This window comes from Canis lupus, chromosome 15, assembly GCF_048164855.1.
Source record: "Canis lupus baileyi chromosome 15, mCanLup2.hap1, whole genome shotgun sequence".
In the NCBI taxonomy this organism is placed as follows: domain Eukaryota; kingdom Metazoa; phylum Chordata; class Mammalia; order Carnivora; family Canidae; genus Canis; species Canis lupus.
The window spans coordinates 11,210,805-12,364,237 of record NC_132852.1 but is presented as its reverse complement, the minus strand read 5'-3'; the positions used below and the strand labels follow the sequence as shown (position 1 = coordinate 12,364,237).

At 36.1% G+C, this 1,153,433-nt stretch overlaps 4 long non-coding RNA genes and 1 pseudogene across 4 annotated transcripts; 2 read left to right on the top strand and 3 right to left on the bottom strand.

Moving 5' to 3' along the window:
* The first annotated feature begins 285,015 nt into the window (after positions 1-285,015).
* LOC140605469 (uncharacterized) lies at positions 285,016-288,967 on the top strand. Its single transcript, XR_012008118.1, has 4 exons — positions 285,016-285,116; positions 285,583-285,693; positions 288,517-288,687; positions 288,860-288,967. It is a non-coding gene; the product is annotated as an uncharacterized lncRNA (long non-coding RNA).
* Positions 288,968-290,453: 1,486 nt separating this feature from the next.
* Positions 290,454-942,635, bottom strand: LOC140605468 (uncharacterized). Its single transcript, XR_012008117.1, has 3 exons — positions 942,534-942,635; positions 581,511-581,544; positions 290,454-290,509 (listed from the first exon to the last, which is right to left on the bottom strand). It is a non-coding gene; the product is annotated as an uncharacterized lncRNA (long non-coding RNA).
* LOC140605352 (small ribosomal subunit protein uS10-like) lies at positions 351,840-355,285 on the bottom strand (annotated as a pseudogene).
* Positions 942,636-1,060,404: 117,769 nt separating the features above from the next.
* Positions 1,060,405-1,066,241, bottom strand: LOC140605467 (uncharacterized). Its single transcript, XR_012008116.1, has 3 exons — positions 1,066,102-1,066,241; positions 1,064,347-1,064,454; positions 1,060,405-1,060,709 (listed from the first exon to the last, which is right to left on the bottom strand). It is a non-coding gene; the product is annotated as an uncharacterized lncRNA (long non-coding RNA).
* An 80,332-nt stretch (positions 1,066,242-1,146,573) lies between these two features.
* Positions 1,146,574-1,151,350, top strand: LOC140605466 (uncharacterized). Its single transcript, XR_012008115.1, has 3 exons — positions 1,146,574-1,146,665; positions 1,149,921-1,150,047; positions 1,151,258-1,151,350. It is a non-coding gene; the product is annotated as an uncharacterized lncRNA (long non-coding RNA).
* The last annotated feature ends 2,083 nt before the right edge of the window (positions 1,151,351-1,153,433 follow it).

Genomic DNA, 1,153,433 nt, shown 5'->3' with positions numbered 1-1,153,433 from the left:
TCACTTGTTTCTTTTTGCTTGTTAAAAAGTGGCTACTATGGCAATAGCCCAAGTATCCATTGACTGATGAACAGATAAAGAGGGTGTACATATATACATACATACAATGGAGTACTACTCAGCCATAAAAAAGAATGAAATCTTGACATTTGCAATGATGTGAATGGAGATAGGGAATATCATGCTAAGTGAAATGAGTCAGAGAAAAACCAATACCATATGATTTCCCCATATGTGGAGTTTTAAAAAACAAAACAAGTGAGCAACGGGGAAAAAAGAGAAAAAAAAAAGAGAGAGGCAAACCAAGTAAAAGGCTCTTAACTGTAGAGAACACACGGAGGGTTTCCAGAGGGAAGGTAGGTGAACTAGGTGATGGGGATTAAGGAGCACACTCAAGATGAGCAGGTGTTGCATGGAAGCGCTGAATCACTGTATTGTGTACCTGAAACTGATAGGACATTGTATGTTAATTAACTGGAATTTAAATACAAAATTAAAGAATGAAATAAAAATAACAAGTAGCTACTCGAAAATGGAAAACTATACACTTGGTTTGCAGTATATTTCCATAGGACAATGTTGCTCTAACAGATATCAAAGACATGATGTTTGTCCCTGCAAGAGAATGAGGTTTCCACGTGAAGCAGCTAGAGGTGGGAGGGTATATACGTCTAAGTAATACGAGATTGGTAGGAAAAAAAATAGAGTCTCTGAATAAGCTCAAAGGAGGGGAAAAATCACAGTGGCCTCTAATACCTGGGGAAAGTTTGATGTTAAGGGTTGTGAGTAAGCCGTTAGCTTGATAAGTAAAAGGGAGTCAAAGCCCAGCAAAGGAGAGGAAAAGATTGAAAGATGGTAGGATGATGAGTGCAGAAAGGATAATTACTAATAAGAAATTAGGGTTTTTTCCCCCTGATTTTCTCTTACATTTTCAATTAATCAAATATTGGCAAGTTAAATAGGCCACATTTTTAGGAAGCAATTCCACCTATACTTTCTATTCTTTAAAAGAAACAGTGTTTATCAGCCATCACGAGAGTTCTCTCTGCCTGTTTCCCTTCTGAATTCAATTTACCCCTTTATTTCTACAAAATCACCCAATCTGAAACAGCTTTGCAAATCATTATGGGCTTCCAATGTTATATGGCTCATTGCTCCATGCATTTGTCAACATTTCTGCAAGTAGAGAGATAACCTAAGGACATAAAAATTAACACTTGTAAATTAATCACCGATTCCAGTTTGGGTTATGAAATCAATAAGAAGAAATAAGTCATTTTTTAAACTTAAATTACAAAAGACATACCCAGAAGAGGTGTAACTGATAATCTGGCTTGTTTCAATAAGAGCATGTGCTGAAACCATATGTCAACGAGAACACCAGAAACATAATCCATAACAAATGTTTTGTTTTTAAATTTGAATCAAAATGGTACAATGAAAGCTATGTTTTATTCTACTCTGAGAGAGCTGTCTAATTTATATGAAAGGCCAAAATAACGAAGTTGTTTCTGGGTTATTGGCCTCTTAATCTTGTATATTAATTCAGGTAATGCACCACTACCACTATCTTCTATTTAATTATTTTTATTTATGTACCATTAAGCTCTATTTTCATTACTTCTGGAGTATAAAAAAAAGGACAAACCCGGGGTATTTGGGCAGTGCCATCACCTCATTTACAATCCTCAGAAGACCCTTTTCTTGGTGGAGAATACAAACGACAGTCTTTGACATTCTTTAAAAGTGGTTTTCATTTCTTTAATTAGGAGTTTCAGGCAGGACCTTCTACTTGAACCCTTAACATTTTCAGACACTTCTGCCTCCCTTCCTGGCTGCTTCTCCCTAAGTTTGTGCTGAATACATTCTTGATTTGCAAGAAAGCTGCTTTCAGGCTTTTCATATTCTGCTATAATCCCTTGGTAATTACAAAGTCTCTCTCTCTGCAACAATAGGCAAACCCAGGAGGAATTTGGGAGCTATGCCTTACATGTAAAATTGTACTTGGACCTCTCAGCAGAACGTGCCTCCCAGGGGCCCCCAACGTAGAAAACAGCCCTGTTAGAAATGCCAAAACAGAGGAGCAAAAAGGTTATGATGACAATCACTCTGTGTTGGTGGAAAACACTGGTTAAATAAAGTAGGGCGCACCAACTTTCCATGAAATATTTCATTTAACAGTGGTTAAATCCTAACCGTAATAAGTTTGGGACTAGGATAGCAAATTCCAAACTACTTCACACTCCACGTACAACAATCTCTCACCCTTACACATTTCAAGCCGTGGGGAATTTGTACTTTTCTTCCTTCTCTTTGCTTTCGTGTAATTATTTCTATACTTTATCTTTTCCTCTTTCCCTCCAGTCACTGACATGAAAACCATATCAGAAATGCTACAAACTGAAGAATATCAAAGTAGTGTTTGTGTTTATTACTTTATATTTGGTTATTTGCAATTTATCTTGTTACTACACATCAGTAATTAGTCATAATTATTGATTTAGGTTAGAGTTTATAACATTCCTTTTTTAAAAAAAAATTGCTGCAAATCACAACAAAATATGTAGTTCCCAGGACTTCATTACATTAAGATTTGGGGAACTTTTTAAGCCTACACTCACCAAAATACTTATAAATACCCCTGCAGGGTTGTATTCTAACGGCAAATGCATGATACATTTCCTACAGGTATCTTAGAAATCAATTATTGAGATATAATATGTAGGGTGTGTGTGAAAAATGTATGGCTTTTGCTCTCTTGACACTAAGGTAAATTTAATTGGTTCAGTAATGTAATAAAGGGATTGCCCAAATCGAGAGAGTAAAAGCTAAGAAATGCTATTAGATGCTTTTTTGCATATGCATTGTTTTAGATCTTCCCAATCAGGCTATGAATTTTTGAGGAACTGATTACAGCACTTTTTTGACTCATCCTGCCCCATGTCTAGGCACAGAGCCTCACATAGGGTAGCTACCCACTTCATGCTCCCTAAAAACACTAGTAATTTCACCTCAATGTCATTTCTAGGTCAACTGGAAAAACATACAAAAAAATTACAAAATTGTATTTTTTTTAATTTTTTTAAAATTTTTTTTATTGTTTATGATAGTCACAGAGAGAGAGAGAGAGAGGCAGAGACATAGGCAGAGGGAGAAGCAGGCTCCAAGCACCGGGAGCCCGACGTGGGATTCGATCCCGGGTCTCCAGGATCACGCCCTGGGCCAAAGGCAGGCGCCAAACCTCTGCGCCACCCAGGGATCCCAAATTGTACTTTTATAGGACAGCAAATAGGTGGTCAGGAATAGATATTACTGAGGGGTTTCTAGGATGTTTAGCTTCCACTTCTGTGTAGGACGAAGTAAACAAAGGTATCTTCAGACAGATAATGCACTGAGACATAATTAAGCTTCATTTTATAGTCTCAGTAATCTTTGGCAGGTAAACAGCATGTCAGTAATCCTATAAAGAGTATTGAAATACATGAACACATATAGAGTTGGAGAGCTGAGTCTCATTTGATCCTTTGGATTTCCAGAATTCTCAGGGTACCATGGAAAGATTTTTCAAGGAATCATAAAAATGAACGCAGGATGGATGCTGTTAAGTCCTAGGCTGATGGATCTCTAGAATGTATCCAGATTATAGATTGTAAGATTAAAGATCTAAGGTACAGCCTCTATATGAAAGGTGAGCAAGTAAAGGCCAAGTGACACCCTTTGGCCAATTATATCCATGTTCACCAGATGTGAAAAAAAAATGACATAGGGGTAAATCTCAAGCAAGCAAAGAGCCAAGAGTTAAATCATGATTAAGCTTAGAGTAATATAATGCAAATAGCAAAGAAAAATCACTCACTATACCCATCTATATACTCAACCCAACAGGCTCTTCCGTAAACCATTCAAGAGGGGGAAAATGTACAAAAATACGTTTCCATTGGCAAATGCTTGTTAAATCTCCTAAAGCAAGTTTTGCTTTACCCCCTGCTTCCAAAGTACTCAGCTCAATCCTATAAATTGGTTGAAGTGAGGAAAAAAATCAGCTCCTTAGGTCTCCGTAAACATTTCACTTTTATTTTTAGGAAAAAAAAAAGATTATTTTTCAAAAACTGCAGGTGTGAGTAAACTAATATTGAAAGTCTCCTGTGCACTGTTTTACACCTTCCCCATCGGAGAGCCTTTGGAATAAAACAAATTGGAGGAAAAACACAAACCTTATAGCTTCAGATACTCAAAAGCTTATTATAGCCGAAAATGAGTAAAATATTACAGCCACCAGGCCTATTACGATAGAGGACAGATCTACCTTGTGCTCAAATACGAAAGCAACCCCATTAGAGCCTCCAGAAGCAAGCAAACTTGGGCTCTCACCTTCTATGTGGGCTCCCACTTAACCCACACTTTCAAATACAGTCTCGATGTTTACTTAAAATTTCTAGTTAAACATTTAAAATTATTGTGAGGAAAAAATCATAAAATAATACGGAGAAGTTACCTTTATTCAGTATTCCCATTCATATGTAAAGATCACAATCCCTCCCAAAATCCTATTCAGTTTTAGACACTGAACACTCTTCTTACACTTAGCTCTCCCAAAACAGGCAGGAAGTTATACTCAGTTTACCAGAAGTACAAAATGAATATCTAGTGTAAAATTTTATGAAGAATGTATGTACAAACAGTATTTTTTTTCAGTAGGTTAAAAGATGAAAAGCAACTGTAATCTATTATGCAAATATGGGTTCTGGGTATTTGGGCAGCTAGGCTCCCAGATGAAATACAGCCTTAGGATCCTTTTTCTAACTCCTATAGAGAAGTCATCTTTGACTTCACAAGGAGATTTTCTGTTCAGAAAGAAATGTTTCCCTTTGGTACATTTTAAAAAAGACTTTATTTATTTATTTTAGAGAGAGAGAGAGAGAGAGCAAGAGAGAGGGAGAGCACAAGCAGGGGGTTCAGCAGAGGGAGAGGGAGAAGCATACTACCACTGAGCAAGGAGCCCGATAAGGGGCTTGATCCCAGAACCCTGGGATCATGATCTGAGCCTAGGGTAGACACTTAACTGACTGAACCATCCAGGCACCCCCCTTTAGTACATTTCTTACACCTACAAACACATCCACAGGTACTTTGCCTGCTAAAAAAAAAAAAAAAAAAAAAAAAAGCATATAGCAGATGATAAAAAGAGATCAAGTCATTTACTCCCCAAGCTTACCCACCCATGTGGTAGGTACTACAAGGAAATAAAAATAGTAAAGAAACCACACTCAAGATTAGAACCCTCCCACCCCAAAAAAAGAATCCTAACTTTCCTTTTTTTTTGCTTTTTTTGTATTTATGATGATCTTCCATTCACCTTTCTTGAGTTCCTATTGAATCGAACTTTGTTAGGAAGACTCCTCTAAACATATTCCAATAACAAAGTAACCATGATTCTTTTAGCCTTCTTTATAAAGCTTATTTTCCAGTAATTTAGGTTCTTAGAGCTTTTCTTTACTGGGCTCCTTCAAGGTCTTCAAAATCATTTTTGCATTATGACACCAACTCAGGTCTTAGACCAACATGCACAATGGGGTCATGCTATATCTGGCATGTTGCTAAAGATCAAAGAATGTTGGAATTGGAAGTAAATTCTCAATATTTCATGTTGAGGTGGGGAGACTGAGATTTAAAGTTACTGATATTCTTACTAACTTATGGACAGAACTAAGAATACCATAAAGATTTTCTGGATCACCAGGCCATGATTCTTCTGCTATACCACATCTCAGTTTAAGGTAACATTTCAAACAAATACGCTATGTATATATATTTTTAACCCTTGGGTGATTTGAGGATAAAGTTGTATTGAATAAGCAAATAGTCTTTCCACATGCCCGAGTAGATGTTCACGCCCCTTTGTTAGTTTTTCCTGATGCAGACAAAGCCATTTCTCTAATAAATAACAAAAATAAAAAATAAAAAATCTTTAACATTAGCATGAATTGGAAACCAGAAGAACTAGTGTTGCAATCACCATGCATCACTTCTTACAGATTTGAGTAAATTAATATCATCTACAAACTAACTTAGCACCAAACCTCATTGACATCATTGACAAAGTCATTGAGGGTTCAAAACCAGAGATAGTCCCAGAGCTGTACAATTGTAACCTAATATGGTAATAGAAAACTTTGGATCTCTTTGACTGTTTATCCCATCACTATGTCATTTGGATTGCATTACGCATTTGCCTATTTATTTAGTAAAATTTTGCTTGGTATTTACTTGGGTCAAGTGTTTTATTTACTCCCAGGAAACTGAGAAACTGGGTGAAGGTAGCTGTCCCTACTGATAGAGATCTCAGGCGGACAGTTTGGGCTTAGAAAACCTAAACAGTGTCAATGGTCAGAGCCAGAGATTTATGTCTCTGTATTGCAGCAAGGACTTCAAGTGGAATTGGGATATTGAGTGAGGAACCAAGGGGTTGAATAGCAATGGAAGAATGGCTTGTTACAGGGAAAGAAGGATATCTGAGCCAATCCTTAAGACATACGAATCTGTGGTGAGTCTTTCTCATATTTCTGGGACAGGTTGGTGGGGCATCGGGCCCATTGGAAGGCTCTGGGCAGGCTACCGGGGACACAAAGATGATAAAGCACTAGTTACTGTTGAGTGGTTAAGGGAAGAATATGTGGGGAGGCAATTCATAAACAAATTATGATACAGCCAGGCACGTGCTAGTAGGTATCTGTATGATAATACGGATGCACAGAAGGAAAGTGAAAAATTGTGCCAAATGGTACCAGTTTATCATTACCACCAGAAGAAATTACCACAAATTTAGTGGTTTAAAACAACACAACTTTATTATCTCACAGTTCTGGAGGTTTACAAGTCAGACTGGGTCTTACTGTGATAAAATCAAGGCCTTAACGAGGGACCATTCCTTCTGGAAAGTCTGATGAGCTGTTTCCATGCCTTTTCCAACTTCTAGTGGCTGCTCATGTTCCTTGATGTGTGACTTCTTTCCATCATTAAAGCCAGCAATAGTTGTCTGGGCCTTCTTCCAATCGTACCACTCTGACTGAGACACTCCTGACTTCCTCTTTCACTTAAAAGGACCCTGGCGAGAGCCATGGGCCCAAATAGATAATCCAGGAATATCTCCCCATCTCAAGATCCTTTATTGGATCACATCTACAAAATCTCTTTTGCCAGTGAAGGTTCTGGGGATTATGATGCAGACATCTTTGGGGGTAGGGGCATTTTTCGGCCTGCCACAGTGTCAGAGGGAATTAATGTGACCTGGGGAAAATTCTCATGAGATGATGTTGGTGGAGTCTTCCAGGACAAGTAGGAGACTTCCAAGGAGGTAGTGAACATGATGATGGAGTCCAGGCAGAGAGGTCCTCTTACAAAACATAGACAAAATCTTCCATCCATTGCTTTCTTGTTAAATATGCAATCCTCCATATAAGCAAACTGTTCTGGTATTTCTAGTCATTGTGTTCCGTACCAGATTTGCTACCCTCTGGAGATCTTCAGAGATTAATATCATATGTCTGTTACCAGCTAAATACTAAGGTTAAACTAGCTAGCCTATTCAAAAGACTCATTCTTTTCTCTCTCTTTACACACAAGTACAATATGCTCTCTTGTTCAGAGTTCAAACATTTTTCCCCATTCATGAGGACTGAATTCCATAGTTACAAATAGCACTGAAATCCAGTCTTTCCCCCTCCTTAAATCGACAAGATTTGCATACACTATTTAGAAAGTGATCACCTCCTTCAGTGGCCCACTTGGAGTTTGGAAACTTTCACCAGGCCAAATGGATTGGAAGCAATCTATATTTGCTTTCATCCAACGAGTCAACATCCTCCAGTCGGGAGCAGGAGCATGTGAAAGTGAATCGAGAACAGAAAGAGCAGGGTGAATGAGAAGCAAGATTTGGTAAACCCATGGTCTTCCTTTCCAATCACTGACAACAAACTGTTAACAGACTCCTGCCTCTGGTTACATAGCCGAGGTATGGGGACCTTGAGCCAATCCCAGGTATCAGCGGCGTGCATGTAGGCCAAGGACGGTCTGGAAACAGAGCCATCATGAGTCCGGGGAGTAGAATCAAAGCTGCCTCCATCACATAATCCAAGATCACTAATCATGCTCCAGTCCCAAACTGATTTGAGAGGTGTAGACGGTTCCAGGTTAGATTAGGTTGCCTGCATTTTTGTACGAGTGTTCAGCAGGATGTCTGAATCTGAGAGTTACACAGAGGTGTCTTAGCATTTAGGGATCTCTGATCAAGCTAGATAATTGCAATGTTTCCCTGAGAGAGTTGATATCTTGTAGCAGACTTAAACCTGTCTATTCTTAAATATCCCTCAGGTATGAGCAAGCAGCAAATTTAACTAAACCTCAAAGGTAATATAACTAACCTCAAGGGAAGTGCAATAACAATGAGGTTGGGGTGGGGTCCAAATCCTTTCTAGTAAACATTACTTTTCACGCACTGTGGTTTTATGTTTTTTATTGCAGAAAAAAAAATCTACTTGATACATATTATTTAAGAATATCTTTGTGTTGCCTTTCCATAATAACACACTTCTATTTCTTTTGTGCTTTTCCCCCCTAAATACGTCCCTACACTCTTGTGCTATTTTTTTTTTTTTTTTTTTTTGGATCTTTCCTCGGTGACCTAGCCTAATTTCCAAGGATAGTTGCACTCCCACTTGCTTTTCAGATTTCTGATTGCCCTGATTTTTGCAAAGTTTGTATTTTTCTATTGTTTTAGTTTTTTCTACGCACTAAGGATTTGGGCTATAGAAGTTTCCCTTAGGAAGCACAACAATTCCATAAGGATTTGTTTAACAACTCATCTAGAAAAGATGGCAAAATATGTCATATGAATGTTTACATCTCACCATTCATGGCAATGCCCATGAATGGTTGAGGAAGCCTATATATCTAAGCAACAACATAATTTAAATAGTTTCTGTCTCATGTCATGTACTATGATGAGAGCCAGGGTTGTAAGTATGAGATGAGAGAATGGGCTTTAGGTATGAGTAAGATACGGTTCTTGCCACAAAGAAAAAAAAAAAAAAAGTCCAGAAAGGACACAGATATGCAAATAGTTATAATGCAATGTGATAAGTGCTTTTACAAATGTATGAACTAACTCCTTTGGGAACACAGATAAAGGACCAATTAATTCAGCCTGAAGGAGTTCAGGGAAGCTTCAGATAAGAGGTCACATTTCAACTGGGCCTTGAAAGAAGAGTAGGACTTCACCAGGGATTTAGGGATATTGAAAGAGATAGAAAGGAAAGAGGAAAAGTATGTAACAAGTAGAAGGATCAGCATAAACAGGGGTTCATAAAAGTTCATGGCTCAGTCCCTGGCACATGTTCAGCTCCCATAAATATTTTTGAATGAATGACTTATGAATGAATAAATGCTTGAAGAGTTGGCTACAATCCCACAGCTCTCTTGAGTTTCAAAGTACAGTCATTTAGAGGTAAAAAGAGAGCGTAATTGTGGTTGATTGCATAATACCCATGGGGAATATTAGCCTCTGCCACGGTTACCATGATTGGGCATGGAAATAAATGGAGGCCCTCCAAGAAAATCTCATTTTTCCCCCTTTTTTGACAAATAATGAGTAGAGGTAATGCAAAGGAATTGCAAGCTTAGCATTCCTTAGCTTAACACCGTGGCCCCTTTCTGTACTAACTGGCAGCTCAAATGCAATAATTTAATAACTGGATTTATAGCCAAATGGTAAATAACTAGCTAAAGAGGAAGGAGTGGGCGGGGCATGCCAGGTAGTCAGAATAGCAAGTAAAAAGTCCTCTGAGTCGGAGCTTGCAAAATAGCAACGGATGGGTGAACTGAAGAGAATAGAGAAGAACAGCCATAAAGGGCCGAAAAGAAAAAAAGAAAAGAAAAGAAAAGGGAAAAGAAGAGAAAAGAAAGAAAGAAAAGAAAAGAAAAAAAGAAAAGAAAGAAAAAAAGAAAAGAAGAAAAGAAAAGAGAAAAGAAAAGAAAGAAAAGAAAAGAAAAGAAAAGAAAAGAAAAGAAAAGAAAAGAAAAGAAAAGAAAAGAAAAGAAAAGAAAAGAAAAAAAACCAGCCGGAGTCCAGACTCTTCTTGACCTTGGAGCACAAATTGAAAATACAGGTGTAAGAGGGAGGAGCAAATTTAAAGTGGCTAAGTAGGAGTTTGGTATGAGAACATTTGCATTTAAAAATAAAAATCACTCCACTTCAGAAAAGCCAGTGGATTTAGAAATATGTATGGGGTTTGATATTTCGGTGGATACCAAGGCAGGAGTCTATGCTCCTTGCTCGAGAGGTGCTGGTAGTTGGGAGCAGGTGACATCAATGGAGTTGAAGAGAAATGGACAGATTTGAGGGGGATTTAGAAGGTAAAACAGAAATTGTAAGCCATCTATTACAAATCTAATTATTATTAAACATTTGTAGAAATATGTATATCCGGGGCACCCGGTGGCTCAGTGGTTTGGCGTCTGCTTTGGCTCAGGGCATGATCCTGGGGTCCTGGGATCGAATCCCATGTTGAGCTCTCTGTAGTGAGCCTGCTTCTCCTTCTGCTTCTCTTTCTGTGTCTTTCATGAATAAATAAATAGAATCTTTTTAAAAAAGAAATAAATATGTAAACCCTTCCAATTAGGGTATCCATTGATCCATTGATTCCTGCCTTTTCAACAGATATCTACTAAGTACTAATTATGAGTCAAGCAAATCCCACCAAGACACTGAAGACACAGTACAGCCTCATAAGTAAGATCCTTGATCTGATGGAATTTATATTCTGGTGTGTAGACAGACAATAAACAAAATAACTTTAAGAACAATAATTTCAAAAGGGGTGTTGAAAGAGAAGAAAGACCTCTGTGGGCATCTGAGGACAAGAAGCCGACCATCCAGGAAGAGACCAAATATGCTCTCATCTTTGAGTTACATTTCCTACCAGTTCTTATCATCTTGCTAATCTCTCCCTTTTTTTTTTTTTTGAAGATTCAAAAACTTTTTTCAAACACTTATCTAGATTTCCAAGTCTCAAAACTTCAAAAATCAAAAAGAAAAATATAAACTAAGTGGTTCTCAATCCTGCTACGTAAATCCTGTCTAAAATCAATTTGTTTGAACACATTCACATGTAAAACTGATTAAAGCTTCATTATCTATTTCCTTTAAAAACAAAAAGTGAGTAACAGTTCAGCACACATTTAATTGATGATTAATCTAATGAGAAGTTGTTCTCCCTAAACGTTGTATTTTTTAACCTATAGTTTTGTCAATTTTTAGCAATTTGTTTTGAGTTATTCATGTGAGCCTTTTGAAAAATGATTCTCGGTGAAAATCTTAAAGACATTTTGCACGTTAAGAGTTAATAAAAATTAGAATGATTATAAGTCTGAAATCTGCCAAAGGTAGATGCATCAGTAACTTTTTCCACACCTATATCTACATAGATATCTCTTCATATACAGATATGGCATTTTTGTTTGGTAAATACCATATAGCATCTTAAAATACAATCAAATTGCCTGCGCTCCTTCTATTACGGTGTCTGTGTTGTTCATTCTAATTTTCCATGTTCTTGTAGAGAAAGAATCTGAAATCTTGAGGGAAAAAGAAAACATACAAATGCTATTACAGTACACATTTTTGAGCAGCAGGAAGTCAGTAGTAAGTGTCAGAGATTGATCAGGATTGTGTTCTATATATAAACAATTGCCATCAGGTGTGCCCCTGTACGAGGTCATCCGTGCACCCAAGCAGTAATTTGAGCAATTTAGAATTTCAGGCAGCCTAGAGAGGGAATAAATTATTGAAAAGTTTAACTTCAAGTGTAAAATGTATCTTTGTGGCAGATTTCTCAAAGAAACAGATTCTGTCCTTTCCTATTAAATTAGAATTTTCTGTTGAATCAAATTTGTTTTTAATAATTGATTTATATACACACATAAAAATATGTTGGTGTACCATTAGTTGTGCAGAAGTAGGAAGTGACCCAAAAGTGGAGAATATATATATATATATTTTTTTTTTTCTACCTACATCAATCCATAAGTAAATGTTGACAAAGGAAGAACTTTAGTACTGGAGTTTTACCCAAACTTTCCTTTTATTTTCTACATTGTTGAAATGAAACCAAAACCAACAAATATATAGGTACTGAATAAAAATATGAGTACTGAATGATTTCTAGATTGCTACTCTAAATCATACTGACTCTATTATTGAAAAGAATAGTTAAGAATTCATTCTAGAATCCAGAATCTCGGCAGATTACATTTTTATTAGTTTGGAATCTACTTTAATCAAATGGAGCATTCTTCATGTTAGGGAATTCACTCTATGGCAGAGTTTGCTGGTCTTCTTTATACACATCCTTTTCTTTTCCTTTTCTAGTACAGCTCCAGAGATGTAGACTCCATAACCATATTTCAAACCTCCCTTGATAATATGGACATGTGATGAAGTTGTTACTGGGATACAAGTAGAAGTGATGTGTAGCATTCAGAGGGTGCACTCCAAAAAAGAATAGGCTTGCCCTGAATGGGCTTATTCCTACTGGCTGGGATGGAGATGTGTTATCTGGCGCTGTGACAGCCATCTTGAAACCAGAGTCAAAAATGTGATCCTGGGCAGCCCCGGTGGCTCAGCAGTTTGGCACTGCCTTCGGCCCAGGGCCTGATCCTGGAGACCCAGGATTGAGTCCCACGTCGGGCTCTCTGCATGGAGTCTGCTTCTCCCTCTGCCTGTGTCTCTGCCTCTTTCTCTCTCTCTCTGTGTGTGTGTGTCTCTCATGAATAAATACATAAAATCTTAAAAAAAAATGTATTCCTGTTGGCCCTTCCTTGTTACATGTGAGACTGATGAATTATTATATTGTTTAAATGGCTCTGTTTTGGGAACCCATTAGGCTATAACATAGTATATACCTCTGTATCATCATCCATCTATTTCTGGTGTATCCAAACTTCAAAACTCTCAGTATTCTATAATTTATGGAATGATCGATTTGAATATGAATTACTTTTTGCATTTGTGTTGAATCGTTAAATTTGTTATATATTTTTTAGAGACTCATGGATCTCAAATGTAAATGAATGTTCTCGTTTTAAAATTGAAATGTACTCTTGCTAGAAAAAGTTTTGGGTGAATTTGGAAACGCTAGAATTACATGTGTAGTTGCACTATGTGAATGAGATGTAACTTCTGAAGAGGGTGTTTTTGACATTCCATTTGCCAGTGTATCAGCAATGAAACCACCAGTCATCTTGAAGGGTCATTACAGGTCTACACCTGCAAGTTGGAACTAAGCAGAGCAAGAAAAGAATTGAGCAAGAAGAGGTGGGACCATGATCCAAAGTAAATATAAACAATCTATATTTGAAAAATGCTCTAATACCATCATGGCTTTTAGAAATCATATTGTCAAGTAGATAAGAAAAACTCATTCCCCTTATTTGCTTTTAAGATTGAAAACTCTAATGGTGTGGACCACACCTATTTTATTTACCTCTGTATTTCCAGTGTTTAACACAGAGTCTAGGTCAAAGGGGTTTAGTACGTTTGTTTAACGACTCAATTAACGCCACTTTTCTAAAGCAATATTTCACGTTGGAATTCATTCTTTGTTCTGTAAATTGGCATCAAAAGAGAAAATTAGAGTACGAAAGCATACCCCAGACAATCTGAGGCTGAAGATGTGATGCTTAAGCTTATTTGCAAGAATGATAGGAGGGAAGATGTAAATAATTCTGCAGACAAAAGAGCACCTGAAGAATCACGTATACCCACAAGGACCTTATTAGTTGACCTTAAGAAGATACTGAATCTGCATAATTAAGTAATAAGATAATCTAATGACCCCACAATCCCACTCCTAGATAAATACTCATCAACACGGAAAACAGGTCCTCAAGTACATATGCATGTGTGTTCATAGCAGCATTATTCACGATAGCCAAAAGGCTGAAACAACCCGAGTACCCCCTGGATGGATGAATAAATTGTGGTATAAACACATAGGATAGCCCGTACAAACACAAAGGAATATTATTTAGCCGTAGAAAGGAATAAATTACTGATATATATATATATATATATATACATATATATATATATATATATATGATAATATGGATGAACCTTGAAACAGTTGTGCTAAGTGGAATAAGCTAGACAGGAAAGGTCATATATTGTATGAATCCATTTACTTGAAAGATTCAGAATAAAATCCATAGGAAAATAATGCAGATTCATGGTTGCCAGGGGCTTCAAGAAATAGAAAGAACTCTCTAATGGTCAAGGGGCTTTACTCTGGAGTGACAGAAATGTTTTGGGACCACGTAAGCATCATCGTTGCACAATCTTGTTACTAAACGCCACTCAACGTTGACGCGGTTAAATGTTAGGTTATGTGAATTTCATCACAACAAATTATGTGTAGGAAAGATAACCTATGCCTTCGAGTTTCATCAATCACTTCTGAAGAATTGTTTTCATCAGCATTACAGCAAGCCTACCACCATTCCTGGATGTTCTAGTGTTTCCTGAATGTATTTAAGTTACAATAATCCATTGGTTCCAAAGTTTGGATTTCCTCAATTAAAACGTGATGTGTCTTAAAGTGAGGGATTGGGACACAAATCATTTCGGGTCCTACCAAGGCAGGTGGTCAAGTAAGGGGGAGCTAAGGAACGTTTCTGGGCCCTCCCCCGGAGATCGTGTTGGGTGGGCACTATAGGCAGCACCCAGGACAGGACCCGAGCAGTGCCTTCTGCGGAGAATGTGCTGCCTCACATGTGAGCAGAGCCCTCTTCTCTCCTACATTATGCAGGGGACTGTGTCCTCTACCCTTGGACTCACGCGAAGGCTTCCTCCCGATGTTATTCACATAAAGGAACTGGAAGATCCTGCTCACTTTCAAAGAAAGAGGCAGCTCATGAATTTTCATCACATGCAGAGATGCAGATACGGGTCAAGGGGAGTTTCGCTGAGTGTCGGAGGCAGTCTCAACACCTCCTCCTCCCTGAGGGGCAAAGTCGGAGAAGGGGGCACTTGTAAGTTTTACATTTTCAGTAAAGCTGTCAGAATGAATTAAGCATAGGGAGAAAAGGGAAGCGATGTCTTTGAGCTGAGACTAAAAAATACACAATTCGACGTGCCATTAATACAATTACACAATTACAAATGGTTTTCCCAAATAATAACATGCATGGCAAAAGGTAAGCTGGTTATTAAAGAGATTGTCTATATAATTTACCTTTGAATCACTTGCAAATGAGAAGAGTGATTTCTGGTGGGGGTGTCTGACTATCAAGGCCGCTGTGTATACTGATCACATTATCCAGCTGATTGCTTTATGAGCGTATTGACTGCGGAGTCCACAGTGCAAATATAATGATACTGATAACAGCAACAATAATAATAGGTTATATTGCTTAACGTCTATTATGTCAAATGCTTTATTTTCATAAAATTGAATTAAAGGAACATCCTTCTTTTGCATGACACAGTGGTTAAGCGCATAGACTCTGGAACCAGATGCGTTTATGATCCGATCCCAGCCCCAACCTTATGCAATCTTTGAGCCTCAACTTCCTCATCTGTAAAATGGGAATAACAATTATACTTACACCTCACAGGGTCCTAAAGAAGATTAAATGAGTTTATGTATGCAAAGCACTTAGAACGGTGCCTGGCATGGAAAGCACCACAGAAAGGGGACCTCTTGCTATTATCCTTATTCCTTGATAGAAGACCTGGCAATGAATTGGCTAAATGTTATGCAGCATTACATAAGTACATCGAATTTGATGTGGGAACTTTTGAGACACCAGGAGTCTCGGCAGCAATCCTTTGTACAGGTCACAGCACTGAACTTGCTGCTTTTGGAGGTGCCCCTTGTACGACCCAGTGCCTCTCATGCCTCACTGCATAAGTGCACACAGCAGCTCACAAGAAGAGTGATGAAGTAGTCAGTTTAGATGAAAAGAACACTGACCAAAACAACTCCCCGAAAGGTAGATTCCTTCACAGTTCCGATGAGGAACATCTTTTTTTTTTTTTTTTTCCAATTGCAGATATCATTCCCACAAATTTTCGTTCTGGCATTTGGCACATGCATGCTATTTGAAAGCAATATTGCACATGTGCTGGCTGTTACCATGACATTCTTGGGGGACTGCTTCACACAAATTAGGTGAGAACTTATCTTTGTAAAAGAATGTCTGTCACTGACAATTACTGTGATGCCCAGCCTATGCCCACAGTGCAAATACAGAACGTCAACATGTATTTCTCAAGTTTTATGTTTCAAGGAGGAAACATCAGGCTTGCATGGAAAAAAACAGCTCGGTCTTCCAACTGCCACCCTTGTGCCCCCATTAAAAATGGTGGAGCCTGGACTCCGAGAGTTAGCCTAAGTCACATCTAAATAAAGAGGTGAATAAGCCACAATACAGCACTATAAAATGGGTCACTGCTTCAATGAAAGAGGGCCTTGTTCTTAATGTATTTGGGTTCCAAATCAAATTATGTAGTATTAGAGACTTTTTTTTTTTTTTTTTTTTGGATTTAGCAGACTTTTTTTTTGGTGCTTTGGAAAGGCTTGCTTTTGTGCTGAGCTGTTCAAGTGAACTTCTTTGTTAAGAAGATAACCAGGACATTCGGGCTCACATACCAGCTTTCCGCAAACTTTTCTATGGAATATTTTAACATACATAAGCAACCTTGAAATGTGTGCTTAGGGTTTTGAGCTGAATATGAAAGCCAAAACTCAAAGTGATGTTTAGTTTATTGTTATTCACAGTGGCACTTTTTATGTGTTTCCTGAAAACTTGATATGGACCTTGGCCTTTAGAATTTAAGGTTAATATTTTAAAATCACAGCCCCGGTAAATATTTTAAATAAAGCCATCAGCATCCCATTAAATTTGATGTTTGCATTGTAATTTCTTACACAATCTTTATAGCTATCACGTGCCATATGCTATGTACCAAATAAACACTTACTTATTGTAAGACGGAAATGATACGTACAAAAATATTTTGCAAGGAATTATGAAGTTTTAAAATATTGCTTTTAACGTTCATTAATGCAATCCTGTCAAACTCTGGTTGAATCGATGGATTAGAGGAGTATTCAGGATGAAATCACGCTCATTAAGATTCAGACTGGTATAAAATTTCAATACTGTTCTGCCTTGTTTTCCCTTTCTAGTCCCGGTGAATGTGATAATCAGCTCTGCTGAGCTAACAGAAAATGAGCAATTCACTCTCTTCCTCCTCAACCAGCCCCCAGTTCTCGGCCAGTATTATGATCATGCCAGTAGCCTGTTACACTGCAGGTACAAGATAAAGCAATTTCCTCAGCCACCATCAAAGGCTGTCTGCAGGGTGTGGGATAACAGCCGAAGCCTCATCCTAAGATCATTTTGCCAATTCTACTCCCACTCATGCAGTAAAAACCCAGCTAGTAGCAGCTAATAGCAGCTAATAGTTATGGAGCACTTACTACATGCTAAGTGCTTTGCTTGTATTATTTCATCCAATCTTTGTACAATGACCAATTCCATGGGGCTTCTGCAGGAAAATGAGGCTCTATTATAGCTATCAGCAGCTAATATTTATTGAGTACTTACTATGTGCTAAGTGCAGTGCTTGCATTATCTCATTTAATCTTTACACCAACCCATGGTCTTGTAATCATAGATTATCGAAGTTCATTGTGACTGGGAGACTGGGGTCACTTGTATTCCTCTCTCAGCCTCACGTAAATCTGGTTCATACCAGGCTGCAACTTGAAAATGAGATGGCTAAGGCCAAGACAAAGAAGATATAAAAGGAGGGAGGGGTGACAAAAGAAAGAAGAAAAATGAATTTATTGACTCGCCTACCAGATGAGAGGACTGAGGCTTCATTTCTTTTAATTCCCACTGTAACCTTTATGGTAGGTATGTTCATTTCTCTCAGGCTGAAAATAAGAAAACCAAGTATCATGAATGTTAACTAAGTCTGGAAAGTCATTAGGAACTGCAGGTGAGTCATCTCACATTGGAGCCCCGATATTCAAATCCCCAAGTTCACATGGTTGGCCGATCCATGCTGCCACTGCCCAGCACCCGTGGGGACAAGTAGAGACATGAGCCTCAAGGAAGACAAGACGCATGGCTTGTTCCACAAGACCCTATGCTGAGGAGGAGTAACAGGAAGAAGATGAACCTTTTAATGAAGAAACAACTTTTGCCTATTGGGCCCCAGCGCGCTGGTGGGAGTGAGGGGAGCCACATACCATACTGCAACTCATCACACAAGAACTGACTCATTGGTTTTTCTCAGCTTTGATAATCAGCTCAGTTTTGCAAGTTGAAGAGAGGATGAATACCATCCATGAGATAATGACATATCCTTTGCCTCTGTCTCTATTTGTATTTTGTTCATTTTAATATTGTTATTGTCTGTACCCATCTTCATTGAGATGCCTGTCTTTTTTATTTATTTATTTTTTTTAAGGAAAATGGGAGGTAGTTAGGGGAATGTGAAGAGAATTGTAGAATATGAATATATCACACCATCCTTGGCTATTTAGTTGAAGTGCTCTCCCCAGACTCTGAGCATCTTGAGGGCAGGGACTTAGTTTATTTATTGATGCATCCCTGACTTCACAGGGCCTCGGTGGATTCCTACAAATATATGTTAGATTATCTAAATGATACTGTTCAGGTTTAACACCAATGCAGGATATAAAAAGACCAAGAGAGAATAGGTGTTAGAGTAAGAGATGAGACACTCTGGGGAAAAAAAAAATACTATTTCTTCACACAGTTTGCTTCATGTCTTGGGTTGAACTTTTGCAATTCTTTTCTCTGAACCCCTCTGATGCCATCTCCTGTTCTTCAAATCCTGACTGTAAGGAGGTGACCTCTGAGACAGATCTGTCCTTTATACTTTGGCATTGAGTATTTCAGTGATGAACATGGCTCATTGCAGCCTTTATTCCATGACTCAAAGGCCAAGTGGCTAGTCATTTAAAATCATGTATCAATATTTATTTTACACCCGAATCATAAAAAGGATTGCTTAACTTTGAGCTAGCATGTAGTGTTGTCTACATAATCATCTCAGAAGATTTAAAGCACCATAGGAAGCTGATAAGTTGTTTAAAGCTAAGCACAGGCATCATCTAATGCAGATTGCATTGATTCTGTTAAAACATCCACCAAGAAATACTTAAAAAGGTGATTGCCTTCTGCCCTTAAGCCCCGAGTAGCTGCCCTTAATAGTAAGTTAAGATCAGAAACTGTTAAAAGTAAGCGATACGTTTATGAAGGCTAAGGGATATTTGAAAGCCATATTTAAATATTTTTAAAATATGTCTGATGCAGAAGAAAAGATTTCACTTTCTCTTTAGAGTTACTGAGGCGCAAGATAAGACTAGGAAAGTTCACCCGGCCATGTATATTTCACTGCAAACATGTCATTTTAGACATCTTTCAAAATGTATCTGGAATATGGAAAGCAATCCTACTGAGCTATTGTTTGGCATAGTTCATGGACATATTTATGTCTGTAAAATCAATCAGATCACAGCAGCTATGAGGATTGTTTTTGTTTTTGTTTTTGTTTTCCTTGTTTGGGTGAATAATCTGGCAATTTTTTAGTAAAGACAAAAGTAAAAGAAACATGTAATACATTTTGCCTATTATTTTGTCCTTAAAATTAAAAAAAAAAAAACACAAAGAAAAGGAAAGCAATAAATCTGGAGAATAATGTAGGGTCTTATGTTCAAAAAAGATTGGAATAAACAGCCAATCCTTTACAATATAAAGATATCAATACATATTCCAGAAGCCCCAGTTCCAGGACCAGGTTTCCACCCTACATGTTATGTGAACTTTCAGGAAGTCAAGAGCAACTAGAAACTCAAGTGTCTCTTCTAAAACAATGACAACAAACAGCTCTCTGCTTCTCAGAATTCTTATAAGGCTCCAATTCCATAAATAGTGTGGATAAAAACACTTTTAAAAAAGATTGTTTCATAGATAAATGCTATTTAGTAACAATGTAATAATTATCATTATTAAATTAGAACAAGCCATTGTCTTGGAAATTCAATATGGTATGGACTTGTTTTCACCATTTATTACATTCTTATCCTCTACACTCTGAGAAGAGACATACGTGTTTGAAATGATATTTTTTAGAAAATTGCACTGGAATTAAATGTATCTTACACTCTCGCTCCACCTGTAGCAGAATGGGGTGAATGGTAAGTAAGCTTAACAAAAGCAGGCTTTCTTTTAAAATTAGAATCTCAAAGGAATAGGTTTTTACAATAGTTACAATTCTTAGCCAAGATATGAATTTAATAATATAGGGGACAAAAGAGAGGAAGAATATTTGAATCAATATTCAGGAGCCCTAGCAGAAGATTTTGTAGTAAAACAATGATAAAATGGAGAATTGTCTCCAGGCAGTAAAGAGTCATATGGAGCCATACCTTACAAAAGTTTCCCAAAGTTCTCTTTCTTTACTTTCCTAAACATCTTCTGGTATATCAATCCCAGCAATATTTTGGCAGCCTAAAATTACACCATTCTGACCTTGGCATTAGTATTCAACAGCACTGATGAAAGAATGACAGCTTCTCCATCCTAGTGGGTGATCTTGCAAGCTTTTACCTTCATGACTATGGAGTTTCTGTCAAATGTGCTTCCAGCTGAATGATCACATTCTTTTGAATTATGAAGTGGCTGCAAACTGTGCTAATTGGGTCTGCGCTGATGTCACTGATAAGTATTAAACAGCCTTGATTGTCCTTAAGTCACAAATATATGTAATTTTGTTATATGTGTATATTTACTGCACTTAGCATAATCTATAACTACAGCCATACGGAACTGGTTTACTTAATTAAAATCGTCATTAAAGACTTTAAGATGAATTAGAGGCAAATCCTAAAGAGATGAACGTTATAGCCAAAAGCAACTATAATGAAAGGCTAAAAATCGTGACTATTTTGTATTACTTAGGAAGCGTGAAGAGTATGCTTGGGAGGGCAGAAAATATTGAAGAGATTTCCATCTTTGCCCAGAAGAATTGAGCCATAAATGCCACGTAACCGAAGGCACACGTCCAGCCACAAAAACCATAAGAGATAATGCCTTGAACTAATGCGGCCATTTCCTATTGTGCATTATAAAGACTTGCCTGTATTTAAAGGCTCAGTATGCTCCTAAAAGGCAGGGACAGAGCTAGAAGAGTTTTGTACTGCAGCAAGTACAGTGTCATTTGTTCTGTAGGTGCTTATTAATTTCTGTTTGATGAAATTATAATAGCCATTGTGAGATTCCACAGGGCACAAATGAACTATATCCAGTTCGGTGCTCTTTAACCACAGAATTATACTGATACTTTAAATTGGTAGAATTTGAGTAGTTAAAATTAGTAAATTATTAAAATAAGGTACTAAGCTATTGAAAATCAGAGTATAATAAATTATCCTACTTTATTAATAAATTTGCCTGAGTTGCTCTATGAATTTAACATAGATATATGCTGAGTAGTTCAAGACATAATTTGTCATAAAATATTTCATGCAAAGAGAGCACAGAAATGGATATTTAAAGATCTCAGGTGAAAGGGCAATATCCTGGTTTTAAAAATACTATCATTTTGTCCTATTTGCTTAAAAAAATAAAAATAAAATACTACGGGAAAAAATTACAGTCGCCTTTATGTTCTCTGGTCACTGAATCTCTGCCCCCAGTAGGTAACCTATTTCCTTCTTGTCCATGTTTTGCTGCTTGTATGTATTTTTGCATTCTTCATAAACAATACACAGGATTTTATGTGTTTTATAATTTATGCAAATCATGTTAAAGTTGCATGTCCTGCAACTTGTTTTTGCTCAACATTAATTTTAAAATTGTAGATATTAATATATTTAACTCTGGTTCATTCATTCATTGTAGATTTTTTACAGTATCCCAATCACTCATTACTCATTTATCCAGTTAATGAACTATTTATTGAGCATCTACTACATCCCAGGCAGCAATCTAAGGCAATGAGGGCATAGTAGTCAACTGAACAGTCAGGATGGCTATTGCCATGAGGTTTACTCCTTTGGGGTAAAGATTCCAATGAATGCATCCTTTCTTTTAGGATTGTCTCAATTTTTATTCTTAGGAACTGCCACAACGAACATTATTAACTTGTATATTTGTTGGAAAGGAGAAATACAAGGGGTGGAATATCAGTTTTTTAGGTTGGGCACACCTTCCATCTACTGCATGACCCAAACTGTTATGAAACCCAAATTATGACGTCAACATTGCACACCCAGCAAGTCTACAAAGCCACTCCTGTTTTTCTCAAAGTCTCACTACAGTGGTCTTGTCAAGCTTAACTTCTGCCTCCAGATAGGTGTGCAATTGTACGTTTGCATTTGCTTTTTTCCAGACTACACGTGAATTTCTCTCTCATGGATTATCTGTGCATTGGTTTATTTGTCTTTTTCTTATTGATTGGTAGGCACATAAATGTACTCAAAATGAATTTATCGTTGGCCAGCTAGATTGTTTTAGTCTCAGTGCGTGGCTCATATTTTTCTCTTTTTTAAAACATACTTCTGTCTTGCAAAAGCATCTTAATATAATACCATTTACTAATATTCCTTGTTAGAGGTCTGGGTTATTCCTCCCCTCTTAAGGAAATTACCACTTAGGCAATGTCATAAAGATAGTCTGCTGTTTTTCCCCATGTTTTAAAATTTGATTTTTCACCTGTATGTTTTTGATTCTTTTAGAATAACCTTTTGTATTTGAAGAAAGGGGCTAGCTTTATTTTACTCTTCCATATCTGTAGCTTTGGTAGTAACTATAGGTGCTCCCCGATATTCTAGTTGTCTCATTCCTGGGCTCATAGGAGGAGTGGCCTCCCCTGATCTTCTTGGAGCTAGATGTGCTCAAGTGATTTGCTTTGGTCAAGGGACAATAAGCAAAAGAATATGTATGCACATTTCATGTAATGAAATTGGATCTGGAAAATGCGGAGGCAATTGGCTCCCTGTGAGCAACACTGTAAAGTGAATGAAGGTGTTTTGGATAAGTTCCCCTGCCTCTTCGCCTTCCCTCAGCCATCCTCTGTCTTCAGGTCTCCAGGTCCTCCCCACAGTGAAGGCCTTAGAGGCCTGCCTCATCCAGATAAGATTCTATCCTCCAATTTATCTCTTCACCCACCACTCAAAGCAAACAAAACAAATCTATCCTAAGATCCATTCTCTAAAGAACACTAAAGTTTCCTGGCTGTAATCGCTGCATAAGAAAATGATGAAGAAATTAACTGTTTTATTTTTTTTTTCCTTTCTTCCTCAACAGTGAGTTCCTGTTGATAGGATATTTGCATCCTGATAGGGCATTATAGAATAAAGAAGTCTTCAAAAGTCCTGGGAAATAAATCTCCAGAGATTGGCATTTAAGCAGACTTGGTTTAAAACACTTCTGTCATTCTGTGTGATTTTGAACAATTTGCTTAGTCACCCCAAGCCTCAATGATCTCATTTTACAAGAAAATAATGATACTCATATGATGGCATTGAGATGGGGATTACAAGCAATAATGCACTTACTGAGTGCCTAGTACCATGCCTGACATGAGTAAACAATGATAAATGAGATTATTATTACTATTGTGATTATTACATTTTTTCAAAAAAATTTTATTTATTTATTCATGAGAGACACAGAGAGAAGCAGAGACATAGGCAGACAGAGAAGCGGGCTCCCCGTGGGGAGCCGGATGTGGCACTTGATCCCAGGACCCCAGGAACATGACCTGAGCCAAAGGCAGATGCTCAACAGCTGAGCCACCCAGGTGACCCTGATTATTGCTCTTCCTAATATTTGTGGCAATAGCATGCTTCAATTTCAGTAGAAGAAATATTTTAGGATAGAGGAATGTCTTGTTATCCCTAATATCACAAGAGGCAGGCAGCCTCCTGCAGTGCCCATTGAGGAGAATTGCTTTTAAGCATTATTTTTTGAGGTTTCAGAGGTAATGCGGGGAGTTTAGGAATTAGTTATTTATCAAAAGCAATCATTGCCAATTAACCCGGCAAGAGTAGTTTATTCGCAAAGAAATATGGAAATGTGCACACCAGTAATATTTTCACTATATTTTCTACCTTCATCTTTATCGTTAGCTAATTCAAAAAGAATCTGCTAGCTTTCAAGAAAAGTAACAGAACATTCCACCATTCTACCGTGGAATAAAAGTTTCCATTCATAGATCCATTTCCTATCTTCCAGCAGAGAAGGTTAAACCCCTTAGTTTTACACAGAGAGAGGTGGAACCTGAAAGTGTTAATGAAAATCCTAGAAATTTTAGACTTGGATTTTATAATATTTAAAAGGCATTTTTACTTTTTAAAGTTTTTTAGAAATAATTCTTCCCACTTCAAACAATGTAATTGTTTAAACAAATAAATTTTTCTTATGTGATTTTTTTGTCAAATGAAAGGCACTATATACAAACATCTCCCTTTTAATTTCATAAGTTCGTGGCAGCCCGATTAGTTGCAAAGCTTCTAAATTGTCAAATAATAAGCAAGATGTATTTATTAGAAATTGAAATGAGGACAGTTGAAATAAAAGTCAATAAAAGATGAAAGACTTTCCTAGTGATTAGATTAAAAGACTAAGGGATTAAACTCACCCTAAGAACCAGTTAATGGTGTTGGTTGTTCAGGTCTCATTATTCCATGAATTATTAATTCATTTCCAAGTAAGAAAAGTATGAAACTTAATTAATTTTTACAAATGTTTGATGATGCTATTATTAGAAGTGTGGATCAATATTATTATCACTTTAATCACTGAATATGAATACAGCTTTCCCTAAATCTAGTTAGTTTGGGCACAATTTTTAAAACACCTTTAAGAGTAAGTTTTAATATATTGGTCTGTGTTCAGTAAGAAATCAAAAACATGAGTCCTGAAAATCACCAAAAGCTCTGTATGAATGCTAAGCAAAGTCATTTTCACTAACTACGTTAGCCTAAACTTGATTTGTAAGTATTTTTGTGTTAATCTCTCACCTATAAAACTGTCTCAGCTGACAAATATAATAAACCCACATGTCAAATTTTATACTGCTATACAATTTTTTTAAGTATACAGAGCGGGCTCTTGGGTTTCAGTATATTTAGTTTGGCAGAGTCTTTGAGGTAAGAAGATAGGGTTCACTCCCATTTTAGGAGTGAAAAACTGAGGTTCAGGGCAAAGCTGTCTTAAGATCTAGACCTGAGAAGTGGTGTTAGGATGAGGCCCATTTTTCCTATTTCTTACTCCTTCCTATTTCTTAAGCTCCTGCTTCTTCAAGCAGCCTTACCTCAGAGCACAGATTGCTGTGCTGCTATGGCAACTGAATACTTGACTAGTTAACTCCTGTGTGTGTGTGTGTGTGCGTTCCCTTCACTTATAAGAACTGTGCCCAAAAAGAGTATCATATTTAGGGGCGCCTGGGTGGTGCAGTTGGTTAGGCGACTGACTCTTGGCTTTGGTTCAGGTCATGATCTCAGGGTCCTGAGACCGTGCCAGACGACTGAGCCTGCCGTCAGCTCCAGGCTCAATCTGGAGTCGGCTTGAGATTCTCTGCCTCTCACCTCGCCCCTCCCACACCAAGTGGTCATTCTCTCTTTAAAATAACTAAATGCTTCTTTTAAAAAAGGAGTACCATATTTAATATTTATAAAATGAGTGCATGTTTTAAGGCGTTTTATAGTAATTCATTAAGATGTTAACTTGGAATCATCAACAAACACAAGAAAATGAAGAGGATAGATTGTTAAATTAGAAGGAAGCTGGGGTTAAAAGTTAAATTTTGCATCTGGTTCTTACTTGAACATGCTCTTTTGCCTTATTAAAATATAGACTGGAAAGAGCCTAGCATCTAAGTCTTTTTGACCTATAGTTTAAAGTTTATACTTTGGGACATGCAGAAATTAGTCTTTATTTTTTGACAGGGTAAAAATGAATCCAAGAATCTTCACGTTGAGCCAGAGTCCATTCGATTTAATAGTTATTATCTGTGTTTATACCAGAACAAGATAAAAACCAAAAAAAAAAAAATCAATCTGAAAGATCAGAGAGGCTTAATATAGCACCAAATCATCCCTTGCTAAGAGATTCCAGATGGTAGGGGAATAGGGGCTGCGGAGAAAGCTGGGTAAAGTGTATTGCCCTGAACGTAACCACAGTTAATATTAACAGCATGACAATGGCATTGCTTTCACTAAAAATGCTAATAATCTGAAAGGTTTGCGCTGTACAACAGACTTTAAGCATAACCTTCACTTGTATTGGGATCATTTTGATCATGATAAACATTCTACTCCTTCTCATTTTCTTTAATTTATGTGAAATGATTAGATACAAATTATGTTCTATGGCTAAAAAACTGTAGTTGCAAAGGTTATGTTTCTAAGATTCACTTAAGTATAAAAATAGTCTTCACTTAATATTAGCTTATTTCTCTCAAAAATAGTAATTGGTTTTCCTCCCTCATTTTCCTCCTTATTATCCCAATGAGTCAACTTGATGACTGGACAATTTGTTAATGACATAATGCAACTTTAAAATCATGATCGTATCTGAAATCAGTAAATGATGCTTTTAATATAGGATTTTTAAAATTGGCCCCTTTGGAGATTGGATTGATATGGGAGGTGACCCAGGTGTACCTATCACTGAAACTCAACCAGAAGACTCTCATTACCCTGAGGGAAACACAAGTAGCTTATGAACTATGTAAGAGAGTTCTAACTTATAAATAAATACATTTCTTAAGGTTCATTTTTAAAGGAAACACTGTTAAAATCTCCTCTGCATTCCAATCATCAAAGAATGCCAGTTAAATTTCAAAGAACTGAAAACAAACTAAATACATTAAATTCAGGAATAACACACGCTCTCATGAGTGAATGTTGACTCATTAATTTGGTTAGCATATGGGCCCATTTAGAAGGCTACATACCCTGCCAGGGGCTGACTCCCATCCACTCATGTCTGCACAAGAGTTGATGTGGGGAGGCCTGCTGACTCTCCTTACCATGCTTTTCTCCCTCCTGCAGTACAAATATTTGTCATCCTATTACCAACGGCATTTGCTCTTCGTAGAGTGGTAATTATTACGCCAGTCAGACGCTCGTTTAAAATATTTTGTTTAGTGCAGTTTTTCCAAGGTCAAGTTGCCGTGATAAGTGGGTAGGGTACGTTGGATCAATCTGAACACTATTGAGAGGGCTGCCACATTCAGAGGTAAAATTAATTAGGATCCCATTCATGCTACTTCATCACAGTGACACAAGAACACTCCTTAAAACACATCTCTGCCTTTTGTTTTGTAATGAAATGAAGAGCTTCATACTTGTTAAGAGGCTGCCTTCCAAGCAGAAGGCCAGTGAGAGAGAAGACCTAACAATGAGGAAGAGGATAAAGAGAATCCGACTGGCAGTCTGGACAGAGCAAGGGGGAATGGGATTAATAGAGGTTTTTGAACCAGCGGCGATGATTCAGGGTACAAGAAGGTCATATCAAAAAAGGACAAGCAATGAAGGGATTCAAGGAGGCGGAAAGGCATCGTCAGGGAAGTGAGAAAGGGGAATCATACCAGCAGCCACATCCTGGAGAGAGATGATGGAAGGGGAAGCCAGGGAGCACACGCGATCCGTACCCAACTGCCATTCAGTGATTTTTATAAGGAAGAACTCACTAATGCGGGAGCCATGCAGGCTGCACAAGCAGAGGCTGGCAATTTCATCATTTCTTTTTTATTTCAAGAATAGTTCCAAATTCCTTCTGGATGAACGCTAATTTTATCAGGAGCTTTGGCAATACATTTAACCCGCATAGTAAATGCATTGCAAATTTATTAACAGGCTATTTCAAAGGAACACTTCTACCAGCTTTGGAACTATGGGGAAAAATATCATAGAAATATATGTTTTTTTTTTTCCCTTAGTGTTTCTGGGAAAATAGGTTTTATAAAATATGAGAAACTTCTGACTAAGGAGGAAAAGAAAACAAAATAAAGTATGTGGCTGCACAAAAGGCCTGTGAAACTCAGCGTTTTTGGAAGGCAAGGTGAACAGTGTAGTTTAGGGGTTCAGAACATGGGCTGCCCTGTAGTTGGAGTTTAATGTTGGCGTCCTCACGATACAGATGCATGCCATTAAACCAGCTAAATTGTTTGCTATTTCAGTTGCTTAAATGTAAAATGAGGATAATAATATGCATTGTTTGGTCATTGCGAGAATTAAGTTAAGTTAACACCAATTTAGCACTTACCTACAGCCAGAATTTGGTACCACTTCATAGTACCTATTAGCTGTGAATAATGTTATAATCCGAAGCATGTGATTTGAGATCGCCTCTGTTTCCTATCAGTACTAATAATGAACAAATTCACATACACACACACACACACACACACACGTACTTAGGTATATATGTATGTGTGTGTACACAATAAAATGTCTGATGATCATTCATAAAACTCTTATTCTGTTATTCTGAAAATGTCATTGCTTTCAGTGGGGATTGTACATATATTTCATGTCATGACTGAATGTATCTCCTTCTCTTTTGATGACTAAAATACTAAAAATTCCTCACTCGAGTCATTCATGATCGGTTTTCATAGTAATATGAAAGGCCACAATCCCAATTGCGAAGCAAGTTCTTGGTATGAGAATAGTACATTTAAGTAGCACAATGTGGATAGGATAGATAAAAGGGAGAACATTGCTGCAGGCCATCGTAATTCACTTTTTCCTTTGAATTAAACCCTTGAGTCAGAAAGTGGAAGATTTCGGAATGGTTGGGAAACTCTTCATTTTAATGTCAACAAGTCGAAAGGGCCACGTATAGAATTCCTACATGGAACTCTAGAAATCTTTATGAGTGTTACCACTGGGGGCTAGAATTCTGACTGTCATTTTGCTTACTAAAGCAGTACTTGATAAAATCTAGGGGCTTCTGCTGGGTAGCATCTACAACATGGTGAGCATAATAACTTTGCCAGTGACCTTACCCAGCCTGTTGAGTTGAATTGGCAGGCACCGTGTCTGTTAATTTCTGGATCTACCATATTCTTTGACATTGGTGTTGGACCCATGGTAGTGATTTATTTATTTATTTATTTTTTATTGGAGTTCAATTTGCCAACATATAGCATAACACCCAGTGCTCATCCCACCAAGTGTCCCCCTCAGTGCCCATCACATAGCTCCCACTGAGCCATGGTAGTGATTTAAAACATTCCCGACACCAAGACAGTAAGCCATGCTATTGTCAGGATTGCAAAGTAATTAGCCACACCAGGGGTCTTGGTTAACCTCTTAATTACTTGGTGAGCTTTGCTCTAAGTATATAGGATGCAGTGAAATAAGATGAGAAGCTCAATGTGAATTAGAGAGGATGTTATAAATCTCGAGAGGAGAAATGAAGCATATTGGTAGAACCTAGAAGAGAGCCCCAGTTGAGTGTGGAAAAGAAAACAAAATTTGGATTAAGAAAAGATGGAACTCATAGAAATAATACGCAGTAATATCATCCAGCGTTAACCAGAGCCAGTTGACAGTCAGGTAGAGCATCTCCATAAAAACCAAATAATCAAATGCACGTATTTTATCCTCTCAAGACACAAGGAAATAGAACCAGGCCTATTAGTGTGCACCAGAAAGGACATGGGCAATGCTCTATTACAGAGCAAAGTATGTAACCAAGCAGTAGACAGGGTTCTCCATAGCCATATCCCCCTATCCACTCCTCCTACGAGCTGGCTCACATTTAATCACAAAAGAGGGAGTAGTGCCTTCTCTGTCCAACTGTGGCCCCACAGAACTGACAGCTGATGGCAGCTGTGGCCACCATGGCTCCAGTCTCATCCTGTCGCAGATTGTCTTTATAAGCCAGGCATGTCAGCGCCATAAACTGATGAGGTAAGTAGTGATTAAGGCTAAGTGGATCTTGTTAATTCAGCAACACTTTAAAATAATTGAACATGAATAAAATGGCAAATTATAATCAAAGTCCTTTGGGAATACATTTGAAAGCTACATAATGCAACATTAGTTCATCATGACTAATACTATTATAATTAATATTAAATGATAAAATAATGACTGGCTTCTTATTCTTAGTTTGAATTTTCATGCTAGCGAAGAGGTGCCCTGGCATTTGACATTGGACTGAGGGGTGGAGACAAAGGAGATGGAGAATGAAAGCAATCATTTTGTATTGCAATCTTTTCAACTCAGCATTTTCCTATTGAATTGCTTTGTTGGCTTATTCAGTTTTTGGATCAGGACATTTTCCATTATGCCATGGTGTTCAAAAAACAGAGACAATGGTAATAGTCTCCTGAAGTGAATTCTAAGGTTTCAAAGCCCAAAGTGTACAGGAGGCAATAACATGTTTGCTTTAAGAGCTTTTGAGATGTAAGTAGTGACCTTTGTGTTTCCAATAATGCCTGATAATTGAATGTAGACACTGCATATTGGAAAATAAGGTACTTGTAAGGCAAGGATCATATTCAACTGGCCCTTGTAATTGAGGGGCACAGTTTATCTGAGATTGTGAGCCCTGCCTCAAAGAACCTCAATAATCATAAGCAGTGGGGGATTAGCACTTACCATAGCGAGGGCAGTGCAATTCTTGCAGCAGGTCATTCAGAACAGAAATAAAGAAACAAACGAAAGCAGAGGATGTTCACATGACATTACCCCTGGGAAAATGGGTGGCAATGCCCAATTCCTGGACCGGGAATGAAAACCTGTGATGGTATTTTTAGAGTACTTTCGAGATTGATTAGATCTAACAAATAGCTGGTGGGAGAGGGGAGTGGAGAAGCGTGGAATAGAAAGCTAAATTAAGAAAAGAAATCTAATGCAAAATAAAACCACATAGGCACTGTAAAAATGCAGGACAGCGAGGAAGTGTGATGCCCATTTGTCTCTTCTCTCTCAAAGGGGCTGATCCTTTTGGGCCAGAGAAGAGTGAAGATGGCCTAAGTCCTTCAAAGTAGAACCTGACAGTCCACAATGATTTGTTTGTTTAATGACTATGATTTACCACTTCCCTGCAAGTCATTTATTACTATGACACTTTTAGGTCAAGAGAAGCGAGTTCTCAGTTCAAATACAGGTCTCTGTCCTTTAGTGAACTACAGCGATGGATCTTATCCATTCAGCAATTTTAAACCTCAAGATATTAATAGGAGACACATGGAGTCATGTGTCTCATATTCCATCCACATCCTTTTTGCTGAATGTACTTTATATTTTACTTTTCTTTGGTGTGTCAAATGGTTCAGCTTTCATTTAAACAGAATGGCTGCAGTTGTGTGTGGGTATACTTTAAAACAACTGGAAAAAAAAAAAAAAGCTACAATCTCTGTTTTTCCAATTCCATAAAACAATCAACAGACGTGTGCTATCTGCACCTCTCATGTATCTGCATCTGAATAAAAATTCCTAAATATACAGAATGAAATGTTGTGGTGAATTTCACAAGAGTTTAACATCTGCTTTGTAACCAGCCTGGGTGAGAAGCTTTATAAATGACAATGTGAACTTTAGCTTACATCTTCTTTTCTTGAGTGCTCTTTTCAGCTCTGGAGGTAATCACTATGACCCCAGATCATTCCTCCAGATTCTTTTGATTGTCTAAACTCCAGTGTCTTTACTAGTTTTTATGGGATCTTTGACCTCCTCGGCAGTGTCCTCAGTTAATTGGACCATAGTTTTGAGCTGTTAGCTTGACACCATAGGTGGTTGTGCTTTTAAGAAACACAATGTCATGTTCCTTTCAGCTACAGTTATGAATTCACATTCTGCGTTACTAAAACCTCAGGAGAAACCTATCCAAGCAAACACTGTACACTACCTAAGTACAGCAATGAACTTTCCGTGATCACAGCTGAATAAGTGCAGCTCTTCCTAAAATGCCACACACAAGGCATTGACAATCATATCTTTATATTAAATTTCAGAGGCGGATACTGAGGAATAAAGACGTGATCTCTAACATGCTAGAACGTTTCACTATATTGGAAAATATTCCAAAGCATGGTTATGTGTTTTTAAGGTAATTTTGTCAAGTAATTACTAAATTGGAATCCTCTTATATAGTGATACAAAGTGAATAGATACTGTTCAGATAAATGATTAAGAACTTTACAAGGTAGAGGCTTCAGTGTTCCAAAATGTTCCAACAAAAATCAGGCCAGTTTATATTTTAGTATTAATCTATAAATGAATAATTTCACCTGGTAACACCTGCAATCAACCAAAACTACACCGGTGTTGCCCAACCCTGGGGAAAAGATGTAGCCCTTGGTCACAAAGGACACTAGAGAATATGGAATTTAGTATGAGTCAGGCAGTCTTTCTAGAGCACTTATCTACTCAATTTCTATGTTATGTGGCCATATTAAAACAGTTTTTTTTTGTTTTTTTTTTGTTTTTTTTTTTACAATTTTCTTAATACGCCAACTTATGTCATTCCTTCTACCCCTTAGGAGAAATGTGGATAGTCAAAAGATTGCATTCCTCTCTTCCTTCTTCCCTCTTCTCCTTCCTTACTCCCTCCCTCTTTTTTTTTTTTTTATCTCCTCAGACGCCTACAAGATTAAACAAAATAGCAGGTATAGAAAGGTATAGAAAGCAGGTATAGAAAAGATAAGCTAATCCATCACTGTTACTGTGCAGATGAGAAGTGGAGGCCAAATAGGATTAGCAGCTTGCTCAAAATTCCACAGGTAATAAGATTCAGGATCGGAATATGTATCTTCTGCCTTCTGGTACTCTGTTTTTTTCTCTTATACCACACTATCAGATATATTTAATTTCTCACAGGTTTTCCAGTGTTTATTACTACAAGAAACACTCTAAGCCACATGTTGTGCCATTAGTTAGTCAAGCATTTTCCTCAAAGGTCCCTTTGGCTTGTACTCTCCAACACTGCGTTCCCAACCAACTTCCAAGGATGATGTCATGGGAAGGTGTCTGTGGAAAGGTTGGTGACCAGATTTTTATTTCGATTATCCATGTAACCAGTATTTAAATAATTATTTGTTGATCATCTACCATGTATCAGGCATTGTTCTAAATATCAAGTTAGAGCAATAGACAAAAACCATTGTCATGGATCACCTATATTCTTACAGGGAAATAACACACAAGCTAATAGACAAGGATGGAAGGAAGAAGGAAGGACGGAGGTAAGGAAGCAAAGAAGGAAGGAAGGAGTGAGTCAATTAAATATGGTAATTTGATAACTCTATGGAGAAAAATAAAGCCAGGCAGGATGTTAGGGAGCACAGAGAGTAGGGTTACTATTTTATACAGATGCTCAGAGCAGTCCTTAGTGATAAGAATTATTTGGAAAGATGACTGAAGAAAAATGGGGAGTCATACAAAAATCTGAAGGAAGGATGCTCTAAGTAAAAGGAAACAAAAGCCTTGATGCAGGGATGGGCTTAGCATAATCTAAGAATGTTTTAGGATGCCAGTAAGATAAGAGCCAAGAGAATGAGAGGAAGACCTGTACAAGGTTAGGTGAGAAATATATGTTGGTGAGAGAAGGTATGCTGGTGGGGATTGGCCTTTGAGAATCTTATAGATCACAGAAAGGGCTTTAGTTCTGATTACTGTGAATTAATTTGTAGAAATGCAAAAGAAGTAAAAGTCTAATTAAATGGCTCTCGCCATCCAGCAAAAGTTGATAGTAGCTTGGACAAGGGAAACAGATGTGAGAATGTCTAGAAGTGGTAGGGCACTGATGCCATGTTGCAGATAGAGCTGATAGGACTGGTTGGTGGTATGGATTTGGGATGTGAGTGAGAAGAGTCAGAGAGATGCCCATAGACTTCCAATGAGACACACCAGGTTGGACATGGGTTACATGAATGTGGGGTTCAGGAGAGAGTTTTAGACTCTAGATGTAAATAGAGTTGGGGTCGTCAACTTTACAGGTAGTTTGAAGCCATGAGATTGGATACCATGACATAGAGAGACCCAACACAGAGAAGGCATCCAAAGATTGAGCTCAAGGACATTCCATAGTATAGACATCAGAGGGATGAGGAGAAAACAGCAAAGTAAACAGAGAAGGTGGGAGGAAACCCATGAATGAGTGGTGTCCAGGGTATCAAGTCAACAAGATTAAGAGGAAGAATCGAGTGATTGCGCCAGCTGTCTCTGACAGAATGAGTGGGATGACAACTGTGCATTGCACGGTCAGTTTTCAAAGGGTGTTCGTGATCCTGCCCAGAAAAGTTTGGTGAAATGGTGGAAGCAAAGCCTGGTGTTTCATGTATTCAATAGAGAAGGGGAGCACAGGGACGTCAGATAAGCATGGGATACGTTCCTTGTGATCCATCCTGCGGAGGTGGGTGAGGAAGGTCTCTTAGAGTTGGCGAGACGAAACTGGGCCGAAAGCTTTGAACAAAACCTTGACAAGCAAACATCCTGATGGCAGCAATGCTTCAGGTAAATTGAGATGCTTGAATAAAACCATACTGGTGGGAGGTACAAACCACGCCAGAGCGATGGGGCCTCAGTGAGTAGGGCTATAACGGAGGCACAGTGTGGTCTATGGCGGTGGCGACTGGGTAAGTGATGGAAAGCCAAGATTGGGCAAACTATTTTGGAGATTTGTTTGACAGCATTTGATAACTTCTAGGATCTAGAGTATGAGACGAGGAGGACATTTTTTGCTCAAGAGTGTGAAATTTTGGTGATGCTGTTAATAGATGCACCACGCAGGAGCCACTAAATAAGGAATATTAGGTCCAAACTAGATTTTCCCTCCGCCTGTGCTGCTAACTGGATTGGTGTCATTTATTGGTTCTCTCTCCTCTCCCTTGTTCTTGCCTTCACTCTTATATTTTAAACATTTTATTTATTTATTCATGAGCGACACAGAGAGACAGGTAGAGATACAGGCAGAGGGAGAAGCAGGCTCCCTGCGGGGTGTCAGATACAGGACTCGATCCCAGGACCCTGGGATCACAACCTGGGCCAAAAGCAGATGCCCAACCCCTTAGCCATCCAGGCGTCCATCTCACTTTCATTCTTGACTTGAGTTTCTCCTCATGTGCTGAGTTAGGGTCTGAGATCCCCTTTGCTGCCATAATCCACAATTTCAGTTACAAAGATTAAGATTTCAGTCTTAGCCTTTTGGGTCTGAGATGCCATCAGGAAATCATTAAGCAAATGTTCACAGGGCATATAGGCAAGGGCTAAGAAGAACTTGGAAGAGTGGCTGAAACTTTGAGAAGTGAGGCTCGAGGAGCTGGAGCATAGAAGGCTCTGACTTAGCTCCTGGCTGTGGAGGAGACGCTGGTTACGGAGGAGCCGGAGCTCGAAAGGCGTTTGTGCCTGGCAGCTAGAGACAGCCTGGGAGGCTCTGGTGGCACCTGGCCATGCTTCCCTTCCAAGGTTTGCCATCCGTGCCAGTGTACACAGAGTGGCTCGGCTCCCCCTGGAGAAGCGAGCCTTGGTTGCTCCATGTGTACTTCTGCACAAGCCTAAGCTCATACACGTGTGAGCAAATATCGAGGTTCGGTGGCCTATCTTATCCATTTCTCAGTGTGTATGGATCCACGCCAGATCTTTCTGCTAACTTTAGTGGGGACCACGTCCTGGGAGCCAGGATGCCTGGAACATCGTGGGTGCCCGACAGATATCTGTAGCCCCCCGGCCAGATTGCTCAGAGGGAGTGGATAGCGAGATTAGAGAAACGGGCCGGTTCCTCCCATGCTCCAGATAGAAGATTGGAAATAAATGAACGACAATTACAACAACGAAAGCAAAGAGAAACAACTCCCTACGTCTTCATGTAATGCCTTCTATAAGAACACATGCAAAGGCAAATCGTGGACAAACAGATCCACAGAGTACAAAAAGTTCTTTTCCAGGAAAGCTAAATACACACACGTTTATTTCCTAATTCGAAATCATCTTTAGATATAATTTCAATATTGCGTGTCCTTCGCGATGTTCTCTGTGCGCCACCCAACCCTGCCTTTTATTCCCACCGTTGCCCATGTCAGGCCCAAGGAGGGGCTGATTCATTCTAAGGCTTAGCCCTTTAAGCACACATACACATCTCGGTCTCTGTCTCTATGATATTGTATTTATAAAAACAGCTCTCCCTATCGCTAGCATCTACCTCTTGTTTCAGCTTTCCACTCTTCTAAAATAAGGACAAAACATAAGGAAAGAGTCAAGTAGCACACAGGAAACTGGACAGAGACGAGTGTGGGTGTGCTGGTGAAATGGGGCTGGCGGATGGCAGGAGCCCCCTGGAGATATTGAAATGATTGCTCATCAGTTCATGAACAGATTCCAAACACGCACAAGAAATGCAGCTTAGTGGGGGTGTGTGTGTGGGTCTAATGTACAAGTGCTTCTAAAGGTAAAGTATGAAAGTTTGAGTTTGCTGGTGAAACACAGTGCATGTGGGGGCACCTGGGTGGCTCGGTGGTTGAGCATCTGCCTTCGGCTCAGGGCATGATCCTGAGGTCCTGGGATCGAGTCTTGCATCAGGCTCCCCTCAGGGAGCCTGTTTCTCCCTCTGACTATGTCTCTGCCTCTCTCTCATGAATAAATAAATACAATCTTAAAAAAAAAAAAAAAAGGAATACAGTGAACCTTCTAAATCTTGTGTGGTTGGAAGATTGAGGCAAGGTACTAACATCTGCTCCGTACTTAACTGGGTGGTGGGCATTGCCCGCAGTGGATAGAACATGTATATATCACATGTTGGAATACGGATACACACGTATCCATACATCTATGTGTATCTACACACACACACACACACACACACACACACAAATGTATATATGCAGAGTCTCATTTATTCTCTTCACTGATCCTGTGATGTGTTGTGATTTCCATTTTTCAAATGAAGAAACTAAAGTTCAAAGGCACTAGTTACATGCCCAAAGTCACATAGACTACCCGCGGTGAATCCGGGGGATCCGGACTCTGTCAGAGGCACTGCCAACTTCAGGGTATTTGGGGTGATCTATAACATAACCCCAAAGCACTAAGACTTTGCTACAGGAGTTCTTGTCTTCAGGCACTTTGATCCTTGGGGTTTTGTCATGCCGTAGCGATTTCCTGGCAGGGGAGAACAATTAGGCTCTGTGAAATACCCTGGCATCTGTCCATCCCCCATGAATGGAGCCTGACATAGCCCCACCCCACTACCATCACCGAAGACATATTGGGTTTAAGGCTAATATGTTATTTTAATAGTTAATTCTGGAAACCCACCAAGAGCAGCCATCATTTGAATTTGGCATGATTTCATCGATGCTTGTTGCTCATAATTTCATTATTCTCCAGATGTTAACATATTTTTCTGCAATGCTAATTTTTCTTGTGCCAATTATCTCTGTCAGAATTATAAGACAATTCTCTTTTGGGTTATTTGTTTGCGCATTTCTTCTACTAAAATGTAAGTTCCACGAGGGTACGGAACTTACATAACTGGTTATAACTCCAGAGCCCTAAATCAGTACCCGGCATAGGGTACGTGCCCAAGAAGTACCAGTTGAGGGGTTAAAATTTTTTAGCCATAATTTTCCCGTTACACGGACATATTACAGTGGAATGCTTACAAATACTTAGGATGTTATATGAGTTAAACACACACACACACACACACACACTAAAGTCAGCTCTTATGTTTCTACATGTAGATCGTCTAGTGGAAACTTCCAGTCCCAGAGTAATGGACTTCTTGGATCGTGTCCCTGAGCAGCGCTCAGGACCGTCCTGTGTGCTGGGCTCTGAGAAAGCTAAACATTTTTTAAAGCAACAATGTCATTACGAAGGGACTGTGGCTAAAAATAGTCCTATATATTTTCAATTAAAAATAGTACTCTGAATAATCCACTTTTTATTATCTATCTCACCTCTGCAGCCTGTGTGCTTCATTAACTGACAATTTGTTATCTCTATTTTTAATCACCCCATACGAGATGGAATTAATTTTTCCTAAGCCTTCTTTCATTTTCTTGGCTTAAACACATAAATTCTTAATGATTTAAAAATATGGTTCCTGTTAGTAATTTTTCTGCCTTTAGAGGTGAGGTTTGGAAGCCTAGGAGGCATTTTTGTTCTTGTTGTTCAAGGCTGAAACCGTCTTTTCCCTTTCCATACGAGCCCGGCGACCCACATGATCCTGGGCACGAAGCGTTTAAGCAGTACTGTCCAGGACTCCTGCTGCCTGGGGGGCGGTAAATGATATTATGCGAAGTGTCATGGTGCTGTGCAAATAGGGAATTTATTTTCGATTCAGACCCCAAGCAGGAAGAGACTTTTCCCTGCCAAAGGGGGCTCGAAACCCTCATGAATAGAGTGTGCAACCAGTGCACGCCCAGCCAGTGGGGGAAGAAAGGGCAGCTACCAGCGTGCAGGACGCGGGGCCCGTGCACGACACTCGGATTAGTGCAAGGGCCGCAGAGCCGAGCGGATGCTCATCAACTCAATGGCTTAATCCTTCAGCACCCAAGCCTCTTCTCTGCACCGACCGTGAGCAGAGATTCCAGTGAATCAGGAAGCGGTCACTTCAACACAGATCTGAGACTGGAGTTAAGGATGCAGAATGCACACCCTCCTGTGCCTCCTTCCGGAGGACCAGCCCAAGACACATGAAATAACCCCAATGGGCATCCTTTTAGAGCTGCGTGTCTGCTCCCAGTTTGGAGTAGAAAGTTTGCAATGAGATAACCTCTGTGAGCTTCATATGCACAGATTCCCGGAGCAGGTCGGACAAGCCCTCCTCTCCTTCACTCAAGAATATTTGCCCAGAATAGTCACATCATTTTGTTTTTTGTTTTTTTTTTTTTTTGCATCCTTTTCTAGATCGCTTCAGCTCAAACTTTAAAGTGAATGGGAATCACCTGGGGCTTCTGGGCAATGTGACTTCAGATCCAGTAGGTCTGGAGGTCTGGGCGGGGGGGGGGGCTTTGGGTGCCGCATTTCTATTAAGCTCCCAGGTGATGCGGCCGCTGCCAGCACCTGGACCACACCCTGAACCACAAGGCTCTAGGTGATGTGATCTGGGACCAAGCGATCCTAACTTCATACAAATGGTGACTTTGCCAGGGACTGACTCCCCCATTGCCCCCCACGCGTGCTCCTCAGTATGGGGTGCTGGGCGTGGGCTGGTGTCATGGGGACCGGCCTGAAAGGAGCTCCCACGAGCACCCAAGGAGGTTTCTGTGCACCGCACTGCCCGCGGGCCTGCCCTCACCCCACTCCGAACAGATGTAGGGATCTTTGGTTGGGAGGAAACAAAGGAAGTCATGTGACTTGCCATTCCTGGAGGTGTCTTGAAGACGGCTGGGCTGCTTCTCAAGCAAGGAGGAGGGGATAACATATGGATATATTGCCGGGCTGCCCGTGCCATCTCCTGGATTGCCAGAGCGCGTTGCAAGGTGCGGCAGATGGCCGGAGCAGCGGGACGTGCCAAATGATGCACTGCAGAGCCTCTCCACGAGGTGCTCGCTCTGGTAGCAGGAGCAGAGCTCAAGAATATGCTTACGGCCTTTCACAAAGACAAATTATCTGGTCGCTCTTCAGATGGTGCTTTCAAAATCAGCGTATAGGCTGGGTGATTTACCTCCGCTATGCACTGGCAAGTCAAAATTGTGTGGTGCGTGTGCATGGGGGGCGGGGGGTGGAAGTTCTCGAAAAGTCTTCAGAATGCGAACTTTCTTCCCTGAGTTTGGGCAGAAAGTGCTCTTCTCTGATTATTTCATCCCTCCCAACAGAGAAAATGAGCCCTGTTTCCTTCTGTCAATGAGATCTCCACCTCCCTGTCTAGTTTCATCCTCCTCTAACGTCCTCTGGAAGCCTTCTGTTCTGGACAGCAAGACAGCACCCTCTGTCATGACTTCTCCTTCCTGGCTACCATGCTTCTCCTCTCAAGTTTTGCACCTTGCCATGAAAAAAGGCTCTGTCCTGCCTTTTTTAAGTATCGAAGTTCTACTCTTTCTTTGGGACACAGGCCATATACCAACCCCTCCTAAAGAACCCCTGCAGTCTTTCCAACCAAAAGTTGACGTTGCCTTGCTCCCTCTTCTTGACAAATTCAATCATGTGGCAAGTAAGGGCATCTCTTTATTATAATTCATCCTTTTCTCATTTCATTTTTTTAGAGATATTATTTATTTATTCATGAGACACACACACACGCACACACACACACACACACATAGAGGTAGAGACATAGGCAGAGGGAGAAGCAGGCTCCATGCAGGGAGCCCGATGTGGGACTCGATTCTGGGAATCCAGGATCACCCCCTGAGCCAAAGGCAGACGCTCAACCGCCCAGGCGTCCCTCATTTCATTTTTCAAATGAGCACAATTCCCCTCCTTATTTAACGTATAAGCTTCTCACAAGCCGTGAACATTCTTAGAATTTTAAAATCTATGAAAGTAGGTAAATGCACTCATACTTAGGTTTGGAAGTCAATCGTGTAGAAGGTACAGTGTCCTTCCATCCAAAGGTCCAGGGCACCAAATCCTGGCTCAGAACTCCAGTGCTCCTGGATACAACACCAAAGCTAACAGTAGAGCTGCCAAGGCTAATGGCCACGTTCTCTTTACTCACAACAATGAAACGAGGACACGCTCCTCCCCTCTTCTACTCTGGCCATTCCAACTATTTGCTTCTTGTTGTTCTATGGAGTGGAGTGTATGGGGTTATCTGCGTTTACTCCTGAGGGCAGTTGAAGCTGCTCCGTCTCACACCTCATGCTCTTAGGATCACTCAGGAGACTCGTTCTTCGAAGATTCCTACAACTTGGGTCTTGACTTCTGTAGTGTACATTTGATTTATACATAGTTAGTTAGTTAGTTACCACAATAATGCTACAGAAAGCCATTATTTTGTTTTGAATCAAATTTGAAATCCTTCCTTGGAATGAGCTTCCACTCAGTTCAAGCCAATTGGCTTAATATCTCAATCACCCAGTCATTCTACACAAGCCTTTTCCAAACTGTGCCATATTCTTGGAATGCTTTCTCTTTCCGTCTGCCAAGTTATCTCTCTTTCATCATCCAAATAGCTCATGCAATCCCACCTCCTCTTCACAGTCTTCCAGAACTATTTGGAAGAGGTCTAATAGCTTCTCTCCGCACCATTCGGTGTGAGCATTAGCCACTTAGGCTCTCTCACTTCTCACTGCTCTACTAATGTACTAACTCTTGAAACGGACACCGAGAATATACACTGTTGTCCATTGTTCAGTGGTCTTCTTTTCTTGGGGGGAAGGGCCCTTTCTTATTCGTTGTTTCGTTTTGCCTTTCTATATGCTGTCTTTAAATCCAGGTATTTTTAGTCTCGTGACCTCCTTTTGACAGATTCTACAGAAATAATACTATAACTAAAGCCCTCTTACACAACACCAAGTATTACGTTATGTAGAAACAGATACTTAATACATAAGGAGATTTCTTGGATTTGATTTTTTTAATGTACAAAGAATATGGAACATATTTAATATTTCACGAATCCACTAGGACCTGCCAGAAGAACTCTTTTAGCCTTGGGCAAGGATGGCAATTTCCATGGGGGTTCATTTCTCAGATGACAGTGCAGTTGCCGCGTTGGTGGTAATTGTAGGCAGTACAAAGGGGAATTAGCAAGATGTTCCTCGTGCTGAGGGACAAGATCATGAAAGGTCATCCTCTGAGAGGGGGAACAAGTAGGAACACTAAATGGCTTAGAGTTGCAAGCTAGCGGCTTCCCTTCCTTTAGCAAAGTTTGAAGAACATGCTGCTAGCAAGATTTAGGAAATCGTCTGAGACTTGGCAAGTGCCTCTCATAGAGTGGATGCTCAGTGTGGATTTATCAAATGAAAGAAAGAATCAGCTATTTAAAGAACCATGATATAAATGACAATCCAACTGTCACATCCCAGCTAACCTAGGTGAGGAAATGACTTGGTGACTGAATTGGGGATGGAGGGGCAGTCTGAAAGGTTACAACATGGACTGAGAAGGAACAGGAAGTTCTGTGTTTATTCAACAATAGTCAAAAAGGAAAATCCTCTGACTATCTGCAGGCTTGGCTATAGAACTTGTGGGGCCCAGAACAAAAGGAAGATGGAGACCCCTCCATTTTCAAAATTATTAAGAATTTCAAGGTGGCAAACGCAGAGGATGAACTAACCAAGAGGCCCTTCTGAGCACAGGACCCCGTGAGGTACCTCATGTTTCCTGCTCCATGGAGATGCCCCGGCCCATTGGACACATTTAGTGTAACTACTGATTGTGAGCACACTGAGGTTGCTGGGCTAATCCAAGGTCTGGCCAAAATCTCTCCCTTCACGACAAATCTTTCCTTAAACAAAATACATTTTAGTTATAAGCTCAGTTTCCTAATGACTCTCTACCCTAAAGGGTGATCTCTGGGCAGGAGCTCACTTTTATTCCATTCAGGACCTCTTTCCCTTTCCGTATCACTCATTTGAGATTGTAATTAGTGCACTGCTTTCGTCGTTGCCTCTCTTCTTCTCTTTGTAGTTGGAAGATCTAAAAAACCCTCAAACTTCCCTTCCCTCCATTTTTTTTCCATCTGCAAAATGGGGATGATAAGCTTCAATTCTCGATATTGCTAATCGATATTTCCTAAAGTCATGGATGTGAATTCTCTGGAATATATGAGTTCTTTGCTTCTCTTCTTTTCCACCCTCTTTTTTGGCCTCCAATTCTCTGAACTGATGGTCCCATCCATGAGTCTATTAACTGGTACCCGATGAGTAACCAAGTATCTGGGTGTCCCGTGCTGAGGGCCCATCCTGCACCCCAACTGTTAATCTGTGAGGGCTGCACTTGGGCAGTGAGTGGGCCCACTTCTCACTGACACTGCTTAGCTGTCAACAAAAGCTCTCCATGGAAGTCTGCAGACTTTGTAGCTGGGGAAGAAGAGGACAGGAGAAAAGCAACAGAGCCCAAGACGTTTCTGTCTCATTTCTCATTATGTGGGTACGACCAACCTCAGTCTACTAACAACCTATTTCATCCCAGGGAGGAGACCCAGATGAAAGAACGGTGGGGACTGGGTGAGAAGAGGCATATATAGAGAGATGGAAAACAGATCCAGCACTTTGACAAGCTGGGTGCAACGATGCTCTGGTCTATTTGATCAAAGAGGGGGAAAAAACACTTTTGTCAAACTGTCTGCTTTGTTTACGGGCGATGCCACTCTTGCACATCATTTGCCTCTTTGCATTAATGCGCTGTCTACATTTTTTATTCACTGTTGGATGATCAGTGTCCAAAGCATTTTCTTCCACTACAGATTTATTTAAATGTGCCGAACTCTTAAGCAGTCAGCTTACAGCAACTACTATAATCTCTTCTTCTTTACTCATAACCAAAGACACATATCACACAAAGAATAACAAAAGTCTGAGAAGGATTAGGGGAACGTGGTGTCACCGTGAACAAAGTACAGCAGGCATTGTGCTTTAAAAATAATGGCTTTTCTGTCTCATGGGCAAGGAGAAATAACTTTTCCACCACATAATAAATTTATTAGCCTTTCCGACCTCATCATTCCTACCTTAACTTAGATACAGCATCAAAGACAAGAACATCTGTTTGACGGTAATATTTTCCAATTCAGCTTTTTAACATTCACCGCTGCCTGGTTTTCCAAAGTTGCTGCATGAGCGCCACCTGGTGGGATGTTTGTTAGTTGCTGTACGTAACCCTGTAAATAGGAAGGATCCTGGTTGGAAACTTTCATCCTGGAAGGACTTGGCTAGTAGGCAAGGGTTTTGCCAAGGCCAACCATGACCGGGCCGCCGGTTCTGAACACTTAAAGCCGTAGATCCTATCCTGCCATTGCTAACTAAATGCAACATTTTCCATTTTTGCACACCTTGCTCCTTCTTGTTGCAACGATTCTCCACCTTCAAGATGTAGCTCATCATTTAGTTCTTACAGAAGGCCTCCCTTGGTGCTTATGTCAGTCAAGATCCCCAGGGAAACAGATGGCAGGATAAAACTGGATCATCCGAGGAGCGTTTCATTTAAAAATCCATTGACCAAACCAGTGGGTATGGGAAAACCATCAGGATGGGGGAAAGTACAAAAACAGTAACAGAGACCTCGCCTGCCCTAGTTCTGAAGGCTCAAGCAGACAGTGGGGGGTGTGCCAGAGGAGAGCGCAGGATGGCACGGGTGTGACCTCAGCAGAGGGATTCCACTTTCCCATCTCTTACAGGTAGGTGCCCCTCATTGGCCAATCTCAATGGCAAACCACATAGTGAGGGAAGCCATCGGAGCTCACCTGCCTACAGGGAGGGGGCAGCAAGGTGATGGGGGGCGGCCAACAGAAGAGTGCCTGCGGCCTGCGCCCTCCCCACAGTCCTGGGCAGATCCTAGACAAAAATATATTTACAGACAAGACTGAACGATTAATGGGAGAGAGGAACTGTTACGCTAAAGGACAGGAGCAAGACAAGATTTTCCACTAGTAACTTCCTCTGGTTCCCCAGACGGACGTCTACCCATCTGCAGCTACCTCCACCACCTTCATTTAATGCACTCCACATCAGCATTTTTCTTGTTTCGAGATGTGGGAGCGGGATGTTAATAGCACCTCTGTTTCCGGTTCTGCTCGTAATGGCCCATTATCATTTATCACTCAGAACAGACTAGAAGTTTGAGGATTCGATATGATAAATTCATGTTAATTAATATCTGCCACATCTGGTCTCTTAGTTTTTGAGGGGCAGCTCCCCCTCTGCCTCCCTCTTTCAAAATGAGCATCTCTTTAGAAGGGACAGGGGCTTATTAAGTAGACGTATGAGCAACTGGGAAGTTCCAAACCAGGAATGAGCAGCCTGGTCTTTGGGGAAGATTTCAGGTGCAGGTTGGTCTGTCAGTCCCAAAGACAGAAGAACCTGCTAGACTAACACGCGGGTGTCACAGACATGCTGAGGTGGGTCTGTGGGCCATGACCAAGTTAGATAGAAGAGAAGGCTTGCATTGAAGCCTTTGAGAAAGTCATGTGGACACTCACATATTTCTCCAAGCAGCTTATGCTGCTCATTTTGACACAAGGCAGTCACCTGAATGATGGAATTTTATCAGAACTATGATCTTCTCCAAATTTTTGTGTGATGATAAAAAAAAAAAAATCTCCTGACAGAGAAACAACATAATACCTAAAACAACTCAGAAATTATTAACCTTTTAAGCACTTTATAAATTCTGAGATTTTTCTAGGTCAGGGGAAAAAAAAATCTGTGGAATATCTAAATCATCCCTCTCATTTTGAAATGAAGAAAATGGGATTGGGGTTTCAGTCACATACCCCGAGACAGAGGCTAATTAGTTGCAAATTTAAAACCACAATCTAGACCTTATGGGTCTCCACACTAAGCTGAGGATATTAAAATAAGAGAGATCTTTACTGTGCAACAAGATGATTTCATAAAAACAAAACAAGAGGGATCCCTGGGTGGCGCAGCGGTTTAGCGCCTGCCTTTGGCCCGGGGCGCGATCCTGGAGACCCGGGATCGAATCCCACATCGGGCTCCCGGTGCATGGAGCCTGCTTCTCCCTCTGCCTGTGTCTCTGCCTCTCTCTCTCGCTCTCTCTGTGACTATCATAAATAAATAAAAATTAAAAAAAAATAGCCTTAAAAAAAAAAAAAACAAGAACAAAAACAAAAACAAAAACAAAACAAAACAAAAAAAAAACAAGACACGTAGGTGGTATTTTCTTTCTTTCTTTTTTTTTTTCCCAATAGTAAGACAAATCATCTCCTTCCACCCCTTTCTTCTCAGTCCTCCTTCTTCCCCAGTAATAGTGAGAATGTAAAAATACACAGTGGTTTTGTGGTTCAGAGTCAGAATATAGTAAACTTGTATCCTCCAAAAATAGACATTGAATGAGGTGTGATTGATCTGAACAGCCCGGAAACTGGGTAGAAGGTAAAGAGGACCAAGAGAGAGGGAGAGGTGAGGGAGATGTGTGTGAGTGTGCAGGCGCACAAATGTTTGGGGGTCCTTCGGGCTCAGAGACCTGATCCCAGTCTTGAACCCTTTGCTTATGATGACGAGAGCTCAGATGGGGATGACACTGTGAGTCCTGGGGATCAAGGAGCCTCATCAAAGGTCTCATTACTGAGCCTGGCATGAGTGGCAGGGGTGCGGGTAGTAGGTGGGTAGTGGTGATTCTGTCAATAAAACTGGCTGTCTGGGCAGGGATCAAAAAGCCATCATGTTCCTAGTTCTGTGCCCCTTTGCTCTTCTTCTGGATTGCATGAGCCCCAGAGTCATAATGCAGTCTGAGGGCAGGAGAGGGCACCCCAAATTGACTCATATTGGACTTCTTGTCAACCCCAATGACAGCGGCCTCACAGTGGATTTAATCTGACTTAGAAAAATAAAGAAAGGTGACATTCCTTGCACTCTGAGTACCACGGAGCCAGTTGTACCTGTTGGAAGTGTAAATTTTCTGTTGGTATCATCTAATAGTTATTTTGATGGGTAAGGGCTGAGACCTAAGTGCCAAGTAGATCATTCCATCCACCAACTTTTATTTTTAGAAAGCGTATTTTTGAAAGGAAAATGTTTCTCTCTGTACCTTTTTGCTGGCCCACCTAAAAAGAGGGAAAAAATGGATTTTTACAATTGTTTTTGTAGTAACATAAGCTCTTCAGGGCATAGGGCTTGTGCACTGAATTGCGGCCCAGCATGAAATTTTACAGCTGAATTATGAACCCCTGCCAATAAAAGTTTACAACAGAACAGCCTGGCTTTTCTAGCTTTAGGAGAAGAGGTGGAGAAAAATACACATGCTCTAACAGATACTATTATCCTGGAAACATGGCATTAATGATTGCAACTATTTGAGAATACAGAATTAAAATGTGAGAATGAAGTTAATTAGAAACACTTGAGAGATATGTCACTTATTACCCAAGTCATGCGCACCTTATTTACTTTGTATAAATGTAAACCCAGAATGATTTGACATCTCTTTCAATTTCATAATTAAATTAGAAGATTTGAGAATTCACAGGTTTTAAAATGAAACTACTATTGACTTTAAATGATCCCCGTTAAGAGGAAAAGTAATAGAATGAATAAATTAAATTCACTCGACGTACTATGATGCTGTATCATCAATTTCCCTCCCAGACAACTCTTTGCCTGTTGAACACATCCATACTAGAATTTCCCATGCAGTCAATATCGCGAAGTTTCCTAGGGGTATAGGTTTTTTGTTTTTGTTTTAACACAGAAAGATATAATGGCCGGACCATATTTTGTTGTGGTGGTGGTAGGGTGGAGGGGAGGAAGACAACTGACTGGAGCCCATAAGTAAAATACACTCGACAAACTGTTGATGATGATAACGGTGATGAGGAAGTGCTCTTTTTTAAATCATTTTTTTTAAGTAATTGAAGATCCTTTTTAAAAAGCCCAAAAATAAAACCCTCATGAATGTAGCACAGATTCTTCATGAGACTCACCTACACAAAAGTGTGATTTAATCTGCCTGGGCCCTTTCTCACTGACTGCCCCTGCCACTTCTTTTTTTTTTTTTTTTTTTTTTTTTACCTGGTGGCAATGGGCTGAGTGTATGAGTCCACTGATAATCCGGTCAGGAGGACAATTTTCATATCATCAGTTCAATTTGTTGAGCTCCAGGGCATGTAGGAATCATCCTTTGGAAAATGGAGTTGTGGGGGTGGAGGGTCGGGCTAGGAACAGAGAGACTGTGAACTATGCTGCTGGCTCTGCCTTTTGGGCAGTGGAGTTTAGGGAGCGATCCGAATGCCATTCGCCTCAGCCTCCTCCCCAGCACAAGAGGAATCGCCACTCACCATGACAGAGACATATGGGCTCAGAGTCTCAGCTCAAAGAGACTTAGATCATCAAAGGGCTATTGGGAGGATTTGGATAAGCAGTTACAATAAAGCACTTGTGGACGTAAAATGTGGAGGGGTGTAGCAATACGGTTTTTACTTTAGGGAGGATCCACCATCACTGTGAACTATAATAATCAGAAAAATTTATTTCCCAACCTGGAAATAATAACCACCATTAATAAATGATATCTTTTTCCTATATCCCATTGGACAGGGTCTTATTTTCTCATGCTGGCGGGGAGCACGTTTTCATGCGTTCCTTTCTCCGTGTAGCAATCAGCCAGTAAGTCAAGGTATCCAACACTGTGCTGGGCACTATCCTGGTAAAGAAACTCATCTGTACTCTCAGGGAGCTCAGGGGCTTAGGTAGGAGAAACCAGATAGGCCAACAGACATACCTACGAGTTTAATGATAGGGCGATAGAGGAATACTTAGGAAGGCATTTGATTTAAATAGGGGAGGGAAGAACAGATGGCTTTGTGGAGGAGGTGACACTTGTTACTCAAGTAACTTAAACCTTGAAAGTTCAGTGATGAGAACCCCATGGGCAGAGGAAAGAGCAGAGTGCTCAGGAAACTGTAAAGGACCAAAATTGAAGAACCAAAAACAGGATTAAAGAAGAATTGGAAAGGTGACTAAAGAATAGAAATATTTTCATTCTTCAAATGCTTCTGTCATTCCAAGTTGGGCAAAGAGATCAATGTAAGGGTTTAGGACAAAAACAGAAATAGAGACAATATTGAAGTAGATATGTACCTCCTTCTCTCTCTTTAACTCTGGGTCAGACTTAACACTACAATCCAAAAACCCTATGTGTGTCCCCTAAGAAAGTCTTCACAGCATCTTCTCATAAGACTTAAACTAATATTCCGGCATAGTATGAGTTACCAAATAAAAACTCCTTATATAAATACAAAACTGTGACTACTCGAGATTAAGTCTTATTAACTCTCATTTTTATCCCAGGGCCTGGCACAAGATCACAACTTGTCAGTTTTGAAAGAATAAAGGCAAGAAGAAATGAGTCCGGAGTTGATCATGCAACAGTACGTTTTCCCTTATAGTTCAAGGTGATATATTAGCCAGGCTTTTTTTAAATGGGTGCAACAAAAACCTAGAAAAGTAGGGTTAATGGAAGTCTTATCAAACAATGGGATTGAAACCAGTGCTGTAGTTGTTTAACTTTAAAAAGTCAGTTAAAAAGGAGAAATGGTAAAAATGACTCGCACCTTAACGTCGTAACTCTAAACACATAAATACACAGTTTTCAGCGTTGCACAGTTGAGAGCTTTTCTCTGAGTGGGGTTCACTGAACGCCCTGCATAAAACACATTCTTAATAAATTACCTATTATATCTGCTTGTGATTCCATTAAAATTGAATTATAAATTCAATCTGAGTGTAAATTTGGTCCAGATTTTTGTGATTTTCCTGCATATTTCATAGTTGTCTTGCCTCTACCTCATGTATAGAGTGTGCGTGTGTATGAGTGGGTATGGCTTGCATTTGCGGAGGGGTGCTCCATTTCCCTTGACTTACTTTCATCTGGAACAAAATCAATTACAGTTAATCCTACTGATCACTTTTCTCTCTCCATAGCAGGAAGAAAGGTACCTACTGGTTGAGTTCAGGAGAAGCACTCAAACCTGCTTGGATCCGATAATTTCTTTCTCTGTCATGAACCCAACCTGTTCACATGACAGATAACATTTCTGCCTCTCCATAAGAATGAGCTTTCCCCTCTAGGGTAAGATTTTCAGTTGCCCAGAGTTACCTGTGATAGCATAAGTTTGGCCATGAAATTCTGGAATGACACATTACAAAATGTGTTGCAATGTCACCATTAGGTTGCATATTCCAATCTTAATTCTACCACTAATAACGCTGACATTCTGATTTCCATCTGCCTAACTCCCACGTCCTAAGTAGGGATACCAAGGATCCACAACTCCCAACAATCCTTATGAAGTCTTCTAAATTGGCTTTAGTAGAGACAATTCTTTGCACTTGCATATTTCATCTGTTATATAATAGTTAACTAAATTACACAATTGAAATATCAAGTATTTCTGACATGAACAGATTGGAGAAATTCATAACTTACTCTTGGTAAATATTCTATCTAATATATGGGAGTTGACATAAAGGCATTCTCAAGTATAGCTTAGTAGCCCAGACCATTCAAGAAGCGTGAGCTACATATTTTCAGAAAAAAATGGAGAACATCATTAATTTAGTGAGTTGGATAATTGGAGATTGATTAGAAGAGCTGCTATTGGACTTAAATGAACAATTTTTTTGCAGCATAATATACAAAGATCTGAGTCTCTTATCCAGATCATGCAATTCATATTTGGGCATTGTTTACATATGAGACCAGAGGTTCCAGTTTGGTTTTCTTCCTGTCAGAAATTCCTTTTGATACATTTTTCCCCTCAAGAATAGGCTTGTTTAAACCATCTGAACTTTTTTTTTTAATATATCAGAAGAATTTTTACATAATTTTATACATTTCTTCACTTTGGAGTCCATTCTATACCATTGTTTCCAAGACCTATGCCATCATCTTTTTGACCTTTAGCATTTTGAACCTTTTCTCTGTAGACTCCATCCCTGGGAATGTTGAACAAACTCTGTAGACTCCATCCCTGGGAATTTAAAATATATTTTATTGCAAAATCTTGAAAAATTTCCCTTGATCCTACGTGCCTTTTGGTTGGCACCTTCCAACCTTTCTGTTTCCATTTGTTGACTAACATGGTAAATTTGCCTAAAGTCCTTCACCTCCCCTAGGTCCCCTAGCATTCCTGAGGCTGCTCTGCTGAATGACGCTCCTGACTAGCAGGTCTTTTTCTCATTACTCATTCCCTCTCATCTTCCTGGAATATTATTTGAATCATCTCATCATTGATACCTACTATCTCCTTTTGAACAAGATTTGAGTTTTTCTGTACTTTCCCATTCTTGTTCTTCCTCTTCTTTGTCTGCTCTCTCATGCCTTCCATCTGCCTAGAGGAGCCAGCTACAGTGAATTAGCTGTAGAATTAACTGAGGGCTCCTCAGTCAGACTTGCTGGGGCCAATCATTCAGAGTCCTATGGCTTTGGACAAAATATTCATTCTTTATCTCAATAATGGGTGATAAGATTCATCCTTGCCTCATATTTATTATGATGATTACATTAGTCAATGTATTCAAAGAGCTTTATACACTGTTTGGTGCACACTAAATATTCCCTGAGCATAGCTGGCTAAACAAAAGCTGATTCTTAGTTATTTTTTGTTGTTGTTGTTGTTCTAGATTCTTTAGGCTAAGTCTTTAAATGACTTAAAAAACAAAACAAAAAAGGCTTCCTAGATTCAAGGACTTCTATATTCATGACTCTTAGTTCTTTATACCTAAGCCTGGTTATCCAATTTATTATCTTATCACATGCTTCTTCTAATTACCCTGAAAACATATCTACTTCAATATTGTCTCTATTTCTGTTTTTGTCCTAAACCCTTACATTGATCTCTTTGCCCAACTTTGAATAACAGAAGCATTTGAAGAATGAAAATATTTCTATTCTTTAGTCACCTTTCCAATTCTTCTTTAATCCTGTTTTTGGTTCTTCAATTTTGGTCCCTTTAATGTCATGGTAGCCTGTTAATTGATCTTCACACCTCAAGCCTCCAGCCCCCAAATGCATTCTCTTCAATCTGATCAATATTTATTGAATATCTATCAGGAGCCACTCATTGCCCAAGGCCCCTGGGAAAAAACTGCAAACCAGACAGACAGGATCCCAGTCCCATGGATTTCCCAACCTGTGCCAGGGCTCCTGCTCTGGCCCTACATCATAGGCACCTGAAGCTCTTTTGTCTGTCCTTTTTTTTCTTTTTCTTTCTTTTCTTTCTTTTCTTTTTTTTGGTATCAAGTTTAAAAACTTGCACAAAGGATGGTGATCAAGTGCAGCCACTATCTCCCCTGCATAGCTCTCAGTCATCATGCTGAGCTATAGCTGTTCTCATGTTATACCCTTGAGAGCACATGGCTCTTCATTTGCAGCCTTTGCTCCCCTAATTCCATCTTGTAGGATTTCATTAACTGTGACCTCACCTCACCTTGTCCATCCAATCTTCCCAAGCTTGTTCATGTAGCCACCACGTTTCAAGCTAGATCTCAGATGTCACATGCCTTTCTCATTTCAACCCAAGAAATGTTGGCTTCAAGTTGGTCCAAACCACCATGAGGCCACTGCCATCTGCTCTATTGATTCGTCCCTTCTGGGCAGACCTGATGCACTTTAGAGCATAGTGGAGACATTAAGGAGGTCTTTTCTTGTCTGGGAACTTCAGCTGAGTCCAAAGTTGGCTACAGAATGATCTGGTTGGATGTCCTAGTCCACCACTCACTCCAAGTGAAGCTGATATAAAGGGGCTCACTGCAAAGGAGTGGCAGCCATCCTTCCAAAACTTCATGCACATAATTAAGTGAGGGAGGGAGAGATGTTTTTTTTCTCCACTACTTCAAGTCAAATGAGAAGGCCCTTTAAGATACTAGGTGGATAACTGGGAGTATTTGTCAGGAAAAGCAACTAGACTTCCACCCCAGCAGGTCCGATGCTGATCCAGAAAAGTCTTCTGCTTTCCCACTCTGAAGGGACCAGAGCAGAGCTCAGATGAGAGCAACTGAGACCTGGCCTTGTTTTTTCACACATCTGTGGGGCCCAGAGGCTGGTGTTCCCTGCAAGGCCTGCCCAGGCCAAAGGCTTGCTGGAGTTGCCTAGGTTGGCACAGTTATAAGAGGGGGAGGAGCTGAATGGCCCACACTTCCTAGATTTATCAAGCTGAAGTGGACAGCATGGAGGAGGGGAGCTAGACATGAGTTGTCCTGAGAGGAACCTGGTCTAAGAAGTTGGAAACTCCAAGTTGTAAAGAGCCTGTGTGGAGTGAAGCACATGCCCCGGGGCCTGAGGAAGGGATCACAAGCAGTCAGAGCAGGCATGGTCCACGCCAGACAACACCCAGGAGGGGGGGTCACCATGGCTTCTTCCCTCCCCACCTTCAGCCCTGAAGGAGCCACAGGTGGTGAGAAGGGCAGGAAGAGCAGAAAAAGAGGAAAGTCAACCTGCGTGGGGTACGCATTCCTGAGAGCTTGAGTTGGACCAAAGCCAGGGATGGGGGGAAATTGCAAACTGAATGAGAGAGCAGAGTATGCTTCCCATCAGCCGCCATGCTGTTTGTTTAGCCCGAAGGTGACCAGAAGGACCGAATGACCCGGCTCCAGCTTTTGTCCAGGGATAAGGAAGAATGACTCAATGCAGGGGGTTTACAGTGTCAGCAGTGAATGTAATTAAGTTGTTTCCTGTGTTGTCCACTCCAAGTCCAGCTTGTTCAGTAACACAGATATTCACAGCTTGCTTGACAATGTTATTAACACAATGGAAAACAAGGTTGTGAAAGAGAAGAAACAGACACTCCTTGGCTTCTTTTGAATTCTCTTTACCCCCAAAGCTCAGGAAAGACACTCTCAGCCATTCCTTTAGATTATTGGGTGATTGTCTCCAGAGCTCTTTGGGTTAGACTCTGGCTTTCATTCGGTCTATGTAATGTGAGGAGCCCATGTTCTCTCTCCCAGCAAGATTCCTCCCAAGTGGCATGTCACCACAACCCAGAGAGTTTAAACAGCCCCTCCTTCCCACCTCCTAAAAGATGCCTTCATTGTGCATTCGACCTAGAACCAGGTCCAAGATGGGGATACGGGAAACAATAGCCCCTACTTGCCAAGTGAGCACTTTTTGCAAACAGCTAATTCATCCGAAAAGCTTCAGTGTTGTATAACTGTTACGTGTGTGTGTGTGTGTGTGTGGTGTGTGTGTGTAATTCTCAACCCTGAGAAAATTTAATCCTTGACAAGGTGCCAATGGAGTATAGAGAGCAAATCTACTCAAATCAGAAGGGAGGGTCTTCTATGCTCTCTACCTTCTCCATGATTATTTGTTCCCCTCCCTTGGAAGCAGATATATTTAGTCACAAGTACATTTATTTCTTTCAAACCTCATGCCTCGGGGTGGATCGTTACTCCCAAAAGCTTGTGAGAAAGCTTTCGGATTTGCCTCTCCTCCGTTTTTGCTTTTAGGTTGTATAGTTCCCCATAGAGTTTTGCACTTTACATATATTTTGTAATTTCCATTTTTATTTTTATAAATGATTCCCTAGGAGTTTATCCCACCCTCACCTATTTTCCTTTTCTTATTTTTTTTATTACAGTTTGCCCTTCCCCCCCCCAAGAAAGACTCAAAATAAATTTTTCTACTTATACTCCTTTAATTTTGAACAAAGTTGCTCAAATGAACTCAGGCATGCCTGTTCCAAGCTATCAATTTGGGCAAAGTGAGACTGAATTTTAGCTACTATGCCTTCCCTTCTGTGTTAGACCAAGAACATCTGTGAATTTCACCACTCAATCTGCTCTGCTCTTGACCTCTGTCAGGAAAGACATCTTGTTCTTTTACACTAGTATCCACATCAATCTCCATGTAGATTCACACTCTATGAGAGAAGCTTTAAATTAATCAGTTTCTCTCTCCTCACACAAGCACACACATGGTCAAAAAATATAAGCTCCACCAAGATGAGGAAAGAGGTGTATTTCCAGATCCAACATTTTGGAGGTACTTAGCTTTTGTTATTGTGGAGATAAACTCATGCATGTGTTCGAGAAACAGCTGAGGAAATTGGTTAAGCTGAAGAGATGTTTCTGGAATGGCCTATCTCTCAGGTGAGGGAAAACAAATGACAATTACTTCTGAGTCACTTTTGATAGTCCTGTGATCCTCTCAGGCAGTCCTCGGTTTGACTAAGAATTTAATTAACAGGATCATCAGGACTTCTCTAACACATACACAGTTTTAGTAGAAACTTGTTTATTTACAGCTGTAATGGAAGAGCCTCTTTAAACCTACTAACACCATTATACTGAGGTGCCTACTAAGAGGCAGGACTTGTATTCTAAGATTCTCTCATATGCTACTGAAAATAAGCACCCAAGAGGTCATAAAGCAGAGCATAGAGACTGTGCCCAGCTCCGTGTGAGAGACTATTGGGATAGTGTTATTAGAGGCTAAATAATTGTGTCCTCCCAAAATTCATATGCTGAGCCCCAACCCCCATGCAATAGTATCAGGAACGCCTCTGGGGATAATTAGGATGAGATGAAGTCATGAAAGTGGAGCCCCCATGATGGGATTAGTGCCCTTACAGAATCACCCCAGAGCTTCCTTCTCTCTCTTCTCCACCATGTGAGGATACAAGAAGGAGGCCATCTGTAACTGGGAAGAGGACTCTCACCAGAACCCCACCATGTTGGCACCCTGTTCTCAGACTTCCAGCCTCCAGAACTGTCAGAAACAAATTTCTGTTGTTTAAAAGCCACTCCATCTATGGTTTGTTTATTACAGCATCTGGAATAGTCTAAGACAGATTCCTTGATTCCCATTCTCTATGCAAAAAGAATTAACAGAGACAGAAGTAATCGTAAACTATATTACTTATGAAAGCCTTGAAGAAAGGTTCAGAGAAGTGGAGGGAATAAAGGAGGTCTCTCCAGCGGTGTGAGCGTATGGGTGGGGAGGAAGAGCAAGAGGGAGGGGGATAGGGACTCTGTGAGGACAATGACAAGATGTTTGAAAAAGGGATGTTAAATAATATACTCTGCGAACACCTCCCTCAACTCATCTCTGACACATACTTCTGAAGGCCACTGAGAAGAGACTGCTAAGCTATGAAAGGAGCAGAGGAATATGCCAGAGCCTAGAAGGATCCTATGAGTTAAACAAAACAAAACAAAACAAACAATACAAAACAGAAGACTCTCCAAATTCTGACAGAGCTTAAACTCTCCTGAGGGAGGAAATATTAAATAAGTAATATTAGATTGGGGCACCTGGGCGACTCTGTCAGTTAAGCATCTGATTTCGGCTCAGGTCCCAGAACCCTGGGATCGAGCCCCACATCAGGCTCCCTGCTCAGCACAGCTCTCCCTCTCCCCCTCTTCCCAGTCATGCTCTCTCTGTCTCCCTCTCAAATAAATGAAATCTTTAAGTAAATAAGTAATCTTAGGTATTATTATTAAATAGTAAATTTAAAAAAATCATAGTTATTATTGATCAGACCTAGTTAATCACATTCCTGACTGTGATAAGTACTATGAAGAGAGAGAGAGAGAGAGAGAGAGGGATGGGGTGAGGGAGAGGTGGGGGTTGCTGAGAGGGAGACAGTAGTAAATTTCACACAGGGTGGGCAGGTGGGGCGTCTCTGAGAAGAAAGCATTGGAGTAAGAATTTGAAGGAGGGAAAGGAGTTAGCCATGCAGGTGTCTGGGAGGCATGCCTGCAGCGCACACAGTCAGGACACGGCCTGAGGCAGGAGCATGCGCAGCCTGGGGAAGGCATGAGAAGTTCTCGAAGAGGGTGGCAAGGAGACCAAGTGAAGTTTGGTTTGTCTACAAGCGTTCTGTATTATTGATCCCACTGTTTATTCTCTCTTTTGTGTACCCTCAACTTCTTCCTGTCAACTGGATTCTTCCCACCTATTTAAAACTGGTATTTGAACATCTTCATATTCATCCCTTTACCCTACACGCTCTTCTGGTTTCTGACATAAGTCAACTACCTCCTTCGTAGCTATGTCTCTCAACACTTGACCAACCCAGAGTCTCTTCCTCCCCAGCCTATATTCTGCTCTCCAGTCCATGCACCACGCTGCCACCATGATTCTTCTCTGCATTGCCAATGAACTTCAAGATTCTAAATCCAGTGGGAACTCCCGCTTTCAATGTATTTGACCTGCCAAAAGAACCTCTTAACTTTTGGAAAGCTTTTCTCTTGCATTTTGGGACACACTGTTCTTGTTCTTGTCATCCTTTAGACCACTACTTCTGGGTTCATTTCTCCCCCTTCCTCTTCCTGAATTAAATCACAGGCAAACAGAATTCTTCAGAGTTTAAGCTTGGATCCTTTTCTCTTTTTACCCTGCATGCTCCTTGGGGACATTATTTCAACTCCAGGGACTTCAAATACCATCCAAGTGCATGTTACTCACATACACATTTCCATCTCAGACCTCTCCTTTGAGCCACAGATATGTTTACATTCAAGTGCTTCACTGAGATCCTTACTTGGTAGCTCACAGTTGCCTTAAAAAGATGTCACAATGGCCAAATCGCAACTCGGAATCACCCTTCCCCAAATACCTATCCCAAATCCATTCTATCCCCGGGCTATGCATTTCAGTAAATGGCACCTTTATGAAACTATTTGCACAAACCAGAAATCAAGGAGTCATCAGTATTCATATTTTGCTCTCCTTCACCGTCCATATTCAGTCCATTAAAAAAATCACTTGATTAATTTTCCAAAATATATGTTGTACATCAGTATACTACACCCCCCGTGCATCGCTGTAACCGATGACAGGTCTCTGCCATCTGTCACCTGAAATACTGTGTTATCCTTTGTCTATTTTTACCTTTGGTTCTTCTCTATTGATTCTCTATAATGTCACTCAATTCATATATTTAAAATGTAAAACTCTTTATATTCCCTCCTCTCCTTAAAACCCTTCAGTTGCTTATGAATCCGGAAGCCCTAAAGCAGTTCCTAGAACCCTGTATGATCTACTCGCTGTCTATTTTCCTGGCTTCATCTTGAGCCACTTTCTATTACTAACTAAACTCAAGCCACACTTGCTATTTGACTGTTCATTCTCTCAATTTCTCTCTCCTTCTCTCTCTTTCTCTGTCTCTCTCTCTCCTTTCCCTTTACTCCCCCTCACACACTCTCACATTCTTTCTCATTTACTCAAGCATGTGGTTTTTTTTTTTTTCTCACCCAAGAATTATAAGTTTTGTTTTGTTTTTCCTTTAAGGAAAATGAATCTATTCTGTCCTTAGTTCCCGGAACTCCTCAGCTAACACTGTCTACCCTTTAGGTCTTTCTTAATACTTGTTTGGAGTGTCTGTGATACATAATAAACTATACCATAATTCAGTGGCCTAATTTTTTTTAAATGATTACAGATCATCAATCTGGGCTGAACTCAGACAGGTGGCTCTTCTGTTGGTGTTTATTCACATGGCTATGTTTGTCTGGTGAGCCCACAGATGTCTGAGACCTTTCTCTACCTCTAGTATTCTTCCCCTTGTGGTAACTGCACATGGTGTCTCCAAGCTGTCATTCTACTTAAATACAGAGTGGTCCAGGGAGTCCAAGAGGTCAAGGGCAGAAGCAGCCACTGGCACACTGTCATTCTAGAACATTCTATTCTAACTCACAGGACTATACAAAGGGATGTAAATACTTTCATTAATATACAAGATTATGACAATATACCCTAATATAAGTTAGTTGTTGTTATTATTTAGTTAGTTAGCTGGTTAGTTAGTTATAAGATTTTATTTATTTGAGAGAGAGAGTGAGAGAGTGAGAGCAAGCGAGTATGCACAAGCAGGGGGAGCAGGAGAAGGAGAAGCGGGCTCCTCACTGAGCAGGGAGCCCAATATAGGGCTTGATCCTAGGACCCTCAGACCATAACCTGAGCTAAAGGCAGATGCTTAACCTACTGAGCCACCCAGGCGCCCCTAAATTAGTTGTTATTTAAAGAGGGGACACCCAGTAGGACAATAAAGAATAGGGGCAAATCTGAAATTGATATATTGACTTATATCAGCTTCCATGTGGGAGAGAAAAGATAAGGAAATCCAGTGATAACAGTGTGCATTTTGGCCTTGGGAACTAAGGACTTTATTTCAAGAGAAAAAGTGGACTAATTTTATTGTTCTGTTTACTAACCTTTCTACAAATATCAATAAAGTAGAGAAATTGGCATCAGGCCGATGATTAGGAAAGGTTTACACTGACAAAGGAAAGTTTATTTGATTATTTTAAACTACAATTTAATCAAAGATAAAAATATTTGATTAAAGAGAGCCTCTATCCCTTTTTAATTATATCTACTAAAATTTCTTATCCAAAATAAAGGATGGTCAGTGTGTACCTCTAGCAAACACAGAGTATATTGGTGTTGGTAGTAGCTGTATTGGCCTCATTGTCATTATTATTATGCCAGTTAACAACTGTTTGGCTCAACCAGAACAAATGTTCCTGTTGCAAAAACAAATGGTGTTTGATGTGCCAGGCACAATGTGCCAGGCACAATGAGAGACATCAGGTCTTACTCACAGATGAGCAAGTCATGGGCTCATCCCCAGAGAAGCCCAATGTCTCTGCTAATTCTGCTATTACGCCTGACAGTAATCCAGCTTCATACAATTAAATAAACCCATCAGAGAAGCATGTAAAATGAAAACAGAGAGGGATAAAACTATTGAGAGAGGTATTTTTTTAAAACCTCCATATTTCAAGTCATAAAAGATTTTGTCATGGATATTTAAGATAATTTCTTACAATCTTCATGGGACTCGTGAGTTACCAGTGAAATGTTTAAGAGACTGGAAAATACTACCTGAACTAGCTTCATGTCTTTTTGTTTGTTTCCTACAGTCAGTTTGGTCTCACAAAGCATTACTGAGCAGGTCCGAGTTTCTAGACAGTGCAATGACATTTAGAGAATTGGCTTTCCATTTTCACTACTTGAAAACATCTCATGGTGCTCACCAAACAGTTTATAGTTTAATAAAATTATATTTGTAAAGAATAGATAATGCTGTGTTTTGAAACAAATGGCATGTTAGTGGCTTGACTCAAATGTTTGGTCTAAAGTGGTCAAATGGTACGTGAAAAAAGGAATAGAATAATTTTCTTTTGCATCAGCTTAAATGTTGTCATGGCGATATTTCATTATATGTTTGTATTTTCACATACTCGATCTTTGAGAATATTTTTCTCTTAATTGGAGAGAAAATAACCATCATGGGAAAATAAGTTTCAATGCATTTTTCTTTATTAATTGACAGTCATTAAATACTTTCTGTCTTAAAAAAAAAGTTTCAACTGTACCATGAAAAGATAGAGTGGCCACAAGAAAACCTAACACAAAAGTCCCTTTAAGTTTGACATTTGGTTTTACTGACGCCTCTAAATATCTACAGACACTATCTTTAATCAAACATTTTTATCTGCAAAATTGAACTGGAAATTGCTTGTTAATGCCTAGTTAATGGCCCTTTTCTTTCCTAACAGCTAAGAAAAACCTCATTTCAGAATAGAATTAACTAGAAAATGACAATTCTTAGAATTTATAGCTCCTTTTCTTGTTCATATCCATACCCATCTAAGCTCTTTCTGATCAAATTGAATAAAAGCAACGTTCACTTTAAAGTCAATCTAACCTCATTCCAGGCATGTATTTAGGCCAGCTTGTACATTATAAAAGGGGGGAAAAAGAGTCATTTCTTATCTTCTTTTCCATTTCCTTAATTATGGAAATCAGGTTTTTCTCAATTCTGTCAGGCTATAATGCTTCTTTTTCAATGTGTCAGCTAAGGATACTGTATTAAAATATCATTTAACTCTTATGGAAAATAAGTATTTACAAATCATATGTTTTTTATTGCTTTTTCTTAGGCTGCGTATTTTATTTAACAATGTTTTGAAGTAAAATTTTACCTAGCACTTTAAAAAAGAGTTCACAGAATGTTTGGACACTATAAAATGGCCTTCTGTCCATTAGGGATAGGACTAATCAAGATGCATAAAGGTGTTTATTGGATCAGAGTTAAGACAAGAAAGTGAAATGTAAACTGTAATAAAAAAGCACACACCCATGTATCTTCATGCTTATAAAACATATTTACTTATTCATAGAGTATTAAAAAAGTGCATTTGTTCCAGTGTATTAACTCTACTGCTAACCAAAAGATATTTATTTTTCTCTTTTTACTTCAATCTCGTAAATCTCCCATTGCACTGCCTTATAGCAATCAATAAATCAAATCCCAGACATTAGGACTCAAGGTCCATTCTAAAATAACCAACAGGGTTCTGTCCCTCTAGAAAGTTTGCTTTGTGATGTATTAAGTGTAGAGGAGCTGGGAGTAGAACATAACAAATGGGTTTTAGAAAGTTTTCTGTGAACATGCCCTCATGAATCTATTCTTGGTCTTTGTCACATCAGGAAATGGTAAAGGTTTGTCAACAGTAAGTTTAGAATTTGTATTTTACCCTATAAATGTAAATCCAAAAGAATTTGTAATGGGTTACAAAATCCTGAGGGTAAAGGAGCTATGTTTACATATGTCTCTGTGTTATACTCAATGGAAGCAGAGTGGCAAAATGGGAAGAAGATGAGATTTTGGAATTAAAATGATAAAGATTGGAACCTCAGCTCAACCATGGGGTAAGTCACTTTGCTTCTTTGAGCACTAGTTTCCTCAGATGTAGAGTGGGAATAATAATATAAACCTCGTGGAGTAGGCATCTACTTCTTGCAGGATGGCTATCCAGGTATCTCTTAAAAACTCCCCTTCACACATCATCCAATCATTTCCTATTTGTTGTTCACATCTCACCATAAATGTTACTTCCTTGGTCAAATATTTACTACCTCCTCCTTGCTCATTCTAGAACCGACTCATTTTTTGTGCTTTCACATGATGATAATTCTTTTATTTACAGCAGAAATTGTCAGGCTACCATCTATGAGCCAAATTCAAACTGTCACCCAATTTTGTAAATAAAGTTTTATTGGAACATGGTCATAGGCAACCATTTATGTCTTCCATCAATGGCCACTTTTGCATTGCAACTGCAGACCTGAGTACTTGCAACAAAAACTTCACAGCTGGCAACACCCAAAATATTTACTATCTTGCCCTTCACAAAACAAGTTTGCTAACCCCTTCCTTAAATAATTTATTTCATTTTCCAATGGTACGCTGTTAGCAAGGCTATTTACAAAATTACTTTCTCCCTTGTTAGGATATAAACCATCAATTCCACTTTATGGTAGATCATTTTTCTTGATATTCACTGGTTCCTCATCAGCATTCAAGTAAAATGTCTAGAATATAGTTACCATTCAATAAATGTTGAATGAATTAAATGAATACACAAATGAATAAATGCATGAACCAAGAGATATGTTCATTTGATTGTAAAATTACCCTGGTTATGGAGTAATGAGCACCACGTGACTAAAAGTGGACCTTTTCATATGTCATCCATATACCAGGATAAAATCAATGTGGACATAATCTGTTTAAGTGTTGTAAGTTACATGCCTGTACACTCAGCACTGTCTAACCTACACACGATATTTTGAAAGAGGACTTGGTTATGAATGAATAATTCCTGAAGCTCATACATTACAGACTTTATAAAACATGCATAAATTAAATAACCATTTGTCTCATATTAAAACACTTCAGTGACATATGAATAATATGTAGGCAAAGGCTAGAGAACTAATTATGACGGAATTACTTACTTTTTAGCCAATTACTTTTGGCGTCACCTCTGCTGCATTTCTGCTTTGTTGTATATCCCTGTGCCCCCGCCCGGATCTCTACTCTGCATAAACAATATATCAGAAAGCATTTTACAATGAATGCCCAGCAGCTCCTGGCCTTGAAGAGCTTATTCGCCTAATTGTGCATCCCTTGTGGATTTTTCATAATACTTTACAGATCTAATTTAAATACTTTTACAAATTCATCAAATACATTCTCCGAGGCACATTTACTCAGCTTACTTTTGAAACTTCTAATGAATTCTCTCGATATGTAATTTTATACTCAGCATCATGATTTGAATTAAATATTATTGAACAAGGTGTTCATTATTGGATGTGAATTATAATTAGAATGATAGGCAACCTTAACTATGATAATAGTTTTATTCAATTTCCTATGGGACTGCCAGTTTTCAATCCAGTACAAAGACCAATCCCCTCTGCTAAAAGTCTGTTATAAGGGTTACAAGTAAATTAAGCAATGTCAGGACGAGCTGCTTAAAAGCTGGGATTAGCAGACACAATTTAACTCTTAAGAGGCAAATAGCAGGCTGTCATGGTGCTACAAATCAGCGGTGCAGGATAGCTGACCTGCTTTATACGCAATTTAGCATCCTGATATTGAGAGATGACCTAGATTTGCTGAGAACCACATGTGAACCTTGTAAATGATGGCTGTACCCATCTATTTCACATATGCATCAACAGCAGCAACAAAGGTGGACTGTAAAAAAAAATCTGAGCAACTGACACACTTTCTACTAAAATACATTCATGTCTTTATATTATCAGGAGATCGCTTGCGTAGATAAAAAGCTGCTCTTGTGGTAGTTGTGGTAGAAATATTTCTTTCCTTTCAAATATTTTAAAACAGTCACTACACTTAATATGGAAAATACATTTTTAAGGGAAGGGTAAAATCCACTCTAATCAGATATCACTGACTTATTTCTACTCAACTGGCATGTTAACAAAACGTGATGCGAGTCTCCAAGAGCACAGTGGGCTTCAGATCATTGAGGCTGGATTGTGAGGGAGACTGTAATCACCTTTATAAGTACCTATTCTCTCATTATAAATGACCTAGGACGATGCCTTACACATAATAGGTGTTCATTAATGTCATTTTCTTTCCCTCTTCATGAATAATTATTCATCGGTCATGGTTAGTGAACATACTAATTCTTCCTCCTTCTATTACTCTATGTCTTCATCTATAATTTAATTGCCTCGTACTAAATGTACCTTTAACTGGACAACACCTCACCTCAAAGTAACGTTCACTGGAGCTACAATTCAGGACGAAGAAAGAACTCCTGCCAATATGTTACTCTACAGCTTTGATATTAGAATTTCCCACATGGCATCCAGGGCACATTTAGGGTTTCAATACACTGACGTGAACCATGTTTATGACACAGCCTGTCAAAAAGGCTTTACAAACCAGGACTGGGTCTGCCTGTTTATATTCCACATCACCTATTTCCTGTAATGTGTCAACCCCTGATCTGTTCTATTTCCTTTCCTGTAAATCTCCCTTCTAAAGGACACAGCAAGTCCAATCCAATACTACATCTGCCTCTCTTCGCTCTTCCATCCCAATTCTCTCCATGTCCCTCTGTCTCTCGTAAGCCCTATTTTATACCAGAACTCCGATGAAAGAAAATTACTCTTCATCTCTCTACAATATAAAAATAATCTCATCCTTCCTCATTTTCATTGCCCTTGTTTGTATGTCCATCTACCTGTGCGCACACAAATGAAGTCAGGCTGCTGCATGTGTGAAGATACAACATGAGTCTTGCTAGAAGGAAGGACATTTGTGGACTAGGTAAAAAATGTCCCATTCATAACAACTGAAATAAACTATAAATGGTAAAATTCTAAGGTGGTAAAAAAAAAAAAAATTCTAAGGTGGTGATAGCTAATTCATGCAATCTTTATCAGATCATATTTATTGTTTCTTCCACCCAGAGGAAAAAAATTTCGCCATTTCAAAGATACGGGTTGATTAGTACAGGAAAAGATAGAAAGATTTCCTGTTAGCATATATCATATCAGACATGACTAATTGGCTTATTTTCATGCATTTCTTTTTCTTGAAGAGCAGGGGCCCAGCATCTGACCCGGACGTACTTTATCCTCTCAGAATGTATGCCTCCTATCAACTATTGATTTTAAGGATTTCTTGGGGAAGGCAAATAGAAGAAGCTCCCATCCTTGCTGTGTCTTTTTAAAACTCTTTAAAGAGAGAAAAGAAATTCTGAAAATTCTAGCACAACTTCTGTTGCCTGAGTTACCAGAAAAAAATAAAACCCCTGCTTTTTTTATTCACAGCAGGGTCCCCAGATATGTGGCAGACATTCCTAAAAAAAAAAAGAAAAAATGTTTTAGAATTTACAGTAACATGGCAGACTGAGCTGAGGCCGACTCACTCACAATGCATAGAAATGTTGGATAAAATATAATAAACATTTATTTTATATGCACAGATATACTCAGAAGAAGAAAAAAAAAACTTTAAGTGCTACAAATAAAGGCGGGAACTCTAAGCCAGAGCTATAAGCATAGGAGTTGATTCCTCAGGGACTGCAAGGCATAGAGACTGAGATGCAGGTCCTTAATGGCCAGGAGCTAGACATTAATGTCCACCAGGCATAAAACTGGTCTCTCTGCACCAGACAAGGAGCTGAAAGAGAAACGTGCACAGAGCTGAAATCCCGGGAGGTGTCCTTTAAAGAGGAAACAGAAACTCTGCTTATACACTCTGGAATCTAGGATTTGTTCCATCTGCCCTGGATCTAGCTGGAAATTATACCTTCAACTATAATCAGCTCAAAACCGACTTGTTACAGACTACAGATTAATAGATGCTAACTTGAGAAATCAACATTAAAAAACAAAACAAAACAAAACAAAAACAAAACAAACTTGTTCCAGGCTGGTGAAATCACCAGGTTCTTGCAAGAAAGACATACAGAACTTCTCTATAGGGATACTTCTACAATTAGGGAGCAGAAGAACTCTGGAGAGAAAGAAATCCACTGGAGATTAGGTCACAAAAACAAAAGAACAACAACATAAAAAGCATTTTAACCACACAAGTAAACAAATTATCACAGGATATGGTATACTAACAAACAATAAAAATAATTAAACCTACATGAACTTGAGATTACAAAACAATTTTAAAAATCATCCAAAATATTTGTCTTTAAAATTACTGCATACATTGAATAGTGGATTCAATGAAAATAATTGTGGATTTAAATTGGCAAATTTAAAAAAAGAAACAACTTACAAACTTTGAGAAATACAGTCCCACCTAATTCACAACTCAATGGATGAGTTGAAAACACATTAAATAAAATCTTGAAGAGTCACGAATTTGAGGATAGCTCTGTGGGACTACTCAAAATGGAGTTCGTTTTGACAAAGAAATGGAAAATATGAACTAGAGATATGGAAGTGGCAGGAGAAGTCTGATGTATATCTGATGGGTGTTCCAGATGTGGGCTGTTATTAGAACTAGAGAGAAGCAACGTTGTAGAAGATATTAACGGAAGATTTCTTAGAACTAAGAAAAAACTAGACTTTCTTAGCTTAAAGAAGTACATCAATCTTGATTACAATTCATTCTTTGACTCATTTGATGAAACTGCACATCATTCAAGAAGAGGAGAAAATGCTTAAAGCAACCAGAAGTTTAAAGAGATTATAGGCAAAGGAATAAAAAAAAAAAAAAAAAATGGCAGCAGGCTTATCAACAGCAACTACAGAGTCTAAAAGACAAATATGTTGGTGCGCAGCAGCACTAGTCATCAGGAAGGTGCATATTAAACCACAATGAAGGATTTTCTCATTCCTGTTAGAGTTAGCTAGCATCAAAAAGACAGGAGATAACAAATGCTGGTGATGATGGAGGGGAAAAAGGCACTGTTGTGCACTGTTGTTGGGATTATAAGTTGTTGGAAAACAATATGGAGGTTCCTCAAAGAAATTGAAATAGAGCTACCATATGACTAGCAACGCCACTTCTTGAAATATATGCCAAGAAAAAGGAAATTAGTATGTTGAAGATAGAGATCTGCATCCCTAAGTTCACTGCAGCGTTGTTTATAACGGCCCAAACATGGAAACAAACTCTGTGTCCATCAACAGATGAACGCATAAAGATCATGTGATATACTTAATTCTACTCAACCATAAGAAAGAAAGAAAGTATGCTATTTGTGACAACATGTATGAATCATGAGGGCATCGTACTAAGTGAAAGAAGACAGAGAAAGCTAAAACCTGTGTGATCGCACTGGCGTATGGAAACAAAAAACAAACAGACAAAAACTCATAGAAAAAGAGGTCAGAAAAAAAAAAAAGAAAAAGAGGTTAGATTTATGGTTGCCAAAGTGTGTTGGGTTTGGAGGTTGAAGAACTGGATGAAGATGACACAATGTACAAATTTCCAAGAGGTACTTGGCTGTAGAGTGAGCAACTCTTGATCTCTGGGTCATAAGTCAAGCCTCACTTTGAGTGTGGAGCCTTTAAAAAAAAAAAACAAAAACTAAAAACAAACAGATAAATAAGAGAAAGCCCTCAAAAATTTAGAGCATAAATAAAGAAAAAATCCTAGTTACTTAAAAGTAAGAATAAACTAGAAAAACCTTTGAAATTTTATGAAAGATACATAGAAATAAAACAAAAAAAAGATGAGCTTCATTCATTAGGGAATCCAAAGAGGACACAATTATCTTTATACTAGAAATGTATAAACAATGGCTACATCAGACTTTTTTTCCCATTATATATGAAAACTTGGGAAAAAATGGACAGTTGAATTATTAGTGAAATTTTCTAATTGAAAAGCACAAACTTGTAATTTAAAATCTTTGAAAACATACACACACACCCCAAATGGTGTACATTTTATTCATACTGCTCTAGACAATAAAATAAAAGGTCAGAGTTACCCAACTTTTCTTTAAATTTGAAATATTCATACAGACACCAACCAAGAAAATGAGAACAATGGAGAATTGCTAATGGTTGCTTAAGAAAATTTTGAGTTACTAGCAAGCCAACTCAAAAGAATATTAAAGTAAGTTTTCCCAGGAAATCAATTGTTCAACATTCAAAATCTATTAGTGAATGCAACCCCATTAACAGAGAGAAGGAGACAGATATGTAATCATCTGAAGAGATGTAGAGAAATGATTTCATAAAATTCAATATTTTTTCAATGATAAATATTAGCAAACAAGGAAATGGAATAGACTTTTTAAGTTGATATGGCCATTCTAACAAAATCCAATGTGAAAAGCATAATTGGTGAGCACTCTAAAATGTCCCCTATGGCCTCTTTAATACTGGACTGAAGATATTAGATACCACAATAAGTCAAGAAAACATAATATTTGTTCTGAAGATAAAAAGGAAGAAAAATATTAATTAATTACAGATATAAATATCTTTACTGAAAAGACAAGAAAATCCATACTCTTTACTAATAATAGATTTTGGCACAGTTTCTGGGGACAAAACCATTCCTTTAGACTAACAAAAACAAATAAATAAGTAAATACATACATATATACATACATACATACTAACAGAGACCTATTGGATAATTTAATATAAAAAATTAACAGGAGTAAGAAAACTCCTCAAAAATAAAAGGGATAAATTTTACACAGAAGGTGAAAAATATTTATGGGAAATAGTGAGATATTTTAAACTCATAGAAAGAAAAAAAAAAAAAACAAAGAACAAAAATAGCTTTTCTCCAATATGGTAAGATTAAATATTTAAGATGTCATTGTTGTCACATAACCTTGTATAATTAATGTAATAGCAATAAAAAATTTTCACAGTGTATGTGAGTGTGTTTGCACACACATGTATGACTTGTCAAGCAGACCCTAAAAATCATTCTTGGAAAGTAAAGCAAGAAAATATTTTTTTTTTATTTTTTTTTTTATTTTTTTAAAGCAAGAAAATATTGATGAGGAAGGATAAAGAGAGGGAAAGAGCTGCCTGCTTTACACGTATTCGCTGTATTGGTTTGAAGTACTTGATTATTTAAAATTTCACTACATTTTAAAAATAAATTAATGAAAACCCATGGAGTGGCAAAAGATGAGAAACAAACAGATCAAGAGAACAGAGCCAAGAGCCCAGAAGCACACCTCTGTGCATATGAAAACTTGGTGGATGGCAGAAATGGAATGTGGTAGCAAAGAGAAGCATTCAGTAATTAAAAAAATATATATTTATTTATTCATGAGAGACACAAAGACAGGCAGAGACACAGGCAGAGGGAGAAGCAGGCTCCTTGCGGGGAGCCCGATGTGGGACTCGATCCCAAGATCCCAGGATTATGACCTGAGTCAAAGGCAGACGCTCAACCTCTGAGCCACCCAGGTGCCCAAGAAGTATTCAGTAACTGAGGACTTTGGTGATCTCTATAAAACAAGATAAAATTTGATCCCTAGTTCACAAAATGAATAAAAAATAGATGTCAAAGATCTTAGCGATGTTGTGGGCACCCCATCCATGCTCCCAGGCATCCAGGTCCAGCACCATGTGCAGCTATGTCCTATGCAAGCATCTGGATTGTGCCTGTTGCCTTCAACTGCCCTCTAGGGGGACAGGCAGAGAATGCCTCAGAGACAACAGCCCTGGGAACCACCCTTAGCCTAGGCCGGAAAACACTGGACTTCCCATGTTTGCCCTCAAGGACAACTCAAATTCTCCACTGTCTTTCACAGTTTCCCAGAGGGACTGACTCACAGTGGCCCAAACCTGTGGCCTATTCAAAAATGCATCATTTGCTGGGTGCCTCCTTCTCCCAGTCTCATGCTCTCATTTCCTATCAGTTCTGATCTCAACTCCCATAGAAGCTCATTGCAATTTGATTATTGTCCCGGGGCTTGCTTTGAGAAAAGTCTCAACTCAAATATTTATAATATTTTCAGAAGAAATATAGCAACATATGATACTGCGGATGGGAAAGAATTTGTTAATGAGATATAGAAGACATACACAATAATTTAGTCCAATGTATAAGTTTAACACTTTAAATAAAAAAATGTGTGCAAATTATATATTTATACACACACAAAATCAACAAAAGTAAAAACAATTTAAAGACTAGGAAAAGACATTTGACACACATATAATTAACAAAAGGTGAGTACGCAGACTAGATGGTATATATAAGTAACAAAAATTGATTATTAAATAGAAAAATGGGCAAATAATAAGGAAAGGCAATTCACAGAAAAAAAAGCTCACAATCCATGGTGGAAGTGTACTTTTCTTGTTTTTGTTTTGTTTTGTTTTTATTTTTATTTATTTTTTTTTTATACAGGCAGGTCAACTGAAGTTTGGAGAGGTGAAATAATTTCCTCAATACCACAAAGCTAGTAAATGGTAAAGGAAAGATTCACACTCAGATATATTTAACTTTTAAGTTTATACATTATCCGCCCATTTCTTTATAGCATATTAAAGGTCTTTCCACGACTTTTGGAACTTCAGGTATCCTAGTTGGGAGATACACACTCAGAGATACACTGAGAACTCAAAAAATCATGAGAGATGTTTGTCTCCCTCAATCTCCTGACTTATTATGAAAATCTTAAGAGTTATAGCCATGCAGCCAAAAGTTGATCATTTGTACTAATGAAGACGTGTGACTAAATGTAAATAAATGGTATCCAAAAGCCAGTATTTTAAATATTGAATCTACTCAACATTTCTCATAAGATTCTCTAGGAAAAAGCAAATATTGATTTGAATCCCATCCTCTTTCCCTACTTCAGATTTCTCTATTAAAATGTTAACCACCCAAACAAATACAAGGGTCAACAGTCTGCAAATCCCACACCAAATCTGACCTTAGCTAATAGCTTTTTGGCTCTTTTTTAAGAGAACAGAATCTACTGAAATTAGGGATAATTTATATTTCACTCAACAAATACTTACTAAGCATGTTCTGTATCAAGATGCATAATAGTTACTCCCCAATGCCCACTGTTGCTTAACTACAAAGTCAGTAGTCAGAATAAGACATATATACAACAACCACAGCAAGAGAAAAAACATGAGAATTGCCAAATGATGGCACACACAGAATGGTTTTGGAATGTGGAGGATGGGCTTTTCATTTTGCCACTCAAGTATCATTTGTTTCATGAATAAAATCCTGATACTCATACAGGGAGTTCCTGCAATCTGATATTTTAAATATAATAATCACTGACATTAAAAAAAAAAGAATCATAGAAAATCCATACAGTGGCATAACCTGAACCACTAAAAATATTATAGCAATGCAATTAGCTGATTTGATGTAAAATGAATGGAAATGTAAAATATAACATAAAATGAAAAATTATGAATTCCATATTAATATTCACTGCATCTTTCTGCTAATGAGCATGTTTTCCACAGTGCGGGGGCCCACAGCAAATTTCAACCTACAAATTATCATGGTATCTCTGAAATAGTAATTTCCAGGGCACCTGGATGGCTTAGTTGGTTAAGCATCTGATTCTTGATTTTTGGCTCAGGTCACAGTTTCAGGGTCATGAGATTGAGCCCTGGGTCAGGCTTCCAGCTAAGCATAAAGCTCTTAGATCTAGATAAGATAAGACTGGGTAAGACTCTCTCTCCCTTTCCCTCTGCCCTTCCCCCAATTGTGTGTGTGCTCTCTCTCTCTCAAAAAAAAAAAAAAAGAAAAGAAATTAAAAAATAAAATAAAATAAAACAGTAACTTCCTCTCCCTCTTCAGGTGGAGAGACACACCTGAAATAAGTTGGGATAGATGGTGATGGTTTATTGCTCTAGTTCGGCTTACCCAATCTCCTCTCCCTCTTCTATTTTTAACTTCTTCACTCATTAATTAAACTGAAATTTATTGACCATCTGCTATATACCAGATGCCATCTTAAGTGCTATATATGAACTGTACTGAATAGAACATAAGTAGAACATGAAGAGTATAGCATATTATACATTCAGATAAATATCAAATTCCAATCAGTGGTATACAGTGTAATGGAAAAGGACACAATGCTTTGAAGAATAATGGTGATTTATTTTCAGTGGATTACTCATAGGCGGTCTTATTGAACAATATACCACAGACAAAGATCGAGAAAACTCATTCCGAGCAGAGGGTAAACTAGATTGTGCATGAAGGTACTGAGCCAGGACTTTGTTTGGAATGAGTATGGCAAGGGGGAGGCATGGAGAGAAAGAGGAGTGGCTAGGTGGTGTGGGTGGTGGAGAGTAGGGTGGAAATTCTGCATAAGGGAACACCTATGCAAGCCCTTGAAGTTAGGCTTTAGGTATTCTAAGTGAAATCACAAACCACTGAATGATCTTAATCAGAGATATGATTGGTTTTCTATTTTAAAGGAGATGTGGTGTGTAGACAATGGATTGAAGGAGGAGGAGTGGAAGTGAGGAGACAAGTCATAATCATGGCAGTCCCTGGGAAAGATTGTAGCGGCCTGGGTTGGGGGCAGTGGCAATAGAGATGAAGATAAAAGGGCAGATCTGACACCAAATAATTTGGAAATGGAACTGACCAGACTTCCTATGAGAATTTCCAAGAATGAGTTAGAATTATAAATTAAAATTAGAAGTCAGAATTAGGCAATTCAAGTCAGAGAATTAGAATTCGGGAAATAGAAACAGAAACGAGAAAATTTCTCTGAGAGCACACTGCTAGTCCAAGCCTGATGCAATTCCACTTAAATATAAACACACACTTTTACTGGGAATGGGTCCCACAATCATTATGATTCTCACTCTACCTTTCTTTTTTTTTTTATCAGCAGTAAATCATAGTTAACAATAAATACTCCTTTCTGTACTTTGCCATTGAGATCATCATCAAATTCCCCTGCCCTCCTCTGCTTGTAATCAGACCTCTTAGTTCTCTTTCCTAAAGAGGCCAGTCAGATTATATTTCCTTTGAATGCATTGGTTTACTATAACATTCTTTATTTCAGCTTTGCAAGGCTCATTGCCTTCCATATCTCCACTTCCTACTCTTGTCCTTCCCCCACACTAACCATTTGAACACACCTCTTCACTGACCATGTCATAATCAATTGGGCGGCCATCAAATCGGACTAAATCTAAAGCGAGGTCTACTCAAGTAATTTCTGAACAATCAATTTCAAAAATAGTTTTGTTTTTTTGTGTCTAATAAACTCTTTAAATTCTACTGTTCAGTATCAATAAAAGAAACTTTAAACTAATTGAGTACTAAGTTTAGAAAATCCTTTTTTCAATACCAATTACATTTCTAACTTTCTCTGAATGCAATTCCTTTATTCATCTGTTTTACTAATGCTCACCCTGGAATCAAGTGTTCAATAATTCATACAAAATAATTTTTGCCAGTTACTTTCTTGGTGGATGTATTGAATAGTTATTCTATTAGCATATAATCCCTCATTTTCATATTCTTGACTGAATAATTATTTTAGACATCCTCCCAATAAAATGCATTTGAGGTCTTTTGCTAAAATCACTTACACAGTAAGATTAGGTTCACATTCTGCACCTGAGACCTCCCTTACTCTAGGAAAAAAAAAAAGTATATTAGAAGCAGTCTTGAATATTTATTTTAAATTTCTCATATATTCATATACCAGGTGCCCTAAGTCTTTTATTGCCTAATCTTGGTTCCCTAATAAGTAGTATTATGATATATCCTCAGTCATTTTTCCTGAAAGAATCTGTTCGATAGGTTTGGTAATTTGCCTAAAATCTTAATAAACTGTATATATATGTAAAAAGTTTATTTGCTTGATTACTGATGCTACTTATAAAATTTTAAAGTTACATATCATTCTTTAGATAAGAAACATAAAGGAATCTGAGCACCATCAACAATTCTAATAACTCATAAATTATCATGTGTTCATATCCAAAGGATTTTTTTAACATTTTATTTATTTATTTATTTATTTATTTATTTATTTATTTATTTATTTAAGAGAGAGAGAGAGAGAGGCAGAGACACAGGCAGAGGGAGAAGCAGGCTCCATGCAGGGAGCCCGATGTGGGACTCGATCCCGGGTTTCCAAGATCACAGTCTGAGCTGAAGGCAGGCGCTTTAACTGCTGAGCCACCCAAGGTGTCCTATCCAAAGGATTTTTTTTTTTATTACAACTGAAATACCTTTCTTTCCTAGTAATGACTGACCCTGAAGCATTTAACAAAACTGTAAACACCCAATCAATCAGGAAAACAAGTCATTCTGTTGGGAAAACAAAGTTGGTGAATCTTTAGCAGTGTTTCTCAAAAATCAAAATCCATAAACACCATTTATTAAAAATATCAAGGTGCACACTTGTGAAGCAACATCCCAAAGGTCTGGAGAAGGGTTTACAAATCCACTTTTATCACACACACCCAGAGAGATGCTTCTTCACAAGAACATTTAAGAACCAGGGAGTTAGATTGTGCCACTGGACAAGTGTTAACTAGCTATGTAACAAGTCACTAGAAAGAGGACGAATTAATAAAGAATCCAAAAGAAGGGTGTGTTGCCGATACAAAACAAACTTCTACAGAAATAATTTATATATATATATTCTGTACTTTAGCCCTTATGAAGAGTGGAGAAAACCTATGGAAGTATAGTAAAAATGAAAAAACTTGTAGAAATAACGGACTGAAGAGTTACCCCCAAAATTTGAGGAATAGAGCATCAAACACAAAATTACAAGCACTTATTTCATCAACTGAGATTAAAATATGGAAAGTCTAATGATAGCTGCCTCTTGAAATTAAATAGTATTGTCTGTGATGGCACGGAATTCCTGTGATTTAAAGAGTAACAGAGGGATCCCTGGGTGGTGCAGTGGTTTAGCGCCTGCCTTTGGCCCAGAGCGCGATCCTGGAGACCTGGGATTGAATCCCACATCGGGCTCCCGGTGCATGGAGCCTGCTTCTCCCTCTGCCTATGTCTCTGCCTCCCTTTCTCTCTCTCTCTCTCTCTCTCTCTGTGTGACTAACATAAATAAAAAAAAAACTTTAAAAAAAAAAAAAAAAAAAAAGAGTAACAGAGTCACACAGCCACTTGCTGAGAATATTGCCTGTAGTTCCACCTCTCTCCTTGCCCAGGTGTCATTATTGTGTAATCAAGGAGATATCAAGTTATTCCACTGGGGCTTCTTTTCCATTTTTCTGAAATTTGTCCTTTTTGTGTAAGGGTGATGAGCAAAATTCTAAGTACACTATCACTGCAACTAAGGACTGTACTTTCCTAAAAGAAAAAGAAAAGTATGATAGAAGGGTCCCTTTATCCCTGTGTGTATGTGGAAGCAGGAATCTATTTGTAGGGGTCAGAGGGACACTGCAGATGTTCTTTTGTGCCTTAGAATTCAGAGAGTTCTCACATAGAATGACCGCATCTATTTACGAAGAAGCAGGACCCATCTGACACAATGTATGTTTAGTAAATGTCTGAAGAATTCATAGAGAGATAAGTAAATGAGATAGGACAGAAATATGAAAATTATAAAAATAAAGTGAAGTTATAACTAAATGATTATGAAGCAAAGGAGGGAGGTGTAAAGCCCTGCAACCCCCCCCTCCAAACCTTTGTCTGTTAAATCAATGGGAGAAACCAGGCCAAAACTAGGGTGCTCTTAGCTGAATGGCAAAAAAAAAGAAAAGAAAAAAAAAAAAAAAGTTTGATCGGCAACAGAAGTAGGTCGACCAGAAGTATGTTTGTTTCTAGTAAAGTAGAAAATGTATGTCCTGAGTTTGACAGGATGACATGTTAATATAAAGCTGAAGTTTATGGAGGGATCAGAGTTGGAGAAAAATCCTTAAAACTTGTATGTTAACACATGGGAACCTACCATGTGCCAGGTGCTGTGTTCAGCAGATTCATCATCCCTTTGTCTAAACCCTTTGCATTGGCATTATTTTTCTCCTTGTTTTACTTATGAGAAACTGAGGCTTGCCCAGGGCCATACAGTGATTAGTGTATGCATCACAGACGGTTAAGAAATTCTTTCTGAACATTTGTGAACAGCCAACATGAAACATGCCTGACTGACAGCAAGGCTCACTCTTCATCTCCTTTTCCACATGGCCTCTCTTCACTGCTTTCCTGGGAGCATATTTTTGCATAGTGGAGTTACAATGGAGTCTAATGGAAAGAAAACTGGCTCTCTGGAGACCAGGGATTAGTTCTGCGTGCCTGTTACTGGGGGCAACACTCTCTGCCACATATTCCCCCGACAATCATGTCACAAGAACTGCTGGGAGATACGCAGGAATAACTGTAGGTTTTCCGTGTTTGTAGGAAAAAAAAAAAAAACATGGTGGAGGATCCAGGTAATCAGTCTTTGTGTGTCACATCCATTTATTGCACTCAAAATAAATGAACCAAATAAAGGCCATTTAATTATTTCTGTGTTCTCAGCATCTAGGATCCCTGGAAGGGTGGGAAGAGGAGTTAGTTCCATTTTCTGCTTTCCAAAGTCACATAAATTTTAGAATGATTTCCTGTAGGGAAGCACTATGTATAATATACTGGAAAATGCTGATTAAAGAAAGCTCAGTGTAGATTCCTTCCAGCAACTTCATCCAAGCACTCCTACATTGTCTTTTAGAGCCTTTGTGTCATGCTATGCTGTTTTGCTCTGTTGTTTGCCTAACTGTAACGCTATACTGTCCTCAGAGAGTCACTTTTTTTCCCCCCACTCTTCTACTTTACTCAGCATATAGGAATTTGATCCAGTCTATGGCCTTATCGCCCTGAACGTGGCCGATCTTGTTTGATCTCAGAATCTAAGCAGGGTCGGGCTTGGTTAGTACCTGGATGGGAGGAATTTCTCCCATGTTTGAGGACCTTCTACTTCATACCTGAACATGCCAATAATAATATAGTCTCAAAACTATAATCATGTTCAAGAATTATTTCTTATGAAAAAAATAAAAAATATAAAGTTTAAGAATTATTTCTTTATCGAAAGGATATCGAAAGGTATCAACTGTGTGTGCATAATCAGAAACTAAAGAAAATTTCAGAAACCTGTGATTCAGATAGTAGCAATAGATGGCCAGATGTTATATACCCCCTCCCTTGTATGCATATGAAACATTCTAATATCTAGTGCTGTCAAAGATGTGGGGAAAGTAGCATTCACACATACTGCCAGTGGGAATTTAAATAAGAGGAGATACAAATCCTTTAGGTACAATCTGATAGTTCTTTCCCACATTGATGATTTATGTACTTCTAGTGAATTTACATACTTAGTCTAAGTATATAAAGATACACGTGATGCTAGGATTTTCACCATAGACTATTTAAAAAATTGCCAAAGGTTCACTAGCAGAAATAAAGTATGGCCATATAAAATATGTAATAAAATAGTAGTATGTAAAAATAAGGAGTATAAAATGAAATGGAAAGATGTCCACAGTATATTATAAAATGAAAAAGAAAAAGTAGAGAACACATTTTACAGTACAAAGACATTTTTACAACTATAGATTTGGGGCACCTGAGTGGCTCAAGTAGTTGAGCATCTGCCTTTGACTCAGGTCATAATCCTGGGGTCCTGGGATTGAGTTTCCCTTCAGGCTTCCCACAGGGAGACTGCTTATCCCTCTGCCTGTGTCTCTGCCTCTCTCTATGTGTCTCTCATGAATAAATAAACAAAATCTTTAAAATATATATAGATGTATCTGTGTGTGTGTGTGTGTGTGTGTGTGCACATGTATACTTTAGTGTGTTTAGAAGAATGTCTGTATAGATACCCATCAAGCCATGGTTACTTTTGGAGAATGTGATTGCTTGGAAGGGCTGGAGTGGGAGATTTCACTGTATACCTTGTAAACCTCTGTATGACTTAATCTTTCCATTAACATGCCTTACTCTTATAATTAAAAATAAAACAAAAACCTCAGAACCATAAAGTGTTCAACTGTGTACATTAACATCCTCACAGATGTGAGTATGAGAATATCTAAGTCCAAGGATATATATTTGTGACAACATGGTGTCTTAAAGGCATCAGAGGAGTCACCTGGGTAAACAGATAAAAATCTGTAGATTAAAAAAAAAATGTGTAGATAACAATGACCTGTGATCACCCATGATCCATGAAAGGATACATGGTCCTCTCTCCTTTCAAAGCCACCACCTGCAGTTGACTTCTAGGGAGGGAAAATATTGTGATGCCACAAGGCAGCTTCTCTCTCTTAATGACATAATGCAGGGTGTTAGATCTACAGAGATGATCTACTTCATGGTGCCAATGTCTCTGTGTTATAGTTCCAGTTTGTCAAATCAAATAGCAGAGTGTCATGCTCTTTTTTATTTGTCTTTTTTTAGGAGAAAAAAAAAGGATTGTCTGAACAGAAGTACTAAAACACTATCCATTATATTTTTTTCCCCTGAGACTTGAAAAGTAATTAAATTAATTTTTAACATTGTGTATTTCATGAACTATGCAAATAACTATATCTAAAAATATTAGCAATATAGTCATCGGTCTTAACAACACCTTATTTCTCCTATAAATTTTAATGTTGATTTATTCCACTTTAGAAAGCTGACTTTATGCCATTATTTCATGTCGGTTTATGCACATATAAACATATTATTGGGCAACAAATATATTATCCTCATACCTTCCCCATTTCCCATTGATTATCTCACTCCTGGTCCAGGGCCATGAATCTAGGGCTATTTATTAACTCTAACTGATCAATTGACTCTCAGTGACTTAAAGGCTACATCTTGCTAGCTGTTGCTTGTTAAGTCAAGTAATTATAACTTGAATTTGTCAATGCAGCTTGAAAAAAGGGGGGGAAATCATAAAAAGGCTCAGGTTTTTAAGACATAATTCAACATAATTACAGCAGACAATTACAAAATGCCTACCTTATGCATCTGAATAGATTGCCTATAATCACATTAATGTGATTGTAGCCTGAACTTATAAAGCATACTTGATGAAGATTCAACATTCTTTCTCACACCACACCAGCCATGGTCTATCTTTTTAAAAATAGAAACAGGAATAAATGCCATTGTAATTTTGCTCGTCTTTTTCTACTTCAATCAGCTTCTACATCATTAAGATTTTCTAGGTAGGGGGTATTATTGTCTCATGCTGGAGGCTTTTAAAGATTTCTTTCTATAGCAGCATCACACCTGGCAACTGCTGGGAGGTGGGTTATGACTTCAAGTTTTGTTCTCATCCCTTTAGGGCTAATAGGACAACTAATAGGTCAGGTGGGATATTCTGAAATGTAATTTTTTAAATTGCTTTAAGTACTTCTGACCAAAACCCATTAACCTTCACACATCTCTACCAGAAAAGCAGAAAAAGGCTCTTCTGAGGCTTGGCCATACTGTGCCAGCCAAGTGCTCTCAGCCCTTCGTGGCGGGTCTGGTGCATTTGTGATAATGAGAGAGATGCCCGTTGCGGATGCTCGCATTTTGCAGATTAGCAACTGAGAGGAAAAAAAAAAAAACAAAAACTTGATTTAAAAGGCAAGCATATACTTGTTTTTGGGCTTTAATTTTTAACAAATTAAATCTAAGTTTAATTCTAATTTAATTAGCTTTTATAATAGAAAGATTCAAGGTTATTTTTTGTCACTATCTTCAATTATCTCAGTTTATAAAGTAAATAGCCATGGTTGAAATTCTAGAAGTAAGCATAATCATCTTGGCAAATGTGAATGTGAGATTAAACATAAGTGAATATGCTATTAATTTGCATATTTACTCATATCCTGTAGTAGAAATTCATTTGACAGACATGAAAATCTGTATCTTGTTACAAAGCACCTGGAAAGGTGAAATGTTCCCCGTTGTACTCAAAGTTCTTTTACATAAAGACAAGGAAAACCATCCTCATCAGATCAACTTCTTAGCCAAAATCACTAGTTGGCTCAAGGTTCGGAATTAATTCATAGTTATCATATCATAGACGGAGACACGGTAACCTTTGATGACTAGCTAACAAAGGAAAGATTTAATGCAACTATACATGGAACTGAACATAGATAAAATGTCCAATTACACAGAATTTGGAAGTATTGCTAATTTTTCTTGAAATGGCAAAGTGAATAATCACACAAAATTTAAAGAGGCAATGTTCTAACTAAAGCAATTTATAGACTGAAAATTTTGTGTGGAAACATACTGTAGACCTCCAAATTATCCTTTGTGATTTATATTTAAAATAATGGTGTGATCCTCAGGCTTCTGAACTGGCTGCCTAACACAAGCTCCTTTAATTAGCTAAGTAGATTTGCAGACCCTCTTTTATTGGGCGAGTTCCAACTTTATGTCATTTGGAACATTGCCAGTATCTAAAATCATTTGAAATAGCTGAGTTAGTCTCAAAAATATTAATACATACTCTAATACTGCATGTATTATTGCTTTCTAATGCTACTTGTGTCCTCTAATACTTTTTTGTGAACAATTAATGAATATCCATAAAACTGAACTGACACCAATAAACATTGGACAGAAATCTTATTAGTGGAATAGAATGAGCTCTAAAATAAACTCACCAAACAGTCAAATTTTCATCACAAACCACGTTGACATAATATTTTGGTTTTATAAATGTCAAAAAACACTTTAGAACTTTGTGGTCTCAGAGTAACCTCTTAATATAAATATGTATAACCAGTGATGAAAGACAGTTCTATTTGAAATAATGAAAGGGATTTCCTATTTATTTGTCATGGTTCCAAAACTATTATAAGTTTCAGGGTAAGAAACCAGAAGTGACAAGAATAGACACTATGCACCTGATGTATCTAATTATTCTAGTTCAGTAAGATTCAAACAGCTTGGGTTTTTGTATACTCTGCCAAATTCTTGTTATTCCACTGGCCTATTTAACTGGCTAATTAAGTATTTTTCACCCCAGTTTAGAAGATGCCTTTTCAAAAGAAATCAGTATATGCATATGCATCACTTACTATAATTTTTAAAATATAAAAATACAGGCTAGCCACCAACTCAAAGCCTAATTTTACCTCAAATATGTTAGCCAGGTATGTATTTGATTTAGAACAACATGTAATGAAGTTCTAATATTTTAAGATAATTGAATGCCATTTACTTTTCAAGAGTTGTATGACAATGGCCTGATTTTACGGTACATAATGATTTTAAGTTAAATAGTACCCTTCAAAGAAATTAAAGATGATGACTTAAAAATGTAAATGAAGATTTTCAAGGTAAATATAAGGGTTAGTCACTGAAGTTTGGCCAGTGTCTCCCAATACCTAGGCTACAGCTTCTCTTATAAAGCAAGGGGGAAAATAGCCGTTGCATATTCTGGTTTATCTGGTATCTCTTTCAGTGTCCCTCTCAAGTGCATTCTAAGGAATACATATAAATCTTTAAGGTTTTTTTTTTTTTTAACCAAATGTTGTCAGGTCAAACAGCATTGAGGGAAGGCCATCTAAATTATCTTTTGGAGATTCCTAAGGTCAAAAACACAGAAGCTGTGGGAAATCCAACAAAAACAAAACAGAAACAAACAAGCGAGCAAAAAGAATCCCCAGATCTAGCAATATTCTTACCATATGGTTTCCAAGTTTTTGACAACTTGTAGCATCTGTTGGCAGCCCAATATTTGGGGCAATATTATCCTAAAATAATTTTTTTTCACAAACTATTCAGAAACCAGTTTCTAAGGTTTGCTGAAGCCTATTTCACATCTCATGGATGAGGCTCATTTTCTTTACTCTTTTTGAGGCCACCCAGAACCCATAAGCTGATCACCTTCCTGTGGTTTATGGAGATACCTTTCCTAGACTTTCTGTTTCAATTTTGCAGCTTTTGCATTCATCCTACTAGAACCCAACCAGTTTCACATTTGTAAGGCACTGCACTTGGCCCAGCACCTTCATTTTTCAAAGATTCTCCTCCATGTAGAAGTTCATATTCTCAAATCTACAATTCTAGGTATCTATGATGTGAACAAATTTTTGTACTTTCATCTACTAGTTACCACGTGAAAATCCTATTCTAGCAAATCTCATCCTCTGACCACATCAAATGCACTCTCCCAGCTTCGGTACTTCTGTTCATTTGGCCACATTTCCTGGAATGTGTCCTCCATCCCAATCTGTGTAACCAGGAGCGTGTATCTTTCCTTCAAGTTCTCTCTAGACAAAGAAGCCTCACTAGTCATGTGACTTTGAGGTGCTATCTGCTTCCACTACGTTCCACTAGTACTTGGCAACTTTACCACTACTCTTAAGTGTTAGTCTCAATTATTCTTAAAAATTATGTCTATTGCAATCTCTTCATCTGTGTGCCTTTATTCTACCGACTAGCCTCTTAGAGTCCAGAAATATGAATTTACTATTATTGTTATTTTTGCAAGGGGGGGATCTGACATAGTAACTTACAGCAGGTACTTAATAAATATGTATTGCTACTTGCACGATTGATTCATTTATTCAATCACTTACTCCTTGAATCACTCACTAAATATTTACGTCTATTTGTTGCCAAGGCTAGTGCTTAGCACATTTTATTTAGAAGTGTGATGAGTTTTCAAACTCTAGTGTTCTGGTAATCTTGCTTGAGTATGTGTGGGTAGACTGCTGGGAAAGACCAGAGAAGAGGTCCTAGAAGCGGTTGAGTATTTTGAAGGGATGAGGGCAACAGTCATGAAAGAAGCTTTGCAAAGAAGATAGGAGGGGCAGCCTTCCGCCTGTGCACACAGAGCATGACCACAGTTGTCCATTTCTTTGTGAAATGTCACCACGTGTTGGCATTGGCCACGTGACAACTGAACTTCTCAGCTAGTGATACAAGAAACTGGAATCCAGATGCAAATCTGTCCCAGACCACACTGTCATTCTATAACCACCTAATATTTTTCAAAGGCTTTTACATGTACTATGTACTATTTAATCACGTTTTATATTCACATCAGTAAGTCAGAAGGACCTGGCACATTTGATTGGTCCAGTCTTCAATTAAGCAACTACTCCTCAGTGAAGAACCTAAAATATAACCCTACTATTATTAGGCTATCCTTATGGTACTGGTGTGTTCTGAACAGGTTTATACAGACTCATTGTGGGGCATTAATTCTTTCAAGCACAAGGTTATCATTTAGTTAGCCTGCAAAGGCAGTATCTTATTTTACAGAGAAGCCAGGTAATCTAACGACTTAACGGAAGTTCCCGAGGTGCCCACTTTGTATCTTAGGAACCCACACGGCGTGCCTTGGAGAGTTATAAATTTCAGCAAACTGAGATGACATTTAAAGTCAGTCTCCCATGTTATGCTATGCTTCGAGAACAATGGGAATACCCCTCCAACAATGTAGGCTAAAGCTATCTCCGCATGTGCATGTTTCTTTAAAGGTAATAATAATACGAAAGCAGAGCCAGGAGCCAGGGACTCTAGTTTACAAACACCAGTTTACTGGAGCTGCTTCATACTAATAACTAAGTTCCAAAATGAGTCAAACAGAAATGGAATGCTGAACAATTAAGATTCTCTCCCCATAAGCCCATCTCTATCATTTTATTAAAGGCTACTGGGAAAACCCTTACTGAATAACTAATTCTAAATTATATTCGATGAAAACAAATTAATGTAATAATTTTCTTTCTGAAATTAATTTAAATCTCTGCGGATGCTGCAACAAATTTAGTCTTTACTATGCATACAAAAAGTTATGAAAAGCCTTATTGCACTCACCGCTTTAGGCAAAGATTCATTGTTTCACAGTCGCTGGTAATGGCCATTATTTCAATTTAGCAAACTTGCTTTCATCAATCATTTTTGCCTGTTTGGCTCAAATATTTAAAATTCTCTGTAGTTTGTCAGTATAGATAGCATACTTGTTGAGGTGTATTAGGTGTATTGCTTCCAAAAGGCTCTATTTCATTTCTAGAAATCCTCTCCCGTGTACGTTTTCCTCTAGTTTTGTTCTTGCCATTGAATTCAAACACAGGAAATACCATTGTCATGCATATTATAAAGTTCAGATGTTGCTTTTAGTTGATTAAGTGCAAAATGAATTATATGCATTTATAACGAGGCTATTTCATTGAAGTAACTATTCACTCTTGGTTTGGAAAGGTTTAAAATTGAAATCATGTCTGAAAATCTTACACTAAAATTCTCTTTTCCTTCCTGTTAATCAAAATCATGCAAGTAGTAGGATTTAAAATATATATTGAATCCAAAAGCACTTTTGCTAGAGTATAACAAAATAAATATATTTGTAATTAATTTAACAATCACATTATTAATTACATGTAAAATATCATTTTATTTTTTTTTTATTTTTATTTATTTATTTATTTATTTATTTTATTTATGATAGTTACAGAGAGAGAGAGGGAGGCAGAGACACAGGCAGAGGGAGAAGCAGGCTCCATGCACCGGGAGCCCGATGTGGGATTCGATCCCGGGTCTCCGGGATCACGCCCTGGGCCAAAGGCAGGCGCCAAACCGCTGCGCCACCCAGGGATCCCACATGTAAAATATCAAATTGAGAAAAATGAATTAAAAAGTCATGAATATTTATGATGGCATGAGAAAAGAAACTTTTAGAAATTAGTAAAATAGAATTTTGGAAGAGGTCATTGAAGATGCCTAATTGTCCAAACAGGGAATTGCCCTGTTAATATAGACTCAGGATGAGGCCCCATAGAGTCAGAGAAGTAGAGAAGAGAGGCCCCTCTGACTTAACTTCAGGACAATTAGATTTTTAACTCTATTTAAAGTCCGTTAAGCTCTCTTGCTCTGTCTTTACAAGTACCTGGGATGTTTTGTTGAGAAGACTGCAGATGAGCCCAGTTCTAGATCAAGATAAAACCATGGATGACCTTAATCAGTGTCCTGACTGCATTCCCTTAACTGCCCCTCTTGTTAGGGAACTCCCCTTCCATTAGGCCATTTAGGCCTTCCATTAGCTAAATAAACACCCCGAACTAGGAAATTCTTCCCAGGCTTGGAAAGTATTTGGGCCGAGGGGATTGGCCTTTACCCAGAGATGAAGTCTTCCCTGGAATGTTCTAAGCAAACAGGTTCTGAAACACCATCAAGGTAAGAAGTATGAGAAGTCTTTTATTAAAGACAATCCTTTACTGGCTCTCCCACTGATACAGCCAGACCTCAGGCGAGGAGAGCTGCATTCAAATGTGTGGAACCAGCATTGTTCTAGACACAGAGGATCCTGGGCCATGGGCTATGACAAGGCTGAAGCCAAAACTTTTTCCAGAGTAGAAAAGAACTAACAACTGTGACACATTCAAACAGGGGTCTGAGGATATAAGGACACATTACGGATCCTGGAGACTTGAATAGAACTTCATCACTTCATCACTCCCTACCATATGCTATTACTGACTTTCTTTCTGCTTTCTCTCTCTCTCTCTCTCTCTCTCTCTCTCTCTCTCTCTCTATTTTTTGCTTTTTTTCTTCTTCATTTATTTTTTTTTTCCATTGATGTTCCTTTATGTTAGTCACCCGTTTTTTTCCCTGCCTGGTTCCAGTCATAAAATCTAATACTGCGTACTGGTTTTGTGTAGGCTCTCTGTGTCGACAGAAGGGAAGAGAAATGTCTGGCCTCTGTAATGACCTCACAGTGAGCAGGAAAAAGAAAAAAAATAATGTAGTATTCAAAGAATCTAATTTTCCTAAGAGAATAATTTAAGCATGAAACCCACATGAGCAGGAAATTTAAAACAAAATGAAAATCTTATGTTCAAATAGAAATACAGGGTTGGGGGGGGTCAAAGACTGCGTGAGTCATTGGAAAACCCTATAAATCTATATTTTGCAGTAAATTAAAAAAACAATAAATTTAGCATCTCCTTGTCATTTTATCCAGTCTATTTTTTAAATTAATAATAATCAATACCATACAGCTACTTTCCATTTGCCAAGCCTTACTCAAAGGACACTTTTCTGGAACTAGCCCATATTATAAATAAGTTCCTACAAATCTGTTTACTTTGTGTTAAATGGTATGCATGAAAGCCTTCATTTTTGTGAAAGAATTTCACCCAAATGGTCAATACCCACCTATAAGACTTTAGAAGTCTCTTAAGTCATGTACCCTAAATTCAGAACATGGAATAGCTTCCAACTCATATGTTGAAATAAAACTGTGAATCTAGATAGGCAGACAGATACAGATAAGCAGCATTTTGCATTTGATATAATTTTACTCTTACTTAAGGGAAATCTGTGATTGAGAATTATTAGCATATTTTATTCACTCTAGGTTTGATTATTTTCCTTACCTTCCTGCATATGAATGGAGCTACAAGTCTATTTTAAAAACACATTTATATTTGATGAAGATCCAGAAACTACCAAACCTTGCCTCTTTCTGTGAATACTAACGGTGGTGTCAGAAGAGCGCCAGGTTCCAGTCTTGGCTCTAGAAGGAGCCAAGCACTTTCTCTTAGGCACTGGCCTTCCCATACCTCAGCATCATTTCTACAGCTTGATGATAATACTTCCCTTCACCTGTTTAGAGAGCTGTTTAATGGTTAAACAAAGGTAAAATTATGTGCTTTAATCAAACTGTGCTACAAAACAACACTTTCTTTTCAAGCTCTTATAGTTTCTTCGCATATTTGCCATCGTGTCACTGGAATTACAGAGTTTGTGAATAAAATAAATACTGACATATTGTGATTTTCTTAGTGACATGGGAAATTTCTATAATATCTTCTGCTACATTTGGGAACAAAGTAATAAGTTCCCAAGTCTGGAAGAAGACTATGTAGATTAAATGCACTGCCTGATTATCACCATAAAAGAAATTAATTTCCAGGCATGCTTTGGTTCCTCTGATGAAACGAGACTATCATCATCATCATCATCATCATCATCATCATCATCATCCTTTAGGTAACTGATGAACTGTTTTGTCAATGGTATGGTGATATATTAATGACAATAATTTAGTCAGTTAAAATATATGTGATATAATTTAGTCAGTACTAAACATATATAATGCAATTTTGTTCTAGTATATTAGATTCTTTGTATCTTAGGAAAATCTCTCTGTAATACAAAATTTAATGTAGTGCTCCAAGCATCCCTAAGAGAATAATTTAAGCATGAAACCCACATGAGCAGGAAATTCAAAACAAAATTAAAATCTTATGTTAAAATAGAAAAAATACGGCTAGGGGTCAGATTGAGTGAGTCAATCCAAATATCATATTTCATATTCTGATATGTATTATTTCTAATTTTTATGACACATTATAACCAAAGGATAAATTGAAACATTCTAGGTAACACCCCAAATCCATGCTTCAAGACACAGCTTTTGAGACATTATTTAGTGGTATGTTATGGAATGTTCTATTTGTTTAACAGTGACACTTGGAAAGAGCTGGGAGCATCTCACTACACAGGCATGGCAACCAGACAGCAACAATCATGACCTGGATGGGTCAGTTACAATATCATAGAAGATCCCAAAGTCTAGAGGATGGCAAAGAAGTATTTGACAAGGGTAGTACAGTTCCTTAATCAACCTCAATTACTTTTAGAAGATTATTTTAGACATCATGAGATTATAAAGTTTAACCTAAGTCTTATCTGTCAAGTTTTCCATAGCAGTCTTGATCTTTAGCCAGATAGAAAGTTGGAATTAAAAAAAAAAAATCTGTGTAAGAGCTCAAGAGAGAAATACTGACACTTTACGGAGAGTCCCACGGCGAGGTACCTTGTGTTCACATGGGTATGTGAAAGTGGGATATTGATAAGGATGGAAAACAATAGCAAGCCCTCTCTCCCCTAAGAGACACTTATATCCATTAGACTCTCAAGGTGACTGATGAGAAGTAATATTTCTGTTAACAATCAGTTCTAAAGTCACTCCTAACTATGAAATGAGCCAATTTACAACTCTGTATATCTCAGTAATGACTATGTGCTTATTTAACCATAAAATCTATAAAACACACCCACAGAGACAAGCAATTCAGCAGCAATAAAGCTATAGAAATTGTTCAAGGTAGTCAATGAAGTAATGCTGAATTGGATCCCATTTTTATTCAGGTAAATACTGTACCCATTTGTCTGTGAACTACTTTTTTCAGATTCTCTTTCAATTATTTCTCAGTGAAAGAAAACAAATTCCCTTGCTTTAGACCTTTGTTTTAATGACACTGTAAATTTGAATTCTCAGTACATTGGCTACATTGTCTTAGTTTATTAGGCAATAATGCACAGAGTCACTTCATCAACCAAAGCTAATATTCTCTGTGTATTTAATTAGATTTGAGAAGCAAAGGAAAAGCAGGTAAAAATGTCGGATTTACTCCAAAAATAAATCCAAATGTGGCCTAGATTAAATGCAGATAGGGAATAAATTGATTGAATGTACTGTGAAAATGCGGAAGCATTTAAAAAGATATGCTGGTGAAAACTGTATTTCCATACTTACAACTTCTGATTACACTATCGTAAAGCCACAACTCAGAGGGAGATGCCTTCTTTAAAGATGACTGCGGTTATACTCACTATAAACAGGTGGACAGCCCATTGAGACAGGTTCTCACAGGTTTCATGAATACAGTTGAAATAAATTATTACCAAAAAAAAGATAGACATAAAATTTGCAATTTTATATTTTAGTAACAAAATAGTAAAACTGTTAGTTTAAAAAAGTAATTTCCTTTTTTTAAGTTTTATTTATTTAAGTAATCTCTACACCCAACATGGGGCTCGAACTCACAATCCCGAGATCTAGAGACACATGTTCCTCTGACTGAGGTAGCCAGGAGCCCCATGAAAAATAACTTCTTATGTGAATATATCCTTTTGTTATCTGAAAAGTTATAAACATTATGTAATCAACAATAGCCAAATCAAAGTTTATAGAAGCTCCCCAGCCACTTCAGACATTGCTCACGTTGAAGTAAAATTAATCAATTAAATGCTATTAGATCTGATATAAAATACCACCAACTTCTCATTAAATGTCATCAAAGCTAAAAATAAAGCCTCCTTTCCTCTGTTTTCCCTCTAAGGTATCACTCTGCTAACGTAGATGTTACAGACTCAGCCCCACAGAGAGGAATTTTATTAGCTCCCCATCACAGGTTTTCCATAGGATGGGTCTCCTGAGCAGTGCATTTCAGTTTACAATCTTCTTTCCTATATAAGAGGGTTTGTAGCGGAATTTGGTCGCCCAAGTTGGCTTTTGTTTTGTTTGACAGTTAACTGTCATAAGAGCAATACCTTAGGTGGTATTTTCTTTTGTACTATATAAATTTATTTTCTGGGAAAAAAGGTCAAAATTATTTAAGGAAACTCATTAATAAAATATTAGGTATGTGGGAGCATTTGTCTTATTTGCTTTTAAAAACTGAATGACCTATTTATTAACAGAATACTGACAGTTTATATTATTTCAAATTATTTCCCAAAGTACTACGGATATTATGAATATGACAACTACTTCCATTATTTCAAAAAAAAATAGATTCCTTAATTGAGAGCTTGGTCAATGGTAAGCACTTCTCAAAATGTTTGTATGTAATAGGACATTTAATCATCACAATTCTATGAGTTAAGTACCATTATCATCTTCATTTTGCACATGAAGAAATGGAAACACATGTTAAGTAACTTGCATACAGCTGGCAACTGGCAAAGCTGGTGTTCAAATCAAGGCATTCTTACTCTAAACTCAGTAAGTTACCTTTACGTGTGTAATGTAAGGATAAATTGCACCGGTAAATATAGTAAACTAAGTATTGAAACTGAAAAAAAATTATGATAAAAAAAATGACCTAAAAAATAGAATATATAAAAATAAGTTATATATGACAATTGACATCTTAATACATAAACAAGAAATGAATAAGTAGTTGGGACCCAAAGATGTGAAATCACTTTCTTACTATCAGATAATTAGTAGAAGGGAAAAAGAGAGATTGATTTGTAGTCAGAGACTGATTTATGTTTACTGAAGTATATTATCTCAAAAAAGTAAGATGTTTCCAAAAAAATTAATCTAGTAAGTTTTGAGTGTGTGGCAAGCAGTCTCGATATAGCACCCAGAGATCCCACATCATGATATCCAGGCATTATGTAATCTCTTCCCCTTAACAATGGGCTAGATTTAATCGCTCACTTTGAAGGAAGAAAATTTGGGATGTCACTTGTGAGATTAGGTTATAAAAAAATACTGGCTTCCATCTTGGGCTCTTGCACTCTTCCTTTCACAATCAAATCCAAGCAAGCCTCCCTCTGGGTGAAGCCAGCTGCCATGTTGGAAGTAGCCCTATGGAAAGGCCCACATGGCAAGAAATGACCTCTAGCTGCTGGGGACTGAGAACCTGAAGATTGTTAGTAAGCATAAGAGAGAACTTGGAAGAGGATCCTCCCATACTCAAACCTTGAGATTACTGCAGCTTCAACACACACTTTGCTCACAGTCTCATAATAAACACTGAGCCTGTATCACAGAGCTAAGCTGCATCCAGATTCAACACACAGAAACTAAGTTTTAGAGTCTTCTTTTTTTTTTTTTAAATGAAGTAACACAGAACAAATATAGGATGCATGAGAGAGGCAGGCACAAACCCAGAGAGGCATACATAAACCCAGTGCAAACGCACTTAACACATCTTCAAGGACAATTCTATTATACTTGTCAGTAAGATTATCTGTGTCCCAAATTATTTCAACTCATGCCAAATCAGACCAAAACCTAAATTCCATTTAAAAATTAGGTCTCATTAAGGATTAGCAGATAAAAGTTGCTCCTCAAGGAGATGGAACAGTGGCTGAGAGGTTCCGCTTTTTCATCTTTCCAACAGCACATGTCTTCCCAAATGTAGAATTAATTCCTCTCCTTCACATTTAGAAATTGGTCAGGTCCGTGTTCTAGCCTTTATGAAAATGCAGCCACAATTTAAGGAATATATTCTGTACTATTACAAATAAGCTGCAATGTTTCTTATAAATGTGCTGTAACTGCATTACATTGAATATGTAGACCTACCTGGCAAATATATATATATATATATATTTATGTAAATTTATAAATATATATATATATATATATATATTTTGGCAAATATATTTTGAAAGTGACTCAGTGACCCTATCTCAACAAAATTAATCTCTACTAATTTGCGTAGTCTCCAAAAGCAAAATAAAAAGTGGATCTCTGTGAACGAAGTAAATTCTGAAATGCATTTATTTACTCCATAATCATTTTTTATGAAATGTGTAGACTCATAAGCAGATGGCAGATTCTGTTCCTAAGTATTCTCTTCTAAAAATGCTATTAAAAGAAAAAGTCCAAATCATGGAGTTTTTACCAATATCTAGTCACATCAGACTTCAGAGGAAATACTAGGTATTTATCCACAGAATTTAAGACTTTGGGGGACCATTAATGGTAAAGTTCAATAGATGTTCTATAATTGACACTGTGACAAAATCTAGTCGCTATGGGGTAGTGCCCACTGTATGTGCTCAAAGGGAGGGAAAGGATGATGGGAAGAAACCCATGCATTGCTTTGAAAGCTTCAAAGTTGAAAGAAAATGGCAATGCATTCTTTACACAGCACATATTTCCCCCAAATTCATTCATCTCTTTTTCATCTGTTCTTAAGAACCACAACTCCTTCTTCCTATAGGCCATGACTTCTAGCGAGAGAAGCACAGAGAAGGGAAATCCAGAGAAGATGAAGGAAATCAATGTTTGCGGTTAACCACAGAAACGCTTGATGGAAGGCAGGTTTAATATAGATGCATTTTCTTCTATTTTGCTTTCCTGTTCACCAACATACCCATCGTCTGGCATTAATTTGAGTGTAGTGTTCGTATTGTGCTAAAAGGTAGCTCAAAAAAAAAAAAAAAAAAAAAAAAGGTAGCTCAGCAGCACTGACAAATGAAGGGATTACAGAAGAATGGTTACAGGAGAGGGACACATGGCCAGTCCCTCTTTTTTGGTCTGAAAGTTAGATCAGCATCCCAGTCCTATTATTCTTGAGCTAAGTTAATTGTTAGAGAAGATTTTTTTTTAGAAAATAGATTTAATTTTATTTTTTAAGATTTTATTTATTTATTTGACAGAGAGATAAAAGAGATAAAGAGGGCATAAGAGCCAGATGACGTGGGGCTCCATCTCAGGACCCCAGGACCATGACCTGAGCAGAGGGCAGGCTCTCAACAGACTGAGCCACCCAGGTACCCCTTACTTTTGTGCTCTTATTAAACTTACACTAGTTAGTGACATGTGTATTTTAATAAATATGATGAAACAATTTTGATAGATTTACATTTTGCTGAGGCCCTGTTTGAATCTAGCATCTGGCATATGCAAGATGGCAGGCAGGGATCTGAGTGTAGTTGTAAGGAACTGGACAGAGCAAACTGGTCCCTCATACCTGAGATGGTAAGAATTTCTCTCACTCCATGTGTTTCTGGTTCCTTAATTTCACCTTATAGATTGACAATTAGAAAACATTTCAAACATAAATTACTGTTTCTAATGATTACCTTTTAGATTACAAAATGCATGGAGCAATATGAAACCCACATGAATAAGGAGTGTAAGATTCATACAAGACATTAGAGTGAAGAAAGAATAAATTTTTAACACTTCTTTTTTTAATTTTATTTATTTATTCATGAGAGAAAGAGAGAGAGAGAGAGAGGCAGAGACACAGGCAGAGGGAGAAGCAGGCTCCATGCAGGGAGCCCGATGTGGGACTCGATTCCGGGTCTCCAGGATCATGCCCTGGACCGAAGGTAGCACTAAACTACTGAGCCACTGGTGCTGCCCAATTTTTTAACACTTCTTAAATGCACATGTAACGCTATTAACATAAAGACAAGAGCATTCAGAAAATAACATAACTGTAAATACATATGTATAAACTATGAAAAAATAAAAGCATTTTAATACAAGACACATGTTTCATGTAAATATACACACAAGAATACTAAGATCTGGAAACTTTTTAAAAAAAAATTAAGTTAAACCAAGGTTGAGATTTCTATTGTCCCTTCAAGTGTCTTAAAAATAGCCCTGAAAGCAACTTTCAAACTTACACATTTTAAAAAAGGAACAAATTCAGAATCATAACAACCTAAAGTTTTAATAATGCCTATTTTGGAAGGCAACAGCAAAGGAATTTATTTATTTTGTGGTTTAATTGTTGATTCTAAAATCTTGTCAGCTGAGAAAGGGCGCCTTGCCTTATTAAGAAAGAGTAATAGGGATAATTTCATTATTGGATGTTTTAACTATGCCACCATAATGCTATTGTTCTTTTACTATGGATCTCCTAAGACATGGGGATTTTCATTTCAAGATCTCTCTAAATTTCTCTTTAGTTCTGAAAAAAAAAGTATCCTTTGTAAATGAAAAAAGTTAGATGATATTTACCAATCAAGGGATTTTTGAAATTAGAATTCACTGATCCATTACTTCTTCAGGTTTTCATATGATATCCAGGCAATATTTCTGAGGATCTTTTAGAAGTGCAGTGCATACTTATTCTTCTAAGAGGCTGCTCAGTGATTTGCAATCCTATCACAGAATGCCACAAGAAGTTAGTAATAACAGAGCAGATGGTCCTAATTATGTAAGTAAAATGCTGTAAGCATTCAAAAGGAATTCAGAATATTGTGTGTGTGTGCACAGGTGCATGTGTGTGTGTGTGTGCAGAAAATAGTATGGAAAATATATATGCATATGCATGTGTATACAAGCCATGTATAGACAGACGCAATAAATACATACACATGTACATATTCAGTACTATTTTATGTATGACAAATCCTTCAGGCTTGAAATACATTGAATAGAGAGTATGGTCTGTCATGTAGGAATAGATTACAAAAATAATTTCTTAGCTTCCCCCTGTTTGAATAGTATTCTGATGTCTTGGAGTGTCACATCAAAAGAGGGAGAAAGTATTATTTGCACTCATTCTATAGCTAACCATTTGCCATTTTAAGAGTTGACAAAATGTCATACATTTAATATACATTTCCATTTCCCAATTTGGTAGAATTGACAACACTATAACCTTCTGAAATTAACTATGACCCAAAGATTCTTCTCTTGCAAAAGCTATTGTCAACACTGATTCCAACAAATGTATTGCATTTTATATATTCTGTGGATTTGAAACTAAAATTACTCAGAAATGCACCCCTAAATATTCATTCTAGCAGCCCAGAAAGACTTCAAACACTACCATATTTTAATTAAAGTAAATGAGCATACATCGGATAATATAAGAGCATATCCCACCATAATTCTACACTTAAGAATTTGACTTCAGTTTTCGTACTTAAACCTTTTTTCCTGCAAGTAGTATCCCATAATGCCCAGCATAGTGAGGTGATTATTCAAATTTGTAACAAATGGATCAAGTACTAGAGAAGCTGTATAAAATAACATTCAAATTATAATTTATACATATTTAAAGCAGTTTAAGGTGAATTAAGGTGTAAGGTATAAATACACTACAATAAATGTTAATAAATTATTAATGGTGCATTCTGACAAGAATTAAAGATGGGCTTGATTCAAATAAAATTCCTGCAGGAGAAAACATGCACATTTTATTTTATGATTTAAATTCTGTAGAGAGCATAATTTGATATGCAACACTTCAGAGAATTACAGGCTCTAGAAACAATCATCTTTCATTCTAAATGATAAAAATTAATACAGATGTTATTTTAAATTAAATTTGAAGCATTTTTATAGGCAGAAAAATGATTGTGGAAGTTATGAACCTTAAAATACTTGTAATCCACCAAAGATAATGTTTTAAATTGCAATCAACCTGTCATAGTAATTTTCTTCTTTAAAAATATATGTTAAGAGAGCAATTTTGATTCAGAAAGTCAGTTTTCAGTTCTTTGTCATTTTTTTTCTCCCCAAATTAAAGCTTGTAAGATTGATGATTTACAGGTCAAAATGTGAAGGTTCATAAAATACTAAAAGTCTTTTGGGGAGAATTAAAGCAACACAATTGAATAAAAGTTAAGGAAAAATTGTTACACCTCAGAAACCAAATAATTGGTAAGGTAAGGAAATTAAAAACCCACTCAAACTAATGGCAAACTATGACATTTTTCACTTGCATAGAATTTTAGACTGACCGTTAACATAGAGTTGATGAGGGGAAGTATTCACTTAGCCAATGCAATGCATGCGATTTGCAGACGGAACATTTTGTTTTATTAGGATACCTAAAACGCTTAGAGTAATTACCGGAAAATAAACCTTTAAAATATCCTTTGATTTGGCTCTGGCTTTATTAAAACTAAAAGAAAAGCAAACCCAGCCGTGTGCATCAGAGAGTGCTTTTGGCCACAAGGAGAGCTTATGTACCTTTCGTCTGATGGGAGTTCATGGGTCATGTTGAAATCCTGTGGCCTCCATTCTCCAATACAAGACAATAATAATAATAAAAAAAAAATCTCATATCCCCTTTCAACTCCCAACAGCTGAACCTCAGTGAAAAGGAGTCTGAAACAAAGCATGGGAAAAATTAAACACTGATGTTCAGCTAGACTTCTGCTAAGTGCTTTGAAACAGTAAGTAGAACGTATGGGAGCAAAAGGTATTTACAGTCAATATGCGAGCTTTGTACTAAAGGATAGTAGGACTTCTACATCAAATCTTAATGGTTTTATACTTTAAACTCACTGCAAGTTATCTTCAGGTACTAGGTCATTACGCTATGTGGGGTGTTTAATATCTAAGCCAAGCATGCCAGGGCTCCAGGAGCGAATGCTCTGAAATGCAATTCGAGGTTGAGATGTAGCAAGCAGCTGAGGCGCTGTGCTGCATTTAATTAACTTCCCTGAAATCTTTGAAATACATAAGCAAGACAACACGAACGGTCTTGATTACTTTATCATGTATAGTGAATCACAGTGAAATGAATTAGAAGCTCCCAAAAATATTCATATTTGACCGTTGGTCATTTCTGGATGTTTGCTAGATGGGAAAATGTATTCCCTTAAATAGCTGATTTAATTTGATGTTACTGTGTGTATTTATAAGCCCACTCAAATTCACTTTGTGAAAAGTTTTTTAAAGGAGTTATTCCTCCTTCAGTGTTCTCAATTTTCTGCCTTAATGGAATGGCCAAAGATAATCTGGAAATGCAAAAATACGTAAGTTATGATTTCATTATCCTTAAGGCTTGCAAGAAGGGCCTGGATATACATATAAATTAATTCCTAATATTAATTAGGAAACATTAGTAAAACAAGCCTTTGTGTGACTGCCCTGATTCAGTTGATACAGTATATGAAGATAGAAAGTAGAATGTAAGTCACTTCTCCAGCTCTAGCTCTGTAGATCTTTGACTTGGTACAGCTGTAGCTACAGGAAAGGTCTATGAATCTGCATGTGTGTGTGTGTGTGTGTGTGTGTGTGTTAGCTGCTGTATATCATGTCTAGGAGTCACAGCATTGTTTACAGTTGGGCCCAGCCTAAATATTTTGACTGGCCAATGTTCTTTAATTTATACTAAAAACTTGAGAAACCTATTTAATCTCTTGAAGGGTTTCTTTTATACTAGTATTTGTTTTACATAAGGCTGTGCAGGATTAAAAATGTCTCAGAAGTAGAATCTTTCAGCATAGAACCTGATGAAATCACCAAAACTGGATTTCCCATAATAAGCTCATACTAACATTCTATTTTCAGGTACTTTCTTAACTATAGAATTTATATATTAACTTTGGGATGCCTGGGTGGCTCAGGGGTTGAGCTTCTGCCTTTGGCTCAGGGCATGATCCTGGAGTCCCGGGATCGAGTCCCTCGTCGGGCTCCCTGCATGGAGCCTGCTTCTCCCTCTGCCTGTGTCTCTGCCTCTCTCTCTCTCTCTCCCTCTCTCTCTCTCTCTCTCTCTGTGCCTCTCATGAATAAATAAATATATATTAACTTTGAATATTAAAAATATTCTAGTGTAGTGCATTTTATAGCATTGAGCTGAAAGGTGATAATTTTACATATGTCTACAAGTTACCTTAGTAAGACAGTCTACCTACTTGTATCTAACAGCACTTGCATATTAATTGTTTATACAGCTCTTATAATTCATACATATTGTAGTGATTTTGTCACACATTTAAGCATATGATGTCGATGGGCCTTTTATCTTTAAACTATGCCATTCTGAATTATGTGGTTAACCATAATAAATCAATAAATAGAATACAATAGAGCTTGCTGACACAGCTCTGCCACTTAACAGAATTTGTTAATAAATTTGGGATAAGATAAAAAAAATATGTCTGTTAAGATATGCAAATCCACAATAGAGACTGAGAAATTTCTGAATTAAACTAAGTTTCATCTTCCCAAGCTGGGGGTATAGCTTGTGGTCATTTGGATAACATACAGAATCAGAGATTAATTACAGCTGTATGATAACTGAATATATTGGAGTTTGGAATATTTTTTAATCTGGTACTTTACTCTGTCAGAACTTTTTTCAATGTATTGTTTCATAAGGCCTATATTTTAGATGTGCTCTTGATATTAAAAACCATTATGGTAGAGATCATGCACCATGATAAAAGGGAATGGTTTACTTCTTCCAGAGATCTAAGTGACACTGAACACCTTAGCTGATGTATTCTTTGTCCAAGCTTGATTGCAAAAGATGTATCCTAGTTTGGGGCTCATCCTTTTAACCATAATGCTACTCTTTGACAGGCTGAGGGCAAGTCTGTGTTTGTTGGGTTCATCACTGTAAATCAGCCTTTGGAAGAGTGTCTGCTTCAGAGATATCTTTCCATAAGCATTTATAAAATGAGCAAATGAATAGAAACCATACAGACAATGGCATACAACACACCAAGTGATATTTGTTTTAAAATACAGTTGATTTCCCATAAGCCCAAGAGTAGGAACTATGACTTCTAACTGGCCTTTTTATTATAATCATCAAGATAGAAATGATTTTGAACTTTCTTTAAAAAAAAATTGACATGATGAAAAGAAACTACTTTGAACTGTGAATACGCACTCCTTAACTGTAGCTTAAGCTTTATTTGGTCCTGTATAGTCTTGAACAGTTTACTTAATTTGTCTGACACTTGGTGTCCTTACTGAGAAGAAAGAGAAGAAGAAAGAAAAGGAAAAGAAGAAGAGGAAAGGAAAATAAAAAAGAACACAAAATTACCAATGCACTTCTGCCCCTAAGACTAAAATTTTATTTGATATGAACTGAGAATCCCTGTTCTAGAAATAAAGGCGTTAATGAATTCATTGCTTTATATGTTCACCAACAATGCATGAAGGCTTATTCTATCCTGAGGCCCAGTTTTAGATCTCTCCTAAACCAAAAGTGAGATAGAAGGTGAGAAACTGACTCCTTTACAATCTGCTGCACTCAAGTTACAAGGAGTCCTGAGGAACCTACCAGTCCCCTAGTTACAACTGTCATGTCATCTTAGGCAGAGGGAGTCCCGTTAGCCCCCCATACACAGTACCCCAAGTCCTGACTTCAAGGATGGGATGTGCTATCTGCAGAACCAGCACAGAGGGCCTATCTCACCATAGATAAATCAGTGTTTGCAGCAGATCAGCTTATCAATAAGTCAGGCAAATTTAAATCCATGTCAAATTTCGTATTTAGTTTTATATAGCCAATCTGATTTTAAGAGCTTACTGGAGTTCCAAAAGCATTAAGACACTATTACAAAACAACAACAACAACAACAACAAACTTGTGGAAACCGTTGAGGGTGAAACGTAACATTTCACAAGTGTGCAAAGTTTTTGATGGTAATTAAGGTAAAGTAGTAAACAATCAGTCCTAGAACTTTCAACCTGTGTGATGCTGAATGAGAGATCACTATTTGTGAGATTAAGTCTAAGGTCTTATGCAGATGGATGATTCTATATTTTAACACTTCAGATGTCATTTAAATGTGTGTACCAGGGAAACCAATGAGCTGGGGGGAGACAGGAACATAAAATAAACCTTGGCAAGTCTTACTTGAAGATGGAAACGAAAATGATCTCACACAGATTTGCCGTATATTTATACTTCTATGGATTTGCCATATAAAATGAACTTTTAAATCCTTAAATGATTATGGGGGCGCCTGGTGGCTTATTCGGTTAAGCATTTGCCTTTGGCTCAGGTCATGATCTAGGGTCCTGGGATAGAGCCCCGAGTTGGGCTTCCTGCTCAGCTGTGAGCCTGCTTTTCCCTCTCCCTCTGCTCCCCCTGGACCCCCATCAAGGTTTGTATTCCTTCTTGTGCTGTGTCTCTCTCAAATAAATAAATGTATTCTTTAAAAAAAAGATCATGAAATAATAAAGCTATATAGCTCAATAAGTTTACCCCACCTCCCCCACATATCTAGAAGATGCCACGTCTCATTGCCGTTAATCACAAACCAGACTATTAAATTCTGTGGTTTGCTCACAGGACAAGCCTGTCATATACTTTCTTCTCCAGTGTAGAAGCTTTCGATTTTATATCAATAATGAAATAACCCTAATAGTAATAAAGCAATAAACAAATGCTCTAAGGAATTAGAGGCACCGCTCCCCACTACACTGAGAACCCAAGTCATTTCGATGTATGGCTTTTCATTTGCCTTGCACCTATTTGTTATTTCAAAACACCTCAGCCTCTGCAGTAGCACTTTAAAACACATTTATAATGAAATCCTGAGAAGGCAATTCATCAAATTGCAGTGTGAATTGGAACAGGTTTTATAGCACTTTTATTGTGAGAAAAGAAGACCAAAAAGCCAAAATGAGTACTACTTTACAAAACGCATGGAATCGGGTAATATAAAATCAACTTTCCTGCTAAAGGAATACGCAAGCTCTTTGAAGACAGTGACTTGAGGGCTGGCAGTCACTGGCTAAGCAAATGAGCAGGACCTTGTGTGATGAGCTCCAGCTCACCCTGGCCGGGTTGGGGACGGTCAAAACAGCTCAACGGTGAGAACAGCAGCCAGCTGGGCCGGGCACTGGGATGTAAAGAAAATCCAAGGATTTCTGAAAGGGTTTGGTTTCTTTCTTATGTTTCATTATTTATTTAACAAATGTTCAGATGTAGACTATACATCCCTTGGCCACAATTTTCCATAGATTAATTTTTTAAATTTTTGGCCAGTGGTCTTACCTACCGTAGGTCCTCATTTTGAAAGTAAACAGTGATTCTCATTGGTATGAAATGTTATGGCAATATTTCATACTGGGATCGCTTTCTGCAGATGTTTTCATTTTATTTTCTGTTTACTCAACCTTGCAGGGAAGCCAATATTAGTAACATACATGATATAATTCAAGTTCTTTTTTTTTTTTACTGCAGAAACCATTTGAAAGGCTATCAAATTACACTGACGGTTATGTTTATAACAAAATTGCACAGCCAATTTATGCAAAATGAAAGGGAATCATTAGCTTATATACTTCGTGAGCTATTTGTATAACAACTGCCATTTTTCTTAAAAATAATAGTATGATTGTATTTATATATATAAATAATGAATAATAGTTGCAAGGAGCTTAATGCTAATGACTTGTTTTAAATTCTAAGAGAACTAAAATTCCACCATTTATGGAATAATTGCATTTACTATGATGCACATTACTGACAAACTTATTGACATTTAGAGTTGTCTCATATTTGTTCATACTGCTATAATTCTTCAAATATCAAAATACACCTTTTTTTTTAAGGTTTTATTTAACTTATTCATGAGAGACACAGAGAGAGAGACAGGCAGAGACCCAGGCGAAGGGAGAAGCAGGCTCCATGCAGGGAGCCCGATGTGGAACTCTATCCCAAGACCCCGGGATCATGCCCTGAGACGAAGGCAGATGCTTACTTAACCTCTGAGCCACCCAGGCGTCCCCCTCAAAATACAACTTCTATAAAAAATAATGTATGACTCTCTCTCTCCTAAAAGAGCACACAGTCCAAAATTAGTAACCTGTGCCAATGTGTGGAAATATAGAAGAAAAAAAATCAATAATTTAGTAAGCACATAGATTTTTATTTAATTTAAATATTTTATTCCTATTATAGAAGTTTTTGTATACTTTTATGGAAATGGAATCTAAATAGTTTCATACCATAAAAACTTTAAAGTTACCTTTTCATTTGTCATTTGTATGAGATATTTATCAAAACCAAAAAGCTCCACAAGAAAAGAAAAACTATATGAGCGAGTGAATGTGCATAAATGAGAGAGAGAGAGAAATGAGTAATGTGTAAATCCATTTATCTTGTACCAGAGGACAATTTTTATTTAAAAGTTACACAAAATATATTCCAGGTATCAGTGCTTCCAAGTGAATAAATTCAGTATGAATCTTTTGTTATGTTGCTATGAGTTGTATTTCAATACAGAAGTACAGCTGATATAATTTTATGATAATCCGGATAAAAAGATATTTACTTTTATTCAGAAAATACACGTTAAATATTTCTTTTCTATTTAATGCCCACAAAGGTCAACCAACATATATGGTGGATAATCATAGGTGAAACAAGCTCCTAATCTGTTTGAAAAGAATGTTCAGACACTATTTTCAAACTTAACTCACATTTGAAGCAAACCAAGAGCAAATATATATTTTTCCTGTAATTGACTATGAGTATTAGCATTTGCCTAAATATGTTCTCAAGATGTCAACCAAGGGGATAGTAACAATTCATACTGACTGTTTCGGGAGTGCCCATTATTAAATCCACCACAAAACTGATTTAGAAAGATGCATTTTCATGAGTATGTTAAAAAAATAAAAGCAAGACCATTTTAGAATTCTCTAATATAAACAAAGTAGTGAGCCTGTCAGAAAGATTAACAGAATGATTTCCTTCTTCCTTCTTTCCTTCTCATCTTCCTCCCCACTCCCTTCCTTCCTATATTTCTTCTTTCCTTCCTTCCTTCAAGAGATAACGTTTGAGTAAATTTTTCTCTGGAGTCTGCCTTTCTCCTTCTTATTAAACAGGTAAAATACACAAGAATCATTTGAAATGCGAGGAAATTAAAACAAACAAAAAAACCCAAAAACCAACCCGTGTCTTCTAAATTCTTTTAAGATTCTTAACTGTTTATCTGTGATTTTGGGTTACCTCTGGAATACTTCAAACCTATTTACTTAGAAGCCTCTATTTAACAATAATCATTGTTTTCAAAGCACTGTGACAGCATTATATGATTAAATATATGGTTTTTAAGTGTTATTTTCACACTTTTTCAATAAGCGCTCAAAGATACTCAGGAAGCTAAGCACTCTATCAATAGTTTACACTCATAATGATATAGCGATTATTCCAATTCCTCTTTTTTTTCTCCTAGTTGATATCATCCTGATGCTCTGGTTCAGCTATGTACAGAAAAAAATGCACGTGATGTCTTTCTCCATTAGCAAACACTGCACAAAAAGGGTTACAGTTTATCTTTGTGAAGATTTCTCTTAGGAGCTTTTAAAAAAGTATGAGCATAGGCAGAAATGCATATAGCTATGATGTCTGCCTTCATATTTGTAGCAAGATTCTTTTTAATGTACCTATTAGTGGGAGCTAAACAGTTTGAATGTTGAAAGGAAGGGGCATGCCATTGATGTATAGTTCAACAGTCAATGGAATGCAGGGCTCATTAAATAGAATACATTTTATATAGCATCTGGAATTGCAGAGAGTTCTGAACCCTTGGTGCTTACATTTTTCCAACCTAACTATGCTAGTTAAAAATAAAGAATTAAACCTACATGTGCGACATCTTTACTCTCCCTCATATAACTCATTAAAATGTGGGCACACGGAAACTTTGCACTTGGCCTCAAATACCAAATGATGATTTTGTGTAAGGGAGAGTTTTGAGTGTCTCACAATAGCTATACATTGCAGTCATTTTTAATAAGTGCCTATTATCTCCTGAGAGAGGTGATGCTAAGGCTCAGTCCGAAATGCCAACAACATTGCTACCCGGACACAGAGGAAAGAAGGGACTTGTTCAAAGTGAGCCCTAGGGGAAGCAAATTGGGTTTCTGCCGAGGGCACAGGCATTTTTGGAGAAGGGGTAAAATTCCAGGGCTTCCTATAGGTACTGCTGTCTGTTTGATCTCTTCACCTGGGGCTGCCTTTGCCAAGTTTCCAGGAGGCTGTAAGGCTTCATGTTTAGAAGCTGCATCAAGAAGACATCCTGACAGGAGCTGGATACAGGATGCCTCGGGGCAGCCTTGAAGCAGAGTGAAGGTTATTGTGGCTAAATGAATGAAACCACACAGAAAAACTGTGGGCAGCTTAGAAAGAGCAAGGTGATTCTCGGTGGTGTCAGGCATACGGATCTTAGAACAAGGGGTACACAGGCACAGGTGTAGATGCTTATCAAGCCTAAGCTGATTTGTCTTCCACGATCGCTGTTATTTATTTTGCACTCATGGTTTGGCAGTGTCAATCTAGAAATTTTCTGTTACTTAACTATTCACGATCCTAGGATCATGCTTCCATGCAATTCAATCCAGAGTCAATCCGATCTAGAACACTTACTGAAATGAGAAGCCTGTCACCTGATTTTAGTCTTAGGAGAGAGAAAATAAAAATAAAAATAAAATGTCATAGATGTTATTTTTTATAACTGGATTGGGAATTGGTATATAAATTAATTGTGCTTTTAGTATTTCAAAATGAACATGCAAGGAATAAAATAAAGACTAGCATACTATAATAAAAGTCAGTGTGAGGTATATTGCTATAGGAAAGTACTTTATAATCAAAGAAAGAAAATGCAAAGAAAACTCTCTGAAAATTCATTCATTTAGTTCTTTACATCTGGATTTTAATTATATAGTCCTAATTTGATAGGTTTAAGGTAAAGCACACACACGTGTACACACACACACACACACACACACACACACACAGGCTGTGGAACCTGATTCCCTATTCCATAGCTCAGAGACCAGGCTTGTGCAAACTTGGAGAAGAAAACCCACTGTGAGTTTATGCAGAGTTGAGGGGCTTGTAAAGCCGCTTTGAAAGAAATTTTGAAACTACCCATTCACCATTGGAGAAACACAGAATTCGCTCCCTAAAATAGGTGTAGAAATATATTGGAGCCGACAGCTACGCAGGCTGCCAGCTTGAGGAAAGCCTCTCTCCCCTGGAGCGAGGCACACATTTCTATGCTTCCAAAAGGAAATGCGAGAGGGGGATAAAAGTAGCACTATTGTACCTAATGTATAAGGAGTGAGCTCTTCTAGGGCTCAAGGGAGAGTTAAACTTACTATGCTGGGTAGATGGTTTCTTTTCCCTCCTGTTCTTTTATTTCTCTATCTTAAGTATATTAGGAATATGGAATCAACCTTTTTTTCTTTCTGTTCCCTACACCACCTTCTACCACATAAGACCCCTCTCTTTTAAAGGTTTTATTTATTTATTTATTTATTTATTTATTTATTTGAGAGAGAGAGAGAAAGCACAGAAGGAGAGGGAGAAGCAGACCTCTGGCCAAGCACAGAGTCCAACGTGGGGCTCGACCTCAGGACTCCAAGATCATGACCTAAGCTGAAAGCAGACATCTAACCAACTGAGCCACCCAGATGCCCCTTTGTCATAATTATTATGGCTAAATGGAAGGAAAATAAATTGCTGTTATAAAAGATATTGCCAGTTTAGGAGTACAGTTATTTTTGACATGGGGAAAAAAGAAAAAGTTGGTAGGGTGTTGAGAATATAAATAATTAGTACCATAGCTTATTGAGATAGAAATTCATGTATTTGATATCATCCATGAACATTTTAGGAGAGAAGGGGAGAAAAACTCACTTACCCAACTCTATCAAGCAGAATAATCCAAAGTTCAACAAATACCAATGGTCTCGCTAAACTACTGACTTTTTGGTGAACATTTTTTTTTTTAAGATTTTATTTATTTATTCATGATAGTCACAGAGAGAGAGAGAGAGAGAGAGAGAGAGAGAGAAGCAGAGCGAGAAGCAGGCTCCATGCACCAGGAGCCCGACGTGGGATTCAATCCCGGTCTCCAGGATTGCGCCCTGGGCCAAAGGCAGGCGCCAAACCGCTGCGCCACCCAGGGATCCCAACATTTTTGTTTTTGAAAAATTATAGCTCCCAGCAATCATGCAGAAAAATAGTAAGGACTACAGTTAGCCATAGGTCAGGTGCTATCTTAGCTATTTTCCACAATTATTTCATTAACTGCTCATAACAAGCCTTTGAAGTAGGTGATTTTTATCATCTGCATTTTACAGATAAAGAAACTGTCTCTCAAAGAGGGAAGTGATGTGCAAGTGGCTTGAAGCAATATGCATGATGTCAATTTCTGTGATCTTTCAAATGGCAGGGCACTGCCACTAGATTATGCACCAGGTCAAAATAAAACACCAGTAAACTAAAGACATCCCCTGGAATTCAAATATTCTTAAACATAGGATGGGGGAGGAAAAGGCAGATGTTAGGTAGCAGACATTAGGTAAGGAATGCAATACACCCAATATTTTTCTAAGCAATGTAGAGTTCTACTTGTGTGCCATTAAAAAAATTTAAGTTCTTGGTTTAAAACTCATATTTATTAGAAGCTTAAAGAAAATGATATCGAATAAAATCCAACAAGGATTCTATAATAGATTTATAAATGTAGATGGATAGAAACATGTCTACATATATAAAAGCAGCTCACATTGCAAATGTTAACCAATTACTGTGTGAGGCACTGCAGATATCAACAATACCTTATGAATAAGTAAAATATCCAAGGGAGTAATACTAGATATAATCAACATCTGATAACGTAAGAAAGAAAGAGGAGGAGGAGAAAGAGAGAGAATAGAAGAGTTATGCCTGTGTGTGTACGTGCACACATGTGCCCAAATGACCAGGCTGTTTTTAGTGAAAAGGAGAAATTAAATCTTTGATAAAGGCAGAGAAACCACCAGGATGAATGGGCGATAATTAAAAAAAAAAAAAAAAACTGTAGAAAGGCAGCTATACTATACAACTAATGGAATCAAATATTTTTAAGTGGCTGTATGAAGGTACTTGTGAGACATAGACATTGCGTAATTGAGAATATATCTTTTCTTTGATTAGAACAATGAGGGAGCACACATGAAGCCCTTTGATAATGTGCATTCACCACAGAGTCCCACCTCTCCTGCTTCATTTTAATAAAATAGCAGCCCTCCCTAAAAACTCAAATTGATTTTAAAAAGAAGATGGAACCTACTTATAGGGATCACTACTATATTGAATGATTCCTAGAATTTAGGGGTGACATATGATTAAAAATAGAAGGATAGCTTTTAGAAACTCAGTTTACGTCTATAAGTGCAAAATAAATTAACCATGATTCATCATATTGATTTCGTAGAGCTGCCTTAATATACAGACCAATGGTCTAAAGATCCATTTCAGCTAAAGTGATTACCAGTCAGGAGTTTGGTAAAAATAAGATGATTATATATAGATGCATCTGGGCATCTGTTTTTGTAATTATCAAAAGAGCTCATAACTTAATGATATTCATCAGCCTGTGTTCAGTCCACAGGAGTTGTGTTTGTTCTCTAACATCCAAGAGAAAGCAGCCAAGTATTTTCACTTTGGCACTAGTCATGAAAAGAGATAATTAATAAACTGACTTGCCCAGCATGTTAAAAATAATGGCCATAAAAAATCGTCAGATCTCTGTTTCTTACCATTTGATTATATTTTATCATGAAAATGGTAATAAACAATATTGACTTTATGCAAATTTAAAACTCACTAATTATTTTTCTATAACTATTATAAATATGACAAAAATTGAGGTGGATATGCATTACACTGTGACTGCCATTATTAAAAATATTATATGCATCACCATTCATCACAAAGTAAAAAGATGAATATTGACAATTAATTTTTGAAAGCCTGTTTTTAATAGAGATGTTGTGAACCATAAACCTAATCTTTAAAGATTTTTCAGCCATCATTCCTCTTAATGTTTTGAGTACCACACAAAATCAAATCAAATAATTTTAGGAAAAGTCCACTGGGACACAGTTGTTTAATATCTTAGAAGGCCGTGCTTTACAGAGTAGAGTAAGGGCTTATGAGCTTGGCTTCAAAAACTGGCTCCAGCTCAGAGATCTTGAGCAAGTAATTCAAACTCTCCGAACTTTAGTCTCATCAGGTATAAGTAAGAAGAAAAAAGAACTATTCCCTTTCCTGACTATAAAACAAAAAAAAGACAATATGTGCATCTCATTCATTCAGCATCCAGTAAACACTGATCGAATATCTAGCCTGTGCCAGACACTGTTTTTTCTCCTGGAGGACACGGTCTTGAACATGTCAGAACCCAGCCTTGCAAAGCTTACCTCTAATGGGGAGGGAAGACAAACATACATATATAATATCTATGCGATAGTGTAACATTAGGGACACAACCAACAAAGGAGTAAATGATAGGTGGACGGGTGTTTGTAATGTTTCAATTCTCTATAACTATTCATACATTTTGGGGTTTTTTTTACATTAATACATTTTGTATTCTTTCTTTTACCCCTTCCTCTGTATTCCCTCTTTCAAGCTTCATAACTGAGATTCAACACACTCATACACACAAACATAGCAAGCTGGATATTCCAGTTGTTATTATGTCCATAAATCTAAAAGCTAAGAGTATTTTTCTTAGGCTACTTTTTTCTTCTGTAAATATAGTGCCATCCTATTTCTCACTGCTCAAGGCTACTGATATGGAAGGTATGCTTTGGCTTTGTATTTTGGCTTTGTATTCTCTTTACCATATTTACTGCAATTTGCATCAGATATTCTGGAATATAAATGTGTAGGTGTATAGGGTATGGTTTGTATGGCTTAATTACATTTTGCCCAATAATACATACTGCATCGGGGTGGGGGGCAACTTTTACTTCTTACACAGTATTTTCTGATCAACTCTCTCCTTTCTCTTAATAGTGATACTTAACTTTCATAAAACAACTTATTTTTTCCCCAAAGAATTATATAGTTTTAAGGATTTGGTTGGTCAAATAAATCTCATTTATGTGAGCATCATTTGCCCTTGGTTCTATTAAATCACTATATTTGTAAATGTCGATCATAGTTCCTAATCACCTGATTTTCCCACTGTTGTAAGTCAACATTGAGTTGATATAATTATAGGAAAATCTACATACCATTTATTTGGAACTTCCCTGCTGTGAAAATAAAACTATATATATAATTTAGAACAAAGTTCAGCATATAGTAAGTGCTCAGTAAATTTTAATTCCATCTTTTGTCTTTCTGAGAGCTTGTAATAGTTCCCCAACTTGTGCTGTTCTTGTTTTTTTGTTATTTTTTTTTAATTTTTTTTTTTTTTTTTTTTTTTTTTTTTTTTTTTACCTCTAGTCTCATCAGGCTTAATTCCATCTTCCAACTGTCACCAGGTAACCTTTCTAAAATACAGATGAAGACATACCACTTTAATATTCCTTCATCATTTCATCATGGAACAGAAAGCCCTTAGTTTCAGAGTCACTGGAAAAGTAACACACTTTGCATTCTTCTTGGTGTCATCCCAGCATCTCTTTTTTGCCCCCTACAGTACTAATAACACTCTACTACAAATTATTTTCATTTTTGTCTTCCTCATTACATAAGAGGGGATTTATCTCATTCACCTTAGGAACTTAATACATGATCAGCAAATGTGTGGTGAATGAATGAACAGTCCACGGTGACTGGATAAATGAAAATGTGTCAAAATACAGGTTGCAGAACAGACATGAGCTTTTTAAACAGACAAAAATATTTGTGGGTTAAAAATATATTTGTTTTTAATAATCCGTTTGGTTAAATGTCTTTTTTTGCATAAATCCACTTGTTCAAACAACATATTTCACTGAAATACTCTGTTTGGAAGAGTTTTGCTGTGAAGCTACTATTCTTGATGTCTACACACAGGATCATTTTTAAGAGAGGTGTCATCTTGCCTCTCCGACCTCTCCATATTACCTTAGTAGACACACCCTGTAAAAGTACTCATTACTCATGACATCTTTCTAAAGTGTTACTTTTATTGTACCTAGTTCTCACTTATTTTATACTTCTTTCTCTATTAGGTTCAAAATTCTCCAATTGGTACTCAAGAGCTCTCCCTGTCTAGTTGCTTGAGTTCGTAAAGCATGTGACTCTCAATCTCAGGGTCCTGAGTTCAAGCCCTGTACTGGGTGTGAAGCCCGCTTAAAAGTAAAATAAAATAAAATAAATAAATAAATAAAAGTAAAGGGCTTTCCCTGGATGGTACCCTCCTATCCTTTGATTGTGACTTGCAATGATCTGCAACTCCAGAAGGTTGTTCTAGTGCCGGCCCATTCCCAAACATAGCCTTGCTTTCTTCTACTCCAATGATCTACTTATACTCTTCCTTACACAGGAATGGCAGGGTAGATGTGAAGATGTACTATCCAGGTCTCCCTTCAAGTCACAACTTAATGTCGACAGTGTTGTCAAGACAACCTCTAGATCTCAGCAACTTCAAGGTTATCCTCGCTACACAAGGCTACCCAGCCCAAGGTTAAGCCCTCCCACTCTTGATGGCCAACTGAGGGATGGCTGACAGATCCATTTTGACCTGATTCAGATTGTTCTTAGGGAAAACAATGGTTCTGGATTTCCTATGGGCTGGCTGAAGTTTTGTCAGCTTGTGTCACAGTTCAGCTTCTCCCTCTGCCCAATCCTGCTCACTCTGCTTTTGCTTCACAAGGTTTCATTCCTAATACATATCTTGAACTCCAAACTCCATCTCAGCATCTGCTTCCAGAGAACCCAACTGGCAACAAATGGTCTTCCTTATGTTCTCTTCTGCCCACATCATCCATCATTTCAAGGACACTCAATCATCCAGCATTTCATGGCCAACACACATTTCTCAGGTCTTTCTTGACTGATAAGGCCCACATTGAACTGATCCTACTCTACTTTTATAAGTACTTGCTACCTTACGAACTTACTTTGAGAAAAATATACGTTTCTTCATATACAGCTTGTGTATTTGCAAGAGTATTTTTCTTATCAATTAACCTCTTAAAGTCAGGGGTCACCCCTTTTTTTTCCTCCTTCTATTCACAGTGGGTAATATAATACTTACCAGGGAGGACTAAACTATATAGTATTTACTAAATAGAAACTAATACAATTTAGATTAAATAAATATTAATGATTTTATTAGTTTTTTTTTTCATTTTTCTGCATGGCATATTTAAGATACATCTTAGTTTGTAAAGGAAAATAAAGCAAATTCCTATGCATATTTTTCAGTATATATAATTAGAATGATGTATCTTTCAAGAAGTTCCATAAAGGAAAACATTTAAAGTTCTTATATTCTTGGTACAATATTTGCATATAAATTGAGGTATATTTTTTGAAATCCCACAGCCAGGGGGTAAGATTAAATACCAATTAATGTGAAATCAGCACTGGATAATGTAGTAAAATGGAGCCTAAACAAAGGACTAGCAAACACATCAATACTCTAAATTATATTTGAAAGGATCAATTCTGTTTGGTTATGATGTTGTAAGTCAAACTTTGAGCTTTACTCAAAGTATGTTTTAAGTTACTAGTAGAAATATTTCAGATGGCTGTTATCATAAATAATAAAAGTACACTTCACTCACAAGTAACAAATCGTCCCCCCAAGGAGATGCGATGGTCTGCTAATTATTCATAACAGAAACAGATTTTTTTTAAAATTCTTTTTCTATGAAAATCTGGGAAGATTAGAGAAAATTTTTATTTAAATGATTCTTACTGAATTCCTTTGAAGCTCTTCAGTTAAATCTAGGAATTGTGATAAAAATTGACAGAAAACAGATTTAAAACTTTTTAAAATATTTTTTTTTGCAAGAAACCTGGTTTCTCCATATACACATGGTATTAAATCAAAAGCCTCCTAAAAGTAACATAAGTGTGTATTCCCAGAAACGAAAACCTACTTCAATTTCACGTGTCCATCTGTTGATTAGAACAGGACTACACTCCAGCTGTATGAAGTTTCTTTTATACTTTTCAAGAGTTGAAATGCACACATACTATTTTTGAAATTCTGAATAATCCTGCTTTTGATTACATGTTGTTGAGAAAATATCAAGTTCTTAGTTTTTATCTTTTTCACTGTTGCTTTTTCGTTGTATTGCACCTGAGAATAGTGTGGTATATCTATCAAACCTCCCTCCCTTTTAAGAGTAGGAAACTAGTATATAATTTTAATCCTTTGGATACTGCTTTCTTGCATGATAAATTGATTTTTGTTTGAAATATATAGGTTCTGAATCACCTAGGTGTTCATTTCTTTCTATGTAATACTTGAAAGCAAGACAAAGTTAAAAATGTGCTTAATGGGATAACTGATTAGCTGATGGCTTTTCTCTGGGAGAACTGCATTTGTACTGGCCATCACTTAAGGACATAGGGAAAAAAAGCTTGGATTAGAGTCTGAAAACTGATGAAAAGCCCACCTCAGACAATCTTTTGAGGGCAGAGAAGAAAAATTCTTTGTTCTCCCTTGACACTTTGTCTTTGGGAAAGGAGCAGAGGTCTAGAAACAGGCTAAAAGAATAAATAAATATATTTGATATATTATTCTGTGTAAGAGACTCTCAAAAGATGGATACTTTTTGTTATCTTCACAAACAGTATACCATGTTTTCTAAAATACTTTACCAGAACATTGTAGTCCAAGGGAAGAGGAATTTCCCTTGAGATAAGAGCAAACACACTCTTTGAAAGTAATCCCAGGTATGAGGATTAGAAAGATAACTTGAAGCTTCATTTCTTTTATCTTATCACATCTTTGCTCCCTCACAGAGGTATAAGTGCTAAGTTCTGTCTAAAAGAACACCACGCTGGAGCTGTACAAACGGAAGCAAAGATTTTTCCCAACTTGTTATGGGCAGTATGGAAAGAGAAACTGTCCCTTACTAACTTTTGAAAAGTCTTTATATAATATAGGTGACTGAAAATTCTATCTTTAGACTATGTACTTAATCTTGGCAAGAACAAGTCATAGCAAATTTGAAGTGGGGGCTTCCAATGCATTAGCCGAGCCGTGATACACTTTGTTCTAAATTGCACCAAGATACTGCAATTCAACAACAACAAGAATTTTCCAATATCCTAACACTTCCAGCATTGGAGGTACAAGAGAAAATTGCCAAAGGGCACATCTCACGTTTCCTGCTCAGCATTCTCTTTTTTAGGAAGAACAGCAATTAGGTATCACACAATGACTTCAGTTATAAAATATATAAAACAAAGGATTGCAACATACACCATAGGGAATATAGTTAGGCATATGTGACCACTTTGGTGACAGGTGGAGCTAGATTAATTACGTCATCGTTGTAATGTATATAAATGTTGAATCACTAGGTCACACACCTGAAACTAATACATTGTATGCCAATTACAACTTCAATAAAAATAAATACATAACCAAGTGATTGAACTGTATGCTATATGAAATATATCTCAATAAAGCTACTAAAATAAATACAAAATTAGATAAATAGATTAGAATTTTCAAAAAGACCATGGGTTGAAACCAGAGCTCTAAGTCTGGGTGGTGAGCTTCTCTTTGTGAAAAAGGATCCTGTCTCTATGGTTGGTTTGGTTTTGTTTTGATTTCTGGTGCTCAAATAAGGTGATATACCTAAAGTAATTTAGTAATGTTTAAAAAGCAGAGCTCATGTATGATGATGCAGTGGAAGTGATTCATGAATAGCGTGGTAAATATCTTAAAAACACAAAAGAAATCATTTAAAAGAGTAGACTTGAGTGGCAACTGTAAGTTTTCATTGAGAAGAAAAAGAATTTTAGGGAACATAAGCTGACACCAATCAACTGCTTTTAAAGGGATTTAAGATGCTCTTCTGTCAATTTTAATGCATTAAAAATGTGTTATAGTATAACATTATTAATTTAGACAACACAAATTTTAATTTCACAAGGTCTATTCACAAGGTCTAGGTTAAAATAACTGTGTTTTACAAAAAAATAATAAATCTGTTTACTATCTATGAGGGAAAGGTTAAAAAACTGAATAAGATTTTAAGAATTGCATGAAAGGCAGAGAAATTTCATATCTCGAGTACTGGGAAACCTTGATTCTATTAACCAGAGATAGGAAATGGGACGCATTTGTCTTGGACACCATTTGGAGCATTTAATTACTAAGTCACCAACATAACCTTACTTTACAATGACTTTACTTATAAGGTAGTTCCATGGCGTGGACTCAAGGACATCATTTCAGCTAGGCTCATAACAAATCATTCATATCCATTTCCTTTAATAATCTATTAGGAGACTGTAGTAAAAAGTAAAAAAGTAAAAAAAAAAAAAAGGCATTTCTCTTAAGATCTTCTATAATTCAGATTTTATCAATGTGGACTAACCCTGTGGTCAATTAAATCTGAAGTAGTGCAGTTTTTATGTTTCTTGAATATAGTGGACTTGAAAGCAAATATTATTTTATGATATGTTAATAACACAAGGAATTTTACTAGCAATATTTAGTGAAGCATAAAGGCACCTAAGGCTTTATCTATTTGCACAGTAGCAGAACGGATCTAAGAACCATTCCAACCATAACTCTTAGTCAAACACATTAGCACAGTCCATTTACATAGCAGAATGCTCAGTAGAGACCTGGAAATATTCTTTAAAGTTACTATTAGAATTTTTCTTCAAAATGCCCTTCTGTGTATAAATGCCAAGTCTGAACCATCAATTAAAAACCGTAAGTGGCTCTAATTTGCCACAATCTGAAAATAATCTAATTCACAACTGAATGAAGGGTCTGGTCCCCAACCCCAACCACCCAAATCCTGAGAATTATTCACAATAAGTGAGACTTTGCTTTTTCCCCCTAAAATTGCTGAATTATAAATTTTAAAACATCAACATATTCTCAACAGAGTCCAAAGTGACCTCAGTATTTTAGTTTAGAACCCTGAAAAATACAAGTGCCAAAAGGTATCATGTGGCCAATTAGAGTGCAAGAGATCTATGCAATGTACAAATACATCCCTTGGAGATAGAAAAGAATTTATTCCTCTCCTCTATAGCTTATGCACACACTCATTCCAGCTAAGGCTATTTTATTTTGCTTCTTTGTTCTTTTCTACACTCTAACCTCATACAATTAGAATTTAAGATCATTTTCTAATATCTGTGTAATCTTTTTTATTAAGATCAAGATAGGTTTTTCTTTTTTGTCCAAAACTTGCATGGTGTTATGCATAATTAAGAGTTTGGATGTACCTTCTATCTGATAAGGTTATTATGGAATAAAAAAATTAAATCAATGCTATAAATTATAGCATATTATAAGTATCCATTTTGGCCTCTGATAATCTTCTGTTATCATGTTTATAGATACCCTGACATAAAGATTTCAATGAGCTTTGAGCAATATATAGTATTAAAGGAACTTATCATTAATACCATTTAATTTAAATATTATATATATATATATCTCTCCATTTGATTCATTTCTGACTATGAGATCAAACTGGAAAAGCTTTAAGAAAATAATATTTAAAGGAGAATATCATGTTCTATGAATTTAAAGATCAACTTATATTAAGTGTTGTTTTAGATAGTAAGCAATATAGTATGTGAAATATACCACATACTTTATTATCAAAATCTTAGAAAAAGAAAATATTTCTATCTGAAACATTAACATAAATCCTTTTTTTCTTGAATATTGTATATTTGGGGAAACTGTAAACTTGTAAGATGAGCATTATATCACATTGAAGAAAAACAAAACAAACCATAGGGACTGGTTAAATCTCATCTTAAACATATCTTCATTTTGTATTATATACTCTTCTTATTAAAAAAAGAACAAAAAAACATTTTTATTCCCTTGCAATTGGCTTCTCTTTAAAGGAAATCCCCTGAGAGGTATGGACAGAACTTAAACATCACAGCCAATTTCTGCTTAATTCAAAGGAATGGAGAGGGTAGGGCATGGTGAGGAACAGAGTTTCAAAAGGAACCAAAGCATGAAAGAAAGTCACCTTGTTAGCTGATAGAGCAGTGCCTTCGCCTCGGGGATTGAATCTTTATTGAAAAATCCCTGTTTTAAACGGACACTGTAAACTGCGCCATCCTTACCTATCGGTGGGTACTACAGGACTCTACCCTAGATATGTCAGATAGATGACAGGATTGCTGAAATTGCTTATTTTTTGCTCACACAAAATAGGTAAGAGAAATATGCACCTTTTTGCTGATTCAAATACTAAATTGGAAATGGTGGCCTTAAAGGGGATCAGGAAAACACAGAGAACTTTGAGTAATGGGTGTATTCCTGCCTGCTTGCTTTACCAGGTCTGCATGATCCCACTGCTCTGACTGGTGATCAAAACATGCCCACTGAATTTTTTCAAAAAGTCCACGGAGGAGAAATGTGAACTCTCAGCTGCAAGGCTGAAGTGAGTATTCAGATTATCCACAAATGACAACCCCTTCATCAATTTCATCCTTAATTAATCAAGGTCAAGTGTTACTACACTACGCTTCTTTGAGAATGTTGAAATTTCATACACAACCTTCCCACTCTTCAAAACTTCTCTTGGTGTTGGGCAAAAACCTTCTTAGAGTAGACCAAGAAAGAAAACTTGCAACTGCCCCCTTCATTTGGTACCTACAACTGTGTAACTTACCTAGGTGCACAGAGTATTTTTACATAGTTTATATACGTTCTAGCCTGTTTTCACCAAGGCTGTTCAAAAATTTCATCTCATCTCTCGTGTATCACTGCCATGATTTCCTTGTGTGATTTTTTTTTCTTGCCTCTTCTCATTGTCCTCCTCTTTCCATAAAATCCTACCTTGCAAGAGTTAATTTTGCAACTTGAAAATATTCTGAATGCTGAAGACCTGGTAATGAATGAACCCTGCCTTTAAGCAACTTGCAGCAAACAGAAGGGAGGTAGGGGAGAAGGTGTACAAAACCAATTAGGGGACTTATGCAAAGTTTTACAGCAACATAATATGAGAGAGAGAGAGCTGACTCACCTGCCAGAAACATATTTGAGTATCTGAGACCTCCTAACGCAAACCATTCACCAAACTTGTACTTAAGCAACATGAGCATTTGGCCAAAATATATTTTTGCCTCTTTTGCCGACTCTCTGATATTAACATGCTTTCAGAGATGAAGTTTAGAGTATGTCTGGGTACAAATGCCATTTTCTTTAGCCCGCTTTTCTCTCTAGTCCAGGCAAAAAGGAAAGTCTGATTTAGGTGATTCTACAATAGAGGTAATCATAATTGTAAAGAAGAGCCTACAGGAGATTTGTTTGGCTTTGAGGATTTTAAAGAAGTAATAGTTAAGCAGACATTCTAACAACAGGATGCATTTAGTAAGATTTTCCTCTCCTTTCGCAAAATGTACCTACAGAGGGAAGAGCTACTCCAGACATGGGAAGTCTCAGATGTGAAAGAAAATACAATGAATGAGTTGATGGATTCTAAGAAGTTTTATATGGTTGAATCAAAGGGAGTGCAAGGGGATGGTTCAAGGCTGACAGGCTGGAGTCTAAGTTGCTCTCATGTGAAGAAATGACCCATGGGGGAAGACAGGGGTCCTTAGGCCAATTTTCAACTTGCAACCTGGAAATTCAATTCTATCTCCAAGCGCTCACTGCGCTTAAAGACGGAATCCAAAGAAAATGGTCATATGCAGTAAGCTACACTCACAAGTTCTCCTCCCCATGAATTCCTCATCTTGGCTTGAAAGTTGGAAATTTTAGACTGGAGCTGCAACAGGCACATGCCTGATAGGTGCGAGACAAATTCTGTGAAATCTATGGAAGGTTGAAATAATCTCTCACTTTTTTTTTTTTTTGAAATAATCTCTCACTTGAAAGAATAAATAATCTGTTCTTGGTTAAGCATTACTTAAACAAAATTACATAATAATGAAGAAAAATAAATGTAGGTATTTATCGAATTGTAATAGATGCTTTTTCTTGAGAATTTAATCTATAGAATTCACACCTGTGTTTTGCCAAAAAGTATTCTATCGTATACCTACTACTCAAAGAATACTTGAAATAGAACAAATAGAGAGCTCATTCCTATATATTGGAAGTTCCTCTGTAAGGTCTTTGATCTTCTCGGGCTTTTTTGCCCAAAGACTGTGTGAGCCTTTTGTCGACATCCGTTAAAACAAAGAGCTGTCCCAGTGGTTGATGGTTCTTTGATATATGGTTGTGCTTTTTTGTAGAAAGGACACCAAAGTCTTTGTCAGAATCATGTATTAATATACATGCTATTATCTAAAGGTTTGATGTAAATTGGATTTTATGTTTCCCACACTAAAACATTAAAGAAAGAAAAGTTCCCTTGGTCAAAATTTAATAATATGTCACTTATTTTTAATCCTCTAATTCAGTTTCTTAATATGACAAAAGTTAATAGGAAGTTTTGTGGTATTTTGGGGACTTTGTTGGTGAATATTTTATTATTTGTCATTTTTCATCATGTGATTGATAGAGCAACAGCCTAACTAGACCCACAATTGCAAAATTAATTATAATTTTTGACCTGGTTGTGTTTCTCATGTCAAACCACATATTCAGTGGATGAAAAAAAATTCAATGAGGAAAAACAACCAAAGTTATAATGCCAACATGACGATAGTTTATCAGATTATACAGTGCAACTTCTGCTTTGAAAAACAGATATTTCATTGAAAAAATTAAAATATTTGAAAATTTGCTGAGAGATCTATTCTGACATGAGACTTTTTGAAAAATTTACTTCTGAGAACCCCCTTCATTCTATTAGCAGAACATTAATATTTCAAATTAAAACCATTCAAAATATTTTTAATGGGACAACACTACTTACTACTTTGCATAAATGGTTAACTAAAAATGCAAGTTATTATTCTATTTACAAAGTTTTACAGGTCATTCTACATTTTTGCGTAATATTACTATCCCTACAGGTAACTTTAATGTTCATATTATCAAATGATATTTTTTTCCAAGAAGTTCTTTCATATTGAATTTTTTTCATATTGAATTTTTTCCTAATTTATATATATATGTGTGTGTACATCATATATATGTATATATATAATTCTCTATACATTTTTCCTCCCATTATTTAAGTATATAAATTTTAACCTTTTTCATGAAGCTCTTCTAAATAGATCAGATTACAGTAATCAGGTTCTTTTCCTTGGTCTGTGTTCTTTCTTAAGAATTACAGCCCTAGTCTCTTCATTTGCTTGCATCTGTATGTGCTATATGATCCTATAAAGCACTTACATCCAAATTTAATATCCTTTCATGTTTTAGTCAAGTGTTGCTTCTACAGTGTACAATGTTGTAAGCTTCTCTGTCTTCCTATTTCAAATTACACATTCATTAACAGGTGAGAGTAGATCTCTACTGCTCACCTGGTAAGCTTAACACAATGCATAGTGTCTCAAGACACCAATCTCTCCTTTTTTAATGCTATGATCATAAACAACCAAGGAAGATATCCCCATGCAATGTATCCATATTCCTTTCAGTTCAACCTAGTTTCTTAGTGAGATAGTTTTGGGGAACCTGCTTATGCTAGAGATAAAAGACATGGAACATCTGAGGAAGAAAAAAAAATCAGTCGATCATTTAAGGCTATTTAATTTGTGGTGAAAAAAGTAGTACATGATTAAACAGGCAGAAGAGGGGCCATCTCATGCTTTAGAATCTAATTAGATTGCATATTTTCAATAGTTTTGACTGGCACTAAAAAATTATGTAAGAATGATTCTCCTTAACTTTATCACACATTGTAATAAAGACAAAACTGTTTCAGGTTTTTAGATATTTTCCAATAAGCAAAATACTTTGCTAATATTAGGTACTTAATACTGGTTGAATTGCATTTAATTTTGTACCCAGAAAAAAACCTGCTGATAGTAAACTTAATTCAAGTTTTGAAATTTTAAAGTAAGTATTCTCAATTAACAGTTTTGCTTTGGTTTATTTTTCAAGATATATAAAATTATTCTTTTTTGAATTATCATATACATGATATGTTATGTATTATGTAATATATATGCACACACACACACACACACATATATATGAATGAAAATTCTTCTTTCATAATTAAGTCTCTTGATTTTGTTACTTGCTTTAAAACCTTAAAATGACCTGCGTGACAAAATGTTGTGGTTTTTTAGCCATCTGAGGATCTAAAATTGGGGGTTACTTCATATGACAGAAAATACATAACAGAGCAATACTTTAAAGTAAACCTATTTGAATATCAATTCTTTAAGTTAAGCAGAGACCATCAATATTACAAATAAATTATGCACCTATATTACTGTCTGACCTTACCAAGCTGAAACAGAAATAAACAAATAGTTTTCCCTCTCTTTTCAACAATTAAAAAAAGCAAAATTATATTTAAAAAATCTATTAAACCCTATGAATTTTTCATACCTTGGAAAAAAGCTTAAAGTTAAATTACCAAAGAATGCTTTAAGTTGAAAAGACAAAGAAAAAAAATGTAAATATATTCTTGGTAAAGAGCAAATAGTAGTAGTAATAATAATAATTAATAGTTCTTCCAAGGAATATGCATTTTGGGATTCTTTCCCTGAGAAAACTTTTGTAGCCCCAAAACATTTTGGACATGTGAAAAATCAAACAGGATAAATTAGAATCCGTTTTCCATGGAAATTACTACCAGTAATATAAAAATATAAATGTGATATCAATTGAAGATATACAAAATGGATGAAATTCAGACTGAAATAAAATAATAGCACATCTTTTTAAGTGATATCACAGAGATCAGCATGAAAGCTAGCCATATCAGAAATAAAACAAATTGGGGGAAAGGATCTTTTTTTCCTGCAAATTACAATATAGAAATGGATGACCATCATCCCACACCTTTACCAAGTATGAACATGATATCATCAAAACTATATTTATTATTAGATTCAACTACAGGCCCTTCAACAATAAATACAACTTCAACAATAAATACATACATACACACATACAAACATACATACCACTCTTGATCAAAGTTAGGAAAAGAGGGAAAAAGTCAGGGGGAAGGAAATGGTATTTGTAACCAAATTCACTCTAAATTTCAACCCCCGAAGAACTGCAATACCAAAGAGTTGGCCAAATAGAGAAAAGCACATCTTGGCCAAATGCTCATGTTGATCAAGTTCAGTCTCGTGTACTGGTTGCATCAGGAGGTCTCCGTTACCTACTTATCTTTCTGGCAGGTGAATCTGCTTTGCAACTTTTGATGGGGTATCTCTGCCTTATAGCACATTGCTAGAAAACTTCTCATAAGTCCCCTAATTAGTTTCAGAGGCATTTTTCCCATATCTTATCCACTAGAATACTTCCAAGAACTTGTCCTTGGACTTAGCACATATTGGCTATATAGAAAATATCTACTAGATGAAATGTCGTTACGCTCTGAGATTTTTATATGCTTGGATAATTGATAATGTGCACTTGTATGCTTTTATAAAGTATACACACAGAGAAACAGACTCATCTAAGGTAAATAATAGTAACATTTTAACCTTTCATATATTTTAGCCATTCTGCATCTTTGCTATTCTAAACTTTTTTTTTTTCTTTATTTGTTTCCCTCTCTCAGATCTACCCACTTTACAGTGTGGTTTAGATACGAATGAAAAAATAATGCTGTTTTTGAAATCTGTAACTAATTCATAGAAATATTTAATAGCTATTTTTTTAAATTGAATGTCCTAAAGATTGGTGATTTCTAGACTATCAGTGAAGCACACTGTAGCTCATTCTTGCATGCATGAACGAAATAATTAATGAAAAATAATGAATAAATTATTAACATAAATTGTTCTATTTATATAATTTCATCATTTTAAAAATAGACAAATGCTATCAAGAAAACTAACTGATAATCAGAAACACCGAACAAATATATATCATTTAACACTTAGTAGGTACTTTTGAAGTCTCTTATTTAGTTACTGGGGCAATCTTTCATTGTCAACATTATTATTCTCATTTTTAAATGAGGAAACAATATGTGTTGTTACTGGGATATACATAGATAATAAATGGCAAAATCATATGTTGCCCAGTACTGTTATCTCCTCCATGTCTGTTCATCCACAATTTGGTTCTGAGCCATTTGAGGATTTCTCTTAAGACAACGGAACACCTGGTATGACACACACTTAACCAATTTTGGCTCATTTGCTACCATAGGACACTTAGTAAGTCATCTTATGAGATTAGATTTAGTTGTTTTGTTATTGATTTTTCCTTTATTTTTTTCTCATGTCTTTGCACAAAGGGTCTCTTTGACATTTTCTTGCAATATTTATCACTTTACTTTCCATCTCTTAAAAAAAAAAAAGATAACAGCTGTTTTGTTAGATTCCAATAGAGAAGAGTCAGAAGCTTTCATTTTTATGTAGGAGCTTAGCAAAATCATTTTGCAAGTTGTGGGTGGTGTAAGATTCGATGCAGGTCTTCTGATTCCCACCTGGTCTAGTGACCTTTTGACAATAGTTTATTATTTTCTTTATTGAGTCCCAAATTCCACATCTTATTAACAGGGAAGGCATTGAAATGTCACAAACCTACAGACATATAAGCAGCCCACTGAATGAACAGACTACATATTGTCATCCACTGAGTCTAGAAAATTTTAAATAACACATAAATTTGAATGCTGTATGTTCTGTGAAAGAATAATAAAGAACAATTCTGGTTCCTGTTTCATTGGGGTTAGAGTGGGGCCACTTTTTGTCTCATAATTTCCCTAATTAGTCTCCACTGTGTTCTCCCTCTAAGTTAGCAGGCCAAGATAGTATCTGCTTTATTGCCATGGGAGGAAAACTTGTTCTTATCGAGCTTTATTAGATACTCCATCCTCTCATTTAGAATCCTATTAAGTTCCCCCTTGGCATTTTCTAAATCAATTAGTTTTAGCCTTACCCTTCTTAATATGCTCCTTTTGGAGGCTCCTAATTTTAGTCCCCAAGTCTAGTGTTTGTAGTGCCTTTCCCTTTTCTTTTGGGCAAAGATTTCAATCAATTTTCCCTGCAATACTGCTTTGCTAGCATCCCACAGAGTCATATCTGTGACCTCACCATTATCACTGTCTGCTAAATATTCAGCCCATATGTCTTTGAGCTTTTCCCTAAACTATTGCTGCTGAAGGAAGTAATTATTACTTTACCATCTTAGCACTCCCCTGTTGCTTTTCAAGGGAAATCATTCCACACCCAAGTGAATCATTGCAGGGTCCGAAACGAGAATCTTGTCAATAGAACAGCAACTTTGCCCTCTGTCTCTAGTGAGAATAGGGGAAAAAAAAAATGTCTGGAAAAGGAAGAAGAGTTTATAGAATAAAAAGTGAGATGTGGTCATAAGCATGCTTATTTGTTTAAAAGTCAATATAGACAGTTAGTAGATTGTATGGTTACAAAGATTTAGATAATTAAATTTTAGCACCAAGTGTATAAGCATACTCTAATTATTAGGGAATTGTTTTGGTAATTTATTTGGTTCATATATTTGTTTTTATAAACACCGATAAATGCACAGTAAGTTCTTAATTTAGTTTAAAAATCGAGAAGAGATTTAAGGAAATATATAAAATATTAGTTCTAATTTCAAGTTTTAAAGAAGTATGGATAATTATAAAACAATATTAATTTTCAAATGAATAGTTTTCCAAATACTCAACAATTATAAATTTATCACCAATTCTTTGCAACTGTATCTACCATACTTCCAGTGAAAGCAATGTTTAGAAATATGTTTTCCTTTTTGTTAAAATAATATAGTTTTTTTGGGAGAAGGGGATAAGTATATGGCAATATCAGCTAGTAAATAGAATTGGACAATTACAGAAATTCTACAAAAGATGGCATAAAGAAATACATACATACACAATATCTGTGATGAGTAAGACCAAAGTAATGTAATTTTTACTTTCCAGATAATTTTCAATACATCATGCATAAGTTGAAGAAAATAGTTCCCTATTTAATAATCCATTAAATGCTAATTTACTATGTTTTTGTAGGAATATGACATTTGGGATAGTTTGCAAGAAATGCCATGGGACATTCTGTGTTCTGTTATTTTAACTGCCAGTACACACACTGCTGGTATTTGGAGGTGGGGGATGTCCCCTATAAACACTATTCCCATAAAGCATACTTATTATAACAAGAAAGCATCCAGTAAAATCATAACTAAATGTATTTCTTTGCAAATTGTTTGAAAAGTTGAATCGTGTAAAGTGGACCCCAAACAGTTCTGGGGGTGTTAAGTGTCATAATTGCCTCTATGCCTCCCTTGTTTCCAAGTTAAATTCACTAAGGACACTTCCACTCAATTCTCCTATTACCATTTTATTAGCATCCTAAAAGTCTTCTAATAGAGAGCTTTAAAAATCCAAAAATGATTCTAGCTTATAGGTCTCATAGATACTAAGAACACAATTATATTAAAGATGGCATTTTAAAAGATAAAAAATTGGGTAGGAGGCATGTTATTCTATATGCACATAGCTTTTTCTCTTTGGATTCTAATGTTCGTTTTTAGGGCCAGAAAAATAGGTGAGAATGTTAGTCATGCAACTAGTGTCTTATAAGAGGTAGCACATTTCCCACTCCAGCCTCTATCCAAAACTATGATGTCCTATGATGTCCATTGACAAGAACCTAAATTTCTCACACGAATTACTGATGACTCAAGCCATTAAAGACTTGACATACATACATACATGTATATGTATATATATATATACACATGTATGTATGTATATATTTTAAAGGTGTGGAATGGAATAACTATATCTATTAGCTTTCATTCTACAATTACAGATTTTGAAATTTAGAGATGTTAGAGAAATGGTAGAAGGACCCAAAGAGCTGAAAGGGTTGGACCTGGAATTCTAATCTGTGGCTGACTTCTCTGTTCTATTTCTCTAAGTTTTGTCTGATATATCTGCATGTAACACAAAACAACTTGCATTAATGTAGGTTAGCTCTTGACATTTGTTTAATATTTACTCAATACGTATTTAATGAGTATATATTGGATTGACAGCTTTAGGAGATAAAAATGATTGCATTAGTTAATGTTTATTAAGAGCTTACTATAAACCCATCACTCAAGTACTCTACCTACATTATCCCATTAACTTTTCAGCAACCACCCAACTACATGGTAGATACTGTAAAGAAACCTAAATTTCTATATTAAAAAACTTGTCCAACAGTCAGACAGTTGGTATTCTACTCAAAGTAGTCTATTTATAGAGCCCATGTTATTAATCATTATAGTGTACTAGCTTTAAATATATATAGATACAGCTTCAAAATATATAAAGCAAAAACTGCCAGAACTATAGGAAAAAACTAGACAAAACTACCACCAGAGCGGAAACAGAATACTCAGAAATCTGTCAACTGATACATCAGAAATCAATAAAGGTGGAAAAGATTTGGATAACAATAAAGTGTTTCTTTTTGTCCTTGTTTTGTTTTTTTGTGATAACAATAAGTTTAAACAAATGAATAAATATAGAGCTCTGTATCCAACAACTATAAAATATACACGAGGAGGTTTCTTTTTCCCCCCACAGGGGCATTTTTTAAAAAGGCAATATAGGGGGTCAGTGCTGCTCAAATTGTGGTCTGTGGACCACAAAGATTCATGAATGCCTGTTAATAGTCCCTGACAATGTTATGTTTAGAAAGTAATAGCAAGCACTTAGAAAGTTTTATAATAATTTGACAGTATTTGGGATCCCTGGGTGGCTCAGCGGTTATGCGTCTGTCTGCCTTCAGCCCAAGGCATGGTCCTGGAGTCCCAGGATTGAGTCCTGTATCGGGCTCCCTGCAAGGAGCCTGCTTCTCCCACTGCCTGTGTCTCTGCCTCTCTCTCTCTCCATGTCTCTCATGATAAATAAATAAAATATTAAAAAAATAATTTGACACTCTTTAACATCAAAGAGCAAGATCACTGTGCAAATGTGATTTGGATTCTATGTAGCATACAGAAGTATGTTCTGATGTTGCAGCTCCAATACCAGTTACTCAGATGAAAAGTTTGCACCAAATGCCAAAAAATATATTGCTTCCTTCATCTAGGCTTTTTAATAATTGAAAAACTCAGCTCTACTAAAAAGCGTATTTACATAGTTAAAATTTGTGAATTATGTAAAGACCATCCAATATGTTTGAAAATATTCTCTTATGTGGATAATGTGGAAATTGATTATAAATGACTCTTATTGAACTGTTAAGATATGATGAAGGCTACTCAGAATATTTAAGTTTTTAGAGTTTGCGGAAGATAACAAGCCAGTCCGGTCCCAACATTTCAAAGGTAAGAATTAGGGGCACCTGGATGGTTCAGTGGTTGAGTTTTTGCCTTTGGCTCAGGTCATGACCCCTGGGTCCTGGGATCAAGTCCCGCATCGGGCTCCATGCAGGGAGCCTGCTTCTCCCTCTGCCTGTGTCTCTGCCTCTCTCTCTGTGTCTCTCATGAATAAATAAATAAAATCTTAAAAAAATAAACATAATTGGGCAGCAGGCATGCTATTTCATCTGTTTTCTTTGGCATTTACTTCCATGCATGAGAAAAATGCCACATATTTTCTCATGATCATATATGCACATAATCAAGGCACAAAGATAAGATTTAGACTTAACAAAAAAAAAGATTTAGACTTAACAGTTTCTATATATTATGATATATAGCATAATATGACAATGATTTATGAAGTAGGTGTGTCAATTCCATACATTTGTGAAAACTTATCAATAAACCCTGTATGAATTTGATAGAATGTTTTAATTTGATCTTCCTAAATTATTTTCTATCAAAAGAATGTGTGCCTATGAAATTCATGAATATAGAATCCATTCTTTTCATCAAAAGGCAATTAAAATTTATCTATAATTTTATGAGATGAATTATTGGAGTTGGCTACTGATAGTACGTTAAAAATAAAAATAAAAACTAAAGTATCACTTGAATCATTTTAGCAGAAAAATGTATCTTGATCTTAAAATTTCTTCCTGCATTCCTTTAAACATTATTTTGATATTAGTTTTTCTTTACAGTGACTTAAAGATATGTCCACAAGTCCTTTCATAAAGCAATCTTCAAGAGGTGCAATTAAAAAAGAATCATTTAGATTTAGTAGGTTTGTTTTATTGAAAAATAATCGCCAAGATGTAGAACTTAATCCCATATCTTTTGGATCGGGCTCAGTGATTGCTTCTAACAGAAATTGGCAGAAATGGTGGTGGTATGACTTCTGAGACTAGAACATAAAATGCATTAAAATGTGTTGCTTCTTCTCTGTTTTGAACCATTGGCTCTGGGAAAACACTCAGGCAACCCTTTAGAGAGGACTGCATAATGAAGAACTGAGTCCTCTTGTCAGCAATCATGTGAGTGAGCCATTTCAGAAGAGGGTCTCAGTCCTGCTCAAGCCTTTAGAGGATGTAGCTCCAACCAATACTTTGATAACAACTTAATTAGAGATCCTGAGCCAGAACCACCTAGCTAAGCTGTTCTCAATTCCTAACCCATAGAAACTGTGAAGTAATTAATGTTCATCATTTAAGCCACTAAATTTTGGAGTAATTTGTTCTGCAGCAATACATAACTGATACACTCTACTATGAATATTATTAAAACAAAATATACCAACAGGTTAGCTATATATCATCTCCTAAATGTGTCACAGTTATAAATCCAATCTTGATACATACATGTATAGGCAAAAAGCAAGTCTATTTGTTATATTAAAAACTTTAAAGATTTATAGACACAGTATCTCTTCAAAGGCTACATGAAGTATTTAAAATGGGAAGTTGCTATTTTCTTCATAATTAGTAGTTTTGTCATGACACTAGAACAGAATTTGGCTTAGTCGCAATTCTTTACATCATCTATATGTAGAATTTTAATAAACAATATATTTAGTTTTTACAATACTTTTCTTCTAGTGTTATTTTGTTCTGATTATATTTATTGGAATATAAATTTGTTGAATAGTAAGATGTACCTTAGCATTTTGTATGTCCTTTAAAATTTTATTTTTATAGTGACTTATTTATCAATTTATTGCATTTTACAAAATGCAATGATAGGAATTTCTGTAGGGAATGATAGGAAGTTTTGTTTTGTCTTAATGTGCTCCATCAATAGGGAAACATTATCTTTAACCATAAAAAAGTATCCATAAATTTCAAAGTTTAAGTCATACAAACTACGCTGAATGGCTACAACTCAATTTAGAAAAAAAAATCAATAATTTACAAAGATTAAAAGAAAATAAATGATTGAGGACACACTCATAGGTATAAAGGGGAAAACCATAACGGCATCTAGAAATCACTTACAATGATCAGTAACAAATTAAAACTTGTGGAATCTAAATGAAATGTGTGAAGAGTCATTTATTCTGTTAAAATGGTTATATTGGAAAAGAAGGAAAGCTGAAAATTAACAGTCTAAGTATCCAAACTAGGGGGTTCAAAAATAAAAATAAAAAGTAAAAACTCACATTAAGCAGAAATATTAAATGAGAAAGAAAATTAAATAGATGACTCAAGAAAGCCAAAACTTAGTATGTCAGTTTATTGAATGGTTTCATAAAACTGAAAAACCTAAGGCAAGCCTGATTCAAGAAGAAGAAGAAGAGAGGAAGAAGAAGAAGAAGAAGAAGAAGAAGAAGAAGAAGAAGAAGAAGAAGAAGAAGAAGAAGGAGAAGGAGAAGGAGAAGAAGAAGAAGAAGAAGAAGAAGAAGAAGAAGAAGAAGAAGAAGAAGAAGAAGAAGAAGAAGAAGGAGAAGAAGAAGAAAAAGGAGGAGGAGGAGGAGGAGGAGGAGGAGGAGAAGAAGGAGGAGGAGAAGCAGGAGGAGGAGAAGCAGGAGGAGGGGAAGAAAATAGACAAACAGGAATAGGAAGGTACAGGTTTTGTTTTTGTTTTTTAATTAAACTGGAGTTTTTAAATAAATTGGAGTGATTTTAAAAATATAATAAGGTAATATTTTGAACGGCTTTATGTCCAAGTTTGAGGACAGGCTAAATAGAAAAACAAAATCTGAAGATGTATTAATTGCTAAATAGATTTTAGAAACACAGCAAATGTATTCATTCAATGCAAACTTACTGAATGTCTATTTATGTCAGGGATAGTTGTGGGTGATTGCAATAAGTCAATGAACAAAATAAGGAAAGGTTCTTGCTTATAATTCTACTGCATCATAGAAGTTTGATGTATGATACGGCTACCTTCGGAGAACAGTTTGGTAAGTATTGACCATTTGAATGTGTTTTGGCAACTTCCATTTCAAAAAAGGAGAAAAATTAAATCTGGTTCATCATAACCTATGCTAAGGGTGAGTAAGTACTTAAATATACAAGGCAAAACTGTAAATTTTTTAGAAGAAAAGAGAGAAGCTTATTTTCATGATTTTAGAAAAGAATTTCTTCAATAAAACACAAAATTTAATATTTATTTCCCTAGCAGTTCTTCTGCAGTATTGACCATAGAGGGAATGTATGATGGATTTTATTGCTTTAAAATTAATAACTATTGTTTATCAGTAGACATCATAATGTAAGTGAAGCTATGCACATGATGTGATGAGCAATGGGTGTTATACACAACTGATAAATCATTGAACACACATGTGAAACTAATGATGTACTCTAAGTTGGCTAGTTGAATTTAAAAAAAGAAAATACTAAGAAAGAAAGAAAGAAAGAAAGAAAGAAAGAAAGAAAGAAAGAAAGAAAGAAAGAAAGAAAGAAAGAAAGAAAGAAAATACTTGGGAGATAGCTGGTGGCTCAGTGTTGAATGTCTGCCATTGGCTCAGGGCTTGATCCCAGTTCAGGGATTGAGTCTCGTATCAGGCTCCTTGCGAGGAGCCTGCTTCTCCCTCTGTCTATGTCTCTGTCTCTCATGAATAAATAAATAAATAATTTTAAAAATACTCTGAGAAAACATACTGATGCAAGATCAATATCCACAATACAAAAAGAACTCAAATTAATAAATTTTTCAAAGAAAATAGAAAAAGGGATAAAATAAATCCCTCTTTGACAGAAGATGAAAAAAATGGTCAATACATAGTAAGATGGTCAATTTAATTAAGGATTTGAAAAATAAATCCATGAGGCAATATCATTTTACATCTACCTGTCTGAAAGCAAGGAGAAACACACAGAAAGCTTCAAAGCTTATGGGTTAAGCTCTCCTTCTTACAAGGGATGCTGGCACACCTGTTTATTAATATTATTATTTTTTTAATTTTTAAAGATTTTATTTATTCATGAGAAATATACAGAGAGAGAGGCAGAGACACAGACAGAGGGAGAAGTAGGCTCCCTGCAGGGAGCCCGACGTGGGACTCGACCCTGGACCCAGGGGTCATGCCCTGAGCCAAAGGCAGATGCTCAACCGCTGAGCCACCCAGACCTCCCTGTTGTTATTATTTTTTAACTTCATAGATTGCATCTAAAACTTTATTTTTGCTATTTAGCCCTAACAAAACATTAAAAATCAATTAAATAGGGAAGAACTTAAATAAAAGACAAAAAAGAAAATTGTGCTTAAAAAAATAGGCATTCATAAAGACGATGGTTATTGTAATGGGGTACACAATGACCACAGTAAAATGATGGTTTTAAGTCATTTATGATGAACAGAGGAGGTGTGTACAAATTTCCAATAATAAAACAGAGATAAACGATTAAAGATTTGAAAATTACACTTTGGTTATCTCTTTCCTCAAACATTTCGGTTTGATCCTGCTTTGGACTCACCCAGTTTTTGGAGGTGAACTTCTCAAAATAACTTGGCATTCCCCCAAAATAAGTCACCAGTATGTGAGTGAAACAGACTGTCCTATTTTGCCGCAATAACTGTCCCTGTTCATTTTAAGAATATTATTCTCTCCCATCTGATATGGGTTTATTAATGCAGGGAGATTTTGAATCTTTCTAGAAATCAAGAAATTTGTCCCCAAATGCAGAATAACAGGTTTAAGTCAGAGCTAATCTTATTTTTATCAGTAAATGATGGAATTTCAATATCTTCAAAGCAAGTTGTGTTTATTATCAAGGTATTGATGAAATCACTATGAATAAAAATAGTATTTTTATTACTAAATAGAAACCATCTACTTATATTTCTCATGAAATAACTTTTATTTCTAATCTTCCAATAAAATTGTAATCATATCCTAATATCTAGAATTAATTTGAAAATGTGCCATGAACAAATATAAATTAATAAACTTACCTAAAAATATATGGATTTTCTAGCCAACCCTAGATCTATCAAAATCCAAATATATGCACTTTCTATCAATATCATTCATCTGATTAAACTGTAATGACTTGCAACCTTTTCAGAACACATGTAGAATGAGTCTCTTTTTTTTTTTTCCTTTCAGAAACAAAATTTTATATTGAGAGCATGATGAAAATAGAGTACGATTATCCTCATCATCATCGGTAATAAAAATATCTTTTGGAGCACTGGCTGGCTCTTGATTTTGGCTCAGTTCATGATTATAGGGTCATGGGATTGAGCTCCATGCTCAATTGAGCTCCATGCTCAGTGCAGAGTCTGCTTGTCTCTCTACCACTGCTCCGTCCCCTACACACTCTTTCTCTCAAATAAGTAAATAAAACCTTTAAGAAATATATCTCTTTTAAGTTTATAAATAAAATTCCAACACAGTGTCAATTACTTGTCTGGATAACAAAATCTTTTTGAATGGTAAGAACTATTAACGTTAAAACCAGATATCTGAAGCCTGGTAATCAAAGATATCTATTTTGTATTAATACTGGAAAATTTCTTGCATGTAGAAAAAAGAGGATTTGCTCTCCTCTCAGAAACAAGGAGGTATGAAAAGACATGATGTACAAGTATCTAAGAAAAATATCTGTAAGATGATAAATACCAGGACAGGGCAAAAATGATTTGATGGTAGGAAACTAACAATTATTGAGTTTGGTAGCTGGAAAGCACCTTGCCTATACTGGTATGTTAGTGTACTGACATAAATGATATGCACTAATTCCTTAGAATTAAGATATATCCATCCGTGCTGTGATAGTATCAGAGGGTTGGGGATGTAAAGGTAAAACAAAAACAAAAACAAAAACAAAAAAACAAAACAGTGAATGTTTCCATAAAAGTGGTACTCGGAAAAAAAGAAAAAAAAGTCTAGGTTGGGATGTAAATAATGCTACTTATTCCACAAGATACAATTGCCTCAATGAAGTGCAAGTAGAAGAAGAAAGGAAATGTAGCCACCTGGGCAACGTACAATAAATCAAGGAGATAACACAATAGCAGTTGGGAACCACCACAGGGCTGAGGACCCACCAAAAGAACTATATGCTCGATGCAAATCCTAATTATCACTGAAGGATATTGTAACATTGGTTTATGACCTAAGAAACACAGTGAAATTAATTCTTATTTCAGAATTCCCCATGAAGATAAATAGCTAATTTATAAGAGATGGGTACAGTAAAACTCCACAAGCCTAATAAAACAGGATTCTCATATCTGCTCTTCCTCTTGGCCTACACAGGTATGAAAGACAGTGCTCATTAGTAATTTTGATTTATATCTCCATGGATAATGTAGAATTTTACTCTGGCTCTACAGTCCCAGAAAACAGCTATGGTTAAGAAATCTGTTCACTATTTTGTACTTCAAAACCCTCCCTCTTCTGTGTTTCAAGCAATGTCTAAGTGCAAAGGACCTCCCTTGCCTCGCATCTTCCAAGACTCACCTTTGTTGTTCCTCAGTGACTCAGAGAAGATGGACTTCCACCCAGATTTTCTCTGTCTTCTTCAAAGTCATTCTCATTAATGAGTGTTCTTCCTACTGTAATAACCGAAATAAAACCATCTCCTTAGTTGGCTGAATGTCCAACTCTTGGTTTCAGCCCAGGTCCTGATCTCACAGTTGTAACACTGAACCCTGTGTCAGGCTCTGTGCTCAGTGGAGGAGTCTGCTTCAGATTTTTTTCTTCTTCCTCTCCCTCTGTCCCTCCTACTTTTCTTTTTAAGGTTTTATTTATTTATTCATGAGAGACATATATAGAGAGAGGCAGAGACACAGGCACAGGGAGAAGCAGGCTCCATGCAGAGAGCCCGATGTGGGACTCAATCCTGGGACCCCAGGATCACACCCCTAGATGAAGGCAGATGCTCAACCACTGAGCCATCCAGGTGTCCCCTGTCCTTCCTACTTATATGTTCTCTCTTACGCATGTGCTCAAATAAATGAATAAATCTTAAAAAAAAAAAAAGCCTCCTTTAAAAAACACTGGTGCATTTTGTCTTTCACACCATAATATATATTTTACCAGCAACAACTTGTGCATGTATCAAATATTAACCCTAGTGAAGAGAATCTGTAAATACCTCTCCTTTCATAGACTAGATTATGAGTGAAGAAACCATAATTATAGGATCTCATAGTTATATGACAGGAGAAAAATGCCTCTAAATACAAACTGTGGAAAGATATGTGGACAGATTTTTGCCTTAGTCTCCATCATTAAAATATTTTAAACTTAATAAATGCTTTTAATGTAAGTGACAATTTTCTTGGACAAAAAGGACCTTTATAATGTGTGCTTGGAGTATTTTTTATGAGTAATATGAAAAACCTTATACCTCTTACAAAAGTTTTTATGAGACAGATATTAAAAAATTGGTATAAAGATTTGTATTGATCATTTTTACACCTACAGTTAATTTAGAGTGCAAAAAAAATGCTGTTTTAAGAGTCTGCAGGCTTTTTAATGGAAATCATTAAGATTATCTAGGAGCACAGAGCAAATATACTGATATTTGTAAGGAAAATAAAGAGACGATTATAACCTGGAAAATTCTAAGATTGTATTTAATCCAGGGATGGTTCTCTTTGTCAGAGGGATTAAAAGAGCAGCTCCCCCATCCTTGCTTGGTTGCCCCTAGTGTGAGGTGTCCATAGCATTTACCTTGTTTCCCACACCTCTGCTTCATTGCTATCCCACTAGGGAGAGTGCAGGGATGACGTATGTCTTAGGCTCTGCTGCGGTGGGATGAAATTCAGACGGAGAGAGAAAAGCATCTGAGGAAATTCCCTCAAGAGGAAGTATTGTTCTAATGAAATAAAGTGTTCAGAGTAATACATGCTTGGAGTTTCTCAGAGATGAAAACCAAGATTCAATTAAGATCTGATACTATCTTTACTTTTTTTTTCTTTTTTCCAGGATTAGTAATGAGAATGGGGTCTTCATAATAATACAAGAAGTACTGTTTACAATGAACTTTGACTCAAATGAAAACGTTACACAATCACGAAGGCGTGCACAAACACACAAACACACACCACATTCTCTAAGTTTCAACAATGTGCATGTTCAGTGGTTCATTCACTCATTCACTCACTCACATCAATGAATCCCTACTGGAGAGATGAGGTAGGATCTTGCATGGGCAGGGAAGGTCTACTTCCAGGCTCTGTAAATGCAGAGTTGAGTGGTCTCAGTCCTAAGTTTTCTTGAGTCCAAAAAAGAATACACACCCAAGATAGTTTCCTGCTAATGCTAACAACTTGCCTATAACTACAAAGCTCACTAGATCAAGAAATAAAACTATCTAGATTAACATGATTTTGGTATTCCAGAAAACTTTTCCCCAGGAAGATAAAGTTGCAAATAAAGTTCTTTAAAAACTTCCTGAAAATGCATTTATTTAAAGGATAGTTTCCACCACTTGCCTTTTGTCAGAATAATAACTTGCTCAAATGGGCAAACCTTTAGCTTCTCAAATGACTGTTGACTCGATAAGACATGTTTTAAACAATCCCTTTCCCTCCACCAACCTTAAGCTATTATACCACAAAAGTCGCTCAGTCCCAATCAAGTTCCAGCATTTAAAAGACCCAATGTCAACTATATCTCAGCATCTGACATGTTTGGCCTTGTATTTCACCTTCTGAGATGTTACAAAGAAAACGGTGATGGCTTTTACTGCAGTGGCCAATAGTCCTGGCTTTGTTTGATCAACAGAATATTTCTGTGGTTTCTTCAGAAAGATAGTAGTTGCCATTAGTGACTTTTTTCTTATTAGTTATATTTGCCAGCCCCTGTCTACTTTCCTACTGTCCACAGGATAAAAACAAACTTGCAAAGGCAAGGGCCTACTTCCTAATCTTAAGAAAAGGGACCTTATTCTCTACCTTATTCTATAGCTAGTCAGCAGGTGGCAGTAGCTTAGCAAGAGGAGAAGGAAGTTGCCCCAGTGCCTGAAGACCAGGAAAAGGAAAAGTAGAAGACTTATGCCAGGAAGCAGGTATTGTGTTGTCAGCAGGAGAAATAGCTATGGGAAAAGAAACAATAAAGTTTTGGGGCAGAAGGGGGAGGGACAACTATATTTCTATTGGTTTTTAAGGAAAAATGATTAGGGGAGTAAGTATTTGGTTTAGAAAAGGAGCCTTCCTAAGTATAGCCTGGATGGGTAAAAGAACAAATTAGCTCTGCAAAATGAGGTAGAACAATATTGTTTCCAAGTACAACTCTAGAAAGAGACTTGAGGAGAGGGTGAGAATGGGAGAGTTGAGAAAGATTTAGAGCCAGGTACAAGAAGTAAAGGGCTGGGATGTTGGGTGATTCAGTGGTTGAGCATCTGCCTTCTGCTCAGGGAGTGAAGTTCCTGGGATCGAGTTCCCCATTGGGCTCCCCTTATGGAGCCTGCTTCTCCCTCTCTCTCTGTGTCTCTCGTGAATAAATAAATAAAATGTTTAAAAAAAAGACGTAAAGGGCATGTTGTGCCATTGAAGGGAAGTGGCTAATCAGTAAGAAAGCATTGCAAATTACAGAGCCCTGACATCACACATTAATTTTAAGTAGTTACCTGTGTTTTGATTTGGTTTGATATTTTTCCATATTGCCAAAACATCTGTAAATATCTCATATTAGTGATCTTCCGAACAAAGAAACAGAGACAGTGTCCAGGGTAGGATAAAATAGGATGAATGTGCAAAATGAAGGCACTGGGTTGTCCGCTCTTTGTGAAATGGCCACTTAGACATTTTTAAAAATATTTTTATTTATTTATTCATGAAAGACACACACACACACACACAGAGGCAGAGACACAGGCAGAGGGAGAAGCAGGCTCCATGCCGGGAGCCTGATGTGGGACTCGATACCAGGTCTCCAGGATCAGGCCCTGGGCCAAAGGTAGGCACTAAACCTCTCAGCCACCCAGTGATCCCCCTACTTAGACATTTTTACCCGAGTATTAAAAGACAGAGGAATGTCAGAGACAGAAGCAGTCTGTAAACCTTAACTACCCAGATTCGAGTTACAGGAGTTTGAGGTACAGAACTGAATATCTATTTTTTTTTTTAATTTTTATTCATTTGTGATAGTCGCACACACAGAGAGAGAGAGAGGCAGAGACACAGGCAGAGGGAGAAGCAGGCTCCATGCACCGGGAGCCCGACGTGGGACTCGATCCCGGGTCTCCAGGATCGCACCCTGGGCCAAAGGCAGGCGCCAAACCGCTGCGCCATCCAGGGATTCCCAGAACTGAATATCTAAAGGCAGAAGAGTAGCTCCAACATGTTTTTAGAGGGCAAATTTAAAAATATTCTGTGACAGGGAAGGGCATTAATTATGTTGCAAATATAAACTATGGGCACTTAAATTCTTAATTTTATCACTAAAAAGTTTAATTTTGTTCATAAAAAATAATTGATATCAAAAACAAGATGCCATCTTTGACAATTATCTCCCTTCCTCATGATGTAATTTTCTCCAAGCCGAGCTAAGTAGGAGTTTAAATCTTCATTGTTCCTCCCTAGCAACTCTACTCTCTTCTGTAGCACTTTCCTAGTAAGTAATCCGTGTGCAGTGGCTGAAATCCCTGATATTTTATCCACAATATCTTCATTCTTTTGGCAGGGATGGTGGGCAAGGGCACAAGGCTATAACCAATTCAGAGAATTAGGGACAATGAATTATCACCAAACGTGAAAGCCCAGCAGAGCCCAGATAACTGGTGGCATCATTTTGTATTCACAGAATTCTAAGTAAAGCTAAACATCCACATTTCTGAAAACTCATGATAATTTGGTTTGTTAGCCTTTCAAACTTTAAAAGAGAATAACAAATCTCCCATACAATTCACTGAGTTTGGCCAAGGATATAGGTCCAACTAAGACAGAAGTGAAAATGTTGCCATTTTCTACAAGAATCAGTCAACAACAACAACAAAAACAAATAAATAAAACATAATAAAAAAGAATCAGTCAACGAAGAATTAGGAAGAACTGATTTATTTATTTTTTATTTATTTATTTAGGAAGAACTGATTTAATATATATCTTGTATTTATAAACTATACCATTTCCATTAAAATGAAAAAATAATTTTTAACATTTATAATTTGTTACAGATACTTTCCTATTTTCTGCTCTCATGGATCTCATTATTGGCTGTTTTAAGAGCTACCTTTCTCTTGTCTCATCTCTTACATATATAAGCATGGAACTTCATATTAACCATCAACAGACTTATGTGATCTGATATTATTATCATTGTAAATTAATTTAATATAAAACCATTTCCACAAAGGCTGCAGACTCCAAAAAAATCTTATTGGAGTTTATAAACAGTAAATTCAAAATAAAATTGTTTTGAGTAAACAAAGGATTTATTTTTGAATTTAATAATGGGAGATAGTATCATTCACCCCACCATGTGTAGTAATTCAAAATATATCTATCTCCCATATATAATTCTTGATTTCTGCTTTTTATGTTGAAGAGGTAGATGGAGACTTAGGTAAGAGAATCCCTTATCAGATTATTAAACCTCCCTTTCTTTTCCCTTCCAAGCAATAGACATAGAAAATAGCAAAGGCGAACTTTCACAGTTATCCATGCGAGTCAGAATAGCACAATCCTCTTCTTTTCTCCTTTCTACTTTTTAACACATCAATAGTAATTGAACTATGAAAGGAACTCTAGGGAAACTTCCACATCCCACATCATCCTGATCCTTGAGAGTTACTGTTTGTAAGTATTTTTATTTTTATTTATTTATTTTTAAAGACTTTATTTATTCATGAGAGACAGAGAGAGAGAGAGAGAGAGAGAGAGAGAGGCAGAGACACAGGCAGAGGGAGAAGCAGGTTCCATGCAGGGAGCCTGATGTGGGACTCGATCCCAGGTCTCCAGGATCCCACCCTGAGCCGAAGGCAGGTACTAAACCATTGGGTCATCCAGGGATCCACTTGTAAGTATTTTTATAACTATGATACATAGTGGTAATTAGGAAAAGACCCATGCAGATGTCTTTACCATCATGCTAAAATGTAAGGAGATCTCAACCACTATGCATAGCCTTTTATGCCTTTATTAAAAATATTACAATGCATGAGAGACACATGCTCTGGAGAATGGGAGAAGGAAGAGAGGATCTTAACCGTTAAAATATTTATCACTATATAAAAAATTAAAAGCCAGTGCTATTTTGACAAGGATGTTTGGTATGCTGTAATATGCACATCCAAAGCTGTATCTGAAAAGGGTTAAAGAACCAATCACAGGGGTCAGGCTGAAATGTGCTCCAGAATACTTTGATGGACAGCATCTCTCCCTAGTGCATTCGATACAGAGGTGCAATCACTGAAGCAAAGTTTATTGTGGTCATCTATCAGCTGTTCAAATAACCAGGCCTTATCCAATCCTACGTCAGCCTGATGGACTAGTTAAACATCACATCATTCCAGTGCATTAGCAAATGTCAGTCTCCTATCTGGTTACCTGGCCAGAGAATGAAGTTTTGAGGTGGCACATTTAATGTGACTAGGAATAACAAAATATTTATCTGCATGTTTCTTACTGAGGAAATGAGGCAAGTTTATAAAGTCAGGGCGATGGGATTGCCTATGATTGACTAAGAATAAATGGAACATTTCTGCAGATAATTTTAAGATTAAAAGCGTGATGAACTCAAACGTCAAGGCTTCCAACAACATAGGGCACTCAGGCTACAGACAAGTAATAGTAAAGTATTCATGTTGACTAAAATTCTGAAGAAATTGAGGTAAGAATTTGGGACACCTGGTGGCTCAGTCATTGAGAATCTCCCTTCAGCCCAGGGCATGATCCCAGGGTCCTGGAATCGAGTCCCACCTTGGGCTCCTCACAGGGAGCCTGCTTCTCCCTCTTCCTGTGTCTCTGCCTCTCTCTGTGTGTCTCTCATGAATAAATAAATAACATCTTTAAAAAAAAAGACATTTAGGTAAGAGTTTATTGAATATTTCATCTGTTGTGAGATACAAACAACTGCCAGCCAGAGCATATAACTGTACCTCTTAGAATGATTCACTCCAAAAAATTCAGCTAGTGTTTTTGTGATGAGAATTATCTGTCTCTACCCGAGCACTTCACTGTTCATATTTGTTGGGCAACCTCCTGCTGAACTAGATATTAGGTTCAAATGTTACATCGTTTAGCTCTAACAGAGTCTTCTCAGGCAAGTGTTTTTATTACTCCTATTTCACTGATAAGGAAATGGAGACGGATTTATAATTTGCTTAAGGTCAAACTACTAGGAAACATCAGATTTGGGATTTGAACCTGGAGAGTATGACACCAAAATTACTTCCTGTGCAAAGTACTGTAAGTGATTATCTAATCCTAAAGTTTATTTCAGCCATCAGTTTTAACTTTTTACTTAAGAAAGAACTAAGTTATTTGTTCCTTACACTCTTTGAAAGTACCTATGCATGTCTTTCTCCTACATGTAGCTGATAAATCTTTTTTTTTTAATATCCTAAGAATCATCTTATGACCAAATTATCCATCATTATACAGGCTTTTTAAATATCTTAGTGAAGGGGGTCAGGGGGGAAGCATTCCATTACAAGGATTTCAGCTTCTCTATTCATTTTTTTCTCTTGAAAAATGGCTTCTCACTAAACTCATGATGTGATACTGAGAATGATGTGTGAAGGCTATGGTTTGCCAGGATTGGTACTTTTGTTGCTTTTCTCAAAAATACAATGTAGTTCAACTTCAAATAATATTTATTAAGATGCTTTATATACTTTATGTTATATATTGTAGATTCAATAATTCATGTTTAAACCTAGGGCAAGGGCACCTAGCTGGCTTAGTCAGTAGAGTATATGACTCTTGATCTTGGGATTGTGAGTTTAAGCCCCACGATAGCTTACTTACACACACACACACACACACACACACACACACACAATTTAAGGTAAGCCAGCAGCACCTTGTATTTAAAGAATCCATTATCTAGGAAACCAGTATGAAAAGCTCCTAATTCTCATCACACCTAAATGGACCAAAGTCAAATGTTTTCTCCCTTATTTAGACCTCTTATAATCAAGGTAGGAGAAAGAAAAAAAAAAGGGGGGGGGGGAGAGAATTCCATTTCTTGGTGAGTGCCTGCATATACAAAGATTCCACAAGAAATACTGCAGAAATCAAAAAACCTCAAAACACTCAATTGCCGTAGAGCTACGGAATGATGTTGACCTAGATCTAAAAGAAAAATGAAGCAGAGTACAGAGCATGTGTGAAAGTTGAACATTCTCAGATGTCAGTGGGAGCTCTGTGGGGCATAGAACAAGATGAGAAGTCATTACAACTGTACCAATAATGTGAATTCTCACATAGCACACTAAGGAATGTTTTGTTAATGCTACCAATTTACCTTATCCTGGCTTAGGCATTTTTTCACAATATAATGGAAGTGTATGTGACAAAAAGTGCTGATTTTCTAAGTAAAGACTTGGGAAGATAGAAAAATAATAGGATCTGTGTTTAGAGATAAAAGAGAGAAGTGAATACTGGCTTTTAATACGAACATAGAACATAGTGGTATGACTGAAGCATTATCATGATGGATTTGCTTAGCCATAGTCAATGGAAAAGAAAATATATGTAAATGTCGAGCATTTATATACTGAATGAATGCTGACTATATGGAGTCTTCCAATAAAGGAACCTCAAAGTGAGTAAATTCTACGTCTTATGACAAACAGAAGATGTAACATTAAGAATTCTAAAACTACAAACATAGTCCATTGACATAAATCCCCAAACTGAAACATTATATTTTTATGAAGAAGTAATAGGAAAATACTGGTGAGCATTTTTATTATAATCTGAATCCTGTGAAGAATAAAGGAGGAACATTTCTAATAAAGGTAAGATTTTGAGTACACATAGTACCACAACGCAATCTTTTTGTTTTGTTGTTTTTTGGTTTTTTTTTTTTTTTTTTTTTTTGCATTTTTGTTTGTTTTTATTGTAGAGAAAACATGTAATCTCACCTGGAAATATGACCAGATTCATATGAAACAAAGCCAATATTTTTATACTATAGATGACCACAGAAATCAAAGTGTGGTCACTGTGACCCTGATGTTTGCTGCTTCAATATAGGATTTTGAGAGATATTTTAAACTCTGTATTGAATCTTTAGAAGTCAGAAATTTATAAACTGGAATGAGTTGGATATTTTATCATATTTCTTTATACACACACACACACACACACACACATATATATGGGTTTTATCGAATTTTTTAGCTCTTAATAAAATCCGATCTCAACTATTTTTACATATTCAACAACAGCTAACAGAGTGGATTTTACGTCCATGACATGTCAGCCAAAAGCAGAAATCTGTAAATCAACGTCTAGATATTTCTGTCACCAAGCCTTATTACCCTAAGTAAAAGGAAATGGAAAATTTATAATTTTGATTTCTCATCAAATAACAATAATTACAGTAATGGTTATAATAATAATGGCCACCACTTATGTCTTACCACATGGCATCCACAGTGTTGAGCATCAGACTGGCATTAGTTCACTTAAAATTTGCAATAGCAGTATGTGATTTTTGCTAGCATTAACCAAAATTCCACTCAAACTGTGTTTCCAGTAAGGAAAACAATTCTTGTGCAAGAAGTCCAGAGATGGATGGTTTTATTTTATTTATTTATTTATTTATTTATTTATTTATTATGCTATTTATTTATTCATGAGAGACACAGAGAGAGACAGGCAGAGACACAGGCAGAGGGAGAAGCAGGCTGCATGCAGGGAGCCCAATGTCGGACTCAATCCTGGGACTCCAGGATCCCACCCTGGGCCGAAGGCAGGCACTAAGCCCCTGAGCCACCCAGGTGTCCTGAGATGGATGGTTTTATACTTATTAGGTCAATAATGTAACCAAAGACTTAGTTCTTCTCATCCCTTTACCTGTCATCTGCTCAGCAATGGGAGTACGAATTGGGTTGACAGGGGGACTTTGACCTCTCAAGGTGGCTCTGGTAGAGTTGAATAGTGCTCCACAAGAAAATATGCTGAGTCCCCAACCATTCATACCTGTGAATATGACCTCATTTGGAAATGGTGACTTTGAAGATGTAGTAAGTTTAAGACAAGATCAGTAGGGCGGATGGTCCCTGGAGTAACATAACTGGTGTCCTTAAAAGAAGAGAAAGTAAAGACATACAAGAGGAAAATGATGTGAAGGCAGAGACCTATGGAGAAGATAGATGTGTGAAGATGGAAGCTGAGACTGTAGTTATGCTACTATAAGCCAAGGAACACCTGGGAACACCAGAAGCTGGGAGGAGCAAGGCAGGATCTATCCCCTAGAGACCCTGCAAGGCATATGGCCCTGCCTACACTTGATTTTAGACTTCTAGCCTCCAAAACTGTAATAGAATACATCACTGTTGTTTTTGTGTGTTTTGTTTTTAAAGATTTGATTTATTTTAGAGAGAGAACATGAGCAGGTGGAGGGACCAAAGAGAGAATCTCAGACTCCACAGTGAGCATGGAGCCCAACACAGGGTTCCATTCCATGACCCCAAGATCATGACATGAGCCGAAATCAAGGTGCTTAACCGACTGAGCCACCCAGGTGCCCCTGCATTGCTGTTGTTTTAATCTCCCAGTTTCTGGTACTTTGTTAGAGCAACCCTGGGAAACCAGTGCAGCTCCTATTCTGGTCTCGGAGAGCTACACTAGCACCCATCACACACAGACACAGCAGAGAACAGATGAAGAAACAGAGCTATTATTCCTCTGTCGAGTCTCCCTCTTAAGAGGAAGAATTGAGAGTATCAACTTTTATGCAGCATTTGATCCTAAACCCAACTGAAAGCCAGTGACCTGGAAAGCCTGGGTCGCTCAGCAGTTGGGTGCCTGCCTTTGGCTCAGGGTATGATCCTGGAGTCCTGATCGAGTCCCACATCAGGCTTCCTGCATGGAGCCTGCTTCTCCCTCGCCCTGCATCTCTGCCTCTGTGTGTGTGTGTGTCTCTCATGAATAAATAAATAATTTTATTTTTTTTAATGAAAGCCAGTGACCCATAAGAGTGATGGTATTGCCATGGTTTGCTTAGAGTTAATAGGTTTAGGTAGAATGGTTATTAGAAAAACAACCACCCTAACTACCACTGCTTCCATTATACTCATATTACTGAAGAGGGAACTGAAGCTAGTGATGATATCACCTACCACAAAGTTGTAAAGCCAAGTTTTAAAGTCAGGGCAGTGCCCCCATTACAGAATAGTTTAGCGCATTGGTGCCTAATACTCTAGTTACAGCACATAGTCCTATTCTTTATTTCCTATTGTAGTTTGTCATGCTCTTTTTCATTTTGTCAACCCCCAGCCAGGATTATAATAAAGGGACTGAACACGAGCATTTATTATTTGATTTAACATTTGCTGAATCTTCTATATTAAATTTGGTTATACCCTAACCTTCAGGGAGTTATGCACTATTTCCACAGTCAAATATCAAAATCTTAATTCATAAAAACAGTTTCCTAGTTGAGGAAAATGAATGGCATGAGGAAAGCAAAATAGGTGGACTTATATCAGAAGCAAAATAGAAGAGAATTAGGAACAATCTACTCTAGCAAGCAGAATAAAAAATAGTGTGGGAGGGTGAATAGTATTGAAAGGCACAATATGAGTGAGAGAGAGAGAGACAAAGAGAAAGAAGATAAAGACAGGGAGGGAAGGAGGAAACCATGAAGTGATAATTAAGCTAATGACAATGACTTATTGGGTTTTGTTTGTTTGTTTTGTTTAGTTTTTATGAAATCCACAAAACCTTATTGTGTTTTTTAAAAAATAAAATCCACTGGAAAACTGTGTGGAGGTTCCTCAAACAGTTAAAAATATACCTGCCCTACGACCCAGCAATTGCACTGTTGGGGATTTACCCCAAAGATACAGATGCAATGAAACGCCGGGACACCTGCACCCCGATGTTTATAGCAGCAATGGCCACGATAGCCAAACTGTGGAAGGAGCCCCGGTGTCCAACGAAAGATGAATGGATAAAGAAGATGTGGTCTATGTATACAATGGAATATTCCTCAGCTATTAGAAATGACAAATACCCACCATTTGCTTCAACGTGGATGGAACTGGAGGGTATTATGCTGAGTGAAGTAAGTCAGTCGGTGAAGGACAAACATTGTATGTTCTCATTCATTTGGGGAATATAAATAATAGTGAAAGGGAATATAAGGGAAGGGAGAAGAAATGTGTGGGAAATATCAGAAAGGGAGACAGAACATAAAGACTCCTAACTCTGGGAAACGAACTAGGGGTGGTGGAAGGGGAGAAGGGTGGGGGGTGGGAGTGAATGGGTGACGGGCACTGGGGGTTATTCTGTATGTTAGTAAATTGAACACCAATAAAAAATAAATTTTTTAAAAAATCCACTATATTATATTCTTTCAATCATGAATTCAAGAAACACAGTTCCTTGATTGTTTTGGGAAGATAGCCAGCGTGCTTCTACAAATGATGTATATGAAGTCTTCTTTAGAATACATGTTAGAAAAAAATAAAAAATAAAAATAAAAAAATACATGTTAGTAGAAACCTGAAAATATTACACAGATACCTCAATCACCCATGATTGAAATTTCACTTTTCCTTCTCATTTTGAGAAAAACAAAAACAAAAATAGACGTTGAGCATCATACATACATATAAGTAAGTATATGGGGGGACAATGACTAGAGTTACTAACAGAAAACTTAAATACTATAAAGTGGGTATACACACAGATTTCCTGTCAGTGTTTTGTTGTTGTTGTTGTTAATTGCTTTTACCTTACCTCCCTACTCCAATGAGGTCCTCCCTTCAGCTACCATCATCCATCACATCTGATACATTTAACTCAATAAAAGAACATAAGCAAATGTTCTTCACCTCATCATGGTCAAGGAGAAGGCTGTATTTTTTTTTAATGTTTTTAAAAAATTGATCTATCGACTGATTGATTTAAAAGGGAGAGAGACCACCACTGGGGGCGGGGGGCAGCAGAGGGAAAGGGACAAGTAGACTCTTTGCTGAGTGGGGAGCCTGAAGTGGGGCTTGATCCCAGGACCCTGAGACTATGATCTAAGCCAAAGTCAGATGCTTAACTAACTGAGACACTCAGGCACCCTCAGAGAGGGTTGTATTTTAAGGGGAGTCTATAAGGTAATGATTCCATAATCATAGAGGAATAGAGGAATGCAGAGATTAGGGAAAAGCTGGGGGCCAAATGACCCATAATGTCAATCCCAGATGACATATTTTCTAGCTATTTTATCATATTGTAGTTTTTTCAGAAACAAGAATATCTTGGCAGCACATGTTACCTATAATTATTAATGGGAAGCCATTTCAAACTCCTTTCTAGTACAATAATACTTTGTTTCCAAACCCTATACCTTAATTATGATAGATATATATTCATTATGTTTATAATATATATTTACAAAATAAAAAAATAAAAATATATTGATAATAATGACAATGTAATCCCAGTGTTTGTTTACGGAGTGTTTTAATATGCAGAAGCCATTATAAATGGAGGGCTCCAATGAATAGATTTTTACCTTTGTACCTCAAACATATATACCTCAAATATACCTCCAGTATCACCTTTATATTTGAACAGCTAAAATAGCAATTCTTTGTAATTGGAAAGGTTCTAGTGCAGGGGTATTTGGCAGATACCTCATATTCTTGCAAGTGAAAAAGAGTTACAGAGCTATGGAATCCTCCCAGCTGAAGGCAAACAACTGGTATACCAGAGATGGAGTTGGTACTACAGAAGAAAGTGGATGACAACATATACAACGTTTCTATAAGTGCCACCAAAACCAAAACTATCTTTAGTAATGCCTGCAGTAATTGATAACTTTTACACTCTGGATTTTATTGATTAAACAATTCAGGATATGCGCAACTATGGGAGTGGGACTTTCTGGGTCAGTGACACCTATACAAAGCATTCTTTCCCATACACATGTTTTCGGTGATGCCTGCAGTAATTGATAACCTTTACACCATCCTTACATTGATCAAGGCATTCAAGCCCCACCAAACTATTACAGAGTGTACTTCTGGATCAATGACTACAGAAAACATTATGCACAATATCGCATCCTTATTCTCAGTAATGTCTGAATATATATTGCCTACTGGTGAGGACAGTGTTTAGAAAATAACGAATGTGCTTCCTTGAGTATGCATTTATTCTAGTTACTGGTGCTAAATGGGGATTTTTCCTAATGAACAACTTATCAAAACACATAAAGCATTTGAAAGCAGCATTACTGATTGGGTTAGGCTTTACTTAAACTACTTGGTTTAATTATAATGATTAAGCTGCCTACTGGGGATTCAATTTTTAATGACTTAATTTAATGTGCTGTCTGTTAAAATGTCACCTTGTGAAGTTTTTCTTTATCCTGTTATCAACTTACTGGGCACCCAAGCAAAGATAAGCATCATCTGAAAACAGCTACTGAGGTGGGTATGAATTCTGGCCTACAAACTTTGATTTGTAACTAATATAACTTTTCTTCCCTCTAACACACTTTGGTTTTTGAGTTGGAGGCTAGCTTTGTTGGGGGAGAGTGGATGAACACAGAGGTAAAAAAATAAATGCAGCACATCTCATGCCTTCCTCATTTTTGTCATTGTTTTAGTTTCCATTAACCCTGAAAGACTCTGGCCTACGTCAATGGTATGTTGGAGCCCATTTCTACGGCTCAATGGGGTTGATTTTTAAAATAGCAAGCTTGTTGATACATCAATAGCCTGAATTCTGATATGATGGGTACACTTACAGTGGGAAACCAGAAAACACTACAAATCAGGGCTACTGCCAGAGCTGGCTGTTAAACATTTACCAGCACAGCATACCCTACACTTAATTGGCGTTAAATTAAATATTCTTGAATGCTTGCAGGTGATGAACGAATTGTGCCCCCCTCAATACCACCAAATTGATATGTTAAAGCCCACCCCTACTCTGACTATATGTGGATATAAGACCTCTAAATAGGCAATTAAGTTTAAATGAGGTCATGATGGTAGAGATCTAATCCGATATAACAAGGTCCTTATAAGATGAGGAAGAAACACTGAGGATGTGTATGTACGCTGGAAAGGTCATGTGAAGACAGTGGCAAGACAGCCACCTGCAAGCCAAAGAGAGGCCTGTGGGAAAACCAAAGTAGCCAACACCTTGCGCTTAGATTGCCAGCCTCCAGAACTCTGAGAGAATAAATTTCTGTTGTTTAAGTCCCTCAGTCTACAGTATTTGTTAGGAGACCAATGGCAAACTAATGCAATGATCAAAGCATTAGATGGTGAAGGGCACCATTATGCACAGCATACAGCTTGTAACTTAAAAGAGCTTGTAACCTTGCTTTGACATAACACACATGTGAGAATTATGTTGCAGATGTGTATGTGTGGTAAAAGGAGCTACAGCAGTTGGCTGGAAGGAAAGGAAATATCTAGCTGGGAAAACAGAGGTCATAGAGGAGGAGACAAGTGCACTGGGTCTCCACAGAATTTTTATAGGTCATGATGAGAGGGGGCTTGAGGAAGTCAAAGGTGGAGAGATGTAGAAAACAAAGTGTTTCTTAAATTATTGCTGATTCAGTGTTATTGCAGCTTGGGCTTCCTGTAGGAGACTAGTGCAAACAAGCACTTTAAGATTAATTGGCATAAGCCACCAGGACCCAGTGGACAAGAGTGATGTTTTAGAGGTGGAAGGAGCCGGGGTCCATGGCTGATATCAGGAATCCAGCACAGTCTGGATCTGAGGAGAGACTCCAGAAGTGGATGACCTGTGTTCAGATGGTAGCTTAATAATAATCCTCCCTGAAATGGAGGCAAGAATTCAGTATTACAGGCAGAATGACTGGATTTGTGCCTGGCACACGCTAAGTGTTGTGTGTTTACTAAAACGAGGACACACATAGAGTTCTGGTGAACGTGGTGGGGATGTAGATTTGAGGGGAGATGGTTCCATAAGTCACCGAGGCCTGCCATGATCCCTACTGCACACGGGGCAGTCTGAACAACAGAAGGGCACTATCTCACAGCTCTGGAGGCCGCAAGTCCTGGATCAAGGTGCCGCCAGGGTCAGTTTCTCCTTGGCCTGTGGGGGTTGTCTTCACCCCATTTCTTCACATGCTCTTCCCTCTGTACCAAATTTGGGTCTGAACTTCTTAGTAAGGACAGTAGTTACTTTGCAATAGGGCCCACCAAAATAGCCTTGTTTTACCCTGATTATCCATCCTCAAATACCCTAACATTCTGAGATACCTCAACATATGGAGTTTTAGAAGACATACCTTGGCTCATAACAATGATGAATAAACGAGAAAACACTATTGCCATTTGTATCTATAGTGACTACGAGGAGAAGGATTAAGTAAAAGAGGTTCTAACACTTGGGTCTAAGGACAGCACTGGATCTGTTTGGCAATAATCCAGAAAAGCACCAACACTTTTGTAATCATCACATAAGAGTGAAAACACAGGTTTTTCAATCAAATGGATTCAGGTTCAAATCCTAATACTGCCGTGAGAACTGGAACGTTGTGTCTTTTACATCTCAGTGAGCCTGTCTGCAAATAATAATTCTTAGAAATTCCTAGAGAATTAAATGACACAAGTTCTGTAAAAGCATAGAGAATAGTGTCAAACACAGATTAAAAGTTCAGCATTTTTTGTCCTTTCTTCATTAACCTGCATGCTGGTATCATAATTGTAGGGAAGGTAGGAAGATGCTAGAGCATGCCCTCAGCTCCAACCTCAACATAGGTTCTCCTATAAAAAGTAATATTTTGAGATCTTGTGTTTATCAGACTCCTCAGAGAGTGTATTTACACATACACGTATCTAGTACCTCGTAGCAGGGAAACTGAGGAAGGGCATGGCATTTGTCTAAAGTATATAATGAAAACAATGGCAAGTTTTACTTTTTTCTGTCCTAAGACTGACTATATTTACATTGACCACTATTCTTCTGAAGATTCAACTGAAGGCCAATATTTACATTTTCATTTTATTCTTATTCCATATTCACAACCCATATTATTAACCTGAACAGTCTCATTCTCATTTCAAAAGTGAAGAGAAGAGAGTGATTATGATTGGTCTCAAGAAAGTAAAATTGCTAAAATGAATATTTTAGAGTTCAGAATTTGGTACTTTGCTTGGCTGATTCATGAAATACAAAATAATTAATTTAGAGATGATGCATTACCGTTAAGTGCTGAGTTGAGAACTGACTCTGTGGTGCAGACAATGTCTTTTCCACACAGACTCTAGTTAGGATCACACAATGGAAGTGCTGCATTATAGAGTTCAAATCAGTCATGTCATTTCTGTCCATCAAGAATTTTTATAATCCGGTCTTTATATCCATGGAGACAAAGGGAATAAGACTGTACGAAACCTTTCCTTCTTCCTCTTCAGAAGGTAGCCCTCTTATGTAATTTATAAAATAACCATCTTCTTCACATAACAGATGCCACTTATAATATTTAGGTTTTAAATACAGGGAGAAGTTGCTACACTGAATTGAACATGATAAAATATCCTGATTTTAGTAATCTTTCAAGAAGGTTCTTAACGTCAAACCTGTGTTCTTGTTTTCCTAAAAAGCACACTGATAATAATCTCATCTTTTTGATCCTTTTGAGCTTCCATGCAGTAGCAAATTTTCTACCGTAACTTAGGGTGAGGACACATTTAGGACAGAGTGGGCTGTATGGAGTGGAACTACTTGCCACCCCGCCCCTGTAAAGGGTCAGAATCCCTTGCTTTATTGTGTCCCTGTCCTGTGTTCTTTTGTTTTCTGCCCTTCTTTTTGCTACTGGGCTGTTAGCTGTCCTTCATTTTTCCTTCTACCCATTGGTCTGATTTTTCATCATGTAGAGAGGAGAAAGATAATCCTCAGACATAGCACCCCGCTATACAACAGCTCAACTGAAGCAAGTCACTTCCCCTGTAATTCGGGGAAAGGGCAGTGTGGTTGAGAGGAATAGATGGAATGGCATATGGCATATCCAGAGCTATTAGAAGTGCCCAACTGTATTTGTGTTGACTGCCCAAAGGCTTTCCTCATTAGGGACAGCTATTCTGGACAAACGAATTGTGAAATATTTCGAAATATCCCTGTAGTTTAACTTTATATAACTGAGAGTGATATTTCTAAAGCATCTCATAGCCTCTCACTCAAGGCAAGGAATAATGCCTGTTGTGTGTATTCATTCACTCTGTGAGGAGAGACATGGGGTGGAAAGATGATTTCATGAGCTATTAAATATTATCACAAGTACCACAAAACCCTTTAGTTCAAGAAAGGAGACTATGAGTTACTAAATCAAGTTCCCATATGCAGGCATTGCATATTCCCTGTAGATTCCCTGGCCTGTGATGAAGAATACATTTGGGGATCGCTTATGCACAAGTAAATCACTAAATAGACAACGAAAAACCACTCCAGCCAGAAAAAAAAAGTTAAAAAGAAAAAAAAGAAAAAAAGAACACTTTTTCAGCCAAAAAAAACTTATTAATTTATGAAGAATAAAAGGATATGTGCTTAGAGGTTATTTGTTTAGATAGTAGAGAGGACAAAGGAAATGTGTTATCCTGTTCTCTTTATATCAATGAAGCTTTATAACTGTTGACAATCTAAGTGTCATGTACGTAGCACGGTAAGAAATCAATTCTATTCCCTGAAAAACTCTTCTTTTATGAATGTGGATTCCTGGGCTTTGCCTCAAAACTAGTAGATCATTTGAGAATTCTCCATTTTTAATGAGTCTTCCCTGATGCTTATGTATATAAAATTGGAGATTTACAGCTTTAAGATTTGCCTTATTGTTTCGGGCTTTTATTTGAGTTAAATGAGAGAACAAAGGAATGCATCCACACAGGATGTCCCAAACCCTACAGGAGTTCTCCAATGTGACCAGTGCTAAAAACAATGTTGATTTCTATTTATTCATTACAGTGCGGATTAGGGCGTGCTTCTCGGTATTAGCAACTCATTCCATTTATTGACCATTTACTCTGCATTAGGGCATAAAACAACGAGCTACTATTTATTGGAGCTGAAACAGTGAGCAAAAGCAGATACTATTTTGCTCTAACGGAACATACACTCTGGTCTATTATTTCTGTGATACTGAAAGAAAAAATGAAGACACAGATGTTCAATCAGGACAGTAAATTTCAGCTAGTCAAATTATATGACTTTCGAAAGAATTCGGAATCAATGAGAACGAGTTCACTTAATGTATGAGGTTCTAAAGAACCATGCCTGTGAGTGGAATGGTTGGCCCCTTTACTATTTAGAGGATATAAGTCAAAGTTTTGGTTTGCAATTTCTACGTGTCAGTGATCGCTTTTATTCCCAAAAAGCATTCAGTCCACATTTTTTTAACCCTTTGTGGCACTGGATTAGCTACTTTAGAACATGTAGTAAATCAATTCCACCAAATGACAGCATTCTCAGATTTTTCAACCCAATAAATATAATGGTTGGATTTTCCTGAAGAAATAAGAAGGTTCTAGATAGAAATATACACAACGAGGCTTCCAATCTCAGTGTAATAACAATGATGATCATTAATGTGTGTTTGTAAACTTCCCCTTCCCTCCATCCTCTCTCAGGACACACACACACACACACACACACACACACACGCATACACCACCCCCCCCAGACATTGTAGCACTCAATTTATTTTTAAGCATACGTAATAAAATTACATATTTTGAGTATGGTATAATATTTATAGAAAACCACTGTGTAAGAGGGAATTTCTACTGTATATATGATCTCCAAATATCACAAAAAGCTGGCAACTATGTGTGTTTTCACACCTACTTTACAGATTAAGGAATTCAGAGACATGGTATAACTTGTCCAAGGTCAGACATCAGGGCAACGACCATTCTGAGCTTTGTCTTGTCAGAAGCCTAAATATTTTCATCATGTCACACAGAGGATGTCGAGTCCCCCGAGCTTAAAAAGAACTTTGCTACAGAATTTCTATCTTAATGTTTTCGCTTACTCTCTTTTCTTTCTCTGATTTCTGTTTTTGAACCAATGTGATGACAAAATTGAAGGGGTCTGCAGTGAAATGCAGTGAGCAACGTATACCATCACCCTCAACAGCAATATCTGCCTTTTCTCATGTGCTTTTTAAAAATATATATATTTATTAATGAGAGACACACAGAGAGAGGCAGAGCTGCAGACAGAGGGAGAAGCAAGCTCCCTGCAGGGAGCCCGATGCGGGTCTCAATCCTAGGACCCCAGGACCCCAGGATCCCGACCAGAGCCAAAGGCAGACACTCCAGCACTGAGCAGCCTCTCACATGCTCATTCGGGGCAGTCAGGAATCTGAGTTACGGCTCCCCAGATTCCTGATCCAGCACACTGCTTTTCGGCCTCAACCTAAGGCATGATTCTTGTTCCACATGTGAAAACCATCCTGCTGGCTCCTTCCCTGTTGCAAGCTCTGCGATTTCTCTGTGTGTTCCAGTTAGGGGAAATCTGTCTTTACGGCACCCCACCAGCCTTTGATGGAAGATTCCTAAAAATATATATACACAATTTAAAAAAAAATCTTAAATGCTGCATTCAGTGGTGGTATGCATCCTCTAATTCTTTAAAATGTTTCATTGTCAATGCTTACTCTCCCATGTCCTTGCAGGACAACTTTCATCTGCACATAGTCCATTGAAACAACAACCCTCAGGCAGATCTCAAACGGCTTTTTAGCTACCAGCAGTCAGAACTCCCTTCTCTCAAAAAACAAAACAACTCCTTCACACAGGGGTACTTCTTAGACAGTGTTTTTGGTTGATTTTTTTTTTTTTAACTCCATCCTTCAATTGGAGTCCTTCCTTGGGCCACACACCCTCCTTCTCATGAGGCTGGCATCATGTTGCCACCTTAGGTTCTGACTTCCAATCTCCATTTATCCTTCCAAGAATTTTTTCAAACCCATCTTCCCCCTCTTTGATTCCATATATTCAAACTCTTCCCCTAATGGCAAGTTCTGTGTTGCTTCCTTTTTCTTGTATTCTTTTTTTTTTTTCCTCCCCCTTGATATTTTGGTTCCAGCCACACCAGTCCTGCTATTTTCATTCTCCTTAATCATCTCCTCCATCAATTTCTCGATGTTCTCCTCTCCACCTTCCTTTCATCTGCCATAGTTTTCAGATAAAACTATTTCTTCTGAAGGAAGTGTTTTCTGATTTCTTTTTTTTTCCTTTCTTCTTTTCTTCAAGGGTTTCTGCCCCTGCTGTTTTCCTACTTAAACCCCGTTCATCCCAAGCTTCATGGTGGTTTCCTTCTCCTTTTGTCCCCTGCCATCGGTTGACATCTGTTGTCTCTACCCGCCCCTACTCTCTGAAGCCCTCTCCTTGCTTCCCCTCCTCTCCATCCCCAGGAGACCCTCCTGCCTTCACTGTGGCATATGTCACCGCTCTTACCTTCTCTTCCCTCTTTCGTCTTGAACCCTTGAATCCATCCCAGCTGTGCTTTCCTCACTTCTGTGATGTGTGCTTTAACCATTCTGCACAGGTATGGTCCTCTTCCTCACAAAGGTTACGTGGGGTTCTTTTTCGCAGGAAGCACCGCTGTGCTCTTGTTCTCCATAACTAAAATAATGTTCTTTACCACATGTGCCCTTTTATTTAAATGGTTTGTGGAATTACATAGATAGCATGGAGGATTCCAGTCAAATGCCTTCTTTGACTCTAAGTGGCTAACACCATTCTGGTTTTGGTATTTTTGTTTTATGTCACATTATTTAAAATCCTAAGCACATGTCCTGCTTTTAACTCAAAGTGCTAAAGTAGGCAAAAAAATAATTACACACGTGTTCACTAAATTTTTCCCACTCATTATTATGCTGAGGAAAAAAAAAAATATGTTTATCCTTGACTTGCTAAATAGAATGGCACCATTCTCTTGAGACTTCTAGCTCCTATTCTCTTAGTGTTGCTTCTGAAGTCAACTCTGTGTTTCTGTTGCTTTGAAGCTACTCGTTTTATGGGATTTGAACCTATATATCCTTGTGGGTTATTCTAATTGGATTAACGATCAGTGTCCCTTCCAAAGACTATCTTGTTGAGAAGCTGTTTTCGTCCTTTCCAAAGAAGGAATACACACTTTTTTTTAAGTTGCAACATCATCTTGATATATCTTTAGAGTCATAGCATGTGAAAGCAGGATGCCCATCTATAGATCTTCTGGTTGAATTTCTTCCTCATTCATTTCACCCATAAGATCTTTTTTTTTCCAAATCATTTCAGACCTTCCTCTTCTCTTTTTACAACCTTAAACTGAAAACCATATAGACCAACTTTCCTGCCTTCCCCATTTCTTCTTCTCTTTTTTCTTTCTAATACATGATATATTTTTTTTTCCTTTTTTAAAAAAATAAATTCCTCCAAGATTTTGACTGACAAATTAGAACCACAGAGAGGAAAAAACATACTGGTTCTCTTATGTCCAAATTCCACATTTTGATTTCTTCTACTGCTGTTTTGGCAGCTCCTCTCTCTTCCACAGTATCCACACTTCCACAATTATTGGTCCCCTGACTGGATCTGCTACATCATCTTCCATCTTGGGTAAACTTCTCAGCCCCTGGGATCTATACTAGATTCTTGTCATCACATTCCAATTACTCTTAAGTTCATAAAAGAGAGTGGTATTCATGTAGAGGTTAGTTTGTGCATCTGTATCATAGATTTTCACTTTTGTTTTCTTTAATCCTTGAGTTTCAGATTAGACTCAAGTATCAAGAAAATATCTTTTAATATTATTTCTCATTTCATAATTAAAAACTTGAAACCAGAGAAACTAGGTAACTGGATTAAGCTCCTCAAGGACACCAGTGAAAATGCATGACAAGATCTGTATCATTTGGTCACATCCATCATTCTAGGTCCTTGATGTCACTGAAGATCCTCACAAGTCTACTCTCTGCCATAAGTGATGATTATAGATTGTTCAATTATATATACAGTTCTCAGGTGTTGGTGTGTGTGTGTGTGTATGTATGTGTGTGTGTGTTGAGGACAGATGAGAGAAAAGAAATAGCAGGGTTAACCTATCTTCTACTGACCATCTCACCAATTTTCAAGGAGATGATTCAAATTCCTACTTCAGAATAATAAGTAGTTCGATGTAGTTTTGTTTCATATGTACAAGGGCTAACTATAGTACATAGTTATACAGTTTGAAGAGCTCTATTTCAACTATTTTCCATGAGATACATATTAGAAAGTTAAATACATAAGAACTCAACTTCATATAATTCCATAAATGTAGTGTAGCTTGTATTAATTAAATGTCAACTACCAGTCAGGCAATTTGTTGAGCATTTTATATGCCCTATTTTATTTAATAGATACAATGGCTCTATGAGATAGGTCCTTTTATTATTCTCATCTCAGAGATGAAGAAATTGAGAATAATAAATAGCATCAATGTGACTAGTGTCATACTTAGGGAATAAATAAATAACTGGGCTGGGAACCTAGATATTTTAAGTCATCAAAGGTATGCCACATTACAGATATCTTCATATTGCTATCATACATAAAATATGTAACTGCAGTTACCTCAGATATTAGAAATAGTTTCCATAGTAAGGCCAAAACCGGTATGTGTGTATTTTACTCATTTGTTTTTCATATTTATTTTTGTTCTCATTATCATTATATTCTTCTAGAGAAGATAGATTTTTCAAGTGTGGCCCATCTAGTAGGCAGTTTGGAAGCAAAAATTATGTTCTTAAAAGGAATTTTTTTTAATTTAAATTTTAGTTACAACCACTTGTTGGTTTGAACCAGTGTGTATCATTTGCACAACTATAGTCTGTATCAAAATGTAATCAAGCCACAGAAAAATAATAGGGTAATAGCTTGCAAGACCATCAGATAATATACCTTGCTTTGATTCCTAAGGAACTACCATCTATCTGTTCAGTTGCTGCTGCTGCTGCTGCTGCTGCTGTTGTTGTTTAACAGTGGGAATCTGGTAAATATTTGCTATAAGAAAAAAGCATACAGAGAAGTACAGATAGAAAATGAAAAAAGGCAAGCACAAAAAATTGGAAAATACATAAAAAATTATTTGAAAAGGAGATACAAACAGATTTAAGTAGGGTAATAAAAATTAATTATAAGGCATAAGACTTTCTTAAGAAAGAAATCATAGTGAAATGAGAAACTGAAAATATTTTATTTTGGACTCCATATTAAAAACTAAATGTAACAAATATTTTGGAATGTATTGATGCAGGAATGGAATATTTAATTTCAGAAGCTTTTTTGAATATCTGAGCAATACTAACAAATATATCCATGAATCAAGGCAATAATGGTTTTATTTAAACATATGTGTTGAACATCTATTTTGGTGAAGCAACATACAAAATATAGCATATTATTATTGCTTAAAAACTCCTCTGTGTTTCGGTATAAAACATCTTCCGAAATTACAAAGAAAAAGAAAAAAAAAGAGAAGGTACAGTTTTACATACTTGCGGTGCAAATCCCTATCAACACCATGCGTACACTACTCTCCCCTGAAAGAAAAACAAGAACCCTGAGTTACTACAGCTGAATGCCCTTATGTTATTTATTGCAGCGATTCATTTAATCCTGTGTGCTTCTCAGGAACTGCAAATGCTGGACTTTCCTTCCTTGAAAGTACTAATGAACAATAAAAGGACTCATTTTACTAAATTTATCATACACTCTGTAACGTGTATCAGGAACAGACATACATGTCTTGATTATAAATAAGGGTTTCTGCCAAAGAATGTGGGTGTTTAAGCATTGTCATTACCATCAAAGTAAGGTTTCACATTTAAGATTGGTCTTTCAGAAAAACAGCTCTAAAGTAAACACTATCTGAAAAGCCATAGATATTCTGATAGCATAGACAGGACATTGCTAGTCCAAACCTTAACAAGCAAATTAACCCTGGTCATGTGGAATCAAAGTAGATATGTCTAAATAAATTCAAATACCTTCATCATGAATGAGTTTTTCAAAAGAGGGGTGTACTGGACCTCTTGTGGCAAGACTGTGGCCTACTTTTACCTTGATGGTCATCTTGTTAGTATCTAATCAAATGCTGCTGATTCCTGAGTGACTTGGACACCTTGTTAATAGCGGAAGATTGATAATGACTTCTTAAAGAGGCAGTACTCTTCTCCTAGTGAAACACCGTATTTGTGGCTGTGAACTCTGGTCGTCTAGATTAGAAGGTAGCCTATTATCTATAATTACTTGTCCAGCCATGCACTTTTAGGAAACAAGACAAAGGGACAGTAGAGCATATTATCAAGATGTAAAATTGCAGATGGGAAAAGCACATGGGTTTTCTTCAAGTTGGATTTAACATGCATAGTACAAATTATTATTATTTCTTTTTTTGCTTAGTACAAATTAATAGTAGCACACACTAATTTTGCATCGTAGTAAGTTGATAATATATATATAAATATGTATATGTATCAATAAATATAAAGATATAGATCTATATAGAGAGGACATTAGGGAAATTTTATGCCAAAGAAGAGTACAATTAACACCACCGAGATTCCCAAGCAAGACAGTCTCCTATACAAAAAATCAGTTCAAGTCAAGGGTTCTGGAAAAAACAAAACAAAACAAAACAAAACAAAACAAAACAAAAAAACCTGCAATCAACTTCAGTACTTTTTAATGTTAGAAACTATGAATCATTGTGTGTGTGTGTGTGTGTGTGTGTGTGTGTTTTCCACCATTCTGGGTCTGGACAGTTACGCGTACCTTGGAGCTAATCCAGAAGCACTAGATGAGCCTTTAACTAACTGAGGTAATTATGCTTATTTCTTTTGGAATGCACTTCTTTGAAATCATGTTCAGTTTTCCTTCCAACTTTCATGACATGTTTATTGAAATCAAGTATAATTACGTAAGGTTTCCTTCCTTTGCCAACCGACAACTTCTCAGTGGTGTTTTGTACTGCTATTTGCATCTAGATGGCTGTTGAGAGCTGAATATTAGCAGTTATCACACGACTGAGTATCTGGTTTCCATGTTCTTTAATACGATGAATAACATTTTTAAAAGAACTGCCATCATGGCTACTCTGAATTTCCATATACCACCTACTAGCTTATTTTTTAAAAAGTGAAAAATATCAAGCGATAGTCAATGTGTCCTCTTTTGACTACATTTAATGGCAACTCTTCAGAAAATAACAATTCTTCACGTCATGTGAATTGTCTAAACTGTGAAATAAGCAGTGCTTTTTGTTCTCAGATTGTAAAACACATTGATGTGACAAATGTGACCATTAATTAATGGAAGGACTCTGTAGCTGGTTTAAATATTTGTATTTATATGGGGTTTTTGTGAAATGGGGAATATAACTTTTATGAGGGGAATGGGCTAGGATGGTCTGAATGGCTTCTTAGAGGAGGAGGAGGAGTTTTCTAAATATGAAAATAATGTTCTTAATTGTTGAGCTTTTCTTTTAACAATAGTTTCTAGCCCAAGGGCAAGTGCAAGATAGAGTAGACCTAAAGAATCTCAGCGCTGCTATTTTAATTTCTGGCATTCACAGCATTTAGCAGTCGAATGTCTCAAAGGAAAACAACTACTTTCATTTTTGCCTCCTGCAGCCGCCCTGTCAGGAGAGAGGTCTGGGCTCAGAAAATGCAGCTCATTAAAATGAAGAATTTTCCCCGACTTTGATATTCACAGTTCACTGGGGACATACTACCTGTTCACCGAGCTATTTTGTCTGGAGGGGGGTTGCAACACAGCACACTATCCCTTAATTAAACGGCTTTAATCAAATTCATTAGGTCTCTAACATTTATAAAACATGTTGAATTATGATACTTATATTCTTAGTATATATTTTTTTAAATTGCCAAGTTTTCTCCTTCCCTTATTTAATTGGTGCATTGAGTGAAATTCAGAACAATACTTTCATCTGCCTCCTAAATGTCTTTTACTGGCATGCAAGGTACATGCTCTTTGTATTTCCTTGCAAACAACTACGGCTGCTTTCAGGTGAGTATACATATTTCCTTAGCCCATACACATTAAGTTTTAGAGTCATTATCTGAGAATGGAGGATCTGTCATTCCAATTTGAATTTTGTAAGTAAAGTCTTAATATTGTACCACTTTCCTTTATTACCATACTGTAATTGGACTAGAAAGGTTTCAAACAACCATCCTCAAAAAAAAAAAAAAAAAAAAAAAGAAAAAGAAACAAAAACACAGAAAGCTCAATACGGTAACACACAATTGCATCAATACACTAATTGGGTAGTAATGGTTTATAATAGAAATGTTGGCTTTAGACTTTTAAATATTTCTTCTGACTAGCTAGCTTCTGTGGGTAGACTACAAAAGAACCCCTTCTTGTGCTTCCTGAGGAATTTTTGTTCTTTTAATCGCTCTGAATAATTTTGGCTCTGTTGGCTTCTGGCACTAACGGACTTTGTAGTTTCTTCTACCTTCCAGCAGAGAAAATGGATTTCTCAGATGAAGTTTAGTGATCCCTGAAATTTTTACCTTATATATAAGTGTCAATTTATAAAATGACAGCCCAAGAGTGTACACAAGTGTATCATTTCTTATTTTAGTAAACTTTAAATAAGTGAAGGACTTAAAAGTGACAGAGGTACAGGAAGGCCTTAAATGTTTGCTTGAACAACCTGACAGCTAATAGAGGAAAAGTTAATGTTATTAGAAGTTCAACAGATGTGGGATGCCTGGGTGGCTCAGCGGTTAAGTGTCTGCATTTGGCTCAGGGCATAATCCTGGAGTTCCAGGATCAAGTCCCAGGTCGGGCTCCCTGCATGGAGCCTGCCTCTCCCTCTGCCTGTGTCTTTGCCTCTCTATCTCTCTGTGACTCTCATGAATACATAAATAAAATATTTTTTTAAAAAAGAAGTTCAACAGATGTCTATTTTGTACCTCGCAGACTTACTGTTTGTAAGGAACAACCTGTAGAATAAGAATCCATTATGATGGATTTGTATTTAATCCACTGCAGATATTGACATAGTATATCAAGATTTGTAAAGTACAGAAAGTGTTCTGGAAAAAGTTAAAAAAAATTCAGTGAAGGTAAGTAGGTACAGTAATAAATGTAGATTGGGTCACACTACAAAAAGCTGTGAATGTAAGGTTAAGGGTCTCATAATTTTAAGATATATGGAGACACTGAACGTTTCTGAGCAGCACATTGACCTAAGTCCTTTTAGGAGAAATAATCAGGTTGTGGTACATAGAATGGATTAAAGCATTAAAAAAATCACAAAGGACATGAATGAGAGACTGATAATTAATCTGATGTGAGGTAACAAGAAGTCTTACTAGATTCAGACAGAAAAAAAATTGGGTGAAGGTAAAAGACATGGTCAAGGAAAAGAATCTGCAACTTTGGAAATAAACAAACCAAAAAACTAGAGATCTGGAGAGTGATGGTGGCCATGTGTAAAAATGTGGAATTTAGATATACAAAGAAAAGAGCATCATAGGAGTAGGTGAGAAGCCAGGAAAGAATAGAAAAAGAAAGGAGTTTAGGATGTAAATTGGAAACAATCCCCATGAGGTAGGATTGAAGAAGCGCGCACACACACACACGCACACACATAAAATTAAAGAGAGAGACAATTGTCAGTACATGTTGGCAGAAGAGTAGAAAATGTAGCAACCTAATTAAGGACAGCAAAAGGAAAATGTTTCAGTAGAAAGACTTAATCAAGAATCAAATGTTAGGGAGGATAAGACAAATCAAGGCTAGAAATGGCCAGAGGACATGAAGCCATGAATGTGATGGTGGTTTTGTGGGTAAAATTCAAAATAGTTGGTAGATACTCACCAAGATTACAAAATAAGAGAACAGAGGGCAGTAAGGAAGTGTGTATAAAATGAAAGATGTTTTTTTAATAACGGAGAAGATCTAAGTTTATTAGAATAGAAAGCAGAAACAAAATATGAAAATAAAGAGAAATGGAAGGTGATGAAAAGAAAATGTGGTTATTAATGGAGAAGGAGGAAGAAATCCCGAGGTATGATCTGCACGGCATTACCTCACCACCTTTGGTTGCTGAGACACGCCATATAGTAAGTACACACCTTTCACTCTGCACAAACACTTGTATCAGTGACTTATTTATTTATTTTTTGTATCAGTGACTTAAAGATATTTTAGCCATGGCCATATCCATAGTAAGTCCACTGCAAGTCATACTATATTAAAATGTTATATTGTAAAAAAGTATGTAAATCTAAAAAGATCTATCCTTATCAGACTCTCCTAAAATTTTTTGTAAATTGGAAGTATCAACATGGAAATGTTTATCAAAGTGCCTGGTGGACCACTTTTATATAGTGCCTAACATCATCAACAATACCCTTTTGAATGTGTAACTTCATCAGAAAAACTGCAAAAGAAAAACAAAATTCTTTTGACATACATTCAATGTCAGTTAGAAGAAGGCTTTGGAGAATTGATATGATTGATAAATAGTCACTTCAGGATCAATGATGTCATTTGGGTTATCTGTAAAAAAATTCAGAGAGGAATAAAGCCTAAGCATGGAAGCCTAAGAAGAATGTCCAATTGTTATAAATTGTGCAGATAAGCATAGAATGTTCGTTTTGTGTCCAGTAGCCATTGAGGAAGATCTATGGCAAGTTCAGATTGCAATCCATTTATTTCCGAGGGGACATTTTTTCCTAGGTAAAAGGGAAGCAGTATCTTTGACATTTTCTACAACCTTCTCCTTGATCTCAGTGAACTCACACAGCTCACCACATTTCTCCTTTCTAACGCCTGCAGGTAAAGCCATCCAAATCATTTAAGCTCATCCTGGGACCACATAAAAAAATGTCTACCAGCTATCGTTTCTCAATCTACACAATTCCTCTAACCTCTTCTTCCTTGCCTTCTTCACCAGTTTCACTTGCAAGTTTTCAATTTCATCAACCCAAACACACTTCAGCTCCATTTTCATTCTGGTTCCTGGAATTGACAGCTATGTTTATGACCTAACATTCCCAGCTGATTGTGGCATGTCTCTAGGTTACAAACTCAGTGCCTACCTGTCCCTTTTATGTGACATGACATTACATACGAGGTAAAACAGGGACAATGGAAATGGCCAGTTTCGCCCAAGTTATGGTCAGCCCATGTCTAATCAGAGAAGACAACCAAATGAGAAACACCAAATTGAGACTCTATTCTTAGGTCCATCCATTTTCCTGTTTATCATTTGAAATCGCCTGTTTTTCAAGACTATTGTGAGTCATTTGGCAACAACATTGTATCTGAACAGCCACAACAATCCAAAATATAACTGAAATCTAACCCAAAATATAATATTTAAGCATGGGTAGGAATACCATGTTTTTCATGTGCCTTCAATTTTTATATTTAGTTTTGAAATTAATTAATCTACCTTCAATAATATAATTCATTCCTAAAAATCCTGGTTTTATAAAAATGCCACAAGAGATTATATTTATGTACATAAAGCTTTGTGAGGGAGAATATGGAGCATTTTAAATTAATATATATTAAACAAATATGTTTACCTTTCTCTATATGCTTTCAGTGTTGGCCATATTCATTAATTGAACTATTCATTTTTTTTAAGTAGGCTCCACCCTCAACGTGGAGCCCAACATGGGGATTGAATTCACCACCCTGAGATCCAGACCTGAGCTGAGATAAAGAATCAGAAACTTAACCAACTGAGCCATCCAGATACCTCTCAGCTATTCATTTAAAAAAATGTTAACTGCATGTCTTATATGCTAGACATTGTGAGAATAAGACACTGCAAGAATAAAGAAGTGAGACAAAGTCTTCGCTCTTCTGGAGTTACCATTGTAGACAGATAAGAAGCAGGGAAGAGGCAGAAACAAAAGAATAAACAAAATCAAAAAATGAAAAAAAAACACTGGAGAAAATAAAAGAGAATATTTTGACACAACATGCTGTAAGAGCATTTATTTTAGGTTACACACTTAAAGAAAACCTCCCTCAGGCAGACAGACTTCAGGGCAATGTGCCCTGTGTTACACAGGGTTCCAAACTCAGAAGCCCTCTGCACTTGGTTTCACGCTTTCCCATCACTGTACCTAATTTCTTAATTGTACCTTTGAACGTGGGTTTCATAAGTGAAATCCAAGTGGATAATGGAACATGCACATAATCAGAGCAGATGTGCATTAAAATGAGTGTGCATCCTCCCTGCAGCCTCAATCACGTGTAATTCTCATAATGGCTCATTAGCAAATAATTCTGGTGGACTCACAGTCCATGGGAGTTCAGCAGGACTCAAAGCAATTGCAGTTGGCCCTTCAACAACACAGGGGTTAGGACACTAGACCTCCATCCAGCAGTTGAAAATTCCTGTAAGACTTTTGACTCTCCAAAAGCTCAACTACTAATACTGTTGTCTGGAAGCTTTGCTGATAACATAAACAGTTGATTAACACATATTTCATCTATTGTATGCATTATATACTATATTCCTACACTAAAATAAGCCAGAAAATAAAACATTAAAAAATAATAAAGAAGAAAAAATACATTTACAGTACTGTATGCATGTTTGTTGATTAAAAAAACACATATAAATGGACCCACACAGTTCAAACCTCTATTGCTCAAGGGTCCACTCCATTAGCAAGCATACCATATCTAGGATCAAGTAAAAAGGGGACCTGACTGCTCCGTGTCACTGCAGAAAATAACCTAATGGTGTTTTACTAGATACAAAGAGTCTCAGAATCCTACCACACCTTTCTGGCTTTCCTGTACTAGCCAACAACTAGCACTGAAAATGATGACACAGAAAGAAACAAAAAGATCTTTCAATCTTCCCTTACTCATCAGTAAGTCAAGGTACTTTTTGTATAATGCACACACACCCAGAAGTCATATGAAAAACCATTGAGTTAGTGTTACACAGCATCCCACTTCAGTGGTAAGAACAAAACCCACACTCACATAGCAGCTACAATATATGGACTATGTAATGTTGGTGATTCTGCACCCGAATTAAATACTCTTCTATCTGCATTCAAAACCAGTATTGCACAATAGATAAATATAAATGTTAAATTTTATGCTAATAATTTAAATTTTATTTTTTAAACTTAGAATATTAAATAGAATTTTTTAAATAAAATCAAATTAAGAAAGAGACTATAGAAGAAAGGAAAAAAGCTTTAGTAACGCTTTTTAGTATACCTTCAATTACATCCTTTTCTTGCCTTTTGAACAAAGGATACCAAATTTCCTTTTTGCACTAGCCTCATAAAACTGGTTCTGATAGAAGTCTGTGGCATTGCTGGATCTTTATTATAAAAAATCTCAGCATGGAGAAATGGGAGGAAGCCCATCTCAAGCATAAAGAAATATGGGTGCAAATGATGGTATGAGATTAAGCTAATGGTGTTCAAGAAACAAAAAGAAGGTTGAAGAAAGTAATCCAAAGCAAGGCCAGAGCAGTAGGCTGAGGCCAGATCATGTCGTCCAAGGAAGATTTCCTCATTCTTTGGGCAGTTATTACAATAAGATTGTCTAGAGACAACAAAATGTAGAACCGAACTATTAGCAAATGATCCTCTCCTGTTACAAATGCTCGGAAGTGATATATAAAGTGTAACACCAACATCACCATTTAAAGACATTGAGAGCTCAGAGTCTTTTTCTTCCCACAAACTAGAAAATGTCTACTTAGTGTCACAAGGAAGCGGAGAAGCTTAAAGAGTCTCAAAGAGCCCAAGACCTCCTGCAGAGACTAAGATTCACCAGCACCCACTTAGTAAGACATGAAGAATTTGAATAACATATATATTAAGTTGCTATAAGGTTCATTAGAGCTTAGGCTGAAAAATATTAATACTTATAATTTTAAATGAAATTGTGTATCTTTTAAATGACCCTGACAAAACCCAATGAATTAATAGCATATATAGGACATATAATCTGACAAGCACATATAGACAGCTAACATATCCCATTGATTTTCAACTATGAGGCATAATTGTAATAATTTCTGAATCATATGAAAACATGGAAATAACTAAATATTTAGAGTCAAATGACTTTGAAGCACTTCATACCAAAATTTTAAAAATGTATCTAAAGTGGAGTTAGAGAGAAATTTATGAAATTGGATGAAAAAAATAAGAATGATTAGATATTTCAGAGTAAAACAAAAAAAAAAAAAGAGAGATAATGAAAGAGAAAATACAATGAAAGGGAAATGGAGAAAATAAAGATACGAGCAAAAATGTAAAATAGAAAACACATTATAAAAGATTACCAAAACCAAAATGTTTTTTTAAAAGCCAATAAAAAATGGAAAAACCTCTGGCAAGAATGATCAAGAGAATAGGATGTTAACAAGAATTTTAATAATGCAAATGGGGCATAACTAAGAAAGATTAAAAAAACACCATAAAAGGATACTCAGAAGAACTTTGTCAATAAATCTGAAAACTTCGATAAGAGAAAGAGATTTGGAAATGTTTTCACAGATTTTACCAAATCTCCAGAAGACAATAACTCTTGTTTTGTAGAAACATACCCAAGGAATGTTTTTATAAGGCTAGTTTATCTTTACAGAAGTTTATTAATGAACAGTCTAAACATGAGAATGTTTGCATGAATATAACAGGCAACAATTCTAATTACTACATGAACAACTGATTACAACACAATATAAGAAGCATAACATAGTCAAATATGGTCTGTATTGGAAATGCAAGGATGAATTATCATTAGAGACTCTTACTGTGAACTAACAGATTGAGGGTAGTGAGAAAAAAAAAATGGAGTATCTCAAAATATGAAGTAAAGCATTCATCTAAATAAATGCAGCATCTGTTCACATATACATATATTTAAACATATATAAAAGTATTCTAGAAGTTGTCTTTTTATTAATTTAATGATGGGTTTCCACTAAAATTCTATAAAACATCATTCAAATGGCAAAACATTAAAGTATCATCATTAAATCAACTTCTCTATCACCTCTTTCTATCCAACATTACACTGAAGGGACTATAGAGTTAACTTTATAAATCTGGACAAAGAAATATGGGTATATAAAGTGCAGAGAAAGACTTTAAAATGTCATTGCACAGTGATAATATGGCTGTTTGTATAGAAAAAACAAGAGAATCTATAAACAAGCTAGACAATGAGAAATAAGTATTCTGAACACTGAGGAGTTTAAAAACAATCAATGGCATTTCTACATAACAACATTGCCAAATTAGAAAATGTTATTTTACTAATCCTGATGAAAATTACACATATCTATAAAGTAATTAGGTAATAAATCTAAAAAAAAAAACAGTGCAGTGATTAAATACATAATACTATAAAATTGTACTGAGAGACATTAAAGGGGATCTGGGTAAATAAGAAAATAAACCATGTTTATGAATGAAAATTAAATGAGTAAAAATTTCCATTTCCTATAAATTAATCTAGAAACTGAGTATGATTCCCATCTAATATAGGTGTTTTCTTATGTTTAGAATATTTTTTTCTCTAACATATTTTGAAGAATCAGATAGGAATATATTTGGCTCTGTGTAAGAGAAAAACAGACACATAATAGCTTAAAGCAAGCAAGACCAGAATAGGCCAAGTCTGGTCCACCTCCTAAGGAATTGGTTCCCCCGACCTTCCTGGTCCATTATCCTTGGTGTGTGGCTTTTGTCATCCACTTGAAGAATGACTGCTAAAACTCCAGGCATAGTGCTTACACTATGTAAAAGAAGAAAGGAGAAAGGCAACTGAAACAGAAGGAAAACAAAACAAAAAAAATAAAATAAAAACAAAACAAACAGAACACTTCAATCTTATATTTCATCCAGAACTCTGACAAATGCCATCCCAAATGCAAGAAATTCTGAGAACATAAGTATTTCAGGTTTCTAATTCTCTATAATCAATTCAATAGAATGTAAGCCTCATAAGGGAAGGGATCTTTGTTCTCTTTATACATGAGTTCCAATGGCCTAGAAAGGAACCAAAATATAGTAGGTGATCAATAAATGATGTATTCAAGGCAAACTGGTGATTTTGAATGAATATGTGTAGTCAGCTCATGGTATCTACCCAACAGAGCAAAAGCCAAGAACAGTTCAGAAGAAGGTGAAGAAAAGAGTTAGATGATTGAGACTGAGGGGGGATTTCTCTTCAGGATTTCAAGATTCACAGTGAAGTTAAAGTGAGTGAAAGAGTGTGGTGGTATGTCTGACTGACCAAAGGATAAAGCAGAGAAGTTAAAATAGACCCACCCAAATGTGAAAATTGGTTTATGGACATGTGGCACTACATATCGGATAAATGGTATTTAGCCACGTACAAGGGGGGAGAGTAAAAGATGTGTACCTCACGCTATATATTAAATAGAAATTCAAATGTATTATGACTATCAGTGGCAAAATTAAGATTTTAAACTTTTAAAGGGAAATCTAGAAAAATACCTTTGCTAATTCAAAATAATAAAATATTAAGTAAGATCAATGAATTAAACATCATAAAGGGTGATATTGATAAACTCAACCATATTAAAATCAAAATTTCCTCTTTGAGAAAACACAAGATTAAAAGACAAGCCACAAATAAGAAGGAAGTATGTGCCTTTGATAAAGCTGACAAAGTAAAGCTGTGTATTGCTTATGTACAAATATGCATGTGTATGTTAGTATACAACAAAATGAATAGGAAGGGTATATATAAAGGTCAAAATAACATTATCTTGGAAAAAGTGAAGAAAGAAAGAATAGTGAAAATAACAGAACTAGGAAGAGAATTTCAACTTCTATGCTGTTGCATTTTAGAAAAGTGTGAAGTAACTATAACAAAATATTAACATCCATTAATTCTGTGCCATAGAAATAGGGATTTGGTTATATTATTTTCCGTGCTTTTCTATTTGTCAACATAGTTCATGTGAATTAATTCCAGTTACCTGACAAAACTATCCTATCTGTTTGGTTGGGAATGATGGGAAGAGTTTGGGATGTCATGAGTAGGGATGAATTCAGGATATATCTGGATTCACAACAGAAATTAATTTGCTAATAATTAGAAGGAAGCGTGGCCAAATAAATTTGAGAAATACAAAATTATCCCCAGATTTGGGTTTGAGGGATGGAGCAAATGGTAATGCCATTTCACAGATGTGAAAAACTAAAGATGTGAACTTAGGGAAGAAACTCAAACTGAGGGGTCATTACAGGGATGTTTGACATGCCTATCAGGCAATCCCTCGTAGGCATACAGTTGGAAATAGAGTTAGAAATTTAAGAGGTAAATGTAGGTTGAAGATATATATTTCGGAATTATCTGCATTGAGTCCATTCCATTCAAAAGTCTGCATGGGGGCACCTGGGTGACTCACTGGTTGAGCATCTGCCTTTGGCTCAGGTTGTGATCCCCAGGCCCCGGCATCAAGTCCCAAATCAGGTTCCTCACAAGGAGCCTGCTTCTCCCTCTGGCTGAGTCTCTGCCTCTATCTCTCTGTGTGTCTCTCATGAATAAATAAAACCTTAAAAAACAAAAAAGTCTGCATGAGATAACCTAGGGAGACAGTATAGATGAAGAGAAAATAAGGGGCCCTAGCACACGAAGATCTCAATATTTGGAGGCTAGAAATAGAAGAAAGAAGAAAAAAAAGAGAGAAACAGGTGAAGGAGGAGGAGTGGAAGAAGAAGGAAGGAAATAAATGGGGAGAGCCAAGGAACATGGTGTCAATAAAGGTCAAGATGATAGACTCTTCCTAAACACTGGCAAGTGTTAAGCTGGAGGTTGGTAATTCAAAGACACAGGGAATCACCTTCATTTTAAGTAGAAGAAGGGTGGTGAGAATGGAAAACATATTAAAATGTTGCACTAGGGGGCACCCAGGTAGCTCAGCAGGTTAAGCATCTGCCTTCGGCTCAGATCTTGATCCCAGGGTCCTGGGATCGAGTCCCACATCAGACTCCCTGCTCAGCGGGGAGCCTCCTTCTCTGTCTCCTCCCTGCTATGTCCTCTCAGTTGCTCTCGCTCTCTCTGTTTTTTTTTCTCTCTCTCTAATAAATAAAATCTTAAGAAAATAAAACCAAAAAAATTTTGCACTATGTTTTTATGCAGGTAGAAACGATCCATTTGAAAGAGAGAAGAGTTAAATATTTTGGAGACAGGCGATCACTGGTAGGTGAAGTGCCTAAGAAAACAAGTGGGGATATGATTTTAAACAGAAGGGACACTGTTCCTTGAACTCTTTGCAATAGAGGTAAAGACATTATACGTGTCGGTAGTTGGTAGATATCTATAAATATAAGACAGATATGTAATAATTCCTGTGATATGGAAAGAACAGTTTTTATCCTAATTTCTAATTGCTTTGCCATTGCATACAACTGGATTGCAAATAGGAGAAAATAGGTTTCAGAGGACAAAGTTGTAGCATTATCCTTTATAACGGAAGTGGATAGCAAAGTTTTGTTCCAGTACACATTTTTAATTTATTTAGTTTTATTGAATACAATGTCCCTATGTTTTCCGCCATCAAATATTCTAATAAACCTTTATTGCTCACGTTTGTCAATGTCATGCACGGCTGCTATCAACTGTCTCAGATCCAATGTCAAATAATATGGCCACAGTGCCCTCAACATCATTTTCTGCTAAGTGCTCCCTGGGCCCAGCGCCAATGCAAAAACGCTGGAGCCTCAGGGAATATTCAATGTTCAAAGTGTGCCACGCTCTTACTCCCTTACTCAATTTCACTCCACTCTCACTCAATGGAAAATAAACAAACACTATGTTATAGGTAATGAACTCTGTGTGGAAAGAATTTTTACATCCCTTCAAACAATGTATCATTTAGGGAGCAAACAGTTACAATTAGGAGACCAATCGGGACTTATATACTGCGACTCTCCCTACTGCTCCAGCTAATTAGATTTATGTTTGAAAGGATACTAAGCTTTCGTCTAATAATTTTAAAGTGGTATTATTTTAGGCCCAGAGACAAGAATCATGGCTTCATTTACTGACTTAGAATTGTGGCATGTTAGACGCTGGAGGATATTTAAAGATTACATCCAACTCTCTCTCTCTCTCTTTTTTTTTTTTTTTTTTTTTTCAAATGAGGGAAATTCAGAAATTTTAGGATGTCAAGAAGCAAAGTGCCTGAGTTACTATAAGAGCTGAGATACAAATCCTTATTTCTTATTTAGGCAAGCATTTATTCCAGCTCAGTTTTATTAGGTCATTATGACATGGACTCCAGATTATAAATATATTTGCTATGTATCACCTGCTGCTGAGCTTATACACTGTCTGCACTAATACTAATTGATTTATGTTCGTGTTTCTCAACCATTTCTAATGCAAGTATACTTCTGAAGAGTACATACCTCCTGAAAGTGGGAGCCAGCCCCCCCCCCACATTTCCATCCCTTACTCTGTGGAGAATCACTGCTTTCTCTTTGACAAAAGGATTTTAAGGAATTTTAGTTTCTAGTTTTTAATCACAGAAATTACTATAATACTAAGCATCCTTTTTCAAATTACATGTCTTTAACTTACTCTGATTATTACACACAACCTTGCCTTCCCCAACACCACACACACACACACACACACACACACACACACTCAATGAATCTTCCTCTTAGATGAAAACTCCTAGAGGGTAAAGTCTGGGTACCTTAGCATTTTTTGCAAACAGACCCAATGAAAATACCTCTCTTATATATGTACTTACCCACCATTTGCTTCAACGTGGATGGAACTGGAGGGTGTTATGCTGAGTGAAATAAGTCAATTGGAGAAGGACAAACATTATATGTTCTCATTCATTTAGGGAATATAAATAATAGTGAAAGGGAATAGAAGGGAAGGGAGAAGAAATGGGTAGGAAATATCAGAAAGGGAGACAGAACATGAAGACTCCTAACTCTGGGAAACGAACTAGGGGTGGTGGAAGGGGAGGAGGGTGGGGGTGGGGGTGAATGGTGACAGGCACTGAGGAGGGTACTTGATGGGATGAGCACTGGGTGTTATTCTGTATGTTGGCAAATTGAACACCAATAAAAAATAAATTAATTATTAAAAAATGTTGAATATTTAGCATGTAATAAAGTTCTTAATATCTAGCTGGCCTTTTCACAATCTGTATTTGAAGAAAGTTTTTTTTTATTTTTTTTTAATTTTTATTTATTTATGATAGTCACAGAGAGAGAGAGAGAGAGAGGCAGAGACATAGGCAGAGGGAGAAGCAGGCTCCATGCACCGAGAGCCCGATGTGGGATTCGATCCCAGGTCTCCAGGATCACGCCCTGGGCCAAAGGCAGGCGCTAAACCGCTGCGCCACCCAGGGATCCCAGTTTTTTTTTTTTTTTTTTTAGAAGATGTGTAGTTTATCACATTTAGGTCTTACACATTTATTCATTAACAATCTAATATCCAAAAAATGTGATTCAATCAATCTCAGTATCCTAAAGTTTTAGAATATTTTTTTCTTGTGTATCTTACATTTTAAATGAAAGTTAACTTTTATTACTTTTTTTGAAGATTTTTACTTTATTTATTCATTCATGAGAGACACACAGAGAGGCAGAGACACAGACAGAGGGAGAAGCAGGCTCATGCAGGGAGCCCAATGAGGGACTTGATCCCAGGACCTCGGGATCACGCCCTGAGCCAAGGGCAGATGCTCAACCGCTGAGCCACCCAGGCATGCCTAACTTCTATTACTAAACAAAAGAGTTTTTAAATGGATGTTTGATTCAGAAAATTGCAGGGGTGCCTGTGTGTCTCAGTTAGTGAAGCATCTGACTTCGACTCAGGTCATGATCTCAGAGTCCTGGGATTGAGTCCCTTGTAGGGCTGTGTGCCCAGCAGGGAGTCTGCTTGTCCCTCTACCCCTCCCCTTGCTCTCTCTCTCTTTCTGAAATAAATAAATACAATCTTATAAAAAGATAAAAAGAAATTACTTGGGGGCACTCAAATTGGCACCCAATTACTCGGGTGGCTCAGTTGGTTAAGCATGTGCCTTCAGCTCATGTCATGATCTCGGGGTCCTGGGATGGAGCCCCATGTTGGGCTCTCTGCTCAGCAGCGAGTCTGCTTCTCCACCTCCTTCTGTGCTCACTCTCTCCCTCTTAAATAAATAAACAAACAAACAAATAAATAAGAAATCTTTTTTAAAAAGGAAATTACACATTACTCAATAGTATTCTTAATACTATTCTGGGGGATTTCACAAAGTATCACAGTTGTAGTTAGATAAATGAGACCTCCGTAACATCTACTCAGTGATGCAAATATTGCATTTTCTAAGTAATACATTTAAAGCTTCCTCTCTTTAATTGTTCACTCGCCAGCTTAACAGTTCTGCACACAATTTCCAATGCATTGCTTGCAAACTGAAAGTAAATAGCTTTGTGGGAGTTTGAGAAAAATAAAGATTTTTCAAAAAGAAACTGGGACTAATTTGCAAAGTCTTTAAAATTCATAATTAAATAGACTGAGTAATGACGTTAACATGCTAGAGATAAAATAAAAATTCATATAAGCAGAAGGTTGAAAGGAATTTTGAATCTAATTTAGTTCTTTTTTTTTTTTTTTTTAAGATTTTTATTTATTCGGCAGTAAGAGAGCATGAGAGAGAGAGCGTACGCGCACAAGCAGAAGGAGCAGCGGAGGGAGAGGGAGAAGCAGGCTCCCCAGGAGCAGGAAGCCTGATGTGAGGCTCCATCCCAGGACCCTGGGATCACGAACTGAGCTGAAGGCAGACGCTTAACGACTAAACCACCCAGGCATGCCTCTAATTTAGTTCTTAAAAAAAAAAAAAAAAAAAAGGAATAAGTAATTCAATCCTTTATTACCAGTCTCTAATTGTCAACTTTACTCTCCATCTTACCAGCCAGCTTTACCACTCACTTCTACAGTAAATCCCTCCTTGAACCCCTGAGAATGAATTGCCCCTGTTTTAACACTGTTTTTACTAAATGCTGGATTTTTAAAAAGCAAATCTTATATTTACTATCTATGCACAAAACAGCCTTTTTAACCTAGATGATATGCCTTGAGGACAGGACCTGCAACATATCCATCTTTATATCCTTTACATAATTTAACTCAATATTTATATACAAACTTATGACCTAGACAGTGTTTTCAATTTGCTTATCCGAATTTGTACCTTGAATATGACACTCTGCGTTAAGTATTTCCTCTACCTGAAAATCTTTTCTGTACAATGCCCACATCCTGAGCTTTCTTAATTCAACACCTTAAAGGATATTAATACTGAATACTAAATAATAGTAATTATTTATTTCTAAATAATTACTGCCCAATAGAGATTTTGGTAGTGATGGAAATATTCTGTATCTCTGTCATTCAACACCGTAGCTACCAGCTGCATGTGGTTATTGAGCACTTGGAACGTAGCTCATGTGCTGAGAAACTAAGATTTTTAATTTATGTTTAATTTAATTTTAATTTTAACAGTCACATGTAGCATATGGTTACCATACTGGGGCTCAAATCTCAAGGCCCTGAGATCATGACCTGAGCTGAAATCAAGAGTCAGACATTAACCCTTGAGCCACCCTGACTCCCCTAAATTAAGAAGATCTTAAAGAAAATAATCTGTAGGGAAAGAATGTTATTATATGCAAAGTCTGACACCACATATTGCAAGGCTAATCTCATTGCTGTCCATCTTAGAGCAAAAAGAAAAACCAATGAAACTCAGCTTCTCTCTTTAGAGTAAGAATGTAGAAACAAAAGATTGCACCAGTCTTGGGGGACTTGGATGGTTCTGTCAGTTAAGTATCTGTCTGCCTTCCGCTCAGGTCCTGATCTCAGGGTCCGAGGATTGAGCCCCCATGTCAGGCTCCCTGCTCAGCAGGGAGTCTGATTTTCCCTCACCTTCTCCCTCTGCCCATTCCCCCACCCCACTCCCCACTGGTGCAGGTGCACCCTCTCTCCCTCAAATAAATAAAATAAAAGATTACATGGGTCTTACAAGATTTTGGATTTATAGCTCTACAGTGTTCTATGACTTATGATACCATGCTTAAACCAAAGATCCCTTTGAGAGAAATGGCAGAAAAATTGTTCATAAAAAGAAACCAGTTGATCTACAAAATGAAAGAGCCATCGGTTAGTAGAGATTTCCCAATCTGCAATTCCAAACATGTCTAGTTTCTGTCATTTCCAGATTTAACAAACATCCTGAAGAGATTAGGTTGATTATTTAGAGTTAACAGCCATCGGAAAGAAAGTCCAGCAATAAACAAAATAACAGAGATATTTTGTTCAGTGGCTTAAAAGGGCCAAAGTTTTATAAAAATATAAATATAATGAAATAGAATGATAATAAATTTCTGCATACGCATTGCAAAATTTAACACACTTATTAACATCAATGTTTTAAAAAGGGATAAAAACACACTTTATGTAAGTATGCAAACATCATAGACTTGATCCCTTATTTTAATAGTATGTTTTAGTTTTATTAGATTAAAATGAGTCATAGGAACAGAAAGTAATGGCCTAGCACTTAACATTGTAATAAATTTACATAGCAAAATATAAGTATTGGCAAAAGGAAAAATTAAATTTGAAAACCAAATCTCCAAGTTTTGGGATTTTCAGCTAACTGATACAAAATTTGTACAAATTATTTTAGTAGTTGCAGTTTAAGTTTCAACAGATAATCTAAATAGATATAATAATTGCAAGTTGGATATTATGTTATAAATTCTAGAAATAATACAACAAATTTTATTTTAAAAGTGCTTAAAGTACAACACAGTATTTCACTACTTTTATATATCTGTATAGTGTGGTGGGGTGATAAGTTGGTATTTCATATAATAAAATCTTTATTAATTCAGAAACCATTATAAAAATAAAGATTCAATACTTTGCATAAATAGGATAAATTTTAGACAATAAAATCACATCTAAAATTACAATAAAATGTCAAACTTAATAACATTTGTATCATGGATAATCCAAATATTATACTATAGGGATCACAGTGAGGCCTTTTACCTTTTTCTCACATATATCTATGCCTCTAGCCTCCTGCTAATTCCCTTAGTTTCAACCCTCCTGTCTTCTGTCAGTATCCTTGAATTACTCTTTGGAGGTTTAACAGTTGAAAATTATTTTCTGGTGATAGATCTTTAATTCATCTTCAGCTATGATCGTCACTTGCCTATTTATCTTGGCCTCTTAAAAACTGAATGCATCATCCAGATCAAGAGAATTAATTATTCTATTTTTTTGAGCTGTTCAATTCAGGTTAGGGAATCCAGTTTCAGGGAGGGGATTGATAAACTGTAGTGTATCCCCACTTTCTAATTCACATGGATGACTAGAGTGATCAAGTTTAATCTCTCTTAATATCTTTGGCCCCACATCTACAAAGTCAAAGAGATCCAGACTCAAAAGATGAGGGCTTTGATCCTGTGGACAAGGTGCACTGCTCTACCTGTGTGCAGGCCTCTGTCCTGCCTTAGTCACCCCACACTTACATTCTCTCACTGTTCCTTTATATATATATATATATATATATATATATATATATATATATATATATATAGGATTTCTAAACATTCTTGCATTCCTTTTATTGAAAGAAAAAAATCAAATAAAACAAACATTAACATGAAAAGATACCTCTGATTTAGCTCTGTTTTGCTTTATCATAAATCCCAGTGTAATCTATCTCTACATTTTTTTAAGATTTCATTTATTCATGAGAGAGATTGACAGAAAGAATGGCATAGACACAGGCAGAGGAAGAAGCTGGCTCCATGTGGGGAGCCCGATGTAGGACTCAATCCTGGGACTCCAGAATCACGCCCTGGGCCGAAGGCAGGCACTAAACTGCTGAGCCATCCAGGGATCCTCTATAATCTATCTCTAAACACATCTCCGACCTCCTACTCAGCCTCACTGGCCATCTGTCTATTCCTAAAATATGTCAAGCATTTACTACCGGTTTGGCATTCAATTCTTGGCATTGCTGGCTCTACTCATTTTCCAGATTTCAGTTTGAATAACACCCGCAGAGAGGTCTTCCTTGAACTAATACAGACCCTGCCTTGGCTATCATCTACCAAAGCACCAGTTTATTTCCCTCGTAGAAGTTATCTAAATATTGCCATATTTGCTTGCTTATTGGCAGTATCTACACCTCCCTTATATGCATATATGTAAATACATACACACATAAGCTAAGGTCTGCTTTATTTGGAAGCATTCAAAAACACAAGACAAACCACATTATGCAAAAATAAGAACTCACTGGATAACCTAAAGTTATCTGAAAAGTAACCTGGAAAGTCCAGGAGAATTAGTTTAAGTGCAGCTTGTTAAGCAGGAGATCAGACAGGGCCATGATTCTCTACCATATTTCTTGTTTCCACTTCCTTAGAGTTGGTACGACCATCATTCAAGGCAGCCACTCACATGTGAAAATGGCGGCAGTAGCTCTCAGCTTTACACCTTCTCAACTCCATGACCAACACCAAAACTTAGAATTCTTCCTATAGTGTTAATTAAAAGCCCTGATAATGACTACAATAAGTTAGGTTACATGGCTGCCCCTGAACTAGTCATTATAGCTACAGGAATAACATATGCTGATTGAGTTAAGCCTAATCACATAGCCGATTGCTATCATCTAAGGTGGTGATGGCTTGACTTAGACCAAAGGCATTGGCCATGAGAGAGGGATGGATCTTTCAGGGTCCATTCAGGAGACTTTTATGACAGAACCAGGAGTAGATGATGAACCACAAAACACTTCAGCTTTATGAAGGCAGAGGGTTTTTTGTTTGTTTGTTTGTTTGTGTTTGTTTGTTTTTATTTTTTTTGGTTTTTTGCTTTTTTTTTTTGCTTCATTATATTCCAGTGTCTTCCATTATGTCTGGACAACAGAGGATTCATAAAATCACCAGATAAATTATGCATGAATTCATTCCTATTTTTCATCTATCTCTTACTTTTTCTTACCCGAGCCCAGTCCACATTTCTAAGTATCTATAGGATTTATCTATATCGGTGTTGTACAAACAGAGCAAAGTCACAATGTCCAAAAGTGAACCAATGATGTCCTTCTGTACACATTTTCCTATTTCCCTATTTCTCCTCTCTCTCTCTCCCTATCTAAGATTTTATTTATTTATTCATGAGAGACACACACACAGAGAGAGGCAGAGACACAGGCAGAGGGAGAAGCAGGCTCCATGCAGGGAGCCCAACGTGGGACTCGATCCTGGATCTCCAGGATCACGCCCCGGGCTGAAGGTGGTGCTAAACCGCTGGGCCACCTCGGCTGCCCTCTCTCTCTTTTTTTAAGAGATTATTTATTTATTCTTGAGAGACACACACACAGAGAGAGAGGCAGAGACACAGGCAGAAGGAGAAGCAGGCTCCATGCAGGGAGCCCGATGTGGGACTTTATCCCGGGACTCCAGGATCATACCCTGGGCCAAAGACAGGCACCAAACCACTGAACCACCCAGGCGTCCCTGATACTCCTCTTTTGATGAACAGCATCATTGCCCCTAGAATCATCAAGACCCTGTTACCTCTGATGTGCTTCAAGCACATTACTCAATCATCAGTTCTTGATACTTCTATAGCCAACCACCTCATATCTGTTTCCTCTTCTACTTACACATTGCCATCTTAGCTTAGAACCCATTCCAGGTTCCTTTTTACTTTTCCATATCTTTTGGCTTCACTTATATACACAAGTACTTCCAAGGTAAAATGTGATCATGTCACTCTTCTTTTTAAAAAGTCCTTCAAAAAAATAAAATAAAATAAAATAATAAAATAAAATAAAATAAAATAAAATAAAATAAAATGAAATAAAATAAAATAAAATAAATAAAATAAAATAAAATAAAATGTCCTTCAATGATTCCACATTACCCAGAGGTTAGAGTCTAAATCTAGTAATGTAGTCCAAAGTACCCCTCATTTCTTACCAATTATTAAGCCACCCTCCCTATGGTTCCAATGAAATACTTGCAGTTTTAATTATAAAGTGTTATTTCCTGCATTCATGACCTTGCTTACATTCTTTTCCTTTTCTTTCTTCTGATAAATGTATCAATACGTATCTTTCAACACTTGCTATGAGTAATGTTTCCTACAAAATATTTTGAATCTTTCATCTTCCCCTATCCTAAATATCAAAAGCTTCCTCCTTTCAATGGAAGGTCTGAGTAGATAACTTGTGAGATTATTTTTTGCTATTATTTGACTTCCTACAAATAATAAACCTTAAAAGTAGACATTTTTAAAAAGATACTGTTGTAAACTACTAATTGTGAAATGAGATGGTGAGGCACAAGTGAAAATAGCAAATCCGAAGTATGCTGACATATCTGTTCCTTCGCCAAACCCTAAGTTACCTTCATACCTCTGACATTACATTGAAGATATATTAGAAAAATGAAATCTTTGTGGTCTTTATGGTCAAAAATCCAACATAAAATGCAGGTTAAGAAACAAGAAAATTTTAATAACAAATTTCTTTGCATATAACCTAGATTGGGTCTCCCAGGAATCAAAGACTCTGAGATCCTGACATTTAAAGGTAGGATGTTTACTGAGAAGTGTTTTTGGGAGCAGCACCATGATGAATGTGGAAGCAGGGTTGGGTAGAGGGAGACCCGCACTTTAATATTGTGGTAAGAAGGGCATCTGCTGATCTGACAGTGAGCTCTGGAACCAGGATGGCTCTTTGGAGATGTCCCAACTTGAGGTAAAGTACAGGCTGAGAACTAGAATATTCCAGTCCTTGCATGTACTTTGCCCTTTGGAGATATGTGGCCTTGAACAAGGTGACCCTATGGGTTGAACTGTGTCCTCCAAAAGATGTTGAATTTCTATCTCCCTGTACTTGTAAATGTAACTTTATTTTAACTTTGTTTTGTTATATCTACTTTAACTTTATTTTAACTTTATTTTGTTATATCTACAAACACCCTGTATGTATGAGGTCATACTAGATCAGGGTACGGCCCTAATCCAATGAGTGGTATACTTATAAAATGATTGAAACTTGGACAGACAGACAGGAATGATGCCAAGTTAGGATGGAGGCAGAGACTAGAATAATGCCTTTGTAAGTCAAAGAATGCCAAGAATTTCTGACAACCACCAGGATCCTGGAAGAGGCAAGGAAGGATTCTTCCCTTGTTCCTTTGGAGAGTGTAACTCTGCCAATACCTAATGTTGGATTTCCAATCCCCTAGAATGGTGAGACAATAATGCAGTAAGACATTAACACAATTTCTGGTGTTTTAAAGCCATTTGTGGTGTTTTCTTATAGTAGCAGTAAGAAACACATACATTCTTTTTGTCTGAAGGCAATTCCTGGTAGGTCTCATCTGTGACAATTAGAATGATACAGCTGGTGGGGAAATGAATGCCACAATATAGAAGTGGGATAATAGAGCGTCCTTAGTAGTAGTCTCTAGCATAGTGGTTCTCTAAATTTTTCATGTTGAGATCCCTTTAAAAAAGTCTTAAAAATTCCTGAGAACTCCAAGAATTTTTGTTCATGGGCTCATTATGCTTAAACATAAGGGAAACATATATTTTCTTTTTTTTTTTAGAATAAAATATAAAGTTTTAAAACCATATTTTAGATGAAATTTTAAAATATATAAAAACATTGAAAACCAAAACATCAAAGTGTACTTACTTGTGTTTCCAAGTATTTGTAAGGGAAACTTCTGTGTTTCAAAACTGAAGTTTTATTAGATAGAAGTTATCAAACTATGCTGTATGGTCAAATCAAGCCTGTTGCCTATTTTTGGAATGCTCATGAGGTAAGAATGGTTTTCACATTTTTAAATGGCTGGAAAAAAGTAAAAACTAGAATGATATTTCATGACATATAAAAATTACATAAAATAAAATTTTCAATGTCTACAAAGTTTAAGTTGAACACAGCTATGCTCTATTCACATATCGTCTATGGCTGATTTATAGCAACAGTGAAGAGTTAAATAGTTGTAATGGATTGCCTATCCCACAAAGCCAAAAATATTTACCACCTAGCCATTGACAGAAAGCTTGCTGACGTTTGTGTTTAGAAAAAAGAAAAAAAAGTATTGTTACAGCTAGTAAGAATGAAAAAGAAGTACTGGGGACAAATGGAATTAATCTCTGAATATAAACACATTTATACCTAGTGTTTTAGAATACTCTAAAAATACAAGAATATACAAACACATTTCATTAATCATGAGAGTGATATTATGATCATGTATCACAGTGGAATACCCCACTGTAAATTCAAAAGAAAAGAAGAGGAGAAAAGGTAAATAGTATTATTATCATTATTATTATTATTAGTATTATTATGAAGGTAATTTTAAGGATCCTTCACAGGGTCTCAAGTATCCTTAGGGCTTCCTAGTTAATATTTGGCAACCATCATTCTACAGTATACCTATAGTCAAGAAGGATCTTGGCTAGGGACGCCTGGGTGGCTCAGTAGTTGAGCATCTGCATTTGGCTCAGGGTGTGATCCCGAGTCCCAGGACTGAGTCTCACACCAGGCTCCCTTCAGTGAGCCTGCTCCTCCCTTTGCCTGTGTCTCTGCCTCTCTCTGTATTTCTCATGAATAAATAAATAAAATCTTTAAAAACTAATAAACCAAAAAGAAAGATCTTGGCTAAAATATTCAGAATAATAAGAGCTTGTCTCCTAAAACAGGGTAGGATGAGAAACATGATCTTTGTACTTTGTGCTTATTGACCTTCCCTGTGAGTGTATGAGTTTACACTCATTTCTAATTTAGGTCCAAAGATGTAAAATAAGACTAGTCTTGATGTTTTTTGAGGGATCCATATCTTTTTCCAGACAGAAAGTTTATTATTATATTTCTAAAATTACTATAATTAAAAGTGAAGACAACACAGAATTTCACAATGCGCACATTAGTTTTTTTTTCACATTAGTTTTTTTTGTGTATATATATATACACACATATATATAATGTGTATATATATGTATATATACGCAAGTATACAAGTATACTTGCACAAGTATACATATATATATATAATATAAACATCAATTTAAATTATTACTACTGATGAGTTGGATTTTTATTTTTTATTATTTTTTTAAGATTTTATTTGTTTATTCATGAAAGACACACAGAGAGAGAGGCAGAGACACAGGCAGAGGGAGAAGCAGGCTCCATGCAGGGAGCCCCATGTAGGACTCGATCCCTGGTCTCCAGGATCACGCCCTGGGCCAAAGGCAGCCGCTGAACCGCTGAGGCATCCAGGCTGCCCTGAGTTGGATTTTTTTTTTTTTTTTTGAGTTGGATTTTTAAAATGCCTGTAACCATATAGAATTTTTTCACTCTTGGGTAACCCTAAGTCAGGCTTTATATTTAAGTTGATAAAAAGGCAATTTGAGACAGAAATCTTTACTTTTGCACTAGAGATGTGGCCAGGAAACATTATAAGACTTCTCTCTCTGCAAAGATAAAAGGAACAGAAAGAAACTGTAGATCCTTGGGTCAAAACTACGGGTAAAGAGGCCCAGGGATCAATGGAACAAGTAATACTTAGGCTTTACAATCAGAGAAGTGTCTCAGGAATATACAGAAATCTATACAAGAAATAACTCACATAAAATATGATTGTACAGGGGCACCTGGGTGGCTCAGCAGTTGAGCATCTGCCTTCGGCTCAGGTTGTAATCCTGGGATCCAGGATCGAGTCCCCCATCGGGCTCCCCTTGGGAAGCCTGCTTCTCCCTCTGCCTATGTCTCTGCCTCTCTCTGCGCCTCTTATGAATAAATAAATAAAATCTTTTAAAAAATAAAAATATAATTGTACAGCAAAGATAAATAAAAAGCTGCCATTTCGATTGGAACATTTAGGCAAATAATCCCATCTCATACTCTAGAGACTGGGATACATCAAACCAGTACTAACACCTCCTGGAACAACACATTTTCCCCAAGCCTGTTGCATTCCAGATTGCTCCCTACACACACTGTCATTCCACCATATGCCACATGCGCCACCCCCTTATTCTCATGTGACAGGATGCTCCCTCAGTAAATCTATTTAGAATGCACTTTTACTCTAGCTCATCAGCAACCAAAAGCAAGTAGGAATACCAAAAATTTGTTTAGAACAAGAAAACAAATCACTGCTTCTGTCTCTCTCTTTTTAATGGGGTTAGAGAAGAGTATAATTTGGGAAAAAAAACAAACAACTGGTTTTCTTTGTTTTTGACACTCAAATACCTGACAAATATATCCTCTTCCTAATTTACAAAGAACACATACAGGCTTTACAAATATGTACAGAGTAATAAGACACAATATAAAACCATGGTATTAAAATATTACCACCATAAAATTTTGTATTTATGCCATATCTAATGAAAATATGTCTATTTCAAATTGATAGCTTACTCAAGATTTAATTTCTATCCTAATGTATGAAAATAATTAATATCACTTTCCTTAATAGATTTACATGCTCACAATAGGTCAGATCATTTCAAAAGTATTAAATCTCATTTTTTATCCTATTCTGCAGCAACCCATCCTTCTTTTATATAAGGCTACATATAGCAGTATTTTTAAAGCAATGTTAACTTTTTGAAAATCTGATCTTTTAAGTATACATAAATTCAAATAATCTTTTTTGCTACTAAAAAGAACAAAATGAAAATTACATTTTCTCTCCACTTAATATATAATGTTATATATATCTCCTGGTGCCTGAGGGTTTGTCAAATTGAAAGCTATTATATAAATCTATGAAGAAAAACATTTCTAAAACTAAGAATATATGTAACTAATTAATGGTAATAATAGAACATGGTGCAACACTTGAAATGGTTTTCTTTGATTGGATAGATTATTTTCTTTTGCCCTTTGTGTTTAAGTCATATTAATGAAACTTTTACTTAAAATGGATTGGAGGGACACATGTAGCAAAATCTAAAAGACAGATATATTCAATATTTCATTTCAGTTCTATAATTGTTACATATAACCAATCTGCATCTCTAAATCTTAGTAACTGCTCTTGAAGCACCTGGCTGGTTCATAGGGCCTGTGACTCTTGATCTTAGAGTTCTTAAATTTGAGCCCACATTGGGTGTGGAGATTACTTAATAAAGTCTTTTTAAAAATAGAAATAAATAAGTAAAGCTTATTAACTGTTCCTAAGCTGCAGGAGCAGAGCTCTATCACCCTGGTCTACACCAAATGCTGGAAATTTCTTCATAAAAATAAGCTGACAGAGGTTATGAGGTTTTACCAGATTCTGATGGTTTGAAAAGTTCAGGGTTCATTATGTAAGCTACAACTTTATCTTACAGGAAAAAATAGACCTAATGTTTACCTTAATCAAAGAAAGTGTAGGATATGATTCAGGTCATTTTTAATAAACACACACATTCATATTCATTTTAATTTGAATAATATATTAATGTTTGTTTTTTCCACAAAGCAGTCTGAGCTAGTTTGTCAATGGTGAGCCACTCGCTAATCAGAAATCTCAGAGATATTATGCTGCTATTTCACCTTTAAAGAAGCGTTGAGAAAATTCCTTTTGAAATAATCTAACCCAATGACTTTACACGATGAAATGTGAAAACCCTACAACCCATGACAAATGGAAAAAGATTGTGATATATGAAATCTGGAAAGATAGTAGATTTATATTTTATGTAATCATTAGATGATATCAAAAATGGCAATGAGATAATGTACCACAAATAAGACCCTTTCTTGAATAGATATTTAAAATGGCAGAAGTAAAGGAAATTTTAGAGCTTGTTGCCATAATAAATAAAAGAAATGCCTGCATGCTTTACACAAAATGGTTCTATGTTTTATCAAAGTGAAACTCTGAACATCAAGCCCCAGAATTAATCAAAAGTGGCTACAAAGCATTTGAACAGAAGCAGAATTCTGACAAAGATGAATTGTGCAAAGAGGTGCTTCTTCCAATTTTAGAAGAAAATCCACCTTAATGAAGAAAGAGGGTTGTGTGTAGAAAGCTCAGTAAGCCTCTACACTCACCTGAAAATTCTGCTTGCTGAAAACATGCCCACCTTAGTCCCCAATTACACATCATAATTGACGTTTTTATGGCACTAAAGCTTCTAATCAGTAAATTCTACAATAATGTGCTGTTAAGGATAAAATGTTTGCATATTCCCTAAATCTACAGGTTGAAGTCCTAACCCTCAGTGTGGGTCTATTTGGAATGAGGAAATAATTAAGGTTAAATGAGGTCATGGGGGGGGGTGTTCAGATCCAACAACAGTAGTGTCCTTTTTAAGAAGAGACAGCAGCAAGCTATCCTTCCCTCCCTCCCTCCACCCTGCCAGCCCCCCATCCCCAACCCACATACAGACACAGAGGGAGAGGGAGAAAAGGTCATGTGAGTTCACAAGATGTCCTTCTACAACCTGAAAGGAGAGCTCTCATGAGATATCAACCCTGCAAGCCCTTTGATGTTGGACTTTCAGTCTCTAGAATTGTGAGAAGATGAATTCCTGTCGTTTAATGCCCACCAGTATGGAGTATTTTCTCTTGGCAGCCTGAACAAACTAAATTGTGCACATATCACCACATATCAGACACACACATTTACACTCTTCTCACAGAATGGTGAACAGAGACACTAATTAGTATGTGGCAATGAAAATAATAATCCTATAAGTGGAAGCTGAGGTAGAGACAGGATGGTAAAGAAATAAAATATGTTGCCCCAGCAATTAAGAGTCTAGTGCAGTAGAAATAAAGTAGCAGGGGTCAAGGGCACCTGAGACTCCTACCAGGCATTATATAGGCACTTATGCCACCAAAGACATTTTTGTCTTCTGTTCTTGTCATTCCTCCTCTACTCTTCACCTTCTTCATCATTATCCATAACTTGTGCTTGATAGTTCAATAATTGTGTAGTTCATAAGAGCCAATATTTATAAATACTTAGTGCGAGCCTCATGTAAATTACTTAGTCTAACTAGCAATTACTAAATTAAATAAACCCCTATTAAAAATATGCAGGACTGGGACCCCCAGTGGCTCAGTTGATTAATTTTCTGACTCTTGGTTCCAGCTCAAGTCATGAGATGGAGCCCCGTGCCAGCTCCATGCTCACTACAGAGTCTGTTTGAGATTCTCTCTCCCTCTCCCTTCCCCTCTACCTCTCCCCCTGCATGTGTGCTCCCATAGACATATGGTCTCTCTCTTGGTCTCTCTCAAATAAATACAATCTTTTAAAAAATTACAGGACTGGGGACACCTGGGTGGCTCAGTGGTTAAGTGTCTGCCTTCAGCTCAGGTTGTGATCCCGGAGTCCTGGGATCCAGTCTCACATTGGGCTTCCTGCATGAAGCCTGCTTCTCCCTCTGCCTGTGTCTCTGCCTCTGTGTGTGTGTGTGTGTGTGTGTGTGTGTGTCATGAATAAATAAATAAATCTTAAAAATAAAAAGAGAGAGAGGAGAATAAATGCTGGGAGCCAGAGGCCAAAAGATGTTACCATCCCTGTCTACTAGCATAAGATGACTTCACAGAGGGGATATTTGAGGAGGTGATAGTTGAGAAGAGTGAATAGGATCTCTCCACAAGGACAAGGCGTTGGAGTAGGAGGACTCAAGAGAGAGAGAGAAAAGAACCGATAAAAAATGAAGCTGTTTAAGACAATGGCATATTTGTTCAAATCAGGATGGCTTAGTGTGAAGAGATTTTGAAAGTCATGAGGTAGAGGCAAGACATGCATTGGAAAGTGAATCTAGAGTCCTTGAGAAGAACATTAATGTGCCAAGATAGGAGTTTGGATTTACTAAGCGTAGGCCATGAAGTTTATGGCTGAGTAACACACCAAATATACTGTATAAAGATCACCCCCAGCAGCAGTGCCGAACTAGTACAAGCTGAGGCCACCATGGGGAGATCCATTAAAGGATGTTACAAAGTCAGAAAGGGTAAAATTGAAATCCAGTATAAAAGCCGTAATAGAAGTCAGCTATTTAAACATAAGAAACATTCATAGAAAGAATATTGAGCAGTGATTCAAAATTACAGACAGTAAAAACAAAAACAAAATTGCAGACAGTGAAACAGCAAAAAAAAAATGGTTTTAGTTAGATCTAGTTTTAGGAAAGAATAATATATGAGATGAAATTAAAGTTCTTAATTTTTGTTTAAAAAATTATTTACAGATATTCACCCAAGGGAAGTGGATACAGTTTGTGAAACATATTCACATTATTCACAAAGTCATATAATCCACATAATAATAATGTCCTCAAAGTCCTGCCATCTTAAAATTTATAAAAAAAGAGAAAGAAGGTTACTTAGCCTACGAGTGCCTGGAAAAGTAACTCCTTATAAAAATATTTAGTTGCTGCAGAATGAAAAACAAATAAGTAAAACTTGTGGAAGAAATGAGCTACTTCTGTTTGATTTCCATATATTTCTCTACAGCATACATTTCAAATGGGGTACCATGCTGAGGGGGGAAAAAGGAGCATATGGACTAATTTATGATGGTTTTAGAATATCAGCAAATATTATGAGTATAACTTATGACTAGAACAGTATAAAATAGGGCCGGGCAATATCATCATTTTCAATTACACAGTGAATTTCTTAATATGCTAAGTTCTTTTTATGGTGACTCATTTTAGCAACCAAAAATTATTAGCAATATTATTGTGGAGAATATATCTCACAATTTTTGCAGATCAGGACGTTTCACACTGTGACACATAGTAAATATCTATTAGAGAGAGTCTTCCACAACTCCATGTATATTTTAATAGGATGGAGAACTGTTATTAAACTCACACAGTCTATAGTTGGGCAGACTGATATATTTTTATTTGTTTATTTAATGTAAATCTATGTTCCCCTAAATTCTACTTATCCATGTGCAGGATCATGAGGCACACTTACTGCATAATTGTTGCTTTTGAACTGGGTTCATAACTGGGATGAGTGCAATGTCAGGATAAAAAATAATCTTTGAACACCAAAAGCTTGAAAATCAGCCCCATATCAGAGGGTTGGAGATAGAAATTCCTTATTTCTTGGGTGGCTAACAGGGTTAATCATTTCTTTTTCCTTCTTATTCTGTACCTTTAGTGATAGTTGATATATTAAGACAGATTTATTGCCTCACCAGCACTAATTTTAGTTCCAGAATAGTATTAAGTATGATTCAGTGAGTGCTTGCTATTAATCAAGAACTATATATAGAGTATACATAATTTATACATTTTTAAAACTTCCCTGAAGGTAGGCGTTTAGCCCCAGTTTACAGTTGATCGAGATAAGCAGAAAATAGTGTGACTCATGGTCACACAGTCAGAGCAAGAATCAGGACTCAAAGCCAAGCCTGATTAATGTCAAAACCCATCACGATCCTTTCATTTCTTGTCTGCAATCCAAAGCTCAAGGGTGAGCAACTTATTACTCCTACATGGAGCCAGATGTTCTTCAAGGGTCTACGAATCTGAACTATGTGAGGAAGAACTTTGTGGCTTCCTTGCCTTGTTGCACATAGTTTGATAGTTTGTGTGTGTGTGTGTGTGTGTGTGTGTGTGTGTTTTCAAAACAAACAAAAACCAAAAATCCAAAAAAAACAAAACTTCCTCATCCAAATAGTTTAATTCATATTGCCTTTGCACTCAATAATGATGAACAGGAACAAAACGTGGTTTTTACAGGGCTCAGGGGAAGGTCTAGTCCTTGTCATTCCTCTATTACCCCAAGTTTTCCAATGACAAGATTAGGGAAAGTGGCTTGTCCAAAGTGTCCACTGAATTTTAGTGCCAGAACTAGAACTGTGCCCCCAGAACACTTTATTCTAAGTCTACTTCCTTCCCTTCCTATTAGCATTTTTAGTATTAAATTATTAAATTTCATATGAAAATCCCTGAATATTCAACCTTCACTGTTGAATCATATTTGCTATTACACATGTCATATATATATGTAACATGTTATATGTATGTCATATAGGGTAACATGTATAGATGCATGTACAGGAAAGCAGAACAATTTTAAAGTATATTCCCCCTTCCTCAAGAATTGTGCAATGCATTGTAGAGACAGATGCAAGGCAACGAAGTAAGAGGTATAATAGGACAATTGGTATAAAAGATTTCTGAACTAGGGAATGACAAATAGAGCATTTTAAGAAGGTACAGCTAGTGATGCTGTGTAGGTAGGAGAAATAAACAAATGAGATATTTCAAGGCTAATGCAAAAATCTAGATATGTCCACAATAATACGTTTCAACCAGGATCTCTTCCAATCCCTATTTGATAAATTTTCTGTGACTTATTTGGCAACCGCTGGTCTTAATTCACCCACAAGTGTTTCTGTTTCCCAATCTTGGATGTGCCACTGGCATGCATAAGACTTCAGTAAGAAGATTCTTAAGAAACCAATCTGCTGTTGCATCTTTATAAAACCATTCTGAACCATTCCTCCACTGACTCATATATACAATGGCTCAACCAGCCCTTATGACCTACCATGTGTCTTACTTACACAATGAGGAAATGAGAGCAAAGAAAACATGGTATCCGAGTCCAAGCTTTACAAATCGCCATCCATTCAAGGAAAATTTCCAAGGAGGCAAGGGGGAAAGAACGCAGTGAATGAGAGTGATGGGAGGAAAAACAAGCATGGATGTGAGAGATATTCAATAATAAAAGGGAGAACATGAGTTTTAGAAAATGTCCCTGATACAAATTATTCCAAAATAAAAGAAAGATAACTCACTAGAAATGTAATAAAATGACAAGAAGAACTCTTTGAGAAAAATCAATAAAAAGGTAACTCTCTTTCTTTCTCCTCTTCAGAAATCATCTTGTATAATTCCTTCATCAAAGAAAAATAATTGAGCCACTCTGGTATGTGACATCTGGCTTTAAGGTTACCCTGAGGGGCAAAACATAATACGCAAAAAAGGTAGAGTGACAAGTCCGTACCCTAGGCTTTTGCATAGCAACATGATTTCCCCTGACATGGAACAGTTGAACAATCACAACAAAGCTAAAGTAAAATAAATAAAAAAATAAATAAAAAAATAAATAAAAAAATAAATAAATAAATAAATAAATAAAATATTCAACCAATTTATGTAAGCACCTGGAAAGATGTAAATTAAAGTTCTAAAAAATAAAGAATATTGTTTAAAGTGGGAGACATTAAAAATCAGAATGTAGGAGTACGTCTCCTATACATTGTTTGAAATTCATATTCTATAGACATCACTTTACCTCTTTATACAAGGAAAACTGTGTTCAAGAACATAAGCAAGATGTCTATAACCTCATCATCCTTTTCTCATGTCTCATTACATCCCCGTGAAGAGCATCACATTTCCCCACACATACCACACAAATGTTCATCTTGAGTATCTTGATGAAGGCTGGGGTTCTGTGTCCTGACGGCATTCCTCTTCTCACGTAAGTCCCTATTCCTAAATCTCCTCAGGTAGTGCTAAACCTACCAACCCAAATGCATTTTGCAAAACACCATCCCCCTTGTGGAACACCATGACATATTGATATATTTAATTCTGTCATAAAAATCAGGAGAAGAAAAAAATTTGATTTTATTATATGTATCTAATATAGAATCATAACCACTAGCACACATGTCCACACACACAAAACAAGCTGTTTGACTGATTCTGAGTTTTCTGTTAATATTCATTTGCTACTTATTCATTCATTTTATCATCTGCTAGCTTTTGCTAGCAAGTAAGTAGACACCAGTGCCAAGGGTTTCAGAAAATTATATATATAAAAAAAATTTAACTAGGGAAACTCTATCCATGTTCTTAATTTTATTTAAAAAGAGCCAAGAGGAAAAAAAATAAAAAGAGCCAAAAGGAAATCATTATTCTATTTGTGTAACAACTTAGTGCAACTAATGACCAAGGTGCAGAATTTGGAATTGGATGAGCACGGCATTAATTACTAGTGCTGGCTCCATGTTTTCTGTGGCTGCTCCCCCAAAGACATATCTGTAATGCTCATGCTTTTCTCTAACCGTTTTCTTTTATAACACCTATTTAATATCTTTTTTTTAATATCTTAATAATAAAAAAGAGAAAATTTTATCCATCGTGGCTTTCACATCAGCTTCAATCAGTTGAGACTGATCCTGAAGATCAATAATATGGCATAAGTTTTAATTTCACATGAATTTAATTAGTGCTATGAGGTTAGTATGCAGGAGCCATCATTTATCTTGAGATTGGGCCTATCCTACTCCCCAGAATCTTCTAAATGAGCTTAAGTGCCCTCTTCAGGTCACTATCTACAATGAACTCATTAAGATTCCAGAGGAGATTCTAGAAAGTTTCCACTTATACTTTACTACATTTTATGGAAAGATGGCTAAAATTGTTCTCCTGACATTCATGGATTTGGAAATTCTCTAAGGTTTCAGAGACTACACGTGGGGAATTTCAATGATCTTAATTTCTGCACCCCATTTCTTCCCTTTTCCTACACTCATGTGGCCTACAGCTCTTTTGTAAAATATGGAGATAGGCAGATAGCACATAGAAGGAATTTATTAAATTCTGGTTCATTCATTAATGGAGAATTTGATACTTAAAATACATGTAATTTTCCAAATAATTTATATTCAATGTATAAATAGAGGTGCCAGGATCATGCAATGGTGTATTCTCTGTTCCCCGTTCTTATCATGAATCTTAAATTACAAGGTTTTTTTTCTTCTGGTAGTCAAAACAAAGCACAGCCACTACTGAACATAGCTTGCATGATCTTTATACATCACTTTGATGCTTCAGCTTTACTTTGGTAACTATGGCAAAGTATCAACAGAGATTTGCAAATGAAGGGCAATTTTCCCCAACTGTTCCTTATGAATCAAATAAAATACATTTTCACACCATAGCAGTGGTTGTATGGTAATAAGATGATAATGCAAATCATAAAATACAATGCAGCAATCAAAATAAGTGCAAATAATTAGAGTCAGTTCTAGCATTTGAAAAATGGTCCATTTGGTTTCAGTGAATATGTTATAATAATTAGAGTCAGTTCTAGCATTTGAAAAATGGTCCATTTGGTTTCAGTGAATATGTTGTTTCTCCACACTTAAATTCAAATCTTCTTTACTTAGAAACTAATTTGTTAATCAGTCAAGTCACCAATGCCAGAGAACTTAAGTACGAGAGTAAAGTTTTTTCTTAAACGTAGACATATTTATTTGCTCTGGTGACTAATTAAATATTCAATAAGGGTATAAAGAAATAGTCATTGAAAATAAGTATTCTGGAGTGAAATAAGAGTAATAAAGGAAGAGGAAGAGAGAAGAGCTAACATATATGGAATGCTCTTGGCCAACCACTATGGTAAGCACATTAAATGGCTTAAACGACTTAGTCCTAGGATGCTATTAAAAATATTATTTTATCCCCCTTTTCAAGGAGGTGATGAAGACACAGAAAAATTTAAAGAATTTAAATAGTCAAAGAGTGGACAACTCATAGAGCATTTCTTAACTCCCATAGTTATTACCTCCCTAAAGAAAAATGGAATTTTTCTAGAGCTTTCCTCCAAAGTATATTTTATTCCAAAGAACAAACTGATAAAGTGTTTCCTTCTATGTTAAACCTAAGGCCCTCAAGCACATATTTAAATTTATTTTCTCTTAGTATATTTGCTGTGCGCATGCACAGCAAAGGTCATACCTGTGTAAGATATTGTTGTGCATTTAAGTTCATATTCATTTATTCCTTCTAAATCTTGTCTGAATTCACCATATTTCTTTCTTATTTTGAACTCTAAAATACAATCATTACTAAGAGTTTAACCAGAATTGTACAGAGTGGGCAATCTCATCTGCAAAATTTCCATGCATGTGGTTATCTTTAGTGTGTCCTGGTACCTTGCTTATTATGCCTTTACCTATAATATTGACAAATGACTCCAGGTCTCTTTTTGATAAACTTGGAACACCGTGAATGTTTTAAAAATAGGTTTGTTAGTTATCTTATTCTAACTCACTTTGGAGGCACTTGTGTACTGGTATTTTATATTCCTATAAAACTCCCTTACTGGATCTTATAAGATTCGGGTTCTAGAGTGGGTTCAGACACAGGCTCTTTTCTAATAAACTAGGGGATGTTGGATAAGTAGACAATTAGTTAACATCTATTTCTTAGTTTTCTCCTTTGTAAAATGAAATAAACACTCGTACCTATCTCATATAGTTGTTCTAAGGCTTAATATATATATGGCACTTAAAACAGTATTGGGCACAATACAGACATTTTGTGTTAGCTGCTGTTACTACTACTACTGCCGCTGTATCATTTTCTATCTTATTTCATAATGGCTATTTAAAAAAGCTCTTTTATAATTGCCCCCTTTTTAGGCCCTCTTAGTCAGTTTGTGTTGCTGTAACAAAAATACCCCAGACCAGAGAGCTTAGTAACAATAGAAATTTAATTTTCACGGTTGTGGAGGATGGAAGTCTAAGATCAGGGTGCTGGCATGGTTGGGTGAGGGCCCTCTTACAGGTCACTTCTCATTGTGTCCTCACATAACAGAAGATGCCTAAGGGCTCTTTTATTTAAGGATGTTAATCCCATTCATGAAGCTCTACTCTCATGATCTAATCAGTTCCCAAAGGCTCCACCTCCTAATACTATCATATTGGGCATTTGAATTTCAACTTTTGAATTTTGGGGAGACACAAACATTCGTTCACAGCACCTCCTAAACTCTCATCTAATCCCTTTGTCTTGACAGATGATCTACTCATTTTCAATATTCCAGAGAAAATACAGGCCGCAGGGAAAGAACCTTTCTCAACTTCTTGAGACACTTCTCTCAGACCAAAAGGGCCTTATTTCCTCTTTCTACTGCCATAGAGGAACGCCCTTCATTATTTCCTTTACTTCTGCTCTGACACCTTATTGTAAAAGAAAAGAAATAATAAGTAAACAAAAACTATAAATTATTGATTTTCTCCTCTTTACAGTTGGGTTCTTGAAATAGAATCTGTTTCCATTCACTCAGTCTTCAGCCACCTTGAGCCACTCTCCTGAAACTTCACTGAAGAGCTCAATCATGTCTCAGTTGCTCACATTTTATGGATACTTTCCAGTCTTTCTCATAGTGAAGCTTTTGGTACATGTAACATGGCTTGATAGCATCCTTCTTTTTCCAGTGCTGGCTTCTTGGCTTCCATGAAACCAAGGCTTCCATGGCTGTCCTGTTTCTTTACTTCCCATTCTTTCACTAGACTCTTTCTCCTCCCCTTTAAATATCGATATTTTCACCATTCTCTCATTGTTTTATCAATTATACATATCCCCACTTTTTTTTTTTTAAGATTTAATCTATTTATTCATGAGGGACACAGAGAGAGAGAGAGAGAGAGAGAGAGAGAGAGAGGAAGAGACACAGGTAGAGGGAGAAGCAGGCTCCAAGCAGGGAGCCTAATGTGGGACTCGATTCCAAGACCTCAGGACCATGCCCTGGGCTGAAGGCAGGTGCTAAACTGCTGAGCCACCCAGGGATCACTCCCACGGTTTTATTTATCTTTAAGTTGACAGTACAGATCTCCTTTCTAATGCTAACATGTATGTTTAATCACACACTGAACATCTGCACTGAGTCTCATCAAGTCAAACTCTTAGTATCATTCAAGCTCATTTTTTCTATCACTACTATGGGAGGCAGAATGATACAGTGGAAGAAGCAAAGGATTGGAATCCAGACTCACTGGGATTCACAATGTAGCTCCAACTGGTGATGATACATGACCTTGATCCAGATACTTCCCCTCTCTGAGACCCAGTTTTGTCAACACTATAATTGGACATAATGATGCCAAAACACAGGATCCTGGTGAGGATTAAGTGAGAAAAGATGTAGAAGGGACCCAAAGGGATGTGAAAAGGTTCAGAATTTAGTAAATAATGAGTAAGCATCTCTTCTTCTGACTTAGAGTAGGCTTTTATAAATTATTGTCTAGACTAAAACAGAAGTTTCCTAACTGGCCTCTCTGATTCTATTTCTCCTTCTCTTCACAGTGTGGTTAGTCAGATTTCTAAATGCAAATGTTATCACGTTACTTGCTTCCATGGTGTTTTCCATTTACTCCATAGCATCTAACAGATTCTATTTATGCTTCTCAGCTCCCAACCCATGGACTTTCATGACTCCTTGCATCTCATCCTGCTAGACCTCCAAATACCCTGGCCTGCTAAATTGCTCAGTGACTCCTGGAAACCATGCCTTCTCTCAGGCTACTGTTTTCCTACACCTATTCTGTCTTCACTTAGCTCTCTCTTGTCCACTTGACAAATTTCCAGTAATTTTTCTCAGCTGCATCTCATGTATCTCCTTCCTGACATTTCTCTTGAGATGCAGTTACTTTTCCATGATATTCCCAACTCCTCCCTGGACAGCCTGAGTTTTCATCCTTATTTCATTGGATTGTCACCATTCTGTATCATCCCATTCATCAATCCGAAGGGTTTTATCTTATCACAATTTGTAGTCTTATCCTTGATAGAAAGTAGGCACTCCCTAATCATGTGTTGAATGAATCAGTGAAAAAAAAAAAAAAAAAAAAAAGTGATCCTGTTCAGCCCTGACTAGACTGTAAATTCAGGATAAGCTGATCTTTATATCCTCTGCATCACTTAGCACTTGCAAGTATCCCAAAATACTGCTCAACACTTATTGATTGATTTTTTGTTGTTGTTGTTATGTACCAGGTATAATTGTAAGCACCTTGTTGAAATCATTTAATTTTCTCAGTGACCTTAAGAGGCAGGTGTCAACATAGAGAAGTTAACAAATTTGCCTAGGTGGAACAGCTATGACTTTTAACCAAGGTACAATATTTTGATACAACCTTAGAATGTATAGTTTCTCACAAAAGCCAATGTTTTAAAAACATGAGTAGATATGTATTATGATTTTGACATGACTAGAAAATATTATAGTTTCTCAAAAAAGCATATATTTTAAAAGCTATGAGAATATATCTTATGATTTACCATAGAAATATTTTTGAAATGAAAACGTATTCTGAGCTTCTAAGAAATTTTTCAGTCCCAAACTAAATAATTCAGGTTATCTCCCCAACTTTAAATCCTTCCTTTTATATAGAGCCTCCAAGGAATAAAATAGTTAGGAATATATTAACTGCAGGATTTAAATTACACAGCATAGTTTAACACAAAGAAATTAATTGAAAAAGTTTTAAGAAATTCGTGTTCTTCTCCAATAAATGTTGCTACCTGGGGGCAAAGACTAGCTTGAGGGTTTATCAAGAATAAGTTTTTTTTTTTTTTTTTCCTAAACTAATCTGGGATTTGCTGTAAATAATATATGCACCTACCATGTTACCCTTTCATTTTCTTTTAAATTCTATATAAATATAATGAGACTTCTGATTAAATTTCTCCAAAATAATACTCTCTCATATTACCTTTAAAAAGGCTTCCCCTTTTTAAAAACCTATAGGGGAATATATTTCCTTGATGCATATTTATATAATATAGCAAGACCTTATTATAGTGAACTTAATTTTTTGTCACCTGTGAGTAGCATTTATGTTAAAATAGCTCTAAGTTCATTCTATTCCTCTCCAAAGAGAATTTTCTGTATTACATTTACTTCATAAAGAAATGACAAATGAAAAACCTTTCTTCTCATATATAATAAGCTAAAAAAATAAAAACAAAACAAAACAAAAAACATGCAACCTTCTTTAATTAACATAAAAAATATCCAAAATATCATTGCACAATGTCCTACAAATGTTTTCATAGGAAAAGGAATTCCATGTAATTCTAATACTGCTGATTACAATTTCTCTTAGTATCTCCGTTTCTTTGTGGACATTTGGAAAATAATAAGTTCTGGGTTTTTCATAGGCCAGTTACTCTTCTAAATGGACTCTCTGCCAAAGATAATTAGACAAAGGATAAAAAGTCTCAAATTTAACTCATAAGTAGCTTAATTCAGTCAACATTGTTGGAAAAGAAGCACTTCCATCCTACACAATTTAAAATTTTTAACCAGAATTTAAAAATGTTCAAATGTTTCCATTAATTCACTGAGTTTTCCAGAGAAAAAACATTTGCTATGAACCTACTGATAAAGATCCTACAAACTGAGTATTTTCTGAAACTGAGTAATCAACTTATTGGAAACAATGCTGTCCCCAGCACTGAGCTGGTGCACCATGATGACAGTAACTGATTCACTGGCTGATACATCTTGCCAAATGATTTTAAAGCACCACTTCAGCAATGAATTTATATCATGATATGCAACTGAAATAATACTGAATACCTTTTATGACCCAGGAACTCTGCTAAGGGTTGGGGTAGGGAACCTCTGGAAATTGCATTTTAGTGGAAGAAGAGAGTCCCCCTTACAGTCAGTCTTGTTTGAATCTAGACAAAGAAATCTAATAAAGAATGTAATTATCACTTAACTGCCTCAATTCAGATAGGTTAATGGATTTGTTGGCTATCAAAACAAAGGGTGATGTATGATTAGAAGCTGAATCAATCCTATCCCTGCCAGTATAGACTTTTCTCAGGATCCAAGACTTAGACATTTGCAGTTCCTATGAATTGCCAAGAGTTTATTGCCTTGCTAGTAGGCAGTGGCTCAAGTGCAAATTAATCAGTACCTTTAAACAAAAAGTTTGATATTTATGCCATACTTTCATAGTAATGAATACTTTATTAATAATTGTAGCCATGTACATTATACCAAGAGGAGCCAAAATTCAGATAAGCCTAAGTATTTTAGCCTGAACAAATCTTCAGTTAGTCTCCCAAAGATAAGTTATGATCTATATTATGTCTTCTTATCTGAAATTTTCCCTGAGTTATTTCAGAGGCAGTAGCCCTGGTGTGTGTAGACAAAAGCCACTTGGGAGTCAGAGTCATTCTACCTTTAACCAAAGAACCATGCCACTATCTCTCAGTGGGCTATATATTCGCCCTTCCGGTGTTAACTATTGAAGTAGGCCTCTGGCTGAGCTCAAGTCCACTTGGAGCCATTAATGAAATAAGGATAAAGACCATCTCTGCTGGGGCTCCCTAACTTCTTGCTTTTTTAGGATGAGGAGCCTATTCAGGTCAATTGCTGAACATGATCTTTATATACCAGATGGTATTCTATATGCTATGGGAAACTGAGAGATGCCTATGCTACTTCCAGAAATGGAGAGTCCCCAAATCTTAGTGAGTCTATTTTTAGTTCCACACATGAACTTCTGGATTTGGCAGCAGAAATACTTCTTCCATAGACTGAGGTAAGTTTCTGACTAATGTCTTGTTTAATATGTATAGCAAAGCAACATAACAAAAAGTGGAAACAATTCTCAGAGGAAGTGGTATTTCTAGATTAATATTTTTTTATATGACTAGAGAATGATAAAAGTTTCTGTTTTTAAGTCATCTCTGGTGTGGAAGCAGAAGAGGGCTCTTTGAAGTGGGATCCTAAAAAAACAAAACAAAACAAAACAACAACAACAACAACAAAACACCAGGGATCTGTGGTAAGACTATTCCTTCTATCTGTTTCCAAGATAAGATGCAGAATAATTTCTTGTCAAATTTTTTCTCATCCTTTCAAAAACTCTCCAGTGGTTTCTGATCTCACTCACAACCTCATGATCTGGCTCCCATTTAATATTGAATGTTTGGATCCTTGGACATTGGTCTCATCACAGCTGTTACTGCTACTGAAAATCTCTTTCCACTGACATCCAAGTAGATCACTGTCTCATTTTCTTCCAGTATTTATTCACATACCCCTAATTCTCCTTTTCTGCTCAGTTTTTATCTGTAGTATTTATCACCATTTAACATACAACTAATTTCATTCATTCTATCTTCCTCTACTAGGAACTAAGCTCCATGAGAGAAGAGATTTTCATCTTTTGTTCATTCATGCAACCAAGCACATGAAAAAATATTAAATGTTTGTTCGATGGATGAAGACATAATTTACTACAAAATATTTCACTTTCACTTAGCCCTCAGTCTAAAGCTGCCATTGTTACTACCTCTGTATTCCTTAGCATAAAGTTTTGTCATCATAGCTTCAAACTGGGTTTTGTCCCTTCAGACAAAGCATCTATATTCCAGGAATGAGGACAATCAAGAGACAGGGACAGAAGCAAGGAAGTCAGAAAATGAATGCAATAATCTCCTAGAGCAATGGTAGTGGCTTAAAACACACCCTACAGCAGTAGGTATAGTGAATACTGGTGACATTCTGGGGAAACACTGATGAGAAGTAAAGGATATTATGATGGACTATTTAGGAAGTGTGGTACAGAGAAAAATCTAGGCTAACTCTAAGACAACTGGCCTGAGGTAAGGGAAGAAAGAATAGAGTTGTAACTCATTGGGATAGGAAGATTTGGGGAGCACACTGTGATCACAAACTCAGTTTTAGACATCAAAGTGTGAGAAGCCTATTGAGATATAAAGGTCTAGATTTAAAGCAAGAGATCTAGGTTTGAGATGTACATTTGGGAGTATAAGCATTTCAGTAGCATTTAAAACCAGGAGACAAGAGTGAACATAATTAAAAAAAAAAAAAAAAAGAGTGAGAAGTGGTCCCTAAACAGAGCCTGAGCACATCAATATTTAAGAGGACAGGAAGCTGAAAGAAACCAGCAATGGATTCTGACAAGAAGCAGCTAAAGTAGTAGAAGAGAACCGGAAGAGTGTTATATCCTGGAAGCAAAATTAAAGTGTCTCAAGAAGGAGTGATCAACCGTGCCAAAGCTGCTCCATATCAAATTAAAATGACTGCAATAGGTAGATGCAGTAATGATGTCGATAAACCATTTACAAGGATTGGGGGGTGGGTGTAAGATTTGATTGGAATGAGAAAAGGAGATAAAATGGAAACCTCTTTCATAGACAACTCTTGGAGAGGTGTGACTTTGAAAAAAGAGAGAGATACCTATATGAAGATGCTGGGATAATAGAAGCTTTAACAATTTTCGTTTATTTTTTTAAGATGGGAAAAATGGCAGTATATTTAAAATCTGATGGAAATATCCATCTGAATAGGAAAAAAAATCACAATACTACTTAGTGGAGAGAGAAGTGCTAGAGGATTGTCTTTAAGTAGGCATGAAGATACTGAGTTTAGTATACAAGAGATTGGCCTTTGCTGGATCATACAGAGTTTGTCCATGGTATAAGGTTTGAAGCACAGTATGCAGAAACAAGTGCTTTTACATGGACAAATATGTTGGGAACTATTTTTAATTGTTCTTACATTCCCAATGAAAGCAGGACACAATGTTATCAGCTGAGAATGAAAATTGCCAACAATGATGGAGATCTGGAAAGAAAAGAGCTTTGGGATTCTGATGAATCTAAGCCATCTAAGAATGTGGGAAATTGCCATCTAATTTGTGATACGATATGGTGTAGTCACCTAAATACATGGGGCATTGATAAATGGGGATATGCAGTATGAATTCTGCAGAGCATTAAGAGCCTATTCAATGTAACGACCTTGAATTTTTAAAATGTTCAATTTGAATGACTCTGCATTGGCCACATTAGGATCAGGCATAGTGAGAGTTGAATTTAGCATTTAGACTGAGCCTAACAGGTTCCAGAAAGTGTGGAAGGGATGAGGATGTTGACAGTATAAGCAGTCCAGTAATTATAATACTGGCTAAGTCCTCTGTGGTGGCTAAGGAGAACAGAGAGGACTGAAGTGGGTTGCCTGAAGTGAAGAGGGAGAGTGAAAAAGGGTTTGAATGAAGGACTATATGTTCCCTGAGGGTTGAAGCATTACCGAAATACAGGAAGTGATGGTTGATGAGTGGCATACTTGAAACTGAGATGCATGAGTGTCATCAACCTGGTAACAACAAGGTCAAGAAATGAATGTGTGACTGAGATGAAATAAGTCACTGAAATATTACTCAGTGAAATAAGTCACTGAATTTTCAAATCATCTACAAAGAAATGATTGTGTGACTGAGATGAAATAAGTCACTGAATTATTATCACTGAAATAAGTCACTGATTTTTCAAATCATCTACAATGATAGTGAAATTACCAAGAATTATACCTAGAGACAAGTGTAGCGATAGTGCACGCATAGCTGGATTCTTCAAAAACGAGAGGTCAAGAGTGGAGAGGTAATCTGACCCCAACAGGTCAGCATGAGGGAATCCCTGGGTGTTAGAACTATTCTGTATCTTGTTTGTAGTGGTGGTTACAAGAATGCCTTTAGGTGGGAGGCTGCTTACCTCAATCATTTATGGTAAGGAAGAAAGGAAATGGATATTGTGCAAGCAACTCACAGAGTGCTCGTGTCATCACCAGCTGTATGACTTCAAAATGGGCAAGTGGTGCTCTATGCACTGCTTTCCAAAGAAAATGAATGCCTTATGTTACCTTAGTAGGTGTTCCATCAATAAATAATTCCATGATCACCAAGGTTCAGGATAACAAAACTGAAACTGGTGTGTTTTTATCAGTACTTCTCATAGCTTTTTCAATATTTTAATATGCAATAGGAATTACCAAAAAAGAAATTCACTGTGTATTAGTTTCATAATTTTATCAATCATTTCACCGTTTTATTCTAGAATACCTTTTAACATCTTTTAAATGCCAGGTTTCCTAAAAATATATTTTTGGACAGAATATTGAAGATAATACCTGCTGTTCTCAAGAGCATGGAGTGGGGGTGCACATGTTCACTGGTTACTGATGAGCATGTAAATTAGTAAGACAATCACTCTATTCTATGATGTAGAATTTGTTTTCTTAGGATTTCATTCTAAGGAAATTATGATCATACGCAGAGATCAACTATAAATATATTCACAGCAGCATGTAGTATAAAATATCTGAAATAAAGTGAATGCATAATAATATTGACTCAAGTTAATTACAGTGAACCCATATAATGGGAATCTAAGGTATTTAACATGTAGCAGAACATGTACTGATTTGGAAATACATTGGTAAATAAACAAAAACAGGTTATAAATAATATGCATATCTTAGGGCATGTGATGTCCAAAGCATAGGGTCTATCTTTTATTTTTTTAAAAAATGTATATGTGTGCAGGCATGTTTGATGAAACAAAGAATAACATAAAACGTATATATTATACAGTATTAAGTCTGTATGGTAGGATTATAGGTGAATTTTCCTCTTTATTTTTTTAGTTTTCTATTATTTCCAAAATTTCCATACTGATGACACAACATATAACATTTAGGAAATAATTAAATTGATATCTCTCTGTGAGTGTGCATTTAATTTTTTATTCTTCCCCTTGAATTTAACAGTCAGATTTGTAGCTTTAATCAGTGCTCCAAAAATTGAGTTAGCATTTTGGAAATTAATCAAATGATAGGCAATCTCCTTTTTGTATTATTTATTTTTGCAATAGGATATATACAAAAATTGTTAATCATGCCATGATATTACCCTAAAATGCTTTCAAAATAGCTTTCTGGTATAACTAGTGATAGTATTAATTTTTATTTTTAATCACCACTTCAGTCAAAGACCTTGGAGAATTGTCAAATTTAAATTTAAAAAGAATTAATGGGATATTTCCAGGTTATTTCAGCACAATTACAATCTTGAAATATTGCATGTCAGTGTAGAACCATTTCTTTGTTCAAAGACTATCAAATGATAGTCATTAAATATGGAACAAACATTCATTCACAAACATTCATGCAAACCACATACACTTTTCCTGGTTTAATAAAAAAGCCAAATATTAGGATGATTTGGGCAAGATAATGTGGATTTTCAAGATAAAATAAAAATCATATTTTTATAATAAAGAAAAGCAATTACATGAAAATTTATTGGGATACATTTTCAACTGGAGTTTCACAGAGCTCTAAAAACTCTCACACAAGATACTCCTGCCAAAGATAAATAAAATAACCTGATGACCTATACATGAACCCAAACATTGGACATATATTCAGAGGAGATGGTGCAAGTATTTTTATCCCTAACATTTTACTTGAAATCGAAGGAAATTTCCATTCCAAGCAGAATGTGTAATTGAAAAGCCTGGGCACCACCATACTTCTCTATTTCTGATTCTGAGAAAACTAAATACTACACCCTGCATATATTATATATAGGCATATTTAATCACTTAGACCCCATTAGCATTAAAGAACTAAATATAACTTTGATATCATCATCCCCAAGAGGGATTTTAAAACTCATGTAGATTTGAAAACTGTTTAAAGTTACATAGCTTAAAAAAATAAAATTAAAATAAAGTTACACAGCTTTTTACTGTTGATGTATGCATGGTTTAGAATCCAGTCTCCTGATTGATAGTCTTGCAACTTTCACTTTTTTTTTAAACTGCTTGTGATAAATATAGAATTTATCTTACTTACTTACTGCATAGGTAGCCACATGAAATACGTGCTGGGTACTTGACTTTGGTCTCATTGTATGTCTTATCCTATGTTGTCTTATCTCTATCACAGCCAAAGAACAAAAACATAGAACCTCAATGAATTGTTGATTTCTTGACTTTCTTTGAAAAAAAAATGCTGATGGTGTAACATAATTCATGACATTTTGGACCAAAAATTCTGGATACTGTTTTTCAGATCACTCATCAAGAACATCTGAAATCAAGTCACATGATTAACAACTTAGATGACATATATTTAAAGACATTCTGAAGGCCTTCATTTGAAAAATTTATAAGCTATAGATAGTCTCTCAGGATGTGATTCATTCACTCTAATATACACACATTATCCAGATAAGTGAGGACATACAGGTGCTGCTTCCAGTTTTAAGCCCTCTAACCTAGTCCTCCACACAATTACTCGAACGATCTTTCTAAAACGCAGATCTATGTTACTCTTCTTTTCAAAATGTTGCAAGATTACCCTGCTACCCGTTGGGCAAAACCTACAATCATTAGCATGAAATACCAGGTTCTTCACGACCTTGCTCTTACCTGCACTGTCGCAGACAGATTTATCCCTCTGTCCTTCTTCCCTTCAATGCATCATGTAATTCGGCAATACTGCATTTCTGGAAGACCCATCAGCTATTCCCCCACAGTAGTCTGTGCTGATTATCACCACACCACAAAATTATCATGTTCTGTTTACTCCCTTGCCTCTGACACTAGACTCTGGGTTCCTTACCGGCAAGGACCAAGTGGCATTTGTCTATGTATCTCAAGGGCTTTGCACAGAAATTGGAACTCCAAGAGTATATATTGAAAAAGTTAAGGGGGTGAAAAAAGGGAATTGGAACTACAAAAAGTCTGACTGATTCATTTGAATATCTGCTTATTTTGTCAAGTAGATTTGTGTCAGGAAATTCCAAATCAGCTGGCATGTTTAGGCAAGTCCACACTTAAAACTACAGCTAACCAAGTAACTAGATAACACACAGATCAACGGTTCTCTGTTTCAAAATGTATTATAGAAAGGAATCATCCTCTATGGTTCTGACTACAAGGCACTTCCCCCCACCCATCCCATGATTATGACACAGTCAGTTTGTGTCGGAGCCATGATGGAAAAAACAGGACACAAAGACATCATGTTTTCTGCGATAGTCTGTATTTCTACAATTAAAGAATCTCTGTGCCAAGATCTAGGTGTTATATAAGTGAAGATTTACTCTTGTCCTAGGCATTTAAATGCCATTTCTTCAAACTGCACTCATCATTGTAACTAAATGTTGTTTGCCAACATGTAGGAAAAAAACAATCAGCTTTCCCCCCCCAATATTAATAGAGAACGCCTACACTGTATTTATATATCATCTACCATTGCAGTTACTTCCAAGTGATCCAACTACACCCTGCCTATGAAAAGAACCACTGTTAGCTAACCCACATCCATATTATGTAAATAAGCAAGAACTACCAGTGTTTGGATATAATCTTCCCATTTATTTCAGATATACAAAAAGGATAATTGTGCAGAAGGAGCTGAATAAAAGTATGTTACTCAACTTTTGTCTTTTTTTTCACTTCTTTCTTTCTTTTTCTCCTTTTTTGTGTATTTCTGTGATTTCAAATTATTCAAGCTGTTCAGGTTATGAAACAGTGAATCCAGCTGACTTAAAAATATAGAAATATGCCACGCAGACTCTTATAGAAAGCTCCTTAAGAGCTTCTATTATCTACTGAAGAACTAATGCACTCCCTTAATTGTGCCTGCTGGGTGATCAGGGACAACCGGCTGAGAAATTCAGGCCCACACAGAAATGCAAGGCTGCGAAAAGGACATTTGCTCAGCAAGAAAGGTTGCAGAAGCCCTTTGACAAATGAGACAAAGCAAGTCAAGTCATAATAGAAGGGCTTTTTGAACATTTTTAGTAATTTGGTTATAACTAACTCTAGAGTACATTAGCAGAAGCTTCTTAATCAGACCCTACTTTTCCATTAAAGAGACTAATTACAGTGTGTCTTTTATTGGCAGATTTATTTTTCCTCCATAAAAATGCTTAGGAAATATAAACTCATTTGTCTGAATTTCCCTTTGTCCATAACTCTGTTTTCCACGAGGGCCTGATATTGTCACATTGGAGTCTGCACACACAGAGGGCAGTGTTCACTAAATAATCCCTGTTCTGCTGGCAACCGATTAAACCAAAGCTACATTAAATATGAGATCAACCCCCATCCCTCACACGCAGTGTCTGTTGTCAAATCTTGTTTTTACAAGTCTAGTTGAATTCCACTATCTTAATTCCGTTTCTTTTAGAAAAAAATTACTTTCAATCCAAGTGATTTATTTTCCTCTTGCTGAATATATCTGTTGCTAGCCCAGTGATATGCTTAAAAAGACTTCTGACTCAGGAGGCCGCATGAGAGGAGTGCTCCTCTCGTGCCTGAGTCACTAAGATCACAGTTAATCCAATATAACTTATTTTATTTTTTTTTTGAGACATTTTCTTCCTAAGAGACAGAGTAACCCCTGTCTTGCAGGAATGGTCCTAAAGATATTATCTGCAGGTAAAGATAAAAAAGAAAGAAAGAAGAAAGAAAGAAAAGAAAGAAAGAAAGAAACAAGAACAGGAAGGAAGGAAGGGAAGAAAAAAACTCAAGTTCTATAGACAGCCAGTTTAACTTGGTTTTTTTTTTTTGTTTTTTTTAAACAAAGGAGTACCAATGGGTTTCCAGTTGTACTTGCATCATTAATGGCACAACAATGCTTAAATCTGACTAGCCAACATGAAAACAAATAGTTAAGGATATGGTAACATATTAAGCAAAACTAAACAACAGAAATTGGGGACAAATACTATCTCTGCATTACTTCCCCCATTGTTATTCAAAAAAATCCAACTGAGTCTTTTGTTTTCCAATAAATATTTAGCAAATATATATTGTCAGCTAAAATATGCTAGTAAAGGAGAAAGTCTTGAATCCAAGGTTTTTGTAGCCTTCACTATAAATAAGCTGTAATGGAAGATAAGAGACTTCCTAGAAGCTTTGAGAAGTTTTAGCCTGGTATAAAATCATCATTTTTTTTAGATTTTTCATTTTTTCAGTCAAAAGAAGACAAATAGGGATCCCTGGGTGGCACAGCAGTTTAGCGCCTGCCTTTGGCCCAGGGCGCGATCCAGGGGACCCGGGATCGAATCCCACAACGGGCTCCCGGTGCATGGAGCCTGCTTCTCCCTCTGCCTATGTCTCTCTCTCTCTCTCTCTCTCTCTCTCTCTGTGACTATCATAAATAAATAAAAATTTAAAAAAAGAAGAAAAATATCAGCAAACTCATATGATTTGACCTAACTGTAAACTGTAAATAATCATTGTGAAAGCATTTTACAATGAACGATTGGCTATCTTATAAACTGTAAAATGTTCAATACAATCTAGCTATCATTATTTTGGTCTTAAAGCAGGTTTACTTGTTTGTTTGTTTGTTTGAGAGAGAGCACACACACACACACACACAAGAGAGAGAGCACACATGTGTGCACATGTAGGTGCAAACAGGGAAGGGACAGAGGGAGATAATCTCAAGCAGACACCCCTGCTTGTATTGAGTTCAGAGCCCTATTCTGGCTCCATCTCACCGCCCTGACATCATGGCCTGAGCTGAAACCAATAGTCTGAAATAGTCTCAACCAACTGAGCCACCCAGGCACCCCAACCTTAAAACATTTTTAAAACTTTTACTTTGATAGGGACAATGATAGAAATCCTATCATGACACATATTCAATCTATTTTCTTAACTACAGATTTAAGAAATTTCAGGAAATATCAGTCATGTACTCCTTATCCTATTTTATCTCTTTCTGTGTTTCCTACCTCTAGATTATTGTTTTATTTTCTTGTAATCCTGATATCACCTCCAAATTTTAAAAATTTAATGGAGAATATTTCCCTTTTCTGCCCTATATTTTCATTTTCCTTTTGGTGATAGATTGTGGAACAATGTTTATTGAAGATAAAGTTAATATATGAGATATCTCATCTAAATTATTACCAGGGTATAACAATGATATTTCAATAAGCACCTGCTGCATGTCATCCTTAGACAACATATGCAGCTCCTGGAACATAGCTAGCAAGTCGATTACCTCAGTTTCCTTAAATGAACATGGTAAAATCCAGTCTCTGTCATTTAGTTGTATGTGTCTGGAGGTAAAAGTATATATTCAGTTATATCTTCATTTATTATGCTCAATCATTTAGTAAATATTTTTTGAACATCTGGATTAAATACTGAAGATTCATCAGTGAACAAAACAGACAAAATACTTGTTTCCATTTGAAGTTACATTCTAGTGGGAGGTGAGTAAACCAAAAGATGTAAGCAGTACAAAGTTATACAAACTATAACCAAATATTATTGATTAAGAATGGCACAAAAGCAAAATCTGGATTTAACAAGAATCCAGGAATAACCCTAAGTATAATTTTGTCAGAATCTTAAAATATTTTTAAAAACTATTTTATTTATTTATTCATGAGAAACACAGGGAGAAAGGTAGAGACATAGGCAGAGGGAGAAGCAGGCTCCCTGAAGGGAGCCCAATTAGGGACCTGATCCCAGGACCCGGGGATCATGACCTGAGCCAAAGTTCATACTCAACCACTGAGCCACCCAGGCATCCCTTAAAATCTTATTTTTAAGGGGCTTTAGAGAGATTTAAAATTGCATGTTATAAGCCCTGTACAATGCTAATATTTGATAGATGTTTATTTAATATGATATTGATATTAAAGAATTTTTTAACTATTAATTTTATTTGGCTTTTGGGTTGCAAATCGTCATTGCAAAAAGATAAATCCAGTAAGTCGAACATTTAAAACATTTCACATAATGAAAAAAAGAAACATCGCTCCAGAAAAGCCCAGAGTATTTCTGGCCACACTGAAATTTTTCCCACTGTTCAAAGGAAAGAAGGCAGTGGTTGGTTAAAAGCATGGCATCATTCTGATTTAGATTCCATAATGATGACATGTTTTTCATAACATTCCTCAAAAATGTGGAAAGACACCAAGTGACTATACTGATACGGGAAAATGCAATAAAGAGAGTTCTGTTACTCAGATCCTAAACTGTTTAAGAAGTAGATTTAAAAAATATATATATATTTGAGAAAGGGAGAAAGTATAAGATGGGGGGAGGGGCAGAGGAAGAAGGAGAGGTATACTCCCCGCTGAGCAAGGAGCCCACATGGGGCTCCATCCCAGCATCCTGAGATCATGGCCTAAGTCAAAGGCAGATGCTTAAACTACTAAGCCACCCAGGCCCCCTAAGAAGTAGATTTTTATAAATATTTTAGAGATGATCTCTGTGTTCTTTAAGAAAGAAGATCTAAAACCATTTGTCTTAACTCAGAATTAATAGATATGCAAGGCCCAAGATTATAGTTAATAAAAATACTCCCTTTTTTTGCTGCTAGCTGAGCAGAGATCTATGTGTTTTAATAGATCATTTGGCCAGGGACATAACCAACCTTCCCTTTAAAAAATGTGTCATGCAAAAGTTTCTATAATGAAAGAGAGAACATCCTTGAAAACAACAGAGCTGAGAAGGCACTCACGCTCTTTAAAATGCCATTTTAAACATATAACAAAAAATAATAAAATCTGAACTTTAACTGAGGTCTATCTGATGCCCAAACCAACTCTTTTTCATCCATGACAATATATAGAAATCTATGTTAGGCTATCAAAGGTCAAACATGCTTAATTATTAATGTATTCAATAATTATTTATACTCTTTTGCATGTTTATTCAGAATTTCTGAACATTAAAAACATTATTTCCACAAGAGAATGAATGCTTTAGTGAGAGACAGAACTAAGTTTTTCTTGCATTAGGAAATGTGGAAGCATACTAACAATATTTGACTTATTTGGAGCATACTTACATCAATTCATATCTAGCATACTTGAAGCTAAAAGTAATGAATGAAAATGCCTTTCTGGTACAAATATTTATTGAATAAGAATGACCTTTACCTCTATAAAGTGTTATCTGATAATGCATAACTAGTCCCTCTATTTTTGTAAATAAACACAGGAAGGATTTTTCTTTGCAATTATAAACATAGAATATGTTCAGTAATAAACATATGAATCATGTTTTTATTGAAGGCTATTGTGACGCTTAATTTCATCTGTCTACTTGGCTAGGCAACTGTGCCAATTAATTGGACAAATATTATTCTGGTTATTTCTGTGGAGGTGATTTGGATGAAATCAACATTTAAATCAGTGGATTTTGGGCAGCCCCGGTGGCACAGCCGTTTAACGCCACCTGCAGCCTGGGGCGTGATCCTGGAGACCCTGGATCGAGTCCCACGTCAGGCTCCCTGCATGGAGCCTGCTTCTCCCTCTGCCTGTGTCTCTGCCTCTCTCCCTCTCTCTCTGTGTCTCAATGAATAAATAAATAAAATCTTAAACAAACAAACAAATGAATCAGTGGATTTTGAATAATACACATTTCTCCTCAGAATGTGGATGGAACTCATCCAATCAGCTGAAGACCTTACTAGAACAAAGGCTGACCTCCCTTAGCAAGAAAAAAAAATTGGCAGGAGGCTTCCTTTGGACTTAAACTGCAACAACCCCCTGGGTGTTGAGCCTACTAGTCTGCTCTGCAGAACCTCTACAATTGCATGAGCCAATTCCCTAAAATAAATGTCTCTGCCCCAATCCCACATGCAGATATACATACACCTCTTGTTGGTCTGTTTATCCAGAAAAGCCCAGCTAATACAACTACAAACATAACTTGCCGGTAAGTTCAAGTTGCACACTACAACAATCCTATGTGGCAGAAATGACATTTCCAGCTTACTGATCAAGTAACCAAGGTTGGTAGTCAACCAACTTGCTCACAGTTGCATAACCAGAGAATACTGTAGAGGACGCACCACCTCCAGAACCATCCTCCTAACACAGTATGGTGAAAAAGCATACAAGTTAAAAAAAAAAAAAAAAAAAAGAAAGTTTTGGGTTCTTAACCTTGAGTGACTTTTATATAAGTGGACAATTACTGTCTTCCTGTTTTAGATTAGATCTTTCTGATATGATTGTAGTGATTTAACAAATGTCCAAGATATTACAAAAATGAGTCTTTTCCCCCGGGGTAAATGTGCTCAGGATATTTACACTGGCAACCAAAGGTTATCAAACTACGTTGCTGGACTTTGAGAGATTTTTGTTTGAAAGAAATCCTTGCACCACACACAGTTCATGCTTTATTGCTTGCATATGCATTCCTTCTGTAATCATGAAGTCACATTTTAGATCTTAGTGATTTTGAAACTAGAACTGCCTTTGTCCTCATCTTCATGAACTTAATTTTTTTACTAACAACCATATAATAATAAACAAATGTGGGTCTCATTTTTATACATTGAAATAACTGTTGCTGTCACAAAGATAATTTTAAAAGGTTTATTCTACTTGTCGGTAAGTATCAACACAGATCCAAATATTCACATAAAGTCATATTGGAATATTTATACATGAAAGGTGGTACATTTATTTTTTCACAGAAAAATGTATGTTCCTGAAAACATTTTTGATACTAAAGGACATATTTGGATTATCCTTATTTTTAAAAATATCTGTTGACACAGTATGTTTACATATAATTTGTCTTATAAATGATCTCAATGTTTTGTTTTATATTAAATCAATACATCTATTTCTCCAGAACCAAGCAAGTTGTTTTAAAGGGAGTTAGGGCAACAGCAGATGTCAGCATCAACTGGTGTATAATTCCATTTTTCCCAATATGTATCATCAAATAGGATAGCATATGTAAAGACCCATAAGGTGGTGGACCATTATTTCTAGAATTGCTTGAATGGCAAAAGCCTTGAATGCCATCCTCTCATATATTAGATAAAGCAGGGGAATCGGTTTGGAAGAGAGTGTCTACTTTTCAACATTTATAACTTGAACCAATGGGATTAAGAGCAGCTCAGTTTGGAGCGTGGAGTCAGATTATATATTATGCTGAATACTCTGAAATTGGTGATATTGACCATCTGGCCTACAAAAATGGCAGTTCCATAGGATTCAAACCCATATGCAGGTTTTAGAGAAATCAGCATATAATCATGATATTGCTCAGGAAGCCCCAATAAAATGATCAAAGAGAAGCTTGGGGGAAGGGAAGCATTCACATTCCAGGCTGCAGTTTGTAATGCCCTTCTGTGTAGTTATTCACAGTGCATGGGCAGGACTTTCTTGATTTAAGTTTTTATCAGCAATTAACAATAAAATTTCTGGCGTGTCTGGGTGGATCAGTCAGTTACGCATCTGCCTTCAACTCAGGTCATGAGATCCTGGGATCGAGCCCTACACTGGGCTCCCTGCTCAATGGGGAGTCTGCTTCTCTGTCTTCCCTCTGCCTCTCCCCATGCTTGCACTTGTTCTCTCTCTCAAATAAATAACATCTTTTAAAAAATAATCAAATTCGAAATTGAACTAAAATTTTCTCTTGATTTGTTGTCATTGGGTCATAGAGAGTGAACAGAGTAGCATTCCATAGAAATTGTTTTATTTATTTATCTTTCCTCCATAGTGTCTCACTGTTCTGGGAAGCCAAGATTTGCTGAGACATTAAAATATCTAAATAGGAGAACTTTGGTTTATCACTGGGCTGAGGTGAGGCGACAAGACATCGTGGATATTTATAGCTTTTGAAGCTAATCCCTCCTTCTGCCATCTGTATCCTGAGAACTTCCAAGTCTCAGAATAAGTCCTTTGGGTGGGACATATGCTTTGTCCTGTTTCAGACTGGTTATGTGACATAGAGCTGGCCATTTTGAGAACTGCATGAAACTGGCTCCAGTAACTGGTTGGGGAAAGGTGTATGATCCAATTTAATGTAATATGAATTAGGTTCAAGACTTTGATTCAAATTCTTGAGAAAGAATTATAATTACTCTGTTGGACTTGAACCTCAGAGGATGCAGGTCTGGAGATGCTAGGGGTGACCACAGAAGGAAAGCCTCTGTGAGAGAGAGGCAAACATTGAAAAACCAAGAAATGGAGAGAAATTGGCAATCCTTGATATATAGATATATTTTTTAAGTTCGTGAATCCAGCTCTGCCTAAGATATTTCTTTTCAGTTACATGACATAAATTCATTTAGGTTCAAGCAAGTTTCAGGCAGATTTCCCTCTTGAAAAATTTTCCTCTTGGAAAAAAGCCTTGATTAATATAAAGAGAGAATGAGATGACCAGAGGAAAGTGAGAGGTTCCCAATTTACCTTCTTCTGGACGTACGCTTAGGGACCAGATGCTACTTGGAAGGTCTCAGCATTTAGGGATACCTGTAGCCAACCTTAGTTATTTACCTCACATCACGCCCAGGTTTACAGAACAATAGCATCATTTCCCTTTAGAATCAAGAGAAAAGACATCATGAAATCCAAGATCCCTTTAGACCATTTCTCAGGCTGCACCTATATAAATATTGGAATGGAGATAGAGGCAACTTCTATTGAATTCAGAGACCCTCTCATTTTTCAGAACCTCTTCCTGCAAAACTCTATTCCTATCTATGCATTTCTAAATGTATTCAAAACTCGCTTCAATTTGAAAATCTTTCCCTACAAGAAATCATGGTGAAAGCACATGCTTTCAATCATTCTGCTTTCCAAAATATCCTTTACTCATTTGGTTCCAGAAAAAAAAAAAAAAAAAAAGTTTCTCTTCCTTTAAGCTCAGCTCAAATACCCCTTTCTCAATGAGATCTTGAATACTGCATTTCTCACTCAACCCACATCATAAAACATGTATATATTCACTTCGGTCCACAAATACTAATTAAATACTTAATGTGTCAGATGCTATTTTCATTACTGAAAAACTTGTTAAAAATCTAGAATATATCTCTGCCCTAAAGGAATTTATAGTCTTGGGTAAAATACAAGTAAGTCCATTAACAATTTACTAACCTCTGAAAAGAGATTCCAAATATATAATTACAAATGAGAAAATCAGAAGTCTAGGAGACAGACACAGTCATAGGCGAGCTGCTGAGAGGTATAAGGAGAGATCTTGCTAATACAGAAAGGAGACGTCAGGTCATGATGAAAACACTGAACATAAGAGAAAGACTAGGATTTATCGTGAAGGGTAATGGAGAACTACTGAATGATTTTAAGTAAGACTGTAATGTATCAGGGCACGTGGGTGGCTCAGTCGGTTAAGTATCTGCCTTTGGCTCAGGTCATGATCCCAGGGTCCTGGGATGAAGCCCCACAATAGGCTCTCTGCTCAGCGGGGAGTCTGCTTCTCCCTCTTCCCCACCTCCTCCCCCACTTGTGCCCTCTCTCTCTCTTTTTCTCTCTCTCTCAAAATAAATTAATAAAGTCTTAAAAAAAAAAAAAGACCGCAACATATCCAGATTACACTTGAATTGTTTGCCTTGGCATTAAGATGGAGTTTGAATCGGGCAATCTTTCACAGTGATTTGCCAGGGACAGCCATGGCCATGCTTGTTCTATTACTATGATTATTAATTGTCCCACTTCATTCACAAACTGTCCTGGTTTGACAGTAAGTTATGTGGTCATCTTAACAGCGGATTATCCTGGAGCAAATTTAAGCTGGAAAAAAGCAGGGGAGGCCAGTCTGAAGTCTGTGGTATTAACAAAGCCTGGAAAGAAAGGCACCAAAAGAGAGTTGTTAGCCAGGGAGATGGGGGCGGCGGAGAAAGGAAGCATTTGTTTTGTCTGTCACAGCCAATTACTTGTACCTTGATTTAGCACTTAATACATTTTGTTTTATGTTAGGATTCATCATTTACCTGCTTATTTTTTTTCTCCATTCAATCTTAAATTCCTTGAGGGCAAGGACTACATCTTCAAGTTCTGTTTTTCTTCAGAGATTAGTACAATGCCTTGAGCAAACTGCTTACTGAATAAATATATATTGATTTGAATTAATAAATTTTACCAGGACATTTTACAAAGAGAAATAAGTGGTTAACAGCTTTTGTAAGGTTCTTCATTATTCATGGGAAATGGAATTGTATCCTCATGAATTAATGACATGCAGTGAATAGTGTGAGCTTTTCCCTTGCTTCTCTTGGATGACTTCATCAAATAGGGCCATCAAATGAGGCTTCTATTACTTAAAATTAACTCTGAGTCTCAAATTCAAAGGAAAGGTCTCTACCATCAATCAATGGCGGCTACCATCAATCAATCGGGTTGGTAAGTAGTAGGATCTCAATTAAAAAAAAAAAAAATGTTTGGATGAATGACTACATTCCCCAGTTTCACATAGCTGGCGTAGATCAATCTTTGTTCTTTCTTACTCTGAATTTCCGTATTATCTTGTACATTCTTTTTTATATGGTTTGTAATGCTGTATTAAAACTACTTGGGCATGTGTCCTTGAACTCCTCCCAATAAGAACTATATCTTAGGTATCATTATATTCTCATTTCCTAGAAGAATGCCTGGTAACCAGTAATTACCTTTGTTGTAAAAGATACCTTAAACAAAACCATTTAAATAACAAGCATTCATTTAAAACACTATCAAAGTAAAGGAGATGATATTTAAGATGGCAAATTTATTATTATATGTAAAAACAAGGGGACATCAAATAAGATTGTTTATCCATCTACTGTCCATGTTATAATAAGTAGATCCCCATGCACTGCTATAATTAACATGTAATATAAACTTACTGTGTTCAATTTAAGCTTTCTTCTCAAATTAAATTGTTTTATGGTTTCCTAGGGAATTGCTGTCTAAAGTTTATCAGCAGGATAACTGTAATTCTATATATGGAATGTTGCATTAAATCGCAAATTTGCTGCTATAGAGTTCAAGATGTTTGTCTTTTTTCAGTACTGCAATTTCTCTCACCCTGAAATATGTACAATTCAACAATGTGTATGCTAGGTCATATTTAATTTGTAATGCTAAGAGCATCATTCCTTAGCAGGCATCCTAAGTGTGAATCATGCTGACACCCCCTTTCACATCTTATGACCACATTTATTCTCTAATTTTTTCTAGAACTCAATAAAAATTATTTATGCCCAAAACTTGATGATGGATCTATACCTCCCTCATATTTTGACCTACTTTTCCCCAACAACCTCAAAAGGTCCTGACCTCTATTATCAAAATCTCAATGCAGATGGAAGTTCTGATGAGATTCTAATTAAGTGAAAACCTTTCTGTAATTATACATGTTCACTATTTAATGAGAATCTTTCTATAATTAGAAATTTATTTGGACACTTTAAGATTTCACAGGCTGTTGCGGTAGTGTCCTAATTCAAACATTTTTCATTCATGAGGGGGCAAAGTTCTTTTCCCCACAAATGTATCACTGCCAAGGGAAATTTCTCCTTTAATTAAGTGTACTATATTGTTGAATGATGACTCACAAAACTTATTTTCACTCTTCTTTTTCTCTTCTTAATAAGGGGCCAAAATTCATGCCCTATGATGTAGAAGATGATAACACTTTTGGTTAAAGTGTTTATTAGTGACCAAACAAATTTCTAGTTATTATTTAAAAGATAAAATAGGTATATTTTATCTTACAAAGAGCTACAAAAGCCTTTGAGTCTATTAGGGGTAATGGGGACAATGTCAAAAGTGAAACAGAGGAGATATATACAGATGTCTTATAGGCTAATCATTGGACCTAGGGACTGGGAGATTAGAGAACTGAGAAATTCAGTTCACAGTGGTGATGCTTTCATCTTATTTTCTTCCCTATACCTTGGATCCTGTCATATTAAAGCAGTTTTGTTAAATACGTTGTCCTGTAGCCTCCTTCTCAATATCCTAAAGAAATCATGCATCCATAGAAACCAGGCTTTGCTCATAAGTAGAAGGTTACACACATGAACCAGATAGTAATGAAAGACTAAACCAGGTGCCGAGATAAACCTGGTGGCATGATACCTATCAACCAACAGGGCAGTGTCTGTAACCTTTCCTACACCCTCAAAAGCACAGTAAGGACTTCTGTTTGTTGGCCTGTCATTGTTCAAAATCAATTATTTCCTCTCTAGCTCAGGGGATATCAAAACTACTGTCCATTTAGAGAATCATCACATTTCCCAGCATTTGGAAAAAATGTTAGCAAGCTTAGCAGATGAGGAATTGAAGACAGTAAGGGCAATAATCTACCCTGAATCTTGGAAGGATCAGAAGTATCTGATACTCTGGACAGTTGTGTCAGGAAATCTGAACAGCATTAGGGAAAGCTCATCAGTATTAAGGATGCACTAATCTAATGCTTATTTGTCTTGGGTGGATGCAGTCACTATACTGGTCTCCTTTGGAATAAAATGTAAATAGATGGATATGTTTATGTACTTTTCTAGGGAATATAAACTTGATAATGTAGGGGCTCCGGAGAGGCTGCCTGAAAATATACCACAATGGCATGTGGATTATTTTAAATTGAGGCGACTTGGGAAACAGCTAGCTAAAGACACTCAGTCCCTCCTCTATCCCTCTAAAGGCAGAAAGAAAATCTCTAATATGAACAGTATCCTCCCAGAAAAAGTAAAAACATATGCCCATCACCAGATATAAGAATTTTAAAGTGGAAAAGCTATGTAAACAAACCTTATTACTTTATACTAACATACTACTTCAGCCCAAATTCCACTTAGAAGTCTTTACTAATTAAAACTGCTAAATATCTGTATTCTTTATTCTCTCAATTCCTCACAAAATTATTGTCTCTTTGTCCAAATTGTAAAACATAGCAGTCATTGGTCATTTCCTTGGGTCTTGGTATCATTAGTGGCCCTCCATGTGCATGAAATTAAATTTTTCTTTTTTTCTGCTGTTATTCTGTTTTATGCCAATTGAATTCCTAAACCAGCTGAAAGAATCCTAGAGCGTAGAAACATTTTTTTCCCTCCTACAATTAAAAAAACAAACAAACTTGAAGTCTTTTTTTTTTTTTTTTTTTAAGGATTTTATTTATTTATTCATGAGAGACACAGAGAGAGGCAGAGACACAGGCAGAGGGAGAAGCAGGCTCCATGCAGGAAGCCCAATGCGGGACTTGATCCCGGGACTCCAGGATCATACCCTGGGCCGAAGGCAGGCACTAAACTGCTGAGCCACCCAGGGATCCCCACAAACCTGAAGTCTTAATCCCCAGTCCCGCCACCAAAAAAGAAAAAGAAAGCTATAACACATGTTATTTGAATATTTAAATAATATTTAAACAATGTGGTAATCATTTTAGAATTGGCTACTGACATTTAAAATAAAAAGATCTCTTTTTACAAAAAAGATTTATTCTTAACATCACATGAAGCTCTTTGAGAGAATCAATAAGCAAAATCCGCAAAGATTCTCCTTTGCGAAATTTATGGTGTCAAATAGGAAAAAAAAAGAGTAATGTTGGCAATGTTTATAAACTTAAATCCTACTTGTTTACCAGTTTTACCTTCCATATCTAGGCATTAGTGCTAGAGTACTTTTGATTTGCTGTGAATCTTAAGCAATTTGTTTCATGTGCATGTCTAATCTGCTCAATTAGATTAGTAAGTACTCTGAGAGTGAAGATATGTGTTCTTTTACGTCTCCCACTGGAGCTAAGGATAGACGGGGAGATGGGAGTAGAGAGCTTCTCCGTGCTGAATGTTAGTAATCATGTAAAAGTGTCCCTTTTTGATGTAGAAACTTAACCATGTGAAAATGTAACTGGCTTTTAAGTGAAAATGCATACTTTTCAATCCATCAGAGATTTCTTATGTTTAAAAGATATGTGGGTGAATTGATTATTCTAAATGTAAGTAGTTATTGCTGTATATTGAAACTTTCAAATTTTTTTTCAAACAAAAGTAGTATTCCTATTATCTATCCTAGAGCATTTAAACAGACTTTTAAAATTCTTTACCTTTCAATTTATTTTCTTCAATGACTATTATTTACTCCAAGAGAAAGTTCAAGTTTACGGATAACATCATTTATTTATGACAGAGTAAGTATTTTAAATCCGATAAAAATTACAAGGTTATAAAGTATATTAAGTCCTCTAACAGATGACTTAACTTCTACACTTTCTGACATTTTCTGCAATAACATTTTATTTTAAATGTCAACCATACATAAATTCAATCTCGTCACAGACACTGAGATGTTCAAAAGTTCTCATTTTAGATGGGGGGTAGGGGGATCAGGCCAGAGAGAAAAAGATAGAGAGAGAGAAGGAATAACTGTAAAAGTCTATATCTGGAAATGCCTTAAAATGTTCATCTTTTCTGTAAGTTAAAAAAAAAAAAAAAGTGCAAGCCAACCTCAAGTGTGGCAATAAATTATGCAATGCATCATAAATTTTAAATCGCCCATTGTAATTGTGGCACAATGTTTCAGAACAATGTCATAGAGAAGGAAACATCAAATACCACTTCTTCCTGTGTTTGCAATACAATTTTTTTATATGTAAAGAAAAGGAACACTACAAATTTGAATTAAAGCCATCCATCAATATTTTAAAAGAATTCCTATGACGCTCAAATAAGCACATTTACTTCTTATTTCAGAAAGTTTAGAGGCCAAAAAATTAAGAGCTATGAGTTTATATCTATTTCTCTTATACAGCAGAACTAGAACAATTTTATGTTATTTTCAATTACCATAAAACAGTCATGTTTTGAACAAAAATGTTAACTATGAGTTGTTTTAAATTAACTCTAATTTTCAATAATGTCCATATTATATGATTTTTCTTTAAGAGTTTTTTTTGTCTTAAAATGTAGATGATTAAAAAATTAGCACTAACTCAATACCTGGTGCTTTTACGTATTTATTCATAATATTATTTTCATCAATGTGTGCAATTTCTCATACTCCGATTCATTATTTTAGCTGAATTGCAAGAATAGGTCTCTATTTCTATTCTCTTTTTTCCCTGCTGGGGGCAATGTCCCTCCACTACTATTTAAGATATAACCAGAAACCACTCATAGTTAGGGAAACAGAATGTTCTTTTAAGCAACAGTCTCAGTCACTAAAGTAAAATGGGGGCAGAATGCCAAATATATGCCCTAATAAAACATTTTAACAATTGCAAACGTGTAAAGTTTTATAGCTTATTTCTACAACCTGCACAGTAAATTTTTAAAAAATGATGCAATAATGAATAGAAATGAATTCTTTTTTCCCACCTGCACGATAATTTTATATAGAAAGTGTTTATTACTAAAGCCCTTAGAGCCCCCTAAAACCAGCTATACATTTTCTTCTTGCTACTTCTGAGGGGATAACTCATAATTTGAAGGAATGGAAGACAGGAAATGAATATGAGATTGAAAAGAATATTCTTATTTAGTTATAACAAAAATTGGGCCTCTGTATGTAGTAGTCACATTCCTGTTTCATATTTTGAAAGTCAGGTTTTATGTTTCAACTCAATTATGCCTTTACAACCCATTTTGCATTGTTTGTTATTGTCTAACAACAATGTAGAGTGGTAAAGTGCAATCTATTTTTTAAAGCCTATATTAGGAAACTTCTAAAATATCATGATCAAATGCATTTCTTATCTGAGGTACATAAACTATTTTAAAGTTGTTTGAATTTCATTTTGTATATAGAAACAAACACCACGCTCTTATTTGTACAATCATCTCACACATACACACACACACATAGAGAAAAGTCATAAAACACCGTATCTTACAATTTTCAGAACTTCAATTAACTAGAATTCAATGAGCAAGAACATGATTTCCCTTTATGCATTAGATCTTCCCTCACAGTTTTAACTATGGCATTCTCTCCCACTTTCAATCTACTAAACTATTTATATTTCTGGAATTATTTACATACAGCTAGAGCCCACATTGCATTTCCTTTCGTGCTGTTCCCATTTGTCTTTAACACACAGGGAATTCCATAAACATAATTGTAATATATTTATTTTTCTTACTTTTATCCGATGATTTCTTTAATGCTTGCTGAGATGATGTATGTGTGACAGCTTTTAAAAATATTTTTCAACAAGTATTAAACAAAGTATGAAAAAAAATTGATCATTTTCTCATGGAATTTTATGTAAGCATGCATTTCACTTAACAAGAACGAATGAACATTACAAAAGGTCAGCAATTTCTTTGACATAGATTCAAGATTTGATATCACTACTTAGCTTTTCTTGGTATTTGGACAGTTTCTGGCATAGAGAAGGATATGACTATGAGACAGTACTCTTCCATGTATGGAAAGAGGAAAATTGATTATCTTCTCAGAATCAAATACATACACGTACATGGGCATACACCCTGAATCATAAATTTCCAAAATATAGCTAAAGACAAAATGAATAACAGGAAAGGGTAAGAATTGATAATAAGAAAATCTCTATTACTACTACAGTAACTGAGAAATATGTTGAGCACATGAACACATTTGTCCTCTTGACACAGGGGGAAAAACTAAGTCAAGTGCATGCCTGTAAAGTTCTCTGGCTATCGATACTATCACCCACTTTATGATGGAGATTATGGTTGCCTATTATGGCTAGTCTAGGTTATTCCCCCCAAAAAATTAGGCTTTTGATTCAAAGGAAGGAATTTCTCAAAGGTAACTATTCAGTTAATGGAAAATGAGGAAATGCAGCTCTGCTTCTGGAACCTGCAAACATCCAAGATCTGAATGTGAGGGTGCATGTGGAATGCCTTCCCAATGTCCACTTCAGAACCCTAGAAGGAAATGTCTGTCCTAACAAATGCATTTGAGCACTTAGGATATTGTGGCAAGTGTGCTGCATTGTGGAAATGAAAATGGAGTTATTAAATATTTGAATCACCCATTTAGCAGTCCCTGCTTCAACACCATACTAACTCAGCAATTATCAAGTTTATCTAAAAATTTGGTTTTCCATGTCATTTGACCCAAAAGGAACATATGTATTTTATCATACACATCGGAACTTCCTGGTATATATGATAGGCAAGGATCAATTTAATTCAATAATATATTATGCTACTATACGTGTTTATCTCTTCAGTTTTCGGTGATGGGACTTATCTTACTGTGAGAATATAATCAAGATTTTCAACCTCTAAAACTGAGGAATAGAGTCCCTGGTAAAATATATATATTTTTTCAATTTGAAAGGCCATAGTCATTTACCACAGATGAGAGCTGTAATTCATTGTTCTTTATTTTATGTATGTATGCATATACTTATGAACAGAATCATTAATAAAACCTAGCAATTGTACTCAGATTTATTTAATCCTGGTGATAAGAATGGATTGAAAAATGTATCTATAACTGATTGCTCCTCTAGTTACAACCTAATTCATTATTTCCAAGTTACTGTAAGAGTTCTCTTGAACATTCCATCGGCAGCTGTATTTCAACATGTTTAACAGAAACCAAAATGTTCCATCTGAAACCTGGTGCTCCCTGTAATTGTTAATGGCATGACCGTCTTTCTAATTACTTAGGCTTAAAACCAGAGTAATCCTCAAGCCCTTTTCTCAACAGATCAGGAGATCTGGGAGACAGACAAAAGGGTTCTCTGAATAAAGGCAATTTATTTCATACTTTCAGCTTCCATTTCTTGTGTATACAATGAAGATAATAATTCAGTACTTAACACTATTGCTATAAAGGAAAAAAAGATGATCATATCTGCATAAAGCAGGGTGTAGCTCTGGTTCAAAAGGAAGGAACAATACATGCTCAGTTAAGGAAACGGGGGTACAATACCATCCTGACATCACTGAAAAGCAATGTGTGCCATAGTTATAGCAGGAGGGTAGCTGGCTTTTCTCTTTACAAAAATTTGAAGATTTGAAATTTTTGTGAGTGGTGCTTTGAGCAACAGGCAGAGGGATTCTGAGTGGTACTGTCAGGTTACTGTCTTTGTAGACACTGCAAATAGCTTGGATATCTGTCTCTATGTACAACGGAGCAAGAGTCAAACTATTTCCATTTAAAAAAAATAAATCCTTATATGTAAAACAAATTTTAAATTTGGCATATGGTACATAGATTCCAAGTTGGTAATCTCAAAATTGTTTTAGATATAGTACAATAGTCTCATAACATAATTAAGCTGAATGGAATCTTAGATGTCAACTAAATTTCTTTTTTTAGAAGATATTTATTTATTTATTTGAAAGAGAGAGAGAGAGAAAGAATATGAGCGAGGGGAAGGAGCAAAGGGAGAGGAAGAAGTAGATTCCTGAGCAGGGAGCCAGAGTTGTGGGTCTCCATCACAGGACCCTGAGATCATGACCTGAATCAAAGGCAGTTACTTAACCCACTGAGCCACTCAGGTAACCCCCCAATTATTTTATTTATTTATTTGAGACAAAGCAAGCATGCTATCAGGAAGAGGAACAGAGGAGGAGGAGGGGGGACAAGCAGATTCCCTACTGAGCACAAAGCCCAACACCCAGGCTGGATTTCAGGGCCTTGACATCACGACCTGAGCCAAAACCAAGAGTCAGACGCTCAACTACCTGAGCCACCACCCAAGCACCCCTTAGATGTCATCCAAATTTCTTTCTTCATGGCTGAAACTAATGAACATTGAAGCAATTAGGCTCAGTTTGCAAGGCTGTTACAGTGGTTAATGAGAGTGTATAGACTGGAACTCACTTGTCCTTCCTAAATTAAGGGGTTTACCCCTCACTGAACCATTCTGTCTCCTAAACTTGATTTTGAAGGTGATGGCTCTCTTACATCTTTTCATACTGAATTTTATTGTAGGGTCAACTGGCATTCTCTAAACTCAAAATGCAATGAAAAATATTATGCCTTTTAGGTACAAAATACCAAGCATAGAATTCTTGTAAGAAATATGTTCAAGTCATCACTTTCTTATTCTCTTAGTCTGTTCTCTTCACCTGTAACAAAATATAACTCCTCATTTTTAAAAACTCAGATCTACTTAGGAAACTGTTGGTTAAGTATTTGTAATGTTGATTTATATGAAATCATACATCATATTATGCTATATACAATATTTTAAATGAATACTTATTTTAGAGGACAGTATTTTTATGAGTGGGGTATAGGTAAAATTTACAATAAGACAATAGACTTCTCTTCATATTATCTTCCCCTATAACCCTACTAAAATGATAATGACACTAGAAATTTTTATGTGTATGAAGATTTTTCCCTTACACTTATGATACAAAATTAAAAACAATTTTTAGTAGGAAAAGCATGGTAGGTCTTCCAGAAATAATATATTAATATAAATATCATTCATAATTTCTTCTAGGTCTTATATATCTATTGTTTATTTAAACACATATTGAATCTTTAAATTTTCTGTATTGATGAAAAATTGTTTCTTAGTTCTTGCCATTAAGACAAATATTTTGATCACTTTGATTTGTATTAATAGAAATGCCTCCATATTTTTTTTCCTTATACACACTGCAATATCTCCCAATGTGTCAGTGATTTGGAGATTAAGTAAACGTCCATGATGTACAGCCACTCTCATTTTCTACAACAGGAAGCTGATACCAGAGGGTTAAGTTAATTAGTGGCCGAGTCAGGACAAGAATTTAGGTCTACTGACAAGTACGGTGTTCTCTGAGCATGTCATGATGATTATATGTGTAGTTTTGACCTGTATATTTATTACTAGAGAGGCTGTATTCATTATGTGATTTATTTACTTTTTTTGTTCAAGCTTAAATCACTTTAATGAGGAGACTCTTGTTAAAAAAAAAAAAAAAGTCTTGAAACAAAACCAAACAATAGCAACTACAACAAAACTCTATTATGATAAATTTAAAAGGAGGAGCTCAAAATGCTATTAGCTCATTGGGCTCACCCATTAACAGCTAACTCCTCAAGCTCATCTTCATGATTTGTTTATTCTATTATCTCTACTTGGAAAGTCTTTCCCCCAGTACATATTTCATTTCTACCTATTCTTTGAGACTAAGATCAAACATCACTTTCTGAATTAAGCTCTGCCTTGATTTTACAGTGAGAAATTGTCTCTAAATTCTTACAACACAATTCTCCTCACTTATACATGCCTACCACATACTGTATGGCATTTCAGTTTAATAAATGTGACATTTTGCCCCAAAACTGAATTGTAAACTTATGAAGAACAGGAACTGAGTCCTGTATTCCCCTCCTAGATATTTTACACTCTGAATGAAAGAGGCAACTGTCGTGTTTAAGGGGGGTGGGGAAATACAATCTGATAAATATAAATACAATAGAGTTATTTCAGCTAAAACATATAAAATGATTATGGTCAACCGTCCATCCTTCTAAGGTTTCAAAGTAAGATAGTCATATAAATTATTCCATCAAAAATTTAATGAAAGGAACACCTGGGTAGCTCAATCAGTTAAGCATCTGCCTTGGGCTTAGGATGTGGCCCCTGGGTCCTGGTATCAAGCCCTGCATCTGGCTCTCTGCTCAGCGGGGAGTCTGCTTCTCCTTCTCCCCCTGCCCCTTCCCCTACTTGTACTATCTCAATCTCTCTCTCTCTCTCTCTAAAATAAGTAAATAAAATCTTTTTTTTTTTTAATTAAAAAATCCCTTTAAATTCCATGCTGAAATACGCTTTAACTGAATCTGCTAAAGGACAAATGTTCACCAAAACAGGTAGAAAAGATAAGGAACGAACTCACAGGAGAAAAACTGCAATATCATTTTTCCCCCAGAAGGTGTTTGAAGCTGGAGAACCAGACACATTAGATGGCAGTGCAATCAGCTAGAGGTTTTAAGATATGTGCAGCCAGTACCATCAGGGCCCTGCCCACACCTTCAGAAATCACCTTGACACAATGAAGGCACCTAGTATGAACACCCATGATGCTGCCCCAGGTCTGTGGTTTTTGTTTGGTTTGGTTTGGTTTTCCTGGCTGCTGAAGCATAGTCAACCCTGCCAGAATGTTAATGCCCCTGGAGGCAGCTCTGAACCAAACACAGATGTGGAACCTGTGGATAAATATCCCACTGGTTGTGGCTTTTTTAGAGTAAACCTCTGAGGTAGAACACACCTATCTTGTCTTCCCATTGAGACAGACCCCAGTTGTCTACAAGGGCACCCTAGTTGATAACATATCTTTGCCATCTTGTGTCTTCCTTGTCTCACTCTTCCACTGCTATCCTAAATCCTTGGGTCATAAATCATTTTCCAAATAAATTGTATTCCAATTCTTTTTTTTTTTTTTTTTAAAGATTTGAGAGAGAGCATGAGTGCAAGCACAAGTTGGAGGAGGGGCAAAGGGTGAGGGAGAGAGAGAATCTCAAGCAGACTCCCCACTGAGTCCAGAGCCCTATACTGGGCTCCAGGACCCTGAGATCATGACCTGAGCCAAAGCCTAGAGTCTGACACTTATTGGACTGAGCCACCCAGGTGCCCCTACCTTCTAATTCTTATCTCAGTGTTGTCTGAGGAAACAATCAAGCCAAGGGAGGGCATCTTGCTTATGACATATTTCAGATATTTTTTTTTCCTGCTATTTCTATTTGAAATATTGACTTCTTCAAAGTCTCTTTTTGGTCTTATGAATCTTCTTTATAGTGCATAAAACTCTTCATGCCCTAATATATATTTTTTAATGTAGAACCCAAAGTTGGCCTTTATTATATTTATAGATGACTCCATATAATGTTTTTTCTTACCTGGCATTCCAATTCCAAGCACTGGGAACTCTAAACCATAGCAATGTTATGGTTCCTCCCCAACCCCATTTTTTTAAAGGATTTTATTTATTTATTCATGAGAGACACACAGAGAGAGGCAGAGACACAGGCATAGCCACCTAGGCATCCCTGAGGGCTCAGTCGGTTAAGTGTCTGCCTTTGGTTCAGGTCATGATCTCAGAGTCCTGGGGTGGAGCCTTCCCTCATCAGGCTCCCTGCTCAACAGGGAGTCTACTTCCCCCTCTGCCTCTGCTCTTTCCCTCTGCTCATGTTCTCTCTCTTTCTCTCTCAAATAAATAAATAATATATTTTAAAAAACTGATAAGATGAAGTATGAATATAAAATTTACTAACACTGCAAAATTCGATTCATGAAGACAGTTATTGACTCTACTGATCTAGAAACTGAAATTACTTTTCTTAAGATTATCAAAAGTGTGGGTTCAGAAAACTTTTAAAAATGGTATATTTCTTCTGTTGATTCAAAGAAAATTTTATTATATGCCTGCAAATTATAGTTAGCTTATCAGATTAGTGTGCATAATGCTTTGGTATATAATCTTATAAATTTTAAAAATATACAACTTATAGATTGACCTCCCAGTTGAAAAATGAATGCATAACTACACCAATAAATCCTTTTCATTTGTTGGTAATAGAGGCACAACTTTTGCATTTGTTTCATGCATTTATCCAAAAACTTTAGCTCAGGATATAACTTCTCTGGTATTCTGCTTATAAAGAAAACAGGGATGATATGGTTATTCAGTGTTTTAACATCTAGTACATTTCTAATTAAACTTCATATCATTATTAAATGCTGAGTAAATACAAATGTCAATTTTTACATTAGTTATCCAAAATATTTTATGGGAAAAATATGTATGAAACTTGAATAAATATAGCTTTTATATAAAAATACAAAATATTATTGAGGTAGTTGTTTGTAGATTAATAAAAAAATTTATCATTATGAATAGAGTTATAATAGAAGTATTTTATACTTTGGGTACTTATTAAAAGAATCATAGATCTTTTTATTTTGTCTTGAAACATTAATTGCAATGGATTTATGAACGAACTAATTCTGTTTTAGTAATAAAAGCTTCATTACAACACTGGTTATGAGTAATGTGACATAAAATTTTAAAAAGCAATTTTCAAATATTGTGTGTATTGTCTCAGCCTTGAAAGGTATTTTTTTTCTTCCCATGATTAGCATGTCTATGCAATTTTAAGCACTTCTCTGGTTTATGTTAAATCGTATGTTTAATAATTTAGGTAAGCACAAAAGCCAAGATAAGAAATCAGATAAAATACCTATTCCCTTTACCCCCCACCAAAGATCCAAAAATCTATTAAAATAAGTGTGTATGGGGATCCCTGGGTGGCGCAGCGGTTTGGCGCCTGCCTTTGGCCCAGGGCGCGATCCTGGAGACCCGGGATCGAATCCCACATCGGGCTCCTGGTGCATGGAGCCTGCTTCTCCCTCTGCCTATGTCTCTGCCTCTCTCTCTTTCTCTCTCTGTGACTATCATAAATAAATAAAAATCTAAAAAAAAAAAAAAATAAGTGTGTATGCTGTTTACCATTCCAGGATTCATTTACAGGATGTTAAACTGCAAAATGTATAATGTATAGAGCTTAAGGTCTTAAAAAAATGATAGTTGTTTTCTTAATTTAAACCAGCTAAAGATAGAAATATTACATTTTATTTTCTTACAGATAATTCTTAAATTTAACAAAATCTAATGTGATCTTAAGATATACTGAAATCCCATCTGCCATTATCTTGGTGGGGGGGTGGGAGGATGACATATAATGCCTGAACTTTAATTCAATAAACTTGTCTATTGATTTTCATTGAAAAAATTGAAACATAGTTTACTGGAAATGCTGGTTTTTAAAAATGCTTAGGAATATGAATATTTAAATTAATATTCAGTGTCTTTTAAATATAACAAGTCCAAAGAGGTCCCAAATAAATGAAATAATGTCAGTGAGCAAATTAAGTAAATTAACAGAATATAATTTTCCTACGGGTAGAAACCCTACTTATGTACTTTGTTTTTCCAGAGTCTATATTCCAGGAGTTGGCCAGAGTAGGTGCTACTCAATCAATGTTAGGTAGCAGAACATCTGTGTAAGAAGAGCAAGTAGCTAATGGAAAGGGATTAAAGTAATAAAGGGAAATAGTATGTAAAATGCTCCATAAATAAAAATGTTTTGTCAGGTTGAAGCTGTATCCAATAAGAAGCATATATGTCTCTTGACATGATAGAGTCATAAAATAAATGTGGTTTCACTGTATCTAGTCACAAAAGATTGTAGGTAACTTTCATAATCATTTTTTTTTTCACAAACCTAATATGCTTTATGCATTTACTCATTTAGGAAAGGTCTAGATTTCTGATTTATAAATCTAGAGGTCTTCTATTTATGGTCTTGGATCTTTGCAGTTATGTTGGCTTGGTTGAACAAAAGACAAAGGAACTGCCGAAAATGAGATTTAAATAAATTACTTTTATTGTTATAGAAAGGAAGAGGCAAAGGGACACCTAAAGTGAAAAATGGATTGAATGATGCCTGCTGTTACTCTATGTGACTCACTACAACCATCTTATGCTTATAACTTTACAGCTAGAAAAACATCGTCTATAAACTATTTCAGCTTCCTCACTATTGGGTGTGATAGATATGGATGTTTTTCCAGACATAGAAATGGACACAGAGAGAATGGTGTCTTGGTGACTTTTATAAAGCCAGTAAGTGGAGGAGATAAGATTCTAAATTCACTTTTCTCCACTGGATATAACATGAAGCTTCTCAATAAAGCAGACATATATCTAGGATAAAAATATGTATACAAGCATATATGGGCCTGAGTGTGTGCACATGCATGTATGTAAATCAATTACTTCACTATTGAACAAGTCTGGTATCTTTAAGTTCCTAGTAGCTAAGGGTACAAAAGTTAGGGTAGGAAGTTGACATAAAAGCAAGCAAACAAACAAAAACATCTCGACTACTAAAAGAAGAACTAGGGATGCCTGGGTGGCTCAGGGGTTGAGTGCCTGCCCTCGGCTCAAGGTGTGATCCTGCAGTCATGGGATCGAGTCCCACTTCAGGCTCCCTACAGGAAGCCTGCTTCTCCCTCTGCCTATGTCTCTGCCTCTCTCTGTGTGTCTCTCATGAATAAATAAATAAAAATCTTAAAAATAAATGAAAGAATGAATGAATGAAAAATAAATAAATAAATGAAGAGCTAAGTGGGAAAAACAAAACAAAACACAAAACAAAACCCCACAATTCTTCTGTATGTTCTTTTTGTCAATTGATCTCATCTGAGCTTCAAAATATAGCAAGACTGATGAGCCTCAAATCTGTACCACCAGGTCCAATGCTCTATTTTCTAGTGTACCTAAGTTATTTCCATATTGATATTTTCTGCTATTTGCTTTGTGACATTTTAATAATAGCACCCATCTGTTCCCAATAGTACTTTACTTCAACTTACCTATTTCTTGTGATTATTGCATTATGCAATCAACCAAGTTTGATACTTAAGCTACCAATTATTCCTTTGAAACTCTGACTTCATCCATTTCTCTCCCTATTTTGAAGTCCTTTCTCATAAATAGGCAGACTCTTCTACAGAGTAGAGATTATTATCTAAACTTCCATCCCCCTCTGGGTGCCTAGGGGAGGGCTTTCTCATAGCTCAAGACACATACCTTGGGTAAACCACTTGGCTTCCCACAACTCCCAAATACAATCAGTGCACAACAACCAGCTTATTAATAATTAATTTTGATCATTCTGATCAAAGTCTTTTTTTCCAGTTTTTCTATCACTTAGAGGGAATCTGTGCTTCTTTACCACCAGTGCCTGTCAATAATTTCTCTTAAACGTTGATTAAAAAGTCTCCACTCTAAAACACTTTCACTGATAAAGTTATTTTATACTAATACATTCTTTGTTCTGTGTTCAAATAATAATATATGCTTCATATTTCCTCCTTTTAATTCTGTTTATGTTTTGCTTCATCAACAATTCTACAGACTTTTTTAAAAAAGGGGATATGCCTTATTTATCTTGAAAAGATACCTATTTTTTATGTATCCTACATGCTCACTAAATTCTTTACAAAAAATAAATATTATCTTTACCTCTGTTCTTAGCTATAGCAGAACAATTAATAATACAGAGCCCCAAAAGGGTAAATGTTATTGGTCATAAGACACTTGAAACAGTTTACAGAGAATGTGTGATACTGTACATGTTTAATTCCTGTGGCATATACTGATTTCTATTGGACATTTTCCTCTTTATTATTACAAAGTTCAATTGAGGATCAACTATATGCAAAGAGCCACATGTTTTTCTGTGGAATAATTTTTAAAAAGATAAATAAGGTCCAGAACTTTTCCAATAGAATTAAGTACTCTCTGTGGAATATAAAAACAGTGCTTAGATTGGTAGAGGCATAGCAGAAAGAACGAGTGACAAAGGGACATAAAAGAATGTTAGGATTACTTAGCATGTTGTATAGGTTGTGAGAGTAGAAAAAGCACACCAACAAGGTTTCATGGAGTAGGTACAATTTTTGTGGAGCCTGGAATATTCCTAAAGTAAATCAATTCTGGTAATGCATTTTCACATAGATAGATTCAAATACTTGTTTTTATTTTCTTTTTTTAGTGTGAATTTGGATTTTGATAGTGATACCACTTTTATGTAGGATGTTTAATAATTCTGCAGATATTTAACCTTTTTCTATGCTATGCTTTATATTGTTCTAGAATTGTTACATAAATGCAACCGATAAAGGACAAACAAGCCTATAAGTATCCTAAGGGCTGAAATCACACTCTATACTTATTTTATTTCCCTCATAATTCTATATAGAATGTTAAGCACAGAAGCATTTTATTTCATCTCAAGTATGATTCACAGAACACCTCCATCTGAACCATCTAACATGCTGTTCAAAGTTTCGTTTACTAAGCCTCATTCTAGACCACTTGAGTCAGAAGAAATTAGAATTCCTAATAAGAACCCCAAGTAATTCCCAGAGAATATTAAGGCTTAACAGCCACTAACACAAAGGGTGCTAAGCACAGACTTATTGATTGATGCAATGCAATGATACTGCTTGAACTTTCAATGCCATTGTTTTGACAAGCTAATTGGCATCTGTTTCAAGCTAAGCATTTGCAAGAACATTTCTATTCTGAAGGATTTGCAAAGTTATACTGGAAAGGCTGTCTCAAACGTTAAATACTTGATGCAAAGACGTTGAAGTGAAGAGGACAAAGGGAGGTCAGCAAGCAAACAGACACACAATTATTTCTGTATGCACTACAATTCCCGACCAGATCCCCCATCTCTGTTCTCAGCCCCAGCCCAGAACACAGAACAGAGCAACACAGCTGAATTCATGAAATCTTGAGAATTTCATTATTCATTTTCTCTCCAGTTTAGAAAGATATAGACTGAGGAATAACCAGGCAGCTTTAGGAAAGTCAAGAGGAAATTTCTGAGAGGAAAAAAAAAATCTATAGGTACCTCCCTAAGACCTCAGCACCAATGAGAAAGATGACCAAAGATTTCCAGGTCGTTAGCATCCATCAGGATATGTAGTTGAAGGGAAGAAGAATAAGCCAAAATTAACTGCAGTGGGACACACTCTTGAGTCAACGAAGCTGAGCACAAGGTCATTAGTATTGGCTAGAAGGCAGAGCAGAATCCAAACCTCTATCTATGGACAAGGGCTGAACTCAGCAGATCCAGTCCAGATCTCTATGGCCACAGGTCAGAAAACTAGATAGAAAACCAAACCCAGACCTCAGTGACATATTAGAATTAGAAAACAAATCAATCCTTAAAAATCAGGCTCAATGAAAAGGACACTTATTATCTATTATATCAAATTGAAGGCCTGGATAAAATTGCCCTTAGTAAGCATCAGTAAGAAGAGGCACAGCAGGGGTACCTGAGTGGCTCCTTAGGTTAAGCATCTGTCTTCAGCTCAGGTCATGATCCTAAGGTCCTGGGGTAGAGCCCTGCATCAGGTTCCCTGCTCATTGGGGAGCCTGCTTCTCCCTTTCCCTCTGCTCCTCCCCCAGTTTGTGATCTCTCTATCTCATGTAAATAAATAAAATCCGGAGGAGGAGGAGGAGGAGGAGGAGGAGGAGGAGGAGGAGGAAGAGGAGGAAGAAGAAGAAGAAGAAGAAGAAGAAGAAGAAGAAGAAGAAGAAGACGACGACAAGGAGGAGGAGAAGTAGTTTGGAAGAAATGAAAGAAGGAAGAGGACAGAACAGAGGAGACAAATATAGCAAGCAACATGATTCCTATTCCAGAATGAAAAATCTATCCAAAACACAAAACAAAACACCCAGAAATTATCCAGATGCTTCAAGCTCTGAAAGAGTTTGACTATAAGTAACAAGAAACATTAAAGGATGAGACAACAACACAAAAGAAGATTAAAAGAGAAATTGCCAAGTACAGATAAAATCTATGTCAAAATCTTTATGTATCTAATTTGGTTAAAATTGCAGATCTCTTGGGAGATCTGGCTGGCTCAGTCAGTGGAGCATATGACCCTTGATCTCGGGGTCATGAGTTGAAGCCACACAATGGCTATAGGGCTTACTTCAAATGAAATAACATAACACAATATAGAACAAAATGGTGGATCTCACTGAAACTATCTCAGAAGCTTTAAAATTGCCAATGTTTTGGTTGCCTCAATATTTATGGATTTAGTAGTTCTCAGGCAGAGCTTGGGTCTTGAGATTTTTAGAATATTCAAAGGTGATTTGGATGTATAGCCAGAATTGAGAACCTATAAATTAGAAACACCAAAAATATGACAGATGTGTGATGGTACCTGGAATAATGGAAAGGAGAGCCTAAAATTCAGGTAAATGAAGAGAAAAGCCACAGATTTTAAACAATCAGAGAATATGTAATAGAAATAGGGCAAAGAGGCTCTAACAGAAGAATTGGTGTCCCTGAAGTAAAAACACTAAAAGAGGGGAGAAAATGGTAATCAAAAGCATAGTAAATGCACATTTTCATTAAATCAAGAAAAAAATGAATGTGAAGAATAAAATGTTACACATTATAATAGGAAAATTTTAATAGAACAATGAGCATCAGAAATCTATGAAGCAATTTATTCAACCTCAAGGATTAATGAGTAAATACATTTTAGACATTGCTTCAGAGAAAACAAGTTGCTCACAAGATCAGGGGGTAGGTGGGCAGGGGTCGGGGAAAAGAATCAGGCTAATATCATGGTGGAGCTTAGTAAGTCAGTCAGGAAGTGTGATGTGATGATATTTTATCTAACCAAAATTAGCAGGGACAGCAAGTAGGTTTTCTCAAACATAACAAGAAACACATAACAAGAAAAGGTGACACCTGTAAACCAGGCTGGAAACACTAGGTCATGCATAAAATCAAGACCAATACCTCAATGCTGGTTGTGAGCCTCAACTTCATTTGTATACAAAGCTAAGAAGAAAGGGAGTACCTGGATGGCACAGTTGGTTGAGTGGCTCACTCTTGGATTTGACTCAGGTCATGATCTCAGGCTTGTATGACTGAGCCCCATGCTGGCTTCTGTGCCCACTGCATGGTCTGCTTGAGACTCTTTCTGTCTCCCTCTCCCATTATCCCCACCAAGCGCATGCATTCTCTCTCTCTTAAATAAATAAAGAGTTAAAAAAAAAAAAAAAAAAAAAAAAGGGCTGAAGAAAGTGTGGATATAGAAAACTATGTTTTGTCTTTATCAATAAGAATAATGATGAAGTAAAAGCAATAGGACATCTCACTATCTTATAACTTCCAGACTCCTAACTATTCTGATTACTTTACTAGGAATACATTGTCTTTTCCTCCTCCCCCTTCTTCCCCTCTTCCTTCCTTCCTTCTTCCCTGCACTTTCTAGAAGTGAGGTTGATTTTTTTTTTTTTTTTTTCTGTACAGCGCCAGACGGTCACTGTATTTTAAACTGTGTGGGGCCATAGCATTTCTGTGGAAACTTCTCAACTCTGGTATTGTAGCAAAAAGCAATGATAGACAATCTGTGTGGCAATGCTAAAATCCAACTTTATTTATAGAAACTGAAATTTGTATTTATATGGTTTTCATGTGTCATAAATACTATTTGACAAAAATTTTTTTTTCAACCATTTAAAAGTAATAAGACCATTAGTTCACGGGTCTTATCAAAACAGGAACTGGTCGGATTTGACCTGAGAGCTATGGTCTGCCAACCTCTGTTCTAGACAAACATTTCTCATCTCTAGCACAATTCATATTTCAGGTGGGATAATTCTTTATTGTAGAAAACTATCTCACGCATTGCAGTATGGTTAGCCGCATCTCTGGCCTCTATGAATTAGATGCTCATCACCAATGTCTTCTGGTTGAAAATCACTGTTTGAGACTATTAAGCATGTATGCATTTAGTGCAGATAATTCCAGGTGTATACTTTACTTACAGAGAATTCAGAGAGAATTTTCCCTCTATCTGAACACTAACTTTGTTAAGGCATATTATAAATACTTTAGCTGCCTTTCTAAAATTCAGATAAGTATCACTAAATTACTAACCACCACCACCACCACCACCACCACCCGGCTGCCTTTTTTCCCTCATTTAAACCATAGTCAAGTTAATCTTCCATTCTATACTATTTAAGATTCCATTCACATTGTCTTTCTAAGCACATTGGCAAGATAAAAACTGAGTAAGGAACTCCATTTAAAATATAAAAGCAGGGCAGCCCAGGTGGCTCAGAGTTTTAGTGCCGCCTTCAGCCCAAGGCCTGATCCTGGAGACCTGGGATTGAGTCCCCCATCAGGCTCCCTGCATGGGGCCTGCTTCTCCCTCTATGTGTGTGTCTATGCCTCTCTCTCTCTGTGTCTCTCATGAATAAATAAATAAAATCTTCTTAAAAAATTAATAAATAAATAAAAGCAAAGGGTATGGTTGCCGGGTTAGCAAAACCAGGCATAATGCCTCCATTGTGAATACACCAATTCCTATTAATGTTGCTTTAAGGTACAAGGAAATAAAGAAAGAAAAAGAAATGCTGGAAGCATTATCAGGTATAAACTTTTGTGATTTTCTGATTTATTCAGCAAACGCGATTTTGGGTAGGATTGTACCTGTTTGGTGCAATCAATAAATGTAAACATGTAGGGACATCTGGGTGGCTCAGTGGTTGTCTGCCTTCAGCTCAGGGCATGATCCTGGGGTCCCAAGATCAAGTCCCACATTGGGCTCCCTGCATGGAGCCTGCTTCTCCCTCTGCCTCTCTCTATCTCTCATGAATAAATAAATAAAATCTTAAAAAAAAAAAAAAAAGAAATGTAAAGACTTGAGGATGACTCAATTCATCAATGAGAAAATTAAGTAAAAATATCTGGTGAAAGGTAAAATAACAAAAGCAAAAGCTAGATGTCATCTACGTGTATGTATGGGCGTATGACTATTGGCTTGAATGAATTTATGTGTGTTTCTCACAATTCCAACTGACTTCTGATTCAACACTAAATCAATACTTATCAATTGGCATAATATGTATTGCAATATCAATAACTCAGCTGACTTTGCCTTTTCTGTTTTTTAAGATTATAAAATCTCAGAGCATCCTTCAGTAGTTCTCCAGAACTTTGGAGTAATTGAGGTCAATACAGGAACTGCTGGATGAGGGAACCCACCCACAATCAGAAAAATGCAATAGAAAATAATTTTAAAGCATGGCTCGATAGACTGTGAAAATCAATGATGGGGAACTGGGCCATTTTTGCCTCAAAGATTTTTCACTGCTCATTGAGTCAAGTTCACCTGCTAATGGTTGTTAACTTGGCATTTTTTTCCACATCGGTAGGTCTTCTAGCATTAATTATGATCACCCACTATCAAATGTCCATTAGGCATCTCCACTCTGGTTGCCTTGATGGATAAGAGACATTGGTTTTCAAACTGCTACTACTGAATTCATTTTTTTTTTTGAGTAATATTTCTGTAAGTTATTACATTTAACATGGAGAAAAAAAATCAGTAAATTTTAAAAACAAATTTCGATAATCTTAATGTACCAAATTCCTGTAGGAATTAACTTTTCAGAACATTTTCACATAGAGTTCCTCTCTCCTGTCAATGTTTAATTAAGATATCTCTTTTAGTCTTCATTTTCTGGCAAGATTTTTGCCATACCTTCCCTTCATAAGGCATGTGGTGCAGGCTTAAAGTTTACTTCAATTTATGACATCATTTTCTTAAAGAAAAGATATCTCAGCTCTAACATTATAACCTAGGTAAATTCTGTAAAAGTTCTTTATAAAAGAAATTCATTCAATAAAGATTGATAAGAAAACCAGATAAAGGGGGGTTATGAAATCTTCAGAATTCCTATCTTTGCATATCAAGCTCTTAAGAATACGTATTATCTGGAATAGTGAGGAGAGAGTTGCTGTTTCATGAGTTTAAGAAAGCTTTGCTTGCAACTTTTGAAGAATCCCATTTAGAAACTTCTTAGTGATCTAGACTTCTCTTCTCATCTTGTACTATGAAACCATCAGTCAATAGAAAGGAGTAGGGAACGTTATCTGTTTCTCATACCATGACATACCCCTTATGAGAAAGGCCTAGGGTTATGTTTATCTTCCAGTGAGAAATACTTGTAAGCAACACAGTTGAGAGCTTCCCAGCTCTTGGTTTTAGATATGAAGGTGCTATTATTGCAACATAGTCAAAAGAGTAGCCTCGGGGAAGTAGCTTGGGGCAAAGTGTCATGGCCTGCTTCTTAAGTTAATAAAACTCCAGCTTCATGGAGCGTCCTCCAAGGTATCTCTAGAGTTTTTATTGCCCCGGGGTCTTAGCACCAGTTTCATATGCAGTCTTTTATCCATAGTAAACCTGAGAGTACAACCATGTTTAGAATAAAGATATTTTTTCTCTCCTATTTTACTGAATGGTGACATTTATTGTGATTCTCACTTGCGATGAGTAAGCATTCAAAAGTAATTAAATCAAGGAGCTGAGTATGTTATTTTTATTCTTTCTGCATTATATTTTTATAGAATGATTTTGGAATTACAATCTTAAGAAAGTAACAACCAGGATTTTTTTTTACTGTGTTCAACTCTTTTCAATTTTAGCTTGTTTTTTAAAGAGGAAGCATATAACCATAGATAATTTCAAATCATTTAGAGTGAACATTTTTATAATATTCATCATTGATTGCCTAGAATGTGTTAGAATCGTAGATGTAATTTATATTTGTTTTTAAATGTTCCGTGCTATTCTGTACCCTGTGATTCAAGAAATGGTATAGAGAACACATGAAACCGTATGGCAAGTTCTTAATGAGTAACTGATGATCAAACAAAATGTCACAGAATGGTATGCTCAGTATGCATCTGGAAAAGCCTTATGTTCAGTGAGGGATTGAGGCTGAAGAGTAGTATTTAGATCAATAGATAGTTTGAAGAAGGGCACACAAAGTAGAGACATTTATTAAGATAATTTGTCGTGGTACTTAACATCTACAATAGAAATGAAGATTCCAAATAGCTGAATTAGCTTCTAAACATTCCCTCGTTGAACCAAGAGCTAATAATTGGATTGAAGAAGTCTGTGAAATCTTTAGCTGATCCTGGATCTCTGCTATTAAATTTGCTCATTTTAAAATTGGAATTAATGATCATTTGGGGAAAAATAGTCATTCATATGAAGGAGGGAAAAAACTCCTTAAAATCAAAAGGGGATTACAGTTAACATTACAAAGGTAGACAGAATTCAGATGTCAGGAAGTGGGAAGGGTCTGAGACTTTACCACTCCTGTAAACTATGAGGTAGTGAGCTGGAGCTTAAAGATCATGACCAGAAGACAGGCCTCCAGGTCAGAAACAAAGGACAGCTTATCACTCATAAGAACAGTAGTAGCTTATGTATCCGCATCTGATCTGGTTTCCTAAACTCCAATTCCACAGGGGGAGGCAAGGAAGGCCAGGTGCCCCTTACACATGCAGATGCTGTATTCCTAGAAAGAATCCCCAAGTTTAGGGAACCTGAATCTTTTATGATGGGAAGTAAGGAAACCTGTCTTCTGCTCTACATGGAGACATCATCTCAGTTTTCTGAAACCACTGCCTATGAAAGATCCTTGAAAAGTGAATCCAGAATCAAGGCAAGTGATGTCTGCTCATAAGACAGGCAGAAACACAATAAATCCATGGAGAATGGTCTCTTAAAATCAGGTTAATAGCTGGTATTTATAACTAAAGTCTCTTTAAAAGTCTGTGGCATTGTTTTCAGAATATGAACAACAAGTGTATGAGACCAGGACTTTTCAGGTGGAAAACTGAAGCAAAGAAAAATGAGCAACTATTCTCAAGATCAAAGGATTCCCTAATGATGAAGCTAAACTAAGAGCTTATCTTAACTACCCATCAATTGCATCTAATGAATTGTATATTGTTCTCCTCTACCAGAGAGGCTAGTCATACAGTCATTGGTAACTCCTATGATTCCTACAATTACTCTAGAAAGTAGAGCAATTATATCTCTGCTTGAATAAGGAAGAGGGCCGTTCAATATTTTTACATTCAGATGTACCTATGTACTTTTTCAAACCTAAGAATGTGATGTGTGTTTGAGATTTCAGGGATTCCAGTAGGACATGGTGTTTAGTTCTTTCTATCTTTTTCTATAGCAACTATAGCATAATTTTCCATTGGACATTAGGAAAACTGAGTTCTAAATTAACTGTGTCATCCCAGGAAAAATATTTTCTCCATATTGCACCTGAGATTCCTTTAATATAAAACAAAGTGATGATCTCTAAAGTTGTTCTAACTCCACATTCAAGGCAATTATGTGTTCCCTCCTGATTCCAATATTTAATGTAATTCTGGTTAGAGACTGGCAGTCTATACAAAACATTATACTTACGGAGTAAAACCTATACAATGAATGAGTTCTCATGCCCATGCTGATTAACTAGCTGAACTTGGGTAGTTTCAGAACATCTCTCAATATACATTCCAGGCAGCTACTGTGTATTGATTGGAATTGGTCTGTGAGATAAAAGTACTTTCTCTTCCCTTTGGAAGATATTGCAGATGGACACTTTGAAATCACTGAGCATAACAGAACGACTGCAAAAAAATCTATACCCTTTACCACTTATTTATAAAAATTGGAGAGATCCAGTGATGAACAAACATGATGGCCATTGTCCTAAAGGAACTTAAAATGTGGGAGAAGACATGTAAATAAATACATGTGACACAGCGTGTTAAATGCTCTATTAAAGATATTTATATTGAATGGAGACGATCAGAAGGGGGAACAAATAGGCTTAGAAGAAGACTTCATAGAATTAAAATTAGGTAGGAGAAACAGTTTATTGATTGGACCAAAAGCAAGAGAGTATTGCCGACCCAGAAAATACCTAATGGTAATCCATCAAGATGGATAGTTGGTATGGCTAGGATGGCAGTGACAAAGCAGTGAGGGACAGAAGTGAAGTGTAGCCAAAAGTAACAGCAGGAGTTGTAGGACATCGGGGGAGTAGGTACTCTCTATGACAGGAAATGGCATGTAATGAATAATTTTTGAGGCAGAGGAGCTAACATGATCACATTTTAATTTTTAAAATTTATTCTGGCTGGCAACTTGATGAAAGATTCCTTTCAGGGGAATAAGAAGAGAGGCTGGGAGCAAGTTAGAAGTTATTGTTAACAGTATAGGGAAGAGGTAGTTTCATCTTGGGCAGAAATAGTAGGGATGAGGAGGAATGAATTAGCTGAGAAGCATTTAATTAACCTAGATATCTAGTGAACACTTAGAATGGAAGAGAGAGAAGAATCTAGGATGACAAGTTTGTGCCAGGAAATGCTGAGGGGTCAGTAAACTAGTTAACACAGCAGGATAAAATATGAAAGCCAGGGCAACATGAAAAACTCCATGTTCACCATGACTACTTCTGGATCCTAAAAAACATCCAAGGAGAGATACCAAATGGAAAAACTAAAGTGCAGATTTAGACTTTGATAGGAGTGCTATGCTGCAGAATTGCTTAAAGGAAACAGCTATTTCAAATTTAAGAAAATAACCAGGAAAAGGTTGTTAAAATCCCAATAGAAAGTAGTATTTCAGGAAGCAAGGAGTGTCAATAAGGAATCAATTAATGGAAGAAGAAAATGGTGTATGTGATTAAGAAGTGAAAAAATCAGGGATCCCTGGGTGGGTCAGGGGTTGAGCTTCTACCTTTGGCTCAGGTTATGATCCTGGGGTCCTGGGACCGAGTCCCACATCAAATTCCCAGCAGGGAGCCTACTTCTCCCTATGCCTATGTTTCTGCCTCTCTCCTTCTCATGAGTAGATAAATAATATCTTAAGAAAGAAAAAAGAAAAAAAAAAAAGAAGTGAAAAAAATCAGGTCCAGTAGAGCTACAAGCAACTAGGATGCTTTGTGATGATACCAACAGAAATCCAACTCAAATTGGCTTTTGTCTGAACTGACTTATGGTATCACATAACAGATATTCAGAGGTAAAATAGGCACCAGAACTACTTAAGTGAGCCTTTGAAGGTCATTAGGGCATTTCTCTTTGCTTCGATCTTGGCCATCTTCAGCAGGCCTCCCTCACCCTCAGACTGGTTTTCCCCGTGGCTTGAAGACAGATTGTTGGTGCAAGTTTATTTATTGACATTCCAGAAAGAGAAAAGATAGACGTCCACCTCCTAGCATGGACGGAGGGTCAAATCTGTCAGTTTTAGTAGGCGAATGTAGAAAACAAGCATATCCTGGACTGATAAAAATAACCAGAGGGGAAAAAAGAATCAAAGTGCTGCTAAAGTTTACCTGAGGTTGGGTCAGGTGGATGGTTGAACAAATTCAGGTTTCCATCGGAGAACACGGGGGAGGAGGATTATGCTGTGGAGGCAATGAAGAGGGCCCCCTACACGGTGGAAACATGGACAGAGCTCACTCCTACAGGCCGGTGGCTACAGGGGACAGAGATGCAGCAACTTAACACTGTGCTTTTGTCTCTTGTTCTTGTAGCCATTGTTTTGTGAGATTTGATCACGTTTTTCTGCTAAAGGAGCAAGTGAGGGAGGACAGAATTGCGAGTAGAAAGACCCTAAGGTCAATGGAATAATGGTCAGAGGCAACAGCAGCTAATGGGATTAACAGCACAAGAGGGATTGGTGACAGAGCTGAAGACTTGAGGGGCAGATGTGCTTGAGGTTTGGGGAACCTGGGGGGATCTGGACTCCTGAGGGCCTCCGCATCTCCTGTGGAGGAGGAAAGGGCAGAAGTCATTTGGTAACTGTGATGGGCTAGGGGGTGCTAATCAGGAGTTCGTCAGAAAAGTTCTCTTTTTTGTTTTTCCTTAAAATCCTTGCTCAGGTTCTAAGTCAGAGCTTCCATGTGGTGCCCTTTGGCTCTCCTGAGGTGCTCTCTGGCCCACCCTGTCTTGCGATCGTGCTCTGAAGCCAATTGGGTGCCATGGGTTTTAATCCCATGCCCTCCTGTCTGCTCCCGTGCCTCTGACCCCCCTCGTTTCCTGCTCTTTGTCTCCCTTGCTTTTTCTCTGGTGCTTTCCACTCACATATATATATATTTCTCCACTGTCTCCTGTCATGACCTTCAACCCCACTGTCTGAGAGAAAGCTAAAGATTCCACTTAAAGAGAATGAAAATAATCTTGTTTTATCCAAAATAGCTTATACCGAGGGAAAAAAAGAAAAAAGAAATACGCAGAGGCACGGAGACTTGACAAAATAAGGCCAAAGTGTCATAAGAATAAGTTCCTAATTTTTGCCCGTGCATATATTATTGAATAGCACTTGATGAATAGTGTATTTACATTAGAGATTGGTGACATGTTTAATAACACAAATCAAACTATAAGGGTTAACATCCACTTTCAAGATTATTTCCTAATAGTGTATTTAGTAATTACAGCTTTAGGTAATTGTCAAATGTTTTTATTTTCCTCATCACTTCATAACTTTGATTATCTCAAAATCAGTAGTGACCCATGCCAGTCACTTCCTCACTTGCCAAGAAATTTGGCCGCAGAACTGTAAACTACTTGTCTATTTGACATAATTTTCTTTTTTCATTTGTGCAAATACTACTATTCAGTATGACATTACAGCAACAGCTTGATTTTCAGTTACATAAAGTGTTTTTGAAATAGACAAAAGACTAAATTTTGGAGTGCACCAATTTTGCTTTCTTTTTATAGGAAATGGATATAGACTTATTCTCCTTTCAGTAGTAACATGACCTACATAAATTGTGTGTGGCTGTGATTTTCTCATTTTCCCCTATGAGAGAGAGATATATCCCCTCCCCCACTGCCCTCCTGCTGCTACAAAAGGGGAAAAAGTGATCACAGGAGCTTTGAATACAATTTTTGTTGAGCTTGTTTTTTTCCTCACCTTAGGTGACCAGATCGATAGACAGTCCAGCAGCTGGGAAAAAAATCAGATGACTGGAATACAGCCAGAGGCAGTTTCTCTAGTGCAGCAAGAGTCCATTCGGATATTATAAAATTTAAAATAAATGCTATATAAGCAGACACTCATATCTCAATAAATTTACAGGGGGAGGGGGAATGCAGACATTAAAATGAGTTGCAATAATACTAATGTCAGAATCACTCTTCCAAAATACCCAATATGATGAAACAGACTTTTCAGGGTCATCAGTGGTTTCCCACCTTTCACAGTTATAGGTCTTTACAGACAGAAATTAATATATGGTAACAGCCATGTAGCCAGTGCTACTCACTGGAGTGTGGGCCAAGATGGGGATCATGTGGGTCACCTTTTTTTATAAATATTTTACTTATTTTTTCATGAGACACAGAGAGAGGGGCAGAAACAGAGGCAGACTCCTCCATTCAGGGAGCCCGATATGGGACTCGATCCCAGGACCCAGGCTCACACCCTGAGCTGAAGGCAGATGCCCAACCACTGAGCCACCCAGGCATCCCTACGTGGGTCACCTTTTACAGGGGCAGCTTGGGAATCACAGGGAACATCCAACCTACAAACCACTTGTGCTACCTGAGCAGTTTTCCTTCCTGTCTCCAAAAGGCATGTAGCTTCTGAAACTTGACCAGCTCTCGGAAAGGATGGTGGGACTCAGACGTCAAAACTTATTCTCCATTCCAGGGAATGTATTTGTATGTTTAGACATCCATTCATTCATTCATTTGAAAGCATCTTCTGAGCCCTGACCTGGACAAGGTATCATAGAAATCAGTAAACCACAAAAATCTCAGGGAGGTGGGGACTTCAAGGCTTGCTTCTGGTCCCAGAATATGCTTCTGTATCTTAGTCACTTGACTTGAATTCGTTTTGCAAAATTCAACTCAGGTCTCATCTTTTCTGACATCACTATCCTTACTTGACATCACTGTCCTTCAGGAATTCTGAGAGAGGTGTCTTTCTTACATGCCTTTCTGTTCTAACATTCATGACAATTTGTAAGGTCAATGACAAAGGTAGTAGCTACAACAATCCACATGTATTGTTTATTTTACACCACCACTAAGGTTTCTTTGCACTGTTTAATTCTTACAACTGTTCTTATCTCCACTGAGAATGCCTCTCCTCAGCTCTGACACCATCCACTTTGCATGTGGAGGGGTCCATGAGACACAAAGTGCTCCTTCCAAGACAGGTGCTTCCCCAGCTGCCTCAACACTACAAACTGTCCCAGGATGAGTAGCTTTATCAAGGAGACTTTGCTTCATGCTTTACATAACCACATCAATACCTGTAGGAAAAAATGGGTGGCCAAGCTTTCTTATACTTTCCTAATTGAAGTGAAAATCTACCTTCCTGTCAATCTAAGGGTCCTTGAGAGTCATGCCATCTTACCTTATGTGCTTGTGTAGCATATTCACAGTAAAACGATTTTTGTAGGGATGCCTAGGTGGCTCAGTGGTTGAGCTTCTACTTTCAGCTCAAGGCATGATCCCGGGGTCCTGGGATTGAGTCCCATATCGGGCTCCCCACAGGGAACCTGTTTCTCCCTCTGCCTACGTCTGCCTCTCTCTCAGTGTCTTTCATGAATAAATAAATAAAATATTTTAATAAATGATTTTCCAAGTTTATTCAACTAGTTTGATGAATCTTTATAGTCCTCACCCACATATTTGAGGGCATTGAGAAAGAAAGTACTAGTTACTGAAAACCAGTATAAGTATTGAATTATTCAATTCGCATAACCACCACATGAAATGCACACTACCATCTTCACTTAATGTAAGAGGAAACTGAGGTACAGCGAGGCAAAATATCCTATTCAGAATTCACCACACAAAGTGATTGTGGACAGGACTGACAGCAGGGCCACAACATTCCTTCTGGTCCCCTTTATTATATGTCCCTTTACCTCCCTCACTCTACAAAACTCAAGAGGAGGTTTGAATGTACTTATATAATGAACTTCAGTGGAATGCTGTGTCCAGACTCACTATGTAAAATAGGAATTCCTTGAAGGAAGAGCCCAGTCCTGGACCTTGCTGATCAAGACCTATAATCCTGAACACATAGGTACGTCTATATGCATCAATAACTTTCTAGTGACTGCCAATAGCTTTTGTCCAAATTGTGTGGATTTATTTGGGCAAAAAATTTCTAGAAAAAGAAAGGTGACACTTGCCACAATTCTTTAAGAATGCTAACTCCAGTACTGTTTATATATCAATAAGAAAGAGTCTACTTTTAAGGATTCAACTTTTAATACAGTTGAGCATCTAGTTAAAAGTGTAGGATGTGGAATCCCAAAGTTCTTTTTTTGTTTGTTTGTTTTTTGGTTTGTTTTTAATTTTTATTTTTTAAATTTTTTTAATTGGAGTTCAATTTGCCAACATATAGCATTACACCCAGTGCTCATCCTGTCAAGTGCCCCCCTCAGTGAATTCTGTAACAAAACCTAACTTTGCAAGCACTGGAAATGATGTGTCTGTACTCCCTATAATGGAAAATATATATCTTTCATGGATATACAATAAAGGTATTCCGAATTAACATTGCATAGGCAAACACACCTAAAGAAACTGACCTGATATTTCCTTAAGAAGAGACTAATTTTCTATTTTTCCCACATTTAATATTGAAACTTCTTTGTTATATATGTGCATAATATGTAGTATACTCTAATCCAAAGGATAAGTCTATTTAAAATTTGCATCCAATGTTACTTTGATGATCTTAAGTGGACAGTGATAGAACTATTTTTCTTTTTTTAAAAAAAGTAATTTTAAGAATATCTCCACAATGTGTATTATTAAACAGATGGTTTAAAATGTTAATAAGCAATATTAAGTATCATTGGTATTCAGATGCTGAATCCATTTGCTGAAGATATGCCCATCTTAATGTTCTAGAATGCACATTATATCTACTTCATTCTTACTCTAGGAACTATGCCAAAATTATTTCTCCAAAGGAAGGGGACAGGATTTAAGAGTCATACATATTGTCTTGAAAGAGAATAAAAAAGTTTGCTGAGGCACAAGAGCAGTTTTGTAAAAACTGGGGCTAACTTTTTAATCTTTAGTTATTTGGATACCAATCTTTAATCTCATTAAAATGCTAATTCCTTATAGAAAAGGTACACTAGATTTTTTTATTTGACAAATTAGAAAAATAATGGAATTTTTGGCTGAAAAGTTACAATGGACACAAATATAAATGAGTACTGGATTTTCATCACATAAATATCTGGGAAGAAAAAACTACATGCTCTCAGAAATTTTTTCTACTTAAATGTTATTCTCAACTGAATATCTAAAATAAGTCTCCTAAAAGGAACATTTCATAGTATGTATTGCCATTTTTAGAGGGAAAAAAATCCCACAAAATTCATGTTTAAATGACTTAAAAGAATGTTAAATATTAATTCACTTTGATTCTACCATGAAAAACAGTCCCAGTGTAATGAACCACTATTATTTATTTATTTCAAATGCAATTTATTAAAAATGTACTCATTGCCTTAAGGCCTTTGGGAATGCACATAAAAACACAAAAATATATTAATTAAGTATATCAACAGCCCAACTCCTCATTAAAAAGAATAACAGGGGATCCCTGGGTGGCGCAGCAGTTTGGCGCCTGCCTTTGGCCCAGGGCGCGATCCTGGAGACCCGGGATCGAATCCCATGTCGGGCTCCTGGTGCATGGAGCCTGCTTCTCCCTCTGCCTGTGTCTCTGCCTCTCTCTCTCTCTCTGTGACTATCATGAATAAATAAAATCTTTAAAAAAAAAAAAAAAAAAAAGAATAACAGGTTTAAACAATGCCACACCATAAAGATACAGTCCGTATTTTATGTACATAGGATTTAACTATGATAGCTTTTTAGCTATCTAGGCTCTAATAAGATTGATCTAAGGATTTAGCCGGATTTTTATTTTTATTTATTCATTTATTCACTTATTTATTTATTTAGGTTAAGGAAGGCTAAGTAAGAATTTTAATCTATTCAAGTGATGATGTGACTGTTAGCTAAGATCCAACAGAAAAGCTGCCATGAAGCTTTCCCAATACGTAGGAAAGTCTTTTGGAGCTTCACCAAGAGGCCAGATCCTGATCATGTAATGGTTTCTTAGCACAGAAGTGTAATTCTTTCTCTTCTCCTATTATCTGACCTTGGGTTTTTTTTTTTTTTTTAATTTTTTTTTTGACCTTGGGTTTTTTGTGCATTCTAGTGGAAGGCTGAAGATATGTGGCATCTATCGAAAAAGTAAATTGTATTAGTAGCCAGTATAAGTGAAGCCTCTCTACTTTTTACTTAAGAGTTCATGTGACTCCATCTGCCCCAAATATTTCCTCTGCTGGTTACACACAACACTTGAACTGTCCACCATGAGCTTGAAAAAATAAACACAAGATACACTTTCTGAAACAGGTAACTATGGGTTATATATGTAATACACAGAAGTGGAGTGAAGACAGGGAGCTAGGTTTTCCATTAGCAAAACTGAACAGATAAATGTATCAGATTAGCCAGTTTTCACATTGGAAAGTCATAACTAATATCCTGAGGGAACTGAATGGGTAGATTTGTGTTGTGATGTTGAGCGTGTATAGAGAAAGCCTTCAGCTCTGTGTTGGGGGCTTATAACGAAGAACAGTGGGAGAGCTATCTAAAGTGGAAAAAAAAAAGAAGGGGTATCACAAGGAAAGAAAAATGATCAAGAAAAATCTCTCCCTGCTTCTCAATTTTGCTTAAGGCTAGTTCTGACCTAACACCATATTGGTCCACTCACATTATTTTTTTTTTAAACTTTCTTTAAGCAATAAAGCTTACATTGTTTTTATTAAGAAATTCTAATATTAATATATTTTAAAACAATTTTGATGGTGTCTGAAAAGCTGACAAAAATTGTCCAGTTATTATAGGTCACAGAGGCATCATATTCAGATGAGTCAGACAAGCTGGATCTATATACAGTACTTGAAGGGAGCAAAACAAATGAAGAATGTCGCCCAATGTGGCTTGTCATACAGGGGATAATGAAGGTGGGGCTTGCCTGAGAATAACAGAATTATAGAATAACAGAGTTTGTAGAAGTAATTTAAAGATCAATGATTCCAGGAATATGTTCTATGTATTTCCATAACATCTCTATGAAGGTGTCATCTAGCTGGTATTTGAATGCTTTGCTGGTTGTTGAAATGTTAGGTAACTGAAGGAACACTTCATCATCCTTAGGGCCTTGCTCATTCTCTAATGTTCTCTTTTTCTACTTAGAATGTTATCTTTTACTGTTCTTTAGCTTTCTTTGATGTGTCATGCCAACCTTCTTGCTGTTCCTCAAATATGCCAAGCCTCAGGACCTTTGTACCTGTTTATCCTCAGTCAGTGTTTAGAAAATATTTACTGAACCAAAGAATGAAAAGTACCACCACCCAATGGTAAAGTCAGAAACCTGGGTTTACAGACACCTGGGTTTACTTTATGCTTTATCCTGCCTTTAAATGACAACATCTAATCCATAACAAAGCCCCTCTGACTATTCCTCTAGAAGAGCATGCTTCCTCTCTCCACTGTCACTTCCTAGATCAATGCCTCATCACCTCCTGCTTAGGTCAATACAACTGCTTCTAACTTGCTACTTCAGGTCTAGCTTCAGTATATTTGTTTGTAATAATTTGGTTAGGTGATGTCTCTAAAATACAAGTCTGTCCATCTCCTTGCTTAAAAGTCTGCAGTGGTCATTTCCCTGAGGTAAAAATCAAAACACTTACATGCTTCTGGTATTTTTTAATCTTCAGACTCCTCTTTCCCTAACTTATCTATTCAAAGTATCTAATCAGAGAGTGTCTGGATGGCCTAGTCATTAAGTGTCTGACTCTTAATTTCAGCTCAGGTCATGATCTCAGAGTCCTGGGATAGAGCCCCATGTGGGCTCCTGGCTCAGCAGTGAGTCTGCTTGAGATTCTCTCTCCTCTCCCTCTGCCCCTCCCTCTGTGCTCTCTCTCTCTTTCTCTCTCTCTCTTAAATCAATCAATCTTTAAAAAAAAAAAAAAAAAAAAACTGTGATTAGAGATACTTCCACAAAGAAGTCTTTACCAATCTTCCTAAACTGCCTTAAGTGCTCCAGCTAGGGAACTTTTAAAAATGCACTGCATTTTTTTCCATATCAAAGTTATCATATTGCATTGCATTTGCTTGGTTAATTATATCTTTGCTACTAATAGGATTCTAAGCACTCTGAATTCAAAGAACATGTCTATCTTATTCATGACTGGCCCTCCAGAGCCTAGTAGAAGTAAATATTCAATTTAATATCAACTGTTAAAAGAAGGAAGGGATTCAACCCTGAATCTCAGGATGTCATCTTAATCTTGTACTGGGATATTTTGGCGTTAGTTACAAAAAGAGGGGTTATTTGTCTGAGATCTCTTGAATTTGTCAGGAGCAGTCTTCAAATAGTTGATAAGGTCTGGATGATACAATTATGGTGATGTACAGACTTTGCAAGCACTACTTCTTTAAGTAATTCTGTCTTGAGGACCATTCACAGGCCACTCTTCCAGAGGCTAGAGAGTGGTGAAGAAGACAGACAAGACCCCTGATTTGGGCTTACAGGGCAGTTAGACAATGAACAAATATACACAGAAAAAACAAAACAAAACAAAAAAAAAACAACAAACAAACAAAACAGAGCAAAGCCAAGATCAGGGCACCTCGATGGCTGAGTGGTTTAGCATCTGCCTTTGGCTCAGGCTATGATCCCGGAGTCCCAGGATCGAGTCCCACATTGGGGTCCCTGCATGGAGCCTGCTTCTCCCTCTGCCTCTCTCTTTCTCTCTCTCTTTCTCTCTCTCTCTGTGTCTTTTATGAATAAATAAATAAAATCTTTAATAAACAAAACAAAAACCCCACAAAACCCAAGATCATTTCTGAGAAGTATAACTGCTTTAAAGAAACTAAAATGAAATATGAGGATAGGGTATCTGGGAGGGGAACATTTCTATATGAAATGGTCAGGGAAGCCTTTTCCTGTCTGAGGAAAGAATGGAAGAATGGTGTTTGTGACCTGACAGTAGGGATCCACCCATGCAAATTTCTTTTTTTTTTTTTTTTTTCTTCCCCACTTGCAAATTTCCAAGGGGGAAGCTGTTTTCTAAAAGAGGCCCTCGGTGAGCTTAGGTTGGAGTGTTCCAGGGCAGAAAAGGTGGTGTGATTGGAACACCGAGATATGAGGCAAGGGGCCAGATTATATACAGCTCTATACCCACTGTGAGTGAGAGTCATTATATTTTAAGTTGAATGGGAAACCACTGGAGCATAGCCATCACTTAGGAGACCAAAGTTCATCTACAGAGAGTCCAATATATCTCAAAACTAATATAGTGATTCATGCGGCACACATATTTGATACCACTTCTGTTTAGTAACTCACAAATCACTATAATTAGGAGGCTGGTGAAAATACTGCACTCTCCCCTCCCTTTTCTTTCCTTCTTTTCTTTTATTCAGTAAGCTCCAAAGTAACTAGCCCTGGGGGGAGATAAAGTGATGAATAACCTCATTCAGCTCAAAGAAACAACAACAAAAAAATCCCCAGTTGAATGGTTCATTGCAAACGGGCAAAATGCTCATTGTTTAGTGGGTGAGGTTTCCTCTCTTTAGTATCCAGGCAATGACTAATGATTTTCCTCCAAAGCTCCCACTTTTAAAAGAATGAATAAGCCCCAAAGGCCTCGGAGAGATAAGTATTACTTTCCTCCTGGTAGCTGAGCTAGTGACTGAGAGGGAAAAAGAAACTGGACAATATTTCAAAGCCAAGACCTATGAATGTGATCATAGATACCACACTTCTGTACTCCTAAATTGTTTGGTATCCAAACAGTTTTTAGGCCATTCTATGGATGCTCTGTCTTGATCATGAACTCACTCCATCTCAAGTGGGCTTGCTCTGAATATGCTTCTGGGCTACCCTTAAGTCAGCATCACCACATTCCCTGGGCTCCCCAGAGGAGGGCCATCCCTGTGACCCGACCCGACAGGCTCAAAGATGCCTGTGAAATTGGATGATCAGTGGTCATATTGCACAAACAGCGATTGTACCAAACTTCGGTATTTATTTGCATAATTTTATTGTCTGGGGACAAATTTCAAACAACAATAACAACAGTCTACTACAAAATAATTACTTGCTTTTTTGAAGCAAAACAGTCTACTGAATGCTAATGTGAGGTTCAATGCTGGGCTTTCATTCTCTCATCTCTATTACGAAAAATGTCATGGGTTAATATATTTGTGTCCCACTGAGAATTAAAGAGGAAACAAAGCGCTTAGCGTTTGTAATGAGGTCATGCATTAATGTAGGAAGGTCATGCCATATACACGTATAATAGATATGGCAACATTATTTTCCACAGTAGCCAAAGGGGAGCCAACTCAATGATAGGCAATGCTTTGAGAAATATTTATTTCTGATGTGAAAGGAAATAGAACTAGAGCATTTTGGTTGATGGAAGCCATAAATAAGATTTCCCCACAAAGGATTAGAAAGCAAAAATACTCTTCTCGCACGCTGTATCACCTCCAAGTTCAAGGATCCGGTGAAGAGATCACAGTATTTTGTGATGGTGTAATACATTGCTCAAATTTCGTATTTTGAAATTGACTTTAGTTCTTTGGAGAAATAATCAGATAAAATAAACTAAACTTTGGTGTTAGAGGCATTAAAAGAAAGTTATAGGGATCCCTGGGTGGCGCAGCGGTTTGGCGCCTGCCTTTGGCCCAGGGCGCGATCCTGGAGACCCGGGATCGAATCCCACATCGGGCATCCCGGTGCATGGAGCCTGCTTATCCTTCTGCCTGTGTCTCTGCCTCTCTCTCTCTCTCTCTATCATAAATAAATGAAAATTGAAAAAAAAAATTAAGAAAGTTATAGACAGGCAAAACTTTAAATGGACCATGTCCTATATTTTTAATTCAACGGCTAAAAATTAGCATGGGCTGTTTATAAAATTAACCTCATTGAAAAGCTTGGTTTCCTATAGGTTACAAATATATTTTGCAAAAAAAACAAAAAACAAAAAAAAACAAAAAAAAAAAAACAACATAGTTTGAGAATTTTAGAGATGATAGTTTGTAAATAAGCACCGTTAGCACTCAGGATAAAAATTGAACATATTGCACTTAAAAAAATGTAATAATTAATATGAGTCAGTTGTTTATTAGAATCTTTATATCCTGTTTTATATTTTGTAAGACTTTTACTATATATTGATTTACATAATGAAAATTTTAATAAATAAATATAGTATATTAACTACTTAAAGAAAAGCAGGGTTGGGGCAGCCTGGGTGGTTCAGCAGGTAAGCACCGCCTTCAGTCCAGGGCCTGATCCTGGAGACCCGGGTTCGAGTCCCACATCAGGCTCCCTGCATGGTGCCTGCTTCTCCCTCTGCCTATGTCTCTGCCTCTGCCTCTATCTCTCTCTCTCTGTTACTCTCCTGAATAAGTAAATAAAATCTTAAAAAAAGAAAAAGAAAAAGAAAAGCAGGGTTGATCCAAACAGGTAATTCACAAAAGATGACATGTAAATGACCATTAAATACACACAATATGTTAAACATCAACAGTAATCAAAGGACCGAGTAAAGAAATTATATCAAGTCCTTTCTGTTTAATAGACTGGTAAAGATCTAGAAGAATGATTACAGTGTAGCACAGAGATTGCTAGGAATCCAAAAATGTCTCATAAGTGTGGTAATTTTAAATACTACTTATGGTCATTAGCATGTTGGCTGTCATTCTGGAGGGAAATCTATGAATATTTAGCAATTCATCTTCTAGTAATTAATCCTAAATAATAAAGAAATGCAAAAATATGCACATGAAGATATATATCAGAATATAATCAGACTCAATATACAGAAATATTTTTAGTAGTGAACATTTGGAAATATCTAACGTGTTTCACAAGAAAGGACTGGTTTAAACACTGGCATTATATTTGCATACCAACATACTACACAGCTATTAAAAGTAATGCTATATTTTGGGGGAGGTGGGTAGGGCAATTCCCACTCTCAGTCCTGTTTCCTTCCAGGTAATTTAATTAGCAGACACCCTTCCCTGCCTTCTCTTTATCTTGTCATATCTCCTTATCATGGAAAAATGACTGAAGCTTACTAGTTTGGGAAAAAGGAAAGGATATAAGGACCCTGCCATTTCCTCTCAGGAGTGAGTTTTCCTGCAGGTAGCATTAGCTACCCTTTACTCTTCTTTAAAATTATCTGCATAGGAGACAAAGGCCTACATTAGGCCAAGACAATCTTTTGTTGGTGGGTATGCTGTCTAAATTTGGGTTCAGTATTAAAATAGCCCCTTGACTGAACTCATAAGCTACATCTTCCAACCTAATCTATATCAGTATTTTTAAAAAGATTTTATTTATTCATGAGAGACACAGAGAGAGAGGCAGAGACATAGGCAGAGAGAGAACTAGGCTCCCTGTGAGGAATCCAATGCAGGACTTGATCCTGGGACCCTGTACTCACATCCTGAGCCAAAGGCAGAAGCTTAACTGCTGAGCCACCGAGGTGCCCCCATATCAGTATTAAAGATGAAATTTTGGCCCCTTTTCTGCCAACACTTGGTCTTATGCTACAAATATTCAGAAATTGGACAAGGACGAAAAGTGTTCTTTACTGCCCCCCTCAACACCTCAACATAATAGAAGAATATTTGAAGTCATAGGGTGTTCACAATGTATCATGGAGAGACACAAAAACTATAGGATATAAAACACTGCAAAATACGTATTTATGCTTATAGATTGATGAGTGCTTCATATTTAATTTCTTCCATTTTGGGTTACATGTGTTTCTAGAATTTTCTGCAATTGGTTTGTTATTTTTTTCTAATTAGACTTAAAATGTTGCTTTGATGAGTTATTGTAGAAATCTAGAATCTTCTTGTAAAAAAGCTATTATATATAGAAGAGAAATAGCTCTGTGTGTAATGACAGCCCTCATTCTACATAAAGATAAGATACTAACGTAGATGAACTCACTAGTCCATCCTGAAACTAGGACTAGTCACCATTTGATAACTCCACAAGAACATAATTACTAGATTTTAAATTCCTTTCTCTGTCAATTTTATCAGAGACAAAGTGAACACCTGTGCGAGCTTTTAATTTCCAAATGTATTCATGATCTGACCAGAGCTTGGGAAATGGTAGTTTTGTAGGGAGAGTTATCCAAAGGCTGTTCCCTTTGCATATTTGGGTATTAGGAGGTTCAATGAAATGCTTCAGATTTGTGTTAAAAGGTAGAGATTTTTCTCCAAAAAGCTTTTTTTTTTTTAAATCTATGATAGTCACAGAGAGAGAGAGAGAGAGAGAGAGAGAGGCAGAGACATAGGCAGAGGGAGAAGCAGGCTCCATGCACCGGGAGCCCGACATGGGATTCAATCCCGGGTCTCCAGGATCGCGCCCTGGGCCAAAGGCAGGCACCAAACCGCTGCGCCACCCAGGGATCCCAAAGCTATATATATATATTTTTTTTTAGAAATATATTTTGTTCATTAGCTACTTGAAAAGTCTTTGAATTGTTAACATTTTTTTTTTCTTTCATGAATGTATGGATGCAATTTTACAGTACAGTCATAACTCCAAACTGAAAAACCCTAAGTAACTCCTCAGGAAGACTTGTTCCCCACTCTCCCCAGCCTTGCTGTGTCTGGCAAGATGCTCTCAGAAACACACATTTGTAACAAATTTAAATTTCTATAACTCTGGTTGCGTGCATGTCAAAAACAAATTATGAGCATATCAAAGCATAATTAGCAAAGTGTAAAAACAGCACATTTTAAAATCTTCAAGCTTCCACAAAACTACCGTATTTTATGATATAGTCAATCTGATGTCCCAATTTGTTGAGGAGCATTTCATTTGCTGCTGCATGATTTCTGAAATTGCATTCATAATCCTAGTCCTGTGCTCTTCCAACATGTTTAGCTATGAGGAATAAATAGCAATTTCACATGCTTGTTTCCATAATATTCTTATTCATAGAAACGGGAATTTAAGCTTTAAGACATAAACATATTGCATAGTAACATTTACAACTCTCTTCCCTAGAAATATGCAAGAAGTCTAATGAAGCTTCTTACTGGAATAATGGATTTTTATGTTTGTAGACAGTATTGGGTCCCTTAACATCCTCCAGAAGAATATCTGATGCCTCTCTGGTTTACACTATATATGAATACTCCCAATGCATAGGCACTCAGATACACATTTACTTAAAAATTTCAGCAGTTAGACTGCGTCCCACTGCCCTTTGACAAAATAGATTTCAGGACTAAGCATACAGCTGTTCAGCTTGTGCAGAGAACAGCTCCAGAGCACAACTCCAAGGGGTACCACTCACAGAGCATACGAGGCGGATCACATCCCCAAAGAGCCATTCCTATCGCTTCTACATGTGTACCAGACACCAGATTTTGTCCAAGAGGACAAAGTTTACAGGACAAAACCAGCAGAGCCCAAGGCCAGAAGAATAAACGGTAAGGGTGAGAAGAATCTTACACGCTCAGATAGGTCTTGGAATGCTCAAGAGTCATTGAGATGCCCACCCTTCCTGAGGGCTGTATATCCCAGATCTAATTTGAAACAGAATTATTAGTAGATGTGGAGATATTAAGTAACTCATCTGGTCAGAGGATGCAAGGACAAGAGGAAAACAGAATAGGCATGAGTTGAGAGTTCTGGATTCCTTACTATTTTAGGTGGTGAACATTTTGTTCTCATAACAACCTTTCTTCTTTTTTCTCTCTAAAAAAAGAAAGAGGCAACAAATAGAAAAACAAAACCAACCAAAGTTCCTATCCCTAAACCGGCAAATGGGTAGGTTTATCTGGCATTAATATGAATACAGTTGGTCAAAGGAGTTAAGTTCCTACTCTTTTCAATTCCAGAGACCTGAAAAAATTCAAACTTTCCCAAAATGATACAAATGATTGCCTTCTTAGTAATGTGGACATTGCTCGCTTGTTTAATTTTGCTTTGTTGCAATATTCTTAGACATTTATCTTAATATATAATAAAAACAGATAGCAAAGCATGGGATAGTAACTCTCACGTTATTCCAGCTTTCTTTTTTTTTTGCCTTGGGGACTCACGTTTGAGGTTAGAATAGTAATAGAATGCAGGACTATCATTCATTCTTACTGAAAACAAGGCTAACCAAGGATCAAAGTGCGGAAAATGAAAAAAGACTGCTTGCTTAATTTAGCCTCAGTATGTTCTAAGGGACATTAAAGTGCCCAGCACCTGCACGGTATCTCCCTTTTACATCTACATCCATTTAGGTAGATTATTCTTAAGAAAATTTAGTTAGCCAAGAAACAGATGGGGATGCTGTAATTCCTTCGAACTGCACTTTCCCTCAGGTTGTTAATGACAAAGGCATTACAGTTATTTATTACAAATAGATTAAAGGTGTCGGTATGGTTCAATTCATAGTAATCTTATACTTTTAAAATGTTTTGGGAACTGGGCTTCTACCAATGCTGACAATGCACATGTTTGCTTTCCGGAGGTCTATATTCCTGAGGAGTACTTCTCTTTATGTTTATTACTTAAAAAAAAAAAAAAATGAAGGTACCATCTGCTCTTGCCATTTAGTTGTTTAAACTGCTTAGAACCTCAGGTCATAATGAGAATAACTCTGGTGTACTTCCACACAGTTGATCTCATCTACAAATAATGAGCTATCCAGCCCTGTCTTTTAGCCTACAATGGATGACAATGAACACAAAACGACCAGTAGAAGCAAGATGTTTTCTAGGATAGATAAACATTTTAGACTCTCCAAGCAGTCTGATGTGGTGACAGAAAAATAGTTATTATTTCACACCTTGGTGTCATAAATATGCATGTGCTACACAAGTAAAATCTTTATGATTAATTTATACCACATGATGTTCAATAAATACTTGCACTTACAGACAATCTATTTAATCTTTCTTCTGAAACAGTTTAAGACAGGGAACAGACATAGGTCAATAGGCACATTATACAGACATGATAATAATTAGTCTACGGCTGCAAATTCATTCCAGAAGAAATAAAATTATTAAAGTATAGTTTCATAGGAGCTATACAAACTGTAACATTCTTCTCAATAGCTAAACAATGCAAGTTGGCAATAATACAGAATAGAAATGTGCACAACCATTACATCAAAAATTGTATTCTAATTGGTTTTTAACCTAGGATTCATGAATACCTTAAAATCGCTAGCAAAATTGTGAGGGTTCTGTGCATTTGTACATTTCTAAGAAAGGGTCCATCCATAGGTCTTATCAGTTTGTCAAAAGATCTACACTCTAAGCATATAAATAGAAAGCATTTTAATAAAATATTGTTCTTTAATAATTCAGCTGTTTTTATTTATTTATTTGTTTATTTATTTATTTTATTTATTTAAGATTTATTTATTTATTTTATGATAGACATAGAGAGAGACAGGCAGAGACACAGGAGGAGGGCTGCCAGGAGCCCGACGCGGGACTCGATCCGGGGTCTCCAGGATCGCGCCCTGGGCCAAAGGCAGGTGCCAAAACGCTGAGCCACCCAGGGATCCCTAGTTTGTTTTTAAAAGAAACTGTTTAAATACACCAGGTACAGGAAACTAGATTCATGAAACATCTGTCTTTTTTTTAAAAAGGGATGGTAAACTGCAAGATAACACACGGGATTTCATAAAGGGAGATTGTTATAAGTGTTCAAACTGTTAGAAAAATAGACTAAATAAAGCCAAAGCTGAACATTTGTTATGTGAATACTTCTCAGCAAGAAATTTGCATCGAGTTCATAACTTCGGTGTAGTAGTGTTTGATTCCTGTGTTTGAGAGAACAACAGTTGATTATAGTATGTTGTATTTATTTTATTTATTTGCTTATTTGGGAAGAGGTGGGGAAGCAGAAGAGGGAGAATCTTAAGCAGACTCTATGCTGAGCACAGAACCCACATGGGAATCGAATTCCCAACCCTGAGATCACCACCTGAGGCGAAACCAAGAGTCAAATGCTTACCCAACTGTACCACCCAGGCATCCCCATGTCATGTCATTTTTGAAGAATTCCTGCAGAAATATTAGGCTGGTAATTCTCTTTGGCATCATTATGTACATACAAATTAATGTGTAACTCAAGAGTCTGAAGTGCAGTGTTTTACTTCCTTCTTTCCGCGGATATTAAGCTTACTTCATGCCCATTAGTTGAGTATGCAGCCATGTCCGTGTTCTTAATATTCACAGATTTGAGAGGTTACCTTTGTATTAACAAGGAGAAAATTATACATCTCGGCACTCAAAGTGAAGATGGCATTTTGTATAATCAAAAAAATTTCTTTAAAGGGAAAACTATTTTATTTATAAGGAACACGCTTACCTGAGGGCTTACTGGAGGAATAGGGTTAGAGACAGAATAGTATTGCACAATTATCATGGCTTCACCCTTCCTGATAGCTATAAAAACAAAGACTTATCTATATGCAGCATAAGTTTATCAGATGCTTCAGTGAGAAAAACTATAACTGACAGAGCAGTGTAAGTATTCATCCTTGTTAAACATATTCTTGCCTATAGCTCTGCATCATCTCCTGCCCTCCTGTTTGCCAGCTTAGGCACCTTCTTTATTATTAATGCACCTAAGATAATTTATTTAATTATGTAGCTCATTTCTCTCTTCTATTAGTATCTGTTCCAATATATACTATTGAAGAAGGACTTTGAACCCCATAACCCAGCTGTCTTTTTTAGTCTTATGCTGCACAGTGTTGTAGGGCTTGCGATGACTTGGTGAGACTCCTCACAAGAAGTGGTTTGAATACATGTTGAACCCCAAATTTAAAAGAGAGTGGTTCCACATAGAGATTTTAATAGATATCTGTATCACAAAATGCTGTGGATCTTGAGTTTATTATAATTCTTGTTGAAATTTTTCTCCATACTATTTATAACTCAAGACGACCAACAATTAAATTTCCTGTAATATTAGAACCTTAATCGTTGCTTTAAATTTCTGTAGTCCAAGGGTTTTCCAAAACATGTTTCATTAAAAAATGCCCCACAGGGCTGAGGTAGGTGGAGGAGTGTAAAAAAAGAAGTAGGTCACAAGCAGAAAGGATATAGTTTTATAGGTTTTATATATTAGTCTGCCTTGTCAGCTTTTCCTTGATTAAAGAGTTTCACAGCCAATAACATTTTTAAGAGCACTGCTTTATTCCAATTCCTTGTACAGATGAGGCCTAAAGAAGTAAAATATTATACCCAAAGTCACATTATCTAGGTAGCAGAAGAACTTTCCCCCATGTCAAATCAGTTAATATTAGATTTGATGTCCTTATTTTTCTTTTTTGACATTTATCCATTTTCAGTTTTGTGCACTGAAATGTATTCATTACTTAACTAAAATATTGAATCAGAAGTTGGCATCTTGTTGTTTTAGTAGGCTTGTACCTGTGACCTTGCTCATAAAATGCAAACTATAAAATGCATGGAATCTTCTGCTGGTTTACTAAACCCAGAAGAGGAACTAAGAGAAAACAGGGGCCTCTTTCAGCCACAGGGAACTTCACCTTTCAACACTTGCACAAACCTCCTTGCAAGCATCTCTGGATTTAGACTCTACTGCTTTCTACTATCTCCCAGAGCTTGGCAGGAGGTATTAACTTCTATAAGCTGGCCAAATATTTGATGGGTTCCCTCTGAGTTTACAGAGCTTGATACCAAGGATCAAGATGGAAATGAATAGCAGTGTGCCCTATCTTAAGGAGAAAGAAGGTGTTTAGGAAATAGAAAGTATTTCCAAAGATATGGTTCACTGCCTGCTTATTAAATCATGCATTATGTTGTTCAGTTATTCTTAAAATGCATAAATTCAGTAGTGCTAAAGAAGAAGAGTTGCCCTAAGTGATTAGGCAATGGCATTAAACATACGCCTCTACTTAAAGTTCTAAACAATTTTAAGTACCTCATCATTGTGGATCTTCTTTCCAGAAAAGTGGACTCCACAAGCCTGCAAGTTTGTTTCAGTGGAAGGTTCACCAGCTCTGAAAAGACTCAGAACTCAGATCCCACAAGACCAAACTAACTCATTGCAAACATTATCTGAGTATTTCTAGATGCCAAATACAATGGAAACCCTTTTGCAAGCATTCTCTCATTTCATCTTTTCAATAACCTTAATGTAAGTCCTATGTTCATCCCCATACGAATGAAGAAACTGGAGTTAAAAACCTTGAATAACTGGGCATCTGGGCAACCGACTCTTGATTTCATTTCAAGTCATGATCTCGGGTCATGGGATCCATCCCTGCATCGGGCTTGGGCTCCACACTCTGTCCTTCTCTCTCTGCTCTTCACCCCCACGCCCCACTTGTGGTCTCTCAAACAAACAAACAAACAAACAAACAAAAAAACAAACTTAAATAGTTTGCCCAATATTAGAAAGACTGTGAGGAAATGGAGTGGGAATTGAGCCCTGGTCTAACTGGTACAAACATGATCTTAAACCTGATGCACCTAAATGTATCAACTATTTAAAAAAATGATTCTTTTGTTAATGTGTGGACACATGTAAAAGAATGTAGTTCTATAGCCTCCCACATCCATACCTCCATTCCCCTGTGTCTTAAAGTCATACTTAAATTATAGCATTAGTTTTGAAGGTTAACATCACGCAAATTTAAGTTTGATTTGTCTAATTCTTTTTCTTTTAAACATTCCAAATGGAAACACTGTCCCCCTTTTACAAAAACTTGCAATTCTCCCCTACCTCTAGCTCTTGCAACCTTCATTTTCCTTCTGTGTCTGTGGATTTGTCTATTACAGGTATCTTGTACAAGTGGAATCATGCGATATTTGTCCTTATGTGTTTATCCGATTTTACTTAGCATACTATTTTCAAGGATCCTCCCCATTGTAGCATGTAACAGAATCTCATTCTTTTTTTAAGGCTGAATAATGTTCAATAGTATGTAGAGACCACATTTTATTGATCCATTCACCTGTTGGTGGATATCAGGGTTGTTTCCACCCTTTGACTATTGGTAATAAGACTGCTATGAACATCGATGTCCAAGAATCTGTTTCAGTCCTTTCTCTAGTTTTTCGAAGTATGTAACTAGAAGTGGGGTTGCTGGATCATATAGTAATTCTATTTCAGTTTTAAAACTTCATTGGTTTTTTTTTTTTTTTTTTTAAAAAGATTTTGTTTATTTATTTTTTTAAATTTTTATTTATTTATGATAGTCACAGAGAGAGAGAGAGAGTCAGAGACACAGGCAGAGGAAGAAGCAGGCTCCATGCACCGGGAGCCCGATGTGGGATTCGATCCCGGGTCTCCAGGATCGCGCCCTGGGCCAAAGGCAGGCGCCAAACCGCTGCGCCACCCAGGGATCCCACTTCATTGGTTTTTATTTCTCATTCTGCTCTGAATAATTTATAACTACCCCCTTCCATTCCTGAAGCCTCTACATTCTTTCTCAGTTCTAATAACATTTAGAATATTCGACTCCTTATAATTAAAATAACTTTAACATTATTAGTGCTTGCTATGTGTTCTTTCCTTCTTTTTTTAAAATCTGACCACCACATTCACTAAGGTGATAATTGTCATAAAGTAAATATATAACACACCATCATACCCTAGTATTTTCTCCCTATATGTCTTGTGTTTCTTTCAGTGTGCTATTTTAATCAGATTATTGTTTTAGACCCAAGAAATGAGGAACTAGCCCCAAAGGCACTCATACATTTGATTCATTGGCTCCTTTACTATCAATGTAGACACTTGGAAATTTGTGGACTGAAGGAAGACAGGCATCTCATCCAGCTGATACACAACACGTATTGAAAATGCAACAGGAGTTTGTTCCCACGGGATATTTTAAAATCACTATTAACAGCATTTTATATTTTTAGTATACATTACACTAATAGTATAGCGTGTATTATAAGTATAGTGTGGAGTGTATAGTATTGTATGTACATATAGTATAGTATGGTATGCATTTTTCCTAAACAATTTGTTTCTGTCCATTAATATGATCACTGTGACCTGCAGGCATAGTACACTGAAGGAAAATCTACGGGAGAATCGTTTCAAAGACAGAATGTGAAGCAGGAAAGAGGATGTGAAAGGACACTGATTGAGCATCTATTGTCTCTCTGACCCTGCAGTGAACTACCTGATTCCCACAGGTCTTCCCAGGGACTCCTCTCAACAACCCAGTGAAATGCAGTGGGTCCCCGCTTTGAAGGGAAATGGGGCTCGGATAGGTCTGTGGTTGGGGTAGATCAACTGCTGCCTCAGGAGATGCAGAAAACCTGTAGGTTAAGGATAAACCAGGCACCTGATTGTTGAGTCCTAGAGAAACCATCTTCTATTACTACACATTGATAGGTCCATTTTTCTTATAAATTGCAAGTCACCTATTGGATTTTATAGTATGTATTTTAGGGATTTTATTTGGAATCTGAGGTGACCAGCCAGATGAGTAGGGCTCAGATTTGTAAGTACATTTAACCAACTAATTAGGAGTTAATACAGTAAGAAAGTGATTTTTGTTTTCTTTGGAAACCATTAACAGTGTGTAGGTAATATATCTTTTAAAATGTATGCATTACAGGTTATAAAAAATTTTACTGTTACTATTGTTATTATTATTTTTAAAGATTTTATTTATTTCTTCATGAGAGACACAGAGAGAGAAGCAGAGACATAGGCAGAGGGAGAAGCAGGCTCCATGCAGGGAGCCCAATGCGGGACTTGATCCCGGACGCCGGGATCAGGACCTGAGCAGAAGGCAGATAGATGCTCAACCGTTGAGCCACCCCAGCACCCCAAGGTTATAACAATTTTAATAAAGTTTTTTTTTTTTTTGGAAGGCAGAAACATTTAGAATCTTGATGACACCTGCAGTTTGGTGATAAATAGTGTCTTTACAAAAAAGAAAAAAAAAATAGGGCACCTGTATGGCTCAGTGATTGAGCATCTATCTCTCTTTGGCTCAGGTGGTGATCCTGGGGTCCTGGAATCAAATCTCATATTGGGCTTCCTGCAGGGAGCCTGCTTCTCCCTCTGCCTATATCTCTGCCTCTCTCTGTATGTCTCTCATGATTAAATACATAAAATCTTAACAAAAAGAGAAAAGAAAAGAAAAAAATAAACTAAGTGAGAATGCACAATCTTAAGTATGATTTAAAGGTTACTCTCATACTCATGCAGATATGGCCTATTCTCAATTATAGATACATTTATTAAAATGTCTTAAAAATCAATTTTGATTGTGGCAAGCTGGGCTTGAAGAAATGACAAATCCTACATTCTAGATGAAAGAAATTCCATGTCAAGAGTAAGAGGCTGAATGAGAATAATTGATTCAGAAACTGCCTTCTATCCATGACTCTATTAACCTTATTGATAATTGGAAGCAAAAGATTCAGTCCACATCTTAACTGAAAACTATAGAACAAAGCAAGCTCCACCAACATGAAGATACTATAAACCACAAAGAATAACTCTAGCTATGCTTTGATTTCCACACTTCAATTTGTGAGAGTGCAGAGTTGGTATTTCTCTAATTAATGTAATGTTTGTTCTTATTAAATTCAAGCTTTTAAAATGATTCATTCACAACTTAGATTGCATATAATTAATGCTACAGATTTTTTGTGCCAGTAAACATTTTAGGGAGCATTTCTTTGATCACTGTAGCTGAGAAGTTTATCAAAAACTTTTATGAAAGAAGAGGCAAGCAGATACATTACAAATGACATATTAAAAAAACAAATGACATATAAATATCACCTGAACCCTCACACATATATATGCACCTCCAAATATACCTAAGAGACATCTTATTTCTAATAGTTTGATTCTCTTATTTTAAACTGTGTAATGCTACCCTCTTGGGACCCCAGCCCTATAAGTCCTTTCTACTCATTGTTCTACTCTACTCTACTCATCTTCGCATTCGGGGAGCCCGATGTGGGACTTGATCCCAGGACCCTGAGAACACGCCCTGAGCCGAAGGCAGACACTCAACCACTGAGTTACCCAGATGTCCCATAACATTTCTTTTCTTTTTTTTTTTTTAATTTTTTTTTTAATTTTTTATTTATTTATGATAGTCACAGAGATTGAGAGAGAGAGAGAGAGAGGCAGAGACATAGGCAGAGGGAGAAGCAGGCTCCATGCACTGGGAGCCCGACGTGGGATTTGATCCTGGGTCTCTAGGATCACGCCCTGGGCCAAAGGCAGGCACCAAACCGCTGCGCCACCCAGGGATCCCCATAACATTTCTTTTCTAAAAGAGAATTCATGTCACAAAATATCTCAAGATTCACTAAATAGGACTACAGACGTCTACTAGTTAGATTTAACAAAAGTTAACATTTTGTGATTTTTCTATTGTATACAAATTTGGAAATACAAATAAGGCCAAACACTCTCCATGTCTTTCCCCATCTGCCTTCCCCAGAAGTAGGTGCAGCCCGTGGTTAGAGTGTATCACAAAGACACTGTCCTTGACCTAAGTGTAGTCAGGCTCCTTTCAACCCTCTTACCAACTAGACCTCAGTCTTTGGAGTTCTGTGTCTGTCTTTGCATGGCCCAATTTTTTTTTGCAAAAATCTCACTGAATTAGTTTAGGCAGAATTGTCTACCCTCAATATCTGGCCACCCTCCATATCTGATCAAAACTTCTCACTACTTACTATCTTTCAGGTGATGTCCTATCACCGTGGCCTGCCTTCAGCAAGAATCCTCTCAAGCTGATTTCATCAGAATGCTCTCAGTGTTTCCCGTTATCCATTGATTTCCCACATTACTTAGTGGCCATAAACCCTCTGCTGGGGATGCCTGGGTGTCTCAGTGGTTGAGAGTATGCCGTTGGCTCAGGTCATGATCCCGGGGTCCCAGGATCGAGTCTCACATCAGGCTCCCCTCATGGAGCTTGCTTCTCCCTCTGTGTCTCTGCCTCTCACTGGGTGGGTCCCTCATGAATAAATAACTAAAATCTTAAAAGCAAACAAACAAACAAAAAAAACCTTTCCTGTCCATGCTGTAACAGAACTGGATCGGTTTATACTGAAGTCTCTTTTCTCCAAGAGCTGTAGTTCCTGAATAAAATCTCTTTTTACCACTTTAAATACTGTCAAGTTCTGGTTTTCTTTAATGTATATCATTACCTGATATGTTTTGTTGTTGTTGTTGTCATTGTATCTATTTTTTCCTCTTAGATATGCAGGATCAGTGATCATTGTGGTTTGTTTTTGAAAGTTTTACATAGGTGATATGGGGACATATGTATCAAAATACCCTCTTACAGAACTTGTTTTTTCTTCAAAGAACCTGCAACATTTTATGATTATAGACTTGTGTAGGAACTTATTTAAGTAATGTCACTAAGGTTTATTTTTTGAAGACAATGACCATATTTATTTTGCTTATCAATTATTACTTGTTGAAAGTTTTTGACTTATGGAACAGTTGCTGGGGAAGAAAAGGGCCCTCAGATTAATGAGACATGGGTCATGTGACTTCACAGTTCTAAAAAGCTTAATAGTAGTGTTTGGAAAAAACTATTCTTAAGTCTGTGGCATTTTTTCTTTCAATAAGCCTTTATTAATTTCTTATCCGATGTCCTGACATTTTATTAACTTTTACTGAGGCCAGAGTAAAAGACATCTGACTCAATGTCTTCAAGTAAACAACCACTTCCCAAGAGAATTTAGATATTTCTCTTTAAAACCATATTTGACAGACTTTACCTAAAAAGTAATATCCTTGTTATTTTCTTTGGAATTGGTTGTGACTTAGGTCTTGTCATGAGGCAGGCCACAGCATGTGTTTAAAAGTGACTCACATTGACAAATTACAAATCTTAATCAGTAACTTCAAAAGGACTTTTTAAGTCACTCACCCTATTATCTGCCTTTATTTTCAAAAAATTCTGAACATCAATGTTACTTTTGTGAGTATTTGCATGTAAGTGACAGAAAGCCCTCCAAATGCAATGATGATCCAGATCCCCTAAAGCAGAAATTTGATTCAAGATAATGGACTGCAAAGATGTGAAATTGGACATGTATGCAGAATGGCAAGAAATCAAAGATAAATTAATGAGAATGCTTATAATTACATTTATGTATTTTCCCCATAATAAACTTTTGAAATGAAAATGCACATCTGATTTGCCCATATGCTTAATGAAGGGGAAAATTCAATCTAATTACATTCCAGTTGAATATTTACTCCTAGTAAAGGATTGTTTCAGTTTTTCAATAATTTAAAGGATAGTTAAAATAAACACAATATATCAAACTAGAAAAAAAAGCAATTTTCTTCAAAACTAAGAAAATGGTTTTTATTTCATACACATCAAAATGTACTAAATAGTAATATGTTCTAAATCTAAGGTTCAATTAATTGTGTAATCCTATAAAAAGACACTCATGAACTTCTTACAGATCTTTGTATAGAGATCACTAGAAAAATGCTTTTTCTAGTGATATAAGTAACATTTTGCTTACACGTAAATAATATATACTCTTAATATTTTGATAGTTCTATGTTATTAATAGAAGTATATCCACCTATTTGAGATTGGTCTTTTTATTCTATGATTGTATCATTTAAGTCAATTACAAAAGGGTCATAAATATTTTGTTTTCATGGGAATCCATGTAGTAACATATTATAATTTGTTAGATTTTCATTCATGTGAGGGATTTAATAATTCATCTTATAAAACGTTTATTTTCAATCTAAATTAAGCTAATTTTTCCTACCTATTTATTAGTGTTCAAATGCTGTAACTATGAAGAAAAATATGTGAATATGTGTATTCAGATAAAAAAATGTATATTATGTGCATCTGGGACAACAGTGAACATATTTCTCTATACAGTTTAAATCTGATTAGGAATTTATTTTTAACCCCATATGAAGACAAATCACATACCCACAGCTGGATTGCATATCAATTGTGAGTCATTTCTCTCTCTACCATATGCTATTTTTTCAAGGCAATATTGATGTGATTATAGAGAGAAATGTAACAGTAGGACCAAATCCAGTTATAATGCACAACTGCTGCCCTCAATCACTTTGATTATCATTCCTCCTTTTCACTTTTAATTTTAAGAAGATAATAAATTAGGGAGGGGCAAGTAGGTAAAAAAAATTCAGCTTGAGGTTAAAATTGCTTATGAGGAAATAAAGCACAGATTTTATGAAAGGCAAGTCCTGATACCTTGCACCCTTTTGGACGATGGCACTTCCAGTCAAGTGCTGTGAGCACAAAGGTGTTTAGCAGGAATATGTAGACAAAATGACATTGGCTGGTATTATGAACTGGAAGTTTGTATGCCATCAAAATTCCTACGTGAGAGCCCAAATTCCCAATAAGATGGTATTGGGAGATAATTAGGTTTATGTGAGATCATGAGGGTGCAGCCCTCCATGATGGGATTAATGCCAAAAAAACAAAACAAAACAAAAAAACAAAACAAAAAAACAAAAAAAAAAAAAAAAGGAAGAGACAGCAAAGTTCCCTCCTGAGGATACAGCAAGAAATTAATCAGGAAAAGACAAAAGAGCCCTTGCCAAGGAGTGAATCTTCTGGTACCTTAATCTTGAATTTCACAGCCTCCGTAACTGTGAGGAACAAAAGTGTGTAGTTTAAATCGCCTAGTCTAGGGTGTTTTGTCCTAGCATCTCCAGCTAGGACAGTTTGCTATTTGTCCATCCAGTCTCCTAGAGATAAAAAGCGTTTTGAAGGCTTTCCCATTACCACCATTTCTCCTTTAATTTCTTTCCAAAATGAAAATGAGCAAGGAGAAATTTTTGTATCTTCTTAATCCGGGCAACCCCAGATCAATGGATTAACAATAGAAACAAAGTCAACAAATAAGGAAACCCTGCCTCACACACATTAGTCAGAACAGGAATGACTGCCATTAACACTTGCATAGCACTTACTCAGAGTCAGGCATTTTATCCTACCTCATTTCATGCTCAAAGCAACCCTTTGAATTAGATAATATTACTATCTCCACTTCACAGATAAAGAAATAGAAGCAGGGATCCCTGGGTGGTGCAGCGGTTTGGCGCCTGCCTTTGGCCCAGGGCGCGATCCTGGAGACCCGGGATCGAATCCCACGTCGGGCTCCCGGTGCATGGAGCCTGCTTCTCCCTCTGCCTTTGTTTCTGGCTCTCTCTGTCTCTCAGTCTTTCATGAATAAATAAATAAATAAAATCTTTAAAAAAAAAAAAAAAGAAAAAGAAAAAAAAGAAATAGAAGCATAAAAAGGTGGTTAATTTGCCCAAGGACAAACAAATAGGAAGTGGTAAATCCAGCGCTAAAATCTAAAAACAGTCTAGGTTGGGATCCCTGGGTGGCGCAGCAGTTTGGCGCCTGCCTTTGGCCCAGGGCGCGATCCTGGAGACCCGGGATCGAATCCCACGTCGGGCTCCCGGTGCATGGAGCCTGCTTCTCCCTCTGCCTTTGTTTCTGGCTCTCTCTGTCTCTCAGTCTTTCATGAATAAATAAATAAATAAAATCTTTAAAAAAAAAAAAAAAGAAAAAGAAAAAAAAGAAATAGAAGCATAAAAAGGTGGTTAATTTGCCCAAGGACAAACAAATAGGAAGTGGTAAATCCAGCGCTAAAATCTAAAAACAGTCTAGGTTGGGATCCCTGGGTGGCGCAGCAGTTTGGCGCCTGCCTTTGGCCCAGGGCGCGATCCTAGAGACCCGGGATCGAATCCCACATCCCGGTGCATGGAGCCTGCTTCTCCCTCTGCCTGTGTCTCTGCCTCCCTCTCTCTCTCTCTCTGTAACTATCATAAATAAATAAAAATTAAAAAAAATAAAATAAAATAAAAACAGTCTAGGTTGAAATTCCTGGCTTTTGAACTGATGCATTTAGTTTCTAAAGGATCTAAAGAATAAAAGTTTAAAGTATTAAAGGATAAAAATTTAAGTATTTAGAAGATAGAAACCCTTGTTTATTGCTATTAGAACCAGATGTGTACATTTATAAATAATTTTTAGCATTCAACTTTTCTTTTTAGTTTAGTCTTTTCATCAGAACTTTGATTTTTACGGTTATTTTTTTAAAGCAGAAAATTTAGAAAATAAATAATAGAAGAATATAAAAATAGGCTATCCTTCTTTCCCCTGGTTGCCATTTCAGGTTTTTTCTTCTTCTAATAATGGAATTACATCTTTCAAAATTTGCACCAAACATTGTTTATTAAAACATGCAAGTGATGTGATTTTTTTTCTAGTTTAATATGGAAAGCTTCCTGTGAACGAGCCTGCCCTTTCTGCCATTACAAGCAATTTTAGGTAGTTAATCTCACCATGAAACTATTCAGTATATGGTTTTTTGATGTATTACGACTCTAAGTTACAGATCTGATTCAATAAATAAGAATAAACTCACTAATGAATTAGTAACTTTCCTTTTGATAGTTTTCTGCATGGTCAGGAGAATGTATTTCACTCAAGTCTGTGATTAGGGTCACCAAAGAATTTATAGGAGGTCCATTTAAATTTAAATTGCAGATAAACAACAAATGATTTTTTTTAAGTGTAACTATATCTGATATAATACATATTTTCATTTGTGAAATATGGCAACCCTCTGTGTATACTCTGTTTAACACTGATAATATGCGGTGTCTTCTTTATGCCTTTCTGTTCTGGATGCCAAGGCTCTTATTCTGAAAAGTTTCATAGTTTAACAATAATAGCACTTTGAAAAAATCCCGAAGAGCCTAGGACTTGAGCTTTAGATTAAGATCTGTTAAAAAAAAATCGGGGCAAAATAAATAAACAAACAAACAAACAAATAAAGGCAATACTTTGGGTATAAAATTGGAACTGAAAAGGCAGAGCAAAATAAAAATATAAAAATCATGGAGTTTGAAAATTATTCTATGAGTGCAATAGCTGGTATTAGAAATAAATAAAATCATATGTGCACAGTATGTGAAGTGCAAAGAGTAAAATTGTAGCCGGTCTACAAGAAGCCACTCTACCTCCTGCCCTCCCTACACAATCCTGGATTTACGTGATTTTAGTTGGCTCTTCCTCAGCTCCCCTTCACTACTTGTAGAAACTGCTATGAGTAAAGCTTTCTTAAGATTTGTTAAAGACCATCAACACAACATTCAACTGAAACTTCTTCTCAGACACAATGAGAAAGAACACTGGGGGAAAAAATCTTCTTACACTAACTGCTGTATTAGTAATAAAATTTTCTCTGCGCAAGTTTTTCCAGAAATGTGTGACTAGAGAAAGGTTAGCCAGTAATTGAGGGTAAAACCATATTGTTCAGTTAGACTATATTTAATAGTATTTTCACACTTATTATTTGAAACATGGGAATTTTAGAGAATCGCTGTAAAGGACACAACACATAACCTATTTTCTACTTAAAATAGCTTCCAGAGATGTCAGATTTAGGAATGATGCAAATTCTCACATAAGTTTTGTTTTTAATTTATTTTTTTTTAGCCCTAGCATTTCGTACCTTGACCAAAACAAATCAGGTGCCAATAAACGGCTGTTAAACACATGCTAATTCACTATTTTACCGGAAGCCTTGGTTTTTAGTATTCCCCTAAACCTGATATATATATATATATATATATATATATATATATATATATATATATATATATTGCTCCATGCTCAAGGAGGTTTGATCCAAAGTTAAAAATGTTAATTGGATTCAAACTATCTTATTTATAGCTCAGAAGAAGTTGATCCTGTTTAAAAGTGATTTTTTTAACCACCAGCAAACAGTAGAGTGTTGAACTCATAGTAAGCAGCCAATACATGTCTTTATGATGACAGCTGAATGAATGATTGAATAAATGAATATGCTAAAAGCACTCCATGTTGCTTATTTAGGTTTTACTGCCCTGTACATATGTTGGAAATTTCCTTTGATTAAGTCACAAAAGTGAGCAGTCTATTTTCAACAGAAAACAGGAGAGTATTGTAGAAAAAAAATGAAATGCTAAGTGAGAAGGCATACTTTGATGTAGAGGCTCTCTGTTATGGATGAGAGATCTCTGGTAAATCTGTTACCTCACCCAAGAGGGTATTAACAATACCTCCTCCAAGTAAGTGTAAAAGTATAAACTGAAAACAAGCTTCAATTGGAAACATTCAGCAATGAACATGTAGTTGAACAAATGCATATGGTTCCCAATTCTATCTTTCGCTCTTAGATGTTTCATGGTGAACCAGTACCTATAACTACTGATAAAAGAGAGGTAATAGCCTGTAATGAAGGTTAAGCTTGCTCTATCTAAAGTTACATTGAACCAGAAAATGCAATTGAAAAATTGTCTAATGCTGAGGGTGCCTTATATACAGATAGTCAGTTGTTCCACTGTGAGTCAAAAATGGGTTTTTAAATAATTCATCCCCCAGAATTAGCCCATACTCTTTTACCCAACCTCCCATAAAACTAACTTTTACCAAGGCTGGGTTTGGATTCTGGACCACACAAGTATGGGAATACACCAGATTGTTAAAGATTGACCCCCCTGGAACCCTGTGACATTACTACTCACACACGCCACAAAGTCAGATACTCAATCAAATCCAGGATGCTATTTCTATTTCTACAATAAGGAACTGATTATCCAACTAGGCAAGAGTATACTGACAGTTCTTTAACAATTTGTTCATGGTATTTCAGAAAGCTAGCTTATCAAGCATAGTGATTTAATGAATATAAATTGCAGTGATCCAAAAGAGAGCTCGGTCTGACTTACTCATTTTTACTATATTGCCAATTCCATTTTTGTTCTCATTTGGGCTTTCCTTTGTCTATTAAAGAATATTGACAAGTAATCTATCTATCCCATGCTTATGCTACAAATTGAAAATAAAATTTCCCAGAGATGAATTTAAGTCCTAGCCTTGATATGATATATTTGAACATTGTAAGTCCTAGGTCTTTTTTTTTTTTTCTCTATCTTTTAAAAGCTTTCAACTCCAATAGAAGTATACATGTCTTAAAAGTGACTTCATAACACACATCAAATATCTTAGAGTTGGTAGATTTATTTTGTGATCATTAAAATTTCCCCAGCAAGGTAAAGCCTCCACTTCAGACTTGTTTCACCATTTCATTTCTGTCATAGGAGAAGATAATACTTCTTTTATTTTTTTTTCCCCAAACAAGAAAACACCATCCCAAAGAGACAAAGCAAAGATAGGTGGCAGTTGGGTCCAGAGCCTGGAACTTGAACTATAAAAATTGATTTTTTTTTTCTTTAGAGTGAAATTACTTGCCTACTTGATAGTACTTGAAAGAGAAAGTCATTAGCATAACAGCAGCAAAAGCTATTTTTGTCTTAATTTCTGCCACACAACGTTGGCATTAGAGACTGTGATGTTGAGAAATCATGAAAGGTGTCAAGTTCTTCAAAAAAAAAAAAAGTTCAAGGAAGTTCATAGTTTCACAAAAACATGGGGAGAATTTTTCAGTTTACAGTGTTAAGAGGTGTCCAGAGGTTGATAATGTTGCCTGGACAATGCTTTCCTTTACATTTTCTCTCTTCAGGAATCATGCAAATCATCAGGTAAGAGAAGCTGATTCCACTTCCTTGTGGACAACCTCATATTGGATTCCCATCTCTGCTTGGTCCTTTTGGATGCATGTCCCAACCTGGGCGCCAGATGAGAAATGGCTCCAAAGGAGCACAAATGAGCTAGAACGGAATCAAGACTTGACCTATGTTTGACCTTATTTATACAAGGTGACTTCTCTTATACTCTTACCACATTTCTCTTTACCTACTCCTGCCACTCTGCTGTCTCTGCTCTTTCTTTTTTCTTTTTTAAAGATTTATTTATTTATTTATTCATGAGAGACAGAGAGAGAGAGAGAGAGAGAGACGCAGAGACATAGGCAGAGGAGGAGAAGCAGGCTCAATGCAGGGAACCCAAAGTGGGACTCGATCCCGGGACTCCAGGATCAGGCCCTGGGCTGAAGGTGGTGCTAAACCACTGAGCCACCTAGGCTGCCCATCTCTGCTCTTTCAATTCCAGTTTGTATGGTAAACTTATCCTCCAGCTAACATCTTCAACACATATAATTAGGAAAGTCTGTTTTCTCTTTCTTACTCTTACAAATCATTCCTCCATATATATTTACATATTTTTTTAAAAAACCACCCAAATCTTTACATGAAATTATAACTACTATGTATTTAGTTAAAACCTATTAGGTTTGGAACTCTTCCAATTTTTACAAAATAAGATTAAAGTAAAAACAAATATATAGATAGATAGGTAGATATAGATATAGTGTAACAGTCATGCAGAAAGTAGAGTATAAAGAATAAGGGTCATAAGTCTATAAGCCTGCACGTTGATAAAATGCTTTCATTTGGGATCAAATAGGCGTACAAATATGCATATTACTCGCATACTATTATATAAATCCCTTGATTGCAACAACATAAATATATTCATTAAGTATATGTTTGATTATTTATACTCCGCCTACTTAGAAATATTTGAGGCAGTTATATAAAACTATAATAGCAATGCTTAAATATAAGATTGCCTTATAGTGTGAAATATATTGAAATATATTCATAGTCTTATGCATATTCTGAAATGTTATTTGCATATTTAATATGTTATCTGTGTGGTGCTTTCTCTTTAAGACTTGACATCTGTATGAGTTTCTATAATTTTGGAATGCATTTTTTATTAATTATCTTAGTGATTGTTATTTTACAATGAGAACATCAGAATTTTGTCTCCTTTCTCATTCCTCTTCCTATCGTTGCCTGGGTAGGGAGGTGGTGTTGAAATGTATAATAAAACATCACCCCTCCCTTGCCAGGACTGTTTTTTGGAGTTTCTAGATTATTATGATTTTGTTGACTTAGCAAAAGTACTATAGTCATCGCTGGTATTCAATATAGTCTGGCTTTCAACTACTGTTATTTTTTTTCCAAACACTGATTTTAGGAAAGACTTCTAGTTCTTTTTTACCTTAGTTACTTTTCTATGTAGTTCTCAAAGTTGGCAATTCTGTAGTTTGTAATTTTTTTGTTTTGCTGCTTTACCTTTCTTCTTTTGTGTGCATAACTAATTAGGAAGGGACAATGCCAAATTCTTATAAATTCAAAACACTGCAGACCTAGTCAAAACTTAAAGCATTTTAGTATTCGGCCTTTAAATACTTCAATTAGAATAATTAAATGATTTCTACCTATAAAATACAATAAAGAGAAATCCTGTTACCTCGTAAACCCTTATTTTATTTATACACACACACACACACACACACACACACACAAATGTAACATTTGGTTCATGTTCAGTATGTTTTCAGGATAATTTAATATGAAAACCATTGCTGATAATCTTATTTCCTATGCAGGACTATCCTTTGTTGCCAACAAGGTTACAATGAACAAGGACCATCAAGCCACATTGATCTGTTACGCTTCTCTCAGTTGCTCTGTGTCTCTAGGATCCAAGTCTCTCTGACCACTGAACATCACATGTTGTAAACTTTCTCATCCTAAATTGTCTTTTATATTATAATCTGGCAAGACTTTTAAAAATGGTGTCTCTTTTTGATTTTGATTTTGATATTGTATTTTAAAATATTTTAAAATTATATAATGAGTCTGGTCCACTATTTAAGTCTGCATACAACTGTCCTGCACACTCTGATTTTTCCACATATTAACTACAGAGAAATGTTCAGCCTCATATACTCAAGTTAGGGCTAACAATAGCATACAAACTGAGTTAGAGTGTTGTCAAGTATTCTAGGTTACCATTCCTTCTGTTATCTACTGCTACTGGGCGTGGGTGTGTGAACTGACAAAAAAATATATATAAATAGAATTGATCTTCTCTCTTAATGATAGAATTCATGCACGTGGAATAGTGGAGGTAACACATATTTTTTAAAACAACTTTCTTTTTTTTTAAGATTTTATTTATTTATTCATGAAAGACACAGAGAGAGAGGCAGAGACACAGGCAGAGGGAGGAGACGCAGGCTCCATGCAAGGAGCCTGATGTGAGAATTCCAGGACTCTGGGATCACGACCTGAGCCAAAGGCAGATGCTCAACTGCTAAGCCACCCAGGCGTCAACAGAAGTGTTGTGTTATAAAATAATATCCTAAATGCATCTCTTATTCTAATGCTTACCCAGGAGTGGAGGGGGGTGTGTGATAAGACAGGTGGAGCACTTGGTAATTAGATTTGATGTAAATATTTAAGTAAAACTGTGTATCTGTCACTTTTGTTAAGGTTGCATAGCTCTGTGTTGCTACTCAATTCTTGAGTCTTTAGCCATAAGAAAGATCATTCATGGTTAGTAAATGAGAAAATATAACTGCCTAAGCAGGTTTAGTGATAGCTCTGCAGAGCCAGAACAAATATACTACATAAGTTGAAAAAATCAAATCCATTCTATAAATCAAGCATTGGCATAGTTACCTCTAGTGGTTCCGTGGCTCTGATGCAGGATTGATAAATATGTATCTCAATAATTTGGTATTTCAATGCCCCTCAGCATCCCTTCTCCTTTTATAATAGGGACTGAGTAGGACCTTTGAGTTGTGAGAAAAGTGCTTTCTTTTCTTTTCTTTTCTTTTCTTTTCTTTTCTTTTCTTTTCTTTTCTTTTCTTTTCTTTTTTCTTTTCTTTCTTTTCTTTTCTTTTCTTCTTTTCTTTTCTTTTCTTCTTTTATTTTTTTTTTTATTATTATTTTTTTTTTTGCTGAGCTCCATTCCTACCTTAGTTGTATATAATAAGGACTTTGGGAGTCCTTTGAGCACAGAGTCCCATGGCCTCTCCAGAAGCCTCTACCTTCCCAGTAATACTCAGGTGGGAATCCCAGAACTCTCTCCTCTTTGATAGTCCTGTAACCCCCCCTTTCCTTCACATCACCCATAGCCTTGGCCCCACAAGCTGATTTAGAACACTCTTCCCTCTGCTATTTATTAGACTATCTACAAACATAGCCCTCGTCATCTGGTTGAATTTGGTGCACATCATCTCCCACTACCTCCAATTCTAGAAACTTCCAATGAGTCCTCGGAACTCACAGTAAACCATTTGCTAAATACTCTGCTCTTTCATCTTCTCTGATCATCCTCCTCACTCTCTTGCTCTTCCCTGTAGACACAATTTCCCTTGCAGTCCTCTTAGATCTGAGTGAATTCCCTTCAGGCCCCTCTTATTACTTGGCTTCTCAGTGAGCTGATTATCTTTTTTGCTCATTTGACAATTCCAAATCATTCTGCCTTCTTCCTTCTTGAAAAAATGTCTGAGTAGACTCATGTCACCCAAACGTCACCTCTACCCTTGGTTGGGATCATCAATCAACGTTTGGGTCACTCTCCCTCCATACTTAAATGTTTAGCTACTAGTATCACTAGATCTCCTTCTAACAGCATTTTTCCATAACTCTGGATGACTTCTATCTAAAGAGATTATGTAAAAAAAAATAAATAAATAAAATAAATAAATAAATAAATAAATAAATAAATAAATAAATAAATAGATGATGTGCTCTCCAACCTGTAGTGAACTTCCCACTCCAGTGCCCTTGATCCCATCCTTTTTCTCTTTCTCAAAGACTAGCTCTAATGCTTTCTCTCATCACTTCTTCAGCACCAATAGTGTTTTTATGTTTTTCCTTTTTATAACTTCATTTCCATTACCATATAAAAACATCCTATTCTAATTCCCATATTGGTGAAAAAAAATATCTTCACCTGACCTTTCCCTCCAGCCTTTACCCCATTTTTGTCTTTCCTCTTAGGACAGAACTTCTTAGAAAAGTTGTCCAGCCTAATTCTTTATGTTTTTTTCTCTTTTAATCCCTCCTCTTAAGTACTGATTTTAAGGAATAAATATCTTAGGAAAGAGATATATCATACAGCAATTGACAGAATTCCATCTAACTTCATAGAGTATTTATCAATCTCACAGAAGCAGTTTATAAAATACTTCAGAAAAACATTTGTTTCATGATAAGTCCCTAGTCAACAACTCTACTGAAACTGCTTTTTGTATTGGTCTCCAGTGACCCCTGAGCACTCTACAATCGATGGTGAATACTCCATCCTTAATTTGCTTGACATATCAGCTTTTGACAGTTGGTCTTTTCTTCCTGGAGTCATTTTTTTTAGACTGGAATTCCAGGACACTATATTTCCCTGGTTTTCTTCCCACTTTCTACTTCTCACTTTTTCCATTATTTTTTTTTTAAAGATTTTATTTATTTATACATGAGATACACACAGAGAGAGGCAGAGACATAGGCAGAGGGAGAAGCACACTAATGCAGGGAACCTGATGTGAGACTCGATCCTGGGACTCCGATATCATGCCCTGAGCCGAAGTTAGACGCTCAACTGTTGAGCCACCCAGGAATCCCACCTTTTCCATTCTCAATAGTTGGGAGTCCCCCCAGTGCTCACTCTCTGGATCTCTTCTGTTTTCTTTCTTTCTACTCTTAGGTATCTTACTCATTTTCAGATTTTATTTTTATTTTATTTTATTTTATTTTTTATTTATTTATGATAGAGAGAGGCAGAGACAGAACCAGGCTCCATGCAGGGAGCCCGACGTGGGATTTGATCCCGGGCCTCCATGATTGTGCCCTGAGCCAAAGGCAGGCGCCAAACCTCTGCACCACCCAGGGATCCCTCATTTTCAGATTTTAAATAAGATCTAGGGCATATGGGCAGGAAGAGTGATGGGACATGTTCTTTAAAAGATTATAAAATTGTATTTTGGGCACATTTCTATTCATCTCACCCTTATCATATTCTATAATTACTATTCAGAACTCTAATGTTCCAGATAGCCAGAGTTTTATTTTATTTTATTTTATTCATTTTCCTCACCAAGGTGCCCCAACAGGTTTATCACCCTTAATCACTCCCAGGTGTTGATATTTTTCAGTTCCCTCTTTGCTTCAGAATACATATCTTGACTTACTGGAAGATGTTTTGGATATAGCATTCCTCTCCTTTACACAGTTGGGAAATTAAGGTGTAGAAGCTTCAAACTCTCAGCCAGCCGGGATGCATTTCAAGGCCTCTTCATTCCCCAACTGTTTTTTTTTTTTTTAAGATTTTATTTATTTATTCATGAAAGACACACAGAGAGAGAGAGGCAGAGGCACAGAGGAGAAGCAGGCTCCATGCAGGGAGCCCGACGTGGGACTTGATCCCGGGACTCCAGGATCACACCGTGGGCTAAAGGCAGGTGCCAAACCGCTGAGCCACCCAGGGATCCCCATTCCCCAACCAGTTCTAATCCTTCTGCACAATGTTGAATGAGCCTGAAGCTATTATAGACAGTGGATGACTTATCTAATATATTAATATATATGAAGATAAGATGAAACATTTGAGTTTGAATTGATGAATTTTGCTTTCAACTAAATTATTCCAAGAGCTCTGTTTGTTCACCACAAATGCCCCCTCTATTAGTTTCCTATGGTTGCTGTAACAAATTATCACAAACTTGATGGTAAAATATATTTATTCTCTTATAATTCTGGAGGGCAGAAATCTGGAATTAGTTCCACTGGGCTAGATCAAAGTGTTGTCAGGGCCATCCTCCCTCCAGGGGCTATAGGGAAATCTATTTTTTTGACCCTTCTAAGCTTCTGGTGGTAGTTCCTGGCATTCCTTGGCCTGTAGCCATATCATTCAGATGGGTCTGTGTCTCCAAGCTCATATTGCCTTTTCCTGTGTGGGCTTATAAAATCTCCCCTTGCCTCCTGTTCATAAAGATACCTATGATTGTGTTTAGGTTCCACTTGGATAATCAATGAAAATCTTCTTGTCTTAAGATCTTTAACTTAATTATACCTGCAAAGTCTATCTATCTATCTATCTATCTATCTATCTATCTATCTATCTATCTATCATCTATCTATCTCATAAAAGGTGATATTCACAGATTCCAGTCCAGGTATCAGTATATGGATGTCTTTTGGGGACCCATTATTCAGACTCTCACACCTCCTACTCCATTACACAAATGCCAAGAACTACCAGCAAATACTATAAATTATGTGAAAAGAAAAAATTAACTGATTAAGACATCAGCAATCTTTCCCATAGTTTAATTTATTTCAGATTTTGGATTTCCAAGTCTCAGTAATTTATGTCATCTCTGCTTTAGTTTGTCTATATAGAAATTAAATTATAATTCATTAATGAGTAAAGAAGAAATGTGTAAAGCCTGCAACTTTGAAATATACATTTGTTGTTTTTCTACTGTGTATGTATGGCTTCTTTATCTTAAGCATCAGAGCACAATTCTAAAAGTTTAATGAGAATGGACAAATACCATTACTCTGTTTCAACTATAAGTCTTGTATGAAAAATAATTTGCACAGTATTTTCAATTCCGTTATTACAATTTTTGCCACAAGAATGAGGTGTCAGATTTTTATTGTCTGATATATATTGAGAATTAGAATTGCTTGCCCTACCACCCTGACCTTTATCCATATTCTGCATTTTGATTGGCTAACCTTTTCTACTTCTTCTTCCTATTTATAGCTTTACTAAACTGAGAGGAACAGGTGAAATGTCCAGCCGGTAAATACAAAGAATAGCAGAAGGTCAAGCTGATAGAGAGAATGGCGAAATTTCACATAGGATATGTAACATTCCAATGTCAGGGCTTCATTCTCAGTAAAGAATTTAAATAAGAATATAAAATAGCATAACTGAATCCATTCTCTAAAAATGAATAAAAGAAATGTGTCAAATTTAACCCATTCTACACAGTGATGCAATTTCCTGAATGTCCATGGAAATATCCTTGAAAGATTACTTGAGGTCACAAAGTCAGTTTTCATTATCACTAAAGTGATGCATACATATATTTGTATCTTAAGCCCTGTATAAGGAAAGCTATTTCAGATCTGTCATCTTTCTTGGTTGATACAAAATCACAGATTGATTATGACTGCCACCAGCTCTTTTCTGACAGAATGTGTGCTGATGGACTCTAAAAGGAAACTACAGTTCACAACTAGTGAAGACTTAGCCATTTTATTCCAAATACCTAGATAACCAAACTTTCTTTTTTCACACTTTCTTTTGAGCTATTTCACTTGCAAGAACATATCCAGCTAGAGTAATCCAGATGCACTAATTTTTCTAACATTAGTATTCTTAATATATTTATAATCAGAAATGTACCAAAATACCGCTTAACTTCAGAGGAAACTATCTTTTGGAAATTGGACACTAGGGAAATATTTACTTTCAAACTAAATTTAAATTTGCTCTAGACTTTAAATTACAGCAATTAAAATTATTATTTTATATGTATATTCAACAAATAAAAAAAAATCTCCAAAACAAATTTGTTTATAAATGCTACTTCAAATGCAATTTTAAAAGATTGTATTAAACAAATGAGCAAATAGTAAAGATTCCTTAAGATTTCTTCTACACCTTGATTCAGTATGCCTAACATCTTTAAGGAAAGTTAAAGTATAAAATATGTCCTTTTTAAAAAAAAAAGATTTTATTTATTTATTTATTTATTCATGAGAGACACACACACAGAGAGAGAGAGAGAGAGAGAGGCAGAGACGCAGGCAGAGGGAGAAGCAGGCTCCCTGCAGGGAGCCCGACACGGGACTCGATCCCAGATCCCTAGATTCCCCTGAGCCGAAGGGAGAAGCTCAACTGCTGAGCCACCCAGGTGTCCCTAATTATGTTCTTAAGTTATCCAATACCTTTCAAAACATAGACATATTCTCTCTTTGAAGAGCTTCTATTGTCTTTGAAAAAATATGAACATAATAAAAATACTAAAGAATAAACATATTTTGCCTGGCCAAGGTTTAAATGTCCTCATCCTAGCATTAGAGAGCTTGTGGGTACCAAAAATAATCCTTTTACAGATAAAGAAATTTATCTCAGAGATTAGTCCCACAACTAGATAAGTATCTTCCTTCAATTCAAAAGACAACTAGGATGTATCAGCAAAATAAAATATGAAACAGAAAACAAACTTTAAAAAAATTTTCAGAAATAACAGAGGTTCTTTCTGTTATTTATACTCCACATAAAATGATTTTATGTTTTTATTATATCAAGATAAATGTTATCAACACTTTGGTTCAAAAAACAAAATAAAAATAAATAAAAACCCACAAAATAATCTCTAGTATTTGGTATGCCATATGTCTAGTATAGTATATAGTAACATATATGAGTATGCTATATATCTCCAAGATAAAGTATATCATATATCTACTATGATATATACATAGAGCATATCATATATCTCAAGAGAGATATGGACATAGTTGTAGTTAGTTGGAGAGGGATGAGAGACTGAACAAGGATTTCTGTTGTTTTTACTTACAGTGTCATATTATTTCAAACATTTTAAATCTACTAGGAACAATCTGCTAGGAGAAGTACAGGTTAAACATCAAGAGAAAGAAGACAATCAGAGTAGAAATTTCTTGAGAATATGAAAGGGTATATAACTGAAGCATCTGAGAAGGATCTGGACCTGGCCATGAACTGAGGGAATCAAAATGATGGGGTGGATTTGTATGGAAGTTTAGGGAACTGATTTTTTAAAAATATTTTATTTATTCATGAGAGACAGAGAGAGAGAGAGAGAGAGAGAGAGAGAGAGAAACAGAGACATAGGCAGAGGGAGAAGCAGGCTCCATGCAGGGAGCCCCCCGATGTGGGACCCGATCCCAGGACTCCAGGATCACACTCTGAGCTGGAAGTCAGATGCTTAACTGCTGAGCCACCCAGGTGTTCCTAGGGAACTGATTTTTTTAAATTAAAATCATGAGAAGTGAAATCTTATTTGTAAAAGAAGACAAGTACAGGAGGATAGACCTAAAAAAAAGTGGAAGAGTCAATGAGAAGAACATTCCACGAAGATAAGGCAAAATCAGAACCAGGAATAACTCAATATTTGACAAGTAAGCTCAAAGGAAAGCATGATGTAGCGAGGGAACATGACAGTGGCTTTAGCTATTTGGGTGATGGAATAACTACAGACAACAGAACTCTAGGCATAGACTGAGAAGATGGTACCCACCCTGTGGTATCTTTCTGGCAATCCAAAATCCTGCCACAGAAGTAGTGATTCTTGTCTAAAAGCCAATACTTCAAATTTTATGATTTAAATTTATTTCATGATGTATTGGTACTCAATGGACAATGACCTATGGATTTTAAAGTATTAAGAGCTAGCGAAAACAGAAAAATAAAAACTAGTTTTTATTAGAGACCACAAATTTGGGACGCCTGGGTGGCTCAGTGGTTGGGCATCTGCCTTCAGCTCAGGGCATGATCCTGGGGTTCCAGGATCAAGTCCCACATTGGGCTTCTGGATGAAGCCTGCTTCTCTTCCCTCTGCCTGTGTCTCTGCCTCTCCGAGTCTCTTATGAATAAATAAATAAAATCTTTTTTTAAAAAAAAGGAGAGACCACAAATTTACTGCACTGTAAAAAAAAATAATAATAAAGCAAATGAAAAACAAACATAATATAAAATAGGAAAAAAACTATTGAACTCAATTCTCCAGTATACCTTTCACGAAGAGTAGACAAATACTGATCTGGTTACTGTAGATCAAAGAAATTTTTAGTTATAAGGATATTGTGTTTAGAACTAGAAGAATTTGACCTCCTAAGCAATAAGTACAAGATTATTCTGGGTAAAAAGCCTTCACACATTATTAATTTTCCTTTTTTAACTAAAATTATAGTTTAAATAATACCTCAACATTTGTTTTAACAATAGTATGCCCTGAGTTACAGAATTCTAGCAAGACAGGGACACCTGGGTGGCTCACTGGTTGAGTATCTGCCTTCAGCTCAAGGTGTGATTCCCGAGTCCCAGGATTGAGTCCTGCATCGGCTCCCCACGGGGAGCCTGCTTCTCCCTCTATGTCTCTGCCTCTCTCTCTCTGTGTCTCTCATAAATAAATAAATAAAATCTTTAATAAAAGAAAAAAAATTCTAGTAAGACAAATAAAAAAAATGAAACAAAACTTTAAAAGGACATTAGAAATTCTTAAGCCTTTATTTCATAAAGCCTGAAACATGTTTTACATGATAAATTTTCTGAATATATTTGAAATATAATTGGGACATCTGTGTGGCTCAGTCATTTAAGCATCCGACCCTTGGTTTCAGCTCAGGTTATGATCTCAGGGTCATGAGATCCAGCCCCATGTTGGGCTCTGTGCTCAGCACAGAGTCTGCTTGAGATTCTTTCCCCTGTCTTCTCCCTCTTCCTTTGCTCCCCCTACAACTTCCATGCACTCTCTCTCTAAAATAAATAAATATAATCTTAAAAAGGAAATATAATCAAATTACTAATTCTTGATTTCTATACATTAATGGGAAGTAGGAAAACATACTCAAATTTACATCAATATTACTTATTTTTTATTTAGAAATATGATCATTATAAACTACATACAGTTTTTAAGATCCAAAATTACAGTATTAGGAAGCCCTAGATTTGACTGATTGTTGACTGCTGTTAGTCGTGAAGCCAACATCATTATTTCAGTAAATTGGCATCACTCATCAGTTGACTGGCATAAAGTTATATTACTATCATTTGTACTTGTTTCACTTCCAAAAGCACAGTCAACAAGTAGGAAAGCAAAACAATATTGACACAACATGACTTCATTATATCTTACTATGATAGAAATCTCATACTGTGGGAGGGATTATTGTTAAATTTACAGTTTATATTATTAAAGAATACAAACCAGATTAATGAAGTGGAAGCTGTAATGAAGATAACATTTTCTTGAATTGACTGAATCAAATAATTTAAATGCCTTATATACATATGTAGATTTTAAATTCTATAGTTTCTCAGAATAAAGCAATGACACATCAAGATCACTAATCAAATAATAAATATGAATCTTCGGTTGACCTATGAGTTAAATAAGCTATTTTGTAACTCCTGTTTCCAACTACATACAGATAATGCTTATTTTTAAAAATCAATATTCTATACTTTTAGGTAAGACATAACTTATTTACTAAACCTCTGACATTTATAAAGAATTTAAAGCAACAAAACAGAAATAATTTAGCATAAAAATAAAAGGCTTATAATATACTATATGATATATAAATATAAGTAAGCAAATAGATAAATAAAACATAATAATAATAAGGAAAATCAGAGAGGAAAAAAAATATGAACAAACAGGTGTGAGTTTAGTATCTAAAATTGCAAGCCCTAAAGCCCCCTCCTGTTGCTTTGAGGAAGTTAAAAATTTGACTTAAGTCTTCATAGATGTTAAGAGAAGAGGAAATTGCAGAAAGTTGCTGGAGCTAGGGTATCAACAAAAACAAAAGCAGACCACTGGTTGGGAGTAGAGCCTACATCATGGGAATCAGACTCAGGAGTACTTCCTTCCCTAGATAGTTTTTCTCCTAAGTGCTTGATAAACATAACCTTATTTTGATCCCTATAACAACCTCCAAATAAACATTTAAAGAATTTATACAGCTCAACACCAAAAATAAATATATAAATAATCAATCAATAAATCTGATTAAAAAGTAGGTAGAAGACCTGGAAAGACGTTTTTCCAAAGAAGATATGGAGATGGTCAACGGACATGTGAAAAGATGCTTAACATCACTAATCTTTAGGGAAATGAGATATCATCTCACTCCAGTCAGAATGGCTAGTATCAAAAAGACAGCAAATAAGAAGTGTTGATAAAGATGTGGAGAAAGAGAAAACATTGTGCAGTGTTGGTGGGAAGGCAAACAGTTGCAGCCACTGTACAAGACGGTATGTAATTTCCTCAAAAAAATTACAAATATAAATACTACATAACCCAGTAATTCCACTTCTAGATATTGACCAACAACACAAAAAGCACTCATTCAAAAAGATGCATGCACCCCTATCTTCACTGCAGTTATTTACAATAGCCAAGATATGAAAGTAACCTAGGTAACCATCAATAGATGAATGGATAAAGTAATGGTATAGATACACAATGGAATAGTATTCAGGCATTAAATAAATCTTGCCACTTCCAACAACATGGATGGATCGAAAGGATATTAAGAAACTAAGAAACATATGTCAGAGAAAGACAAATACCATATGATTCCATTTATATATGGAATCTAAACAAAACAAAACAAACAAAAAGAAATAGACTCATAAATACAGAGAACAAAGTAATGGTTGCCTGAGAGGTTAGGGGGTGAGGGATGGGCAAAATAGGTGAAAGGGATTAAGAGGTACAAGCTCCCAGTTACAAAAATAAATGAGTCAAAGAAGTGAAAAGTAGCACATAGGGAATATAGTTAATGATATTGTAATGAATTTGTATAGTGGCAGATGGTGACTACACTTACTGTGGGGGACACTGCATAATGTGTATAATTGTAGAATTACTATGTTGTACACCTGAAAGTAATATAATAGTGTATACCAACCATACTTCAGTAAAAATGATAATTATTATTAATAAGAATAAGAAAGTGATATAAGGACCAAAGTGTTTATTTAACTTTACCAAGAATAATTTTAGAAATTAATACAGGCAAGATTTAAAACCAAGTATGTCTGACTCCAATCCTCTATTCTCAACCAGCACTTATATAATAAATACTGAATTCAATTTTATTGAATTATTTCTTATAAATACATGTGAATCAATTGTTTTATACCAACATGCAATTCATAGTGTTTGGAGAGTGGAGATAAGGAAATTACACAAAATTATGAGATCCAGCTGATTGTCTTGAATAATCTCTTCATCTTTTTGTTCTGCTTTGCTTGTTTTAATTGGAAGGAATGAATATGTATAAACGTATCTTTTTGGTTTTGTGGTGATTTTTTTGTTTTTTTGTTTTTTTTTCCCTCTTGACACAGATGGTATTGATTCAAAGATAAAATCTCCTAAGTAGTGGATGGGATAAGGCTGATTGATGCTGTCAGTTAAAATCAGATCCATGTGCCTGCATGGGCAGTGAACACCACTTCTGGAAACTGAGAACGCCACCAAGGACACAGTCTGAAGACACGGCCAAGCTTCTTGACTTCAGGCTGCTCCCTGAACCCCCCAGTCTCTGAGCAGCTGCCTCATCTACTTTGGGTTCCATTTATTATCAGCAGGGTCCTTCTTTCCTCATGCTTCCCTATTTAGAATTTCCTTCTTTTGACCCAATGACCAAGCTCCAGAATAGTCCTATTCCTTTTGACTACTCTTCTAGTTCAGCCCACCTCAGGGAAAAACAGCTTCTGGCTCATTCTAGCCAATAATTCGGTCTGCTGCCAAGACCTACAAGGCTATACTCTGCTAAGTGACTAATTGTATAAAATCCCCTTATTCAAACGGTTAAAGCATTTATATTATGTTCTTTTGAATAATAATAATAAAATAAAAAAAAACTCAAACAAACAAAAAACCATGAAACAAAACAAAACAAAAAACCAACCAAATACAGTTTCAAATGAGCCATTTACTCAGCAGTTCATTCAGGGGGAAATAAAATCAGTTTCAATATAAAGTTGAACTTCAAATTCATGACCATAAATTGAATTTGTATAATTCTCACAAACCCTGATTCTAATTAATTTCCACACCTAAAGTTGTCATTTTTAGAAATGATCACAGTTGCTTAATGTGCTCTACGTAAGGTTGGCAAACACAGGCAACACGACTTTGCATAATCATATTACAGTAGCTTTTTTTTTTTTTTTTTTCTAAATTCATATCCTGGGTCAAATTTCAGGTAACTGCATCTAGTCAAAATCTATCTTTGCCATTCTCCCTCTTCATACCTGGGAAATCCCTCAGGCTTTCCAATAGCTAATACGAAACATTCTTCATCCTCATTTTATCCCCTGCATGAAGTCTCCTATCACTCCAAATATGTTTTTCTCATTCTTCCATCACAATCGGGCTATCCTTGGTTTCATTCCATGAGGATCATTTATACATGAAGTGACAATGGAAGATGAAATTGCATGACGTAAGTTATTTGTATGAGAAAGCTGGATAATTGATTGCACCTGCTAGGTGTACTTTCAGGAGACACTGAAGTGGTCATTAGGTATGTTAAACACTTGTATTTTTTCTACAGATGTAGCTAAAGAAGATACTCTCTCACGTTTCTTAAGTTCTTTTTAAACATAAAAGCTGATCCCTTGTGATATCTCTATATCTTAATAAATACAATTATTAATAAAATATGTTGCCTTTCATTTCCATTGAATGAAATGTTTATTATAAATGAAGACAGAAAAAAAAAATAAATGAAGACAGAAATGACCATAGTAGTTACTTCAGAAAACTTAATATTTTATGGGCAGATAAGTTAAAAATTCACGTTTTCTTTAAAGGTAACTACATGAACACATTAATGTTATTTTAGAAACGGGCTTGATCTTTAGACACACAGGGTAGCAATATTTATGGAGTTATAACTCTTTAGAAATTCTGAGAAGAAAATCCTATGCCCCAGCATTGTTGAGCAAAATGAGGACAATGATATTTTGTGAATTCTATCTGTGTTGCAGCTAAGGTCAACATGAGTCAGTGAGTTGATCAAGATGCACAGGTCAAGGTGCTTGTTCTTTGAATTCTCAATCAACAGAAACTTAAGAGTGCACCCCTGCCGATACGATCTTGTAAGTTTATTATGTGACAACTGTCCTCAAGCAAGCTAGGCGGACATGACTAATAGACTTAAGTAGGTATTATTAATTTCATTTCATTTTGAGAGTGGTCACAAGGGAGCATGCGGATGAACCAAACTAATAAACTCCAGGAAAAGTGAGAAATATTGGGTGGAATTCGGATCCTGAGAGACCAAGGCTATCTGGAGAAAGTAACTTGAATGTGGAAGAGTTCAGGGTAGAGAAAACAGGAGCTGAGGGTAGGCAGAGGGAGGAACAAATGCCCTTACCAGCTGGAGGGGAGCCAGAACATCAGCAACATAGCTGATAGCCAGTCACTTAATTTAAGTGTCCCTATTGCAGACAGGGACATGTTAGAAGAGTTTTGAAGGCAAAGCTAAAGGCCAGATTTTACTCTGTGGGATCAGCGTACCCTGTAAAGGATTGTGAGGGAATAAAAGGGGGTATGATGAAAACAATGCCCTACATGAATCTGCAAGGAAGAAGGAAGGTACATAGTCAAGGAGACCAATGATGAAGCTATTTTTGACAGAGGGGAATGGAGATTCATTTTACAATGTCAAAGTTGAACAGACAAAAGCACTGATAAACTTCTCTTCTGGGAGAGAGGATGAAATACAGGCTTGTTTTGTGTGTGTGTGTGTGTGTGTGTGTGTGTGTGTGTGTGTTTGAAGTGTGAGACAAGTAACCAAATGCAAATACAAATAGCCAGTAAATCAGTAAATAATACGACGGGGAGAGCTCTCTGAAAACCAGGCCAGGGCTATAGCTACAAATTAACTCCGATCTTCACAGCTTCCTTCCTACACTGTTTCCAACTGATTTTTTTTCTCCCCCCAAGTAGAATATCTAATCTGCAAATAACGGTAAAGGAAGATCAAGTAATCTGTTTATAATCAACATTCTTCCAGGTGTGAAACATCCTTTAACCTACAGACCACCTGTAATGAACTCAGGTTGTGTGTAATTAGAGAGCAAATTGGCTTTCCCCTGTGCAATCAGGGTGTATTTCCCTCAGAAATGAAATATCTCATCATTTAGGAACACTATTATTAAAAACTGATATTTTAGATTTTTCTATCTTTTCTATCTTATACATTTGAGGAGGTCAGAGGTGGTGAACTGTAGTTTACATATGGAGCCCTGGAAATTACAATCTAATAAGATTGTTTTCCCAGATGGTATCATCTTTTAGTGAGAACTGACATCAATAAGTTTTATTAATGAATTTAAAGATGGAAATTGAGATGCTGGAAAAACATTAAGAAAATAAGATATTTTGAGAAAACTGTCTTGCTCTACAGTGGTCCCTGTGATTTATTACCATAATCTTTTTGTCAGTTCTGTAAGATGCCAGGGTAGCCTTTAGTTATGCTCTCTGTGCTGGAAAAGAAAAATCCATCAAATATAAACTTGAAGATTTAAAATTTTCTCATTCTATTAAAATTCAGATGTTATTCACCAGACTAACTGATTACGGACGAAGGATATAATTAAGTCTCTTTATTTCTAAAAGTTTTAGAAGGGTATAAACGTTAAAATGCTTTTAGTTATGTATTTGCTTTTGTGATTCAAAATTGCATTCTTTCACGAGTCCTTTGAAAATCTAGAATGGCTTTGTCAGATATGCCTTTTGGCAACTTACATGCTGTCCAATAGCATAGCTGCTCACCACATTTGGTGTTTGAGCACTTGAATTGTGGTACATGCCACGGGGAAGGAAATTGGTAATTTCATTTATTTTAATTGATTTTAATGGTAACAGTCCTATGAGGCCAGTGGCTACTGTGTTGGACAGTATACAAAAGAGAGAAAACATGGTCATAGCCAATGGGTTCTGTCTGGGTCCTGAACTGGGCTCCATAATCATACCTAGTGCCTCCTAGGACCGGAGAAGTCTCCAGAACCCTAAATCTCATGACATCTTTGTGTTTCTGCAGCTGTTTATTTTAGCATTAGCTAAACCCATCCATGGGTCTTTCAGTCAATAATCATCCCATAGATTTCCTGCTTCAAACAGGACAGATAAAACCTCAGATAAACAGTCTTGTCTGCACTGTTCAGAGGTAGAGTTTTTCAGGCTCCTGTTCGACCCAGAAAGCCACCTCCTTTGATAAGTTGGCCATCACTTAATTCTTGTAATGACTAATTTAATTTCCTAACCCATTTTTTGTATCTCCATTTCTGCTGTTCCTTTTCCATCTCTCCTAATCCTTCTTCAAAATTGCCACTGTATTGATATTTCCCAAAGACACCTCCAGTGCCCCATACTGTTGTAAAATCCAGTAGGATTTTGTTTGTTCCCTTTTGTTTCCTGGGGGACAGTCTGATGAAATGCAAACTTCTCAGTAGAGTTGTGGATGTAATTTTATGCTCTAAAATCTCAATTTCCTGCCACTTGGCAACTTTTATCCTGTGCTCCCTGAGCATGCAGCGCTCTCCTGTCTGCTTGATCTTACACTCTCCTGGGCATACAGCTTTCCGTTCCCATAGAGCCTGGAATGATTCCTATATTCTTCTCATCCTCATCTTCACTTTCACCCCATACTCCGTGCCCAAACTCCACACTCCAGAACATACACACACACACACACACACACACACACACACAGCAACACCACCACTACCACCACCACCCCCATCTGTTGCACACAGATACTATGGTTCTAGAAATATCTCCTCCAGAAAACAAGGCTTTAGATCTCCAGGATGGCCTTGTCACTTACCTCTTACTTCCCAACCACTGTATCCTGATTTCTATTGCAATTCTCACCACAATGAATTAAATTTGTTAAATGTTCATATTTTCTCCAGGAGCCTACAGGCAACTAGTAGACAGGAACTTAATCTTTCTACCCTAAACCATCAGTATCTGAGACCACACATCCAGCCACCCAAGAGTTCTTCAATGCATGGATAAAGGACAAAATAAGAACAGACTGAGATTGAAGATTTAGAGACAAACTCATTTAGAATAATCCAAAGGTAAATAAAATTCTGTCTGAGTATTCAAAGTTTCCCATTTAGGGACCCTAAGAAAATATAATTTTGCTGATGTGTGTGTGTACAGATATATACCTACATAGATGTATACGCACTTGTATAAATATATATATTTTATTTATACTCACTCGTATTTATATTTTATTGTTCCTAGAAAGTATATTACATGACTTGAAGATTGAAAAAATACTAGAATGTCTAAGAAAAAGAGAGTCCGAACCAACTGAGTTATCGCGTAATAAATATGTGATTCTACTATCAATGATCGTCATTTGGTTATAAGGAAGTGGACATGCTCACACGTGTCATGTTATCAAGATATCTTCTCTGTCCTTTCTCCTCTTTATTTTCCACAGTAAGAAAGAGCAATAGTTTGAGTCATTTCAACAGTCACTTTACATCACATTTAAGCTATCACAAAACTAGTACTGTTAACACTTCTTAAACATCCATGCAACTCTTTCTCTGAAGCCTGTATCTACAACTTTTGTCACAAACAGGTGAAGTTGGAATCCCCCAAACAGAAAATAATTTCTTTTACAATACAACAAGTTCCTGAATGAGCCTTGCAGCAATTTTATAGGTATAACCATTCCCTAGTCTATAATATATATATATATTTTTTAATTCATCATATTTGAGGAAGACACTGTAATTGCCTGAGGAGGCTTAGTCAGTTGAAGATCACCAGATAGGACTGACACCAAGTAGCTCAACTTTTGAGTGAGGAAGATACCCAGGGACCAGTATCCAAAGGATCAAAAGCCAGGTCACAGCCCAGACCACACAACACACTAGAAATCTGTCTGAGTAGATAAGATAACAGCATCAGAACTATTTAGAAAATCAAGAATTTAGGTTTTGGAGTGCATTTTTGTCTCTCTCCAGAGGCCTCAGTGAGAAGATACCTCTGGCAGTGAATTACGTCTTCTCCTTACAAAGAGAGTTTCCATTTAAAACCTCGTATCTTAAATTACTTTAATTCCTGGATGAGCACAGAGCCTGCAGCATGCTGATATTTCCCTATTCAATTTGGAATAGAGATAATTCCCAGGTAATTACATTAATGTAAAGAAAGGCACATGATAACCCAGGATGGCAGGTAAAACAAAAGTTACTTATGTTCACATCTGAAATAAACACAGATTTAAACCATTATAAAAATGCACTGTGGAATAGCTGAGAAGCTGCTCCTTCCCACTTTACTATTAACTTCATTTGGGAGAAAGATGCCCCTTCCCACCTTCTGTGAGATTAATGTAAGACTTAGTGACTTGTATTTGTATGAAAACTATTTAAAATGCAACACTGCAAAAGATGAATTTGAGTTTGCTCCGAAAGCTGTTATTAATGCAAAATGAATATCCCACCATCCAAAATTTAAAAACCAATATTCAAATAATTGCCCATAGAAAGCAGACTGTCTGTAAAACAGCTAATCCAAGAGATAAGAAATATCATAAAAGCATAAACGAGTTTTATATAGCACAACAGAACAAACACGTTGGACAAAATGTAAAGACTTGGCTATGGATCTATATTTCTCCATTATTCAAATGATCTGCCAATAATCTTTTAAAATTCTATGGCAAATACTACTAGAGTGAGTATATCTTATCAAAAGTATAAATTGGGAGCCTAAATTTAAATAATAATATTAACTTTTTGCATGCATTTAAGTGTAATCGAATTCCAAATATTAAGATGTTGTAGTTTTTAAAAAGTTATTGCACACACATAAGCACTTACTGTTATTTCCTTGCAGCAAAAATCTATATCCACCAGGAGAGCTTGAAGTTATTCCCTGTTAAAAAGTCACAAAACAGGAATATGTTAATTTAAAATATAATAAAGTCTAAATCGCAATAGTTAATAGGATTTTTACATTAATAAATAAGAAATATTATAACTATAATCTCCTGGTTTAAGTTTATTTTCATGAATTAAAAACTACAAAAGGCAAGGGAAAATTATTTCTCAATGCACAACATAAATTAAAAATACTACTGAAAAAGGAAAAGAAAATTTCAATTACACAAAACCAAAAACACCCTCGCTGGAGTAAATAATGCATTCATTTCCCCTACCCCAGTAATGTTTACAGGTAATCTAATCACTGGTTTGCATGGACAGAATAAAGAATAGTTTGAGTTACATACTGATAGAAACTAATGTTTCACCATTTATCCAGAATTCTCTTTGATTGAACAAATCTTTGTTAATCCATCAAATTGGAAAATGACAATAGGTAAAAAGATCTAATCAAATTAAAGAGACACTACTTCTGAACAATCTAAGAATATAAAATGTCAATACGCAGGTAGGTATAGTAAAGTGTACTGTTTCACTCAATCTTTCATCAAGTTACTGAAGAAAAAATAAATCATTTTTATCATATGCCTGATATTGAGTACTATCTGAATATTCAACCTGAAATAGAGAATTTAAGTAATTATCTAAAGCACTCAGGCCAAAAGACCAATTTACAAGAATTACCCAGCTCACTGGGGCAAATATTATTGGAAGAGTCTTTTCCTTGAATTATTTCTTAAATGCTAATTTTAATTTTCATGGTTGACTGTTGCCAAATACAGAAAGAAACATAACATGGTTTGAATCAGACATACATAATCACAAGTAAAATCATCTGAAAATACATGTTTAAAAAGCAAATTTTTAATCTTAAAAGAGATAATATTTTTCTTCCTCTGAAGATATTTTAAAATATACTCTATACTTAAACTTGATTTGGACTTAAGTATTATTCCATTGTAACCGTGCATTTCTACTCTAGCCATTTATCTATTTAATTTCTTTTCCTTTTCCAGCCACTGTTAAAAACACAAGGAAACTTTCAAAGTCTTTCTTTCTAGTAAAACACTCAATGTTCATTTTAAAAGCTGTAGCTTGCCAAAGTATTTCCTGCTTTATACAAAGGAGGTAAAATTTAATAAAAAATTAGAAACATGTTATTTTAATATTTTTTCCCAAGTAACCAAAATCTGCTGACATAATGTAACCTAAAATACCTCTTTACATAGTTCTTTACTATGCTAAGATTAAAAAAACAAAATCATACCGCTTGGATTTAGAGAAAACAGTATTTTTAAAAGAAAATGTATTAAATTTTCTATTGTAAATTTAAGAAATAATTTTCCTTTATATAGGGGAAAACTTATACCAATAAGAGTTGTTTCCTCAAGAAAAAAAAAAACTGAGATAAATAATAAATTATTTACTATCCAACATCATTGAAAAAGCTGTTTAACAGCAGTTAATTAAGGGTAAATTTCAAGGACTTAAATGAAAATAGCAATCTAAGACTTCCTGCTCTTTCAAGTTATGCAAGGAAGTGTTAGCATTTTGACATCATGTCCTATAAATTCCAAACTCTATTTTCATTAATGTAGGAAAAATCTCTAAAGTGCTTTGGTATAAATTTATTTTTTAACTTTAAAATTAGCTTTACATCTTATTATGATACAAATTATAAATTTTACTGTATGTGAAAATAAATCTATATTGAGTGAAAATATATTAATGACTAAAAAGTAACATTTTTTTCCTATAAAAATGATTTTCTAGCCATAGAAACTGTTGAGATATACAATCTTTCTTTGGGACAACAATAGAGACATCATTGGAGATAGTTGTTAATTTGCTTGTCTCAGTACCTAGTGACATCTTTTCCCTTTTATATTATCTTATGCTCCCACTCAATGGAAATACTCTAGAACCACTAGATGCTTGGCTCCTGTTCAGATGGCAGAAGGTGTGAAATCATGCTAGATTTTTTTTAAGATTTTACTTATTCATGAGAGACAGAGACAGAGACAGAGAGAGAGAGACAGGCAGAGAGGCAGAGACATAGGAAGAGGGAGAAGCAGGCTCCATGCAGGGAGCGGTTGTGGGACTCAATCCTGGGACCCTGGGATCACAATCTGAGCCAATGGCAGATGCTCAACCACTAAGCCACCCAGGCGTCCCTCATGCTAGATTTTTTGGGGGAGAGGAACTACTATAAAATGGGAGGAAATGCATAGTTCCAGATTATTCTGTTGACATTGCACTGAAGGTGGTTGAAGGAAATGGGGGTAAAGGGGTCGGAGGGGTGGGAGCTCCTGAATGGCTCAGTCGGTTAAGCATTGGATTCTTGATCTCACCCCAAGTCTTGGTCTCAGGGTCATGAGTTCAACCCATGTGTTGGGCTCCATGAAAAAAGGTGGTTGAAGGAAGATTAATCCAGGAATAAAACATCCACAGTGAATTCTTTCAACCTCCCCACACTTCTGTTTTGCAGGTAGATAGTTTTCTTTCATCAAATGCCCTACCTGGGTACACTCGATCTGATAGCTTTGTGGGTTCTATCATTGTTGAGATATTTGTGTTGTGGAAATCTTTCTTTAAATAGAGTGTTATTTGAAAACTGCTGCCATGGGACACCTGGGTGGCTCAGCGTTTGAGCGCCCGCCTTCAGCCCAGGGCCTGATCCTGGAGTCCTGGGATCGAGTCCCATATCAGGCTCCCTGTGAGGAGCCTGCTTCTCCCTCTGCCTGTGTCTCTGACTCTCTCTCTCTGTGTCTCATGAATAAATAAATAAAATCTTGAAAAAACAAACAAACAAACAAACAAACAACTGCTGCCATGGAAGTTGGAATGAAAGCCTAGAGCCCCTCTGCTCCCTGTGTTCTCTCTCCACCTACAGGCTCAGAAGCCACCTCTGTTAAACCTCCAGGTTTTCAGGGAGCAAGTCTGAAATCGACTTCCCCATCGCCATATTCTTTCCTTTTATTTCAATAAACCAAACCAAAGACAATGGGAGAAGAGACCTGGAAAGCTGTATTTTCTGGGAAAGAAAAGGGAAATTAATGCAAGATCAGAATCAGTGCACAGAATTTGAGTAAGAACAAAGGAAACAGTGTTTCGGGTAAGTTCGCAATGTGAGTGCCAAAGTTTTAGGAAACTGGGAAATAACAGCCCTGAAACAGAGAAAAGAAATACTACAGATAAACGAATCTTTACAGATAACTTGTACATCATTCTTCTCCCAGATGCTTTATATACATATCATTTAAATCTCTGACTTCCTGATATTTCAGGTGATTTACAACATGATCTACCTGATTCAATTTGAGAAAGATTTCAATGTGGTTATCGTCCAAAGACAAAAATATAAAATGCAGGCTCATTCCTGAGCAATGAAAGACATCTGGTCACCTTTATATTATGCTAATTGCCTTAAAATCCTGCCATGTCTTAAATTACAGATGCAGATACAGCATAGGAATTGACTTATAAAATAGAACTCTGTTCCCTAAAATGTAGTCTCATCTCCCCTTTGGTATGCTCTTTATTGTTAAACCAACTAACATCTAATTACATTTGGGAAAAAAAAAAATCTTTAAAAAAAATTAAAAAATACAAAGAAGCAACAAGAAAAGAAAAAAAATAAATAAACCTCATGTTCAAGTAGCTGCTCTGGGATTCACACCTGAAAGCCTGGAGAGTTTGCACAAGGATTTTGGCTTACTCTGAAGTTAATTCTCTGCTTTAGAATGTTTGGAAGCTCAGCACCAGACCCTGGTCTCCAGCTTGCCAAAAGACATGCTGGTTTCTTGGTATGGTTTTCTAGCTCTTTTGCTATTAGTGCATAATTTGACAGTATGCTGCCACGGTAACAGAATTCATTAAGAGCTTTCAGTTTTGTTCTGCCAATGAGGATTTTTGGCTGCATGTTGTGCTGGCCTCTGAAGATTGATCCATAATATTTGTCTTATAAAGCCTTGTCATCTCATAGCATGACTGATGCTACAAAATAATCCATAATGAGCCAAGGTCTCCCAGCAGGAGCTACTCCCTGAGGGTAAGTTAGACACTACTGGAAACCACATTAACTTCTTTATCATAAAACTTGGGTGCTTAAAATAGACGGCATGAAAGTGGATACATTATGCAGTCCCATCTTGCACCACTGGAGTTGTGCAATGGATTAGGAACGTAATCCTTAATGTTCCTTCTCTACAACATCCCATTATAGGAAACAAAATCTTCCATATTCTGACAGTTTTCTTTGTATTGTCATTTTCACAGGCAAGGTTTGCTGGAAAGAATGGTGTGGTTGATACGGTAAAGGAACAAAACGTCTTAATGTTTTTAACCAATATTTTTATATACAACCCGAGTAAAAAATAAAACAAACAAACAAACAAAATATATATACTTCCTGTTATTTTCAGCTATATTGCTTTTGGTTTCATTTATTTATTTATTTAGAGAGAGTGAAAGAGATAAAGAGAGAGCACGAGTGCAGGGGAGGGGCAGGGAAAGGGAGAAGCAGACTCCCCGCTGAATAGGGAGCCCGATGTGAGGCTTGATCCCAAGACCCCAGGATCATGACCTAACCGACTGAGTCACCCAGGTGCCCGTTCAGCTATATTTTTATGTAGCTTCTGCTTTTAACTACTGGGTTGTTTATAACTCTCTGTGTGTGTGTATATGGGTGTGCATGGATGTGCACTGTAGTAACAGTTTGAAGTTCCTGTGAAATCTTTTTATGCTAATGAGACCAAAGCCACTGGGCTCATCACCTTGGGGGCTAGATGGTTCCAAAATGCAGAACGAAACTACCTTGTATTCTTTTCTCCTATCTGTGTAAGCACTGCTAGGGAGAGATTGAGGATGGATCAGGGCAAGCCCAGCAATTATACTGAAATATAAACCAAGGAATATTATTACAAGAAGAGAAGAAATAAGCACAATCTTTATTTAGGGCAGTAATTCTCCATCTGGAGCACTTTTGCCCTACAAAGAACATTCAGCAATTTTGATTACCTTTTTAGTGGCCACAACTGAGGGATGCTACTTAGATTAAGTGGGTAGAAGTCAGAGATGCTGTCAAACATCCTACAGAACACAGGACAGCCCTCCTCTTCCCTGTGTATATACACACAAAATTATTTGGCCCAAAATGTCAATAATGTTGCAGCTGAGATATCCTGGTTTAGGGTAGGCTTGAAAAGAACAGGAGAGTACAAATCTGATTTTGTCTATAGTTCAATTTATCTGACTTCTAGGGTAAACAAAGTGAAATAAATCTGCAAGAACTGGCTATAGGCTTTGAGGAGGGCATGGCCTCAGGATCTCAGGAGAGGTAAACCCACTTCTTCTCTCCGGTAGATGGGGGAAGGAGCCTCAACACACCATCATGTTTTGCATAAGGGTGTTTGGTGGCACTTTGAAAGAACAAACCACAAATAACATCCTTACCAGTCGACAGACCTAGCTAACCACTGAGCAAGGTAAAGAATCCACAGTTCTATGTGTTCTTTTTGTCCAGAGTCATTTCTCAACATCTTTTTCTTTTCTGCCCTTAATTTACTATTTTTGTGTCTTATACTATCATTTATAACGTTAATATTTTTTCTTAATATTTTGATATACTAGTTAATTTAATATCTCGTTCTGTGCTTCTTTGAATTCTTACAAATTTTTCACACACAAAGAAGTTTACTGCTCTGTGGGATATATATATATATATATCCCACACACACGTGCACACACACACACACACACACACACACACACAGGCATCCATCCTGGGATGGAGTCATGCATCAGGCTCCCCGCAAGGAGTCTGCTTATCCCTCTGCCTCTCTCTGTCATGAATAAATAAATAATTTTTTTAGAAAAAAAAAAAAAAAAGAATTTGGTCAAAACTGATGTTATTCTGTTTTATTGTTTTTATTATTATTATTCTATAGAATATGAATTCTTAGATAATATATTTTAGCTATATGTGAACATTGGAAAATAAAAATCAGTACTTGAGGAAAATTCTGAAATTATAAATTCCTCATTTCACATTATATATTATTTATAAACAATCTCAAAAACAAGATAAAATGATATTTGTAATAAGCATCTTGCTATTTATGTAAAAGAGAGGCCAGATGACAGTGGCAATCTCCAATCTTAAAGGATTGGGTGTAGACCTGGAGAAATGTACAGCTCTCAGCTAATTTCCATGAGAAGTCACATGGGCAAATGTCCAGCCAAGAAGAACAAAGGCAACAAAAAATGTAGGACATTCTTTTATTTTAAATGTTCTGCTACACTTCGATTACTTTAACTGGAGATGTATTACCTTGTTTTGAAGTTTGAAAAATACATCAAATAAAGCATTTAATATCTTCTAGTGCATCTGAAGATAATCAATGTTTCTCATCACTTCAATTTTTGTTCTAATAACTTTTATAATATAAATCCTGAAATGGCATAACCTTTTACTGATTCATTGTAATCAAAATGAATTGTTATAAAATAATAGAATAACTTAAACAGGTTAATGTGATCATAGTAGTATGCTTTACTATTTCCTTTCTCTTACCTTTATGGATCAAAAAGTAAAAATTATTTGAATTTAACAGTATGAAAAATGTTTGAGAGTGTGTATCTAACACTGACTATTCAAAATAAATTCAAAATAAAACTACAGGCAATGGAAAACAATGGGATTTTGGCATATAAATTTCAGAGTAATATAAAAGTCATTTTTCTCCAAAGAAATAGATGTAGAGGTTGGTAATCAAAATTAAAAAAAATAAATAAAAGAAAAACAAACAAACAAAAAACTAAGAAATGGCACAGTGGACATTGATTTGTAGTATATTCTCAACTCATGAAGTCATCTGCCATTTAGAGATATCAGTAACATTCTTAAAATATTAAAAAAAAACTGATGTAATAGTGGTTTATACTCTGATACCATCAAAACAGTCACAATATTTATATAAGGAAATAAATTTGATGGACTCTTAAATACCACATTTGAGTAAAATATAGAAATATAAATCAATGTAAAACAAATACCATCTTGTATTAATTTTGTTTTAGGTTATAAGGAAAAACAACCCCTCAATCTTTTTTTTCCCCTCAATCTTTTAATAAAAAAAATCCACAAAGTTCAATACCTATTAGTGATACTATATTGAGATAATTTTAGAATGTCTAGCATCAAAATAAATAAGGTGCCAATGGCCTATGCTATCTGATGACAAATAGTATTTACCAAGGAAATAGGATGGTCAAACATGAATTATGTGGATTCTAGAATAAGACACAGGGTTCAAATTATCATTCTGCTACTTCTCACCTTTACAACTGTGGGCAAGATCATCTCTAGCACTCTGTTGCCTCATCATCTGACTACAGAGATAAAACTGGCCCTACCCTTCTGATCCTTATGGGAATTAAGTGAGAACAAACACATAAAGCATGGACAAACATGTAAAGCATAAATATATATATATGTATTTTTTTTTTTAATCACCAAAATTGTCTGTAAAAAACTAAACCCAAGAGTTGGTACTATTCTGTTCAACACAAGTAGCAGAGATTAGTTCAATGTCCCCAGTGAGGTATATGGCACCTTATAAGAACAAGGGTCCTTTCTCAGACTGTAAGCAAATCTAATTACACTTCCTGGAATTCAAGCAAAACACCTTTATTTATTTTTAAGATTTTATTTATTTAGGGAGAGGGAGAGAGAGAGGAAGAAAAACTGCATGAGCAGGAGGAGAGGCAGACAGAGAGAGAGAAAATCCTAAACTGACTACCCACTGAGAATGGGAGCCCTATGCAGGGCCAGATCCCACAATTCTGAGCTCCTGACCAGAGGCAAAAACAAGAGTTTCAGAAGCTTAACTGACTGAGTCCCCCAGGTGCCCCTAGCACAGTGTCTTTAAATAAAGAAGGTTGGAATGAACGCTTTGCATGACTGTAAGTTACTGGAAGGTAGGCAAGGTTTATTTTTTGTTTCATTTTTAAGATTTTATTTATTTACTCATGAGAGACACACACACACAGAGACAGAGACACAGGCAGAGGGAGAAGCAGGCCCCATGCAGGAAGCCCAATACGGGACTCGATTCTGGCTCTCTAGGACCGTGCCCTGGGCCAAAGGCAGCGCTAAACTGCTGCCCAGTAGGCAGGTTTTTTTTTTTTTTTTAAATATTCATTTATTTATTTTAGAGAGGGGTAGGGAGTAGGGAGAGACAAAGGGAGAGAGAGGCATAAGCAGACTCTGTTTTGAGTGTACCTGGACTAGGGTTCAATCCCAAGAGCCTGAGATCACCATCTGAGCTGAAACCAAGAATCAGATACTTAAGCAACTGTGCCACACAGATGCCCCAAGGTAGGCAGCTTTAAACTTTGGTTTTTGGGTTTTTGTTTGTTTCTTTGTGTCTGTATGTTTTAAAAATTTCAAATCAAACCTATTTGGATCGATTTTGATATGATCATCATAATCCATTTGGTTATGTCCCAAATCAAAGTGCATATATAGCTTCAAGTCTACCACAGGCTACACAGAACATTGGGCACATAACCACGACTTAAAATAGTAAGTAGCTTAGCACAGTGAATCATCAGCTAGTTGGACCTGGAGTCAGAACTGCCAAAATATTTCCCAGACCTGAAACTGTGTGTGTGTGTGTGTGTGTATGTGTGTGTGTGTGTTAATCACATTTCCCCAATGAGACTGAGTGTATGACTTTTATCAGTGATTCAAAGTTAAAGAAGCTCAATTTAATATTTTTGTGGTGTATAGACTAAAAGAAAAACAGTAACAAGAAGTGATTGCAACACATTTAAAATAAGAACGAATGCACTCAAAGCTACACGCATTTTGACTTGGGATATAACCAAATAGATTATGATGATCATATCAAAATCAAGCCAAACAGATTTGATTTGAAATAAAAACAAGAAACAGAAACCAAAACCCCAAACAAAACACAATATAAAATGGTGTTGAATTCAAGAAAATGTCTTGAATTGTCTTGTGGAAGACACAGAATTATTTCTGAAATCTCTAAGATGTTGCAAAATTGTCTAAACAAATAAATAAAAAGGAACCAGACTGTGTCAGAATGAAAGTCTCTATTGTATGTCAGCATCTAATATATTCAACACACTCAGTTTCTGAGCCTGTACAGCTTTAAAATGCAAAGATAGCTCCACTTAAACCCCCACTGGGATTGTTTTGACTACCGGCAATCCTGAGTTCTGAGTTCTGTTCCTTATCTATCACTGCCAATAGTGGCTGACATATTACAAAGGGTACTCTAAATTGTGATCTCAAAAGGTAATACTATTTTCCAAAGTCAATATAACTGTTAGAGAAAGATACCCACTCTGGGCTCCAATGGATAATTCCTATGACAGAGACACACTGCCTGCATATAAACATTGTGACATCAAGCACTGTTGGGACATCTTAATGAATTATAATGTTAAGACTTCCTAAGAGATTGTCTCAGGAACATGAGGAGTACCATTATGGCATTATAGAGGACTCCTGTTCCATTTGGCTCTAGCAGGCTCCTTCCTTCAAATCTGCAGCAGTATCAATTTCTGATGAAACCCATCCAAATTCCTCAGTTTGGATCTTGAAAATCTTTTTTACCAAGTAATTCAAATCTGAATCTCTCCAACATCACCCCTAATTAATTCATGGAAGGTGAAACGGAGGTGATATATTCCGTTTTCCTCTCTCTAGACAAGATTACTCTGAAATAAGACAAAATAAATGGCTACCATTAAAAAAAAAAAACAAAACTTGAGGAAATATTACATAAACCCTCATAGTAATCTACGAAAAGGGCCTGTTAGTTAGAAAACCTGTTCATATATCTTACTTAATGGCTCTTGCTTTAATTAAAAATCCCCTCTTGTCACTGTGAAGTCATAGCAGCTGAATGACTCGACTCCAGTGTACAAGACCATCATGTCTTTCATTAATTAAGGCAGATGGTGGGGTATTGGGAAAAAAAGAATCTCAAGACCCACTCCATGCTTGACCACTTCACAACTGTAAAGCCTTGGACTGGCCTTTTAGCCCTACTGACTCTCAGCTACCTCACTTGCAAAATTAATATTTATAACTACTTCCCTGTTTTGTCCTGAGGATTAGGGATAAACTATGTAAGCAAAACCCATGTTGCACAGCAAACCACATAGAAGGTGTTCAGTGATTGGGAATTAGTAGTAGCAGCAGTAGTGATTGTAATAAATAATTTAGAATGGTAGTGATTATTAATAGCAATGACTTTAAGACTCTTTCGGGGGGGAAATCCTGCAAATATCTGGGAAGTAAAAAAGGACAACAGCCTTATAACTAAAATGTAGGAGTGCTTCTGGAGAGACACAATGCAATGATGGGCAGTCACCGCGAGAGGCAATTTTATGTGTCAGTGTGGTTGAGCCAGGGTCGTTCTGATATTTGGTCAACAGTATTCTGGATGTTTTTGTGAGGTTTTTTGTTTTGCTTTGTTTTTATTTTGTTTTTAATGAGATTAACATTTAAATCAGGTTATCAGGACTTTGATAAAGCAGGTTATCCTTCATAATGTGGCCTGGCCTCAGCTAGTCAGTTGAAGGCCTCTGAAACAAAGACCCATCTCCCCCCTACCAGGAAGGCATTCTGCTAGCAGACAGCTTTTGGATTCACATGGCGACTCTTCTTGGTCTCCAGGCTACCAGCTTACCCTGCAGATTTTGGAATCAACCAAGACTCTAAAATTACAGGAGTCAATTCATTAAAATAAATCAATTGATCAATCAATTTTTTCACTATACACACACACACACACACACACACGTCCTATTTCCGTTTCTCTGGAGAACCCTGACCTAAGGGTTACAGCAAACTAATCCAGAAGAGTAATACATAATTATTATCTCCCATGTAAAAACCTGTGGAAATCTGTTACTGTGACATCACAGCATTGCATCTGATGTATAGTTTAAAAATCAACGGCATTACTCAGTTGTCCTTCAAAGTCAGGTAAAGGATGTTTAATACTTAAATTTTTGATCTTCGGTGTTCATCACTAACAAATAATGGGGGAAAGAAAAATTAACTGCTGAATATCAATTCTCTAGTATGAGAAGAGATAAAACCTTTTAAATATGAATGTGGTATCTTTAGAGTGGAGTTCTCAATAGAAAAATAAATCTGAATAATTTGTCTCTTTTAAAGAATGTAAAAAGCACATAGTGCCTAGCCATTAGCATAAAAAAATGGAAATAAGCAGAAGGTAAATGTTATAGTAAATCTTCCATTTTATGTTCACACAAAGACATATTTTTAATTATGAAACAGAATTCTACAAAATAAAGCAGGATTGCAAAAAAAGTGTTTCCTTGCCCTTTTTAATTTACATTTTTACATAAATTTCACTTGTCAGTTATTCTTATGCTAAAGATTTATAAACTAGGCATAGAGAAGCAAAGATAAAACAACAACTACAATTAATGCTTTCAAATTTATTCCTAGATATTCTGATGCATCTAAGACTCCATGATGAGGAAAACTAAAACAAAAACAATAACCATAAATCTCTAATGAAACCTTTAATTTTCTAAAAAAATTAAAATAAGCACATGATGGGAAGAAGAAGGAGATGAGGTTTAACTGAGTTACCAGGTAGTTGTATTGTTTAGGGAATAAAATAGATAGTCACAAGTCTACTCCCAACACAGTGCATCTCTTTAGGGAAACCTCTTGGCCAGGTTCACCGGCTACTTTATACATATTATACATAACTCTTTAGCATTCTATTATAAAAAATATTTTGGTAATTTTTATTGAGTTTGTTTTTACGTGGAATCATTCTGTACATATTTAATGATTTTTTATGATAAGTGTAAGGCGTATGTACTATTAGAAAATCCAAACATGGAGAGATGTGGGCCCTCTACCCTTGGAAGAGAGAAGCAAAAAAGGACATTGTATCAAGCATATCAACTTTCCTTCAGAGCTTCCATATGTTCACTGTTCATAGGCTGTCGTGAATTCTTTTTTGACCTAAATGTCTTGTTTCTTGAGTCTGCTCTTCCCTCTTTGGCCTCAGTTCACTGCGGTCTCTGTTTTTGTTGAATGCATCTAATCTCACTGTTTTAACTTCCACCCAACAGAGATGACTCACCCACTTCCAATGTGCACATCTGCAAATTAAAATATTCTCAAGGAGGTCGACACCTTAAGCAAAGGTGACAAATCCCTTCCAACTACATCTAAGAAAAGAGGACTGCTGTGTCAGTCAATTGGGGGATATACATTCAGCAGTGTTTTCTGGAAGTCTCCTACTAGAGAGCAGTATGATCAGTCTTTTGTTCACAGCACAGACTTTGGCATCAAACTACTCTCGCTATAATAGATGAAATTCCAATTTTAGTCAAAGTACATTTTTTTAAGATTTTCAATTTTTTTTTTAACCTGTGTTTAAAATTCTATCTATTGAAATGTTTTTCCCTTCTGATCTCCACTCTCAGTTTTGGAGTCCTAACCATCTATCAAGCCATAGCTCGATCATGACTTCCTCCAAGAATCATAAACTTCTCTCATCACCCACAGAGCTGCCATCTCTCCTTCATTAACCCCACAGTGCTGCCTTCCCAGCATCTCATTGCAGTAACAGTTTACCTTTCTTTGTGTATTTACAATTTTCTCGGATGATAATCATGGCAGGGGCATCCGCAGCTCTCACAAAACATCCGCCAGTGTGACCATCAAGTCTTATCTTTTCAAAATGTGCACAACAATAGCTCATGACTTTCCTGAAGTTTTAAGAAACAACACCCTAGAAGTGAATATCCTTTTTATTCTAGCCATTACTGTTACACCTTAGATACTGAACAGTGAGGTGCCTTGGAGTCTTGTACTGCTGCAAATGGATGGTTGCAGAGTGCTATCAAAACCCATCCTTTTGTCCACAAAAAGCAAAGCCATGGCTCCTGGGTGAGGGTTAAGACAACAGAGTAGAAACCTGAGCAGCAATCGAAGGTCTCTTTATGGACCCTGTTGACACAAAACCTTAGCAAGAGAATTAACAGATACTTGGGAACTTCTACCCAATTTATTGTGGAAAAAAAATGTTAACTCAAATGTCAAAAGGAGAAGATGATATATTCAAATATTGTCTCCTAATAAAATTCATCTTAATGAACTTTGACAATGTTCTTCATGCCTCATATCCGATCTTGTACTAAAAAGTTTGTTTAATCTTCTCAATACCTTTCTGCTGACTATATTCTATGATGTGGTTCATGCCTCTGTCTTCTAGATCTTGCATCTTGCATGCAGCACTCTCCCCATGGCTCTCTGTGTGTAAGACATTATTCTTTTTCCTACTACAGAGTTTCAGCATATGCCCTTACCTCTTTCCCTCTCAAACCCTCTTTTCCCCACTTTGCATTTTCCATTAATCCTTCAGATCCCAATATAGATGTCACTGCCCCATGGAAGGCTTCCTTGACACCCTCAAACTCTTCATTATATGCTTTTTAAGAACTGTTTTATTTTCATTAATTGTGATGAAATCAGTGCAAAATTATACATTGATTGGTATGATAATGTGAGTAATGTCCTTCACCACCAAAGGGAAGAGCTCCTTGAGCTCAGGATCACTCTCTTTTTCCCTTTATTAAATAATCTGGACCCCGCCCCCCCCCCCCCAAAAAAAAAAATCTGGACCCAGCACAAATTCACACTACTAAGAGGCACTTCATACATGCTAATTGAATGAATCCTTGAACTAAAGTATTTTGGATCCTAAACATAGCATATAACTTAAATATAGCTATGTGACTATAAGCATACTTGTACAATTTGAGAGATGAAGAATGAAAAAGCTCTCAAAATTTCTCCCATAGTATTATCTGTAAAGAATAAATGTATATCTTTCTATAGCAAGCCAGCAAACAACAAAACAAAACAAACAAACAAACAAAAAAAACAAAACAGCAATGCTGGAAATTCCCTCTCTTCTATCTTTCTCTCTTATAACCTTCCAATTGTCCCATCCCACTTCAGTCAATGTTAACTTACAGCTTCAGTCAATGTTAACTTACAGCTTCAGCATTATTTCCTTATTCATCCTGTGGAAATTCTGAGGGTTTCTTTTTCTCCTGCCCTGTTTTGTTGTCTTTACTCTCTTCCAGGTCTTTATCATGCAAATCTAGATTACTACTAAGGATTCTAAATTGGCCTCTCATTCTGGAATGAAATCCCTAGTTTACCCCCATTCAATATATTATTCTGATCCTCAAATGTTTATTGGCTCCAAAACGTAAAATGTAGCTCATTTAATTTGTTTCAATGTCTTTAATTAGTCAATATTGTGCCTCTCATCAAATTAATTTGTCTTACTACCCAGTTTTTCCACAGATATGTATCACCTTATTGTCACTATAAATTTTTTGAGATATGTATTAACTAGGAGTACTTTGAAATGGTTACCTAGGAAATAAACACAGGATTTAAAAGGAACAGAAAATGATCAAACTAATTTGTTCTTAAGTTCTCTCTCTCTCTCTCTCTCTTTTTTTTTTTTTTTTTCTAATTAGCTGTCTCAGAATCTCTAAATAGTCTCAACCTTACAAATCACATCTTTTTTCTCCACCAGGATATTTGGAGGCAAGATCCAATTTAAGTCTTTAACAACACATTGACCATATTCCTACTAAAGTTTATTTTTACTTTGTAGCAGTGGGTATATTGATATATGTTAGTTATTAATATAGTTATATTAGTTAATAGCTCTTAAATTCTAAGCAATGTTTATAGAATAGAAAATTCATTTATGTTTCCAAAAATAAAAGAAAGTACTTTCAAACTCATTTTATGAGGCCAGCACTACCCCAATGCCAAAACCAAAGGACACCATAAGAATAGAAAATTAGTGCCAATATCCCTAATAAATATAGATGTAAAAATCTTCAACAATATTTAAACCGGAGTTCAACCATACATTAAGGGCAACTCTGGTGGCTCAGTGGTTTAGCATCACCTTCGGCCCAGGGCCAGATCCTGGAGACCTGGGATGGAGTTCCACATCGGGCTCCCTGCATGGAGCCTGCTTCTCCCTCTGCCTGTGTCTCTGCTTCTCTCTCTTTCTCTGTGTCTCACATGGATAAAAAATTAAATCTTAAAAAAAAAAAAAAAAAAAAAGGTTCATGCACCATGATCAAGTTAAATTTATTCCAGGGATACAGGATGGTTCAGCATCCACAAATGAAGCAATGTGAGCTGCACGTTAGCAAAATGAAAGATAAAAATCATATGATCATCCCGACAGATGTAGAAAAAAAAATCTGACTAAATTCAATATCTATGTGTGATAAAAACTATCAATAAACTGGGCATAGAGGGAATATACCTTAATATACTAATGGCCACATATGACACCCTGATAGCTAATATCATAATCAACAGTGAAAAGATTTTTTTTTTTCCTTTAAGATCAGAAGCAAGATAAAGATAGCCATTCTCACTGCCTTTATTCAACATAGTATTGGAACTCTTAGCTCCAGAGCAATTAGGTAAGAAAAAGAAATAAAAGCCATCCAAAGTGGAAAGGGAATAAATAAATAGAACTGTCACTCTCCTCAAATGACATGATATTATATGTAAGAAATAAACAAACAAAAAAACTCCACCCAAAATCTGTTATAACAAATTCAGTAAACTTGTAGGATACAAAATCAATATAAAAAGAATATGTTGTGGGGATCCCTGGGTGGCACTGCGGTTCGGCGCCTGCCTTTGGCCCAGGGCGTGATCCTGGAGACCCGGGATCGAATCCCATGTCGGGATCCCGGTACATGGAGCCTGCTTCTCCCTCTGCCTATGTCTCTCTCTCTCTCTCTCTCTGTGACTATCATAAATAAATAAAATTTTTTTTTTTTTTTAATAAATAAAAATTTTAAAAAAAGAAAGAATATGTTGTGTTTTCATACACTAGTAATAAACTGCAGGAAAAATTAAGAAAACAATCACAATTTCAATTGAATCCAAAATAATACCTCAGACTAAATTTAAATTAAAAAGGTGAATGATCTGTTCACTGAAAACTAGAAGACATTGATGAAAGGAATAAAAAAAAAAGACACAAGCAAATGAAAAGTTACCCCATGTTCATGGGTTGGAAAGAATTAAAATTGTTAAAATGTAATACTTCTTGAAGCAATACACATTAAACTCAGGGCAATCCATATTAAAATCCCAATGGTATTTTCCGCAGAAAAAGAACAAATAACCCTAAAAATTATATGGAACCATAAATAACCCATAAAGCCAAAACAATTTTGAACAAGGGGAACAAAGCTGTAGGTAACATGCTCCCAATGTTCAAACTGTATTAAAATTTGTGGTAATCGAAACCTATGGAATTCAGATAAGAACAGACACATGGACCCATGGAACAGAATAGAGTCGATATATATATGATCCATCAATTTATGACAAAGGAGCCAAGAATATTCAATGGGAAAGGGCAGTCTCTTCAATAAATTATATTGTGAAAACTGGACATCCACATGAAAAAGAATGAAACACAAGTACTCCGTTATATCATATACAAAAATTAAATAAAAATGGATTAAAGTTTAAACATAATACCTAAAACCATAAAATTCATAAAAGAAAACACAGCAGTAAGCTCCTTGATATAGGTCTTGGCAATGATGTTTTTTGGATTTGATACCACAAGCAAAGGCAAAAGGCAAAAATAAACAATGGGTCTATATCAAACTAAGAACCTTATGCACAACAAAGGAAGTCATCAACAAAATAAAAAAGAAACCTATCAAATGGGAGAAAATATTTGCAAATCATCTCTCTGATAAAAAGTTAATCTCTAAAATATGTAAAGAACTCATACAATTCAAGAGCACAAATAAACATTCCGATTAAAAAACGGGTAAATGATCTCAATAGACATTTTTACAAAGAAGGCATACAGAATGCCAACAGGTACATGCAAAGGTACTCGCCATCACTAATCATCAGGGAAATACAAATCAAAACCACACTGAGGTATCACCTCACACCTGCTAGAAAGGCTAGTATAAAACAGATGAGAAATGATAGTGTTGGTAAGAATGTGGAGAAAAGGGGACCCTTGTGAAGTGTCATTGGGATTGTAAATTGGTTCAGCCTCTATAGAAAACAGTATGGCAGTTCCTCAAAAATTAAAGATAGAACTACCATATGATCTGGCAATTCCACTTCTGGGTATTTTCCAAAGAAAATAAAAACACTATCTCAAAAGGTATCTGTACTCCCATAATCATTGCAGCATTATCTACAATAGCCAAGGCAATCCAACTGTCAGGGATGGGTGAATAAAAAAAAAAAAAAAAAAAAAAAAAAGTGATATATACACACATGTACACACAGAGAACAGAATATTATTCAGCCATAAAAAGGAAGGAAAACTTGCCATTTGCAACAACACAGGTAAACCTTGAATGCATTATGTTAAGTGAAATAAGTCAAAGAAAGATAAATACTATACTATAGAATCTCACTTACATGTGGAATCTAAAATGATCAAACAAATCCAAGCTCACAAATACAGAGAACAGATTGGTGGTTGTCAGAGATCAAAAGGCACAGATTTTCTATTATCAAACAAGTAAGTTAATGGATGTAATTAAAAAAAAAAAAAAAAAAAAAGCATGACCGTAAAGTTAATAATACTGTATAGGATATTTGAAAATTGCTAGGAGTAAATCTTAAAAGTTCTCATCAAGGCCTGGGTGGCTCAGTGGTTGAGCCTCTCTCTGCCTGTGACTGAGGTCATGATCCCTGGGGTTCTGGGATCAACTCCCACATTGAGCTCCCCTCAGGGAGCCTGCTCCTCCCTCTGCCTGAGTCTCTGCCTCTTTCTCTGTGTCTCTCGTGAATGAATAAAATTTTAAAAAAAGTTCTCTTCAAGAACATGAAAAAAATCGTAACTATTTATGATGAGCTTGTTAACTTGACTTATTTTGCAATTTATGCAAACATTGAATCATTTTGTTGTATACCTGAATCAAACATGTCATATGTCAATTATACATCAATTAAAAAAGGGAATGATTTATTTTTATGTATGTCAAAAGTTGAGTTTAGTTTGTAAGGTATTATTTGAAAGAGAGCTTATGTTTGGAGTTAAAAATCATTTTTCAATCAATACTTTCCCTGTGAGCCTGAGAACTTTTAGAGCCTCTAACTACAGAGATGTATGTGGAGGTAAATGCCACAGTACAAACTTCTCTAAAATGATTAATCAATCCTTCAGCACTAAATGCTCCCATAAAGAGATGAGGGTGGACCTACCTAATCTAAAATAATTGTAGAGCAAAATTTTATTATAGTCCTAAAGAATGAATACATATCAGATTCAACAACCAGTCTAAATGGTACAACATGACAGAAAAGAAATCTATGGCATGAATCTATAAAAATATTGCATGTGAATTCACAAATAACTGTAATTCTCCTCAAAAGAAGCATTGTCCAGATTTGCACTGTTCAGATTTACCAGGAAAAAGAAAATAAAGAAGTTTATTTTCTCTGGGTGATTCATTTTTTAAAATAAGTTCTTAGTCCCTTAGGTAACAGCATTGTCTTAAGGTCTAACATAAATTTCTAATTAAAAAAAATAATTGGGGGAAATTTTTTATGCTTTGAAGTGCTCATAATGATGCTTTTGTAAACAAAGTGCTATAACAAATGGAGACTGTTTTATTGCCTTAGGATTATTTTTTATCTACTCTTGCACAAACATGCTGCCAAGTAGCAACTACACAAGGGTAGAGGCAAAATTAAATGCCTACAATTGCCATTAGCAATTGTGAAAAATTATTAATCTGTATGGGAGAAACTAATGGACATGATTAGAGAAAGCAAAAGTCTTCATCTTATGGAAATCAATACCCTAGATGTATTTCTATCAGATAATGAATTAGAGATTTGTGAGCAGAGATTAAATATGCTTCATATATACTCTGCCTACACCTATCAATTTGTTGCCTTTATCCTCAATCTGGTTTGTATAAACACTGTATCACATCTAACAATTTCTTTAAGAAAACATGATAGTTATTTAGATATTATAGAAAAGATAGAAAAGTAAATCTAGTTTTTGTTTTTAAATCTAGAGCTTATAAACCAACAAAGGAATTATAGTCAATTCATATCAAATACAGTGATTGGAAAACAATTTTTTTTAACATCCAGCTATTTTTGTATATGTGGAGTTGTATTAGCTCAAAGGAAAAGATTTGTCATTACAAGGTACTGTAGATTACCCACAAATAGGTATAAATAAACAGAACCAGGGCATCAATTGAGAACCTCATAATAAATCTTATTTCATGGAATAACAAAATGGATTGGTTGTGTCCAACCCATTAGTAAATATGGATCTAACTTAAATACAAAGAGGAACACTGAATACACTCAACTTGTAAGCAACTGTCCTTTATTAAATATCTACTGGAGCCTGGTTAGTTGAGATTAAAACTTAATTGAAAATCTTTTATAGTATGCATATTTTATGTCAGAAGAGACAAACACTAAAAATTCACTGTAAAACCATTTGCATTAAGACTAGAATTCTGGGAGAGAGTGAGGGGAAGGGGAGAGAGTACCTTGGACTCCATTCAAGGATATTCAATTATAGACGAAGGAAAAGACTATTGTTCCAGGGAATTACTTACGTGGTTTTATCTAGAAGGTGGTTTTAAAGTAGGATTCCAGCATACTTCTAAGAATAGTAAACTTCTACTAGCTCTGTCTTTCCCAGGGGAGGAGAGATACCTGATAGACACTGATGTGAACTAAAGTTTCTCATCCAGGTCCCAGTAAGGAAGTAAGGAAGGTTTCCTTTCACATATTGCAAAGTCCTAGCTTTAATAATGTAAAATCTATCTACAGATCCAGGGTAAGTTTTTTTTTTTTTTTTTTTTGCTGAAATCCAAGAGCTGAGTATACTGGCAGCAGAGGAGGAGACTGGTAATGGATGTAAAACATCAGAATTCACTATATTGGCCAAGTCAATTCATGTGGGCATGACATTGTGATGTTGAGAGCCAGTGTTGGGAGCTGCTCTCCATCCTATCTCAAAGGTAACTTTTTTTTTTTTTTTTTAATTTACTTGACAGAGGGAGAGAGAGCACAAGCGGTGGGGCGGAGGGGGAGAAGCAGATTCCCCTCTGAGCAGGGAGCCTGATGTGGGCTTGATACCAGGACCCTGGGATCATGACCTGAGATGAAGGCAGATGCTTAACCTACTGAGCCACCCATGTGCCCCTCTCAATGGTCGCTTAAAGAGACACTGGGTCATGGATGAAGGAGTCCAGGGATGGGGTCAAAATCCACATGCAGTGTTTAGTTCCCTACTGTGCTTCCACAATTTTCTCTCACTTGGTGTCAGTCATCCCTTCTATAAAATAGGGATAGCACAACTTGCCATGTCCACATAGTTCTGTTCTAAAAAGAAAAGTAGGGCTGATATAGCTTCAGCAAGTATAAAGCAATAAGAAAATAAGGTAAGAATTATGACAGAGGCCCCAATAGACAAGAGGAGCAAATAGTGTTGGTTAATGCAAACAATAACTACCATTCTTAGTATGTTTGAAACTCCAAGCACCTAGTTACCCTCAGCTAACATTCTCAGCCCTTCGTCACCTCATTCTGTTAGCTGACACACTAAACATCCGATCTTCACAGACCCTTTAGAGTGGTGGTATCTGCTTCCATGATGGGACACGATCTGTGGTTAAGGTGAAGTAGCAGCGATGGTCAGCACCTACCACCAAAGAGCTAAATTAGCATAAAATTCCTTCAGTGAACACCATGGAGAGAAACTAATGGCATATACAGGGAAATAGTTGGCATCTCGTGAACACTGGTGATGTCATGTTCTGTGCTATCAGCTTTGTGTGCTCAGATGATGGCTGTCCATCAACTATCACTACAATTTTGATTAGAAACATTCAGTAGGAAAACATCTCCCACATACTAGACTGGATCCAGTATATCCTATCATATTGTGTTCTGCACTATAAAATGTGATTAATGCCTATACAATAAATTCATATTGTCCTATCATGTCTTGCCTCTAACCCTGACACTTACATATTCAATAACTGTATTTTCTGACTGTATACGTGTTCCAATCATAAAAAAAGTCTTACCAAACTTAGATCTTGCAGTCTCTCATACCTGTAGATCTAACTTATTTACCCACTTCTTCCTTACAACACTGTCACTAGTCTATAAGGCCTTTATGCCACTGAAAAACAGCATTGTCCATAAAAATACGTATTGTCGTCTGCCAGAAATTCTGGTGATTATACAAAGCTACAATAAAACCAGTGCCCCTCAGGTTTTAGTAAAGTGCACAACCTGCACAAATGTAAACTAGGATGCTGACTATAGAAAGAAAAGGAGAGGAATCAAAGATAACTCTTTTGTCAAAAATCTGAGGGGCTGGATGGAAAGTGTGGCTGTTAATAGGGTCAGAGTAAGTAGAAAGAGTTGTTTAGTGCTTGGGAGATAATTACTCCAATTTTGGATAAGTTTGGTTTGAAAAGCATTAAAATATCACACAGGCAAATCAAACATGCTGAATAAAGCTCCAAGGGGTGTGAGGGCAGGAGGGAGGAGGGGCTGTTAGGATTGGAAGTGAAGATTTTGGATATAGCTGTATTAGGTGATATTGAAATCAGAAAGAGTAGAAGAAGAATTAGTTCAAAAGAGAAAATATACAAATAAATAAAATATTCAAAAAAAGAGAAAATACAAACAAAATCTTAATAGGTCTGTGTTTAAAATATGGAGGGAATAACAAAATTTTAAAGAGAGGACACCTGCATACAGTTGAACTATTGTACACTACACCACTCTGCAGGGGTGCCAGCCGTACTTAATTCATCATGGATTCTCTGCAAGATGGCGGTGAAATGCCTTGAGGCAAGAAGCCCTCCTTCTAAGTCATAGGAGGGAATAACAAGCTAGTAATTGGGCAACTCTGAAGAGTTATCAAAGTCATATTGATTTTTTTCTTTCAAAATGTTTCTCAACTCCATTCTCAACCATCTTAAAGCAAAAAACTCTGATTAGGCCACATTCTATGAACAACCCTTTAAAAACTCTCGACAGATTTCCATAAACTAATAAGTAAAACTCAAACTCTCTAGACTCACATTCAAGACTCTCCACAGAATGGTCCTTTAGGAACAATAAATTCTAGCCCAAACAGATTTTTCATTCTCCACCAGATGCATCCTATGGTTTCATGATTTTCAGACTTTTTCCACACTTCAGCACAGTATATTATCATAACTACTTTACAGTTGATACAACTGAAGCTTAAGTACTTCTTCCAAGTCATTAATGTCTAAAGACCTTCTCTTTTGCCACCTGGATATGCCAGTCAAATGAAGTTAATGGTCTATATATCACTCATACACATTATCTACAATTTTGTGTATATTTGTCAGATCAGTTGTTTTATGCAAGCTAACCAGTTTAAAATTTGAAATAGATATGCCATCAATAAATATTTTAATGTTTTAATTGTTCTTATCATTGTTCTGATTAATTGGTTGTCAACTTTTTCCAAAATAAAGGTCTCTGGGCAAGCGAAAAAAATCTCTGTTGTAATTTCTAGATGTCAAGTACCACATAGTGCTACAAAGTATAAAATAATGAGTATTTATAAAAAATACTTCTTCATTCTTCATGCCAATCGACTGATTAAATCTTCCAATGTGCAGAGTTCTCTCCCCTTTGTCATTATTAAAAAGAAGGAGCAGTAAGAACCCTCATTCATGGCTGGTGGGGATGTACAACAGTAAGGCTCCTTTAAAAGTCTGTCAGTTTCTTAAAAAATTTAACATAGTCATACCATACAATCCAGCAACTGTGTTCCTAGGTATTTACTCAAATGAGTTGAAAATTTATGTCCACATAGAAACCGGCACATGATGCTTTACAGCAGCTTTATTCATAATTGCCCCAAATTGCAACTGGGTTATCCATTGATATAGGTGAGTGGATAAACCGCAGTAGATCAGGCAATGAAATATTAGCACTAAAGAGAAAAGAGCTATCAAGTCATGAAAAGGCATGAGGAGACCTCAAATGCATACTGCTTGATGGAAGGATCACTCGGAAAATGGCACACACTGTGTTATTCCAACTATATGACATTCTGGAAAAGGCAAAACTAGAAAGAATAAAGAGGTCACTGGTTGCCAGGGATTAGGAAGGAAACAGTGAAGCACACTGGATTCTTAGGGCAGTGAACCTATTCTGTGTGATACTGTGATAGTAGATACATGACACGTAATGTACTTCAGAATTTGCTAATAATCACTTACCAAACTGATTCATCAATCATAACAAAGGTATCATGCCAATGTAACAGTTAATAATTGGGGAAACTGGTGGAGGGAGAGAGGATATAGGGGAACTCTATACTTTCTGTTAATTTTTTTTTTCTGTAAACCTAATTGTTCTAAGAAATGAAGCCATTAACCTGAGGAATGTCAATATTCAAGTTAATGGATATATGATGCTTATCTAATGCGTATATATTTGGCATCTACCCCCAGTTTCTGGCACAGAGCTTCTAAAACCTCCAACTGATGGGGTGAGGCATTATCTTTTGCTGTGATATATGGTCTTAGTTCTTAGTGTCTAGTGCAGAGCTTCTAAAATCTCGGAATTTCCAAAGAGAAGTGACAGCACCGTCATTTGTTATTCATAATAAGCCCCTGTTTCAGGCAGGCTTGAGTTTATGCCAATGAGGTGACTCTTGGAGGATGGAGGCTGGTTGCCAGAGGAATGCCCACCCTCCATCCGCCACCGTCCCGCCCCCCCCAAGAGGAGAGGGCTTGATTGAATTAAACACCTATTGCTAATGCTTTAAAAAGTTGTGCTTGTATGGAACCTCCATAAAACCATCAACCACAGAGCTCAGAGAGTATCTAAGTTAGTGAACGCATGGAAATGTCTAGAAGGTGATAAGCCCAGAGAGGGCATGGAAGCTTCATGTCCTCCATGCCCCATACTTGCTTACCCTATGCCCCTCTTCCGTTTGACTTCCGTTGAGTGTGTCCTTTATGATAACCTGCTAATAGTAAGTAGAGCACTTTCCCGAGGGAGCCATTCTAACAATGGCTAGACCTGAGGCAGGTATGGGAAGTCCTGATTTATATCTGGTTGGTCAAAAGTAGGAGAGGTGCAGACCTGTCATTGGTGTCTGAACTGGGGTTGGTCTTGTGGGACTGAACCTGTGAGGTCTGTGCTACTCCCAGAAGTCAGTGTCAGGGGTGTTGTGAGCTGAGTACAAAAGTTTTCCCTTAATATCTAATAAAAATCAATGACACGGAACAAAGTAGAGATGACTAGGGTGTTCGCCTGTGGTCCTCATAGGGATGGCCTTTCTTCAGCTACTTTGCTAGCACCTTCTCTTGCACCCCCACCAACAGAATGTTTCCTGGATTCCTCTGTCAGCAGAAGCAGAAAGTATCTCTATAATACAGACACGCTTTCTCCCAAGCCTTCGCATCTCAAGATACTTCTCCTGAATCTAAGACACTTACCAAAATTCATCTTTAATGAGCTTACTGAATCAAGACAAGGTTCCTGGTATGTAAAGAGTCGAAAAAAAAAAAAAAAAAAAGGTTCCAAACATGATCACTGTTAATCAGCACTTCGCTCCTTTAATTTTCTCCTTCTTAGCGCTTTAAAGCTCTTAAACCACATTTAGTTCTTTTCTTTATAACTTCTTATTGCTGATGGCAAACATTTTTAGAAAATAAAAGTATCAAGATTTCTTTACAGAGACCATTACACCAGAAGTTCATTAAACTATAGAACAATTAGTTCCTCAGCAATAATTTATAGTTAATTTTTTTAAGATGGTTTCTAAGCAGTAGATAAACTTCTTTTGTTTAGCAGCGAGACTTTTTTTTTTTTTTTTTTTGTCTTTGTACTTCTCTGGGAAATTTGTGTTGCCAGTTTGCTACATCTGCTGTGTCCCTAATGAGAATCTTTCACTTCATCTTACACACAATGTTCTAAACAAGTTTTCTTTCAAATCCCAGATGTGGATTTGGAATCATTATGAAAAAGATCACTTCACCACACTTTTTCAACTACTATCAGAAGTGCAATGAAGATTTTTAATCCCTTTGGAGTACTTAACCACGTAGGGAGGAGCCTTGTGTCCCAAAGGACAAAACCATCCGTTTGATTAATTATACACACACGTGCACACACACTTATTTTGCATCATGTATTGACCCTGTTCACTGATGCTGCCAATCCACGGCTGTACAGGACCACTGGTTGGGTTCATTTAAAACTAGTGCAGTAAAGATAAGGCACCTTGCATGTCCTAAGTGGGTCATATACACAGCATAGACCACATACCAGTTTTCAGATGTTTCTGTACAGAGCTAAACTATGGGGAGGCCCAACAGCATAGGAGAAAGAACTAGAACTATGAAAGACAGTTACCCTGAGAGCCCAAATTCTAGCTTTTGGCTTTCGGTTGTTATAAAGCTTAAAAAAGTTACAGTTCCCTGATTCCAAGTATCCTCATCTCTAAAGTGCAGACTGTATAAATTTTGGAAATATCGTGAAACCCATTCGACAAGCCTATATGTGTAATTAATACATGATAGTACTAGTGACAGCAAAAGCAACTACTTGACCGATATTCTTATTTCTCTTGGAACCGAAATTCCCCACTGGATTTCTCCAAGTTGTTCCATCCCTTTTAGGATCTTCTCAACATCAGCAGCTTTAAGAACTGTACCCAGAGGAGTAGGATTCAGTTAATTGATATTAATCTAAAAGTTTCTTTCAGCATTGGTGGTTCTATAACTCATAAATTCAGTAAGACAGTTTCATCAGCAGGAAAGAAGAAGCTCCAAAAGTTTGCTAGGAATTGTCCTAGATGCTGCTTTCTTTTAAAATGTGCTCTAATTAGGACACCCCAACTTTAAATATAATGCCCTTTAAACTGGTGTTTGAAAACAGAATAAACAAACATAAGGTCACCATGTCCACAAGTGATTGTTTTAGGTCCTTCTCAAGTTTCTCATTCCTGATAAAGTCGATCTCAATAGTCATCATTTAATACTTTTTATTCTCTCTGAGTTCATGTCAATATCATACGTACACACACAGCTTCATATGTGTAGCTTCAAATATACATACACACACATATAACTCCCTTAATTATTGCGACAGAAATGGACACGGCATCATAGGTACATACATATCAAAATCTTTTGTGCTATCTGTAATGAATCATTAATCATATTGATGTTGCATAACAAATTTTATTTAATCCTTCTGCTTGAAGCTTAACTTTCTTCTCAAGGACAAGATACTTAGATCTCTTTTCCTTCATGCTGTGCTGTGAAGAGCACAGACGCTATATTCATACAGTTCTTGTCTTGAAGTCCAGCTCTCTCATTTACTGGTTGTCTGATGTTACTGAAAGTCTATGAAACTCATCTTTATACTTGGACAGTTGTGTGTGGATCAAAGGAGAAAATATACTTAAGGCACTAGGCGTATTTAATGCACTTAATGCATGCTGGTTATTATTATATTTTGGTTTGTTTAATCTCTAAATTTATTATACATGTTAACACTCCCCTTGACATTGTGAAAAGGATGTCCACAAGGACTCTTAAGATAAACAAAATATGCTCCTGGAATGGTGTAAGCCATTTGGTAGGCAGGATTCTAAGGATGACTCCCTAAGATTCGTGTCTTCTAGTGAGTCCATCGGGCTCTAATCTAGGTACTGGGTTTTGAAGTTGTAATTAAAGTCCTTGGTCAGTTGACTTTAAAATGGGGAAACTAAATCAACCACACCATGATTAATCACATACGTCCTTTAAAAGGCAGGAGAGGAAGGCACAATGGAAAATCCGGGAGATTCAGAGAATGAGAAAGATTTGACACACCATTTCTAGCTTTGAAGAGATGAAGGGGCCACCAGCCAAGAATGGGGGCAGCTTGTAGAAGCTGGTAATAACCCCTAATCCTCCCCTAAAAACCCTAATCAACAGCAGGCAAGAAAATGGAGACTTTAGTCCTACAATCACAAAGAATTAGATTCTGCTGGCAACCTAATTGAATGATTCTTCTTCAGAGCTCACACAAGAACCCACGCAAGTCAAAATCCTTATTTTGGCTTATGAGACCCTATGCAGAGCACCAGGATTCTGGATTATCGACCCACAGAATTGTGAGCTAACAGACAGGTACTGTTTTAAGCCACTAAATGCGCGATAATTTGTTATGCAGCAATGGAAAACGAATCCAGCCACGTTCTTTCACTTCTGATGCTTGCCGTGGTGTAGTTCCTGGCTTACTGTAAGTGCTCAACAAATGTCCATGGGATGTTGAAATAATTCTTAAATGTCTGCACTTACCTTTTAAGAAAAGCTGTTTAATATATAAAAGGTTCTTTGTTAAAGACCCTACTGATGAAAAAGAAGGAGAGGAAAAATACAAAGAAATGCATTTCTCATTATCTGGGGACACGACTGTGAATTTCCTCTAAGTATTCTGATTTTTTTTTTTAAGATTTTATTTATTTATTCATGAGAGACACAGAGAAAGAGAGAGAGAGGCAGAGACACAGGCAGAGGGAGAAGCAGGCTCCATTCAGGGAGCCCAATGGGGGACTCGATCCTGGGACTCCAGGATCACACCTTGGGCTGAAGGCAGACCCTCAAACACTGAGCCACCCAGGGATCCCCAGTATTCAGATTTTAAATAGCCAGTTCAAATATGCCTTGATGTGTTCCACACTAATCTATTTAAATTATATGCAAGTAAAGTTTAATTATATTGTATTTCTATGCTTTAAAGCTACTGATCCTATAGCTATCATGTTGATATAAAATATACACCTTATTCTTCTAATTTCCCTTTCAAGTTTAATCTTGTACCTTAAACATAGGTATCATATTCAGCAATTTAAAGTAGTGTTTATAAAGGCTCCTTTAGAAGGAATTTAGCATAGTGATTAAGATAGAAATTTATTGTATTTAAAACTCTGTTCCACCACTGTAACTGCCTGTCTTGGGCAAATTAGGACCCCTTCATGTCACAGGAACCTCATCCACAGAAAGGGGTGAGTCAGTGTGCCACTTCAAAGGTTGTTGTGGAGAACACGCCAGGCAAGACACACAAAGCACTGAGATCAGTGCCTGACCTTAAGCCACAAGCCAAGTGTCTCACATTGTTGATTAATTTTTGCATGTCTACATTTAAAATTTAATTATTGCCTTAAGTAGTCTCCAAGTAGTTAAATGCATCCCTTTGGGTGGATCCTGTGAAATTTTCACTTTCACCCCCCTCTGATACTAACCAAATTGCTTTCCATGATCTCTTTTTAGAATCCTGGGATTTGGAGACCCGTTATTTCCAAAGACAACCTTTGTTTTTTAATTGAGAATCCTGCCCTCCTTGGGAGCCATGTTAGCTTTTCTAGGAAGTTAAGAAAATAAAATCGCGAATTCAAGGTCTGTATCCAGGACATACCAATGGAAGGCTAGAGAATAGTGTTCTCTAAAGATTGACAGCAGTTCCAACATTCACTCTGGAGCCTCTTGTAAATTCCTGCCGAAATGTGCAGCTGAGTATCATATGCATGTTAGACCACCGAACTGGAATGCAGAAGATGATTTTTGAATTCACTTTTCTAGGAATGAAAGGATGACGCACCAGTGCCACCTAGTTGTTCAGATACAATGTGCTACTTATTTATTCTTAAAGGGAATTATGCTGCTGTGACAAATAGGAATGTAAAATTTTAATTTCCATCACAGTGGCACTGCCCCTGCCCTAATTTTAACAAATACTCCTCTTCTGCAAGGGATATATTCAAGGGTCAGCTTAAGGTCAATGCTCCTCGTGATTGTTTTATTTATGCAAGATTAACAAACCTCACACACTAATTTTCAATCGTTTTCTTTAATTTTGTCTTTATCTGAATTATTTAACACTGCCATATATCAGCATATTAGTCGTATGTCCCAGGTCCTCAAGCATCACAAACTACCCACATACTTTCTACTAATATTAAGATGATATATAGGATATTGCACAGGTGAAATAAGATATATTCAGCTGCTTAAGAATTAACTGTTTCATTCTATAATAATTAATGGTCTATATTTTTTATTCCATCTGAGGGATGTGTGGAGATAGGGCTGGGGACCCATAGTTGAAGTAACTGTGATGCATTCTTGACATAAGTTGATTCTTTGAATCAGGAAGTCCTTCTGTTTTATCACTTCTCCTAGATTTGTGCTGAGTACCTGAAGGGATGGGCCTGGGAGTCACTGCCATCATCTGGAGTCCGGGTACAGGCACACCAGAGTGAGGGAGGCCCTATAGGCAGCCAAGCTCCACAAAGATCTCTGAGGTTGATTAGACAAGATGTCCAAGTGGGGAGGCAAGCAGGCAAAGTGAAGCTGACATCTATTTTGCTACTGGATCTCTACACAGACTGCAGGATGGAACAACTTAAAACAACACACCTGCTGAACCTTCACCCTCCCACTCCCATGGGCAGACACTGATAGAGTCCTCCCAAGGTGGGAATTTGCCACCAGCCTTTCAGAGCTCTGCCAAATGCGCTAGGAATTTGTTGTCCCCAAAGGGCTCTGTCACTGTCCAATGGTGCTCCTGTGATAGCGGCCTTGGGGACCAGATGCACAAAATATGTTACAAACCATATGGGGAGAAGAGCTCATGAAACTTCAACCCATAAGGCAGGATGTGATGATAATCCCCTCCTATCTTGGGAAAGTCCAAGTGAGCCCCTTTCCACAGGGAAGATGAGGAGAGGCAGTCACAGCATGTTTGGCACCCCGAGACGCTCCGTGGCACTCGTGTCTCCTGCCAAACCCACACTGCCTTATCACGAGAGCATCCTTGGAGCATTCCAGTCGGAGCTCTGTGTCTTTCCCTTCCTTCTCGCCTAGGAACAATCTCACTGCCTGTTTGCACTACAGTTCAATCAAGTGTCCACTCCTGGGCAGCAGGAATCTTCCCTCCTGCAACATTTGTTTCATTGTGTAGTTTCTTTTCTAAATCTTGAGGCCAATCAACATTATTCAGTGAGAGAAAACACATTATATGGGAATAGGTATTTCATAACTAAACACAAAGCAAAACCAAATACCACCATTTCTCTAAATATGCACCGTTTTAAAAGCAAATATCATTTTCTCAGACTAACCATGCAATTTGGGACAAAGTACGAATCTGCTTGACCTTGAACAAGATACGTACATCTCCAGGCCTCTGTAAAAATGTAGGAGTTAGGTGAGATGTCCTCTCAGCTTTCCACATGTCTATTATACATCAATATCCTAATGATTATGGCTGAAAGCCGCCAAGCAAGTGGTGAAGGAAATAAACCGAAGATCCTCTCAATCAGCTTTTTCTTCCCATTTAAAAAGCATAGTTATGCTTAAACTAAAGTAACAAGTTGTGTCCCTCCTTCCTTCTTTTTCCCTTTCTTTCTTCTTCCCATTCTTTTTAACTTTCTATTGAACCCATCTGCTTCCTAAAAATCACATGTTTCAGAGCCTTTCAAAGCTTCCCTCTTTACCAAGCAACAGCAGAGTAAAGACTCTGAAAAAGTAAAAAGTCACAAAGACCATTTTAAATCAAGGATAACACTGAAAAACATCACTGCTCTTATCAAATAGTACAGAGGTGGTATGAAATTAAAAACAGGAAACGCTTTAAGCTTTGAAGAAATCTGAGTGTTTGCTCTAAAACAAGCAATGTCCTCAAGCTACTAAAACCTGCCCACATTTTAACATAATTTTACCTATTTCATATCAATTTAAAGTGTATTTTGAGTCCAACTTGTCCATCTAGTCAAATGTTTTCACCTCTGTATGTCATGGATTCTATACCACTGGTGTAAGGTGGAGCCTATCCTATGGGCTGACTAAATTAAGGTAGCTAAATTTAGTATCCCTTCTGCTTCTCAAAGGATGCCTTCAAAGCCAATGTAATGAGAAATTCAGAACAAAGAACCTACTAAACAAAGTCCATGCTATGGACTCTCATGCAGCGAGTTAATACAGAAAGGCTATTTGAGTACATAGCTGGGGCACACAGTGCTACGCACTTGTCGAGATATATGTAATCACGAAGAAATTGAATCAGTAATTTTGAAATCACCTGGCCACTGTTTTCCCCTAGAATAGTGATTTGAGTGTCTGGCATTCAGAGTCTGTGGCAGAGACTGCTAACTTGCTCACCAAACCTGTTACCACTTCTTCCGAACATAGAGCCTAAATTGTATTTTTTTTTTCTCCTTTGCAGTAAGGGGTAGCAACAGATTGTGAATGGAAGCACCAACAGATACAGATCTATCCCAATGGAAAAAAAAAAAAAAAATCTGTTTTTCCTCACTGTCTGCTTGATGCAGTAAGCAGAAGACCTTGAAAGCCAAACGTTGACCATGGCTGAGCTGTAAGAAGGTGAGAGATACAGAATCCTGTTGCAGAGCGGTAAGCGTGCTGAATCTGTGGCCTGTGGTAACTTGAAAAGTGTATTAAAGGTAGCTCCAGGTGAAATGGATGGAAAAAGTGGCAGCACATACTGACATTACTTTGAGTTTTTAGCAGAGTATTACAAGAAATGGATGAGTTAAGGCATGGATTCTAAGCAGAAAGGGAAAGGATGTGAGAAATTCTAAATGTATGGTAGCTTTAAAAATTCATAGATATCAAAGTCAGGATAAAAGATGGTTTGAAAGACAAAGTCCATTAAGAACTATGACTGGGGAGCACATGGGTGGCTCAGTTGGTAAGCAGCCTTTGGCTCAGGTCATGATCCTAGAGTCCTGGGATCGAGCCCCACCGGGATCAGGCTCCCTACTCAACAGTCTGCTTCTCCTTCTCCCTCCCCTTGCTCATGTTCTCCCTAACTATTTCTCTCTCAAATAAATAAAATCTTAAAAAAAAAAAAAAAAAAAAAAGCAGCAGAAGAAGAACCTTGATTGGGACATAAATCAAATTAAGGGTGTGGCCCCTCCCATCCATCCAGTATATTATCTCCAATGGCCTCAGTTGGCTCCCAAATGTCTTTGGGGGGGGGTGCAAAAAAAAAAAGTCATGAGAATTATATCATGTCTGAGAAAGAATTCGGAGTTTGTTATTGGTATACAGAACTTACTGGAAGCAAATAGAGGAGTCTACAAGATTTCTAAGGTTTGGCATTTCCAAAGAAACCACAAACCTGAGCTAAAACAGCCTTTGATACTTTCAAATTTAATCCCATCTGCAGATCCTCTTGCATGAAGAAGAGACCTTGAAAATGAGATTGAGCTGTGTCAACAAGAGATTAAAAACAAGAAACACCCCCCTCCCCGCCCCCAGGCTACAGAGAACCCTGAACAGGGTAATTCCTCCCACAGTGTTGAACTGGAGTCTAGTCAAGGGACTTTTATCTACCACAGGATAGAAGCCCCTCTTGATGACCAACCAGAAGGCTCCCATCATTGCCTGGGACCAGCGATCCCTGTGTCTCCCCTTCCTGCCTTTTATAGAGGAGAATACTTTTGCAATTCTTTCTGAATAACCTGACAGGTTCATCCATATGTCTCTGAACCACGAGCACCAACTAGAAGGATGGCGAATTTAAAAGCCAGGAAGGCCAGGCTGATGTCTGAGGTGAGTTAAGCATTGCATATATTTTAAAAATTGTGGAAATTGTGTTGGACTGTAGAATAGGATGTGACTTCCACTGCTCAGCTTCTAAAGACTTTTTGCCATATAAACATGATGCGGACAGTTCCTTTTCTTTCCTTTTTTCTTTTTTGTTTTTGTCTAAAGACAGAACCGAGGTTTTTATGTAATGTTGAATGGACATTTTAATGGGAATTTTATGTGCCAATAAAACACTGAATAATTGAATTTGAACTGTAGGCTACCCATGTGCTATCTTTTTTTTTTTTTTTTTAAGATTTTATTTATTTATCCATGATTGACACAGAGAGAGAGACGGGGGTGGGCAGAGACACAGGCAGAGGGAGAAGCAGGCTCCATGCAGGGAGCCTGATGTGGGACTCGATCCCAGGACCCCAGGATCACACCCTGGGCTGAAGGCGGCGCTAAACCACTGAGCCACCCAGGGATTCTCCTCCATGTGCTATCTTTGACATGGATTTTTGTTTTTCTTTTTAAGACTAGTCAACGCAAAAATAAGATGATCATGAGTAGTTGAATATTTCAGAGTCAAAAGCTTGGGAGAACATCCTGGATTTTGTTAGGTGATATAAATTGTAACAGCTGAGTCTTCATAAAAACATTTTAAAAACCAGACATCCCATGTACAGTCACTTTCGTTTGTGTGGGTCATATATGATTTGGGGTAAAGCTGGAAGGCACATTACCTTGAAAGAAAGAGGGAAGGGAAGGGGAGGGGAGGGGAGGGGAGGGAAGGGAAGGGAAGGGAAGGGAGAGGAGAAAGAGGACAAGAAACAACAGTAAGTCTTAAAGCATGTGAAATCAAAAGAACACTGAAACTCCAGATTAGAAAGATCCAAGATTATAGAAAAAATGCTTCTTTCTCATCCACTTAACTGGATTAGCATCATCATCAGACAGTGAACATGTTTGCTCAAATTATTCTTTAGGGCTCTCATTTGGAAAATAAGCTTTGTTAATAGCACGTTAATTCAAATTTAAAATACCTTTGAAATCTATAATCACTGAGTTTATAATTTTGGCAGCTAATGAGATATGGCCTTCTTTTTTAGGGTGGGTTTTTTGAGAAGTTTAAAAAAAAAAAAAGAATGAAGGAAATGGTAGACTTTAACAAAACAGAAATGTTAAGATGGCAAAATAAAACCAATGAGCAAGATCCACAGTGGAATGTATGTCTCTATCCAGAATAGCACTAATGGAATACATTCAGATTGGCTGTTTTTAAAATCCCTGTTGTACAGTCTGTCATTCTGTTTTAAACACATATGAGTTTTTCCACAAAATGACAAATCTATTGATAAGAAAATAGAGCAACTTGACAGCAGTAAGTCAATTCTCTCTACTTGATATTCTTCACATTTGTATTTTTTGCTTTACCTTCAGAATCAAAGCAAAATGCGTAAATCATTTAAATTGCATCTTTATCAGTAGGAGCGTAAAAATATCAGCAAATGAAATCAGCTGCAACTATGATGTTTTATTTACCGATTTACTCAATTTATGGCTTTTTCTAAATTAGTTATTTAGGTCAGAATGTTTATAGACAATAGATAAAATTAAGTTCTCATTTCCCCATCAATACATGTGTCTATCTAAAGCTATTTTGAAATTCCCACTTTGCATGATTTGTAGGGATGCAACCTAAATTTTGGAGCAATGGTGTGTAAGTCAGAGAAGACTAACAGCTAGAATGAAATAAACTCCTGAATATACTAGTAGTTCACAACCCTTAAATATGAAAATAAAACTTTAAATCAATTCTAACATGAATGATTCTCCAAATATTTTCACTTTAATGAGTCCTCTCTTGCCCTCAAGTGGATAAGAGATCTCTTTTTTACAGCTTTAGAGGAAATCCACATAGCTACCTGGTTCTTTTGTCTCAAGTACTGAAAACACAACCACGGACTGCCAGACATGTGGACAACCAGCAGCAGGGAAAAGAAGACCAAGGTAAAGAAAGAGATATTAAAGAGAGACACACCAGAATGGATACTTTGGAGAATAAACAGGACTCCTGCAATTCTCACTAACTGCCCATTCTTGATCTTGCTGGAGAAGGCATGTTCTCTGCTTTCCCTAAATATTGGACTACTTCAGGCTTAGTCCTAGATCCTTTTGTTCTTTCTTGATGCCCTAGGTTACCTCATTCAGTCCCATGGCATCAAGTAACAACAAAACTTCCAACCGTGTATCTTCACATTTGACCTCTCCTCTGAAACACAGACTCACGTACCTAACTGGATCTCCACTTGACATATAAATTTATGTCAATTTTCACAGGTCTCTCACTGTCTCTCATACCCCAAACCTGATTGCCCTAAGTCTTTCCCATATCTGAAAATGCTCAAGCCCAATTACTCAAGCAAAGACATACCATCTTTCTTCTTCTCTCTCTTACCTTTGCCATCTGAATCTGACCTATCTCACTGTTTCCTCACAATGGAAGAGTCTTCTCCCAGACCTTGCCTTTGGCCTCTCCTGTCTTAACCAGCATGCCACCTACTTAGTGGATCTTCCCTGGTGACCCAATCTAAAGGAGCCCTTCTACCAGTTACTGATTTTTCATCAAACCATGTTCTATTTTCTCTATAGTAGAAACCATTACATGAGTTGTATTTTTGGATATTGTATTTACTAGCAATTAGATAGGTTAAGGGGAAAAAATAGTATAAGAGGATCATAAGGGAAATATGAAAAATGGATTTGTGTATGAGTTGGAGTACTGATAAACTCTAAAAGGCAAACAAACAAACAAACAAAAAAGTCTAAAAGGCACCATGATATTAGACCAGAAAGGAAATGTAATCCTACCATTACTCTTGGTACAATATTGAAAACTATTAATTGACCCTTAACAATGTAATAGATTGTTGACTTAGAGGCTACACACACATATGAACACATATAATCATGAACACACACACAAACATATGTATAGACAGAGTATAACTGATATGTATAAAGTATTATAAGATAATGTACACTGAATAAACTTGAACTTGTAAAACTAACAAAAAGTGAGAGACTAGGTAGAAAAAAGATGGAGAAAAGGCAAGGCCATTAAGAATATAACTGAGAGGGGATCCCTGGGTGGCGCAGCGGTTTAGCGCCTGCCTTTGGCCCAGGGCGTGATCCTGGAGACCCAGGATCGAATCCCACGTCGGGCTCCCGGTGCATGGAGCCTGCTTCTCCCTCTGCCTGTGTCTCTGCCTCTCTCTCTCTCTCTCTGTGACTATCATAAATAAATCAAAATTTAAAAAAAAGAATATAACTGAGAATCAATAGATAATTGTCTGAAATTGATGTCAGGAAACAGCGGCTTAAGAATAATTTCTAGAGTCATGAGGTTCTAGAAATAAGTAAACTCAGAAAAACTTAATTTACCTCCAGGAAGACGAAGAGGAACACAATCCCATTGTTTTCCCTATTCTTCTATGCTACAGTATCTGTTCATAGGTGAAGACATTACTTTGATTTACAAAAAAAGAAGTAATAAGCCAAAAAAACAAATCACAGTTGCTTCTTCACTTTATTTGCAATAGAGTTTCCATAGGGGCTCCTGGGTGGCTCAGTCAGTTAAGTATCTGACTTCTTTTCAGGTCATGATCTCAGGGTCGTAGGATTGAGCCCCACATCGGGCTTCCTGCACAGTGACAGTCTGCTTCTCCCTCTGCCCTTCCCCTACGGCTCACACTCATGCTCTCTCAAATAAAATAAATAGTTTGCATAAAATATTGTTTTCCTACATATTCTGAGCCAAGCATTCTATGCACAGAATCTACTGCAGCCGCGTCCTGTGTGTTTCCACTTTAGCCAGCTTAGGATGGGAAAAGCTCTAGCCAGGGACATCGTTTATACATACAGGGTTGGGGTGGATTCTATTCTTAGAGCCCTTCTATGACTGGTAAAAATAGCTTTCCAAACATTAACCCAGAAAATCCATCATTTACCTGGTTTGGCTCTGCTGGACTAAGAAGGAATCTCTTGTTTCTGCTCTCTGGTCAGATGACCACAATGAGTGAAATTTATTGCTGAATAAGTTCAAGTCAGCCATCTCTCCTTTGTCAGAACAAATACTGTATGAAGCTCTGCATTCCTTGGAAAGCTTTGGTCTATTTCAAGATTTTTTTTTTTGATATTTAAATTAAATTTAATTAAAGACAAACCTCACATACGTCTACCTTCCCCAAAATGGTCAATTCATCTGAATTAAGGAAATGGAAACTATTCTGACCAAAATCTTCATTCTGTGACATGTGTGTTTGGGCAAGTTTAGGCAAACATCAAAGGTTTAGAAGTCCCACCACCAAACCTACAGCATCTTTCTTAATACTGATTCACATCTCAGGGTGAAATAAGCCCTCACCACTTCTGTGCCTGTTGATTTCACACTATTTTAAATTGTAGCTTCCGAAGGGGTGTCTAAAAATGGTAACAGGAGACAGTGGTAAATAGGTATTAGCCAGAAATCAGTTTCTGTACAGTAGAGGGTTTTCATTTCTCCACTCAGTGAAATTCTCTAAGGAAGAATGTACAGGCAAAGCACATGCAAGGTGTTTTACCCTCTTCCTGCTTCTGTGCCATAGTCTGGCCAGGCTTTGAGAAGGAAATGTGGGGGTCTGAAGAGCAATGACCCAAATGACATGCCATAACATACAACAGGGGAGGACAAACTTGCTTCCATCTTTTCCACATGCCCGTTGACTTATTTACACTTACTTCTTGTGTAAAATGTCATTCTCATTATCAATCCATTTTATTCAATTAGCTGCCTTCTCTGATGAAGGTAAATGTCAGGTAGGTAGTTGGAGGTGAAGCAGGAGTCTGTGATATGTTCTTTTTTTTTTTTTTTTTTTTTTTTTGTGTGTGTGTGTGTGTGTGTGTGTGTGTGTGAGATATGTTCTAACCAGGAAGAGAACACTATGATGCTTGCATGGGGCAAGTCTGCTCAAGGGACCTAAAATTTGACCAAGACTATAATTCTGGGCATTAAATCAACCCTTCCCTCTATTGTTGTGACATCCTTCTTTTTTTTTTTTTTATTTTTTTTATTTTTATTTATTTATGATAGTCACAGAGAGAGAGAGAGAGGCAGAGACACTGGCAGAGGGAGAAGCAGGCTCCATGCACCGGGAGCCTGACGTGGGATTCGATCCCGGGTCTCCAGGATCGCGCCCTGGGCCAAAGGCAGGCGCTAAACCACTGCGCCACCCAGGGATCCCTGTGACATCCTTCTAACATCCAAATTTTCAAACCAAGATAAATTGTGTTGGCAGATCACAACAAGGAAAATTAAAATAACCAAACACATGGTATCTGTAAGTTAATATTATTCTTGTGTCCAAGGTGAAAAGGTAAAATATGGAGTGGTTTAAGGATAACTTTGACCCTTTTGTTTTGTTGTTGAAGGTTTATCAGTTGTACTAATGACACAATTGTACACCTTTAACATTTTCATCTATAACATTTACTCTATAACATGCTTCAACAATTACGCCCAACCTGAACACATCTAAGTCAGGTCATAATTGGTCACTTTTCTGAGGCATGAATTGGATGGATCATGACATGAGGCCGTGGGCAGAAACAAATTTCTAGGGTGGGCATGCTCCTAACCAATGCCCATTATGGATATATTACTGTGACTGCACTATTGGCTGCTTTTTCTCATATGAATGTCCTGGTAAAATGTATATTCCCTGAGCATAACTGTAAGCAAAATAAAATGTAAGGAAAACAATATTTTAAAACAACAGTCACATTGAATAAACTCCATCAAATAATCTGTGCCTTAGAACCATCTTTAAAAAAAGGGATAACTGAGATTAACTCACTTTCAATAACCATAAAAGTCACAAAATTAATAAGTGTCATTTCCTAATGCTTTTCATTTTGAGTTTCCCTTACTCAATTTCTCTAACTCTACACATTACTCGCTTCCATTCTGTTTCTGTTTTTAATTTGTGCCAGAAACACATCTGATAGCTCTACATTTGATTAACTATTAAAATAGTTAATCCAATGCCTATTATTTTTTCTAACAGCATTTAAGGCATTTAAGGCTTTTTTAATTTGTATTTTTACATACAGCGGGTGGAAAGTTCAGTATGCATCTTTTCCCTATTAAAAATCTCCCCAAATAAACATGTGAAAATATATTGGAACTAGTGTAAATGGAGATTGTTGATTTTCGAATAAAGAAACCAAGGATAATTGCATTGTTGACTCTTTCCATATTGGATTTGGGAAATCTACAATACCTCATCTTGGGTATTGTATATCTGTAATTATTGGAAAAGTTACATGCAAAATAATTGCCATAGAAGCTAATATTTTAAATAAATCTTATGCAAAACGTTATTAATGTATTAAAAATTCATATGAGCATAAAAAATTAGAATAATAATTTTTGCACATAAATAATTTGTTTCTAAGTTAATTTTAAAAAATAAAATCAGTGAAGTTATCTGCATACTGGAGAACTAAAACACTTTACGAGTAGTTGAATCTGTGTTTTTTACATGGAATTTCTAGCTTACTATAATAAAAATCTGTTTATGTCTACCGGGTCAATAAAATGGAAATCAACTCATAATCCTGTAACTATGACATATTTGGTGTTGAACTTCATTCTTCTATCAAATATTCATTGATGCTGCAGACCCTGTGCAATGAAATCGCTCCTTTGAATGTGTATTTTCACGTGTATATGAGGACTGTGAGGGAGATGGACATTTGAGTCACATATAACTGTAACATATAAATGTAACCATAAGTCTAGCTTACATCCATCCCAGAGGCTTCCCCATCTCCACAGAAAGCACATTTTCTGGGCAATGAACCAACTGATGTCACGTGCAACAGCGCATAGAGAAGAGATAAGGAAGGGATAAGAGAGCAGTGTCACAATAAAGCTATATATCTAAGGCGGCAACTGCACAAAAGTTCTAGTCCTCCCTACTATTTGTGATTATTATAATATTATACATATTATGCAAAATACCAGTCATATGAAAACAAATGTATTTGCTTAAGAAATAGTGTAACAAAAATTTGATGTTGTAAAATTGCCACAGAACGTCCCCTTGGCCACTACCTAAACTCATTCACATTGAAGAAAGGTTCCACTATCACTTATAAAATAGTTTAGAAAAGGAAAAAGCTAACTTGTTCAAATGGTTTAGCTCTAGATACCATTATGAAAGTAATCCGTCTTAATCTCTAGTCAGGCAAAGGCACTTACATTTCCATTCCATTATTTCATGAAGATGAAGGTTTTCCAGACTCCTTAACACAAACGGCTAAAAGAGTAGTCTCAACATTTTGTGTACAAATTCACCCTTGCTTGTCTCACTCCCCTTACCTCAATTTCCAAACCTATTAAATCAGAATCTCTAGAGGTAAACTCAAGTGAAATATATATATATGTATATGTATATATATAAATATATGTATATACATATATTTTAATATCATTTTATATATTTTATGTTATTCATATTTTATATTATTTTATATATTTTATATATATTCAATATTCATTTGCCATCATATTAAAATTAAAATTAATATTGACTTAAATGAATATAATATCAATTAATATTAAGTATAATTATATCAGATATTATAGTATTGAATATTATATAATTAAATAATGTTAAGTATTATGTGTATAATTATAATGTTTAATGTCATGTTAAATAAATATTAAATATTATTAAGTATTATGGAATATGTATAGCTACACAACTGGTTGAGAAACTCCTGGTTAAAATATCAATGTTTTTATATTGGGGTTGTTTTATTTTCCAGTTTATTCATTTTGTTTCATGAATAAGGTTTTAATTATTTTATTTTTCATATTTAGAAGTTTCATGTGGTTCTTTTTGTTTTTGAATTTTACATTTATTTAGCTCATTATCTTAATGTTTTCATAAATAAATCATAGAAAAGTACATGGATTTCAGATTACTATTAATTATTTTTAACCTGAGTACAGGTCTCCTGGATGCTAACATGGTAAAATCAAACTCTAAACCCATTTGAAAGCAGTGAGCGTTCAGGAATTTTATGTGCAAATGTAAGAATGTTTTCCCTAATTAGAGTTCAGATCACCACATCTGTCTCTTCCATTTGCTGAGTAGCATATTAATTTAAAATATTGCCTTTGAGAGTCCAAAACTTCAAGGGTCACAGACCTTCATGTGGAGATCTCGGTCCTTCCCTCTTCCTCACCTTGCATGGGTCCCAAGGCCTTATATATTTTCCCTACACAGTCTGGCAAAATATGTCTTTTGGCTAAGGACATTGGCACATGCCTCTCGGGGCAGCCATAATTCAGCATTTCTCACCTGTTCTTCAGCTTCCTTGTCATTTGGGGGTTTGGGAATTACCTTTTATTTCTTGAAACTCAGCTATGTTGTCAAACAATTTTTTAAAAATTTTATTTTACCATGTATCCAGCACTTCTAAGGTTTTGTAAAAGTTTTCTTAGATTTCTAGAAGTAGTCTCTTTATTCATTAAGTGAAAGTAATACCTTTCTCTTCCTTTTTCCAGAGAGAAAAGAATAAGTCAGATCAAGTAGTATTTGAAAGCTAAAAATAAATGAATTGATAAATAAAATAGCTTCTAGGTAGCCAGGCAGGAAGAGCAGATAGCGAATTTTAATCCTGTAGGTGGCTAAACGTAAGTACTGAGGTCATGGTGTACCGGAGAGGGTATCTGCACACATGAAAGCACATGAACCTGGGTCCTGTGGATGCAGGAATCCCCTCAAGGGAGATGAAACCGATTCCTCCACCCTGGAGCCTCTGTGTTCAGCCTTCCCCATCATGATGCAAGTGCAATCTTTGGGAATAGTCTTTTGTCTCGGCCTGTCCTTCCCTTTCCTTTCTGAAACGTCACAGAATTCCCAAGCCTTATTCTTTTCACCCATCACCTCCTTATTAGAGGCACTAACCAATCTAGGGAGTCTCCATTTCTACCTTGTACCTGTGAAGTACCTGATTTCAGGACCATTTCCATCCTTTGTGTCTACCACCACAGGGCCATCCAGGGATGTGTGGAAATGACTATGTGGGAGTTCAAACTATTTGACAAGAAGCCCTCTTTCCCATGCACAGCTGGAGAAAGGCTGCCCTCACCTCTCCAGTGCACCTGCCAATGAGCTAGAGCCTACTTTTAAGCACACCTGGCTGTGCCAGACACTGGACCATCCCCTAGATTCCACATCCAGAACTTCCTGACCAAGGTCAACCCGGTGACCTTGGTGGGGCTTGGGGGTGATGAAGTAATATTTGAAGGAGGACAAACTTCTTGATGTGACTGGCACGTGAATTCTCAAGGACACTGCACTATAAGGACTGATGGGACACATGATGTACACCAAGTAAAATATAAGCGAGTCACTGCAGTTACACAAAAACATGCTTAAATATCCATCACCATAAATGTTAAACATATTAACATCAACTCATTATTATACGTGAACAATTTTCATTGTGTTGATAAACCCTAACCTATATTTAATCTCACGCTGCTATATCCTGACACCATTGACTTTAAAGTAGGTTTATTTAATACAATCCACAAATAAAGAAACTTATTATTATGACATTATTGTGTTATTAACATTAAACACATATAATCAGTATAGGAAATCAGCTACCCCCCACAAAAACCCTGAAATGCATTCAGAGTATTACTGATGCTTATATTATTTATATCTATATATCTATGTATCTATATATCTGTATCTATATCTATATCTATAAAGATAGATAGAAATTAACCTTGTATGACAAGATACTATTGTCTGCCTGTCTTCTATGCAATCCCTCATCCTTCTGGCCAAGAACCACAGATTTTATCTACATATCCACTCTTACCCCACAAAGCCAAATCCCAAGTCCCATTTCAGTGTAGTTTCTGAGTTTTCTAAGGTTAATATCCTGTCTTTTGCCAGTTACTTGTTCAAGATCAGATATGTGATGGAATTCTGGCCAGTAAGAAATAAAAAAGTAGGGGAATTCTAGAAATATTTTCCTCCCTTCCAGGAGCAATCTACAAGAAGAAATGAGGTTTCTTCTCCCTAGATGATGGAGTGTTTGGATGACATTAGTATCCCTTGGTGCCATCTTGCTACTAAATTGAGTGAAATCCACTGGGTGAAGGGGGATGGGGTAGAGAAAGAAGGAAGCAACATGAATTGTACAACTGGGCAGCTGAATAAAACAACTGTAAAGCCTGCTTTTATTTTATTTTTAGTTTTTATAAAAGATTTTATTTATCGATGAGAGACACATAAGCAGAGACATAGGCAGCGGGAGAAGCAGGCTCCCTGAAGGGAGCCTGATGGGGGACTTGATGCCAGGACCCTGGTATCACTACCTGGGCTGAAGATGCACAACCACTGAGCCACCCGGGTGTACCAGCCTGTTTGTTTGTTTGTTTGTTTGTTTGTTTGATTGATTGATTGATTGATTTTTACCTTTGGGTTTCCTGGTAAGTCTGGAGATAAATCCCCTTATTACTTGAGTGAGTTGGAATCAGAGTTTCTGGTCACTTGCAGCCAAAAGTATGCTAATAGAAAAAACAGGAGTTCAAAACAACTCAGAACTCCTTGGACTGCTAATCCAAATATGAAACAGACCATAGTGGTATTTTTTATCTATCATAAGATAAATAACAGTGTGATTCACATAGCTTAAAATGTACAGAATGAAAGTTGAAAGAAAAAAAATATTAGATATTTTTTCAGGGATGATGGTCTTAGCTGCCACTGATAGCTATTCTATAAGGAATGGGTAGCCAGGCTCTGGATCTCTACGGAAATAGAGATTTGGCTGTTTTTATCTCATAATAAGATAACCAAGTTCTAGTTTACATTTATGTACTTTAACAATATATATAAAAAAAAGGAATTAGACCTATCCAGAAAGCTGTGCAAATACCCACTAATAGGCCCCACTGCATGCTTTTCACAGAGCCAGTCTAATTTAGACATCCTTTAAAGGGATTACTCTGAGAGCCCATCTTTCAATTTCTCTTCCTTCTAACTTAACATTATATTCAAATTTAATACCACTTTATACAAATGGCTGAAACCCTGTCACCACATTTTGTGACAACATTTGGAACACTTGCTGTTGTCCAAATGACAGTTGGGTGCCCTGGACTTGAACCAAGGCTACTCGAAAGCATTCCTGAAATCACAGGGTGATTAAAACAAATAATGGTCCACTGAGTCAGCCTTTCTTCTCTGGAACTTATTCTCTTCTCATTTATTAAGGGTGCTTTTCTCCACTGCCAAAGCACTACCGTATAACAAATTACCCAGAAAGTGACATCTCAATATATGCCTTTACACAAAAGATCAGAAAAACTGCATTATTTGGTCCTCCTGAACACACTGCTGGAAAAAAATCCCTAAATAAATGCTGTGGTTTATGAGTGTGACCCTTTCTAGACATGATATGAGGTTCACTCTATTGTCTTTACATCTTCAATCTTTTCTCCACTTATAGCTCTGGCAGTCAGTAATGAAGGAGGAAGGTCAGCTCTACAGTAACTCTGCACTTGCTGATCTTTAACATTTTCAAGAATGACAGATTCACTTCCCATTTGCTGTACCTGTGGAGACTATTTTAAAAGAACCTGAAGATTTATGCAGCTCCACAAACAACATAGCATAACTTTAAAAAACAAATGACACCTGTCTGGTGGTTCACGATGTCGGATGATTAATGTCACATTTTTTGCAAACAAGGGACTGATTCATCCTTTTCCATCTTCCTAAGGGCTCTTGGGCAAAGGCAAGGTGGAACTTTCATCTGTTCTGTGTCTTATAAGTAAGCATGTTTATAATGATGGTAGCAAATGTACCTTCGGACCTGTCCACTGGGCATTAACCTTGAGTTCTGCAGTGTGACCAAATACAAATGCCAAGGAACAGAGCTATGAGCAACGAACAGAATGCATTTCAGAAGTTGTGACACAGGCTGCCGAGACTACTTGGCCAAGATTTCCTTTGTATCTCTTCCAGTCACTAAATAATTACTCTACGTTCACTTAAATATAAATCAATAAATGGCCGTATATAATTTTAACTGCTATACTTGACCTCATCTAATTTATATAGAAAATAAATGGTCCAAACTAAAGGGTAAAGCATGACGGAGCATATCACAAACACATAGTTGGCGTTAATTTCTGAGATGTTTGTTCTTTAATTTTTTTTTTTTTAGTTATCCTTGTTTGCATTACATTAAAATGCTGAATTTTATTTAAGAAGGAACTTAATGATGAAACTATGTACTTTAATCAAAGAAGCACATCAGGTGTTTTGGTTCAAGTATTTGAAAATCAAATAGTGTGTAATTTTCAAAAGCAGAATTTGTCTAATTAGGGCAGTATTCCTTCAGGAAGTGTAATTAATAAATACAAATGCAGGCCCTAGAGCTCCTGTTCGGGTTTGAGTACCAAACCTGCCAATTTCTGGCAGGCTAGAAAAGTTATTTAACAAATGGTACCTTTCCCCTCATCATTTACTAAGATGATAATAATGTTATATACCACAATGCCATTTTGGAAGATTAGAAGTTAAAAAGAAAAAATTGCTTATCACAATACTTGACACATAAGAGAACCCCAAAATATACCCTGTTAGTACTATCATTCTTCAAAACTGCAGCATCTCAGGAGGTTTAAAACATGAGGATTTTAAAGGAATACATCAAGAGATGAGATTTATAAACCTGTCTTTAAAGAACATGAAAAGGTCAACAAGATTACTTTTTGGAAGTATGAAATTAAATTTTACAGAAGGAATATTAAATTTTCTAGTGGAAACCCAAATCCATGTCATACCTGCTGAAATGCCTACCCATTAAATAAAAAGGAACAAAATACAAAAAGACCCTGCTGTATGTGAGTTCTGGTAATTGTTCATTTAGCAGTATTTGTTTTATACTGACTACTTGTCACACCAGGATGAGTGGGATGAGTGTAGTCCTTGCCCTCATGGAGTATCTCCTCTAGTTAGGGAGACAGAGGATCAACAGTTCTTGGGTGTTACCTGTAATACCCGATTAAACGCTGTACTATGAGAGAAGGTCACATACTTTTTGGAGGGAAGGTTCTTCTAAATAGGAGTACTGGAGAAAGCCTGTCTGAAAATTCCAATTTTAAGAATGAAAATACACTAGTCTTATAATCAGGCAAGGAGAGACAGGGATTCCTATTTATTGTTCACCAGGCAATAGAGTATGGACTAAGGATTTAGGGGTAACCTTACAGGTAAGGGTCCTGCTTTCTTGGAGCTTATAAACTAGAGGGTGAGGAGAAAGTATATTTAATTTTAAACAAATCCGTTATTCTACATGCAATAGGAAAACACCGAGGGAGATTTCCCTAGAGAGGCACTATAGGTAGATAAACATTTTTAAAAGTTGAATAATAGGTTTGATCGTTGAATAAAAAATGGGGTGTAACTGGAGAAGACTTGCCATGGAGCAACAAATTTGCCAACTGGCGCTGACCACCTAAGAGGCTGGTGGCTTTGGCTCAGGGAGTGGCAGGGGGAGGGATAGATACTGTAGATTTGAAACATGCATTGAATAAGTTAAACACATGATGGACTTGTGGGGAGGAGGGGCAGAAAGTAAACAATAAGACACCAAGATTTCTGGTTTGAGAAACAGCCCAGATACTAATGCCACTTAACTGGGGAAGGGGAAGAAATCAAAACAGGTCAAGCTTGATATATCTCTGAGACATCCATGTGGAGCTGGCAAGTTGACAAGTATAAAAATCTGAGACTCCTACCACTCCCCCACTCCCAGGAAGCAACCCACCATTTGCTTCGACGTGGATGGAACTGGAGAGTATTATGCTGAGTGAAATAAGTCAATCAGAGAAGGACAAACATTATATGGTCTCATTCATTTGGGGAATATAGAAAATAGTGAAAGGGAATAAATAGAAAAATAGAAAATAGAAAAAGGGAATAAAGGGGAAAGGAGAAAAAATGAGTGGGAAATATCAGAAAGGGAGACAGAACATGAGAGACTCCAAACTTCAGGAAACAAACTAGAGGTGGTGCAAAGGGAGGTGGGTGGGGGGGTGGGGGTGACTAGGTGACGGGCACTGAGGGGGACACTTGATGGGATGAGCACTGGGTGTTATTCTATGTGTTGGCAAATTGAACACCAATAAAAAATAAATTTATAAAAAATTAAAAAAAACACTGGAATGTCTATGATTATCTACGGAGAGAATAGACATACAGAATGACAAATGGAATATAACAAAAATAAATGTAGTAATAGCAATAGTCAAAATGAACCTTTCTTTCATCTGGAACAGGATATTCTCCAATTGGAAATTTAAAATCTTTAATAGAAAGAGCATCCGAAAACTTAAAAGTTTCTTTTGTTGATGCTATAAAAGTCTCCTTATGAAACAATAACTTGTGCTTTCTTTTTTTCCAGAAATGTAAAGAAAAATATCCGGTTGTATGCTAGTTGCTCATAATTTTTTTAGAGCTAAGGTTTAATAGTTCCAAAAGTATGTCAGTTCAGTTAGAAAAGAATCTAGGTCACCACTGAACATTGAAGAAAAAAAAAAAAAAACAAAAAAAAACAAGATAGAGCTTATTTTCCATTTTTGATCACTGGTATATGACATATATGATGGTAGTATAATATTGTCTTTCTTAATACTTGTTTTTTTTAAATACACATTGTATATCACAAACCTTTAATTTACAAAAAGAGGAATAAAGTGGAAAGCATAAATTTAATGGTAAAACATTTCAGTGGCATCCCAAATATGTTGAAGAAATATCCCTAAGGCTTCTGAAATATTGCATGGCATAAAATTGCTTGATATGCTTATTTTGAAAACATTAACATAATGGAATACAATCAATAGAATCTAATAATTACAGCAAACCCACTTAATTCCCTTAAGTAAACATGTGCTGTACATGCTATACAAATTACTATCCTGTAAAATGCTTAATTGCAATCTATGTAAGGCAATTCATCAGAAAATAAGACTATCTCATTTTACTCTTGAGAGCATTTCAGAATTTATCTAACAGCAGTAGCAATAAATAATCAAATCTCCAAATTTGCCAGACCAAAGACTGGCACAAGAAATGTGTAATGTATGATCACCTTCCAATTCATATTATAATCAAGTAGCATCTAAGGAAAAGGCTTCAGTGATAGAAGAAATAAAAGGAGTTTTCAAATTACAATTCCAATAAAAAATAGTAGTGAGCAAACTGAAAATTGTCATTGGCTTCCATTTGTTTTTAAAGATTTTGTGTATTTATTCATGAGAGACACACACAGTGAGAGAGGCAGAGACACAGGCAGAGGGAGAAGCAGGCTCCCTGCAGGGAGCCTGATGCAGGACTGGATCCCCAGATCCTGGGATCACCATCTGAGCCAAAGTCAGAAGCTCAATTGCTGAGCCACGCAGGCGTCCCCATTGGCTTCCATTTCTTTTTAGGTCTTTAATATTTGTTTCAGTAATTGCTTGTTCAATAAACTGACTTTTCCATTTCTTTTCTTTTTAGATTTTTTTTTTCTTTTTAGATTTTATTTATTTGACAGAGAGAGAACACAAGCAGGGGGAAAGGCAGAGGGAGAGGGAGAAGCAGGCTTCCCACTGAGGAGGGAGCCCCATGTGGGACTTGAATCCAGGACCCTGGGATCATGACCTGAGCTGAAGGCAGATGCTCAGTGGACTGAGCCACACAGGTGCCCCTGACTTTTCTATTTCTATAACAAATTTCCAATTTAATAAATGAATATATATGAGATCTTGTTTGGTATGGAATAATTCAACACTGATTTGTGTGTATCTATTCTACATCATTATCTTGCCAGGCATGATCCAACCCTGTCCCTATAGATTGTAACCACAGAAACCAGGAGAGGATCAGAACATCACCAAAAGAACTTATCCCTCCCTTTTCTCCATCTCTACACACACAAAAAAATATTTTAAATAAAATTACACTGTCATGACTAGATTGATTCCAAACTAAAATGATTAAAGTTTTATCTTGTGAATAGACTCAATAGGGAATTATATTTTTCTCCTGTCTCTATGAACGTCTATTTTATCAGTACCTTATAAGTTAATAAGATGTTTGGTGAATAGCAATCTCTCCATAGGTTTATTCTTCTAAGCACAGTAAAACTTAATTTAATCACAGTTTCAAAATATCATACAATAAAACTAATTTAATTACACTTAGCAATGGCCACTAGACTCATTAAAATGTTAATGGAGCTTATAATTATTAAATTGCTTAATGATTGCTAATAAGAATAAATGACAAAATAAAATTTAAGCACAAAACAAAAATGCCCTCAGGTAATTTTTTTCCAACTTCAATCCCATCTGACATTGTTACATTAATACCCTAAGAAACATGATGGATTTGAAACGTGATACAGGACATAATCGAACAATATTCAAAATAAATGTCTTTATGTATAGCAAAGCCGATCAATTGCTTCATATAAAATTTGACAAAGTATTTCAAGATGCTAATGAGTTGTTGATTAGAAATGCAGAAATGCTGTTAACAGAAATGAAATTCTGATATTTTGATAACCGTACTTTTCTCATCAAACCGCAAATACACACAGCAGTTGGACAAGTCTCAGTACATTTATAATCCTAGATCCAGTTGTCATTTTTAATAACTCTTCACTTTATTGTTTGCTGCAAGGAACTATTAAAATAAATAGTTTTTACCTGGAGATATTGAGATGAATTAAAAATAATTTTATTTTGAGCTAACTAGGCATACCTATGGCTACTATAAAACTTGGCTCAGAAGTAGTAAAAGTCTTAAGAACCCATGATCAGACACCCAAAAGCTATTTAGCCATTCCACCTAGTTGGTACTATAGGAACCCGACCGCCTATTTCCTCAGTTCATCTCATTCCTCTTCCCCTTGCTCAGTATTTTCCGGTCACCTTCTTTCCTTTCTGTCATCAGCTCAGACACGTTCTTATCTCAGGGCTGCCACACATGTTGTTCTTTCTATTTGTAACGATATTTTCCCACATTTTCCCCAGATCTGACCATTCAGATCCAGCACAAATGGCGCCTCTCAGAAGAGCTCTCTCAGATTATTCTAGATTAAAGCAGCCAACTATCCCCATGTTCCAGCCAATCCAGTATCATGGCCTGACTATATTTTATTCATAGAACCTACCACTATCTTAAATTGTTTTACATATTTGCCAAGAAGTTTAATATCTGTTTCCTTCCACTAGGATGTTAGATATTTGAAGCCAATGACCCATCCACTGTGTTTGCTGCTGCAGCCCCTAAACCTACAGAGTGCATGGACATAGGAGATGATAAATGTCTGTGACCACTTTCTGTTGAAAATGTTGGTAAGAATGAGGAGGCTTAGCACACTTATTTATTTACTCCAGATTCCTGTGCTGTTGCAACTGCCTTTATCTTTTATTTTATTTTATTTATTTATTTATTTTATTTATTTATTTATTTTATTTATTTATTTATTTATTTATTTATTTATTTATTTTGTGACTGCCTTTAAAAAAGCTAATCACAGGGCTTTCAATGCAGGGCCATCTACTCTTAAAATTATTTTGTTACTTTCAGCTCACTTGTACAGACCCGATGAGATTTTTGGTCCTAATTATCACTATTTTCTCCTGTATGAAATATTTTTAATATCAATCACATAAAAATGTTGTGAAATACTTAAAAACGTTACATATTTAAAACCACCTAAAGGCACAATGTGAAGAGAGTCAAGTACATATTAAAATGATCTGTTTAGGGATTACGATTATTATTAAGAAATAGATCAGCTGTATCTTTTAACTACCTTTCCATTTGTAGGTACGATAGGCAAAGGCCAAACATACTACATGATGTCATGTAAACAAAATATGTGTTTTAGTCACTATTTTATAAACACATATACTATCACAAAATTGAGAGAAAAGATACTCTATATGAATATGGAGGTAGGATTCATAACATAAATTTACTTGCTCCCAGAATAGGCAGAGGAGCGATGGAAAATGCAAGTTCCTAATGCTTTCCATTATTGGGCCTCATGTTTGCCCTACAACGAGCACCTTTGGGAAAATGGGTAGTTAAATCTCCATGGACCATTAACTGCTAGCCTCCTGTCTGACACTGCCAGCAAGGATACTATTTGTAATCATTCACATCATGAATTATACACAGAGCCCCTATGGACAGGAATTATGTTTTCAGCAGCTCATTTCATTGGGTCACTGATCAACCATCATGTGAGAGTTTTAGCTATTGCCCTGTTTGATTTTGGAGCCAAAGAATAATGAGATGTGAACATGAGTATTGGCCACCTATCATCTCTCTAGGCTAGGAGATGACATACAGCATATGGTTATTACGGACTTAATGACATAGATCTAATTCAAAAACTAAAAGTCAACATAAAAAATAAAGACTATGTTTTTACATATGATTTATTTTCTTAATGAAAACACAATTAAGTGTTTTAAACTCAGCTAATAGAAATCCAAAGCAACAATGGCAACGGGCGTCTTTGTCCCCTTTCTCAGAAACTATAGTTCTAAGTAAGAGATATTTGGAACCTGCATCTATGATCACTGATCAGATGTATTTCAACCTTTTAATATAATATCATAATTTCAAAGTGCATTCCTACAGGGTAGAGATGGGATGGAGGAACAAAGTTGTCAGCAGAGAACTATACAAATGAATTAAAAAGTACCTTGGGAGCTGACAGACACCCACCAAATCATCAGTCTTGGCAAGACACATTAAATACAAGAGCTCAGTAAGCATGTCTGAGGATGAAGGAAAATAACTGCCATGTTTTCATGGTTAGTTTTAGGTAAACTACTTTCTCAACAGCTTCTGTACTCTCCCACATAAGCAAAGATTTCTGGAAGAGCAAAAATTAAAGCCACTAGCAAAAAGGCAAATGCATGACAGATCTAAAGGGCATAGGAGGTTCGTATTTATGTTGGGGGTTGTCAAATGCCAGTGAAATACTCAACACACGAAAAGAAACCAAAGGCACCACTGGTTTTACCTCGGTGCTGGTTGTTAAGGTTTCATTCTAATTGAAAGCAGAGAAAAAAGCAGACCTCCTGGGACTGAGAAGCGCTTGCCTCACCTGACCGTATCTCAGGAATACGTGGTGAAAGAATCACAGATGATTTTCAAAGTTAACGACAGAAATCTGACACACAGGATGAAACAACAGTACGCCAGAATGCATACACAGGTGTAAATAGGAACGAATTTAAGTTTAAATCTTTGTAAATAAGTAAGTGTTGAAATAAAGGAATTAGCATCACGGTTTGGAAACGCACTCGTAAGTCAAAGGAAAGAAGGGTAGCTGAAGTGACCAACAGACCAAGAGCCGTCCACCAGGAAGGCGTGCACCCAGAACTGCCCAAACACATCACCTTGCCCAGCCTGCATAGCGCAACAACTCTCTTCCTTATCAACATTTAAATGCAAACCAATCTAATTTAGCAAATAAGGACACATACTCCTAGAAGGAAAAACATCGTGAATAATTTGAATAGGATCTTTACTTGGAAACCACTTTCATTGTATTATCAGAAAAACGACTTTAATTTGTTTCCAGCTGTGAGTTGGCGCAGCATCCCCTAATGGAATCAAAGGGAAGAAGCACTCACTTTTTTCCTCTATGTATCTACAGTGTCAGAATACAGCTGATGAATCACATAGCCATCCACAGTTGCTTACAGCAGGGAGGCAGCCGTATTCTTGGTTAAAAGGTATTTTGTAGCAGCATTGGGAACAGCTGCAACCACTCTGGAAATGACAACTATCAGAGAAACAGTGCACATGTACATCAAGTTAAGATCTGTTTACACCAGCTACAAGCAGAAGAGCAATGCTAATACAGCCAATCTGCCTCTGCACTATTGGAAGAAACCCGAAGGAGAGGAGAAGACCTTTTAATGAGACACCATGGTGCTTCCACCACTCAAGCCAGATGAGGCAGATTGCTCTTATTCCCAGAATCCCTGTTATCTCCCACTGCTGACTGCACATTCTGTGTGTGCTTGGCTGACAGGAGAAAATTGCAGGTTGAAAACCCATGCCTAGTGCTAGAAATGAGAAATGCCTCATCTTCCTAAACCCAAACGTAGGGTAGAGAATAATCAACCCCTCCAGTTTTCATCTTCTCCAGAGAAAGGAGAGGAAGACTCGGGCAAGTTCTTCTGTATGATAGCAACACAACAATAGAAGAGCTGCACAAGACCCCCCACATCCTGCCTGATACTCCATGCACGTCTGCAATGAGAATCAATCCACCGTGGATCCCAGGTAATTATGACTGAGTGTGAAAGGGTGAAAAAGGACAGATCCCAAGGTATTCATTATTTCTGTTGCAGATTATTCAGGAACCTGAAGTCAATCATTTAAATTAAAAAATCACAGAAAGGGCTGGTAAAACAGATGGAGTCATGTCATGCATATGACAGGAAGTACTAATGGTAGGGGGCAGATTTAGAAAAAAAAAAAGAAAAGAAACACACAAAACCACAAACAAGGAGTTAACGTTGCATTGTGTTGGAGCAGTCCCTCAGAAAAGAGGAGCACGCTCACCCGATCACTGATGGGAAAAGAGGGCTGATTTTAAGAAGTGTGGTTAATTAAACTGGCAACACATCACAACAACACAATTCAAAGATAGTAGAATAAAAGAGACACCCGGGGTATTCTGAACTGCACTACCTCTCCACCTCTGTTCAGAGACAGAGCCACTTGGGAGAGTCTCAGAAGGTTGGTGGGAATGGAAATCCCAAGAAGTTACCAGATGACAAACACGGCCAAAAACAAAGCCATGGCTCGGATGCAATGGCCAGGGTTTCAGAGGATTGTCTCCATTCACACAGATTTCTTTCCCTTGGGACACTTGGGTGGCTCAGCTGTTGGGCATCTGCCTTTGGCTCAGGACAGGATCCTGGGGTCCTGGGATCGAGTCCCACATCGGGCTCCCTGCATGGAGCCTGCTTCTCCCTCTGCTTGTGTTTCTGCCTCTCTCTCCCTCCGTGTCTCTCATGAATAAATAAATAAAATATAAAAAAAAAATTTCTTTCACTTGACACACACCTTATGGAAGCAATTTAAGTCATGTGTTCGACATGCTATTAAGGGGGGAAAAAACCAACGGCCGACACGTTTAAACAGCTGAAACCTTAAGATGCAAATATGGAAGGCCACTATCACCAAACCCCAGGCCTAAAATATCCCAGAACACTATGCTGAAATGCCTTGAGGGGAAAATCAAAGAAATCTTTCATCACAAGAACTAATAAAATGCTTGAAAAAGATTATTACAATAACAAAATCACCCCCTGCCTCCCCCCCGACACACACCCTGTGTTCGTGCTCTTAATTTTATAAAGGTGTCTGTGTCTCCCTCAAGGATAGTTTTGTGTCTAAGAAGAAACGGGGTGGGGGCGGTGGGCAGGGGGAGCCAGAGTATGAAATCACTGTAGCTTAATGGGAGGAACCAGAAACCAAATACATGAGATATGGTAACTTATACTGACGAGTTGGATTTCCCAGAGAGAGAGAGAGAGAGAGAGAGAGAGAGAACCAAATTGTGCAAATAGTATAACAAGAAATTGGGGTGCTTAACAGCTTGTTTTTCCTGTCTGCCCAGATCTATTCAGAATGCAACTGTTACCTTTGCAGGTGAAGCACATTAGCTAACAAAGGTGTCATTAGTTTCCCTTAATGTACTGGGAATAATTCACAAGCTAACAGCGTTCATCGGTGGCAGCTCTCAAATGACATCATTGTCCCTCCCCTGCAGCAGTGCATCTGCGAAGAGATTTCATGAATGCAGTTTTATTCTGCTGCCCAGAAGTTATCAGCCTGGTAAAGACATTAGGGGTCATGATCCTGCAGGCAAATGTTAAGGAACAATTTTCTTGGCACCTCTCTAGCAGTTTGCTCTATTAAAATTGAATTTAAAAGAGGATTTTGAAAAAGGCTTCGGCCATGCTCACACCTGGACAACTGCCCAGTACTGAGGGCTGATTCATGCCATCCTGTCTGGCCTTGGATATTCTAGAGAATGAATATGATTTTTCCCCATGTAAAACTGGATGTTTTAATAAACGTTCATTATATCTGCATTCTTTTCTAGCAGCTATTTGGACAGGAAGGCATAGTAGGTGGTTTAGCTTCATGAGAAGGCAGGAAATAGCACAGTGTTTAAACTCAACTGAACTGAGAACAGATGTGATTATTACAAGTGATTTTAAAGGGAGGCTCTCTGTTAGAAGCAGCAATTAGATTGGGGGATGTGTCTTCTAGAGGTAAAAAGGATGTATAATAGGTTCTGAAGAAGCTTTATGGGCAGAGAAAAAAAAAGTTTCCAAGAGACCTGTTTCAACTAATTTCTGCTTTTCCTACTCGCTCATCCTAGGAAGCTTTCCTCTGAGGCAGAAATGACCCAACGTGGTTTTCTTAGAATGGTTTTCTTACTCGTAACATTTCAAAAACAACTCGATGAAATAGTTCCCTCTGTTGGTTTTAGGTAGATATATAGATAGAAAAGATAGATTCCGGTATTTTTGAAGTGCTATGGTATGTTTTTGGATAAACCGACATGTGGATCATCAGATACTATGTGGGAAATAGAAACTGGTTCCTATTTATTTATGTATTTGGGAGACTGAGAGAGAGCATGAGCAGAGGGTGAGGCAGGGGAGAAATAGACTCCTTGCTGAGGGCAAAGCCCCATGTGGGGCTCGATCCCACAAACCTCAGATCACAACCTGAGCCAAAATCAAGAGTCAGATTCTTAACTTACTGCACTACCCAGGCTCCCTGAAACTGGTGTTTTAATTAAAATGCTATTATTTTTGAACTGAGAAGCTGGCTGGCATACGGCTCTCTGGGGACTTTGGCTACTATTAGTTTGGCATTATTTTCACAGGGGGTGAAATGAAAATCTTTTACTGAGGTCTGATGGTGAAGTTGTTGTTTCTCTTTTTAGTTGATTACAGAAAAATGAGGTTACTCGTGCTAGTTGTAGGCCACTCTATGTTTTTTTCTATGACAATTAAGATAATATATGTGAATAGTCCTTGAGACTCTCTTCCTGTGCGGGTGGGGGGTATATCAATTACTAAGCGAGATCACCCCAAATCATTATTTTGAGGACTGAAAATTAACTTGTAATATTTTATACCTTTTACTCACATACGAATCTAATAATAGCTACATAAGCATTTTTTTTCTTTCCTAAGTAAGGCATTTCTAAAAATGCTTTGGAAGTCTAATATATAAATATCTAATATACTGAAGTGACCATGCTAATGGAATTTAAAGGAAAGTGACTATTACAAAGTCACACATGTTTGCACTTAAAGGTTTGCAAGTCCCTTCCCAGGAAGGGGTAGGTGAGAATTTTCATAGATCTTCACTGGGAAATGGGAAACAGAGAACAGCATTCAAGCACCGACTTTCTTCCAACCCTGCAGGAGCTCAGGCAGCCGGCCAGTAATCGTGGAAACTGTCTGCTGGAATGGGACCTCAGGCGAAGACACAGGGGTCATCCCCTCTCATTTCTGTCTCCTTCTCTGCATACCTAACCCCCTGCTCCACCAGGTGAGGACATTCCTCTCCTTGTACACCAGAGGGACCAAAATCCCAAGCACATGATAACCCCCAAGTAGCACTTGGTAGATCGCAAAGCCCACTTCTGAGTCTGACCATGTCAATATGAAACATGTGGAAACCTCTACATTGTGGCAAACATAGAATTTTACAAAACTAGGGTAGAGGTGGCTCAGTGGGATAAGGGTCTGCCTTTGGCGTAGGTCAGGACCTTAGGGTCCTGGGATGGAGCCCGATGTCGGGCTTCCTGCTCATGGGGAGTCTGCTTCTCCTTCTACCCCTCCCCCTTGCTCATATTCTCTCTTTCTCTCTCTCACGCTCACGCTCACTCTTTCAAATAAATAAATAAAATATTTTAAAAAGTTTAAAAAATATGTGAGGAAACTGAGCTATCACAAAAATTTTACTGAAGTATCAAGTAAGACACTGCTTATTTTTCAATATATATAAATGAAAAATATATAGATACATATGAAAGTCCAGAAAATGGGACAGAGAAGAGATCCAAAGATTAGAGACTTAAAGCCACTGAAATAGTATGATTTTAATAGGCATGGAAAAGCACAGAATTAAAGTACTTATCTGAGAAAAAACTTTATTTCTATCATTCTCCATGCCTTCTTTTAGTGATACCCATGTCTGGAAAGGCTTATTATTCACTCCACCTACTTTAAGAAATAAGTCAAAACCTGCACAAATCATCTCGTTAGTTAAGCTGAGCACTGAAATGCAAATTCTTTCCTCTTACCTGAAATTTGAAAATAACGTTATTAGTGAGTACCTATTCAATGACTCTGTGATATATAGTCACATACATTCACTTTTTCTATGATATTTTCATTTAGAAATCATTATCCTTTCTTAAGTGTCCTAGAATTTGAGAGACCAATTGAGAAAAATGTTTTTAAAATTCAAGCAAAGGGTCAAATCAAATATATAGGTGAATGTATGTGTAGCTATAGATAGATAGATGTATAGATAGAAGTTAGATAATATTAGGACAACTGGGAACTTTTCTTCAAAAAAAAAAAAAAAAAGAACACCTGGGTGGCTCAGTGGTTGAGCGTCTGCCTTTGACTCAGGTTGTGACCCTGGGGTCCTGGGATCAAGTCCCACATCGGGCTCCCCACAGGGAGCCTGCTTCTCCCTCTGCCTGTGTCTCTGCCTCTCTCTCTGTATGTCTCATGAATAAATAAATAAGATCTTTAAAAAAAGTGAACAGGAGAAATCTCCAAATAGTGTTTGAGATTCTAGTCTGACCTCACTATTCTTATTTGGAATTATGGAATATTAACTGTTCACAGTTTAGAGATTTTCAAGAACTTGCATAGAATAGGTAAAAGCATTTCTCAATTGAAATATTTCTCTGATTAAAAAAAAAAAGGTCTACACCTCAGCTTTCAGTTTCTAAAGATGCTAAAAATGAAGATTGAATTTTAATGTTGACATTGAAAAACATTCTCCATTAATCATCCATTGGAATTAATGGCCTCATGCCTCAAAGTATCATGTTTTATTAACATTTATTTTACTGTGGTTCCAAGGACTATGCCCAGCTGTATCTATGCTTTATTCCATTAAATGTTTATTATGTGCCTGTAATTATCTCAAGATCCCAAAGATTCATTTGCTCTCTCTAGTTCATTTTCAGTCCAAATAGTATGTCCTTTGAGAAATAGCCAACATGGCTCCTGCAATAAGATTTGGGAGATAGTACAGAAATGCCTGTTAAGGGGGCAGCTATAGACTAATGCCCCAACCGTTCTATCAGTCACATTAGGATTTTTCAAGAATAATGATTTTGTGTTATAACTGATATGTTCAATCAATGACATATATAGAGAGAGACCCAAGGGATAGAGAAACAGAGAGAGAAAGAGAACACAAGCACAAGAAAAATCGACAGAGACCAAGACTTCTTTATACAGCAGGGAAAGATACTCAAGTCATTTTTTTTTTTTCCTTCCTAGGCAAAAGGCCTCTTTGCATGAGGTTCATGGCAGCTCAGTAGAAAAAGGTCAGTAATTTCCTCACCCCTGATTCTATTTGACTGGACTCCAGGGAAAGCTGCTTGAGGTATAATCCCTTTGCCAAGATGCAATGAATGCAAAACCTTTACTGTCTACTCCTGTGGTTACAATTCATAAAGCCAATCCTGGAGACAAGCTGTAGTCTGTTGTCTGTAGTAAGAATTGTAAATGAGCTGCTGAGACATCCTGCTTAGGGAATTCCGTTCAAAAAGGTTAAGTGTAACTTGCCCTTTGGATTAGTCTGAACATCCCCATTATAAAAGTTGCTGAAACTAGTAGGCAGAAATAAAAGTTTCGGAAAAAAAAAAAAAAAAAAAGAAAGAAAGAATGATAAGCATGCATTCCTGGAAGGCAATGCAGAAATGTAAAATCAGGCCTATGTTCTCAGTAAATACTTATAAAATTATATCTGTTAATAGGTTAAGTAATAACATCATATTACTTGCTAGTAGAGAAAGCATATATGAGTCAAAAGTTCATTTCAGAAAATAAATTCTAAATTATTATTACTATTAAGAAACATATTAGATGACTCAGAGTATACAGTTCACAAATTACAAACTACACATCCACTCTTTTAAGTATTTTTTTAAACCTGTAAGATGATATTTAAATTAAAATATATAGTTTTAAACATTTCTAGGTTTTTAGGATTCTGATTTTTAAGGCATGACCTCATTCCAACACATAAGGGAAATGCTATAATTAAGATTGCCTGCCTTTTTAAAAATTTTATATAGAATGAATAATTTTATAATGCTAATATATTGTTACACATAGGAATTTTAATAATAGTACAGAAGTATAATAAAAAATAATGGTCCCAGCTGCATCCTTACCCATCCCCAGTGCTGCTTCCCAGAGGCAACTACTTTTAACTGTTTTTGCTTCTAGTTCCTCTGGTATTACTTCCATATCTCTAGGTAATTTCTTGATTCATTAATATTAATCACTGTGTGTATGTATGTGTGTATATATATCTCTATATGTCTATTTCTGCTATGATAGGTAAGAATTAGCTGGTTTCTTTCTTTCCTGTCCTCCTGCCCACTTATGTTGCTATTTTTATTTAATTCCTTTAGTGTTTACTGTTGAACTTTTAATAATATACTTAAAACAGTGTTAAATAAATCAAGCAACACTGTGCAAGATGAAATTCGGGATCCTGCGGCACCTGGCTGCTCAGTGGTTGAGCAGCTGCCTTTGGTTCAGGGCGTGATCCTGGGGTCCTGGGATCGAGTCCCACATCGGGCTTCCTGAGTGGAGCCTGGTTCTCCCTCTGCCTGTGTCTGTGCCTCTATCTCTGTGTCTCTCACTAATAAATAAATAAAATCTTAAAAAAAAGTTATGGATCCTAACTTTCCTTCCACCTTTCCTCCCAGCAGCATGGGGTCAGCTGCACAAAGTTTTACACTGTAATAGCTGATAACATCCACACTGCTTTGTACCATATAGTTACATTATTTGTTCACAGATTAATACAAAATACTGAAAATCATTTAGCAGCATTTATACCATTTTGACTATGAGAATATCATTCCATGTTTCTCTTTCTAGGATACGATAGTCATGGCCTTTCAGCCAGTCTAAGGAGAAGGTTCAAATGGATTCTCTAGAGGTCACTCAAAATAAATGTTCCCTCATTTTTGGACTATCAATTACTAGCATGGTTTTATTATTTTGTGTATTTGTTATGTATACATTACTTTCAAAAGTATAAAGTTGTATTTTTCTTAAGATAAACATCATGTTTCTATAATCTGTCAGATTCTCATTCATTCTGTTTGATATCCACTTCATTTTATTTCCTTAAACCCAGTGACTTCCTTTTCCAATTTGTTCTTAAGTATTTCAAGTTTGGACCAAGGCTATTTGAGTAGTTTTTCTTCTTCCTAAAATTTCCAGGTGCTTTGTTGTATTCTTATATTCTGTATATCATCTTATGTTGTGCACTTGTGCTTTTATGCATTTCAGCCAAGAAGTTTTTGTTTTCTGTTTTGTTTTATTCTATTTGGCAAGAGAATTTGAGACATCTTTCTTTAGCTCTTGGAAAGTTTTCTTGTATTATTTCTTTGATAATTTTTGTACTTTTGCTATCTTTGTTGTTTCCTTCTGGAACCTATATTAGTTAAAGGTTGAGTGTACTGGATTGATCCTCCTATTTTTAAAATTCATTTATTCATGAGAGACATACAGAGAGAGAGGCAAAGACACAGATACAGGGAGAAGCAGGTTCCATGCAAGGAACGCACTGTGGGACTCGATCCTGGATCCTGGGATCATGCCCTGAGCCGAAGGCAGACACTCAACTGCTGAGCCACCCAGGCATCCCGATCCTCCTATTTCTTATGGTTTAATATTTAAGTTGCCTTTAAAAAAATATTCTACATTCTGGCAACCTCGCCCAATTGTATTTTCCACCATATATATATATATATATATATATATATATATATATAAATTTTTATAAAGAAGTCAATTTTTTTTTTAAGTTTTTATTTATTTATGATAGTCACAGAGAGAGAGAGAGGCAGAGACACAGGCAGAGGGAGAAGCAGGCTCCATGCACCGGGAGCCCGATGTGGGATTCGATCCCGGGTCTCCAGATTCACACCCTGGGCCAAAGGCAGGTGCCAAACTGCTGCACCACCCAAGGATCCCAAGAATTCAATATTTTTAAGTTCTTTTTTTTTTTTTAATATTTTTAAGTTCTAAAATATTTTCTTTTTTTCTGTTCACTTTTCATAGCATCTTTTTTTTTTAAACAACTGATAAGCATTTATTAAAAAAAAGGTTGATTTAAGCCATCTGCAACAGTGCCTTCAACCTCAACTCCTGGCTCAATACTAATGGAAGTAATCTGCTTAACATTCTCAGAAGGACTGTGCAAATAAATCAACGAAACCTTGTGGAGCCTCATCTGGAAACAATCCCAATTCTTAGAACCTTCACCACAGGAGTTTTTCTTTTGGTGATTCTCAGAGTCTTGGTAGGCATCTCCACTGGTCCTTTCACTATGAGATTCTTTTCCTTTATGCCTCTGATCAAATTAACACATACCTTCTCCAAAGATTTTACATGGCGGCTAGAGTAATTTTAATTTGGTGAGTCACTAGCTCTGGTCCCATGGGTATCTTCTCTGTGTCTTTTTCCTAACCAACTTGTTCCTCAGAGTGAACAGTGGTGAGTCAGGAGCAGGAGTGAGGTATCCAGAGCTCCATGTAGCTGCTATGGCAGCTGTCTTCCTCTTCGTAGCATCCCTTCTTAGTCTGTGCTTCCTCTGATGGGATTTTTCTTAGGTTGCACAGTGTTCAGTGACATTCTCAGAGTCTCACATTTCTGCCTATCTTGTAAGCAGAGGCACAGGCTTCCTTCAGCCCACATTATCTTTTTAAGAATGTTTAGAAAAAAAAGCTTTGGAAGATAAAGTCTCCCTTTAGGGGGGAAAAAAAAAGGTAGGTTTTTTAAATTATCCAATATAATGAAGATAATGTTGACTCACTATTTTGATAATGTCAAGCAGGCTTATTGCCTGATTTCCTAAGATCAGAGTTTCTCTCCTGGAATTCAACCCATTTTGCGGGCAGGTGTCACTTGGCCCTGTTAGTATCAACTTCTGGGGATAGGGGACTTAAGAAATGGGTAGAAAAATGTTCATATTCTGTCTATAGCTATTGTTGTGAGTAATAAGCAGAAGTGCAGAAGTCTCATGTCCTTTTCAGCATCTCCCAATCATGGCAGACTAGTCAAGGCAAGTAGGGTAAAATCACATTCTTCAGAGATCTTGACATATATTATCTTTATCTTCTGTTCTTTTTTTTTTATTATTATTTCTCTTTCCTCTGGAGAATATACATATTCTTCTTTTCTCTATCTGATTATATGTAAAAATGGGATAAATAGAATTTTATATCTCACTATCTCTATAAGGAGCTTAAAAATAGCAAACATTTGAGGAGGGGGAAGAAATTTTACTGATTTTACTTTGTTTTGAATAAAGAAGCCTCACTGTGAAATGTGCAAAGCTATGCTCTGAGATATTAACATTCCTGCTGGACTAGTTATAAATTAATTTAGAGAATTTTATTTTTTGTTTTGTTTCCCCCCCCTCTCAACAGTAGAGGTTTGGCTTCAGGGCCTTCTGTAAAGGGGGAGTGTGAAGGAGAGTAATGCAAGTTTGATGAGAGTTAACTCTTTACCATAGAAGTCTACAGCCAACTCTAGTATAAGTATTTATGTGCCTCTTTATTTATAAATAAGTCATACATATTTGTATATGCACATTTTTGGACAGTTTTGTTAATGCCCTAATGTTAATGGCATTACTTATAATGAACTCACCCATAACACAGTGTTTCTAATTTCCTTCTGCAGAGAACTAACTACTTTAGACTAATCTTTCCCCCTCTTTCTCTAACATCTATTCATTTAGTCAACCATGAACCATTCCCTGAGCAAAATAAGAGACTGGACAAAGTTAATGAGAAACACTAGAAATCCTAAATGTAAATGTTTGTTTCATTATTTCTCCATCTGTTCAGTCACTTGTTTTGCTTTGATTTCTTTCTTTTCAAACAGATGATCTGAGGCTTCCTTCTGACACTAGGTTATTTGCAATACCTGATTTCTTGAGCATTGTTAACTCTCATCTAAATGACTCAACTTGAACTTATCTCACCCAGGAACTACAAAAGGAAATATGCCTTTCAGGAATATGACTGTCTCTATATGATATCACTTGGAGGGATAATTGTAAAAAGTTTAAATATGCCCATTATTGTATATTCGACCTAAAGGACTTTCTCCATGGAACATTCAATAGTATATATCATTATACTTAAACCCTCCACAGAAATAGTGATTTTAATACTGCCATTTGTATGTTTGATGATCCACAAATCCTAGGGTCAGCATGATTTACTTAATTCCATGCCATTATCTCTTATTTTACTCACATTAATCTAAGTAATTCTGCTACCACCTCAAGCCAGTCCTAGAAGTGTTCTCATTTCAATTAAGTCTTTTAAGTGTTTTTAAACTGTCATTTAGCCATATTACACCTTAATTGTTTGTGTTACTCTTCCATGAAATGTTTCCAAATGGTTTTTACTGTGCCTGAAGGGATGGAAAAGGCCTTGGATAAAGTCATCAAGTTATGTAGAATTATTTGATGGATTGCAATGACCAGCAGGGTTTCTTCCAAAGTCTTAATTATCATTATACTTGATCCAATTAATCAAAACTATTTTTCCTATTGCCTTGAACAACATTGACCATTAAGTGTTAGAATTATTCTGTCTCAGGATAATAAAAATTGCATTATATGCATTTACTGTCAAGTTAAACTAATTCTGATAGAACTCTTGCCTAGTGTACTCTTTCCCAAAGTCTTAGAATATTGTCATCAATGTTTACAATCTAACTACTACTATTTTTCCTAGTACTGTATTTTTTTCTTTAACGATGTGAGGATTTATCCATCCTTCTTTTAATACAGTACAAATTTCAAATTAAACCAACCAATTTCTTCAAGTGTATATTAAGCACTTTTTGTATGCAGGGCACTAATACTAAAGGATTCATGGGTTTTTGTTTGTTTTTGTTTTTGCTTTTTTCTCTTTAGAGTCTTAAAATGTGCCTTTTTGACCAGAAGATTATACTGTTTCATGTCACCCTTCTGTTCCAATTCTGCTTATTTGTTTATTTTGCTCTAATGGTCTCCTAGGTGGTTCCTGGCCTCCAATCTCACCCCTCTCCAACCGATTCTCCACTCGGCTCACAGCAATCCTGCTGAAACTCACAGATGACACATCATAATCCAACCCAAGCTCCTTGCATGTCTCCCCTTCTAAAGCTGCTTAAAATCTACCCACTGCTATTCCTTAATCCTTTCCCATTTGTAAAATGCAAGTGATAATGAATTGGGAAATTGTCCAAACATATTATTTTTATTCCCACGGATGAGTCTTTCTACACCTAGCCCATCTGCTAAAACCACCTCTGACTATGAGTTTTCTGACAAGATCCTCAGTGATCCCTGCCTACATTTCTATCATTTCCTACATCATTTACTACACTGTAGTTTATTGACCTCCATGATATTCCTCAAAGTTAAGCATATTCCTGTCTCATGGCCTTTACCTTTGTTGCTTCTTTTCCTGCAGTCCATATTCCCCATTTGCATGTTTTCCCTTTCCTTTCAGGATCACTTCCTCCGAGAACCTTCATGATCAATCCCCCTTTCTAAAATCCCACTGTGTGTGTGTGTGTGTGTGTGTGTGTGTGTGTGTGTGTATTTTATGTGAAGAGTGGCTAATGTTTTCTTCATGGTACTTATGAATCCCTAATATGTTATAGATAAATTACTGTTTATTTCTTGATCATGAATGTAAGCTTTATGAGGATAGTAAGTATCCTGTTTGACTGGCAATGGTTTGCCTATGAATCCTACTAACATTTGGCTCTTGCAGGGGTTTGGCAAATTTAGGACTGATGAATGAAATAAATGTCAATTTTTATTTACCATTTAAGCTCCACTTTAGTATAATCTCACTTATCAAAACTCACTTGACTTATCACAATACAAATTGAACTATATATCTTACTCCTTAAACTTCTGTAATGCCTATCTTAATACTACTTTCCATAATTGACGTGCAGCGCTTGGGCTGATTTTTATCTAGCTTCTTAAGTCTGATCTATCCTCAAAACACTATGACACATATTTACTACCAGAAATGTAGGATTTGTTCTTTGAGAAATATGTGGATGGAACAGAACAGAGACCCAGAAACACACCACACAGATGTAGTCAACTGATTTTGACAAAGGAAGAGAGATAGTGTTTTCAGCAAATGATGCTGAATGTCCATATGCAAAACAAATGAGCCTTACATCCTTCACAAAAAATTACTTGAAATGGATTGTAGACTTAACGGTAAAAATGCAAAACTATAAAACTCCTACAAGATAACACAGGAGAAAGTCTAAATGACATTGAGTACGGCGATGACTTTTTAGATATAACAGCAAAATAGGATTGACAAAAGAAATCATGATCAGCTGAATTTCATAAAAATTAAAAACTTCTGCTCTGTGAAAGACAATGTCAAGAGAATGAGAAGACAAGCCATGCTGGGAAAAAGATATTTGCAAATAACACAACTGATAATGGACTGTTATTCAAAATATATAGTGTCCTCTTAAAATTCAACCGTAAGAAACACAATCCAATTTAAAAATGGATCAATGACCTCAACAGATACCACACCAAAGAAGATACACAAATTGCAAATACACATATGAAAAATTCTCTCCATCATCTGCCATCAGGGAAAGGCAAATGAAAACAAGGAGATACTATCAGATAGTAGTGGTAGGAATACGGTAGGTGTACTACCACACAGCTACTAGAATGGCCAAAGTCCAAAACACTGACAAGACCAAATGTTGGTGAGGATGTAGAGTAAAAGGAATGTTCATTCATTCCTGGCAGAAATACAAAATCATCCAGTCACAGTGGAAGACAGTTTGGTGATTTACTACAAAACTGAATGTATTCTTACCATACATTCTAGCAATTACACTACTTGGCATCCAACAAAAAATATGCATGTGAATGTTTTTGGCAGTGTTCTTCATGACTGCCAAAATTTGGAAGCAGCTAGGATGGCCTTCAGTAGGTGAATGGATAGACAAACTGTGGTGTGCTCAGAAATAAGAATATTATTTAGCAATAAAAAGCAATGTACTATCAACCTTAAAGGCATATTACGGAGTGAAAGAAGCCAAACTGAAAATACTATGTATTGTATGATTCCAACTATATGACACTGTGAATTAGGCAAAAACTAGGAGCTAGTAATGTATCAGTGATTGCCAGGGGTTGAGAGGAGAAAGAGGAACAAATAGGTTTATTATAATAAAGGATTTTTACGGTAATTAAACTAATCCATATGATATACTATCATGATGGAGACATGTCATTATAAATTTGTCCAAAGGGATCCCTGGGTGGCACAATGGTTTGGTGCCTGCCTTTGGCCCAGGGCGCGATCCTGGAGTCCCGGGATCGAATCCCACATCGGGCTCCCGGTGCATGGAGCCTGCTTCACCCTCTGCCTCTGTCTCTACCTCTACGTCTCTCTCTCTCTCTGTGACTATCATAAATAAATAAAAATTAAATAATTAATTAATTAATTAATTAATTAATTAATTTGTCCAAACTCATAATGTAAAACACCAAGAGTAAACCCTAATATTAACTCTAGATTCTGGGTAATAACAATGTGTCAATATAAGTATATCAATTGTCACAGACGTGGCTCCCTCACAGAGGTCTTGATGTAATGGGGGGCGAGGCTCTGGGCATGTGTGGGAAAAGACAGTGAATATCTGTAACTTCCTCTCAATTTTGTTGTGAATCTAAAACTGTTCTAAAAAAATAAAGTATTAAAAAAAAGGAAAAATTGGGGTATCAGCAAAAGCTAAATAGTTAACTATAATCTATCTCCCTTTCTCTCTCTCTCTCTCTCTTTTTTTTCTTTAGCAATCTTACCTGCAGGTAGCAGTAACCAAAACTTGGTGTTCATTCTCCATGTTTTAAACTGATTTGCATTAATTGTAGGCCTTTCTCTTCAACTTATTGATGCAAAGCCATTTAAATATCCAGTTTCAGATTTTATTTTTGGTTTTTGTGTTGGTGTATTTTTAGAGAGGCTGGTGGCTTTAAAAACCATTATCAGTATTTTTTTTTTCCTATACCCTAGTGGATAAAAGTGTGAGATGATGAGAAGAAAAAAAAAAAAAAGGTCATTTCTGAGGCAAAATGCCCATCTGTCTTCAAAAAACTTTTGTTTTACAGATACTAGAAAACAAACAAAAAAAAAAAAAATGAAGAAAAATATTTTTGGGGTTGGCTGGTTGGTTTAGACTATTAAAAAATCTAAAATATCAGAAAACACATTCTTCTTAGGGTCTGTATTTAAAATGTTTTAATTATGTTCTTATTTTATAAAAATACATTTCAAGGTTTAAATTGTGTACATATAATTTTTATAAAATCTTGCAAAATGCTTGTCTTTTGAAAAACAAAAGAGAGAAGCTATGAAGACTTTTGCCGTTTTAAAAGTTTTCTTCCAAGTATGCTAAAGAAACAATCTGAGGGATCCCTGGGTGGCGCAGCAGTTTGGCACCTGCCTTTGGGCCAGGGCGTGATCCTGGAGACCCGGGATTGAGTCCCACGTCAGGCTCCCTGCATGGAGTCTGCTTCTCCCTCTGCCTATGTCTCTGCCTCTCTCTCTCTGTGTGTGACTATCATAAATAAATAAAAATTAAAAAAAAAAAAAGAAACAATCTGAGTTTAAGGCAAAGATTGGATGAAGATATATGTTATAGTCCACAGCCAAAAAAGATTTTCAGTGTGTAGATTTGGAAATGTGTAAAACTGCAATACCTTGTTATTGTGATTTTTCTATTCTTTCGTATGGCCTTAGAGCTTTTTAAAAATGCAATCACACTAGGAAATTTAAATCAGGATGTGTGAAAATAGTGATGAACATTTAATAGCCTGACCAGAAACCATGAACTTGAATATTTGCATTTTCTTTTACAGATTCCTAGTATTTTTGTTTTTCCTCAACTATATATTAGTAAGCAGCCAATGTTCTGCAATTTATACTCTCCCCTATATAGACTTTCCCCTGGTTGTTTTTATTCTCTTATCTGTAATTACAACTCTGATCACTCTATTTCCATAACACCTATCTTTCCATAGTTTTTAACTCTCTTCCTGAGGTTTTTAATACATTTCCTTTTTATTTTTTTTTTATTTATGATAGTCACAGAGAGAGAGAGAGGCAGAGACACAGGCAGAGGGAGAAGCAGGCTCCATGCACTGGGAGCCTGATGTGGGATTCGATCCCGGGTCTCCAGGATCGCGCCCTGGGCCAAAGGCAGGCGCCAAACCGCTGCGCCACCCAGGGATCCCTTTTAATACATTTCCAATGGCCTATTTGTCATTTCCACCTGTAGTCTTTATTAACCAGTTTCAAAACTGACTCATATTCACTTTCTAAGCCACTTCTCCTCAAACTTCATGATTTCTGTGCCTTCTACAATATTTCCAAGGAGAAACCCATGAATAGTTGGATATACTGGAATATTTCTCCTATGGAAGTTACATCTATTCTTCAAAGATTCTAAACTTCAAACTCTTTCAGGAAGTTTTTCTTATTCTAAATGGTTGTCACTTCTTCATGCTTATACCACAATAAAAAGTTTATATGTCACATAGGTTATGATTTTAAGATATGCTTTTCATATTTTAGATTATGAAAGAAGTTGGGAAATTACAGAATGCTACATAGTTCTCTATGTACTTGGCTTATTTTAAGCTGCTCAAAATTTCATTGAGTTTAAGGATTTTCTTCTAATCTTGAATTCCTATAATGCCTATCTGGATACTACTTTTCATAATTAATATGCAGTTCTTGTATTGCATCACCTGATTTAGGTTAATTTTATGTGAATATAAAACAAAGTTTAGTAATTGATATATTTTAGATGTCATTCCTTAGATAGTCTTAGATTATACCTATGTACTACAATACAATTAAGAACAATTTAAATCAGTAATACATTCAACAAATATTTGCTAATACATTTACTAAATATATTTAGTAATATTTACTAATATTTTAGCAGCTAGAATACATACTATAGATATTTATTTCATAAAATGTTGACCAGAAAGTTGATTTAATTTTTCACTTTCCTACTGGCTGTCTTACTACTATGTTTACACAATGAATATATGGTTAGAACTGTAATAAACTACGTCAGAAATGTCCTTTTTTTTTAAGTATTGTTTCATGGAACATACTTGTTATATAAGCCGGTATAGAACCTTGGGAAACAAGTTCTATACTAATGAGTTTCATTATTATAGGATGCAAATTCCTTGTGGATAAGGATCGAGCCTTATCTTTGTTTGTTTTATGTCTATCACTAAGCAGATACCATGTCCAAAAGTAAAAACTCAAAACATGGTGTTGAATGGATTAATGAATGATGAGAGGAAAATTTTTATCTCTTCCTCAAATACAGGCATGAATAATATTAGCAGCCAATTCATTCCTCAAAAGATAGAAAGGAGAAATATTTAATTCTTATACACATACATACACATACACACATACTTTTTTTCATTTCTCAAAATTGTAAAGATCGTATTGTCCCAGGGAGTGGTGACCATAAGCACATGTAATTACTACCCATTGGTATTCATGAATTTGATTCTAAGATAACAGATACCATTCCTGACTAAACACTTCAATTTTCGAAATGCTAAGAAAAGTATCACTGACAAAGAAGTTGACCTTCGGTTCAATCTACACTACAAAGTTGTTTTCCAGTTTACAAGAAATGAGAGGCAAATGAGTTAAGTAACACTGTCAGGAAGCAAACACAAAACTGAAATGTGTGAAATTGTATAGAATAGCAGATCTGGTTTCTTTAACAAGTTAATGGCATGAGAGAAAAGGAGAGAGGGGACAATTTCTCTAGATTAAAAAGTACTTAAGAAACGTAACAATCAAATGTGATGTGTGAACCTTACTGGGATCATGATGCAAACAGACTGACTATAAAAATGTATTTTTAGGAAAACTGGGGAAACTGAATATGAGCTATATATGAGCAGATATTAGGATATCTTATAAATGTAGTTAAGTGTGATTAAGTAGGAGAACTTTTCTGGGGGGGGATTTACACTGGCATGTATAGGTAAATAGACAAGATGGCTATGATTTACTTTAAAAAGCTTTGGCAAAACAGAGTTGGACTAAGGAGCCTCTAAGAAGCAAGAGCGGCAGCATCTTGATAGTTACTGGGTCTGGAAGTAGCTCATTGTTCTGTGGTTTCCTGTGAAAAGGCTTGAAATCTTCCAAATCAAAACTTTATAGAATAGTGCCCGGGAAAAAAAAAAAATCTCTATACATTTTAATTTGAAGTATGTTACACAAGGATGTTATTGACTGGCCACTTGGAACAGGAAAGATATATTAAAACAAACAGAACAGGCAGGTAAAGATGGTTGGGTGGCTTGCTTTAATTCCTGAGGGGCAGATTCTTTTTCACTGTATTCTCTCAAGTCCGTGAGAGCCAACAGGCAGTGTGGAAAGCCAGAAGTGTAACAGATTTGTTCTTCCACTGTGGCCAAATGCAAAGACAACAGAAGAGGAAAGAGAGAGATGTGATGTAGGGTTTATTGGAAATAACAGAGTATTAAAGAAATAGGTAGCCTTGCTGTGACTAAGATGGGGAAGCTGGGCCAGCTAGAAAGTTAAGAACAAACTGTAAAAAACATTTTATATATCAAACCCCTTCTTAATCTGTCCATAACCTTAGATATGTCATATCATTAGGTGTCAATTTAGGATGAAAATAAAGAGAATATCCTTTATTTAAAGGATTTATTTATTTATTTGAGAGAGAGAGGGAGAGAGAGGGAATAGAAGAGGACCAGAGGGAGAAGGAGAAGGAGAGAATCCCAAGCAGACTCTCTGCTGAGCATGGAGCTGGATGTAAGGCTTGATCTCATGACCCTGAGATCATGACCTAAGCCAAACTCAAGAGTTGGATGCTTCACCAAATGTGCCACCCAGGTGTGCCAAGAATATCCTAATAATCATAATATATGTGACATTTTATTTTTATTTTTTATTATTTTTTGTTTGTGACATTTTAGACCTTTACTACTGTTAAGTATTGAAATGAGCCCTTTTATTTATTGTTTTACTTAGCACTTAACATCTGTAGGCAGACAGTAGAGCACCATTTCAAAGACAAGAAAATGAAGGCTACCAAAGTTTAAGAATTTGCTTAAATCACCCATCCATAGCATAGGCAGGATCTGGACACAGATCTATCCAGCCTGCAACCATTTGCATCTGACCTCTATAATATAGTAATTATCATAATCCAACTTAAAATTAAAATTGGTGTATGTTAGTTAACCTGTATTTAAAATGCATTTATGATTTTTAAAAAGATATATCAGATTCACATTTCTAATATGTTGCTCAACACGAGTCATTTTTAAGACCATAACTATAGTTCAGTTGTTACACAGGTATTCCAATATGATTTTATTTTCTTAAATAAAGGCAATAATTAGGGAAACCTTTTTTTCCTCTCAGTTAAGCACAGAGAGGTTTCAATCCAAAATGCCCAAACCCTAAACCAAGTGGTCCTTCTTCAAAACTGAAATGGTATTTATTATTTTAGGTTCAATTATTTGAAAAATGCGTGAGAATCTTAACGCTGAACTGAAATTGAAAGTGCAAAAAGGAAAGGATGGGACACATGCTCCTGACCTGCTGCAGCAGAGTGCTCTGATTTCATTATTGGATGTCTCACTTGGAACCTGGCACTGACCCTGGCAAGTTAGGCCTCCAGCAGTTAAGGAAAAACCACTGCCTAATGCAGCAGGGAAAGGTTCCACTCAATCAATCCTGCTAAAGTCTCTCTTCACAGGTAAGAAGAGGTCAGTGTTACTGAACCACTATGTTGTCAATTAGACAGTCATTAGGGTCAACATCAATTGCAAGTAAAGGGAAAGTAATAGCTTTACTGTTAAATGCAGATTAGGAACTCTTTCTCAGGCAGGCTGTCTAAAGAAACACTTCCGCAGGACTCCTCCAGCAGAGTTCTACTAAGCCTCTGTCTTGCCAACACATCACGGCGTGATGGTGCATGTGCACTGAAGGACTGCCTCAGTGGGTCCTGATGGATGTTGGCTTAACTGTGGGATGGTACACTTTAACTGACACCTCCTCTCAGGTCAGCCTGCAAAACATCCTGCCTTGGAATGGGCTGACCATTTTCTCACCCCCTACTGTAATGACTTGGGCAGAGGATTCCTTAAGGCAAATGCTGGGTCCTTGAGTGTGGTTTTTATAATATGGTAGGGCAGCCCATACAATTTAGGTAATATATTTTTTTTTTCTGGCTCATCAATGTAGGAAAAGTGTTTGAAGTGCTTAAAAAGAGGTTGACTCAGGAGTAATATGTAATAGAGGCTGAAAACCAGAAATGATTTTCTCCATAAGGTAATTAAATGTCTGCCTTGGGGCCAATGGGAAAACAAACATTTTTGAACTTTCAGTTTTCAAAATAGACCACTGATCATTTGCTACTCTTGGAATCAGTCCATGAGTCACAATTCTGGGAATACCACTATCCAGGATATGTGCCTTTTGGAATAGCCTCATCCTACCACAGTGTAGAAACCACTGAACACCACATTCAAGTGCTGCCCTCAGCCTATATGCAGACACTTTCACAAACCAGAAAATAATCAGTCTCTGATTCTCATTGTTATCCTTCCCTTAGAGACAAATGGCAAATACGATATTTTACAGTTTATTTTGAAGTGTATTTATTTGAGAGAGAAAGAGTAAGCAGGATGGGGGAGGGTGAGAGGGAGAGGGAGAAGTAGACTCGCTGCTGAGAGTGCAGCCCAATGTGGAGCTTGATCCCACAACTCTGAGATTATGACTTGAGCCAAAACCAAGAGTTGGGATACTTAACTGAGTCACCCAGGCATCCCGATATTTTACATTTAAGTTCATGCACATGGTGCCATTGTCCAAAGGTAATGATTTTTATTGATTGATTGTATAATGATTTTCAAAATGCTCACACATATTTCATTCCAATAAAATCATTTAATTTACAGGGCACTGGAATGTCTCAGTTAAGCATCTGCCTTCAGCTCAGGTCATGATCTCAGGGTCTTGGGATAGAGCCCCATATCAGGCTCCCTGCTCTGTGATGAGCCTGCTTCTCCCTCTGTCTCTGACACTCCCCCCTGCTTGTGTGCTCAATCTCTCTCTCTCTCATTAAATAAATAAATAGAATCTTTAAAAAAAATCATTTAAGTTAAAGAGGGAAGCTTGCCATCCTAAATTTATGATAGAAAATTAATTCAAAGTAAAGTACTTATTTTTACCTTAACGCTTAATAATAAATCTAATAGCTAACTTTTGTTGTGCACTTACTATGTGCTTTATGTACGTGAATTTGTTTAATCATCACTATGGAATAATTAGAAAGAAATCATCTTTGAATTTAAAATTAGAATTTTTGGTATTAATTTGTTGGTATGGAGGTGCTTCAGAAAATACTGGTCAGAAGTTGAAGCTCTTGAGCAGACTAAATGCCACCTCTTTCATGTACTATTTGGGCACCTCTCAGAAATGTGATTGAATTCTCTGTGCCTCAATCTGTAAATGTTTAAATTGGGAGTACGGTTCTACTTCATAGGGTAAATGAGAATACCATATACATTTCTAAGCATAGCACCTGAATAAGGTGGTTGCTCAGTAGACATCAGCAGTGAGGAGTATGCTTCTCCCCTTCTCCCTCTCCCTCTGTCCTGCCTCCTACTCACATGTGTACGAGTATACATGCACTCTTTCTCTCTCAAATAAATAAATCTTAAATATATATATATATATTATCACTTGTTTCTTCTACACTCCACTAGGTCTTGGACTACAGGTAAGTTTGGACTCACAGGATACTAGTACTCAGAGTGCATTTTTTTTAACATCTACAGGTCCTTGAATCCTTAGTAATCTGAACCCATCTAAACAAATAGGCTAGTAAAGAGAGAGAGAGAGAGAAAAAAAAAAAGATAAACTTTCTTGTAATGGTGATCATAAAATATAGATAAAAATAATTCTAAAATTACTCTGCAAATAAATGAGAGCATATTATTCCATTTAGATTAATTCACTTGCAACAGAAATATGACAAATCCAGACACTTACTCATCCATTGAATCATTTTACATTCACTAAAGCACAAAGGTCCTTTGGGCCCTTGGCTGGAAGTTGGGGAATGCTGAAATGGATAAGACTTAGGCTGCGATGCAATGGAGTCCCCAGACAAACACAGAAGGCTTCTTTGAAAACAATGTGGGAAGTGCAATGACAGAAATATCCACCGGCTACTCCAGCAGAACTCTACCCGGGAAGATCACAGCAATTTCCATGAAGAAACTGTGAATGAACCAGGTGGGAGTTGGAGAGGTAGGGAAGGTGAAGAAAAGACCTGCAAACTTGGAGGCAGGTTGAAACATTGTCACCGAGGTGAGAGATGCAGGGTTTGTGCAGAAAAAATCAGGGATTCTCTGTTGATAGAGTGGCAATGCCCGGCCAAAGGAATGAGCAATGAGGTTGGGCAAGACACAAGCTTTGCTCTGCTATGTGAAGGGGAATAGCTGGTTTTTTATCAGGATGGCAGTAGGCAGCCAATCAGGATTCAAGAGCAGGTGAGTGACAAGGTGAGACGTGTTTTTCTGACCAATTATTTGACAGCTCTACAGAGGTGCACTAGTGGCACAGTAGTATGTGACAAAGGTCCAGGAGAGGGAGGAGTTAGGAGGTATTGCACTGGTTACCTGAAGGTTTTTCAGAAAAACTTGGGAGAACCCTGGCAGAAATTGAGAGGCAGAGATAACACAACTCATGACACACAGAATCGTGACTATCAAATAACAGCGAACTACCTATATGAGATAGCAATTTAGACAAAAACTATGTCTGGTTAATGAAGGATTCATTCAGTCATGCTACAGCTATGAAAAGAACACAGTCTGGTTCACAGCAGGATTTGTTCTAAGACCACCTTTGAACAGACTCTGGCTGGGCCTACTCAATATGCTCAGCTGTGAACATTGCCTCAGAGTTTTTCAATCTCACGTCTACTGAAATTTTGGTCCAGATAATTCTTTGTCTTGAGGGACTCTCCTATGCATTGCAGGATATTTAGCAGCAGCTCTGGTCTCTACCCACTCAAGACCAGGGGCATTCACCTAGTTTAAACACTAAAATGGCTTCAGACGTAGCTAAATGTCCCCTGGGGGCCAAAACCAAGTGGCCTGTGGTTTAATGTATCTGAAAAGTATTACAATAGTGTAGCTACCCCAGTTCACACCAGACCCAAGTTAGTTCTAAGAATTCTATAGGATAGTGTCTGTGTTTAGGGCACAGTGAAGGTAATGGTGGATCACTACTGGGACTCACAAAGAACTCATTCCATAACTGCTGCTATTTTAGGGTCTTTTCATCATATGAGCTTATAGTTTATAACTGAACAATTCATTAAAAATAACTAATGCAAATCTTACGCTTGATGCCTCTTTAAACAATCAAAGGTTTTATTTTATGTAACTAGAACAGCATATGACTTCTTATTATAAACACACCTAGAAATGGTTTTTAAAGTTGGGGGCACCTGCCTGGTTCTGTCAGCAGAGGATGCGACTCAATCTCTGGGCCATGAGTTCAAGCCCCATATTGGGTGTGGAGCACACTTTAAAAAAAAAAAAAAAAAAAAGCTTCCACACGAGTACAAATTACTAGATTGCCTATTCACTGCCTAACTTATTAAAGCAGAATTTCTGAGTCCAGAGCTTCTCTCCATCAGAACGGTATATATAATGGTGCGGTTTTCTGATATTTCGATTAATGTTACTACAACTAAGCCGTACATGTACCAGAAAAATCCCAGGAGAGAAATTTGAGTTGCTCCTAACTGACCTGACACTTTGAGCTCCACTGGCAGTTCCCGTGGTCATAGCCACGGTAACTCTGATAGATGCATTCAGCAGTGAGGGTCATTATTAACTTCCCTGGAGATTGGACTCAACTCCCAAAAAATGACCACAAATTCCATATACCAATAGCGAGGTAGGATTACTAAGTAGGTTAGCAGAGCCTCAAACAGCCTTTATAGCTTTATCATATCCAAAATACAGAAAAGTTTGCAACAATTCCTGCATTTTTCAATGTACATCTAGAATAATACGGTTGCTTCTGATGGCCTGTTTTATGAAGGGTAAATAGACGTGTGTCCAGAGAAGAACCACCAGAATAGTAAGTGTCCTAGAAGATACACTTGCTATTCATCACATCTCACTTATTAATACTGGCATAATGTGTGCAAACCCTATTCAGCAACAAAGAGAACTCACTACGGTAGAAATAATGCCATATGGTTCTTCAAAATATAGTTGGGTAAAATCCCGAAATACAAAGAACATATAATTTGATGCAAAATGTGGCAGGGTGGCATACAACTGAGATATAGTCTTTGGTGAATGTCAGTGAGTCTGAAAATATTTCATACGTGGGCAGAGTGAGTGTGTTCGGTGTTTTTAAACCAGGTTATTAATGTGTCTCTTGAATCCCCTCAAAGATGCCTGCAACTGCTTGTTGCTCATTTCACTCTGAGCTGACCTCGTTATTTTTTGGGATTAACAATACTGAGCACCAACTGAGATGAACTATTCCATGTAAATAACAGAAAAGCCTATACGAGCCCTTCCCCATGGGCTTACAGGCTTCATCTTGAACCAGGATAAAATTCACATTATGGCACAGAAAAATCAGTGCAGGGGATTTTTTAAAGGCTAAAGGAAATGAACGTCACAATGAAGGTTTTGCTGATTCTAAACTTAATTTAACCATAACATATAAGTGTATGCAGTGGCCCTCTAGTATTATGTATTTCAACATTATTTAACAGAAAAAAAAAGTTGCTTGTAGTGATAGAAACTCAAACCTACATATGAGTGCTTCACGTGAAGCATAATCAAAGACTGTGTAGCCATTATAAAATAGTTTTAAAAAATCCATAAGCACAAACAGTGACATATAAACATGAGAATAGATTATATTCATCAGAAAGCATTAATTCGATTTAGCGGTTTCCAGATGATTCACACACAATACGTTTCTTTCTCTGAAATGTCTCTAAGTACTGTGGCTTGCAATTTTTCTCCTGGTAGACTTGTGTCACTTTGATATTCACTGCACATTTTTATACTCCCTTATTTTCCTTCACTGATAGAATAAATATTTCCAAGAAGATTATTCGTCTTTCCTACATCCTTTTGAATTTAGAACTACTTAAAATCTATTTGAGTGTGTTGAAAGAAAAAGCTCTTTAAATTATAAATCTTACTTGATTATCTCAAAGATTTTTATTTAATATAAATGCAAGCCAAAGGGAAATAAGAACTACCAAAATATTATCAAATATGCAATGTGCAATAGAGTTCCTTTATTAAAATCACCAATTATTATTTCACATAAAATTTAATTGAGGTCATTACCCTCCTGGCAAGTTATTTCAAAATTCTTTCTTATAATAAGATTTGTTATTGTAGTGTTTTCCACATCAATGCTTCTTTCACATATATATGCTTTTTACATCTATTTATAAAGATAATAGGCATCACCCATAATTTGATTGAATTAATAATCAAGTTATATATTTAAATGTCTGCCTAAGAAATGTGGTTCTGTGTTTCCTGTTAACCCTGTGAACATGGGAAAGCCACTGACTATCCAGGGAATGGTTAGTGACTCCCAACAAGCCAAGATATCCGTGCATTTGAACAGATGAAGCAGGTATTCTATGTTCCTGGAGAAACATTTCCTCTGAATATGTAAAATTTTAACATTACTACATGAGTTATACACCATTACTCACTTGGAGACAAACACAAGCCTTACACTTGCTTAGGGAGAAGTTATTTCCATGCCAAGGACCTCTTGCCTCTATGAAGCACTCTGGTTTCACTGACCTTGAACATCTGTTGATGAAGATCATTTCCATTTAAACACAAATAGTTTACACGGTCCATGATCAAAATTACATAATGTGCTGGGATTGTGCAGCAATTTGAATTGACAACAGACTAACTATTATGGTTTCCAGAGGTCAATTACCAACTTCCTTTTCTTTTTTTATAAACATTGATTATTTCTGTACCCAGTAACTAAGCTCTATACCCAGGATTAAACAATTAATACAACCAGTTCCCACTAAAAGCCCTTTAAAGAAGACTACCCTATAAATAAGCAGGTTATATTACTGTGTTTAGTGCTATTGTTGAAAGGCAAAGCACAAAGAGAGTGTGGTATAACTAATGTGGTCCAAAAAACAGAAATGCAGAATATTTTAAGAGAAATGTCAGCACTAAATACATAACAAATCATCAGCAAAAAATACACATTTCTCTTTTCATCTGAGAGGTCTGCTTTAGAAAAGTTGACAGTAATGTGAAATTCTGTAAAGGGAATTATATTTTCCAACTAACATCTATTTTAAGAGGTAAATTTATTTCCCTAACAAAAAATGTCCCTCACAAGTGATAAAAATAAATGCATTTAAAGAAATAAAATCTCATTATGCATAAGCATACCAAGTTTTATAAGCGGTGTTGTTTTTGTAGCTTCTGCAAATTATTTTCAGAGACATCTCAATTCTGAACCTTTATCCCAGGCCCCTAGGCCCTATTTCTTTTTTATATTTCAGCTTGATTCACCTTGTTCCTTGTTTGCATCTAATGAGAACTGCTCACAATTTTCCTGCCTTGCACAAAAGCAATAAATTATTATTATTATTATTATTATTATTATTATTATTATCGCTTTTCACTATGCTTATGCCTAAAAAAACACTGAGGCTCAATTTCACATGATCCCAGTAGACACTGGTTTCTAACAAAAAACACTGAGGCTCAATTTCACATGATCCCAGTAGACACTGGTTTCTAACAAAAGTTCTGTGAACTTAATTAACAGCCACTCTTCATCACATTTTATCAGATGTAGATGTAGAGGAAAGGAAATTTTGGATAGAACAAGTTAATGAAATGAATGGACCAAGGTCAGACAGCTAATTGTTTCATTCAGATGTAGGTTTGTTAACAGTATAATCAGGGAGAGAGTAGAGACTTTGGAGTAAAAGACTGATGTGTTCGAAACCCTTATTGGGGGGGATCCCTGGGTGGCTCAGCGGTTTAGTGCCTGCCTTTGGCCCAGGACATGATCCTGGAGACCCAGGATCAAGTCCCATGTGGGGCTCCCTGCATGGGGCCTGCTTCTCCCTCTGCCTGTGTCTCTGCCTCTCTCTGTATGTCTCTCATGAATAAATAAATAAAACAACAACAACAACAAACTGGTATCAGTCACTTCCTAACTTTAGGAATTTAACTTCTGCTACTTTTTAATCCTGTTATCTGTAGGATAGTTCCAAGTACAGGTTAGTCATAAGGATCCGACATCATTTGATTCACAAAATGTTTAGTACCATAAATTGTGCACTTTGTACTCAGTAATTATACTGTTTTCTTCTTACCACTTAATAATGTTATTTCACTACCTTCCTTGCTAGCCTGAATAGCCTTCCATTTAAAGTTTCAAATTCAAATGTGATTCTTGCAATACTCAGTCAAGTCTATTAATTCTAAATGCTATTTACAAATAAAATACATCCTATCTAAATCGCCTTAGGATTCTAAGAATTAAGCATTCAAGTGATTGAAAAATTATGGCTAGCTGAACACTTGAATGAAGGAACACTTGAATGAAGGAAACTTTAGAGATGAGAACTTTGTAAAGTTATTACAATATTTTTTTGACTTTTAACTAGTAATATAACAAACTGTTCTACTTAATGCTGTTGAGTATCTATTGGCTATACATTTTTAACTCACATAGGAATCTCAATGAGAGCCAAATAAGAAAAAAAAAAAAAAAAAAAAAAAAGAATGTTAAGAAAGATTCAGAAGTGAAGACCAGGCTAACTGTAAGAGTATCATGATCACTTAATGAGTACAGGAGAAAGAGTACTGCTACATGTTTTACAATTTGCCATTCTTAGTCAACAGAAGTATGGGAATGCAATTCTTACTACAATAGGTCTTCAGTCTATTAACCAAAGCTAATTATCCTAAATTCACATTTGTCTTTTTTTTTTTTTTTTCACATTTGCCTTTTATGATAGCTTAGTTTCTTCAAGTCATGAGTGCATTTGTGTATTTATTTATTTTGGAAATTAAAAAAAAAACATGCTATCCAGACATATTTGAAAATGCAGGGTACGGTGGAAGGGAGCTTATATTTATTGACCATCATTACATGAAGATTTTTATTTGTGTACTATTTAATGTTCAATCCAATTAAGAATGTATTTTTGTCTCTAATATATAAGTAAGAAAAAAATTCTGATGTATGAACTAATTTGCCCAACATTTTAGATAAGTAGCAGAAGTATCAGAATTTAAACTTTGATTGGAATTCTATATTGTTCTGCAGCATGTGAATTGATATTAAAATATTTACCATGCTTTAAGCAATGATTTAGCTGAAATGAAAGTTATGTAATGGGGGTGCATTCATTAATGGATATATTAATCAAATATCGGTTGATAGTTTTTGCATTCATTTGCTAAATAGCATATTTCTGGGATTCATTAAGATTCCCCCTCAGATCTCTAATAAATCCTGAATTTGACCAAAACGTAACTCATGCTACCTTCTCCTAAATTCCCAGCTACTCCTGCAGTCTTTCTCATTCTCATCTCCATAAATGGAATTCCAAGTTTCCACATACCCAGGTCAAATAATTAGGCTCATAGCAGAGTCCTCTCTTTGTCTTATACTCTACAACCAACCAACCAACCAGAGTCTGTTCAGTTTCCTACCAAACTGGATTCCTCACGTTATGTAACCTTCCCTTCCATGATACCCTGATCTAAGTCATCATCCCCTCTAGCTTCATTCATCCCAGTGGGATTCCTAGAACCTATTTCCCTCTTCTTCTATAGGAAAATGATCCTTCACAGTCTATTTTCAACCCAGCGCTCAGAAAGAGCATTGCAAAACTCAAGTCACATTTTTCCACATGGATGGCCCAGCTTTAATAATTTCCCATTTTGCCCAGAATTAAAGTTGAAGTCCTTACTATTACCTATGGGGTGGTCCATTATCCAATCATTGACTAACTATCCAGTCTCATTCTCCTAGGCTCTGCTCTCACTTGTACCACTGCAGTCACGAGGTTACAGCTCTTCGAACATTTCAAACATGCTATAGCATCATGGCCATTGATTTTTCTGCTTGGAATGCACTTCCTTTTGGTATTTGTAGGACCTTTCCACCTGTTTTGGGCTTTTGTTCAAATGCCACTACTTCACTGAGGCCTTCTCTGATCACCTTCCTTGCCCTGCTTTATTTTAGCTGATAGATGTGTAGCAGATGTATATCATTCACAAATTTGACAATTGTAATTTTACCTACTCATTAAAATTTATTTGTGACCCCAAAGCCAATACAGTGGTACTTTTGTACTCATTCACAGCCACGTGCAGAGCGGTGAAAGTTTTCTGCATCTGGGGGGTACATTCCCAACTGCTGGTGAATAAAGTGACACTCTGCCTTCTTGCTTGTTCTCAATCAGTAAGCAGGTATTGTTTCCATAGCCAGGTTTTCACATTTTTGTACTCTGGCCCTCCCCCTGCCCCTACTCATGCTCTCATGCTCTCTAATAAATAAATAAATCCTAAAAAAATGAATAACAAGGGTTGGTTGCATGCTCTCATTCTCTCTAAAATAAATAAATACATCTTAAAAAATAATAAGTGTTGGTGAGAATGGAAAAAAAAGAGAACCATCAATATACTGTTGGTGGAAATGTAAACAGGTATAGCCATTAAGGAAAACAGTATGAAGGTTCCTCAAAAAAATTAAAAATAGGACTACCATATGATCCAGAAATTCTACTCCTGGGCATTTATCCAAAGAAAATGGAAATGCTAATTCAAAGAGATGTATGCACCCTTACACTCATCAAAGCATAATTTACAGTAGCTAAGATGCAATGAGAGTGTCCATCGACAGATGAATGGATAAAGACACTGTGGTAGGGATATGCACAGTGGAATACTAGCCAAACATTAAAAAAAATGATTTAAAAAAACAAATCTTGCCATTTGCAACCCCAAGGATAAAGGATGTTATGCTAAGTTAAAGAAGTCAGAAAAAAAAACAAAAAATGCATGATTTTAGTTACATGTGGAATCTAAAAAACAAAATGAAACAAAATAGAAACAGTCTCATAGACACAGGAAAGTGTTGGTTACCATAAAGGGGAGGAGTTGGGAGGCAGGAAAAATGGGTGAAAGAGACTAAGAGGCACAAACTTCCAGTTCCAAAATACATAAATCACGGAAATGTAATGCACAGCTTAAGGAATAGAGCCAATAATATTGTAATAACTTTGTGTGGTGACAGATGGTAACTAGACTTATTGTGGGGATCTTTTATAATGTATGCAAATATAAACCACTGTGATGTACACCTGAAACTAATAGGATATTGTATGCCAATTATACTTCAATTAAAAGTAAATAATTGTGCTATAAATTAATAATGAATGAATAAACCAATTATGACCAATGCATTAGTCTTTATGCTAGGCTAGGATCATGGGATTAAAAGATAGATATGCCTTACTCTTGAGGTTTTCACAACTAAGAAAGTTTAAAAGTTTTCAGAAAACAACCAGCCATCCTTCCCTTTTCAAGCCTAGTAGGTGCATTTCACACCTATTGGGGCACCTGGGTGGCTCAGTGGTTGAGCATCTGCCTTTGGCTCAGGTCATGATCACGGGGTCCTGGGATTGAGAGCCTGCTTCTCCCTCTGCCTACATCTCTGCCTCTGTGTCTTTTGTGAATAAATAAATTAAAGCTTTAAAAACTAAAAAAATAAAAGACTGATTATTAATCCTATATGTGGATCTATCTAAGGTAAAAAAGAAGGGTATCTTAGCATCCGCCTTTTGTACCAGAACGTAAATATTTGGCCACTTTCCTCATCACCCATTACTTCTTTGGTAGGCAGGAATGTGTAGCTTTATAAATACACAGATTTTTTTTTTTAAATGCTTACTCGTTCTTTACTGACTACTTGGGCAATATCACACTAATGTCATTAGCTGTAGGATCTAAAGTAAATGACCTAACCTTTTTGGGTTCCAATTTGTTTGTCTGTTAAATGAAGAAATTAATAGCATCTCACTTAAAGGATTCCGTTCATATATGAAAGCCAGTTAGAATGGCTGTTATATATGACAAGATATAATTAGAAACCTTTCTTGAGGGAAAAGGCCATACTTTTCTGAAACTTAACAGAAAAAATAAAGGCAAATGGTACTATATACTAAGTTGAAGATACATGGATATAAATTTAATTCCCCAGAACGTTTTAGGAGAGTTCACTGTATAGATTTTGTTACATGGAAGATTTTTTTTCTTTTTCTGTATTTAGTTTAGAATAAGTTTTACAAGAACTTTATAATTTTGTATCAACATATGCAAATGTGCTCAGATGTTCCATTTCAGTGGTTACATTATTATAAATTGAGAATGATTATTATGAATATCCATTTTCTTTCAAAATCTATCAGCATGAATTTTACATTTTTAAGCAAAAGTGGATTATACTAATGCATTAACTCTTCAGGTACTGCCCATTTCTTTCATGTTCCCCATTCAAAATTAATGTCAACATTATAAACGGATCTCAATGATTAAAATTTTTACCTATTTTCTTCGTGTCATACTTCAGTAGAAAGAAAAGGATTGCCTAAAGACTCCCCCCACACCTGCTGCAGAAAAAGGACTGGTGTCTAGTCAGTTCAGGCTGCTGTAACAAAATGATATAGGGTAGGTGACTCAAACGGCAAACAGTTCCTTTTCGCAGTTTGAGAAGCTGGGATGTCCGAGATGAAGATGTGGGCAGATTTGGTGTCTGATGAGCCCTTTTACCAGTCAACAGATAAATGCTTTCTTGCTATATCCTCACATAATGGAGAAAGAGATCATGCCCTGTGAATCTCTTCTTTTAAGGGGACTAATCCCATTCATGAGGCCTCCATCTTCATGACCTAATTATCTCCCAAAGGCCATCATCGCATTAGGCCTTGATATATATATAAATCTGGAGGGGAGACAATATTCAGTCTATAAGCATCCACTCTGAAGCTATAAGCTTTCCACAGGCTGATATTTCTTTCCTAGCAATCTTTTCATTCACAGTTCTTCCCTTGCATGGTGCAGTACTGTCATAGAGGTTCTTTTTATAGACCTCTGATTATTCATTTCCATTTCTCTCCCATCAAAACTTTCCTTGTTAAAAATTATTTACTTGACAAACTTTATACTTTGTTTTTGTTGTTGTTTAAGGCTCCATTCCTATCTACTTCAGTAATTTTTGCACATAATAAAAAACATAATGCTCTTACAACCACCTTCAAGAGTCCCAACACCTGCAAAATTATATCACTCATGAAAACTGCACATATTGGAGGAAAACGAACCTGGTATATACAGGATAAAACCCTTGCTTTATTCCACAAAATTGAAGCCTTATCTTTAAATATGTAACTGGCAATATCTTTCTAACATTGTCTTTGAATTCTACTGACTATTATTTTTCTTTCTCCTAATACCCTTATTATTGGGAGGGGGGCTGGAGTGGTCATAGTATAGTGATAATTTTAGCCTTCTGTCTCTATTTTTGGAACTAAATTTTTCAGAAGGGAGATTGTGTAAGGCTTTGAATTTCAGTAGAATTGGCTTGTGAAATTATTTGGAGTGTCTTTTTTAAAGACATGAGGATACTTCAAACAGACTCAATAGCTCTAATAATTACTAGACTCTTCAGATTTTCTATTTATCTATGAATCACTCTTGGCACTTTACTTTTTTTTTTTTTTAAACAAAGACCATTTCAACAAAGTCTTAAATTTACTGACATAATGTAGTTATTGGTGTTTTTAAAAACCAATTGCCTTCTCCATTTCTCACACTGTTTATTTTGGCTTTTTTTCCCCCTCCTGAGCATATATACTAAGAGTTTCTATCTTGTTCTTATTTTTGAAAAAAGGAACAATGTTTTCATTTTAGTAATTTATGCTCTTATTTTTTCCTTTTCCTTTTACTGAGTCAACCTCAGTGTTTTACATACAACTTCTTGAATTCAATGCTCTATCAACCCGATTGATACTGCTTTAGCAATATGTAGCTTGTTTCCATACCTAACATGATGGTCTTTCATTTTTAAGCATTTCCAATTTTCCGTTATGGAATTTTTTTCTAATTGAAAAGTACTGTGGACTGTACTAAAACAAAATGGGGGTTAGGAGCACTGACCCCTCCCACCCCAGGCAGTCAAAAATCCACATATAACTTTTGACTCTCTAAAAACTCAACTAGTAATAGTCTCCTGTTGACTGAAACACTTAGCAAAGACAGAAACAGCTGATTAACAGGAATTTTGTATGCTGCATGTATTATATGCTGCAGTCTTACAATAAAATAGGCTAGAGGAAATAAAATGACAAGAAAATCGTAAGAGAAAATACATTTGCAGTACTATATGGAAAAAAAAATAATCTGCATATAAGTGAACCCATACAGTTCAAACCCATATAGTTCAAGGGCTAACTGGATGCTGTGGGTTCCCAAATACATGTTTCCTTTTATGGTTTTGCACTGATTTTTAATTCTACTGCATTATGGTATGAAAACAGGGTCTGCACATTATCAACTTCCTCATGGCCTAGGAGGTGCTCCATTATCTTTTTAATCCACATAGGATTAAAAGTATATTTTTCTCATGTGGGGAAGATGGCTGCAGAATTCTACATATGTCATTTAGAATAAGCTACTCATTTGTATTATTTAAATTATTTTAAAAATATTTAAAAAGTCTAAATTTGATCAAATTCTTCCAAAATCCTCTGATTTGATTTGTTTTTAAAGCCTTTGAAACTTCCAAGTCTTATCTTTGCACTTGTCAATTTCCATCGTATTATATTATTATAACTTCCATCTTCAATTTCCCAAAGGCGGTTTTTTGTTTTGTTTTGTTTTTAAAGATTTTATTTATTTATTCCTGAGAGACACAGATACAGAGGCAGAGACATAAGGCAGAGAGAGCAGCAGACTCCCTGCAGGGAGCCCGATGTCTGATTTGATCCCAGGACCCCGGGATCACGATTTGAGCCAAATGCAGATGCTCAACTACTGAGCCACCCAGGCATTCCTCAAAGGCAGTTTTTGGAATTTGTTGTTGTTAACAGTTGATTTTTATTTAGGCTTAACAAATGCTTAAACAACCTCTTTCTATATCATTGCATCTTCAACCCATTCCTGCCTCCTGGCTCAGTTTCTGTTTTATTGAAATATATCCTTTATTATTTATTTCAGCTGGTATCAATATCTATTGCACTGGTTATCTACCCCAAAACTTTGTGACTGAAAACAATCACCTTTCCAGTCTATGTCATGCGTGGTGGATAAGAATTTTTGGCAGGGCTCTGGCTTGTTGACTGTGCTGCGTTCTGTGGTACTGCTGGATCACTCTCTACCATTCACATGTCACTGAGATGGAGAAGTTCGAAGACCACGTCACCTGTTAGGCTTGCCCATTGCCAGGGACCTCTGGACAGTTGAGCCCAACTGGACCTTCCCTTCCATGTAGCCTCAGGATTTGTCCAACACTCTCTCCAGCGTGGTGGTCAATTCCTAACTGACCTTCAGAACCAGCTTCCAAGCAAATCCTCCAAAACATTTGATGTGTAACTGGTGTAGTGTTATTTCTACCACACTTGACTAGTCAAAAAGCCAGAGGCCAACTGGATTCCAGGGGTTAGAGCAACAGACTCCACCTCGCCAAGGGAAATGGCTAATGTACATAGACAGGGAGGAAATGACGAGGCATTCCTGATTACCTAGAGACAATCTCCACAACCGGAAAGCTCTTAGGTTTTGTCAGAAAATATTTTATGTCTATTCTTCTTCTTGAATTACTTATCAATGTATAGAATTCTAGGTTGAACATTAGAACACATTTTCATTGGTGATTCAAAGAGATCATTCCATTGTCTTCTACATCTTATCAATTATGAAAAGTATGCTATCGATTACTTCCTACTCCTTTAAATTAGTTCTTTTTTTTTTTTTATTCCTTCCTTACAGATAGATGATTAACTCTTCTTCACTGAGAATTTTTAATTTCCCTATGATATGTTTAGGTGTGGATTACCTTTTTCTTACCTCACCAAGAAATCAAATCTATTTTAATCTGAAACTTATTTTTTGTTTTGAATTCTAGAAATTTATTTTGTATTATCTATTGAAAAGTACTGCTCTCTTTTGGATAGTCTCATTACATAAAATTTTTCCAGTGTTAATTGTTCTTTTTATTGTGATCACTGAATTTTCTTCATAAAGCACTCGGTCAAAACTATTTGATATGTGTCTCTTTCAGGGTTCTGTTGGTTTTAGTGTTTTCATACAAGTTTTCCTCATTATCTTGGCATGAGGTCCTAAAACTATGTAATGTAAAATCAGCCCACATTTGTGCAGACATAAGATTGCATGTTTGTGTGTTGCTTCCTTGGGTTGAACCTTTCTCATCCCTATTTCATGTATGAATTAGTCTCTTCACCTCCAGAAGTTCTGAGACCTGTGTCCATTCCTTTCAGAATATGAATAGTAAAATTCTCTAACCAGTCGGGCTTACATTGAGTTAAGCCTCCTAAATCACTGGGATTTAGTATTTCTTTCCCTTTTGGTTGAATTTTGAACTTTTTCTAGCACCCCGACTCCTTTTATGAGTGTGTATATGCGCGCACACATGTGCACGTGTGTGTGCATGTGTGCATATTGCGCACACAGCCAAATTTGAAGTGAGAGGGGGTTGGTTCATTTCAGGTCAGATTATCCTATTTACTCAATCATCACTAATTTTGTTTCCCATTCTCAATTTATTAATACTCATCATAAGAGGGAATATATTTAAAGAAGGGAAATATCTACTTGTTTTAGCTCTTCACTATGTAATTCAGTTCATAGATTTATGGTTCTCATTTATGAAATATGTAATCATAATCAAAATAAAAAATCTATCTGATTAATAAAAATATCTGAGAAAATTTATAGGAGATATTAAGCTAGAAATAAATGTGTGAAATTTGATGATTTGAAAATTATGAAATTACCCCTCATATTTACCATGATTAGATATCCTTTACACTGAGTTTATTTTTTATTATTTTTTTATTTAAGGAGATTATCTTGTTAGAACCAAAGGCATAAGCACATTTTAACACATATGTAAAGTAGCCTAAACTAAGGTTATATTTTGCTCATTTTCCTGAATCTTGTGATTCAGGATTTGCCCTTAACTTAGGGCAATACTGGCCAGGATTCACAGCCAGTTTTAACTGTCTATTCACCTCCATTTAAGATATTATAAGAGCAGAAATTCATACCTACTCAGAACAAAAAGAAAAAGGCACAACTTGGTAGCAGAAATTTGTTTCCAGCCCCATTTATATACCTGTAATTAGAATGCTAGTCAGATTTCAGCTTTCTACTTTGTAGAAGAATAAATCTTTTTCAGACTTGGCTATTATAATCTTTTCTTTTTTCAAATGAGAAAGTGACAGAATGGGGAAAACAAAGAGTAATGAAAAACAAAATCCTTAAGATACATCTCTTGGACTAGCTTTTTCTAAAATATCAGATAAACAAATTATATGTGTCCTTTTTAAAAAAAGTATGTGGCAGGGACAGCAGAAAACTCATTTATATCTCTGTCTCATGATGTCACCCTGATCAGAATTTCTATCAAAAATATTGAGGCCAATATCAAAATCATAGAAAATAGCTGCCTTTAACAGAGGGCTTTGGTGTTTAATCTTTTGAAGCATAGAAGCAAAGATATGCCATATGCAAAGTAAAATCCTCTCCCACCTTTGAAAATACCAAAGGTAACTTTTAAGTGCACTTACCATTTTCATCTTTAAAGATAAAATGTCTAGTAGGCAGACTCATAGATGGTCATGGGTTTTCTCTACAATTTAAATGTTTTTGAAATGAACAACAAAAATAGTTACCCTTTTTAAAAAGTCAAATAGCACTTTAAACTACTTCTACATTATATATTTTTAGCATTCGGAGTTGACAAATATTACCCATGGAAATACAGCCTTGTGGGTAAGAATATTTCCTTAAAGCCATACTGCCTAAACTATATCCATAAAATTTACAGTTGAGTACAAAAATTGGCTAATTATAACTTGCATATTTAGTCACTTAGGTACAAATGTGCTGCAGTGTCACTAGTGATTGTTAAATATATTACATGTTCTATTTCCAGAGCTTTTCTGTTTCAAACTTTTATCTGACACCTATTTTGCATTTGCATTCCCATGATGATTAGTGACCTTGAGCATCTTTTCATGTGTGTGGGGGGCATTTCTATGTCTTCTTTGGGAAAAAAAAATGTCTATTCAGGTCCTCTGTCCATTTTTAAATTGTCTTATTTGCTGTTTTGGTATTTAGTTGTAGGAGTTCTTTACATATTTATTTTTTACTATTAACCCTTTATCAAATATATTATTTGCAATATCTTCTATTCAATAGGTTGAGTTTCATGGTTTCCTTCCCTATACAAATGATTTTCAGTTTAATATAATCCCAGTTATTTATTTTTGCTTTTATTTCCCTAGCCTGGGGAAGCACTTCCGGGGGGAATGGAGGCATATACACACATACACATACATACATATGTGTGTGTATATATATGTATATATATGTATATGTATGTATGTGTATGTGTGTATGTATGTATACATATATATGTATATATATGTATGACTATCGCTAAGGCTGATGTCTAAGAGATTTCCTTCTTGTTTGCTTTTCGGAGTTTTATGGTTTTATTTTATTTTATTTTATTTTATTTTATTTTATTTTTTAAGATTTTATTTATTTACTCATGAGAGAAAGAGAGAGAGAGAGGCAGAGACACAGGCAGAGGGAGAAGCAGGCTCCATGCAGGGAGCTCGATGTGGGACTTGATCCTGAGAGCTACTTTTCATGTAGCTGTCCAGTTTTCCCAGTATCATTTCTTAAAGAGACCATCTTCCCCACTGTATAGTTTTGCCTCCTTTGCTGTAGATTAATTGACCATATAGGCTACAATGAGATATCACCTCAAAATAGAATAACTAGTATAAAAAGAAAAAAACAAACAAAAAGCAACTGTTGGCAAGGATGTGGTGAAAAGGGAACCCTCATGCGCTATCCATGAGATTGGTAACTGGTGCAGCCATTATGGAAAAGATTTTAGAAGTTTCTCAAAAAATTAAACATCAAAGTACCCAAGAATCCAGCAATTCCACTTCTGGATATGTATTCACAGGGAAAAAATGAAATGAACCTAAGTATCTATTGACAAATGAATGGATAAAGAAGATGTGCCATTTATACACAGTGGAGTATTACTCAGCCTTAAAAAGAACAAGATCTTGCCATTTGTGACAACATAGATGGAACTAGAGGGAATGATGCTAAGTGAAATAAATCAGACATGGAGAGGCAAATACAATATAATTTTGTTTCTATCTATAATCTAAAAAGAAACAACAACAACAGACTCCTAAATACAGAGAACAAATTCATGGTCACCAGAGGAGAAGGGGCAGAAGGAGTAAGGCGGCTATGCAAAATTAGTGAAGAGATTAAGAGGAACAAAATTTCAGTTAATAAGTCATAGGGATGAAAAGTACAGCAGAGGGACTATAGTCAAAAATACTGCAGTAACTTTGTGTGCTGGCAGATGGTGACTACACTGACAGCGGTGTTTCCTAATGTTCGTTAACTGTTGGATCATTCCTGTACACATGAAACTGTGTGCTTGTACACTATGTTCAGTGTGCTTCAATTAAAAATAAAATAAAATAGTGCCTGTACTTCAGCTAGAAACATTTCTGAAGCAAACTTTTCTGATGATGACTTTTCAGATATGCTATAATATTATATAGAAAATGACCAAACTTAGTGTTCCTAGAATATAATGTATTAAGAGTTACACTTCAAATTTGAGAAAAGTGGCTTTTCCAAAAATCGATTTAGTTGTCTATATGGGCCATGGGGGAAGAGGGACAGAGAGTTTGTACCTTTATACAGGAATTGTATGGCTGATTCTACTCTCGTAAAATGGACTTTTCCAACCTGAGTAAACAGTACAAACACAAATGCATCTGTCCCATTAATTGGCTATTGTAGAGTCATAAAAATAGATGTGGTGGACATACAAAATTCCAGTTTCTGGATTTCTACTAATGTTCAGTGTTCAGTAGTCAAGAAAAATAAACTTACCTCTCAATGCCTCTCAAAGAGACTACAGAATGCTTCTGCCCACATAATGTTTTTGCTTTAGTGAAGTGGTTCTCAGACTCTGGCAGGCATCCGCATCCCATGAAGGTCTTGTTAAAACACAAACAGCTGGGCCCCGTACCCAGAGTTTCTGTGATTCAGTACATTTGAGGTGAGGCTGACATTTTGCATTTCTAAGTCCCTTTGTAAGTGCTGCTGATGCTGCTGGTCTGGGGACCACACTTTGAGAATCACTGAATTACTGGATTGTATCCATACAGAGAGCTATAGCTCCTTAAACTTTCCAGAAGCAGTAGTGCTAAAACTTTTAAAATGATTACAATCTATCAAATGTGTCAGAAAGAACGTGGCCTGAAGTTCTAATATTTTTTAGAACCTCACAAAGAGAGAATGAAATTAATTGACAGAAGGCATTATCAACACAATGCCCACTGACATAATAGATGCTACCTTGATTCCTATGAATCTGTCCTCATCTTTTGTGTTTTGCATTTATCTTTATCTGCAAATATTTACTCAGTGAATAGGGAGAAAAAGTGAGAATAAGAAGAATGTCCTGTGCTCGGAGGGCATATTTTAAACGGACTCAAAATTGACTCAATATCCCCAGACAGTATCTTAAGATAGTCTGTTTGAGGGAGATACAAGGGCAAAATATAAATAAAGATAAATTATATCCCCAGTTATTCACCTAATGTCTATGGGATTTTTTAGTTCTTAAGCTACTTATTAGAAGATATTTGTGAAAATAAGTCATTTTTGAGAACTGCACTTCAGTGGTTCTGAACTAACAGAGACAGTATCTGAAACGTGAGGTTTGCATGGAAGAAAGAAGGTAAAGGGAAATTAGGGAGAGGCACAGGATCTGTTTTCTTCCTTGTCTTTGGCATTTATCAGCATGTCTGGTCTTAGCAACTCTTTTAACCTCCAGCTGAACTCAGTTTCCTTATTTCTAAAATGGCAAGACTAATTTACTTCTACCACTGGATTGTTGAGAAAATCAAATTAGGTAGAGTCTTATTTTCTTATACACATAATTAGCTACAATCTAACATATTCAATGTTGTAAGAGGGTTGGAAGGGTTACTGTTAATAAGAGGAGAGTTATCTAGATCTCTTATTCTAATTCAATTGTGTATTCCTAGCATCGCCTTGGTTTCTAAAAAGTAATAATGGTTTGTACCTTGGAACTGATTAATATATTACCTACTTTAAATCCTGATTTTGCCATGTGTCAATCTTATTTCAGTTCCTGTGAAATTTGGTATTCTTCCTCACGTGAGACAATGCCAGACTTGATAGCTTTGAATATCATTTTTATCACTTTTCAATAATACTCAGTAAATATGCAGAAAATTTCCACCGGAAATCTTACACTGTGGATGAATAAATGTTAATTTTCAAATTAACATTAAAATAATGTTGCTCAAGGATGAAAGCCACATTTTCAAGGAGCTATGTACTGCTTTTTATTTTTTCCTTTTCTCTTTTTTCTCTGTGTTTCTGTGTATGTGCATGATTGCACTTCTTGGCTGCAAAACCCAGCATAAATATCCCCATAAGGAGTGATTTCAGATTTCCTGTATTAAATAATGTAGATATGGTAGGGGTGAAAGTGAAATATCTCACTAGGAAATAAAAGAGTCTTAAAAAAGACCCTCTGTCAAGAATGATGTCCTTTGTGTGCTCTTTGCATCTATGGAGGACAAAAAAAGTGGCAAGTCGGCACCTCTGAATGATGCTGCTGAAAGCAAAGAAATAGCTTTGCAGGTGAACTTAAAACAATGTGTCTGCATTGCTTCTCTTTTGAGAATGAGCAGTCTTATTAGAGGTAGCATGTAACTACTCTCAGATGGTATTTAGAAATACACATGGCTAACTATAAATGTCCATTTAAAAACCCTTCATATTTCTACATATAACAATACCGTTCAGATGATAGATGACATGTAACTCCACATCATCTCTTGTTTCTCTTTCCAACTCTTTCTGAGCTTTTGCCTTTCTCAAACATTGGTTAAAATTCTGGGATGACATCCGTTTTCAACGCTTTAGTCTTGGGGGAATACAACCACCACCGAATACAGTAATTTCAAAAACCAAACAGAAGGGAACCGGAATTTGATCTTAGGGAACCTTTAAAAAAAAAAAAAAAAAAAAAAAAAAAAAAGGACCACATTGCCACATTGCCATGGATGATTTCTAGGACTCTCGTTAATATATAATTCTCAAAGACACAAATATGTATGATGTGTATGCACTGACACATAAAATCTGTGTTCACTTCAGCCAGACTGTGAACACTCATAAAATTTTGAGATCCATGTAGTACACTAACAGTACATTGCTGCCTCAACCCTGGCCAGCAGTAAGTGTCAAGGGCTTCCTTTTATATGCTTCAAACATGTTTAAAATAGGTATATAGGAATACACAGGCTGGAGAGACTAAAATATATGTTTTTTTTTCTCTGTGAGGAAGTTAATATGTGAAAAACATTATGTAAGGTGCACATATTTAAAGCAGCTATAGATGTGGAATCCAGGTATCTGAGGTCAAATGGCATGCACTTCTGCTTCTACATCTTTCCTAAAGTTGCAGAAAATTACATGCATTATTTAAAAATGAAAGCTGTATTTCACTGTCAAGCATGTAAAATCAAGACCAAGCATCCCTGCAGCATTTCTGATGCACCTTTTACTTTCAGATAGCCAGTAAAAATAGAGAATGCCCAATGGCAAATTCAAGACTCCATGTTCAAGGGTTTAGAGCACCACATTATATTTACTGTGTGAGATTTATTCTGTTTATTAAAGAATTATTCTTAAAAAATGGGATCTCTGAACCAGTAACTGACTATTAATTGTAGGTTATCACAAATCAAATGGAAAAGTGTAGTGTTAGCCGTTGCTGGATAAGTACTTCCTTAACAAATAAAGTAAGTAAATGTCCATCGTTTCCTTCCTTCATAAAGATCAATTTTGTTTTTCAATAAATATTCATATAAGTATCTACATGAATTTTCACAGGCATCTGGGTGGCTCAGCTGTTGAGCATCTGCCTTTGGCTCAGGGCATGATCCTGGGGTCTTAGGATCGAATCCCATATCAGGCTCCCCACAGGGAGCATGTTTCTCCCTCTATGTCTCTACCTCTCTGTTTCTCATGAATAAATAAACAAAATATTTTAAAAATAAAAAATAAATTAAAAATAGGGGATCCCTGGGTGGCTCAGCAGTTTAACGCCAGCCTTTGACCCAGGGCATGATCCTGGAGTCCCGGGATCGAGACCTGCATCAGGTTCCCTGTGTGGAGCCTGCTTCTCCCTCTGCCTACATCTCTGTCTCTGTCTCTGCCTCTCTGTCTCTGTCTGTGTGTGTGTGTGAGTCTCTCATGAATAAATAAGTAAAATCTTAAAAAATAAAAAATGAATGAATTTTTACAATTTTGATAATTCTTTTAATTTTATTTATTCATTCATGGGACACAGAGAGAGAAAGGCAGAGACACAGGCAGAGGGAGAAGCAGGCTTCATGCAAGGGAGCCTGATGTGGGACTTGATTCTGGGTCCCCAGAATCACGCCCTGAGCCAAAGGTGACGCTAAACCTCTGAGCCACCCGGGCTGCCCAATTTTGATAATTCTTAATCATTAAGATCATTAAGTCCACTGAACATGAGAATAAAATTTTAATAATCCACAAATTTACTGCGATCTTCTTACAATGGATATATTAACAAAGTGGTATCACTAATATAATAAACATTTGAACGGCTACACTGCAAGTTTTTGAACAACAGTAAAAAGAATTAAAGGAGAAATAATCTCTGATCTAGATTATTTACCTTCAATTCTAGAGCTCTACGTCTAGAGACACAGAGCTACAGTATGCTCTATGTCAGGTCCACTTTTCATTTCCCACACATTTGTTCTTTTTTTCTCTTCTTACCCTTCAAAAAGGTTGATGGGTTTAAGGTTGCCATTTCTTTGAAAGCTTAAATGGCTTTTGTGACATTTTATGGTGGTGTTTCTTTAGACAGTTCTCAGCAGGACAAAACTTTGGCATTCCACAAAAGCAGTGTGAGAGTGTGTGCATGTGTGTACACCCAAATACACATATATGCTTCTAAGCACAGGATATTGTCTCAGATCAAACTAACAATTTTAATCTACAGGCTGTCCTTCAGATATTGCTTTGTGCTTAAAGGGAAAAATACATAAAACTGAAACCCCAATATATTTAGTTAAAAGACATTTGAAGTTGAAGATGTGGACATAGAGGAATCACTGACACTATGCATGTGCCAGTTCAGTTATATGTGCTGCTTTCAGGAGAAAAACAGAATTCTGAAGCTTCAATTTCTGGTCCACTGACGACTGTCTAATTTAATATCTCGAAACCTCCTTTGCTTTATATCAATAATGATCTTATCTTATAAATAGCTGCTTTATATTTTTACTCTTGTCCCAAGAGAAGTCCTCCAGTCTACAGTTAGTTGTCACTAGGAGGTAATATATAAATAAAGACAAGCACAGAAGTCATACAGTATTAGAAATAAGTTTACGTTCTGGGCAATAAGTCACATCATCTTTCAGATAGCTGAAAGAGTTCTCAGGAAGAAAAATGCAGGATGTCTATTTAAGGAGTAGGCTTACATTCTTATATTTAAAACTATGACATAGTCAATGTGGTTGACATCTCTAAAGGGAGGCTGTTAGCAGATGAAGGCACAGAAGCTGGAACAGAGCTTCCTAAATGTTATTTACCTGGGCAGCTCTTTCTGAGTAATATATAATCTCAAGGATATTCATGGGAATTAAAAAAAATATTTTACAATTTAGTGTGGTCACAATTTTTTAGAGAAACCTTATATTTTGGCCATTATATTATTAAATACTACATTATGATGAGATAGAGTACAAATAGCAAGATGGTAAATTTAAATGCAACCTCGTCAATAATGGCAAATGCAAACAGACTGAGGATTTCTTTTTTTTTAATTTATTATTTTTTAAATTTTTTATTTATTTATGATAATCACAGAGAGAGAGAGAGAGAGGCAGAGACACAGGCAGAGGGAGAAGCAGGCTCCATGGAACGGGAGCCCCACGTGGGATTCGATCCTGGGTCTCTAGGATCGCGCCCTGGGCCAAAGGCAGGCGCCACACCGCTGCGCCACCCAGGGATCCCAGACTGAGGATTTCAAATAAAAGGTAGAAAATATCACAGTGAATTAAAAATATACCCAATTATACTTTTTTTGCAGGAAATATACCTTAAAGATAATGCAAAAAGAAAGTCAAAAGTAAAAGAATGATAAATATACACACACAGACACACGCACACCATGCAACACTAACTAGACGCTAGATAGCCTATTTTAGTATCAGACAAAACAGACATAAAGACAAGGAGTTATAGGTTCACAAATAGACACCATATGGCGCCATTAACAAGTCTCAACAATGTGTCTGGTAACCGCACATGGGTGGGGAAGCCGGTGGTGGCTCGGTACAATGTTAGAACTCAAGTGTCCAAAGGAGATAGTCCTCATGGGCAAGTAGCTAGAGCACAGGTGACAGGAAGTGAGAGTCTCCACAGCTGGAGGGAGGATGGCTATGAGTTTGTCAAACACTACATAGAAGAATATTGATTAATAAATAAATATGCTAATGATAAAGGGAGACATTTCATGTCTCTGAAGGGATCTAAGAATATGTAAAGGTAGATATTATTGTGAACTCATAGTTCCCAACATATATGAATAAGTATAAACATTTCATCCATCTATCTGTCTGTCTTTCTATCTATCTGAACGTGTATGGGTTCTGTGGAAGCAGATGCTAAGCTACACTTTGACATCAAGATATTTATAGGGGATCAACTACTACAGAAGGTGGTGGGGGGACAAGCAGGCAAAGGGAAAAGTCAATGTCTCCCAAAGCCTTGTTCAATCTTAAGGGAAGCTTTGAAGCATATATGGCCTTCCAGACTTATCCCTCAGTGGGCTGAAATGCCAGGGCCCTTATACCCCTGAGATAATCGGTCATTGGATGTGGATTTCTTCATGAAGGACATGGACTTGGATGAGGTAGCTTGCTGCAGTTGAAGATAAAGGGCCTGAGACCTAGAGTCTATCTGCTGAGTATATTCCCAGCAGACACATTTCTGGGTCCATCACACACACACACACACACACACACACACACACACACACACACACCATTTCAGCTACAATGCTCATTTTGAAACGCAAATTTGTCCTTATGTGGTTCATGTACTTGGTAATATTTAGAGGGTATTATGAATTTTGAGTGAGTTTTTGTGCTCTTTCCTTACTAAAAAGAAAAAAAAAAACTGGAACAAAGAGAATAATTCACAAAGCTAATCTGAGGTGGCAGGAACCCACAAAATGCCCACACGCACACCCCACAAGCATTTACCAACTATCTCAGTTCACTGCATGCATCATCCTACAAGGTTGTGTTTTGTTATATTTTTCTTACTTGTGAACTGTCCCCTATGTATAAAAACGAACCCAAAGCCCAAAACCAGACAATATAAAAACTCATCTCATTCAACACCTTAAATGCATTTCACTGTCCTGGTTCAAAATGCCAAGCAGTAGATGGAACAAACAATGTATTCCTGATGTATGAAGATCTTAAGAGGATATAGCCAAATCCTGTAGAAGTGGGTCCTGTTTGCACTTGTCATGGCTGATTAAGTAGTTTGAAATGTCCCTAGTATCATCAGAGCCTTTGGCTGTTGAGTAAAGCCATGGATTCAGGGGAGAAAACCTCGGGGGGGGCGTGGGGGGGCGTGGAACTCAACAGTAATACAGAAGCTAACAAAGGCTATGACATTGGATCAAATATTTGGTTTTGATAAACTCTTGATAAAATATCTATTACAAAGCACATGGTCCAAAAGACCTATAAATCAAAGACAGAAAGGTCTGCCCCAATATTTAAGGCTGTGAAAGGTGGCTTCACTGTGGGGGTTTGGAACAATGAAACAATAACACACATCGGTCTACACTGGACATTCCAACCTTCCTTCTGATTTCTCATTACCCAACCTTCTACCAATTCACAGTAACTGAGAAGCTACAGCTCTTCCAATAGCCACTTCCATAAAAGCCCTAAAAAATTTTAGCATTTTTTTAAGGTGAAATACCACATTTACTGAAGTAATTATGTATGTTTGTTATGTGTTAAACTATGCTATTTTTATTAGATCCTTATCTTTATTTAATATGTCACTGATGAAAATGCTGAGTGTTTCTGCCCTAACATTTTTCCATAAGCCCGGTGGTTTTCATTGCCCGATTATGCATACATAGCATACTGATTTTTAGGAACATGTGTAACATTATAGCAGAACTGACTGCATATATATATATATATGCAACACACTCACTTATGACATAAAAACTGTATGTGCTTATATAAGCAAAAAACATGATCCTATAACTACATATGCTTCAATTAAGATCTTGAAATTCCTTTTATTTCAGTGTTTTGCCTTCTGATTTTTAAACAATTATCTATCAAATAAAATAATTTTTTTCATTATGAAAAATCAAAGGAAAGGAACAAGCACAGTGAGATGCTGAGTTGTTCTAGCAGCAATTTCTTATCTCTTAGGAAAGGAGAAAACCCCATTATGGGAGCAGCTTAGCATAGTTTAAAAGCACAGTTGGAAGATATTTAATAGCAAAAGCATCCAACTTGGGACAGCAGTGGGGTCCCACAGCACTAGACAGCACACACATTCTGAAGTGTAATGATGACCTAGTCCTATTTCTGCACTGCATTATTCTCCTTAGTGCAGAAATTTCATGAAAAAGGCATAAGGGTATGTGGGAAGATGTGCTGAGGACTGCTAGAATAATGTATAGGTATGTGCGCTGGTGTAGTTCTCATGAATTTTATCTCCCCACGTCCATGCTTGCCATAAGACGTCTCTGAGTACTTCTCAGAAGAGTTCTGTTTTATTAAACCCCAAGGTAAAAGTTGTCTGAAAGACTCTTCCTGCCCTGGCCTGTGTTTTCCTGCAGTCTGCTATTTAAAGGTTGTTACAAGTGACTTTGAAAATGACAAGAGGAGAAACAGAGGGGTTTTTTGCAAATCAAGGGGAAAAAAAAGGAGGGGGGGTGGCTGACAGGTTATAGGTTATGACGGAGTCAATGAACCCTAGACCCTCAGCTTCACCAAAGGTTGCTATGCTCATGACCTGGAAAAATAGCCAGTCCAGATCTTGCCCAGTGAAGGTATCCTGGATAATCTTCACAGAACAGAAGTCAGAGACCTGGCTCTTAGCAACCACATCAAGCAGTGTTGTGACATAAAATTAAAAGTAGCCCACCAAAGCATTGTAGCTTTCACAATTTCCGTTTTTATCCATATAACCTCCTCAATGTTTCCATTCATATCCACTTCTCCACATACTACCCTTCTGTCTGTATTCCTGTGTCTGACTCTTTTCCATCTCCTGTATCTGCATTCCAGTTGGCCAGAACTAAAATTCAATAGTGTATAACTGCCCTCATTGGTGTCTTTTCTATAGGAGACAAAGAAAAAAAATAAAAAAAATTAAAACAACCTACTTCACAATGGTAGATAGATCCTACCAATCCATTATTAGTCGGGAAGAATAATGGGTTACAGGTAAGAGAAAATTCTAGAAAATAGGCTCTTCCAAGAATATGTACAGCAAAAATTATTGAATGCATTCAGTTAACTACAGCTTTTATTGGGACCATTATCTACAATTAGAACATATCTGTGAACCATGTGGGAAGAATTCTAGGCTCAAGTATTTGTAACCTGTATACATTAAGATGATAATGGTACCACCAGTTATCCTTCATCATGAAGATTCTATCTGTATATGCTCATTATTTCACTGGGATTGCAATAGTGTCAAGGAAAAGGCATTATGCCTTGTCAGGCAAAGAATATAAATGTACCCCACAAAAGGTTTTAAAAACGCAAAACAGTGGCTCAGTTGGTAAGGGACCAACTCTTTTTTTTTGCTGAGGTCATGATCTCAGGGTCATAACACTGAGCCCCACAATAGGCTCCATGCTAAGTGGGGAGCCTGCTTAAGATTCTCTCTCCCTAGAGCACCTGAGTGGCTCAGCAGTTAAGTGTCTGCCTTTGGCTCAGGGCATGATTCCGGGGTCCTGGGATGGAGTCCCACATTAGGCTCCCTGCAGAGAGCCTGCTTCTCCCTCTGTCTGAGTCTCTGCCTCACTCTCTGTGTCTCTCATGAATAAATAAAATTAAAAAAAAAATTATCTCTTCCTTTGCCCCTCTCCTGGCTTGCGCTTACTCTCTTGTTCACTTGCTCTCTAAAAAATAAAATAAAATAAAATAAAATAAAATAAAATAAAATAAAATAAAATTAAAATAAAATAAAATAAAATCTCAAAACATTGAATGGCTTCACTTACCTGAAAAGTACGTTACCCAAAGTGGTTCTCTCTACTGCCTGTGGAAGTTTCTTTGAATAGTCTAAGAAAAAGTGAGCACAGTGTGGTCTGCTCTACATTACTAAGTCTGAAAGGCATTCTTCTGCCACAGAAGATGTAGTCAGTGTGTTTTTCAAAAGCTGTGTGACACATACCATCACAAAGTTTGTTAAAAGTAACATAGAGGGCAAGATGTGTATTTTCCGATTGTAAAGCACCCTTAATTTCTCTGAGATCAAGAAAAGGATAGAATGGCAGACAGCTTATAAAATTTAAAAGTAATACTCAAAAGCATATCAAAGTCAAAAGATATTTTCTCCACCCTAGATATGTATTTTATTAGACACAGTTATGTAGCTTTCTGTATCACATTTTATCACAAAAAAATATCTTTTGTTGCCTAGAACAACTGGTATCAGAGAAAATTTAAATATCTGTGCTCTTAAGCATAATTTAAAGAAGGAAACAAATTGCTTATTATTATTTTGAGAAAATATTTGGATTGAAATTAAGTGGTTGCAAATGAGAAAGCAGGGATTGGGTCTTCATGTCATAAAACTTTATTTTTTGGAAACTATTTCTAGATCCTCTTATTTGAATATTGAGATCATAGCTATACTTATTTTACTGCTACATACCTTAATTTTCCAATAACTGAAATATGAAATAAATCATAGGCATACTTCAGTGACTTCAAAGATTTTTGGTGTCTTTCCTTCTCCTTTTAGAAGTCTGATAATCCTCTTAGAACTGCCTCAAGTCTGACCATCATAATGGCCTTCAAATATTCATGATTACTCTTAATATTTACAAATAATACCTGCACTCCACATAACATTTCCAAAGAGGCTAATTTTCAGGTCTCTACCGTGGTTCAAAATTAATCATCTCAAATATTAGCTGAGAGCTGTTCTAAAGCTGTGATACCATGTAGACAGATTTCCAGTTTACTAAGTTGCTTTACTCACAGAAAATCCTTCAAGATGCAAAGACAGACTTTGTAATAATGGAACTCATTGTGACGGGGGAGGGAATTTTGGATGTTAGCTACTTGCTTTTTTTTCAGGATGGCTGGGGTATTGTAAACAGTCAAAAAGAAGGGTTGCTATTTGATGTCCTCAGAATCATCCCATATTCAAAGCATTGGCCCTTCTAATGCATGTCCTCATCAAAATTACCAATGACTAAAAGAAAATAGTAAATTCAGAAAACCTCATAAAATTAAGATTTATGTCAATGGATGAGCTTATCATACCAAGTCTTCTTTGGTGAAACATGAATGGACTTGATATGATTAAAAACTTGTAAATGCTACATAAAACAAATGTGCTGCCCTATATAAACTTGAAAAGAGAGAAGAAATTATATTGGCATATTTTAAAAAGCTTTGGTCTCTTCAAGTGTGGTTTCTCTGGTTTCTTTTTTCTCTTCTAGATTATCGATGCCTTATACCAAGAAAATACACACTTTTGAAATCTTTGAGCATACTGTGAAAATTTGTATCTGGAGCCTCATCCTTTTGCATTGAAGTGTACTAATGATTTTAAATAGATACTTATTGTTTTATTTGGAGAGAAAAAGTTGGAATCCCTATACAAAACAATTTCAATAAAAATAATTATATATCAGTTCTGGCACATGTGTGGAGGGAAACAGTATAGTACACAGAAATTATTTTTAATTATCAATTTGTCTACCAATTTGTTTTTTATTAGCTATTGAAACAATGCCAAGTTCCTTGTTTTATTTATTTTCTAATTCAAGTGTTATTACATAAGGAGAGAATAACCGAAGTTTGTTGAATTAACACAAGGATGAATCTGTCTCTTGAGGGAAGAACTTCTTCACATAAAAAATATTTTTTCACATACATATGCTTTTCTGCAATCTTATCACAACTTACTTTTTATTGCTGTTGTTACTGGTAGATTCTTTGCCATGTTAAATCCAGAATACCAAGTGGAATACAAAAATAAAATTGATGGAGAATATACCAAAAGCATACAAGAAGACAAGGTAACAAACATTTATTGACTGCCTATTTCAGCCAGTCTACATACCTTACCTAACTGATTTCTCTTGGCAATCAATAAAGGTAAATAATATTATCTAAATTTCAAATCTAAAGTCAGGAAGCCTCAGTGAGGTTGTATGATTTGTCTGTGACCTCACATGTATTGATCTGAGGAACTAAAAATTCAAAGTGATTTCTCTGTACACTCTTTTTAGGTGGTGACCATATGGACATATAGAATTTATTTAAAATATGTTGATCTGTACTTACGTAAGAGATGAGAATCTATGCTCTCTCAAAAGTAACTTCTCCAGATAGAATCAAGGAATTACGAATATATTAGTAGACTGTCCTCACTTTGGAAGGATTTAAGTAATTGGCATGGCATCTTGGTGTCCCTTCAACTCAGGGTGATCTGCGCTCCAGCTTTATCGCCACACTGCAGTCCTCACACAGCAAACACCAGCCAGACAGCTTCCTGCTTTCAAGACATTCCCCAAACCATCCTGCATTATTTTATTCTCTTTGCTTCCTCTGCCTCAAAGGCCCTATTATTCTGACCACTGGCAGGCAAACCCACACTATCTTTTATGATGCATATCATACATTCACTACAAAATGAAATATTCTGCAAGTGTTGTTTACAAGACCATATGCATATTCTCTCAGATGTGTCTTTTGTAAACTCCCTCATCTTCAAGTCTTTTCTCAGATGCCACCTTCTTAATGAGATCCACTTAAACCACTCTATTTAATATTTAAGGTCTCCCCCAACTCTCCTTCAGTTTCTCTTACTCTGCCTTTTTTTTTTTTTCCATTTCCCATTGTACTTCTAATGAACTCCATAATTAACTCCCTGTGTGTGTGCAGTCCCCAGTGGCAAGTATAAATAAACAGACACCTAGCCAAAACTGGGTGAAAATTGTATTCTTTCCTTGCTTGGATGCTCTCTTAAAGTTGTAACTAGAAACCCTAGTGCTGGCAGATATAGCTGAGGACATAAAACTACAACAGGGAGCATCTTTATATGAGAAGAGCAGGGCAAGTCATTCTGTGGAGGTAACCAGAGATACGGTACCAAGCTGGAGAATCAGAGGGGGACAGAGCAAGAAAGGCACTAAGAAGTTGAGAAATAGTCAATCTTGGCTTCTTACACATGCTAATACATTATTTATTTAAGAAGCCCAAGTTTAGGGGAACCTGGATGGCTCATGGTTGAGCATCTGCCTTTTCCTCAGGTCATGGTCCCAGGGTCCTGGGATCAAGTCCTGCATCAGGTTCCTCACAGGGAACCTGCTTCTCCCTCTGCCTATGTCTCTGTCTTTCTTGGGAATAAATGAATAAAACTTTTAGGGAAAAAAAAAAAAGAAGCAGCAGAAACAACCCAAGTTTACATCCACGCTTAGGGATGGGTGATAGGCCTTTACCCTTTTGTTAGCCTCCTTTTTTTGTCCAAGCTAGCTTTTCTAGTTTCCTATGAAACCAAGAGCATCATAACTAATAAAATATTAGCCTCCATCTTTTTTTCTAAGTAATTTGAATGTGGTTAATGTGCATTCTCACAAATCATAAGCATCATGTAAGTACCACATGGCATTCATTTTTCTTTTCTTTTTTTCCAAATAGGCCAACCATTGGTTAGGTCAATGGTTGGTGTTGGTAAGTTTGGTTTTTAGTATATTTTCCTTGACTTACATTTTTTAAATGAAGACGCTGCCCATAGGTATTAACATTGGTAGATACCAAAATAGCTTTCAAAATTTCAAAGTGCTCTATAAGTATTTGTTGATTTAAAAAATTATCATACCGGGATCCCTGGGTGGCGCAGCGGTTTGGCGCCTGCCTTTGGCCCAGGGCGCAATCCTGGAGACCCGGGATCGAATCCCACGTCAGGCTCCCGGTGCATGGAGCCTGCTTCTCTCTCTGCCTGTGTCTCTGCCTCTCTCTCTCTCTCTCTGAGTGCGACTATCGTAAATAAATAAATTTAAAAAAATAAAAAATAAAAATAAAAAATTATCATACCAAATTCTATGGGCTTTTGTTCAACTCATTTTTTTTTTTATACAGAACCTGACACAAGGTGATAATAATAGGTGCCATTTATTGATTGTTTACTATATAAAGGGAATTGGGCTAAGAACTAACTTAATCTCATTTGATTCTTATGACAACCTAATAGAAGCATTTTCCCATAAGTATAGCATGTTTGGAAAGCACAAATAGTGGAGAAAGATGAGGAGGAGGAGGAAGGAGAGACTTTTAAGAAAGCATATATTCAACCTAAATACTTGAAAAAGAATCATTACAACTAACCTATGAGGTGGTTGCTCTTATTCTTTATAGTTTACAAGTGAAGAAACTGACAACATTCAAAGCTCATGTGTCACACAAGTACAGTCTTTAATCCTAGTACTTTTTGAATTAAAATAGTCTTTTTAAAAAAGGAGAATGAAAGCACATCTATTTGCAGAATCCACTGCCCAGGGAAATTAGTATTTATTTTTCATGATTAAAATACAAAACCCATAGGATTTTATGTCTATCAAAGTTCTAAGTCCAATATAAATATATGTTTAGTTCAACTTTGGGGCAAAATACCAGGTTCTCACTTAATATTTATCAGAAAGTGTTACTAATAATACTCTCATGACTAAAAAAAATTTTTTTTGTTTTCTTTGCTTTAAAGATCTCTCTACTGAAGGAAAGTCCTGGTTGCCAAATAAATTTTAGATGCTTAGAATAGACTGAAAATAACACTTTTATTGAATTTTCAGTAGTCCTACTAATGCGTTATCACTCTGGATTTCCCAGGAAGAACCTGATTCTCAGAAGGTAATTTTAATGTTTTAGCTAAAACTCAGAGACTTTCTTTTATGAGATTTTTGTGGTGTACTGAGATGGGCAGATACATATTTGGATCATCAGATTTTAGTACTGAACATCCATCAAAAGAAGCATAAACTAATCATTTGTCAAGACTACCACGAACTTGAGTGAGTCTTGCATATAATTTCTGTAGTGCAATCTCACTTAACCTGTGTATGTGCCTTAAATAAAAAAAAAAAAACACTATTCATATTTGAAATATAAATCATCATATCTAGCTGTTCTTTCTTTTATTTAAGCTTAAAGTTCTTAATAGTGCTACTTGATAAGGCATTCTAATGTCAACATACTGTAATGTACACATAGCTGAGCTTTAATTGGACAGTAACATATGATAATGTCATTCAAATAATGCTTACTTGCAAGGGATAGCTTAGTGTAGCATTAACACTGACAACTAAGCAGGAAAAATATTTCCTTTTTTTCCCTTTTATATTGTATGATTCTCTAAGATGATATAGCAGCCATTGACATTTATACATCAAACAACAGAATGGCATTGAGATACATAAAGATACAACTATGATGCACATAAGGAATGATGTACAAAACTGTAGTCATATGATTGTACTATATACAACTCTCAGAAATGTTAGAACAGATAGACAAAAAATAAGTTATGATACAGTGTCTGTGACTAAAAACATGATTGTATAGCTAAATGTAGGGAGAAAAACCTCTGTCCTGAATCAAAAAAGAAAACATGTTATATCTAATTCTAGATGAACATTTCTAAGAAGTCAACCAGACTAGAAAGAAAATCTCAAAAAATTCAAAAAGTAAAACCATCAAGGTTATATTCTCTAACATAAACATGATGAAACTAGAAATGAGAAACAAAAGGATAAAAGCATCTAATATTTTTTATACTTTTAATACTTGGGCAAAGAAGCTCTGAAAACACAACAATTCACTCTTTTTAGGACATTTGGGATATTTATGAAATAAACAATAAAATTATTATACATGTATACATTAGCAATATGAGAAACATACAGAGTATGTTCATATAAGTACATATGATAAATGTGTAACCTAAAATGTATGCATAAAACAGAAGGTATAAAAATGCCATAAGTATTCTCATAAGAAAGAAAAAATGTGGAAGAATTTTTTTTTTTTTATTTATTTATTTTTTATTTTATTTTTTTTTAATTTTTATTTATTTATGATAGTCACAGAGAGAGAGAGAGAGGCAGAGACACAGGCAGAGGGAGAAGCAGGCTCCATGCACCGGGAGCCTGACGTGGGATTCGATCCCGGGTCTCCAGGATCGCGCCCTGGGCCAAAGGCAGGCGCTAAACCACTGCGCCACCCAGGGATCCCGAATTTTTTTTTTTTTTTTTTAAAGTAGAAATGGAAAAACAAATAAAAAGTAGAAATGGTTAGGTTAAAAGCAACAAAAATGTAATTTCATCAAACACTACTTTTATGAAAGAATTCATAAAATCACCAGGCTTGTTTGAGCAAGGGTCAAAAGAAACATGAAAAATATAAATCATATTAATAATAAAAATGTCAAAAAAATAAAAATGTCTACCATATCAGGTAGGAGGTATTTTAAAACACTATAAAAGGAAAAGGTTTATAAACATCTGAATACACTAAATTATATTTTATTATCTAAGTAAATACCAGTCTAATGGACTTGGATCTACAAAGCACATAAATTGTTAAATTCTCTGAAAATGGCAGATGACCTAAGCATACTACTAAAAACAAAACAAAACAAAAAACAAAACAAAATCTCCATTCAATTAGCACCAGCTATCTGTTAAAATATATATAAAACCATTAAACCATTGGGGCACCTGGGTGACTCAGTCAGTTTAGTATCCAGCTTTTGGTGTCAGCTCAGGTCATGATCTCAGTGTCCCAGGGTAGAGATGTCTGGCTCTGCACTCAGCAAGGGGTCTGCTGGAGATTCTCTCCCTCCACCTCTGCCCCTGCTCCCACTCGCATACACTCTAGCTCTCTCTCAAATAAAGAAATATGTATGTGTATATATATATATATGTATGTGTTTAACTGTTATACTATTTAAATTATTACAGAGCAATTAAAAAAAATAGAAACTTTACGGCCAAAATTCTGCTAAAAATTATAACAAAGAAGAATAGTATATGGATTACCCTCATTTTGGGGGCAAAATAGATGAATAAAATACTAATGAATAGGTTTTAGCTGAGAACTAAGAGAAAGATACATCATGAGCTAGGAGACTTCATCCAAAGAAAGAAAGGATCACTCAATATTAGGAGATTTAATATAACTATAATAGACTGAAAAAGAAAAAAAATATTATCTTAATGGGTGATGAAACATATTTGATTAATAGTAACAGATGTTGAATCTATTTTTTGTTGTTGTTGTTGAATCTATTTAAAAGAGTAAAAATACATTTTAAAACTTAGCAACCCAGAAATACAAAGATATGCCACAACCTGGTAAGGATTTTTTTTAAAGATTTTATTGATTTATTCATGAGAGACACAGAGAGAGGCAAAGACATAGAAAGAGGGAGGAGAAGCAGGCTCCTTACAGGGAGCCCAATGTGGGGCCAGATCCCAGGATTCTGGGATCACTCCCTGAGCCAAAGGCAGATGTTCAACCACTAAGACACTAAGGCATCCCACCTGGTAAGGAATTTACCTGAACTGTATTCCTAATATATTTAGCATGAAAGTAGAACCAAGGCAAGATGTTTATTATTAGCATTAATTTCAGTGTTGAAATGGGAAAGTTCTACTCAATTTAACAGTCTAAAAAAAAAAGATTAATCTTACAATTTGTAGATAACATGACCTTTTCATAAAATCTGGGTAAACTAACTGAAAAGTACTGAGAATATGTGTTCTCTAATGCAACAAAAACAGGCTAAATGTACAAAATCAGTAGTTTTTTTTTAAATATGTCAACAATAACCAACTTTTGAAAGTTTTAGCAAAAAGGGTATATATTCAACATATCAACAAGAACTACTTACTTAGAAGAAACTTTACAGAAAGGTACAGTCTATGTTATAATTACATAAAATTTAAAGGACACACACAACAAATACACTTAACAAGGGAGCACATCATGTTTCTGAAAGGGAATGTTCAAACTTTTGAAGATATAAACTATATCCAAATTAACCTACAAATCCAATGCTATTCTGTTCGAAACCCAAACTCTCTTTATTATAATTTGCAACAAAAGCTGCTAATTCACATAGGTTCACATAAATGAATAAATAAATACTAGTAATAACTAAAATATTTGCAAAACAAGAGGTATAATTAGGAGGAACATGCTTGAACATAACTATAAAGGTCTTATGATGAAAAAAGTTTTATCTTAACAAATTAAGAAACACAGTAGCTTAGACACAGACAATTGATTAAGTAGAAATAGTATTTAAAATCTTGTGATGATGATAGACAATTTTAATAAATGGTATAAATATAAGAAGAAATGATGTAAGAAAAAGAATATTTACCACAAAGATATGTATCGATATAAAGATGTATTCATAAGCTCATGGTAAAAATAAAGCCACACTAAATTAGGCTAAGAAATGAACAAAGATGGAGAAATGTACTTTTCCTCTCTGTTATGTTAAATCTGGTAACCTAGTACCTTCAAAGTATGGGTTGAACCTAAATTATGGAAATATGCAGTTAGGACCTACCTAAAATCTACTGTTCCCTTCATTACTACTAATAAAACTTCTATATTATTGGGAGAGAACGACATACCCAGCTAGATGTCAACATTTCTCAGCATTCCTTGTATCTAGGTATGGCTGCATGACTATGCTCTGACCAATCACATAGAAATGAATTTTAGGGAAGGATTTCATGAAAAGCTTTTTTAAGAGGACTGGACAGGGATGGACAGACCCCATCTTCCTATCTACCTTTTCTAGTTTTGGCTACCTGCAACTCAGGTGCTTTGGCTGAAGTGCCAGCAGTCCAAGAGCAATGGCACGGAAGGATACACGGCTGATTTATTCCTGGATGTAACTTTTTTTTTCTTCTTTTCTTTTCTTTTCTTTTCTTTTCTTTTTTTCTTTTCTTTTCTTTTCTTTTCTTTTCTTTTCTTTTCTTTCTTTTTTTTCTTTTCTTTCTTTTCTTTTCTTTTCTTTTCTTTCTTTTCTCTTTTCTTTCTTTCTTTCTTTCTTTCTTTCTTTCTTTCTTTCTTTCTTTCTTTCTTTCTTTCTTTCTTTCTTTCTTTCTTTCTTTCTTTCTTTCTTTCTTTCTTTCTTTCTTTCTTTCTTTTCTTTTCTTTTCTTTCTTCTTTCTTCTTTCTTTCTTTCTCTCTCTTTTTTTTTTTTTTCCCCCACAGGACCTTACAATCCCTGGGCTCCTTTTGCATGAGAAAATAAACTGATATGTGTTGAAGTCCCTATTGCTTTTGGATTTCTGTTATGTGCAGCCACTCCTAACAGTAAATTGCAAGTTGCAAGGGATTCTGAGATGACTGGAGGTAATGATTTAAATATAAACATAAATATGGTAAAACATAAATAAATGTCAGAAAGAAAATAAGGATTTGACAATATTAACATCACCCTTCCCCCATCCTTTCTAAGGAATGAAAGCAGTTATTGTATTAAAGGAGACAGGACAATTCAAACAATTAAACTGGAGAAAATATTCCACTAATAAGATAAAACACATCTCAGAGGGTTCTTGGATTAAGTTCCCTGCCTCCCTGAACATCATGAGACTTTTTTCCCCACCCTAAATTATTCCAGATTTTTAGGGGCAGAGATTCTCTGCGGAAACTCCAATATTCAGTAAAAACACGGTGTAAAACAGCCAAAACCTTACTTTAAATCATTTTGGAAGAATCACAATTTATGAGTATTTCATTCAAACATTTTTGCTCAAGAAGATGATGTGATTACTAGGAACAAAACATATCATGGATGTGTTCGGAGATATCGTTTGTAGCCTTTACTCGTATTCAAAACACTCTGCATGGATATATAAAAGTACATTTTATAAGGTGACACTTTAAAGAACAGATACAAACTCCGTGGTGACAAAACAGATTTACAACTCTCCCTGTTACTATTATGCATTGCTTCCTCAAATGAAGACCAGAATAAACCTACAACTATGTGTTTTAAATGCATTTTTAATGAACACTTTTGATATTAACATCAAGACTAAAAAAAAAAATCAAGACTAGTGAACTGTTTAAAGACGTTCTGTAAGTAGGAGGTGTTAATTGCGCTATACTGATTGAGTCTATTTTTTAATGTGTGTAGATATATTAGTTTTGAAAACAAAAATCAACCCGATTTCATGAATATGTGGTGTCAAATAACATCAACAGGCTTTGCAGTCAAGCACCCAGCAATGCAAGACGGGGCGGGTGTCCTACCGGGTACAGAACTGTGAAAGTTGGTGGCAATGCAGGTGACTGCCCCCCAGAACCGTTGGGTAGAGCTCTCTCAAAACTCAGAAGAACATCAGAAAATGCAGAAGAGCAAGTGGCAGGAGCTGGCAGGACTTTGGGACAGGCAAGATCTCAGGTGCAAGTAGGAAGGAGAAAGGCGGAAAGGGCTTCTCTGGGGAAAAGGATGCCCCCCCACCCTGATGACAGATCAGAGCTGAGCTCTACATACAGCCCCAAACATGACAGACACTAACCATTGTGATCACTCCTGACACTGTAATTTCCCATAGGATCTCATCGGGCTCCTTTCTACTCTTGCTGGCTTAAAGGAAACATCCTGAAAACATTCCCAAAACCCAACGTCTGACTGTGGTAGACTACACGAAGCCAAACTTGGGGCTTGGAACATAAAACCTCTGAGAGCTGCAGACACCTTTGCCCATCCGCCCCCACCGCCCACCACACCGGAGGGCTCACACAAGATTTTCATCATTTTCTGAACGTGCCTTTGTTGTTACTCTCCTGTGTATCCCCAGCTGGTTGTTTACTCTGCTCAGAATGACCTTCTCCATTTTACCTCACAGTAATTCATTCTAAACATTCTTTCAGGGTCCAGCCTGAGGACTTGCTCCTGTATGGAAGGTGTTCGGACTGCCTCTCCCTCTCTCTCCCAGGCCCACCAAGTCCAGGGCTGACTCACCGTAGAGCAAATGTACCTGGTATAATGCACTGCACTATTGAGATGTTTGATTCCCTATCTGACAACGACCTCCCTCCCCCCGCCCCCCCCCCCCCCCAGGACTGAGACTATTGCAAGAACATGCGTGTGACAGTACTGGTGACAAACCTGGAGGGTACCAGCCAAGGAAAACATAACCTGATCAGAGAGAATGGGGTAGCACTGAGAAGAGCACCCATCCAGTGGGAAGCTCATCCATTCATTTGTTCCAATTCCTCCAGGCAGACATTTACAAGAAGCTAGACAGGAGGGGTGCCTGCGGGACTCAGGAACACCTCACCTCCCAAACCCTCTCCTCATTTCCCACCTTTCATTTATGTCTGCTTTCCAGCTCCAAAGCCTTTCTCTAAGTATAGAACAGAGGGAAATGAATCCTTAGAGAAGACATTGCCTTCATTTTTCATTTTCTTGGTAAGAGAAGTGAGCTATCCAAGTGCTTAAACTTAAAAAGGTGTAGACTTAAAACTGGAGTGCATTCTTCTCTCCCACTAAGAGGGGCTTTCCTTTTTATTTTTGATAAGTCTGAAAATTGGGAACATGTTACACTCATCTGAGAGCTGACATGGTCTGTTGTGAATTTCCCTATTTCATTTTTTAATTTTTTTTTGAATTTCCCTATTTTAAGATGCAGTGTTGGTCTGAAAGCTATTTGGATTCCTGAAAGGATTTACGTTTATAAAAATAGCATGCTCTGTAAGTTGAAAACTGCATATAATTATGATACGATACTACAAAGCAAGAGTATGAACTCCATTTTTTTCCCTTTGATCCATCCTCAGAGCTCACAAGTACCTGGCAAATATTAAGCATCCAGTGAGTACTTTTGAGTGAATGTGCACCTGAAGAATGCAGTAGGTCATATTCAGAAACAACTAAAATTGACTATTATACACGATCTTCAAGGAAATAAATTGCATGATTTTGTACTTCATGTATGTTAAAGTTTTCTTATAGGGAGGTAGACGAAGTAACAATAACTAGCATGGACTATTGCCAGAGGGTATGGGTGCAAATCACAGCATTTAGGAGCTCTTTGAACGTAGGCTATTCAGATGCTAAGCCATGACTGTAAATATGCCATTCTTTGAGATCTCATTCTATTATGGGGCAGATCACCCACCGAAAATCAGAAGGCCCAGTGATACACCTTGAGGGAAGAGTTAAGTCATAGACTGGGTGGTTTGGTACTCTTCTTACAACATTTGTTTTTTTTTTTTATTTTTTTTTTCTCTTCCCATTCTTTTAAAAATATCCCTCTGAATTGATTTTCTTCTTATTAACCTATCAATATTGTCACCTAAGCAAGTGAAATGACATTTCTTATTAAAGACTGGTTTTATGAATGTTTTCTATCAGTTTTGAAACTATAAAGATATTAGTTCAATTACCAACGGATTTAGAGACCTAATCCATGCTGATGTAATATTTTAAATTCATATGTTTTATATCTTTTATATTTTGTATCTATAGACCCGAAAGATTTTAAATATGTATTTATTATACTTCTCTTTAGAAAGCTAAGAAGAAGATTCTCTTAATTACTTCTCAATAATTCCACGGCAGTTTTGGCAAGGTAAAATATGATTAACAGTCAAAAGCTTACACATCAAAGAGGTATTATACAGGTGGCCACTGAATCTGACAGAAATACTACCAATATCTACTGCACATACTAATTAACATACCTAAATCAACACATCCCTACACATTTAGAATTATGACTTTCTCAATCATCATATCCATATCCCTGCCATGTACAATTTTTTATGATACTGCTAATGGCCAAATGGATTGTACCACCTTGACAGCAGAGCCTGCTTGTCATGTTTTTAATACTTTTTAAGTATGCTGAATAAGTGCCCAAGTCTTTTATAAGAAAAATAAGCCATGAGAAATAGAATTAAAGTTCTAAATTTTCAAAATCCAGCTGACTTAAAATATCTCCTCATTTATCTTAACCAAAGAAGGCAATAATCCTAAAGCACTATTCACAACTAAGCTGTTAATTAGCACTCACATTTGACTTTAGAAAGAGGGAAAAAACAAAAACAAACAAGCAGAAACTCTGAATTGGTGGAATGTGCGATTTGTACTGTCCCTATTCAATGGTTTTAGAGAAAGTTCTTGTTGATAACGCTGAACCGGATCAATATCTCCATGGTTCTCTATATATCAGAATACTGCGGTTAAAAAAAAAAAAAAAAGAACTGAAAAAATAAATGAGGGACGTCCATACTAATTCAGTCAATTGCTAAGTGTTCTTTGAATTCCTACTATGGGCGAAGCAGAAAGAAAAATAATAGAAGACATGATCCTTAATGTTCAGGATGTTCTTCATTTAAGTGAGCAGACCAATAAAACCGCTATAGAGTGAGCTACTAATAACCTATATATACCTATGCATAATTATAAATAGCCTGGACTAACTTGTACACTTATATATTTATCTTTTATCACAAGTTCATAGTTGGTATTTGTGTGTATGTGTGTAAATATGCCATGATCATAGAAAGCTATGAAGCCATGAATTTGAGATCAGCTAGCCTTGTATAGAGTTGACCTTTATGGTCATTGATAGATTATTCAGCATCCTCACTCCTACCTAAACCATTACACGTCATCACATCATCTTGATAGGACCCTCACTGCATTTTTTTAGGCCCTTTAAGGAATCTTCTTCTTTCTTGTTTATTCTTAATGGTGATAGAGTTACTATTTCTTTTCTTCTCTCTCCAGAAATGCAAACTCCCTAAGGGAAGAGACTTGGATATTTTACCACTGTATACCACACGGAGTAGTGAATTTAGGACAGTATATGTTTATTTAATATTTGCCAAATGAGTACATATGTCAAGTTAACACTAATTCTCATTCCGTGATGGTAACGGTAGGTGATGCAGGGAAAAGAGAGGACTTCCTATATAAGAGAGTAGTAAGAATAATGGCGACTCCATGTTAAATGTTTTGGAAACGTATATATAGTTTTGCAGGTCCAGACACAATCCCTAGTTCATACTGGCATTCACTTACCTGGAATGACTTTATATTTCATAGGAGGATTCAAAGAAAATTATGTAGTTTCTAGCTGCTGATGCAGGAATATGGCACTGAGAGTCTTTACCACCACAGCCCCCCCGGTTAGCACATCAAACGTTCAAAAAAACTAAAGTATCTAACTAACAGGTCAACTCTGCATGTGTTAAAGTATTTCAAAGCATAGAAACATCTATCCTTTTCTGGCCTAAGTTATTTAGGAAATGATGGGGAAGGAGGGAGAAAGAGGGAGCATGAGATAGAACATCAATGACCAGACACAACAAATTATGAAATATTAAGCTAGTTGGAAAATTCTGGAGGTGGAAGAGGTCTACCCCACACTTTATATGGGACTCCCAGACTCTCCTCTCACCACTGTCAAGAAGCAGGTGGCCACCACGTGGCTGGACAAAGGAAAGCCCTGGGCCTCACTGGCCCTAGCTTTTCTGGGGTTCTGCCTTCCATTGAAATGCAGTTTTGAGGAGCAACAAAAGTGGATAGTCTGGTTCTGGAAAAGGGAAGGAGGGGTAGCAGACCTACCAGTGAACCATGCCAAGATCCATTCTTGTTGAGCTCCAGATGCTCTTGGGGCTAGGCTGAGGCTGAGGGTACTGAGACGACTGACCAAACAGCCCCTGACTTTAACTGCAAAACCCAATAGGTAAGAAACCACCTGGTGGACAGGGAGCACCAACCACAGAGACCACAGAAGGGACAGGACATTGCTCACAAAGATGAGGACTTCTCAGACCTATAAGAGGCTGTGTGACATTGTGCTTAAAAAAACACATGACCAGTGTAGGGGAAGGGAAGGAAGGCTGGAATTCAAACACGGGTTGCCTAACTCTGGCCCCTGACATTATCTTTCTTTTCTTTTTTTTTTTTTTTATACTATATTATATTTTTATTTATTTGAGAGAGGGAGGAAGGGAGGGAGAGAGAGATTGAGAGAAAGTGAGAGACATAGCACGAGCTGAGAGAGAGGCAGGGGAGAAGCAGACTTCCTTCTGGGTAGGGAGCCTGATGCAGAACTCGATCCCAGGACCTCAGGATCATGACTTGAGCCAAAGACAGATGCTTAAACCCACTGAGTCACCCAGGTGTCCCTGGTCCCTGACATTCTCACTTATATTTGTTCTTTTATAAAGCTCAGACTCCTTCTCTTTCTCCACTTCCCGCTGTGTGCATCACCTTTGCCTCCCAATCTCATATACGTAACGACAATAAAATCATATTCTAGGAAGAAGATGAATAGAAGAGAGAGTAAATGCATGGGTTTGAAAGTTGTAATACTGAGCTGGGACTAGAGCGAAATCCTACCTGTGGCTGCAATCTACCTGTGATAGAACATCACACTCTACCTTTGCTACCTGGGCTAAATAACTTTAAGTGCATTATCTATAAGTCAATACTGTAGCACTACCTGTTGCATAGGCTTATTGTACAAGAAAAATAAGACAGTGTGTGCAGCGGCGTACACAGGGATTGCTAAGGAGAGTTACCTGCTGCTGCTGACCACAGCAAGCCATCAGTATCTTTAGGTGACCCAGCCACTGAAGAGTAGCATCCAGTCCAACCTTCCCAATCACGCCTCAGCCAGACTCTTCTCTATTTCCAGTCATTGGGTTTTTACTCTTCTAATCCACCTCCTCTCCAAATGTGCCATCAAACTACTCATAACATTTACAAATCGTTTCCATCTCTTATGACCAGAACAAATGACATTCTGTCTATAAACCTTCCCCACACTTAGCATTGGACATAAGCTCTTCCTCCTTCTCTATTAAGATTTATTTATTTATTTGAGAGAGAGAAAGAGAGAGAGCACACAATGGGAAGTGTAAAGGGAGAGGAAGAGAGAATCTCAAGCAGATGCCTCACTGAGTGTGGAGCCTGATGTGGAGCTTGATTCCACAATCCTGAGATTATTACCTGAGTGGAAACTGAGTTGATCACTTGACCCACTGTTCTACCCAGGCACCTCTCTTTTCCTTCTTTGAATGATTGTAGCACGTGGTCAGCTACCCCTTCATGGTATTCATCATTTTCTATTTTTACAAATGTGTCTTAGAGGTGCTTTTGTAAATAAGTTACTTTCCAGGGGCACCTGGATGACTCAGTTGTTTAAGGGTCTGCCTTCAGCTCAGGTCATGATCCCAGGGTCCTTGGATCAAGTCCCGAGTTGGACTCCCTGCCCAGTGGGGAGTCGGCTTCTCACTCTCCATCTGCTCTTCCCCCTGCTTGTGCTCTCTGTCTCTGTTTCTCTCTGATTGATAAAAAATAATAAATAAATAAATAAATAAATAAATAAATAAATATCTTTAAAAAATTTACTTTCCTATTAGGAAATAAGCAAATAAAAGCAGGGGCTCTATAATAACTGAAGCATTCTCTTTGGATTCAATAGCAAATGACCTTGCAGGAAGCTATCACCTTACTTACTGAAGGACCTCACACTTCCCCCCCACCCTCCACGCACACTAATTTAGTCTTTAACACAAGTGGGTACGGGAAATATAAAAGTTCAGAAAAAAGTTCATTTCTGACTTTTCACATGACTTTGTGAACAAAATAAACTTTGACTTTTTAACAGGAGAAGCGCTTTGGGCACCATGGCGAGAGCTCAGAATGGAAAACCAGAAAGCATGGGTAATAAAACCCATGCTGCCACTAACTAGCTTTGTGACCTTGGACTAGTCACTTAACCTCAGCTCACCTGGTTGCCTCTCTGGAGCCTTCCAGGAGCTCTAACATTCTAGGATGCCGTGATTTTACTTTATTTCAATTCTCTAATATAAATATAGCCTTTTAGTGTTAAATAGCACTAACCTTCGTGGAGAGTCTTTTTATTGGTTTTGTTCGCACTGTTATTGGCATGACCTTTCTGGTGCAGTGCCCCCCGTGACACACGATAGAATGTACCAAAAGTCACAGTCCACAGCTCACCCTAATGAAAAATACAGTCTCTAATTGCAGGTTGCCCACTGCCACAATATTACCTTAATGAGACAGCAAAGTGCAAGAAACTGGATCTCCCTTGCAAATACACACCTTGGCTTGCAGATTTCCTAATACACAGTGACAGTACTGAGCTTAAGTATAAATGCATTGTGAGCTTTTACAGTCTTGAGGCAATAGGAAACAATTTAATAAGAACATCCTGCAAGTTCCCAGCCTGTACTTGTCCAGCAAGCCAGCAATTCTGAACTGTCTTTCCCCTGGCTGCGAGGTTGGTCTATCCTGAACGTGTTTCTAGCACCGCCTGGAATGTCCTATTTTCATCAATTCCTTCATGATAATCCTTCCTTCAGGGTCTCTATAAATAAAAATGCTCCTATTTTCAAAATCCCTCAAACTAGTGTACTTAGTGTGCCTGAAGAATAACACATCTGTATCTCCACAAACTTGACAGTCTCATCTTCTTTGACAAAGTTAAGATCAGATCCACTCTCGGTAATCATTCTCTAATTTAATGTGCCCCATGGTCAATCTAGCCAGCACCGATCTCTGACTTTCTTCTCTAAGGTAGAATAAATTATTTCTCTATTATACTAAACCCCTCTATGTTTTCTCCTAAGTCAATGCTTTTTATGGAGATCGTATTTGCGCCTTAATCTCTTCCTTCCTTCCCATTCAGAATTACAATATGTTTATTTCCTGTTGAGATGTCTCCATAGCTTCTTGCTATGCTTCAGCTAAATAAAAATGTACTCCTAACCTACAAGACTCTGTGTTTGGACAGCTGCCTATTTCCAGAGCATTCTCTCATTTCATTACTTGCCCATCCCACTTTCGAATTCCACTCTGGCAACACCAAACCTTCCCGGTGGCACAGATACAACCGAAGTGAGTCACTGGGTACAGAGTTATAAGGTTAAGAGAGAATGAAGAAAGGATGTATATAAATCATGCATTTGAGTGAGAACATGTAGAGTGCTGTGGACCAGCTATCTTTACAGGGACGTGATCACCAACCACTACTAGTCTCATGCATGTCATCAAATCTCCTTGCTTTTCCTCCTCTGTCTCTCTACCTAAGAATATTGTTTCATGAAGTGGGCCTTGGACTATGAGAAAAGGAAATCTGACCTCTTGGCAGGGTGTCCCACCAAGATACAAGGAAAAGAGGCAAGGGTTGTCAACACAACCCACAGGATGATACAAAGTGGATTTACTTCTCATTTGTCAATGGGGGCACTTTAGAATGACTGTGTCTTCAGTGGGTTTCCTGTTTTTGTTTTTTTGTTTTTATTTGCATCTTAAAATTTAAGTGTTCACTCATATCTGGTTAGCATCAGTTAATATAGCAGATAAACTGGGAATCAAAAGCCTCCCTTCCTTGGAGCAAGAATGAAGCAGTTGCTTTATGTGTGAATCTGCACCAAATATGTGCACATTCTTTAGTGAAACACAGAAAAATGTCCAGTATTTGCTGAATATGGTATTATTCAATGTACTTTACAGATACCTGCTCAGTTAATTCTCAAAATAACCCTCAATGGGGGGATGGGGAAATAAATTAGTCTTCTCAATTTCCAAATGAATAAAACAGGACAGAGAAAACTTATACAACTTTCTCACCAAAGAGATAAAGGTTGGCATCTAAGTACAGGTTTCCCTGCTGACATTGTCCATATGAAGTCTCCCAGAAGTCAAAAAGTCATAAGGTGACAAGTCTACCCACTTTCTAGAAGTTCTCCTGCTACTACTTCATTTTGACAAAAGACTGACATGGGTGGGGAATGGCTTTTTTCATAAAAGCAAAATCCCTCCTCATATTTCTGGTTACTGTTACGAATATAGTTTTTTATTTGTTTGTTTGTTTGTTTGCTTGTAAGAGCAAAGTAGTGTAAAGTGAACTTTCAAAAAGAGGATGACACTTTCCACAGTCTACCTTCAGTCATTTATTAATGAAAGAGAGAGAGAGAAAGAGCCCAGGGAGTTGGGGGTGGTGGGGGCTCAGAGGGAGAAAGAGAGATCCTGGAGCAGGCTTCAAGCCCAACATAGGGCTGTATCTCACAACTCTGAGACCTGAGTCAAAATCAAGTCGGTCACTTAACTGACTAAGCTACCCAGGCATCCCTACAATATACCTTCTTAAATAAAATGCTAAGCTATTGATCTTACCTGACCAAAACCAGGGAGGATGTGAAGATGATCCAAGCAAATGGCTGTCATGTGTCTTCTATGGCTTGACCCAGACTGAGTAAAGAGTCCCTATTCTTTCCATCAACCGTTTGCTATTTGTACAAATACAACATAGCAACATAGCAAGGGAGAATAGAAATTCAGGCTATTTTTAACTTCTAATATGTAAATCCATTACTCATTTATAAAATTACGTTTGATTTAATCATTTTGAATTATCTGCCTCTTTGGAGTGTTAATCAGACGAAGCCCAAGAGGGAGTCACTCATGCTAACCCCACAGAAGCAAATCAAAACTTAACTAAATTCCTGTGGTTGGATCTCTCAGGAAAGGAAAGCCTGGGTCAACCAATCAGTGCTGGCCTGCTCAACATGGGTTACCTAGCTATGCTTCACATATTTGAAGTAACCTTGCTTTAATCAATCAATATATGCCCAGTGTGTAAGTCCCTTGTTTCTGCTCACTAGCCTACAAAACCCTCCCAAATTATAGGACTCTTTGGAGCTCCTTTCTATCTGCTAGACTGCATGCTGCCCGATTCATGAATTGCTGAGCAATGGCAATAAAGTCTTTAAAATTTACTCAGGTGAATTTTGCTCTTTAACAGGAGGAAGACAAAATGTTTAACTGTGAAATAAATTTATTTGATCATATGCAGATTTAACAGTAGTGTCATACACAGTATTAAAAGTATGCTGTTAAAATAATCTTATGGAGACAATTTTGAAAAACAAAAACAGTGTATGTGTGATAAGTCACTTAGCTCAGGAGTGATCTTGGACCAAATCCTAGTGCCTCCGATCTGAAGAGGCAGCAAATACATTTTTATTGATGAGTAAAACAACAATAGCTTGACTCTTAATCATTATATATATATATATACACAATGCCTCTGGAGAAGTGGTTTGGGGGAAAAAAAAAAAGCTTCTCAACATCCTAAGTTTTTGCTTCAAGTTACAAAAGGAAGAATGTATTACAATATTTTCAATTGCTTATTTTGGTGGGTAACATATTTTCCTAATCATCTGGATTGATACATAGAATATGTCCAGAAAATAAATGGATCACTTGGATTTTTACTATTTCAAATGCACATTACTATGTTTGGGGGAAAATTTATTTTTTCAAGAATTGGAGTATCTGGGAATTTATGGGAGTGAACACAATAAACCAGAAAATGCCCTGTTTTTTTTTTTTCTTTAGTGTGTTAATGAAAGATTTCTGTTTAAATATTGTGAAATTAAATAGTTTATAATGATAATACTTGCACTATTTAGAATACAGAGAAATGACGGGTGGAAACATTTAAAACGTGTACAATTTACAATACAACATGGCTGTATTTTCAACTTTTAGTAACGATAAAGATAGATGAAATGTCCGTTCATTATGTCCATTTAAAACATGCTGGGAAGGTAGTCAGGTGTTTTTTGGTACCACTGCCTCCTCCACATGTCAAAGCAGGGGTAAAGAGATAACAGAAGGGGAAAACCAGTATGTTTATCCACCTGCAGACCTAGGTTGTTTTATGTTGAAATACAAGAGCTGGCTAGAAACAGTAGCAAAATTCAGTAGCATTCCAAAAATGACACAATCTGGCCAGAGTCACCTGAGTATTGTGACAGATTTTCCCTTTGGGCCCCAGGTGAGAACTAACATGCTGGCTGTGTCTTTTTATGAGTGCTTCCTCTTGCCCCTGAGTACATTTACCTCCAAACCCAGCATACTACTGACTTCCCTGCAAAACACCAACCATCTCTTCATTTATCAAACATATTTGGACCCCTCTTTCACCCATTCTTATTCTATAGTTATTTCTCGGTGACCACAATTTTCACGAACATGCCTATATAACACTCTTGATTTATTCACTCATTCATGTACATTCACTAAGCATCTCTTCTGTGTCAACCTTATTGCTTGCCGATCCTTCCCGTTAATACCACTAACATGTACTATTATACATCAAATTTAGCCCCCTTTTCTTTCTCTTGTGTTCTATATTTTTATGCATATGCATATCTCCCCAACTCACCAGCAAGTTTCTTTCAAACAGGAATGTGAAGGAATAAACTTTTTTCTTTGTTCCCATCTGTCATTTGCAAGCTATCCTTTTATTGACATAACTGATTTCAAAGAAGATGCGTGTTTATGCCACAGAACGCAAGTGTTCCCTCTGAGACAGAAGCAAAATTGCCCTTGTCTTCAGAGGGATTACTTACTCATTACTACAAATTGAATTAATGAATGACAATGGGTATCCTTTTTAATTTATTAAAATTGATCATGTTCATTTGTAATTGCCAGGGATAGCCTTAAAATACCAAGGTAACCTTGATTCCAATATATGCTCAGATTTAATTATAAGAAATAAAGGTTAAATTATGTGAGAACACATGCTGAGCTCATCCTTGCAGACTCTGGCATGAAGAAATCAACACACTAAAGAACAGAAGATATAAGTGCCACTTTCCCCATTTCAATTTAATTCTACTGCTTTTCTAATGAAAATTCACCTAAACACAAAGTACCTTACTAATTATCTAATCACAGCAGGAAAATAATAAATGTAAACTGTACAATTGTATTTAGAATTGTGCTCAGAACTGCTTCACACTTAGCTCTTCCCTAAGGTATGTTAACCAAGAGTGAAGTTTCAATATATTATCCTAAAGAAAACTAAACTCTATTAAGTCACTCTTCCAACCACTTTAGAATATCTACAATTTTTTTTTCCTGATTAGCAAAATTTTGGGATCTCATGTTCTTCCTTTTGCAAGTCTAGTCACAGATTAACTGGGTATCACTGTGAGATGGTAAAGACAATGAAAAGTAGCATTAAATTCAATGAATAACTATAAAATTCACCATTTGTTGATGCACATAAATTTTAGGAAGTTTGCTGAAGTTACGATCGCTCCATGAGAGCATTTTAGGGAAATTTCATTTGTTCAGCAGTACTTCAACTTTCAAAGTAGAGGAAAGATGTTACTTAGAGAAAAGCAAGGAGAAATGGCTGATTCTCAAAACAAAGTGCCCTCCTACTGAGTCTTATTTCTTTAGCCATCAAGAATAACTGATTCTCCCTTTAAACACTTAGAGGATTCTATATTCTCCTTTAGCAATACGCCTCTTAGCCCTAGTCAGCAAACAGAACCATTCAAGACAATTTATATAAAGAAATCTATATTATGTCTATCTCTTGTTTTTGTTTGTTTGTTTGCTTTAAAAACTAGCAATGAAAATGGCCCTTGCAATCAGCGGATAGTGTATGGCCTCAATTGGTTAAGAGATGCTAACATGAGCTCTAATATTTTTAAATGAGCTCAAGATTTTAGGCCTCAATGAAGTAACCCCCAAAATGTATATAAAGCACATGTGACAATATTGCAGTGATAACTAGAAGTATTCACGAAATATTGGCCATTAGGAAAAGCAAAAGATTAGAAGTGGATAAACTTTCCTTCCTCATAAAATATCACATCTTTTCAGTATTTACACACATACAGACCTGAAAAAGAAATCCTTAAGGAACTATAGAAAATTGAGAAAAAAGTTCAAAAATAAGTACTTTGAACACATGAAACAAAAACGATATTCACTAGGCACTAGAAAGGGCTACACAACTGTCAATGTATTTAAGGTTATGATTGATTGGTTGGTTTGTCAGGGGAATGCCACGGACAACTTTGATTTCAGTAGGGCCTTTTGGCAGAGCATCTAGTTACAATCTTGCAAAGAAAAGGTGAAGTTGTGAATTAGGTAATCGCACAGCTATGTGAAATCTATTGTTCACTAAACAATTAAATTCAAATTGTGAGCACTGGATTGATGTCATCTAATGTGGATATTTCCAAAGGTAGGAGGCTATTCCGGCAAAATTTTAAATAAACAACCTAGAATAAAAGCACTGAAAATTTATTTTACAAATATAAATACCACATAAAAATCAAGATTCAAAACTGTCTCCCTGGTATGCTAGACTAAAGCTAACAAAGTGCAGTTTAAATGAAATAATTACTAAGTTCTAAATTTAGGTTTTTAAAAAATCAATTAAACAAAGGGTTTAGGGACATGATATTGCGATGGTCCATGTGAAAATTATCTGAATGTATTTTAACACACAAACTCGGCCAACACTGATTTAAAAAAAAAAAACAAAAAAAAAAACTTCTTCAGGATAGATAAAGGAAATAAGCATTAAAAAGTGAAATTCGACTTAGTTCCAATAAACAGAAGGGCAGCTTCTTATTCTCAGAGATAAGTTGATGGTTCATATTTTCCACTGGGCAGACTAGATTTGTGGAATAGTGTTCTCTTCACTTAGTCATTTCTTGTTCATTTAATAATATGGCAAGTATCTCTCATGTGCAAAGTGAAGTACTATTAAAAAAATCCACCAGAAACATTTTAAGGAAACTGACAGCTGAAGACTTCCAGGAGGAAGTCAATTAAAATGATGAGGATTCCAAAACCATGTCACATAAATAGTTCATGGAAGCTGAGATATTTTCACTGACACAGAGAATAGCCATAAAGAATAAACTCACACATTTGGAGGACTACCATAAAAATTTGGTTTGTGTTGTCTCATAAGAAATAAGGCTAAGAGGGAATAATCACCGAAAGGCAAATTGGACACCAAAAGGAAAAGAATTTTCTAACAATTGGTGTGCCAGCACCATGCCCAGTGATATAAACAGGCTGGGGATGGTGTAAAGGTGTATCTGGTACCAAGGTAAAGGTGAGGTGAGTAGCTGTGCAGAATTGCCTTTGAAATTGTGATTCTTGAACACTTCATTCAAGAAAGCTACACTATAGAGCTCATTCTGCTTAGATATCTTGATATATATATATATGCATGTATTCTGTTTATCTTGGGACCATTCATTTTCTCTTTGTTCCATTTACAGATTTATTGCCTATCTCTAAGCCTCAGGGTCCTTTTCTGCCACATATTCCTTGCTTCTGCCTTCAGGGGAACTATCTATTTATATTCCCTGGGTTCTTCAGAGGAATTTTCTCCCCTGGGGTTTCAACCCTAACTGTTTAGCTTTAGGCTGAATTCTCTAGAGCTGCTGAACTCCATCCAATACACACTCGATTCCTAGTTTCTGTGCTCAGAGTTTCCTCCTCCCAACCTCATCTAAACTCTGGGAAAACAGTAGTGCCTTATGCTACTCTGAAATGAGCCTCATTTCCAAAAGCACATTCTGGGCTTTCCTTGGTCTTCCCTCCTGACTTTGCTTTCATAGATCGTCTAGGAATAAGTACTCCAGCCATTTTGACAAAGTTCAACATATCCACTGACTATCATTTTCACTAAATTGCAGTGCTTCCTAATACATTGTCCCATTCTACCTTCAGCATGAACTTCAAGGCATTCAATTTCTAATCAATTTTTAATATCTTGCAGTGGAATAACAAGCAGAGCCTTTCGACTTTAACTTGCCAGGTATGTAGATACATTGAAGACAAAACAAAGTATCATTAAAAACACAGAAAAATAAATAAATAAAATTACTAAAAATCAAATCGATTAGAAACTAGTGTTAAACAAATACAAAAATTAAATGACAGTAAAATAAAAGAAAGGGAGGAGTCATCTTTTGGGTTAGTGTAAATAATTTGGGGGAAATAACATAAAAATCCAAATCAGAAGGAATGAAGACTAGAGCTACAGATAAATTAATAGAAACACTGTCCATATATAGAAAAATGAATTGGAGAGAATAGAAAAAGTGTTTGAAAAGAGTAAGACATCTTTATAGTAGGAGCAAGAAAGGACATGTTTCAATACTGAATAGAGGACATTTGATAAGATAATTATTTTTTTCCAGGAAAGGGTTCTCATACTGTGTAAGGGAGAAAGATATGTTATCTCACTTAAACCTCACTCATGTGGAATAAAACCAATAGGTTACCTTTCCTGTACCATGAACAAGTCATATACTACACATCACACACACACACACACACATACACATACACACTCACTCACACTATATCTTCAGATAAACAATAACAACAGTAAAAGAATAACCTCTTACCCTGGATCACTAAAATAAATTATAGCTCTTTGAAGTAAGTACTGGGCTGTGTATCATTTACTAACAAAAACGACTCCATTCCTGATTTTTGCGATTCTGATATCTGAAGATGCATGATGACTTTTTCAAATATAATACCATGTGAAAAAAACTGTATTTTTTCACTACAAATAAACTACTTGTACAGCCTTGACAATTTTGTAATCATCGTTTTGTTTTATTTTATTTTTTTTTTTTAATTTTTTTATTTATTTATGATAGTTCCAGAGAGAGAGAGAGGGAGGCAGAGACACAGGCAGAGGGAGAAGCAGGCTCCATGCACCAGGAGCCCGATGTGGGATTCGATCCCGGGTCTCCAGGATCGCGCCCTGGGCCAAAGGCAGGCGCCAAACCGCTGCGCCACCCAGGGATCCCATCGTTTTGTTTTATTTCTAAGTACACATCATATTTTTGTTTTTATTGGAAAACAAGCATTCTTTTTTTTTTAAGATGTATTTATTTATTTTTATTTATGATAGACACAGAGAGAGAGAGAGAGGCAGAGACACAGGAGGAGGGAGAGGCAGGCTCCATGCCGGGAGCCCGTCGTGGGACTCTATCCCGGGACTCCAGGATCGCACCCTGGGCCAAAGGCAGGCTCCAAACCGCTGAGCCACCCAGGGATCCCTGAAAACAAGCATTCTAAAGTCAAAATTCCCTCAACAAAGCTTCTGTCAAATAAATTTGCATTATTTTCAAAAGACTCCCCTTCTTTGGGTCTTCCTTTGTTAGTGTGGTAGATATTCCATCTTTTCTATAGATGCAGAAAGTGAGGCTTATGAAGGTACTATAGCTTAATCACAAATGCACAACTAAAAACCACTGGCATCAGGATTCACATAAAAAGACTAATTCTGTATTATTATTTATTGCTGTGTAGCAAAGTGCCACAAAACTGAGAAGTTAAAATAAATATTTATTATTTCCCAGTATTTGTGGGTTAGGAAATCTGAGCATGAATTAGCCAGAGGCCTGTGACTTAAGGTCTCTCAAAAGCCTGATATCAAGGTATTGGTCAGGGCTATTGTCATTTCAAGGATCCGGTGAGAATCTACTTTTAAGCCCACTCATACAGCTGTTAGTAGGCTGTTAACATTGACATTACTGTTTGCCACAGACATTCCTTCCTTGTCACAAGGTACTATCCACAGGATTTCCCACAGCATGGCATTTTGCTTCATTCAGAGGAAGAGGGCTAGAAGGTATCAGAGAATGTGTAGGAAAAGATGGAGGATTACTGTAACTTATTCTTAAAACTGACAGCCTATTGAGTTAGCCACGTTATATTTTCTAAAAGTGAATCACTAAATCCAACCCACAAAAAGGTGAAAGGATTATACAGGATGCATAACAAGGGGAGATCATTATGGACCATCTTAGAAGCTGTCTACCAAATGCTACACATGTGAGACCCAAACTCGGTTCTTCTTCTTAAATTATAAAGCAATTATAGATATATTCATGCAAGAATATTCACTTCAAAAAACATTTGGTAAAACTTAACCAAAGAACAGTCAACAGTTAGTCTGAATACAGCAACATATTTAAATGCATTTTTTCATCATAATATTACAAATATATATTCAAATATCTTAGTGCAGTTCCAGGTACAATATATTATTAGGTCATTGAAGAATAGTGGTACTTCTGCAAAACACTAAATGAATAATTAGTCAGGTTATTAAATGTGTTAGAGATCTGTGGAGGCAATCAACATTAAACCAAAATTCCATGCAGGGGAATACTTCTGTAATGAAATAAAAGTTTTCTGTCATTTTTCTCTCTTTGGAGGTATAGGACAATTCTGGGTACAGGCTGAATTGGGTTGTCCAAAGGAAACCAAAGATAAAGAGAAAACAGTAAAGCATTTTTTAGATATATTTATATATTTATTTGAGAGAGAGAGAGAGAGAGAGAACACATGCACAATTCAGGGGTTGTGTGCAGAGGGAGATTCAAGCTGAATCCCTGCTCAGTGCCAAGCTGGACACAGGGCTCCATCTCATAACCCTGAGATCAGAACCAGAGCCCAAACCAAGAATCCACTGCTCAATCAACTGAGCCACTCGGTGACCCAAGAAACCAACAAAGGTTTTCATATTTGTACAAGACTGATGGGACAAATTGAAAACTTAAGGAGATTCAAAAGTACGGATCAAATTTGCTGAGATCTGATGCTGCATGCAGGCTGCGGAGCTAGGTTGAAAGCTTCAAAAATACAGAAAGAAAATCTCCCATAGTTTTGTGATGCTTAGGAAACAAAGACTTAGCTAGAAGGGGCCCTATTTCAAGCATAGTAACTGCCTATCTTTCAAGCATATGGTAGTTTTAAATCTAGACAAAATTAGACAGTGAGCAGAAAGCCTGGCACAGCTGAAGAGCCGAGGTGTATTTCCCACAGCTTTAAAAAAAATATTTTATTTATTTATTCATGGGAGACACAGAGATAGAGATAGGCAGAGACACAGGCAGAGGGAGAAGCAGGCTCCATGCAGGGAGCCCGATGTGGCACTCGATCCCAGGTCCAGGATCACACCCTGGGCCAAAGGCAGGCGCTAAACCGCTGAGCCATCCAGGGACACCTCCCCCCCCAAAGCTTTTTTAAGTAAGGAAAAAGACACTCATCAGATTCTCAGTCAAAGCTTGGGGATATGTTAAAGAGGACATATTTCTAGAGAGCAAGATATTTAAAGTAAATAGGATATCTTAGTAGGATATCTTAGTAAAGTAAAGGATATAGGATATTGAAGGATAAAGTATTTCAACAAGAAATTCTAATTTAGAAAGAAAATTCAAGGGGCATTCTAGAATTGAAAATAGGACATTGGATAGTAAGAATTTGCTGCATGGGCTTAATCTCAGACTGAACAGAGCCAAAGGAACAATTACTGATCTCAATGTTAGGCAAATAGAAAACACACAAATAAGATACGTAGATTAGGGAAGGATACAAGAAAAGAAGATTGTGTAAGAAATATCTAATATTCTTGTCATTTACACAAGGAGAGAAGATAATGGGCCAGAATCAAAAATTCAAAGACATATGAATAAGAATTTTCCAAAACTGATGAGAGTTATCCATTTGTAGGTTCATGAGTTCAATGAAACTCAATTAGGATAAGCGTGTGTGGGTGTGCACGCGCGTGCACGCATGCACAGACCCTCTCACACACAGAACCTGTAGAGAGAATATACTGATATCCAAGACAAAAACAGACAACCAAACACAACACAATACAACAAACAAACAAAATATATCTTAAAACCAACCAGAGAAAAAAATGCATGACATCAAAGGAGCAGCAATAAGACTGGCAACTGATTTCTCAACAGAAAACAATGAAATGACATCTTTAAGATGATGACACTGAGACATTAAGTAGACCTCTATACCCATGTGAAACAGTTTTCAAAACTTAAGTTGAAATCAAATGGTTAGTTTCAGTCAAACCAACACTAAGGAATTAATCTCCAGCAGATCTACACTAAAAAGAAGCCTTCTTTGGATAGAAAAACAGAATACTAAAAGGAAACCTAAAAAGAAAATAAAACAAAAGCTATGAAGACACTAGAAGTAGTAAATATTTAAATAAATATTAACTGTACAGTACAAAGCAGTGTCTTACAAAATTTAAATTATACCTGCAAGTCAAATGCATCAAAACAAGAATGAAAATGTACAAAAAGGACTAATAGATTTTAAATTTTGTAAGGTTTTATCACTATGCAGTAGTAATTAAAGTTTTTAGTAAACTATAATAAGTCAATTATAAATGTCATTAATTCTAAGATACTACTAAAAGTGAAAGAAAAATATGTAAGTACATTAATGAAATATCAAATAGATGTTTGTTTAGGCTAAAAGAAGGCAAGAAGAAAAATATAAAAAACAAAGAGGGAAACCATATACACTCTAAATAGCAAGATGGCAGGTGCAAATACAACTATATCTACAATCTGAGCTATCAAACAAAATTAATCAGAAACAGAGTCTTTCAAGATAAAGACCAAGATTGTCAGAAGAAACAACAATAAAACCTAAATGTTGTACACAAGCAACTCATTTAAAATATAAGGTCAATATATGAAAAGTTGCAAGTATTAAAATAGGAAGAGATATACTACAAAAACATTCACTAAAATAAAATTTCTAAAGCTATATTAATAAAAAGTAGATTTTAAGGCAAGAAAGATCAACTTTTTTATACTTAAAAAGAGGTATACTAAAACTATACCTAAATAGAAACCTTATGGCCTAATAATATTCAAAATATGTAAAGCAAAAATATATATAGGAATATATAAATGAACTCAGATTAGATTTATGTATGTCTCTCTCCATAAATGACAGAATGAATAGATTTAAAAGAATAATATTAAAAGCCTGAATGCTTAATTAACAAACTTGATCTGAAATGAGTGGAATATTTTACCCAACAAGGACAGAATTCACATTTATTTCAAGTGTACTTAGAATATTTTCCAAAAATTAATCTGATGTTTGGATACAAAGTAAATTCATAACAAATTTCAAGAGTTTGATATTAATCAGAATAGGCTAGATTATCACAAAGAAAAATTAAGCTAGAAACCAATAATAAGGAGATAAGTAGAAAAATCCAACTGTATAAAATTTAATGATATTTCTAAATAATATATGGATCATACTAGATGTATTAAAAATATTTCAAACTGAATGATAATAAAACATTCAGTACTAAATGCTAAAGCATTCCCTAGAAGGAAATCTATAGCTCTAACTGCTTAATGTTAGAAAAAAAAAAAAAAAAAAAGAGAGAGAGAAAAGGGCTTAAAATGAATGGTTTACATGTCCTTCTTAAGCAGAGGGAAAAAAAATCTAATGAAATCCAAAATAAGTAAAAATAAGACAACAATTAGTTGAAGAATTTGGAAAAGATTTCTTTTTCCATTTTTAAAAATGAAGAACATAAAAATCAAAGACCAGATATGTTTTTCATGTTATTAAAATTAGTAAACTTTTAAAAATTCTAAGAGAAAAGAAAGATAAATAAGATGAATAACATCAGAAATAAAAATGAAAGGATATAAGAATAAATATATGCCAATAAATTTATTTCTGTATAAAATTGAGAACAATTTCCAAGTATCTACTATAACTGAGCTGGCAGGAAAAGAAACCTAAAACATCTAAATAGTTCTATCGTATCTGAAGAAACCAAATTCATCATCTAACAATCTTTCCACAAAGAAAATATCAAGCTCAGAAGTTTAAGTATTCACTAGTGGATTATTCTAAACATACAAGGATGAAAAAATATCAAATTTGCTAAACTTACCAATCTTTACCGAAGACAGAAAAACAAAACTAAAACATTAACTTTTATGAAACCAGTGTATCTTTGATGTAGAAATATTCAATGGCATTACCAGAAAGTAATCTATTTCATAAACATAGATGGTAAAATCCTTTACCTGAATAGAAGCAAAACTGAATTCTGTGACATACAAAGAATAATAAATCATGGCTTATTTCAGCTATGCAATGGTATTTTAACAGCAGAAAAATCAGTTAATGTAATTATTTACATTAACAGAAAAATGAGAAATTGTATGAACATTTTGATAAATGCAGAAAACACATTTGGTAAAATTCAGAACTCAATTGTCATTAGGGAAAATCATTTTTGGTAAATAAAGATTAGAAGGGGATTTCTTCCATACTCTGACAAAGAATAACAATTCTTTCAATGCTTATTAGAGGTCATACAGGTCCCTGAAGGCAGGAAAAGAAATAAAACATAAGATTACAAAGAAGACCTAAAATCTAAAATGACTTAATTCAGATGACATGGTTTTGTAACTGGAAAATTTTGTAAAATCTACAAATTAGAAGTATTAAGTTCAGTAGAATCAATGAATAAAAGATTGATCTATAAAGGAACCACTCGCATACACATCACCATCATCTTCCAAAATCAAATAAAAAAATTAGACACCATTTACATTGATATTAAAATACCAAGTATCACAGAATAAATCAAGTGAAAGAAGTTCAAGATCTCTTTACAGAAAACTATAAAACATCATTGAGAGAAATTGAAAATATACACATATTAGAAAGATGACCCATGCCTTTAGTAGGCTCAATATTATAAAGATGATAATTATCTTCAAATTAACATTAATGAAAACACTTTCAAAATGCCAGGTCAGTTGTTTTTTGGTACAAAGTTAAAGAACTAGCCTAAAATTCATATGGAAGGCAGGAAAAGTCAAGACAAAACTATATGTACTACTACATATCAAGATTTAATACAAAACTGCACTAGTTCAGAAATTCTGTTAATGATGTATGATACACAAAGTGACTGAGATTCTAAAGCAACAACACATATACATTCACCTGGTTTGTGATAAAGATGATACTTTCATGTAGTAGAGAAAAATGGTCTTAGAATAGTAATGGTGACCAAGTACCAAATCAAAAATCTATTCCAGAAGAACTGTGTATGCTAAACATGGTAAAGTGTTTTATACAAAGCATATGAGAATGTCTTTGTGACTTTGGCAGACTAAATATAATTAACAGCGTCTATTAGTAAAAAGAGAATGAAATCATGAGCCACCAACTGCAAAGCACTATTGACAAAATACTCAAACAGAATATACAAGGAAATGCTGCAAGCCAATAAGGAAAAGACAACTCAGATCAATCGACATAATTCTTGAACTGGCAGGTCACAAAAGAGGGTATGTAAAAGGCTGATAAATATGAAAATGTGTTCTTCTTCATGGTTATAAGCAAGCTAAACCCACAAGACAGAACCAAACACCAGAATAGTGAAAAAACAAATAAATAAAAAGTAAAAAAATAGGAAGGGAATGAGAGAGAGAGGGTAAGAGAGAGGGTGAGAGAGAGAATGAGAGAGAATACCAAGTGTTTGTCAAAAGTATGGAGGCATCTGTAACTTGATACATTGCTTTTGTGAGTGTAAATTGGCAAAACTACTTTGGAAAACTGCATGGTGGTATCCATTAAAGCTGAACACATGCATGCTCTGTGATCCAGCAATCCTATGCTCAATAAATACACCAAAAAAAAAAAAAAAAAATTGAAAAAATAAATAAATAAATACACCCAACAAAAATGCATATGTTTATTCACCAAAAGTTACGTACTAACCTCACACTGGCCACTATCCAAATGTCCTTGAACAAAGAAAGTATGGATAAAGCTCTCACCCACTCTCTGCCTCTACCCCACCCCACTACCTTCGTCACCCTCCTATTTCTCTCCACTCTTCCCGCCCCCGCTGTCTCTCTCTCTCTCTCTCTCTCTCACACACACACACACGAAGTGAATAATATTTAAAATATTTTTATTTTTCATAATATTTATATTTTTCTTTATGTAAACTTTACTTCAATAAAAATTAAAGTACAAATATTATACTGCATATACCACATATAGCAAATACTGCATACTTTGTTTAAAAGTATTGAACACAGGGGCGCCTGGATGACTCAGTGGTTGAGCTCTTGCCTTTGGCTCAGGTCATGATCCCAGGGTCCCAGGATGGAATCCCACAGCAGGTTCCCTGCAGGGAGACTGCTTTTCCTTCTGCCTGTGTCTCTGCCTCTCTCTCAGGGTCTCTCATGAATAAATAAATAAAATATTTTAAAAAATAAATAAAAGTCTTGAACTCAAACTGTGGGTTGGTATGCAAATCCCTTGCTCTGCTTGTCCCCTCAACACAGACAGCATCCGATACAACAGAAGCTGGAGTTAATTCTTTCAAGTAGGAAGTTTCAAACAGTGGGCAGATAATATAGTATTTTATATTATTATTGTCTGGAGAGGAAGCAGGAATAGTAGTGTAAGAAGCATTATTGACATTACGGATAACTCCTCTCTTTGATCCATGATAATATGTAGGAAAGTAAATAAAAGGTCTGAGTAACCAACAAAATGATCTTAATTACTTACTAGCTAACGTGAAATCTTTAATGGCCAAATTTTATAGAGAATCATTTAGGAAATAAAAACGAACCCATTCAATATTAATTAATGCCTTTTTAAAGCAATGACAGTATTTCAATGGAACATTAAAGCATTAATGAAAATATATGCAAAAATCACAGGAACAGTACATTAATTCATTCAGATTGGTGCTAACACAAAATAAATTCATAAAGTTGCATATTTGAAATGCGTTGTTACCCAAGCATATTTTGTAAACATAAAATAGTCTCCATCCTTTAAAAGCACTTTGTTTTTATATATTAGCTGTCATGCATTTAGTGCAAAAAAAAAAACAAGATTAATGTGCCTATTCTAAAAAAGTGACCTGCTTCATAGGGAGCTATGTTCTTATCCCTATGGATATTTAGAAAAAAATTTAGATTAATTTACCTTTAATTTGCATAGTACATATATACTCCCAATCTCCTACTTCAAATATGATAAAGATAAGATCTTTTTTAGTTCAAATATTCTACTGCAATTTTCATGTATTATTTTAACTTGCCTTGTAGCTCCTTCCTTCTGATTCACTAACAGTTCCCTCCAATATTAAAACACATACACATACATTTTAATATTTCAGAGCAAGGGTCTGCATCTGCATGTTAGTAGAATTCAGACCAGATGACAATTCATATAGAACTTTCAAAAAAGCAAATTAATTTAACTTTGAAATATGATCATACAGAGCCTTCAAAACTTCTCACTTCTAGCAGTATCAGAGGAAAATACTCCTGTATTTTCATGAAAAATATGAAAAATACTTATGCTACAGATTTTTTTTTTTTTTTTTTATTCATGAGAGACAGAGAGAGAGACACAGGCAGAGGGAGAAGCAGGCTCCATGCAGGGAGCCCGATGTGGGACTAGATCCTGGGTCTCCAGGATCAGTTCCTGGGCTGAACACGGTGCTAAACTCCTGAGCCACCCGGGCTGCCTTATGCTACAGATTTTTATTACAATGTGTGGATGTGGATGGATAGCATATGACAATTCAAACAATATAATTCATTGAGCCATGTTAACTGTAAGAAGACACTAAATGGTTGTTCTCCAAAAAATTCAACTATTAGCTAAAAATATTCTTGAAATACCAAAGGAAAGATTTATTTTTGCTACTGTTGTAAGTGCTACAAGTATTGTCAGAGATAATCTCCATTTTATAGCTAAGAACACTGAGGCTCAGAAGCCTTAAGTGTAATGTGTAATGTTAGAGATTTGGATATTTATGCCTATATTCCAGCCACTCCCAAAGGTATATTTTATTACAACAATTAAAATGTAGGATATTTAACCCAAACTAAAAATCAAACAGAACAAATGAGGTTGATAGAAAGGCCATAAAAATAAGCATTGCAATAAGTGTAATGAAACAAATACAAGCATACATAAAACAAATATTTGCTATATTAAGGAACCTTCATACATAAAGAATATGTTACTTAGATCATACAAAGGTGAAAATGTGTGTGTGTGTATATATGTGTGTGTGTGTATATATCCTTTTATTTTTTAAGTGGCTTGATAAACACCTCAAATGCTTTTTAGTAATGAGGCAAGGCATAAGCATGCAAACAAACACACATCATTCATTCATTCTAGAAAATGGAATGCATTTAAAGGGGATTGAATGCATCACCCCAAAATAAGTCATTTTTGGCATAAAGATTACTCAGAGGAAAAGGCAACTGTGAAAAAGCACATATAGGAGGAGTTCTCTGCTCTTCCCTTATCTGCCTAAACCCAGGACATAAACTTTCCTTGTGAAGGTGATCCCCTCCCTTATAAGAGAACTCCCCTTATCACCAGAGAGATGGTACAAAGCAGAGTATATACACAAAGAAATCTTACTTCATAATCCTAGCTACCATTAGTTTCCCTATTTTCTTTTTTTAAAAAAAATATTATTTATTTGAGAAAGAGAGAGCACGAACAGAGAGAGAAGCAGAGAGAGAGTGAGCACACTCCCTACTGAGCAAGGAGCCCAGATTTGGGGCCTAATCCCAGGACCCTGAGATCATGACCTGAGCCAAAGTCAGACACTTAACCGACTGAGCCACCCAAGTGTCTGCTCCTCATATATTTTCTCATCATTTTTCCAAAATTTATTACCCCTAAAAAGCTCATATAAACCCCTACCTTTATGTAGTCACTTCCTGTAGTTTCTCTTTGTTAAAATGGGAATTAAGTCCCAAAGTCTAACTGCATCTTTGGGTTTTTCATTTTTTCTTCTGTGAAGCTCCTGTGAGCCTAACATTAAAAATACTAATTAAATTTATAAGCCTTTTGTCCTGTTGTCTTTTATTTATTTATTTTTATTTTTAAGTAATCTCTATCCAATGGGCACCTTCAACCTTCAACCCCAGAGATCAAGAGGCATAAGTTCTACTGACTGAGCCAACCTGGGGCCCACTCTCCTATGATCTTTTGTCTTTTTAAATCAAGGCTCAAGATAGAATTTAAGTGGTAGAGGGAAAGTTTTTCCTCCCCCAGGCACCATACAAATGTCAATAAGAAACCCTATGCTAGGCTTTTAAAAATAATGTTATTAAAGTAAGAAAGTGAGCCAATAGGCAAACTACTCAAAATAAACTATTTGAAGTTTTTAACATAGGGACTGTGGTTTAGAAGGATAATTCTACCTAAAGAATCATTAAAACCCTTAAATATCCAAATCTAACAAAACTACCAAACATTCCAATATAAGGCATAAAACGAAGATTTTGTTGCTAAATAACCTGTTTTGAATGGAAGTCAGTTAAAGAACAAATTTTCACTTCATATTATACTCAAATATTTGAGTATCAACTTCTAGAATTAGAATTAGTATTGCAAGGCAAAGAAATACTTTCATGCAATTTTTCTAAGTTCATGAAGATTATTTTTCACCCTGAAGAGTAGCTATTATTAGCTGTCTAAATTTTTAAGAGAGAAAAAATGGCAATATTGATGTTTCTGGGAAATGGTGACATTCGTTTAGTGATCTAAATCCTGAATACCTGCATGCTCAGGTAACACTACAAGATGTGTTCTCGATCTGGTCTAAGCCAACTCTAAATATAATTTCTAAGACTATATTTACTTACACCAGTATTTTCACCAACATTAATAAAACAAACTCAAATAAAGAGAATTTCAGATTCTTATCTAAATCCGACAGAAGATTTAGAATTCTTGGCACATTTTAGCATTTGTTATTTGCTCTTATCCTTTTGGATAATATTTTTACATAAAGCTGAGATAAATTATGAGCTTCCTATCTAATTGTATTTCTACTTTACTGCAAGGAAAACCCACTGTTATTCAAATCAATCTTTACTTCCAAAATGGTTGCTAGTGACACCCTGAAATTAGCATCTAACAGCCTCATCAATTCCAGATGACAAAGAAATAAGTGCCCCTATTGTATGATTCGGAGTTAGTTTCAAATCCAAAGAATAGTCTCGATTAATTTCAGCATATTTTGTATCTTAAAAAAGTTCATGTCTTTAGAAGAATAAGACAACTGTCTGACAGATTTTTTTACACATCATATCTGAAATGGATACAACCTTTGCAGTTATGTAGATGAAATTTGGCTTTAATATGGATGATTGTATTATACTTCCCGTTACACTCAAATTTAAAGAATCATTATTACTTTTTTTTTTGCTAATATAGATGTCTTCGGTAAAGTCTAAAATCCATAACTTTTTTTTTTTTTTAAGTTTTTGGCTTTTTACAACTATTAGAGGGAAACCTGATTGAACATTTTGATGTCAAAAACAGAGATTTATTTCACAAACAGAAAGTCATACTCTCTGGATATCCCTCCCCAGGCTGGATGGAGAATACAGAACTGTCCTTCCTGCTGCTGCTCACACTGAAAGGGCCAGGAGGGTTCTGAAAGACAATGTACACATCTTGCTGACACTACTGAGTTTCTGTAAAGGGACGTGTTTTCTTACTCATGTTAGCCAGGGTTGCTGGAAATATTAATCTGGAGACTATTCAATAAGGTTATATATCTTTAAAAACTCAATCCTGGGGATCAAGAGGGTCAGTTTTTACTGGAGAATTATTTTATTTTCACTATATCTTTTCTTTGGAAGGCCACATTTCCAAGGATTTATTCTTTAATTAATTTGGGGGCAAGCAAATTAGCTGTTCCTTTCTTCAGATTCAGCCTTCTAAGTTTTGACAAAACTATGGAAAGCAGGTGGGAGAGTTTAGATGGGAAAGCTAAGAGAATATTCTCCTTCTGAGATTACCTCCGAGTCCAATCTTGGGAAACTGAAGCTAAAGTTGCAAAGACAATGTTTGGGACAGAATAAGCAGCATTTCGCCCTCACCATAATCCATACGTTGGAGCGTTCGCACTCATGTTATATATTTGGAGATATGGTATTTAAGGAGGTAATTAAAGCTAAATGAATTCATAAGGATGTGGCCTGAATACAACAGGACTGAAGTCCTTATGCACAGAGGAAGAGACACCAGAGATATGCAGTCACAGAGGAAAGTCCATGTGAGCACGTGGTGAGAAGGCAGCTGTCTGCCATCCCATAGGGGTCTCACAAGAGACCAACCCCATCACCCCAACCCTCCTATAAACCCAACCTATAAACCCAGCTCCAATGACCAACCACCTTAATCATTTTGGCTTTGTATCTTTATTTTTTTCCCTACATGTAATGCTCTGATCTTGCCTGGGGATATCTTCCCTGACTTGCTTTACCTATTAAATCCTGTACATATTTTAAGTTCTCCTTTTCTCCATGAATTCAATATTTATGCAAGTGCACATTAATTATTCCCACCTAAAAATTCTTAGTGCTGGGCAGCCTGGGTGGCTCAGGGGTTTAGAGCCGCCTTCGGTCCAGGGTGTGATCCCGGGGACCCAGAATCGAGTCCCACATCAGGCTCCCTGCATGGAGCCTGCTTCTCCCTCTGCTTCTCTCTCTCTCTCTCTGTGTGTCTCTATGAATAAATAAATAAAATCTTAAAATTCTTAGTGTGTTATTATCTCTGACTCCCTTTGGCATTCATTTTGTGGTACTGTGGTTATGTCAGCCGTCTTAAGAAGACTGGAACATACAGTGAACATGCATTTCTTACTATTTCCTATGGCTTAATAAATATTGATAGTTTGGTTAATTTCCTGCTTTACCTACTTATCCCACTTGATAAAAGGCAGGATTTTTCTTACAGATCTCAAAGTTTCTCTTGATACAATGCCCTCTCTCTTCTGATATTCAATATTGCTGTGACAGAAAATAGCTTCTAAAATAGTTTATTTCAAGTCTTTAGAACTGTGTGGAAATTTTAAAGGTCTCTCTAATTTTTGTTGTATCAGTATGTTGATTTTTTCACTTAAACCAAAATTACTGCAAAAAAATTCCAGGTGATATGTGGAAAAAATTAATGCCAAAGAAAAATTACCTTCCTTTTTCAATAAAATTGCTACATGTATGTGTTTATATAATAATTATATATATATATATATATATATGTGGCTTATTTATATATGATATGATGTATACATATAAATGCATGGCTTATTTATTATCTGCTAGAATCATTTTACTTGAATTAACATTTCACATATTTTAAATAATAATTTATAAGTTGAACGATGAATCAGTTAAATATGAGTCCTTGAAATCCATTAGAGTAAGACATAACAGTTTTTTTGCTAGGTAGGGAGAATAAACATGTTCTACCCCTGAGGTGAAATCGGCATGTTCTATTTGGCAGTATGTCTGGTTTTAGTTATTTGGAGACCCTTCATATATAGTGGCGGCAGGGTTCTGTTGTCAACATAACCCCTGGAGTCAGCTTGGATGAGAAAAATTCCCAAAAATGTAGGGTTAAGATGGTGGGTAGCAACAGAGTTGGCAGAAAAATATTCAGCTACCTTGTGTAGCTTCTTGGAACAGGAGTGGACATCCAGATGTTCCCATCTAAACTTGTCCTCCATCTTTCAAAACAGAAGGGCATTTCAATCCCGGTGTCTCCTCTATGGAACAATCTGAGAGGCAATTCTGTTGGTTTCCTTGGGAGACTATGCGAAGGAGAGTATAAAATAGAAATCACAACATCTTTACAAATTCCCCAGCCAGGGCCTGAATTTCTTGTGGCCATCTCCCTTGGTAAAGATAGAGAGGAAAAACAGATGTGGAAGACTGTAGAATAATTTTTAAGTTGCTGTTGTTTGTCTTCTATTCCTCAGATAATCAAGAATCAGAGACCCATCAACATCTTTAGCAAGTACACGTGTCTTTAATTCAATGGCTTGGAGAAAATGTTATGTTTAAAAATGTCTCCAGTACTTTCCAATCATTGTCAAAATTGTTTTCAATTTTTTTCTGGGTGGGGGAGGGCAGATTGTTTTGTACATATCAAGCGTGTTATTTAAGACCAATCTTGCAATCATAGGTATCTTTTGGTTGATTTGAATGAATTGTAAATCAATATTCCTCCAAAAAATAAAATTGCCATTCTTGTTAAGGATGCTTTAAATAAATTTTAATGAGTAAGAATTTAAAATTTTGTGCTAATTCTCAGGTTTCTAATAACAGAGTATTTGAACCTTATAAATCTTAGAAATCTAATTAGACAATGTTAAGTTCTTTCTAGTTGAAGCCACAGATGTTTCACACTGGGAAAATCAGCAAGCCCCAGGGTTTGTTTGGTCTAGAGGAGTGTCAAATTTTCATGGATAATTTAATAGCTAATAACTCTAATTCTTTCCCGTAAACCAAGAGATGATAAATAATGATTGCACTAAAATTATAAAATTAACCCTCTAGGCTAATGAAAATTTTCAGGATCCATTGAGGAAATTAATTTCTGGTACTTAATGTTTCTTTATTGCCAATCTTTCTAGAGTTGTATTATATCTCATAATGTGACAGGAAAGACACATCAGCACAATGGAAAGATGTGATTCAAAAATTATATATCAGGGGAAGCTTCAAGTGTCTTTCACATCTTATTCTCACTGACTAATCTATTATGAAGAAAAAGAGTCTTCAATTTGAGATTGAGTGGCATTTTTATTTTTTTGTAATTTTTGATTTGTGCAGCATCAAATAATGAGTTTCCATAGGAAAAGTATATGCCCCTTATGAAGAATGAAAAATCTGCATAAGAATCACATGCCATTCTGAATATTTTGATGTGACATATTTTTAAGTACATGATATAATTGGTCAACTCAAACTATTACTACAAAATTAATTTCTGGAATTTATATAGAGCATTGGCGTTTTTAGGATTTTTTGTTTGTTTGTTTTTTGTTTTTTTTTTTGTTTTTAGGATTTAATAGCTATCATGAAAATGACTGGAAACTATTAAACTTTCCTTTATCCTCACTGTTGATCCTAGCTAAACCTTAATATTTTAATCTTCTAGAAATATTGGATCAACTATAATCAAGCAACTTTGTGTTTAATTTCTAAAAGGATAGTTACCAAAGGCTAGAACTAGAAGTTAAGAGACCACAGGCCTGTTCACGGACCATAACACAACCACAGAGGTTTACATCATGCAGTTTATTCTCCGACTTTCAAGCGACCTTGATGCATTCTAGCTTGAAGACAAAAGACTTCCCGCCCAAAAGGAACTAGGAAATAGCATACTTTTAAATCATGCATTAGCACTTAGCATCTGGAAATCCCAATCGCAATGGCCAGAGTTAAATCAGTACAGTTTTCTTCTTCTTCTTCTTTTTTTTTTTTTTTTTTGTTTATAGCTGAGTGCACCCAAACACAGGGAAGCAAGAAGCCCCTTGGGTAAGCAGAGTATCATTCCAGACCCAACATTCTTCTCAATTAATGGAACACCTACAGTGTTCAACAGTAGTGTTTCCCCACTAAGATTTATGACTAGAATTACCTCATTGAAAATTGGCCTGTAAATGGTAGATATTCTCTGGAGCCACAACTCTGGCCCCTTCACTAGTGAGAGAGGAGGGCACTGAGGAATTCCTCTAGACACCAATTTAAATTCCGTCTATCTGACTTCCTGCTATTGATTTTTCATAAATGTGGAGATGAAAAATTTTATCATAACTCCAATATAGTAGGCCAGGCCATGGATTAGGACAATAAAATGAATAAAAGCTAAAGATAATTTAGATATTTTCTAGATTATGGTTTGAAAAATTTATCTTATCATGGGAGGGGATGGATGGTGTTAGATCCATGGCTAAATCTGGAGTGCATTGAGTTACCAGGAAATGGACTTTTACTGTATGCAACATCTTATTTCCTAGTGTTCTTTGCCATAAGGCATTAAATATAATAAAATAAAAAACTGAAATAGAGTGATAGTTGTTTAAGTCACAAAAACCTTTCTACTGAAACCTGCATAAGCACAGAAGTAACTTCATAACCTACTATATATAGGCTATCAGTTGGAAATGTAAGATTTCTTTTAAGCATACAGTTTTAACCTAATATATCTCAATATTTACATAAACAGGCAATTGCTTATTTTCTGTTTATCCATGCATACTCAGAATCTGTCATTACTCTTAAGAACTCTAAATAATTGGTCACTTTTCTCTTTGTGTTGGGAAATGTCAAACACATAAATAGGTATAACTTTTTTTTCTTCAAAGCTTAATGGGCACGTAAACATAGCATCACCCTAAAAAAGCAAGCAGCCAAACTTACCCCTGAGTGAAGGTGATTTATCAGGTTTTCTATTAGAGTTTGAACTACTATTGGAAATGGTAGCATGGCTGGAGTAGGGCATCCATTGAGGTATATGATCAAGAGAAAGGAGCTGCCTTCTTAAAAGCCCTGTGAAGATTAGGGCATTGGACTCTATATTGACTCTAAGGTAGCTACAGTATAATGATTTGTAATCTAAGGAGGATTTCTGGATAGAATTAAGAAGCTCCATCAAGAAAGAGACTTACAGGGTCAGCCAATGTGGAGAACAGCAGGGATCGTTGCTCAATATATTGGCATCCTGCAGACTTGCTTGAGAGATTTAATATTTCAGCTAGGATTCAATCTACCCAGTTCTGATCTTGACTCTTTGTCCAGAAGCTACACCCATTCTCCTGTCAGATATACAAAGAACCAGTCTTTACATGGTTGCTTTTTCTTTGTCTTCTCTACCTTCATAGTCCAGGTCTGCTGAAATGGCTCTCAGTGTGAACACCAGCCCTATGTCTTCCTCAACTATCAGAACTCCTAAAACCACATCTGCCACTGCTTTAAAGCTCACACTATGCTTAAAATATAACTTACCATCTCCTTCCCCAAAGCAAGTTCCCTCTCTGTATCATTTCTCATAAAACTGAATTTGTAAACCTACTGGAGGCAGGAAATGTTGGCTCTTGGTCAACATCTGGCAGTGTCCTATGCATTGTAACGTCAGTAAATACTCATGATCCGTCCTATATTTTAAGGGAAGGTATTTCCAATGGTCAGGAACTTCTTTCATTTTTTGAAACCAGTCTTTCCATCAAGTTCTGTTGACTTTCTATCCAAGGACATCAAATCCAGTTTCCACTCATGGAAAGGGTGGGGATGGGTAGGTTCTAGGGCTTCCACTCCTGTGACTCATTTGACTACACAGTGACTGGTATCCTGTGCAGTATATTTTGCTTTCACTGTATTTTCTTCTGATTGTTTTTTTTTTTTTTTTTTTTTTTTTTTAGCTTGAGCTTAAATACATGTAAACAGCATAGGAGCATCACACTATTTAGCAAAATAAAATAAGGCTGCTCATTTCATGTAGTTAATACCCCAGAAATAAGAGCTACTTACACCAAAACAATCAGATATCTAACAGAGAAAACCACAGTTTCAGATATCCCTTATGAGACTTCTGATCCTATTAATTATATTTTTCTCTCAGAATTTGTTAGAAACTCATAAAGATATAAACAAATTGGCCCAGCATATACTTCATAGGCTAAGGACATAAAAATCCAAGCAAATTGAGCCCAAAAATATCTGCTGGTGAGAAAAGCAAGCTTTAGTAGAGATTGGGTAAGTACCTTGTATGCAGCCAATTGTTACATTTAAGATTCTTGAAAAGAAGAAAACACACACACACACACACACACACGTATGTAACTTTGTTATATAACATTTTGAGATAATTATAAGATAATTTAGCAAACAGAAATGGTTTATGTCATATAAGATACATATATATTTAATATATAATGCATGTATATAGTATATTTGAATTTTCAAATCTTGTAGTCATAAGCTTCTAATATCTTGCAAGCAAATACACAAATATTATTGTATTGTATCTATTATAAGTAATATAATTTATATTTCATTAAAATGAATTAAACACTTTACACATACAGGCCTCATTTCAAATGTTATAAGAGTTCCATGGAAAATAACTGTTCTACCAGCTGCTGAAGATTATGGAAGAGCTATTTATTTCCTGAGTGTATTCATTACAATTTTGCATAATTAAAATTATTAAATTTCTTATTCAGTATACTCTTTCCAAACTTGCCTACCTGTACTATACAAACATTGCTCTGTGTTTGGTGCTTGAGTGAAATGGTTTTTAAATGATAACCAGTCATGTTTTACTGTCTCCAAACCTTCTCTTCTTGCTAAATATTATCAGATTCTTGAGAAGTTTAGACCTGTCACCACCCTCCACTGCACAAGGTGTCATTCCTGACTAGTTCTCTGAAAGTAATACAGTGTAGATGAGTAAAAGATCCAGAAAGTAAATCAAGACAGATGAGTTCTAGACAGCTAAGTACTTGGGGCTGCTACTTCCTTGGTTTTCATTCCAAATTGCTGAAGGAGAGTGGGTCACCAAAAGCATAAAATCATTTTAAATCACAACATAAATCTCAAGGAAAATGTTTACTTTAATAAATGATGGGAAAAATCCCCATCTAGAAAAAGTTTAGTGTTTAACTTAGAATATTATACTAAGTCTTGGGTCAGTAGTAGAAAGAATTTTAGTTTGTGCTGGGGTTTTTAAAAAGGTTAGTTTTTGGAAAAAAAAAAAGTATCTTCCTCTTTTTCTTCTTTCTTATTTAAATCCTCTCAATATTGCTAGATAATCCAGTCACTACCTTTGTCTTTGTTGGTTTTCTTTCTGAGTTTTAGAAATCAAATTACGATCTCTAAACAAAGGGAAATAGTGTAAGGGGTTCACGGGATTATTGAAAAATGGAAAAGAAATACCATCCTGAATATTGACCATAGAGCTCTCACTGAAGATTCTTATTCTTCTTAGCAAGGAGGACAGATCCTTGTAAAAATTTAAAGTTTGAACTTTTCTGTAGCGGACAGATGTTTTGCCAAAGCCAGTGGCACTTTGGCATTATGACTTTTTTTTTTTCCCCTATGATGGAAAGAAAGAAAAAAAAAATTGACAACATCGAAAGAGAAAGTTCCTCTGAGACATCATTGTTAGGGACTGGTACTGAATTTGCCAATTCATTTGAATTTAGGCAGAAAATTCTGAATAAAGTATGAATGTCCTTAGAATAATGAAATCCAATTCTGTAGAGGAAGGGAAAGTTTCTTTAAAAAACAACAACAAATAGTACAGATATCTGAAATGAACCAATCCTCCTCTTCTCTTTAATCCATCTCAATATGATGATTAGATGAACAAAATTGCCTTATAAAATATTCATACAATACAATTTAGAGGCAGCTTAATGAGGTGCCTACAATTCTTGCTGGGAAGAGTGACTGGAGAAATCCCCTTAAATTGCAAATAGAGAGTTGAATGGAGTGGAGTTATTTTACAGTTTTTCAAAACAAACTTCTCCTTTCTTCTGACATTCTACTGAGCACTGCACACAAAGCCTAATTTTGTATTCACTCCACTCTCTGCTGTCTTTGGTTCTACTCTCGTTCTGTCCAACTCTTTTCTAGAAACACTGATACTCGCAGAGCTCTAACTCAGTAAGTATCCACCCGTGTCACCCATGGTGTTACTTGGGAATCTGCACCAGATTACCTTTACTCCTTCCCCACCACTCTGCTGAGTGGTGATTCTCAGTGGACACGCTGCTCCGTCCACCACTGGTCCAACTGCACGGCTCAGTTCAACAAACCTTCATGGAGAACCAGCATCAGACCAAGTGCTTGGTCCTGAGGTAAATCAATGACTAAAAAAAGAAAATAACTCGTGTCTTCCAAGTGATTGCAGAATCCCGGTGCAGACACATGCAAGGTTTTCAGGAGTCATGAGAACCTTCTGCCCCTCATCATTCACCATTTTCATTTCTACAGCTGTAGCTAGCTAGCTTCCAATGACCAGATTTAGAGAGGAGGGGAAGGCCACCTGGGAGCAAATGAAAGGCTCTGTGACTAAGTGCTCCTAGGAATTTGTGGGCAGGACTTTGATTTATGGACATATAGGTACATTATAAATTTAATATTTGTTCCATTAGGTCAATTCATCAATTGATATACAATAGATCAACTTAAAAATACTGGTTTTGCCCTTCTTTTCGGAGCTTTTGTCCAATTCCTTGCTTTTCATCTTTGGCTCAAAGTTTTACATAAGGAAATGCAGTGTCCTGGTGCCTTTTATTTATTTATTTTTTTCCTAAAGCCATCACTCCTTAGGTAGCAGGAGTGATGGCTTTAGGAAATGGGCTGACCCCTTTTCTGTCATTCTGATATCTTCCTTTCCTCTGTCCTGACATTGAATGTAACATTCCATTTCATCTGCTATCACCTAGCTGGGACCTTATCTTAGCTCACAGGTTACTTGACATACAATGCACCTGAGAATCTTGCTTTCACAAAATTCATTTTACATGCATCCCAAGGAGAGACTTAACATACTAATTTTTTTTTCAGCACATTGCTTTCCCCCTGTACCCTCCCCAATAGGATACTCTCTCATTTCATCAATTGTAAAGTTCATCTTAAAATATTTCTAGAAATACTTCTCATCAAAATTTCTCAGCATCATTGCTCTCACTATCCCCAAACACAACCTTGCCCTTAGGTCAGACTCATTTATTTGTGTTCTCCCAATCTAACCTCCTGGCAGATATATTTTCATCCATATTTGAAAGTTTTATTCCCCCACCACCTCTCTCTCTCTCTCTTTTTTTTTTTTTTTTTTTTTTTGTGTGTGTGTGTGTGTGTGTGTGTTCCACCTCTCTCTACTATGCAGCTATCTAGCAATTCGTTCTAGGCTATTCACAATTGTTTTTTTTTTTTTTTAAGATTTATTTTTTGAGAGAGAGAGAGTCTGTGTATGCTGGAGTTGGGGGGCAGAAGCAGACTCCCCACTGAGGAGAGAGCCTAATGTGGGGCTAGATCCCAGGACCCTGAGATCATGACCTAGGCAGCCACTAAACCAACTGAGCCATTCAGGAGCCCCTCACCGCTGATATTCTAGCACCATCCTGACAACTCTAGCACTCTGTCCTTCTTGGGGCTTACTCTACATATATGTATTTACACACTTGATATATATTGGTGATTATACAACCATATATTATCAACTTAATGTATTATCATTGATTATCAGTATTATTACTGTACTATCATCAATTTATATATAAATTGATTTATATACATATATAAATCAACAGTAATATTAATAAAAATAGCAATAATTTTTCAACTTTTATGCTATCCCAGTCACTGTACCAAACACCTTCCTTCCCCTATTTGGTATGTATAAGGACAAATATAAATTAAAAATAAGAGGATTAAATTTTCCTATTGAAAATGAGGGGATAGTCTCCCCCCCCCCCTTTTCATAGAGCATATACTTAAGGAGACTTGTAATTCTAAGTTGTCTCCTTGGTCGAAGTGTATGTACATTTTTTTTTTTAAGTTAAATAAACCCTATCCCAGCAGTACAGGAGTCAGGGATATCATTTTTCAAGGACCTGAGAATCACCTCCTTGGAATGTATTCACCGAGGAAGATAGTCCCCCGTATCCCAGTTCCAGTGGGAAGGCAGGAGCCTAACTTCAGCAAGTGCTCTGTTCCAAGCTACACAAATACCCTCTGCCTTAAAACCATGAGAAGCTTATTTTTCCTTTAGAGAAAGCCAATTAACTAATGCAAAAAGTAACCGCAATCACCAGGTAAATCTAGGTGGGACTATGCGTGACCAAAGGTGTTGCCAAATCCTCTCATATTGATCTTGAGAACATGCACTTAATGAGTCGCATCTGCTTGGCTATGTAAACAGGTGAGATTTCTGTCTTTGCAATCTCTTTATGGGATTTACCTATGATGTGCATGCATCACACTCCATTTTAAGGTCTATACGATAATGAAACTGTTCTCTTTCTCTTTTACATTTGTAGGGAGGTTTACTGGGTTGGCAGATTTATTATTATTATTATTATTATTATTTTAAAATTATATTTCTCAGCAGAATTATTATCTCCATTTAACAGATGAGGAGACTGATCAGAGGGACACACTGCTAGTAAGTGAAGGAGCAGGGAATGGGATTCCATCCAGACTCTCTGTTTCTGGAACCCATCATCTCAACCCCCTCCGCCCTAAGGTCCTATTGTTGTTGTCTCAAGCACATACCTCTTTTGAGCCACATGTGGGCAAGAGTCATGCTTTAGCCTCCACGTTTTTAACTCCACAGTTAACAGTGCACTTCTGGTCCCATTGTGGGCACATACTGAATATTTATTACTGCATTCATTTCTTTCATATAAGACCTTCAGTCTGGTGGGCTTTGTGGTAAGAACATGTTCCTTTTCCAAAGTGCTAGAATTCTATTCCTCCTCTCCATCTCTCTCCAGAGTTTCTGTGCCTTCTCTTTTGAAACTTTGCACACATTCTTCTTTGTGACAAAGTTAACGTGAAACAGCTGTGCTTATTCAGTGTCTATTCAAATCAAGTTGAAGGGAAACCTATCCTCCTCCAAAGGCATAATAAATATGTCAAATCCAAATTCAAAGAAAACTAGACTATACTTTTCTTCAAGTTAACAGTATCGGAAAGTCATTATCAATGAGACAAATTCTGCCCATCTTTTTTTGTCATTATGTTTTTCTGCACATTGAATTTTTGCATTGATTCATGAGAACTGGCTGAATTAGAGAAGTTAAAATATAGGCTCTGAAAGAAAAGAAAAAAAAAGGAAAAAGAAAGAAAAACCTTGGTTCCTGTCCCAGTTTACTTCTCCCCAACTCTTTGACTTTAATTTTCTTATTTCTACTAGTAGTAGATTTGCCAGATCTAGCAAACAAAAATAAAACACCGAGGCTATACATAATCAATGCACATGAGGAAACACCTAACACCACAGCACCTAATAGTTGCTAATAAACTGTGGCCATCAATGTCTTTACTACATTATCTGAACACTTCTTAAAGTCTGAGCAAGGTCTTCTCCAAGCTTTACTGCAACAATGAGTTCAATGTTAAAAATGATATGAAATTACCTATGTAGTCACAAAAATATCCCTAAATCTCAAGAGTTATAAAATATTTTAAATCATCCTCAAATAAACTCATGTTTAGGAGTTTAATAGGCCTCAGATGCCTGCATTAAATTTAGACAATTCTGAAATACAACAAAGTTATAAAATATCTCCATCTCATTGTTTATATTTCAAGCATATTTGAAAGGTATATTTTGCTTAGCAAATGCTTCACATATGCTACTTGAACTAGACCAGCACTGTTTTTGTTTTGTTTTGTTTTGGTTTTTTGTTTGTTTGTTTTTTTTTTTCCTGTGGCATTTTCCATCTGAGCAGTGCTGCTTGAAATTTTCAGGCTCAGTTATGGTGAACAAAGAATGAACAATTTCCCTTTATTTTCCAATGGACATTTCAGTTTCAAGTCTGCTATAGCAGAATACAAGCTAATGTGATACAGAAACAACATTTCGGTGATAACAGACTTACTTCTGACTTACGCCACTAAGAGCAACTATTTTGCAACAACTGATCTCTTTTTCAGCTTGTTCACCTCAAAATACTTTCTCCTCAGTTTGTTTCCTTAATCATTTGTTTACTTTCATTTCCTTCCTGATCATTAAAAATACAGAACTCCTCCTTGGGTATTTTCAACCAGGAATACTCTTTGGTTGCTCTCACAGTACTATAAAGAAAGGGAAGTGAGTGGTGTCACCAGTTGTGTATACCCATTTTCCCCAAGCTTGAGCCACTCCATGGGAAATAAGGAGCAAGGTAACTGACATACACATGGCCATCCAAAAGGAGTTCAAGACAACATAGGCTCTAATTCAAAACACAAACTTCTATAGGAACATCTTTACTTCATCAGTCAGTTCTGATATTTAAGACAACTGTGATAATGGATGGGTTTCTATAAAGGAAACCTTTCCTTGAATTTTTCACTCTCCTCAAATGTCAGATGTAGCTTAGTCCCAAATCTTAAAGTCTGGACTTCCTTTTGGGTTTACAGGTATTCACGATTATTATTCTATTCCTTCTACTAACGACTACTTTTTCTTTTTGATTTAAAATGATAAGTACATCTACACATAAAAATATCTTATTTCCCCATGTCCCTCTAATGATTTCTTTATCCCTTTGGACACACGTATAATTTTTCACAAGACCATGATCTATATTTGAGAGAGAAGACAACACAAGTTCAGATGTACGGAGAGGTTCCCTTCAAGCATGAGAAAATAAAGTTTCTCAGGTGGATTAGATCTTCAAATCCTTGAGTCTAAAAATTATCTTACACTGTTTCATGACCTACATAAAATCACCACATAATCAAAATATCCTCTTAATAATCTATTACACATCTATCTTCACGAATGCATTTCAATGCTTTTGCAACTGGCTGACAAACCTGAGCAAAGTGCTCAATTCTTCACACATACAACCTTCAGAAACTTTGTTAATTGTTTCTCTCCATCCTACCTCAAGTGGAATCCTTCATAGGCTTTCTAGCTGCTAAAATAAAATACTTCTTCGTTTTTCTTCTGAGTCCACTGAAAAATGCAGTGGACTATCAAGTCAGCAAATTCACATTCAAGTCTGGGGTCACTCTAACTGTGGATCTTTAAGCCAACCACCAATTATGGGAGCACTGCAGTTCTCTGAAAGGTAGGTAATCAGAAGCAATGCTCACAGGAGCCCTTCCTTCTATAACGTTCCAACCTTCTAGCCATCCACTTCCAGGACAAACCAAACCTAAAACTATCTCCTACGACTCCACCCTACCCTTCATGGTCACTCTTCTAAATATTGTATGGTCACCATCCAAACTACCTCTTCCCTACCTATCCATAGCCCACCTACACCTAAACTACCATCCTCCTTCCAAAGAGCCTGCCTCTATTTCTCCAATAATGAGCAAAAGTTCCCTCCCTTAAGTTTGTGTTTCTGTTTCTATAGCACTTGGCCTTCTTTATAAAGCAATCCCCTGTGAATTTTCTAATCTGTTGAAATCTTTTAAGCATCCTAAAAAAAGAAATTGTTCTTTTTTCATGCATTTGTAAATATTACGTTGCAAATAGATTACATGTGTTATATACTTTTTGGATTCACAGTATATCTCAAGATTTTTAATTACGACAATATTTTAAGAACTTTATTTTAAAAAATGTAAACATTCTAGAAAATACTAGAATATAAAGTTTGGCATAGTTTGATATTTTCCTGTTTCTTTTATCTTCCACTTTTTATAACAGATTTCCCCAAATGAATACACTGTACAAGAAGTTTATATTTAACTTTCTCAGGCTATATCAAGGTCATTATTCATCCTATTTCTAAGGCAATTGGCATTTTGAATACTGTATATGGCCACAAGTAGAGTCTCATTTAATTATGGTCCCTCCTAACTGAACAAAGACATATAATAAAAAATATTCTGCAACTCAGATTACATGTAGTTTTATTATCAATTATGTGTGCTGTGTTCTACCCACTGCCATTACTGGGCAATGCATGTACTAGAAAGACACATATCTACTTTCTCAGAGTAACAATGGTACCTTATACCCTCAGGGTGTGTTCCTAGGCTTCTCATCTCAAAACAATATTCCTTCTCTCCCTTAATGTCTATCCCTTGCCACTATGCATTTTTAAGCAGTTGGTTGAAAGACATAATATACCTATGTCATTTACCAATTCTTAAAATCAACACCACAATGTTAATTAAAGTAAAAGGCAACATTGGGTTCTTTCCATTTCTCCAAATATATCCCTGAAAATGTAACAAGAATGGTAAATTTGATATCAACCCCATTCTCTCACTTTCTGCACCATCTTTAAAAGCTCAAGGGATCCTTGGAACAAGATTTATGTTTGTCTTATTTAAGAACTTCAGAGGGTCAAACCTATTTCCTGAAATTGGAGAAGCAAAACAAATGACTTCAGTTTTCAATTGTGTGGGAGTGTTCAAGGTTTATCTGTGAGTTAGCATTTCCCTGTTGGGTTCAGATCACCTCTGTTCTCAGTTGCCTACTCGGTATTCAATAGTGAAGCTATATCCACAACCAAAGCATACCTTTAAAACACAGGAAATAAGGTAAAGCAAACCCTTTAATACACAAGAAAAGGAAAAGGTCTCATTGTGGAATTTTCATTTTTCTGGGTTTGGCCCAAAGTATAACCGTTTAAAATGTTCTTATAATATAAAGTAACATGATTCATAATAAGGGCATGTTAATATGGCAAAAGCATGCTGCAAGGCATATGCTCATATGTTGGGTTGGAATTTTGCCACCACCACAGTGGCTGTGGGCTTCTCTCTTCTTGGCCTCACATTTTACACACCCAGTACATGGCACATTCCCAACACAACACACACACCCTGTTGTGTCTTACTGCTTAATTATGGCTCGTATTCGCAGCATATGCTTCATACTGTCAACAAAAGAAAAAAGCCTACTTTGATTTGGACCAAATTTAGTGTCTTTAAAATATTCAAATATGCTGTTTTACAATAACATATGGCCATGAACAATGTTTTTCATTTTTTTTCTAACAGTATCTCTCTTTAAGGATAAATCATGTATTCCAAGATTAAATTAAATGGGCCCTGCTGTTAATTTTTTTTTTTTTTTGCCTCTGCTTGCCTTTCTCTATTAGTGTTTATTAAATCTTTAAAAACTTAAATAACCCTATGATAAAATTCAGGAATATGAAAAATAGCATGTGTTTATATCATAATGGATTTTAGTATATTAAAAAGTATCATTAAACCAAATGATTTTATAAACTAGAACAACAGAGCTAGACTTTAGGTGGTATCATAGGATACCAAATTGCATCATCAAACAAAGTTCTTAGATTTGTTGTGATTTCCAGATTCCTGTCCCAACCCCGTGCCTACCCTAGCTGGAAGCTAAGGTTGGTCATATGCAGATAGCGTACTGAGTGATGGGGAAGGAAAACCATTTTTCTACTCCTTCTTAAATATTCACAGCATTGTACATATATATTTCATTTGCAATTTTTCATGTTCTTTCACAACTGTGACCTCAGATCAATCTTATAACAAGCTTGAGAGGGAAGCTGATCAGATATTATCATATGTCATGATTTTGAATCTCTGTTCCACTTACATGTTTCCATCCGATACTGTCCTGAGACATGATCTGAAATGGATCTACCCTCTTTATTATCTCTCAGAGAAGCAAGTTTATTTCCTTCAGGGTACCAGTGGCAGTGTGTAATGATCTTATTTAAATATTCATATACTTATTTATTTTTCAATCCCCTCTGCAGAATAGAAGGTCTGTGGATGTCCCTGGCTATAACGAAGGGACATAGCTAGGCAAGTTTCACATCTTGTGTAAGGTCATAGAATGGACTTTTCTCAAAACGATAACTGGAAGAAACAACCGTGGGGACTCCAGTCTGGCACACTCTTCTGCCATGACTTTCATGCGCAATTAGCTTGAGGACAACTAAAAATTATCCAGCAGCCCTCATAGTCTATGGCGTACTAAAGACCACCAATAGAAAAATTAGCTCAAATGTAGTAATGATTTGCCAAAAGTCATAAAAAAAAAAAAAAGGTCAATTTCAAATACATGAATGTTTGGAATAAACACATTATTTGTGTTTCAAAATTATTCCTTTGTGTTTCAATTGACCTCCCACCTCGTATCAGAGGAAGCAGAAAACAAGTGTTGGAAGCTACTTTGAGAAGTCATTGTATCCTTCCCCTGCCCTATTATTAGCGTCCTGCTGTGCTAAGAAAGAACAAATTGGAAACAAACATTACACACTAGTCTATCTCTCTGCATATTTAAATACAAATTTCATCTAGATGCTATAGAATACATCATATACTATTCATGAAAAATCACACATTGCGGCAATTATACCCTAAAGAATATCCTAATGACGGAAGGAACAAAGACATTCCAATGAAACATCTTACTTTTACAGACTATCTTACTTACATAGAACACTCCTGGAAAGCTTAATACAATTTGCTTTAAAATGCTAAGTAGTAGCTTGGCAGATGAGAAGTATTATTTACTTGTTTCTTGTCAATGCTCTATTTTATTTCAAATAAAATGATTTGCAATATTAATTGGATAGATGGTAATTATTGCTCTGCATGAATGCATAAAGATTATATAAATTGGCGTTTTAATAGCATTATCTTGTAAGTAAATGAGATCTAATAAAATTACTCATTTTGATATATACTTCTCTTTATGATTATTTAAAAAAAAATAAGATACGAAATTAGCCCAGCTTCATTAAGGCAACATGATAAATTAAAATACAGTACAAGTTTTCTTTAATAATGAACATAAAATGCATCACCTCACTTTTTAAATAACATTTCTTCAGCCTTCATGCCCTTTGATTAGAGGATAAATGTACATCTCATCTCTAAAAGCCATATTTTCCCACTGGATCCAAATCAGTCTTCATCCTGTGCACCGGCCCCCAGCCTTTACCCCCATACAAATCTGCTTTCATGAAAATGAACCCTGTAAGAGGCAAGTACAGAACGAAACTAAATACAGAACGGGCATTATGGAATCCATTAAAGGTCTCATGTTCATTCGTCACAAAAATAAATAAATAAATAAATGTAAATACTGGAATAAAGTGCTGGTGACCTCCAAGTACCGAGGACAACAGGATATGGGCTCTAATGCTTGGAAAATTATAGTCACTGTACATTTACAGCTCTGGGACCCTATCTATTTGGCTAATAATTGCCATATTTCTGAACTACCGAAGCACGGGATGAGCAATGGGTACCATCATAAAGATGTTTAAAAAAAAATCCATTAAACATGGCATTTGCTGACCCTGCTACTTGAACTAGCACAACTACTTTTTCTTCCTGTACCGCTCCTTTCTACTAAAAAGGAAGAGCAGGATTGATGAGGACGTTTCTAAAATATTTTAAAGAAAAATGATCTCTAAACGACTTGATTTACGTAAAACCATGGTTGTCACTTAGGCACAGGTCTCTGGTGAGGTAAATAAGCCTCAAATACACCAATGTCATGCCCGAAAAGGTTTTCAGAATGTTTCTCCACCTTTTGTGGAAGAAGAGGCTTGGAATTTGGTAAACTGTCCTTTAAAGCCAAAATTCCCCTGATTTGCTGCATATTCATATGAAAAGAAGTATCTATAGTCTGTTGAATAAATATGCACATCTTTATCTTACAGATTAACCTGCTACTGCACCATGGATAAGCTGTCATGCTATCTGATCGGATTTCCTACTCCATCCCTGTCCCCTAGCTCTGCAATTACCAAGTACAATATGCCTATAGTTTGATGTTACCTTTGATCTGAGGACTAAAGGGGAAAAAAAAAAGCTTTTGAAGAATTTATTAATGACTTTTCCTCCTAGGGATTAGAAGAGCAAAGGCCGGAGATACTGCTAAAATCTTCATCTAACCATACTGCCTCTGCTAACCCTTATTTATTTGATTGTAGAAAGGCAGTATCTTGTTGGCAATGTTTGCACAGATAACACAACCTGGATGCTTGTTTCAAATAAGACAAGTCTTTATGTTCTCTCTTAAGATGGTGTAAATAAAATGTTAAACACAAGTACTCATAGGGGTGCCTGCGTGGCTCAGTTGGTTAAGCATCTGGCTTCAGCTCAGGTCATTATGCTGGCGTCCGGATCCATCCCTACATTGGGCTCTCTGCTCAGTAGGGAGTCTGTTTCTCCTTTTCCCTCTGCTCTTGCCCCCTGCTTGTTCTCTGATAAATAAAAAGCTTAAAAAAAATAAAAACAAACAAAAACCCAAGTACTCCTAGATCTCTCATATACACGCTTCATTTGTTGCTCCCTGCATGATGGAAATCATAGTTGTAGTCTAACAGTTAATCCCAGGATTTTACGTGGAAGAAATGGAGGAGTTCCCTCTATCCCTTCCTACCCACATAGTTCACCCATAAGTGAACCATCAATAAATATTACCCGTTTGTTGCTAATATTATTTTATTAACGTGTATCCAATTAGGAGTTACTTAAAAGTTCTATAAATTTGAGATTTTTTTTTTTCATTTTTCTTCTCAGACCCCAGATTTCCTTATATATAAATGTAACTGGAGAGAATATATAATAGAGAAAGATTGAAAAATGTTCAAGATGTTATAAATCTTTATTAATACATAAAGTCTTAAAAGCTAAGTTCGAATACGGATTACCTTTACCCTCAGCAAAGAACCCAGGAGCTTTTTTCAAGGCTAATTATTGTTTTCAGCAATATGTAGCTTTCAAAGACAAGTGTGATTCTAGGCAACACTGTGCAATTGTTCTAATCAAGTTTGCAAAATGTGCAACAGAAACATGGAGAAGAAATGACCCAACTACATGGGAGCCATTCCCAGAGGAGGTAATGTCTGAGCTCAGTCTTGGAGAAAAGAGTGGGGATGAGAGAGGGAGATGCTGTGGAAAGAACAGTAAGAAGAGAGAAAAGGAAGTGATGGAGTGTAAGCAATCATAGAAAACACTACCAGTTATGAATTAATCAGGGGTATGTAAGCAGGAGGGATATACAGGGGGAGTGTACAAGTAGACTAGGAACTGGTGATAAAGACCTTCTTTTGTGCTAAAATGTTTACTCAATACGGCAAATCTCCAATTCTTGCTTTCTCTCAATAGTGCTACAGTTTTCCTGCCTCTTATTACAATTTTTAAAAAATATTATTTTTATTCCTCACTGTACATTGCTTTTCCCACACATGTCCATCATGCATAACAAGCCATCATGCACAGACATAAGGTGATAAGGATGGACTAAGGTGATAAGGATGGACTCTAGAAGCCAGAAGATCGTGGATCAAAGGCGAAGGCACTTAACCTTCCTTTGCCTTCATTTCTTCTTTGGCATGAAGGGGACAGCCTGATAGGATTACTATGAGGACTGCTGACCTAACAATGGCACGTAGCAAGTATATGACTATTTTGTGAATTAAAAAAAAAATACTGAACACTTCCTTCTAAATGAATTCTTCCAATAAGCCTAAACCCACTGTATTTAATTTCTTCTGAATTGACGTTCATAGTCTATAAGACAGACTTCTAAATTGTCTTTCAGGAGACTGCCTAGTTGATTCCACTTCTTTCATCTCACTTGGTGAATATTTTTTGAAAGTCTCCTAAATGCATTGGTCTGAGAAATGACCATAAAACAAGAACAAACAAACAAACAAACCCAAGTACTTCTAGATCTCCCATACAAAACAAGAACAAACAAACTCAAGTACTCCTAGATCCAAGTACTGCCTCCATGTGGCTAATCCTGGTGAAACTGATCATTTATAGAGCATCTCTTTGTACTCATTAAATTGATACTTGCAATATTATAAAGACAGGGAGGGTATGCATGATCATTTTCATATTAGATAGATAAGGAAATTTAACCTTAAAAATAGTGCTTTTCCTCAACTTCACACACCTATCTAGAAATTGTAGGAAGAGAGGCATCTGGACTTCTCCAGATGTGGTGACAGATGGCCACTCGCGTGTGGCACACACCCAGTCTTCCTGAATAGTGAGCGCTTTCCATGAGCAGTGTGAGTGGAGGTGAGGCTATTGGGCCAGGAGGACACTTGAGATAATTGATATAAACATACGGACAGCATCAACGACATAATTTATCTGAAATCAATGTGTATTTACTGAAGAATCAAAATATGCACTGCATTACATTGATTGCTCTTTCCCCGAAACAGCAGGACACCAGCATTTTTGAACACATAATATAGTCAATATTAATTGATAATTATATATTACCTCATTCATTCCTCACTACAACCTTATGAGGTTGGAGTTCTTATCTCCTTTGCCCAAGAGGTTCGGTAACTTGCCCAAGACCTTACAGCTAGGTGCCTGCCTTCTCCAACACAACCATACTTCATTGAACTCATCATAGTCTACACCTATATAGAGAACAGTATCAAATAAGTAAAATACAGTCTCCAAATTGCAAAGAACACACGAACAAACCTGAGCTAAAGAAAAAATTAAAAATCATGGTTTTAAAAATTATCAAGTCTAAACTACGTTAATTAAATGTATTTCTCGGGTGCCACATATTTAGTAGAGTTGTCCAGGTGCATAGAGATGTTTTTATCTTTACTGTCATCATGACATTGCTGGGGACAAACCACAGACCGTTCGTGTATCTGGATGTCTTAGAGGATTGTGTCAAGTAATAACAAGAGGCAGTCAGAGTAGGACAGCAGATTTGCTCATCTGGACTTTAAGATCCCCAAATGCTTGCTTTTTCCATATCACAATCACGTTGACATTTGTTTCAGAGATTACAGAAAGAGAAATGGGAAATAGCATCTAAACCAAGAAAGGAACCTCAAAACAGCTGCTAGCCACCGAGCAGCTGTTGAACAAGGATCTGAAAGTACTGTCCGTCTCTCTCCTCATCAGCAGATGTCATTCCTTGAAATAGCAAGTAATATGGGAGCTGCAGAGGGTCTGACAATATCTTAGTGGTTGGGCAAAACACATCACTGCTAACAGGGCATGATCTCAGAGAAAGGGAGCAAAATAACACCAAGTGTCCTGACATGCACTACAGTGTGGACCTTTCGACATTTGCGTGGAAAGGCTGGCAGATATCTTTGAGAATAGTGGGCAATGAGGTAGACGCTAATCTGATTTATATCCTAAAAGGAGGGGCATATGCTACTTTCTTATTTGACCTGCACAAAAAGCAGCTAGTGGTGTAATGAAGCTAATCACGGGGAACTAGTTTGGCTTTGTGTGAGGCTGCTAATTCGTTAGACTGCAAATTTTCCATAAAGAGTTATTTACATCTCACTAACCACTAGGTTCACACCTGGGGTTGGCAACACCTGGCAGTGTTCTTAATGAGTTCACCACTGTTTCCAAAGAAAATGCTGACATTAATAATTGTAATGTTACATTTATTGCAAGAAAAGTACAAACATAAATGCAGGGGATTAGTAAAGGTCACTGCAATCTAACTCCTTTTGGTGCTAATGTAGCTTGACAGTATTTGCAAGCCAGGAAGGAGACAGAGAAAAAGCCTCCTGTGATAACTAGATCTTTCGTGGCACTGCCTGATTGCATAAAGGCACCTGCTTAGGTGATTTTGCCCTCAACGATGCTTTTGGCATTTTCCAAAATGGCACCTGAATTTCTGTCCTATTCTATCCAGCATGTCACTAAATTCTACTGATGCTTTTCTCCATATTTCTCAAGTCAGTCCCTTAATTTCCATTTTCATGGTCTGCCAGAGTCCTGGTCTGACCTGACTAAATTAATTACCACAACTGCATTCAATAAAGTCAAGTAAAGAAGACAAAGTGACCGTCGTCGCATGATGTTGTGACTAATCCAGAAATCCACAAATAATTATTGGATGCCTGTTAGGTACCCAGCCCAGGGCTGGGTGCCTTGGGAGCTGGCAAAGAATAGCAGGCAGTTTCTGCTCCCCAAAAGCTTATGATTTAATTAAAGAGACAAAAAGTCAAATATTATTAATAAGGAAAGGCAGTTCTTGGAAGGTACAGAATAAATCGCTTGGATAGTGCATGGCATATGAATTCAGAGGAGAGGTCATTGCCGCGTTTTAGTTGACTCTTCAAAATCTTAAATTTCTTAGTCTTGAATCTCACTGTCTTTGCTCCAATAAAGCAAACCTACTTTACATTTCTACATAGAACTCACTGTCTCACATGCTGGGATGATACACACTGCACGTAATGCATCCTTCTTGAACACTGGGTCTACCTCTCCTTGCTAAATCTTCCTCTTCTCCACCAGCATCTTTCACATCTGCTTCTCTTTGTCTATAGGAACACTCAGCTGTCCATAACCATACAGGTTATGGTTCTTTAAACTGACTCCAGTGACATCATGCATTTTATATCACAGTCACTCTGTACATTATGCCTGTTTCTATACAGCTATGAAACCTGTGGGTTGTTTTTATTGAGAAAGATAAGTGTGCCGGTGCTAGGTTGCTGTGTGTGACTTCCTTTGCACATTAAGTTGGCACAGAGCTGTGGACAGAAAAGTCTTCAGTAATCATTTCCCACTGCACCCGATACGGCCGATCCCTTTGCCTCCAACCATGCAGTTCACACTCAGTATCATTGGCTGCCTAAATCCGGATTCCATAGGGTGGATGGTAAATGAGTGCTTGTAGCAGCGATTTAAACCCAGCTCTTTCGGGAAAGCTTCCTCCACCATTCCTACTTCACTCTTGCTGTTCCTCCTACAGCCTCTCCACTGGAGCTGTATGTCCTTTGGCAAAGCATTTCTTAAGTAGGGTCCTTTAAGATCAACCCAGATGAGCATCGCTCTTGAGAGTTTCAGATTTTGTACTTAAGAATCCATGGGCCTTTGATGTGATAGAGGCAACGACTCCTTCTCAAGATGCCCTCTGCCTCAGGACACTAGATGCAGCTGCTCATTTTTGTGGTACATGAGTAGACATACAGCAAACCCTCGGAGTGGTCTCCAGAAATGCTCCTGACAGTAGGCACGAGTTAAGAGGTGGAAACCTCTCCTTTCTCCTTTGTGGAGCAGCTTGGATTCACATCACAGCTATATCTCTCTCCTACTAAATCTGCACGTCGGCCTGTCTCACATGCCTTTGGTACCGATATATATTTGGTGTCTACATTGAAATTTCCAAACTAGTATCCTGGCACCCTAGCTATATTAAAATGCAAATTAGTTTAAACATCATTCTGTAAGCAACTGGGAGCCACTGGGAAAAGTTAAGCAAGAATATGGCTTTATCAGATATGGACTGAAATAGAGATATTGGGTGGTTTTAATACACATGCTGGATGAGTTTACGAAGTGTTATACATACACATAAATACATAAGGTGGACAGTCTAGAGGGTTGGTGCACACCTTGTACAGACTCAGCCACTAATGTAGCTCCTCTCTCTGGGATTTGGGACAGAACTGGATTGCAGACCTGTAATCCCAATGACTGCCCAGAGTAATCTGCAAGATGCCCTCTCTTACTCGGAACTCGGTGCTTCTCTTCCAAAAAGTTCAACAGAATGAGTGACAATTCCAAGTTCCAAACCTCACTAGGCAGCTGCAGTCCTATGCTACAGCCTTTACTTTCTCCTTACATAAAAGTGCAGCTTGGAGTTTGTATTTGAGTGTAAATGATCTAAATGGAATTTCCTCAAAATGGAAGTTACTTCAGGGTGCAATGAATACAAGTTTGGCAAGTACCAATTCAGAATTTACAGAGAAACTGTATCTTAGTGTGTTTGGCATTTTGTGCAGTAAATTACTAGCACTGAACAAATATCATTAGCTGTAATACCCAACAATTCCTACAAACCACTTTAAAGCTTACATATTTTGCCATAATTGGTTTATAGAATACATGTATGAGGTTAATTCACTCTTTTAATAACTTTTTCAAGCCATTATAGAATAACCATAACCACTGGGCATTAATTTTTAACAAGGTATCTATAGTCACCTATTTATCATTTATAACATGGATGGCAAAAGCGTTATCAAACATTTATTGAGCATTTATAAATAATTTTATCCTACTTCTAGCATGTGTTATAAATATATTATTAACTCTTTCTAAATTATTGATGAGAAATCCTTGAAACTGAATTCGAGAGTAACATTTATTATGGAAATGACATTTTGTCACCCTTGAAATCCCCATCCTAGGCTAACTATATGAAAATCAGTGGAAGCCATAGGCAGGGGTGAGGAAATAATATTTCTTGTGGAAAAATATTTAAGTTAGCACTAGACAAGGCAGATGCATCTAATATAAATTTCATTGAACCATTTTTTTCCAAGGTGAAAATTCTATCACTTGACCGGGTGCTTTGGGAAGTAACTGGATTCTTTCTCATCACTAAGTAATTCTAAATAGGGCAATGGAGCAGCTTAAATGTACGATGTTGCTTATTTGCTTATAGATTACGTATGCCATGTTCTCATAAAAGAGAAAATATTCATTGCACTAAATGGGAAAATGATGCATGTTAAATCTTCCAAGCCATGCGAGCATTACTAAGACATAAAAGAGTCAATACAGTTTGAGTTCATTACCTGAAATACCTAAGATACTTAGAACTAACCCGGCATTTCTTCTCTTGGGCTAAAGAATAAGTAGCATCAGCGGTGAAGTGAAAATCTAAGTTAGGATGCTGCATTAGAAGTTGACATGGGGGATCCCTGGGTGGCGCAGCGGTTTGGCGCCTGCCTTTGGCCCAGGGCGCGATCCTGGAGACCCGGGATCGAATCCCACGTCGGGCTCCCGGTGCATGGAGCCTATGTCTCTGCCTCTCTTTCTCTCTCTCTGACTCTCATAAATAAATAAAAATTTAAAAAAAGAAGAAGTTGAGATGGGAGAAACATGGCGGCCGAGTTTCCATTCACAACTGTAAGAGTTATCAGAATTGGAGTTAAGAATCATAGAATTACTGGATGGCTTCCATGGTTTTTAACCACTTGGATCAGGTTTAGAGTATTTTTTTTCCTTGCCAGACATCTACTCCATGCATTCCCAGGAAGCCACACAGAGTCAAGAAAAGTCTACCACCTCAAAACACAAGACAAACTCAGCCAATGTCCTCAAGATTTTAGAACCTTACCTTGAAGGTTTATACCAATGCAAAAATGATGCATTACCAGATTCAAAATTCATTTTAATAGGAAGTATTTATATTCCTGCCTTTCAAGAAGAATGATTTCTCTATACTTGTTTTCTAATTGTTATCGATTTATTTCTCCAAATAATATGCTTTACCTTTGCATCTTTGGTATATTATCATCTTCTTCATTTTTGCAGAAAAATGGTAAGGAAAATTAGGTAAAAATAACCAAAATCTCTGGAGCAAATATCATTATATCATTAGAGTAAGTAACATGAAGACTGCAAAAAGTCACCAATTAATCTTGAGATTGAATGATGATCAATATGGTATAAAATAACCTGAAAATGACAGAAAATTTTAGAAATACAACTCCCTGCAAATGTAACTGCATAAAAGTTGTTCTCTGATTCCAGGTTGGAAATCTGCAGTAAAATACTCCCGTAGTGGTCCCACTTCTCAGTTTTCCCCTGATTCTATGTAAACTTTAGTTTGTCTTGCTTTAAATGTTGAGTAGGGCTAAAGGAGATGATGGAGCAATGAAGTAGTTACTTTTCTTCACCTCACACACATAAAACAAGTCACTTCACAGTATCATCCGTGTTTGTGGACTAGCAGACAGTCTATGATGAGCAAATTAATATTACATAAAGAAAGTAGCAAACATTCATGTGCATTTCATAAGTACCTATGCAACATGTATGCTGTCCTTCTGGCAATACCTTATACCTGTATTCACTCTGCTTATATTTAAGTCATGTCAGGAATGAAAAGTAACATTCACAGTGAGAACCATGAGTTCTTTGTGCAGTTAATCTAGGTTGACAAATGATAAAGAAAACACAGTTTCCTTCTACTCAGAAGCCACCTTGTGCTTTGGAGACAGTTGTGCAGAGAAACATAAGAAGATTTGGCTTTGGGGCACATGGGTGGCTCAGTTAAGTGTCTGCCTTTGGCTCAGGTCATGATCCCAGAGTCCTGGGATTGAGTCCTGTATCCTGTTCCCTGCTCAGCAGGGAGCCTGCTTCAACCTCTCCCTCTGCCCCATATTCATGCTCTCTCTCTCTCTCTCTCTCAAATAATTAAAATCTTTAGAAGAAGATGCCGACGATGATGACAACTTGGCTATGCCTGGATTCTGTTGGCCAAGGCACCGAAACTGACGTTCACCAGTATTTTTTGCAAAATAGTACTGCCACAAACACATGTCCAAACGCTCATACCACATGGTCTTTTAAAATATGTGACTGGCTTTCTTTTACCTGTTCTTTGAAAGTAGCCCTATATCAGCCTAACTTGAGGTACATGTGGATAATTCTGGACCAAGAGTAAATAAAATGGAAGATGATCAAACGTACTGAAAATAGGAGGCACTGAAGGAGATGGAGAAGCAGAGAAAGAAGTCATCAAGTTTGGAGTTTCCCCCCACCAGGGTATATGTTTGGGGGAATACCAGACCTGGAAGCTATGGCATGCTTTCTCATTCTGGCCAATGGTGACATTGTAAATTAGATAAAGATCGTTCCAAGTGGCTTCTACCAATAAGGCTACCCTAAGCTCTCAGTCGTCAGTCTTCTGTGTTTCAGCCAAAGCCTCCATTCACACATTCCCCATTCAGCTTTGCCCACACTGTGTCACCAGTCCTAGAAATTTGACTCTTCTCTGTATTCCATCAAAATATTCCATCCATGTCCAAAACTCCTAGCCACAAACTGATAAATTTAAACAACAACAGCACAACAAAATCTGATCCTGCTTCATATCATTAACTCTTTAACAGACTATTCTTTATTTTTTTTAAAGATTTTATTTATTTATTTATTTATTTATTTATTTGAGACACAGAGATGAAGAGAGAGAGGCAAAGACACAGGCAGAGGGAGAAGCAGGCTCCATGCAGGAGCCTGATGTGGGTGGGACTCGATCCCGGGTCTCCAGGATCAGGCCCTGGGCTGAAGGCAGCGCTAAACTGCTGAGCCACCTGGGTTGCCCCAGACCATTCTTTAAGAGGAAAAACATTTAGCAAGGAAAAAAAATATATAAAACTCCCAGGGAAGTTGGTGAGCTAAACTCTCTTAAAGAATTTTTTTTTTTAAGATTTTATTTATTTATTTGAGAGAGAGTGAGAGAGAGAGTGAGAGAGAGAGTGAGAGAGAGAGAGATCACTAGCGGGAGGAGGTCAGAGGGAGAAGCAGACTTCCCACTAATCAGGGAGTCTGACATAGGGCTCATCCCAGGACCCCAAGATCATGATCATAGCTGAAGGCAGACGCTTAACCAACTGAACCCCCCAGACACACAATAAACTATCCTTAGAGCCAAAATTTTATGCATAGAAACCAACTCCATCTATTATTTGGCAGTTTATGATATGATGTGAGAACTCAGTAGAATGTACATGTTATGTTGTAAATCACTAGTCCTCATGCATTTAATATAATGCCCTCCTCGCAGAGTGTATGGTTAACATTGATCTGACTTACAAGCTGGTGGACACCAGGCATTGCTATCTATAGTCGCAATGTTTTAATAGTGTCACATGCAAAAGAACAAAATAATGCTTTTATTTTTAATTCTTAAAAATACTATAGCAAGTTCTTCACAAGTTAAAGTTGGATATAACATCGCCTTCAAACATAACATGATAGCCCTGAGTAAAGCGATGTCTCATTCTCATTTCACTTAATTGTGGTACCACATTCTTGAGGATGAAGACATGGTACTAGAGATCCAAGGATGTTAAGTCTACTTTGACTCCAAATTTCACATTTACTGTGGAGAAGCCATCATGCCAGAGCATGGCAGGAAGTCACGGATTCCTGAGAAACTTCTGGGAAAATGTTTGAAAATTCATGCATCACCATTTATTCCAAACATCCTTACAAATCTCCTTAGACTTACTACATTCTTAATTCCCAATTTCCTACATGATGGGGCTGTAGGCAGCTTTCTTTCAGTATTCTAAGTTTACTTATTTTATATCACAATGAATATGCCTTTAAGACTCTTCCTTGAAATTTCTGGAAAGTTCTAGATAGTTCAAAAGATAACATTGGTAGTGTAAAACCCTGCAGTGAACTGAGAAAGCAAAAGCTACTCAAAGCTATTATAGTGTTTCTTTTATTGCAGAGCTAGAAAAAAAATCTAGAAACTTTTCATTTCAATCAACTTTACGTAGCATTTTCTTCACATGTTTTTCAATGTATTGCTTGGTACGTAATGATTGATATTTACAGAATTTTCGGGATTATAAGAGCAGGCACATCTTGATAGGAATGTAGTACATTTTAATTTCCTAAAATTAGCACATTTTTTATTCAGTTGTCCAATAAAGGTTAATCTTCATACCTTATAAAGAAAATACAGCCATGAAATGAGTTGGAGCAGGTGCAGAAGTAAAGGAAGCACAATTCATAAATATATGACAGGAGACCAATAATAGTAATTAATTTGGGGAAGAATGCAGCCAGATTATATATATGGAGGACTTAAATCTTTTAAAGCCTGGCAAATAGATGGCAAAGGTCACCCAATCAATGTAGATAAATAATGAAAGTCTTTAGAAAAAGCCAAAATGTGACAAGTGAAAGGGTGGCCATGTCATTCAATTTGGGGAATTTAAATATTGAAAAGTCAATTGTTTGGGCATTAAATTTAAATGACTAGAGTAATGAAACATGGAGATGAAAGAAAATCTATGTGTTCCTCTGTGTTGCATGCCAGGATCCCCAGGACCTGAATTGTTCTCCAGGGATAAATTATGCATTCTGGTTTGTACATTATCTCTGTCACATCCTTATAAACCCAGTAACAACATCACAAAGAAGGGAGAGCTGTAGAGCAATAACCTTATTCAGCCTCCTGGATGGTAATCGGGAGGAAGATGATCTGATGAAACCCTTCTCAAAAAAAAAAAAAAAAAAAAAACAAAGGACAAAAAAAAAATGAAGTCACAGCAGAGCATTAACCTCAGGGCACATCCCAGATCTGTTCTGCCACCAGGAGGCACCAGAAGACCTAGCAGAGCTAAACTTCCCACAGAAATTTATGAGACCCTTTTTCTTCCTAAACCATCACCTCCCACCTATAAAGGAAAGAAATACTATATATATATATATTATATATATATAATATATATATATATATACACACACGCACACACACATATGGAAAGATGGAAAATGTCATCTCAGAATTTATAAAGCCTGGGAGATGAATGCTTTGAAGAGGGCCCATCAAGGAAAAGCTGAGTTTTACTCAATTTCATGATTTGTTCCACAATCTTATCACATTCTTACAAAGTTCCAGTAGCCTACCACTGCTGACACATACGTAGTCCTAACACTATGCTAGCCAGCCCATAAAATGAACGACCTTCTGACTTTTGCCCATTGTCTTTCTCAACAAGATCTTCTTTCTCATGGGTGTTTTTCTTATGGAACAGAAGAGAGCACTCCCCTGACCTCACAGGACAGGTCAGTGTGCAGCGTGGGCCACACCACACAGAATTCCTAGGTGAGGAGGCATGTGGGGCATGAGCATATGATGGTTGATATAGGGGTCACTTCTCAGGAAGAAGTTGATAATGCTTTATTTCCTCCACTGAAGCACACAGAGAAGCAGTGAGTCTTCCCACCAGGATGTTCTCTAAACCAGCTTTTCTACAGGGCATCAGAGTAAGAGTGCCCAAGAATGCCAAATAAGAAAGTTTATTTATTTATTTATTTATTTATTTATTTATTTATTTATTTATTTAGGAAGTTTAGGAAAAAAAAAAGAAGTTTAGATCTGGAATATGCAAAAAAAAGTGTAGTTAGATATTTACCTATTTGGAGCTGAATTTTAGTTCAGGGAAAGTGATGAGAAGCAGGAAACAATTTTATTGATTTTCTTCTCCAAATTGCAGATCCTGCACTTTGTGTGTCAAAGAGGGTGATAAAAACAGACTGAAACAGGAAGTCTGCCAAAAAATACATAAAATGGGATACCACAAGGTTCTCTACATAGGAATCCAAGAGACTACCCCAGCTATTATTAGGATATTTCTAGAAAAGACTTTATAAGAATCTACATAAAGTATTCTAAATGACACAAAAAGTATAACGGCATAAAATTCATGCTTCCAAATCTAACTGTTTCTGTAAAGGATAATGTACAAATATTTCAAATAAATACATTAAATAATTCACACAGTGAGGCCCTTGATAACACCTTGGGATTTGCATCAATTATGCTCATTTGCTCTTTAAAAAAATAAAATCGAGACAGACTTATGCTTTGCAATTTTTTTGGTTGTTCAGAATAGTTTTTTAAACAGTAACCGATCTCAGGTTTTCATTTTTTAAAATATCCTCCATAAAAACACTTTCCTAGTGAACGTCTTAACTTAAAAACAACAACAACAACAACAACAACAACAAAAAAATATATATATATTTATATATAACTAATATATATATATTAGTTGAAAGACTGCATGGTAACACAAACTACTTACTATGCTGAAAATTTATCCAAGTATTTTCTTTGAAAATAAAAAGCAAATACAAGTGGAAGTTTCGGAGTTTGATGTACAGAGTAAATCATTTAGTACAGATACACTTGTCCTTTGGATAAAGGAGAGGTGAGTACCAAGGATGCAGGAGGTGCTTAGAAACCCAAAAGTGAATCCAGCCAGAAGCCCTGCTGGTCTGGAGCTGGCACACGAATAACCCTAAGTGTGTGACTACACTGCCACCGTGTGGTGTGAAGACTCAGCCTTGCCATGAAGATGGAGGACTTCCAGGTCAGAGGCAATTCTGTAAATGAACGTTTTGTTTGCAAAAATAAAAACGAATTTTATACCAGATGGTTGAAAAGGCCTAAGAAGAGTTGTTACCTCCCTTCCATGCATGCCTTCGCCAAAGTTTCATGATTCTCATTGATAAAAACCTCAGCTGCCAGCAGAGAGGCTCTGCAAACAGCACCCCAGGCAGGTAGGGATGAAAACAAGCTTCATGTGTCTTAGAATAAAAATATTGTTATTTCTTACTGCTTTAAAGCAGCCCCTGGTTTATAAAGTCAGCTTCCGATTTAAATCATTCTCTCTCTCTCTCTCTCTTTTGTCTTTGGAAACCAAAACAACAAGAAACAGATCCTGTAGACAATGTTTCAAGCACATCTTCCTTGCCCTCAACTGCCAGCCTTCTAGGAATGAAATCATCCAGCTTGTGATCAATCCAGAATGCAAAAACTGTTGAAAGGTTCGCCTTCTAACACTGACATCTCTATTATAGACAGTGATGATGCCCGATTGTGTCTGCAGATTAAGGTCATTTTAAAGGCTGGCAGAGGGAAAAAAAAATGCCTTGAAAGGCATCAAATTCTTCTTTGAGAGAGGATTAAAGGAACTATTGCTATTTACCTATTGTGGATTTGGTTTAGGGGCCACTGTTGTTACATCAGGCACAAACCATAGAGGAGAGAAAGGCCCCAAAACAAAATTTCAAGGAATTAAGCACACATGTGCCCATACGCGCACGCACATACCCACACACAACCACAAAGTAGACAACAGAGTTTGGGACGCATGATGTGAACTTAAAAAAAGTTCAGATAGGGATCCCTGGGTGGCGCAGCGGTTTGGCGCCTGCCTTTGGCCCAGGGCGTGATCCTGGAGACCTGGGATCGAATCCCATGTCAGGCTCCCGGTGCATGGAGCCTGCTTCTCCCTCTGCCTGTGTCTCTGCCTCTTTCTCTCTCTCTCTCTGTGACTATCATAAATAAATAAAAATTTAAAAAAAAAAAAAAAAAAAAAAAAAAAGTTCAGATATCCCATTTCCTGAATATGTTTTAGGTAAACACAAAGGTCGTTCTTTCTTCTGCAGCAAAGAAAAGTCTTCCCTACAGCAGCATTTGTCTGATTGGCCAAGAATATTATTTTAATTTTCAGACTCGCTTTACTAATGTGTTAATATGCAAGTGCAAAAGGATGACCAATGAACATTTTTTTCAAAAAAAATTCTAGATTGTACATTATGCACTTTGGTGATGATGCTTCAGTGACACAAGGCATTCATTTCACTCCATACACAACCTCTTGATCTCCCATAAAGACACTCAGCTGAAAAGTCCATTTACTATCATTTAATGTAATCCCTAACTTCCCTAATGCCATGGTAAGACCAGAGAAGTAAAAGGAGGCTGGGGAAACAGAAATAGGCTAGAGGTCAGTTCTCTTAGTCCCTACTAACCTGATTCTCACTACAACCCATAATCTCCCTGTAGAGGCCCTGAGGTATTTTACAGTTTTCTACGGAATGTATGATAATTTCAACAATCGAAAATTAGGCAGCATAGCATCTATCAGAGGTCATGTTCTCAAGTATGTGGAAGCTTCAGTATTCACTATTACTCTACGCAATTTTATTTAATAAAAAAGGAATATTTATTCACTTTAAAGTCATGGCATCTACAAAGTTAAAGGTTTTCACAGCAATGAGCAATTAGTTAAATATCACACATGGTAGCAAAACAGCCATTTGCAGACTTCCGTTGCTCAGGTGCCTTAATTACTTATATTGCAACTTGTTTCAGACCACTAAAGACAGGGCTATCTAAAATCCCCAGGAAATTAAGGAGAAAGCGTGCTCAAACATGAACAGCTCTTGAAGAAATAAATTGAAAGGCCAGGTTTTATCTATAATGTTATTAGGTAGATAAATCACCGGGAAAGAATAAACCAGTGGAAACAAAAATAAAGCACTAAGATTAGTCCTTTAAAAATCTCCTTAGAGATTATGCAATTTTCCCCCACGAAATCAATATCCGTTCAATTGAAGATAAATTACAAGAGAAATGAAAAGCAGACACTTCATGAGCGAGTAATAATACTATTGTTTCCCTTCATTACAAAGTAAGATCTGATCACAGAGCAAAGGTGGAGGGAGAGAAGACGGTTTGTATTTGTTGGCTTTTTTCTCATAAAATGACACTTGGCATTTGGGGACATTATTGTCGGAATGCCTTGTTGGCACTGGATTGAGGGTTTTTTGCTTGTTTTGTTTGTTGTTTTTTGTTTTAACAAATTTCTTGATTCCTCGTAACTACAAAGAGAATTGGTATTTTGATATGTTCTATTTTCTCTAGCGGAAAGATTCACATCATATATTATTCAGGTTGAACATTTATAGAACTTTCAAAAGTCAGTGGACGTCTAGAGAAAATATAAAAATGTATAAAATATTCTGCTTCCTTTTCATTGTAAAAATGTATTTTATTAAAAACATCAAACCAATAATCAATAACTCTTCTTACTGAAGAAATGGCCTCTATGCATATGGATACGTGAAATAACACATCTACCTAATATGTTCATTGATTCTAAATGAAAATAAATCAAAGGAAGATTTAGGTGGTACAGATTTTAATAAGCTATTATGATCAAACCACAATTTACTGTGTAGCCCTAGCATTAATTGGTCTGTAATGTGATTCCTTGTATGACAATATATGACATTTAACGTGCTATTGTCATAGCCTGGTAAAGGCATCCTTCTGAATAAGTCTTAGTAACACAGTATTTTATCCACAAGCATTAAAAGATAATGGCTGCCAAGCAAATTTTTACTGGAACAATGAAAATCACTTATATAGCATTTGGCTGTAAGTTATTTGTAATTACAAACAGCCAATCAGAGTTTTAGAAATGAGCATGTCAAGAAAATTGGAAAATATCTATGTAGATGTCCTAATGGATTTGTTTTCCCTCTTTTTAATATATGTATGAAGTAAAATCATAAACACACACAACATTAGGCCTAGAAGTGGCCTTGGACTCTGTTTAATAACCACTTTATTTATAAATCAGGAAACAGAGGCATGGGGAACATATTTAATAACATTTCCGTAGAAGTTCAGAAGAGTCTCGATTTGCCCCTTGGCTTCAAAGCCTGGAACAGATGCTGCATGTGGATCAATTATGACTTGTCAAAGTCCAGATGCAACATTTTTAAACAATTTTGAATCATTTGTGTTGGAGATTGGTCAGATCAATATTGCTAGAAGGTGTTCAGGCAGGGATTTGTGAGTACTCATCTAATCTACACTATGAACTTGTGTGTGTGTGTGTGTGTGTGTGTGTGTGTGTGTGTGAAAACACCGGCTAATTATCAGAGCTTTCTGAATGGAGAAATGAATGTATAACCACAGTGTTGGACTGAGAGACCGGTGCATCAAGCATGCCTAGGACAGGGCTTCTAATTTTAAATCTTCTAAAAGTGATCTTATTCTTTGAAGACAGTGAATGGATGGGTCCTGAAAAGAGGGTCTCCTGAAGAGGAACTTTTCAGGCTATACTTCTTAGTGTGGGGGGTGGCTGGCTTTTCTTACCCCAAATGGGTGACCTATGGTTGAGAGGCAATATGCTTGACAGGTGAGAACAAGTATATGCATTTTGAATGGAATACTGATTAATACAAGTTATCTATCATTTGTATTACTACACAGTTTACACAATTGCATGCTGATATTTATTTCTTTTTATAATCTAATATGCCATTAGGTCATTATTTTTACATATGTCAGCTGGGTACACACAAAACACCCTTGAAAAGTTTTGTCTTAAAACAGGCAAATGAAAGCCACAGATGTGAAACAGAAAAGGCAGAGGTTTATATATGGTGTTTGTGTATGTGTCCAAGAAGATAAGAGCAAGAAAATAATTAGTGGTATTTTTTCCAGGATGAACTTTTTTTTTAGATCCTATGTAGCAAGACAATAGAAACATCATTAATAAATGTCTTTTTTTTTGGTGACAATAGAGAACTTTAAATAATAGAAAAAAATTGAAAATGTAAGCACAGAAAGTCATAAAATATACAGAAGTAGGAAGTGAGAGGTCCCTTGCAAGGATAGAGAAATATATTCGGCAGTTTTATTAGAGTGAATCACCTTTGAACAATGATAGAAAAAGAAGATGGGCCATAAAAGAAGACAGAAGGCAAATTAGAATGGTTTCAAGTATTTCAATGATATTCAAGTCTGATATTCATTGAAATGTCAAGAATCAGAGAACTTGAGAGCTGTGGGATACAATTTGACATGAGGTACATATTCCTTCCAAACACTGCACATATCCTGTATCAGGCATTTTAAGCCTTCTGACTGCACTCAAGAAAAGTTTCTCACTGTGAGGCCATTCAACTTTTTGGTCAGGATTTCTTACCAAAAAATTTCTTACCAAATTTCTTGTATATTTATTTATTTTTTTTAATGAGTTCCCCTCAACACACAAAAAAATCTCTATAAGTAATTGCAATCTGGTTGGGACCCTCTTCGCTCCTTGGATTTGAAATGACTTTCTAAATACTCCTGGTATAATACCATTGAAGCTGAGAAACCAAGACCAATGTCTAAATGTGTGTAGAAAATGCTAACAATCTGCCATGAAGACCTACCGTCATGAAGGCACATCAATAGCAATAATAAAGCTCACTGCTCTCCATTCAGTAGCTCAGAAACCCAGGCCCCACGCTTATCTCTTCTTTCATGACCTTCATCGCATCAATTGCTTAATCTTGTTAATTATTTCCTCCTTGCCATCGGTGGCCTCTGCCCACCAGACACAGTGTAAACCACCAATGCCTCAGCCAAGTCAACACCATGCCTTGCTTTGACTTGCGTATCAGCCGCCTGACTTAGTTTTGTCAAATTCCCTCCGATCTTTACGGTACCATCAGGAGGATTTACTTAAAATACAGATATTCTCATTACCTTTTACCTCCCTAAGATCATTCTCTTTTGCCTTGTAGGAAATAACTCCAAACTCCTTTATCGCTCCTGCTAGACTTTGCCTGATTCGACTCTTGCTTATCTCCCCACCAACAGCTAAGCCAATTTTATGCTCTTATTTCAACACTTAGGCCGACTGGTCTTATTTTTATTTCCTGAAACTTCACAAATAAGTTCCTGCCTCATGAATTTAGTTCATATTGCTCATTCTCACTTTCTTTTTCCCAAATATTGACTTCTTTTTAATCACTTCTCTATTTAAGTTAATAATCACCCTGGAGCAACCTTCCTTGACCCCAAAATCCAGATGAGTTCCCCCAGGCACACAGAAAACATTCTATACTTTTTCACAGCCTTCATAATATTTGTAATGGTTCGAATCTATATTCTTTCCCTCCTCAGACCCCACTGGAGATCTTGTTATCTCTAGGTCTACACACTTTGCATTTTTCGTGGTCCAGATGAGGTGCTTCATAATGTTTTCTAAATACATGAAATTAATATCATATGTAACAATGGCAACATATAAAACATTTTAAAGTGATGCTCATCTCTTATCCACGTACTTAAAGAGAACAAGCCACAAAAATACAAGGCATTGAAGCCTCCAGCTTATGGACTTTGGCAGGACTACCTACATAACTGGTTCTCTGGTATATTGACAGTGGAAGACAATACTGACCATATTAGAATACTTGATAAAATTGACAATACAGGACAACATTGATACTAAATGAACAGTATTACAATAGAAGACAGAGTCAACTCTGGCAGTTTTCACTGCTGCTGGATGACCTCTCCTGTCCATGACAATATGAATATGCAGTGGACATTGTTATTGAGTGAATTAATGATACAATGCCAAGCCCACTCCTAGTAGAACTAGGTGAAATGAACCGGTGAAATCAGTGTTCTCTGCATCTCGTGTGCTGGAGAAGACAGCTCAATTAGTGAGCGAACCCCATCAGTATGGCAACCATCATCTGCACTCCAGTCACAATGCAAGACTTCACAAGGGTGTTCACAATTCTGTTCAAACATCAAGAATGTAATGATAGTGGGAAAAGAGATGAAGTCATTGATATCAAGGAAACTCAAACTCTCTCACCCCCATTCTTCTCTGACTCTCTATTTCTTCATGGTATTTAATATTTATTTTCCAATTTTGTCTATCGCCACAATAAGATAATTTGAGAGTTTATTCAATGTTGTATCCCTGGTGCTCTGAAAAGCGCTTGCACGAAAGAAGTACTGAGTAAATGAGTGCCAGTGAATGAATCCATGCTTAGATGTGTGTTTAATAAAAGAATCAGCAGAGCATGTGCGGGCGGGCCCTTCATGGCTCAGTTCTTATGAAAGTGGGCTGAGATATTTTGAAGGATATTTTAAAAGCTGACACATGACAAGAAGGATTCAGGATATAGAGCATATTGTTTATGATACACATACCATGCCCCCATACTCTAAATCATGCCTGCACACCCCAGGGTAGGATCTAGGGGGGAGAGGTCTGACATTACACGAAGCCAGGTGACCAAGAAAGACCCAGAGTGGCTTTGGCAAATATTGAACCCTCTGGCAGAGCAGTAAAGACCTTGTGTATGTGTGTGTGTGTGTGTGTGTGTGTGTGTGTGTGTGTGTGTATGTCTGGTAAGGAATTAAGGTTATTTTTTCTCTCCCAGCAGAACCAGAAGGTGAGTGAAGCACTTGCCTTAGATACAAAAATGTAAGGAGGTATGTACATACACACACACACACACACACACCCTGAGGCAACAGGGTAAATTACATTTAAAAAGTCAAAATGAATCAATTTTTAAAAATTGTTACCATTATAGACATCTTGTATTTTTATTTATTTATTTATTTATTTATTTATTTATTTATTTATTTTTATTTTTATTTTTTATTTTTTGACATCTTGTATTTAAAAAAAAATGTTTTGGGATGCCTGGGTGGCTCTGTGGTTGAGATTCTGTCTTTAGCTCAGGATGTTATCCCCAAGGTCCAGGGATCAAGTCCTGCATCAGGTTCCCCACAGGAAGCCTGCTTCTCCCTCTGCCTGTGTCTCTGCCTCTGTCTGTGTGTGTGTCTCTCTTGAATAAATAAATAACGTCTTCATTTTTTTTTTTTTTTTTTTTTACGATGTTGCAGTAAAATGTTACTTATTCCGCTAAGTGAGGTTTTTATTCTTGTGAATCCCTTCAGGCCTGCACATCACTCACCTAAGCCCCCCTCCTCTACCCTGTATCGTTCCTCCTGAAGTTGCTGAGCAGCTTCACACAGCACGATTTTGCTGTGTACCTCAACCTCCCAGAAGGGGTCTGGAACAGCAGCCAAGATCAAGGCTCGATAAGGAGCTCCTTTTCAGGTTCCACAGCCACGCACGATACAGAATCCAATCAGCTGCTATCTACCTGGGTGCTCATTTGATGGCTGTAATTGGGGACATAAGGCCATCATCAAGAGACTCGGAATAAGTTCATGTACGCTTAGAAGTACATAAAAATTAAATGAAAGTTTACAACTTGTAGTTTCAACTTTACACAGTTACTTGTGAAGAAAATGAACACTTAACATTTTCTCTGTGATGGCCAATACCCTGAGGATGGGCTCTGTTTTATTAAATAATAACCTTAGGTTAGCATATGAACCATGTACTTTGCCAGCTTATTTTTATATTTTGCTGTCCTTAAGTAAACTTATAGATGTGTGATGTGGCATCTTTTCTTGTTTTCTTATTTTATTTTATTTTATTTTATTTTTTTTTTACCTTTTCTTGTTTTCAAAACGAAACGATGACCACAGGACTCTCTCTCTACCTTTTTACATATCTCTTTTATAAACACGCCACTTAGCCACAGAAGCTGCATGATTTCCTTCCTACCGTGGAAATTCAAGTAACAAATTCTGTCGCAGAACATATGAATGTTGGAGAAATGAGATTATGCATATAAATTTCTCTTAGGTGCTCTTGAGCTGAACCCAAGAACATAGCACCACAACAGGCAGATGCACGTTTATACAATGTGGTCACAGAAGATAATTGCTGTTAATAATTCATTAAGAACTGTTCATTTCTCTTTCAGCAAACTTATTCACCACTTCAACCATTTTCATCAAGCTTTATAATTGGATGTGGAAAAAGGGCACACATGATTTTATGAGCAATAACAACTAACATTTGTACAGCATTTTACAATTTGCAAAGCAGTTTCCATAGACATAATTTCACTCCCCACAGCCACAGTAGTAGTTAGGTGTTATTAAGATCATCTACAATTTACTAATGAGGAATGTGAGCTGGCAAGATTATAAATTTGGAATACAGCTATATCAATAAACTCAAATAAAATGTCTGGAGTGCACCGAGATTTACTGTTTACACAACAAGCTGTCCAGAGTTAGCCAGTGGCCAGTGCTTGTTCATCAGTTCAGTGATGTTAGCACCAAAGTCTCACTAATTATATGTCTTCATGATCACAGGATGGCTACACTCCAGCTGTAAGATGGTCAAAGAGAAAGAAAGGGGAGTGATGTTGCATCAGGAAAGCAAAGCATACCCAGACCTGCGTGGTAGACTTCAGCCGGTCTCATTTACAGACTGAGCCCAGTGGTCACCCCTCTGGAAGGTAGCCAGGGAAAGGGAATGATAAAGGAAGTTGGGTAAGCCAACTGCCACCTCTCCTACAGTAGAATAAAGACATTTTAATTTCTTTTGTCTTACTCCAGAGCTCATTTCCCTCTGCATCTAGTAGACAGCTCATGGGAGAGAGAGAGAGGCAGAGACACAGGCAGAGGGAGAAGCAGGCTCCCTGTAGGAACTTGATCCTAGGACCCCGGGATCAAGACCTGAGCTGAAGGCAGACGCTCAACCACTGAGCCACCCAGGTGTCCCTGAGACTTGTGTCTAAAGGGAAGCAATTCAAGGCAGATTCTTCCCTCTGGCTGTGTGATTGGCCTAACGAATTGGACAACCTTCCTGCAAACTCATGGCTTTCCAGTCCGGGCTCTGTAATTTACTCTTGCCTTTATTCTTAGTGTTTCCTTATCGTACCCTGGATTATTTCTGATGCTCTTCCTCTCTCTCCAAATCTTTCACATCTTCGAAGGGAATATCAAGTTCTGCCTCTTTCATGAAGCCTTGTATTTCACTTTCACCAGACAACATATTGACATGTATGGTATTTCAACTAGCAGGTGAGTTTTTTTAATCTCCTAGATCGTCCTTTGAGTTGTAATTTGACCCCATGAAAAGCTTCATAAGATTAAGGAACTTCTTCATCAGTTACAGAGCCATTCTTCCCATTCCCCTACAACCCTAGGGAGGTATTCTATCAGTAATCATCACTTGACTCCACATTTGTAAGTACATCAAGTGAAGCACGCCCACCTACTGTCCTAAAACAGAAAGTGTCTCCTGACACATGCAATCATTTTCAGTCATGAATGACAGTTGTTAATAAGCTAGATTTATTACAAGAAAAATATTTCCTTGCACCACCCTCTATGACCCCAGAGTAGAGTTACAGGGTTGTTTTAATTTTTCTTCTAAAGATTTTTTTGAAGACTGATGGATTGATTGATTGGAGAGAGAAGAGAAAGAAAGCATGCACAGAGGGAGAGGGCGAGGGAGAAGCAGACTCCTCATTGAGCAGGGAGCCCAATGTGGGGCTCAATCCCAAGACCTCGGGATCATGACCTGAGCTGAAGGGAGACGCTAAACTGACAGAGTCACACAGATGCCCCATATTTTTTCTTCTAAAGATTACTGTAAGTAAACTAATGGAAACTGCCTAAACCAAATTCTCTTTTATGAAATCTACTACATATTTGCTTAGTGACATCCACTGACTGACCAAGGATGGAAACAAGCTCCCCCACCTCTGAGGTGCTACCTGTTGTGCATCAGGCACTAAGTGCTTCATATAGGGTTACGTGCGAATTTAACTTAATTCTTACAAACTACTGTAAGGTAAGTGCTATCATTATCTTCATTTTTCACATGGGAAAACCAAGCACAGACAGTTTGAATAACTCGCCCGAGGTCAGCCAGATAGTAAATAGAACCAGGATTCTAACCCAGGGAGTCTGGGCACATCACTCATGGTACCATTACTACCACTTCCTTACCCCTGCATCTTTGTCTGGAGCACAGCTGCACCCTGCTCCTATAGTCATGTAAATCTGTCAAATACCCTCACCATATACCAGTAACCCTTAAAAATGAAAGTTTAACTACAACTTAAAAACACTTATTTTTCCTGTGTGGAGGCATTACAATAGGGATTGTCATTAATGGAAGTGCTATTAACCCAATGTCAGATGAGGTATATAAAACAAGGAACAGCTGACCTCATTCCATGCCAGCTGGGAGAAAGGGGGAGAAAAGCAAAGAGAGTAAGACGGATATAACAGAAAGAGCAGAATCTTTTATAAGCCAACTGTAATCTTTTTATACAGTATGTCATTTGAAGCTTGTATTAATACTACTCATGCTGTTAAGTGGACAGAAGTTACAAATGGCAGATATGACTGTCTTTTTATGCGAAAAAAAATTATATTTAGATGTAGTCAGCTGCACTCAGTTTACATGATCCCAGTTTTGTTGGCAATATCCAAAGCATCATAGTCAGGAACTAGTTGAACCGGTGCCTGAGCAGGGTGTTGACCTTGGTCACGTCAACATCCTAGACCTGTTTGATCGGGTGCGTCTTGGCCCCGACATTCACAATCAACACAAGTGCGCTGTTTTCTTCTATTCTCTTCATGGTTGACTCAGTAGTCACAGGGAACATGATGATACATAGGGCTCAAGCTCGTTTCTCCTAGGGGCACTCTTTCAGGGATTTTGGGGCTACCTTCTAAGACACAGTGTCATGGGCACTAGGAAATATAGGTGACATGCAGACCTTCTTTTTTATTTTCTGAGTGGGGATGCCTTCAGCACCTCTCTTTCTTGGCCTTCAGAGCCTTTGCTTTGGTTTTGGCTTGAGGAGCAGCGGGGGCTTGCTTCTTTGTCTTTGGTGCCATCTTCATGAAAGGCCAGGTATGAGTATTATACCACTTTTTGCATGTATAAATATATATGTATGTCCTCAAAGACAAATTTAGAAATGTTAACAGTGATTATCTCTTGGTATTAGGATTATGGTGTGTTCTCTGGTTTGCTTGTTGCTTATTTTTCCTATAATAATATTCTAGAAGTAATGTAGAATAATGGGGCAAAAATTCTGTTCATTTTTATGTTAGTTTTGTTAGATGAGGCCATTTTTTTTAAATAAAACTTTTCCAAATTAATGTGAGAAATCTACAAAATCCATGTTTTAAAATATACACACATGGCGTACCTGGGTGGCTCAGTCGGTTAAGCATCTGACTCCTGATTTGGGGTCAGGTCATGATCTCATGATTGTCATGTTGAGCCCTTCATTGGGCTTTGTGCTCAGCATAGAGTCTGGTTCAGATTATTTTTCCCACTACCCACCCCCCCTGCTGCTCACTGTGTGTGCTCATGTGTGTTCTCTCTCTAAAATGAATTAAAAAAAAAATACACAAAAGATACCATAATTTTTAAAGGTTTTAACTTTTTAAATATTTGTAAATTATTTCTTACAATGATCTCCACATTGAGCTATGGTAATGAGTGTTATAACATCTAAGTTTTGGATATCTCTCTAATTCACATATTGGAGAAAAAAATCTCATCAATATCTAGTAGATGAGGCCATTCAACATATTTTTGAATGCTTCCATTACAGCCATTCCTCAGAGATACTATGGGTTCAGTTCTAGACCACCACAATAAAGTAAATATTGCTACTAAGCCAGTCAATTTCTTTTTATTTCCCATATAAAAGTTATGTTGGTCTGCTAAGTGTGCAATAACATTACGTCCAATAAACAATATTTCAACCTTGATTTTAAAAAATGTTGGTAACAATGTTAACCATCAACTGACCTTTCAGATAATCCTAATCACTAATCAGAGGACACCATATATAATAATAAAACTTGAAATATTGTGAGAAGTATCCAAACGTGACACAGACATGAGGAGAGCAAATGCCATTGGAAAAATGGTACCCATTGGCCTTCTCAATGCAGTGTTGCCACTAACCTGCAATTTTTAGAAAATGCTGTACCTGAAATGTGCAATAAAGCAAAGTACAATAAAGTAAAGCACAAGAAAACAAGCTATGTTTGTATCTATCTAACACTTCTTGTCTCTATACTGTCTTTTGTGTCATCAAATTCACAAAGACAACAACAGGGAGATATAAAATATCCCTCTTCTGGAACATATTTTTTAAACTTTTTAAAGGATACAGAAGTAACTTGGTAGGTGTCTGTTTCAAACCAACCAGCTACCTAAACCAAAATTACAATTTTCCTCCTTTAGAAAAGATGCATGATTGCATACTTACCCTCAAATTGAATTTATGATCAAGCTCTACTTGAGCTTGATCTTAGAGAATAAGTAAGAGAGCCAGGCATATGAGAAGTATTGATTTAAGCAAAAAGCCCTCTGTGCTATAATTCAAAAGGTATGGGTAAAACTTTTACATCCCACATTAACACCCAAACCAAAACTGAAAGAATTTTCTTTCACAACAGAAATCATTTTTTTTAATAAATACAGCCCTTTGCATTAAGTAAACACTCTTCATGATGTTATCTTTAAAATTTCATTGCAAAAATCTGTTTCAGAGGTCTGTACTAAGTTACTTGCTACTCAATAGTAATTAATTCGCAATCTTACTCTTTTATGCAGTAAAAAGACCTGGTACCTGAGGAGTGCTTTCGTGTCTGAAAGAGGTAGCTTTCACAGAAAGGAAAATGCGTCTATGGGGAAACCTTTATCCATCTCAAAGTTGTGTCTGGATGTGGCAATCCTCAATGGCCCAGTGGCATTGCCGATGTCTCAATTCTGTGGTGTCAAAATCCCATTTTGACACTCACAAATACGTTTCTATGATTTACTCTGAGCCCAAAGACAGGAATTTGTTTTCCAGTGAGGGCTGCTGACACATGGGAGGAAGATGGATGATAGGGCTCATGGAGATATAGACATTATCGGATCCAGAGAGAAAAGAGACAAAGTGGGAATAGCAAGCACAGTTATAAGAAATGGAAACTGATATTCAGGGGGTATTAGAGCCCATGCCCCGAGTCCTGTTCAGCAATACCTGCTATAAACGTTTTGGTAAAGCTTGGCAATTATTGGCAAGCAACCCTGTGCTCATTTGAATATTTATCCTTTATTTGGTTTAGGAGACTGTTTAAAGCTTAAGGATTTTCAACATTTTAAAATCTTTTGAAAATTGTGGTTCTAGTCTATGATTGCTGTTGCTTTCAGCAGCATTTATTACTTTAACTTTTAAAAAAAGAGAAGCCATTTAGGTCAGGGAAATACTGTGTGCATGTATATGTGTGTGTATATAACATTTTGCCAAACAATGACAGTTACCATTATTGATGTTCAAATAATATTAGCTATAAAAACACTTGACCTCAAAATTATTTTGTTCATTGTCAAAACATGAAGAAAAAACTTTATTTACTTGGGAAAAACAAAAGACTTTCTGTAAAAAAGGCAGAACTAAAGGCCTAGAATAAACCATGCAGAGCATCTTGACTCAAAATTACATCTATAACCTGTAATATATTTATTTTTAATAAAATATTGGAATATCAGCTGGAATATTAGTATACTAGATTTTATCCACAGCTTCTTTGAATAGCCCAGGTCTTCAGTTTCTTGATCTAAAAAAAGTGTATAATTCCTGAATTTTAAACTATTTGTGAGTTATTATGGAACCAGATCACAAATGACAAGCAATTTTTGAAAAACAAAACATGCATACACAATATCCAGACATACCAACACTGTAATGATGGCAAAAGTCACAGTCATTTACTTAGGTAGTGGACTACGAGCAAAATTCAAGGCTTTCCTTATTAGCTAAATCTACAAATTGACATTAAATATTGACTTGGAAATTGTTCTACTGAGTGATTAATACTTATCTTCTGTTGATGCATATTGTTCCCTATATTCTTATTTATTAATCTGTAGCTTATATATCATGGTTTCTGAAGGAAGAAATAAAAAAACAAAAGATCAAGTATAGCAGACCTTTGAAGGTGGGTTTTAACTGTGCTAGTCCACTTATAAGCAGATATTTTTTAAGATAAATACGTACACTATTAATGTTTTTCCTTATTATTTTCTTAATGTTTTCTCAATCTTACTTTATTGTAAGAATATAGTATATAACACATATAACTCAGTATATGTTAATCAACTGTTTATGTTATCGGTAAAGCTTCTGGTCAATAGTAGGCTATTAGTAGTTAAGTTTTCAGGGGAGACAAAGTTATATGTAGATTGTCAACTGCACAGGGTCAGCATCCCTAACCCCTGTGCATTCAAGGGTCAGCTGTTTTCTGGTCATTATAACGAATACCATGGATGATATTTAAAAATAATAATAAATGTAATGACACCAGCTAATATTGTAAGAATACTTTGTAGCTTCTAAAGTGTTTTCACATACTTTCCCAACTAATTATCTCCATCTTGTTGAGGAGAGAGCTGCTGAATCTATGAGAGATATACTTCCCTTCTTTTAAACGTGTGACATTTTTAAAAAGCCACTATAGTTTACAAATGCTAATTTCATGTTTGCTTTCTTCCTCAAGACCCCCTGGAAAATGAGAAACATGCATAGGCACATAGGGCAAGCATCACCAGATTTCATTTATAAGTGGAACTCCTTCAAACACCACACAGTATTCTAACATTTAAATAGTACCCATCAATTTATATTAAATAACATTTGAAGTCCAAGTAGAATTATTAAAATGGCTCTAATTAAGCCCATCTTGACTAATTCTTATACTCTTCAAACTAATTGAGCTTCCAATTAAAACAGTAATTGCATTCTATAGGATTGCTATATAAAACAATGGGTTTTTTTTTTCGATTTAATAATAATTTGAGAAACAGTGATATATTGTACTTTAAACATGTATTAAAATGGAGGAGGAGTTACTATTTTTGAGAGGAGAAAGGAACACTTAATGGTCATATGTATACCTTTACTCCAAAAAAGTAATTTTCTAGTGATTCCTTAAAATATATTAGTTTTGTTCTTTTTATTGGCTTAAACAGTAAAAGGAAATGATTCCAAAGAATACTATCTGCCTTTTACTTCTTTTCTACATAAACTGGTATTTGTCTCAACAACATTAAAATTCTCCTGTGTTCACAAATAAAAGTCTAGATGCCTCTTTATGTAATTCAGCAAAGAGGGCCTGACTCCTCCATCAGTCCCAATAACTTATTTGAAAAGAACTTTGCATAATAAATGGAAACAATTTTATTACTTGTGCTTCATTCAGTAGAGGCAATATTCAACTTGAATAATGCAATTAAAGGTGAGAAGAGAGTAATTTTCTGTAAACTCTCGATGATGGCTTTCTCAATAGGAGTCATAAATCTCAAACATTGTCACAGTAGCAATTTGGACATTTATCACTCATAGGTTTTAAGAGCATCTTCTTTCCTGTAGTCATCAAAATGACCTAATCCAAAGATCCTTCTTCTAAGCATCACAGACCCACACAGGATGGCTACACTTGATAAAAAGCAAAGTTGACAGCAATATTCAGCATGTGTCAATCAGATGATTTCTTACTTAGTATGTGTCTGTAATTGAAAAATTTGAGGTAAAGCTTAACACATGATTAATTAGCGCTTCCTATTCAAGACACCTACGAAATGCAAGGAGACATTATTCTAATCTATTTGGGATTATGGAGGTACTTACAAATAAAAAATAAAATGTGAACATGCTGTTTGATCTTATTAAAATTTAGCTTCAAATTGAATAAAGGACTTTAAAATAGAGAGTCAAAGATTCTTATTATTTATATTAAAAAACAATGAGTGATGATGATGATGTGAAACTAACAAAAAAGAACTTTCCCCGCCACCCCTGTTTCATTTTCCAAGCTTTCTAAACTAATAAAATATACAGAACTCCATCAGATGAGTGAATAGGCTAGGATGTTCTGAAATACGGTGGCTGATTAAAGGCAAATTTGCTATAATCATGTGTGTGCAGTTATCGTCATGAAGTCTGAACAATATGCAGTATATCTTGACCAGAAAACAAACATGAAAAGCTCTGCTCCACACTGTGGCAGATGATGTTTTCTGAGTGGTAATTCTGATATTTGATGTGTATTCTTTATTCTTTCTAAGTAACTTTGATTCTGCGCCAGCCAAGATAGAGCCCTGAAAAAATACTTCAAAGCACTAAAATGCTGAAAGAATCTCCAGTGTCAAGTAGAAAAGAAAATTGCGTCCATGTGCCTTACAAATAGTTTTTATTTCAATTTCATGGAAAACAAAGTTTTCAGCCCTGTGAAATCTGAGATATGTGCAGCTGTCTAATGGAGTTCCTTACTTTACATGTGATGCTAACTGATGGTACTTGATTCTTTTTCTAAATAACTTTTATGTTCAAATGAATATTAAGTCATAGGAACAATGTCCACACAGATTATTCAAATTATAAAAAACAATAAAAATATCAGTAGTGAAATGAATACAATAGGAAAAAATGTAAGGCATATAAGTGCCTGGTTACATGCTAGAAATAGGTAAATTTTATGTACTTAAGTGACTCCGGAAAAGACAGGAAATTATTGAAAATGCTCTAGCAAAAAAAAAAAAAAAAAAAAAAAAAAAACCCACAAAATTTCAATTTACTAGATATTTCTGGCAAACATATCTAAGAGCTGAAATCTTTTGAAAATAATAGTTTCTAACGTATACTTTCACTTAATCATGCTTAATTTGAGAGCAAATCCCATATTAGTTTCAAAGCTTGAACCGTTGATGCTGTATACTAGGTGTCATAATTTGGCATCGATTATTTGATTATTTTAGAAAACCTGAAAATACAACACGGAATCATGCCTTTGGTTGGAATTATCACCAAAGGTTTCCTAAATCTTCACCGTACCCAAAAAGATGTGACTCTGGTTGTATGATCTGAACCATGTTGCTAATAATCCCTACAAAATAGCATGCCATTGTATAAAATACATCTAAAAGATACTTCTCCATACCTTCTTGGGCTCATGCTATTTGGTGATATGATCAATGTTATAATCACAGTTACACAGGACAGTAGGCCGAACACAATAATTCAGTGATACTATTAGCTGTTAACAATTTCAGCGTGGTTTACGACAGATTGTAAGATTAGAGGGCAAAAAATATTGGTGCTTGGAGGGAGCTGTATGCCAGCAAAGGTAAAAAAGGAGAAAGGACATGAATCTATTTGTAAACGAGGTTCAACCTACTTTTCCTGCTTTAGCTATTAGCCCAATTACCCTTTCTGCCTAGCCACGTGCATAGAAATGGAAAGTACCACCGGTGATTATTTCCACATCTCGGCTACATAGAATGAACGAGAACAGAACCTGTGGGATGAAGCCAATACCTTTTGGCTTGTCAAAGCTTCCTCAGGAGACTGCAAGCTTTACCGGCTTCACAGTTCTCTCCTTGGATAAAGCTAAGGAGAAACTAAACTGAAACGTCGTTTTAAAGGGTTCCTGTCCAACGGTTTGGGATCTCTTTGGTTATTATGGATTTCTGAAAGGGCCAGGGGCAGTGGAAAAAGGCAGACACGCTTCACAGTTTCCAGCTCCTTGGAGCTGCCATAACGAAACTTAGACCAAAAGGATGAGAACATAATAACCCCAGGTGCTTTCCTGAGCAAAGTATTACCTGGCCACTATCCAAATCTGTATTTGTACATTGACTGTGAAGTGCCATTTCCAGCCTTGTAAGCTGTCCCACCTTCCCTTCCATCCCTAACTCACACTGGTATAAAACTGAGAGTAAGTTATGAAAAAAAAAAAAACTTTAAAATGAGCAAAGTGCTTTCAGCACTTAGGTGCTAAAATAGTCCTCAAATGCACTGCGAGTGCCTTGCGTCCAATCTCAATTGACTTTTGATTATAAACCATTATTGCACTTACCTAATAAATTTTCCAATGCCGTGAATTTATGGTGGATTCTACAATGAAAAGAAACATTCCTAGCCATCCACTCTAAAACAAATGGTGACACCAATTTTTGCTAATTCTTTGAATTTCTTTATAAGGAAAAACACAGGGAATGCACAAATAATGCACTTGGGTGATTTATTAATCCAGGTGCCTACTTTCAAAGAAGCAAAGTCAGCCAAATTTTTTTTTTTAAAGGAAGAGTCATTTTTTTTGTTGTTGTAATATATACTCATGCAAAAAAAAGTGCAATATAATTTAAGATAAACATAATGCATGTGTTTCTTAGATATGTGGACAGCAAATAGATATAAGTCATTTCATAATAGATGTTTCACAAAATTCAGGGTTCTTTTTTCTGATGACTTGAAATAATCAAGTCATTGTAGTAATCGTTTAACTGATAATTTGAAAAATTTAACATAGTTTTAGAATGTACTTTTATATGAGTCTATAGTGTTACGAAAGGTAGTGTAAACTAATATACATATATTTACTCTTTTATATTTATTTTTGAGTCAACATTCAAAAGGAAATCTTGTTTATATAAAAATTCCTGTGATTCAGAAAGAGTTCAAAATCTAGTGCTAATTTTATTGTTACTTTACTATTTTATTCTATTATTTCTATCTATGGAGTCTTTGTGGTTTTTTTGTTTTTTGTTTTTCCAGTTTCACTTTCTTCATTGATATACTATGCCATTACTGACTCAATATCTGCAAGCAAACAATTTTACCAAAAACATATTACGGTATTTTCATTCCAAAATATAATAGTCAACAACAAAGAAATTGTGTGACACTGTTCGCTAAAGGTGAACTCTTCAGAGGCTTTGCACCGCCAATCCCACGGAATCACAGTCACAGACAGTTTCCAAAGTTCTCATCAACTGTGGGTACAGAACATCACACCTAGCTGCATTTTTACAGACAGCATACTCCAGTGAAGACAAAACAATTCTCTCACTTCAGCTTTTGAATCCTTACCACCAACAATTTAGCAACATTAATCAATGTAATAAATAATAAAATGACCTAGGAATCAAACAAAACACTACAATTGTGTGTCAATTTTTATTCTGGGAAGTAATCACAGACTATGTTTCAGTTTCCAGAAATCACATAACTTTTCTAACTGCTAAGACGTGCTTCATACATTCTTCTACAATCAACAAATTTCCAGTGGAATCCATTAAATTAATTGCATGCACAGCCTACGGGTCCCTAATTTTTTTTTTTTAATGCATCCTTACCTTAAGGTAAAAAATATTTCATTCAGAATCTATCTTATCCAAATATTTATCTCTATGGCCTCAAAAGATAGTATGATTTCCATTTAATAATAAGAGGACAGATTATTCTTCGTGACCTGTATGGTTTTCTAATGGGGGTTCCTGGGTGACTCAGTAGGTTGAGCATCAGACTCTTGGTTTTAGCTCAGGTCATGATCTCGGGGTTGTGAGATCGAGCCCTGCATCCAGCTCCATATTCAGCATGGAGTCCAATTGTCCCTCACCCCCTGCCCTCCCTGATCTCTCCTTCTTTCTCTTTCTCTTTAAAATAATAAATAAATCCTAAAAAAATATGGCAACTGAATGGTATATGTGATATTATTCTGAATTCTGCAGCTAAAATGAAGGTATCTTTTTGAAAAAATAGAGACCTATAGAAAGTCGTCACAGAGTTAATTATTTCTAATTCTATTTGATTAGAGATAGAAATTAATTCTATTTGAAAATGTGAATCAGAAAACTTGGAACTAAAATAGATTTAAAAGAAAAATGCTGAAATTATCAGAATGTGTAAGTTTCAAAACTCACCCATGCTTGGGGGCAATTTGAAATCTAGCAATAACATAACATAACAAGTGACAAACTGGATGAAAGAAGATGGCAATAAGTAGGCAAAGCAAAAGTCTTACACAAACACCCTTATTTTTAAAAAAGAAAAAAAAAAAAAAAAAAAAGAAACGGTGCCCCACAGCTTGGAATATCTTGGGTCCTGCTTTCATTGGACAGAAACTAACATGTAAAACAACCATTAGCACTCAGATAAATAAAAATCTCTCCTTCAACTTAACCCCAAACTGTTAAGCTTCTTCAAACTAGAAATTGATTTTCATAATTTTAAAATTATGCATTTAATTTTTATAATTTTATGCATTATTTGAGCCATGGTCTAAAAAAAAGAGGCATTATTTCTCATTTTAAATATAAAGTGTGAAGAAAAAAACAAAAACAAAAATAAAGTGTGCTGTGCAGGCAACTTTTCTATTATATACTGACGTGAAAATTCACAATAATTATTTGCAACTCTATAAACTCACCAAATGGTGGCACATGTACCATGTTTTCTTTAGATTGAGATGGTGAAATTCATTCCCAATATGACCGGCTTTTAGTTGTTTGAATGTGGGTTATATTTCTTTGTATTTATAAAGTCAAAGATTAAAGAAGTACTGGTCCAAAGAAGAGATATTTGAACTTCTCTGAAGTTTTCAACATCATTTTTTTTATTTTAATCAGTGACTAGTCATGTTTCCTTAAATTTTATAACTAATTTGGATTTTTATGCAGCAGTATCAGCAAGAACCCAATGACGATCTTTTTCGCAGTGTACTGAACTTGGATAATTAGTATTTTCTTTATTGAAATAATACTGTGTGTTTCTTAATTTATGCAATATCCCTTTATTCATCAAATATTTATTGCATACTTAGACTGTGTCCATAGTTTGGTAGAATTTAGGGATGAAACTGCAATGAAGACAGACACAGTCACTGCTGCAGGGACGTAAGGAAAGTGACTGGATACCCTAGAGTCAAGGTTAATAAGTGAAATAAAATTGGAGGAGGGCATATCCTCATTGGGTTTCCTTTCAAAATCTGTCTCATACCTGTGATCCAGACTATGGCATCTGCTCCGTCTTTTGTGAAGTTTTCAGAGTCAACATGGTAATGTCATCATTCCTACACAAAGTTATTTCCATTTCTCCCAGTTTATTTTTGTTCTTTTATTTTTAGCTATGTTAGAGATGAAATGATATAACTTAGCAGCTTCCCATAGTCACTGCATCAGTACTTTGTATTGGTGTTTTACTTTCCCATGTTCAGACACAGTCTATGTGTTTTTTCCATACGATGAGATTTTTTTTTTCATATGATGAGATTTACCCTAGAACAGAGACTGCTAATCCTGCTTACCCGATGAGAAAACCAAGACAGAAAGTGTATTATTTGTCTGAGGTCAAAGACCTCCATAAATCCAAATATTCTCACTATAAGGTTTTCTTCCTATGCCACATAAAGTATATATTAAATCTAAATGTACTTTTAGATAAATAAATCTTTGCCAAAAGTCTAATATGTTCAAAATGGTAGTTGCAAACTGCAAGGCTTAAACATATATAATTCAACAATAGATTAAAAACAGTATTAACATAATAATTAACACTATTAACATCAGCATGACAATTATTTGTCTTGAGAAACCAGCTTGCTTCCCTCCCTCTACCACATCCGTCCCTTCTCCTTGAAAGTTCTCTGGTTTGTGTCAGCCGGGATAGGAGCAGAACAAGCCCCAGCCTTCTAGCTCAGAATATAATATGCTAGAAGTTTCCTTTCTTTCCTGATCCTTTGTAACCAAAAAAACTGAAGTGGAGGCTAATGAGTGAGGGAAACTTTGGCTCCTAACTCTCCCTACCTCAGCCCTCATTCTTCTCATTTCTTTCATCTGACTTATTTGCTATTAATTTTGGGTAAACTAGTATCAGATCCAGTGTCCGAGGTAGTGTCTAAAATTTCCATAAACTGGGCACCTGGGTGGCCCAGTGGTTTAGTGCCACCTTCGGCCCAGGGCATGATCCTGGAGACCTGGGATGGAGTCCCATGTTGGGCTCCCTGCATGGAGCCTGCTTCTCGCTCTGCCTGTGTCTCTGCCTCTCTCTCTCTTTCTCTCTTTCTCTCTCTCTCTCTCATAAATAAATAAAATATTAAAAAATAAAAAAATAAATAAAACAAATAAAATTTCCATAAACTGTTTTCAACATGTAAATAATGAAGCATGAAGTAGAGGTGATAATAGGTTTGGTAACCCCAGATTTGGCTTTGGTCAGGTTATCCAAACTTGTCAGTACTCTCATTTGTGAAATGGTACCAAAAGCAACCACTTCATAAGTTGTCACAGAGATTACAACAGTAATAATGTGCAAAGCAACTACACAGGTAAATGGTGTACAGTCGGCACACAGTAAAAGGTGGCTAGCAATCCCATCAAGTCACCATCAGTCCCTTCTATCTCTTGCCTTTAATAGTGAGCACCTGACTCTTTGCAGTACTCAAGGGGTTCTTCAAAGCTGAAAGTTTTGCTCGCACTGGAGCAAACCTATTCATTTATGGAAGAACCATGTGAGCGGCATCTGTGATTAGATGGGTGTAAAGTAAATAGACTCCTCGGGACTGGGAGTAGCTTTGAAGGTAGTTTTGGTTTTGGTTTTGGGCCAAACCAGGAGCTGAGCTGAGTAGGGAGATGAGGTTGTGTCTCTGTACACCCTCTACTCTAGCCAACCTTTGGCATTGTGGTTAAGTGAGGCACCAGTGTTAAATGTGCCTAGATGTCCAGCACGCTTCAGGGAGGAAAGGTTTTCATAAACCAAATCCCTTCTCTTTATATTCATTATGTTTAAGTCTGACTACGTCCACCTGAGAGGTCTTGACAGAAGTCACATGTTAGTGAAAGTTGGGCAGAGTTTAGAACACCCTCAAAAAGGAAGGACTGCACACCAGTGGCCAGGGATCAGCACGTAGAAAGAAAGGAGTTCTAAAGGGATCTTGTGCAGACATCACATATGTTCTCAAGAAGTGTGTTCATCACTCTGGGATACCATAGGGAAATAGACTGGAGTGTGTTTCTGGCAAAGCTCTATGAGGTGGGGGCTGTGACAGCAGTGCCCTACCTCACTGTGATGTTAGGAACCCCCTGGAGAGCCACGGAGGGGTTGATGTTGGCAGATTCACTCATAGAATTCCCGTTTCTTTCAAATGATAGAAGATAGAATTGGCCCTTTGAACTGAATGTGTACTTGCAGGATTTGGGTGGAGGTGGAAAGCTTGGGAGAGGAAGGCCAGTTTTCATCAGTAACGGCCAACTGTGATTATTAGTTAACTAAGAGGACAAAAGAAACATTACCTAATATTACCTGTTAGCTATCATCTTAAATACTGGTTTTCCAGTTGTTAAGGCTCTAACATTTTTATTCCATTTGTACAGCAAAAAATAGCTTATCCTAGTCATTGATAGGAAATCATCCAAAATACTTTAAAAATACCTTCAATACTTACAGTATATTAAGAATTCTCACTACTTAAGTGACAGTGTAGCCTGGAAAAAGTCTTCCTTAGGATACACTGAGCACATTCAAAGTTTGCATGTATGTGTCTATTATCTATATTTATAGAGTATGCAATATATAAGATATAAACAAATATAACTATATTACATATTATATATTTTACAGGATACTGTGCGAATTCAGATTTCTAAATTTTGGAGATTTTTTTTTTTTTTTTAACACAGATTGACTTGGAATTTCAGCAGTCTTGTCATTCATTTTCCACACCTGATTGTATGAAGTGATGAGAATATATTAGTGTGTGACATTGTCCAGTGTCTACTATAAAAAAGAGTCTAATTATACTTTATCCTAAAATGCCTACTCTGTCGTTCCTCTTAATTATCTAAAATACATTCAAATAATCGGCAGAGAGAAAGATTGTTAATATTTTTACCTAGGTGTATTTCTAACTCAAAAGACTTGCCCTGGTATCCAGGAACTTACAGAAACCACCGGACAATTTAAGTTTTCTCATATTAAATCAGTGCCTTGGGGAGGGAACAATAAAACACAATGCCCACCAGAGGGACCGATGCTAAAATCTGTGCAGTGTTCAAACATCACCATGCTGGTTTCTCCCAATGCCCTCTACTTGTCTTTATAGCTTTCTCAATGCAGGATCTGTCTTCAGGTCTGATCACCCTCATTAAAGACACCTATTCTTTGCTTTTGTTCCTGCTGTTATGAGCAGATGATTCTAACAGTAATCAGTCTGCATATACCCTGATACTGGCAGACAGGCTTATTGGGATGGGCAGTTCTTTCCATGTCTTGAATGAATTTCGAGCCGCCAGGTGTGTCGCCTATTTTCAATAGCTACTGGCAGCCTTGGATTACAAGTACCAAAGCCCTTTAACAATGAGTCAGTAGGGTGGCAGGAGGAGCATGAGATCCCACACAGATGGAAGTGCCCTTGAAAGCAGACTTTGTGCTGGATTAAATGCTGGGAGTGCATGAGAGGGGACAGGGGTTTAGCTGTGTAGGAAGATGAAGTTGTGTCTCTGTTTGTACACCCAGCAGGACGAGTGAATGAATTCACACGAGGGTTCTGACTGTTAAGGCTGCTATTACAGAATGCTGCAGACCAGGAGGCTTATAATTGACAGAAATTTCTCAGTTCTGGAGGCTAGCAGTCCAAGTTCAAGTTCCAGGATGGCCAGGTTCCCAGCATAGCCAGGTTCTGGTGAGAACTTTTTTCTGTAGTGCAAATGATTGTTTTCTCATTGCACAGGGCAGAGAGAAGGCGAGAGTCCTCTGAGGTCATCAGTGAGGCCTCAAGCTTATGACCCTATGGCTTCCCAAAGGCTCCACCTCCTAATGGTATCACACTGGGATTAGCACGGCAACATATGGATATTGGAGGGATACAAACACTTCAGTCCACTCCATGTCCTAGACAAGATCTATCCCTGCAAGTGACAGTCTGAAACGAGAACACCAAGAAATGCTGGGTCAGAACAGATACTCATCCTGTCCCAGTATCCACCTGCTGTCTTCTAAGCCATCTGCAGCATTGGTAGATTCAACATCTCCCATCCACGAGCTCATTCCTTCCTTCAGGCCTGTCACAGCACCTCTTCCAAGATAAAAGTTGGGTTATAATTTCATTATGTTAACCCACCTTACATCTTGGAATATTTTGTTCTATGCCTGATTTAAGCTATCCTAACAGAAATCTTGTATGTCTAATTTAACTTTTTGTATCATTAATATCTTAAAGTTAGTATCACAGTTTGGGGTGTGGGTGTTTGTGTTTCCACTCATCACTGGGTAGGTTTTCTGCAATTAAAAGACTATTTTCCCCCTCAGTGCTAGAGCACTTTATAACCTGGTGATTAGGAAAGTGCCCAAGGTATTAAAATTCAGAGAATTTACAGCAAGAGCTAAAAAAAATAAAATCTTTTCTAATACAGCTTGAAAATGGCAAAGAAATATAGAGGTTGAAGGTAGCCTTAGTTTTGTTCTTGATAAATTTCAGTGAGCTCTCTGGTAAGCCATAGAGAGCATTTTTCCTGAGAAGCTCTGCTGTCTCTGTCTCTAAATCATTCCGTATGTCAAGATAAACTTATCTATATATCACAAAGCCTCTCTGAAATACAGCTTACTCAGGAAAAAAAAATGCTATCTTAATGGATTATGTTATAATTAATCACACACAGTTCAGAAAGATAAAGAGTCTTTTGCAAAACAAGGAAAATAAAGAGGGTAAGATCCAATAAAAAATCAGTACTTTCAATGAGTTTGGAGTCTGTTCTTCTGATGCTTCTTAATCTAGAAGGCTAGAGGATACTGTTGTAATCACTAAAGGAATTTTATTCTTCTTACTAGAGCTGTTTCTCTCCGGCAAAACAATTAGATGATTAAAGAGGTTTACACAGTGCATCACTGCGGTCTAATAAGGATTTGTACTTGACGTTACTTGTAAATGAAATTCACAGGGGGAAAATCTGACTCATATGGGCTTTTATATAAAGGCAACACAGTCAGTTGGGGGCAGGAGGGATGTAAGAGAGAGAACTAGTAGTACCAGATGTTGAAAAGCCAAATTACCATCCAACTGATGGATTTGTTTTGTTTTGTTTTTGTTTTCCAATGGCTACTTAACACATACACACCCTATTGTCTAAAGAAAATGGACTTTAATCTCCTTTCCAACAGTCCTAATCTCCTGGGGAATAGCTGGCTCCAGGAGCAGAAACAACCACTGCAGTAGTGGGATAAGCACATTTACTAATGACTAAGATCTGATTTTGTTGTCTTGGAAGAAAGCTCCTTCTACCTTCCCAAAAGCTAACGGTTCCTTCCCATCATTGGATGGAAGGATGAAAGCTCATTCTACCTTCCCAAAAGCTAATGGTTCCTTCCCATCATTAGTATCATCTTTTGCTCTACTGGAATGCAAAGGAAGCTTACTGGTTGAGTGTGAATGTAGTGCACCTCTCCAGGCTGACGTCATTGTCTGAACTCTAGCAGACAATGCTCCTAAATACTTGATCACACTCTTTTTTTTAAAATTTTTTTTTAACTTTTATTTATTTATGATAGTCACACAGAGAGAGAGAGAGAGAGAGAGAGAGAGAGAGAGAGGCAGAGGGAGAAGCAGGCTCCATGCACCAGGAGCCCGATGTGGGATTCAATCCCGGGTCTCCAGGATCGTGCCCTGGGCCAAAGGCAGGCACTAAACCGCTGCGCCACCCAGGGATCCCAATCACACTCTTATATTATATCACTTGTATATATAATTGCCATTTCTACTTTTGTCTTTTATACTGTGAAGTCCTCAAGGGAAGGGCTTTTAGCTACTGGATGCTAACCATTAGCACAGGTGCTTCTGGATACCAGGCATTACCTGCTTGTTGAAAAAAAAGACGGGCACTGAGGGGAGCACTTGATGGGATGAGCACTGGGTGTCATGCTATATGTTGGCAAATTGAACTCCAGTAAAAAAAAAAAAAAAAAAAAAAATGACTTGATGACATTTAATCTAAAGAGCCAAGAGTGGGCTTCCCAGTTATGAAATCACAAGTTTTCACCCAGTTGTCATCATTGATAGACTGAAATATGTCCCGTAATTCCTTTTATCTTGCCTTATTTCTAAAAGCTTCAATTGTTAGAAGGTTGTCATCCTGCACATACTTCCCAGAATATGTTTTCTAGATAATGTCCCATCTAAGCAGCAAGTTCCCCCATTTGACTTCAATTCCCAGCATTACACAGCTTACTACCCAGCATGCCATGTGTGCTCCTGGTTAACTTCAGTTTGTCACCTAATGAACTGATACCAGGCATAGTGGTTAATATATTAGTCAATACATTGGAAAGTAATTCTTAGTGCATTAACTACTTGTAGGTCAAAAAACAAAACAAAACAAAACAAAACAAAAACATGACTACTAGCTGTTCACCAAGTTAACTAAACTAACTTATATCATCCAGATTCCACTTTAGGTGCAGTAGAGTCAGGCATGAGAAGTCCAGCAATGTTATAAAAGCTGCCCTCACAAGTTACAGGATCTTCGGGGCTAGTGCTCTAACTAGGGAAACTTCTTAGAGTAGAAGTCCGGCTCATGGGGTCCTGTATTGTCAGGCTCCTCCTGCAGAGCCTCAGATCTCTGGACTGATCCCGAAACACGTGGGTCGAGCCAGGAGCAGAGAGCCATTCAAATGAGTCGGCTGGTGTGTGGAAGATCAGTGAGTGTGCCTTTGAGTTTTGTTCTGCCCACCTGCCTCCTGTGGAAGGAGGAGATCACAGGCACTGCAGGATCAGTGAATAGCATCCCACGTTGTGGGAAAGTCAGAGTCTCCAGGAGGGTGGGTACTGGTAGAGCCAGTTAAAGATAGGCACTTGGGAAGTGACGAAGTACAAGTGCGGGGTGCTGAATTCGCTTTGTTGTTTAAAGAGGAAAATATTTGGCAAAATAAAAATCGGTTGGAAAGTTCATAGATTGGCCCGGTATTACTGAGGAAGTATTGAGGAAGCATTGGGTAGACCGTATCTGGCTCAATGATGACCACTTGGATTCAAATCCCAGCTGTCACCTGTGAGCTCCGTGGCCAAGGCAAATTACCTCTCTGTGCTACATTTTCTTCAACTGTAGCATGGAAATAATAGCACCTGCTACTATCACAGGTCCCTTGTACAAAATAAGCCAACATTTATCAACTAAACACACGGAACAATGCCTGGTATGGTGTAACGACTTGCGTCAAGGGTAGCCAACTTTTCCAGGTTCTTAACATATTAAAGAGATAGGCAAGAGTATTCTAGGGGCTTGACTGACTTGGTTTTTGCACCTCCATAAAGTGATGTGATGGACTCTTCTACCCTAGGCATTTGCCCGACTACTAGGAAGAACTTGTTTACTTGAGAGGGCTGGAGGAAAAAGCTGGGTGTTGATTCACAACAGATTCTATTTTATTAAATGAAACCGGAATCGAAGGCAACACACTACGTACTTCCTCTTAAACACACTTGCAAATAGTATCAAAGACATCCAATGCATGTGAAGGTAGAAAAAACAACAATGAACCCCTAGGCTCTATTATCTGGTGTCCGTAATCATCCTTCATGGCCACTCTTGCTTTCTTTCATTTACATCCTCTATTCCTTTCTACTGGATTACATTCAGTATCTATTCCTAAATGAAATGCTCTTTACGGACACATTACCACTAAAACATCTAAAATTAATAATAACAAATGACATCAAGTATCCAGAGCCTTTAAAACATGTTTTTTTAAGTGGGAGAAATGAGGTGACCTCTGATCCTGTGCTCGCTTACTATTTACAATTTGGCTGTTGACTTATTTGGCTCCTACTGTCTTTGAGCATGTGGAAGGTATCAGTATATATCCATGTAAGGTAGTTCATCAAGTTAACTAATTATCTGCTTTGAAGGAACAGAGGGCACAGACCTAAAAATACAGGAAAGTACTGCAATCTAATGGGGAGCAAAGAAAGCAAGCCTAGAGGGAAGGAAGAAACGGGTGACTGTGGCAGAGCTGAACAGTGTCCAGAGGTGAGAGTAGCAGGTGGAGGCAGGAAAGTCACAGCTGGATGAACTCCACAAATAAAATAGGTCTGGCACTGGGATAAATGGCCAGTATTTGGCTGGGGAAAAAAAAAAATAGTAAGAATTTCCTAAACAAGAGGCAGATATTTTTATTGGCTTTTTTTTTTTTTAAGAAGAAAATGACCAAAACAAAGATAGGTTGCCATTAACTTAAAATTACTTGATTTTTTTTTTCATTAGAGGAGTTTTTGGAGTATAAAATGATATTGCATTATATACAGAACGAAGAAAGACAGGTTATTAATATAATCCTACATGTGTGTATTTGTAAATATTTGCAAATATTTGTGTAAGCCATATATTTATATAGAAACTTATAGTTTTATTTATGCTTATACAACATTTGCATATACTATATTTAAATTTGTTACACATTATAAAAGATGCACAAACATTTATAAATAGTCACACATATGTAGGATTAAACAGACGTGATTCGGAATCCCAGCTTCCTTAATTGCTGTATGGTCCTAAGCAAGGGATTTCTAATTTGCCTGTTTCCTCAATTAAAAAAATGAGGATAGTAGCAGATTACCTACAGGATTGCTGTTGGGCTAAATGAGATAACAAAAACCTAAGTGCTTAATTCCACACCCGGTCCAGATAGAATAAAAGACATTTGTCAGATACCAGCAACACCATTAGAAGTTGAGATGTAGTTGCAGTCATACTATTAATATTTCTCTACCTCCCAGCCAGCTTCTCTCTGCCTGGGTGCCACCTCAGGAGAGAGAAATGGAAGCCGAGGACTAGGGAAGGGATTGCACAAATAACCACCAGATATTCTGCAAAGTTACTAGGGACCTAGGACAAGAGCAAAAGGAGAAACGGGGCAGGACAATTATGTGGGTGATGATCTTTGGTTGGTGCATTAACTTCATGCCTTTATAGGAGAGAGAAAAAAAAAACTTAAAATAAAACTACCTATTTTCATTTTTTTTAAACAAAATTCCCCATAAAGTAGATTTGGAGGAAAGCGCAGACAAAAAGAAACCACAGAAATAAACTTTGTTTAAATCACCTTTAGCTAAAAGTAGTCTCCAAAGACTGATCTGAAAGTGTCACCAAGAGATGGAAATAAACAATTGTCGGGCATGCTTTTTTACATAGGCAAACAGTGCTTTACTTCAAATAATTGGATTAAGTAACATAATGTACTCTTTGAAACTAAAGTCTGTAAAGCATATGATGCTTACTAAGTGATTTTGCTAAAACTTATAAAAGGTAACAGGTGGAGATAGTTAGGACAGCAGGCTCACCTAATACAGCCATTTTCTCTGCTTATAATGGTGTTCTTATTTAGAAAAGAGATTAATCTCAAAAGATCAGGAAAATGGTCCATGCAAAATGATGCATTTTGCAGAGGTTCCATTTATAACTTGTTAAACTTTGAAAGAGACCCATTTAAAGACCAAAAGATATCACACACATGCCTTAATAGTTCATTAAAGCTCTGGGACTGGTCTAGAGATCCACTTGTATTACAGTCCTCAAGATATCAAGTAGTGGAAAGGGAAAAAAAATGCAATAACCTTGAAAAACCTCAAATAAATCGAGTCAATAAACTTTGATGCCTCTTTCATGGAGATTGCGATGCTTTTCCCCCCTCTCTTCCTTTTTAATAGATGGCCTGAGTTCGAAACAAAACGGGAAATGGCTGTTTCATCACGTTTCTGAAGGGAGGAAGATTGAATCCTTCGGTGAAAAAGTTTCCGCATAATGTGCAGAGACTAATATTAATTACTAATTTTATGCAAAATGACATGCCAAATTAATTACTGATGAGCTATTTTAGTGGAAATATGCCAGGATTCAGATTGTTTTGGGCAGAATGTCTTGGTAATAAATATTTAACACACTGTAGGATATTCTGGTTGCCCTGGTCAGCCGTTCATTTCCTTTGATCCCAGGAAACTAATTTTTGTTGCAGTCAGCTGTAACAGATTGCAGACAGCCTTTTTTTTTTTTTTTTTAACCAGGAACCTAATGTATATTTTCCTATTTGCTTTCCATCTGATTGTACCTCTATCACAGAAAGCAGGAAGACATAGTACTTGTGTTTGTTTCCAGCTGCTTGCTATCTGCTAATCATTTAATGCTTTAGATTTTAATCTAATCTGCCTGAGGTTGTTAACTATTTAAAATAAGACATTTCTATAGTGAAAAATCACTTTGAATCTAGTTTAAAAGCAGTGGGACTATATTAAAATTCCTCCCATTAACAACTAAATGGTTCTATCCAAGTACAGTATTTTATGAACCAATAACATGATTGTTTTCTTGAAGTCTTATCCTAAAAGGCTTCTGTTTCTGCTCCCAAACCTGGGATTTCAGAATAATGTAAATAGGGTAGGTTGTGCATTTTAGCAGGAGTCACTGTTTATCAGCATATTATTCAAAATATACATGGGTACCTAATATTACTATTTTATTATACCAATTCTGGGTGGAACTTTTTTTAAAATAGCAGAATCCCTAAGTTACAGTGGCTTTTCACAGAAAAGAGAAAATCACTTGATTTCTCTTACAAAATACCATGGATTACAAAATGAAATCATATAGCCTATGTCTAAGCACGAATTCAAACTAGTTTCAGTAATAGCCTTAAAAATGCATGCAAAATGTTTAATTCTTAGGCTGAATTAAAATGGGTAACTTTCAAAGAAAATTTTTATTTATTTATTTTTAAAGATTTTTTAAATTTATTCATGAGAGACAGAGAGAGACAGAGAGAGAGAGCGAGGCAGAGACACAGGCAGAGGGAGAAGCAGGCTCCATGCAGGGAGCCCAGCGTGGGACGTGATTTCCAGGATCACGCCCGGGATGAAGGCGGCACTAAACCGTTGAGCCACCCAGGCTGCCATGTTATTTCAAGTTTTTATTGAAATTCTGGTTAGTTAACATATAGGGTAATATTGGTTTCAGGAGTAGAATTTAGTAATTCATCAATTACATACAAAGCCCAGTGCTCATCAAAAGTGCTTTCCTTAATATCTATTAACCATTTAGCCTACTCCCGCATCCACCTCCCTCCATCAACTCTCAACAGGACCTTTTTTTATTTTTTTTAAGACTACTTATTTATTGGGATCCCTGGGTGGCTTAGTGGTTTAGCACCTGCCTTCTGCCCTTGGCGTGATCCTGGAGACCCAGGATTGAATCTCACATCGGGCTCCTTGCATGGATCCTGCTTCTCCCACTGCCTGTGTCTGAGTGTGTGCCTCTCTGCGTGTGTCTCTGTGTGTGTGTCTCTCATGAATAAATAAATGAAATCTTTAAAAAAATATTTATTTATTTCAGAGAGAGAGAGCAAGCAGGAGTAAGGGGAGGAGCAGAGGGAGAAGCAGATGCCCCACTGAGCAGGGAGCCTGAAGGTGGGGCTGGATCCAGGGACCTTGGGATCATGACCCGAGCCAAAAGCAGAAGCTTAACCAGGTGAGCCACCCAGGCCTCCCAAGACCACTGTTTTAAATGTATGTTTTAGAAACAACCAGAAAGTGCACAAAGGAAAGTAATTTTGAAGGTGTAAAAATATGGAAAAGTATTTAATTGAAAATCAAACGTAAATAAATATCACAGAATTCACAGTAAAAAAAATCAGTATCAAATAAGAATGTTAAGTCAACCCAACTATAGACAGATTATGATAGTCTTTTATCTGCATGTATATTAAAATCAAAAGCTAATAAAAATTTCATGAACCACAACTAGGAAAAAGAAAATAACAACTAGACTGAAATAATAGTGAATTAGTGAAGTGAACAGAATGCCTTTCCAAGGATTGATTATATAATTATATAAATGTGTATATGTGTGTATATGTAAAACATATATAAAGTATGTGCATATGCATATACGTGTATGTATATATATACACATATATGTATAGATGCAAATATATATACAGAGGATTATAATTAGATTGCTTTCTACTGTACAACTTCATTTTCACAAACTATTTAGACCTAGTTTTACTCTACTTGAGAATTATTGCATTAAATATTCTTTTTCTGGGATCCCTGGGTGGCGCAGCAGTTTAGCGCCTGCTTTGGCCCAGGACGCGATCCTGGAGACCCGGGATCGAGTCCCACGTCGGGCTCCCGGTGCATGGAGCCTGCTTCTCCCTCTGCCTGTGTCTCTGCCTCTCTCTCTCTCTCTCTCTCTCTCTCTCTCTCTCTCTCTCTGTGACTATCATAAATAAATTTTAAAAATTTAAAAAAATAAAAAATAAAATATTATTTTTCTTTTCTGTCTCCATATCTTTCTACATAACATATAAACAATAAACACTAACTTTTCAAAGCAAAACTATAAATGACACTAATTATCATAGACACTTTTTTCTCAGTGTGCTCTATTTAATACCTTATAATGTTTAAATATCTAAAGTATATTCAATTTACAAGAACTTATCGCTTTGATAAAATATTTTATATTTTTAATAGACTTCTTTTAAGAATTTATTTTTTCATGTAACAAAGTTAAAATCATGTAACTTAATATATAATACCAATGTCTTTGTGCAAGTTGGCACTGTTCAAGCCTACAATCCTGTGAATGGCACCTCCAAGCGAGTACAGGGCAAAGCTGGGCACAACTCACTTCTGTGCCCAGCCACCGAAAATATGCCCTCTTTTCCTGTTATTTCACTTATTTAACATTTCTGAACAATACGACACTCTGTGCACTAAGTATCAAGAACACAATATGCTCATTAACGAGATAACATTGGCTTTTAGTTTTGAAGCTGAAAGTCTGTGGCAGGTACACTTCCATGCCTGGGATCCTGCTATACTTGAGTGAATATTCTGGAGTACCAGAAACAATCTCATTTATGTATTTATTAATTTATTCATTTAAAAAGTATATCTGGGCACATATTATATATAGGTCTTGGTCTAGGATTATAAAGAATAAAGTGGTCCTTGCCTGAAGGTTCTTAGAGAATAGGAGAACAGAGATACAGAAAGAAACGATTAAAAGTCATTACTATACCTGCAACCAAATCACACGTACAGGCTATTAAGAAAGTACATCGCAGGACTGCCAAAGCCATTACAATGGATAATTACCTAGGTGTCAATAAAAGTTTCCTTGGAAAATATTATCTTAGAGAAATACCAAAAACTAAGCAGGAATTAGCGCAGAAAGTGGAACTAATTAAAAGCATTCTAGAAAGATGTCTGAGCCTAGACATAAAAGAGAAACATGGCACTATTTCTCAAGGTTACTTTAGACTGCAACAATTTATGTTAATTATTAATAATTATGCCTAGCTTATTTGACAGAAAGTCCTCTCAATACCTCTACTTTTTCTCCTTTCTTTAAAAATGGAATCTTAGACAACCTAAAAGAAATGATAAATTCCTAGAAACATATGACCCACCAAGACTGAATCATGATGAAACAGAAAATCTGAACAGACCATTTATTAGTAAGGAGATTGAATTAGTAATCAAAACCTCCCAACAAACCTAAGTCCAGGGAACAGCTTCACTGCAGAATTCTACCAGTTATTTAAAGAATAACTAAGAACAATATTTCTGGAACTCTTCCAAAAAGTAGAAGAGGAGGAAAATCTTACAAAACTCATTTTATAAGGTCCCTGTAACTCTGACACAAAAACCAGATAAGGATGCTATAGGAATGAAAAATAAGGGCCAATATCCCTAATGAACATGGATGTATAAATTGTCAAAAAAATATCAGCAAACTGATAAAATGCTGAAAAATTTCAGCATACTGAAATGATCACACATCACACAATCAAGTGAGATTTATGTCATGGATACAAGGATGGTTCAACGTCTGCAAATCAGTATGATATATCACACTAACAAAAGGCAAAAATCACCTCGACAGATGCAGACAAAACATTTGACAAAATTCAACATCCCTTTATGATTAAAACTTTCAACAAATGAATATAGAGGAAACATACTTCGACATATTAAATCACATATGACAAGCCCATTGCCAACATTATACTCATTGGTAAAAACCTGGAAGCTTTCCTCTAAAATCAGATACAAGAGGATGCCTATTTTCATCACTTGTATTCAACATAGTATTGGAAGTCCTAGCCAGATCTATTAGATAAGAAATAAAGGATATTCAAATTGGAAAAGAAGTAAAACTGTTATGATTTGCAGATTACATATTATACACACACACACACGCACACACACAGGGTTTGGACTGCAAAGGAAACTATCAACTAAATGGAACATACAAATAATAATAAAAAGCTCATAGACACTGAAGAGATTGTTGATTGCCAAAGGTGAAGGTGAAGAGTAGAAGTAATGGATGAAGAGGGTCAAAAGGGAAAAGGAAAAGATGCAGTTGATATAAAACAGACATGGAAATTTTGAATCATATTCAAACTATTGACTATTAAAAATATATGGAAGGTGACATAATTACTTTTTTTCTTTTTCTTTTTTTTTTTTTTTTTTTTTTTTTTTTTTTTTTTACTTTTGGCTCAGTTTTTCTCTTCACCTTCCTTCCAAAAATTTAGAATGCCTTTGTACCTTACCCTGCTCTGAGCCAAGAAAAACTTTTTTCTTCTTTACAAAAAAAAAAAAAAAATCTTGGATATTTAGCTGGCTACAGGACTGACCATTTAAAGAGTACAAATTTATAGTAGCAGTGAATAAGCCATTGAGATCTAACGCACATTATGATGAATAGAAATAATACTATAATATACTGACGTAATGTGATACATGCTTCAGGGGAAATCATATTACAATATATAAATGTGTCAAAGTAACACATTGTACACCTTAAATTTATAAAATATGCCAGGTTTATCAAATATAAAATTAAAAAAAAAAAAACTATCACTCCAAATCTCCCTTGCAACTAGGTATAGACATAGAACTAAATTGTGATTAGTGGTATAGGAGAAGAAGTGAACCATATAATTTCCAGGCTATATCTTTAAAGAGAAAAGGCATGACTTCTCTTTTCTCTCTTTACTGCTATTCTCTTTTCTCTCTTTAATGCTATCTGGAATGCAGACAGATGGCCATAAGTGGAGCAGCTATCTTAGAACCATTAGGTTGAAATTGCACATCAAGGATGACCAAACCACAAGATAGAAGGAGTCTGGGTGCTCAGGACTGCACAACCACAAGGGCAGTGCTGGTCTGCTTACCTAGAACTATCCTGTCAGAGAAAAAAATGAATTTCCATTTGTTTAAGCCTTTATTGGCATATTTGCTATAGTAACCATTCTTTTTTATTTTATTTTTTTAGATTTTATTTACTTGAGAGAGAGCACAACCGGGGTGAAGGGCAGAGGGAGAAGCAGATTCCCCACTAAGAAGGGAGCCTGACGTGGGGCTCAAACCTGAAATTCCAGGATCATGAACTGAACGGAAGGCAGACACTTAATGGACTGAGCCATCCAGGCGCCCCTATAGCAACCATTCTTGATTCCTAAGAGATGCAAATTACTTTAACATTTTAAACAATATTTCATATTTATCTTTATATTATTTCTGTTACTGAAATCGGACTCCTGATGTAACTTTGGACTAGAATCTCCATCGGAAGGCACGTTACTTTGGGGACTAGAAAGGTGACCCTAAGCAAGTCTTTAGATGCTGATAAGTCTATGTTAGCTGATATACCTTTTGAAAAATATATACGGATTCTGAGGCACAAGGCAGTTAATTTGGTAGTGTAAATTCTTTTAGGGACAACTCAGTCATATTTTTTACCACTCATTTTTAACCTTTTAAGCATGCAGGATCTGGAAATGTACTATAGAAACATTTTACAAAGGCAGAATTTGATAGAATTTTCTTCTTCTTTATACCTAAAAAGTTTTACCTGATGTCCACTATTCTTGAAAAATGTATATGTAAATACCCACAAATAAAGCACGCTGCAGTAGTTAAACACACTGACTTTGCAATGTTAGCCACTTATAATGGATTCTTAATTAGGAATGCAATGCATTTTAATGACATAAATCCTACATTTATTATTTCAAATACAATTGTAGCTGATATATTGCATGCAAAACTATGCTAAACACTATATAATATCAAAATAATTCAATCTTAGAATATGCACATATTACAGTTCTTTAGCTGAAACAGAAATTTCACTAGTCATGATGCAAAAGCCATTAAGTAGCTATCTGCTTTTAAGAGACTACTGTTAAGCATCCTTGAGCAAAGAAAACGGAAGCACAGGTTCAAATTTTCCATTATTAGGTATTCTCTATAAATCAATAAAACTGTACTTCACTGAATGCTACTTTCAATATGGACATGTGGTCTTATTTTACATAAATTGATAATAATGCATTGCCTGTTTGTACTTTTGATACATCCTGTATGATTATGCACTATACATGTGACATTATAAACATTTTTTCCTTACAAACAATATTCTGATATTTCAACTGACTTAACCTCAACTGTAGAGACAAAATTAGGTACCATTATGATAAAACATCACAACATTAGAACATGAGATATTTCCTTCTCTGTTGGCCACAGTTAAAGTTAATGAGATACCGCTTTCTAGATTAAACCAAAATCCTGGATGAAGAGTTTTGTCTAAATTTTGCATTAAAAATTTAAATGCTTATCTTTCTCAGTAATTCTGTGACAAGAGAGAGGGAAAATGTAGACAAAGCAGGCAAGTCTGGAAAGGTCCCAGAAATTCTAATTTGGAGGCTGAAATGAAAGGAATTCTCTAATTGCTAGCCAAACAATAAGCTACACTTGTTCCCAGAAAGGGCTCTCCAGCCACTCAAACATACAAAACTTGGTCGTTTCCTCCTCCAGAGTCACTCCTATTCACATCTCCATCCCAAGGTGAAGTGATATATACAGTATCTTATTTACATTTTCATACTTGAGGAAATTTCATAGGTCTGTTGTGCCACTAGCTGTAAATTCTGGACTTGGGAAACACTTTCTACATAGCTTAGTGGATTTTTTTTTTAATCAAAATCATATCTAAAGCAAAGTCAACATCAAATGACAATCCAGAATGACCAACTCCTGCTCATAACAAACCTACTCTTCCTGCGCATAAGCATTATGTGCTGTGACAGGGAAGCTTTGCATTCAATGTATTTGAACTAGAGAGGACAGTATAATACATACCTAAGAGAGCATCCTGGGGGGAACTGAGAGGCAAATTTAAGAGAAGGCACCAGAAGTGCTATAAAGCACAAATTCAAATATGACACAGCAGAGCTATGAAGTGTTAGCAATCAAGTATGGCAGTCAACCTACTGCTCTCTCAATTGGGATAGAAATCTCCCAGATAGAATCACAAATGGTTATAAGTCTTGAAATTGTGGCTGCAGTACTGATAAGCATGGAGAAGGAGTAAAAAAGAACTCTAAGGCATATTTGGTCAGCCTAACGGTATTTCAGAAACAGCACTTACAGATTTAAGAGTCTAAAAAAAAGATGCTTGGGACACCTGGGTGGCTCAGTGGTTGAGCATCTGCCTTCTGCTCAGGGTGTGATCCCAGAGTCCCAGGATCGAGTCCTACATCAGGCTCTTTGCAGGGAGCCTATATCTCCCTCTGCCTTTGTCTCTGCCTCCTTCTCTGTGTCTCTAATGAATAAATAAAGCCTTTAAAAATAAAAATGATGCTTTATTTCATTTATGAATGTTCAGTTATCATTTAATTGTATAAACAACTGATTATAGATATAATTCAGTTATCATTTTAATTATGTAAACTACTGATCCAGGACCCAGGGATCACACCCTGAGCTGAAGGCCGATGCTCAACCACTGAGTCACCCAGGTGTCCCTAGGATACAGTTTTGAAGTCAAATCCTTGTCATATTTGAAAATGTCTAGGACAGCCTCGCCCTTAAAAGATGACCCGCTTTACTTGTTTTATTTGTTACATTCACATACTTAATGTCACAGAAATTTTAAAACAGATCCTTTGGTTTGGGGTCCTTACGGCTTTAGATAACAGTAAAATAACAGAAGTCCTCATGTAAGCATAACACAAGTAAAGAAGATTTTCCTTACACATCATTAGCAGCATTATCAAGTGCACTAGAGCCAATTTTATTCTCCGAGTTAAAAAATAGAGAATATATGGGACTTTAGGACCTGATATTAATACACTGATGTTATTTTTTGGATCACCCATTGTTACACAAAGACTTAAAACTTCAAAATAAAAGCATAAGCTAAAAGTAATATATATGGAACATCAAAATTTGCTAGTATGATTTACTTGTAAAACAGATATGGGAAGTTTACTGTTTTATAATTATCTATGAATTTCTCACCTAAGAGGCAGCAACTACTGAGGGCAAGGGTTTTGCCTTATTTGTTTTGCTTCCCCAGTACCCAACATATTTCACAGTATAATTCTTAAAATATATTTAACATATAAATATACATTTAGCTCATTTCATATAAAATACGTTAAAATATATCTGTTGGATTAATAAAATTTGTAAAAAGAAAAAAGTACTTGTTTCATGAAACCAAGTGGCAATGGAGGTATATGAAATTCCAGGGACAGGAGTGCACTCTATCTTCGCATGAGGATGAGTAAGGTTTGGTTCTAGGACATGCCCTGTCTCCAATCTTTGACATACTCTTCGGGATTGCTTATGCAACTTACTCCTTGGGCTAAGGCGTTGAAAGCATAAGTCAAATGAGGTGTGATGGTGATAGCATTCAAACTATCATTAACTGTTAGAAATTTAATCCTACTAAGTGAATGAATTGATGTAAGAATGAGCATGTGGTCATGAAGGTTTGTACCCAGCAGCACTGTATCACTAACCAATTACTCAATGTGGCTGGTACTAATTCTGGAGACATTGCTATACTATGCGTTGGATTGTCACCCTCAAAGTTTGTATGTTGAAGCCCTAACCCCCATTGCAACGGTATTTGGAGGTGGGGTCTTTAGGAGGTAATTAGGTCATATAGGTACAGCCTTCATGATGGGATTATGTCCTTAAAGAAGAAACATGAGAGGTCTCTCTCACTCTGCCATGTGAGAACACATCAAGACCACTCTCTGCAAGCCAAGAAGAGGGCTTCAACAGAAACCAGATTGGTTGGCACTTAGTTCTTAGACTGCCCGACCTCCAGAACCGTGACAAATAAACATCTGTTGTTTAAACTCTCCAGTCCAAAAAATAATAATAAAAATAAATAAATTCCCCAGTCTATGGCATTTTGTTAAGGTAGCCCAAGCAGACTAAGATAGATACCTAGCAGAACCCAGAAAATGACTAGTTTGAATGAGGATACAACTAGTTGAGGCCTAGATCTTGACATATACTTCAAAGGAGGGGAACAGAGATGGTCATAATTGGGTCTAAATATTCCACAATGAAAGAATGACATATAGACAAATAAGGAATCTCTCAAAAAATAAAGGCAATGTATATATCAAAATATACATATATATGACATATTTGATTTTAGGAAACAATATTCTGAAGGAAAAAATCTAGATGTAAGGTCAAATTCTGTTTATGCCTACACAAAAGAAAAACAAGAAGTTAATAAAAATGTAAAATAAATTTGGATTAATGACATAAACACAAACATATATATATTTAAAATACGAATGATAAAGACTTTGTTAACCGAACAAAACACAGAAAACACATAGTAGTATTTTAACTGGGCATTAGATAGCCCCCATTATCCATCCACATTTAGTTTTTGTTTTACATTTTGATGCTTTCAAATTTATATTTTCTCATGTACAATATATATCTATTGTCCACAGAGATATTCTAAGACTGGACATATCTTCAAGACAATAGATGTAGAGGTGTTGAGGGTTTTGCACACTTAGAGTAGAAAATTAGAAGCTTATTTTCTGAGGTGCTGCAAAGGCTGAAAAACTATTATTTATGTTCCTTTGAACTTTATGATGTCCTTTTAACCATGGAGGTTTTGTTTTGTTTTGTTCTGTTTTAGAACATTGCCAGCTTTTAAAGATCCGTGTTTAGAATGCTAAAGCCTACAAGCAAAGTGTACATGATGTGCACAGCTTCAGGAGACAGGGCAGTGTGAATTTCTATATTACAAATATAGAACTAGAACTTGGGGCTTGTTGGGGTCTGAAAGCCATAATATATGCTTCAAATTAAGGTGGATCTCTTTCTTTCTTTCTTTCTTTCTTTCTTTCTTTCTTTCTTTCTTTCTTTCTTTCTTTCTTTCTTTCTCTTTCTTTTTCTATCTGCAAAATTCATACTGCCAATAGGAAAACAAAGAAAGAAAAAGATTTCTAAAGAAAAATGATCCTAAGAGTGAGAGTCTGAAGGTCACATCTTGGAGTATTATTAAGTGCTGAAATATGAAGTTCATTTTCTTCACCAAATGAAATAATACATGCAGCTCTAATTTTATTTTCAAGAATAATTGGGGTGTAAATATAGGTAAGCAGAGTTGCCGACAGATTCAGCATCTTAGGGAAATGTCACTTTCACTTGGTTTGACTAATGTCCCTAGTCAACCTAGAGAAGCATTAATTTAAAACTATCACTATTAAAAAGACAGTGCAACAGTGGGCAAATAATGGTTGTTCCCACAGTCTCTTTGGAAATGCATTTGTAATATAGAGGGCAAGTATGAATTAAATCCAAAGACATCAATTCTCAATGGACGATAGTAAAAATCTTATGTTTTGATTTGGTGAAAATAACATTTTGTCACATGTGAGGATATGCATATTTTTCCAACACGGGAATTGGAAAAAGGGCATTTGCAAAAACTTCTACAGAGTTTATTGCTTTAGAGTCCTCAGTGGTAAAACTATCTATCTTTGGGAATGAATAAACCAGGGCATATAGAAATATTATAGATAAAATTTGAACAATTTCACACACATACACACGGCATTATCATTTCCAAGGTAAAATTGGTTCTCAAAATCTTCCATAGGTACACAGTCAAAATAGCTATAAGCAATGTTTATTTTTGCTGAATAGGTGTTCAACATAATTGTAAAGGAAGCCAACATAGTCATGTTTACCCTAGTTTCTTTAGAAAATTCAATTTCTCTGTCAGCATTACTTAACACTCATCAAAATTTTTAATAATCAACTATTAACTAATCGTTTAAATTGTCTGTGTAAATGTTAAAAATGTTGACTAACACATGCTAGATAATCCTGTGAGTTTTTTAAAGATACCTGACTTCTGATTTATACTTTAATCTCTTCACTCTGAAGTCTTACATAACCAGAAAGATATTCTATTCTACTCTACAAGGTTCAATTTGGGCCAGTGTCTACCTAGAGCCTTAAAGAGTGAGCACTTTTTCAGGAGGTTGTGATCTCTCCATTGATGTAATCCCATGCAGTCATTTGTGAAGCCTTCTTGATTTACATCAAATCTCCTAGTCTACTCGCTCTGCAAATATACCTAAATAAGCACTACTGCACTACTGTCAATCATGCTTCTACTCATTAGGGCAAATATTCATTTAACACTATAGGGATCACAAACATACATATTATATGTTCTAGTCTTGAAGAAATTTATAGTTGAATGCAGACCACTTAGGCTATATATCAATGTCAGGGATAAAAACTTTCCCTCTCGCATTTCATAGACTGACATTTTATTTTGCGGATTGTTTTCTTTGCTGCACATACATGTTTTCAAGTTGATGTAGTTTGTTTTTGCTTAACTTATTTTTGGTGAAAAATAAAAAAAAAAATCATTTCCAAGACTGTCTAGAAGCTTATCTCCTATGTTTTTTTCTAGAAGTTGTACTATTTCAGGTCTTCCATTCAAGTCTTTCATTTATTTATTTTTTTTGGGCTAATTTCTGTTAAGTCTCACTTTGTGATCTAACATCCGATCTATCCTGGAGACTGTTTCATGTGCAATTGAAAAGAATGTATATTTTGCTGCTGTTGGATGGAATGTTCTATACATCTTTATTGCATCCATCTGGTCTAAAGTATAGGTCAGGTCCAAAGTTTTCTTACTGATTTTCTGTCTAGATGAACTATTTATTATTAAACGTAAAGTACTAAAAGCCTCTATTATTTTATTCTACTTCTCCCTTCAGATTAGTTAAAATTTTACTTAAATAGTTAAGTGCTCTGATACTTTGCCACATATATATTTACTACTCTTATTTCATCTTGATGAATTGACCTCTTTATCATTATATTATCACCTTCCTTGTCTCTTCTTACAGTCTTTGACTTAAAGTCCATTTTGTTTAAATAGAGCTATCTCTGGTCTATTTGCATGGAACATCTTTTTCTATCCCTTCACTTTCTGCCACTTTAAAGCTGAAGTGAGTCTTTTGAAGTAGGCATATAATTGTTTGTTTTTAAAACTATACTGTAGATTACAGATTACTGTATACTATTCTGTATGTCTAGAATGGAGAATGTAATACATTTACATTTAAAGTAACTATTGATAGGGAGAGCCTTACTTTTGCAATTTGTTAATTGTTTTCTGGACATTTTGTAGATCCATTCTTTGTATCTTGAGATCTGCCTTTGGTATTTGCAAGGGGTCTGCAGTGGAGAAGGCTGTGACAGCTCTGCTGGCCACTGATTTCCACAGCAGCAAATGCCACTGGGGCCTTCTATGGAGCAGTCGGCTGGGGTCCATGATGGAGTCCTCAGTGATGAAAGCTGTGGGGGGTCCATAGTGTCCATAAGGGAGATTGTGCTAATCACTGGCAAAGGCTGCTAGACTTCTGTAGAAAGCAGTCCACCGGGATCCATGGTTTCCTGCATGGCTAATACTGGTAGCCTTGCTCTTTTTCTTATTCCTAGAGTCTCCAGATGACTCAGATATGCTAGTCTCTGAAACTGAAGTGGATCCTTCAAGCAGTGCCCAGAAAGCCTGGTGAATCTGTTCTCCTTTTCCCAGGGAGGGGATCTCTCTTGCACTGAGGAGCTCCTTCTTGCTTTTGAGCAGTGCTAGCCTGGGGCATGGGATAATACAGGCAAAATCAAACTCAAACTATTTGTCCTACCCTTTATTGTTATTATTTTCAAGTTAGTTTTTTTTTTTTTTTTTTTTAGTTTTTTTTTTTTTTTTAGTTTTTTTTTAGTTTTTCTCTTCTGTGTTGCTGAAGCTTCTTAAATGGACTCCTGAGCTCTCTCAGAGATACTTTTGTTCATGGATAGCTGTCTAAAAACCTTTTTCACTGGTGGGACAGAGGCTGGGGTCTCCTACAATGCCATCTGGCTGATGCCACTGGTTGTGAGATTCCAGTCTTTTTAAATGAACTCTCAAAGTGCTTCAAAATAAAACATCCATCAGACAGAATTACTATTTTTTAATTCCTGAGGGGGATGTGGGCTGATGTCAATGAACTAGGTGAAGCAGAGAGTGTAACTTCAGAAAGAAAGAAAAACAGAAATCTCATCATAAAAGTCAAGAGTTCATTTTTAATGCTCTTCCAAACTCTTTCCTGGTAAAATTCCACGCTATATCAAAGTACAAACTGTAGCCTATGTTTCACCCTCTAAAGGTTTTGCATTTCAAACAACCACATGGGGTCACTATTTAGGATTTGCATAAACTGGTTTCCCAATGAAAGACAGGCACCAAGTGAAATGTTATCTTCCTTCAGGCGAGAGGACTGGTTGGAAAGACTCTTTTAGAAGTGAGATTGCCTGCATCTGCCAAGATCATTGGAACAGTTGGCCCTTGTTTTCTCTACTGGAGGACTGAGTTTTAAAAAAAGGATTACATTTACATGAGGACTTTCAATCAGCAACATTAGAGGAACATAAATGGATTAGAAACATCTTTTATGCCTCAAATCTCAGTTCTTTTCAATCACTTTGTATTCTCATTTTAAGTATGTGCCATTTTAATGCCATCTCATTGTGCCCTACAAAAACCCTGCTTCATTATTTCCTTCTTTTTTCCTTTTATGATAATGTGCCTGAAGACAGGAAAGGGTTCTTTTAAAAATGATATTTAATGACATTAGTTCTCAACCTCAGTGTCTTAAAAGAGAGGGTAACATAATGCCTTTTCAAAAATGAAATAAAAGGGATAATTGCAACAGTAAAGATGTTTCCTGTGTGATATACTAGTGAAAATGAAGATCAAATTTAAAAACTCACACACTAAAAAAAGAAATAAATAGGAATGGCACAACAAGCAGATCCAACAAATGGTGTAGACAATATTTTGACTGAGTGGTTTCCCTATGTCTGTATGCTGACTTGTCAAGGGTCAAGAAGTACACATGAATCACCTCCTTACGCTATCTAGAAAACACAGGGTCAATTTCCCTCATCATGCACCTATTTGAGGCAGCAGGTTGACAAAATCCCAGTAATTTTAAAACAACTAGTTAGCATTTTTCTCTATGCCCAGTCATGGATAAATCAATGCACACATATGGCATCCAGGTCCGGAGCACCTCTAAATTCCTGACCTTTCTAAAGGAATTGTCTAAATGAGTATACAGCCTTGGAAATTTTAGTTGGATCAACAAGATAAGATCTCCTTGTCGCTCAACCATCATGACAACTAACACTTGCCATGCACCATGTGTCAGATATTAAGTATTCCATAAGTTTACATGTGATTATCTCACTTAATCCTACAGCAACTCTACAGTAAAAGTACAAGTCTTACCGCATTCTACAGAGGAAAAAAAAAATGAAGCAGAAAGTTAAATGAGAGGACCCAGCTCACCCAGCTAGCCAATGGCAGAACAAGAATGTGTACTCAGGCATTCTGACTGTCGAGTCTTTATCCTCCTCATTCCTCTCTGCTCTGCTTACTAGGCCAGAAGTTCCCCCTTCCAAGATAAGTTTGTCTCTTCCACCAGCAGCAGGATGGAGCTCAGGGATGTTTAGCAAGGTCCTTCAGGATATTCTCCACTAATTTTAATTGTCCCATTAGTTGTTATTATGGGTGTTATGATGGGACCAGCAAGTATCGAAATAAGTGGGAAATTGTACATTTTTAGTTATTTAAGAAGTCAACAAAGACTTCTCCTGCCACCAATCATAACCCTTTTCCCCAAATTTAAGATGTATTACTGTTCAAACTTGGCTATGAGGGGAAAAATTATTTGTATTTTTTCTTCCGTGTCAAAATGCCAATATGTAATCTATAAAAATTTGATGCACACACACATTTACTTTATTAAGTTTACCCTGTTCTTCCATTAAAATTATGTAGAACTCAAAAAGTATAATTTGAAGAATAGATACTTTGGTAGGTCTGTAACTGCAAAGTTTTAGCTTTTAAGTGTGAAAATTATTTGCTTATACCTGTTGAATGCTGCTTTTCTAGGGATATTTGCATGGATTTATTCACTATTCATTTATTCATTTTTATATTTATTTACTTTGAAATAGAGGTAGTATTCAGCGGGAAAGGGGAAGAAAGGCTTTCATTTCACTGTTATTGTAATCGTATAAACACTAGTTTATTTATTTTTTGTATGTTTTGGATGCCCTTTCCACATATATTTTGGTAGACATGTAGAAAAAAAATACTTGGAGGAAATAAAACAACTCAATTCAGGCATAGTTATATTGTCAAGACACAGTTCCAACAGCAATTAAAATATATTACCCTGAAAATGATGTTTTATATACAGCATGATTGGATCAACTGTTATGATAGTCATTGGAATTTTTCAAAAGCCAGAAGACAGATTTCATTTTTTGTTTCACTGTCTATGCAGTCATGGCACTTGCTTAGCTAAGTACATTTACAAGATTTATACCTATAGTGATTTACAGGGAATATCTTATTATTATTCCAATACTATTTAAATTTGCTGTTTCTGGAGCACCTGGGTGGCTCGTCAGTTAAGTTTCCACTCATGGTCTCAGCTCAGGTCTTGATCTCAGTATTGTGAGTTCAAGTCATGTGTTGGCCCAACATGAAGCCTATTTAAAAAAAATTGAAATTTGCTGCTTTTTTCTCTGATTCTGTATTAGGTAACTAAGAAAACATTTCTAAAATAGGGATCCCTGGGTGGCTCAGTGGTTGAGCATCTGCCTTCAGTTCAGGCTGTGATCCTGGGGTCCAGGTATCGAGTCCCACATCAGGCTCCCTGGGAGGAGCCTCCTTCTCCTTCTGCCTAAGTCTCTGCCTCTGTCTCTGTGTCTCTTATGAATGAGCAAATAAAATATTTAAAAAAGAAAAAGAAAAAAACAGAAAATGTTTTTTTTTAGCAACTCTATGATAAAGCTTTTGATGATGATGATGATGACAATAATAATTTATTGAGTTTTGCTTTAGTAGTTAGCTATTTAGATACACCCTTTTCCCCCCTAAAAGGCCTATAGACTAGGTAAAATTGTCCATTCTCATAGGTTATGAAAATGAAGTTTAAAAAGACTAAGTCATCACTAAAGATGAGCCAGTAAAGGAGTGGTTCAGTTAGGATTCAAATCCAGGTCTTTATAACCCTAAAGCACTTAGTCTTTACTATCACAAACTACCACCCATAACTTAAAATTCATATTAATTTCTCCAAAATAATATTTTTAAATAAAAATCACTACAAAATGGTAAATGAAAAATATAAGGCTGTCATGGAAAACATTCAACTATATACTGAAACCAGGAAATGGATTTCCAATAATTTAGCTTCAATGGATTCAACAGTGTTTTATGATACTAAATAAACCTTTTTTTTAAATGAATTATAGTAATAACTCATTTTCAAGGTTACTAGATTTTTTTCTACCAAATCCTGTAGTACAAATAGGGTACCCAAACTGCATTTTTATCTTTCTATATATAACACGGGGCCTGTACATTTTTCAATTCAAGATTGAAATTTTTGTACAAAACCAAAATGTCTTCCAACATGCAAGGTATTATGTCTGCAAAACAAAACCTGCAGGCATGTCTATCCTATTTTTCTATGTCTTTTTTTGCTCTGAAATCAATTGCTATGGATACTCAGTTAATGTATGAATCAATCATCTCATTAAGATTTTATATTATTCATTAAAACATTCATTTGCATTGCTCACAGACAATATATTTCTTGCAATGTAATTTTTCTTTTCAACAAATATAGTGCAATATAAGAGGGAAGTTTTGTGTTACTTGACAATTCCAGAGGACTGCAATCTATCTCTATGGAATACAGCTCTGGTTGGCCAAAGGGTTTCAGAGCTTAGGATGCAGAATCCTTAGATTCACACAACCGTGTTGTATGGTTTATCTGCTGGCACTGAACCATAGGCATCTTTGCAATTTATTCAATTCTTTTCCCCAAAAGGCATATATAAGCAAAATATTCTAATAAATCCAAGAACTATGCAGAGAGAGGGCAATGTCAGGTTAATCAGAGCCATGTCAATGTCAGCATGCAAAATATCCATAGTTAATGTAAAAGAAAGAAAGAAATTGGCAAAAAAATGCACATTGTTTTTATCTGTCAAGGGAAAATGGGAAATTATTCTCTATGAATAGTGTTTTAAAATGAGAATGCAAAAATAAACAGTAATATAATAGAAATTTCAGCAATCACAAAGTCTTAATTTTGACTAGTGATTTCTGTTTCTAAAATCATTTGAACAATTATCCATTGATATTCAAGAAGAGTTTAAAATTTAAAGAAATAATTACTGTATCTATAAATTATTTCAATAGAATTCATATTATGATTTAAAAAGGTAGTATACATCTTGCTTTGCAACCTTAACTTTTGTTTGGGTTGGTTTTTTTAATTGAGAATGGAAATAAAGGCCTTGACTTACATGAATTACTTTTGAATCCAAGGACCAATGTGAACCAACGTGTACAGGGTTTTTTTCCTTTCCTTAAAGGAAAATTTGCTTTCCATGTTGTTTTAGAAAAGGAATTGTGGCAGCTTTACACGAGGAACAGCAAACCAGAAATAGGTAAAATAAATAAATTTATGTAGGGAAGTTAAATTAAGGTTAACAGTAAATACTGAAGGTAAGAAGCTGTGACAGTGATTAGTGCATAATGATGCATTATAAAATAAATAAAATATAAATACCTTAGAAAACTCCAATCTTTATTACAATGTAGTCTTCAGAATTTTCCCTATTAGGAAATACAAATATTTCCGGGGTGCCTGGGTGACTCAGTTGGCTAAGTGTCTGCCTTTGGCTTAGGTCATGATCTCAGGGTCCTGGGACTGAGCCCCATATCCTGTTCCCTGCTCAGCGGGGAGTCTGCTTCTCCCTCTCGCTCTGCCCCCGCTCATGCTCGCTCGCTCTCTCTCAAATGAAAAAAAACAAAAAACAAAAAAACAAAAAAACGAACAAACTTAAAAAATAAACAAAAACCAACAAATACTTCCAAAGTACAAAGGAAAGTATCAGAACTTGATTAGAATCTCTTGACTGATTTGTAGACACCAGTTGTTAGTATCACTGATCCACCAATAGACTTGCTAAAACACAACCAAAATCGTGCCACATTTCCTTGCTTAAAATCCCTCTGTCTCCTGTCTAAAGAATAAAGTTAACAATATCAATAACGAAACTTGAAGTTCTAAAAAAAAAATGACAAGAGAGAAGCTTTATGGTTGTGCTTCCTTCTCGATTATTCCATATCTCAGAGTAATCACATGCCACATGACTGCTGGATACTTTTCTTAATAGGGCAAACTTTTCCTACCTTTTGTGCTTTTATGTCCATGGTTCTCATTTTCCTGTTCTCTGTCCTTAGCCCATTCCCATATGGTCCCCCTGGAAGATCCTCGTTCTGTCTTTAAAAGCCAAATACCATCTCTCCTGAAAAGCCTTTGTTAGTATTTCCAAGTTCTGGAGATGGTGGTTCATGTCTCACCTTTCCCATGCAATCATGGTGTTTGTAGGCACGCAAGCCCTAGGCCCAGGAGCCTATATTCCAGGACCAAGTTCCATGCTTTTTAGAATGCCCATCACAGAAGTTAAGGCCTTACTCTTTGTAGGTTTTTAATAAATTATTGGTAATTGCTGAAAAACTGTAGGGAAGAAATGAGAGCACAGTCCCACCATACTCCTGCCAACCAGTAGGGGAGGAGTATTCATGCTTTTATAGACCTGGGAGGTGGCCCGGACTAATAAGTCGTCACAAGCTTTACCTACATTATATTTACACCATATCTGTAACTCCCTTCCACATACGGAAGATCATTCACATCTTCCCTGAGCTTTATAAAACGGAAAAATTGTGCCTCAAAATTTGTTTTGAGAAAAGTAATCTCCACTCACTTAAGACCTTAAGTCTTACAACACAAAATACAGTTTACACTGCATTTAAAAGCTACTACTGATCTTTCCTAGTAAATAGTATGCTTCACTAGTGACTTTCCAGACCATCTGATCAAAACAGGGCTATCCTATGAAATGGGGAAGGAAAATAAGGAGGACCACAACTTCTATTAATATCTTTTCAACAATCTAACAGATAACATCATATCATTTGTCCAGTAGAACTAGTTTCTGAAATCTGTCACTCCACATTTGGATTTTGGATGCAGGTATACTAATATATAAACTTCTATGTTTAATTTCATTTTATAATATGCATTAAAACCTGAAAACATTATGTACTTTGAATGAGGTTTATTTCCTAATTCTGGGTCAGAAATAAATAGATTTTAAATCCTTATTTGAGGACAAATGAAAGACTAGGGTTTTTATAATCTACATTTTTATCTGTAGTGGTCCCTTGCATAGACAGAGATGGTAACTAAAAAATACATTCAGATGGTTACTGATCACAGCACATGTTTTATTTTGCACACATCTCTATAACTAGTTCAACAAGTCAGAATTTGATCTTGGAATAGTATGAGGGAAGGAATTTTTCTGAAGTCACTCAGAATCATAACTCCAAAAGAAATGAGAAAATCAACAATCTGCTCAAACTGAGCAAAAAGCTCACATCAACTTGTTTCCTTGTACCGAATGCTAATAGTCTCCTGCTAGGTCCTAATGTCCATGTTCAGTTTATGTCCCAAATCCTTGCCTACTAGTTAACTGAAGTATGGCCCAGCCACTGGCAAAAAGCTTCCTTAACATGTCCCCAATCACATACTAAAGACACGCAATGTTTCTCTTGGATTGGAGCAAAGAATTTATTTCTGCCCCAGGAGTACATTTGATATACCAGTTTGTCTCTGATGGCATATTTCTGCCAAAATCATGTACTGACTACAATTCTTTGGATAATAATAATAAAAAAGCTAGTTGATCATAACACTCTGATCCCTCAAGTGGAGTTAATAGCAGTAGGTTGAAGCCATAATTCACATCATAAGTTACATAGCAGTTGTGCTATGAATAAGGCACCATCTATACTCTGGTGAGAAGAGCAGACTTCTCATGCAGAAATACACTAGCACTTAAACATTGAAAAACTACTTTCTGTTCTACTGTGAATATTCTCAGGGAAAAAAAAAAAAACACAAAGACCTGGTTATTTATTTTTTTTCTCAGGCAAGACTCCTAATGAACTCAATGAGAAGTTTCCCTTAATAAATAGTGCCGAATTAGCTCATTTAATTTTTCTTGAGCTATTTTATGGTTATATAATAAAGTAGAATATATATGCCTAATAAAACTTGTTAAGAGTCAGCTAAGGGATCTGAACTTATTCTTTTATTGTGTACAAATAAATACTTGAAGTATAGATCTTTATTTCCTTAATATTTATTGTTATTTCATATCTTGACATAAGAACTATTCTACAAGGGCTTTAATAAATACAGTGAAACTAAACAACCATTCAGTCTATGCCAGTAAATTTGCATCTGTGTTTCCCATGATGATGCTGCATTTTGTACTCTTCCATATTTCAGAGTGGGCATGTCACATCCATCAACAGTTGAGAACTGCACTACGAAGCAGCGTCCTAACACACAGAAGTGCCAAATTGATAGGGGAAAAAAAGAGAGAATTGAAAAGAAATGAAGCAAGTTCTAATGAATAGGCAAACATGATTTGTTTAGCACTGAGAAATCAGTCAGGTGAAACCATTTCCCTCGCCAAATGAATAAGTTGAAAATCAACCTATCACTGAACCCTGTAATTTCTCATCTTCATACCAACCATACACATGGTACTACTGTTCTGTCTGATTTTTACCATTGAAAGAAAGATGGAGTATGTTTTTTTTATCAGCTTCCACTTGTTCATTAACTCTTTGCATTTTGATTTTTTTCTTGAAGCCTCTCAGTACTTAGTAATGACCTTCTAGTTATCAAAATCAAATACCTTCTTTCAAGTCCTCACTACTTAGAACAGCTATAGGATTTGAAACACTTCCACGTTGATGTCTATGAAACTTTTTTTTTTTTTTTTTTTTTTTTGAGAGAGAGAGAAAGAGCTTGCATGTGTGGGCAGGTGGGAGGGGGAAAGAGAGGGAGAGAGGGAATCTCCAGCAGACTCCACGTCCAGTGCAGGGCCCTATGTGGGACTGGATCTCATGTCCCTGAGATCAGAACCCTGAGATCATGGTCCTGAGTTAAAATCAAGAGTATGAACCTTAACCAACTAACCCAAGTGCCCCTTTGAGAGACTACATTCATATTCCCTTTTCATCTGCTTAACAGTTTTTTTTTTTTTAAATCATCTGTGATATTTGTTGTGGACTAAAAGTGCCTCTCCTAGCCAAAACAACAACAACAACAAAACCTTCTACTAAAATTGTAACCCCCAGCATGATGGTAGTAGGTCATCAGGGTGGAACCCTCAAGAAAAGGATTCATGTCCCTTGTAGGAGACCCAAGAGCTTGTTCTATCTCTGCTTTCTGCCTTGTGAAGACACAAGAACACAGCTATTTATAAACTGCAAGCAGACCCTTCCCACACGTAGACTTATGCCCATGCCATGACCGATCGTACAGCCTCCAGAACAGTGAGAAATAAATGTTAAGTCACCCAGTCTGCAGAATTCTGTTATATGTGATAGCCTGAACTAAGTCAGTGTTTTTCCTTCTCATTGTCAACTCACTCAGAAATGATAGAAATGTGCAGTTTCTAACCCCATCTTCCTCTTTTTGCTCTCCCCGATTTCTTCCTTACTGCTCATCTAGCACTTTCTGATTTTCAATATAATCCCTGTGTAGTTACATCTACAAGTCTATTCCCCTTGCAAGCCCAGTCATGAATTTGAACTTCTAGTAAGATAGCTATGCAAACATCCTGTGGATAGTCTAACTGGTTGGCCTCAGGTTGGCTTTGCCATTCTTTGTTCATTCATTTCATAAACGGTGGTCTGCCGTGATGCAGAGACTATGTTCACCAACCAGAATGAATAGAACACAACCACTGTCATTGTACAATTCACAATTGAGAAACATATGAATATACTCATGCTTCAGAGCTATTGATGGTTTGGTTCCAAACAACCGCAATAAAGAAGTTTTCATAGTAAGACAAGCAGAATGAATGTTTGCATTTCCCAGCACATCTAAAAATTATGTTTACACTATACTGGAGTTATTGACAAATAGCAATTTGTCTAAAAATACAATGCACATACCTTAACTTAAAGAAGACTTCATTGCTAAAAAATGCTAACCATCATCTAAGCTTTCCACGAGTTGTAATCATTTTGCGGGTGGAGAGTCTTGCCTCCATGTTGATGACTGCTGACTGTTCAGGGTGGTGTAGCTAAAGGATGAGGTGGCCATGGCAATTTCTTGAAGTAAGGCAACAATGAGGTTTGACATATCAATGGACTCTTCCTTTCATGAAGTATTTCACTGTAGGATGCGATGCCGCTTGACATCATTTATCCACACTACAAGTTCTTTTGAAACTCGAGTCAATCCTCTCAAATCCTGTCATTGCTTAATCAGCTAGGTTTATGTAAAAATCTAAATCCTTTGAGGTAATTTCAACCATCTTCTCAGCATCTTCACCAGGAGTAGATTCCATCTCAAAAAACCACCGTCTTTGCTCATCCACAAAAAGCAGCTCCTCATCCATTATACCTTTATCATGAGATTGCAGCACTTCATGTTCATCTTCAGTTTACACTTGTGATTCCAGTTCTCTTGCTATTTCTATGACATCTGAAGTTACTTCCTTTACTGAAATTTCGAAGCCCTCAAAGGCATCCATGAGGGCCAGAATCTACTTTTTTCCAAACTCCCGGTAATGTTGCTATTTTGACGTCTTCATGCGAATCACCGATGTTCTTAATGGCATCACAAATGGTGAATCTTTTATGGAAGACTTTCAATTTACTTGGCCTAGATCCATCAGAAGAATCTACTAGAGTTCTTGGATGACCAAGTGCATTATCAGTAAGCAGTAATATTTTGAAAGGATTATTTTTTGAGCAGATCTTAACAGTGGGCTTGAAATATTCAGTAAAGCATGGTGTAAACAGATGTGCTATCATCCAGGCTTTGCTGTTTCATCTATAGTACACAGGCCAAGTAGGTTCATCTTAGTTCTTAAGGATCTTGGTGTTTCTGAAATGGTGAGATTTCGCTTCACATTAAAGTCACCAATTGCTAACCAAAAGGCATGCCATTGAAGCCAAGCGCTGACTTCTGTTCTCTAGCTATCAAACTCCTAGATGTCTTCTTCTTTCAATAGGAGACTGTTTCACCTATACTGAAAACCTGTTGTTCAGTGTAGCCACCACCTCCATTAGTTCATTTAGGTAGGTCATCTGGATAACTTGCTATTTCACCTTATGTATTTGCATTATGGAGACCATCTCTCTCCTTAAGCCTCACGAATCAACCGACCTCTTCTAGCTTCAAACTTTCTTCCACAGCTTCCTAAACTCTCTCAGCCTTCATGTAACTAAAGAGAGTAAGAGCCTTGCTCTGCCTTAGGCTTTGGCTTAAGAGAATGCTGTGGCTGGCTTGGTCTTCGATTTTGATCATGAGAACTTTCTCCATGTCATCAGTAAGGCTGTTTTGCTCCATCATGCATGTGTTCAATGGAGTAGCACTGTCAGTTTCCTTCCAGAATGTCTCCTTTGCATTCACAGCTTGGCCAAGTGGTGCAAGAGGCTTAGCATTTACCTTATCTTGTCTTATGACATGCATTCCTCGCTCAGCTCAATCATTCCTAACTTTGATTTAAATTGCAAGACGTGCAATTCTTCTTTTCACTTGCACATTTAGAGGCCCCAGTATAGGTTATGAATTGGCCTAATCTCAGTATCTTTTTATCTCAGGAAATAGGGAGGCCCAAGAGGGAGAGAGATGGGGAATGGCAGCTCCATGGAGAAATCAGAACACACACATTTAACAATTAAGTTTGCCATCTTCGATGGGCAGTTTGTGGTGCCTCAAACAAATTACAGTTGTAACGTCATGGAACACTGATCACAAATCATCATAACAAATATAATAATAATGGAAAAGTTTTGAAATACTGCAAGGATTTCCAGAATGTGACACAGAGATGTACAGTGAGCAAATGCTTTTGGGGAAATGGTGCTGATAGACTTGCTTGACACAAAGTTGCCACAAACCTTCAATTTGTAAAAAAACCCCACAGTATCTGCCAAGGCGATAAATCAAAGTGCAATAAAATGAGGAATGCCTGTAGATAGAAATAATGGAATGTGACAGGTGGTGCTGTAGAGTGAAGACCCGCGGAGACAGGCTCTAGTTCTTTGTCATCTCCTTGTTTCTCCCAATTCTATCACTATTTTACCAGTCCTCCAAACCCAGACTCTCAGATTTATTCTTTATTCCTCCAGTAGACAATCCTGTTTACTTCTTAACCTGGTTTGAATAAGACCCTTGCTTTACACTCCTTTCTGCAATACACCGATAACCTCCTCCTGCAATACACTGATAACCTCATTCCTCCAGCATTCGATTTTCTTAACATATATGATTGTGCACCAACACATTTTCTATTCCCCTTTAACATGCACCAACACGCACAGTTAAATCAGGCTATGTGCAATTCTAAAACTGGTCTTTGGCTAACATGTTTCGCTTGCTTCTTCCTAAAAGACTCTTGTTCCTGGGTCAGAAAATTAAGCACCCTCTGTTGTCAAGTTTTCAATCAAATCTCAAATGTCAGTAATACTTACTAATGCTACCACTTAAATATATCCTTTCTTTAGTGAATTCCCAGGGACCTTTGTTGGCCTAACTTTCAAACTTGTAATACTCTGTTATGCACTGCAATTCCATTCGTGCACACGCATGCGCACACACACGCACAGGCATGCACATCTTATGTGATGGGGAGATAGACTAGAAAAAGAGCAAGATTTTGAAATAAGATGGATCTTCCATTTACAAACTAATAGCTTGTTCTAGTTACTTAACCTTTCTGAATCTTCATTTTCCCATTCATAAAATTAGATGTGATAAATAATGTAAAGTACCTTGTAGGGTGCATGGCATCTCGCAGGTTCTCCATAAAGGCTGGCTACGATAATGAATGCTGTAAGTAGAAACTTACTGTGGAAAGAGTTATGCTCTTTCATTCCATTATTTTTGATAGGGTCTAACAGAGGCCTTTGCATGTACTTGACCCTCAATAAATACAATTTCTATGATTGAATACATAGATGTGTTCTACTTCCTAAGAATATGATTTTCTCTCAGAACACCTTAATGCTGCTTCCGATCATAGAATGTGCTATTCACAAAACAGTTTCTGCACACTTTCACTACAAGCCAAAAGTTTACCACATGCGTACTTCACTCTCCCATGCTTTTATTCATGTTTTTGAAGTAATTTTGGAAATGAAACTTTTGTACAATTTTAAATGGTTACCGGATTTACCTTTAAAAATGGAGCATATGCACACAACACATATTGGAAGGTTTTTTTGGTCCAACGTTGTACACTGTCATGTTGAAATGATCTAGTTTTCTATCGCTAAATGTTATGTCAATATAGTAAATATTTTATATAGTAAAGAATACCTTGAAATAACTGTTCAAAACCCAGAGGTGGCTATTTTCTCCCACGCTTTGCAAATATATAATGATGTTTGATGTTGCATTTCAAAATATTTTGGCAGGAGGGATATCTCTCTGCCTATATTCAAGTAACATATAATTTTTCAAAAAAGACAAAATCATAACTCTCATATGACTTTTAGAGGAAAGAGTGTAAGATTTCCCTTCAACTTTATTATTGGTGAAACTAACAGGATGTTAAAATTGGCCCAAAGAGCATTTGAGAAATGAGGTATTCATAGGCTATGTTAGAATAGGTTTTCTGGGTTATATAGGATACTTGATAATTTGCAACTGGGCCATAAACTGTAACCTTTGGGGTTATCTGTTCCATTTGATAGGATGATTTGCATCTCTGCTAGATAAAAATTTACCAGTTAACTTTTTACCTCCATAGAGTTGTAAAACTGCTCTTACAAAATACAAGTCAAGCTTAGCACCATTCAGAAAGAATGCCCAGGAATATCTCTTCCTTCTTTCCAAGTTTCAGGAAATATTTCTGATACAGCTATTTTTGATAATGAAGCAATACATGGCACAACACATCTGCATGTATATAACATGTATTGGCAACACTCACTCAAAATATTTAATTCCTTTCTCTACAGGCCTATCTCCATCCACTGTGTTGCGTTCGTGAATTGAGGGCAAAGTTCCCACATCAAACTACCCCAGAGAGCTCAGTGCTGAAGAAATTCTAGAAGATCTGTAAGAATTAAAAAATGACTGAAGAGCTGAGAAGAAGAGAACAGAATCGAATATACTAGTGGAAGTGAATTAACAGGAATCAAACGAACAGATTTTCACACATAACCCATTACCACCTAATAATCCTTATTCCTGGCAGTTCTACAAACAATTCATCTGAATCTACCTATATTTATATTTACTAATCATCACAAGCTTTTGCTTTATAGGAAAACAGGCATACACTTCAACAGCACTAAATTTCACCGTAAAACGTAAAACAGCACAGATATAAAAATGTGTGAAAGTAGTAACAGGTCTGTTATTATACCTCTTCATTATGATATAAGGCAAAGAACTACTATCCTGTTTATAAACATATTAGACTGTTTTTTTTTACTACAATTGATGTCCTGTATTTCCAATAATTCCTGTCTTGAATAATATCTTAATACACACACTCAGACATTTAATAGGCATTTTGGATGTAACCTGTCTACAACACTCTTGACTTCCCCAGTTCTTCTCTTCCTATTGCCTTCTCAGGCTCAGTAAGAAGCCACACCTATTCATCCAGTTATACCAAGAACTAGGGATCATCCTTCAGCCTTTGCCTTTTTCTACCCCCAACACTGAATCCATAAGAAAGCATTTCTTCTTTCTCATCTCTTGTAACCATTGCCATGGCTACCATCACAGAGTAACTAGCCTTTCTGAGCTTTTCCTGAATAAAATAACTATGTCACCCCCTGCATCACTGCTTCAAAGCCCATGTCTCCAACCAGTCTCCTTGTTCAACAGGAAGAACTATTTTTTAAGTCATATTATATTATTCTTGCGCTTTGTACCTTCTAATGACTCTGCATCACCATAAGAAAAATAAATTTAAAGCTTTATCAAGACCTACAATGTTCTATGTGACTTGCTCTCCATGTGACTTATCACCTCACCTTGTACTCACAGTTTTTTAAATCAACAGTTCTTTCGGTGTCTCAAACATGCTTTCCTCCTTCCTTCTGAGTGTCTTTTTTCAACATTTTTCCATAGTTAGTTTTTTGTTCACATTATTCATATTATTTCTTAGAGAGGCTTTCTGACTGCCCTATCCAAAGATGTATCCTCTACATTTTCTGTACCTTTAACCTAATTTATTTCTCTTTATATTGCTAACCACTTAATAGTTTTTATTGCTTACTTATAGGTCTACTTATTTATTGTCTGTTTTTCCCACTAGAATGAACATTTCAGAGAAGCAGGGCATTTTTTCTCCTTTTCTTGTTTTTCACAGTATTCTCAGTGCATAGAACAGTACCTGGCATTGTAAAAGTACATGCAGAATGGTTGAATTAAAAACAAGTGACTGTGGAGAAAATCAAAAATATTAACATGAAAATTAATAAAAACCTTTTCATTTTCTGATACATATGATTAAAAATGCTGAATAAAACAATGTATATATTTTTTAAGCGCAACATGCTTATTTTTATTTACATGATGTAACTGAAAATAGGACAATTTTATTCTATTAATACAGGAGGAAACCAGTATTCATATAAGTGAGCCATCTTATTTTCTGTTCGTTTTGTTTTGTTTTAAAGATTTATCTATTTTAGAGAGAGAGAATGAGCAGGAGAGGGAAGGACAGAGGAGGAGAGAAAAAGATTCACAAACAGACTCCCTGCCGAGCGCGGAGCCCCACGTGGGGCTTGATCCCTTGACCTTCGGATCACTACCTGAGAGGAAACCAAAAGTCCACTGCTCAACCTACTGGCCCACCCAGGTGCCCTACTTTCTGTTCAATGTTAATGAAACAATGTTTGTTAGGACTTTGAAAAAATAACTACACTGCATGCAAAATCATTTCTGTGTCATTTGTCAACATGTAAGACACAGCCGCCTTGTTTTTTCTTCTCTGATTCTGCATTTATCAACATACTCTTCTGATAAAATTCTGCCAAAAATGCAGTCTTTAACTTGCCTACAGTTTTAATTTTATGTATTCTAATGTTAGCTAGAGACTTTTAAGGTACTGTGTATTTCAAAACTGATGCCTCAAAATAACAGATTTTTTTGTTCGAGGTTTTTTAGACGTATTTTTAAAAAATCACAATATTTGTTCTGGAGGTTAGCAGAAAGAGCAGAGAATCCTAACATTATAATTTGACAAATGGAAAAATTAATGATCCTAATGTTAAACAATTATATCTTACAATAATTAATATTATGCCTTTTTATTAATATGCATCCATATTATATTCTTTTTTTTATTCCTGGTTATGCTACTATTCCTGATAGGAAAGACTAAAAGGAACTTAATATAAAAATCGTATTAAGCCTTTTGAGGAGCGTGATTGGGAGGGGAATTAAAGAGTAAAGTTTCATTAGAATGCCATACCTTACTAAGAATGTTTCCTTTTTGATGGATTTGACCACAAGAACAGGAATAGACTTGACTGTGAAAAAAGGCTGAGCCAGAACATATTTATTTCCAGCATGTCCCATGAATAGGAGGGGCTTCAGTGCTTGGGTGAGACTACAGTTCTGGTTCATCATCTTTTGTAACAGAATGTCTCACTTGCCACTTTTACCTTGATAACCAAACTACAAGGCTGAACCTTCATACTTAAGAGAAATGACATGCAAGCCTGGAAATCTGAAGCTTATGGTTTACTTCTTGGTTTTGTCTAAATCTATCATGGCAACTAATAAGACTTCCTTGCCTTAGTTCCCTGTAAGACATGTCTTTACTGAGCTACCTTTTAATATGCATTCCTTCTTCAATTTCTGCAATGTGATGTATAAACACTTTTTTAAGATGTCATTTAGGGGACGCCTGGGTGCTCCGCTGTTGGGCGCCTGCCTTCTGCTCAGGTCCTGATCCTGGGATCTGGGATCGAGTCCTACATCGGGCTCTCTGGGCGGTGCAGGCGGGGGGGGGCTGCTTTTCCCTTTGCCTGTGTCTCAACCTCTCTCTCTCAGTCTGTGTCTCTCATGAATAAGTAAGTAAATCTTTTAGAAAATGTTATTTACTATTTCTTATATATAGTCCAATGTAATAATTTTTTTTAAAAAACTGGGATGCCTGGATGGCTCAGTCAGTTAAGCATATGCCTTAGGCTAAGGTCATGATCTCGGGGTCCTGAGATCCACCCCATATGGGGCTCCCTGCTCAGTGGGGAGTGTGTTTCTCCCTCTCCCTCTGCCTCTCCCCGCAACTCATGCTCTCTCTTGCTCTCAAATAAATAAATAAAAATCTTCAAAAAGATCTTTAAAACTTAGTTTGGTGTGCAGCATCTTCTAACAAAAGAAGTGGCATATCCTTTTTAATAATTGAGAGTCCTATAAGCCCACTTAGTTTTAGATGCCAGGAAGGTCAGCTTTAAATAAAAAATGCAATACAATATAAATGTTTAGCTTATGTGGTTATTATGTTTGAAATCTCCTCCTTTAACATGGATTTAGAGACTCTGTTTCCATTTTAATATTTTTTTGCATAATTTAATTCAATATATATTCAGTTACCTCAAGTAATTTACTTTGGAGGCACAAAGGCTGTTAAAGTCAACAGATTTAGACAAAATTTATCTCACAGTAATATTGAGATGATCAAATAAGAGAATGTATTCTAAAATGCCTTCCAAACTGTAAATCTTATCTAAAATTCTTAATTTCTTATAATAAATAGCTTCTATTATGTGTCTATTTTATTCAGACACTGCATTACCTGTGGTCATTTTTTGTTGTTGTCGTTGTTCTTCCTAATGAATTATAGGAATCAGATGACCAATTCTACTTTACAAATAAGGAAATACAGACTCATGGTAGATGCCTTAACTTGCTTAAATTCATACATTTGGTAAATGAGTCAGAAATTAAACATAAGCCTAATTTCACCCCTGTATTTGATACATTGTACTGCCAATGCAGCTAGAAAAAAAAAGGGGGCCTCTGTATGTGTTAATAGGTTTTAAAGATAAAAGGCCCTGTTATTTACTAACTCCGCTGAGTCTGATGAGGTAGAGGACAGATGATGCCATGGATGTATTTCATCCCTCTCTAATTTTCTCAAAGTTGACATGGATATTATAGCTATTTTCTATTTGACATAGTACCTAAAATACTCTTTGAAAGTTTAATAGCTTAATCATTAAAAGGAGGTTGAGCTGCTCTCTTGGACTCTCTACCAGTAATGACAAATTCTTAACAAAATTGTTAGTGAATATCTAGGATGTACCAGGTACTGACTTAGGACCTTTGGGATAAATTAGATTATGCCTTTATGTGGCTCACAGTCTAGCTGGTACAAACACACAAAAACATAAACACAAAAATAATATATACCATGTTGGAGAGTATTAAGTATTATGAAAAAATAGGACTAAGTAAGAGATATTAGTGGCAACAAAGGAAAGATAAAGGGAGTGGATTATAAATTTAAATAGAAAAAAAATAGAAAAAAAAATTAAAAAATAAAAAAATAAAAATAAATAAATAGAATTGCTGCAGAAGACTTTGTTGAGCAAGAGACATTTGATCAATGGGTAGAACAAAGTGGGGGAGTAGTTAAATGAGTCCAAGACAGAAGACTTTGGCAGGCAGAAAGATGACCCAGAACAAAGGCTTTAAGCCAAACATGCTTAGAGCAGAAAAATACAAGAGCTGAGATGGGGATGAGGGCTGGCGAATTATGATGGTTCTCATCTGCCGTCATAAGGACTTTGTCTTTTTCTTCTAGTGGAAATAGGAGCCATCAGGAGTGCTTGTACACACAAATAATGCCATAGTCTAATCATTTTATAGGAATCAATCTGGTTGCTGTATTGAAAATAGATTTTAGAGGACCAAAGAAACAAGGGATCCTAGAGACAAGTCTGGATACCATTGGGTTATTCCTGATGAGAAATGATAATGGCTCGGTCTAGAGTAGCACAGGTGTGAGAAAAGCTCTGGTTTCTGTGTGCATATGTGCATGTGTGTATTTAAGTCATGGCCAGTCAGATTCTTTAACAGATGATGGGAAAAGCTGCAGGAGGACAAGTCTAGATGTGAAGTGGGATCAGAAAAAAGCAAAAGTTCAGGGCTGGCTATGTGGAGTTTCAGACATCTGATAGATATCACATCTCAACACTCTCCTGTATTGCAGTCACTAGTAAGAACCATGATACTTTTTCCTTGAACTTAAGTACAACACAAAGTCCTCCTCAATAAAGTACTCTTGTTAACCACAGCACTAGATTAGGGAGCTATCTGCCATTACTTTGAGTTGGTTGTTATCTGAAGCATTTAACAAGTACATAATGCAGATGTCTCTTCCTATTTTGGTTTTTCTATATATATGCATTTGAGATACAGGTTTATTTGAGACACTTTATTCACATCATTTTGATAGTGGAATATGGTCACTGTAAGAGTTACATTTCCTGTGAAAGCACAATGTTTTCTTTTTGACTTGGAATTATTAAGAACTGCACAGCTTATAAGTCATAATGTTAAAATCAACATAATAATGTGCCTTCTGCAACTCCACAGATTTCTGCATGGCTTGTTTAGCTAAAAAAACAAATAAAAACACTCAAAGTTGACCTATTTTCGTTTCCTTTTATATTTTATGTAACATTTCTGATAAACTATAATTCTGGGTCAACATCTTGTTCTAATAGCATTTGAAGGTCAATACTTACATGTATTATTTCTATCAAACAAAGCGCTATTTCAGAGAAAGTATTCTAACTTGATATATCTATGTTAATAGGGAGAAGAGGTTAGGTGAATCATCAAGCAGGTGATTTAGTAAAGAAGGATAATGCTCATAAAGAGAAAGTGAGAAAAAATAATTCATCTCTGTTGTTGCTGGTGTTGTTTTAATAACCCTATCAATATAGTAACAGTAATTCCACATATAGGAAAAACAAAAAAAGATAAATATAACATCTAAGTGTCTCTAAAAAACATGACAATTAATGCCCTGGATGTGGATAAGGAGTCAGAGATCTTGAGAAATAAAGTGATGGGCAGAAGAGGACAAAAAGATACTTAAGAAGAATAAGTTTATAAAGAACTTTTCTTTGTATGGGTATATAATTTGGTGGAAGTAGCTTAACGTTTCAAAGATAGGAAAAAAACCTATAGTTTATAAAGGACAGAACATGGACACCTGGGCATATGCCTCTTAGTCCTTAGAAAACTACTTATGTGTCATTGGCAATCAACATAAGAGCTTGCTTTCATCAGGCTCCTAGTGGTGGAGGTCAGGTTTGATGTCTAAATCTCTTTGCTTTCATATCTAAATTTTACTTTGAGCCCAGATACTGAATGACATGATGTCAGCAAAGGGATGCACATAACCACTTCTCCAGCTTTTAATAACCCCATAAAGCACAAGGTAATAAAATACAAACAAATAAGTACCTACTGCAGGTATCATACAAGGTAAATTTTAATGCATCCATTTTCTGGATCTTATAAAATTTTTCTAACATTGTCAGAATCCAATTCTTTATAAAGACAAACAGAGGATTATATTCTTAGACAACAGTGCCTAATATTTACTTACTGACCTTTTTGAAAATCCTTCTATAGAACAGAAATCATACAATATCTTCTTTCAGGCCACAATGGGATTAAACTAGAAATCAGTGACAGAACGATAACTAGAACATCCCCAAATAACTGGAGATTAAACAATATAGTTCTCAATTTCACATCAGCCAAAGAAGAAATCTCAAGAGAAATTTTAAGATGTTTTGAACTAAATAAAATGAAACTCCAACTTATCAAAATTTGTGGCATGTAGCAAAAGTAGTGCTACTGTGTCAGCATATAAAATGCTCTCTCTCGATCTATATATCAGAAAATCAGAAAATCTAAAATGAGTCATTTAAATTTCCACCTTAGAAAAGTAGGCAGAAAAAAGAAAATCAAATCAAACTAAAAAAAAAAAAAAAAAAAAAAGTAGAGCAGAAATAAGTGAAAATGAAAACTAGAATAAATTAAGTCAACGATGCCAAAATGAGGTTCTTACAAAAGAAAATAACATTGATAAACCTCTACCAGGCTAATTAATAATGCAAGGGAGAGAACACAGGTTGCTGATAGCAAAAATTAAAAATGGGACATCACTACAGATGCCATAGAAATTAAAAATACTGAAACAATACTATGAACACCTCTATGTCCACAAATTTGATAAACTAGATGAAATGGATTAATTCCTTGAAAGATACAATGTGTCAAAACTCACATAAGAGGAAATAGATGATCTGATCAGGCCTGTCTCTATTAAAGAAATTGAATCAATAATAAATAACCTTTGAAAATAGGAAACACAGGTCCAGATGGGTTCACAAGTGAATTCTAACATTTAAGAAGAAAATCATACTAATATTCCACAACCACTTTTCAGAAGACAGAAACAAAGAGAATACTTCATAATTCATTTTATGGGGAAATATTAGCAGGATAACAAAATCAGACAGACATTGTAAGAAAAGAAAATTATAAGGAAATATCTCTCATGAATATAGATCCAAAAGTCCTCAGCACAACACTACCAAATCAAATCTGAAAAAGTACAAACAAATTATGCAACACAATCGAGTGGGATTTATCCCAAGTATGCAAATTGATAAAGACTATCTACAAAATACCTACATCTAACACCAAACTTAATGGTGAGAAGTGTGAAGCTTCCCCAAGGATACAATCTTGGAAGGGAAACTTATAATTAAAAACACAGTATCAAATAAATAAATAAATAAATAAATAAATAAATAAATAAATAAAAACACAGTATCATTTACATTAGCACCCCCAATATAAAATACTTAGGTACAAAAAAATACTTAGGTACAAATCAAATAAAATATGTATGAGTTCTACATGAGAAAAAACACAAAACTGATGAATGGCATCTAAGAACTAATTAAATGGAGAGATAATCTATGTTCACGGTTAGGAAAATTCAATATTGTTAAGATGTCAGTTCTTCTCAACCTGATCTATAGATTTAATGAAATCCCAATCTACACTACAGAAAATTATTTTATAGAAACGGACAAACTGATTTTTACATTTGTGGAGTGTCAAAGGACCAACAATAGCCAACAGAATATTAAAGGAGATCAAAGCTGAAGAACTGAGGCTTCCAACTTCAAGACAATTAACTACAGTATTCAAGATAATGTGCCAAAAACACAAGTGTTGGTGAGGATGTGGAGAAATAGGAGCTTTTGTGCACTGTTGGTGGAAATGTATACCGGTACAGCCACTGTGGAAAACAGTATGGAGGTTCCTCAAAAAATTAAAAATAGAACTACTCTATGATCCAGTAATCACAGTACTAGGTATTTAATCAAAGAATACAAGAACACTAATTCAAAGAGATACACCCACTCTTATGTTTATTGCAATATTATTTACTAAAGTCACATTATAGAAGCAGTTCAAATGTCCACTGATGAATGGATAAAGAAGCAGTATATATGCACAATGGAATATTATTCAGCCATAAAAATGAATGAAACTGTGCCATTTGTGATGACATGGACGGAGATAGAAATTCTAATGTTAGTGAAATAATCCAGTCTGAGAAAGACAAATTCACTCATATATGGAATCAAAGAAACAAAACACAGGAGTGAAGGAGAAAACAAACAAATAAACAAAAAGAAAGCAGACTCTTAATTATAGAGAACAAACAAATGGTTACTAGAGGGGAGATAGGTGGGTGGGGGATGAAATAGGTAGAGGGGATTAAGAGCTCACTTCTTCTACTGTACACAGAGTAATATATAGAATTGTGGAATCACTGTATCGTATACCTGAAATGAAGATTTTAACTACATTGGAACTTAAAAAAATACGCATTGTGGTGTTGGTAAGAGAACAAATAGGTCAATGGAATAGAATGGAGAGTTCAGAAACAGACCCCTACCATTACAGTCAACTAATCTTTGAAAAGGAGCAAAGACAATGCAATGGACCAAAGGTAGTCTTTTCAACACCTGGTGCTGGAACAACTAGACATCCATATAAAAAAACTAAATCCAGACACAGACCTTACAACCACCTTACAACATTCAAAAATGTTACTGTAAATAGATCCTAGATCTAAATGTGAAATGAATTGAGTGTACAGCTCCTACAAGATAACACAGGAGAAAACCAAGATAACTTTGGATATGAAGCCTTCTTTAGATGCATAATTGAAGTCATATTCCAGGAAAGAAAGAATTCTAGGAAAGAAATAAATCCAGGAAAAAAAAAAAAAAAAAGAAAAAAATCCAGGTAAGCTGAACTTCAGTAAAATTAAACACTCTGCTTTGTGAACAATGGGAGAGAATAAGAAGATTAATAAGAATAAGAATAGATCCTTAATATATTCTTTAGACCTTATTTAAAAAAATAAAGTACATCTTATTAAATATATATAAAACTACATAAACACAGGGCCCCTGGGCTGGGCAATGTCAATGCCTCTTAGAGGGAAGGCAGGCAAGCAGCGGAGGGGCAGCAGGTACGTTAACCAGGGGCTGAGCTTAAAGATGAGTCTAGGGTGGATGTGGGGAAAAGGGACATGAGTTCTCTCAGGCTGGGATGGAGGAAGGCAGGCAACCGTCTCTTCTGTGACTTCTGAGGGAAACATGTATATTGTCATAAACTCTCCCGTGAGCTCACATGGTCTTCTCTTTTCCTGTGGCCACAGCCTGATACATCCAATTAATCCAAGATGATACAAATGGCCCCTAAACCTCAATAGGAAAATTAACAACCAATTTAAAAATAGGCTACAATCTTAAGCATCCTACCAAATAATATATGCAGATGGCAAATAAGCATATGAATAATGTTATGCATCATATGCCATCAGGGAAACACAAATTAAAACAATGACATGCCACTACACACATATCAGAATGGCCAAAATCTGGAACGCTGTCAACACCAAATGCTGGTAAGCATGCAAAATGGTGCAGACGTTTCGGAAGACAGTTTGGAAGTTTCTTACAAAAGCAATCATACTCTTAACCATACAATCCGGTATTCACGCTCCTTGGTATTTACTCAGAGGAGCTGAAAATGAATGTCCACAGGAAAAAACTGCACAAAAATGTTTATAGAAGTTTTATCCATAACTAATAAAATCGGAAGCAACTAAGATAGACTTCAGGAGGTGAGTGGAAAAATAAATTGTGATACATACAGAAAATGGGCTATTATTCAGCACTAAAAGGAGACGAGCTAGCAAGAAATGAAAAGATATGGGAAAAACCTAAATGCAGATTATGAAAGGAAGAAAGTTAATCTGAACAGGCTTCATATTATATGATTCCAACTCTAAGACATTCTGGAAAAGGTAAAAGTATAGAGACAACAAACAGAACAGTGGTTGCCAGTCTGCAGGAGAGATGAATAGGCAAAGTACCAAGAAATTTTAGGGCAGTAAAAGTACTCAGAAGGATATTTAATAATGGGTATGGCTTATTATACATTTGTCAAATCCAGAGAGGATATAACACCAAGAGTGAACTCTAAGGTACACCACAGGCTTTGAGTGATTAGGATATGTAGGTTCATCTTTGATAAATAATATCCTGGTGAATGACGCTAATAATGGGAGAGCCATGTGGAGGGCAGGGGTTATATGAGAAATCTCTATACCTTCCTCTAAATTTTTTGGTAAACCTTAAAATGCTATAAGAAAATTAAAAAGCCTTTAAAATTCTATCATATTAAAATAATAGACAATTTTCAAGACGTATTATTAATAAAAATGTAGAATTCCCCTAATTATTTCATAAGTTATTTTTTTTTTGTCTTCAGAGTCAGTCACTCTCATACTTTTTCATTAAAAAAAACCCTGATTTTTAAAAGTGTACCTCTTTTTAGGTGCTATAAGGAGACCTCACATTGCTTTTGGTCAAAATAGAAGTTGGGTCTGTGCAGTCATCAGGAAGTTTCTTCAGACAAGACCTACCGAAATAAATAAATAATCAAGCTCTCTGCAGCTCCCCACTGCAGTTGGATTTAACAGTAAAGAAAACAAAGATTCCATGGGAGCAAACACTGCAGTTAAACAGGTCAGTTCCTGGATTTCACAGGTACAACTCCTCCGGAAACATGAGAGCATTGCTCCTTAGAACCCAGGAAGATTTTATCTTTGACACTGCAAATGCAGAATTAGCCAGGGTAAGCAGAAGAATCAATTAGTAGCCTCTGGCCTGCTGACCTTCTTAAAAGCCCTGCCCATACCCAGGGCCTGGAACTGCTGAATTAAAGTATCATCTCAGGAAGTTCCCATGAAGAGGCAAAGAGACAGTTCTATCATGATTCTATTTCAAATTAATCATCAATATGCTAAACAACAGTCACTATTTTGACAATGAATCTAGTATGGAGAGCTAAAAAGCCTACCCCCAACAAGATTTTCAGAGCACTCCAGTATTTCCCTTCATTGCAATGGAGAAGTGATAGGTTTTTGTCTGAATCCAGAGTGGCTTATTCAAGGGTCTTAAAAATCTAAATTTGCAAAAGAAAAAAATCTAAATTTGCATCACTGTACATACATTGGCAAAACTGCCTTATTTGAGATGAAATTTTGATCCCTAATATTTTCCTAGGGTAAAAAAGACTAGAAGCAGAAATGCTTTCATGAAGCATAGTTTCTCTATTTTGTAAATTCTACTTTAGCCAGGTTAAGTCTGTGTGGAAATACTTTATGCCACAAGCAATGGAAAAGTGTTATACATTTATAGAGGAATAGAGTTCTCTGAAACATTGAAGCTTTTGGAGTTCACAGGAGCCTAGCCACCAAGAGAAATCGTTTCCACAAGTTTTAGAAACAACTTGACATCTTCCTGTTACCAGTTTCGCCCACATGCTCTCAACCACTGGGGCAGAGGAGACCCGTTTAGATAGCTGCATTCACCAGATAGCTGCATACTTTGAATATGAAAATCCAAAAAAAATGCTCTGCATCACTTGCCATCAGGGAAATACAAATCAAATCCACAATGAGATACCACCTCACACCAGTGAGAATGGGGAACATTAACAAGGCAGGAAACCACAAATGTTGGAGAGGATGCGGAGAAAAGGGAACCCTCTTGCACTGTTGGTGAGAATGCGACCTGGTGCAGCCACTCTGGAAAGCTGTGTGGAGGTTCCTCAAAGAGTTAAAAATAGACCTGCCCTACGACCCAGCAATTGCACTGCTGGGATTTACCCCAAAGATACAGATGCACTGAAACACCGAGACACCTGCTCCCCGATGTTTCTAGCAGCAGTGTCCACAATAGCCAAACTGTGGAAGGAGCCTCGGTGTCCATCGAAAAATGAATGGATAAAGAAGCTGTGGTCTATGTATACAATGGAATATTCCTCAGCCATTAGAAATGACAAATACCCACCATTTGCTTCAACGTGGATGGAACTAGAGGGTATTATGCTGAGTGAAATAAGTCAATCGGAGAAGGACAAACATTATATGGTCTCATTCATTTGGGGAATATAAATAATAGTGAAAGGGAATAGAGGGGAAGGGAGAAGAAATGGGTGGGAAATACAGAACATGAAGACTCCTAACTCTGGGAAACAAACTAGGGGTGGGGGAAGGGGAGGAGGGCGGGGGGTGGGGGTGACTGGGTGGCGGGCACTGAGGGGGGCACTTGATGGGATGAGCACTGGGTGTTATTCTGTATGTTGGCAAATTGAACACCAATAAAAAATAAATTTATTATTAAAAAAAAGAAAATCCAAATAAAATAAAATTAATTAATTAAAAAAAAAAAGAAAATCCCCACATCCTTTGAGCAACTGTTATGTACAAGTGACACTATTCACAGAAAACACATAAAGCTTGTGACCTTAAAAAAAAAAAAAAAAAAAAAAGCTTGTGGCTTTGAACCTGCCTAATTAACTCTTTTCCATCCCACACCGGAAAACAGTAGTACTTTGCAATTTTGCTGTAACTGATATTAGACTGAAGCGATTTCTTCAAGATATAAACTTCATAAATACAGTTTGCTGTGTGAGACTAAATGGTGGTTTTATGCAATTAATTTATACGATATTTTTCTGTCTTCTTTTAATAAAAGTATCTCATTTTCAGCACATTTGAGTATTATAAGTATTGTGTATTGAGTATTAGCCTAGTGCTACGTAAATAGGGACATTAATAAATATTTAGTGAAAACCTGAATGGCAATGTTGTCATAGCACTCCAATGTTTCCTTAAAAAGTACTACATATAAAACATAGGTCTTACATTTGGACACACATAGTTCCATGCCTGTCTCTAACGTTGAGTCCGGAGGCATGCCACCATTGCTTTGCGATACCATTCTTCTACTTTTAATTTAGGGGCAACATATTGACCTTTGCTGAAGGGATTCATCCTGCTATGACCAAAACAATGTTGTCACATGTTGTAAAAGCTAAACACACAATCCATACAAAATCTCTGATGTTTTTTCCCTTAGTATATCCCAATCCCCTTTTGATGTAAATGTTATTCAGTTTTCTATTATCTTTGACTTTAAATTGTGTATTTTCATATCCTTACAGATGCATATTTCAGTATTTTCATGGTATCCTCCAGTATTCAAAGTATCCTTGGGTTGCTTTTCAAATAGCTGTCATCAGATTTTGAAATGCACTTACAAGTCCAAAGGCTCCCTTCTCTGTGGATCCTAAAACAATTTCTGGAATTTGAAGGCAAAGAGAGTCCTTGAGGGATACTCATGTTTAAAAGAGAACCTATGGGACGCCTGGGTGGCTCAGCAGTTGAGCACCTGCCTTCAGTTCAGGGCGTGGTCCTGGGGTATGGGGATGGATTCCCTCATCAGGCTCCCCACAGGGAGCCTGCTTCTCTCTCTGCCTGTGTCTCTGCCTCTCTGTGTCTCTCATGAATAAATAAATAGAATATTTAAAAAAATAAAAGAGAACCTATAAATTCAATGTATTAACAACCTACATGTAACAGCTCCCAGTTTTCTTTATGTTCAAACTCCTTCATGTCTTCCTGAGTGTAAATCTTAAATAAACCAAAAAAAAATCACATTTTAAATTTTTTGGAATCTGTGATATACCCACATCATACTTTCAAACTTTTTCAAAAGTCATTTCCTTTGGGGTGGCTCTCTTTTATTTTCCCCGAAGTATGGAAAATAGTTGCCTCTCTCTATTCTTCTAGCATTGTGTATTTAAATCTATTACAACTCATATTACTTGCATTATAATTATACATTTCAATATCTTTCCCCCTCATCAGATAGCAAGCTTATTGTGGGGAGGAAATGAATCTTAGTGTGTCTTACATAAAGACTGATAGAAAAATCCCCATTTTTTAACTTCCAATAAAACTCTAAGTGCATCCCTCCAATTTCTGGTACATTTCAAATATCTGCCTTAAATGACTAGCTCCCACAATGGAACATGAGACTATCATGAAGATTGTTTTTTAAATAGGTGGCAAAACTTATGAAAAACTAAAGCAGACAGATTTCTACTTTTTCTTTGTGGTTCACCTATCTTAATTCTGGAGGCCACAGATTGGGCTCTCTGACTTAACGTGAAAAAGATCATACAAGAAAAATATAGGTAAACAAAAATTCTTCAGGCATAATTGAAATTGTCATCTTAATGAAGTTAAGTTTCAGCAAATGAATGACAATTTTGTGCCAGTTCCAGCACCTATTTACCCTGTATATAATTCCTATACAATCCTTATCAAGTCCCCAGAAGTTAGATATTGTGGTTCCAGCCTACAAAAAGGTTGTAATCTTACAACATCTTAATCTTACATCTTATAGTTGTAAGATTGAGCCCTATGATGGGCTCCATGCTCAGTGTGGAATATGCTTGAGATCCTCTCCCTTTTTCTCTGCCCTTCCCACTCATAAGCACTCTCTTTCTCTCTCTCTCTGGAATAAATAAATCTTAAAAAAAAATAATGATATGAGGGAAAAAAGAAAGGCCATTCTTTTACTCTAATAAATCACATTTCTTTTTTATTTTTTTAATATTTTATTTTTAAGTGATCTCTAAACCCAATATGAGTCTTGAACTTATAACCCCAAGATCAAGAGTCACATGCTCTACCAACTGAGCCAGCCAGCTAGGCGCTGATAAATCACATTTCAGTTAAGAAAACTGAACACACACTAAATGAAAAACTTCAAAAACCACGTATAAATAAACAAAAAGTACAAGTAGTTTATAGATTTAAATCAATTCTCGTATCTTTTCAGTAATCAAAATGGCCACACTTTTACAAAGCTCTCAAATTAGAGGATTCATTTATCCTTATTTCCAAGTTACATTTCATGAAAGCCATCACAATATGTTAGTGCCATTTTTTAAAAAAAGATTTTATTTATTTATTCATGAGAGACACAGAGAGAGAGGCCATGGCACAGGTAGAGGGAGAAGCAGGCTCCCAGAGGGGAGCTCAATGTGGGACTCGATCCCGGGTCTCCAGGATCACGCCCTGGGCTGAAGGTGGTACTAAACCATTGAGCCACCCGGGCTGCCCAATGTTAGTACCATTTTAATGAAATATTTTTTTTTTAATTTATTTATTTATTTATGATAGTCACACAGAGAGAGAGAGAGAGGCAGAGACACAGGCAGAGAGAGAAGCAGGCTCCATGCACTGGGAACCCGACGTGGGATTCGATCCCGGGTCTCCAGGATCACGCCCTGGGCTGAAGGCAGGCGCCAAACCGCTGCGCCACCCAGGGATCCCTTTTTTTTTTTTTTTTTTTTAATTTATTTATTTATTTATGATAGTCACACAGAGAGAGAGAGAGAGGCAGAGACACAGGCAGAGAGAGAATTAATGAAATATTTAAAATAGTTTTCAAAAAGGAAAATACAGTACAACTTTAAATATTAGAATTTTATGTATTTTGAGTAATTTAATTAGAATATATGTTAGAATACATATAAAATAGTTATACATAAAATGCATATAATATAGTTAATTAGTTAATTAAAATCATAAACATGTCCAAGGAAAGAGTATTCAGCCAAAGAGAGAAGTCAAGTCAGGAAACCTCAGGAGAGAGCCAATACTCCAGTTGAAAAGCCAATGTCTAACATACTAGGAGAGCCAGGCTAGGGACCAAACTTGCACTTGCCTGAGCTCTAGGATCTTGAACAAATCACTTCACTTTTTTTTTTTTTTAAAGTCATCTCTACCCACCACGTGAAGCTCAAACTCATGACCCCAAGATCAAGAGTCGCATGCCCACTGGCTGAGCCAGCCAGACACCTCACCTTTACCTCTTTCATACTTTACTTCAGCATCTGTAAAATGAGAAAACTGAATGGAATGATCTCAGAGGAATCTTCCATGTCATAGATGCACAAATCATGCCAACGCATGAACTGTTTCACAACATTTAAGCAAGAGGCTTGTTATAGATGAGAAAAATGAAAAAACAAACAAACAAAAAAACTTTTGAAGCTGCTTAATTGGATCATGGCCTTCTCTCTGCTATTTGAATGTCAGAACCTGAACCTGATGGTGCATTAACCCTTTATGTCACCTGAGAATATCATACTGTTTACTTTTCCCAGGGACATCGGTTCCTGAGGTGATGGACATAGGTCCTGGATAGTAACGTGACTGAATGGAGGCAGAGTATATCTAATTTATGAACTCAAAAATTTTATTTAAAATACTTTTTTTTGAAACAAGTCGATCTTCATTGTAATAGGCTTTCCAAATTTAGCAATGAAGAAAATAAAAACTTTGAGAGATAATGACAGTTAGCTGGAGTTTAATGACAAACTTCCCTTTTTGAATGTATGTACAAACCCAGCAGATTTTATGGACATGTCAAATCTGTGATTTAAAATGAAGCTATTTAAAAAGAAGACTGACAGGATCAAGCCACATGATCCTGTGCAGGTTTCCACACCCAACATAAAACCCTGATAGCTTAGGAAATGGTTGCTTTTAGTTTATTTGGTTTATTTCTCTCTTAGTTTATTGAAAACGACAACTTTGCTCTGCATATGTTGGCAATCTGAGTGGAGCCCTCATCTTTTGAGAACCAGAAGAGAAGTGGAGCCCACAGAGGGCCGCCAAAACTCTGGGTACAGTTACCCCACTTACGAGATGCAGGCAAGTTACTTACAATGTGTCAGCCAAAGTGTTCTTGTTGATGACTTGATGAGAAGAGTATCTATATATTGGGGGTTCTTCTGTGGATAATAGGAGCCGGCCCTTTTTTTTTTTTTTTTTGAGCCAGTCCTTTAAAAGCAGTAAGCACAGTGATTCCCAGGGGGTAAGTGCTCAAGACCTCAGGATGTGGTAAGTGGTTTTTTTGGTTTGTTTCTTTGTTCCTGTAGTTGTTTGAGCTGTAAAGCATAGCTTCCAACTTATAATAATCAGTAAGATGATGAGGAGAAGGAGGAGGACAATGATAATGGTTACTAGTTATCTTAATTACAGTATCTTTTGGCTCCACACTATTACCCAAATTGGGTTAATCCTTTTCTTGTATGGCCATCAGGCACAGTTCCTAAAACCCAAGGAACAAGTCAGTCCTTTACAGGTAAGTGGTATCTGCATTGCCTTTTAGCCCAAAGCAAACAAAACAAAACAAAACAAAACAAAACAAAACAAACAAAAAACAGCAGGGGCAGCTCTGGGTGCAGGGAATCCCTCTGCTTGCTCTCCAGGCACAGCTCACACTGGGCCCCTCCCTGATGGCAAACCCAACCTTCTCCACTGTGCAAACCGCACCCCCCCCCCCCGCCCCACCTTCTTCTGTCAAAAAGGTGGGTGGGATGTAAATTCTCAGGCTGTGTTATAAAGAAAGAACTAAAAACACAGATCAAAACATTAGCTTTGCCAACTCCTACTGTTCTGAACTACTTTGCATTTTCCTTATTTTCTTCTCTCTAGCCTTATAATTGTCCAAATAACTCATCTCAACAGGAAGATACGCAGACATTGCTGCTGAAACCAGCAATGATACTCTCGCTTCTTTTATGAAACTGCCTGCATCACAGTTTAATTTGTAAATTCCTACAGGTCAAGGATTAAATAAACCCTTGCCAATATGGTAGCCACCAGATACTTCTGACCATTTAAGTTCAAGTGAATTAAAATTAAATTAAATTAAAAAGCCAGTTCTCTAATCACACCAGCAATCTCCCAAGTGCTGAGTAGCCACCTGCACCAAGTGGCTAGCATATATGACAGCACATCCCATCAGTGCAGGAAGTTCACTGCACACAGTTGATCTACAGCACTTTGCCCTATGTCATGTTTTACATCAAAGGTGATGCTTTAGTTTTTATATTAATTTTCTTTCCACAAAATTCCTTTAAACTTTTCCTGAAATAAGCTAGGATGCAAACAAATGAAGTGATCATCTGAGCTATGACTGGTCTATGCCAATATAAAGTCATAGGATATTAGCCAAAGATTTGATGAGTAATTTCTGAGTCATCTACAAAAGAGATTTTCAGGGAGACATACAATGGCATTTATAGAAACAAATCATGTTTATATAAACATTATCAGCTTTAGAAATTCACACATGCACAAGATAGTACAGGAAATCGGAGAGAGAGAGAGAGAGAGAGAGAGAGAGAGAGAGAGAGATGTGCTTTCTTATTTGGTGCATCGATACTTTTTACCCAAAATGATATAACATGTCTGTTTATCTATTTTTTAAAAGATATTATCTAATCATTTGAGAGAGAGAGCTCATGTGCAAGAGAGCACAAACCAGGGGAAAGAGCAGAGGGGGGAGGGAGAAAAAGATTCCCCACTGAGCAGGAAGCCTGACTTGGGACTCAATCCCAGGACCCTGAGATCATGATCTGAGGGGAAGGCAGAGGCTTAACCAATCACCTAGGTGCCTGAACACATTTGTTTAAAAACAAAATATCAACAGCAAAACTAAATAACCATGCTCAACAGATTCATTTTTTTTGAACAATAATCTCACATCTGAATACAAATCAAAGGGCAAGAATGAAGAATGAAAGGAGTGGTTAGAGTCATTTGGAATTCTATAGTTGTTCAACACAGGAATCAAATAATCTCATTTTCAAAAATTAAAAACAAACCAAAAGCTCTGCATATATTCTCTCTTGAACTTCCTCCAAATGCTGTGAACCACAGTAGACCTTTACAGAATATATGTATGATGCAGCCTCTCAAACCAGAAGGTTGCAAACATGTGACATTAAAATCGCTGCCCTTCTGTCATCATAGGACACTACAAAGGGCAGTAATAACACACCAAATGTGAATAAGGAGAGCGGACCACCAGAATTGAAAACCTCCTTAAATTTTGATTTGGCCCTGGCATTATTTGAATTGCCAGAGCTAAAGAAAACACAAATTTAAAACCATCTTTTGTGAAATGTTGACCATCCCATTCCAACTCCCATCCACTCAGTCAGGGGGCATCCCCACAAAAGTATTCTCAAAATGTTTACTGTAGATTAGGTCTGGCTTTCCATGGACTTTAAAGACTGTAGAAGCCTATGTTTAGAGAATACTTGCTAATGTTCTTAACTCACGGTTTCAAACTTTCTATACCCAAAACTTTCCATGGGATCTTCATGGTCTTCTCAAGGTTGGAGACCTTTTCTCCTGGACAGTCTTAGAAAACTGAAGTCGCCTATTCAACTTTTATCCTTTGCTCCTAATTATTGTCAGATGCAATCTAATTAAACCTACCAGGTGTCTACCCTCAGGTTAGAATACCTCAGAGACTCCCTGCTACCGCTAAAATATGGAACAACAGAAAGCGAAATATGTCATTACGTATTACATACACCCTTCATGGAGAGGTTGATAGGTAGGCCTTAAAAATTATAAGAGAAAGAGTCAGAATAAATTTACTAAAAATACATAGGTAGTGATGTTGATGATAATTTTGTCATTCTATTGTTCACATTTATTATTGCAAAGTTTTCTTTAACCAAAAATGTTATTCATCATGCTAAATATAACAATAAAGCTAAAAGTACTGTGTGGGATTTTTCAAATAGACATGCTATTTTACTTTCTCAAGGATGTGCACTTAATATAAGTAAATATGATGAAATAAAATTGAAAAAAAAATTAAACATAGGCTATTGCTTTTTAAACAATGCAAGGTGATATTTTGATGCAATATTCTGAAACCTAAGCAAAATTTAAAAAGTTATTCTAAAGTCATCCAGTAGTCTGCAGCATTTAGAAGAAATTTTTGCTACTACATCATTTACATATATTGGATAATTTCTATGCTTGAGTGTGGGAAGATTTAAATCAAATAACAGGATTTTAAGTTTCTTCAATTTCAGAAAACAATTTTAAAGTGATTTTCACTCTGATTTCATTTGGTCCTCTGTGCATATGATTTGATTAGTTTAAGAAAATTATATTATATATGATTTCATTATTAAAAATAATGTAATACTTTAAATAAAAATGGAAAGTTTACCCTGCCATTTATAACTCAACATCAGAACGATTTTTCTATCCTGTTTTCAATGAATACTTTTCATTGAAAAATAAGTTATGAAGACATAAAAAGCTGAAAATTCTGAATGTCTAAATCTCCCTCCTTCCATCAGCAAAAACACACTTTATTGGTGAAATATTGATCTTTAAATAACCCTTGTTACTGACTTGTTTATTCAATTGTTATATTAAATACTCATCCTGCTATCTCTATTTTTATTAATGTGTTTTATAGTATTTTTTAGAATTATCTGCTACTAAACATAAGCTCATGTTTATATAAATGATGCAGTTTTGCAATCAGCAACCCTCAACACAGTCCATAAGAGTAGTCTTATATTTCTTCTTATTATTTAGTGTTAACAGTTAGAGTTGATTTTAAATCTTCCATCTATGTGATTATCACTTTACTGGCATATCTGGGTAAATTCTCCAAAGTTCAATCATGGCAGGCGATAATTATACTTCAGCAAACTCTAAATATTATCTTACATTAGAGAATATTACTTTTCAGATAAAAAGAATCAACGTATTCCAAAATAAATAATCGAATGGGGAATACATGGGGATGGTTTTTGTTTTTCCTAGAAATTCTGAATGATCATTAAGGCACTGGCTAGACAGTTCTTTTGACATTTCTTCCCTCAACTTGCTAACACACACTTCAAGGCTGCAATAACTAGATTAAAGTTATACACCACCAAGTGTAGCTCCAGGCTACAGTTTTAGCTGACACAAATCATCTCTCACTGGACACACTATATAGTCTGTAACACAAAATGACTTTTCTGGAAAAGCTAGTGTTTGCCAAGCTGGAGTTACATTTATATATGGTCATAAATCTGCAGCTAGATTACACAAATTTTTGATAAAAACAAGGCTGATGTAGTTAAAATATCTTAATTATATTTCTAAATCACATCCACTTTAACCAGTATATCTCATAATTAAATGCTAGGTAATCTTGTTTCCTATAGGTTTCTGAGAATTTTTGGATGCAGGCTAAGTGAGGTTCATTGTTCATTTAAAATCATACATTGAAAAAAATAAAAATAAAATTGTACATTGGTCTTCAAGTTTGAAAAAAAAAATCAAACCAGTAATTTCAATGCAAAATAAAGAATCATTTAGCATACCTGCTTGGGCTATAGTAAGTTGTAACAAAATCTACTCACATAGAACTGTCTACACTAAATGAGTAGAAAAATAGAGTTCACATAAAAAATGGTGTGTGGTTTTTACTGATCTGCCCTTGGAATTGTCTATTTACAAATGTATCAACAAACAGATCTGAATCATTGACTGCCTATCTACACATCTTTAGGAAAACAAATTGAAAAGGTCATATGTAGGGAGTTTATGATTTGTTTGGCAATGTTGGGTCTGGGAAGAAGTATGAAGAAAAAAATATGCTCTGAGGAGTGTCAAATCCTATAAGACATGCTGCTATAGGTATTTTTACTTTATGAAACTGAAAACACTTATTTCCCTCACTTAGTAAAAAAAATGAAACATAAAGAGTTATAATTAAACCAATAATGCTAATAGTTTGCCTGAATTTTCTGAAGAAAATAGGCTTAACTCTGTACAACTACTTAAAAAAAAAGTTTTGTGAGAACATTCCAAACACAGCATCCACCTCTCTAACACACTTGAACCTATATGCCTTTTAAAATATGGAAGAATTATGTTTATCTGACCTTAAAGCACATTTTACAGATAAAACATATTGAAATATATTGGAATGTATGCAGTGAAATAGGATTACCCAGAACACATTATACCACATTTTATTACTCTTTCTTGAATTGCATTGATCTACCAAAGCCAAATTGTTGGTATTGTGAAGCATCATAATATCTGCTAAAGTAAATATTATATATTTACACAAAAAGAACAATGTAAATGTATGCATACAAAGGTATTATCAGTTTGACAGTGGTGCAGTTTCTAAGATCTCATGTGTATAATAATAGATTATTGATGTGATTTCTTTGTCTTAGGAGACCATATGAGAGTTCTCATAAGGAACCATAACTTAGCAGGCCAACAGTCCATATGTTTGGAGGATTCGCTTCTAGCAGTTTTTACATTATTTGAATCCGTTGAGTAATGCATACTAATTAGATATAAATTATTTTTAAGTGAGCCCAGGTAGATGCAGTTATAATTATTTATGAAGTATTACTAAACAACACTAGAAGCTACTCCACAAAACGGAACAGCTATCTTTTAAATTTGTTTTACAACAGGCAACAATGTAGATCATTAACAGACCGGGTAATTTCCTGGAGAAATTCTGGTTTTGTACGAAAACTGAGCAATAAAACTCGAAGTACTTAAATCTAGGGAAGTTCTTTTCCTAAGTTTCACTCTACTTGTTTCCAAAGTTATATGGCTCTGGGTTAATTCTGATACATGGTGCTAATATAAAAACCACACAGGTTAGCAATGCTGACTGGTCATGTTACCTGCCTGGAAAAAAAAATGGTCTAAAACCAGGTAAGGATTAATCATTTCCTTTTGAGGATGTGAGAAAATTAGGCTGTATTTCATGGAGAAATAAAATAGGCCCATTTTTCAATTGTGTTCCTAAGTACAATAAAAAAGGTTATACCTAAGAATAGCTCAAGAATCAAGACTAAATCAGTGGAGAGACATTTTTTGTTACCATTTCAAACTAGAACAGGAGTTAGAAAAGTTTGAACAAAGGTACCTGTCTTTATGCTGCTTGGCCACATCTGATGTATTCAGACATGCTGTGTACATATGCATGTGTGTATGCACCCAGAACTCAGGTATGTGTGTCTGATGTGTGTATGCACACATGCACTGTGTGTGCATGTACGTGTGATGCAATGCATACGCCTCATGTATGTAATGTGCATACTGGGTGTACAGATGCAGTTAAGACTTCAGTCTTATTTTTCTTTGCATGAGGACAGCTACTTCCTTAGGTTTACCTTCTCTCTGCAATCCTGCAAGAAAAATTACAGACCCTGGATAATTTATAGCGTACAAAATAATTTAAGAAGATCCGATTCTTACAACAAAGGATACCAGCAATGAGACAAATGTTTTACTTAAAATTGTCTGCTTTCACGTTATGAGGTTCTTTTTCTCTCAGCACATTTTAGCCCTCTGGATTTGCTTTCCTAGACCCCCTGTTAAAAGGACTTAGATTTGCCTTCTCGTACATTAATCTTCTCTCACCCATCCCAATTCTCCTACTTGTATCACATTTCTCCTTACCTGTTTTCCTAAGAATTTCTCACTTATTACACATTTATCCTTTTCCAAGAACTCTGCTAATTTTAAGTGCTACATGAGACTAATACGTTACATTCATCAACATTTGTAAACCCCTGATGGTAACAAAAAGGTAAATGAGAAAATCTCATGATAAAACACTGTGTTCTCTAATTATTCATTGTCAATATCATGTGCTAATGTATAGAAAATGTGAGTACACATTTCAGTTTAGGATATTCTCCTGAAGAAATCACATTAAGACTACAGAAATAAGTTGCAGATATGCTGCTACAATTTTAGGAAAGTCGTTTTTTCATTCTAAATCATTAGTAGACTGTGATTACACTTTCAGTTAGCAGGCATCAGATTTTACAAGTTTCTTTTCTGCATGTGATTTATTACTGAATTATGAATATATTTGCAATAAAATTGAATATTGTCTTTCTCCCCTGAATTCCTTTTGTTTTTCAAAACTACTATAATGAAGAATTTCAAGTGATCAATGGCCATGAATTTGAAGCAGTATTAGAAACTAAGAATTTCAGGATTATTAAAATGCTGTCTTCCAAAGTATTACTATGTCAACCGAGAACCAAACAAAACAAATGGAAAGAGGAACAATGGCATCCCCAAAAATCAAAATAGCATTTGTACCACATCTCTAAATTACATTTCAAGTTTTACCTGGCTGACATTTGTATGTGTGTGAAATATACTTAATTATAATTTCAAGTTTTCAAAAGACACGTATGATTTAATAATATAATACTTTTCATGGCTTTAAAAATTCCAAGTTAAAAATCACCTACCCTTCTGCAGTCTTGAGGATTGTGTCTTTCCCAGTTCTCTCTGTTAAACTAAATTTGATCTTGCCTAAAGGTGCAAGTATACTTATAGGTGTAGGTACTTCAATAATTCATATTTTTGACACCCAGACATTATATGACCCACTGAATATTCTTAATTAGTTGGAGAAGGAAGAATCTGTATGGATTCACAAATTATTTTAAACATGCCTTTAAATATTTTAAATTAGAGCTTCCAATTAAAATTGTACATGTCACATTGTCTCATTTAATTCCACTGTTCTTTTTAGGAGGCACAGCCTCAGCTGAACAAGCCTCATTGATGTGAGCTGAGCTCAATTAGTTTCTGATGCTCTGCCAAATGGCCTCATTACCTGTCATACAAACACCACTGACACTTTTAAAGTTGAGCTCTTTGCATCCCTATTATTCTCTTCAGACCCCAAATAATTATTCTCATTAGAGTAGTAAAAATAAGCAATTTGCTAATAAAGAGTAAACCAATATGTCTGTAATATAAATAATAAGAAAGAAAACAATGATGAGTTTATAAATCAAGTATGTGTGTGCATACGCACACATGCACATGCACACACACACGATTTTTAAGTTTTCAGAAACCGTGGGTCCTTCATGAAACCCTTAGAGGTTTGCTATTATGACTGCTTTGTCCATTGGGTTTTCCAAATTGCTTACAACATATTGGTGATAAGAGAAACCAGGAGTTTTCCATTCTGTATATATTTGAATTTAAAATGTACTTCACCTTAGGATCATGAAGCATACATCTGAAGCATTCCTAACTGCACAGAGGGCTTAAAATGGCTTAAAATATATTTATACGACATTCGAGAGGAGAAAGAATCAACAACTACTTCAAACAGTCTTTATTTGTAAATCCTTCATTAATGCTGTTTACCACTGATCAAAATATTGACCCCCAGGTAAAGATTGATATGGTTTTAACCCTTGAGTCTTCACTCGCCCAAATGACTTTTCTCTGTGCCCTGCCCTTTATCTGTTCCTTTTGCATGGGGACAGAGAGGACAGAAGGTTAGAATCTAATTAAGAGATCATGTTTTTCAAGGTTGGTCTATACAGATGACATGTATTAGAGCAGAGACCAGTGTTATTTTTTTTCCCGAATGATTGGCAGACCATTAATAGAGAGAGAGAGAGAGAGAGAGAGAGAGAGAGAAAGGACATTACATTAACAGCTTCATGATACTGTAAAACACTCTGGTTAAAAAAGTTTCTGTCCACCAGAGGTTTTCGACTCCAGCTCCACATGATAATCACCTTGTGAGTCTTTAAAAAATACTCATGCCCCGGCTCCAGTAGAGACCGATGAGATCAAAACCTTGGGGTATTGCTGGAGGCAGGTGTGTTTCCTACATGCTCCCCAGCTGATTTTTCTGTAGGACCAGAGTCGAGAACCATCTGAGAAGAACATCCATCCTTGTACATAAGAGATAATCAGGACCACAAAGTGTAAGCACAGGACTTTCTTTGGACTTTCTTTTTTGAGCGGACTTCAAAGGATTCTTTGAAATTAACAAACATAATTTGGTCTTTTTTTTTTTAACGATCGTATTTATTTATTCATGAGAGACACATAGAGAGCTAGAGAGAGAGGCAGAGGGAGAAGCAGGCTCTCTGTGGGGAACCTGTTGTGGGACTCGATCCTGGGACCCCGGGATCACGCCCTGAGCCAAAGGCTGATGTTCAACTATTGAGCCACCCAGGAGTACCTGGACTTGCTTCAAATACCATGTGATATACCTTTATTTTATTGCTAGAGTTTTCTTTGCATATCTCTGAGTTTGATTTATTTTGTAATGACATTCAAATAATCTACGCAACTGGGTGTTTGTGTAAATGAAATATATATTCTTCTTAATTTCCACTTGAGAATGAAAGGATTGTTTTTCATTTCCACATAGGAGATTAAATGTGGGGAAATCTTGCTCTTGCCTCGGACACAAACCTGGGGTGATTATTAGGGGACGGGACTGTCTGAATCTCTTCCCCACTCAACTTTCATGTTGATCTTATTACACATGCATTGTTATCAGGGTTCTTGGAAAATCTGCCTAACCTGGAGTCTGCAAATACTGAACAACAAGCCTTCCAGGAAAGCAAATTTGCTCTTGTGCTGTAGGGCTCGTGCCGTCAGCAAATATCACTGCACAATTTGCTTTCGGCACCCTTCCCACTTAGCAGGGGCAATCCAGAGACACGCAAGGGGATTGTGAGAACGCCACAGTGACTGCCCACGACACTTCACTCGGCGTGGCGTGTAATGCCCTCACCCTCTCTGCCCCCGTGACAGTGATTCCCACGCTGGGCTGTTTACTTACCAAGGTCTCTGGAAGGGGACTAAGAGGCACATGAGGCAACGTGTAAACAAAGCAATACTCCCCCCCCCCCCCAATTACGTTCGTTTGGTTTAGTCACAGTATTTAGCTGAATTTTTAACTCATAACCAGTATTACAGGAGAACATAATATTTTACTTTAATTAAAAGGCCAGGGAATAAAACTGAAGATCATTGCTATATATTAAATATGTTTAAATTGGCTGCCATAAATAGGTTTCACACAAACAGTGTTCTTTTAGCCTCTAGGCCATACATTCAGACTTTCATATCATAGACTCTGTGGCACCAAAAGAGGGGATAAGAGTTCCACATATTCAACTCCATCAAAAGACAGCTAATATTTTCAGAGTTTCAGTTAATGTGGAATAAAAGGTAAAATGGTAAAACCCTATGCCTTAGACAGAAATCACATGTCCCCTACTCTAGGTGGCCTTGGCCTGGATTATTGAGGTTTTCCGTGAGCTGTCAGGATGGTGAGGAGGTAATCATTCCTCCCCAGCCTTCTCTGAGGCAAAAGGCAGATGGCATTTATGAGACGTGTTGTTATAGGGGCACGTATGGAGCGACAGACTATAATTTTTGTCTAGCTAAAGTGAAATGATCCAAAGAGTGGGCAAATCCATGACTCTGACAAGATTAGAATTTTATGCAAGGCAGCCAAATAGCTGGCCCAGCCCAGAATGCTCCTCCTTTGATGGCTGTTCAACTTTGAGCACATATCTGGGAGATGCAGAGCTAATATCCAGGCCTTATAAACCACTTTTATATTTTAAATAGTCATGGTGCATGATTCACAGTGTTCGATAATTTCATATTTGGAACCTTCCTGTAGGACCACTGACCATAACTTAAAAACCTCTCTGGACCCCTGACTGCCTTCCACGTATTTATTGCTGCTTCTTTCCTGTACCAGGAAAAACCTTTGCTACACAGTTAAGTGTCCGGTCTGGTAGAGAAAGTGTTACCCTAACATTCGCATGCATTACAATCGCATGGGGACTTTTGAAAATGCAGTCACCCCCCTTTGCTTGGCAAGATTCTGGTTTCCCAACTTGGTAGTGCTGAGTAGGGCAACAGTGAACAGAGAATGTTCTGGGTTTGGCTCGTAAATCATCACAGTTGGTTCTAATCCACTGTCCGTTGACCACAGTTTGAGGAACGACAGGCAAGAAACTGAACTGGGGGCCAGAAGACTGGGTTCAAGCTGTCATTTTACCTCCATGTTCTGTGCAATGTTTTCCATGCATCATCACTTTCTACATCTGTGATGGGGAATTAAAAAGTATTCATTCATCTGAACCAGCACTCTTGGTCGGCTGCTTTTGGAAGATTCCCCTAGTTCAGGGTATTTTGACCTTGGCACTATCAACATTTTGGGAAGCATAATGTTGGAGAGGGGTGGTCTTGTGAACTGTGGGATTTCTGGCAGCCTCCCTGGCATCTACACACCAGATGCCAGTACCAATGGCCCAGTTGTGACACCCATAAATGTCCCCATATGTTACCAAATGTCCAGGGGGTGGGAGTGGAATGCAAAATTGCACCTGCACCTCCCATTGAAGACTTTTTTTTTTTTTTTAAAGATGTTATTTATTTAAGAAAGAAAGAGAGAGAGAGCATGCAAGTGAGAGCATGCACAGGGGGAGGGGAGGAGGAGAGGAAGGTGCAGAGGGAGAAGCAGACTCCCCGCTGAGCAGGGAACCCAACATGGGGCTCGATCCTAGGACCTGAGATCATGACTTGAGCCTAAACCAGATATTTAACCAACTGAACCACCCATGTGCCCCGAAGATCATTGTTCTAATTCAAGTATAGATGTCAGTTTATCTTATTATGCTAAGAATACCCTATGAATATGTTTTCCATTCCATAGTCATATTGCCTTCACTATATTTCAGATACTGATAATTGGGTTATGCAATGAGTTTCAGGCTGGCCAGCGTCCCCTAAACAAAGTGAACTTTGTCTGTAACACTGGTCTATGAATAGATCACTGACCAGGATTTTCCCCATTCCTCTGGATTGCTGTGAGCCACTTGCTCCATCTTGTCGGTTTTACCCATCTTATTGATACCATGCTATGCTGCCAAACATTTCTCATGACCCAGAAATGGCAAAAATGTAAGATCAGGTTATACAGCTCACCATTCTCTTTTGTGGGGAACCTCAGAGCAATGTCTCATTAATTGTGAAAGATTTTTTTTTCCTTTTCCAAACCTAGTAACAATAGCATTAGAACATTTTAGAACCTTGGAGACCTTCTAATAGAAATATCCTTATATGTTAGAAGACAGAGGCCAAGGTAATTTAAATGACTCACCAATGTCTCTTATGACAAGGGAGTGTTAGAACCTAGATGAAATATTGCCAAGCCCTCTGACTTAGTCCACTTCATTTTATTGCACTTTGATGCCTTCCCTAATGCTTTGAAAACCACATAACATGTATTACTACAGCGATTGCTAAAGAGGAAGAAAAACTGGCAGCAAATCCCAAATTTGCAATATCTATTACTTATGCTAGGCAGTTAAGATATTTTCTATGGTGCTTCTATCTGTCTCTGTTGGAATCTACACGCAAAAATTAGCCTCGTGAATTGTTATGGACAGAATGTTGTTTATAAGCTCAATATACATTCAGATGGTTTACCTAGACAATGAAATACTTCAAACTCCTGCTCAATCTCCTACCAATAGCTCAAAATTGAACTTTGTCTTGTTGTGTTAAAGCTGAATAATGAAAATAATCATGATAGTAGTCATTCTTCAAAAAAGACTTACATAACACTTTGGGATTTTACAAGGGTCTTGCTGTTTTTCCCCCCATGAGCATTTTCAGTGCAGAGCCAACCCTCAGAGCTGTGATCCACTTATTAATTAACAGTGACCCCCAACATTTTTCTTTTTTTTTTTTTTTTTTTTTTTTTTTTTTTTTTTTTCATCTTCATACCCTCTATTGCCTGTCCCAGAAAAATTTCAGTACACGTAAGCACATTTATGAGAGCAGATGGGGGAGGGGGAGGTGGTTGGAGAAAGAAACATTCAGTCCTCCAAGATTTCATGGGATTTATGCTGCTTTGCACTCCATCTGTGATGTCCCTTGATATCAACCACAATGCCATTTAGCTTTAAGTTAGCTTCAGCAAGTTTTGTTGCACAGCTTCTTTCTACCTAGTAAGCAATCCCCTCACTGGGCTTCCCCCCTCACCCTTACCTTTCTCATATATATATGTATTTACATATAGTATATATGTATATTTATATATATTTATGTATATGTGTATATAAAATTTATACACCAAATGTATATTTATTCGTGAATTTTATGAATAGTGGCATGAGCCTTAATCCCAATCTAATAAAACTCTACTTGATCCAGATCACATAGTTCCCAACAACTTGTTGCATCAATCCCAGGTTCATAGAAGTGTTTGTAAATTGGCTGTTTTTTGCTCAAAAACACATTTTCCCATTGAAATATCATCCAATTGTGTCTATGCAGTTGTCTCTTTGAGAATAAATGTGACAAATGCCCTTATTCCATATATAAAGAAACAGAGGTCTAAGTATTGTAAGGGTTCTTTAAGATGAAGTTCAAAATTCTGCTCCACTACTAATACTTTATTGCAGCCTTTTTATCGAGAATGCTGCATTGTGTGAATAACCCAAGTTATATGAGGTGGGCATGGCACTTCACTCAGGTTACAACTGAGCCTAGATAACCTTCAAAAGTATAACCCCTTAGGCACCATGGACATTGTATTCTACAAATATTCATAAATTAATACCATGTTTCAGAAATTAAATACACTGGAAGAACATCCTTTGAGTTAACCTATTTTATGCCTCAAAATAGGCATGAAACACTAATGGAGAATAAGTTATTTAAAAACGTTTTATGGGTGGCGTTTGATGATTTCCAATGGTGAAAATATCCCCCACCACAACCATCCTCGAACTACCAGTGTGATGTCACACAGTGTGGCACGGGGAAGAGAGATCCAAAATCCACTCTGGATGAGTGTGCATCCGAGAGACAGAGGCCTCGCCAATGGCTCAGGAAGGGCTAGTGCAGACGGCTGCCCAGGGGATCTGGGTCAGAAGTGTACAATGAAAGTAAATGCAACAGACAAAGGTTCTCTGTGACCTTACAAATCAAAGTGCTTTTAGAGGATCAGCACCTTTGGCCTTGTTAGATACTAAATGTGTCCCCCTAAATTCCTATATTGAGATTCTAACCCCCATAGTGATGGTACTTGGAGGTGGAGATGATCAGGTCATCAGTGTGGAGCCCTAATGAATGGAAGTAGCTCCCTTATGAGGAGACATGAGAGAGTTCTGGGGCTCCTTCCACCATGTGAGGACACAGCAAGAAGACAACCACCTGTGGACTAGGAAGTGGGCCCTCGTTGGACACTGTATCGCCAACCCCCTGCCCTTGGTCTTCCCAGCCCCCAGAGCTATGAGAACTGAATGTTTAAGCTGCCCCAGAGTATTGTGCATTCTTATAGCATCCTGAGCGGATAAGACACACATCAATAACCAAGTTGTTACAAATGCAAAATCTGAAGCGTTTACTTCAGACTTAATTAGAACCTGCATTTTACAAGATTTCTAGGTGAATCGCATCAATTTTTGAGAAGCACTGCTCTGCAGCTTCATCCCCATTCTATCACTCCCAGAAACTCTGCAGTAGGACTCCACGTCCCATCCAACTACCCAGTCCTGCTCCCAGAAGTCACCTGGCAACGTAGTGCAGGACTCACTGTGGCAACAGGCGATGCACCCCACCCCGCTTCTCAAGGCGATGCGGGCATCCCTGCATTAGTGCGCTTGCCTGCTGAACAATAAAACAGATCAAGACTCAAATCTCTTAGATGAGAAAATTCGCCTTTATTCGTGACACCACAGCAAAGGAAAATGTTCTCATTTGGTCACTCTCCCCTCTATGGGTTTTATTCACCTTCTTATAAGTCAGCTAATATTTTTTCCCACAATCAGAAATACCCACGTACAGAAGTACCAGCTGTAGATGAAACCCAATATTAACCAGGCAAAGTGGATGACGATGTGGGGCAGGGGGGCAGCCAGGACAGGGTCAGGCAAGCAAAGCACAGGACAGGACCTGCCACAGCGGTACTGGCAGGAGGACAGGGCATGTGGCTTAAACCGGTTTCTCTCTCCGCGTCTCCAAGGGCAGCTTTTGCCCTGCACTGGGCATCAACTATTTAATGCTCCACCCTTGATGCTCAGAAAACAAAGCCAGCCCTTTGTTCTTGAACATGATGTTCTTTCCGTGCACCCCTCCTCCCCCCACCACCCCCTACCCAGATACCTCTCTTTCCATCATTTCGATCACCTCTCTCTCAGATCTCCTGTCTCATTATCCCATGATCCCTTAGCAAAGGTCATTCTGTTCAAAACCTTCTGTTTGTATTTAGGCCACCCCGTAAATTCCTCGAAGTTCTGACCCCCACGAGCTGGCTGCCTTTGGGTGATTCCTTTATCTCTCAGAGTTGGTGTCCTCCGTACGATGATCTTGGTCATGCAGAGCCAAAGGGTCCACAAGATCTTAAGCTTTGAGCTCTAACAGCTTCTGGAATCTGGTTAGAACATAATCACAGCACTCTTCTTATTCCTATACCACAGTATTTAGCACATGTTAAGCCCTCTATCAAGACTGTTTTCTTGAAAGTCACAGGGAGATCTGCAATTGGTTACATTCACTGGCTCTTTCCTGGATTAGAGTCTGTCTGAAGCCTTTTATTCTTTTGCTATATTTTCCACAGGAAAAAAATGTTTCTGGTTTCACATGTTTTTTTTTTTTTCTGTTTTATTTTTATTTTTTTAATGTATTTATATATGACAGAGAGAGAGAGAACACAAGCAAAGGAGGAAAGGGAGAAGCAGGCTCCCCACTGAGGAGGTAGTCCCCCATGGGGCTTGATCCCAGGACCCTGAGATTATGACCTGAGCCGAAGGCAGATGCTTAATCAACTGAACCACCCAGGAGCTCCTCACATTTGTTTTTATTGTTGATTATAGGGGCACCCGGGTGGCTCAGTGGGTGATGCTGACTCTTGATTTCAGCTTAGGTCATGATATCAGGGTCCGGAGATAAAGCCCTGCACTCAGCAGTGAGTATGCTTGAGAATTCTCTCTCTCTTCCTGCTTCCCTCTGCCCCTCTTCCCCCCGACTCTCTAAGATAAGTAGATGAATAAATAAATAAATCTTTATTGTTGATTGTAGTGTGTGCTTGCTACTTCTGACAAAGCATTTTGCTCCTTTCTAAAAGCTTAATGTAGGCAAATCTTATATCAGAAGAACTCCAACCTTCTTCAGATTGTGGCAATACTTCTGCTATCGATTTGATAGAGCTTTACCAAGTACTGGAAAGATTATGAATCAAGGCACCAGATAAATCCTGGCTTTACAACTCACCACTCTGTAATCTCGAGCACATTATTTAAATTCCCTGAGCATCAGCTTCCTTGGATGAAAATCAACTATGTGTACAAATTTGAAGTTCAGAAGATAAAACTGATTATGTGCAAACACTAAGCATAACATATAGCACTTATTCCATATATGGCATTTCCCTTCTTTCTTTCCTGTTTTATAGCTCATGCATTAATTGTTTCACTGAGGGAAAAAAAAAAAACAGAACAAAACTTGGATTTTATAAAGCCTACATTCTTAATTTTAGTACTGTAATGAACCCTTTTGCCACTTATTTATGCCACATTTAACCATGAGTCGCTGTTCCTAATGACATATCTGCACTGTAGATTCATCAGGCTTAACATTCAAACACAAAATCTGTATCTCTGACTACCATGTATTGCTTTTATAAATGTCTTATCTTTTTTCATTCCAATCCCATAACGTGCTATGCTTTGTGAAAATGCATTTGTTGATTATATACCTTCTGAAAGATAGCTTTTGGGGCAGTATTATAAAAATAGATATTGTTTGAGAGGAAACACTTCGATAGATAATGGAAAAATACCGAAATGAAAATTATTTCATTTTGATCTTCAGTACTACAAGGTACAAACTAGAAGAGCAGATCTACCAAAACATCTAAAAACAACCCTAATTTAGTTACTGAGTTTTTTAATTAGGCATAATTGTTTCACTACCACCTTAAAAGTCACTTTCTTTGATTTATTTACTTTGAGGTACTATGTTAACAGAAACTCCATTATTTTTGGTGAAAGCATTTTGTATTTAGATGTGAAAAAAAAAATGCAGGCTTCATTTTCTTAACAATGGCATTGTAAGAAAGCTGTTTTCCTATGTATGTGCACCTGACCTTGAAACACTGCTTCCTAGATGCACAGGGAGACTTGGAATGAGGAGTAGAGTAGAAAGGTAGGAGACCACAGCAAATGCCTTATAATCACTGTTCTGTGCATTCTTTTTTTTTTTTTTTTTGGCTAAAGAAATATCGTCACTATTTTTATTTTTTTAAATAATAAATTTATTTTTTATTGGTGTTCAATTTGCCAACATACAGAATAACACCGTGCATTCATTTTCTAAGTCAACTATGTGCTTTCAAGCCAGAGTCTACGCTAGAAATGTGAGAAGATATGTTCCCTGGCCTCAAGAAATTCACAAATCACAGAACCCAAGGCCCAAATCACAAAGCAAAACATATGCACTCCAAATGCAACAACTACATCGATGATCTGATGTTGGTGGGGGATAAGGAGTCAGTGTGTGGATGTCTCAGACTCATGCAGAAGACAATGCACTGGATGACCTGTGTGTATTGATGACTAAGTTGCAAAGGACACATTCATTCAGGCCATTTTAGATTTGGAAATGCAAATAAAAGGGATTTTCAAAAGTTGCCTATGACCCCGCGGATACTGAGAGATTAATCTGGTGAGAAAACAGAAAAGTCTAACAAACTCATTAAACAAGGTACTACATTCTTGTGACACTTGGAATGACTCATCAGGACAGAGCTTTAAAATGCCACATTCTCTCTGGCTGTTGCAATTAAAACTGTGTAATAAAAATCCAATGAAATTTTTAAAATCTAATGAAATTAAAGGATGCATGATCACTCCTAAAAAAAGGCAATGTGTGTGTGTGTGTATATATATATATATATATATATATATATATATATATGCAAACCATGCATAAGAAACAGCATTTAGGTTGGAGGAGTGAAAAGAGCCTGCCTGGGTTTCTCTATTAAAAAGATGTGAAGTGGAATTAAAAACAGGTATTGGGAAGTAAACTGTAAAAGTTATACGTAAAACGAAACAATATATTTATTTTATGAGGTTAAAAAGTGAGTTCTCAATCAGCAGTCTCCATATTTGAGAATATGATGAGATGATATAAATTAAAATACCCCTTGAAGATCAGTGGGCATTGCCCATTTGTGGGTTGAGTGCAAAGTAATTAAGACATTTAAAAACCAAACTTAAGTCTTTGTTTAACCTTCTACACTTCTCACTACTATGCCATAAAATGGCCAACTTTGTTTCACAAGGCAATAGGAAAAAGATAATCCTAAAATTAGGAAACCTTAATAAAATCAATTAATTTTATGACTACTTTCCTATATGCAATTTTTTTTTTTTTTAAGATTTTATTTCTTTGACAGAGAGAGAGCACAAACCAGGGGGAGGGGCAGAGGGAAAGGAGACTCAGAGGGGAAAAGAGCTTCTGCAACTGTCAGATTATTTACAGTTGGGATGAGTATGGAAGGGAATAGTGCTTTTAAGGAATGTGGGTGCTCCACCTCAGATCTGGACCTGCTACCACCACACGAGAGAAAACCTTTTCACGCTATCCCCCTTGTGAGTGCACTGTGAAGAGGCTGCTAGAGTACAGCATACAAAATCCCACATATTCCAACACCCCAAGCTGTTGCTTCAAGTTCATTAATAGCCACCGCTTTGGAAAGCAAAGCTGCCTCCAGGCAGGCCTAAAGGTAGACTGGTTTGGGGTGGAGGGGTAGGTTAAGGAATCAATGGCAGGGAGATTTTATTTTATTTTTTCTCTTAGCGTCTTAAGAACTCTAATGATCTGGCTCAGAAAGAGATTCTCTGTGTAAAATGTTTAGATAAAACTCATGCAATAAAACACCTTCAATTATCTTTGGAGAAGGACTTAAACATTCACTACCATGAATGCTGTAAACACTTTTTTTTTTTTTTTAAGCATGAGCATTATTCTGCTTTAGTAAAACACATCTCTGAGCATGCTGAACATAATACCGTAGACACATGGTGGATTTTTGGAAGCTCTTTTAAGCGTTCTGTGATGACTTTTGAGGCTGTAGATTTTTGAGAATGAGAATTCACCCTGCCAAGCAGCATGTCTATTATGCATCATTGATCTCTCTAAATGTAGTTTTTGACTTGAGATGGATGGCTGTTAACTTCTCAGAAGTCATCTAAGTAACACTGAAAATCATTAGAATCACAAAGAAGCTGCTCAGACTAAAATGTTTTGCATTTCCTCTGTCCACATTTGCTGGCCCCACTGTGTTATTGCTCAGTGCACAGAAATAGCTGTTCGCAGCACACCCACTTTCGGTGCCTCGTAGACAGATTCCCATCAGGGTAAATTGAAAGGGGGCCACTGTGAGGTGTTTTGACTTGGGTCCGCTCTCCACTGTCTCATGCATGCAGCCCTTGAGCCCCTTTATCGATAGCAGAGCTTTCCATCCCAGAACTGCTTACCACCTGATTGGATTCCCATTTCCAGAGACACAGCTGGGGGGGTGCAAAGCTCAGGATGTGAGAATGGTATTCCTGATTCTCCACAGAGAATCCTTCCTTCCCCTGAAGTCAGTTCTGGGGGATGGGGGATCTAGGTGCACAGTATTAGGGTCAACTACTCTTTCTTCCTCTTTAGGCAACAAGACAGCAACATTCCTTTAGATCAGTCAAATGGATACACTGGCAATTCTAAAATATTCTCTCACTTCTTAGAGCTAAGGGTGACCCAGCTCTAGGCACTGGAAGTAGGACAATCAACGTGGGCAGACAAGAGGCTGGTTTGCACGGAGCTGCCTTGTGAACAGGGGCAAAACAGACAATGAACACGTGGAGAAACTAGAGATGCTTCCCGAAGGTGGAGAGAGCTGTGGATGAGAGACACAGGCAATGGGCCAGGCCAGAGAGTCACCAGCGAAGTGGGTGTTTGGGAAAGAGAACAGGACAAGCTTCTCCCAGGAGCATAAGAACCTGGGAAGCTAAGGAAAGAGAAGTGATCTTTAGTAAATAACAACAGCAATTGTGAAAATCTTGAGGCAGGGAAAAGAAGGGTTTTGAAGAAAGCAGATTGATGCAGTATAGCAGGAGCAAGTCATAATGACAACAGTATGACATGAGAACGGGGACACGGGCAGAGCAAGGATCTAGCAAACTCCGTGGGAAGTGGTGAGCAGCGGATACTTCAGGTCCTCTTCCTGGGGCAGCACCGCTGATGGGAATCAGTAAACAGACATGCCAGGAAGCCTATGTTCCGCAGAGTTAACTCCAAGAGGAAACACATTTATCTTCCCCCCTCACCCCAAATATAGATAAAAACTATCTGCTGTAATTTGGAATCCTATAACACCATCATAAGTATAGTAGTATTTATTTTTTCCTATCTTTTACTGTAAATTGTATTAAGATTTTCTTTTTTTTATAGACAGCTAACGTGAGAAAATGTAATTATTTCTTTCCATTGTTGTTCTCACTAATGGGAATTGTGGTATTTTTGCTCAGATGTCTTTCCATATAGCTTATGTATTTGGAGATCTTCATTTACTGCTGTCAGATGCACCAACATTGATACTTAGGCCTTTTCTGATAAGCAAATACAGCATCCACCCTATCCCTCTTGCTGTCCAGCCTGTCATATGTTTTAAGAGGACATTAAATTAAAAATTTTACCCAAAGTGAAAGTAGTCCATGTTTAGTTCTGTATGCTGACAAATAAATTAGAACCAAAGACTAATCAAAGATGTCAGCAGAGTTCAAAGCATACTTTTTGTTAATAAATATATAAAACAAAGTAAAAGATATCTGCTCCACTAAGCTTTTCACAGTATATTTGACTTAGTTTTAGGGCAGACAATCATGATGCTTTAAATAATTGTTTTTAGCTCTCCCTGTTAATTAAAAAAAAATAAAAATAACTGAGTGATTACTTCAAAAAATTTAAAATGATCCAATATTGATGTATTTTAAAATCACTATCTTGGATTTCTTTCTTCACATGTATACACACACACACACACACACACACACACACTTTCTCTTTCTATACATACACACACACATATATATGTATATATATATGAGACATATATGTATATATACATACATATACACTTTTTTTTTTTTGCTTAACAACATTTTTTGGTTGTTTATTTTAAGTGACTCCTTTGGAAATACAAGTGCTCAAATTGTTTCAAATGTTACCTGAGGGATTCCCTCCTTAGATTTGGGGAGAATTCAAAATGACATTGAGCAAATCTCCTTGGCTCTATCTGAAGCATGAAAATTTCCATTTTATTTTTAATATGCCTCAGTGCATTCAAAATAAAGCCTTTTACATTTCAAATGCACAGGTGATGGGAACAGACTCTTTAGTGTACTAAGTCCTAAACTATGACTTCAATGTGTAAAAACTTGGATGGCCCAAAAATTTTTAAATTCTCTGAAATGTTAAACCAGGCCACCAAGCACAAGAAAAATATATTGGATTTATAATCATTTTAAAACATTACTTTCCTGTAATTAAGCAACTGTTGTATGTTGCAAAACTACTCTTAAAGTGCTCTTAAAATGAAAAGGTTATAAATGCATCCCGTATTTTAGACACAAATATTTATAATTATGTGAGCATGTGAAAAAGGCATATGAAACGCGTTTCTGCAAAGGCTTTGGAATTTGTCTTTTGTTAGGATTGTTTTTCATTTAAAATATTAATGATCATTTATTTATAAAAAGATCCCAATTTACACCTAATGCTATAATTTAAATTAATGTGTCTCAAAATGCAACTGACCTTTATCCAATAAATTATGAATGAGTTCATAACTACTGCTATGGTTCTTGGCCATTTAAAAAGGACAGAAGCAAGCTCTGGAGGAAAACCTGAGTATTAACAGAGTGCCCTGAGTTTGGACTACTTTAATAATTTGGGTTTCCTAGACAAATGGATATTGCCAGAGATCATTTATATTTTAAAATATATTTAAGATCTTCCTAACATCAGTTATCCCCAGCACTTGGGCCAGTGTCCAGCACATAATAATCACTCAGTAAATATTTGTTTGAAAGTTTTGAAGGACATGCTCTAAATTGAATGCTTGAATGTTCAATGATTGGTCTTCTGCACAGTATTGTCTACAAACTGTCATATAAAGAAGCATGGTTTCCTGATCCCCAAACATATTACACCACCTAAAGTTTTGTGAAGCTCTGTGTTCACATCCCAATCTGGCCACCCTCAACTTTTGAGATGAGAAAGGTATACTGTGCTTCACCTATTATATCTTTATTTTCCAGAATGCTCTTTATATCTTCTCTTGAAAAAAGAGACAAATCATACTAAATGTTTTGTCTTAATCCATACTATCGAATGCATTGATTGTGGATTACTCCTAATGATCATACACACTAGACCAAATGCTGCATGAGGAGAGAAGCTGGGGGAATTTATGGATCTCTATGTATATAGCACCGGGCCATAATGCCAGACATAGATTGGAACCTGAATCTCTCTCCTAGGAATTAAATACCAAATACTGAACAGTATATACTGCGAAAAAAGAGTGCTTGGATCTTGATACTTATTAAGCTAGGCTTTTCTAGGTAGGTCAAGGCAGCTAAGCTAATTATAATTAAGTTCTCCACTTTTAGAAGTACTACTCAGAGGGATACCATTGAACGTTGATCTCCTACTGTTGGCTTATCAGTCCTGGCATGGAGCATTCTCTATTTTAGAGTAAAAGGACGGTCGAGTGATGGTGAAGGGAGTCATTATTAGAGGATCCCAGGGTCTCCAGACACAGCTGTCAAAGTGAGCACATCTTTCCTAGTTTTATGTCATCACAAGAGCCAATATAATACCTTTACTTTTTTTTTGGACAGCAGTCTTGCAGGGATCCAAACTTGGTGAAAAAAAGTGTTTAAGATTTTTTTTTCCTCATAAATTTCATTGCTCTTTCTATTTCCAAAGCAAGTAACCCTTTGTGCACACAGATTGTGTATATACTCCTTAAATGCACCAATAAATAAAGGATTCGTCGTTGACCTTGTTAATCTAAGAACACATAAGAGTAGAATTAAATAATTGTTCTGGCAGTTATTCTGAATGTTCAACATTTTGAAATATAATCACTCACTATAGGTATTTTTTTCTTCACACAGGAGCTATGAAGTGAGCTTCCTAACTATCCCTCGGCTTAACACTCAACTTTCTTCAAAGCACGAGTGCTACTTCACCTTAATTGGCATTGTTTCTTTTCATAGTTGGCTCTATCACTAGCTTCTTGACTTATGTGGATTCTATGAGAAGCAGATGTAAGGAAAGGGCTTTGAGTTGTTTGCGACAAGGAGAGACAGATAGTAAATCTAAAACACAAAATTAGAAAGTAATTCTAGAAAAGAAAAGAACTCGCTGATTTTATTGCCAACTTCAAAGCAGGCTGGGAAATGGTAAATTCCCTTTGACTAGCAAAGTGAAATAGTTGAATATAAATTCCATTTGTAGTAATTATTTTCTTTCACTTAAGAGTAGCCTTCATTTTAGCAGACAGGGACTTACAGAACAAACACCAAGTATAATAAACTTCTAATTGTGTGTTAATGCAGGAGATGTGGTCGGGAAAATACAAAGGGATTGAGGAAGACACTAACGTCTTTGTTCAAGGATTATCAACCTTAGTGTGTTGGCACACAGCAGGCACAGACTGGCCTGCCCTGCAGCCAAGTTCTGCCGTCCAACCATCCAGGTCCCATGGCCAGTTGATTCAAGTGAGCCAGCCAGTCACAGGATCCCCAAGATAAAAGGCATTTAAAAACTTGGAACAGGGGCACCTGAGTGGCTCAGCGGTTGAGCATCTGCCTTCAGCTCAGGTGGTGATCCCTGGGTCCCGGGATCAAGTCCCACATCAGGGTCCCTGCATGGAGCCTGCTTCTCCCTCTGCCTCTGCTCCCCCCGCCCCCATGAATCAATAAATAAAATCCTTTAAGATAAATCAATAAAAACTTGGAACATGCACAAAAATATTCCTTAACCATTATTTAGGATCTATCTCGTTTATTTTTTTCTATGACAGCTGTTTAGAAACAAAGCTCATCATTTTGGATTGTAAAAGAAACTCATGTCTATTTTTTGTGTGTCATGTTGTTTTTGAGTTAAGAAAGACTGACAGCAGTTGGAGTTAGTCATTCGCCATTGCCCAGATCATGAATGTTATATATAAAATTGTCAGAGAATGTGTGGTGAAGTGCCCCTTTATAAACCTGAAATTCAAACAATCCATTATTTTGATGCATATATAAAAATATGAGGATTTTAAATATATAAATATAACATTTTCACTGGTAGAGATATTCTAAAGACATTCAAAATCAGAAAACTTTCATGACTTTTCACGTTGGTTTCTTACAAATCTGGGATTATTCACCCTGTTCTCTCCATTTTTAGACTTGAGCCTGCACTCAAATCCTGAAATGTTCTCCAAGAACTGAAAACTTGCATCTCTATGGAGCCTTCTCTGACTTAGCTCACTTGAAAGATTTCCTCTTGGTTTGATTTTTTCAGCAAACACATACTATGGCCTTTATGGAGATGATCAATACTGATTAGATTAGAGTTTTCAGATTAGAGGTTTTCAAAAATATAATAATATTAATAAAATAGCTGGATATTATTGATGCAAAGGATTTCAGTTATATTTATCAAATCCCTAAAATTATGTTGATAGTTGGCATAACTTTTTTCCCTCCAATCACTAAATGAGGTCGTATATATTTTCCATCTGTCTAGAGGCTCCGTTCTTCTTGGCCCAGGATATTCTTATTCACTTTAATGAGCCAAATATAGCCTCTTTTTGAAACCTTCCCTGATTTGCACCCATGGAGAATTCCTCCCCCCTGAGCAAGCCCAGTCCTCTGTTTATCTTTGCCAGACAGTACTAGTCATTTTGTATTGTACTGATCTGTTCCCTTACCTAACTATCTGTATCCATTGAGTTCCTCCACAACAGTATTATTTAACTCAGATTCCTCAGTAGCTAACATTCTGCTTACTCCGTAATAGAAGCAAACATTATAATTTATTAAAAGTATTATCAGAAGAATGCTAGTCATAAAGTAAATTCCTGTGTAATGCCTCACCCATTTAACTGTGGGTTTTAAAGACCACAATTATTTAAAAGAATTACTTAACAATTTGGCCATCTTCAAGAAAAAAATATATATATATATTTATTCATTTTGGCTAAGTTCGAAGGACTTTTGTTGTCCAGACTAGAGCTGTAGAAAGGACAAGAAAAATAACTCAAAAGGTAGGTTTCGGGGATGCCTGGGTGGCTCATGGGTGGCTTAGTGGTTGAGCATCTGCCTTTGGCTCAGGGTGTGATCCTGGGGTCCTGGGAGTCCCATAGGGAGCCTGCTTCTCCCTCTGCCTATGTCTCTGCCTCTCTCTGTGTGTCTCTCATGAATAAATAAATAAATAAAGTCTTAAAAAAAACTTGTTTGAAATGAATTTTAAAACAATGGTGTCCAAAATGTGTTCCCCAGACTAGCTAAATATCACCTACGAACTTGTTACAAATGCAAATTCTCAGGCCTCTCCTAGACCTGCAGAATCAGAAACTTTGCTTGGGGACAACATGTGTGTGTTAATAAGGCCTCCAGATGATTCTGATGTATATTAAGTTTTGAGAACCATTGAGTTACTTTCACTGAAATCTAAAAATCTGTCAACAAATAATCCAGTTGGAAATTCTAAAAACAGAACAACAAAAAAATAAATACAATATTCTGGTCTGTTATAAATGTTTAATAACAGGACAGTCCTTTTATCTTTTTTTTTTTTTTTTTTTCTCTTCTGTCTCACCCAGCTCTGTACTGCTTTATCTTCCAAGTCTGTCTACAAGGTCTCTAAAAGCAAGGACTACTTTATGTTCATTTCTTTATAGTTGGCATCTGAGTCACACGACTATTATTTCAGTTAGAAATAACTCAGATGACAGTTATTTTGGCTTGTGGGATCATGTGTCTTCAGTTTGAATGGTTCCTCAACAGATGGCACTTTTTTATTTTTTAAAGATTTAATTTATTTTTTTTAAATTTAAGTCTGAGACTGCTTTCCTAATTCTTTGCCCAGCTCTGGGATCTGAGAATAAGGAAAACCTAAGCAGCTCATGATACCAGCTTGATCTTAAAACATTAAGTTAAATGAAACAGAACAAGAAGAAACATAATCCATTCATCTTAAACTGCTACTTATCGCTCAAGCTTCTTTTCCAAGTATTTACTTTTTTTTCTATTTATTCAACTTTGGCCAGAAACTCTTTGGTATTTACAACATTCCTGAAGATTTCTTTAATGATAAAAACTTGTTTTAAAACAAACTGTACTAAACTTCTAATTTAATCTTTTAATTTTACAGAAAATTAAAACAAAGTTAAATCTACATGTTAAATACAGTTATAGATTATATACAGATGCATATACGTATGAGTCTACACGCATGTATATTTTTCAGTAAATCTTGCTTCTGCCTTTAAGTAGGTCACAAGAAAATAATTTAAACTATTAACTTTGGTTTCATTTCCTATAAACTTAAGAGGTTACATTAGGGGCAGCCCTGGTGGCTCAGCAGTTTAGTGCCACCTTCAGCCCAGGGTGTGATCCTGGAGACCCGGGATCGAGTCCTGTGTTGGGCTCCCTGCTTGGAGCCTGCTTCTCCCTCTGCCTGTGTCTCTGCCTCTATCTCTCTCTCTGTGTCTCTTATGAATAAATAAAATTTTTAAAAAAGGTTAAGTTAGAAGTTGAATATGATTTATTGTCCTGTTTTTTCTGCATTTAAAATTTACAGAATTGTATGTGTTATATAATAAAACATATGTTTATGCATGTATATATAAAGATTAGGGTAGTAGTAAGAAAATGAGTACATCTAAAGGTTATAGTGATTTTTTGTATGTTTTTTAGAAGTTGTTTATAGGTACTATTTTTAATCTTACAAATATCTTTTCTGATAAAAATGCAAATAAATAGATGGAAATATGCTATTCCATCATCTCTTGAAAATCAGACACTGATAAAATTTTGACTTTATAATTTTTGCTCATAAATAAAATATGAATTATAAGGCAGTTTTTTTTTACATCCCAGATGTCATAAATTTAGTGCAGAGAAGTAAAAATAAATAAATAAATAAATAAATAAATAAATAAATAAATAAAGTGACCAGGCAATTTTAATAGCATTAATATGTTAGACTTATTTTGAATAATACCATTAATACTTTTGTTCTATTCACTGACTATTCTTAGATGAAGCTTTGTTGAGACTGTTTTGGTTCATGACACCCTAATAAGTCCTTTATTTTCCGAGTTTTCCCCCTGTCTCTCTCCATGAGATGCTTACAGTACTTTGTCCACTTTCCCTTACCAAGTTCTGTCTCTGTTATCTGTCAATTTTACTGATTGATAAGTCAAGTGACCTTATACAGATAGAATAGGTCAGAGGAAAAGATCTTTGAGAACCTGTTTGTGGAACCTCCTTTTATAGGCAAGATACAAAGACCAGGATATGAGTAAGAATTAGAATTCTTTCTGCACACAATTTGTTCTACAACTGAAACCCATAAAGTCAAATAAAGAATGGAATTTTCTTTATAGAGAGGTAGTTTTTAGTATTCTGGTTAAAAACCCAAACCTTAGCTTCAGGCAGCCTTGGTTAAACTCCTGGTTATTCACCTTTGCATGTAATTTTTAGCAAGTTATGTAACTTCCCAAACCACAGTTTTCTTATCTGTTAAAAATGGGAATAATATGGGTTCTTGGCTCAATAGTTTCAATGATGACTGGATAAAATGACTTTTATAACACTCAGTATAATGCCTCACACTAACAAGCATTTGACTATTGTGCTCTGGCATTACTACCTGCTGGATTTTGTGTTCACCTAGAGAGACTATAGGTGATGTTCGTGACCTCACAATAAAACAGGCCAAGTGGAGTATAGTTTCATTATTCTAGTCATATGAGATTATGATAATGGAAGGCAAAATGAAGTTTAAAGTCTGTACATGTCAGGCTAACTTAAAATAACAGGCAAGATGTGAAGCAGGGATGGCACTTAGTTTCTTACTTCAGTGCCAGTTCAAATCAGTTGGTGGTGGCTGGCTGAAGGAATAGGTTGCAGAGGATTCTCAGACTGAGTCTCTGCACAACAGGAAAGATGCACAGGCAATTAGGTCATGGTCACAAGAATGACATATCCACGGTGATATATCAGGATTTCAGTGCCAGCTAAAGGCTATCCACATTGCCAAGGACACACATACACAAAATCTCAAAGTCCAACAGGAGAAACCTCAAAAGGTAGCTGATTGGTGTGATTTTCTTCACTACTATAAATACGAAAGTCTTCCCTGATTTTATCAATGTTAATTATCCAAATTGAAATCTCCTTTATTAGAATCTAATTATTCACTATTTACATTACTGACATTTTAAAAGCCCACTTCTAAAGTATGTTACTTTATTGTTTTAAATAAATGTGTCTGAATACAACGCAAAGTAAATAAAGAAAAGCCTACTTCTCAATCTGATTTATCTAAAGAATGATTCATGCAGTGTTATTTCCTATCTCTCTTTTCAGATAAAATCATAATTCCCTTTTCCCCAGAAGTTATCTTTCAATGTTTTCTGGTTGGCTCAAGTGACAGATATATAAGGAGACTTCTACAAGGGCCAAATTTCTGATGGAAGTGTTTCAGCTAATTCTCTGATAAACTACAATGGAATCTGGATTCCATGAATGTGCTGGTGAAGAATAAATCATTTGAAAAGGAAAAAAATCTATCAAATGGGTAACTCATACCTACATATAAAACAAGACATATAAAACATCAAATGAAAGAGATTTTTCGGTTTTATTTTTTTTTTATTTCACCTTAACATAAAAATAGATTGTTAAAAGCAGGTGATCCTTGGAAAAGCAGGTGGATCGTGGATGTAAAATGAAAAAAAAATGTTAATTCCCCAGATTTCTAACATAATATGACATATCTTTAGTAAAAATAACAAAGGTAGATTTTGACGAGTGAATTTATCATAAAATGTTTGAGCAGAAATTTATGCTATATTTTAATTCCCTAATGCTATGAGAAAATTTTAAGAAATGTTTTCATAATCTAGAAAATCCCTTTATAAATTTTTATGACAATCCAGATACTGTTAAAAAAAAGTGACTACAAATGAAAGTTTCCTTAACGAAGATATTTCCAAAAGGTTCATTTGAATAGAATGTTATTCACAGTAGAATCCTGATACTTTAAATGAACTAAATAGGCTTTGTTTTTAAAATGAATCAAAGTTTTTCATTTTCATCAAATACTTTCAAGCGACTTATTTGTAGTCTAATGACACCAACAATTTCCTAAAAAAGTTTACACTCAGAGTGATCTGTGCACCCTGCTCTCTCCTTTTTTATTTTTTTATTTTTTATTTTTTTTAATTTTTTTAAGGTATTTATTTATTTATGATAGTCACAGAGAGAGAGAGAGGCAGAGACACAGGCAGAGGAAGAAGCAGGCTCCATGCACCGGGAGCCCGACGTGGGATTCGATCCCGGGTCTCCAGGATCGCGCCCTGGGCCAAAGGCAGGCGCCAAACCGCTGCGCCATCCAGGGATCCCTGCTCTCTCCTTTTTTAGCTTAATGGCTTCATCTCAGTGACATCATCAAAGACTCTTTACCCCAAGACAGACATGCCAAGAGGTGGCAAGAGGAGGACAAGTGGGCTTGAAGCCTCTGTATCAGTTTGGCATCCTATTAGTGTCATCAGAAAATAATTAATTATGCTGGCCAAATAACATGACCTTCTTGAGCCTTAGAGAAAAAAAATTGCTTACAAAATCTTATACTTTTACTTACAAAGCTTATAGTCTATAGTGGTTGATATGAAAATCCTTTTCTATAAGAAAACTCCAGAGGTAATCTTTTTTAGGACTCAAACTCCAACAAAGTCCAAATCAACATTCTGCGAATTACTAATTACTCATAGGCCTTGTTCTGAAGACTTTGTTTCAAGGCATACTTTGTAGCCTCAAAGATGGCTTTGTACAAAAAGAGAGGGCCAGGTCAAGAGAATGGAAGCAGACATTCATACACCTCCAGACTGAGGAAGGCTGTGTGTGTGTGGTACAAACAAGAGCCCAGAATCTATCTAAAGAATCTCTCTAAATCTGCGCATGAGCTTCTTGAATATAGGACATTGTCTTACAATATACTTGACACAAAGAATGGGTTCAATGTGTCTTTGTTGAATCAGTGCGGAGATTGATATGTGAACGAGAGAACAAATGAAGAGGTTCAACCTGAGTATGCGATGAAGAAGCAGTAGTTCCTAAGGCACTCATCCAACCCCACCCAACATCAGCGACAGCCAAGGATGACACACTCTCTCCCGTACGGACAATATTAGAAAACCTGTCTCAGATCTACAACCCTGACCATAAAACCCTAACTTCCTGACATACACAAGGGAATTATTCAGGTAACAGATAATGCAGGACACAACGTGGCTATGATTTAGGTAAACAAAAATCTCCACTTGGGATCCTTTTCTATTAAGACTCATGTAAAGGGTAATAAACAATATTATATATATATATATATAGTATGTGTATATATATATATGTATACATATAAATATAAATATACACATATAGAGAAATACATAGCTATTACATATGGGGAAATTTTATCCCCTTTATTTGCAAATTATCGAGGTATAGCTCATGCTTAGCCCCTAAATCCACAAGTCTGACATGCTCCAAACTCACCACTTTTCCTCAGATGATTATTTGGTCACTCCTTCCCCATTTGTTTTTATTGTCCCAGCTAGTTAGTCATGTGCAAAGATGCTTTCACTGCAGCAATATTGACCACTCTCTCAAGTGTATAAAAAATAAACCCAGCTGGTGAAGGACTACAATTGCATCTCCTTAAATCATTGTGATGGGATCACTGCATTTGGCAACAATCAAATAAATACTCAGTTGCTTTTATTGTTTGCTAGAGCAAAGTAATATCTTTAAATGAGTGCATACTGTAGTTAAGGCATTAAATGATGGGCTATAAAACATGCATTGCCTGTCATTTATTCCTGCTATATTTTGTGTTTCCTAGGGTTACTTGTTTGATGCATGGGATGGTTTGATGGTTACTATTGATTCATTTGGTTCTAGCAATAAAATCATGAGATTGATAGTTAAGGTCTGAAAATTACAGTTTTTTGAGTTGCATTTAAACTTCAAGTAGGAGGACGTTCAAAGAAACATGGAAGCAAGAATGCAGGTATTTATTTTTATGAGTGGAGTGGGCTTTGAAGGGACCATCTCTAAAGTTCTTGCAATGTGGAGCGTGAGGAGGGACTATATGCATTTTTTTTTTCCCCCACAGAGTATGATACCAGAGAAACCTATTAAAGCAATTTCTGGACACAGTCCTTGAACAATATCCTAGGAGACTCTCTTAAATTGTTTTCCCTTTTTCCTATTCGGGTACTAAAAGGTTAAGAAAAAGGGATGGAAAGGCAATCTGCCATGAGTTCAATTTTAGAAAAAGCAGGATACAGTGGGAAGTGATGGTGCTGGTGTGGCCAGGAGTCTATGTTATAAGCAAACAGTTCCTTTCTCTGGGCTGGAGGAGGTCTCTGTTCCCACAGAAGAAGTTGCCAAGCTGCCCTGGAATTAATCTCAAAAACCATGGGATCCCCAGTCCAGATGCATTTTAATCCTACCAATAATTCAAAGTTCTGGAGTGGTTATTGTCTACAACATAGGAACAGCTCCCAGGAATTTTCAATCATGTAATTTCTTCTATACTACAGTAAAGCCCTAGTATAGTATTCCTTTTCACTAACCCAGTTTTCCTAAGGAATAAAATCTGATACCTACAAGAGAATGCAGGACTTCCGTACAGAAACCATCAACAAAATAAAGATAAACCACTGAATAGGAAAACATATTTTCAAACCATGTATTTGATAAGGGACTAATATCCAAGACATATAAGTAAGTCTTAGAACTCAACAGCAAAAAACAAAACAAAACAATAGGCAAAGGGCCTGAACAGATATTTTTCTAAAGGTATACAAATGGCCAGCAGATACATGAGCATCTCCAATCGTTAAGGAAATTCAAATCCAAACCCACAATGAGATATCATGTCATGTCTGTTAGAATGCTTGTTATAAAGAAAAAAAAAAAAGCAATAACAAATGTTGGTCAAGAAGTAGAGGAAAAGGAACCCTTATGCACTGCTGGTGGGACTATATATTGGTACAGCCACTTATGGAAAGCAGTATGGAAGTTCCTTGAAAGATTAAAAGACAACAATAATGCAAAACTAACAAAACAAAAACATGAATCCTGTTTCCCAACCCCAGAACCAACAGTCCTTCCATGTCAACTCACTTTTCTACACCATGGGCTTCATACCTACACCTGGGTTTCCCAGCCATGGTTTGCAACCTGGAAATAATTAACTGGCTTCTCTTATAGTACATATTAGTTTGACTTACTCTGGCGTCATGCTTTATTTGAAAAGATCTAATTAGTTGCCAATTCCCGGGTATCCCTATTCTGGTTCCTCCAACTTCTAAAGATAGCCCTAATTGTTATTTTGGCTTATTTATTTTTAATTTGAGTTTTACTCTTATATAATTGACATACAAATGTGTAATATATTTGAAGTGTACACTGTACTTTGATATATGTGTATTTTATGAAAGGTTTCCTTCTATCTAGTTAAATAATACAACCATCACCAAACATTTAAGTTATACTCTGTTACCAAACTTCAGTTATATTATATATTGTTAGCAACTATAGCTACCATGTTTTATATTAGATCCTCAGTCATTTTGCATTTTTAAATTATATTCCTTACTAGGTGCCTAGAAAGAAATAGTGCTCAATCCAGTGTTGGAGTGGTGTATGTATAATGTAGATGCATACAATCAGAAATATGCCATTTAAGCACATGCTTGAACCAACCAGCTACTGACGATATATTTTAATTATACAAGCAAGCCAGGACTACTCTACGCCCAGTAAATTAAAAGCCAAAAATACAGTATCAATCATACAAAATACCAGGAAATAGTATAACTTGTACTAAAGTGTAGAGTACCAGATACTTATGAGCACCTTCCATAAACAGGAATAATGGAAGAGGCCAGGCCCTAAGCTTCTAGAATGCAAAAATCAAAACTGGAATAAGGTCAAATATTGTGCTGAGGTCTTGCTCAGGTGAGGGAAACCCTTAACAACAGTAGTTTTCTCCACCTCACTCCATATCCACGGTCCTGCTTTCTACTGTTCTAGTTACCTGTGTTCAACCCCAGTGTGGAATCAGATCCTCCGTCTGACTTACCAGAAAGTCAACAGTAGCCTAACACTACACCACAATGCCTATCTCCCTCACCTCAGTTCCTCTCATGATGCAGGCATCTTATTGTCTTGCAGCGTCACAAGGGTAAGTACAGTACATGAAGTTATTTTGAGAAACCACACATGCATGCATCTTGTATTACAAGATATTGATAAAATCATTCTTATTGTCGTTGTTTATCTCTTACTGTGCCTAATATATAAATTAGACTTCATTGTATGCACGTATAGAAAAAAAAAAAAAACATAGTATGATAGAATACCAGGGTCTGGCACTATCTGCCATCTCAGGCATCCAGAAGGATCTTGAAACATAAGCCCTGAACTCAGGGTTAGCTACATGTGCTGTTGCAGTCATAGACTGAGGGTGTCCTACAAGGTCCACTGGCTCCTGTGGAAACAGAAATTTTGCTGACCTTCACTCATTATTTGTCCTGTGTCCCCATCTTGCTAGAGGGCTTGCCTGAAACCACAAAATCAGCTAAAAGTTGGAGTGTTCTCTCTGGCCTCACCTAGCTCATAGGGCTATCTAGAGTAAATAGCATCTATGTGTCAGGAATGCACTAGAAAGAAGTATCTTTTAGGTCTCTCAAGCAATAAATGAATATGGGTGTCCTAATGGCAACTTATTACTACAAATGGTCATGTTCTATGGCATGGTGTCAATCAACAGTCAGCAAAATGAGACACAAACCCAGAATTCTGGGTGTGCAAGATGATCCATGGAGTACAGTAAGAAAAGTAGAGCTTCAATTTATATATTTTCAACTTTATTTTATGCATGTTTTATAAGGCACACAATATATTAGTACAAAATACATGTGAGGGATTTATAAATATTTATATTGGGCATGCATTCTTAAAATATTTTTACTAATAGAATTCCCAAAAAGCTCAGTAACCACTGTTGACACATACGCAGATAATATGGTTTATATACACACGTTAACCAGCCCTGTGGACAGGCTGAGAAATCTAACTACTGTTCATAATAGTAATTGGGGGAACACTGTAAATATATCATTAGAATCATGGCGAAATATGAACTCTTGTTATTAGCTGATGTGAATATTAGGAACTCTGTTTGAAGGCCTAATATGAAGAAAACAAATTCCTACAAAAATATCCTAGACTCTTGCTTTCCTTGTTATCCTCTATCAGCTTCACCTGCCATTATCCGACTGGTGGTTGGATCTATAACCTCTATCTCCTCGGGCTAACTCATACATCACTTTCAAAAGGGCTAGCCAGAAAATTGTAGATTTCTTTCTAGTGAGCCACATAATGATTCTATCTCACACTTTTACATCACCTGGCAGTTTACAGAGCATTTTCATATCCATTATCTCATATGATATATTGCTCACAAGTCTCTGGCTTCCTGGGATTTCTATTATCCAAACCTCTCAACAGTGACTTTCAAGCCCTGTACCTTCCACTAATGTTGTTGGGTTTTCTTTTATCTTGCCTTTTCGGTGGATTTTACATTCCTGAAGGGTTATGACTATCCTCTCTAATCTTAAAAATTTCTCTCTCCTGTACTTAGCCCTCTTCCCAGCACATCGTAGACAGTTAATCACCTTGTTGACAATTTGCTTCACACTCTTCAATCAACCTTCCTCCCTGTCAGGCAAGGTCTGAGCTTCTGTGGGCTACTCTTTTTCTTACACAGAATCTTCTTACTTGAATCAAATGGCTCCTGAATCTGTACAGATACCTTCCCCACAATTTCTTCCTCCTTCTCCATTTACCCCTTAGAAGATTCCATCTTCTACAAAGGAATTGTTTTTTACCATTATTCATATTTACTGCACATAGTTCATTCGTATCCACATATCCAACTTTTCTAAATAAGTTTATCTACATGCCTGAACCATAGTTAATTTAAGAGGTTATTACGGAATGTGCAGGTCCATGGTTTACGTTGGTAGTGAATTCTATTTTGCAATACTTACTTATTCAACCACTATTTATTGTGTATCAGACAAGAACAAGCAAGCTAGTTGGTATAGAGCCTAGGTAGTTGGGGGTTATCCTGTAGGAAAAGCTGTATTGGAATCATAGTAATACCCAGTAGAAAGAAATAAAGGTCATAGGAGACATTTTGAGGGCGCTTTCAAGTTCAAAGGAAGAAAGAGTACATTTCACTAATGTTGACAAGTTTAATAACAATCAAAATGATTCATGAAGTTCCTACTTGTGCACACGACTTATTAAAAATTAAATTTAAAAAATTCAATCCCTGCAATTTACAAGCATATAATGTTTTAGTAAAAACATTTAAGGCGCAAAGACACATGAGTATTAAGCACAAATACAAATTAAATGTTAAAAGTAGTAGCAGAGAAGTGCAAGTGATGAAAACTGAATATTTCTCAGGCTGTGTCTCATTACTTACGAATGATTTGGAGATGTGAATGCTGTAGACATGTTAGTGCAGTTGAGAGTCATTTAAAAAAAGGCAAGAAACAAAAAATAATATAGGAATTCTATGGCACTGAAACAACCTAGAATTTTGTTCAAGGAGATGTTATAGCTTTGAAAGGAATGCTATTGGTTCACATTAGCAAGATATGACTTCAACATCCATAATTCAACTTACCTGTTCATTCAATTATAGTGATTCTGCTGAGAGGTGTGGCAAACACATTCTCCACAAGAAAACATAATGACAACAAAGAGAATGTTTGGGGAAAAAAGACTGCTTGGCAGCTTTCAGCACTGTCTCAAAGACTGACTTCAGGGATGCAGGTTATATTAATTTTAACTACTTCCCTCTATTTTTTTAAACCACTTATCCAGAATGTAAGAGACTGAGGCAATTTGCACACCCTCCCTTCTAGTTTAACTCTTTAACTTAAGATAGTTAACCAGAATTTATACCTGTTTAACATTTCATGATTGAATAGAAACGACTATTAGCTTCCAAGCACAAGTGAGCCTTTGACAAATGAGTTCTTGAAAGTGTCACGCAGATACTTGTGCTTTTCACAAACGTGCAGAGAAAAAAAAATCTTAAGTGCATAGGAATTGAAATGCTCTGGTATATAATATTTATGCCTTTAGGGTACATGAAAATTGGCCAAAAGCCAGTTCCTAAATAAATATTCATTGTTTCTACCCTACAGGCACTTCCATCATATTTTACTAATAAGGATGTTGTTTAGAGGCAGAATTATAAAGGTCAGAGCCTAATGAAATAGCACTTTTATCTTTGGATTCTCCTGAAGAAGCAAGTGAGAAATTAAGAATGTGCATTTTGTTGACTAAATGAAAGAGCTCCCAATGTGGAAAACAAATAAATATATGTTAATTGCACTATGGTTGAATCCTAAGAATGTTGATACTCTAGATTTTCTGGGGTTACATCTAATTATAAAGGCCAGCATCTTTTCGAAAGTGTATTTACTTCTATGTAAATCATCTGTTTAAAATGCTATTATGATATTCATAAAAGCTTTCTTGAAAATTTCTATTTGAAAAAATATTTCAAACTGTCATTCTTTAAAAGCTTCTGGTTTCATTGCATATAAACTTTACTTTTGTTCTAGCTCTTTTTCTAAGGAAAATTTTTTTCATTCAGTTTTGCCATCATTTAGGAGTGGGGCTCCTGTGGCCCTAGCTTCCATGGGTATTTACACATCATGACAGGAACTGCAACCACAAGCTCTCAATAAAGCATATTGAGTATATACAGTGTTATGCCATCTGCCTTGCTGTTCTCCAGAACCAGGCAAGTCAGTGACCCTCTGCAGCAGACACTGCAAGGATACTATTAGAGGAACAAGCTTTTTTGACATTATAGTGGGCCCTTATACTCTCCGACTCACCACCAAAGACAATATTCTGGATGCACTCCAACTGGACCACAGATCTGAATTTGACATTTCTTACATCCCCAAGTAGCAAAGGTGAGGCCTGAATAAATTTCAGGGAGTTCTGAAAGTTTTGCCCTGGACAAAGAGAGTAATCTATTATGTCAAGATTTTTATATATGTTTTGTATCATATGTATGAAGTTGGTTTGTTTGTTTTTTAATGTAGGCTCCACGCCCAGCATGTGACACAACACGAGGCTTGAACTTACAATTCTTAGATGGAGACCTGAGCTGAGATCAAGAGTCAGAAGGTTAACCGACTGAGCCACCCAGGTGCCCCCGAAGTTATCCTGATATACTTCTACAAATAATATATTATGTGTTGAAGAAAGATAAATTGTACTAAAAATTACCCATATTAATGATTTTATATATATATATATTTATATATATATATATATAAATATATATATATATATATATATATAGTCAGGTATCTTTAGTTTTGCAAAATATGCATTTCCATGTTTGTACATTTTATACTTAGTATGAATGGAGGGTTTGGTAAATTAGGCATGGAATTTAATAGTTCTCAGTTCTTTTTTTTAAGATTTTATTTATTTATTCATGAGAGACAGAGAGAGAGACAGAGAGAGAGGCAGAGACATAGGCAGAGAGAGAAGCAGGCTCTCTATGGGGAGCCCAATGCGGGACTCAATCCCAAGATTCCGGGATCACACCCTGAGCCAAAGGCAGACACTCAACCACTGAGCCACCCAGGTGTCCCTAGTTCTCAGTTCAAAAATGACCCCCTTGCCTATCAAGATCCATACTCTAATATCATACAGCTAATTTAGAGTTTCCATCTCCTTAATTCCACACAAAGTATTTTCCCCTGTTTGGAATTGGGGGTTTCTAGATATTATTACAGGACATATGAATAATGTAACACAATTTGAATAGTTCATAGTTTTCAGTTAAGAGATATGCAATCAAAATGAAGACATTTATTTAGCAAAAAGTTGAGTGTTATGATGGGATAAAATCATTCCTAGGTGCTACATGAAATCAAATTCCATCCCCTCCTAAATTCTGATCTAACTGGAAGAACATGGGAAACATTGACAAATATCAGGAAATGCAATTAATGAAAATGAGTGATTCATAGATGATCTAAAATGGGAGTTCAGAGGTAGAAAATATAATTAGAGACTTCAGAGAAAGATTCATAGAAGACCAGCTGAGTAAGGTGTGTTTTGGCATGGGTGAGTAAAATATCCTTCCCGGAGCAGGACCAGCAATGGAGTAGGGTGTCAAAGTTTAGAAAGATAGTCTGAGAAGGAGGGATCCTGAGTGAGACCTCTAGACCAAAAAGAATGGAAGATGGTCAAGCCAGTGAAAAAATGTTTAAAGAGATGATTTTAGTAGTGTCAGGAAAGTTGGAAGTAGATTGACTGACAGCCAGGAGGCAACATGGTTAGAGACATTGCACTATTGAGTAGAAAATGTCAAGAATCATGTACAACATGTATAATAAGGAAAAATATTATAAAGCATTTAAATCTTACAGGTGTTTCCCTGTAGTGCACCCAGAAGCCAAGAAGGACCTAGAAATACTCAAGCAGATGTATCAGCCACAAATTCAAGTGCTCTTCACACTTTGATAAGCTTTGGTCTCCATGTGCTTAGAGATTTAATCATCTTTCCAATCCTTTCATGATTCACAGTGAAGTGGCATACTTGTTTATGTGGTTTCTTATGATGTCTGTAAAGTAACTTCTGGATTTCTAGACAGTAGTTTCTCAATATTGGATATACCCTCACAAATGCCCATATTTTCTGAAGAAATTCCCAAGCTACTTTACAAAAGTAGACTACAATTTAACCTCCACATTTAAAAACAATATTCTATTTATTTATTTGACAGAGAGAGACAGAGACAGAGATAACACAAGTAGGGAGAGGGAGAAGCAGGCTCCCCGGCTGAGCAGGGAGCCTCATGTGGGGCTCCATCCAGGACCCGGGGATCATCACCTGAGCAGAAGGCAGATGCTCAACCAACTGAGACACCCAGGGGCTCTAACCTCCACATTTAATGGCTAGCTGAACACACAGGAGAACCAGTGTGGAGAAAGGACATGGTGGAGAAATAAACATAGTTCTGATTTTGGGTGGCAGTGTTTCTCAAAATTTATAAAGAATATACTGTATATTAGATATTGTGCAATGTATATTTGCTTGTAAATGTCTAATTTTGATTTAAACTATTTGAAATTTATCGCTTATGTATAAACAGAAGATTAGCCTTTACTAGACTTCAAAAAAATCACAAAATCTATAAATAAAACTGTAAAGCTTATCTACCCAAACTACCAGATTTAATATATTATCACTAATGATGTTTAGATAAAACTAAATGGCCACCTGCAATGCAACTACATGATTAAACTTTACAGTGAGTATATATGTGTGTGTGTATATATATATACATAAATTGCAAATGGCTAAGGCACTATTTGGCATAGAACAACTTAATTCAGCTAACAATTCTGTATATTCTAACTATAATGAAACTTCAGTTAGCTCAACTTTTGAGGCTTCAAATGGCTTTAAGTTAACATAAACACATTTAACTGTTCTCTTTCCCTCTTTTCTCTCTCTCTCCTTCCCCTCCCATCTCATGATTTCTTATCAATTATAGTAGTACAGTTTGAAATTGCATGGCACATAATATAAGATGGTTAATTGGGATCTCATTAGCATATTAAAAATTTAAGATTATAGAATGAAAACTTACTTATCCATAAAAATCTCATGGAAACCTCATGTACCATTGGAAATAGGTCTGAGGAGTCTACTTTCTGGAGAAACCAAGACTGAAAAACACACATCAAATACTGAAAATCACAGGAAGGGAGGTATTTAAATGGGTTTTGTTTTTCAGGAACAATGATTATTTTGGTTAATCAGAGCTAGATAGGACAGAAAAATATCTTCAAGAAAATTATGTTTATGAAAATTGTACATTTTCCTTTTAGGAGTTGCTGCCTCCAAATACACGTTTTCCTCAGGGAGGACAGTATTTATAGTATTTATAAAACACTCCAGATTTTCATTCTGTAAATCTATACTTTCTGGGCTTTTAGCCAAGATGTAGAAACATGTTGATAACTCTAGTGACAATTTTTGTATCACCTAGGTCATTATGATGGTTACAAATTGAGTATTTGAGTTGTATGAAATTTATCAATCCGTTTAACACAAAGAAAAACAAAAGCCCGATTTTTGTTGTTGTCGTTTGCATTTCAACAGCTTTGGTTCCTTGAGAGCATAATGACTGCCATTACATGATTAAATAAATGGCCACAATGGTCAGTCTTATATTATTGTGGGTGGGTGAAAACCAGATCATAGGGGATCATTCAATCTTAAATGAACATGAAGTTCCTAACAGGCACTGTTTATTAATGAAACAAATATCTGAATACGGTTCAAACTTTCTTCCCCACGTATTCTTGGATACATTCAATTTCTTATTGCTTCTTATTGCTTCTCCATTCTTTTCCTTATGTTCTGACTAGGAGCCAGTGTAAGTGAGGAGTGGACAGATGCACACAGAGGGGTTTCCAGCAGATTGCCCTTCACAGAATGGAGCAGGCTTCTATGAGGAGGGCCTTCTATGGCTCCATCTGGCTTGATTTCAAGGCATAAATGAGTTTCTGTTGGTACTTAAGCAGAGTGGACTGATAACCCCATAAATAAACAGAAGTTAGTATATATCTTGAGGAAATCCTAGAACTGGGAGATCTAGTGTCTCAAATTTTTAAATAGTAGTACATAAATGTGACTGCTAACCTACCTGAGGTAATTAAGAGATGGTACAGCCAAAGAATGACAAAGAGTTATGATTGTAAATCTGCTGTACTATAAAAAAATGCCATCTGGTAACTAATATTAGTTTACTTTGCAGAATTTATCCTAAAGGGATGATGGAGAATGTTCAGGCCTACAGAGATGTTCCTTATGGCATTGGCACCAATAATGAAGAATAGAAGACAAGATAAACGTTCAATTGTGGTATGTGTATAGCATGAAGTTGTTAAATGTGCTAACATGGGACGTCTGGGTGGCTCAGCGATTGAGCGTTTGCCTTCGGCTCAGGGCATGATCCTGGAATCCCAGGATAGAGTCCCACATCAGGCTCCCTGCTTCTCCCTCTGCCTATGTCTCTGCCTCTCTCTCTCTCTTTCTCTCTCTCTCTCTCTCTGTGACTCTCATGACTCTCATGAATAAATAAATAAAATCTTTTTTAAAAATGTGCTAATGTGATACTGACAACCTGCAAGGATTTTCGCCATATATTGTTGACAAAAAAAAAAAAAAGAAAAAAAGATAGGAAGCAGTCAATAAAACATTTGTGAGCAACAGTATGAGTCAATGGCCCAACCAAGAACAAATGACACACACCAATTTGTCTAACTCTCAGATGGTTCAAGAAATAAACCATTTACAGAGATGTAGGTGGGGTCTTCACAAAGCTCAATGCATTCCACAGGCAAACTCTCCCCAACCTGTGTATGGCAGAGACAAGGTAAGTAACAAATCCTAGAAGCCACAAGAGGTGTCTAGGGCAGTGTACGTTGAGAGGAACTATGAACTGTGGTCAAGGTTGCTTGAAGCAACCATGGAAGGAGAGAGCCAGGGAAATAAAAACCCGATCTCATCATCTGCTCCCTTTCTCATCTTTTTTCCAGGTCTCCTCACACCTTGAACCAAAAGAAGCCAGAGAATGAAGGAAGCTCTGATGCCTCTTGGGACACAGAGAGTAGGATAGGAAAGCATACAGCTAAGAAAGGGTTTGGGACTGTACCTTCTCAAGTGCAATTTTTTATGTATAAATGAATGCCTACAAAAGTCTAACAGAACACACTACAACGGCAGTGGCAGTTAGCTCAAGGGGTGGTGCGACTAAATTATGGTGATATTTTTCTTCTTTAAATTCAACATAATCCACCAGCTGCGATCGGTATTGCTTCTACAATGAAAATCTCACTGTGGAAAGAAAACTTTTCCCCAGGTTCATTTTATTATATAATTCAAGTTTTAATGTGTATACTTATTCTCAATATGAAGGTTTTTCTATCGGTTTTGTTTGTTTAAATGAAGAAAATTAATCCTTGGGAATTCTGAAGAGAGAATGGTGGCATATGAGCTCCCCTAAACCATTCCCAAGTTGTGTGAGAAAAGCTTATATTTACTTCAAGGTGAATGTATAAAGGCAATGACAGTATGTAGGAAAAAGGAATAAATGTGGAGTTTTATTCTACATAGAATGAAGCTCACTGGGAAAAAAAATCTGTATTTTTGTGCTTTAAATATTTACCTGGAACAGTGATATAACTTAGGCTTCATAAATATGCTAATGACCAAAGTGCCAGTGAAAACATGTCAAAAGTTGGAAGGTATAAGGAAGCACAGAGCTTGATTCCAAAATGAAAGGGAAAAAAAAAAAAAAAAACAAAATGAAAGGAAAGTACGATGGCTCAGAAGGACATGGTACAATGTTTTCTTCAGACACTTTCATGATTATTGAAAATGACTGGGAGTAATGATCAAAATTTAAGGGAGATACATTTTTGAATACGGAGGAGAAACTAACAGTATAGGATGTAGCTTTTAAAGAACGTATACAAGAGGACGTTCCAGATGTAAAGAGAAAAAAAACAAAAAGAAAAACAAAAAAACCTTCCTGAATTTTGGAAAAAGCATATGATGAAAGAAGGAAATTTATTCAAAAATGTTAATTTTAGATTTCAGTGCTTCTCATACAGTTGAAACCTCCCAAGAGACACTCCCATTCAACTTTTAACCTATAATCCCAGAGAAACTTACTGCGTGGACAATTACCTCGAGAATGAGCCTACTCTCAAGATTGTTTAACCTATCTGCATTTAACAAAATACAGACTTACTATTAAAAACAACCAAAAAACAAATAAAAAAAAAAAAAAAAAGCAAAACATCCTTTTGTCTGATTGGGTTAAAAGTTTCTTATGATAATACATAATGAGTAGGTCCTGGCTTAAGAAGAGTAAAACAAACCACTGGACTCCTTGACATATTCATGTAGAAGAAAGGATGTAGAGAAAGGTATTTTCTGGAAGCACTAGGACCCGTAGTCCCCCTTTGAATAACAGTAAAAAAAAAAAAATAAAATCAACATAAAACTTTGAGATAAAATCAACAAATATCAAATATTCTCAATTCTGTATTATTAAAGCACTTGGAATGACCTTTAAAGGTCAATTAAAATTTTCTCAAGGGAATCCACTGTCTTTATTTTTTCCTTACCAGAATTAGTTAGCTGTGCACAGCAAAATGAAGCATGTGATAGCTTTCACTATTATTTCAAGAACTTCAGCAAAGTCAGATATACATTCTGCTATTCAAGCAGAGAACTGTATTTAAAAATGAATATCTCATTTATCACTTGTAAATTCTTTTCATTTTGGCTCTTTGCTATAAAAATATTAAAAACATTCAAGCTCCCTGTCAACACTGAGTTTATCCTGGCAAGTAGCCTGGTGAGAGCCTGGCTTTCTGAAGAGCTGATTCACATTACCACAGGCAGCACATTTTGTTTGTTTTTCTTCTTTCCCCTATTTTCATATGCAGGGAAAATCCATAGGAGGCAAATAGCCTACAGATTGCTTTTATGTGATAAAACAATGTCTGCATGCCTAGACTGGACAAGGTATCAAAAGCCCTGGTATTAACCCTTCTTCACTTTTCTGACCTTTGCCAAGTCACTTCGTGCTCAGTTTCCTGATCAGAAATACAAATGTAATCATTGCTTTCAATCATTCTGGCTATAGTGTATGAAAATTTGTGACAAGTAAAACGTGATTAAAAATGTAAATTATTCTCAAAGTTTTGAAGGAAACAAATAAAATATAAGAGGCTGGAGAACAGTACAGAGGAGATTTAAAACAGATATAGAGGAAAATGTGTTTAGATATTTCAGAAGAGGCCTGGGTATCAATCATGTCTGCTTAAATTTCTTTTATGGGCAGTGAGAGGTGGAAGAGAGTAAGAGAATATGAATGAGATGTTCTGTGCATACAGAACATTTCATGTATAAGTTTTATAGTAAGTTTGGAGAGGAAGCAACTCCACTTTTTTTTTTTTTTTTAATAGTTTATAGGGCTGCCTGGGAAAGACTTTTTGTCCTCAAATGATTCCCCATGCCACTGAGATCATCATATTCTCTTACATTTAGGTTATGCCATTACAGAAGCCCACTAAACTGTAAATACTGCCTAAGAAGGCTATTGAACCATTTTCGGCTTCTTAACTAACCAATTACCCAGCAGTGTTTTAAGGGAAAGCATTGCAGAAAGGAGACTTTCCCTAAATAAAGAATAAAAGAATAGGACTCTAGTTCCAAGCTTCAGTAGATAGTGAAGAAGAGGAAGTCCCTAAAGAGCAAACAGCTAACTAGGGACATTAGAGAAAGTCAAGAAAGAAGTACTAAAGACAGAGAGGAGCCACTAAAATGAGAGCTGTCTGTGCTCCCCAGTGCCCACAGGGCAGTCCCCTGGGTGGGTGCAGGGACACTGCAGACAGAACGTCTTTCCCTGGGACTGAGCAAGATCCTATGCCTTCACTTTCAAAATGTCAATAATCTACAAGGTCAGTGCACCCAAAGCAAAGTCTACAATCAAAGAAAAAGGACAAATCAGGCCATAAAATGACCATTTGATCGGATGGAGCGATAGGAAGCGTGTCTGAGGCTGTGTGTACATAACAAGAGATTTACTCTTAAAAGAGAGCCGAGTGCTGACTAATTAATCACTTTCATCATCTTTCCAGCAGTCTGAGCAACTCAGAGATTTTTATATCCAGTTTGAAAAATGACGAAAATAGCTCAGAGAGGTTAAGCTGCTGGCCTAAGAGATCACACAGCTAGAAGGAGCTGAAGCTGGGCTTACAAGTGAAGTTTAATTGACCCCAAACCCGTGTTCTTTTCATCACAGTATTTGTATGGGGAGGGGGGAGTTAGGAAATATCTGAAAATCTTGCACAAAAGCTATCAAGAGTAGCATGCAGTCTGAACACTAGGGTAACTATAATTTATGATATACGTGTGAAGACTCAATTTATACACAGAATTTTGTTGTAAGTTTATCACAACTAATGTCCCCCCATGGCATGGAAAAATTTGTGGATTATACCTTGAAAATACTTCCTGAGCATTTATTTAATACTTTTATGGGCTCCTGCCATAATATCCCAAGCTTTTAAAAATAATAATGTCTTTTTTTTTTTTAATCTTCAAGATGCATTTCTTTGGATAACTCGGTAACGTGACATGGTGGTTAGTGTGCTGGATACCAGACTAATAATGCCAACGTCACCTTATCATAGAAATCCAGACTGTGAAAAGAAACAATTATTAGGCAAAGGAAGAAGTTATCATTTGTGAATTTACTGACCTTAACAACATAATTACACACAGAGCCACTCTGTGACCACAACCCGCAGCACGGTTCCCATGCCTCAAGGACAACATGTTTGTCTTGATACTACATCCGCAGGGACAGAAGGAAAAAAGTGATGTTATCTACCAACAAAATCAACAAGTGAGATGTAGAACCAAGAGCAATAATCAAGATCGATGTTTGTTCTGGAAGCTGTTGGAGGGCATCTTCGGAAGCCCTATACCCATGACTTGTTAGAGCAACAAAGACTCAATGGGCAGGGACACAGTGAACACTAACTGCATCGTGTGTTCACTGCCAGACTGAATATTTGGGGAAAGGCAAGCTAGGAAACAAGCCCGTGATCTGATCATTTCTTATTACATAAGGAAGACACGTTGGACCGACCAATGTAGTTCACTTTTTTTTTTTAATTTTTTTTTATTTATGATAGTCACACAGAGAGAAAGAGAGAGAGGCAGAGACACAGGCAGAGGGAGAAGCAGGCTCCATGCACCGGGAGCCCGATGTGGGACTCGATCCCGGGTCTCCAGGATCGCGCCCTGGGCCAAAGGCAGGCGCCAAACCGCTGCGCCACCCAGGGATCCCTGTAGTTCACTTTTAAGTGGATTCTTGAAAACGTAAATAGGAGGTTGAGTCAGCAATAGCGCTGAATTCATGGTAAACTTGATGTATCACCAGATTTTAAAATGGGTATACAATCAAGTAAAGAGTATATATATATCATCTCATTGGCAAATACATTTTTATGGCACATTTTTATACACTCATGCAACCTTCTATAGGTTGAACAGTTTAGAGCTTCAAAATGACCAAGCCATCCTCTGATTTCAGCCAACCAAGTAACAAAGAGCGGTAACACAAAACTTCAGTCATACACCAAGTGGCTGGTAATTTCCTTGAAAATTGTCAAAAACCACCTGGAACTGAGACGAATGTGATCAAACCGCACTGTGTTCTTTGTATTTTAGTTCAACAGGTATTTTTTCTTTTAAAAGCACCAGGTTAATTAATTATTCTCACAAAATAGAAAAATGTGCCAGTCTGTCCTTTCTACGTAATGTCTGCACCATGAACAATAATCCGGAGCTTAAGATAATTAATACTATATATCCTTGCCTTTGAACAACACAGCTGTCAGCCACAGGGCTTTAAAATTAATAGGCTCTTCAAAGCTATAAATCAGAAACCATGATAATTTTATATAATATTTCTTAAAAGGCACTTACCTTTTGGAAGAAAACACTTCTGGCAGCAAATTGCCTGTTAAAATAAAACATATCATTTATTGGTATCCAGTAAATAATAGAAAGGATGATGCATTGTTATATGCAGAATAATTATAGGGCAACTTTAGAAACTTTTCTTGATTTCATTTAGTTTCTTTCTTTCTTTTTTTTTTTTTTTACTAAAAATTAAAATCATCTCCTTGGTTGTAATAATTAAATGCCTTTCTGTTAAATGCATGTGCACCCAAATCACAAAAGCTAATGAGTTTCATGTCTGAGAGCAAAAAACAGAAATTACAGGGTGCATTATCCAGGTCATGGGTGTAGATACCAGAATATTCCCTCACTGTCTGTGAGGAGAAGTGTGCGAACTCCTGTCTATACCAGAAGCTTTAAGGGCCAGGTGTCATAGAGGATTTCATTTCTAGTAAACAAAAATAAAATATCCAGGTAAAAGTTATTCTGAGTTGAGCTCCTTTCAAGTATTATGTTACTTATTTGAGTTTCATATACACTTTTCACTGAAATACATTGAGATCTGAGGGATTTTTATTTGCACTATCTCATAAATATCACTGAGGTAAAATGAAGTAAAGTCATGGTTCATGCAACATGCAGAAGTGAAACAAACTGGCTTGAATCAAAGTAATATGTACTCCTAATCAGAGGCATAGGAGTGATACGCTGGTAGCAAAAGAAACTCAATTGTTATTTCTTTCCCGTAGGACCCAAATTAGTTTTATCAGAAGTGAAAATCAAAAAATATGGAAAAATTTTCCTTGGGAATTCTCTTTGTTTGGTCATATAATGCTACAGACACATTTTTTCCCCAACTGTCCACATATGTCACAGGTGCAGACATCTGGATGCCTCCAGGTACACAAAAAAATTTAATGGAGTTTTACTGTATCCTCAGAATAAGTAAAATGCAAAGGCTGTCAAATCTGATGAACATTTTGATACTACTTTGTAAAGAGAGGTAGCTCCTGTTGTAAATTCATCAGTGGTCATTTGAGTGTTAAATTGTCAGGACACCAAGACCGTTTCTCACTGTGGTCTAAGGTCCAGTCTCTGATAAGAATTATTATTATTTTTTTTGTGTGTGATAAGAATCAGAAAGGGGAAGGGGTGCTCAGAGATGGTTGGGGTATAGTCTGGTATGTTCCTGGCTCCTCGAGGTAGGCCATTCTCCTGGAAAGACCTGGCACTGCTGGCGCCCTGCCTTCTCACATTGCTTTGGTGGCCCTAAGGCAGCATCAGGCCAAATCCCCTCTCTGAAGGAGTCCTGCCAACATTTAAGGGCAGAGCGGATTGACAAAAAATAAAACAATTAATGTAAAAGTTCACCTGTCCACAGGCATGATTTCCAGATGTCTTTGTGCTTTGACATAAACAGAAGCACTCAGGAACCCCCCACCCCCCAAAAAAAATCTTATCAAATTTAGCCTTTTTAAACCTTTTATTTATTTATTCATTTTAATTTTAATTTTAATTTTTTAATTCTTTCTTTCTTTTTTTCTTTCTTTCTTTCTCTTTCTTTCTTTCTTTCTTTCTTTCTTTCTTTCTTTCTTTCTTTCTTTCTTTCTTTCTTTCTTATGTTTTATCTATTTGAGAGAAAGCACAAATTGGGAGTGGGAAGACAGAGAAGCAAGATCCCAGTTGAGCAAGGAGACCTGATGCAGGGCTCCATCCCAGGACCCAGAGATCATGACTGGAGCTAAAGACACACACTTAACCGACTGAGCCACTCAGGCACCCCTAGTCTTATTAATTCTGCAAAATAAATAGTTTGCTTCCTCCACCATCCACCCTCATAGCTCAGCTTCCATAATTTCTCATGATGCTACCATTCTAGCTTGCTGAAAAGGTCTCCGCAATTCCTTTGCTATTCTTGAGCTACCCCAATCCCAACCCATTATCCACATATGTGTCAGAGTATTCTTGAAAAAGAAAAAAGAGGCAGATATAATCAATTTCAGCACTACTTAAAAACTCCAATTGTTGTTGTTGTTGTTGGGCTCATTTAGAAAATTTGAAAAACCTTGATAACAGCTTCTGAGGCTTGTTCTGAATCCTGCTGACTTCCTTGGGCTAATCTTTCATAGCAGGCTCCTGTCTCCTCATACTACAGACATAAGCCTTTTTATCCTGTTTCTCAAATTAACCCCCCTCCCCTCCTTTTTGGTCTCAGGGTCAGGACCTTGGCAAACATGAAAGCAGATGAAGCCCCTCCATGTAACTGTTGACCTGACTTATGGATCTCAAACATTCTCTGCTCAGAGTCTTCCCACAAATCCTAAAGACACTCCTGTGTCTTTTTCACAATCTAATCATCGTGGTTTGCTCCGTGTTCCCTTTTGAAGCGCTGCAGAGAGAATTGTTGAGCTCTGCTTAGTCTCGCCAGGGACAGAGTCAACATAACATTTATCGTCTAACTCAGAGGCTTTGAAACAGCAAGAAGGCATTAAGCAGACTAGATGGCGGGACAGGATACGCGATCCAGGGCTGGTCTGAGCAAATCCGGGCATTGGGTCCACCACCCTGGGGAGGGCAAGTCAGCATTTACAGGGATGCTAACAAGTCTGACTCTGCTCAAGTTCAACTGAGGGGAAAAATGCAAGTGGTTGATGAGCTTCCACAAGCTGAGGGTTACTCGTGTAACGTGTTACATTTAGTAAAACATGAAGTAGCCTCACAGTTGATTTTCTATGCTATGCAACCATAATAATTAAAAAAAAAATCTGTGAACATCTAAAAGTCAAAACAGCATGTAATGAACTTCCAAGGTTATCCACAGCTGGACCACAGCCCAAAATCACAGCCTCCCATTACATGCTCACTGGGCTAATTTCTGGGCAAGCCAGGAACTGCCATATCTCAGCCTCTGGATGAGTTTCTCTCTGCCATCAATACATTCACCTTCATCCACTTATTTCCAGCGAAGGACTGCAAGAGCCGACACATCCTCCTCCACTCCCCTGACCTGATTACGGACTGGGTAGGGGGACAGCAAAAGACATAGACTTCAACACTTCTAAGACCTCCCTGCCCACTTTGTCACCAGATCCACAAAACATCCTCTTTGACGATATTTCAGTGTGAGGTGTAAGCAGGATTTTAGTCTAAGAACAGAAGATTTCGCTTCAGACAATCAGCTTTCAACTTTACTCTCCAGAGAGATGGATAAGGAAAGAAGTAAATACACGAGCATCTGGGTCCTTGAAATAGGCCACCTTTCTTTTTCACACACAGAAAGTGAGAGGAGGAGGAGGGAGAGGCAGATGGAGATGTACTTATACCACTGGGTTAGCAAGGTCATTTATTTTTCCTTCTTTGGAGGTTGAAGTGAAACTGAATCTCCAAGACTGAATGGGATTTAATCAGGTAGAGACAAACTGAAGCATATGTGGAGAACATATTTTAAAAATTTGGAGAACATATTTTTGCTTTTGATAATCAGGATAAAAAAAAATCAGGATAGCAATATGAATGATGCTTACAGTGGGATGAAACAGGCCTCTTAAGAGATTTCTGCAGTAATTTGAAATTGAAATGGTGGAAAAAAATGAAAATGAAATCATGAAAGACTTAACCAGGACAAAGTCCAAAAGGAAGTAAAGAAGGTAGATTTCCAAGGTATTGAAGAGAAAGATTCATCCACCTTTCTGACCATCTGGAAACAAAGGTTTATGGAGTGTCTTTTCAATGTTTGGCTTGAGTTGAGAAAAGCACCAGTTACCAAATCAGTGATCGTTAAGAGAAATTAAAAAAAAAAAAAAAAGCATATAATGAGAAGCAAAGACAATGAGTTTTCAGATTTTTAAAGATTCAGACTTTTGAAGTTCAGAAAGAAATTCAGTAGACAGCTCAACACTTTGATATGCATTACTCTGATTTTGTAACTGAGAGAATCAAAACTAAGGATTTGTAATATAAAGGCCATACAGCTGCTGTGTGGTCCAAGAAGGATTTTAACTTTCTTGACTCCAAGACCTCCTATACCTAGCTCTTTGGCTTTGTAAATTCATGCCTAAATAACCACAGTTTCTACCTCTATGATGCAAGGATGGTACCTGTCTTCTTGATATGCTGAAGTACTATGAAGCTCAGATTGAGCAAATAAAAGCAAAGACCTCTGAAGTGGACGTTTAGTAGAATTGGTGCAGATCCTTTTGAAATCTAATTATTGCCTTGGAACTACCTAGGCTAAATAAATAGATAAATAAATAAACAAAAAAAAAAAAACAAATAAATTATATACATTTAGTTATGAAGCTCTGCCCCACCATTCTACACTGATTCCACTTAATTAGGAAACCAAAAACCATGTCCATGTCTATGCTGCTGAGGACAGTGGATATGGAGCATGAAAAGAGACCAGATGGCTCTTAACGTTGAATAGGCTACCTAGGCAGACATTTACTATGATTTTTTTTTTCCGTTTCTGTTTCAGGCTGGCTTCTAATATTCTTTTGATGAAGATTTTTATTTGTTCATTTCATGGTTGTTATGTGAATCTGTTGCTACCAAATAGGTTGAATCTTAAGTCTTTTGTGAAAATTAGTATGCCTCTTTGTGGTTATAAATAACAAATGTATTCTTTTAGATAGGAAGAAGGACGATTAAAGTGTTTTTTGCTCTCTTTCCATTCTTAAACTTTGTTCATATTGATTTATTTGGATTGTTAATCATCACCAAACGTAAAAGATTATCTCAAATAAGAGCATGTCATGTCATGTCTATTTTGCTGTTTGCTAGAAATGGACCATTGTGCTGCCAAGATACATTGTTAGAGCAATTTATTTTCCTGGTTTTCACCATCCCCCACTCTACTATGCAGAGATATGTTAGTGTTTTCATCTAAAGTCTTGCATTTTCAAAGAGGATAAAAAAGAATTGGTCATGCATACAATGAAGCAGAAATATTTATCAGTGAAGTTAGTGAAGGGCTGAGACATATTTAATTGGGTAGTATACGTAGCAATAAATCCAGTTGTAGAATTATTAAAAGTTGCATTTAGAAAAAGGATTTTGTTACTTTAAAGTTAAGCCCTTTAAAGATTTAATTACATAGTATTTATCAAAAGTGAATGGACAGAGGTTAAGGGTGTTGACTTTGGAGTCACACTGCCTGTGTTTTTTTGTAAGTATTGGGGACCCCAATACTTATCACGGTGTGGCCTTCAGCAAGCTATTTAATTCTCTCTGGCACAATTTCTTTAAATGTAAAAGGAGGAAAACATCCACCATCTCATGTGGCTACTTGAGGATTAAATGGGTTAATATAAAATAAAGCATTAGAATATGGCTCAGCACATTATCAGCCCTCAGTATATGTTAGCTTTCATAATGAATCAATCTGTTGTTCTAATCTTTAGTATAGTAATTACCAAATCATATTGTAGAAGCTTAAGCTCTGCTAATATGAAATGGCATAATGTCTCGATTATCCTACATCCAGAACAAAATCAGATAGAAATGATATGAGTAGTAAATGTTTATCATAAACACTGCACACAAAATCTGAAGTATGTTGGCCATACTGCATAAAAACCTCAGCCTTTTTTCCTTCAGGCCTGGCATCTGACTACATATGATACAAAGATAAATAAGAATCTTTACCCTTAAGCAACTTGTAATCTAGTTGGAACATAAATCACACGTCTGACAAAGGGTTAGTATCATAAAACTCATACAACCCAATACCAAACCAACATCAAAAACTAAAACATGGGCAAAGGATCTCAATGGGGATTGTTTCCAAAGACAACACATAGAAACCAAGAGGTACACCAAAAGGTGCTCAATGGTGCTAATCATCAGGAAAATGTAAATCCAAAAAAAAAAAAAAAAAAAAAGGAAAATGTAAATCCAAACCATGATGAGATATCATCTCACACCAGTTGGAATGGATTATTGCCAGATTATTACCAAATAACAACAACAACAAAGCAACTAGGGTTAGGGAAGATGCAGAGATGAGGGAACCCTGGTCTACTGCTGGTAGGAATGCAAACCAGTGCAGCTGCTATGGAAAACAGTGTGGAGGTTCCTCAAAAAATTAAAAATAGAACTACAGTCCATCAGTTCCACCTCTGAGTATTTATCCAAAGGAAATGTAAACACTAACTTGAAAAAAATATATGCACCCTCATGTTCATTGCAGCATCATTTACAACAGACAGGATATGGAAGTCACCTAAGTGTTCACTGATGGATGAATGGATAAATAAAACGTCTATAAATACAATGGAATATTATTTACCCATAACAGATCCATTAGAGAGCCATTTGTGATAACAAGGATTGACCTCGAATATAATACACTAAGTGAAGTCATACAGAGAAAGATAAATACTGTATGATCTCACACATGAAATAAAAAAATAAAACAACACCAAAACCAAAAAACTACACAATGATTGAGCTCATAGATACAGAGAACAGATTGGTGGTTACCATAAGTTGGGGGTGGGGGATATCAAATGGGTGAAGGGGTAAAAAATACCAACTTTTGGCTTTCAAATAAGTCATAGGGATGTAATATACAGTATGGTAACTGTAATTAATACCGGGTTGTAGATTTTACATTTACTAAAAGTACATCCTAAAACTTTTCATCTGAAGAAAAACAGTTTGTAACTATGTATGGTGATGGCTAACTAGACTCACTGTGTAATCATTTTGCACTATGTACAAATATTTAACCATATGTTATAAACTAAAAGCTAGTATGTTCTATGTCAGCTACATCTAAATTTAAAAAGCTATAGGGACGCCTGGGTGGCTCGGTGGTTGAGCATCTGCCTTCAGCTCAGGGTGTGATCCCTGGGCCCTGGGGTGGAGTCCTGCATCAGACTCCTCACCTGGAGCCTGCTTCTCCCTCTGCCTGTGTCTCTGTGTCTCTCATGAATAAATAAATAAAATCTTTAAAAATAAATAAAAAAATAAAAACCTCTTTAAAAAGGAAACATAGCAGTCTCAAGTACTATAGAATAAACCAGGGTGACAAGCAGTGCTTGTATGCGAGAGAGGACGTTTTATCATGCAGGGGCATGGAACACAGGAGGATACTCGATCTAAGATAGGAATGAAGGACAAGCAGCCAGTCTGGGAGAATCTGGCAGCACAAAGTACCAGGAATAAGGAAGATTAAAATGTTGCAGCCTGTGAGGAGAAAACCTTCCCCAGTGAGGAGACCGGTGAGCAGGTCTGGGAAATGGGCACAGGAGGAGTTCTGACTTAACGGCCACTTTCTAAACATGAAGGGACAACACTGAGGTTTGGGAAAAGAATGACATGATCCAACTTATGTTTTTAAAATAATTCACCGACTGCTTTGTGAATCGCTAGCACGGGGCCAGGGTAGAGAAGCCAGGAAACCAGTGGAAACATTGCTGAAGTAGACCAAACAAGAGAGGAGGAAGGGCTGGGCCTGGTGGTGAGGAGGATGCAGAGAAACCCAGGATGCCAGCTTTCAGGTGGAGTTCACAAGATTCCCTGATGGATTGGAAGTGAGATTGGGAAAACGATAGGAATTAGGTTCCACTCCTAGGTTTCAGGGAAGCAAGAGAAATAATGCTCCCACTAATCAAGAAGGGATTGAGGGGTGCCTGGGTGGCTCAGTCAGCTAAGCATCCCACTCCTGATTTCTGCTTAGATCATGATCTTGGGGTGGTGAGATGGAGGCCCTCCTAGGGCTCTGTACTGAAGTGGAGCCTGCTTAGGATTCTCTGTGCTCCATCCCCCCTCCCCATGCACACGTGTGCTCTCTCACTCTCTACAACATTCTTTAAAAAAGGGATTGACAGAGGAGAAAACCTCATTGGAAAGAAAATAAAGATTTATTTTTTAAGCCATATCAAGTGTGAAGAACACATGGACTAATGCTTAAGGACTAATGCTGCATAGATAATTCTAGAAGAGAATGTCTATAGGCTACACGATTTCCAACCTCAACACTGTTCACTGGTATGCTGGACATTTCTTAGCTGCAGGGGCTGCTCTCTGCATGTGCGCATTGTAGATGGCTCACAGCATCCCCTGCCTTTATCTCCTGGACGGCAGTATATCCCCCACCCACTTGTAACCCACAAAAATGTCTCCAGGCGCTGCCTAATAGCACAGAGCAGGGAGGTGGGGGGGATGTGCAAAATTGCTCTGGTTTGAGGATCACAGGGCAGGATATCTACACTCACGTGTGAAAATGAAGACTGAATTTGATACCAGGGACATGGATGAGCTCATCATGGAAAAATAAGAGTGTAGGGCTCACCCCAGGAGACTCCAAAATTAGACACTGAGAAAGATCCAGTGAAGATAACAATTAGGAATTAAGCCTGATGTGTATGGTAGGTTGAAATCCTGTCAATTTTACCAGGAGAAGACAGTGAGCATGTGTGGTTCATATGAATGAGCTTGATTAGGTAAACAAGGACAGAAATATAATATAATCACTTTCAGATCTATGTGTAAAGAGAACCAGCCTATAAAAGTCAAGAGGCGGGCTCAATCTGAAAATTTCTATCATCTTAATTATCTTAGCAGTTTGCTTGGACTAAAGTCTGACAATTGATAGTAGCTGATTATCAGCCCTGCCTCAATATAATTAGCTATGTCTGAGGTTTGGCAGGTAAGGTTGGCGGCTGATGCTCCCCCTGTGAGTTGGCACAAAGGGTAAAGGTACCTCTAGAGTGCCCTGAGTTCCCACCAGCCCTCCGCCCTCACTGAACTTACTGTTTTGCAGACGTGTCCAGTGTCTGGGCTGCTGCTGATCAAAACCAGACTGCAGAAAAGGACAGCACTCCTAAGAAGAAAATTGTGGTGATGGTAGAAGCAGTCTGGGCCAGTAAATAGGTCTTAAGGACCAAGAGTCAGACAGCTATGGGAACCTAACATTAGACCTTTTCTTGTCTCCCATTCTCATCCTAGAAGCATTTGGGGAGGCGGCGCTATGCATGTATGAATCAAATGAGTTTCCAGAAAGCTCTAGTCTCAAGATTTGGGAAGGGACAAAGGGAGCCTTACCTCATCCTTCCAAGACCACAGAGATCTACATTTAAGCAAAGCTCAAGGCCAGTGGGGACAGAAAGCCTTGTTTGACAGTCACTAGGTGGGTTGGTAGCATTTACAACTTGGCCAGCAGCAAGAGCAGGAGGCCCAGACAGCCAAGCCCATCAAAAGTAGTGCTGGTCCAGATGTTCAGCTCCATCATGACTAATCTAACTGTGACACTTGATGCAGAAGAGCACAAATAAGGAGAGGGATTTGGAAATGATGTGTTTACAGAGGGCTGGAGGTGAGAGACTGGAAAGGTTGAAAAATTCAGTCACAAAAGACCTTTGAAATCTGTAAATAATAGTTCTTTTTTTTTCCTGTGGAGCTAAATGCCCTAGGTCAAGGAACATACAGACATAATTCTAATTGCTCTTGACAGATCATATCTCTTAAAATAATTCATAACCTCTCTAATAAATAGTGTTAACTCCCCTAAATTCTCACCAGCCCTGGATATGAACACTTGTTTGATGTTGACTATCTGATGGGTTAAAAAAAATGGTGTCTCACTTTGCTCTAATTTGTATTTCATGTTCACTAATGAAAGCAAATTTTTCATATAGATAATCTGTATTTTCTTTTCTGGAAATTGCCTGCACATGCTACTTGTTTTGTTTATTTCTGACTCTTGGTCTATTTCATATTCGTTTGTAGAAACTCTTTATATTAGGGAATCAATCCTTGTTTTAGTTCAAAAAGGTTGTATCATTGACTATGGGTGTATTTCTGCAAAACAGTTCACATGTCCACATAAATCATGGATGCTTGCTTGCTACCCCCATCTGATAGACTGAAAACAAAGGAATTTCCCTTGTGAAATTTTGGGAGGGTAATCCCTGAAAAAGACTGACATTCCTGTGACTGAAACAGGTGGGAGCAGGGGAGCCTGCTTCTCCCTCTGCCTATGTCTCTGCCTCTCTCTGTGTGTCTTATGAATACATAAAATCCTTAAAAAAATAAAATGAAAAAAATAAAACCAGGAGGGGTTTCAATTATTAAGATAGAGTTATTATGATGATTCATTTTTGGAGGACAGGATTGACAAAAAATAAGCTGGTCACTTTAGGATAAGGATCTAGCTCCCCATTTCTCTGCTTCGAAGGACATTTGAATCTTTCTAGACTATCACAATGCGCTTCCTCACTTAGGGCAGACTTCCCAAACAAAATATGTTCTGTGGACTACACTACACTGTGTTAAGGGGGAGGTGGTCTGTGGCCAGCTATATTTGGCAATGCCTTTGTATGAAATGTTTTTATTAAAGGACAAATGTTTTATTTCACAGTCAAATGCTAAAGTTCATTAAGAAACTAAGTGAAACTTGTACAGAATTCCCCAAACTCTTGGTCTACAGCCCTTTGAGATGTCTTTTTTGAACTATATTTCCAAAGCTGGTATTCATAAAATAAAATTTTTATAAATGCTGACTTAAGGAAATATCTACACACTCCCTTGTAAATTAATGGCTTTTCTTATATGTTTGCCTTAGCACTGCCACCTTGTCACCACAAATCATTCAGATACTAGAAGAATCCTTGTCTAAAATTACCAGTGGAGATTTTTTGGGAAGATTCATGAATTCGACAGAAGGTTTGAGTTGAGTTCTTCTAACTTAAATGTTAGAAGTTGTAGAGTGGTTTTGTGCATATGAGTGTGTGTGTGTGTGCACATGTGCATTTCTCTATCTCCATGAAGATTATAAAAAGTCACTCGTAAAGAATATGGAAAGTGCTATGGATAGAAAGATGAAAACTTATTTTGTTGATAAGTCTGTACTCAACTGAGCAAAAACAGAATACTATGTTTTAAAATATCTTAGTGTTTTTGCATATACTTATGATACATTTTACTTCCCTTTAAATTTTACTGTAAGTATTTTTTAGATATTTTATTTATTTATTCATGAGAGACACACAGAGAAAGGCAGAGACACAGGCAAAAGGAGAAGCAGGCTTCCTGTAGGGAGCCTAATGTGGGACTCGATCCCAGGACCCTGGAATCATGACCTGAGCCAAAGGGAGATGCTCAACTGCTGAGCCACCCAGGTGTCCCCTAAGTATTATTATTATTTTTAACAAATTCAAATTCAAAATCTAGAGTTCTTGTTATAAAATGTAGCTTTAAAATTACTTTTATTTTTGCTTACTTAAATGTACATGTATGAAAAGAGATAAAATTATAAGGGGCTGTTGTGATTGAGAGCATTACCATAAATCACCTGTATTGACATGACTTGTTCATTATCCATCTAATTAGCAGGTACTATGGATGAAATACAAGTAAATCATGGATAATTATTCACTTCTGGCTTCCTAAGCTTGCCATTTTACCTGTAGCTTCCAGTAATTACTGGTTCTTTCACTCTTCAGCACATAGAAACATTTATTCTAAAAAAGCAGGATTGTGCATTGCCTATTAAAGTTATTGCCAGCATCTCAGAAACTGAAGTAAATGCTTTCACAAATAGCATTTCCAATGAATAATGCTGAAATCGGACTTTTTTTTTTTCATTGAAAGTGCCTCAAGTAGTTGGCTCCTTTCCCATCGGCTACTTTGTAAGTGCGAAAATGACAACATGACGGTGATTCACAGATGCCAAAATATGACGAGCAGAGCAAATCTGTGTTCCAGATATGATAAGGGGAGAAACGCAGAACTCTGGGCCCCAGGTGATTTCCATGAAGACACCTACGTACAGCGGGGCTCACTATCTATACCATGCAGCCGCCAACTCTAATAACCTGAGCAGGAGAGAAACACATCTAAAAATGCAAATGGATGAAAAAAATAAAGCTGGGTTGCAGAGGAACATCTTAAGCAGATTTGAGAGATGGATGGTTGGAAAGCATAAGCCTCAGCCTTGGAAAAGTTTTTTTTTTTTTTATTTTGTTATTGTATTCAACAGATATTAGGCTAGCACTGAGAAAATATGTCAAAATTATGAATGTTTTACGAAATTCTTCCTCTGATCCACCAACCTTGTAAACAATGTGATGTTAAGAGCTAGTTCTTTGTTTTTAATCATAATACTCAAAAAGTTATTTTAAATGTATATATGCTCCATAATTTAGGGGTGATGGTAACATCAGAGCAGAAAAAAAATAAATTATGAACTTGCAGCTTAGAAAGATCACAGATATATTCTTATATACCTCCCGTCTTGCATTGCAGCATTCAGGAATAACAGAATCACAAAGTTTACAAAAGCTTCTTTTGCTATTTGTACATACACATTTATGTATATTCCGTTCATACATTCTTACTTGTGCCAAGTGATTGGCAACCTAACTCATGTAAGCTCATTTATGGTCAGAATTTATGCTTAAAATCAATCTTTTCCCTGTCAAACCTAGGACAGGCTTTGTAAAACACAACATAATATAGATATTAGGGTATTTTTTTAACCAGATTGATGAGAAAATTAAAGGCATTTTGATGTCAGGTTATGAGTCTAAATATATTGTTCAAAGTCAAACTTGTAAGAAAAAAGGCAACGTTCCCTTTATTTCCTAAGTGGTTGACATTATTTGGATGTATCTGAACACTGTAAGCAACAGTGGTATTTTTTGAAAATTATGTAGTACAAGAATAAAAGAAGTTTAGCATAGATACTTTCCTAATTGGTTTCCCAGAAATATTCCATGTCATTCTTCATGGCAAGCTATAGATAAATTGAGAAGTCACTTAGAGATGGTAAGGCCTCTGAGAGAAGGAGCCTTGTTTGCCATTGTAGTCTAACAGCACTTAACACAGTGCCAAATACCTAGCACATGCTTAATGGGTATGTGTGGAATAAAGTAATGGATAAATAATTGGAGTCAATTAAAAAATAAAGCCTAAATCAAAACATTTTAAATAATATCCGAGCCTAGAAATTAACACAAAATGTAAATCCATCATATGCCTAATGGTAATAACGTGACTTTAAAAATGAATACTTATGGCAATGAATTACTCAAAATATCCCTATACAATTTTTTTTTTCTTTCTTTCATTTTTAGGGTGCTATGCAGGGGGGAAAAAGACCTAATTAGAAACCATAGTTTCAGAGCAGCTTCAGAAATCTTTTAATTCTAACATACAGTGCTGCTCATTCATAGTAATTCTACGAAAAAAGATTTGTTCACCTGCCCAACCGCATCCCTTCTCCTCAGCCAAAATGGCCTCCAGAGCTGAGCCAGGATCTGTGTGAACCCCACACGACAATGTTCAGTTAAGCATCCCTGATACTCACTTTACATGCTCTGGCAGCATGTTTCTATTCTAATGGGATGTTCTCTGTATTCTAAACACACATCAAGCTCTCTACATGGATCCTCTCATTGAAGTAAGCCCTATCAATATCCCTATTATATGGGCCAGAAACTATAGGCTCAGATAGCTAGGAAATCTATGTAAGGTCAAGGATTCCTGGGGTCAATGATAGGGAGCAATCTACAGACTCATCTGAAAGCCCCATTGACTCAGCATAAATCAGGGTGGCAAGTAGATTTTAATACCCATTTTCAGATAAAATTCTGCTGCTGCCTATAGTCTATAGTAATTGCCTATATTCATTACATACATATTAAGTAACCACAGGACTGTTGAGATGTATGGGAAATTGATTCAGTAATGTGTTGTGAGCATGGACACTGTTCTGGTCCTGGGGCCCAGAGCTGAGGGATGGCTGTGGCCTCTGGACCCTCGGAGTCTAGCTGACAAGATAGGGAAGATGGGCTTCTTTACAAGATGAAGCCACTGCTCTGAGATCATTAAGAAAGAGACCTAAGCCAGTGTCTGGAGAGGGAGGCTTTCAAAAAAGTAGTAATAGGAATTGAATACTGAATTTTAATAACTTAAATGGACCTGTGCTTGCATAAGGACATATGCACACATGTTTGATACAGGATACTATCAATACTGGCTTTCGGAACCAGGGTCTCTCAAAAAATATTGTTAGGCTTTTTGAATCCATAATCTCTAAGTGATAGAAAAGTTTAAAAATATCACCATAAAATTTGATTCATTTGAGTATCTCTAGACACTGATTTGTTCGGTATTTTCTTTTTCAAATAGAGAACTACTTAGAAATTACGAAACTCAAAATTGCATTGCTTAATATCCGGTTTGCACTATTATTTCTGAGAGTCAAAATTACGAGGATAAGATTTCAATGTACATAGGATCATATTGAGGTCTATTGGGGCAAATGTTTTACTAGGTCAACATAAAATAATAATAACACCAGAAACTACCCAACATTTTTCCCTCACATAATATTTTTGCTATCTTACAGATAAAGACAGTGAGGCATTAAGATATGAATAAATAGGCCTCTCTAACACAAAAGAAGATTTAATAACATCTCTATTAAGGACAACACTGAGAATTTATCATAGCAAGATGGGTAAGGTTAGGAAGGAAAAATGAAATATCAATGGATGAACAAAAGCAATCTTAATACTAATGTTCAGTAATCAAAATATCAAAAATGCAAATGAAATGACAAAGATTTAATTCTAAATACAAATATATAAAAGCTATTAACTTATATAGCTCATCATGAAAGGACCAAAATGTACAAAATAACAGGCCCAGGTAGCATGAACCCCTGGACAGTACCATGCTGAAAAGTTGTTTGTTTGCTTGTTTTTCTTGAGGCATCCTGTTGTTAAGACCTATGCTTCTTCATGATATATATGGACTTTTAACATTATTAAAATAGGTATAATAATAGAAGCAATATATTATATAGAGTAGAATAGAAAAAAAGGGATATCATTAATATATAAAACCATTAATATTTAACGTCTTAATATTAGCTATGCCAAAGTGGCCCAAAGGAACAAAGCGTGGAATGAAGTCCATGTCCAAAAATAACACTTCATGAGAGCCTCTCATTTGATTGGATTTGTAGCATAATTACTTTGTAAGAAAATAAAGGGGTAGATCTCTTTTTACTTCTCCCCACCCTCTCTCTTTACCTCCCATCCTTCTTCTGTTTTTCCTTTTCTCTCCATAAAAGCATGTGTACCTTAAATGAATCTAGAAACAATGTCTGAAACACTGAAAACTTTGTACAGCACTGAATATTAAAAACTGCTCCTAAGGGACACTTCTGTTAAATTTCACCTTTGGCTACCATGTTATACAATCTAATATTAAAATCATCACAATGAGCAAATATGCAGGGGAGGGTGGACTAGTATACTCTAGAAGGGAAATAATTAGGATATGGATATTGTGATTGGAGTATCCTGAATGCCAGTCAAAGAATTTTCTACTTTATTCAAAAAACAGTAGGATACCAGTGAAGATTTTTGAGCTGTGTGACATGGCCAATGTCATGTGTTAGAAAAATCTGACAGCAGTGCTTGGATCCTTCAGGAAAGAGAAAATCTAGGAACTAGGAAATTATTTAGGAAGCCCATTAAGTGGTGCACAAGATAGTGCATATGTCTATCATTATTGATCAAAATTAGATTTACAATATTCCTATTGTTTTGAAAATTAATCATTTAAAAATTTTGCCTAATATCATAATCAGTGATAATTCCTCCTTGAGTCATGGGATTACAGAAATTAAAGAAGATTTCTTAAGGAGTAATAGTGTTGAGTCATATTTAGAACAAAAATGTGCCTTAGAGGTTGGGGGGGTAGGAAAGAGAGAGAGAAGAAAAGAGAGAAAGAAAGAGAGAGAGAGAGAGACTGTCAGAATCCTGTGAAAACTTGCCTTCTGCACTGAAAAATTACCCTCCAGTGAATTGCCTTCAGGCTGCATTTTCAGAAATTATATTCTAGTAGTGGTCAATTTTTCAACCCGAAGGGTGATATTTCTCTCCATGAATTTGATTCCTAGTCAATATTTCTTATGTATAATATGATCTAGGTATTTCACAGTTAAAAATAACCAAGGTTAAAATGCCTCCTAAATACCCAGTATCATTAAACATTGGCCACATAAGGTGAGTGCTGGTACTGGGCTGTTGAAGCTAAGTGTGTTATAGACCTACTTGTCATTCTTTCTTCTTAGACAATTTCAACAAATAAACAGTGAAGCCCATTATTTACAGTTCCTACTGTCAGAAGCTGCCATTCTTATCCTTATCCAAATAGAGGAATGTGCTAGTTATTTCTGTAGGGGGACGGGGCTACTTTGTATAATGCCAAAACATGCTGTAATTGCAACGAAGCTGATCGCATACAGAGAGATGATAAAGATACGAATGATTCAATTTAGGTTCATTCCAAGTACATGTTTATTTCTTGAGAATATAACCCTACATGCTTAATAAACCTGCACACTCCCTCCACCCCCACTAGATGACAAATCAAATCCACGGAAGCTAGATTCTGGTACAGAACTGTGTACAACAGCTGTGCCCTGGAAGGGCCTGAGAAGCTGATACAACCTGATTTACAGTAAATGGGTATTGGAGAGCAGTCCATTCTCACCTCTGCAATTCACTTATTCAACTCAGGGGCAATCACTTATTCAAGCAACCTCAACCACTGCTTTTCTGCTTTAAGAGACGTGAGTCTCCAATGCCAACTTCAACCAATTGTGTATTTACAACATAATATGAAGCATTTAATTGGTTGCTAGCGGCTTTGAACTCAAGCTTTTGTCCACTACTGATTTCATTCTCCCCACTACCTCCCCAGACCCTTCTTCATCACTACCCACCAGGCAAAGGGCTTCCTAGGGATATCAAGAAACTTTGAGCCACTGGCAACTCTGGTCTTATCAGCATCTAAGTCTGCAGCATCATTTTTTGAGTCTTCTCTTTGCAGATTCTCTTTGATTTGCTTCTTCCTTGTTAATAGTGGAATTCTTCACCTCAAACAACTGCAGAGAGCCTTCTAGCTGTCTTCCTGGCCTCTGTTCTCTCCCTGCCTGTCCACCTTGTTGGCTGCACCACCACATACAGCACTACATTTTTAATAACTCCTTGGCTCAAGAATCTAACACAGCTACCTCTGTCCCTGCATAATTGGCACAAGCACCCATGAGAGATCTCACCCAAGAGAAAGGGCCTTTATAAGTCCATGAATTTAAATATTACAAATTATGATTTATCATGAACATTCAACGTGGGGTCAAAAGAAAAAAAATTTAATGATACTTCCAAATCAATCTTGTAGGCTTTTAACATCTGTCGATTGTTCTGGTTAAGGTATTTGCCAGCTAAAATTTCTTCCACTTAGATCTACACATCATATGCCTCGTGGAAATGACCATCAAAAATTTAAAAAATGAAAAAAAATAAATTAAAAAATGGGGTGAGGGAGAAATTTTTCAAGAGAGAAATCTCTGCAAGTGGCAGAAACTTTGTCCATTTACTTTCTCTCTTTGTAAATGACATCTAAATATTAATTTACTTTTAATTGCAATGCTTTATATTCAGTCAATATTATAAAGAAGGTCAAGCTCAGGAGCCCTGTTCACAGTTTTATTTATGACCAGAATATATATGCATGCATGGTATATGCATCACCTGTAACAGTTTTTTTTTTCCTGAATAATAGCTTCTATTCTCTAAGAACATTTTATCTATATAGTAATAATAATCAACCTTTCCTGAACATGTAATTATGTGCAAATATTGTACTCTGATTTATCTACAGTATCTTATTTAAACCTCACCAGACTAGGTAAGGTTTAATAGATGTGAAATTCGAGGCTCAAAGAGATTAACTTGTCAAAAAAACACGAGTAAATTTCCAAATGAGAATTTAGATACAATCTTCTGACTTCAAAGCCCAGGAATATAATCTCCATGCAATACAGTCTAACTATGATGCCGGTAGCATGACATTTATCTTAATTATAGGAAACCATATATATATAGTTTTATATATACATATATTGTATATATGTATATATATACATATATTATACAATTATATATGTATAATTATAAACATATATATATGCTATCCCATTTACTTGTCAGATATGAGCTTGAGAAAATAATTTTGCTATTAATATTTAGTTTTGACTTTAAGATCCACATAGCAATCAGCCCAATTGCCATCGAACTGAGCTAATTATACTTGAGTTAGTATACAGAATACCTATTCTTTTATGTAGAAATAAAATATTCCATAGATTAAGTATATTATATCTTAATATTTACAAAAAATATTTTAAAAGATTTTATTTACAAAACACCAAAAATTACATTTTAAGAGAAGTGGACCATTGTTTTTTTTTCTGTGGAAGGCAGTGGTTAAGTGCAGACTAAAGGGAGTAGCCTGTGTGACATTGAAACAATGACTGCAATCTTTTTATGCCTCATTTCTTCACATGCACAACAGGACTCACAATACTAAAATGTTTGCTTAAGTTTGATAGGAAAATTAAATCGATTAATACATACAGAAGCCCGTAGGTCACTGTCTAACATGTTGTTAACACTAAATGCTGGCTATTATCATTACTTACTTGTAACACAGCCATTTTCAAACATTAGGGTGTCATATGGGTCTTATTTTCATCTTTATGTTTTTGAAATTGACAACCTCAAAAAGCTTTTGTTTATGTGGGTTATATCTAGTCAATGTACCATATCAGAAACTCAGACTACTAAAACTATTAACCCGAAATATTAATAACCCTATTAATGTTCATGACAAATGTTCATGACAAAATTACATTTTTAAAACAAAACAAAAAAAGGATTATCATTATTTTATATTTTATTCAAGTCAACTTTTGCTTTGCGATACCACACCTCATATAGCCTCTGGAAAATTTGCTGGAGTCCAGCAGATGAATAAGTCAAATCCCATTTTAGCTGTTTCACTGGATGTTGTTTTGAGCTTCAGCACTCCCTGAAAGGAGATCGAGGAGCCCTCGGGCTTCCAAAAATCAGACATACTGAGAAGTGATGCTTCATAGAAAAGTCTTTCTCCAGGTGGGTTGATTTTCTAGAGTAAAACTGTAAGGTTGCATAAATCCAATGACTGTGAACACTAATGGTTAATGCCAAGTCTTTCTGAATGTATCCAATACAGCATTCTCCAAGGTTTGGGCGTGTAATATTATTTATTTTTTTGGGGGAGGTGTAATGTTCTACCCTTTAGGTAAAGAAAAATCAAAACTAACTAGTCTTTTACTCTACACAGCTAGTGGGCCATTCCGCCCTGCTCCACTCACTGGTGGGCACCATATGCACAGGAACCTTCACTGCAGGTTCCCTCACACCTTCTCCAGGCGGATGCTGTCTATCACCAGGGAGGATCTGTCCAAATTACAAATCTGAGCATGTCCCAGCATGTTCCAGATCTTCAGTAATTTTTCTTTTCCACAGAAAATGATTGCAACTGCTCAACATGAGACAGGAAAGGCAACACCAGATGTGATGTGCTCCAGCTCACCTCTTTCTTCTCAGTTTTAACTGACATCTTCTCCACTCCCCAACTTTTCGACTCTTCTTCAGCCATTCTGCAGTCTTGAAAAGCACCATATATATAGCACATGGTGTCTTTTCGTGTGTCTGGGCTTCTACCACTCAACTCCCACAAGCTCCTACTCACTTTGTATAACATCTCTCCTCAGCAGAAGCTTTCTCTGACCTTTCCATTCGACTTAGCTCTGTTCTTCCCGGGCACTGACATCTGGCGCCAAATATCCCATCAGCAGGCAGTGCTAACTTTGACATAGGGTTCGTTTCCCTGTTTACATACCTCTTCTCTCCACTTAATGGAAGGGATGGGGACATACTCATCTTTGTAGATCCAGATGTCCAATAATTGTATGTTTCATGAAAGTTAACATGATAAAGCTAAAGGAACATTTTCTTTTTCCTTTGCTCCACTTAAACCTAATCAGATGATTAGTTTTACCATTGGATCAATTTAAAATATGTCATTTCAGCATTAGTTCCACAGAAATGAACTGGAAAAAAAATTGAATCTCCTTTTTAACTTAAAATGAAATTTTTAGAATTGCTTTTGGTTTTCAATGCAGGATCCTATGTTCCCATCTCAGACTTCTCAACGGATCCATTCATCTGTTAATCTCCAAAAAGAAGGGTTTGGATTTGGTTTAAAATGTTTCGAAAAGCTTTTTTTTTTTTTTTTTTTAATAAATTTGGCTGCAATGACCAGAGGGTTCTTGGGAAACTGCTCTGTCCATGCAATGTGACTCAGAACTTGGATCACTGGTTCTAGAGGTAGCCTTACCTGGATTACAGTGGTAGTTCTGTGGATTTCTTAACTGTGCAATTTTGGAGATAATTTACCTCGTTGAGTCTCAGCTTCTTCAGCTGAAAATAAGGGCAGCCATCGTCTCTACCTATTCAGTTGTGAGACTGACGTAGGGTAAAGCAAGTGTAGGACTAAATGTGCTGCCAAAGTAAGGCTCTATGAGTGATTCCATTTTTTCGTTTCATTTTCATTTATTATAACTTCAATATTACACTTATATTTGCCACTCCTTTGGAACATATCCCACTGAGTTCAACTTTATTCATAACCCACATGTGGCTGGCAGCACTCCTGAGCTGTAGCATTATCAGCCATGTCTTAAGAGGCATAGAAGTAGTTAGAGCATCTGGCTCTTCAAAACCAGCTGGCCTGTCTCATAAACCCTACCTCCTGTTGTCCAAATTTACAGAGTCAGCATGAAACTCATAGGGGATTCGAGGAGAAGACAGTGCCTGCACTGAAGAAACAATAGTTTATGATTCTACAGGGTCACAATTCACGGTCTTTGTTAAGATGGGAAAGTCCTGATTTCACAGTAACTGTTTTTGCCTAAATTACTCTATCAAGGCTTTCAGAGATGAGTTCTCTACTGAGCGCTGGTGTAGAAACAGATGGTTAGCAGTGCCTGCACAAGGAATGAGTTAACTTATTTCAGGGATAAGGCCATGCAAATTGTCTGGATAAAGATCAGGATGGGATAATGATGAGTGAGGACTGCCAGCCAGGTACATTGCAACTAGGATCATAGAGGAGTCTTTATTCCTAGCAAATGGTATCAAAGCCAAAGACAAGGATTAAAGGAATACCAGATAGAAGCAAGATATTTCATCATTCCTTAATTCCTGACACCTCCATTTTATTTTTCTCCTTCTATTACACTATTTGTGTAACCATTTTTTATCTATTCTACTTGCTTGTGAACTCCACAAAAGCAGGTTGTATGTTCAATGTTGCTAGGTATGTAGGGACTGACGATTTGCCAAGGAACGAAGAATAAATCAATTCATTATAAAATATCTGCACTTGGAGTGCCTGGGTAACTTAGTCAGTTAAGCATGTGCCTTCAGCTCAGGCCATGATCCTACAGTTGTGGGATGGAGCCACACATTGGTCTCTCTGCTCAACGGGAAGTCGGCTTCTCTCTCTTGCTCTGCACCCTCTCTCACCCTTGCACACCCTCTCTCATCCTTGCACACCCTCTCTCAATCTTGCTCGCTCTCTTTCTCAAATAAAATCTGTAAACAAAATATGTGTTCAAACTCATATATAAATAAATTAAATTCTCATATATGATTTCGTTATTAAAAATTAAGCCAAGTAAATATGAATATCAACTGGATAACCACAATTGACAAAACTGCTACAATAATAAAAGAAAACTGTCACAATTTATGTTTCATATTTAAGTAAGGGAAAGAAGGAGGTTAAAAGTAATGTTCTGGAATAATTATAAATAGTCTTCAGTATTTAATTAGAGTAACAAGAAATAGTCTCTTCAATGAATTTGTAAGTGGCTGCCTCCAAGACTCCATTCAAGATACTGTAAGGGATGAGAGGTAAGATCAAAACAAGATAAAATATGGAATGAGACAGGCAGGATAGAAACTCATTTGCAGATAACTCATTACAGATAAGGAACATGTGTGAAAAACCAGGTGGATTGAATACCTGTTGTGTTGGGGAAGAGTAGTAGCATTGATTGACTAGGTGTCTCTAGGAAAGAAATGAAAAGGGTAAAATGTGTGAGAAAAAAATGTAACGCGTGGTATGAAATCCCCAAAGGCTAATGGGGCTTATAACCTACATGAACAAGGTCTACACTCAATAGAGGACTCAATTAGGCAAGATCAATTATAACAACTGTCCATTTTTAAAAAGTTAAAAGAAAGAGGGGAAAAATATACTACATCTACATGACATATGACTAAAATTGGTTTATATTTCATGACAAGATTCCTGGGACAGTAAAAATGTGACAACACTGAAGAATTAATTAGGAATTTCATAGACACTGTTTCTATGAATGTACCTAAGTTCCTAATGGATATTTAACCATATAAAATATAAGGCTAAGTTATAAGTAATTCTTTCTGCTCAGGACAGCTAGATAAGGGAGCTAACCAATCGGTTGCTTTGGTTAATCACCGTTTCATGCTTTGCTAAAAGGAATTAATAGGAATGACATCCCTTTCATTGGCAGAAAATTATCTTTCACTTTCTTCTTCCCTATATAAATGATAATCTCTAAAAATAGTTGGAGGTTTCTTCTGTACTTAGAGAAACCTAGAGTACATGTTCAGTGGCATGTAGATATTCTTTAAAATTGACCCTCTATATCCACTGGAATTTCAATGAGCTCTCCAATATGTACAGCAATTTGTTAAAAAAGAAAAGTTTCCACCTCCTAAGAATAAAGAAGGAAGGAAAAAGACATGGAAAAAAGAACAAGAAAAACTAACAAATGTTAATCTTTTAATTTAGATTTTTAATTAATGTTTTCTACACAGGAGGCTAAAGGATAGTATTAGGATAAATAGGAAATTGACAGAAATAGGTAAATTTTAAGATTTTCTGTATCTTTAAAATAAGGATCTCTTATTAATACCTGTTTATTGAACTAAATCATATACAATATAGTTAGCATATATATATATCAGCTAAACTTTACACAATCTAGTTCTTTGGATGCTGAATTTTTATCCCTTTTAATAGCACTGTGCTTCCTACATGTATAATTCTCATTACTATCAAATTAAAAGAAAAACAAAAAGGAAGGGTATAGAGTCAAGCTAACATTCTCTTGAAGAAACTGGAAAAATAAAATAATCAAGAATTGCTTACAATTGTATGCACATGTATAGACTATTATGTCTCTTTTGACATTAAAACTGCACAATTCTATGATTTGTAAGCCACTGTAGATAATTGAAATATTTTTATATAATGTAGTATCATATATTTCAAACTTCAATGACAGTGACCCGGAATAAGCAACATGATGTACATGGCAACCTAATCCTTATATATATTACAAACGTTTTATGAAACAATATACACCCTTACCAAATACAAAGTATATATATTTTTTTCAATTCTTTATATTGTGTTCTAAATCTAAGCCTATATATTCTTAGTCTAAGCTAAGCTACACTTTAAAAAAAATCGACTCTTTTACAACACCAATCAAAATATGTGGACACAGGGTACCTGGGTGACTCAGTGGTTGAGCATCTGCTTTGGCTCAGGTTGTGATCCCAGAGTCCTGGGATCGAGTCCCACATCAGGCTCCATGCAAGGAGCCTGATTCTCCCTCTGCCTATGTCTCTGCTCTCTCTCTGAATCTCTCATGAATAAATAAATAAAATCTTAAAAAAATATGTGGACTTAGGGTTGTTGAGAATCTGGCTTTGGCTCAGGTCATGATCCTGGGACCTGGGTTTGTGTCCCATATCAGGCTCCTTGCAGGGAGCCTGCTTCTCCCTCTGCCTATGTTTCTGCCTCTTTCTCTCTCTCTCTCTCTCTCTGTCTCTTGTGAATAAATAAATAAAATTTAAAAATATATATGTGGACTCAATGGAGCCTGGAGTCCATTAATGAAAGCAAGATATTATCTTTGTAAGTGTAAAGGTCTAGAAAAGCCAAACAGAAGATTCAGAATATTGATTAAAAGTTGATTCCAAATGCAACCTTCAAGCACTGTGCAATAGAGAAATGTTAATTTGTTGTGGAAATAACAAATTTATAAGAGCTTTAAAACATATGTATATATATAGCAAACACTTATGTGACGCTTATTATATGCCAGGCACTGTGTTGAATGTTCTGTGAATATTATGTTACTTAATTCTATCAAACTTGTAAGGTTACCATTCACACTTTAGGAAATTAGAGTACACACAGTGATTACTATCCAAAAAGCTGTTTATGAATGGAGGCTAAATTTGCAAATAGAGTACCAGAAACAGGGATGCGTGGTGGTGAGTACTGAGGATTCAATCACAAAAGGCATCCAGATAAAGCCAGGACAAAAGTAGGGAGAAAAGTATTACAAATTACCCCTGGTAAAAGCTAAGGGATTCATGGAGGCAGGTAGAGAACACTAACTTCATTACTGAGGGAATAGGGTGCCAACACTAATGGCTGTAAGGATGCTTAGAGTTCTCACTGGTTTCCGAATTGGCCTGAAGATTTAGGTTTAAAATCTATGATGTATAATAATACAAACAATTTGTATTGGCATAAAACAAACACCTGAATCGTTAGGACAGAACAAAGCCCAGAAATAAACCCACACTTATACAATCTATTACAATGAAGGTGAAAATATGCAATGGGGAAAGCACAAACTCTTTAATAAATGGTATTGAGAAACCTGGCCACATGGAAAAGAATGGAACTGGACCCTATCTCACATCATACACAAACATTGACTCAAATGGATTAGTGGCCTGAATGTAAGACATGAAACCATAAAGGTCTTAGAAGAAAACAGGCTGGTAAGAAAGCTCTTTGACATCAGTCATGGAAATGATTTTTTTTTTAATCCTACACAGAAAGCAAAGGCAACAGAAGCAAAAATAAACAAGTGAGACTATGCCAAACTAAAAAGTTTCTGCGCAGCAATAAAAACCTTCAAGCAATGAAAAGGCAACCTACTGAATGGGAGAAAATATTTACACATCATATATCTGATAAGGGGTTAATATCCAAAATATATAAAGAGCTCATACAACTTAATGGCCAAAAGAAATCCAATTTATCTATTTAAAAAAAAAAAAAAAAACCTTTATTTGGCAGAGAGAGCGACAGACAGAGAACAGGGGGAGCCAGCAGAGGGAGAGGGAGAAGCAGGCTCCGTGCTGAGCGAAGAGCCCAACATGGGGCTCCATCCCAGGACCCTGGGACCATGACCTGAGCCGAAGGCACATGCTTAACTGACTAAGCCACCCAGGTGCCCGAAGAAATCCAGTTTAAAGATAGGCAGCATATATGAATAGACATTTTCCCAAAGATAACATACAGATGGCCAAAAGGCACGTAAAAGATGCTCAACATCACTCACCATCAGGGAAATGCAAATGAAAACCATAGTGAAATGGCACCTCACACCTGTCAGAATGGCTAATATCAAAAAAGACAAGAAATAACAAGCGTTGGCAAGGATGCAGAGAGAAGAGAACCCTTGTGCATTGTTGGTTGGAATGTAAATTGGTGCAGCCACTATGGAAAAACAGCATGGATTTTCCCCAAAAATCAAAATTAGGAACACTGTATGATCCTGCAATTCCATTCTGGTAACATATCTGGAGAAACTGACAACACTAACTGGAAAAGACATCTGCATTGCCATGTTCATTGCAGCACTATTTACAATAGCCAAGACCTGGAAGTAACCAAAGTGTCTATCGATGGATGAACAAATAAAATGTGGTGCATACACACACATGAATATTGTTCAGCCATAAAATGGAATGAAATTTTACCATTGGCAATAACATGGACAGACCTCAAAGACATTATGTTAAGTGACATAAGTCAGATAAAGAAATGCTATATGACCTCACATATATGTGGAATTAAAAAAAAACAAGTTCTTAGATACACATTGGTGATCACCAGAGGTAGGGGGGTGTGGGTGTATGCAAACTAGGAGGAGGGGATGAACAATGCAAACTTCTAGTTTGCAAAGATAAGTCACAGGATGTAATAATATACAGCATTGTGAATATATTCAATATTATATTACATATTTGAAAACCATTGAAAAAATAGAAAAGATCTCGCTATGAGGCCACAAATTTGTAATTAAGTGGTAACAGATGTTAAATAAACTTATTGTGGTGATCATTTCTCGATGTGTACAGTTATGTTGTACCTGAAACTAGTGTTATGTCAACTACATTTCAAAAAAATGCTACTGTGGGACCTTTGACAAATTTTTTTTTTTTTTTTTTTTTTTTTTACCTCTGGCCCTTCTAATACAGTGTAATACCAACCTGTTTATAATCGAGGATTACAATGAAAAGTATGTCTCAATTGTTTAGGAAGATGTCTTGTACATAGAAAAACCATTATAAGTGGTTTAGGTTATATTTCAGTTTATTTTGTCAGTTTATTTTTTCCTCCTTAAAGCCAGACTGGGATCAAATCATGAAATAAATCTAAATCTACAGGGTGGCCCGAGTGGCTCAGTGGTTTAGCGCCACCTTTGGCCCAGGGCGTGATCCTGGAGACCCGGGATTGAGTCCCACGTCGGGCTCCCTGCATGGAGCCTGCTTCTCCCTCTGCCTGCATCTCTACCTCTCTCTCTCTCTCTGTGTCTCTCATGAATAGATAAATGAAATTTTTAAAAAAATCTACAGAAGATAAGTGGCCAGCTTTAAAAAGAGGAATGGGAATCAGACTGGCTACATGTATTTATATTGTACAATGACTAAATTGCATTTCTGTTTTGGAAATTTTTAAGATTTTTACATTAAGTATTTACTTCCATCTGCTTTTAGACATGTTATTAAATATTGTGTTATGAAAGAAGGATATAGGTTGTATAATTCCTACTTCCCAAGAAGAAGGTGGAGGAAGGATTAAACTAGTGTATTTAGTTAAAAATTTCAGGTTAATAGTGTTGTATTATTGGGTTTCTGGTATTTAATGAAGTAAAATTTCAATTTTTCTGTCCTTTTAAAGAAGAAGAATATTCCCTACCGCATATATTCTTTTTTTGCATATATTCTTTTATATCAATTACTGAGATATGTTTCAAACTGTCCCCCAAACACTCCTAGTGATGTATGAGTGTGTGTGTCTTATGCCTATTCCAAACCTACAGAAGATCTCCCACTCGCCTCATAAATTTCCAAAGAAACCTAGTAATTTGGTATTGATGTCACAAAGAATATAAGGTCAGATTTTTTATTTAGTAAATCATTTTGATTTCTTACCAATTTCAACAATCCTTCAAATATTGATAGATATTAAAGAAGCTGTACCCTTAGACTGAGTCTCGGGTGAAAATGCAAAGGAAAGCATGAAAGATTTAAAAAAAAATACTTTTATTTCTTCACTAGTGAAGATTTGATTAAGAACTATGCCCACAGGCCTAAGCAAAAATGCAATAGAAATACATCTCTAAGAAAAAAAAAATACCCTTGAAAACATAATTAAAATATTCCACAGTTAATGAAATTAAAGGCAAATAATATTATGGGAAATATTTGCAATAAATATACTAATTGGGTAACATCCTCTATATACAAATTCTTAGAGGTAACAACAACAAAATAACATCTCAAAAATTGGACAAAAAACACAGTTAACAAGAAAATGAAGAAATAAAAGGCTAAGAATTTGAGTTCAATCTCAATCCCATAAATTAAAAATGCACAAACAAGTTACCATTTTTTCACCAAACCAGCTTTGTTGACAGCCTATTGGGGGGGGCAGGGGGGATCTTCTGTAGGTTTGGAATAGGTGTAAGACACACATACTCATACATCACTGTGGGTGTTTGGGGGACAGTTTGAAACATATCTCAGAAATTGATATAAACATCTATGGAATCACACCCAAAAAAATATCTTTATCCAATTTTTTATCAAGGATTGGTAGAACTTTTTTCTGCTATATTCTTTAAAAGTTTTGGCAACTTATTTTTGCCTAACTTTTAAAAATAAAAATTAAATTCTCTAAAACAAACAAATACCACTCATATAGAGTACAAAAATAAGTCATAGTTAATGCCAATTTCTTTCTTTTTAACATTTTAATTCCATTGAGCCTCTGGTGTCCCATGAATAGAGCCATACAAAAGCTCTATTACAAGACATGTACACAACCTTCACTTCTCATATTTAACAAGACATGTATGGGTCACTAAAAATGAACTTTGACAAAAACTAGTAGGATATTCAGTCATTAGATTAAAATTTAAAGTGAAGTGCATTTAAAAACAAACAAACAAACAAACAAACAAACAAACGTCAGTGTGCCTGCCTGGTAGGGCTTACTTCCTTGTGCTTTTGTAATAATTGAATTAACTGCTTCTCCAATCTCAGAATGAGTTTTCATAGAGTAGAGGAAACACCCAGAGGATTTACAAAAGTTCCTTATTTGCCACTGAAATTTATGTTATATGGTTTACTTTATTTGAATTATTTTAGGAAAAAAATTGCAAAGATAAAATCAGATCGGTGGTTTCTGAGAACAGAGGTGGGAACTAACTGAATAGACACAAGAGGAAGTTTTAGTGATAAAGATACTCTAAAGTTAGATTTTACAAAATTTTCTGTAACTCATGAACTTCTAACTTAAAGTGGATGGATTTTATGCTATGTAAATTATACCTGAATAACACTGTTTAAAATTTGAGTTTAGTGTATATTTGCTATTGATTTAACTTATTTCTATGGTATTTTGTGGGTTTATATTTATCAAGCTTTCTTCATTAGAACTGAATAGACCAAATTACCTTTGGTTGGCTTAACACTGATCACTTAATTTATTCAACACCTAAGTGACTGAAATTCATTAAAATTTCAAATTTCCCCTAACAAAATATACATTCTTAGACATTGAGCCAGACTATAATCATTTTGCGTTTTTATGTCTCTCTTAAACATGAGGACAGTCTCCTCATCCTCTGCCCTACTGGTGGTGCACTGAGAAATCTGAGGTGTTACAGGAATGGTGTTTCATATCACCATTCATTTAGATCACAGTGTATTTTTCAAAAATCTTGCCTCCCCCACATTTTCCCCCACATTTATCACTATGTTCTCCTTTATTTCCTGTTCTGGCATCTCTCAGGTTGAATTTTGGGAAAGATCCAAAAGCTCATGCCAACTCGTCATTGTTCTTTTCAAGCCCTTCCCCATGTACCATATTGATGAATGTTCATCATCCTGACCTATGTTAGCACTCACTAGTGACTCACTGGGCACCTAAAATGTATGAATGTGCATGTTTATTTCTGGGTTTATGCACACGCCTACATTCTCACAAAGAATATGGGTTCTAGGTCTTCACTTGATACCTTTTAACTCACCACCTTTCCCACAGTGATTCCCCCAAACCTGCCCCAGGAAACACACTGATGATGGTGTCTAATGACACTACCATAGTATTTCCTATTTCAGGTATGTTTTGTATTCAGTGAAATACAGTCCATAGATGAAGCATCATTAAAAAAAAATGGCCATTTTGAGAATTTTGTCTTACAAGAACCAAAAGATGCAAAATAGAACCCTGACCACATATTACACCTCATCCGAATTTTAAAGAACACAAGATTAAGAAAACAGAAGCCTTAAGATTCTTGGCACTCATCTTGTCTATGATGGAATGGCACTGAGACCAAGCCAGAGGTAGTGATCTTGCCAGCAAGGTATAAATGGGGAAGAAGGATTTAATTTGGCCAAATATCTTAAACATATAGAAATTAAAATAAAATCTGAGTTCATTTAGTTAAGATAAGATCTCCATTTCTCCTCTATGTTATAGGGACAAATATTTATGCCAAAATATCCCAGTGTCTTCTAGAAGATAATTTATCTTTAGTTTCACTTCCAATATTTAAGGTCACTTGTGGGTGAGAGGTTAGAGAAACTAGTTTTGTTTTTGTTCTTATTTTTTAACAGGGTAACCAACACACGAAGATTGTCGATAGCTTTAATACCAAAAAATTTAAGAGACTCAGAATAAGCTGATTAGACGACAGAATTATAGGCATGTCAATTATCAGGCATATCTCTTTTGTAACTTTTTTTTGAAGATGTGAGAGAGTAAGCACAACCCTGAGATAGAACTGAGCCAAAGCCAAGAGTCAGATGACCAACTGACTGAGCCACCCAGGCTCCCCAATATATCTCTTTTGTATTAATAACACTCCGTGTTATAGGAGACAAAGCATTGGGACTACTGGCAACTTGTTAAGTACCAAAGGATGACAGGGCAAAGGCACTATCCTTCATTCTTAACAAGATGCATCAAATTCAAGGTGTCCATAGCTAGGATACACCTCCTATGAAGACTTCTGATTTTTCTCCCTATTTTGTTCAGTCTAAGATAAAGGGTTGGAAATCTGCTTCCACAGAAATAAAAGGGATCTTTATTTTATTTTTTTTTCCAGAGAAAAGAGTAGAAAACCTCTTAATCATAAAAAGTGCATAATCAGCAGGGACTAGGCAATGGCTTTGAAAGCAGGCTTGCTTCTGAGCAAGAGTTTGTTTTCTTGTTATTGTTGTTGTTCTGTTTAAGGATTTTTTTTTTTTTTACACTCTTTAACTTCTATGTTGGGTATCAGTATCCGAAATTTTAATGATTAGAAAATGAATTTTAAAAATACAGAGACCAAAAACAAGACAGAACTTGCTATTTTTTAATAGATTTTTTATTTATCCATTCATGAGAGACACAGAGAGAGAGAAGAGAGAGAGAGAGAGAGAGAGAGAGAGAGGCAGATACACAGGCAGAGGGAGAAGCAGGCTCCATGCAGGGAGCCCAACGTGGGACTCTATCCTGGGACTCCAGAATCATGCCCTTGGCTGAAGGCAGGAGCTAAACTGCTGAGCCACCCAGGGATTCCCCAGAACTTGCTATTTTAAGGAAAAGTAACAATGTTCCTCTTTTTTTTTTTTTTTTTTTTTTAAGACTACTAACCAACTGGTAAATTACAAAAAAACTTGAGAAAGTGAATCTCTTTTAGGTTCTCACTGACCAATGTGTTCTCACTGATCTGGAGATTTCCCAGGCTTGGCACTAAAATGCCTGCACCCCAGCCAACTGCTCTATCCCATGCAAACCTAGACAGTTGTTACCTTAAGATGAAAATCTTAACTAGCAAAGACCATTTGAAAAAGACAACTAGCATAGTACCATTTTGAAAATGATAATGCCGTCTTTAGACATAAGGAAGAGTCTAGAAGAGAGAAACTTATTTTTCCTCAATATTTTATTTAAATTCAATTTCCATCATACAGTATAATACCCAGGGCTCAAGCTTTTTTGAATAGCATATGGTAAAGGGCTTCTTGTCAAGTAAATGGAAATTCTTCATCTCAAATATGAAGGCATATGATGTTCTTGATTAATGACTATCCTGTTTGTCCAATATGTTCCCTAGGTCTATTGTGTGGGCCAGATGCCAGGCACTACTCACGTCCCTTCAAAGAGTGAAAAACCAAAAACCAAAAAAAAAGAAAAAAGAAAAAAGAAAAAAAACAAAAGAAATCCTAGAACTCTTTATCTCTTCTGGGCCTTAACTCAGTATTTTTTTTTTTAAGATTTTATTTATGGATTCATGAGAGACACAGAAAGAGAGAGAGAGAGGCAGAGACACAGGCAGCGAGAGAAGCAGGCTCCATGCAGGGAGACCGAAGTGGGACTCGATCCCAAGTCTCCAGGATCACGCCCCAGGTGGAAGGCAAGTGCCAAACCACTGAGCTACCCAGGGATCCTCTTAACTCAGTATTAAACTCCTAACCTAAACCTATCAGTAGACCTGGAGTACTGCTCAAGAATATCTGTCTTAAAAAAAAAAAAAAAAAAAAAGGAATATCTGTATTTTTTTCAAAGTATTTATTTAGTAAAGTATTCAGACATATTACTGCAGTAAGACCTGATTGGTACATAAAGAGTATCAGAGCCCATTGCTCTTTGCAATAGTTATATCGATACCTTTGACTACTACCCATATTTCCATGATCTGTGCAAAAAATATAGAAATTTTTCAGAGTGTTGACTCTAGGGGGACAATGTGCATTCATTTAAAGTCAGTTCCAAGAAGGGAGTAAATTACTCTATACTTGTGTTATATCACAGCATGCTCTAATGTGTTACATTAATAACATTTGATCTCAGTATTCTCCTAGTTATCATCAAACTGGTTAAAATAACTCAGTTTATCCAAATGAATTATAAATTAGGACAAATGTATAATCTTTAAACCACTAGGAAATATGAAATAATGAAAGATTATCAAATGGGCTGGATAAACATAATGTACATCTTGTGTGAGACAGAAACACAATCTTACCAATATTGTAAAAATCCAGTTGGTTCTCCAGATATTTTAGTACCATTCATATGTTCACATGCACAGATGTTTGGATTCACCATCTAGACCAAACATCCTAATGATCGCCTGAATTGATCCAATTTATTCACTGTCTTACAGATGCCAAGCACTACGTGGGCAGTCTACATATTTAACAGTTTGTCTAATGATATCTTGAAAATATAGTACTTTTTTGGAACTGTTTTTTTTGGCTTTTTTTTTTATTTTGTTTTTTTCTTCTCTCCTAAAAAAGCTCATGCTTTCAGCATTGAAAGTTCAAATGCCAAAAATGTTTTTTTTTTCTTTTCTTCTCTTTTATTTGAAAGAAATGAGTAAAAGGCTGATACCAAATAATCCATTATCCCAGGCTGTCTATATAAAAATTTGAGCAGATCGTGGCATAATTCGATTGTGAAATAGTTGGCAGTATAAAGATCATGGATTTGTAATAGTTTCTATTGATCGATAGCCATTTCTAGAGTACCCTTCAGTCTGTGTTTAACACGGTAAGTTGTAAGCACCGCATACCTGTTCCTAATTTTAACAATATTCACGGCAAAAAAAAAAAAAAAAAAAAAAAAAAAAAACAATATTCATGGCAAAAGTCCTTCAAATAACTGCAGTTCCAGGACCACATTTCTGTTTTCTCTTGGATAGAGTACAGGCACTCCCAGCTACACATCTATTTCAGGCAATGATCAGGATTGGACTTTATAGCTAGCCACGCTACTGGTGTTAAAAGAGAAGCACAGGAACCGGTATTTTGTAGATATTTCAAATGACTTGATGGAACAGTCTCAAATGCAATAAAGGAAATTATGTAATATTATACCTATATTATAAGTGTTATATCCTCCTATTTCTCAAAATGTGATTTTATATCAAATCTGGGGAAATAGATCTTAAGATACATGAAATCTCAGTATCCTGTTTAGCACTTTAACTGTATTGTAGTTAATTTTCTGTAGACAAAGTACCTCTCTTCCAAAAAAAACAATGAGTTGCTAATTAAAATGCCTTTCATACAAGAACTTCAGACTTTAGAACTAGGTTAAGGGAAGAGAATTATGAATTACTAATTTATTCTCCACCCACCCGGCCCCTTCCATTCCCCTGTCTAACTCACCTATTACTGTTCATTTATAAAAATCACTACTTTTTCTGAGTTTTTGTGACCTCAGAAAGCTTGCTCATTTCCTTAGCACACACTTTGGGAACAAAATTAACTATGACATGCCTTTACTTTAGTCAAACCTTTTTCTTCTCTATCCGCTTAAAGCCCCAAGTTGCAAATGCAAAGACTATCTGCCCAGAAATACCACAATGGGAAAAGAATTAACATATACTAAAAAATCTCTTGATTCTTAACATTGTCCTCAGTTTAATACCTTTCATATTATCTCTGAGGCACAAAATCTATGCTACTTATGCAGAAAAAAAATATGAAAAGATGTATTTAGGAGCTTGTTACATTGTAAGATAGATATATCACAAGGTTGTAATAATTGACATTTACTCCTTGAGAATACTATTTATGATTCAAAATGTGAAATTTTAAGTCAAACAGATGTCAATTTGGGTATATACATTATATACAACAAGGACTCAGAGGAAACTGTTCATTTAAATGTGGAAAACATGTTACTTATACTTCAACAAATATAATTTAAGGAAATATCGAGAATACTTTTAATCCACAAATGGTGAAGATACTCATGTGAAATTCAGCATCTGGCAATAGCAATCAGCATAGTATAATTCATAGTTTTATAAAGGCACAGTATTTATGGAATGTACCCACACAAAACATTTTGTAGCTAAATAATTTTCAGGACCCTTATGTGTTAAATCTACAAATTAAATCATATTATGAGTCATGCAAATAAAATTCAGTAATTGTCATATTTTCTACTTCTTAGAAGCAACCTTGAAAATGCTACTGACCATGACTAATGCACTAAGAATACAATGACAGTTGAGACTTAGTAAAAAACAAAAACTTCTAAGGGTTTTAAGTTAATTCCTAGAAGTGGTGGTTGGGGGGGGGGGGGTTATCAACATTTATGTTTTGAAATTACATCTTCAGAAATATGGAAATTTCTGAAATTGAACCTAATGAAATTTATGGGACTTCTCCTGGTAGAAAATACTTATTTTAACAATTTTTCAGATGAAGCGGAGACACAGCAAAAGATAAGAACATATAAGTAACTAACTGGAAGTTATTTGGCTGGGTGGAAGATTCATGGCTGTTCAAATTATTATAGACAGATAAATAGATACAGTTCTCTGATGAGAATGTGTAGAATGTGTGATGTACCAAGGGTGAATCAGTTCCCTATAATTGAATTTTCTTAAAAATGCTAATAAACCAACTAGAAACTTATATGTGATTATTTTTGTGTACCTTAGAATTTTAAGCTGGGTAAGAAATTTTTTGAGAAACATGAGTAAATAGAATTTCATTAAATAAGGAAAAAGGATAAAGCATATTTGTAAAACTACTGCAGCTGAAAAAAATTAAAATATATAGTTTATATATTGACAACTCATTAACATGCATAAGTTAAAACTTAAAAGCACTGCACAGCATAATGTTTGAATAAGCATTTAACATGGTGTAGCCAATTCTAGTCATAGGGCTTAACATTTAAGTTAATTCACATTAGTGAATGCAAAATGCCTGTTCTTATTGAAATAAGGCATTCTTTTCTATTTGCACAGTCCACTGGACAGGAAGTAAAATGAAGTACCTTGGAATGGAGGCTGAGGATTGAAGAAAAAACAGAATTTGAGAACTAGATGTGTTCTGATCCTTCTTTAAAAAACATCCTTAAATAAAAAAATAAAATAAAAAAACATCCTTAAGGAAATGAGATGGAATCTAGCTCTTGCTTTGATTAACCATGTGCTAATTAAAGTCCTCCAAATTGCATCAGACCCATGGTTTACTATGGACAGAGAATCTAAGTAAGACATTTTTGATTTATCACTATCACAATCAGCATCAACATCACCACATTCTTTTTTCGTCTCCTCATCGGCATTCTTCTACTCTAAAACTCTAACTCAAGGATTACAGTGTGAGGAGCAAATCTATGTTCATCTGAAGTGTGGAGGAGAAACATAACATTGAAATACAACTTTCCACAAGACAGCATATGCTATTTACTGCTAAGAGATGGCAGCCTCATGCAGCACGCAGTAATCTAAGTGGCCATCATTCACTGGCAACAAAAATAGAGTAGAGCTTCTAAGGTGAAGAGATAGAAATATGAACAGCAGTTGCCCCTACAAACCACAGCAACAGCTGCTACCCAGAAGACATACTACAAGTGAGCTCTCAATGCAAACTATTTAATGTTAAATCACAAGGATAGGAGCCACATTTTCTTCATGGTCTGAGTGAAATTCTGTTAAAATCAGTGCTATGTTCAAGACCAGTGACTGCAATTTTTTGCTCAAAATACAAGCACATTTCCAATAGGATTTAATATATATATATGAGTCAATAGTTAGAAAAATTCCCTAGTTATTCTAATATGTTGAATCCTTTTAAATCTGATACAGGTTTGTAAATATTTAGGTTTCGGGCCCTCACTTATTTGGCAGATGCCCAAAACACCTGTCCATTTGGTCCACTAAAGTTAATGTTCTAATTACTATGTCCTATTTAGTTATTTTACCAGCACTATTTCATTGTTTATTGGGAGAAGGGGGACTTATACCTCATTTAGTATATCAGGTACTACTTTAGGTACTATAAACACAATTTTGCCTAAGATGAAGAAACTGCCTTAGGGAAACAATATTCTCAAGGCCAAAAAGGCAATAAATAGGTAATAAATATTTAATATTTAACTATAAATGAAATAAAAGTTGTATATTAAAAATTTTTAAATGCTTTGATAGTATATTGGTCAAGGCAAATATTTCTGAGGAGATAGTATTTACATTAAAACTGGAAGGATAGAAAGGAAGGTAGTCATGTAAAGAGCCAAGGAGGAAAAATATTTTTGGGACATGGAGCAGCCTTGAGGCAGAAAAGAGCTCCCTTTGTGTATCCTAGAATGCATCAGCAAGGCAATATGAGGGGAGGGATGGAGCACAAAGTTAGAGAGGGAGATCAGAGAACCTGCAGGGCATGGCAGGCTGGGAAACAGACTGGATGTCATGCTAACTTCAGTAGGAAGCTGGGAAAGGAATTTAAGTAGGGGAGAAACATGTCTGACTCCTCTTTTTTCAAACCTGATTCCAGGTTCTAGGTAGATACTAAAACTCAGGTTAAAGCAGGGGAAAGAGGATGACTGCAAAAGGAAAATTGTTTGGGAGGATTTCACAAGAATTCAGGAAAGAAACATTGCATTAAACTAAGATCAGAAAAGATGGAGAACAGGGTCTGGGTATAAGATGTTTTCGAGGTAGGAACTATACATACTCCCTATATAGATATAATTTGGGCAGTTATGCTAAAGGGGCTCAAGATAATGGATTGGTACTGGTGTTAGGATACATGATTCCATTCATTATGATGGGAGGAACTAGTTTAGAGGGACTGAAGGGTTCTGGTTTGGACATGCTATATATGAAATGCCTAGAACACATCTGATGAACTGGGGCACCTGGGTGGCTCAACTGGTCAAGCAGCCCACTCTTAATTTCAGGTCAGATCTCAGGGTCATGAGATCAAGTCCCATGTTGAGCTCCTTGCTCAACTGGGAGACTGCTTGGGATTCTCTCTTTCCCTTTATCTCTGCCCCTCTCTCCAGCACATACATTCTCTCTGAAATAAATAAATAATCTTTGCAAAAATACATTTGAGGAAATGGAGTTGTATACACATCAGAAGAAGGGCCTAGTCTGGTCCTATAAAATCAGGAATTGTGGAGAAGTAGATGGCAGTTAAAACCATGAGCAATGAAATAATCCAAGAAATAGTATAAATTGAGATAAAGGTGTAAAAAGGTTAATGTTGCATTCTTCAGATTTCAATGTACCAAGATCAAGTAAAGGAAAACAGAGAAGGATACTAATGCAAGTGGACCAACAGAATTAAAAGGGTGACATGACTCCATGGAAAAGTTTCAAGAAGAAAAAAATGATTGTGTTGAAACCTGCTGGGAAATCCATACAAATCTGATGAGGACACACAGAATGATGCAGAATCCATCATTGTTCCTAACAAGAAAAACTCCAGTGGGTTGCTGGGTGAAGAATTCAGTCTGGGGTGGATGGAGGAGTTGATAGTGGGGAGCAGGAGGCAATAAATCTCCAATATACCTTCAAGACAAGTAAGAGGCAAATAACCAAGGCAGAGAATTGCTTAAATAAGCTTGAGAAAATTGGGTCCAGAAGATCTGAGAGGAAAAAAAAAAAAGAAAAAAAAAAAAAAAAAAAAAAAAAAAAGAAAAAAAAAAAAAAAAAAAAGAAGATCTGAGAGGGATTTTAAGAGGAAGAAAATGGAACAGATCGGTATAGAAGCAAGTACATTAACATTTACAGTGAACCCCGACAGGACCGCTGCTCTGTGACCTCCATTTCTCCACAACATATGAGGAAACACTGCTCTGGAGAGAAAGGGATAGAAAGCTATGTGAAAGGTTTTAGGAGAAAGGAGAAAGCCTGTCATCTCAGGGTGGGCAAAGCAAATGCTAGAACAACAGCATGATTGCAAGCAAGTGGTTATTCATAGAAGTTTAATGATTTGCAAGTGTAAAGGAAAGCAGGTTACCAGTCTCTCTCTCTCTCTCTCCCCCTCCACCCCATCCCTCTCTCTGCCCCAGAACTTAACGCTGCTTGTGTTTTAGGCACAGAGAACCTGGACACATATACACTATGTATATACTATACACATATACACACATTAATACTTATACACACATGCACACACACATTTTCCACTCAGCCTTAATTCACAGGTATTTTTCCATGCCATTGGCCATTCTTCTACATTGAATCTAATATCTGCTTAGAGTTAACTCCCATGAAATCGTCATTAATCTCACAAAACAGCAGATTAGGGGCATATATATTGCTTGTAACTACTCAGTTTTATAAATAATGCTGTGATCGATCTATCTTATTCATTCATTCATTCATTCATTCATTCATTCATGACTATGAATGCCTTAGCCACAAGATAGAAGGATCCTGAACACACTGACAAATTACCATTTTAAAAAAGTTATACTGGGGGATGCTGGGTGGCTCAATTGGTTGAGGGTCTGCGTCTTGATGTATGCACAAGTCATGATCTTGGGGTGGTGAGATCAAGCCCTGCATTGGATTCTGTGCTCCGCATGGAGTCTGCTTGAGATTCTCTCCCTTGCTCTCCTCTTCTGCCCCTTCCCTCACTCATGATTTTCTAAACACATAAATTAAATCTTAAAAAAAAGTTATACTAGATAATACTCCCACCATAACTGTATGAAATGGTCTATTTCACCACATTATTGAAATCTCACATTACTTGAAAAAATTCTTATGAAAAGTGATCAATGCCATCTATATAATTCAATGATCTATCTTTATGACTGATGAGTGTATTGTATCCAAAGTGGGCACCTGTGAAGTCTTTTTTATTGTTCTATCATTCCACATGACAAGATTAGAGCACTCAATATTTGATGGTGGAATAATCAAACTGTTTCCCAGAGTCTCGAGTCTATATGTCTAATTGCCTGTGGTATACCTCCATCTGATGAGCCACAAATAAATTCCAAACTCAAAATATCATAAGTTAACCTCAGGTAACCTCTGTTACTTGATTAGATACACATGCATCCCCAGAGTCACCGACCCTTGAAAACTTCAGTCATTTTTGGTTGTTCTTCCTACTTGAAAATCTATTTTCAGTAAGCGACAAAGTTACATAGATCATTCTTAAGTATTTATCCACTGTATCTCCTGTAAAATGATGTTAGTACTGGTTTTCATTCTTTTATGATTCAACTATAATAATTGTTTTTAGATGAGAAGTCCACTGTGCACTTTTCTAACTATCCATAAGCTACATCAGGGTTTCTTAATAAAAGAATTAAGGATATTTTTGAACAGATAATTATTTTGTATGTTTTGCCCTATGTATTTATTATAGGATGGTTAATACCACAGCCCACATCTCTACCCACTAGATGCCCATGAGGACATCCCCAGTTGTGACAACCAGATATGTCCCTATATATTATCAAGTGAATCCTGGGAGGCAATATGGTCTCCACCTTCGGCTACCTCCTTGAGAATCACTGATGTACGCTACAGCTTAAAATCCCCAGAAGTCTCATTTCCTGAGGGATAACATCCAAATTTCTGATGATATTCAGGCTGCTTAAAATCTGGCCTCATTTTATCTTTTCCATTCTCATTATTCACTATAATCTCTTTCTCCCATATCTTTCCCCTCAAATTAAATAAAACATCTTGCTATGTCCGGAGCATACCATGTGTTCTATTATAAATAGAACCTAGCCATTCTTCAAAATCTGTCTGGTCCCTTTCCTGATTCAGGTGTGCTTTTATAGCTCTAAAGCTCTAACAGCAGTTAGCATTTGGTCTTATACTATTACTGATACGTCGGGTCCTCCAAGATCAAATTGGTTTCTATTGATCTTTGAGCATAGTGATCAGCCCATGGCAATCACTCAATAAATACTTAATGAATTCAAGTGGACTATTAATTGCTTTAGGTGTGTACACATCCATAACTCATCACAGTCAAAGCAGAGTATTTTTTTTTTTTTTTAATGTGAATGGCTCTAAGTTCTGGTGCCCTCTAGAGCACCTACCTCTAAATACCAATACAACATTCCCTGCAAATATCAAAGTATTTTTTATGTTGCAAATATCTTTATTTTTCTGGTACAATCCTTACATTATGTTATATAAGAGAATTTACTATATAGAAAAACTATCACAAAATTTTCATTAACATAAAGTACATATAATACAAAGCGACTTTGTATATGCTACATGATTATCATATTTTTTCAATTACCTCTGACTCTGGCTATTTTGACTTTGAATTTCCCTCTACTTAGCCTGGATAATCAAGAGTTGGATAAAATTTCATTTTTGATCGAGTACACATAAGATGAGCACTTAGCTAGCTTATTTCCTCCTATTTAACTGCAAGAGACAATTTCAGAGGAAAGTAGGAAATGGATATAGCCCTAGAAGCCCTGAAATATATTCCTACTGACTGTTCACAAAGAGTAGAAGAGATAATGATGAATTGCCTCTAAAGTGTATTGATGGCTTTCCTTGAAAAGGAGAGGAGATTGTTAGTACCAGTGGGTTGGAAAAACATATATTAACTATGGTTTCGTGGAAAAAGCCATCAGCCATTATCTGAGTTTGTACAGAGGTCAACATTGTAACACAGGTGAGGTCATCATTTAAACATTTTTTTTTCCTCACTCTCATACCATTATCTGTTAGTGCACATGTTTTAAGGCAGTAGTTTAAAATACTCAATAAATATTAATAATTTATTAAAATTGCCCACATTAGAGAGGTGAGAAATGCTGTTATTTTCACAGATCAATAGAGAGATTCCAGAAGAAATTAAACAATTTAATCATTATAGCAAAAACAGAAAGCAGAATTATGTTAGAATAGACAACATTCAACAAGGAGCTGTCCTCTAGAACTGAATTGGCCTTCAAGCATTCTGCAGCCTGGATTAAACATAACAGAAGATATACATACACCGTCTAACTATAGTGAAATATTAAACAACAACTTTGGTGGCAAGAATCTTCTGCTTTTTCCAGCAAAACTCCCGTGGAGCTCTCTAAGACCAGTTTTCAATAAATATCCTTATATAACAGGAGAGGAGTATGGTATCCACACCACTGGCTCTTACATGCATAAACAGTTGTAAAGTATTTTGGAGAGTAAAAAAAAAAAAATCCACAAGTTAATTTCACTGCTTAAGATAACTCAAATGTAGAAATTTCAAAAATCTGGTAAGAGTAGAAAAAGGAATATGTTTCAAAGTCAAAGTCTGAGTTTCAGCTTAACTCCTGACTTAGCTACTGATTAACTATGGCAATTTAAATAGTCATTTTAGGGAAATGACAGCATTATTAATCCCTATTTTTTCTTGTTTTCCAATTCTGGGTTAAAAGCAAGAAGCATATAAGCAGGAAAGAAAATCTGCACTAAAGTGAGGAAATCTATATATTCTTCTCAATGTCAGAATCTACAGGGGAGCTGGAGCTATTAAAATTGCCTCATCCTTCAATCCTAAATTATGATTGTGTAGATGGTATATAATTTAAGAGAAAGAGAAATTGAATTAGACAGTTTAAAAATAAATATATTATCAGATATGAATTTTCCATAAAATATATTCAAGACTTTTCTCATTGACAAAGAATGCAAAAATCCAAAGCATAAAAATTTTGACATTTTTAACCATAAAAGAACTATGGACACCCCTTAATCCCAAAAGCATATTATATTTGGAATTGCTTACAGGTGACGAACAAAAATGATGACAACATTCAAGGTTTCACAAAAAAAAAAAAAAAAAAAAAAACATTAAAGGAGTCTGCCTCTATGATCCAAATCACAATTTCTCATTCACTATAACTGTAAGCATAAGTTCCTGAATGCAGTAGAATGAAAAGAAAACAGAGTGGCACCATGATAATGCAATAGGCAAAGAAGGGCAGTACATTTAAATAAAATTGCCTGCATGTGTCCATTTGTATTGTAATTGAAATGGTAATTTGAGGGCTAAGCACAAAATTATCTTAGGTATAAAATATATACTGAGAAATGTATAATTCTGGTTATAACTTGACAGGCTTTTGAAATGTTTGATGTGAAAGGATGGGTACTTGAAATGTAAAAGAAAAGTGGAAGATAAAAGACATTGTCATTTCGTATACTTTTGTAGTTATCTCCCTCTTTTAACTTAATGACAGAGTAAAATTGTATTTCCACTATTTATTCTTTAGAATGTTTATCCTTTAAAAAAGCACAGAGGAATTACCTTTTCTAATTCGCCAATTATCTTCCATTTTTCTTATATCTATTGTAGAGTGAACAATACCATATCAATATAAAAAAAGGAGTATCTTATCAATAAAATTCAAGTAAGGATTGCTGAATATAGAAGAGTAATTGAAAACCCTTATCAATTAAAGAAGTGGAGGCTTTTCAGTTATTTAGTACCATGAAAAGAGACGATACAGGATGAGGTACAAATTTCAAGAGTGATTTTGCTGATGACTTGATGAAATCCTTCATGTCACTTTCCACTGACAACAGAGGGAAAAAATATGGTGGCTGGTATGTAATTGTATTTTATCTGGGAGTTGAAAAAGCAAAGAATGTGATAGTACTCAAGAGAATCTTTTTCTCAAAAGACACCATTTGGGTCATTTAATTGCACTGGACTGCATATTAAATGAATTGCAAGCAGAATTTGGTGCAAGTGTTTTTCTTAGCATTCTTAACAGAGGAAAGCAATGAAGGGTCCCCATTCTTTGTCTTCAACAAAAAACCCCATCTACCACCTAAGCCATCTCTGAGCTTCCTTCCAGGGACAGAATTATTTTGATAACAGCTGCCATGTATTAAGCACCTACCATATGCTAAGCATTGTACTCAGCATTTTACGTATTTTATCATCTTTAAGTGTCACACAAGTGGGCTGAGGTTATCCACATATGAGAAGACTGAAGCTCCAGGAGTTCTGGTAGATGGCACAAGGTCTCCTGAGTCATTCAATCCTGCAGGGCTAGCAGGTTTAAAGGCTAAGATTTTTCTGGTTCCAAAAACATACTCTCTCTAGCATTAATCTTTTAATTTGGTACACTTCAAAGACTGGTGCTTGATGAAAATTTAAGAGTATCCTATAATGAGTAACAAACTACTTGACATTATATATCTTTGTTCCTAACAACTGAATAATTTTTCTGCATTTCAAATGAAGTAACAGATCCTCATCATTCTATGTAATGTGTAGATAAGCCGCCCAGAGCTGACTGGCTTTCATTTATGAGCACTTGGGTAACATAATGTACACAAGATACCTAGACTCCTACTACCAACCTAAGCCAGAGCCGTTTTACCAGAAATCACAAGAGTTGGCAGTAGTTATAAGGATAGATACCTTAATTTCCTCTGCATGCTGTAAGATACACAATCATAGATCAGTATATCCCTAAAGCAACATCTGGAAAATAAAATCACTATACATTATTTTCCTCTACATACAAATTTTCAGTGACTGTTAAAGTTTATAAGAGTGTTCATAGCCTGGTATGGAATTTGCTTCTAAGTAGCCATACCTAGGCACACCACAAAATAGAAGTTAACACTTCCTTTCACTTATGGCCTCAGTGTCCACTTCTAATACATATCTTGACCCATTCTCACTGATATCTAGGCCTCTAGTTTTTGACATCAATTTCTAAGTACAACCCAGCTCTCTTTCAGATTCATTACACTCTTTCAATAGTTTAATGCACAGATTCAGTAATCATTCTGAATTTTTTTTTTTTTTAAGAAAAAGCACATGCACATGAGTAGCAGAGGGGCAAAGGGAAAGGGAAAGAGAATCCCAGTCTCCACACTCAGCATGGAGCCCAACTTGGGGCTCAATCTCAGGACCCCGGGATCATGATCTGAGCCAAAACCAAGAATCGGACACTTATCCAACTGAGCCACCCAGGCCCCTCCCTATATTTACAAATTCTAACCAAACTTTCCTTGGATTATAATTTTTATTTCCTGCGCTAGAAATAAATCATTGGAATGACTTGTGTGAAGTCCCACCAACTAGATCAACACACAAGACTTGTCTCCCTAGATGTTACACTTAGTATATTCATACTTCTTTTTGAATTAACATAAAATATACCTTCCCATTTCTAAATATTACAAATTGACCACAAATGAGTGAAAGAAAATTGCTGTATCTAATTAGTTTTAATTAAAAAAATTAGTTTTAATAAAATGTATCATTTTCTCTTCTTTAAAAATTGATTCTGGCAGTTAGAAAAAAGCAATGAGTTAAAATAATTAAACTGACATTCCAGACAATCATGATTTGGGAGGCATAGTGAATGGAGGTACATATATTCTTTTGTTCTTTCAACATTTATTAAAAACCTGTTATTTTTATCTGATGTTGCTATGTGTTTCAGTTAGGAATTTTTATGTTACAAGTGACTAAGATTTACTTAAATCAAATCATACTGCTTTAGCCAAAAAGAGAATTCATTATATTAATTGAATGCAGTTCTTCTGGCTTTAGGCATGACTCGATTAGAGCTCAAATGATGATACCAACATATATCTTTCAGTTTTGCATCTTTACATGACACACACTGGTTACCTTCCCACCAAACTTATTTACTTTTCCTCCTAAACGCAAAACTAAATTGTATCACACAATCTTCTCTGTGTGGATTGTGGCCATGGACTGTGTTTTAGACAATACAATGTGTGTGAAGATAATGTACACAATTTGCAAGCATGGCTCATTTAAAACCTTCAAATACTATCACCTTCCATCTTTCTGCCCCGATATGTAAGGTAGCTGTCAATCTCAGGATACCTACGTTGATTATGAGAGTTTTGCCAATTTAGGTTCATAGAGCCACATACTACCAATGTCGCAAACAAGTGGAATTTATATAAGTGAAAAATAAATTTCTTTTAACCCCTATAGATTGAGTTTCTTTTACAATAGGTAGCAGTGGCTTAAATAATCCATGTGGTGGTACCTACATTCTTGAGATGCTGTCCCCTCATGACCACAAGATGTCTGGCAGTACTTCCTCCACAGGGGTGTCTTCTATGAAAAATCTAAGAAAACTGCTGAGTTTCATTATGATTGGACCGACTTAGATGGTATGTTCACTCTGAGTTAATCATTGCTAGTTAACTAGGTTTCACCTCTAGGCCCCACTCATGTTGCTGAGGCAATCAGCTTCTCTTAAGCACATATGTGCACTGGTGAGGAATATAGCCAGGAGGAAAGAGCTACACAAACAAGATGGTGGTTGTGTTCCCTAGAATGCTAGGAAGAGAGATCTGGAAGGCCAAAGTCATCAAATGTTTGCTACAATAGAGAAACAAAGATGAGGCACTATTAAGTTGTATTATCTTTAGTACATAATTTGTTTTTAATTAGAAATCTAGGCTGTATCCCACCAGTCTCTAAAGAAATCTTATGATCCAAAGGAGTTGTGAAATAAGAGCCATTCAAATCATGCTCATAAACTTTATGGCCTAACTAGTATATGTATCCACAAATTCTCTATTTGACCTAAGCTACCATGGAGTAATTATTTTTGATTGCAAGAATGTGCTTGTGTTTTTGTATAATTACTTGCATCTTTTCAGTTTGGGAAAGACTCAAATGTCTTTTTTTAAAAATTATATTTCTAATAGTAATTTGTTTTTTACTAAGTGACGGAGAAGGAATGAGTATCAAAGGATGAAAGATCTTTTCCAGAGCTATTCTCATGATTCGCCTCCTCAAATTTCTAGTTCCTTTTCAAGTATCACTGACTAACAAGTACTCAAGAGCCTCTGTAAAATGTACCATCCCAAGACTCTCCATCTCCCTAACACAATATAATACTTCAACACATATTTCATAACGTAACATAAACAACATATTAATGTATTGATTGGGTCTTTGCAGTAGAAATTAAGCTACAAAAAGGCAAGGACTTTCTTTTGTTTATTTTTGTATATCCTGGCAATACGAGGCAGGTAATAGATGGTCAATACCTTCAGATGAGTAGCTGAGTTGATTCCTTATTTAGTTTTATCCTCTACACATATCTGCTTACAACATTCCAAGTATTTTACTGTTACCATGGTGACAATACAATCAACTCCATTTACAAGCAACACTAATACCAGGTTTAATACCTTTTAAAAATGTGCCTAAGAATATTAATATGAATTATGGAATGGCTACTCCACAAATAGGTCTTCAAACTATAACAATTTACTGAAATATTTTATTTCATAAACATTGACTTTCATCTTTTAAATACTTGGAGTTCTATAAACATATTATTGGAACTTCTTCAATGTAAGCTAACAGTATTGTAAAGAATTTTTTCTTGATAAACAAAATATGTAAGTTCCTTTTTTAATGTGATTAAAGAAGGAAAGAAGTGAAAAGGGAAAATTAGAAAAAAATACACTTATACACATGTACTATGCAAAGGAGAGTAAGTAGGAACCATATTTGTTTGCTCTTGATCAACGGTTCTCAAATGAGAGCAAATTTCCCCTCCCTTTAGGAGACAGATGACAATATATGGTGACATTTGTGGTTGTTACAACTAAGGGCAAGTGCCACCCTGCTACTGGTATCTACTGGATAAAAGCCAGGGATGCTACTGACAGTTCCCACCCATAAGTCATGTAATCAAAATGTAAATTTTGATTTTCTGTGAGGTCAAGAAATCTGCGGTTCACCTTGTATAGAGTACTCAGCCATCAAAAAGAACATCATCTTGCCATTTGCAATGACATGGATGGAACGAGAGGGTATCATGAAAAGTGAAATAAGAGAAAGACAAACACCATATGATTTTACTCATATGTGGAATTTAGGAAACAAAACAGATAAACATAGAGGAAGGGAAGGAAAAATAAAATAAAATGAATTCAGAGAGGGAGAAAAATCATAAAAGACTCATAATCATAGGAAATAAAGAGAGGGTTGCTGGAGATGAGGTGGGTGGGAGATGGGATAACTAGGTGATGGGCATGAAGGAGGGCATGGGTTGTGATGAGTACTGGGTTTATATGTAACTGATGAATCACTGAACTCTACCCCTAAAACTAATAATACACTATATGTTAACTAAATTGAAATTAAAAAAACAAAAACAAAAACAAAAAACAACAGATAAAGACTCTGATAACTGATAAACCTAACATGACCCTGACATGGATTTGGGGCCTGAAATCACACATTTGTGGATCAAAGCATTCAAGATTAAAAAAATTCTAACCTATTTTTGGGATGGTCATAAATGAAAGTGGGAGAAATTAAACCTGTTGTGAATTCTCAGTAGCAATCATAAAGGCAAGAAAATGGATTTGGAAATTGCTAAAATTTCATTGAATTCTAAAATATTCACAAAATTTATAAAGCATCTATTTTAAAATACCATTAACCTAGAATGTATACTATTATGTCTTTCAAAAATGAGGGTAAAAAAGAAATTTCTAGGTAAGAAATGTGAGGATTTATTAGCAATTGAACCTATCTAAAATAACTCTTTTTATTAAAAAAAAAAAAAGTTTGAGATATAAGAATTAATGGTGAGCAGGATAGAAACACCGAGTATAGAAATATATTCAAATAGAAAGATGCGTGCAATTAATGATTTGGAATTAATTCTTCATCAATGTGCAAATATGATCATATTTCATTTAGATATCTGGGTTTATACATTTCTAGTAAATAGATAGAACATGGCACATAACGTAAAAGGAATAAAAACTTGTTAACCAAAAGAAAGCTTCGTGAATACATTCATTTCAGACAAAGTGTGCAGCAAGAAAAGAAAATTGCTAAATACAAAAGGTATTGATAATGATAAAATGTTTAACGAACTAAAAAGATACTAGATAAATGCATTATTATTATATATAACCACGAAACCAGAGACTTTCAAGGGGAAATTGATAGATTTACCATTAGTTCAGTAAATTCTAAAAAACATTCACTCAATAATTGATAAATCAGACAAAAAATTCAGTGAGGCAACAGATAATTTATATTAGACCAACCTTCCTTCCTTGATCATGTATAGCATATTCTCCTCAACAACTAAAGAATATATATATTTGAGCAAGCATACACAGAATATTGACCAAAATAGTCTCCATTTTAGGCCACCAAGGAATTCCCAACACATTTCTGAGATTTGGCATCATGTAGGTATGTTTCCAATCGCTCTTCTATTAAGTTAGAAATCAACAATAACCAGGGAGGCATGCATATGAAACTTAAAAATGTATTTATAAGTAACTCATATGTCAGAATCATAATGTGTAAATTAAAATGGAAAATATCAAATGGTCTGTGGTAACAAATATACTATAATTCCAAACAGAGGTAGCTACTCAAGTACTTTTTAAAGGAAAACTTAGGCTTACTGCTTCTGTTAACAAGATATTCTGAAAATGAATGACCTAATAATCTCTTAGAATATCAGAGAAAGGACACTGAAAAAATCCCAAAGATATGAGGACAGTAATAAAGAACTAAATTTCAAGAAATTAAAAGAAAATCAAGGGGACAATGAAAGGGAATACACTTGCATTTACATGGATATTTAAAAATAGTTATTTATGAATAACTACATTCCAATGAAAATTTAGACCAATGGGTGAATTCATAAACAATTCACTGAAACTCACTCAAGGAATAGTAAAAACCAACACACACACACAAAAAAAAATCAAAAACACAAAACTACAATTGCCCTGTAAAATTTAAGGTATAATTTAAAAACTTTCCAAGTGCCACACAGGATAATAATCCGAAAGTATCCAGCAAGGTTGAAAGGATACATATCCAATGCCCAAAAATCCCATTTCTTTACTTATGTCCTCAAGAATTCTTTGCATATATACACCAAATTCAGAGCAGTAGCAAAATAAATAAATAAATAAATTGCTGTGAAACTGTATTTGTGGACAGGCAAACAGATTAAATAAAGCCTGCTGGAATCATAAACTGGAGCCATGAAAAAGAATCTGTGAATCTCAGCCGCACACATCAACATGAATGATCACAGCATATGCTGAACAAAAGTATAGCATTTATTTAGTAACAAATAGTATTCTTTTTTAAAGTTTTTATTTATTTATTCATGAGAGACAGAGAGAAAGGCAGAGACACAGGCAGAGGGAGAAGCAGGCTCCCTGTGGGGAGCCCAATTGTGGGACTTGATCCCAGGACCCCGGGATCACAACCTGAGCCGAAGGCAGGCGCTCAACCACTGAGCCACCCAGGTGTGCCAATAAGTAGTATTTTTATGGCTACATATAAATATATATACATATATATGTACTATATGTACTAAAACCACAAGTAAAATTAAAATAATTAAAATTATCACAAAATTTAGAGGATCTCACGGGGGATCTAGAATGGAATCAGAGAGCAAAGGAAATTTCAAGATAGAGAAAATGTGCTTTTTCTTAAGCATCAGGATGGCTACATGTGTGACTATTCTTATCTACAACTTCATAATTTGTTGCCATCTGTTATGATATTTAGTCTACAGATTGAGTGGGAGAGGTCTAAACAAAGAATGTAGAGTACCTGTAATAAGCTGGGTAAGAAACAGCAACAATGTCATTACCAACAGTTATTTTACTGAACTTTTGGGAGCTACTCTCCGAAATACAAGTTTTCATCTTTGGGGAGACATAGACAAAAGAATTATGATGTGGTTATTTGGAGCTCTTTAAATTATTATAATTAATGTCATTCATTTTTAATTACATTAAGAGGAACTGGTTCTTTATAAGGTGCAATCTACCTACCAGCATACATCTAAATTCCCAGATATAAAAACATAATTTTGTCTAAGATGTAATGATATATTTCCATAGGGTAGAAATAATTCTTGTCTTCAAAACACTTCAACAAAATGACTTTTTTGACCAGTACCTGCTGAGAGGAACAATGTTGGGAGAGGTGCGTGGAGAAGAGCACTGAGGCTCCCTCCCTGAGTGTTCACCGTCTACTTCCTACATACCTAACCCCCAAATAAAACAAATCCTAAGGAAAATACCGACTTTGCTCTATATACGTAATTTCAAAACCGATGTATTAAACTGCTCCACACTCCCACTCCTGAAGCCAGCATTAAGTAGATATAGTAAATAGCTTTTACAAGTGCAAAAGGGGAAGGCACCTGGGTGGCTCATTGGTTGAGGGTCTACCTTTGGCTCAGGTCATGATCCCCTTCCATATGGGGCTCCCCGCAGGGAGCCTGCTTCTCCCTCTGTGTCTCTCATGAATAAATAAATAAAATATTTAAAAATATATATTTAAAAGAAATGAAGATGGCCTTAAACAACAGTAAGGAGGTGGTTGCTTGGGGGGTCCCAGGTGACCAACAGGAAGGCCCTCCGCTCCCATGACTGCGGGCAGAAACAAGGAGCCTCAGCCATGCTCCACTACAGCAGCAGGTAAGCGAGGGTTCTCTGACACGTCAGGAAAACAAATGGTTGTGCTGGAAGGATCATGGGTGTGCAAAGTGGGAGTGTCTATTCTGACCAACTACTGTACATTTCAGCCATCAGAGAATTCTATTTCCAAGCAGCTCCTGCATGTGAAAAGTGAGGGAAAATGCAAAAATGAAGTAAGGCATCATTTCCCATGGAGAACTATTCAAAGTAAATTAGGAGAATCTTCTTATCAACACCTCTTCCTTTGTAGGGGGAGCCATGGGCTTGTCCTAAAATAAAATAAAATAAAATAAAATAAAATAAAATAAAATAGAAGTTTCCCTAAAAAAAAATTCTCTTCCAAGAATGAGAATCTATACATTTCCTATGAAAGTCTATCTTTTATTTACATTTAGCATATAAGAAAACTTTAGGAAAAATAGACCTTGTTTTTCTGTTAACAAGGTTCTATAGCATAAGTTAAATATGATCTTTTTTTTTTTTTTTCCCCTGACAACCACCTCACCTAAATAGCATTATTCTGGTTGCAATAAGTAGATTCATCCAGAAAACCATTTCCATTTACTTACGTGGATTTCTGCCATTTGACATCTTAAGTCAGCAGATCCGGAAGTGGATCTTATACACTTATACATTGTCCGGTGGATTTCTTTGGGACTTTTGCTCTCAGCTTCATATTCAGCATCGAGAACTACATTTTCCCCCCTCACCATCGCAATTATATTGCAATTCAGTTTGGGAAAAGTGGATCTATTATCCTCAGCTTTAGTTCTGTTACAAAGAGGGGAACTTGTTTTATTTTTATTACCTGCTTTTAAAGGATGTAACACCTGCTTCAGAGTTGTGAATTACAAGTCTGATTTCTGAAGTACATGATACTTGACTTTTTGGAGTAATAACATTAGGAAAGAGGTGATGCATACGGCTCCATCCATCCCTTCCTACTGCTCTTAATCCTAGCCATCTGCTAGCTGCTTATTTTTCCTGGAGCTGAATTCTAACCTCCCATCCTTAGGCAAATCCATATGTTAGACTTGCCTCCTCTTAGGTACTTGTTTCTATAAAGTATGAACTGCCACCGTTCAGGCTCAGAAAAAAAGACACTTATTAGCAAACGAATAATAGAAGAATTAGATTTTTCTTCTTGTTTGCTTTCAGATACCTTTATTCCCTGCTCTAGAAATGAAACTTAGAAAATTACGTGCAAGTCTTTGCATTCTGATTCCCTCAGCTGATTCCCTATCACTGATTATAGTTCCCTTATTCTAAAGTGGAGGTTGCCAAGCTTTTTTCCGTAAAGGTCACACAGTAAATACTTTTAGGATTTGCAGTCTATATTGTCTCTGTCACAACTCCTCATTTCTGCTGTTGTAACACAAAACACAGTCATAGACCATATGTGAAAAATTTATGTGGCTCTGTTCCAATAAAACTTTAGCTATAGACAAGACAATTTGCAATTCTTATTTTCACAGGTCACACAATGTTTTTTCAATGCTTTACAAATAAAAAAAAAACACTTTTATAGTTTTCAGACCATGTAAAATAAGTGGTGGCCACATTTGGCCTATGGGCCATTATTTGCAAACCTCTGCTCTAAAGTTTGTTTTTGAAATTCTGGATCATTCACCTCGTCCATCACAAACGTCACAGTCTACTTTTCTACTTAAGAACAAGGCAGGGACGCCTGGGTGGCTCAGTGGTTGAGTGTCTGCCTTTGACTCAGGTTGTGATCCTGGGGTCCTGGGATCGAGTCCTGCATTAGGCTCCCAACAGGGAGCCTGCTTCTCCGTCTGCCTGTGTCTCTGCCTCTCTCTCTGTCTCTCATGAAGAAATAAAATAAAATCTTCATTAAAAACAAGACAAAACAAAGCCCACTAACCCACACTACAATATATGTTTCTGTTAGAACATACAGGCAACCATTTTTCCCCTATATATTTATGAGTTTATATCTTTCGAAAGCATGCTATCGTTTTCCATATGTTGAAGCTCTCTGCATAAGCTACTTTATAAACCAATCTTACTTCTCTGTTTGAATCTTTTGAGTTTTTTTTTTTTCCCCTAAGATACAAGAATCAGTTCCTGCATTGTGATCATCTGCATGCAAATATCCAACTGACTTCCAAGTAGCCATGGATTACATCCACGGTGTACAAAATCACTAGAGAATCATGCTCATAAGGACTCCAAATACACACAATAGCTATTCTACACCCAGTAAAACAGATCAAGAAAATCAGTTAGGAATTAAACTCTCTACCAGTGCATTATGGCAATATTTTTCTTTGCAAGCATGAGAATTACACAATTGCCTTGTCTCAAGGTATCCATTTTTCTCTCCAAATCACTGACAGGATTATCATTTCTATCTTTGCCATTCCTAAATAAATTGCACCCTTAGAAATCAGTGCTTACCTCAATGAACTCTGCAACAAGGAAAACGAATAAATAACTTAAATAGCCAAGGATCACTTATAAAAGCAGTACATAGAGGTAATTCTCTCTTGCAAATTTTAATCAGATATTAGCATTTCTTATTTCTCTTAATATTTCCTATATTCCTAGGGTCAGTTAGCTTTCTAACCTCACCATGGTGGAAAAGTAGCAAAGAAACTAAGACCCTCACCAAGGTGATAGCACTGGTCAATGTCCAATGTCCCAGTCTTCTCAGCAATGTGTGAACAATACTGGAGTCTGACTGATACCAGCAAGGCTGGCTACAGACCAATTGTATAGGCAGAAAATAAGGATAGAAGGAGTTTAAAAGGAAATATTTAAAAGAAGGGACAGAGAAAAGAACATACATTTCCTCTGTCACCGACTCTTTGGTCACTGGAGTCCCTGAATATGCCATGTTTTTTTGTCATCCTCCCTTTACCCATACTACCTAATCAGGTAAGAATGCCTTATTTCTACATCCACATGCTCAAACTTTATCCCATGCTCAGAGTCCAAAAGGACTTTAACAATCTCTGCAGGCAAAGAGGCAGCCCCTTCTGTGAGCTTCCGTATCCCCATGGACATATGGAATGCTAAATCCCCCCATCATATGGTTGCAAGGACTAGGGCCTATCTTGGACTCAGTGCTTATTTCAGACAAGAATCTTTTCCTCTTTATACAGGTATTTGGGTCTTCTAGAACAACATCTGCCAATAAAAGCTTAGTGAAGGGATGAATGAAGTCAAAAGCAAGCAAAGCGTCAGGAGAGGTGGGCCTGACAGGGTCCCCCCTGTAACTACAACAGGTGCCACACTGTTAATTTTCCCATTGTAGCATCTTCTTCTAGCCAAAGACAATGTACTGGTTGACCAGGGAAGGATCAAGATAGTTTCAGTTGTTAAGACAGATTTAATACTAACAAGAGTATTTAAGATATTAGTAGCAGGGTCACTGGGGTTGTTCAGTGGATGACCATCTGCCTTTGGCTCAGGGAGTGATCCTGGGGTCCTGGGATCGAGTCTCACATCAGGCTCCCCACAGGAAGCCTGCTTCTCCCTCTGTGTCACTGCCTCTCTCTCTCTCTCTCTCTCTGTTTCTCATGAATAAATAAAATCTTTAAAATATTAGTAACAAGATCAGCTAATAATAGCCAACAGGCCCTCTCAAACATCCATACTCTGCCTGAGAAGGAAGTTTAGTCCACACCTGGTTTGTCAGGAAGACAAGAGAACAGCAGTTTGTATAACTGTAAGAACAAAATTAATTTCCAATTACTCATCCCCAAGTACAGTAGGAAGAGAGAAGATAAAAAGCTAAGAAGAGACAGGAAAGCAGTTATCAATGATGGCTCATTTCAGTATGATATTGGGTATTGGCTTATCTTTTGCTCCTCTGTAAATTATATTTTTGAAAGCCTGTGAATCCTGTTACATTTTAGTTAAGTTATATAAGCAAGCCTTATACAAGTTAATGAAAAGGACATAAGAGGAACAATAAATCTCGTAATGAAAATGGTTATAAGTGTCAGCATATTTAATACTTTAAATGATAAAATGATGTTTTCATTTAAAAAGTGTTCATATTTAGTTATTTTTAACAAGATCCCTGAAGAAGCCTATATTCTATCACATTTAATATTAAATGGTAATATAATCCCAGACCACATATTGGTAGGGAAATCTTCCTTGAATGCAAGAAACACATTTACGGGCACCCTCACATTGCTCCAATAATGACCCATTCATTATGCACTACAAAAGCAAACCCAGGAACAACATCTCTGGTATCTCAAAATTGATAGTTTTTATCTTCAAATATTAGAGAGAATATCTGAGATGTATCTAGCATGATTCATACCTCAAATTACTATCACTCTCCTCAAAACTTTGAGCTCGATACTTGTTTTAACAACATGCATCAAGTTAATATATTTGAGAATTGGATTTGTATCCAATACAGAAGCCATTAACTGAATTATTATATAAATGAAAACTAGAAATTAGATATCTGTACACAGTTCATTCTTTTCAGTACATTTTGTCGTTGTACAATTTCATTTTTAGCTACTGTTACATTTAAATCATTTTGTCCAGTTAATCTTTAAGAAGCACAAAGAAATTACTACTGTATTGCCAGCTGTTGTAATTTTATAATAAGATGCATTCCATGTACATTAACACCCCTGATGAGAACAGATGGCAGTTACCCCTTTTAACATTTTTAAAAGTATTAATTACTTCAGTTTAATTTCTGTTGTGTTGTACACTGGGCACTTAAAAGGTAACATGTTCAAGCTCAGAGTGAGTATTTGCAGCTCAATTATAGCAAGATTGTAAGTGAAATTCTGCTGTCATTTTAATTAACTCATTTGGGATGCATCTAAATGCATCATTATGGATGGCTGTTTTTATAAAATTTATATAATAATGCTGTACCTTGCAAAATGAGAAGTGACATCTCATATTTATTAGTAATCATCAAGATGAAATATCTCTGCTAGATTTAAAAGCAAAGCTGTCCATGGCCTAATTAAAGTATTAGACACACATGAAATTTGAGGCAGTTCTTAGGTATATGCCTTGTTAGAATAAAACCTATTTTCTCTTACCTATTTGATAGACGATCTACCAATGACTTTTAAAAATTTATTTCTAGATTTGGAGAAATGATATGAAGCATATTCATAAACTAATCAATGACTGATATGAAGTATATTCATAAACTAATCAATGACTAATAGTTAACATGTATTGACTTTTTACTAATTCGGGTAAGTTTTCTATTTCTACTTAATCTAATTTTTATTGTAGAAAGATACAAATGACTACCAATGTGTTAAAAACAAAATCTCAATAATTGTTTTGGTTTTGGGAAATCTTATTTTATCTAAATTATTCCAGAAAGATGAATGCTTGTCAACTAGTCTTTAAAACTCTATGGAGGATTCTACAGTAGTCAAAATGCATCCATGCATCCCTCCAGCTAATATATACTAATAGGACTTTTACAATGTCCTAGGTATCTTCCCTAGGCACTGGGGACACTGTGGTTAAAATAAACCTTTAATGCTCTGGTCTCCATGCACCATGCATTGGGGGTAAAGGTGGATAATAAACACATTCACATGGAACTAACACATGAAGACGATACTGATTTGAATATTTTAAAGCAACGATATGAAGAAGTCCTAGAGGAATGGTTGGTTGCTATTTTTTGAAGATCTCACCAACTGCACAAATACATAATAAACCATGTCCTAATAATCTATGGGGAAGAATCTTTGAGAGATAGCAAGATATATATATTTTTTGACAAGTTGAAAATAAAGTTATTTATGTTCTTTGAGAAAATGTTGAGATTTTCTGAAAATTAATGATTCTGAAGGTTTTGAGAGAGGAGAGATTAATTTTTTTTCCCTGAAATCTTCCATTCAGGGGCACTTGGATAGCTCAATGGTTGAGCATTTGCCTTTGGCTCATGGTGGGATCCTGGGGTCCTGGGATCGAGTCCCACATCGGGTTCCCCACAGGGAGTCCGCTTCTCCCTCTGCCTGTGTCTGCCTCTCTCTCTGTCTCTCTCATGAATAAGTAAAATCTTTAAGAATATATATAAATAAATCTTTCATTCAGCTCAAGCTGCCTTTAAGCATGTTGACCAGGGAAGTCTCATACCTCCTTGCATTTCATTTGATACTTTTCAAGGGAATGAATATAAAATAATAGGCACTCTGCAATGAGAGTATCTAATATTCCAGAATATTTGTCAGGGATGATCTCATTCATTCCTACCATTCTCTTGCAAGATAGGTGCTATTGATTCCATTTTACACAGAAGTAAAAAATTACAAGTAGCTAAGTCATTTTTTTAAGCGCCATCTTACTATAACTGTGTGGCAGGCCTGCGATTTAAAACCCACCTCTACCCGATTTCAAATATTACCCTATAGCATCAACCTTGAGCTATTTTATTACTCCTGATACTACTACTGATGAATTAGTGAACGTTCATTCAGTTCATTTAAAAAAGTTTGTCAATGCCTATAAAATCTTGAAATTTCAGCCCAAAGTGCATACATGTGAGACAAAGCTGGGAACTAAAAAAACAATAACACCTAAAAAATTACTATAAGAAATTAAAGAGTAAAACCCTTCCATAAGGCAAATGTAAGAAGAATCAGGTGAAGAACGATGAACATAGGTGGGATGAGTAGTTTGCAGAACCCCAACCCAGATCTGGAAATAATCAGACCTTTAAAACAGAAATTACCAAACCGCAATGACCACAGAAAACAAGGATGCAATCATAATCAATTTGATGGACGTTATCATATCCATTACCTGTGCATTATGTTGCCAGTGATAATTTAGATAATTAAAAAGCACATTCCGCCTGGACTTTTGCTGTAGGAGGCACAGGCCACAACGTGTCAAGCAAGTGACAGGTCCCGATGACAACCCTAGCAGGAGCTGGATGAAGTGTCAGGTCCCGCACCAGCAAGAGTTAACGGGGTCGCCAGCCCAGGTGCATCATGTGCTATCAGACCAGAACTTTCATATTCCTCACTGCACACTGTCAAAAAGGAAGCACGTTTTACCAGGAAACACACTTAGCCAGGAGCAAAGAGATCAGAATTCTTGTGCTATACTTCTGGTCACCTTGCTTAAAGTACTTAAGTAACTAGCTTGAACCATATGTAAAATGAGAGGTTTGGTTTCCATTATCTTAGGAATCTATGCAAAATATATCATTGCATAGGTTAGTACATTTATGTGTCTGTTTACATTAATGCATGCATCTCCAACTGTTTTCTTAAAAACTAAAAAAAGGTTAGCATGTTAAGTGCCAAGTGACTTGTATCCCAATGTGCTGAAATAAGTTCCTGCGAGGAATCATATTTAGTCAATGCACTTGGTTATACTTCTACAGTACCTTATAACAGGATTTCATTTAAATCATGATGAAAGCTTATGAGGAATGCTGTAGAAATTAAAGGACTATAGACCAGAAACACCTAAAAAAGCTTATTAAGAGGCTAGGGTGCTCAAGGAAATAGGAACATAATTGAAGAACTCTTAATGTACATTTTATGAGCACATTTGTTCCTGCAGAGGCTCATAAAGCAGAAAAGTAGCCAATGCAATCTCTCTATTTCTGAAAAACGGAAAGGATCCAAAAACGCATTGGGCTATTACTATCTAATTTAATGACCACTGTGGCAAATGTCATAGAAACAATTTAAAAGGATCAAGTGGAGAACATTTCACATTTTGATTAAGGCAAATACACGTTATTTCACAAAACTCATCACTGTTCTTTGAAAATGCTATTTCTGTATTTCTAACACAAGATAATCGCATCACATGAACACTCCCAGAAGTGTCTTTGACAATTCCAGGCTTTGAAGGAAGTGGTGCACATTTAATAATACCAGCCATTAAAAGAAGCACATATTTCCAACATAAATAATGCTAATTTAACCTAAGTTTTGAAAACATGGGAGTTTTTCCCTGAGTTTTTTTATTATATATCATAAAACATCCAGGGAAATAGCTTGACTCTCTAAAAAAGTAAATGTTTGTGGAATAAAGTTACATTATTTTGAAATGTTAGAATAAGATTGATGTAGTTCTTTATAAACAGGAAATGTTGGACTATTTAAATCCCACTTTTGTCTGATTTGAAACATTAGATTTGAAATTTTCTACTTATTTTCTGAAGTTAAAGACGAGGGGGATGTTTAAGTTTTCTTCTTTGACTCAGATTATGGAAATTAAATATAGAAAGAAATACCTGATAAGAAGAGGCCTTTTCACTACAGTCTATTAAACAGACTTAATGAGGGGCCCTTGGGTGGTCCAGTCAGTTGAACATCCAACTCCTGGTTTCAACTTGGGTCTTAATCTCAAGGTCATAGGATTGAGCCCCATGTTGGGCTCTGAGCTTAGTGAAAGTTTCTCTCCCCCCCCCCCACCACTCACTCTCTCTGAGTGCTCTCTCTCTGAAATAAGTAAAATCTTAAAAAAAAAAAAAAAAAAAACTGATCATAGAGAAGATATATTTGTTTATATTCATAACTTCTGACAGCCCCTGGAAAGAAGGAGTAAAATAAAGACTGGACAGCTCATTCAGAAGGAGTAAAATAAAGACTGGACAGCTCATTCTTTTCAGTCTGACCTGCTTTAAAAAAAAAAAAAAAATAGCTCTAGGCTATTTTGGTTATTTGTTCCACAAGGAGTTTATAACCTGAAAGCAAATGTGACCGTATAAAGAGCTCATCCACTGGAGTGGATTTTATCTTTCTATTCTAAATAAAATGAAACACACTTGACAGCTATGGGTTTTCCAGAGATCCAGTACTGGCCCCATTCCCACCTCTTTGATTGATGGTTCCCCCTTCACGAAGAGACCTCACAGACCAACTGTTCATAGGAGAGACATCTAAGTTGCCTTCACATGGGAGAAACATCTTTCCTAAATTAATCTATAAACCTAAAATGCAATCAGCTGGGATGGGCTGACTATGGTTCTTAAAAAACTTCCACATTCTTATCCATGGAACCTGATAGAAGTTTCCCTTACATGGACAAAGGGATTTCACAGATGGGATTAAACTAAGAAAATCTTGAAATGAGAGGAGTATCCTGGTCACCCAGGTAGACAGAGTGCAATCACACAAGGATCCTTATGAGTGAGATGCATGAAAGGTAAGAATCAGACAAGAAGATGTGACCAAGGAAGCAGAGTTACAGTGCTGTAGGGCGAGGAGCCAAGACACAGGAGCGGCCTACAGAAGCTGCAGAAGGGAAAGAAATGAACTCTCCCTTAGAGCCTCCAGAAGGAATGCAGTCTCCCTGGTTCACCTTATACTTCTGACTGCTAGAACTGCTGATTCTAAATTTGCGCTGTTTGAAGCCACTGGTTGTAGTAAGTTGTTACAGCAGCAATCAGAAACTAGCATGCCAATGAGGTGCCCAAGGAAACCAAAATGGGTAACGGGGACCTCTGTTGTTCAGACACATTTATGCAATTTGTCTGTGCCCACATACTCCTGCACGGTTCTCCATATCATTAAAGAAAATTGAGGACTAATAGGTACATTGTAAATCAAACAGTTACTTCTCTTTCATGATTTCAATAACAAGTGCCTATTAATTATGTTTGTGCTTACAGCCACTTAAGATTTGAAGACACTTTAGCATATCATCATGAAAACAGGAAACAATACCTTGTTTGAAGCCTCCTCCGAACTTAGGGGAACACGGTTATAATGCTTTCTGATTATTTTTCTTTGTTGGCTGAAATAAATTAGTATATTCACCTGTGGCTTATTTTCCTCTCCACAGAATGCTTGGTGAAAGCTGTATTTTCAAATATAAAATACAAAATACTGATAAATTTGTTGTTTAAGCCGAAAAAAGCACTCAAAAAAAAAAACAAATTACTAATTTTTAAGCACTATTAGGCTCAGCCATTGCCTTAATTATGTTGAAGAACAGGTAACACTGACGAGAGATAAATCTTATTCTCTGCTAAGTTATCTTTACTGGCACTTACTGTTTATTTAAGCCAAACAGGTATCTGTTGCACACTGATATGCCAGGCTCTGCACTGGAAACAAATAGGTAAAAAAAAAAGTCCTTTTTTTTTCCCCCTCCGTCTTGGTGTTCACATGGTCATAGAGGAAGCCCCAGTTAAGAAAATACATGTATTAGAAGCACCGATTATGATAGTTATTCCAACAAATGTCCAAGTAGTAATGGACTGCAGAAATTGCTGGAACCATTGTTACTGAAAAGCATGACAGAGGAACCACTAGGCTTCATGAACATGTCCCAGTCTCCTAACCAGAAGGAAGCTGACCTGTTTCCAAAGCTGTATCACAGTTGGCATGTGTGACTCCTGGAAGACACAGATGACTTAGGTTGCTGTGAAGACGTACTGCCTCTTATCTGCCCTCTGCCAGATTGTAGGTTCTTGGAGAATAGGGACTCGGCCTCCTAAATGTTACATGTTTTCCCAGTAAAGAAGCTGCCAATTCATCTGGGGTTGTGTTTGTTCAGGGAAAATTTCTTTCAATACCTATTTTCATCATTTACGTTTATCAACATCAACTATAATGTATGGGTATAGTTCGTGCCACAACTGTTGTGAAAAATGCAAATACTAAAACCACAAAGAAGTATTTTCTTGGGCTTTAGTACATTTTGGTGTAAATTTCTGCCTCAACCAAAAATAAGTCTTCCTAATTTTTCCACAAGTGAGGCATGTGTAAGTTATGCATAATGGCCTAAAACATAATTGTCAAGTAGTTCAATTAATTCTGAGTCGTCTCTAAACGCTAAAACATTTTATTAACTATTTTATAGATGGAAATCACATTTGTAGGACTAGTCCACTAGATATCTAATTAATAAAATATTAGCTCCAGTAGTATCAAAAAAATTAAAAAGCCTGATACATAAGATTTGTTCAGGGCAGCCCCGGTGGCTCAGCAGTTTAGTGCCGCCTTCAGCCCAGGGCATGATCCTTGAGACCCGGAATCAAGTCCCATGTCGGGCTCCCTGCATGGAGCCTGCTTCTCCCTCTGCCTGTGTCTTTGCCCCCCCACCCCCACCATTTCTGTCTGTCATGAATAAATAAATAAATAAATAAATAAATAAATAAATAAATAAATAAATAAAATCGTAAAAAAAATGATTCGTTCTGGAAAGATTTGATTTCTCTGGTTATTTTACCAAAATAGATCTATTCTTTAAGCATACAGTGAAACTTGAGATAAACTTTTAAAATATAACTATGTTTAAGAAAAAGCGATAAAAAAACAATCAGAGTATGTGGCATTAACTAGAAAATCAGCTGGTAAGTCTATATATGTTAATACAGATTACTGATCTTAAAAAAAGACTTCAAATCTAAATATTTTTCTCTGTCACTAGGATGCCACATTCTTAGTTACAGGGGTTTAACTAGAATGATTTGTTCTGCTTTCCAACACAAGCAGAAAATGTCAGGTTTCCAATTCAACAGACTATAAATGAAGATCGGCTTGCACACACACAGACACACAGAGTCACTTGGAGGATGATTTTTTTCTAGATGTACTCTAGAAAACACAGCCTCAGGATGATTGATTTCTGATGCTAATTGCTGTTCTGCATGTATCACACTCTTCATGGTCCAGACAGTTATGACAGAAGAGGTGCTACTTCCATAATCAATTCTGGCATGAGGGACGCAATGCCGGTAGATGATGTGGAAAAATACGGACCAGACATTTCATCCATAATTGATTACAAACCTAATGTATTATTCCAAAAACCACAATTCTACTCCTAGCTGATTCCTGTTAAACTATTTCTTCCTGTTGCTGTTTTGCTTCTCATGGAGTATTTCCATGAGTTTCTAAAATTGGATTAATAAACTAAGACAAAGATCTCCTACAGCAATTAGAGCAAACTGAATGCTCTAGACTCCATGTTTCCCTGAAATATCAAATTCCACCAACTGCACACGAATGATCTGTCCTGGAAGATTACGAACATTAAATAAAAGATCTAGTTTCACTCAGAACCACAATTGTGATTCCTTCCTCCTTCATAAATATAATTATATTAATATTTGATGACCATTATGTGAATGAATTATTATATTTGGGCTGTGAAAAAACAATATTTTAAGGATGTATTTATATTTAGGTGGTAAAATGTAATACTTCAGTCAATATTCTAGCTTCTCCACTTGAATATGTAAAAACTTATAGTATTCTTATATTTTGTAATTATAACTTAAATAAGAATTTATATTACATTCAATATGTAATTTTACTACTACTTCTAGGGAGCCTAAAACTTTCAAGATGTTCCTATGCATTTTCCCATTGCATTAATCAAAGATCCTTTAACAGTGACCAGCTATGTGTTAGAAACGGGCAAATTCATTCAGGGAATACTCATTGAAAGAATTAACTGTATAATTAACCAGCGATTGGTTGATTAAATGAATTAACTACCTCAATTTGCCTGGCTGCATAATTATACACTTTAGCATTTTTCCAAAGGATGTGGTACTTCTCATTTATTCAGCAAAGGTCTACTATGTGTACATGATGTTCAAAAGCAACGCACTCGGGACTAAAAATTATAGGGGAGGGGGGTCGAAAACACATTGATTTGGAGGCTTAGAGGGAATTCAGACCGGTAGTCTCAGGATGCCATCATCACAGAGTGCAGAGTAAGAAAACAAGCATTCTAGGAAATGAGGCTTTTTGAAAGAAGAGAAGATATCAGAAATGGACTTGTGAATGATAAGCAAGTAAAAGCAGTTGAAGACAATAATTTAGGGGAAATAAAGACGACTCCCAGTAGAGGAAAGGACATATGCAAATGTCTGGAAGCAAGAAATAATGTGGGATGGAAGTAAAAGTCTATGAGCCTGGCTGGAATACACTGAACAAAAGAGAATCAAGAAATGGAACTTGGAAGTCAGCAAAAGCTAGATCTTCGTGGGTATGTGAGGCATATTAAGAAATTTAGAGTCCATCTTATGGGCAACCAAAACCAATTAAGCATATTTTTTTTAAAAAATGCTCAGGGTACCTGAGGCGTGGCACAGTTATGTAAGTATCCAATTTTTTAAAAAGATTTTATTTATTCATGAGAGACACATGGGGGAGGGGAAGAGACAGAGAGGGAGAGAGAGAGAGAGAGAGAGAGATAGAGAGAGGCAGAGACACAGGCAGAGGGAGAAGCAGGCTCCATGCAGGGAGCCCGACATGGGACTCGAACCCGGGTCTCCAGGATCATGCCTTGGGCCAAAGGTGGCACTAAACCGCTGAGCCACCCAGGTGCCCAGCATCCAAATCTTGATTTCGGCCAGGCCACGATCTCAGCATCATGAGACTGAGCCCCAATTGGGGTTCCAGGCTCACTGCAGAGTCTCTTTGAGGTTCCCTCTCCCTTTGCCCCTCTCCCCATGCTCTTGTCCTCTGTCTCTCTCCCTAAAATAAATCCATCTTGAAAGAAAAACGAAAACCATTAGAACAGACTTGCACCCTAGCAGTGTGGCAAAGGGAAGGGAAATCATTCCAGCCAGAAAGCACTGCTCTGTAGTCACTGCAGTTTCTGCTGTGTCATCTACTTCCATATCATTTCTCTTCAATCAGGTTACATGGTTGGCAATAGGTACCTTTAAGACTTAGGGGAGATATACCTTCCCTGTTACTGTGAATTTCCATAAAAATAAAGCAGAATAGTTGAAAAAGTAGGAAGAATTTACTATCCTTTCATTAATAACAATACTCCAACTTTCCTCAGTGGAAAAGTGGAAATGAAAAGTGGAAAAAAAAAAAGTGATCACGTGGTCATTGCATTATGTCAATTCACTAACAAGACTTTAAGAATTCTACTTTATTAAAAGAGAATATTAGAATATGACTAGTATTTCAAATTAAAGCCTGTTTCTCATAATGGATAAAATAAGGAATTGGGATGATAAAGGATCTATATAAAACTATAGTTTTTTAAAACAATTATTAATTTGGGAGAGAGAAGAGTGTGTGCGCACACAAGCAGGGGTACAGCAGAGAGAGAATCACAAGCAGACTCCACATGAAGCACAAAGCCCACGTTGGGGCTCCACCTTACAAACCCCAAGATCATGATCTGAGTCAAAACCAAGAGTGGATGCTTCATTGACTGAGCCACCAAGTGCCTGTATATGGTTTTATTAGTTTAAAAACATTAATGTGTTTAACTAGGCCAAGCCTATATTATCCATTGCCCTAACCCATAATCACATATTTTTATCATTGATGACATAAACAATAGAAATGTAAAATATTAGATTTTAATGTTACATATTTTATTCTTTTTAAATTTTATATTTATTCATGAGAAACCCTGAGAGAGAGGCAGAGACATAGGCAGAGAGAGAAGCAGGCTCCCTATGGGGAGCCTGATACGGGACTGGATCCCAGGACCCTGCGATCACAACCTGAGCCAAGACAGACACTCAGCCACTGAGCCACCCAGGCGTCCCAGTTTTACACATTTTATATTTGTATTGTACTTATCAAGTTTGTGATTTCCTTAACTCTGAAACCTGATGGAACTTGTTTGTTACATCTCTTAGGCTCTGGACAAAAAAATAAGCCTGTGTTCATTCATGCTCCTCTGGGCAGTGATCCAGGACTATCTTTTCACGTAGTTAACACATAGGTGAATTCGTGACAATAATGCATTGACAGAAGAAAATTAGAACAAAACACCTTAATACATTATAGTAGTGACAGCCCCTACCAAAATAGGATTTCAAAGGCCATGGAACACGTCCTCAGGTGTCCTAATATTATTGACACTACTCAAATTTATAATCCAGGACACTTTTGCAATAGAGCATACACCTTCCACATTCCAAGTTTGCTGTTGCCATTAACATGTTCGAAAGGGGGATCCCTGGGTGGCGCAGCGGTTTGGCGCCTGCCTTTGGCCCAGGCACAATCCTGGAGACCCGGGATCGAATCCCACGTCGGGCTCCCGGTGCATGGAGCCTGCTTCTCCCTCTGCCTGTGTCTCTGCCTCTCTCTCTCTCTCTCTCTCTCTCGGACTATCATAAATAAATAAAAATGTAAAACAAAACAAAACAAAACAAAAAAAACATGTTCGAAAGGTTCTTCTATGATATGGAATCTTAAAAAAATAAAGAGAAGCTGTATCAACAGTTCCAAGTATCAGGACTTCTAGCGTATACTGCTATAGTAAATCCCAACTCCTGAAAAACCTTTGATAATAATTTTCAGACCGCAGCAGGCATTCACATTTCTGTCTGTGTCAGCCTCTCCTCCACATATTTACCTGTTAATTTATCTACCATCTTGCAGGTTTATTTGCGTATCACCATTTCCCAAAGAGTTTGACAAAATTTATAGAACTACATTTAGTTCAATGGATAAAACGTAAAAAGAAGTGGAAAACTGACAAGGAGAAGCAAGCTGGTTTTGGTTTAATGACAACAGTATACTAGATGCTAGGCATCTGGATGTTTGATTTTGTCAAAGGCTGAAGTCTTTTATTGCAATCACTGATTTAACAAATCCGACAGCCTTACCTTAGGAATTGTCTATTTCAAAAGTAAAATCATAAAATTTAGGCCCCACATCTCACACTTTTCTGACTTTCAGTTAACTATTACATTTTTAGTGACTATATTTATTTCTAACCTTTAAATTCAAGAGGTGACGTTGATAATCTTCACTTCTAAAAACAACTTAAGTACATTGTTCTTCATTTTTCAAGCCAGATGGTATTGCAACTGTCTTTTTTCAAATAAGGTATAATGAAGCTAGTCAAAAAAATCTGTCTTTCAGAGTGAAATTATAAATGTAAACAAGAGAAAATTCATCTTTTTGTCCTCAATAAATATGTGTCAGTAGGAAATCTATTTCTAATACCTTTAAGAATAAGCCAAGATTTTTATGGTGTTACTCAAGGGTCACGGATACATGTGATCCTTAATTATTTATGAAAACAAAGACACATATTTTCCAATAATTTCCTTTTAAAAATGTAAAATTGATGAGTATCACTGAGAAAAAATATAATCTAACTTCTTTTCACCTCCACTGCTCCATTCCTTATACCTTCCATGCCCTATGCTTATCAATAAGTTATTTAATCCACCCATTATCTACTAAGACAATTTTTTAAAAAGAGGTATTCACATTAAGCAATTACATTAACAGTTGTATATATGATGACTCCAATATGTCTGCTTCCAGAACTAATGATCTCATTTCCCATCTTAACCACTGAAATCCACCCAAAATACACCAATCATCAACTGGCCAGATTTTCCTGTTTATTGTCTCATACTCTTCTAATATATCTTATGGACTGCCATCCATTTTTACTTCAAACATTATTAACTGTCCATGTCATTAGCTCCCAGCAAGGAACACATTGTCTTCTGCAGCATGGTCCCAATTTCAGGAAAGAAATTGTCTTATATACTGCCTTCTTAGTAGATGCACAGAAATGTGTCAGGAACTTAGGGTGATATAAAGATGTCTTCAATCATTACACAAAACAGTACAAGATAACATCAGACAGATACTTTGACAAACTGTATAAACCGGTTAAGTACTGATGGAAGAGGCTAGTTGGAATAGCAACAGAGCCATGAAACATGAGTGGGTATCAGCTAGACTGAGAAACAAAGAGTCCTTCATACAAAAACAAGGGCAAACAACAATGTATATTCGGCTATTATTGGGAAAATCATCTTGACATTTTCTAGAGAAAAGGTTGGCAAAGTGTTAAAGCATTTTATAAAAGAACAATATCTGGAAGACAGTTTGGAATTTAGAGGCAAACTTTAAAGACATTTAGGGAAAGGTAGTCCATAGATTTTGTAAAAACATTATTTTAATAACCAACACTAAGAGAAAACATTGGTTTCCACTATAAATCTTCCTGTACACTGTTAATTGGTCTTTAGCATTCAGCGAAATGCTTTCCTGAAAACCTTTTATAAAAATTTTAATTATTCATTCATGAGACACACAGAGAGGCAGAGACATAGGCAGAGGGAGAAGCAGGCTCCCTTTGGGGAGCCCAATGTGGGACTTGATCCCAGGACCCTGGGATCATGCCCTGAGCTGAAGGCAGAAGCTCAACTGCTGAGCCACCCAGGTGTCCTGTGAAAACTTTATACAAAATATTAGAACTTCCAAGCTCACACGAAAATACCCTGTTGCTTTGAAAACTATTAACTTGTTAAATGTGTGCCACAATTTAGTAAAATGGAAGAATGCATTAATTATCAATGAGCCACCTTTATACTTCTGATTAATAGTTAGAGGTTAATTTTGAAGAAGGAAGAGAGCCACTCATCTTGAAGATATCCACAATCTTGTTACAGGATGGACTGACAGACAATTGTGACTGTGTGAAAGTTCACACTATGGTATATAAACAATGTATAACATTTATTTTTCTTGATTAAAAACATTCTCCCAAAACACCTGTTTGAGAATGTGATTTGTAAGGCATTATATAATTCTATAATTGTTCAGCGACCACTGGGAAATAAAATGTAAAAAAAAAAAAAAATCAGATGTTCATGTTAGGTACAAGGACATGTACAAAGGACTATGAAAGTAAAGTGTCTTAAAAGGTGTGTTTCATGCCTAAATGTATATACTATTTTTATTTTTAACAGTTGTTGACATCTTCACATGATCAGAACAAAAATTCATGGAAGTCCACGGCCCATGGTTTGGCAACATTACATTCGAGCCACCTGTGAGCTTTTTGCCAGATTGATCCAGAGGCTTGGATGCCAGACAACCCTCCCCAAGCACTTCAATCCTATGGCAACAGGCTGTGGAATAATGAGAGGTTGATTTGGTTTTCATTATTGTGAATGTAGGCATTTTCATATTACAGACACATAACCTTTTACTGTTACTGAATTACTATATGTGCCCCTAGAGGGTGGCATGTCCACTATTCAGCCTCTGTTCCTGCCCCCAACTCCCACTATTTTTTTTTTTTTTAAGAAAGCCCTATGCACAAGGTAGGGCTTGACCTCAAGATCAAGAGTAGTATGTTCTATAGACTGAGCCAGCCAGGTGCCCCCTGCACTCTGAAAAGATTTCATAGAATTTCCCCTCAGAATACCAACAGACACCATTCCAAAACTCAGGATCCAATGAAATAGTCCTGGTGGTTTGGGATTTCTGAGGAACATATTAATGCCCACAGTATATGCACATTTAAATAATTCTGTAGGTGTTACTGTAACGACAGCAGATAAACCTAAATGAATGTCATTTACCCCACAATCTATCCTAAGGGTAAAAACTCTGAGTCAGAGGTATACTACTTGTCTAATTTCTCATTAAGATTTTCATTAAAGTTAAAATTTCATTTAAAATAGACTTAATTTCAAGTTTGAGCACTAACTTTCCCATCAGAAACAGTTATCTCCTACATAGAGTGTGCCATCAGATGAAAACAAACCTAACCCAGGCTAAAGATGCATTTGTCCACAGTAGTCTGACGAGGCCAAAACTACATAGTTTTTCATATTTATCATTATTAGTCTATGTTGCCTGCAGGCATATCCTAATGAAACTCCTTGCTCCTGGTAACACATTTCAAGCTGCCAGAATGTACAACAGAAGGAGAAATCAAATATAAATTTATTTAATGCACAGAGCGAGCAGCAGGTTATCAAACACTCTAAACAAAACATTTATTTTTTGTCGTCCCTCCCTCCCCCGTGGCACACCTACTTGTCAGTGGATCACTGACAGTCTCAATTTTCAGTTAAAGCTTATAGCATTAAAAAAAAAAAAAAAGCCTAAAGTACAATTGAACTCTGTACTTTAAGGATTTTATTTATTATTCATGAGAGATACAGAGAGAGAGAGGCACAGACATAGGCAGAGGAGAAGCAAGCTCCCTGCAAGAGCCCAATGCAGGATTCGATCCCAGGACACCGGGATCACGACCTGAGCCTCAACCACTGAGGCATCCAGCAGTCTCTAGAATGTTATGTTCTTATGGAATTTCATGGATAATTGCTTTCTATCACATCTTTATTGTTTGCTTAATTTTGATTCCTGGATCAAATCTTGAAAAGTTTTCAACATCTCAGGGGTATGCATAATCAAAAACAAGAACCAAATGTGAGTATCTGAATAACTCTCCTTTTAGTCAGATAGCATCTCGTCAATTGTCTTTTAATGAATTTTGCATGAGGGTTTCTTCACTAAACTGATAAACCAAAGTAATGATATTGAAAAAAGTGTTTTTCAGAAACAGGTTTTAGATACACTCTTTCCTCATGAACAATTGTAAGTTAGTCTATGAAAACAGTTTTGGTTGGTAACGTTTTAAGCTGCCAGAAACAGCAGTGTGGTGAGATCTAAAATTAATTTAATCAAACCAAGTTAAGTCTATGAGATGACATTACAAATTTCAAAACAATATCAAGGCAAACCTAAGGGGATAGACGTTGGGTCGGCCAGTTCCTATAAAATAGTATTAGAATACAAATTACTTGAAAAATTGGGAAAGCAATCAAAAGTAAATTTGCTGCTCAATCTAGATAAATGTTGAGAGAGAGAAAAAAAAATCACTATGCAAATCCTAAGGGTAAATAAATAGAAGGATATCTAGCTCATCATCAAAAAGGCTTGAAGTTAATTCATAAGTTTATTCGGGATTTGAAATCTTTTCAGCTCACCTTGCTTTCCTGTTGGTTACTACAAGATAATACTATGGTGTGAAAGTATTTATTCACACTAGGCCTGACTCACTCAAGAGACACAAGATTATATTGTGCAATAGATTCCATTTTTGAAACATCTATTGAATATACATGATAACCAAATATGCTTATAAATCTTAAAAGTATCTAACTAGATTAAGGTCAAACATGGATTGTTTTCAAGGTAAAAAAAAAAAAAAAAAAAGCAACTTTTCCTCTTATGTAACTCAATCTTTTTTTTTTTTTTTTTTTTTTTTAATGTAACAGCGCCAGTCAGGAGTTATATAGATAGACACATTCTTGGGTTGCCTGGGTAGCTTGGTGGGTTGAGCATCCAACTCTTGATTTCAGCTCAGGTCATAAGCTCAGAGTCTTTAGATCAAGCCCTGCCTGGGGCTCCAAGCCCAGTAGGGAGTCTGCTTGTCCCTCTCCTCCTCCACCTTATGTTCTTGCTCATGCTAACAAATAGATAAAACTTTTTTTTTTTTTAATAGCCACATTCTTCAGATACAGTCATTCTGACTCAGTTTAAGGTTCAGTCATGAGAAACTTGCCAATATTAAACTATATTTTTCTCACAAAACCAGTAATCTCAAATGCTTCAACACAATACGCTTGCTTCCCTCACATCTTAATCTGAATTCATCCTCAAGACCCAAGTTTAAAAAGAAAAAGAAACAGGGGTGCCTGGGTGGCTCAGTTGGTTAAAAGTCTGCTTTTGGCTCAGGTGGTGATGTCAGGGTCCTGGGATCGAGCCCCACATCGGGCTCCCTGCTCAGCAAGAGTCTGCTTCTCCCTCTCCATCTGCCTCCTCTCCCTGCTTATGTGCTTTCTCTCTCTGCCAAATAAATAAATAAAATCTTAAGAAAGGGAAAGAGAAAAAAGAGCTATCTTAGGGCTACTACATGCAGTCTTTACCATTTGTCCTCACAGTGGTGTTTGCCACAGCAGACTCTGCTCACCTAAGGGCAAGCAAAAGATCTTTCCCCATTGCTCATGGAAGTTATAACTCCTAGTATATGTGAATGTGACTTTATCTGGAAATAGGGTCTTTGTGCAATGAAATGAAGTGGAGTTTGTTTGGGATTAGACTGGCCCTTAATCCAGTGACTGGGATCACTATGGCAGCAAGTAGAGCCAGAAGGACATGCGCACACAGGAGAACACCATGCTCAGTGGAGGCTGACTGTGAAGTGCGGCACCTGCAAAGTGAGGAACACCCAAGGTTGCTCTCAACCAACAGAAGCAAAGCCAGAGCCACAGAAAAGATCCTCCCCCTGAACCCCCAAGAAGGAACTGCTCATAATGATGCCTTAACTGTGGACTTCGGTCTTTGAGAACTCTGAGAATAAATGTCTGTTGTCTCAAGCTCCCAAACTGTGTTCATTTCTTATGGCCATCTTAGGGCACATAGTGGTCAAGGGCATCTTCACCTGAGGTTCCCATAAGAACCACAGTGGTCTTCCCCCGCCCACGCTGTCTCTCACTCACTGAAAGTTGCAAGAAGAGGGTGGTACTGACATTTGATATGTCAAATCATGTTTTCTGGAGAATCATGTACCATGAGGAAAATGATGCCCCTCCATCCTTCTTTATGCTCTGTTAGGTGGGACCAAAGCAGTTGCCCTTGTGCCCAAAGCATCTTATGGTACATGATGGACTAGATATTTGTATCCCATCAGAGTTCATGTGTTGAAATCCTAAGCCCCCTCTCGTCACATGATGGTCTACAGAAGTCAGGGGACCTTTTGAGTAAGGGACAGGCAGGGCTAAAGACATAGATAGGGGGCCACAGAATCAGGCTTACAAAAAAAAAACCCCAAAATGCAGAGATGAAAGGAAACCAGAGATAAATAAATCAGACCATCCTGTCCCAGGCGTCAGAGATGGAATCTTGCTAAAACAGCTACTTGTGGCCAATGAAGAATTATGGGACCCTAAAGAGAAAGTGAGACATTTAGGTGTTATCACTACTCCTTACTCAAGGGTGATATCAATAGAGATGTTAGAATGATTTAGTTTTCCTGGTTGGCTTTCAATAATAATAATTAAAAAAAAAAAAAAAAAACTACAAGCACCCTGTGACAACCCTGTCAGGACCCCTCTTACTCTTACTCCTAAGAGCTCTCTGTATCCTTGCTTACTCAACTTCTAACACTTTACCCACTCTCCTTTGTCCACGAGATTCATCCCTTGACTCCATGAGATAAGACCCTAGCTCTCCTGCTTCAATTTGGGAGGTCATTAGGTCATGAGGGGAGAGCCTGCATGAATGGCATCAGTGCCCTTATAAAAGCAATCCCAGAGAGCTCCCTCAACCCCTTGGCGATGTAAGGATACAGCCAGAAGACAGCTATCAATTTGGGCCTCCAACCACACACCCACTTGGCTAGTGTGTTGGTCTTAGCCTTCACAGCTTCCAGAACTGAGAAACCAGTGAGTGTTGTTTAATCCACCCCGTCTATGGTATACTGTTACCAGCAGTCCAAACAGACTGTCGACACATTGCACCAGTGAAAAGAACCCTTCTGTGTTTGTTTTCATTTTGCTTGCAGCTCCCTCTTCCTTGCGAAGTGTAATGAGCAGTTGGTGGTTGAGCTGAAGGACAGTCACGGAGTCGTCTGCAGAATTCACTCTTCCCTACATATCTGCTTTTCTCTTTCTTCTAAACAAGTACTTATTTCATAACCCATAGGAGTCCAGGGTTTAGACGGGGGATGTGGCTGTGGGGTTAGGCAGGCGACGGACATGAATTTTCTTCTAGAAATATATGGGTATGTTTGAGTCCTACAGTCTAAGCTCAAGCTGGGAATCAACCATGTCTAGTGGAATCTACTAAATTTCTCCTTCAGAAATATTCTTGGGTTCTTAAATATCTGCTGTATTAATGTGGAAGAAGGAGATGCAGATGTTTATCACGAAGATGTTGGGTATGTGAAGTCACATATAGGAAGAAGGAAAAGATCTTAGGAGAAATAAAGAAAAAGAGGTAAATTCTTGACTAAATATGCAGGAAACTTAAAATATGTTTTATACCAACAACCAAAATAAACAAAAAAGACATGGGTGGGGAAAAATAAGGGTGCTTCAAGCATGCCTATCCATGCCCAAGCAAAGTTAACAGGATCCCCATAAAGTTCACAAAGTCACATGTACACAAACATTGAGGCTCACAAAGTATGCACATGATCTTAAAAACAACTTCACATAAAACACTGAAAGGGTCTGTTAAATATTCTTCATATTGAAGGGGAACAGAATACACCATCCCAAAAGGTGTCACTGGCATGTGGATCATTTTGACTGATCAAGTCCTAGCTAGCTCAGGAAAAAACTCTCACCTCTCCCTTAACTGCCTAAAATACCTTAGATAGGGGAGCTGTACTCATAGACAGCTAGGACCTGGGGTCACTTTTTTGATCTGAAAACCTTACAGACCTCGTGGGGCAAACACCTAATTGCCAAACCTCTGCTTTTAACTTTCCCTTTGAAGCCCTGCCTCCTCAGGGCCCCATCCTATCCCCCTTTGCCTCCGAGTCTCATGTTTTTACAGGAATCCCGTACATATGAAATTTGTTTTTCTCCTGTCCATCCATCTTATGCCAATATTAAAACAGCCAAAGAACCTGGAAGCGGAGAAGGGAAAATATCCTCACCCTTACGGTACTAAATAATCAGTAGAACACAAAGTTGTAAGAGATAAAGTACACTGAGGATAAAAAAAATAGATTTGCTTTCTCTAAAGATAAAATATGAAGATGATTTTCACCACTTGGAAACGGGCAGGACTGGAGACAGCACTCAGGATGTTCTAATAAACTGAGAAAAGACATGTATCAGCAAGCTCATTGATGGTAACCCAGGAATTTTGAAAGAACAGAAAGCTTTGCAAGTGCCACCTGCTGCTAAGATGCAACTTGTAGGTAGGTTTGTTTGGGCTGCACTCAGCTCAAGAAAAAGCAATGCAATGCCTTTCGAGGGAAGTTCTTCACACCCAGTACCCCTCCTTGTGAGAAGGACAGGTTAACCCGGGCTTGTTTACATCCTCTTCCTGCATGATCTCCAGCCAGGAGGGGGAGATGATCTCATTGTTCAAAGGGGTGTGGTGCTGGCAAAGAGGTTCATTTCTGGACTCTTCTGCATCAATTACGGAGTTTATTATAAAGTGCAACTTCATTAATGAAAGATAACTTACAGGGGAAAAAAAAACAAGGTTCTGTTAAAGGCAAATAGAATCATAATCAGGTTGCAAGAAATCTATTGGAATAATTTGTAAGAAGATAAAGAAGGAGAGAGATGAACAGGATTTAAAGGTTGTAATTTACTTGAGTATCTTCCCCATGTCCTGAAGTTTCCTGTCAATGACTGTTTAATAAATGCAATTGCCAAGGGCATTTGCAGGAGAGGGACTATTTTCATCCTAAGTAAAAACACTTACAGGTAATAAAATAAAAGTCTATATGGCCATGCCCCTGCCTAAGAAATAGGGAATAAACAATATTGATATAACAAACCATTAGGCTAATTAAATATGAACATAAGGTAAACATTTTTACTCTTTATCATAAATATGCCCTTATTCAATGGAAATTAGGTCTGAATAGCAGTTTAAAAGCTAATGAGTCTTAGCTCCTGCTTCCGTGAGGTTTATCCTCTCTAAAAGGATCCTGCCAGTGGGGCCACTGCTACCAGGAGTTAATTAGGCCTTCTGGCCATCATAGCAAGGAAAGGCAACAGTTTATTGTGCTCTTTAATGAACACTTCGTTTCTTAATTTTATTATATTTCTCCTACTTTTGGCATATTATATCTAAACAAGTGTGATTGGTGCTTAAATATAATTTCAGGATGGTCAGAAAAATATCTAATTTTGGTCACGTGTAGATCACTTCTTTACCTTATTCAGACATATTAAAATTTAGGATCCTTGAGAGTTTTTGTGGGCATAGCGTGCCAGGGCACTGGGAAAACTTAATTTGTACAGCCACCACGTGAAAACAATTCCATGTCCTCCAAAACTGAGATGCTGGGGTGAGGGGGTGGGGATAGTGAGCTTCTCTTCATTAAAGTGCAAAACCTGTTTCACTGTTTTCTAAATGCAGAAGATATGCATAAAACATGTCCTATGACTACAGACCACAATTAGCTTGTTGCCAAGGCTGTCTGTCTTAATAAGTACATAAATAAGTAACGTTTATATCAGTATGTTATGGCTATTGCGGAAATGAATTGCAAGGAATTTCTCTTATATGGATTTTCCATGGTGTATTTATTTATCAGTTGTTATGTGAATGCCTGCAACGTAGTCCTCAATATTTTCAAATATACTAATGGGTAAAATAGACTTAGTGAATTGTAATATCTTTTGTACGAGGAGATCCCATTAGTTTCCTTATTGCCAGCCTTCTAAGACATAAAGAAATAGATCCTATATTTGTGTAGAGCCTCTCATGGTGAGCAGTTGTACACATAAGAAATCCTAAGTATTCACAAAAATGTCCAAAATTTAATGACAACAACATCCATTATCAAAGTATTGTTGATACTGAAAAATTAATGGTAACTTAATAACTCCACAACAGACAATGGTTAAATTCTAGTACACTCATTAGGCAATATGATAAAACAAATAAAAATGAGGTGAGGGAAGAGTTATTACTAATGGAAAAAATGTGTAAATGCAGCTTAAACAAAAGGGAGGTCAGAAATTAAGAATAAAGGGGCACCTGGGTGGCCTTGTTGGTTAAGTGACTGAGTCTTGGTTTTGGCTCTGGTCATGATCTCAGGATCATGCGATGGAGCTCTGCATATGGCTTCATGCCCAGCTGGAGTCTGCTTGGGTTCTCTCTCTCCTCTCCTTCCGCTCTTCACCCCCCACCCCATCCCTATGCACTCATCCTTTCTCAAAAATTAAATAAATAAATAAAGATCTTTAAACTAATGCCTAAAAATACAGAAAAATCCAATTTTATTAAAGAACCACCAAAAAAAAAAAAAAAACAGAGAAAATTTTCACCACACATAAATTAAGCACTGTAAGTATGTTCAAAAAATATAAGTGGTGCTTTAGACCTAGGTGTTGGGGTAGGGTATCAATTACTTTTTTCTTTTTTCTTATACTATACCTTCCCCATCTTCTAAAATTAAAACCATAGTGCTAGGATAATGAAATAAATTTGTCAACTTTGAAAAGTATACATGATTTCTAACTGTCCTTATCAATGTATGTAAGAGCACGCACTATCATAAAACAGTTCCCAAAGTTTAATTCTCTCTGGTTCTCAAAAAAAGTTAATTATCACGTTATCACCTAGAAAACAGATCTCACACAAAGATGAATATTATCTATTTAATATTATCTAATTAATCTGGTTTTAAAAAGACAAAATAAGCTTGTCCTAGAGGTCTAGTTCAAACCAGAACTGAGCTACATGTAGCAAAAACTATCTCTTAGATATTTTCATTTTATTTTATAAGTCACACTAACAACAGCATGGTTCATAAGGAGAGAGTTATGGCTAAAAGTAGAAACATTCCTAAGTGAAGGGTAAAGAACAAGAGCACACCATACAGCAAGAAATGTTAACATAAAAATAGAAACAACTTTAAAAAAATTCCCTCTGCCAAGAGATTTATGACAAACACAATGAAAAGGCAAAGTAATATAGTCTGAAATGTTTCAAAGGGTAATGTATGTTGTCAGTTGCCACATTTGGTTTTTATCTGGTCATGCAAAGTGTCTTTATGTACTGTTTTGTAACAAAGATGTCTTGAAAATGCTCAGAAATGTTTAGAAATATATGTATATATTTCGTCTCCTTATTTTGGCCATAGGTAGCTAGCTGAATTGAAACAGCCAAGGCATGGGTGGTTCGGGATTTTGACTCTTTAGTGATCAATCTAGACTGTGCCATGCTCAATTTAACCATAATAAACCAATCCATCAAACTATACCTATCCAGTTGCTATGCTCAGACAGGTGATTTAAGTAAAATCAAGAAGCATTTCAACAACAGTTACCTTCCAATATTAAAGAAGGGGGGCATACAGAGACTCAGAGACAGGCACACAGAGAGAAAGCCAAGGGCCAGGCATAGTTCCCACCAGTTACATGGTACAATTAAAAGCACATTCAAAATTGTCTCTCCCTGTTAACGTTTGGTTGGAATTTTGCAAGGTTTCTCAAGTGTGTTCATCTGGAAACACTATCATCAGGTCTCACTATAACTCAAAGTTCATGAGGTATTTCGTGCTATGTCTTCATTCCTTTTTAAGCAAACTTGCCTACAACCCATACTGTGTGTAAGACACTGTGGAAGGTGGTAGAAGTACAAGTTTTATGGATGCAACACATCTCTAGCTCTCAAGAGAGCTTACAGACAGATGAGAGAGACAGAATGTAGCCAATAAATATAGTCACTGTTAAGGAAAGAATTGTAACCGAAGTGTGCAATAGCTGCTCCAAGAAGAGGCCTCACAGAGAAAATCCATCCATCAGGTCTTTCAGGGAACCATAAGTAATGCAACAAGGACACATCCTAGGATGAAGACTGAGTCAAGCAGTATAATTTGAGAGGGAAAGATAACAGGAACCAAACCTTAAGAACAATTGTCTGAGGGCAGCCCTGGTGGCTCAGCAGTTTAGTGCCACCTTCAGCCCAGAGCGTGATCCTGGAGACCCGGGATTGAGTCCCACGTTGGACTGCATGGAGCCTGCATCTCCCTCTGCCTGTGTTTCTGCCCCCACTCCCGGGTTCTCATGAATAAATAAATAAAATCTTAAAAAAAAAAATCTTAAAAATAAAAAAACAATTGTCTGAAGTTTTCCTCATTAAACTCATCCAAGGAATTTCCTACATCTGTGTCTGTTTACTTTCCTCTATTAGCAGACCCTTTCTTTGTGATTCCAATTTACTATATGATTTGTAATGCATTTTCTAAAGAAAAATATGATGCAGAAAAGTATTGCCCACAGGATATCGAAACACCAAAAGTACTAACAGGAATGATGTTTCTCTACAATAACGTCTTTTTTTTTTTTTTAGTGATAAAAATGATCACCAGCACATGTGAAGGAGTTCAAATACAATAATGGATCAAAGAATAGCAAGCTGTATTTTAAAATGTCTAAATAACATGATACACAAACACTATTTTATTCTATTTATTTTTCGAGTATTAAAGAAATACATAATCAATATATATTTCTAAGTACAGTATTACTAAAAAAAACCTTTTTTTTAGGATACTGATCAAGCATGTTTACACTAAATGTTACTGGGTAAGAACTCAAAACCTAGAAAATTCAAATGCAAGATTTTAACTCTATTAAATTTAAATTGCTTATTTTTACATATAGCAAGTACAAATATTTTCTTAATATTGAGCAATATTCTTATTCACTTTCAACAGATACAAAAAATAAAACTAAAATAAAGATAATTCAAAGGATAGTCGCACCATTCACTGCAATTTAGGTCACATTTGGGGGTTCTGAAAACCTAGATGCCTGTAAATATTTATCAAATTTTCGGTTCAGATAATGACAAATAGGTTTTAGTGCAGCATTTATCTATATCTCCATTAGCTTTGGAATTTTATTTGAACATAATTGTACACATGAAACAAACACCAAAGCAGCCTGAAAGATAAACATTCTTCTTCAAACAAAGACATAGTCTGAGCTAAGGAGAATAAGATGGAAGTGAAGGAGATCTGTGAGAAGTTAGATCTGTGAGAAGAAATCACTTTTCGACTCACATTTTGATGTGAAAAGTCAAAATAACAATATAATCAGTGACAATATCATAAGTAATTGCCAAGGTTCCTCATCTCTGGAGCATTGGCAGTGCCCTACTCTTGTTCCAAGGGCTACCACTTTACCTAGGCCTTAGATTTCTCCACTCCCACTTCTCTACAAGGTCATTTCTACAGCAGGAAATTTTCTAAGAGAAAAAAAGGAGTTTCCAGAAATTAAGAAGCTTGTCACTTATTACTTTTGATATTTACTGTCCCCATTGAGATACAGATGCCAAATTGTCAAAGAGCCTTTCAGAAACCCTTTGCTTATGCTTTAACTTGACATTGAGCACATCCAAAATTATTGCATGCAGTAACCATTTGCACTAACTGTATGCAACTTCCTCTACATATCTAAAGATTCTGTCTGTCTTCTGTCTATCTATCTATCTATCTATCTATCTATCTATCTATCTATCTATCTGAGAGAGAGAGAGAACGCATGTGAAAGCAAGGGAAGTTGCTAGCAGAGAAAGGAGCAGACTCCCCGCTGATCAGGGAACCAGAGGCAGAGCTTGATCCCAGGACCCTGAGATCATGACCTGAGCCAAAGGCATATACTTCACCCACTGAGCCATCCAGGCGCCCCGAATTCCTCTACATACCCATGCCTGCCTACTTACCATTCCAGGAAGGAGCCGTGTGTAACTGTTATTCTCCTTTGTCTTTCTTCACACTATTGTCACAGACTGCAGCGCCTTTTGAACTCTCCCCTCTCCTCTGTCCTGAGCTCAACACATACTCCTACCCAGCACAACTTTTTTTAGCTAAGGAAATTCTATCCATTCTTCAAAGTCAAGAACAACAGATGGCTTTATTTCTGTCGAGACTTATCAGCATCTTCTCCATATCAAAATGCCCCATATCAGTGTCTCCAGCTTATTTTTCCATTTTATGACTTTTGTTATACCTTATTCTATTTTCTTCCATATTGCCTTTCCTACCCAATGGTCAAGATCTTGAAAGTAGTAGAACAGTGTCTTAGTTAAGAGCATAGACATTAAGGCACTGGAGTGGCTCCGTCTGTTAAGTGTATGCCTTTGCCTCAGGTCATGATCTCAGGATCCTGGGATCAAGCCCCCTGTTGACCTCCCTGCTTAGTGAAGAGCCTGCTTCTTCTCCCTCTGCCCATTCCCCTTGCATGTGCTGTCTCTCCCTCTCAAAAACAAACAAACAAAAAACAAACAAACAAAAAACAAACAAACAAACAAAAAAAAGACACAGACATCAGGCATACATATCCACCACTCAAAACCTTTCCTATAATGACCTAAGACATCTGGCAAGCTCTTTAACCTCTTCAGGTTCCTTTTAATTCTTATGCGAGTGAGTCTATCACAAAATAATATTATGAACATAGAGTTAAATGAAATATTGCATGTAAGTAAAATGCTCCAAACGAAGTAAATACTGGGGGAAATAGTTATGAGTTGAAAGTACTGGTCATGTGATAAATGCAGATTAAACTTGTAAATTCTTTATAAAACCTACTATAATGGTTTACATGTAAGAGGCATTTATTTTTTTAAAAGATTTTATTTATTTATTCATGGGAGAGAGAGAGAGAGAGAGAGAGAAAGAGAGGCAGGCAGAGACACAGGCAGAGGGAGAAGCAGGCTCCATGCAGGGATCCTGATGTGGGACCTGATCCCGGAACCCCAGGATCATGCCCTGGGCCGAGGGCAGGCACAAAACTGCTGAGCCACCCAGGGATCCCCTGTAAGAGGCATTTAAATGTGGAATTAAATTGGTATCTGTAACTGTACTCTTTAAAATCTGAAAGCCAAGAGCCATTTTTTTTCAGAAGCAAAATTATTCAGGAACTCTTTAAGTGCAAAATATGTTTCTTGGGTTGATGTGTTTTCCTAAGTTACCTGCATGATCCTAACGTTCAGTTACATAAACCCCAGTCTCTGCTTGATATTGTCTTCTGTGGATAACTAAGTGAGTCCTGGGGCACACAATCCCAGACAGATAATAACAGCTAGGCTTATGCAGGAGAAAATATAGAAGTTTAACATCATATGTCTCTTACTCCCTTACAGCACTGAGCACTTCGAACATATGGCTGCTGGAGACATGAAGCTCTCACTTCATAGGCAAGAAGGGGGTATAGTGGTGATGTACTGAGCCTGCACCTTGCAAAGGAGGGGATTAAACCGCATGTTCTCTGGGCAACAACAACAAAAAAACCCCAGCTCTTCATTAGATATATGGATAATTTCACTATAGCTGATTTGATACAAATGCAATAAAAATTAGTCTCTTTAGTGGACTTGAGTCTCCTATCTTACTTGCAATAATGAACTCTGATAACTTACATTACCTTGTAGTTGTAGAGAACATGATTATATCTATTAAGCATTAAAATCATCCATTGGAAGGAAATCCTGTGAGATCAGAAGACACTTATATGTAGATTTTAATCTTGTAAGTTCAATTAACAACAAAGCAGCCTCTTTAAATATATATGTATATATTCTCCTAGCCAACTCCAACTTCTTAAAATATATTTTTCCCCTAAAGTCAATGGTAATAATAGTAGCTAAAGGGGTGCCTGGCTGGCTCAGTCACTAGAGCATTCTAGTGTTGATCTCAGGGTTATGAGTTTAAGTCCCACACTGGGTGTACTGATTAGTTAAAAAATAAAATATTAAAAGAAATAATAGTTAAATTTTGGAGAACATTCTTTCAATGACGGTACAAATCTTTCGATTCAGGAGAAGCAGACTGAATTGCAGTTCAGGAGTGAATGGAGACAAGCTGAACACCCTGCATACCATAGAAAGATCCTAGAAATAATTTTTAGAGTTTCCTTTAATGATCCTCTGCTAGCCAAAGAAGGCTGGTGCTTTATTACTATGTGGGCTGAGAGGTGGGGTCATTTGTGTACAACTGTTTCTTTCCCAGGAGAAATTTCTGAGTTGGATGAAAGACAAGTAGAGTTGAATAAAGGAGAAAACCATTCTCCTGAAACTATTATAAAAAATATGATGCCAGTTCTTCCCACCTGGATCTATTGATTCAATGCAGTTCCAATCAAGATCCCAGCAAATTATTTCATAGCTTCCGACACACTGATTTGGAAGTTTATGTAGACGGGCAAGACTCAAAATAGCCAACAAAACATAGAAGAACAAAGCTAGAAGAGTGACACTACCCAATGTCAAGACTTAACAGTGCAGTAATCAAGACAGCATGGTATTGGTGAAAGAATAGATCAATAGATCAACAGAGTGGAATAGAGAGCCCAGAAACAGATCCTCATAAATATATTCCACTGGTCTTTGACAGAGGAACAAATACAATACAACGGAGCATAAAAAAGTCTCAAAATACGGTGTTGGAACTACTGGACATACACATGCAAAAAAAAAATAAATAAATAAGCCTAGATACAGACTTTACAACCTTCATCACAATCAACTCAAAATAGACCATAGGCTTAAATATAAAATGCAAAATTATAAAATTCCTAGAATACAGGAGAAAACCTCAATGACCTCAAGTATAATTAGGTAATTTAGATAGAATTCTAAAAGTATGGGGGTCCTAGGTGGCTTAGTCAGGTAAGTGCCTTCCTTCAGAAGCTCAGGGCATGATCTCAGGGTTCTGGGATTGAGTCTTTCATTGGGCTCTCCGCTCAAGCAGGGAGCCTGCTTCTCCTTTGCTCACTTCCCCTCCCATCCACTTATGCTCTCTCTCTCAACTAAATAATATTTTATAGAAAGAATTTCAAAAGCATGATTCATGAAAGAAATGATGAGTCAGCTGGATTTAGTCAAAATTAAAATCGTCTGCCCTGTGAAAGACAATGCCAAGGGAATTAGAGGACAAACCATGGACTAGGAGAAAATATTTTCAGAAAATACATCTAATCAGTAACAATCCAAGATATACCAAGAACTTCTAAAATTCAGGAATCCTGGTTTTAAAAATGGGTAAAATACTCATATATAATATAAGAAATACTGCAGAGGGTCATAGGGGAAGGGAGGGAAAACTGAATGGGAAGTCATTAGAGAGGGAGATAAACCATGACAGACTCTTAATTATAGGGAAAAAAAACTGAGGGTTGCTGGAGGGGAGGTGAGTGTAGGGGGAAATAGGGTAAATGGGTGATGGCCATTAAGGAGGGCACAGGATACAACGAGCACTGGGTGTTATTTCCAACCGATGAAGCGCTGAATTGTACATCTGAAACTAATGATATACTATGTGTTGCTAATTGAATTTTTTTTTTTTTTTTTTTTTTTTTTTAAATGTTTATTTATTTATGATAGTCACAGAGAGAGAGAGAGAGAGAGGCAGAGACATAGGCAGAGGGAGAAGCAGGCTCCATGCACCGGGAGCCCGACGTGGGATTCGATCCCGGGTCTCCAGGATCGCGCCCTGGGCCAAAGGCAGGCGCCAAACCGCTGCGCCACCCAGGGATCCCGCTAATTGAATTTAAATGAAAAAGCAAAGATAAAAAATGGGTGAAAAACTTTAACAGATGCCTCACCAAGGAAGACACACAGACACCAGATAAGCATAGGAAAAAAAGTATCTACATATGTCACCAAGAAAATGGGAGTTAAAACAACGAGACAGCACTATAAACCTATTACAATGGCCAGATTTAGAACACTGACAACAGGGGATCCTTGGGTGGCTCAGCAGTTTGGCGCCTGCCTTTGGCCCAGGGAGCGATCCTGGAGTCCCGGGATCGAGTCCCACATTGGGCTCCCGGCATGAAGCCTGCTTCTCCCTCCTCCTAGTTCTCTGCCTCTCTCTCCCTCTCTATAAATTAATTAATTAATTAATTAATTAATTAATCAATCAATCTTTAAAAAAGAACACTGACAACATCAAATACTGGTGAGGATGTGAAGCAATGGTAACTCTCATATTTGTTGATGGGGATGCAAGACGGTCTAACTGCTTTGGAAGACATTTTGGTAGTTTCTTACAAATCTGAACATGCTCTCTCCATATGATCCAGCAATTGTACTCCCTGGTATTTGCCCAAAGGAGATGCGAATTGATGGTTGACACAAAAACCTGCACATATATTTACACCACCTGTGTTTGTACTTGCCAAAACTTGGAAGCAACCAAAATGTCCTTCAGTAGGTGAATGGGTAAATATACTGTGCTATCAACAGACAATGGAATATTACTCAGCACGAAAAAGTTCTCAACTATCAAACCACAAGACAAGATGGAGAATCCTTAAATGTCTATCACTAAGGAAAAGAAGCCTATCTCAAAGGGCCATCCATATGATTCTAATTATATGACCAGTTACATGCCAATTATATATAAATTTATACTGTAATTATATGAAAAAGGCTAAACTATGGATATAGTTAAACTATCAGTAGTTGTGGAGAAGGGGGGATGAATATGCAGACCATGGAGGGTTTTTAAGTTAGTGATACAATAACGGATACAGATCATTATACATTTGTCCAAACCCATAGAATGTACAACACCAAGAATGAATCCTCATGCTAACTATGGATTTCAGGTGATACCATGTGAGTTTAAGTTTATCAGTTTCAAGATAGGTAGCACTCTGATAAGTGATGTGTTTGTTTGTTTTTTAAAGAGATTTTATTTAGTTATTCATGTGAGACACAGAGAGGCGGAGACACAGGCAGAGGGAGAAGCAGGCTCTCTGTGGGGAACCTAATGTGGGACTTGATCCCAGGGCCCCAGGATCACGCCCTGAGCCAAAAGCAGATGGTCAACTGCTAAGCCACACAGGTGTCCCTGATAAGTGAGGTTAATAATGGGGAAAACTAGACCTGGGATGGAAGGCAGTATGGGAAATCTCTGTTACCTTCCTTTCAGTTTTGCTGTAAATCTAATGCAGCTCTAAAAAAAAAAAATAATCAAGTCCTTACAAAGTGACGTTATGTAACACATAATTTCAAATAGTACCAATAAGTTTTCACACCTTAAATGTTTAAATATCCACAATGAGAAGCCATTGTAAAGTAGTTTTTCTAAAATGTAAGTGTAAGTAGGCCTTAAGGGATATTGTTAGCATCATAACATAGCTCCTAATTTAAATTAAAGAATGTAGTTTTCAATTGCACAAGGTTAAACATGTTTTACAAGTGTATTAAAAGGTCAAATAGACATCAGTTCTTATCCAGGCATGATGGGTAGGCTTATGAGTAGTATTATCTATCATGTACTTGTACATTTTAATATTTTTGAGAAGGGCAAAATTTGGCTTTAAAATAAAAGTACATGTAGGTGATAAAAATACATATTAGCAGAGAAGCAGCTTCAATCCAGGTCTGTATTTTTATATTTTCTTATTTAACTTTATAATTCATCTTTCAAAATCTTTACATGGACTAGAACTACTCTGATAATTATGAACAAAGTATTTTAAAGTTTCAATGTATTTAGAATAGAACCTAGACAAAGTTCATTGGTGAGATCATCCTGAATGGAGATTTTTCAAGAGGTTTATATGGTCAAACAATAGGTCTGTGCATGCTAGCGGAGGCTTACAAGAACTACTCACATGCACTTAGAAAGCAGACACCAAATCTCAAATATGGAGAGAAAAGCCCATATCTAGTTAAACAGGTAAGTCAAGGGTCGCCTATAATACCAACTCGCACTGGTGAATTATTTCCAAAATGTGGCACGAAATCTGGCTTTACATTTGTAAGAAAGACAAAGAATATACAAGTGCACCCACTTCATTCCTCCTCCCTCCAAATCCCCAGATCATGGGTCCGTCATCCTAAGCAGCTCAAAGACATCTGTCAAAATGCACATGGAAAGTGGGTTACCTGTGCAATGGCTTCTCTACTCCATCTCTGTGTTTTCTCCTCCCTTGAGTCCACAAACTACAACCCAACCAGTTTTCCTCTGAGTATAATTTTTACAGAAAAAACAAACAAACAAACAAACAAATAGTGCTTCACCATATTTATTTTTGAGGGCTTTGGTGGTGAAAAATGTTTTAGATTCTAACAAATCCATCAAGTGGCAAGACACCAAGCTCCACACCTGGGATGCAGCACTTTCCTGCCATGTTTTCAGTGATTCCATACACGCCTAATTTACAGGTACAAGTACATGCTCACTTAGTATTAAAAAATGTAAGAGGAGGCATCCAAATATAGAAGATCCTTTCACAGCATTATGGTAATTTGACAAATTTTCCATATTAAAATATCATTATATTCTAATTTAAGGAGAGGGAAATTGATACTGAAAACCAGCTCCTTATTTCAGATGCACAGCACAACATATCTCAGGAAATGTGCCTCTGCCTCGTTACAGGGCTACACGCGCTTCAGGAAACAAAGTGATCCCCCCTCATGTTGCTATAGCTACACTTGTGTACCTTTAAAAGGACTGCAAAAATGAATTCCATTATATTGGAGAACAAAACACCAGAGACATTTGACTTGACAGAAATTTTAAATAGACCTCCTTGCAGAGAATACCCCTAACTTTTACTCACTTTGCAGGTGAATGACCTGTTATTGTAGTTGTCCCATTCATTATATGCACAAATTTCCAAGACCACTGCCATTTGTAAAGTACAAAAGAAATGTTTGCATGCTGGGACATAATGAGAATCCATCACAAGGAAAAGTTTTCACAGCTCCTGGAAAATATTTAGTTTTAATGGGCTTATTAGTTCATCCATTTGGGAATATACCAGATTCTTTTATAAGTTCCTCTAAATTGGAAAGAGTCCCACCCCCTCCCCACCCCCCACCGTTGTGAAACATCTTCAGACTGTGAGTTTAACCTTTGTTGCTTGTCCTGGCCAAGAACACTTGATGAAATGAAAGAGAAAAAAAAAAAAAAAGAGAGAGATTCTAAAATGACTAAGATTATTAAAAAATCTGTATTACTTCATGTCAGAGTAAGAAATTATGGTGCACTTATAAATATGCATGATGTTTATGTAATTCTCCTACTGCTAATAATATTTCAAGGTACTGACCTATAAGCCATAATGTCCTAAAACTACTTTATGCTTATTTTTTATACTTTTTTTTTTTCAATGAATCCCTCTAAACCTTTTCTTATAAAGAAGACAGCATCATGACATGTTTATAAGCACCATCCCTTCTGCCTGGGACCTGTCCTTGAAGCCTGTCAAGGTTCTTTAACAGCTGGGCTATTTCCTGATCTGTGCAACAGTGTTAATAACAGAACCTACTTCTTAGGTGAGTTGTGAGTTTAAATGACAACTCTTGACCAAGTGCTTCCCCCCAGTACTTAGTTCAGTAAGTTTCCCCTAAGTATTCACTGTTACGGTTTTGGTTTTCAAGATTTTATTTGAGAGAAAGAGAGAGGGAGAGGGAGAGGGAGAGGGAGAGAGAGAGAGAGAGAGAGAGAGAGAGAGAGAATGAACGCATGCATGTGCACAGAGTGGGGAAGGGGCAGAGGGAGAAAATTTTCAAGCGGACCCCTTCCCCCCACCCCGGTTAGCCCCAATCGGGGGTTCTATCCCAGGACTCCTGAGATCATGACCTGAGCTGCAACCAAGAGTCAGATGCTTAACTGGCTGAGCCACTCAGACTCCCCACTGCTACTGTTTTTGAAGAAATATTAACTCACATGATAGTTATACAGACTATGGTGAATGGCAAAGAGAATAGATCTGTTGCCTCCTCAGGACTGGAGTCAAGTCTATCCCATTCCCAGGATGTGAGCCATTGATCACAGGAACCTGAATACAATGCTTTGTTTTCATACTTTAAGGAAGCATTAACCCTCTAGCAAAGGCATTAAATCATTTAAAAACAAATTATATTATGTTTCCCTAGGGTATTTCCTGTAACATTGGCCCTGAGGATAACTTTGTAGTTAAAAAAAAAAAAAAAAAAGGGTCAAATTCATCAACTTTAACAGCTAAATCAAAGGAAGCCTGAGCTCTACCCCTCAAATGTTAATTAGAGCCTCATCTAAATTTAGATCCAGATCATATTCACATCTGTATCTACATATAGAAGTGCAAATTGTAATAAATAGTTGATTGATTTAATTAATTTATTTATTTGCAAATTTGTCCTGTTAATGATAGAATCCATTTCGGATCTCACAGTGAAAATACTTTGCTAGCTATCACATCTGAACTACTTTCCCAATTCTGCTTTTTACACTTTTCTCCAAATAAAAATCCAGTTTCTATCCATGTTTCCCATCCTGTCCAATTCTTTTTTTTCCTGTATCAGCCCGTTTTAACACATGTGAGCACATGCTTTTCCATGTATTTTTAGCCTTGAGTTTTGCCTTCTTTATTTTATCACCCCTTCCTATTGCCTGACCATTATGATATAAAAGATGAAACTCTGCAAATCAACTGGCCCCTTGTTTTTCTTCTTTTAACTTTGAGATATCAGTTGACCATCCACTCAGAAAGCCTCCATTACATTATATGGGTATAGTTTATGATAAATGCTACATAATCTTTTCCACTACTGTTAGCACAGTACACCATGAAAAAACAGTAGAAAATAAATCTGTTATATAAACCTAAGTATGTAGTTTTTACCCTGTTCAAAATACTAGCGCTCCTCAGACTTTAATGCGTAGGCAAATCACATGAGAAAATCGTTAATATCAAAGTTCAAATGCAATAGGTCTGGGGTGGAAGCCTGAGAATATGCATTTTAGCGAGTTCCCAGATGATGCTAATGGTACCCATAACAAGGACAGCACTTTGACCAGCCAAGGCCAAGAATGATCCCAATCCCATTCTTTATTTTGATAATGATTCCATTCAACACCATTTGCACAATGTTTAGTATGTTCTACAATTGTTGTCTAATTTCAGCCTTCTATACTTTACTGTTGAACAGGACACAAAATACTTCCAGGGATTTAAAACAATGTTAGAGCCACACACACCTTCTCATAGAGCCTTTCACAAATTGAAGAATCTCTTCCAAAATATTTCCTAGTCTTCTAAACACTGAACATGGGACACACACAGACATACACGGTGCAGCAAAATGGCTATTTCATTTTATTTGCTAGTATGGTATGAAAATCAAAACGTCTATAATCCTCATCAAAAGGACATTTTAGAAAGGTATCTAATTAGTAGAGTCATGTTACACCAGAGCTACTATTTTTTTCCTTTTACTTTCCAGTGTGGGGGTAATTGGAGAAAGAGCTAAGTTATAGGTATTTCTTGATAACGTGTGGTGGAAACAAATCCCGAGGCCTCTCAACATCATAAAAAAGTTCTTCTAAACAATTAAGTAAAGTCTTTTCTGTGGCTGAATAGGATTCTAGTCATACAATGATTCATGGTAACACTTTCCATCCTTAACAAAAGGGAGACTGGGGGCAAAGTCGCCTTAAATCTTAATTTTGTCACTTACTGACTTTGCGACCTAGAGCACATTCTTAGAAAAATGCCTGTTCCTTAATATACATTTGATGGGGGGTTATTATGAATATGAATCATACCGGTATGTATCAGAGAAGTCTGAAATTGTAGCTGTGGACATGACTCTATGGCAAGTTAGCTTGGATGGCTCCCCTTGAACAAAGCAGAACGGAAAACTTTAGTAGGTTCTACAGATCCCCAAATAGTCCCTCCTCTGCTCCTTTCCTTACATTTCTAGCTTTTTCTCATTATTAATCTACATCTGAGATAAGGATGTAATAAATAGTTGAATTTTATTTTTTAAATTTCATTTATTTTTTTACTTATTTGCAAATTTGTCCTGTTAATGGTAGAATCCATTTCAGACGAGATCGGGCGCGTTCAGGGTGGTATGGCCGTAGACAGAAAGAAGCAGAGACACAGGCAGAGGGAGAAGCAGGCTCCATGCCCGACGTGGGACTCAATCCCGGGTCTCCAGGATCGCACCCTGGGCCAAAGGCAGGTGCTAAACCGCTGCGCCACCCAGGGTTCCCTTTAGAATCCATTTCAGATCTCACAGGGAAAATACTTTGCTAGCTATCATATCTGAACTAGAACATAATGAAGAGCAGTAATGGAATTAACAGAAAATTAGCAGTAGGAATTCAGAAATTAAGTCCTCAAACTCACAACCTGACAAAAAAAAACTATGAATTCACGGAGAAAAAGCCAAAAATATATTCTGAGTATTTTGGTTGAGTAAGGATGTATTTTGTTAATTATTTTTGTAAGCATTCCTAAAAAAAAAAAAAAAAAAAAAAAAAAAAAAAAAAAAAAAAAAAAAAAAAAAAATTCTGTAGGAAACATACATCATCTGTATCTATACTTTGAAGTGAAATTAAATCATTCATAAATTTTTCCAATTTAGGTTAGCTATACACATTGAAAACATTCATTTTCAACTTGGTTATTAAAAAATGGACACTGATAAATAGTCAAGAAACCTAGGTTTATATGTATATATAATTTAATATCAATATAATGTTTCTGTGGGATCCAAGAATATCCACGATTTCCACAATAATGATATTCAATAATGAGAAAATTTAATGTAACTACAGTGCCTTCATTAAAATGTTCCATTATACCTTATCAAATGTAGTCATTTTCAATTCAGGGTGCAGCTAGATGTCAAGTCAAATGTGGTGACACATATTTGATTCCATAACATAGATAATTATTGACATTTGATAATTTAGCAAAAATACTATTATGAAACAGTTCCTTTGTATAGATGCTTTTTAGTTTTGCCGATTGCGTCCTTTTATTTCCACCTGATTTAAGAAATAAGACTTGCTGTTTATTCTGAAGAATTAAAATATGCTAATAAATTATGATACATATTTTATAATTTGATTTCCTTCAACAGTGCAATAATGTGAATGTGAAAACATTCCTTTCTAGCTCTATGGTAGGATGCATACTGCAAAATTTTAAATGACTTAAACCATATTGAATATCTTTAAATAAAATTGTTACTGTTGATTCTCCCTATATTTAATTATAAGGTGTAAAATGTACTTTTCCTCCAGGTATTGGATACTTTAGATAACACATGTTATTTTCGTGGTGCATTATAACGTCATGTAGACTATGCACCCATCACGCATCTAAATTGGGTTACATATCATTCTCATCCACGACGCTGATCTGTATACGCTCCTGTCCTGCCAACTCAGAAAAGCCTGGAACATGAGCGAACATTTGATATGACAACAGAGAAACCCAGACAAACATTTGGCTCTGAACTCAAGTGAGCGCATCTGATTAAATCTAAATTGCTACGGCATAACATTATCTAGTAATGTTAACATAAAGGAACTGCTGCCGGAGTCCAAATTTACCTTACAGATATCACAAAAGTTAAGTGTTGCTACTAAAATTTGAATCCTGTTTCTACAGGAAGTAAGTGTATTCAAATGTTCTGTGCAATTTGCCTCAAGATGTCTTTTTCAGTAATGATCATTTATAAGGCTTGTAATGAAACACAAAGAGAGAGAACACATGGTTATGTGGGTGTTAGAAGCGTAAATTTAAATTCTGGGTTCTGGAACCAGTTTCTTGGAAAGGGCTTCTTTTTCCTGTCACCCCATCCTACTTCCAAACACCTAATTGCATTTCAAAATTTTAAGGCACAAGATAAATAAGGGCAAGAACCAGTGTTTTACTATTATTGCCAAGTTGCAATTATTCCTAATGATAGGAAACCATGGCTAAGTATCTCACTTAACAATCCTCCCAATGACTGGACAGACTCGAGTTTGGGGATTAACTCTGGGAAGTCTTAGTTAAATCTCTAGTATACCCGTGGGACTCATGCTTTTGCAGAGTGCTGTCCTTGTTAATAAGAATAAACTCTGAGAAATATCAGAGAGGCTATTCCGACTGGGGGGAGGGCATACTGAGCAAACTGGAAGAGTACCAACAAGAAATCCACCCAGAGCAAAATCTGAAAGAAAGTAGATATTCAAATATGTTTGGGTCCCAGACTTTTGCAGGTGTTGTACACTCCCTGCTTGGCCTTCGCTTTCATAGAATGATTCCTGGACTAAATTCCTCACATATGCTGCTTTTGCTATTCATGAAAAACGATTTGGGATACAGAGCAAAAATGGACTAACCACTGCTCTGTATAGAGAAGCAGGCATGAATCTCACAAACATAATAGTGAGTGAAAGAAGACACCAGGACTAGCTGTACGATTCAGTTTATGTCAGGTTCAAAACTGACAAAACTAATCTACAGCATTAGAACTAAGGACAGTGCTACACGTGGAGAGAAGGAAGTCGAAAAGGAAATAATAGTGAATAGTGGGAGTTTCCAGGTGCTGATAAAACTTTTTTTTTTTTTTAAGGAGGCACTAATTACACAGGTAAAATACATTTGTGAAAATTCTTTTAACTTAATATTTTTTTAAAGATTTTATTGATTTATTCATGAGAGACCCAGAGAGAGAGAGGCAAAGACATAGGCAGAGGGATAAGCAGGCACTCCTCAGGGTGCATACAGGACTCAATCCCAGGATCCCAGTATCACAACCTGAGCCAAAGGCAGATACAGATACTCAACCACTGTGCCACCCAGGTGCCCCTCAACTTCACAGTTTAATATTTACCCCATCATCGGGGCAATCATAAAGGCAAGATAAGATATTCCTATAGATATATTATGGTGTTTAAACTGTGGGAAATAGTATCAGCCTGTTAACAATAACCAATCAGACCAATGTCTGCAGAGTCAGAAATTTTTAATCATAACCCAGGTCCATTGCTAAAGAATTCCTGGTCTTATAATGATAGACTTCATTTTTATGTGAAATGGAAAATAATTTGACATCTGGACACCTACAGAGTAATAAAACCAGTTTCCTCACTTGAAGTGTTTCACCTCATCAAGAAGTTGTATAAACACCTATATTCACTATTTCCCAGGTATTGTATCATGGGCTTGGCAAATATCCAATTTTATTCTCAGGAAAAAAAAAAATCTTGGCCTTTTAAGTATTCTGATTTGACAAAGAAGGAAAAAGAAGACCCCAAAAATGTGAGTATCTGTGCTCAAATTACCAGTAAGAAAATGATGTGTGTTGATCACATTTTGTTTTCATTGAGCACACCAGTGGTTCTCAAACTCTACTGTGAAACAGGGTTAGGAACAGAGTGCTTAAATCCACCTGCTGATGTGGTAAGTCTGAGTGGGCTACAGAATTTACATTTATTTATTTTTTTCTTTTTAGACTTTATTTATTCATGAAAGATACAGAGAGAAAGGCAGAGACACAGGTAGAGGGAGAAGCAGGCTCCCTGTGGGGACCCTGATGCAGGACTCCATCCCAGGCCCCAGGATCACGCCCTGAGCCAAAGGCAGATGCACAACCACTGAGCCACCCAGGAGTCCCCCGAATCTGCATTTCTAATAAGCCCTCAAGTGATGCTGCTGTTGCTGCTGCACACACAGTTTGGGACCACAGTACTAACACCCGGCGCCATGTCATCACTTGCGTCCTGCCTGTCCTCCCTATGAGTGCTGGTTCTGGCCTCTTACTGGGTACCTCTGTTCCCATCGCCTATAACAGGGCAGATTTCCTAAGTCCACACAAATAAACAGATGATTGAAGAAATGTCTTTATAAGACACTTGCAAAGACACAGCTCCTTTCTGAATCTAATTAGACTTAAATGTGGTAAAATCACAGAAGGTAAGGTCAACTTCTTCATCTTATAGGTGATGGGATGGAGTTTCAGAAAGTTTAAGTGACTGCCTGAGGGTCAGCACACCAAGCCAAAAACAACAGCTGCCTCCTTGTAGCTTCCTTATTTAAAAGAATGGAGCTGATTAAGCTATGTAGGGAAACTATGAGAAAAACTGAGCTATCAACCACTTATCTTAGTGTTTTATCTTCTGTTCCAAATGGAGATGTGGAAAATCTAAGAATTTGAATGATTGTTCAACACATGTTTTCTTGTCTTTGGTGTGGCTGGCAGACATGGCTCAGAGTAAGATTTCTCAAACACAGTCCCTTCCATCAAAATTTTACCTTTCATTAGGGAGACAAAATTCACACGTGAATCACAATCAAGACCTCAGCACAAACTGGAAGTAGCAACGAGAGCTATTATACTAGTAGAACCGATGGAAGGAGAGCTCCCTGTGGATGATAAAGCTTCACAGGGGAGGTGGAGTTTGAAACAGGCCCAAAAAATATTTTGAACTGGCAGGGCAAGAGGAGGCAAAGAGTCTAATGGCCCAATTTCAGTGCATAAACAGATGGACCAAATATTACCAAACAGATGTGAACACATGCGTCTTGCCATGGGGGCCAAGGACATGTTTGTAAGTGAATTGGTCAAGTATGATTCACATGTGGACAGGCTTTTGGGAACACTGGGAAGCTACTCGGTATTGGGAAGTGGTGACAGGTCCTTGGGAAGGATAGTGACCCAGGGAAAGACAAAACCTGAATATCTTCCTCTCGCCTTCCTGGGCACCAACTACCCCCCACCCCCAGCATCCCTGCAGGCAAAAATCATCTAGAAAAATGCCCTTCATGGGGTTTATCTGAACTTATCTGTGGCATCAAGACAGTTACCAACAGCACTGATTAGGTCTTCTTAAACTATGTGAGAATCCTAAATGTGTTTGCCTTTATACGAAAAATTTTAAGTTTAGTTTTTTTAAGATTTTATTTATTCATGAGAGACACACAGAGAGAGAGGCAGAGACATAGGCAGAGGGAGAAGCAGGCTCCATGTCGGGAGCTTGATGTGGGACTCGATCCCAGGACCCTGGGTTCCCAACCTGAACTGAAGGCAGACGCTAAACCACTGAGCCACCCAGGTGCCCCTGAATAGTTCATTCTGTAGCCACTGCCTATCCCTGGCTATTTCCAGGAAGCCAGCTGCTCTGACCCAAGCTTGCCCTCAACCCATGCCATTCACCCACACTCATTGTCCTACCTTGACCCACAACCACAATTATTTCCTGTGACAGGGGAAGAATTAAAAAAAAAAAAAAAGTGCCAAATAAACAGACAAAAAACCCAAGTTTTTAGGTCTGCTGTTTGATCCTAAGTCAAAATTGTTGTCCATAAAGTTACCTGAAATTCAGCGCACAAGATTCCCTGATATTGTTCCCAGATTCCCTCATCTTTTCTGTTCTGTCTGCATTCACCATAATAAGCCTTTTGTGCCTGTGATTCAACTAGCCCATCCGCTTCTGTTTGTTGAAACATTCTAGCACACCGGTTAGTTCAGCGGGCCCTCCAGTCTCAACCAGACTGGACTCATTTATTTATTTCACTCTGAAAAGCTGCCTTTCACCCTAGAGCACCCAGCTTCCTCTAGCAACTTCTTACCCTCATGGTTGGGGTTCTACATTCTCAACTTCCTTATTTCATGTATTGTACAGATGTTTTAATTAATAGGATGAATCCCAGGTCTTACTCAGCAACAACTTTGTTATTTTTTCCCTCTTCCAAACCAAGGATGAGGTCCACATGCAGATTTCAGGGGATATTGAATCAAATTTTTAAAATTTGATTTTACAAAAATTAGTTGTCCACAGGGCAGATCAAAATGGAAAACGATTGGTCAGGACTTTGTATGTAGCAGAGTGGCTGCCCCTGCAATCTACTGAAAGTCAGCTCTGGACACAAAGAGAAAAAATGAGCAACAAAGAAACTCCCCAAAAGTGATAATGACTCTAGAAGAAGACCCCCTTGAGAGGCTGCTGTTTTTTAAGTGTCTGCTAATCTGACATTACAGATTTCTTCCTTTCAGAATTTGGTTATTCCGATAATAAACTTCTTTGCTGTTACAGTTTTTTGTAAGAGTCTTTTTAAGATTTTTTTTAATATTATTTATTAATGAGAGATACAGAGAGGCAGGAGAAGCAGGCTCTATGCAGGGAGACTGACACGGGACCGATCCCAGGTCTCCAGGACTGGGCCCTGGGCTGAAGGTGGTGCCAAACTGCTGAGCCACTCAAGGACACCCTGTAAGAGTCTTTAAAACAGTTATTAGGGATATTATACCATATGTGTTCAGTTGTCAATCTCCCTGAATATATAGGTTAAACATCTAAGGAGTTGAAAATTAAGGGCTGAGTTTGAAAATTACACAAAAGTTTAACACACACAAAAGAATGGGCAATAGAAAAAAAAATCACTCTAGTCCATATGCAATCAAGTGAAATACACTGTAAACTCATAGCATTTATTATGCTACTTGACAAAAAAAAAAAAAATCAGTGCTAGCCTGTGACTTAAATTTCTAACAGAAAATCAAGTAGAAAAACTGAGCTTTAATGATGGTTGGAGAGCATTATCTATATTGCCTAAATCTCTGCATTTCTCAAGTTTATTCATTAATTCTATTAGTTTCTGATTATGGGTTGTTGAAATAAGAATTTATTACTATAATAAATGTTTGAAGTTAGAAACCAATAATTATTCCCAAAGACTTTTTAATTAGTACTTTTACAAACCATAAGGCAAATTAAATACTACTTCAGTGAAGAACATTTTTTTGAAGAACATTTTTAAAGCTCTTTTTTAATAGAAAGCCAATGATTAAAAATAAAGTGAATTTTCAATTCCAAAATAATGGCCAATAAATTGGAAAATATGTGATTTTCTTAAAACATGAAGTCCCTGTGGTGCTGACTAAATTTCTGAATGTATACTATAATGAGATGTTCTTGTATTGAAAATCCAGTGAAGAATTATTCTCAATATAGGATAACAATATGTTTCTATTGTTTCATTCTGATCTAGTTCTATGTATCTACTCTGCAACTATACCTTTAGGGAAGTTTTATTTTAGCAATATAAGTATTGAGAATACTTCGTATCACATTGCTTTTATTCTAGCTATTGGCAACTATACAGGGAATTTTTTAACTGGTTAAAAGAAAAAAACTATTTCAGATTCTTATTGTCACACATATATTAGGTGAAAAGCATGAAAAATGTCATTTAAAATTATGCTCAGGGGATAAACTGCAGGTTCACTTTACCCTTACATGATCTACTCCTGTGTGTGTGAGTGCATGCACATTTGAGAGAAAGACCGACAGACGTATACAGCAAATAAAGTTAAAAATACAATTAAAAAGGGGTGATGCCTCTAAATCCATTTACAATGTGGATTTACCAACATGATTTCAGTTTATGTCTTCCCCAAGGCAATGAGCCTGTGCAGATGTTGTTGGAATCAACTTCCAACAGTGTTCAAAACACAAATCATTAACTTGTTACCAGTCTACATTGGAAGTCAGAATACAAAACAGTTTAAATATGTTAACTTAGATGCAGTCAAGCTTTCTCCATATTCATCGGAACTACTGAGAAGTACAAAATCCACAAACTTCCTATGCCTTGGAGGGTTTCTTTGTTCTCTTAAGAATACACCACTATGTCTGAATATGTTCTCCAGATATTTCTGCAGTTCAACAATTTGATAGACACATTCACCATGAGGCAGGGAAAAATACAATTCAATATAAAAACAAAGAATAGGAACCTTAGTGGAGAAAACCATATACAAGGTTTTATTGTTCCACTCATTCAGGCAATGTGCTCTAAACAATGTGCTAAACATTTTTAGTACTTCTTCACTGTTTAAGTGACTCAGTCCATGAAGGATAAAGTCATTAATTCAACTATTATTTTAGTGACTATTATTTCCCCAAATGTATTCAAGAAATGTAAGTTATCCTAAGTAGAAAAAATAAACCCTTACTATATTCAAGTTTGTGGAGAAGTAACATAATTCAAATGTATAGAATGTTAAATGGTAGTCAACAAAGATGAATAAAACTCTTAGGGAAAACAGAGTAGGGGAAGAGCTGCCATTTTAGATAGGACAGTGGGGCAGGTCTGAGACTGCAGAGCAGATCTTGATAAGAAACAAGCCACAAATAGCCAAAGAAATATCGAGAGAACATTCCAGATAGAGAGAACCATCCAGGCACAATTTTTGAGATCTTCAATGGCATATCATTTTCTATGTAACTTATTCAGTGACTGAACTTCAGATTTTTCATGCCCAGCAGAGCATAGTGTAGTTGTATTGATTAAATGAATAATGCTTATGAAGAACTGTGCCCAGAACCTAGAAAATATCTCATTACATTTTAATCGTTGTCATAACATGATGATACCCAAAGGTTCCTTCTTTTTCCAAGCCTACCCCAAGGTATCATCAATATGAACAACCACTTATGAAGCAACGGAGTTACATGTTCAGGAAATTATAGGATGAAATACATAGGTTGAATTCTAGGATTCCCATTCTATGTAGATAACAAATAAGTGTTCACATTGTCAATAAATACATAATTCAAAGGCAGAGCTTTTATACTAAGAAGTTGGTTAAAATAATACTATCATCATTCGTCAGTAGATTTCCAATCAAGCCTGAAGACAATTTCAATTTTCATAGTCTTATATGATACAGTTAGGTTTATAACTGATGATGAAATTAATCTACATTTCTTTACTTGACCTTCACATAGTACAAATATAGATTTTGTCTATATTCTATAGCTTTGAAATGTTGCCAGAGAATCTCTCCTCTTTTCACAGAAGCCTTGTTTCCTATGTTTTTCTTATCATACAATCACTGAAGACATTGATTCCTCATTCCTAGAGTAATAAAGAGAGCTCACTAAAATCAATATCCATATTATCTATTGGAGCTTAGTGGTCAGATATAGATCCATTGTCTTTGCAGACACTGCTTCATTTATTAAAAAAAAAAATAGAAGCATTCAAGTTAGTGGTACAGGTAACATCCTACCTTTCAAGAGCTTTGACTTACTACTGATTTGGGAGCAAATGATTACTACTGAAGGAACCTCCATCATTTCTCTTCTTTCCTTGTAACCTAGCAACTTACATTCCATGTGTGCACTATAGCTTCACGTGCAGTGGCTGACCCCAGGATGTGTCTCCTTCATTATGAAGATTAAACAATTCGCCCTCCAAACTAGCAAAGACACAGGTGTTCCTCAGAGCACCTAAGTGTAGCAACAGAACATTTAAGTCCTGAGTAGATGGAAGACCAACAGGAGTATGAGCCAGTAGCTACTAATTCCATACAGAGAATCCACAGAACTAAAAATTAAAGAGCATTTCAAATTCAAAGAGGATAAACACTTCCTAAATGCCCTAAAATCACTCATCTTGGAGAGTCAAGATGTACACATTTCTGTGTCAATTTTTGTGGGAACTAAGGCTTTGCTATGGTTAGGAATACGTTCAATACAGATAAAATGTGAACAAATCCTTTATCAGAATCCACTGAAATGAAAATAGGCCTCTCTGGGAATATTGTAGCTGGTCCAAATATTTTACAACAGTAGTCTAGGTAGCACTGTCCCACCTCACACAGCATGGTCTAGGTGGAGAACTTGTTTCCCACTAATGGTCAGTGTTCCCACCCACGTGCAGGTGCATACTGATTAATAGAAAATATTCTGACTTTCCTCTGCCCCATTACTCCAACATAGGGGAGGGAGAACTGTCAGATTGGTACATTTGAGGACAATCAACTGTATGAGATCCTCTGAGCTCCACCTCTCTCCTACTTAGAAACAATTTTCCTGCAGGAAGAGAAAATCCAGGACTCCACTAGGGGCTGACAATTGCTTACCAGGTAATAACAAATATGTTTTAGCTTTAATCTGGCACACTTTTGTTTAATTTATCAAATTGAAAGCTATGTGGGCAAGATAGATGCTATTTATGGAGTCTTGCTGGAGACCTCAACAATACCAGCCTTGTGTCTTTGGAGGGATGGCTACTGTGATTTACCAGATAAGAACATGTTTTACGGCAGCATTTCCAGCAAAACAAGAAGCACAGCCTTAGTGCTGTGTGCCCAGACATGAACCCTGAGGTACCACAGTAGTAAGATTGATGGAACCTTGAGGGCTTACTGTATGTGAATCATCTTAGATACTTTGTAGTAGCCCACTGGGTCTCCACCACACCACCTTACAGATGACACTGAAATACAGAAGTTGAGTGGCTTGCAAAGGTCAACCAGAAAATGGTAGAAGGATGGACGCACAGGTAATCTTGTTCTAAAGCAGCAACTTCAAGCATCATGCTATGCAACTAGTAGAAAAGAAGTATCAAGTCTGGGTCTGTAAGCCTGAGCAGAGAGAGCAAAGGCCCATACCAAGTCTCAGGGATAACTCTCCAAGAGTATCTGAAACATCCCCAAAGGACAGCAAATTGCTCTTGGAATCAACTGATTCAAGATACCAAAAATGATAAAGAACTCAATAATGAGTTTAAAACCCCTCCATGCTCATGCATGCCATACATATTAAAGGAGCACACAGGTCAAGTCTGGGGATGCCCAGGATGACTGAATTTCTCAAAAGGAGAACCTGTCAAGCTGATTAGTTGGGAAAGGCTCTCTTGACCATTCAGCTAAGCAAAACTAAAGAAATATTCTGAGTCTTCAAGTCTGCAATCCCGAGTTCTCAGACCATACTGGCCCTAACAGTCCCCAAAATACAGAGCTGTCTCCGAGGTAACCATTACCTATATGACATTTAATATATTAAGTGACAATTTTCAATTGAAGGTGTGATTTCACACAGAAAATTTCAGCTATAATGGACACCATAGGGTGAAAACTGGTCAGGTTATATCTCAAAGTACCTAATGGATTCTCAAAACAATATACAATAGTATGTAATAGGATTATTTTTATACTCTTGCTTAAAAATAAAAAAAATCTGTACATCATATGTATCTGGCAATTATTTGAAGAATATACTGGAGAAATGGAAGTATTAAAAACTCAGAATATTTGAGAGATTTTGCATTTGTTTTATAATTTATGACTATTTTAACTCCAATGAAGTGTTAATGAGGTAATTTTTTCTAAGCACAAGGGCAGAAGAATCCAGGTGTAACAAATATGCTTTGTCTGCATGAATGCTAAACCCGAGGTCACTACCTAGCGGAAAACTTAATTCAAATATGCTAAGGTCCATGTCCAGCATATTTTTCATTAATAACATGGGGAGATCTATGTAGTCCAATGTGATATTTAGAAAAAAGACGGGCAGCCCCAGTGGCTTACTGGTTTAGCACCGCCTTCAGCCAGGGTGTGATCCTGGAGACCGGAGATCGAGTTCCATGTCAGGCTCCCTGCCTGGAGCCTGCTTCTCCCTCTGCCTGTGTCTCTGCCTCTCTCTCTCTCTCTCTCTGTGTGTGTCTCTCATAAATAAATAAATAAAGTCTTTTTAAAAAAGAAAGAAAAGGACCACAAGAAAGACATCTAAATATGTGTCTACATGTACATACATTAGAGTAAGGGTAATTGTCTGTAACTTATTTCCACCAAATAAAATGGCTTAAAAATAACGAGCATCACCTCTAGAGCATCTTAATAAAAATAAATAAATTTAAAAAAGCATAGGATCCAAAATATCTTCTCCTCACATCTTCCAGAAATGATAATGTAGTTCCTATAGAATTACTACTTCATCATGCCCTTGAGTGCTTTAAATCTGAGCTATCAGGTGAACAGCAGCTAAACAGGCTGTGGTGGTTTCTAAGTTTTCAGATGCAAAGCAGTTCATGTTATCAAACCAGACATTTGCTGAACCTAGATTTCTTTGGGCAATTTGTCTGTTTTGTAATTAAAAACCAAAAATATTCTAGTTTACTATTACCTAATCAACTGTTCAGAAAGAACAAAACCTATCAAATCATTGCTATTTGTGATCCAGCTAAAAAAAAAAAAAAAAAAAAAAAAAGTATCATGAAGATATAGAACAGTTGTGTGTGTGTGTGTGTGTGTGTGTGTGCAGGCAAAACAATGTAAATCAAGAGTGATGCCTCCCATTCCTTTTGATAGATTCATAAAAGCTGGCATTTTAATTGTTTTCCTATTTGTGGACTATAACAGAATTCCTGAGTGAACATGACTCAGTTCTAGTCCATAGCATTTGTACACTGAAGACTTTCCCAACAGAATCCAGTTCATGTAAATGGTTTAAGGAAAGTACCTAACTGCTGAATGGGACAAACCCAGCCATTCCTATTTTATTCTATTTCACATCAACTTAAGTGATGCCAATCATTTGATCGAAAATGGCAGTTCATCTTGAGAATTCTAAAGCCAGTGATTTTGTTCTACTCAAAACAAGAGTTTAGTACTGGTTCATACTACCTCAGTCAGGAAACAACAGAACTGCACTACAAATTTACCTAAAATATGAACATTCAAGTCAGTTTGAAATACCGAATTGACAGCACATTTACAGTACATTTTAACACTTACTTTAGAATTCTGTTCTTTCTATTAGTTTAGTTATATTCATGTCTATCTTTTAAATGACAATTTAAATATACATAATGAAGTGATTATATCCATCACTTTAACTATATGCTGTTCTAAAGTCAATTTAATATCATTTTTCTCTGAAAAAGAAAATTTATATACACTTGATTTACCATCCTAAAATAAGATTCTGACCATCTAAGATTTCATATTCATTTAAAAAATGTCAATTCTTGGCAGTTAAAGATCTGATACTATCTTTGATACACTTCAACTTATATCTATAACCCTGACTTTTTATATTAGGTCCTACTTCCCCATCTGTTAGCCTACTGTTTAGAACATTTTTCATTTATATTCCTTTTATTAGAAGCCTAAAACAAATGTGTTTAATGCTATCAATTTTTTCCCTAATACAATACAGATGATTAATTTTTCTAAGTTGTTAGCAGTTATGTTCTCCTAAACTAAAATATGATTTGCTATACTTCCATCTGTTTTAAACTAGTTCAAGTAAGGCCTCATAGTGGGAAAAAATAGCACATGACAAAAATTAGAAAAATTAACTTTTTCAAAAATATGCTTATTGGAAAACTTCTTTCATTAAAAAATCAGTACCAATTTCTAATCAAGTCAAAAGGTATTATAAATGCCATAGAAATGATAGCTTGAAGATCCAAAACAAAAGCCTCAAAGTGAAACAGAGCACATGTGAAAAAAAATCCTACACCCTAAAAAAGTACCTGAAACACATACGCCAACCACACAAAAGTCACATTCACACTCCCAGGATATTTTGAGGAAAACAATTACATGGTGTTATTTAATACAAGGAAACATCTTCATATTAAAGGAGTTACAGACCAACACATTCAACAGATATTTGAATTCTAGGCTTGTAAGGAACTATTTTCACTTATGATGTTCTGAATGGTATTTTCACCAATGAAATCCCACCCTTTCTTCTGCTTCCTACTTTTAACCAATTGTCTTCTTTGATCGAATATCAGCTTTCCAAAACCACTTCTCTTCTGGTGCCATTTCTTTGCTCAAAATTGTTCAGTCATTCCCCATTAATGTTATTTAATGCATTCAGTCAGCTTGCTCTGTGCTAGGCTCTGATCTAAGCAGTTTGTATACACAAACTCTGTCAACTCTAACCAGTGTTACAAGAGGAATTGCTTGCTGGTGAACACAGTATCCAAGAAAATTCTAGAACACAGCTAGGTGAAGTAACGTTCCTGACATCAGCCAGCTCATGAAGTGGTGCAGTTTGGAGGTGGTGAACCAGCTGACCTCAGTGCCAGGGATGTCCACTCCCCACAGGTTTATGCCCAGACCCCTTAGTCTAAGCACTCCAGGCCTCCCATCTGTCTCCAAGTCACCTTTCTAATCCGCTATTACTCTATCAACTGCCATGGTGGTCTCAGGAGATGTGAGAGTTCCTCCAAGAGAGTTTCAAGGATCACAAGAACCTGAAAGAATTCCTTGTGAAAAGGCTCTTAAAAGTCCTGTGGTGAATAAATGTGTTTATTTTACCAAACATTTCTCCAATTCATGCCATTACAGAAATTTATTTTTCTTCATCTCTAGCATCTCATTGGCATAGTTCAGGAAAGGATGATCTATGAAAATAGATGGATACATTCACTCCCCTGAGTTTCACTGATGGATTGTCACTTCTCCTTGTTTCCATCTTCTCAATATCTGTAATGTCCCTTTGAATTAAAATATAGGCTTAATGCCTCAGTTCAAACTTCACCTTCTCACTAGAAAGATCTCTGAATGTTTGCAAGTCACACTGCAGGCACCTCATCACGCTCATCCATTTTATTGCTTCTTAACACCTCTGTTGCTCACTTGTTATTTGTACATAGCTCCACTCACAACCTTACTTACGGTCAACTCCTTGAAGGGTGTAAGCATGAAATGCTTTTGCAAACATTCCTTCAACTTCACCCTCTAGCCATCAGAGAGAATACGCATTATAGTACCTGAAATAGAATAATCCCGCTCTAACTTCCCTAGTGTGTTTTAAACTAGAACATAAACTTTTGGAGCTGAAAGGTAGGAGAGAACATTAGAAGTATCTGTGAAAATTGAGCCCCAAGGCAGTTACTATTTACTGTTTTTATCAAAATTCTTTAATATCTCCAACGAGAGGAAAATAATGGAATATTAGGAATAAAGTAGGGCAGCCCAGGTGGCTCAGCAGTTTAGCACCACCTTCAGCCCAGGGTCTGATCCTGGAGACCGGGGGTCCAGTCCCACGTCGGCCTCCCTGCTTGTGTCTGCCTGTGTCTCTGCCTCTCTCTCTCTCTCTCATGAATAAATAAATCTTTTTAAAAAAAGGAATAAAGTAAAAGCTAAATAAGGAAATATGACAAGGTAGAGAGTTCTAACATTAATTGTAATTAATAAGATGCATGAGCAATGAAACATTGCTCTGACAGTCCAGATGTAAAGGAAAATGTATTTACCAAGTTCTCCCTATCTGATAAACAATGCATCCAATTCCACAAACAAAAGCAAAAAAGTTGTAAATTTACCAAGAACCTCCTACAGGCCAGATATAGAACAAACCCAGATATAAGTCTTATTACTCAAATGCTGTCAGAACCCTAGGAGTTAAAACTATCATCTCTCTCTTTCAGATTAATAAACAAGCCCAGGAAGATTATGAAGGCCATAGAAATGAATTTTATTAGTAAGAGTCAAAGCCTGTTTTAGAACTCAAGTCACCTAATTTCAAAGTCACTAAAAATTCTAATGGGGTGAGTTGCAAGGCAGCCTACAGGCAGGGATGAAGTGTTTATAAGAACAGCTCTGGACCTACACCTCAACGCTGGCACTGTGTACCACAGTTCTAGAAGAAAAGAGAAAAACTGTCATTTCCTGGAAAAGCTGGAGGCTGAGTTGTCAGTTATCTGCTTCTGGCATTAGAGGGCTTTAATGTGACTCTTGTGGAAAATAAAATCTCGAGCAGACTGCTTCCCAGTGGGTTTGCCAGGATAAATCATCTGCAAGACATACCCCTAGACAACTAAATTAGTTAATCTGTTGAATCAAGTTGCTTACTATTATCCATCTGCATGACATATAGTGCTAAATATGACTATTTTTTTTGTTATTTATATTTAGCCTTGGTTTTGCTGAGAGAAACTGGTAAAGAATTGTGGTTGGATCTTAAAATCAGTACTGAAACGTTAGCTAACACCAGTGATATCAGAAAAAGGAGAATGTCTGATCACCTATTTGTTATGGTAGAGGGATCATCACTCAGGTAATCTAGAATGTTCTAAGTCGTATTACTGCTTATTTATTTATTTAAGAGAGAAGGAGAGAGAGAGAACATGAGGGGGGAGGAGCAGAGGGAGAGGGACAAGCCAACTCCACACTGAGAGCAGAGGCCAACACAAGGCTCAGTCTCACGACTTGGTTTTGGCTTAGGTCATGATCTCCAAGACTTGGATGCTTAACCAGCTGAGCCACCAAAGTGACCCTACTGCTTATTTTTAAAAGCTATTATTCCCATTGAGATATGTTCTGTAATTAGTCCCTTCCCAATATCTGATTCTCAAGGGTGTACTTCCAATACCTTTGCCTTTATGTGGCATGAATCTTTTCAGTTCTTCGTCAAGTCCCAGATACTTTACCTTTCATGCTCTAATGATAATTTATATAGATTTTTCCCTAGTACCAATCATGTTACACTCATTATCTGTGTATAGTGTCCCACTACTCCATTAGATTTTAAGTACCCTGAGGATGGGAAGGCTATGTTACCCCTTTTGCATCTCCACTAGGTCATGCAATGGAGTCACACACATCACACACACACACACATCTTGTTCAACAAATGGGCAAATAAGCTATAAAAAAAATCTTAAGTTAAGGACACCTGGGTGGCTCAGCGGTTGAGCGTCTGCCTTTGGCTCAGGGTGTGATCCCAGTCCAGGGATTGTGTCCCGGATCAGGCTCCCTGTGAGGAGCCTGCTTCTCTATGTCTCTGCCTCTCTCTCTAGGTCTCTCATGAATAAATGAGTAAAATCTTAAAAAAAAAAAAAATCTTACGTTGGTAACTAAATTCACATGGAAGAAACTGCCATGAGGAGTGACCATGGAAAACATTGCCTAAAACCTTGCTGTACTCAGAACATTACATGCAACAGGTCTTGGGCTAGACTTTATGCACAAAGGCAAGCTTAGAATTCTGCAGAAGCATCTTCTAGCCAATCAATGAACATACAATTCAGGGTGACTCTAGGATTATCCAATATCTGCACTGAACGCGAGCATGGCAGACATGGGAGGCAAGGTGAAAAGAGAGAACACAGAGTTGTATTTTGAGTATTTCCAGTATTTTTTTCACCATGATTTTTCCTCAAGTGTTACTCTCCCAGGAGGAACAGAGACCAATGGAAGGATAACTTCAATCTACCACTTACAAATTCTAGGAAAAAAGAGTTTAAATACTGAGTTTCATAAAGCAGTCACAAATTATGAAGTTTCACAGGAAACCATCCTTATCAGAAACTTCCCAACTGTTCACTCTCCCCCACTCTCAATTTCAGCAGTCACTCACAGTATCTAATTAGAACACACGAAGTGTGAAACCAGAGGGAAACCATAAGTACTCTAATGCTTCCTACCTGCTGTACATTGCACAGTGACGGTCAAGAGTCAAGTGGTCAGCTCCCTGTGAGTGATGAATCTAGGATCAATATAATACCATATACTTCAGGGAGAGGTTGCAATTACTGACTTGGAAAGCACTCTAGTAAAATTTCAATATTAAGTCAATGCTCTAAATGCCTCTATTTAGATTTGTGTTATACTAGCTAAAATGAGGAAAGATATTTTAAGCTGATTCTTAAGACAGGTTAATGTGTATGTATGGGGCTGGCTACTATAAAAGCTGTAAAAACTGAGGAAGTTAGGCAGCCGGGTCTAAAACCACTTCTCATGAAACAATATTTATAGCATGCAAATGAAGTGATGCAAAGCATCTTAGATTAACCAAGTGCTATTTTGTATTTTTTTGTTTTAATCTAACCCACAATGTGCAAAGGTACTATAATTACACCTTTGCAAATTCTATTTATTGGATAATGCAAGGTAAATCATGTGGTGTTGACTTGGTTGTGGAAGATGGGCTATCTGAATGCTGTTTTGGGAAGTTACAGCAGTGAAACTTTGTTTGTCCTTAATCAGTGACCCTGTTTCCAGGTCCCAGAGCCTTGAGGACCTGTTAATCCTGTTAAAATGTGAATTTGATGTGGCTTCCTAGACCAGGACTTTCTCAGTCACAATAGTCTAAAATAAGGGAAATTATGCTAACAATAAAAATGCTTCAAGTCTTTATATGTATTCTCATCTGAAAATTGCTGAAATATGTTTTAGAAAGTTTTATTTTCAGCAAAAATGTCAATTGCATTCTAATGAATGTCATGCTCAACACTTTTTGCTCTTTCACAGATGAGTTTTCCTAACATTTTAGGTGAAAGCAGAAATAGTTTAGTCAACGTAAATGCCGTTACTGACAAAGATCAGAATGCTATGTTTTCAGTTTTCTGTTAGGATACAGAAATTAGCACTCATCTTTCAGCTGGAAACAACAATGACAACAACCACCACCACAACAAAACCCAGGATACATACGTAAAGAAGAAAGGTTTTGAAAACATGAAATCATGTTTAGGCTACAATGCTAAGCATATAATTTCTATGTAAATCTAAAAGAGCAATGACTTAGGAACAGGTTGTTTTGACCCAAGTAATAGGTTATAAAAACAAACAAATAAAACTTGCATATCCAAGTATTTGTAATGATTAGTTTGGAAAGCTCACAGCAGTTAATAGAAAGCAGTTTTCTGGGACTTCTTAAACTCCGAGTATGTTCTTACATATTTGATACAATACACTGGTTATGTTCAATTCTAAAAAAAAAAAAAAAAAAAAAAAAAAAAACGTGCAGGAATGCCTGGAGGGGCTCAGTGGTGAAGCTTCTGCCTTCAGTTCAGGTCGTGATCCTGGGGTCCTGGGATCAAGTCCCACATTGGGGTCCCTGCATGGAGCCTGCTTCTCCCTCTGCCTGTGTCTCTGCCTCTCACTCTCTCTATGTCATGAATAAATAATTAAAATCTCTTAAAAAATAAAATAAGGGACACATCTAGAGTAGGAACAAAATGGTTTTCACCTCAGGTAAAGTGAGATACCACTTATCAACTGTGGCATCTCTGAGAAGTGGAACATCCCTGAGCTCCTCTTTACAAACTTAGAAGTTTGAAAATAACAATTCTCAATTGATAACATACAAATCACTGAACAGGTTCCAACAGGCTCTCAATATAAGATATATGCAACAATCCTATTCAAAAGAAGAGTGTAAACAGATATATGGGTAAAAAGGTAAATAAGGTGTTTTGTTTTGGACAGTGTTCTTTTTTTAGCTTCTGTCTTACCAGATTAAAGCAAAGGCAAATATAGATTGTCTTTCAAATACCGTCAAAGGACAATTTAGGTTACATTTTCCAGCTTGTCTGTTTAAGTCTAATCCTATAAATTAGCAACCAAAATGTGCTTAAGTGCACTTTTGAATCAGCTTTTCCCTGGAAAACACAAACCAGGATGTGTAGAAGAGATTTTTTTGCCAAGCAGGTGAGCTGAAAACGTCTCAAAAAGAAACATTTGGGTGTTGCATTAGTGGATATGTATGTGAAGGTACCTCAGGGCAAGAAATACTTTCAGGAGAAAGAAAGAGATTCCTGTGACCCTTGCTGGTCAAGGTTTGGTCACAGAAATAACTTGTGCTCAATCCAGGGAAGTGCCTGTGATGGGGGAACAGAGGACTGGCTGAGGACAAAACTCGAGCCCAGGACAGCACATGGACAAGTCCTTGAAACAGGCAGGGGGACATTCCTCTATGGACTCAGCTGCTTCGATGTTAATACTTTGCTAAGGGCAATCTTAGCCTGACCGCCAGGAGCCTGTGAGTCTACTTTAACATATAAAAATTCCTTTAGAAATTTATTTTATCTCTAAACCCTCCAAGATACGTGTTGGCGATCATCCCCCATCCCCCAACATTTACAACATTTACATCTGAAGGTATCATGACTCAGGTTTTATTAGACAGTAATAAGTGACTTTTTCCCAACAACAGCTAGCCCCCCTGAGGTCCTGGAGACCTTGGTTCCAAAATTCCTTAGAGAGTATGCTATCCTCAATCCCCTCCTCTCAACTCCCAGGTATATAATCAGCCACTCCTTACAGCCCCGGGGCAGCAGCTCTTCCTGCCCAGGAATCCCATCCCCGGGCTTTAATAAAACCACATTTTGTACCAAAGATGTCCCAAGAATTCTTTCTTGGTCCTGGGCTCCAGACCTCCCCTATAATCCAAAACTCCATCAGCTGTATCATTCAGATATCCACAAGGGATCATTTTTGTTGGGGGAGTTAGAAATGGATAGATAGGAAACTGATAGAAATCATTCAAAGGAAGACCACCTTATTGACAATACTTTGTTCAGGAAATACTTAGATAGTGGACCACAGAATGGAGGAAGTGGGAACTGCAATGTAATGTGGGCAGGTGTCAAGAGGGAAGGGTTAACCTAGCACAGTGACCAACTCTCGAGTTCCCTCTTCTTGGTCTCACTGTAGCAACGCAGAACTTGAAGCACCAGCATCAACCCCCTTCAGATTAAAAAAATCCAACATTGTGAAACACATAACAAAGTACCTGGTTTTTGATCAAGAAAAAACACGATGCGTTTACAGAACTGCAAATTAGATGACTGATGTTAAGGGAGTAACCGAACGTTAGGAAAGAAATACAGTTACTGGATACAGTGCAAGACATAAAACTAAAATGTGAATTTAAAATACTGATGGTTTACAGACAGGTGGAGAAATCCAGGCTAATATACTATGTTCCAATGTCATCTTTGTTTAAAGGATAAGTTTAGGTGTTGCTATCCTGAGGTAATAATCCTATTTGGTTCAAATATTAAATTTGGATTAGCTAATTTTCCTTCCACTTCCAGTTTTTCCACCGGTTTCCCTCATATAATTTATTAGTTTTGTTAAGTGAGTATATAGTGTGAGGAGATGAGGGAATTTTAAAAGAACTGGTATGCAAAAAAAATAAAAGAGTGAATACTGTGTGTAATTTGGAGCTAATCCACTTTCATAGTGTTTAAAACTTGAAATGTTAATTTTCTCTGTTGTTAAATATTTACCATGTAACTGAAAATGAAATTACTGAATAGAAAATAATTAGATGAGTAAAACAAACCAACTATATACAGAGCTTATCATTAGTCACTCAGAATGTATTTTAACATAGTTTTCTATCTATTTTACATTTGAATGAATGCCCCCCTTCTTTTACTCATGTTAGTGGAATATGTGTAGAATGTTCGTACATTAACGATCATATCTGCAAATATCCCATCCACTCAACCTTGTAAACCTGATTTTTATTTTTATTTATTTTTATTTATTTTTTAAACCTAATTTTTAATAATGTGGCTTTCTTTACCAATCACATGACTTCTCACAAATTTTGGAAAGTATATTTAAAGAAGCTCCACAGGGGGGAAAATGCTAATTAATAAAGTTTAACCTCTTCTTTTTTTTAATGTTGATTTACCTTTTGTTTCAAACTTGTGGCTATTTGATAAAATCTGATCACCAATTTGATATTTTAGGTATGTCATTATAATGTGTATCACTGCACTCAATTTTCATGTATTTTAAATTTCATTATTGAAGGGATCATATGTCTGTGCTGAAACTAAGGTATATTACTCTTCCTGCATCATTCAAACAATAGAGAAGCCATAAAAATGATGTTCTTTTAAATCAAACACCATTTAGCTCATACAGATTGATTCCTACCATAGTGACCAGCCTCTTAGTGTGTGTGCGTGTGTGTGTCGACTTTGATAATTTCAATACAAGAATGCAATCACTCAAATTAGAAAAAATTAAGTATTTTGAATTCTTTAACAAGGCACATCAAAAAGGTTATCACAAAGTCATTAAATTGCTACGAGATTTAGCTTGTCTTTCCTGAACAGCAAATATGTCACTATTTTTCTTCAAAAGCCTCTAAGGAAAATTCAAATATGAAAATGCTAAATTGCACTATTATAAAATATATGTATATATTGATTATTTTATCACAAAAAGTCTCAAAGATGATCCAGAATTCACAAAACTTCCATTATGTTCACTTTCAAACACTATTTTACCCCTTGAAACTTATCCTTAAAATGGCAGTATGCCCTCAGCTGCATTATAACTCTAATGCTTTGCAAAGTATAAAATTAGTGCATTCAAGCATTGAGTTCCCCTAAATTCTGACAATGTCAGTGGGAAGAAAAAGTCATAAAAAGCAGATGAGAACACAATTATGTATTATGCTAAGAAGTATCTTTAATTACAGAAAAATAGTTTTTTTTTCTTCTAAAAGTCAGCCCAGCAATGAGGAGCTAGTGTGCAAATATGTTAAATCTCACTAGTATCATTTAATTATAAAAGAAAACAGGACATGCTTTAACATAGTGAAAACAGGTGTCATGTGATTTGTAATTCAATGTTGTTTGGGATGAAATCACAAATTTACAGTGTTTTACGCAGAGGACTGAGTGAACAGTACATTTATAGACCAATAAACCATACTCGTTTGGTTAGTGTTCCAAGAGAAAGGAAAAGCAAAGCAAATGAGTCCTTTTAAAGTCACACTGTAACATTATGAAGTCACTATAGAAGAAGTCAGGTGGAAAGCTTTGATCCTTTTCCTCCCTCTCAGGACAATATTTAATCTTTAAGCATCGTATATGAGAACTCAGTTAAATGCTCAAGACATCACTGACAAAGATGTTCTCTATGCTAAGGCTCTGCCAATCTTCAGTAACGTTCACCTACTTCCTAATAATGTCTACACACAGCCTTTCCCAAATTTGAGGGATGGGGATAGCATCTTTAGCCAAGACTGGCTCGTCTCAGTATCTTCTAGTTACCTTTCAGGCAGGTTTATCCTAACACTGTGGTGCCCAAAACTCAAAGTTGAGGAGCAAAGGATGATGGCTGTCATTCTAAGCTTTCAGGCACAAAATGCTGGAAGTCCCTTCATGCTAGAGGGTCAGGCAGGTGTAGAACTGATCATTCAGGCAGACATATATTGGGAAGTAGATACTCCAAGTATTATAATGTGAAAGCAGACACTAACCTGCCTTCTTCAGTGCACCCTCGAGTCTCCCTCCACTCTTAACCTTATTTTAAGAACAACCACAATTTGAAGAAATACTTCTATCATCTTTTACAATCATTTGATGTTAAAACAGTCTATTTTTTAATAGTTAAATCTTTGCCCCTGCACAGAGGGCTCTCAATCTCTGACCCTTCATTACTCTCCAACTGCATTTTCTGCCAATATCCCCTCCCACTAGTGAAGCAGATATGTTGACAGGTCCTATAGCAACGCCAACTCTCCCCATCATTCAGGGCCTCTGCTCCTTCCTCACCATCTGCCAGGGAAGCTCTCTCTCAAGATCTTCAGGACATTCAACTTCCAGATCTCAGCTTAAATGACAAGTCCTTGGAGAAACTTTCTTGACTATCCATGTAAAGCCCATTTGACTGTCCTCTTCAAGGCACCTCGTTCATACTTTTCAGCTAGAAAATGTTATATTTATTTAGATTAATCTCCCTGACTGGAATATAAACTCCATGAGGCAAGAGATTTATTTGTTTTCTTCACATTCGATTTGTATAAAGTTTGCGTTCTCCAGAGATCAAGCGTCCATGCATATTTACTGTGCTTGACAATGAACAAAATAATCCTTGACCTCTGGAAGCGCCCTGTCCAATGGGCTAGGAGGTGGGGTACGGGGGTGGGAAATGGGCTTCTTCTAAATAAAACTTGAGAGGATGGTGCTCAACTACATCTTTATTAATGGGCAAGGAGGGTTTCATTTCATTAGCATTCAATCTAATGCCAAGACATTACTTTAACGATAGCCTGAATTTTCTTAGAATGATTGTTTTGCTGTTGTTAAATTATCTCCTGACTATATGGTATGCTCTATGATTTTGAGGTGAACTTATAAATAGAAGATACTACAATGGTTACCTAAATCAGCGGATTTGAAACTTCAATGTGTCTCAGAACCTGGAGGGATTATTTAAACACAGGATTCTGGGTCCCATCCTCAGTTCAGGGGGAGCATTTCTAACCCCTTTTCAGATGACACTGCTGATTCTAAGATCATACTTTAGGAAACCACTGCTTTAGCAGCAAATCATATTTGTAGACACATTTCCTCTTAAAGATTAATTTTCTATTAACACCTATATTTTACTGCGGGCCTCTAATCTGTCTTATGTTCTTTTTGCATTATCCTAACAATTTAGGAATTAGCAAGCATCTCAATTTTTCTACAAAAGAGGCAGTAGTTTCTTTGGAAACTTCTAAAACTGCAAAGCTAACTAAACATGGAAGATTTCAAGGCAACACTCTTAACAATTGAGACAATCTCATGGCTTTACCAGCTCTCCCACTCAGAGTTACTCGGTGAGGAATGTCCTCTGCATTTCTTGTGATGCTAATTTCATCTTGCTGGTCATCTTTTGTTTTTGAGGACTTTGTAATTTCCCTAAAATTCCCAATATTACCTTTGAGCTTTTATTTTTATTTGTTTTTACCTTTTAGCTTTGATATGTAAATCATTTAACTAAGTGAAAATATTTTTGTCGAGTAATTTAGCATTAAACATCTATCCAGAGACATTTATTGATCAGAACTGCATGCCACCTTGGTAACATGCATGGCCATTTTCTTTAACCAGCTTAAAATACAATGATATATACATGGAAAATACTTTGAAGTATTCCTTTCAAAAAAAAAATATTTGCTAAGTACCATATAAGTGGTGTAAGCAGAGGAAGAGTGTATTAAATTAGGACAAAAAGGATAATGAAGTTGCATATCATTTTTTGCCCGGATAGATTTCAAAAGGCTTCATTTTCAATTCCCAAAAGATAAGAATAAGGCGACATAGGAGAACGCAAGGGAGAGGGAATGGTTCAGACCAGCAGACACGTGGAGAATATGTGTGAGGGCAGCAAGAGAGAGCTGGCTGAGAAAAGTGAGGCTAACGGTGAAAATACAAGAGTTCTCTCATTACAGTCCAGGGAGGATGGCATAGATTACTATTAAAGAGGATGAGAGATTTAGAGCATCAGATAAGTCTCCCTTATGGATTTTTGAGTAGCAGAAAAGTGGCTGACAGGGCAAAACTCTGAGCAAAGAGCCCAGGTTCCTCAAGAAGAGATGGCATTTTGAAGTTGGCCAACAGTGGGGTTGAATATGAGGAGGTTTCAAAGGATCTGGTTCCCAATGGGGAACTTTGTTAAACCCTGCTGACTGGAGTTTCATTTTGCGTAGGTGGGTCACATCAAAGGACAAGAACATCCCTCCGACTTCCTGAAGACTTTGGCAGAGTAAAAAAGGCTTGGTGCACATTAGAGACAGCGGTCGGAGAAGTTACCTACTGCTGGTGTCAGAGTGCAACCGTGAATCCAAGGAAGCTCTCTCACAATGCAAAGGAGGCCCCATATTACACAAGGACTGGCACATCCCCTCATCGCCATGCCTGTCTTTATCTTCAGCAGTTGAAGAAATTTTGGAGCTCTGCTTTACAAATTGAGGGAAATTTGCTTTAGGAATCTTCTATCAGTGAGTTTTCTGTAACTTAGGGGTAGATCTCTAGGAAATAACATTATCTTCTTATGCCTTCAGAACCTCCCACCACTTAGTCTATAATGATGGACTCCACAAAGCACAGAAAGGCCGAGTTTGCCTTAGGAACAAAACACAAGACAGCAACAAAGGGTGACAAAGGTTCAGCCCAATTTGGGCTGCAGTGGTAATTATCCTGTGTTGGTGAATTCCCAAGGCAGTCCCAACATATCAAGCTCTTGCCTGCCTTCTACTATAGGGCAAAAAAAGGGAGTTATTTTTTTTAGGTCTAACAAATTTATAGTCACCATGGGATCCAGTTCTGTTCAATAAGACATAGGATATATGATAAGGCACTTCTAGGAGATTTTTCTCTAGCCCTCCTCTTGCTAACTGTCTATGCCCTCAAACTATTGTTTTTTTTTGTTTGTTTGTTTGTTTTGTTTTGCTTGTGAATAGGATAATGATATCTGGAGATGGAGAGGCTATACCTGTATTAGGATCATGAGCCAACAAACAGAAATAGAAAGCCAGGAGTTAACAATGGTAATAGAAAACACTATTACAATGGTAATAGAAAACATTGTACTTGATGCTAAGAACAATCTAAAATGTTGAACAAGGCCTTTAACTGCATTCCTATAAAGTTCAATGGAAAAAGTTCCGGTATTTAAGATATTAATTTCTTTTCCCATTACTTGCAACTAAACACATGTTTGAATGTTACAAATGTCCTATGACACATTTTTAACCTAGGAAAGCAAAGTAGCCTATAGGCCTGAGGACATCAGGAAGTGGGTGGAAAGGCCAAATGCTAGGACATTCGTTCAAAGACCTCTCAACCGTTGGCTATTTTGTCCACTGGAGAGCTGATTATACCCTAGCATCCTAAACAGACTACTGAGGTGATGGAAAGTGACCTTCCCTGATCAGATGGGGTAAATTTTATGTTTTCAACAGGAAACTAACCATTTTAGGGATTGTGTGCAGAAATTTCTTTGTGGTTTGGGCTTTGATTCATTATGTTCCCCTTCTACAACATGTTGCTCTTACAGGTTGATTTAATCAAGGCTGAAAATAGTGATTTTATTCACCTGGAGCACAAAAAGACAAATGGACATCTTTTAAGACGGGATCCCTAACGTTACTCTGTCAACTCTACTTGACAATCTCCTATGGGAATTTAAACAAGTTCTTAAAAGCTACTGGCTTTCAGCTCTTAGAGAAATGTATTTCCTGTGTAGTCTTCATGAAGGAATTTATTAGGGTATTTTAAAGAAGTCAAAATATTTTTCATTAACCACTCTGTTATTCTGCTTACCCCACCTCACCCTATTAATGTAAACACAATGAAAATCATGACAGACTTATTAAGCAATCTCATTTGCCAATATTCAAAACTCATCTACAGTGACTCTTAGCTTAATATGCAAATGTCATTTTAGTGTGTATACTCACATACCACCTAAAGTTCAATATAGTGTACTAAGTACGCTAAAAAAAAAAAAAAAGTGATGCAAGACTATGATCTATATTTGTCTTTGGGGCTACAAACAAGAAATCACCACCATCTCTGAGATCGAGATAACGAAACCATAAAACTATGCTTTTAAGCACTTCCTCCCTCACCCCTAGAAATTCTTTATGAAATGCTCTGGTGAAGTTATTTCAATTAGGAAATAATCGAGCTATTCAGGAAAAGTGACTGTCATGATGGAAGCCTGGTGGCCCAGAGTCATCTGCGTATGTCTCTGAGGTGATGTGAAGGGACACAAATGCTGCCTTCAAAGAAAGTTGAACTGTTAAAATATATTGTGAAATTGCCATAGGCAAATTTCAATGAGAAGTTTTAGAATTTCAAGTTACGATCAGGTAATACAGATTATTTCCTTCATAGTGTGGCCACGTGTCACGTTTTCTGTACAGCCAACGAGAGGAACGACGAGCTACTTAGGATCATGTGACTTGAGGGGAAAGAATGTTATCACCAGTTTACACTTTATGAAAATCAGAGTAACAATATTTAGGAGGTAGTATCTTAACTCAAGGAAACAATTTTAGTGAGGAAATGATCTTCAATTACTGCATTATGTACTGCTTTACCAATAGTATTTATTTGGCTGTCTGCATGTTTTCTACCAAGTGCCATGTTTTCTTTGGCAATGAATTTCCAAGGGTGGGGTATACTATAGATTTTTCTCTTAAATGTATCAGATAAATCTTCTAGTACTAATTACCTGTGGTCTAAGCTATCTCATAAACTCATGCAGTACTGCGTAAGACGCATTGCAGACTTTACTGCTCATACCTATTACTTGAAGAAATATTCAGGTCATTTTATTGCAAAATTTAAAGCCCAAGACACCAGCTTATATAGAAGCAACTTTTTTTTTTTTTTAAACATGTGCACATATAAACATCCTTTTGATTTTTGGAGATTAAAGTTTACTAGACTTTGTGTTCCAAGGTGATTCTGGGAACAAGGATAAGTTTTTCAGAATTGGAGTTAAGATTGACACCTGGTGGGGGTGGTGTGGAGGGAGGGGGGATCCTTTTCAACCAAAGATGGCAGCCTCTGCCCTCCAGTCATCTGTCACGCCAGGCTACTGAAGCATGGATTGTAAATGTAGAGCACCCACTGTTCTGAGATCCCCTTGTACCAAGTTGCAATATTTTAAGAAATGACAGCCTCAGCTTTGGAGATAAACTCACTAGGCTTTTCTTTTTAATTCTGACTTTCTAGCTCCATTCCCTTTTTCTTAGCTTTCTTGATTTTTAATGTATGCTATCACGGGAAAATGAATCCATTATTTCCTTCCACCTGATTTCTATTCACATTCTCCCCAAAATCTGCACGAGTACATTTACTCACATCTTTAAGTCTTATTTCTTTGTGCCTAATGGAAAGGGCATTCCTGTCACAGGGAAAGAGCTAGAAATCGGAAAATGGAAAAAGATAATGCATAGGTATTCCAAGAGCTGTTAGTGGGAAAAAAAAATCAGTCATTAGTTAATAGAACATACAAGAAAGCCATGTATCAAAGTGAAATTGAAAACCTTTATTGTAAAATGAGCTCAAACTCAGTTTAAATTGTATAGTTGAAAAGTCTCTATCTTACATGCTTTTAATCAATCTTCATTTGGGCTTCTGTGAGTTAACAAAAAAAGTCTAGATTATACTTAATTTTAAAAAAAGATGTTATAATAGTTCAAATATATTCATTTGTGCTTCACTTTTTGCTTTGACTTTCATCTAAGCAACTATATGCATTTCCCTAGTATGATATTAGAGATCAATTTCTTACAGCTTAGATATAAGTGTCATCAATTATAAGATTTTGAGCTCTCTAACATTAGGAATCCAGAAGGGTTGGAGGTGGGAGTGGGGAACCACTCCAGGTTAAGGTAGGGATGGCATTAACAGCACTGAGAGATGATGTGACCGTTGAGGTCATTGGAATGTAACTCAACCTGAAGACTCTATTTCAGATTTATTATCTTGCTGACTTTATCCTGAATCTTTAATTAAAGTCATAATTTTCCAAGTTTAAAATGATGTTTAAATATACTGAGCCAAATTTGGGTTTGCAGTATGGTTCCAAGTCAAAATACTGCTTGTGCTCCAATTCCAATACCTTGCAATAATTTACTAAGAGCAAGCCCTGGAAGGGGCAGAAACTGGTCTGCAGAGAGCTGTGAAGAAGGCTAACCATCTCCTCACCTACTGGAGAGACAGCTCCCAGCTTTTTCATGCATAAAATCCTTCTTTCCTTAATATCCCCAATGTTAACTACAGTATCCCTAACAATTTTTAGTATGGGTAGTTCTTGTTTAATTCAAGTGCTTACTACAAACTTCACATTATTTCCTTATGGTCTCTCTCCCACATTTTAACAAAGGGCACTAGAGTGCATCCAATTTCTCTTAATATAGAGATGAAGAAACAAAGTGCACAGGAAATACACTTACTACAAAAAAATAATATATTTCAAAGATCACTGATCAGAGTTTTTAAAATATTCCCTTTTAATATGTAGATTCCTTATAAAGTTTAAGGAATACTTAATCCAAGAGTGGCAGTGGACAGCAGAAGCCTGAAGCATCTAGAATAAAATGGCTTGGGATTCAGTCCTGCTGATGTGTATTTTTGTGAACTTGAGCAAATTATTTGAACTTCCTAAGCCTCAGCATCTCATCCACATCTGGTTGCCTGCCTTATATAAGCAGCTCACAACCATTCAAAGAATTTAGCACCAAGCACATAACTGGTTAAGATACTAAAAGTTCTCATAATTATTTAAAACAATATTATTCTATCATTCAAATATCCTTGGTTTTAAATGCAGGTTTAGATATTACTTGTGCACATACCATAAAAATGTATATGTTCACTCTTCCTTATGAAGTAGGTTACCCAGAATTAAGGCTCTTTCATTGAAAGATATCACAAGGAAACGATTTAAGGTAAAATACTACCTAAACTCTCACCATTTTTGAACCCGGCTGAGCTGAGAAGTGTTCTGAGGGAACACTTATACGAGAGGTTGACACATTAGGACAGATTCTATGGTTTATTTTTATTACTTTCTCGGTGTCTGTTCAGATTTATACTTCCAACTGTTTTCATGTTCCGTCATGGAAGTCTCTTAAGGACAAACAGCACTGAACTATAAGTTAGATCACCTGAGGGGCACCTGGGTGGCTCACTGGTTGAGCATCTGCCTTTGGCTCAGGTCTTGATCCCAGGGTCCTGAGATTGAGTCCTGCATCAGGTTCCCCGCAGGGAGCCTGCTTCAACCTCTGTGTCTATGTCTCTGCCTCCCTTTGTGTTTCTCATAAGTAAATAAATAAAATCTTAAAAAAATAAATAAGTAAAATCTTAAAAAAAAAAAAAATCAGATCACCTGCATTCTGGAAGTGGCTAAGACGCCATCTTGTAAACTTGGTTCATTTATTCAACCTTCTCAAATCCTCACCTGTGACATTAAGTGCCGGGATAGGTGATGTCGATGCTCTTGCCAGCTCAGATAGGTGATAGATCTGTTCCATTTGACACAGACACTGAGTTTTACCGAAAAGCTTCATGTTTCATGTGAAATTTCCATTTTGATTATGGAATGAGAGAGTCCCAGACTGAGAACTGTCAATTCCGTTTTAATGTCAGTCCTGAGGTGGGTTCCCTAACTTCTCACTTGCAATTATTAAAACCAATCCAATGTAAAGATTCTGTCTCAACTTCAGTATAAATACCATCCCCTCCCCTAGGATTATCAGAGCCTTGACCTGAAGCTTCAGTGACGTCTAGTTGGGGGAATATACAATGGTCAGCCCTTGGACCCCTCTTTCACTTGGAGTGGAAGAAATCTCTTTGGTCTAGGATTGTGTTAACTTCCTGCCCTGCTTCTTCTCAGAGACTAGATCATAGTACATTGGGACTCGTAGGAGAAATTGGAGGGAAAGGAGCAGGGATCTTTGGATGTCACCAGTAGAGTTACAGATCTTGCTCTAGTTTACTTTTGACTGCTAGTGGCTTTCTGGGAAATACAACATGTTCAAGGAGCTAGGTCTTCTTGCAATAAGAGCTCAAATGTTTTCAGTAAGTTAAGTGACAAATAAGGATGAAATTATAATGCCTATTTTTTTAAGGCTTTAAGTATTCTCATTAAAAAAAGGAATTAGGGAATTTCTTAACATTTGTCTCTGTGACTAGTTTATACAGCTCTGGAAAGTATTGGCCAATTAAGCATAAAAGGAGAAAGATTTGAGTTCGGATTGAGCATTTTTATGGTTCCCACCACTCTAATGTTTTTAAATAAAATGTTCATATGCATCCTTATTTTTCTTTTTTTAATAACACTAATTTAATGAACACCCCATTTTAATATATATTAAATATGTTTAATTTCTATTATATATATTATTTATATATTTATATATTTATATATATTTATATAAGTTATTCCTAATCTAAGTTATTCCTAAGAGTCATATGTAAAATTAGGCTTAGAGTATTAAAGTACTGTGATATTTGTGTCTGAATTTTTATTTTCCAAAAGATCATCTTTTTCATTTGAGATAAACTATTCAGAGTATTGTTTTTAAAATAGCTTTTTAAAATATTTTAAAAGTATCATTTTAATTTGGTCCAGAAGAGAAGATGCCCCAGTCACCAGAGAGGATTTATAACTCATGATAAAACAGCTAGTCATACTGTTCCTGGATATTTGTATTGTACTTAAATGTTCTCTTGGTCTTAAATAGAACACTGGCCCTGGTACTTTGTTTTGTTGAAATGAGTACTGGTCAACTTCCCCCCCCCCCAAATTTATTATTTTTTAGAAATGTTATTTATTTGAGAGAAAGAGCACACTCAGGGAATGGGGTAGGGAGAGAGGAGAGATAGAAGTAGACTCCCCACTGAGCACAGAGCTCAACACAGGGCTGGATCCCAGAACCCTGTGATGATGACCTGAGCTCAAGTCAAAGGTTTAACTGACTGAGCCACCCAGGTGTCCCTCTGTGAGCTTTATTTAAAGGCAGATTAACACGTGTCCCTTATGGTTAGTCATCGATTCTGTTCAGCTATGCTATTTCCCAGAAGTAAATGGCAGTCAAAAGTGAAAAGTGTATTTGGTGGTTTCTCTGGCCAAAGTAATTGGTACCCAAGGAGGATATGAGGTGTTAGAGATCAAGAAAGTGAGTTAATAGGTTGATACACAACATCTGATGACCCTAGTGCTCTCCTTTCTCAGTTACCACTTTCTTACAAACAGATTAATATCAAAAGGTCTTCTTTTGGGACACCTGGGTGGCTCAGTGGTTGAGCAGGTCTGCCTTTGGATCTGGTCATGATCCCGGGGTCCTGGGATCGAGTCCAGCATTGGGCTCCAAATAGAGACCTGGCTTCTCCCTCTGCCTGTGCCTCTGCCTCTCTGTCTCTCATGAATGTATTATGAATACATACATTATTTAAGAAAAAAAAGAAAGGTCTTCTTTTATCCCCCCCACTCCAAAATCTGATCAAAATTCAGAAGTCTCTTTGAATTCTGCACATGGAAAAAAAAAATCTACAAAATGTAGAAAGCAACTCTTTCGATCTCATACTGGAGTAAGAGCCCTCTTCCTCCTGGAAAAATTCCACACAAACACACATACACAAAATCTTTGTTTTAGAGCAATCCTCAGTGCATGCTTTTGTGACTCCACTGGGCACAGGACACTACTCGTTGTTTTATGATCACTGTCTAGCGCACAATCAGTCTTTAATAAAACGGAAAGGAAAACAAGTATTAAGGTAAGCCTTCCAAAATTTCTTAAATAACATTTATATTTGTGTCTGCTTTCAAACCCTTAAACAATTATCAAGTTAAAGTAAAAACCTGGAGACCTTTTTGCTTTTTACATGTATAAAGCCAATTTCAGAGCTTTTTCCTAGGAAGAGTGCCCTCTGTTTACAGCTGAGTTGACAATCTCGTCTCCTATAGGCATTTAGTGGGCAAAACATTCTGCACCTTAACAAGTCCCTAATGCAAACATAAAGAAGACTGATGTCTCAGCAATAACAATAGCACACCATTATGCTCTTTTTTAACACATTTACCGCGTATGATATTGACAGATAAGAGCTTTATGGCTTAGAGTGTGCTCCTTGGGGTTCATCTTCTTCAAACTACCTGTCCTTTGGGATTTCACCACTTCTAAAAGGATAGATTAGATATTTTGGTAATACGGATACACTTTTGTTTACTAGTTTGATATCACAAACCTTTAAGAAAGAAATCGTATGCAACTTGCTTCTCAGCATCATGTCATTGTATATCATATAGTTCAGTGTGTCTCAAGTTGAGCAGAAGTCATCTGTCTGTCAACGGTAGGACTAAAACTGCATAAATTGTTGCCCTGTAATATCTGATATGCATAAAAGCTCCAGAGGCTTGCCTGCATACAGTGTAGGCCTGTCACTCATTTTCTTTACAAACATCTTGCCTCATTGTTTCCGAGTAAAATCTTTCCAGGTGGCACAGTTGGGTATGGGGAAAGGACAGTCACCTTTCACATGTATAAATGAAATCACTTCTCTTAATGAGTCAGGCCAGAAGTGAGAATGAGTTAGATGCATCCTCCTCCAGGCAGATAAAACTGCAATCTAGAACGAGCAACACTGCCTCAAAAATAAAACAAAAACACTCAACTGAAGATAACTTCACTATGGCATTTTAAAAAGGTACACTGTGTCTACCTATCCAAGATTTACAGTAGCTACCAGATATGTTTAGGCAATACCCTTCAGGAAATAAAAATATAATTAGGTTTTCTAGCATAAAGACACATTGAGTTATATGCAAATCATGGAGAATTGCCAAACCAAAAACAAATTAAAAATGAAATTTTATTCTTAATGTAGAGTTACAAATCTGACATATATAGGTAAGCAATGTTTTACCTAAGAGTTCAAATGTTTGTGACATACTTCATACCACAGTAGAACAGTAATATTACATTTAATAATGCTTATTTTCCAGATATTTAAATATGTATTTAGTAAAATAAAAATCAAAATATTGAGTTTAAATATATTGCTATCAAACTTTTCAAAGCACTCTGACTATAAAGGAAGAGTCTAATTGTTAGAATCTTGTGAAATTAAAGATGGCATAATATTTTTGGTCCATCTGAAGACATACTAAACAATTTTATATTAGCTTAAAGTGATCTCACACACCTTTACTCTTTTCTGGAACCTGTGCTTGCTTCGGTTACTTCATGCCCAGTGATTTATGTTTGCAAAGTTACTTGAACTGCAACACAATAGACACTAGCTCGTTCAACATTCATTCATCATCTAGTTATTGAGCCTGATTTTGGTAACCAGTAGTTAAATGAACAACTGATGCAGAAATGATGAAGCTGCATGAGTTCAAAAAAGCTCACAGCTTAATGAATAGATACCAAAAAAATAAAATAAAAAATAAGTAAATAAATCAAGGATTGTACCAGTATTAGGGATAGGCTACGAGCATATGGTAGGACTAGGTGGGTCACAATTCAAAAGTTTAGGATAAATTACCAAGATAGTGGTATAGAGAATGTGCATAATCTCATATCTGAAATAGGTTGAAGGACAACGGGTTGGCAAAGCACAGCTGGGGGAGAAAAGGACACATTTGTTGAAACACAAGTCTCTCTGTATACCTGGAACATTCGTGCCTATATGTGAAGAGATAGGTCATGAAGACCAGAACCAAGAATTCCTCAAGTCTTGGACGACATGCTCAAGACCTTAAGTTCTATTCTCAACGCAATAGGAGATCAACTGCAAGAAGATCTTAAGTCGAGTAGATGTTACTGAAGATAACTGTTTCATGTTTCATGTTTCTGAAAGATCTGCCTATAGCATGGATGATAGATTCAGATCATTGTGATTGAAGACAGAGTTTTGGGAGGATGTCATAACACCTGAGAGAATTTGTGACTACTGAACTACACCAAAATATGTTTATGAGGTAGCATCAGTTACCTGGGTATGACAACTGATCTTTTGTTTGCTCTAATTGTTTTTTGGATTTTTTTTTTGGGGGGGGGGGCTGGAGAAAAGAAAAAAAAATTGTAAATTGTATTCTCACTGTAAAATTACCAAGGCAATTTGTTATAAAAAGAAAATTAAAGTTCACCATAATCTGACTACTCAATGTTATCATTTTTATCCTTCCACATTTTCCAATTAAGTGAAATTTTGATTTTTTGTTATATACAACCTTTTCATCAATTAAAAGGTATTTAATGCAAAATAATTGATGTAAGCTTGACATATTGCCATATTATCATTAACTTAATTTTTGAACCTAGAAATTCTTACTGATTCTACTGTTCAATTTATTTGCTTGATTTAACTTATACACTATACAGCAGTGTTATGTCTGGCAAACTATTTCCACCACAGATGAAATGAATGTTAAATCTAGCAGCAATTCAATTTCTTATACGGATAGAATAGTTTACATTATTACCAGATAAACAAAGCTGAGCCAACTGGAAACTCAAGTATTTAAAAAATGTATTACAATGTTCCAAACAATTTAAAGTTCTGAAGTTTCCTAATAACCTATTTATTCATATTAATGAAATATGGGATTAAGATATATATGCAGGGGGAGTATGCTTTTGATAACGTGAAATATTAATGGATTTATGGCAATGAATTGATTTGTAGAGAGCTAATCAAAATTGGACTTAAATTGGATAGTAGGTAATAAATAGGGGGTTATACAAGGGAGAAGGGAAACTAATAAAATACTTTAGAAAGATGAAGTTCAAGCTAGCCAGGAATGATGATGAAACAATGCAAATACAAATAGGACTTCCTGATTGCATCCAAGACAAAGTATGTTCTAGAACAGGAGATAATCATGAAAATACTTATCCTTAATGGGCTAGCGAGAATATTGCTTTAAGGCCATAAATTGAAAAATTAAATGAAATAGATTTTATCTGTTCAAAATCGGACCTTTTCTTTTTCCTCATTTTATGGAAATGATTCTATTTTCTCACTGTAAGTCCACTTTCATGAAGCCATCTTTTTGAACCAAAACTGATACTCCTAAATGGGAAGTGAGCATATGTGTTTGCTCAATCTTTCATTTTGTTTGGACCCAGAAATGGTAATACGAGAGAGCAAGAACATGCTAGTTAGAGGGGGATTTTTGTTGTTTTTTTTGCTTTTTGTTTTTAATGTGCAATAGAAATTATATATTAATGTGGAATAAAAATATAGTCTCTCAAAGAAACATTTCTGAGTATATATGTATGTATATGTGCAGTTATGCATGTATAAACATAAGGGCAAGGAGTATCTTCTGTGTTACAAAATCACATTGTCCTTCTGTGCATGAGTGAGAATTATGTGTATTTCCAGTACATGCTTGTGATCATCCAATCAATGCTGCCAGACAAGTGGAAGATCAGAACCAATTTAGTATGAAGCAGATATTTTTCATTCATTAATTTGCCAATTTTAATTCAGCACTCTGTTTCAAGAACTATCCTAGGCTAGTAACAGGGTGGGAAGCCAAACAGAAAACGTCTCTTTACCTTCCTTTCTTTCTAGTGGACAGGGAACACAATGATCAATAAATCCATTAATATATCAGGGGATGATAAATGGTATGTGAAAAATATAAAGGAAAATAATGAAGTAAGAATATTTTAGGTGTAGGGGAAAAGTGTTATTTTGGTAAGGTGTCTGGGGCAGCCTCTATGATCAAGTGACATTTGAGCCATAATGTGAGGAAATTAGGGAATGATCTCTTTAGATATGAGAATAGGGTACCGTGAGCAAAGAGATCTGCAAGAGCAAATAACTCTGATATAGAAGAATGCTTTTAGGCAGTGCAGCTTCTAAGAATTTCAGGGGATGCAGTATATAAGCGAGATGTATGTGAGGGAAGAAGGAAGGAGAGAAACCTAGATATATGCCAGAGTGTGGGGCAGATCACAGAGAGGCTTATAGATATGTAGTCAGGAGACCCTGATTAAATATGCTGTGTGGCATTATTACGAGTGCCCCCTTCCACTATGAAGCATGTTCTAGTTTGGATGGTAAATCATATGGTTCCCTAAGAATCTCTCATTAGAGTGATTTTTAGCTTTTTTTTCCTGAGTGAAATAGAAAGGCTATTGGAAGACCTCATATCAGAAATATGCCAACTCTTAAACGTTAAAGAATCACTGGCTGGTACAGTAAGCACGCACTGTAGAAACGTTAAGGAGAATTCTGGTATAATCCAGGTAAGATTTCTGTGGTGGGCTGAGCAAGATAATTTTTGTTGAACATAGGGAGGCCTGGTGGGATTCTGAATACAGTCTGAAGTGAACACAAATGCAGCTTGTGAATAGACTGGATGGGGTACTTGAGAAAGAGAGGGTAACTCCAAGAGCTTTGGCTTTAGGATGGAGTTGCCATTTATTAAGATAGAGAAGGATGTGTAAGGCTCAGGTTTTGAGAATGGAATGTCTATTAGATATCCAAACACAACTGGATGTGTCAAGTTTAGTGTCTGGGCAAGGAGGGGAAGGGAGGTTGAGGTTGGAGATGTGGATGTGGAAGACGGTATATGAAAACCTAAGGTTGGATGACATCACGCAGATGTTCCCTAGGTGGTAATGGAAAAGAGCTAAAAAGGAAGACACTTCAATTTTGCAAAGGTCGGGGGATGAACAGAAACTTACAGAGAAAACTGAACAAAAGTGGACTTTAAGGGCGGGGGGGGGGGGGGAGTCAATGGAGTACCAAAAGCCAAATAGGCCCTTTTAAGAGAGAGTGAACAAAGTGCAAAAGAGATAGAAAACTAACCAATTTAGAGTTAAGAGCATTAGTGACCTTAATATTACTAATTCTGGTGGGGTTATTTTAAGAGCCATTCAAAAAAAAAATGGTGCACAGTGATCACAGACAACTCTCGTAAGGAGTTCTGGGTATAATTTGGCAGCAGAGAAATTAAGTGATATCTGGAAAGGGACATGAGGTCAAGGCAGATTTTCCATTTACAATAGATTTTTATCACAGTTTTATGTATTGGTGAGAACAATCCCATAGAGAAAGAACTGACATATGATATGGAAGAAAGGTAATTGCTCAAGAATTGTCATTATATAGAACAGAAAGAGGAGATAGTGCATATAGGAAGGCAGGGTGCTCAACTACGGAAATGGAAGGTAGAAGAAAAATGAACGCAGTAAGGGTTTGTGGTGATTGGAACAGTGTAGAGGTTCATCTCTAATGGCTCCTCTCGGTTTCATGGGGAGAAAGATCACCAGCAGATGGGAAGAGGGAAGAACAGCAGGATTTATATACTGAGGAGCTATGACATAATGGGTGTGGGAGAGTAAAAATACACTAATAAAGAAGAACTGTCAGACATTTGAACCCAGAGGTCCTAATTTAAATGAAAAAAATTCATCTTCAGCTGCAATGATAATTGGCAGAAGTTGTAATTGAATAACCCTATAGAATTTTAAACCTACAAAGGGATGCTCAAAGGGCATAGGGTTGGTGTAAATAGGGGATTCCCTAGGGCAGAGTCAGAAGGATTTTGGTGGCCTGTGAGGAAATATTAGATTAAGAGACAGCAGAGTTCCAGGAGTAGGTCAGGATAATGAGAAAGGACCTGCGTGAGTGTGGGGTTTTGTTGAGGGGGGTGTTGCTTTAGACAGTGTTGAGCACGCCATGGGACTGGCCGTGGTGTTACTGACTTCTTGTAGTGACAAGACAGTAGATGGGAGAAGGCAGGCACAGGGATGCTACCAGAGTTCAACTATCTCTGAAATTTGTCATCACTATGCTCTACTGTCCAGAGGGAACCGTGGAAGAGGTTGGTACTCAAATGATGGATCCTTAGTCTTTAGGATGGAAGTAATGGAAGAACAGAGGACTAGCTGAGGACAAAGCTCAAGCCCGGGACAGCACATGGACAAGTCCCTGAAACTGGCAGGGGGACATTCCTCAATGGACTCAGCTGCTTCGATGTTAATACTTTGCTAAGGGCAATCTTAGCCTGACCGCCAGGAGCCTGTGAGTCTACTTGAACATATAAAAATTTCTTTAGAAATTTCCTTTATCTCTAAACCCCCAATGTATGTTTTGGCAATCATTCCCCAAACACATGGCCCACCATATACATCTGGAGGTCTCATGAGTCAGGTTATATTAGATGGTAATAAGTGACCTTTTCCCAACAACAGCTAGCCCCCCTGAGGTCCTGGAAACCTTGCTTCCAAAATTCCTTAGAGAGTATGTTATCCTCAATCCCCTCCCAATTCCCAGGTGTATAACCAGCCACCCCTCACAGGCCCGGGGCAGCAGCTCTTCCTGCCCACGGGTTCTGTCCCCCTGCTTTAATAAAACCATATTTTGCACCAAAGACGTCGCAAGAATTCTTTCTTGGTCATGGGCTCCAGACCTCACCCCACCAAACCTCACCTATATTCCAAAACTTCATCAGAAGCACATCTGAAACATAGTAACCAAGGACAATGACAGAAGTTTTATCTGCCACCTTTAATGATTAATTCAAAGAGTATGGAGTCCAGAGGCTTTCAAACTGTTCTACAGAAGCTTGGGGAAACAAGTTTCTCAGAGCCACCCAGTGGGACAAGTGGAAGAAAGACACGAAACCCTCCATCTCCCACTTCCACTAAAACCAAAGAAGCTCTGTTCTTGTTGTCAAACAAATATATGGAGGTTATATGTGATTTTTTAAATGTTGTTATTAAAAACAAGTGAACAACAACAAAAAACCCTGAAATCAATCTGTTCTAAACCAGTTTTTTTTTTTTAATCTTGAGATCACACTGTTAAAACATGTCGAAGGCTGTATTTAACACACACACACACACACACACACACACACAAATGTCCATTTACAAAGTTTGTGTTATTTCCTTTATGCCTTAGTTCTATACAGCTCCAACTCCCATAGGTGTGTAGGAGCCAATGGCAATCTGCCCCAAGATGGGCTACTTGAGCCATTGAAATTAATGAGAACCCAGCAGATGCAGGGAAAGCTCTCTGCCTCCCCCTCAACTGCCTAAGTTACATACTGTGAATATCTCCAGCATTCATACCATGAAGTAGAGAACTATTAATGGAGACTCCCCTTCAGCTAAGTAACTACCTAATAGGGCAATCTTTGTTGTTAAATCATCAGGTGAAAACCTTCCTGCCAATGGCCTTCTCCATGTTGAATCCTCAGATCCCACCTTTCTCCTTAATCCAAGTAAATTTCCTGTTGACTCATTGTCTTTGGGAATCTCATATCTGTGTGGATTCCATGTACAGAAGCCTACTAAATTTGATTACTTCTTGTTAATATCCTCATGGCAATTTGATATTAAGTCCTGACAGAAGGACCATAGAGCAGAGGAAGTTCCTTCTCCCAGTTAGTTATATTTTATAATTTCATTGGTTACATCACAATGGTGATCTGACCAAAAGTTATATTAGAAATCACAAAGGCATTCCTCATGTATAAAGTCAATTAAGGTGGGTTTTTAAAAATATTTTCTTAGGATACAAAAGAAAATCTAATTTTCCTTAGAAAAATCAACGCTTTATGATTTTTTTTCCCCTAAGTACCAGGAAATCACAGTAAGAGTCGATGTGAAACTTAACATTGGTCTCTAGGGAGTTGAAAGGCCCGGAGGAGTCCCTCACAATTCTTAAGTGACACTCATAAAAAACACAAATTATTAAAAAATTCCTTAGATCTAGATGGAATACCATTCTTGACAATAGGACCTTATAGTCATCAAGACATGATGCCACAGAAGATTGCTAGACTGGAAGGAAAAAAAACACCAGGATCATTCTTAAAATGTAAATAGAAATGCCAATTCTTTTTAAGGTAACCACCTTTAGGGTATCACAGTGAAGTCTCTGAAAGGAACCACTTGCTTAACAAGTCACTGGGGGAATACTTGGGAATAGAAGTGCTAACATCACAACTAGACATGGCGTAGTATTTATATAAACACCTTGTCAAATAGAAGTATATTTTTCCCCAGTAGGCACAGTGGGAACCCTAGTTCTCTCTCTTCATTTTAAATAGAGAAAGGAACTAAATAGATTCTACATTAACAATTTTTGGGAAAACTGCTCTCCCAACACTGGGTCTTACAAAATAATGCCTGCATCCTGATGACAGAATTGGGTAGAAAATGAAATAACAGTGTAACAAAAGATCAGTAGGGAATTAGTGATAAAATCAGCAGGAAATCCACAGTGCTCCAAACAACAGTTCAACCAGCTGACTACTTGATAAACAGGGTTTGGGGGTGGCGGGAGCCAAGCACAGTGATTCAGAGCAGCGGGAAAATGGGGGAGCATCAGCAGGAAACAATGGAAGCTGATAGGGGTCCATTGAAAAGTTAATTGAAGCAACAAAGCTGTGAGCCCTGTAAGTCTGGAGAGCAAACTCGAGGAGACAGATGGAGAAGAGCTGCAAGAAGCAACTAAAATACCAAGAAGGAAGAGAGAGCAGATAGTGGAATGGGTGAAGAAACACCCATCTCAGCCAAGCCTTGAATAATTCTTGGTCATTCACAAGGGTTACAGATGTAACTCTAGCAGCTGATTAACAGAGAAGATCGTCACGTGTTAGAGGTAGTGTAAAATATGCATTTGAATGATATGCCAAGACATTTGCAGCCTTAATTATTTGTTTTAATGGTCCATTTAAACTGAAGTCATTCAACACACAAACCATAAGTCCAACAAATTATTTGTGGCTACTACGATTCAGAAAAATATGGTAGCCTGTGCAATTAATAAATTATGGCCATCTGAAGCTTTAGACATTGTGTTTGACTCAATTATGTTGAGCAACAAGAAACAGGAGCTTTTCTTCTCACAGGTTCTAGAAAGCAGCCAACTTTATACACAAGTTGCTTTTACTCTGCAAATTCTGTGGAACACACCTGTTGATATATACAAATCAATGTATATGAGGTAGGCTCTTGTGTGTTTTATACATTGAAACACAGCTGTCATTAGAGTTATGCCAGGTCAGTCTCCAGAAAGAAGACCCACTCCATTTTTTGGGGCTCCACTACAGAAATTCCACAATATAGAGGCAGAAAGGAATATCTAGGCAAACCCAGTTGAGATTATTTCTCTTTCAAATACAATTATTCAACAATGGAGAGTACTGCAAAATGCATTGAAGGATATGGACCCCATTTTACCCTCAGTGCTGAGTTTGGAGACTCACTTCCTTTGTTATTAAGTGTGTTTTCTGACCAATAAACACGAAACTCTGTGTTCACTATTAGCATTGCTACAAAATACAAGCCATTTGAGAGGTATCCATCGTTTGTCTTCAATAAAAGTATATAAAAAGTTCCTGATCATTTAAAAAAGTCCCCACCTATCCATTTACACTTTCTATCAAAAATTTAACAAGTTCTCAAGTCACAGTGTATATACTTACTGCCAAAAGAATTAAGAAAGTCAATTAGGGTAAGTTAATTAAGAACAAATGGCACTTTGAGCAAGTGAAGAGAATAATTTTAAAAAGTAAACAGTACAATCAGTAATTAGATGTGAAAACTTATTTCACTCAAAGAATATTCATTCTAATATGAATTATTTAATGTAAGTATAATATGAGAATTTTGAGTACAAAATAACTTAATGTCAATTTTACAGAAAACTCAAAACACAGAATTCCAGATCCAATTGAATTCAGCTATAACACCATTAATGGTACCTTAAGATATAAGGCCAATAAAAGTAATTTGATGAAAGATTAAACAGTGCATGAAAGAGCATCCTTTCTCATAGAATAAACTAATTCCCCAAGAGTATAAGCTTTTGAGTAGTTTGGTTCACATATTCAGAAATGAGTTGTGTGTAATTTATATGGAATCTGATCTTTAATTTACATTTATGTTAAGCTGATTTGAATGGATTTTTTAAAAGCACGTAAATACCAAAGGGTGTACAAAGATGAAAAGAAATCACTCTCTAAGTCTTTCATTTGAACTTTCCTCTTTTGTTGTCATTTCCCAGGACTGTCACTATGGTTTTTTTAAGGTAGAATTTATTGAATGTTATTTATTGAATGATATTTATAGTATGGTTTTATATATACAGCTGCATTTATTCCTTATTGTAGGTGTCGTCCCCACTTTATAAAGGAGGAAGAGTTTAGGGATTTTAGACATCACATACAGTGAATATCCCTGATGTTCACATTGGTGAAACAACAAGCAGCATTCTTATTGGTATGCACCTAACCAGGACTCTCATGCTATCATATAAGCGATTTGCAAGCTGAACTAAGTTCATGGTATTACAAAGCCTCTAAGTCCCTCTGGTTGGGGAGCCTAGGTGGCTCAGATGGTTAAGCATCTGCCTTTCCTCAGGTCATAATCTCTAGATCCTAGGATCAAGCCCCATGTTGGGCTCCCAGCTCAGTTGGGAGTCGGCTTCTCTCTACCTCTCCCCCTGCTTATTATAAATAAATAAATAGTCATTTAAAAAATGTACCTCCGGAAAAGTGCTAGAGAAGAAATCTGCATTATATATATAAAGGATATGGTATCTGTGAAAAGCTTATGTATATGTTAGACCTTCAGATTTTATTCTTAACATTGCTTACCCATTTCTTGAAGCCCTGAGAAATTCAAAGACAAAGGAAGAGAGAGAAAAGGTCTCTACTAATTATTAGCCATGGAAAATAGTTGAGAGCCAGAGTGTCTATCAGAAGCCCTGGTTTGCAATTCTAGTGCCAGTTCTTAAACTTTGAGTAAGTCAAATAACCTTCTTGAACCTTAACCTCCTCCTCTGAAAAATAGGGTAACTCTGAACCATACACACATTTTTAAGAGGTTCAAATGATATCCTACTGCTTAAAGCAATTTGTAAAATTAGAAGTTACTATATCATATAAACCTCAATTTAATTACCATCAATGTCCCAATCATCCTACACACTCATTTGCAAAGCCAACATGCTTTTTTAGTTTTTATTCAAAATATCTACATTGCATTATAGAACATTTTACTGTATGCCAAAGAAGATGGGAAAAATTGTGTAGTGAATAGAAATAGCTCTTATTTTGATCTCCATTTCTAACTTTTAAGAAATTGAGCAGCGAACAACATTTTAGAAAATACAAAAGCTTTTAAGCCTCCTGTGGAATGCCTGCTGCTGGAAGGAAAGGTCTTTGAATATGTACAAAGGAAGAAAACATGGTACTCAGTGCACTCTGTTGCCTCAGAGTCTAATGGTCATACATATAAAAGCATCAAGAAAATTTAGCATGCACATTTTCTAAACTCCTCAAATATATGTTTATGCCATGAATGAGAAGGTAAAATAAATGGACAGAGAATAGAAGTGATAAAATAGACATTTCTACTAGTGCTTGGTGAAAATATCAAGAAATACCTTTTAAAACTCAAATATATTACCTCATGTTTCTTAACATTATAAAAACACCCATGGTCCAGGGTTCTTTTCTCACTAACTTCTACAGTAGTTATATTAGCAATACAGCTCCACAAATATGTTTCTTATACTAAACATATTCTGAATCTAGTTATTCAGAAAATCTTAATGTTTTTACATATAATATTGATCACACGTTAAAACCACACCCCCACAGAAGTTTGAATGGGTACACCAAAAAATAATTTTATGTCCCAGTACTCCACATGTCATTCTGAAAACAAGTACTTATTCAAAAGAAGTTGATTAAACTAATCTTGAAATGTTTAATAATCCAATTAGTCCTTTTTTATTGTAATTAATCAAATGAAAATGGGGTTTCCTATTTAAAAGCCAACTACCCCTTTGTCCTTTTGGTCTTTTAGCATTAGAACGCATTCTAAACCTACACAAGAATTTTGGGCCTCACTTGCTTGGCAATGAAATGCCATTAACTGTTAACGAAGAAGCAACCAAAGGTCAAAGCACCTACAGTGAACTCTCAGTGCATTTAAGGCATTATTATAGAAGTGGGCATATACAAATCAGTAACACAGATTCTCATCTCGAGGGTTAAGGAGTATATGCACGAGAAAGTCCTTAAATAACCATCATGATAGGCAAGGAATATAATGGAAGCAAAAGAGAAATGTATCCTGCGAACCACTGGAAATCCTCATGGGGATGCAGAGGTTTTTAGCAAGAAGCTACAGTTTAAAAAGGATTTACTTCAATCCCTAGAATGGGGTGGCATCTAGGAAAGGGACAGAAACCTAGTATCAAATATGATAACCAAGAGCAGAGAGAGCAACTACAAAGGCTTTGAGAAAGAAGGATTACCTACTGTAACCAGAGGAATGATGATGATTCCCTACTGCCAGGCAGGTGGGTAGAGGCAGGAGTACACTAGGCGGAGAAGGTAGGGGTGATGGGACCCATCAGATGTGAGCAGGAACTAGAGAACAGTGAAGCTAAAATGAGGGAAAGGGATAAGAAACTTTAATGGGGGCACAGACTATAGAAAGGACTCAGTGCAAAAGGAAAAGGAAGGGCTCTTTCTTCAAGAAGCAGGAAGAGTGCTGTTGAATGTACTCCAATCTGTTTCCTTCTTCAGTCTCTCTTTTGGCATGTCATGGTTTTTCCCCCCAGTCTGTGCCACGCTCCATTATCTCTTCAGGCTTCACTTATGTTAACAACTCATAGACATAAGGAATTTTAAGACATGAATCTCAGAGCATCAAACCCCAGTGTCCTTCTGTGCTTGAAGCTCTGTGACACTAGTTGGGAGCACCAGCTAGTTGGGCATACAACAACCCTGATGTTAACTACCAAGAGCTTAGAGGAAGACACCATTAGTTGGAATGGAAATGTGCACGGAGGAAAGTCGATCTCCAAGTATAGAGGTACATCCAGATTGATGTACCCATTTGATGTGCATATAATGGCCTTTGACATATAGTTTTAATACAAGTTTACTAGAGGAATTATGTTGTAAACCCAGAAAAAACTCCAGAGGGAAAACATGATGCTTGTGAAGGAAAAAGAGGATAGATTTAAGGCCAGTTTATTTAAAATGGCTACTGGATAGAGGTGAAGACGTGAAGAAGGCTCATAGAAGTATATTCTTAATCCTGGCTGTAAGAAAATGCATTTGACAATCATTAACATAGACGTAACAGTACAAACAGTAGTGAGTGAAGACTGGATAAAAAGAATATCCTGTTCTAGAAACTTGTGCCTATGACCGGTCACTTTTTTTTTTTTTTTCAATTTTGAAGAAAAAATGGTTACTCAGTATATCTTTGCAACTAGTATAACATCACTCAGCTAAGTTCTGAACTCAGCCCCTAACTTCTCTAAAGTATTACTCCATGAATACAGTTACCAGACAAAAAACCAATATGGAGCAAGATCCGGGGAAGGAAGCTCCATAAGAAGTTTTCACTAGGGTGGCTAAGGAAACAAGGAGACATGTATAGACAATGAAACCAAGAGAACAAGTTAAACACAAATTTGTATCTTGCTGATTTCAATGTATAAACCCAGTTAAGCACCCAGGTAACCAATGGATTCATTTAGAATGGTAATTCACAGATTTCATTTATTTTGAGAATCTGAAAGTAGTAGAAATAATTCAAGTTATCTTCCTCATGCTTATTAGCATTTAAAGTCAGGTTTCTTTGTCTACATATAAAATATTGACTTGGGGAACTGTAAGATAATGCAATGGTCATAGTCATTTTTAAAAAAATTCACATGGTAACTGTGCCTATCTCCACATCCCATACATTTCTCAGATTTTTAACACTATAATAAACTGGGTAGCTATAGGTTGATTTATGATTGCATGAGATATAGAAGATAGGTCTCTAAGAAATCTATTTATAATATAAGTATTCATGCATATATGTTTTGTTAAGTGAGTATAAACATTAATATGTATTTCCCATTTTACATATATATCTTATGTTTATATGCAATTATGTATATGATGTGCATTTATATTCACATGTAGAAATTCTATATGCATTTACAGATGCAAAATATTCTTTATTTCAAAAACCAGAGCATAATGTTAGTCTGCCTCCTTTATCATTATGTCCATGTCATAGGCTAATTATTGAAAAAGGCACTCTAATAAAATCACGGCTGGTCTATTGTGAATGTTCTCCCTTTAAAACAGCAGGAATTCTTTTATACTGTATGTGCCATATAATTACTTCACTTGAATGCAATACTTTAATGAAGACCAGTTTAATTAAATTAAATTTCTCCCTTGTGGTAACTCCATCAAAATGCATCATACTCTCATTATAATATTATCTGTAGGAGTCCAACATTATAAGTGCTATAAGGAGGGTTTATTTTAATGAGGGCAGTAATAATAAACTACTTTATCAAGTTACACAAAACAATATTGTAACTGAAAATCTGGTATTAAGTTCACAGCATATGCATTTTAGTTCCTAATTAGTTTAGCCTGTTTATGTAGCCTTATTAGTGGTAATGTCATTCAAATAATTATCTTTTGTTTGAGTAATATTTATGGCAAGTCTCTAAACTGGTATAATTAAATTTATATGAGAAATTAAACAATTTATTTCCATTTTAGTTTTTGTCCTAAACTTGGTTTAAACAAAGTCATTTCTATTTCAGAGAGGGTTTTTTTGTTTGTTTTGTTTTGTTCTGTTTTTGAGCCCAACACAGGGCTTGAACTCACAACCCTGAGGTTAGGACCTGAGCTGAGATCAAGATTCGGACACTTAACTAACTGAGCCAAGGATCCCATGTTTCAGAGAGTTCTGATTAGACTGAAGGTATTGCACTTTCAAAGACGTCCATCTGCACTTTAAAGGCTCAAGTTGGGTTCAAGAAGATCTTCAACAAAGTCCACGAACTAAGTGATTTACATGGGATTTAATCTAGTTACCTGTAACTAGCAGTACTTCGAGTGAGCCCAGCTGCTTATGTTTTTATGTGATTTAAAACTATACCACACTATATTATACAATTAGGTCTTTTAAGTATACTTAACTGGAAGGATACATAGGAAGGCCTTCAATGTATGTATTCTTTAGATAAAATGCTTGAAAAAAATGTGATTTGTTTTCATTTTATAGTTTTACAACTTGATTTTTATCAAATAATCATCCCCCAGATTTTCGTTGAATACTGCTTTAAAGATAAGCATAGTGCAAAGACCATTCTAGAATAAAGTTGTCTGTTTGCTGGTCTCCCTATGAAGAGCTCAGCCCCATCCTAATTTCCGACTCCTTTCCTTTCCTCTTGAGATTCAGTTGATCATTGAGCTTTGTTGATCATACCACCTATTTATCATCCTGAATCTATCCATCTCCTCATCTGTACTGCCACTCTCCAAATTCTGGCTGACTAGAATACTGAAGTAGCTCCTTGGTCTTCATGCCTTCAGACTCAGCCCCTTTCACACCACCCCTCATACTGCTTCCAGATTAACTTTGAGATGCCAAAGAGACTACAAAATTTCATTCCAAAGTTGGACTAACCAAGAGGTAGCTCTACTTTGAGCTCTGCCCTTTAGAGAGGACCTTAGTCTTTACTTCCTCCAGCCAGAACCCTCCTGAAGATGCAAGAAATACACAGGGCAAACAACAAGTGGCTATCCGGAGTCCACCACATCTTTGCTGTAAGATCATAAGCCCTCAGCATCATTGACGAAGCTTCTAAGGCCTCCTTGAACCTGTTCCCCCAGTCCTCCTCCCCAGGCCTGAGAAGAGGTACAAAGACATCTGTGTGGGGAGCAGGAAGACAGAACCTGGACACTGGGCTGGGCTCAAGTTGTCTGAACTGAGGTGGGAAGGGGCAGACCAACAGATATGGGAACTCCCTATATGGCTATATTGTCATGTGTAACTAAGGAAGCAGAAACAGAGTCATAAGGTATCCACAGATATCATTCTATTCACATTGGCATGTATATGAGTGCACTGATGTGTTTGAGATAGAATTGTGCAAGTGTAATTCAAGAAGGACTAAGATGCAAATTAATTTTCATGTTTTAATTTAGAGATAATATACACACAGGGTGTGGTGATAGGTTTCATAAACAGTATTTGCTTGCAACAAGAGCTCAAAATTTGAGGTGACCATAGATCAAAAGCAGAGGTATTTACAGAAATCTCAGGGTGGGCACTAGTTTATCTAACCATCGTAAATTTCAAGTCAATTACTGTTGATGACCACAGGGCTGAGGTGGTCCCAGAGGATATTTCAGTTATATAATACAGGCATTACTAATAACTAAACGCATAGAAATAAAAGGTCCAAATCTAAATGGAGCAAAAACACTTCAACTATAATCTTAGTTTCTTTGCTTGTAAAATGTTATTTATTGATAGAAAAATGTGTATGACATTAAATTATGATTTGCCTAGTGTATAGCTGATACTGAATGAATGTTTCAGATTTTGATTCCGAAATGCTAGATCATCCATTTATTTTTTTAAAGATTTTTATTTTATTTATTTATTCATGAGAGACAGAGAGAGAGAGAGAGAGACAGAGACAGAGACAGAGAGACAGAGATACAGGCAGAGGGAGAAGCAGGCTCCATGCAGGAGCCTGATGCGGAACTCGATCCGGGGTCTCCAGGATCACGCCCTGGGCTGCAGGTGGCGCTATACCGCTGTGCCACCGGGGCTGCCCTAGGTCATTCATTTAAACTAGAGAACATATAATTCAATTTTTCCTAGGCAAACAAAATTCAACCAGAAATTCAGTAAGAAAACAAAAGTTCTATGCCTGGATTTCCCAGGCATTCAATAGAAATGAAATGTGAATAGGTAACATTTGTGAACTTTGCATTATTCCTGAAATTTTACACATGTACATCTATATCCATGTCCATCTTTCTGGGAAGTATGGTTGGTTGCAAAAATTTCCTGTATGTTCAGATAAATGATTAAATTAAGGGCCACTCTGCCTCTGTATACTCTCTCCTTCACACCTCTTCAATTCATCAGATTAAGACTCAATCCCATCCTTCTTCATGACTCCCTTGTATTCTATATAATCATCTCTGGCTTCCTTCCTTTTAAGCTCTTTCTCATTAATGAACATTCTTCCAAATGCAAAAGATTGAATCAAGTCATCTCCTTAGTTATCTGGTGCACATGTTGGTTTTTGTTTTGTTTTTTTGTTTTTTGTTTTTTTGTTTTTTTGTTTTTTTGTTGTTTACTTGCAATTCAGTCTTTATTCTTTACAAATCTTTATATTTATACAGTTGTTCTGTGTCAGGGTAAAAAGTCCATTAACATCCAGCGACTAAGTAGTGGTTATCCATTACTGCACTGAGAATAAGGTCATTTAAAAATCAAAAGAAAATGGTTTTTTTTTTTCTCTTCTTGATCACAACAGTTTTGGTGTTGCATATTGTCTTTCTCAAGGTAAAACATGCTGGGCAGCCCGAGTGGCTCAGCAGTTTAGCGCTGCCTTCAGCCCAAGGCATGATCCTGGAGACCCAGGATTGAGTCCCACGTCAGGCTCCCTACATGGAGCCTGCTTCTCTCTCTGTGCCTGCCTCTCTCTCTCTCTCTCCCTCTCTCTCCCTCCCTCCCTCTCCCTCTCTCTCTCTAATGAATAAATAAAATCTTAAAAAAAATGCTGTCTTAGAAAATTTTCAAATAGTTTATTACACTGTTTAATAAAGTAGCCATCAGCTACATGTGGTTATATAACTTTAGGTTACCTAGAATTTAAAATTTCATTCTGTCATTGCACTGGACACACTTCAAATACTCAAGAGCTATATATGGCCAGTGACCACCATACTGGACATGCAGCTATTGAAGAGTTCCATGGTTGTAGAAAGTGTTCACTGAAAGTGCTGGTATAGAGCTTCTGGTACTGAAAACTATTAAGGGCATATACTAAGCAAAAGGTACTGTGGACAGAGGAATGTATTAGTAGATAAAATACCCAGATCTATCTTCAAATTTGGATTACGTTCACAATAGTTTTCTGAATCTTGGTTCTTCAAATGAGGAATTTAGACCGCATGATCCCTTCCAAGTCAGTGATTCTTACCTTAAACATTGAGTTTTCTAGTACTACCGGTGATCATACCAAACTCAGAAGTTTAAAGGCATTTCTTCTACTCAGAAATAAAATTTAGTGACTTATGGAAACATAAGTAGATGTAATACGAAATGTTTTATATTATAAAAATAACACTGCTTCTGATTAGAGCTATATGGTGAAGGATTTCTGGAAAAGATCAGTCACCTTGGATGTGAGGGATGGGTGGCATGTTGACAATGGAAGCAGAAACAAGACAGTACATGTTAAATAAACACACACACACACACAAAAAAAAAAAACAGTAATAGAAAAGTGCAACAAGAGCTAAGAGATTTGTGTGTCTGAAACACGAGTATGAAAGAAGTGTAATGTGTAAGAAACGTGTATGGGGGAAGAGGGTGGGGTGTAGATTGCAACAGATCATAAGAGGACAATAAATCCCTAAATAGTTGCTTGGAATTTTGCCTCAGGCAGAGGAAACATTGGTCTGTACCTTCTGGGAATAACTTTGTCTACAGTTTGAAGGATAAGACAGGGTAGATAATAAAAAAGACCACTGGATGGCTTTGTAACCAGCAACAAACGGGACGATGAGGTAGTTCTTAAGACTATTTCTGGACTCCACATACCAGAATTGGCAAGTAATTGAGAAAATAAAGGACTGTTCTCTAAAGACTCAAATTATATCACAAAGTGAAACTAGAATATATTATGACTCTCCAGTGAAAGCATTCTTTAGTGCCAAATGACTGTGTATGTGGTTCAGGCAATTAAACATGCTAGCACAAGCCAAGAATAGGTAATAGGACCAATTGAAAATTCTCTTTACTTTTCCTAATGACTCAACTTTACCTTCAACCAACATTTATTGACTTCCTACTCTGTATGGTGCTCTAATTGTCTCCAGAGTCACAAAAGATGAATGACAAAAAGTTCCTAACTTCAGAAAAATATTTTATGGCTGGAGATAAACATTAGCACGCAATAGGACATATTAAAACAATCTGCTAAGGCAAAAGCACATCTGGAGTGCTCACTGAGCATGATGACAAGCATCTACCCCACACTAGCGCTTCAGATCTGTTTTGTGGAAGAAGCCATACCTACTCGCCTAGGCTTCTCTTTGATGGATGTGTAACCTGAGAAAAATAAATAAATACTGGTAAGAAAGTGAATAGTTTGCGTATTCCAGTAACAAAAAAACAACATAGGCAAACACATGCATTCACTGGATGGTGAGAAGTGCTAAAAAATGCACAGGTAGGGGTTTGGGGCAGGAGAGTAGCTTAGAAACTCAGGTTCTTCGATAGAACATAGAGAAGCTTCTGCCACTGATCACAACAAAATTCAAAATAAATTACTTCAGCCGCAGTATAGAGAATGAAAAGAGTTTGATGCATCGGGTAACTATGTCACTCATATAAATCAAAAACTGGATTAACTATTTTTGGTTACCTACCATGTATTGCATTGCTTTGGTTTCTCTGACATTTCACGGCTGTTTTCAGGGCACGACGGTGTCATGTCTTCAGAATTCTTGTAGCTTTCATGTAGGTGTGACCTCTACTTTGTTATAACTTAAATGTGACCATTCTTCATATTAAGGAAATAGCCACTCATTTTCTTTTCATAGATTTCTCACTATTTCAAAGGTCTTGTCTAACAGATGTGGGCTCACAACCATTTTTACCAAGGATTCGTTTATAATGTGCCTTTTAAGGAAAGTGTTGCTTCTTGTGTCATTTTTTATGTAACTTACTTCCTTGCCATATCTGTTTATGGGCCGCTTCATCATGTGTTTGCCATGCACCATGGGAAAGTTTCTCCACGACCCACTTGTGGAGTTTCAAGTCTCTCCACTGGGCCCACTTTGAAGCTGTACTGAGCACAAACCCACCTTCACAAACATGAACTAGATACAGATATTTTTATCAAAAAGGTTTCATGGGGTGTCAGGGAAAAAGACTTATTTATCCACACAGTGGAAACTCAATCAACTCCCCACAAGACATCTGTATATCCTTCTCCACCCCCAACAAAGTTCCTCTCCAGGCCTTGGTGCATTATTGCAATGCTCTTCCTTTACGCAGGGTCTAAAAATTTTTTTCTATTACTTAGAACAATTCAGCCACTGTCTTTAGTTAGAACAAACCACTCAGCAAAAAGTAAAGTTACTTAACTATCTGCTATTCAAGCATGTGCCTCAAGGAATCACCCACATGAAACGGGTCCTTCCTTGGGGAGGTAAGGAACATTCTGCTTCGAATAAGAATCTTTGGATATTGTCAGAGGCACAGATTTGGTCCTTATTCAAATTATTAGGTAACTTAGTGTTTGCAAACTGACATCGGCCTGAAAGAAAGGTTTTCAGAGAGAAACCTATTCCTATTTTGGATAACCAGACATAAAATCTTGTCTGAACAGTCAAATGATAAATGTTTTCAACAGGAATGTATAGAATGATATCTAAAGAGAAACAGACTTTAAAAAAAATAAAGAGAAACAAAATTAGAAATGGTGATGCAGATGGTTTATAACTGCCACTGTGCTCTCAAGTTACTTGCAAGCTCTTCAATTATACAGACTCCAGTCAAACTTAGGGCTTGACGTTTTTATCATTTTTTGTCTTTATATAATTTACCTCTCTCACCTGAAAGCATCTTTGGGACCATCTTAACCACTGTCAATTTTCAGACACAGAATGTACTCTCTCAGATTTCCAGCCTATTTTTAACTGCTCTCAAACTGTAGATATTTTTTCATTAATAGTTCACTTGATTTGGGGGTTGTTTTACTGTCTATTTTAATGCTTTCTCTCCCATTGGTCTTTTTTTTTTTTTTCTAGATCATTTTGATTTTTTAAGTAGATGCTGAGACATAAAGGGTACTAGAAGGTTATAATAATACTACCAACAATATAAAGGAGCGAGAACACCTGCAAACTTCAGCAGTTTGGTGTCTCTATTTAGAATCACTGAAATTCATTTCAGTCTTTACCAATAGACACAATGGTCTACTTCAGCTAGCATTCCAAGTGAAATATATATATATTTTTTAATACAGCATTTATTTTGAAATGTACTTTTTTTTTAAAGAAATGTGCTTATTTTAAGTGTGTCTAGGCATGTGCATAATAAAGTGATATGACCCAAGATCTTTAGTTCAACTGGGTTTTTTAAAGTACACAAAATTAAAATGTGGCCTCAATTCTCAAGCAGCTCCCATATTAGTAGAAATAAGCCACAAATATTTATAGTCCACCCTCGCTAAACTGAATCGGTGAGGTAAGGGTGAGGGCATCAGAAATAACCAAAGATAAAAAATATATTTAAAAAATTAAAAAATAAAAAATAAAAGAAATAACCAGAGATAAAACAAAGCAAACACTAGGTAAGCTCAATTTTCTAGGTAGATTAACATTTTGAAGTCTTGTAGGAACTGTGTTAATGGGACCCCGAGTCCTTGTCCTGATATCAACACTTTTCTGGTAGCATTAATAGCTGCTTGATTCTAGGGAAATACATGGGTTCTTGTCAGTATCAGCATACTACGGTTACCCAATTTCCATGAGTAAAACTACAGGCAGGTGAATGGAGTGTCAGAGGCAGATGTGATTAATCACAAAGAGAATTGATACTGGAGGATTTTCTGTTTTGCATACATTAAATATGTAGAGCCAGCTATGGATATATGGTAATAGCAAATATGCAGTAATCATATCTGGGATCAAAACTAACTATTCAGTTGACACCCAGGCTTCCCTAACTCAACGGTCCTTCCTCTTATCACCGGAGTGCTTGTGTTCCTTCCATCTCTGCACACTTAGAGGATTAATCGTTGTTTGGTAGCTCGCTCTGGGTCTTTATCTGGAGACCACTTATTCCTGGCCCAATCCACAGGGAGGAACTGCTAGAGGTTAAGGACTGTGGCCTTCATCCCTACCCCAAATAAATACATCCGTGTATATTAGGTCTCCTAGGAAGGTTCACTTGTGTTAGATTTCATATTGGATATTATTTTATAAATAACCTCTTGAAATTGAGCAATTCCATTATGAATATACACAAGTTACAAAGCCTGCATCTTGTCCTTCTGCCACACTTTCGTCAAAGTCAGCAGAGTCACTGCTGTGTGGTGACAAGTCGCACCAGGGTTCTGGAATTTGCTTGGCTCTCCCCAAGCAATTGGGCCACTCGCGAGACAGTTGGTGAATATTTGTTTGCCCTCTTCCCTCATCCCCCCTAGAGAAATGAGGCCAAACCACAGGCTGTGGACACAAAAAGCAACCAGGCTCAGGACTGGCACTCAAGATCCAAACAGACATTTGTTTTCCGGCATCTTTTTCTATGCTTCTCTCCATCCTCAGGGGATTTTGTTTATTAATGCTCATCAACCACTGCCAAATGGTACTCCAAGGGAGATGGGACAGACCCAAATCCCTGCTGTTTTCATCACAGTTAAAATGTAAAATTTTGAATACACCCTGGGCATTCACAGTCTGTAAGCCTATCTTTGGCAATATGAAGATGTTGGCAAACTCAAGTCAATGACCAGACACTGCGAGCCTTCAGAAATGGATCTTACTGGGGCATTTAGGGATATAAGACATGTATTACACACTGTGGAGGGAACCACCAGGCTGGGGGCTCTTTTCAGTTTCATCATTAGAGGACACCAACCCCTCCTCTATAGTGATCAGGAATGGAGCTCCCCCAGGAGTACCATGGGGCACAGCCTTGGCCTTGGAACACCTGCTCTGTGGCCGGGCAATCAGCCTGAAGAATCAGTATTGGTTTCTCTTAGAGAAACATAATATGAATACTTCAGTGAGCAAGGAAGGGTTCTTGATATCCGACCTAGACCTACATGAAAGCAAAGGATTTCAAAGACCAGGTAGTGAAGGGGGGATATTCCAGGAAAAAGCTCAAGTGTTCAAGAAGCTAGAAGCAGTTTAAAAGAGCAAGGGAAATAAATTAGCATGAGCACTAGACATCTTTGAAAGTCTGGCAAAGGTTTCGGGCTTCATTTATGTAGTTTTGTAAGGAGAATTACCAGCAGATGGGATTAAGGAATAGTGGGGAAGCTACAAGAAAATAGGAGACAAAGATGATAAAACAAAGATCTAAAGTTGAAAAGTAGGGGGAAAGGAAAATAAGTGACTTACGACTTATTTGACTGAAGTGCTATGTAACCAACACAAGCAGGCGTGTAATACAATATGCAAGTCAAATGAGTTTTTCAACTAATACCTACAAACAAAAGCTCTGTATATACTGTGTTATTATAAATAAACCCAAATCTAAAAGAGCACATGCATCTTCTGGCAGGAGAGGTAAGAAACTCACAATGATTTGAAAACTTAAATATAATGAAGCTGAGCAAAACCAGATACGGCTTGTCTACAACATAAAATATTAACTTCATAGTTTGATTTCTTAAAATCTTTTTTTTTTTTTTTAAACTTTTATTTATTTATGATAGGCACACAGTGAGAGAGAGAGAGAGGCAGAGACACAGGCAGAGGGAGAAGCAGGCTCCATGCACCGGGAGCCCGACGTGGGATTCGATCCCGGGTCTCCAGGACCGCGCCCTGGGCCAAAGGCAGGCGCCAAACCGCTGCGCCACCCAGGGATCCCCATAGTTTGATTTCTTAAAGTATCAATTTCAAATAGAAATATTCTTCTAGCCCTTTCCCCAAGGGAAAACCTATAATTTAAATATCAATCTTTTTATTGAAAAAATAAGACCGTGTGATAATTGAAATACACAAGTTTACGAAACAAGAAAGTCTGCATCAAGAATGCACAAAAACTTTAGGAGCAGCAACAAAAGGCACTTGCAAAGGAATAGTAAGACAGTCTGCCATTTACTCTATCTTTTTATGTATTTCATCTGGGAAGTTAGGTGTTATGTTTTTGGGTTTTTTTTTTTTTTTTTGGTATTTTCTTGGTACAGTTTTACATTAATTATGTCAACTATGACATTACTAGGTCCTTACATTCAAGCAATTTTCCCATCATTTAGACTATATTTAAGGTGCCCACTTCCACCCAGGGCAGGGGTCAGCAAAGTATAACCCATGAAGCCAAAGGCACCATCCTCCTGCTCAGGGTGAGTACAGTTTCATTGTAACACAGACGCTCAGCTGGTCACACCCTAACTAACTAGCTTTGCCACCAACTAGCAGAGTTGAGTCACTGCAAGAGAGATCACATAACCCAAAGGCAAAAATATTACTATTAGCCTCCAGAGCAGAAGTTTGTGACCTACTGACATTTTAACATTTCTATAAGTCTAAGGTAGCCACAAGATGAAGGGACTTCCAATTTCTCATTTTATAAGTCTATTCTTTTAATAGCATTACGCAATCATTATGGTGCTAATTTTAAATAGTGTTTTTCCACTGAACAGTATTTTTGCTATCTGATAAAATCATTAGGGTTCTCTGTCAGAACACATTAATTTATGTTAGAGCTGTTTTTCCTACATTAAAAAAAAAGATTTATTTATTCATGAGGGACACAGAAAGAGGGGCAGAGACAAAAGGCAGAGGGAGAAGCAGGCTTCCTGCAGGGAGCCTGATGTAGGTCTGGATCCCAGCACCTTGGGATCATGACCTGAGCCAAAGGCAGACACTCAAACACTAAGCCACCCAGGTGCCCCTGTTTTTCTTATATTTTTCCAAATCATTACTTTTTTCTAAAGATTCTTAGGGGCTAAATTCTAATTTAGAATCATTTTCAATAGAGGGTTATATTCATTTTCCTGACATCTCACAAACAATGTAGAAGCACAAGGACATAAATACACTGAAACATTTTTTGTCCTTAGATTTTTTAAGGATATGATTATATTTGTATTGACAACACTTATAAAGGATCTCTCAGAACTTCTACAAGTATGAAACTCCTTAGAATCTAAGGCCACTTATTTTGTGCTAAATCCCACTCCAACGTTTTGGAGGAGAGACCTGTAAGGAGTCCCGATATCCAGAAAAATAACCAACCTTAAAAATTAAAAGTGTACAAATGAAAAACATTGCTATTCTTACTGGAAATTGATGAATAAATATCCCCTTAAGTAAATATCCTCAAACAAAATGGTGAGAAATCCAGGGTATTCTGAGGAAATACATTTTCTATTTTCTAGTAAAAAGAAGTACAGAGAATATTAAAGACTTAAAATTATATTGAGATAGGATCTTATCCTTTCTGTATAGATTAAAAAGCAAACATGGGATGCCTGGGTGGCTCAGCAGTTAAACGTCTGCTTTTGGCTCATGGGGTGATCCCAGGTCCGGGGATGGAGTCCCACATCGGGCTCCCTGTGAGAAACCTATTTATCCCTCTGTCTGTGTCTCTTCCTCTCTGTGTGTATCTCATAAATACATTTTTTTTTAAAAAAGCAAACAAACAGAAAAACCTCTACAGGAAGTTTTTCAAGTAAGCCCCATGCCCACCGTGGAGCCCAGTGCAGGGCCTGAACTCACAACCCTGAGATCAAGACCTGAGCTGAATCCAAGAGTTGGATGCTTAACCAACTGAGCCACCCAGGTGCCCCTGTAGAGTTTTCTACTATTATTTAAAGTTCTGGGCAAGCAGAGAATGCTTTCATCACATTCACTGCTACTTTCTTACCACATAAAATATTTGGCAAATAACAGGTCATTCCATATTTATCAAGTACATGAGTGAATGAACAAAGGCATAAGTGGTATTTGGATTAAAAAAATTATTCACATTTAACATGGTTTCCTTTGACTTCTACAGAACATTGGTAGTCACAGCATAGATTCCAGTGACCAAGGGTATTTCCTTGTTTAAATCAAAGGGAAGGAAAAAGTTGAACCACTGCCTTAGTTTTATATTAATTCCACTATAAAGAGAGGTTTTCTGAATTTCTAAAGTAATTTTTTTTTGTATAGCTGCAACATTTGTCATTATATTGTTTAAACTAGGAGACTGATGTGAAAACTAAAAATGGTGTTACTGGTCAGTAAATAAGGATCATTACCGTTGGGAGATTTTCCTCCATTTACAAAGTCATTACACATTTCAGTTTGCAGCTAATATATACTGGTGACTAAGAGCATGGACTCATGAATCAGAATTTTTTTTTCACTTTATTTGTTCAGTCTTTAACTACAAGAACATACCTATATCTCAATTTCCACATATCTTGCATGCAGAAAGTTTCCTTATGGAGTAGTGATGAAGCTTATAGGAGATGATGAAAGAAAGTGAAGATGGGAGGATGGAAAGGAGGAAGGAAAAACAAAGATACTCCAAAGAACAAAGCAGCACCTGAAGCAGAGTAAGAATGTTATGAAGTGAGAAAAGAGTCACAGCCATCCTGATACCTCTGTACCATTGAAGAAATGCAGGCAACTGCCTTAGAGGCCTGGTAGTCATTGTAATTAAGTCAACATTGAACATAAAAATTCATTAGTGGGATTTTACGAGCTTAATATAGGATTGCTGGATGGAATACTGTCTCAAGAGCAGAGGTGTGTATTGTGTACCCTAAAGCAAAAAAGGTAAACTTAATGAAAATATTTTAATTCCAAGTGAATCAGGAGTGGGCATTTTAAGATGAAATATAAAATATTAATTATGCTAAGTAAAATTGATATTAAGTATATAAAACTCCAGGTTCTTAGCCAGATGCCCCTGAATATAAGGAAGGGCATAAAGAAACGACTTGAGCTAATTAGAAAGATGCTCAGTAAGATGTACTTTTGAGATATAAATATACCAGAGGTGAAAAGTGATCAATATTAATTGTAAGGGAGCAATGAAGAGAAAGCACAGGAAACCCAGAAAATGAAAATCCACAGGCATGGCATGACCTAACACAAGTTACATAAAACTGAAGCAAATACAAAGAGAAAAAAGTTCAAGGAAGCCAAGATTAATGATGAAAGGTAAATTACAAAGACCATGAAGACAAATAATTAGGTTCCTGACAGAGATAAGCTTCTATAATAAACCCTTTGAGAAATGTAGAACAGTATAAACAGTTAATGATATTCTCACTAATTTAATTACTATTGCGTGCTAGCGTGGACACAGGATAAGCGGTTGCCACACCAATTTTAGGATGGGATTGCAATTTTTAAAATTATACTTAGCAGACAATGTTGTTTTATTTTCAGGTGTACAACATAGTGATAAGGACATCTCTTCTACATATTGCTCAGTGCTCAAAGTGTGGTCCCCATATGTTTTTAAGAATGAATGATTTTACATGGTCTTAGAGTTCAGGAAAGATATTACTGTAGTTCATTTTTTCTATGTATAGAAAAGTTAAAGGAGAAATGATCTTATTTTATGACCCTTTTATAATGGAGGGGAAATATAAAAACACTGAGAAATTAATTTTAAAAATTACCTTTCTCCTGGCTCCAGTGAGTCAAAACCAGCTCTCAAACTGGAAACATATGAAGCAAATGTGTACGGTTTTGGCAAAGAGGTAGAACAAGACTTCTCCAGGGAGAGGAAACAATGAAGTGACCCCTCTATCCCCCGCTCTCCAGGTTGCATTGGGGGCAAGTGATCCCAAGGAGCTCTCACTGAGCAGAGGACCCAGGGACCAGAACTGGGGATTGGGGGAGAGGCTGGGGCAGAGGGGTGTGGAGGGTGTTGCTGCTGAAGTGGAATCTTCAAGGCAGTACTAGAGAAGGGAGTTATGCAAAGGAGGACCTCCAGAATCTGCACAGTGGTCTCTTTAGGAAGTCTTCAGCCAAGTGCTAAACTTTGCACGCACAGATTTAGAGGCCCGATAGGGAAAAAGAAAAAAAAAAGAAAAAGAAAAAAGATACTGAGAAGATCTGGGCTAAATTCAAGTGATAAAGTGGGCTAGGTTATCAGCAAAAAAAAAAAAAAAAAAAAACAAAGGTCCTCAGATGTTGAGTATTTTGCAACTAACTGGTTGCAAATAAAAAGTCCTTGAAACCTTCCAGAAGGGTCTCCACCACCTGGATGGCAGAGAAGCAGGGAATCTGATGCTGTTGAGAACGTCTGTTGCAATCATCACTACTGTTTAGCTTTATTGATCTGTAATTGGCCTATAATGTCCAGGTTTAAGGTGTACAACAATGAGTTGTTGTGAGTATATTTTGCAAAAAGGATGTTAACACATCCATCCTCTCACATACTCTTAACTTTGGGGTGTGGTGAGAACGTTGAAAATCTACTCTCTGCAATTTTTCAAATATGTAATATCCTATTTTTAGTACAAGTTGCCACACCATACATTAATCCCCGGAACTTCTTCCTCTTCCAACCCTAATTCTGTACCTTTTTGCTCACCTGGACCCTATTTCTAATGGCCATTCAGTTTTTCTCCTCCTTCCCTCTTAAAATCTTCCCTCTTTCCAGAGACTCTCTAAAGGACCATTCTCAATTTGTCTAGACCCATGTTGGTCCATGAGTGAGACTGACCCATGGGAACTGAAGGGAGAAAACTGAACACAGTTAGTGAAGAAGCCAGGTCTGCTTTCCAGGTCCCATGGCACCTGCTTACAGAAGAGGCTTTCAAGCAGAAATATTCCAATATGAACAGGCATAGCCTGTTAAACTAGCAAGACTTCAGAGGCACCACCTATTCCCTTCTTTGTCATAGGACTTATTCTCTCGTAGTCCTAGTCCCAGAAATCGTGTTCTATGGCCCTATTTTAAATTTCTATTAATTTATCAACATTTCTATTTTTTTTCCTAAAGGAATTACTCCCTCAGGTCTTACCATTTAGGAATTTATTACCTTATTTTTTCATGCTTTTATCCACCCTGAAATTATTTCATTCTCTCCTTTTCTTATAGATGTAGCTTCATGTGAAATATAGTTAGCAATCATTCTAGATAATCATTTAACAAAAAAAGCTAATGCCGTGGGATGCGTGGGTGGCTCAGGGCATGATCTCAGGGTCCCAGGATCGAGTCCCCCATCGGGCACCCTGCGTGGAGCCTGCTTCTCCCTCTGCTTATGTCTCTGCCTCTCTGTGTCTCATGAATAAATAAATAAAATCTTTTTTTTAAAAAGCTAATGTCAGATGGTAATAAACTACAGTAGATGTACCAGGTATAGCTTGTTATAAATTAATGTGATAAGCCAGTAACTAAAGAAAAATTAAACATTGTTGGTACAGTTGGAACAAAGATAAATTCTTTTTTCAGGATAATACATATTAACTATTTTCAGGTTTATCACAATATCTAATATTTTCATTCATCTCTTTGTAGACTTCACTATGTTAAAAAGATCTAAACATTTTTACTTTAAATGCAGAAAACTTGTTGATGGGGTTGACAGGATTTTTAAAGCTGGTATTATTTCACTTTTACTAGACAACATTTGAACAAGTTTTGTTTTTCATTCTAAGTCAAATAATTTTGAGGACTATGCTTCAAAAAATGGCACGTAGCAAGGTTTGTCAGCTAGTTGGGCCTTATAGCACACTTCCATTATCACACAAAGAGTTTGGAAGTTTAAGATAAGATTTAAAAAAAAAAAAACTCTTTTAATCTTATATCACAGGAGATTCAGTTTCAATAAAAGCTAATTCTTAAGGTTTTCTTTAGCACAAAAGAAGAAACTGTGACACAAAATGAAATAAAGTAATGATTTGGGCAAGTGCATAGAAATATCCAAATGACTTACACATTTAAAAAAAACCTATTTTCTAGAGCAATTTATAAAACTGACAGTACTTTTATAAAACCTACAGTTTATTCTTTGTCAGCTGTAGATATTAGAAAGTTTGATTAAAAGTGCCTTACATTCTTGTTATCAAGTGTCCTTCCTAGACCACATCCTATGAAAAGGTCCATGCCCTGCTTTTTTATTCTACATCTCAACACTGTCTTCACTAGTAGAGCTTTGTAAATGGACTGCATAAATGGCCCCAGTTTTTCATGCCTCCCTGTATCCAGGTGCTTTGTGTCTTCCCACATCGACCCAGGTCTGGCCAGGTCAACAACCATTAAAATTGTAAGGATTATTTTCAGCTTTGCAGTAATACCTACTTGCCAGCCCTTGTCAGGTCTAACTCTACAACTTCAGAGGGAGACAAAGCTCAGAAAAGCCAAAAACATGAGTCAATTTGGTTTTCTCCAACTGTATTTGTACCCATCCCTAAAGTTTACTTGTTATACCAGACTGTATCTTCAACATGAGGATATAAGTTTTATTCTAATTAAGTAATCCAAAGTCCCCTACTATTTTGAGCTCAATTATTTTCATTTGAGTCCCTGATTAGAGTCATTGATAGCTTGTAGTATAAATGGGAAAAACAAAAGCAAAGACCTTCCTTTTTTTCCTGTTTCTTCAAAAATCCCCACGTGCTCTTCTTTAAAAGCAGTTTGAGGTAGGAGATGGGGGCTTTTCAGGTTTCAAACCTTAGGAAGGTAAAGAAGCTGCAGGACAAAGATTTTTTTTTTTTTTCTAAAAGCAAAGAGTATGAAATTTACAGTTGTGCTATGAAGAGAAGAGTTATAATCTGAAAGACTAGTACTAACTTCAAGTAACTGGAAAAGGCAGTGGTTGGATGAAAAACATGAGCAAAGCACAAAAAAACAATGACTCTAAGCAAAGTTAGAGAGTTTACATCAGAGAGTGACACCGCGGTCTTTGTAGGCCTTGGAACAGGAATATTCTTGGTCCTTACTGGTTCTAAGAGATCTAGAACCGTACTCATGTGGGACTTAGGAGAAAAAGTCCTGTGGTAGGATGACAATTGCAACTTTCTCATTTCCCAATTAATCTTTCCTTGTAATTCTTTTCCTAAAATTTATTGGTGCTTGCTAGCATGCTCAAATATGCGCTAAGTTAACACATCTGATGTTTCCATTCATACTCCTATGTACTTTTTCGTCTTTTCTTAAAGGCCAATTCCCACATTTGAGTAACTTTTACTCATTCTGAATTCCTGTCCAAATCATGAATTAATTCAGCTAGGTTAACTCAGATCAGTGAGTCTACGAAGCTTATTGAGACCAACGGTGATGGATATGCCCAAATGAAACTTTAGGAGAAGGAAAGACTGGAAAGAGTTTTCTACTAAAGAAATGACTCATTAAACTGAATAGATCCATGGCCATTTAAAAGCACATGTATGCATACAGTGTGATGCTAAACATCTGATGCCTCAAAGTAGTTGATTTCATGGCAGATTAATCTATAGAGTCAACTTGAGTTTAAAACATTATTTCACACAAACCCAGGTGAACTGTTAAAACTGAACAGCGATTCTACTGGCTTAAGTTTTTGTTTTGTTTTTTTAAATTTACTTATTTATTTGAGAGAGGAGGATAAAGAAGAGCAGAGGGAGAGAGAGTATATCAAGCAAACTCCCTGCAGAGCATAGAGCTAGATACGGGATTTGATCTCAGGACCCTAAGATCAACACCAGAGGGGGTGAAAAAAAAATCAAGAGTTGCACATTTAACTGACTAAGCCACACAGGCACCCCTCCATGGGCCTAAATACTGTTGTATCTAATTGTTCAACATACCTCCACAATTCTTGCCATTTGTTATGGAATACCACAGATGATGCATGACTACAATTAAGACTATAGAAAATTTAACAGATTTACATTCAATATTGTTGAAAAAATATGACACAAACCTTAATGTCTAAGGTTAAGACATCTACTTCGCTCAGTTATAAAAGGGTGATTTTTTTTGAAGACTTAAATGATATTTAGACAGACCTAGATCTCAAAGTTCCAAGCAGATAGAATGTCCTAGCATTAATATAGGCCTCTTTTCAGATTTGTTTTTTGTTAATCACTGGATATTACAATTAAAAGCCAATGGAATTTGGTAACCTATGTCTTCTAAGTGACTCCTAGTTTACTTTCCCATACCTTAGATGTTAAAAAAAAAAAAAATTCCACATCCTACCTCTCAGAGTTGCTAATAAACACCCAATTATTTCTCAATTTAGCTAAAGAGCAGGGCCATTACATTATTCCATAATCTCATGTAATTTTGAAGTAACAGAATTGCCCATTTAGCTGATAATTGTTTTTATTCACTCACTTTTACATAGTACTGTATTCTGCAAAAACCTACAATTACACTTTTATTGCAGTAGCACAACAGGGCTCTCTTATTCTACTAAAATTAAGTCATAAAAAATCACAAAGAAAAGAAAACCATTTTTTTAACCTTGATATTACATGTAGTACATATTGTCTTCTGCGTTACACAGTTTGGATAGATTACAATTACCAACAGGCCAGGGCAATTGCTTTATAGGGGCAAACACCCAACCAAGCAGGCTGGCTAGTTGGCTATCATCCAGCACTAGTGACATCCCTTAGAAGAGCTGTTCTGCAGATCCTACTCTCAGTAAAGGCCACTCTGAGATGGTTTTTAAAGCTAATGTTACCAAAAGGAGTTATCACCTAGCTTTAAGAATCATACTTTTCTAGATTATTGAGTTATCCTTATTTCTGGCTCTCCAGTAATGGATATTTCTAAGAAGGTAGGTTTTCTAAGAAGGTGTATATATTTATATAGGAACAGTTATAAATTTACCAAGTGATTCTAATTTATAATACTAGCCAACATTTGTGTTTTTTTTTTTAAGATTTTATTTATTCATGAGAGACAGAGAGAGAGAAAGAGAGAGAGAGAGAGAGAGAGAGAGAGGCAGACACAGGCAAAGGGAGAAGCAGGCTCCATGCAGGGAGCCTGATGTGGGACTTGATCCCGCATCTCCAGGATCACACCCTGGGCTGAAGGCAGGCGCTAATTACTGAGCCACCGAGGGATCCCCTATTTGTGTGTTTTTAAAGATTTATTTATTTGAGAGAGAGAGAGAGAGTGCGAGCACACAAGCAGGAGGAAGGGCAGAGGGACAAGAAGACTCCCTACTGAGCACAGGGCCCCAAGCAGGGCTTAATCCCAGGACCCTGAGGTGATGACCTGAGCAAAAGTCAGATGCTTAACCAACTGAGCCACCCAGGGCCCCTCAACATTTGTGTGTTCCTGTGAAATTAATTGCCTTAATGATTTAATCCTCATAATCATCCCATGTAGAAGGCAGTATATTATTGCCATTTTACAGGTAGGAAACAAGACACAGAAATAGAACTTCCTTAAAGTCATTTACCCAGAAAAGCCAAAGTGAGGATTTGAATTCTGGCCATCAGGATTCATCCAGCCATAAAACACAGAGGAAAATTTACTGCACTTAAAACTCCTAATTTTAGATTTTAAAACCAGGCAAATGGCAAAAACCACTGTGGCTCTTTGCACAAATAACACTGATGAACTTGTTTCCTCAGCTATAAAATGAGGAAACTGGGGTACATAAGTGTTTTTTTTTTCCTTTTTTTGAGCACTAGAATTTCCTCATTTGCTCTGCAAATTTGAGACAAGAGATCATTTGCACATTTCTGAAAAATGTCTGCTTGAATATAATTTTCTTTTGCTTCAGGGAAATGTATACTTGACACAAATGCCTGATGCAACCAAGCTCGTGTGTGTGTGTGTGTGTGTGTGTGTGTGTTCCCCCCCAAACTCAGTTTTTTTTTTTTTAATTTTTTTCCAGGTTTTTTTTTTTTTTTTCACTTTCAGAATGTGGACACTATCAAATGGCTAATACTTGAAACTTCAAATAGGTAAATTTCCAATATTTAAGAATCTAAAATAGTGTCTGTATCCTGACTCTACTGCCCATGTGGTTATGCTCTACAGTCAAGACCACTTCTTGATGCTATCCCAAATGTTTTACTAGTGCAGACATTAGATGCCTCAACCAAAGGTAAACTCTCACTATAAATCAGTATTCCTAGCTTATCTCTAAATCGTTAGTACTCAGATGGGGTAGAAAGCTAAAAAATAAGCTTTCTACTTTGGCTCGCCTCTTATAAGTCTAGTGTTGAAACAGGTTGCAGCCATTTATATCACTAGGAGAGGGCAGGCCTGTGCATGTCTGAGTGGAAGGAATAAAAGGGCATAACCATTTGGAAGTCTAAGAATTCTTACTATGACAGAGGTGAAATGCATAGTGGGCTTGAGAGATTAGGGGAAGGAACACAATTAGTGTTATAACATGGCTGGTACAGGGACTAGAACTTGAACCCAGAAATCTGGACCCAGACGAGAACATCGACCACTGACTCTGCAGGTGTCCATAGATACATAACCGCATTATTTCAGTATACTTCCTGCCATTCACTCTTCAGAATCAAACTGATCATGTTTTTGCTCAGTTATTCACTATCACTGAACGTGCCTCTTTAAAAAATTACCAAAGACCTCATCAGTTAATTCGGGACATCTTCAATTAAGTCAATGATTTGAGTTCCTCATCTTCACAATTTCTTGGTTCTGTTTGCTTGATTGGATCCCTGGGCACTGGGCCCAGACCGGTTTAATTTATGTTTATGATTAAGTACAGAGTACCCCCTGTTGCATCTTCCGTGGGCCCACTACAAATTGTCATTAGAAGCTACACACAGATGTGAAATATTTATAGAAGAGTCTCAGGCTTGGTCATTTCAGTTCCTATCTAATTAGTATTTTGCTTTAGGGATATTAAGAGCTCTAAATTTCAGAAGATTACCAAATAAAAAGTTCTACTTATTTATCCTTATAACTTTCTGAGAAACTTTAAGACTTGATTATTTTTAGTTCTGTTCAGCCAATAGGATCCTAGAAAGGTATGTTTAAATAGGGATTGTTTTTGCATGAAATATTATTAAAATTGTATTCAATACTTGGGTGGCAACATTACAGAGGTGAAATTAAAGGTTGCAATACATTTGAGTTATAAATATTACCAAATAAAGATACTATTTTATAAATGTGGAAAAAATGAAACTAACCTATAGAGTAAACTGGTTTTTAACAGAGAAAATAGTCATAGAATCACCTTTTAACTCATGGTTATGTTCATGAAAAATGGCATTTGAGGGGCTCCTAGGTGGGTCAGTCAGTTAAGCCACTGGGCTCTTGATTTTGTCTCTGGTCTTGATCTCAGGGTCACAGGACTGAGTGGCCCCTCAGGCTCTGGGCTCAGTGGGAACTCTACTGGAGATTCACTTACTCTCTCCTTCACCCGCTCTCTAATAAATATTTAAAAAAGAAAGAAAGAAAGAAAAATGGCATTTGCCCTATTTTTAAGAAAGCAAGGTCTTTCATTTCCACTTTAGTTTGGAGTGAAAAATTTCTTCCCTCACTGAACCTTAAAAAAAGTTAGTATATCTTCAGATATAATTTTACTTATAAAAATTAGAGCATATTTGTGGAACTCCAAGATCCTGAACTACTACAATACACAGAAGACATCAGCAATCAAGCATTTTGAGAGGATACAAGGTTCAAAATGTGTAAGACTATTAAATGTTCAAGATTTCTTTTAGATCTTGCAGACTAGTGTCCACCACACTTTTATTTCCAGATTCTAGAAGTTGTTTAAACCAACTCATAGCATGTTTATGTACTACAAAGTTAAGAATCATTAATTGCCCAGAGAAATGGAAGAAAAGCACATTAAAATGTATAGGTCAATATACAGGTAAAATGAAATTCCACTCTTAGCTAAAATCTTAATTCTTACCTAGCAACTTTTTTCCCTGTGTTAGAAGAATGAAAGTAAAATTTATTGGTTTATGTTCTGTTCCAACAATTTAACACAGTTTGTCATTTTGTACAGAATCTAAAAATACAATGCTAACCTGAGCAAGGTCAGACTTCTTGCTTCTCTTGTTTATCAACTTTTTCATTGAAATTATGAGTAAGGTTTGATTTGCCTGACTGATTTATCAATCATTTTTTAAAAAACATTGAAATATAGTTGACATATATTATTTTAGTTTCAGTTATATAATATAGTGATTTGACATTTATATGCATTACATAATGGTCACCACGAAAAGTGTATTTACCATCTGTAACCATACAGCTGACATATTATTAACTACATTTCCCCTATGTTGTATATTATGTTCCTGTGACTATTTATAACTGGAAATTCCCACTTCTTAATACCCTTATCCTGTGTCTCCCAAACCCTCCAACCCCTCCCCTCTAGCAACCCTGAGTTTATTCTCTGTATTTATGAGTTTGTTTAGGTTTTCTTATCTGTTCATTTCTTTTAACAATCGACCCTTAACCTAACCTTTTGTATCAGCTCATGCCATTACCCACTGATAGACTGAAAAGACTTTACATTGTGGTTTCCACAGGGAAGCTCTTTACACTCAGGAGCATTTCTCAAGATGAGAACTAAGAAAAAAAGATTAGCAAACTTTTAGAAAACATGACTTGGCATTAAGGCCATTTGACTTCAGATGTTTAAAGTTAAGAATAGACAAAAAAAAAACATTGATTACAAAGGCTAAATTTAGTTGATTCCCAGATTACTCCCCTTTGGTCTATAAATTAAAAACATTAGGAAGAAAGAAAAAATAGACTCGGGTTTAATTTCCACTTAGAGGAAGAAAAAAAAAATAATGAGAATATCCCAAGTAGCAGTCAAAATCAGAGTGAAAGCCAACTTATCATGTAGTCTGTTTAGAGTACTCCTATCATTTTTCATACCCGTAGTAATGTTCTTTTTAATCAAAATAAGACTACTATGTTTCAAGCCAATTCTTGAGAAAAAGAACACATGCATTTAAATTGTCATTGTACATAACATTTGGATTTCAATTATAAAAGCCTCTCATTATATCTTCATAGACTTTTGATGAATATCCCATTAGGATAACGATATAGTCAGCTGCAATACTCTTTATAATTTTAAAGCCTTTTAGGCTACAAAGAAAGAGCAATAATTTTGTTTCATTTGAAAAAGTTCTGAAATAACTTCAGAATATTCAAGAAAGAGACAGTCTTATTTATCTCCTCCATGTGTATTTCATTACACAAATTAGGTTTTATTAGTCTATTCCACCAAATTGTTTCCTTGAAATAACTTCCATTAATGTGCAAGATGCTCTGGCCCACTGTTCTTACTACAGTTACATGCATTTGCTATGACAGAGAAGCCAGGAGCTAACGCCAATGCAGTGCTCCTTGGCACCAGAACCCTGGCCCAAAAGAGTTACCCAGGTCTTCAGAATGCCTTGGTCTTTCTAGCTGCACAACAGCTTGAATAATTATGAATAAGAGAACATTCTAAATTTTCTAAGACTGTTAATGCTGATGAGACATAGTCCACTTTTCTGAAAGTTAGCAGATTTGGTTTCTTTCTTTCTTTTAATATATTTATTTATTTATTAGAGAGAGAGAGAGCACAGAGAGAAGAAGCATGCTCCCCACTGAGCAGGGTGCTGGACGTGGGGCTCAATCCCAGGACTCTGGGATCATGACCTGAGCCGAAGGCAGACACTCAACCAACTGAGCCACCCAGGTGCCTCCAGATTTAGTTTCTTTTAAAATTTCACCAATAGTCTTAAGTTTGCAATATACAACAGTTAACAACAATACATATATAATAGTCACCCTCATCGAGAGATAACTGAAGACCGTATACAATTTACTACAAGACACAATTGATAAGAGACGGAGACAATATCTTACAATGTGAAAATTTCAGGCCTGACTCATTTCTTTGGCATAGACATAAGCAGCAAAAGTATCAGAAAAAAGAGTTCACACTCGTCCTCAAAAATCAACACTAAGCCCATTAAATATTCAATGAAGTACTTCTTAAACATAAATATTGCCCAAATTTTAAATTTACCCAAGCATGAATAATCTGAGATTGGTCAACAAAGTATCAAGGCCTGGTCTGCTTATGCCCATTTTAGGACAATGTAAAAAGTAGCCTCAGAACGCCCCATGCAGTGAGCTGACACCTTGTTTTGACTTCACCACAGCTCAGCTTCTCTCTCGCCCATCTTGCTCCCTTATTTCCCCATGCTACCCCCAGCTCACAGGTGTGGAGGCTAATCCACTAAACTTTCTGCATGCTAATCCGAGTTAGGTTTCCAAGGAACTTGACCAGCAACCCTTGTTAAAGTTCACCTGAAACTGCAAGTCTTTGAAATCCTCATAGTTTCCATTCTACTTCATAGATACCCAAATAACCGTAGCATAACAGAAAGTGTAATGAACAACTGAAGAGAGAGAGAGTCTGTAACATTTTCCAAGGCAATTTTCTAAAGGTATTTTCAAAACGATAGGCATAAAGCAGTAAAATCTGAATTATTTCCAGATGTTGGCAATTAAGAATAGCATGATTACCAGTTTGGTATGACGCCAAATTCCATTAACTTTTAAAGCTAAAGGAAAACTTCATGGAGATGTGAAGATACCTTGAGAAGTATGATTATTTTTCATTAGTATGGCAAGTGGGTAAAAGCAATCATTTCTCAATGCTCTGATTAGGTTATTCCTCAGAAATAATAATGAATATACTGTTTGCATTATCTGGGTACATAAAAATGTTAAGTGTATTAGTAGGTATTATATAATCAAAGCTGGCTATAGAACAAGCTAAATAATCGATGATTTCTTTAAAATTTCTGGCAAATCAAAATTCCATGGAGGGTATCACTTTACCATATAACAAGACACTTAGGGCACCTGGGTGGTCCAGTCAGTTAAGCATCCAACCTTTATTTCAGCTCAAGTCATGATCTCAGGGTCCTGGGATTGAGCCCAGCATGGGGCTCCCTGCTCGGCAGGGAGTCTGCTTGTCTCCCTCTCCTTTTGTTCTTCCCCACTACTCTCACTTTCTCTCTCTCTCAAATAAATAAATAAATCTTAAAAAAAAAAAAAAAGACTCCATGAAGTTCTGTTAGCTAGAGAGGTCCTGGTCAATATAGGAAGTGGTCTCAGGGGACCTGATCCTAATGATGAGCGGTATTGAAAAACCACTTAAGATAAAATGAGATTCACCTTGCCATTATTCACTTGCTAAAGTAGATTTATGAAGAGTTTCTGAAAATACTTTATTCATGTATCCATTCATGCTTTAGCACATGTCTAGGAGTATGATAGTGTTGTTATGAGAGGACATAAACCAAATAGAAGACACTCTTAGTTCTTAAAGAGCATTTATTTGCATAATGAGAAATATGGTGATCATAATAACAATCTCAATAACCACTGTAGTTACCATTTACTAAATGCCACTATTTGGCAGGCACTGAGCTTATATGATTTATGTACATTACTTTTCATTCACATCAACTCTAAGAAGTAGATACTATTTACCCTGCTTAATAAATGATGAACTACAGGAATGAAGTAGATGCATCTGCTTTGTAATGTTTCCTAGATAATCGCTAGAAGCTTTGGGATTTGAAATTAAGTACCTATGACCCCAAATTCCAATTCTTCATTTGCTACCATTCTAAACTAACTCATGGCATCTTAAATAGTAATACAAGAAATAATAGCTTTCAGAATGATTGATAAGTAAGGATTCAAGGAGTCAAAACATAAGAGATATTGAAAAAAGGTGTTTATTTTTATTTTTATCTGAGGAAAGGCTTGATCTTGGATGGAAAAATTAGCATAATTATGTTAATATACATTATATGTTAATATAATGACAATTATATTTCTGTATGCAAAGGAAAAGCAGAGATGAGGTTCTTGGTGTAGGACATTAAAACTAAAATACATGGTAAAATATAAATTTATTGGTTTCATTCTTTTAAAGACTTTATTTATTTGAGAGAGAGAGAGAGAGAGGGCATGAGCATGGGAAGGGAGAGGAGCAGAGGGGACAGAGAGGGATAAAATAGAATCTCAAGTAGACTCAGTGCTGAGCACAGAGCCAGATGCAATGGCCCAATCCCATGATCCTGACATCATGAGCTGAGCCAAACCCAGAATCTGACACTCAATGGACTGAGCCACCCAGGCACCCCTAAATTTATTGGTTATAGAAAACAGTTGTTCTCAGAAGAGAGGTGCACATATGGGTGTATGTTATTGCACAGAAATTTGCCCACAGGATTATAAATTGGATAATCCCTGAAAGTAGGGAGGCGACAGTTCATGTTACGCTGTGATAGAAGCCTAAAGGGTCCACACAAAGTAAATGAGGCCCCTACCTACTGTGCTGCGTCTTTAAAAATAGTTATATTCAACACTGTGTAAGTACTACTTCAGAAAATGTGTTATTGTTGAATTGTTAGGTTCTAACACTGTGTCCTGGGAGATAGGAAACAACTCAGAGCCAAGTATACAAATAGAGAGAGGTTTAAGGATGTTTTCCAACTGATCTAGTAAGATCATGACCTCATTCTCTCCCATCCCACATGGTAATCAAGTATAGGGGCAAGTGAGGCTTGACCTCTCGCTGATATACAGCCAGGCCAAAGAGATTTCCTCTGCAAGGTGAGAGAAAGAAGTCAAGAAATAGGGACACCCTGCAGAAAGACGGACACAGATGCACCTGGTACAGTCCTATTTTCACATAAATTTTACACTTCCAGTAAGTCTGTGTTTAGTCGTTGGCTTTAGAAAGGCACTGTGCTTCATAGAATGATAGTCTCAGACCTTATGCTTCAGAGAACAGTCCCATATATCAAATGATGGATATTTTTTAAAACGTTTTTTTCTTTTAAATATTTTATTTATTCATGAGAGAGAGAGAGAGAGAGGCAGAGACATAGGCAGAGGGAGAAGCAGCCCCCATGTAGGGAGCCCGACGTGGGACTCGATCCCAGGTTGCCAAGACTAGTGAGATAATATGAACTTCACTGGTTTCAACAATATCCAAATTAGGCAAAGCCCATAACTAAGTGACCTATTCTGCAAAACCATGGAAGCTAAATCCCATAAACAGGTCCTAAAATATTCATATCAACTAAACACTAGCCCATAAAGATCTTACTTGGGGGATCAAGGCTCACAAGGCTGTGCTTCATACAGGGACACCCCAAATCACCAGGGACAGTAAGATTCCAGGTCTCAGCTTCTCCATTCCACTTCTATGAAGTAGCATTGCTTCGTATGTACTGATGACAGGCTGAACTTTTGTTTTATAAATAGAAAAAGTTAAGTGAGACATGTTCTTAACTTATCTTGGGGGAACTAGTGTTTCCAGTGTTTCTATGTTACTGTTCTAGTACAAATACTTGAAACAACAACAACAAAACAAAAGACACAGAACCTGCAAAATTTTATAAATGAGATCGGATTTAACTTTTTTTAATTAATTAATGCAATTGTAATTACATAATTGAGAGAAAGACAATTTGAGTAACTAGGACATACTTCCAAACTATGAAATCACGCTATATTTCCTCATCTGTTAATAACTAATATGGTCCAATCTATTAACAACCACTTCCTTAAATATATCAGGGAAGCTAAATCTAGAGTCTTCCTATTTTTACCGGCATCCAAATATTGCAACCCACAAAACATAGCGGAGAAGCAAATTTCGCTTCCTTCACTATAAATAATAATAAACCACAAATGTTTTCTTGAGAAATTTCATAAACTATATTAATCACAGAAAAATGTATTCATTTTAAATTTGCTTAACGAAGCCCTAAGAGAGGGCTATAATGTTAGACCTGATGAAAATTTCTGGCATTTACATTTCTGAAATAATGACACTGAAGTATTCACTAGAAATGATACAATTTTTCTAAATAGGCAGTTAATGAAAAAGCACAGACAACAGATATTTATAGTATTTTTATTTTATTTATTTATTTATTTATTTATTTATTTATTTATTTATTTATGTACAGTTCTTTCTCTCTTGCTAGCCAGTCATTCAATGGAAACAAAGAGTATAAGGTAACGACATTCAGGGAAGCCCCTTTAATGATAATCACTATACGATTCATTTTCTCTCGAATATCCTTGAATAATTCAGAATCAGACATTCCTAGGGATAAACTGTTTCTTTAATAATGTCTGTTATGACTCCATGGCCACGTCACTTAAACCTCCAATATAATAGATTAAAACCCAGAGCCAGTGTGTGCTGAGCCTGAGCACTGACAGCTGCTCCAGAGCAACTCTTGGAACTGACCAAGCTTCATTGGGCATGGATCCGTTTGGACTCATCTGTCCACCTGGCTTCAATACATGTTGGTTCCTAGTTAGTACTCTCCATGCCTGTTAAATACACTCTGTGCCTCAGCATTTGCTTCTGGAGGTCCCAACATGCAACACTGTAAAACATCTTCACCTAAAGTATAGTCCATACTCTAATTTTCCCAAGGATATCTTTGATTAGGGTTTCCTTTCTTTTTCTTTCTTTCTTTCTTTCTTTCTTTCTTTCTTTCTTTCTTTCTTTCTTTCTTTCTTTCTCTTTCTTTTCTTTTCTCTTTTCTCTTTTCTTTTCTTTTCTTTTCTTTTCTTTTCTTTTCTTTTCTTTTCTTTTTCTTTTTCTTTTTCTTTTTCTTTTTCTTTTCTTTTTTCTTTCCAGTAGGAGATTCAAGTTTAGAATCACATATTACATTGACTTGTCCTTTGTTTCTGCTCTTTTAATCTGGAACAGTCTCTCATTCTTCTTTGTCTTTCATGCTTTCTGTGTTGGTTTGGGGTTTTTTGTTTGTTTTGTTTTCTCTAAATAGAGGCTAGTTACCTCATAGGATAGGATGTTCCTCAATTTAGGTTTGCTTGATATCTTATCATGAGCGTGTTCAGATGATGTAGCACCACCCAGTTGAAAGCCTCAGGAATGTCTCTTGAAAAACCCAAGCCAACAGTTGGGTTCCATCTGGCTCCCAACAAAAGAGCACTAAGTACCTGAGCAGATGTCTTGAAACAATTGATCTCAGGTTTTGAACTACAGATACATTAGGGACCTGCGTGTTGAAAATGTGAATGGGCTATATAATTTGGGGGCTAGTTTTGGGCTTTTCTATTCAGTTAAAGGTGACAAATGTGTCCCTACCTCTAGATAATGGTTTTAGTTCCCACTTGCCACCCCTACTTCTCTTATGCTTTAAGTTTTCAGAGCCAGTTCAACTGGAAAATGACCGTAGGCCTTGCTGGGCTAGTGTGATACTATAGGCTCTCATAAGGATTGAAACATTTCATTCTTGTTATTTGATATATTCCCAATGTATCCATTATTGAACACCAAACAACATAAACTAGTGTGCACTCTTGGAGTTGCAAAAACTCACCAAGTATAATCTCTTATGAGATTTTTTTTTTAAGAGCAAAATGCTCAATGATGGAATGGTTGGTTTGTTAGCACTACGATCTTTAGCTACATCGGCTGTGAGCTGATGAAGGATATATCACTTCAAATCTTAGAATACACACACACACACACATTTATATACTTATTAGGATCATAAAAATACCTCAAAACAAAAAAGAAAGTAAAAAAATCAGTTGCAAGTAAAATATTGAGTCATAACATAAACTTACTCATTTTTAAATATTGAAGCACATTTTAAAATAAAATCAAATTGCTAGTAAGTTCAAATCCCTTCATTCTGAGTAAAGCTCCTTATTCCTATTTATTTTAATGAAAATTATACACTTAGGGTATCATTACCTGTAATTCAAAATTATTTTACAAGTACACATAACAAAAATAAGCAAAATTAATTATTCTCATCTATGAACCTTGGTCATGATGGAATAATGATAATCATCACAGAGCAGAATTTTAAGACATTTAAGAATCCTGATAAATTAATCCACAATAGTGTGTTAAAAATCAAGGAGGCTGTTAAACTTTTAGAACCTTTCCCACCCCACCCCCCTTTTTTCATTTTTGCGAGAAATCAGCACCTCTAGAGTAATAATTTCCTGTTTTCTACAAATATCTGAAGACATAAACCCTAGTTCTTCCATGAACTGCAGGGTCACTGTGACCTCTGGCTTCTGGACATGTGTGCCACAGTCGTTTACCTGGAATCTTTTTGATACTCTTTCTGTGGACACTCGTCTTCATCTTTCAGATTTCAGCCCACATATCACATCCCATAGAGGACTTTCCTTGCTGTCCTTTCTTTAGTCTCTGTTCTTTCTAATTGTTTTGGTCACAACTCAGTCTTTACAAGTTCTCATTACACATTTCTTTTTCTTTTCTTTTTTCCCCCTTTCTTTTTCTTTCTTATTTCTTTCTCTCTCTAGATTGCAAGCCCTGTGGGGACCAGGAGTCTTGCTTCTCCTCCGTGTATTGGACTCCTTATTCACTCTGTGTACACAGCAGATAGTAGGAAACAGTAAACAATTTTAATGAAGAAGTCACCAGGTGAGGTAATACATTTCATTAAGGGTGATTTCTTTCCTGGGAAAATGGCAATTACTTTTGCCTTTACTTTTGAACTATAGATTTCTTGACAAGAAAGGAAAAGTAAATGAATTGGCTGGACATTTCAAGGTGTTTGTTTTGCTTCTGATCCCAAGAACTTTCTCAAAAAAGTACATAGCTGCAGGTAACGTTATTTTTAATTTTTAAACTGAATTTTATATATGAAAAATGCTTGTCATCTCAAAATATGCAATTCTGATAGTAATTTTCAAACGATTTAATATTGCTGGTGTCTCTTAATAGTATCTAAGCTCCATGACGTAGGGGCCTTCTCTTCTTCACGGATGTTTTCTCAGGGCATAATCCACTAAATAACAATAATTTTATTCTGCATATTTAAATTAAGCCTTTGCCTTACATGTTAACCTTTTGCTCTAAATGACAATAGTTACAATAATGCAAATATAATTTAATAAGTTCTTATTGATTTCTACTTCCAGAAAAGTACATATAATTATGCATTTCCTTTATGACCTAATATATGCTGACAGAATGAACTGTCTCTGAAACAACTAAAGGAACCGAATTGAAATAAACCTATTTAGCCATATTCGTAATTTTTGTAATTACTGGCTATACAGCTAAGATCTAGGAATTGACTGGTAAAAATTAATATAAAGTGACACATTTCATGAATGTGTCATTATAGTGATAATTCAAATAGACATTTTACTAAAATATTTCTAGTTATTGAGGGGAATTAAAATAATATTGTTTTTGGGACGCCTGGGAGGCTCAGTGATTCAGCGCCTGCCTTTAGCCCAGGGCGTGATCCTGGAGTCCCAGGATCAAGTCCCATGTCAGGCTCCCTGCATGGAGCCCACTTCTCCCTCTGCCTGTGTCTCTGCCTCTCTCTCTGTGTCTCTCATGAATAAAATAAAATATTTAAATATAAATAAAATAAATAAAATAAAATAAAATAAAATAAAATAAAATAAAATAAAATAAAATAAAATAAAACTGTTCTCACTTGTAGGCAGCAATGGAATCTAAAGTCTTTTTGATCTTCCTAAATGAAAGATTATTTTCGAGAGGAACTGAGTCAATTTTGTCGGTTATTCCATACTTCACAAAAAACTCTGATTATCCCTTGTAAGCCCGGAAGGATACAAAATCAAACCAAAACTTTGCAATATTTCCTGTGGAACTATATTTCTACAATTATTACATTTGAGTCTCATTTAACTTTCTCTGAGACAAATCAGCATACTCACAAAATCTGTAATAAAACTAAGGTTCACAGGGATTACTTTTATTTCATGTTAAATAAACTGAAATCAGAAATCCTACAAGGATTCCTCCCTCCAAATATTTTCATTTTGAAGTTGATCCCGTAGAATCACATATTGTACTGGTATGCTGGCCACCAGCTTTACTTTCCAGCCTGATTATCCCTAGAACCATGTTTCCCAATGTCTATTCTATGGTGATTTTCATTGAAAGGGTACCATCAAGCAATAAATTTGAGGAACAATACCTTAGCATAAGGGAATATTTAAGACAAGAATATTTAATTTAAGACAAAATAACTGTCCAAATTTATTAACCATAGAATCTTTTTTTTTTTGAGTAAAGCCCATGAGCATCTTAGGCAAGTAATTTTGTTTGTTTATTTTAAGGAAGAGCAAGCATACATGATAGTGAGTGTGGGGTGGGGGCAGAGGGAGAGGGAGAGAGAAAATCTTAAGTAGGGTCAATGCAGGGCTCAAGCTCAGGACTCTGAGATCAAGACCTGAGTGGAAATCAAGAGCCAGACGCTTCACCGACTGAGCCACCCAGGTGTCCCTGAAATGCACTCTCAAAAAGGAAAGCACAGTGCAAGAATCATGCTTTCTGTATTATTTGCTTCTCTACCTGGCTTCGGTGGTGGAATATCCTACATTTAATAGGAATCTCTACAATATGGTGACAAGATTTTTCACTTCAATCAGAACAGTGACATTCTTTATTCAATGACACTGCATGTTCAAATTCCATCTCTGATTAAGCTCAATTTCAGCATTTAGATGTAGAGATGGAAACTTACAGTGATTCTATGGCTGTTCCATGTGTCAATTTAACCATTTCCTTCCTGTCTGCGATCTGCTGCTGTATTTAGAACTACACTTTTACTACAAACAGAGCTCCCGAAGGAGCGGCATTAATTCCTCATCTCACTCTCATCAACTTTTTTGGTCAGTTTGACATCCAACAACCTCCCAAACTTTGCCTCTTTAGCTTCTATAGAACAAAACAAAACAAACAAAAAACCAACCAAACAACAACAACAAAACAAAAAAACCCTTTTTTTTAATCCAATTTTTAAGCTCTTTTCCTGAGCACACTTCCTTCTGTGATTTCCAAATAGTGAGCATTGTTGTGGGCTCAGTTGCACCTTCTCTGCATCCATTTTGCTTTATTTGTTCATTATTCATTCTAAGCTTTAGGTTTACTCTCACTTTATAGCAGCACCAAGGACAGTGATCAACAGCGTATTTCCTCAACTGCGCCAAGACAAAGCACATCTAGTGGCCACGGCCTGGAACCCTGCACAGAGGGTTCACCTTGCTTCACCTTGCTTCTCCTACCTTAGTTACATGCAAAATTATGACATCAAAGAGGTCTTCCCGGGATTTAAATGAGGCAATGATTATGATCAGAGAAGGCAGGGAGAAATAAGTCTCTGATGTTTAGAATAGTGTATGCTCAATAAATATTTATTGAATTAATATTAACTTTATTCAAAACTGTACACGTTCAACTAAAACAAGTTGTCCCTAGTGTATGTTTATATGTTCTTTGGATATGAGCACTAACTTTATAAACAGCTTATTTCCTTGCAATTATTATTTTTTAGTGTCAACAGATATTACAACATCCGAGAGTGCATTACAAATCATTTTATGAGCTGATTTTCTCTATTCCTAACATTTGGAGACTGCTGTCCTACATAAATTGTTAATACAATCTGAATTAAATAAATTTGTGCATGGTTAATGCAAATAATAAAAAAAATTACCAACTTTTTCCTAAATACTTTAAATCAGTGCTTTATCTAGCATCATTTAATCTTAGTTGTGTGAATTTATTAACTTATTCTAAAGCTTTATACTTTGAATCCAAAACTTTTTAAAAAGATTTTATTTATTTATTCATGAGAGACACACAGAGAGAAAGAGGCAGACACAGAGGCAGAGGGAGAAGCAGGCTCCATGCAGGGAGCCCAATGTGGGATTCAATCCCGAGACTCCAGGATCACGGCAGCAAAAGGCAGGCACTAAACCGCTGAGCCACCCAGGGATCCCTAATCCAAAACTTTTTGCAGGTAATGTGTAATTATTTTTTTGTTTCTAAAACAATGTTGGCTTATATAAAAGAAGAAATTATTTGTTTATACTCGTGTCTGAAACAAAACAAGGCAAAACAGTTGTATAGTAATAACCAAAGGGCAGCAATCTCTTTCTGTTTTGTCTTCTTTGTTTGAACTTGAGGAAGAAACTCAGAGAAAGAGAGAGAGGGAAAAACAAAGAGGACCATTGCTTCTTTCTAGACTTGCCTTAATTTGATTCTTTCTCTTTAATCCTGCTATTATGAAAACAGAGCCTTTAATTAAGCATCTGTGTAAAGCATCCATTCAAATTAATCTTGGACTGCTACTGAATATAACTAGGGTTCAGGGAAACAAAGGTGACTTTCATCATGGGCATCACTGTAAACATCCCTTTACCAGTCAGAAGACACTCGCTCCATTTCTTTACTGAAACATTCTACGTGTTTCCATTTCTTTCAGGTAAATGCTCGCACTGAATTTTATGATACTGTCTATCTGATAGTCGACTTGTTAAAATAGCAGTCATAATAGCTTGCAAGTTTAGATTTTAAAAATCCTTGCTTTCTAAAAAGTACTATCTTCCCAACAAGTTACAAGATACAAAGAACACACTTTTAACAAAGATGATGAAACAGAACTTAAAGACTTGAGATCAAGATATAAATTTGACCATTCATTCACTTCTTAATATTTTTAAGTAGCTCCTATTTGTCAGGCAGTATGTCAGAGTCAGAGAATAAAAAGATAAATTGGAGACTACTCTTTCCTCCAAGGTCACCATGTAGGAGAGAGAAAGTGGCATGACAGATTGTCAAATCACTGGAACAGAGTTATGTATATACCTGCAAGAGAGGTATGTATATTACAGGGGCGTACAGAAAATATCACATGCAGATTTTAAAAAGGCAAGGACGGGAGACTTTCAAGGGTAAATTATTTTTTATAATCGAGTACTTAAAAAGAAGTTTGGGATTCACAAGTCACTCCTAGACAAGAAGGTCAAGACATACAAGCCAGGGGAGCAACAACGTTAATGACAAGGACACATGGAAGGTCATACTACAGTCGGGAAACAAACATACAAACACAAACGCGTTACATTCATATGACAAGTGGAAGAAATATGAAGAGGTGGACGTTAACCAGAATTTTAAACCATTCGGTTAGTCTTGCATGAGAGACTTGAGGAAACATAGACAGTCCTCAAATGACCATTTTATTTAGTCTTTGGCAAACATGAAGACATTTTATCTCTTCTTTGACAACATCACTTAAAGAATTCTGCAAGGAGTAAGACAGCCCTCTGACACTTAAAAACAAAGTTCTTTGAATGAATTTTCTAAGTCTATGGGAACAAACTTTATCCTGCTATCCAAGATGAAACAAAGCTGACGAGGAATTCTTTAATTATGTAGGTATGAGATGATTTGAAATAGGAACATTTTGAGGAAAATAAAGTGGATGATACTACTTAAAAGAGATTTAAATTTAAATTCTCTTTGGAGAATTATATCCATTAGAGAGCTACACACTAAACAGAGGGAATGCACCCCTTGATTAAATCCTATAAAAAGATAGAATGGCACAAGTTTTTAGGATGGTGCCATCTTTCCAGCCCTCCCTCTCCATTCTTCAAGTCCAAGACACTTTTTTCAAAAAGAGGCCCTCAAAAAGAGGACATACTGAGTATCTATTGTTTTTCTCTCTAGTTTCAGGGACTTACATGTGGAAGTCACAGATATACGTGAAACTGAACTTAATATATTGCCAGCATATATTTTAGAGGCAAATGACCATGTTGCAGATGAATCTTTAACTAGATACTACCTAGAAAGACAATTCAGAAATGGTCTCCTTTTATATCTCACCCAGGTCACTATGGTATAGTGGAAAAAGCAAAGGACAGATAACAACACAGAGGATCTGAGTCCTATGTGGGCTGTGGCCTGATACTTTGTATTTCTCTCTCACTCTCAATCAAAATGACAGTACTTAGTTCCAAGGTATCAGGGATATACGTAATCAGTGGACATAGGGAGATACAGGAAGAATAATGCTGAAAAAAGTAAGTGAAAGAGGAAAAAAAATAAAGAACAGGTAATGGTCTTCTATTTAGATTTAAAATTCTATACTCATTAGGGTCCAAAGAGTGAGAGTTAGAAAATCTATATTTAATTTTGAAAGAAGAACATGCTAAGGCGCTACATACATAAAAGAAATAAAAATGAATTTTTATGGGTTTCTTTCATCATAGAAGGTAAAATACTGTTTTAATTACGCTTCATAAAGAGATGTGTTTTTAATTGGTATTCTAAATACACATATAGAGCTCTGAATAGGAAACAGATGAGTGCTTAAGAAATCAAACTTTGCATATATAGCATCACATCTCAAAGGTGAGCTACTAATAAACTATAAAGCAGCTTAAGAAAAAACTCATTTTAGCTTTTTAAATCCGAGCACACACACAAAAAAGTACTTTACACTGAGCAAATTCATGTTATCTTTCTCTAAAGTCACAAAAGAGAAAATAGGGAAAGGTTAGAAACTGAATACCATTCATTAAAAATTATCAGTTATATTAATTACTGCTATTAATTTAGAACTTTTACAAATTGTGAGAATTATTTTATGTTAAATAAATTTAGATTTGCCAGAACATGCATTTTCTCCTGCTCTGTAGAGTTTCTTAAATATATATATATACACACAGAGAGATATCAGAATCATTTAATTATATTTTATTTGAAACATTTCTAAATGACATTATCATACATTATCTACTGAAAATACTCACATTATCAGTGTGCTTAGAATTGTTCTCTTTTTATTTATCATAAATTTAATTAATATATATTATACAGCCAGAACTCACAAGCTTAAGTGAAAGGATTTCATAAAGAGAGGTACTATTTGCCTGATACACTTATTCAAGATAATAAAATCTTTTAGAGAAGTCTTATTACTTCAAAATAATTAAATTTAACAAAAAATGATGAATAATTTTAAGGTCTTCATTCATAAGTATCTATATCTTCTCAGCTCATATTCATTACTTAATAAATCTGTTAATCTGATCCTCTCTTTTATTCCACCCACATAATGACTCTAAAGTTCCTCTAAGAAGCTAAGTCAAGAATACTGACTGAAGCAGAGACCACGTGACACTTGCTAATATGGAGATATGAGAAGTGCTTTCTTTTTAGTTTTGAAATACAAGAGTCAAAATTCAGTTTCAGATTCAGTATTTTTATCATACTACGCTATTAAAATTGTTTTTACGTATTAAGAATACTGTTTGTAGATTGAACTACCCTTTGGGAAGTTGGCACAATTTTCAATGGGATATAGATATGATTTAAAATCATAATAATATCACATAAGTGGTTTTCACTGTTAAGTTTGTATGTTATGTTGTTACATGCTCATACCATTGGAAAAATACACCTTTGAATTAACATTGTTCTGTTAATTGGAATAATTGTCTTCCTTTTTGTAAACCAATGTACTATTTGTACACTTTGTGCTACTAATATGATTATCAAAGAAGAGCGTGCTGATGACATTTCTAAGATTCATCAGTTTTTTTTAACCATAAAATGTTTTGATCAGTTATTTTATCCTAGAAACTACCCATGGGGAATGGAATTCTCAATCACTGCCACAAATGCCATTCCAAGTGAGTCAGAAAAACAGGAACACATCACACAAAGCAGTTGTCGCCTACAACACCCCATCAAGCTCTAACATTCTCATTATAAAATCCTCCCCTTTTTATATTCCTCTGTGGGTGTCAGTTCAGAGCAAGCATCATCTGGTGACAATTGTGTCTCAGCAGTTAAAATTCCTGGTCATGAGAACCCAGACTTGTTATTTTTGCTTCTCAGTTTTTCTGTTTACTTTGATAAGATTAACCTTGAATCCCTTTACAGAGGTTATTATTACTTTGTAAAGAGACGGAAATGTAGTAACATTCCATTTAATTATTTTCCCGTAAACAACTTTTTGTAATGAAATACAAACAAAATAAATGCTTTTGTGTTGATTAATTTCTCTTGGCATGACCTAATTGCACAACAGAATTTAGGTAGATTTGAAAACTATACTAAACGCTCTCAAGTTACTAGTTTCTATTCCAAAGCAACAATTTTAAGCTCAGTTTGGGGCAAATTACATAATGGGACAAATACATAAGAAATGTTTTTATATGGGTTTTTCTCCACAATAAATGTTATATTGAATTAATATTTCTTATCTGTACATTATATATTTCTAATTTTAGCCATAATTTGTCAGGAATTTATCAGGGATAAATATCATATTATTATAATTTATGTTTTCAATATTTGGAATGCTTATCTCATTTAAACTTGGGAAACTGGCAGTAAGTTTAAATTCTAACTAAATTTCAATTCCCAATGTTGCATTCATTAATCAGTGATAATTTACACTAATATAAGTTCATTGATCTTGTTCTTCAGGCTCTCCCTTGTGAGTAATTTCATCCTTTAGAAGACATTATTAGATACATTAAGCTGTGGTATTCCATTCCAACAAATGAGCCTGGCTTGACTGCTGGAGAAACACCCAATTAATAATGACATATAAAGTGATTTGTATAATTTTTCATATTGTAACATCTAATTTATCGCAATCCTGGAAAAAATTCCATGTGTAGCCATTCAAAGATGAATTATACCTCATCAGAAATTGTACACCACTAGAATATTGATGAAATCAATTGAGAGCTTATGTATATTTCTCATGTGTTTCTCTTTAAATGTGCTGGCCATGGAACTTTTGCTTTCTTAAGTATACCTAACACCTAAAAAATGCTTTCGACCTAAACTTCCAATTTATTAATGCGAATGTGAGAGGTTTTTTTTTTTCTTTTTTTTTTTTTTTTTTTGTTGTTGTTGTTGTTGTTTTCTACCATAGAAAGTTTTCACAGAATGTATAAGTCTTGAAAGTACAGGCTTGGGCAGCTCAGGTGGCTCAGCGTTTTACGGCCACCTTCAGTCCAGGGCCTGATCCTGGAGACCTGGGATCGAGTCCCACGTCGGGCTCCCTGCATGGAGCCTGCTTCTCCCTCTGCCTCTCTCTCTCTCTCTCAATCTGTGTCTCTCATGGATAAATAAAGTCTTAAAAAAAAAAAAAAAGAAAGAAAGTATAGGCTCATCCAAACACACACACACAAACCAAAAAAACAACTTAATGTCCTGTATTGCCAAGAATTGTTTGCCTTTAACTTAACACGATCAGGAACACAGAGGGAGAAAACATCATAAAATGTCTGTATTTTTCCACGTGGTTTCATGTTTTTAAATAAGAAATTAAAGTGTTACTACTATTCCTGCCACTACTGGAAAATCAGCACCTTCAATGGTTTACACTATTTGAATGTAAAAACTACTCTATATGGAGTGTAGTGAGATAATATCTTGAGACATATGTCACCCTTTTGTTTTCATTTTTTATACTCTGTTGCCTTCCACCCATTTATTCAATAGTATTCATTGCCTCAACAAAGAAAGAGATATAAAGATAGAAAAGAAAATATTTCAAACACAGAAGTTTAGGCTTTTGTTATGCTAAAGTCTTGACACTAGACTCCATACAGACAAAACTCCAGATTCTGATTAAGGACCCAGAGCAGGGAGCAGAGGTAGAGGTAGAATAAAGACAGCAGAGGGCTTAGAGGAAGACAAGAGGAAGACAAGAGGAAAGCCCACCCTACCCTGCAGGGAAGCCATCTGGCAGGCTCTCAGAAGTCCCCACATCGGCATGATGCAGGTGCAGAAGATGGCCTGGAATTAGCAGGAAGGCAATTGTGAGTCACCACCCAGACCCAGCTCAGAAGGATTTTTTTTCCAGAAGGATTTATTTTTATTTTTTTTTAATTTTTTTAAAAATTTATTTATGATAGTCACTCAGAGAGAGAGAGAGGCAGAGACACAGGCAGAGGGAGAAGCAGGCTCCATGCACCGGGAGCCCGACGTGGGATTCGATCCTGGGTCTCCAGGATTGCGCCCTGGCCAAAGGCAGGCGCCAAACCGCTGCACCACCCAGGGATCCCCCAGAAGGATTTAGAAACAGGGTTAGATTCTCCAGACAGCCAAGAGAACCAAGAGTCCTGCCACTGGGACAGAGGTTATCACAATGACCTTTGTGAACTGGTCATCAAAGAACTGATGGAGACAGGAATATCTCAGCAAATCCTCCTGTGACTTCATTAATTAATTACTGTATCGAATACTTACCACATTGCAAGCACCATTCTAGTCGGTGAGGTTATATCAGTGATAAAAGAAACAAAGAACGGCTACGTTAACCATGTTCTTATGAATTTCCCAGGAAAGAAGAAGAACAACCAGAATCTTGGAGAAGCTCTTTCTAGGTGGGACAGATTTCTCCAGGAATCAAATGGATCTCAAAAGATCAAGGAATGGCACCACCGTATCCTGTGGGACCTCTTACATCTCTTCATCTGAGCCAATGCACTTGCCCTCTCACCTGCTACAAATGTCAGCCTCTGATCACATACAACCCTGTCCCTCACTTGGGGATAGCCCCCAGTTGCAGAGGACCACCTCTGCACGGGCAGCCAGTGGCCAATGACTCAGCCAACACTGAGATTCCATCCCAGCTACAGAGTTCCCTAAAGAATCAGTTGCAATTACCTTGCAGAGCAGCTTTTCCCTCTGCCCATCTGCCTTCTGTCCTTCGTTACAGATCAAGATCCTAAGAGCATTCCCCAAGGACAACTCCCCTTCTGCATTCAACTCCCCCTTTCAGAGTCTGTTCTTTGGGAATTCAATCAAGAACATAGGATAAAGGGTAAAATGAGTTTAGTCCCGAGGATCCCAGGGCAGCTATGAATATTACTGGAAGTGAAAAAAGGAGTCTTGCTAAGAAAAAAAAAATTCTGAGCTCCTACTCCCATCCTGATGGCAAAATGTATGTTGTTCAGAGTTTTACTCCAACTCCTGGGAATTCTCTCCACCTCTGCCTACATGCCCTGTGGAGAAGTCACACCAAGACCCAGCCCTAGTCATCCCTTCAACAGGCTGGCCCCATGCTCTCTGTGTCTTAGATATAATCCCAGCAGAAGAGACGTGTCATGGGTCCCTGATTTTTTTATATGAAGTTTCTAATATCCATGGTACTGAGAGATTATATTAGAAAATAACTGTTAATCTAGAAGAATAGAGAAGTGTATTTTTTGAATATCTCATCTGTTGACTGAAAGGTGTGCCATTTGCAGAAAATGGATATTGATCGTTCTGCATATGATTAAATTGAATTTTGTATATATGTAATTTACACAAGTTCATCTTGATTAAAATTGTCAGAGAAAAATGTGAACCCAGGTTTATTTCATTCAATCCTCGATCCTATCACATCACTATGTGGTACCAAACAGCTGTAAATAATTATTACCATTACCTAAAACTGTTTTTATAATTATATTTAGTTTTCTATGATTTCCCAGGATTAAAAAAATATATATAACCAGTGTTTTCTCACATCACACATGAGTGACGTTCTCCAAATGACAGGGAACTGTCCATTTTTTATGTTAAAATTTTCTTGCATATGTAGTTTTTAGATTCAGAGCAGCATAGGGTTAAAATTCCAAATGCCTTCTTATAGGTGTTTGAAAATTTAAATCCTTAAAGGATCAGGTATATTTGGCTGCTTTATTTTTTGTTTAATTTTACTTTGATTCTCCAGGAATGGAAGAGTTTACCTGTGTCTACTTTCTTCAATCATTTCACCCTCAAATAGGTCTCCATGAGAGAGGATATATGAAGGTATCATCTTAAATATTTCTTCTTCAAATCAAAAGTTTAATGAAAAGAGGAAAAAACAAGACCTTTGAGCTTAAAAGCTATTTTCAAAATTTCTCAAAGAGCAAGCTGAGAAAATATTACCAAATCTAACCAAAGGAAATCATACTTAACTCTATGAACTACTGCGACCTGCAAGAATTTGGGGATCTTCTTCTTTTAAGAGAAACAAACAAACCTCACCAATGACTATCATACAGATAACATTTGTACTTTCTATTTAAACATAGTAGGTGACTGACATTTCTCTTTTATCAGAATCTGCTATGAATCTTTAATTTCTTAATACATTTTATCGTATAAGTATTTATCACACAATGTTCATGAATTTGGCTTGTATCATATTCCCAAGGTTTATTAAGATAACCCTTGAATGGCAGCTTTCTTAAATTTATTTTCTTTTTTTAACCACAGAGAAAGCAAAGTAGATGTGTAACAATGCTTTGGAATTGAAACTGCGAGTCACACTGCAGGAATACATAAAGTTCTGTTGCTCTGGCTGTATATGTATACACATATTTTTACTTAGCACAGAATGTTAAATCTTATACTAAATATTGAATAATTTATGGCATATTCACCATACTCACTTTATTAAGTACAAAGTAATGTATCTGTGCTTTGAAGAATATAATGGCAGATTAGCAACTTTCCAAGGAGTCAAACTGTGTGATAACTTTTATATCCTGTGTATTAACTTACTTACCAAGCATGATGCCCCTGTACTTTTGTGATTATTTCAATTTATTCTTTTGAGGTAAAAATCTAGTTTTTGCTTATTAGTGTGTTACACACTGTTAGGTTAAAATTTAAGCCTCACTGTCAAAAATATATATAATATTTAGAATGTGTACAGAAACAATAAATTGATGTATCTAAAAATCTAGGATTTTGTTAAAATTATACTAAAAGACTTAGAAATATGAGGTTAAAATTAAGAAAACAAATGGGTCATATATAAAGAAGGACTTTTTAACAAAATGAAAATGATTCTATGGCAATGTCCAATTATAGTAATAATTGGAGTGGGTCAACTGTAGACCTTCTGGGTGGTGGAGAGCAGTTATAGAGTTTGGTCAAGCTTATATTTACTACAGGAGAGATGAATTTGGATTGCTTTTCCTTGCCTTTTTTTTCCCTGTTCATTTTAATTAGAGAAAAACGAGAAGGAGAAGATGAAAAAGGAGAAGATGATTATAACTTTCTAAGAACACCCCCAAAAGGATTTCTCTCTGTGGTTTCAGGATGAGCAGAAGGAATGCTAAGATGGAGAAGTGTCCCAAATTAAAGGCTAAAGATGCAATGCCTAAAGGGAGCAGGGGTATTACAATGGTGAAACTGCAAATAAACAAATATTTGCAACTGAATGCTCCGAGTACTAAAACAGAATAAAACCATCTATTTCCTTGACTACTGGAGTCTGCAAGGGCTTTTGAACCCTGAAATTCTAAAGTAACTTAAACTTCTGAAATTTCTGAAATTGAAAGGTAGATTTAGGGTTCTTAGAAGACTAATAGTAACTAGCAGTCTGGTGAGAACAAGAGAATTTTAGGAGCAGGAAGACAATCAAAGTTCAAAGTCTATTTTAGTAAATAGACTTTTATGATCTTTCTTTTATATATATAGCATATCAAAGGTCTATATCATCCTATTTATGAAATATCACATATTTATATAGATTTATGAATATATACTTTTTACATGCAGGCACATACATATATTCACATGTACTCATATATTCCTAAGTGTGTGTATATATATTTGTATATACATATATGTGAATAAGATATTATTTGATACAAACCAAAAGAATCAGTTACCTCTGGGTACATGAGTAATTAGGATATGAAAAAATGTTTAGATTTATTTTAATAATTGAAGACTTTGCTTAAACAGAGACAAGAGACAAATAAATGTTTAAGAAATATTCTGAATGGCTACGTCCAACTAACTTACCTTATATATAAGGAAGTAAATATCTAAGTATCAAAACAGACATATTCATCACCCCATTCAATTTCCCATTCTCATATTGTTAATGTGTCCATATTTTCAATGCGTCCATTGTTAACACTTATTCCAACTTTTCTCATCTATTTGTATTGGATTATTAAAAAAACATTAAAAAAACATTGAATTTGTAGCCTTTAGTCATTCATTATTTCAACCTACATACCATTATGAAATTAGTATTTTAGAACAGTGAAGGCACTCTATATATTTCTTTCTGGCTCACACAGATCACCATATATACTAGATATGGTGGTAAAAATATGAAAATAAAAGAAATTAATAAAATAGATGATAGAGATATATATGCACACATGTATGTGTGTATGCACGCATTAATCGACTCAGAAAAAGTGGTGATCCTTTCATCAGAACCCATGTGCCCATTTCATCAGAACATAGTGCCCATGTGAATATTCTATGGAGATCTTAAACCAAGCAATTTGAGAGAAATCCTTGTACCTAGACTCCACTACACATCAGAGCATGGTCTGTCCAACCTGGGGAAGAATTAATATATTTAATGGGAAATTGGGGTGGATAGGTAGGTAAGTAGAGAGATGCACAGATACTTGAGAAATACTATAGAGTGGGGTAAAGAAAACTTTCACACTAGCTTGTTTTACTAAAGTAGCCCTTAGCTAACCATTCCCAGGGAAGGAAAAAGAACAGAAAGGATATTTTGGTGGGAAACAGCAGTTGACTTAGGAACATAAAGCCTATGGTGATAAGAGGAATTTTGGCCTCAACTGCAGATCTTTTCAAGGTCTGCAGAATAACCTCCCTACTGAAATAAGGATTCCCATTTCATGGATCATTAATTTCTTTTTCAAGTTATTAAGGAAATATTATAGAAGAAAGTCCTCCTCATCTCAAGAAATAGGACATTATAAAGTGGCTTTTTCTGCCTATTATGTCCCCAAAGGTTTTATCTTGTCTGCTCTTGGCCATCTCCAGTTGCTCATGTCTACAGGGAAGAATATTCTTTCTAATTGTTCTCAGTGACAGAAACATTTTTCATAATACTTACACTTTTATCTTTTTAAAACTTAAGATCATTATTCCTTGTTCTAAGACCTTAGCCAATTAAATAAATCTTCCTTCTCTTTTATAACAAATCATGGCAAGTATTTATATATAGTTATCATATTTTCTCATTTGTCATCCTCTCAGTCATTCACATTAAGCATCCTTAATTTTCATTATTAGACCATTGGCCTTTTTTCCTTTTATCATTTTCACCATTCTTTAAGCTCACTCAATTTTTTTAATGTGTCTTTTAGGTTATAGAAGAGATAAGAGAGTAAAGAAAACAGGAGAGGAGCATTTAAAAGATACATATTTTTGTTCTAAAAGACATAGCTTTTACCTGGTTCCTTCAGAACTCAACTAATTGTCAATGGGAACATGAAAACTATATTTAGCTGGTATTTACTTATAGTAACAGTGAAAAAATTTAGTCAAAGTTTTCAGGAGTTTTATAATAATTTACTATCCAAGAAGACCGTAAGAAATCATTAATAAATACTGAATTAATAGCATGACCCAAAATGTAAAAAGAAAGTGTGGGTGTGTAACCAGGGATTCTATCATAATGCGACTCTTCTACCTTCAGTGTCTGTGTTTGGAGAGTGTGTGTGTGTGCATGTGTGTGTCCATGTGTCACGGGCATGGGTGTATGCATGTGTTTTAGTAGCTGTACTTCGGTGGTTATAGTAATTTACTAACAGTTGTGATGGCTGTAACACAGCCAGTATTTAGTCAACTTAATTTGTACAACTTTTATGTAGAAAAGTAAACTAACTAGTATAAACTTCTTTGGAAGTGTATCAGGACTGTAAAAATATAGACCTTTTTTACTATTATACCCCAGGAAATGATGGTGAGAACTAACTCTCTTAATTGTCGTCATATACCAGACTTGATTTTCTTTGCAAAACAAAATAGAACTGGAAACCATAAAGAAACCTTTCTTTTGAGTCCTCATTGAAAACAACTTCCATGTTACCTAATTGGTCCAGTGTTTGCACTTTATCCCACACCTGTGACTATATCACTATCTCAATCTGGAGAGTTTTTCCATTTCTGTTTCTTTAGACCTTTCCAGTCCAATTGCACTATCTCCCCCCTTATGCAGGTCTTTTTGATGTTCTCAGTTCATTCATTTCAACAAATTCTGAGCACACCCCGGGCCATTTTCAGCTGACAGATATCTATGGTATATCACTGCATTCTGACAAAGGGTTAAGCATTTTGCTACTTACAGAAAAAGCAATGACGAGAAGATGTTATCTGCTCGTATAGTGCTTATATTCTAGTGGTAACGACTGCAGATAATCAGATACACACAAATAAAAATTAAGCATTAAACACGGTTGATGGGGATCCCTGGGTGGCGCAGCGGTTTGGCGCCTGCCTTTGGCCCAGGGCGCGATCCTGGAGACCCGGGATCGAATCCCATATCAGGCTCACGATGCATGGAGCCTGCTTCTCCCTCTGCCTGTGTCTCTGCCTCTCTCTCTCTCTCTGTGACTATCATAAGTAAATAAATAAAAATTAAAAAAAAAATAAATAAACACGGTTGATGTTATGAAGGAAAATGAGCTTCCTGCTGTCTGTTCTTTTTATGGTTTCTGTCACATTTCAGCAGTTGGAAATGGGTCTATGCAGTTGCTTCATTGAAACTAGAAGCACTTTAAGAACAGGGATCAGGACTACTGTTTCTTTATACCCTTCAAGATGTCTAGTGCAGATTCTATAGCAGGCACTCAATAAATACATGTTAAATTCATTGCAGGTATACTCACTGGGGACTTTTTTTTTTTTTTTACTATAGCAAAGTAGTTTGTAGACTGCCTGTGTTAGGTGCTCATTAAAATGCACACCCCTCCGAGACCTTTTGAATCAGAATCTTTGGTGGAAACTGAGAATCGAAAATTTCAATTAAGCTCTCAAGTGGTTTTCTTGTACACTATTGTTTTGGGAATCACTGAAGCAGAAGATATGGAGCACGTGTTTAGAGAATAATTTACTGCTTGAAAAAATACATTTAACACACTTTGTACACAAAGTATGAAAATAGAAGACTTTTTTTTGTTATGTATTTGTATTATTCTTGAGGCTTTTTATTGGCATACTATATTATAGATCATGTGTTTTCCCAATGTCCTCAATGAGATATTCCTATCATGTGTCTCTAAGTGAAATAGCAAATATTCCTAATTTCCTACTCAAGATCCCTTCTCTCTGTCTTTCTTACTAATAGAGTGCTGCTTTTTTCCTCTGGGTGACAATATGCCTCAAAAGGAGTAATCTCTCCTGGTTACTTTACAGCAAGAAATACCATGTGACCTGGTTGTGGCCAACAAAGCATAAGCATTTGTCACTCAGTAGTATTTCTGGGAAACATTTTTTAATGGCCTATCTCTTTGCTCTCTTTTCTTTCCTTTCCTTCCTTCTCAGAAGGAGACATATTGGACAGATGTGAAAGTCATGACTTCCAGTGGTGAAGCAGGGAGAAAAAGGAGTGTTGGAAATTGATAACAATGTGCAAGGCATTCCAGAATTCCCATCTCCAGACTACTGTTATGTAAGGTGTATGAATACCTTTATTATATAAACTAACACGTTGCATTTCTGTCCTCGTATTCTTTTATTTTTAATTTTTTATTTAAACTCAATTAGTCAGATGCCTGGGTGGTTCATTGGTTGAGCGTCTGCCTTTGGCTCAGGGTTGATCCTGGAGTCCTGCGATCAAGTCCTACTTCAGGCTCTCTACATGGGGCCTGCTTCTCCCTCTGCCTGTGACTCTGCTTTTCTTTGTCTCTCATGAATAAATAAAAAAAATATTTTAAAAAGTTAAATTTTTCAATATAGTACAATATCCAGTGTTCATCACATTACATGCCCTCCTTAATGCCAGTTACTCAGCTACCCCATCACACTACCTGCATTCTTATTAGATATCTCCAAACAAGACAGGGGTGATAGGCAGAACAATGGTCTCCCCAAAATGTCTCCATCGTAACTAATCCTCAGAACCTGCAAATGTGTCATGTTATGTTGACATTGCAGTTGGAATGAAGGTCAGCAATCAGCTGACAGTAGATTATCCTGGTTATCAGAGTGGGGCCAAAGTACTCATAAGAGTCATTAAAAAGCGAAAGAGGGAGGCAGAAGGAGCCCTGTTAGAGGGAAAATCTGAGCAGCCATTGGTGGTTAGAAAATGAAAGGTACCAGGTACCAAAGGAAGAGGGCAGCCTCTAGAAGCTGGGAAGGATAAGGAAATACATTCTCTCCCATTCTCCCCTATAGTTTCTGGAAGGAACACAGGCACATTGCTTTTCACTTAGTGAGACTCATTCAGACTTCCAACCTCCAAAACTGTATGTAAGACAACAACTCTGTGCTGCTCTAGCCAACTGATTTTTTCTTTTTTAAGATTTTATTTAATCATGAGAGAGAGAGAGAGAGAGGTAGAGGGAAAAGCAGGCTCCATGCAGGGAGCCTGATGTGGGACTCGATCCCGGGACTCCAGGATCACACCCTAAGCCGAAGGCAGGCACTAAACTGCTGAGCCACCCAGGGATCCCCCTAGCCAACTGAATTTGTGGGAAATGTTATAACGGCCATCAGAATCCAATACAACATCTAATAAAATAAGATAGCCTAATCGCTATTTAGACTTTAAGAAATGTTAAGATACTAAATAACATTTAAAAAATAATATGCTCTGGGTTACCATATATACACATATGAAAATGAAAAACTGCTAAAGAATATCACAAATAAAGAATATTCTACTCTAAAATGATTCTTGGCTAGAGAAACACAAATTACTGCTCTACATGTGATAATGCATTCTCTACATAAAGATAGAGGCAATATAATTAAAGTGTTCTGTATCAAATTAATTAGATATTGTTGACTCATTTCTCAATTACAAGCTGGGAGGTAATATGGAGCTGAGCAGTTCAGCCCTACATGGCCCCAAATCACCAGGGCCTAATTATCAGCTTTATTAACACAGAATAGTTACCCAGAGTTTTAGTTCTCAGGAAATGCAGGACTGACTTTGTGAAGACCAGCCATCAGCTAGAAACTGACTTATCCTCATCTTGTCAAAGAGGCTTGACTCTGACATGTTCCTACATGATTATTTTGAATAACATCAGAGGGGAATCCGTCCTGCCTATTACTGGTAAAGTTTCTTTTCTTTCTTTTTTTTTTTTTCCAGACACATCTAGCTTACTTGAAATTCTCTCCTTGTTCAAGCGGGCTCTGTTTTTTTTTTTGTTTTGTTTTTTTGTTTTTTCTTTAAAGATTAATTATTTTATTTGAGAGAGAGTGATTAAGCAAGCAGGGGCAGAAACAGAGGGAGAGAGAAAGAGTCGTAAGCAGACTCTGCGCTCAGCTCAGAGCCCATTATGGAGCTCAGTGTCACAACCCAGAGTTCATGACCAGAGCCTAAACCAACAATCAGAAGCTTCACTGACTGCACTATCCAGGTGCCCCTAAGCCACCTCTATTTAAACAACTGTAGACAAATCCATGTACCCTCTGTGTACAGATACTGACTTAAAATTAGAATATATACAACATATACACAACAGTTACATCCACACTGTCTAGAATTTAACTTGCACCAGATAAAACAACTATATTCACCAAACTAAGACAATCCTCTGGTTATTTCTAATGCTTCTGACCCAGCAACTGCTCTTGGCATTGAGGATGAGAAGTACCAATGTGTAATGTGTAAGAGAGTAACCTAGAAGTAAGAGATTGTGTACAATGTTCAATGAACTCTTGATTTAGCTAAAAGAAAGAAAAATATCCAGTTTTTAGGCTAGAAATATTTGACTATTCAAGCATATACACAATAGTTTATAAACAAGAACCAAGAAATTAATAAAAACCCTCAATTTATTGAAATATTTTATTAATTATCATCATCCCTGCTTTTTTGTTCAGGATTAATCACAAGCTGCATAAATAATATTATCAGATGTTGTTTTGCTTGTTTGTTTTCACAGATTCATTTATTTTCTCACAAGCTCCTACATTTAGAAACGTTTCTTAGGGAATTGAATATTAAAACACTAGTAAGATACTACTACACTCCTATTAGCATAACATCAAATGCTGGTAAGGATGTGTGGCAAAAAGAGTCATTCACTGCTAATGAGGATGCAAGACAGTACAGCCCCTCTGAAAGACAGTCTGGCTATTTCTCACAAGCTAAATAATCTCCCATCATATGATGCAGCAATTCCACTCCTCGGTACTCACTCAAAGGTAATGAAAACCTACGTACACACAAAAACCTGCCTATGGACACTTATATCTGCTTCATTCATTTATTACTGCCAAATCTTGAAAACAAGCAAGATGCCTCTCAGTAGGTGAATGGATAAATAAACTCTGTTCCTTCTAGACAATGGAATATTATTCAGCACTAAAGAGGTCATGAAAAAACATGGAAAAAAGTTAATTGCATTTTTATGTGAAAGGTGCCACGCCAAAAAAGTGATATATGATTCCAATTTTATCACATTCTGGAAAAGGCAAAACTATGAAGACAATAAAAAGAACAGTAGTTGCCAGGGGCGAAAGGGTGGAAGAGAAATGAATAGGGAGAGTACAGATGATTTTGGGGACAGTAAAAATACTGCATGTGATATTATAATGGTGGTTATACATTATTATATATTTGCCCAAACTTATAATGTACAATACCAAAAGTGAACCCTAAAATAAACTATAGACTTTGAGATGATTATGATGTGTCCATATAGGTTGTTCCTTGTAAAAAGTCTACACTCCAGTGAATGATGTTGATGATGGGGAAAGCTATGCATGCGTATGGGAAATAGATGGGATACCCCTGTATCTTCTGCTTAAATTTTGCTGTGAACTTTAAAAATGCTCTAAAATTAGCTTATTATAAATTAAAAGTTTCTGAGGCTAAACTCTAAATACAAGATGTTAAAATCTTTTTTTTCATCAACTAATATAGATGGTTGTTCTGGAATTAATCTCAGAACCTATTAGCTACAATAAAAGATGTGTGATTGTTAACGAATTTAAGAATTTTTCATACTATTTATCAAATATATGAAGTTATATTTGGTTCAAGTTCAAAATTTTAGGCATGGAATAATTTATTGTTATTTTACAACTTAATTAAATTGATTTGGCAAATATTTTCATTTTCTCCTAGCTGTTTTCTGTTCTTTCGAGTTGGAAGAAATCTTGCTAACCAAGGGGATCAACTCTTTAATTGTAGCACTGAAGAAATTAAATCTGGGAAAGTTAAGATGGTTAAGGTCACTCAGCTAGTCTGTATCATGACCTTGGTTATAGCCAGTATTGTAGCTTCACTACAGAAACTTACAGCTCATTACTCTTTATCAAAGGCAGCTCTACTTTGTGATGTTATTACCACTGATATATACTCTAAGAGAATGACAAATATTTAATTTACATGCAAATACTTCATTTTAGGCACCAATTTAAATACATTCACTGTATGACTTTACTAAAAGGGTAAATACTTATGGATGACAAATTTAAAGATGTTTCTTATACACAAATAGTCCATTGTAGTAAATAAAGTCTTATTTGTTCACTTTATGGACACGGTCATAGTTCTTTGATCAAGTTACAGAAAAGGAAAGCCAACTGGAAACACCTTTAAACTACTTTTGCTGTTTATTTAAATAACTCAGGCTAGGACTGTAATATTTCTAAATTTAAAATTATACTTAGAACTATAACAAACAGTAAAAAACAAAACAGCAGAACTTTATATTTCCAAATACTGAGGACTTTATGAATTTAGTAATTTAGACTTGTCACTTGCAATAAATGAATGAGATAGTCAACTATTTTTAGATTTTAACAAACATGTTTATTGTAGTGATGTCATGATTTTAAGGACTTTATGATCATTAATTCAGCTAATCTTCATAATGACTCTGTTAGAGTAGCATTAATATTATCTGTATTTTACAGATAGAGGAATTATCTGCCTGCTAAGTGGCAAGTACAAATCCTGGAAGTCAGTCTCCAAAATCCATGGTCCTCACCAGTATCCTGTGTTATATCTTGATATAATTATTTGTTTTCAGATTAGAGTCCATTAGACAAAGCAAAACTTACAGAGGATCTGAAAAATTATTAAACACATCTGAAATCAATTGAAAAATATGCCATGTACTATTGAATTTAATAATGAAACAACCAATAGATTAGGCTTTACTTTTGACTTAACATTACCATGTATTTATATATACGTTGCAAAATGTTTTGAACATGTGATACTTAGGGTAACTAAACTATATTTCAGCAAAAATATATTTGTATAATATATGGGCAGGAGGAAAGGTAATCAGAATCAGGACAAAATCAAAAAGGATTCTGACATACAACAGAGGTGGACACAATAACAGGGTAAAAGCAATCTGGACTTCTGATGTTCAAACAATGGTTTGCTTATGCCCAGGTGAGTGGCTCCACAAGGGCACACCAGATGTATATTTCAAGAAGTTTAGTTAACAGTTCAGTTTTCAATGAAATTTTGAGAGAAAAGCTGTTTTTGTCAAATTTAAGCTCAATAGAAATGAGATCTCTAGAATGATGAAGTGACTACCTCTTTGCTACTCCTTGAACAGAGCCTTTGCATTTGTTTTTCCTCCTCAAACATCTTTTCTCAGATAATTCTTAGTTCACAACTCATAACAGTTATGTCTCTACTCTCCTAATCTGCTTACACAATCCTATTGTTACCTTCCTACTAAGAAGAGCACCCTCTCTTATCCTGTATCTCCTGTTCTATTTTTAATTCATAGCACTTATTTCTATTTATTTATTTGTTTGCTCGTGCATCATCTTCCTTCTCCAAAAACAAATTCTCTGAGAGCAAGAAACTCGTTTAATCGGTTCCTTGAGAACCATTTACCATTCGAATGGTCCTCAAAAGAAAGCAGGGGTAGCCATCCTTATATCAGATAAACTAAAATTTACCCCAAAGACTGTAGTGAGAGATGAAGAGGGACACTATATCATACTTAAAGGATCTATCTATTCAACAAGAGGACTTAACAATCCTCAATATATATGCTCCGAATGTGGGAGCTGCCAAATATATAAATCAATTATTAACCAAAGTGAAGAAATACTTAGATAATAATACACTTATACTTGGTGACTTCAATCTAGCTCTTTCTATACTCGATAGGTCTTCTAAGCAAAACATCTCCAAAGAAACGAGAGCTTTAAATGATACACTGGACCAGATGGATTTCACAGATATCTACAGAACTTTACATCCAAACTCAACTGAATACACATTCTTCTCAAGCGCACATGGAACTTTCTCCAGAATAGACCACATATTGGGTCACAAATCGGGTCTGAACCGATACCAAAAGATTGGGATTGTCCCCTGCATATTCTCGGACCATAATGCCTTGAAATGAGAACTAAATCACAACAAGAAGTTTGGAAGGACCTCAAACACGTGGAGGTTAAGGACCATCCTGCTAAAAGATAAAAGGGTCAACCAGGAAATTAAGGAAGAATTAAAAAGATTCATGGAAACTAATGAGAATGAAGGTACAACCGTTCAAAATCTTTGGGATGCAGCAAAAGCAGTCCTAAGGGGGAAATACATCGCAATACAAGCATCCATTCAAAAACTGGAAAGAACTCAAATACAAAAGCTAACCTTACACATAAAGGAGCTAGAGAAAAAACAGCAAATAGATCCTACACCCAAGAGAAGAAGGGAGCTAATAAAGATTCGAGCAGAACTCAACGAAATCGAGACCAGAAGAACTGTGGAACAGATCAACAGAACCAGGAGTTGGTTCTTTGAAAGAATTAATAAGATAGATAAACCATTAGCCAGCCTTATTAAAAAGAAGAGAGAGAAGACTCAAATTAATAAAATCATGAATGAGAAAGGAGAGATCACTACCAACACCAAGGAAATACAAACGATTTTAAAAACATATTATGAACAGCTATACGCCAATAAATTAGGCAATCTAGAAGAAATGGACGCATTCCTGGAAAGCCACAAACTACCAAAACTGGAACAGGAAGAAATAGAAAACCTGAACAGGCCAATAACCAGGGAGGAAATTGAAGCAGTCATCAAAAACCTCCCAAGACACAAGAGTCCAGGGCCAGATGGCTTCCCAGGAGAATTTTATCAAACGTTTAAAGAAGAAATCATACCTATTCTCCTAAAGCTGTTTGGAAAGATAGAAAGAGATGGAGTACTTCCAAATTCGTTCTATGAAGCCAGCATCACCTTAATTCCAAAGCCAGACAAAGACCCCGCCAAAAAGGAGAATTACAGACCAATATCCCTGATGAACATGGATGCAAAAATTCTCAACAAGATACTGGCCAATAGGATCCAACAGTACATTAAGAAAATTATTCACCATGACCAAGTAGGATTTATCCCTGGGACACAAGGCTGGTTCAACACCCGTAAAACAATCAATGTGATTCATCATATCAGCAAGAGAAAAACCAAGAACCATATGATCCTCTCATTGGATGCAGAGAAAGCATTTGACAAAATACAGCATCCATTCCTGATCAAAACTCTTCAGAGTGTAGGGATAGAGGGAACATTCCTCGACATCTTAAAAGCCATCTATGAAAAGCCCACAGCAAATATCATTCTCAATGGGGAAGCACTGGGAGCCTTTCCCCTAAGATCAGGAACAAGACAGGGATGTCCACTCTCACCACTGCTATTCAACATAGTACTGGAAGTCCTAGCCTCAGCAATCAGACAACAAAAAGACATTAAAGGCATTCAAATTGGCAAAGAAGAAGTCAAACTCTCCCTCTTCGCCGATGACATGATACTCTACATAGAAAACCCAAAAGTCTCCACCCCAAGATTGCTAGAACTCATACAGCAATTCGGTAGCGTGGCAGGATACAAAATCAATGCCCAGAAGTCAGTGGCATTTCTATACACTAACAATGAGACTGAAGAAAGAGAAATTAAGGAGTCAATCCCATTTACAATTGCACCCAAAAGCATAAGATACCTAGGAATAAACCTAACCAAAGAGGTAAAGGATCTATACCCTCAAAACTATAGAACACTTCTGAAAGAAATTGAGGAAGACACAAAGAGATGGAAAAATATTCCATGCTCATGGATTGGCAGAATTAATATTGTGAAAATGTCAATGTTATCCAGGGCAATTTACACGTTTAATGCAATCCCTATCAAAATACCATGGACTTTCTTCAGAGAGTTAGAACAAATTATTTTAAGATTTGTGTGGAATCAGAAAAGACCCCGAATAGCCAGGGGAATTTTAAAAAAGAAAACCATATCTGGGGGCATCACAATGCCAGATTTCAGGTTGTACTACAAAGCTGTGGTCATCAAGACAGTGTGGTACTGGCACAAAAACAGACACATAGATCAGTGGAACAGAATAGAGAATCCAGAAGTGGACCCTGAACTTTATGGGCAACTAATATTCGATAAAGGAGGAAAGACTATCCATTGGAAGAAAGACAGTCTCTTCAATAAATGGTGCTGGGAAAATTGGACATCCACATGCAGAAGAATGAAACTAGACCACTCTCTTTCACCAGACACAAAGATAAACTCAAAATGGATGAAAGATCTAAATGTGAGACAAGATTCCATCAAAATCCTAGAGAAGAACACAGGCAACACCCTTTTTGAACTCGGCCATAGTAACTTCTTGCAAGATACATCCACGAAGGCAAAAGAAACAAAAGCAAAAATGAACTATTGGGACTTCATCAAGATAAGAAGCTTTTGCACAGCAAAGGATACAGTCAACAAAACTCAAAGACAACCTACAGAATGGGAGAAGATATTTGCAAATGACATATCAGATAAAGGGCTAGTTTCCAAGATCTATAAAGAACTTATTAAACTCAACACCAAAGAAACAAACAATCCAATCATGAAATGGGCAAAAGACATGAACAGAAATCTCACAGAGGAAGACATAGACATGGCCAACATGCATATGAGAAAATGCTCTGCATCACTTGCCATCAGGGAAATACAAATCAAAACTACAATGAGATACCACCTCACACCAGTGAGAATGGGGAAAATTAACAAGGCAGGAAACAACAAATGTTGGAGAGGATGCGGAGAAAAGGGAACCCTCTTACACTGTTGGTGGGAATGTGAACTGGTGCAGCCACTCTGGAAAACTGTGTGGAGGTTCCTCAAACAGTTAAAAATATACCTGCCCTACGACCCAGCAATTGCACTGTTGGGGATTTACCCCAAAGATACAAATGCAATGAAACGCCGGGACACCTGCACCCCGATGTTTCTAGCAGCAATGGCCACTATAGCCAAACTGTGGAAGGAGCCTCGGTGTCCAACGAAAGATGAATGGATAAAGAAGATGTGGTTTATGTATACAATGGAATATTACTCAGCTATTAGAAATGACAAATACCCACCATTTGCTTCAACGTGGATGGAACTGGAGGGTATTATGCTGAGTGAAGTAAGTCAGTCGGAGAAGGAGAAACATTATATGTTCTCATTCATTTGGGGAATATAAATAATAGTGAAAGGGAAAATAAGGGAAGGGAGAAGAAATGGGTGGGGAATATCAGAAAGGGAGACAGAACGTAAAGACTGCTAACTCTGGGAAACGAACTAGGGGTGGTAGAAGGGGAGGAGGGCGGGGGGTGGGAGTGAATGGGTGACGGGCACTGGGTGTTATTCTGTATGTTAGTAAATTGAACACCAATATGTAAAAAAAAAAAAAAAAAAAAAAAAGTTGAAACGTTAAAAAATAAATAAATAAATAAAGCTGAAAAAAAAAAAAATAATCGGTTCCTTGAAGAGTGACCCTGACTCAAAGCTAATGTGCAAAAAAGATACTAATCAAATAAATTTAAGTCTGCGCAGCCTGGATGGCTCAGTGGTTCAGTGCCACCATCAGCCCAGGGCGTGATCCTGGAGACCCAGTATCAAGTCCCACGTCAGGCACCCTGCATGGAGCCTGCTTCTCCCGGGCCTGTGTCTCTCTCTCTCTCTCTCTGTCTGTCTCTCATGAATAAAGTCTTAAAAAAAAAAAAAAACAAATAGGGGATCCCTGGGTGGCGCAGTGGTTTGGCGCCTGCCTTTGGCCCAGGGTGCAATCCTGGAGACCCGGGATCGAATCCCACGTCGGGCTCCCGGTGCATGGAGCCTGCTTCTCCCTCTGTCTGTGTCTCTGCCTCTCTCTCTCTCTTTCTCTATCATAAATAAATAAAAATTTAAAAAAAATAAAAAAATAAAATAAAAATAAAAAAAAAACAAATAGATTTAAGTCCAAAATAGAACAAAATTTAAAACTTAAAAAAGTATGATTACACTAAAAATTACCTTCAGGAAAGAAGAAAATAATTAAAATGAAACACAGTCTGGAAGCACAGAGGCAGAGCCAGGAAGCAAAATTTAGCCTGTGTAATAATGGGAATGTGCCTCACTGTACATGCATCCCGTGATATGTGGGCAACTGCAGTGTGACAGCTGCTAATGTAGGACCTTGGTTTTGACATGGGACCCTGGAGGCTTACCTGATAATAAATAGAAAAGCTTAGACTCTGATTCAGGGAGGGCTGAGCAAAGACAGAATTCAACATAACATGAGCCTGCAAACCAAAATTTGAAAACAAGTGAGGAAGATAAAGATCAGGGAAAATGGAGATTTAAGAAATAAAATCATTCATGGTTTTTAAAAATATGACAGATGAGTCTGAAAATAAATTTTAAAATAAGTATACTTAAGATACTAAAAGATAAAGGAATATCATGTGCTACAGAGAACAAGAAATAATGAAAACAAATAGAAAGAAATGAATCAAGAACATGTGGAATGTAAAATGAAAAGGGTGGGGGACTGTCAGAAATCCTCTAAAGAAAAAAATAGGTCAAAAAATTAAGTCAGGGTAAATATTAATTGAGCTGAAACCCACAAGGAGTGAGATACTGAGCTAACAGTATTCCTTAAAAAAAAACTTTTCACAATATAAAACAAAACAAACTTTTCACTAAGACCTGGTAAAAATGTATTTGGTATACTTTTGGGATAGCAGAAAGTCAGAGTAAGGGAAGAAAAGAGTAGAAGAAAAAGATGAGAGAGGTGTTTAGGGGCCAAAAAATATATTAATGATTGAAAGGCTTTAATAGGATTTCCATAAGATAACTGAAGGAATAATGAAGTAAAGAAAGAAGGTAAGAAATATCCTTCACTAAGGTCAGAAATGAGTCTCATAGTGAAAAATAACTCTTACTACAGGCAGAATGAATAAAATTAAATCAACACCTCAGACCTTCTAAATAAAGCCATGGTATACAAAGACAAAGAAAAACTAAATTGTTAGAGAGAAAGTATAAACAGAACAAAATCTAATGAAAAAATCAATAATCATGCTTACTGTAACAGAAGTAATTTTAAGAAGATAATTGGGCAAATGGCAATTGTTATAGAAAATACTAAAGTAAATATTAAAACACTGAAGGACAAAAAATTAAATTTAAAACTTCAAATCTAGGGGATCCCTGGGTGGCTCAGTGGTTTGGCGCATGCCTTTGGCCCAGGGCGCGATCCTGGAGTCCCAGGATCGAGTCCCGAATCAGGCTCCCGGGCTTGGAGCCTGCTTCTCCCTCTGCCTGTGTCTCTGCCTCTCTCTCTCTCTATGTCTATCATGAATAAATAAAAAAATAAAAATCTTAAAAAAAATTCAAATCTAACTAACCTATTATTCCAATTAAAGGGTAAATAAATGTAATTTTTAGCCATACAGAGACTAAGACAGTTTAACCACAGAAATTACCTCTCAAAAATCCACTACAGAATATACTCCAAAAAGAATAAAGTAGATGTAGGTAGACTATGATCCCACAAATAAATGGAATCTATTTGGTAAATCAATTAATTTATGAATTTCAAATAAATAGCTGTGGCATTTAAAAACTTCGGAAAATCATTATGAATAACAAGAAAGATTAGGGAAATGATTGTTCAGCAGATGAGTCATCATAAAGTCCTTGCTACATTCTAAGAAAGGACAAAGAAACTAAACAACTGCACATTGTTTTAGAAGAGAAAGATAGTTGTGACTATGGCGTAAGTTTTAGGTAAAAAAAAAAATGTGTGGAAGTAAGCATTAATGTGTAAAACAGAGAAGAATGAGGGCAGAGAAGAAAAAAGGGAACAAAAGTAAGCAACAACCCCCCCAAAAAAACCCCAAAACCTTGGCTGTTCAAGATGAGTCCACACACAAAAATTCCACAGCACAGTCTACAGTGGTTTAGTGGAGACTGTGGAGTGGGTCCCTTAGCCTGAATCCTGGCATTCCAAACTATGTGAGCTTGGATCATTTATACTACCTCTCTCAACCCCAGAGTCTCTTTCTTCAAACTGGGAATTACAATGCAATTTCCCCTCTATGCTTATTATAAATAATAAATGAGATAATGTACATTAAAACAATAAAGGAGAAAGAGGGAGAAAGGAGAAACAGCATATACCAATAGTGTGGCCTAGAGAGGAACAATCGGAAGGCGCTGTTAATTGCATTTATTATTTATTTATAGTGAGTAAGAAATATAAAACATGTGCCTTTGGCCCAGTATACCTTGGCTTAAGTTGTCGATAAAGGCAATATATATTTGACATACTTCTAAATCTTCTAAATTATTCTATTTTTAAAATTATTTTAAAGTTATTAAGTTGTGAAATATTTCACATCAAAATCTAAATAGTGTATTGTTGAAAATTGTAGTGATTTCTGGTTGACTTTTACTGAATAAAAATGAAAATGATTATGTGCTTTTTATGTGTATTTATTCTAGGCAGTCTAGTCACATTATCATTAATTTTCATTTCAAAAGTAAAACAACAGAATTAGGTATTTTAAAGATTAAATACAGACTTCTTATATAGAGAAAATGGTATAGGCATGTTTTTCCTTATATCTCCCTGCTAAGGGCAATTACAAATCCTGGAAATAATGCATAACAATGGAAGAAAAAGGAAAGCTCTGACAGGTGCTAAGAAGCAGAAGCAAACAAATTGGTTTGGGATCCCAGGCCTCAAAAAACAACAAGGCTAGGTATTTTATGCCCTCACACCCCCCAAAAAATGATCCATATCCAGTGTTTTTTCTGACCCCTAGCTTTGCAAAAGAAGGAGGCCCTGGAGGGCCCATTCTCCTGCATCAAACAGGAGTCCTTTTGACAATACCATGCAAGTCAGACACACTGTTAAGGGGAATTATTTGGGTGCTTCGCTAACACTCAGTGGCTGGGAAAACCGCTTTCCTTCCTCACATGCATGTATATCCCAACAAAGCAAGGGATATTGAGGTGGTTTGTCAGTGGGACTAGGGGACCTGCCTGGGAAGCCTCTTTGACCCTGTGGGCCTAAGAATTACCTCCTTGGCACAGAGACTGAAACAAAGGGAGTAGAGTTGCCAAGAGACCATTGATAAGGAGATCCCACCATAAAAAATGCGCAACTTGGGAAGTTCCAACCAATCTAATCAGGGAGGATCACACCTCTACAAGTGCTGACCTAGGGAAGCTACTACATCTTTGCACCTGAGACTCCTTTCTCCACCAGGAAACACCAAAGACTGCAGAAATGAAAAAGAAAACAAGGGAATATTATGAATAGCTTTATGCTTATAAATCCCATAACTTCAAAGACATGGAACAATTCTTTAAAAACTTTGAATTCAAAACATAATTAACATAAAATATCTCACATCAATAACCCTCTGACAACTAAAGACACTGAAATTTTAATTAAAAATTCTTTATTATTTTTTAAAGATTTTATTTACTCATGAGAGACCCAAAGTGAGAGAGAGAGGCAGAGACATATGCAGAGGAAGAACTACGATCCCTGTAGGGAGCCTGATGCAAGACTTGATCCTAGGACCTCAGAATCATACCCTGAGCCAAAGGCAGACCAATCACTGAGCCACTAAGGCATCCCAATTAAAAATTATTAAAAAAAATACATTTTCAGGCCCAGATAGTTTATTGTAGAACTATATCTACATTTAAAGAAGATATAGGGATCCCTGGGTGGCTCAGTGGGTTAGCGCCTGCCTTCGGCCCAGGACGTGATCCTGAAGACCCAGGATGTGATCCTTGAGACCCAGGATCAAGTCCCACATCAGGCTCCCCACCGGTAGCCTGCTTCTCTCTCTGCTTGTGTCTCTGCCTCTCTCTCTCTCTCTGTGTGTGTGTGTGTGTCTCTCATGAATAAATAAATAAAATCTTTTTAAAAAATAAAATAAAAAAGAAATAATACCATTTATGCAGAAAATAAGGAAGGAGCAGTGTCTTACTTATTTTATGATACCAATATTGAAAAGATGGTAAAGATGGCAAATACAATACAAAAAGGTCAATATCTGTCATCCATTTAGACATAGAAATCTTCAATAAAATTTAGCAAACTTGATAAAAAATGGATTTAAAAAAATTATCAAGGGCAGCCTGGGTGGCTCAGTGGTTTAGCACCACCTTCAGCCCAGGGCGTGATTCTGGAAACCCAGGATCGAGTCCCACGTCTGGCTCCTTGCATGGAGACTGCTTCTCCCTCTGCCTATGTCTCTGCGTCTCTCTCTCTCTCTCTGTGTCTCTCATGAATAAATAAATAAAATCTTTTAAAAAAATAAAAATAAAAAATTATCAATATGATAAATGGGACTCATTCCAGGTTTGCAAAGTTGGGTCACATTTCAAAATCAAAAATGGTGCAAAAAACACCGTGTCAACAAAGTATAGATGAAAAATCCTATGATCACATCATTTGTGGCAGACATAGCATTTAATAAAACTTAACATTCCTTTACAATAAAAACTCTTAAGTTAGAAATAGAGAAAAATTAACCTTAACTTGATAGAAAACATCTAGCAAAAAAAAAAAAAAATGGAGCTAAGGTCAAACATAATGATGAAAGACTGAATACTTTCTCCCTAAGATACAGAATGAAGCAAATAATGCCTGCTGTCACCAGTCTTAATCAATATAACACTGATCATTCAGGCCAGTGCAATAAGGCAAGAAAATAAATAAAAGGTATACAAATTGGAAATAAAGAACTTAAGCTACTCTTACTATAAGAGAAAATTACATACAAAAACTTGAATCTACAAAAGCAAATCACATAAATAATAATGCATTCAGAAAAGTATTAGGATATAAGGTAAAAAAAATCATACTTCTATTTATCAAAAATGACCACTCATAGTACTGTTTAAAAACCATCAAAAGTGGGATGCCTGGGTGGCTCAGTAGGTTAAGTGTCTTCCTTCTGTTCAGGTCATGATCTCAGGGTCCTGGGATGGAGCCCTGCTTTGGGCTCTGTGCCCAGTAGGGAGCCTCTTTCTCCTTCTCCTTTTGCCCCTCCCTGCTCTTATTAGTGTTCTTTTTCTCCCTTTATCTCAAATGAATAAATAAAGCCTTTAAATATCACCAAAAGAGAATTAAATACTTAGGTATACACTTAAAACTTGTATAAGATCTGAATTCTGAAAATCGCAAAACAACGATAGAACATCTTTTAAGATTTGAATAAATGATAAAACTTAACCATATTTAAAATCAAAAGATTCAAGACAGTAAAGGTGTCAATTCTTCTCAAAATGGTAGACAAGTTTAATGTAATTTCAATTTCAGTAAGCATTTTGTAGTCAAAGACAAGCTATTCTAAAATTTATATGAGAAGGTACAGACCCTAAAATAACTATAATAATCTTACCAAGAAGAAAAACGGGGTGGGTATCACTTTACCTGACATGAAGGTTTACTCTATAGATACAACAGACAAGACAGTGCAATACTGGTAGAGGGACAGACACATAGGACAATGAAACACAAAGAGAAACCAAAAATAGACCAACACAAATATGCTCATCCGATGTTTTTTGAAGATTATTTTTTTATTTAAAAGAGAGAGAGCATGAAGGGAGAGGGAGAAGTCAACTCTCCGCTGAGCAGAGAGCCCGATGCAGGGCTTGATCCCAGGACCCTGAGATCATGACCTGAGTGGAAGGCAGACACTTAACCAACTGAACCACTCAGGAACCTCTCAACTGATTTTCAGCAAATGTTTAAAATCACTTCCAGGAAGGAAAGATAGACTTTTCACATAACAGTTCTGAAGCAATTGAATATCTATGGGCAAAAAGAAAGGAGCTTTAACCTCATCCTCATAACCTTATTCACTCAAAATGATAATAGACTTAAATATAAGACATAAAACTATATAAAATTACTAGAGAAAAAGAAAATTTCATTGAAATCTAAGTCTAAACAAATATTTCTTAAATTTTACACCAAAAGCATGACACTTTACAGAAAAAAAAAAAGTTAAACTTCACAAAAATTATAAAAGTTTGCACTGCAGAAGACTCTGTGAAGAGGACGGAAAGATAATTCACAGACAGAGGGGAAAAACTGTCGACCAAACATCTGACAAAGAACTAGTATCTAGAGGATATATAAAGAAGCCTCAAACTCAACCTTGAAAAAAAATCTAGTTATAAATGGCAAATTAAAATCCAAGTAAGCCCAATTAAAATTAGGGAGAACTATTTAATGGGAAAGGAGTCTTACTTGGAGTAATGGAAATACTTTTGATCTAGACAAAGATGATGGTTGCAATAACACTGTAAATGTGCTTAATGCTACTGAACTATGTACTTTCAAATGGTTATTTTTATGTGAAGTTTAACTCAATAAGTGTTTTTAAAAATTTTAAAAAGGCATAAAGAGAAATTTCCCTGAGGATTATAAACAGAAAATAAGCTCATGTTTGACATTATTATCTATCAAGTAAATAAAAATTAAGACCACCATGAGTTACCCTTATACACTTATAAGAAAACAAATAGGGGCAACACCAAATGCTGGCAAAGCTGTGGAGATATGGATCACTCACACACTGCAGGTGAGCAAAGCAAAATGGTACAGCCACTCTGGGAAATCAGATGGCATGTCTACCATTACCTTACAATCCATAAATGTCACTTTTGAGCATTTACCCCAGAAAAATAAGATCTTATTTTTCACTAAAAAATGTTCTAGATTTTTTATTGGAATCACCAAAAACTGGAAAGAATCAAGATGTCCTTCAGTCAGCAAATGGATAAATTGTGCTATATTCATACCACTGAATACTACTCATCAACAAACAGGCCATATTGATTCACAACAACCTGGATGAATGTCCTGGGGATTGTGTGGAGTGAAAAGAAGCCATTTTTGAAAGGTTTCATACTGTGTAATTCCATTTACATAACAGTTTTTGAATGACAGATTTTTAGAAACGGAGAACAGATGAGCCACTGCTGGGGGTTGGGTGGGAGTGAAGGTATAATTTGGAGGAGACCTATAGGGGATTTAAATGTGAATTTAAAAGGGAAACACAAGGGATCCTTGTGGCAATGGAACTATTCAGTATCCTGACTAGAGTGGTTTCTACATGAACTTGTATATGAGATAAACTTGTATAGAAACATACACACACACACACACACACACACACACACACAGATAAATATACGTAAAACTGACATCTAAATAAGACTGGTGGATTATATCAATGTCAGGACTCTGGTTATGATATTATACTCTACTTTTCAAACTGTTACCATTTAGGAAAACTGGACAAAGAGTATAGGAGATCTCTGTCTTGGTCTTATAACTGTTTATAACTATCATTATCTCAAAAAATGTTCAGCTTTGTTTTTTCCTTTAAGAAATTTTCAATCAAGAAATTAAGTAGAATGAAACAATATTCACTTAAAAGAAGTGAAAATCATGAATTATAAAATGTTTAAAATACAGTGAAGTGATTGTCATTAACTGTATAAATCGAACTTGAAATATAAAAGTCAGATACATTGAGGTTTCTTAGAAATCATTCTACAAAATAGATTTCTAATATTTCTACTTACATAAATCAATGTTGCTCCTGAAAGTATTTACAAATCTATTTTCTTAAAAAAGTGTTTTCTTAAGTAGTGAAAATATGTACTTTGAAATCTCACATAAATAATGTCCGTCGAAATCTTTCTGCCTTTCCCCATGATCAAAAAGTTGAATATAAAAGAGCATCTTTGCGTTCAAAATGATGTGCATTTGAATAAATGGGATTCATATTTAGCAAAGTTTATAATGTGTTAAAGCTCTCTCTAATATTCCTTGTTAGCTCTTCTTTATTTGGAATTATTATTTTGATTCCATATAGTTCCTTTTTCTAGCATGTATGTATGACAGACACATTTGTATCTGAGCATTTATTTTAAAATTCATTTTATTGTAATCTATAATTTTTAAAAGTTAACTTATTTGAGAGAGAGAGAGCAGCACACACAAGCGGGGGGAAGGTCAGAGAGAGAGAGAATCCCAAGCAAACTCCCTGCTGAGTGTGGAGCCTGATGGGATGGGGTGGGAGGCTTGATCCCATGATCCTAAGATCATGACTTGAATTGAAATCAAGATTTGGCCACATAACTGCCTGAGCCACTCAGGTGCCCCTAAGAACTTAGTTATTTGAATGAAAATAGTATCAGCCTCTGCATTTTCAGATGTAAATCATGCACAATGTCAAAATGAGTGTTAGTGAATTACAGATGAGTTTGCGATAGTCTCTAAATTTGTCTATTGATGAATACTATCTTGATGTGCCTGTCTATTAGTTCTATATAAAAAATAAATCAGTATTTACAAGCTTTAATTTTATCTTTATATGACAACTTCTATGGACAACTGTCTACTTAAATAATAGACAACAAATTACATATATTAGGCTATGATTTTGCTTTGTATCTGCAAATGTATTTTTTTAGAATGAGTATTAACAGAGATTTAGCTACTCCTCCATGGTTAATTAGTTTTCTGTCATTTATTTTGGGTATACGCTCACCACAGAAAATGACTGAAGTCTAAGTTTAAAGAAATATATTATCAAAGGTTTGGTTTTTATTCAGCATTCATAAGATCACATGGCGGTAAAATATTTTATTTTCATAATAGCTTCATCAGTGATATGTCTTAAGGGTGCTGCATTACCCATATTTAGAGAAGAATCGGCCTTCCTATCATGACAACATGAGATCCAGCCATACAAACTTCATGAATGAAGACAGGTAATGAACACTTACACATGTCTAAAAAAAGACAAAATTTCCACTTAATTGTTTAACATAAAATTTAATTTAAAAATGAACCCTTTTTGGGGTACTTGGATGGCTCAGTGGTTGAGTATATTCCTTGGTTCACTCAGGGTCATGATCCCAGGGTTCTGAGATCCCCTGCGGGGAGCCTACTTCTCCCTCTGCCCACGTTTCTGCCTCTCTCTCTCCGTGTTTCTCATGAATTAATAAATAAAATCTTTTTAAAAAATGATGCTTTTTGTTTTGTTAGATTTAAATCCTAAGCATTCAAAAGTTATGTTAGAGAAAGAACACTTTTGCCAGGGGTCTGGGATTGCCCCTGGCCACATGACCTTCCCTGTGCCTCGACGTCCACCAGTGAAGTGGAGATAAATTTATGGTCTCAAAAGTACCTTATAGCTCTGTGTTCACAAATGAACAATCACAGTGATTTCATTCATCCCAGAAACAGGTGAGAGAGGCCTTTAGTAACAGGTTATAAAAATTTGATTTTCTCTAATAAGTCTGGAAATTGTCTAGAAGGTGGTATCATGTAACAGCAAGAAGCTACACCGTAAAAATACACTTGAAATATCTGGCAAGGACTATTTCAGCTTCTTCATATTATCTGCTGCAGTTTGAAACTGTGAGTATCCTATTTTTCCCATTTAATAAGAAAAGTCAAGTTCATTCAAGTAATACTTAATTGCAATGAGGGAGCAAATTGTTCCTTCAGACACAATGTAGGGAAAATATAAGATATGACATATGCAAGCAGAGTTGCAACAGATCGAAATATATATAAATACAATTAGCACTTACATATAAATATAAATAACACCAAGACAGTAATGAGACAATTAAAAAGGAAGAGTCAGGCGTTGACCAGAATGTTTGACCAACATAATGGTACACCTTTAAATACCACCAGTGCATTTTGAAGGAAAAAGCTTATTGAGAAGACAATGTTTTTAAGAATCTCACAAACTTATTAAAAGGAATATCAAAAATTATCAAGATATAGAAAAAGAGTTTTCTAGTGCTCTAAGCAAATTCTAAATATGGCCATGTACACTGTATCTATATTCTTGCTTCGCAGAGCAATGCCTGTACTAAAGGAGTGTTGAATCAAAGTGCCCTGGCTTTTGCTGATTTTTCATAGCTGCCATTTGATATGTCATAAATTTTTAGACACATGGAATATGGGACCTTGTTGCATATTATAAACTGTCATTTAGCAAACCTGACAGATGGCACCAACCTAAGATTTCATTTGATAATAGGGCAATTGAAATCTTAGCTTCACTGAAATAAACTAAAACATGTTAAATGGATCATTTTATCTAGGAATTCAGCAGGTTTGTTTGAAGGTTCTATCAACGTTTCTAAATGACCAAGCCAAATTAATTAGGAAAATGTGTGAACGGAGGCATTAAGTGCAGGAAATACTATTAGGTAACTACAACCCTCACCCCCGCCCCCCACCGCCCCACCCCTGGTGAACTGGGGGATACCTGCGGCTTGTTCAGTCTCTGTTGTGTGCCACTTAATTTACATGTATTATCACTAATCTGGAAAACATAATGTAGCAAAGGGCCAAGCCCACATGGCCATAGGGGAGGTAGAGACCAAAATCAAACTCCACAGAGCTTCCTTTAAAACCCTTGTGCTTGGGGATCCCTGGGTGGCGCAGCAGTTTGGCGCCTGCCTTTGGCCCAGGGCGCAATCCTGGAGACCCGGGATCGAATCCCACGTCGGGCTCCCGATGCATGGAGCCTGCTTCTCCCTCTGCCTGTGTCTCTGCCTCTCTCTCTCTCTCTCTCTCTCTCTCTCTCTGTGACTATCATAAATAAATTTTAAAAAAATGAATAAAATCTTTAAAAAAAATAAAACCCTTGTGCTTTCATCTACATGGAAACAAAACAACATTACCGTTTAAGAAGCAGATTTTTAAGCAAAATTGTTTTACGCGTTATATTAATTTTACGTTATTTTACTCCTATAAAAATCAAATTTAAAGTCCCGATTGCCTTTTGTGAGATCCTTTCTCTTTCAACGTTCCTTCTGTCTTCCAACACAAGCCCTCCATTCTCCTGAATGATTCCAAACAACCCTAAAGCTGTGGTCTTACCTCCCCAGTCTTTGCACAGACTTCTGCACATTTCCCCCCAATCCTTACTGCAAAGTTTCTCAAGAAAAGTGGAGTGGGTTCTCTTTCTCCAGTCCACACCCCCCCCGCCCCTGCCACACCTATCCCAATTCATTCTTCAACACACATTAATAAGACTTTTTCTTCCTCATCTGGCCACCACTGTCGGTAACTCCTGGGACTCCATTTTGCTGAGACAGATGGGCATGCTTCAATTTTCATCTTGTGAAATCTCTCAGCATCACTCCACGTATTTGAATACCTCCTCCTGCTTGAAGTACTCAACTGGGTTTTGAGAGACCTTGCTCTCTTAATTTTCCTTCCATGTTACCTCTGTTTTTTTTGCTTTTTCTCCTCCTCCTCTCTCTGCTGGAGGGCCTGAGAGTACCTGAGGTCCATTCTCTTGTCTCTCATTTCTTTGCATTCAAATCCCACCACGTGACCTGTATCCTCATGTCACTGTCAGAATCCTAGTCCAAAATATCAACATGCTTACTTGATTTGTACATTGAAATGTCTGGTCTTTCATCCCTTCAAACCAAGAGTGCTTACTTGATCCTTGGGTCTCTCTATCAATGCAAGGTACTACACCATCCACAGCTTTGACTCTCTGCTCTAGCCTCATCACCCAAATCACCCATTTCCTCAAGATCTATGTGTCCTACTTGAAAAAAATTGTGTTTTTAAAAATATTTTATTTAATTATTTATTCAGCAGAGAGGGAGAGCACAAGTAGGGGGAGCAGGAGGCAGAGGGAGAGGGAGAAGCAGACTCCCCACTGAGCAGGGAGCCAAATGTGAGGCTCCATCCTAGGACCCTGGGATCATGACCTGAGGTGAAAGCAGATGCTCCACTGGCTGAGTCACCCAGCAACCCCAAAAAGTTTAGAAACATCTGCATTTGACCATCCCTCCTGCATCCTTTTGGTTCCAGACACCACCCGATCTAGGGTTTTCTTCTGCTCTTTCTCATCCGTCCCACACAGCACATGAAGATATAAAAAATATGAATCAAATAATTTCACCCCTTTCTCCTTCAAACCTTCACTCATTTCTGTATTTACTGTGTGTCAAGGAAAAATCCAATCTCTTTATTATAGCCCATATTGGCCCTAAAAAATATGACTTTCTCCTGCCTTTCCAAAGTAATTCAGTCCACTTTTTCCTTTGCACCCAATCCACGGTCTACACTAGTCCACTTTCTGTCTCGTGAATACCCTAAGACTGTTATGTCTTTGAGGTTTTGATATTTTCCTAGCCTTTTGTCTGCATCTTTCCCTTAGTGGTCTTTCCATAAGATGTTGCCTTCTTACAGGAAGCGTCTTTTCTCTTGATAACACTAGTCATGACCAAAGTGTCTTATTTATTTACTCACTTATGATTTCTTTTTTACTTTTTTGTTGCTTCTTTCACTGAAATGCAATTAAGAGTTTTTTCACTCTTGTATCCCCATGCTTAGTAAATAATCAATAATTGCTTTACATGCATAAATAAATCTTGAAAAAACTAACTTAGGCCAAATGTGTCCCTTTTACTTTGGCTTGTTCAGCTTGTTTGTAGGTATTCAAGAATCTTAGGTAACTAAAAAGTATTTGAAGACCTAGGTCTGAGTCCTGATCATGGCAATCTGAATGGTTTTAGCCACAGCACCAGCTGGGCACAGCTACTCTTTTATAAAAATTATGCAAAAGACATACATGTTAGTGGTGAGTATAGGGTTATAATAGTGTTTGTCTAATCATGGAGGACTGAGGTGAGCAGGATAAAGAAGGCAGACAAGAGACCTACAGACCCACAGAGACCCATCAGGCCGCTGAGCAAGACACAGGCAAGAGCTTTACCTCGTGGGTATAAAAGCAAACCTTATCTCAAGCAGTAACATGAAGCTGAAAAGCCACCAAGCAAATAAGGTAACTGTCGATGGTTTAACAGATGCACTGTATATTACCACACCGCGAGGGCCATGGAGTTATAAATTATTTCTTTTACTTAATGTTGTTTTGTGTCTATTAATTTATTTAGGTCTGCTGCAACTATTTTGAGCATGTGCAAAAATGACTCAAATGATTAAAGATTGGGAACAATTGCTGTAAATGCCCAGTAAAGATTTAAGGAGAAATCTGATTCTCTAAAAATTCCCCTAAATATGTGTAAGGAACCAGTAAACCTGACAATAAGTAGTTTGGTTCCTGTATTTTTCTTCTGTGTCTGATGTCCACAGTCAGTTTCAGTTCAGATTTCAGTAGATTTGTATCAAGAAGTTCAAAAGTCAGTGTACTGATCAAGTTAATAATACTTTAAGAGTACGCTAACAAGGCAGAAATCAGATAACAGACATTTTTTGTAGAACAAACAGAAAAAGAAATAATAAGGGGTGCCTGGGTGGCTCAGTCAGTTAAGCATCCAACTTGAGGTCATGATTTCATGGCCTTGGGATCGAGCCCCGCCAAGGGCTCCGCTCTTAGCAGGAAATCTGCTTGTCCCTCTCCTTCTGTCCTTCCCCCAGCTCTCTTGTTCTTTCAAATAAATAAACTCTTTAAAAAGAAAAAAAGAAAAAAAATTGTTGAAGAAATCAACAAATTCCAGGTGGAAAATAAAAACACAAGAAGAAAAGATGCTGTTTTGTTTTGTTTCTACATTCCATGATGACAATAGTGTACAAAAATTATAAGTAAATTTTCTATGGGTACATGTTTTTCTTTTTAAAAAAATTCATAAGTATGAATAATAAGGTGCCTTAATCTGAAAGCTTGAAAATTATTTAAAGCTAACCATGTCATTTTGAAAAAGGCAAAAAAGGGTTGAGACAGAGAACAGGTCTGTGCTGTCAGGGGCTGCGGACACTAGGAGGTTTGGGGGCTGACTGGCTGTGGTGACACTGCTATCACTTTGCATTTGTTAGGATCCACTAAAACATATAACTACAAAGGGTGAATTTTACTCCATATAAATTATACGTCAACACAACCAACATAAGTATCATATTAAACCATTAAAGGAATAAACTATAAGCCAGCATATACTTCTTAGAAGTAGTACTTACATATTAGACCCACTGAAAAAGTGATAAATCATGTAGGAGTTGCCTATAGCTATAGCTCCCTCTAACCTGTACATTTTCTCACAGCACGAGCACCGATGAAGGGTGTGATGGCTCCAATTAATAATTTTTTTATGCGAATGACACACTAAAATCCTCTTTAGACAAATTAAATTTGTTCTAAGTGTAGGAGTCGATGGCTAAAGTCAAATCCAGATTCACTGCTCCAGGTGAATTTGGTCCATATTTCTAAATATTTGTTTAAATCATCCGCTTTCTCAGTCTGAAAATACAAACCATATGCAACAGATAAAGATGTAACCTATGCCGAATGCGAATAGTTCCGATACAAAACAATCATTCTGTAGATAAAAAGGAATATTCCATGACCATTTAGAAGTCTGTCTTTATCTTAAAACTTTCTGTCAATGAAATTAATTCAAAGTTTCTTATTATTCTCATCCAGAAGAATATCCTTATCATTCTTATTCAGAAGAGTAAGATGATTCCATAATTCAGTTTGGTCACTTAAAATAAGATTCTTGTGTCTTTCACAACTGTTTTGAATTAGAACATTTCATGATGTTCTGATGATCCATTTCAGGACCCGTTTAGAGTATACATACAAATATATTGACAATTCTGTACTCAATCGGACGAGAGACCACAGAATGCATTGTGTTAAATTTGTTGATTCAAGGATCATAGGAGACTTGTAAGTGTTCTGAATTATTGCTATCTAGAGGAGCTCCTAGGGAAATGCTTGCTAAGAAGGTAGTTTAGCAAAGAGGCTGATAATGTAAAATTAAATGAAGAGAGGTTTCCATAATACTTAATTTTTTCAGTGAGTTCTCTTTATGAAGTTGAACATTTGTCATTATGCCCCCCTTGGTTTTGGATTTACCTCTCATATTTTCTTTTGTTTTCATCTCTAATAGTTCTTTTCAAGTTTCCAGACTACTCATTGCCCAGAGCAGGGACCAAATCTTCTTGCTCATGATGATATCATTGTTGCCATCAGAATGTTTGGGGAAGAGCAGGACTCAATAAACATGTAGGGAATGAATAAATAAAACAGTAAATGATCTCAGTACTAAAAACATTGGAAGCTTTTAGTCTAATTGACTTTCTGGCTATTTGTCTTTTAGAATGAATTTATTTAAGATACTTATTGGATTCTGTTGTTATTTTTTTCAATATTAACTAATATTAACCTTCATTACACGTGCCTAATGATGATGGTGCATTGCTGAGCTGTAGCTTGGTTCTAACAAATCAGAAATACATTAGTGAAAGAATATCTCACAAGTCAGAATTTAAGTATTTATAGTCCAAAAACATATAAGTGAGGAAGTTAAGACAACCAAGTTCCTCAACTAGAGAGATGTTAATCTAGAGAAACAGACAGAGGGCTGACCCCTTGGAGTTCACAAACATTCCTAATGAGAGAGTAAGAGAGAGGGGGTGGGGGGAGGAGAGAAAACAAAAATAAAACAAAACAAACTAATTTTTTTAGATTAAATTTATAGTGTTCCTAGAGAGTTCTACAAATCCCCTACCATCCACATGGTAAACATATGCTATATTTGGAGCTAATATTGATTCTGAAAACACCATTTTGAATTCATTGTACAACTGAAACTGAAATCACACATACAAAAAACAACAAACAAAAACAAACAAAAAACAAAACAAAAACACCTAGTAAACAATTCAAAACAAGGGATTTAATAAAATAAATGAATCAATCTAACCGTGACCTATTTTAATAGGTGTATTTTAATACACACATCTGTACATCAAACATTTGCTTCTATGATTTTCATGCTGCAAATATTTTCAAATCTTTGACTCTTGAGATTTCTATACTGCTTAGCATGCAGCTAAATTGCATCCAAATGACATTTGCATACGTAGTGTGTTTTGGTAGACTAAACCCCAAGATGCCGCTCTCAAAAGAACAAGCTCTGTGTTTACTTGTGAATTTACTCACTTTATGCACTTTAAATATGAAAAATGGGAAAAACTCTCTTTTGGGGATTTATAAGAATGTTTTTTCTTCACATGGCTGAATGATATGTAAATACAAAAACTTTTTTTTTTCGCTTTAGTCTGTGTAGAAGTCATATACACGTACCATAAAACACAGCAATAAGCAATCCTATGGATTTGCCGGGTTTCAGAGTAGCCATCCTGTCTACAATTTTTGAGGTGGGAAGGATGGAACAGAAGTGGCCTGACGACCAATCATTTATTTAAAGTGTAATCTTTAAATATGTGATCTTCGATAAGCCTCTGTTGGATATTCTTGTGAACATGGATGAGTACAAGTCACAACCCTGGCTCACCAGGAAATTAGGTTTGACTTTTAAGGAAGAAACACACTGTAACTGTAAAAGCTTAATTTAGTGGTATAATTTATTTTTAATTTATTTTTAATTTTTTAAATTTAAATTCCAATTAGTTAACATACAGTGTAAGATTAGTTCTAGGTGTACAATATAGTGATTCAGTACTTTATACAACACCCGGTGCTCATCACAAGTGCACTCCTTACTCCTCATCACATATTTAACCCATCCTCCCTCCCACCTCCCCTCTGGTGACCATCAGGGTCTTCCCTATAGTTAAGAGGCTGTACAAATTGGGGTTTGCCTCCTTTTCTCTCTTTTTTCCCCCTTTGTTCATTTGTCTTCTTACTTAAATTTCAGATTTGAGTTAAATCACTTGGCTTTTGTCTTTCTCTGACTTATTTTGCTTTCCATATTACTCTCTAGCTCCATCCATGTTGTTGCAAATGGTAAGATTTCATTCTTTTTTTTAAAGATTTTATTTATTTATTCATGAGAGACACAGAGAGAGGCAGAGACATAGGCAGAGGGAGGAGCAGGCTCCCTGCAGGGAGCCCGATGGAGGACTCGATCCCAGGACCCCAAGGTCACAGTCTGAGCCAAAGGCAGATGATCAACAGCCGAGCCACCCAGGCATCCCTGTTTCATTCATTTCTATAGCTAAGAACTATTCCATTCTATATATCACTTCATTGTATGTTTATCAGTTGGAGCACCTGGGTGGCTCAGTGGTTGAGTGGTTTTTGTATTTTTGAGTTATGTATGTAGTGGTACAATTTTTAGATCATAACATTTTAAGGAAAGTCTGTACTATTTTCCAGAGTGGCTCTACCATGTGCCTTCCCACCAACAATGCAAGAAGTTTCTCCTTTCTTCACATCCTCGCCAGCGCTTGTTGATTTTAGCCATTGTGACAGATGTGAGGTGATATCTCATTATAGTTTTGATTTGCATTTCCCTGATGATGAGTGATGTTGAACATCTCTTCATGTATCTGTTGGCCATCAGTCTTCTTTGGAAAAAACTTAAATAAAAAAAAAAAAAAAAAACAGAGAGACATTTCTTCAAGAATTCAGTGACGGGAAACATCATTTGGCCTTGGTGGAAGGGGGGGCATCAATAGACAGTAACCTAGTACTACAATATGGGGAGAGTTGTATGACAGAGAGAAAGGTAGGGCAAGGCATAAATTTTAGATGTGGAAGACACAGAGAACAGATATTTGGAGGTTCTGGTTACAAATGAGTTTCTTAGGAAACAGTCACAAAGTCTGAAGCAGTAACGTCTCATGGCATAAGGTCATGGCTGTTTGACTTATATTGGAAAGGTAACGTGGAAGGAACCTGTATCTTCATTACATTACAAAGGTGGATCTCAGGAGCTGATCTCATAGAAGTCATTGAGGATGAAGACAAAGGCGTTTGCTGTTATAGTCACAAACTCTCTCCTTCTCCATCAATGTTAGCTACTATGCATGCAGGGATCACCCAAGTCCAAGACGGACAGGATATCTGCCTTACAGAGCAGAATGTAACATAAAGGACAAAACAAATGACCCTGATAACCAAGGAAGATGGACAGGCCTGCGAAGCAGGTTTTGTAGCGATGTAAACATTTAATTTGTGAAATCTTTCATGTCTGTGTGTGTTCGTGTGTGTTGTGAGGTAAAAGTAGGATAAGGTCTGGATATTTTATATTTGTCCTATAATACAAATTACTCATGATAAAATCCAATCACCTTGACTAAATTGAAAAGTTTTCGCTGTCATCTACAGTAAGGAAATTCAGTCTCCTCCTCACTTTGTCCAGGGCAGATGGCAGATTCAAGATTAAGAAAGAATTGTGAGACCAGGTTCATCATCAAGGCTGATCCATGCCTATGTCCATATAGCTAATGCTTTAAAGTTTGTCTTTTTACTTTTTTAAAGATGTATTTATTTATTTTAGAGAGAAAGCAAGAGAACAAGAGGATGGGGAAAGGCAAAGGGAGAGAGAGTCTTAAGCAGACTCCCTGCTCAGCATGGAGCCCAACTCAGAGCTTGATCTTAGGACCCTGAGATGGTGACCTGAGCCAAAACAAAGAGTCCGATGCTTAACCAAATAAGCCACCGAGGAGTCCCTAAAGTTTGTATTTTCTAATAACAGCAGCTATACTGCTTAATATTTATCATATGCTTACTACATGAGTGGAAATATACTCATTTTATTAATTAAATCAATTTATTTCATTAATAATTTTAATCCCTAAAAACTCACTTTCTCTCTCTCTCTCTCTCTCTCTCTCTCTCCTCCTCCTCTCTAAAGAATATGGAATTTGAGTGATTTTGCCTAGGATCTAAATGCAGACTGTAGGGAGCTCTATTTACAACTCAGGTAGTTAGGATTCAGAGCCAATGCTCTCAATTAAGAGACAACACTGCCTCTTGGTCTACATGTCAACATTTCTTAAACCATGATACCCATAGAATCATGTGAATCAGCTACAGGTTTTCTGTTGTTAAGTGTAAATGAAACGATTATAATTAAATAGCATCCTGGATGGGCGGCTTGATGGGGGTGGGGAAATGGGGAGCAGGCATTCCTTTACAGATGGATTTCAAATACGAATATGTATGAAGTTTAATTTAGCACAAAATATTCTTTGAAATTCTCATCTCTTTTGACCCAACTGCTCCCAATCCGATAGTATGAGTCTTCCCATAAATGCAACAGTAGTGTCCATTTCCGTTCTTTTTCCCAATGAAACTTCGCCTGTGCACAAGAGGTCTTGGCCTCTTAACTTGTAGCTATAAGCCTCCACTGAAAATAGTGTGAGGAATTTAGGAAAAATCTTTCTGCCTTCCACACTAACTTGCTTCAGGAACTTGGGAAACACCCTCCCTTTCTAGGGCCTCAGCCATTTAAGATATAAAATTATACCCTACGAACTTATACCCTAAGATTTTTTTTTTCCAGCCTTAAATCTAGTGTTTATTACATGTTTCAAAACCCTTCCAGGGCTTCTCTTGACACTAAATCACACAGAGCAAAATTCTTGACATGATTTATAAAGCCCTGCATTACCCTTTCCGCCATTCCCAGTCTGTGTTCTGCTCTCTAGCTACGCACCTCTTCTTGCATTTCTGTAAAAGGGCCAGTTCCTCCTGGCCTGAAAGTCTTGCACATGCTGTTCCTTCAGCCTCGTGGAGAACCTTTCTTTCCTCCCTTCCCATGTTCAGATAATTCCTATTGGTCAGTGCTCTGTTTAGAGGTTCTCAAGAAAGCTTTTTCTGACTCCCAGTTACGCTCTCTCCTATTACTCTGCACTTCTCTCTCATGACACTTAGAGCAGTAAGTCACGATTACTTCCTCTGCAATTAGGAGTGTGTCTTCTGTGTCTTCAAACAGAATGTAATAGATCTGCTCAGCTCACTGCTGTATCTTCAATGGCTAGCACTGTTTGCATGTAGTAAGCACTCAAGAAATATTTATTACAAAATTGAATAAATGAATATAAAACGAATGGATTAGGGGAACCTGGGTGGCTCAGTGGTTGAGCATTTGCCTTTGGCTCAAGTCATGATCCCCGGGTCCTGCTTCTCCCTCTGCCTGCGTCTCTACCTGTCTCGCTGGGTCTCTCATGACTAGATAAATAAAGTCTTTAATTTAGTTTTATTATTTAATTTTATTTATTTATTTTGTTCTATTTTATTTTATTCTATTTATTCTATTTTATTTTATTATTTAATTTATTTATTTATTTATATTTTATTTATTTATTTTTCTATTTTATTCTATTTTTTCTATTTTTTCTATTTTATTCTATTTTATTCTATTTTATTTTATTTTATTTTATTTTATTATTTCTTCTTCCTTTTTAAACATGATTTTGGAATCCTCACATGGAGTTCCACTGAATGACCTGAAGCCATATTTCCTGAGGGATCTGTTCTCACCCAGAGGATACAGGGCTAACCCGGCTTGCTCAAAACATGGAGAAAGAGTTGGTGTAGAGTCAAGACCAATGTTCAGAGTGAACACCCATGTGCTACTCAAGCTGTGGGACTCTAGGGGCAAAGCAGTTAAGACGGCCAAGGCTGCGCGATGCATCTTTTGTCCCACCTTCTGCTACTTCAGCTAGGAGCCGGGAGTTCTGCTCAGAGGGCTTCCTCTACACAGCTGTCACAACTGAAGAGCCAACTTGTGTGGAACATTCCAAGCAAGGAGGTCTGTCAGCAGTTTCATAGCCGGTCTGTGCATTCTCTCTATTAAAATAGATGTGCTTCTAGTGCTTTCCAGGCAAAGACCTTGTTGGAGATAATGCACATCCCAGAAACAGAAAACTTCATAGCTAAGAAAACACAATGCATCACAACACTGATAAATGGTTTAATGATAATAGCATATAGGATGCAGTCCTATTTGTGACGCTTTGCCTGTAAGCTATTCCAAAGATACTCAAGAATGTTCTAGTGATGACCAAGAATGGGTATTGGTTTAAAACCAGACAAAAAATTTCAAGGCATGTATCTATTTCATTAGAGCCATATGCAAGTAGGTAATGAGGAGTTCATGAAGAGCTACCATCTCTTCTTGATCACAAAAATGTTTCTTTTTGGAAAATTGATCCCCTGCAAGATTATAACATCATTATTCCTTTTATTTTTTCTAGATGAGCTATCACTCAGTTAGTAGTTGTTAAAACACAACATTACTGCCAACTTTGTGTAAGAGTTGAGGAAGTAATCATGTGAATTTTAAGTTTTCATTGAGAAGTTAATGGCTCCTAATCTTTTTCAAAAAGGACCATCTGAATACATTTCTTAATGTGTTTTTTTCTGTCAAAATCCTTTTTTTAAAAAAGTCTGTAATCTTACATTTCTTCATACAAGTTCACCTTTTATTTAATAAATATTTATAATAAATTGTAAGAGTGCAGTCTGCCTTACAAACAATGTAACGCAAATTAGTATTTTGGAAACTTTAACTAGAATTATGAAAGCTTGTCAATTCATTAATGCCCTATTCCCTAAAAAATAATCATCACAAGCCCTTTTCTGAAGCTCATCAAAAAGTGATGGCTGCTTTGAGATTTGTAGTATCTCAACTAATTAAACTCAGCATGCATCTGGTAAAGGATTAAGAAAGACATCACTGAGCAAACAGAGTAAGATTAGTACAGATTTTTAATATTATATTTAATAAGTGACTGATATTTATACGTAAGGCTCAAATATCTTTCTTTTAGAAAGACCACAAAAGACTAAAATAAGATACAAAAATAAAAACAAAAATAAACACACTGAATTCTGTTTTCTACATGCTGCCTTTATGCATAAAGAAGCTAACACTTCTTTAGTTTTGATTGAAGAAATGGATTTCTTACAGGTAATGGTATTTCCTTTTGTAATAATATATCCTCATTTTAATTACCCTACGCCTGTGAAAATAATATTAATAAGGAGTGAGCTAAAATATAAAAGTCAAATTGAAAGTAGTCCTGCCATTTGTGTGTGTGTGTGTGGGTGTGTGTGTACAAATTTCCAGAAGGAAGTCAGTATTTATTCATTAGATATTAGAGAAAAAAGAGGTTTTGGGAGCTGGGAGGAGGGGGCAGCGCTAAATAAAGGGAGGCCATGCAACTTTTATAATCCAAGCTATATAGTAAAATGACATTTACAAGTCTTATAAAGAACCACTTTAAAATGAAGCTTGGTCTCAATTTCCAGAGTTCATTTATATATTCATATACTAATCAAAATAGTTATTAATTATCTCAAGTGAGCAGCTATTATATATACAAATGTGCTAGGTATCTTTTTTTTGCCAGAAAATTTCCTCAGTATTGTACAGTTTTGATAATTAATATAAAGCAGATCATGAAAAAATTCTACAAACAGAAAATGTGACAGAATTTTCCATTTTGAATATACATTTTTTATCCCTGATTCTATTATGACTGGTGTTTGAATTATCTGTGTTTCTTCTGAGAACATGCTAATTCTTGATTGTCTCTAATTAAATAATGTGCCTCCACTTCTCTTGGTGTGTATTTGGAGGATGGTCGGTCTACTTATCTGTTTGTCTATCTATCTTACAAGAGTATGAAAACAAAACAAAACAAAAATTAGGGACCCATGCCTGCCTCTCAGATAATTAGCTCAGTTCTGGAGTCAGAGATCCAACCTTGATTACAATTGGAAAAAAAAAAAAAAACAGGCAGGAGATATGTTGAAACTAGAGGAGGGCTATCATGGAGAATGAGCAATAAAAGATTTAGTGGTGTCCAGGTTGGCAATAATCTTACAACAGAACCCTCTAGACAAGGATGGGGAGAGAGAAGAGCCCCTGGGCCTGGGAATTTCCCCCTCAGTAATTCATAATGGATCAGAGCAACACATCCATGCCCATGGAGATGTTACTCATGAAATTCTGAAGAGGATGCTATAGTGGGTTGAATTTGTCCCCCAAAAAGACCTTCTCATGGCCTAATCACTACTACTTCTGAAAGTTCCCTCATTTAGAAATAGAGTCATGGCAGATACAATCTAGTTAAGATACTGGGATTAGGATAGGCACTCACTCCAGTGAGTCGTCTACTTTTAAGAAGATGACAGGACACACAGGGAAGAAAACATGAAGACATTAGTAGAGATTCAGCGATTGAGCTATAAGTCAGGGAGCCAAGGATTACCAGGAGCCACCTGAAGCTAGAAAACAGCAAATTATTCTTTTTTAGAACCTTCCAAGGGAACTTGGTCCTGCTAATACCTTGCTTTCAAACTTCTCACTTCAGTAACTCTGAGAGAATTTTTGTTTTTTGTTTTTTTGTGTGTTTTTTGCTTTAAGTGACCTAGTTTGTGGTATTTTCTTAAAGCAGACTAGGAAAATAATACAGGTGGGTTTTCTGTAATAATTCTTAACTATACAACTGAGGTTTTAGGTAACAGGTAAACAAAGACAAAGATTACCAAAAGTGCCCGTGCTTTTGACTATATGCAGATCTAAATCCAATCTGGAGTGAGACCATTTCTCACCTAGTTCATTTAAACTATAATCATATGGATTTTACTTTTGATCCATAAAAAATATTGTACAGTCACTTCTAATTTTTCCTCAGGCAAAAAAAATCTATATTTCAGACTAATTAACTTTTAATGTAAGATCTTAATTACAACTCCCTATCAGGAAAACTCAATATATTTAAGTTCATATGTATGAGTGTAATTTCTTTCTGCCATCTCAAATGTTAGAGTTCTGTTTCTGTTAGGATAAAAGATTAATATCTCCTCTTTCAAATCACAATATAATGAGGAGAACATAATTCTCCTTTGCTGTTTTTCCAAGTACCAAAAAACTCTTGCTCTATTTTTCCACAAAGAGTTCTGGTTACATAAGTCTTATTGTAGTCTGGGGAAAGTGTGGAAATTTAGGTCATCAGCTAATGTCCCAGCTAATGTGGCTTCATTAAGAATTGCAAAATATCAGATGGAGTTATAGGTAGGTCAAGCATTTCTAAGGGCAAATATTTCAAAATCCAATATGAATGAGTTTGGGATTATCCATTGTACTAAATCTCTTTATAATCATTCTTAATGAGGAGTTGACGATATTAAGGGAGGTTTTTAAAAAATGTATCTTATTTATCAACTCAAAAACAGTCAAACTAACAGCAATTTCCCTTTAAAGGATACATTAAGCACAGAGAATGGTACTTGTGTCTATGAAAATAATTATACTCCTATTTAATAGTTTTCCCAAGCATGTTTCTGAAAATTATTTTTATATAACTTTGCTATTAACTTCATTAAAGATGGTTCATTGGATAGCTTCTTGTGCAGGGGGAGCAAAATTCAACCTACTGGCAAAAAAACTTAATCCACAAACAAATACAGCATTAACATTTTTAAGACCTGCCAGTTCAGTATAAAATTAAGTTTTCTTATGATGAGCCAAAACACCAAGTAACTTGAGAGTATTATCTTAAATCACAAAGACATATATATATAATGTGCTTCAGCTATGTTTTCATCCTTAACCAAATCTTAATAGATGTAGAACTCATTTTATCTTTTCACATCAGTTGAATCTCTTTTTGCGTTTACTAGTGTGAGAATAAAAGTCCATATAAGTTTCCTCAACTATAAAACTTACTCTTGATTTGAAACCCATTTTAAATGAAAAAAAAAATGCCTCAGTGATTAACTAGTATGCAACATGAAGTTTGGAAGTAAAAACACACTATGACTTAACTGGGTATATAGTACATATCTAGCCAACGATAATAAAAATATGTAACAAAAAAACTGCTGTTTCTATAGCACACTATAATTATTTGCACAGAGTTTCAGAAATTCTATTCTAGACTTTTGGGGCCACACTTCTTAGTCTTGCACACAATATACCAATGCATGGCCTTCCTGAGAAGTTGCAAGACCTATTCTGTAATCTCCAGCACATTCTGAAAAGGTGGGTGATAATAGAAGTAGGCAGCACAATACCAATGGATCTGTTGAATGAATAATCAGAAAAAACAGTAACACTGCAGTCAAGGTTCTGCAACTAGGTGCACATCTAAAGGACTAATGCTATGTAGTCATTTTGAGTCTAGTCATTTAAATACAAGAGTCTATTTCTATCTTTAATCTTCTAATTTCAGAAAATTAGATGTAAAACTCTCCTCATTCATTATAGGTACAGAATGATCAAAAGAATAGAAATTTCATCACAAAGCTAATTGCATTGTCAAATGACCTCATACATAATGAATCATTTAAAATGATCTATTCTGAAATAATTGTATGCTGCTAAAGGTTAAAATAGCTTTAACATGTGGGAAAGGAATTGTAATTGAAATAAATTTCAACTTTATATTGCATATGCCAACTATGAAATTACTGGATGATATTTGAGTTTTATAAACTTTATCTAATGAAAGTGATAATATTTTTTTTTGCAGAAAAACAAAATCTCCCATGACATAAACACCATGAGGTTGATATGAAACAAACTTTTAAAATACCATCAACATTGATCTTGGGTAATTAGCTCTTTCAGATCACTGATCTTTAATTACAGTTGCTCAACAGAAGTTATTTCACCCCCGAAGAATCAAGCATCAAGCAGGGGAAATCATATTATTTCCTTCATGTTTCCAATAAAGACTTCCCCATTAGTTTTTTTTTTTTTTTTCAAATTCACTAAATTTGATTCGCCTAGCCTGTCTGTATAAATGAATATTAGATATAAAATCTCCAACTTTTACTCTTGCTGAATTAAGATACAGCCAGTTTGCCATTCAGAGCAGATGGGAATGAGTTCTGGAATGCAAGTACCATAAGGAGGAACAAAGCCTTAACAGAACATCATCAAGTTCATATTAACCCAGGAGATCATGCTGACCAATTCGAAGGAAGCAAACTTACATAATGATAAATCTGTAAGATAAAGATAATGCCTATTATATAAAATACAAGATCATGAGAATAAAAAATGGTGGTAAATTGTAAATCATTAACTTTCAGCCATCCAAGGTGAGTGAGGGATTATCACACAGAAATTGCCTAATAATGACATTTTATCCAGTCAACATAAGATTCAGTAATCATGGAGAACCTACAATTTTAAGCATTTATTTTCCAATTGAAGTGATTCCTGACAATGATAAAACATGATTGCTGTCACTCTTTTGCACTGGATCAGAAAGTATATAGTGATTATGTCAATAACACAGTTTTCAGGTTTAAGAATATAGTGCATATGTTTCTAAAAGCTCATCCCCCAATATCAAAGTAATCCTATTAATGGTGACCTTCAGCAAAGAAACAAAAGACAGAAGCAGAGGGAAAACTCTAACATCTCTTGGTTTTGGGATTTGACTAAGGCAAGTGTTCATTCAGCACATTGGAGAGAATCAGTCCATTTATGGTCTCCAATGGTTCTCAGAGAATAGCATTGACTTAAAGATTTTAAGTAGTGGGGAAAAAAAAACATTTTTTTTTTACTATTAATTAGAGGAAGTACTCAGATTGGAAATAAATTGTTTTTCACAAGTTGGTTAATAAGTTGTCCCAATTTGCAAAATGATTTAACCATGAAAACAGTATTTATAAAAGGTTCCCAGAATATTCCACATAATCTTATTTGAATAGGATGTAGAGCTTAATATACTGAAAAAAGCCTTATCCAAAAACACAAACATAAGAAACTTAAAATAAAAAGAGCTGATGCATGGGACACGTGGGTGGCTCAGCGGTTGAGCATCCTTCACTCAGGGAGTGATCCTGGAGTCCTGGTATTGAGTCCCACATGGTGTTCCCTGCATGGAGTCTGCTTCTTCTTCTGCCTGTGTCTCTGCCTCTCCATCTCTCATGAATAAATAAAATCTTGAAAAAAAAAGCTGATGCTTAAATGTAGAGCATGTTTATTGAGGGGAAAGGCCCATTATGGTCTGATCCAACCTCATCTTTTGCTATCTTATCTTCATTCAAGTCCTGCTGCTGCATTCCCATTTCCTCATAGCCCCAGCTCTTTCCTGCCTCCATTATACTTGCAAATGTTTCCTCTGTAACTACTCAATTTTCACCTGGAGATGCTTTACCCATCCTTAGCTTTAGATTAGCCCACTCAATGAAGCCAAGCCAAGTTTGTAGCATCACCCTCTATGGCAATAAATGTAATGCATCATGATTTACCTTTTTTTTATGATTCTCTCTTCCACTCAATTGTGAAATCTTTTAGGTAAGAGCAGGGCCCATATTCTTACTGTTTTTGGTTTCTCTAAGCAGTGGGATCAGCAATACCGCCCTCTTCATTTGACCCTTAAATGAAGGACAGGTTAATACCTATATTTTCCAAAGTATAATTAGGAAAAAAATACCTTTAAAATTTTTTTAAACTTTTAAAAATAGACTGAAAATGTTAGATACTCATGTGGTGACAAAATTAGAAACGTGCCAAAAATAAAACAGTCCACCTGATGGGTAAATCTTAAGAATCTTATAGAAAGAGTATGTGAAGAATTAGAAAGTTATTATTTCATAATCCTGTGAAAGACTCAGCTTGGTCATAAATTAGATGTATAATAATGAAGATCTCAAAGAGCCTCACCAGGAGTAAGTCAGAGTAATACTCTTTATGTACAAGATGTGTTCTAAACTAGGATTCTATCAAGAATGGAGAAAGTATGTTCCAGGAAATGAAGAAGAGCATTTAGAAGGAGACACGGCATATTCTTTACCTAGAAAGACAAACTGATAAATGTTTATGTGAGACTATAAGGAAAAATTTACATCTAACACCAAAGTTTCTAATGTCTGCATGGCATTCACCATAGTGATGTAATAACTCTATGAAAAAAAAAAAAAACTGACACATTAGGGATTCTTAGGTACCAAGGTACTGGTCTTGAGGAACTGTATCCAGGCTTGCAGTTCTTCATAATTCACATGAAATGCGTGCAAAATGTTTTGTTTTAGGCTTTTGTTTATAAAAGATGATTCGGATGTGATAATATCACCTTCAGTTGACAGAAATGTACAATACTTTAAAAATAGATAAATAAGTAGAAGATTGGGTAGCTTTTAAAAATAAAAATAATACACTGTTTATTGATGTAGTGGAAGGATAATGTTAATAGAAGAAAAATGAGTCTTTCCAAAGAGTCCTAAACAGTTCAGTGTTTGGGGCATTTTTAGGCTGTAAGATGTAAAATAATTGAAATTAATTAATTCTGAGCAATTTTATTGGGTATCTAATTTGTGCCAAGAACCATTCTAGAAGCTGGAAATACAATAGGGGGGAAGTTACCTGTTGTAATACAGTTTTTAGTGTAATGTGTGAAGATTAAGAAAGTGAAGGAGGAAAGTGGGGCATTTAATAACAGTAGGATAGAGAACTAAGAAACATCATAGAGCAGTACTCTTAGTAGGAGAGCAAAGACTAAAGCCAGAAAAACTGGGCTGGACTGCCAACTTAACCACTTTCTACCTATATGAGATAAGACCAGATTCTTCAACTCTCCGTGGCTTAGTTTTCTCAGCTGTAAAATGGATGCAATTAAATATCTACCTTTCATAATACCGTTATGGGGAAAAGATAAATAATGTATACAAACACATAATAGAGTGTCTGGCACACAGTGAGTTCTATATAGATATGGCTGTTAACATGTACGTTTCATTAGGATGTTAACTATTGCAAATTATTCTATGAAATCAAACTTTTACCATTCAAAGTCCAAATAAGGCCACTTTTACTGAATTTACACACCTGATGCTGAAATTTCTTTGGATGAATGGATATCTAATATTCAAGACAAATGAGAAGAGAATAAGGTGTGGGTACTTGCCTAAAAGGACAGGTTTTCTGTAATAAAATTTAAGTTAGACTATTTAAAACAATACCCAGTGACCTGAATTAATTAGAATACAGTCTAAGAAGGAAATCTAAAAAGGTCCATGGCATGTGATAGAGGTGTCATTGTATGTCAATGTGAAAGGATGAATTATTCAATAAATGGAAACAAGACAGAATTAATTAGTATGCCTCATGCCATAATATAATTTTTGTTGAATATAGACTTAAATGAAAACAAAAAATAAAAACAAAGTAAACTTGTAACATTACAAAAAAGAAATCCTTATTTTTTTAAGTAGCAGAAAATAACTGTTTTTTTTGTTTGTTTTTTTTTTTAAATAACTGTTTTAATACAAAAGTAGTGCCAACCATAAAGGAAAAGACTGCTGAAGTTTTCCATGTAAAAATGAAAAGGATATTAGAACAAATAATCAGAAGCCTAAAAAATGGTATAAAATCTAGCAAAAGAATCTGAAAAATATACAAGAAAGATTTGATTATCAAATTTAGAATTACCTATATATCTTAATTAGGAAAGACATATAACCTTGAGAAAAAAAAAGGTAAAGAAAATGAACAAGATATTTCTGGAGAGTGATGGACTAGGCATTTTCTACTATCTTCCCCTTAAAGAACACTGATTTAAACCATCATCCATGGATAAGAGTACCACTGTGGAAGTTTCAGCATACCAATGGAATAGAGAGCAAAGCAAACAAAAGAAAAACAAGAGTGAATGAATTAAAGGGAAAAAAAGGAATGGTTTTACTTTACCCGTATCACCCCTCTTCCAATACTTAATAGTTCCATGCTACGAAGGGAGACCATTTTGGTCCTGTTTCTCCACAAGGAAAAGTGAGAACATTTGAGTGAGCACCCAGCTTCCCCAGCTCTGCAAGATACTGCCAAAGAGACCCACTTCCTTCTTGTCCAATCCAGAATACTGAGGTGTTCTATATGTCTACAGGAAGGGAACAGCTGGAAGACCAGCAGCCAAGACACTCAGAGGGTATCAAAGGAATGCAAATTCTACTAAATCCTTTGCAGACTCCATCAGCAAGCACACCCATGAGCCACTAGAAATGCCTAGTGCATGGATCCCCCAACTGGCTCATGGATACCCCCAGTGCTTCACATGCCTTATCCACAAATTCCCTCACCTTATGGAGGGCTGCCTGTGCATGTGCCCAGGACAGGGATAGCAAGCTTTAGTAAATGTCAAGCAATCATTGCAGATAACTGGCCTGACTCTGATGGATTGGGAGAAAGCAAATAAACTTGAACAACTAGCAGCATCCTAGAAAGCAAGAAGGAACTTATATGCACTTGGCCTGGCTTTGCAAGACTGAGAGAAAGCATTCCATCTTAAGAATTTTCCCCTACAAGTGAACATGTGTGGAGCAGGAATATACGTAGAAAAGCTCAAGATAGATTTAGAATCCCAAACAGGATGCAGGAAAAGTGTTTCTCTCTCAGAGCCAGTCAGTAAGACTGGAGGAGTTGACTCCTTCAAATGTGAATGCAAGAACATAAGACTTCAAGGAACATGGAAAATTAAGGACACGTGACACCATCAAAGGAACATAATAATTGTCCAGGAACCAAACCCACAAAAATGGAGATCTGTAATTTGCTCAATAAGGAATTCAAAATAGTTGTTTTAGGAATGCCTGGGTGGCTCAGCAGTTGAGAGTCTGCCTTTGGCTCAGGGCATGATCCCAGGGTCCTGGGGTCGAGGCCCATTTTGGGCTCCCTGTAAGGAGCCTGCTTCTTTGCCTATGTCTGTACCTCTCTGTGTCTCTCACGAATAAATAAATAAAATCTTTAAGAAAATAATTGTTTTAAGGATGCTCACTGAGATACAAGAAAACACAGAAAAACAATTCAATGGAATCTGGAAAAACAATTTACAATCTCCACAGGAAGTTTGACAGATACCAAAAAGAAAATGTGGAACTAAAGAATGCAATGAATATAATGAGAGCACCAACATCAGACTGGATGAAACTAAAGAAAGAATCTGTGAAGTAAAGACAGGTCACTTGAAATTATCTGGTCTGAAGAGAATGAGAAAGAAAGAGAAAGAAAGAGAAAGAAAGAACAGGAAGGAAAAGAAAGGAAGGAGAGAGGGAGGGAAAAAAAAACCAACATGAACCACAGAATTTATGAAGAGAAACAACCTGTGCATTACTGGAGTTTGAGAAAGAGAACAGTGTGAGAAAAGGGCAGAAAGCTAATTAAAAGAAATAATGGTTGATGATTTTTCCAATTTAGGGAGAGATTTGGAAATCCAACACTGTCAAGCTTATAGATTGCCAAGCAGATTCAATCAAAAAGATATTCACCAAGACATGATAATAAAACTGTCTAACATCTAGGACTATGAGAGATTTTTTTTTTTAAAGCAGCAACAGGAAAAAAAATCCTCACATAAAAGGAACCCCAATAAAGGCTATAAAAGGATTTTTTTTTATCAGAAACCATGTAGGCCAGGAGCAAGTACGATGATATGTTCAACATGCTGAGAGAAAAAGAAAGCTGCCAACTAAGAATACTTTACCTGGAGAAATGAAGAAGAGATTAAGACTTTTCCAGACAAAGAAGAGCTGAGGGAGGTCATCACTTCTAGACCCAACTATAGAAATGCTGAAAAGAGCACTTCAAGCTCAATTGAAAAGGTACAAATTAATAACACTAAAACATACGAAACTATCAAACACAGTAGTAAAGGTAAGTACACAATCAAACTCAGAATTTTCTAACAATGTAATATGATGGTATGTTAACCACTTACGTCTAAATAAAGGTTAAAGGACAAAAGTGTTGAACATAACCTTTACTACAATAATCTCCTAATGTATACACAATTTAAAAGATGTAAATTATGACATCAAAAATATGGGAGGGTAAAGAGGAGATTTTTTGTATGTTATCTAAGTAAGTTAAGCTATTATCAGTTTAAAATAGTGCTATATCCATATGATGTTTTATGTAAGCCTCATAGGACTCACAAAGCAAAAACCTACACTAGAAACATAAAAGATAAAGAGAAGGGAATCAAAGCATATCATTATGGAAAGTCATTAATTCACAAAGGAAGGTAGCAAGAGAGTCAAGGAAAAGGGAAACACAGAAAGAGGCAGAAAAAAATAAGACAATATTAGTAACCCTTTACCTATCAATATTTACTTTAAGTGCAAGTGAATTTAATTCTCCAATCAGAAAGCACAGAGTAGCTGAATGGAAAACATGTAGACAAAAACAATGGCCAAGACTCAGTATATGCTGCTGACATATATTTATGTCAAACACAACAAACAGACTTTAAGACAAACACTGTAGTGAGACAAAGAAGGTCTCATATAATAATAAAAGGGTCAGGCCTAGAAGAAGACTCAACATTTGTAAATGTTTATACACCCCTTATAAAACCACCTAAATATATGAAGTAACATTAATATACCTGAAAGGAGAAATAGTAATAGTAATACACTAACAGTAGGGGAATTTAAGAACTCACTTTCATCAATGCACAGATCATACCGAGAGAAAATCAGTAACTGTACTTTAAACAAAATGGCCTTAACAGACATAAACAGTAGGTACATTCTATTCCATAGAGTATACATTCTTCTCAAATGCACCAGAACATTCTCTAGCATAGATCAAATGTTAGATCACAAAACAAGTTTTACCACATTTAAGAATACTGAAATCATACCACGTCTTTCTGAGCACTTTGGTATAAAACTAGAAATCAAAAACAAGAAGAAAACTGGAAAATTCACAAATGTACAGAAATTAAGTAAAATATACTTAACAACCAATGGGTCAAAGAAGTCATAGGAAAAAATATTTTTAAAAGTCTTGGGGTGCCTGAGTGGCTCAGTCGGTTAAGCAACTCCTTCTGCTCAGGCCATGATCCCAGGGTCCTGGGACAGAGCCCTCCCTTGGCCTCTCTGCATAGCAGGAAACCTGCTTCCCCTTCTCCCCCTCTCCCTCTGCCTACCATTCTCCTTGCTTGTTCTCTTTCTCTGTCAAATAAATAAACAAAATCTTAAAAAAAAATAGTCTTGAACAAATAAAAATGGAAACACACCATTCCAAAACTTATAAGACAGAGGATAAGGAATTCTCAGAAGAAAGTTTATAGTAATAAATGCCTATGTTTAACAAAAAGACCTCAAATATATAACTTAACTTTATACTCAAGGAACGAGAAGGAAAGAACAAACTGAGCCTAAATCCAAAAGGAAGAAACTAACAAAGATCACAGCAGAAGTAAATCAAACAGAGACCAGGAAACAATAGAAAACATCAGCCAAACTAATAGCTGTTTTTTGTTTTTTGTTTTTTTTTTTTTGAGAAACAAAAATGACAAAGCTTTACTGAGGGGACTAACAAAGACAAAAAGAGAAGACTTAAATAAAAAAATCAGAAATGAAAGAGGATACATTAAAATTGACACCACAGAAATAAAAAGGTTCATAAGAAACTACTATCAACAATTAAATGCCAATATGTTGGTTAATTCAGGAAAAACAGATAAATTCCTAGAAGCGTACAATCTACGAAGTCTGAATAATGAAGAAATAGAAAGTCTGAACAGACTGTTAATGGGTATGGATTTTGACCCAGTAATTAAAAACCTTAAACAAACAAAAGCCCAGGACCAGGTGATTTCCAAAATATTGAAGAGTAAGGAATATTCCTACTAAACTCATTTTACAAAGGAAGCATTATACTGACACCAAAGCCAAGTAAAACATCACAAGGAAAAAACAAAACAGAAAAACAGGAAAATATTCCTGATGAATTTAAAAGCAAAAATTCTCAACACAATACACATAAACAAAATTCAACAGCACATAAAGAAAAAGTCATACACCTTCATCACATGAAATTTATCCCTGACATGCAAGGGTGATTCAATATAAAAAAAATCAATAAATGTGATACGCCACATTAATACAACGAAGAGTAAAAAGTGTGTGATTGGGATCCCTGGGTGGCGCAGCGGTTTAGCGTCTGCCTTTGGCCCAGGGCGCGATCCTGGAGACCCGGGATCGACTCCCACGTTGGGCTCTCGGTGCATGGAGCCTGCTTCTCCCTCTGCCTGTGTCTCTGCCTCTCTCTCTCTCTCTCTCTCTCTCTCTGTGACTATCATAAAAAAAAAAAAAAGTGTGTGATTATCTCAATAGATACAAAAATCATTTGACAAAGTTTAACATAGTTTCATAATAATACTCTCAACACATTGGGTATAGAAAGAATATACTTGGACATCTTAAAAGCCACAATGGGACACCTGGTGGCTCAGTCGGTTAAGCATCTAACTCTTGATTTCAACTCAGATAATGACCTCAGGATTGTGAGATCAAGCCCTCCATGTTGGACTCCATTCTGGGCATGAAGCCTGTTTGAGATTTTCTCTGTGTCCCTCCCTACTCCCACCTTCTTTCCTTCTGAAGGAAAAAAAAAGAAAGAAAGAAAAAGAAAGAAAGAAGAGAAAGAAAGAAAGAAAGAAAGAAAGAGAGAGAGAGAGAGAGAGAGAGAGAAAGAAAGAAAGAAAGAAAGAAAGAAAGAAAGAAAGAAAGAAAGAAAGAAAGAGAAAGAAAAAGAAAGAAAGAGAGAGAGAGAAAGAAAGAGAAAGAAAGAAGAAGAAAGAAAGAAAGAAAGAAAGAAAGAAAGAAAGAAAGAAAGAAAGAAAGAAGAAAGAAAGAAAGAAAGAAAGAAAGAAAGAAAGAAAGAAAGAAAGAAAGAAAAGAAAGAAAGCCACATATAACAAGCTCACAGCTAACATCAGACTCTTTGTAAAGTCAAAAGCTTTTTCTGTAAGATTAGGAACAATACAAGGGTGCTCACTCTTGTCACTATTATTCAACATAGTACTGAAAGTCCTAGTCAGAGCAATTAGGTAAGAAAAAGGATTGTTTTTTCATTTTGCCATCCAAATTAGAAAGGAAGAAGTAAGACCATCTCTGTTTGCAGAGGATACAATCTTGTAAATATAAAACCATAAAGAAAGCACCAAAAACTATTCGAGCTAATAAATGAATCAGTAAGTTTCAGGATAAAAAAAATAACATGCAAACATTAGGTGCAGTTCTACATAGTAACAATGACTATTTGAAGAAGAAATAAAGAAAATGCCCGTATCACAACACCATCCAGAAAATGAGGAATAAATTTACCCAAAATGGTAAAAAAACTCTATGCTGAGAATTATTTTTATATAGAAAAATTATAAGACTTATATAAAATGAAGAAAAATAATTAAGACATCAAAGAGTAGAAAGATAAATTAAGTGCATAGATCATAAAAATTAATACTAATAAATGTCCATAGTACCCAAAGCCATTTATAGATTTGACACAATCCCTATCAAAAGTCCAATGCAATTTTTCACAGAAATAGAAAAAATAATCTGAGAATTTGTATGAAAACACAAAAGGCCCCAAATAGCCAAAGCAATACTGAGAAAGAACAAACTGGAAGCATCATGCTTTACATTATAATAAAAAGCTGTAGTATATAAAGAAACAAAACAAAACATGGTACTGGTATAAAGACAGATATACATAGACCAATGGAACACGACTGAGAGGCCATCTGCTTTTGACAAAGAAGTCAGTAACTGTCAATGGAGAAAGGATGATCTCTTCAATAAACGATATGAGGGAAACTGGATATTTACCAAAAATAAATAAATAAATAAACCACTGAAATCAGACCCCTATCCTACACAATTCACAAAAAATAACTCAAAACAAATGAAAGACTTACATGTTAGACCTGAAACCAGAAAACTCCCAGAAGAAAATCTAGGGAAGAATTCTTTGGCATTGGTCTTGGCAATGATTTTTTGAATGTACAAGGAACTAAAAAACAATAATAATAATAATTGATACCATATCAAACTAAAAAGATTTTGCACAGAAAGAGGAAAAAAATAACCAAATGGAAAAGCAATCTTTGGAATGGCAGGAAATATTTCCAAATCATATATCTCACAAGGGGTTAATATCCAAATATATAAGGAACTCACACAACTCAGTACCCAAAAATAAACAAAACAAAGCAAAACACGTAATTTAAAAGTGTACATGTTACCTGGCTAGAGAGTTTCCCAAAGAAGACTTGAAAATGGCCAACAAGTACATGAAAGGGCGCTCACATTATCAATCATCAAATAAATGCAAATTAAAACCACAATGAAATATCACCTCACATCTGTTAGAATGGTTATCCTAAAAAAGATGTGATGATAAGTTTTGGTAAGGATGTTGGGAAAAGGGAACCCTTGAACACCATTGGTGGGAATCTAAATTGGTACAGCCATTATGGAAAACAGTATGCAAGTTCCCAAAAAACTTATACGACTACCATGTGATCCAGCATTTCAGTTTCTGTGTGTCCCTCAAAAGAAATAAAATTGCTATGTCAAAGGGATATCTCAATTTCTATGTTCATTACAGCATTATGTATAATAGCCAAGACATGGAAACAACCTAAGTAGACATGGATGGATGAATGAATAAAGAAAATGTGAGATGCACACACACACACACACACATACACACACACACACCACATACACATGCCGTGGAATAGTATTCAGCCATAAAAAGGAAGGAGATTCTTCCTTTTGCAACAACGTGGATGTGCCTTGAGGTCATTATGCTTAAAGAAATCAGACACAGAAAGGCAAATTCTATATTGTCTCTCTTATATGTGGAATTAGTAACAGCCAAACTCATAGAAACAGAGTAGAATGGTTATAGCCTGAGGCTAAAGGCTGTGGGAAATGGAGAGATGTTGGAAAAAGTTATATGATGGTCATTCAATTATAAGATGAATAGATTCTTGAAATCTAACATACATACATAATGGTAACCATATTTAACAATACTGTACTATACACTTAACTACTCTTCTGAGCAACTCTCAAGTGTTCTCAATATGAAAAATAAGGGAGTAATTTTATGACATGAAAGATGTGTTAACTAAAGATGTGTTATCAGTGGCATGCATTTTGCAATACATATGTGCATAAAATAATCACACTAAATCTTAATTTACACAATGTAATATGTTAATTATATGTCAATAAAGCTGGAGAAAATATATCAACTACTTAAAAAAAAGAGAAATGGTCAGAAGAAAAAGGACACCTGAAAGATAATATATATATATATTTTTTTAAAATAAATCTATGCATACGTGTCCATTATGTATACACTAGTACTGTTCTATATGTGAGGCATGTCACCTTTCACATCATCTTAAAAATTATTTACTAATGAATAATGAAAATTATTATTTTCATTTAATTAGTAATTTATTCACTCATTTAATTACTATTAAATTCACTTAATACTAATTTTTAAAATGTATATGCATGTATAAAATGTATGAAATTATATTTTATATATATAAAAACCATTCAGATAATATATATATATATATATACACATATATATACACACACTCACATACACACACATATATGGTAATAACGACACTATATAAAGAAGTTGGTAATGAAGAAAATGCAACTGAACACAACAATAAGACACCATTCCTCATATACCAGTTTGGAAGAAATTTAAGTGACTAATAATATCAAATACTAACAACAAAAGAAGGTAAGTGAATGTATCATAAACACTGCCCGGGGGAGTACAACTGGTATAACCACAATGGGGGAAGGAAACTGGATAGGAACAGTAAAAACGAAACCTTACAATATTGCAATTCTATTTCCTAACACCAGGCTACTGCCATACTATGCAGGGTGGTCCATGGAGGGCTGCTCGTTGGCAGGCGGTTTTGTGTATGCAATGAAGCAAGGAGCTTCCATGTTACTTAGGATGCCTGATATAAATCAACTATAACCATATGTGTAAACTCATAATTTTGTTCAGCTGACATTTTTTTAAGCAAGAACTTTTTTTTTTTTTAAGATTTTATTTATTTATTCATGAGAGACACAGAGAGAGGCAGAGACACAGGCAGAGGGAGAAGCAGGCTCCCTGCAGGGAGTCAGATGTGGGGGACTCAATCCCGAGGCTCCAGGATAAAGCCCTGAGCCAAGGGCAGACACTTAACCGCTGAGCCACCCAGGCATCCGTCCCTAAGCAAGATCTTCTTAGTCAACTTAGCAGTGTGTTCATTTACACTCTCTGGCTCATGTTCTCTATCTCCTCATCATACTTTCTTGGTGGCACTGATCAGGAGAATTTCTCAAACTTTAGCACAACGAGTTATGTATATTCATATCCAGCATAACATTGCTTGTTATAATAAAAACTCTGGTTTTCTCTTTTAAAAGTTTTTCAAAGGAGAAAGGTACTTTTAAAAGGTTTCCAAAGGAGAAAGGAAAAAAAAAAAAAAAAGCAGTTTCATTCAATGAAATCCAATGTATTCATTCATGCATATACATTTTAAAAATTACTATTAAATGAAAATAATAATTTTCAAAATGATGTGAAAGGTGACATGCCTCACATACAGAACAGTACTAGTGTATATATAATAGACTTATATGTATAGATTTATTTAAAAATAGATGGACTCTACATTTAGCCTATGCCAAATATTGCCCGAGGAGAGAAATGAATGAGGCTGGGTATTTCAATTATATTTCTAATATTTCATTCCTTTAATTAAATGAGAAGGATGGGCAGCCCAGGTGGCTCAGCGGTTTAGCACCGCCTTCAGCTCAGGGCATGATCCTGGAGACCCAGGATCGAGTCCCAGGTCGGGCTCCCTGCATGGAGCCTGCTTCTCCCTCTGCCTGTGTCTCTGCCTCTCTCTCTCTCTGTCTCTCTCTCTCTCTGTCTGTGTGTGTGTGTGTTTCTCATGAATAAGTAAATAAAATCTTTAAAAAAATTAAAGAGAAGGAAATGTTATCATGTAAAAACTGCATCTTTGAGTGGTAGGTGTGTGGCAGCCTCTTATGGGGAAGGCAGTATTTTGTTATGGGTTCAGAAGGGATGATCAAAGAGCCAGACTGCAGTATTCAGTTTCCTCATCAGTAAATAGGAATAACAGTACATAACCCACTGATAAACATTCTCAATAAGTGCTGGCCCTTGTTAATCTTCTTTATAATTTTACATAGCACTCTTCCTTTTTTTATTTTTTAACTGAAACTACTCAAGAGGTAAGACAAGCTTAATACTCTGGATTTCACGTTTTTTTTTTTTTTAAATGCCATATGAGAAAGAGGAGTATTTTGTCAAAAGGTATGGAAATTTAGTGGTCATTTATTTTTTAATAATTGTCACCAAAGTCATTTATATCTTTACAATGCTAGTTTTCTCATGAGAGCAAAGGAATATTGTACCACTATGCTGTAAGTATGTTGTAAATAAATTGCATGAGTTCAATAAATACACATGCTCTCTTTCCATTTTATTCTAAAAGAATAAATAAGATCTTTAAAAAGAATAATTGAGTTTAAGCTACTTATAGCTTCGTCTTTTGGGTTTTTAAAACATTCCTATTGTCTCTGCAGAGTTGTCTTTTTTTTTGGTTTTTATGTAACTTTTAATTTTTTATTTGTTCATGAGAAACAGAGAGAGAGAGAGGCAGAGACACAGGCAGAGGGAGAAGTAGGCTCCACGCAGGGAGCCCGACATGGGACTCGAACCTGGGTCTCCAGGATGAGGCCCTGGGCTGAAGGCAGTGCCAAACCACTGAGCCACCCAGGCTGCCCTTTTAATATTTTAAACAAAGTTTATTGCAGTGGTCAATGCTAAAATGGACTAGATCTAAAAAAATAAAAACATAAAATGGACTATATCACAGTTCTTCAGTGAATTTTAGATATTAAAATCATAGGTACTTATCAGTCTTTAGTCTAAGTATCTTTTCTTGGCTAATTATTTTCTATAAAGGTCATAATCACTACAATCTAAATTATGTAGTTACAAGTTAGTTAATGTTGAAAATATTTTGTAGCCTTAATTGTAAACAATTGGAAAGTTCTTGAATAGGCTAATTTATATGCTTATCCTTCTTCAAGGTAGGTGTGATTTTTTTTGGAGCTTGTTTATATTTCTAAAATTTTCTTCAGAAAAGTAGAGTTGAAATGAATCAATCTGCCCTGGATTCCAAAAAACAGTCCTGTGGCCCAGGATAAGCTATACAGACATGAAATTTAGATGATAAATTATGAAGATTAGAAAAAATGGGCCACTTAAAACACCAAACACAACAGAACATCTGATGTACAACAATTCATGGCTTGTTAAATGCTAGGAATCTCAATCCCATCCCAAAATCATGAACTAGGTTTTGTACAGGAATTGCTTTTGAGCCTAAAAGTAATATATATATAAATTATTAAAATAATTTATTAATACTACATATACATATGTATATGTATAATACATATGTAGTATTAATAAATTGCTTAAGTTTTATTTCTGCACCTCTCTCAGACAGTTGTTTTGTTTTCTTTTTTTTTGCCTCTAAGCATAATATGTGCATGAGAGCTCTCTCTGTGTGTGTGTGTGTGTGTGTGTGTGTGTGAGAGAGAGAGAGAGAGAGAGAGAAAGAGAAAGATTTTTTTTAATTGACCAACCTATTAGAGTAGAAATGACACTTCAAAAAATCAAAGCAGAACTGTAGATGATTTATTTATGCAATATTCTTAAATTCAGAGGGAAAAAAGATGGAAATAATTGAGAATGTAGCATTAGGTACAGAGGACAATCCATAATACTCACACTTCATAAATACAGGTCTTAAAAAATAAGAAGACAGAAAAACAGCAACAACAAGAGAAGTGGTAATAGAGAGTATATAACTAAAGACAAGTTTAGTGGACTGAAAAAGAATCTGTGCATGGAAAATTGAAAAGGCTCATTATGTAAAAGGCAAAATAAATGTAGAGACTCACATCTGGACATTATCTTGGGGAAAATCTTAGCGGAAGGGAAAAAATTGCTCCTACTCACATATAAGTAGAGAAAATAGTTAAACTATAAAGGGTATCAACAATAAAAAGGCAAACATCCTCATCATTAAATGCTACATGACAGCAGAATTTTAAAAATATTCAATGGAAAAATGATTCTTAATAATTTTATGGTCACCTAAACTGTGAAAGTATAAAAACAATGGAACACTATTTTCAGAGACGGTAAGCTTTTAAAATGAGAGATGAACAAAATGTAAGAATCAGGAAATGCTGAAGAATATAATGACTTGGAGAAAAATAAAAATTAAACTAAGAACGTGACAGCGGAACTATAAACAGATTCCTTCATAATTAGAATTCCCTCAGCAACATTGGATGGTGATGATAATGTCAAACTCTTCAAATTTCTGACAAAAAAAATGGTTTGAACATATGATCCTATTCTCTGTCAAAGACACATTCAAGAGAATTGCAAACATAAATGGGTTGCATGGGAGAAACAAAAATATGCACCCCCCCAAAAGGAAAATTTAGAATGTAAGAAATAGTTAAATGGGTAAAGAGAAATCTAGGAACAGAGCTTAAAACAGCAATGGTGCTACTGTAACATTTGTTTATTCCCCAATTGCCTTCCTTAGGACAAAATTAGTAGAAATTTATTCTGGAAAAACTTCTTGAGAGTAGGAAAAGCATGTTAAGGCTGGGGTCGCAAGGGAAGAAAGATGCCAATTAACTCCAGACATTGATTTTTTTAAATGTGTAAATATGTATGTTTGATATAACACTACCACTTAGAAATCTAGACACAAGGTACCAAATTTATAAATATTAGATAAATGAAAGCTGAAAATCTTAGGAATCACAAAAGGTGAACAACAAGGCCACCAGGAAAGCAACATACATAGGACACACAAAATAAGTGGCATAAATCCAAACACATTGCAATAAAAATGAAGAAGTATTAAAAAGAACGATATGGTTACATGAAGAGACATGGAAATTTTCTCAGAGTAAACCTGTCAGGGAAATGTAATGCAGAATGGCACATTTTGATAGGAGAAAAGAATAATGATAATGTAAGTGTGTGTATGTGTGTGCATGCTCATGTATTTGTATAGAAAAAGGAGAGGAAGCAGAAAAACATCACATCTGGGAAGTTGGAAGGGAAAAGGGGGAGGAGAGAAAGAATGCGTGGAGGTGTGTAGTGTGCACTAATGTGTGTGTTTGTGCAGGGGACTTATTCCGTGCTTTATTCCATGCACACCCTATAGAGATTTTGTGTGAGCTTATTACATAAGAATGACACCTTACATTATTTCTTGTGTAACACATGAGCAGAGCAAAATGAAAAGAAAATTGAGAAAGTTATCAAAGTTAAGCCACCTCAAAAGACTCTAGTCCCGGAAGATTTTATAGCTGATTCCCAACAAATATTTAAATCCCCCATGCTTTTATAAATGGTGCTCTATTGTTTAGCATAGAAGAAATCCTGTGATATATTCACGGAACTGTGAGAAAGGGAAAGTAGCTCTGTAATTACAAGCCAGCAAAGAATGCACTTAAAAAGCAAATTACTGCCCCTTCTGTCTCTTAGGTATACTTACCAAAGTCACATATAAAATGTGAAAAAAATATAATCCAACTGCATACTACAACATTAAGCCACGAGATGTGAGAAGGATCCTCTCTGACAAAATGTTTATAGCCCATTAATAGGTAAAATAAAATGTTCACCGAAGGAGGCACGTGTTTGATTCTCTAACTCTTCTTTACTACCAATGCTAAAAAAGGAAGTGAGTTTCTGTAGGAAATCAGTAAGATATGTTGAGGAATTGGGTTTATCACTTTTTCCTAATAAAACCCCATTAAAGTGACAGGAAAGAGAGAAAAGATAAATTTCTGCCCAACAAAGGAAATCAAGAAGACAACGGTAAAGGCGAGCTATTTCAAGACATCCCTGGGTGATGAAGCATTAGTGGATATAGTACAACTTGTGAAGGTGAGCAGAGGAAGCCACAGCCTGTAGAACACAAAGCGCAGCACGGGCATGAGGAAGGATCCCGGTGAGAAGTGTTTGCCTGTGTGGAAGCTTCCTGTGACTTTGGAAACTGAAAAACAATCCCTGTCCTACCTTTCTTTACTCTGGTTTGCAGAACATTCAATGGTCATGTGTTTATCCACAGCAAAAAAAAAAAAAAAAAAAAAAAAAAAAAAAAAAAAAAAATTCTTACCAACAATCCACCAAAGGAACTTGGAAGAAATTGCTCTGGGAAAATTCCAATGGCTGGCTTGGGAAATGTGACTCCACAGCAAAGCCTTCTTATTTTCTGTATTTTTGCACTCCTGGAAGGTAATAGCTAGCTCCCCCAAAGTCTGTTTGAAAACAAGGTTTTATTGCCTATAAAGCTCACAGTTGTTTTTTTAGCATCACCTTATTCTAAGAATAAAGAGAGCCAAGTAATGCTAGACACAGAGGAAGTACCAACAGCAGAATGTTCGCGAAGCTTTGTACCACAACATTAGGAAGCACAATGGAAAGGAAGCATAGACAAAGTTTTAACATTTCCACAGACTTTACGGCAAATAAAAATGAGAGAACTCTACCAAAGTTCTGCATGCTTCACTCTCTCTCCCTGGGGAATTATTTGCAGAGCGAAAATAAGCATCTTAATGAAATGGAGAAAGATTCTAATTACATAAAATTAACTCACAAGGAGGTTAACAGGGTACTTTATCATTTATCTTTATATTCTAAAAGATGGCATTTGATCTGGTAAAGGTAAAATCAGTCTAAGGGACAAGTATTTCAGACAATAATTGTTCTTAATTATTGAGAGTTAAATATTAAATCATTTACAAGCATTATCTTAATTGAAACATTAGAGAAAGTATTAAATCTAGAAATTGATGCTTTTCTAAATATAATAACATTTCAGTACATGGCCAACTTGTGTTATTAGCCTCCACTTAACAAGTGAAATAGATTAAAAACCACACACACCACAGTAGCAAAAATGAAAAGGAGTGGCAATCTCACATGTTAGTAAGGATGCAGAGCAAAAAGTACTCTCTTGGGCTGCTGATGTAGGTGAAAGCTGGTCCAACCTCTGTAGAAAACCGGCTGTCCTTACCTACTGGAGGCGATGATCTGACTCCCTGTGACTTGCTTACAGGTAAATCCGTGCCCCTCAAAATGGATTCAGATGTACTCCACAAGACATGCACAAGGATGATCTTAGCGGTGTTATTTATAATAGCCCCAAACTAGAAACAATTTCATATGTCCATCAGTCAAATAATCATTTGAAAACGTCATATTTATATACTGTAATACTATAAAGTAATAAATATGTGAAGCAGCTACACACACCCAGCACATACAAATCTCACAGATACAAAATGAACCAGAAGAATACACACATACTATCTGATTCAACTTATATAAAGTTCAAAAATCTGCAAAAGTAAAATACAGAAAGGACTGATATATTCTTAAGTTGTAAAGTAGAGCTGAAAACTTGGAGCCTCAGAATACAAAGAAAAGAAATTATCATTTAAAAAGTCAAAATAGAGATTTTTTTTTTTGGCAGGATAAAGGTTAATATTGTTGGGAGGGAGAAAGCAGGGCACTTTTAGGTATAATAACACTATTTTTTTTTCTTTATGGGATAATGGTTACAAAGGAGTGCACATTACCATAATTCATTAAGCTGTGCACTTATTTTTTGCATTTTATATATAATTTATACACAACAATAAGTTATAAATAAAAGCAAATTATATTTGTGAAAAATTTGCCTTAAAAATTTATTAACAAAGCTGTAATCATTAAGCCAGTATGGTACTGGCACAAAAAAAGACACATAGGTCAATGGAACAGAAGAGAGAACCCAGAAATGGACCCTCAACTCTATGGTCAACTAATGACAAAATAGGAAAGAATATCTAATTGAAAAAAGACAATCTCTTCAACAAATGGAATTGGGAAAATTGGACAGCCACCTGCAGAAGAATGAAACTCGACCATTTTCTTAAACCAGACAAAAAAAGTAAACTCAAAATGGGTGAAAGACCTAAATATGAGACAGGAATCCATCAAAATCCTAGAGGAGAACCCAGGCAGCAAACTCTTTGACCTCAGCTGCAGCAACTTCTTGCTAGACATATCTTCAAAAGCAAGGGAAACAAAAGCAAAAATGAACTACTGGGACTTCATCAAGATAAAAAGCTTTTGCACAGTCAGGGAAACAGTTGACAAAACTAAAAGACGACCTACAGAATGGGGAGGGTATTTGTAAATGTCTTATCAGATAAAAGGCTAGTATCCAAAATATATAAGGAATTCAACACCCAAAAACAAATAATCCAGTCAAGAAATAGGCAGAAGACATGAACAGACATTTTTCAAAAGAAGACATACAAATGACCAACATACACATGAAAAATGCTCAACATCACTGTGCATGAGGAAAATACAAATCAAAACCACAATGAGGGGTGACCTGGGTGGTTCACTGGTTAAAAATCTACCTTTAGCTCAGGTCATGACCCCAGAGTCCTGGGATCAAGTCCTACAGCAGGCTCCCCATGTGAAGCCTGCTTCTCCCTCTGCCTGTGTCTCTTATGAATAAATAAAATCTCTCTCTCTCTCTCTCTCTCTCTCTCTCTCACACACACACACACACACACACGTACATACACCATGAGATACCATCTCATACGAATCAGAATGGCTAAAATTAACCAGTCAGGAAACAACAGATGTTGGTAAAGATATGGAGAAAAGGGAACCCTCCTACACTTTGGTGGGAATGCAAACTGGTGCAGCCACCATGGAAAAAAGTGTGGAGGTTGCTCAAAAAGTTAAGAATAGAGCTACCCTACAACTACTAGGTATTTACCCCAAAGGATACAAACATAGTGATTCTAAGGGGCGCCTGAACCCTTTATATATATATGACAAAACATGGAATATATATATATATATATATATATATATCACAGCTTCTTTAATCCATTCATTTGTCAATGCATATCTGGGTTCTTTTCTTAGTTTGGCTATTGTGGAAATTCCTGCTGTGAATAAAGAGAGTACTATCTGGTCACTCATTTGCTTATCCAATAGATACTATATGGACACTGAGTATAAATATAATGTATAAACATTGTATTTTTATTATTTAGTGCATCTGTTAATGTACCAGGGTAGTACATTTATTACACTACAAGAACAGAGAAGTTGGGGCAACTAATCTACCAGAGAGAGCTTTGTGGTGCAGTTGATGTTGGAGGAGAGTTTTAGGTCTAAATGTGACTTATTCAGCTGGAGAAAGATTTCTTGGGTCACTAAAATCCAGTTTTGTAAACAATCTGAAACACTGAACTGCTGAAAAATATGCCCTTGGGAACACTTTGGTGAATTATTGTAAAGACATCCTTTTGTTTCCAAAAGCTCGAACACTGTTTAAACTCAGATGATCAAAATGATAGATAACTACTTTATAAAGAAACTACTTTAGATGTAATATATGATTATTAAAGGTTGATATTTAAAAGAATAATATCATCCATTGGTGCACATTTATATGGAAACAGAGAGCTCTAACAAGATGCAAATGAATTACATATACATCTTACACCACTAGTCATTTATATAAAAGGCAAATTCAACCATGTTATTCCTGAGCTCCATTTTGGCAAAACCTCATTGATTTTGTCCTAGCCTGTTCCCAAAAATAGTTTAATTCTCATTTTTAAGAAAAAAAATATTTTCAAATATATTCATCAGCTATCAGATTGCTATTTTATTATGAAACTCTATTTCAAAAATATGTCTCTTCTCAAAAAGAAGGGTTGTTTATACCAAGGGTTGTTGCTACCCAGAAGAGACATGGATATTTTTAATAATCCAGCTTCACATATAATCAATTAAAATGGCATACTACTAGACTTTCCAAAAGGGAATAACAGCAGCCCAGTATTTTATCAGCCATATGTTTCAAATAAAGTTTAGAAAACTCCTCTTCATCTGTTAAAGTAGATTCCTTTGTGAATTATCAGAGAGAAGTTCGATAGTTAAGTTCTAATGTCTTTGGTGGATTGCGAGTAAAGAATAAGTAATGCACATACTCAGGGAAAGAGAAAAGAGAAATCGTTTTTTTTTTTTTTCTTAAAGTCTCTTAATGGCACTTCTCTAGAATGTAAAAGCTTGAGATTTTAGAAAATGAATTATAATATATAAACCAATATCTTAAATACTGAAGTTCATGTCACACCATAAGTCAACATCTGTTGAAGTGCAGTCAGAGTCCTTGTTAGTAGAAGGGTCTGGTACTCTGAGCGCCTGCAACAGGCCCATTGCATAGGAATGCTTAGCAAGTACTGATGCATGAGTAGTAACCTGGTAAGTAGTGTAACCAGAGAAGAGAGATTGCTACAAAATCTCACCATGTGTCTGATTAAAGGGTTCAAGGTCAAATGATAAAGAATTCTTGGTATGTGAGGGAAAAATACTCAAGAACAGTCCATCTTTAGAAAAAACAACAAGGAATATAAATTTCTCCTAATGTGTACTTGAATAATCATGCACAAAACTGTACCTACAGAACTTAGTACACTTGCCCTTAGTACACTTGTGTGTAACAGGGGGACCTACCTGCCAAAAACAGATCTGGGACATTCACAGCTCTTGTCATTCTCAAGATCAGATCCCTTCCTCAGTGTCTAACTTGCCAGAATGCAAACGTGCTACAGTATAAAGTTACCACGCTATAATTAGTTCCTTTGTGCACCTTATAATAAAACAGTTTGTTTCTTAGATCAGTTAGGCATTTACTTAATAAGCTCTCAGAGGGATAAGAGTGCAGCAAATAATTTGAGTAAAGAATGAAAAAAAGTGCAGCCAGAGCTCCAGGTAGAAGAATGAAGGTTAGAAGAAATAGACTTCTGGAAGATCCAGACAGGGAGCTGTTTCATTTCATCCGTCTATGTATTTCTGATACAAATATATGTCTGTTAAATCCAAAGAAATAAAATAAAATAAAAAGGAACTAAAGTATTTAGAGAAAAAAATTAAATGTATTAAATATCATGAGACACTTTGGTACTATTAACTTATCCTTCCACTGAATGAAATCTAGTGTTGGAATGGTATTTGTTGACCCAAAACATAAATTGCAAAACAAACAAAAAGCACTGTCTTATTAGCTTCAGGTTAACTTTTAAGGTATGATCTACTTTGCTGCCTGAGAAAACACGCCTGCTCCCTTACTTTTATCTATTACATCACTTAAACGTTCTTTTGTGTGTGTAAATACACAGTTTTGACAAGTCAAATGATGCTTTAAGTCTAGTAACATCCAGCTGCATAAATATAAGAGCCATTTTCAAAAAAAATAAAAAATAAAAAATAAAAATAAAAAAAGGGATCCCTGGGTGGCGCAGCGGTTTGCACCTGCCTTTGGCCCAGGGCGCGATCCTGGAGACCCGGGATCGAATCCCACATCGGGCTCCCGGTGCATGGAGCCTGCTTCTCCCACTGCCTGTGTCTCTGCCTCTCTCTCTCTCTCTCTCTCTGTGTGACTATCATAAATAAATTTAAAAAATTAAAAAAAATAAAAAAATAAAAAAAATATATGAGCCATTTTCAAAAGTCATTCGGCTGATTCTTCCAGCATTTACCTACTACTTCTAAACAAAGTGCTTAAACAGCTGCTTCATGGTTTCTGATTTTTGAATACTATGTAGTACCTCCCTGGTATGAAAAGGGAGAATTGAACTCTTATTTTTTTTTAAGATTTTATTGCACAGACACAAAAACACAGGTTCCCTCTTTTCAGCTTCTCAAAAGTTCTATCATTTTTAAAAAGATTTATTTATTTGAGAGTGAGAGAGAATGAGTGGGAGGAGCAGAGGGAGAGGGGAGAGAATATTAAGCAGATTCTGCACTGAGTGCTGAGCCCTATGCCAGGCTCTATCTCAAGACACTGAGATCACAACCTGAGCCCAACCAAGAGTTGCATGCTTAACATTGGGCCACCCAGGTACCCCAGTTCTATCATAATTTCTAAGCCAAAAGTGAGAGTTTATGTTTTTATCCCTGTAGAATATTATTTAAAACTGAGCCATGGACAATGTGATTGAGCATATATATTTATATAACTGTTTCTGAGTAGATTCTTCAGTTAAGAAGTCTTAGTTTATTTTGCCTGTGTGTATTTTGATTTCTTTCTCTATGTACTCAACACTAATGTCTTCTCACACTGACAGAAATGTAGGATCACTATGTGGTCAAAGACATGAAGCAAGTTTTCAACCCTCTTAGTATTATTATATTATTTTTATCGTTAAATACATTTCTATTTTTGAAAATGTTTATAGTGGCCTTATTTATATATATATTTTAAAGATTGTATTATTCATTTATTCATGAGAGACACAGAAAGAGAGGCAGAGACACAGGCAGAGACACAGGCAGAGACACAGGCTCCATGCAGGGAGCCCTGCGTGGGACTCGATCCTGGGTCTCCAGGTTCATGCCCTGGGCTGAAGGCTGCACTAAACTGCTGAGCCACCTGGGCAGCCCTATTTCTATTTGTAATGATATTGCTCCATGTCTAGTTAGATTCCTTTTAAAGCATACTGTATAATTTCATTTGGAAATCCACTCATGACACCTTGGCATTCCCTAAGCATTATCCTGGGAGATACTTTCATTTCACTCCTGTTTTGAATCTCAGAATCCTGCATCTCATGTGTTCATCTTCATTCATTCATTCGTGCATGCATGCATGCATTCATTCATTCACACTTGAAAATATCTTCGTGTCATCTCCTGAGAAAGGTGTAGAGAGAATGAAACATTTTTTAAAACTGATTTATATGAAAATATCTTCATTCCTGTTTCATACTTAATAGTTTGGTGGGGTATAGATTTCTAGGTTGGTAACTTTTAAGTATTAAGATACTTTTTGTATGAGATCTATATTTTCTCTGAAAACTTTTGTGATTTTCTATCTCTGATAGTCTGAAGTTTCACAATAAAATATCATGAAGGAAACACCTTTCTAGTCATTATATTAGGTACAGTGGTCCTTACCAATCTAGAAACTGCTATCCTTCTGTTCTGAAAAAAAAAAAAAAACTGTAAAACTTAGTCACTATTCTACCCCTTATCATCCCTCACCCCTCACCCCCCCCCAAATTATATACACATTTGGTTTTCCTTTCCTAGAGAGACAATAATTTGATATTGGACTTCGTAAATTGGTACTTTAGTTTTCTTAATCTCAATCTCTCTTTCTTTACATACCTATCACTTTTATTCTATTTACTTAAAGATTTCCATTTTCTACTTAAAATTGTATCTTCAAAATTTTGGCTATCCTGTTTTAAATCTTTAAGAGCTTTCTGTTGTTCTTATTAAAAGTATCCTATTTTGTTTATTGGATTCAACATCTACTGTTACAACTTTGAGACTAGATTATGTGTATATGTATGTATTTATGTAGGCTCTACTCTCAGTGTGGAGTCCAACACAGGGCTTGAATTCATGACTCTGAAATCATGACCTCAGATATGATCAAGAGTTGGATGTTTAAAGGACTGACCCAACTAGACATCCTGCAAGAATAGATCTATAGCCTTTTAACAAAATCTATATTCTATTCCTGGCTTTATCTTGTTTTCTCAAATTTCATTTATCTACTTCCTTGTTTGGGTGCATATTTTTCAAGCTACAGGTTTCCTCAAGTACATGATGATTATTAGTTACTTATCCTAATGCAGAGTATTAGGCAACATAAACCAATTGGCAGCACAGTATGTAAACTGGTGGAATTCACTAAGGAGAGAACTCACTTTAAAACAAAAACAAAAACCCTAAAACTAAACAAAAAACTAAACCAAAAAGAAATCTAAGTGCCCATTGAGGGATGAATGGGTAAAGAAAAAGGGGTATATACATGAATGGAATATAACTCAATCATAAAGAAGAATGGAATCTTGCCATTTGTGACAACATAGGTGGACCTTGTGGACGTAATGCTGAGTCAAGTAGGAGAGATAAAAAAAAAAAAAAAAAGGATAAAAACTGTGTGATTTCATTTAAATGTGGAATATTAAAAAAAAAGAAAATGGGCTCATAGACACAGAAAACAGATAGGTTGCCAGAGGTGTGTAGTGGATGGTGGGTGCAAAGGGTGAAAGGGACCAGAAGGTACAAACTTCCAGATACAACATAATGGGATTACATTACATTACATCATGGGATGTAAAGTATAGCAAAGTGACTGTAGTTAATATTTGAAAATTGTTTAATAATATGGTACTGCATATTTGAAAGTTGTTAAGAAAGTAGATCTTAAAAGTTCATATTACAAGAAAAGCATTTTAACTATATAAGGTAACAGATACTAACTAGACTTGTTGTGGTGATCATTTTGCAACATGTACTAATATTGAATCACTGTATTGATTCTTTTTTTTAATTTTTTTATTTATTCATGATAGGCACACAGTGAGAGAGAGAGAGGCAGAGACACAGGCAGAGGGAGAAGCAGGCTCCATGCACCGGGAGCCCGACGTGGGATTTGATCCCGGATCTCCAGGATCGCGCCCTGGGCCAAAGGCAGGCGCCAAACCGCTGCGCCATCCAGGGATCCCCGAATCACTGTATTGATTCTTGAAATGTGTTGTACACTTGAAATGAATATATGTGTTGTATACTTTGAATATAATGTTATGTATCTGTTATACCTCAATAAATAAAAATAAATCATTAAGAAAAATGTTTATAAATATTATAGCATATTTATGACATAAATATTAGATATATGATATATATTAGATACATGTTAATATATAATCATGCACAACATAAATAAGAGATATAAAATTCAAAGCCAAAAATTTATGAATATATATGAATATATGTGAATATATATATGTACATATATGTGGCTTGAACGATGTTGCTTAGCCAAGACAGAAAAAAGTCTGTGTTGATATGGTAAGTTGAGAGGTATTTTAGATAGGTTTTGTTAGGGATGTCTGAGAGAGAGCTAGGTTAAAGTAGAACAAGGCAGGCGGTTGTGAACTAAAGTCTGTTACATTTGTCATAAAAGTGATCGCTGAAACCAGGTGATGGACGTAAGTGCAAAGGAAGGCAAGTATATGAAGAAAAGGTCACTTCAATCGCTGAGCATAAACTAGACTAAAATCCAAATTAATATTTGGAAATTTCTTTTCAGTTTCTAAAAATATCTTCCATAAAAACAGTTGCAGAACAACCATCAGAAAAGACAGTATTGAGTGGAGATTTGTCACATTGTAATTATTTAAAAGTGTTCACACAGCATAAAAACAATACGTTTAATTGGGTTGATAATAAAATGTATTATCTGCAGCATTCTAAGCATTTAGTAATTCATAACTAGTAAGTACCAGTTTTAATCAAAGAGCTGTTCATGTCACAGATTTCTATTGTGAGATATAAAAATCTCCTAAATAGTCCTAAAGTCCTCCTGGAAATCAATCACAACTGTAGTATAGATGTAGAATTATTAAACTTTTACATATATAAAATATAAATATATATATACATAAAATATACATGTATATTTATACATAAATATGCTTAAATGTATACACAGACCTGCCTTTGAATACATATTCAAAATTGAGGAGTCAAGGAAAAAGGTTTAATGTGGGATATAACATGTTGGTATTTGGAACCTAAGTCATTTAAAGTTCCCATCTGGAAAATTATGGAAGTCCAGATTGGCAAGATCCTCATTTGTATTCAAAATTAAAAGTTTATTTAAGGCAAGTGAAAAATGTAATCATGTGTTAGTCATTATCTTGACATTTTATACTTCCAGGTGTGGCCTTAAACATACCAACTTCTCATTATTAGGAAAATAGGGTTGTTTTCTGTCATCTACCATGGGCTGTGGGACAAGAAACCACAGTGCATGTCATGTTCTTCCTCTATGCATCCTTATTGAACCAGGCATAGCAATTTAACAGTAATAGGATGAAATCCAAGTTCCCCGCTATGCAGTCTTCCTCACTGATATTAAAAACTATGGAGGAGGTTCAATATAGCATATTGGCTATAAGAAAGGACCAGAAATCAGAATACCAAGGTCTGAATGCTGGCTATAGTGCATCAACTTGCTTCTTCTGTTAAAAAGCAGCAAATAAAATTATCAATTGGCTTTATAAGGTTTTGATGGGAGAAAATATGAAGCACTTAACACAACACCTGGTATATAATAAACATCCAATAAACTTTAGCTACTATAACAATGATAACAATGGCTGATGTTCAGGAGTTTACAATGACCCAGGCATCACTGATGGTAGTACTGTGTCCTATTTCTAATGTGTTCACTGCCCTGCAGAAAACAATTTCTTGTTTGATTTCCATTTATTGCTACGATATGCAAGTGGTTTTACATGATAAGCTACATTGCCCTATTTCTGTATTTGAGCTATTTTGCATTTTCTACACTGCTGATTAGGACTACCAGATTGGAGAAGGGAAGATGTATCTTAATATGTATTTAATAAATCAGGACTTGCTTGCAATAATCTAATAATTCTGAAATAGAAAGCAAGCAATCTTTTCTTTCTTCTTTTTTAGCAATCTTTTCTTAATGATTATTTTTCTTCTATTAATTAGAGAACAGTCACTCTGAAAAAGGGAATAGTGTAACTTTTATACATTTGATCAAAACATTTGAAAATACTTATGGGTTACCTTTCTAAGTGCAGGGTACAGAAAAACCTTGTGTGTTTTTTACCCATTTCCCTAGAAATAAATGATCTGGCTTCTTGTGTGTATGTGTGTGTGTGTGTGCACGCATGTGCATGCACATTTGCTAATAAGTCTATGTACACACCTGAGGATGCCTAGAATAAAGGATTTGCATTATGAGTATATGTCACTGATATCCACATTCAAATACAAGGTTTTTTTGATGATTTTAATTTTTCTCAAATTGTGTTCATTTCTCTAAAAGCTTTACAGAAAAAAAAAAAGAAATAATGTTACATCAAGAGTAATAGTCAAAACTCCAGAAACTATTTCAATCTCCAGTGTAATAAAGCAGTAATAGAGAGGATTTTGGTAAAATGGTGAATGAAGACAAATACTTTCTTTTCTGCTGCCAACTCTAAATCTGCTTCTCTTGATTCAAATTCCTGCTGGGCTTCTGCTAGGTGGGTTGGATTCATAGGGTGTAGGGAAGCTGAAGATGAAAGATTATAGCCTACTAAGGAAACCCAGTAGACAGAGAGAGGGAGATCATTTAGAACAAAGAGAAGAAGCAACCAGCAAAATAAGAATTCTCACTTAGACAAAAAATAATTTTCACAGAAAACTGACAAAATTACTAAGCAGATTCAAGCACAGGACAAACAAAACAAAGCAATATAAAATAAAAATAATAACAGTAAGCCATGATTTTCCAAATAGCAATATGAAAGGTGTGCCATGGGAAGGGGCTGAAATTCACTGGGCTTTCTTATGGAAAAACTCTGTCAGAGTATGGGGAAAAACATAAAGAGAAAAAATTGTGAGGCACAAGATAAAATGATATGACCTGGAAATCTAACACAAAATAATAGGCATCTCAGAAGAAGAGAAAAAGACAAATGGAAGAGATGTATTAATCAAACAAATAATACGTGAAGATTTCCTGAGGTCAGGATTTGAGCCTGTGGGCTGAAAGGGCTTACTGCAGTCCAGGCTGGATTGTTGAGAAAAACCCCCACCTACTCATATGAAAATTAGTGAGCTATGAGATTTGAGAGAAAATATTATAGGCATCCTGAGAGAAAGGACAAAGTGGCTGAAGATGAAAATAATCACATGGTGGTCATCCCTTGCTACATTTGAAGCCACTACACAGTGGCACAGCATCTATAGTCTCCTGAGGGAAGAGCAGTACAAAACTAGAATCCTAATCAGAACAATACAATTTTCCTGTCTGAGCAAAATACAGTTTTGAAATGTAGAAGTTGTAAAGTAAACAACAGATACTGCATCTGAGGAAAGTAATAGAGAAAAGTATACTCAAGCAACACGTGGCCTGGAGGAGACACCTCAAAAAGATAAAGAGAAGAAATAATCACAGGTTCTGAGTCTTGTGCTCCTCTAACACACAAACACACACTCACACACTGATGAGTGCTCTAACAATGTATAGCAGGAGAATAAATGAGATATATTGAGAAAGCAAAGTATACTACAAAGAAAATTGTAATAATGGCCCAGAACACAATATATATAGGATTTAAGTAAACCTAGGTATTGGGGAAAGTTTGGAGTGGGAGAGAGACAACAATAATCCAGTTATTTCACTTGGTAGATGGAGTCCAGGAAAGCAGCAGGAGAGAAGGAAACAAATTCTCCTGGTCTTTTCCAGCTGAAGTTGGAGGTTCAGTTGAGGATACAGAAGGAAGACAGACAGCAGAGCTTTGAGAATATTTATGCATATTTATAGAAAATACTATCTTTTAAAAATAGTAGATAGAAAAATATATTTAGAGGTTAAAAGAAGAGGAAGATAGCCATGTAATAAATCATGTACAGAGCTTCCAAATTAATGAGAAATAAATGACTAAAAATATAAAAAATTTAAAAATGAGCCTAAAGCAAAAATGAGAGAATAACAAAGGAAGAATCGCCAATATAACTTTATTAAGAAATATTAAATAAGACTGGAGGACTAAAAGCATGTAAGTCATTCATTATAATTAAATGAAATTTTCCCTTAAGTATCCAAGATCATCACATTAAATTAAAAAAGAAAACAAGTTATGTGTATGTTTCTACAAGAATATCTAAAACATCCTATACAGGAACATTGAAAATGTAAAGATGATTAGAGAATAACATATAATTGCATCAGAATGAAGAGTTGCAATGTGATTTTCAGAAAAATCATAATATACTGTGGAAAACACTAAACAGTATAAGCAAGAAAACCCTGTAAGTTTAAAGGAGGCAGAAGTGACAAGAAGTGACAATTACACATCCAACAAATGTGTAATTAACAAACAATATGGCCTCTACATACCAGAATAAGACAGATATAAAATATACTTGGAAGCTTAGATAAAATTCTTCCATAATTGAAGAGATCCAGAATGCTTAAAATATAAAGGATAAGGAGAAATTAGCAGTGCATTTGATTTAATATATACGTATTAAAATTCTACGTCTACAGAATGGTTTATTTGGAATTAAAACAACAATGAATAAGATTAAACTGTCCTTGAAAGTAATGGAAAGGCTGACACATACTACCAAGACTGATGAGACAGCTTTAAATGTTAATGTTTACAGTTACTTATTTTTTTCTTTAATTAAAGAAGAAAGAAAAATGAAATTTATTGCCTGTAGAAGGAACTGGAAAGACAACTGTATAATAAAATAAACAAGACAGAAAAATTAGTAAGGCTAAAACCTAAAACTAATAAACTAAAAAAGGAGCAGAAAGATTATATAAAGCTTAAATGTGTTTATAAGATAAACACTTCACAAGTCTTATTAGTATTTTTAAAAGGGAGAGAACTAAACAGACATATTAGGAACAAGAACTGATAAATATGCACAAATACGGGACAGAGTAAACTAGAAGAAAATACCATATGCTTTAATGGCAGCAGTTTGAAATCTCAGATAAAATGGATAGTTCTTTTTCAGTTTCTAATATTTCCCAAGAAGAATTAGAACCCTTGAATAGCTCTGTCACCAAAGAGACTAAAAGGAGATGAAATATGTACCATTGAAAATGCCATGAAGAGCAACTAGGTTCACAAATGACTGATATAATCCTTCAAGGAGCCATAATTCCCATTTTACTTACAATGTAACTAAGAAATTTTAAGTTCTCAAGTTCATTTAATGATCTATTGTAGTTTTGATTAAAAAAATGAAAACGAGATTATTCTCACTTATTGTATAAGCGAAGCTGCTAATTAAAAGATTAACAAAAAGAAATAGATTAGCACAATAATGTATTACTACCAAGTGAAATTATTTTGAAACGAATTTAAACCAGTTTGGTATATGAATTAGGTATTTCCATGTAGAGTCAGAACAGATTTTGTCATTGCTATAGTTATTTAAATTTTGTAAGATATTCTTAAAAACCATAAAGAAAGAATGTCAAAAATAGCTATGAAAATAGCAGTGTGCGTGTGTGTGTGCGTGTGTCTGTGTGTGTGTGTGTGTGTGTGTGTGAGAGAGAGAGAGAGAGAGAGAGAGAGAGAGACAGGTTTTCCTTACCAGGATCCAGACCATTCTTTACAGCTACATCATAAGGATATCTAAAAACATCAATGGTACAGAATAGAACATATGGATAAAGATCTCCATATATTTAGTATATGACAAAATTGATATTTTCACCCTGTGGGGAAGATGTAGATTCCTTAATAAACCACGGACATAACTGATTATTTACATATAAAGAAATATAAATGGACACTTATCTTTTAATATACACAAAATTAAATGCTGTTGAATTAAATTATCCATTCTTTAGAGAATGGATTAATATTAAATATGAAAAACAAAACAATTAAAATCATTCAGAAATATATACCATAGTATATTTAAAATGTAAAATACCCCACAGCAATAAAAATAATCTGTAGCTACATTCATAAAAATGAACACATTTCACAGATAAAATAGTCAGCAAAATATACAGAGCAATATACTTTGCATGGTTCTGGTAATATGAGAGTCCCATACAGAACTACCCAATATATTGTTCAGGAATACGCATATATGTTTTAAAACTACACATAAAAGCAACAGGATGATTTTTTAAAGATTTTATTTATTTATTTGAGACAGAGCACAAACAGGGGGGAGGGACAGAGGGACAGGGAAAAGCAGACTCCCCGCTAAGCAAGGAGCCCCACCTGGGATCATGATCTGAGCCAAAGGCAGCTGCTTAACCAACTGAGCCACCCAGGCACCTTGCAAAAAGATTATTAATACGAAATTGCAAGATGTTGATAATCTTCAGGGAGGGTAAAGAGGAGACATAATTGGGAGATAATGCTAAACTAATTAAGCTGCTAGGGCACATATGGGTGTTCATTATATTCAAACATTAAGAAAATATATATACATTATTTCCTTAAGAAATATAATCACTATTTTATATATAATATGATATACAATATAATATTCATAATGTATAATAAGCATTTTATTTATATAATTATAATAAATAATAATTATATATATGTAATGGATCTTATAAAAATTTGGAAGGTTATATGTCTACTGTAGGGATTTGGGATAATTTCTTGGCCAAAATTGGAAACCCAAAAATTATAAATATATTTTGTCTAAATAAGTATAATCTTTTTTGTTCAGCAAATGATGTCACAAACAAATGCAACAGGGGTGGCTATGTTGCTTAGGAAAAAAATAACTTTTTCTCTATTACCTAACAGAAATAAATGAAAATGGTTAAGTAAAGAATTAATTCACAATAAGAAAATAGAATAAAACATGGGGACTTTAGGTTTTAAGCACTGGAAGTGCAAGAAGGATTTTTTGGCAAGATCAGAATACATATTTCATTTACTTTCATTGATTCCATCTATAAAGTTCAACTTCTATAAAAAGTATTCTGACATTTCACGTGCTGAAACAATTCCATTCACACAGAGTGACCAAAAAAAAAAAAAATCACACACACACACACACACACACACACCAACTCACTCATGAAACAAGTAGAGATGATTTGTAACAATTACAGAGAAAACTTTTCTCAATTCTCTGGATGAAAATAATACAAGTAATCTAATTGCCAAAATTAAATCTCAGAATTGTTTTTAATTAATGGAAATTAAGAGCTGTTACTTTAGGTTTTTTAGTCAGTTCTCTGATTATCATAGCTGATCTCTGATTGTTCAAATTTTATGCTACTTCTTTTCTGATTAGCATCACTTAACTAGGAATTTATTCATTTGGTTTTAATATCAAATCTTTCTGTCAATTTTCTCTGAAAAATCACTTTGAAAATTTCCATCAATATCAGAGAAATAGTTGGTTTTCTTTTTCAGAATTGAGAAATGGAGTTCTTTCTAGGTATCTATATGCAGCACTGGAATAATTATTTTCCGTATTATAATTGCAATATGTAATCAAGTCTTCATTTTTTTCTTAAACACTAAGGTATAATATTAGGTAGTTTTCGATAAAAGCAACCATAGTCTTCAAATACCCCCCGGTCTAGATGGGAAGTTGAAAAACAGGGAAAGCTGTGGATTTGGGATGTGTTTTTCTTGGACAAATTCATGAGTAATGTAAATCTGTTTAGGGCTCAGAATGTTAACTATTTACACTGACTCTGATGTATGCTATCTAGTTCTGAATTCTTCAAAGTTATGTCTGAGGTCTCTTTTCATCAATGATCAGACACTTGGTGCTTCTTGGATTACACACACACACACACACACACACAGGTGCAACATCCTCTGGATCCCTCCCCCCCCCCTTTTTTTTTTCTTGTATTTTCTCACTGTATTTATCCTCACTTTAACTTGGGAGGAAAAAAGAAAGTATACAAATCCACACTTGTATACAGAGTGCAAACATCACTGCATTATAGAAACGATCCTATATGTCTTTCAGAGATTTGTAGTGAGTTTATTTTAAAGAGAGAATTAAAGTTTGTTCCACTGTCCATATATTGGATGACCTAGTAGCTTTGACTTGGCCCTTTAGATTTCAGCTCCCTTGGGTGAACATATTGAGTGTCCTGCCAAGCCCAGCATTCTGACAAATGCTGATTATACCGAACCCTATAGTCAGAGATCCCCACATCAATCCGGTTATGCCAATTTTACTTTTTAATGCATCAGCATAAAAATTATCTTCTGAAAATAAGCCCCGGACTAAATATCTTTTTCTGCATAAGTATAAAGAAAAGGTACATTGTGGATCTATGTGGCTTTAGGTAATTTGGGGATGATTATTTTCTTTTCCTACACCTGTTAGACTAAAGCCTCAATGTTATGGTGATTGGTGTGAGCCACACACACACACACACAAAAAAAAATGGTTTCAGCACTCTGATAAGGCTTCCTTAGCTGCAAAGGCAAAATTCTGGAAGATTATTATTTCTTTGAGGCAATGTCCTGATCTTTTTGTTATAAAAAATATTACCAAGAGTACAGTAATTTCAAGAGAATGAGAAAAGAAATGCATAGCTAAAATATACAAAGAGTTTCTAAAATTCAGCAATAACAACATGGACGATTTGATTGAAAAGTGGGCAAAAAAGACTCAACAGACACCTCCTCAAAGAAGATATACATGTAAGATGAGAAACAAACATAATGAAATTTACTCAACATCTTCTGTTACTAGGGAATTGAAGTGAAAGCAAGAATAAGATACCAGAATGGCCAAAATTCATACCAGAGAAAATACCACCAAATGCTGAGGAGCATTTGGAGCCACAGGGGCTCTCACTCATCACTAGTGGGATGGCAAAATGGTTACAGCCACACTGACAGGCAGCTTGGGAGTTTCTTACAGAACTAAATATACCCCTACCAGCAACCGCTCTCCTTGGCCTTTACCTAGATGAGCTGAAAACAATATCTATACAAAAACCTGCACACAGATGTTTGTGGCAGCTTTATTCATAACTGTCAGTGGATGGCAGCAGCCTATGTGTCCTTCAGTATGTGGAATGGGTAAATAAGCTGTGGTACATCTAGACAATGCAATATTATTCAGCACTAAAAAGAAATGAACTAACAAGCTATGAAAAGCTTGGAGGAATGGGGAAGAACCTTAAACACATATTATGATAAATAAAAAAAGCCAAGCCAGAAAGGTTAGCTACTGAGTGTTTCCCAACCATTTGACATTTTGGAAAAGGTAAAAACAACTGGAGACATTAAACATATAGGGAGTTAGGCTGTTAGGAGTTAGAGCGGATGAAGGAATTAGTAGCTAAACCACAGAGGATTTTCAGGGCAGTGAAACCAATCTGTGTGATACTACAACAGCAGATACGTGTCATCAGACATTAGTCTAAACCCAGAGGATGTGCAACACCAAGGGTCAATCCTAATATGAGCTATGGAGGTTAGCTGATAACGATGTGTCATTGTAGGTTCATCCATTGTAACTGATGTACCACCCTGGTGGGGGATGTTGATACTGGGGAAGCCATAGGCACTGAGGGAAGGAATATTTAGGACGTCTGGATTTTCTGCTCCATGTTGGTATAGATCTAAAACTGTAAAAAGTTAAGTCTACTTTAAAAAATGGACAGTGACTTTTGAAGTGTAGATTTCAGTATTTTTTAAAATATGGAGGCTCATTCAATAACCAATACTGCTATCGTTTTTGGTTACAGTAGAATGCCAAGGCTTATGTTTTTCAATTCATAAACGACCAGATTGAATCCTATGAAATCCCTGGTTTCAACCCTTTGATCTTCAAAAAGGGTATCTTAATATGTTACAATTCAATGAAAACAGCACCTAAAAACTAGTGTTACTCCGACAAACTTAAGTATCTGTTAATCCTTTCAAATCCATTTTCTACTATTCCCTGAGTCCCATTTCCTTCAATCACTTATTAGTCCTTCACACTTGAGTCCGATCAGTATTTTATTGAATTCTATCTTCCGATTACCAGAACATATTGAATTTTAATGTTCACTGAAAAATATGAATATTTCAATCTCATATCAGTTTCCAGTTTCTAAGATAAACTTTTTTGATGCAAGACTATGCTTTCTCTACGTTTCATCGTCTATTATTTTTCTAACTACCACCATCTGCATCCAGTGACTACTTGAAAAGGATAAGTTGAATGACAACTGGCTTACCTTCAGAAACCATAGCATTATTCATTGTAACTATACCTTGCCTTCAAGATAAAGTAACACCAAAAAAAGTTCTCCATAGGATTGGAGCCTCCTTTACGGCCTTGACCAATCACCTGAGCCATGTGAGTGATAATCCTAAAACTCTTCACTCTGAATTCAGCATCTGTCTACTACTTAAGGAGACACAGAGAACATTCCCTATAATGCCCAAAGGCTGTTTCTTGACATCTGGCAGCAATTTCTCTATCCGTGTTTTGAGGCCAGAAGGTGACAGTTGAGAGAATGTTTGACAACAGTGCACTATCATCACTTTAAATCTGTGCATGATGATGCAAATATTAAGATCATCATGGAACTATAATAAACCCTTGCAATAAACATTTCTCCTGACTGTGACATGATATTTAAACATGACAATTATTTTTTTCTTTAAGTTTCATTTATTTATTTTAGAGAGAAAGAGTGAGAGAATGTGTGCCTGGATTGGGGGAGGGGCAAAGGGGAATCAGAATCCTTACTGAGAGTGGAAACCTATGCAGGCAGGGCTGGATCCCACAACCCTGAGATCGCAACTCCAGCCGAAACCAAGAGTCTGACGCCCAACCAATTGAGCCACCCAGGCGCCACAAAACATGACATTTCTTAAACCACTTGCAAGAAAATTATCGTATTTGAAATAGAAATTAAGCAACGTGAAAGTCCAATTATTGTAAAATAAGAGATCTTATGGATGATACATAATTGGGCTTTTTATCTATAATCCCAGCAATGCACAAAAAATATGTTTTAGAGATTTGACATAAATTTATTGCACTCTAATCCAGAAGTTCTCATAATCTATCTGAGTTTCTGGATAGCTTATTTAAAAAGTGAACACTATAGTGTTTGAACCACAGGCTCCTGTGTGTGTGTGTGTGTGTGTGTGTGTGTGTGTATGTATATACAGAGACTACATATATTTAAATGTTAAATCATACCCTGAAACTGCTGTATTTTCCCTTTGCGTGGAATGACTGTATCTTTTATCTAAGGAAAGGGATGTTTTCTATTGCTCAAATATTATTTCCAGGAAGAAATATGTTAATGTTAGAAAATATTTTAAGGGACAATTAACATAAAATCCATTAGCTATAACCCACTACCTCCCAGAGAGAAATGAATACGGATAGTAAAGAGTGCGCACAAATGAATGGATGGCTTTGTTGAGCGACTGCCTTCCAAGTGCTGGATTGACTCCTGGCTCCATCTCTTAACTCCACTCAGTCTCTGTCAGTGACCCTTGGCCATCTCCAACTACTCAAGCTGCAAACAGACTAAAACCAATTTGTTTTCCTTATGTTTTTAAAGCCACTAGCCTGGTATGCTAATTAGAAATAAATCGCTTGACCCATAAAAGAAACGGCAGGAAACCTGAAATGAAGGCATTATCCAACACTTCATGCTCCTTAGTGATGCCATTTTAAATATTTCAGACAGCCTATAAATAATTAAAACCTCACCACAGCAAATTATGTCCTATTATGCAAATAAATAGCCTCCTCCCCGGTTTCATTAAAGATTCTAAATGACAAGCTGAGCAGTTTAAACATAGCAAGGTATTGCAGTGAGGCGAGAAATCTTTCAATATTTTTTTTTAATTGTTAGTGCCAAGTTTCATGTGGATTTTTACTCTAACACTTTAATTTGCATGAGCAAATAAACCTTTAATAAACCTTTTGTAAGTGGAGGAAATGCATCATTTAATTAAATTTGATTTGTTGTGAAACTATTGTGCCTCATGAATATTTAAAAACCACAAACTCTTTTACTAAGAAGAGTACACTATGTTAAGTAAGGGATCGATTTTTCAAGAAATTGACAGTCTCTGAGAGATTAAACATAGAATATCATCAGTAAATTTTGTGGATAAACTTTTTAATAAAGTTGACAGCCCTGATCATATATACATTTCAATAGCATGCTTTACACTTACTTCCTTCATGTCAAGTTTTACATAAAATTTTTAAAACGATGATATAAAAAACAGGTTAAGTATAAAAGTTTCAGAATTCATTTGTCAAAATTTTTCAGCCTTACTTTCTGTTTCTTTAAGGCATTTTCTTCATGCTAAATTAAAAGAACCTCAAGGTTTATATAGTAGGATATGATTACTGTAAAACACTGCAGGGAAAATTAAAAAAAACCATTTTTAGTTTAAAAATGCTCTATGTATTGTACAGAAATGCCACGGAATAGAGAAATGAGCTCTAGTCTAAGTATATAAATATCTTTGCCCATAAATGATTAAAATATTACATTTCTGAAGCATATCCTCACATTCTGACTTTAATTAAAACATTATAAACATCAAAGGAAATTCTTCTATAATTGTTTTCCTGGCAATTGATTATCAAAGTGATGTCTGTCGCTTTGTAACGTGGCTACAGAGCACTGCTTATAGTGGAAATAAGTGTGACCTTCTCTCATACAGACTAGAGTTTCCCAAATACACCCTAGATAGTGTTTATTAACAATTAGTGAAGGCTATTACAGGCTGAAACAATGTGTTATAGGTAGCATTTGATTATACTTGTATAAAATCTAAATGAAAAATAGGTAGATTTATCTCCTCAAAATAAAAAAGTAAATGATATAATTTTCTGTTATTATGAATATGAATAATCTCTATGATAACTGGATTTCAAAATGTTCTGATAAATTATTTCAGTTAGAGATTGAAAGTACTCCATGATCTTTTTTAGGAAATAATTTTAATATTACTATGATTTTCGGAAATCCATGGAGGCTGCTAGGACAACCAATGGTTAAAGTAATATAATGCTACCTGCTAAATAAATAGTTTAGTAATTAAAAAAGAAGGAGAAGAAAGAAGAAGAAGAAGAAGAAGAAGAAGAATGGCTTGAAGTTTACCAGTTTCCTCAAACTATCACCCATTGTCCTATTGCTCAACAGATAAATTGCCACTCACTTTGAAAAAGTAAATTCTTTCCTCTCCATCCACCACATGCACTTTACCAAAACCTGATTCCACTCATTTATTCTTCATTCTGCTCTTAGGAAATGAGTTCCCCCTCCTCCACGGTTAACCTTCAATAGACTTTTCATTCCATTTCTTCATTTGTCCTCTAGGTAATTCCTCAGTCATAAGAAACTTGGCTCTACTCTATTTTCGACTCCTCTTTGTCTGCCAATTCTCTTAAATCTCTCTTCCCTTCCAAATAAATAAATAAGCCAACAAATCAACAAATGAGCCCCACATAGACAAATGAGATCAAGAGGAAATACTTGCCCTTTCCCTGTGCTCCCAACTAGCTATCACTTGTATTCCCCACTCTGTTCATCAATTCCACACTAATACACAGTGATATTTTAACTTTTTAAATTTCCACTGACAACTTGATCCACCTTAAAGAGTTTCAGCTATTAATACTGCCATGGCCAGTGTTTTCTTAAATGATCTCCTGTTTTGTGAAGTCAGTGTTCCACCGTTCTTAAACTTCTCATGGTTTTGGACACTCAGCAATTCGCAATCTTGAGAAAATGCCTTTCTTTGTTTCCCACATGAGTCTTCCCCAGTCTTCTTCCTCCTTCACTGCTTCTCTTTCATGTGTCCCTTTTCTGGAATTATGGTCCTGTCTCCTAAGTCTACTCTGAGGGACACAATCTAGTCCCAAGGATTCAACAACCACTTGTGTATCTATAAGCCCCACGTATATTTCTCTGTCTGCTATTTCGTGAATCTAAATATCCAGCTGCCTGTCAAAGAATGTTACTTAAATATTCCCTAAGTCTCTAAAGTCTCTTAATTTCAAAAAGAAAATAAAATGTCTTAATTTAATCCCATAAATGCCAAAACAAAAAAACAACAACAAAACAATCTGTTTTCTGAATGTCCCAACTACAGGTTATTAGTTCAGAATTTTTGGAATAAAGTGGACTGACAGGATAAATGGATACATACACAGATAACCATCAACTGATCTGGCCTTCATCATTTCTAATGTAATATAATGACCCACTCGGTTTTTCTTTCCCCGGCTCATATTAGCTATTGATCCACTGAGGATAGTGATTTCTTAAATGGAAAATATTTTCTGGTTAGTCTTCTGAGTAAAATGTTTAATTGTTCCCTCTCACACACAGAATAAAAGTTCCAATTTCTTAGCATGACACATAGTGACACCATAAACAGACCCATTGTTTTCTGTTTTGATTGTCTTCTCCTCCCCACCTATAACCCCATCTCCTCTGCTGTTGGCCTGCTGAGTTCCCAATAACCCGCCAACTCCTCCTTAGGCACTGCCTTTATCATGAAACCTTCCTTGAGACACCAGATACTGAGTTAATCATTACTTTCTCTGTAGGGCTTCTGTCCTTCGATTGAACCTTTCTCACAATCCCACTACTATGCAATCAATTGTTTACATCTATTTCTGCCAAGGAGACTGAGTTTCTTGTCTTTGTATACTCAGAACATAGTCTGGTGTCTTCCATATGTATCACAGATTCTTTACTACATGATTTAAAATTAAACTGATCTGATTATGCATTGTTAGTTACTGAGAAGAAACACAGCAATCAATTCCACAGAAGGAAGGAAAATATAGAAAAGAGGAAATTAAATGTTATGGTTTCAAAGTACCATGAAAAAGAGCACTGGATTTGGAGAATAAGAGACAGGAAATCAAATCCTGATTCTGCTCCTTTCTTGTCTTCAGTAAACCATTTTTTGATTTTTTTTAAAGATTTTATTTATTCATTCATGAGAGTCACAAAAAGGGAGGTGGGGCAGAGACACAGGCAGAGGGAGAAGCAGGCTCCATGCAGGGAGCCCGATGAGGGACTTGATCCCAGGTATCCAGGATCATGCCCTGGGCTGAAGGTGGCTCTAAACCGCTGAGCCACCCAGGCTGTCCTTCAGGAAACCATTTAATGTCATTGAGGTGTAGCTACCTCACCTATAAATGTGGAAAATAATTTTGTGTTTCATAAAAACAAAGACATTAGGCATAAAATTCTAGCCAATGGGATCTGGTAAGAAACAGTCACTGAACACAAATGTTATATACCACTATTATTTTAGGTTACTTTTTTTTTTAAGTTTTTTTGTTTTTTATTTATTTATGATAGTCACACAGAGAGAGAGAGAGAGAGAGAGAGAGAGAGAGAGGCAGAGACACCGGCAGAGGGAGAAGCAGGCTCCATGCACCAGGAGCCTGACGTGGGATTCGATCCTGGCTCTCCAGGATCACGCCCCGGGCCAAAGGCAGGCGCTAAACCGCTGCGCCACCCAGGGATCCCTATTTTAGGTTACTTTATGGCGACCACTCCTAAGAAAAATCTCTTCCTAATGCTATTTGTTGGTTAAATAACAAAATTATAGATTCTCTGATATGGATAAAATTTTGTGTCAATTAAGTATAGTCTATTCTTTAGGAGTTTGTTCTAGTAATCTCTAGAACAAATTTATGTCTTTTTTAATGATTGAATCCACCTAGTTATTTCTCTATCCTATTTTTTTGTTTGTGCATGTGCTTGTTTTTATATGAAAAAGGGACATTATTAAATAGATAGGTACGATTACTTAAAATCACTGGAAAAATGAGTAGGAAGGTAAGAACTGGAAGATTCTTAGAAAGGAAAAAAAATGTTGATCCTACTCACAGATTATTGTAAAGAGTAAAAGAGAGTGTAAAGAAATAGGATTTGTCATAATCTATCTTTTAGACTAAGACCAACTGAAAGTCTGCACTAAGGGGAATTCATAAGAACTATTTAAAATACTTGTCTTGGGGGATCCCTGGGTGGCGCAGCAGTTTAGCGCCTGCCTTTGGCCCAGGGCGTGATCCTGGAGACCTGGGATCGAATCCCACGTCGGGCTCCTGGTGCATGAAGCCTGCTTCTCCCTCTGCCTATGTCTCTGCCTCTGTGTGTGTGTGTGTGTGTGTGTGTGTGTGTGTGTGTGACTATCATAAAAAAAAAAAAAAAAGAATAAAAAAGCTCTTGGGCTCCCCAAAAGGGGCCCAATTGCTTTAAAAAAAAATACTTGTCTTTGGGGCCCTTGGGGGGGCTCAGTCGGTGACGCGTCTGCCTTGGGCTTGGGTCATGATCCTGGGTCTTGGGACTGAGGCCTAGTCTGGGCTCCCTGCTCAGTGGGGAGTCTGCTTCTCCCTCTCCTCTCCTCTCATGCTCTCTCTCGCGTGTGCGCTTTCTCTGTCTCTCAAATAAATAAAATCTTTAAAAAGAAATAAAAAAATAAACTAAAATACTTGTCTTAGCATTGAATAACTTATCTTCCAATTTAGATTTGACCATAGTCAAAGTTTACTGTTTGAACTAGTATACACAAACCTCATAATAGATTTTATTAGGATTGCCTATTTGTTTCTTTTCTGGTTTATATTTTTATATTAAAAATTATCATAATTTTGACATTGGTGCTACTTCCTATCACGTATAATGGCTCTTTATACTCCTTCAGGTTGGTAAATTATCTGCTGTACCATCCAAACCTAAATGTTATGACAGTTTAACATGATGAAGTTGATTCTCATTCACTTCAATGGTTAATTGCAGGTCATTATGGTGCGCATTTATATATTGTCACTCAGGGAAGCAGGCTCCTACCATCTGACAGCTACATTTCTTGAGGGCCTGTGCAATCAGTCAGTGGATGGAGAAGGAGCATGAAAGATGAGGGGTGTGAGGGTTTTCAAGGCAAGTCCTATAAGTGATGCCTATTATAGCCTCTGACATTCTATAGCTAGTTCTCAGTCACCTGGCTAAATGGGACTTGAAAGGGATTAGGGGATGTACCTTACTTGCATAATAATGAGAGAAAAAAAAAGACATCACGTTGACCAGGTAGACAAGCTTTGCTATAATGGTTAGTGTTTATCTTGTTTTCAAAACCAACCAACTCACACCTCACAGCTTTAGCAAGACACCTTTTCTTATCCTTCTACTCTCATATTATTACTACCCCTTTCAAATAATGATAACACTATGAATAACTGCATCATATAATACAATCTCATATAATTTTCATATATAGCATTTTATTTAAGCCTCAAAATATTCTCTTGAAGGACAGATTATCTCAATTTTATAAGACAAGAAACTAAGAACGAGAGTTCTAAAATAATATTAACCAGTCAAGAAAAAGCTAAAACTGGTTTTCCAAATATTTCTTGTGGTAAATGAGTGATCATTTTTTTAAATGCTCATTTTATGCTGTATTTCATGTACCATGGAAACGCAATTTTTTCTTATGTAAAATGTGAGTGTACTTTCAAGTATATACATCTTTAAAAAGTGCTTATTTCCCCAACATAGTAACGGCCTTATATGAAAAACCCACAACCAACATCACACTCAATAGTGAAAAACTGAGAGCTTTCCCCTAACATCAGGAACAAGACAGGGATGTCTACTCTCACCACATTTATTCAACACAGTACTGCAAGTCCTAGCCACCCCAATTAGTCAACCTTAAAAAATAAAAGGCATCCAGATTGGTAAGGAAGAAGTGAAACTCTATTTGCAGATAGCATGATGCTATATATATATAGAAAACGCTAAAGATTCCACCAAAAAAACCTACAGGACCTGATAAATGAATTCAATAAAGTTGCAGGATAAGAAAAAAATCAATGCACAGAAATCTATTGCATTGCTATCCAGGAAATGTACTACTGGGTATTTATTCCCTAAAATACAAAAACTACTAATTCAAAGGGATACATGCACCTCTATGTTTACTGCAGCATTATTTAAAATAGCCAAACTATGGAAGCAACCCAAGTTGTCCATCAGTAGATGATTGAATAAGGAAAATGTGGTATATGTATATAAATATAGATGTATAAATTATATATAATGGAATATTATATATATTATATTCCATACAATTGGACATTACATATAATGGAATATCCACCTATAAAAAAGAATGAAACCTTGCCATTTACAACAACATAGATGGATCTAGAGAGTATAATGCTAATCAAAATAGGTCAGAAAAAAACAAGTACATATAGTCGAACTCATGTCAAATTTAAGAAACAAAACAAATGAGCAAAGGAAAGAGAGAGAGAGATAAGCAGTAAAACAGACTGTTAATTACAGAGAACAAACTGATGGTTACCCAAGGAGGAGGTTGGTGAGGGAATGCGAGAGATTGGGGATGGGTATTAAGGAGTACATTTAAGACCTAAAATAAAATAAAATGATAAAAAGTTATTCCATGTCAATTTTTCTCTTAATATAATTTAAGGAAGTGGAACTGTCTTTTCATCACTTAAAATCTTAATAAAAAATCTTAATAAATATACACATAATAAACAAATAGGCTTTATATTTAAGCCTATGGATGTCTTTGAGAAGATACTTCAGAGTAATGTGTTAAGAACCATTAGAGATTACAATTATACAAAAAAAGGTCATGTTCCATTTTGAAAGACAGAACCCTTGAGAGCTTTTTCTCCTTAGTGATGCCAACTTTTACAAACTGCATGAGAGTTTTTATATTTTAAATATCTTAATAAAATAGAACCATCTTCATTTCTTTCTTTTTTTTTTTTTTTTTTTTTTTGGCGTTTAAATGAAGTACTTTAAGTTAAAATTATCCTGTCTTTTCTCTTTTGGTAATTTAGAAATGCATTTCTGTTCTTGATTATGTCTTTCAACTGCCCGCTACTAATGCTGATAAAAACCATTGCATTTTAAAGTTATGCAGATTTTTCCTTTACTCCAGAACAAAAGTCTGAAAATATGAACAGAAACTATCACTGATATATTTGGCATTTAAGTATTTAGCAGGTTTTTCCCTTCTTGAGTTGAAATAATTACTTCTGAAATTGTACTGCATATAGTTTAAATAGAATATTTTAAATGTGGCTAACCTTGACATATTTAATTGAGCTACTTATTTTTAAGTTTTAGTTTTTTGACATGAATGTTGATTAATTTATAACTGCTTAAAAATTGTTATATATTTATATATTTGTTCTTGTGAAAGATTAGCAGTCTGACTTTACTGCTCTGTGTGCTAATTTTATCTCCGTCTTCCTTGAAATTCTTATTTCCTTGCTTCTATTAATTTATTCACTTACTTCTCATCTCATTCACTGATACATTTTATAAGCTGCCACAAATTCTGTCTATTATGAGATACACATACTTAGGTAAGCCTAATTTCTTTGAGCAGATCCAAAATGATAAATTATAGTTAGTCATTAGTAGTCTCTGCATACCTTGTAGTGAAGTTCTGAGAATACTTTGCTAAAAGGTGAGTAATTCTAGGTCAAAATTTAAGAGAATAATTCAAGCATACTAAGTCAGTTTACTGTTCATTAGGAGTAAATATGTGTACTCCAAATATATGTTCCTAAGGTACTATCATGATCAGATTATACACTCAACAGATTAAGTTAAAACATACTTCTATTTATTTTTTTATACTTCTATTTATTTTTAATCAAAAAATTATTTTGAGCTAGCTGGAAATTCACACGCAGCGTGTGAAATATTACAAACGATCCCATGTACCGTTTACCCAGTTTCCTCCCAAGGACAACCCCTTGCCGTGCTATATAGTACAATATACAACTAGCTCATTGACATTGAAAATTTCAAGATGCAGAATATCTCCATCTTTGTAAGGTTCACTCATTGTATGAGTTTCTTAGTGTTGCTCTAACAAATGACTATGAATTAGGAGGCTTAAAACAATGGAAATGTATTCTCCAACACTGTTGGAAGCCAGAGGTCTGGAACCAAGGAGCCAGTAGGGCTGCAGTCCCTCCAAAGGCTCCAGCAGGGAATCCTTCTTGCCTCTTCCAGTCTGCGGTGGCTCCAAGTGTCCCTTAGTTTGTGGCTGCATCAAGTCAATCTCTGCCTCTGTCTCCATGTGGCCTTTTCTATGGCTTTGTCTTCTCTCTCTCTTATGAAGACACTTATCATTGGATTTTAGGTCCAACCAGATAATCTAGAATTATGTCATCTTGAGATCATCAAATAATTGATTTCTTAATTATTAATTAATTAATTATGCAAATACTCTTTTCCCCCAGGAGAGCCTGTTCCAGGGGTTAGGACATGGCTGTGTCTCTTGGGAAGGGCACTGCTCAATTCACTCATGTTGCCCTGTGATAGCCATCTCAGTACCTTTCATCTTCTCCTTAAGCCCTGGCAACCACTAACCTGTTATCCATTATTTTGTCACTTCAAAAATGTCACATAAATGGACTCACACAATATGTAAGTTTTCGGGATTAACTTTTTTCTCTGAGCATAATTCTCAGGAGATTAATCTAGGTCACTGCACGCATAAATAATTCATCCCTTTTTATCACCAAGTAGCAGTCCATAGTATGGATGTGCTGGTTTGTTTACCCAATCACCTATGAAAGAACCTATTCATTAACTCCAGATGGATATTTTGACTGATGCTATATCAACAGACAGTCACTATTCCTGATATCAAAGCCAAAGAGTGCAATTTCCAGGTTTTAGGGTAAGTACATGTTTAATTTTTTTAAGAACTTGCCAAACTATTTTAGTCATTTTGATAAATATGTATTGATATCTCATTGTGGTTTTAATTGAATTTTCATAATTGGTAGTGATTTTGAACATTTTTTCATATGCATTTTTTAGAGTCTTTTGCAAAGCCAGTTTTTAGTTTTGATGAAATCCAATTGATCAATTTTTCTTTGGATGGCTCATGATTTTGTTGTCAAGACTAAAACTTGTTTTAATTAGCCCTAGATCACAAAGACTTTGTTCTACGTTTTATTTAACAAGTTTATGGTTCTACCTTTTACATTTAAGTCTATGATCTTTTTTGATTAATATTTATACAGGGTGTGAGTCTTAGATCAAGGACTTTTTCCCCCATCATAGACATTCAGTTTCTCCAGCTCCATTTGTTAAACTGCTTTTGTACCTTTCTCAGCTATTAGTTGGGTGTACCAGTATTTGTTAATGTATATTTCTGTCTTCTCTATTCTGTTCCATCAGTTTATGTGTCTCTCCACTAAAAACAAAACATCAAAAACAAAAAAAAAAAATAAAAAAAAAAATAAATAAAAAAAAAATAAAATAAAAACAAAACATCAATCTTGATGAACACAGATGTATAAGAAGCCTAACTCTTTTAGCCTCTTGTTTTATCTCACTTTATCTTCCAGTCACCGATCCTTTTCTCTGTTTCCTCCACTCTGCTGTTGAGCCTAACCACTAAACCTTTTAAATTGGTTATTTTATTTTTAAATGCTCAGAGTTCCCTTTGGTTCTTCTATATATCCCCCAATTTTTTGCAGGCACATTCTAATTGGTAATTGTTCATTGAGGTATTTTATCAAGGCTGTTTGACAAGATAATTTTGTAACTCTGTTAACTTGATATTGGCATCTGTTGATTGTTCTGTTCATTAACTTTAGATCTTCTTGAATATTGTCATGATAAAAGATTTTCATCTCAAAACTGGGCATTTTTTATTATAAGATTCTTGTTTAAACCTTCTGTTCTAGTTGGTTTTCTCTGATGCTACTGTGACAGGGGAAGGGGATGAGCACTACCTCATTACTGCCAGGTAGAGCCAGAAGTCTAGATTCCTACTCATTCTGCCTCATAATCCCTGACAGGACTCTTCACTAGGACTTTATTGATCCCACCTCAGGGAGAAGTAAAGGGATGTGTCCCTATGTAATGTCTGCTGTCACCTTGGTGAGGATGAAGGGGGTTTTCCCATTCCGACAAGATGAAAGTCTAAGCACACCATTTGGCCTTCCCTGGCATCAACCTAACAGGGTTTGGGCGCACTTCATCACAGCCTCAAAACAAAGGAGCTCCAGGTTCCCCACTCAACATTTCTTGGTAGAGGTAAGGGTGTGGCCACAGGTTTTTTTCTATGATGTTTACTTAGAGTTGATGGGTTATCCCTAATGTGTTATGTCTTGCTAGGCTCCTCCTTTCCTGGTCTTTTGGCTAGAAAGAGCAGGCTTCCATTGTGGTATATCTTTGTCTGTGCTCATTGGCATTTCTGGGTTACTGGCTTCTTCAGCAACAAGATGCAAATATGAAATAAAAAAAGAAAATCCAGGCACTCACTACCAAGTTTTTCCTTGGGGCTCCAAGGTCTGACTTCTGACTTCTGGTCTGATTTCTTCTCTGACTTCTTCGCTCCCCCTTTCAAAGCCTTATGTTTGTTTTATATATAATTTTCAGAGAGTTTAGTCTTTCTGAGAAAGGAACAATACTTCTCTGCCAAGCTCCTGAGAGCAGAAGCCCATTTACACTTATTTTTTTAAAGTAGATTCAAGGACCTCATTTTATAAAAAAATGTTAATTTGCTATGTCACGTATCCCTAATGAAATATATGTGCTTCATTTCTCCATATTTTGAGCTATCTGTATTAAAGGTATCTGACCTATATATAGGGACTATCACATAATAGTCAATATTTCTATTTTTTTAAAGATTGTATCTATTTATTTATTCATGAGAGACACAGAGCGAGAGGCAGAGACACAGGCAAAGGGAGAAGCAGGCTCCACGCAGGTAGCTCGATGTGGGACTCGATCCTGGGACCCCAGGACCACACCCTGAGTCAAGGCAGCGCTAAACCGCCAGGCCACCCGGGCAGCCCAATAGCAAATATTTCTATGTTTTAGCATTGGGGAATCATATTCTTTAAATCTAATAATAGGGATCCCTGGGTGGCGCAGCGGTTTGGCGCCTGCCTTTGGCCCAGGGCGCGATCCTGGAGACCCGGGATCGAATCCCACATTGGGCTCCCGGTGCATGGAGCCTGCTTCTCCCTCTGCCTGTGTCTCTGTGCCTCTCTCTCTCTCTGTGACTATCATAAATAAATAAAAATTAAAAAAAAATAAAAAAAAGAAAATAAATCTAATAATAATTCCTCAGAAAATTATTTAAATGCTATTATTATCAATTTGATAGTATAGGTGGATTTTATTGGAAAATTTCAAGCATTATAAATCAATAGTGTTTTTTACTTAATACATGGGTAATGTAACATAATACAAATTGTTTTATTAAAAAATGTATGCCATGTTCCCTTTGCTTAATGACTACATAATGTTACCCATCATTGTATCTTGTTTTGCAGTTACATATATACCACACCTAATGGATGTATTCACCATTAATTCTTTAAGTTTACAAGCCTTTGTTCATATTGTGGAAATATGCACAATATCTTGTGTTCAGAATTGTTCAAATTAAAGCAGCCATTCTGACTTTAGAGCTTTGCCTGACACAGCTAGGTTTCTCAATTCAGCTGTGTGTTGTTTATTTCTCTTACTGGAAGCAAAATTTTATGCAACCCTTAGGAAAAAAAGATCAGAAACCAGCTTAGAACTATTGGTGGTGAATGCAGAACTTGTGCAGAGTCATCCCTAAGCCTTATTTAGACCATTAAGGGTGGAGATCTAAAAGTTGGGTCAATTGTTAGGATCTAGTGTTCCTTATAATCAAAGGGTATTAAGTGCAGTTTCACAGCTTAAGGGTTTAGCTCCTCTGGGCCTTGGTTGTCTGGGTTAGAAAAATCTTCCTACTTCCTATTATCTTTTTAAATACATAGTACTCCTTTCTCTCTTCTAAGCCAGTCTCTTTCTTCTCTACATTTCAGTCTAGTTTCCTTAATTCTCCTTAGGTATGGACCCACTTCATGTTCATTTTTTTATTATCCTTTGAAAATATATCCACTTTAGACAAGCCTGCTATGTTTTTATACACCAAGAAGAAATGACCTGATAAACAATTTGATGCAAACATTTCAATAACGGCTTGGCAGTCTAGTTTCCAGAGGTATATAGTGAAAATTCATTCTGAAAATCCTATACTGAAGCCTTGTTTCTCATATGTGAAATAAATGAAATTGGCATCCATTTGAGAAAATACATTTTCTGTAGATATATTTTGGTACATATTCTTACAAGAAAGAAGAATCTAAAAATTCTACTTTGATGTAGTTGATGTCAAATTGTCCTGGGTTTTAGAAATAAATCATGTGTGTGTCTGTGTTTTAAACATTTTATGGAAAAACTTAAACATATACAAGATCAATTTTAACCAACAAAGTGTTGACACTCAAATAATCTTCTGTGCTTTTTTTCTAATATGATATTGGTACAAGATATAATTTTAGAAGAAATTACAAAGGAAATACAGATTTTATAGATAGCAAATTATTCAATTTTCAATAAACAAAATGCAAAATTGATAACTATAATAAACATGCCATTTGTAAAAACTGACAGCACAAAAACCCTAACAGATAAATGAATGCACAGTGGACTCTAGCAGAGGCATGGAGGCTGAAGGTGGTATTTATATTATTTTTAAAAAATTAAAAAGTTAACATATAAATGGTGAATAAACACATAGAAAATGTTTAGCCTTACTATTAAGCAAAGAGACTAAGGTTAATATTAAGCTTAATATGGACACTTACAGACAATGTAAAGTTTGGATGAAATAGGCATTCAAAATGTTTCTAATGTAATTTCTCAACACAAAGCAAATGCATAGAACATAAAATTATGAAATAACTCACATCTAGGAGTACATCCTAAAAAGATATACAAATTGGACAGTGTTTCATTCTCAAGTTTTATATTAATTATTATTTATGTGTGGTGAATTGGAATTAATGTATATATCCATGACCAGCAGCATTTAAAGTTGGTAAAAACACACAGTAAATGGCACAATAAACTAATGACCATTGAAAAATAATTTTAACAATATGAAAAAATAACTATCACACAACATTAAATAAAATTATATCATTGTTCTTACATGCATAAGTGACAAGAATGGCTTGTTTTTGACAGGTGAGATCAGTAGTAAGATTTACCTTTTCCGCCCCTTTTTATAGTATTCAATGCAAGGATATTATATCTATAATGTACAGTCACCTTGAGAATAAAACAGATTATCTGTTGCTTGAAATAAAGGTAAACTACAATGGCGCAGTAGATTGAAGCTGAATTCATGTCTTCACATGAGGCAAGTCTGGGTATTACTGAAGAACTTATATGGGAAGAGAGTGGGTGGGGAGGAAGTGCCAGAAATTTATAGATGGATTTGAACTTGACTCGTCAGGCAGGTTCAGAAGTGGAGACCATGCATAGAAAAAGAATTCCAAATGACTAATAACATTTTTGTGTGATGTAGACTGTGTTTTCCGAGCAGGCTCTTGAACTTGACCTGCCTTGAAGAATCCCTGTTGCGGAGGTTTGATCTCCTTGTAGGGATCTCAGGCTCCTGGCAGTGCTATAGCAGCAATCTATGGGGAGAGCCGCTGGAAGCCAAGCAAAGAGCATAAAAGCTAACAACACTTTGCCTAGCAAAAGATAACTCAATCAAAGAGATGGAAAGAACAGGGATTTTTTTTTTCTCCCCAATACTGTTTAGCAGACAGGGCAGGCTTAGAGAACAAAGTAACATTATGTGGAGCAACAAATGAGAGCTACATTGACATCTTCTAGAAAAGCTATAAGAAATAAAATGCTAACTGTATTAATGCATAATTTTCAAAGATGAAGAAAGCAATTAAAACAAAAATATATGTTGAGAAAAATAGTGGACTTTTTAAAGAACATATTTTATTTAAAATAGTGGATGCTGTCATACTGTTTTGAAAAAGGAAAGTAAATGCCTACAAAGTTTACTTTCTATATGTTTTATAACATATATATGTAACATATCTAGTATTATAAACTTATATTTACATGTATATTTACATATATTACAATAAATATATTTAAATAAAGTTTATTTTATATTGTATATTTTATAAAGTATATCGTAATGAAAGTTTACAATGTACTTTATTTACAATATGCTTTATTGCCTTACTTACACTGATTTTCTCTACATTTATCTCCTACAGAAAAAAAGTTTGTGCATTTAGGGGCACCCAGGTGGCTCAGTCAGTTGAACATCTGACTGTTGCTCAGGTCGCGATCTTGGGGTCCTGAGATTAAGCTCTGCTTCTCCCTCTTCCACTGCCCCTAACCCCTCATATATACTCTCTCTCAAATAAATATTTTTTAAAAGTTTGTATATTTAATATTTGCCTTAATCTTTGCAAATGGGTCCACCTGAAAGATATTAGATATTAGTGAATATGATTTTATTTTTTACTTTGCCTCTTTGTTGAAGGCAGAACTTAGATATATTATTTTTCTCATTGATTATATTAAAAAGAAAAATCTCCATGGATTAAAGATAAGCCAGATGCAGATAAACCTGGGTTTTTGAAGTATTTTCTAGTCAAGAAATAACCTGACTCAATATAATGTATAGTATCAAAAAAGTGTATCTAAAATAATTTTGTAAAAAAATTTTAATAAAATAAAATAATTTTAGCAGAGTTTTGAAGTTATAGTTACCATAAACTCTCTATTATAAAAGAGTGAATGTTCAAAATGCTACTGCTATATTCTTACAATAGAACAAAAAATAGGTAGAAGATAGTTCTTGCTCACAAGACATCCACAGCGGCTTCATGATTTGTAATCATCAATATTAGCCCATTGGTTTCCAAAAGAAAACCTCTGTTGTGACTTGAACATTCTCTGTGAAGTAAGCAAAGAATGTTCCAACATCCACTCTCCCCAATGCTTTACTCAGCTCTTCCCAAAGGAACAAGAGCAACTTAACCCATTGATGGCATGATGAGGTCAAGTCTTCTGTTTTTTTCAGTAGGTTCATATCCCTCTATGTCATTCTCAACACTTTAAATCTGAACACTTTCAAGAGTGTTTAAACCAGAAAAACCTCCAGAAGACCTAGTTTTAATGCTAACCAGCAGGGCCTAACGGCTGTAAGGCCCATCTCTCAGCTTCTCTATTTGGGCAATGACCAAATAATGGCACAGACTCCCATTTTCATGAGGCTGGTTGGGAAAATGTCTATGTGGTGAAAACAAGCTACTCTACAGTTTAGTGATGCCATATACACTAAAAGATATCCAAATCTGAACTTGAGATACATAATAAAATAATTTTAGTGAAGTATGTCACAAATACTGCAGGTGATATAATTATGCAAGAAAGTTGTTCATTGTCTTAAATTCAAAATTTAACTGAGCTTCCAGTATTTTTATTTGTTAAATTTTGCAAGAAGTCTTCAAGATACAGATTTCAGATAGAAATGAAGAGAGCATCTAAACTGGTACTCTGTGACACTACACAAGATGACTTAAATTTTGAGAATAAAAATATTACACCGTATCGTAATCACTATACACCTTCACTAGTTGCATTGCTTACAGTTCAGGGGAGAAGAAAGTAGAATAATATGCTAAGTGTTTCATGTTCAATCTAAATATATTATCACGTGTAGCCTGTGAGTAATTACCCTTTCTAAACACAATTGTAAAGATGAGAATATTCAGGCTTTTGTATTTCTTCCTTTTCACAGGACATACAGCTACCACTGGCAAAATTGGCTTCCTACTAATTCTCCTTCACTCCAGAGGCTGTTATTATTTGCCATTTGATACTGACATGAAATGTATATGCAGAGAAATTAGAGAACAAGAAAAATAAAAATGTACTGTCCTATGAATGGACTAGCTTTTAAGTATTCTAATTGTTGTTTCTTGGTGTTTGAATGAATCAGTTCTTATCTGTAATCAATCAATTCGTGCCATAACTTCCTACAGATGAATTACTCTCTATCAATTCAAGAGAGCTAACCAAATCACTGTTACCAACAGTGGACAACATTTATTCATATTGTAGTGTTATCAAAAGTCATCATTGAAGATTTTCTTAAAACACAAACTCCTATTTCCTGTGCAGAAAGATTCTGTTTCGGTAGTCTGGGCTGGATGGACCCAGGGTTCACATTTTCACCAGCCTCTCCACTTAGTTCTAACACATGGGGAACTGTCAACCATGCTTTGACAATTACAGAGTTAATAACTTGCTTAGTCAGGCTCTGAGTTCCAGAAATGTTATATTTCAGGAGATATCTTGCAAATTAAGTATAAAAGTATAAATGAATTAAATATTTATTCTAACGACGCTTGGATTCTCTTTTATTTTTCAAGGAAATGAATCACTTACATTTCATTAGTTGCTTCTATTAGATCAGTCATTTCCAAACTTTCTTGTGCATGAGAATCACCAGGAGTGCTTGGAAAAGCCAATTCCTGGGCCGAGTCCCCCTAAATGTTGGTTCAATTGGTCTGGGGGATGCCCCAAGAATGTCCATGTCCAAAACACTTCCAGCTGTGCTAACGCTGTCAGTCATCAGATCACACAGTTTAGGTACCAGGATGTTAGCTGATACTATTTGAAACAGATCTAAACGATGATCACCCCAATTGTATATTTGATTTCGTAATTCTAAGAAAAGAGGAAATGTAAGATGAACTTGAAAGGAGGAAAACAATAGATATCCATCAATGAATTGAAAATACAATATGCAGAAAGATAAAATGAAGAATACATTTTCCAGAAAGGAATACACATCAGATCAATAATATAGCACAGTTCACTGGACAACTAAACTTATGACAGATTTCCTATACTAAAAACACTAAGAATTTGCAGAACCTGGTAGGGGCAATCAAAACATGGATAAGTGGACTTTTGCAAAGGTCTCTTGAGATGCAAATTGAAAATAATGATTTTTTTAAAGATTTTATTTATTTATTCATGAGAGACACACAGAGAGAGAATAGCAGAGACACAGGCAGAGGGAGAAGCAGGCTCCATGCAGGGAGACTGATGTGGGAGTTGATCCCTGGACTCCAGGATCACGCCCTAAGCTGAAGGCAGGCGCGAAACCAGAGCCACCCAGAGATCACAAAATAATGATTTCTATATTATTTTAAATATCTGTCTAGCCTATTATTTCATTTGTTTCCTCTTTTGAGGATCCAAAATGTAATTTAGCCATGAAAAATGAAAAAAGCAGATCTTAAAAAAATTATATAAATACAATAGATGCTTATGTTTTCTGAGAGGTCACAAGGTACCTAGTTCTATGCTAAGTACTTTACATAATTCACTAGTTTACTCCTCAGTGTGTCTATAAGAAATCCATGTTTATGTACTCATGTTAAGGATAAAGAAGGTAAGATCTAGGGAGCTCTCAAATTCCTGGTCAAAAGTCACAACGCTGGCAAGCAACAGAGCCAAAATACAAAGAAATGTCCATCACATTCCAAAGTCCTCTAGTTGTAGAGACAAAGCTAAATAAACATGCCAGCTGAAAGAGAAAGGGGAGCTAAACCAAGAAGGGAAAGTCAAGAAGGGATGGATGGCTGCCATTTTGAGCTGTTTGTTTCCTTTGGTCTGGATCCCATTCCCCCGGATGTCAGAGAATGTTCTGATGTTAATGCAGCACCAAGGACCTCTTTCTTACTCTAACATCAAAGTTTCAATTTGGCTCAATGTTAAAACCCCTCAGTCCACTTCCAGCATTCACTCCATTATGCCTCTTCCTAGTCACTTTTTTTGAAGTATTAGCATTTTTTTCCCCTCACAGACTCTAAGCTTCTTAAGAAAGGCAACAAAGCCTGGCAGGAGGTGCTCCTGCAAAGCAGGTTCATTGTTCTCCATCACTTTGAGAATGGACTGTGCCAGAGCATTCTAGTGCCAGAGCTCACATATGAGGCACTAAATATATGTCAAATCAAAGTGGGCAAGTCTGTAGCCATCACTGCTCTGTGATGCCAGATATATAGACTCATTCAATTTATATACTAAACTAAATATTTCAACTTCGGTGCCCCGAAGACAAAATGATTTAATTATTGCCATGCTTATCCTTATCTGTATCTATTTTTACAATTCAAAATCACCCTCTTTTCTTCTTTCATTTTCTTTTATCTCAAATTGTAGTCTTCAATACAGCTGCCAGACAGCAGGAACAATGAAAGGCAGAGATAAAAAGCCAGGGGTTGGAAGAGAGGTGATGATAGAGAAATTGAATTACTGCACGGGGCAGCAGATGAGTTCATTAATATATATTAATCCAAATACCTTGCTTTAGATGTATCTATATTCTCAATTAGGTGATCCTAATAATATAAAATAACATTTTGAATTACACTTAGAAGTGTAATTTTGATTTGAGATACTTTACTGGAGAAAGCTGTCAAAACCATAAACATTTGACAACAGAAAAAAAGAACATAAAAAGGATAAAAAGGAAGAATTTTTAGAAGGAATGAATCAAAACTAATATCATACTTTTACATGGTTAAAATTTAAGCAGTTCCCAGTTAAATTCAGCAAACTAACATAAGATGTTAAAAAGACACAGAAAAATGTACGAAGACTGACATTTCCTTATAACTTCTTTTTAAGTCCATGTAAGCCACATACACCATTTTAAAAAAATAGAAAAATATATATGAAAGTTTGTTTTCAGTGCACTATAGATTGTTATACACTTTATTTAAAAAGCAGTTCGTTCCTAAGAGGAGAATTTTAATATGGTAATTCAATATAGTTAATAACTTCAGTAGTAATTTGACTATTAAGGCAAAAGTATATAAGACAAAGGGATGAAAATAGAGTATAATGTAGTGATCTGGGAATGAATTAGGTATATCTTATTTAATACATTTTATCAATGAAGAAATGAGACTTGGACAAGTTCCATATTTTACCTAAAATTACATTTCTGAGAACAAAACCCAAAGTTAAACACAGGCCTGCCTAGCTCACTGCAGCCAAATATATTCATACACATTTGAAGAACGATAATAATCGGGTTTTCCAGGATGAGATTAGGAGAGACATGAACACTCAAAAGAGGGTGATACCACTGTGAATGAAGGCAGGAGTCCAATGGTGGGAAGGTGTGAATGTCACGATACAAAGTGGGCATTGAATTGGCATGGAAGGAAGAGTCACAGGGATTTGAAATAATGGGGACACGATCATAACTTAACGTATTTTTAAGGGAGGAAAAAAGATGAGTGATACTTAGTAGAGAATTTAGATATGCCGCATAAACACAGAACAAAAATATCTTCATAAGGCTAAGATAACATTTATGAATATATCTCTCCTTTCTATAATATGCTTAATAACCCATTAATGTCAAATGTTTTCATGACATCCACCTGACAATTCAGAAATTTTCTTTATAACATTGCTTTCATTTTTGGAGTTAATATGCTATTTTAAGCAGAGCATCTGCTCTTGATCATTATTAGAGGTCAGTAGTGATTTCCTTTCCACTTTATAATGAAACACTGGTAGCCATAAATTATTTGTTTAACATGATTATTTGGAAATATGTTACATATTATGAAATAAGAAAGTACATGAAATAATATCATTATTTATTCACAGATTTTCTTATCAGATATTCTACATGACAAAGTACAAATCTTGGAAAATATTTGAATATGATCTCCCTTCCAGGAAATAATTCTTCAGGAAATTATATAAATTTGAAAGCATATACTTTATTGTTCTTCTAAGTATCTATAATTAGATTATTTCATTTAAACCTGAAAGATAGCATATAAAACATATTCCCAAATATTTCTAATCAGCATTCTTTACTTGATTCTTCATATAATTTTTAACCTACTGTATGTTACAAAGTGGCAATTTATAATTTATAAAGACAAGATATGGCACATATTTGATGTGCATAAATATACATTTTCTATGGTTTACAAATTTACATTTGAATTTCTATCATAAAATATAGAATATGAGAACAAAAAGTGTGTGAAATGCATATGCATTTCATATGAATTAATGCATTAATTAATGTACATGTATTAATTTTAACTTAAACTTGATTTATCTCCAAATAAAAAAATTTTAAAATTTCAACAAAAGTAAATCGAGATAAATTACCATGAGAAAAAATAACCAATTTAGTGGTATTGAAAATGGCAAATATAGTGAGAATCATGAAATATTTTAAATGATGGTAGGATTAATTGATTTTAAAAATTCACAGTTTACCAATCAGCTTCTCTCCATTGTTAGTAGAATTGCATTATGTTTATTCATTTACATTTTGTTTAAGTAATATCACCTAAAGATACCTGTAGCACTTGTACTTATAGATAACCTTGCCCAGTTCCATGGCAGACAATAAATACAAATATAATGTCTGAATTATTCTATAGATTTCTAGTATTTATCTTACTGTTCAAAGAACAGCAAAAGTGAGTGTATTTTAAAAACTGTCCACCTCATAGCATATAATCCTTCATGTAAATTGATCCTGCAGTAAAATTTCAACACTATTTCAGACCTCACAATCACGTCTGTAATAACACACCAAACTGTCATAACCACAGTTTGAAATAAAAAAAGGAACTTGACCTTCCAGTGAAAAAGCAATGTGTTCAAACACATCTTCATAATCAACAAAGGAGAATTAGATTTTCATTATACATTGGTTCTTTTTAAAGTTTTTGATTAGCACTCATGAAAGCTTCATTCTTAGGCACATCAGGTTTATTATTCTTATGAGTAGCTTACATATATATTTTTATTTTTTGTTGCTTTCAAAAGAAGAGTTGCATAAGTGAAGAATAATACTTGACATGATACAAAAACATATAATTTAAAAATCAAATAATCACTTAAAAATGACAAACATGTCTTGGAGTTAAACATATCAAAACAAAATGGATTATATAAATTGTTAAATAATTATTAATATTATTAATAGTTATTTGTACTTTTACTAAAATAAATTCATGTATGATGTTTTGCTAAGGTTAATATTAAAATGAGTTCATCTAACAAAGCCTCATTCAAAACTAACAATGGCTTTACAAAACAGTATGGAGTTTCCTCAACAAATTAAAATTATAATAACCATATATGATCCAGTGGTGGAAATTAGGAATCAGGGCAAATAATGATGAGCACTGAGTAATGTATAGAATTGTTGAATCACTGTATCATACCTCTGAAACTAATATAACAATGTATGTTAGTTATAATTGAATTAAAAAATTAAAAAAAAAGAAAAGCTAATGATTGCCATTTATGGAAGAAGTGAAAGCTTAGATCTCTTTTTTGATATTTATGCCAATATATCTTTCATAAAGTATCTGACAGCTACCTCTGTATACATTGACTATTTTAGATACAGCAATGAAATTAATTTTAGTAAAGAGAAATAGGATATTTAATTATGAAATTAGGAAACATGGCCAATAATGACTAAGATCTTTCATAAGTAGCTTAATTATGCAATTAAATGAAAAGAATCAATAACATTTAATTTTAACTTTTTATGTGATATATAGAGTTAAAAATAAATCATTTGCTTTTATCATGTGATTATACTTTCCTTAAAATAGCATAAATTACTGATCTGTTCATCTTTAAGTAATAATGTCTATGTAGTTCAGGAAAAAAATGTTTAAAAACAAAATGAGCAATTCAATTATTTTAAGAATTGAAATGGATTATTCAGTTAATTTGATTGTCATTCCTGAATTAATTTAGAAAGAATCTAATTGTTTCATTTTAGGACTCTAAAGCATGTGCAACTTTTGTAATAATAATTAATAGCAAATATCAATAGCTTTTAGCATATGCAAGATGATTAACCAAGAAATGCTATATGTTAAATGGATTTTGCTTAAGGTACCTGAATTATTTAATTCTTATCATAGAAATATATAACTCCAACTATTTTTATTAGTTATAGGTCTTTAACATTTTGTATCTCAGATTAAACCAAAGGAGTGGTACTGCTTTGGTATGTTTTATTTATCACTAATGTAAATACTTTTCTCACTCTCATGATTGAACTTGCTATCAACAATCAAAATAAGAATTTGCACTACTGTAGTCCTCAGACTTGAGAACACACTATTCACATCAATTTCTTTTGCTGGGTTTGGTCTTAATGCATCCTGGGAAACATACATGCATACAATAAAGTATATTATGCAGAGAACTCACAAATTCTATGTGTTTCCAAATCAAATTTTATTCTCTTTCAGATCATATTTTAATTTGAAAATATATTTTTTACTGATCAATAGTGACATTTTTAAAACCAGCAATAGTGATCATGGAATTAGCATTTTGAAATGACTGAAGAAGATGTGCACTATTAAATGAGCTATGAAAATTCTTATTCTTTAATTAATGTCATGATATTTTTTGGAATATCTCTACTAGAGTTTTCATTTGACTAGCAATTAAGGAGTTACAGAACCAAATATAACATTTTGAAAAAAAAAGTTTCATAATAAGCTTTTCATATTATTCTAAGCTAGTAATATGCTATTTCTACTTTCTAAATAGGAATCTACTTTGACACAAAAGGCTTTATTTCTCAATATAATTTTGGCATTGAATTCATCAGAACATATACTCATAACTTGCATTCTTTTTAGAATATTAAAGTAATATATTTTTAGAAAATACTATTGCTTCTGGACACTACTACTCATCATTCTTCCAGTTAAGAAAGTAGAAATCATTGCATAACCATTAAGGTGATTTAAAGTATTGAATGTAGTTTATAAAAAATGTCTTAGCCTTTCCTTCTAATGGAATCTGCTCTTGAAGGGAGTGCCTGATGGGAAGTGAAATGTTTATTTTCTTAGTGCTATTTAAATATTTGGTCAGTTATTTTAAAATACTTGAGTCATTAACTTTCTGCTAAAATCTCAAATTTGTGGATAATTATTACCTATATCCTGACAGTATGTAATATATATGATATATATTAATATATATCATATATATTAATCTACGCATACTGAAACTTAACTTTAATAGGAATTTAATATAAGCAAGTTTCATTCAAGGACATTTAGTTGTCAAATGATTTAAATTATTTTACTAAACTATAATTATATATCATAGCAAGATTCTTAAAGTTATGATTGAGAGTGAGTGAAAACTTTTCATTGTGAGGTATGCAAAATAATTAAAAGGAAATTATTGAAAACCAGGTAAACATTCAAGAATTTGGAAAAATAAGACATGTGGGCTGTGGTAAAAATATAGACATTTTAATGGTATAGTTTGAACTGTGGCCAGAGGATCTTCAACCAATATGACCTGAATAAATGGAAAATTAAGATTTTCCTCACACCTTGGGCAGTCTCGTTTGACATAATATATACGGGTAGGCCAGATGGTGTTTGGGCAAACAATCAGCTTCAATTGCAAACCTGTCCTTTCTAACACATACACATTCAACACAAGCTGCTAAACTATCAAACCCTGAATAATGATAGAAAAAAACTATGATCCATGGCACCTCTGTAAAGAGATTATCTGATATAAACATGTTACATGTAGCAACCTAAAATGTTGCACACCACCTCCAAAATTTTCTAATTAAAGATTCAAGCGATAGGAACACAACTCAATTTTGGGATCTCTCTGAATTATGTACATTGATTTTACCTCTTTCTTCCAGTCGTCATATTCATAATGATTAGGGGCTTGAAGACATCAGTTAGGATAGTTTAGCTAAGAAAGTTTAAATAGAGGCACACATTAGAGATTCAGTTGCATTACAGAGATCATGCTACATTTGCTTTTTCTGCATGTTACAAAAAAAAAAAATAGAGTTGGGGAATGCTAAACCTAGATTATGAAATCAAATCCTGAATCTGCTCATTGACCTGTGTATCCTTGGCAGGTATGCTTATCCCCTGGGTAGCTCATTTTCTTCATCTGGTAAATCGGTAAGAAAGAGTGGATTATCTGCAAATTGTAGATAATTTAGTCAAAGAAAATCAATCTCAAATAGGAATAATGTTTACATTTTGCTATTGTGCACTTATTTCCTTGACCTACTATGAATGAATTTTTTAGAAAATTACACAAGTTCAATAATCATTAATAATAATCATCATCAATGATCATCAATAATCATGTAATCATTTTTCAATTTTTTCCTAAGTATGATATTTTTACTTCAATATTTTCTCTCTGCTGTGAGCTTCAAGTTAGCCTTCTAGGGAAAACAAATATGAACACATCACCCTTGACTAAGGTAATAACTGTAATATGGTAATAAGTACCCACTGGACAAACTAAAGTCTTGTTCAGGATGCAAAAATGTGTAAATTCAATAAATTCAAAATTGTATCTTTTTTCTTTGATCCTGTGTCTAAACTATACCTAATTGTTATGATTAAAATCACAAGGTGGATACACATTTATGTTTCTATTATTGTTTTTGTTGTTGATTGCTTTTGTTGGATTGTCTTGTTTAATTCAACAATATATTCTACAGTTTTTTTTTGTTTTTTTTTTGTATATTCTACAGTTTTAAGTTTTGCCTATATTGTACTGATATAGAGACTATGTCTTATTAATATCAATATCTCTAATACTGAATATATCGCTTGGCATAAATTAAGAGCCCAGTACAAATCTGTAAAATTAATGAGCAAATCAGCAAACTGTTGGTCACTGGTTTCTCTCCTCCTACACACTCAGGTAAAAATTCGGTGAACTTTCTAATCTCTGCACTCTAGAAGCTTCTTCCTCACCTGAAAGCAGAGTCTTCATTTCTTGGCTTCAGGCGCATCTCAGCGGAAGCTGATACTAATGTTTTTGCTCAAAGAATTTTACTTTAACAAATATCTCATGGAAGCCAGAATGCGGAAAGTTTTTAAAGGATCAGGTTCCCAAACATACAGAATCACTAATAGATCGTGATGTGTAAACAAAGACCTGAGTTAAATGGACAGTAGGAGAGAGTAGGTGGTTAATACCAAAGGGGTGAAAATCTAAACTCAGAAAATACAATGCAAAAGCTTCGAAAAACACACCTTCCCAATATGATTGTTTCTAAGTCCCCTTCCCCTCATAAGAAAGAAATATAGAGGTGGAATCATAAGGCTAAAGAATATACATTATTTTAGATTTTAATATTTATCATGGCAAAGCATATGACTTCTTTGGATTTCTAGATTTCCACATGTGGAGTTTGTAAGTGTGCGTGTATGTGTGAATATGGGAAGGAGAAACAGAAAAGATGAGAAAACGAGGACCTATCATTGACATGACAAAAGGTATTGGGGTGAAGGATCACAATCTGGATCCTAACTTTGCTGCACAGTGGAGGCCAGTTGTATCCAAAATATATTGTGTTTTTCCTTTTATTATAAATGAAAAAAATATGTATAATTTTGACCATACCTAGCCACAATAAAATCAAGTACTGTAATGTAACATGAGGATCTTCACTTGTATTTTTATTGAGAAAATTTCTCTAGAAACATTTTTATTTGCTGGCACCAAACGATCACTTAAAGTATTTTTTTATTATTATTTTTTAATGCAATGATTCCCCAATTGGCTTCTGTGGGCATTCTGGAGAGGTTATGAGGTTTTATGTTTGAGAAATACTGTTATATATGATTACGTGTGTGTGAGAGCAAGAATTTATAACTTAAATAGGCAAAAATGGGTTTATGTCTCACCTCTAATGCTTCCCTGACCTTGAGGTCATGTTCAAATTACCCACATGGTCTGAGCTCCAGTTCTCTTACACACCGAATGGGACTAATAAAATCTCCCCTGCAGAGATATTGTGAGTCGCCTGTGTATCCCACAAATGTTAATATTTTCTCTAATTTAGAAGTCATGTAGGTGATAACTGTTGCTAAATAGACAATTTATTAACAAGTGCTCCTGCTGAGATTTATTTGTAAATGTTTTCTAAAATCTCTTTTTAATTCTAGGGGTCCATCTGGCTAATAATCAGCCTACTTTTAAAAGAGTAGACTACCTTTAAAAAAGAGCCTTCCACAGTGAAGTGACTCATATCTCTGAGGACTTAGCCAGACGTGTACATATAAGACAGCGAGGTGGAGAGTGGTGTCCGTCTGGTGCTCAGTCAACATCACCAATTTAAAATGTGCATCTCTTTATTGCATCTCACTTTTCAATCCTTTGGTATTTGAATTATACCTCCTCTCTTTTTGTTGCAATGACAATGATCTAATTTCCAAGTAATCTGATTTCTCAGTTCAGTAAATGTTTGGAGGGCATTATGTTATTGGAATCTATATTTTACTTGATAATTTGCATTGCTGAAATCTCACTGTTTCTTGAAAACAATTATGTTGGCTTAGAAAACACTGAACTTGTATTATTTTTCTGACCACTTATCTCTTTCTTTTGTGATTTCCTCTCCTTTAATCTACTCTCTACATGTAAGTCCTCCCTAGATTTCCAGACTCTGCCCTCTGTTACCGCACCTTTCAACTTTCCATCTAACTAATCTTATATCTTTTCATGGGCTTAATTACCTACATCTTGAGAACTTAAAAATCAAAATGTTTGGAATAGTATGATCCAACAATCATACTCCCCCTCAACTACATACTGGATGTGTCTGTTGGAAAGCTGGTAAGTGTGCCTCAAATCCAACACGTACAATTCTCAATTCATCATCCTTCCCAACAAATATATTTTCTCCTCCTTACTTCCCCAACCTATTTGAGGATCAAGATCCACCCAGGATACCTCTAAATCACTCACATGTCTTCTTTCTCCTTTATATTGTTTCATTGTATCACATGTTTGTTGAATCCAAGGTTTTACCATGACCTACAAAGCTTTCCATCATCTGGCTCTTGGCACCTACCCAGCATCATCTGTCATAATTCTTAGTTATGTTCCTACAATCTGCTATTGCATTTCATTTGCTGAATGTGCATGCCATTCCTAAGTTCTTTGCATTTGCCTGTCTTTACTCTGCTCCACCCACAATTCATCACCTCCCCTCTGCTGAGATAGCTATTTTTCTCCTTTAATTATATATATATCCAGATATATATCTCCAGGCTTGAGAGCCACTGGCTACCCTTCTTCACCAGCCACTACCACCTCTGGTACTGCCTTGAGATTGCCACCACTGCAAACTGAGGAGGACAAGGACGATGAGGATGAAGAGGATGATGATTTATCTCAGGGCCATGACAGCTCAGAAAGGGACTTCTCACTCATTGATGATCCTATGATGCCAGCAAACTCAGACTCAAGCGACAATGCTGATGACTGAAGCCCCAGCATGGTCCCTATTGCTTGGGTGGCTGCTGTATTTTCAATGACCCTGGCCCCTGGATTCTGGAAAAGTGGGAGGGGCAGGGTAGATGTGGGGAAACCCAGGACTCCAGGAGGAGAAAAAGAAAAAGAAAACTCGTACCTGATTGCTTCCAAATTTGAGAGGATTGGGTGGGCAGAGGGAACTCCTAAAATACTACATGAGCACTTCCTCATTTCTGGGGAAGGAAAGAAGACTAGGGCAGCTGATGTGCTCACCCCTCCCTAAACCCCTCCATTAACCACAGACTATGTAGCACTGGCCCTCACCTCTGGCAGAGCCTGTTCCTGGCTGAACTGTTTAAACAACTGGAGGGTCAGGAACTGTTAGGAACTGTTACCTTCCTTCCCCTTGGCATTAATAAATTTAAGTTAATCCTTTATATATATCACATATATATATATATATAGAGAGAGAATGTATATATATATATAATAAATATATATTTATATATTATATATAATATATAAAATATATATAATAATAAACTTGTCCACATCAGACTTCATTACTTGCAATAGTTTCTGCTATCAAGTTTTAGTTTTCTTATACTGCTCTGTGTGTTGTCTTCATATTCTTTGAATCTTCAACAAGAACTGCCCACAGTTTAGCTGTGTTAGCAGATTTGACCTACTGACATAGAACACTTTGTTTCATGGGAGCTCAATTTTGTAAATTATTTTTTCCAAAATATTTCCCAAGAATTGCAGACAACGAACTTAGAGTTTGTTTTTGAATTTAGCAACTTTTCTACTCTTCTTTTTTTTTTTTAAATGGGGGTTGTGGATATGTAAATTGTATCTATAAAATGTGATCTTATGTTTTCATGTGAAGTTATTAACCAGGACCATAAAATAACTACTGTTTCAAGTAAATATCTTTGTATCTGCCTCATAAAATTGGGATTTTACTGTATGTAAAGTTGGTGTATTGCACTCTTTGCAAAAAAAGTCATATTATACTACAAGCATTTTACAATAGTCTAGAACGGTCTTAAATATACCTTTAAAATATGTTTTGTAAAGTTGCATAAAATTACATGTTTCTGAATAAAGCAAAACATTCCATTTCTTATTGTTAGACATTTAAGTTTTAATGGGAATCAGCTAATTGTAAATCATGTTGCGACAAACGTTTCTTTACACACATCATTGTCTGTGGTATATTTCATTATGTTTTGCTTTTACTTTTTAATTAGGATAGATTTCAACATGTTTTTATGAATCAAAGAGAAGAAAAATTGAGACCTGAAACATATTGCTTGCATTCAATGACATATTCTTTAAAAATGTTTTTTTTTTCTTTCAGCCATTATGTCAAAAGAGAAGAACTATATTGAAGACAATAAAAATTGAATTATAATTAATTCTTGACTTTGCACTATTATTGATTAATCAGAAGACACTTGTGCCAAGAGGAACAATCTGTAAAACCAGTTAAAAAATGTTATGTGGATGCAACTTTTTTTTTAAGATTTTATTTGAGAGAGAGAGAGAGCATAAGCAAGAGAGAAAGAGAGAGAGAGAGAGCAGAACCTGAGAGAGAACAAAAGTTAGGGCCATAAGGGTGGGGGGTGGTCATGGAAAGGAGGGGAAGAGAGGCAGAGGGAGAGGAAGAGGGAGAAGTAGTCCCAGCTGAGCAGGGAGCCAAAACAGGGTTGATCCCAGGGTCTTGGGATCATGACCTGAGCAGAAGGCAGACACTTAATCCACTGAGCCACCCAGGTACCCCTAGTGCATACAGCTCTTGTTCTTGGGGTAGTGAGTTCAAGCCCCACATGGGGTGTTGATATTACTTAAATAAATAAAACTGTAGAGAAATGTTACGTGGAGAATTAACACCAAGCAGAAAAAAGTAGACCGTGAAACTTATTCTGAATATAGAAAATGTTCTGTTAGCTATTGTCAATGCTTAATGTATATAAATGAAGATTTTTCAGAGATAATTAATTATTAGACATTAGGTTCTCTAGTATTAAATATTAGAGAAAACCATATTTCAATTGTAGACTAAAATTTGATTAAGTTTTCTTTTTTTTGTTTTACATCCAAACATACAGTATTTTTATCTCAGAGACAAATGGAAGCTGGGAACTATTTTATAATACAAAGTATACACACATTCCATATGTGATGTTTGTTAATTGTGTAAAATGATCCTTCTGGGATTGGAAGAATTGTGTGGTATTTTCATAGTAAAGTGTGCACCATCTGGTGTTGACAGTGTGGAAATGCAGACACATAGTCCAGAGGCCAAGTAAACATAGGAATGTGTTAAATTTATTTATTAATCCATCTAGTTTATTCATATTCACATTTATGTTGACATGAATATATCCTTCCTAACCTAAAGGATGAGTGAAAGAAAAAAAAACACATGATTTCATATGTCTTCAAATTCTAGTTGCACATTCTTTGAACAAATTAGGAAAATCATTTAGATCATCCAATTCATAAATTATCAAGATCACTTTTAAATGAACTAAAATTATGTATTTACACTAAAGTCGCTTACTTCATAAGATTTACAAACTGCCAGTAAGTGTTAATGTAGCCATAGATATATATTCACATCCACACTGAAATAGCCCTTTGTCATTTGTGGAATTGTTATACTAGCAAACTTTAACATGTGTGGCTACTGTATTATTATTTTTTAATTATGATGTGTTTATTTATGTATTTGAGAGAGAGAGAATGCAAGGAGGGGCAAAGGGAGAGGGACAAGCAGACTCCATGCTAAGTGTAGAACCAGATTGGGTGAGGGGCGATCCCAAGACCTTGAGATCATGACCTGAGTCAGGTGTTCAACCAGCTGAGCCGCTCAGTGTGCCCCTGTGTGTCTACTTTAGATTCTTAACTCTAAACCATCTTCCATTTGACAGTGTGTTACCTCCTTTTTTGATTATCATGGAAGGTAAGAGAAATCATTCAGTTGAACCTGAATGAGGAGTGTATATTCTTTACTGAGGAGTTGGGGTACAGTGGAAGTACGGTGGGGTACAGCTGGGGTACAGTGAAGGAGAGTAGATACATGTGTATGAAAGAGGGATTGCAATATTTTTAGCAGCCGGCCTATACTTATAGTTGTTGAGGGAACTACAAGGACATGGTTCTCCTTGTATATTCAGATGTGTGTACCAGGTGGGTGATGTGTATACTATGTTCCTTCTTACCTTTTGGTTCTTTCTATCCAGGGACATTAGGCTCTGCTTGTAAATATCAGGGGTGATATTTACATGAACTGGGGTAAATACCTGGATTTATCTTTCCCCTATTAGAATTCTAAAACAGCATATTCTATGCAGATAAAGATGGTTCCTTTTTTTCATGGCATTTGTTTTTCTAGTAGCAGTAGTAGTAGAGAGAGAAATGGTGTGAAATGATCAAATCTTTATCATTAGTATGACCTGTTATTTAAAAAGCCCCTCGTTCTTAACTATATGCACATATGTATATAAATATTTTTATATAGCGAATACAATATAAATATAAATGCATAATGATTAAGGATATATTATTTGGAGCAAGATTTCCTGGATTTAAATTTCGGGGCCACCACTTGTTGCCTGTGTAAACTTGATGTTTAACCTCTTTGCTCCCCATGTCTTAAGGATATTACCTGGCATGTTAGGACTTACCTCAAGGGGTTCTTGTAAGAAACAAAAGAGTTAATTTGTATAAAGTACTTGGTAAGCCTTGTGCATGCATGATTGAGTTCTCAAAAATATGTTTTAGAATATATGTCATTTCAATAGAGAGGAATAGGATAGATGTGTATTTCACTGGGTGCTATAGGTTTTGGGTTGGTAAATGTTCACTTACACTCTTATCTAAATCTCATTTTAACTTAGGACAGAATGAGGACAAACCTTCTTACCTCTTCAAAGTCACCAGACATCTTTGGTGACAGTTCTCAAGCTGGATTTTTACTAAAAATTCAGTTAGCAAGATAAATAAGCTCTTATAAAAACTTCTTATTAAAACATTTCAAACATATTCTTTAAACTACTGATTCACTGATTATTTAAACTATGATTCAAAACCTACCTTTAAAGCAAGATGCACTGTAATATTAATGACCAATTCTTTCATTAAGCTAAGTGATATTCTTAAAGCAAGAAACATGATCAACATTTAAATGGACTTCTTTTAGAATCACTTGTTTGTTAAGAAATATATTCCATATATACATAAATATATATATTCCATATAATACATACTAACTATATGCTAAAATGCAGTAACATTACTTACCCAAATTCATTTTGAATACTTTCTACTTTTTATAGTTATCTCTTTAGTCAACACTGCGCTATTTTTCTACAAAGTTTATGTTTAATTTTTTCATGGAATTAGGTTGTAAGACTATTGATCTGAGCTCTGTCAAATAACTAATTCTCTATGAGAGGTATTTCTCAGCTCATCAGATTATATTTGTGGTTCTTAGCAATTATGGTTGCAGCTGCCAAAATAGAAGCTTATTGCAGGGACCAAACAGATGGCGTAAAGAAACAATGAATGTCACATGTCCTTTTGCAGGGGACAATGGACACTGAGAAAAAATAGGTATTTATGGTCCATCTAAAGTACACACACACACACACACACACACACACACACACTCATAAACATTCATGGATTTGAGACCCAGCATACACCCATGTGTATATCTAAAACTGAGTTCTGTACTGTCCAGTGGTTGCCACATATAGGTAGGATCTACCCAAAATTCAAACTCATTCAGATGTGGAGACTAATAATATTAGAACAAGAGAAAGTTACATACTAATGCTGCTACACAAAAAAGAATAGTCTGTTACTGTACAATTTGTCTTAAAAATTTTATATAAAAATGCAGCAGAATCACAGGCAATAAAATTGTACATTTCTTGAGCAAAAGAAGAGTAATACAATGTGGTAAGACCTGGAGAAAAGAAAAATGATCTAAAAAATGTTTTCAAAGGCATTCAGGAATGAAGAAACTGTGCAGTAGGTATGAGGAGGTGTTTTAGGCCTGCAGAATATATGTCTCTGTATCTTATTTAGAGGAACATCACAGATGGGAGAGTAAGTATAAAAAGCTGCAAATATCAGAATTCATCAGCAAGAGACAGATGTGCACACTAAAGGCTACATTTTGAGAATGACAGGTTTTGTTACCTCTGTGTACAGTTCTCCTGTATGAATTATAAGCATTTCTTGAATCTGCTTACAAAAAATTGTGTGTGTGTGTGTGTGTGTGTGCAATTTCAAAATATCAAGGAAAGGAAAAAAATATATGATTAAAAATTAAGTATTTGCTATATGGTTTCACTTTTTCTAAAACATTTCCCAAATTCTAATTTTTATATATGAGCTTCCACAACATCTTTAGTTTTTAGCAGCAGGTGTTACTACTCTAATATCTCCAGGGTTAGCACTCACATGGTGATAAGAATAAACCTGAACACTGTATTATAAATTATTTTTAAAATTCTCTGTATATTATGATGTTGTGACATCATAACATCCATTTACAAATATATGTAGGCCCGGAATTAACACTATCATACCAATTTATGTTTCTTGCACTTGAGTGCTAGGAGACTGCCCCTCCCAAAGCTAGCTAATTCCAAAGATGAGAACACTTGGCCCCAAGAGCACACTTTTCATATGCAAACGAACCAATCCTGAGTTTATACCTCCAACTACCTTCTTATCTAACTCACAAGCCAGGTCAGTATTGCCTATATTCTAAATCATCTCAGGGTCCGGTACCATGCAACTAGCAAACACACCTCTATAGGCCAGAACCTGTGGCATTATTCAACTAGTCAAGTCTACACTGTTTACTCGGCCCTGTTTTGACTTTCCACTGACTCAGGACACTGATGTCTTTGTAGGACATGCCTTGGCCCCTGACCCTGGAACCTGTGAGTGTAATTAACTTCTTCCTTCCTGAGTCTTATTTCTTCCTGAGGAGGTACTGACTTTATCACACCATATTCAAAATGTGCTTTCCTAAAGCAGACATCATTTCTCACGAGTCCATGGAATTCTAATGGCCTCATGGATACTAATTCATGTTCCACAAAAGGAAGTTTCCTATTATCATTTAAGTTAAGGATCAGCTAGATTTAATTATTGTTGAAATCATCACAGGCTTCAGTAGACTAATTTTACTATGAATTTCTAAGAAGTAAAAACAAAATTCTGCATTTTGCAAGTTTATTATTACAAATATAATTCAATAATGGTTGGTATCCAGGGTTCTTTTGTGGTTGGTTTGTTTTTGGGGGGGTTTTGGGTGTGTGTTTGTGTGTTTTAATTTTTAGGGGAAGAGGGTAACTTGAATAGTTTTGATTTTAATCACTTGTCATTGTGGAGACAATGTGTTATAAATCATGGGTGCCTAAAACTGTTTGACCTGAATGTCAAGTGGAGTTTTATTATGTCCATATACTTGTGTTCACATTAGTCCAGTTCCAAAATGTCATAAAACAATCTTTAGTATGTCATAGAAGATATAGGTACCCTAGCTTCTTTGAAAAGAAAAAAAAAAAAAAGAAAGAAAAAGAAAGAAAAGAAAAGAAATTGTAAAAGGGGAAATGGGCTTCCAAGGTCACCGATCATAAAATATTGACAGGATTTGCAGTAATATAAACCACGGGAGCTATTTCCTCAATACTAGTTGGTATCCAAGCTGGTAACTGACATATGGAATCAGCACTATTTATATTATCAGGAAACATATTGCCAGTCAATGATCTCACATGCAGGTCTACTGAATTAGCACTACCATATTTCTTTATTAACATTGCCACAGTGCTTGTCAAAGACAAAGTATCCCAGTCTCAGTATTTTTTATCCGAGAGTCAGTGACAAAGCCTTAGCACCTATCTTTATTTTTATTTTTATTTTTTTAGCACCTATCTTTAGAGTTCCAGGTCATTTTATCCTGATTTTACCTTTTCTGTTTCCGTAAAGTATCTGAGATTGTGTATGGTGTATTCCAATAGTCAGCATAGTTCTTATTCTGTTCCTCTCATCTAATCTCAGAGATCACGCGAGTGCCTGGACATGGTAATAAACTCACATTCCCTGGCATCTTCTCAGCTTTGACAGAAACATTCATCCTCAAGAATTACACCCATCCATCAGCTTCAGCAATGAGAACACAGTGTCCTAAGTCCCTCATCCCCTGAGAAGGTATTCTGAACCATTAGCACTCTTGCTGAGCCCACTTCCAGTCTTTGAAACTATTCAGTTAACAGTTAAACACACTGTTAAAATGTTCATTACTGAGTTAATGGTTGCTTTTCTTCCTGTGTAGTTAGAGTTCAATAACCCGGTACGGCAATCTGCACACATGCAATCCTAGCACTGGCCCCATTATTATGAAAGGAACATGTATATAAATCTTTAAATGAATAGTCTTACTTTTAAGAACACACAAAACCCCAAAGAATGCACACGTTCTTTTATTTTTCATTTGAAGTGCATGTTCCATACCAAAATGTGCACAGAGAATGAGGAGGGTTTAGGAGCTGCTTTTCAACTCCCTTTTATTCACCCACTGTCCCCAAGCTTTCAACTGCATTGGGTAATAACTTTGATTCGTGTTACTTGAGGTATGTAGTGGATGTCGTAACTGTCATCCAAGATCCATTTTAGCTCCCGTATTGTGAATGTGAATATGGTTTGGAAGGAATGGTCTTTAACTGGGTATTCTTGCCACGGTTGTTGACTTGGAGATGACCCAAGGCAAGTCAAGTTTCTGATTTATATTTAATGACTCTGAGAATTTTCTTTCTTTCTTGGATGTGAACAGAAGATAATGATAATAGCAGCTAAAATTTATGAAGTGCTACCATGTGCCAGACAGCAAGTATCCCAACTGTACTGCATGAATTAGTTTAATTCTCAGATTATTTCTATAAAATAGATTCTGTGCTCACTCAAATAATCCATATGAGTGAATGGAGGTCAGATAAATGCACAGGGTCATGTGTATAATCAATGGTTGAGCTGTGAATTCACACAGTCTGAGACTAGGACCATGGTTATGTCCAATCAACTGTTGCTATTTTCTTTGTGTGAAAATCGTGAAGGTGGTAATCTTACTCTAGAAAAGCAAAGCTGAGAAAATCAAAGAGAAATGTAGGCTGAGCCGTACTTGAACAGGGCCTAAAATCTGCTCCAGAACATCTCAATTTTAAAAATAAACCTTCTTAATATCCAAGTCAGTTTGAATTAGGTATTTCTGTTACCTGTAGCTAAAAGCATCCTCTCATATCCATGACTGCCAGAAAGTGATACAATAGAACTTTGACAAAAATGATTTGAACTGCATGGGTCCACTTATATACAGATTTCTTTCTTTTATTAATACAGTAAAATACTGTATCTTCTCTTCCTTATGATTTCCTGAATAACATTTTCCTTACTCTAGCTTACTTCATTGTAAGAATATAGTATTTAAGACATACAACATACAAAATATGTGTTAGCCAACTGTTTATGGTATTAGTAAGGTTTCTGGTCAGCAGTAGCCTATTGGTAGTTAAGTTCTGGAGGAGTCAAAAGTTATACATTGATTTTCAACTGTGCTAAAGTTTACTGCCCCTAATCCTTTGATTGAGCAAGGGTCAACTGTAGTTACAAAGAATTGACTCTAATATGTTGGTTTGGTTAAGCAAAAAAAGGGAGAATGCAAGATTCTCAAACCTTTTTTTATTTCCAGGTGGGCATCTGGTAATCCTTTTTACATGTTAACAATTAGTGACTTTCATCCAATTAGGATCACAGCATTTCTCTTGTTTCAGTGATTATTTTGAGAATGCATCTGAAAAAGTTCAAAGTCAATGAGTACAAGGCTTTCCTCTTGCTTCAGTGATTCAGTGAGAGACCAATTCACAGTGAAATAAGGAGTTGGTCTTGACATTATGGAAGTAGCTGTCTCTCCTTATCTTTCTCCATGTCAAGGAAGAACTACGCTGCTAGCAGCCGTTTTAGTCTATGAGGACAGACACCCAGAGGCAAAGCTGGAAATGCACAGAACTGAAGAGAATACTGGAAAGAAACAAAGGAATTCCCCATTTTTGAAATTTTAGGTTCTATGAGCCAACTAATGGGACACTATGGTCTAAGACACTCTTAGATGGGATTTGTGGTACCATCCAAAGCATGCTAGGTGATGCAGTGTGCCCTCATTCCAGTTCTGTAGAAAATGTTTCTCTTGACCACTCTTGGCTTTTCCTCACCTAAGTCATCCAGTTGAATTTAGTTCTCCCTCTTCTTCTGAGTTCCAATTATTGACAAGCTTAGCTTCCTATACAAGTTGCCATGGTGATAAGAAAGGAAACTGTGCAACTTGAGGTGGAGAAAAGGTCAAAGTGGTGCTGACCATGACATCCCATCATATTACCCAAAACATAAGGTTTCAGTTTCAGTTCATTTATCGCACAAAACAAACCACTCCAAACTTTAGTGGCTTAAAACAGCAGCCATTTATTACTTCTCGTACTGCTATGCATTATCTCGGTGGTATCTCTGTTGTACACCATGAAGATGGCTTGGTGACTCACGTAGCTGCCTTCAGCTGAAAGCTTGGTTCAGTTCTCTTTCACATGACCACATTCCCCATGTAGAATTTTACCTTCCAGGACCTCTCCAACTAGTTTTTCTCTTCAGCAGGAGTGCCTAGACTTCCAATAGCATCTAACTGGTCTCATGGAGGAACATTTCAAGAGAATGAGCCCCAATGTGCAATACTTTATTAAGCTTCTGCTTACATCATTCATGCTAATTCCTATTGGCCAAAGCAAATAACATGACCAAGTCCGTATGTCAGTAACTACACAAGGGTGTGATAGAGTAAGTGTATGTAGTTCACTGAGGGTCACCACTGTCACATCTGTTATGGATAATGAAACCTTTTACTTTGTCAGTATTCATTTCCCATTAGCATCTGCCAAAGTTTCTTATCAAAAGCCAGTCAACTTCTCTGATTTTGGTTGTGCCACTAAAATCAGCCATGGTATAATCAATAGTTTCCATGATTCAGGAAGGGGTATCGGTTAGGAAACAGATCAAAATGTATTTTACCATACTCTCTTTCTATCTATCCAGTTTGAGTACATTTCTGTTCCTTGACACCAAATATCCCTGAGCAAAACAAATTTAAAAAATTAAAGGAAATGAATGTATTATTTGGGATTTGGCAGCATATTAATTAGAATGTCTTATTAGCCTTGCTGTTTAAAAGCTTATTATTAATCATGCTCTATATTGAACAATAAGATAGGTGATTTCTCATGAGCTAAATCATTGGATTTTATCATCAGCTTTGTGACAGAAACACCATTTTTTTCTCCTTTTACATTTGAGGAAATTCGGAATTGACAAGTTTAATAACTCAGCAATGTCACATTAGTAGAAAGTGGAAGAGCCCATATTTGAAGGAAGATTGGAAATGTATTTTTCTAAAATTGAATCACACAAAGAGGGTAATTTGACAGATATTTTGCACTAAGATTCACTGATTACTAAAGGCTTACCCCTCAATAAAATGTCCACTGGCCTCTAGATATGAGGTGATCTGGCTTTGACATTTGCAATTCTTCAAGCCTATATTGATGGTTAGCTCTGCAGGTGTGCTCTAGCTGGCTGACAGCTCCATGTAAGTCCTCTAAACGCTGTGTACCTGTCTAAGAATGTTCAATTCCCATAGGGAAGGGTTCACTATTCCCCTTTCTCAAGCTTCACTGGCATGTATTTATTTATCTTTTCAGGCCTTTTATGATTTTATGTAACTATTAGACATGATATGCCCTTTTTCATCTTCAAAAAAGAAATGAAGGCTTTTTTTTCATATATTTATTTATTTATTTGAGAGGGAATGGTTGGGGGAGGCAAAGGGAGAAGGAGAGAGAGAATTAGAAGCAGACTTCCTCCTGAGTGTGGAACACAATGCAGGACTGAATGTCATGATCCCGAGATCATGACCTCAGATGAAATCAAGAATCAGATGCTTAATTAACCAACTGAGTCACCCAGGTGCCCCAAAATGAAGAAAGTTTATAAATAACATTGGTTAGTCTCAGGATACGTAGAGCAAGGTCTATTGTACCGTATATCTATGTTTAAATACCTAAGGTTAACAATCAAGCAAGAAAGCAGGTCAGGACTTGAGGCAAGGTGTGCAGGATATGATTGGAAACATACTGAGGTCAAGGTGTAAAGTGAGAAGTCAGCAGAAAACATAAATTGAAGTCAGAATAAAGGAAATATGAACTATGTGGCCAAGCTATGTTCAGAATGCAACATATCTTGGGGCGCCTGGGTGGCTCAGTTATTTAAGTGGCCAACTCTTGATTTTGCCTCAAGTCATGACCTCAGTGTCCTGAGATTGAGTCCTATGTCCAGCTCCATGCTCAGTATGGAGCCTGCTTGGGATTTTCTCTCTCCCTCTGCCCCTGCCCCTAATTCATGCTTTCTCCCTAAAACTCAAATAAATAAATAAATAAATAAATCTTATGAAAAGAAAACTGCAAAAGATTTTAATCAAGATGGTTATCTCCAGTCACAGACAGAGACAGGAGAGGTTGGGGTTCGGATGATGTTTAGGTTATAGAAAATGGCATTAAAATACTAGAGTTTGGGGGCACCTGGGTGGCTCTGCCTTTGGCTCAGGTCACGATCCTGGGGTTCTGGGAACAAGTCCCACATCAGGTTCCCCATAGGGAGCCTGCTTCTCCCTCTGCCTCTGTCTCTGCCTCTGTGTCTCTTATGAATAAATAAATAAAATCTTAAAAAATTAAAAAAAAAAAACTAGAATTTGATCACTAGCAGGAGTGAGTGTGCCTGGTATCCTTACATGGCCAAGGATAATTTATTTTTAGCTTCTCCACTACCTTTATTTCCCACAGGGCCAAAAATTTCTCAGACCAATTATTAAAGGTGAAATATTCCTTTAATAATTTGGATGTTGACATTTAAATGTTTATCCCCTCACCGAAATTTGTATTGCTTTTTGTTGTCTTTTCAGAGCAATAACTGAGTCATTTGACTTTTAACAAAAAATATGATCTGTGGCTATCGTGACCACTGGTTAATCTCGGCATTTCCTTGCATATTTATGACATGTCATTTTAAATAAGTCCTACAGAGGGAAAGAAGTAAAATGTGTTTCTTGTTAGTATAAAGGAGCCAGACTAGAATCTTTAGTATTTTATCTCCTAAATGATCTTAGAAATGTACTTACACATTTACTCCTGAACATAATTTTACCTATATAGTATGGTAAGAATATTTATATAAATACTTGTCTCCTTAAGTAGACTCTTAATTCAAGTTTGAAGTATCCATAAGTATTACCAAACAAATATGACTCATCTTTATTCGTAATCCAATATTGTTTGTTTTAGGGGACTTGTTCTAAACAGAAGTATCTCTCCTACGTAGTTAGATTAATCAGGATGTTATTTTGTATTGCCTAGAGCAGTGTGTTTAGTAATTGGATAATTTGTCTTCCCCATCACAATAATAGTGGATGGGATCAGTATACTTGCCATGAAGAAGTTTGTTTCTGCCTGAGCTCAGGGAAAATTTGACTACTTCTATCAGATTAACATCCATTTGAAAATAAATTATTCCTGTAATCGTCAACAGAACCCAAAAGCCTGCTAGGCCTTCCTGAGGGAATTATTATTGCATTGGGAAGGAAGGGGAGGGCTGGGGAGACATCCGAAGGGGGTGATGAGGGAGGAAATCTCGGAGATGGCTTGCCTCCCTTTCATGCCCAGGAGGGTAGATAGTGAGAATCATTCTGCTTACAAATGGGGAGACAGAAACTAAATCAGTGCCAGAGTATTGGCATATGGCTTAATGCTTCAGAATGGCATTGGGAAATGAAGAGCACACATTAATGTGCCACGCAGGGTTATTGTGAGTGGAAAAGAAAATACCAGGACAGTTTACAGTGCTTTGATAAAGCATCATATTTGCAACTGAGGAAAGTTCTGTCTGAGGTCAGTTCAGCAAGTGGGACTCTCTGCCATAATTGTTATGGGACATAAATATTTCCATAAAAATGCCCTGTCTCATATACGGATACATATCTGCACATATATATGCTACTGCTGAACTTTTCACTAATTATCAACAGCTACAATATTTTATCAGAGTCCTCTTCCGACTCTGCATAAAGAACTGAGCTCTCTTCAGGTTGAGGAGAGTCAGTGGTACGGGCTCTTAGCCTACGAGCAACCCTAGTCTTTTGAAAGCAGAATGTTTTTCTTCACAGCTGCAGGCCCTTTTGCTATCTCAATATTCCCCTCATTTTGCTACTTGCAAAGTAACTCCAGAGAAAAAGAAAAGTATCTTCACTTCACTTTTTTTCCTCTCCAGTTTTACCACCTTCTAGTCTCCCTGCAGAAATAAAAAGATAAAAACAGTAAAACACAAAAGTGACCTATATGAATGAATCCTACAATCCCCTATGACTCTCCTGCCAGGAGTGTTCCTGCCAATTTATACTTTAGGATGGTCAATGAAGTTCTTCTCTGTTACAGGTAATTCTTTCTTTATTGCCTTTTGTACTGATAACTATTAAAATGAGAAATGTATAGATTGCTTTTCTATTACAGTCATTTCTGTTATAATTTTCACATGGAACATCTTGTTATATGGAACTCCACTATTTTTATGTTCTTGTTCTCCCATAGAGATGGCATGTTCTCATCTTAAAAGAAAAGAACTGATCATTTCAGACATACTCTTTTTTTGACCTTCTGATTTCAAATTCATAACTATTTAACTTATTTAAACACAAAAGGTTAACATGATTACATAGAATTAAAATGGTTTTAGAAGCATCTTTTACAACATCCACTCCATGTCCTCACTGGAACTCCTCTGAAGCATATTTTCGGACCTAATTATTGCAAATGCTTTTTGCTCAGAATGACTGTGAACTAACAATTCTTCCCTACAAATACAAAGGAAACATACTGCTGGATTTTTCATCAGTGGCTCCTTTTAGCAAGCACTCTTAATTTTGCCTGAAATTAGGTAATTCCTTTTTTTTATAATTATGATTTTAAATAAGAAAGTGGGACCAATTGTTCTTTCCTGATAATAGCTGCTGCAGTTTATATATTAATTAGCATCTATTACCATACATATATTTTAAACTCTCAGCTGACCAAATCTTTGCTCAAAAAGAACATTTCCTTTCTTTATTACAATAGGAGGACCATGTCCATTGCAATGATTGTCCAGGTCCATTGTTGGTTTTTGTGTTTCAAGCTGGGCTTCTATAAATTCTTAAGCATTAGTTTTGCTTTTTTGCTTATTGCTTGTTATCTAGGAACGTGTGTACTATGCTTCAGATCTCCAAGCATCTTCCTTTCTGCAGTGACATACTAAGTGCAAGGAACTCACTGTACTAGCACCTCACAGGAAAAATAGATGTTGCTACAATGCCTAAAATCAGGATGGCTGATGGCCCAAGATTATGGATGACACAAGAACTATTATACATCAGGTACTCTGTTAATTGCTTTTCAGGTATCATCTTCATTCTTTATAAGAATTCTACAGGGTTGACATTAGTTTCATTTTATAGTAGCAGAATCTAATGACTAGAGAGGCTTTATAATTTGCTACATCTATACAGTAATTGAGAATTAGAAATGGACTATGGACTCATTTTATACTTGATCCCAAACTCAAGGACACCCTCCAATCCTAAGATACAGAATTCTATGAATGGGGAATGAGTTTTTATTAAAAAATGGCAAAGCTACAAACAATAGCAAAGAAAAATATAACATAAGAGAAAAATGCCATGGAGGCAAAATAATAGGAGTTTAGTTTTGATTGAAGAGATACAGAAACATATGTGAGAAAACATAGTTTTCAAAAGTGTCCTGGAAAACATGATAGTAGCAATGATGGGAAGATAGGAAGGGCAGCTCAAGAATAGGATAAATTATTATTTAAAATAGAAGAGAAGGAAATTTTGGTCTAGAGAGTATTCTTGTTTTGTCAAAGCATGGACATCAATAATCTTCATATAACGGGCAGCCTACGTGGCTCAGCAGTTTAGCACCGCCTTCATCCCAGGATGTGATCCCGGGGTCCCGGGATCGAGTCCCATGTCAGGCTCCCTGCATGGAGCCGCTTCTCTCTCTGCCTGTCTCTGGCCCTGTGTGTGTGTGTGTGTGTGTGTCTCATGAATAAATAAATAGAATCCTTAAAAAAATAAAATAAAAAATAAATTAAAAAATAATCTTCATATAAGTTTATCTTTAATAAAACTGTTTAAGTAACAATCATGATTTTATTTGCTGGTGTATATATATTGACACAATAAATAGAAAATATTCATTTTGGATCCACAATATTTGCCCTTTGGAAAACTAACTCCCTTTTGAAAGACATTCCCTAATCTTTTGCTAGTTTCCCTCACAGAAACTAGTTTCCCTCATAGTTTCCCTATGTACTCCTATACCTCATATTACTTGGTACTGCTCAGTGTTATATGGGGCACATAATTTGGACAAGGAAAGGATGTGGAAAGGAACTAAGATTACCAATCATCCATTGCATGCAGAATGATCCTCACAATTGATTTCTTATCTAATTCTCAAAATTATTCTAAGAGATAAGCATTATTAACCCAATTTTGGTGGCTGGCGCTGTCATTAAGGACACTCAGGAAGCGGTAATGTTAAAACGTAAAGCCACATCTACCTGACTCTTTTACTACCCCCACAGGCTGAATATAGGAGAGTGTTAAGAAGCAGCTAGTCATTAATGGTATCCAGAGCTACTTTGATATAAAAAATAAGGAAGGAGATAAGGCAACTGTTAGAGAAGTTTTCAAAAAGTAAAAAATGAACAAGTATAAAGAAGTGGCAATGACAAGTATAATCGGAAAGGTTGGCAGAAGCAGGTATCTCTGCAGGCCCAACAGATGCTATGAATTTTTTTTCCATTTTCTATTTCTTCAACATTGAGAAAAACAATATTTTTGTAGGCAGATGCCAAAAGCCCATGGTAACAGATCAAAGATGGGAACAGAAGGAGTAATGGCAAGGCGCTCCTACACTCCGTGTTGGTTCTTGCTCTCTAAAGGAGAGCCTGAAGCTAATCTGTAGGATGCACTGGACCTTCAAGAGTTCTTTGATTCAGAACTGACCAAGCAGCAGAAGCAGGATGAAAGAGAAAACACAGAAGCAGAGAAAATGAGAAACCATGTGGTTCGGATCCTGAGAGATGGAGACCAGGCTTGGTTCCTGGGCAGCACCTCACTCAGTTCCCAAGAGGTCTTTCGGGGGCTTGTATCTTGTGGCAGCCCACGACTTTATCTGTTGCCTAATCCCTCCTTAAAGTTAAGTTCCCTCTACTTGAGTTGATTCTATGGGTTTTTGTTGTTGTTTCTTGAAACAAAGAACTGTGGAACAATACAGGCATAAAATTCACGTCTCATGTAACACTTGAAACACATTTCAGAAAACCATAAAGTCACGATACGAGTTCATACAGTAGGTTCCATGGCTTTCTCCATTTCTCAGAGAAAAGAAGACACAGCAAACAGAAAGGAAAAATGATGATGAGGCTCAGAATACCCATGGAATGAAAGAAAGGGATTTGGAGAATAAATGCAGACGGTACAAAGGGCATACGATTAAGGAGCAGAGGAGGGAAAAAAAAGAAAAAAAAAAGTAAAAGAAAAAAGACTGTACAAGTTAGAGTTTGGGCAACAGTCTGTTTATCTCCAGTGAGGATTAGTGAAACAAATTTTCTCATCACAGTGTGTTTCTTGTGCTATGGAAAATTAGGGCAGCTCTGTTTTATATGACTTTTACACACAGTTGGCTCACATTTTTAACAAGCTCAGATTCCCAGAAAATCATTTGACTACCAAAATTAGTAATTCATTCTGGCACCACTGCTATTAGTATATAGTGGATGCTGAGCATCTATTCCCCTTCCTAATAGCACCCCAAATTTCCCTTGGGGGTAATAACTGCCCTGTGTGTAATCTTGCTGAAAAAGTTAGTTTTGGAACCTCTTTCCACTACAGAAGACATGGAGGCCAACGTTTTCTTTTGAGGCAGTCTGTATATGTGACCTCAACTTTGGTGAATGAATGTTTTCACCTGGAGCTCTGCATAAGCAGTGACCATCAAAGGATTGAGTAGAATGATATTTATTCTAAGGCAAATGATGATTTGTAGAGGCAGTATAGCAATCTCTGTCTGGGATATTCAAATTTCTAGAAATTGATAGGCTACATCTTTTTTTTTTTTTTTCTTTCAGGCACTTGGGTTCTCCCATTGGACCCAACCATTTCTAAATCTCTCCATAAGCCCACCATCTAATGAGTTATTTTTGCCTTCACTGGATCCGACTTAGCTTCTGTTTGCTACCACAAACTCATCTATACCCATAAGCTTACTAGAAATCCTCTGAAACTCTTATTTTCCCATCAAGAATCTTCAGAAAATTATATAGTAATTTTAGAAATGAACATACTCATTTATAAGATATTGTTATCTAAATTGTATTGTGGAATATACTGAATGGTGTGAATATGATATAGCCGCAGTTTTCTTCATTATATTCTTTGCATATGGTATGTCCCGATTCATTTGTTCAGATACACCATATTTACCAGGCATAATTCTGAGTAGCCAAGGTCAGTTTCTCAGGTTAAAATCATAGACTTCCTCCTAAAGACATGAGACACTCATTCTATCAAATTTGAGAATGTGTATTTTATGAAGTACGTATGTTCTTCGTATCAGAGCATGAAAAGGAGAAACTTCTGTATCTTCAACTGTACTCTCAGGGAACAGTTGTCTGTAATCAAGTTGTTTATGAGTTTTATTTTACACTGCTGCATTTTACCAAGTGGAATCAAATGCTTTCAGGATATTTAAGTATATGTGGTGGCAGCACTACTCTGTTTTAAGACGTTCAATTTGGTCAAAGTTCATTCTACTTAGAAATACCATCTATTTGTGTGTTTTCATTTTTACTTTAAAAAAAGATCAGAAGTGTACATTTTGCACTGAAGTTGCATTGATTGATAAGTATCAGACACACCAAGCTTTCCCGACCTAATCCTTCAAAACCCTTACAGTAAATTAGATGATTTGTAGACAGCATCTTTCATTCTTAAATCATGTTTATATCAACGTTAAGATTTTTTAGTAGATATGCACCATTATGGGCTGAACTGTGTTCCTCAAAGCATATTTTTTTATTTATTTTTTATTGGTGTTCAATTTGCCAACATATAGAATAAACCAAAAGCATATTTTTTTTTAAAGTCTTAACCACTGGTGCCTAAGACTGTGACCATATTTGGAAATGTGGTATTTGCACTTATAGTCCAGCTAAGATGAGTTGATTGGATGAGCCCTAACCCAACGTGAGTTGTGTCCTTAAAACAAGAAGAAAATGAAAGATGGACACAGAGACACAGAAAGGTAGACTGACATGTGACAAGGAGGCAAAAATTGGAGTGCTACAGAAGTATGCCAAGAATGTGAAGGATTGCTGGCAACCAACACAGCTAGAAAGAGGCAAGGAAAGATTGTTCTTACACGTTTCAGAAGGAACATGGTCCTGCTGACAGCTGGATGTCAAACCTTTGGGCACCAGAACCGTGAGGCCATACATTTCTGCTGTTTCAAGTCACTCAGTTTATGGCTGTTTGTTATAGCGGGTCTAGGAAACTGATGTATACAAATCACCAGATGGAAATATTTCTGCCTTTATTATACTACTTCTTGCAAAGTTCGTTCTCATTCATGCCCTCAGCAGCAAAACACTAGTCAGAAATTAGTCTCATTATTCCTTTCCCCTTAGAATAGCCTTTTCAATAAGTCAATTCACAATTGAAATAATCTTCTTATTTTTAAGTCCTCAGGGCAAAGAAAAGAATGATTAAATATTTTTGTATTGTTAGTATACTATTGTGTGGATTTCATTCTACCTCCATGAGAACATTAATTTCTCACTGATAACATAATCCTCATAGATTATTTAATAACCTCATCAGGCATACTATACAAAAAGACAGTTAATTCTATTAAACAAACCTTCCCAGAAAAGAAATACTATCTGTGTATCTGAAATCCTTTATATGTATGCAACCAAACACCATGAAATTTTGAGTCTCCTGACTCAGATATAAGATCCTAAGAATGTTTTTTGTTTTAATTATGAACTTTTGCTGTTTAAGTATGTAAATTAAAAAGAAGGAAAAAAAACCTTATTTTATAGATACCAGACTCTGTTTTCTGTTTCCAGATTTTCAGACTACCACCTCAGCCTACAACAAGCTTATTCATAATATCAAATATCAATTTTTATAAATGACAGTCAAGTGTAAGAAACATTAACTGGTGTGATAGAATTAATTCCCAGCCTCCATATATTTGCCAGTTGGGTGTACTGAAACTGAGCACACTTTCCCATTAAAATAATGCTGTAATTTTCAACTAATATGTATGAACGAAAGTAGTCAGTGTAACTCAACTCTGAAGAACTACAAACCACTGTTATAGAAATAGCACCATTACACCGAATAGCACTTCTGTCCTTGAGGAGTTCACAGCCTAGACGTCAAGCATGGTAACATGAGTTCGGATTCAAACTGTAATTCCAGCCTCCTAGGTGAATGTGGTTTGCAACCCATGTATCTCTGTGGCAGGCCCAAGTTCACATCCTGAATTTACCTCTCAGTGATCATGGGCAAATTACATTATCTCAAGCTACTTTTCTTATCTTCTGCAAAAGTAAAATAATACCCTGCCTTGTAGGGCTTGTGTGAGCATTGCCAGGAAAAACTTGCAGTATGGGCACACGGTGGTCAATGAAGCAACACCAAAGGAAAGGGGAAAAAAGATGAATGAGAGTTGATGGCATCAGTCAAAATACAAGGATTTAAGTGAGCCTGTTGGATTAGACAGCAGGCTCAAGGAAAGGCTAAAGACACCACCCTCCGCTCTGCAGGTATAAGCGATGGTGAGAAATCAAGCATTTTGATGACGATTTAGCAAAGTCAACAAACAAATGCCTCTTATAAAGATAAAGTTGAAATAGGAAATAAAGCTCTCATAAAAAGAAAAAAAAATCTTATAAGGAGCTAATTTAGGCTCAGAGCAGAGTGAAATCTACTACAGTGTTTCCCAAAATATAGTTCATGGAAACAAATATATGTTAATTTGAAAAAAATTACCAACATCAAATAAGTTTGGGAAGCACTGGGTTAAATAAAATGAAGTGGTTAAGTTTTAAGGCTGCAAGCCTTCTGAGCATCTTCAGACCAGGGAGGAAAGATAGCCAGCACCGACTGAGCATCATGACCTAAGGGTCTGTTTTCCTGGCAGCGACACACACGCTTTCCTGGAGCGTCCCACGGGTTTCTGTAGACACCCCTCCACAGCTCCACAGAACTCACTTTGGGAAATGCTATTCTATTGATATGAAACATTCGTAGTTGCCTAGGAAACGAGGCAAAATTGTGACTAATAATTCTAATCAAATCTTTTTTTTTTGGCACTAAAATAGTTTCCCCGAATCAACTCAGTTTTATTTTACATGACACATAGTTAATGGGTTTCTATAATTAGCAATACATTCTAATTTCCTTAATAATCATGATATAAGTCATCCTACAATTATCTATGACTCAATTTTCTTCCACTCGATTCATGAACAGGAATTATTCTATAAATTCTAAATGACAGGCATTTTACCTCTGAAAAATCACAGATGCATAACGAAATATTACACAAACCAGCCCAAAACACAATTGAAATATATAAGTATGTCTGCCTTTTAGACAAAATAAAGTCATATCTGTGGTAGAGTTTACAAATGGAGAAATTTAATAAAAACTATTTGGAGTATTGTCATCAAAGAGTATTGCTAAGAGTTTGACTCTAAGATCTACACTTGAAATGATTTGAGCCCTTAATCACATCAATTGACATAACTAAATTACCAGTTTATTCAAATTCATCAGGACTATCACTAAAATTGGATGTAGACTAAATTGTTATTTGAGCATATTCAGCAACATCAGAATTTTAGCACTTCTCCCAGTGCCCTAGTATACTTAACTTTATGTTCTAAAGTGGGAGGAAGAGCATGTTGTCCCAATTATGATCACTCGTACTAAATGACAGCCAATCACTACCGGTGAGATATTTCTGTGACAGTTTTCTGCATTTAAGAGCCTTCAAATTCTTAAGATAAAAAGACATAGTACCTGTGAATTTTCTTGCATCATTCAGTGAATGTGTAAGGATTTGAGAAACCACTGGGCTTTTCAGCTCTCTATGACATCACATCACAGATTTTTCCCTCATAATTTGTTGGGCCTTAACTAAACAGAGGTTAATTTTAGAAAAATGATCCTTTACTAACGCAATATATATATATATATATATATATATATATATATATATACACATATGTGTATCATAGCTGAAATGTCATATATATAATATATATACTTCATATGTGTAATAAAAATATATTCGAGATGTTCTATTTCCTTTTAAGATTTTATTTATTTATTTGAAAGAGAGAGAGAACATAAGCAAGAGGGGAGGGGGAGAGGGAGAAGCAGGCTCCCCGCTGAGCAGGGAGCCCAGCCCGATGCAGGGCTGGATCCCAGGACCCTGAGATCATGACCTGAACGAAAGGCAGACAGTTGACTGACTGAGCCACCCAGGTGCCCCAGGATGCTCTACTTCTTATCTCATATTCTGGTATTTTGTTCAGGTCAGTTTTCATTTCTGTTTTCTTGTGTGTGCTTGTGTGTGTGTGTGTGTGTGTGCGCGCGCGTGTGCTTCCCAAATACAATTATTAGTCCCACGTGGCTCACGTGTTCCTTAGTTTTATCTGACCTGTCCTGATTTTCCAGTTTCTTTTATCAGGATAGAATGGAGACAAGCCAATAACTTTGGAAGAACAGTAGAAATTCTTTATTATCTTATTTTTTTATCAATAGTTTAAAACTATCCTTCTAAAAGTTAAAGATATCTTTACTATTGGGCAGGTTGTCTCAATCTTTCCTCTTGTAAGGAGAACTGAAATTCATATAGATCTGTCTGGGCGAGAATGAATTCTATGATCTACGGTTGAGAATGTTAACTGGCACCTTATAGAGACACCAGGATCCAGAGAAATATAGGATTGGATGGTTAGAAAAATCAATAAGCTGCAGAGATACAAAGAAACCCAGCATTTTACAGCAATTTTAATTTATGTCCCATAGACCTAGTTGTAGAACAGCATTCTAGACGTGCAGTTTCCCTTTATGGACAGCACTTCAGGGAAATAGGTAAGCATTCACCTAAGTACTGTGAGGCACACGTATACTCTCTTATTCCATCTTTCCAGTCTCTCTCTGAACAAACTTGTTTACTCTGTTTACACTAATTTATTGACTGTCTGAATGACAATCACTTAATTGTTTATAAAAATTAAGCACAAAATATTATTATCTAGGGAATTTTAAGTGAACTTAAATTACTTAATCTAGCCACATCCCTTTTACCTCAAGTAGGGGCAATAATGATCACATCCTCAGACTAGTGTGAGAACAACACACTACTAGTAGTATCACTAGTGGAAATATTTCAAGTAATTTTTTTGGATATCATATTCCATTGAGTGTATCTATATGAAAAGAACTGGGGTAATCTAGTAAGATAGTATGATTATTTTATAGTACAATAAAATATTGATGCCAGGCAAAACAATACCTTTTTGTTGTCCAATAAATTTATTTCCATTAAACTACTTTAAATTATGTTATTAATTCTTATTGTAAATGAATGTTATGTAAGTATTATTTCAGTATAAAAGTAGAAAATAAAACCTAAATTGTTCTTTCTCTTACACAGCCTATTCTATGTAACCTAAATTTGCATCTTAAATAATAGAGTAAATATGTCTATGGGTGACACATGGTCATTAGCATGTTTTTTTGTTTTTCAAAAATCAGTATTGAATTTGCGGTTTTTCATGTCTCTGACAATGCAATTTAATGACTGATAACTCACCTCTTCTATAAGCTGGGTATATCTTCAAATACATACGTTCTATCAGACTTTCCAATTAGATGTCATGAAGTTGTAAGACAAATATACTAAGTACATACATATATTTCCATGTCTTTATACCTATATATTTTTATAAATATAAAGCTATATTTCACATCAATGCTAAATAATGATAGAAAATGATATTCACATAAGAATATTAAATGTTTTTTGGGACAGAACAGAAAGCCCAGAAATGAACCCACATGTATATCGTCAATTAATCTACAACAAAGGGTACAAGAATATCCAATGGGGAAAAGAGAGTCTCTTCAATAAGTTGTGCTGGATAAACTGGACAGCCACATGCTAAAGTGTGAAACTGGACCACATTCTTTCACTACACATAAAAATAAACTCAAAATGGATTAAAGACCTAATGTAAAACCGGAAACCATAAAATCCTAGAAAAGTGCACAGGCAGTAATTTCTCTGACATTGGCCATACCAACATTATTCTAGACATGTCTCTTCAAGCAAGGGAAACAAAAGGAAAAAAGGAACTGTATTGGGACTAAATCAAAATAGAAAGCATTTATACAGCAAAGGAAACCATCAACAAAACAAAAGGTAACTACTGAATGGGATAAGATATTTGCAAATGATACACGTGATACAAGGCTAATATCCAAAATACAGAAAAAACTGATACAACTTCACACCAAATAAACAAAAAACCTGATTAAAAAATGGGCAGAGAATTTACAACAATGTGGGCAGAGCTAGAGATTATGATGCTAAGCGAAATAAGTCAATCAGAAAAATACAAATACAATATCATTTCACTCACATGTGGAATTTAAGAAACAAAACAAGGGAAAAAAGAGACGAAAACCCAAGAGACACTCTTAACTGTAGAGAACACAGTGACGGTTACCAGAGGGGTAAGGTGGTGGTAAGGGGATGAGTGGAATAGGTGATGGAGATTGAGGAGGGCACTTGCTGTGATAGTACTAGGTGATGTATGGAAGTGTTGAATCAATATATTGTATGCCTGAAAGTAATATCACACTATAAGTCAACTAACTGCAATTTAAATAAAAATTTGAAAACTCTCTTAAAATAAAAAAAATGGGAAAGAAACTAAATAGACATTTTTCCAAAGAAGACATATAGATGGTCAATAGACATATCAAAAGATGCTCAACATCACTCATCATCAGGGAAACAAAAAACAAAACCACAATAAGATATCACTTTATGCCTGTCAGAATGGCTAAAATAAAAAAAAAAAAAAAAAAAAAAAAAAACAAGAAATAACAAATGTTGGCAAAGATGTAGAGAAAAAGGAATCCTTCTTGCCCTGTTAGTGGGAATGCAAATCCGTGTAGCCACTATGGAAGACAGTATGTAGGTTCCTCAAAAAATTAAAAACAGAGTTACCATGTGATCCTGTAATTCTACTATACAGTATTTACCCAAAGAAAATGAGAACACTAATTCAAAAAGATAAATGCACCCCCATCTTTACTCAGCATTATTTATAATAGCAAAAATATGGAGGCAATCTAAGTGTCCATCCATAGACAAATAGAGAAATAGGACTGGTAAATATATATATATTATATATATATATAATATATATATATTATATATATAATGGAATATTACACAGCCATAAAAATCATGAGATTGTGCCATTTGCAACAATATAGATAGACCTTTCAGGTATTATGCTAATTGAAGTCACACAAGACAAATACCATATGATTTCACTTATATATGGAATCTGAAAAATAAAGCAAATGAATAAAAAAAAAGCAGAATCAGACCTATAAATACAGAGAACAAACTGAAAGTTGCCAAGGGGAAGATGGGTGAGGGATATTCGGCAAAATGGGTGAAGGGTAGAAAGAGATGCAAGCTTCCCCTTATGGAATAAATAAGTCATGAGAATAAAGGATACAACCTAGGGAATACAGTAAATATTATGTATTATATTATATTGATTAGTGTTTCCTCCTCTTGAGTGAATAATAAGTGAACACTTAAAATTTAACTCTGAATTTGTGTACAAAAATATCTAGTAAAGAGTCCAGATTCACTCTGATGCAATGGAATGTTATTTGCAGTTTCTAAGTGCTCAGTGGTTTCATCCAAAACTAAGTCCGTGTTTTGTTAGGGATCGTGAACTATATGAAGCAGTAGGTGCCTGGGTATCGTCTCTCCACTGAATTGCCTTTATAGTATTTTTCTTAAAATGACAAAAAAAGATTTTCTCTTTTTAATTCATGAAAGGTTGTCAATAACCCACTTATGCTAATGAAATAAAAAGTATATTTTTCAATGTTAGACCCTTAAAACCAAATTTCCCTCTAGCTACTTTAGTACTTATTCAAGTATTAAACATGCATTTATTTTTGTGACTGAAAGACATTAAGATGAATATTTTAGCAAATTGAGTAACTGAGAATTTACAAAGCTTAATTCACATTTAATAGGCAATCTCAGTAATAGGTTCTGTATATGCACAGAACAGGATTACTTATAATCTTAGAGTTTTGAATTTTGGCGTAATTTGATTCCTGGACTAATAAAATGCTGGTAGATATTTATGTAATTTTATAAATACTTACATGTATAAGTAAGCGCCTATATAAATGCTGGTACACAGAAACCTTTAAATGCTGGTATATATAGAACTTAACTTTAGGTCTATATTATATGTATTATATGTGTGTTATTATATGTATATATGAATATTTTATGTTACATTTATATAATATACACCCACATACATATGGTTGTGTTCATGAAACTCTCTGTAATAAGAAATTCTAGATTTCTTTTCCAGTAATCCATCCTTTCATACCTCTCCTAAATTTAAATATGATAATTTTAACTCAGAAAAAAGAAGCAGGTTTTAAAAACATTCCTGTGCAATCATCATCTTATAAGAAGTCACTTAATAAGGCACCTCACCTTCAACATGAACAACTGGGGGATCTTGTCTGTACAGCTCCAGATAGCCTGCCATTCAACTTTCATTCACAAGTGAGAAAATCACAGACCACACAGGGGTACTTGGTCAGTATCACACTGGGAATAACTGAGGCCTCGTGGTGGTGAGATTTTTTTTTGCAGGCTACAGAAGGGAGTAACTGGGTGTCCATGCTGCGGCTTTAATCATGGACAAGGCTAGGGCCCAATCTGGTTTTCCATTCTACTCCCAACACTTCCACTTACAACAGTTCACCTAGTCCACGCTGTTTCTCTTCATGCAATGACAGATATTTGGATATAAGAAAAGCCACTTGCTTTCTACACTTTTATTTGTAGTTAATGAGCTATGTTTCAACTGTTGATTTAGAGAGTAGGTCGCTGGCTTGAGCCTGAACATGGGTTCATAGCATCCTCAGATAAGAAGATGGGACCGCCTTCTATTTGCTTCTCTGGCGAGCATTCTGGACATCTTTCTAACCACATATTAGTTTCCTCACTATCACTTTGGATGTCAACTGAGCTATACTTGCAGATATAAAGATTCCAACTACTATGAACCTTTAATCCTGTCTGAGATCCATGTGCTACCGGGGCAATCCTGTCAGCACTGCTTTTGCTGTATTTAGTCACAAAACCAACCTTCCTATGTATTGAACTTCTTCACAGACTATTTTTTGTTTTTTTATTTTTTATTTTTATTTTTTTTAATTTTTTTATTTATTTATGATAGTCATACAGAGAGAGAGAGAGAGAGAGAGAGAGAGGCAGAGACAGAGGCAGAGGGAGAAGCAGACTCCATGCACAGGGAGCCCGACGTGGGACTCGATCCCGGGTCTCCAGGATCGCGCCCTGGGCCAAAGGCAGGCGCCAAACCGCTGCGCCACCCAGGGATCCCCCACAGACTATTTTTTGAAACACAGTGTGCAGAAGCAACCAATGATGCTTGATGCATAAATGACTGAATATGATATAAATGTTAAAAAGGAAATATCTTCAACTGTATGTGAAAATGGAATGTAATAGTCCATCACTGCAGGTAAGGTGATGCCCATGGAGGTAAAAAGTCCTGGTGCCAGTTTTCTCCATTTCTGTTCTACCTCCACGACACTCCCACCTCCCGCCCTTGCCCATCACCACCCTGAGCCTGACACCATCAACCATGATGGCACTAACCTGAGAACTGAAACCTCAAGGTCTCATATTAAAAAAAATAAATAAAAAAACATACCACACACACACACACACACACACACACAAACACACGTTCATATAATCTCACCACAACAATTTTTCAACCTTGTGAAGATCTCTTGCTTTGACACCTCATTTTTAAAAGCTGGCTTAACAGTATCTTACTGCTTCTTTCCTCCACTTCCACGACACACAATTTTCTATTAGAAATGTTCACTCTAATTTAGGATAGAAGTGTTAACTTATCTCAGCAAAACCCCAAACTGGGCATTCTCTCCTCTGCTCTTCAGCATCTGAGCACACGGGCTAAAATTTGAAGGCCTGACTCCTCTCTCACCCATAGTGATTTCTCCATGATATCTTATTCCCTTCTTGAAAATAATTTCGTGATATCCCAAAGCCTTTGTAAGAAAAACTGCAAGCTAATCTAGCCTAGCAGTATCCTGGTGTCATTTCTCACTCCTGTCCTCAGGCCACACAACCCAACATGTGATTCTCACACTGCATGGCCCTCACATTCACACATGCACATATGCTGCTTCTGTCACTGTGACCCACTCCTCCCCCTCTCCTCCCCTTCCTCCTCGGAAGTCATCACACCAAGAGTTTGTTGAGTCCCCCCACCTCACACACAGACACCACACGTGCACACATATCTGTTTCCATAGCACCCGGGACTAAAGAACCGATCACGCAGTTCTGCAACCGGCTGCTTATTTCCACCATTTTTTCTCTTGATTTAACGCTTTTGAGACAAGAGTCCACGTATTTTCATGCATTGAGTACTGACATTTAGTACAGTGCCAAATATCAAATAGATTTCAGAAAAGGTTCATCCTCAAAGGCTGGATAGGAGACCTCACCACAGTAGTGAGCCAAAAAAAAAAAAAATCTCCTAATCCATATCTTATATTTTGATGATCTTTTTTGGGACAGCCTAGCCTGTCCTTTGATGGATCTATTTGATATTTGGTGAAAATGTTGCCTTAAAATATCAATGTTCACGCAATGAATAATTCATGCCTAGGTAAGATTTTTTTTGAAAGAGTGAAGTACTATTTGCATAGAATAAACAAGACAGTTCATGGTTTTAAACGATTTTTCCCACACGTTCTCACACTGCAGACTAGAGTTGCAGTCAATTTTCAAACTGAGAGTGGCTGTGTCTTTTATTTCTTTCATCTTCTTTTATTTTGCTTCTCAGTGCCTACCTTGGCACCTGTCCTAAGTTAATTTCTATATCCAGTTTTCTGGATATCAACATAGAGGATGATTGCCCATCTTAAGCCTATTATTATAGACGAAATACTGCTATGGAAAAGCACGTTCCACAATATTAGTGAATACTTACACATGTGTAATATACAAAATCAATATTCAGTTTATGGAATTCCATTCTTTTAGGAAAATACTATTATCCTAATTATATTTTTGTTAAAGTACAGATCTAAACACTCAAATGATGGACTTACTTAATCTCTTAAAACTTTTAAATAATAACTACAGAATATGAACAATTATCTTCTTTAGCTACTATTCTGGAGAAGTCTAGAGTTTAGTTCTCTCAGTTCTTAGCTTTTAAACTATTTCTACTTTGCTACAAAGAAACATTTAAACATTACTTTCACACTGTTACATAAAACCTCTGAGAACATTTCCCCCTTTAGGATAATAATCCCTGAATCGTTTAGCTTTATGTGGAACACAACAAAATTGCTATCCTAACATTGTTTTTAGTTTTTAAGATATTTCTGTTCTAATTTAATACCTCCACATGCACTTAAGATAAACAATTGATTAATACTTCTTATTTTGGGGGATCCCTGGGTGGCGCAGTGGTTTGGCGCCTGCCTTTGGCCCAGGGCACGATTCTGGAGACCCGGGATCGAGTCCCACATCAGGCTCCCGGTGCATGGAGCCTGCTTCTCCCTCTGCCTGTGTCTCTGCCTCTCTCTCTCTCTCTGTGACTATCATAAATAAATAAAATAAAATAAATTTAAAAAAAAATACTTCTTATTTTGGGGATCCCTGGGTGGCGCAGCGGTTTAGCGCCTGCCTTTGGCCCAGGGTGTGATCCTGGAGACCCGGGATCAGATCCCACGTCGGGCTCCCTGCATGGAGCCTGCTTCTCCCTCTGCCTGTGTCTCTGCCTCTCTCTCTCTCTCTGTGACTATCATGAATAAATAAATAAAATCTTTAAAAAAATACTTCTTATTTTGCAACATCCTTTTCTTACTACAAAACATGAGGGTTTGTACCTTTCAGGCATGACCCAGCTGTACTTCTAGTAACTGTAGTTCCCAATAATTTGAGAGAGAGAGAGAGAGAGTGGACAGTCCCATTGTAGAAAGAAGCCTCCTTGTTGCTAGTTGTCTTCATCATTCCTTATGGGCTCTCTGTTCACACTTCCATTTAACTAGCTGAGGTAAACAGTTACACTACTGAAAAGTTAAAATTAATCTGCTGTGATAATAGTGGTATCCAGTGTAATTGAGGAGAAACTATCTCCAACAGAAACAGGAAAGGATAGGATTGCAAGATTGGGAAGAAATATTCAAAGAAGAGGAGAAACTCTGTTCACAACAGTTTTCACGGCCTGGAACTAACAGCTGAAGTGAAATTAAAACACTGAGGGGAGTGGGGATAGAGGAGGGATGGAAGGAGGAAGGACAGAGGGAGAGAGAGAGGAAGAGGGAGGGAGGAAGATGAGAGAGAGGTTTACTAAAATGTTCTTTCATCACTGACAAATTCTGATTAAGCTGCTCCATATGGAGGAATACTGTAAGTGAGGTTCATTTTTATTGACATTTTCCTTAGTCAAAGCATTTTTTTTTCTTTTTTCTTTAGCACTAACCTAATTTGTTCTCAGCATTAGGCTTATGGGTAGAAGATAATTTGCATGAAAGCTAAGTTAGAAAGATAAATGATGAGGATTTGTAGCGTAGTCAATTTTATTTTGTCTTTAATATCTACGGAGATTTTGAGTGTCTATATAGTATTTTCTTTACTGAGAAAAGAAACAGCCAGTAAAATAGCAGATGCATTTGCTTGAAATGCTGATGTTTAAAATTAGTTCTGTGCCTGATAATTTATTGAATGGGAACCCATATTATGTTTTAAAGCAGATTAATAACCTCTTAGTGCAGAGGAGTGAAATGGGATTTTTCAGAAAGAACAATGTTCCTCTTAGAATAGAATTCCTAGAAGGAGCTAGTACTGTAATAACCCAGGGACACAAATACCTGGATTCCTTGTCTTTGCTTAATGAAGGATTTAAAAAATACAACAACAACAAAAAAAAAACTTTAGTTAAATATATCTAAGGGGGATCTGGCTGGCTGAGCCAGTGAAGCATGAAACTTTTAATCCCTGGGTTATGGATTTGAGTCCCACGCTGGGTATAGTAGAGATTATTCAAAAATAAAACATTTTTAAAAATACCTAAAAATATATGGTATATTATGCCACATGTAAACCAAAAAATACATCTAAATAACCATTTTAATTAAACGACAAAGTTTTAAGCAAATAAATTTTAAGATAATTCCTATAGAATAATGAGTTTATGCTGTAGAATAATGAAAGCAAGAAGAAAAGCCTTTTTAAAGAGTTAATATTTCCAACGTCTACAATGCATAAACAGCAACATAAAAAATAAAATGTACAAAATAGTACTAGTTGAAGGATAGCCAAGTCATTGAACTTTTACTGGTAATGATATTCATGTTGTTTTTTGGCTCACTTAATTTAATAAGAAGAACATTGAATAGATGGCATTACTTCCATTTTCTGATAATGAGACTAGAAAATAGAGAATAAATAATTATCCCATTGGCAGACCAATTCAGCAAATAGGCATTGTGCGCCTACTATTTTCCAAGTACTGTTCTAAGAGCTTAGGTCTCAACAATGAATAAGACAGACTCATCTGTTGCCTGTTTAGAGTTTATATAGAATATGTGCTCAGAATCATCAGTAAACTGATACATACACACCAGGTCTGATGTCCAGATTTCCTTATTACAAGGCCAGTGTTTAGTGTGCAGGTTCTCTAAACTCTTAAAAATAAACTACTTAAAAACACCCTGATAAAATAACAGCAATTGAAAAAATTATATATACCTGCTACCATAATCTTAATAAAATGAATAGTAAACATTTTATTTCTTGACTAATGATATTTAGGCCAATCTTTCTAATACTTGCACAGTAAGTATAAAGTCTCTATTCACACTGAATAAATTGTAATTTACCAAGGCTTCTAAAGGAATGACTTCCTTTTTTTTTTCTTTCACTAACACAAAACTGTTTATGTGTAATAGAAATAAATTAAACTGGTAATGAAATAAATAAATTTCAATAAATTGTCTTATTAATCATCGCATAATCTTCCGTAACCTCACAAAAGTCTACTGATGAATCCTGATGTAGATATATCCTTGGTCAGAACCCTACATCTACAAGTATTCATTCAACAAATATTCAATAAGGATCTCTCACATCCCACCAACTCTTCTGGACACTTGAGATATACCAGTGAAAGAAAGACAAAGACCTCTGTCCTTGTGGAGTTATATTTCAGGAGAGGAGAGAGGAGAGCTGCTGTGAGCAATGGTCATAATAAGTAAGTATATGACATAGTATGTGGGATCATGATGAGTACTATGGAGAAAAACATTTAGAGCGAGATAAGGGAAATCAGGTGTGCAGGGGAGAGGGACAGGTTCTAATTTTTTTTTTTAAGTTGGTAGGGGTGGGGTATCACTATAAAAATGACAGTTGAGCAAATACTTGAAAGGCATGGGACTTTAGTGTTAGCCTTTCAACTATTTTTGAGTTTGGTGTAAGGGAGGAATTCAGTTTCTTTTCCTTTTTCCATTTCTTCTTTTTTTTTTTTTTTTTCCCACATTGCTAACTAGTTGCCTCTCTATCCTTTCTTCTTCCCTGACTGCAATACTAATTCAGTCACAGACTAGTTTTCTACATCAGAGTGGGTTGGACTAAAATGAGAAGTTGGGGCATTTGCCTCACAGAGCTGCCATGAGGCTTGAATGATTCCAATCAGGGAAAGTGCTTAGAACAGTATTTGATGCTTAACAGGCAAATAGTAAAGTTCACCATGAATAACATAGTGGCTGTTTGTGCTAGTTCACTTAATTTATTTTTATTGATCTCTATGCAGCTATCTATGTAAATTCTTTTTTCTATAATTCGTCTGTTGAATTTTCTATACAAACAATCTTATTATTTGTAAACATTGACATTTCGTTTCCTCCTTCTTAATCGTTATACTTTGTACTTATTTGGCTTGTCTTAAAAACGTGAGAACATCTGAACAAAGCTGAATAGTAACAGTGAAAGTATGGGTCATTAATTTTCATGTCCTTAAATTTTTGTGATATTTTCTGTCAAAAGTAAATAGCCAAATATTTCTTTAAAAATGTATTCCACATATTTCTGTTTTTACTATGATGTTTAGTCAATTTGTAACTATTATTACACTTAATGATCTTTTTACTCTACTAAACTGGAAACTATAAACTCAGTATTTGCTTTTATTGTTGGTTACTCCCAAAATTTTACAATATATAATTAATTTTTAAAAAGTAAAGTTAGTCTATGTCTCTATATCTCTCCAGAAAAACACTGGGATGATAATATTATTTAATTATAAATACTCCTCCTCTTCTGATCTCTATGACATCATCATTCCATACTTAAGGACACAAAAATATAATTTATATTGCTTCATAAATAATGTTTGTTAAATATGTAAAACAACATCTTGGCTCATTAGCTTTTGAAATTACTTTAACAAAATTTGATGGATAAATTGTTCTTTTCATTTTTTAAATAGAACATGACTTGGAATCCTCTCACTTTGAAAACATTGCTCAGCACACAAGTTCAGACCAACAGTTATTTAATCTCGAAGTTTTAAAGATAGCACTCTACTAAACTTAAGCTGACCTGTTTATCATGGCTTTTAGATCATCTGTATTTTCCGCCTGGCAGTTTGTATCTTTATCATTCGTTTCCCTTAGTTTTATTATCCGGTGTTTTATTATTTAAGATTTTATTTATTTGTTCATGAAAGACAAAGAGAGAGGCAGAGACAAAGGCAGAGGGAGACGCAGATTCCCTGTAGGGACCCTGATGTGGGACTCCATCCCAGGACCCCAGGATCATGCCCTGAGCCAAAGGCAGATGCTCAACCTCTGAGCCAGCCTGGTGCACCCCCAGGAGAAAGCATTATGATAGCAATTTATTCAGGAAATATTCGAATTTTAGCAGGCAAGTGGTTCTGACCTAGACCATCTTATTGTGAGAATGAGAAAATCCTCATTAAATAGTCAATACATAACTTCATGCAGGTTCTTACAGAAGGCAATTATTTAAAAATAAGAAACAAGAATAAACTCCTGACCCAACATTCTTCATCAAATAAATTTACATAAAATGGTCATGGCTATCACTCATGTAATAATCATTCTGTACTGTGAATTTTTTTATATTTCACTCAGAAAAAGTACATCTAAAATTGGGAGGAATAAAGACATCATTTTGCTGAAGATTGCCATCAATATATCTACTATTATGAAAGTAATAACATACACCCAATTGTTGACTAACATAGTAAGTGTGAAATTTGAAATAAGTGAAACTAGTAATAAGTATTTTCTCACCTTCTAAGTGAGATCACAGTATAATCAGAACAAAATATCCACTTTTGTTTTAAGCAGCTGTTAAATTTTTTTTAAATGTAGTCAAAGTCAGGCCCAGAAAGAGATCTGATGAGCCAATGACCAAACGATTGTATTCACAGGGTTCTGATTGGGTAACCCAAATTCCAGGTACTTCTGTATCAGAGTTGAAGTATGTATAAATATTTTACAAATTAACAGATTGATATATATATATATATATATATATATATATATACATATACAAATAGGATACATATTTATTCTATAGCAGATAAAAATTCTAGTATATTTAATAATTTTTGTTTGCAGATTTTAACATAATTGATACTTTCATATTTCCCTTTTCACTAATGAGGTACTTAATTAGACTGTCTTATTTGTTTCTCAGATAAAGTGGTTGTTTTCAGGGTTTGAAATTCTTGAACTAAGTATGAAAAGTAAAATGAATAAATATAAACTTCAGTAGCTAGGAGGTGCATGTGCCTATGTGTGCTTGTGTGCATATATCATAGGAGAGTCTGTCCCCACTTGAATGCATTTCATTTACTTTTAAAATATTAAATTTGATAGGATCTTTGTTAAGCCTAGACACAGTGTTTTAGAATTATAATAGAAGCTTCATTTGCCTTTTTTAAACACCTTTCCAATTGTGCATAGAAAAATTTATATTAACAAGTCTTATTTACAGCAGAAAAGAGTACAAATTATTTGGCTTGGGAATCCTGCCTGTATTACTTTTGTAATCTGTAGATTATATTATGACATGTGACTCCTAATCCTGAAGTATATCTCTAGAAAATTCTGTCTTAAAGGTATATAGCTCATTCCTTATTTCTAAACATATTACCTTTTAAAGGGTGGTTTTTTTTTTCCCTAAATACTGGTCAAATAAAGGAATAGATGAATACAAGAATTAATATCCCAAATCATTAGAGTTTCCAAAAGCAAGAATACAAGAACTGCACTTGGTCTCTACTGTTGAGCACTTACTTCTATAGCTAACAACAATGACCTTTCCAGATGAAAAGGTGATGATACAATGCCCTATGATACGATAATTAATAATGAGTGCTTTGCAGGCAGAACTATACATACATTTAAAGAATTTATAAATTACTATTTTCACTTAAGAATTCAGTCTTTAGAGATTAAGTACCACCTAATCCTTACTACTTGAATGCCATTCTTTCCAAAAGCTAAATTTACTTGACTCTCATCTGCAACTGTAGAACCCTCAAGTCTCCAGAACAAATCTAACATTTGGACGGAGGAATTTAAGAAGAATTGCACTAACATGGGAGGATGCCTTAAGATCGTTATTGATGCCAGGGACCCATTTTACTACTGAGACTTAGTTCCCACCTGTATCCTATTTTGATAACCACAGCCTTATTCCGAGAACCTATCCTTTGGATCTAAGACTGTTCATTGCTCCTGATAAACTCCTCTTTAAGTCATGAAATCCTATTTCTGAACTCAGGCTTGTGCCTGTAACCTCACCTGCTGACACTATTCCTAAGGTCTTCAATACAATGTGTCTTTCCTCCTGCAAATCCATGGAATTTGGGGCCAGCCATCCCTGAGACAGAATTCTGATTTAGTTCCATTCTAACTGCATTACTTCACATCCATTTATTAAATTACATAAGCTTCTGTTTTCTGCAAAAGACAGCATGTGTAAAAGACGATTACTAGTGTTACTATTAATTACAGCAATATCACCAGAACTTATTATATGCTAAGACCTGTTTTAGCATTTTACATGTATTAATAAATGCATTCTCATGGCAACATTTTGAAGCAGACTGTCTTAGCAATTTTGCAATTATCCAGTGTCTGCAATACAGCAAGAATTCAACAATTCAAGGTTATGCCCTTTTACTAAAACAATTCAAATATATTTGAAAAGTATACCAGTCTCAATGTCATTATTGGACTTTGAGTAAACAAAAAAAATAAAACATCTTAAGTTTTCTTCCTCCTTTCCTTTTTTAATCTCTAACTTTCTATTAGCATTGTTCATGAACATTCTAGTTTCCCCATTAACACACAAACACAAACAAAAACAAAAAACAACAAACTTTCTGTAGGGTTTTTGTACCCTTCTTACTTGATTCCATTATTTCCTTCTAATATAACTATTAAAATATTTGTGTTTCTCTCTTCCTTCTAATTTCTTCCATGAATTAACACAAGCAATGAATCTTGATATTTCCCAAAGTCTACTGGAATATTTTTTTTTCTCAAAAGTCAAGGCTGACATTGTGAAAAACAGGTTTTCTCATTTTATTATTATTTTGTAATAATGATCCTGGCATTTCTCAACTGCAAGGGTGTCTGTAACACTACTTGCTTTTGATTTTGGTCCTGCTTCCCTAGCCAACCTAACTTTGCTTTTATTACCATCCAATCCTTCCTAATGCAATTATTCTAAAAAAAGGCAATCTTCATCAGCTCTCTTCCTTTACTGTATACTCCTATATTCTGAATTATAACTAAAATCTGTATGAATAATTTCATCCTTTTCCCATGTTTTCAAATGTTTCCCAGTTCCCTTTTTGACTCTTAATGATCTCCGATTTCCAGTCCCCCTCAGATTATTCACCATTGTCCAAACCTCTATGTCTCTGATCACCTGTCATTTCCTTCTTGAATCTCTGGTTATACAAGTATGTCCATCTCTGAGGCAGATCATCTGTGGTTCACTCAATATAAATTCTAATCAATTCACCCCTTGATTCATTCTACCATGGAAGCTAAATGTCTAAAACATCATTCTTTTCAAACCTCGTATGACAAGGGATATTCATACAATATGGTTCTGAAGTAGAAGTGTCCTGGACACCTGAAGGACAATTTGATCTGCTAATACAAATGATGACCTTTCATTTTCTTTTTTCGTCCTTGCTTTCTAAATAATGTTGTAATGGCTAGAGTTCCAACACCCACCTGGCAGAATGAAAACAAGAGAAGAGAACCTTTACCCTAGCATCCTAGAGGCTCTGAACCAGGCAAGAACATTATTTTATATGAGTGTATCATATATCATATATCTATCTATCTATCTATCTATCTATCTATATATCACATATCTTGAGTGCATTATTTTGCCTTTTAAAGTACAGTGACCACATTCTAATCATAATTTAAGATTTATAACCATTTACCTATGATAAAATAAAATTATTACATAATATAGATCACAATGATTTAGGGATGTTATAAATTAATTCCTAAAAGAAAGTTTAAACTTAACTTTTCATGTTATTGTGTTTCATTAAAACTATCAGCTAAAATCCTCAATAAAATATTAGCAAATTCAATTATTCAATACATTAAAATGATCATTTCCAGGATTGAATGGGATTTATTCCAAGGATGCAAGGATAGTTCAATATCTACAAACCAATCAATAGGATACACAAACAAGTAACTAGTTCTTACAAGGATGTAGAGAAAAGGGAACCAATTTTTCTATACATTTAGAGTCGTATGGAAGTTCAGGTAAAAACTCCCTTCACAATAATGAAATAATTGAAATATGTCTGATTTATCTGTGGACATTTTTCAAACTTATTATGAATTAAATACACTAAGAAATTGGATATATTCCACTATATCCTAGGGAAAACATATATAAAACCTTTTCCTTTACCTTATAGAATGTTCTGCTACACTATGTAGTTATTATCACTGATATAATTTTTAAATTTCTTATAAAACCAAGCTAACTATTTTGTATGTTCTTGAATGGGCCAGTAACTACTACATATGATTATGGTTCTGCTTAATAGGATTACAGAGATATTTCTAAGTTTTTGATACCAAATAATCCTGTTCCAATGAATGTTCCATTTCTTTTTTCCTGGGGAGCAAAAAGGGAATATAGTTCAATGTTTAAATGCCTTTGTAAAAGATTACAGGATATCAAACTAAATAAAACACACCAACACACTTGTCATACAGATTAATATACAGTAGCAACTGGACATTAGAAAAGATATTTCCTGTTGTCTCAATTTTAACTGAGAACCGAAACTGGAAATAGTCAGTTATAAATATTCTTACATAACTAAGAAAACCGTTTGCTCATCTATGAAGCACTTTCTAAGGTTTTGGTCAAAGCCAGCTCTTTGACCTTTATTTTGTACTACCTAGATCTTAAAGAAGAAAATATGGGTAGTAAGTAATTTTTTGGAAAGAACTGTTAGAATGTTCTATGTTTCTCCACTACACCTCCAACTTCTTCAAATCAATCACCCAGAGAACTTGTGTAGGGGACTTAGAGTTTGGAGTGCAAGGGTGCATGACTCTGGCTTAGATAATTGTTTTTTTTTTTTTTTTTTTTAAGTAAAGCTGAGGAAAAAAGAGGGAAAGAACAGAGGATTAGAGAGGAAGCAAAAAACATTAAGGGTGAGGCACAAGTGTATTATCTCTGGCTCCAGGAAAATACTAACCACAAATAAAGGACAGAGGAGTGGATCATCTTGAACACTGATGGACATGATGAGAGAGGTGACCTCCCCCCAAAGGAGACTTTCTGAGGTGTAGCACCAGAAGCATGACATCAGAAGACAGTAAAAGCAGATGGCTGCAGGCATAATGACCTCATTTTGAAATGTTGCAGTGTGAGACCTCTCATGGGGGGTGGCGAATTTAGGAACCCACTACATACTGCCATGAGACACAGAGATGCATTCGGTCTCCTATTTGCAGCTGAGATACCCCATCAGATTACACATCCACTCATCACCTATGACCTTGGCTTTATCTTTAAGAAATGTCCCTCTGAATCTACCATGGGAAAAGTATGAAAAGGCAACTATTCATGAAGAGAAGAGTTAGAAAAGGAAGACAGAAGAAAAGGATCATGCATTCCTTCTTTAAGCAAGTTTTTGGACCTATATCAGGTTCAAGTTAGGGTAAGGGGAGATGCATAGAACGAATGAAAGGTTTGCATGTTGATTTAAATAAGATTGAATACTAGAATATCTGAAAATGAGAATGTTAATATCTAAAATAACTACAAATATTACAGGATCATTTGTAGCATTTTCCATACATATCATCCATACAGAAAAGAGAGTTTTTCTATTAGGTTTTAAAGACAGTGGTGTGAGGAAAAAAAAAAAAACATTTCATTATTTCACTTGCCACAACTCCAGCTCATTTAATAAACATATATCTTAAAATATGGCATAAAATAGAATGAATATACACTGTCTAATGGTTGCTTCCTTGTCTTATCAATTAAGAGTCCGCCAGGGCCATCTGGATGGTCCAGATTTGCTAGCATTCTTGAGTTAGTTTATTTACACTCCAAGAGATAAGACTGTGTTCAGTCAGATGGTGTGAAATGTCTACATCTGGTGCTACTCTCTCTGCACCATCATGCCCATAAAGATGCTTCAACTGAGATTATCTTCAGGGAATGGCTTTCAGCCACCTCTTGGAATCGTTACCCAAAAAACTCTGTGAATAGTACACAGGGGGTTCCCTATTACTGCCCTCACTGCTGTTTCCAATAGACCTCCTTCCTCTTTTCTTCTGTTTTCTCTCCAGAGTGATCTCTATTAAAGATTCTCCAAGGGAACAGTTCTAAGCCAATTAAAACCAGTCAGAGAATTAAGTTGCACATCCTTGAATGTAATAAATTGCCTTCTAACCTAATATTCATGATGCAATACTGGCATGGCCTCATGTGAAATTCATCAATAACTTAATCACAGTGGTGGTCGGCAATCACCGTAGGAATATTTGCATCAAATAATCACAGTATATAACAACCACTTAGAATAATATCCTGTTCATGAAGTGGCGTGAATATCAAAGAAATTTAAATTGGGTCGAGTAAGCACTTATAAATAATACCTAATTTGTTTCATTTCGAGCTAGAAATATCAGTTTTTATACTCCAATGAGATTTTTATTCAATTGTTCTAACATAATTTAGAGGTGTTTTCTAAGAGTTTAGAAAACCTACTACCTTTAAAACATTGTAATATACCCTTTATCTACATTTACATTAGCAAATACTTAACGTAATTCAGAAAAAAAAATAAACTGGTGGTAATAAACTTCTAGTGTCACCAGGAAAACTCTCCCATAGCAATAAAACTATAGCTTCCAGAGAATTAATCCAGGATACTTCTTTTGCACTGTGTCCACTGACTCAAGGTCTAAGCCTATGTGGAAAACCTGTTACATTTTCTCTTTCGAGACTATTCAGCTCTAAGCACCTCATGCTTGATGTACAAAAGTAAATCAAGTATGACACCATTTAAGAAGGTCCTAGGGGCACTGGGGTGGCTTAGTCTGTTGGCAGCCGACTTGTGGTTTCAGCTCAGGTCATGAATTCAGGGTCCTGGGATTGAGCCTTGCATCAGGCTCTGTGCTCAGCATGGAATCTGCCTGAGGATTCCATCTTCTCCCCCTCCCTCTGCTCACAAGCACCCATGCTCTCTCCCTAAAATAAATAAATAAATCTTAAAAAAAAAAAACTAGAAATAAGAGTCAAATCTTGCACACAAATGTGAGGTGTCACCATTTGGTAAAATTATTTTCTTCCATATACATATTGGTATGATCACCACAATGATCACACAGTCATCGTGCTGTAAGAAATGATAAATATGGGACTTTGTCTTTCAAGTATTTTCTCCTCCTCATCTCTCGGCAGTGACTTAGCTAAAGTAAAAGTGCATCAGCATCTGAAACTTTTAATTTCCTCTTACACAGTTAGAGCTTTGAGGAAAAGCCCATAAGGTAACAGAACCATAGGCATGTCTGTTTCTCAAAAATGTGTCTAAATAGGTTTTAGCTGCAATATTACAAAAACAATGGAAATTTATCAAAAATACTCACTCTACTCACTCAATATGCTACAGATGGTTATACATAATGTTAAAGCATGCTTAAGTCATCATTTTATTTTTTTTAAAGATTTTGTTTATTTATTCATGAGAGGCACAGAGAGAGAGGGAGAGGCAGAGATACAGGCAGAGGGAGAAGCACGCTCCCTGTGGGGAGCCCGATGTGGGACTCGATCCCAGGACTCCAGGATCACGCCCCAGACTGAAGGCAGGTGCTAAACCACTGAGCCACCCAGGGATCCCAGTCATCATTTTCACTACCTACTTTGGGGCATTTCTTTGCCCTCCTCTCAGAAACATTGAGTTGATATACAGTACAATTTGTAAAGCTTTTGTCCTCACAGTTCTTAGTGACACCAGGAGAAAAATATGCATAGAAATATTTATAGTTAGTATTTCAGGGCATAATCTAGTAGATGTTTTATGAGTGATAGTAAGTGGAAAACTGGCAGAGAAGGAGGGCAAAGTTCCTCCTAGATGGAATAGGGAAACTTTACACAGAAGCTGTTTCAGCTGAGCCTGAGAAGATGAATAGGATTTGGATTGGCAAATATATGTACAAAAACTTTTCAGACAGAAGAAACTCCCCAAGTACCACTAGCTGAGCAGACAGAGAGTGTCATGCACACACAAGGCAAACTGAATATTTTGTAACTAGAGAGAAACAAGATTCTCTTTGAGGATATTGGGCATTGTGGTGAGAGAAGCACTGTGGGGTCAGTGCTTACAGGGCCACAAGGTCACAGTGTGTGCAGTGGACACTGTAGTGCTTTACGTAGTAACTGGAGAGATCGGTGATACTTTCAGGAAAAGTGTGCACAGCAGAAGCCTGCAGGACTTATTGTGCTAGGGATTAGCTCACAATGAAATGTTATCATTCAAAATGTGAGACAAAAGGGACCCAGCTCTGGAAATACTAAGGACATAAATGCTCTGCTGATTAATGCTGACAAATTGGCTAATGTTCTTAATACGTTATTACATCTGTTATAAAATCTTGATTCAATCCACCATTTTAAATAAATGAAACCAAATAGTATGAAACCACATGTATGTTTGGAGTATACATCATCTTTAATTCCATCTGTCCTTTCCCGCTCTATGCCATATACATTTATCATTTTCACTAAGCATTTCTGTATTTCCTGATGAACCGAAGAGATAAGCAGATCCAAATATATTGGAATATTTAATGGTGCCATAAGCATGAGAACAAATTTCTTGCACGATTGTAATGAGACTGTGTAATTACAATATCCTATTATCTAGCATGCCTGTTAAATAATCTTTGTTTAATGGCACCATCTTACACATGACGAAAATGCAGTAGCATAATTCTGCAACATTTCTTTTTTTTTTAATTCTGTAACATTTCTTAAAAATCACTGTAACTGAATGAATTATAAAAAAAAGTACCCAATAGAGTTTCAGCATGGGAAACAATGTTTGTAGGTTAAATCTGGTAATTTGCACATATAAAAGAGGCCAGAACATATCGGCAGTGTTGCCCACTATTAAAACTTATGTGGTGGGAAGATGCTCCGCTATTTCCTCTCAGGTGACATTCCCTTTGCTTCACTTATGCAGAAAGTGCTTCCAACAGCATTTCAAAATATGTGATTTCAGGGAATATATATTTAAGAATAATTGCCATAATTAAAGTGCAATTTTTTTCCAGAAAGATAATATATTCTACAAAGAGCAAAAGTGTACATTAATTTATCCACTGGATAGCACCCAAACAAAAAAAGTTGAGAAATAATTATTTGTTCATAAGAGAAAAGCACAAATACATCTGAACCTATCAGAAGGACTCAAGAGTAGATGAAATCTTAGTGTGGGGAAACAAAAATTAAACTAAAAATTTAGCAATCTCAAATCATCTCTATGTAAAACAACAATAATCTAAAAAGAATAATGAGTTGCATAATGGACAATATGTTCTCTTTAAAAAATGCTGCTAAAAAGTACGATTATCTAAGAGACTAGACATTATTTTGTCAATACAATTTGATAATTGTATATACTATTAGTAAAGCATATGATTAAGTTGATTTTATGAAAATGCATAAAAGAAAATTAAAATACAAAATAAACAGTGATCATAGATTACTAAACTATAAGTGAAACTTGCAAATATTCCTGAAAATTAGCAAGATAGAATTTACCTATTTTCCTTTGTACTTTCAAACTACTTGGTTAGGGAAGTTAGGTAAAATTAATGATTATTTGATGCAATAGTTAAATATCAAAGGTACTGGAAAGCATATTAAACTGAAAAGTTTTCTAATGCTTTAAACACCCGTTGGTCTCTTACAGAACTGCCTTGAGAATACTTTGGGGGGACACCTGGGTTGCTCAGTCAGCTAAGCATCCGACTCTTGGTTCAGGTCATGATCTCAGGGTGGTGAAACTGAGCACCATGTCTGGTTCTGTGCTGAGCGTGCAGCCTCCTTAAGATTCTCTCTTTCTCTCTCTCCTTCCCTCCCTCCCTCCCTCCCTCTTCTCCTCCTTGCCCCTACTCTCTCATCATTCTCTTTAAAAAATTTTAAAAAGCAGAACTTTTAAATTATACATAGCAAAGCTTTCAATAGAGGGTGTTTTGTACCATCAAAAAATAATTTTTTGCAGAAGTAATATTCCCACATTACAGGATGCATAAGGGATAGAAGCATTTGGGTTATTTTTACTGAATTTATGGTCATTTTTCTTAATGTTCACATCATGTTCAAACTGATTATGTCTTCAGGAATTGTAAGTCATCTTTGTAAGTCTTTACAATGGCTCTACCTACATAGAGTCTCCATGCCCACAGTGCATATTTTTATCCCTCTAAATAACTTTAATATCTGTATAAGTTTCGGGCACACAGAACATGTTCATTCAGGCTTATGGTTCCACACTTTGCAGTAATGACCCTTCCTCTATGGTTACAAAAACAAAGCTCTAATTTGATTTCCAGGAAGTCATTCATACTACAGTTGAAGCAATAATGCAAAGTGAGGAATAATGCTAGATCCTTCATCTTCCTGCTATAATTGACTGATAATAGAATGAGTCCAAAACCATTTCTGAAAGCTATATAGATGTTTTTACCATCCTTTTGTTCTACATAAAATCAACCTATTCTTCAAATGTATTCATACCCCCCTTGGATGATTTTACTGTGATTTATCTGTCTTTCAGTCTATGTCAATATATTTAATTTTTTGGTCTGGAAAAAAATGCAAATCATCCCTTGATAAAACATGGAAAACTGCCAGAATGTGTTAAGAAATAAAATAACAGAAAAATTCCATTATCATTCTCACCAAGTAGCTTTAAATCACTAGTTTCATATATTAAATGGAGTTGGCATCTGAGTGTTCATAGGTAATGTATATTTTTGGTTTTCACATTGAGGTTATGGACTTCATATTTATTTTCCTCATAATGATATTCATAAATTTACTTAATGTGATCTTGAAATGCTTGTGTTAAAAATAAATTCTAGGACATACATTATTTTGTTTGTAGGCACCTCACCATGCGAATCAATAAACATATATTGAACTAGTAACACTATAATTGAACTGGTAATGCTATAAATCAGTTCACTACATCACTGTACTACTACCACCAGATGAGGATAAATAAGGTTATACTGCTTTGGACATAATTAATTTAGATATCTGAGGCAAAACTTATTCTCAGGTTTCAAATTTTTCCACGTCCATTTCTCTACTCTTCATATGACTCCATATTATTAAGACAGTATTAATAGGAATGCAGATTTCTCAGAAACTCTAGTTTTATTTCACATGTAGGCTAATTAAGATGGTTTGGGCTAAAGATTATGTACTTAACCACCTCTGAGACTAGAAGGTATAGAATAGGCAAGTGACTTCTACCATTGATAAATTATGGCAGAATGACACAAATTAATAATTAAGCATTTATTTATATTTGAACAAGAGTGGTAAACTTGAATAGCGCCTTAAACTTCACATATAACTGTACTATATATAGATAACTAGCCTTCTATCTATCTTCCTCTATCTCTGTCTTGGGCAAAATGACTTTAAAAATTACAGTAGACAGCTGATATTTAAGATTGAACTATTAGAATCATCTATGTGTTCCAGCTACTAAAAACTACAACTTTATGTACTAGATATTTTAGTAATTAGTATAACCCCCTATTAATTGTTCTGGAAACTTGCTGTGATGTTTTGTTTGCTGCTGTTGATATCGGTATGGTAGTATGAAACTAGTTGTTGATTGGTCTTTGATGCATTCTTCCCCATGTTTTGGGGGATTTCTGTGGGGTTTTTTGCTTTGTTTTATGTTTTGGTTTATTTGGGAGGAATGTCTTTTAAAATGCCTCAGAGAAGAGAGATTAGCAAAGGCATAAAAATTTTATTTTGCTATCAAGGATATGGAAAATGTAAAAATAATAATAGTAAAGATTTTTGTTGACTTGAGCAGAACTCTTAGAAAAGTAAACATGCTACATTGTCCAGTCAACTTTGAGCCAAGTTTATATAAAATGATGCTTATTTACCTTTTATTCCAATTGCCAAAGTTGTATGATATGTCTATTTGTAGATAATTTGAAAAATTTTGAAAAATATAAAGGAATTTCACCTCCTTCCAATTAATAACAAAAATCTGAAATAAAGTACCATTAACAAATTGATGTTTTATTTTTGATATTTGAATTTTTTGGTAAAAATATTCTTAAAGAATTATTTTTTTGCTTAACTGATCCTCTCCATTGTTTTGTTTTACATTTATTACATTGTGCTTTTATAGTTGTAATTTCCTTATTTCTAATTTCTTTATGTACAATCTGATGTATTTTCTGGTTTATTGACATGGACATCCATATGATTATAATCAATTATTTGTTTCTTAATTAATGCATTTAATGCTCTAAATTTATCTATAACCACCACTTTCATTTCTGCAAGGTTGAATTCCAGACCCAGATCACTATTTTTTAAAGATATATGTGTGTATATATATATATATATATACACACATATATATATTTATACATATATATTTTATTTATTTATTTATTTATTTATTTATTTATTTATTTATTTATTGTGCATGCAACGTGGGGCAGAGGCAGAGGGAGAGAATGAGAGAATCCCAAGCCAACTGAGAGCTGAGCACAGAGCCCAATGAAGGATTCAATCTCCTGATCCCCAAATGAAATCAAGTCACACACTCAACCAACTAAGCCATTCAGGCACCACCAGATTCCTATTTTCATCTTGAGTCATAGTGTCAATTTTTTATCACAAAATGAGTTAATAGGGACGCCTGGATGTCTCAGCAGTTGAGTGTCTGCCTTTGGCCCAAGGCATGATCCCCGGGGCCAGGATTGAGTCCCACATCGGCCTCCCTGCGTGGAGCCTGCTTCTCCCTCTGCCTATTTCTCTGCTTCTGTGTCTCTCATGAATAAATAAATAAAATAAAAAAAAATTAAATGAGTTAATAGTTTGTCAAATGGCAATTAAGTTTACCAATATGTCATCTTTATATCATTTTCATCTTTATATCAATTTTCAGTATTCTCCCACTGAAGCCATATCTTGAATAATTCTTTCAGAAAAGGTCTTTGGTAGTTCGCTCTCTTAGGACTTTCTTTATATTTTGGTATAGCCCTTGAATGATATTTTAGTAGAGAACACGTTTTATGTGGATAGGTATTTTACCTTCATTTCTTTGAAGCTATTACATACTGTATTCTGACAATTATTTTACTTGCTGAGAAATGTTTCAATGTCATTTCATTTTATAGGTAATTCATTCCTCAGTGCCTTGAAGATCTCTTATTTTTTGATAATTTGTGTTTCACAATAGATTATCTAAGAAGATATGGAAGTTTATTTATCTAGATCGGTACTTTCAATGTGAAGGTTTACTTATTTTTGCAAAATTAAATTAAAAACAAACAAAAAAACAAGTCTCTGCTGATATTGCTTCTCCAATATTTATTTTTATATTCAGGTAATTCTATTATTATTTTAACTAGAACTGACTGTCACAATATATACTTTTTCTAGTTGATTATTTTCCCTATATGCCAATTCTTGTTTGATGTCATTTGTTTATATTGGAGAGATTTCTTGTTTCCAAAGATTTCATTGATTTAGAGAGAGAGAGACAAAAGCACGAGCAAGGGCAGGGGCAGAGGGAGAAGGAGAGAATCCAAGCAGACTCTGTGCTGAGCATGGAACCCAATGGGGGGGGGGGGGCTTGATCTTAGGACCCTCAAATCATGACCTGAGCTGAAATCAAGAATCAGATGCTTAACCAACTAAGTCACTCAGGCACCCCTATATTCCATAAATTTCTTTCATTTTATAGATGTTTGTCCATTTATAACTTTGGGACTTACACATAATTTCATTTTTTTTCCAGGCAGTTAGAATATTTTGATTTAAAGTATTAATTGTTGCTATATTTGGATTTTATAGTATTAATTGTCTTTATACTTTTAAATCATAGCTTATAGGAAAATTTTAAGCAGTTTACCCCCTCATTCACGCTTTTTGTATTGTATCCCACCATCTCCAATGTCCCCATGCATAGTGGTTATACATCTGGCCACTCAAGTTTCTGAATGCAAACCCAGCTCTCATATGAGCAGTTTGGTGTCCCTGCACTATGGTAATATTGGGAAATTGATGATTCAAATGATCCATCCAACTATTTGGCTCAGCATCTAATTGCGAGCTTGGGCCTGTCTTCCCACCTGCTATAAACGCAAGCCTCAATCATCAGCTTTCTCATGCCTCTTGTGGAATATTACTACACCAAATCCTGCATTTAAACCCTGTGTTTCACTCCTCCAGCTTACAAAGAGCAATGTTGCACAGTCTCTGAACCAAACTCCCAGTCATATAATTCCTCTGCTTCAGGACCTAGAACACAGTAGTCTGAGGTCTACAGCCAGGTTTATCTTACTCTTTTTGTTTGGTTCCTGAGACATACCTTAAACTATCATTTTTTAATAATGTATCTATCATTCCTATGGGTTTGGAGATGGGTTAGGGAAGGTGTTCAAAGTATTACCCAAAGTAATATGATCTCTAAACAAAGAACCAGAACTAAGTCCTTTTCATATTAAAGAAATGTTGATTCCTTGGTATATGTACTTTTTCCAGTCTATATTAAGTAGACTGTTTAATTTTCATGCTTTATTATGCTGTTGAAAGTTTCCTCTCATTACACTTTCATGCATACTTTTCATTATTGGTACACATAATTATCCTTGTATATGCTGCTGAAAAATCACTTCCTGTAGTTCCAAAAATTTTTATTCCTTCATTCATTCATTCCCTCTCTCATAATTGACATCTTTTTTTATTTTTTAAAAGATTTTATTTATCTATTCATGAGAAGCACTAGTTGCGAGGCAGAGACATAGGCAGAGGGAGAAGCCGGCTCCCTGTAAGAAGCCTGATGCAGGACTCAATTCTGGGACCCTGGGATTATCCCCTGAGCCAAAGGCAGACGCTCAACCATTGAGCCACCCAGGTGCCCTGACATCTTTTTTAAAATGTTATTTTCCTATCCAAAATTGTGAATTGGTTTTAATTTGCTCAGGCTTTCTTCATATTTTTTACATGGGTAGCATCACAGACATAGATGTAGATAGGTAGGTACATTTCAAAATATTTCATATGTTTGTTTATTCTGAAAAATTATTTAGCTTTATGTTTTTAAAATATTTATTGCTATTACTTAAGAGAAGTATAAATGTTTTGTTTCTTTTGTATTAGCACTAATATCTATTATTAATTTGCTTAATGTTTATTTTATTGCATTTTAAAGTATCTAATGGTATTATCTGCCAAAATGATGATTTACTCACCTATTTGTTTCACCTCTTAATATTGTTTTGCAAAAAAACAAAAACAAAAAAAAACAAAATACATATATATATATATATTGTTTTGCTCCCTTATTTCCCCTATGACTTTCAGAAGAAATAAAGTTATGATAGTAGGCATCTTTCTCTTCTACATTTGCTTTAAATGATTATCTTGAGTCAACTTCCTATAAAATATGACAAAGCAAACTTTTGGTTGGTTTATTGCCTTTATTAATTATATTTCTTTTCAATATTTACAGTTTCAAATTAGAAATGGATTAAAAAGAATATTTTAAATAAATGCTTAGATTTAGAATTATTATCAAATTCATATAATATTAATAATGGTATGGTGCAGAAAATAATAACTAGTAACTTGGTTCTTTATCATATGCCAGGTGGTGTTCTAAATTATTGAAATATATTAAGTCATTAAATCCTCATAAAATCTCCACAAGTGGGTATAATTATTATACATGTATAAGATAAAAGAACTGAGCACAGAGAGTTAAGTGGTTTTTCTAGGTTGACAAAGCTCCTAAGCACTAGATTGGGATATGTCTTTGTGATTACTGGAGAGATCTTACCATCCAAACATATATATACATGAAATTTTGTGATTATAAGATGAAATGATTATAAAGTGTATTTTCAATGTTACTAGTTTCATCGTAATTATTTTCTTTATAAAGTTATGATTTGGAAACTGGTGATTCATTCATTTGATTACAAGAAGTACTATATCTAAGCTCAAATAGAAAACGTTAAAAATCATCAAGTTACATTCTTTTGGGAAGCAGAAAGAATTTCAAAACATGAAGCAATGCTGACTTCATCTTTCTTTAAAGTAAAATCACTGTTGAGATTGATACCAGGCTCACTAGTCAGATCTACCTTTGTATTTTTAGTTATTTAAGTTTCTGTACAATTTCACCATGATCTGGTCCACTGTCAATTCATAATAAGTGCTTGTGGGCACTGGACAAGTAAATCCCTTCAGGGAAAAAAAGAGAAAGCAAAAGTTAGAAATTAAGAAAATAGTCTAATTATTCTTGAAATATTTCAAGTCATTCATGCTAAAACTGCATTACCAGCACACTTGCCTCTCAAATCATATGAAGCCATCCCCTTCAGCTTGCTGACATTTCCAATACTTTAATTGGGACACCAACCCCTTATTATATTTGGCTTCAGGGATCCAATAGCACCTCTGGAAGATTTTAAACTGAATACCCTCCGGCCAGTTTTTCCACTGTGCCCAAAAGATAATTGATGAGTATGCTTGTCTTAATTCTTTATTTTAAATGGTCCTTTTCTCTTTTGCTCCTTATTTTAAAAATTATTTCCTGCATCATCCTATTAGGTAGTTGGTATCAGGTTATTAGGTTCTAGGCATTATGTTGTTTATACATAGCACTTCAGTTAAGTGTTACGTTGTCTAAAAAAAAAGTGGTTAATTAAAGATTCAAAGAGGAATACCTTTTAGATATAAATATCTTAATAGTCATAAATGAATTTTGTTATTTTAAATTGGAGGATATCTGGATTGTCAAATGAGTCATGAGAGAACAATGATAACTTTGTAAAGATTCTGAAAATACCTTAAATGTCATTACACTATAATGAACTCACTCAGATTTCCTAATACAAAGATCTTGTTTAAACATTCATAAAGCAAAAGCTGAAAACAGAAGTGACAAAACTCAGGAGAGACATTTTCCTAATGCTAAAGTAATAAAATAAAAATCAAATAAAACTAATTTAGAAAAATCATATACTTGACTATATTCTTTTAATTATAACTATTTTTTTCTAAGAAACTCATTCTAGGCAAAGCCAAAATAAAGTTGATCTAGGAGGGGAAAAATGCTCAGATAAAAGGAAAGTCTTAATATTTAAAAGACAATACAGTTCATCACAAATACATACTAGAAAACACAAAATTGTTCTAACCAGCACTGTTCATAATTCCAAAAACAAATCATACGCCATGAACAGGAGAATAGATAAATACAGATTGTTTCATATTCCTACAGTGAAGTACAGCCATGAAGAAATGAATTTTCACTATATATAAAACATGAGTAAATATAACAAAATACTGACTGAAAAAAGTCTCTGAAGATAACATGAATAGTATCTATAATAAATTTAAGAAAAACAGGAAAATAATATATTTTAGTAAACATATATCCAAGAAAATTACAAAAAATAATCTATTGATAGACATAAAATTAAAGATGGTGGCCAAGGGGATATGGGATAGGGAAGGAGAGATTACCAAAAGGGATGCAGGTAGATGTAGATTACTAGTCAGGTCCTAACTGAATTAAATTAAAAGGAGGCATCTGTTGTCCAATGGTGATAACAAATTAATAAGCAAGAATTTGAATGAAATCAAATTTATGCACCTAAGATTTAAAAAGGGAAAATGTTATTGAGAAATTTGAAGAGAAAGCTTACAAGTCCCATTCTGTTTGAAAGAGAAGTGAATCCAAGAGAGAGATACTGAGTTTCTATAAACAAAAGTCTGAAAATGAATCTAAAATGCTGTTAGTTAAAAACAAAATCAGACTCTAAAAATTTAAGATGGAAGAGGCCTAGGAAATTCTTTCCAATCTCATCATTTTCAAGATAGGGAAATGGCATTGGAGACTTGGGTGATAAATTAAGATATGTTTCTGAAATCAACAGAAGATAATTTAATTTAATGACAGAGGAGAACATCTAGGGCTTATCATCATCAGCTAATTTTTTAAAGAATACTTTCTAGTAGTTAGGGTTTGCCTTGTTACAAGCCTCAGTTCTTGCTACATACAGAAGATAGGTTTACTCTTCCCATTAAGATAAAAAAATATATAGGATAGGTACACCTGGGTGTCTCAGTCAGTTATGCATCCTACTCTTGATCTCAGGATCCTGAGCTCAAGCCCCAGATTGGGCTCCATGCTGGACACAGAGCCTACTTTTAAAAACTTTAAAAAGTAGGATAAACAATGAAAGAAATAAGGTGCTCGGCTGGCTCAGCTGGTAGAGCATGCAGCTCTTGATCTTGAGGTTGTGAGTTTGAGCCCCACACTGGGTGTAGAGATTACTTAAAAATAAAATCTTTTTAAAATAAAGATGAAGGGGATCCCTGGGTGGCGCAGCGGTTTGGCGCCTGCCTTTGGCCCAGGGCGCGATCCTGGAGACCCGGGATCGAATCCCACATCGGGCTCCCGGTGCATGGAGCCTGCTTCTCCCTCTGCCTGTGTCTCTGCGCCTCTCTCTCTCTCTGTGACTATCATAAATAAATAAAAATTAAAAATAAATAAATAAATAAATAAATAAAGATGAAAAAAATGAAATTGCAGCTCAAGGGATTTAAATAAAGTGCAATTAAGGGAACACTATATTGAAGATTAGTAGCCATCAAAATTAGTAACTAAAGAAGGTCCTAGAATATAATATACACTGTATGTATTACACAACTGTGTTGTTCACAGCTAGAAACTGTTCATGGAGGAGACAGACTGAAGTGCCTAGGACTCTGTCCTTGTTCCTACCTTTCTCAGCAAAGGCAAATCAAGGCATACTTTGAAAACTCTTAAATTCAGGGGAAAAACTTAAAGGCATACTTTGATAAACACATACTAAGGTATAATTATGTCGGCAAGGTCCTGCTTTAGAATAATGACTAGGGGCACTGAGTGGCTCAATCAGTTGGCCATCTGCCTTTGGCTTGGGTCATGAAGTCCTGAGATCAAGCCCCGCATCAGGCTCCCTGCTTAGGGGGGAGTCTCCTTCTCCCCCTACCCGTCACCCTGCTTATGCTCTCATTCTCTTTCTCAAAAAAAAAAAAAAAAAAGAGAGAGAAAAGAAAAGAAAAATGACTAAAACATGAGTTGTACCTCAGCAAGTAGCATATACATTCACTTCAATGGGGAAAATATATACATGTGAATGCATATTTGTACGTTGTCTATGCAAGTATATAGACCGAAAAGGTCCACAGGAAAAGTGCCATTTGTTTTGAGAACAAACACAGCTTCTGATGAGTTTAAATAGGCAAAATTTTGCAAAAAGCATGTATGCTCAGTCTTGAAAGAGACAGAAGTGGAATAGCTGTCAATGACCGAGTGCCGGGGGAACAGAAAGGGGAGATTACAGCAGGCGGCACAGAGGCTGGATCATGGAGATGAGCACGTAGAATGTAGAGCACTGCAAAAGCAAGCAGCGAGATTATTCCCTGAATGCTATTTAGGCTTGAATCCCTGGGCTCTTTCTCTAAGAATATTTGAGGTTTTAGGGGAAAGCAAGTGACACAGACAAGATTTACACCTTAATAGTGATGCATCATGGATTGGAGAAGAGACAGATACTCCCCAATAAAAGAAAAATAAAACAAACATGAGCCACCTAGTAAATTTCTAACAATATCTCAAAATAGAATATATTCTCATCTGTCCAAGATGAAGAAAGAACTGACCTCATAACTCATTTCCAGCTCTATGATTCCATCTGAGTAGTAAAAATCCAATAAGGTTATTAGCAAATGACATGTTCCTTCAGTATCAACAACAGCTAACTAAGCATAAAAATTAGGACTAAGGAAAATAATTATCAAACATTCATTCAAAAAGTGCTACCAGCTGTTACAGATAAAATAAATGATATTATAAACTTTAGAAATGATGCTTTAAACTATAACTCAAATTCATATTACTACTATCGATTATTTAGAAATTGTTTTCAGGAACACCTGGGTGACTCAGTGGTTGAGCATCTGCCTTTGGCTCAGGACACGATCCTGGGGTCCCGGGATCGAGTCCCACTTTGGGCTCATCACAGGGAGCCTGCTTCTCCCTCTGCCTGTGTCTCTGTCTCTCTCAGTGTCTCTCATGAAATGAATAAATAAAATCTTAAAAAAAATGTTTTCAGTTATCTTCCTGTTTTTAACATAATCTATTATCCTAAAAAATGAGAGTTATTTTAAGAATATTATATAGATTTTTAAAATAGTTAAAGGGGCACCTGGGTAGCTCAGTCGATTAAGCACTGACTCTTGATTTGGGCTCAGGGTTGTTAGATGGAGGCCCATAAGTGGGGCTCCACGGTCAGTGCAGAGTCAGCTTCAGATTCTCTCCCCCCTCTCTCTTTCCCTCTATCTCTTCCCCTGCTTGTGCATGCTTGCTGGCTCTGTCTGCAAAAGAAATCATTAAATCAAAGGTAAAAAATAAAATTTTGAAAAATAAACATAGGTAACAGAGTTGTTAACAATGTATCAAATTCCATTTGCACCAGGTATTCCTTCCTGCTTTCTTTTTGTGACTGCTTACCTTTTATGGCAAGGACTGACATAGTGTTAGCATTCACCATTTGTGGAATGAACGAAAGAATAAATATATAAATCAATTTATTTCTACGCGTGATCTTCATTGCACATATTTGCTGAACAGAGTACTTATATGCTGCTTCTGTGACTCTGCATATCCTGTTCTCTCGATCATCATTGCTTCCTCAGTCTCCCCTCCTCCAGGTGAAGAAGACTTTTCCTCCTTTGAAAGCCAGGTCAAAGAAATGTAATCTTTGCCATTTTATTAGGAATTGATAATTCCACCTTTTGCATTAAACCAGCATATTATGAATAATATTGCCTTGAACTTTGGGTAACTGTGTATATGCTTATATTAGACTAAATTAGTTAAGCACAATAAAGTACTGTAATCACATCTGCTTTCTATTATCTACCCTAGTGGAATGTTTCAGTGAATGAGCATGTATATATGTGTATCTATGTACGTGTTCATATCTATACACACGAATATATGCAGGTCTATACTAGTTTGACTCATATCCATATATATGCATATGTATTTGCTTCATTAGATACACGTTTTATTATACAATATTTTTATTAGTATATAATAAAAGTGAGAGCAAAATGCATTTGAGTTAAATATTGATGTGTAGATTGGAATGAATGAATCGTAGTTCCCTTCCAGCAATAAACTTTTATGGTTCTAAAGAACAACTGCATTTATCAACGGTGTTCAACACTGACTGAACATTACCATCATTAATATAATGCTTTCAAAATAAAGATTTTCAGGTCACTTTTCTGGAGATGATGAGGCAGTAAGTCTAGAATAGTTAGCTCTCAGGCTTTCAGACTTCGGAAGTCATAGATTATTTTGTAAGATGTAGCCAAGAGTCATAATTGTTATCAAAGAGGTACTATGTAGATATATATATATATGTACTATAAAAAAAATATATAATATATATAGTTATGATACTTTCTATGATACTTTGTCAGCTTCTCATTAATTTTACATTAATGTTCCCTGGTTCTTGCACATTGTAAGGATAGATATACATTTTTCCTCTGCATAATTTATTTGTAAGATGCTTTAAGCTGGGTAAGAGTAGTTTAACTGGTATAAAATGCTTTCTGCTGAAAGAATAAGGACTTACTCTCGATTACAACTTACACCTCTTCAATGGCTCTATCAAAATTTCAAAGCTTGAGTGCCCTGGTGTGTTCGGAGTCTGGTTTGGGGGATTTATGGGCATAATTTTCTTCCTTTTTTTTTAATCTAGATCTCTCTTCAAAAGATGATAGGAAGTTTGGGAATTTATATATACACATATTACGACGACAATGCGTTTGTGCCTACTTACAATTTTGAGCAATATTTGTTTTTTATTACAAATGCATATTCTTCACCACATAATAACATTACCATCTTTAGGACTACACCTTCAAGTTATTAGCATGTTTTATCATGAAAGCTCTTGCACAAAATATCACATAACTAAGATACTTGCTGGGTCCCCTTAAATCAAGACCATGTGCCTCTTAACAAGAAAATGATTATGTAACTGATACACACAGATCTTTATAAAATATGGATGCTCATTTCCAAAGTTCACACATTATTCTTAGTCAATAGGACTATTTTCCATCACTGTAGTTACCAGATGGTGGCTCCCTGTCAGATTTACTAAACTAGAGAGTTAAATACATGCATTCTGGCACCATATTCCCATGGCGGTCTCTTTTTTCATCTTTTCATTTTCTAATTTCCATCCTTTTCAGGTGGAAATCACTTCGGTAAAAAAGATAATTGGTTGTGCTTTTCAGCACTGCGCTGTTTGCCTCAGGTTCAGACTGTCTCTTAAATTAAGACAGACAAAAACAATACCCCAACTTTTCCTCCCCCCTGCTCTCTCATCATTTGTAAATGTACTTCCATGAGATTTCTTATTATCATTTTCAATAAAACCCAAACTTTCTCTTTCTCTGCATATTATTTTTATTTAATGTCGTTCTTTTACTTCTTCCCTCCCTAAGCCTCCCCTCATCTCAAGTCTTTCTGAAGGAATGTTCTGCAGCCTAGTGTATAAAACTCGGAATTACAGTTAAGAACCTCCCTCTAATAGGCAAGAAAACAATTTAGGGCACCATACCCTTTAGATACCAATGTCTTCATCGGTGATAGTATCTATAAACAGGAGAGAATGCAGCTTTTTCAAGTATGCTTCCCGAATGATGGTTTTATGAGAATGTCAATTTTTATTATTTGTGTGATTTTTAAATTTCTCTTTGTAAATGCACAAGTATCACCCTATCCTTCAATTAGTACCTTCTTTCTCTCTCACTTCATCTTTCTGTTGTGTTTTTTTGTTTTTCTTTTTAGGGCTCTGTATTATATTCTGGTGTCTGGATCTCCCACCAGCAAGGATTTGTCTTTCACCTCACTGTGCTTTGTGAATGCAAAGTAGAAGTGGAACTCAGTGTAGAAGATACTGCTACTCATCAATAGAATGAGGAAAGGAGGAGCAAAAATACTCAAGAAAAGAGACTTTGGATTTTGGACATCTTGACTTTGCAATCTCTGATCTATGTAGATAGGGTTTGTTACAGATCAGAAGTAAAATTACGGATCATTACTAATAGTAGTAATGGATGTGCTCTCCATCCTCTCTCTTCATTTTTGAGATTGCCAAGGCCAAATAACAAATTTCCACTGGAAGCTCAGGTCAACCAGAGAGATTCCAGAGTAAAGGCACATTACATAAGATCAGTGATTATCACTTATGACACAAAGTTTCTGTAATAAAACAGGAGGATCCAGTTTTATGCATAAGAACATACAGCAGATGAAGAATGGTGAATTTCCAAAATATAAATGTGTCATGATTGTTGTATAGCCTATAGCAGACACAAAAGTCAACTTTTAGATTTCGGTTCAACCAATAGACTCTTTCAATGCATGTGAAATATTTGTCCATTTCCAGATCCTTTGGGAGAAAAGCAAACAAATCATGTACTCTAAATAATTATACATTATTATATATCAATCAAATAAATAGATGTACAACAAATAAATAGATGTACATCAAACAATCTACTAAAAATAATCAAAATATCACATGTGGCTCTCAGCATAAATAAAAAACATTATATAAGAATACACTGTAGACTTACTCTATCAAATGTAAATACATTAACAAGTGAGATACAAACTGAAATGATTCCAGTATATCAAAAAGAATTGTACACTTTGATGATAACTGTAATTCCTTAACTCATACTTTTTAACCTTTAAGAGGTCTTAGGTAGATAAATAAGGCACATATGATAACTCTTCCAGGAAGAAAATAGCCAAGCATAATTAGCAGATATGCCATATATAATTGTTGAACATTTTTTCATTTATATGTAAAATGCCAACAGCCCTAATTTGAGTTCTAAATTTTAGTTTAGAACTAGTTTAGTACGTTGACTTCTGAAACTTGGTTTAAAAAGTTAAGTGGAGGGCACCTGCGTGGCTCAGTCAGTTGAGCATCTGCCTTAGGCTCAGGTCATGATCTCAGGGTCCTGGGATGGAGACCTGCATTGGGCTACCTGCTCAGTGGGGAGTCTGCTTCTTTCTCTCCCTCTGCCCCTATCTCCCCCACTTGTGCTCTCTCTCCGTCACATAAATAAAATCATTTTCTAAGTTCAATGGAAATGTTTTTTTAAAGATTTTTTTTTATTTATTTATTCATGAAAGACACAGAGAAAGAGAGGCAGAGACATAGACAGAGGGAAAGCAGGCTCCCCACAGGAAGCCTGATGTGGGACTCGATCCCAGGACCCCAGGATCACGCCCTGAGCCATTGACAGACGCTCAACCACTGAGCCACCCAAGTGCCCCTTAAGTTGATTTTAATCCATTTTCTTTTTTTTTAATTGTGGCCATGTAATAAACACTACTCAATCCCTTCATTTATTCAACAAACACGTCCAAAATACTCACTACAAAAACTAGGTGCTGTGTTAGTTATATGTTAGTTAGCTGAGAATACAATCACATAGAAGGTTGACATGGTCTCCTGTATATATTTGTTAAGATATTATTTGCATATTAATAAAATAGTACACAATTATTTTTAGTATATAATCAGATTAAAATGCCTCCATAATAAAATATGTTCCGAGTTACATTTTGTAATGCCATGAAGAAATTTCCTACATTTGCAAATCTGGCCAACATTTGGATGCCTGGGTGATAATTACAACACAGCTGGGTAATGGGAATTGAGACTTTCATAGTTCCATAGGAGTCTAGCTCTTTCAAAGTTAATACCATGGTTGAAAAATAACTTTTGACATTCTAGTTAAAATGAGGATATAGTGCATTTTTGTTCAATCTACCTAACTCAGTGACCTCCCATGCTATGAAAAGGCATTTCCCACCTACATAGGTGGCCCATACCACCCACGACCTCGTGCTTATATCCTGTTGCCATAATTAATTTGATTAGGGATGAAAAAGTGAATAAGCAGAAAATTCTAAGCAACTCTGCACTTTGAAGCAGTCAGGCAGTCTGCCAGGGAAACAGAAGTCTTCATGGCTTGGATAAAAAATTGTGTAATTCTGTATTCATCAGACTTTCACTTTAATCTCCAACATTTTTCAGCCTTTTGCCACATATCTGTGGCCTATGTAAATTATAACTCAGTCTTCTGTCCCTGAAAAAAACGTTCATCACGTATTTTTTTTTCCTAGCAGTTAATCTTTATCTGGTCTCTGCTTTTCTATCTAATCTCCTGTGCCTTAATGGTAACTCAGTTCTCAGGGGTTCTGGTATCAGCTCATCGAGCAGAGTAAATGCTTTGAACTAGTCCAATTTATTAAACACTAAGTGTTTGTGAAAGTTGAATTAAAAAAATTAATAATTTATAGCTTGTACTGCCATGTGGGAGTTTCTTGGCCCTTTTCATTTTTTTTAAGTAATGAAATATTTCCTATATTTATTCTCCATTTGTAACACAATCCTGCACTATGCCTAAACAAAAAGATTATGATTTTTAATATTACAATTTCTACAACTTTCCTCTTAATTAGAGTGGCTTTCCTAAGCCTCATCCTGGCTTTCTGGGGGTAGCTCTGTACTTTCTTTCATGACAGTAATCCAAAAGGGGTCACTGTACAAGTGGACTCCAGGATCATTTCTATACAGCAATGTAATCTAAATTGTATTGCGGACCCCAAATCCAAGTAGAAATCCCAATGGGCTACCAAAGTACACGTAAAACAGTTTTTAGACTGACTCAGCTTGTCCAATCAAAAATTATCCCTTAGCTCTTCCCAAATACATCAAAAATAAAAATTTTTTGATGTTTTTCAAAGAACTGAGGAAGAATGATCCTATTTCATGACACGCAATAAAATGTTCTAAAGTCCTCAAAGCAACTGGTCAGAAACCTTGCTCCTTCTCGCCCATCCTCCTTTCCTGCCAATGTCAGCCCATACTGTATGGGGGGATTTTTTGGGGATCACTCTTTCAACATCTGTTCTCACCTAGGTGCTGCAGTTTGTAGGATCCATACGCACCTCAGAGCCATAAATACAACTCTTCATGCATTTTGGAAAATTTTCCTCTGTTTAATCCCTGAATTCTTTAACTAATGATATCATTAGTCTTCTTTTAGTGTTTCTCCGCATTGATCACCTTCTCTCCTGATGCATGAATTGCTAGATTTCTTTGCTCACCTTCTACAATTAGCTCAAGATTTTATGTTGCTAATTTGGTTTTGGCGCTGGAGTCTTCTGGCTAACTTGGGCAGCTGCACGCAGACGTTCTCTTTGCTGGTAGACGGTACCTTAGGTGTCCTCACCTTTTTCTGATGTCCTTCACCACAGTTTCAGTTAAAGAGACAAGTGGACTTGATAGGGTGTCTAGCCTGGAAGCAGCAGGGCAATGAGGGGGTGGGAAGGAGGCTTCCTGGAGGAGGCAGGTGTGGCTGGGACACCTGGCTCTGCTCGGGACCAGGAGCAAGCCCGCAGCCAGCAGTGCCCCTCTCCCCCAGCCTGGCCCTGTGTCTGGAAAGAGCAAATTAGCCAGTCCCTCTTGCTCTAACCCTGGACACTAACCTGCAGCAACGGAGATCTCGGCAGTGTTTCTTTGATGCCACTACCAGCGGCCTACTCAATGCCTTGGCCCTCCTCCCTGGAGCACAGCATCTCCCCGGCCTCCTGCGACCCCCCTTCCTTTCTCGGTACCACCACAGAGGTGGGCCGCAACCACTTATTACCTTCTGCTGTTCATCTTAAGCTCTTTTAACCTTGTGCCAGTCTGTTAATATGACTTGTGTCACCGTGTGAATATGATTCATACAAAGCAACCCATGAGGCTGGCAAGCCCATCGCACACTGATTATCGCAACCTTTCTCAGATGTTCTATTACATCATTTTGATGGACGGAAGTTGTGATATGATGCAATTTAATTTCACTTCAGTGAAACTGGGAGTTGATGGTGATAACAGGATGACAATAATATGCAACTGATTATACAAAAATAAACCACCCAGATTGAAATAGAGTACCGGTGCCAATAAATATCTTCAGATAAAGTCACTAAAAGAGATAGTTACGCAGTGTGAAGTGTGCGAACTGGGAGTGAGAATATTCTATTCTGCTTCACAAAAGACCTTGTGCTAGTCACTTAGAACCTCCACATCACTCAGTTTCCTTATCTGTAACGTGTACAAAATGTCCCCATGACCTGCAATGATACCAACAGATTAAAGTTCTATAATTTGAATATTTTTTGCGTTTGTGGCTTCCTTTATCGTTCTACCAAAAATAGTCAAACATATATATTCTTTCTTTTTTTTTTTTTTTTTTTGAGAGGAGCAGAGAGGAGGAGGGACAGAGAGAGGGAGAGACAGACTCCTCCTAAGAAGGCTCCATGTCCAGTGCAGAGCCTGACCTGGGGCTTGATCTCTCAACCCTGAGGTCATGACCTGAGACAAAGTGTCAAGAGTTGGACGCTTAGCTGACTGAGCCACCCAGGCGCCCTCAACCATGTATATTCCTGACCTTTTAAGAACTTCCCATAGGAATGGATATATTTCACAAGAAAATTATATCCATTATTTATTGATAAATTTCAATTTAATATGATCATTATTAAATTGGGTTTTTAAAAGTTTGTAAACATAAAAATTTAAATTCCAAAATTACGTTGTTACTAACCCCCCCCCTTTTCCTAATATTGTAGAATCTAAAACTTTCATTTACTGGGACACCTGGGTGGCTCAGTGGTTGAGCGTTTCCTTTGCCCCAGGTCATGATCAGGTCCCCCATCGGGCTCCCTACAGGGAGCCTGCTTCTTCCCCTACCTATGTCTCTGCCTTTCTCTCTGTGTCTCTTATGAATAAATAAAATCTGTAAAAAATAAAAAATAAAATCTCTACTTACTACTGCTAATATTACTACTATATATTTAGTCATTGTTTTATAGTTCTCAAAATTATTTCCCTTTGGTGCTTAGACTGTAAACAGAATGTAGGATTCACTTTTCAGTTGGTATCTTATGTGCTGGAAAAAAAAGAAAGAAAGAAATGTGCTTGCTTTCTGTTTGCTTGACTTTGGAACAAACGTTAGGGAGAAAACAGGTCCTGTGCTGCCTGTATAGAATTTCTCTGCAGACATATAAGGTCAAAGGATGCTTGCATCACAGGATGATGAAGAATCTTTGAAATTCTTATTTTATAAAATAAGAGTAAGGATGAAAATGAGACCAGTTAGAATGGTTGGTTTGAATTTCATTTATTTTTGAAACTGATTTATTATATTTTCATTATTCAGCTTCTGTGCTCTGCTTTTACCATTCAGTGACAATTTTAATCTTCCTACAGGTAATGAGATCACAGGTCAATTCTGAGTTTAATATCAATATGTTATCTGGTAATATGGATGTAATAATAGATGCTTGGTCATTTTATTTTCACACTGAAGAGGACTGATGATCACACGAGGCACGGCATGAGACTTCTGTGTGTTAAAATTATTCTGATAAGCAAAATAATTTTTTCTTCACATAATTTTCAGCACTGAAAAGACGCTACAGAATACTATGTTGATCTTACAAATACTGACAATCTCCTATCATAACTAAGATTTTTGTTATTTTCAGGTTTTTTTTTTCCTAATGATCAGATAAGACTACTACAGTGAATTTAAGTAACTGCATACGTGAGTTGACAGTCATGCACAACTACTGGACAGCTAGTTAGTTAATGATGAAATAAGGGACAATTACCTGTTCAGTGAGTAAGAGGCACTTGGCGATTTGTTTTGTTTCTGTGTATTTTTAAATTAACAGGTGTCAACCCACGGTTCTGTTAGAGTGGTCTTTCAAAGTGCAAAGTCCTGCCACTTACACACCATGTTTCTCTACAAACACTCTGAATCACTTACCGAACCTTGTCTAGACTTCCATCCTGAGTGATAATCCTGTGTCTACACTTAACCCACCTTTTTCGGGCATCATTTACACGAAGTGTTTTCAGGTGCTCTCTCAACCTTCTTTCTTTGTGGTTCCTCTCAGACTATGACTGGCACCTGTTAAAGATGCATCTGGAAGTTTTGTCAGAACACATTTTCAAACTAATTTATTTGACTTGTCTGAAGTGATCTCTTATACTTTGAACCTTTTAAAGATGTAACTACTTTTGTTCTAATTACACGACTTCTTTATTCTCATCTCAGTTCAAGAATCAAACTCCCAGTCCTCAGATATTCTAGGTTTTTCTGAATTCAAATAGTGTTTCTAATCATTCCATGCCAACAGCTCCCGACATGATAGCAGAGGTCTGAACCACGGGCATTTTTCCCTGCACAGTGTTTATTCATTTTCTGTTTCTACACTGTGTTTTCCTGTACAGCTAGGGGTTGTCTCTGCCACCATTATTCTTGCTCCTGTCTTCTCCCAGAGTTCTTTCTCCAGTGACCCTTCTCTTTCTCTGTATGATGTACCTTTCTCCAAGCATTAAAAACAACAGACGGCCATTACCAACATAAAGAGATACACTTTTGCTGCAATGTAATGCCCTTTCATCAACTGTTTACCTTTTTTTTTCTGTGAAAGCACTGCTAAATAATTGAATAGAACTACTACATTCAGACTGTATATTTCCCTTGCAGATACTTTGAATCAACTGCTTAAAGATAATATTCTTAAAAAAAAAAAAAAAAAGATTTATTTATTTATTCATGAGAAACACACAGAGAGGCAGAGACACAGGCAGAGGGAAAGCAGGCTCCCTGTGGGGACCCTGATGCAGAACTCGATCCCAGGACCCTGGGATCACGCCCTGAGCCAAAGGCAGACACTCAACCACTGAGCCACCCAGGCAACCCAAAGATAATATTCTAAATCAACTCAAGTACTCCTCTAGGCCACATTATAATTCATCTTGTTCTGGAAGCCCTTTTTTATCAATCTTCAGTCAACACAATGTCCACAGTTCTTAATACTCATTCCACATGTATAACGATACCTGATTACAAATCTAGCCCGTCTTATAGCTTCCAAATAATCTCTATAAAACATCCTAACAGGCTTTTAGGAGTTCTGCTATGATCCAATGGTTAAAAAAAGAAAAAGAATATATATTTGCAGTTAGCTCCTTAGTCTAAAAAAAAAATAATTAAAATATTGACATTAATTAAGAAAAGCCTAGATTTTGGCAAGATAACATTATATATAATATATAAATATATATAATATTTATATAATATATAAATATATATAACATATATATAAAATTATATATATATATATATATATATATATATATATATATATATATATTTGCCAGAAAGTAGCACAAAATTTTGCTTTTGTTTCTTTACTAGAAACCTCAGAAATGGGTAAAGGAAACCAAACATTTAAATAATAGTACTACATAGTGATTCATTTTGTGATAAGAGAAATGATGCTCTGATCTCACTATACTTTGATTAAATATAGAACTGCACATATCAGATAAAGAATCTTTAAGATAAAACTATTCAAAGCTAGAGAGGAACAAACTTGCCTACTTGGTTTCCTTCTCTGTAGCTTTCATGTTTAACCTTAGTGATCAAGTCAACAGCCACAAGACCAGACTAGAAAATAGTTCTCTTGCATTTCAAAAGCAACCATACATTCACAGCCATTTTATTTAAAATATTAAATGGTACCACTTACTTTTCTTAGTCTCAGTATAGTTTTTTCCTCTAGACAGAAAGAAATTTTCCATTCAAAATTGCTCATAAAACTTCTTGTCTTTGTAATCAAGTTAAAACTAGAGGAAATGACTTGCCTCCATCAGCAGGATACCATTTTATTAAATTCAATCAAATGTTCTATTTACACACTTCAATCCTCAATAAAATCCAATTTTATTATTTGAAACCTATAATCTTCAGTGAAATTGAATAAGTGTATTTCACCAAAGCTGAAGTGCTCTGTTATATTAATCAGCTAGACATGATTTTATAAAAAGGTGGGGAGGGATGGGGTAAAGGCAGCCCTGGTGATGGTCTGAATTTTGCCAAACTGTCTTAGTCTCTATGAAGTTAATTTTTAGACGTAATGTCACAACTTTTAATAGATAAATACTACACACTGGAATGAAAATGTTTGCATTTTAATCCAGTTTTTATGTTCCACGTGAGGAGACTTTCCTTGAACATATTTTAGTATATTTAATTTACAGAATTCTATTTATTGAGTTCATAAAATAGGCACCATCTGTTTGGAAATTTTAAGAAAAGACAGCATGAACTATGGTAAATGTAATCAATAAAAGATGGTGCCTAGCTACAGTGCTTCAGAACATCCTTAAGTAAATTATGCCTTGAAAACAGCAAGTCTCAGCAAGTTGAACCCACAAGGGCATCAACGCAGAGTAGCCACCATTCCCAGCGTGACTCTCCTTCATGTTGTCAATTAAATCTCCTAAATGTCTCTGGATTTACTCTGAGGAAGCCTACTGGGTATGTGTCTACTTTATCAATAGAGCAGAGCAAATGGCACTGGATTATGAGTCAGATGCCTTGTTTATAGCCATGGATTCAGAGTTAACTATCTGTGCAACTTTGGACATGGGACCTAAAGTCTCTGAGCCTCAGCAAGCATGCTGCTGATCTCCATCCCTCACCTGCGGTACAGAAGGCTAACTGATTGTAACATGCTTCATATATTCCTATTCTTACACTGTGGTTCAGGCCGCAAGTTCCCATCAGTTTAAGACAGTATTCCACTTCTCAACTACTGCCATCCTGTGACTGGATAATTTCTAAGGTCGTTACCATTTGCAATACTGCAGGACTCCAAATGCCCCAAATCAATTAATTGATTCCTGGTATTAATACTCATAATGGCTCCTACCGGCTCTCCAGATAATCCTGGTGCTATTTACAAATATTCTCTGGTGCTTCCTAGCTCAGTGTCCCTTAATCTGACTGCAATGGCTACATTCTGATGAATAAAACTGAAGTTTATTAAAAATGTATATACCTACATACGCATGCATCTATCTTATAATTTATATGTGTGTGCATGTGCATACAGTTTGAAAGAAAGTTGAATATTTGTCATTTTAAAAATGCTTAAGTCATTTATTTCAATTGGCAGTAAATGATAGCTTGGCAATGTTTACGAATGATATGTAATTGAAAGGAGAGGAATTCTGTGATAGGATATCTTTTGGCTTTGAGAAATGTTTTCTGGAGTCATAACTCTGTGCAGTAGAATGGTGGAAATGTTACCCTGAACTCAATCAATCTCCTTGAGCATGCATCTGTCTCTAAACTACCTTTGAAAGAGAAAGTGAGTAAATGTGACATAAGTGACAAAATATCCAATTAAATAAGTTCCCTTCCATATACTGTAACGTAGTCTTGGCAAAGTGTACCATGTGGACCGTAGCATGTATATTGTTGGATGTAAAGTTAAGACATTTATCAAGAAGCACCATGATAGGGAAGATGGAGCAGTGGACCTGGAACTAAAATGCAAGGACTCAAATCCTGTCATTGGTCAAATAAGGTATGGATTTAAAAGTGATTTTTTAAAAATCTAATGAATGTAAAAATTATAAATATATCATAATTAGAAAAATGCACACATTTAATTGTAATAATAACCAGTGGGAACTTAAATGAAGAAACACATCTCTGGTCTGTTTGCTGCGTTTGTCATTTTTTTTATCTTAGGCATTAAAAGCAACTAAATGTAAACAGAATTTAATAGATTTCATTCCCTACTGGCAGCAGTAAGTTTACAAGATGGCTGGCCACAAAGTAATAAGACTGATGTAATTCTTTCCAACAATTTAGTGTTGACCCTTTAACAGTATGGAAATACAGTAAGTTGTTAAAAAATAATAATTTTCATGATGAGAACCCTGGCTTCCTTTTCTTTAGAGAAAACAATGTGTTAGTTTGAAATCAAATATTCACAGTTGTTCTCTGCATGCCTCTTTTCAACATCTATAATGGTGCCCTTGCCACAACTTTCCATTGCTTCTTTCTTCCCATCAAGGAAAACAGAAGGTCAATTAGAGAATAGGATATCACAAAAGTTCCAAAAATATATGATTGTAGATAAAAATCAATCCTTTTATTAAACTGTTATCATATGTAATAGACACTCTCAGATTGTGTGTGTTTATTTCTGTACAAATGAAGTTGAAGATTATTAATATATAAATTGGGTATATCTTTTGGTAAGTGAGTTAACTTGTAAAATGAGCATGATGTCTGGTAGGAGATGAATATGCAAAGGAAAAGTAAAATGATAAAGCATATTTTTAATACAGTATATTTTTTAAAATATTTTAGTTTTAGGGTAGTCATATACTAGCTATGCATAATTTTGGACTTTTTGGTTATGTCTAGACATTCTCAAATCTTTTTTTAACAAAAAAATTTCCAAAAAATATATTAAAGGAATTTAAACAATAATTATTATTATATGCACTAGCACATTCAAGTGCCAGTTAGCAATTTAAAAAGTCATTCTTCTTGGGCAACCCAGGCGGCCCAGCGGTTTAGCGCTGCCTTTAGTCCAGGGCCTGATCCTGGAGACCCAGGATCGAGTCCCACGTCAGGCTCCCTGCATGGAGCCTGCTTCTCCCTCTGCCTGCATTTCTGCTTCTCTCTCTTTCTCTCTCTCTTTCTGTGTCTCTCATGAATAAATAAATCTTTTTTTTTTTTTTAAGTTATTCTTCTTAAGATGGAGACTACTGAAAGTTTGGACTACTATGTGCTCATGGATTTTCCATATCACCAAAAACTATATATAATTATTAATAAAAAAATTCACATGCCTATAATTTGCTCTATTCCTATGGTAAAAAGAAGTAAAACAGCAGATTTTTGAAAGAATATATCTTTAGTCAAACCATGTTAAGCCCCATTATGTATACATCAGGATAAAGAAAACGTATCTCCACACTGACTGGTGTTTATGGGAAAATTATACCATTTGTCTTGCTAGAAATTCACATTTAGTGAATAAAGTGCTAACAGTTCTATAGCACAGGTATGAGTATATTTTATTAAAAATAATAAACTCTTATCCCCAAAGCACACAAAATGTGAATATTTTTATTAATGTCGCTGTCTGTATATATTTGGTCACAGGATCCAAAGTGCTTTCTCTGCCCATCCTTTCACACCATACGCATGCATATGTATATCAGGACATCATGTTGCATACTTTAAATATCTTGCAATGGTATTAGTTAAATATGCCTCAAAAAAGCTTAATATGGGGATCCCTGGGTGGCTCAGCGGCTTAGCACCTGCCTTTGGCCCAGGGTGTGATCCTGGAGACCCAGGATCGAGTCCCAAGTCGGGCTCCCTGCATGGAGCCTGCTTCTCCCTCTGCCTGTGTCTCTGCCTCTCTCTCCCTATGTCTATCAGGAATAAATGAAAAATCTTAAAAAAAAAAAAAAAAAAAAAGCTGAATCCAAGAGAAGAAAATGGGAATTCATACAGAGAGAATTTAAAGGATTTGTCCAATGCCCCTGCCTCATCAGTGACTCCTAGTGAACTGAAAGTCTCCTCTTTCTCCCTTCATTCTACCTTTCCTCTTGTCTTCCCTTCTCTGTCTCTTTCTCCTTCATACGATACTCATTTGTGTCCTTGGCACCTGTATCAGGTGCTGTGAAATGCACAGATAAATGAGAACCTCCAGGAAATTACTAGATCTATTGCCTGGCCCTCTTAGTAAATGAAATACAGAGTCTGAAACGTAGGACTGAAGGCCCTGACTCATCAACAGATGGTGCAGTCTCAAACAAAAAAAGACATGATTTCAATTAATATGGAGATGAAAAGAGAACTCATAAACTGCCAGATAGGCCGGTTGACCATGGTACGCATACTGCAAATCTCATGATGTCAAGTATAGATGTACAGGTAAGACAGATATGTTTCCTGGACGGAATAAATAAACCAAAAGCGAGTCGACTTGACATATGAGTTACTTCATGGGATAGCCCCTCTAGAGGTCAAGGAAAGTGGCCAGTATTACAAAATATGTATATGGTTTTTACATACTCGTTCTCAAAAGAACCATTTTCTTTTCTAACGTGTTTTCTTGAATTTAGAATATCGCCTTTGTCAATAAGGAAGGTTTTTAAAATGCAATAACACACCTTACTGAACAAATTTATTTAAAATGATATTATCTGCCATTTGTCTTATTTTATATTGCTGGTTTCCGCTGAGTGCTAATAAGTGCTTGCCATTGAAGAGGTTTGCATTTCACATCTGTCACCAGCATCCAGTAACTGCACCTAGGGGGAACTGTCAGGGAGATTGTTATTCTCCTTCGTAACACCCCGAATCTGTCTCACATCATTTACATACAGATAGTTACAGGCATTCATCATTTCATTATGCTGACGACTTCACTATTCTGATGTATAATGTCTCTTTAATGAGCCTCAAAAAATACAATATTCCTTGATTTATGACTGCTTAACTGAAAAATTATACAAATTGGAGAAAAAAACCCTCATAATGTATTTTCATTTTTCCTCCACATTACACTTATATTTAACAGTGACTCATGAGTTAAGATCATTGCTTCTCTGACAAAAGAAATGATCAGAATTTGACTTACCATGTTCTAGTGCCACTGCGTTTTATGTGCATATTTAAAGCTGCACAGTAAAACCGTGCTGACACCAAAAAAGTAGCAAATTAAAATCGATCTTTCCCTGCCCCCCACCCCCCAAGAAAGACGTGTATTGGACAACCGGTTCCAATATCACTCTGAGTTTGACAAGGCTTCTTCAGTTGTAGTGAAGATTATCACTCTCCTATTCATTTTCCCTTCTGTAAGCAAATATTAAGGACCCTGACATCGAGAGAGCTCTGTCAAGCAACAAAGTAGTAGTAAGGAAAGGCAAAAAACAAAAACAAAAAACAAAAAAAGGTAAATCTGAAAGGGGAACAGAGGCCTGGGAAAAGGTGAAGTTGCTGTTTCTTTCATGATTGCTTCATTGCAGCCCCCGCTTGAGATGGCAGGCCCAAAAAGGTGTCACCAGCCTTGTGTCCTATTCTCTTAAAAGCTATGCCATTGAAGGTGATGAAAAGTGTCCTATTTATTAATTAAAAGTCATTCCCCAAAAGGAACTGGGTTGTTCCTCAAACAGGCAAGAGTTCCAAAGAAGTATAAATTGTTCATGTGCTGCCAGCTTTTGCAAAAGAAAGCCTTTGAGTGTAGTGTAAATCATATTAGAATGAACACTACATACAATTAAGAATAAAAACAGATCTGGAATCTCAGAAGAGCTCATAAATCAGCATGAGTAAGGGATACAGAAATAGAACCAAATTCAGGAAACTTGCATCCATAGACAGATTTGATATCAGCTTCTTAGGTTTAGCTTCAACACATCTGAGATTACTGGTAGCTTTCGGTTTCTAAAAAAAACCAGAAAACCAGGCTACACTAACCCAGAATCATTACGAAAAGAGTGGTTCAGGTTAAATAGAAGTAAACACAGGACTGTTCTCATGTAGAACAAGTGAAAGGATTGCATATAGAAATCCTAATAAAAGACATATGGCTGTGTGCAGACACAGATACTCCATAAGAAAATGTCCTTTTATAAATATATCCAAGAAAATTGATTCTATTACTTTAATCTTACCTTTTTATTCCCTGGCTTGATTACTCTCTTTCAGGCTCACGATAAATTACTTTTGGTTGTATCTAAATATGTGACTCACCCACAAAGAAAATAACCAAAGTTGAGGGGGGGTGGGAAAGGTGATGGGATTCCATTTATTTGGGTACTCTTAAGTAGAAGAATTCTAGAATATATTTAAACCAATTTAGCGCTATTCACAAAAAGAGTAATTTTTAACTCCTTTTAGTAACTACGGCAGGGGGGCGGAGGGGCGATGATGGTTTTCCTACTCTTTGTAGGAGGGATTCCTTAAAGAGCCATAGTAGTTGTTGGCCCATGCTATATAAAGAAAGAATACAAGTCGCCTGTTAAGTTTGCGTAATAGAAGATTCTGAGCTCACAACAAAACGCAAGATGTATCATACAATGTATATATAAAAATATTCCCAGACAGATGCTTATAGTTTTAGGAGAAACATGGGTCTTAACACCAAACATCTTTGAATTGCCCAGGCACTTATACTCTTAGGCCAAAATGGGTCCTGATTTTTACTCTTACTTTTGCTTTATTTTACTGGTAACTGGTAAAAGGGGTAACTGGTAAAGGCACTGATATATTAATATCCCTGAGTATCATATTTACAAAACAGCCTAGAGAAATATCAATCATTTCCTTTTTATTCTAGACTGGGATGATGTGCTCATTTATGGGCCTCTTCATCACTGAGATCAACTAGTTTCCCCTAAATAAAAACAACAGCAAACACGATAATGAGGCCTCACTGTCAATCACTCGTACATGTATCATATAACATGTCGTCTTCACAATAACCCTCCTGGATGGGCATTTATTTTTTATACACATTTTAAAGACGCGAAAGCTGAAGCATTGAGAGCTTACCTGACATTGCCAAAGATAAACAGTCCTCGGGGTGCCACCGGCCCTATACTCGACCCAGCCCTGCGTCCTAACCTTAGATCCTTGTGGGAATCAGACTTTCGCCTTTTCCGGAATCTAAACTTCCTATCACGCCCATTAAAATTAAAAAAAAAAAAAAAAAAAGAATCCAACTAACCAACAAGTTAATAAACCATAAGAAAGCCTACCTTCATCGCAGCACCATCTTCACTTCTCAACTAAACTGCTTCTGTTTTGTTGCCTTCCTCTTCAATGCAGTGCCACCTGGCCTTGGCCTCACCACTTGGCTATTCCTGCTCTTGCCAAAGGGCGAAAACCTGTGGCCTATCATTTCCAAGGATCAGGCCAGCTTGATCTTAATTGATCTCTCTTTTGCAGTGAGCTCTTCATCATTACTGATTTCTCCATAAAACTCACACCCCAATGACTTGACTGGCTCCTCTTGTCGGGCTCCTTCTGACCTTTCCTCAGATGCCTCATTTCGGGTTCCCTTTCCTTCAACATCTCATTAGATATCATGCTCCCTGGGGTTCCATTTCTCTTCCAATCACTCACTCACTCTGCAAACTACCTTTACCTGGGGGTTCAATGGGCACATGCTCAAGATCCCCAGAGCAAGACATCTTATTTTCATAAACCTCCTCCTATATCACTACCTCAGCATGAGGCAGCAGCACCCAACCAAAACGGAAAAGGAATACAGGCCACTTTCTTGTTTCTCCTCTCCCTAGCTCTAACTCACCAACACTCGATATTAAACAATCAGTCAAGTCCTCCTGATCTTGCCACCGCCATGTATTCATCTTCATCTCTATCCAACCCTCCCTATATTCACAGCCTCTGTTGTATTGCTCACTGTTTGTTTTCTGACACTAAACTGCTGCAGTTCACAGCATTCATCATGCCCTTCCCCCCACCCACCCCCATCCCTTATACTTTTTGAACCCACCCCCGTCCCACCACACATCTCAAGTCCACTCAATTTAGGTACCACTCGCTACTTTCTGTGGAAACCTAGTGCCTCTTTTCAGTTCCCTCCTAACATGTTATGCATGGCTTGAGCCTTCAGATACATTTAAATGGAAGTAAAATGTAGTGGTTACATGTGTGGCTTCTACACTCCGCCAGCAGACGGGTGATTTAACCTCTCTTAACCTTACTTAATGGCTGCCTCACATCCACAAGATGGAAGACGACCATCATACATCAGTAATAGGGTAGTTGTGAGGATAAAGCAGAGCATTCTGAGTAAGCCTAGCATATATTAATACAATATTGTTATAATAGTTTATAAATATTTCCCCCCCCATTCCCCAGGAGACACCATGCTCCTTGAAGGTGGGGATTTATCTTAATATAACCAGCACTTCACACCAAGCCCAGAGCAAGGGCTTCTATACCTTGAAATGATTGAATGAGGCGATGTGACACCATGTTCTGAATTAAAGACCTATTTTATTGGCTTTTGCTCCCTAGTTTAAACTCAAGGTGAATTAAGCAAGTAAGACGATAACCAATGAAGTATTTCACTCCATATCAGAGCCTATGTGTGAGTTTTCAGGCATGACCACAAGCAAATATGTAGGCATTTCCTGGTGGGCATCAAAGGGGAGAGCTGCCATCTTCCCACTTGACTGGATACACAGCTCGTGCTCTGCAATCCCTCTAGGGAGTTTCAGGACCGACCCCCCACCTTGCTCCCCCCAGTCAGCCTTACTCTTACACATCCACACATCCACATCCCTAGACCATATGCCTTCAGCCAGAAACCTCTGTATCTGGGGTCTTTGGCAGAGGCCTTCCTCAGGTGGCTCTGCTATGACCTCTTATGGAGGAACCTTGAACACATGTCTTTCCACTCTGACTCAGTACCATCCTGCTCCTAGCTCTACAGCTCTACCTCCTTTACCTCCCCATCACCCTGGTCCACAAAGCCGACAGAGCTTTTTGTTCAGAGCTCTAATCGGCCTAAATGAGCCCCACATCTGTGCTGATCCACCTGACTCCCAACCAGTGTGTTTCATGAAGGGAAATGAATTAGGGAGGAGTCGGGGCTTTCTCCAAATTAGCTTCCTGCTTATATTATCCCAGCAAGTGATTAAAGGCTTGACTGTTACTTTCATTTTGGCTTACTGTCTTAATTGACTACTCAGACACCTGGCAGCTCAGCTCTCTCCACATCAGCCCAACTCCTGACAACTAAGGAAGATGGGAGATTGCAAAAGGAAAATATCCTGAAATACAATATTTACCTACCCCTCACCTCATCGGAAGATAGGAGGACACTCTTAGATTTCCAGACTTCTTAGAGTTTTCACGATATCATTTGTCCATGGATATATTATGGACCTGGAATTCTATGTGACCTAAAGGCACGGTTCAAGGTGGTGACGAGGCTCTATCGATTCGTAGTTCAAAAATCAAACTTCCATAGTGCTATGTATCTTGTAGGGTTGACTCTGGAAATATACCAACTTCCAGAATATTCTGTTTTTTTGTGTGTGTTCCCTTTTCGGAGGTGGTGTCTGTGATGTCACTAAATCACCCATCATGACGATACCCCCAACCCAAGTGGTTAGAGAAAAATCAGAATAATCCAAAAGCAGAAGTCTAAGTGTATGTGTTTGGGTCACCAAGTATGAAACATCAGCTTCTTCAGGTTTCCAAATGAACTCATTTCAGAGTGAAGGCTATAGATTTAAGAATGTATCTATCACCACAGATGTAAAATTGTCTGGACTTAGAGGAGATATCGGCCGATCAGATTTAGTATCCTGTTTTATATCAGTTTTATTCAGAGACTTCTAAGAACAAAGGGGCATAAACAGGGAGAACAGGAGACAGAGTACACTTTCCTATGTGTGAACCCCTCGGGGAGGAGCAGGGACAGTACACACATTTCCAAAAGAATGGTCGTCAGCTCAGCAGTGCCGGTGGGACAGATGAGGCAGGTCTATGAGGACTCTCACCTCACAGTAAAGGACATTGTAGGATTCTGAGAAGTGAGGAATACCTTCCAAACCCAGTGCCACACTTCCTACCACAGTGTACTTAGCAGCTCCACTCTGGGTCTAATTTCAGAATCTAAAACAAAGTTGAAATAAAAGACAGGACATCAAGGAATCCATCTTGGAGAATGATCGTCTCTGAGACTCCTCTTTGCATCTCAGCATTTTCCCTATGATTTTTCCATTTCCACTGGTTGGTCTCCCTCAGTTTCCTCTGGCTATGTATCAAACGTTAAAACTTTTCTCCTTTTTAAGAAAGAAATACAAGTCCTGCTGGCATGAAGCTAAAACCTGTTCCTTAGTAATTGAAACACACTTTGTAGATCTGCCAGTGAAAGCTCCTAAGTTCAGGTCTTCGATAAGAAGAGCCAAAATTAAAAGAAAAAATAAAAAAAAAAATAAAAAGCTTGATGGAAACATCCCCAAGTAAGAATAAGACCATTTCCTTTAGACTTTAAATAGTATGAAAGAATGAAAGATCTCAGAAATAATTACTAAGAGTGAGCCATGGCTTACCTTTCATTGTGTTGTTTTTTAACTGAAGATCTTAGCTAAGTTCTTATATGCTGAAGTTTTTTGCTCAAAAACTATTCTTATTATCATCAGGCTATCGTCATGCATATGGAACACAATAAATATGTTTTAATATTAGACTTAAGGATAAAAGCAACGGATCAAAATATGTGATTTATCACCTACTGGGCTATTTATTACTTCAATCTTAAGTCTATGCATTTAAAAATTTTATCCCAAGGTAAAGTTAGAAGAACCACCTCAAGGAAAGTACAAATTATCTGCCAAACAGAGCAGACAGGAATTTGCAGGAACCTAATGTCAAGAGAATGTTAAATGCTTATACTTCAGGAACAACCAAACAAGCAAAAACAACTGTTCTTATTAAGCAACATAACAATGAAATATTTTATATATTTAATACCACTAGAGGGCTTGATACGGTTTGCTTAATAAAAAGAAATTCTTACACCAGGTTGCCTTCTTGGTAGAAAAGACCTTCTATATAGTCATCCTAATCATAGTTATTAAAAAACACATGTGTAAACATCGATTCAAAATACGATAAAATGATTAGATCAAATACAGACTGAACACTGTGTTAAACAATGTAAGTGTGTTAAACTATAGGGTTTTGAGAATCACTTAGTCTTAAAATGACACTGAACTGTATTTCTGCAAATCTGTATTTGACAACATGGTTCTGATAGATGGCCTAGGACATTCTGGAAGAAGATTAATAGCTTTAAAGCAACTCACAGATTTCTCTCAGTTGCAAGTCACAAATAGTATTAATTAAAAATAATTTGCTTCCAAGTAGTCTCTATATTTTCAGAGGAATATTTACTTTCATGAAAATTTTTCTATGACTCTAACCTAGAAAAATTATACTACAGAAGACATTAAAATTGAATGACTTTGAATTCCTTTTGTAGAACAAGTAACATATTTAATAATTTTGATTTTGTCTCAAGGGATGTTTGGCTTTAAATCAACTTCATTATTTGGTCATATTGTAAATACATATTTTTATGAGACAATGAGAGAATAAAAATTACTACACTTAGCTAAGGGAAACAAGTCTTAAAACTGATTCTAAAACTTTTACTTAGCCATTTAAAATATGAATTAGATCCATTGCCCCAAGTCATAGAATGATGTGAAATATTACCATGAATATAATTTTCAAATTTTGATGTGAAAAATCTAACTCTCACTACATAATGTAAAATACTTCCGCAATTATGAATAATCAAGTGAAATATAAAAGGTCTCATTCACAAGAACTTTCCCAAACTATGGACTCAGTTTTAGGGTAAAAAAAAAAAAAGGTTGTACACCATAGAATATTATCTGAGCTATTTTTGGGGTTAATAACATAAGTCAACACATAAGATATATCTGAGTACATAGTAGGGTGACATTTAAAATATGTAATCATCTGTGGTGCATGGACTTGCCCAATGAAATCATCTGTGGTGCATGGACTTGCCCAAGTGCATGGACTTGCCCTCCTGGTGAGCTCTGATATCAGTAGAGATATCTACATGTGATTTTAAAACCTAAAGAAACCTTAGTTGTCTGGAGGTTTTATTATTAAATACAATCTTCCCCAGACGTTCTGTTTTTCTATGTGATTCATGGGACGATCAAAGACATTGCAATCCAAGAGCGACAGCCAGCCACCTTTAGTCCACCAGCAAAATGGCTGTCATTTCATCCAAACATAATAGCACTTGCTTGTGAATTACAGTACAATACCACGGAATATTATGTAGAAAATGCATTTCTTTATTTATATGACCAAACCAAGCCCTCAGGTCAGTTGACGGGGCTTTTGCAAGGTTGTGTTTGTCTTTATTCTTTATGAACATAACAGTTCTGTATGATTACATGGCAGATGCAGTGAGTAAAGAGCACTTGATAACTTAATAAGGTTCAGATTAAGCTTTCGAAAAATTGAACTCACGGTTATTATCACTGATAGCTTGATAGATTTAAAAATGTCACCAGCATTTAAGCATCCAGCCTTATAAAAGTTTCTCATTTGTTATTTTTCTAATGATATAACTCAAAATCTATTGATTGTGCATGGAAAGGCTATCGTTCTTCCCAGCCTAGATTTATAATTATTTTACTTTCTCATCAGAAAACTGTCATACTGCTAAATATATCCTGGCAAAGATCATCATGACATAGTAAACAATCGTCATACTGTCCCTCATTTCACATCTGTTTACCCCAATTATTAACTTACTTACTTTTTATTTATTTAATTATAGAAAGGAGGGACTTTTAAATCTAGGATATTTTTTTTTCTTTCCAAGTGGTTATTCTCTTAACAGCAATGTTTCAGGAGATTATAGTACTCTGCCCACTGCTGCTTCTATGATACATACATTATTCTTACATTCTGTTAAGGTACACCACACATGGCATGGACACACAAAAAATGCACATTTTAATTTCATTAGAAAATACTTACAGTGATACACCTCTGTGAGCGATCTTAATGCTTCATCCAGAATAAATACCACATGAGGAGAATATTCAGAGGTTATTTTTATCTTCTTTCTCTAATTTACATGATCGCTGCATTCAAGTCTGAAAAAAAAATTAAATGTCTCACTATTAAATACAATGGCATAATTTCTATGTAATTTGTAAAACAATAAGAAAATGCTAGAATATTTCCCGAACACAGTAAGTTTCTGAATACTGAGTAACTACAAAGAATTTTAGAAATGCAATTTATATAGGATGCAAAAATCATCAGGCCTGTCAAAATTATATGAAATGTGCACTGAGCAATTCCAAATAGTACTCCTTTTGCTTCCCTGGTAAGATGGGAAATGACCTCTACACACTCCAAGTGATCTTAACTGCATATACTTTTATTCAAGATAAGCATATTTAGGATACAAAGAAAAAATGAAAATATATTTTTTTCTTTCTACCAGTTAAGTGATTGTCATAAAATCAACCTAGAGTATTTAGCTGAGTTAAACTCTTAGTGTTGGAGCAGTCACAGGGAAGTCAATTTTATTCCTCTAACCCAATTAAGTTATGAATATTCATGTTATGTTTAACAAAAGAGATATTCAAACACTGAATGAGATTGAGTGAGAGATTTGTTAAAGAAAGCTGTAAAATAATCATGATTTTTACGATAAGCTCCAGAGAAAGAAACAAAATGTGTATGGGTATCTTCAGATTCAGTGGGACAGAGAGGAACAGACCTTTGTGAGAGGAAGGTTGCCTACCAATAGCTTAGCTATCAGTGAAAATCAAACCAAAAAACCTTAATGCAAAGGACTTCCAATGGAAAGACCCTTTAAAGCTACTGATCTCTTTTAAGTTGTTTTAATGGGAATAAACTTAATACCTAGTAATAAAAGCCACAAAGTTTCAAGACACAGTTGTTTTAATTATTAAGCAAACAAACAAATGCTATTTTAGGTCCAAGTGCTGTAACACTCTCACCTCCAACTCCCAATGTCAGAATATGGTGCATTCATTTCCTGTCAGCCCCCAAGATTGTCACAGAGAATAACAGCAACAAAAGTCATTCAATGTCACCCTTGGAATCTCAGTAACTGTGAAGGGAGGCAGTTTGTAGAATAAACAACACGAAAAGACCTGCCTCTCCCCCCAAAAATCTCTATCTTAAATGCAATTACTTATGTCAGTCAACAGTAGTTTAAACCATTGACAACCGACTTCCTGTCTGACTGGTTGATATGTCCAGTCTGAATTTTTTTTTTTAAAGATTTTAATTATCTGAGAGAAAGAGAGAGAGAGTGCATGCACAGAAGCATGCATGGAGAGGGGCAGAGGAGTAGGGAGAGGGAAAGGGAGAGAATCTTAAGCAAACTTCATGTTGAGTGCAGAGCCTCACTCAGGGCTAGACCCCACAACCCCAAGGTCATGACCTGAGCAGAAACCAAGAGTCCTATGAGCCACGCAGGTGCTCCTGTCTGGTCTGATTTTTAGTCCCCTGCTTAGCAGGGAGTCTGCTTCTCTCTCTGCCCCTCTCCCTCCCCATGCTCCTGTTCATGCTCTCTCTCTCTAAAATAAATAAAGTCTTAAAAAAAGAAAGAAATGTTGAGAGAGAAAAAAAGGCAAAGAATACCATTACTCCATATTTCACAAAATTGCAATCAAGTCCCAAACAATTTTGAAACAATTTCTTATCCTGATATTTTGATCCTACTTCAAAGTAGTTGTCAATTGTTTTGTAAGCCTTGAGTGGTGAGCTGGTGGAAATACTCCCAAGGCTACCAGAGAAACTTCATGTAAAATCACTGTATTCATTTTTTTTCAACATGGAAGATTGCTTCTCTCATGAAGACAATGACCTTGTAATCTACCTGGCTACCTGCTGGAGAATGCAAAATTATATACTTGGAATCATAGAAAAGTGGGCGGAGAAGAGAAGGATCTTTCCATTGAACATCTGTGATTTCAACATTCTTTTTCTTACAGCCTCACATTCACACTTATGACTTGTGCTCTAACCTTGTCTTTTAGCTTATGGAAAACAATCGATGAAAGTCAGGTTTATTTTGCTCTTAGCAAGGAGCCTCCCCCTCAGGATCCTATTCTGTTCTCAGTGGACATCTTGCTGCTCCACAGGGATGTTCGGTGGTACAACCTAAGTGGCTCCTGGATTCCTGGGCCATTCACAACCAAAATGCCTCTTAAAATCCCATGTGCTGAGAAAGGATAAGGCTCTTGCCAGTATGCAAACCTCTCACTTATGCTACACCTAGAAGACTTGCCTTCTACGATCAAAAATAAATAAGCCAAACCAAAACAAAAGTAAAAGCACAGAAGGCTCTGAATAACATCATACACTAAACACTCTCTGAAGTATCCTTTGATGCTTTGTGCAGCTATTACTCGACCTAGGCTTTTTGCACAAGTAATTGTTCAGAGGGTTATGTATGAGATGAGATGTTTTTGCCACTAGGCATACATTCCCAATCGTTCCTCATTTGATTAATTCAAAACAAATTATTTAAAAATGACTTGACTTGATTAGGCAACATTTAGTGTTACTTGTTAGCTGTTATTTAATTTCAACATTTATTTATCAAGCCATATGGATAAGTGTCTTAATGTGGCCCAGTAGTATTTTTCTGTGTTAAATTTTCTGAAGTTAGTATCCAGACTTTATTAAGAAATCTGTAATGTGTGGAAACAAATAAGTAATTTTCACAGAAGTTTAAAATTAGAACCCTCTATACTATAATACAGTAAATTCACAGGGAAGAAAGAGATCAGATTTCTAAGACATATTTGCAAGCTGTCTGCCTGATATTTGGACATAGTATATCATCTGCTTGTAACAATGTTCTCAATGGTATTTTAAATTCCCAGAATATTCAACTAAAGCATCTATGTTTTGGCTTCATTATATTTTGGTAAGCATGTCTGGGAACAAAGCCCACTAAAACCACAAATAATGGTCAGAAATGAACTGCATTCTGACTTCTAATTTGGGATTCAATACACAGTTTCCTACTGTTCATTTTCCTTCAACATCCTACTGACTCCTTAGGGGAAATCACTGCTACCTTGAAAAGTGTCTGGCTCAGTCGCACCCACTGAAATGCAAAATAGGAGCCACTTAATGTTTGGCTAAAATAGAGTTCTAACAGGATTATGCAGGACAGTAACAATAACAACAACGTAATAGTACCTAACATCTATGAATTAGTCATGATATGCCAGGTCTACAATGTACATCAATTTTTCATTCACATATGAAATAAGAGGTATTACTGTCAACTTCATGTTGTATATTTACGGAAATGAGGCTAAAGGAGGACTAAGTGATTTTCTCATCAAAGTCATGTGCCTGGCTCATAAGGAGTCAAGTCAGTTTCATGACAATATTATTCCAACATTCTTTCCATTAATTATATTACCAAACTGTTTATAAGAGAAAATGAAATGGTTTCTAATCAACTTAGTAAGAAATGTCGTAATATATAACACGTAACAGGTAATGTTTCAATTTTTTAAATCATCATAGAGATATATGATGATTCTTTTAACTAATAAGAAAAAAATATGGAGTAAAACTCGAAAAGAAGTGGATCCTATGAAGTATCATGTTCACAGTAAATTAAATAATAAGGAATATGAATGTCGACCAGCTAATGCTGAATTTCGGAGTTAAATCATTATAGAATATACATGGGAAATAAAAATGAGATATTTATATGACTTCCAGAAAATAAATATAATTCAAACATATTTTTGATCTTTGCAGTTTTTACAAAAATGAGGAATGATATATATATATAGTATTAAATAGATATATTATATACATATTTGTATATATTCTATATTATACAGTACATACAATATTTAAAAATTCTTCATTTTCCAAGAGTAAATGTTAAAGAAGATGTAAAACACAATTTATTTTTTTAAAGGTTTTATTTATTTATTTATGAGAGACACAGAGAGAAGCAGAGACACAGGCAGAGGGAGAAGCAGGCTCCCTGTAGGGAGCCCAACATGGGACTCGATCCTGGAACTCCAGGATCACGCCCTGAGCCAAAGGCAGGCACTCAACCACTGGGCCACCCAGGTGCCCCTAAAACAAAATTGAAATGTACAAAAATGTTTATACATCAAGCAGTCTAAATCCATATCTAAGTACGGGGAGTCTATCTAATCTGAGGTCATTCATGTTAAATAAATGAGTCTAAATAGTACTGTACTCATCCACATCAGGTAGACTCATATTTTGGGCAGGAAATGTTGAAGATTTCAGATTTATTACTTCAAGGTAAACCAAATTAATGGCATATGCTGTGTCTATATCCAAGAAGAAAGTGGGTAGGCTGAATTCTGAGCAATGCAAGTAAGTTCATCCTATGCACCTTGTTTTCATATCACAATCTCACAATAAAAATATGTACAGAATACATTTCACATGACTATTAATGGCAACTAATTTTACATGAGGAAAGTCTGCTAGCTCTTCCTTGCTAGAGTTTCTTGTTTGTGGGTATTACTTTATAATTTCACGGTATTTATTTTAATTACCAAAGAACTTCTTGGCTCTCACCAAACCAGTCTATTAATGAATGATGTAGAGATTTGCTGACAAATTCAGACACCCAGAAAGAAAAAAGAAAAACATAGAATTTCTACAAAGAAAAATCAAGGAATAGGTTAAGAATTTGGAAGAATGCACAAATTATACCCATAAGAAGGGTGTTACTTCCTGAGTATGATGTTTTAATCATGGCTTATTCACTTGAATTTTTTTTATCTCGTTCTTTTTTTTTTTTTTTTAAGATACATGCCAGAAGTAGTTTGTGTTGTAGTTTGCTTCTTTTTATTTTTTTTTAAAGATTTTATATATTTATTTGAGAGATGAGAAAGAGAAAGAGCACTAGTGTGGGGAGGAGAAGGCAAGGCAAAGGGAGAAGCAGGCTCCCCATTGAGCAGGGACCCCATGAATGTGGAACTCAATCCCAAGACTCTAGGATCATGACCTGAGGCAAGGCAGATACTTAACTGACTGAGCCACCCAGGCACCCCCGAAAAATAATTTTAATACCTAAATTTTATCTAATCCTTTTATTTAGGTCAGAAATTGATAAAATCTTTTAAATGGGGGGGGGGGACTTGAAATTTACAGTTTAATATCCAAACCAGCACAAAGGATTTTTGTTTGCAAGGATGAGCATATAAAGACACAGCTCCGATAAGTCTAAGAATAGGGCACAAAGGCCAAATGCACATTGGTCCAAAATGGTCAAGTCATCAAAGTGTTAAATTGCTTGAAGATGAATTTATTTTCTACAGAAAATAATTCAGCAGTTTCACAAATGCTAGCCAATGGTGCTTACTTGAAAACCAGAGTCACTTGAGGAAAGACCATTTATTTTGTGTGTGCACAGCATGTTTATAGTTTTGACCTCTTTTGTGATCTTTGTACAGTCATTAATACTGAGTAAGAAAAAGGTATAAGTTGGGATTTTGGAGAATTGGGGGATTTTTTTTTAAATTTTCAAGAACTTTCCCATCATCCATATTTCATTTTCTACCAAATATACCAGCTCTTTTTGCTGGCTAATGTTGTGACATGGTTCATAAAAGTTTGGTGTCAAGTAATTGCTCCCAAAAAGTTGTTGGAAAATGAGTATTTCCAAGCATCAGCTCGGGCAGTGATAAAGTCTTCACATTAGTGAGCTTTGGAAACTGCATTGCTAATTAAGCAATTATACCTAATTTTTCAAATGTTTACTTTCAGAAAGAGACAAAAATACTTATTTCATTTCACTCAATGATAAAGGCATTTATCTGTTAACCATATTTCACTCAAATATGTATTTCTTTTACATTTAATAAAATATTCTCCACATAATATTTTAAAAAGACAATTAAAAGGCACTTTGTGAGAAGAATAAAGTGATGTTTATCTCAATCATTTAATTGCGCAATGCGGTACTCATATTCACTCTCTTACCTTTTGCCTTAAGCATATTTTTTTAAAGACTTTACTTATTTATTCATGAGACAGACACAGAGAGAGAGAGAGAGAGACGCAGAGACATAGGCAGAGGGAGAAGCAGGCTCCATGCAGGGAGCCTGATGTGGGACTCGATCCCGGGACTCCAGGATCATGCCCTGGGCTGAAGGCAGGTGCTAAACCACTGAGCCACCCAGGGATCCCGGCCTTAAGCATATTAATACAAAATGAGATATGCTGTTTCTTTTGTCTGAGTAATCACGGGCATTATTGTCCCTTTTAACCTAAGAATACTTCCGCATAATTAGAGAAAGCTATTCCCTTACTGAGAATGATCATTGGTTTTAAAAGTTGCTCGACATGACTGCATGATCATTATTTTTAATTGTACAGATCACACTAATATTATACTGAATTTGAAGAATCCTTTTTAAAAGTATGGACCATTGATGCAAATCTTCCCAACAAGTTATTTAAGAGTCTGAATTTTCTTCCGTTTCATAGTTTAAATATTTTGTCTGTTATGAACAATACGTTTTTGATCATATTAACCAATTCATGTCCTTCAGAAATGATGGAAAAGTTGTAAGAATAGAATGACGTTTAAAATTAAAAATATATGTGTCTAATTTTTAAATTACAAAAAATTCCGCTGTATCAGACAATAATACAGAAATATAAAAGGCAGAGAAATATACTTTTAAGATTTTGCAATCCAATTGATGAGGGAAGGGATAGGAGCCACACTCACAAAAGAAAAGGGTTGGTTCCCACTTAGACCAAATGAAACCAGGCATTGTTCCCTACATGTCAAGTAGTCAAAGTCTGTCCTCCTTGTGAAATGCATCATCTGACATAATACAGCCAAAACTAGACACAGTACATCAGTCCCCTCCTGATCCATCCTGAAATGGTTTCTTCACTGGACCTGTAGAGCCATGCCCTCTCTTAGTTCCTGCCTCTTGCTCCCAGCACTCCTTCCAATCTTTCTTCCAGTTTGCCCATCCTTGAGTCTTAGAGCGTCCAAGAGCACAGTCCTTGACTTCTGTCTCCTTTTCATCCTTACTGTCTAGAATTGTTCTGTCCAATATGGTTAAGAGCAGATACTGGTGGCTTTTTCAATATAAATGTAAATTAATTCAAATTGGATAAAATCAAGAGTATAAGCATTCAAACCAAAGTTGGCTTATTCTTGTTTTCCTTGCATCTCCCGCATCCAAAAACAAACAAAACAAAAACAAAAACAAACAAAAAAAAAAACAAAAACAAAAAACAGCACTACATTCAGAATATACTTCCAGAATCCTATCACTTTCCATCATTTTCAAAACTATCAACTTGATACAAGCTGCCATTATCTCTTGGCTGGATTAATACAATAGCCTCCGAAAAGCTATGAGGAACTGCTTCTGTCCATGTCTGTCAAGACAGTCTTAAAGCACAGTGCCCATAAGGACACATTGGATCACAACACCCTTCTGCTAAATCTATGTAATGATTCCCAGTCTCCCTAACGAGGACCTCACTATATCTGGCCTAAAAGTCTTCCTCTCACTCACATCTGTCCTCTGAACGTACCTAAATCACAACAAACATGTTTGTGCCACAAAGCTTTTATACTCGCTTCTTGCTTTTTCCAGGACTCTCTTCCACAATCCCCCCCCCCCGCTCAAAACTCCCATCCTGATGTCTAACTCCCTTGCTTCTCTTCTGTCTGCTCACAAATTCCTCTCTAGGATTTGATCACAGTATAACATAAGATCTTTCTTCCTTGAATATCTCATCTTGATTAATATTTTGAGTACAAGAAACTCCTTCCTCAACATTCTGACTTACACTTTGATAACTTTCCAGATATATTCCCTCACATATCTTAGATAGTCATATTAATAATCTTACTTTACAAAAATGCAACATGATCTCAGGGTCCTGGGATGTAGCCCTGCCCTGAGCCCTGCACCGGGCTCACCGTTCGGCATGGAATCTGCTTGTCCCTCTCCCTTTGACCCTTCCCCCGCCCTTGCTGGCATTCTTTCTTTCTCTCTCTCTCAAATAAAGTGTTTTTTTAAAAATGGCACTGAAATGAACATTCTTGTATAATTTTCTTTGAACTCGGATCCAAGATTTTACTCATTTCAAGCCCAACCAGTAGAATTGATGGGACAAATAATACCTGTATTTCAAATCTGAATAAAAAATTACAAAATTCAATCTTCTAGATTTACTCAAATACAGTAAATACAACCTTATATTTTAAACTATTACTAGTCACTGTGTTTTTTTATTTAATATTTTTGAGGTTCAATATTTTAAATGATGTGGCTCTTAGTTTTTTTTTAACCTTCTTACCCATACTCTATTTCTCTGCCTTTCTCTTGAGTTGGACATGTTTACATTGTTTTGCATGAGCTATACATAGATTTAGGTCTATTAACATTTTCTGTTACATACACACATGCATACATACTATGAATGTATATACACAGATGTATAGTTTCATTTGTCTTTCAAATGTATTTATATGTATTGCTTTCTTTCCATTCAGAAATTTCACATCTTATTTATTTACTTTATTTTTTATTATTAAAAAATATTTTATTTAATTTATTTATTTATTTATTTATTTATTTATTTATTTATTTATGAGAGAGAGAAAGAAATCATGAGCAGATGGGAGGGGCAGAGGGAGAGGGAGAAGCGGAATCCTCACCAAACAAGGAGCCTGACTCAGAGGCTCCATTCTAGGACCTGGAAGGAAGGCAAATGTCCAACCAACTGAGCCACCCAGGTGCCCCAGAAGTTTGACATTTTAAATAGTCAAATCCATCATAGCAATTTAAGTTTATAATTTCAGAATTATTGTAAGCAATGTGTTTTCTTCAGATATTCACTTAAACATATTTTATGCGTATTTCATTCTAGTTTACAAGTAAAATAAGCAGAGCATACACTTTTCCATTCAAGTTATTTGGAACTAAATTGCAAGTTGGGGATTCAACACTGTGTGTTTCTTTCCCAGCTTCCTCTTCCCCAGTGAATAGACAGTTGGTTTGTAAAGGTATCTTGAGTACGTAAATGCCAGAGCCAATTCTCAGCTGTTTTTCTTTTTAACTCTAATTTGTCTTTCTTCTCTCATTTTCAGATTTTTCCTTACTATTCCTTCTTCAAAAAACAATTTTTACACACACACACACACAGAACAAGAAGGGGGAGTGGCAGGCAGAGGGAGAAGCAGGCTCCCCACTGAGCAGGGCCCTACACTGGGCTCCATCCCAGGACCCTGGGATCATGACCTGAGCACAAGGCAGACGCTTAACCAACTGAACCACCCAGATGCCCCTTTCCTTACTATTCGTAAATGTTTATTTTCTCCAGTCCAGAGATTCTCAGTTAGGATGTGGATACTGAAGCTAACATAATCCCATGCTTGGTTAGTAGAAGACTCAAAACCACACATGTTCTTCAGAGTTTCTGATATCTTTTTTAGGTATAATTATTTGAAGTAATCTTGAATTTTTTTTTTTTTATCTCCAGAGGCATCTCCCTCTTGAGTAAATTACATAATTTAATAGTATAATACATATTTTAAAAGTTATTAGAAAAAAAGAATTCCAAGATTTAGCAATATTTTGAAAATACAATCTCTATGCATGAAAATATTCCACATTTACTGCAAATTGATAAAGGTTTTCTCTTTTAGAAAGCAGGTTGCTAGTAGTTAATGAATTTGTTATTTAATTTCTAATCTTACCTTTATTGATAGGTTTTAATAGAATTAACTGAAATTTTGTACCATCAATATTAAATAGCCATGTTACACAAATACACTCAATACAAATATTACTATTAATATTGTGGTCATGTTTAAACAGGAAAGAAGAAACAAAGGTGACAATAAAACATAAATTTACAAAATATACAGTTTAACCATCTACTGTGTTTCTCTATTGAAACACGTAGCTAGAAGCATTAAAACATAAAGGAAAATCTTATTTTTCTATTGAATATAGTACAATTAAACTGGAATAAATGTTCTCCACATATATTCTTAATTTACTCCTCTTCATTCTGCTACTTCTTATAGAGATCCCTGTGTCTGAATATTACTTAATATATTTTATCTCTTTTTTAGCTTTGGATATCTGATTTTTGTTTGTTTTTTGATAACTGTTATTTCATCACTTTATTTTTTATTCAAAAATGCAAAATATCATGGTTACATTTGCCATCAATACAAAGAGTGAAATATGAAGTCTGCAATCTTATAATGGCTTTTAAGGAGGAAAATAATTTTTAAAAATCCCATTGCTGTGTTATGAGAGGCAACAGAAAAAAATTCCAAATGTATTTTACAGTATAGTTGTTTGAGGATATTTAAAGTAATCTCTGATGACTATTATAAAACTTTCACTTATCATACACAAGCCCTACATTTTAAGATACTAATTAAAAAGTAGAATACAAAATCATATTTTCATTAGAAGTAAGCACAAATGCAGCAGAATACATGCAAGTAAAAAAAGGAAAGAAGAGACATGGAAAGAAGAAAATAAGTTACTAAAATAGTGGAGAAAGAATGGACTTTTGTCATTTTTATGATTTCTTTATTATTAAATTGTTATTTGCAAAATAACAGAAATTTTTGAAAAATTACTTTTATAAATAAATGCCCACAAGACTTGGGCTCTGGGTTTCTGCCTCTGAGGCCTTGCTGTTTACACTTCCAAATCTACTATTTGGAGGTGTGTGCACATGTGCAATGCATGCTTGCACACACACATACACACACACATACACTCCACACACAAAGTAACTATGACTCACACCAGAAGAAACCACTGAAAGTAATAGCTAGCTACCATCTTTACTCGAACTCACTGACATGTACAGACACCCACAGAAGAATATTAAAAACAACAACAACAACATCAGATTGTTAGTCTGGATACTCATTATGCCTCTTTTATGGTCCAGATGTATTTTAAGCTGAAGCATAACTAATTAAACCTATAAGAGACTTAATTAAGACTATTTGAATTCATTCCATTCTGCTTGTTTTGCATCTGTCCATAGGAACAAAATAATAGTTTAGTGGCAATTTTGTATTGACACAGAAGATATTTGTGTGTATATGTGTGTATATATATTGAAATATATATATATATATTTCAATATATGTATTGAATTGATTGCATAGTTCAATTTAAACAATCACCTAAAGCAAGCAATGTTATGAGTTTCTAGAAACTGTTATGTGTGTATCATGTGTAAACCTTGAGTTACTATAAAATATTTAAACATTTTATAGAAGGATCATATAAATAATACAACCAAGGGAAAAGCAATATGGATAATCGAGGCCTGTTTCCTATTTTAAAAAAGCTATTTCTTATTCCTGTAAGCCTCCTTACCCTAATAAAGATGTTGATTTTATTAATAATGTTATTTTTTGTCTTAGTAGTTGACTCTATGCTATTCTAAGTCAAACATCAGAAATGTAACTTTAAATATAACCTATTTCACTCAGCATAATACCCTCCAGTTCTATCCACGTTGAAGCAAATGGTGGGTATTCGTTGTTTCTAATGGCTGAGTAATATTCCATTGTATACATAGACCACATTTTCTTTATCCATTTATCTTTTGATGGACACCAAGAAGGACAAACATTATATGGTTTCATTCATATGGGGAATATAAAAAAATAGTGAAAGGGATTATAGGGGAAAGGAGAGAAACTGAATGAGAAATATCAGAAAGGGAGACAAAACATTAGAGACTCCTAACTCTGAGAAAGGAACAAGGGGTAGTGGAAGGGGAGGAGGGTGGGGGGTTGGGGAGATGGGGTGACTGGGTGATGGGCACTGAGGGGGGCACTTGACGGGATGAGTACTGGGTGTTAAACTATATGTTGGCAAATCGAACTCCAATAACAAATATACAAAAAATAATAAATATAACCTATTTCACAAAATCAGATTCCAATCTCCACCTAAAACTTTGCTCATGACAAACTTTTATTGAGGAGGAAAACCATGACAGTAGTAATTCATTTTATAATGATTTATTTCTTCTCATGATTTTTATTTCTTCAATGTGTAAACTTCCTATATCCCAAAGGACATTCTTCAGAATAGAAATAGGATGTTAACTATACAGTGAAGTATTTCAGAACATATTTCATACATTTGCAAACTTGACTACAGAGGGAAAAGTGATCATACAATCACTGATATCAAAGTGTACCCCTTCATTATCATATACACATTTACAACAACCTCGGCAAAGCGATAATAGCATTAGGTAAGGACGTTCATTCTAGATGAAAAGGTGTCAGCTGCAAAATTGTGGGTTTCACATGGAATATCATAGATTGTAAACACACAGACACATTACCACATTTTCTCAGTTCTAATACCAATATTTCTTCACATTTTACCATTTCCTAAATGAGAATGTATCCTCCAATGGATTTTAAAAGAAACTTGCCAGTGATTTCTAGCCCCTCCCCAGGAAAGTTGATGTTTAATCAATGGTACCTTTTACTATATTGACATCTTAGAAATGAGGAAACAGTACAAAATGTGGCTCTCTCATAACAGTTGATGTTAGCAAAAGAATCAAGCATTATATTATTTCTACTACCACTAATTATTTTATTTTCTTAAATGTGTCCATTTTTTTAAAGATTGTATTTATTTATTTATTTGAGAGAGAGAGAGAGAGAGAGAGAGCATGCACAAGCAGAGAGAAGCAGAGAGACAAGCAGACTCCATGCTGAGTGCAGAGCCTGAGCACAATAGGGGATCCATCTCAGAACCCTGAGATCTCCACCCAAAGGGAAATCAAGAGTCTGAAGCTTAATCTACTGAGCCACCCAGGCACTCCTTGAATGCATTCATTTTAAGAACAGGTCAAACATTTCCAATATAAGTTTAGAATAATTCCCTGTTTCAGTAACAATTATTTTTTTAAAGCCCTACCTCTTTTCTAAACTACAACTAGTGCAAGGTCATCAAAATAATTACCTTCCAAAGCTAATGGTATCTTAATGCAAGGTATCTAAATAATAATTAACTAGTTTTGCATAACAAAGTGCTTTAAAAAGGGCAGCTTAAAAAGATCTCAGAACCTACCCATAATTTACTTTTAATTGTTTAATTTCAAAGCTAGTAATATTTCTTGTTTTTATTTTCAAAATTGGATTTGGTGTTAAAACATAAATATCATTAAATATTTATATTTATATTATTTATAATAAAATCATTTCTTAAATATTATTTATAGTATCAAATACATCACACTCATCATTAAACCCACTATACCAAGAAAAAGTTTAATAATAATAATGATATGTTGGTTCAGTGTTAATTAGAATTAAAAGAATAACCATGCACAGCAAAGGAAATCATCAAGAAAACAAAAGGACAATCTATTGAATGCGAGAAGGTATTTGCAAATGATATATCCGATAAGGAGCTAATATCTAAAATACATAAAGAACTTCTATAATTCAACACCAAAAACAAACAAACAAACAATCCAATTAAACAACAGGCAGAGGAACTAAATAGCCATTTTTTTCAAAGACATACCAGGGCCAAGAAATATATGAAAAGATGTTCAACAAACATTATTAAGAAAATGAAAATCAAAACCACAATTACCTTATACCTCTTAGGATGGCCAAAATAAAAAACACAAGAAATATGTATTGGCAAGGATATGGGGAGAAAGGAAACCTTGTGCACTGTATGTGACAATGTAAATTGGTACAGCAGCCCTCAAAACAATAAAAATAGAAATACCATATTATCCAATAATTCCACTATTGGGTATTTATCCTAGGCAAATAAAAACACTACCTGAAAAGATATACACCCCTATATTTATTGCAGCATTATTTGTAAGAACCAAGACCTAGAAGCAATCTAAGTGTCCATCAACAGATAAATGGATAAGGAAAATCTGATACACAAACACATGCACACAAACACACAGGAATAATAATTACACAGCCATAAAAAAGATGAGATTGTTCCATTGGAGACAACATGGATGGACCTACAGGGTTTTATGTAAGTGACATCAGTCACAATGAGAAAGACAAATACCATATGATTCCACTCATAAATGGAATGTAAAAAAGAAGAATAAACAAATCAAATAGCAAAATACGAACTATAAATACAAAGAACAAACTGATGGTAGCCAGAGGGCAGGGGAGTGAGGGGTTGTGCAAAATGGGTAAAGCCAAGAAGGAGATACAGGTCTCCAATATACAAGTCATGGGAATAAAAAGCAGAGAATTGGGAATATAGTCAATGATATCGTAACAGAGAGATAATGGGACAGACGTGGCTATACCTGCGGACTTGTCAAATCACTAGGTTGTACGTCTGAAACCAATATAACATCGTGTATCAACTCTTAAATTATGAATCAATCAATAACCAAAGAAAACCTTGGGTGTAATTGATAAACATGAAAAATATGCATAGTTGAGTCAATATATATCACCTATTACTTTTTAAAAAGTGAGCCAACCGAAACTTGACTGAATAAGATTATTCACAAACTATTACTAAATCAGTTATTCATTTAAAATGCTTTTACTATTTATTACCATTTAAGCACTTATTTCAGATGCATCTCTATGGCTTACTAATAATTTGAATGGGCCAGTTGTGGTGGATCACACTTAATTTCTAAGTGTACTATATCAAAATTAAATGTTTGTTCCTATCATGTGCCACTTCTCTTCTCAGTGTAGTCATTAGAAGCATGGATAGGAAGTCTGCTCAGTGAGTCAATTTTTCTATATGCCATCATGAATTTGCAAATTTGAATAATCGACACTGATTTAAAATTTCATAAAAATGGGCAAGCCCGGGTGGGGCTCAGCGGTTTAGCACCGCCTTCAGCCCAGAGCCTGATCCTGGAGACCTGGGATCGAGTCCCACGTCAGGCTCCCTGCATGGAGCCTGCTTCTCCCTCTGCCTGTGTCTTTGCTGTGCTCTCTGTCTCTCACTAATAAATTTTTTAAAAATTTAAATGTTAAAAAAATAAAATTTCATAAAAATAATAGCAGAGTAAAGACATTACTTTGAAATTTTCCATGCCATGTATTCAGCAAACATAACTATTACTTTTTAAATGTGCATTACAGTAAAAACACTGTTGCTGCCAAATCAACAGGGGTATGGCTCTACTACAACCCAAGCTCTTCCTTCCTGCAATTTTTGTGGCAATGCCTATAGCAAAATCCAACTTTTCCCCAGCACCCTTTGGTAGTTTTATCATTGTTGAATTTCAAACAATAGTTGTATGAGGTCACAAGTGAAACTTCAAATTCAGGGAAAAATTCTGCTTTCCTTTCTGCAATAGACAGAAACTGAATAGTAGCTTCTGTAGTGAATATATTTTATCGTGCGCCGCTTTCTGTAGCAGTAGAGACATGCAACATGTCAGAGAGAGAAATAAAAACACAAGATTTTCAGTTTCCACATCCTGGAGGCTGACATACATTTTTTTTCTCTCCATAAATTCTAGCATTTGCTGGAAGATACGAGAAGAAAAATTTTTAAGCAAGAAACTATTAAAAACTGTGCCTCAAAATTTTTAAAAAGTACTTGGGTATCATTTTCAAAAGAGTTCATACATCTATCCAAGGATTGTGCTGTAGAAATAAGTGACATAATATCAGTCTTTCTGGCTTGAATGGGGGGTAAAATAGAAGCCACATTAAAGTTAGAAAGAAATTATCCTCCTTTTTCCCCCAGAATACTGGCACTAGAAAAAGTGTTACAAAACAAAATAGATAAGAAATTAAATAAATAAAATAAAATAACAAAGTAAGGCAGTGATGGCAGGGGGAAATTGAATATTATAAGGGAACACAATAAACGACATGTGCATTTGCAATTATATTTGCAAAACAAATAATGGAGTAAATCTCACTGAATACCAGTCTATTTTTATAATCAACAGATGTTTATTGAAAGTTACTATATCCAAATTATATTCTAGGTGACAAGTTGCTTACAATGGTATATAAGGCATAATTCTGTTCTCTATATTTACTCTCTTGGGAAGGTAAAGGAAAGCATAATATGTACACAGGTAACTCCAATATGAAGCATTTTCTAGAGAGTATGTTTCTAAATTATCATATTTGTTTACTTTGGGAGCAAACAAAAACTTAAGCTAAAAAAGTCTTCATAATTACACTAGGTCGACATAATTCACTCACGTGTAACAAATTTTCCTCAACATGGCAGTCTCCTCTCATGATTTCTTTTCAACATTTCTGAAATCCTTCATTTTCTCTGGTCCTGTTTTAAAACCCTGATAAAATGATCTTTAGTAAGTGGGCTACTGACTTCAATATATTGCCAGCAAAGCCAAAACCGTCCAAAATGTGTATGTGCCTTTGAATTCCACAATCTGAAGTCCATAATGATGTCTTTCTGTGATATCTTCACACCTCTTCCTGAAAAACGAACCCCTGATACATGAACTAAATTTATTTGCAAGTATCATATGTTATTAAGTTCATCATATGCCCTGCTTTTATTTTATTCTATTCCCTTCTTTCAGTGAGTTACAAATAATAGACAATTCCAACATCAACCAAACAATGATACCCACATTTTACCTATTAATGCTAGCACAGAGCCAATATAATTTGGACCTTGTAGGACTGGAAACGTAATGAAGATAAAATACAATCACTCCAGGGATATGAGGGAATGAAATGGCCTAAGACACACGCTGATGATCAGGGGAGGAAATCCAGTTGCAGGTACAGGAATCAGAAATTTGTCAGCAAGCATGTACCATGGTAGGCCCCCGAGAAATTCTGAGATGCTACGTAAAATCAATTGACAGGACAATCAACTGACAAGGCTACCTTTGTTTTTTTGTTTTTTGTTTTTTTTTTTTTTTTTCTTTTTTAAGGGCACCTTTAAAACACAAATTTAAGTTCTTGCTGCCATCTACTAGCCCAGGAAGTGAATGGTGGCTCAAGCAACAGTCTTCTAAAGGGGTCACAGTGGAAAGGAAAAACTGCTGCGATCAGAACCGGATGCTTTTGTTTCCTTGCAGCCATGGACAATAGTTTGAGAGGGGTGGCAACACTCTGAAAGCATTTCAAGTGATAGTGCTCTTGATCAGACTCTTTGCTTTGACTCTATCAGGAGTAACTTTACAGATATACATAAATCAGAGTACACCAGGGACCCCTTGTTCACTAGGCATGTTGAGAGCTCCCGGGGTGACACGCTGTGGAGCATTTGCTCCAACTCAGACTGCTTCCATCTGATAGAGAGATTTATTTCCTGACAGCTGACAGAGTGCCCTGCGATATCTGACAATCCCTGGTGTGGCTGTATCAGTAGCTACAGGATGAAGTTCTCTGAACTCTCTGAAGCTCTGAGTCTTGCTTTTACTTAAAAATGACTATTTCGGTACTTTGAAAGATCTAAGTGGCTTATGCTCTCATCTTTTAGAAATTCAAACCACTCCTCTTTACCTTTAAGCATAAAACTTCCCTCGTAGCCGTGTTCCTTATGTCTTTTTCACCTGTGGTTTTCTTTTGTGATAGAATCAGTCACACTGAAATAAAGCTAATGTCAAACCTAGGCAGTCCCAGGCAGGACTGTAATTCGAAAGCGATCTTCCAGTGTAGTTAGAATGACCTCAAGAAAATCTGGACTACACTACTTTGAATTCTTAGCCAATAGATTATGCAGAGGCATGGAAAAATATCCACAAGAACTACCCTTCCCATTCCGTTCATTAACAGCTGTGCTAAAAGACTGATGCGATGTCTTCAATCATTTTTAAAATATAATGCACTTGATGACATATCTCTATTTTTTTTTTTATCTAAATGAACCTAATCATTCTGCACGATACTCCAAATTTTATTGGCCTTTGCTTTAGTGGAATTACAAACAGTTGTGGTCCTATTACTTCTCCGAGGAAGCTTTTATGTAAATCACTGCAGATTTTATTGTTATTTTTAAATTTTTCCTTCTCTAGAAATACAGTTGATAATAAAACCAGAGGCTAATGTCATCTTTTCTAGTCATTTTAAACTATAATATTTTTATTATAATGATTACATTAAAATATCTTTTGATTGCATTAAAATTATATTTTAAAGATGTTTGTCTTCCTTTTCTGAAAGAAAAATAATAGCATACAAAAATATATTAGTGCTTTAAGGAGGATCATAAAATTTTAGGTTTAAAACATTATTTTAAGAGTCTCCTAACTGTTCTATCTTCTGTAATTTACAGAGTGAAGAGGCCAGGGCCCAGAAAACGTTAGAGACTTGCCCTGCACCATGCTAGATTTTAGTATACAAACCCAAATTTCAACTCTGGTCTACTGATCAGGCCTTTTCTTTTTTTTCTTTTAAATATTTCATCTACAAAAGAGGCCTATATTTGGTTAAGGTTAAAATTACACTATCATATAGTTCACACATCTCATTAGTTTTAAGTAGATGGATTTTCTGTCCTGTAGTTAACTTCAGAGAAAAGAAAAAGCAAGATAGATGCTGCTTACACTAGACAAATTAGTGGAACCAAAAATCCTCATTTTGTCTTATCTTTCCCATGTTTATTTGCATGCAATTTAGTTTCCTTTCATACGAGTTCTACCCAGAATTGGCTTTTATTGAATGTTTCTATTCTGGACCAGATTGTAATAGTCATTTTGGTGATGTTAGCATTTTCACATTCATATAAAACAGAACGATTCGTAGACAAAGCATCCACATGCATCATTCAAATTTTTGATGAAAACAAAGGAGTAAGTCTGTCTCTGTGTCCTCCTATATCTTGTTTGGAGTGTTACCCAGCCAGTTCATAGATAACACGTTGGAGATTGCTCTTTAGTCAATAATACCTTTAGTCTTATCTACCACCAGTTTTATTTTGCCTTATGTGACAGCAAGTCACAGAGTCATGATAAAAATCTTCAGTAGTGCCTACTGCCTCATGGTAAAGAGGATGTTTCTATTAGAAAGAAAGAAAGAATGGAAAGAATGGAAAGAATGGAAGGAAAGGAAGGAAAGGAAGGAAGGAAGGAAAGAAGAAAGGAAAGGAAGGAAAGAAGGAAGGAGATATTGAGTAGAGAACAAGAAAGGGATCTGTATCCTGTTGACTAGTAGCAGTTAAAAGTGGTTGCACGTACAAATAAGATGAATATTCCATTTCAATATCCCTTAGATCGGTGTTTCTTATTCAGTTAGAGCCTTGATTCTCTTTAAGAATATTAAAGATATGTGTCCATCTCCAAAAATGAAAAAAATCTCAAAACTCATATTTTTGCTTATTTATTGCATTAGATAGTTATTTATTCAGGGATGCCTGGATGGTTCAGTGGTTGAGTATCTGCCTTCAGCTCAGGGTGTGATCCTGGGGTCCTGGGATCGAGTCCTGAATCAGGCTGCTCGCAGGGAGCCTGCTTCTCCCTCTGTCTGTGTCTCTGTCTCTCTCTATTTCTCTCATGAATAAATAAATAAACTCTTAAAAAAAAAGAAAGCTTTTACTCACATGGACACAATTTATAATATAACCTTCATAAATGATCACGTCTGTATCTGTTTATTTTTCATGAAATTCTTTGCTTCTTCCTAAAAAGACAATGATACTAAATTTTCCAAGTAAAACAAACAAGAAAATCCCAGAAATTTTATTCCTGCACAAGAAAAATTCCCCTCACAGGAGAATTTCTGTGAGATTTTGCAGTTTGTTTTCCTGAAAAGGAAGCTGAAATGTTCAAGTCTGAGACTTAGTCTTGATATCTACACCAACTCTGTTATTCATACACTTAACACTTTTTATTCCAAAAGTAATAGAGCTACATAATTAATTGTTTTTCTCAATCTCATTCCCCAGAAATAATCATTATTAACGTTTTGGTATGTCCTGACAATTTGTCCCTAAAATCTGAAAAACCTGCATGAGCATACTTACACACAGTTATAATTGATTTTTTTTTAAATAATCTCCACACTCATTGTGGAGTTCGAATTCATGACCCTGAGATCAAGAGTCACAAGCTCTAATGACTGAGTCAGCCAGATGCCCGGAGTTTTAAAGACAATTGGAACCATATTCTCAAATAATACTGTAACATCATTTCTTTAACATCATCTAATCATTCATGACTTTTCATTTTGATATGTAAGAGAACAACCTGACTATAATATGAGTAATTAAAAACAAAAACCACAAAACAGAAGTCTCCTTTTTATTAAGATTTTTATTATTTTTTTTATTTTATTTTACGGTATTTATTCATGAGAGACACAGAACTGGAGTTTCCATTGGTCACCCAGCTGGAGGACCACAGCCTCCTGTCAAAGGACGACAGGCTTGCTACTTGGAAACCATACTCAGTATGCTCTTTGTCCTCAATTCAAAGAGATTATCTTCAGCAAGTTCTTCTTCATTTGTCCCTATTTGTGTAAGAAAGGATTATGAATTCATATTTCATATTTAAGGCCATCTAAGAATTCATACTCAGAATTATTTGCAACGTGTTAAGGTGTTTGCGAAGTCTGCCAGTTGATAAATGGGTAAGTCTTTACTAACTTTGATCCTGGCTTACATGAGGCTTAACTTTTCTAGCACTGGGAAAGCTAAATTGATATGTGTCTCTGATCTCTTCTTGAACAATGGTAATTTGGCCAGAGGAGTTCATATTCGTTTCAGCATCACTATAGTGATGACCACAGAGCCTTAAATAAAGGTAATATCAGCTTATTATGTAGCTAAATGGTCCAAGCATTATTAAGGCCAAATGTATTCTCCCTACATTAGCCTGAGAATTATACTGCATTTTTTGTTCTAAAAAACAAATTTTGCCTGAATTTCAACCAATGCTCTGAGATGTTTCCTTAAAAGTCTTATATATTCTATGATACTTTCCTTTCTGAGCAAAACTGTTAAGAAGATCCTGACATTATGCACATTGACAAATTTCAGGGCAGCCAAAAAAAATACACTTTTAGGAATTCTTGTCAGAATTTCTGATGACAAAGCAGCTCATGATAAATCATGATCCAGGGTTGAAGCTTCCTTCTTTATCAAGTACCCAAAATCAGATATGATATCAAGCCTGGAATGGTTTCCACTCACTGCAGAAGACAGTCTGAGATTTTTCTTTCAAATACTGTTTTCATCAGTAAAATAACATTTCTATGTTAAAAAAAAAAAAAATCAATGATCCTTGAAGTTTTCAAAATGGGCTTGCCCCAAATTATTTTTCATTGATTGTGTCAGTATGCACATAACTGATAGATGTTATTAGTTCTTTCATTTATTTGTTGAAAGGAAATTATGCAGCTTTCATTTCTCTTTGATATTCAAAATATTAAATGAAATGTCATTGATCTGGGATGAATGTTATAGTTTAAAGAAGGCTTTTTTCCCCAAACTATCTCTCTCTGTTTCATCCCCAAGGGTCAGGAAGCTAAATTATTTCCAGGGCAACAAGACACCAATGTATCTCAAATTGCTTGCGATAATAAATAAGTAAGTAAATAAATAAATAAATAAATAAATAAATAAATAAATAACAAATAAATAAATAATTTTTTTGAAAAATTAATGCAATAAGCAACTTTGCATGATACAAAATGGTATGTATTTTGCTTTGGAAAATCCACATATCAAAACAATAGGGTTCTAACCATTTTAGATCAGGTCTTTTTCTTAATATAAAACACCTACCTTTCAATGTACTTTTTTAAAAGATTTTATTTATTTATTTGTTCCCGAGCGGGTGGGAAGGGCAGAGGGAGAAGCAGACTCCCCGCTCAGGAGGGAGCCCAATGTGGGGCTGTGTACTAGGCCCCTCAGATCATGACCTGAGCAAAAGGCAGACACTTAACCAACTGAGCCACCCAGATGCCTGATGCATTTTTTAATTAAACTTTTTTTGCCAGTAGGAAACACCTACCTTTCAAAGCACTTTTAAATTAAGCTTTCTTGCTATTAGATAATTAAAGATTCACATGGAGAAATAATATAGAGAGATCCTATGTATCCTTACTGCTTTCCCCAAAAGTAACATCTTGGAGAACTATAGTAGTATTTTCACAGCCAAGAGATCAACAATGATACAGTCAAGACACAGAACATCTTCACCACATGGATCCCTGATGTTGCCTCTTATTACAAAACTCATTCCCTCCTCCAACCCTCATTCTTGAGCTCTGGTGGTCACGAATTTGTTCTCCATTTCTATAATTTTGTTGTGTCAAGAGTTATACAACGGTATCAGAATATATAACTATTTGGAATCAACTTTTTGCATTTAGTGAAATTCCCTGCAGATTCAGCCAAGTTTTTGTATTATAATATTTTTTTTTTGGTTTTGATATTGCGTGAGTAGCAATCCAGGGTATGAATATACTACAGTTTATTTAACCATTCACCTACTGAACTGCATCTTAGTCATTTCCAGCTTGAGGCTATTACGAATAAAGCAGCTGTGAATAAGGTATCCCCTTTAGCTTTCCTGAATAATATTCTGTTGATATTACCCGTTCCATGAAAAGAACATGCAGCTTTGGTATCCTATCTCATCAGTGATGAAAATAATACTACAGATTTACGGCAGAGGATGCTTAGTTACAAGAAAGCAACGCGGATTTTCCCTGATTAAAACAGAAAGGAAAAATGTTAAAAGGTTTTAAGGTAGCTCCCAGAATCAAAATGTATGTTCCTAAAAAGTCCAGGAACAAGAAATGCTAGGCAAAATCCAGGATCACCGCAAAAATCTAAATGAAAAAATAAGACAAAGACAATCCTACCACATGCTGGATCGCAGTGGACTCTGCATCCCACACAGCTGCCCAGGGCTCTGTAAGCCACTGGACACTGGTAACGATGCACTGCTCTTCTCACAAATTAACCATGCTGTTGACATTGTCCCAAATGCCAAAATGATGCCTTTGTTATCATGTGCACAACTACACATATTCTAGGTATCCTATTGGCTCCCCAAATCTGGAATCTAAGAGAAAATAGTGTACTGAATTTATGGTACTTTTTTTTCCTGATTCACAACTGAATTGATGGCTTTGAATTTAGTTTCCCTTTACTGAAAAAGTACCTGTAGATTAAACAGAAACACTGAGAATATTACATGAACATGCAATTACTGCATACAATCAATTTCATTCTAGAATAACAACAATAGTGAAAAAAAGAAAAGATTTGGGGGATAAAACAAATGTGAAGAAATCGGAAGCCTCATGGACTGCTGGAGGAATATAAAAATGGGGCAGCTGCTTTGGAAAACAGTCTGGCAGTTCCTCAAATCCTTGAAGAATTTCCATGTGACTTATTTTACACCTACTTATATACTCAAGTAAACGAAAACAAGCATCTAGGCAAAAATGTGTCCATGAATGTTCACAGTGGAATTATTCAAAGGAGTTAAAAACCAGAAACAACCCAGACATCTATCAATGGGTAAGTAAACATGGCCTATCCATGCAATGGAATATTATTCAACAAAAAAAGGAGAGAGAGAAAGAATGGAGCACTGATTCATACTACAACGTGTATACACCTTAAAAACATTTTGCTGAATGAAATGAGTTCATCTCAAAGGACCATATATCATATGATTCTATTTATATGAAATGTCCAGAATAAGTAAAAGTAAGTCTGTAGAAAATAAGGTAAATCCCTGTTTTCTTAAGGCCAGGGTGGGGAGGGCACAGATGGGATGTGAAATCATATAGTGATAGTAGCACAACTCTTGGAATCTACTCAAAATCATTGAATAGATATTTAAAATGGGTGAATTTTATGTTATATAAAGTATACACCAATAAAGCTATTCAAACATATCTAAAAATAAGTTCTGTGTTTTTTTGTTGTTGGCTTTTTTTTTTTTACTTTTTGAACACACTGTGTATCTTTCCTCTCTATCACTACACCTATCAATAAACAGATACAGTTACTGATATTTGTAGTAACGGTCTCAATTGATTATCTTATTAATCCACAAAGATTGTAACATGACATCAACCATGTCATCACAACATTCTGAAAGTTTCAAAAACAGATTCATCTACTTACCCTTTAGATCCCCTTTCCGCTTACTGTTCCATGAACTGTTCCATGAACTTCCGTAACAAGCATCAGTATTGCCTTCATATTTAAAGAGTAATGAGTAGCCTACTCCCATTGTCTCTACTTTCAGACCTCCCAGTAATTTCTGGACTTCTACAGTCTGGTGTCTTACTCTCTTCTGACCCTACCATTCTACCGGAACCCTTCTACTACCTCAAAATTGACAAATCACTCTTACTTTCTTTTATACTTCTGCCTCATTTAACCTGTTAATCCCTCACTTCTTAATCAGCTTCTGTGGCTTCTTAATGCTCACTCCCTTGTGCTCTCCCAGTCCTCAGGCTGATTATTTCCCAGCACATTTTTCAGGCTTCTCTCCTTCTATTTCTTAAGTGCACATGTCCCCAAGAGTTCATTCTTAGTCTCCCTCTCTCCTGCCATCCAATCTTCCTACTTGATCTCATTCATCCCAAGTCTTCAACTTCCACTGACTAATATATTAACGCCCTCAGCAATGCGGGTATCTGCCAAACAAAATAACAAGCAGTAACATAAACTGTAGCCCTGCTCACAAACACACCTGCTAGGTAATGCTCTACATGCTCTTTATAGATTATAATATCCAAATATCATGGGGACACAATATGGTATTGCAACTTTGTCCATTTGACAGATGAACACACTAAAGATCAGAGAAACTAAATCATTTATCTATAGTTACACAGATTTTAGGTCGTCTGAGATTTAAACCAGTCATTGTCTTCAGAGCCACAGCTAAACTGTAGGTCAGCCTCCACACTTGTATTTTAAATGGTTTAGGAAGTGTGTCAATGTTCCTCAAGCACTCAAAACTAAAAATAACAGAGGAAATGTATTTTCCTAAAAAACAACCTGTTCTTCCCGTTAATATTCCTTAATGGCACACAGTTGTCTCAGACATCTTAACAAGAATCTTGGGTTTTATTTTAAAATCCTACCTTTGCCTCAAGCCCTACATCTAGGCAATCCATAATTCCAATTGATTTTACCTGCTTAGTATGTATTCAGTCTCTAGTGCTCTCCATGTGTAATCTTGTTTCCTTGTTTCAGGATCCTCATCATCTTTCCAGTGGAATATTTCCAGGCTTCCTAAGGATTTCTTCTTTATTCCAATCTTTCTTATACCATGGTCGATGGATAATTTTGCTGAAATACTTACCTACCAAATGTCGTTATCCCCAGGATTCAGTGAAACTGCTTTGCATTGCACACCTCTGTGTCTCCCTTCTCAGCGTCTGCGCACTTTCAGACTTTGTGTTCGAACTATTTTGAAGTGCTTGCACTTTCTAGAAAGAATCTTTTTCTTTTTTTCTCTCAGCCTCAGTTTTGCACTTCCTGGTCCTTCCAGATTTAGTGTAATACCATCTTTTGCAGAAAGCTTTTTCTGACCACAGAGTGCTCGGATTAACCCCTCACCCCCACGGTGCTCCTTTTCCATCCAAGAATTCTTTCATCTTGGGAGAGGCAGCATGAGCTTTGAAGTCATATATTCTTGCCCTCGGAACTCATTTTCTATGTGTGAGATGTTGAAGAATGGGCTTAAACCATCTGATCTCCAGCTTTCCCATCTATGAAATGATGTCTACATCTAAATTATTTTGTGAAGATCCCATTGACATAAATAGTCTTCGACATATATGAGTCCATAAATACTAGATACTACTTTAGTCTCCTAACACACTGTGGAGCTCATTTTATATCCCCCCACTCCTACGACTGCAACTTCTTATTACTCTTTTCAATTCTCTGGTTCACTGCATAATAGGTATTTAGTTGTATTTGATCCAAAGATGAAACTTTGATATAAATGGCTTCAAGCTTCAGATAGTCATATGTTTATAATATTAATATTCATCATTATCCAAAATGTTGTGTTGTTTGTATTGTTTTTTTTATTATAATGATGTATCTTTATTCTCAAGATGCTATAATTTGAGATATAAAATTTTTAGCCATAATTGACACACAGAAAGCAGCCTAACTCGGGTTTGTTCCAAACAGAAAAAACAAAACAATGGAACAGGCACAAATACCATAAGGTAGAATGAAGAGGCAGATTGGTGGAATGTGAAAAAAGCCAGCAAGCAGAAGACTGGATCATGGGGAGAGTGTGAACAGGCTGGCACAAGCCTGGAGGTACTGGGCTGGAGGAGGACTCTAGGTCAGCTCAAGAGTCATGGGAGTCCTAGGGGGACCAAGGATAGACATCAAATGTTTTATTCCTCTGTGGAGAATATGCTGTAAACAGAAAGTGGGAGATGAGCCAAGATACCATGGCAGTGGTTGCAGGAAGAGAGACTGTAGGTATAAAACATCCTTTATGATAACACATGGCTTTTTCTTCCATCCCATTGGACTACATTTGCTGTACTTTTTCACAACATTAAAACTTCTCTTTATTACTTAATTTGTCAACACATATTTCATGTGTGACTACTCTGAGTCAGGCACCGTTTCAGGTCCTGGAGACACACCAGCAAACTAACGACACAAAAGCAGGTCATCGATGGAACTTTCATTCTACTGGGGCTTGGGCGTGGGGAGACAAACGAAAAACTAAGCAAATGAGTGAAATTAATAACATGTTTGAGAGTGACAACTTCCAGGAAGAAGGATAGAAAATGCCACCAATGTGTGAAGTACTGGGATTTGCATAGTCTGGACAGGGAAACCCTCACTGAGAAGGTGACTTTTGAATCATGACCTTGATTGGAGGTCAAAAACAAGGCACCAGGATATCTTGAGGCACAGAACATGACAGAGTAGCAAATGCAAACAAAAACTACAAAATATCAGTCTGGGTTTCTATAGGTGATTTTGCAGGGTGCTCATCTGAGTTCTTCTGATGGTCCCTGAACCCGCCATTCTACCTGTGGCCAGAAGGCTGAGCGCGGTGAAACTGGGAACCCCCAGCTCACACTTCAAAACATCCCCAACTTAATCTCTGGTACCTATGCTTGTGTTCTTTCCCTAAATCCATCCTGCCTCTCTCTATCTCTATCACACAGACTTTAAGAAGAAGAGCTGTAAGTAATACAGGGTCAGTAGTGTAACCATGAGTTTGTTTTGTCTCCTGTTGAAAAGCCATAATGTCAACTTTCATCTTCAAAGAACTTGAGGAAAGCAACTAATATACAAAAAAGCCCAGTATGTGCTCTATGTCTGGATCCTTAGACATCATAAAAGGGCACAGCTGAAGAGGTCAGTAGAATCATTTATGTGAAGGCAGGCGAAACCAAGAGATAACAACCCTCTGGAACATGCTGATCCACTCTCTTTGGTCATGTGTCCACTGTCGTCCCTGCTAGTTGTGGCTATTGCTTTCCAAGGCATTGGTTGTGACTCCCCGAGAACTATGCTGTCTTCCTGGTATCAGGATGGTTAAACCAGTTGCCAGCATTGCCAGCCTTGTTCTTGCATGGTTCGTGACCAAGGAAGGCCCCCGCAATACTGTTTGCTGTCTCTACACGGGGTTGCTGCTGCTCCCTGCAGACCCTCCCCTAGGCATTGCCATCCGCACTGCAGATGTACAGGCCACGGCAGCGCTCTGTCAGTGAGCACCACTAAATACCTGGTCACGCCAAGACCAAGATCGTTTCTGCTCTTGGTGTGTTGTTGTTACCACTGATGATCTGAAGCATCAATGCCTTTAGGTAAGTTATTTACACAGCAGCTTTTAGACAAGTTATTGAGGAAGATGTTATGATGGTTTATTTGTCAACTTGACTCAGCTAAGAGATGCTCCGAGAGCTGGTAAAATGTCATTCTGGAGTGAGTCTGTGAAAATGTGTCTTGAACAGACTAGAATTTAATACAGTAGACTAGTGAAGAGACCTACCCTAACCATGAGGGTGTGCGTCCTTCAATCTCCTCGGAGTCCCAACAGAACAAAAAAGCAGAAGAAGGACAAATTCTCTCTTTTGTTGAGCTGGGATGTCCAACTTCTCATGTACTACAACACTGCAGCTCCTGATCCTGGGGCCTTCAGACACTGGGACTTACAATAGCGGCCCTCAGGTTCTCATTACGCCGCTGGCTGTCCTGGATCTCAACCCTGCAGATGGTGGATCATGGACCTTCTCAGCCTCCATAATTATGTGAGCCAATTCCTATAATAAATCGCCTTATATATGCCTATTGTTTCTGTTTCCCCAAAGAACACTGACTGAAACAGATCTGTTTTGTCTTCTTTCTGGCATCTTATTTTAAAGATATTCCAGAAGTGATGTCACTTGCATACTCCTCTCTTATCAAGTTTATAAAAGTGTAATTTCCGTTTTTGCTTACAGTTTTGTTTTCCGTGAACCTCAGCCCCAATACTCCAGGAAACACAATCGTCCTCCCTTATCCACAGGTGTACTCCCCAGACCCCCAGCGGATGCCTGAAACTGCAGATAGTACCAAATCCTATTTTTACTATGTTTTCACCTATACACACCTCTCTATGATGAAGTCTAGATCATCAGTCCTACAGAGCAGAAGATTACAAACGGTAACTAGGAATAAAATAAACACGATTATAATGATATACTGCAGTAAAAATGCCATATCCTGAAATAAATGCCATGGGAATGTGGCCTCTCTCTTTCAAAATATCTTACTATCCTGTACCCACCCATTGCCTTCTTGCGATGATGTGAGATGATAATGCGTGTGACGAGTCAAAGTGAGGTGAATGACAGGGGCCTCAAGAGGCAGCATCAGGGACCAGTGACCTGACGATTTGTTAGAAGGAAGCTCACCTGCCCCCAGACCGCACAGATGGGTGACACAAACAGTGAAAACAGGGAGTGGGGGGGGAGTGGCAGGACACTATTGTATTCACAGTTGCCAGTGGCCAGGCTGCCTGAGAATTCTATCTTCCTGCAAAAACCAAGACCTCCTCTCTGAGCCAACCTCGTTATGCCTGGGACTGTATTCCTGCCAGAGGTTTTATCCTATGACAAACACAACATCAATCTTCCCACAAATGACTTCCTAGTTGGCCCAGCCTACTGCGTATCTGATGTTTCCATATGCAGCACAAAGTAATAGAAACTCAACTGAAGTCCCTGCTGCAAATAAGAGAGGATTAAAAAAAAATGTATGAACAGGTATTTGTTTTGTGCACCAAATAAAATTAGGTATGTGAGATATCTGTAATCTATACACGAGATTGATACAGATAATTAGCAATGACCAACTGAGCACCCACTGGTTTCTCCATTTTATTTTTCCCTCTTGCTACAGGATAAATGCTAAGGGCTCAGCACTAAGTAAATCACGTTCCTCGTCCCACCTGATTTTAGGGTAGGCGCCTGGTCCTGAAGGATCCTCTCTCACTCCACGGTGCAGGGACCATGAAGTGCATTCTCCTCCTTGTAATCAGCTTTTACCGTCACCAGCTCCTGTTTGGGGATCTTCTCCACACATCTGCCCCTTCCAGTTTCTTAGCTGGGTCCCTGAACGTATTATGCACTCAATACATGGCCACTGATGGAAGAACATATTACTTAAAACAGATAAAAGACCAGGTAATTCAATTATAAAAGGGAGCCCTCATTAATGAATTTGTGATCTACTCTTTACTACAGCTGTCAGCCTCCCAGCCTTAGCCACGGTGTTCGGATTTTATTTGAGTAGCCTCTCTATTTTATCATGTCCTCCAGATATTATAAAATGCCAGTGTGGTTTTTATTGTATGATGATGTGAGAAAAAAGGAAATAAAATGTCACTAATTTCTACTTCATTAAATTTGGGATTTGTGATCATTTAGCATGCTTCGACCTAAAAGCTATCTTTTAATAATATGATAAACAAATGAGTAGCTTAAAGTATATAACAGGAGAAATGGTAAAATCCCTCAGAAAAAGCACATTAATTGTTTTATGCCAGCTGATGATACTAATTATAAATGAAATAAGGCTGAGTCCATCTACTTTGAAGCATGTTCTGCTTAACAACTGAAACAAAACCAAAAACCCATGCATATTATTTTTTAAAAATTAGGCTTTGCTTAATCATAGCAGATATTTCATTTATTCCTAATAGTCTTTCATATAATCATAAAAATTATGAACTGGACAGAACAAGTAATGTCCTGCATGCTTTCATCTGGTAGATGTGGAAAATGAGGCCAATCGAGGTAATTTACTGGCATTCTCAATGTGACACATCCTACTGCTATCTCGGCCTGGTCTTCTCAGACTTACTGCTGCCCTATGATACTTCTGCCTCCTTTCTTCCAATTAAAACAAATCAGTGAAGCTCTAATACAGTCGCAGCACTTTTTTTTTTTTTTTTTTTTTTTAAGAAAGAAGTTTTTAAAGGGAGACTATAAACTATAAAATAACGGGAGACTAGCTAGTCAGCTCTAAAATTGTATCAGACCCTAAAACTAAATACTGTATCTTTTCTGGACTCCCCAAACAATTTTTTATAACTTCCTTAAGGAATTTTCACTCCCTATCATATTTGGCAGATACAGGGCTGTGTTATAAGTCCTATAAAATCCTATAGGTACTTGGAAGGCAAATGGTTCCATTAACCAATCATTAAATATTTGTAGAAAATGATGCAAAGACTGTAAGTTCTCTTTTTTTGAATAGATGAATCCTGTTTTGTTTTGTTTAAAAAAAAAACTATGACTTCAAATATAAAATATGCTACTGAGTCTTAAAAAGAGCATTTCCCCCCTATTGTAAATTGTTCATATTATCTTAAATTGAGCTTCTAGATTAAAAAGAACTGTGAATAATCAAGGTGTGTACTAATGGGGAATCAATGTTTTGCTTTATTTTTTTGTCTGTTTGTTTTTCTTTGCATCATTATGTCATCATGTACCTACGTATCACAATGATATCTCCAGTAGAAATATCAATGAAGTTTCATAGAGTTAAATACTCTGATTGATTAAAGTTTATTCTCTACTCACAGTAAAACCAAAACTTATAAAAATCAGACAATTATTGAAATATTTTTGTCCTTCATTGTGGCTAGTTTTCAATAGATGATATTATTTAAAACTAAGATGACAGAAAAAATACTTAAAGTCAAGATAAGAGGGAACTATTTTAAAGTTTTAAAAAAGTTGTATTTAGTAAAAGTTCTGCAAACTAATTTGAGTTCTCTGAGACAACACCAATAGGGTCTCTGTACATTTGGCAAGTCAGCTATAGTTAACCAAATATCTACCTATAGGTATGCATTATTATATGTTAAGAAGACTAAAGAAAAATTAAAATTCAGTTGGTGCTTCCAGTTTTTCATATTGCTCCAACAATCACAAATTTTAGAGATAATTTCGGTGTGGAACAGTTATCTTTCAAAACATTAAACTCCTTTTATTCCTTTGTACTGGATCATTCCCTGAGTATAAGCTACGAGATGGCACAAAAAGATATTTATTGTCTTGAAAAAATAAAGTCAAACAGATCAAGTACCTATGAAATTTTGATCTATTGTCTGAAGTTTCGTGGCTAAATTTAAACCACTTTAGTCAAATTTTTATATTGAAGCTCTAAAGTCACGGCCCCGATGAGAGAGAGGTGGGGGTTGCAATGTGCCACTCTACGGCCATAGAAATGATTGAAGTGGCATCTGGATCGAGCGTGTGGTTGGCAGAACAGGAGTGGGGGCTATCCCATCTCTCATTTAATCTCAGTGCATTGGCGTGTTTCTGGAAAAGGAAAAACTGCTTTATTGAGCTGCCTCCAGACATGAGTCAAAGTACTGCATATGCTGCCAGCTATTTGCTGGAAACTCCTTCCCGTTAATCCTTTAGGTGGAAGGACAATGAAGAGAACTGCCTTCCTGCTTCTCGAAGCTTTGCTTTCTTTCCTTTACTCTTCGGTTAATGCGAGCATATGTTCAGTGACCTTGGTTGCCTTTTAGTTTTTTTGATGTTCCATTGCTTTCATTTTTTTAAAAAAATGCCCTACCTTTTCTTTCCTGTTTCCATCCACTACTCTGTCTTCTATCTCCTTCACTTTCTTAAGTCAGAAGAAAAGGGTAACCATTCATGTAAGCAACATTTCCCATTTTCTCCAACAAGCTTTCTGTCATTCAACCAGGAGAAAACGTGAATGATTCGGAGAATCAGGAAAACAAGGAAAATATCTGTATAATAAGCCTAAACCTGTGTAACCAGTTGACTTGTAAAGATCTGCTTTATTTATCTTTTCCTTTTTTCCAATAGAAAGTACTAGAGGTTGAATGCTGCTCAGAAGGAGATGGAAAATCTGCTTAAAGAACCCATGGTCCCAAAGAAAAAAAAAAAAAAAAGAACCCATGGTCCCAACTACAAAGGAAGGGTCAAATTCTTGCACTTAGCCCTGAGTTTCGGTATTAGAGAAGACTGTTAAGGCAGGGGTGTTCTTGACAAGAACAAGTAGGGACACCACATAGGAACAAGTAAGACTAAAATAGCCACTGAGGAAAAGCAAATAATTAGTATATAAAAGAGACTGGGGCCAATGATTAGCCACTGTACAAAGCTGTGTTCCAGGGAGAGGGGGTAGCTATGAACCTTAGAAATGAAAAATATTTCACCAAAGTTTGAAAAGGCACATTGGTAGGTAGTATGGGGAAAACATTATTGTTTGTCTTCAAGGAATTGTAACGGGAATCCAGGTATTCTGGATTAGAAATCATTCTGACTAAAGAGTAATTCTGAGGGGAGGCCAAGTGTGCTTCCTTAATATTAAAGAACCACTTCCTCTGTGAGAACCACAACCTGTCTGCTGGAGCACATCTCGGGGAAGCACACAGAATCTTTCTGCGCAGCTCTGTGGCCTGTAAGCCCATTAGGTCAAGAGTCGTGTCTGCTGACTCACCAGCGAGTTAGTTACACCCGTTCAGAACGCGGCCTGGAGCACAGGATGTACCAAATAAGTGCAAACACACTTATAGAAATAGAAATCTAAATAATGGCGGAAGAACATTCTCAACATACACAAATGAACAAATGAATGATTAAATAAATAAATAGGAAGCTCAGGGCTGTTTAGGCCTAAACGTATTTCTAAACTGGTATAGCACTAAAATGTCTTCCTCTACTGTACCAAACACATTTCACAATAAACTCAACCTTTAAAGTGAAGTCATATATGACACCTATCATCTCTCCTTCTTGAACTTAAAATTCTTATCTTAAAAAAAAAAGGCATGGAATATATGATTTCCAAACATAAAAAAATGTTATCTTAAGCTGGTTTGTGTAATTCATGCTATTATCCATAATAACTAAATAATATAGATTTTAAATATAATAGCAGAGTCAGAGATTCCTTATATTTGAAATGTGCTAAATAAATGAACTTTTGTCTCATAAAACCACGTTTTTTTCTCAAGAGTGAGCCTTATAATTTTCTTATTTCAACAGTGGAATTTTTATTTTTGTTATTTTTTCAACTGGAATTTTTTTTAATATTTATTTATTCATAGAGAAATAGAGAAGCAGAGACACAGGCAGAGGGAGAAGCAGGCTCCATGCAGAGAGCCCGACGTGGGACTCGATCCCGGGACTCCAGGACCACACCCCGGGCCAAAGGCAGGTGCTAAACCACCAAGCCACCTGGGGATCCCTTCAACTGGAATTTTTAAATTGCAGACTTACATCTGATGCTTGTTATCACAAATAGAGTTAAATTAAAAAAAAAATCATGTACTGTAGAATTTGAAAGAAATTTGAAGGATCATCCAATCCAATACTTATATTTTAAAAGTGCTAAGAATTAAAATGAGAAAAATTGAAAGAATTTCTCCCAAGGGCACAAGACAAGCTTAGGGTAGTACCTAGATTAAAATTCTGCTTTAGGGGCACTTGGCCAGCTCAGTCAGTGAACCATGCAATACTTGAATGCAGAGTCATGAGTTCAAGCTCCACATTAAGTTATTTTATTTACTTAAAATAAATAAAAACAAAAATAAAATAACTTTTAAAACATAAAATAATATAAAATAGAATTCAGCATTAAACCAAGATTAAAACTGAATCATCACTATATTGTCGAAGATGCTCCTAAAAAACTGAATGATTATACGGAGGTCTGAAGACACCTGAAATATAACATGCAAACTGAACGCAAAATTTCTAGAACTACTTCTAAACCACACAAGATTAAAAGAAGACTAGATGAAACTATTTTATGGGAAGCTTGGTGTAAGAAATGACATACAGATATATATACTCTTCATAAGGCGACTTTCTCAAAATTGATAAAAAGCCAGTGCTAAAAATTGTATGTTTTTTAGGCTTTATTTTGTTATAGACTTACAATGCCTTTATCTGCAAACAAATGTATCTACATGTAAAGTAAGAATGCATTTTGTTCAAGTACCTTGAATGTTAACAAACAAAAGTATTTTTTACAACTCATATTTAATTATTACCATATCCTGTGTGAAAGGAGATAATATATTTACTTGGCATGTTTTTAAGTTTATTAAATATAATGTAATATAACTAAAAGACATGCTTTAGCTTCACAGAAAGCTTAAAAACTACTTGAGAGGAAATTGAAAAAAATCTAGTTACACTCTAATTCTTTCATGCTTTCAATACCATATACTAAATGCAAGGAACAAAATGTTGAGTTGGATTGATATATTCCTACTTCTACACATTTGAAAGGGAAGACATCATAGAATAATGAGCCCTCAGACAAGACAAGTATAGAGTATCATGAAAGAAGAGAGGAGATAACGCTGCCCCTGAAAAATGAAGATGGTAGAAGGGAAATAATTGTCTAGACCACTGAAAGTCTGCAGTAGGTAGAAGGGTTGGTTTGACTGTTCCATGTAGAAGATTCAATGTGTGCAAAGACCTACCAGCTTGAGGAAGACTAGACTATTTGTAGAAATGCAAAGCTTTCAGCCTAGCTAGACCAAGGCTCTAATGTGGTATAATTGAGAGATGTTAATATTGATGCAAGGAAAGGCCAGACAATACAGGCCCTTCTGAGCATTAACTGAAAATTTTAGCCTATCATGAGAACAACAGGAAATCTTTAAGAGTTTATCAACATAAACCCCGTGAGCAACAAAAATCAGATGAATAATCGAGGACTGGCTTTGGAAGACTCCTTATGTTGCTACAGGACTATAGGTAAAGGCGAAGAATCAATAGAAGTACAAAGTCTTCTGAGAATTATTGGACTTCAGGGGGACTTAAGAGCTAAGTGAATCATGCCAGGTAGTGAAGAGAAATAAGACCACTGGATCAGAAATAGTTAACCAATGATTAAAAACGGGGATCATTTGTGCTATAGAAATAGAGTTGATTCGACAAAAACAGTTTTAAGAAAGAGGGGATAGTAAGATATACCAAATAGGCTAAACCATGGAAGACAGAAAATGAGGCAATATAATTTATATTTGTATTAACACTTTCATGGCTTTTAAGTCATGTAGTGTGGGATGGAGGGGATTCCTTCAGAGACTAGGAAATCAGTTCAGAGATTATCTCAGAAGCTAATTTGGAAATGGCAAAGCTTTTCAAGGTCTAAGGAAGGAGGGAAAGAGATGGCAGACGCTGAGACCTTATACACTAACCACATGAGCTCTAAGGAAGAAGATGGGAGAAATGCATAGTGAGTCTTCCTGCTGATCCTTTAATCCTCTGGCAAAAGTAGAACTAGGAAAGACGCAAATTTAATTTCTAAGTAATGAAATTTATTAACCTCTTAGATTATAAACTTAAACAAGGTATCAATAAAACTACCTCAGCTGCAATAGTACAAAGTATTCTTGAAATGACTTTATAGCAATACCTTAAATCATCATTTTCATTTATTTTTGTTGTCTGATCATTTATTTCTGGTTATTGAGCTCTTCAAGATTAAAGACAGCAGCAAAGCTGTAAAAATAAAAAAAAGTGCATGTATCACTTCTTTTAGAATTCATGAAATTTTTTATAAGAAATAAAGATAAAAATTAGTTACTTAAAAAAAATTAGTTACTTCTCTACTGACTGATGGACAAGAAAAATTAGGAAAATTTAAGTACATATAAGTATTATTAAAATAATACTAACTATGGAATATCGCCTAGTAAAACACATGGGTTTTCTAATAAATAAATTTTAATTAATATATTTTTTTGCCAAGAAATTGCTGCTTCAAATGTGAAATAAAGGGGTTTTTTCCCTAAAATACATAATTCATATTTTCTATTCCATCTTGTTAGCAAACATTTTTCCTTTTGTGCAATACAAATGTGAACTTAAGTTTAGTACTAATAAATTATTACAAATACTAAATTAAAAAATATGAATTAATGACATTTTATTATAAATCCTTAACTAAATTTTGCCATCACATTTTAAATTTGTTTTCCCTATATCTCACTAGTACCTGTAATTGGAAATTTGCTATTTGGTGGAGGAAAAAAACATCACACAAAAGATTTGTTTTATATAGACATATGTAGAGAGAGATCTATTTATATATTTACACATATACCATAAAAATTATTTTTGCTATTACATCTCATATCAGCAACAAGGAAAGTAGCAAAATGAGATTCCCCTACTTGTATTTAAATTGAAGAGTTAACATTTACAGAAAAGGTTTTTTCCTCTATGAATTTGAGCAACTTCAACTATAAACAAATCTCCTCCTGTTACAAAACAAAATAAAATAAAAATAATAAATAAATAATTAATAAAGAAGTTGGTTGGACAGGCATCCTTTAATTTTTGAAATCAAGTCCCCTTTTATAGACTTCAGAATAGGTACCATGACAAGACCCAAAACTAGCCTGTTTTTAAGCAGATAATTAAGGTAGAAGAAATCATTTTTTTTCTGTTTCTGAATAAACCTGCTTCAACAAAACCAGGTCTTACTCCCTTTGCAAATGGCTGCCAAGCTTCCAAGGGCAGTTTCTACTAATTTTATGTTTATTTTTTCCTGGGAAAATATTTTTCTGGAAGTAGCAACATATCCTCTTCCAATCTCGTTGTTCTTTGAAACATTTCATTTCCTAATTCATCAGCATATTTTATGCCAGCAGTAAAAAGAATTTAAACTATTTTTCTTTAACACATTTCTTCACTCATATGCTGCATCTAAAAAAGAAAAAACTATTAAAAGTTTGATTAATACTACTACAGGATTATTAGATATGTATATGCATATCTCAGAATAATCCAATCAACATTAACATTTTTGCAACTTTAGCAAGTGTATAAGTTACAAAAATATTTCCTCAAGAAATCAACAAACTAAGGGAATCAAGAAGGCAAAACTAATTTTAAAAAGTGATTAAAGACGTCATAAGTATCAGTAACAAAATCCTAACAAAAACTAAAATGCAGGGTAATATTTCAGGATTTAATTAGGCAATAAAATTTCCATTAAAAAATCTTATTTTATTTGCAAATAAAAAACACATATGAGCATTTTAAAGGGTGATGATTTTCTGCATTGTTAAACATTTCTGCTTTCCATTCTTTCCTTGGTACAGTATTTTTTACTCAACCTCTTGCCTCTGTCATAATCATCATCATTTTTGCTTAACATGAAAGAATAATCCTTAACCACTATCATTTTTAAAGGGGATGCAAACATTATCATCATTGAACTCGGGAATTTACAAGAAATGGCCCAACTGCCAAAGCCAGAGAATGTACTGCGGTAGGAAATACATACAGATGATACCAGGAACCTCAAGTTTTGCATCTAATGGAAGTATATAGTTGGGCAGGCTTTGCAAAGAGTGACAATCCATCTTAAGTGGATAGCAAGGACTTAACACTACTTGGAAACAAACCAATTCTTGTGATAATACCATTGGAGAAGCAAGGGTTTCAGATCAAAAAAAAAAAAAAGAAAAAGAAACTGCAACTTTTCTAAAAACAGAGTTTTCCTTTTCTCCATTTTTTTTTTCTGTGCAAGTCTCCCATTCTTTATTATCTACAGAAATCTAACATGATGATAGCCCGAGGTGTTATCAGTGCAGTTGTTTCAATGATATTTAACTCACACAAGAAATAGGCAGAGAATTTATTATTATGTGAGATCAGCATTTGCCTGGAGGTTGTGTGATGTTGCTAATCTTACTGCCGCTTTTTAAAGAAGCATTTTTCCTACCCTTCAATTATAAGTTTTTTTTTAATTGGGTTTTTAAAATTTTAAAGGTCTTTAATAATAAATTACCCACAGCATGTCTATTGCCAACCACAGATGCCATCTCACCCAGTGCTGTTTTTAAAGTACTTATAATTAATCACAATATTAACTGATTTTAGGAAACACTTTTGTTTCCAAACCCAGACAATCATTGCACCTTCTAAATATATACATGTTTCATGAAAAACACAGTGTAGAATACACAGTGTGAAATATCATGGAGTACTATAAACACAAATGTTATATGGGGTCAAATTAATCCCAGTGATGGTCAAACATAGGTTCAAATATGCCTTCTCTCCTTTATTTCTAAACCAATTATTCAAGATCCAACTCAAAGTTTATCTCCTTCAAGAAGTCATACTATTACTTGAGGAGAAATGAACACACTAAGGTAAGTAACATGGTGTTCTTGGGCCAGTCAATAGAGTACAAAAAGAATGCAGTCTCTGACTTCAAGAAGCCCAGACTAGATAGAAATAGGTAATTATAAAACAAACTTGTAAGTCCATTCATGGAAATATGCAGATGTTAGTACAGAAATAAAGAAAATGGATATTTATTTTGTTCTTGAAGTCAAGGAGGGAGTTAACAAGCAGGTATTGGACAATTGATTGATTGGCAGGGGACAGTGGGTGTTATTTTAGTTCAGAGGAAACAAGCCAGGAGTAGGTCTTCCAAGAGGATGCGGTAGCAGGAGCAAAGGCCCAGAAGTACGTCACAGCACCAGATGTAGGAAGAACCACAAGCAGTCTGCATTACTAATGAAGAGGGAAACCCAGAATTGGAGCAGTGGAAGATGAGGTTGGAGATGCATGCGCATCGAGGTTTGATCAACAAGACCTGGCGAATTAGATTTACTGGCTTGGCATCTAGCTCAGTAACAGTGGGAACTATCAAAAAGCTTTGAGAAGGGAAGAACATCCTCAGAATTGTGTCTGTCTTGTCTTGGTTTATTCCTTACTGTGTTTTTTAATCACTGTGTTTTTTAATCACTGGTGCTGGGAGATTGTATTTGAGAAGTCTAATTCTGAGGAATGTAAGCATATCAGTGCACTATTTCAGCACAGTGATAATGGACACATACGTAAGGGTACTTTGGTGGGATTAAGAGATTTTTGGAGAACACATTCAAGAAATACTGGGGAAGTAAAATAACAATGCAAGGTGCTATTTTAGAATGGAGGATTAAGGAGAAATCAAAGACCAGTCTGAGGAAGTACCATATGGTTCAACATGTGTCCTCAATTACATCCAAATGCCACCCTTCCTAAGTGACTTTGGCACATTATTTAACACATTTAAATTCAGTAACCAAAAATATAAATTGGAAATGAGGTGCCATCAGCTTTACAGACTGTAAATATTAGTTGAGATAGCTCATATAAAGTACTTGGCATAGTCAGGTACATCCTATGAATTGAATGAATGTTAGCTAGGTTTTCTATTTAATAATATCAGGAATTTTATGTAGATACTGTTACTATTGACTGAAAAAAGAGAAAAATAGAAGACGTTATCATTTTAGGGAAAAAGAGATGATGTGTTCAATTGTGGAAATTCCAAATAATTATGGAAGAGGACACCCATGTGGAGATGCTCAAGATTATTATAGTGCCGATCTAATTCCGGGACAGTATGATAGTTGAGGACATCAGTATGACATTAACAGAACAAGTAAAATGAGGAGCAGTAGAATTTAGGAGCAATGATACATGATAGTCCTTAGGAGGCAGAGTAAAAATGAGAGAGGTAAAGGTACATGACTGGCTCAATCAGTAAAGTGAGTGACTCTTGATCTCCGGTTTGTGAATTCAAGCCCTATGCTGGATGTAGAGATTACTTAAAAATAAAAATTAAAAAAAAAACTAAAAAATATTAAAAATGGGACTTGGGAGTTTGAAAACTGAGAGAGTGGCTAGCAAAGGTAATAGTCAAAATAAATAAAACAATGGATAACACAAGAGATGTCCATTGGATTTGGCAAGAGGCTATGAGAACCCTATAAAGCAATTCTATGGGCTGAGGATGAGAAGTCAGATGGCAACAGGGGAGCAGGGATCAAATTAAAAGGCCAGAGGCAGTGACTAGAAATTGTTCTTTCAAAAACTTCCATGTAAGAAATAAGGGAGGGCACTAAAGAGGGGGGCAGGGCCCAAGGGAAGTTTTGAGTGTGTGTACCAAGTGTGTGCATGCCAGAGCAGGGTGGCTCTGTCTCTTTTTAAATGTTTGTGAATATTGCAGAGTTGGGATCATTTAGAGAACTAGTTCTTAGAAAAGAAGGGACTGGTGACACATGACTGAGAAGGAATGGATTGGGCAAGGCCTCAGTGGAAGCAAGAGAAGTTTGTGTTCCTCCTGTGCACAAATGATGTGGCTCCAAGGCAGCTCTTATCTCTTAAAAGTAAAAGGAAATAGTTTAGAAAGAGTGGACACAGGTTTGTACATTTTATTGGAGATGAAGTGGGGGAAAGTGAGATAAAAGAACCATTAAGGTTTTGCTTGAAATAATGATAGAATCTTAATAAATGATGGAAAAGTCATCCACCAGGGGCCAGGAGGTCCAATTTTGAGAAGATAGTTGAAGGCCTGAAATCACTGTAGGCAGAAGGACAGTGTAAGCCAACAAAGGACAACAAATGGACGGGGGAGCTTTGACAGATTTTTGGCCGATACTAGGTTATGATGGGCCCTATTGTACAACTGTGCAATTTCTTTTTCTAAACCGATCCCTGTTCTAGGTGTAAGAATATAAAAAGTGAATGTTGTTACTGATGCCATGTTATTGGATATTGGTATGCGGGACATTGTCCTACATGAAGAACATCAAAAATTGGGGTGAAATAGTAGTTTGGGTGACCTGTTGGGTCAGAAATGAAGAGCTCTGGAGGAACTAAGAGAATAGAGAAAAACAGAACCATCAAGGGACTGGAGGAATCAATGAGGTTGACCAGAAGTACTCCTCATTCAGACTGCTAGCTTAACCCTGGTTCAAGAGCTGATATGCACACTTCACCTCTGTGGCCACTAGGGCAGTATCTCATCCAAGCTGGAACAATCCCAGTACCTGGACATGGCCAATGTGTTCAGGACAGCATACTCCGATCCCCCAACTAGGTCAATCAGGGACCTTTCTGGGATGTTTTTTTTTTGGGGGGGGGGGATTGGAGGGGGGCTTTTTTTAAACTGAAGAAGGAGGAAAGAAAGTCTTCCTTTTCTTTTGGTGAGGTTCTGAGTATGAAAGTTAAGCCTCATGAGGCAATCAATGTAACACTCTTAAAAGCAGGTATGAGAGAAAAGTACTGAAAGAGAGAAGGAGAGAAAGGAAGGAGAAGGAAAGAGAAGACAGAGAGAGGAGAGAGAGACTGGTGATGATGATATTATTGCTGTTAGGGCTTCATATCCTCATTCTTAAAAAAAAAAAAAAAAAAAACAGACAACTGGGACTAGACCAATGATGCTAGGACCCGCCCACAGTTTTGTCAGTGGTGAGAGTTCATATGCATTTACTTTTTTGCAAGAGCTAAGTATTTATTTGTAATTTAATAAAGGTAACTGAATGAAAATTAAGCTATAATAAGTTATCCTATATATATTTTAAACACTTTGGCAAAACATCCTGAAGAGAAAGTTACAAGGAACAATACCTGCTACCACATAAAAATAAAGAACCTTATCTTTTTCAGTTAAATGATTGTTTTTATGCATTTTTTTATTACCCTGAAGTTGTATAGAGTCATATTAAGTTAAGTTCAAAGACATCAAGTATTGGAGATGGTCTATCTGGTCTAATTAAACTATGAATTAGAGTTTAGTGAAACACTAGAAGTTTAGAGGTTAAGATTTAGGGTAACTAAGAGGGACAATAACAGAATTCTTGCATTTGGCCCTAGCGGAAAATAACAATGCTTTCTTTAGGCTAGTGTATATAGATGCTTCCATATATGTTCACTTTAGAACTTGCAAGAATGCCTGGAATTAATAACGTGAAGACCAAATAGCCCCATTTATCAAATACTCATCATGTAGTAACTGTTCAAATACGTATTTAATGCTTACCATAGTCTAATCTTTTACATCAAAATATCTTTATCTACAGATTACTTCTCTCTCTATATATAGATAAATACATACACATTACTGTACATAAATATAAACATACAAATTTGATTTTGCCAAATTTATGGACCTAAAAACCGTGTTAAGATCCGTAAAACCCAAACATGAAGAACAGAAGCACTTAATTTAGCAGGCTCTCCCTTCTGCTTACACTTACCCTTATTCATAGTTCAGGCTTATTTCCATACCGAAGCTGAAGTCTGAGGTTGATTAGCAAATTACTCTCCCTAAATCTCTCAACTTCCGGGCAACTATGTCTGCACACCACTCCTTCTTGGCAAAACCTCCCTTTGGGATGAAGCCCTTGTTCCTACAAGACAGCTGCTGCTTTCAATCTTAGCCGGACGCAGTACATCATTTCTTTTAAATCACTCAGATATTTCTCTCATGAGACTAGTAAGACTTCCAGGATAGTGAGTGAAGATAGAAAAAAAAGTGCCCAGAACTAATCCCTGGGCCACTCCAGCATTCAGATGTCAGGAAAAGAGAAAATCAAGTAAGAATACCTAGGACTGTCCAATGAGATGGTAGGAGAACAAGTGGCCACATGTTGGACACGGGTCAATTAAGATGAGGACTCAGGACTACACTTAAGACTCGGCAACATGGGGGTTATCGATGATTCCACCAGAACAGCTGGAATGGAGAGATTTGGCAAAACCTGATTTGCATGGGCAAATGAGAGCCCAGGAACTGGTGATCATGCCTAAAGAGAACTCACGCAAGGGGTTTTGCTGCAAAGAAAAACAGAGAAATGGGGCAGTAGCTGGTAGAGGAAGTTGTGCTAAGAAAACAATGTTTCAAATGGAAGAAGTAAGAACTGGTAAGAAGGATAGATTAGAAAACAAAATGTGATAGTGAGATAGAGCAGAGAATTGTTTCTTGATGTCCTTGGGCATGTGAAAGAAGATAAAATTTAGTGCAGGTAGTACTTGTGGAATGAACGAATGGATGAATGAATGAATGAATGAATGAAGTGAAGGTTTTTGTTTTAAACATTTACAAAATATTGTATTAAAGTACTTATAAATCAGCAGAATAAAAAGACAATCCATTCACAGTCTTGAAAATATTTTTAAGAAAGACCAAGTTACACAAATGTTAAATCGATCAATGTTTAGGGAGCATCTCCTGTAAAATGAGTAAGACATGTGACATGCAAACGAAAGAAAAGTTGAAGACACGTGCGCTACCCTTAAGGTATGCAGGCATGTGATCTACTAAGTTGTCTATGTTAGGTAGTATATTACTATTATATAATAAAGATGTGTGGTATATTTAATATTATTTATATTTAATATTGATACTAATACCTTTCCTGATACTACTTATAATTACACTATTGTTATTTCTATTTTTCAAACTCATGGTCAACTACTTCCTTGATTCAAAGTGTAAGAACACAAATAATGGGAACTATTCTGATACAAATTGTCTTTCCTCAGGGAGCTTCATTTATATCCAGGTTTCAACTGCTCTCAACGTTCTGGTAGTTTTTCTCTTTTGCCTTGTGTTCTCCTCGGGACCCAGAATCATCCCCTTTAGGACCATATCATTAGGACATTCCTTTTCTTAGCAAAGACATTCCACATGAAACCACTCATGTTCAAGCCAGTAATGGTTCAAAGCTCGGGCTCAAGAGTCAGGCTGGCCAGGGTCTCATGCCACTGTCAGTAGGGATGCTGGCACACATATTAACCTCCTTGTGCCTTAGTGTGCTCATCTGTAAAATGAAGCCAATGACAGCACATGACTCACAGAACTTCTGTAAAGATTAGATGAAAAAATGCATGCATAGTAGTAGAGGCATGCATGCACATGGTAAGTTCTCACTGAATCTCACTCAGTTGTATTTGATAGGAGACTGTATGAACTGGGACAGACACCTTCTATAAAAAATTTCATTGAAACATGAGAACTGGCTTGGATATGCCTCCATCCTATAGGAGGAAAAGGAGTACTACACCAAATCACGCAGCAAATGTAAAAAATGGGATTCCAACTGAAGACTATTCATAATTGGCAATGTAAATATTGAAAGATACATCACATTTTTCAAATCGTGTTTTGAGACTTCATACATAATCATGGTTTGTACCATGGCATGTGCATAGGAAATTCCTAAATTATACACATTCTTCAAGTAGCTCTAGGTTTATTTCCAAATACCTTCTTAATGTTTCCACTTTGAGGACCTTCTAGAATATTCAGTAAAACATATCCAGGACCAACCTCATATTCTCACTGTGTACATTTCCTACTTCCCAATAGAAGAGCCCTACTGGCAATGTCTTTTTTTTTTTTTTTTCTTTCCATCAACATCGTCACAGTCCCCTTCTGGGCTTTAAATATGAAGGCAACCTGAATTACCTTCAATTCACTTCCATGTCTATACTCACAATCCCTACATCTGTCGTGCCTGGAGAATAACCTTTAACAAGTGGCAATTTTTACTCAGAAAGAAAGATGTGGGGCATGTGTGCGTATGGGGGTCTAAAATGTTAATTTGGGATTATATGACAGCATCAATTAGTGAACAAATAAACCTGGCAGGTTCTAAGCATGCCTCAGACAAACATCTTGCAATAAGCCTAAGAGGAAAGACATAGAATCTTTCCACATATGTCAGCGCTCAGCATTGGGAAGTTTTAGTATATAATAAAAATACAGCCTTGTGAGGTATGATTAACCCCATTTTGCAGATTAGGAAAATGAAAATGAGGTATGATTAACCCCATTTTGCAGATTAGAAAAATGAATGCAGATCATGAAGCCTCATCCACAGCACAGAATATACACAGCCATTAAACACTGTGTTTCAGAAAGTTAGTGATGTGAGTAAAATTCTCAAAAAATTTTAAGCAAACAGGAACAAGCAAATATTTTAAGCTTTAATAATACTAGAAGACACTACATCAAATGGGAAGACTATGCAGCAAACTGCTAACAGTGATACTCTCTGTGGGGAAGTCATTCTTGAAATTTTATGTCAGGCATCAATACTTGCAAAACTACAGCTCATAAGAAAAAGTGAAGACAAAGTGGTAGGTGGATAAGGGGACTGTGCAGAAGGTAGCAGGGAGCAATGTAGGTAGGTGAGTGGGGAGCAAAAAGAATGGTCAGCAGGCAATTACAGGACCACAGGCAGGTAACCAGAGAATCAGTGCAAGGATCAGAAGGATACAGAATTGGGAAGAAAAAGAATGCCCTAGTTTTTGAAGAATGACCAACACAGAAAATGAACTCATTTCTACATGCTAAGCCATAGACTTGGATGCCTAATTAAGAGAATGTTTTCCATACTATTTACTCAAATAGTGCTATTACTATATTTTGCTCATACCAATTGCCCACAATGAAATGCCTTCCTTGCCTGACCTTGAACATGTGACTCAGACTCCCCACTTACTGTAGCTGGCCGAGTAACAGGGAGCTGTGTCACATGTGAGTAGCTATGACTTTTTTCTGGTCAACTTTAATGATATTAATTATATAGTGATTCTACTGACATACGAATATCACTGTGTGTGTCTTATCCCTACTAGATTGTGTTTCTTAAACATCATTACTTTACCTTATGTTTTTATGTCACCACATAGAGATTTCAATGAGGTTCTTTATGTCGAGGTCTATGTGATAAGCATTTACTAATGAATGTGCTGATTTTTCGATGCACAAGAATTTTTCATAAGAAAAATACTGGCAAAAATAAAGACTAGATTATGTTCTCTACAGATTATTTCAATACAATTAATGTGTATGAATTTAAAAATTCACATTAAGAAAGTGTTGAAGTTGAGATTTCTATACAACGAATCAAGGATTTTAACGTTTCCCTTAGTAATCACAATTCATTCCTTTATGCACATATAATATCCCATTGCTATTAATTTAGTTACATTTTATATAAAAATATATATGCAATGAATCCTAACAATAAAAAGAATATAGAGACTACAATAATAATGTCTTAAAATACAGTATGTGGGAGAGCTTTCTGCCTACATTTTAAAATTAAGACGATTTTTTAGAATTTTCCCAGAAGTGGCTCTCTAGAGTTACACCTTCATGTGTGACACATGAGCTGCATCACACCCTACTTCTCTCTCCCTCCTGAGGTCCTTTCATTGCAATAATTTTCCCACATATTCTCCTAGCTTTACCTTCACATTTTAACATCTTTTGGCTTTTAAAAAACATTTAGAGTTCTTAGAAATCATATTTATGATATATGCATAGAATTACTTATATCTTAATATAAATTATTGTAAACATGTCTAACTATCAGCCAGTGATTTATAAAAAGGAAGTATTTTCATACTAAGTTTAAAGTGGACGATGTAAAGGTTTAAAAACACACATCAAAGAACTTCTAAGAGGCACAGAGAGGTAACCGACTTCATGTTTTGATTCCTTTTCTCATGTTCCTCGCACTTACCAATGAGGTCTTGAGAACCTTAGAAGATATCATTTTATAATCTTCTAATCAGTCTCATTAACATATTCATCTATGTGCTTTAATTTCCTAACCAGATTAAACACCTCTGGAGGTCAGAGATTTTATTTTAAGCTTTTGGTTTCCAGAGGTTAGCAAAGTAGCAAACAAAAAGCAGCCATTTGGGAAATACGTGCTGTTCTTGAAAATGTTGGTAATCATTTCCAAATATTTATAATGGCTCATGAAAAAGCAAAAGAACACCACCGACAAAAACCTCCTTCAGTACCACTGATAGAGGTCAATTTCTAAAATAAATGCCATATCAATATTCAGACATATATCTGATTTCAAAATTTGAAAAAAGCTCACACATATGGGAAAAAAGAGGAAATTATCCACATATTAGCATGTCTGAAAGTGGTCTGTTTATTATATGACTTGTTACTTGACTCGATCGAGCCCTTCCTCCTACTACTGAATCCCAATCTCAGACAGGTGAGTCATCATAAGGATTCACATTTTTATGAAGTCCTACCAGTTCATTCTTAGGCCCAATAAATTTCAAGGGCATATAATCTATATGTTGAAGGGTAGAAATTTTCACATCATCTTTAAACTTTCACCTGGAAATAACTAACATATACTAATACATGTGGTCATTTCCCGGATTACTTTTTCTTTGCCAAAATTAAGAATTTTAATCAATATTCACTAAAGTCTTATCTTACAATGTATAATTTTAAAACTGTATGTTCAGTGATATAGGAGATGTGGAGATACCTGTACTCCCAATAGTGATTTTCTTTTTCTAGGAATACAGAGGAACTATATCTTCATACACTGAATTTCACATTTAATGTATTATGCCTGTAATTATTATCCTTAGAAATTTGGCAAACTATTTTTTTGGACTTAAAAAAATCTCTATAGGTCATTCCTTAGTTTGTAAATTCATCTAGATGGAAGCAACAATGCACATACTAAAATTTGAAATGTTTTCAGGACCAAAATGTGTCATATTCTCTTTTAAAAATAGCCAGGTGAATATTTTCTTTATTTTCAAAGATAGCTTATCTTTTTTTTAAATTTTTATTTATTTATGATAGTCACAGAGAGAGAGAGAGAGAGGCAGAGGCATAGGCAGAGAGAGAAGCAGGCTCCATGCAGCGAGCCTGACGTGGGATTCGACCCCGGGTCTCCAGGATCGCGCCCTGGGCCAAAGGCAGGCGCCAAACCGCTGCGCCACCCAGGGATCCCAAGATAGCTTATCTTTGAGCAAAGAATGTGTGCACTGAAAATGTAGACCTACCTGTATTTAGCAAGGTTATTGGTATATATGAAGGGTCTGGTAATAATTAATCATATAGTGTTAACTTTACTACATCTATAGATAACATTTGTTGTTATTTAGATGTTATATGTATAAAATTACATCTTTTTGGAGAAACCACTATATTCAATTTAAAATAATTCAGAAATGGTTTGTTTTTGGTTTTGTGGGTTTTGTGGGTATTTTTAATAAGTAATACAAACATTGGGGAAATGTCTTTTTTTTTTTTTTTTCTGGGCAGATGTTGGTATTTGAAGACACATTTAAAAAAAAATGAATTACCTAAACTCACTTCTGTCAAAAACATCTAGTCAGATAGTTTCTACTAAATTCCTCCTGCGACTGGTATGACAAAATATTAAAGCCTACAGTGGGCATTTTCTTCTGGATGCTGAGACATTTACAAAGTATAAATGATTAAAAGACTAATCAATACAATCTGCATAATCAATGGGATCTAGGATACTAGACCCTTACACTTTTTGTTCCATGTGTAAAGAGGAGGACAGATAGAAGAAGAAAAAAAAGAAAAAGCTTTGACCCTATTCATGCATATTTAAAAGCATATGTCATAGAAAATGACTTTATATGATCCAGACTCAATACTTTGTCTGTTAATACACTAAGTTCTAAGGTCAGATATTATGAAATATATACAAAGTTGCATGAACACATAGTGTCTGCAAAGGTCAATTAGTATAACCTTTAAGATATTTTCTGGAATAATTGATTAATGTCAACTAATATAAGAATAAAGTATAAGTAAATGTGTGATCTGAATAACGGTGAGAAAACATTTACTTCATTTTATTGTCTATGTAAAGCAGTATATTTTAGAGAAATTGGGCTGTTAAATTGTTTTGTACTTGAAAACTGATAATATATTCCACTGCCTCTGGTAAAGCTGACCTAAATAGCTTAGAAAATGAGTAGATACCCTATTTATAATGTCGGGGAAAAATCAAGGATAACAAAGCATTTTGATGAAAATGTCATTACATTTATACAAAACCAAAGCTAACAGAATACATGAGATAAGGTCTTCTAATGACTTTGCATATTGCGTATGTGCTGGAATCGAGAAGGTCATTGCGCGCTCCAATCTACCATCATGAGTTGTCCAATGCCTAAAACTGCTACACTAATTCTTTTCTACATATTATTTAATTAAATGAAAATACTAATAGAAGTATCCTATAATCAGACATTTGTATCTCAGTATGAGCTTTTTCTCTGAATATACTTTCCAGTCTGGCAAGCTAGCTGAGAATATTCCTCTAGGGAAAAAGATGAGGAGAGTAGAAAGGAATAAGGCAGGAATGTGTTACTCATAGACAAGGCATAGCATTAGTGGGTTCTCAGAATTACATTACAGAGCTGAGTTCTGGGAATATTAGTTTCCTCATAAATTTGTTTTTTGAGGTTTCATATTTTATTTTCTAAGGGTCCTGCAATCTCTTGAAGGGCTTAACATCTCTGAGGGAAAAGAAAAAAATATTAGGTTCTTGAAATATTTCGATACTCTTGAGCCTCTTCTTTTATACATAAGAGGAGAGCTCTGGGAGGAAGCAGGTGCCATAGCTTCTGCTATGCAGGTGCTTACTACTCCTCTCCATACAGCTGCAGGCTGCATTATCATCCCTGAAGTAACCAAGAATGGACTCCTATCCAGGACCACAGTACAGAATGGTTTCCACTCTTCTGGTTCATCCCTAATTAAGCCATAAGATACCACTTTACACTCTTTTCCAAGTCTTAAAATAGAGGAGTTCCTCAAAAATTATTTTGTAAATGTGGCATGCACAGATTCAATAGTTCTTTGTGGACATTTTGTGACTGCCTTATTTTTAATACTAGATATCATTTTACACTATATGAAGATAGTATGAATGCTATATATGTGCTATATAGCATTTTGAGCAAACCAAATGAAAGACATATATATATATATATATATATATATATATATATATATATATATAAAACTTTATATATATATGAATCATCAGCAAGCTACAAAATACCACCATTAGAACTGGGGAATAGACATACCGTGAGATCTACAGGTTTTCAGAGAAGTCTGAAATGACACTTTGTAGTGAAAATTCAACAAAATTCAATATATTCAACAATATATTATTGAAGAAGATATGAAAAAAAAGTAAGTTACAGGCCTCAAGAAAAAAAAACAACTAAAATCTCTGTACTGCCACAAATATTTTGATGATTTTCAGATGGCTGAGTTACCCAGTAGATACCCAACAGTAATGCTGAAGCATTCTGGGAAAGATACTAGAACATTAAACCAATGAATATAGTCCTACAGAGATGTGATTATATTATATTAATTTACTTCCTTGGGCACATACTAGGTACTATTTTGGCCAACAGCATACGATGAACAAGCCAAGAGCCTTGTGTTCTCATTGAGTTTACAATCTCAAAGATCACAGTCATAACACTACAGCACCATATTTCTGAAAGGATAATATGCAATATGATAATATTTCTGAGCCTCCTCTGGCTCATTTCTGAAGTAGAGGGTTTGGGATAATTATGCACATTTCTAATCCTGTGATCCTATAACTGCTGTAACTATGATGATAAAGTGGACCAGAGGAAATTAAAAGAGACACTTTGTTGTCCTTTTCCATAAGCCCCCTCCCTAGCTGATAAACTTAGAAGTTGTCCCTTTAAATTTCCCTGACAATAGCTGTTTTCTACTTACAAGAAAGTGGAGCTGAACCTATGGAGACTACTATCTAGCACTGTTCTTAAAAGCAACCATAATAAATAGTATTTTTGGTAAAGTGCTATTAAAGTATCATTAAAATAATCGTAAATTACATAAATTCAATTGGGAGTTATTATATATGAATTTTCATTTTATATACACGATCCAAATGTATCATCACTTAACTATTGCATTGTTCTGTATATCTCTTTTGTCTTTTCTCTCTTAACTCCCACCATCTATGAATGTACAGTCCCCATCTGAGCTGACACTTTGTTTTTATTTTTACAGTACTAAACGCTGTGTAAGGTCTATAATGTGTATTTAATAAATACTTATTGAAGTGAGTATAATCCTTATTGAGCATACTTATTAAACTGAGTAAAATATTTATTGAAGTGTATAATCCTTTTGGGTTATACATTAATGCTAACAAGGTAAATAAAACTTTTACCTTGATAAAAATTAAATGTTATCTTTCCCTGATAGAATTATCCTTGACATTTTTTTCTTTTATTTGTAATTTTTCTGAATTTTCCAAGAGATTTCAAATAGAAAAGTATTACCTATAAAATCAGAAAAAAAAGCATTATACAGTATTTCAGGAAAATCCCGCCACAAAACTATGGGAATATATTTAGATTAATGATAACATAATCTAGCATTAAAAGCAAATATATATATACACATATGTATATATATATGAAATTTCAGCATAGTAAATAATGCATGTCAATTATTTTAGTAAATGAGGAGATATACAAAAATTATTTTTACAAACATTTTAGAAGATAATATATTTCTACCAAAGATTTCTTAATTAACCCTATTAACTGAATAAAATTACTGCAAGTGTTCACCATCCAGGTGGTTCCAAATAATGGATAATGAAATCAGTAGGATAATGTTAAAGTGTTCAGGCCCAAGGCCAAAATAAATTATTTCAGTGAGAGAACGTACATAGTATTGTACAGGTCAAGAAACGTTTTTGATAAATTATTCTCAGTTCTTTTTAGAAGTCAGAAAATAAAATCCACATCCATGTTTAACACTGAGTGTCTCCATCAGATTTACTGTTACATGAGTGTCACTGTGATGGAAGAGAAAGTCTTCCAATGGCTTAGCAAAGCTCACTTTAAAAAATCATTAAACATCAATTGAGACAAATTCATCTTCATATCTCACTTTCCAAAACCAATAGTATACATCAGTATTCTAAGGACAAGATTCCCCAAAGCCACTGAATACGACAGCTCCCCAGCTACTCAGAGACTCCCTGAGAGTTGGTGTGCCTCTAATTCTGCTCTTATCCCCAGAAAGGTAAAAGATGAAGGATGACATGCTCAGAAAGATTTTTAAGGGCAATGTAGTAACCGCCCCTGTGATCAAAGATCAGTTCACTTCTCTCTTGCTCACTTAGCAACTTAGGTTTTGACCTATAATAGGAGGAAAATGAAAGTCAGTGGAAAGTGGAGTCCTGGAAAGGGAATAGACATTATCTGTGGTTTCCTTGCACCTTTGTCCCACATATGGAAAATCCTCAGAAACTGAAAATTAGGATAAGCAGAAATATGCATTCCTTTTGATTCTTTTCATGAATTCTTCTTTCCTTTCGATTATGCCAAAAAATAAACTTATTTTAGAAGATGTACATCTTTATGTATTTAAATAGCAAAATGTGGGTTTTTAAAAAGATTTTATTTACTTATTCATGAGAGACACTCAGAGAGAGAGAGACAGAGAGAGGCAGAGACATAGGCAGAGGGAGAAGTTGGCTCCCTACAGGGAGTCCGGTGGAGACTCAATCCCAGGACTCCAGGATCACACCCTGAGCCGAAGGCAGATGCTTAGCCACTGAACCACCCAGGCGTCCCACCACAATGTGTTTTATCTGCTCACTCCAACTGGAAGTTGGATTAAAAATAGTGAATGACACCATGTCTTTTACATGTATGGCACTCAATAAGTACTTGTCAGATAACTAAATAAATAATACTCAAATAGGCAAGGAAGTGAGGTCTACTCTTTGTCTTAAGTCAACATAAAAACAAAAATGCATTGTATATCTAATGTATGTTCTTACAGCAGTATTAATCTATGAAAGTATTATTCTTGGTTTGCAATATGGAGCATATGACATAAAAGATTAGCTGGCCGAAATGATGTTTAATTGCATATTGCAAACTACAATGAAAATAATCTTATTGTAAATACTAAGAATATTGCCCTCACTTTTGCCATCTGGGTTTCATAAAGGAGTTTTCCAAAAGCTACAAGAAATCATATTCCAAGATTTATGTACATAGTTCTCTACTTATGGTAGCTTTCCTGAACCAGAACATAGCAGAGAATGAAAAGGTCTGTTTTATGAGCCAGAACCCAACTCCAGCCACTGCTGGTATATCAACTCCACTCCAGTTACTTGATAATACAAGGCCACCATGGTGCCTGTGGTCGTTTCATGCTCAGTGAGTCTCATGGGGCTGGGCGAGCAGTCTATTTTTCCAAATGTCACCTTCCAAATTACCACCTCATTCACAAGCTGGTTATATAAATGATAAATCCACTGGACTTTCTAGGATTAAAATGTAGGCAAATATCAAGAGTGCTATAACTATTTATTGTAATTATCATAAATTTTAAGAAATACCTACTGAAACGGCAACTTTTTTCTGAACAGTGAAACACACTAGACATCTCTGGTTTCCTAATGATTAGCTTTTGATTAAATACAGTAACATTATACTGATTTGAATTACATTTTTCCTCCCTTTCTTGGTCATTGCTATGGAGTACAGATATACAAGTCCTTACCAAAGGTTGGCCACTGCCATTTTAAAAATGGTGACTGGACAATATAAATATGTTGTTTGGGTTAAATGGAGAAATAAATACAGAAAACAACTGTATTTTGAAATGCATTATGAGCTAAAAGGAGACAGTTTGTTCTAGAGACTTTCATTAACTTTGAGCAACTATCCTTTTATTTCATGACTTTGTGACTGTCAATAGCGTTATCTCTCTGAATGTAATTGGATGTATTAAATAAACTGAAATATTTCCTGTAGCATTCTTTGGTATGAATATAATTTTTAAAAACACATTTTTTGAGGAATAATCTAATAAAAATCAAATAAAGCAATATGATACTGATCTTCAAAAACATTATATAATATCCACTTCTGATAGGTAGAAAATACGTGGAGATATGATATCAGATGTCAAACAAAAGCAATAAAAAATACACATATGAATATTTGAAATTAAGCAGAATAAGAAAAACATTATAATATAGTTTATACGTTATTTATCAGCATATAATGTATATATAGAAATTTTGTTTTATTCTCTTTTAAATAACAAATGTTACAAACTAGTCATGTTTTCATATTTTTTCCAATGGTTTTATGCTAAAAGATGGTACAAGGAAAAGTTGACGGAGCAAAAAAATAATCAAAATGAAAAATAAAAATGGTTTTCAAAAAGTTATACCAAAACAAAAAAAAACTTTAAAGTTATTTTCATTTCATTTCATTCATTGAACTAATTTTTCCTAGCTAACATGTTTTCCACCAATAATGACAAGTTAAAAATCATTGTGGACAGAAAGCCAATGGTCACTGAATATGCAGATAAGAGAAATCATTTCACAGTATTTGCATTTTAAAATTCTTGATGGTTTCAAAGCTTCAACTATATTTTAGTTATATTGAATAATCAATTATTACGTTAGTAAAATTTAAAGTTTTTTTTTTTCTCAACTCATTAGTACAAAGTCAGAATTAAAATAATCTATTAAGTGCCTAAAGTTTTAAGTGGATTTTTGTTTAAAAATCCAAATAGAAGAAAAAGAGAATACAGGCACACAGGAAATATCTGGGGAGAATCTTCTTTCTTCTTCTTTCTTCTGGACATCAGCTAAAAGCTGATCAAGGCAATAAAATTCCCAAAGGATTAATTTAGTTAGTTCTGATTTTCCTCAGCAATATAACCACGGAATCAGCTTTATGCAACTGATTACATTTTTGTACGTAAAAAATGTTAAACCTAAAGATGTGGTTCACTGAATCACTTAATAAAACAACTAATGCTTAAGGACTTATTTAAGGAACAGATATACTATTATAAATAGATATAATAACTCAAACTAGTTAACTCAAATTTTTTCATATTACTAAGCAAGGAGCACTAATATCATCCAGTGAGTACTCTACAGTTTGTAAGTAAAGTTCCACAGTGGTCCCGGTCTAGCACAGCTCCCTAAGAAGAGACCACAAAATCAGAGTGAGTGGTTTCTTCTTTAGCTACATATGTTGATATTGGACAATATTACGAACTTCAGTGTCCTTACCTATAAAACAAAAATATTGATAGCTATATTATGGTGATGGTGAAAGTCTTAATAGGAGACAACTCATTTAAAAAAATCTTTGAGTACTCAGAACTGCCCCAAGATATATAATATAAAATAAAAATATATTTGAAATAGTGAATTGTTAAATCTTAGATTTCATCTATATGGTTACTGTATATGGTTAACATGTAATAAAATAATTTTAATATAAATAATATAATTTTCATTGCTGTATAAGAAATAATCTAAGTATAATGAACTATTAATGACTATTTTCATTAATATTTTTTTCATTATCCTTCGCTAATTTATAAAAAGAAAATAGGGATTATTTGGATTCCCAAGTCTTCAAGTTCAAGACTTGAAGGATTGAAAGGCAAAACTTCTTTTATCATGTATACATTTTTTTATTTAAAAAGAAATCTTCAAAATCACAAGGTAATCCTGAAGAGTTCAACTTGAAATGTAGAGGATTGTTTCTAAAAATGTCTATCATAAGCTGAATTCAAATTCCTCCCCAGGAGTTAAGTAACAAAAGACAGCTGTCTCAAATCTGTGTCCTCTCCCTGTCCTATCCTCATCCCCACTCTGTTCCCTCCCACACATTTAAAAGACAAACAGCGGGAATCCAGAGAACACAAGCTTTGAAGGAGGGCATCTGTGGAAGACAGGCAGTGGCCACAGTGGATCTTTTCAGGGATTCAGGACTTGGAAAAAATCCATCAATGTAGATATGCAGGTCCGTATCTTAGCCTTGACTCTCAGAGCTTTTGTTGATGTCATCCTGATTCCTCACTCAATGATCCCACCTGAGCTTCTTTAGGTAGAAGCTACCAAATAAGTATATGAAATCAGTAGGGGCAAATCCTGAGGATTATTTAAATAGCATCATATGCACACAACCAAAAATTGAAGGTTGTCAGTTTATTCGAGGGCCCCCACATTTTGCTTTCCAATGCAATGCTCCTCCATGGCCAAGCATCTGGTTGAGAAAGACTCTTTATGGTGCGTGTAATTAAAAATAAAATAATAAAATAAATAAAATAATAAAATAAATAAAATAAAATAAAATAAAATAAAATAAAATAAAATAAAATAAATAAATAAAATAAAAAGGATTCCAAACTGCCACTCACCACTCCCCACCCTCACCCCTTGCCAGAAAGTCCTAATAATCCCTGAAACCTGTGAATACGCTGCCTCACCTGGCAAAACAGACTTTGCAAGTGTGACAATGTTTTAGGATCTTGAGCTAGAGAAATTAACCTGGACTCTCCAGATGGGCAGATCCTAATCACACGGGACCTTAAAAATAAAAATAAAGGGTCTTTCCCAAAGGGAATCAGTGTGTGATTGACTATGTCCCACACTACACTTCTGTAGTCCAGAAGATTGCTCAGAGAGATTCAACATTACTGGCTTTGAAGGTGGAGGACCTGGACCTCTAGGGAGGAATGTGAATGTCTTCTGGAAGCTGCAAGGAAAGCAGATTCTCCCCTGGAGTCTGCAGAAAGGAATGTAGCCCTGCCAACACTTTGTTAGACTGATGAGGCTACTCCTGGACTTGCACATAACTGTGGGATCACAGACTTGTGTTGTTTTCAGCCACTAAACTTGTGGTAATTTGTTACAGCAGCAATAGGAGACTGATAGGGTGCAGAGCTACCATGAGCCCTGTAAGATGACCGACATGCCGGGTCTAATGTCACCAGTGCTCCCTGGTTATTGCTACAACTGAAGATAACCTCCCAAATGTCCACCAGGTTGTGCAAAACTAGCCTCTGCTGAGAACCCTCTGCATTAATGAACACTTGTTTGTAATAAAAACTGGCAAGGACATTATTAGATTCTAATGTATACATTCAAATCTTTCAACAAACCTTTAAAAATCACCTTTGATGCATATGTGGGCCTCATTTCCTATCATATAAAACAGCTGAGTCAAACCCATCTCACACTATATTGTTTACATCTTCCAGTGAAATCTGTGTGCGAAGCAAGTTTATTTTTAACTCTCTGGACAATACCAATTCATTTATCAGGACAGGCGTTAAGAAGCCACCGCTAGGAGGGAATCCAATGGAGACCCAAAGGAAGGAGAGATAAATTTCTGGCTCTAAAAAAACGTAAACGCTAGTTAAAACTATTTAAAAATAAACATAGTATGATGAATTTGATCATTAAAAGCCCAGTCAAAAATAAATAAATAAATAAGTAAATAAACAAGCAAACAAATAAATAAAAATAAAAGCCCAGACAATTTTGAATTTGTGTTGAATCTTAATTTTGTATAGGAAATAAAGAAGTGAAAGATTTATGTCATTCTAATAAGTAATTAAACAAAGAATCACACTTTGCTATTTCAAAATGCTGCCACTAGTAATTTTTAAAATATTAAACTATCTACAATATGCACATTTAAAATTTAAAAAGAACTCATTAATATTATTTATTTTTTTCAAATAGTGAGAGTTTAAGCAAGTTCTAATAAGCAGCTCAATTTTAAAATAACATATTGAGTTTTAGCTACCCCGTTGAAAATTTGAGCCAAGAATGCTGGAGCAAAAAATATAAATTTGGAGGATTTTTTTGTTTTCTTCTTAAAATACATATCATATAAACATGTATGAAAAAAAAAACACGTATGGATGTGATAGTTTAAAAATTATTCATCATATCTTACTGAAGGTAAGTACCAGAGTAAGAAATTAAAGAATATAATTGGAGCTTAAATTTTCAAAAATTTAAAACTTTAACTAGATTTATGTAGATTAGATTAATGCAGGTCTTGGCACAACTGCCTAGCTTCCTAGTTTCAAGAATTCGGGCTATCCTCTACGGCAAAGTAAAACTAACAGAGCTCAGCAGAAAAAATTAAAATGTTGTTACATGCTTTGTTTCAAACCTGGATATAAACAAAATACTTTATGTGATAATCTACTTAAATATTTATTATTTTAACTATAAATAATAAATCTATCATCTCATAAAAATACATACACTCTTCACTCTTCACAGGAATGGGCAACACATTCTATTTTCTAAATAATTTATTCTCGATTAATCAGATAGAAATAAAGATAACCTCATATCCACTTTGTACTAAGAATAAATAGCACTTGATCTACACTTTGAAATATTCTTAATCAGCTTCAAGCAATATATAGCTCAGGCAAGAAGCGCTATCATTTTATTTATTGCAATGCTTATTATGCAGTCAGATGGTTTTCATCAGAAAAGTCTAATACACTTTCATCTTCACAGAAAAATATAAAATGTCCTTTGAAATCAAACAGACCTTCCAAAGACATCAGTCAGTCCATTGTGAAAATATTACAGCTTTGTCACTTTCGCCCAAGAGATTTCTGGCAGTCGCCAATCTGGTGTCACTATAGAATTACAGCTGGAGTACACTATCAATGCCTGCTGTGTCCTTTGGGAAACAAAGCTGTGCTGGTTGAACTTTATGATTTAGTCCCAAAGGCAGAGGAACAAAGCTCTGAAAAACAGGCAGGACACCTTCTTCTTCTAAAATTCTAACGAGACAAGATAGAATCTATTTGCGGCTGTTTGGTGTATTATAGATTAAATTGAATATTAAACAAATGTATCTGGTTCATAATTAGTATTAGCTGTCTCTTTGTGTTGGTTTCAACAAATTACACTGTTTCAGAATTTTCAAAAGTACCTATTTTGAAAATGCTTTTTTTGCCTTACTGAGCAGTTACCAGCCTAACAGACTTCCCTGTAACTGTAAAAATGCAGGTAAAAAGAATAAAGCTTTTCCCTTCCTAGTCTTAAACATATAGTCCCCAAACCATTGCTGAGGGCAAGTGTGGTATTTCAGATGTTATGATAAAGTATTAAATTTTTGAAAATCAATAACAATTAATTTCTCTTTAAAAATGTCTTTACTATTATTTGACGGTTACAGTTTCAAAGATTAAAAAAAATCTAGGTTTAGACACAGTTACTTGTCTAAATGTACTTTTTTTCCAAACAGGAAGTGTTATATATCCATAGTCTATTTGCAGGGAACATACGTTGTTGCATGTTCTGCATGTGGTTGGATATTGCGTATCTTGGATCTGAATGATTAGGAGTTTTTTTTCTTTTCCTTTTTTTTCTAGGTGTTTTCTTTTTTAAGATCTTATTTATTTATTCATGAGAGACACAGAGAGAAAGGCAGAGACACAGGCAGAGGGAGAAGCAGGTTTCCTTTGAGGAGCCCGATGTGGGACTCGATCCCAGGGCCCCGGAATCACAACCTGAGCCAAAGGCAGAGGCTCAACTGCTGAGCCACCCAGGCATCCCATTTTCTAGGTTATTTGTACATTTATTTTTTTAGCTTTTATTTAAACTCCAGTTAGTTAACATAGAGTGCAATATAGAGAAAATACTGATGGGTGTGTTTTGTTTTTTCTTATCTATGGTATTTCCCCTTAGATTTAACTCCATCACTTAGAAAAGTGTACCACATTGACCTGTTACCTCCACAAGCAGGGCCTCACCACCAATGACTATGTGTTACTTACTAGGGTAAAGAAAATAGAATTGTTTTCTAGCAGCTAAACAAACATGAGTAGATAAACCAATCAGCATGCAAATATTGTTTCTACCAAATCTAAATACACCCTGATCTTTGCTATTAGTATTATATCTCAAAACATATGCCAAGTGATTCTTAAGATATTTAGACTTAATAGACAGTACTGAGGAAGAAATTGCCTAATTATTTGGAAATAGACACAAATTAAGTTCATGTATACATAAATCATTTCCTCTTAATTTATAACTGATCAGCTCTGTTCTATTTAAAAATATGTATTATATATTTATATTATTGCCACAACTTTAATACTACATGAAGAAATGAAAAAAATTAAAGAGCCTAACATGCAAACTGCCTCACAAAATTGAACTTTTCTTGCTCTATTCAAATACTCAGTAAAGTCAAAGGATAAAGGAACTTCCTTGGTTTTCTTATTTCATATTTGACTGTAACTAGTTCCTATAAAGTTTTAGGACTTCAAAGTTAAAAGTGCTCTTATGGATTAAGGTTCTTCCAATTTGGCAAAAATACATTCAGAGTGCATTGAGAGTTCTCAAAGGGTGCAATAAGATGTTACGTTTTCAGAGAACACCCAGTTTGCCAAAGTCTTTAAAATATCAAGAGGCAATCAATTTTTCAACCCTTTGAGAATAACACCATGAGTTGATTGAGATCTCTGAGGTTTGCTTGAGTTGGTTTTCCCTATCTGTAAATCTGAGTAATGTATTGATTTGCAACTAACAAATGTGTGTGTGTCTTCCTTGTAAGGAAGGTTCTTACTGCTTGTAAGAACCAGTGATCTGTGTGACATGATTTTGTGTTTCAGCTCAAAAATTAGTCTGAACAAGATATATTCCGATATCAGATAGAATTCCTACCATTACAGAAATAAGTCATTTTGGAGTAAATTAATTCTAGAATGACTTCAAATCACTCATATTTCAATGTGTTCCAGCAGCACATTAGCAGAGATCAAGATCAAAATACAAGATGAGCAGTCTACACCACACTCTCCAATCTGGTAGCCACCAAAACCAGATGAGGCTATTGAGCACTTGAAATGAAGCAAGTACTGGAAATGTGAAATATGCACCAGATTTGGAATGCATAGTGTGAAAAAAAGTCTGTAAAATATTCCATTTGTTACTGAAATGACAATATTTTGAAAGCATAGATTAAATTATTAAATTACTGTAATCTTTCTCTTAACACGTTTTTAATGTGTTTCTTACTAGAAAATCTCAAATTACATATGTGGCTCACATTATATTTTCACCAAAAAGTGTTAGTCTACATATAAATTTGAAAAGTTGATAAGAGTTAAGAGAGAAAAGGGGCATGATACCAGCACAAACACTTTAAAATACTACCAAAAAAAAAAAAAACAATAAACAATCATTGGTGTTTGGTCATTCTATAGCTATTTGAAGGCTTTCACTTTTTTTGGTTAGATTTTTATTTTTTAAGATTTTTATTCATTTGAGGGAAAGAGAGTGTGCACAGAGGCAAGCACCAGCAGGGAGATAGGGCAGAGGGAGAAGGAGGAGGAGACTACCTGCTGAGCTCTTTCTTAGGACCCTGGGATCATGACCCAAGCTGGAGGCAGCTGCTTAATCAACTGAGCCACCCAGGCACCCGTGATTTTTTTTTCTTATTTTAATAACACACTAACTTAATGGCCAAGTAGGAAAAATAGTCTTTGACAGAAGAATAGGGTACCAGTTCTCATTCCTGGCTACATGTTAAGATTCATTTGGAAACTTCTGCAATATCCATGCCTGAGCTCTGCACCTATAGATTCTGATTTTATAAAAATATTTTATTTATTTATTTATTTATTTATTTATTTATTTATTTATTTGAGAGAGAGACAGACAGACAGACAGACACAGGCAGAGGGAGAAGCAGGCTCCATGCAGGGAGCCTGACATGGGACTCAATCCCAGGTCTCCAGGATCATGCCCTGGGCCGAAGGCAGGCACTAAACCACTGAGCCACCCAGGCGTCCCCCAGATTCTAATTTAAATGCTCCAAACTGGGACACAGAAGCTTTTAAAAATAATTCCCTAGGTATTTCTATTATGAACCAAAAATTGTGATGTTATACACTAAACACTGAAATGGTTAATAAGCTTGTCTCCTAGAAATTCACAGAAAGATTGTGAAAGGTAGGCTTACTAAATAAATAAATACATGTCTGAGCTACAATTCTACTCAGAGCAAAAGAACAACAATGAGATATTTGCTTCATCTGATGAGCCAGTTCTGATTCTTTGAATGTTGTGTCATTGAGAAAGATTCAGAAGATGCATCAGACCTTGCAACAGAGTAGTTCGATGATTGATTAGCAATGTTCTCAATGAGGAAATAGAGTGGGGAATGGTGTTAACTGTTTCAACAATTTACCATCCAGGTCTACATATTCACTTACTGATTTCTGACTATTTTTATCCTCATTAATGTCAGAACCAAACTGAAAGTAATTTATAATTCATCCCATCCCCGATAACCACCACAGGGCCCTTTAAAAGCTCTTCCTGGATTCCCTTCCTCCCCATCTGCGTAGGTGGCAAGTTTTCAGATTTCCAGTTGCCTCACAGTATCTCCTTAGCAGGTGTTTTTCTAAGGAACCAATGCAAAGTCACCAGCCAGTCACCTGATGACTTTGCCTTAATTCAAGACCCTCTGCAGAGCTTGTTACTAGGGATACTTCCTTTTTTACTTATTCATATAAAGACTCTCCACAACCAGAGATAATGTTGATAAGACAAGGCAAATCTCCCTCTGGTTTACTGCCACATGCCTAAACATCTACTGACACAAGGAAAACACTGAATGAAGATGTACAGTATCACTGAATTAAAGAACAAATGAATAAACCTTTTCACATAGTATTGACTTTGTAGACGGGTGCTTTATTCAAAAGGAGGCTAACCTTTCAAAAAAACTTAAATATTATAATTTGTGATTTATTTGCATTGTTCTGAAGTGAATTATACTTTCTGGTAAGGAAAATCTTTAGAAGGGTTTTCCTGATGTCAACCGCTAATTTATTGAAATCTTATATAAGCATATTTATAGGCAAACTGTAATGATTTGAGGTAGATTGTTTTCTTTCGGGATCGCAGACTCTCTAATATTTCTTATATCTGAAAGCTTGATTTTGAGCTATTTCACATATGATGAAAACCGTACCAGGTAGTGGGCTAACAAGATGAAATCCAAATCAGCAATTTTGCATCTTCTTAGAAATACAAATAAAATGTAATGACAGATAATAATGAAACTGGATAAAATCTGAAATTTTATCTGACCTTAATTGGCATTACTATGATTATTCCATAGTTATTTCAATTACGAGTTATCAAATTCCTAATTCTTTCTAATCTTGGAAGTCTTTTGAACATAACAGAAATTGTAAGTCACGTAGGAAAATATTACTTTCGGTAAGTAACTAGAAAAAAATCATTGTACTCTAATTTAAATTAAAATAATCCATTGCCAAATGTTTTATCTTCAAAAACATTATCGAGTTTGATTAAAATATATACTAGTCTCCAAGTACAGCACTTTTAACTTAGAAAGACACAGTATGTCATGCCTATAGAGTCCTGAATGAACCCTTGTAAGACTCTGCTGTCCTCTATCTTCATTGGACCTACAGTGACATGGGATGAAGTAGATACTGGAAGTCACAAGCAAGAGGTGAATGAAAGATGAGTGGATGATTTGGGAACTTTTTAGGCTATCAGCACCAAAGGCAAACAACTGCTGTGATAAAATGGTTTTTAGTGATGAAAAATTTGGAGGCTGTAGGGAAAACATTTATAGGGTGTAATATAATATATGGTTATATAAATATATAAGTATAAATATATATACATATATAGTACATTTATAAATTTTACCAAGCAAATGTGCAAATGTTTCTTCAGGGAAGAGTGTTATCAATTCAAAATTCCTTTGGTTAACCTACAAACTCCTATGTATTTGTACATTGATGTGACCTTCCATATTTGCTGGACCTTTAGCATCACCTCATAATCGTATGATTTATCCCTTTATTAATTCTTTGATATCAGCCAAAGTTTTTAAATTAATGCCTCTCAACTAATGCCTAAATTCCTTGTCACAGTGTCTTTCCGTTCACGTAATGCTATCAGGCTATTTCACTCACCTAAAAGGTGTTTTAAAGTCATAAAACATTTATTATTGCTGATAATCCTTACTAGAAATAAACCATCATAGTACTATGTCCCAGATCAATAATCCTTCAAAGATATAAAGCATGGTAGGATTGTCCCCCATACTCTGCCTGGATTTAAGTGCAAAAGAAGAAAGGGTAGGCAGAAAAGAATAAAAAAATCCAAAGGAAAATCCATTTAAAGCACTAACTTAGCTGTAAGTACTAAAAAACACTGACATATGCCATAGCTTCTACTCCCAGCTCCCCTATAGATAATTAAACACTAAGTAGATGCCTTCCAGCTATTGAAAGAGCTAGAGTCCTCCCATCTAAACAATTAAGAGGTGAAACAGAGTCAATACTGAAGTATCAATCACATGCATTAGTTTGCTGAGAGGCATATTTTTTAAAAAGAAAATTGTAGAATCACAGGTAATAGAGTAATTCTGTCAAACTATCTAAGAAATCTAATAAGAGACATCAATGTTTACATCCATCCCCATTCTGTAAGTGAACCAAAAAGACTGCCTTGGCTTTAAGGTCACCTGCCTTATCCACCCTGGGTCTGTCTGGTTCTAAGTGAGTAATAAGTAAGTGATTCATGGCCTTGTTGGATTCCAACCAGGGAGAGAAAGTATCAAAGAGAATGGCCCACAATAAAGCACCTTAATGTGATAATTGAACTACTAGATAAGATAGATGAAGTGATTATTGACTATGAGAAGCTTTCAATTCAGTAGAAAATGACTTTGGATAAGAGGCCTCCAGAGTTACAGAGAGAGGTTATGTTTTGGTTCTTTAAATAATGGTGAGTTAAAAAAAAAAAAAAAGAAAGAAAGACAATGACTGCATAAACTGTAATAGAGCAGAAGTGAGCACTTTTTCATTTTTCTCAAAACAAATTTGAAATGCTTTCCTTTAATTTTTTTAAATGCATGCATACACATATGCAGAGTTCTGTCAAATAGAATCATGAGAAAATCACCAAATTTCTCACATAAACAACTTTGAAACTATCAAAAATTACGGGCTAAAAGGGTTTCCTCCCAAAATGATGAAATTCATTCTGCATTAAGTATATATCAAGGAAAAAAGACCTATCTTTTTTCTCATACTACAAAAGTTTAAGGACAATGTTTTGGAGCTTTTTGTTTTCATAAATCACTTTTCTTATTTATTGTTTTTTTTTTTTTTTTTATTGTTTGTTTTTTGAGAAAGGGAGCACACATGAGAGCGAAGGAAGGGGCAGACTGAGAGAATCTTAAACAGGCTCCACACCCAGTGCTGAGCCGCACATGGGGCTCGATCTCATGACCCTGAGATCATGACCTGACCCGAAAACAAGAGTCAGACACTTAACCAACCGAGCCACCCGGGTACCTCTATGTTTCTTATTTATGAATTGCCTTTGTAATCATTGAGTCTTTATCTTATGCCTGTGCTGTGCTTCATGTAAACTATAAACTGGCTTTGAAACAACCATGAGACAAAACATATTTTGTCACCTTTTTTCCTCTACATGTATGATGGGTCATTCACTCAATTGCTGATTAAATTAAAAATTGTCTTTTGAAAAGAAATGGATAAGATACATGTTTGATGCTAGTAATATTTACTCTAAATTATGTTTTCATTATTTAAATTAATCATTTCGTTGTTTATTTCTTATCACAAAGGATTTTTTTAAAGTTTTTATTTTAATCCCAGCTAATTTACAGTGTTATATTAGTTTCAGGTATACAACTTAGTGGTCAACATTACCTTTTTTTTTTAAGATTTTTTATTTATTTATTCATAGAGACAGAGAGAGAGACAGAGATATAGAGGCAGAGACACAGGCAGAGGGAGAAGCAGGCATCATACAGAGACCCTGACGTGAGACTCGATCCAGGGTCTCCAGGATCACGCCCTGGGCTGCAGGATCACTAAACCACTGAGCCACGGGGGCTGCCCAACATTTCCTTTTTTTTAAATAAAGATTTAATTCATTTATTCATGAAAGACACACAGAGAGAGGCAGAGACACAGGCAGAGGAAGAAGCAGGCTCTCTGCGGGGAGCTGGATGTGGGACTCGATTCCAGGACCCCGGGATCACACCCTGAGCTGAAGGCAGACTCTCAACCCCTGAGCCACCCAGTATCCTTGATTCAACGTTTCCATACATCACTGGGTGCTCATCACAACAGGTGCACTCCTTAGTCCCCGTCACCTATTTCAGCCATCCATCCACCCCTTAAGGGTAATGTTCTGTAATACATTTTTAAATGTATCTAGTGAAATATTTGTACAAGACAATAGAACCGATAACTTCAAGTGCTCTTTTTCACAGAAAAACCAAGAGTATTCACTTAAAAAACCTAAATTAGGAGCATCTGGGTGGCTCAGTCATTAAGCAGCTGCCTTTGGCTCAGGTCATGATCCTGGGGAGTCCAACTCTCTGCTCCCTGGGGAGTCTGCTTCTCCCTCTCCCTCTCCCTTCCCCCTGCTTGTGCTCTCTTTCTCCATCTGTCAAATGCATAAGTGAAGCCTTTATTTCATTTATTTATAAATAAAATCTGTAATTTAAAAAAAACATAAATTATACTATAATTTTAATAGTAGACAAAACTGGTAGGCTCTCTTTTACACTTCCTTTCTTAACTGGCACTCAGCCTACCCTGAAAAGTGTTTTCTCTGTAACAGGATTTACAATCTGATTCCTATTGTCTCCTGTGGAGACCTCAGTTGCACTCTAAAGGATTTGGGATTTTGGATTTTCCTCCAACCTCCATCCTCTCAGTATCTCTGAGAACAGAAACCATAAATGACACCTCTGACCTTCTGAAATTGAGAACCTCAGTTCTCATTTAGAAAATAAGGAGGACTGGACTACACAGCCCCTACGTCCTTTGCAGTTCTGAAAATTTACCAAGAGTCAAGAGAAGCTGAATAAGCCCTCCGTCTTCTAATTCATCTCTTCTCAACTGCAGGTATTTCCTACTACATTCACTGTCTTCCACGTTGCACCTTCGCAACCAGTCTCAGAGCCTATTTGTTTGAAACGATTAATACCTTGCTTCTAAGATGCACACATCACAGTATAGAAACAGCCTGGGTTTTGGAATTAAACAGATCTTTGTTGAAATCACCCTTGGCTGCTGACTAACTGCGACTCCTTGGTGAAACTCTTTTACTCTTCATGTCTGATTTTTCACCATCTAAAATGATACAGGTTATAGCGAAAGGATGGTGTGGTATGGTTAAGAGATCATAAAAACTGCTTCTGAAGTCTCTGTGGCTGACCCTTAGTAGGGATACAAAATTAGAATTTTTTTAACTGAATGAGCACCACCTCTCCCAAGGACATTTTCTTCTGACCAGGCTCATGGCTCTCAGACTGAGTCTCTTTCTAATGTTGAAATTTAAAGTAATAAACATTGACGTGTATGAATGCTGCTTTTTCACAAGGTAAACTTCTTTAAGTCTTTCATACCACTTACTTTTTCCTGGGACTATCAGAGTCCTGTTGCCTGGAGTTCCTACATCTAACAAATCCTTCCAGTAATTAGGCATCTTCTTGATAATGTATACCTCTTGAAAAGCACAGTCAAGGGGGAAAATCAAAATTAATTGAGAATAATGGCCATAATAAGAAAATAACATTTAGTGACAATGAGGTAGATTCATTGGCTAACTGAGGCCACAATCAAGAGGTACGCTTTCCCCCAGGTAGAGTCTTGAAGAGTCTTTGAGAAAAGGAAACTGTAGAGCTAATTGGAGGGGGAAGAAAAGTGAAGTAGAATATGTATGTATCTCTAAAACGAGGTATCGTGACTTAATTTCCTATGGACAATGGTATATCTTTCTGCACGATCACTCCAGATCAATAGAAGTTCACAACAAACACTCTCAGGGGAAGAAAAACCTTTGCAATTACGGTCTTGATATTTATCTTCCTCTTAAAAGAAATACGGTGCAAGTGATCGTGGCTAAATTGAAGTGCAGTAAGTTGCTTCAGAGCACGTTCATTAAGCAAAACGCCTAATGTACTTTAAAAAAAAATGCATCCCTATACGTCCTTATCCAGGAAGAAAAGGGCAGAATTTGAATCCTATTCTAAATTCTTCCCAACCTTAGAAATCTTACCACATTGTGATCCCCTAAAATTATACCTGTAAATAATTTTACACAAGTCACAGACTATGAGTTTCATTTTGTGTGTATCATTCCATTGACCCATTCCACATTTACAAATGATATCCACCTTTATTTCTTGTTTATATAATATATATCATATATATTATATAATATAGAAATTATTATAGAATAATATAATATAATATATTATATAATATATAATATATAAATTTATATATGTTACATATGTGTTATATATGTGTGTGTATATACATATATATATATATATATAAAACCTCTCTGGGCAATAGACAGTAAGAACTTTTTTCCCCTTAAAATGTAGAATTTGAATGTGAAGGGCAGATAACTGGCTCACAATCTAATTTCTTGAGTACCTAAGTGCTCACAACTGTGCACTATGTAAGGCATTTAGCATCTGCGGTATGAAAGGATAAATATATTCTAAATAGTGTCCCTCCAAATCAGGTGCATAGGCCACCTGCATCAGAATCATGAAGGATGCTTATTTAAAAGGCTGATATCCCCCTACCGCTCCCCCACCCACCTAAAGCCCCCTGGATCCAAGCCTCTGGGTATGGATCTCAGATGTCTGCAAGTTAAGCAAGCTGCTTGGGTAAATCTTACACACTGTTGAAATGTCACTATAGAAAAAATACACCAGACTTCATTAATCCAGAAATGGATGTTAACCTCACGAACACAACCCAAGTGAAATCTGGTTAAAACTTCTCACAGTAAGACCATGGTCGTTTGATATACAATATCCTTGCTCTATAACCTTCTCCAGCCCTCAACTCAATACACACCAGTGATGCTACACAATGTATGCGGCACACTTTCAGCTGCATGTGCCTGGCCCACACTTGCCTGATCCCTTCACCAGCCTATTCACTGGAAGCCCTGATGACACCCTCCATCAGCTCCTTTTCTAACAGTGTCCAAACCTTGTCCCCAGGTCAGGTAAAACGTGACTTTCTCATCTTTATTTAAATATAATTCACATACCATAAAATTCACCCAAGTAAAGAGACGTAAACCTAAGTTTAAAAGATTTTTACCACCCCAGAAAGAAATACCACACACATCAGTGTGAACTCCACATTCTACCACCCCCTCCACCTTACCCTGGACAATCACGAATTTCTTTTCTCTTGCACCAATTCTAGACATTTCATAAAAATGCCAGCTGCGGGATCCCTGGGTGGCGCAGCAGTTTAGCGCCTGCCTTCAGCCCAGGGCGCGATCCTGGAGACCCGGGATCGAATCCCACGTCAGGCTCCCGGGGCATGGAGCCTGCTTCTCCCTCTGCCTGTGTCTCTGCCTCTCTCTCTCTCTCTCTCTCTCTCTCTCTCTGTGTGACTATCATAAATAAATAAAAATTAAAAAAAAATGCCAGCTGCAATGTTTCCATCACAGCATTACCAACTGAATGGTAACTATTTCCTTAGACACCTGCCTTTCTGACCAGACTTCCAGAGACTGAATTTCCAGGGTCTGGCAGTGAGCTAGGCATAAGAGGAATGATCAATAAAGTGCTGGATTCATTAATCAATATCCCTTTCGCCTCATGTCACAGGCAAGAAAAGACAGAACTTGGATGTGCTGTCTCTACTTAAATGGAAAAGTCTCCAACCTGGGGCTGGGGAGTTAGGTGCAGACCAACCAAAAGGTGTGATGCAGCACAGCTACTGCTTAGATCCTGGGGAGACTGCACATTTGTTCTTCTTGCTCCTTATCTCCAGCATCTGTGCGCTCTCGCTGGTCCAGGGGCCCAGAGTCAACAGGTTGTGGCAAAGCTTCCCTGCCCCGTAGGTATCCCCAGTTTGAAAAGCGACATTTCTTCCCTTTGATCTTAACATTTCTATTGCCTACTAAGAGCTACTCACATCACAATGATGAGATGCTGAACACATCCACCGACTGACTGCCAGAACTGATTAAAAAATCAGGCAAGATATCAGCCATTAAGTAAAATTATAACACACGCTCTTAAAGAAGCTTCACAAAGAAGTGTATTAAAAAGAAATCATTAAATCACGGGAAATGCCACAAGGGGCAGTGTTTTCCCTGTTAGCATTTTTCTGAATCACCCTTTAAGGCAGCTTTCTCTGAGGACATATACCTATATACATACACAGATATCCATATGTATATGTACATATATATACATGCATATGTATATATACATATATTGTATGTATATACTATATATATATATATATATATATAGTTTACACTTTGCAATATGCTGCACAGATTTTTCCACTTGTAAATATACAACTACAGCATCCATTGATGGCTGCCTAACATTTCATTGTTGAATGAAAAAATATATATATATAAACATATATATACACACACACATATATATATATATCACAATTAGTTGGTTATCTTATTGAAATGCACTTTGATAAAGAGAATTTCCGTAGCACAGCATATACGTTTTTTTATGTTTTGATCAATAATGCAAGAGTGCTCCACAGAAAGGCTGTAGACCTTTCTACTCTGGTCGGCAGTGTATACGTGTCTACTTCCCTGTACTCTAGCCAAGACTGCATTTTCATAATATTTTTAGTATTTAACAACAGGCAAGAAGCAAATCATGGCCTTTTGACACTGCTGTGTCAACTGTCAAATCAGTGTTCTATTAACCTTTTTATTACAAGTAATGATGCAAAAATCTCTCTGTTGCTTTCATCATCCTTGACCCTCTCTCCGTCCCTGACCCATATCTTTCAGTAAATCCACACGTCACCTTTGTGGCTAACATCGAGGTCAAGGAAGTGATGAAATACACACACAGCCTAATAATCAAAAGTATAGAAATTGTAGTGTTCTACTTTAAAGGACCCATCAAAACAGAAATATGGTACTTCTATTGTATTTGCATGTCTTCAGTTAATAGTGAAGTATATTTTTCCTAATCTTCATAGTTCTTTTCTGAAATTCAACAAATATTTACCTATGAGGATATTTACCTTGGGTTTTTAATACAGTTTTTTCCACTGATGTTAAATTCCTTTGTTATCACATATTAACATTCCATATATACGTGACATATTTATTTCTGGGCTATTATCTCCATGTTCGTACTATTTTCAATTATATAACTGTATAATGAACCTCAATATCTACCAGGGCGTAACCTCATTTTCAGTTATACCTAGTAGTCCTTCACTTGTTTTACACGTGTTTTAAAAAGTACTTTAAAACCACTTGACATATTTTTTAAAACTCTAGTAGGATTTTGCTTGATTTCTCATTGAAGGCACAAATTAGTGTTCTAGAGAACTCCTATCTCCAATGCTTTAATCTTCATTGTATGTAGCAGCAATAGAGGTATCAGTAGCAACAGCACAAAGAATAACACAGTGGTAACCAAATGCTTAGTATGTGCACGAGGATTTTTCGGACACTTAACATCATTATCTTTTAACCTATCACAACTCTACAAATGGAAGGTTTTTAGCATTACCGTTTTGCAGATAGGAAAATGAGGCACAGTAATTTTCGGTGACTCACCAATGGTCAACCAGCCAGTAAACACTGGAGCCAGTATCCTGCCCTAGCATTTTGAAATGAACCCCGACACGGGCAACTCTGCAATTAGGGTATGCCTACCATTCCAGTCCATTCTTTTATAGCTTTAAAATGTTCTTCAGCCCAACACTGCACAGATTTTGTTGAATGTATATACACACATTTTAAGTTTTCAGCTTAAAATGTAGTTTTCAATTGTTACATGTTGGGTACATTTTTTTAAAGATCAGCATTATGCATATTATCAATTATTAATTTATTTGGTAAATAGCCAAATTATTGAATGCTCATTATTTCTAATTATACTTTAGCTGCTTTCTGTTGCCAACAATTACTATCATCATTAAATAATAATAATGGGGTTCACTGTTTCCAATATTTACATTTCTACAATCTCTATTATCTGATCCTTCTGCCTGACAATTATGTAACTGTATTATATAATACATAATAGCTTTATTAGAAATGAATATTAAAATTTACTAAATGTCTTTATATTAATGGTCAGATGATTTTTTCTTTAGATTTTACTGCCATCAGACAGGTTGATTTAAAAATTAATACAGAAAATTTTCTCCTTTGTCTATACTCCCCAGCAGTTAAAATAGCTCTGGTTTCTTGACTACTGAATTCAACAATAATTGTTTCAAATAGGAGTTTTTTTTTGGAGGGGATAACTCAACAGCAGTCTTCTTATCTGCAAATTTATATTTTATACAAATCATTAAGAGAATTCTTCCAATTTCCAGCCCCTGAAATATCAATTTGATGCAGGTTTCTCCTTCAGCATTTCTGATTTTATGTGTTTTCTCGTTATTTTCTCATATTCTTTTGATTAGGCAATGTTCTGCATCTTATTTATTCAAAGAATAATTTTTTAATTTATTCAAGAAACAAGTTACCGAATTAATTTTTAAAGATTTACTCATTTGAGACAGAGATATTGAGAGAGAACAGGAGCAGGAGGAGGGACAGAGGGTGAGGGAGACTCTCCCCCTCCCCCGAGCAGGGAGCCTGATGTGGGGCTTATCCCAGGACCCCAGGATCATGACCTGAGCCAAAGGAAGATACTTAATCATCTGAGCCACCCAGGCACCTCTCTGTTTCTGAAATTATATTCAATTCTGTTATTTCTCTTAATTCATCAATTTACCTTTTATTAGACTTATTAAACTATTCTTTGTCCTTTCATTTTATTGTGTTGATATTTTTCAGATTTTTTCAATTAAATTATTCATTTTATTTTTACGTAGCTATAAAGTACTTCAGATACCAACATCCTTTTTATTACATTTTGTTCTACACTTAATAGATTTTGTATGGTTTCTCTTTTTTTCTTTGCATTTCCACAGATTATGTATTTTATTAACTTATTTTCTAAATAGTCTGCAATGACAGTTTTATTTTATTCTTTTGGGTTAGTTATTTCTAAATTTATTAATCTATCCCTTTAGTTTTAAACCAGAGAACAGTCTACTATTACCAATTTATCAAAATTTATTGAGGGCTTTTTTTTTTTTTGCTTGTGTGTTGCGGGGGGAGGTGTAGTTAAGTGTATGGTAACATAAATGATATTATATATTGCCTGACAATAAACTTGTTTCATTTTGTATAGTACATAGTTTGCTATTCATCTACTGAGTAATCTTATTAATTACATCCACAAAAACTTTGCTACAATTTAATTCTTGTGTATTAATCTTATGAAAACTAAGTACGTTGAACTGCAACTACTCTTTCTCACTCTCCCCTTGTATTTAGCAGTTTTCTGTTATATTTTAATTCTGTGTCATACATTACATTATAATGGACAATATTAGAGGGAGGTGGGTATTTCTGTTAAGATTTTTAGGAGGATTTTAGATTATAATAAAAAATTATCCTCTTCCATCTCCAATCACTTTCCAAGAAAGAAAAATCATGAAATTTTGTATTCTGCAGACAAATACAATCTACATCAAGAAAATAACTAAAATAAAATGAAAATTGGCTAAGAGAGCAATGGATACTTGCTCCATAAATCAGATATTGGAAAATGCAGGATGTTCTTAAATTAACATGTACATTTTACTACAATGGTATCCTTAAGATCTATATCATTGAGTGATAAACAAGTCAGAGTATATTAAATTGAGTTCTCATATTTTATTATTTAAATCATGAGATGGGGAGTCTAAGAAATTATTTATATTTAATTTTTTTTATAGTGCTATGATTTCAAAGGTTACAGGAGTAATGTTCCCAACATTGTTCTGCACAGGATAAAAACTACTGTGCTAGTAATAGAGGATATATAAAATTCACTAAAGTCAAGACACACATATCAGCTTCTGGCCCCCTAAAATTTAAATCATCCACCTATCTAAAGAGAAAGAGACAGGGAAAGGAAGAGAAAGAGAAAAAGAAGAACGAAAAGAGAATGAAAATAAAGGGATTTTTTTCCATATGCCAGAAATTGTGCCAGACTTGTTCTGTAGGGCGGTCTGTAAGCAGATATTTAAATTCAAATTAACTAAAATTAAATACATTCCTGGTTCTCACTTTGTGGCTAGTGACTACCGTTTTGGAAAGCACAGGTAGAGAGTATTCCCATCATTACAGAAAGTTCTTTTGAACAGCACTGAGGACAGATGTTCAAATAAAAGAAATAGCATTCATGTCCAGAATAGTAGTAACTGATGAGCCAAAGACTTTACCTTGGTTCTGTTTGGTTCCTGAGCCTCTGTTTTTCCACTTAATATGTAGAATAATTGGAGAAAGGAAACTCCTAATATTAGAAATGGCTGTGAGAAGTTCTTAACCCAATAGTTCGAGGTCAGAATTCCCACCAGAGGTGCCACTGGCACAACTTCTCTCAGGAACATTTATCTTCCTCCTTGCTAGATTCTGTGTCTACTGCTAGATTCTCCGAATCGTGTTAGAGGTTCTTACCAGTTAGGTGGGTTCTTCGATTCATTCTGCGTCTCAGTTTCTACATTATACCTCCTTTCTCTGGCAAAGATTTAGCAATCCTGCCAACCACCCTATTTACATTCTATACCACCTATAGAGAGTTTCTGTAGGTGACACAGTCTAAATGACCTGTCCAAATTTAACCACGTAAATTCTACCAAAGTCGCCCATTTTCCGTTGTAGGTGGAGTAGCATCCCTGGCTATGCCTAATTCTTAACCTGCAGAACCTCTGAATGTGACCTGATTTGGAAGAAGGGATTGTGCTGATGCAGGGAAGTCAAGGATCTAGAAATGAGATCATCTTGGATTTAGGATGAGCACTAAATCCAAAGCCTGGTATCCTCCTGAGAGTAAGGAGAGGGCCGGTTGGCCCGTGCAGACGCAGGGAAGGAAACCAACCCAGGGGGAAGGTCATAGGACGTAGGAGGCAGAAGGCAGAAGGCAGCCACGCAGACACAACACAAGGCCCATCGAGGACTTCCGGCCACGCCAGAAGCAGGCCCAGAGTCGTGACCTGACCGTCCCTCAGAGCCTCCACAAAGAATCCACACTGCCAACACCCTGGTTTCAGACTTCTGGCCTCCAGAACTGGGAGCGAACAGCTTTTGTTCTCTGGAGCCACCAGTTTGTGGCAATTTGTTACGACAGCCTTGGGAAACGAATAAAGTCACCCTCCCTTGTCAGTACCTCTTACGGTGCTTTGATCCCCTTCAAAGCAGGGAGGGCTCCTGCATCTCCCAAGGATGCAATCAAGAATTTCTTGTGACTGACTTCCCAGTGAACTCAAACAAGGTAGCGAAATCTGGGTGAACACCTGAAGAAAAATGTCAAAAACACATGGATGCTGGGCTTCGGGAAAATAACTTTGCCTTTTAAAATTTGGTTGACTGGCTGGATCTCGAGCAAGCTGTTTCCCTTTTTTAAAGTTTTGAACTGGCTCTGAGGCAAGATAAGTCTAAAGAGACTCAATGACAAGATGTGTGAAAACGTACAGTTGATCAAACAATGCTGGCGAAGAGAAAGAAGCTTCATGTTACTGACAAGTAAAAGAATGGTTCATTTAATATGACATACACTTAATGATATGCAAATAAATTATTATGCTGCATGATGATGAGAATAAAAAAGACACTGAATATAAAAGCGTATGTTTTCTTATTGATCTTATTGATAATCTTTTCTTGTATATCTCTCAACCTCCGCAAAACCAATTTTAACAACTTTCCACACCATGAAGTTTTAAATAACCACTGCAGTCTTCAAACCATATAGAAAGACGCTCACAAACATCTTGTAATTTGCCCCAAATCCCTAATTCTGTGAACGGTATTTGGTTTCCTCCTTAGGTCTAACGCTGAGACGGATTTCTTTTTTAAATTCTCAAGATCATATTCAGCAAGGTGCTTACTCAAGGTGCTTATTCAAGGTGCTTACAGGATAATACGGTTGATCAGAATGAAATGCTGTGGGTACCATGCGGGGATGGGAATGCAATCTCAAACAAGGGACTAGAAGGGAGAGACTTCAGCATTTCAGCCCAAGTGTAGGAGAGGGTGGGGGAATCAGAAAAACAGGAAGGGAGGGACAATGGGACCCATCTTCTGCAAGAAAAGGAAGGGTTTGGGTCAGCTAGATGTTGGGCGTTAGAGACAGTGGAGCTGATGGCCCGGAGACAAAACCTCCCCTCTGCAAAAAGGCCTCAAGAGACAAAAGAACAAATTGCAGGAAGCCCTTGGATACTTAAATATAAATAACTGTAACACTATTAGGTGATTTTATTTTAGCGGGATAAGAAATAAAATGCATTCACTTCCAGAAAAGGGAAGCACAGGGGTTAAAAGAAAGAAAGATATTTGCTTAGAGTTTTGCAGAACCAGCTTTCTGTGGCATTTTCTGGGAAGAACACACAAAACGTTTGAGGCTGTTTAGGAGGAAATGAATGGAAGGCATTCAAGCCTTGATCAGTTAATTTACAAAGTAACCTGCTATCATACATGTTTATTTTTCTTGAAATGAGGTAGTCTGTACAAGGCAGTAGACTCAAAGGGAATGGCCCTGATGATCACTTTGGCCTAATTGGAATTTATGCAATCCTGCAGCCTCTAGGGCTCTCTAGTTAACGAAAGACCAAGTATTCAGGTAAAGAAAAAAAAAAAAAAATCCTGGAAATGACAAGGAAAGAACAGAAGCAAAACTGACTAGACTAGCCGAGAACATCACAGGAGCCCAGGATTGTCTCTAACCTTCCCATCCGCTCTTACCTTAGGCTTCAAGCATACACCCCGGAAACTTTTCACTGCTTCCTGGCTTTTAAGAAAACAGCAGACCGTCAGTTATTGCACCGCGATTGATTAGAAATTTGCTGCTGAAGGTTTTCCTCTGATTTCTATCTACACGAAGTTATGCAACCGATATAAAGTATACATTTTCTGAAATGCTGTTTGATTGCAGTTCATTAGAAAATGCTGGTTTCCTGTTTGATACTTTACGTACAATCTGATCCAGCAGCAGGCTCTACCCCAGAAGCTCTGCTGTACAGGGTCAAACTCAGGATGACAGAGATCAACAATCTTTGTCATTATGATTACTGTGGGGACTGTGTGCTTGGAGGTAGAATGGGAGAGTTGGTATGGTAACCGGCAAAAATTGTGTGACTTGTCTAAGTGTCAGTTGTCTGAGAGGTTACCTGCACTCAGATACACTCCTACACACGCACGCACGCACTCTGGTTTAGAGGACCGGAGTGCTCAACAGCAGGACCTAGGAAGCACTACAGAGTAGTTTTCATGAGCATGAGAAAATACTATCCCCATACAGCCCCAAATATAGTTGCAAATTATATTTACTAAATATTTGTATATATCTTTTAAAAGCAGAATCAAAAAAAAACAAACAAACAAACAAAATCCTCTGGAGAGACAGAGCACTTTCACAGATCACAAGGAAGACAGGCACCAAAAGAAGAAACATTATTTTTGAGACCATGGCACTGGATAATCAGGTTCAGGTCGGGCTCCAAAGAAATTGGACTTAGACAATGAATGTGGGCAAACCCAATTCATAAATCCATTAAATAGCATGTAGTAAGTAATTTTAAACTTTACTTAATCTAGTGAAATATCCAAATATAATGAAAGCATTTTTTTTTTAATCTTAAAGTGGCTGGGAAAAAATATTTTAAAAATGAAGTGACAAAATGGTGCCAAATATTTACATATTTTAAAACCTATTTACATGAGTCAAAAGTGAATGTGAGGGGCAGCCCAGGTGGCTCAGCGGTTTAGCGCCTGCCTTCAGCCCAGGGTGTGATCCTAGAGACCTGGGATCGAGTCCCGCATGGGGCTCCCTGCATGGACCCTGCTTCTCCCTCTACCTGTGTCTCTGCCTCTCTCTCTCTCTCTGTGTCTCTCATGAATAAATAAGTAAAATCTTAAAGAAAAAAAGTGAATGTGAATATTGGCCTATGATATTCACTAATATAATTTGTGCAAGTTTGTGCAAGAATTACTATACATATGGGAATATACAAGGACACACACATGTACAAAAAGAAATAACATGGGGAGTTAACTGTCAGTATGTATTCCACTATAGATGTGCCTATATTCCAAAATATTAAGCAGTCAGCTATGAAATTATTTACCTGAGGAAAGTAGAAAGAATGTTAATTTTCAGGCTAATTTAAGCTTCAGTCCAAATAACTGGCTCTATTTTTAAATATAACTGTATGATAACTGAGAAAAAATATCTTGCAGTAAGTGAGTTAATGCAATAAATCATGGACATATAGTCTTCTTTATATTCCTACACTATTTTTTTCCAAAATCAGAAGCAGGGTTAGAATAATAAACCGTCAGTGGTGACCATGTTCAATTAAGCATAATTACAAACTCCTAGGTTTACAGATGAGGAAATTGAAGCTAAGAGTTATTAAAGAACCTACTCAAGAGAACACTTTTGAATGAAAATCACATCTCAGATACTGGCAGCACTCAGGTTTATGTCTATGAACATAACGTATCAAAATTATTATTTTTCAAGTAATAATTCACTTAAGAGCCAACACCAACACTGTGGTAGTTCCAAATATTTAAGAACATGGTTTTATGAAAGCTATAGCTAAATATTAATTATACTTAAAATAAAAAACATCTAGGCATACCCTCTAATGTAGTAATTTCAATTTTGAGAATTCATCTCAAAGCTTTTCATATGTGAACAAAGACACGATGTGCATTTACACTGTTCACTTAGCTTTATTTTCATTATGAAAATGGTAAAAAAAGCACAACTTTTGAATTCTATATTCTATTTTAATAGAATAACTTCTATTAAATTAATAGAATAAAATATTCTATATTCTATTTCTATATTCTATTTTAGTTCTATATTCTATTTTAATAGAATAACTTCTATTAAATCCAAATAATGAAATAATATGCAGCTCCTAAAATCGTGCTGCGGTTGAAAGATATTTAATGGCAGAAACTGTCAAGATACGACTGCTTAGAAAATCAGAAATAATTTGTAAGTAGTTATGTCATGTATAAATTTTACATGACATTCCATAATCAGGAAAACCATTGTCCATTAATGGTGTTAGCTCTGGATTTGTTACACGATTTAAAAATTGCCTTTCCGCGATTTCACTGGGGTTGTGAATGACTATCCTAGAGAAATTAGAAGCATTGCAAAAATTTAGCAATTTTGTGTATATAAAGTGTTAATAACTAGGTGATTCCAATAAAATGAACTAAACCGAGCTCCAGAAACAGGAAAAGGCAAAGAATTTTATCATCAGGTCATCATATTTAGATTTTACATAAATCCTTATGTCAAACATTTAAATATTAAATAGAGCATTAGGCAGATAATCTTATTTATGTACAATTGATAGCGAAGCTGATTTGAGGGTAAAGTCTGTTTCAAAGATACTTTGTAATCTCATATTTCTTTCATTTTTCACTGAAAAAAATGATCATGATAATAATTTGTTTCATTTGGACTACTGGTACTTGCACACTTTTATTTAAATGTATCAATAAAAAAGGGGTTTTTGTTAAGTTCAAATTTTAAAGCATCTTCAAATTTTAAAGCAAATTTGGAAATTACTAATATCACAAAATTCAATATTGTTTCAAACATGTTTAGAAAAATAAAGTTATAAATGATTCTATGTAAATATTACTACCATGGGTGCAAATTTTAAAGCAAATTTGGAAATTACTAATATCACAAAATTCAAATTTTAAAGCAAATTTGGAAATTACTAATATCACAAAATTCAATATTGTTTTAAACATGTTTAGAAAAATAAAGTTATAAATGATTCTATGTAAATATTACTACCATGGGTGCAAATTTGGATGCAAATCTTACCAAAACCAATACCAAGATTTTGAAAACTTAAGACTGTTATTAGTGTTGTTTCTGTACTTAATTATATGAAGATAATTTTCCTTCAAAATTTATGGGATTTCCAAATCCTGAGATTCCTATTTTTATAGCATTTGATCTAAGTAATCACAGAAACTTTTCATTAACCGAAATTTATTTTTAACTATTAAACCAACCATTAAAATGTATTTATTTTTTATTTAAATCAATTACTGTTAGCTGTTTTAGATGCAAAATCTTAAAAAGTGTAAAATGCCTCACAAGTTTATTAACAAGGGGCATTATTTTAATTAAAACATTTTTACTAGATTTCTAAAAGATGCAGACTATAGGCAGAAAAGAAATCTCACTGGCCTATAACTATATTAAAATTAATAAACTTAGCGTTTAATCCCATAGTTACCAATACAATTTTGAAGAAATGAGTAGCAAATTATATTTATACAATTAACTCTAGAAAAAATACATTTTCAAGCTGTTAATACTTTCAGTGATTTTAATGTATTTTCGAGTCAAAGGAAAATGAAGTTGGCAATAGCTAAAATATTATCAACTCTGCTCTTAATTTAATAAGCAAACATTAAGTTGTATGTAACAGTATTGTGAAACATATGAATAAGGAACTTCACAATGATAAACAGTTCTTAGATCTGTCTTTTACCAAAGACCATCAGTATAAATAGTGATACAGACAAAATGTAATTTCAGTATTTTTGAAACTCAGTATCTACATGTATCACACATAAGAGTGCAAGGTATTTTACTGTATGTAATTTGAACATTGAACAAACTCATTTTATATAAGAAATCTCTATATATCACATAATATTAAAACAAGATAACAAATGTATAAGACAACAAGGAAAGAAATTACGATACACCCTATCACAAAACAAATATTCTCCAGTTGTTAAGCTCTTAGATTGTCATATACCTATTTAAATGAATATATAGAGAGTATATAAATATTGTGTGTATATAAAGTAAAACAAAACAGTATACTGATCTATATATCATATATATATATATATACCCACACATTATGTATGATAGAACAGATAAAAAGGGATCCTAATATTTATAGAGTATTTAATTTGATGCTTATCCTTTAAATATTTTTTATCAAGCTACTCTCTAAATTTAGGTAAGTACTTTCCAGGGGGCAAAAAAAGGTAAGGAATGGAAAGTAAATTGATATATTTATTTTTCAATAATATAATGACTTAACTTCTAAAATCTATGTTCAATAGGATACCATTATCCTTTCAGGATATCCTACTCTACTGATAGCACATACTAATTAACACAAAAATTAAAACACACACACACACACACACACACACACACACACGGAGGCCCATTTATCATTTCCAGTTGTCATATTTGCTGAAATATAGGTGTGTTTGTTTATGCTGCTGTTAATTTTGTATATAATCACAGCTTAAACCTAGATATATTTATCTTCCAAATAATAGAACTAATCCCTGAAAACTGCATTAACAACTTCTACTTTAGCTTCAGTATATACCTATTCAAAACCAGTCCATGGTGATATTACCATGTAACTGCCAAAATACTTTTCATTTTTAAAAGGTAATGTGAATAAATCTCTGCTTTAATTAACATTTAATGAATAACTGATTGGACTATAAAGCAAAAAAATATTAAGTATTGATGCAATCTACTGATGAACTGATATTTGTAACCATAATTAGTTCTCATTAAATATAGTACTTAGGTATAAAAAAGGTAAAAATCAAGTTTATTTAACTAAGTTGTTCTCTAGACAGGAGAGCAAACAGCCATGGTTGTAAGCAGATCTCCTTACTCACCTTGCTCCCACCCTCGTGTAACTGCAGCGGGAATGCATGTTTTCTGTGCTCACTTGCCCCAGGGAACCAGTGAAGTGAATTCTACAGACTCAGAACTTGTTTTCCAATTGTTTATTTTGCATGAGAATGTTCTAAATCTGATGTTAGCATCAAATCATGGTCATACAATAATGATGATCAATATTTACCACAAAAGTCCAGTGAAAGACCAGCAGATTCCTAAACATCCTGAATGTTACTAAATATGGAAAGTTGAACAGAACTGTAATATGACTCATATTCTTATTAAAATTACTAGCAAAGTGGTAATAATGCAGATTTTTGAGATATGCATAAACTAATGCCAATCTGAAGAGTTTGGGTTTTTGTTTTTTGTTTTTTTAATACTGTTACTCGGTCTTTGAATTTGCCAAAAGTATAATAGCTGCCTTTAGTTTTGGTCAAAGTTCTGGAACTGATCAATTACTTCAAAATCTTAAAATGGGGGATCCCTGGGTGGCTCAACGGTTTAGCGCCTGCCTTCAGCCAGGGCGTGACCCTGGAGTCCCAGGATCGAGTCCTACATCGGGCTCCCTGCATGGAGCCTGCTTCTCCCTCTACCTGTGTCTCTGCCTCTCTCTCTCTCTGTGTCTCTCATGAATGAATAAATAAAATCTTAAAAAAAAAATTCAAAATCATAAAATATTCATAATAGAAAACAGAAAACAATCATTTTGGGCATGGGGGCACTGTAAATTATCAAAATCATAGAGCTATCCTAACAAATTCTATCAAAATATAAATACTGTTATCTTCTAATAATATCAGGTAGTGAATTCTTTCACCATTATGCTCTTTATCTTCTAATTATGCCTCGCTCCATCTTTTCAAATCTCCTACCTCTTGAAAAAGTAAGTAGAACGAGAACGATATGCTTGTTGTAATAATTCATAAATGACTCAGCTATATCCCTAATCTTTTATTTTTTTATTTTTTTTTTAAATCCTTAATCTTTTACTGCTTTGAGACCAATTTTCAATCCATCCACCTTTTTCATAAAGCTTCTAAATATTGGTCTTATAAAAAAGTGGGAGATAGTTTTCCACCACGACAAAGAAATACCTGCATTTTTCTTATCCAACAGTTTGAATCTTTAATTAACATTATAAATAGTCTATATAATGTGCTTTACTTGAGAGACTAATCTCAAGTTTTATGGTAGTTGAGTGAAGAGTAAGAAAGCTTACCCAAACATACTTCTATGACCAAATATCTCTAAAGCCATAGGGCAAAACTAGTTATGCCCTACACAATCACATAGAGGAAATGATCCGAAGTAAAAAAAGACTTTTAGATAACCTATGAAACAAAATCTATCCCTAAATATCAATACTATAAGAGAAGTATTATACTCACGTTAGAAAAACAAGTGTTGATTGAAATAAAGATCCCTTAAATATAAATGTATTTGCACCCAAGACATCATTGACACCATTAAATGAAAGTAATAGTCAAAGTTGGAAGTATCATTCAAAATCCATTCTGAGATCATCATTTCTGCTCAGACTTAAATTTCAAGATAAATCTGTAACTTCTGTGCTTATTCAGAGTAATTCTTTTTTCTTAGAACTGTTTATTCTTAGACTCCTTAAAACTCTTCCTTCTAATTTAGAACTAATGATACCTCCTATGAAACCCAGCTTCAAATATATATGCATTTTCTAGGGATTTTAAGTGAAAATCATATTCAATCATACTTTACATTACAAGTGAAGTCAAACAGGCTGGTGACAAGATAGAAATTAAAGGATAAAAAGGTTTCATCTTGCGTTTGATCTCCACCGACTGATAAACCTATTATACCTCTCAGAAGATAATTTAATGGAGAAAAAAAACAATACTCACAGCATCCTCACAAACTCTCATTCCCTCTGTATGTGTTTGAAAGCTTAATTTAGTTAAAGTATATTTAAGTGAAACCTAATTGCTGTATTTTATTTGTACTGTTGGAAGAACACTACCCGGTATAGCTACAACAAAACTAAGTCCTGGAGAAATGGAATGAAGGTATAAATCAGACAAAACGTGGATTAAAATACGGTAACAACCAGTACAAGCACTTGGTGATTGCCAACCTTCAACTATTACCATAAAGCTTGGGTTAAAAATAGACACACTATTTAGTTGATCCTTTTAAAGAACCTAACGTTGATCCTGCCATTTATAAAATAAGAATTAAAAAGTTAGTGATTAAAGTATTTTCCCAAGTCCAGCAATACAGCACACTACCACTGTCATTATCAAGAGTCCAAATGCTATCTCTCGAGCCAAGGTATCCCCCTTAAACTCAACTTCAGGAGAGTGTGTTACACGATCTTGCTGACCAGATAAACTTAACTGAAGAAGTTCACTAATGTATGCAGAGAGTCTTGAGTACTTTTTCTCAAGTTCCAAAATACAATTTATCTATATATGACTATATAGATTTTCCTATAATGACTATATAGATATGAATAGATTGAGTTTACAGGAAAAAAAACATAAATACACTTGGTTTTTCTTTGGAAATGTATATATCATGTAAGCAATGACCATACTATACCCACTTCTAACCTATTTTACTAAAAGTACATTGCTGTTCCTAGCTGACTTTAAATTGTCAATAAGAGTTATGCACGAGGAATTCAATACGTGGAATAGTAAGAAGTCAGTAAACGTCTGGCTCTTATATTTTTAAACATTTGACCATCACCTAAAACTTTCAGCATTTTACACTGAAATCCTTTGGTTTTTGCATGTGTGAAGGGTTATGGAATGTAATATTTTTCTAAATCTGCAATAATGTCATCTGTGTGGCAACAGGCAGGATAAGATCAGTTCCTCCTGAAAGGTAATTATATTATTTTACTTGGGGGAGTTGAAGCTTTCCTGAATACTATGTGAATGTAAAGGAAATGAAGTTTCTTTCAGGAAGCACAATTAAGTACTTTTCTAAAGACATGACCTGATGACTTAGAAAATAATCACATACAGGTTATAAACATGTGCACTCAACAGAAAGCATGTTTTGTTAGAATGATTCCTGGTACTACCTCTTCCAGAAGCATCCTATCTGTCCCAAAGTTCCTTAAAATGTCCAATATGTAGTTGTAATTTTAAATTGCTAAATAATAATATTAAAATGAGACCTAACTGGGTTTCTCCAGACTAGTTAAGCAGAGTTCTATCCCACCGTAAGATCTACAGCAATTTACGGTGAAAGAACAGAGACTGTAGATGAGCAGAATAAATTCAAGAACCAGCTCCTCTCTGAAATAGTGCAACTAAAAATTGAATTTAGGTAAGCCTTTGCAGCTTTGTCTGTAAAATGGGCAGCCTATTTTTCTCTGCTTTAAAGTTCCACTGTCAGATACATAAATGACTGTAACGTGTTTATGTGCAAAGGCAGATTATCCCTCCACATTATTACTGTTGCCACAATTCCCGGTGTACAAATACAGGTAGCTTTTGAAGATTTTTGCCTTTCTACCCAAATGTATGCTTCACGTGTTCAGGTAACAGAAATTCCAAAATCCACCCCTTCCTTATTGGGAAGGACGATGAGCAATTCATCAGAATCACTAAAAAGTTGTATCAACTTTTCCCATTCAGTCTCAGCTACAGCAAGTCACTCCCAGAAATAACCATATTCCCCCCCATCTTCTATGTAAAATGCAAACCCAGTCTCATTCAAACTACTAAAAAGTACTCAAATTGATGTTTGCTCACTTCCAAATGCCAGTGTACGTAATCTTTTCAACCATAACACAATAATCAGATATTATAGCAGAACGCATCATTTCCAAAGGACCGACTGACATTTCTGACACAAATTAATCATATTCAAGTCTCATCTGTACCAGAAACTATTTTTTTTTCCTCCAAAATGCTATGGAAGAAGAAGGAAAAAAAAACCTTAAAGCACTGAGGCTTCTACAAATAGACTCACACTGTATTTCCATAGGCATGCTCTTAAAAAAAAAAAAAATATATATATATATATATATATATATATATATATATATATATATATATGACAGGAAATCCAGTATCTCTCCTAAAATGAGCTCCCTATACTTTTTTTTTTTTTTTTTTTTTTGGTATCATCGTGATTGAATCGGGATAAACGAGAGCTAGATAGGTTCCAGCACAGTTTTCCACTGCTCCATCTGCTGGATATGCCTCCATCTCCCGGGCCCAGTGGAAACCTCTCCAAAGTAATAGGAACTAATTCAGCAGGTGGCTTCGGGAGGCTCTAGCACGCTGCTCCAGAAACTTACTGCGACTTCTGGATTCCCGTTTCGCTCAGAGCTCTCCCCTGACTGCAGGGCCACAGCCAGGGTAATAAGGACCGTTGACACAGATTAGTAGGAATCCGCGATCGTCCCTCAAACAGCGAGGCGGAGGAGACGCTTCCCAGTGGCTGGCAGCGCGCAGAGGAGCAGGCGAGCAGGCGAGCAGGCGCTGGGGCTCCGCGCGCCGCCGCGACCCCGACCCCGACCCCGACCGCGGGGCTCCGACTCGGACCCTGGGGGGCGGGGGTCCTGCCGTCGTCCTCCCTCCCCCCCCCCCCAAGCCACACGGGAAAATCCCACACGCACAAAAGTTTTAAGAAGATCTTGAAGGCGCGTCCGTCAGCGGAGCATAGAGACAGCGGGGAGGAAAAGCAAGCCAGTCGGGATGCGGGTCGCCGAGCCGGGGCGCCCCGAGCATCTCCGCGGGCGGCTCCGGGGTCGCGCTCCGGGGCCCGGCGGCCGCGCTGCGCCTCCTGCGCCGAGTCACGGACGGGACGGGACGGGACGGGACCACACGCAGCCGCCGCCGCCGGCCAGGCCGCGGTCCCCGCCGCCGCCGCCGCCGCCGCTCCCCTCCCGCTGCTGCACAGAAAGGGTTACTCCTCCCTGGGAGTCGAGCGGCTGCAAACTTGCCCGCGGTGCATCCACCTCTGGCTGCAAACTTGCACGTCCTGCCGCGCACCAGGGCCCCCGGGGAGCCCCCCGCAGCGAAGGGCACCCCCGCAGGGCAGCAGCGGCGGCTCGCCCGGGGACGCGGAGATCAGCCCCGGAGGGAAGGAGCCCCGGCCTCCAGCCTGCAGCCGGCGCTCGTCCGCGCCCCCCCCCCCCCCGCACCCCAGCAAGCGCTGCCCGCGGGGCCGGCCGGGGCGGCGAGGGCGCGGCGGAGCCAAAGTTTGGCGGCCGCGGAGCGCTCCCGGGGCGGCAGGAGCGGGCGGCCAGCGGGGCGCGGGGGCGCGGGGGCGCGGGGGCGCGGGGGCACCTACCTGCTGCGGCGGCCGAGGGCGGCGCGGGCGCGGGCGCGGGCGCGGGCGCGGGGGTGGCCCGGGGCTGGGCGGCGGGTCCGCGGCCTCGGCGGCCGGCGGGAGCAACACGTTTAGTTTGAACTTTGCAGCTCGGGTCCCAGCGCACACGCGCCGCGGAGCCGCTCGGAGGCGGCGGGGCTCGGCGGGCTCGCGGCGCCCTCGCTCCCTCGCTCTTATTGGCGCCGAGCTTATTGTTTTATTTATTTATTTCCTCCTCCTCGCGCCGCGCTCCTCCCTCCTCCCCTCCCCCTCCCCCTCCCCGCCCTCCTCCCCCCTCCGCCGCCCGCGGTCTGCGGGGCCGGCTGCAGCGAGGCGGGGCTGCGGGCCCGGCCGGGGGCGCGGGGACCTCGGCGAGCGCCCCGAGGAGCCGGGCGGGGGCGCCGGGGCGGGCGGGGCGCCGCGACCTCCGGGCCGGAGGGGGAGCCGTGCGCCCCGCAGCCGAGGGGCTCCCGCGGCCCCGGCCCCGCCGCCCTTCGCCAGGGAGGACGCCAGCCGGCTGTATTCTGTGTTTTAGTCTCTCCTTTCCTTTATTTATTGTTACTTATTTCTTTATTAGAGTTCAATTTGCGAACATATGGCACATCACCCAGTGATTTTTTTTTTTTTAAATGCTGGTGGAAGCGCTACGCAGTTAGGCTTCCCCACCGGCCGGCCGTCGTCTCCCCCGTGCAGCCCCGTGCAGCACCCAGCGCAGCCCCGTGCAGCCCCGTGCAGCACCCAGCGCAGCCCCGTGCAGCCCCGTGCAGCACCCAGCGCAGCTCCGTGCAGCCCCGTGCAGCGCCCAGCGCAGCCCCGTGCAGCGTCCCGTGCAGCACCCAGCGCAGCCCCGTGCAGCACCCGGCGCAGCACCCGGCGCAGCACCCAGCGCAGCCCCCGGGCGAGCTCAGCCCTTACGGGAGAGGAAGTAGGTGCGTCCGGACCGCAGCCTCCGGGCGCCGCGGGGAAAGCGCACCAGGGCCCCGCATCCACCTCCGAGCTCCGGGGCGCCCGTGTCTCCGCTGCCACGGTTCGCCCCACATGAGCTGCCCAGCGTCGCCTGGCCGCCGGTGCCACCGTCCCTGGGTGACAGCCTACCCGGCGCCCGGACCTGCAGGAGACATGCGTGACCTTAAAGCCGGCCGCCCTCCTCGCCCCAGGCAGCCTGGACGCCGGGCAGCCAAGGGCTCGGTTCTCGTTCAGCGGAACCGCTCTTCTCTCGCGTCTTCCCGACCCTACTTCGGAGAAGCTTCTCCAACGCAAACCCCTTCCAGGCTTCCCATTAGTAGGTAAACCTTGCTGGGGATTTTTGGTTTGGGTTTGGTTTGGGGTTTTTTGGTCTTTTTTTTTTTTTTTTTTTTTTTTTTTTTTTTTTAAGGCTTCATGATTTTAGGCAGGGAAGGGGGGAAAAATCAAAAGAAAATACTTCTAGAATAGAGATGCATAAAGAAACACAGACAGTAAACTAAGCTCCATCCCAAGCTAGAAAGCAAATCTCACCGCTTAGATTTGGAAATACGGTTTCTCTCTTTAGCAACGTGTCCTCCAAAGTCCTAACAGTCTTGAGCTTTTTTTTTTTTTTTTTTTTTTTTTTTTAAACTGGGACTCCAGGTATAGAAACATTGTGACACTAGAGTGCTTACCATTATCTCTTATGGTAGGAACTTAATTTTTTTCTTTCTTTTCTTCCAATTTCTCTGAAATGTATATATTAGATATCCATTCCTTAATGTTTTAGATCTGTTCTCAGAAATTCCCTGTTAAGTGTACAAGTACTGCTTTAAAAGCTGACATTCTACGTACCTACTTTACACTTTCATTGACATCTGGAGTAAGCCCTCCAGGGGACAAGGCACAGGTGAGGTCCTGAAATGGGAGAAACTGGGGGAAAAAAAAAATCATGCTTCATCTCAGCGTGATGTTCTCTTGCTCCATCTGTAGAGCACACTTGTCATTTCAAAGAGGATAAAAGAGAAGTGTCAATATACACAAACCTAACTTCGCTTGTTCTGGAAGCACTGTCTTACTACTGAGAAAAAGAGCCACCCATAGTTGGAATTTAAGACCTTGCTACTGAATGGAAAAATCTTGAGATAATCCCCCCAACGCAGGCAAGTGGCTCATTGGTCATCTGAGCCATGGACATGATGGTGTGTGGGTTTCTGATGGCATCTGTGCCAATAAGGTAGTTAAAATTTTTATTCACATCTTGAAAGACCACCTATAGTTTTAAACCCAGGATTTTGCAAGCATTTGTGTTTATCCAGAATTCTCTCCTGCTCCAGAGATAGCCAGCTTCAAATATAGAGAACACTTACCTGACATTGATTCTTCAGTTGAGCTTTGCATGCAACTTCTGGGTATATATCTTAAAAAAAAAAAATACTCTGAACAACAATTAAAAAGGCTTTATTTTTTCAAAATTTTGTCCAGGAAATACAACTGTTCCCAGGTACACCTTCTTCTTACCCTTTCCACATATACTTGCCTCCGATATGCTTCTATTCTCTGATGTCCAAAAGTACAAATGTTCACCGTGAGCTGCTGTCCACTGTGAGTGGTCATGTTCACTATCACTAGGACGACACACATTTGGTGCCAAGAAAGATGTTGATTCTAGATTCATCAAATATCCTAGCCCAAGATATTGGATGGAGTAAAGATTAAACCAGGAATCAATATGAATCATCACAGTGAATTATTGACTTTGTAAAATGTCTACTTTGTATGAAATTCATGTTTCAAAGCTTGTGTTTATGTTTGCACCCACAGCATAAGGCATGATTCAAAGAATTTCAAAAAATATATGTGGGGTGAATTAAAATTACAGAAACATAGAAGGGGTGGGTAACCTTTTTATTTGTTAAGAATCACTGAATCAGACGGAATATAATAGTAAATGCTGCATAGAGATCAAAGAAAATGTTTTAAGAGGTATTTTGAGGAATACTAAAAAACCCATTGGTTTATATTGAGTATAAAAATAGATATAACTGTATTGGATTGGTTATATTTCTTTGAAAATGTTCTTCAATTTCTTGTGAGCAAGAAAAAGAAAAAAAAACAGGAAAGTATAGAAAGGGAGAAAGGAGATGAAATAACCCAACAAGGAAAGAAGGAAGCCAGTGAGGTGGTCGAGGGTGGCATAGAAAGAAGCAGGTGGGGAATAGGAGGAGTGAAAAGGATCAGAACCCATCGTTTCTGGCCAGAGCATCAGCAGCAGTCCTCAGAAAACTTGTTCTTCTGTTTCTGCTGAAGATCCAGAATTTATGGAGGTTTGCTTAGACTGTGGGTTGCTTGTGTCATCACTGATAGCACTACATCAAACACGAGAGTGAAAACAGATCAAATATCCTCACTTCCACAAAGGAAGATGTTCACTTGTCTCTTTTTTTTTTTTCATGAAAGGTAAACTGAGTCATTATGTTATTTGGTGAAAAATTCTAGTCCAGTTTGTTTTTAATTTGCGAATGTGTGTTGGCAAATCAACGGCACCACTCCTTTTCCAGAATCCTACTTGTAATTTGGAACCAGTGATCTATGTGTGTGTGTGTGTGTGTGTAAACATATGTATGCGTATGCGTACACATTAACAACATCTAGCCTGACTCACTATACTATTTGATCAGCTAGGTTACAGATATAGAATCTGAGGCTCCAGTATAAAAAAGATTATTTTGTGGCAAAAATACATAAGCATTGTGATTTTTGAGTACTCAGGGCTGATACTAAAATATTTACATGTTTCAAGTGACTACCAAAAATCACTTTAAGAGAGCATTCCTAATATTTCACATGTGGCATCTCTCACTTTTCAAATTCTTCAGCATTTATGATTATTGTTAATCTTAAATTTTAAATAATACACTGATCTTTGACATACATTTGCACATTACAAGGAGATTCTCTATCCAACTATCTAGGCTTATATTTCTATGCTCCCCTTACTTGTCAAAGTTGAGAAGGAAATAGCTTCTTCCCCAACTTCCCACCAACCCCCCTAGTCTCAGTCATTTTTCCTACTTCTGGAATCTTTAATCATTGTATTCAGGATGACATTGGGGCAAAGGTCATGGAGTCTTTGGACAAGTTTTTCAATTAAATCTCATGTGGGTAAAAAGAAGAGCAGTAGATTAGCTGTTAGCAAATTTAAGGTTATGGAAATTCTGCACATTGAGAAATTTAATTTGTCAGATAGGCCAGAGTCATTTCTCTTTATCTGGGTGCCACGTGTGACTCTACTTAATCCTGTGGATATGAGCTCGTGAATATAGTCATTCTTAGAGTCAAGGTGTCCAGACCCTAGCCTCATCCTCCCTCATTTCTTCCGTCCTTTCTTCCTGTCTCACACACTAGCCTCATTTGGTTCTTCCTTACTGAGTTTCTTCCTTCCTCCTCAGGACCCTTGCCAGTGCAGCTCCTTCTACTTGGTAGTAACACCCATTTTCTCCAACCATCCACCTAAGGTCATTCTTACTCATCTTTCAGCTCCACACAAGCACATATGCTAAGGATGACAAACACTTCCTCAACTGATTCTGGAATGGTCTTTCTCGATGGGAATCACAACCAGAAACAGTACTCCAGGAGTCCTTGATTCGTTCTGAGTCCCTCTGTTTCTCCAGCAGAGTACCCAGGACAGCTTGGGATGTCATGCAACTGAGATATTTAATGGACGCATTTTCTCTAGCTCTGGACCACATATTCCAGGAGAGGAATTTATCTTCAGCTCTTAGCATGGTGCCAGTCACAACCAAGTACATACTTATTAAATAAACACATGAAAGAAAAATAGATACAATTTAGGAGGGCCTTGGTCTGGGTGCTGGAGTGCTGTACAGTTGGGACATGGTAGCTTGAAAAAGGCAAAGAACTTATTTAATCCTGTTTACATCATTATTATGGAAATCCCTGATATTTTTTTCAAAACTCCAACAATATCTTTAAAAATAAGATACTTCATTCAAACTTGATTTTGAGGGAAGTCCATTTTTGAAAATAATTAACAAAAATGAAATAGAGAATCATAAAGAAAGAAGATAAAATTATAGCATTTCGACATTGTAAATGAATCAATCCTTATTCTTGGTCAATCTTGTGAGATTTCCTTTATGTTTTGATTTTTTTTCTTATTAATAAAAATGTTCAACTCTCTTCTTGGTCAATCTTGTGAGATTTTCTTTGTTTAAGCTTTTATTTTTTTTTCTTATTGATAAAAATGTTCAACTCTCTTCTAAGTGTGTTCTGTACAAAGCTTGGAATGCCTTGGGGAAAATTTATATTACTGTTAATACAGAGTATATGAGTAAGGAAATAATAGGCTAATTTAAATGAAATTTGTAAAATACAATGATTTATTATGAGATAACGATTATATTACCGCAGCACTTATTAAAAAAGGAAAAATGAATATGAACCTTCTGATTTCAGAAGCGTCTGTGAACATGATAGAATATGGAAAGTACCTGTTAAGATCAGAAATTTTAAGAGAGGACAGTTGATAAATGGGCAGTTAGGATGAGGTTACAGTGCAAAAGATCCAGTTTCAAAGGTATATACATGGTCTATGAAAAGACTCCCCCAGTGAGAAGAGAAACTTTATGCTCTAAATTTCCACATGTCTTCAAATCGGCATTTTATATTCTGGCTTTGTGCAAATGTTGTATTTGGGAATAATTTGGCATTAAACTGAAGTGAAATCTGAAGTTTTAAGCATTTATGATATTCCTGATTTTAGAATTCAGGGAGTTGGTGATGTTTTTTTTTTATTTTTGCGTTTTTTTTTTCATGGAAGACACCTAAAAGTCCTGTATGTTCAAAAACAATTTACAAATAGATCCATTCATGAATGTTTAACATAAAAAGAGGGGTCTATATATTTTGAAAAGTAATTTAATTTTTCTTTTTGATAGCACCACAGAAGCATTTGAAATATTGTGTTTGTCAAAATATTATTTAAACATTACTTTCCTTACATGTAATGATATATTTTTTTGTTTTTGCCAAAAAAAGAGAGCCAGTCTCAAAATGTTCTCCTTCACTGATACAGGGATCCAACAGACTAATATTAATCATGCCAACAGCCAACCAAACATCTTTTCAAAAGGTGAAATTTCTCAGAGCTTTTGGGGTACTTTTCCAAATGTGACTTTAAATATTTAGTTCTGCTAAAATTATCTTTAAGACTAAAATTTTGACAACTGTGAATGAAAGGCGAGGAGAGAGATCAAAATTCAATGAAGAACTGGAAACCACAAATGGATCCACGTTACCCCAACGCACCATAGACTTTTTTCAACCAGTAACTAAAATCCACTTAACCTGTTGTACAGGGGAACACACCAGAAGTTTAGAGGAAAGAGAAGCAGATAAGGAAATGTTATTGTGTATTCTATGAAGAAAACAGACACTAAAATAACCCTATCTGGGGCCAGAAGGAAGGTGAGTCCAGTGAAACTCTCCTCTTAGACGCACAATTAAAGTGGGGGAAACAGCAATACTTTACTTAAATAACAGTTAAATGCCATATTTCAAAAGTTGTAGTAAATTATACATAACATAAGATAGACCATTTCGGTGATGTTAAGTGTACCATTTAGTGGCATTAGGTACATTCACATTGTTGTGTGACCATCACCACCAACCATCTCCAGAACTTTTTGAATCTCAAAACTGAAACTCTGTAACCATTAAATAGTGACTCTCTATCCCCTCCTTCCTCGGTGCCTGGCAACAACCACAGCACTCTGCCCCTCTCAATGTGACTAATCCAGAAAACTCACATACGTGGAATCATGCATTATGTGTCCTCCCACAACTGGCTTGTTTCTTTTAGCAGGATATCCTCGTCGTCCCCCCATGTTGTAGCATGTGTTAGAATTTCCTTCTTTTTATGACTGAATAATAATCTGTTGTATGTATACATCTATTCATCCTTCAATGGACACTGGGTTGCTTCCACCTTTTGGCCTTTGTGAATAAGGCTGCTATGGACAGGGACGTACAAATATTAGTTCAAGTCCCTGCTCTTGATTTTTAGGGATATAGACTCAGAGATGGAATTATTTATAGTAATTCTATGTTTAATTTTTTTGAGGAAATATCATACTATTTTCCACAGCAGCTGAACCATTTTGCATCCCCACTAGTAGTGCATGAGTTCCAATTGATCCACATCTTGTTCAACACATTTTGTTTTCCTTCCTTCCTTCCTTCCTTCCTTTCTTCCTTCCTTCCTTCCCTCCTTCTTTTCTTTTCTTTTTTTAATAACAGCATCCTAATGGTTGGGAACTAGTATATATCACTGTGATTTTGATGTTGATCATTTCCCTAATGATTATTAGGGAACATAAAAGATTATGTTGAGCATCTTTTCATGTGCTTCTGATCATCTGTATGTCTTCTTTAAAGAAATGTCCTTGCCCACTTTAAGAATTGAGTAGTTTGTTTCATTTTTCTTTTGTTGTAAGGGTTCTTTATAAATTTTGGATATTAACCCCTAACAGATAACTGATTTGCAAAATTTTCCCCCATTCTGTGGATTTTCTTTTTACTCAGTGTCCTTATCTACACAAAAGTTTTCATTTTGATCTAGTCCAATTTATCTATCTTTTCTATTAAATACTATATATATATATTTTTTTAATGATTAATTCAAAACTGTAATGAACCAAATGCCCAAATTTAAAATACAGACAGGTCAGTGTCACTAATGTCTTCTTTGCCTGAAGCTCCAATATGGTCTGTACAGTATTACTCTGTGCATTTTCTACACTATGCACTATGAAACGGAAGCAGTCTTACGGGTTTACACACCTCTGTTAACACAAGGAGATAAATCCCGTAAGAAGATTCTATGAGAAGAGTTTTCCGCGTTGTGAAACAAGTAGTATCAGATTAATGTTAGTTCACAATCTTCTTTATTTGTCATACTATTTTCTGTATGTTCTGTATGTCTTCTGTATTTTCAGAATAGGATAAGATATAGAATTCAGGTCTATATTTGCAGCTTTCTTTCTTTTTCCGTATAAATGTGATTATTCTTATTAGTTAGAAAATGGTCTTTCTTGATGGGAGTCACAACTGGAAACAGTACTCCAGGAGGAGATGCCCCAGGGGGCAGACAGCAAAGTCTATAAAAAACTGTTTTGTGTATGCTGTTGTGCCTCAAGCTTTTTCTAATCCAAAGAAATCATATTTTCATACTATGTAGGGAAGTCACAAATCAAGAGTCTGCAAATGTTCTGAAAGCTCGTGGAAAGTTTGAGATATTAATAGATTTAATAGATTTCTTTCTAAATGTCAGCATATGGCACTCTAAAGATTCCTTTTATCTGAACCACTAGTGACTATATGTAGACTTACCTTGCTGAACAGAACATACACACTTCTCATCGTTCTACAACTCTGAACCTCTATTTTTGTCAAATGAAAACAATAAACTAGATTAACGTAAAACACTTCTTTGTAGTGTTTTCCATTGTCAGACACTGAGACCTCCTTTTTTAAATGATTGGATCAATGGTTGACTTTGTTTTGAAGCTTGCATTTAAGAAGGTATTTAAGAAGAATGAAGTTCATACTCTTCACATCCTTAGAAATCAGTCCTCAAAGACCACTGCACCACTTGTCAATCTAGCAGACACTGCCATGTAACAACAAAGACCATGAAAGTTGCTTGTAAACTACTTTGAGTTGGAGCAGTTTACTTTCTCAACAGATGAGAACAGAGGACTTTTTTTTTTTTTTTCCACAAAATGAAACTCAATTTTATAAAGCTATCTGAATCTTTTTAACTGCTTTCTTTTAACAGGCACAGTAAAATCTTTCATGTGAATTTCATTAAACTTCAAGGTCATTTAGGAGAAAATGGTAAGCATATCAATGACAGAAGTGCTTTGCATTTAATGCAAGTGTTTGCCGATCGAATGAATATGTGTTAACACAATAGACTCTTTCATTCACTTTCTGTTATTGCCAGCATCTTTGGAAAGAGATCATAATATACTGGATATTCTCTTATATTCTCTCACTCTCTTTTCTAACCAGGAGCATAACTACAAACCTTCATGTCACTATGGTTATGTTTACTTTCAGTGAAATACAAAAGAGAGAGCGAAAAAAAAAATAGCGTATTATTCTTTTAGCTGATTTTTAATTACATCTGAAGATTTTCCCAATAATTCTGAGAGAGAAAAGTATACATTTTTAAGTAATCCAAGATGAGACTTTACATCACAAGGATATTTTATAAGTATACTAAAATTATAGAAATCCACAACCCAAACATTTTATATTTTTGTAATATACATTCAGTTTTAACTGAGACAAATGTCCACAGCAGAGAAAATTATTGAAAAAGATATATGATCCTATATATTATATATATGATCTATATATTTTTATTTCCTGACATTTGTGTATGGGCAAGAATCTAAATTCTTACTTATTTTATATATATGCTCATCTCACAAAATTTTGTTGCACCAAGACTTATATCCATATTAATGCACAGTAATATAAATGTAAAATCTGTTATACAGACATGCCAAAATATAAAAATTTTTTAATACTTGTGAATTTTGGATATGATTTACTGGTGCAATTTATTAGAATTTCAATGATCATGAAAGGAGATTTTCTTTAAGCAAGTACATAATCAGTGTTGTAATAAATTTGTAAATAGTGTGCTATGCTATGTGACTTTTACCTGTTATACCTTGCTGATCTTTGTGACTAGTATATACAATTTTGAAAACATATTACTAGTAGAAGATCATCTCTACACTAAAGAAAAAATCTCTTTAAGTCAGAATGATGAACAATACAAAAAACGCATTTTGCATTGAAGTGATCTGATAGGATACTTCTCAAAAACAAAGGATAGGCATGGTAAAGCCTTGATTAGCTGGAATGCTCCAGAATAGCTGGTAGAGTTAATTACATTTTTGACTGAGGGTTTTAATTGGCCTAGCTCTTCTTTCAGTTATTTATTAATTTCGTATAAATGTATCCAAATGGTTCTACCCTTAGTCAATGAAGTATAATACGCATTCCCAGAAACATGATGTTTAGCTAAGTTTATTCATTTTTTAGGTGTAAATTGATTTTGTTTTTTATTAGAGAATGGCTCGAACACAAGAAACACAAAGATGAATAATCCTAGTTTACTATCTGTTGGTAGCTCACATTTAGACATCCATTAGAAATGCTGAGAATCAGAAGGCAATGTACAGGCCAAAACAGGTATTACCAAACCTTTTTATCATTGACAATCTAATAGGTAAAAATAATTTTCATTATAATCCAACATTAATTTATTAGAGTCTGTTCAGTTATTTGCATCTTAAGGTCCATTCCTAGCACTGAGATTATGAACTCTATTTTCATTTCCATTGCCCATTTTTTCAGTTAGGCTGTTGTTTTTTTTCTTAGTGATATGTAGAAACTGTTTATACATTTGACAGTGATTATGGTGACTTCTTTGCCATATAGATTTTTATTAAAAAATATAGTCCAACATAGTCTTTTCATTTATAGTTTTTATTTTTTTCATTTATTGTTTTTAAACATTGTACCACACTTAGAAAGATTCTCTCCATTTGAGCATTTTATGATTCTCCTAAATTTTCTAGTATTGATTCTGTAGGTCCATTGTTTTTCATTTAAATATTTAATTATCAATATAACTATATATATGGATATATGGATATAATGTATATATTTTGTCCCAGAATGTTTCCACTGATTTGAAGGTCATATAATACTCTAAATGAAATTTGCTGGGGACCCTGGGTGGCTCAGTGGTTAAGCGTCTGCCTTCGGCTCAGGGCATGATCCTGGAGACCCAGGATCGAGTCCCACATCAGGCTCCCTGCGTGGAGCCTGCTTCTCCCTCTGCCTCTCTCTCTGTCTCTCTCTGTTTCTCATGAATAAATAAAATCTTTAAAAATAAATAAATAAATATAAATAAATAAATAAATAAATAAAATTTGTCTTCTCTCGATTTCTACTTGATTCAATTGATCTGAATTTCTATTCACATTCATTATTCCCCAGCTTTGATTCTTTTGTCATTACATAATATTGTAATTTATTTTACTATCTAAAACAAACACTACTTCTCCAATCCTAATTCCAAGTGGTTCAATTCTCCTGACCTGCTAGAAGTAATGTACCACTACATGAAATGAGGTCTGGGGCGTTTTTTGGATCCCAAGAGAAAACTGGTGTGTGGCTTCATTCCCTGAGGATTGAGAAACCACATGAGAGACTAAATCAGACATGTAGGGTAAAACCTGGTAATTGGCACATTCTTGGAATTGCTTATGAAGCAAAAACTTTCAAAATCCCCTGGGGAAGACCAGTATTGGCCCTTTTTTAGGATGTTGAGTTTCTCTTATTATCAAGAGAACAAGTTACAGTGGAACCCATGGAGTGATTACTCTTACGTCGTGAAGCTGAACATGCACAGAAGCCAGATACAAAGCAACTTCCTCCAGTTGTAATGCCTTGGACTGATGCCTTGCTCACTACACCACATTCTGTCACTCATTGATGACCCTAAATGTAAACTCAAGTCCACACCTGAACCCCAATGCCCTGGAAAGCAAAATAGCCACATGTCTGAGAAGGTCTGTATTCGTGTACAATTGCTATTATAGCAAATTATCACAAATTTAATGACTTAACCCAAACTTATCTTACAGTTCTGAAAATCAGACATCTGAAACGGGTCTTACAGGGCTAAGATCAAGGTATCAGTAGGGCTGTATTATTTTTGGAAGCTCCAGTATGTTATCTTGTTATCTGTATCGTTGCTCTTTCCTGCTTCTTGAGGTCACCTGCATTCCTGACTCATGGCCCTTCCTCTAGTTTCAAAGCCAGTTACTTAAAATCTTCAAATCTCAATCCCCACCCCACCTCTACTAGTTTTGGATCATGACATCACTTTCTTTCCCTCTGCTCATGTTGTCCTGTAGCTTTCTCTAACTCCTGCATTTCTCTTAAAAGGGCCATTGCTAATCATCAGAAGTTGACTGCCCAGACAGCTAATCCAAAATAATCTCATCTTAAAATCCTCAATTTAATCACCCTCGCAAAGTCCCTGTTGCCATGTAAGGAAACATATCCATAAATTCCTGAGATTAGGATGTGGATAATCTTTGGGGGTCATTATTTAGTGTACACAGTGTACACAGTGTACAACAGACCAACAGACCAACAGACCAACAAAGGAAGATTAGTGACAAGATTCTCATTGAAATATAGCTCTTACAGGAGTGAGATCAAAACCTAACAGAAAAATAGGAGCACTCGAGTAAACTCAGGAACAGTAATATGCATACACCCCCATATGTGCCTGTGCCCACTTGACATGTTTCCAATTAAACAATTAAGTAGGCAATTGCAAGAAGAGCTTATCAGCCTTGAGACCAAATTCAGATTGTGAACGATAAAGGACAAAACCACAAGGTGATGGAAATCCTGAAGGATAATTTAGAGACCGTCAGACAGATCCAGGAAACCCATAATAAAAATGAAAGGCATTCAGAAAGATAAAATGGAACAGATGGAAGAACGGCAATAATTAAATAATAGGAGATAATTCATCTGTGATGAAAAAAGCCCCCCATCTCCAGACTGAGAGAGCTCGCTGAATTCCAGATTGTACTGATAGGAAAAGGCTCGCTGAATTCCAGATTGTACTGATAGGAAAAGACACACGTTTGGCATATCCTGTAAACTTCCTGAATGATGAGGCCAAAAAAATAAATAAATAAATAAGTAACACAAGCTCTGGGTGAAAGTACAGATTCCTTATAAAGGGAAAACAAAACTAGCGTGTGGGGTTGTCTCGTACAACACTGAGACCAAGAAACCATGAACGAGCATCTACAAACACATAAAACAGTGCAACCAGAGGCTCCCGTGCCCAGTCAGGTTAGTACTCATGTATCAGAAAGAACTACTTAAGACCATACAGGAAGTCGTTAGGGCACATGATTCATGTGCCCCATGCGAAGAAAGTACTTGAGGAAAGACTCTTAACACAATAAAGGATTGATCTGAGGCAGAAACCTCAGGATGAGGGGGAACAAGAACACAAAGAAATGTGTGAAGAGCACCTCATTATAGGTTTTCCATGGACATATGTGTATAACCAAAAATTAATCAAGTGGATAATGAGGGACTGCCCAGGAAGACCTATCATGATTGTGGATTAAGGGCTTTTCTAGCAGAAGGGACATACTGTTGATGAAATTCTAAGTACCATATAACCCCACAAAACACTCGAGTGTGGGAAGAGGGAGAGATGAATGGAAAGGTAATAGGCTTTCAAAATTGTCATCTGGCAGAGGTGAGCATAGGAGCGCAGAGAGAAGCAAAAGTGTTTGGGAGGCTCCATTTATTGGGGCAGGTGCAAGTATTCACAAAATATAGACTCTTGGAGGAAGAAGTAGACAGCATCTTGCTTTCAGATATGCTGAATCATATGGGTTTTAATCCATGGACAGGGAAAAAAGAAAGTGATCATGGAATAGAAAAGTAAAACTTTCTATATCAAACCAGCAAACAGGAAAGTGGTCAATGAAATTAGCTCATTGGCCTCAGTCTCTCATTGTTGGTGATCCCTAGGTCTCAACCCCTTGATCGCTTGCTTCTGTTCTCCATCCAGAACACTCCCTTAATGAGGTAAACTAAACTCAAGGCTTCAAATACTATTTATATGCTAATTATTCCCAAAATAACATCCATGGTCTGGAAATTTTCTCTCCAACTATACACATTATTTTCAACTACTTACTTATTACTCCACTTGGATGTTTAAAAGGTATCCCAAACTCACCATACTCATAACTCAACTCCTAAAAACCTCCTCCCCAAGGCACAAATACACACTGTAAAATACCTGTTCCGTGGTCCTCTCGAATATCTTGACTGCTGCTGCTACCTGATTATGTCTCACCACTTCTAAGCCTCTATGATCCTACCATCTTCACCTCTTGTGTGGAATACTGTCTACTGTCCTCGTCTCCTTTAAAAAGAAAAGGATTTTTACTTATTTTGGGGGGGGGGCACGGAAGGGGCAGAGGGAGAGGAAGAGAGAAACTCAAGAAGACTCCATGTTGAGTGGGGAGCTGGATACGGAGTGAGATCTCATGACCCTGAAATCATGACCAGAGCTGAAACCAAGAGTCCAACGCTCAACTGACTGAGCCACCTGGGGGCCCCTACTGTCATAGTCTCCTAATGCATGCCCCCTTGCAGTGGCTCTCAGTATATTCAGAGAATCATGAAACCATAGTCACTATCTAATGTCAGAATATTTCACCACCCCAAAAGGAACATGTACTTGGTAGGACTCACTCCTTGTTTTCCCCAACTTCCCTTAAGCCTGTGCAACCACTAATATTTCTTTCTCAATGCATTGGCCTATTCTTCATATTTCATATACATGGACTCATATATCATGGTCTTTTGTGACTGGCATATTCAATTTGCATGTTTTCAAGGATCATCCATATGGTAGTATTATTTCACTCCTTTTTTTATCGATTTTTATATCGATAATATGGACATTATTTCACTCCTTTTTTTATCGATTAAGTCCATATACAGCACACCACATTTTGTTAGCCATTCATCCATTGATGGACATTTGGGTTGTTTCTACTGTTTGGCTAAATAATACTGCTATGAGCATTTCTGTACAGGTTTTTGAGTAAATGTCTACTTTCAGTTCTCTTAGGTACATATATAGGAATGGATTTTCTAAGTCCTAGCATAATCCTATGTTTAACATCTTCAGGAATAGCCAAATCATTTTCGAAATGGCTTCACTATTTTAGAATCTGACTAGCAACATATGAGAGTTACGATTTCTTTACATCTTCATCCACGGTTTTTCCTGTTCATATTTTTTTTCATTTTGGCCATCCAGATGGCCACAACTCCAATACATGGAGTTGTATTTTATTTTGGTTTTGATTTGCATGACCATATGACTAATGATGTTGGTCATCTTGTCATAGGCTTCTTGAACATCAGTATGTCTTCTTTGGAGACATGTCTCTCCAAATCCTTTTCCCTTTTATTTTTATTGTCAAGTTGTAAAAGTTCTCTTCCGTCCAAATTTTAAAGATATCATTGTGTGTTTAAGGTGTACTGTGTAATGATTTGCTACATTTATATATTGTGAAATGATTACCACAATTAGGTTAGTTACTACATCCATTACATCACATAATTACATTTTTTTTTTTTTTTTGTAATTTATGATTTGTGTCAGGTACTTTTTGTGTGAACCCAGAACAGTTGTAGTATAAACACCTGGCAGGGTAGGCTTTCTGGAAATAATTCATTATTTTTAAAAAATAGGACTAATAAAACAATAATGTCCTAGACATCTGTCTAAATAATTAGCCTTAGGTTCCATACACAAGCACCTCATGGGACTCTTTGCTATTGTGTTGTAACACCAAAAATCTTATATGTAAAGTGGTAGTTTGTTGGTGAATTCTATGAAATCTGTGAACAATAATGTGATTGAAAATACATCTAAGCAGTTGAAAAGTAAGTACAATGAATTAAATAATTTTAACAATCTAGAGGGGCAATTTTTAAAAATTGTTTATGCATTGGTTTTCTGACTTTCTGTCACTGTCTATCTGCATTCTCTTGGATTTCATTGGGGTTTCTTTATGGTGATTGTTTTTAATTCTTTGTCATATATATCCATTTCACGAGGATTGGTTATTGGAGCTTTAATCATTTCATTTGGTGGTGTCACATTTACTTGATTATTCGTGAACTGTGTAGACTTACATTCATAGCTATGTATTTGAAGGAGTAAGCACCTCTTCCAGTCTTTATAGACTGATTTCAGTAGGTAGACTCTCCTGCCTGTTCCCAGGGCTGATGGGATTACCTCCAGAATCACAGTCATGCTGGATTATAGCCAGTTACAAGGCTCTTTCTGGGTTCCAGATTGGAGTCCACAATTGGAGGATTTTTAAATAAGAGGCTCGGGTAAGCATGGGTCCTGACATATCCCTGCGTTGATGTGACTGCCTCCAGCCCTTTGTTCAGTAGGGTGGTGATGGGACAGGAGCCATTTCCATGTCCACAGTTGGATCCCCAGATAGTTGATCTACGACCAGAAGCATGTTGGGTGTGGCTTGCACCAGATCCCTGGGAGGACTACTGCCGGGCCACTGGGTGTTCCCTTTTGGGCAAGACTGGATCTTGGCTGTGGACAAGAGGAGCTAGAACAAAGTCCCATGGTTGTTTCAGGTTCTACAGCCAAGTTTGAGATATGCAGACCTGGTTCTGAAAGCAAGGATGAACATATCTCCCACAAGGTCCCTGGGTGGGCTGGACTATTCCCTGACCATGATTGGAAGGGCTGCTGCCAAGCATAGGGCCTTTTCAGATCTTTGGTATAGGTATATGTGTCACCCACCTAGTCCCAGTGCCAGGAGGCCTACTTGTGGGCTGCAGCTGGAAGGCCTAGTGTTAAGTGTAGGACTCTTTCAGCATCTCTTGGGGGGGGTGGGTGGGGAGGGAGTATTGAGAGGACTCAGGACTGCTGGCAAACAATGGCTTTGAGGAAGGTGGAGAGCTATATACAGAGTCTTTCAGGATCTCTGGGGGTGCAGATGGATCCCTGTGATAGCAAGACAGTGGCCTATGGCTGGGATGGGCTGTTGCCCAATTACAGAGCCCTCTTAGAATCAACAGTCCGACCAAGTTTGGAATTTGGCAGGCTGACCCAGGTCTCCCATACCACAATCCAGAAGGGCTGAAGCGGATCATGGGCTGCTTTAGAGTTCACTGCCAGGACTGAGATCTCTCTGTCCATTACCTGATGCACAGGTTGGAACCTCCAAGGTTCCTTGGTATATGTTACTAGTGACAGACTCAAAGCCAAATGAGACTATAGCAAAGTCCTTCAGGATACACAGCTATTTCTGTTTCAGTCCCTGTGGTCGGCAAGTCAGCTGCCAGGGTATGAGCCTACCTGCTCAAAATGGCTCTTCTGTCTTGGACTGTCTCCGGGTTTGATTGTCTCTTCCATGGATCTCAAGGTCCTAAGAAGGCACCTTTGTCTGTGGATAGATTCCAAATTACTGTTTTTCAGATGGGATGTGAACAGGAGATACGCCTCATTTGGCCATCTTGCTCACCATGGTTATTTAATGCTAACATACTTGGTAGAGTGAGGTCATGAAATGCTTGTCAGCTGGTATCATTTCCTTAAATGTACACCTCACATAGGAGGCATCTGTTTACAGACTCATTTATCCCCAGGGATGGATCTTCTAGAATAGTATAGCAACACATGGTATGTCCTTAGTGAATTTTGTTGATGGAATGAATGAATGAATGAATGAAAAAACTGAAAATAAAGGGTAATCCAGATGACACCAATCAAATGAAACACACAGAAGAATTTAATGTTATGTATACTTAACACAATAATGCTGAACATTTTAAGGACAGTGGCAATGTAAGGATGCATGGATTGAAAATATGAACATACCAAACAACAGAGGACATACTTTCATAAGTCATTAAACAAAGATGGTCGGAATTGTAAGGAGAACATGTTAAATTTAAGAATGCAGTTTTAATAAAATGTTCAATGTAGGACTCAAACGTGAAGTGAAACACAAGGTAAGACTAGCAATTACTAGTTGTCCAATGAAAAACATGTTGGTTTGTCTGCAAATGAAATTCAAAGCACAAACCTGTCCACATTTCTTCAAAATCTCTCTCCTTGAATTTTTTTTTTAATATTCTTTACTTTCACTTTTATCCTTCAAAACTCAGGTGAAGTTAAAGCTTGCATTTTGAGACTTTATTTAATTTTTAACTAATGATAAGCTCTCATTAATTTGCATCCATAATGGTATTGAATTGTTGTAGTACATAACATAACAGATTACTCTTGCAGCCTAATACATTTTTAACTTTTATTTATGATTTTATGTGGAGACTTGAACTCCGGTGAGGATGCAAAAAGAAATCTCTGGTAAATCCAGAGTTTGGATTTATCTTATCACCTGAAATATCCAACAAACAAGCAAAATATAAGATATTAATGGTGTTAAAGACAGTAATATCAGGCAATGGAGGACAGTGATCCCAAGGAAACAGGAAACAGATGAGGTGATCCTTATAATTACCCCAAGCTTACTTTTTTTTTGGAAACTTTCTAGACCATGTGACAGGAAGGGAGAACCAGGGCAGAGCCCAGGGGATTCTATGAGTTGAATTCTGTGAGTTGATTTTATGGAGCTGAGAAGCCAGGGAGATAGAATTTGTGAGACCGAGACCATGGAGAAGAGAACTTCACAGAAAACTCTGGAGATCTGCAGAGTCCCCCTCAAGCTGAATACTGAGTACCGGCATATAAGGAAACTACCTAAACCTGGAAAAAGAACCAAAGGAAAAGCTCCAAGGGAACAGTAGCAGATGCTCAAACAGGGCTGAAAACAAGTGCTAGTCCTCACCAACCTGACTGGGGAACCAACTTCTAGTGCATTAAGTAGAATTCTCAAATGGTTTTTACCCCAGGATAGGGTAAACACTGACCTTAGAAAAAATGCTGATTTGATCCTACACAATAAACTTTAAAAGCAAGACCTAAAATGATTAAACTGTTTCCAAGTAACATAACTACATTCCAGAACAAAGCTCAAGACAAGTAATAAAAATATAAAATATTTAACACTCATCAGGATAAGATTCACGATGCCTGGCATCTAACTAAAGATTTCCAATATGTAAAAGAAATAAGAATATATGACCCATACTGAAGAAAAAAAAATGAATAAATCAAAATTGAATCAAACTGATACAGATGTTCGGGTTTGCAGAAAAGAACATGAGACAGTTATTATAACTTTATTCCATATGTTTAAAAGGTACAGGCACGGAAGATATTATTTTTAAAAAACTGAACTGCAATTCTAGGTGTAGAAACTAAACTATCTGAGATGAAAAAATACCCAACATTGAATTAAAAACTGATTGGATATTGCAGAAGGAAAGAGTCATGAACTTAAAGGCACACCAATGGAAACTATCCAAAAGGAAATACAAAGGGCAAAAATAATCACAAAATAAATGAAAGGAACATCAGAGATATATGGGACAATTTTATAGGTCTAGGAAATATGCAATATGCACACAATTGATGTCTCCATAGGGAAAGAAGGAGAAAGTATGGCAGAAAAAGATGTTTGATGAATTAATGGCCAAAAATTTTCCAAAGGTGATTAGAACAAAAAATTAAGAAAACTGTATCTAGGTACATCATAATGACATTGCTCAAAGTTTGTGATCAATATAAAAATCATCTTTTTTTTTTTTTTTAAATCATCTTTAAAACAGGCAGAAAAAAGTCTCATTAGGCACAGAGGTACAGAGATCAAGATGACCATAGATTTCTTATAGAAAACGATGTCAACAAGATGACAATGCAACAATATCTTTACAATAGGAGAATACATTTTAAACAGTCTGTTTATCAAGTGCAAATTCATCCCAAGTAAAATGCCATGCAAGGCATTTGACACATTAGACAAATAAAAAAAGCTCTACCAGAGGACTTGCAAGAACGTATGTTTAAGAAAGTTCTTCAGGCAGGTTGGAAATGAGGACCCATATAAAAGTACAAAAAGAAGTAGACACGGTAATTGTGTGGCTAAATGTATAATATAATTCATATCATTTAAAACTATTTAAAAGACAACTCACTTCTAAAACAATAATAACAATACATTGGGGAGTTTATAACATATATAAGTGAAATATATAACAATAGTATAAAAGCCAAGAAAGAAAATAGAATACTATTTTCAGGTTTATATGCTATATATACATTGCTGTACTTTCACTTGAAAGTATACTGTAACACTCAAGCTTTATTCTATAAATCCCAACTAAACTAAAACAACAAAGCAACCACTGGAATTAAATATATAAAATCAATTTAAAAAGCCAACAAAGGAGAGGAAATGGAATAATAATAATAATAATAATAAAATAATATACTCCAAAAGAAGGTTGAAAAAAATGAAGAGGGAGCAAAGCACAAATGGAACATACAGGAAAAAAAAAACATGACAAACTTAGTTAGGTATGATCATGTTACATGTAAATGGTCTAAACACCACACTTAGAAGGTACAGGTCATCAGATTGTATAAATACTGGGTTGAAAGACTTAATATTTTTAACATGTACATTACCACCAAACTGACTTATAGATTCAACTTAATTCCAATCAAAATACCAGCAGGATTTTTTTTAATTTCATTTTTGTAGAAGTTAGTAAGTTATGCAACGATCTGAATGGAAATGCCAAGGGCTGAAAGATTTTTTTTTTTAAAGGAAACTTTGGAAAACTAAAAGTAAGAAAAGGAAAAAAAAAAAAAAAAAGATGAAGGTTCTGTGGACCGAATTCTAACCTCCATCCCCTCAAAATTAATCCTGAATCTTTTCTCTCCAATGTGGCTGTTTTAAGAGATTCAGTCTTTAAGAAAATAATGAAGGTAAAATGAGATCATACAAGAGGGCTGTAATCCAATGGGACTGACAGATTTAGAAGAGCGAGAGACACCAAGGGTAAGAGCCCACAGAGAAAAGGCCGTCTGAAGAGGAGCAAGGGGGTAAACATATGCAAGCCAAGGAAAGAACTGTCACAAGATGTCCTGTGTCGACATCTTGATCTTCAACTTTCAGGCTCTAGAATTGTGAGAAAATAAATTTCTGCAGTTTCAGCCACCCATTCTGTGGTACTTCTGGCAGCCCCAGCAGGCTACTACAGGTAACCCTAAGTATCTTCGAGATTCATTATAAAACTATGGTAATCAAGGTGGTGTGATATGGTATAAAGATAAACAAATTGGTAAGTAGAACATAATAGACAGTATAAAATAGATCTTTAATATATACAGGCAGCTGGTCTTTTTGTTTTTTTTTTTTTTTTCATCCAGCTGATTTTTTACAAAGCTGCAAAGTCAAATAAGTGAAAAAAGGATAAGCTTTTCGATACATGGTACTGGGAAAATTAGATGACCACATGCAAAAAAAATAGGAACTTTCATCCATACTTCACACTATATACAAAATTAACTCAACATAGGCCATAGACACAAATGTAATTATATTTGTGTGACAAATGTAACAAAACTATAAACCATCTAGATTATATTTATTTATAAGCGATTCAAACTAGACACAAAGTAAATCTCCATAAATAGGTGAATGGGTGATCTATTGTACAGCTACCTGTGTGGTGTAACACAATCCAGCAATAAAAAGGAATGAACTATTAATATGTGGAAAAAACATGGATTATTATCAAAATAATATTGAGGAGTGAAGGGAGCAAGACAAAAAGATGACATATTATATAATTCCATTTTATGAAATTCTAAAAAATGCAGGCTATTCTGTAGTCAAGAAAGCAAATGCGTGGTTGCTTGGACAGGACACAGAGCGGAGGGCTGTAAAGTGAAGATCGATCATAAAGGGGCATCAGAAAACTTCCAGAGGTGATGGATATCTTCCCCATTTGATGTCAGTGATGGTTGGTTTCATAAGTGTTGACATACCAAATTGCACTGAACTAACCAAATTGTACACTTTGAATTTGTGCAGTTTACTGTATATCAATTATATCACAATAAAAAATGGTGTGTACTGCATATAGCTATATCTTCCCTGCATATAGTGGTTGTTCCTAGCAGGGTGAAGCCAATTGTTACAATAAACACAATATTCTACCCTGATTGATTCCAGCATCTAGGAAAAACTCATAAATAATATAGACTTAAGAAGGCCAGCATACCATCTGGGAGGGTGCACAGTGTGACTTCAACAAAGCTTTCTGTTAAATATCACATCCGACAGCCACAAAGTAGCCCTGAGACCTGATCGTCTACCTGTTTTTAGACTGAACATCAACTTTATTATATTCACATTACAAAAAAATTATATCAGCATTATACATGGGCTACAGTGTAAATAAAAAAGCAAGCAAGAGAAATGGTCCACCAATAAGTTCCTCAGAAGCTTCTTGAAATTTTTCTAACACATGGTAGGCATTTGATAAGTATTTTGGAAAGGATAAAGGAAGCACTCTAGCATTGAGGCTTCACTTTCTTCATGACAAGAAGGAAGAACAAGGGCAATTCTCAGTAGGCTGGAGAGAAACAATACATGCATAGCTAAAATTCTACTTAAAATTGTGCATTATAACTGGGTACCAGAGACACGTTAAACCGGAAAAAAGAAATCAGAGACTAGGTTGTTGCATTTGAGCAAAGCATCCAAAAATGAATGTAGTTTGCAAATTGCAGCCAAATCTACATAATTACTTGATCTTAAGGATTCGGCTTTATTTGAATATATTTTTGCAAATTTCCTTGTAACTGCTACGGACAATGCAGAGGCTTTTTTTTTTTTTTATGTATCAACAAAAGTAGGGTAGATCAGTAAAACCCCTACTTGGCTTTCTGTTCTATAGCTTCCTTTCCATTTAAGATTTCAACTGGAAAAAAAATGAGGGTGTTCAAAGCAAAATTCAATATTTTCACTTTTATTTTCATTGTCCTGTTATAATACAATACTCTTATTCCTGGTGTCACTCTGATTCAAGTTGTACTTCAATATCCAATGATCATTCCTTCATTTAAAATATTTATTGAACACCTACCAAGTGACAGGTGCTATCCTAGATAATGACACACACGGTAACAAAAGATACTCCTCCTTCCCTATGGAGTTTGCAATCTGGCAAGAAAAACTTAAAACCACAAGTTGGTACAAAGTAGCAGTCAGGGAAGGTAAATACAAAGTCAGAAAAGGCCTTTCTCAGAAAAGTGTTATTTCCAAGGAAGGCCTGAACAGGAGCAGAACTTTACCAACAAAGGAAAGAGATCAAGTTACAAGACAAGCATGTGATGGAATGAGCCACATCTGAGGACTTGTCATGGTTAAGATAGAGCTCATGGAAACAGAGAAGTGATTCCATGAACAGAAATTCTTCTTAATTTCAGTACATTTAAGTATCAGCAATTGTTTAAAACCCTTGTTCTACTCAGCAATATAGATTTTGATATTTTCATCAAAATGAGTATATATTTAACTACACTACGTTCTAGGGAGATCCTTTCCTTTGACTTAAATGTGTCACGTGTGTAACACTTACCCAAATTTCAATGCATAAAATTGATAGTATGTTGGCACCTTACCTGAAATGAGTTCACTAGAACACTGTGTTTGCAAGATCTTCATTTCCTGGTCATAAAATTCTTTATATTACAGCTCAATGTATATTATTGCTTTGCCATAATGAAAAAGTTTCTAAAAGTACTTGGTGTGGTGGATGACTATACTCCTAGAAATACACCAAATTATAGAATAAACATGGCATAACATTCTGAAGAGCTTATTTTATTGTGCAGTGCGCAATTTAAAGTATTTTATATTAAAATAAATGCAACAGCATTATAGAGGGAGGAAAATGTAAAATCTGCATGATCTTTTGAGACAAAACATGAGCATTCAAAGAGAGTTTATATGTATAATGGGTAATTTAAATTTATACTTCCCTGCCTTTTTATTGTCTTGTCCTATAGGGGTAATAAGTGGTATATTAGTGATAAAATTTGAGAATGGAAATTGATCACTTTGACTTATCTATTATTCATTCATTTGATAGCTGACTCTGATTATTCAGTAAATCCTCTTCTATATGAGAAAATGCTCAGATTTACGTAGGCTTTCTATGATGCAGACCTGAATCTTCTTCAAAGCAATTACCAAACAAACCACTGATTCTTTAAAAAAACATATTGTATATGATAAATTATCTTGGCTCTATTTGCAGAGCGGAATTATAAATATCAAACAATTATTCTTGATGGACTGCTTCAAGGACATGTGTGGAGGTTTGCAACCTGCTCAGGGAAATATCCTCCTAGAAGAATGAAAATGTTAAGATAGTAACTTATTTTATATTCTTTCATTATCAAGTGTATAAATTTAAACTTGATAAAAATAAAGTATATTTTAGTGTTACTTTCTGTTAATAACAAAGGCTAATAGAAAACTCAAAAGTATAAATATAACTAATTCTACATCTTCCAGGATAGTCCATCCTAATTTGTCTATTTCTCATCTACTATCAATTGGTTTTGTTCCAGAATTTTATAATGCATCTTAAGATAAAATCATCTTTGATAAATATGTGATAGAGTCATTTCCTCAGATTGATTACAAGTTCATTAAGGAGTTGTCTATTCACCATGGTGAACCAAACATCATTCTGAAGGGTCTGTGCTCTTAGTGGTCCTGCTACAATGGATTGTTATTGTCTTCCATTAATTTTTACTACTGGAAGGATTCTAGAAACTCCCTTGGGTTCCATAATGTCTTCTCTGCCCTGATTGTATAAGAGCAGGCATAATTCCCCATGTTGAATCAGGATCCATCACCCACCTGGTACAGTAACACCTTCCTACGTGTTTCAATGGTATTAGCAACACACTGCTCATGGCCAAATAACAAACCTACAATACAAAGGTGCCATTATTGTATCTGCAGGCAAAATCCCCTTCCCTTGGGTATTGGAGGAGCACACAAAGTTGCTGAGAGAGAAGCAAAAGTTTTTAAGAGATTATGAGAAGTAGTAGTCCAAGGACTTATCCCCACTTTAAGCAGTCGACACATATGTTTTTGATTTTCGAGAAACTGTATCTTATTTTGGATTTTGGTTCTGAATAAAAGCCACATCCAAACAACTGCTCACTCAGAGGATGCTGTCTTCTGGTGGGTGCTACAATCTTACCTTCCATAGGCCCCTCTAAAATTCCATAATGCTGGCAGAGTTGAGTGAAGTGTCATGAGATGAGTCCAGCAAATTCTGTGAGGATAATTAATTTTTATTTCTGTAAAATGAATTCTCTGGCCAAAAATGTTATTTTATAGGATACCAGGAATGTGAGTAAGGTATCATATCAGTATCCACATGATAGCGCTGACATGCAAATTTGCAGCAGAGGGATGCCTGGGTGGCTCAGCGGTTGAGCATCTGCATCTGCCTCAGAATGTGATCCTGGAGTCCCAGGATTGAGTCCTACATCAGACTCTCTGTGGGGAGCCTGCTTCTCCCTCTGCCTGTGTCTCTGCTTCTCTCTCTGTGTCTCTCATGAATAAATAAATAAAATCCTTAAAAAAAATTTGCAACAGAAAAAAGAAATGCTTATAAGGATGAATGTCTATGTCAGTGAAGACAACCTGCTGCATTCCCAATGATGGGAAGGGAACAAAGTGTTTTTTTTTAGACCCCTCATCTCCACTAGGCAAAGGTTTATGTAAGAAACTCAACATTTGGCATCTCCTGTTGGCAGTTTAGGCATTCAGCAATTGTGATAGAATAAATTTGACCAGGGACAGTTCATGTTGTTTCATCCCTTCTACAATGACTACTTTGCACATGACTCTGAGATGGCTGAGGAAAGTGGTGGACACACTTCCAAAGAATGGGTCATCCTTTCAGAATGGGTCATGACTATTAAGAGCTTCCTCTTCAATGGATCCTTTGGTGAACATTTAATTGTATACAGATGCCTTACATAATGCTGCTGTTCTTAGGACTCCAACCATACACTTCTTTCCTACATGTCCTAATGTCCTAGTCCCCAGTACAAAAAAAAAAAAAAAAAAAAGTGTTTTTTCAAGTCCCTGTTATGCGGCCAACATATGAGCCACTGCTCATAAATTGGTGTTGATTCATATCTCAGGCCGTTTTCTTCAACCAGGCAAAATAGATCAGTAGATACATTGCTCAAAATTCTCATCACTAAAAAAAAAAAAAAAAAAAAAAAAAAAAAAAATTCTCATCACTAGTTTGATTTCCCTCAATAAATTCCAAATATCAGAGATAAAAAATAAGAAATAAGAAAATGCACAATTATGTTAGAGATTTTGATACTTCTTTCTAAGTAATAGAAGAAACAGATCAAATAAAGTTCAATAATATATAGAGGATTTGAACAACACAATTAACCAACTGACCCAATTGATATTCAAAAGACATCACTTGCAAAAGCTGCAGAATGTGCATTCTTCACAAGTGTGCACGGAATATTCATTTAAACAGATACTATCATGCTATGAAGTGAATTCTCCAAAAGTACAATTGATTAAATCATAGAAGATATACAATTAAAAAGTAATGGAATTAAACTATAAGTCAATAACAGAGAGATAACTAGAAAACAATCATATTTAGAAATTAAACAACACATTTCATCATAAACATGGTTAAAAGAAGAAAATGCAATGTGAACACTTAGAAAGTATTTTAAACCAAATGGTAATGAAAATATACCATATCATAATTGTGCAGTAAAGCTAAAACTGTGTTAAAATGTACAGCTTTGCACACACATAATAGAAAAAATTAAAGCCACCAGTTAGAGAAGTTAGAAAGAATAATAGGAGCACCTGGGTGACCCAGTCAGTGAGGCATCCAATTCTTGATTTCAGCTAAGGTCATGATCTCAGGGTCTGGAGATGGAACCTCACGCTGTGCACAGAGTGAAAATCTGCTTAAGATTCTCTCCCTCTCCCCTTGCTCCCCTCCCGCGCTCATGCTCGTGTGCGCTCTCTCAAAATAAATCAAAACAAAAAATGTATTAAAAAATAGAGAATAACAGAAAATTAAAGTATCCAAAATAATGATAAAAGCAGAAATCAATTCCATAAAATGCAATATAGAAACCAGGAGATATGATTCATAAATGTAATTTGGAATCTTAGAACAGAAAAAAAGAACATTAGACAGGCACTAAGAACATGTGAATGAACTGAGGGTTTGGTCAATAAGGTATCCATATTGGTTCTTTAATTGTAACAGTTGTAGCATACTACTGAAATAGGTCAATAATAAGGCATTCTCTTCTATAAATCTGATTTTTCTGCAAATCTGATACTGTTCTCAACAGTAATGTCTTAAAAAATTTCTGTAGTTAAAAAAAAGCATAATTACAATAAACATAAAAAATGTCAAACATTGTTTAAAAAATTATATCATCAATACTAATTAAGGAAATGTAAATTAAAATCACAATGGATAGCACTTCCACCAGAAAAGTTATAATTAGGAGAACTGAAACCACACGGAATAAATGAAGATTGGTATCTTTACAATACTGTTGGGAGTTGAAATTTGTCTAATGGTTTTGGAAAACTTTTCCCCAAAATCCATTAAAAATATAAATATAGTATACTACTGCTACCACTTACAAGATAGAAACTGGCACAGAATGATGTTCACATCCAAATGATGAAAGAGAAAGAGCTCAATAGTCTGCAAGACTATCACCTTTAATAAGCGTATTAGAGAGCCTAGGTGGCAATGCAAATTGGTAACCTGAAATCCCAAAGAGGCTTTAGAGTAATTGTAATATGTTACACAATTTAGCATACCTTGCATAAAGACATGATGATGATACCAGAAAAAAATGGACAATATAAGTAAACGCCAAATGGAAAATGCTAGAAAAGAAAAATCATAATATCAGAAATTAAGAATGCCTTCCACAAAAATAACTGCAACATTGAAGATGAGTCAACAGTAGTCATTGAATCTAATGGACAAAGAGAAGAAACAGAATGGGAAAAAATGAACAGAACAACCAAGAGCCAAGGAACAATATCAAATGGTCTAGTATCCATGTCAGTCCCAGGAGTAGAAAGAGTGAGTAAGGGAGAAGAAATAGTAAGAGGGAAAATGACATAAACTGCCCCCAAAGTAACAAAAGATAGCAAATCACAGATTCAAAAGACTCAAAGAGTCCCAAGGAAAATCAGGACCAGTATGTGTAATGCATGCATAGATATACTCTTAGAAACACCAAAAAGTAACTGAAAATGTTGAACATGCTCAGAGAAAACAAACACATATACAGGAGAACAAAGAAAATCAAGCAGTCTCAGTATTTCCATGGATATGTACTCAACAGAAGTTCAATGTTAAGAAAACAGTTCAGAGACAAAAAATTACAAATTGCATGGTTCTATTTATATAAAGCTCACAAATAAGCAGAATAATCCATGGTGATAGAAGTAAAAATATGATTTCTTTAAAGGCATTGACTTGTAGTGAGCACAAGTGAGCCCTCAGGAACACAGGAAAAATTCTATATCTTGATTTTGTATTTGAATTTTCCTGCTGTCTTTGTAAATTTGGCTGTCTATTTTTGTTTGATTTGTAGATGTTCTTTTATTTTTTTTGTATGGTGGTCTTTCATATTTATTGAAAATACTGCAACTAAGCTTTTCATTCTCTTAAAGATTTCTTTCAATGAGCAGAGAGTCTTAATCTTGAGGCAGTTCTCTCCGTTTATCATATTAAATTTCATTGAGTTTACACTTACAATTTGTATATAAGTAGCTCATAATTGAGTAAGAATTGAATTAACGTTACAGAAAAAAGAAAAAAAAATCAAGATCTTAATAGAAAGGAAATTAAAACCTAAGAAAAATTAATATACACTTTAAAATCCTAATTACATTCTCACCAGAGTCTGTTGTAATTTGACAAAATAAACTTCTGAGTTTATGGGGAAGAATAAATACTTAGTATTAACAATGTAATTGATGCAAATGGAAGGCTGGTGAGCAGAGATCTACCTTATGACATATTAAAAATAAAATCATTGAGTCAGTATTAGCATAGACTTAAGAAAGGTAAGGGGAAGAATAGAGTCCAGAAATAGTTCCAGAATATATAAATTTTTGATATAAGAAAAGGAAGACAGTGACATTCAACAGGAAAACACTGTCTAATTTAAAATATATGGCTGGCAGAAAGGACTGTTTAAAAAAAAATTGCATGGAACTCCACATGGCATTATGCACAAAACATATTCCAGATTAATTAAAGATTACAATGTAAAAATAAAATTTAAAAAGTTGCAAGGTCTTAGGAGACCATAGAAATAATCTAGAAATCAGGGAATTTTTTAAAGCATGACAGGAAAATCACTGACCAGAAAAAAAAAGAAATATTTGTTATACAAAATGTAAAATTATAGGACAAAATACACTATAACCAAAAGACAACATAGATTAGAAAAAATATTGGAAATACATATAATTTGCATATCTTACAGTATTTATGTTATCTCTGATATTCCTTAGGGCTACCCTATTTCATGATCCCAGTGTATATAAATGGCATTGTGGTTTACTTAAACCCCTGGAGACTATAATGTGAATGGAAGCATCAATGTGAATGGTTAAGATCTCAGGAGTTGTTCCTAATGGCAGTCATCAGAAAGATTTCCTACCATCCCCCCTTTTTTTAGATTTTATTTAAATTCAAGTTAATTAAAATATAGTATATTAGTTTCAGGGTTAGAATTTAGTGATTCATCAGTTGCATATAACACCCAGTTCTCCTCCCATCACATGCCCTCCTTAATGCCCATCACCCAGTTACCCCATCCCTACCCCCATCCCCTCCACCAACCCTCAGTTTGTTCCTACCTGATCTTCTGTAAAAGAAAACCTAATAGAAAGGTTTGCACAATGTCTTCAATAGACAACTTACAGAAGAGACACTAAACAACATAATAAACTAAACAACATAATAAACCAAACAGCCACTAAAAACATAAATATATGACGGGTTTTGCTGGTAGGAATTGGAGAATTAATTGCAAATTTTAATTATACATTAAAAGAATAATGGATAACTCCACAAATTATGAAAAATAAAATATTAATATTAGTGTTGGCACCAATAGGGAAAACAGTTAAATATATACAAGGATACATAACCAGTATAAATGTAAATTTATATAGCCTTTAAAAAAAATCTAGCAATGATCATTTATATTAAACACAAATACTTCTGTGCCAGTAGTAAAACCACAGGAAATCTACAGATTTAGGTACAATTATTCATTTGTATGGTAAAGTTTTGAGGGGAAGGATCTCTAAAATGAATGCTATGATAAATCTCATTGTAATCAGAACAAATCTGCCTTTGAACTAAAAAGTAGTAGATAAAATTATAGCTGATAAAATTGTGGTACATCCACACCATGCAAAATTTGAGGCAGGTGCAAGGAGTTAAATGTGTACCAGTTGCCTTGAGGAGATTTCATAATATAATTTTAAGTCAGAAAATCAAGGTTTGGTAACATGCATATGACATGAGCCCAGTTTCATGAACAGGGAAGGAAAATACCAATATAAAAATTTTACTTGACTTGTGAATGGACAATGAGAGCATGTGGATTAGTGGAAAGAGCAAGCGAAAACCAAAAAACAGTAGAACTAAAAAAAAAAAAAAAGACAACACCCAACTACAATACAAATACTACCACAGAAAGTAATTCAGCCTAGAATAAATAATCATATTTATGTCAACATAGTATATAGATGTGTGAGTATATACGTGTGGGTATATATATTTCTTTGTCTATCTGTCTTGTGAAAAGTTATTGCTGATCTTTGGTAATTGAGAATTTCAAGTGATTTTGACTTTCCTCTTACATTCTGCTATACTGCTTGAAGTATTTACAATAAGCATGAATTATTTATATAATCAGAAGGAAAAAAGGCAACCTTTTTTTATTCAATAGGGAAAATGTGTAGCCCATGTGTAATATGTAAATTTATGACTCAGATTAAGTAAATCATTACAATCCCCCACCCCTACGATTTGTCAGATTCAGAGGGCTTCGTGCATAGGTAATTTTCTGTCTCCAACTACGTGGCTGTCTTTCTGCTTAAAAGGCTTGTTATCACAGCAATTCCCTCTGACAGACCTTGGAGCCGCTGCCCACTTGACTAGCAGGTTCCACACCACATGTAATAAATGATGCTGCTCTGCGAGCCTTCTGCTCCTGCAGTTGCTACTCTCCGTGGTTTCGCCGAATGCGTTTGCTCTTCTCAGTGACCTCCAGTTCTCTCTTCCCCCTTCACGTAGTGAACAAGTCATTATTCATTAAGTAGTTCTGTACAATACCGTGTGTGGTAACTCTGAAAATGTTCTGTTATCTGTGCTGCAAAATGATAGCTACTAGCCACAGGTGGCTAGGGAGCATGTGAGATGTGGCTGGTGCAAAGGACTGGCTTTTAAGATCTTATCTAATTTGGACTTATTTAAATAGTCACATGTGGCCAATGGACACCCATATTGGGCAATGCACCTCTAGAGCGATTTAGTGCCCCTGGGTGAAGGACAACACTCCTTCCTTTATGCCATACCTTTCACTCGCCGTCAATGCCCAGGCCTTGCAGGTGTGGCTGTGCGAGGTGGCCACCAACTGGCTCCAGTCATTCAGATTGCTCTCAAGTCTTTACTTCACTCATGATTGTTTGTTTGCACACACCTTATCCTTGGACACACCTTATCCTTGTCTCCAATCAGGACTCTGCTATGTTATTCTTAGCACGTAGGGAAGGGTGTTTATAGCGAGTCATGGCTGTGGGTTGGATATGGATTTCCTTTCACAGGGATTCTGGACTCCAACAGCTCAAAGGCTATGACTGGGCATCATTTTTAATGTCAGTGAATATTTATGACAATTGCAAGAACAAATTCCTAAACATTTCTTGAAGGGGGCTGGTCTGCTAGGAGCACATTAGGAGGTGGCATGGCCTAATTCTCCCTGTGAGCCCCTTAGAGCTTCATCTCTGAGCCATGCAAAACTGTGCATACAGAAACACCTCACAGTTAGGGATGCTTCCACGTACCTCTATGGAGCTGGGAAATTTAAACACTTTTTTTTTCTGGCAGTTGCCACAACAAATACCAGAGGCACCATTAATCCTGCAGGGATTGGGTATCTAGGAAGGGCCACCATGGCACTGGCTTAATGTTCATTTTCTCTGACCCAATCCTGTCACTTTCCAGAAGGCAGGCTAGATCCATATGCAGGGTCAGGATTTGCTTCCTCCTTTGCCTTACCAAAATTCAGTCATTTAATTTATTTTATTATCTGTTTGGACGCCCAGCAGCTACTTCTTTTAGACCCTCAAAACACATGTTGTATACTCCTTTCTGAATGATGGGAGTCTATGCATATCGCATACTGTTGAGTGGGAAGACACTGGAGCCAGCTAGCCTGAGCCTGGCTTCTCCAGCCTGTTATTCTGTGTATTGAGTACATTTTTAATCTCTGTCTCTCTGTTCTTATCTTTAAATGAGGAATAATAGTAGTATATGGATTTCATAGGGCTATTGAAAGGGTGAGATAAATTAATATATAAAGCCCTGATAACAATGTCTGGCAATATTACTGATCCTATTAGTTGCAACATTAATTCTCATTATTTCTTGTTCAATTCCTAAAGGTGAATAGGCTTATAACGTTCAGGAAGGAAGCCATGTTGTCCAGAGATTTTCCTTATATGGGCAACCATACATCTTTCATTGTTGGCAAGAAAAATATGCCTATGCACACATCTTCTTAAGGTTAATAACTAAAATAACTTTCATAAATAAAATGCAATTTTTCCATTTCCTATTTAAGATGGAGAATATTAAAGCTGAAGATACGCTTTCATTCAAATATTTACTCTTTGATGATAAAATTAGCTCCATGCCCAAATTTCACAAGTATTATATTGAGAAATGAATGATCTTAAATTTTTCCCATAGCAGAGACATTCTGTTTTGTAGGATTAAATATATACAGGGACAGGGCAAGGGTGTGGAAACTATAACCCATGCCCGTTTTGATGTCTGACATAAAATTATTTCAAAACCCCTTTGCCATGAAAATTACCCTTTTGACTATTGTTGAGTCTCTATATACATTGAGATATATAAAATATGGCTAACGGATACATGAAAGAATTCTGCTATTGAAAAATGTATGGTTCTAAAACGTTTGAAAATTATGTGACCTGATGATTTCCAAGCTTTGTCTGGTAAAGGTTATCTACAAAGCAGAGATATGGGAATTTTCTCAGTCTTGTTACCAGTGACAGACCCACAGAAATGGCGTGCTAGAAAAGAAAGTCAAGATCTGACTGGATTCAAAGTTTGGAGGGAAATATTTATTCAATTGGCCTAAAAAGCTATATGGTCAATGCAGAGGCAAAAAAGAAAAAAAAAAAAAAAAAGAAAGAAAGAAAGAGAAAAGAAATGAGGATTGGCAGGAGGAAAGATGTGAAAAAGCCAAGAACAAGCCTATTATGAGTGGTTCTGGAACTAACTTCATGATCCATGAAGTCCTCTTTTTCTGTGCTACCGTACTTCCAGAGGTTTCAAATGTCTTCATCATTGGACTTATCTCTACTTCTTTACTCATTAACTTCCATATGGGCCAAATCTTTGTTTACTGGCTGGACAGGAGTTGTAGATATGCTTAAGAAGAGCCTTTATTAATGAACTAAAAACTCATCTTTAGATAAGGTTCTAAAGATTATGATAGTGGTCATGATAGAGAGAGAGGCTGGAATGTAGGCATCTTTTAACTATGGGATAGAATGGTTGATTATAAAGTCATCTCTTGAGTATCTCTTGGGCTGAAAGTACTAGTAGACAAAGGTAAAATTTCTTTCAAATGAACACTTGGGTAAACGTGCTTATAGGATAATTTTTTAGGTGAACAGCACAGCAATTTCACAGGGTAGAGATTTAGCATGTTATTTTTTCTTCAAATCAATTGTTCACACATTTCTCTTGCAACCAGTCTTAGGTGGCTGGTAATATTGAGGTTCATTGAGCATAGACGTACCTTAATTAGGACCTTATAGGACTTAAGTGGATTAGGAGTATATAGAATGAAATGATAGTGTTGAATACAGCTTATTTTTCAGAATAATTGAAAAAAGTAGAACCAAAATATTTAGGAATAAAGTATGTCCACATAGGGTGGCCAATCATCCCAGGTTGTCCAAAACTGAAGGTATTTTCAGGATACAGGATACTGTTTTAAAACTGGGAATATCTTGGGCAAACCAAGAGAAGTTGGTTATTCTAATCAAGCATCTAATAGCACAGTATTATCGTTGTGGCCACCATACCTAGAATGGCTTCATGGCTCAAGAATGGCCAAAGATCCAAAATAGGATCAAGTAGGTGATCCTCTAGAGACATTCAATAAATGGAATTTGGCTTTTTCTGTTTTCTGGACAGCTCTGTTTAAAAATATGTATTTTTTTTCTGTATTTGTATCTAATTGATATCCCTGGTAACCTAAATTAGTTTTCTGAAAATCTCCTTCCTGAGAACTAAATATAAAAATAGCAGAAGTTCAATGTAAACCATCTTCTGGTCTTTTGAGGTAGGAATTCTCATGACAGCCTAATATAGGCTGTGTCTGTTAGAATTAGTTTTCACTATCTTGGAAAAACGTTTGCTGAGGTGATGTCCTATCAATAGAAGACATCTTCCAAATTTCCAAGTGTTGGTCTGTAGAAAACATCTGAGTACCTTACAAATCTTGAAGCAGTCAGAATTCTCCAGAGTAGATGAAGAGGCATAAAATGAATATACACTAAGAAGGTTCTACTTCTATCAAGGGACTTAGATGCTTTTAGCCTCTATAATTAAAAGGAGGGAAGTTGGCTATGCAGAGGCAAGTAAAGTGAGACATAGTACCTATGCTGTGAATGTCTACTCCCATTGCTGAGAATGCACAGAAGACTCTTTTCCATTCTAAAAGTCTTGTTCAACCATGTGCACTGCCCATCCCTGTAATAAGGAAGGCTGTTGAAAAAAAAAAAAAACCACATGTTACAATGCATTTTTCCACCTTCTTAGAGTGTTGGACTGATCCCACAAAGATCTAGCCAATACCAGGTAAATTTTAGCCAAAAAAAAAAAAAAATTAAAAAGACCAAATGAAATACCTAGAAAAGAAAATCAGCAGAAACTAAAAGTTCTGTGATCCTGCCAGAAATAGTGAAATGCTTAATTTGTGCTCTCTGCTTGAACTGTACATTCAGACCCCGGAAAACTCCGTTAGGAACATCTTATATGCAAAGAGAGATGATTAGGGACTTTCCCTTCACTTTTCCTTTTTTTCCTTCCTTTCTGAAATATTATTTGAATGAGTCATTTCCAGGTAGAAATACAACATTTCATAAGAATGTAAAAGTGAGAATAGTTGGATAGAATCAAACTCCAGTAGATTTGCAGGCATAGGGTAAAATGTTTTGATAAATTTTAGAAAGTTTCTGTATTCCCTATGAATAAGTAGCTGGAGATCACCTGCTGACAGTGATGGGAGCAGAAGGAGTGTTTGATTTTGGATAAGTGGGCAATGTATGATATATTCAGTGTGTATAATATAATGCAATTTTATCAAATAAATATTGGACATTATCCCATTTGAATATTATAGTGATGGTGAGTACTCTCTAATTCATAGCAGTACCAACTTGCTAAATCAGATAAATTTCTCTAGCTATACCCAGCTGCTGCCCAGAAGGAAAACAAGTCAGAAGAGCAAGAAAAAAAAATAGACCTTATAATTCAATTCAGAAAGCTAAAGAAGTAAAGGCAGGAGAGGAAAACTAACAGGGGAAAATAAACATATCAAGATGGTTACAACTATTAGTTGAGATTAGTTGGCCAGATGAGCTAGAAAAACAAAAAAACACAATACTTAAATTACTGATTTGGGATATAGAATATTCGTTCCATTTGTGTACTGGGAAAAGGAACATTTAGGTTCTGAAATTAAGAACACGGGGAGATTTGTTTATGATGTTCTATAAAGCAGAAGAAAGAGGTTCCGGAGGAGATAGGAAAAGAAAAATAAAGTCAGGATGGAGGACGTAATGGAGGATTACACAATGATACGCTCCTAAAGAATAGATTAAAGAATCAGAGAATGACCACTGGGTCCTATACAACTAGGAAGCATATAGCTAGAGACAAGGCAGGAGAAACGCAATACCAATGACGCTGTTAGGATTACTGTCCACCATCCAAACATCTGATGCCAGCAACTGGAAGCTAAAAATTATCTGCCATGGTTGCCTTGAATAACTGGGCGCCTCTGTGACACTGGTCACTCTGTAGATGAAACCATGCGCATCAGGTTGCTGACTTCCCTAAATAAGACCAATGAAGCCATACATGTGCAGAGGAACATGAGGCACTGCAGAATTTCATGTTTCAGCTTTACGACCCCCATAGGAAGTCATATAAGGTTAGAATGTGTCCTGAACAAGGGGATCTACTATACCTGTCCCAAGGTATTCAGATTTGAGTATTAATTGTTGGCATAAGAAATGAGGATCATGATGAACTTAAACTAGCCAAATGGAGAGAAGTCCTTGCTTCTTTTACTTCCTTAACTTTTCTGTATTGTTAGCCAGATAACATCTCCCAAGATTCAGTACGTACTCATTTTTTGATTCTTTCAACTTTACACATTGCCAGTGTGAGAGACAGCAGGCTCTGCTTGTCCACCTGATGTGGGCCTCCTTTCTTTCACTTTTTTCAGGTTGGGCATGAGGAAGTCTACTAATCAACTTGCACAGGAATGGATCATAAATCTAAATATAAGAGACAAAACTATACAAAGTTTAAAAAGAAACTATAGGAGTGAGCCTTTATGACCTTAGGTCAAGCTCTTGTTTCTCCACTATGACATAAAGTTCTAAGCTACAGGGGCACCTGGGTGGCTCAATGGTTGAGCCTCTGCTTTTGGCTCAGGTTGTGATCTTGGGGTCCTGGGATCAAGTCCTGCATCAAGCTCCCTGAGAAGAGCCTGCTTTTCCCTCAGCCTATGTCTCTGCCTCTCTCTGTGTGTCTCTCATGAATAAATAAATAAAATCTTTTAAAAAATTGTAAGTTACAATAGAAAAAGATAGATATATCAGACATCACCCAGCTAAACGATTTGGTGCTTCAAAGGATACCACTGAGACAGTGATAAGACAATTCACAAAATGAAGTGGAATATTTACATATCATATATCTGATACGGAACTTGTATCCAGAATATATAAAGAACTCTTAAAATTCAACAATAGAAGGACTTAAAATGCAGTTTTAAAATGTGCAGATTTAAATAGACATTTCTCCAAAGAGAATATATAAATGGCCAGTTAAGCACAATGAAAATTTGCTCTATATTGTAAGTCTTTAGGAAATACAAACCAAAACCACAATGAAATATCACTTCTTCTCCATGAGAGTAGTTAAATTTTAAAAAGATGGACAATAACGAGCATTAACCAGAATGTAGAGAAATTGGAGCCTTCATACATTGCTAGTGGGAGTGTAAAATGCAGCTACTGTGGGAAACACTTTGGCAGTTCCTCAAAATGCTGAAACAAAGTTTTTGTATGATCCAATCATCCCACTCCTAGATATGTGTTAAAAAGAAACAAAAACATGTCCACAAAAAATGTATACAAATGTTCACAGCAACATCAATTATAATAGCTAAGAGGTAGAAGTCCACCAATTAATGAATGGAAAAACAAAACATGGCCTAACCATTCAATGGCGGTATTACCTGGTAATAAGAAGTCATCAACTACTGACACAGGCTACAACGTGGATGACCCCTGAAAACATTCTAAATGAAAGAAGCCAATCACAAAATACCACCTAGTGTATGATTCCATTCATATAAAATGTCCACAATGGGCAAATCCATAATAACAGACTAGATTAGTTGTGGTTGGAGGCTGGGGAAAGGAGAGAATGCAGAATGACTACCAATATAGTATGTAGCTTCTTTTTGAGGTGATGAGCTATTCTTTTTTTTTTTTAAACTTTTATCTTTTTCTTTTTAAATTTGAATTCAATTTGCCAACATATAGTATAACACCCAGTGCTCGGTGATGAGCTATTCTAAAATTAGATCATGATGTCCCATTCTGTGAACATACTAAAAGCTATTGAAAGACAGACATTAAAACACACTTAAGATACAGATATAAAATATATCCCAATGATGCTGTTATTAGATATATATGTGTGATAATCTCAGGTAACCTACACTTGCAGTCTCCAAAGTGAACTAATAAAATACTGGCATCCTTGGTAATTCTGGAGGACCTTTGTTTCCATCTTCTTCCTGCGCTGACACCTTCTTTGCCTAATTGCCTGTTCTGAACCTGTGAAATATAGCTGCTTGAATTTTCTCTTTAGAATTGACCTCTGTAAAAAAAAAAATAAAAATAAAAAAAAAATAAAATAAAAAAAAAAAAAAAAAAAGAATTGACCTCTGTGCCGGGTCTTTTGCCTGGTACCCTGGTAACGGAGACCTCCTGGTTACGATAGGAACTGTCACACCCTAATCGCCGTTTCCAAAGAACACAATATTGAATGGGGTAAATCCTTGCCAGTCTGTTGGGAAAGGGATGTTCACACATATTAACATCATCTCCTTTAATTTACAGTTTCTCATACCAACACAATATCATGCATTTTAGGGAATTAACAGATATTCCTTCAACATCCACTTTCCTTACCTCGATGCAACTCTTTGTGGACATTCAGGGTGCCAGTTTGAAAGAAAACCTCCATATGGGATGATCATGACCATATATACTATCATATTATAACATTTAATATGGGACACAGGTAACTAAGGAATCTCCTCTGCACCCGCCCCTTGGAGGACACTTCAATACATTTTTTGCTGATTGAGATTCTATATTTGACATACTTGCATGATTTGCTCTGTCATGAGGTATAAGGACCTAACTGCCAGAGCAACATAGGTTTTAAGCTCTTTGTGAAACCCTTCTAGGTAGGCATCTGAAGATAAATGGCTCCAAATCTACTGAACATATTTAGTCTGTGGGAACACAGCTAATGACATATTTACCTGTTCACTGCTATGGAAGGCACCACTTCTAAAGAGAGATAAATAGCAACATTAATGCATTTCCACCATTGATGTCAATAGTGTGAGCATGTTTCGAGGTAGAATGGTTATACCTGTGCTCTGGTGTTCCAAGAGACATGCAGGAACTCATTCTGGCCAACAGTGCAGCCACTGCCTAGAGATGATGTGCCCAGTGGTGACAGGGAAAGCTGTTAGATTCAGTCTTGAACCACTGCTGAGCCTGATTTTTCTAGTCCGGCTGGCAAGGATTTTAGTTGCTAGCCAAATTGAATGTATTTTGGGCTCCTATAATGTCTCTCCACAGTGATTTCTGTAGTGCTGCTTGCTGCCACAGCTCAGGATTTTTTTCACCTGTTTCCATCCTGGGAAAATATGTGATGATCATCAAAGTTGCTTTTGTTCCAGAGATGCAAGGCCATCAGGCAAATAAAAATATCCAAAAATTCCTATAGCTTGCCTGATACCACTACTTTACTTTCCCATGCACATTATTTTATTAACAAAATGTCTTAAAAAGTAATTTATGCAAACATCTAAAGCTGCTGCCACTGGACAGTCTCTAAAATCAGCGTGCCCCTGTAGAAGTCCCAGGTCTGCTGCATCTTCTTTTTTTTAAATTTTATTTATTTATTTATTTTTGGTCTGCTGCATCTTAATTGCACCTTTTGGGGCAAGAGGTTTTGCCTACCTGTACCGTCTCATCTGAAAATGGGGAGCGGTGTTAACGATGATTCTTAATAAGGTAATTATGAGTCAATAACTTAAAAAAAGAACACTGCCTAGAATAAACAATAAATATTATAATTATTTTCTATAGTATCATCTTGGCTTTAGATCTGGTTTCTCTAACCAGAAGATTTTAGATCTTCTTTTCAGACTGTGGCATAAATCTTTCCTGTTAATTCTTCCCACACGGGACTTCCTGTGATGGTTCCTACTCAATTCTGGAGAACCAACCCTCAGCTCCAATCTGTGAGTTCTCTTGCAAATCCCAAGCAAGAAGTAAGGAGAAAGGTGTGATGTTGTTAGGAAGGAAGCAAGAGAGCTTGTTGAATTCAGACCCAATAGGCCAGGTACTGTTCCCACAAAAGAAAGACAGCACATCCAGTAGGGGGTGCTTGTCCTGTACAGACAGGTGAATTTTGTCCAGCTCAGGGAAGACTCTCAGAGGCCCAAACTGCAGATGCTAATACAAGCCTGTTCCCAAATACGAGGTGGAATTTTGTTTTGCCTTTAGGCTGCTCACAGAAGCATAGCACAAATGTTGTAGCCTAATGTCAACTAACAAAGTTTTAGTAGAGGCGGAAGTATAATGTGAAAACTGCACAAAACCTAGAAATGTTTAATCATTCTGTCTCTCAGTTCTAACACCCTCCAGCACACACACACACAGACACACACACACACACACACACACGCACACATCCTCTCCTACCCAGACACAAAAAAGACACGCACACATTTTCTCACCTAGCCCATGCTACCCCACTTTAAAGAAGATGTTTCTTTGCACATACAATCTACAGTCATTTCTAACACGCATTTATGTCTGTGGTGTACTTTACCTGCTGAATATATGTCTAATCTGTATCTTTGACTCAGAAACTGTGTGGTGCCTTTGTTCCAAACAAAGCCAATCATGTCATGTTGAATTTAATAAATATAACCCTGACACTTGACTCCGCCGCTGTTATTTACTTTCTCTAAATCAACTTTTGCAAGTTCTCCTGATTATTTATAAGACATACTCCACTAATAAGATATATACATCTATGCGCTTTTGCCCAGACGGTGCACACACAAAAAAGAAGCTTTAAAACAGTAGGTTGGGAAGGACCGGTCATTTTGTCACCGATAAGTATTTATTAAAGACAAGTATTTTATAAAATGTAGAAAATCAAACTAGCTCTTGCTTTAGGGGGTTGATTAGACAATTCTTTATAGGAATGTATGGATCCGAAATGCTTTTAAAATCTTATTTCATTAATATCATTACCATTCAAAATTAAGTTACATAGAGTATCTCAATTTGTTGCTCATGGGATATGATCTCTCTTAGTTTAAAATTACATTATACTTAGGAAAGCTTCAAACTATCAGGTTAACTTGTTTGGCAGAATGTTAGATTAATTCTCTAATTCACTGAAATATCTATTACCTTTTTCAAAAGAATTGACTGTAATGAATTAGAGAGCTAATCTCAACAATTTATCACTAAAATGAGGTCATCACACTTAGCGGAATATTCAAGACTCCCAGTTCATGAGCAACGTTTTCTTTATTATAAGAAAACATGTGTCTTCTATATAATATAATGTCTTATCATGTTTTAATGGTTTTTAAAATATACTAAGGAATTGATCTAAGATAGAAATCAGTGATAACAGTGTGCTCTAAATTATTTGTAGTAAGTTATTAAAAATCTTAACAAAGAGTTAATTTGGTAGTACGATACACTGACAATAGAGAATAATGTGACCATGCTCTAAAATTTCAGGTTTTGTTTTTTTTTTAAAACAGCTAAAAATAATTACAAATTAGATATTGTTTTCATCTAGGGTTTGTGTCAAGCAAAATAGCAATAGCAGCGAGGGTTAATATATATTTAATTAATAGTGCGAATAGTGAACTAAGATTTATCACCTTTTTCAAGTCTTAAGTATCACTGAAATTTACACAGATATATTGATCCACAATCAATTGTGTTAACCTAAGAGATATATAGGCAAAACTAGGAGACTAAATTATAAAATCATATGTTACCAGAACACTCAAAATGAAGACAAAATGGCAAAATAAACAGGAATAAAAATAAGGCCGTCCTTGAGGTCAGTAAAAATCCATACAGGCCAAGCCCAGGATCTTGAGAATCAGCATGAAATCATCAGAATGTTAGCCCGTGTTGTCATTTTGCGCCCAAACTTATGGCGTGTGTGTGTGCATGAGACTCTTGCCTGGTAAAATGTGCATCCTCAATCCTGCAGGATATGGCCTTTTCATGTTACTCCTCATGTCACTTTTTTAGTATCCTCATTCTCCGGAGGGGCTTACTCTACTCCACCGGAAACACAGGCCTGCCTGGGGGTACCACCTGGGGGCTGGCTCTGATACCTCGAGCCCTGCAGCCTCAAAGCTGCTTCTCTAAGGACATTTTGGATCTGATTTGGACCTATATGCAGTGTTTTCCTGCTCTGCCAAACACAAATTAGAACATTACATATCCAAAAATCTAATCTACACCATCTAGAGCCTGAATGTACTGTTCTGTTGTTTTTCAGAGAGCCCGCATGTGTGGTTGTATTTCCTCATGATCTGTGATTTCTGAAGTAAGCTTGTGTTTGCTAAAACTTGAGCTGTGTAGATGCCCTGACCCCAGGCTGAAAATATATCCCTACTGAACACATGGATCCTTTTCTTAGTTTTTTTTTTCTCTTAAAAAATGACCTTAAAATATTTATTATTGAGATCTTTTTGAGGTGTAAATAGTTTCAATTCAAAGAATAAATAAATAATTTAATTTCAGTTTAAAGTCTCACAGAGTATCAGAAAATACATTTATCTTATCCACCAGAAGCAAATTTTAAATGCAAAATTATTTTTGTATTTGTGCAACTATTTTGTTTCCTAGTTCCACAATTAAATAATCTATCATGTGTTCTTCTCATGTTCTAGCTTTTTTTTTGTTTGTTTCACAGATTTCTTGTGGTCCTTTCAACATTTCCTGGACCCTGGACTTTGTCCCCTGATCCTCTATGTAGTGGGTAAAATGAAATGTTATGTTATCAAGGATTAGCATATATTCTTTGGTGAGTTCAGAGCAAGCTCACTGAAGTTAGCTTTCACTGTGGCCCCGTGGGATGTCTTTCTTTTCTTGGGCTTACAATAAAAAAATCCAAAATATTTAATGTTTAATAGCATAGAGTGGCCAGACTCAATATGACTGGAAATGTAATTATGAGCCAAAATCTCTACCCGCAAACTCAAATAGAAAGGTAAGATCCATATCTTTATTTTTTTAAAAGAAACTTTATTATTATATGTGAAACTCCCTATCAGGAATAATGAAAAATTCTATCTCAATCAATAGTTAGGAGGAAGGGTGAGGGAGATCTGTATCTCTGGGTTGTGAAAATTCTCATTATCTAGTGGGCACACATCAGAGAGGTCCCTTCATTTATTATGCATAACTCTGCCCAAGTCCCCAGTGAGACATTTACTTTACTATTTCACTCAAAGTCTTCAGCTTGGGTCACCCTGCACTCAGGACGAGGACTGAGCCTATTGAATAGCAAACATTTACTCTCCATAAATATGCCACATTGACATCAACTCAGAAATTTTGCTACTTTTGGGGAAAATACATCAATGACATTTCCAGTTCACTTGGAATCAAATAAAATCTTCCTCTGGTTTCCAGGAAAAAATGTACAGACTCCTATCTTTGATTTAAAAGAGCTCTATCACTCTGTCCCCTGCTTATTGTGACCTGGCACACTGGCCTATCCCTAAATTATCCCAAGCTCATTCTTGCCATATCTCGACACTTATTTAAAATCTACTTTATAAGATATTTTCTAATTTACAAAAATGTTTTATAGTTTTACATTTTGCACTTAAGTCTGTGATTCCTTTTGAGTTAATTTTCATATAAAATACAAGATTTAGGTGTAGTTTATTTTTTAAATTATGCATTTCCAAGTACTAAAAAAGCATTTTTTTTGGAATGGCTGCCTTTCCTTCATTGATCTGCTTTTGTACCTTTGTTAAAATTCAGTTGAGCATATCTGTGTGGATCTACATCTGAGTTCTATTTTTCATCCATTTGTCTATAAGTCTATCCCTATAGCAATACCACATGGACTTGATTATTGAGCTGTATAGTGAGCCTGCCCATCAGATAGACTTATTCCTCCATTTTTTTTCCTCTTTTCAAAATGGTTTGGACTATTCCGTCTTGTGCCCTTCCATATAAACATTGGGATAAACTAGTCTCTATCAACAACAACAACAACAACAACAACAACAACAACAACAAAACAAAATTAAAACCAAAAACCTTGCTGGGATTTTGAAAGCATTTGGATTAAGCCAGAAGATTTGACATCTTTGTTATTCTTACTCTTCTAATCATGAACACAGCATGTCTTTCCACTCATTCAGTACTTGTTTGACTTTTTAAAATTAGCCTTTTCTAATTTCAGATACAGATTCTGTGTGTGTTTTGTTAGATTATTACCTGAATATTTATTTAAAGTTCTGTGGAATAATTATAAATAATACTATGCTTTAAATGTCAGTCCCCACATGTACATTATCTAGAATTACGATTGCTTTTGTGTGTTTATCTTGTAACTTTTGATGTCAGCTAACTTACTTTTCGGTTCTAGGGAAGTCCGTAGACACATGTCACCTGCCGACAAGGGACAGTTTTATTCCTTCCTTTCCATTCTATATTCTCTTTATTTTCCTTGTTTTATTTTGCTGTCTAGAACATCTAGTACTATTTTGTATCACACATATTTTGACAGGTTGTGTTCTCATTTTCATCAAATTTTATGTATTTTCACAAATTTCCTTTGAGGCTTCCTCTTGAACTCAAGGATTATTTAGAAGTGTGTTATTTCATTCTCAAGTGTTTAAAATTCTTCCTTTTGCCTTTATGTCACTGATTTGTAGTTTGATTCCCTATGGTCAGAGAATATATCCTGTATAGTTTAAATTCTTTTAAATCTATTGCTATGTGTGTTATGTTCTAGAATGTAGTCTATCTTGATAAGTGTTCCATAGGCCTTTAAAAAAAAAGTGGGAGTTTTGGGCTTTTTTTTTTTTTTTAGTGGAGTGTCTATGTATGTGGAGTAGATCATGTTGGTTGCTTCATTTTATTCTCACTGCTTTCTCTCTAATAGCTCTGATAGTGAGATGATGTGATCCTCAACCATAATTACAGATATGTCTGTTTTCCCCTTCTACTCGTTTCTCATTTCAGCTCCATCAGTTTTTGCTTCATGTATTTTAAAGCTCTGATATTTGGAACACACACATTTAGGACAGTTCTGGCTTTCTAGTGTACTAATCCTTTTATCATTATGTAAGATACCTCTGATACTTCTCTCCAAAGTTTACTTTAACTGATACTTAAAAAGCCACTCCTGGTGTGATTTGTTTTGCTTTGTTTCATCACTGCACAGCCTCTTTTTACTTCCAAATTGCTGATGCCATTGCATTTTATACTGAGTTTCTTACAGAAGGCATGGAGGTGGGCCATGCTTTTTAAACACTGCTAGCATCTTTCTTTTAACTAATGTATTTCTAGCAATGTGTTAGGATTTAATTCTGCCATTTTATTATTTTCTGCTTGTTTCTCTTCTTTCTCATTCCTCAGTTTCTGTTTTTCTTCCTGTCGGTTACTGGAGCATTGTTTATGGTTTACTCTTGATTTGTTGACAGTATTTTTCAGTTCATAATTTTGAATAATTATCTTAGAGGTTTTTCTAGGTATTACAACACAAATGCCACTTACTAAGGTATACAAATCAACATGTTTCTACACCTAATGACATATAGAAACCCTATATCTTTTTATGTCCTTTTCACTTCCTCACTTTTAAAATGTACTGTCTCAAGTATTTCCTTTACTTACATTGAGTTCTGTATCAAATTATATATTTTTTGCCTCAATAATTAAATGTGACTTAAAAGATCATGAGAAAAGGGTGATTCTATTATATTTCACTCATTACTATGGTATTTGTTGTTTTCTGAAGTTCCAAGCTTCTGTTATAATTTCTTTAGTGTTTGAGGAATTTCCTTTAGCTGCTCTAAGAGAGAAGGCCTGTATTACAAATTCTGTTTTCCTTCATTTGAGAATGCCTTTTTTCCTCTTCATATTACTGAAATATGTTTGTATTAAATGTGGTTGATAATTCTTTTCTTTCAACAGTTGATTTGTCCATGGTTTTAGGTGGAAATCACTTGCATTTGATCGTCATACCCCTGTGAATAATGTGTTCTTATTCCCTGTTTTTCAAAGTGTTATATTTTGTTTTGTTTTCATTTTTCAGAAATTTAATGATGATGTGTTTTGATTGGGTTTCATCAAGATTATTCTATTGGGGGCACACTCAGCCTCTTGACTCTGTAGGTTTATGTCTTTTCATAAAATTTGGGAGGGAAGGTTTCAGCCATTACTTCTTCAAATACTTTTTAGGTCCTCTCTCTCCTGCCCTCTGGAAACTTGATGTTAGCTCTTTTGTTACTGCCTCACAAGGTAATTTTTTTCAGTCTATTTTTTCCTTTCCTTTTTAGATGAAGTAAATCCTGTTGATCCGTTCTCAGGTTCACTGACTATATCTTCTATCATCTTCACTCTAGTAGCAAATCTGTCCAATGACATTATTTTATTTCACTTTTCAGTTCTGTAATTTCTACTTTGCTCTTTTTATAATTTCCATTTATTTCCTGGAGTTGTCTATTTATTCATTTGTTTCAAGATAACTCATAATTACTTTTAAAAATCATTTTACGATTGCTTCTTTGACATCTTGTCAGAAATGCCGACATCTGATTCATCTCTGTGATGGTATCTTTTGATTGTCTTTTCTTATTCACATTGTGATTTTCCTGTGACCTGTTACAACAAGTGATTTTTCAGTTGTATCTTGGACATTTTCTATTATCGGACTCTGAAGATGGTTTAAGCTTTTTTTAGGAGGCAGTTCCTCTGTTGAGGTGTGGTATTAGAACCAACTGGTGGTACATGTTTAGCTTCTGTATGGACCCAATAGCATCTCTGCAAAAATGGAGCTCTAATACCTCCCCGATTCAGAAAACTGAGGTGAGAGTATTGCTCCTTCTATGGCTCCTATTGTAAAGAGCTCAGGGAACATGGCGGTTCCTTCCTCAAGTCCACATTTCATTTGTTTTGTTTTATCCTGGCATTTTTAGTTGTAAGAGGGAAGACATGGGAGGAATGTGGCTAATGCATGTCGAAGGGATTATTTTTATTTTCATCAGCTAAATATCAGAATATAAACATATCTCCCAACACGGTTTTTAAGCCATAGTTTATTTAAAATACAATAGCACATTATAAACAAGTTATGTAAGGACTGAATCTTGAATTACTTTCTAGAAACAATGAGCAGAATATCAGAATTACATGAAGATATTTTGAAAAATACACTGATGGTCAGTCAACAAGGGGATGTGAGTCACAAGTGTTGTTGGCACTTAGAGAGGCATCATAGTGGATCAATTATGTAATGCAATAATAAACATCGTTTCTTGAATGTTGTGGCGATAGAATAGGAATACCTCCTTTATATGAAAAGAACTGTTATGCCTTATAGTGCTATAGAAAGAAGTTTGAATTTTACAATTTGAAATACAAAATTCCATTTGGATTTTTTTTTTCATCTAGTACCAGAGCAACAGAGAATCTGTATTGGTTCTTCTGAGTTGGCTGCTTGCCTGTATTTGCTACCTCTTCATCTGATTCATCTGCACCACCAGTTTCTGTTACCGAAGAAAAATAATGATTGTTTAACCATCCTCCACTCCTAAATTCTCAGCTTTCTTCAAGTCTTACATCTCCAACACGAATGGTGAGTTATAGTTTATTACAGGAAATTGCCGTTTTATTGTAAATTTTTGCATGCAGCATTTCTAGCAAATTTATTTATTGTTATGTGTCATTTGCCTTTCCATATCATAAACAGGATGTTTATGGTGCGACATGCAAACTGTACATTTTACAGGATACAAAACGAATTTAACAACCACATTAATTGTTTGATGATCAGGAAGCAAAGTCTTAAGGATTTTTACACCCAAACACAATATTTTGAAACTTATAAGTAAGCATTTTATTGCGTTTAGTAATGCTTTAGGAAATTGGTTGGGGGTTTTGGTTGAGGTATAATGCATTATAATTTTTCCCATCTAAAATGATGGGAATAGGTAATTATTCGCTTAAATATTTTCATACACAATGTTAGGTTTTTAGAATTAGATCATTTACATTAAGTGGAAGATGGCTGTGTTCTGAAATAATGTCTTGCAACAAAGCTTTTGGTAAAATACTGCAAACAACTTTTGAAGTACATAGCTGAGCTTACAAGTTAATTATGTTTCAAAACATGATGGGATCTTTTATCCCTAGTTCTAAGGTAAAGTTGGTGCTCTTATGGTCCTTGGAGGGTACTGTGTTTTGTTTGCTTTGGCAATACCCTTGATTTTTAGTCTTAAGGTCAATGATTGCAGTGAATAAGAAACAAAGAGTTTGGCTCCATGTCATAGACAATGTCTGCTGCCTATCTAATATATGTTTCCCATTCATCTTAATTATTAAAACTTTATCTTATTTGGGTGGCAGTGTGTACAACTAAAGACTGCACTTCCAGCCATCCTCCCAGAAAGAAGTAATGATAGAAATGTAAATTTTATCCAGTGATGCACAAGTGTAATTATTGGTTGGGTAACTGTCAAATCACTTTAGGAGTATATATTCTAGTTTTCAACTCTTTCTGGGAGGAAGAGGGAACATAGGGTTATACCACCCACTTGTAATTAGGTAGCCTTAGTTATTAACACCTCATACTAAAGCTGACAGAGAATAAATATAGAAGGAAATTGGGTTAGTGACGTTTATTGAATCGTCATATTTATCCCAGACTAACTACTTTTAGATAATTTTTTTAACCTGAGAGAAAATTATTTTTTTATTATGGAAGCTACTTCAATGTTTAAGTTTTGTTACAAAAGAGGGTGAATAAATGCACAAGATTTCTTTCTCGGATCAGGCTATGGCTGGAAACCCAGGAAAGCACATTTAAAAACACAGACCTTCTTTTAATTACATAATACTATAGCCTCACTGATCATCCTGCAAAATCCTGAGCTGAGAAAATTCTTAAAGTGGTTCTTTATACAAATTAATTTACAAATAGCAATGAAAATGGAAAATATGAGCAGTTCAGAATGAGATGAGTTACTATGCATTTAATTGCAGACCCACAAGAAATTACAAAAAAAAAAAAAAGCTTGGGAGAATTAATTTTAAAAAATAGCAACAAGAATATTCAAGAACCAATGACATATATGAATCTTCAGATTTATGAAGCACAATGAATCCCAGATAACATAAACAATAGAAACTCACATCTAAATACTTCAAACTACTGAATAATTAAGAAATATCTTAGCATCAGAAATAAAAGATTACCTCACAGAGGAAAGACAATTACCAAAAGATTTTGAAATTAAGGAGATAGTGCAAAAAATATTTTCATTTAAATAAGAGAAAATATGTGTTAAGATAGAATTATATGTACAGCTAAAATGTAAATAAAGACAGTGGATAAAAGGAAGGTAATTTAGACAAATAGAAACTTATTAGGTGAAACTTTCAGTTGATGAATTTCAAGAAAATAAAACAATGATCTTAAAGGCACACGAAAAAAGTAAGTGAAACTTTTAGTGGATGAATTTCAAGAAAGGAAAACATTGTTCTTAAAGGAACATGAAAGACGACAAAGAAAAATGTGCAAATACATTAATAAACATGTGGATAATTCCAAACAAATGTTGATTTTATGAAAAATATTATTCACATCTAAATTTGAGGAGTAAATCATATAGAGGAGGTTAAATATTGAGCAATAATAGCATGCAAGGTTGGAATGGGTAGATAATAAACCTAAAATATTCTCTTTTTTATTTTGAGGTAGGTGGGTGAATATATTGACTAATGGTATACTTTGTTAAATGAAGTATCCATGAGAGTTTCATTTGTATGCACTAAGATAAAAATATGGTTTAATTCAAGTACATACTAGGATAAGTCAAATAAAATTAATTAAAATTATATGGCAGGAGAATAATGTAAACATGGAAAAAGTGGAACATAGATAACTGAGATAAATTCATATATGTCAGTAATCAGAGTATATATAAACAAAATAAAATTGCCTATTAAAATATATTGTAAAATTGGTAAAGAAAACAAAATCAAGCTATGTTTGTGAGAGCCAATTTTAAATATAATTTCATAACATTATATTTAGTGGTAAGAAACTCAAAGCTTTTCCATGAAGATCAGGTATAGGGCAAAGAAGTTTCCCTTCATCACTTCTTTTTAACATTGTACTGGAAGATATACCTTATGCAATAAGATAAGAAAAGGAAAGAAAAGGTAAAAATACCAGGAAAGAAAAAATAGTACTGCTTTTCCTCACAGATGACATGATAGCCCATGTAGAAAATTCAAAAGTTTGAACAAAAAAATTCCTGAAGCTAATAAGTGATTATAGCGGAATATAAGGTTAATATTCAAAAGTCAGTCACTTTCCTATATACTAGCAATGAAGTCAGTGGGATTTGAATTAAAAACATAATATCATTTATACTAGCACTCCAAGAAAGGAAATAGGTATAAATCTAACAAAATATATGTACAATATCTATATGAGTTAAATTACAAAGGTCTGATGAGCAAAATCAAAGACCAACTAAATAAATGGAGAGATATTCCATGAGCATAAATAGGAAGACTCAATATAATCAAGATATCAGTTCTTCCCAGTTTGATCTATAGGTTCAATGAAATCCCAGTGAAATTTTCAGCAAATTATGGTGCAGATACTGACAAACTATTTCTAAAGTTTATATGAAGAGGCAAAAGACCTAGCATAAACAGCACAATATTGAAGGAGGAAAGCAAGGTTAGAAGACTAGTATTACCTAACTTCAAGACTTACTTAGGCGACAATAATCAAGAGAGCATGATATTTACAAAAAAAAAAAAAAAAAAAAGAGAGAGAGAGAGAGAGATGCATAAATCAATGGAACATAACAGAGAATCCAGAGATACATCCACATAAACGTAGGAAACTGATCTTGACAAAAGCAGAAAAATGACACAATGGAGCAAAGGTAGTGTTTTCAACAACTGGTTATGAAACAACTGGACATCTACATTCAAAAATATGATCTGAACACAAACCATACACTGTTACACAAATAAACTCAGTATGGGTCCCAGAGCAAAATGTAAAACTTGAAACTATAACAGAAGAAAGCATAGGACAAAGTATAGAGTACTTGAGTATGTCAATGACTTTTAAGATACACCAGAGGCACAATTGATAAAATTAATAATTGATTGGCTAAACATAATTAAAAATTTTTTCTCTTTGAAAGACATTCTTTAAAAGACTGAGGAGACAAGACAGAGGCTGGCAGAAAATATTTACAACAGATATATCTGATAACGAACTGTTATCCAAAATATATAAAGGACTTTAAAAACTGGACATTTAAGAATAGAAACAACTCAATTAACAAATGGGTCAAAGATTTTAACAGACCCCTCACCAAAGAAGATATACAGATGGCAAATAAGCATATGAAAAGATATTCCACATCATATGTCATCATTATGGAAATGCAAATTAAAACTGCCATGAGGTAACACCACACGCTTATTAGAATGGGCAACATCCAGAACACTGATGACAGAAAATCCTGTGAAGTTATGGAGCAACAATTAGTCCCATTCATTGTAGTTGAGAATGCAAAATGTTACATTTTGCCAGTTTGAAAGACAATTGGCAATTTCTTAAAAAACATTCACTTACCATAGGATTCAGTACTTGCCCTCCTTGGTATTGACCTGAGGAGCTGAAAATTCATGTCCATATGAAACCTGTACACCAATACCAATAGCAGTTATTGGTTAATTATTAATACCAATTATTCATAATTACCAAATCTTGGAAGCAACCAAGATGCCCTTCAGTAGTGAATGGATCAACAAATTGTGGTATGTCCAGGCAATGGAATATTATTCAGCACTAAAAAGAAATGAGCTATCACCCACATTAATACATAAAAAAAAACTGTAAATGCATGATACTAAGTGAAAAAAAGTCATTCTGAAAAGGCAAACCGTATGACTCTAACTACATGACATTCTGAAAAGGCAAAACTATGGAGACAGTGAACGGATCAGTGTTTGCCAGGGATTAGGGAAGGGGAGGTTAGGGGACAGATAAGTAGATGAAGGACTTGTGGGGTGGTAAAAATACTCTGTGTGGTATCATGATGATTGATAGATGTCATTAAATATCTGTCCAAACCTACACAACGCATGACACCAAGAACGACTTGTAATGGAAACCATGGACTTTGGGTCATTTCCTGCGTCAGTGCAGGTTCATCGTTTGCAATAAAGGTATCACTCTGGTGGGAGATGTTGATAATAGTGAAGGTTATGCACGTATGGAGGCAAAAATTATCTCTCTACCTTTCCTTTAATTTTTCTGTGAAACTAAAACTGCTGTCCCCAAAATGCCCTAATTTAAAAAAAAAGAAAAAAATAGACACTAAAACAAATTCACTAGAATACCGAAAGTTAAAAAAAAAAAAAAATCAGTGAGAGAAATATTTGACAAAGTTAAGCTTTTTAATAATAGATAATAGTATTTTGGGTTTTTTTTTTTTTAAGATTTTATCTACCCATTCATGAGAGACACAGAGAGAAGGAGAGACATAGGCAGACAGAGAAGCAGGCTTCCTGTGGGGAGCTCAGTGTGGGACTTCATCCCAGGACCTGGGGATGCTGACCTGAACCAAAGGCAGATGCTCAACCACTGAGCTACCTAGGTGCCCCTAGATAATAGTATTTTTACAAAATTATGCAAAAGTATTATCATGGATAAAACTGATCAGATCCTAATAGTAAATAATTCCATTTATGAGACAAATTTTAAAACAGGATTTTTTTGGAGGAATTTGGCAAGGTAATTGAAAAGTAAAGATCTAGCCAAATCACTCCTGGAGGATTATAAGATCACAATGATCACCTTATGAAAACAAAACTTATTAAATTTATAGACAAATTAAGCCAACAAAAAATTAGTAGGGATAATAGGCAAAAGATCCATGCATGTAAGGATAATGGCTAAAAGATGAGGTGACACTTTATATCCTGCGAGAAACTAGGCTATTTAAAGGGGGGGGGGGTGGATAATACAATTGAATTCCTATTTCACATCAAATAAAAAATTCTTAATTTTTTAGATTGAGCATCTAAAAATCATGTGCAAAAATATAATAGACTGTCTTCATGGACCCGATTTAGGAGAGAATTCATCTAAAGATGCAAACAACTATGGGTGCCTGGGTGGCTCATTCATTTAAATCTCTGACCCTTGATTTAGGCTCAGGTCATGATCTCAGGGTTGTGAGATTAAGCCCCACGTTGGGCTCCACACTCAGCATGGAGTCTGCTTGAGATTCTATCTTTCTCCCTCTGCCCCTCAGCCCGCTCATGCTCTTTCTTAATAAATAAATTATTTTTAAAAAGAAAGACACAAACAACTAACACGTAAAAATAACAAACATTTGACTACACTAAAGTTAAGCCATTTTATTTATCACAGGACATCCTAAGTAAAATGAAAGGACACTAAAACTAGAAGATATTTAAGCTTATACAGAAAGGCAAGAAAGTGTTAATATGTAAAAGGTATAAGTCTTACTAATCAATCAGAGAAAGACCCAAAAAAAAAATTAGACACTGGAAAAAGACATGAAATGGCGTTTTGCATAATAGGAAATAGTCAATTAATCTATGACTAGATACTCTACCCTGTAGGTAATCAGGGAAATGAAATTAAGACCATAATGAGACTCAATTTTATACTCACCAGATTGGCAAAATTTAGAAGTCTTGTAATTCCAAGCATTAGTGAGATGTCAATCAGTTTGAACTGGTAGGCACTATTAAGAGAAGTAGACATTGATCCATCTCTTTAGAAAACAACATGGAACTATCTTTCAAAACAGGATATATGCAAAGTTCTGGCTCAGTTATTCAAAGTCTAGGTACTAATTTTTTTAAAAAAAACTTAATTTAAAAAGAGTGTTTAAATGGTATAACAAAAATTTCAAGGAAGTGATGGCTTCCATTGATGAGAAGAGGAAATGATGAGAACACAAGGAAACACAATTACTTTCAATTAATTTCTAATTCTTAATTTAATCAGTTAATGTCTAATTCTAAATTTAAGCGATTAATCATTAGAATTCTTATGTACATATCAAGTGTATTATATAATTTTTAAAATAGTTTTAAGTGATAAGAAAAATCCTATTTTACTCCAAAATAAAAACTTAAAAAAAAATCCTTAACCAGAAGAGAAAATGATGAATTTTCATAGTGAAGGAAGTTCAGTAGAATATTTCTCAAATTATAGCTCATAGTATCCAGTATAGTATCCAATATACCAGGGATGCTCCAATATTAATTGCTAATGATTGCCTGAATTTTTCAGGATAATTTTAGATGCAGTCAATTATTTTATTATAGATACTTTTACTTAGTCATCAAATTTTTTTCGATGGATTGGAAGAAAATGAGTGCCTCATAAGTCTTTGTGTAAGAGATAAGAATAGATTTTTTCCAGTTTTCCTGCAAATGAACAGAGCCTATAAAATGTGTTAAATGTTTGCTTTTACAATGTAGTGTTTAAATGTTCAATCTTCATAGTAATTCAATGCACAAAACATATAAGTAGCTATATTATTCTAAAAACTTAGCACTTGATGTTAAGAAGCAAACAATGAAATGAAATTTATTCAGGATAATTTTTAAAAATGTAACCCCTATGAACTCAGATTTTACTAGCATGTGGGTGCATATGAGGTCATGAAATATTAATACTTGTATTTCCCTAAGATAATGCCCACTTGCAGAATCCAAGTCTTCAGTCACCCAACAATGTCTACTTTAGCTGTTTTTGCTAATTTCTAAGAAACACAGGTCCTAATAGGAGTTGATTCTCATTTCTTCTATCCTGGTTCCCAAACTCACAATGTCCCCTTACCTGTACTCCTAGTACCAATATCATCCACAGAGATACTGACTCCCTGTCTACAATAAAGCCCAAAATGACAAATGGATCTCTCAGTTTACAGTGAGAGAGAAACATGCAGTGCCCCATGAAGTCCCAGGAGGATAGTCTCTCCTCTAAAGTGAAAGCAAACTGGAATGTGGCAGTAGTTCTAGCAGAGATGATGGTGGATTGGACTTTAACAGAACCTAGGAAGGGGAATGAGTAGATACTTGATGGAAACTTGAGTCCTACAAAGTCCTTTGTGGAAACACCAAACAAACAACCAACAAACAAAAAACACCCAAAGACCCAATCACTGATATGGTTTAGAAAGAGGGATCAGATCTCCATTCTTCTAAAAAACTGAACTCATGTTTTATAGAATGACTAAGAATTTTTGTTAGATTATGATAAATCTAGCTAAGCTCAGTATAGCCAGATCATGGATTTTTAATCTATAAGTAAACTTGCTATAAGTATTTTCTTTCGAACCAAATGACCAGGGCTCTGCATTTAAGGAGGTGCTCACTCGTAGGGCTCCTTGGGTGCCTGGTGGACATCTGAGTGAGAGTCTTCTTAAACTTTGAGCTCAGGGTGTCTTGTTACCCCTAACTCTGGGTAAGCATCATAGTGGGTATATATAGTCAACAAAAGGGTGGTTGTAAACTAGGTTGAGGCAATAAAAATAAAGCTAAAGAATTATTTGCAATGATTGTTTTTGGTTACCTACACATCAGTACTCTGTGGCAAATGAAAGAAGTAGAGTTGGTTTTCCAAATCGTTTCATTCATATGGACAGTAAGCCTGAAAAATAATAGGCCCAAGCTTTTCCTTTCTTGTGAAATTTCAAATCAGTAAAATTTTAAATCAGAGAATATAAGTCTAGGTTTTATATGAGAGAGAAAAAGGCCTATGTCATGTGGCACACTAACATGCCTTCAGGGGTCAGGCCCAGCAGCCTTGATGGGGATAACAAAAGCCATGCCTACTAGGTGGCCGGTTAGCTCAGTTGGTTAGAGCGTGGTGCTAACAAAAGCCATGCCTACTCAAAAACCATTCAACTGCAACTGAATTTTTTAAAATTTTTTTAAAGATTTTATTTATTTATTCATGAGAGACACACAGAGAGAGGCAAAGACACAGGTAGAGGAAGATGCAGGCTCCCTGCGGGGAGCCCGATGTGGGACTTGATCCCAGGACCCCGGGATTACCACCCGAGCCAAAGGCAGATGCTCAACCACTAAGCTACCCATGCGCCCCTCAACTGCAATTTTTAAAATACTGTGCTGGAAAACCAGTTTGTACTAGTAACTAGTACTTGGTCTTTTATAACCACCCTTTGAAAACCACTGTCTATAAGATGCAGGATTAAATGTTTATATTTTTTCCTTAGTTTATCCTCTCCTTCCCTCACCTACAAACAAATTGAACACCAATAAAAAATAAATTTATTATAAAAAAGAATGATAAATCGTATTATGCTATAAAAGTTTATAAGGAAATATTCCTGGACTTTTGTACTTATCTGTAGGGTTATCACAGGAGAAGCAAATTATGAAATGAATCATGTTTTCTTATTTATCTAAAAAAAAAAACAACAAAACAGCAATAACAGCAAAACAACAACAACAAAAACAATATAAACTCAGCCTTGCACCAGAAAAACTGAAACGATCCTCATTTGTGGCCATTCTTTCTGGAAAGATGGAAAAGTTGAAGGTGTTACTGACAACTCAGTGCAGTTTTCTCAGCAACAGTCAGCCGATCACATAGCAAGGTCTTGAGGACAATCTGCTGTAGTTATTGTGGATATGAGGACACACAAAGTGCAAGGACAAGAACCTAATGGAGTGCAACCAGAGTGTCATTAAGCACTGGAGCAGCAAGGAGATAAGTCCAGTAGCTAGCTGGAAGAAGTTTCTTGGGAAAAAGCCAGAAAGGGACACCAAGAAAGATAAATTTAAATGGCTTTCTTAATAATCTTTAATTCATTCATTTGCCTAGGACTAGTGCAATGCAAAGAGCTTCACAGCCTTTAATTTCTTTCCTTTTTTCTGCAATAACTACTTTCTTCATCAGAATAATTTGTCTGGAAAAATACTAGCATGTTGCAACACCTAACATAATTTTTGTAACTAATTAATTTCATTACTTGAGCGCAGTCGGCCTTGATATAGTTACAGCATTGTCAATATGAAAACTACGGATACCGTGGAATGTTTAGTTCTTAAATAAATTGGTGATTAAAATATAGAAATAACTACACACAATCATATGTACAAAACAAAACCTTCTAATGCTTTGTGTCAAGATCTGTGACAAAGAACAACAAGGCAGTGAAAGTGAAGAAAATGTGCAAAGTATGTTTCAAGGGGAAATACACTGCAAAGGTTCATATAACCACTGGACCATTCAGAAGGGTTCCTGAGAAATTATACATTATCCCGCCCTCCTATGCCCCCTGCCACTATTCTTTGTGCAATTTTTGGTAGCATCAGACTTTTGCTCCTGAATCTGCGAAGAATCAGATTTTATAAGCTCTCTCTGCCATTCATGCTTAGCCTATGATTACACAGAACTGAACTCAATTGAAAACTCATTTTTTTAAGGGAAAAAAACTACTGTACATAAGTACTATATAGTATCTCACCTAAAATTTGTTCTTTTGTAAAATAAGGTACATTTATTTTGGAAATTGAGTCTTCATATCATAACTTCTTTTATAGCTATGGACACAATTGTTTATGAGAACAAGTACTGGATATCTTGTCACATGTCTGATCCTTAACAGTCCCATTAAAAACTTTACTCCTTAATGGGAATTTCCTTGAAAGCCAGGATTTAAACTGGTTTTTATCACATTTATGAAGAAGTGAGTAATTATTTTTATCTTATAACAAGATGTCATCATTTGAGGGTAGAGGTTTTAGAAAGTTCCACCTCCCCAATCATGTAACATCACTTTATTTGAAGCATTCTTCAATGTAAATGTCAAGTGTTGTACTTTTTTTCTCAAAGTATTTCCTGATTCCAGTTCTTTCCCAAATTTTAGTAATTCATCACTTTCATAATAATAGGACAATATTACCAAATACTGATTAGAATGAAGATGAACTCTGTAATTGGGAATTAACAGAGTTTAAAGTAGTAGTATCATGAATATAGCCACATAAAAACATTTAAATTAAATTTTATTTTTTATTTTTTTAAAAGATTTTTTAAAATTTATTCATGAGAGACACACAGAGAGAGGCAGAGGCAGAAGCAGGCTCCATGCAGGGAGCCCAATGCAGGACTTGATCCCGGAGCTGTGGGACACAACCCAAGCCGAAGGCAGACACTCAACCGCTGAGCCACCCAGGCATTAAATTAAATTTTAGTATAAACAATTATATTTATTTTATTTTTAAAAGATTATTTATTATTTATTTATTTGAGAGAGAGAAAGAGAGAGAGAGCTGGAGGGAGAGGGTGAGAGAATCTGAAGCAGATTCTCGAGGGGGGACTCAATCTCACAACCAGGAGATCATGACTTGAGCTGAAACCAAAAGTCAGCCACTTAACTGACTGAACCAGATGCCCTAAACAATTTTATTTATTATATTAAGTCACTTTACTTACCATATTTTGAAGATAGTATGTCAAAAGGTTTAATAATTCTTTGCTGTTTGAGAAATACCAGTATAGAAAGTGATGTTTAATCGTTTATTCAATGTATTTTTACAAAAATTATTTGAAGAAATTAAAATATGAGAAAAAGTGTGAGATTTCTCACCTGTGACAAAGTTCTGTGCATTTATTAAAAACCACCCATAATTTAAAAAATTCATTGAGCATCTGAGGGAGGATAAGAAAGGCATCCATGTGAATGTAGCTCATGGACAGTAACCATCAAGTTGTTTGTAATGTAAGTCTACTTTTTGTTGTCTCCTCTAATTCTCAATGAAGGTGGTTTACTCATTGTTCCTTTGGTGTCATTTGCTTGAGTAATACTTAATTGATGACATTATTTGGAACTCTGGAGACTGGTCAAAAGATGCCTTCCCAGAGACAGTGATTGAATTTGATAAGCCCAGAGCCTAAAGCACTTCAGACTTTAACTCACAGTTATCCCCTGCCAAGTCTTCATTTTGTGTGTGTGTGTGTGTGTGTGTTTAAGATTTCTTTATTTATTTGAGAGACAGAGTGTGTGTGTGTGGGGGGCGGGGTGCAGAGGCAGAGGAGAGAATCCTTCAAGCAAATGCTTTGCTAAGTGTGGGCTTGGTACCACGACCATGAAATCATGACCTGACCTGAAACCAAGAGTTGGACACTCAACTGAGCCACCCTGGTGCCCCCAAGTCTTCAGTTTTATATGTTTGTCCTAGGTTCCAGACCCCCTTAGTAATCTGCAGAAAGGCCCAGTGTTCCCAAAGCAGTAGTGGTATGTGTTCCTGGCCACAAAATCTGCCCTTTATGTGTTTTCATGGCTAAACACTCAGATATAAGCTCGTGCTTTTCTTCTCTCTCTCTCTCTCTAGCACATGTACTCTAGCTGTCTCTTTATTTGTAGTGTTTTCTCTTACATCCTTCAAGTCCAGAAATGAAGTATAATTTATTTTTTATGCAGGGTTTAGTATCAGGAAGGCCCCCCAGAGAATTTAATCCACAATATTGGTGGAAACAGAAGTCCCCACAGAGCACTTTGATACTGTAATATTCAGTGAAGGATGGCTGATATACTGTATCATGGAATTATAATACAGAGAAAATCACCATGGAAAAATAACGTTCATTTTTCATCCCTTTTTTTCAATAAATTCTAAAAATTTAATATGCATTTATAGAGGGCTTATTGAAACCCGAGCATTATAGTTAGTGTTGAGGCTTCAGAGAGAAATAAGTAGTGGTCCCTACTCTTAAGGACCCATGTATAGAGAAGATATGAACCAACTTGTAAAAGAATAATTTATACTATAATGTGATGTATAGAAAATAGGGAAAACAAGGATAAAGGAGCTAGACATAATATTATATATTTACAATATTCTACTCATGTCGTGTCTCTCTGAGCATTATGAAAATTATCCTTCCCCACTCACCGCAGGTAACCCAAACCATATGACTATTTAAGCAGGCTGATTAAACATAGACACTACAAGTGGACCACTCAAAAGTTAAAACTGTGAAAATCTCCTAGTGATCTCCAGCTTCTCCATTACTTTGCAATGACAAATGTGAAAGCCTCTTGTGAGAACACAAGCTCAAGGACACTGGGTTTTCTGAGTACCACACGGTGGACCAGTGACCTTGGCCATGACTAGGGCTCATGGCAAACTTTGTAGAAGTAGGCAAGCCACTGGGATCCTGGATAGGTCTATTAAATGAGGACAACTTAGATTATCTTAGTAATAAAATATGGAAAGGGCATAGAGAATAGAACCGGCCTCGTTTGGTAGAAGTAAGAAGGGATTTGGGGAAGAGCAGTGTAGGGAGGTAGACACAGAGAAGACCATGTGTAAGGACAGTAAGGCATGAAATTGGTTATTACTATTTGGGGAACTGTAAACTATTGTAGACATGATTATTTTAGGTGCCAGGAAAGGAATGCATGTTAATATGTCACCCATATGTGAATAGCATTTTATAATGACTTATCAGAGTTCTGGTTTGCAAGTAATAGAACTGATTCTTGCTTATTTAATTAAAAAAAGAAAGAGAGGAAGGAAGGAAGGAAATAAGGATGAAATTGGACAAGTTCTGAGTAGATTACAGAAACTAGGGAACCAGGCTCAGAAAATGGATGTAACCGAAAGATCCTGGTGAGCAGAGACCATTGTCAAGGTTCCCCAACATACACAGTCTAGTTCCACCATCCCGGTTTGGCAGCTCCCATTATTTCTGCCCCTGGATTCCTGGGGTTCCTGCCACTAGAGAATTCTGCTCTGAGATTAATTACAACAGTGCTTGCATTTATTAATTACTTGCCCAATGTTCCAATCCTTCTCTAGAGATGTTTTATTAGATAACATGAGCTTAGACAGTGTGACCCATTAACTGGCAGGGTACAGGGAATGTGGATATCCTCCTCATTTTTGTAGGAGGCAGCTGGGTTTGGATACCGGGCAGACAAAACAAACAAGTGAAAAGATGCAAAAAAACCCTGTATGACTCTACCTTGTCTCATTTGTCTCTTCCTTACTCTGTGCATGTCAGACACTGTGCCTTTCTTTTATTTCTTCAAACAAACCTGATTCAAACCTACACCCACTTTCACTTGCTGTTCCCTTTCCAGGGGGCTCTATTCCTGGCAATCTTTGTATTCTTTGATTGTTTTATCAGCTCATGGCCTTTGTTGATATTTGAAGTGATATCCCTTAGTTTGTTTGGTTACGTGTTGCTGTCTGCCCTCCAGAGGGCTGTGTGAGCCCATGCATTTTCGAGCACAACTACTGCAGTGTATTGTACCTTTTCCATATTATGTGCTCAATGGACACCCATTGAACAAAGAATTGGGAAGGTGCAATTCTTTTAACATTGAAAGTTTACTGATGATTACAGATGCCTGGGTGACTCAGTTGGTTAAGTGTCTGACTCGATCCTCAGCTCAGGTCATGGTCTCAGGGTCCTGAAATCAAGCCCTGAGCCAGGCTCTCTGCTCAGCATGGAGATTGCTGGAGATTCTCTTTCTCCCTCTCCCTCGTCATGTGCCCTCTCTAAATAAATAAATACATCAAATCTTTCTAAAAAGGTCACTGATGATTAGTCAGAGATAATTTTGATCTCATGATAAAGAACAGGAACAAAACTGTAGTGTACTGAAGAATATTTATTGTAAGATTAAAAAAAAAACATGAAAACTGTAATTTTGACAGAAAGTAGTGGGTTTTTTTTTTTCTTCTTTAGAAAAAGCATCATAGGGACGACTGGATAGCTCATTGTTTGAGCGTCTGCCCTTGGCTCAGGGCATGATCCCGAGGTCCTGGGATTGAGTCCCACACTGGGCTCTGGGCAGGGAGCCTGCTTCTCCCTCTCCCTATGTCTCTGCCCCTCTCTGTGTCTTGCATAAATAAATAAAAATCTTAAAAAAAAAAAAAAGAAAAAGTATCATAGATTATTAGTCAAATGCACCTCACTATGAAGGATATTTAGCTTGATTTACCTTCTACTATTGATTCTGCAGCTCTTTCCTCAAAAGTATCACATCAATTAGTTTAACTGATTCCTGTCAATTTTAGGTTTTCTGAATTTTACTAAAATTTCTCATCCTAAAATACCACACAAGACTCTCATAAAAATAAACAGAAACGTTAATTATTAGGATAATTCTATTTTCTATTTTTTTATAATTTCAGAATCAAGTAAACTTCATTAAGAATTATAATTTTATTATTTAATGATATTTAGCTTGTGTTACGGTTCCTTCTCCTTTTGCACCTTTCCATAGTCAGTAATTTTCATTATATTTGTGAAAGATTTTCTTCCAAGAGAATCACTATTTCTCCCTCATTCTAATGGTAAGATACACATTGTAAGGTGAGCCTTAAAATTGAAATGGAAAGCATTTCTTTTCTTTCTAATGGTGTAAAATCAATGATGTTTCTTCAATTAAATTTACATTCAATTGGGTAATTCAATTCATTCTTCCATAAGTCTTATGAGGATGTATTATTATATCTCTATGAAGCAGAGAAGTTAAATAGTTTGCCCAAAATAACACAGTTAGGGGCAGCCCTAGTGGCTCAGTGGTTTAGCGTTGCCTTCAGCCCAGGGCGTGATCCTGGAGACCTGGGATGGAGTCCCTTCTGGGACTCCCCACGTGGAGCCTGCTTCTCCCTCCGTCTGTGTCTCTGCCTCTCTTTGTGTGTCTCTCATGAATAAATAAATAAAATCTTAAAAAAAACAAAAACAAAAACAAAATAACACAGTTAATAAGTGATTGGATTGGAATGCAAGCATAGGCAGTTCAATGATGAAGTTTTCACTTTTAACTGCTCTTCTTTTAGGATTTAGTAAAATATTTTAATATGTTTTTCCTTTAGTCTCTTTACATATATAATTATTATGGGACTCTTACAAAGCAATCTTGTTCTGTTTTGGAGGAAACAATATACAAATATATACTTCAGCTTTCCATATATCAAGTACTTATAATATGTGAAGGAAAATATCATTTGACTGATTTACGTTTATGTTTTATCCACTCCCATTTTCACAGTTGGCATGTATATCATCCAATTTATTATGCCTTGATATTTAAGATGCTGTGAAACATGAAAATATTCTTATGTTTTGAAGCGAAAATTTCAGTATTTCCATGATTTCCTGACTTCATCTACAATTTTACTAAGATCTTTTTTTTTTTTTGATATGAAGAAAGGTTAGTGCAAACAAACAGAAGGAATTAAAATCTTTAATTATGTGATTCCAGGCGTGGTATAATTATTCATCATAGGGAGCTCAAATAGCTCTCCCTTTAGTCCACCATATACATATACAAATAACTACAGGTAAGTAATACAACATAGGCACAGAGATGACTATTTGTCTCATAAATAAAACCAGAAACCTAAAGACATGTTTTCAAATGATATACCTAGAAAACCAGAGTTACACTTGAGTAAGAAAACAGCTCTTACAGCATACTAGGAGCCCTGTCTTAAAAGGTAGTGTACACATGAGCAAACCAAGTGGGGCTCTTCTGCAAGAGTCTAGAGCACTAGAGCATAAACCACAGCATTTGGAGTGCTTTCCTTACAAAAGCATCAAGGTTGTGAAATGGAAAATGAAATTGAAAGAAAATAACTCTACCAAAAGTAGATTTTGGTATGTACATGGAGACAAAAATAAATATGATGAAAAAAAACTGGTATAAAATTCTTTCAGGGTCATACAAAATGTTACTCCTTTCATATTACCCATATTTATTTCATATAAAAAATTGTCTTTGTAGGCATGAATAATATTTTAATTGTATCCGTGTCATAAAGGCCTCTAAAACAGATGGGATTCATTTTTCTATTGAAGGTATCTTTTATTTTAATTTGAATATTGGGATTCTCTTCCTGGTATTTCAGCTTGGAAACTTTGAAATTAAATATGTATCCAGTCTAATTGAAATAAATGGCACTATATAATTGTCGGTCAAAAATTCTTTATAAAATCAGGTGCTACTTTGTTTTCCAAATTTTTAATAGCTCTCAATGGCATACTCAGATGGGTTGGAAAGAGAATTGCAAATGTAAATTTCCTTGAGATGAGTAGTTTTATTTTATTTTATATTATTTTATTTTAAAGATTTTATTTATTCATGAGAGACACACACACAGAGAGGCAGAGACACAGGCAGAGGGAGAAGCAGGCTCCATGCAGGAAGCCCGATGTGGGACTCAATCCTGGGACTCCAGGATCATGCCCTGGGCTGAAGGCAGACGCTCAACCACTGAGCCACCCAGGTGTCCCATGATGAGTAATTTTAAATTGAAGCAGTGAAGTTATCCATTAATTTATTAATCTCAGAAATATTTATTAAACACCCAAGAACACTTACTTGGGATAGACAGAAGGACAAGGTTATTCATTATTCTCAAAAAACTCACAAGCCAATAAATAAGGGAAGCCAAGAAAAACTAAATTACAATACAATACTATACTTGTTATGATGGAGTGATGTTTAATATTCTATAAAAGGGCAGAAAAATAATTGTATATTTCTCACCTCTTATTTTTTACTACCATTCTTTCTTTATTTCCTCCATGAAATGGGTCAAAATATTTTATTAAATGTTTCTTGTTCACTTGTCTCTCCTATTAGATATTAGTCTACAGCATTAATTAGTCTGTCAGGCATAATAATGTTTGATTAATATACCAAACACCTGAATAGTTTTAATGCTATATTTATTTATTTGTTCCAGAGCACACACGCAACGTTTCTGAATCAGAGGCAGACTTAAAAGCAGTAACTTCACAGTTTTCCTAAGCTTACTCATCTCCTTCAGGGCAAGGTGAGAGGAGCCAAGTGGCTACCCTGGCAGGGTCTGTACCATAGCAGAGAAATCTCAAAATTGTGAATCTGAGGTCTTATATAGTAAGTGGTACACACCTGAAGCCCTGCTGTCCTCATCTTTCTTAAAAAAAAAAAAAATCTCTCCAGGAAGAGAAAGGAAAAGTCACTGCTTTATAATCCTTTAGAATATAGATACATAATTTTGCAGAAATATATCTAAAACCCTGGAATTCTCTGTTTATTCAATCATCCTTTAACTTTAAAAGCTTGTCATTTAATTTCGGTTTTTAGTATTTTTGCTCAGAAAGCCCTGATCAATAACATATATAAAAATATTCATATTCCTTCCCACACTAATGAAAATGCTCATAGAGAATAAAGAACAGTGAACAGAATTATTAAAAGGCATGTGGTAGCGAACAAAACCAAATTTATCCCACTCCTTGTATATTTCATGAAATATTTTTGAATGGCATTTATTTGGATTCTTTTGCCCACAAAATTGTTTCCTAAGTAAAGAATTCAAATAAAAATGACAAAGTAGTAACTAGATTTATTGATAATTTACAGTTATTGTTCATTTTTTTTTTGTGACACAAGGAATAAGACTGTGCCCACGAACAAACACAGAAGAAAATGACTAATGAAGAATGATATGGGAGCCAAGTATGCTATTTCATGGGATTTCCTATTCTATGTGGAATCATATAACTATCCATAGTGATATAGACATATAGTAAACTCTGGATGTTAGGAAATACTCATATACATTTCATATGTTGAAGAATGAGCAGAATAAAAATATGGAAAATGGAAGCATGGTTTATAGTCCAGGAGAAGCCATTATGTTTTATAAATTATTCAGTTTTGTAGACTATTTCTGGTTTCTCATTTGTGAAATTTTGGGGTTGGACTAGATGGTATTCACAGACTTGTAAAATCTAGATGCAATAAAATTATGAGGTTGCACTACATGATATTTAAAATCATTTTCAATTCAATAGTCTATATTTTGTCTTATTTTACACACATACACACACACACTTTAAGAAATGAAGTCAGAAAAACACTCAACTGACACTATATGAAGATTCAGTAAAGCCCCACAGGTAGAGAATATTATTAGTCTTTTTTAATTTACACATCACACGTTACATAAAACAGGCTGTTATTTTGCGTTGATCTTGTTTTTTTCATATTATGAACAAGAATAATGGTTTGATAATTAAATTTTCATCTACTCTCTACCATCCCTTGAATTATTTGTGGAGAATGAATATCAATGTTGATTCATCAGCCATGCTATGCTTAATCATGCAAACAAGAAATTCCATCTTATATCAACCTGAACAATTTAAAAGATCAGATACTGTGATTTGAAGTTACATATTTACATTTTATTTACAGTATATATTTCATGAAAGAATCTTCTTAGATTTTATAGCATTTAATAAACATTAAATAATGATATAAGATTCAGAAAGTGAACATACGGCTGTTCTAATTGTAACATTTCTACATGTGTTAGGGTAAACTATTCATTATCCCTGGAAAGTAGTAACAAAAGAAACCTAAAAGACTTTCCTGTAAGTTCATCTTCTCTAGATCTTAATTGTATTACGGCCTTTTAGCCTTAGCACAAACAATAAAAATCATGAACCACATGCAGACATATATGTATATATATATATTTATGTATATTCACACACACATGCAAGCACACACCCATACATCCAAACACATAATAATTTAGAAGTTGTTGGGATCCCTGGGTGGCGCAGCGGTTTAGCGCCTGCCTTTGGCCCAGGGCGCGATCCTGGAGACCCGGGATCGAATCCCACGTCAGGCTCCCGGTGCATGGAGCCTGCTTCTCCCTCTGCCTGTGTCTCTGCGCCTCTCTCTCTCTCTCTGTGTGTGTAACTATCATAAATAAATAAAAATTAAAAAAAAATAATTTAGAAGTTGTTTTAGTTAATTATATCTGAAATAGACTTCACTTTTGTATGATATATATTTTTCTATCATTCAGATTGTTACCAATAGGAAAATAACTAAAAGGCAATCTAAAGTAAAGAGAATTCTAAAATAAGCTCCACCATTTCTGTCCCCATGGTGTACATAACCTGCCTAATCCCTGGAGATTGATAGGATGGGTCTTACTCCCATCATTCGGTTATGTTAGATGGCACTGTTGACATTTTATGGCACTGCTGACTTTAAGAAATGAAGATTTTCTAGGGCATGACTGACCTAATTAGAGGAGCACATTAAAAAAAAAAAATTCTCCAAATGGTCACATGGGAAGAAGTTGGAGATCAGAAGCATGAGAGAGGTTCTCCATTTTTGGTTTTGAATAAAGGGGCAGCCATGAGGCATGGACCTGAAAGTAGCCTCTAGTTTCTAAGAATGGACTCAGCAAATGGCTAACAATGAAATGTGGACATCAGTCCTACAACCCCTAGGAAACAAAATCTGTCAACAAAGGATCTGAGTGATCCTGGAAGCAAATTCTACCTCACAGCCTCCAGAAAGGAACGCAAATATGGTATTTCTCACACCTCATCTGTGAGGCCCTGAACAGAGGACACAGCTAACCTATGTCTTGACTTCTGATATTCAGAACTGTGAGCTAATGAATGAGTGCTGTTTTAAGTTTCCAAGTTTGTGGTAACTTGCTATGCAGCAGAAGAAAAATAATACAAAAAGCAAACAAAAAACAAAACTTGAAGTACAAACTTTTAAAAATTTTATAAAACTGGTAAAATTTAAAAATTGTATAAAAGTGTCAGATGGTATGCAATGTCTAGTTGGTCAGTCTTGATAATATTTATGCTTGATAAATAAAAACAGTGATTTGGTAGAAAGTAATGAATTGGGCCACCTGAGTGGCTCAGTGGTTGAGCATCTGCCTTTGGCTCAGGTCTTGAACATGGGGTCCTGGGATCGAGTTCCACATTGGGATCCCCACAGGGAGCCTGCTTCTCCCTCTGCCTATGTCTCTCTCTCTCTCTCTCTGTGCTTCTCATGAATTAAATAAATAAAATATTAAAAAAAGAAAGTAATGAGTCCCACTTAATTTTTTCAGGGTTATTTTTGTACAGTGCCAGGTTGTTATCTATTGATATAATCAAAATGATATATATTTTCCAGATGTTTTTCAATATTTTCTCTTATATTTATATCTAAATAGTTTAAGACATTTCTACTGCTCAATTTTGTTTGGGAAATTTGAGGACGGGAACGAACAGTAAAGGAAATGAGAAACTAAATCTTTAAGGATTGTCAACACTGATTTTGACATCTGTTTCAGTGTTACTTCTAATACAGCAATATATTTAAATGAAACTAATCCAATTACATTTCAATAAAAGGAGAGAACTTCTACCATCTTTTAAATTTTAACATGGATTCAGAAAATTATTAATCCTATTTAATAAAATCATACTCTGAACATTTACTAGCTTCATGCAGTGGTCAAATTCTGTTGAGTCCATGGACTATGCTTCTGCTTAACTTCTGTCCTCTTTTTCTTATGAATATATAAGTTGACTGCACAACAAGGGAGTAAAACAATTATATCTTTTTCCCCCCATGGGCAAACCAAGAACAAGCCCTTATTTCAACTAAAATCATTAGATTTTACCACATGGTGAGTAGATAAAAAATTAGCATATAAAATTACTCATCCTAAAATAATTGGTAAAGGAATCAAGGATTATCCACTAATTGCAATTTTCCCCCAGTTTTGTCCTATTCTCCATATTTTGTTAGCTAATTGTCATTCTTTTTTTTTTAGATTTAATTTATTTATTCATGAGAGACATAGAGAGAGAGGCAGAGACATAGGTAGAGGGAGAAGCAGGCTCCCTACTGGGAGCCTGATGCAGGACCCAATCCCAGGACCCAGGGATCACGACCTGAGCCAAAGGCAGATGCTCAACCACTGAGCCACCCAGGTGCCTTAATTGTCATTATTTATCAGTGGAGCAGTAGGGTCAATGAATGTAAGATCTTTACTGAGCCAAAGATACTTTCAAAGTTTTTCCATTGCACAGTTCCTACTAACATGAAAGAACTAAAGTAATTATTGAAGAAATTGAATGCATAAACAGCACATGGCATGTCTATTAACCAGAAATGGTCATAGTTTTTCTCAAAAGCAGTTTTAACCAAGAGTTTATGCTTCCTCTTTAACATGCAACATATTCAGATAAAAACAAAGGAGTACAAATTTGTAAACATTGTAATTTAAAAGATAGATGTTATTAATTTTAAAATATTTTTCTGGGTTGTTTCATGTTTCTTAATTGAAAGGATTTTCCTGTAACATCTCAAGTAGTTACTAATAATTATCTAAGCAATAGACTAAACAATTTAAAGAACTACCACATCATAGCTGCTATAAATTTTAAAAAAAATTAAAAATGCAGGAAAACATAGGAAAAGAATGTACCAAAATTTTTATCTCCTTAGGGAGGAAATAACAATGGGTTAACAATACTGTTTAGTAAAAGACACTTTAAACATTTTTAGATTAGAAATTTAAATTCCATAAACAGCTTAGCTTACTTCTTTTAGGAGTAAAGTCTCGTGCTCTTTTATCTATGTCTATGCTGTTTAATATGCTATACCTTCCTTGAGCTAAGTTACTATTCTGAAGCAAATTTTAAAAATTAGCACCAGGATACTCTGAAAGTGCTCTCTGCCAAATATTATTTTGCCCTGGTCATATTTAGGCCATTATCATTAGTGTTTTGCTGTAGTTTTATTTTAACTTTTTTTTTTTACCTTTGTTATGACCTTGGGCACGAATAAGCTCATTAAAAATTAAATTGCTTATTATAGCCTGGCATCACTTTCTACTTTGATCAGAAAGCACAATAGGTTCCTTGAGTGGATTTACCTATAAAATGTTCTAGTAATGAGAACAAAAAAGGCAAACTTAAATAACCTTAATGCTGAAACAAAAGGTAAGGAAATGCCACCAAGAAGGCAATAAGAAACATTTTATAGTTTATATTTTACCATTTAAAAATAAACTATAGATTTGTGATATTAAAATTCGGTTTTCTATCTCATGGAGTAAGCCTTTCTTACAACTTGAAAACTTAGTTGTCAATTTCAGCTCTACAAAATTAGGCTCTGCCACTATATGTACATATTTTGCTAATAATGGTCATGTCCACGTCTTTCTGTTCCCTTCCCCGAGCTGGAGACTACCATGAGCAACTCTTGAATAATTCTATTAAAAAGAAAATTATTACCATAGTTTCTAAATTAGGTATCTTAGATATGCTGAAAATTTTATTCTTTTTTAAAATTTTGAGGCTGTTATTTCACAGTTTTGATTGTGCTGTAACAATTTAGGTTGGGGTAGCTCTATTCCTAGACTTGCAGTATAATTTATAGTTTCCTACCTTTTCAACATATGGGTAGAGTAATAAAGTAAAAGCAGAATGGATCATATCCAAGGTTTACAGCAATTATATATGAACTAAGGTATTCTGAAAACTTTTATTTGCATTGAAATGTCCTCATATTTACAGTATCTAAACACATTTGCATTTGAAATTCGAAGACTCTGCACTTGGGATTCCATTGTATCAATGAAATGAAAAAAGTTGGCAATAAAACACATTATATCTACTTGCTTTCCTTGGATGTAGTTATATCAATAGGAAGAAAAAGAAAGCTTTTAAAGTTATTTATTTTTTTGATGTTAAAATGAAGTGTATTGTAAGAAGAAGGTAAAATTTAATATCATTTAAAGAAAAATTCTAGTTCTGCTCAACTTAAATTATGACAAAATTCTCAGAAGCATCAAAAGTATTATCATAATCACTATCATTCAACTTTGAACATTAATTGAAACCAACTAAACAAGGCAGAGGTCCTGGTTAGGACCTACTCTAGGTTTAGGGGTTTTGGAGATAATAAGATAAAAATAAACTGTTATAAAGGAATGATGCTTAAATCAAAATCTGGAGATAAAAATGCATTTCTGTTATCAAAAATTGAATTAATTTTGATTTGTAACTCATTTTGTGCTTCAAATATAAGATATTAGAAATTTAACAAAAAAGTATCTGTTATCTATATATTGTATCGTTTTAGGACCATACTATTTCTCTTGGAATGAGTATATACTTATAACCCTGAGGAACATTAACTCCGGATATTTCTTTGCACTAAAATTTAGGATTTGTTTATTTATTTATTTATTTGGAATTTTATTACCTATCATCCAGTATTTGAAAGAAAATATAATACTGCTTTTATCATACCCAATAAGCAATTTGAATAACTCATCAATTTTCATATTATGCTTTACAACAAAGGACAGAGACTAAAGACAATTAGGAGTAAGTTTAAATGTATAACTTGAATCTTTCTACATATGGGCATCTATGATAAGTATTTCATGTTGATATGGAGTTGCTACATTTTAATGTATTTACTTGTTTTTACAGTGTATTTTGGCTATTAAAGGTTTTTCCTTTTATAATTAACACTGTAATATGTATATTCTTACCTTATAGCCTTTACCTAAACCTTTATTTGTCCCACAAGGTAAATAAGCACTACTTTTCTCAATTAAGAAGTACATAAAGTTTCTAGTTCTTTAACAAACTGGTAAGTTGATTTTAAAAGCTAATTTATTAACTTACAGTGATGTAAAGCAAAAGAAAACCTAATAAGTATCAATTTCTCAATTTTGTTGTTACTTTTTGCTTATCTGACAGTATGCTAAAGTAAATGGACTATGATCCATTTTTTTTTCCTCTTTACTTGTAGGACATTCTGAGAAGGAAGGCAGGTGACCCAGGCTAATCTTCCTGGAAACCTGCTAATAATTGGACCTCTTGGCAAATAGACTAATTATATTGCCATGAGGAGAGTCTTTATCTGTGGAATGCTTTCAGCAGACCACCTGCAGTTTAGGATTGCTTTTTGGAAAACAGATCTAGAATTTTTATGTTCACAAAGCATTCCCCTTGGAAATTGTTGTATAAGCTACAACGGTATGATTCATAACCCAAATTCTCTTCATGGATGAGACATCTGAGGAATATTTCATTGTAGTAGTGAAACATTTTCTAGGTGTCTTCTGTGGCAATTCAGAAAGTAGATAAATATACTAAATGAGTCCATGGCTTTAGCTGAAAGAGTCGGTAATAGACAGTAGGTCACCATTAGCTAAATTTCACAGGATACTATAAGATGAAGTTAGAAAAGCAAATCTTTACAAATAGGATTAAAAGAAAATTCAATGAGCATACATTCTGGGACTTGCAGGATAGGGAAATGCAACAGATCTTCATTTAACTGTGAGAAACAAAACAAAAAGGTCACCAGGTAACAAGATAGAAAATGAACCTGTGGTAAGGACTGAATTAAGGTCATTTCCTCTGTTACAATTTATAACTCTGATTAAGTTGGTACTCAGTAAAGACCAACAATTGGTCAAAAGTGGTTCAGAGGAAAAAGTCTAAGGATTAGCTATCCTTTTAAGTGCAAAGTACCTATAATTATGATTAGAGACAGATGCTTACCAAAAAAAAAATTGGGGCATGCCTATAATATATGGAGCTGATAGGAAGAAAGAACAGTTTATGAGAGATATAAAACATCAAACAATCCACCAGTGACGGACCTTGAGCCCCAGATCTTCCAAATTATGGAAAATCAGCTTAGCTGCCAAAGATAGACTGCTCTCTAATGCCTTTTTCAGATGCAACCAAGGAAGACATTTGAAAAGAACATCCAGAAAGCAGAGGCAATTATCACTGAAAAGAAGTAAACCACAATGCTCCCTCCCACAGTGAGATTTCAGGATTGTTATGTAGTCATGTGTACTCTGCAACTTTCATTCTTCCCTTCTGGAATAAGTATATTTTGAGGTTACCCTGTATTTATTGCATATGTTCTTTTAATTCTTTGACCTCTGGATCAAGACAAGTTATACACAAATCTGACACAGACACTGGACCCTGCTTCTGATGCTAGACTGGATTCTTGGATATACTGTGGGATGGGATGGAGGATGGACATATTTGCATGGAAAAGGGAGAGAAGTGGATTTCTGCGATCAAGAGAAGAGTGTGTAAATTGCTTATTTATCAAACCATTTACCCCTTCCCTCCTGTTATTTAGGATGAATAATAGTCGCCAGAAGATGTTAATGTCCTAATCCCCAGAAACTATGTTAATTTACAGGGCAAAAAGAATTTTGAAGATAGGATTAGTTTATGGATCTTGGGACAGAGAGAGGATCTTGGATTTTCCAGGTGGGCACAATATAAATCACAAGCATCCTTAATAGGGAGAGAGAACAGGGGTCAGAGTGAGAGAGGAAGATTTGATTATAGATACAGAGATCAATGAGAGAGAGAGACAGAGACAGAGACAGACACAGAGAGAGAGGGGGAGAGAGAAAGGGAGAGAGAGAGAGAGAGAGAGACAGAGAGAGAAGATATTTGATGATGCTGTGCTGTTGGTTCTGAAGACAGAGGAAGAGGCCATTAACCAAGAAATGCAGACAGCCTTTAGAAGTTGGGAAAGGCAAGGAAATGGATTCTACCCTAGAATCTCCAGGGGGAAATGCAGGCCTGTTGATATCTTGATTTTAAGACTTCCAACTTCTAGAACTCTAATACTAAATTTTTGAGATAATAGTATGGTAATGTGTTACAGCAGCAGTAGGAAACCGATAAGATGACTTTCAGTTCTCATCCCTGTGGGAAATTATACTTGCCTACCACACTGACAGCATTCACGACAATGTGACTTGCTTTAATTAATGATTCATGAGCAGAGGTGACATGCCAGTTCCAAGAAGTTTTTAAAAGCCTTCACGTGTTTCCACCATGTTTGTTTTTCCTCAGCCACAAGAACAACAAAATGTCCCAGATAGGAATGGTTTCATTCACCTGGGCTCCAGAATGTACATGTATGCAGTAAGACCATAATTGATCCACAATGGAACAAAAACATGAATGCAAAAGAAGCTATTACTTCTGTGATTTACATATTATACAGCTATAATTTAATTTTGACGGAATGGAGATTTTTCTCCAAAATTTCTGTCTTCTGAATATTCAGGATTTTTTTGTATTACCTTTCACATTTTTAAAATTCTCCCAACATGATTGTTAAAGCTTCATTATATATATAATTCTTTAAAATTTCTGTAGGTTTCATAATGTTCTTTATATATTTTTTAAAAGATTTTATTTGTTGATCTGAGAGAGAGAGCTCATGCATGTCCATGCTTCCAGGGGAGGGGGGAAGGCAGAGGAAAGGGAGAGGAAGAAGCAGACTTTCTACTCAGTGCAGAGCACCACACAGGCCCTGATCCCAGGACCCTGACTGAGATCGTGACCTGACCCAAAATCGGATGCTTAACTGATTGAGCCACCCAGGCACCCCTATTCTTTATATTTTAATGAGTAATTCTTGGTATGTAAGGAAAAAGTAACATGAATATGTTTTCATGTAATTTAAAGCCTATATGTTTAAAAACCGATTATAAGCCTTGAATTTCTTTAACTCTCTCTTGTGTTGGCTTTAATTCTGTGTTTGGCATAAGGTTTCTGGGTTATATAAAAGATGCCTATTGACTTCTGAAAATTATTATATTAAAGAATACTGCAGCCAGATGAAATTCTACTTTAGGGATATATAATATATATCTTATATATTATAAACAGCATATATACTTTATATGTATATATTTTTTAGAAAGTTCAATCCTATATATGTTCAAGATTTTTGTCATAGATTTATTTTTCCAATTCTTTACTTCCTTGTTTCACAGTTATACTTCCACATCCTTACTAGTAAGTGCTGAGGGCATAATAGCAGAATAGAGAACGTATTCCTACCCACTGGCTTTGCGCTTAGCCATGTGACTTGCTTTGATCAATAAATGTTACTAGACATGATGTGAGGGGAGGTTTAAATGCGCTTGATAGGCTTGGCATTGACCTCTTGTATTTCTGAATTCCTTTATGAGAACACTCACCTGTGTAATTACTGATCCTACAAAGAAGATACATACACCCTTCACAATGAAGGGTGAACCAAGCTCAGAGGATCTTAGCTAAGTTCGATAGAACCACATTTGATGTATGTCAATAAGAAAAAATTAATGTTGGCTGTTTTTAGCCATTGAGAGTTTAGGATGGTTGATTAAAGAAAATTATGAAAGTAATAGCTCATTCCATTGTTATGTTAACTAGTTGGTCATAGATCTCTTTAACACATTTATTATTTTATTAAATTCTTTTTTCTGATATTAAAATTATCTTACTAAAAATGCTAACCTTGCTTTGTTTGGCTCACATTGGTCTTGAATTCTATTTTTTTATAAATTTGTCTGTGGTATTAGTTTAAGTATTTTTAACTTTTGGACAACTCCTTGATGAATTATTTTGTTGTTCAGGTAGGAGGAGTAATTTTCTGTGCAATCTTTCAGTCTTAGTTTTCCAGTGATGACCTTTAAACATACTGAGATTAATGCTTTATTCTGAATCAGTTCTATCTCAATCATTTATGAGTCTTCAAAATATCATGCTTTTGTGTTTTGTTTTTTTATTTTCTATATTTTTTGGGGGGCTCTTTTCAATGACTTGTTTATTTATGGATTGTTATTTCTCTATTTTGTTTAAATGTTACACCATGTTTTCTAACACTACCACTGTCTAGGTGCACTGATGCTAGCTAGCCCTGACAAAAACTAAAGTAAAGTAATTTTGGTAACATGTTTAAAATCTTCATAATACCTGACCTGGCAAGGACATAAGATAAATACAAAAGCCAAAATTAAATTGAAAACAGTGACCTTGGGATGAAGGAAAACTCCAAAATATTCACTTCGAAGATACCAGGTAAACCATGCATGAGTTTTCATTTTTGAAAGCATTTCCATATTCCAAAGAAAGACAGCACAGAGCCTGTCCAAGGTGAAAAGTCTAATAGGAATGTTCCACATAAGGCTGACACTAAACATACAGATGAATATAAGTAACTCCATCCATGAAAATGAGTCTTGACTTAATTTAGTGCTAAGTGATAATAGAAAAAAGAAAATTCTCTTCAGAATTTGGTAATAAAAGTTTAGGATATCAAGAAAATGAAATTTAATTCAAAGTGTTCTAACACTGATAGGGTCCTCCTCAATACATGCAAACAATCTCTGAATAGATGCAACCATAATTCAATCCTAAGGAACTCACACAAACAACTTCAGACATTATGAGTAGTAGATAGCTTTTTTTTTTTTTTTTAAGGGCACTACACATGAAAGACAAAAGTAATACTACTAGAATTAGGCCTTCAAAGACTACATAATGAAATCATTGAACTGTAAGAAAATAGCATTCAATAGGACTTCATAAATAACATTTTGAATGTATGATCAAGAGAGGAGAATCTAATACAAAATGGCCAGATAGATTTGATAGAGAACTAAATATTACTAGTTGAAATGTATGTATCTATGTCTATCTATATAATTCAATTAAAGAATTTCAAACAGATTAGTCATCGCTGAAGAGAGAATAAGTGGCTGGAAGACAGATGCAAAGAAATTATTCAGAACACATCCCAAAGACAAGGAAAAAATGGAGCAGATTTTAAAAGGTTAAGAAATATGTAGGATATAATGAACAAGTGCAACATAGAGCTAGTTGAATGTCTAGAACAATGAAATATAGACAGAGAAAAAGAGAAAGTATGTGATAACAAAATGGCTAAAAAATTTTTAGAACTGTCCAATAATGCCATATTCAGATCCTGAAAACTCCAAGGAATCGCTACCCTGGCAAAATAAAAGAAAGTCACACAAAGATTTATTCTTTAAAACTACAAAGCATAAATAATAGAGAATCTTAAAGACAGTCAAATAAAAATGCTGATCACCTAGGAGCAAAATTAATCTGAGAGTTGATTCATAACAGCACCCTTTGGAAGCCATAAATCAATAGGATACCATGAAGAATGTGCTGAGGGAAAAAATAGCTGTCAATCTAAAATTCTGCACCAAGCAAAACAACTTTTCAAGCTCAAGAGAAAATAAGTATTATTTGGCTACTATGAGAGACAGTATGGAAGTTCCTCAAAAAATTAAAAATAAAAGTACCATATGGTCCAGTGATTCTGATTCTGGGAATATATCTGAAAGAAACAAAGACACTATGTCAAAGAGATATATGCACCCCCATGCTCATGACAGCATTATTCACAATGATCGAGATATGCAGATAATCTAAGTGCCCATCAATAGATCAATGGATAAAGAATTTGTAGTATACATATGCAATGGAATATTATTCAGCTATAGAAAATGAAGAAATCCTGCTATTTGCAATAATATGGATGGACCTTGAGGACGTTATGCTAAGTGAAATAAGTCAGAATAAGATAATTTTTGTATGAGCCCTTTTGTACATTGAATATAAAAAACAAACACTCATGAAAAAAGAATCAGATTTGTGGTGACCAGAGGTGGGGGTTGGGAGTGAGGGAATTGGAGGAACAGGGTCAAAAGATATAAACTTCTAGTTGCAAAGATAAGTATTATGGATCTAATGTACATCATGGTGACTATGGTTAACCCTGCTGTATGCTATATAGGAAAGTTTTTAAAAGAGTAATTTGTAAGAGTTCTCATCCCAAGAAAAACATTTTTTCTTCTTTCTGTATTTTATATCTACAAGAGATGACGGATGGATGTTAATGAAGCTTATTGTGGTGATCATTTCATTATATATATATATATATATATATATATATGTCAAAATGTTATGTCATATACTTTATGCAGTAGTGTATATCAATTATATCTCAATAAAACCAGGGGAAAAAAGAATTTCAGACTATATCATAAAATCTTTATACAAGTGAAACACTAGATCCGAGTGGCCTGAGAAGGAAATTTTACCAAATATACAAAGGATAAATAATTCCACTCTTGCATAGACTGTTACAGAGAATAGAAAAGGAAGGAGCATTTGTCACCTTATTTTATGAGGCTAATAAAACCTTGATACCAAAAGCTGACAACAAAAGTAATAGGAGTAAAAAAAATTACTTTTCTAGTCATTAATACACAATACTGTATTACAAAATGAAACTAATAATGAAGGAAAAAATTAAGGTAAACCTAACACAATTGGGTTGGTTCCCATTAACAAAAGGAGAAAATAATAGAATATGTAATTATCTCAATATACAAAAACGATTTTCAGTAAAAACTTACATCTATATGTAATTTAAATAAGTTATTAGAATTTAAAATAGAATGTCCTGATGAAGGGCATCACAAATTTGAAAGCAAACACAATATTTAATGGTAAAGCATTAAAGCAGTTACTTTTGGGATGCCTGGGTGGTGCAGTAGGTTAAGCATTTAGCTCTTAGTTTTAGCTCAGGTCATGATTTCAGGGTTGTAAGATCGAGCCCCGTATCTGGTTGAAGTTCTCTCTCTCTCTCCCTCTCCCTCCCAATGCACTTTCTCTTTCAAAAAAAGCAATTACTTTTGGACTAGATGCACTATCACCACTTTTATTCAACATTGTAGTAGACACTCTCAACGTGAGAACAAGAAAAGATAAGAAAAAACCTGACTGAAAATGAAGAAATGAAACATCTTTTTTCTTTTCAGATCATATGATTATCCATGCAGAAAACCGCTCAAAAAATGACATGGAAATTTTAGAATGAATAAATAAATGTGTCATGTTTTGTGGATTATTAATATACAAGTTAATTGCAGTGTTACACACAGGAACAGGAATTTTTAATGCAATCTAAAAATGGCAACCACATAACAATATTAAAAATCCCCTAAGAGATGCAAACTCTTATAGGAGAATACCTACTTAAAGAGAAGAAAACATTAATAAAAGACAGTGAAGTAGGTGTAAATAAAGGAAGAAGCTTACCATGATTTTGATCGCAATGGTCAATATTATGAAGTTGTCAATTTTCTGCCCATGTGAATGCAATCATAGTCACAACCTCAGTGGTATTTTTTTATCTTTTAAAACTCAATAAGATTATTCTAAAATTTATTAGAAAGGATATAAAGTAAGAAATAGCCAAGTTTTTCCCGAAAAGTAAAGAACAAGAGTATGGATAGTATTAAGAGTAAGTGGTATTGTGGAAAGAGAAAACAGACAAAACATAATTAGAAGATATTATAAAAGTGTATTTTCTCCTCCTTGGGTAGTAAGGATTTCTTAAACCAAATGTAAATGGCAAAAACCATAATAAAAATATTGAGTACTTTGTATCAAAATTAAGAAAATTCTTTTCATTAAAACAAAACAAACAAAACACTACCATGTACAGAAGGGCTGGGATGTGGCATAGTGAATATTCCCATTACACACAACTGATTTTAGTGAGTAAACATACAATCACGTTGGAAAATAATTTAGAAACCCTTAGAGAGGTTGAACCAAATGCACTGCAAAATTCCAAAAATAGTAAAAATCAAAATCAAATTCGTAACTCAGTAGTGAAAGTTTATTGTACAGAGAACAACAGTTTGAGAACAAGAAGTCTTCAAATGCAACACTAACAGGAGGCTCAGAGACATGACAACACAGGAAGGCTTACAAGGTGAGAATGGGGAAGTTATTTGACCTTTAGGATGACTGCTCATCACAATGGAGGCTTGCAGGTGGCAGGGGATTGGTTAAAAGTGATTGTCTGGGCATCCGGGTGGCTCAGTGGTTGAGCGTCTGCCTTTGACTAAGGTCATGATCCTGGGGTCCTGGGATCCAGTCCTACATCAGGCTCCCCCTGCAGGGAGCCTGCTTCTCTCTCTGCCTCTATGTGTGTGTCTCATGAGTAAATAAATAGAATCTTTTTAAAAAGTGATCGTCTTATATCATTTTAAGATGACTTAAATTTATTTTATGATTGTCAGAGGCACTTATAAGACATGAGTGCATTTTGCCTACGTTCCTGAAATAAGCTACCTTCAGTTTTGCTTATGTGGCTTAAATAGTTTTGTCTGCTAAGGGAATTTTCAAGTTTGGTCTCTATTATGTATTTTACCTAACATGCCCTGTGGTACAATCCCTATGGAAAATCACTAGGAGCCCTGTATCTGATCGATCAAAATAGAGAAGCTGCATTGATCAAAATAGGGAAGAAGAAATAAAAAGGCGAGCAGTTGCCTACCGATCCGTTAGTAGAGTAGTGGAACGAATGGAAGAGTAGACATGATGCCACCATCATCCCACAGAATACTAGGTAGCAGTAAAAATGAATGAACTAGAGAGGGAGGCATAAACATGATTGATGCTCAAGATGTACTGTAAATTTAGAAAGCCAGCAAGTCATATAAAATACAAGATTCCATTTATGCAAACTAAAAAAAAAGCAGCAAAATTATTGATGGATGATAGATCGATTGATCGGTACGCAAAGCCATATATGGTAGGACCATAAAACCAAGCAAAGGTTAAGGGTTCGCGGTTATGCCTAGATTCCAAGGTGACGACTATAAAAGACCTTAAAAGGTCCAAGCTAGTGTTTTTCTCCTAATCTGGGAGTCAATGCTCATTTCGATGCTCATTTTATTAATATTCTTTAAGCTGTGCATTTGTGTGTGTGTTTGCAATATGTATTCTTTTTGAAACGTCATGAATTTCACGATATTAGCGATTTTTAAATATCAAGGTGGGTTGCCATCCATTATACCCTCTAATCTTTTTGACCTTTTTTTTTTTTAACATTTTCCTTACCAATATTAAACCTTATTATGTTCACCGTCCACATTAAAAACCTGACATATCTTTTATATTTTTCTAGTGTTTCCACACATTTGTGTCTGATATTTATATTTGTAAGTCATTGCCTATTTATACAACAAAGGATTTTCTTCCCTTCCAGATATGTTTTATGTACAATAAGTTTTCTGAGAACTTAAATGCCTGTAGTCTCTTTACTCGGCACTTATGCATTTAAACGATAGTGTAAAGTGCTTTACTTACAGCAATTTAGGGATATTGCTCCATTTTATTCTTCCATTCAGCATTGTCATTGAGAAACCTGATGTTGATCTTAGATTCGTTCCTTTTATGTGATGGATTTTTGTTTTCTTTCTGGGAGATTGTCACCGATAGTCCTAAATTCCCCTAGCATGTGGGGTAGCACAAGTTATTGCTTGTTTCTCCCTTTTGGGTTTTATGAGCCAGCCATTTCCATGTAAATGTATTAGATGCACTTTTGAGTCCTGCACAGCATCCCCTAAATTTCAACAGCAGAGGTAGGAGACAGTCTCTTGGGGTCTTGGCAGCCCCTCACCTCAGGAGCCTAGCATCTCTGCTTCTCTGCCGTAGGGAAAGGGCTTGTTCAGCTTGTAGGGCAGGTTTCAAGGGTTAACTCCCAAAAGACCACTCTGGGAGTCAGTGGATTTAAGTCCCAACTGTCTGTCCTCAGGAAAGACAAGTCTGAAGCATGTCCCATGGAGGTTCTCGGCGTCTCCATCAAAAAGAGGCCTCAGTTGCTCAATAGCAAACCAGTTTCTCTCCCTGTTCCAGCTCACCCATTTCTTCTCTTTTGCTTCCTGGGATCTATGCACCCATCTGGTTTCTGGCACTATTTTATGGGGAACTCAAACTATGACATTTATATGAAACTTTTTTCTTTACCTCTGGAATGCTATGCTTGATATTATTTCTATAAACACACACTCTCCTTTCCAGGTCATTCCTTTATTCAAAGGCTCCTCTTGGAGAGAAATTAATTCTTTGAATTGTGTCCTTTGTATTGATTATTTTTTTTCATACTTTGTTTTTAAGAATAATTTTTAAGGCTATTATTTTAAAGATTTATTTATTTATTTATTCATGAGAGACACACACAGAGAGAGAGGCAGAGACACAGGCAGAGGGAGAAGCAGGCTCCATGCAAGGAGCCCCATGTGGGATTTGATCCTGGGATTCCAGGATCATGCCCTGAGCCGAAGGCAGGCACCAACGGCTGAGCCACCCAGGAATCCCTCTAAGAATTCTTTTAAAAAAATTTCTGAGAGAGTTTCTCACCTCAATTTTCCAACTCACTAATTTTCACTTTGCCTGTAGCTCATGAGATTTTTAATTAAAAAATGAGCTTTGAATAGCTGATGTAAGGTCTGACATAATGTAATTTGTATTGCTAGCATTATATAAAAGATAATCATTTGTCAAAAGGAAAAATGGCGTGCTTTAATTTACTCTTTGTCAAAAAGAAAATTATCATGTTTCAATTTCTTAGACCACTTAGAAATTCTAGACATCCATAATGCCATATTTTTTCAGATCTTCAATTATTACAGAGATTTTAGAATTTTCTAATATATTCCATTATGTTCTCCAAACACACATATGTTTGTATGTCTGGGGATGTGTGTGTGTTTATGAGGGCATTTATATATCAATTTTAGTAGTCCCAGTTTATTTATTTATTTTGTAAAAGATTTTATTTATTTATTCATGAGAGACAGAGAGAGAGAGGGAGAGACCCAGGCAGAGGGAGAAGCAGGCTCCATGCAGGGAGCACAACGTGGGATTCGATCCTGGTTCTCCAGGATCACACCCTGGGCTGAAGGCAGCGCTCAACCGCTGAGCCACCTGGGCTGCCCAATAGTCCTAGTTTAAACAAACTCAACTTTTATGATCCTTAAGACAGTTTTTTTTCTGGATTATTAGAAAATTATCCTATAGCATTATGTTTGAAACATATTTTATTCATTGAAATCTCAAGTGAGATCTCAAGGAAAATCATACTTGAATGCTTGAAAATATATATTTCAATTGACCTGGAACAGTGAAGATGCTCTAGCCATGTCGTCTAGTATATTTTGTTATTTTTACCCTTTTCAAATTTTGCACTGCTAATTTTAAAGAGCTATTTTGAAGCATAATTGCACAACTCTCCTTTACAGATTTGGCAAGGAGTAAGTAGAACAGACTAGGAAAATTCATGATATAGTAAAAGAGAGAGAATCACATACTCTTGCCCTATGGCTTTTGAACAAAGTTGCTTAGGAATACTTCTCAATACTGCGAATTTGCCACTGATTATATCAGCAGCCTTCGCCATAACCTCTGGACTTCTCTATTTGTCATCTGAATTATGGCGATAATAATGCTTAACTGCTTTATGGGGGTGGGGGAGGAGGAAGTATAATCTTACTAATAAAATGAAGGAGAAAATATGTATTCATAAAATTAAAACTATTTACCTATTGTATTTTCTCCTTTGGATGTTCAAATTCTTTAGAGTTCGTCAAAATCCACAAAAGAAACTTGAAACAAAGTTTCCATAACTGACTTTGTTGTGTGTCTCATTTATATACTTTAGCTATTAGCATTTTTCCAGAAGATGATAAGTTTCTATGTTCAGTGCAGCATTAACCTTATTTTTTTAAAAACTTTTACACTAAATTATTCATATGTTAATTCAAGTTTGTTGACCTTTGTGTGTCATAAAGCAAATAAAACATAACATTTATAAGTCTGGGAATTTTTAAATTTTATTGTGAATTATTACATAGAACAGTATATTTCAGGTTTTATTTTTCTATCCAAAGATGTGTTTTGTTTTGTATGAAGATCACTTAACTTTAAATATTTTAAAATTCAATAATTTATTGACTACAAGTGGCAATATTTTGATTGGCAATCTTAACTACGGGGGAATAATTAAACATAAAATTGACTTTCGAGTTGCAGTGTCACATCAGTTTATTACCCAAAAGGCAATTTCACCTGAGTCAGTGCTTATACTTCATTCAACTTTGTAATCCATCATTGTACACTGCACACAATGGAAACTCAAAACATATAATTTGAATAAACAAATTTCCATTGATATGATCCCAATCTGATGATGTAGTGCCACATAGTTATCTCTTTGATTGCATTTTTCTCAATTCCCTTCTTTTACTGCATTTCTGAATCATAGGTCATGCTATATAATCTACTTCTGTTCAGTATAGATTTTGATGAACCACTTCAGTATCACAGAAAAGGATATCTCCATTCTTTCCTAAAATCTTTCAAGGACTGTTTAAACTTGACACAAATCCCTGGTGAAATTCTCACAACTCTACCATGTATAATGGCAATAAAAATCAAGATTTAAAAGATATAGCACATATTTACAGCTGTACTTACAACACTGTGTAAAGAGCATCTTGACATTGAAGTTACCAGCAAATTGTGCATGAGATGAACAAAGTAGATCATGTGTAACTATTTCTACTCCAAATCACTTTGCACCGTCTCCGTCTATGAAACCTGTGGTCATAAGGGCATCTTTATAATTCATATACTCAGGAGCTTTAGTTTAACATTCATTTTTTAAAATGAGATTCCACTTAGATTTGGGCCAGTTTTATACTTGGTCATATGAAGGCCAACTTTTGTATCAAGGCAAAAGAAGAGATCAGATGGGATTTGAACTAAGAAATCCAGGAGGCCCTAGTTTTCAACCTTTCCTTTTATCCATACAGATCTCATCACTCTAGTAATTTAAATTCTCCATTCCGGTTTAAGCAAAGGTGAAAGTACACGTTTAGCTAAAGGGGAACTATACTTAGTTTGGTATAGATTCACTTACAGGGTATGTTAAATATGAAAAAAAAATGAATGTGATGATAATAATCACTTTGTTATTGCAAATTTTCTATGCAGCTCAGGGAAATGCTTCAAAGAGAAAGATTCTCACGGCAATTCCTATTGAAAACCTGCAACAATAATCTTTCTCCTGTATTTTTAGGTTAAAAAATGAACTTCAACAAAAAATATGCCCCACACAGGCATTTTTCCCCTAGTTTGAAAAATGTACTTAATTACCTTTAGGATATTTCCTTTCAAATATGCCCCCTGAGGTTCATCCACTTATTCTATATTTGTCACAGAAAGGTCAGGTCTCCCTAGTGTTTGTGGATACTTGGTTCCACTTAAAGAGTTTAAAAGTCAAAGAAGAGAAAAAAAGATGAAAATATTACTGCTTTCTTGTAAGATAGCTCTTTCCTTTTTATCCTATAAAAATAAATTTACCTCAAAATAAAGTACAGATGACTTTTGCTTACTGAATGCTTGAAATTAAAACAAATATTTCCAAGTTACAGAAGAGAAATTATGTGTTACTATTAACCAATTAACAAAAGCACTGTATTGACTGCAAAATAACACTTAGGATGAATCACTCAAGATCACAAAGCTGAAAAATAACACAAAAATCACTTATTAAAATCCATTTTCACCCATTTCATACAATACATTTCTGTGACAAATTCTGAGAGAAAGCACTGCATAAATTATCATATCACCAGAATTGTTTATATGAAAATCTAAAAGCTCCTAAAATCAGTAAATTATAAATAAAAGTTATCAATATATGGAAAGTACTCCTCAACACTTGCATCAGCTTGTTCAGCTGCTGGTTGCAGGCATTAGAAATTGGCCGTCTATGTAGAAAATCAATTTAGAAATTTATGAAGTAGTTCATAGAATAAGAAACCTGGAGAAGCAGATTCTGAAATCTCACTGGAATCAGAGGCATCAAGAGACCGGAGGCTTGGCAGTTCAGCACTAGTATGGTTAGAATATTTTTATTGTTGCTGGCACTACCGGACATTAGCCATTGTCAGTCCTGTCTTCGATTCCAACAGAACTGCCAGAAGAAACCTAATGTCGTTGCCTCTTTGTAACCCACCTTCTGATTCCGTCACTGTGAGTGACAGCATTTTATTGACTCTGCCTCCACCATGTGCCAAAGACCTAGTTGAGAGGAGATGCCTGGCTTTGAAGATTTCCGTAATCATGTCACCAACCAAATCTTACAGTGTTGCTTTCTCTAAAGAAAAATATTCCTCACAGGCTGGCAAATGATGTCCTCTCCAGAACAATCTTTTTTTTTTTTTTTTTTTGTAGCAGGAAGACCAGTGGATTTAGCAATATAAAATTTTTGGCGAAGTTACATGGCCAACGAGAATGACTGGGGGATCATTCCTTCATACTTTTATCACATCTGTAACTAAGTTATTAAGTAATGGTAAAAAATTAAGAAGGAGGGAGGGAGTTGCTTGACATTCAAATGTCTTTTTATTGGTTATTCACAGCAGTTGCCCACATAACTGGACATTATCTCACTGTCTGGATATTACTTCTGGATTGTGTTCAGTGTCTAAGCACTTCTGTGACTGGGCATGAGGAAAATGGAAGTGGGGTCAGATTGTACCTGGCTTTTATGCTCTTCTTATGTCAGCACATCTTTTAAGCATTTATCACCCCTTTTTCGGAGTTTCAAAGTCTCGATCATTTCTATATGTTTTAATTCTGAAGTTCCTTACTTACCTTTCCACTTTTTTCTAGCCTTTATATTCTATATGTAAGGAAGATAAATGGATAGATAGACAGTTAAGAGTCTCAACACTTATATCTTAAATCTTATATATCAAAATAATTTGATATTTATTGATATGATACTAGTTTTTTTCTAGCCTGTGCTAACATCTGCTAAATAAATGTATCTTCAGAAATTCTCTGTTAATAAAAATATTATCTCCCATTTTCTGAGGCTTCGTGAAACCACCTAAACATTTCTGCATGTTTTCCACTTTACATAAAGTCATAAAATAACCAATTCACAGCTTTTAGCTTCTTGAACTGATTTTTGAAGTTTATCTATTGTAATTGCTCTTTGTATCAAAATAGAATCTTGAGAATGACATTAACTGTTCAAAGAACTAATCTCATCATTCAACTGTATCCGAATAACCTTTGACAGAAAGTAATACACTCTACAATACTTGTTTTTGATTTTCTACTATATAGATTAAAATTTTTACAAGAACAATGTCTCATACCACTGCAGAAATAAGCACCTACAGCTGAAATGCTAGAGAGTGCTTGCAACTTCAAATAAAAATCTATTGACTTAGCTAACCTTTCAAGGACAAAACTTTTCTAAATGACCTCTGCAAAAAAAAAAAAAAAAAAAAAATTCTTTAAGGAAAGTTTAAGAGTCTAGAAAAACTTTTCTCCTCAGACCTTGAAGAAACCCCTCATCTAGATTTGGAAGCAAAAAAAAAAAAAAAAAAAAAGAGATTCTTTTACACTACAATAATACATTCAGATGCCTTGAAGATTAGACCAAATTCTTTCCTAGTTCAATGTTCACTCTCTCATGACCAATGACATCTTTGGTCAACTGTAAGATAGCAGTACTGTTTTAACCCTTAATAGCCATCAGTCATCTTTTAGGTATAAAAAATAATCCTGTGAGTAGGCTGGACTTTTAGTGAAATAACTTCACACATGGAACACTATTTTAAGGATTGATGAAGTTAGAATCTTCATTTATTTTACAAATCTATGTTTCTCTGTATTGTCCCCTCTAAAGAAGTGGAGTGAAAGTCCACTGTGTCCTATCATGTGCAGACTAGCAATATACAAGCACACCTTCTCTCCCAAAACATGCACCACAACAAATATAAATATGCATTCTTAGATACACTTTTTTAAAATATTTTTTTATTTATGCATCACACACACACACACACACACACACACACACACACACACAGAGGCAGAGACACAGGCAGAGGGAGAAGCAGGCTCCATGCAGGGAGCCCGACATGGAACTCAATCCAGGGTCTCCAAGAGCATGCTCTGGGCTGAAGGCTGTGCTAAACTGCTGAGCCACCCAGGCTGCCTGACACATCTTTAACTCATACTCACATGCATCATTCTCCTTGCTATACTTCCTCAAGATGATGTCTTTTAAAACAGTTCAGATCATAGTATTCTTCTAATTAAAATAATTTCCTTTCATATAGAGCAAAAGCCAAAGACCCCAAAAAGGCTTCTACATGAGCTGCTCACACCCCCTTTTGTTACTCTGAAACATCTCTATTTTTTCCTCCTATTCATATCACTGTAGCCATATGAACACCTCTGCTCTTCCTCAAACACTGCCTTAGGGTCTTCTTTCTTCCTCCAGATTCTTCATGGCTTATTCCTCCCAGTCACTACCTCAGCTTCTTCCCATATAGGATTAAGTATTGCCTTAGTAGGGCCTATTCTGACCATCTTTTTGTAAATGCAATCTCCCCTGTTCTCCAGAACTTCATAGTTTCCTTTCTCTTCTCTATCACTGTCCATTCAAATTTATCATGTTTTAACATACTGTAAAATTTAGCAAAATTTAATAAATGAGTTGAGATTTAATTCAATTTGCTGTTTTTCAATCAAAATAAATCTACACACAATTCTAGCATTCAATGTCCATCTGGTTGCTGAGATTAAGAACCAAAAACAGATTTCACACACGTTATTCAGCAATTCCAATCACAGGTAGATAACCCAGAAGAAATCCAGCATATATAATAAAAGAGAAGGAGGAAAGATTACAGCAGCACTCTTTATAAGACATACACAGAAGACCCCAAAACAAGTGAGTATATGAATACACTATGATATAATGCAAGATAATATGTCAAAGTGAATGAAATAACATGGCATGCGAAATAGGGATAGTTCTTAGTAATATAAAATCTAAGAAAAAGAAAAAGAAACGTTTGTTCAATTTACAAGATTTCCCTCAACTGCCAACTTCAATTGAGTAGAGTACATTGGTAATTACCAACTATCCTCATACTGCGACAAATATGGGTAAACAAAAGGACTTTTGACCATTCCAAGAAAAAAATACTGTGTTTAGGAAGGCCTATTTCATTCATTCAGAGAAAAAATTAGCTTACCTGAGCTCTTTAGCCGCTTGATCCCTCTCTGCACTCTGAATCAGAGTCTATCTTCAACAAAGGTAGAGATGTAAGCCAAAAAAGGTCATGGCATTTAGACATAGTAAACTTTTGTTTTGAAGACAAAGGGTAAAAGATTTGAGAAATATTTTCATGGGCCTGAAGGTCTACAGGTTGCACTGAACCATCACTGAATACTGAATTCCCAGTGATAGGAATATCCATGTGAATTTAAAAATAAGTTTGTGTTTACGCGCGCGTGTGTGTGTGTGTGTGTGTGTGTGTGTGTGTGTTTGATAGTTTGATATGTGAGATTTTCTTTTTTGGCAGCACGGCCTGAGCATAACTCCCCATACATCCAGACAACATTTCCCCAGGGATTTTTTTTTTTTTTTGCATCTCTTTCAATAAAAAGAAGGATACATACCAAAGAACAAAGGAATCATTAAATGGAGTCAGGATCCTTTTTTTCCCTATTCTAAATTGACCTGGGCACTCACTTAACAAGCTAATACGGTTTCTGTTTTTCGTTTGGTTGTGTGATGATCCCAGAGAGACTTCAGAAGTGACTAAATGATGGGCAGCGAGCTAATGTTACTGTCTTCTTCGAAAAAAGCAATTTTTATAGGAAATTTGATGGAATAGAGGAAGTCAGTGGTAATAAATTATTCAAGATAACAATAGTCTTAAGGCATCCACAAGTTATCTTTTTAAATAGTAGCCTGTAGCTGAGCTGCATGTCAGAATATAGTTAACTTTGTGCTTGGGGTTAAGATTATCCTGTTGGTAAGGTTAAATAACAATTATGCCATTTTCCTTAACACCATATATTTTTCTACTTTGAATTCATCATTAAACAATTTGACCAAATTGAGACCATACATTCAATGAAGTAATTAAACTAATATATCTTTTAGCACCCTGTGTTGTTAGTCAATAGAAAGCTACTCTATGTGAAGTCATTGGTAGAATATAGCTTCAGGCAAATTACAAGGTATCTCTGACAAATCAGATTTCTGAGAGCAATACTTTAATTTGTCCTAAAATTCCACTTTGAAATTTCCAATTAACTCTTCTGTTTGACCCCTACCTCAAGAGGTGCAAGTAGAAAAGCCTTTAAGGTAATGGTTAATTGGATACACACTTTTTAAGCTAGAAGTTTGAAGAAATACTTTTATACCTAGTTCTTTGGAAACAGAAATATATATATATATATATATATATATATATATATATATATATATATATATATAAGGTATTTTAGTCTGATTTCTATGTTTCACATTATAAAAGCTAACCTTCTTTATGTTTTTTTCTTGGAAGGAAAGATTTTTAAAAATCATGTTGTTTCAATTAAGAAAAATTATTAATGTTTGTCTCCAGTTTACAAAATGAAGAAGGTAGGAGAGGCTAGAAAGTCATCTTTGTTGTTCATTTCTTTCAGAGGTTTTTTTTTTTTTTCTGCTGTTTTTAGAAAAAAGTTAGAATGAATAAAAGTGTTAAAAAGTGATTATTAATTGGTATGATGGTTTTCTTATATGAAATAATCAGGTTAAAGGTTTTAAAGAAAAAATTGCATAATAGATGTATGCTTTGATTACAGCTCCTACTTCAAACATATCAATGTTAGTTACGAAAATTAATATACATAGAATATATCTCTTCAGATTCAGAAGTGATATCTTTGTATATTAGTAAAAAGTGGGAATCAATAAAGTGGTAATTGAGACTGAGAATTGAGTCTACTGTGCCATACAGCAGAAAAGAGTAGTAGTAGTTTGAATCTAGGTTAGAAGAGGAATAGAAGGGGTCCCTGTAAGATTTGTCTCAAGATGTAAAGCTGGGATATGCTTACATTGGCTCTCAGTAAGCAGCCTGTGGCTATAGAACTCTTGAGTATAGGGAGGAAGGATAATACAGAAATAAATGATAATTATCAATGGTCACAGAGGTTCTACATATTACATATGACTGTCACCTTGAGTCCAGAAAAGTGTAATGTGCCAGGAAGGTAGTTGGTTATCTTTGAACATGGCAACACCTTAATCCTGATATAAGTAGGGGTGAACATAGAAGAACAGAATGAGAAAAATCAAATAAAAGTGAACTAAAAAAGTAAATACTTCCCACTTAAAATGAGCCTGCAAATAGAAAAAAAAAAATCTGATTATATGAAAGATAAGTAATTCTAACAGAGTGCTAACATGTTTTTGTTCATGAATGATCATGTAAAGACAATTTTAATATTTTAAATGTATTATCAAAGAAATAAATGAAGAAATCACAAACAAAAAAAAGAAATGATTAAATAAAAACACAATTGAATGAAGCAGGCTAATTGAAATAAGAAAGTGAGCAAATTAATTTTTTTCCACATGAAAAATGCAGCCGTTAAAATTTTAAAATGCATAGAAGGAATAGACTATAGGCAGTATAAAAAATAGCAAATTGGAATAAAAATTGAGAAAAATCACACAGAATTAAGTATCAAAAGATTAAAAATGTAAAAAGTAGGAAAGAGGAAGACATAAATTCAAGAGGCAATATTTTTCTGAGAAGTTTGAGTACAGAAAAGGGGGCAACAGCAAAGAAGTGATATGCAGAATCAAAACTCAATTATTTCCCAACATGAGTATTTCCTTTTAGGAAAGCATGGTGTTGAAATAGCACATGATATATTAATAGTGAAAAAATTACACATAGGCAGTCATGTGTTGAGAAACTGAACATCAGGAATAAAGAAGTATTTTAAAACAAATACCAGAAAGAAAAATTATATTAACTAGTATAATGATAATTAGGCCTATGATAATGTTTTTACAACAGCAATTAATGTTGGAAGATAATGGAGTTATATATGACAGTAATGACAAAAATGGATATCAACATAGAAGTAATTACCTTGCTGAACAGTCATTTAGAGCATATGACAAGCTTCTACCTCCTAGACAATACTATAACTGGGGTGGAATTTACAACTTCCTCCCCTATTTTTAACAATTAAAAATCTAGGTTCTTTTAAATTTAAATTCAAATTTCCAACATACAGTATTACTCCCAGTGTTCATCACATCATGTGCCCTCCTTAGTGCCCATCACCCAGTTACCCCGTCCCCCCACTTTCCTCCCATTCAGCAACCCTCAATTTGTTTCCCAGAGTTAAGAGTCTCGCATGGTTTGTTTTCCTCTAATTTTTCCCAATTCAGTTTTCCCTCTCTCCCTAATGGTTCCTTTCACTATTTCTTACATAAAAATCCAGATTTTTTATATGAACTTTAAAAAGAAGCAAGAAGCCCCAAATGAAGTTACTTATGTTATGCCCAGGACATCAAACCAAGATTCAATATCTGACAAGATTGCAGTTTGAATCTGTCCCAGGAATATAATCTTAACCAATAAGTCTGTTATTTTCACCAGCACCTGCCACATAGGTCATATCTACCCCCTTCCAAGGAAGATGAGATAATCCTCCTAATAGATAGATCCCTTTGGTCCTCCAAAAGAAGGTACCTCACCAGGCACAATCCTTTTTTGTTTATGACTTCCTTATCTTGCCTTTAAAATGTTTTTCTTCTCTGTAGCCTTTTGAAGTTCCTTTCTATTGTTGAATGAGATGTTGCCTAATTCATACATCATTAGATAAAAACCAATTAGATCTTACCAGTTTACTGAGTTGAATTTATGTTATTTAGCAGAACTGTGGCTTTCAAGAAATTAGAATTTAGGCAATGAAATACAGTGACCCCTCAGAGATGGGGAATAAACAAATGAAGTGAATCCTACAACTTCTCTAGCTCACTGCCTAGAGACATTTGAGGTCATGGGATGGACCCTGGATGCCCAGACAGTGAAGTGAGTATGTAGGTAAGTCAAGGCATCTACAGTGTGCAGGTCCAAGTACCAGAGGAGGATACATACACAGAGAAAGAAGTCCAAAAATCTACAGAGGATCCTTTCCAGTACACAATCCTGTACTGATCAGCACAACTGTATGGGGAATCTGGCAAACATTGGCAAGTGAAATACTTGTAAGGATTAGGGGGAAAAATGTCTAGCGTTCACACAAGGCTTGGACTAGTGCCTGTGCCTTCCACCTGGAATGAAAAATGCCCCAGTTAATGGGACAATGAATAGAGTCCTAAGAAGATTTTGTCTCAGTAGCAGGGGAAAACACCCTACACCCTATACTATATCTGCTTTGATCTGACCTAGGAACATCTATAGGCAAGACCCAGAAAAATTAAATTGTTTCTACATAAATTAGCAAACAAAGCTGAAGAATCTTTATAGTAATGCAAAAATGTCCAGGACACAAACATGAAATTAACAGCATCTGGCACTTAATTAAAAAGTATGAATCAGGCAAAAGAAGTAGAAAATTATAACTCAAGGTGGGGAGAAAAATCAATCAAAATTGATTTAGAAATGGCACAAACATTAGAATAGACAAGGACTTTTTAAAAAGGATTTTGTTTATTTGAGAGAGAAAGAGACAGAGAGAGAGGGAGGGAGATAAAGAGAGAGAGAGAACAAGCATGAGCACGGGCGAAGAGCAAAGAGGCAGGGAGAAGTAGATTCCCTGCTGAGCAGGGAGCCTGCCATAGGGCTTAGGACCTTGAGATCATGACCTGAGCCGAAGTCAGATGCTTAACCAACTAAGCCACCCAGATATCCCCAGACAAGAACCTTAAAAACTAGATTATTACTCTATTGCATATTCCATCAAGCAGCTATACCAAAGATTGAACATGTTACACAGAGATGTGAAAGAAATAACAAGGGACCCAAATTGAACTTATAATCATGAAAACTACATTGTCAGAGATGAAAATATACTAAAAGTAGGGTGCCTGGGTGGCTCAGTCAGTTATGTAGCCGACTCCTGATTTCAGTTTGGGTCATGATCTCAGGGTCTGAAGATTGAGACCCATGCTGGGCTCTGAGCTCAGCAGAGTCTGCTTGAAATGCTGTCTCTCCCTCTCTTTCTCTACTCCTCCCCCTGCTTGCATGTGCTCTGTCTCTCTCTCACTAAATAAATAAATAAAATCTTAAAAAAAAAAGAAACAGAAAATACACTAAAGGTGATAAACACTAGATGAGATACTTCAGAAGCAAAAATGAGTAAACTTGAAGGTATAGCAGAGAAATCTAACCAAAAGTGAACTAAAGGGGAAAAAAAAGATTGAGGAAAAAAAATTGAACAAAGCATCAGTGAAGTGTGGAGCAACTTCAAGCAGCCAAGTGTGTGGGTAAGGAGTTCTATAGAGTGTGTAGCAACAAATATTTAAAGATAAAATGGCAAAATTTTCCAATGCAAGTGAGAAGACAGTTGTATAACATCTCTAAAATCCTAGGAAAGAATGGAAAAGTCACCTTATAATCTTTTACAAAGAGAACATATCTTTTAGAAAATAAAGGTGAAATAAGGACTTCATTCAGACATAGAGAAGCTAAAAATATTCATCACAAGCTAACCTTCTTTGAAAGAAATATTAAAGGAAATCCTTCAAACAGCAGGAGAAAACCATATGAAAACCTGGATCTATACAAGGAAACAAAGAGCATAAAAAATAGAAAATCCATAAGTAAATACAAAGATTATCATTATTATTTAAATAATTAAAATTTAAGTCACTATTTACATACACACACATACACACAATCCAATGTGTTGTAGGGTTCAACATCTGTTGAACTAAAATATAAGTCAGCAGTAAAGTAAAGGTTGGGAAAGGATAAATAGAAGTATATTCTTATAAGGTTATTATGTTTTATGTTAAGTAGCATACTTTGCTTTGAAAGTAAACTCTGAGGAGTTAAAATGTATACCATAAATATTGTAGCAACTACTAAAATAGCACCATAAAGGAGAGTTACGGGTAATAAATCAACACAGGAAATAAAAAAGAATCAGAAAAAGCATACTAGTTATTTCAAAAGAAAGCAGGATAAAGAGAAAATGGAACAAAGAACAGATGGGAGAAAGATGAAATGAATGACAATAATATAGTTTTAAACACAAACGTATCAATAATCACATTACATATAAATGGTCTTACCACCTCAATTAAAAGACAAAGATTGTCAAATTGAAATTAAAAATAAGCACCAACTACAAGCTGCCAATTAAGAAATCTACTTATAATACAAAGACACAAAGTGATTAAAAGTACGAATATGTAAATAGATAAACCATAATAACACCAATAAAAATAAAGTTGGCTCTATTACTATATTAATAACAAAGTAGATTTCAGAACAAACAATGATAATAGAGATAAAGAGAATAATAAAATTATGGTCAATTCATCAGGAGAACATAACAATCTAATCATTCATTTGGCAAGTAATAGAAATTTAAAACATATGAACCATTTATTGGAACCTATCAGGTTCTCCAACCTGAAAGGAGAAATAATCCACAATACAACACTCAAAATAATTGATAGAACACATAAAGAGAAAATTAGTAAGGATATAAAATATGTGAAAAATATTATCAACCAATACTTCCTAATGAACTTTTTTAGGATGCTGAATTCAACAATCACAGGATATACATTTTTCTCAAGTGCATACAAAACATTTCACAAGATAGATTCTAGTTTAGGCCACAGAATCACTATTTTTAAAAGGATATAATTCTTACAAAATAAGTTAACTGACTACAGTTGGGTTAATTGACCATATAGTTGTGGGTTCATTCTGGATTTTCTATTCTGTTCCATTGATCTATGTGTCTGTTTATGTGCCAGCACCATACTGTCTTGATGATCACAGCTTTGTAATATAACTTGAGGTCTGGCATTATGATGCCACCAGCTTTGCTTTTCTTTATCAAGGTCGTGCTGGCAATTCAGAGTCTTTTGTGGTTCCATACAAATTTTAGGATTGTTTGTTCCAGCTTTGTAAAAAATGTTGTTGGTATTTTGAGTGATTACATTTGAACCTATATTTTTTTGGATCCTGCTCTCTCTTTTTTTTTTACTTGTATTAGTGTTTGTAGGTTTAGTTCAACTACAATAATCTACTGTATCCTAGTTTACAGATGGTCTAACAATACCTCAACTTATTTAACTATTCCTTTATCAATGGGTTTTATGTTTTCTACTCCATGATAACTCATATTATAGTGAATATTATTGCACATGTCTCCTTAGGTACAGATCTGCATGCTTATCCAGAACTAGACTTTCTGGGTTATAGCCTATGCACATTTGCAGCTTCCTCAAATATTGCCAATTGCTTTCCAAAGTGATTGACTAATTCATATTCCAGCAAATGTGAGAATTCTTGTGTCTCCATGTATTGGGATGAATCACATTTTTAAATTATTCCATGCAAGAGGGATTTGATCTTCCTAAATACACATTTTTTTTTCTTATTAGTGATGAGATTGAGCATCATTTGTATACTATTCAGGTTTGTTACTTTATGTGAACTTTTCATATTATTTGTCCATATTTTTTAAGTATGTATCCTTTTCTTATTACTTTTTGTATTTCTTATATTCTGTTTCCTGCTTTTTGTAATGAATTACATGTGTTATAAATATATTTTTTCAAGTTTGACTTGTTTTACACCTTTTTATGATGTCTGAATTATGTAATTCTTCCAGGTTTCCTTCTGAATACATTTACTTGTAAGTCTGAAAGTCTCTCTCTCTCTCTCTCTCTCTCTGCGTCTGTCATGAATAAATAGATAAAATCTTAAAAAAAATGGGCACAAAACATGAATAGACATCTTTCCAAAGAAGATGTTTGGATGGCCAACAGACACATGAAAAATGCTCAACATTACTGACATCAGGGAAATACAAATCAAAACTGCAATGAGATATCACCTCACACCTGTCAGAATAGAATAGTACAATAAAAAATGCAGACACAACAAACGTTGGCGAGAATGTGGAGAAAAATGAACCCTCTTACACTCTTGGTGGGAATGTAAACTGGTGTAGCCATTGTGGAAAACAGTATGGAGGTTCCTCAAAAAGTTAGAAATAGAACAACCCTATGATCCAACAGTTGCACTACTAGATATTTACCTAAAGGATACAAAAATGCTAATTCAAAGGGATACTTGCACCCTAATGTTCATAGCAGAAGTATGATCAAGTATGATGAATGGATAAAGAAGTGGAATATATAATGCAAAATTACTCAGCCATCAAAAAGAATGAAATCTGGCCATTTACAAGGACATGGATGGAGTTAGAGAGTATAATGGTGAACAAATTATGTCAAGAGAAAGACAAATACCATGTGATTTCACTCATATGTGGAATTTAAGGAACAAACAGACAAAGGGAGGAGAAACAAACAGAAGGAGGCAAATCAAGAAACAGACTCTTAATTCTAGAGAACAAACTGGTGGTTACCAGAGGGGAGGTGGGTGGGATGATGGGTGATTTAAGTGATAGGGACTAAGGAGTACACTTGTAGTAATGAGCACCAGGTACTGTATACAAGTGTTGAATTCCTACATTATATGCCTGAAATTAATATTACACTGTATGTTAACTTTCTGGAATTTAAATGCTTAAAAAATAACAAATATATATAGGTCAGTGCAGTGATGTTTACATAAGATTTCAAAACAATGTAGTATTGATGAATATGTATACATATGAGTATGTAAAAACTAGATAAAAGTAATAGAAAAATGGTGATTTCCTCTGGAAATAGATACAATGAAATTGCAGAGGATTGATTTTATCTGGATTGTTTTTTCTAAAAAAAAAATCTTAAAGAAATACTGAATATGATCAGATTTGGTTTAAATGGTGGGTATGGAGTGAATATAGTCATCTTCATACTTGCTTTTTTTCTTTTTTAAATATGTCATCATGAAAGGAAAGAATATATGAAAAGTAGGTTTATCTTATCATTTGAATGTAAATAGAGAAGAGATCATATTTAAGAAATATTATGGCACCTGAATGAGTCATTTTAACTAATGAAATTTATATTATTAACTCATTAAGGAAGTATTTATATTCATTGAATGTAATTTATACTCCCATAAATGCAATGTGAAATTTGGCTTTTTAATATGTATAAGCTTCATACAATCCATCACCTATTCATAATTTCTTTTTCTCTATAGTATTTGTTGAAATTAAATTACACTATAAAACTATTTACCTTCAATAGTTATAAAATATTTTAAATAGTTATAAAATATTTTGTTAAGTATAATGAATATACTGTTTCATATAAAGAAAGTGGATTTATTTTTTGTAGAAAATGTTCCTATAAGAATTTCTTAAAGTTTACTCATATATCCAAGGCACTCTAATTTGATATTTTTCAAATTCATCAAAAATATTCATTTATCTTAAAGTTTGGATTTATGAAATATATAATAGAGATATTTAAAATAAGTAAATATTTAAAAGTTTAAGTGATTCATGTATTTTCAGACATTTTGCCCATGTTATAATTAAGCAAAATTATTTACAATTGATTTATAAAATTGTCATGTACAATTATACAATTTACAATTGTAACTTATTGTACAATAAGTCAATTTAAAATTGACTTATACAATTGACTCTTTTAGTAAGTAAGAGAAGAATTTATGTTTTCTAGTGAAATCTGCATGCATTTCAAATACTTGAGAAAATCTTGACATTTAAAGGACAGTTTAGATCATAGGAAATACATAAAAATATTTAGTGGCTAAAATTTTATTTCCCAAGTTTTCGTTTCTTGGGATCATCTTTACCTTTTGTTAGTGTTTTAGAGATTTAAAATAGTTTTTAAAAAAAGTTTCATGGAAATAATTCTCACTTCAGTAATATATGTTTTTTTCCTAAAAGCTTCCCCCCTACACAGCCACACACACGGAGCTGTCTCTCATTATGGAAATGTTAATAGCTGTTATCATCAATAGTGAAATATCTTTTACACATTATTCATTAGTAAAAATTCTAAACTCTAACTTTCTTTTGTTAAGTAATCAGAGTGACATTCATGGATGACTGGAAATATTTGAAGTGATATCTTCTATATTTGAAAATTAGCTTTTTGTGTTGAAAATATAAGCTTAGTGATGCCAGACTGCTTTAATCATGAAGACTTTTTAGCAATGAGTCTATTCAATCTGGGCTCATGATTTCCCTCTGTCTCAATCCATAATCATGAGCATAGTTTGGAAAAAAAAATCAAGTAGGAAAAAGAAGGTTAACAACAATGAGAACATATATTTTAATGTTCAAAATAGTTTTAGCACACTAAGAAATGAATTTAATATTTCGTGGGCATCTTCTGAAGGCTGATTTGTGTTATGGGTGGCTTTGTATTCAGTGATGTTATTCTAGCTAAGCAGAAAAAAGTTTAGAAGATCTTACAAGATCATAGTTAAGAATAGTTATGTTTGTGTTTTACTATTTAATAGTTATAATTGTGCTTGAAGGAAAACAGAAACAAAATGATAGAATAGATGAGACAAGAGTGACCATTGCAAAAGTGATTAGATTTCCATTGTTCCAATGGCATTGGAGAGGGTCCCCAGGTTTGTCCTTGTTCAAATGGCTTACATCGTGTTATTTAGCCTTTTAGCTAAGTAGACAGTGGTAATATAATCAGACTTGAATTTCACTAAAACTATAGCTTCTTTTTTTTGGGGGGGGGGGGGGGCACTAGTGAAGCCCCTTAGGGGCTGCACAGAGGAACCAAAGGCCTGGTAGATTTTCTTCAACCCGTTAACTACACTAGTGAAGGTGACATTTGAACCCAAGCGAATGCCTCATGTTTATACCCTTTGATTGACCAACCCTGGCAGGATGTAGCTACTGAATGAGCCAGAAATCTGACTTCTACTTCTGTCCAGGCTAAATAATATAATAATTTTGAGATCCTTTGAATGCTAATTAACTATTCTCTGTGTCTATTTCCTATTTATAAATGAGGATTATTCCTAGTTTGTAGAGCACCATAGAAGAGGTCAAAGCAAAGAAATGGTGAGTTCAAGGTAAGAGATTCTAAGTGACATAGGGAGGTAATAAACAGGATGTGATACATCATGCTGGAGAGAGGGCATGAGGCAAGTCCTCAGAGAAGTGAAGAGGACACAGAAAACGGAGAGATTCAGAGCACAACTGGAAAGAGTCTTCAGTCTGATAAGGGCTGTCTTTTTAATTAGTGTATTTTCAGAAAAATTGTTACAATGGTGATAGATAATAGCATTATTTCTTTTGCCACTTACTAGCTTTGCAATTTTTGGCTTGCTCAAGCTGCGTGACTGGCAAGAAATTCTCCTTCTGAATCACTTTATACTTAATATGGAGGGAATTATAGTGCTATTATAGATCTGTTAAGATCAATAAAGCTAACATTTAAAGTGCTTCAAATAACTCCCAGTCTGTACTTAACAAATGCTATTTATTACAATTATCATTGCATTTGTTCCTATCTTTCATTTTTTGTTATTCACATATCATATATATGTATATATGCATGCACATATATCTATACTTAAATATACAGTATTCATAAAAGAATGCACATTTTAATAATAATAACAATAATATTAATAATGGCCTTTATGTACTTACCCCAAACATATAATGTATATTATCTGTATCTTTGAAAAATCCACTGTACCCACTATGATTACTTTTCCAACCTTGCTTCAAAATAACCACGAAGTTTACATGTCTATTATTCATCCCTAAGATTTTCTATTTATTTATTTATTTATTTATTTATTTATTTTTTGAGTGAGAGAGAATGTGTGTGGGAGGCAAGAAGGGACAGGGAGAGAGGGAGAAGGAGAGATTTTAAGCGGACTCCACGCTGAGTGCAGAGTCCCCAGAGTACTCCATCGTATGACCCCCGAGATCATGACTTGAGCCACAGTCAAGAGTTGGACGCTTAACCAACTGAGCCACCCAGGCACCCACCCTATGTTTTTCTTTTGAGTTTTCCATTTGCCTTTTACAACAAAGTGGCTTCACTTCCTCAAAAATGGGTGCTCCCTTGTTTGGTGTAAAGCTATCTCATCAGAAGTGGCTGTCAGTTCAGGAACTCTATCTCCCAGCTCCCTTGTGTGCAGGTGGGGCAATATGACAAGTCCTCTCTCAAATGGGATATGGTTGGATGTGATATGGGTCATTCCTGAGCCACAGTGGTTAGCACCCATCAACCAGATGGATGAAAAGAAATATGTGACTGTAGAGGGTAATAAAGTCAGAATGTAAAAGGACTTACCATGCAAAGTAATGCTACTCATCCAAGAGGAACGCATGCTCCAGACACTTAACATGAGAAAGAAATGAATTGTGAAATTTTGGCTTTTGGGTATTGAGGGCAGCTCAATAATTAGTAAGCTAACTAATAACAGGTTTATAGTCATAAGGAATATGTTTATTTCTTAAAATTTTGCTTGATTTCTCATATTACAAAAGTACTTGTGACATGTATCTTTCTGAAGCTTGCTTTTATTATTCAAAATTATATTTTTGCTATTTGACATTTTTCATGCAGGCATCTATAGTTCTTTCACTTTTATTGCCATATGCTATCCTGTTATATAAACATGCTGCATTGTAGTCATTCACTTTACCTTTTGATTCAATTGGGAAAAAATTGTCATCTTTATGATAGTTAATGGTATTTCCCTTTCATATTGTTCAATCAAGTTTTATAATTTTGTTCCTAAAGGCCTCTCACATCATTTGCTAGATTTACTCCTAGATACTTCATATTTTTTATTCCTGTTGTAAAAAATATTGATGTTGACAACTAGGGAAACATACTTTGGAAATGTTAGAAAATAAAGAAATAATTGTTGACATGTATTGATTTTTTGTTAACTGTACTAAACTCTATTAACCCAAATAATTTGTAAATTCCTTGCATGTGCTAAGTACACAAGAATTCCATTTGCAAGATGGAATATAATTTTGTTTCACCCTTGTAAATCTTTATTTTTTTTAAGCAAACTGCACAGGATTTCCTGAGAGAAGGTGAACAGAAGCGTAAATAGCTTGCATCTGTGCCTCAATCCTAATCTTCAAAAAAATGCAGTAAAATTTAACTAGTAAGTATAATATTTGTAGTAAATTTTGTGATGCTGACTCTATTTTGTAAATAAATTTTATTCTTTGCTTGGTGTGAGATTTTATCAAAATCGGATATCAGTTTTCATCACCCTGTTTTTGGTATTTATTATGTTAGTTATATTTTTCTTATTATTTTTAAAATCTGCCTGCTGACATAATTTTATTTTGAAATGTTAAACCAAACTTACATTCCTGGCATGACTCTAAACTGATTAGGAAGTGATATCTGTTATTACATTCATTTGCTAATAGCTACCTCATATTTTTGCTTATATGTGGACTTAGGTCCACAAATGAGATTGGGTTATAATTTTTCTGTGTTTTAATGTTCTTGTCTGGTTCGAGTATCAAAAATGTACTAATATTATAACATTGGTTGAAATAGTTTCCTTCTTTTATCTGGAGAATTCTGAAAGATCAGAATCATCTGTTACTTTAACAAATGGTAAAACTCGCCCTTAAAATTGTTTGGCCTGTTACTTTTCTTTGTGAAAAGATTTTGACAAGTCCAATTTCCTTAATGATCACAAAATTATTTTTCTTTTCTATTTCATCTGAGTCCATTTGAGTGAGTTACACTTTTTCCCATTTTAGCTTTTCAATTTGATAAAAATCAAATACTCTTTTTAAGATTTGAATAATTGTAAACCTACAGTGAAGCCTTTTATATTATTTAAAATATATACCTTGGACTTTATATACTTTTCCTTTATTAATCTTGAAAGGACTTTTTAAAGTATGTTCATAGACTCTATGAAAAGAAGTCTGTACCTTTATTTTCCATTTATTTTCACTAAGTTTGAGTCACCATTATTCTTTCTTTTAATTTCTTCAGTTTTTTCTACTCTATTGTTTCCTATCTTTTTGTTAAAAGGGGATAATTAATTATGATTTCTTATATGTTTTCTTAATTTTCTTCCTTGTTGCTTTAATTTTTTTTCACAAGTTTGGTTAAGCCCTCTATACAACAGGCATTTACATTTATTTACTTTTATTGAAACATAACTTTATAAAATAAAGTGCATGATGTTAAAGTGCATAGCTGACAGAGTATTGAGGAATATATACCACCATGGGCCATACCTTCAGTACCCCAGCAGGCCCCTTTTGGCCCCCTCACATGCAATCCACAGTGCTTGAAGGAATTATTACTTATTTGGAACTTAATATCTAAGAAATTGCATATGTTCTCTTGTGTCTGGCTTCTTTCACTATATATTTTGTCAAGTTGTCTAGATCCTAGCCATCACTTGGTATTATCCGTTGAAAAAGAATGAAATCTTGCTATTTGCAACAATATGGATGAGCTAAAGAGTATTGTGTTTAAGTTCAATAACTCAGTCACAGAAAGACAAATACCATATAATTTCACTCATATATGGGATTTAAGAAACAAAGCAAACGAGCAATGGGAGAAAAAAGAGAGAAGCCAACTGAGGAACAGACTCTTAACTACAGAGAACAAACTGATGGTGGGAGGGATGCGGGGAGGCGAGATGGGCGGAATAGGTAATGGGGATTAAGGAGAGCATTTGTTGTGATGAGTACCAGGAAGTGTGAATATGGAAGTGTGAATCACTATATCGTACAGCTGAAACTGATATTACACTTTATGTTAACTAACTAGAATTTCAATTAAAACTTTGTAAAAGGGATGCCTGGGTGGCTCAGCCTTTGGCTCAGGACGTGATCCTGGGGTTCTGGGATTGAGTGGGCTTCCTGCATAGAGCCTGCTTCTCCCTCTGCCTATGTCTCTGCCTCTCTCATGAATAAATAAATAAAATCTTTAAAAAAAGAACTTTGTAAAAAAAAAAAAACAAGCAATTGGACATTCTAGTAAAGCCTTCTACAAATTTTAATTGGTTGGTAATCTCTTATTGTTAAATACTAACTCCTTTTATTTTGATTATAATTTTATTGTAATCTGTGAACTAGAAGAGTGTGTTATAATTTCAAATGAATGCTCTCTTTCTAGATATGTGTTTATTACAGGATCATTTTCTTTAGGATATCAATAATATTACATTCATATATGTTCCTATTTTTGAGATTTTTAATTTTATGGTTGTGTTACATATGATGTTAATACTTTTGCTTTAATTTCTATTTTGTTTATTAATAATTATGTATCAGTATTGAATTAATTCATACATATCTAGGCTAACATTATTTATAATTTATTTATAATTTTTGATGTTATGTTTCAGGCATATCTCTTAAACTCAACATTTTGACTTTTTAGAAAAGATTTATTTATTTATTTATTTATTTATTTATTTATTTGAGAGAGAGAGAGAGAACAAGAGTGAGCAGGAAAAGGACAGAGAGAGAGAGAGAGAGTGAGAGAATCTCATGCAGCCTCTGCTGAGTGTGGAGCCTGATGAGGGGCTTGATCTCAAGGCTCTGAGATCATGACCTGACCCAAAATCAAGATCTGGACACTTAACTGACTGAGCCACTGAGATGCCAACTGACTTCTTTCTAATATCTTATCTGTGCTGTTTTTTCTTCTATTCCAATTTGTTCTATTTTGAGATTCATTTTTCTTTAAACTATTTCACCCTATTTTGTAAGTAATTGTCCCTGTTAAAATTTTAAAAAATATTTTATTTATTTATTCATGAGAGACACACACACACAGAAAGGCAGAGACACAGGCAGAGGGAGAAGCAGGCTCCCTGTAGGGAGCCTGATGTGGGACTTGATCCCAGATCCTGGGATCATGCCCTGAGCCAAAGGCAGACACTCAACCACTGTGCCACCCTGGTATTGCTTAATTTTCATTGGTTATTTGAAATGTTAAGAAACAAACTCAGTTTTGGATTGTCAGACAATATCTTTATTCTGCATTTGTTCTGTCCTTGTTCTGTTCTTTTCTTGAAAGATAATTTCACTGCTTATAATATTGTAGGTTGAAATGTGTTTTCTTTCAACACATTAAAGATATAACAAATTCCTTCACTTCCCTTCTTGCCCTTGAAAATTCAGCTTTTAGGTTAATTGAAATTTCTATGTAGGCAACTTCCTCCAGGTCCAGTTGCTTTTAAGGCTTTCTCTTCCTCTTTGGTTTACAGCTCCATCCTGCTTTGCCTAGATGAGTAATTTCTTCCTCTTTCTCTCATTCTTTTTTTGTATCATTAACTTGATTAAATGGTACTCCTGGATCTATTCCTTCTAATATCTTATTTTAAACTCATGTTATTTATATGTTAGACCATCTCATTTTTATCATCCATCTTTTTCAAGTGTCCTGCCATTTGTTATTCATGCTCGGGGACATTTAACTTTTCAGATTCTTCTAAAGAACTCATCTCTTGTCAGTTGACCAACCAAATTAGCAATCTGCAGAAGGAAGTGTGTGTCATCTGGCAATTCATGGACACATTCCAGAAGGTTGAGTACATAAATAATTCCGAGGAAATCTCCAACTTCCATTTGTTGTTTCTGAAGGTCATTTGCTTTAGGACATACCTATGAGCAAGATATCAGAGTTTTCCTTTGTCACCATCAGTTCATATTCCTCCTTTGCCCACTGTTTAGAATATACAGGCATCTTAAATCCTATTATGATAACTTTCCTAGAGATGTTAATGTGAAACAAAGTGATAAAACTATTATGCTGTGGAGGTCTTTTTTTGTTGTTTTTCACAGTTAATTATTCCCTTGACCATCGCAATATAAGTTGCATTTTTTTAAATAAGTTTCATTTCTAAAAAGCAATGCTTTACTATTTTCTTATTACTTATATCCTGGTCATCATCTGTTGTCTCCTGCATTGTTAATTTTAGCCATTCTGACAGGTGTGAGGTGGCATCTCATTGTGGTAGGAATGCAAAGTGGTGTGGCCACTGTGGAAAACAGCATGGAGTTTCCTCAGAAAGTTAAAAATAGAACTATCCTATGATCCAACAATTGCCCTAGTAGGTATATACCCACAAGATACAAAATATAGATTCAAAGGAGCACATGCACCTGATGCTTATAGCAGAATTATCAAAAATAGCCAAATTATGGAAAGAGCCCAAATGTCCACTGACTGATGAATGGATAAAGATGTGATACACACATACACACACATGCACACTGGAATATTACACGACCTTCAAAATGAATGGAATCTTGCCATTTGTAATGACATAGATGGAGCTAGAGAGTATTATGCTAAGCAAAACAAGTCAGTTGGAGAAAGACAAAGGCCATATGATTTCACTCATATGTGGAATTTAAGAAACAAAACAGATGAATGTAGGGGAAGGGGTAATAAAGAGAGAGAAATAAACCACAAGAGACTCTTATCTGTAGAGAACTGAGCTTTGATGGAGAGAGGTGGGTGAGGGATGGGCTAGGTGGATGATGAGTACTAAGGAGAGCACTTATGATGATTGCTGAGTGTTGTATGTAAGTGATGAATCACTAAGGTCTTATCTGGAAACAAACAAACAAACAAAAAGTATATTTACTGTGATGAGAACTGAGTAACGTATTGTTGAGTCATTATATTGCACACCTGAAACTAATATAACACTGTATGTTAATTGCACTTCACATTAAAAAAGAACTAATAGAGTAAAAAAATAACAATGACTTATAGAAATATATAATAATTTATGCAAACATTTTTGTTGTGGAGAAGTGAAATACTCAATAAAACACTTCAATAAAATAATCAGAATACTTCAAGCTTAAAAATGTCAGAGTAAAACATAACTTTACAAAAGATATGTGATACCAAAATATTATTAACACAAGTTACTTATATAGCAGAAAAAAGGTTAATGTCCCGCATATAAAGAAAGTCTCAAATATAGAGGAAAATGATGAAATCAAACAGAAAATTAAGAAGATCTATAGGCAGACCCTTTATAGGAAAATGAATGAAAATGGAACTTATACCTATAAAAATGTCATCCACCCATGTAATAAAAGAAGGGTGAATTAAAACTCCATTAAGTACCAATTCATACCTGTAGTATTGTCAATGGTCCAAAACCTACGTGGAACCCTGTGGGTGAGGGCATGAGGAGGTGTACTCTCTTGCAGTATTAATGGGCGCAGTGGTGTCATTCCTGCATAAAACAGTAAAATTCCTATTGAAACTATACAACTTCCATGGAATAAAATTTAGAAATAGTTAGTAAAACACCATACGCATTTACTTTTTGAGTCACTAATACTACTCTTACTATTCTATTCTGAATGTTAACCTGCCCCAAAGCAAAAAGATGGGCAGAGTTTTTGTTTCTTTTTAAAAATAAAAGCAATGCCTACAAATTAAAAGCAAAGTAAAACCAAAGAAGCCAGCTGAGTGTTAAATTCACGGCATAATCATACAGAAAGGAACAATTTCAGATGACTTAAGCAACCCTGGAAAATGACATGGTATCCACAAGGAGATCTATGACTGAGAGGAAAAAATGTTAAGACGTGCAAAGTTCTAAAATGCAAATTTTGGCCCAGCTTAGTTACTCTAATGTTGGTGATAGTGCTGGCATTTGGAAGCCCACTAGGCAAACTTTACCAACAATGCACCTGAATGCAAAGTTAACCTTAGCAAATTGCTGCAGAAGAAGGAACACACTAGAGGAACCTTGGAATATCTCAGCAAGAGAGAATTGGGTGATGTTTATTATATGATTTGGGATTTTCTTAAAGCTTTTGGAGGACATCCAAGAAAACAATTAGATGTTGTCTGTCTAGATAAGACAATTCTGTGATTAGTTTTCTTAATGCATTTGATTAAAAGACTGGAAGAATGTCACCTGGGTAGGGTTATCATTGCTAATAAGTCAGCAGTAACTTATACGAGGTAGAGGAGGGAAATACTAGGTTATTAATGTGATTGTATTTGGACTTTGTTCAGATGTGATTCCTGAGAAATCTTATTTCCTTTTGTTAAACTTACATGATCAAGTAGGGAACTCTGATTACTGTTAATGCTCTCCAGAAATTATTCCTTTTCAGGGTGAGAAATCATGGCCTAGCTGCCCTCTGTTGGCTCCTAGAGAAAACTCCCCCCTCTCATTCTTGCTTTCATCAAGTGAGGGCGGAAGAGTTTTCTGTAGGGTTTGGCTCTACAATGTTCTTCATATTCTGTGGCCCAGGGATTTTAAGACAATGTTGTCTGTAGTTTCTTGTTTCTTTTGTTGCATGATTGTCTGTTAAATAGTTCGATGTGGAATGTCTGTTCTAAAGTGTTGGGAGACAATGTTCCATGGATGGCTTTCATTTCTGTGAGTCTTATAAGACGAAGCCTAGATAGTTTTTAGACTTATGTACTTTCTTTTCAAGAACATTTGGATAAAGAGACAACTTATGGAACATAATAAAATTTGTGAACCATACATCTGCTAAGAGGCTAATATTCGAAATATACAAAGAACTCAAATCAATAGCAATGAAATCAAATGACCTGATTAAAATGTGGGGAAAGTATATCAATAGACACTTTTCCAAAGGGGATATAAAAATGTCCAACAGAACATAGCATTTGAGACTTAAAAAAAATGTATATCCCAGGGCACCTGAATGGCTCAGTGGTTGAGTATCTGCCTTTGGTTCACGTCATGATCCTAGGGTCCTAGAATAGACTCCCACATTGGGCTCACTGCAGGAAGCCTGCTTCTCTCTCTGCCTATGTCTCTGTCTCTGTGTCTCTGTGTGCCTCTCCTGAATAAATAAAATCTTTAAAAATGTATATCCCATTACAGGCAATTATCTCAACAAAATTATTATTACTATTCATAATAGGCTGTAAACCCAGGACCTAAAACCCAAGTTATGAAAATGAACACACGTCCCACAATTCTTCTGGAGCAGTTCTAGAATGATGTCTTTTCATCTAGTCATGGATATTTCATCTGATTTAGAGATGATTGGTCTATCTATCTATGTATCTATCATCTATCTTATTGACTTTTCTAAGTTTTTTTTTTACAAAAGTATCTATCAAATGAATTTTAATTACTTGATACAGAAATATTATCTACCAAAGTAGTAGTGCATTAGTGAGTTAATGGTCACAGGTAGTATTAGCCATTTACCATAAGAAGAATGAGTTAAATATAGTTTGCTTAAGCCAGGTAGATTTCCTGAATGGATTAAATAGTTTTGGTCAAAATCCTGGAGTTGAATACAGTGAATGACAGAACAGATGACCCATTGTGGGTCCTCACCTTAGACGAGTCTGGTTCTGCTTTAATCATTTTAGCAGAAATATTTTATTTGACTTTTAATCAAAATTTTACAATAAGGAAATGTTGGATTAATAATGTGAGGGAAACACAAATTTTATAGAGAGTCTGTGGGAGAAAATCCATCTTCTAAAAAGATTGTCAGAACTAAATTCTGTCAGAGATCATCAAATGGGGATGACAGATTAAGTAATGTTTCAAATTCAGTGGCTATAGAAAAATGCCCCATGAATCTTGCCTTTCCTTAAATGGTTAAAGAACACCTGAAGAGATTCAAGGTAAAGAGATAATGGTAGGTGCAGGCATTAATACAAACAAAACAACAAAAAACCCCAAATAACAACATTTCGGAGATTGTTGAGGAGTGGCCACTACATAATACCAGGTAAGATTGGTAATAAACCGAGGAGGAAAATAAGAAAAAAAAATTATCAGAAATATAATCTGGTTCCATTATCTTGGCTAAAATTTGTGTACATCACATCAACATCTGCTTGATGAAGGCATTTGGAGTTAGTTTTTTTCCTCCCAAATTCCATAGGCTTCTGGAAAGTTGAGAAGCTTATGAATTTTTCATGAAGATATGAAAGGCCACTGATCTATAAAGAAGAACAAATATTTTAATTTAGGGAGCATTAATCCAAGGACTGGTATTCTGGAGCTGTGTTATTGTGAAAAATAATAGTCTCCAATGAGACTCTAAGTGAACTCTGGGATGATTTTATCACAGGGCTAAGTCTTCCAGTTTGTGGGCATGTAGGGTTTGCTTAGGTAAAGATTTTGAGTGTCTTGAAAATGCTTTTGTACCTAGTGATCATAAATCTGTGTGCACCATATGAGTTGCTTAGAGGAGTTGGCCATACTATTTTACATTAGGACAGTCTAAGATCAGCAGTGAAATCACCAAATTCATGGTTCAGCCTGGTGTTAACTCATAATGGAAGAGCTTATATTGACAGGTTTAGGCCCCAGAGTTCCAGAGCCCCTGGAAACTTTGACATGTTTTTGTTTTAACTCTACTCTTTTCTTGTATTTTTCCTAAAGACCATGAAAAAATGAATATTTTGGGTTAAAAGGCAAGGCTTTAAAAAGTTCCTCAATAACTGCCCCAGTGAAACGCAGCTCTCCAGCAATAAAATTCCTCAGTCTATTCTTAGAATAAGCAAACCAAGATGGGAGGATAGAGAACATATTGACTATCTGGCTGAATATTAAATAGAGTTTCTCTTTCTAAGTGGAAATTTCAGGTGAAAATAATAAAACCAGTTGAGCTGATTTAAATTCTGAGAGAGAGTTATATTTCAAGGAACTAAAATCTGATGCTCAATATGGTCTTTCTTTGGCCAGACATCAAGATGGAAAATAATGTTTCTTCTTGAAAACCCCTCAATTGTAACTGATAACTCCTTTGTTATGTGATATGACAAGAAATTCAATATTTATCATGTTTTCTGCCCCATGCCAAGAGTCAGTTGTTTCTTGTAAGACTTTTGGTTTCTTGGGGTGCCTGGGTGGCCCAGTTGGTTGGGTGTCCAACTCTTGGTTTTGGTTCACGTCATGGTCTCAGGGTCCTGGGGTCTACCTCTGCGCTGGGCTCCCTGCTCAGTGGGGAGTCAACTGCTTTCCCTCTCCCTCTGCCTCTCCCTTTGCTCACGCTCTCTCTCTTTCTCAAATGAATGGGTAAATCTACCAAAAAAAAAAAAAAAAAGACTTTTTATTTCTTTAATTGGAAACTGGTACATAGAGACCACAATCTGGTCACTAAATTCATTTATTAATGCTGGCTTGATCCTTGTTTCTACTCCTATTCAATGGATAGAACAATGAAATATATACTTTTTAAAAATAATTAAAATACATTGTGAGTTTGTACTGATACTTTCAATTCAAATCTTATCCATCTTAAACTCACATCTTATTTTTCTTCACTAAGACACTTAGTTATAATTTAAATCAACATATTAATCATTTATATTATCTTGAAAACATATTCCATAGCCTGACAACAACAGAATAAAAAGACAAAGCAAACAAAGAACAATGAGAATAGCATTCCTGACAGCCAACGGCAGGACAGTGGTACTACTCCCTATGCCATGATGCTTTCTCTTAATCATAAATTGCTTCTAGAAAATATTAACAATAAGACCCATTTTGACCATGGTAGAACAAAACAAGATGACTCTTTAATCATGTCTGAACACAGAACCAAAGATACTAACATCATCAATAAACATACTCCTTTTCCAGCTAACATGTCTGACTCATTTCTGACAGCCTTACCCTTTCAATGTTATTGTTACTTCTTGATTAAAATTACTAATACATGCCATCTCATAACTGATGAGATTCCCAACAGATCCCAATCCAGCCATGGTTTCCTTCTTTTTTGGAATTCTACTAAAACTTAAAGTATGCTAAGTCATAATTATATAGTGATCACCTCATAACTCTCTCTTATTGAGACACTCCATCCTTTCACTAGTAAATTCTTATTTTCTATGGCAAGCTAATAAATATATGTTTTGGCATTCTCTGACTGGTGGACTTTAGCAAAACTAGAGTTTCAGTTAAGATTTCTCTCAAACACTTTCTGTTATGTATGGTAATAAGTAGTGCATACATCTGAGACCCCTTGCACCTCTACTAGTTCAAAAGGAAAACCACCTTTCCCAAAACTATGAGGGAATTCACCTGTATTCTTGTTATTTCATTGAGACTATCAGAATTGGTCTTATTTTGTTTGCTCTAGCAAAATATAAAACTAATATTTCTTAAGAATGCAATCTCTATTTAAAGGAGATATTGCCTTAAAGTGGACCTAAAATCTGAATCACATTTGGATCTGTGTGTCACTGTTAAAAATGTCCCAAATTCCAGGACAGAAAGAGAAAAGTTGATTTTGATAGTTTCAGACTTGTCCTTGGTACTTCAGTTTTCTCTTACCTCTACCAATCTGTCCATTCATTTAGTGGAGCTAGCAAATACAAGAAGTTTGCTTGAAAATTGCTAGTTGGCAAGGCCACGAGAGTGATTTAGAAGTTAATGAAACTTTAAGGAAAAGAAACAAACAAACAAAAGAAACCCTCATTTTTTGACATGGATACTTGTAAGTACTGTAAATAAGAGGGTTAGCGAAAATATCTTAAGTTGAAAATGCATTTAATAAAATGAACCTACCAAACATCATAGCTTAGCTTAGCCTACCTTAAACATGCTCAGAACACTTAAATCGGCCTCCAGCTAGACAAAATCATCTAACACAAAGCACATTTTATACTAAAGTGTATTTGTTTTACAATAAGTAATGATAAAAAGAAAAAAATTAAAAAAATAAAAGGGTTAATGAAAATGTAGTTGTCACATTCTCAATAAAGGAGAAAATGTTAAATTGATAATACTTTATATATATTTATTCCTCTTTAAATTTCTTCCCTCTAAAAGCTTTAACTCAAAGAAGAAAAAGAACCTTTTTTTTTTTTTTTTTTTTTTTTTTTTTTTTTAATTATGGCCTTGGTTACTAGAATTCAAAATAAGAAAAACAAGGCTCTCAGATTTTGGCCTGATTCAGAGCCCTTAAAATCTGGTCATTAATTTAGAAGCTTATAAATTATATTAAAATAATATTTCATGTAATATTTGAGATATTAGATATTCAACATGGCAAATTAAAGTAACTTACAGTATTGATTCAAAGACAATTCTATTTTTCTTCCTTGGTTTTGCTATACAAAAATAATGTAATCACCATATTTGACTATAAGAATAGGGTTAAATTACTTATGAACACTTTCCAAACCATATTGATTTTTATGAGCCAAATATGCTGTAATTATTTTCTTATGTTTAATGTTTTAAAAACCATATAAATTTATGTTCAGTTGTAGGGAATTATAATAAAAGATATTTTGAAAGAGTTTAAGCTTGTAAAATCTCATAATAATACAAATAATAAAAAAATAAAGTGTTAGTAAAATTGTGTATACAGGTCTTTGTGTTGACAGATTTTCAATTAAGTTCATTAAAATATAATCTTAGGATAGCTTTTCACTTTCTAAATAAGAATAAGAAACAAACCAGGAATTGCTGAACCCAGCTGTAATTTATTCTTATTTAGTAGGAAGGCTATAAAACTTTATATAAATGCTTTTGAATATTATTAATAATTATGTTTATTTTGCCACCTTAAAATTAAGTAATATGAAATGTTTGCTCATGAAAAACAAAATGTTTGGTTTTCCTGTCTAGTTTTCTCTTGTGTTTGGATAAAACAAAGTAAATTGCTTTGGGTTAAAGATTTTAATTAATATGAATATTTGAAACTACACAAGTGTTAAAACCACAGGATACATTTGTTACAGAGAGTTATAAATATGTATACAAGAAAATTATCTCCTTATTGAGGTAAAATCATAATTTATTAAAACAGTAAATACATTACTAAATAATATTGCCTCATCTTACATAGTCGTTAAATATGTTGATAGATGCAGTTGTTAGATATTTAAAATGTTGGAAGCTATAAATTGGTCATGTGTTTGTATATTTGTATAAATTTACATATCAATGTTATATATGTGAGTATGTACTTCAGTTTCTAGGTCTCTGCGACTAATATTAGAAAAGGTAGCTTTTAAGTCCTTTTCTGCACATTGTTACTTGAATAATATTCTTAAAAAAAGAGAAAAGGAAATAAGAATTTTAGTGTCCATTTTTTCTAAAATAACTAGTTGCTTTTTGCATATATAGTAGAATTTGCCTTTTATCATCCAAATATTAACTTTCTATTCTGGCATATTCTTGAATCCATACTTTTTAAAGGTATAGTTTGCAAAGAATTGTTTATTACTGTGCAACATGAAAATATGAACTTCCTTAATTTCTTTTATTTATGACTTAAGTGTGTATCTTGTCTCCTTTAAAAACTTTTCATTGTGTATTGCCCAAATTCAACCTCTGGATTCAAAATAATAAACTCTTTTGACATCTTTTATAACTAAACCACCTTTTGGTTTCCTAGGATGACTAGGAAGATTTATGAACGTTTGCTAATCCACCTCGTAAAAGAAAGCACGTTAAAAATAATTACACTTGTCTGACGGGCTCCAAATTGTACCTAATGCAAAACTACGCAAAAGCCCTTTTGCTTACCAAACTAAAACAACTGAAAAAAGAGAACTGTAGTCGGCCTCATGTTAACTATGTAGAAGTACAATGTTTGATAGAATTACATTCCAGTAGTTCTGAATTTGGGTTAAAAGCACAAAGACTATAAAATCACTTTGTTCAAAAATTTTTATTTTTAGATCTCTTTCTAGGTTAAATATTTTGAACAGTCAAGAGTGATCGGAATATACCATTCGGAAGAAGTTAAAGGCCCAGGAGATGCATGACACTCTCAGTGTTTATTTGCATTCACGTGTAACAGGCTGGAGTCAGCTAGTCCTCTCTTAGCTGAATTAGAAAGACTTCAGGATTGTTTAACCTCATGTAGGGATTGATCTTTGCAGGGGGTGGAGGGGGTGGAGGGGGTGTGGGTGGTGGAGAGGTGGAGGGGGTGGAGGAGGGGTGGAGGGGTAGAGGGGGTGTGGGAGGTGGAGGGGTGGAGGGAGTGGAGAGGTGTAGGGGGTGGAGAGGGTGTGGGAGGTGTGGGGGTGGAGGAGTGGAGAGGTGGAGGGGGTGGAGGAGGTGGAGGGGGTGGAGAGGTGTGGGGGGTAGAGGGGGTGTGGGAGGTGGAGGGGTGGAGGAGGTGTGGGGGGTGGAAGGGTGGAGAGGTGGAGGGGGTGGAGGAGGTGGAGGGGGTGGAGAGGTGTGGGGGGTAGAGGGGGTGTGGGAGGTGGAGGGGTGGAGGAGGTGTGGGGGGTGGAAGGGTGGAGAGGTGGAGGGGGTGGGGAGGTAGGGGGTGGAGGGGTGTGGGGGTGTGGGGGATGGAGAGGTGGATGGGTGGAGGGGATGGGGGGCAGGTTGGCGGGGGAGCAGGGTCCTCAACCCACCTGCGCCCCAGCTCACCTGGGTAACTTTCCAAACCTGTGAACACCTACGAAGGTGATCGCTTCCGACCAGGCAGGAAGGCGGGAATGCATAAGAGAATCCAGTGGGGGAGGGCCCGTGAGGAGCCGGGCGTAGGGGGGCGGTGGGAGCCCCCAGGGCAGGAGAGCCCAGCCTGGAGAAGCGGGAACCTTAAAAATCCCCAGTTTTCCTGATGGAAAAGTGCTCAGCAGGGAGTCGGGCAGAAGCGCAGGAGCGCGGTGGAGCCCCAGGCGCCTGGGGTCACCAATAGAGGAGGGGCGCAGGGGAGAGGCCGCACACCGTGGGGGAGGGAGGTCGGGGCAGGGCTGGAGCCACCCGGGGCCTCGGGAGAGTGGGGGGGGGGCTCGGGGGAGGGGTCTCTGGCTGAGGGGAGGGGTCTCTGGTCTTCCGGGGAGGGGGTCTCAGGGGAGGGGTCTCCGGGGGAGGGGTCTCCGGGGGAGGGGTCTGTGCACCCTAGGAGCCCGATTCCAACAGTGCAGACCCCGGATCCGAGGGTGATGGGCAGACACAGACCCAGATCCTGTGCTCCGCCCCCACAGGTGGAGGTGGGGAGGGCCCAGGACTGCCAGAGCACACCTGCCCCGTGGTGCCCCCCGAGCTGTGCAGACCAGCGGCCCCCGCCCCCCGCCCCCAACACGGGAGCATCCAGGCCAGTGCAGACTGGGAGCTGGGGTGGTTACTGCGGGAGCTGACTCCAGGGCTGGGGAGCTGGCCGCGGCCAGTGGGGTTGCCCCTCCTGGTGTCACCTCCTGCCTGGGAGAGGGGAGCCGCTAGGGGACAGGGGCCTCGGGGGTCAACGACTTCCACTGAACCTGACACCTGCCGGGGGCAGGGCAGCTCCCCCAGGTGCACACACCTGAGACTCAGCACAGCAGCCCCTCCCCCAGAGACCAGCTGGAAGGACAGGGGGAGAGCAAGCTGTGGACTGAGCAGCGCTGGAAAGCTCCAGCAACAAGGGAGTATCGAGGGAATATAGTATATAGAACTAAAAGGTCCCTCCGCCCATTTTCCCTCTTTCCAGTACAACACGTTTTTATATCAGACCAAAAATTTCCAATATTTTTTCTCTTTTCCCACCTTAGCTGCAATATTTTCCCACCTCTTCATTATTAAGTTTCTTCCTTTTCGACTTTCATATTTCTACAATTACAGGTCTTAGATATATTTTCTGCTTCTGAATTCCCTTCAACATAATCAATTTTGGGAGATATACAAAATATGTTTTTTGTTGTTTCGTGTTTTCTGTTCTTTGCCTCATTTTGTTCTATAATGGCAGAAGTAAATGACTTCTAAAACATGACCAGCATGCACCCAGAACCAAGTGGAACACCATGCTGGTTCATTCAGTGACATTATATTCTCTCTTCCTTCCCATTCTGCTCCCTTCTTTTATCTCATTTACATTTTGGTGGTCAATGGTGCGACTCTCTACAAGTATTGCTCTTTTTTTAAAATTATTTATTTATTTATTTATTTATTTATTTATTTATTTATTTATTTATATTTATGAGAGACAGAGAGAGAGAGAGAGGCAGAGACACAGGCAGAGAGAGAAGCAGGCTCCATGCACGGGGCCTGATGTGGGACTTGATCCCGAGACTCCAGGACCATGCCCTAGGCCCAAGGCAGGCACTAAACTGCTGAGCCATCCAGGGATCCCAGTTTTGCTGGTTCATATAAATTTGGGACTGAGCATCCTCTAACATACAGAACTTAATTCACTCAGAACCAAGAGGATCACCCTCCTGGACCCCTCAGATAGATTACATTCTCTCTCCACTCCCACTTCTTCACTACCACCATCTCCCAGGTCCCCCCTTTTTTCTTTTTCCTCTTTACTATTTTTCCTTGTTTTTTTTCTTCTTCCTTGGAGTTTTTTTGCCTTTTATTTTTTACTATTTTGTTTTAAAATGTGTTTTCTACTTTAGTGGTCCTTTTGTTTCATTTGTTCTGATCTTTTTCATTTTCTGGTCTCTGACCTTGTCAGAATCATCTAGGGTGGAATTTTCTTAGGTCATAGTTGATATTGTTGACTCAGCCCACTCATACAGCTACTCTGAACAAAATGACTAGAAGAAGGAATTCACCACAAAAGAAAGAATCAGAAACAGTACTCTATTCCACAGAGTTACAGAATATGGATTCCAATTCAAGGTCAGAAAGCCAATTCAGAAGCACAATTATAAAGCTACTGGTGGCTCTGGAAAAAAGCATAAAAGATTCAAGAGACTTCATGACTGTAGAATTTAGATTTAATCAGGCCAAAATTGAAATAAATTAAATGAGATGCAATCCAAACTGGATGCCCTAATTGCTAGGGTTAATGAGATGGAAGAAAGAGTGAGTGACATAAAAGACAAGTTGATGGTAAGGAAAGAAGCTGAGGAAAAAAAAGAGAAAAACAAGAGACCATGAGGAAAGGCTAGGAAAATAAATGATAGCCTGAGAAAGAAGAATCTACATATAATTGGGGTTCCAAAAGATGCCAGGAGGGAGAGAGGGCCACAAAGTATATTTGAGCAAATCATGGCTGAGAACTTCCCTAATTTGGGGAGGGAAACAGGCATTCAGATCCAGGAGATATAGAGGACACCCCCAAATCAATAAAAACCATTCAACACCTCAACATTTAATAGTGAAACTTGCAAATTCCAAAGATAAAGAGAAAATCCTTAAAGTAGTGAAAGACAAGAGATTCTTAATTTATATGGGGAGAAATATCAGATTAACAGCAGACCTCTCCACAGGGAACTGGCAGGCCAGAAAGGGCTGGCAGGATATATTCAGGGCACTAAATAAGAAGAACATGCAGCCAAGAATACTCTATCCAGCAAGGCTCTCATTCAGAATAGAAGGAGAGATAAAGAGGTTCCAAGATAGGCAGACACTGAAAGAATATGTGACCACCAAACCAGCTCTGCAAGAAATATTAAGGGGGATACTGTAAAAGAAAGAGGAAGCCCAAAGAAATAATCCACAAAAACAGGGACTGAATAGGTATTACAATGACACTAAATTCCTATTTTTCAATAGTTACTCCGAATGTGAATGGGCTAAATATTCGCATCAAAAGATGCAGGGTATCGGACTGGATAAAAAAGCAAGACCCATCTATTTGCTACCTCCAAGAGACTCATTTTATTTTATTTATTTTATTTTATTTTATTTTATTATTTTTAAGAGATTCATTTTAGACCTAAGGACATCTCCAGCTTGAAAATGATAGTTAGGGGATCCCTGGGTGGCGCAGCGGTTTAGCGCCTGCCTTTGGCCCAGTGCGTGATCCTGGAGACCTGGGATCGAATCCCACATCGGGCTCCCGGTGCATGGAGCCTGCTTCTCCCTCTGCCTGTGTCTCTGCCTCTCTCTCTCTCTCTCACTGTGCCTATCATAAATAAATAAAATTAAAAAAAAAAAGAATTAAAAAAAAATGAAAGTTAGGAGAACCATTTACCATTCAAATGGTCCTCAAAAGAAAGCTGGGGTAGCAATCCCCATATCAGATAAAATAAGTTTATCCCAAAGACTGTAGTAAGAGATGAAGAGGGACACTATATCATACTTAAAGGGTGTATCCAACAAGAGGACCTAACAATCATGAATATTTATGCCCCTAATGTGGGGGCTGCCAAGTATATCAATTAATAACCAAAGTAAAGACATACTTAGATAATAATACACTAATTTATAAGATAAAATGTACTAGAGATATAATATACAACGTGATGACTACGGTTATCCCAACTGCATGGCACATTTGAAAGTTAGAGAGGAAATCCTAAGAATTCCCGTCATAAGGAAAAGAATAGTCTTTTTCTCTCTTTTTTTTTTAGATCTATGAGATGATGAATGTTAAGTAAGCTTATTGTAATTATTTCATAATGTATGTAAATTGAATCATTATGCTCTATGTGTTTAACTTACACAGTCCTGTATGTCAATTATACATCAATAAAATATTTTTCAACAACATATGTTCTGGTAATGAATTCAGGAGACTGAGATATAATTGTTAATGGAATAAAGAATAATGGAAAATGAATAACATTTATTTAGATTAAGAGAACTCACTAGTAAGGCCTACATGGAACATTTTTTTGGAATCAGTGGTGAATTATTCATGATGTTAGTTTATTGTATATTTTCCTGAAATAATTTTACACAGAAGAATCACAGTTCTCTTCAATCTAGAATTACTTTATTTCATTCAACTATATCATTATTATTGTTCCATTTTACAAAAAAAAAAAGGAGGCATTGTCAGGATAAGTAAGTTATTGAGAAAGATGATCAAGTAAGATTTGAATATTCATGTATGAGAATCTTTTATTTTCTGATGTTGTCAAGAAAGTCACCTTTCAAAATGAGGTGTGTTCTCATCGATAGACATGTGTTTAATTAACATGTGGCCTATTAAATAGAAAAGAAAGACTCAGGTAGATGTTTAAGTCCAAGATATAATTCAAGATGGATATGAAATATGCATTTTAATCAAAGTGCAATAAGACTGAAATAAGATTAAATTGCAGTCAAAAGCAATTAACTGCTGATGTATAAAAATACTGACTTTTATCTTGACCTTGTTATATCTGTATCATTTTGTAGAGTATTATTTGTATGTAATTGTAAGAAATCCATTGTTATGATCCAAAATTCAAATAATTACAATTTCAAAAATCCTTTTACATTGACCTGACTTCATCATTGCAACGACTACATAAGCCATTGTCTTGCTACTTGGTGAATAAATGCATTCCCAAAAATAAATTTTGAAGAAATTTAAAAATAGTTTTAAAAAAAGCTATGGATAGTTTCTAAGATTATTTGGTAAGGCTAGTGATAATTCAGAGCTCTTTTTTCTAAGAAAAAATATCGTCAAGTTTTATATGTTTTTTAATAGTATTGAATGAATGTTTTTTGGGTATGCTTGTTTTCCTTTAAGCTTTATTTTTTACGTAACGGCAATATTACAATAATGTTACAATCACTTAACTAATTCTCCAATTTTGAGGCTTATATTTTTTTAGTGTAATTTTATTTACACTTTCTTAGCATGAAAAGACAATACAGGTTACTTAAGTTCAATAATTAAGACCCAAATCCTAATATTAACTTTTGTTCCATTGCCAGAATAATTAATGCCTTGACTTGTCTGTATCTACTATTCTTCAAAGTCAAACGCTATAAAGATAGCAAGTCTGTCACTCATTAACACCTTTGAAAACTATAGTGCACCATGTGTGCTTGTACTCACTTCCCTGAACCTACTAATTTGATTGAATTCCTCAAGTGCGCTCATTATTAGTATGAAGTGTCTGACTTAGCATTTCATTTTATAATCAATAAGATTGGAAGCAGTGGAATCAGAGTCTGGTGAATAAATTAAACCCTTGTCTTTCCCTTGCACAGTCGTAGATGTCATAGGACTTCTAATATGGAAGAATCATCTCGTTGGCCTGTTCAATATATCAGCCCCATCAATTGAACACGTTGGTTGTAAAGATTAAAATAGTCAAATACTCAAAATCTATAAAAGGTAAGGGTAGTGTTTATTCTACCCTTTTAGTAATTAAATTTATTCATCCATAGTAAATATTTTGCACCTTAAAATGTGCATTTTATGGTAATGAGAAGAAAAATAACCTCTTATTTAGAATCATAAGTAACAAGCTATAAATGTGTATATATTCATATATGACATATATATGCTAATATGCATACATGTGTATGTATATGAACTTTGTTTATCCACAAACACAAACATAAACATGCATGGTTATTTCAGGGGCATTTCCATTTGAGACAATTTAATGTTTTGTTTTATTTTTGAATTATGCTTTTTGTTGTATTTATTATATCATAAGAATAATAGGTATTTATTGTAGGCAATTCTGAAAATATAGAAAATAGAAGTCTCTGCGGTGGTGGCACAGTTTTATTTTTGAAATATTGGAAAATTGGATCATGGTTACATATTTATCATTATATTGCAAAAATTAATTAAGCTGCAAACTTCATAGGATTCCTAAAATTTTACTTTAATAAAAAAAGTTCCCAAAAACTTGTACACTTCTCTTGAAGGATCAGTTGCTCATATTACATTTATAATAAGTTAGGTCCTAAGAAAGAAACCTCCTCTCTTTCTGATGACTTATCTAATTACAAAGATAATTCGAACTGAATTTCACTGTAAAACATCCATAACACAATGTCCATGATTTTCATTTACGTGCTAGCTAAGGGTTGACATCAAAATATTCATTATTCTAGGCTTCTGATAACTTACTCTGGTCTAGATAGTTCTAGAAAGCTTTTTCTGAAAATGTATTTTTAGTGAATTAATTTAATGTTTTGTTTTATTTTTGAATTATGCTTTTTGTTGTATTTATTATATCATAAGAATAATAGGTATTTATTGTAGGCAATTCTGAAAATATAGAAAAGCATAACATAAACATCATATATTAATCTATTATCTTCATCTTACAATTTAACATATATAATACAAAAATACATTTATATGCAAACATAGAGATTAATAAAAATGAAAAGCATACTTAATGTATCATCTACTTCATTATTTAAATTACAGAAATTATTTTTACTTATCATTATTTCCTAAATCTGATTTTTGTCAATTGTTTACAATGATCTCAACTGAATATATTACAGATTATTTATACAATTAACATTGTTGTATATTTGCACTAATTCTGATATAAAATCTGGTTTTCTTTCCCCCTCAGATTCCTTTGCAGATTTCTTCACATATGTGAATGCCCAAGGCTCAGACTTTGTATTTCTCAGGATTTCAAATAAAATCATATTATATACTATAATTTGCTTCTGTATTTTCTTATTTCTATTCCATCACTGGTTGAACAGTAATGATTCAAATTAAAGGCTTTTCTCAAGTATTGATGGTGGGAAAATCTGGAAATAGTTGTACTACGATGCTATAATCTCTTTCTTTGTTTTTCCGCTTCTCTACCAGGTAGATAAAGACACATAGACATATTTAGGGTTTTTTTCCTGGCATATTCTGTGGCCTTTATCTTTATAAAATTTAAGTTATTACCACATTGTTTTAATTATTGTATTTTTTATGTTTAATATTTAATAGTGCAAGTCTGCCTCTACAATTCTAATTTTCTAAAAACACCATGTTTTCAAGAAAACACAAAACACATTTTCACCCGGGGATTTATTTTAATAAGATTTAAAAGGTTATAATCTTGATAAAGCTATAAATCCATTTACAGAGAACTGCCTTTGAATCTGTCAGGGTTGCAACAGGAAGCAGATGGCATGCTTAAAAGAAGATGTGGTGAAGAATTTTTACATATCAAGGATTAGCTAGAGAAGAGTGGGTGCTTTAAAATGATAGTAGTAAAGCTTGCCATCCTCAGGCCACAGAAGAGAAGTGAGCTGTGTCCAGTTAGGGTTCACAGCCAAGTTAAGGTAAGTATGCTGGAGGGAGTCAAGGCAAGACACTTGCCTGCCAGCACTTCTCATTGGCTAAACCCAACCAGAAATCATTGCATAAGTAAGCTGTGCAAATGTAGCCCATATTCTGGTTCCTCTCATAAAAGGCAAGAGACGAAAGAAAGGTGGGTGGTAAGGGATCCAAACACAAGGAAACAGACATGGCTTTATTGGAAATACAATTAATCCAATGAATATCTTTCGTCTAATCATATGCTTCTTTATATATCTGGTCTCCCTTTAGAATAGTTGAAAAATATTAATCATGTCTTCAACAATTTTCTTGCAAATTTACTTCAATATAGTACATTTGTGATACACTTGTGAATGTTAGGGTATACATTCTATCTGGTAATTGATGATAGAATGATGTCTTGGACATCCTACTGAAATCTTACACAAATTCCAAGGTTTTTGTTTACTTGTTTGTTTGGCTTTTCAGGTGATTTTTCTTTGTTATTTAATGCAGTGGGTAACTGTTGTTTTTAATTGGACACTTGAGCCCTCCTAGGGATATTTACCTTTATTTATTTATTTATTTATTTATTTATTTATTTATTTGAATTTTTAAATTTATTTTTATTTATTTTTCTTTTTTCTTTTTTTCTTTTTTTTTTGATGTTTACTTTTATAAACAATTGTCCCGTTGCTTCTGTAGGACTAAGGCTGGTATACGCCTCCATCTTGCTGACATTCTTCTTTTTAATAAATTTCTATGCACTTGCTTTTCTCATTCTTTTGATCTAATTAGGTAATTATTTTTTTCTAGAATACAGAATTTTACATATTTTTAATTATTTGTAAAAAAGCATTGGTTTTGTCATTTTATAAATATGATATATGTATCTTCTGTAACTTTATTAATATCAACCTCATTTTCTCCCCAGTTTTGGTTTTCTTTTTTTTCATACTGGTCTGATATTTGAGTATATATTTTTAGTTATTTTAGAAACACATTTGTAAATAATACATAGTGCTTCTAATTTTATTTTTAATAATGTATTAATTTCAGCTAAAATTCTTACTAAATGCTTTATAACACTATTTTAGACTTTTTGCTATTCCAGTTTAGAAAGTCTGAATGAGATTTTTCTCTACTGTCATTCATTCTGCCTCATAATCTAATAATTTAAGACTCACATGCATTTCTATTAATGGTTATGTTTGTAGTACATACATTTTAAGTTAATATTCTTTTTTGCCTTTGATGTTTAAATTTTAATATATGATAATACTACTTGTGTAGCTAGAAGTCTTCTTTTACTTTTTAAAATTAATTTATAAATTTTGTTTTATCTATATCACATGGTCAGTGAAGAAGTCTACATGATTTTTCATAAATAAACCATATGGAACCGTACTTCTTAATCAAATATATTTTATTTTTCATCAAGTGATTGAAAATAAATATGCATTGTCAGAAAGGAAGTGGGATAT